We start from the raw sequence: 1,153,433 nt of genomic DNA on the forward strand, positions 1-1,153,433 counted from the left end.
ACCATACAGGAGCCTGAGTTTTGAGTCATGGGAATGTGTTGAAGGGTATGTATATCAGAGACATGAACAGGTTTACATTTTTTAAAGATTATTTTCTGATAGTTGTAGGGATATATTTACTTGATATATCAAGCTTTTGCATTTATCATGTATCCACTCTTTGAATGTATGCTAAACTTTAAAAACAAACCTGAAAACTTGGCTGCTCTGTGGAGAATGGTCAGATTTAGGAGCTTCTGGTCTAGGCAAGAGAGCAAGTTTGGCTTGGATCTATGAGGTAGAATAAAGGAGAATGGGTGAATCTGAGATACATTTTGAAGGTGGGATGGACAATTTGGGAGGAATGAGATGAAGTAATGGGGGGGCCAGAAAGCCCTAGGTTTCTGGCTTCAGCAATTAGTGCCAAACCCTAAATACTTAAATAATCACAAACATAGCAAATGCTTACATAGTCCATATGATGTGTCAGGCATAATTCTAAGAACTTTACATAATAATTCACTTTCAATATTGTAATTAATATCATTACTGGATATTTCTACTTCTCTCGTTTTGTAGATGAGAAAACCAAAGAAAGCACAGAGAGAGATGAGGGAACCTAGACCAAGAATAGATTTTGAGCATGTTAGTCAATGAGGAACCACTTGAAGTTTTTGAACAGGAGAGAAGTATGAACCAACGGTCCTTTTTTTTTTTTTTTTTTTTTGGTACCAGGGCTCGAACTCAGGACCTTGCACTTGTGAGGCAGGCGTGGCACCACTGAGCTATATACCTGGCCCTGAACCAACATTCTTAAAGATTTTTCTTAAAGACATTTTCTTTTCAAAATTCTCCCAGTGTACTAGGAGTTGTACCTGGAACCATATTTTTCTAATGTCCTTCATGCCCTTATTTGTTTAATTTTAGTGGGCCATAAATATAGAATTACTCACTACACTGGTTAGTAGATTTAGCAAATTTGGGAAATAAGTCAAGGCTAGCAAATTTTGGAGTCATATGCATGTGAAAAATGATTAAACCTATGGTGTTGCTAATGGGTCAGTGTAGAGAAAAATGTATTGAGTGTGGAACTAAGCTTTATTTATTCTGGAGATTGAACTCAGGGTCTTAAACATGCTAGGCAAGTGTTTTATCCCCAGCCCTTTTTATAAATTATTTTTTTCAGACCAAAACAAACAAACAAACAAAACATATGGGGAGCAAACAACATGGTGAAGGCTGGGGGAAAGAGTGGTGGCAGCGGGAAGAAAAGCTTGAAAAGGAAAAGCCGCTATGGAAGAGCCTCAAGAGGGTGCAGTTGGCTGAGACTGGGCAACAGAAGGCAGGCGCAACCCCGGAAAGCGACTACCTCCCCTCAGGCTTCAGCATTTGGGAAATTAAAACAAGCACCGGTGACACTTAATGTTCAAGTGGTGGAAACGGCAGCGGCTGAAGGAAAAGTTGGCTGATAAGAAAATATTTTAAAAAGAAAGAGAAGCTCTCGGTGATAACGCACCGTCAAAACCTGTACCCAAGACCCTGTACAACCGAGTCTATGACGAAACCACAGTAGACCCTAATGACGAAGAGGTTGCTTATGATGAAGCTACAGATGAATTTGCTCCTTATTTCAGCAGAGAAACTTCTCCCAAGATTCTCATCAGATAGACCTCATGGGAGAACAGTAAGACTCTGTCAACAGCTCTCAACAGTCATACCCAACCCACATGTTTATTAGGGAAGAGGACTGGCTCTGAAAAAAATTATTCCACAGTGCAGCTCAAGAGATTTCACAGATCTAATAGTGCTTAATGAAGATCGTAAAATACCAAATGGACTTCTTTTGAGTCACTTGCTAAATGGTCCAGCTGCTCATTTTAAAATAAGCAGTGTTTGTCTTCGAAAAGAAATTAAGAGGAGGGGCGAGTACCCCACAGAACATGTACCCGAAATAATTCTGAATAATTTTACAACAAGGCTAGGTCATTCAGTTGGATTTATGTTTACTTCCCTCTTTCCCCATAATCCTCAATTTATTGGAAGAGAAGTTGCCACATTCCACAATCAGCAGAATTACATTTTCTTCAGATTTCATAGATATATATTCATGAGTGAAAAGAAAGTAGGAATTCAGGAACTTGGACCACATTTTACCTTAAAATTAAGATCTCTTCAGAAAAGAACATTTGATTCTAAATATGGAGAGTATGAACAGGTCCATAAGCCCCAGGAAAGGGATACAAGTTGAAGAAAATTCTTTTTATAAAGTACTGTGGGAAGCTGGGGATTTAGCTCAGTAGTGCTGCTGCCTGCCTCACAAGCTCAAGGTCCTGAGTTCAATCCCCAGTACCCCCCCGCCAAAAAAAGTACTGTGGGAATTAATAGTATTGGATTTTGCTGAACAGGCCTGTCTTGAACTCAGTAAATTCTTTGTGAGAGATCACCCTTTTAAAATGGCATTTATTGACTTCATGAACTCTCTTTCATATCTGAACAAATGTCCCAAGTCCCATGAATTGCTACTCTTTATGTACTAAATACAAATAAAAGTGATGAGAGCTTAAAAAACACTTGCACAAAAACACACATGTAGAAAAATGCAGTAGATTGGAAGGCACCCACAAACCCATACACCTATAGTCATCTGATTTTGGACACAAAGGAGCCAAAGGCACATGCTGGAAAAAAGACAGCCTCTAACAAATGAGAAAAAGTGAAAATCTGAGAAAAGTGGAAATCCACTTGTACAAGACTGAAATTAGATCCTTATCTCTCTTCTTGTACTTAAACCAAATCGAAATGGATCAAAGGGGCCGGGGATTTAGCTCAGTGGTTCCGGCGCCTGCCGCACAAGCCCAAGGTCCTGAGTTGGATCCCCGGTACCAAAAAACAAAACAACAACAACAAAATGGATCAAAGACCTAAATTTAAGGCTGGAAATTTGAAAAAGAATTCTGAATACAACACCATCAGCACAGGAAATAATAGCCAGAATCAACAAATAATGCTCCATCAATTTAAAAACTGAAAACCTATACAGTGAAGGAAATAAAAAAGTGAAGGGACAAATGACAGAATGAGAGAAAAATCTTTACTAGCTACTCTTCTGATAAATTAATATTTAGAATATATAAAGAACTCAAAAAACCTAAAACCAAAAGAAACAAACAGCCCGATCAATGAATAGGCAAATTAATTCAACAGAGAATTCTCAAAAGTAAAACAAAAGGCCAAGAGGTATATGAAAAAACTATTCAACATCTTTAGCCATTAGTGGTATGCAAATGAAAACTGCATTGAGATTCCATCTCATCCCAGTCAGAATGGCTGCTATCAAAAATACCAAAACAACTGGGATCTCATCTTATTAAAAAGCTTTTGCATAGCAAAAGAAACCACCAACAGGCTGATTCGGTGTGTTCTGTGCGACTCAGGACCTCGGTTCACAAAAGCCATCTGACAAGAGGAAATACGAAGCCACATTTCATACACATGGCTTTCCCCTTTGTGATTGTGGCAAGCCTCAAACTCAAGATTCTCTTGCCTCAGTTTCTGAGCATCAGGATTACAGATGTGTATCCCCACATCTAATGTTAGCCGCCACATCTAATGTTAGCCGGCATCCAAAAGAATCCAACTGCTGGGATTCAGAAATGCCTAGCACCCAGCACCCGGAAGGAAGCTTCCCGCCTCCATCCCAGGCTCCTAGGGCAGTGAAGCTCAGCCGGTCCCAGAATCCGAAAGGAAGCTCCGCCGCCACCATCCCAAGCTTCTAGGGCAGAGAAGCTGAGCTGGTCCCAGCACCCAGAAGGAAGCTCCCCCACTGCCATCCCAAGCTCCTAGGGCAGAGAAGGTGAGCCACGTGGGCGCCAGAAGCACCCTCCCCACCGTGGAAATGAGAAGACACATAAACAAGCCTCAAAAACAGACTTCCAGATCACCTACAGCAACCCCAAAGGGAAACGAGATGGAACACTCTGATACTCAACCACCTGGACTCTCTGAACTGGCAACAAAAGAGGATCTGGGAAAAATGAAATCAGAAATAATTACTCAGATAACAGCAAAGATTTTGCTCATGGTGCAAGACATGATTAATAAATCTAGGACACAGATAAAAAAAATAGAGGATCTGAGGAACATGATGGAATCCCAACATAGGAAACAAATGGAATCCATAAAACAGATACAAACAGATTTCCAAGAGATTAAAAACTCCACTGAAAGTCTGCACAACAGAATGAACCAATGTGAGGATACAATTTCACATATAGAAGATAAGACTGCAATTAGTGAGGAGGAAAAGAAAAATTGCTTTAAAATTGTGAGGGAACATGAGAAATCAATCCAGCAGCTGCTAGATGATGCAAAGAAGAATAACATAAGACTGATTGGAGTCAGTGAGGAAAGAGGAGAGAGTGCAGATGACATAAAAAAACTTTTCACAGAGGTGATGGCAGAAAACTTCCCAAGGAGGGAAAAAGAACTTGACATACAGATAGGTGAGACATTTAGGACTCCAGCTAGCCTTAATCAAAAAAATCTACGCATAGGCATATAATAGTTAGGATTCCAGAAATCCAACAGAAGAATAAAATTCTACAAGCAGTGAGAGAAAAGAAACAAATCACATACAAAGGAAAGCCCATCAGAATCACAGCAGACTTCTCAGTGCAAACCCTCAAGGCAAGAAGAGCTTGGAGTGATGTATTTCAAGCCCTAAAGGAAAACAGCCTCCAACCCAGATTGATGTACCCTGCAAAACTATCTTTCAAAATGGATGGAGAAATAACATACTTTCATGATAAAGAGCACCTCAGGAACTTCATGAATACCAAACTGGCACTCCAAAAAGTTTAGACAATACCCTAGGAAAAGACAATGAGGATCACAACCCCAGGAAACCCAGCAGAATGAATCCATTGGGCGTGACAAATTAAACGCAAAGGGGGAGAATCCAACAAAAAGAAAAAGTCATGACAAGGCTTTTAAAACTTTTGACTTCATCTCCCTAATGAGTGTATAATTCAATCTTGTTATTGTACTGATTAGTATTTTTCTGATTCTAGAGTTGCACACCATTCCTTGTGCTATATTGGCTATTTATCATCTTATGTCTACATTTTAATTGGGTTGTCTATTAATGAGCTCTAAGAATCCTTTATATATTCTGCTCATAGGTTATATGCATTGTAAATATGGTCTGTTTAAGGACTACTTTTCATTTTAATTATGTCATTTAAATTTCTAAATTTTGATGGAATCTCATTTATCAATTTTTTTTTCTTTTATACATCATGTTTTTTGTATCCTAGGTAGTTCGTGCCTACCCTGAATTCATAAATATTTTCCCTTATAATTTCTTCTTAAAGTTTTACACTTTTAGGCTTTCTTATTTAGGTTCATAGATCCCTTCAAGTTATTTTCATGTATGGAAAAAAAGGGTTGAGATTAATTTTTTATATACGGATACCAGGTATTCTAGTGCCATTTGCTGAAGACACTATCTCTTCCTCGGCTCTTGAATTGAGTTTATATTCTATAAAATGCTAATGTTAAATAATCTTTCAAAACTCAGTGGACCATATACGTGTGGTTCTATTTCTAGATTCTGTTTTATTCCAATGATCTATATGTCTTTCCTTATACCAACACTGCCTTGATTACTGTAGCTTTAGAAGAAGTCTTAAAATTGGGTGCTAAACGTCTTCCAACACTGTTTTTGTTTTTGTTTTTGGCTTTTCTGGGTCCTTTGTACTCCTACGTAACTTTTAAATTTCAATATCCAGTTCTTCATTTATAGCAAGTATACACAGACCTGAATTTTTATATATACCTTGTGTTTCCTAATCCTGCTAAATTCAAGTACAAGTTCTAGGGGCTCCTAGAGATTTCTTAGTATTTTCTCTGTAGATGATCATTTCATCTACATATAAAGATTTTGCTTCTGCTGTGCCAATCCTATCCTAGTTGTGTCATTTTATTGCCAGACTATTTTGGTTTAGACCTATGTTTCAAAGTCTAATGGACAGATGAAGAGTAGATATATATGCCCTTGTTCCCCACTTTAGGGGGAAAGCATTGTATCATCTCCATTCATAGAAGGAGTTTCTGTTGGAAGTATGGAGTACATGTCTTTGATCTGTTGAGAAGATTCTGTTCTACTTCTAGTCTCCTGATAGCTTTTACCATGAACAGCTGTAGAATTTAGTCCAATACTCTTTCGCCAACTAGTGACAGGATCGCTTTCTCTTTTCCTCTGTTAAAATGATGACTTTTGGGGGTGGATCTTCCAATGCTGAACCAACACTGCCATCCCTATAATCAAACCACTTTCTACATCCTGCCAGATCTGACTTCTAAGAGTTTGTTTTGTTAAACAAATTTCTATCTATGTTCATACCTTTTTCTTCTATTATCTTTATCCAGTTTTAGGATTAGCACAATGTTGATTTCCTAAAATGAGGGAAGAAGTGTTCCTTCTTTTTTCTGCTTTAAATGTTTGATATAATTTATCAGTTAAAATGTTTATGAGCCTGCTGTTGTCATATAGGTAGGTTTTCAAGCTAGGAATATACTTTCTTTAATAGGTGCTATTCAAATTTTATATTTCCTCCAGAGTTAGTTTCATTAATTTGTCTTCTAAGTTACTTCTTAGAAGTTGTCAAATTTATTATTTCAAAACAGATTTTTGTAATATGCTTTCTATATCCTTTTAAATCCTGTCAAATCTGTGGTAATGTCTCCTAGATCTTAATATTGTAATTTAAAAAATGTATAACTGATATTGTATAACAGGAAGAAAAGGTCTAAAAGAGCAGGGGAATTGGGAGGGGTAGGGGAAGGGAAAAAAGGGAAAGGAAAAAATATGAGAAGAGGAAAAAAATGGAAACAAGGTCTTTGCAAATAGGGAAGGGTGGAGGGGGTGAAGGGAGGGCAAGGGAGGGGGAAAAAAATAAGAACCAAAAGACTCATGTAATGGTACAAGATCCCAATGATGAATGTAACTGTATTTTATACCTAAAATGTACCAATAAAGTTAATGGGGCGGGGGGGGGGGGAAGAAACCACCAACAGAGTGAAGAGACAACCCAGAGAGAGAAAAAAAATTTGCCAGCTGTTCTGCTATCTAGAATATAAAAAGAACTCAAAAAAATCAGACTCCCCAAATTTAAAGACCAATCCAAAACTGGGCACCTGAAATGAATAGACACTTCTCAGATGAAGAAGTAGAAATGGCAAATAAATATATGAAAAAATGTTCACCATCACTGGTCATTCGAAAGATGCAAATTAAAACACTGAGATTCCATCTCACTCCAGAAAGAATGGCTATTACCAAGAAATCAACCAATAACAAATGCTGGCAGGGCTGAAGGGAAAAAGAAACCATTCTCCACTGTTGGTGGGAGTGTAGACTGATGTAACCATTGTGGAAATCAGTGTGGAGATTTCTCAAAAAATTAAAACTAGAGGTTCCATTTGACCCAGCCATTCCCCTTCTTGGTATCTTCCCGAAAGAATTAACAGCATCATACCACAGAAATATATGTACATCCATGTTTATGGTGGCACAGTTTGTAATAGCTAAGTCTTGGAAAGAGCCCAAATGCCCATCAACCAATGAATGGATAAAGAAGACGTGTTTTTTTATACAATGGAGAACTATTCTGCCATAAAAAAGGATACTCTTGAGACATTTCTGGGTAAATGTATGCACCTTGAAACCATACTCTTAAGTGAAATAAATCAGACACACATATTTAAATATCACATTGTTTCTCTGGTGTGAGAAACAGAAAGTATAAATAAAGACCAAAATACATAATAGATACTGTAAAACAAGAAGAAAATGTTCAAATGGGAAGGGAAACAAGGGAGAGAAGAGGAGGAAAGAAAGTAAGGAACAAGAAAACAAAGACAATAGAAGGAAAAAATGGAAACAAAGCTTTTGTAAATAAGGAGGGGAAGAAGGCTAGAAGGGAGGGGAGGGGAATGGGGAAAAAGAAGAACCAAGGTATATCATGTACAAGTACAAATTCCCTATGATGAATGTTATCATCATGTATATCTAAAATATACCAAAAAAGGTAATTAAAAAAATAAATTCCAATCTAAAGGGCAAAAAATACAAAAAAAATGAATGGTGGCAAGTATGCCAGGAAAATGAAACACTTCTACACTGTTGATGGGAATGCACACCAGTGCAACTACTATGAAATCAGTATGGTGATCTTCAAAAAACCAAAAATAGGGCTGGGGATTTAGCTCAGTGGCACCGTGCCTGCCTCACAAACACAAGGTCCTGAGTTCAATCCCCAGTACTGAAAAAAATAAAAAAGAAAGTAAAATTTCCAAAATAGCTAAGCTTCCAAAAGTACTTTGTTGTGTGTAACAGGTACCTCTGACCCGCCCAACAGGAGCCATGATTTCATAGGAGAAGTAGAGTTTTCCAAGAAGGAAAAATGATATAAGCAAAATAGGATGAAGTAGAATTCCTCACACAGGTAAAGTGCCAAATTTTATTCAAAAAAAGTAAATAGGATTGCCTTGTTGTATTGGGTGCCAGAAGACACAGATATCCTAAAATTATAGAGCTAGTAGTGAGTTATACATGCTATTTATGTATAAGGGCATTCAGTAGCAAAATGGTTGCACACCAAATAATTGTGTAACCAGCTCAAAATGCCATAATTAGTGGCAGAGCTGGGCCTGGGATCTTTGCCCAAGTTACCAACCCTACCTCAGAATCCATCTCACAAGATCACAATTATTAGGGTTTCAGTAGTTCCAGTCATATTCCATTAGAGAATTGGAGAAAAGGAAATAAAAATATAGAATTAAAGCATACTTTTATGGATAATGGAAGATTGTGCCTCATTTAATTTTAAATAGTTTATCAATAATGTTATCAAGAACAAGCCAGAACTGGAATAATTTTTATAAACAGGATTTTGGATTTCACTAAGAAAGCAAAACACAATTTTTATTATCATCCTTTTGGTTGGAAGAGTGAGCCAATTCATCTTTATCAAATCACTTCCATCTGTTCACAAAAATAATTTCCATTGAAAATAATTACCCACTGGCTTCCAGCTGCTTGGTGGCTTAAAATCTAAGAAGTGTCCTTTTCATTTTGGGATTTGCTGGTGTTCAGTCCTCCACACTGAAGTTCTTAAGACACGACTTTCCTCCTCAGTGTTCCATCTGCTGCAAAAACCTGTGAACTCATCTGTGCCCAACGATGCTGAAAATGGTACAGAAAAACAAACCTCATTCCCTTTTCTGGATCTTTATTGTAAAATATGTGAAAGAGGCTTCAATATATTACTAATGTATGGCTTATCATCTAATAATCAGGGCTCAAATTCCATCAAGAGTCTATTTACCCATTTTTTAAAAATTAACTTCATGGCTATAAATTATGCTAAAAACATGGTAACTTACAAGGCCATAATTGAGTTTTGAATTCCAGCAGATTGGAGTTTAGCTTCTAACTGAGTGACCTTTGCCAGTTACTTAAAACCTGACACTTGGTGTCCCTATGTGCATAATGGAATAAAATATTTACCTCTAGAATTTTTATTAATATATCATACCACATGTACATAAAGTACTTAATACATGCTTGGGACATAGTACTCCATAATGTGTCTGTGCTCATTAAAATGAATCTGTACATGTGTAATATTCACTGTTATTCCAAAACTCTCATAAAACATACAAAGACATATGAAAGAAACTTTTATAAATTTTTTTCCTTGCCTTATATTTTGAAAAAGCTCCTTCAGAGCTCTCATTTTTAGACTCTTTAAACTATTTTAAGATAACTTCTAAATAGGAAAAATTTTCTGAATATTTTTTTCATCCTTTTCAATTTAAAAATAACTCCTAATGGGGCTGTGGATTTAGCTCAGTGGTTCCGCCGCCTGCCTCGCAAGTGCAAGGTCCTGAGTTTGATCCCTGGTACCAAAAAAATAAAATAAATAAATAACTCCTAATGATAAAGTTAAGGATGATTCAATCTGTATGGATGCGTGAAAACTTTTATTTCTTTCAAGGATCTTTTGAAGGCACCAAACTGAACAAAGAAGCACTAGTATTAAGTCAGATTAGAAGAGGAAAAAACACACTGTACACAAAATTAGGGATTAGGGGTATGGCTTGGAGATACAGCATGAGTTTAGCATGTGTGAGACTCTGGGTCCAAACCCCAGCATCAAAAAATAAATAAATAAAAATAAACCTACTTATAGTTTTCATCAACTTTGTGAAAGAAGAAAAATTGTGCTAAAGGTGAAAAGAAAAAATGACTAGGTTTTTCTGTGTCATAGACTCCTCCAAATAAAATGTTTAAATGTCACAGATACATGAATGTAACAATGCATGTTACCATTCTGATTGTGACACGGTGATGAAACAGTATTGTATGACAGCAAAAATAACTGTAATTGTAATTTAATATGGAAAGATCTGTGATTTCTAGATGACACACATACAACTAATACTGCTGAGATTCCTTTAAATCTTCTTAGTTGTGACAGAAATTAATTTGTTGGATTATAATTAACAAATTCAGGAGAAAATTAATAGTATTTCTCCTTTCCTTTCTTGTGTGCAATATTCAAAGGTTAAGGGAATGGAAAGCAATTATTTTTATTTTCTTACAAAGTCCATTTTTCCAGTGTGAATTTTCTGCAATGTTAACAAAATTGCTTTTTATTTCTCCTGAATTTAATTTTATTTTCAAATTCACCTGATATGCTTCCATGATAAATCACAATAATATCTTGTTGCAAAAATTACATGTAGCCGCCACCTGCCTCACAAGCACAAGGTCTCAAGTTCCATTTCCGATACCAAATTTTAAAATTACATGTAAAAATTAAGCCAACAAATCAATGTGAACAGGCATGATTTTTATTGCCTTTTACCTGATCGTGTTTTAACATGGCAGATGCCTAGCTCCAGTGTAATCATTTTAAAGTTGAAACCACAAGAATGCATGTAATCAACAATGGAAGTTATACTTTAGCAGTTTTTCTGGCTGAAATCTTTGTGGAGAATAATACTGAAGGAAAATCTCAGGACTCTGTGATACCAACGGATCTCCCCCTTGTGCCTAAACTTTGTACTAAACTCAAGCAGGATTAAATCAGTAATATGATATGTATATGCAAGGGCGGGGGGGGGGGGAGACAAAAAGGGAGGGGGAGAAGGGGGAGGGAGAGACAGACCCTTTCCATGATAAGCAACTACTCAGTATTGAGGATTTGGGGCTAATCTAACACAGATACTATTCTAGGAGGTCTAAAATTGGGTGGTTCCAAATAATTAGATAGGTGAATTTTGTCTGGAAGTGTTAATTTCAACTGTTTTCTATAGTAGCAAAAACTTTAAACAATCTCCATAGTGATCATAATTCTGATGCATCCATATGATGAAATAAATGTCTGTAACCTTCATCTTGAACTCTCAGCCTCCAAAAATGTGAGAAATAATTTTTATTTTTAAACTACCCAGTCTCAGATGTTTCGCTGCAGCAGCACAGACCAACATTTCTAATTGGGGATTAGAAATGCAAGTACTGCTATTTACAAAAAAAAATCATACTCATTAGTGAAGTAGAAAAAAACTGCAAAAGCAAAATGACAAGATCATCAAAAAATCAGGACATGAAAAAATACTTAAGTATCAAAAAAATTTAAATGGTATGAACCTGCTTTTTTATCCTAGAAATGTAAAAATTATCTACATACAGTAAAACTTAGAAAATATACACATCAATATCCTAACAGGAGTACTGGATGAGTCAGTATTATGTTCTTGTTATTTTCCTAATCTTTTTCTCTGGTTTTTTCATTTTATACAATTCCAAGATGTCACTTACTGCTTACACTAAATGTCAGATATTTTAGCAGTACTTTCTCTAGATAATAACATGCATATATAGTTTTCAAAGTCTTCCCCATCCCCAATTTAGTAAAAAAAAAAAAAGTGAAGACAACACACAGAATGGGAGAAAATATTTACAAATCATGTATCTGATAAGAGATTATGTTCAGAATGTATTTTTTATTTTTTATTTTTTTTTTTTTTTGGTACCAGGGATCGAACTCGGGTCCTTGCACTTGTGCAGCAGGCAGCGAAACCACTGAGCTAAATCCCCAGCCCAGAATGTATTTTTTAAATCTTACAACTAAACAGTAAAAAGATAATTTTTAAATGGGCAAAGGAATGAAAGACATTTCTCCAAAGAAGATACACAAATGGCCAATAAGCTCATTAAAGCCTGTTCAATGTCACTATTCATTAGGGAAATACAAGTCAATAATGAGACACCGTTTCACACACAACAGTAGCTATAATAAAAAAAACAATCAACAATAAATGCTGACAAGGATATGAGGAAACTGGAGCCCTTGTGCATTGCTGGAAGAAATATAAAGCAGTGAAAACACTGGAAAACAAGTTGGCAGCTGCTCAACAGTTACCAGATGATTTAACTTAACTCCTAGGTACATACCCAAGAGAACTGAAACCATATTCACATCAATACTTGTCCTTGAATGTTCACAGCAGCATTATTCAAAAAAGTAGTAAAAAGTGTCCACCAGCTGATTAATGAATAAAATGTGGTATAGCCATACAATGGAATATTACTTGGCCATAAAAAAGAGATACTGATAACATCCTACATCTGATGACCCTTCAAAAGACACCAGGCCATATATTTTATGATTCTGTCTATATGAAATGTCCAGAACAGGTAAATCCATAGAAACAACAGGATTACTAGTCACCAAGTGTTAAGAAGAGGAAAAAGAGAAATGACTCTTAATAGGTGCATGGTTTTAGGGGTGACAAAAATGTTCTGAAATTAAGATTGTGATGGTTGCACACCTTGTAAATATACTAAAATATTGTACCCTAGCTGGATGAATTGTCAGCAAATTATACCTCAATAAGCCTACTAAATCAACAGGTGAAAATAAAGGCCCTCCCTCCTGCAAAGCATTTATAATAATCCCATTTAACTGACTTCCTCTTCCACAGTCCCACCTTGCTCTCTTGCTCTAGTTTGCTTCTTTGGTCTCTTTCTTGTGGGTGGCTGGGCAGTAAATTACTTCCTCATATGGCATGACAGGTTCTTAATAAATTACACAGTAAGAATAGAAAAAGGGGCCTGGGATTTAGCTCAGTGATTCCACCGCCTGCCTCGCAAGTGCAAGATCCTGAGTTCGATCCCCAGTAACAAAAAAAAAGAACAGAAAAAAAACACCAGTGCCTTAGAAAATATAATATATAACAGCTCATACTGTGGCTATGAAGTCAATCCAAATATAAAACTGTGTTCTGAGTTACACTGAGTGTTGACAAATAATTCCAAAATGCTAAGCATTTTAGTAACAATGTTTAAAACACAAATATATGTAGACAAGAAGAAACTCAAAATGTACAACTTCATATATCTTACAAAAAAACTTTTAAGCACTTAGGAAAACCATAGATTATAACTTCATTTTAACTCAGATTGTTTAATAGCTACTTTGGACCATATTTATAATGTTCACTAGGGGGTTTTCATTATATAGATCTCATTCTAAATTTTCCCCTCTTAATTTTTCCCCAATAGAAAATAAAGTCATGAAGTTTTTCAGTACATTTTATTATTCCAATGCAAGAAAACATTTCCAAGTTTATTTCCAATTTGTTTCAAAACAAACCAATTTACAGTTATTAGTATCTGTGATGATGATCACTATAATGTGTAATATAAAAAAAGAATGGTAGTATCCAAATTCAATCCATAGGAATCTTTTCTATATCAAGCATTTTTCTAAAATTTCAAACTAAAAGTCTGTTCCTTTAAAACGTGTTTTATGTTGATTATGGGTATCATAAATAGAATGTAAAAGATGCTACATTTTTTCAAATACTGTTTGTTTCATTCTGTTCAATTTTCTGTTTCTTAATATCCATTTTACAGGTCAATCAAAATTACAAATACATGCAAACAAAACAGGCTATTGTAATAAAATAAAATCCATGGAGAACAAAAGTTATAATCAACTTATGAGGTAAGTTTTCCTTTTATGTGTTCAAGCATCACATTTGTAAGAAATGCATCTCTTTACAGAAGCACTAAAATGCATATTTTTCACTGAGCCATTATTTCAAGAGCCTGAAATGAAGTTAAATAAAATTCCATTCCTCCTAGAATATTAAATACCATGCAGTGTACTATTTAAGAAAAAATAGGATTTACAAACTTAAAAAGCAGAATTCACTTAGATTTTGCTTTCTATCCAATTAAAAATAAGTTCATCAAAACCTCTTGAAATTATGCACCTAATGTGAAATAGACACTAAAATTCCAAAGTAAATGTAAAAATCTATAACTAACTTAAAACCGTCTATTTCCAAAACATTGCAGTGAGGCAAAATATTCCAAAGAAAAAACACCCAGAGTGTGTAGAGATGAGCACAGAGAAGCTAAGCTTTCTGGAGCCAAAGCAGCGCAGTCTGTGGCTCAGTTCACACACTGCTTTTCCGCGGAGGGAAAGGTGCTTCTCCAATCTTCCTCACACTGGGATTCCGGAGGCCTAGTCAGAGTGGAGCATCAAACTGAAATATGCCGTACTTCCCGGTGGTCAGCCAGTGAGGCTCAGAAGCTGTGAGCTGCTCCCCTTGCCCAGGCTGCAGACCCACCTGAACCTCCGCTTTTAAGGTTCTTATGCTGCACAGAGGAGCAGGATGGAAGCCATTCAGAGCCTGATGGAACGGAACAGTAAAGTCCCATTCTCTGTCCGCTGTCAACTTCCTATAATTCAAATCACCCTTGAATAAAATTAAACATGCCTTTTGCAGCTCAGCATATAAATTAGGGGCAATCTGGGGCATTGCACTGTATTCGTGAGGCAGAGTCCAAAACATATGATCATGATAAACCCATCTACCCACTTTGATGTAGTTTTCCCAGTCAATCCCACACTTGGACATCCACTTATGATTACAGCATTTCATCTGCTCAATTACCCAATTAAAGTCATGTACAGTAGTATCTGAAACAAACCAGGGAATAGCTTTCCCATAAAAATGAATCTCAGTAGCCAATTTAGAGGTCAACAAGAAGTCAGCTAATGCTAAATCTGTAACAAGTTCAAACCCAGAATTGTCCAGAATAATATACACTCTATCTATGGACGTTTCTTCCCTGGTTTTCTTGCATTTACTAAGCAATAACCAAAGATGTTCCAGATCATTCACTAAAATGAAAGGTTTTAGGTCTTCCAAAGAATTCATTACATTGGTCTTCTGAGAACTACTTTCTCCACCTGATAAAGATAGATCACATTTATTTCCCCAGAGTGAAATCTGAAAAGAAAAAGAACAAAGCCATCATCCTTTTGAATAAGCAACAAAACCTCTATGGTGTAAGAGGTACAGGGAGGGGTTGCTTAAAATATTGGCTATATTTATATTTATTTCTAAAACTAAAATGTCTGCTAAGTCTACTTTCTCTAATAATGTAACATATTTATGTGATGCTCTACTATTCGGTAAAACACTGACAATTTTAGTGAATATGTAACAGATGTTTGAAAAAAATGACTGGAATAATTTTAGCCCCCATTTCTATTCAGAAGGGAAGACTTTGCATCATACAGATACTAAAATATCATCATGCTGTGGATGTAGCTCAGTGGCACCGCAGCTGCCTTGCAACCACAAGGTCCTGAGTTTGATCCCCCGTACCAGAAAAAAAAACACATCAGATTCTGGAAAGAGAGAGGCTCAGATTCACTCGAGAGTCAAGAGAAAAATAAAACATTTCCTTTTTTCTTTCCTGCCCTCCTCCCCAAACTGCCCAGTTTTTTTCACTAATTGTATAACCTTCAGGACGCAGCAACCTGTCTGAGACTGTAAAATAAAGAAGCTAGACACCGTGGTATCTCAAGCCCAAACTTTATAACCAGGGTGATGTCAATTGTAGACTCAGTGTAATCAATTATTAGTTGACTTTAAGTTGAAATAATACTTAGTGTTATTTTGTAAAAACAACAACAACAAAAAGAAATATAACCCTATTTTTTCTTAAACTATAAAATTACAGCTGGGTGTGGTGGCACACACTTGTAAGCCCAGAACTTAGGAGGCTGAGGCAGGAGGATCACCATGAGTTCAAAGCCAGCCTCAGCTACATAGTGAGTTCAAAGCCAGCCTGAACTACATAGCAGGAGCTTGTCTCAAAAAACAGAAAAATAAGAACAAAAAAATTACAGGGCCAGGGATATAGCTCAGTGGCACCGCACCTGCCTGGAAAGCACAAGGTCCTGAGTTCAATCCCCAGTACAAAAAAAAAAAAATTACATGTTTAGGAGTACACGCTCTGGAGTTAAGACTTGGGTTCAAATCCCAGTATCTTCAATTAATGACCATTGGCAAATTACTTAAGATCTCTAAGGCTCAGGTTCTGCAAACATAAACCAAGATACTAATACTTTATTCAGTTACTGTGTCATGAGTACTGACATAATGCATGTAAATAATGTACCAAATATTTGGCATACAAGTATTCAGTAAATATTAGTCAAAAGAGATTCTACTCTCATTCATGATTTAAAATGAGGAAAATAGCCAAGTCTGGTGCCTGTAGTCTCAGCTACTAGGGAGGCTGAGGCAAGACTGCATGAGCCCAGGAGTTCCAGGCCAGCCTGGGTAACATAGGGAGACCCAGGCTCAAAAAAAAAAAAATTGTATTTAAATATAAGATAAGGAAAATGTATGTTCTAACCAAGAATATTGTTTTTAAAAGATAAATTAATAGATTTTCAAAAAAATGTAAGGCTTACATAATAGCTAAAATGTCCAAGGCTATACTTTTCTAAAGCTTTTTGGAGACTCTCACACAATAATATATATGATGGCATTCAGAAATTGAGATCAGATTCTCTGTTGGCCTCCTGCACATTTCCTTCATATCACCTCTGGGTTTTTAATTATACAGTTATTTGTGCCACTGTTTGATTATCTATATTTCTTCAAGATTACAAGTTCTGTGATAGCAAGGATCTGCCTATTTCTTCCATCACCATGTGCCCTGCCTCTAGAAAAGTGCTGGACACAAATAGGTCCAAAAGTCTTTGTGTGGACGCAATAATAGAGTGCTACGACTTTTGGAAACAGATTAACGTTCTTCAGGCTTTTCTTGCAAAATTAACCTTTTGCTCATTGTGGGGAATAAGAGAAAGCAACTTTGGCCTCCTTTATTTGGGAGCAGGGTGACAGTGAGGATAGCTGACCAAATTAGATGACAGGAAATAGACTGTACCATTCTTCTTTACAATTTAATACACTTATGGGACAAAAAACATATTTCAAGGTGACTGTTCTCTGAAAGAATGGGCTAGCTAGGAGTCAAGGGCTGGTATGCTAGTATTTTTGAATTAGGCATAAAACATAGTTCAGAGGGGCTAAAAAAACAAAAACACTAGTTTAAATGACTAATATAATAGATTATTATTTAGTAAGTATTAGTATAAACTACTGATATTAGTATTTACAAAACTGAATATAAAGACATTCAGACAGTCTGATCTTTACCTGCAGAAATTTAAAAAACTCATTTTTCAGCTGAGTTTCATCTAGGTCTTCAATAGTTCCTATCAACTCTTGCAAGTAAGTGCATAATGCAGTGATAGATTCCTGTGACTCAAAGAAATTTTGGTCTTTGGATTCTTTAAATACATCAAAGTCATTGATTGGTGGACTAAAGAGAAAAACATAAGTGAAATATTTACGTAAGTTTATCTTTTTAAAATATGTATATATTATATAGATATAGATAGATGATACAGATATAGATACAGATATTTGAGTAACTGCAGTTCTTTAATAGGAAGAGAATGGCACCATGAGTCACAATAATTAGTGGTAACAAATACCAGACATAGCACAGATAATCAAGTTACACAAAAATAAATCCCCAGCTCATTTTAATTAATTGTCAAAGTTTCCCAAATCAACTATTTCACTAGAAGTAGTAAGTAATTATAATGCTTATGCCCAAACTTATTTATCCAGAAGAGATTCCAAGGCAAAAGGAGAAAGATTAACAAAATTTTAAAATAATTGCTTTAGTTCAACAAATATTTTTTGAGTATCAATGTGGCATAGTTTCTAGCAACAAATATATGGATGTAAATAGAACATTTGACTATAATGCAATAATCACCGAGAGTCAAACCCAGAGTATTGTGGGAATACAATGAGTACTAGAGATAAATCAGACTTAATACTCGTTAAGTTTCATTATAATAACAAATTCTGATCAGATTTTGTTTGACTTTTACTGTCGTGTTAATTTTTTGCCAAAGGTGAGGGTTCATGCCATGGCTATATCTTCGTGCTGTCCAATGAAGAATATGACAAAGAAGATGTAAATACTAATACAATAGCCTTTCCAGAATTGGGTAGATAATTCTGATTATCTCTTGTTCTAAATCAGCTACTTTCCTCCATAGGCCATCACGTTAGGGTAAAAACAATGTAAGACTGATGGAGTGAAACTGTTTGTTTTTAAAAACATACCAGCCTTTATACATCCAAATGATGGCTGCTTCCTTCTGTCACTCAGTCCCATGGGAAGCTACACCTTTATTCCTAGGATGCTGCCATTACTTAAAGCACTTTTGGAATCCTCTTTGGAAATTTTCTCCAGAACCTGTGGTACATTATTGAACATCATGTCAGTGACCACCTGTCTTCAAAAGTCACTCAAAGCAATTTCAGTTGAATGAAGTATGTGATCAAGTTGAATAAAAACATTTTTGGTTAAAAAGGAGAAGTGACTAAAAAATAATGAAACAGTTTTCAGAGCTTATACATTGGCTCTGAAAAAAATTCCAAAGAATTCAAAGGTATTTTTTTAGCAATGACAGCACTATTGAAACCAGTCCGACTCTCAAGGTGATTTAAAAGGATAAAAGGCATTTGGATGCACAAGTTCAAATTTAGGGTCAACAAATGGAAGCCTACAGACCCAGGCAGGCCAACACCTGTTTTGTGCACTCACAAACTAAGAATGGTTTTTACAAGTCTGAAAGGTTAAAAACAAAGCAAAAGAAAAGCGTTATTTTATGACATGTGCAATTCACATTTCATTGCCTATAAATCAAGAACTGGAACTGGAACATAGCCATGCTCATTCATTTACATTGTGTCTGGTGTCTTTGCACCGCAACAGCAAGGCTGAGCGGCTGAGACAGAGACCATATCAACCCTAAAATATTTATTTGGCCCTGTCAATGTTTGACAGCACATGTTCTTACGTTTTAGTAACAGATCGATTATTAGTTTAAAGTCACACCTCATGTTAAGAATGAGTCTTAATCATATTTAAAGGAGTAAACCTCACACAAATACACACAATGTAAATATATTTATATTTAATATATACATATATAAAATTTTCCAGCTTTAAAGTGTTTGCTCCTTGAGAATCTACCCTAGCTGTATTTGTGCATTCCCTTTGAGTCAGGGATTCGCTCCTAGGTATATTCCCAACAGAAAGGCACACATATGTTCACCAAAAAAGTGTTTAAATGGCCCCAATCTGGAAGCTCCTCAAATATACATTGCAATGGGATAAGTGCAGTAATTGGCACACAGCTAGTTTCTAACAAATGACAGCTTCTCCCAGCTTCTGTTGAGGGTCATCTGTACACCGGGTTTGGAAGAGTATGTTTGGTCTTTAGAACAGTTTTTAAACATTGCTACTTGGCAAAAACAACAAACTATGATAAAAAAATAATTTATAAAGATTAAGACAGAAAAAGTTAATATATTTCACAAAATAATTTTATTTTGTAATTAATGCTTGCTCAATCAGTTGCTTTAAATTATCCTCTGCTATATTTAGGAATGGCTACCAAAGGATTCTGTCCCAAAGGATACACAGCAAACCTATACTTTTGAAACTGTGAGCTAAAAGGATAATCCACATTATCTTTTCTTTTGCATTATAAATCACTTCTATATCAGAATTTTCCTAAGAAAAGTAAAATAGTATAAAAAAGCTATAAAAACTGTTTGGAACATGGGTAACTTTTAGTCTTTTTTAATTTAGCCATCAAAACCAAAATTTAAAAAACTATAGGACTAACAAGCCAGTGCAGGAGACAACAGAATAATTTACTATTCTAATGGTTCCTCACAACAAATAAAATGTGATATACTATTTCTAAATAAAACATATGTTTACTTTGTACCATCTTGATTTTATATATATATATATTTCAAATTAGTTTTTTTGTTCAGTAAGTATAATCTGTTTTATTCTAGAAGTCTTTATAAAAATCTTTAATAAGCTCATACTATTTAGTCAACCGTATGCCTATTGTAGGCAAGAAGATTACAATCGCCAAGAAGCTATTAAATTGATATCATTTGTGGAAACGTCCGACAGTGCCATTAATATTTGCTGCTCTACTGAATTCAGGCTTCCATTTGTTTATTTTCAAACTTATTGTTTTACAATTCCAAAAAAGCATGAATTATCTAAACATTGCTATTTGACAGTTAAACACGCACCTCTGGATAATCGCTTCGTGAAGCCGACGATACATGTAGCATTCCACAAACAACCATGGTGAGCGGAACCAACTTGGCTGTCCGTTGCTTTCGTTTAAAAGACTGCACTGGTACTCCAGGTGCTGATTCCAAAGGTCAGTATCAGCACAGTCCTCAACCAGGGCCACAATTGGTTTATCTGTCTGTATTTCATTCCGTAATTTAGAAAGAAGAGAGATAGCTTTCTTTTCCGCTTCCACACCTTCCTGCAAAAATAACAACAAAAAAATTGTGTGTGTATGTGTGTGTGCGTAATTCCTCTACAGTAACACATCTTCATGGGCCTAAATTTAAGGTAAGAAATACACCATATTTCAAAATTATATTTTGTCTTTTACAAACTTGTAGACATTTTGGAATTCTTAAATTAAAAATCAAAATACACAGAGTTCAGAGTAACACGATCATACCTTATCTACTCAGCCTTTTTTGTCAAAGTTCTGGCCCTTCTGCATCCTCAGGTGGGCTGACCACTACCACAGAGGGAAAAGAATCACTGCTAGGTTTCCCACAACTTTCATGCTTCCAAGTTACTTGCCTCTCACCAGAAGCACTACTAGAAAAAGAACTCTGGCCTCCTGAGGTTTCTCCAGGCAGCTCTGAGGGTCTTTTTCATTATATTCCTTGTTCTCTGTAAGTTCGAGGGGTGAGAGAGACCCTGACAAACAAGGCACTACAGTATTATGCTGTGTAACAGGTTAATAGAAGAAGGGAAAAATGTTATGGGATCAGAATAAAGTGAGCCGGGTGTGGTGGCGCATGCCTTTAATCCCAGCCCTCTGGAGGTGAGACCCTGTCTCGAAAAAAAGAATAAAGTAAAAATAATATGGTACCTAATTCCATATGATGAATGTCACCATTATGTATACCTAAAATGTACCAATAAAATTAATTTTTTAAAAAATAAAAGAATATGGTACCTTCAGTCTTATACCAGCAAGATTTTTGCCTCATTAAAAAAGAGGAAGATTTAACATATGACAGACTTAGAACAAAATATAGGAAATAACCAAGACCAAGTAAATAATTTTATAAAATTATTACCATGCTAATATTAAGGGAATTTATTTTCTATTTTCAGACTTACTGTGCTGTCAATACAGGTATTTCTCTAACCTTTTTTTTTGTGTGTGGTACTGGGGATCCAATCTGAGCCCTGCACATGCTAGACAAGGCCTCTATCCCTCAGCTACACCCTAGCCCCCATTTTTTTCCAAAATAGAATCTATTTTGCCACTGAAACTAAAGACTGAAGCTTTAGCGATTCTGCAGGTTCAGAAATAAAAAGAAGTTGTAAAAAATACAAGGTTTTAGGAGCTGAGCCTGTGTCTCAACAGGGCTAATTTTCTAAAAAGGGAACTCTCCCTCTGCCAAGTCTCTACCCAGAAGTCTTCAACTTCAACTGATAAGCAGTAAATTCTAACATCTAAAATTTCTGTACAGTTGTGAGGAACCTTTTTTTTTTTAAGAGGTAAATGCCTATATAAGGGCTAAGTCATTGCCAGCTTGATAACTTGCTTCAATTCAGTTCAAACATTTCCCAAATTCCCTACATGCCAAACATTGCCGAGGGCCAGAGGAAGAATAAAATTCGGCTCTGTTGCCAGGGATTTAGTTCAGTGGTTTTGCTGCCTGCCTCGAAAACACAAGGTTCTGAGTTCTATCCCTGGTATCAAAAACAAAAAATTCGCCTCTGTCACCAAAGGACACACATCTGTCAAGCTCGTCCCCAGAGGACCCACATCCCTTTAAACTAGTCTAAAGGGATGGGCCTTTGCTTTGACTTCTGAGCCAACACACTGTTCAGCGCGGCTCCTCTGGGGAGAAGTGTAGTCCTGCAGTAGCTAGGGACTCAGGGAGATGGGAGAACACAGGCAGCCATGTGAGATGGCATAGGTATGAGAGGAGCATGAAAAAGGACACAGAAAGGCCACCAAGAGCAGACAACATTTTCTTAGGTCTTGTCCTCTACCTAGGAGAATGGGAAAAGGGGTGGGGTGGACAGGACAGCAGGTCCTCTTCTCAGTCTTAGCCAGCATGGCCACCTGGTAATTAGGACACACAGGCCAAGCAACAAGATACTGAGACTTGATTAATGACTACATTTTAGGTCACTCCAGTCAAAACAGTTGCAATTACTAGAGAAATTAGGGTAATCTGTTTAAGCATATGACCAAACACTCCAGCGAACTATCCAAATTTTCTATAGTATACTTTAGCGGTAAACCTGTGCATCCATCAAAATGAAATCATGCTTATGTCATAAACACTGGAATGTCAGTGTCCAAGACAAGCTAGATTTTAGCAACAAAGAACCAAAAGTGATCCTGTATTATGTCAGGATTGGCTTTAGAGAAGACAATACAAGAGATTGAAAGAAATATATTACAGCCTATGTGCTCTCTTGCTCCATTTCAATTTGGCCAAGAGAAGACCACCAACACTTCTCTCAATCTCTGTTGTCAACCCTCAGAAAAATGTACTGTTGTATGCATGTTACTGGACTTGCAATTTTAAAGACCTTTGCCTCCCACAGCATAGTTACTGAAATTATTCTCCACCCGTTAACTGAATGGACAAGATGATTTCAAGTAACCGGCCGGTCTTTCATTCTCTAATCACATTTTTAAGTTTTGCATAGCAGCTCTCAAATTAGTAATATAAACATTCTAATTCACCTGAGTTTGAAATTAAAAAAGCTTTTCTGAGCAAGTGAACAACTTAAGACACAATTTTTAACACTGTATATATTAGAAAATATGTTCTCAGGTCTAGTTGACAGATTAAATTGTTAGAACACAACTAAACTGGAGACTGGCTGTTTCTCCCTTGATGACCACATGATTACACTTCCTTTCAATATATTACATTAAAACCATTGTCCCATGTAGTCATCCTCACATTTTACACAAAAGCTGAACTCTTCAAGAACCACTGTTATTCTGTTGAAGAATTAACCAAAAAAAGAAAAATGAAACACAATTCTTACCTCTCCATGTTTCTCAAAAAATTCATTTTTGTGTCGATGTAATGTGTCAATAGCCCTGGTTAAGATCTGTGGTGTTCTGTCTTTGATTGTAAGATAGGCAAATGATCTAGAAAACAGTCACATAAAATATATTATTTAGTAGTTTTAACCTTAGATAGGCCTAAAATTCCTTTTCATGCAACTATGAAGTTGGACTAGTTTTTTCTACTATATTTAGACTAAAACATTTGAAAACTCTGCTGTGCCATGGAAGTGAATGAGTATTGGTGCCTCTAATCGCAGAAATCTATTTAATCATTCTTTATCTTTTCCATTCTACTCCTTTTCTCTTCCTAAATCAGAAACTAGTTCAACAATGTGGTAGGCTAGAAAAAGGATTAGGCTCAAAATCAAACTGGCTCTGGTCCCAGTCCTACTATTTACTAAGTCACTTCATTTGCTCAGAAAGATGAAGGAGGCAGTGGTTGTAAAAGTACTGTAAAAATTATTCTTTTTTTTTTTTTTTGGTACCAGGGATTGAACTCGGGACCTTGTGCTTTCAAGGCAGGCACTGGAACCACTGACCTAAATCCCCGGCCCCTAAAAACTGTTCTTATGTCCATGTACCAGCTCTCCCTGAAGAATGTAATTATCTACTGATAAAAGAACAAAAACAACTCTACTAATGTGCTTGAAGACTTTAAAATATTTATGAAATCTGTTTTTCTCTCTTCTCTATATACTTAATCAATCTTAACTATTTTCAAAAATTTTCCTTACTGCCTTCTCTACTTGCCTTCTTACCCTACTCTGCCCATAAAAAAGTTAATCTATTGTCTCACTTTCTCAGCTAAAAACTAGAGACTTTTCAGAAATGTTAGCTAGGCATGGTGCATCAGAGGCTGAGGCAGGAGGATTGCTATGAATTCAAGACCACCCTGGGCTACACAGTGAGTTCAAGGCCAGACAACTACAGAGCGAAACCCTGTCTCAAAAAACTAAAAAACAAAACAAGCAAAAGCCCAGTGATAACAAACAAAAGCCTAGTGATATATAAAAGAATAAAGTAAGCTAGAGATGAGGAAGGAAAAACTTATACTTGCATTAAAAATTTTTTAAGATTTTCTTGATTTTAGACATATAAAAATCAAGATTTACAGATGATCATTTTATAAAATTAGAATTTTTTTTTTTCTGGTACCAGGGATCAAACTCAGGACCTTGCTCTTTCAAGGCAGGTTCGACACCACTGAGCTTAATCCCCAGTCCATAATTAATTTTTTTAAGGAAATACATAAGATTCTGTTAGGAAAAAAAAAACAAAAAACAGGATTTATTAGGTGGTGAAATTCCAGGCAGCTTTTTGTTCTTTTTTCAACCAATACATAAAACTTTTAAAACAGAATACAGGGCTTAAATGATATGTGCTTGTATCTGCAGATCACTAGGGACAAAAACCAAAAAATTCACAAGATACTTTTGAAAAGAATGCCTCTGCCAAATCACTTACTTTAATTTGGGGTCATTACACTTCTAAAAACTCAAGTATCTCGTTCTAGTTTTTTTGTTTTGGGGTGTTTTTTTTTTTTGCAGTACCAGGGGATCGAACTCAGGACCTTAAGCTTGAGAGACAGGTGGGTTGCCACTGAGCTAAATCCCCAGCCTCTTGTTCTAGTTGTTAAATTATTGGGCTGTATATTGAGTATTTTTCCAAAAGTATTCCTTGAAAGATAACTATAAAACTTTAAGAAAACAAATTGCAAAAACACATTTAGACTCCGTGGTGCTTTGATTATCCTAACACAGTGATTAAGTTTTAATATGCTTAGTAATTACTCTGATTAGAATTGAATTTTCAAAAATCACTACTTTTGAAGGGCCAGGGATTTAGCCCAGTGGTGCCGCTGCCTGCCTCGCAAGTACAAGGTCCTGAGTTCAATGCCTGGTACCAAAAAAAAAAAATCAGTACTTTTGAAAGAGAAAGGATACTAACTTGAACCAAATCAGTTGAATTTTCTAAAGTAGACACCAAAAGAAGTGACAGTCCTTCCTTGCGATTTTACATTAATTGCCAAGTATTACTATTTTTCTACCTCCTTCCTGAGACAGAGGCCTTCACTCAGAGTGTAAAGTCCTGGCCAGGCTTAGGGTAAGGTCAGAGGCATCTAAGGGGTCACTGCCCACATTTGTACCACCCTTTGGAGTATTCCAGCTTAAATTGGGGGGCATCATCACCTCTCTGGTCTCAATCTACTTCCTGCCCAAGGAGGGTTACTTTTTCCTAAGTGTTTTCTGCAATATTTCGAAGAACTTACTTCAATTACAAACTTGGCCAGTTTATGCAAATGGTTGCTATATTATTTTTACCATCATCCATAAATTTGCCTCAAAATCAAAACCCACTATAACCGTCCCCCTCTTCTATTCAGTTTCCTTTTCCCACGTGCAGTCGACTAGGCAAAAATATTTCAAATGGAAATTTCCAGAAATTAATTGATCTTTAAATAACATGATTGTTCTTTTAGTCGTTAGTTATTTTTATAGCTCTCATTGTGCCTAACTCATAAATTAAAAACCATAGGAATGTATCGGAAAAAAGAACTGTAAATATAGGGTTCGAGTTTCAAGCATCTACTGAGGAATCTCACAAATACAATGGGGGAACTACTAGTAGGGACGTTTATGTGTGAGATTATGATTGGCGTCAGGAATAAGAAATCCCAATAGACCCGAGACTCCCAAATGTTCAAGACTTTTGACACCTCCCCCCACGAACTCATTTATTAACATGAATAAAAAGTGACGGCAAGGTAGAGACAGCCCTAACGTTTGCGAGCAGCTCGGCACGCAGCCTCCCTTCCCCGGGACTCGCTGTCTCCTCCAGGGGAGTTGGCAAAAACCGAGAAGGCGCCATTGGGACCCAGAGTTCCATGGCGGGACTTGAACTCGGAGCCTCTGGGGAGCAGGCGCCCTCCTCTCGTCACCCACAGCTTCCCGGCCAGGCCTGTCTTTTCGCAAAACGTTCAGGAGAAAAGCGAGACGAACCCTACGGCCTTTGCGGAGAGAAACGAAGGCGGCTTCGCCATCCGGTCCGGAGTCAACCCCAAATCTGATCCCACTGGTCACAGAATAAGCAGCAGGGCCGCCGCGAAGGAGCTGAGGAATGGCGTGCTTTTAATGGAATGCTGTGGCTTTAAAAAAAAAAAAAAAAAGGTGCTTTTGAAGGAGGAAACTTTATTTGTAAACGGACAAGTGGCAAACAGTCGCTGGCTCGAGGACGAGGAGCTCTTCCGGGAATGAAGGCGGGGACAGCGTGGGGCGACGAGAGAAGCGGAATAAGGAAGAGAACGGAAGGCGGAAGCAGGCAAGGACCGGGAGGTCCCAGCGCCTGGGGAGCGGAAGAGATCGCGGCTGGGTCACGTGGCCTGGCGGTCACGTGGCCAGAGCTGCTCGCGAGGCGCGGAGCCTAGAGTTCTGTGCGCCTGCGCAGCACCGGCTCAGTGCCCCAACACCTTTCCCAGAGAGGCTTCCTGGTGCGGGCTGGGGGCTCCCGGGGAGACAGTCCCTGGCCCTGCTGTCCCACCGCGGACGCTCGCACGTTTGGCGCTTCTATCTTCTTTTCTCTCAGAGAGGTTAGTGCACTGCCTTTTCTAGCACTTGTGTGGCTCGACACAGAGGTCTCTGCCTTGGCCCCCGAAGCCTCTTGAGTCACCCAGATTTCGTCAGTCCGGCTGTGACCCGACGCCCCAGGCAGTGAGTGATCTTTGATCGACTTAACTGGGAGAAAAAAACACTCAGTCAGGAGAACATAGTGGTAGCAGCAAAAACGAATGAAATTATTTTTAGTATAAGGAATTGTAGGCATGCTCCGAAAGATTAGCTTAGCTTCACTTCTCCACTGAATCATGGCCTAGCTGTAGGCATTTTGTTAGTTGATCGTTTTCCACTTAAATAGTAGAAATGTGCCGAAGGACTGAGCAGCTGCCTTGTTTCATTTTTTAAAAATTCATTTTATTGGTACATTTTAAATATACATAATGATAACATTTATCATAGGGAATTTGTACCTGTACATAATATATCTTGCTTCTTTTTTCCTACCTCCTCCCCCCTCCAACCCATAAATATTTACACTTTTGGTTTTTCACCTCAGAGAAACAATGCAATATTTAAACCTGTGTGTCCGATTTATTTCACTTAAGAGTAGGGTCTCAAGGTGCATCCATTTACCTAGAAATCCCTCAAGTTTATCTTTATACCAGAGTAGTACTCTATTGTATAAAAAAATCCCACGTCTTCTTTATTCATTGGTTGATGGGTATTTGAGCAGTTTCCAAGATTTAGCTATTATAAACTGTGCCGCTGTAAACATGGGTGTGCATATATTGCTGTGGTATGATGCTGTTAATTCTTTTGGGAAGATACCAAGAAGGTGAATGGCTGGGTCAAATGGAACCTTTGGTCTTAGTTTTTTGAGCAATCTCTGCACTGATTGCCACTAGTCTTCACTCCCACCAACAATGAAGAAGTGTTCCTTTTTCCCCACAGCCCTGTCAGCACTTACTGATTTCTTGATAGCAGCCATTCTTTCTGAGATGAGATGAAATATCAGTGTTGTTTTAATTTGCATCTCTTGAATGACCAGTGATACTGAACATTTTTTCATATATTTATTTGCCATTTGTACTTCTCCATCTGACAAGTGTCTGTTCATTTCAGATGCCAATTTTTGGATTGAATCTTTAGATTTGGGAGGTCTGATTTTTTTGAGTTCTTTATATATTCTAGAGTGGTCCTTTGAGGAACAACTGACAAAATTTTTTCCCACTCGGGTTTGTCTCTTTACTGTGTTGGTGATTTCTTTTGCTGTCCAAAAGCCCTTTAATAAGATGAGATCCCATTTGTTGATTCTTTGTGATTGTTCCTGTTCTATCATGGTGGGGTTTTTTCCCCACAAAGTTTTTGCCTACACCAATATCTTCAAGAGTTCTACTCATTCTATCTTCCAGTAGGTTTAGAGTTTCTGTTTTAATATTTAGGTCTTTCATCCATTTTGATTTTAATTTAGTGCATGCTGAGAGACGTGGGTCTGGGTTTACTCTTCAGCATGTGGACAGCCAATTTTTCTTGCACCATTAAAGAGGCTGTCTTTCTTCCAGTGAAAGTGTTTGGCTCTTTTAACAAAGATAAGGTGGCTGAGTATATTTGTAGTTGTTTCTGTGTCTTCTAATCTGTTCCATTGATCCCCAAGTCTGGTTTGGTTTTTTTTGCCAGTACCATGATATTTTTACCGTGGTAGCTTTGTAGGATAATTTCAAGTCAGAGATTGTGATACCACCTACCTTGCCTTTGTTGCACAGAATTGCTTTTGCTATTCTAGGCCTCTTCTGGTTCCAAATGAATTTTAGGATTGTTTTTAATTCAATGATGTATGCTGTTGGTAGTTTGATTAGGAGTGCATTATTAAATCTGCAATTTTGGAAGTATGGCCATTTTCACTATATTGAGTCTTCCTACCCAAGAACAAGGGATCTTTCCATTTTCTGATATCCTCTTCGATCTCTTTTTTTCAGATACTGTCATTTTCCATGTAAAAGTCTTTTACTTCCTTCATTAGATGGATTCCTAAGTACTTCATTTTTTCTGATGCTATTGTGAAGGGGGTTGTTTCCTTAATTTCTCTCTTAATGAGTTTATTATGTGTGTGCAAGAATGGTATTGATTTTTGAGTGTTGACTTTGTATCCAGCTACACTGCTGAATTTGGTTATTAAATCTAGAAGTCTTTTGGTGGCATTTTTAGAGTCTTCTATGTAGGGTATCATGTCATCTGCAAATAAGGATCATTTAACTTCTTTTCCTATCCTTATTCTTTTATTTCTTTCTCTTCTCTAATTACTCTGGCTAATGTTTCCAAAACTATATTGTGGTGGGGTTTTTTTGGTGCCGGGATAGTACTTGGATCCTTGCACTTGCGCAGCAGGCAATGAAACCACTGAGCTAAATCCCCAGCCCTCCAAAACTATATTGAATAGGAGAGGTGATAGTGGACATCCTTGTCTTGGTCCTGATTTTAGAATGAAAGTTTTCAATTTTTGACTATTTAGTATGATACTGGCTTTTGGTTTGTCATAGATGGCTTTTATCAGATTGAGATAAAGACCATGTATACCAATTTTCCATTGGGTTTTTATCATGAATGAGTATTGAACTTTGTCAAATGCATTCTTTGCATCTATTGAGATAATCATGTGGTTTTTGTCCTTGGTTCTGTTTATATGGTTTCTTATATTTATTGATTTATTTATGTTGAACCATTCCTGCATCCCTGGGATGAATCCTACTAGATCATGGTGTATAATGTTCTTGATGATTTGCTACATTCTGTTTGCCAGTATCTTATTGAGGATTTTTTGCTTCTATATTTGTTAGAGAGATTGGTCTGGAGCTCTCTTTTTTGTTTGGATCTTTTTCCTGGTTTTGATATCAGAGTAATGCTTGCTTCCAGGAATAAGTTTGGGGGTATTGCTTCCCTTTCAATTTCATTAAAGAGTTTGAGGAGAGGTGGCATTAGATATTTTCTAAATTTCTTGTAGAATTCAGCAGTGAACCCATCAGGACCTGGGCTTTTCTTTGTTGGTAGGTTTTTCATTACATTTTCAATTTTATTAACTGATATTGGGTTTTTTAGAATTTTTATATCACCTTGATTCGGCTTTAGTAATTCATATGTATCTAGGAATCTGTGCATTTCTTCTGTTTTCCATCTTATTAGAATTCAGATTCTCAAAGTAGGTACTGATGATCTTCTGAATTTCTGCAGGATCTGGTTTGATTTCACCCTTTTCATTCCTAATTGTATGGCTTTGAGGGTTTTTTTTCTTCTTTTAATATAAGGTTGGCTAAGGGTTTGTCAGTTTTATTTAATCCTTAAAGAACTGTTTGATCAATTGACTCTTTATATTGTTTTCTTTTTTTTTTTTTTTTTTTTTTTTTTGGTATCAGGAATTGAACTTGGGTCCTTGCGCTTGCACAGCAGGCGGCGAAACCACTGAGCTAAATCCCCGGCCCTTTATATTGTTTTCTTAGTCTCAATTGCATTAATTTCTGCTCTGATTTCTATAATTTTCTCCCTCATACAAGCTTTGGACTTGAGTTGTTCTTTTTCTAGTAGCTTGAGGTTTAACATTAGTGTTTGAGCTCACTATGTTTTCCTGATGTGGGAATTCACCACTATAAATTTCCCTTGTAGGACTGCTTTCATTGTATCTCGTAAGTTCTACTATGTTGTATTGGCATTATCATTTAACTGTAGAAACTGTCTAATTTTTTCTTCAGTTTCATCTATGACCCATTGGTTGTTCAGTAGGGTGTTATTTAATTTCCATGTATTCATGAAGTTTTCCAGTTTCTTTTGCCATTGATTTCCAATTTCATTGCAGTATGGTCTAATAATAAGAGTGGGATAATTTCAATAGGCTTGCGTTTACTAAGCATATTCTATGATCTAGTATGGGGTCTTTTTTGGAGAACATCCCATGTGCAGCTGAGAAAAATGTGTATTCTGATGTTGTGGGGTGGAACACTCTGTAGACATCTACTAAGTCTATTTGTTCACAGGTTTGGTTCAGTTCTGATATTTCTTTGTTGATTTTTTTGTCTAGTTGATATATTTGTGACAATGGGGTATTGAGATCCCCCATTACAATTGTGTTAGTGTTTATTTCATGTCCATTAATATTTGTTTTATGTAGTTGGGTGCACTGGTATTTGGTGCATATATATTTATGATTGTTATCTCTTCATCTTGGAGTGTTCCCTTAACAAGGATATAACCTTCTTTGTCTCTTGATCAGTCTTGGCTTGAGATCTACTTTGTCTGCAAATAAAATAGCTACCCTAGCTTTTTTCCAGGTTCCTGGAAATGGAGTATTGTTTTCCATCCTTTGACTTTCAGTGTGTGAATTTCTTTTTGAGTTAAATGTGTTTCTTATATACAGCATATTGTTGAATACAGCATACTGTTTCTTGATCCATTTTGCCAGTCTGTTTATTTTGATTGGTGAATTGAGACCACTTACATTGATGATTGTAACTGATATATATTGACTTATCCTTATCATATTATTTTTCTGTTGTTGATTCCCTTTCCCCTCTGTTTAATTGCTTTTCTTACCTGGTGGATTCTTTCTATTGGTGTTCATAGAATTGTAGTCTTCATTATCTCTTTTTAGAATATCCTTCAGAACATTTCGGAGGGCTGGTTGGAGGGTCATGAATTTCTTCAGGTTTCCTTAGTCATGAAAGTATTCTTTTCTCTGATACTTTTTTTTTTTTTTTTTTTTTTTTTTGGTCGTAGCTAATTGGCATTCTGTATGTCTCACTTATCTGTATGTCAAATTCTTTTTCCATGCTTGGGAAGTTTTCTGCCATTACTTCTGTGAACAGGTTGTTTAATGTCATTTGTGCTGTCTCCTGCTTCTTTGTTGACTCCAGTCAGTCTTATGTTGTTCTTTGTTGCATCATTTTGCAACTACTGGTTTGATTTTTCATAGTCTCTTGACATTTTTAAGAAATCTTTTTTTGTGTGTGATTGCTAACTGCAGTCTGTCTTCTAGATCTGGTATTTTGTCTTCACTTTGGTTTGTTTGGCTGCATATATGTTCAATAGAATTTTTAATCTCCTGGATATCTGTTTGAATCTGTTTCATGGATTCCATTTCTTTCCTATGTTGGGCATTCATGGTTTCCATCATTTTCCTAAGCTCCTCTATTTTTTTTTAACTTTATCTACTCTAGATTTCCTAAATAAGTCCTTTATTGTGTTCATAATCTTTTTTAACCTGAGAAATTATTTCTGATCTAATTTTTTCTATACCCTCATTCATCTGTTTTGTTATGTCTGCTACCACTTCAGAAAATTCAGGTGGGTAGTTTCTGATATCCTCACCTCGTTGCCCCTTGGACTTGCCCTGAGGCGGCTGGAAATCTGGGGTTGCATCTTGCTTGTGCATCTTTTCATTTTCTATTTTTAAATTTGTTTTCTTTGTTGATGCTTATGAATTGCTTATGTTAGTTAGCATCATCACTAGTACCAAGGCCTCCTTAGGAAATGACTGTTCTTCAGAGATATCTTCTAGATGTAGCTGGCTCTTGGCCTTTGAGTCTATCCCAAGATCCTACCTTTCCACTTTGTTAGGGATAAGAAGTTGCTCTCTATTTGGCCAACCACCCAGTCCTTTGGTACTGGACTGTAGTAATGATTATGATCCCAGTCAATCACAGTGTTGTCATACCAGGAAGTACAACTGATCAAAACAGGTGTGACACCCTGGCCAGAGTACTACAGTTAGCAGTAACAATAGCATCAAGCACAGCCCAAGACTGACAAACTGGTAATTATTAATTTGGTACCATTAACCACTGGAGCAAGGTCTGTAGTTACATAACAAAATCTAACACAAATCAGGATTTTGTATTCCCCTTAGTAGAGTGATTTTACCCTTGCAGGGGGTAGGGGAGTTAGGGGATAAGGGAGAAAATATCTCACATCTCCCTTTTTATTTATTTATTTTTATTTTTATTTTTTTAAATTTATCTTGGTACTGGGGATCGAACTCAGGTCCTAGCGCTTGCGGGCCAGGCGGTGGAACCACTGAGCTAAATCCCGAGCCCACATCTCCCATTTTAAAAGTCAGTTGATGCCTGTGTGCTAGACATCATTGTCACAGGAGTTGCAGCATGAATAAACACAAAAATCTCTGTTTTCATGGAACTTACTTTTTAGGAGAGGGACAGAAATCTCTCCTCTTCTATTTGTTTCCTTTAGCACTGTCATCTAATACATATTTTGCTGACTTGTTGATATTTATTGTTTGCTGTTCCCACAGTAAGGTTCAAAAGGCTTTTTGTTTCACTTCAGCTATATTAGCAACTAGCGAATGATAAGGACTCAGTTCATATTTGTTGCATGAACAGAAAATCCAGGGTATGCAAGTGGTGTTAAATGCAAAGGATAAGTAGAAAGTAGAGGAAGAGAGAGAACGGATGCTGGTTGTGTATTAAATGGAGTGCTTGGGGAAGGCTTCATTAGGTGAAGCGGACATTTAAAGGAGGGAACAATACAGATCCCTGGGAGAAGAACACAGGGAAGGAACCAATGCAAAGATCCAGAGGTGAAGCTTATCGGAGCAGAAATAGCAAGGGAGAGAGCTGTGGGAAATGTCAGTGCTGGTAAAGGGTAGAGAATGTAGAAATATGAAGCCCTTTTTTTTTTTGGTACCGGGGATTGAACTCGGGTCCTTGCGTTTGCGCAGTAGGCGGCAAAACCACTGACCTAAATCCCCGGCCCTAAAGCCCATTTTAAGAGCTCTGACAGACGTACTGTAAAATGTGAAGCCATATTGTCAGATTTTACACTGAGAAAAGATGTAATTTAAATTATCAAAGGATTACTGTAGTTGGTGTGTTGAGAAGAACTGTAGGAGCCCAGGAATAGAAGCAGAACGACCAGGTAGGCTGTTATATAATATTCATGGGAAAGAGCAACTTGGACCGGGTAATAGCAGTACTTATGGTAAGAACTGGTCCAGATAAGACTAGTGGGACTTCCTGCCAGATTGGGTATGAAGAATAAAGAGAAGAGTAAAATCACACACCAGGTTGTTTTGGAATTAGCAAATATATGGATATAATTGCCATTGTAGAGGACTGTGGGCAGAATAGTTTTCTGGGAAGATTTCATGTTACATGTTTGGTGCTTACCAGAGTGGTTTAAGGATAAATATTTGCTGTTCATTAATGTTTAGATGATGTATAAAACTGAAGATTGCCAAGAGGCTGCTTTAGGAAGAAAGGGGGACTAGAGACTGAGTCCTGGTGAAACCAGTAGTAGACAGAAGGTGCAGCCAATGAGGACAACAGCCACTGTGGTGTCCTAGAAGAAAGTGAAGAAGGTGCTTCAAGGAGGTGGAGTGATCAACCACATCAGATGTTGCTTGATAAGTCAGGTAAAATGATGACTGAGAAATAAGCTAAGGATTTAGAAATGTGAAGGTCATAGATGACCTTGACAAGTAAGTTTGGGTGAAATAGAGATGAAAGCCCAAATGGAGTGAGTTTGAAAGAAATCAGAGAGAAGGAATTGGAGACAGTGAATAAAACTCCTTTGAAAAGAATCTCAACAAAGGTGCACATAGAGAAATGGGATGGAGAGGTTATTTTAAGGTGAGAAATAATCTAGCATAAATGTATGCTAATAGGAATGTTCTAGTAAAGGAGGAGATAATGGCCTGGAAGAGAGAGGGAAGGAAGGCAGGAAGGGATGAGTCAGTGTACAGATAGAGGACTTGATTCAGTCATAGCAGATGGAAAGGTAAAGTATATGGACACAGAAACAAAAGATAGACAAGTTGATGATGGCTAAGGGTTCATCTTACGGACGTTCTCTTCTGATTGTTTTGTCAGTGAAAGCGGAAGCAAGGTCATTAGTGAAAATGAGAGAGCAGGAGTCCTAAAGACTTAAGGAGAGAGTGGAGAATAGAATGTAATAGGGAGATGTAACATTGTTGAGCATCCTGAAAGGGGCCACCTGAAAGAAGTCCTGATTGTAAAGCAAGAAAGGACAGCTTGCTTGTTTGGCTATGTCTACTACATTTAGCTGAAGGAGTGCAGGCACAAATTAGGTGAATTGCATTTAATTAGGGTTGAGGTTATGTCACATGGGTGTTACATAGGATTCAAGGTATATGGAAGGAGAGATTATAATGGTAGACCATGAATCATAAGCTGGGTCTGGAGAAAGTGAAGTCTGGCTTGGGATTGAGGTTGAGAGACAGAAAAGGTAGTTAGATCTTGAATTGTATGTCTTTTTGGAGTGGAAGAATTGTTGGCATTGAATAAAAGAAGGAACAAGCTGTAAAAATAGGAGGTAGTGTTTGGAGAGTAGAGTGTATGAAATTGGGAATATGAGGTTGCACTTATGCTTAATACAAGGTCTAGAGAGCACTGTTCAGTAGAAATACAATGCATGCCAGAAACCTTAAGCTTTCTAGAAGCTGCATTGATAAAAGTGAAAATAAATAGTGTCTTAGTTACTTCTGTCATTACTGGGACAGAATATCTGACATTCACAAATTAAAGGAGGAAAGGTTTATTTTGGCTCACAGTTTCTAAAGCTTTCAATCCATAGTCAGCTGGCTCTAAGGCAGGGTGGCATGGAAGAGGAGAAACAATCCATGGCAAGGCAGGCAGAAGGCAGCATCAGCAAGCCTCCCTTTTCCTTTCATCCTATCCAAGCTATAAGCCTTTAGGGTGGTACCCCCCACACCAGGGAGGGACTTCCTATTAATGACACCCAAAAGCATGATAAGTCGATTAGCGGAAGGATGTACCACACATGCTTAATCCACATTCACACACTCCAAATTCAGCTACCTCTGAAACGCCCCACCTATGACTGCATGAGGCTTTGGGGGGACATCTAGATATAAGCCATAACCAATAGGTAAAATTAATTTTAATAATGTATTTAGCCACTATATCCAAGAGTACTGTTTTGACAAATAATATAAAAGTTACTGAGGGGGCCAGGGATTTAGTTCAGTGGCTCCACACCTGCCTCGCAAGCACAGGGTCCTGAATTCCATCCCCAGTAGCCCCCCCGAAAAAGGAAAAAAAAGTTACTGAGGTATTTTTCTTTTTTGATGAAATCTCAGTTTATACTAAGCACATTTCAAGTGCTCAGTAGCCATGTGTACTGCCTTGTGGCTACTTAACAGGTCAGAGTGTGTGACCACAGAGGTGGCCGAGGGAGAGTGGAAAACAAGGTCCCTCAGGAAGGGAGGAGAGGCCAGTGCATTGGAAGAATCATCCTCAGCACTGATTTGCATGGATATAGAAAACATCAAGAATTATAGCCAGGATAATAGAGAGGCATATGTGAGTGCTATGTCAAAAGGCTACATAAAGCTGATAGGGTAAAATTTTACATCAAGTATGCTTTTAATCTTTAAATTTAGTTTGTACAATTAAACTTGAACTTTTCTGTGCATTCTGGTTTTTAGCAATACTTAAAATTCTTGTGTGTTGAACACCTTAAATGCTACATTTGTGTCCCTCTCAGTGAAGCTATGGAGAAAACTTTTTTTGTTTGTCCTGTAGCTTTTACATTTCTGTGATAGTGCTTCTTGTAGTTTCCATGCTAAAGCAACCAGGAGAATCTGGAGGTAAAGAACTTCCTCAAAGATAAAGAATCCAAGTCTGTATACAGATTTCTAAATTTTTTTATAATTAAGGTCTTCAGATCCCAGCTGGTTCAGCTGGGGGCAGTGGTACACACCTATAATCCCAGCACTTGTGAGGCCAAGGCAAGAGGATCAAGAGTCCAGGCCAGCTGGGCTACATAGCAAGCCCCCATCTCAAAAAACCAAAGCCAAACAAAAACGCTCTGGTTCAGTTGGCAGAGAACAGTACAAATTCCAGATGAACAAGAGTAGCTCGTTGGCTTAGAACCTAATACAGAATACCAGCTTTTGAAGATATTTTGAGAGCAGCAGGTTCCACCTAGTAAACACTGCTGTGACTCACCCCTGTCCTCTTAAGAGAGGTGTTACACTGTGATGTCGTCTTTGGGATGGGAAGGCCCGGGCTTTAGTAACATCTCTGCGACTTGCTAACTATGAGTTATCCTGTCTAAACCTTGATTTCCACATCAGTAAAATGCCTCTTTGGGTTACTGTGAGGTAAATCAACATTTGGTATATAAAAAGTGCTAGACGGTAATGTCTTAGTCTCTGTCAGTTCCTCGTTCACATCTTTACCAAAGACTTGTTTCTGCAATGTACATCTCACCATATGAATCTCAAATCCAAAAGCTCTGGTTTCCCTCAACCTATAGAAAACTGTAGGATCATTTAATGGATCTTTGCAGGCTTTGGCCACAGGCTCCTTTTCTGTCCTTACCTCCTGCATCCCCTCCCATCTCGGAAGTTGCATCCTGTTTGACACGTAAACAATACAGTACATCTGAGCTGTGTGATTTGCTGATTGATCCTTCTGCCCTTTCACGACTCAATCTGAAAGCCACCTGTGAGTGTCACATCCACTCCTCACCTCAGATGCTCCTTCCCAGGACCCTATAGCACTTGTATATCATATTATTCTGTTTCCTCAGCTGGGCTGTTAATTGTGAAGTTACTGATTTATACTTGTATCTCTAGCAACTAGGATTTTTTTTTTTTTGAAGAATTGATCACCTACTATAGGTTGACTTTTTCTCTCTCTTTTTGGGGGATGCAGGGAATTGAACCTAAGGCCAGCATCCTAGGCAAGCATTCTACCACTGAGCCACATTCCTAGGCCTAGGCTTAGTTTTGAAAGAATACATATTTTAGAATGTAAGTAAGAGGGAAATTACGTATGCAGTCTGTTTCCTTTGGAGTGTGTGTGTGTGTTGTTGACATGCCCGGCCTCCCCACCTCCCATCCCCAGCCCCAAGCTTCCCCTTCAAAAAGTAGCATAAATCTTTCTGGGAGCCTCTCCGGACTCATCATGCAGAACAGGATGAGTTCCTGTGTGTTTCTCAGTCTCCCATGTCACAGCTCAGCCATGAGGTCTGTTCCATGGAATTAACGAGCACTTGAAAATGCCTGTCGCTTCCAGGAAAGCTAAAGATCATGATGAGAGGGACACTTGTCCTTTCGAGGACACATCCCTGGCCTTAGTTGCTTCTCTCATTACTGAGGCTGAATAAATACTGAATAAAGGAATTTGTAAGCAAAGATTTTTAAAAAAAAAAAAATAGTTTGTATGCTAATGCAGAGAATGAAGAGACTCCATCACTTTTTCCTCTTTTAAGGTCTTTGTCATGTCAGTAGCTTTATAATCTTATAATCTTTCAGAAAGAAGGCCAATACTGACTAATGAAAAATGGCAGAAGGCTTTTATATGTATATTTTATATATATATATATATATATATATAGCTATATATACTTTTCTAATTTTTTATTTTGTTTTTGGCAGTGCTGAGGCTCACACGTAAGACCTTGCACATAGTAGGCAAGCATTCAACCACTGAGCTGCAAGTTATTTTTTTCACTTTGTTCTTTCTTAGAATTAAAATGTTTCTGTTTTACACATTTTGTAACAGAAATATCCCTCTTTCCTAGGGAAGTATATAACATTTTACTGGTACATTTTACATATGAGATTTATTTTCTTAAAGAGAAAATTTCTAGCAATAGCTTCCAAAGTTGACACTGCATACTTAGGACACTTAGATGACATCAAATAATGTACTGGACCCCATCCCTGCATCTGGATGGTTAGGAATACACATTTTTAAAAAAATTTTTTAAACAACTTGAATTTGAAATTCTTTTTCTTTCAGCTTGGGATGTGATAATGCCAGCTAGACTTCTTAGAGCCCTCACTGGATCTCACAGTATATTATCTAAAGCACATCCATGCCAAAGACTTGTTCATCTAACTTTAAAACCACTTAAGGAGTTTGGAAATTCAACGCGCAGCAGCACCCTGACAATCTGCCAAAACCTGGATTCATACTTTCCTATTACAGCAGCTGATGGCTTGAGTAGGCCTTGGGTCTTGGAAATGAACCGGGAAATCTCAGATGCAAGTAGACTGCCTCCATTAAATACTGTGCACTGCCAGGATGACAGAGTGCACCTTCTAACTAGGATATCACTTGGTCCTCATAGGAGAGTGACCCACAAGCCAACTCTTTTGGGTTCTAAGTGGTTTATAAAAATATTAAAGAGGCATTACTCATCTGCATCAACTGAAGCATTTATTCCAAAACAAGACTTTCCCCAGATCAAGAGACCCCTGAAAGCATCCAGGACCAGGCAGCCATCCAGGACCAACCTTCCAGTTCTGTCTGTGAAAGAGGTAAACTGTGGGTGTGGCGCTGTGCTCATCTGTCATTGCTCACTGTCCAAACTAATGTGCGCTGCTGCCAACGCAACAGAACTGACAACAACACAGAATTCTTTCCAAGTCTTTGAAGTCCAACATAACATATCCAAAGGGAATCAAAATGCTGATTTTTAAGAATTAATAATACAGGGCTGGGGATTTAGCTCAGTGGTTTCACCACCTGCTTCGCAAGCACAAGGACCCAAGTTCGATCCCCAGTACCAAAAAAAAAAAGACTTAATAATACATACAATCTATAGGTAAAAAAAAGAAAAAAAATAGTTTATAAAAGGATTAGTTATCTAGTCTGGGAATGAAACTGTAGAAAAAATCTGTTCTTTAAAAATCAAAGCAGAAGCTCTTCGTCAGATTTTAAAAGATGTGCTGGGGGTGTAGTGCACCCCTGTAATTCTAGCACTCTGGGAGGCAGGAGGACAGTGAGTTCATTTGGAGTTTTGCAAAAATCAGAAGCGGTATGTTCCCTCTTTAAATGAACAAGAAAATAATAGAAAATCTTATGTCTCTAAATTGACTGAGGTAATATAATTGTGGACCATCATTCTTTGAGTACTTTACCTTTGGTAGAGAAAGCATTCTTGCGGTGTGGCTAAGTAGTGTAGAAGACTGACTTTGGTTTTTTGAGACAGTCTCCCCATGCAGTTCAGGCTGGCCTTGAACTTGCAGTGATCCTTCCTGCCTCAGCCTCCCAAAGTGCTGGGATTACAGGCGTGCATCACCATGCCCTGCTTGAAGATTGACTTTTATCTGTCCCATGTTGAGAGCCACCCTATTTTCCTATGGGAGTAACAAGGCTGGTGACTCCTTTGTTCCTAGGTAACCCTTTCCACCATTCTTGCCTGAGACAAGGGTCCGACTCCGCATAGTATCAGGAAGCGCATGCACCTTCCTGTCCCCACACTTGCTCCAACGCAGGCATTTGGAGTTGGCCGAGTGAGGTTTCAGCCACCCTGTGTATTGGAGTTAAATCTCTGCCTGTTCTCGTTTGCATATTTGAACCTGCTGAGATCCTCAGCCCATGTCCTTCTGATTTCTAACTTGGAAGAGAAGTGGCAGCCCTTGGCCAACACACCCTGCACAGAGCCTGGCCTGAGAGAGTGATGGATGCTCATTAGTATTGGGTTCAGACCAATGCTACAGTGCATGGTGAAATTGACTAGGGGTTGGCTGTTGTTTTTTTTAAATACAACTCAGGTGTGTTGGTGCACCCCTATAATCCCATCACTCTGGGAGGCTGAAGTAGGAGGATCACAAGTTTGACCCCAGCCTGGGCAACATAGTGACTTAAGTTAAAAAAATAAAAAGGCTGGGGATATGGTTCAGTTCAAAGGCCCTGAGTTCAATCCCCAGTATATCAGAAAAGAAATAGAATAGACCAGAGTGTATTGCCCAGGATAAATACTGGTGGTTTGCGAAGCTTTTGTGGCGATTATTGGTGTCTGCTTATCTGTATGTGTGTACTGTGTATAAAATGATTTCTCATCACAGGTTGTAGTAAAAACACCTTATAAGCTAAAGCATTTCACCGCTAATTGGAAATGAAGCTTTTTTATACCTTTCGTCTACACTTAGTATATAGGAGGGGGAAAATGCCTTTATTCTTTTGTAAGTACAATCTGATTTTACTCACATTACTTCCGACTCCAAAATGTGGAGTTCCCCTCCATCAACAAATTCTTCAACTCTCTAGACACTAGCAGGGTTTCACAAGGCTGCCTCCACACATACACACTTCAGATACCAGCTTCAAGTCCCAAGTTAACACTTGTACTTCAGACCAAGTGGCTGTAAATTAGGGCTTCCTGGGACCCTGTCCTTGGATTTGAGAGTTTGCTAGAATCACTTGCAGAACTACTTGTTAAGAAGTATGTCATAAAGGACACATGAACAGCCCTTGAAGGGGCGCACAGGGTGATGTCCAGAAGTGCTTTGACATAGGCACCTCTGTCCGTGGGGACTTGGGGTGTGCCACTTTCCTGGCCTGTGAATGCCTTCGCCAACCCAGAAGCTCTGTGTGCCTCCTGGTGTAGGTGTTTTCTGGAGGTTTCATCACATAGGTATGATCACTCATCAACTGCCAGCTCTGCTTGCTGCCCCTGAATTCAGGGTGTCACTCCACGTTCCAAGGCTCTAATCAGTGTTTGATGTTTCTAGCAACTCCCCGGAAACCATCCTGAAGCCATTCAGGAGCCCTCCAAGACTCATTTCCTGCCACTGGGGAAGCTCTAGAGGGCTGAAAGAGCTGTGTACCAGCAACCAGACGCCGAGACAGATAATGCAACAAAAGATGCTCCTATCACTCTGTGTCACTTAGGAAATCACAAGAGCTTTAAGGGCTCTGTGCCAGGAGCCGAGGACAAAGAACATATATAAATCTGTCATATCCAGGTATCACAGTAAAATAGAAGCAATATTGCCATCATACACAATTTTTTCAGTAGTAGTACATGAGTAAAAATAATTTTTTCAGAGCATGTGATGCTATTAAGACAAGAATCATATGTAGATTTTTAGCCCCATCTGCTGGAATATATCTTCTGTGGCCAGAGAAACAAAACACATACTGAAATACAGTCTTAAAAAAAGCCAGGAGTGGTGGCGCAAGCCTGTGATCCTAGCACTTGGGAGGCTGAGGCAGGAGGATGACCTCGAGTTCGAGGCCAGCCTGGGCTACATAGTGAGTTCAGGCCCAGCCTGAACTACATAAGGAAACCCTGCCTCAGAAAACAAAAAAAATAACACCAAAACAAACACAAAAAACCCTTTAAAATAGAAAGGCCTAATTTTTGTTTACTTAAACCCAGTAACTGTTTTCAGTTCTTCGGCACATCTATTTAAGAATAAATTGACCCTCATCTTAAAACCTGAAATATGCTTTATACGTAGTATATGTAACTAGAGCTAAATAAATAAGGTTTCACTACAAAAAGCCAGAAAAAGACACATGTGAAACTGAAAGCTTTTCAAAGTAACAGTACCTTTAATAGATGCAGACACCATACACCATAGTTGTTGCCCTTAACCAAATGGACTTATATAAAAACTTGAAATTTCAGAGGAAACAGAACCAAAAAAGATGTCCCAAGAAGTCAGATTTTTTATTAATAGTAGCCTGCAATTTTTGAGTAGCATGGCAAGCTACAATAAGCATGTGACATAAGAGAAAACTTCAGGCCAGTGTAAGAAAATGCTGAGAAAAGGAGACAGTCTTCAGAAAACTTAGGACGGAGTTAAAAGTGTCTAAGTGAAACATTCTGTTTAAAGATTTATCTGTAATCTATTTACAGTTCAGAGTATATTTCCCCTGCTAGGTGTGTGCTACACACCTGTAATCCCAGCACTCTATGAAGCGGCAGATTCAAGCCCAGCCTCAGCAGATTAGCAGTTTAGCAAGACCCTGTCTCAGAATTTAAAATAATCCTTAAAAAGGCTGAGTAATCCAAAGGCGCTAGCTTCAATCCCCAGTACCACAAAAAAGAAAAAGTTACATGAGTAGCCATGTCCCATCCTTGGACACCACTGGCCTCTACTCAGCCCTAGTCCATGACAGCCAGATCTCCCACTTGGCCCAAAGGTAGCAGTGTGGATTTTGTGTGACACCTCTGAATTTGCTATTGATAGCTCACTTTTTTTTTTGGTACCGGGGATCAAACTCGGGTCCTTGCGCTTTCACAGCAGGTGGCGAAACCACTGAGCTAAATCCCCTGCCCCGGATAGCTTACCTTTTTGAAGCGCTATGTAGGTCAACTCAAATGGACGGTTCTCCAAGCTGCCAGTTCGCAACCCTTGGCCCTAGAGAAGCCAGCAGCCTCTGCTGAGCTCAGCACAATTTCAAGTCAATCCTCTCCTGAGCTGGGTTTTCACCTTTCTGTCTCTTGTCTTCTCCTTGTGCCTCTGCTCTTCCCATCCCACCTAAAGCGAGCATATCCTTTGGAGCAGTCACAGAAGTCATCCTACCACCCCCTGAATGTATTTGACTTTGCCCAGCAAGCTTCAGTAAAGGAAGTGCCCAGTGTCACTGAATGGAGCCTGCTTGCTGTGCCCTCACCTGATGGGTCCTGACAGCATCCCTCTCCTTCAGCCACACAGTTTATTCTCGTCAGCTCTTTGTAACTCCAGGGAGCCACACAGGTCTGAGCTAGCGCGTCCTGATTCCGATACTGCATTGACTGCCTGCTCTCTGACACTTGGTCATGGGTGTGTCTCTATCGGGACCCTTCACATATCTGCTCCTTCCAGTGGAGGGTGCAGTCCAACTCTGCCCACTCTCTCCACTAATTTCAGTTTGTCTAACTTAATTGTCTAATTGAGTTGCTCTGTGCTTCTGAGTGGATATTTTATTCACTTCATATGTTTTGTGTCTCTGAGGGCCCTTTGTTTATTCTACTGGTTTGTATTGGGAGGAGGGGTTTGTTTTTTTGAGACAGGGTCTTGTAGTTCAGGTTGGCCTTGAACTTACAGCAGTCCTCCTGCCTCAGTCTCTCGAGTGTTGAGATTACAAGGGTTGTAGCACCACTCCTGGCTTTTTGGGTTTTGTTTGTGTTTTTTGGAGACAGTATCTTGCTGTGTTGGTGATCCTTCTGCCTCAGCCTCCTGAGTACTGGGATTACAGGCATGCACCACCACACGCAGCTCCTCTGCTGCTTTTAAAGCCACATGCTAAAATGTGTAACACGAGGAAAGGCAAAGCATGGTTGGACCTTTTCTTGACTAAAGGCAAGAGTTAGATAACAGGAAAGGAAGAAATTTCCAGACCACTTGCTGCTCCACAATTCCGTTTTGGGAATGCACAGAGTGAGAAAGAATCTGGGGGCTGAGATGAGTAAGGCCAAAAAATAGACGCTGATTTAGTGACTCATTACACTTCTTTTGACCAATGATAATCTAGCAAATGTTGAACAGTCCTGAGCAGTTTATATGAATCAGCTTGTTTAAGCTTTAAAACAAGCCTATAAAGTAGGCATTACTGCTATTCTGATACTCTAAAGTTTTTACATTTTTTGTGTCTGCCATCTTAGTTCATGGGTAGATAGCTTTCAAATTTATTTTGACCACATCCCTTATGAGAAATACATTTAACATTTTACATCGTGACCCAGTGTGCATACATAGGCACATATATACGAGAAACATTTGTTCTTGCTATGAGTAATACACTGTGGTATTTCCATTTTATTCATTTAATTTTTTAAAAAAGATGGATTAGCCCAATGAAATTGACATCAGAGCTCTAACAGGTTGTAAACTACAGTTTGAAAACTGTGTTGCTTCCCCTGTGTAGTTGGGAATCTCTGCCTGTACAAGGCTAGTAACAAATGGTCAGATGACCTGGGAGAAAGTGGTGGAGACTCAGGGCTGGAGAGGAGTTATTTCACTCAGGCCCTACAGGACACCTTTACTCAGTCTGCTCCGGGAATTCCTGGTGGGCACGGCCTCCCTCAGGATAGGCCGCCCCATCACTGGCGACCTGAAGCTTTGGCAGGTTGAGCTGAAATTCATCTCCCTGTATCTTCCTTGTCTTCATCCTCATCGCATCCCTTGGGTGAAGTTCTGAGGTATCTGAAGAAAACTCCTGTGTACTGGCTTTGCCATGTGGGTTCCCCTAAGGGAACACAGGAGTCATCAGAGGTGCCTGAGCCTCTTGGTGACCCTTCTTGTGCTCATCCTTGAAACAGAACCTGATGCACTGCACAGCATTCGCCACGGCAGATGAGTATCATTTGGGAAATCTGTCTCAAGACCTGACCTCCTGCGGATATATGGAAGTAACAAGCTTGCCTACAGGTACTTCTGCTTGACCCTGCAGCCAAGTGTGTTAGTGTACAGGAAAATAATTTTGCTGTGATACTGTCTTAAGTGGCATTTATTTGATCTACTTTTCTGTTGACTGTATCCTGAGGTGTCAAATGTTTATGCAAATGACTTATAAAGAAACTAAATATATCTATATAGAATTTAGTTTTCTGATTAAAATTAATATAATCTAATCTTTAAAGAATCACTATTACTTGGGAACATCAAGGACCATGTGAGCTAGCCAGCTTTCACAATGCAAGGTTTGACTCACAGTTGGGAGGGTTTGGTCCATAATCACTTTTGGGGCTGTGGCAAGGCAGCAGTCAGGAAGCCCACAAGCAAAGAGAGGAAGAGGAGGAGCCTGCACTTCCCCAGTGACCTCATTTCCTCCCACTAGGCCCCACAAACTCCCAACAGTGCCATGGCTGGGAATGAAACCTTTTTATTAATATATGGGCCTTTGGAGACACTTACCCAAACTATAGTCCCAAGCTACCTTTCTTTCACATTACACATTTGTTTTAGTATTATGGAACCATGAGATCGAGACCCTCTAAAAAGAAATTTACCAGCCCAGGACTTTATTTCATTTTTTTGGTTTTTTGTTTGGGGGGTGGGGTATCAGGAATCAAACTCCGGTTCTTGTGCTTTCGAGGCAGCCGCCGGAACCACTGAGCTAAATCCCCAGCCCCCTAGCCCAGGACTTTAAATCTAACTGAATTAGTTTAAAGATGAACACAATGAATATAAAAAAAAAAAATTAAACTTAACTGGATTTTAGGCTAACACTAGGAAGGATTCTTGAGAAATTAACCTATTTTACATTAATAAATGACATAACATCTTGGTGGAAGAAAATTTTAGTGAATCTGAAGATAGCACAATATCCAGAAATTTTATCAATTTGCCTTTAAAGAGTAGTAAAAATAGCAAGATGCAGACCTCCCTGCTACAGAGAAAATTCTCTGTAAAGACTCATTGAGCCCACAAACAGTTGAAGTGTCCTTGTGCTTTTTTGGCCTGGATGATCTGAACAAACTGCCACTTGATGACAAAAACAATTTGACTTAGGAAAACAGCTCTGTTCCAAGCCCCTAAGATGAGTTTGAGGTACTCCCTGGGCACTGTAGGCTGGCAGGAGTGTGGCTCCAGGTACTGCAGAGTTGGGGACTTGTTGCCCAGGGTCTTTTTGGTTTTGTTTTCATTTCAGGGGAATCATATCCTGAACCTTGCGCCCCAGCCACCTTTTCCATTTCATTTTGTTGCTTCTGGCTAGATAACAAACTGTCTTGTATAGGATGTAGTACTTAGGGAAGTTAGAGTTCACCCTGATAAGGTAGTTTAAGGGTTTGGTCTCTTAATTCCTCCAGGCCCCAGTCTACTAAGAATCTGAGGCTTTGAGGTTCCTAATGTTACATTAAGAAATTATATACAGCCAGGCATGGCAGCATACCTGTGATCCCAGCTACTCACAAGGCCGAGGCAGGAAGGTTAAAGTTCAAGGCCAGCCTGGGCAACTTAGCAAGACCCTGTCTCAAAATGAAAAATAAAAAGGGGTGAAGATGTAGCTCAGTGATACAGCACCCCAGAGTTAATTCCCCAGTACTGTGAAAAAAGAAAAAAAATTTATAACTTTTTACAAGTTGATAATTATATCTTAATTGATATATTACCATCTTTGTAATTTACATTATAGAACATTTATATAATAAGAAATGTTACTATACTGCTGGGCTTCCCGGGGTTGTGATCCTTGTCTTTTCCTAGGATTTTATATTAAGCAGTTGCTTACTAATGTATATTGGTATATGTTTGATAATATTTAAAAAGTTAAAAGTTCTAAGTAACATAACTATAGTGGTATTGAAATTGGGTATGTTTTGAAATGGTAGATATCTTTATTTCTGTATATTTTCTTTTGTTCCTTTATCCAATATTGTTTCATTAAGTAGAATGAATAGCTTGGGAATATTAAAATTATATTATTAATAAGGTGGCCTGTAAAGAAAACACAATTTATTTTAAATCAATTTTTTACCATATTGTTTCATTCTTTTTTATTTTATTTTATTTTATTTTTTTGAGACAAGGTGTTGCTATGCAGTTCAGGCTGGCTTCCAACTTATGGCGATCCTCCTGTCTCAGCCTCCTGAGTGCTGGGGTTACAGGCCCGTGCCACCACACTCAGCACAAGTTGTTTATTTCTTTAACTTTAGTTGTATTGAACCTAACATTTTGATATTTATTAACTAGATTAGTTGCTACTGAGTCAAAGTGGGTGTGGGTGAGCAATTACAAATAGTACTCATAATACTATCACAGGTTGAGGAATGTTTTAGAAATGTCATTTGTTATGGATTTTTTTTTTCATTTTCGTATTTTAAATCCCTTCTAAAGTCTAGTACAGGGCCAGGGATTTAGCTCAGTGGCACCGCACCTGCCTCTCAAGCACAAGGTCCTGAGTTTGATCCCTAGTACCAAAAAAAAAGTCTAGTACAGTAGAAAGTTGGAGATTATATTATAGTGTTTTGTGGTATTTAAAGTGACTGTAAGTATTTCATAAAAATGTTTACAGGTGACTCTTAAGGCCTTATAATTCTTTTAAATCACAGATGCAGCAAATACTTTGGTGATGGATGTGGAAAGTTGCGCAAAAGAAGGTGATCCTGGAACAATATTCTTCTTCAGGTGAGACAGGAAAGAGAGAAATCCCACTGGGAGGAGGTTCTGTGGCCAATTCACTGATCTCTTAAAGATGTGTGTGCACCTTTCAGTCTGCGTGGTCAGAATATACATAGTTCTGAGTTACATTTTCATCTAATTCCTGTCAGGTTTAGGGATTGCCTGATAAATCCTTTTAATTTAAAGTCAATACAGTAGTTTTCCCTTGGTTTATCTCCATTGGTGAATGCGGACTCATCGACTGAGTTTGGTGAAGCACCCGTCTTCTGGCCATCCAAGGCCCCTTATCAGGCACACACCGACTCCCCCCTCTCCTTTCTTCTTTGCCATCTTCTTGCTTTTCTTCCTTTCCCTTCTATAGACTTCAGCTAAAGTTCTGGCCCACCCTGTCTCTAGAGATTTCATACTGGAACCCTGGCTCACACAACTTACTCCATTTAAAGATTGTTATAATACCAACCTCAGCAGAGTAGCTGCCCGGGAGTGACAGTGTTAACCGACGCCATGGGAAACAATCTCCTGCTATCTTCACCACCAAGAAACATCTGCTGTTCCCATTTTGTAGTCCTAGTCATAGGACTAATACTCGTAAGTGGCAGAACAGAAATCCATGGAACATGCATATGAATCCAGGCTTTAAACACATGCCTGTAATTCTGTTTGGGAGCTGAGGCAGGGAGCTTCACTTGAGCCAGGGGTTCAGGACCAACCTTGGCAACATAGGTTGTGACTCTGTCTCAAAGAAAAAGCTCCAAACTTTATTAGAGTGTTTTTGTGGCCTTAATCCTTACAGTTGATGTAAACTGGAAGCCATATCTTTGTTAGTATGGACACCTACCTTTTCTATGGCCCTAACTTTAAATAAAATCAATTTTGTGACACTTAGTCCAGTTAGAATGCTAGTATCCTTCTCCCTCAAGAGAGTAGTCAGGATTTCTGAGGACTTCTCTCTCATAGAACTATGATGTAAGCCTTATATGTGATGATACATTTCCTACTCATCACATTCTTAACAATAAAAAAGATGAAGTTAATTTTGAACAATATGAATAATAATATCAAGTTGCCTGAAGTTGAATTCAGTGGGTTTTTTTGGTACTGGGGATTGAACTCAGGACCTTGCACTTGGGAGGCAGGCACAGCACCACTCAGCTAAATCCCCGGCCTGAATTCAGTGTATTTTATCTCACCCAAAATTTCATCATTTCAGCGTATAATCAAAATGAGACTTTCCGTTCTCCTTTTCATCCTAGTTTTTGAACTCCACTTCGAATTGTACATTTACAGCTCATCTGTAAATGGCTCAGATGCTCCATTGCCACGGAGGCTTCTGAGCACCGTGTTGCCCAGCGTGGCAGTAGGTGGAAAGGTGCACAATTCATTGGCTCACTTCTGCCTCCGAGTGATTCTCTGAACTGAATACCTTCAAAGCCATGTCCTGAGACCCTCTCCCAACACTCACTGGTTCCTCCCTGCCTGCTCACTCCTCCTCCTACCAATTTGTCTCAGTTGTAGGCAGGGTCATTCTTTAGTAGGCAGCTCCGATCAGAACACTCTTCTGCTTAGAATTCCCTGGACTCCCACCAGACTACTTCAGCACAATGTTCCTGCTCCCTGTTCCTACTGCCATAATAAGGCTTGACCTCAGAGCCTTCATCCTGAGCTACATCCACAGTCCTCCCCACCCCCTTTTTGAGACAGGACCTTGTGTAATTTACACAGGTTGGCCTCAAACTTGCAGTCCTGCCTCAGCCTCCAGGAATAGATTCATAGATGTGCACCACCACACCTATCTGCCTACTTCTTTAAGCTGATTGCTCACATTATGACATCTATTCCTCACCTGGCTACTCTGCAGGTCCTTTAGGAGCCATGACCCTCTGCTGGGCATCCCATAGTTCACTCTGCATGACCCTTAGTGTGCCAATCACACTCTTGTAAATAATCAGTGGTCTGAGTGTCGGTCTTTTCCATGTCGGAGCTCGTAGAGGGTAGAAACTGGATCATACTCCTATTTTATCCCAAATGCTACAGTAAACACAGACCCCCGTACCTACTAAGCACTTTAAGAAATATAGAAAGAATGATACAGGGTCATCCTCTTTACTCCTTCCTCCTCTAGCACAGTAACCCAGGGAATAACTCCACTCCACTTACTACCTAAAACAGTTCAACATGGCAAACTTCAGAGATGAAACCAAGTTGATTTATAGTGTTTAAACTTTAAGTTCTGTCAAAGTCAGGATTAATTCAGAAAGCCTCCTGTGGCTTACTTATAGGTGTTCTAAGCAGTCTGTGGGAGGAAGCTTTATTCTGTAGGAACTGTTTGCTTTATTCCACAACTGTTAGAAACATGATCCTTTATTCTTTCTCATACCAGAATCTGCCTAATGAGAGCTACAGTGGGGGGGGTCTCAAAACTTTTCCTAATTTTGGGTTGATGATGTAGCTCGTTAGTAAAGCGCTTGTCTAGTAGCCTGCCTAAGGCCCTGGGTTCAGTCCTTAGCACCACCCACATGAAAATATTTTCTTCACTTTGAATTTCCATACATCAGAAGTCAACCAGATATAGAAGCATCTAGATAACATGAAGTTAGATAGTGTCACAGTAATAGCTACCTATTCTACAATCCATGTGAGAAACCATAGATTTCTGAGAAATCGGGTTTTATCAAGAATCAAAAAGTAGCTCTTATTTTAGAACTCAATCTAGGGTCCAAATTATCTAATCAGTCAATAAATCATATTTATTCTAGATGTTACCTAAGCATGACTTTATATATGACCCTAACAAATGCATTCAGTTGACTCTTACTCTTTTAAATCAGGGAAGGAGCTGCCGTGTTTTGGAATGTGAAAGAAAAAACCGTAAGTATAAATAAAGTGTAAAAGTATTAAAATGTAGTTTTCTAAGACTGAATTGTTAATTGGCACTCTGTAGTTTGAGATATTGGAAGATAATTTATTTGTTTGCATTATGTGATATTCTGTCACTTTCATCTTCTAAAATATATAGTATTTTGGCTTTTTAAAAAATGTTCTCTATTTTCCATTTTCTGGATGCACACTGATTTGTGAAGAGTCCAAACCATCCTGACAACACTGCAGAAACAGTTATGTTTGCATATGATAATATATAAAATGAATGATATACACAGTCTATCAGAAGCTTATTTTAGATCAAATTTTGTTTATACCACTTATAGGAAATAATCTCTTTAATACCCAAATCAGGCTTTGTAATACAACTGTTTTAGAGGTAATTTGGTAATTACATCAAAGCTTTACATTTAACCCAGCAAGTTCACACTTAGAAAGTTGTCCCAATAGCTGGGTGTGGTCCACACCTGTAATCCCAACTCTCAGGAGGCTGAGGCAAGAGGACTGCCATGAGTTCAAGGCCAGCCTGGGCTACATAGTGAGATCCTGTCTCAAAAACAAAAAGTTATCCAAAGTATGTAATCACAGTTATATATGGTAAATTATGTACAAAAATGTTCATCAAATCTTTTTATACTAGAAAATGTTGGAAATCACCAAAATATACAGTAATAGAAATTTTATTAAATATATTCACAAAGTAAAATTAAAATATACTACAGTTCTTAAAAATCATGTGGAAAAATACTCCTGGGACATGACTTATGTAGGTGATAGTTAAAAGACCAAGTTATAAACTATAACCCCTATAATATCAAAGCTGGTTAAAAAGTACGCTTCATACAATCCCAGTTTTACTAAAAAGAAATCGCTATGCACATAGTAGGTAAGGAATTACGGGGAAAAGGAAATGGAGATGACCAATAAATATAAGAAGATACAAGGGCCGGGGATTTAGCCCAATGGTTCCACCACCTGCCTTGCAAGCGCAAGGACCCAAGTTCAATCCCTGGTACCAAAAACAAAAAACAAAACAAAATAATCCAGACTTCAAACCAGGTTCTGATACAAGCTCTCTGGCTCTAGATAAGAAGATACGTGTTGTCTATCTGAAGTTGCAAAGTTGTGAAAGAACGTTAAAAATGCCCAGGGGCCGGGGATTTAGCACAGTGGCACTGCACGCCTCGAAATCGCAAGGTCCTGAGTTCGATCCCCGGTACCAGGAAAAATGTCCTGTGGGGTTTGTTTTTGTAGTGCTGGGGATTGAACCCAGAACCTTCACACTGAGCTACATCTCCAGCCCCTTTTTTTCTTTTTTTTGAGACAGGGTCTTGCTGTGTAGTGCAGGCTAGCCTCGAACTCACAGCAGTCCTCCTGCCTCAGCTTCCCTTTTTTTTTTAACCCCTTTGAGACAGGGTCTCACTAAGTCACTAAGTTGCCCAGGCTGGGCTCAAATTTGCAGCTTCCTTATCCTCCTGGTATGCTGGAATTTCAGCCATATACCACCACCCTTTTATCCTGCAGTTTTTATGAATGCTGTCATAAGTGTTTAGATTTTTAAATTAGAAAAATTACTTTGCAGTGCAGTTTAGCAATATGTATCAAAATTACAAGCACACATGTCTTTTTCTTTAGTCTCTAGTGCTGGGGGTCAGACCCAAGGCCTAACACCTGCTACACAAGCACTCGAAGGTATACCTTTGAGGCATACCCCACCCCACCTGTCTTTAGAGCTAGCAGTTCCTAAAGAAATATCCTCACAGGGCTATGAAGATCCATGCATGAGGATGATGCATTGAGTAAATAGCATTCCTTGGGATGGACATTTAACATGGTTAATTAAATTGCAGCTCCTCCGCTAAGAATAGTGTTGAAAATGTTCCTTACGTGTAGTGTGAATCCCATTTCACATAAAAGTGAGTACACACATGTACACTTAGAAAAGTGTGGAAGGCTATGCGCCAAGTTTAGTCACGATTACCTCTGAGCATTGGGACTGAATTCCAGGTGAGCAAAAACAGTCACTTTTGTACAATTTTTGTGGTGCTTAGATCTTTACAGGTATTTGTCTTTACATGTTTTAGACATTTCGTAAGTACAAACCATGTTACTAGTGATTTTGTTTGAGTGGTGGGATAACAAAAATTTTTATTTTCCTGTGCTCATCTATATTTTCCACATGCCAAAAAAAAATGTACCTGTCATCCTGATTAGTTTAATATCACCGTGAGTTTGCATTTTCCTTAAAAACTAAGCAACAGATAGGGCTGGGGATTTAGCTCAGTGGTTCCACTGCTGCCCTCCAACCCCAAGGACCCAAGTTTGATCCCCAATACCAAAAAAAAGGTAAAATCTAAGCAACAAGGGCTGGGGATTTAACTCAGTGGTTTTGCCGCCTGCTGCGCAAGCACAAGGACCCAAGTTCGATCCTCAGTACCAAAAAAAAAAAAAAACTAAGCAACAGAAAACACACCATTAAATACAATGAAAACTGTTAGAAACATCAATCAGCCCCAAAACATGCTTGCACTAAGGAAGTTGTTCTCAATTTCAGGTGAATGTTCCTTTTCTTCTAGATGAAGCATGTGCTGCAGATTCTAGAGAAACATGAAATTCAGCCATATGAAATTGCATTGGTACATTGGGAAAACGAAGAGCTTAACTACAAGAAAATAGAGTAAGCAACTTTTATCAAATTATGAAAAGGGCACTTGGAAAAAAACTAGGTAAAGCAGAGGAAATAAACTGTTTCTGAATATGGGGACTAATTTTAAGAAAAAAGTTATTGCTACAAATAAAAAGGCTATGTCATAATAAATATTAGAGGAATACAGGTAACTTTTTTAACTTGTCAGGGTAGCCACAAATTAAGTAGCTAGTACAACCCCAAAATTGAAAGCTTACATTTTGTTTGTTTTGTTTTTTGAGACAAGGTCTCAATATGCAGTTCAGGCTAGCCTTGAACTCACTATGTAACCCAGGCTGGTCTCATGGGGACTCTCCTGCCTCAGCCTCCCAAGTGCTGGGCTCACAGGCATGAGCCACCATGCCCAGCTCTTTGTGCTTCTTGTTTCTGATCTGTATTCTGTGGAATTAGTAAGACTGAACATCCTTCTATTGAATATTTAGTTTCTTTTCCTTTTTTTTTTTTATTCTTAAACAGTTCACCATAAAAAGTTTTCTAGGGGCCAGGGATTTAGCTCAGTAGTTTTGCCGCCTGCTGTGCAACTGCAAGGACCCAAGTTCGATCCCCAGTACCAAAAAAAAAAATTTCTGTACACAAATTTTTCTCCACATCTTTTGTTTCCATGGAATATATTTCTAGAAATTGAATTAGTTCCATTAAAGATTCTGCGAAAATTTATATAATTCTTGGTATATATTGTTAAAGTGACCTCTAGAAAGATTATAGGGCATATTTTTTCAAAAGAGAAATTTAAAAGTACTTTTAAAATTTGGAAGATACCGGGCATGGTGGTGCACATTTGTAATCCCAGCACACTGGGAAGCTGAGGTTGGAGGATTGCCTTGAATTCAAAGCCAGCCTAGGCTGCATAGTAAAACAATACATAAATAAATAAACAAACAAACAAATAAATATTAATTTTTAAAGATTTTGAAAGATTTAAAAGATGCTTTTTTTCATTTTTCACAGAGGACAGTCTAAACTTCACAGAGGAGAAATCAAGTTAAATTCAGAGCTGGATTTAGATGATGCCATTCTAGAGAAATTTGCTTTCTCCAATGCTCTTTGCCTTTCTGGTAAGTTATTGCTACTTTTTGGAAAAGGTATTCATTTTCATCTCATCGTGGAAGTTTTAGTACTTGGTAAAGATTTTGGCATGTTTTCACAGAAAACTGAACAGAAACATTTATATATAGCAGATGGTGTAAAAAATGGTCTCTGCAAGTTATGCATCCCATGTTAATTGTACTGAGAAAGCTCACCTCCAAAAGTACTTTTGTCCTGTGGCCAGTGCCTTTGTCTGCCTCTCCCGTCTCTCTGTGTGACCAGCTGTTACACATTCATGGTCTCCAGTTCACAGACTCAGCCCTGCCCTCTGTGACTGAGTGGGTACGGCCTCTGGAGGAAACCATGCTCCTGTGTTTCACATACATGGGACAGAGTCATAGCAGCTTTTAAGCTTTTTCTGAAAGAGCTATACCCCCGATAAAACTATCCAAGCTCTGTTTCTCACAAGTCTGCATTAAGCTGCAGACGCAGATGTCCGCACTCCTGTCGGAGTCCTGCAGAGTGGAAGGCCGGGGAGCCTCACCTGCCCCTCCGCAGAGCCACCCCTGTCCAGGCAGCCTGGCACCTTCCGGTTTCTAAGGTGCACGTTAGAAAATCAGGGCTGTCTTTCGGGCCCGCCAACAGGGCTTGGAAATCTGAATCTCCTGTCATTTCCTACATCAGCACTGCCCCTTATCAGAATTATTGTTGAACTGGCAGCAAAGGTATTTGCATTTATACATTTGTATAAACATGATTATGATGGTAAATGTTTCATGTTAACTTTTTTTTTCCTCAGTGAAACTAGCTATTTGGGAAGCAACACTGGATAAATTTATTGAGTCTATTCAGTCAATTCCAGAGGTAAGAAAAAACCTTCCAATTATGTACAAAATGAAAGAGGAAATCTCATATTGTTTTTTAAATTCCAGATTACTTTCCTGTATGGTACAATATTAATATAAATGAAAAGAAAAACAGTGAAATCTTTCCTTTTTAAGGAAGGTGATTCCCACCACTTTTTCATGATTAAAAAGTATTTAGAGCCAGCCATGGTGATACACACCTATAATCCTAGCACTCTGGGATGCTGAGGCAGGAGGATCATAGTTCAAGCCCAGCCTTGTCAACTTAGTGACTTAGCAAGACCATGTTTCAAAATTAAAAGGGGGATGGGGATGTAGCTCATTGTGAAGGCCCTGAGTTCAATCCCTAGTACCCCCCAAAAAAGTATTTTGCTAAATTTTGAGAATACCAGCATATAGAAATGTATATATTTAGTTATATATATTTACTATATAAAACTATTAGGTTGTATTAAAATTTCAAAGTGCATTAAAAGTCATTTTTACTATAACTAATTTTATTTTTATTGACAGAATAATATAATTGATTATTCTTGGGAGAAGAGGCCCTGCTTTTCAATAAGAGATGAGAAATGTGTGCCATAGGAAATGTTGATGGGAGAGGTATATTAGCTCTCTGTTACTGTAACTGAATACCTGAGACAGCTTATATGGGGGAAGGGCTTGCTTGGGCTCACATTTCGGAGCTTGAGTTAGTGGTTGGGCAGACCCACTGTTTTGGGGCAGGTGGTAAGAAAACATACCGTTGTAGAAAGCACATGTTTATAACAGCGAAGAACAAAGTGAGAAGAAGAACAAGGAGCAGGATCCCACCCCAGCCCAAGACCTGCCTCCCTCCCACATGGTCCCGCCTCCTAATGCTACCACCTTCCAGAGTGTAACCCAAGCCTTTGACACCAGGGCCTCTGCGGGACACTCAGGGTCCAAACTACTGCAAAGGGGAATGAAAAAAATAAAGTGTAAGGTTTCTACTAAGAGTTTGAAATCTCAGGGTGAGTTAAGATACACATGAGACACCATCGTGTAAGAGTTATTTACATAAAGTTAAAATTATGCCGTTTCAGAATTGGATGAGCCCAGTTCATATTGGAAGATATATACATATATACAGTCGTCCCTCAGTATCCATGGGAGATTAGCTCCAGACGCTACAGGCTCCCACCCCAGGATTCCAAAGCCTGTGGTGCTCATCTTTATATAAAATGGCAGAGATTTGCATGTAACGCATGCGCATCCTCTTATATACCTTAAATCATCTAGACATCACTCATAATGCCTAATACAATGTAAATCTGTATACAGTGGGTTGGGTTTTATTTGGTTTTCTGTTTTGTTTATTTGCAATGCTTGAGATGAAATTGAGGGCCTCAAACTTGGTAGGCAAGTCCTGTACAACTAAGCTATACTCCCAGCCCTGTAAATGTTGTTACACTGTCATCTTTAGGAAATAATGACAAGGGAAAATAGTATTCAGTACAGATGCTATTGTTTAAAACATATTTTCTTGGGCCGGGGATTTAGCTCCGTGGCATCACACTTGCCTTGCAAGCACAAGGTCCTGAGTTCAAGCCCTGGTACCAAAAAAATTAAAATAAAAAATAAATAAAAAATATTTTCTGCCTGTGGTTAGTTGAATCCACAGAACCCACAGGTACTGAGGGCTGACTGTGTATGTGGTTTTCTTCTCTCCCAAACAGGCTTTAAAAGCTGGGAAGAAAGTGAAACTATCTCATAAAGAAGTTATGCAGAAAATGGGTGAACTCTTTGCCCTAAGGTAAAATTTTGTCTTATAAATAAAATATTTCATACATTTAACAATCTAAAGAAATCATGGCTGTAGTTCCATAGTAAAGAGTAAACATTTAGGCCAGGCATGGTGGTACACACCTGTAATCCCAGCACTAGAGAGGCTGAGGCAGGAGGATCACCATGAGTTCAAGGCCAGCTTGGGCTACATATGAGTTCAATGCCAGGCTAAACTACAGAGTGGGACCCTGTGTCAAAAACAAGCAAACAAATAACAATTAAAAAAATAAACATATATACCTTTTGGGGGGGGGGGGAATTACAGCTATTTCCATTTCATTAATCATAAGCCAGCAGAACTCTCCCACGAGAAGCAGACAGGCTGTAGGACTGTACTGGAGGGAATTCAACATGTGCAAGAGCGATGGTAATTAGTCCACATTAAACCCACATCAGAGGGCACAGTAAATGTTAAGGTAGGAAGGTATATTCTGGAATGTGGCCAGTGGGAATTCCCAGTAAAAACACACTGCATTGTAATGCTAAATAGATTTACTGTAATGGATACAGAAGTTATGTACTATATTTCATTGAATCTGAGACACAAAAATGCCATAGGTAAGGATTATGATGATGCTTTATCATAGAATTTAAATTTGACACTTACTGAAATAGCCCTCTTAGTCTTATTTGAATATAGACTCTATTACATTCCCATCTGAGCATACGTGAAAGGGAAGCAAGGAAAATAAACTGTTTAAGGTAATGGCAACAAGTCACAACTGTTACATTAATACATCAATTTTAAGTTGCTCCCAATTGTAGGATGTTAAATGGAAAGAATTGCGTCTTAAAATTGATAAAATACAGTAATGTTTTATTTTAGACAAATGTCTGGAAAGATTTTCAGTGTATTTTATTCCTTTAATATCCCTAATTTCCCCCAAGTTTTATGGATCTCACTGTTTCTCTCACTGGGTAGCACTGTCCACTTTCATCCCTTCTAGTGGGGAATGAGTTACCCAAGGGCCTGAGAGTCACACCCCGGCCCTGCCCGCCCCCATCTTCCTTGGGTGCTGTCCCTGGAGAGCAGTGGGCTAGTGTTTCGCCCTCTGCACACTTCTTGTGGGGAGGGGCCCCGATTCCAGGTCCCCCACTGTCAGCACCCCACAGAGGAGAGTCTGCTCTCCTGTGTTCATGGTAATGCAAGCAGAATCTAACATAGTAAATATAATTTTAAAGCTTGAAAGTTAAGACTAAATATACTTAAGATTTATGAAGTTTCTATAAAGCTTGACTTTTCTTACCCAAAGTTTTCTTATCTTTACGATAAAAGTGCTTGTGTTATTAAAAGGAATGTGATATGTAACAAGAAACATGGCAAGATATACTAGATGCAAAATTGAGTCAAATTACATGTAGCATGATCCCATTTGTATGAGAATCCCTAGTTTAAATACACACACACACACACACACACACACACGTCCGTGCACACACATAAGACATGTGGAAAGATCTGGAAGGCCACATCTGTGTCGGCAGGACCTCTCCTTGGGAAGAATAGAGGATTTGACTTGTGTGATGGGTTAAGAGGGCCTACCACTGTTCTTCTGAGTTCTTCTCTAAGGTATTCTTTTCTAGTTAACGGCTATTTATCCATAACTTTTACAAGTTAAATTTTTTTTTCAATGCCCAGCCCTCTTAACTTTTCATTTTGAAACAGTTTCTTCATACATTGGTCAGTCTGGGCTTGAACTTAGGATCCTCCTTCTGCCTCCCCCTTCCAGAGTTCTGGGATTACAGGTGTGCTCCCACACCTGGCTCATTTAATTGTTTAAAGTAATCTTAGACCTCTTTATAGAAAAGGTAGAAATTAAGAGAGAATGTGTATGTTTGCTCTTCCTGTGTTTGCATAATGACTGGAAGGATACAAAGAAAACTTAATGGTTGCTACTGGGAGTGAAAGGGTGGAAATAACAGGAATCAGATTTAACAATTTTTATTTATGTCTATCTAGTTTTTGTGTTATGTCTCCTATCCCCAAAAATCGTGTAATATATATACACACATACACACACACACACACATATACATATATATATACATATATGTAAATATATATGTATATATTTTGTAAAACCTCTCAAATAAAAGTTAGAAATTGAAAACAAAATTTTTATTTTCTACTTCATAAATACTGTTTTAAGTCTTACTGGTATATTTTAGATATACATAATAACATTCATCATAAGGAATTTGTACCTGTACATAATATATCTTGATTTTTCTTTTTTCCCCAATTCCCTCCCCTCCCTTCAACCCATAGTTATTGAAGACTGAATTTAGCTGAGAAATGTGAAGTTTTGCAAATTTTTAATTTACATATTTGTCATAAGTGTTTTGCAAAGTCAACATTTAAGAATACTTCCATATAGCACCATGTAAATATGAAATATAGAAACAATGATTTTTAGTTCAAGATTAATAAAAACGTGATTTTCTCTTTTTTTTTAAAGACACCGTATAAACTTGAGTTCAGACTTCTTGATAACTCCCGATTTCTACTGGGACCGAGAAAACCTGGAAGAACTTTATGATAAAACTTGTCAATTCCTCAGCATTACTCGAAGAGTTAAGGTATGTATTTTGTACTTCTATTAAGAGAAAAAGAAGCTGGGCGTAGTGGCGCATGCCTGGAATCCCAGCACACCTGGAAGGAGGATCAGTGTGAGTTCGAGGCCAGCCTGGGCTACATAGTTCAAGGCCAGCCTGCACTACATAATGAGACCTTGTCCCCAGAAAAAGAGAGTAAGACGTGTTGCTTATGATTTGTATGACTGTGAAAGTTTAAGTGAATGTACTTGACTATCAGAGAAATCTCATGTTTCACTTCTGTTCAGATCTCTTAATGTTCCCTTCTTTCCCTCATGCTTTTCAGCTTTTTATGTCAAGGGATCTTCTGATTATTTGTTTCAAAGACGAGTGAAGATTTGTGAGAATTTGGAGGCCTAACAGCTCCTTAGGAAGTTCTTGTCAAGTTTCAAGCAAGAGTTCATGGGGTCCTGAACAAGTTTGGTAACTGTGGAAATAGAAAAAACTGAGCAAAGAATCCTGTAAGATAGAATGAAGAGACTCATAAATGGAGGCCAGGGAGAGGAGAAAATGAGGACTGATGTTTGTCTGTGGGTGACAGGTGGAAAGGTGGCAAACCAGGAGTCTGGGGGAAGTAAAGACTAACTTAAGATAGGCTGAGGTAGGCAACAAGATATTCAACTGGAGCTGAAGATGTGGTTCAGTGGTAGAGCACTTGCTAGCATGGGTGAGGCCCTGGGTTCAATTCCCAGTATCGCCCCCCCCCCAAAAAAAAGATACTCATAGGCATTTAGAAGTGTGGAAGCAAAGTTGAGTAGACTTCTGTATCCAAGTCATTATGGAGGTAGTAGTGATGGAGGTAAACATGTGGGGAATGACCATAGAAACAGAAGTAGTCCCTTATGGCAGCACATGACTATAATCCCACTCTGAGAAGTCAAGGCAAGGAGGATCACAAGTTTAAGCTTAGCCTGAGCAACTTAGCAAGACCTTCCCTCAAAAAAAATGGGGGAGGGGGGTAGGGATTTACCTCAGTGGTGCCGCCACCTGCCTCACAAGCGAAAGGTCCTGAGTTCAATCCCTGGTACCCCCCAAAAAAACTTTTTTAAGGCAATGGATGTAAGGTCAGTGCAGATGCCCTACTTTAAATTCACAACACTACAAAATAAAAAATTTTAAACAGGGATTTAGCTCAGTGCTCCTTGGGTTCAATTCATAGTACCACAAAGTGGCGGGGGCGGGGGGCTCCTATCCATGACCGTCCTTTTCTGCTGATGTACCTGGTTGTCTGGTTTTGAAGCCAGTCTGAGATTGAGTTCCTCTTTGAAAGGATTAACATTTATTAACATATTCAGCTGGAAGAGTCAAGTGTTGACTCAGTTTCTGGAACCCTAGGCCTGTGCAGAAAGCCCTTGCAGAGTTGGTATAATCACTGCAACGCAGGTTGGCAGTTTCTCATAAAGTTAATCATGGTCTTATCATAAGACCCACCAATTCTATCCCTAAGTATTATCTACGAAAAATGAAAACAGGTTGCCTTATCCAGATTTGTATACAAATGTTTGTAGCTTTATTCTTAAATAGGCAAAAATTGGAATCAACCAAATGGCTATTCATAAGTGAATGAAAAAAAAAAACTAGTTAATCCATAATTTAATACCACTCCAAAATCAAAGCAGTTACTGGCTCATGCAGCAACATGGGTAAATCTCCAAATCATTATGCTGAGGAGGAGAAGCAAGATACCAAAGCAAAGCAGTGTGCTATTGGATTTGTAAGGTATTCTAGACAATCTAAAGAAAGTACATCACCGATTGCATAAGGCTGGGGGGGACGGGTCGGGCAGGTAAGACTGCAAAGGGTGATGGGAACTTTTTGTGGTTAGTAATTACATGGGTATATGTCAAAATCTTTCAAACCATACTTAGAATGAGTGCATTTTGTATGTATTTATATGAATTATGTGTCAAAGTTTGAAAATAATCTCATCGAAATTCTTAAATTTGAGTGTTCAGCTGTACTGAGCATGGATCTCTGTTCTTTCCCTTGGTATGGAGGGACATGGTGGAATTGATTCTTCTGCACAGTTCAGTGTCACTGCCACCAAGGAGATAGGGGCTTTTGTCCCTTTTCTGATAGCCAGCTTGCTCTGCTTAAGTTAATAAGTGACTAAGCAGTAGCCATGGCAAACAGCTGCTTGGCAGGTTTGAGCCTAGACACATACACACCCATCACATCACAATATTCTTTTTTTTCTTTTTTTGGGTACTGGGGATCGAACTCGGGTCCTTGCACTTGCACAGCAGGCGGCGAAACCACTGAGCTAAATCCCCGGCCCACACCACAGTATTCTTTCATATTGATGTCCATGATATCCTTCACATGTCCCTCCTGGGTGAGAGTACAAAAGAACAAGATTAGTCACCAATGATGAAGGTTGGAGCAATTCAGATACTGAGTGGGAGAAGTAAAAAGATAAAGATGCCTTTCAAGAATTTAACTCAAGGGCTGTGGATTTAGCTCAGTGGCACTGCACCTGCCTCAAAAGCTCAAGGTCCTGAGTTCAATCCTCAGTACCAAAACAAAAAATTTTAACTCAAGCTAGTCTTGGTGGTGCATTCCTGTAATCCCATACTCTGGGAAGCAGAGGCAGAAAGATCTACTGATTGAGCCCACCCCAGATGACTTAGCAAGATCTAGTGTCAAAAATAAGGCTCTGGGTATAGCTAAGTACAAAGGCATCAGGTTTAGTCTCCAATACCACCCAAAAAAACCTAAAAGCTTATGCAAATCCCTAATGTTTAACATGAAAGCTGCAGTAAAAGATGAGAAATGTGAAAGAACCAATAAGGAAAACAATAGTGCAGTGAGTAATCACCTTGCTGAACAAGAATTAACTACTAATAAAGAAGAAAGGAAACCCTTGGAGAAACTGCCACTTCATTGTTATCTGCCAAACCAGAGGAAGGGACATGAAACGCTCAAGGCCTGCCTAGGGACAGACCTCCTCCAAGTGGATTGACTTCTTTGGAATCCACTATTGGAAAGTTGCTTAAGCAACCCTAAGCTCCGGCAGAGCAAGGTTCAATCCCCAAATGTGAAGGTTCGTATAGTAAGTCCACCCCATGGCAGTCATTTTTTAAAACTCTCATGTAAACTGTACATAAAATACAGTAACTGGCTTCTGAATCCTTAAGTGATCACATGGGAAAAATGCATAGTACTGCACCAAATCAGTGCTATGAGAAATATTTACTCTTTAATCTGGCATCATTAAAAATGAATCTCCAGCCAGGGATTTAGCTCAGTGGTTCTGCCACCTGCCTCGCAAGCACAAGGTCCTGAGTTGAATCCCTGTTACCAAAAAAAAAATGTATCTCACCTTGTCTCAAAATTTTTTAGAAGAGGGGTGGAGTCGGGGGTGTAGCTCATTGTGAAAGCACTGGATTCGGTCTCCTTAACACAAGAAAACTATAGATCTCATAAGTCTTTGAAATAGATGTGATTTGATCCATTCTGTATATTTGGGTCAGGACCATCTTTGCCTACATCTTGCCTAGTAACCCCAAACCCCACCTTGTTTTTGTGCTTCTGGAGGACTTCGTACAGACCCCTCAGATTCACCATTTCATAGACTACACTATGATGATCTGATGTACATTTTTGCCTCTAGAGCTATGCATTTTCTGTGGGGTCTCCAGAGTATCAGAGCATCTTAGGCCCTTTTGCGGGGAAAGGAGGGAGTTGAGACAGGGTCTCTCACTGTGTGGTTCAGGCTAATCCTGAACTGTGTAGCCCAGGCTGGTGAACTTGTAGTGATACTCCTGCCTTACCTTCCCCGAGTGCTGGGATTAGGCATGCACTACCATGTTTGGCATCTTAGGGTTTTCCTATGGATGAAAACATCTATAAAAAGATTTAGCCAGCATACGAAGATACAGAATTCCTTTCTCTACATTTTCTCAAATGCCTGACATCCTCCATAGCAGACAGGCAAACTTAAAACTACCTATATTGCAGTCCCTATCAATAGCAAGGTAATGTTACTACCTGATCGCTTAAGATGTGTCTTCTGGTGGTAGATTGTCCACATGAGTTATGAACCTAAATGTTCTCAAACTACATTTCTCAGTAATTTTTTAGCATCCCAAAAGCAGGTAAGACTGGTTGAATTGTGTAAGATTATTTGGAAGGGGCTTGTGTTAGCTTTATGTCACTGTAACAAAGTGCCTGAGATAATTAACATGTAAAGGTAAGAGCTTTATTTTGGCTCACAGTTTAGGAGATTGTAGTGGTGACTGATTGGCCCATTTGGGGCCTGTGGCAAGGCAGCACATTTTGGCAGGAGCATGTGGCAGAGCAAAACTGCCATCACCAGCCATGGAGCAGAGAGGAAGAATCAAGGTCCCACAGTCCTCTTCAGGGACACACTCTGGGTAACCTAAAGACCTCCCATTACATTAGGCCCTTAAAGGTTGTCAGTGCCACTCTGGGGACCAAACCTTTACTTAACACATGTGCTTTTAGGGGACACTCAACATCCACAGTATAGCAGGGCTAAATAGAATGCGAACTGGTCCTGACTTTCAGCAAGCTTGTCATGTTTCAAGAAGACAATGAAGAGGGTTTTTTTATCCACAAAAGATAGTCTTGAAGAAAAATGGGGCTAACAGTGTAAGACATGCTGAGAAGCAGAAATATTGAGACCAGAGGTCAAGTCCTTTCGTAAAAAGATTCAGAGAGCAGTTACAGAGGTGTCACAGGACAGAAACCAGTCTGCAGCAGTGCTGGCCTGTTTTCTCTTTAGCAGCCTTCAAGTTCTGTCATTGAAGCCTCTCTCCATATCCCCTCTTCTCCACCGGCACTCATTTCCATGATTTGTACTCCTGCCTTTTCCCAGTAATTTTTACATTATGTACCTCTAACACACTCCCTCTTTGCCTTCTGAATGTTTTCTAATTTTAGTATATGTGCTGCTGAAGCGAGCACTTCTGAATGTTTTCTAGTTGCTTCCTCAATCTCACAAATCCTCATCTATGGTATTGCAGCTTCCTAAGGTCAGAGACCATGATTATTGGCTTCCCAGTTCTTGGCAAAGATACCATGTATAACAGGTACTCAGTGCTAGTGGAAAAAATCAGTAACAAGATCTCAAAATGAAATTATATTCTGAATCTTTCCTGCTCTCTTTCAATGACAAGGCCATCTAGTCCCGGCTATATAGTCATTCAACAGAAAATTTAGAAGTCATCTTGGTGTCCTTTCTGCTTCACCCTCTACATCCAGTCAGACCATCTTTTCATTTCCCCCATGTACCACCTGTTAATTGGAAGTATTTATTGAAAAGCCTATGTGACAGACCCAAGGGAAGAGTACCACATTGATCCTAGCACCTCATCTCAAAAGTTAATATATGCATCCCCTCTGCCACTCAGCCTCCCCCCTTACCTAGTCTAGTCTTATTTCCAGCCTTTAAAGTAGACCTTTTCCCAGTCCTGCTGTACCCTCTGGCCCGAAGGCAGAAAGAAGTGTCTTACTGTCTTCTCTGCCCAGCAACATAAATACTGAGTATTCCATGGTTAAACAAAGGACTCTTTACTTGCAGAATAAAATTTATACATTATAACCTGGCATATTAGTTTTCTGCTGCTTCTATAACAGATTACCACAAGCCTAGTGCCTTAACACAAATTTATCATCCTCAGTTTTGTTGGTCAGAAGCCTGGTATAGGTGTCAGTGGACTAAGATTGAGGTGTTGGCAGCGCTGTGTTCCTTTTTGGAGGCTACAAGCAGGATCCATTTCCTTGCCTTTCCCAGTTCTTTGAGGCTGCCTGCATTCTACATTTGAACCCCTTCCTCTGTCTAGGAAAGGTAGGTGAGTGGTCCTCACATCCCATCATCCTAAATAAGGACACCCTTATGATTACACTGGCCTTACCCAGCCATCTAGTCTCATCTCTCATGTTCGGGGGCTTTAGTTTCAAAATCTTTAAATTTTCCTTTGCCATGTTCATAGTCTCCAGGAATGTCCGTGGGGTGGGGAGCACTATTTTAACTACAGTATTTGTGGTATACAAGGGGTGATCAAAATACAGTGAATGTATAAAAATTGCAGTAAGAGACATTGCCACTAATTCCAGCCAGAACACTTCGCCATGCTTCAAACACAAGTACAGGGACTCTGACTTGCACATGTCAGTGTGTGAGCTTTGGAATGAAGAACCATTAAATGTAATAATTAGGAGACTTGGAAGTGTCAGGAGAGTTGTAGCAACATATGTAATTTCTGATGATAAAGTGGAGGAATAACAGAACATGCTGTCTATTCCTTGGTCAAAGTTAAAAGGGCCAAGTCAGTAATTTAATAAGAAAAGCAAGCTTGACAAAGATGTTCTAGACCAGTGATGGCAAAACTTTTGGAGACCAAGTGCCCAAACTGCACTGCAATTAAACTCAAATGCTGAGGTTTTAGTTTTTTTAAAAAAAAACACTTGGGCCGGGGATGTAGCTCAGTGGTGCCACGCGTACCTGGCAAGCTCAAGATCCTGAGTTGGATTCCAGGTGCCAGAAAATAAATAAATTTAAATAAAAATTTTTAAAACTCACACTTGGCTTATATGCTGACAGAGAGCTCTGCATGCCCTAGGTTTGCTACTATTGTTCTAGACCAAGATTAAGCAGTCAATAGAAAAATGTGGGAGGAAAAGGGGTGAAAAAGAAACATTGCTCAGGGCCGGGGATTTAGCTCAATGGTTCTGCCGCCTGCCCTGCAAGCACGAGGACCCCCAAGTTCAATCCCCGGTACCAAAAAGAAAAACCCAAGAAGAAACATTGCTCTAAAGTCAAACTAGAAACTGCAAGGTCACCTCCACACAAAAAAATGTTATGTACTACAAACACAGTAATAAAAATAAATTTTTTAAAACTGCACAAATATGGGCCAGGGATTTAACTTAGTGGTTCCGCTGCCTGCCTCACAAGCACAAGGTCCTGAGTTCGATCTCTGATACCAAAAAAAATTGCACATATATAATTATATGTGTACAATTACCTATGTGTATGCAGTTAAACATTAGCTATTACTGCCAAATGTCAGAAAAAGGTTACAAAAGCCAAACCCACAAATAAACCTCTTCAGTCAACCTGCTTCAGTGTAGATCAGTGTCCCACATAATCTTAAATGTAAATAATCCAAAAGATCAAATAATCTGCACAGTCATTTACAACTTGAAAATAAAACTACCACGTGACCATAAAATCTGGGATATAGGACTACATGGTTACACGTGTCTGTAATCACAGCACTCTGGGAGGCTGAGATAGGAGCTCAAAGTTGGGAGTCCAGCCTGGAAAACTTAATGACTTGGCAAGACCCTATCTCAGAATAAAAAATAAAAGGGCTTGGGATGGGTGCAGCTCAGCGCAAAGGCCCTAGGTTCAATCCCCAGTTCTGGGAGAAAAAGTCTGGAATACAGGTGAATGTTATCCACAGTTCAGTGTTTCCTCATTGATCCTCTGTGCACAATTCCAATGAATGTGACTGATGCACTGACTGGAATGTCCTGTCAGTCCCCATACATGCATTTGTGATTAGTGTTAGTGCACTAACACTGCACCTTCAACATGCCCCATGAAAGCAGCAGCTATTTTTAAAATGTTTCCGGACCTTCCAATTTTCAGAGGCAAGTACAGAGATACTAGGTAGGCATGACTGTTAGTAGTCACATCTAAGTTTTAAGTTCAAAGAGTCTTTTTTTTATGAACTATCATCAGCTTGTGAAGCATCATCATAATGCAGCCTTTTCATTTCAGTTAGGAAGTACTGCCATCTAATGGTGAGTTTGCAGCAGGTCAAGCATTAAGTATTGAGGGTTTTTTGTAAGGTAATCATTGTTTTTGTCATCCTTAGTCCATGTTTTTTTTTTTTAAATCACATTCTAAGTTTAGCTTCTTTTTCTTGCTAAAAACAAAGACAGCTACCAGAAACTAGGACTTAAAAACCTTATTTTTAAATCTTTTCTCAACATCTTAAAATAGATTAGCATGCAAAATATTTCATTAAATCTGCATTACAAAATGGCTCTGGGTAAATTAATTAGAAAGCAAACACTGGCTGGTTGGTTGCCTTTGGGGATAGGACTAGGGAGCAAGAGTTCAAAAGATGACTTTCACTCAATGCATATACAGTTTGAAGCATGTGACCTTACCAATTTTCTTAATAAACTGTTTAAATACATACTAAGGTCTTTCTTATACAGGTCATGAATGAAAAGCTCCAGCACTGCATGGAACTGACAGATCTAATGCGGAATCACCTGAATGAGAAGAGGGCACTCCGCCTAGAGTGGATGATTGTCATCCTCATCACCATAGAGGTGAGTAGAAACACTGTACTGTAGTCATTTACCACCTTTTGACAAATACAGGGCCTGTGACAACAAAAACCATTGGAGACACAAAATTATAGCAGGAAAGGGGTTGACAATGTTCCAGTGACTAAGTCTGTTTGGAAGTGAGGTTGTATCAAGCAACTTTCTTCTGCCAAATTCATTTTTTAAAAGGTTCCACATTTGAAAGAGACCATTTGCAAGTTCTAGTTGTAAATCATATACATCCCAACATCCCATCAAGTACCTGTACATCAGGTTTGCAGCTCATTAGTCACCATCTTGAAGTCTTTTTAGTTCTTATCAGTGATTTCTTTGCCATTAAATTAATAACTCTTTTTATCATCCTAAGGTAATGTTTGAGCTGGGACGAGTATTTTTCTGATCATTTGATAACTAAAAATGTCACTGCAGAAATGTTCAACTTCTACAATCAAAACTGAATGTTCACTACTGCGTGATCTCTTAATATGTATTTAAGTCAAGAACTATATATAACTGTCTTTTTCAGCCCCTAAATATTGTTAAATAAAAATTGTAAAACAATCTAGTGTTTGGGTCACTGAGTTCAAAAGTTTAATATTTCAGTAAAGAACTTTGGATAACCTTACTGTCTAGAAAACGTAGGCAGAGGTTATGCCATAACACCAAAAGGCTGAAGATTTTGGACACTAATCCTTAACCTACACTGGGGAAAGCCAATCTTGGCCCTGGCTAAAAGAACCACACAGGAACTGAGGAGCGTTGGAATCAATATATACAATATCAACACAGGCTTTTGATGGCAGAAATAAACTTTGTGTACCTATTTTAGATGGCATGATGTATGACTACTCACTGGCACTTTCATTAATCAATACTTTGTCCTTTCACCACCAAGTAAATCTCATCATCTTCCCCAGAGATGTATTTATTTTTGTTTAACACATACTTCAGGCAAATTAAAAAATATCAGCACAAATAATTTAACATAAATACTTACCATCTTAATCTTTTTCTAAAATGAAAATCTTTATTTTCAGAATTTTTATATAAATCTTGCCCCATTAGTCTCCACCAGGATAAACTTGATGTTCCCTTTTCATACATAATTATTCACACATTATTGTTCTATAATGGGGCACTATCACTTTACACCTTAACTGCTGCACAGTATAACCCTTTACTGAGGGGAATATGTTTATTTTCTGTAATAGTGCTGAACTGAACATCTAGTATCTTTCTCAGCAGTTTGAGTAGCTGTTTTTCCACCACAGGTACTAGAGGATGTAGGTCATAGTTGAATTGCTTTTAGATCAAGTTCCATGTCACATCCTAAAATCTGCATCCGTGTACACAAATGCCTGCAAACAACAGGATCAAGCCTGTTCTCCCAGCCCATCTTCCCTCTCACTTTACATTTTAAAGGTTCTTGGTTTACTATATTTAGGTCTTTAAATATCTTTAAAACCTTGGGAAGCCACACCCTGAGAACAATTTGAAAGCAACTCCTTGAATCAAGGCCATTAAAATTTCCATCTATGAACCAGTATATTTTTAATAAAATCATACACCAACAAATGAATACATACAATTTGCTGCACAGGTGAAATAACAATTTGTTTTGAATTATTGGGCACAGAACACTGAGGTTTGCACAGGTTAGCTATGTGCTCCACCACACTGCTACATCCCAGCCCTTTATTCTGAGACAGGACAGGGTCTCACCAAGTTATCCACGCTGGCTTCAAATTTGCTGTCCTCCCTGCCTCAGCCTCCCAAGTAGCTGGGATCACTGGTGTGTGCTACCAGTTTTAATAATCCAGAAAAAACATGACATCCTCTGGTGCCTTATGGCTACACAGCAAATTTAAAATGTTTTGATTTATATACAAATGTTACAAAGAATGAAATAATCATCAAAAGTAGATTTTCATAAACATTTATTGTATCAAAAGTTTTGTGGGGGAAATGTAACAAATACATTGTCAAGAAAAAGGAATGTTAAGTTTGAATAATTATGTTAAGCAGATCATGGTGGACATCAACTCATTATGGTTTTACATTCCACTAGATACAGACTTAAAAGGTGGTTTAACAACATTGTTAGGTATCAGTATGTCAATATGTTGGCAATTACATTTCTGAAGTATTTTTTATTAAAATCTTCAAATTAAAATTCACAGGAAGTTTTAAAAATTATTTATAAAACAAGCAAAAAATATTCAGCATCACCATCTCTCCTACCAAAATCACCAAGAAATTATACCAGAATATTGGAGTCTAAAGTATGTACATTTCTCCATTTGCTCTCAAAGATCTCCCCCAAAGTGGCATCAAATTACCATCATACATGAAAATTCGGTGGTTAAAACCAACCTAGCTTTCAATTCTTGCTTTACGACCATTAATAGCTGTGTAAATGTCTATGACCTTAGGTAAGTAACTGGACTTCTCGGCCTTGGTTTTCTCATCTGTAAAATGGCTGCTGTGAAGATTAGTGAAATATGTGAAGTTATGAGAGTATTAACTATTACTACAATCCATCTACATAAAATTTCATATATGATTTTTCACTTTGGAAGCTGAACCAAACTTCCAGGTCCCCCCTTTGAATCTTTTAACATCATATGTAAGACTGAAAAGATAACATTATTGAATCCTCCTCGAGCATGAAGTAGTTCACTTAAATATAAAGCAGTACTGGCCCAAGGATTTAGCTCAGTGGCACCATGCCTGAAAAGCAAGCACAAAGCCCTCAGCGTGATGCCCAGTACCCCTTTAAAACCACACATTATATAAATACCAGGCAGCTGCCTTCTGAAGTTCCTTCCTGGATAACCACAGCAGCCAAAGAAGATTTTATATACGTATTTACAAAGATCAATACAAGCTAGGCGTGATTCCGCATGCCTGTAATCCCTGTAATCCCTAGGGCTGAGGCAGGAGGAACACAAATTATAGCCCAGCCTGGGCAACTCAGTGACTCAGTAAGACCCTGTCTCAAAGGCTGAGGATATAGCTCAGTGCAAAAGCCCTGGCACTTCCACCTGCCATAAAAAATTTTTAAACCCTACTTTTATCATTTTTTAGCACACTATATTCAGCTATTTAAAATTATTGTCTTTCTGCCACAAACTGTCTCTGGAAACGTCCAGACTGTCCACACCACACACACAGTGCTCCACAAAAATCAGAAGCTGAGGCTGCAGCTGTAAAGCCGGGTTTCTTGCAACTCTGGGAGATTCTTATGCTCACCAAACTCTCAGAACCTAACTTAGAACCTTCTGGTTCCCACTCAGTTATACAGGTTTTAAATGATTCCTGAGCAGACCTCTTGCTTCCCAGCTTCTAAGTCTCAAGGGACTCAGTTCTTTCTCAAACCCTGCTCTACAAAGTGTATTTGCTGGGAGACACTGATAAGGATGAGAAGTAGGAGTTTTCCAAATACCTCCAATCCAAATATATCCACTTTCAGCTCTTCAATAGTTCTGAACTGCCATTTTTAAGGAAGATTTAAGGTCACTATTCTAAATTCCCTTTCCTCACAGAGGATTAACAAAAAAACAATTTTAAAGGCCACATTTTTCACTCTCTCTACACAGCATATAACATGGACTTAAATTTTTTTTAAAAAATGAATGCTTCAACATTTCCTAGATTGTTATAATAAAGTAACCTGGAAGTCAGGCCTGGCAGCGCACATCTGTAGTCCCAGCACTTGGGAGGCTGAGGCAGGAGAATCATCATGAGTTTGAGGCCAGGCCAGGCCAGCCCAGACTACATACAATAGTGAGTTCAAGGCCAGCCTGAACCACATAGTGAAACAAAAAATAAAGTGACCTGGAGCACTGTAAGACCTACTCAGATAATTCATGTTTTCATTCACTTAACCCAAAATGAGAAGTTCCTGCTTTCATGAAGCTTAGTCTAATCTACTTATTGACACAAATACTCGGTAAGTGAATCTGTAAAAGGTAATTTGAAAAGTTTGGAGAGAGACCACAAGTTCGGAGAGAAACCACACACCAAGTGCAGTGGTGTGTGCCTGTTCTTTAATAGGAAAACTTAACTCAGGAGTTTGACACTAGCCTGAGCAACAGTGGAAACACTATCTCATAAAAAAGGAAAAGGCAACAGACTGAACTACTTAAAACTTATTTGAGGTTTAGACATTACTGTCTCAATTTTTAAAATCCAAAGAGGAATACATTCTCATTAGCTATAAAAACTCAATTTTTCACTTGGATTCCAATTTGCTTACAGTAACAAATTTTTTAAATACTGCTAATATAAAAAGATGGATTAGACTGCTTCTTGGATTTACCAATGAAGAATTAGAGATGAGCAAATTAAAGAAAATCAATGATGTAATTCCACTCAAATCTAAACTACTTGCTACAGAATGTTAAATTCAAGATGTTGATCTTAATCTAAGAGGCCTCATGCAGTAAAAGGCTTCTGGTTACCTGAGAGATTCTGACTCCAAGCACCCTGATAGCAATTAAGATTACTGAAATACTTGTCCAGTGGCTCACCACTGAAACTTGATGAACTGGACTCCTCTAATTTTTTTTTTTTTTTGGTACTGGGGATCAAACTCTGGACCTTCCGCAAGGCAGGGGGGAATCACTGAGCTAAATCCAGGCCAGGCCCTTGGACTCCTCTAATTTTGTGTGTCCCTTTTTAGAGTGACCAACCATCCTAGGTTTGCCATAATTTGGGATTTTTTCTGGGAAAACCAAGATTGTCCCTTCCTATTTTCAAACCTCGTTTTTGTTGTTGTTGTTTTTTGTTTTTGCTTGCGTTTTGGCAGTAGTGGGGATCGAACTCAGGACCTTGAGCTTTCAAGGTAGGCACATGCCACTGAGCTAAATTCCAAGCTCAAACCTCGTTTTAGGTACTTTTTTCAATGCAGCACTTTGCTCCAACTCTAGACTTTTAATATGAATTGGTTACTGAAAAGAAGACCCTCTTCTACCAATGACCAATCATTTTCATAAAGAAAAGCATGCTGAAGCCAGCCAGGCGTGGTGGTGCATGACTGCAATCCCAACCTTCTGGAAGGTTTTTAAGCAGGAGGATTCCAAGTTCTACCCTAGTGAGACCCTGTCTAAAAATATAGAAAGGGCTAGGGACATATCTCAGTGAGAAGCCCCCCAATCCCCAGGACTGTAAAAACAAAAGGGGTGGGTGTGAAAACAAAAGGAGGGTGATATCATACATAATTGTTATTAGGGGAAGTTCAGATGTTCCTCAACTTACAGTGGGGTTAGGCCCCAACAAACTCATCATAAATTACAAATACCTTAAGTCAAAATGCATTTAATATGCTTAACCTGCCAAACATCATAGCTTGGCAACACAGCACATTGAAATATCAATTGTTCCCCCCATGACTGTCCAGCTCACTCTCAAGAATCACGATATAATATATCCCCAGCTCAGGAAAAGGACAACATTCAAAATTTGAAGGCAGTTTCATTGTGAGAAGAAAAATTCTTAGTCAAATCACAGTAGGTCAAGGGCCACGCATATAAATCTAATCATTTAGACGCAGTATGGTGACACATGCCTGTAATCCCCACACTCTGGAGCTAAAGCCCAGAGAATATCACAAGTTTGACCCCAGTCTGGGCAACTTAAGTAAACTAGGAAGACTCTCAAAATTTTATTTTTTGGTTTTTTTGGTTTTTGGTACCCTGGCCCTGTCTCCAAATTTTTTTTTTTTTGGTACCGGGGATCGAACTCGGGTCCTTGTGCTTGTGCAGCAGGAGGCGAAACCACTGAGCTAAAGCCCCAGCCCAACTCAAAATTTTAATGTAAGAAAAGGATGGGGGACGTAGCTCAGTGTGAGGGCCCTGGGTTCAATCCCCAGTAACCCCTCCACAAATCAGATGTCGGGCCCAGGTGCACAGGTGGCAGAACACTTGGCTAGCGTGTATCTGGCCACGTTCAATCTCCAGCACTGTGCAAAATAAAGGAAAAGTAACAAGTAGGGAGAGAAATCTTTCTCAAATTGGAAGGGGTCAAAAAAGAGAGATGAGAGGGTGATTAAAAAAAGAATTAAGATGTGTTATATACAAGTACCAACTTCTCACAAGGAATGTAACCATTATGTAAAGCAAATATGCACTAATAGAAAAACTGAAAAAATAAAGAAAAACCAGTTGTGAATTATTAATACTTATAACAACTTGGATCAATCTTTCAACTTGGCTGAATACAAGTAGTCAGACAAAAAAGGTTTCAAGTTGTGTAATTTGATTTATATGCTGTAAAATTCAAAACTATAGTACAGAAAACAGGTCAGGAGTTAGGGGTGGAAAGGTGGCCTGTACTGCATCATGACAGATTACACAAATGTGTACTGTATTGAAATTTACAGAAATGTCCAGAGAAAATAAAGTCAATTTTACAGTATAATTCTAAATTATTTTAAAATTACTATCATCTCAAAAGTGTATTAATGATCCTATGATTTGCTAAGCCCTCTTACATTTACTTTATACTCACAAAATCCTTGAGACTTTGGGAGGGGGCTGCTTCACACTGAGCTATATCCTCAACCTTTTTTTTTTTTTTAACGTTTTACTTTAAATCAGGGTCTCTAAGTTTTCAAGTTGCCCAGGCTGGGCTCAAATTTGAAATCTTCCTGCATTAGCCTCCCACTGAAATTTCAGGCATGCATCAATAGGCCCAGCTAAAGCCTATATTCTTGACCTTTATAATATACTATACTGACTACCCTCTGTTCATAAATACCAACCATATCTCTCCAATGATAGTACAAGGAAAGCTACTAAATTCCTTTATTCTAATCCTAACTCAACACAGTACAGATAATGTGTTAATATGCAAATAAGCAAAACATGATTCCAGAGCAGCCCACTCCCAACAAAATTTTCTGTCATAGAAAGACTGACAATAGGCCCAATATGGTAGCCTGGTAGCCTCCAGCAGCTTGTGGCTAATATGACCAGTGTGACATTAATCTACATAGCTAATCTAGCTGCATGTGATTAATAATCTACATTAATCACATGCAGCTAGCAGCTACTGAATCGGACTACACAGTCCTAGAGAAACACAAATGTACATGCTTTAGAAACAAGTAACTAATTAAATTATGATGACATAACTCAACAACAACAAAAGGAAAAAAACTCAAGGTAGATGTTTAAAGCACAACCCAGGGCTGGGGATTTAGCTCAGTGGTTCCACCACCTGCCTTGCAAACTAAGGACCCGAATACAACCCAACATCTCACCAAAGTCGACCCTTTTTTGTTTTTGTTTGGTTATTTTAGTCAACCCTTTTTTTTGAGACAGGGTCACTAAGTAGATCAGCTGAATCACTATGTAGCCCAGGCTGGCCTTGAACTTGCAGTGATTCTCCTGCCTCAGCCTCCCGAGTGCTGGGATTACAGCCATGCACTACCACCCTGGCCACAAAGTCTACTTTTTAAAGGCCTTCAAGACTCAGCTTAAAGGTCAACTTCATCTTCCTCTACACTACAGAGGACTTCACACATTTGTAGAATACAGCCAACTGTATGTTAACCATCTCCTGTTTTTCTCCCCTACTGGACTGTGACCACCTTGAGTCACTTCTTATGCACATACACACTACCAGCACCTACCACCTATACCCAGAGGCTTGCTACAACAATGCTCATTTTTTCATTCAGTTCTGAGAAAAATTACCTCAGGTTCTTTTACTATAAATTCAACTCAATACTGCAAACTCAAGTACCAGCAGTACACAAAAGTTTACTTAACTTTACAATGGGGGTAAGGGGTGAAAGAATAACAACCAATGTAAGGGTATATAGACAGAGCACTGAGTAAGAATAACTGTCAGAATCATGGTGATAACAAAACCCAGGTAATGTCCTAAGAAAAAAAGTAGCCTGGGCCGGGGATTTAGCTCAGTGGTTCCACCGCCAGAGTTCAACCAGCGGTAAAAAGAAAAAAAGTAGCCATTATCCCATTCTTTTTCTTGTTGTTTGTCTTGCTATGTACTATGGTCCACTATGTAGCCCAGGGTGGCTTGTAACTCATGGGGATCCTCCTGCCTTAGCCTCCCAAGCACTGGGACCAAAAGCATGCGCCACCACACCCAGCTTATCCCATTCTCTAACAGCAAATATGTGGTAATTTTTACATATGCTATTAACTCAGAAAAGCTTAATGGATTAGGGAAAAAAGCCTTGAATTTATCCTGGCTTTATAACACAGTATCAATAGCAGGGTCTCATGCTATTCCTTGTACCATTATGCTAAAACAAGTCTGAGGAAAATTCCTTCCAGATCCAAAGTTTTCCGAAAATTTCCCAACATAAAGGCATAGAGGTAGTTTTCTTTACAATTAATTCTCAATTATGCTCATGTTATAGTACCCTCTTTTAAGTCTTATAATGTGCAAACCAGAATTAATCTGGACAGCACCATCTCTCATAGTCAGTAGTCAGACAGTTAGTCTGAATTCATTCAATAAATTTTGTTTCCTCTAAAAATCAACCGGTCAAGAAGGGAGCTAGTATGAGGACTCTACAAATCCAGACATCAAGCATCATCTTAGCATTTAGAGTGTAACTATTATCCTGTAGGAGCCTGCAGACTGGAAGATAAAGACAACAGTGGCATAACTTCTTTGGAAAGTTTTAAAAAAAAATTCACCAGGCCGGGGATTTAGCTCAGTGTTACCTCGCCTGCCTTGCAAGCACAAGGTCCTGAGTTCAATCCCTGGTACCAAAAAAATTCACCAGCCAATTTTCTCATCTTTAGCAGCAGAGAGATTATTCAGGACAAAATTCAGAGAAAATTTGTGAAGTCTTTCTACACTAAATGGCCTTGGGCCAGTTAATTGAAACTGCTTCCTCAAATTTAAGGTTAAAAAGAGGGTGAGAGGGCAAGGGATTTAGCTCAGTGGTTCCACCGCTTGGAAGGGCAAGGTCCTGAGTTTGATCCCTAGTACCAAAAAAAAAAAAACAAAAAAACAGTAAGCCAAAAGGGCATGAGATAAACCAGCTCTGCCTCTCTTGGAAGGAAGGTATCTTTTGTGTGGCCTACTAGAGCTGCAAGGAAAGGGAGATCCCACTTCAGTAAAAGGGAACAGGGAAAGGCCATAAACAAAAGACTTGTAGTTTATTTTGTATTTTTTAAAAATAAATACACTTGTGGCCAGGGATTTAGCTCAGTTGTTTCGTCACCTGCTACGCAAGCGCAAGGACCCAAGTTTGATCCCCAGTACCAAAAATAAATAAAAATAAAAAATAAAAATAAATATGCTAGATACTGTGGGAGGAAAAAAATGACTAATTACCTACAGGATTGACTTAAGCAAGGTTTCTGGTTCAATACTATTTCATCCATAAAATGGAAAAATATACAACTTCGGTGGTTATTAAAATATGTCCATGTATCCTTTGATACTGCTCCCTTGAAGAGGTGGAGCTAAATTTCCATCCCGGAGTCCAAGCTGGTCTCAGCGCTTGCTTTGCTATGACAGGGCATGAGCGATGGTGTGTGGCTGCTTCTCTGCTCCTGCGTGGATTACTTGCTCTAGAGGGAAGCCAACTGCCACCATCTTGTGAGAACACTAAAGCAAGCCTTCAACAGAGAACCGAGGTCTTCTGCCATCAGCAAGCAGATACGGACTTGCCAGACTGTGAGCCACTTTAACCTGTCCACATCTTGACTGCAACCTCAAAGGAAGACCCTGACCCACAGACACCTACCTACCCGCGGCTGGACTCCTGACTCACAGAAACCGAATGGGATAAACATGTTTATTGTTTTAAGCCACTAAGTTTCAGTTTAATGTGTAACAAGAAGAGAACTAATATACCATTATTTTTCAGATTACAGACCCTAGCCCATTTGGGGTTGCAATAAATTCAAGGATGCCCAGTTTTTAAAAAATGTAATGGTTGAGCAGGCACAGTGGTGTGTGCCTGTAATTCCAGCTACAAAGGCTGAGACTGGAGGATCATGAATTCAAGGCCAGCCTAGCAAGAACCTGTCTCAAAAAGGAAAAAAGGCTAGGCAGTGACACACGCCTCTAATCCCTGCACTGAGGCAAGAGGAGAGCTTCAAGTTCTAAGCCAGCCTGGGCTTTACAGTGAGTGCAAGGCCAGCCTGAACTACATAGTGAGACTTTGTCTCAAAAACACAAGTGTTAAAGCTGAGTATATTACTCACAATAAATACTATTTCCTGAAAACTTCATTTCAGTTTTACCTGTGTAGTACGCAGCAAGTTAAAATGTGTTTCAGGGGCTGGGGATTTAGCTCAGTGGCACAGCGCCTGGCTCGAAAGTGCAAGGTCCTGAGTTCAATCTCCAATACCAAAAAAAAAAAGATTGAGCTAAAATGTGTTTCAGGTTACGCATGGTGGCACAGGCCTGTAACCTCAGCTGCTCAGGTTTAGGCAGGATTGTGAATGCCAAACCAACCTACCTAAGCAACATAGGAAGTCCCTGTCCCAAAACAAAAAAAGTGTTTCACATGTGAGGCCCTAAATTTGATCCCCAGCACCACAGAATTAAACTAAAAAGATACAATGTCTTTCTTAGTATCACAGTTAAAAAACGTGTATACCTACAGAGGCCAGCATGGTGACACCCACTTACAATCCCAATACTCAAGAGGCTGAGACAGGAGGATTTCCCTGAGCTTGAGGTCAGAGCAGGCTTCACAAAGCAAGGCCCTGTCTCAAAACACACCAAAGAGAAAATGAGAAAGGCAGACAAATGAAAGGGCAAGGAAAAGAGCAGGAAAATAATGTGTGCATCTACAGGTCTATACCAGATTTAAAACAAAAAGCTCCTTAAAACATACGGAATTCCTTGAGGGTCTATGATCTCCCTAAGAGCCAGCTATTATGCATTTTCTATAAAATTTACGACTAAACCAATGAAATGCAAGACACTCTCAAAATACTTTTTTTTTTTTTTTTTTTTTTTTGCAGTACCAGGGATCAAACTCAGGACCTTGCACTTTCAAGGCAGGCACAGCATCACTGAGTTAAATCCCCGGCTCATCTTTTTCTGATTTGTGTGTTAAGCTTGATACATAACACAGAAGACATGGTACCTGCCCTAGACTTTACTCTAACACATAAAATATGCTATTTTCCTAATTTAAGTAGTTACTGGGATGGGGATGTAGCTCAACAGCGCAGCACCTGCCTGGCAAACATGTACCAAAAAAGAAAAAAGGGGAAAGTTACTGAAAGGTCATCCTTCATAGTATTTAGTAAAAAAGCTGCTTTGAGCTCTACTACATTTATCAATTCCTCCAATTGCTTTTCTTGTCAATGTTAAAGGGAATTTCATCTTCAACCTGAATACACACAACCCACAACTTACCAAAACTAAGGGGGGCGGGGGTTAAGTACAGAACTATTGTTTTCTTTCCACTGCCCAAATCTCACTGGAACTATCCTCAGACTATCAAGTGCATATTTTTACGGCTTTATCTAAGCAGAACACACAAAACTTTCAGCAACACAAACTTTGCAAAAAACTTTTGCCTAACTTTTCTGATGAGTCCACTCAGATTATTTGCTTACACTGTGATTTTCTTTGAAGTAAAATGTGTTAAACTATTTTTGAACTGCTAGTTTGCCATATACCTTTTCAAAATACCAAAATAAACTAGTACATGAACACTAAAGAGACTGAACTTCATATTTTTATTACTTATCCAGAGCATTTGTGCCTTTCTCTAAATCAGACTTATTACAGAAGTGACAGCTTCTCTTGGCCCTATCCTGACTTACGCCTTTCTCTTGCAACAGCTGATTTCTCCCCCACCTTTGCAGAGAAAGTCTACTCAGCTCTCCTTAAAATCCTATGGCTTGATGACAGTGACTGAAAATCAAAATAAACTGCATACTTGGCAAAAGTCAAGTCCACCTACCTATACTTTGAGAATTAGCAACAAAGCAACCCAGTTCTAAATCCAAAATCAGCAACTTTCATGGAGAACAGGATGATCTTGACAGCAGGTCCTTTAGAATGGACATTTTAGTTCTGGGCTTACCCCTGGATTTCTATAAACCTATATACAACAGACTACAAGGAAACTAAAAAAATAGTTTTGTCTTAGGGCCAATTAGTCTAGACACACAGGCACATTTCTGCCCAAAGCCTTCATTCTAAAACTTCAGTACTGTACTAGTTTTGCTCACATCTTTTTGTAGTTTCTCTTAAATAGAGTACTTCATAGAGTACTCTTAAGTGAAAAGTTTTCAGAGTCACGGTCCAAAAGCACTAAGAACCTAACCTTAACTATGCTTCTCTACAGAATAATCGAAATCATTTGTTTTCCTAGTAAGAGGAAACAGAAGCCACTCCAAGGAACCTTCATGATAGTAGTTGAAGGCCAACTTTGATGTTTTCGTGACAGCACAGTGGAACATTTACATCATGGTCATAATCTGGCAAACATTTAACCACTAAAGTCATTTATCTACCTGATCAAAGAACAAGAAAGTTTAAGGCAGGTATACGCTGAATCAATCTATTATTCCCTTTGGGGTCAGGAAAGTTACATAGCTGCTTATTTTGTCTTCAAAATAGGAATTAGTCATCAGTAGCTGTGGCTACAAGTGGATTGCTAAATCAAACTCGTGATTTTTCGGAGAGACACCCTATACTAAACTGTCTTAAGATACTAAGCACACCTTAAATGTTTTGTAAACTGTGTCACACACCGTGCTAGGAGCTGGAGGCATAAACCAAAATGGGTTAGACATCAAGACAATCAAGTTACCATGCTTAAAAACCAAGAGTAACCTGGAAACTGCTGCCTCCTCTTCCTTACAAATCAATCTTTATCCTCTCATAAGTCAACAAATTCTATGTTGGGCGTGGAGGCATACCAGCACTGGAGGCTGAGGCAGGACGATTCCAAATTGGAGCCTTGTCTTAAAATTTAAAAAATTATTATAAAGGGTTGAGGATGTAGCACAAAGCCCTGGGTTCAACCCCCACTACCACCAAAAACAAAACAAAACCCCTAGGCAGGAAAACACAGAATCTTTAAACTCCTCTCATCAAATAACTAAACTGTACTTCCAAAGAAAACATAGAAATTCTATCAAAATGACAACAACAAAAAAAGCAAACTTTAAAAAGTTAAGAATGATCATAGGGAATTCTAACTCCCCTGCCATGTTACCGGGTTTCAGGACCTTTAAATCTAACACAGTGGCAACTCTGGAATCTGCTCTACCAGCACCTGAAATACCAAACAAAGTGCTCTGGGTTACCTGGACCAATGCTTCATAAACTAAAATCCAATTACTAAACAGCCACTGAATCCCACCACCACACTCAACTCCTATGGCACCTCCACCTCTACACAGGCCGCACACGGGTATCTCAGCTTTAGCATGACTCCCAATAACCACTGGGGCCAAGAAAGACATCAGTGAGCTAACAGCACCTCCCCGGTTCTACCTTGTACTCCGTGCTCAACACCGAAACTTAAACTCACACGTGGAAGTTAGAGAGACAAAAGGTGGAGGCCAGAGGGATGTCAGCGGCTGGCCCAAGGACTGGAGCCGCTCTCCATCCGCACCCCGAGCGCCGGGAGGAACCGTCCTACCTAAACGCTCTGTGTAAACACGGGGCTTGTGACTCAAGCCTCAGGCCCGGGCGCTGCAGCGAAGTTTCCTCGCCGCGGCCGCACATGGCGCGCATAAGTTCGGCTGGAGCAGCGGCGGGCGGGTGGGCGCGGCGGCGCAGGGAGCGCGGCGGGCGGCGGCGGCGGCGGCGGAGCAGCAGGAGGCGGAGGCGGAGGCGGGGAGCGGAGGGGGAGGGGAGCGGCTGGGGGGCGGAGGGGCTCTTGCCGCCACTGCTCTCTCGCCGCCTCTTCCCCCCGGCGGGAGCCGCTCGCAGCCTCTTTGCACTAGTCGCTCCGCTCTCCCGGTCATGTGACCTTAACGTAACCGGACAGGAAAAGCCCCGCCGCCGCCGCCGCCGCCGCGCCGGAGACACCGACCGCGGCGGCAGAGGCAGCAGCAGAGAGCAGAGGCGGCGGCGGCGGCGGCGGAGGACAGCACGGCCGAGGCGCCCCGCGCCGCCTCCTCACACGCCGCCGCAGCGGCCTCGGCGACAGGTAAGCGCCCGCCGCCGCCCTCCGGGGCCGGTGCCCACGTGCCGCCCCCGGCCCAGGCCCCTAGGTTGGGGGGCGGGGGCCTCCGGCCGCGCAAACGGTTCTGGCCACGGCGGTGGCAACAAAGGCGAAGCGCGACCCAGCCCGAGCCCCGGCGAAGGCAGGCGGAGGGCCCGGCCCCACGGCCCGGTCTGGGAGGCGAGGGCTGGGGCGCCCCGGGGGCGGGGGTGGTCGCGCCTGGCGCCGGCTCTGGCCGCCTGACAAAACCACCCCCGGACCCAGGCGGCGGCGAGGCGCGGCGCCTCCATCCGGGGCTTTGCGCGGGGGGAGGGCGGAGGAAGGGGAGGGGGCGATTCACGTTCCGTTCCCCGCCGCCGGTCCCTCCCTTCCCGCCGCGGCGGCCGGCGAGCGTCCCACGCTGGAGCTCCAGAGGCGGGCCCGTCAGGTGCGTAGTCCTCCCGGCCGGCGCCCCAGGGCCGCTGCCGCTGCTCCTTCGGCGGCAAGGCCGCGACCTGCGGAAGTGGGTTTGGGGGAGGGGAGCGAGGGAGGAGGGGGAGGGGAGGGATCCGGTCGGACCGGAGCAGGCCCGGCCTCTCTGGCGCTTCTCCCAGCTGCAGCGGCTCCTACAGCTGCTGCCGCTACGGCTGCGGCTCCGCCTCCCCGCTCGCGGGCGGGGGCGCGCACGCGCGCTTCCGGCTTCCTCGGGTCTCGCGCTGTCTGCGGCTCTCGCGCGCGCTCATCCCGTCTCCCTGGCTGAGCCACCCGCTCCCCCGCCCCCGGCGCCGGGGCTGTGGTGCCGGCCGGGACGTTGCGCACGGCGTAGGCGTCGGCACTGTGTTAAACTCCGCGCGCGCACACGCACACGCGAGGCTGAGGGAGGCGGCGGGGCGAGTGCGTCCCCCCTCCCTTCTCCTCAGCCGCGGGGGCGGGGCCGGAGGCCGAGGGACCCGGGAACCCCGACCCCGCCCCCAGCCAGGCGCCCGCCCCAGGGGGCGGGGTGGGGCCGGCGGCCATTGGGCGGCTGCGGGCGGCCGGGCTTCCGCTCGCCGGACGAGCTCTGCCGGGTGTGAGGTTGCGCTGCCCGAGGCTGCGCGGTGACTCCGGCCGGCTCGGGGACCGAGGTGGGGCCGCGCGCTCGGGCCCGTCGTTCTCTCGGTGAAGCGAATCCCTCAGTCCGTGAACGTTTAAGTGAGGCCGTAGAGGAAGCTGTTAAACCCAAAGCTGCCTATGAAGCAAGGTTCTTGTCGCGAATTAAAGAGGCTCTTAAGTAGAAAGCAAGAGTAGCAGAGCCGCAGAGTGATTGGGCGGAGCCAAAATGCAGTTACCGCTGTGCCAGCGACTGCAAGAACTTCCACCAGAATGCTGGAACTCCTGTTTACGCCTCGGGGAAATAACCCGAGCTCTGCGCTTCCCCACCCGTCTGCATTTTCATTTGCTCTTTCATCATACATTGGGCCCCCTTAGGGTGTAGATCTGGGTCCTATTCATTTTCATAGGTTATTGTTTTCGTAAAGTAATGCATAGAGAAGGTCGGAATTTCGGGCTCGCATAGCTCCAGGGTGGCCAGGGTTTGCTTTAGCCAGCTGCTGTGTGCTGACTCTGCCTACCCTCGGGACCCTGAACGTTGCGCACACGCTCTGACATTTTATAGTCCGAGAGGTCTAAAATCAAAACTAAGATATCTTAATCGTAACTTCTTTATTATAAACCGAAAATAACATGTAAAGCAGGGGATTTTTTTTTGTTCCTGCATTCTGAATAACTTCGTGCGCCCACGGTGTTTGTAAACTGTTAAAAGGCAATTTTTATGAAAAATTACCAATATTACGTTCCATTAAATTGGACATTTCTTATTTACTAAACTTGATAGTATGTTTTCATCCAGAGAGTTGACGGATTGACATATCTAAAAATATAAAAAGTGATACCAGGAGTCAGCAGCGGAGAAGCCTTCTAATGAGTGGTGTATAAACCACCCTAAAACTGTCTGGCAGTCCACTAGTTTATTTGCTGTTCAAAGTGGGTAGATTGGTGTAGACTTGCAGTACTCCCCAGCGGCACAGGAAACCCTACACGAATTATAATGGCAACAAAAGCTGCCAATGGCTTTTTTTTTTTAATCTTAAAGTTTTAATATAAACTTTGCACTGGCCTCCAAAGTTTGAACTTTTAGAAGATGACCCCCTAAGGAGGTACGTGGAGTAACCCTGTGATTGCAGGTACCCCACTGCAGGTCCCTGAGGAAAGGGGGTGTGCTTTCCCCAGTTGGAGGGTTCCCAAAAGCCAGGAGGGATGGAGGAAACACCTCAGGCTGAGATGTGGCATTGGCTTGGGACCTTCTTGTTAGACGTTGGGGACATCTCTTTCTGTCCCTTGGTGCTTTATCTCTAGACCCACTCTCCGTTCCCTGTAAGAACTTTGGAGAGTGGGGCAGATAGTTTGGGGCAAGGCTGGCTCAAGAGAGACAGAGTGGAAAAACTGTTGATCTGCTGGAGATTTTACCATCAACTTAAAATGGACCAGGCAGAAGGACATTATCACCTTTCCTGTCTTTGTGTTCTTTGGGTTTCCAGACACAACTCAGAACTTAAAAGCAAATTGAATCAGAAGCGCTAGATCCAGAGCATTGTAAAAACCCTTATTTTCAGATTGTAATTTTTATTAGCAAACTAACTTTAAATCATTAAAATGTTTCTAATAGGTTGTAAATAAGATTTTACCAGAATTCTGCCATTAAGATGCGAGATCAGTAGCCACAGAACACTTACCCAGGTTGGCAGTCTTAAGATTCTTTCATGGGTGGGGCCAAGTTAGAGTCTGGTATTTATGCTCAAACACAAAATCCCCAGTCCACAGGTTTCCTGCAGTTTTTGTTCTCTATGAAAGTTCAGCATACAAAGGGAGGAATTTGCAAAACACTTTTATACAGTATATCCAGCTAAGAATTTAGGAAATTTTTTTTCCACTTAGCAAGAGGTTTTAGTGTACTACCCCTTTAGATCATGTGGATCCTCTAAATTTTGTACCGAGGAAAGGAAGGAATCATCTAAAAAAAAGTGGATGAGTGTTCTCCCCAGCCAGACTGATCCAACAGTGGGCGTCTAAGTGTGGCCAACCAATGACCCCTGTGAATTCCCAGAAGCATGGCAGGAGTCCCTAAGATCAAAACTATTTTTATAATAATACTAAGATATTACTGCCCTTTCAATTTGTTGATAGTGGAAAATCTGCATAATTCATAGCCCCAGTATTTTCCAAATGACCGATGGATAATGTTAAAAATCACTCATAGGTAAAGTTCCTCTCAAATGCATAGATCAATGAATTTACTGAAACTGGGTAGGAAAGGTTCATTCACTGGCACAGTTTTAGATTCTACAGCTAACCTTTAAGAAATTTCCACTTGTCAAGTTTTGGTGTAATATCAAAGAAAAATATTCACAATTACCTGAAATTGGCACTGTTAACATACTTCTTCCCGGCACCACAAAAAAAAACACACACAAAAAACTCCTCTCCTAACTACAGATGTAGAAGAGGCTGGATTTTCTTCACTACTCAACCAAGACAGATACCACAACAAAATAAAGAAGCAAAGGGCCGGGGATTTAGCTCAGTGGGTTTGCTGCCTGCTGCACAAGCGCAAGGACCCGAGTTCGATCCCTAACACCAAAAAAAAAAAAAAAAAGAAGCAAAGGTGCGGTCCAGTTGTCTTCTGTTAGAGAATTACAAAGATGCCACTTTGCTACTTATGTTTTTGAAAATTATTTTTCATAAAAATTTTACTACTGTGTAATAGGTTATTTTTAATATTTTTGTTTTAATTTCTAATGTAAAAATCAACAGTTGTACGTAATTATGTAAGACAAAATTTCCTTGGTGCCTTTAATTTAAAAAGTCTAAATAGATCCTAACACCATGAAATTCAAGACAGTTTGCGCTAAAATATGAAAACGTTACTTATTTAAGACTGAGTAGAAGCAGAGTACTTTTTTAAATTTTTGGTGACTATGATCTTATGAAGGTTTTCTTTTTTTTTTTTTTGGTACCGAGGATCAAACTCTGGGACCTTGCGCTTGTGAGGCAGGCAGCAGAACTGCTGAGCTAAATCCCCGGCCCCGTGTGAAGCTTTTCTTAAAGTGGATTGTACCATAATACCTTTAGAATTTCACTTTAATTTCAATTCTTTATTGGCCACAAATCTCTAACTTACTTCTACTTAACACCTAAAATGTCCCTGATCTTCCTCTGACCCTAACTTACATTCAGAAATTGAAAACTAATTTAAAGATAAACAAGCAAAATTCAGTCGAAATGACAAATCTTTCTTTACAAACGCAGTGCTTTCCAGTATGAAAATTGCTGTTAGTTTGTGCCCTTTTTTTCTATTGACTATGGAAGACAGTTGTTTTAAGAAATGTTGGGGAAAATGTACCAGTCAGTTATTGCAGCTAAATAAGATGCATTTCCTACCTGGGAATTGCAGTTTTAAAATATATTGATGCCAAGCATGGTGTCACATGCCTTTAATCCCAACACATGAGAGTTTGAGGACCTCTTTAATTACATAGTGAGACCCTGACTCAAAAATAAAAACCCAAAAACATTGAAATTCTAATGATCATCCTCATTCACATTTACTGCATGACCCCTCCAACATTAATGTTTAATAGTACTAATTGAAAAGGCAGTTTCTATCCTAGTAAGTGATCTAAACGACTTGAAAGAATCTATCCTACCTGTGAGTAATGCTTCTTCTGTTACTGATGTGTCCTGTGCATTACAGTATTCATTTATGCTTCACTTAAATAAAATTGAGTACTTCGGAAGACCCTTTTAGTCCCCTTGAAATGGGTAATCTAAGTGGTGTTTAGCATCTTCAAAGAGCTATTATTGCTAGACAGTGAATCATCAATTCGCATAAGCTATCTGGGTCTTCAGTTCTACTGAAAGTGAAGCAAGAACTAAGTTGTCAAAATGTGTGATTATTTGTGTCCCATTCAGCTGTCCCTCCAAAGTTGAGTAACTTGCTTAAGCACCAGCCCACAGGTGCTAAGCTTCCCCTCAGGAAGCTGAAAACACTTTGGTGGTCAGTGGTGTTCAGCTTCCTGTTAGCAAACATGAAAGTAAATACCAGAGCACTAGGGCTGGGGATGAAGCTGAGCAGTAGAGCACTTGCCTAACATATTTGATCCCCAGCACAGAAAGGGGTGGGTATTAGATAAGTGATACAGTGGTACCTCAGTTCATGAACTTGAGTCTTTACACAATTCTAGTCACAAACCAAGTTGGATGAGAACAAAATCAAATTCAGTGGTTAGGTTCAATGTTGACCTTATAGGGCAGTTTGATTTGGTTCCCCTCCAGTTTGGCTTGTGAGCAGAATCATGGAGGAAATTGAATTTGTGAACCAAGGTACCACTATATCTGGCTTTGGAAAGTGCTTTTTGGTTATTCTGGCATATCTTACATTCTCAGAATTTACTTAAGAAAGCTTAATGCATACATATGTACATCATAGAGGCATTACTTGGAGAACCCTCTTGAGCATAGTGGCACACCCTGTAACCTCAGCCCTTGGGAGGCTGTAGCAAAAGGATCCTGAGTTTGAGGCCAGCCTGGACTGCATATCCAGATCCTGCCTCGTATACAAAAAAATACCTCCCCTCTCTTTCACTACCTTTCCTCTCTTCCTCTCCACTTGCTATTCTAGTTTAGGAAAAGCCAGGGATTTAGCTCAGTGGTTCTGCTGCCTGCCTTGCAAATGCAAGGTCCCAAGTTCAAGCCCTGGTACCCAAAAAAAAAAAAAAAAAAAAAGGTTTAGGAAAAACAAGTAACTTCTTATGTAGTTGTTTTAAATTCCATTTACCAGTCATAAATGGTCAGGATTTTACATATGTCTTAAGTGTCCCATCTCATTGCTGGCCATTTGTGACTAGGATCAGCACTTGGATGAGTGCTGTGTGGAGTAAGGCACGCAGTACACAGATTGTGACCCTACACCCAGAAGGCAGACTTCATTCCCGACTTCCTTGTTGACCATTTGAATCTCTCTGACAAAGCTTTAAGTGATTTAAGGACACAGCTTTGGAGTCAGAGAGCCTGGCTTCTCTGAAGACCCTCAGAACAGTATATTCTACATCTGCTGCAGTTTGGCTTGGGCCCTCAACCCAGTATGCTCTTCTCCACAAAACTGGGGTTATGTCCTCTCCTCTCCTGGTGGAGAGCACCACCCACTGCACAGCTTTACAAGTAAGAAGTCTAGGAGTCCTTTAGGTCAGTTTGATCCTCCCCATCCTCCTTAGCCTATCCTCAGCCAGGGCTGCAGATTTTTATCTTCTAAATAACTTTCCACACCTTTTTAACACCCTCTCCCTCCCCACCACCAAGCCCCTGAGTTTCCTCCCTCCGCCATTCTTGACCCCTCCTTCCCATTCTGGTTAATTTTGCAGATCAAATGGTCTTTAGCTTGGAGCCATCCCATTGTGTCATTCCTTCCCTTTGGAGGCTTCCCATTGTTTTTAAGGTAAGGACTGAAGTCTCCAGTTTGAGCTGCTTGCCTCATTCTTCAAGCATGCTTTGCCCTTCAGGGTCCTGGTAAACTCAGAAGCACAATTCAGGTCTTAATTATTAGCATACAAGCACTCCAAGTGACTTTTTTTTTTTTTTGGTACTGGGGATTGAACTCGGGACCTTGCACTTGCTAGGCAGGCGGTGGAATCACTGAGCTAAATCCCCGGCCCAAAGTGACATTTTTAAGTTGATGAGAATCTTTCAGGTCAGTTTAGGACCTTTTAGAGACACAGTGCCTAAACTCCAACCAGAACCCACTTATTTATCTCAAAGTGCCAATGCTGCAATTAAACCAGAGTGCTCGGCTGCTGGGGCATTCTTGCTATAGGTTCACCACCACTGGTCTAGGATAAAAACCTGACTTTTTACCCCAAATCATCCAGAGTCCAGTCTGTGGCTGGAACTCAGCACTCCCTTCTCTGAACATCTAGTTATTAGTTTACTTAGCAAATAGTAAACACTGTTCTAAGCAACCTGGTGAGCACACAGGGTAAACAAGTAAATGATAGGCTCAATGTGAGCTCTCAACGCATCATGCTGACTACATAGCTAGCATGGTCGCGGGTGTTCCAGGGCAAGAATAGCTTTCTGCTCTCAAGGATCACGGCCACGTGTGAGAGCACATGTGTATGAGTGCACATGTATACATCTTTGGTACCTATATGTGGCAGTGATCAGTTTCTCTGAAAGTAGCATGTTTGAAAGGTCCAGAACAGAGGTTCCAGCCCCTCTCCTAACCATCGTGCATAAACAAGAGGTAGCCAAGTGCACCGCTTTGGGAGGAAGATCTTGGAGCCGAGCGTAGACTTGGGAGTCAGATCATAGCTTGGGAGCTCAGAACCTTCTAGGAAAAGAAGGTGCCATTCCTCAGCTTTTCTCAGTCACCCACAAGTTCCAGAGTGAAAAATCAACTTGAGTTTGTCTCCATGATCCGCATACTTAGGTGAAACCTGCTATGCAGGTGGGGTGAAGCAGACTCAGTGTGATGAAACAGACCGATCTTCGAACTTGATGATCAGTTCATGGAGATCACCAGTCTGACAATCTGTATCAAAACAATAATTAGGTAGATACTGTAATGTTGTAAAGATTTGATGTTATAATTTGTTGCATTAGAAAAAATTATATCCCCATGTACTGAATATAGTGCTAATTGACCTTTCTCTGGGAGGATATGATGATATGTCCTTTCTACCTACTTACATGCAAAAGTCCCCTTGCCCTCTGGGATTTATGAGTAGCTTATGTTTTGGCTTTCAGAGTAAAGAGAGAGCAATACTCTCAGGCCCCCAATTTATTTTTTATTTATTTTTTGGTACAGGGGATCGAACTGGGGACCTTGTACCTGCAAGGCAGGTGCCAGAACCACTGAGCTAAATCCCCAGCCAGGCCTCCAATTTAGAGATTTGTGTTTTAGTAAGTGAAATCCTAAAGTTTGGAAACCCTTAGTGTGGATTGGCACTACAGCAGGGCTGGCAAACCTTTTAGAGACGAGTGCCCAAACTGCAACCCAAATTCCACTTATTTATAACAAAGTGCCAACACTGCAATTAAACCTGAATACTGAGGTTCTAGTTTTGATAAAACAACTTGTACATTAACATCTTTTGTCTTAAAAACAAATGGTTCCGCCACTTGTCTTGCAAGCACAAGGTCCCAAGTTCGATCCCCGATACCAAAAAAAAAAAATGACACATGGGATTCACCACCACTGCACTAAAGAGCTAGGTTTTCTTCCTGTGGCAGCAGGAAGTCACAGGAGGAGGTTAAGGGGGAGGATAGCATCAGAGCTGCCCTGCAGAAAGATCCCCTTGGCTGTTGGTGCGTGGGTGGGCTAAGGAGCTAGAACCAGAGATGGGGAGGTGAGCTTGGTAGTAAAGCCGCAATGCGTAAGAAAGAGGACAGAGAAATGGAGGCTTGGGCTGAGTGGAGATTTGTGACCTGGTCAAATAACAGGTATGTGTCCAGGTTTTCATTGTCCTTTGGGGAAGGTGATGGTAAGAGGATAGGATATTTGATTTTTTGTTGCTGTTGTTGTTGTTTGTGGTATCGGAATCGAACTCAGGACCTTGCGCTTTCAGAGCAGCTGCCGGAACCAGAGCTAAATCCCCGGCCCTAAGGATAGGATATTTGAGCTCACTTTTACCTAGACTGGTGATGGCAAACCTTTTAGAGCTTTCAATGATAACAAACAGCTGGCTGTGGCATGTGTGCTAAAGGTTTGTCACCTCTGACCTAGACCTAGTTTCGGGTTCCCGTGGGGCAGCCAGGTAGACCTGGATGTGCCACCAGAGGAAGCCTGTAGAGAGAAGTGGGCTGTGGATGGAGGTACAGGAGATCGAAGCAAGAGAATTTCCAGTGGAGAACAAAGTGCGACAGCCAGAGGTGAGACCAAAACCTAGGAAGCAACAGCCTAGACACCAGAGACAGAGGGTTTATCAAAGCAGGAGCAAGGGTATGAAATCCGCGGACAGGGCAAGTAAGCTGCAAAGTCCGCACTGCTGGGGATGGAAGTCTCTTGTGATCTTTGCCATTTCAGTACAATGGGTTGGAGAGCAGTTGGTGGAGGTAGGAAGAGGAGATAGTTAAGAGGGGCAGCCTTGTCCTCAGCCTCCAGGGCCTCTGGCCTGCTGTGCAAGTTTCATGACAGCCCCTGAGGAGCGGAGAGACGTAGAAAAGGGCTGTTCTGTGTCCTGGGCATGATGGGGGGCTGCCGGATGCACTCCTGGTACCCTTATCCACCCTCTCCAGCCTTTACCCAGGCTAGTTCACATATCTAAGACCAAGGGGTTGTTTTCGGTTTTTTCCCTGAGAATTATTTTTTAGTCTTCAAAATGAAATGTTTAAAAACGAATCTGTGTATTTTCCTCGGTGTGAATTTGAATATGCAACTTTTGCTGTTTTTCCTCCTTCCTATTTGTCTTTTCATTTCTCTGAGAGTTCTGCACATGTATTCTTCCTTCTGTGTTTGAATACTTATTGTGTGTGTCTCCTGAACTGAGAGGGAAACAGAGACAGAGAGACAGAGATTGAGATTACTGAGATTGATTCAAGCCAGGCATGGTGGTGCACTCTTGGGAGGCTCAGGCAGAATGATCACAAGTTCAAGCCCAGCCTGGGCAATTTAGCAAGACACAGTCTCAAAAAGAAAAAAAATACAGCATTTTATCATGGTTTCATTCTTACAGTCTGAGTATAGTAGTACATTTATGTTAGTCTGCTTACGGAAAGAAAGCCATACATTTTGCTATGTTGAAGGAGATCTTATTACATATATCCATTAATGTAAAACCCAAATCCTCCTAGAAATATTGATAAATTTGATTATATTAAAACAAAATTACTTTCAAGGCCAGCCTGAAGTACAGAGTGAAGCCCTGTCTGGAAAAAAAAAAATTACATATATCAAAAATCTTTGACCTAGGGCTTTTGGTCAGTGGTGGAGCTCATGCTTGGCATGTTTAAGGCCAAGCTCCAAGAAATAAATAAATAAATATTCTATAAACAAAACCAGGCATGGTGTCACCTGCCCATAATCCCAGCACTCTGGGAGGCTGAAGCAGGAGCGTTGCAAGTTCACATCCCACCTCGGCAGTTTAGCAACTTGGTGAGACCTTGTCTCAAAATAAAAAAGGGGTTGGAAATGTATTTCGGTGCAAAGACTCTGAATTCAATCCTCAGCACACACACGTACAAAAAAAGAACAAAAGAAAGAAAAATACTAAAAACATATGTGAAATAGAATTAATTTTGTGAATTTTGTGCATGTACCATGGGTTTTATAGATCATTATGAGAAAAATGGGCAGCATTCATGAAGAGATATTAAAGAAAATAGAAATAATTGGGCCGGGGATTTAGCTCAGTGGTTCCGGTTCCTGCCTTGCAAGCGCAAGGTGCCAAGTTCAATCCCCAGTACCAAAGAAAAAAGAAAAGGAAAGAAAATAGAAATAGTCAATATAAAATGTACTTCGCATTATCATTAAATTCATAGAAACTAAAACAGTGATGTTAGCAAAGATTCTTTTCCTACAAGTAGTAAGGCACAAGTGTTATAGTGCACACCGGTAATCCTACCGTAACTCAGTGAGGCTGAGGCAGGAAGATTACATGTTCTGAGCAATTTATTGAGACCCTATCTCAAGATAATAAATAAATGTGCTGGGAATGAAGCTCATTGTGAATGCCCTGGTCCAATCCCAGTACCATTAAAAAATAAGTAGTAATGCCCAGTATTGGCCAATATTGGGGAAAATTGTGGGAGAGGGGAGTTTAAGATAGCTCTAATGCTTTGTGTGTCCATAGTATCTGACTTTTTCACAAAAGGTATAAATGCTTATAAATCTCCAGTACCACACACACACACAGAACTGCAAGGAGCAGATACACAGAAACTTGCACATGGTGCTGTTGTGGAACACCACACCTAAAGATGTGGACCGGAAGCTGCCTCGAGGCTGCTTAGGCGTCCGAGGTTATTAGACCTTTTGGTAGAGAAAGACAAGTTGATACAATGGAAAGGAGCACATTCTGACAGTTGACAAGAGATCACCCTTGAAGACAAGTTTCTAAGTGACGTCTTGTGGAGGCCAGGTTAGAGAGGTGCCTGTAATCTCAGTTACTGTACAACCCGGCACTGTCTCTGTCTTTCATCATGAATGCTATGCCTTTCTGTGTCTCACCTTCCTAATCTTAATGCTAATCCTTTTACAGTCTCTGTAAAACCTGTGTCCCGTTTACCTCATGTCCCCAGTGGAAACAGCCTACAAAACTGTACTATTGGCTGGGACTGGTGATGTACACCTGTAATCCCAGCACCCAGAAGGCTGAGGCAGAGGATCACCACAAGTTCAAAGCTAGCCTGAACTACATAGTGAGACCCTGTCTTAACAAAACTGCAGGACTGTATAGTAACACAGCAAGGGGATTGACATTGACACAACCCAGCTGGGGAACCTTTCTGTAGCCACATGCACCTGTTCCCTCTCACCCATCAGTGCAAGTCTGTTCTTTGTTGTTTCCAAACATCTGTATCAGAACTATCACACTATGGAGCCTTTAGGGATTAGCCTTTCTCACTGAGCAAAATTCACCCAAGTTGTTGCACGAAGCAGTAGTTCACTTCTTGGTGAGGCAGAGGACCTTTCCATGTAGGAACACTGCAATGTGTTCCAGCTTTCAACCACAGGAGGACACCTGGGTCCTGGGTAGCTTTTGACTCTTGACAGTAAAGCTGCTATGGACATTAGTGTACAGGTTTTTGTGTGAACAAAAGTTTTCACTTCTCTGAATAAATGTCCCGGAGTACAATTAGTGGGTCATGTGGTAATTGTGTTTTGTTTTTTAAGAAACTGCTGTTTTCCTGAATGTCTGTACCATTTTTCATTCCCATGAACAATGAATGAGTGACCTTGAAGATCTCCACATTCTCATCAGCATATGACATTGTGGCCGGAGTTTCTGTCAGCCATAGGATAGGGGTGGAGTAATAGTGTGTTTTTAATTTGGGTTTTCCCTAGTGGCTAATGATGTGCGCGTTTATCCTCTTTGGTAAAATGTCTTCAAGTCTGTTGCACATGTTCTAATTTGATGGATTTTTACTGTTGAGTTTTGAGCTTTAAATATTGCAGATACTAGCCCTCTGTTGGAAAAGTACTTTGCAAAGGCTTCTCCTAGTCTTTAGGTTTTCATCCAGAATCTTTGACTGAGCAAAGTTTTTACTTTTGATGAAGTCCAATTTATCACTTTCTCATTTTGTGGAATCTACTTTTGATTTCAAGTATAGAAACTCCTTGCCTAGACTTACATCCTGAAGATTTTATCCAAAAATTTTTTAACTTTTTAGGTTTTTGTTTTCTTTTTGAAGCTTGGTCTTGTTATGTAGTCCAGCCAGCCCTTAAACTCACTATGTGGCCCAGCCTGGCCTCAAGTTGGTATTATCTTCCTGCCCTCCCAAGTGCTGGGATTATAGACATGCCCACCACATCCAGTCAAATGCTTTATAGTTTTGTGTTTTCTATTTAAGACCATGATACATTTTGCGTATATATAAAGTATGAGATTTGGGTGTATTTTTTTCTTTCTTCCCCTCCCCTCCCTCCCTTCTCTTCCCTGCCTGGGGAGTCCATTTGATCCAGTGCCATCTGTTGAGAAGGTTATGCTTCCTCTACAGAATTGCTTTTGTGATTAATCATGTTTGTTTGTGTAGATCTACTTCTGGGTTCTCTGTTCTGTTGCACTGATTTGCATACCTGTCATCTGCATACCTGTCCCTCTACCAATACCACAGATTTGAATTCTGTGCCAACATAATACATCTTGTAACTGGATGGACCAATTTTTCGCACTTTTATTGTTTTTTTTCTAAAAATTGTTTTTTGCCTTTGCATATACATTTTAGAATAATCTTGTCTGTATGTACAAAAATATTTTACTGGAATTTTGATAGGAATTATGTCAAATCAAATTGGGGAAGATTGATATCTTTACTACATTGAATTTTCGTGTCCATAAACATAGTATATGTATCCATTTATTTAAATTTTTATAAGTGCTATTAGTGCGAAAGGAACATTCTAGGGATTTGATGAACCAGGCAGTATCAGGCAGCTTCCATACAGAAAATGAGTTCAGGCTGGGCATGGTTTGCTGAGGTGTGAGTAAAGGAAATCAGAGATTTTGGAATTGGAACATTCAGATTTAAATTTTGTCTCCCCCACCTTCCAGGTTGAAGGCTGGAGGCAAATCACTACTCTCTCAAAGCCCATTTCCTGTGCCACAAAAGGGGTACAAAAAAAAGGGGGAGGCAGAGGCCAAATCTTCCACCTTGCTGGGTTGGTGTTAGGAGGAGGAGGAAGAGTGAGCATGTCTGCCTTTGCATCCCTGGAGGATATCGCCCCAAATTTAGTTGAAATTTTCACCCTTGCCTTGCTGTGACTCTACTCAGCACTGTAACTGATCTATCTCTATGGAAAATTGGACAAATTCTGATGGGTCATTAGAATTTGCATTGGGGATCTTGAAAAGACTGGTCCAGGACTATTTTCGGTGCCAAGCACTCACACTTGAAGGTAAACAGCCTGGGTTCATTTCCCGCCTCCTCCATGTACCATCTGTGTAAGTGTGGGCATGTCACAGAGCCCCTAAGTTACCACATGGCGTCATCTCCCATCAGAAGACTGACCAAGTACGTTTACGTACCGTGTTTAACAGTGCCTGGAATGTGAGCTAGGATGACACGTTAGCTATGATCATGACTATTGGTGACTATAAAGGACACATTCTTATTTATGAACCAACTTTCTTAAAAATAAAATTGTTTACTTTGCAGATTTTTTAAAAAATGGATTTGACCAACCATGGACTTATTCTACTGCAGCAGTTAAACGCACAGCGCGAGTTTGGGTTCCTGTGTGACTGCACGGTTGCCATCGGCGATGTGTACTTCAAGGCACACAAATCTGTTCTTGCCTCATTCTCCAATTACTTTAAGATGTTGTTTGTCCATCAGACCAGGTAACTAACGTGGTTGATGATAAACCAGTGACCGCGGGGCCCCTCCTTCATCCGGGCCCTGGGTCTCGGCCTCACCCTAGGCTCCTGGGTAACACTTTCCTTCCCTTGTTGCCTTCCCTTCCCACCCCACTGCTCTTGGTCACTTGCTTCCATAGCACCTGAGAGTTACACACCTGCCACTCCACCAGCCCAGCCCCGCCCCACCCCACCCCGGCACACAGCCTGTTGAGTCTCCAGGCCTGTCAGATACAAAGCCAGCCGTAGGCCCCAAAGCCCCTTCTGCCAGACGCTTTTCTCTAGCTCCTGTGGCCCAGAGTATCCCCCTGACTTTCAATTTATTCTTGTCTTCTACTCAGTAAGAAGTTTGAGGGCACGGATTCTCCAAGAGCTCCTCATTTCTCTCTTAAAACCTCCCTGTAACTGTGCTCCATTTTCTTCCTTTCTATCTCTCCAAAGTATCTTTTTCTTTTCTTTTCTTTTTTTTTTTTTTTTTTTTGGTACTGGGGATTGAACTCAGGACCTTGCGCTTGTAAGGCAGGCAGCAGAACCACTGAGCTAAATACCCAGCCCTCTCCAAAGTATCTTAAAGAAAAGAACCTCTCAGTGTCCAAGGAAAATGGTCTTCCTCTTTCCTTCATTCCTCTCCATTTTTATTCTGTACTCTTCCCCCTCCCCCACTCCTACCCCTGCCCCCCAGTCTGAGGGTAAGGGAACCTCCTTGACTCTGATGTTGCCTGACATTGCTGGCCATTGGAGTTCAAGCACTGTTCTCTGATTTGCGCTGCAAGTTCCTAAAAGGGTCACCCGTGCCCTGGGTGCACTTTCCTCCATCCACACTCTCCCTGTCCCTTTGCACTATGGTTTCCTCCCCAGCACTCCAGCGGAGCCCTGTTGCAAAGGTCACCCCTTCCCCAGAACCACTGCCTCTCCCTCATTCTCATCCTGTCCGCAGTATTTGCTGCTGTTTGCTTCCTTCTGAAGTGCTTGTCACCTGCATTTGTAGAACTTCCGCCCTAGGCACTGGGCCACCTGAGCTTCGGTTGTGGGTTCTCTGCACTCTCCTGTCTTTTCCCTAGGTCTTATCTTTGCAAGTGGAATCTTGCCCACTCACTCTGTCTCCAGAGCCCTGGGATTCCTGCTGTTCCTCTGTAGCTGAATATATCCCTCTTGTCCCACTGGGCATGGCTAAAACTGAATTAAGCCTCTTCCTTAAAAGTAACCCCCTACACTTACCTATTTTCTTATCAAGTAACTGATGCTTAAAATCTCTTTCAAATATTTTATCAATCCCCAGATTATGTTTACTTCAAAATACCTTTCACATTGCTCTCTTCCATCCCTTGCTCACTTCCATTTTCTAATCATTCATTTTCCACTGCACTGTGAGATTACATTCTTAAACACTGCTTTATGGTGTGCATTTGATCAGAGTTACTAGCTTGTATGATTCCTTTGATCAGGATGTCCCTTACATATCAAAATACTGTGTTCAGGCTCCTTCTGTCATTCAGGACCCCTCTGGCATACTCCACTCCTCTTCACTGTGACCCGACCTGCTTTTGTAGCTCACTCACCTGAACACATTTTGCTAGTATTCTCCTTGTTACCCACGTTCCAGCTCACAAATGCCCCTTCCATGCCCCCTCCTTAGTCAAGTAGACAAAAATTCAAAAATGACCTTGTCCTCTCTCATGGATCATAGCATTTCATTTGTAAGTTTCTTGAGCACAGCGACTGGGACGTACAAATCTTGGTGGACACCACAGAGTAGCTGAGATATGTGCACATTACAGGATCACCACTTGACAAACATCTGAAGGAGCAGTAGGGTCAGTAACAGGGTTATAGGCATAGTGGCAAGTGCAGGTAGTCTTTGTAAGAAGGCACTCTTTACAACAAGGATATAGTTCAGTGACAGCACACCCCAGTGTACAGGAGGCCCTGGGTTCCATCCCCAGCACCCCCACATGCAAAAAGCACCCTTTAACTTCATTGTGTTAGAGACTTCATGGCGGATGAGGGCTTTGTATTTAGTAGTCTCAGTACAATGAATTAAATGGTCCCCTGAAAAATTTTAATTTTTGAGAAATAAGACAGTGTAATTGGTTTTAATTAGATGGAGGAAACTTATGTAACTATAGGGCATTGAAAGAATGCCTAACACGAGAATGTGACCTTTGTGTCATGGACGTCCCAAGTTTAAGCAGCAGTGTGTATGTGCACCAAAGGTGACACATGCATGTGGGTGGCCTCCTGGTGGCCAGCCTTGTGTAGGTTCTGTGCTCTCCGAGGTGCGCACAGGGGAGACCAGGGCCACTTTTAACCAGCACTTCATGTGAGTCCCTTAGTGACCGCCACCTGGCCAGAGACTGAACACACCGGACTCTTCCTGGGTTTGCCTTCGGTGTTTCATGTCCTTTAGTTACCACTAGATGTCCCTGTTGTATCCTCAGCCTGTGAGCTAGCCCAGAACTTCTGAAGGGCAGGCCTTCCAACAATGTTCAGCCTTGTCTAATAGTCCTTAGAAGGAAAAACTGAACATGGAAATTACTGTGAAAGTTTATACAGAAGGGCTTATAGCTATACTAGACCTTTCTTCACTTCATTCCTGCATACAAGTGTTATGTTAAACATCTGCAAATCAAACCTGAGGTGGGGCTGTACTGTAGAGAAAGTGGGAAGTGACCAGAGTCTGGCCCACAGCAAGCTGGTTGGTTAAGAGAGAGCAGGCAGGTTGCCTGGGAGAAAAGCACGCAAGATAGGGAACTCTTTCACATCCCAACCTAAACTCCACTTAACTTTTCTAAGTGCGTGTGTGTGTGCGCGCGCACGCGCCCATGTGAATCTGCTTCTTAAAATATTTTTAAAACAAAATAAATTGGTATGTTCACCCCCTGGTCCCTACAGCCATGCTGTGACCCCAAGACTCCCAGCTTTCCTCTCGGCACTGTGCCATTGCTGCCTGGTGCCGGAGCCTTCCCTCCAGGCTTGGCGGAAGTGTGGACTTAGGGCTCCCCAGCTCCTTCCTGTCTTTGCCATCAGGGACTGCACAGAGTTGCTGTGAGTGCGGTTTGCAGGCAGTAGACAGGACAGCCAGTCTAACCACAAGAAAAAGAGATTACAAAACTCACACCAGGGTTTTTCTGGAAAGGGGCTCTACTGGGTAATACCTTTCATGGATGCTAAAAAAGCAAAGCCTACTTTGGATTTCTGCCCTTCTCCTTGTGAAGAGAGGAGAGGTGGCTGTGGAGCACCCTAACTCTTTCCCTTCCTTCTTGCCTGAGAACCAGGGAACCTGAGGACCAGCCCATCCCTAGACTGGGGTAATGTAGCTCTCTTGAGGCCTAGGCTCCCCAGTTCCCTGGGCCTCAGCCTGATCCTGGAGGGTCCCTCCTGTCTCTTCTTTACCTGGGAGGCGATTGTTCACATTACTAACCTCATCCCCACCACATATTATTCCTGGAGCTTTATTTTGATTATTGAATTTACCTATAGCATCTAAATATGTTGTCCTCTACATATAGTATTTTTTGGAACACAACTAGTGTTTAAAGGAAAGACCACCTGTATTTCCATTCCTGTTTCAAAAAATATAAGTAATCAAAAGGACTATAAAAGACCCAAGTAAAGATACGCATGATCTGTGTCTTTCTAAAAAGAAAAGAAAAATATCTATCCCTCCTTTGAACTCTCAGAGGAATGCTAGTTTTGGTGCTTTATTTTTATTCTTTAGCTTCCATATTTTGTATCCAAACTTTTGTCACATGATTACTTTTATGCAGTCTTCTTAAAATACAAATGACAGCTATCCAGTAACTGCTCAAATCTGTCCTGTCACAAGTCTCTGTTAAAGTTACTTTGTTCTTTTTTCTAATAGAATAAAATGTTAAATTTAAAACAACAGGGCATGCTGCTTGTATTTTAGCATAGTGAAAAATATTTGTTAATAAAATGAACATGATTGCTAAAACAGCCAAAAGAGTAATAAAACCAAGAAGTTACAGTCATTTTTAAGTTGGCCATGGTGGCAGGAGGATAGAAAGTGTGAGGCCAGCCTGGACAACTTGGTGAGATCTTACATCAAAATTTTAAAAAAGAGCCAGGAATGTCGCTCAGTGGTAGAGCACTTGCCTAGTGTGAGGCCCTCTTTTTGGTCCCCCAAAATTACTTTAAATTCTAAAGACATGTAAGGAAGCTACCTGTGAAAAATGCATTGTCAATAGAATAAACTTACTCAGTGGGTGATAATACATACTGCATGCTGTGTAAGCTACACATCTCATGGATCTCTGGTGATGCGTGAGAATTTCTGTCATTACTGTGATGGTCTGAGGACAGTCCTTGGGGAGCTCTTCATTATTCCCTGCTTGCTCAGGATGGTGCTTCTGAAGTGATACAGGCAGTAGAGTCTGAAATTTAGGAAATGGGCCGTACCACCAACTACCTCAGATAAATCACTTCGCTTATGGGACCTCGGACTCCCTGTCTGCTGCACAGGATTGTTACTGCTCTGAGGGATCTTGATGTTATGCCTTTGGAATTAGACAAGCCTAGATTCAAGTCCCAGGCCCACGACCTCCCAACTCTGGGCTAGCAAGCAAGGTATGGAGCCTGCCCTCACCTGTGCACAGGGGCCACTGGAGTTCAGTGGGAGCCCTGCTGACACTGGTGATGGTGCTAGACAGGACCGTCTTTTCCAGATCAGCTTTTAATGCCATCCAGCCATACCTGGGAGGTGGTGGCCTTCCCTGCTGTCCTCATCTCTTGCTCACTTCAGTCTTCATGCTGGAGGTAGCCACTCCACTCCATTCCCAGAGGTCTAAGGACAGTTTTGGTGTCTTGCCCGTAGGCACTTGTTCATGTTAGGCCCTCTCTCCATGTCATCTCACAAATGAAGCCCCTTCCTAATCAGACAGGTTGCTGACTTACCTTAAAGATCTGCTCTGGATGGGGTCAGTCGTAACCCTAGACTTCTAGTGCAAGGCTCTGCCAAGCCAGCGGTTCCAGCAGTCCAACATGGGAAACGTTCTTGTTCATTTGTTTTCTGGACTCTATTGTTTTCTTCTTCAGCGTCTATCATTTGAGACAAGATTGGTGTGTACTCACAGATTCTTCTGCTCCTTTCTTGCAGTGAGTGTGTCCGACTAAAGCCCACCGACATCCAGCCGGACATCTTCAGCTATCTCCTGCACCTCATGTATACTGGAAAGATGGCACAACAGCTCATTGACCCTGTCCGCCTGGAGCAGGGCATCAAGTTCCTGCACGCATACCCGCTGATCCAGGAAGCCAGCCTTGCCAGCCAAGGCACCTTTTCCCATCCTGACCAAGTCTTCCCATTGGCTTCCTCCCTGTATGGCATTCAGATTGCAGACCACCAGTTGAGACAAGCCACCAAGATCACCCCTGCACCCGAAAAACTTGGGCGGGACCCAAGACCTCAAGCCTCCAGAATGGGCCCAGAGCAGGTGCCGGAGGCCTCACAGCTGTCTCAACTGCCCCCAAACCTGGCCCAGGTGAACCGGACAAGCATGCCTTCCTCGGACCCCCTGCAGACCTCGCTGTCTCCGGAACTTGTCTCCACTCCCGTTCCTGCCCCTCCCGGAGAGGAGACCAATCTGGAAGCATCTCCCTCCGACGAGCAGCCTGCGTCCCTCACCATAGCTCACGTCAAGCCGAGCATCATGAAGAGGAACGGGAGCTTCCCCAAGTACTATGCCTGCCACCTATGCGGGCGGCGCTTCACCCTGCGGAGCAGCCTTCGAGAGCACCTCCAGATCCACACGGGTGTGCCCTTCATGGCCGGCCCTCAGGGCGAGAGCCGAGTGCCGCTGTCTCTCTGCAACAACGCCACTGACCTCGGCAAGGACGCCATGGAAGTGCCCGAAGCCGGGATGATCAGTGACAGTGAGCTGCAACACATCTCGGATTCCCCCATCATCGACGGGCAGCAGCAGTCGGAGACCCCACCACCCTCGGACATTGCTGACATTGACAACCTGGAGCAGGCAGACCAGGAGAGGGAGGTGAAGAGGCGGAAGTATGAGTGCACCATCTGCGGACGAAAATTCATCCAGAAAAGCCACTGGAGGGAGCACATGTACATACACACCGGGAAGCCTTTCAAATGCAGCACTTGTGACAAGAGCTTTTGCAGGGCCAACCAGGCCGCCCGCCATGTGTGCCTCAACCAGAGCATCGACACATACACCATGGTGGACAAGCAGACTCTGGAGCTCTGCACGTTTGAGGAGGGCAGTCAGATGGACAACATGTTGGTGCAGACCAACAAACCCTACAAGTGCAACTTGTGTGACAAAACATTCTCCACTCCCAATGAGGTTGTGAAACACTCATGCCAAAACCAGAATGCGGACGTCTTTGCCCTAGACGAGGGGCGGTCCATCCTCCTAGGCAGTGGGGACTCCGAAGTAACAGAACCTGACCACCCAGTGTTAGCTTCCATCAAAAAGGAACAGGAAACTGTGTTATTAGACTGAATGTTACTTGTCTTTTTTTTAAATTGTCATTTTTACGAAAACTATCTTCCTTCTCTTCCCTCCATTCAGAACCCTAGTTCTCTGTGGCATGATCTGACCAGGTCCCTGTTCCCTTCCCACCCCAACCCACTCCCACCTCTGTGAAGGCTTTGTGCATTATAAACCTGGAGTCTATTTACTTTCATTCAGGGGATATTGGAAAGATAATGGTTAGTAGAACTTATAAACTTAAATAGATTTTGAGATGTTTTAGATTATTTAAAAGCATACTTGGAACTAATTAAGGGTATATACAAAACAGAACAACTAAGACATAATTTGGTAAGCTAAAATTATGACTTTCCCTGGGTCATAAGTCTTCCTTTTCAGAAAAAAGCAAAGTCAGAAAGTACAACACGTGTCTAAGAGATAATTCTGGGCTCTGTGCTATACAAAATCTGGCGGGTATGGGGAAACTTTAAACCCAAGAAAACGTTTTCAGTATTTTACCTTCCAGGTGTCTTATTTCAGAACACATCCTTTGAGATTATGTCCAGTTAGGAAAAATCACTAGCTAAGAAATCTACTTGAACAAAACACAAAAGAGAAAAAGTAATAATGTGATGGCAATCTTAATTTTTGGATAAAACCTAACAAGCTGTGAGTTTGTGTGTTTGTAAGAAAAAACGTGTAGATACTTCCTATAAACAGGTGGATTAATGCACATGCCTTATCGAATTGCTGGCTTCTTTCCAAGTTGAACAACAGCAAAATGCTGTATTTTCATTTCTGACAAATGTGATTGTTTTTTAAAATCAGATTCTAAAGAGAAATGACATGTCATTTTCTAGCAGTTGCCAGTGGCAAATTTGTTTCAGTACCCACCCGCTGCTTTTAAATCAGTATATCTGCGTATATACTGGATAGGAAACGATACAGGAATATGCATCTTACTTACACAAAGTTGGGCAGAAGATGTAACTTTAATGACTTTAAAAGTCAATGCTAAAAGTTTACTGGCAACATTCATTGAAGCATCAAAAAATGGTAAAGAGAAATCAGGACAAAAAATCTTAATTGCTAGGGCTGGGGATGAAACTCAGTGGTAGAGCTCTTGCCTAGCATGCACAAGGCCCTGGGTTTGATCCCCACCTCCCTAAAAAATAAAACCTAATTGCTATTTGGGGAAAAACTGTATTCTCCAGTTTTTCTCTTTCGTTTTTTTTTTAACATCCTAAAATTTTCTCCAGTGGCCTGAAAGCAGTAAAAGTTGTCCATTAATATTCCTTTAGGCCAATAAGACAATGGTGTTACAGGATAAAATAGCCAGAAGTAAGGACCCAAGGGGAAAGGGAGGGGGAGAGTAGTTAATAGCTATACTGTATGTATATGTTAAGAACTGAACATCCCATCATTCTATTATATGTATAGTTGAGTTCTCAGATTTGTAAGTTTTTATACATACTTTCATTGAATAAACAAATGAGCATATGATTTTATCTCTTCTGTGTTCATCTACCCAAAGAGATGCGGGAAGGGAAAGTATAGAAGCATTGTACCCAAACCCATTGTCTTACTGGAAATGGCTTCCAAGAGAGTTCTCTAACCAGAATGGCCTTTTCCGCATGTGTAAACTGAAGAAATTAACTGCTTTTGATTGTGAAATCATGAGAATCAAATGAGTGAACTCTGAAGAGGCTGGAAACAGTCAAAGGTTGGCTCAGAATGAATCTAGAGATCATCTCACCCAGCTTGCTTTTTTTTTTGTACTGGGGATCGAACTCAAGACCTTGTGCTTTCAAGCCAGGCAGTGAAACCACTGAGCTAGTCCCCAGCCCTTACCCGGCTTTCTTTACAAGGAAGAAAAGGAGGTCAGGAGTTGCTCCCCTCAAGTTAACACAAACCTAGATTATTAAATGGAATCACTTCCATTAACTTCATCTTTTTTTAAAGAAACTACCACCATCTCCCAATCTAGAAGAGAGCCTTGTGCCATACTTGTGTATCTTTGAAAGGTTAAATCAGGTGAGCCTCTGAGGCCTCCACACCACCCTACAAAGCCTCAAGGACACAGGATGCAGCCAGAAGCAGAGTCTTGGAGATCAGAGTCCTGGGAAGCCCAAGGGTGAGCACAAGACACCAGCCAGCCCCTGTTCAGCTCCTGCCAGTGAACAGAAGGACAGATACAGATTTCACCCACTATTGAGGTCTGGCATCTAAATAGCAGGTGCCTTTAGCACCAGCCCATGGTCACGTCCACGAGGTCGACCTGCCAATCTCCCATCTCCCACAATGACAAGAAGAGCTGGGTACAGATATTCAAGCCCACCCTGCCCCCAAATGCTCATTGCCTATTCCAGACCCTAGAGGTTCTACAGTTTTGGATGGTCTCTAGAAAAGCTTTAGGAATCTTTGTGATGGATTAAGCCAGTGGTAGTGAACCTATGGCATGCATGCCACAGCCAGCTGTTGGTCATTGAAAGCTCAGTTTCACCATCACTAGAAGCCATCTGAACACGTACATGTCAGAATCAATTTGAGCTGTTCTAGTTCTAGTCCTGATTAACACCACTATTAGTTTTCCTTCCCCAATAGAAAATGACTCACTCAGGCCAGGCATGGTGGCACACACCTGTAATCCCACCACTCAGGAGGCTGAGGCAGGAGGATTGCTGTGAGTTCAAGGCCAGCCTGAACTACACAGAGAGACTGTTCAAGAAAGGAAAAAGAAAATATAAAATATGTTGCTAAAAAAAAAAAAAGCTTGTGAAGTGTAGTAGGGTTTCACCATAGGAAATACGCTTTAGTGTGGGGAGGGCATTCCTGTTCAAAAGTAGCGGTGGATAGCGGGTACAAGCAGGGAAAATAGTGATGCCCAACCTTCACATAGTTACAAGCCATTGTTGCTTTTGAAATCTCACTTTGCAAGAAAGGCAAAGAGTTGAGGCATCCAAAATGAACCCTTTGGTTCAAAATGTTAGGCCTTGGCCATGCGTTTCAGGGGAAAACAATACACATTGCTACATTTCAGTGGACTTGAACCCTGGGGAGGTTGTTCGGGAAGGATAGGGCATGGGGGGCCCTTCTCGCTCCAGCTGGGGCTCGTGATGGGGAGGGTGAGGCCCCTACACTACTCACTTGTTTCATACGGGGTGTATGGTTGATTGCAATGGAACCTAACTTGTTCAAGTTGACATCTGCTTTTTCATGACAATTTTCAGGCCCCTACTAATATTTTAATTGTGTTGGGCTTGGTTTTAGTTCTCCATTTTGGTCTAGGACAAATGATCACTATACATTTGTAGGGAAGCAAGATTAGGCTTAAACATTGTTAGGCAAATAGTCATGTGTCTCAATGCAGAGCAAGTAATCTGTCCTTTCTTAAAGAAAGGCTCCTTAAACAGAACTGTAAGAATATTAACTGTTAGCAGCTCTCACAGATAAAAATTAAGAATTTTTAGTGTGAAAAAATAGACCAGGATGAAATGATATTCTCTAGTTTCATTCTCTTTGGCAGATCACAGTATTTATGAGCATAAAGAACTTGTTAAATTCGTGAATCAAGCTTGTGTTATTCACTGGAAAATGGATAATGAATAATTGTCATGCCAGAATTCCCAGATCCTGAAGAAGACGCCTTGTGAAAAACCATTGTCAACCAGAAGTCTGAATGGGGGAGAGCCTGTGGGTGGATTGGGTGTCTGCCTACAAGGTGCATGTTTTTACAACTCCTAATTCTGTGAGACATGTCTCCCGTTTTTTAAATGAAAACCTGAGGCCCAGAAGTGTTAAGTAACTTTTCTGAGGTTACTCTACCAAATAGAGACAGCCAGGATTCAAACCCCATATGACTTACTCAAAAAACAGTATTCTTTCTACTTAACACCTAACATATCATTTGACCAGCCCTAGGCAATTAATTGTTTTTTGTTGTTGTCATCTTTTTTTTTTTTGGACTGGGGATTGAACCCAGGGCCTTATGCAAGTGTTCTGCCACTCAGCTACATCTCCAGCTCTTTTTATTTTATTTTGACATTGGGTCTCACCAAGTTGGATAGGCTGGCCTCCAACGTGGGATCCTCCTGCCTCAGTCTCCTGAGTAGCTGAAATTATAGGCATGTGCCACCATACCCAGCATAACAAACCTATCATTTAAGAAAAAAGAAAAGCAAGAGTCAAGGAGTAGAAGGCATCTGGGCTATTTTTTTGTATGTGGTTGGCTTTAGACCTAAATTTGTCCAAATTATAAAAGAACAATGTTATTTTCTTGCATATGAAAACATTTCTAAGCTAGACGTAACTGGAGGAAAGGGGAAGGAAAATCATTTTTACCTGTTAACCTCTCCATTCTGCTATTAAGGCAATTGACTGAAAGCCATTTTATATCCTTATAGTACCACGGTGGTCTTCAAACGTACGTGCCACAACATCTCCTGGAGGTTTGATCAACAAACTGCCCACCCTGCTCCTGGAAGGTCTAATCCAGTGAGATGGGATCAGGCCCAAGAATTTCTAACAGGTTCCCCGATGGTGCTGGTGCCAGGACCCTGCTTTGGGAACCATGGCATTATTGTGTCATTTCTGCTATAGCTTTACCGAGCTTGCCTGTTTCTACTGGCGGCTCTGAATGATAAAACCCAGAGGAGCTGACCAAGGGGCAGGAAGGGATCGGTGCCATTCCTAGCATACTTCTTTCTTTGCAGCAAGGTGTGCGACACATGCATCTGCACATGAGCCTTTAGAAGTACGGGGTTGAAAGGCTCTGGGATTTATTCTAACCCCCCCCCCGCCTCGTTCTAAATTTCCTTGTAATCTGTGAGCACAGAATAAGAATTTAGAATAATAACAAACAATAAACCAAATCCCCTAAATCTTTCCCAGAGGTCACCTGTACCATCCTCTGCCAGGATCCAGATGAGGAAACAAAGCTGCATTAGGTAATTTATTAGCCAAAATCATATAGCTTCTTTGCCCAGTTTGTAATTTCAGAACTCTGGGAGACTGAGGCAGGAGAACCACAAATTCAAACCTAGCCTGGGCAAAGTAGCAACTTAGGGAGATTCTATCTCAAAAAAACAAGACAAAACAAAACAGGATGCAGATGTAGCTCAGTGTGAAGGCCCTGGATTCATTCCTCAGTACCACAAATCAATCAATCAGCCAATCAATCATACAACTTCTGCAGAGTATGGATTTCCCAAGAACTCTTCTGAACCATTACACTGCTTAGGAAATCCTAGCTTTTTTTTTTTTTGGTACCAGGGATCGAAATCGGGTCCTTGTGCTTGCTCAGCAGGCGAAGAAACCACTGAGCTACATCCCCAGCCCTCAGGAAGTATTTATACTTTCTGAAGAGGACTCAGCTGAGATGATATGACTGCGCCCTAAATCCCTGTCTTTCTATGTCATGGACCAAAATTTGTGAATGAGATTTTAGGAAATGTCCTAAGGATCTGTGTAGTGCATTATTTTCCCCTAATGTGTCTCATGGATATCGAGAGGGCATTGATATCTCCATCTCATAGCCTCCTTTGCGAGACCTGTATATTTCACTGTCAACATCAGTGCTTGTCTTTGGATACTTCACAGGCATCTCAAATTGAACGTTCCACCGCACTCCTGTCACCCCAGGGCCCTGGGAGGCTGAGACGGGAAGATCACAAGCTTGAGCCCCACTGGGCAATTTAATTTAGCAACTTAGCAAAACCCTGTCTCAAAATAAAGAATTTAAAAGAGCTGGGGATATAGTTCAGTGCAAAGGTCCTGGGTCAGTTTCCAATACTAGAAAAAAATTGAGCATTTCCCAATCAACTCCCCCAACCCCAAGTCAGAAAGTGACTCCATATCCAGGTTCGTGCTACAGAAACGTCATTCACACTACACTGTTCCCAGGACAATCAGATACCATGCACTATTGATTCTGTCCTCTGAGAGCTCTCAATCTCCCCTACAGCTCCTCAGCCAAGCCTCCCCATCACTGTCCCTGCCAGCTCCTTACTGGATTAACTTTAACAGTGGGTTACTCAGGCTCCTCCCAGTATCGATTTCAGTTCCCTGCAAGTTAGATACTACCGGCATTTCAGAGAAACTCTTGCTTACACAGGGCTGCTCTTGCAGGATATCAAACTTCTGTGCCTCCAGCTCATGGCATACCAGTAACTCCTAGCCACTGTGATACCCAGAACATGGGCAGGGCACACAGGGCCACAGAGTGGGGCACTGTCACAGCCCAACACACTTAGGAACTGGGTAGGTGGAAGAACCGCACCACCTCCCTTGTAGGAGAAGCCCTACTTGGGATGCCCTGGCCACCTCTGCGGTATCGTTCTGAGAAAATCTTAAATAGTTCCACAGGTCAGGCTTGAGTGCTGAAGGCAGGCCCACCTGCTCTTCCAGGTAAGCTGCTGGGGCAGCAGGTAGACTCAAGCAATGTGGTTTTGTTTTGCAGTACTGGGAAATGAATCCTGGCCTTCACACTGAGCTACCTCTCCAGCCGTTTTTATTTTGAGACAGGGTCTCAATCACCAAATTGCCTGGGTTGGGCTGGAACTTGCAGTCCTCCTGCCTCAGCCTCCCAGAGTGCTGAGATTTCAGGCGTGCACTACCACGTCCAACTCACAATATGGTTTTTAAATTAGCCTAATTTATAGCATTGCTTTTGTGCTCACTAATTATACCAAGTTAATTGGGATTGTTAGAATAGAAAAGCATAGGGTTGAGAGTTAGTGCAGCGCTTTATTCTCCAGTACCCGCTGTGGGAAAATAACTTACTGTGCCGGCATTTTGTCATTTAGGAAGTGTTCCTCCACCTCTGGTCTCCAAACAGCATTGTAGGGAAGCTCTGAAGAGGTTACATGTAAAACCCACCCCGGTCCTGCTCTCACTTATTTTTGTGGTACCGGAAATTGAACCCAGGGCCTTCACAATGAACTACATCCCCTACCTTTTATTTATTTATTTATTTAACTTGAGACAAGATCTTTTCTCAGATGGAGCTCAAACTTGCAATTGATTGTCCTGCCTCACCCTCCAGAGTGCTGGAATTATAAGCATGTGCCACCATGCCCATCTTTACACTGTTAGTGTTGTAAGACGTGAAGGAATATGCAAAGGGAGGAGAGAACGTCACTCATCATGGCAGCATGTGACGGTAAAGACACCTTTCAGGTTGAGATATCTAGGAGACTGGACTGGTTACTAGGATGGGGTAGGATGTTTTTTAAAGTCATGATAATTTCACCACTATGCTATTCCCAAGCCCCAGTCAGCTTGGCCAGAACCAGCACTTTCGTCCAACGGCTCACCTTTCTCAGATGTAGTTTGGACCCGGATCCTTCCCTGATTCCAGTGACAGGCTGGGGACAGTGATGGTGAGGAGAGACTGGCCTGTGTATAAGAATTGTGTGGTATGCTGTGCTCAGCAGACCCATTTCCAGAACCCAGTTAGAGAGGAAGAGTCTGCAACGCTAGCTTTTGTTTTTTTGGTTGGACTATTCAAAAACTACATCAAACTGTGTCTGTGTGATCAGCCAGAAGGTTACTGAGATTCTGACCCAAAGGGCCAGGCCCCAAAAAGTTAAGAGTCACTGATAGGAACTTTTGTGTGCTCACACGCATCCCAGGTAAGTTCATTTCCATTTTCCCGTGATGCTCTCTGGACAGCATCACCAACAAAGACTCAGAACTTAAAATGTGATGAATATCACAACAGCAAAGAGGAGCAACACAAACTGAATCAAGGTGAAATTACAGAGAAAACCCATGGCATTTAATTACATTGTATTTTATTTAATGAAAATTGGCCCCAAACAGAAGTAGGAATCAAATATTGTCTTGGAGTAAAGGTAACTGCTAAGCTTGAAGCTTACATTGAAAGCTAAAATTTCCAGCCCCTGACTATCTGTAGTTCCAAACATCAAAGGGAAATACTGGAACAAAGGATCTATGTACACAGAGAGGCAACTCATGGGTACCAGTAAGCAAAATAACCTGAGGGAGAACATTTGTATTCCTCAAGTACAAGAAGTAGCAAGAGTTTACAAGTCTGGCAGCATCGCTTTCTATTGTACAGGGTTCTACAGTAATGCCAAAAATTGCAAAATTGAGGCACTTGCTCCAACGTCTGCAGTTTACAGTTGATTATGCTCATAAATTAACAGCAGCTTTAGAATTACAAAACAGAATTGCATTTCAGGCTACTGTTCCTCTTGTTAATAAAACAATGTGACTGAACAGACCTAGCTTGTACAGAAGCGACCCAGGGCACGTCAGGTAACAGTACAAAGGGCGCAGTCATGAAGCAGCTACCACTGGAAAGCCCACCGTGATGGCCAGGCCCTTGCCCATGTGTGGCAACAAGAGGGGACAGCTGCATGTCTCATCTGTTCAAAGCAGCGGTGTTTTTCCTGTCACAGGGAGGAAGTTGGTGCGAACACAAATCGTCATCTCCAATACTTCTTACCGATCTTCAGAAACTGACCTCTAGACTTGGGTTTCTTTGTAAGTCTTAGTTGCTCACATGCCAAAGCTTAAATCTGGTAATGTTTTGAAAATAGTAGTGGAGACTGAACCCAGGGGTCCTCTGCCAGCCCTTTTTACTTTTGAGACAAGGTCTCAACTCAGTTGCACAGGTTGACCTCATCCTTCCTCAGCCTCTGGAGTAGCTGGCATTATAGGGATGCGCCACCATACCCGGGGACATTCAGGTATTTTAACATTTAGTAATTACACAAGATGGCTGTTAGGTATATTTGAAAACACTACTAATAGGATATTAAATTTAGTTTTCTGACTATGAGACCATCCACTGCTACCACAAGGTAGTTACTAGCATGGCCAATTATTTATGTAGTCAGGTTTGTTAACATAAGAGAAACTCCTTCCAATTTTAGTGGCAAAAATTTTTGCCACTAAAAGTAGGCTTTCTAGAATATCATGCTTTTAAAGGTCATTAATTGGCAGTCGCACTTTAAATTCTCAAACTGAAGTACTGAGGGTGAGTCAAACATCAGCTTCACCAGGCCAGTTCTCTGTGTGAGATAAGTGTAACTCTACAGTAGGCGACAGCCTGTTCTTTGAAAACAATTGTGTGGCAAAATCCTTTATGTATGAGCATGATTCATCACATGGACACTTAAAAGCTTTTTCTAAGATCATATGTTATTTAGGCAAAGAATGCTCACCATTAAGCCTTCTTAAACTTTCTTTCTACAAATATTATTTGAAAACCAGAAATATTATCAAGGAAAATTGACTTTTTCAGGAATTACCACATGTAGAACTGTACCCAAAGTGTCTGAAAAGCTAGTAGTTCACTTTAGAAAATGTGTCTCTGCCATGGCTTCCTCTGAACTGAAAATCCAACTCAAACCAGCATAAAGTGTTCAGTTCTCATTGGTTCACGTAGTGTTTACATTAGGGATGCTCCATCTTACTCTAACGAGATAATAGGTCCTCACTTCTAGTGCCTAATAAAACCAGCAAACCTAAGTGAAAGCAAGTGTTTTATTTAAATCAGTTGTTAAATCACAGTTTATCCAAATGAACATAATGCCACACTGTTCGTAAAAGAAGGGGCACAAATATGACACAGACAGAATCCAGTATCTATCAAAATACATTTGGAAAGAAGAAAACTTGACTCGTTTCATTCTGTGAGCGAATGTGGTCCAGCATATAAGAGCAGAGTCAAAAACTTACAACAGTCAATTATTTTCTATATAATATGAAAAACATTTTACTACGCTGCCTTGGTATTAAGCACACTCTTCTGTCCAAACCACCGTAACAAAATCAATTAGGAGAACAGACTAACAAGACTATATTTGTTAGTGGAAAAAAACTTCCTTCCAACTTCCGCTGGACTAGAAAGAAAAATTTCACAGTAACTATGGAACATTCTGTGTGTTTCAAATGCTTTTTATGTTTAGCTCGCTGTGCATAATAGCAAAGTGACCAGTTTGTGAGTGCTACACTAAGTATGGACCTCAGCTTTAGTGGATTTGTAGAATAAGAATTGTACCTTCTCACCAGGAATGTTATTTCTTGGAAGCTGTTTTTCACGGGTGTAAACGAGGCTTTAAACTTCCCAAGGCTTCCCCATAGCTGCACACCCTGTCACATACTGTGTGATATGAAAGGCATGTACTATGCTGGACGTGTCTTTAAACACCAAGAAAAAAATATACAACAGATACAGAAGGAGGATTACTCAAAACACATATAAATACATTAAGAACGATACTCCAGTTTGAGAAGTAGAACTAGGTATTGCCAACTCCAGTTCCAGGTCAAGAATTTAGGGCTTCAATTCAGAAATATCATGATATCACGGGAAAGTAATAGGTGGTCTTGAAAAAAAACGCAGTGTTAGATGGCTATAGCTCCTGATGAAGCCTCAGGATTGTTGGGGGGCGCTCTGGACGTGAGATCAGTAGGGGGCCCACTCTCTAGTTCTCAAGTTCTGAAATATTGGTTTCGAGTCTCAGCAGCAGCATTTTCTTCCGTGGCTTGTCTTCACATTCTGGTCTTGCAAATATACAATGACATTAACTGTAGAAGGAAGCAGAATAAATAAAATCTCCTTTTTCTCTACCATTTATTAACAACAGAATAGCTGTGCAAGTGAACTGTAGCTAACCAGGAATCATATTAACACTAGATTTTAGTCCATCAAAAAGAGAAAGTGCAGTGGGGTTCCAGAGCCTGCCACGCAAGCGCAAGGTCCCGAGTTTGATCCCCAGTACCGAGAGAGAGAGAGAGAGAGAGAGAGAGAGAGAGAGAGAGAGAGAGAGAGAGAGAGAGAAAATGGCCAGGTACAGTGGTGCATGCCTACAATCCCAGCACTTGGGAGGCTGAGGCAGGAAGATTGCAATGAGTCTGAGACCAGACTGAACTGCACAGTGAGACACTGTCTTCACAAACACACAAACAAACAAACTTAAAAAATTAAAAATAGAGGCCCGGGATTTAGCTCAGTGGCGCCATGCTTGTCTCACAAGTGCAAGGTCCTGAGTTTGATCCCTGGTACTGGGGTAAAAAAAATGATGTTAAAAATTAAAAACAAAACATGAGGGTGCATATTATATTATACCATGCTACCACAAAACTAGCAATATTGTATTGTATATATAAAGTATTGTAGCAATACTTTCTGTCAGGCCTTGGAAAATTTTTTTAAATACTTGTTAATATTGGAAAAACTCCCCCCTCCAAAGCACTATAAACCGAATTTGTGATATAAACTTATTTCTGGCTGCTAATTATTATTTTTAAAATCTCAACTAGTTGGCACCATGCTGAGCAACCACACTGTCCTCCTTCCTTCTCTCTCTCTCTCTCTCTCTCTATCTCTTTCTTTCTTTCTTTCCCAGGGATTGAACTCAGGACCTTTCATTTGAGATGCAGGTGGCAGCACCACTGAGCTAAATCCCCAGCCCCAGCACACTGTATTTCTTACACTTTGAGCCAAACACACACACACCCCTTTCTTTTCTTTTTCTTTTTTTTTGGTACTGAGGATCAAAGTCAGGACCTTGTTGCAAGGCTTGTTCAGCGCCACTGAGCTAAATCCCCAGTCCCTCCTTCTTTTTTTCTACAGCAGTCGCATGAGAGGTAAAATGAAGACATTGTTTTCATGACACCAATAAGACTAAAGTGGTATTTCAATAAAGGGAGAAAATGCAACTACTCTAGATCTCTTTTTCTAGCTGATCCTTATTTCCACAACTGAAGGTTATCCAAAAATCACGTATTTGAACTCCTGAGATTCCCTTATAACCAATTTGCTGTCTTCTGACATAAAAAAAGGGGAAATGACCTCAGAAGAAAAGGAAAGTTACTTACAAAGTGCCTTAGGATTCTGCCGGCTCTCTCCCTCCTTTCCGCTGCTCCTCTTCTGTTTGCGGTTTGATGTCCTTCTCCGACTCACTGTATGCCTTTCCTCCCTTAGCTCCTGCTTCCTCCTCTGTTAGTTTTGGTCCGTTGGTGTCTGAGGACTCTTTGGTTAAGCCTCCTGGGGCGGCAGGATCTGCCAAGGCTGAGTCCTCGGCAGCATCCTCTTTCTCGTCTTCTCTGGATTCAAGAGCTGACTTGTCCATTCTTCCTCCGGTCTCTCCACAGCCATCATCAGTTGCTACAGGCTTTGTGCCCATTTCATCGCTCTCTGCCTGGGCTGGGGCAACCACCTCTTTAGACTGCTGCTCATTCACACCGGAGCCTCCAACCTCAACTGTCGGGGTCTCTTCTGAAGCTCCGTTCACATCTTTGGAAAGCTCGGGAGCCACAGCAGCGAGCTCGGGAGCCACAGCAGCGAGCTCGGACTCATCCCGGGTGGCGACAGTTTGTGTTTCATCCTGCACAGACACCTGTTGTCCACTGGCTTCTTCCACAGGTTTCTGTCCAGGTCCCTGGCTGTCGGCTGGCACCTGGGGAGCCTCTTTCTCTATGTCAGATGCTGTTTCCTCTGGCCGGGAAAACTGGTCCACAGCTGTCTGGATTATGTTTTGCACAAGCTTACTGCTCTCAGTCTCAAGTTCCAAGATCTGATTTTCAGCCTTGGGACCGCCCTCTACTGCCAGGCTCACTGTACCTTCCAGACAGCCAACTTGCCTGTCATCTTCATCTGCCTTCTGCTTCTGGGATGCACGGTTCTCTCCCTGCAGGTCCGAGTGCAGGTCTTTCTCAGGAGTGGCAGACACTATGACTAGCTCTGATTCCATCTGAGGCTCAGTCCCCACAGGGACAGCATCGTCTCCCAGCTGAAGAGTCCAGTCCCCGACCTTCCCTGGAGATCTCTCTGCTGGTTCTAAATGTGCAGGCTCCACGGCGTCACTTGTTTCTGAAATCCTGCCGGTTTCTCCTAACACCTCCTCCTCCGCTGCCGTAGGTACAACAGTCACTAGTGCCTCAGTGCTCTGACCTTGAGTCTCCACACATCCTGCTTCCTCCTCTGGATCTGAAGGAGGAGAGCTTCCATCTAAACTGCTTACCTCCTTTTCCCTGTCTGTGACGTTTACGTCAGCCATCTGGACTAGTTGCTGGTTGGGCTCTTCGGCTCTGGGACCGGCTGATTTTTGCTCAACTTTTTCTTCACTGTCTTGTACTGCCTTTGCATCAGTGTTCTCCTTTTCTACTTGAGCTACCCTCTCTCCCTCTTCTCGGCCTGGACTCTGGAGTTCTGTGTTACCACCATCCTTTTGACAGTCTGCCCCTTCAGTCAATTCACCTGGAAGAGGAACTTCAGTGGCCTTTTGCTGACTGGCCACGTGTGCAGATGTGACAACTTCAACACACGGTCTGTCTTTGGCTTCCCCACCAGCAAGCAGGCAGGCCTCTCGAATCACCTCAGTCTTGGACACTATGGGTACGCCTTCCACTGATGGCTCTTGATCCTTATGTTCTAGACTATCTTCCGGTTTTAATTGTTCTGTATAGTCTTCCTGGGATTGAAAACTTGGTGGTGCTGAAGGCCCCTCTTTCTGGACAGGAGCTGCCTCTACCTCTGTGGCCTGTGGCTGAGTGCCAGATGCAACTGCACCGTCTCCTTGCCCTTCTGTGACCTCATTTTGCTGTATTGTACCTAGCTCGTCAGTATCTGCCACGGGGGTGCTTCCGTTGGTCTCACTGTCTGTTGGGGTATCTGCTGAGTCAGGGAGAACAGACTGCTCTGGGGGCTGCACCCCAGCTAAGGGCTCAGATTGGCACGTGGTTACCAGCTCCCTGGACTCTACCCTCGCTGTGACTTGAGGAACTTTCGCAAAGCCTTCAGGGGCAGCCTGTGCTATTACCTCCCCTCGCGTAAAATGTTCAGTTTTAGTTTCTTGTATGTTTACTCTCCACACTACATCCATCTCTTCCTTCAGATCTGGTTCATCGGAGTCTTCTTCTGCTTCCTCCACCTTCTCAAGGGCTTTTGGTTCTGCTTTCTGCATGATCAGAGTCACACCTTCGGCCCCACTGCTGTCTGGCACCTGTGACTTCTCTTTTACTTTTTCTGCAACTGCCTGTAAGACAGCCTGGGTCTGCCGCTCCTGCTCTTCTGCATCTGGCCCTCCGCTTTCCACCTCCTGGACTGGGGTGGCTTCCTCCGTGGTGTCTGGGGACTCGGTTAGCTGGGAAACTGCGGACACCATCTCTGTGGTCTCTTCTGCGGCTGATGCTTCGGTGGCTTCTTCAGCACAGAGCACCTCCGTGGTCTCTGCAGCTGTCACTGCCTCAGAAGTTAATGCCACTTCACTAGTGATCGTGTCATCAGGGGCATCTCTGCTCTCGGGGAGAGTGCGGGTGGCTGTGGGGAATTCTTCTGCAATGACTTCTCTTTCAGTCCCTTCCTCAGTTGATGGTGTGGCTTCACCTTGTGCTTGTTCAAGAGGCTCTGTCACAGAGGCAGATATCCAAGAAGGAGACCGCTCTTCCACACTGGTAACTGCCCTTGTCCCATCGATGACAGCCACTGCTGCACAATGAACCAGATTCTTGCCGAGTTCCTCGGACACATCCACACCCACCTGTTGCTCAGGGGTGGCTTCGCTTTGTGGGGCTTGCTGAGCTTCCATCTTCTCCCTTTCCACGGCATCATACTCGGACAGAGGCACTACAGCTGGGACATCAGAATCCTCTTCATTGATTTCTGCAGGCCCTGTGTCTCCAGCAGTGGGTTGTTCTTGTTTCCCATCTGACCTTTTCTTCCTCCGTCCAGGGATAAATTTCTTAATTGAAACCCAAGATTCTTCTTTCCCAGGTTCAGCATCTGAAGCTGAATGCTCTACACCACTGGACTCTTCGTTTTTCTCTTCCTGTTTTGACTTGGATTTTTTTCTTGGGGTCACTAATCTTTTAAATGACTCCCAGGTGGAAACGCCCTCCCCTTCGGAGGGGCTGCCGGCTGGCTCAGGGGAGGAGCTTCCCTGCCCTTGGTCAGGTTCCTGGGTGCCAGCAAGGACAGAGTCGTTTCCGGTTTCTTTGTCTCTGGCAGCCTCCTCTGCTTTGCGGCCGTCTCCTCCCATCGTTTTTGGTCCTCCCTCCTCATCAGAAGAGGAGGCTTTCCTTGCTCTTTTCTTGGATGACCCCACACAAATCAACACCTCCCAAGACACCGAAGTGTCCACCTTGCGCTTCGGCTCTTCGGGCTTTTGCTCTTCCCCAGCGCCTTTGATTTCTTCTTGCATTTCGGAGGCTGCACTCTCTGTGGAAGACAAGGTGGCGCTCTTGACCCTGTCCGGCTTGTCCAACTCGTCCTCCTTATCACTTTCAGAAGGCCTGCGAACACGCTTCTTGGGCGTCACCATCTTCTTGAAAGATGCCCAGGGAGTAACACCTTCTCTCTTTTTCTCTCCATCGGAAGTAGCTCCTTCTTCAGCCTCTCCTTCGTGGTGGCCCTCGGTGATCCCCTTCTCCAGACACGTGATCTCCTCGGGTTCTTCAGGGGAGGAAGCGGAGCTCTCACCCTTCTCATCGGCACTATCCGGAGACTCCGCTGCCCCTTGGTTATTTTCCCCTGACTCCTCATCTCCTCCTCCTCCTCGTCTCCCCTTCTGTTTCTTTCCAGAAAGCTTCTTTAAGCCGGTGCTGGAGAACAGTTTTTTCAGGGGGCTTCCCTGCACCTTGGTTCTCTCTTGTGATGACAGCACGGCCACCTCACTCACGATGCTCTCGGGCTGTTTGGGCAACACCTTTCCATCGGGACTCAGCTCTGTCGGCCGGGCGTGGTCTCCAGAGTCACACGCTTCTTGGGTCTTTTCCAGCTCCTCAGCGAGTTCAGCTTCCTGAGTTTCCTGAGCACTTGCTTCCACCAGTTTTTCAGGTGGCAAGGATTCTACTGTTTCTCCCACACCTGCTTCTTGCTCCCCCATTTTCTTCTCCATACTGCTGATGTGGACTTCGGCAACAACTTCTTGGTGGGCTTCTACTTTTTCATCAAATACTTCCGTGGCCAACGGAGCACATTTCTCTGCAGAAGAGCCCTGCACACCACTGACTTGATCTTCCAAAGGCAACTCCACCTTCTCGTAGTCAGCTGATAATCTGGCCTCATCCCCGCCTTCCACGGGCTTCTGGGGCTGCTCAGAAGCTGTGAGCTGCTCAGGGGTATCTTCTGCCTTCTCATTTTCCTCTGTGTCTGCCTTTGCTGGCTCTTGCTCCTTTTTCTTCTCAGAGGCTTCCAGTTCATCCTCCTTTGGCTTCCTGAAACTGGTCTTTTTGCGCCAACCGGCCCAACCTTGGGTGAAGAATTTCTTGAAGGTTGATGCAGTCTCGCTTGTGACTGGGCTGGTGGGAGATTCTGGAGATTTGGTGGGTTCTTTTTCTCGTGCTGCTTCTCCTTCATCTTTCCCTTCTGCTATCATTTGACCAGACTCAGGTGTGAGAGGAATTTCTGTGTTGCTCTGCTGGTGCTTAAAGGTGTCTTCCACCTTCTCGATGGATTGTTTTCGTTCAGTTTCTTTGGCTGCTGCCTCTCCGGTATCTATGTTGGGCTCTCCAACATCACTAGCCTGGGCCTCAGTAGGCCCTGTTACCTTTTCTAAGTTGCTTTCTGAAGAGGGAATCTGTTCGACTATTTCAGGCCTTTGCTCCTGCTTATCCTTCATGATGTCCTCCACAACCACAGAGTTGGCCGCCATGTCTTTATCCAAGTCTTTCTGACTCACATCTTCGGGCTCCCTCTGTCCAACTGGTAACAAAATGGGGCAAGAAAGGAAAAGTGAGTACAGTTCCCAAAACTCAAGCATTTTAAAAATATGACCAATACTCTTGTTAACATCAGGTAACTCCAGGCCATGGTAGTGAGGGTCTTATGGTTATTTGCACATCTTCAAAATTAGGCAATGTCTGCCTCTTCCAAATGAACTTTTAAAATTCAGGTTCAAAGGTGCTACTCTACTTTTCTGTTCTCTGTTAAAGGGAAGTTAACAAACTCAAACATCAAAAAAATTATTTTACACATAAGTAGTATCACTAAGGATAGAACGACCAGAGAGCATATTTTCTGTTGAAGTGTTGGAATCACACACCACACCTGTGGTTTTCAACTAAAATCCATCAAGTATCAGAGGTAACTTTCACTTTGTAGGAAGTAAAGCATGAGGGACACAAGGTGGGGGTGGGGGGTGGGGGGGAATAGCTTATTGGTGGAACACCCCTAGGTTCAATCCCCAGTACTGTGAAGAAAGAAAAAGATCTAAGGTATTTAACAGCAGAAATGCCTGCCCTGGTCCTAAATCAGATATTCATTAGGGCAACTAATAAAAAGACTCTCGTGAGGCTTCTTGGGAAAATCTGAGTGTGGTTTAGGATTAGGTGTGGCTTGTATCTGGATGTCCCTCCAAAGCCTTATGGGGCCATGGGTGGGGAGTTTCGAAGGTGGCTGGATTGGGGTGTGTGAATGTGGATAAAGAGTGTGATGCTGGGATTCGGGGTGTGGGTAACAGAAGCCCAACCTGGGTGTGGGTGGCACCACTCACAAGGCTGGTAGCCCAGATGGGATAAAAGGGAGAGGCAGGCATGGCTGCTGCTGCTTCTACAGCTTGCTGCCTTCTCCTTGCCACACCATAACCCCTCTGCCACGCCACCCTGCCTGGGACCCAGCCAGCTATGGACTGAAACCTCTGTGAACTGCAAGCTACAATAAACCTTTCCTCCTTAACTTATGGGTGTCACTAACACAGTGAGATCAGTCTTTACTAAAATGAGTAGAGACTTTGACTTAAGAAAGGAGGTCACAAATTTTGGTGTCTCTCTCTCTCTCTTCACACGTGACCTTTGCAGGGTGAGAATACAATATATTTTAGTTTTGCTTGTCTGAATTTTCTAATTTTCTATGCAGGACGTGTTCTGAATTTGACATAAAAAAGGTCTCAATAAAAGGTGTACAAGGACATAGGGGAAAGGGAACCCTTCTACATTGTTGGTGGGAATGTAAACCACATCTGTTATGGAAATCAGTATGGCAATTCTTTAGAAACTAAAAATAGAAATTCCAGTTGACTCAGCTATACCTCTCCTGAGTATCTTCCTCAAAGACTAAAGTCATCATATGACAGCGATACATGCATGCTCATGTTTACAGCAATGCAGCTCACAATATAGCAAAGTCATGGAAGTGACTTATATGCCTATCAATAGATGAATGGAGGGGCTGGGGATTTAGCTGAGTGGTTCCGGTGCCTGCCTCGCAACCGAAAGGTCCTGAGTTCGATCCTTGGTACCAAAAAAAAAAAGAGAGTTAGTGCCCTTAATCCTATTAAAAAAAAAATAGATGAATGGATAAAGAAAATGTCTAATTGTCAATCCTATTCATGTTTTTTTGTTGTTGTTTTGTTTTGTTTTTTTGGTACTGAGGACTGAACCTGGAACCTTGCGCTTTCAAGGGAGGCGGCGGAACCACTGAGCTAAATCCCTGGCCCCAAGAAAAGAAGATATATTTATATATATAATATTATATTAATAATATATATACACACACACAAGGGAGTACAACTCAACCATAAAGAATGATAAATTTGACTCATTTGTAGAACAGTGGATGGATCTTGAGACAACACTAGTAAGTGAAATAAGTCAGTCACAAAAGGTTAAGTATTGCATGGTTTCTCCACTATGAGAGACCCAAAATGTAAATAACTTGAAGAGCAAAACTAAAAGAGCCATGGTAAGAAACAGGGAGACAGACTCTGCAGAGAGGGAAAGGGAATCTGGAGGAGGGGAGGGTGGGGAGGGGCAGAGGAAGGAAACATGAAGATGTGCTGTGTGTTGTTCCAATCCCCCAGCTGAATGCAGTCACTAAGTATTGCAAACATACACTAATAATGTAAAAACATACTTAATGTCCTCAGCGTGAAATGAAGCTTAATTTTAACCAGCTCCTGCACCAACACTTAGAGCATAGAAGCAATTAATACCGACATATTTGGAAACACAGATATAATATGCTCCCCCAAATTCCATAAATGCTTTTCATTTATATCGTTTTAGGGACCCTAAAATAAAATAAAACAAACAATTTATTTTCATATTTATGAAATACTACCAGGGCCGAGGATTTAGCTCAGTGGTTCTGCCGCCTGCCTCGTAGGTGCAAGGTCCTGAGTTCGATCCCCAGTACCAAAAAAAAAAAAAGTGAAATACTACCAACGCATGTGAAATATTACCAATGTAAGTCTACAAACCCCCTGTGCTCTTGATTGGGAGTTATTTTGAAACAGAAGTCCTGAAAGTTAAGTGCACAGCTTCCTGAGCTGCCACTGAGAGAGGAGCACCCAGCAAGCTCGGGCTCCACACCGGCTGAGCTGTAGGTTCACCCAACGAGCCTTGTCTTTTCTTTCCTTCTTTTCAGACATGACTGGGTTCGGGGAAATAACAGATAAACTCTGCAGGAGATATGGGCCTCTTGTTCTTCACGGTCAAGAGGGCTTTGTTTCAACGACAGTGCCGTGCCTTCTGTCTCTGGTAATCTGCAGTGCTCACACGGGTTGGCACCACTTCTAAGACAGCACCCAAAACAAAACCCAGGAGGGAGGGTGATGGGAAAAAGGAAGGAGTCCATCCAAAGGGTACAGAGTCTCAGCAGCTAGCAGAAGAGGCTTGAGCGACCTGCTACATGGTGACCACAGCTAATAACGTAGCTTACTGGTGGCACTTTCACTCCTATAATCCCAGCACTCAGGAGGCTGAGGCAGGAGGACTGCTAAAGTTTGAGGCCAGCCTGGGCTACATAGTGAATTCAAGGGCAGCCTGGGCTATGTGGTGAGATCCTATTTCAAAAAACAGAACAAAATTACTGTGAAATACACTGTGACTAATTTGAAACTTCATAAACAAAAAGGAAACCAACCATATTAAATATTGAGGCAAATATTCAAAAAGAAAAATTCAGACATGCTAGGCTGCCAAGTATCTTTAACCTTTTTCCTACATTCTAAATAACATAATGTATATTATTTTTTAAAAGCATGTATAGTCTTCTTAAGTAAGACAGTGTTTTGAGTTTCCATTTGTTCCTATTACTATGATGAGCTTGCTTATTGTTAATCTAAGGGCATTTTCATGAACCATTTCTTTTAAGTTTCCCATTATAAAAGTATAGTTGCAAGAACAGCCGGGGATTTGGCTCAGTGGTGCTGCTGTCAGCCTCACCAAGTGCAAGGTCCCAAGTTAGATCCCTGGTACAAAAAAAAAAGTATAGTCATAAGAGACAATTCTGCAAATACTTTCAATGTAACACCAGGGCCGGGGATGTAGCTCAGCAGCACCGCACCTGCCTGGCAAGTGCAAAGTCCTGAGTTTGATCCCTGGTACCAAAAACATTATAATAATAAATTTTTTTTAAATAAATATGACACAAGACGCGATCTTCTTTTATAAAAAGGTGGACAATATCATGGGAACTATACGAGAGAAAGAGCTAAATCCCAATACCTACCTAGTGCAATTTTACTAGTAATGGATAGAAATATAAATTAAAAAAAAAAAAAGAACCAAGATGCATCATGTAAAAGTACAAGTTCCCAATGAGAAATGTAAATGTGTTATATACCTAAAATGTACCAATAAAAGAATTTAAAAAAAAAAAGAAATATAAATTAAATATTCTGCCACAAGCCTGAGATTATAAGCACTCATTATCTGCTCTGGAATTAAGAAATGCAGGTCTTTTGTGACCTTGGGGGAGAATATGGTAGGTATTATAGACATCATTTCCCCCACCATGTCCCTCCATTTCAGTGTGAAACATTTTTTTTCCTTTTTAATTCTGAAAATATTATACTGTATAAAGTTAGAACCAGGGAAACATCTGGGCATGGTGATACATGTCTGTAATCCCAGCATTCAGGAGGCTGAGGCAGGAGGGTTACTGAGTTTGAGCCCACCCTGGGCTACATAGCAAGATCCTGCCTCAACAACAACAAAAATAAATAAATTAATTAAATGAAACAAGGATGATAAACAGCTGCCAATAGTTTTTCAATAATCATACAGTTGCTTGTAATACATATTTTTGCTTGTTTTGAAGGTACCTAGGAAATTTTAAAATCATAACTGGCCAACTAGTCTGTGGCCTCTTCTGACCTAAGTAACACTGAATGTCCGAACAGTCGTGGGGACTGAGGGGGTGTCCCGGGGCCCAGAGGTGCCTTTGTGCAGGTGCACAGGTGAGACATGGGGCCAAGCTAGAGATGTGCCATACAGCCCTGCTCCTGAAAACTCGGCCTCTACCACATCTTCCTGCTGTCAAACATCTGAGGGCCTTAAGGACAATCCCAAGCTACCTGACCTGGAGTCAGACACACAGTTTCCACCTGAGCCCCGCCTGTTTGCACACATGCGCATGCGGCCCGAACACTGCGCCTTCACCTGGCCACGAGCCGCCCTGGAACCCGGATCCCATTTCTCAGTCCCTTGTCCTCATTCTGGAGCCCCTTCCGACACTGTAGTCCACCTGTGCTCAGTCCTGGGGATTTAGGCTTGGATCTTTTGCCACCTCCCCTGGGCCCACCTTGCCACACCTTCCCCCACCCTGGATGGCACCCAGGGTCTTCTTACTGAGCTACATCCCCAGCTCCTTTCATTTTTTTAAAACAGGATCTCACATTAAGTTGCCCAGGCTGGGCTCGAACTTGTGGTACTCCTGGCTCCACCTCCCACCAACCCTGGGATTACAGGCATGCGCCACCACACCGGGCTGCACCCCTCCCTCCCAACCTGCATCTCCACTGACAGTGAATGGTGCCTGCTCGCTCTGGGTCACCATGGCCCACAGCTATGCTACAGGAGGGTTTGACACCCCACGTGCAAGGGGCCCAGCTGGGATGAAGCAGGCGGGTGCTGTCCTCATCCCTGTCCCCTCCTCCCCCTCCTTGGTGCATCCAGTTTTCCAAGGCGAGGACAGCAGGAAGGCAGGAGATGGCGGGAAGCTACTCACGGCAGCGGCTCCTCCACCCTCGAATGGTGGATGACCGTGGCAGGCTGAGCTGCCATGCATCACAGAGGCTGGAACACCTACAATCCCCACACCACCAGAAAGCTGCCCGCTCGGGCAGGCCAGGCACCACCCTGAGTCTCCCCAGGTGCAGCCACACTCCTGAGGGTCAGTCCCGGGGCCAAAGCCAGTCCTGCCACGTGGGGCACAGGAGCCACAGCCCGCTGGCTCTACCTTCTACAGCAGGTCAACACAGGGACGGCCAATCTGCGTGTGGCTTTGGCTTGGCTGTAAGAGCTTTAAGTTACTGAGTATAAGAACTCTGGACAGGGGCATGCTCCCCAGGAAGAGCTGTCACTTGGAGTCACACGGCCTTCCTCTCCAGCTGGTTCACTTCACAAGTAGCCATTCTGGAGAATGCAAAACCAGTGTCACTAGGGAAGCAGTGTGGGTCTCTTTTTGTTTGTTTTGTTTTTTGAGACAACGTCTCAGTACATAGTTTAGACTGGCCTTGAACTCACTATGTAGCCCAGGATGGCCTCAAACTCACGGAGATCCTCCTCCCTCATCCTCCCGGGAGCTGGGATTATGGGTGTGGGCCACCATGCCTGGTTTTTCTTATACTAAACATATTTTATGATCCAGTGATTGTATCCCTTGGTATTTACCCAAACATGACGAGGTGTTAAATGCATACAAAACCCTGCACATGGCTATTTATCACAGTTTTTTTTCATAACTGCCAAAACTTGGAAGCAACCAAGGAAGGAGTCCTTCAGTGAGCGAGTGCTGTAAACAGTGCTGTGGAACATCAGCAGTAGGAAGGACACAAAGAGACACGGAGGAACCTTACATGTGTCCGGCTAAGTGGGAAGGTGCCAGTCAGAAAAGGCTGACTCTCCGATCCTGGGGACAGGAAAACACTGTGGAGACAGTGAAAGGATCCGGAGACCGGGGTTGGGGGGCGATGAACAAACCGCAGAAGAGATTCCGCAGTGAACAATCGCTCTGTGCAGTGTGTAAGGTGGACACACATCTCCCCCATACTCACGTCCAGACTCATGGAGGCACAGCAGGGCCCCGACAGAGACCAGCGGCTGGGTGGCAAGAATGTGGCGATCCTGTCCTCACGTGTAGGAAACGCACCACGGGTGTGTGTGTGTGTGTGTGTGTGTGTGCACGCGTGTACACACAGAGAGTCAAGGTGCACAACAGAAGTAAACAAGAAAGTTTGCAGTTTTTTTTCTTTGCCAAGAAGTCAATTCTATACTTTCAAAGTGTAAACATTCTTTTAACCTTGTATAATTTGTAAGTGCCACTTAAGGAAGAGCAAATACTTCATATCAACTCCCACACTTTGATGGGAAAATTACTGCATGTTTCACATGGATGACAATTTGAATTCTACTTCAGCATGAAAAGGGGCGTTTGGTTTACTCATGATTACAGTCATGCTTTTTTAAAAAAAGGAAGGGCCAGGGATTTGGTTCAGTGGTGCCACCGCCTGCCTCACAAGCACAAGGTCCTCAGTTTAATCCCCAGTACCAAATAAATAAATCAATTTAATTTAAAAGAAGGAGAGAACACATGCAGCTTACCCACGCACTGGCAGTGACACAAAGATCACCGGACCCTCGTTTCACATCCAGCCAGGGAAAGGGTGAGGAAACAAGAATCTATGCTGCTAAACGGGGGTGAGGGTTGGGCAGGGCATTTGCATCTTTTACTTGAGAGGGGAGCTGTTCTACAGTGGAGGAATCTAAATGTCAACCTGGAACGAGCAGGGGCACACTGTGTTCAAAAGCCTGAGGAGGACACAACATCCGCTCTGCTGTGTTCTGCCTAACAGTGATTTGAGGCCCCCTGGGTCACAGAGCAAGACCCTGTCTCCAGAAACAAACCAAAAAACAAACAAGAAGGAGTGACTTATACTGAATCAGGACACAACACAAAATGAGGACTAGGTGGAGGTGGAGATCTCTATGCTTCAGCCATATCAGCATCTCAAAGACAAAGAAATGTTCCAGATTAAGAGCTAAGGACAGGGGGCCACACGTACCACCTGGCCCTAGGTTAGACCTTGCAAAACAAAGAAGGAATGCAAAAGGGAGCATGATTAGGATCCATGGCAAAACTGGAATGTTAATGGTGGATTATTATCAAAGTTATTATAACAACATAAAGGTATGACATCAACAACTATATTGCAATTGAGAGGGAATAATATCCCTATTCTTAAGAAATACAGAAGAGGAGAAGGAGGAGGCAGAGGGAAGAAATACTGATGTATTTAGGGGTGAAGGACCATGATGTGTATACACCTTACCTTATATGATTGAGGAAATCCTGTACCTACAAAAGACATAGCAGAAACCTATGTTCCGGTGTTTGTTTTGCTTTCAATGAGGTAAAATGTTAAAAAGTACAGCTTTCTGCCAATGTGGATTTGCTTTTTTAAAAAAAAAAAAATACAACTTCAATATTTTAAAAAGTGACATCCACCTTATGTGAGTTAAGAGGCTTATATTACATCTTTGCCTCACATTATACACCATGATATAGACTCAATTGTGTAATTAACACTAGGAACACACACACACACACACACACCCCCAAGAGACTTTTGGACACACATTCTTGCACTCTTCAGCTGTACTTCCTACTAGCATTGCCCCTACCCTGAGCCAAGTTTCCTCAAATCTCCATTCTCTGGTATGCTCCCCTGCCTCACCACACTACCTTCATCGGGCGGGTCTCTCCAACAATAAAACAAAAATGATAGTGGAGAGAGAGAGAGAGAAAGAGAGAGAGAGAGAGAGAGCTTCACAGTTTTCTGAAGAATAAAACTACTTGTTTTTAATTCATGTCAATTCCAAAAGTAATCCAGCCAGGCCTGGTAGCACACACTTGATCACAGTACTTGGGAAGCTGAGGCAGGAGGACTGCTGTGTGTTCGAGGCCAGCCCAGACTACAGTGAGTTCAGGGCCAGCCTGGAATACACAGTGAGCCCCTGTCTCAGAAATAAACAAAAAACCCAAAAGTAATCTATGTAAACTGCAGATCTTAAGATGCAGAATATAGAAAACTTGCTAGACAGTGTGCAATTAAATATTATGGGTTTTTGGATAGTTATTCCGTATCCACAGCAGCTGCTCATTTTATTTTCACACACACACACACACACACCACTGTTAGGTAACGTATCGGTCCAATCTTTCACTCTTGCTGACACACCCAAGTGTAGAACTCATTGTCCAAGTCCCTGCGAGTTTCTGAACGCAAGAGGGCAGTGTTGAGCAGCCCCTAGAGGCTAGCTTGGAGGCTGGAAAACAGAACCAGAATTTAGGTGCATTTTCAGTCTGCAAAGGTGGGCGTTCTATTGCACCTGTTTTCACCTCTTTGACTTCCAACAGAAATATTTCAAAGGGAGAAGAGGGTCACCCCCACCCCCGACAGCTCTCCATCCTTTGTCCTTATCTGCCCCGTGTTTGAGTACTGACTGACCCAAGTTCACTGCTCCCGGCGCACCCGCTCTGCTCTCCAGGGTCCATCTCCGCTTCCTCCTGCCTCCCTGCCGCAGCCTGTGCCTCCCCGGCCTAACCCCGTGCGGTGCAATGAGTCACCCCCGTGCCCCATATTCTGGCTGGAGGCGGGGATTCCCAGAAGAGCCCTCATTATTCCCACCCCCTGTTCTCATTCAGTTTGTGAGGAGAGAACCCTTGTTCCCCGCACAGTGAGTGAGGTGCAGATCGCAGCTTAGCAAGCAAAATGAGAGGCTGTTAAGTACATTAAAAAACAAAACAAAACAAAAAGCTCAGCCTGGGTGGCAGAGAGGAGTGAAGAGAGTAAGGCGCCTGATCAGAGATCACAAAAATAATGGAGCTGGGCGTGGTGGCGCACGCCTGTGATCCCAGCACTCAGAAGGCTGTGGGAGGATTGCCATGAGTTCGACATCAGCCTGGGCTCCACAGTGAGTGCAAGGCCAGCCTGGACTACATACCAAGGCCTTGTCTCCAAAACATCTATATTTGGCTTCACCCCCAGTGCTGGGGTTGCGGGGGGGGGGCGCTCCCCCGTGCCCGAGAAGTCCATTCATGGTACTCACCGGCTCGCTGATGCTGTGGTTCAGCCGGAACCTCACTACCCTACTAGGTATCAAAGACGGCAAAGTATCGGAACTAGATTGGCCAGGGTGTCCGCTCCCAAAGGTGCCAACTTTAGCTCCACGCTGTCGCTACTGGCCGGTGTGGGGCACGGACCCCGAACCGCCCACTGTCCCCCACGGTGTGTGTCTTGTGTGGCCGGACTTCTACACGTCCGCCAGGAGTGGAAGCAACATCGCACTTGTATTGGCTCCCACAACAACGTTGCCACAGAAACCAAAGGCGGTCAGCCCTCCCCCTCCACGCCGAGGGATTCACGGACGTGGAGTCAACCCCTCTGAACGAAAGTATCTGGGGGAAGAACCGGGTCTGCACTGGACATGTACAGACTTTCTTCTCATCCCACGCCCTGGACAGCACTTATGCTGTTAGGCGTCTATTGTACGTAATCTAGAGATGATTTGAAAGCACGGCAGGACGCCGTGGGTTAAGCGCAAACCCTACATCGTGAAACACAGGGGACTTCGGCACCCATGGACCGTGGTGTCTGAGGGGGTCCTGGAGCCCCTTCCCAGGGGACGCCCAGAGAGCCTGTGCTGAGACTGAGGGCACAGTGTAGCCTGTCTTCTTTTACTTGAGAGGCTTATAAAAAAAAAATAAGGCATGTGTGTGTCCTCATATATATATATATATATATATATATATATATATATATACTACTTTTTTATGTTTTCATCTAAATTTGGGGGCACATCGTTTTTAGCAGAACAAAGGGCAATGTTGCAAAAATTACCGCACTCTTTTTTTTTTTTAGTTCACAATCACGAGTGCTCTGTCCCCAGGCACGTAAGGGCGGCTCACTGTGACATCTGGAGTTGGTTAACCCCCCCTTTGTAGCATTGTCCTGGAATTATTCCAGGAATTCTCTGCATTCTAAATCCACCCCTTATATTCTAACACACCCAACTCCCTTGTTCTAAAGCTCATTAATCACAGGGCCTCCAGGAGGAGATGTTTAATTGGGATTTGAACTCAGAGAGAAAAACTCTGCAGAGGAGCACAGAATGATTATCATCATTCTCCCTGGCCTTGCATCGTGTGAAAACGTGAGCCCCAAAACAGACAGGAACACCCGCATGCTGAGAAAGGCCTTTCCCAAGGCACTCTGCAGTTAGCAGGATGTGTTTTTGCTGTATCTTTCTTTCTTCAGCCCCAAGGACTGAACTAAGGGTTTTCGGACTGAGTTTAATCCCCAGCAAATCCCTTCCCCTATGTTTTTTAAGACCGGGTCTCACTAAATTGCCCAGCCGGGGCTCAAACTAGCAATCTTCCTGCCTCAGCCTCCCAGAGTACTAAGATTACAATCATGTGCCACCATGTCTGGCTATGTTTCTTGCTAGCTGTGAAGCACTGGGCAAACTACCAAGCCATGAGAAATTTATTCTCATGGTCTAACATAGGGTAGATTAAGAAACCAGTATTTGCAGGCTTGTTGTGTGGATTAAATCATAAGTGCACAAACTGCTGAGCAGGCGGTAGTTACTCAGGCAGCAGTCACAGAGGGGCTGGGTTTCATGTCTCAGAAAGAAGTCTCTAACTTGCCTGCACTGAAGTTTAGAAAATTATCTAGAACACATGAGAATGTTAGAGGATTCCTCCTCTAGTTTAAAGATTATCTCTTATACTTAGCAAATTTTTCCAAGCATCAGTATTTTCAGTTATTCTTATTTTTTTCTGGTACTGGGGATCGAACTTGGGTCCTTGCACTTGCACAGCAGGGGGCGAAACTACTGAGCTAAATCCCCAGTCATATTTTCAGTTATTCTCAATGATAAATGTAAGTGAAGGCAGCAGGAAGGGCAAAACAGCGTGCAAAATGAATAATCAATCCCTTTCCAATACAGGTTCCCCTGTGTATGCCTCAGATGTCTGTGTGAAAGTGACAGTTTTCCCCCAAGTTCAAAATAAAAACTGGTTCCAAAGCAGTTCCTACAAAACCGTCATCAGTACCGTTAATGACTGATTGTGTAGTTTACACAACCTCCTCAAATGAAATCAAATAGTCCTGAGGCAGTCACATTCTTCCTCCTCCCTATTTAAATGAGTGATCTCCAAGATTGTGATGGACTTGATGCTTAATTAATCTTTAATGCTAGCTTTCTTAAAAACCCTCATTGCTATTCAAGATTTTGAACAACTACTTCAAAAACTACTGATCCTAAATCTTCCTGACACAACTGAATTGGCTGGCACCTTGATCTGGGACTTCCAGCCTCCAGAACTGTAAGAAAATAAAATTCTCCTGTGTAAACCAATAAACAGACAGACAAACAAATAAATGTTCCTCATCAGAACATGCTGGTAGAGCAAATTAAAGCCACTGAAAGTTCTTTTCATTTTTTTTTTTACTTGTTCCACTAGGAAGTGTTTACTTGCTATTAAATTTTTATGCAGATTTTTACTATCAGTGAGAAGTGCAAGACTGTACCACATCCTCCTTCTCGGTGTTACAATAAAGGTTAAAACTCAGAAAGCAACAGGTCTGGTCACTAGAGATTGCTTTAACAACTAGTCAGTCCTTCCACATGTTCTTGCTGAGATTATTTGAATCAACTGCTTAAACTGTCCTGGTGCCCCAAATTTATTAACCCCAGATCACTACTAGAAAGGACCACCTTGGGGCTGGGGATTTAGCTCAGTGGTTTCGCCCCCTGCTGCGAAAGCGCAAGGACCCAAGTTCAATCCCCGGTACCAAAAAAAAAGACCACCTTTTCTACAAGAAACTCAGCATGTGACAAACTAATCACACAGTGAATATGACAAACATTGTATTGTACACAAAAAGAGCCACGGGGGAAAAAAGTAAGAAATAAAAAGTCCCTCCCTCAGCTGTGAATCCCCACAAACCACACCAAAAGCAACTTCTGCCAGGGGTGGGCATTTGTTTATTTCATTCATAGATACACAAATGACTTGGGAAAGTGGAGAATTTTGTTTTTCATTTTGAATATTTAAAGACAGTTTCTAGTCACATTAACATTTCATGGTAGTAAATGGTAGAAGAGTCTAGTCAAGTTAGCTTAGGGAAGGAATTTGAAGGAAATCTCAAAGTAAGCAAGATAATCTATAGTTTAGTTTTGCTAAATTTTCACAGTCATTTAAAATTCCGCAGGAGGACAAGGCTTTGCTGGAGCAGTTAAATTGAGAAAATGTCTAGGTCCTAGAAATTCTACACTGGTGCTTTTAAGAACACATCATTTGGCAGCATTCATTTCAAATATGTAAATAACAGCTGTGCTTACAAATTGAAATTAGCAAATGGAGTTGCATTTTCTTGGTGGTGGAAGAGGAAGACAGGAAAACCTGCAGGTTCCTAAGGAAACTGGCCACAGTACAATTGGTTATCTACTACCAAGTTAGAAGAGCTAAAAGTTTGATATGGGTAACGTATTTGCTAGAAGTATGTATTAAATATTATAATCCAGGGCCGGGGATTTAGCTCAGTGGTTTCACCGCTTGCTGCGTAAGTGCTAGGACCCGAGTTCGATCCGCAGCACCAAAAAAAAAAAAAGGAAATGAATAAATATTATAATCCATACAGCCAAGTTTCTAGAAAGCAAGCTGGAGAAAAACTCATCTTTGAACAATGCCTAAATGGTATTGCCTGCTGGCCACCACTTTCTCCCTCTAGTACTGAAGAATGAACTCAGAGGTTCACACTAAGCTACATCTTCAGTCCTTTTTTAAAATTTTGGGACTGGTTCTGGCCAAGCCACTGAGCTGTCCAGGCTGGGCTGGAAACTTCAGTCCTCCTGCTTCAGCCTCTCAGAGTGCTGAGATTTACAGTGGCCACCAATTTTATAGTATGTATGGCTATATCAGTCAATACCACACGAAGAGCCAGGGACGTGGCTCAGTGGTAGAGCACTTAGCTGGCAGATGTGAGGCCCTGGGTTCCACCCCCAGCACTGTGAATTAATCAATTATTTAAAATACCACCACTGACAGCTACCTCAGTCTCTTCCACTACTAAGTGCACCGTTATCAAAAGTTCCTAACAAACCAAAATGCCAAATGCCAGCAACTTCTCAGAAATAAGAACTGATTTTGTTTATGACGTTAGCAGAAGCTAAGTTTACACAACTTGTTTTCAAACTCACACAAATCTGACATTTTCTATTCGGTTCCCCTCCACCTCCCGCCTCCCCAAGGGGAAAGGGTGCACAACCAGAAACAAACTCCCTCCGAAGTCTCCCATGAACTGACAGGAAGATTTCTGCTTAGGCAAAAACAGCGCCCTGGGTTCGTTTGGGTCCTGTTGGACATGACATGCTCTTTAATGAGTCAGAAAGTAAGCCCCGTAGAACCCACAACAGGCACCAGTCGCGACGCACAACAGAGGAGCAGAGCAGCAGATCTGGCCTGTGGCTTACCTGTGATCGTCATGGTCCCCAGCATATTTGAAAGCAGCTCCAGGGGAGGATCGGGGTGGCCGTTCCCGCTCTGCCTTTCTCTGGCAGCCAGCTGGAGCCTCACCCTCCTTCTTGACAACCCCGTGAGGTCTCGGTGTGACCAGGAAGGGCTAAATGCCAGCCACCCTAAGAGGGCCGGGGTCTGCAGGCTCCTCGGAGCTGCAGCGCAGAGGGAGCAGTCGCTCTCGCCTGTTATAGGGGGACCCCGCCCGCCAGCCGGGCCGGCCGCAGCTGTCCCGCCCTCCCCGGGCGACAGCCGGCACCTCTCCCCCGACTTGGCACGGACAGGCGTCACGTGCCGTCTACACGGTGAACCCTCCCAGCGGCCTCCCTCCCTGTGGTCAGCGGTCGGCAGCGACCTGGGGCAGCAGCATCTGATCTAAACAGCGACTCCACCCCTGACTGCTGCATCTCCTCCACTTTTCAGACCGTGTAAAGGAAGTAACGCGCAGATATTAAATGCTCCTTCAATGCTTCATGCTGTGTTCAGTATCCTTTGGTTTGTTTAAAAGATGATGAGGTGCAAAACACGGTTCCCTTGAACACCAAGGGTCTTTTACATTTCGCCATCTGTTTCTCACGTATGCACACAAGTGTTGCACCGATCTGAGACCTGGTAACTCTCAGTAGTCCTGTTTCCTGACTTCTCTGGGGAGGTGATACTACAGAGCAAATTGTGTCTGCAAGATTTGATTGAGGCAACCTTTAAAAAGTAGAAATACTTGAGCATGAGGCTGTGTGTGGTACAACATAGATCAAGCTATGCCATAGTCCAACCTATAGACACTATCAAACCTGTATTTAAAATTCACAAATTCTAATGGGCTGGGGATGTAGGCTAGGGACGGAGTACTTGCCTAGCACAGATGAGGCCCTGGGTTTGAGTCCCAGCACCACAAAAAATTAAGTGAAAAATTCAAGCCAGGTGCTGTAGCACACGTGTGTAATTCCAGCTACTCTGGAGGCTCAGGACGGAGGATCTGAAGTTCGAGGACAATGTGGGCAATTTATTGAAACCCTGTTTCCAATGGAAAAAGAAAAAAGGAAAGGGCTGGGATGTAGCAAAGCGGCAGAGTGCTTGCCTAGCTTGTGTGTGAGGCCCTGCGTTCAATCCCCAGCACGCCCACCCTGTGCAGACAGCTCTGGAATTCAGTTATTTTCCACTGAACCTTCAGGTTCCTTCTACATAGAGACAGGAGTGATGAGTGAATCGCTGTGCTCTAAAAATTTGAACATAGTTTTGCTGGGTGTGGCGGTGCACACCTATGGTCCCAGACTTGAAAGGCTGAGGCAGGAGGACTGCCTAAGTTCAAGGCCAGCCTGAATACATACTGAGACCCTGTCTCAAAAAAACTGAACAGTCTTGTGTGACAGGCTTCTGCCAGGGAGGGTCTATTAGGTCCCCTGGTTTCTTCTTTTATTCTCATCTTTTTCCCATTTAGCACTTCATGCCTTGCTTGTCTGACCCCATCCGCCTGGCTCCTTCGCTAAGCAGACAAAGAGAGGGGGTTTACTGTCGCTATTTTCAGACCCTGAAGACCTTGTCCACTGCTGCTTGAGCCAGGAGGGTGGAGAACTCAAAGGTGGGCTCAGCAATGACAAAGTCAGGAAGCTGAAGCCCAGACGGAGGGCGGGCAAAACGCAGTTGCTCCTTCTGGCCACCAGGGAGCGCTACGCACCACATTCAGACCCAGCAGGAGCAAAGTGGAGGCTCCTTCCTGGCTGGCAATCAGACCTAGCTATAAAACTCAGCTTCGGCCTGGCCAAATACTATTTGGCTTTGTCTTTCATTCCAGCAAACACCAGCCTAGCTGTAAGTTCGAGTTGATAGAGGGAGCGGTGGGCCTCTGTCCCAATTCCCAGATGGAGCCACTTAGCAGCTCCCTAACCTTTCATCCTCGCGGAGGGGTTAACTCTAGCTCACAAATTGCTTCGATTATGCTAGTCTGGTGCGTGTGGAATGCTGCTGGATGCACTGTCCCCCTAAAGTCCCTGCAGGTGAGAAGGCAAAGTGGCTTGTCCATTACTCTGGACCCCAGCCTTCGAGGGTGCTAGCCGTGGAGGTCTGGAATCAGGATGGCTCTGGAGGTGGCGTTAGTGGTCTACATTCTGAGCCCCTTTCCAAGGGGACCCGGGGTATCAGGGCTGCATCACTTCTCAGCACCCACTGTGGGGGCCAGCACGCGGACAGCATTTGTCCCACTTCTGCAAACACCAAGGTTCAACTTCCAGGTGCCTCTGTGGGTTCTGGCCCTGCCAGATTCTCACCAACACCTTTCCTCTCTGCATCTTAATTCTAGCAGTAGCCTTTCCACTGAACTGGATGGGAAAACATTTTACAGCTTTTTTTTTTTTTTGGTACCAGGGAGCGTCACTGAGCTCCAGCCCTCAGTGCTATCATTTTAAGACACACCCCCTTTACCAAAAAAAAAAAAAAAAAAAGACACACCTCCCCCCAAAAAAACACTTAAAAAGGTAAATGGATTGCTTTTCAATTTTGGCACCTGAACTTTTTTTTCCTTTTTATAGCACTGGTGACGACACACACACATCTGATTTGAGATTCTGAGAGAGGCAGTTAAAACCACAAGGCAGGGCAGTATATTATGCGGCAAGCTGTTGGCTCCCTCTGCAGATAGTTCTGCTTTGATCTCCACCGTGGATGGTAATCCCAGCCAGGGGACTGGTGTGGCTGCCCAGTGAGCCCCTCTTGTCTGCAGCTCCAAAGAAAAGTCATTAATCAGGGGCAACACAGAAGGAAAGGTCAGACGTAAGGTCGGCGTGCAACACGGGCAACTTTCCTTTCTTACCACTTGCATTCTCTATTTTCGTTAAACCAGAATTTTTAGAGGTAGGCATCACCACTCAAAGTGAAAATTACAGAAAAATGTTTTGCTACACCATCAATAGGTAGATGGTAAAGAAAAAAATCCACAAGGCTCTTGGCCTATTTATTGTGCTAAATGCGCGGGCATACAATCAGGTATTGTCCCTGGCCTTAGGAAGCTCAGTCTCAAGTGGGAGACACACTCAAGGTAGAGGTGAACTGCTAGGGTTCCCCTCAGATCAGAGATGGCATTGCACTCTAGCTCCTGAGGATGGGGCACTGGGGAAGGCAGTGCTCCGAGGCGCAATAGCGTGGGCATTGCCATCAGGGCCTGTCCAGTGTGTGCCCTGCACTTTCACCTTCTGAATCAACTTAGGGGAGACCGGGGGTGGTAGGGGGCAGAGATGGGAACGGGACAGGAGACTAGAAATATCCTACCATGAAGATTTTGCATGCCGTCTAAAAACTTTGTAACAACTAGCCCCATTTTTTAAATGAGGAGAAAAGTGAGTTCAGTGGCTATTTCTCTACGAGAGAGACACAAATAGCCAGTGAAGATAAGAAGAGATGCTCAACATCACTAGCTTTTAGGAAACTGCAAATCTAAGTCCTTTTAGGTCTACTGGCATGATGGTCATTTGAAAGACAATCATCAAAAAGATGTGCACACCTGCAATCCCAGAACTCTTGAAGGCTGAGGCAAGAGATCACAAGTTCAAGCCCAATCTGCCTTCGCCAGACCCTGTCTCAAAATGGTCTGGGGATCTAGCTCTGTGAGAAAGCCCTGGGGTCAATCCCCAGTATCACACCAAAAACACAAAAATAAAAGGGGAATGAGAAAAAGTGGAGAGGTCGGAACCCTCGTATGCTGCTACTGTACCAGGAACGGAAAATAGTGCAGCTGGGGTGTTTCATCAAAATGGGAAACGTAGATTTACCAGGCGACCCAGCAGTTCTCCTAGATGTGTACCCAAGAGGGATGAAACACAGCCCCACAACAACTCCAACCTGTACTGTTCACAGGGGCACCCTGCACACAGCCAAAAGTGAAAACTGCCCAGACACGGGTCACTGGCCCAGGGTCCAGACAGAGTGCGGACACAATGGAGCGCGGCGATCAAAAGGAAGAAGGTCCGGCTTACGGGTTTGGCACAGGTGAGCACTGAGAAGCTTCAAGTGAAAGCTGCTAGTCACAAGAGAGCTCATACTGCTTAAGTGCTTTTATATATTCCAAGGTGAATTAAAAGCTGCGCTCACTGGGAAGGGGTGAGGTAGAGCGTGGTTGACGGGCAGAGGCTCAGCTCGGTAGGAGCTAACTTCCGGGTTCTATGTGCCGGCAGGGAACTACGGTCACACCAGCTGAGTACAGTACTTAAAGTAGCCGGCAGGGACTTTGCTGCCCACACAAAGTGACAGATGTCTGAGGTAATGAATGTGTTGATTACCGTGATCTGATCATTGATCATTGTGTTGTGTACCTGTACTGAAATGTACTCCGTCAAGACGCACTTACTATGTGCCCATGAAAAAGAATGAATTTTTAAAACAATCCAAACTGGGCAACTGAAAGAAGAGATAAATTATCTGCAGGAGTGGGGGGTCCCAGAACCCCTCAAGGATATCAAAGCCCAGAGATGCTCAGTCTCTTAGCTAATGGGGGGTAGTTGAATACAACCTATGCATAGTCTCCCATGTATTTTATTTACTTTTTTTGTGGTGGGGTCGGCGAGGGGTTTAACTGGGGGTCCATCCAAGGCCCTGCATATGCTAGGCAAGTGCTCCAACACTGAGCTACCTCTCTGGCCCTTTTTATTTTATTTTGAGACAGGGTCTTGCTAATTTGCCCACATTGGCCAGCAATTTGTGATCTTCCTGCCTCAGCCACGGGAATGGCTGGGATTACAGATGTGCACCACCACACCTGGGCTTCATGTATTTTACATCATCTCTAGGGTACTGATACCAACTGTTCTACATATTGTAGGGGACAGTGTCATGGAAGGGAGAGTCTGTGCGTGTTCAGCACCAGCACCCACACATTACTCTTTTTACAGGGCTGGTGGGTCTGCAGGTGTGGGCCCCAAGGACACAGGGATCCCCTGCACACTGAGTCTGAATGTCGTTGGCCAGTGAGGGACAGCACCGTGGGCTCTCCCGGGCTCAGAGTGTTTCCAGGTCTCGCCCCAAGCTATGAACACAGACCAATACGAGTTAATTGAATGTTATAGTCCAGTTGAATCAGACATGTTTATATGGATGTGGTTATTTCCACTCAAAACCCCCAAATAAATAACCTGAAGAAGAGTCCCTCAAAGGGACTGCCTGATATAGTTGAAAAGCTAACGAGTAACTGAAAAATCACTTGAACAGAAAAGTGCAAAAGCAAACATTAAAGACTCAATTTGAGCCAGGCATGGTGGCACACACCTGTGATCCCAGCACTTGGGAGGCTGAGGCAGAAGGACTGTGAAGCCAGACTGGGCTACATAGCAAAACCCCATCTTATAAAAAAAACCAAACAAACCACCACTCAATTTGAATAATAAGAGTGGTGTAAAATAAATACTATATTCTTTCTCCCCTTACTGAGTCCATGGATTCTTTGACTTGGCAGTCTTTTTCTATGAAACAGGGCCAGGGATTTGGCTCAGTGGCACCGCACCTGCCTCACAAGCACAAGGTTGTGAGTTCAATCTCCAGTACCAAAAAAAAAAAGATCCCAATATTTTATGAAACATATCAAGTAGGAGGTAAAGACTTACAGGTGAGGTTCATGTTTCCTGCTTGGAACATATTAATACAGAATCCAAGTGTCTCAATAGTAGAGAAATAGCATATGTACCTCTTCAGTAGAGTATTTGGCAAAAACAACATTTTTAAAACAGTCAATGACAAGGAAAATATCCATATTCATACACACACACCTGCACTTCTTCGTTCACATAAAAAAAAATGGCACATTTAATGTAACCCCAACTTTGCTTTTTAACATGACTTATACCTACACATGTGAGGCTGAGGCAAAAAGAGCCCAGAAAGACAAACAGAGAGTAGAACTATGCGCAATTTCCATGTCAAGATTTGTCTACATTTTCCAAGTGGTCTACAGCATACTTCTGTTACTTTTAGAACTGGAAGTCAAACACCTAGCTGTGGGTTGCATGATTTTGTATCAGAAATGAAAATGAGCAGGGCATGGTGGTCCACCTGTATCCCAGCTGTGCAGGAGGCTGCTGGCGGGTCATTTGAGCTGAGGAGTTTGAGGCCAGCCTAGGTAATATCATGAGACACCTACAAATTTTTTTATTTTTTAAAAAAAGGCAAGAAACAAGATGGTCTAAATCAGGACTGTAAGCTCTCCAATCTTGTGAACATCTTAATTAGTACCTTGATAATGAAAACTTATTTACCACATGTGTTCAGAAACATGGAAATCAAATTCTTTCCTGAGTGCTGGTTGATGATTCATCTTAACCACGCTCTGGGCATCTGCTGTGGTCAAGAGTGTATTCTGAAGACTGAGGAGCTGGTTTCTCATCCTGCCTCTTCTGCTTGCTATGTGACAGAGGCGATGGTTGTATTTAAGCCTCTGGACTCCGAGCTGATGGGAGAATAAAAACACTCTGGTGTTTTTATTCTGGTGCTAGCTGAGATACCAATAAAGCTTGATACTAACACTGTGAATGTCTCATTTCATTTTTTGAGAGGACCTGCTATGTTGCCGAGGCAGGTTTCAAATTGCTGGACTCAAACAGATTCTTCTGACTCAAGTCTCCTGGGTAGCTGGGACCATAGATGGCAACACCACCCCTGGCTTGTCAATGGGTTGCTTTTTTGTGCCCAGTGCAGGAGATGGAACCCCTAGCAAGTGCTCACCTTGCAGCCACACCACCAGCCCCGTGAGTATTTTTTTTTTTGGTACCGGGGATAGAACTCAGGTCCTTGCACTTCCACAGCAGGGGATGAAAGCACGCAGCAGCGGGTGAAAGCACTAAGCTAAATCCCCAGACCCCCATGATTATATTTTAGAAGGGGACTTTAGCTAGTGTGCTTACCTTAAATGATACATGCTCAAGGATGAACGTCTTGCCCACATGGGGTGAAAGTTAATTTGGGGGAGAAGCTAAAAAAAATTGTTTTGTAAAAAGAATGCCCTTTTCATTCATTTCTCAAGAATGTTTCCTAATAAGAGAAGTATCTTCTTGTGCTGGAAGAAATCCACCCATCTCAGCCCTCGAACCTTCCCCGAGGGGAAAGAGGCTCTGACATTTGCCACTAGTCCTAAGCAGAGGGAGCAAGAGGGAGGTGCAGGCTCAAAAGGAAAATCAGCCACCATGCCCAGGACGATCCCTGACTCCACCGAGCCCAAGCCAGCCAGAGGTGACTTGCAACCTTCAGTAACCACTACAGGAAAAGAGTAAAATTGGCTTTCATAGATTTCCTCTAACCCATACCTACCCGGGTCCTTGCGTGGACAGGTACTCGGCATAAAAAATTAATAAAGCTCAGGCTGGGGATTTAGCTCAGTGGTTTCGCGGCCTGCCCCGGAAGTGCAAAAACCTGAGCTCGATCTCCGGTACAAATAATAACAATAACAATAACAACAACAATAATAATAATACTGAAGCTCTTCTTTGGTACCAGGTCTCTGAAAGCACATCTCAAATCGGATTAGCCACATTTCAGTGTCCAATGCCCACAGTGTAGCCAGGGGTCAGCTCTGAAGCTACACGAATAACAGCGCACCCCACCACCACCTTCCTGTGGGAACAGGAAGGAGGACTCTGCTTGCAGTGGCAAGTCTCCGAGCCTCCAGATGGAGACGACCCAGAGTCCAACACAGCACTGCCGCATTCTCCCGTCCAATCCACAGCTGCCTTCATTCCCCACGGCCCCAGTCACAAGGCGTGAGCCCGGGCAACAGTACCGCCCTCCCCACGGCAGGAAGGACCCATCAGCCCTGGCTGCAGCCAGGCCAAATAAAACTCACTTGGTCGCCCTATGGGTGGCCTCCCGGTGGTCTCTACATGGCAAGGAAAACTGAATTCTACAGTGAATAAACTTCAATCTATCCTTTTTCCTCACTTCTACATTAAACATATAGCATAATGATAAAGACTTTTTACATGACATCTTACTCAAAAATTCAATTCATTAGTATATTTAAACTGGCTTCAAATAAATGAATACAAATAAAGTGATGAACATTTATAGAACTAAAGTGTTAAGCCCTAAATTTTCCAGGCAATGGCTAAATGTTTATGTTTGGAGAAGATTAAGCTGAGTTTCTCAGGGAAAGACACACACAAGGGGACCCTCTCAAGCCCTTTCAACAGGTTCACTGTTAGGCACAGAGTAATGGCTTCCTTACCCCTAACTCCCTCCCTCACAGGCTCCCAGGACACTATAAAGCAGACAAATTCTGTCCAAGCGGTGGAAGAGTCTTGTTTTGTTTGTTTTTTGAGACAGGGTCTCACTATGTAGTTCAGGGTGGCCTTGAACTCACAGCCATCCTCCTGCCTCCGTCTCGAGTACTAGGATTACAATAGGAAGGCAGGAAGTCTTCCTGAGGGCATCTGACCTGTGTGAGAAGTGCTTGGTGTGTGTGCACGCACACACACACACGTGCACACACACACACACACAATGTTCCCTTCACCAGCACACGATACATACTAACACTGGAACCATATACAGAGGACTCACACGGCTCCCGTACAAGCCAACCTACAATTCCTGAAGCCTTCCGTATTTAACAACACAAACAATAAAAATCAGAGGGAGCAGCAGGATTGCAGCCCAAACAAACATAAGATACTATCAAAAAAGAATATTTAGAACCTTAAAAAGATCAGTTCTTAAAAATCAAAAATACAGTAACAAAAATGAAATCTAGATGGAGAATATTTTTTCCCAGAGAATAGAGCCAAATACAAAGGGAGAAAATGGGAGTGTGGGAGAAACCACCCCAGAAGGCATACAATGGGAAGGGTAGCAATTCCAGAAGGGGCAACAAGGGAAGTGGGAAAGTGATTTCCTAGAAACGAAGGGTGGAGTCTCTAGACTGGAAGAGGCCCTGAGCACCCAGCTTGTGTGTGGAGATGGGTTCCCATGGAAACTGCGGCTGGGAACCTCAGGGGGCACGAGGAGCAGAGCCTCATTCCATCAGATGACACTGAGAGGATCACAATGTGCCTGGACACACTGAGAGGAAATTCATGAGGGAAGTGCTCAGGGCCAAGATCTGGACAAGCCTGATGACACAGTACTTCTGTACAGGTTTCTTCCATCTGTCTAGGTCCTCTTGGGCAGCTCTAGAAAGTCCCATCTTGCTGGCCTTTCGTAGGGCTGCTTGTCCCTTTCCTGAGGATTCTACACTCACAGCCTAGTCGCCTAGTCGTTTCCCAAAAGTGCTCCCCTTGGAGATTAGGACTTGAACATATACAACTGGAGGGGCTGGGGACGAAGGCCGAGGCTCTGCTTTGAGATCACACTGCCAGTGACTATGGACTTTGCGTTTTCCTTGCACCCAGAGGTTATTTATAAAGTGGAGAGGATTCCCTTGCTCTTTGTTCCAGCTACCGCACTGTCAGGCTTTCTGCTAACGATCAAGTTGAGGGAAGCAGCGACAGGTGACTGTGGGTCCCAGGGCTGGAAACGCATATGAACACGGACTGACTGGTAGTTTCTTCGCCGTCCTTGGCTGTAGCTCATGTAGGGACACCTCAGTGAGAGAGAGGACTCCGGTCTACACCCCGCTACCACCTCCCAGGTTAACTCCTCATCTCCTCTGGTCAATTCTTTCAGCACACAATACTCTGGAAAAAGCAAACTGAGATATTCTCACGTTTGAAAGACAGAGTGAGAAAGTGTTCTTAACAATTGGAAATACAGAAAGTGAAACAGCTAAGCTTGGCGAGCTTCCATCAGGCACATTCCTACTGGAAAAATACATAAGTCTTGGCATTTTTCTTTTCGTGTGAGACAGCTTATTTTCTCTGGAGATGTTTTGCCTAGAGAGGAAAAGATGAAAGGGAAGACGTGATCGATGTTTTTAAATACTCAGAGGGCTGCCATGAGGGAAAGGGGGGCGAGTTTGTTCTGTGTCACTCCAGAAGGCAGTGCTGGCGCAGAGGGAAGCAGTGTTTTCACTCCAGGAGAATAAACGGCTTCCTTTTTCCCAGAGAGCACCCCAAGTCCTCAGTACACAAGCAAAAGCGCCTCCTGCTTGCACTGCTGGGGCCTGGCTTCATCAGCCTCCAAATTCCCTCTACTAAGGCTTCATGTGTTGAAGTCCTGAACCCCAGTACTTCAGAATGCAGCTGGGTTTGGAAAGCTTTTTTTAAAACAACAATAAAGTTTTAAAATGAGGCCAATTGGGCTGGGGATTTGGCTCAGTGGTTTCGCTGCCTACTGCGCAAATGCAAGGACCCGAGTTCAATCCCCGGTACCAAAAAAAAAAAACCAAAATAAAATGAGGCCAATTAGGGTGGGCCCTAGTCCAGTCTGAATAGGACACAGAGAGACGCCAGGGATGCACACAGGAAAAAAACCACATGAGGGCACAGGGAGAAGATGGCCATTTACAAGCTAAGCAGAGGCCTCAAGAGAAATTAAACCTGCCAGTTCCCTGATCTTGGGCTTCTGGCCTTCAGAACTGTGAGAAGACAGACGGCTGCTGCCTCAGCTCCCTCCACCGCTCTGGCCAGTATTAGGTTGGGGCAGCCTTAGCAAAGTAATAGAGCAGGGGAATGACCTAATGCTTCATACTGTCCTGAACGCTGCAGATTCAAGTTAAGACACATTAAAGCAAACAGTTCGTTCAATTAAATCCAGCATGCAGCACGTGTTCACCAGAACAGCCAACACGTTATGCTACTGTGAGCACTGGGTACTAGGAGACTACTTGTTATCACTCTGCACTACATATGAACTAGACACAAAAGAACTGGAAAAAATTTAAAGTATGGTCTTTGATAGACCAAAAGGTTGAATTTTAAGCCCGGAGAATATATCTCTGAGAGTTATCAAAGCATCCCTTTACGGGGCCGGGGATTTAGCTCATCGGTTCTGGCACCCGCCTCGAAATTGCAAGGTCCTCGGTACCCTGAGAGAGTACCTAAGAGAGTTTGATCCCCGGTACCCAAAAAAAAAAAAAAAAAAAAGCATCCCTTTATACGTTACAGGGACACTGGGCTGTAGAACGTATCACTGGCAGGTTAACATATGAGGTAAAATTGAAGCCGTTTCACTCACTTGGAATACAAATCAAATCCTGAGAAACATGAAAGGGATTTTTATTACATAAATAAAACAGCCTCATGGTCGGAAGCTTTGTGTCTCCTCTGAGGTCCTGTGTTGAATCCCGTTACCAAGGTGGGGGTATGGAAATGTGAGGTCTCTGGGGTCATTAGGTCCCCAGGCACAGCCCTCAAGAATGGCATTAGTGGGCCAGGGCTTTAGCTCAGTGGTTTCGCCACCTGCTGCACAAGCGCAAGGACCCGAGTTCCATCCCTGGTACCAAAAAAAAAAAAAACAAGAATGGCATTAGTGCCTTTAAAAAGAGGAGGCTGGAGGGAACCTGTCAGCTTTGTTTGCCCTTCAGACACGTGAGGACACAGAAATGGCGGCCATAAGGAAGCCCATCCTCCCTGCACTCGATTCTGCCAGGGCCTTGATCTTGGCCTTCCTAGCCTCTAGAACTGCGAGCAATAAATTTCTGGTGTTTATAAATTCCACGGTCTAAGCTATTTCGTTCCAATAGCCCAAATGAAATAGGACAATGGCTAAAATAATCCTGTTTCCACTAAGGCATTAGTCACCGCTGGAGATCTGTTCCTCATGGGCCACCTTGGTCCCTTCAAAGCCAAGGGCTTGACCTCGGTGTGTAATCTGACGAAGGCAGTCTGACCACTGCTTTCATTTGGATGCCAAGGTCCCCTAAAGGTCCATGTTGAAGGCTCAATCTCAGGGTGCTCTGGGAAGTGCTGGAGACCTGCAGCAGCAGGGACCCATGGGAACTCCCCAGGTCACTGGAAGCGAGCCTCTGAAGGGACCGTGGGACCCCAGCCCCGTCCCATTCCTTTTCTGCTTCCCCCCACCCCCACCAGAGATCAAACTTAGGACCTTGTGCTTATGAGGTAGGCAGCAGCACCACTGAGCTAAATCACCGGCCCTCCTGTTTCGTTTCTTGGCCATGATGTGAGCAGTTTGCTCTGCCATGCACGCCTCAGCACTGCTGTGTGGCACACCCACCCACCAGAGACCCGAAGGAATAGGTCCATCCAGTCTTGGACTGGAATTTCTAAACTATGAACTACAATAATTTTCTTTTCTTTCATGAGTTAATAACCTCAGATATTTTGTTACAGTGACAGAAATCTGACCACCACACTCACCTCTGCTTCCACTCAATGAGAGCACAGGCCCTGCCAGAGGGTGGCAAGGTCACTCAGCTCCGCAGAGATGGGCAGACCACATCTCTCAGGCAGCCCAAGGACAGGCAATGCTGACCCATCTTTCACACTAAGTCCCCTCCACTGGAGCTCAGCAGAACTAATGCACACAGAGAAGGACTTCATCCCTTGTGGCCACATTTAGAAAGATATTTATCTTACTCATTCAAACCTGCATCACTATTGAGATATTCTTGAACACAATGTCCAATTCTGAACGTTTTGTTCAATGAAATTCAAACTTTAAACTTCAGAGAGTGGTTTTCTGAACAAGAAAAACCATAGAAGTATTTTTGCAAAAAAAAAAAAGGTTAATGAAATTACCAAGCAGATTCCCCCTGCCCAAGGTCGCTTGGGTGTCTTCAGTAGCTGATCTACTTCATGGTTTTTAGTGCCCATAACTGGGAATATTGGATGAGTCACAGAATTTCAAAGATGCATGGGAAAGCTCATTTTACAGATGTAAATCACTCCCTACGAGATAAAGGGATGTATTCAGATGAAGGTCACAGAAAAACAGTGAGTCAGCAGCAGACTTACCTGCCTTTTAGTCCAACGAAAGGAAGTGATTTAGAAAGAGCAGGATGAATAGAAGTCTCACTCTCTTTCCTCACTCCCAGACACTTATTTTTTTTTTGGTTAAGGTACAAGGCGGGTAAAAAGGTTCATTGCACTATCAGACTTGAATGCAATTCAGAGAAGGCGACCTTCACCTTTGCTGCTGATGAATAAAAAATACATCTGTAATTCTTTAAGGGTGAAAGCAGTATATTACTTATAGCAGGAATTTTCCCATGCCGTTAAGTAATTTCAGAGCACCCGTGCTAGAAATATGGCTATGGGGCTGAGGAATTCATCAAAACCAGCTCCCAGCACCTGCACACCATAAGCACTTTTCACCCAAGTTCAAGGGCTGTTGTGTGTGTGTGTTCTGTCTAGTTTTCAGAACAGTACAAAACAGGATACAGTTTGAGACCATGCGTGCAATAGTATTATATTTAAAATATTGCTCTGTGTTGGGGGGACTCTCTCTTTGTCTAAGGAGTGCTCCTGTTTGATAGTAGTAGTAGGGATTTTCATTTCATCATGGGAAGATGGGGATCAGATTTCAGGTTTCCAGGCAACACCTGGATGCCACCGGGCAGCACCTGTGAGGGCCCAGGCACACTGAATAGCACTGGCTTTGTTACTGTCCCTGCAACAAAGGCAGGAGAGCATGGGTAACATCTATAAAGCTGTGCTATTTAACTATGCAGGAAATGAACAAATATAAAGTTAACAGCCAACAAATGCTCCTTACCCATAATTTAAATTATTGCAAACTCTCTCTCAAAACTGCCTTCATTATTCAAAAATTGTTGAGGACATGCTATGTTCTGGGTACTGTTCTAGGCCAAGAGCATTCAAACAAACAAACAACAACAACAAAAAAACAAAAACAAAATAGAACAAACTCTCCTTATCCCTAGCCACTTCCCTACCACTCACCCCAACTTCCACACCAGGAAATCTCTGCCCTCTTGATTCTTACCTTTTAAAGGGGTGAGGTAGACACAGACATTGAAGGCCAGATGTTAACAAAAGGTGTGGGGAAAAATAAAGGGGGAATGGAGGGTAGTGACAGGGTTGATAACATGTCTTGTAAAAAATACTAACAAGATACCAACTATGTTCAAGTTAAGGTAGAGAAGGAATCAAACACATTTCCTCTGAGTATAGGAAGGAGATTTTCACAGACAAACAAGTATTTGGAGTAGATCCTCTCTTGAGATTCATGGCAGGACTTAGAATGCCCACTATCCAAATACGGTTATTAAACGTTCAAAGCAAGGAAGAATTACTTCTAACTCTAGAATGAATTTTCTGTAAGGTAACAAGATCTGCAGGGAGGCCTATGATTACTTGGCAGTCACCTTCTGGCCTCTCCATATCCTGAAGGAACTATATGCCAGGAACTGGAAGGTTCAAATTTAATCAAAGCAAGACAGTGACATCAACCACCATTAGAAAAATGAAATTCTGGGCAGTACTGCAAACTGAATTATTAGATAACCGAGCAACAAATCCTCTGTTTGTGTCTAACTGGAGGGTAACATCTGGGTGTGCAAGAGGATTTCTGGGAAATAAGAGGAATACACCCTCTAAAAGGCAATTTTAAGCAATTACACAGAGGGAGGCTGTTTTTTCTTAGGGTGTTCTCCAGGACAGGCAGGTGTAACAGGAATGGTGCAGTCTCCACGCTTCACTGTCCTCTGAGTAACATCACAAAACCTGGGTCATATGGTCAGCTGGTTGATTCTTTCAAACTAGATGGGCCCAGAGTGGCAATGCCAGTGGCAAAGCAACCAAATGCTTGCTGCTGCATTGCTCTTGCTGCTGGTGTCAGTGCCCTCCACTCTGAGGATACAGTAGTGTAACACACATGTGTGAACAAAATGTCTGAATGCCAAGAAGAGAAAACCATTGTTCAGTTGCTCACACAAAATAAACAGTGAAAGCTTAATGTTCACCTGCTTTGTAAGGTTTGTTCCATATTCTCTTTAGAAAGGCAAATCCTAAAAAGAAATCAGAGGGAGATGGGGGTGTAGCTCCATGGTAGAGTACTCTCGTAGCATGCATGAGGCCATAGGCTCCATCTCCAGCACCACACACACACACACACACACACACACCAAATTAACAACAAAAGCAGAAGTAACTGCCATCTAAATGTTACACTCAAATGTATTAAGACCTGAGACATCTACTTGACTACCGGTATATAGCAATGAGTTCTACAGGCCTTATGTTTTTTGATTTAGTAAGAATAATATTCCTCATTTGTTTCAAAAAGCAATAATCAGGAAGAGGCTGGGGATTAGCTCAATGGTTCCGCCGCCTGCCTGGCAAGCGTAAGGACCTGAGTTCGATCCCTGGTACCAAAAAAAAAAAAAAATTAGGAAGAGATACTAAATTGAATTTTTTTAAATCTAAAAGTTTAGGAGGTACTTAAAGGGAGGGGAGGAATGGTAAAAAAGAGGCCAAATGTATCACGTATAGGTACAAATTCGCTAGGAGGAGTGTTATCATTATGTATGTCTAAAACATACCAATAAATGTTTTGCTATTTTTAAAAATCTAAGTTGTTCTACTTTCCAAAACGTTTAAGTCTAAAATTAACCCTAGAACAAGATATATTTGAAAGTCATTCTTGTGAGGTGTTTTAGAAAAGCATACAAGTCAAAAACTACAGGACAACTGGCGACAGATTAGGAGGGCAGAGACCTTTTTAAAAAAAAAAAAAAAAAAATCTTTTCAGCAGATGCAGATTTGCCCTGAAACTAAGAGCAGCTGTCTGTGCAGCCTCTGTGAAGGCCTGGAGTGGGTTGGCATGACAAAATTTGCCAGTGGTGGAGAGAAGACCAAGCTGCACTTCTATACAAACAGTTTCAACGAACTGAGTCACCTAACAAATGCACAGGTGAAAGGGACTGAATCGCCAAAGCTCAACAATTTGCTGCGATTTCTGGTTTTGTTGTTGTTGTTTGTTTTTTGGTACCAGGGATCAAACTCAGGACCTTGAGCTTGCAAGGCAGGCGGGGTGCCACTGAGCTACATGCCTGGCCCTGCTGTGATTTTTCTTTTTTTTTTTTGGTACCAGGGATCGAACTCTGGTCCTTGCGCTTGCGCAGCAGGTGGCAAAACCACTGAGCTAAATCCTCGGCCTCTCCTATTTTTAATGTGTGTGTCCACATCTGAAGGTGCATGCCCTTAAAGATAGCTCCCAAATTCCATAATCATCAGCCCCCTTTCCCACTCTATATATCCCTGACCCTACTCTTCAGCTTAGAAAATATCTAAGAGACAGTTCTTCCCTCTATCACGTAAAGAAAGTCTATAAGGAAAGAGAATTCTATTTTCATTACAGGAAGAGGGTTGGTTCTGAATAACCAGTATATCTGGTTTCAGAAAAAGCAAATTAGTCAAGGTAGGAATAATTATTTTCATCTTTGGCTTTGTCTAAATATTGTCTGTATACCATAGCCATGCCACTCTGAACACAACCAGTCTCATCTAAATATTGTCATCATTGTTTGTTTTTAGTAGTGCTGGGAATTGAACCCATGGCCTTGAGCACGCTAGAGCAAGTGTTTTGCCACTGAACTACAAGCTCAGCCCCATAAATACCTTCTCTCACTATAAAGTCCCCTGCCTCCAGCAAGAATGCCCCTGTCTGTGACTGGTCCCCATCTGGTTATCATGCTGATCGCAGGCCAAATGCCACAGTCAGCCAACCCTCCAAATGCCACTGTTGGACCAAATACACCAGGGATCAAGACAGGTCAAGTTTGTTTTTATTTAAGTGGATGGTGGTAGAGACCAACACTGACGTCAAAAGAAAAGCATGAAAAAAAAATGTTTAATAATTTAACGTGAAGATTCTGTCTGCATTTACACTGCCAGGCTATTGTCATTCACAAAGCAAACAAAATAGAGAAAGAAAAAAATGTGCAGCGAGTTGCCAAAGGGATAGTAGGTCTGCCTGCAATGGAGACAGGGGTTCCAAAAGCAGGGACTCTAGGACCGGGGATTGAACTCAGTGGTCTCACCGCCTGCTGCGCAAGTGCAAGGACCCGAGTTCGATCCCCGGTACCAAAAAAAAAGCAGGATTCTACTGTGTCTCTAGTAGTGACCTCACGGGGAAGCATCCAACCTTTCCTAGAAGTCAAGGTCTTTTCAGAATTGTTTTTTTCTTCTTCTTCAGTACTGGGATTTGAGACAGGGTCTCAATAAGTCAATAAGTTGCCCAGGATGGGCTTGAATTTGCCATCCTCCTGCCTCAGCCTCCTGGCATACTGCTACAGGCATCTGCCACCACGCCTGCCATCTCGGGATCTTTTGAAGGACTGTGTAAATTACTTATCACTCTTCCTGCATGGGGAATATGATGTTTGCTCAGACCCCTGAGGCCTCTGTGGTCTGAGGCCTGCATAGGTTCAGGGAGAACCATGGAATTTAGTCACAGGATGGGGACAGAATGACTTTCTATAAGTCAGTGTTTATCCACGTGGCAGAAATGGACAAGAAATCACATGTGGACTACCGGGAAGATAGCTAACATCACCCCTCCGGGAATCATCCCGCAGATGAAAAAGAAGGCCCTGGCTCTCTGGATCACAATGAAGATGGCTCTGCCCTTCTGCCTCCTGTCTCCCTCCTGCACCTCCAAGGAGCCGGGTAAGCAGCACTGGGAGCCTGAACTGCCCTTGGCGGCCTATTCTGGGGCTCTCGCCTTGTCCCCTAAATACTGTCTGAGCTACGCTCTGCTTGCAGGGCCCTCTCATCTGCCCCATTTCTGTCCGGGCTTCGTCTCCACAGTTTGGTAAAAACGCTCCTGGCCACAGTGGCGGAGTTCATGTTTGAGAATCTGCCGGGCTGTGTCTGAGTCTCAGGAATGATATCGCCTCCCTCCCAGGGTTGCAGTTAGTTCCTAGGGTATAGCTGCAAGATAAAGAACACGAAGCAAAGGCTCGGCGCAGCTCCCAGGTAGAGCTGCTTGCCTAGCGTGGCAGGGCCCTGAGCTCGACCCCAGCGGCGAGGGGCAAAAGGGGCGAAGTGCGGGCTGCATTCCTCCTCACTTCGCCTGCACCTCTTACCTCGGCTCATCCTGTCCCCCCGCCAGGGGGTCCCGGCATATGCAGGCCAAGGGCTCCACCTCGCCCCATCTTGCGTGCCTAACTCCAGACTCCCTCTATCCCAGCTTTCACCCTGCCCTTCACTTCAGTTGCTTCACCTGAACTCTACACAGCTCTTATCTGTTGCAAAATTCATTAGGTAACCACCAAATGACCTGAACTTTTTTTTTCAGATGTCTTTTTATATAGCCCAGGCTACATTTTATATATATATAGCAAGTAGGCCAGGATGCCCTTAAATTCATGATCCTCTTGCCTCAGCCTCTTGAGTGTTGGAGCTATGGGTGTGCACTACGTGCCCAGCCTGATTTTTATCTTACTTTGCCTTCCACAGCCTACCTTCTTGGCTCCCCTGATGGGAAGCAATGTAAAAGGAGGATCCATTTCCCAGCTCTCTTCATCTTCACCAAAGCTCAGAGCTCGCCAACTTGGCTGTAGTAAAATCAAAACCTGCTGCTGCCCAGTTTGATTCAAAAGGGAACATAGGAAGGACACCAAGCGCTGGGCTTGGGAATGTGAACTGGGTCCCTTTCAATTATTTTGGTGGGTATTATTTCAAACTCTCACACTAGGTCAGGCAAATACACCATCTGTGAGACTGAGTATGTGGCTAACTTTATATGGATATCAGTCTTCCCACCAGCTTCAAAGCTGCTCCTTGTCTGGAGCAGCAGCACTGAAGGGGCATGGAACGCAGAGAAACAGGCTCCACGTGTTCGAGAAATCTCATCCCACCAGGCCCATGTCCAATCTCCTTTCACAGGCTCTCCCCCCCATCTGTCTTTCTTATTTGTATTACAGAGAAGCATTAACTGCATGCCAGACCATCATTTTTCTATCTGGTGGTTATGAATCATCCCTTTTTGTGGTTATTGTTGAGGCAGGGTCTTGCTAAGTCTCTTAACTTGCCCAGGCTGGGCTCAAACCTGCAATCCTCTTGTCTCAGCCTCCCAGAGTGCTGGAATTACAGACATGCAACCACATCCAGCTGAATCCTTCATTGAATGATCCAATGGGATAAATGACTCGAAAAGTTGGAGTGGAAGACAAGTTCTTCTTCAACATGTAGACTTTCACTTTTCACAAGAGACCTACAGGTCAAGGCCCTCGATTCCAAACCCAAGACATGGTTCCCCATACCTCCCCATGTGAGCTAAAAATCAAACAAGCGATATTGTGGCAAAAGACACACTCTGACTAACCACGTCTGAGACCTGCAGGCTCAAAAGCTCTAAGATGTGCAGTGCATCATGGTTGGGGCAAAGAGCCGTGTGCACCTGGAAGTGTACCTGCCAGAAAAATCCATGCCAAGTTTAGCAGGTGCTCTCCAGAGTAAGAGATACTACATTGTTATTTTCATTAGTTTTCTTTTGGGGGGTGGGGTGCTGCCAGGGGTGAATCCCAGAGCTTCATGTGCTCTACCACTGAATACCCTCACCCCAATTCTTCCAAAGCAGCCATGACTTCAGTGTTTCCAAAAAAATTCACCTTCAGTAGTTTTGTCCCACTCTGTACCCACCTCACCACATGGCTCTGCTGTATAAAACATCTTTGAAAAGTGGGGTGAGCGGGCAACCCACTTTCCGGTCCCCCTTCTGTTTCTCTTAGATGCTTTCTCTCAATAAATTTTTCCTACTCTTAAAAAAAAAAAAAATTCACCTTCAACACCAGAAAAGTTGGGCAAAGCAACGATAAAAAAATAACATTAAGTTGGGCTGGGCACGTAGCTCAGTGGTAGAATGCTTGCCCAGCATAGGTGAGGGTCTGGGTTCAATCCTCAGTACAGCAAAAATAAAACATAACACACAAAAAACCAGTAAGTTCTAGACAAGGATGTCTGACTTCAAGACCTAAGTATGGGGCTACCCAAAGGAAGAGAAATCCTTCCTTTGGAACCCAACTGATTGCTTTTGTTGTTAACATCATCCATCACTAGACAGAATGATGGTGTATTTTCTGGAGAAAATATGTGAGGACTGAGTTTTCCACAGTTCATTCCAAGAGCTATTTGTCCCCAGCTCTGGTATCCTGCCCAGAGTCGGGGAGGATGGCTTACCCTCGATGACAGTGACTTCCTCCTCCTGGCCATTCTGGGCTCCCTCCTGAAGGGTGAGCTCTTCTTGTTCAGCCAAGCCATTGACAGTGGACAGCTGACCATTCTTCTGCAGGAGCTACGGGGAAGAGAGAACCACATAAACTTAATTTCAGTCCTCACATCCAAGTTAGAAACAATCCACTGACTTCTAGAATATAAACTATTCAAAGGAAAAATGCAGGGAAATGGAGGATCCAGTGCCTTACAAAAGGCATTGGGTGCTATTATCAAGCAGATTGGACCTGGCATCTGGGCAAGTGTGTGCCCTTCACCTGCATACTATGCAGGACATACACTCACCATTCCAGGCCTCTTTCGGATATAACAATGAATAACTTGGTATGGTTCCTACCACTCTGAGCTTACAAACTACTATGGAAGCTAGACTTTTTTCTTTTTGAGACCAGATCTTGCTATAGCCCAGGCTGACCTTAAAATGGTGACTCTCCTGCCTCAGTCTCCCAAGTGCTCATATTACAGGCATGAACCATCAAACCGAAACCAGGGCCTTGAGCGTGCCAACTCTCTATGACCATGATACATTCCCAGCCCTAAATATTTTCTTTACTTTAAAGTGATGTCTTCTTGTGATCAGACATGTATTAGTAAGATGTAACTGGGATGCACAAAACAGCATTTCTCAGGTTACAGGGCAGACGTTTAAGCAAATAATTATTAAACTGCAGCTGTGCAAACTGTCATGAAGGATGCACCATAGACCAAACGGCAATGACCAGAGAGCCTTCAATCGGGCTAGGGGAGTCCAGGACTTTCCCAGATAAAGCCAAAGCCTAAGGTCTCCAGGCAAGGGCTAGGCTGGAAAAGGGCAAGGGGGGGTGGTAGGAAAGGGCTGGGAGTTAGAAGGCCTCGTGAGGAGAACGCCAGTGTGTCTAAGACCTAGGGAACAAATGAGAGAGAGGTAACATTTATGCACGTAGGTGGCTAAAATAGAATAGCGCCTGTAGGATGGACTATGTATGCAACTGATGTCATCTTAATCATTTCCTTAATCCTGAGAATAGAGGTAAAAGTTTTAAGCCAAATAAATACAGCACAAGAGCCATGAGAGGGCTGGGGATTTAGCTCAGCGGTTTCACCGTCTGCGCATGCTGCGCAAGCGCAAGGACCTGAGTTCGATCCCCAGTACCAAAAAAAAAAAAGAGCCATGAGAAACCTAAAGTTTTCAATGATCCACTGTAATTTGTACACATTCGGCTTAAAACCAACACAGGCAGGTACCATTATTTCCATTTTACAGAAAAGCACAATAAGACTCAAAGCAATTACCGTGGGTAGGACTGTCACCCCACTGGGCCCATAGCTAGGGCACCACAGCCTGAAGCCCAGGGCTTACCAGTAACTACTTCCAGGTTTTTCCATGACACAAAGACAGGCACCACATTTTCAAGGACCTGTCACTACACACTGTAATAAAATGATGTAAGGAGTAGCTCCCATATACCCGCCCTGCCTGCTACAAGGACATCGCAACGGAGGTGATGAAGGTGATGGAGCATGCGCTTAGCATGCGTGAGGACCTGATGCCCAGAGCCAATGAAAGGAAAGAGAAGGAAATCTCAAGGGGGGGCATTCTGTTTGACATCATTTCATCCTTACAGGCCAATGATTGGCCAAACCACGGGCTCAGACCAGACTTGAAGGGCCAGTGAGTTCAAGAGACCAGGGGCCTTGAGTTGTGCTAAATTGATTTCACCTGCAAATCTGTCCTTCAAGGGCATGCATCTCTCCTGAAATAACAACACTGTACTCTAACATGGACGTTACAGATGGAACTGTTGGCTTCAAAATACCCATGCTGAGTCTACTTATTAAATAGAATACTCAGATTACATTTCCACTTTAAGTCTTCTCTTACCAAAATATGAAAGAGGGGAATTTTAAATAAAACCAAAAGACAAAAGGAGAAGGGAGGAGGTACCTTCCCAAGGCCCATCAATAAACCAGGCGGAGGATTTTAACTAAATATCATTAGTGATGTGGATCGGATTAGATTTGTATTTGATTAATAATGCCAAGAGCTGGGGAGAGAAAAGCAGGAATTACATATTTTTGTGGGTTACAGGGTAGCTGGATGGATATTAAATCTATAAAACGCTGACATGTACTTCTTAGTGTGGCAAACTAAACAACCATGAGAACTATGGTCCTCTTACCTCGATCTCAATGCCCTAATCTTTGCTACTTGTGCCTTTACTCGGGAACAAGAGTTCTGTAGAGTTTGGAGTTCCATAGAGTTTCTGTAACTCTCGTCATTCTTTGTTATTAATCTAACCAAAGGCATCCTTAGTTCAAGCCATTGGGCCTCTTTAAACATGAAGGCTCAATGGCACAGGCACAGACTTCCCTCTGCTCTTTCAGCAATGCTGACACATATGTTGCAAAGTACACTGGATGACAGAAAAATGATTTAGGGGCCAGGGCACACCATGAGGGATTAAACTCAGGGCCTTTGCACTGAGCCACAGCCCAGCCTTTTATTTTTATTTTTTATTTGCAAGTAGGTTCTCACTAAGTTGCTAAATTGCTCAGGCTGGGCTCAAACTTGTGATCCTCCCATCTGCAAAGTGCTGGAATTACTACAGCTGTGCACTGCCACACCCAGCTGAAAAATGAGTCTTAAAAAATTGATGTCAATTGCTAGGCCTCCTTATAACCTAGGAAGGACAATAAGTAAATTACGGAGTAGTCATTTGCAATGAACACAGGTAACTGTGTCTATGTTAGAAAGGCATTTGATACATTATTAATTTTAGTAGCGCACAATTTATGACACTGACATTACTGAAAGTGACTTTTCAGTCTATTTTATTATGTTCATAGCTTAAGTCCAGCAAGTGTACCCAACCTGTGACCCATAGGTTCATGTCTTGGTGAACATTCAGAGTTCATGGCTCATGACAGTCCATATAAAATGAGACTTTAAACTGGGTATGGTGGCACATACCTGAAATCCCAGCACACGGGAGGCTGAGATAGGAGGATCGAGAGTTTGAGGCCAGCCTGAGCTACAGAGTCAGTTCCAGGCCAGCCTGAACTGCACAACAAGACTTTGTCTCAAAAAAACAAAAAGTTGGGGCCAGGGATTTAGCTCAGTGGTTCCGCCACCTGCCTTGAAAGCACAAGGACCCGAGTTCAATTTCTGGTACAAAAAAAAACCCCAAAAAGTTGGGGACACACATTGATTTATAAGCTTGGGGTTCCGTACATTCAGATGCATTTCTTTTATCAAGAAGAAAATTGCTTGCTCATCTTTACTCAGTATCTCTTTTCCCTGTGACTCACAGGGATGCAAGAGACAGGATTTGGGGCTGGGAATTTAGCTCAGTGGTTTCGCCGCCTGCTATGGAAGTGCAAGGACCTGAGTTCGATCCCCGGTACCAGAAAAAAAAAAAAAAACACAACGGCAAGAGACAGGATTTGCACACAGTTCTGCCTGGGAAGATCCTGGGAGGATCTGGGGGTGGTAACTCAGGGGACACAGGATGGGAAGCGGAAGGTCCAGATGCGAGGAGGAGGCCACTCATGTGTAGGAGGCAAGTTGTGTGATTTAAGGCTTCCAAACAAGAAATTTTCTTTGTCTCTTTTTCAGGAGTTGGTGTTTCACTTTTCTGCAATGATGCTTCCCCACACCCTTTATCCACCCACCTTGGATTTGGTTTACTTGAATACTTTTATTTCTTTCGAGACAAAGATTGGACTTGAAAGGCACAGTGCTCACACTTGAACATGGTGAGCACCAGAAACCCAATCTTCCCACTGGACCTGCCCTTCAAAAAGCATCGACGCCTCCTTTGAACAAATCAAAATCCTTAATGTTTTCAAGTTTATATCCTTCAAGCAGGTCAGCCAGAGTTTACTCCAGTAAAGTATTACCACATTACAACTCAGCAAGCATTGAAAAATAGACTCCGAGCACCAGGGCTTCCCTCTTATGTTTGTAAGAACTGTGAATATCCAAAATGGTAGTCCAGGCATGGCAGAAAAGCCACCACTCCCCTCACCACCTGGCCTGCAGCGTACTTTGAGCCCTACCCACCTTGTAGAGCCTGCAACAGGACTATCAAGCTCTTTCATAAATTTGCTCAGTTATGAACAAAACACAGACACTAAGAGCAGTCAGGAGGCTGGGTGGAGGAGCAGAGCCTACTAAAGTTTCCTGACGCACACCCTTTTCAGCTTCCAGGGCTTTCCTTCTGAGATCTGACTTCCAGCCCAGGGCTGATCCACAGCATCTCCCAAAGGACCAACTGCCAGAAGTAAAAACACACTCCCTGATAGTGACACATCCAATTTTAACATTTAATTGCCTTAGAGCAGTTTTGTTGTACTGTCATTTGCTAACTAAATTTAACCTTAGTGTGAAAATTCTGATATTGAGGATTGAAAGATTAATCTTATGCTGCTTTTGAAACTGTATGTTTACTATTTAAGGAAGGTGTCTGGCACAGTGTCTATATAGCCCGTGACCTCTTGGGTTTGTAAATGTCACCTGCTGAGGGTTTTACATACCAGGTAGTTCTCAGGCGCCGCCTGCAAATCCCCAACTTCTGTTTCTTAAAAATTTTCAGTAAAATTCATGAAACTTACTTAGCATAATTTCAGGAGGAGTAACTCAACCTTACCTCTTATAAAAGAATAAGCACTATGGAGAGAGATCTACTCAAACCACCAGTTTGCTATTAGAATGCAGAATTGGGTTTCAAACCTACTGAACATTAATATTCAAACATGTAAGTGTTAGAAAATAGTTGTCTCATATTGCTCATGTAAACCTCAAAGGGCTCAGCCACTGATAGACAACTCACTTTGTCAGAAAAGTGGTCTACAAATCGGTCTCTCAGTCTCAAAGGTCACATTTGTCACACTGGGAGTTGAGAACGTCAGTACGGCAGGCACAGCAGCACCAGCCTGCGGGCGTCATCTCAGAAGGGCTCTGAGCTCAAATCAGCTTGGGAAACCAATTTAAGACAGAGCTGGGCTGACTCACTTAGAATGTAATGGCTCCTGAATGTGTACTCTATCGTCTGTGGAGGAAATCACTTGCATTCTTTCTCTAAAATGATTTACCAAGAATCCCTTCTGCGTCCCATCTATTGACATCATCCTTCACGGAGACACATGCAGTACGTTTAAACATACGCAGTCCAGTCACAAATGGCCCCACTTTAAAAAGTTATGATTAGTTCCAAAAGTATTAAAACTCCTGAGTTCTCTGGGAAAGCATGTAAAAGAAAACACAGAGCTCTAAATCTGGTGAGGTGGGAGATCGGCCGTGCTGATTTCAAGTGAAGGGAATTTATAAGATCTCTGCTTGAGATGAGGGGATAAAAAGCACCACCTACCAGCAGCGGCAGCTCCTCGGAATTCCTCTGAGGGACGTGTCACTCTGGGAGCCTCTGAAACACCCACACTTGAGGTCTACATGATGCATAGGACAGAAAGATGCTCCGGAAACACAACTGGAAGAAAACCTGTGCATCTTAAGCCACACCTGATACCCCTGGCATCTCTCTCCACATGGGTGCTGCAACAGAATTATAGCATGTGGGGAGATTGCTGGTCCCTCCGAATGTATGTCACTTCTGGGGTGGTGGCCCTGATGCTCCTAGATAAGAATCGCTACTCACAACTGTGAAGAACCAGAAGAGAACTCTTGTTTGTTCAAATGGGCCAAAGAAAGCTAGATCCTGGTATGTTGGACAGCTTTCTGTTGCTGTGACAAACTACCTGATACAATCAAATTGAGAAGAAGATAGGTTTATTTTGCCTCAAGATTTTAGAGGTTTCAGGCCCTGGTGCTTTGAACCTGGGGAAGCACAGTACATCGTGGTAGAAGGCCCAGAAGCAAGGAGAGACAGGCAGGAGCTGGGGTCCCAATGTCCCCCTCAAGGACATACTCCCAGTGACCTAACTTCCTCCACTAGACTCCACCTCCTAAAGGCTCCACCACCTTTAACAATGCCTTAGGGGACACTCCCAAGCCAGAGAGCCATGATACAATCCATCCAATAAACTCCTGTTGTTTAGATGGGCATGGTGGCACATGCCTATAATCCCAGCACAATGGGAGGCTGAGGCAGGAGCATCATGAGTTCAAGCCTAGCCTGCCTGGGCAACTTAGTGACTTAGTGAGATAGTGTCTCAAAATTTAAAAATAAAAAATGGGCTAGGGATGTAGCTTTACACAAAGTCCCTAGATTCAATATCCAGTACTGCTCCACTCCCCAAAAATCTTGTTATTCAAGTGAACTGTGGTTGAAAAAGGATGTCCACTCAGGGGGAAAAGACCAAACAACCCAACAGTTCAAAAGATTCTTGAGTTACAGACAGGGGAGCAGCCCCACTTTTATGTACTGACTCACGGCAATGTTGCAGCCCCACACTGAACAGAAGAGTGACCACCAGACATCTGGTTATCTTAGATCTCATTGAGTTAGACAGCACCCATGAAGACCTTCAGGGTGATATTCCAGTGTCCTGACCTTCATTATGAATGTCCCCTCTTCTGAGCTATTGCACTAAGCCACGCAGGACAAATCAGCTGCTTTCCTACATCCTGAATGCAAAACAAGAAACATGCTAACTGTGAAGAGCTACCGTAATAAATACACATAGCTTCAAAGTAGAAGTCAATGTTGAGAGACTGTCATGCCTGGCTTCTTGAGGGCTGTGTACCAGGGAATTCCCACTCAGGGCTTTATTTGGAGCAGATGTCCAAAGTCAAGATCCCAATTCCCACTTTAATGCTCCACCGCACGTCATGTTCAAGTAATTACTCTCACGTCAAGCAGCGGCTTCTCTCAAAGGGCAGTAAAATAATTACATCACATCCTTACTTAGGAAATCTGATTATAAAATATGGCTTAAAATGTACTATGTACCATAGAAAGGCTAAATAGTTTTTTAATCTGACAAGCATTTTAGACAAAACAGGAAAGCAGCATTGTAAAGTGAAGTTGAGATTTTAAAGTTTAAAGAAAAATGTAGATAACTAATATTATTCTTCTAATGAAACATATGTCCCTAAGGCACCAGTATCACAAACTTCACCATGGAGCCGGATATGAAAGGTAGAATAGAGTATAGAGCGCCCCAAGTCGGTACAACCACCATCCATTTATGGGAGCAGGCAGACAGGGGCGATGGGCGGCATCAGAGGCTCTTAGGAAATGCCCCTCTCCCTTCCTGAGGAAGGATGTCTGTATTCGTCTGAAGCAGCCCAAGGTAGAGGCATCACCCTGTCTTTTAGGTTCTTCACAACACTGACAGCAACAACACCGGCAGTGGGGAACACAAAATGATATTCACTACAGCATGCAGATTTAGTGGCTATATTGCCTTTGAATCTCATGGCTTAAAATGGTTCCTGATTTTTTTGGAGGGGGGTAGCTGAATTTTTAAATACCTAATTAGAATTTACTGATCATCCCTTTGCTATTTCAATTGTAATTCCAGGCTCCATTTTGAGTGAAAGAGGAAATGAACAAGCAAAACTGCTTGTTTTGTTTTCCATGGGGTGCACTTAATTTGCACACATGGCCTGTCTAAGGCAATGCAGTGTAACCCAGAACAATGTCTACCTGATCGCATTCTTCTCCAAGTACTCTAGCACAATCAGTGAAATGCCAAAGACACCAAATACAAAAGAAGCAAACTGCTGATGCACAGAAGCATACTGGGGTTGCTAAAGAGCATCTACTACTTCCCAGGCAGGATTCAAAACTGCTCTCCAACTGACTAAATGCCTCTGCCCCAGGTCTGATTGTTTCTGAAGCCTGCTGAGCTGATGGGGGGGTTCCCCTCTCCTGGCTAGGGGGTGTGGCGTGGGGGACAGGAGGCCCTCAGCAAGAGAGGAGGGGGAGGCACTGTTGGTTGCAGAGTGACAGCTGAGCCATCCTGAGGGACTTCAAGAAATGCCTCCTTATATGTGAAAAAGTTCTCTGTTCAACACTACATGGATTACCTAACAAAGTCATTAAACATTTAGCTCTGATAATGGCCTGGAAGATGCCATTTTAGTGAATCCACTTAGGGTTGGTGGATGGTCAGAAGCATGGTCAAAATGATAAACTACCATGGGCTTCTTCTGTGGCATGTATGCTTAGCTTTGTGCTCCGGAGCCCAAAGGCCTGCTGCACCCCACAATAAAGCAAGAGGTGCGAACCCATCCCAAGCCATAGCATGGCCAGCATACATCAGTACAGGAGGAGAATGAAGGATAACAAAGGAGACTTAGCTGGGTCTGCTGATTCCCACAAGTCAGCCTGCAGACTGTGCTGGGAACCCTAACACTGCTCCGTGCTTCCTGGGACATAGTTCAGCATCTCACAGTGCGGAGGCCCAAGAGCAAGGGATCTCGGCTTAGCCCCGAATTAGCTGCAAAACAGCATGGGCTGGGGATTTAGCTCAGTGGTTTCGCTGCTTGCTGTGCAAGCGCAAGGACCCGAGTTCGATCCTCAGCACCAAAAAAACCCCCACAAAAACAGCAGAGGTCTGATATCTCATGCTCTGCGCCTCTGTTTCTCTAAATATGAAACGGAGAGTGGTGCCTCTGCAGGGTTGTGGCGGTGGCTGCACTCCACCCCAGTTAAGGTAGAATTTCTGGAAAAGGTCCATCCGTAGTACCTAGGCCCACCACCAAAGCCCACAGGTAGCCCGTGTCCCATGGAATTAACAAGGACCAAAGAACTTGACAGGCAGTGAATGGACATCGCTGGTCACTCACAGAAATTGGAAACCAGCTCCAAAAGGTAAATCAGAGTGCAGATCAGTTTCTGTGCAGTGACTTCACAGGAGGTGGCTGGAGGGAGTAACTTAGAAGAGGGGACACTATGTGCTGGAGGAGGAAGTAGAAAGAGTTGGAAAACAACAATCATAGCCCGAGCAGGGCATGATGGGACACACCTGTAATTCCACTACTCCAGAAGCTGAGGGAGGAGGATCACCATGAGTTGGAGGCCAGCCTGGGCTACACAGTGAGTTTAAGACCAGCCTGAACTACACAGCAAGACCCTGTCTGAAAAAAAAAAAGAAAGAAATCATAGCCCAAGGTCTGGTCACACAGCTATAATTCCAGCACTGTGAGAGGCTGAGGCAGAAGGATAACTAGTTTGGGCCCTGCCTGGGCAATTTAGTGATTTAGCGAGGCCTTGTGTCAAAAATTTTAAAAAGCCTGGGGAGATACCTCAGTGCAAAGGCCTTGGTTGAATCCAAAGGAAGAGGGGATGGGGGTAGCACTAGTGGAGAAGGTGATGGAAGAAATGAGGACGCTGGGCACTTCTCCATTACATCTGGCCAAGGCCAGCCTGTGACCTGGCTTCTCCTGGAGCCCAGCTGATGTCCCCATGATGTCCCCATGGAGTCCCCAAGGAGGCTGCACCCAGCCTCCCCTGGGGGACATACAGCACAGATGCCACTTTGCCCTCCGAGACATTGCTCGGCGTTCCAGTCCTGCAAACGACCCTGAACACACTGCCTAAACTCAACAGAGAACAATTCGACAGTTCTTGTCTCTGAGAGCATTAATAGGTGCTAAATTAATGTTTCCCATAAAGGAACAGAGTGGCCATGTTAGAACAGATTTGTGCTGTTTAACCTTTTTTTTCCCTCAGTGCTGAAGATTGAACCCAGGGCCTTCTGCATTCTAGTTTGTTTATTTGTTTTTTGGTACCGGAGATCGAACTCGGGACCTTGCGCTTGCAAGGCAGGCATTGGAACCACTGAGCTAAATCCCCGGCCCGCCTTCTGCATTCTAGGCAAGTGACCAGGTGCTGAGCTATAGTCCCAGCTTGCTGCAAGTTTTTTAAAGACAAAAGTCCTATGGTGTATCATTTAAAAAAAATTTTTTTCCTCCAGGAAAAGAGTAGTGTAAGAGAAGCAAATACTTGCAATAGGTAGTTAATGATTTCAATAAGTGATCTTATACAAGCTCATTTTCCATTTAAAGAAAGGAATCCATTAACCTAATTTATAAATCATATGTCATAGCTGTCAAAGTAGCTTTTAGAGCTGCCAGCTATTGCACAGACTATCGAGTGGTGCCACTGATACTTGGACTTTTGGCTTCATCGGTCACACAGGAGACCACAGACCAGGTCCCCACAGGCACACAGCCCACGAATCCTGTCCTCATGGAGGAAGCGGAGGACATTACTCTGAGAGAAATTCACTGTCCTCCAAAAGGGAATAGAATGGAATAGGGTGGGAGAACCCTACACAGAGAAATACGAATTACATATTTCGGAAGATTTCTACAATCTTGAGTTATACAACTCTACTAGCTTGAGGACAGCATTTATTTACCACCTACTGTTCGGAAAGTCTGCTTGCCAGTGTGATTGTGATGTTTTATCCTAGTAAAATATTTACCCCATCTCTGCCATCCCGACAACTGGGAGACACTGGTCAAACCAACAGCATGGCTTTGGCTCCTACAGATGGCTAGACCTAAGCTCTTCAGTTCTGAGCTCCAGCCTCAGAATCAGATCATGTTCAGTCAGAGGGACCAGGGGCTTTGAACCCTGCAGAGACAGTGTGGGTGTGGTTCATCCTGATCAACTTGGCGGAGAGGCACTGGGAAGTGAAGGCACCTCGTCAGATGCGTCCGGGCCAATGACCTACTGGGAGGTGGGGAGAGCTGGTGGGAGTGAGTCGCAGAGGGGTGGGACTTGGGGAACATCTTGTGTCTGGCCCCTTCCTCCCAGGCTTTCCCTCTTCTCTCTACTTCCCAGATGCCAGGAGCTGAGCACCAGGAGCTGAGCAGCTTTTCTCTACCGCCTCCCTTCCACTATGATTCTGCCACTTCAGAGCCAGCTGACCAGGAACTGAAACCCAGAGCCAAAAATAGCTCTCTCTGAGATGTAGGTGGCAGGTTGTTTGCACAAAGTGACTTGTTCAGTCCACACTAAGTAAGGCTTAAATAATCAGACACCTCAGCAGAGGTGATTGCTTTCTTATACACTTGCCTAGAGACCTGCAAGCAAACTATCGGATTTCAAAAGGAACACAGACTCTGCTAGTAAAACCTACTCCCACTTCAACGTTTGTGTTTTTTCCCCCATGTTGCTCAGGAGAGCAAGCCCATTAACAGGTGCGGTGCATTCTGGGAAATGCCTGCCTCCTGCTGCTGTGGACCTGGGGCCTTGAATGCCCCAGGGTGGAAGAGAAGACATTTCTGCAGGAAGAGCCTCTGACATCACATCGCCCCATCTGAATGATGAACAAAGCCCTCCCAGCTCCCAGCTATTCCTGCACCACCAAGTCCGCCTCTCCTGGAAAAAGTCTGTCCCCAAAACATGCGCCTCACTCTCAAAACTGTCGTTTTAATCTTTAGAAAATTATCACCTCCAGAAGGTGGACACAGTGTAGATGGTAATAGTCATATAATTTATGTTCTTTCTTGGCCAAACGCTGATTTACAGGAAATGATCTGCTTTAAATTCACAGCACTTAAAAATTATCTTTAGAAACTGGGAGATGTATTTGGTTTTCTTCATCACACAGACTATACAAACAACTTTCTCTTCACCCCACAATTCTCCCAAATGATAGACTGTAATATTTTCAATATACTTTTCTGGTTTCTTTAATAATTCCTCTCCTTTTTAGCTGTTGTTGCATGAAACTGACTTTTTTTCTAATCATAAAAAAGATTCATTTGTCTCAAACTTGCCCATAACCCCACACACACCCTCCTCCTTCCACCTTTTCCATAAACTCTCCATTGAGAATTCTAAGCAGTCTGGAAATCAGTGGTCTGAAAAAGACACACACACCCTGAAATGTAAACCGGGCAAGGTGGCACACGCTCATAATCCTAGCACCCTAGGAGGCTGTGCACCAGGATCACAAGGTCAACTCCAAGTGTAATTTAGTGAGACCTTATCTCAAAATTTAAAAAATTAAAAAGGGCTGGGGAATGGAGCTCAACATTAAGGTCCTGGGCTTAATCCCCCAGTACTGGGAAAGAGGGAAGGAAGGAAGAAATAAGGCAGGAAGGAGGGAGAGAAGGAATAAGGAAGATAGTTTTTTTAATATGTACCTCCTGGCAAGGCGAAAATAATTCAATGACAAGCTCAATAATGGGAATCACTGCTAAGATAGAAAAATACTATTTGTAGCAGAGTACACGCCTATAATCCCAACACTTGGGAGGCTGAGGCAGGAGGATTTCCTTGAGTTTGAGGCCAGCCTGGGCTACATAGTGAGTTCAAGGCCAGCTCGAACTACATAGCAAGACCTTGTCTCAAAAAAAGAAAAACAGGGGCCAGGGATTTAGCTCAGTGGTTCCACCACTGGCTGCGCAAGCACAAGGACCCGAGTTCGATCCACAACACCAAAAAAAAAAAAAGAAAAGAAAAGGAAAACAATATTTGGTATCCATTCATATAAAAACAGGAAAATAGTTTTGAGATTGAAAAATTTTCCTATCAACTAGGTTAGAAAATGTTGTATAAAACTATTTCTAGGGCCAGGGATTTAGCTCAGTGGTTTCGCCACCTGCTGCACAAGCACAAGGACCCAAGTTTGATCCCTGGTACCAAAAAAAAAAAAAAAACTATTTCTAGCCAGGTGTGCTGGCATACACCTGCAATCTCACCTCGAAGAGTCTGCAGCAGGAGGATTGTAGGTTCAAACCCAGCCCAGGCAACTTAGTGACTCAGCAAGACCTTGCCTCAAAAATTAAACCAAAAAAAAAAAAAACTTTCTGGTTACTGCCTCCAAAATGAGAAGACACATTTTTGCTTTAATATGTAAGTATTTTGGCTTTGTTTTTGGTTTTTTACTATGTAAGTATTTTGATAGAGCAGCACTCTTACTTGGTCCCCGAATTACATTCTTCAAACCAACTATTCTCATTCTGGTTTGGTTATGAGTCACATGGATTTTTTTCTTCCCAGCCTGGGACTCAAACCCAAGTATGGTCACGTGCCAAAACCAGCGTGGCCGAGCAGAACCAGTGAATCCTCTGAAAGGTGGATCTAGAGCACAGTGATTATGTCCTATGGGCACCGCATTCAGAAGGAGTCCAAGCTGGGCTCAAAGTGAAGCCACCCTGTGCACCCAACCCCTTCTGCATGCCGCTGGTGCCCTTCCTGCTTATCCACATTTGCTACCACACCACGAGACAGCCAGGACCCTGGACAGGAAGCCAGTGCCCTGTTGTCTGGATCCCCCAGCCACAAGAATTATGAGCCATATAAACCTCTTTATTTTATGCATTACTTAGTCCTAAGTATTTTCTTATAGCAATAGGAAAAGCACTAACACAATTCTTAAAGTCCTTGAAACTTGCAGCCCTGACCACACACCCACAACACATCTTGCATTTCCTTCTTTTGGCTGACCTATATGCATCTCTAGAGCTTCTAAACGTTCATCATTTTCCACAATCTCCCACCTAACTCATGTGCAGAGGTATTATGGAACACTTGATTAATCCCTCTGATGGGTTCCTGTATCAGGACCAGCTGGGTCCAAGTTGACAAGAGGGATCCACATATGTAGAACAAAAGAGGGTGCTGTGTGGTCTGTATCTACAAAGCCTCATCAATCATAGACCGGGCATTTGGAAGGTGATTGGACTACGGGGTTTGTAGCTGGCTTGCTGATAGGAGGTGGGTCACTGGGGGCATGGCCTGCAAGGGTTTATCTCCCTTCCAGCTCCTCCTTGGACTCTACTTCCTGGATGCCAGGCAGAGAGGAAGCTCACCTCCTCCAGGCCCCTCAACCATGCTGCTTCTCCCCGGAGCTGGCTAACCACCTAAGTCAAAATAAACCTCTCCTCCTTTAACTTTCGGGTGTCAAGTATTGTGTCTAAGGAGTCAAGGAAAGTGACTGAGACATGTACTAAACAGGGAGGGATCCCAGTGAGCAACACCAGTAAAACCAGGTGCCCAGGAAAGAGGGATTTTGAAGTTGGATCTCAACAGGCAATAAATATTTAGGCCAGGAAGGACAGAAAGAAATTAAGTGATCTTTTTTTTTTATCAGGTCACAGACACAGAGAGGAATATGGGGCAAAGCCAGAAGCAGTGGTAATGGTACAAGTGACTCTGCATGTTTAAAGGTTACTCTGTAGCTGCTGAATGCTGCGGGCAGTCAGAACAGGGTTATCCTGAGAGTGACAAGGGGAGGAGCCGCCAGGTGAGCTGGTGGGGTCAGAGCTGGGAGGTGGTGATAACCTGTGTTCACTTTAGAAGACACACCAAGCTAGGCACTCAGGTTCGTGTGCTTCCCAAGATGAAAGGTGGCCAAAGGCAAACACCTGGAAAAGCCCCCAGACCAGCAATCTGGCTTCGAAGACAGGGACTGCAGAAGGCCAGGAGTGCAGGCAGGGAGGCTGCTGCTGCCTGAGTCCAGAGAGGGAGGGCATGGGAAGGGCAGCCTGAGGGAGGACGCATGACCCGGAAACCCTTGGCACACTCCACTGTAGAGCAAGCCCAGGGAGAGGAAGGGCAGCCAGACGGCCAGGGCTAGGAGCCAGGCTCCTCTTCCTGCAGCCTTGTGACCTTAGGCATGCCGTGTCTCCAGTGAGGCTTGCCTCTCAGTCCCCTCATCTGTCAAATGGGGTAGAAGTGCCTACCTCTTGAGATTGCTAAAAGGCCCAGGCGTGCTGTGATACACAGGTGATCCCAGCACTCTGGGAGTCTGAGGCAAGAGCATCACAAGTTCAAGCCAGACCTTGTTTTAAAATTAAAGAAAAAAAAGAAGGGCCAGAGAACTACTGTCACTCATTGCAAAGATGCTAGCTCAATCTCCAGCACTACAAAACTTTTTGAAAGGATTATATGAGTTAGTATTTGCAAAGTGGCAGAAACAAGCCTTGGAAAACATATTAAGCACTGTGTAACTGTTAAAGAAACAAATGTGTGGGCTGGGGATCTAGCTCAGTGGTTTCACCGCCTGATGTGCAAGCTCAAGGACCCGTGTTCGATCCCCCATAAGAAAAAAAAAAAAAGAAACAAATGTGTGGAGGAGAGAAGAAAGGGGTACTAGCTTCTCACAAAATGCCTCAAATCCAAGACTTCAAAGCTGATGGCAGCATCAGGATTCAGTGGATTGGGTGGGGGTGTGGACTAGGAGCAGAGTACCTGCTTCCCTGGTGAGGCCAGGGCTTTCCTATCCAGCACCACAAATGAAACCAAAGATAAAATGATGCGAGTGAGGATTTGGGACTTTGCCTAGAAACCCAATCCTGGGTGGAGAACTTCTATGGGAAGATGTTTTTAGCCAGTCAACTCACTGACAAAGTTTTTAGAAAAAATTGTCAACTGTGGGCCTGTGCGCAAATGTGAAAGCAGAACCCATGTGTTTTGAAGCATACTGCAGCCCCGACAGAAAAAATGGGCAATAAATACGGTTCACAGTATGGAATTTGTGAATGAACGTGTGGAATTATATTTATCTGACCTAGTAAACTACAAAGATGCAAAACCCAAAGGAAACCTAAGACACCAAACAGCCTGGCAAAGCCAAAGCCACCAACATGAGCGATGCAGGGTATGCTGTAAGCCCTCATTCACACCAGCAGCGTGGGAATTGGCGTCACTTGTAACAGTGTCCAGTAGCAGCCTACTCTCTGGACTGTCGAGGGGTGGCACGAATTCAGCCGGTTACCCAGGTGAGTAGCGGAGCCAGGGACTCAGCGCACGTCTGCACCTCCCGGCACATGCCCCTTCCACCGGGTCCAGGAGGATGTTTATCCCTGAAGGGAAACCAGAGGAAGGGACAGGCACAGAGCCACTTCCTGCCCAGCAGAAGCTGCCAGAGCGTTCACTGGCAAACAAAAAGAACGGCCCATTCACTGTAATGTGCTTTTTCAATTACAATGAAACATAAGGAAGGATTCGTCTATAAATAAAAGCAAAACGTGAGTGTTTCAAATGAATTGCAACTCAGTGAAAGTTCATATCCGCAGGAAAGGACTGCCAAAGTGGGTGGGGCTCTATTTTCATCTAATATTAGACAACTGTAAAGTGGCTGACATTACCCTCTCATTAAGTAGAAAAAAGTGCTCACTTAGGGAGCACATATATTAAAATAGGACTGATACTGACAAAGGCACCCACAGTATGTTAACATACAGTATTGCCAAAGAGCAGCCAGATTCGGAATGTATTTGACATATTCTAAAACTAAAACAATTCCTCCCTTAAAATGTAAATTGAAATGTCAGACGTGTATCCTATATGCTGTACAGAAAACCGTGGGAAGGCGGAGCTTTCCTGTCACCCAGGAATTGAGCCTCCAGGGAAACATGCCCAAGACAATGTGCATATTAGATATAATCTGCATTTTCTGTTATATTTTATTACATGCAAGGATGTTCACCACAGCATTATGTGTAATAGCAAAACAATAGTATCACCTTAAATGCTCATCAGTAAAGGGACTGGTTAATTTAGAGTAAATCCATGCCACTGAAGAAGGAATCACGGAGCTCGGAGCCAGGCCTGTTAGATGGAACCAGAGGGGCATCCACGATGTATCACAGAGAAAAGCAGGCTGCACAAAAGCAGCATCCTGTATGCATCCGACATTTAAAACAAACTAACAGAGATGGGCTGGGGATTTAGCTCAGTGGTTTCGCTGCCTGCTGCGCAAGCTCAAGGACCTGAGTTTGATCCCCAGTACCAAAAAAAAAAACTAACAGAGAGGTTTGTATGTGTGTATAAGAAAGTCTCAGCCCTGGCCGGTTTCTCACACCTATCACCCAGCTGCTGGGGAGGCTGAGGCAGAAAGATTCCAAGTTTGAGCCCAACCTGAGCAACTTAACAAGACTCTGTCTCAAAACTTCAAAAAAATAAAGGACCAGAGGTGTAGTTTAATGCTCCCTGGGTTTAAATCCAGATACTGCGAAAAGAAAAAAAAAATCTCAGATGATAAGTAACAAGTACAATTGAGAAACTTTCCCTCTTTTCTCTAAGTTTTTAAAAATTAACTTTCTCGTGCACTTATTGTCTACATTCCAGGTTATTTTGTTTGTCTGTTTGTTTGTTTCACAGTACTGGGGATTGAACCCAGGGCCAAGTTACTAGGTTGTCCAGGCTGGGCTCAAAGTTGGAATCCTCCTGCCTCAGCCTCCCAGTGTGCAGAGATTATGGTTTTTTGGTTTTGTTAGTGGTGCTAGGGAATGAACTCAAGCATGCTAGGTAAGTGCTCTACTACTAAGCTACATCCTCAGCTCTTTTCATTTTATTTACGTATGTATTTATTTATTTATTTTCTCCATATTAGTCTAGACTGGCCTTAAAACTGGAGATCTTCCTGCTTCAGACCCCCAACATCTAGGATTCCAGGCATGTGCCACCATGTCTGGTTTGTTGTCTCTATTGTGTTTCAATTAATTTTATCTAAACGCATGGTCTCACTGCATGGGCCAGGCTGGCCTTTCATTTGAGATCCTCCTCCCTCAGCATCCCTCCCCAATGGCTGGGGTTACAGGTGTATGCCACTGTACCCCGCTCTTATGTATATGCTATATATTGTTTCTGTGTGATATGGCCTCAGAGTAGCCCAGGCTGGCCTCACACTATTGTGTGTTGGGATTAAGGACGTGTGTCCTATGTCCCATCCCAGCCAACCGGCTCTATTTATAGTCTTCTTAATGTTTAAAATGCCTTTGAAATTTATTAAAGAAAAAAAAGAGAAAACCCAAATAAAATATGAGTTATAATCCTGTTAAAACAGAATACAGCATAACAAAGAAAATGATTATAAATAAGAGACAGTATACTACCTACAAATTTTATAAAGGAAAATGGTTGCTTTTAATTGATTTAAATAGTTAACACATTCAATGTATATTTGAGCATATTTACCAAGCACCAAATTTTGAGTGAAAGGCAGTTAACATGTGTTGTTTCAGATTACTTCAGTTCTACAAAATTCTCTCACTGTAAACATGTGGTGTTTAGGAACAGTGGATAATGACTCCCTTCTCCTATCGATCAGGAAGCCAGTTGTTACTTGTATGGGTGTGGTTATCACAGGACGCGGCTTCCTGGAAAGGTAAAATGCAGGCTTCCTTTCCAACCAGGCGCACGGGAGGGCTTCCTAAATCCTCTTGCACACCTGAGGAACTGCGCATGCTCCTCTGCTACAAGGGAAATCCGGGCCTCCCAGGAGGACCACCGCCCACCTTTACACAGCTCCAGAAGTAATCAGCCCAGGGTAGGGCCCATTTCATTGTCTTCTGCGTCTTAGCGATTGTATAGGCTGCTGTATTTACTTTTAGGTGTGTTTGTTTTCTTTAAATGTTTCCCTAAAGGACTGAAATTGCTTGGATGGAGTATGCGCTCATGGGAAAGCTCATACAAAGAATCCCACCCCCAAAACTGCTACGGAAAACTCAGTTCCATGCATTCCTACTATTAAGATAAATCCGGAATGGGGGGCATCAGTGAGCACTCTAAATTTTTCATGAGAGCATTTGATTGTGATGTAACACAATGAGTGGCTTCCCGGGGAAACAAAGGCATAATAAACAAATCCTGGCTGTCCCGGCCGCTCCCCACGGCTGGCTTCTCTTTGTGCAGCCAGAGCTGCGCCGGAGACCGCCGGGACCGCGCCAGGCTGCTGGGAGCCCTGCGCCTCCCTAACACTGAGCAGGAGGCGGTGCAATCGGCCGCCTCCTCTCGGTCCCCCAAAGCCCAGCACAGAACCTGTGCTGCAACCTCATGCACGGCACCTATGAAAACGTCTTCATCATTTTCCGGCAGGAAGCAATCCCTTGCGAGAAGATACCAAACTGCCAACTCCCGCTGGCTCCGCAACAGCATCTGCAACAATGCCTATTGCCACCAGGGCGCTGTGCTATTTAAATGAACTTTGACAGCTTTACCTCTGCTACATCTAACTTGTATTCAGTATTTAAAAAAAAAAAAAAAGGATATCCAGGAACATAGAAAGATTTTTAAAACAAGATTTATTGATCTGCCCTGAAAATTGTATTTCAAGGTATCCTCAGGCTCAATACTGCCAAAATTATGTTTACACACAAAATCTCAGTCTGACCAATTTGTTAATCAAAAATTGTTGGACTGAGGCAAGCAAATGTTTAGTGGTGTCACTGAGTGATGTTCAATTTAATGTTTATTTACCAGCAATTTTCTTCCTGCAAACACGAATGCTAAACAAGTAAAACCAGTCTAACTGTCTAGATAATAAGAAACGATCTTCCAGGTTATCAACAAAAACAAGAATAAAGGCCTGGGATTTAGCTCAGTGGTTCTGGCACCTGCCGCGCAAGCACAAGGTCCCTTTCAATCACAGTACAAAAAAAAAAAAAAAAACAGCCTTTCTGCAGTCCCAAGCCCAGAGTGGAAAATACAATGCAAAGAGGTTGAGGCAAGAGTTCAAAGAGTTCAAAGCTAGCTTGGGCTACATATAGTGAGACCATCTCAAAAAAAAAAAACCAGAGTCAGGAGGTCCAGCCACACACTGGCAGGCAAGGAAGATGACTGACATGTGCATTTGGTCCTGTGTGCGAGAAGGTAATCCTACAAAACCCGACTCCTTCCATCCTCCGTGCCTTTGCAGAAGAGCTGTTTTAACATTCAAATTCCTAAACCAATATAAAATACACTGAGCATTCTGATGAAAGAAAACTTGTTAACAACTCATTCAGATGCCTTCTCCAACTAAATATAAGCATTAGCAATGCAATGTCTCCTTCCACAACAGTCTCCCAGGACAGGAAGGTCTTGGTAGATGTTTCATATATCACCGTATTGTTTTGTTTGTGCATGTGCGGGTGTATGTGTGTGTGTGCGCACGTGTGTGTGTGTGTATGGTATTGGGGACTGACTGAACTCAGAGTTGTAACACTGAGCTGTGCCCCTAGTCTTCTCTTTAATTTTTATTATTTGAGACATGGTCCATTGCCCAGGCTGACCCTGAACTTGCCATCCTCCTGCCTCAGCTTCCCAGAGTGCTGGGATTACAGGCATGTGCCACCACACCCAGCTTATATCTCTGTCTTGATGCATCCGTTTTTTCCAAGATCCCATCTTTTAATAGGCTTTTTCCTTTTTCTAGATGTAAAATGTGCTTGAATTCATTCTTCTTTTAACTATTTTGGGTGCTGAGGATAGAACTCCAGCCTGACCTATGCTACACATGCACCCTGCCCCCACCCAGGGATTCTCAGGCACCAGTTAACCCGAGGCCTCTACAACACCCTGAGCTCGGCTGACCAGGAGCCTCAAGCATCCAGCCCTCCTGGGCCAGTGCTGCCTTCTCTGCCTCTGCTGCACCCCAGGCTCCAAAATGCTTCCCAGACTCGCAAGCTGAGCTGGAAAGAGCCTTCTGGTGCCCGTGCTGGGGACACAAAGCTAAGTCACCAACATCCCTTGCTTGTCTGTTTATGTATTTATTTTGCAGGGCTCCTGCACATGAGCAAGAGTACCCTGGCCTGTGTTCTTTTTTTGCTAAAAAGACAAAAACAGTGGTTGCATTGACTTGGAACTTCTACTTTTCAATCTTTCTATAATTTCTCCTTTCCCTTTTTCTCTTTCCTTTTTTTGGGGGGGAAGAGGGAGACAGAGTCTCGCTATGCAGTTCAGGCTGGCCTTGAACTCATTACCATTATATAGCCCAGGCTGGCCTCAAACTCACAGCAATCCTCCTGTGTCAGCCTCCCAAGAGCTGCGATTACAGGTGTGTGCCACCATGCTGGTTCTTTTCCAGTCACCCCTATTTTGACAAGAACAGAACTTTTGACTTTTTTCCCATCACATAATTTACAACTTCCTTCAGGAAAACACTCCTGACCAAATATTTCTGATGCACGTTAATGAAACTGAGATCTATTATTCCAGCAAACTCTTTCCCCAGTCTGAGCCCTCACCCTCCCCAAGGTGTTCCTCGGAAGCTGAGAGGGGACCATCTTCATGTGTCACTGTGATTATCTTTTCATTTTTCTTTCTTTTGGTACCAGGGATCGAACTCCAGTCCTTGCGCTTGCACAGCAGGTGGCAAAACCACTGAGTTAAATCCCCTGCTTATCTTGTCATTTTTCATCCCTAAACGCCCGTGGCACTAATGTCTGCATTCATCCTATCGGGCAGAGACACGTACTTAGCATATCTCTTTTTCTTTCCCTTCCTCTCCCTCCCTTGGCTCCCCAGCCCCTTCCCATTTGCAAAAGTTGACCCCCTTCTTCTGACCGGCCTCAGTCACAGTCTCTTTTTCTCTAAAATGCCCCTGCCAAGAAGGTCTTTGCATTGGCCTGCTGCAGGTCTCTCTCCTGGAGGTGACTTTGAAATAAAAGTTGGTCTCACAGTTGGAGAAAAGATGCCTTTTTATGTAATTGTAAGGGGAGGAGAAGAGAGGAAAGAGGAAAAAGCTCACCTACACCGAAGAAAACGCCACAGAATGGGGAGGTGGCACAGCAGCAGCAGCCTGGCATGCAGGAGGCCCTGGGTTCAATCTTCATTAACACCAAAAAAAAAACTAACTGATGCAAACATAAGTCTACACAAAAGCTTGCACATTCATGTTCACAGCAGTATTACTCACAATAGTCAGAAAGTAAAAACAACCAGCCAAATGTCTGCCAACTGCTGTCTGCGGAAGAAGCCATAGGGTCACCCATCCGGGTCACAGAGTATTATACAGCAATGAGAAAGAAATGGTGCGGCACAGTCACAAGCTTGAGACCCCAGGGTTCAATCTCCAGCACCAAAGAAAGAGGACATAGAGAAAGAAATGAAGTGGTGACACACAGATGAACTTTATAAAGGCTACACTAAATAAAAGACCCCAGACACAGCCACAGACTGTGTGACGCCACTCACAGAATCGTCCAGAATAGGCAAACAGAGAGTGTAGCTTGGTGATTACCAAGGTGTGGGGAGGCAGAAGTGGGGAGGGACCACTACTATGCAGGGGCGGGGGGGGGGGTGTCCTCTGGTGTGTAAAACATTCTAACCTTAATCGTGACGACGGTTACAAGACACTGAACTATAACACTTTTTCTTTGCAGTACTGGGACTAAACCCAGAAGCACTGTACTATATCTAACCCCCTCCCCATTTTTTGGTTTTTTATTTGTTTGTTTGATTTTGGGTTTGTCACCCACCCCCAAGTCTCCTAAATTTCCCAGATTATCCTGGATGTGATCCTCCTGCCTCAGCCTCCCAAGTACTTGAAATTATAGACATGTGTCAGCACACCCATCTGAATTTTACACCTTTCAAAGATGAATTAGATGGTGTGTGAATTATATCTCAGTGAAGCTGTTTTAAAACCCAGAACAGGGCCGGGGATTTAGCTCAGTGGTTCTGACTCCTACCTTGAAAGCACAAGGTCCCGAGTTTAATTCCCCATACCAAAATAAAATAAAATAAAACCCAGAACAATGGCTGGTTTGCTAGCAGGTAAGAATAGGAAAGGTCTCAGAGGGAAGTTGCCTAGGGACACCCTCCGGGTTAATACACAGCTCTGGCGTACTCATTTCCTAGAGATTACAGCACCGTTATGGCCCTGGTCCACACACCGGGAAACCACACTCATGGACTGTCGATTCCTGGTGAGAATCAGATGTGCTTTAATTATGAAAAAGCTCCCTGGATATCTTTGCAGGCTCTCCTGACAGAAATAAATAAGCTCACTGGGAGGGAAGACCAGAGGATAACAAACAAATCTAAAGTAGTATGGAGAGATATTCCACACTAAGTAATAAAAATGTTAAGCCAGGTGTGATGGGGCGGGCCTGTAATCCCAGTACTCTGGGATGGCTGAGGCAGGAGGATTGTAAATTCAAGGACAGCCCGAGCAACTTAGTGAGACCCTGCCTCAAAAAATAAATTAAAAGGACTGCAGATATAGCTCACGAGTAGAGCACCCTGGGTTTGATCCTCAGTCCTGAAATAAATAAAAATTTGTAGAGAGGGCACATAAGTCTTAAAACCATCTAAATTCAGCTGACATTTTGTGATTATCACGTATCCTGGAATGGGTTGTTTTTAGAAAGATCTATCCCAATACTTAACAAGAGCCCTCTGTAGGGTACATATTCAAAGTCTGCCAGAAAGCCCAGTGTGGGGGCACATGACTGCACCTGCACTTCGGGAGGCTGGGGCAAGAGGGTCCCAGGTTCAACTCTAGCCTGGGCAACTTAGCAAGACCCTATCTCAAAATTTTAAAAAGAGACTGGAAACAGCTCAGGGGCACAGTGCCTGTGGGTTTGATCCCCAGTACCACCAAAAACAAAAACAAATCTTGAGCCAAGGATTTAGCTCAGTCCTGAGTTCAATCTCCACTACAAAAAAAAAAAAATCTACAGAAAATCTATGAAAAGAATCCAGTTGGGTGTGTTGGTATACTTCCGCAATCCCAGCACTCTGGGAGGCTGGGACAAGAGGATCACAAGTTCCAGGCCAGCTCAAGCAAGTTTTCGAAATTTAAAAGTTTTAAAAATAAAAATTTTACGTTTTAAAATTTAATAATAATTTAAAATTTAAAAAATAAAAGAACCTAAAAGAAGCAGAAAGGTAAGTCAATGTTCCTGGGGTTCAATCCCCAGGAAGGGGAGGTCACCTAAGATTGTACACTTTTTGTCTTAAGTGATGAGATTTAATTTTTAAAAAACAAAACAAAAAAAGAGAATTGTTTCTGGGCCGGGGACGTAGCTCAGTGGCGCTGAGCCTGCCTCACAAGTGCAAGGTCCTGAGTTGGATCCCCAGTACCAAAAAAAAAAAAGAGAGAGAGAGGGATTTAATCATTAAACAACAAACATCTCCCTTTCCATAGAAGGAGAGCTTCTTCCCAGTATTTTTAGCTCATCTTATGTGAACCTTATAACATTAAAACAAGCGGTTGGGGTGGAGCTTATGGTAGAACACTTGCCTAGCACGCTCTGGGTGTAGATATGCAGTCAGATTAAATAACTATTAGGAACACAGGTGTGTTCCCAAATGGAATGGCAGGTGGGATGACAGGCATCTGGACAGATGTCTTCCCTTCCCTCTAAGTGAAAAGGTGTGGTTCCCCCACTTGCCTCACAACCCCAAGGTCCCAAGTTCAATCCCCGGTACCAAAAAAAAAAAAAAAAAAAGTGAAAAGGTGAATGATGATCACAGTTGCACTGAACCCAGCTGCCAATTTGTTTGCATTAAATACATATATTTAGAAATGCATAGATCTGGCTTAGTAAGAAAGGAACTGAGCTAGGCGCTGTGACACACACCTATAATCCCATCTACTCAGGAGGCTGAGGCAGGAAGATTTCAAGTTTGAGGCATGACTAAGAAACACATCCAGCCGGGGGGCGGGGGGGGGGCCTGAATGCCAGCACCCTGGGAGGCTGAGACAGGAGAATGCACCCCAGCATAGGCAATTTAGCAACTTGGGAAGACCCTGTATCAAAATAAAAAAGGAAAAAGGGGCTGGGAATAAATCTCTATGGGAAGGCCCTGGGTTCAAATCACAGTAACAAAAAGAAAAAAAAAAAAGACTGTGTCTTCCATCAAGCCTTTCATACTGTAAGCGCCCACCATCATGCCTATCTTCTCTGCCTATAAAATGATTACCAGGACACACACCTCTGTATCTCCTTACAGCTGCATCCTGGAGATGGAATAGGTGCTGATTACAGATCAAAACCGGTACCCTATGACCTTGTCCCCTGCTCCCTGCACCCCTAATAACCCTGATCTGGGGCTGGGGTCTGCAGATCACCCAGGAACCCTAATTGACACCCCACCTCTTGCAGCTGCCCGAGGTCTGGCACATTAGGGACACTGCCACAAAGATCCAGACTTACACTTCTGACTTTAATGTGGCAATGTCTGGTGTTAAAATGTGACTGAGGCACTTCCACGAAGATAGCAGAGAAACAGCCTCTCTGAGATTTGGTGTCCAGATGCTGGAATATAGCAATGTGAGGAAGAGAAGGAGGGAAGTGGATGTGACTTGAGAATTGAAGCCCACGGTGGGAGCAAAGGGAGAGGTTTCTACATAGGAGGTAGCGAGTTGTGCTTTCTCCTTAGCCCTGACTCGCTGAGTAGGAGGAATGGCTCGAACCTCCAGACCAATGGTGACTACTGGCAACCCCAGAGGCCTCCACAGAGAAACGCACCAGTGGAACAGAGCAGTGGATGCAGCGAACTGCAGTGGGTGATGAATGATTCAGCTCACAGGAGAGGGCATTTGGCCCGTAGCCATTGGAACTCAGAGCAGCTGTGGGCTGGCTCCACCAAGGTGAGAAAGAACCGAGTTCAAGCTGGCAGGGGGTCAAGGAGCCAAGGTCAAAGAGCTGACTTCAAGTCAGCAAGGAAGCAAGTTCAAGTCGGCAGGAAGCACACAGAGTGTTGCAGACTGAACAAATCAGGTTCCAGCCTCACAGCCAGAAACCAGCCTGAATTTCAGTGGAATTAAAGGTGCAGGCTTGCTGGGATTATCTACTACCCCTACCATAGCTGGCTTGCTGGGACTGTTTTGTTTTCTTTTTTGTTTTCTTGTTTTCTCCATTGTTTGTTCTTGTTTTTATATGAGTGTGAACATTGTTTCTAGTTTTGTTGTTGTTGTTCTGTTATTTTTTATTTCTTCCTTCCCTTTTCTTCACACATTTCCCAAAGTTTGTGTAATCTTCCTTTGTCCTCTAGCCCTGCTTCTAATCTTTTTCTCTTCTTCTATTCCTCTATTTTTCTCCCTAAATCCTTTTAAACCTTCTCCCCTGAGAGTAAAATCACCATACTGAGGGGATATTTACTGTATATAACTTTCGGGTTTGTTTTAGATTTTGTTATGTGACCACAAATATGCTTCAATTGATTGAAGGTAACAAATTAAATTTTTTTTTTCTTTTGGTTCTGGGGATTGAACTCTGGACCTTGCACTTGCGAGACAGGCAGTGGCACCACTGAGCTAAATCCCTGGCCCAGTAGCAAATTAATATTTAACAGTTTGTCATTTTCTAGGCTGTGTTTGATAGAATAGTTATTGCTGATTTTGCTACTTTGGCTAAGGTGACATAATTGTTCTAAGCAGTTGTTCTTCCAGGTATGCCAAGACTGAGACTGTCTGAGGGTCATAAACAGTACTATAGGACAGTGTCAAAGAACCAGGGGCTAGGCCAAATAGGCAGCAATTTCTTACCCCTAATAAGTTGAAGAGGTAGGATCTTGCAACACACTCAAAATCCAAAAGCCAGCTGCACCTGGAAGACAGCTCTGAGAAGTAGTCACTTCCTAACGGTTCTTGATACTAGCAATAAAGGTGTTTGCAACCACAAACAATTTATGAGCATCAATGCAAAAATTAAATTTAAAAATAAAAAAATGAGAAGACATGGATGCAAGATGCAACCCCAGGCTTCCAATTCACCAAAGCCAAACCCAGGGGGCAATAAGGTAGAACAATTTGAAACCCACACACCTGGGCTCTCTAAAGTGGTAACACTGGAAGTAACAAAGCAAATGAATGAGGCTCTAGAAAAAAAAATCAAATCAGAAGTAATTTTTAGGATAACTTCAGAGATGATGACCATAATGAAGGACATGTTTGGTGAATCTAAAGAAGGTACAGATAAAGAAATAGAGAAGAGCTTAGGAAAATGATGGAAACTATGAATGCCCAAAATAGGAAAGAAATGGAATCCATGAAACAGATTCAATCAGATATCCAGGAGATGAAAAATGGTACTGAAAGTATACGCAGCAGAATGAGCCAATGTGAAAACACAATATCAAATCTAGAAGACAGGATTGCAATTAGCAATCATGAAAACAAAGACTTCTTAAAAATAGCAAGGGACTACAAAAAAATCAATCCAACAGCTGCAAGATGATGCAAAGAAGAGCCTAAGATGGATCAGAGTCAGTGAAAAAGCAGGAGATAGCACACAGAACATAAACCACATATCAGCTCATAGAATATGCTTAAGTAAATTCAAGGAATTGAAATTATGCCATGCATATTATCAGACTATAGTGCAACAAAATTGAAAATCAATGGCAAAAGGATCCAGAAGAACTTCATAAACATATGGAAATTAAATAACACCCTCCTAAACAACCAATGAGTCACAGATGAAATTAAAGAAGAATTCAGACAGTTTCTATAATTAAATGATAATACCAATACAATATACTAGAACTTATGGGACACAATGAAAGCAGTCCTACGAGGAAATTTACAGCAGTAAATGCCCATATCAGAAAAACAGACTGAGCTCAGATAAACTAATGCTGAAATTCAAGCTTCTAGGAAAAAAAAAAAAGAACTAGTTAAGCCCAAAGCTCATAGGAGGGAGGAAGTTATAAAGATCAGAGGAGAAATTACTACAATGGAGACTAAGAAAACAAAGAATCTGGGCTGGGGATTTAGCTCAGTGGTTCCGCTGCTTGAGGCAAGCACAAGGACCAGAGTTCGATCCCAAGGTACAAAAAAAAACAACCAAAGAATCAACCTGGCCGTGGATTTAGCTCAGTAGTTTCGCCGCCTGCCTGGCAAGCACAAGGTCCCAAGTTCGATCCCCAGTACCAAAAAAAGAAAGAAGAATTTGGGCTGGAAATTTAGCTCAGTGGTTCCGGCACCAGCCGCACAAGTGCCAAGTCTCGAGTTCAATCCCCAGTACCAAAGAAAACAAAGAATCAATGAGTTGAACAGTTAGTTCTGTTTTTTGTTTTTGTTTTGTTTTGTTTTTTGCACTGGGGATTGAACTCGAGACCTTGCACATACGAGGCAGGCAGCAGCAACACTGAGCTATATCCCAGGCTCTGAACAGTTAGTTCTTTCAAAGATTAAATAAAATTGACAAACACTTAGCCAATCTTATAAAAAAAAAGTCAAATCCATGCAACCAGGAATGAAAAGGGTGAAATCACAAGAATTTCTGCAGAGATCCAGATCATCAGTACCTACTTCAAGAACCTGTATTCTACTAATAGAATTTTATGAAAAACAAGGAAGGTATGCAGATTCCTGCATGCATATGAATTATCAAAGCTCAATCAAGATGATATAAAAATTCTAAATAAACCAGTATCAATCAATGAAATTGAAGATGTAATTAAAAACCTACCAACAAAGAAAAGCCCAGGCCCTGCTGAATTCAAGAAATTTAGAGAAGAGCTAATGCCACTACTTCTCAAACTCCCTAATGAAACTGAAAAGGAGGCGATTCTGGAAATTCATCCCTGGAAACAAGCATTACCCTGACACCAAAACCAGGGAAAGATCCACCCAAAAAAGAGAACACAGACACAAAAATCCTCAGTAAAGGCTGGGGATTTAGCTCAGTAGTTCCACCACCTGCCTCGCAAGCGCAAGGTCCTGAGTTTGATCCCCAGTACAAAAAAAAAAAAAATCAACAAGGTTATACATCATGACCAAGTAGGATTCATTCCAGGGATGAAGGGATGGTTCAACATATACAAATCGATAAATGTTATGTACTGTATTAACAGATCCAAGGATAAAAGCCACATGATCATTTTGATACAGAAAAAGCATTTGACAAAGTTCAACACCCATTCATGATGAAAACCCTATAAAAACTGATATAGATGGTCTATATCTCAATCTAATAAAAGCCATCTATCACAAACCAACAGCCAATATCATAGTAAAGAGTCAAAACCTGAAAATTTTCACTCTAAAATCAGGAACAAGACAAGGATGCTCACTGTCACCACTCTTACTCACTATAGTTTTGGAAACAGTAGCCAGAGCAATTAGACAAGACAAAGAAATAGAAGGAATAAGGACAGGAAAGGAAGAAGTTAAATTATCATTATTTGCAGGTGACATGATACTCTACATGGAAGATCCCAAAAACTCCAACAAAAACTTCTAGGTTTAATAATCAAATTCAGTAGCATAGCTGGATACAAAGTCAACACTCAAAAATAATGGGCCGGGGATTTAGCTCAGTGGTGCCACCGCCTGCCTCACAAACACAAGGTCCTGAGTTTGATCCCCGGTACCAATAAATAAATGAATAGATAGATAGATACCATTCCTGTTCACAAATAACAATCTCACTGAGAGAGAAATTAGGGAAATAACACCTTTCACAACAGCATCCAGAGCATCACCCTTTGGGTGCAGAGGAGCTGACAAGCCTAGTGCCCCCCCAATATGACCCCCCCCACGTCGGCATCTGGATCCACACCTCAGAGGTGCAGGGGGGTCATAAAGGCCATTGTTCCAAGCTCCAGAAGATAGAGCAGAAGTGAACAACAGAAAGAGGGCCTTTCTCAAGCTCTTTGATAAAAATTGAAGCCCACTGGAAAAGTGAAGAAAATCTCAATAGCATCCAAATACCTAGGAAATAAAAGACCTTTACATGGAAATCTACAGTACTCTGAAAAAGGAGACAGAAGAGGATATCAGAAAACAGAAAAATATCCTTTGTACTTGGGTAGGAAAAACCAATATAGACAAAATGGCCATATTTTCAAAATTGTTACACAGATTGAATGCAATCCTGAACAAAATACCAATAGCATATCTCACAGAATTAGATAAAACAATCCTAAAATTTATTTGGAACCAGGAGATACTTAAAATAGCAAAAGCAATTCTGGGTAACAAAGGCAAGGCAGGGAGCATCATAATCCCTGACTTGAAATTATACAAACTGGGCATGGTGGCACAGGGCTGTAATCCCATCACTTGGAAAGCTGAGGCAAGATCGCTGCCTGAGGCAAGAGTTCAAGGCCAGCCTGGGCTACATAGTGAGTTCAAGATCATCCTGAACCACAAATTGAGACTGTCTCAAAAAAAAAAAAAAAAGAAAAAGAAAAAAAAAGAAATTATACTACAAAGTTACTGTGATAAAAACAGCATGGCGGGCCAGGGATTTAGCCCAGTGGTTTGGCCACCTGCCTTGCAAGCACAAGGTCCCAAGTTGGATCCCCAGTATCAAAACAAACAAACAAAAAACAGCATGGTACTGGCAAAAAAACAGACCCAAGGATCAATGGAACAGATTAGAAGATGCAAAAACAATTCTAAACACATTCAGCCACCTTATCTTTGACAAAGGAACCAAACACCTCCACTGGAAGAAAAATGGCCTCTTTAATAAATGGTGCTGGAAAAACTGGCTTTCCACGTGCCAAAAATTAAAACTAGACCCATATGTATATATAGACCCATATCTATATATTAAAACAGAAACACTAAATCTGCTGGAAGATAGAATAGGTAGAACTCTTGAAGACATTGGTGTAGGTCAAGACTTCATGAACAAAGGAGAAATAATCACAAGAAATACCACAAAGAATCAATAACTGGGATCTCTTATTAAGAAGCTTTTGCCAGCAAAAGAAACCACCAACAGAGTGAGGAGACAACCCACAGTGTGGGGAAAAAATTTTGCCAGCTGTTCCTCAGACAAAGGACTAATATCTAGAATATAGAAAGGACTCAAAAAAAAATCAGACCCTCCAAATTTAGACCCAATTCAAAAATGGGCATCTGAAGTGAACACACATTTCTCAGATGAAGTAGAAATGGCAAATAAATATATGAAAAAATGTTCAACATCACTGAGCTGATCATTTGAGAGATGCAAATTAAAACAATACTGAGATTCCATCTCATTCCCGAAAGAATGGCTGCTATCAAGAAATCAACCAATAACAAATGCTGGTGGGGCTGTGGGGAGAAAGGAACCCTTCTCCATTGTTGGTGGGAGTGCAGATTGGAGCAACCACTGTGGAAATCAGTATGGAGATACCTCAAAGAATTAAAACTAGAGGTTCTGGGCCAGGGATTTCCTCAGTGGTGCCGCTCCCTGCCTCACAAGCACAAGGCCCCAAGTTCGATCCCTGGTGCCAAAAAACCCTCCCAAAAAACTAGAGGTTCCATTCGATCTAGATATTCTCCTTCTTGGTATCTTCCCAAAAGAATTAAAAGCATCATACCACAGTGATATATGCACACCCATGTTTATAGTGGCACAGTTTGTAATAGCTAAATCGAAAACAGCCCAAGTGCCCATCAATCGGTGAATGGATAAAAAAGATGTGTTTTTTTTTAATACAGTGAAGAACTACTCTGCCATAAAGGATAAGCTTGAGACATTTCTAGCTAAATGGATGCTCCTTGAGACTATACTCTTAAGTAAAATAAATCAGACACATGTGTAAATACCTCTGGTGAGAAAATGAAAGTTTACATAAGGACAAAAATATATAATAGATACTGGGAAATGGGAAAAAAATGTTCAAATGAGAAGGGGAACAAGGGGGGGCGGGGGAGAAGGGACAAGAAAACCAACTAGAAGGAAAAAAATGGAAACAAAACTTTTGTAAACACAGAGGGGAAGAGAGGTTGAAGGGCAGGGAGGGGAATAGGAAAAAAGCGTCAAGATATCATGTGCAGGTACAAACTCCCTATGATGAATGTTATCACGCATATCAAAAATTTACCAATAAAATAAATGCAAAAAAGCCCCAAAATAAAATATGACTGAGTCATATGTGGTGGTACATGCTTGCAATACCAGCACTCTGGGAGGCTGAGACAGGAAGATCGAAAGTTTGAGACCAGCACAGGCAGCTTAGCCAGATGTTTCTCAAAAGCTCAACCTCCATCTTCTTATCTCCTTCCATATATATATATATATATTTTTTTTTTTTTTTAACTTTTTGGGAGGGTACTAGGGATCTTTCTCAGGTCCTTGCGCTAGCAAGGCAGGCGGTGGAACCACTGAGCTAAATCCCCAGCCCTCCTCCCTTATGAACTAGATTCTATTTGGTCTTTTTCACCCTCAGTTTCCTCCTACAATAAGCTGAAAAAGTGGAAATATTTCTACCAAGTTTTGAAAAGCTGAAATTACCCCGCTATTCCACTGCTGGGGATCTTCCCCAAAGAATTAAAAGAATCATACCACAGTGATATATGTGCACCCATGTTCATAGCAGCACAGTTTGTAATAGCTAAAACTTGGAAACAGCCCAAATGCCCATCAACTGGAGACTGGATAAAGAAAATGTGGTTTTTTTATAAAATGGGGTACTACTCAGCCATAAAAAATGAGAAATTAGAGACATTTATAGCTAAGTGGATGCACACTGAGGTGATACTCGTAAGTGAAATAAATAGGACACACGTGTAAATACCGAATAGTTTCTCTGGTATGAGAAACTGAAAGTGTAAATAAGGACTAAATGTATAATAGGTAATGTGAAATAGGAAGAAAAGGAGCAAAGGGGAAGGAAGTGGGAGGGCTAGGGGAAAGGATAGAAGGGAATGGGATGAATATGAGAAAATGGAAAAATAGGAGCAAAATCTTTGTAAATAGCAAGGACCGGAGGGGTTGAAGGGAGGGCTGGGCAAGGGTGAAAAATAAGAACCAAGAGAGACTATGTAAAGGTGCAAATTTCCAATGATGAATGTCATTATATTGTATACCTAAAATGTACCAATGATTAGAATGAATAATCGATAAATGTAAAATGGGAAGAAAAGGTCCAAAGGGGTAGGGGTAGTGGGAGGGGCGGGGGAAAGGAACGAAGGGAAAGGAAAAATGCTGAGAAATGGAAAAAATGGAAATAAAGTCTTTGTAAATAGGGAAGGGTGGAGGGCGTGAAGGGAGGGCTAGGAATGGGGAGAAAATAAGAACCAAGATGCATTATATAAAGGTACAATTCCCAATGAGAAATGTAATTGTGTTGTATACCTACAATGTACTAATAAAAGAATTTAATACAAAAAAAAAAGAAAAGCTGAAATTATCTATAACACTGTCATTTTCATATACTCCTTTTATACCCCGACCATCACCACTGATGGTTTTTATCTTCCCTTTTATTCACATCCAGTTAATGCTTTGTGTGGGAATCAGCACAGGAAGTAAGACTGAAGGGTCCCCAAGTGGATACATTAAATATATATGCTAATTTCAAAAATAAACCCAGTTCAGTAGATATTTATTTATTTATGGTACCGGGAATCAAACTCAAGTATATATTTATTAAGAAGCAGAAATCAGGGCCGGGGTCCTGAGTTTGATCCCAGGTACTCAAAAAATAAAAATAACAGAAATCAGATTCAGTTACTCCTACTTGTACGGCAAAAGTACTCTCACAAAAATAGCCCTGCATTGCCAGCCGTGGTGGCACACACCTAAATCCCATTACTGTGCTCAGGTGGCTGAGGCAGGAGAATCACCACGAATTTGAGGCCAGCTTGAACTACATAGTGAGACCCTGTCTCAAAATAAAAACAAAAACAAAAAAGAAAGAAAAACAAAAAGCCCTGCACTGACTTTTAAGCTTTACAAAGGAACAACAACTTCTTGGAAACTTTAGTTATAATCTCAAAATACAACTATTTGCTCCTCTAGTAATCAAACTGCAAAGCTTTCAGTGATCAGACTCAAGGACAAAATAAATCAGGGTCCTTCTGAAGTTCTTATCTGAAGCTGAAATAAACCAGCTGGTCAGCTCACAGCAAAGGAATCCCGAGCTTTGGGGTATTTTTCCTTCTTCATGACCATAAAAAGCAACAAGCGCGTGACATTTCCCTTTACTCAACTCTGGGGAGGAGGAATTCACAGCTCCGCGACCCAGCGGATCTCAGTTCAAGTTCGAGCACAGCCACAGGCCCCAGCAGACACAGGGGGCGGAGCTTCCGGCCGCAGCAGCATGGAGACTTGTCGCTTTCTCCTCAGGACCCAGAGAACACAGCTAGAACCAAGTATGAAAGCTTAGTGCTGCTTTGCCAAGAATGACTAGCTCTAGATGTGAAATTAAGTACCATAAAAATTGAGTCCATAAACAGTTATTACTACTGCGGGCTGAAAACAAAAACTGAATCTGATCCAATTATGTGGGTTATTGGAACAATGAACTCAATCCACAGTGTAATCGACCAAAAAAATTTTTTTTGTATGTGTTACTGAGGATTGAACCCTGCCTGAGCTTTCCCACTGAGCTATATCCCCAGCCCTTTTATTTTTAATTTTGTGACAGGGTCTCCCCGAATAGTCCAAAAAGGACTCAAAGTTGCCATCCTCCTGCCTCAGCTTCCCAAATATTTCCAGAAAACTTGTAACTATCTTTACTTTTGCTTAAATTTTCTACTCCTTTTTCTCCTACCCCTCTCCTCATTGCCAAACATCAGCAAGTCTACACTTAAGAAGGAGATTAAAAAATATGAAGAATAATAACCTGACAAGTTTCCCAAATATAGATATTCCTCATTTAAAGACCTACATATTTGATGATTGTTCAGACTTACGACCAATTTTTCAGAGGGGTACAGTTCAGTACAACCTGTTTATAGAGTGTCAGTGTGGTTTTTTGGAACAGCACACTTTGTTTATACAGTGCTGGGATTTTGGCTGATGGTACTGTGCAGTGTAGTACTGTAGTTTCATGTTCTGTTATACATTACCTACAGTACTGCATGTAAGAGTTACGAAAAGTCATCAAGCTGGAGTTTCCTTTGACCATTTCTTTGTTCTGAACCTTGTAATGTACATACGACATATGACCAGTTCATTTAACAACCTAGTCGACCAGTTCATTTAACAAACAACCTAGTCACAGTATCAGAACAAGGTCGTTAAATCCGCAATGTCTGTAATGCCTAGTTAATAGTTCAGTATACCCTGCATCCTCCCATTTTATCCTCACAACAAGAATCTTCTCCATATTTGGTTAATTTTAAATGGGTGTAAGACGTATATGCGAGGTTCTAGGTTCTGTCCCCAGCAGGGCAAAAAAGTAGATAAAATAAAAATCAGATACACATAAAATGCCATCATTTTTCCATAAACAAAATGAAAATCCATCCTCCCCCTGCCAAAAGAGAAAGTTTTCCTTAGTATCTTAGAATTATTATCAAATCAGGCCAGGGATTTAACTCAATGGTTCCAGCACCTGCCTCGCAAGCGAAAGGTCCGAGTTCGATCTCTGGTACCAAAAAAAAAAAAAAAGAATTGTTCTCAAATCTCCAGATTAGAAACCTATAGGGCAGGGGATTTAGCTCAGTGAGTGGTGCCACGCCTGCCTTGCAAGTCCAAGATCTTGAGTTCAATCCCCAGTACCTGAAAGAAAGAAAGAAAGAAAGAAAGAAAGAAAGAAAGAAAGAAAGAAAAGAAATGTATAGTCAGTCTGGAGACTCCAAGCACATCGCAGCCTTTCAGGATTGCCCCACAGTGCCAATCACAACAGGAGCTGCACCTTTGTAACTCAGAATTTTCCACCACGGAGCCACAATATAGGTCTCGAGGCCTTTTTCTGCCCCTTCTCTCCCCAGCAAGCCGGGGGGGGGGGTGCTAGAGATCCAGCCCAGGGCCTCCCCAGATACTGAGCTGCACACCGCCGGCCCTAGGCTTCTTCATTAATACTCAACTGGGCTGTCTCCTCAGACCTGAGTTTCCCAAACTCAATTCTGGTAAAGATGCATATTCTACTTCCCCTTTTAGAGATGTATATTAAAAATACTAATGTAAAAAAATAATACTAGGGCCAAGGATTTAGCTCAGTGGTTCTGCCGCCTGCCTTGCAATCACAAGGTCCCGAGTTCGATCCCCCGGTACCAAAAAAAAAAAAACTAATGTATTAAAGGTTCTGAAGCCAAGTGTGGTGGCACAGGCCTATAATCCCAGGATTCCAGAGGCTGAATCAGGGGGATCTTGAGTTTGAGGCCAGCCTGGGCTACATAGTGAAACTGTCTCAAAATAATGATAATGATGATGATGGTGGTGGTGGTGGTGGTGTTGATGATGATGTTCTGAAAAGTCCTGTGATTGAAAAAAGTTCTCTTTGTAGTAACCCAACTCCTCCTGGACTACTTTTTTCCGGGTAGGGCCTTTCCCTTGCGCTGAGGGTCTTTCCTGCCTGATTACTGCTCCCTCTGTGGCATCTCCATTCTCCAAAGACTCACCGAAAATTCCTTTTCCCCAAGGCCACTTTTGCCAGTTCCTTAGTCCCCAGGACCTCAGTATGTGCCCTCTCTCTCCGGCCTCTGAGTCGCCATGTTTGGGCCTCTGTCCCGCACTTAGTTACAAGTCGGGGTCCAGTACAGCTTCCACGAGCTTAAGTCCACCATGGTGCTGTCATGTGAGTTTCCCAGGGCCAATCGATCCCCAGTCCACTGAAAGATTTTCCCTTTCTCCCTAAATGCACCCACACCACCCATTACGCCTGCCTGCTATTCTTTAATAATTTCCATCCCAAGACAATGCAATGAGGAAGAAATACGGTCTCAGCCCCATCTACGACTTTTCAGGTCCCGAGCCCATGATCCCAGCTTTCCAACTTTGAGGGCTCAGCCCAGGCCGCCTGAGACAAAGCACCCCGGGAAAGGGCCCGGGACGCTGCAGAAACAATCTCCGCCCCAGCAGTTGTGCGGGCCTGACCTCCTTCCCAGTCACTGACGCATTCCTCGCATTCCTCGTCTTAGAGGAATTGTTTATCGGGCGCAGTTCCAGAAGAGACTTAAAATCTGTCACTGCGCAAAGTTTGCGAACCCAGATAAAACTATGGGGACTCTTCAGCAGGGGCACAATCTCCGCATCAGACCAAAAAGATAAACTTTTGAATATCCAAAGACCTCAAAGCATCTTCCTTAGTATAAAAAACTTCAGCTTAATCAAAGCAGGACACATTTTCTTTATTATAAACAAAGCCTTGTCTAAAACTGCTATTGAATTTCATTCTAACACTTTCACTCCTAAAGATTTCTCTTTAAAAAAAAACAAACTACGTATAAAACTGGGGGTTTGCTCCCATTACAATTATTTCTTGTTTAAATTTGCTACATTAGCTTGTGTCAAGCCTGGGCAAACACTGATAATGAGCACCATGTTAGTAAACTCCACCCCTCTGCAGTAACTTATTTCAATACAGAATACAGAAAAACACAAATCTCCATTTAAATATTTGCAATAACAAAATGAGTCAGGAACTCATGCCTAAATATTGATTATACATGCCATTTCTGAAATTCTGATAAATTCATCATAGAGTCTGGCATAGTGGTGCAGGCCTGTAATCCCAGCACTCAGGAGGCTGAGGCAGGAGGATCGAACGTTCAAGGCCAACCTGGACTCATAGCTAGACCCTGTCTCAACATCCCTTCCTTCCCCCTCCTCAAGTCATCGAAAGTGGCTCATTCTTAGCAATCTCCTGCAGATAACCTATCTATCCACCCCTAGCCATTCATCGTACAGCATTAAAGCTGTAAATTCAAAATAGACCACATCTAAGATTGAACTTGCCCCAGAATTCAGGGTTGTTAGTGTTGCATAAGAAGTGTTTTATTTACATACCCAAGTGAAGGGTCATTTCAAACAAAAATTTCTAAAGAAGCATTCTTCAAAGAGCTTGTTATATAGCATGATTTAAAACTGTCAAGAACAGAGCATGTTAAAAGGTTAGGGACCATACTAAAATACATCCACAACCTTATTTTATGCATCACAACACAACATACTTTAGAGTAAAGAAAACTACCCTATTTCCCCCCAAAATAAGACCTAACTGGAAAATAGGCCCTATCATGATTTTTTTCAGGATGCTCATAATATAAGCCCTATTCCAAAAGTAACACCCCCCCCGTTAAGATCATCAGCCAGATGGATGCATTAACTATGTCCACTGCAACACACAACAGAAATACTGAATTATGACAAGGTTCCGGAAGATATGACTGCATTTGAATAAATGCAGAATTTTTTCCTGAATAAATGTAGATTGCTGTACATGAAAAAAAACAGACATCCCTTGAATGTAATAACCCTACTGCATCTTCTGGTGAAAATTAATATGAGACCGAGTCTTATTTTAGGGAAATATGGTATCCAGGACATGTGGAAGCTTGTCTTATGGAATGAGGATGGTGTTTAGACCACAGAAAACTGATCACTGTGGTAAAAGCAAAACCCAAGAGCTGCATTGGGTCAGCACAGCAAGAAATCAAAGCCAGAGCAAACCATCACACATCTTCTCAGCCACCAACCAAAGCGCAGAACTGGAGGCAGAAGCACTGCAGAGACGAAATGTCGCCTTTGAAAGACGGTCGCAGAATCCCGGGGTCTCTACCTGCGAACAGAAGGGACACGGCCAACATCGGGCTCTGGACTTGCAGCGGTCCCGGTCCGGCGATCCGCCTGCGGCTTCACCTGATCCCTTGTCAACGCTCCGGGTTGCAACTGTCCTTTGGGCTCCCCTTGCTCATCCTCACACTGACCTCCCAGGGTGACCCCAAGCCGCCACGCCAGAGCCTCTGCTCTGACCTCGCCGCTGAAGAATCCTTCTGACGTCTCCGCAACACTGGACCATCTGCACCTCTGCCCGGCTCAGCAGCAGAACCTTCCGTGGCTCCCTATTGTCTATGCAGTTCTCGCCCGAGTGCTGCAACTTGATTTCTCTTTTCGTCATTCTCTCAAAAACATTCAGCTCTGTGGCATAGCCTGGTACTTTCCAGCCTCCTAACTGGTTTCATCTGACTGGAACACTTGCCAAAATACTCTTGCCTCACTCTGATCAGGGCCATCCACACCTCCTGGCATCTTGGTTGTGGTCTATGCATTGGCTGAGGCCTGATGAACCCCACCTCAGGTATGAGGAGTGCCGGGGAGCAACCAATGCTCTGCACTTTCCTTTCTCTATCTCCCGAGCACAAAGCCACTGCCTTTCATTTGGTATAACTGTAAGTGTCCGTGAAAGAGCCACCTGACTTTTTTTTTTTGCACTACTAGGGATTGAACCCGAGGCCTTAGCAGTGAGCTACATCCCCAGGCCTTTTCTTATTTTTTTTTTTGGTACCGGGGATTGAACTCAGGTCCTTGCGCTTTTGAGGCAGGCAGAGGAACCACTGAGCTAAATCCCCAGCCCCCCAGGCCTTTTCTTATTTTCTACTTTGAGATGAGGACTCACTAAGTTACCCATGCTGGGCTCGAACTTGTGATTCTCCAGGCTCAGCCTCCCAGAGTGCTGGGACCAACTTTACTATCTTTAGTGCATAATGTTATTAGATGCCAAGCAAACCAATGAATTTCACAACATCTGCTCCCAACCGTATACTTCTGCACCCATGAACTCACCACAGCCGTGAGACGCCTGAGATGTGTAGCATATGAATTTTTTTTTCAGTATTGAGGGTCCAGGGCCTCATGAATTCTACACAAACACTCTGCCACTGAGCTACATCCCCAGCCCAGAATATGAAAGTATTTTAGACTAGGTTTGGTATTACAGTTGACCAGATATTTAGACTCTTCTGGAATGCTTTTAATTTATTGTACAAATAAATTAAAGCAGGAAATTTTGTATAGTAAAAAAGAAAATCAGATAATTTATGCATATATGAACTGAGTTTTAACAGAAGGACTATTTGATCCGTGATGCTTACCCAAAAGGTAAACCTACATGAAAAACCTGGATCTCTCTCTCTAGACATAAAATAATTACTCTGTAATGCACTGAAGGTCTAAATAAGCAGGCAGCACAACACCAAGCCTCCGTGATTTGGTCAGCAGAGAGCAGCTGTGACAGGTTTGGTGGCAAACAGAACCCAAGGCCTCCCTCGGGGCTGAAGTGTGGTACCACTGGCCCCTGCACTCCTGGGACAGCACCCGGGGTCAGCACCACCTGTGACCCCAACCAGTTTCTATAGGAAGATCTCCATCCCAGAGCCTGGGGTAGACACTGGAATTACCCGGATTCTCCCTAGAGGAACCTCAATGGGACGTGTGTGTGTGCGCGTGTGTGTGTGTGTGTGTGTGTGTGTGTGTGTGTGTGAAAGAGAGAGAGAGAGAGACAGAGAGAGAGAGAGAGAGAGAGGCTGGGGATTGAACCCAAGGCCTTCACAATGAGCTACAGCTACAGCCCCCCTCCTCTCCCTTCCATTTTGATTCAAAGTCTCACAAAGTTACCAAGTTCTCTCCAGGCTGGGCTCAATCTTGCCATCCTCCTGCCTCAGCCTCCTCAGGGCTGGGATTACAAGTATGCACCACCACACCCTACTCTGATCTCTAAAACTGACATTTCATTCAAAGTGATAGTAAGGTTACGCAGAATGAAGCTGCAGGGGCTCGAGACAGGGGCTCACTGTGCAGTTCAGACTGACCTTGAACTCCTGCCAATGCTACTGCCTCAGCCTCCCAGTGTTGGGAGTGCTGGGATTACAGGTGTGCACCACCACACCCAGCTCAGGATTCCCCTTTTATTTATTTATGTTTTTGGTACCGGGGATCAGGATCAACTTGGGTCCTTGCGCTTGCCCAGCAGGCAGCAAAACCACTGAGCTAAATCCCCGGCCCTCCCCTCTTTTAAAAAACATCTTCCTTAGCTTAGGAAGACAAAAGCATTTGATTAAGAGGAGTCTAACAACAGTGCCCAGGAAGGACTAGGTTTCCCTGGAAGCCCGAATTTCCAGAGAGGTGGGAAGAACAGAAGAGGGCCTATGGCCCATCCCTACCCAGGGGTGCATTTCTGCTGCAGAGTCAGTGGACCCTGCCATTTCATGGATCAGAAGGAGGAAGAAATTTCTGGTGACTGCATGATTTTAGATTGTTCCCAGAGGAAAATTTATAAGACTGACAGCTGATGAAGTAGGTCACTGTCCAAACAAGTAAAATGAAAGACAGGTAAGGATGTGCAGCTCCATGGTGGAGGGTGGGCTCAAAGCCCTGGGTTCAATCCCACCAAAAAAAAAAAAATGGGGTGGGGTGGGAACAAGGAGACGAGCCCAGGGCTTTGCACTGAGCTACTTCTCCAGGCTTTTGTTTTGCTTTGTTTTGAATTTTGATTATGATTTTGAGACAGGGTCCCACTGACCACTAAATTGCCCAGGCTGGGCTCACACTTGCAGTCCGCCTGCCTCAGCCTCCCAGGGTGCTGTAATTTCAGACTTGTGCCTCAGCCTTCCCAAGAGCTGGAATTAGAGACCTCTACCACCACATCAGGCAGAAAACTTATAAAAATTCAAAGGTAAACATTAAATGAATTCAGCCTGGGGATATAGCTCAGGGGTGCAGCATCTGCCTGGCAAGAACAAGGTCTTGAATTTGATTCCCAGTATGGGAGGGGGTGACATTAAATGAATCCTGTTATTGTCAAGCACAGCAGGGCACCCCTGTGATCCCAGCACTCAAGAGGCTGAGGCAGTGCCAAGAGGCCAACCTGGGCTACGGCTATATAGTGAGTTCAAGGCCAGCCTGAACTACATAGTGAGACCCTGTCTCAAAAACAAAACAAACAAATGAATCCTGTTATGCAAGGCCTTCTTAAATTTTTGCTGGGATATGAATATGTGAGAAATTTATTACTAACTACACATATCATCACCCTAACACTCTAATACTTGTATTAATAAATGAGAAATGAAAAGGTTACAGTGACAAAATTCTACCCTTGCATTTTCTAATAGGGTTTGGATTTGCAGGAATATAGCCTAAAATCTAGGTTTGGCCCAAAGTCAAATAATTACTAACATGGATTTTTCAAGAATTACTAGCTGGAGGGTAAACCCCTCCTACCTCCCAGGAGCTATTCTTATTCCCCATTCTTATTCCTCATTCCCATTCCCCAATAAATTTTCCTACTCTAAAAAAAAGAAAGAAAAAGAAATACTAGCTGGACATGGTGGAACACCCCGGTAATCCCAGCACCCAGGAGGCTGAGGCAGGAGGATCACAAATTTGACACCGGCCTGGGCTACATAGTGAGTTCAAGGTCAGCCAGGTCTACACAATGAGACCCTGTCTCAAAAAAAAAATCAAAAGAGAATTATTGACAATAAGTTCAAACATTAATAAGTTGTAATGCCTCTCCCTTCCCCTAGCTCTTCTGTTTTTTAAAAATGTTTGCCATAATGGGAATTGAACCCAGAACCTTCTCACCGAGCTACATCCCCAGCCCTTTCTTCATTCATTTTGAGACAGAATCTTACTCAATTGCCCAGGCTGACCTGGAATTTGTTTGTTTGATTTATAAAGTGTGGAGGGAAGAATATTAAATTCTCTCACTGTAGCGATATATTTATTTTCCCTTGTAAATCTAATAATTTTTTTTTTTTGGTACCAGAGATTGAACTCAGGACCTTGCGCTTTTGAGGCAGGCGACAGAACCGCTGAGCTAAAATCCCAGGCCCTGGCCTGGAATTTGTAATCCTCCTGCCTCAGCCTCCACAGTAGCTGGGATTGTAGGCATGCACCACCATACCAGGCTAAAAGACAATTTTTGTTTGTTAGATTATAGAGTTCCAAGAATTGGGTTCAATGAAATTTAGATTTTTTTGAAGAGCTAAAGGAACTGACTGTATTTTTCTCAGAATGATGAATGCTGAATTCCCACTTGTACCCCACAAATGACTGCAGTGGCTGAGAGAGGTCAAGGGTGAGTATTATTCAGTCTGCTTTTTCTTGCACTAGGGTCCTAAGCACTGAATGTTTTAAAGCTGAGAAGAGAAAGAAAAAGAAGCAACTTCACAGTGTCTCTGAACACAGCACGTAAGCACAGCATGGGGTGGAACCCAGGGCCTCCCAGGCTTAGCACATGCTCTACCTCCAAGCTACACGTCCAGCTCCTGAGGCAAAACCTTTTTCTTCCATTTTGTTAACTGCCCAGAGAGGTCACACTAGAGTGCTCTTACCAGCTTAAAGCTATAAAGGCATAGAAACCACCACCAAATGGATGTATATTCGAGGCCTGTTCTTCTTAGAGGGAAGCACTACAAGTGGAAATCTCCATCTTCTCACACACCTATTAGCTTAAAAGCTGTGAAGCCCGACACTCAGGGCTCTGCAATCCTCACTCCCACTACAATCTATAGGGGACCCGACCGAGCTCCACACAGGCCCAGTGATGGAGCCAAAATGGAGTCACTCTTGATCAAGTTCCATGCCGGGAAGCTGAAACTAAGTGTTTAGCTGACCTTCCCAGAAACCAAAAGAGAATTATTAGCCAAATCCGCAAACAAGACCAGTGTGGCCGACATAAGGAAGTCCATTCCACATTAACTTTGGAACAACCTGTCCTTTTTGTTCTGCTTCTGGTTTCCTCGCCCTTTTTGTGTCTGCAAAGCCAACCTCCTCCGCTTAGCTCATCAGAAAACTGATTCTGCTTCACAGAAGGAAGTGTTGTCTGGCACAGTCATTTCACATCTGTAATCCCAGCTGCATGGGAGGCTGAGGCAGGAGGATCATAGGTTCAAGGTCAGCTAGGCAATTTAGCAAGACTCTGTATCAAAATAAAATGGTTTTTAAAAGTGATAGGGATGTGGCTCAGTGGTAGAGGGCTGGTCTACCATTCCAGGATCCTGAGTTCAACCTCCAGGACAGCAAAAAAAAAAAAAAAAAAAAAAAAGCCAGGTCATTCTCCACTCCCATTTCATAAACAAAGGACAGCTAGAAGAATTACAATAGCTTAAACTGTGGGAACAATTATAAAATATAGGTGGCCTCATCCATCTTAATGCCAGACACATCCTTTTATCTGCCAGTCTGCCAATGGATTCTTCGGTTTCTGTGTGTTTTGGTGACTCATGGCTCAGATTGTGAAACAGAACAAATGACAAGAGTCCCCATCCCCGCACCTGCGGGCCACTCGCCTCACCCTCTTGTCAGTGATCACAGTTCCGTGGAGAGCTTTGAAGTCACTGATCCAACTGAGAAAAAGAGAAAGGTGAGAGAGGGTCCGTGACCAAGATTCACCAGAGCCATGCGTCAGTTTGTCATGGGTCAAGGCCACCCTCTGCTATCACCTGAATGGAAAATATCCTTCTTCAGAGACAAATGTTTAAAAACCAGGGAATGGTGCTGAGCAGTGGTGCAAGCCTGTGGTCCCACCACACAGGAGGCTGAGGCAGGAGAACCACCCACAGCTACATAGTGAGTTCAAGGGCAACCTGAACTACACAATGAGAGCCAGTCTCAAAAAAACAAAACACAATGGAGGAATAAAGGGGGCTCATCTTCCGGCCCCCACCCATGACCCAAATGGACAAGTCTCAAAATTAAGCCTGGCAAATGTGTAATTGATCAAGCCATTTCCTACCCACCCTCATAATTTACATAAAAGATTGTAAAAGGTTGACCAGGAACTCCAGCCATTTTACTGAAATGCAGCATAGATAAAACCAAGACTTCTGCCTCAGTGCATTGAAAGGCTGAGCTGGAGCAATCAAAAGTTTAAGTACAGGGCCAGGGATTTAGCTCAGTGGTTTTGCTGCCTGCCTCAAAAGCACAAGGACCCAAGTTCGATCCCCAGTACCAAAAAAAAAAATATATATATATATATATATATACATATTCTAAAAAGTTTAACTACATTCACAGGAAGGGCTCTTGGTAACTGGGAACTCAAATTAGCAGATAGCAGATAGCACATGCCTGTAATCCCAGCACTTAGGAAACTGAGGCAGAAGGATTGCCACGTACGAGGCCAGCCTGGACTACATAGTGAGCTCAAGGCCGGCGTGAACTACATACCAAGACCCTGTCTCAAAAATAATTAAATAAATCTAGCAGAAAAGGAGCAGAGCTCGGGCAAGGTATGCTTAGCATCAGGCCCAAGGCCCTGGCTTCCGTCCTCAGCATCCTAAATAAAATTAGCAGAAAAAAGGAAATTGGATTTGCTAAACAGACAGAATATACATGATACAAATATAAGGTATTAGGTATGAAAAATATCCTAACCACCTGTAATTAATGGTCACTCCACTGAAGGAGCAGGAAATGATATATGATAGACTAAATCTCCCCCAAATGTCTGGAAAACTCATTGAGCAAGTTCAAGATGCAATTCTAGCAGGGCGTGGTGGCTCACTCTTGTAACCCCATCACACTCAGGAGACTGAGGCAGGAGGATGAGTTGGAGGCCAGCTAGACTACAGTGTGAGCCCTCCATCTCCTCTCAAAACAAAAACAGAAGCAAAAACCCCCAGCAGTTTCTCTGCCCAAAGAGAAGAGTAAGGCAATGAGGTCAAGGCAATGCGGTCACAGACCTGTGAAATTTACCTAGATCTTTTTTTCCCTCTCACATCTTAAATGTCTACAATCAGACAACTCTTCGAGGTCCTTATTACCCCCCATCCTCAAGTTCTACACAAGGGTTGTTTTTTAGTATGGTCAACCATATCCTTCTAAAGAACAGAGACGCTGGAAAACAGATCTAAAGCACAAAGATCGGGCGGTCCCGATGAAGCACCCCAGTCTGGACGCCCGAAGGTAGCGAGTGCAGTCTCTCCCGGAGTTTCTGCACCACCTCCCCGGAAAACAGTAGAGGCAAAGCTCTCCGACGCCTTCGCATCCTCCGAGGGTTTCCAAGGACGCCCCCCTTCCCCGCCCCCAGCATTTGTTTATCCAGCTGCGTCCACCGGCCGGGAACTGGAACTGAGCGGAAGCGAGCGCAGGGCTCCGGCTACTTGGTGAAACCTTTCGTCCGCCCCTTTTGGAAACGCAGCGTCTGCCCAGGTTCTCCCTGGCTCGCACACAGCGAGCTCCACCCCAGGATCGCTGCATCCAGGAGCCGCTGCCGCAGGAGCCCTGGGCACCCATCTCTGCGCTCCAGACGAGCAGGCACCGAGGACGAGGGTCCGGCCCCAGCGCCGCCTCCCGGCATCTTGGGTCTGGGGCGCCGGGACCCCGCTGCCTAGCGGACGGTCGCTTCTCCGCGATGCCCGGAGCAGCTCATCGCCCGGGGCTGGGTGGCTCGGGCGGGAGAGAGCGGGGCAAGGCTCCGCGGCAGAGGGCGGGGGCGGGTTTACTCCTGCGGATGGCGCAGTCGCCTCCCCTGGGGACCCACGACAAAGCCAAGAGCCACCCCACCGGCCCCACCCCAGCGCGGAAGACCCTGCAAAGCCTCACGAGGGGTTTGCGCTCCCGAGTTTGCAGCCGGGCTGGACGCACTGAAGTTCTGCCGCGGAAATCAGGGGGACCCCTCCCTCCCCAGAGCAGGTGGCCCCGCGCGAGAGCCTACCTTCGTGGCGGGGTCCGCGGGGTCGATGGCCGGGTCTCCGGCCGGGTCGGGGGCCGCCTCCTCCGAGAGGCCGCTGCGGGGCTCGGGCTCAGCCGGAGGATCACCCCCCGCCGGCGCCTGCTCGGGGCCGCGCTGCCTGCTGGAGCTCGCAGCGCCCATGGCTCGCAGTGGCGACGCCTTCCCCAAAACCGAGAGGACGCGCGCTCGCCGAGTGCCAGGAGCGCCTCCCCGCCGCGTCCTCCCGAGAACGCGCCGAGATGCGAATGCGAGAGACGCGCTCGCTGCAAACTCCTTAAAAGAAAAAAAAAGCCACCACCTCTTCGCCTCCTCCCCGCCCTGCCCTCCTCCCCCTCCCCGTCGCTCCCTCGCTCCATCACATGAGCGCAGCCCGGACACGCCTAGCAGCAGCATCCCCCGCAGGTTCCCTCACCGGGACCGGGACCGGGGCGCCTCACCACCCAGGTCTCGAGGAGACGCCCGCCCCGACCCCCTGGGCGCCGCCCGCTCCTAACGGGTGGGAGCTGCGGGGCCGACCCAGGGCTGCAGAAGGTTGAGGGACAGCAAGAAAGGGAGCCCAACGCGTCCCGGGGACACGGGGGTGGCTGGGTTTTGTTCAAAGACTGATGACCCAAAGCTGGCGCTTCTGCGGCGCCGGCTTGCAACTGGCCCAGGAGCGAACCCCAGTCCGCATTTACTCGCCTTCACATTGTGTCTGACTTAAACCTCGGTTCCTGCCTCCTCCCCATGAGCAGGGGGAAGACAAGCGCTCCGGGCCATATTAGGGCGGCTCGCGAGGCCCAGCCGGGAACTAGGGGTGCCTGCGTCAGCCCGCGGGCGAGGTGGGCCGGCGGCCCTCGCTCTCCACAGTCCGGAGCCTGTGATGTCAGCCCACGCCATCGGCAGCGCTCCCGCCCTCCTCCCCAGGGAGCTGGGGGGAAATGAGGCTGTTACTGGAAATGTGCCTGGCCCTCTCGGAGGGCCTCAAGCGGGAGGCCACCCACCCAGGCCACTTGTCTCCGTGATGCTGTAGCACGGTGGCACACGTCTGTTCCTTCGCCATCAGTGTTTTCAAAAGATGAACATTTGGAATGCTGGCCGCCTAAGCGGCTTGCTTTCTCTTCCTTCCTCCTCTTGAATACAATATGCACAGAGCAAGTAGTCAATAAATATTTGATTTCAATTAAATTTTTTTTGCTAGAGTATTTGGCACACAAGCACAAAGATACTCAGGCTGAAAGGCAAAAATTATCCCAGTTATATTTAACTGGCAACTAAGTGCCTCGGTTTGCACAAATAATTGGAATCTCCATTAAAAATTCAAGAAGCTTGGGCTAGGGGTATAATTCAATGGCACAGTGCTTACCTAGCACGCAGAAGGCCAGGGTTCCACCTCTAGCACCACCACGAAGAAAAAAAAAGAAACTTTAGGAATATTGACACTAGATGCCAAATAAATACCCAATCCCAGATTCAGTACAAGTTAGTAGAGAATTGACAGAAGCAGTAGTTTAGCGGTGGGATATTTTGTGCCTAATTCATTATTAGTAGTCCATTGACACCTTGGGAACCACTGGCTAGCATACATTTGTTTTCTGAGTTTATCATTTTCTTTGAAGGTATACACAAATGTTAGTTTTTCTGGGCTTTATCCCTTTTAGAAACAGTAAGCTGGGGGCTCCCCAGCTTAGCTCAGTGGTGCCGCCTGCCTCGCAAACAGAAGGTCCCTAGTTTGATCCTGGGAACCAAAAAAACAACAAACAAAAAACCCACAGAAACAGTAAGCTGGGCATGGTGGTGTATGCTTGTTATCCTAGCACTCTGGGAGGCTGAGCAGGAGTATTGAAAGTTCGAGTCTGACTGGACAACTTAGTGTATCAAAAAATAAAAAAGGCCTGGGGATATGGCTCAAAGTGAAGGCCCTGGGTTCAATACCCAGTGCCAAAAAAAAGAAAAAGGAAATAATATATTTGCAAAACACTTGGTCTTAAATTTTGACTACTTAGGAAACATTACAGTTTTCATTTGGTGCCAGGCACGGTTGAGAGCAATCAGCAATCATCCTTAGCCTAACTCCATGGTGAAGATACTCGAATTCTCATTTTGGGTGTTGGAGGAGAAGCTAAATTATGTGCCCAAGGTTTCAGAGCTTGGAAGAGGAAGGGCTTCAGCAGGCAGGCGGCCCCAGGGTACACATGGAACCACTGCCCATCACCACGGCCCCCTGTGGAAGAAGATTTCCTCTGACCTCCCTTTGTCTCGGGGATGTGAGTGGAAAGGGCCGTTTAGATGTCACTTAGGATAAGAGCTTAAAAATGCTGTTAAAACCTTCAGGCCGGCGTGCGCAGCTTCTGTGCCAGGCCCTGGGTTCCATTCCCAGGAGTTTAAAGACAAGGAAAGAAAAGAAAGCCCATTTGAGAATGATTAAAGTCAGCACATCTCAAAATGTATCAATGAGTAGTACAAATACTATCACAAATCTACCCATTCTGAGAGATTTTATTCGGTTCTTGGGAAATTCTTGACAAAGCTCTTCACAATCAGCAGCCTGTCACCATTCAGAAAGGGTTACAAGGTCAAGGATTTCAAGGCAACAGTACAAACCCGAACACTGAGGAAGACATTGCCAGTGCCCATTGGATTCCCAGCTGCTTGCTCTGTGTTGATTTTCCAGGCTATGAAAATGTTCATGTTCTTATTTTTTTTTAATGTACTGTAAGGGGTTGAGGATGTACCTCAGTGGGAGACAATACACCTGGCACTCTTCAGGCTCTGGGTTGGATTCCCAGCAACACAAGAGCCCAAACAAGAACTGCAAGGGCCAGGGATTTAATTCAGTGGTTCTGCCGCCTTCGTCACAAGCACAAGGTCCCAAGTTCGATCCCCAGTACCAAAAAAACAAAACAAAACCAAGAACTGCATTCTATTATTTTAGTATTCTCTATTCTATCTGAAACAGTTTAAGGAGAAGAGGGTAATAAGAATACAAGCTCAGCAGTCATGAAGGCCCACTCCCTGAACTTGGGAAACTGAGTCAAGAGGATCTAGAGTTCATCCCAGCCCAGGCAATTTATCCAGACCCTAACTCAAAAAGTAAAAATAGCCAGGTGTGGTGGCACATGCCTGTAATCCCAGCACTCAGGAGGCTGAGGCAGGAGGATTGTTGTGAGTTGGAGGCCAGCCTGAACTACATAGGGAGACCCTGTCTCAAAAATTAAAAATAAAGGGGCTGCGGATGTACCTCAGCTGCACCACACCTACCTGGTAAGCCCTGAGTTCAATTCACAGTACCTGAAAAAAATAATAATAATAATAATAATAATAATAAAGGACGAGACTGTAGCTCAGTGGGAAAGCCCTCAGTTCAAACCCCAGTACAAGAAAAAAATACAGGCCCTTTTTCGGATTCATGCATCTCACTCCTGGATTGATAAAGAATCCTAGGGCTGGGGATTTAGCTCAGTGGTTTTGCTGCCTGCTGTGCAGGCACAAGGTCCTGAGTTTGATCCCTGGTACCAAAAAAAAAAAAAAAAAAAGAATCCTAGTACAGACTAGGGAGTTACATTGTCTGTTGTTTGTTTTGTTTTGCAGTGCTAGAGATCAAACCCGGGCCTCATGCATGGTAAACGTGCATTGTACCCTGAGCCACACTTTGTTACTGTTTGTGTATTTTATTTTTCTGGTGCCTGGAATTGAACCCAGGGCCTTGCAAAGGCTAGAATTTACCTTTTTTTTAATTCATTTTTTTTATTGGTACATTTTAGTCATCACTTCTTTTTTTTTTGGTACCAGGGATTGAACTAGGGTCCTTGCGCTTGCGCAACAGTAGGCAAAACCACTGAACTAAATCCCCGGCCCCAAGTAGATTTTTTTTTTTTTTTTTTGGTACCGGGGATCAAACTCAGGACCTTGTGCTTGCACAGCAGGCAGCAAAACCACTGAGCTAAATGCCCGGCTTATTGGTACATTTTAGACACAAAATGATAACATTCATCATAGAGAATTTGTACCTGTACATGATATATCTTGCTTCTTTTTTTCCCATTTCCCTCCCCTCTCTTCAACTCCTCTTTCCCTCCTTATTTACAAAAGCTTTGTTTCCATTTTTTTCCTTGTCCCTTCTAGAAGTTACTTTTTTGGGGTTTTGGGGGGGTTTTTTTGGTACCGAGGATCGAACTTGGGTCCTTGCGCTTTTGAGGCAGGCGGCAGAACCACTGAGCTAAATCCCCCGCCCTAGAAGTTACTTTTTGAGGGTTGGTTGGTTAGTTGGTTTGTTTCAGAAAAGTGGTTATGTTGTTAATTATCCCTAGGAGCTATCCAAACACTTTGGATATGTTACTTAGAGCTCAGAATATTACAAAGCTCATTCATTACACACACATTTATTGAGTGCCTACTTGTTTATTTTAGACAGGGTCTCCCTGTGTAGTTCAGGTTGGCCTCAAACACACAGAGATCCTCAGCCTCAGCTTCCCAAATGCTAGGATTACAGATGAGATCGCCAAGCCCAGCTCTTACTGAGTGCCTATTATGTGCTAAGCATACAATTCCTTCCTGGACTTCCCACTCTGGGCTCTAATTCGAGTCTTTAAGGTTTTCTGCCCTGGGGTTGGGAGCCACCTTCAAATCGCAGGCAGCTGCTGTTTCCCTCCTCAACCCTGTTGGTTTCCGAAGCTCTGCCAGTCTCCTCCTCGAGGTTGGGCACAGGTGTCTGCTCACTGCTGTCCCCCGGGGAACCCTGCAGTGGCACCGTTTCCCAGAGAGGGTTAATTTTCTCACAAAAACAGTTTGTGATTTCTCAAAAACAAATATGTGCTGCCATCGTAGCAGGCCGAACTTGTACTTCTCACACTTCCTCCTCCAGAAAGACTGGCCACAGGAGATCCACCAAGAAAATTTAGCATCAAGTTGAGCTTCGGGTCCACACAACAGCATGTTTTCAAACACACCATCAGAGGTGTTTGGGGGAGCAGGCTGGTCATTGGGTCCCTGGTACAGGTCTATGTGCTGTCTCTGATGTCAAAAACTGCTTCCGGTTTGGGGGCCTAGCTCAGTGCTGCAGCCCACACTTAGGGCCTGGGTTCAGTCCCCCACATCAACAAAGCATTAAAACAAAAATCCCACAAGCCAGATGTGGTGGTACACTCCTGAAATCCCAGCAGTTTAGGAGGCTGAGGCAGGAGGATCACAAGCTCAAGCTGTCTGTGACTTAGCAAGACCCTGTCTCAAAATAAAACCAATTGTAAAACATATTGAGAAGCTGGGTGTGGTGCTGAACACCTGTAATCCTAGCACCCCAGAGGCTGAGGCAGGAGAATTGCCATAGATTTGAGGCCAGCCTGGGCTGCATGGTGAGTTCAAGGCCAGGGTGAATTACATCAGAAGACCCTGTCTCAAAAAAACCAAACAAAACATATTGGTCCCCCTTCTGTCTCTCTTAGGCAGAAGCTTTCTTTCTCCCAATAAATTTTTCCTATGCGTAAAAAAATAAAATTGGGATGTAACAGTGCAAAGGCTCTGGGTTCCATTCCTAGTATAAAAACAAAAAAAAACAAAACAGAGCCCAAAACCTCCTTCAGTATTTCTGCCTATGCTTAAGAACCCAATGAAGAGCCAGGCACAGTGTAGTCACACACCTATAGACCCACCAGAGGCAGAAAGATTCAGAGTTCAAGGCCTGCCTGTACCACATAGTGAGATCTTGCTTCAGAAAAACAAACAAGAACTCAATGAAAAGACCAATAGAAGAAGACCTGAAGAATTATTAAAGCCATGTACAAAGCCAGGTACGGTAGCACAGGCCCATATGCCAGTTCTGTGGAAGGCTGAGGTGGGGGTCACAAGTTTGAGCCCATCTTGTTTTGTTTTGTTTGTACTGGGGATCGAACTCTGGACCTTGCGCTTGCGAGGCAGGGACCGGAACCACCGAGCTAAGTCCCTGGCCCAAAATAATGCAATTTTTTTTTCTTTTTTTTTTTTTGGTACCGGGCATCGAAGTTTGAGCCCAACTTGGATAAGGCAATAACTTAGACCCTGTCTCCAAATGAAAATTAAAAAGGGGTGGGATGTACCTCAGTGTGAAGGCCCTGGGTTCAATCCCCAGTACCACACACACGCCCAAGAGGGTGACAATCCCACACTGTATCCCCCCTACCACCCAAATCTCACTCACGTCCTAATGAGAGTTTGCTTTTGAAGACTGATCTCATTTCTATCAGCAGGTTTTTCCCTTAAACAACTTCCTGTCACTCCCACAAGAGAAAATTTGTTGTGAAACCAGATGCCCTCCCCCTTCCCTCCCTCCTCCCAACCTGTTTCTTCCTTACAGCGTCATCCGAAGCATAATGAAGTATATGAAAACAGGCACAAAAAAAAAGAATAAAAAAACAGGCTCCAAAATCTGCAGCTACTTATGCTGCTAAATCAGTGAAAACTTTGGCACGAAAAGCACAACAGCCGGCATGCCTACAGTACCAGCGCTCTGGAGGCTGAGGCAGGAGGATTGCAGCCAATTTGAGCCCAGCCTGGGCTACATAGTGAGACCCTGTCTCAAAAAAAAAAGAGAAAATTAGGAGTAAATTACTTGAACTTTACTTCGTATGAGAACGTTTGAAACTTTTTTTGTTTTTTTGTTTTTGGTACTGGGGATCAAATTCGGGTCCTTGTGCTTGTGAGGCAGGTGGCAGAACCACTGAGCTAAATCCCTGGCCCTTGAAACATTTTTTGGTGAAATTATGGTTTTTTCCCCAAGTGAAAACAATTCATTAGTGAAAATAATATGCAATGAATGATTACAAAATCCACTATTTTAAACAATATAGAACCAATTCCATGACCAGTAGTTTTCAGCAGTCCCCTGGAATTACGTGTGTGTTAATGGGGATTGAACCCAGGCCCTCACACAAGCTAGGCAATCACTGTAGCATTGCACTACACCCTGAACCCTTTTTATTTTTTTTTGTTTTGAGACAGGATCTCAATAAGTTATCCAGGCTGGCTTCAAATTTGAGATCCTGCTGCCTCAGCCTCCCAAGTAGCTGGTATTACAGGCATGTAGCACTGGACCCAGCTCTTTCGAATTTTCTTTTTGCCTTTTCATAGTTTTATTTTTATATATTTTTTGCCTTTAGAATATTTTTAACTGCTTTATTGAGGTATAGTTGACTAAAAGGAATAGCACACATTTAAAGTATACAATATAATAACTTTAAAAAAATTTGTTTTGGTATCGAACTCAGGACCTTGAGCTTGCAGGGCAGGTGGCAGAACCATTGAGCTAAATCTCTGGCATGCTCTTTCTTTTTAGACAGGGTTTCACTATGTAGCCCAGGCTGGCCTTGAACTTGCAACAGTCTTCCTGCCTCAGCTTCCAGAGTGCTGGGATTACAACCGTGTGCCATCGTGCTTGGCTGTACCATACAGTTTTTATCACAGTAGCTTTGTAATACAACTTCAGATCTAGAGTTGTGATGCCTAAAAGAGGAAAGATTTATTTTGGGTCACAGTTTGTAGAGGTTTCAGTCCATAGTTTGTTGGCTTCAGGCCAGGGCATCATGGCAGAGGGGCTTGGCAGAGGAGAAACACTCCATTGACTGGCAGGCAGGAATCAGAGAGGCATCAAGGGAGGAGGAAGGAGATACATCCTTCCAGGCCATGTTCCCAGCAATCTACTTCCTCCAACCAGGCTTCACCTCCCAAATCACACTTAGCTATAAACTCATCAGTAGGCTAATCTAGAGATGAGTGTCACTCCCATGATCCAGTTACTTCCCCAGAGCCCCAGCTATGAGCACATGAGGTTTTGGAGGGTCAGGAACTACCTTCTCTAACTGAGACTCCAGAGCTAGCAGACTTTATTCTTTTTTATAATTAATCAATTAATTTATATTTTGAGACAAGGTCTCACTAACTTTCTAAGTTGCCCAGGCTGGGCTCAAACTTGCAGTCTTCCTGCCTCAGCCTCCTAGAGTGCTGGGAATACAGATGTGAGCCACAGTGCCCAGAAGATAACTTGTCTTCTCTTCTGTTTTCTTCTATTCTACTCGCTTTTCTTTTTGTGCCCAGGATCGAATCCAAGGCTTCGCACATGCTAAGCACACGCTTCACGCCCAGTCCAACCTTGTGTACTTTTTTTTTTTTTGATACAGGGATTAAACTCGGGACCTTGCGCTTGTGAGGCAGGCAGCAGAACCACTGAGCTAAGTCCCCAGCCCACTCTGTGTACTTTAAATCATCTCCCCTGCATAGTTCATAAAGTCTCTAGATTCCTTAGTGTGCCAAATGCCATGTAAACTCCATGTAAATAGTTGTTCCACTGTACAGTTTAGGGAATAAGGACAAGAAAAATGCGCATGTCCAGTACAGATGCAATTGTTCTGCTCAAATATCTTTAGTCTGTGGTTGGTTGAATCCACAGATGTACAACTCACAAAAAGGGAGGCTGACAGTGTACAGGACAATTCCCTTTCTATAATGCTCTATAAAATGCAGACAAATGGATATAACAGAAAGCAGGTCAGGTATTCCTGGAAGGCAAGGTAGGCCTGGGAGGAGCAGGTGCAGGATGACTTCAGCACACAGAGAGATCTAGGGAAGGGTCCATAGGTGTCTGCGGTCATTATCTTGACTGTAGTGACAATTTCAAGGACAAATACATTTGTCAAAAGTTATCACATTGTGCCAGATGTGGCGGTGCAAGCTTATAATCTCAACACTTGCTCTGGGGATTTAACTCAGCCTACTTCACAAGTGCAAGGTCTTGGGTACCAAAAAACAAACAAACAAACAAACAAATAAATAAATAAATAAAGCAAACATCAAAAATTTCTGAATTCGACCAAAAAGGAAGTTCTGGTAAAGTTGGGGCCTGTAAAGAGAGCAGAGGAGAGCTAGACTGCTGAAAAGATTAGCACTAAAAAGAAGCCAAGTACTTTGGAACAGGACAATAGGAAAAATGACTTAAGGGGATGGGAGGAACTAGCAAAGCCCTACTCTTCAAAGGTTAAAAATAGCAAAAGTAAAAAAAAAAATTAAAAAAAAAATTGCAAAAGTGAAAGACTTTTTTGTTTGTTTGTTCGTGTGTGGGGGTGGGTGTGTCTCACTATGTAATTCAGGCTTGCCTTGAATTCACTAAGCCCAGGCTGGCCTCAAACTCCCAGAAATCCTGCTGCCTCAGCTTCCCCAGTGCTGGGACTACAGGCTTGCACTACCATGCCCACAGCCACCGCCTAGGGAATGGGAATTGTTACCCTGGAATTCAAGATTCAGTTTACGCTGGCAGCCATCCAGTCACTCAGCGGCTTCTGCAGCCATCACAAGACGAAAACGGGTTCAGCTACTGCTCCAGCTGGTGCTGGCTTTAGGCACATGTAGAATGCAAGAGTCCTGGGGTCAGAAAGGGTTCCACACGTTTCTGAGAGTGCAGTGTGTGAAGCTGTGAGTGTGAAACCAGTGCAGTGGAGACCCCAGGATGCTGGAAAAGCCAGGGAAGTGAACCATCTGGGGAAAGCTGCAAGGAGTGAGCAAAGTCGGCCCAAGAGAGAGGCCACACTGGCAGAGCTGGAGGCGCTGGGCTGCCCAAGTCCTTAGGAGTTCACATCTCACCACAGATTGCATCAGATGCTGGACAAGGAACTATGGGATTTAGTGTTTGCCCTCTGGATTTCCGTCTTGCTTTGGTCCTGTTTTTTCTATGCCCCTATTTCTACCTTTTGGAATGGGACTGTTAGTACTATGCCATTGTATGTTGGAAGTGTTTAACTTTCTTTTCATTTTTACAGGGCTTGAAGCTAAGGGCTTGCTTTAAATTTCAGAGGAGATTTTGAACTTGGACTTTTCAGCAATCTGAAACTGTTAGGAGTTTGGCACCGCTTAGAGATGGACTGGATGCATTTTGCATAAAGCTGTCCCTGAGTCTTTTTGAAGCCAGGAGATAGAGGAAGTTAGACAGGTAGGGCACAGGTCCTAAATAGTTAAAGTAAACTAAAAGTGGGGCCTGAGTGAGTTAGCATTCCAAAATGGACTATCAGGGCCTAATGAAATGCAAGAGACGAAGAATAGCTCCTAAACCAAAAGGGAGAGACCTTGGAGGAAGTAAAATGCAAATGAAGCAGCTTCCCTTCCAGGCATCAAAGGCCTACCTGTGACCTGGAGCATCCTGAGGATTCCCATATGAATATGATAGAGGGATACAGCAAAAATTTGTCATTTTGGGTGTATCCTGGAAAGCATAATCTTGCACCTTAATATTGATGGGGAGGCTACTGGGGATCAAACTCAGGACCTTGCACTTGTGAGGCAGGTGGCGGCACCACTAAGCTAAATCCCCGGCCCAAGTGAAGCTTTTAGATTAAAAAAAATGTTCGTCCTGCTGAGGGTGGCTTTGGTTGGGTCTCTCTCGATATGACTAACAAAATGATTGACAGGGTGCTGGGTCATCTCAATCGTGTCTGTTGTGCATGATCCATCCCATAATTCACTCTGTAGTAACTACATGCATGACATGCAGCCCATATGTACAAACTGTTAATGAATTTCAAGTGGGAAAGGTCACTGTAGCATTGCAGGTCAGGTCACTGTATCTAACACACATGTGTTCTGATCTCAGGCTTTAGGAATTTCTTGGGGCTTTGTTATTCTTATTTCTGACTCTCTTTGAGCAGTAGAGAGAGGGTTGGCCCTTGGGTGTTGCCCAAATTCAAGTGAATAAAGGGGAGTGGGGACTAGGGATTTAGCTCAGTGGTTCTGCCACCTGCCTTGTAAGCACGGGGGTCCGAGTTTGATCTCTGGTATGTGACCACTCTGCCACTGAGCTATAGTCATAGCCCCAAAGTTTTATACTTTTAAAAATTGTATTGATTTTTGGGGTGCTGTGCATTGAACACAGGGTCTTATCACAGAGCTACCTCCCAAACTCTGTTTTTAAATTTTGGGACAATTCTCATTAATTTGCCCTGCTGAGACTCAAATTTGCGATCCTTCTGTTTCTGTCTCCTGGAGTGCTGTGTGTGCAACCACAGGAGGCTTTATCTTTATTTATTTATCTGAGACAGGGTCTCACTATGCAGTCCATGGCAGCCTTGAACTCATTACTATGTAGCTTTGGCTGGCCTCAAACATGCTATCCTCACGTCTCAGCCTCCTAAATGCTGGGATTACATGTGAGCATTTTATGCCCGGCAAAATTTTTTAAAAGTATATTTTAATTGCTCTTATCTGTGATATGGACTGAAATCAAAGTGAAATTGTAAAAATGATGAAAAAATTTTGTGAGTCAGAAAGCAATATTAATTCTATACTTTCTGGTATTGATACTAATTATTGCATTTAATTACAGAATAATTAATATACCTTATAGAGGTATAGTTCCAATATCATCTCAACTTTGAAAGACTAAAAGCTGAAATATATATATATATAATATATATATTATATATATTTTGTTGTTGTTGTTCTTGGTGGTGGTGGTGGTACTGGGGATTTAACCCAGAGCCTTAATATTGACCTACATTTCACCCCCTTTTTTTCCAGTCCTTTTTATTTTTATTTTGAGGCAGGTCTTGCAAAATTGCTAAGTTGCCCAGGCTGGGCTTGAACTTGTGATCCTCCTGACTCTCAGAGTGCTAGGATTACAGGTATGTGCCATCATGCCCAACTTATTTTTTGTATTTTTACTTATTTATTTGCAGTGCTGAGGATTAAACCCAGACCCTTGTACATGGTAGGCAAGCACTTTACCACTGAACTAAACCCAGTATTGTGTGTGTGTGTGTGTGTGTGTGTGTGTGTGTGTGTATTACTAAGGATTGAACCCAGTGGCTCATGCGTGCTAGTTGTCTTACTTCTTTGTTGCTGGGACAAAATACCTGACACCCACAAGTTAATGGAGAAAAAGTTTATTCCAGCTCAGAGTTTGTAGAGGTTTCAGTCCACAGTCTGCTGGCTCCAAGGCAGGGCAGTGTGGCAGAGGAAAAGCAGTTCATGGCAGGGCAGGCAGGAGGCTGCAGGCAGTGAGCCTTCCTTTCCCTTTGTATTCCATCAGGCTATGAACCTATTGGTTGGTGCTACCCACACCTTGTGTGGGTCTTCCTATTATCCACAACAAGAACTACACTAAACTATACCAATCAATGGACTAATTTATTTATCACATTGGTTCAATCCATATTTACACACCCTTGATCCAGTTACCTCTAAAAAGCCACATCTATGAGTTCATGAGGCTTTGGGGGGGACATCTAGATACAAGCCATTACACTATGTAAGGGCTCTATCACTAAGCTCCATCCCCAGCCCTACATTTTTAAATAAAATTGAATGAAATATGTATATGTGTTTGTGCTTATAAAAAGGATAAAATGTTACAATAATGTTCTCTGGATGACAGAATTTCTCGGGACCTTAGGCTTGAGAGGCAGGCAGCAGTGGAACCACTGAGCTAAATCCCCAGCCCTTCTTCCTTCTTTTTCTGAAATGGGTTAGGCCTCCCTGAATTGTTCAAACTGCCCTTGAACTTGAAATCTTCACAGCTCAGCCTCCCAACTAGATAACATCCGAGGCAAAGGCCACCACACCCAGATAGAGTAACAGACTTTCAAATGACATTTTCCCCTCATTATGCAGGCCTGTTTTTTCTTCAAAATTCTCTGCATTGAACATGTATTATTCTTGCCAGGAGAGCAAAAAGAACATTAGGAATTTTTCACTTGTCCAAGGAAGGCTAAAACTTGAAAGGTACATTCATTTGCTATATTATGACAGCAGATACACTGTGCTCTCTGCAGTGGGTGATAAATTATAGGAACATTCATTGCAAAAGAGAACCTAGCCCTTGAGCAGTAGGTTCTCACCTGGCTGCCTGCTGGAGTCACCCGGCATTATGTCTTGTGTCTAGATGTCCCCCCAAAGCCTCATGTGTCATAGGTGGGGCTTTTCAGAGGTGGTTGGATCTAGGTTACTGGGATTAAGGGTGTGTGGTTGCTAAATCATTCCCCTGATTGGTTTGGCATAGCTCTGGGTATGGATAATGGAAGGTCCACCCTCAGAGTGGGTGGCACCACCCGAAGGGCGGGTAGCTTGGAAGGGTTACAAGGGAGAGGCAGGGCTGCAGCTGCTTTTTTGCTCCTTGCTCCTTTCTGCCTGCCATGTCGTGAACTGTTTCTCTTCTGTGATGTCCCTGTGCCACACCTCCCTGCCCTGGAGCCAGGTGACTATGGACTGAGGTGTGTATAAACCATGAGCCAAGGGCCAGGGATTTAGTTCAGTGGTTCTGCTGTCTGCCTCACAAGCTCAAGGACCCGAGTTCAATCCCCGGTACCAAAAAAAAAAAAGAAAAAGAAAAAAACCATGAGCTGAAATAAACCTTTCCCCCTTTACTTTGGGTGTTGGGTAGTTTGTCTCAGCAATGAGAAAAGTAATAAGATACCTGTGAACTTTATAACAAACTCACTGGGCATGGTGGTGCATAGCCTGGTGTGGTGGCCTGAACCACATAGTGAGACCCTGTCTCAAAACACACCGAAAAACAACAAAACAACAAACTAAGGCCTTTGTCTCAACCCCAGGAACGCAGACTTCATTGTGGGGGTTCAGCCTCCGTCCTGGGGTATGAAAAACACCCTAATGATTCTCTTGCACAGGGGAGACTGAGAATCATGGTTCTAGGGTTCCAGATTGGACTTGCTTTGCTACGCTATGTGGCTTCTGTGTCTCCACCCGGTGGGAATTAACAAATGGAAGCATGCAGGAAGCCAGCAGGAAAGCAATTTCCTTGGGGCCCATTTTTTCAATGGTTTTAGGGGAAGAAAGCTATGTTGTATCATTCCATATATTCAGTGTGGACCTACCAGGAAGGGGTCCAAGCCAGGGCCTGGTGACAGTGACATAATGACTTTGTTTTACCGTGAGAACATTTTAGTGAGACTGAATTTATAATTATGCCAAAGAAGACAGTTATTCCCATACCACATGTAGTTAGAGATAAATATAGAATTCTCCATATGCAATTATCTACTGCTTATCATGTTCCTAGATGGGAATATGGCTGTGCAACACTGAATATTTGCTCCTAAATACAGAATTTAATAATTATAGAAAACATGTGGTCTGTCAAAACTCACATGCCTTGGGCCAGAGGTTTAGTTCAGTGGTTTCGCTGCCTGCTGGGCAAGCGCAAGGACCCAAGTTTGATCCCCAGTACCAAAAAAAAAAAACCCAAAAAAACTCACATGCCTTCAGTCAAGAAATGATCAGGCTGTAGACTGATAAATATCCTGATTAGGAATAGACTGAAGGAAGATGATTTGACCTAATATTTTTCGTACTCTTTTACATTGACTTGCTAAATGTTTATAAATAAATATAAAGTAATTTATAACAATAACCCCATACTAACATGCTGAGTTGATTTTTCTTCCCAGTGGTGAAGATTAAACCTGGGCCTCACACATGCTAGGTAAGCATTGTACGTCTCAGGTACACCTCCAGCCATTTTTGGAATTTCTTCTTTATTCTGAGGCAGACTCTTAACTATGTTGCTCAGGCTAGCCTTAAACTTGTGATTCTCCTGCCTCAGCCTTCCAAGTAGCAGGGATTACAGGTGTGCGGCACCACCTCTGGCACTAAGTGAATCTTTTTTTTCCCTTTAGAGTTTGACTATATAATCCATGCTGGTTTTGAAATCATTATGTAACCTAGACTGGCCTCAAACTTTCGATCCTCCTGCCTCAGCTTCTTGAGAGCTGGGACTACCAGTGTGTGCTACCAAGCCCAGGTACTAATTGATTTTTGGGGTGGGAGGAGGGCTTGAGACAAGGTCTTACTGTTTAGTGCAGGCTGGTCTTGAAGTCACTATGTATCCCAGGCTGGCCTCCTCCTACCTCAGCCTCTGAGTGCTGGGATTATAGGTGTGTACCAGCACACCTGGCTTCTTCAATTGATCCCCCCCCCCCCCCCCCCCGGTACTGGGAATCAAATTCAGGACCTTGCGATTTCGATGTAGGTGGGTTACCACTGAGCTAAATCCCTGGACCTCCAGTTGATTTTTTGACAAAGGTACACAAGCAGTTCAGTGGAGGGAAGAGAGCCTTTTTAATAAATAGTGCTGAACCAATTGGAGATTCCTAGACAAAAAAATTAACCTTAAAAAAACTCATACCTTATAGAAATTAATTCAAAATGTATCACAGATTGAAATACAAAATAAAAAATTGAGGGCCGGGGATTTAGCTCAGCGGTTTCGCCGCCTGCCTTGCAAGCGCAAGGACCCGAGTTCGATCCCAGTACCAAAAACAAAACAAACAAAAAAACTGTTTAACCCAAAATAAAAAATTGAAAATTTCTTGGTACTTGATATTGAACCCAGGGCCTTCACACTGAGCTATATTCCTGATGCTTTTAACATTTTTTTATTTTTTATTTTTATTTTATTTTATTTTTTTGGTTCCAGGGATCGAACTCGGGTCCTTGTGCTTGCGTAGTAGGCGGCGAAACCACTGAGCTAAATCCCCGGCCCAACATTTTTTTATTTTTGAGACAGGGTCTTACCAAGTTACTAAATTGCCAAAGCTGGGCTCAGATTTGTGATCCTCCTGCCTCAGCCTCCCAGAGTGTTGGAATTACAGACGTGTGTCACTATCTCTGGGTAAAGTTGTAAAATGTTTTAGAAGCAGGTATGCCTGTAGTCCTAGCTAATCAGGAGGCTAAGGCAGGAGGATCGCTGAGCTCAGGAGTTCAAAGGCCAGCTGGAGCAACAGCAAATGCCTGTCTCTTTCAAAAAAAAAAAAAAAGCTCTTGGATTAAAAAAAAATCTAGGGCTAGGCAGAGTCCCTACAGGTGACATGATGTATCTAATATAGAAACGTTTGTTCCACATAAGACCCAGTAAGGAGGATGAAAGATAAATTACAGACTAGGAAGAAGTATTTCCAAACCACTTATCCTGGAAGACTAGAGTATGCATGCAGAACAGTCCTTGAGCTAGGCATGCACACACACACCTGTCCTCCTAGCTATCAAGAGGGAGGCTAGGGCCAGGGATTTAGCTCAGCAGTTCTGGCGCCTGCCGTCCAAGCACAAGGTCCCAAGTTTGATCCTCGGTTCCAAAAAAAAAAAAAAGAGGGCGGCTGAGGCAGGAAGATGGGAAGTTGGAGGACAGTCTGGGCAACTTAGAGAGACTCTGTTTCAGCTTTTTTTTTTCTTTTGTACCAGAGATCAAACGAGGGACCTTGTGCTTGCAGGGCAGGCGGTGGAACCACTGAGCTAAATCCCTAGCAGACTCTGTTTCAAAATAAAATGCAAAAAGCTAGGGATGTAGTGCAGCCCTCCCTGGGTTCAATTCTCACTGCTGAGAAAATAATAATGAGAGAGAGAGAGAGAGAGGAAAAAAAGGAAGAGAAAAAAAGGACCTTAAAAAGTAACTGTGAACCAGGCATGTGGCACACAATTGTAATCCCAGCGTTCTAGGAAGCTGAGGCAGAAGAATCCCAGGTTTGATCCCAGCCTAGACAAATTTAGCCACTCACTGAGAGGTTGTCTCAAAATAAAAAACAGAAAAAGGGCATGGATGTTGTAGGTCACTACAAAGACCTTGGGTTCTGTCCCCAGTACTGAGAAGAAGGTCGGGGCTCAACAGTGGAGAAAACCCCAATCTATTAGAAAACAGGTAAAGAACTCAAAGAGACAGCTTGCCCAGGAGATACACAGAGAGCAAACAACCCCAGGGAAACACGTGCAATTTAGAGAAAGCAGTAAAACCACAGGCGGGATGCAGTTAGGACAGCCAGCCCACAAGTAAGAGAAAGAGTAACAGCAAAGCCTGGTAAGGACCTGCAGAACCAGATTCTGTCCACTGCTGGGCGAATGGCACTGCCTCGAAAACAGTGGGGTGGCTTTTTTTTTCTTTAAGTAAGCATGCAATCTGGCACAGTAATGTGTACCACTAGTCCAAGCTACCAGGGAAGCTGAGGCAGGCAGATCACTTGAGCCAGTCTGGGCAACCTAATGAGACCTCATCTCAAAAACAAAAACAGGGGGCTGGTGATTTAGCTCAGTGGCACCTTGCCTGCCTCGCAAGCTCAAGGTCCCGAGTTTGATCCCTGGTACCAAAGAAAAATACTAAATGTGCAAAGACCATATGGTACTCCTGGAGCTTCAGAGATTTATAGTGACACTAAAACCTGTGTGGAGCTGGGTGGTGGCAAATGCCTGTAATTCTAGCACTGAGGAGGCTGAGGCAGGAGGATCTCTGCAAATTTGAGGCCAGCCTGAGTTCAAGGTCAGCCTGAACTGCATAGAGACCCTGTTTTAAAAAACCAAACCAAACCAAACCAAAAACCCCTGTACCTGAGTGTTTAAAGTGTTTACGGCAATTTTATTTATGAAAGCCTCAATGTGGAAGCAACCCAATGACCTTCAACATGCTGAATAATTGAAAACTGTGGAGGAGGAGGGGCTTGAGGGGAGAATGGGATAAAATAAAATATAATTTATTAATTAAAAAAGGAAAGAAAACCTAAGTTCTGCCCAAACCCTGAACAACTACCAATGACCACAGGAAACAAATTATTATTATTATTTTTGGTACCAGGATTGAACTCAGGACCTTGTGTTGTCGAGGCAGTCATGGTGCCCCTGAGCCACATCCCCGGCCCTGGAAACAAACTATTAATACAACAACAGCCTGGGTGAATCTCCAAAGAATTCTGCTAAAAAATAATAACCCAGCTCTCCAGAGAGTTTACATGCTGTGAGTCTTGGCAGGATACAATCACAGGAATGGAGGAGGTTAGGGGTGGCCCAGGTTAAGACACAGTGGTAGACAGGGGGCAGGTGCTGAGGGCTGCAAAGGCCCCACGTGGGGTGGGAATGTGCCGTGCCCGACTGTATCAGAGGAAAACGCCTGGCTGAGACTGTTTTTGCAAACGGTAACACGGTGTGTGGGGGAGCAGGTGTAGGGCGTATCAGAGTAATGACCATTATAATTGACTCCAAATTTAAAACATGCCCATTCTCCAGCATCATCCCATTTTTTTGTTTTTGTTTTTTTTTTTGGTACAGGGGATCAAACTCAGGTCCTTGCGCTTGCACAGCAGGCGGCGGAACCACTAAGCTAAGTCCCCCGGGCCTATCATCCCATTTAAAAAAAAAAAAATAAACGAAGCCAAGAGTGTTGGCCTACACCTGTGATCCTAGCACTGGAGAGGCTGGGGCAGGAAGATGGTGAGTTCAAGCCCAGCTTAGATAATTTAACAATTTAGAGAGCCTGTGCCTCAAAAAGATTGGCAGAGGGGGTGTTGGGGAGGTAGCTCAGGGCAGTCTGGGTTCAAACTCCAGTACTGCAAAAATAAAATAAAACTGGGCTGGGGATTTAGCTCAGTAGTTCTGCCGCTTGCCTCGCAAGCACAAGGACCTGAGTTCGATTCCCAGTACCAAAAAAAAGACAAACAAAAAATAAAATAAAACAGATGGTGAAATAAACTAGGCGGTGGCTCAGGCAGGAGCCTCTCGTGAGTTGAGGCCAAGGCCAACCTGAGCTCCATAGCAAGATCCTGTCTCAAAAAACAATAAAGAGCCTGGCGTGGTGCAGCCCTGCAATCCCAGCACTGAGGCCGCTGAGAGTAGAAGGCCAGTTTGAACTGAGACCTTGTCTCAAATAAATGAATAAAAATAAAAGAGTAAGTTATACAATAGAGCTGGGTTGCATCTCCATGGTGTAGCACTTGCTTTGCATGCATAAGGCCCCGAGTTTGACCCCCCAAAATAAAACATGTATTTTCAGGTGGGCTAAAATAAAGGCACAAGACACGTGTTTTGTGTTTTTTCTTTTCAACTTCCCACTGTCTTTAAATATATGTTAAAATTCAAAACCATAGGGGCTGGGGAGGTCTTGGGTTCCATCCCCAGCACTGCAAGAAAAGGAAAAGATCCCAAACACGACACATTAGCTGTCAACGCAGAGCGTCTCAACAGGGCGGTGCTGTGCTTGCTGTCAGCTTGTTGACTGAAACAGTCAGACCTGAGGAACAGAAACAGCAGATTTCCAGACTTGGCCCGCTTAATGCCCCGGCTTCAGCTCCCAAGCAGAGAGCAGCAGCCCGGCCCACCAGTCAGAACCAGGTCAAGGCAGAAGTGAGGGACACTCCCTTGGTGGGACACTCGGAGAGGGACAGCTCATCCCAAGAACAGTTTCTTGGACTCCTTTTCTAAGTAGCAACATTTCAGTTTGCCTCTCCACCTCGCCCCTTGTGAAATGTATTCTCTGGCTCCTACAGGCATTGTAGAAGTTTCTGCTCTGATTAGAAGTCCCTTATCTGGCCTGGCACAGTGGTGCATGCCTGTAATCTCAGCTCCTTGGGAGGCTGAGGCAGAAGGATCACAAGTTCAAGGCCAGACGGGGCAACCTACCAACACTGTGTCAAAAATAAAATCAAAACCGCCGGGCATGGTGGCGCATGCCTGTAATCTCAGCACTTGGGAGGCAGAGGCAGGAGGATCACTGTGAGTTCGAGGCCAGCCTGGGCTACATAGTGAGTTCAAGGCCAGCCTGAACTGCAAAGGGAGAGCCTGTCTCAAAAAAACAAAGAAAAAAACCCCCCAAAAACTGCTCACTTAGCATGTGTGAGGCTCAATCCCCAATACTGCAAAAACTAAGTAAAAGAAGGCCGTACCTGCCCCCCTACTCTGGTCTCCCACCCCACCTCTGCAGCCCTGAACCCCAGGACAGAGAGAGAGCCTGCGTGTCCTGGGATTGCTCTGCTCCTCCTGGGCCCTCCACAGCCAGTCAGGCATCCTGGATCCCTGCCCATGGTGAGACAGGTGCAATTTCTGGTCAGTTTGCAGGGAGAAGTAGCCTGGGGTGGGGCCAAGGACACCCAGCTCACTCTCTTGATTAGCCAGGCACTTTTTTCTTCGAATCAGGATCTTGCTATGTAGCCTAGGCTGGCCTCAAACTCACAGTGATCCTCTTGCCTCAGCCTCCTGAGTGCTGGGATACAGGCATGTGCCACCATGCCCAGCAAACCAGACACATTTTATTTTATTTTATTTATTCTTGGTATCGGGGATTGAACTCGGGACCTTGCAGTTTCAAGCCAGGCTCCGGAACCACTGAGCTAAATCCCCAGCTCAACACATTTTAAATCCACACATTTGCTTTTTTCTCTTTGGCTATGCAATAGGGAAATTAAACATCATGATTTATCTCATTGGTACTGGGTTGAAAACACCTTCCACCAATGTAGCTGAGAGGTTTTTTTGTATAGCAATCTCTTACCCACAAGAGATGGGATCCATTGCTATTCAGTCCTGGCCATGTGGACAACATTTTTGGGGTTGTTTGTTTTTTTTTTTGAGACAGGGTCTGGGTATGTAGTGCAGGCTGGCCTTGAACTCACTATGTAGCCCAGGCTGGCCCCGAACTCACAGTGATCCTCCTGCCTCAGCCTCCCTAGTGCTAGGATTACAGGCATGCATCACCACACCCGGCTGTTTTTTGAGAGAGAATCATGCTATGTAGTTCAAGTGTGCACCACTGCATCCAGTTCTAAGCGTTTCTTCATTGTATACTGTATCAGTTTTTAGAAACTGAGCATTGAGATCCAGCACACACACTTGTGTTTATCTGTAAGGATTATACTTGCATTCCTACAGCACCAGTAGGCTAAGTATATCTACCTCTAAGTTGCACTCTAGTCCCCCAATGATTACACTACAAAGTGAGACCCTGTCTCAAAAAACTAAAAAACAAAACAAAACAAAACCCCCAAAAAGAAAAACAGACTGATATTTGTGAGACTATCCTGCTAAAAGCAAAGAATTTTTTTTTCAATGCTGGGGACTGAACCTATGGCCTGACACATACTAGGCAAATGCTCTACCAACCACTTGAGGTACACGCCAGTCCTTTTTATTTTCTTTTGAGACAAAGTCTGGCTAAATCACCCAGGCTGATCTCACATTTAGGATCTTGCTGCCTCAGCCTCCTTAGTGCTGGGATTACAGAGTGTGCCACCACACCCAGCTAGGGTTATCAATTTTAAATTCAAATCCACAGAAGATAACTTGTGCTTAAGGACCAGACATTTGTAACTGGTATTAGTGGCTGGTGTTAACTCATACATCACTCAATTCTTCAAGTGTGGGGCCACACTTCATCCCCCCACCCCCCAGGCCTAGCAGAGCTCTTGGAGGCATAAATGATGGAGGTGTGTGGAGAGCAATGGGAACAAGCTAGTTTCCCTGCATTTGAATCTTGCTCAGCCACTGGGTACATGTGACTTTGGGCAAAGTATTTAATCTGTGTGCTTTGGTTTTTTTTCAGCCGTCGAGCAAGAATAGCATTAATACTCTCTAAGGCCTGGAAGCACAGCTGGGTGGTAGAGCACTTGCCCTGGGCCCCCTTGGGGCTCTTCTTCAGAGCGGGAGGTGAGGGCCTTGGCTGGCCTGGCTGCTCTGGGGAGTTTTGTGAGCCAGGCAATCGTCGCCGGACACATGGAACAGCATCTGGGCAATGGTACAGTCGCGCGCCCAGTGTCCAGTTTCCTCCCATTCTGATTGCCCCTGGGTTTTCTCCAGGAAGACTTGGGTGTGGTAAAAGCATTGCCAACTGTGACAGCCATAATTTTGGCCTTTTTTTCTCAGTCCTTTTCCTTTCATCTTCGTCTAGATCCTGATTGTTGAGCATAGAAAAGGCTGTGTCCAGCAATTGGGTCATAGGCGCCTGGTGGCCCATCTACAAACCTACCAGGATCTTTTGAAAATACTGGGTCTCTCTGGGTGTTAGCCTTTGGTGCAAACAGGTGGAGAGACTCATATCCTTCTCAGAAAAAAGTGGACACCTGAGGACAGAATCATCAGGAGTATCAATTTTTTTCTTCCTTGAGGGCTCTTTAGGTACCATAGTTCTTGGGCCTTTAGAGATAAAGAGCCATAAAAGCCTGATCATAAGGAATTTCATACTTGGGCCGGGGATGTAGCTCAGTGGTTTCGCCGCCTGCTGGGCAAGCACAAGGACCCGAGTTTGATCCCCGGTACCAAAAGAAAAAAGAACAGAAGAGAAGTAGGGAGGAAGCCCATATATTTGCTAAAGATGGAGGCTTTAGCTCTTACCTATAAAGGTGAGATTTCCTGAATGGCAAACAAATATGGTGGAACCATGTGACCAAATCACATGACAAAACAAAATGGACAGCAAACATGTGAAACCATGTGACTGACTCACATAATGCATCAAAATGGCCACCAAACAAGGCAGACCTGTAGACTGGGTTGAAACAAAGCCCTGAGAAAGTAACTCGCTAAGGATATAAGGGCATGTAGAGGGAAGCACAGAGATATAAGGCCAGGTAGGGGAAAAGCACAGATGAGACTCTGAGCACAAAAAGGGGTAAACTAGGGTAGGTGGCTACTCAAGCAGGAGACCAAGTCACCGATAGCTATTTTTTTAAGAGTGAGAAAACTGGACAAAGTATCGTAAAGAACAAAAACATGAGGGAGAAAAAAATACTAAACTCTAGGTCATACACATGAATTCTAAATAATCTGTTTTGTGACTAGGTTAATAACAGGCTCTCTGGAAGCTCTTAACTGACTCATACTACAGTGAGTGACTGAAAACAGAAAAGAAAAGAAAGAAAATGGTAGATAAACTTGAAGCAGTCCTTTGGGCCTCTGTTACAGGCTGGGAAATGTACAGAGTCCATGTGCTCCACCTCCCCTCTTTCACATTGTGGGACACACTAGGAAAACTTCCTGAGTTTCTCAGCGTTATTAATTTTTATCACCCTCTAGCTCCTGCCTCTTCATGATAACCAACATCAGCAAAAATGTTAAAGGATTTGAGCCCTCTGATAGATGAAAGTCCAAGTGGGAGAGAAGGGACAAGAAGGTGATTAGGGCTTACTTAGGGGAGTGACAGAGGGAAAGAAAAAAATAAACATTCTTTCTTGGCTTGAGTTCATAGACTTCAGAGAGAGAAACAAGACTGTGCCCAAAGGATCATACCTCCTGGCTGGCTTGCCAAAAATGTTACTGGAGTTCTGGGGTTCTGGGGGCTCCTTCTCAAGATGCTTTCTAGGTTCTTGCTATCCTGAACAAAGAATTACTTAAGACAAGTGAAAAAGGTAGTGAGATGTTACATTTATTAAAGACAAAAAAAAATCCTCTGCAGAGCAAGCATAGGCCAATTAAAGTAGGAAAAGAGAAGAAGTACACTCTGTGGGGTGAGAGTGGATCACTATGAAAGAGTATAGTGGCCATGAGGAAAATGGTGGCCATCTTTGTATCTCCTACTACTCCGGCTACATCAGATGTAGGCCATCCTATCAAAAACCTGCTTGAATTCTCCGGAGAAGACTTGAAGATATCAGTTTCTGATTGGTCCCAGATGGAGAGTTTTGGGAATGTGTATCCTGGATCTCTGTGATTGACAGGTTATGCACACTTGCCTAGTGGGCTGGCCACATCCTAATCTCCTGCCTCAATGGGGAATGAAATTGGTGATGTCATATGTAAAGGACATAAATCAGGGTCTGACACCTAGGAAATGTGTCCAAATCTGGATTTCCTTTCCTCTTGTCTTTTTGATCATATACTCTATCAATTAAAAATCAATTAAAAATCAAGTTGGGCATGGCAGCCCATCTGTAATCCCAGCTACTCTGAAGGCCAGGACAGGAAGATGACAAGTTTGAAACTTAGTTTCTTAGTGAGACCCTGACTCACAATAAAGAATTTTCAAAGGGCTGGAGATATCCCTGTATTCAGACCAAATTGGATGAGAACAGAATCAAATTCAATGGTTAGGTTCAATGTTGACCTTATGGGGAAATTTGATTCTGTTCTCATCCAGTTGGGTCTGCAACCAGAATTTGTGGAAAGAATTAAGTTTGTCAACCAAGGTAATTTGAGGAGATAAATTTTTAGAACATCAGAGGTTTAGCCCTTCTTTCTTTTTCTTTCTCTTTCTTTCTTTCTTTGTTTCTTTGTTTCTTTCTTTCTTTCCTTCCTTCCTTCCTTCCTTCTTTCTTTTTAGACAGGGTCTTGCTATGGAGTTCAAGGTGGCCTTGAATTCACTTAAACTCACTAGGTAGCCCAGGCTGGCCTTAGAGTCATGGTAATCTTCCTGCCTCAGCCTCCTGAGTGCTGCTGGGATTACAGGCATGAGTACCATGCCCACCTAACTTTTTCTTTTTGGCATGAGAGATCATGGTCTTTGCACAGAGGTACATCCCCAGCCCTTCTTTTTTTTTTGAGACAAGTTCTTGCTAACTTGATAAATTGCCTAGGCTGGCTTCAAACTTTCAGTCCTGCCGCCTCAGCCTTCCAGAGTGCTGGAATTACAGGCATGTGCCTCGTATTTTTGCCTAACAGTCCATCGCTGCATCTTTTGCAGTAGACAGATGTGATGAAGAGGCCATCGGCCAGCTTGTCCCTGGGTACTGCGTGTTGATCTGTCACACGAGGGTCCCATTCACTGCAGGAGGTCCATGTCCAGGTAGCTCTTGCTTGGACAGGACCTGTCCGCTCCAAAAAAGAGCTACTTCTGGTTTCCTGGCTGTTTAATCCAACGTGCAGCAGCCCCTGGCCTTCCTGGCCACATAGATCCCATTGCTTGTCCAAGCCACCCATGCAGGTGACCTTTGTCCTTACCCAACCTCCTGTGGGCGGAGGCGATAGCAGCTGCTAGAATAACAACGTGGACCCCAAAGGTAGTCGCCCTCCCACCCCATCTTCCACTGCTTCCTTTGTTGGGCTTTTCTTTCATACAGACATTTAAATCAAGCTGGGTGTGCAATGATGCACACCTGTATCCCTAGTCATTTAGAAAGCTGAGGCAGAAGAGTCCCAAATTCAAAGTCAGCCAGCACAACTTAGTGAGACTCTATCTCAAAAAATAAAAAGGGCTAAGGGTGTAACTCAGTGGTAGAGCTCCCCCCATCCTATCTCTAGTACCACAAAAATTAAATCTATTTTAGACTTTGAAATAGATAATCCAGTTGGGTATATTGGCACACGCTTGTAATTCCAGCATTTGGGAAGCTGAATCAGGGGACTGCTGCAAGTCTGAGCTGATACAGTGAGCTCAAGACCAGCCTGAACTACATAGTGAGACCCTGCCTCAAAAAAATTTAAAAATAAAATAAAATAGGGATCCAAATTGGAAAGAAAGAAGTAAAGGTATCTCTTTTTATAGATGTCATAATCCCCCTCACCTGGCACAGGGAATGGCACAGGGCTTTGTGCCTGCAAGGCCAGTGCTCCTCCACCGTGAGCCACACCCTGGCCTTGATTTTTTATTTTGTATCCAATGCTGGTTATAAGACATAATCTTTTTTTTTTTTTTTTTTTTTTTGCTGTACCAGGGATCCAACTAAGGACCTTGTACTTGCAAGGCAGTCGTGGTGCCCCTGAGCTATATCCCCAGCCCAAGACATGATCTTATATGAAACAAAGTCACACCACACACCACACACACACAGACACACACACACACACACACAACACTGTTGGAACTAATCCATGTGTTCAGCAACATTGTAGCATAAAAATGAGGCACAAATCTGACGTGTTTGTATACACTAACAATGAGCAATCCAAACAGGAAATTAAGTAAATAGCATGAAAAAGAATAAAATGCTTCTGAATAAATTTAACCAAGCTGCTGAGAAACATGTGCATTGAAAACTCCAAATGAACACTGCTGAAAAGCTTAAAGAAGACAAAATAAATGGAAAACATTCGGCACTCTAGGGAGACATAAAATCACTATTATGCCAGTATAGTCCTACACATATCAGCCCATAGATCCGATGGTATCCCTATCAAAATCCTGGGGGAAAGTTCTTCAGAATGAGAAAAATTCACCCTGAAATTCTTATAGGCTCTCAAAGGACCCCAAAGGAGGATATAATTTTGTAAAAGATTAAGCTTTGAGGTCTCATGGTTATTTTGTTTGTTTGTTTTTCTCTGATGCTGGGGATACAACCATGACCTCACTCATGCTCAGCAAGTGCTCCTTGAGCTATATCCCCAACCCAAAGTCTCATATCCCTTGATCTCAAGAGTTACTGTAAACCGGACGCAATGGCGCACACCTGTAACCTCAGCACTAGGGAGTCTGAAGCAGGAGGATTGCTTCGAGTTAGAGGCTGGCCTGGGCTATATAGTGAAGCCCTGTCTCAATCCACCTTCCCAAATTTATTATTTCCCTTGCAGTATATTTTATATCTTGCTAGGTTATTAAATCAGAAAGCTTCAAGTCACACAATTCCATCTATCTCTCTCAGCCTCTCATGCAATAACCAGACTTGATTAATGCCGTCTCCTTAGTGTTTTTGGTACTTATTCCCGTCTCCAGGGACAATGATGCCGGGCCTCAATATTAGGCCCTTATTATTATCTCTTATTATATTATCATAATTTACATTTTCAGCACAGACAGACCCAGTGCAAGGTAAATTTAATCTACATTCTAGGAGTGATTAGTTGACATTTAGAAGATCATGATCAGCTGGGTGTGGTGGCTCATGCCTGGAGTCCCAGCTACTATGGAGGCTGGGCAGAAAGATCACCGTGTTTGAGGGCAGCCTGGGGAATTTATGGAGCCCCGTCTCAAAATAAAAAACAATGAAAAGAGCTGCTGGTGCAGTTCAGTGATAAAGCACTGGCTTTGTATGTGTGAGGCCTGGGTTCAATCCCCAGTACAGCAGAAAAATAAAAGCTAAAGGTAAAATGGTAAAATGCATTTGTATATTTTCCCACAATAATAAAAAAAAAATGAGACTGAGGATGTAACTCAGTGGTGGAGCATCCATGAGAACCTGGGTTCAGGCCCTGGGTACAGCGACAAAACAAAAAATAGTTCAGCTCCTAATGCAAAAGCACCTCCAGAAGCCCTGGGGTGTCTCAGTCTATGTGCAGCAGGGACCCTGTTACAGATCACTGCCCTTTGGTGAGGGACGTGGTCAGGACAGGAGGCGAGCCGAAGGAGCCACGCGGGCACTTCCGCCCCAGCCTTGGACAAGTGTGGTTACCAGGGGAACCCAGGAGCCCTGTGCCTTCTGAATGCCCTCAGTCTAGCTTGGGGTGCAATGTGCACATGGCTCCCATGTCACAGAGGATGCTCTTAGGGAATCCGGTCATGTCAGAGAGGGCTGGCTGGTTTTTGTTTTGGATTTTTCAGACAGGGTCTTGCTATATAGTTTAGGCTAGCCTTGAACTCCCTAGGCCTTGAAGTAGCCTAGGCTGGCCTGGAACTTGTGGCAATCCTCCTGCCTCAACCTGCCAAGTGCTGGGATTACAGGCGTGCTCCACCAGGCCTGGGGTGTGTGACTGCTTTTGTGGGGTTCCCTCCTGAATGTCCGTTTTGGATTCTGAGAGGCTTGGCAGAGAAAGCCTGTGCAAGAAGGCCCAATCCTAAAAGCAAGTGATGTTTGTGAGTTAGACACAGGAAGGGGCAGTCACTGAGGTGAGAAGCTCCGGTGGAGAGGAGGAAGGAGCAGTTCCCAGTAGCCCACTCCCCCGTGTGTCCTGAGGACTCCGCTGACAGATTTCATTGGCCCTGAGGGGTTCCTATGGGGTCAGTACTCTACCGGAAATCATCACGTCCCAGGCTTGCAAATAGCCACTTCCTAGTTTATTAATTAATAAAAAATGAATGTGACAAGAGAACTAACGCTCAATTGAACTACTGTACTCATGTTCCTAGAAGAGACGTCAAGATGGGAATTCCGAATACAATATCCGCCTATTCTTGATTACAACTGGAATAAATGTATTCTAATAAATAACCGATCATCTTCCTACAGCACAGATCGGATCAGGCTGATTTCTCTCTAAAACTTGTCCAGCGGACACCGCCCTAACCCCCAGTCCTTTCCGAGGAGAACCCCCAGCTGCTTTCCCTCACCAGCCTCGCTCTCAGCCGGGGACTCAGGCGCCCAGCCTCTCCGTCGCCCGGAAGAGCGGAAGAGCCGGCCTTGCCGCATCCGGGCTCCCCCCAGGGAACGCGGCTGGACCCCGGGAGCCAGGACCGGCGCAGCAGGACATCTGCGCCCGCCCGGAATTTTGCCTCTTCCCCTGCTGCTTACAGCAGCAAAGAAAACATCCAGTTTGCACTGAAAGAAAGACCAGCAGCAGAGAGAAAGAGAAGTGGCTGCCCGGAAACAGAGGGATCTCTAGGGCTGCACCTTTGCTCTCTCTCCTTTTTTTTTTTTTGGTACCAAGGATTGAACTCGGGTCCTTGCACTTTCGAGGCAGGCAGCGGAACCACTGAGCTAAATCCCCAGCCCGGGTCTTCTGCTTTTTAATCAATGGTCCCTCGTGGGTCCTCTTTCTCCATAGAAGCAGCTAAACCGCCCATCCTTGAGTTCTGGGAGCTGGCTTGTGGCTTGAGAGCTCTTTTGTAGCCAATGGAGTCTTTTGTTTTTATCAATGATGTGCATGAAAGCACACAGGGGTTTCTTCTCATTTATTAATCATATTAACTTCAGTCTAATTTTTTAGTAGTGTATGCAGAACAGTGTGGTCCATTTTGAGGGAATGGTACTTGCACAGAACGTGTGTTGCCCATTTTCTTTCTTCTTCTTTTAGTTTTTTGAGACAGAGTCTCACTATGCAGTTCAGGCTGGTCTTGAACTCACTATGTAACTCAGGCTGACCTCGAACTCTCAGGTATCCTCCTGCCTCAGCCTCCATAGTGCTAGGACTACGGGCATGTGGATCACGGCGGCTGTGTCATGCTCATTTTAGAGGCCTTTGCCTTCCTCCCCCTTATCTCCTCCCTCTCGCCAGCTGAGTCTGGCCCAGGTTACTGGGCTGCAGATAGCCGTGGCGCTGGTGGGAGGCCAGGCCCAGCCAGGCAGAGAAAACAGCTGGGAGCTGTGAAAGGGAAGGTGGTTGCTCCTGCACCCTCCAGGGTGGTTGCCTGACAGCCTGACTCATGGACTTGTTTAGCAACAGGGATTTTAAAATCAAATTAAGTAGTTTGACTTTCAATTCCATTCAATTGGTCCTCAAAGAAGATTATTAAAAATTGGTAATGGGTGTGGTGGTGCACACCTGTAATCCCAGCATTTAGGAGGCTGAAGCAGGAGGACCACAAATTCAAGGCCTCATGGATCATGATTCAAAAAACAGACAGGGATTAATAATTTCTTCAAGATCCCAACAGCAAAATAATAATAGTAATAATAATAATAATAACTTTTTCAGGAGTTGTATGTCTAATCTCAGAAAAAGAAGAAGGAATAGCACCTGGACTAACAGAAGAGGTAGCAGCGCTTGCCAGGTGCTAAAGTGACGACCCTGTGGCTCCTGGTGGGCAGGGTTAGAGGAGCGTTTGCGTCTACAGCGCGGGCGCTCAGGAGAAACTGCAAAAGGGGAGTAAACCACGCTTTGAACCTAAAGATCAACAGCAGCAAGAAAGATCCCAAATAGGAGCTCTGTCCTCAGCCCTTTTAAAATTTTTATTTTGAGGCAGCTGAGCTTGCAGTCCTGCTGCTTCAATCCCCTGCAGCATTGGACCTACAGGTGTGCGCCAGCATGCCTAAGGCCTTTTTTTTTTTTTTTTTTTTTTTTTTAATTTAAAAATTTCAGGCTGGGCGTGGTGGCGCAAGCCTGTGGTCCTAGCAGTTGGGAAGATTGCGGTGAGTTTGAGGCCAGCCTGGGCTACATAGGGAAACCTTGTCTCAAAAAAAGAGAACACTTTCATTAGATCATATTTGCAGTAGTCTGGTTGCATTCATTGTGGGGAGTGGATATGTGTACACAACACGCCATTCTTTCTACTTCCCCAGCCTCGCTCTCGCCCCCTCCTACGGGAAGGGCCGTTTGGCCTGGGGCTGCGGAGTCCAAGGCGTCTTCTCCCTCCAGGCTCCCTGGGCTGCACAAGGCTCCAGGCAGACTGCGCTGGTGGCCGAAGGGGAGTGGGACGCCGGGGTGCGAGTCCAGAGTCCGCTTCGAAAGCAGAGGCTGGCTGGCTGCTGGAGGGGGAGGGGGGCAGAAGGTGGAGGGGCCTCGGGGCAAAGGGAAGCTCCTCCCGGAAGAAGCAGAACATCCTTCTACGATGCTTGGGTCGCAGTCACAGTTACCACGCACGGATCCCTGGCAGCGCCGCTGGCTCAGCCTAGGCGATTACTTCTCGGTTTGTTTTTTTGTTTTTTGTTTTTTTGTTTGTTTGTTTGTTTTGCTACGGGATCGAACTCCTGTCTTTGCGCCTTGCGCTGCAGGCGGTGAAGCCACTGAGTTTAAATCCCCAGCCCCAGGCGATTATTTCTTGATTTTTACCTTTTGTTCTGCAGTCTTTGTGAGTGTGCGCTCTAGACACCATGAGATACCACCGATGAATTCCAGCCAGAGCTTGGAGGACCTTGGCAAGCATTATTGTGATTAATAAGCAGACAGTCAGGGGGTAAAGGGAGGTGGAAACTGGCTTTCTTTGCTTTAAAAAATCCCAGCTGCTTCTTTCTTTCTGATCTTAGCTATGCATAAAAAATTCAATGAAGCTTTATTTTAAATGTATGTAGTAACTGGGATGGATTGTGCAGTGTCAATGGCTACATATGATCCTTTTTTTCTTTCACAGTGCTGGGGATTGAACCAAGGCCTTGTCACTGAGCTATATCCCTAACCAGCCTCCTCTCCTTTTCAGAGATAGGCTGTAGATAAATTACACAGGTAGGACTCAAACTTGTAGTCCTCCTACCTCGGCCTCCCAGAGTGCTGAATTACAATCATGTGCCACCACACCTGGCTACTCTCTTTTCATTGTCATTGTTTTGGTTTGTAGCATTTTTGTTTATTTGTTTTAAGAGACAGGGTCTTGCTATGTAGCCCAGCCTGGCCTTGAACTCAAAATCCTCCTGCCTCATCCTCCTGAGTGCTGGAAAACAGGGGTGGGCCACTGTGCCCAGCCTACAGACTCCCTTTAAATCAGTGTAATCTCTAAATCAAACTATTCTAGAACTGACAGGAATGTTTGTTTATTCTTCCATAAATTAACTATAACTTCAGCAGCCCTTGTCTTCTCTAATTTGTGGAGAGGGTGTGTATTCATTGACAAAGCCGGGTGGTTGTGTAGTTAGAAACCCAGCAAAAGAAGAGAGAATAGGTAGAACACTTGAGAAAACAGGGGTAGGCAAAGACTTCATGAACAAAACCCAGACCACACAGGAAATACTACGAAGAATCAACAACTGGGACCTCATCTTATTAAAAAGCTTTTGTACAGCAAGAGAAACCACCAACAGAGTGAAGAGACAACCCACAGAGTGGGAAAAAAGTTTTACCAGCTATTCATCAGATAAAAGACTACTATCTGGAATATATAAAGAATATATAGGGGTGGGATTTAGCTTAGTGGTGCCACCACCTGCCTCACAAGTACAAGGTCCTGGGCCAGGGAGTTAACTCAGTGGTTCCGGCACCTGCCTTGTAAGCACAAGGTCCCAAGTTTGATCCCCGGTACTAAAAAAAAGAATATATAAATAAATCAAAAAAATCAAACCCCCAGATTTAAAGACCCAGTCCAAAAATGGGCATCTGAAATGAACAGACACTTCTCTGATGAAAAATTAGAAACAGCAAATAAATATATGAAAACAATGTTCAATGTCACTGTCATTCGTGAAATGCAAATTAAAACAACCCTGAGATTCCACCTCATCCCAGAAAGAATGGCTGCTATAAAGAAAATCAACCAGTAACAAATGCTGGAATGGCTGTGGGGGGAAAAAGAACCCTTCTCCACTGTTGGTGGGAGCATAGACTGGTGCACCACTGTGGAAATCAGTGTGGAGATTTCTCAAAAAACTAAAACTAGAGGTTCCATTTGACCCAGCTATTCCCCTTTCTAGGTATCTTCCTGAAAGTATTAAAAGCATTGTACCACAGTAATATATGAACACCCATGTTTATAGCAGCACAGTTTGTAATAGCTAAAGCTTGGAAACAACTCAAATCCCCATCAATTGACAAGTGGATAAAGAAGGTGTGTTTTTTTTATATATAATAGAGTTCTGCTCTGCCATAAAGATAAAGTTCGGAAATTTATAATTAAGGGCCAGGATTTAGCTCAGTGGTTCCACTGCCTGCCGTGCAAGGTCCTGAGTTTGATCCCTGGTACCAAAAAAAGAGAGAGAGATTTATAGTTAAATGGATGGATCTTGAGACTATACTTTTAAGTGAGATAAATCAGACACACATGTTTAAATACCATACGACACTGTTTCTCTGGTGTGAGAAACTGAAAGTGGAAATAAGGACTAAAATGTATAACAGATGGGAAATGGGAAGAAAATGGGAATGGGAAGAAAATGGGAATGTGAAGAAAATGGGAAGGGAAAACGGGAGGGAGGGAGAAAGGAAGGAAGGGACAAGAAAAAAAGTGAAAATAGGAGGAAAAATGGAAACAAAGCTTTTGTACACAGGGAGGGGAGGGGGCTTATGGGGAGAGGGAGATGGGATAAAATAAAATTTATTAATAAAAAATGAATAAATTAGACACCAAAACAAAAGATCATCATTACCAAAGGGACAGTTCCAAGAACAATCAACAATAACAAAGAAAAAAAAACAAACCTCGCAGCAAAGTGAGTTAGTGAAACTTTCCTGGCTCCCCTTCTCCACCTTTTCCAGCTGACTGTGTCCTGCAAGTTGAAGGGGACAGACAGGAATTGCAGGGTCAGAGAGACACAGTAGCGTTGCAAGGACAACGCAATGTCCAGTGAGTAGAGCTTGCCCGGGTCAGACGTGGGGGTGCCCCGCCCCAGCCAAGAGTAGGGCGTATACTGTCAGGCGGCCCGGCTCTGCCTCGAGGCCTGGGATGGATTCCTTCCCTGTGTCACCAAGCGAAGTACAGCTAGGAAAGCCCACTTTCGCCAATTGCTGAGGACCCCATGAGATCAGAGTCTTCAGCACCTGCCCCTAGACAAGCATCAACAATTGTTATGGACAGCTAAACCAGGCCGTCAGACAGGGCTAGGGCTGGAGGGTCCGTGCAGAGGATGAGAACACAGCAAAACTGTGGCTGGAGGCACATCCATTGAATGCCCCGCCTCAAGATAAAGATGTAAGGCCTACATACCCCTGAGGGACAAACAAAAGCTTGAGTAGCACCCTTTTGAGATTCATAAACCATCATCTCAACAATGGTAGGCTCTCTTTTCTCACTCACTAAAACTAAGACTAAGATTAAGACTAAGACTACTAAAACAGGGGCAACCCACTTTCTGGTCCCCCTTCTGTGTCTCTTAGACAGAAGCTTTCTTTCTCTAAATACATTTTTCCTACTTAAAAAAAAAAAAAGGCCACTAAAACAAAGAGAAGACTAAAACTATGGATTATCCATCAGGGTTAATGATGTCATCCACAGATGCTTGCTACAGGACTTGCTTCCCCATTGGATCACTATCATCTAAACAACTATACTTGTAATCCTCTTGGTTGATCAGTTTTGTCCCACCTTGCGCCCCGCCCCTTGATTTTGCTCTATAAAATCTCCCCCTAGGCCAGGGATGTAGCTCAGTGGCGCCACCCCTGCCTGGCTAGCGCAAGGTCCTGAGTTCAATTCCCAAAGCGGGAGAGGAATAGAAAGAAAACCTCCCCTCTAAGTGGAATCTGCGTCAACCCACTTTCCAGGTCCCCTCCTGGGTCTCTCAGGAGCTGTCTCTCCCGCAATAAAATTTCCTACTCTTAACCTCAGTCGTTCCTCAGAATTCACTTCGATTTTGGGGAACACGAACTTGGCATGCTGGTCTCAGGGCACGGAGGCTGGCAAGGCTGCTGCACCTGACTACTGCATTTGTACACAGGGCTGTGGGCATTGGTGGAGCAGGGTGACTTTGAGGACACACAGGGTGCCCTGTTGGGCTTGTGGCCCAGCAACCTTCCTGCTCCTTCCTGTTCCTGCTCCCTCTGTGCACTCTGCATTGAAGGACATTTGAAGGACATTGGCCGTTGGTCTCTTGGATTTCTCTCATGGAGGAGCCAGTGTATCTGGAACCCCAGGTCAAAACTGGTCACGGAATACTTTTTGTTTAACGATTTATTTATTAATCTTTTATATTTTAAGAAACAGTCTTGCTGTGTATTCCAGGGTGGGCTTGAACTCACCATGTAGCCTAGGCTGGCTTCAAACTCATGGCGATCCTCTTGCCTCAGCCTCCCAAGTCCTGGGACTAACAGCTTGTGCCACCACACCTGGCTCTCAGGACTTCATCTAAACCTCATTAGCCAAAGGCCCATCTTCAAACAGCACCCACTGGGGGAGGGGAAGGAGAAGGGATGAGAAGAGAATGAAGATATGTCGTGTAAGTATACCAACTCCCAGGAGTATGTGGTCATTATGTACGGCTAACATGTACTAGGAAAAATAAAAATTAAAAAAATATGCCACCCCCTAAAGGTTAGGAATTTTAAGAATATAAGTTTTGGAGGACACATTTCAGTTTACTGCACTAGGCTCCATTTATTAAAAATTTGTCCTTGGGTGCCGGGGATTTAGCTCAGTGGTTTCACCTCCTGCTGTGCAATCGCAAGGGCCATTTGATCCCCGGTACCAAAAAAAAAAAAAAAATTGTCCTTGGTAGCCAAACAATTGCACATTCAATGAGAAGGTGTAAATTAAATGCACGTGTTTCATAGAACAGCAATCACGCTGGGACTCTGCAAAGTCCTCTCTGTGGATACACATAAAAATCTCGTCTTTCTCACAGCTCCTGGAGGTCGTGTGAAACGGGCCCATTGTTCCTGGTTCAAGGTCGAACATCTCTCAGTGGCCGAGCCATCGGATTCCAAACTTCTTTCTTTCCTTTGTACCAATAAATGGTCTTGAAAGATCTGTGATTCGGACCAGAGCGAGCCGTCAGAAAAATGGCATGGCGACCAGTAAGGAACAGGAATAAGGCACTCTGGTCAGAAGGACTTTATTTTTATTGACTGATTGATTGGCAGTACTGGGGGTTGAACTCAGGGCCTTCACACTGGGCTATATCCCCAGCACTCTTTTCTTTTTTAAATTTTTAGTCAGGATCTTGCTAAGTTGTCCAGGTTGGGCTCGAACTTGCACTTCTCTTACCTCAGCCTCCAAGAGCACTGGGATTACAGGTGTGCACCAGCATATCTGGCTTATTTTTTAATTTTTGTGGTATTGGGGCTCAAACCCAGAGGCACTCTAGCATGGAGCTACTTCCCCAGCCCTTCCTCTGCCCTTTGGGGATTAATTTGGTTCCTCAGAGGTGGGTTGGTTATCTCAGGTGGGCCTTGGTTATAAAAGTAAACTATTATCTGCTAGCTCTCTTCCTCCTGCCCACAAAAAGACCCTTGCCAGAGGCCAGCACCATGCTGTTGGGCTTCCAAGCCTCCAGTACTATGAGAAATAAATTTCTGTTCTTTACAAATTACCCAGTGTGAGCCAGGTGTGGTGGTGCGCGTCTGTAATCCCAGCATTTGGGAAGCTGAGGGAGAAGGATCACCTTGAGTTCAAGGCCAGCCTGGGCTACAAAGTTGGATTCTGTCTCAAAGAAAATTAAAACAACAAAAAAATTTTTTTTGAGACAGGGTTTCGCTGTGTAGTTCAGGGTGGCCCAGAACTCACGATGTGGCCCAAACTGGCCCAAACTGGCCCAAACTGGCCTTGAACTCATGGTGATCTTCATGCCTCGGCCTCCTGAGTGCTGGGGTTAAAGGTGTACACTACCACACCCGGTTTAAAGCAAAATAAAATAAACAGGGCCAGGAATTTAGCTCAGTGGTGCCACCACCTGCCTCAAAAAGCACAAGGTCCCAAGTTCGATCCCCAGTACCAAAAAATAAAAAATAAATAAAATAAACAAATTATCCAGTCTGTCCCAGAACATGGACTAAGACAATCACTAAGCAAACACTACCACACCTTGGGGTGCAGGAATCTCATGTCCAGAGTTGGCACAGTGTATCACAGATCATTTGTGACTTGGAGTGGTTTGACTTACAATTTTTTTATTTTTCAATGGTGCAAAACAGATAAGTATCTTCCCAAAAGAATTAAAGGAATCCTACCACATGGTATATGCACAATCATTTACAGCAACACAGTTTGTGATAACTAAATCTTGGAAACAACCCAAATGCCTATCAACCAACAAATGACTAAAGAGGATATGGATATTTTTATACAGTGGGGTACTACTCACCCATAAAGAAGGATAAGCTTGAGATATTTATAGCTAAACAGATGGACCTTTAGACCACACTCATAAGTGCAATAAATCGAACACACATGTTCAAATGTGACATGGTTTCTGGTGTGAGAAACTGAAAGTGGAAATAAGGACTACAATGTATAATAGATATTGGGAAATGGGAAGAAAACGTTCAAGGGAAGGGGAACAGGAAAGGGGGAGGGAGAAAGGAAGGGAGGGACAAGAAAAAAAGTGAAAATAGAAGGAAAAATGGAAACAAAGCTTTGGTGCATAGAGGGGGAAGGGGGTCTGGAGGGGAGGGGGAGTGGGAAAAAAGAGGCAAGATGTATCATGTACAGGTGCAAATTCCCCACGATGAGTGTTAACATTATGTATGCCTAACATGTACCAATACATGTTTTGCTATTAGAAGAAGGCAAAACAAAACAAAACTGATAAGTATCCAGGGGAAATCCAACTTTAAAGCTGGGTGTAGTGGAGGCATTCACCTGTAGTTCTAGTCACTTGAGCTGTGGAGGTAGGAGGATCACTTCAGCCCAGGAGTTCAGTCCATGAGCAGCCTGGGCAACATAGTGAGTCCTGTCTTCAAAAAAACAAAAGGGAGGGAAGGAGGAAGGGAGGAAGGGGGCAGGGAGACAGGGAGGGAGAAAAGAAGGGAAAGTGAAAGTGAAAGGAAGAAATGAAAGGAAGCCACACTTAGAATGGTGAATTCTGATTTTGCCTTGGGCTGGGGACCATAGGGGCCCCTTACTCTGCAGATGCCGCACTTGCCTGTGTGATCAGGCAGTTGCAGCTGCAAAGTACCCAGGCTGCTGAGCCTGCCTGTCTGATGAGTTAGCTGTATTTTTTTCTAGCCCTAGGGGCTCCTCACGTGTGAGGCAAGCACTCTACCCTTGGGCTGTGTAGCCAGCAGGTTAGGTGTATGAAATGCATTTTTTCAACTTTTGATGATCTTATCAAGAGGTAACCCAGCCATAAGTCAAGGAGCATGTGTGATTGAAATGCCCAGACGAAACATGCCAAGGAGCACGAGCCCAGGGTCACTCACGACAGGGAAACAAAAGCAGCCAAAGACAGGTGCCTGACCAAGCCCAAATGTTACACTTATGAGCCAAGGAATTTATATTAGCCAATCATTCATTCATTCCTTTTTGGTACTGGGAATTGAACACAGGGCCTTCACACTGAGCTACATCCTTGGCTCTTTTTATTTTTTATTTTGTGACAGAATCTCTGTAAGTGACTAAATTGTCCAGGCTGGGCTTGACCTTGCTATCCTCCTGCCTCATCCTCCCAGAGTGCTGGGATTACAGGCATGTGCCACACTGTGCTTGGTGACCTTTTCTTTTCTTTTTTTTTTTTTGTACCAGGGATTGAACTTGGGTCCTTGGGCTTGCGCAGCAGGCAGCGAAACCACTGAGCCAAATCCCCAGCATTGCCAGGCAGCAATGTTTAAGGAAAGAAAAAATAATAAGAGGTGGGGAAATGTGAGGGGATAAATGTGGTGGAGTAACGTGGGGTGAGAATTCTTTCCAAAAGGGAATTTTGTTTTGGCAACTAAATGAAAAGCGAAAACAGACTGGGTCTTTCCAGCTGTTCCATTTGTCTGTTTACTTGCCGCCATGCTGGGGAGAGAAAAAGGCCCCAATTGGTAGTCACTTGCTAGTAGGACTTGGGATTTTAAAAAAGGAAAGAAAGAAAAATAAAGGTAAGTGATTTTGGTTCCCAGTACTTCAGCGGGAAGTGTGGCTGGATGTGACCTGCAGGCTCTTTCCTGGAGACCTGCTCTGCCCTTTCCCTTGAGGAAGATCAAGGTCTCCCTTCCTGTGGAGAACTGGACGGGCCTCTGCAATGTAAAGCACAGCTACCAAATAGACAGCTGAGAGCTCCAGGATGACTTGTCTATGCGCAAAAATTTAAATCTATTTTTTTTTTTTTAAATCTATCTTTCTTCCTTTTCTGAGACTGGGTCTTGCTATGTAGCCCAGGTTGGCCTCAAACTCTTGATCCTCTTTGCCTCGGCCTCCTGAGTGCTAGGTTTATAGCTTTGTGCTATCATGCCCAGCTAAATCATTTATGAAATGGTCCTAAGGGCAGAGGATTTAGCTCAGTGGTTCTGCCTCCTGCCTTGAAAGCGAAAGGTCCCAAGTTTGATCCCTGGTACCAAAAAAGAAAAACAAAGAATCCCAAATTATGATGTTTATTATGTTTTGGGTCCCACTTCTCTGGCAAGTTGGCCTGAGTATTACAGATTACTAACTTTTGCTTATTAGTTTGCTTTATTAGGATAGCCTCCATTTAACACTAGCAATATGCAGTAAGATATTTCTCAACCATGCTATGCCCTACAAACTAGCAGCAGCTTTTCTAGTAACTTTTTTTTTTTTTGAGACAAGGTTTCACTATGTAGTCCAGGCTGGCCTTGAACTTGCTGTGTAGCCCAGACTGATCTCAGACCCATGATCCTCCTATGTCAGCCTCCTGAATGCTGGGATTACAGGCAGGCACCACTACATCTGACTCTCATGACTGAAAAAGCTTGGGATTGTGGTTCTCTGTAAGTGCTATGACCCAAAGCAAGAGGCAAAGCACAAAGAGCCAAAGGTTTTCTGCCGAAACACACGTCTGAACACCCTTTGGAAGTCTCTGCTGTTTGTCCTAATGGTGTGGTCTGCTTGGGTCCTGGCTGCTGCCCGGGGTTATTGTACTCAGCTATTTGCCTTTCCTATTTTTGTTTGCATGCTGTTTGGACACTTCAGGCAGATTCCACTGTATGCTCCAGATGTTTGTGTCCCCAGGTGCATTCCATGGAATCCCAGTCCCTGGACATGTGCCGCTCTGTAACGGCACACAGAAAACTGAGTCTTGAGAGCTGGCCTGAAAAATGTGTTTGGCTCTCACTACATTTTCATCTTTTAAAATCATTTCTCTATGGTGTGGTTGCACCTGGAGGAACTGGAAATCCACCACTCAGTTATGAGCCTAGGAATTTATGAAATTAAACATGCTCAGAAATTAATCATCTCTTCTCATTTCTCCTGTGAATGCTATTGCTGCAAACCATCTCTCACTGTGAGGTGATATTCAAAAACAAGAATCTGGAAGATCAGGCCAGGGGTTTAGCTCAGTGGTTTCACCGCCTGCTGTGCAACCGCAAAGACCCGAGTTCGATCTCTGGTACCAAAAAAAGAAAAAAAAAAATCTGCAAGATCTCGTGAAGAACAGACTTTACCCCAAACCTGGAAGTAGATGCTTTGCATTTATGTGCAAAATGATTTTTTAAAAAGGCATTCCAAGGGGCCAGGAATTTAGCTCAGTGGTTCCAGTGTCTGCCTCACAAGCGCAAGGTCCTGAGTTTGATCCCCCGTACCAAAAAAACAGAAAAAAGAGTTCCCTACACCTGTTGAGGGAAGAGCTAAGGATGAAAAGGGGGTTTGCGCCGCAGGGCAGGGGCCTGATTTTTGTTTTTCCTGGTTAGTGCCTGAAGGAACTCTGAGTGATTTAGCCCCAGTGCTGGACATTTTGGAGGAAACTGAATATATCAAACACAAACCTGTTCTAATATCAAACAAATAAATTATTTTGTTGCTCAAGCAGGGTGCGCTTAAGGTTACTCTAAGCTGGACCCTGTCTCTTTTCTTTTAGCGGAGCTGGGAAATGAACCCAGAGCTCTGCACCTGCTAGGCAAGTTCTTTACTGCTGAGCTATCCCCTCGGGCCCTGACAGTTTGAGAATGTGCAGTACACTGGTGACCATGTTCAACCATAAACCTTTCATCAAGGGATGCTGAAAGACATTCTAAGAGTACAAGTAAAACATGGCAGGAGTGGGGGGTCTTTTTAGTACCAAAAATTCTTTATTTTCTCTTAAAACATTATTATATTCTAAAACTTTAGGAAACAAAACCCACAGATGCCAGTCGCCTTAACCCTGCTTCTGCTGGGAGCAGCCTGGCCTCCTGCCTTGGGGTGATTGAAGGAAAGATTGATGGAAGGTACCAGTGACTGGCTTCTCTTTGATATCTGAGCCTCATTCCAGGGACAACTGGCAATATCCATGGCATCCTTGGATGCAGGGCACCCACCGACCAGAACAGCAGTGCGCAGTGGCTGAAATGCACTCTGTTGGAGAGCAGAGAACGGGGAAGACCCTCTTTGGAGAGAGGCTCAAATTAGCAAGTGAGGTCAGGGAGCCCTGCTGACTCCGTGCACACAAAGCTGCTGCAGTGAGGAAGCTGGCAGAAGGATCCAGAGATGGAAAGAGCTCCCTGGAGATGTTGAAACGCCTGCTCCCAGTTCCAAAGAGCCAGCTGGATTCTTGCTCTTCTATAGCTTTATTGCTCAACCTTCCCTTGGAATCTGGGAGCAAATAAATTCCATGTTAGGCCTAAGTTAGTTCAAATTCATTCTCTCCCCCTTGTAACAGAGTCCTAACTGATTCAGCATTAAAAACTGCATTCTCGCTCCCCTCAGCTTTATAATTGAAGTATAATTGATATACAGGGGTATAATTGATGAACAGAAGTCATATAGAACCATGAAGGACAGCTTGATTTGCTGATATGCATATACATTGAGAGATTCATCACATCTCCATCATTTCACATTAGTTACATTTATGTGTGGGTTGTGGTGCAATTTGGGGTTTCAGTTTAAAATGTCCCCTCAGGCTCATGTGTCCAGAGGTGGGGCTTTTGAAGGTGGTTGGATCTTGGAGGAGCTGTGCTCATCAGTGGATTCATCCAGTGTGAGTTCCCAGCTGAATCTGCCATGAGGAGGCGGGGCCTGGCTAGAGGTGGTCACCGCAAGTCACCTGGAAGGCTGTGTTCTTGTCACCAGCTCCCCCTTCTCTCTCTGCCTCCTGCTCACCGTGGGTTGACCAGCTGTCCCCTCCTTGCCATCCCACCATGCTGTTTCTGCCTTGGAGCCAGCCAACCATAAATTAATCTAAAACCATGAGCCAAAATAAACCTTTTGGCCTTTCAGTTGCATGTGTTGGGTATTTTGTCCCAGTGATGGAAAAGCTGACTAAATACAGGAGATAAGATCTATTCTCTTTTTAATTTATTTTTTATTTTTTTTAGAGTCTCTCTGTGTAGCTCAGGCTGGCCTTGAACTCAATATGTAGCTCAGGCTGGCCTCAAACTCACAGCAATGCTCCTGCCTCAGCCTCCTGAGTGGTGGGAATTACAGAGGTAGCCACTTTCCCCAGATGATAAGATCTGTTCATTGAGCAAATTTCAACTTTTTTTTTTTTTTTTTTGGTACCAGGGATTGAACTCAGGTCCCTGTGCTTGCATAGCAGGCAGGGAAACCACTGAGCTAAATCCCCAGCCCAAATTTCAACTATGCAATAGAGTACTGTTAACTAAAGTTTCTATGCCCTACACTGGATCTCCAGAACTTATTCTGCATAATTGAAACATTTTATTCATTTCCTCTTCTCCTGGCAGCCACCATTCCACTCTGTGCTTGTTTCCATGCCTGGCTATAAATGCTGCAGTGATCTCAGGAGTGGCCTCTTCCATGGGCTGATTTCACTTCCTTTTCTTACATACCCAGAGAAAGGATAGCTGGATCACAGGGCCGTGGTATTGTGAATGTGTGGAGGATTCTCCATACCCTTTTCCACAATAGCTGTGCATCTGCAGTCCCACCGACAATGCACCGAGGTCCCCTCTCTTTATACCATCACCCATGCTTAGCCCATAGCAGCCATTCTAATAGGCACCAGCTGATACCTCACCCCGGTTTTGATTTGCATTTCCTGGATGATGAGAACTGTTGAGCACCTTTTCATATACCTGTGGTCATCTGGGTGTCTTTTGAGAAATGTCTTTTTAAATCTTCAGTCCGTTTTTTAATTGGGTTATTTGTTTTATGCGTATGTTTATTTTCCGATAAGCTGGTTGGCTACTTTATATATTTTGTATATTAACTCCTTATCCATATGTGGCTTGTCACTATTTCTCCATCGGTTTCTCTTCCTGTGCAGAAGCTTTTTAGTTTGATGAAATCCCACTCATCTATTTTTGCCTCTGCTTTTGGTTTCCCATCCAAAAAAACCCCACTGCCCAGAGCAGTGTCAAGAAGCTTTTTCCAGGCTGGGCATGGTGGCACACACCTGCAATCCCAGCATTCTGGAGGCTGAGGCAGGAGGATCATCATGAGTTTGAGGCTAGCCTGAGCTATACAGAGACATCCTGTCTCAAAATATCAAAAAGAAAAGGAAGGAAGGAAGGAAGGAAAGAAAGAGGTTTTCCCTCCTCCTTTCTTCTAATACTTTTATGTTTTTAGGTCTTACATTTAAGTCTTTAATTCCATTTTGACTTGATTTGGTGTATGGTATGAGATAAGGGTCAAATTTCATCCTTCTGCATGTGGATAGCCAGGATACTGAACTTTTCTTTTCTTTTTTCTTTCTTTCTTTCTCTCTCTCTCTCTCTCTCTCTCTCTTTCTTTCTTTCTTTCTTTCTTTCTTTCTTTCTTTCTTTCTTTCTTTCTTTCTTTCTTTTTTTATACTAGGCATTGAAGCCAGGGTCTACATCTCCAGTCCTTTCAAATTTTTTTATTTTTATAAAAAATAAAAGCACACACACACACACACACAAATAAAAAAATAAAAGCACAAGGTACCAAGTCTGATCCCAGTACAAAAAAAAAAAAAAAATTTTTTTTTTTTGAGACAAGACCTTACTGTACAGTTCAGGCTGGCCTTGAGCTCACCATGTAGCCTAGGCTGGCCTGCCTCAGCCTCCCAAGTGCTGTGGTGACAGATTGTGGGTCACCACGTCCAGCTCTTAAATTTTTTGAGTCAGGGTCTTGCTAAATTGACTGGCAGGGCTGGAATTTGTGATCCTCCTCCCTCAAGCCCCAATGTGGCTGGCTCCCAGAATCATCTGTTGAGGAGACTATCCCTTCCCCATTTTCTATTTTTAACACTGTTGAAAATCAGTTGACTGGGCCAGGGATTTAGCTCAGTGGTGCCACCACCAGCCTCCCAGGCACAAGATCCCGAGCTCAATCCCCCGTACCAAAAAAAAAAAGAAAGAAAGAAAATCAGTTGTCTATAAACATACATTTGTCTGCAAGTGTTCCACTGTGTTGCATTGCTCTATATATGTTTTTATGCCAGGATAGGTAAGTTAATTAGACATTTTATAGGCAGTTAGACAGGGCTGGCCCTTGGAGCAAACATGGAGGACAATCAAGACACATTCAGTGAACAGGGCCGGGATTTAGCTCAGTGGTGCCACCGCCTGCCTCACAAGCTCAAGGTCCTGAGTTCAATCCCTGGCAGCAAAAAAAAAAAAAAAAAAGACACATTCAGTGAAGGCCTGCATTGTAGTATTTATTTATTTATTTTTTAAGCAGAGTCTCCCTTTGTAGATCAGGCTGGCCCTGAATTCACTATGTAGCCCAGGCTGGGCTTGAACTCACTTCAATCCTCCTGCCTCAGCCTCCCAAGGGCTGGGATTACAGGCCTGCACCACCACTCCTGGCAAGGCCGACATTGTAAAAGAAGAGAAACTACTACACCTGAGGGCTTCCCCTAGGGATGAGTAGCACTGCTTGATATTCTAAATAGGTTTCAATCACCTGGGTGAGGGACCAAGATTTTAACCCACCCCTTCCAGGAAAGATCCTTGACCCATCCCTTATTGGAAATCCTTGTTCTGTCCTTGTATGCTAGCTACATGACTTGCTTCCCCATTTGATCCCCATTTAATCAATATTATCTAATAGACTATACTTGCTGTAATCTTATTGGTTGATCATAGTTTTGTCCCAACTCATGTCCATCTTGCTATTTCTCATTGGACCAATATTACCTAAGTGACTGTACTTGTAATCTTACTAGTTGACTACAGTTTTGCTCCACCTTGAACTTGCCTCATCTCGTGGCTTTGTCCCATAAAACACCTTTGAGAAGCAGGTTGACAAGCAACCCACTTTCAGGTTCACCTTCTGTCTCTCTTAAACAGAAGCTATCTTTCTCTCAATAAACTTTTCCTACTCTTAACCTCCATTGTTCCTAGAATTCATTCTTTGATTTTAGAGAACACGAACTCATGTTTCAGATATCTATCAGGTTTGAGAGTTATATCTATTCCCCCTATTCAGTATGATGTCACCTATTTTGGTCTTGCTCAAAATTTCTCTGGCTATTTGTGTTGTGGGTTTCTGTGAATTTCAGGTGTTTTTTTTTTTCTGTAAAGAATGCCACTGGGGTTTGGGTGGGGATTGCATTGATGCTATGGGTCACTTTGCGTGTGTGCACATTTTAACGGTATTAATTCTTCAGTCCATGAACGCTAGATGACTTCCATTTATCAGTGTCTCTTTAATATCTTTGATCAATGTATTGCAATTTTCTTTTTTTTTTTTGTATTGCAATTTTCAGTGTAGAAGTCTTTCACCTCTTTGGTTTATTCTTAAATATTTTATTCTTTTTCCTGCTATTGCAAATGAAACTTTTGCCCATTTCCAGTTTCCTTTACACACTGATGATTGTTTGTACATAGAAATGCCACTGACTTTTGTATGTTGATTTTGTATCATACAATTTTACTGAATTCAGTGGTTCTAACACTATCTATCTATTTATTTATTTATTTATTTATTTATTTTTGGTATCAGGGATCGAACTCGGGTCCTTGCGCTTGCGCAGCAGGCTGGGAAACCACTGAGCTAAATCCCCGCCCAATCCCGGGCCCTAACACTATTCATTTTTGAGACTGGGTCTCACTACGTAGTTCAGGGTGGCCTTGAACTCATTATGTAGCCCAGGCTGGCCTCCAACTCATGGCAATCCTCTTACCTCAGCCTCCAGAGTGCTGAGACTACAGGTGTGCGCCACCATGCCTGGCTCTAACACTATTTTTGTTGAGTCCTTAGGGGTTTTCTCCCACATATTCAATTAGCAATAATCACAGCTCGGATAATCCTCATTGATTACGATACTGCCACTGCCCAAAGCTTTTTTTCACATATTCATGCCATCTGCAGAAATACTTTACTTCTTCCTCTATGATTTGTGTGCTCTTTTTGTTTTGGTTTGGTTTTGTCTCTTATCTCCTGGCTCTGGCCAAGACTTCTGGCATGTTAAATACAAGTAGCAGAAGAGGGGATCCTTGCCTTGTAGCACATCTTAGAGGAAAAGCTTTCAATTTTCCCCCATTAAATATGACATGTATCTGTGGTTTCTTACACACAGTGTTTATTTTGTTGAAATATGTTTCTTCTCTATTTGGTTGAAATTGTTTTTAAATTGTGAATAGATATTGAATCTTGGCAAGTGCTTTTTCTGCATCTGTTGAAATGATCATGCAGTTTTTATGTTTCAATCTGTCAGTGTGGTATCACATTGAATGATTTGTATATGTTGAACACTCCTTGCATCCCAAGAATAAATCCCGTTTAGTTGTATAACTTTTTTTTTTATCACTGGGCTTTTGTGCTGAGCTACATTTCTAGCCTTTTTTTATTTCTTATTTTGGGACAATGTCTCACTAAATCGCTAAATTGCCCAGGCTGGGCTCGAACGTGTAATCCTTCTGCCTCAGCCTTCCACAGTGCTGGGATTACAGATGTGCAAAGCCACCCCCAACAGATAGACTGGGTCTTCCTCCGCTTATTCCAAAGCCACCCCTACCTTGCAATGTGTCTCCCTATTACCATGGTTACCACAGCAAACACCCCTCCCCACCCCCCACCCCCGGTCAACTTCTGTTATCCTGGATTTGGTATGTTTTGGATTGGGTTAATTTATTTGGCATCAAATTCTGCTTCTGCTGACTTCAAAATTGCTGTTTTATCTACAAAGAGGATTTAACCTAAAGACATGCACATTGTGTCAGGTTATTGGCCTGTTCTGATGCATTCGGGCATCTGCCTTCATGAATTTACTCAATGTTTATCTTGCAGTTGGCATGCTTTTAGTTACTCTTAGTGCAAATGTGGAGAAAAATATCTCCTTGGGAATATCGGGGGAATCAGCCACGGATCCTGCCCAGACTTTTTAGACTAGCAGAAAAGGGGAGGGGGGGCGGGAAGCATTGTAATTACAATAAAAGGACTACAGGTTGAAAGGAACCTTTAGGAGATGTACAGATAGACCCTGAAGGAGCAGCTGTGGTGCTGGGAAGCCTGGGAGGAGACGGCTTTGGCTGAGAGCTGCGGTTTGCCCTGAACCCTGGAGAAGGAGGGCCGGTCAGGGGCGGAGCCCGCTCTGTGCTGGGGCCCGACAGCCCTGGGAGGCAGTGTCCTCTTTCGCTTTCGGAGGGCCAGGCTTCTCCAGCTGCGAGGACAGGGAGGTCAGCGCCCTGGCTTGCCCGCTCTAACATATCATTAAGTCAGAAGATAATACCACCCTACTCACTCCGTCCCATTCCCCCTCCATCCACGCAATCTGTCTTCTACAGTCAATAAAATCCTCCCAGTAACCAAATCCAGGGTCCCACGAGAGCTCCTCCAGTAACCTAAGAACCTCCCACTGACCCCATAGCTTCAGAGTACCCCACGGTCCCCCAACTCTGCCACCCAGACCAAGCTTTGGACACATGAACCCCTGGGGGAACAAACCACATCTAACCATAGCACATTCATTATTGTCTAGACGATGACACACGTTACTTATTGTCTGTTTTTTTTTTTTTTTGAGACAGGGTCTCACTTTGTACTTCAGGGTGGCCCTGAACTCACTATGTAGCTAGCCCAGGCTGGCCTCAAATTCTCCGTGATCCTCCTGCCTCAGCCTCCTGAGTTCTGGGATTACAGGCATGTGTCATCATGCCTTTTCTTGGGGGGGAGGGGGACATCTCTATTCTCTACCCAAGACAGTGAAGAATTTGACTGTTTTTTATTGTTGTGTCTCTGCCACTTAGGACAAGGCCTGACCCCTAAGGGGTACTTATCAGTCCATTTTAAAAAATTTTTTTGGTACTGGGGATTGAACTCAGGACCCTGCGCTTGCAAGGCAGGCATCGGAACCACTGAGCTAAATCTCCAACCCCTCCATATATTTTTTTTAATATTGGTTGTTATGGCTTGTATCTAGATGCCCCCCAAAGCCTCATGCACTCATAGGAGGGGCTTTTTGTTTGTTTTTTGTTTTTTGAGATAAGGTCTTACTATGTAGTTCAGGCTGATTTTGAACTCACTATGTAGCCCAGGCTGCCCTTGAATTCTCAGAGATCCTCCTGCCTCATCCTCCTGAGTGCTTGGATTACAGGTATGTACCAGCCCCAGTCCTTTTTATTTTTAATTTTTAGACAAAGTCTTGCTAAGTCACCAAGTCACCCAAGCTGGGTTCGAACTTGCAGTCCTCCTGCTTCAGCCTCCCAGAATACAGGGATTACAGACAGGCTTGTAGTACTCATAGATGTTATTTTTAAATAGGTATGTGAACAAAATAAAACATTCAAATAGTACAAAATAGAATGCAACATTTGTTATAGGTTGAATTGTGCTCCTACCCAGAAAAAAGAGGTGCTGGAACCTAACCTCTCGTTCCTTAGAATGTCGTCTTGTTTGGAAATAGGGTCATTGCATACATAACCAGTCAAGATGAGGGTAAATGAGTTCACGAGACCCTCATCCACTGTGACTGAGGCTGCCACTGGAGCCACAGACAGAGGTGGGAAGGGGCATCCACCAGCTGGGAGCACCATGCACCGAAGGAGGCGAGGGTGTCCAGCAGTGGGGCAGGGAGGACCCTTCCCCAAACCTTTGGAGGCCACATGGCCGCCTACATCTTACCTCCTGTCTTCCTCTCTCAAAAACTTGGACTACGGGCCAGCAGGGGATTTAGCTCAGTGTTTCCTCTGCCTGCCGCACAAGCGCAAGGACCCGAGTTCGATCTTTGGTACAAAAAAAAAAAAAAACTTGGACTATACATTTCTGTTGTTTTAAGCCACCTTGTTTGTGGTATTTGGTGAAAGCAGCACCTAGGGAAGTAAACATTTAAAAAAATCCTTTAGAACTCTATGATCATTTTCTAAGTTTATTTTGTCTGCACCTTAAGTTAGGAACTGACATATTTATTAGGTGAATAGATTCCTGAACAAGTGCGTTCTCCATAGATGGTCCATTTTAAAAGTGGAAAACAGGCCCGGGCCTTTAGCTCAGTGGTGCCCCTGCCTGCCTCACAAGCACAAGGTCTGGAGTTCCATCCCTGGTACCAAATAAACAAATAAAAGTGAAAACAGTGCTGACATTCAACACAGCTTCAAATCGATGGTTATTTTCTTGAAGTAAATTTACTGAAAAGTAACTGTGACTGTGATATCTACTATACCATAGTTTACAAAAGTAAAGGACAGGGCATAACCTAAGTGTCTGTTCATAGAGGAACTGTTCAGATGAAGGATAGTTCCGTCTCCACCAGTGATTAGAAGTTAAAACTTTGAGGGCTGGGGATTTAGCTCAGTGGTTTCGCCGCCTGCTGCGCAAGAGCAAGGACCCGAGTTTGATCCCCGGCACCAAAAAAAAGAAAAAAAACCCAAAAAGAAGTTAAAACTTTGTGCTATGACTGAGGAAAATAAATACAGGCACATAGGTATAGTTTGCCAGCACCCATGCAAAAAAAAAAAAAAAAAAAAAAGAATGAAAAAATAAATAAAATGATACATATATGATTTGATAGAAAAAATCTGAAGGGCAATAGAAAAAATGCTAACAATGCAACATTAGCTGCTTCTGGGTGAAAGAACCTGGTAGTCCATAAGTAAATAAATACAAATTTAAAATAAAGCCATCAGGGGCCGGGGATTTAGCTCAGTGGTTTCGATGCCTGCTTCGCAAATGCAAGGACCCGAGTTTGATCCCCGGTACCAAAAAAAAAAAAAATAACATAAAATAAAATAGAGCCATGAAAGAGCGTGTACATTTAAATTCAGTTCTGTGTACCATACTGTTTGGTGGCATTTCACTGGAGTTTTCTATTCTCCTGTGTGGGAGACCAGATAGGAAGACTGAGCCCCAACTGGCCTCCTTGGTGAGCACTGAGAAGACAAGCTGCATGCAAACATGTACATACACTTGCATGGAAAAGTAAAAACAGCTGAGATCTTGTGTTTACCCAGACAAGTACCAGGGAGGGCAGGTCCTGTGTAACTAACTGCCTGTGCCTGTGTCTGAGTGAATAAAGCCAAAGTGCACAGTCACTCTGGGCTCTATGTCGAAGGGGACAAGAGCCGCCCCCCCCCCCCGCCCTTAGATTTTAACTTGATTCTGTGTCTCTTTGCCTTTCATCCTTGTCACCCTGTGGTCAGGTTCAAGTTTGTAGGCTGGTTCCTACACTCCTGGGTTCAGGGGAGCATTCTGGGATGAAAGAGTGGAAAGTGGCCAAATAATAAATGGAGGAGGGGATCACCATTACAAAGTGGGCTTTAGTTTAAATTTTTACTAAGTTAAATAATCCAGACAGACCAGTTCTTTTTTTTTTTTTGGTACTGGGGATCAAACTCAGGTCTTTGAGCTTTCAAGGCAGTCGGCAGAACCACTGAGCTAAATCCCCAGCCCGAGACAGACCAGTTCTTACAATATGAACCTTTTTTTTTTTTTTTTTTTGGTACCAGGGATCGAACTCAGGTCTTTGCGCTGTGCACCAGGCAGCGAAACCACTGAGCTAAATCCCCGGCGAATGTGAACCTTTCAACCAAAGCAGAACATGTGTGCAGATAGGCATCCACCACCTGATCCATTACACCCATGTGAACTTGGGGACACAGCCCCACAAGGATATAGAACATTCCCAGTACCCGGGGCTCCCTTGGCCTCTTCGCAATCCTGCCCCCGCACAGAGACACCACCATGTTACAGTCTACCTGTGGTAAATAGTTGCTACGGTTTCAATGTAGTTTGTCTCCTCCAAACTCATGTTGAAATTTGGTTGCCAATGTAGCAGAGTTTTTCTTGCTGTTGTTTTGTTTTGTTTTGTTTTTGAGACAAGGTTTTGCTGTGTAGCCCAGGTTGGCCTCAAACTCATGACCTGCCTGCCTCAGCCTCCCAAATACTGGGGTCACAGGCCTGCATCACCACTCTTGCTAATGTAGCAGTTTTGAGAGATGAAGCCTTTAAGAGATTTGTCTTTTTTTCCAGACTAGATTAGTCCTCAGAGGAATGGGTTAGTTCTCTTAAACATTGTTTGTTATAATGCATCTTTGTCTCCTCCTTTCTCCTGGACGAACCTGTGTGCCACTCCTGCCTGCATGCTGATATCACAGTAGAGGCCCTTGCCAGGTGCAGCTGTCTGACCCTGAAGTTGCCTGCCTCCAGAACTGTGTGTTACACAGTTCTTTATAAATTACTAGCCTCAGGTATTTGTTACAGTAGCAGAAAGCAGATTAAGAGAATAACTTTCCCTGTGCTATTGCTTGTTAGTTTGTTTTATAATGTTTCGGCTTGTTTTTTGATGGTGAGGATGGAATCTAGGGCAGTGTGACTGCTAAGCACATGCTCTACCACCGAGCAACAGCACTCGCCCCTTGGCTGGGTTTGCACTTTACATACACGGAGCCCTGCAGCCTGTCATTTCGCTGACGGGTTTCACGAGCAGGATGACTATGAGTTCTCAACACTCTGCCCATGCTTGGGGGCTCCCTCACCAGGCTACCCCTTCCCTTCTCTGCTGTCCCCACTCCCCTTGCATTGCTCTCCCAGTTACTTCATCTGTCCTGTTAACGGCCATATGGGTTGTTTCCAGTTTGGAGCTCTCTGTGCACGTGTGTGCACATTTCTACTGGGTACTGCATCTATTTTTATTGTCTCACAAACCCTCCAGGGCTGACGTAGCACACACTTCCTACCTTCCTGGCCTGTAGGTCAGTGGCTGGACAGGCTGGAACCAAGACATTAGCAGGACTGCATTTGCCTCTGGAAGTTTTAGGGGCAGATTCATTTCCTTGCTTGTTCAAGTTGTTGGCAGAATTTTCTATTTTTCTTTTTCTTTTTCTTGGCAGTACAGGGATTGAATTCAAGGATTTCCCACTGAACTACATCCCAGGCCTCTTTTTTTTTTTTTTTGAGACCCAAAGATTCTCAAAATGCCCAGGCTTGAATTTGCAATCCTCCTGCCTCAGCCTCCCAGAGTCCTGGGATTATAGGCATGCACCATTCCACCTAGTCAAAATTTGTTTCTTGATGTTCTAGCCCCAGGGTTTCCATTTTCTTTCTGGCTTTCAGCTGAGGGTCCTTCCCAGGTCCTAGAAGCCTCTGCATTCCTTGGCTGTTGGATTCTGCTCCATCTTTGAATCCAACAACAATGGCTTTGAGTTCTTCCTTTTCATGTCTCCAGTGTCTCTTCATTATAACATCTCTCCCGGATCACAGTGGGAAAAGTTCTAAGGATTTATGTGATTAGATTGTGCCCATCATTTAATTCAGAACAATCCCCTTGTCTCAAAGTCCTTGTGCTTGGGCCAGGGATTTAGCTCAGTGGGGCCGCTGCCTGTCTTGAAAGTTCAAGGTCCTGAGTTTGATCCCCCATACCAAAAAAAAACCCCCAAAAAAACGAAACAAGAAAAAGTCCTTGTGCCATGTAAGGTAAACATTCATAGGTTCCCAGGGTTGGGACACAGACATTTTCATGGAGAAGGCATGGTCCTTATTCTGCCTACCTATACTGGGAGTGTTGGGTCATGGAGTTTGTGTCACTTCTACTGCGGTGATGGTAAAACAGCAGTGTGGGAGAATCCACCTCCTCACTAATGCTTAGCTGTTTTTCAAAGTTAGCCATACTCTATGATAAAAAATAACAGTGGTTGGGGTCGGGGATTTAGTTCAGTGGTTCTGCCACCTGCCTCACAAGCGCAAGGTCCCAAGTTTGATTCTCAGTACCAAAAAACAAAAACAAAAACCCAGTGGCTTAATTTAATTTCCTTGATTAACCATGAGCACTTTTTCATGTTTAGTGGCCATTTGTATGAACTTTTTTTTTTGAAGTGTTTGTTCAAATCTTTGCCCATATTTTAAGACTTGAGCTGGAGGCAGATCTCTGTTTAGATTAAGAGAATTTCATCAGGGTGAGATTTACTATCTGATTATGTTACAATGTGTAGAAAAAAAGATAAATTCTATTGCATTTAGAATACATTAGAAAATGCATTGGAATAAAAGAAAGAGAAAAGAGCTAATTTACCCTGTTTATTTCTTAACTATTTTCCTTTAAATAACACAACAATGAAATCAGTAAGGAAAACACATCTGTGTGGTGCTTTTAGGGTTTAAAAGTGCTTTCGGATCCATTTTCTTTTTTTTAATTTTTATTTTTATTGGTGCACACTTGCAGTACATAATGAGAACATTCCCTTTGTGGAGTTGGAATCTGTACATAACACATCTTAATTCTTTTTTCATCCCAGCATCTCCTTTCCTTCATCTCTCGGTCCCCTTCCTATTTGCAAAAGATCTAGCTCCCTGTTTCCTATTAATCCCCCACCCCCTTACTGGGAGTCAAACTCAGGACCTTGTGTTTGCCAGGCAGGCGCAGCACCACTGAGCTAGATCCCCGCCCCTGTTTCCTATTATCTATCTTTTGTTTTCTCTTTATTTATACTCAGATCCATTTTCTCACTCTGCTTTTGTTAGAAGTAACAAATGAAATGTTGCTTGCTAGCCCTGGCTTTGCAGCATACCTTACTGCCAACAAATGCAAACAACCAGAAAAAATGCATAGGTTAGAAACAATTGTCTTTGGGCTAATCTGAGGCATGCTTTGTGAATTTGATAATTTTTTTTCTGTATTCACAATTATGTCTAATTTGGTGATAAATCTGATCCGTGCTTGCAGAACACCTGCCAAAGTCCCCATGTCCTCATGCTGCAAGGCACCTGGCATTCTGGGAGCTGAGCTATAAATCAGGAGAACGTGAATGCAACAGGACCTGGCGATTGGATGGGAGTCTGGGTGGAGAGAACAACACGCTATTATGAGAGCGGCAGAAAGGTACAAATCAAGCAGGTTTTCTTTTCCCCATGAAGCATATCACAAATAACCTTTCTATGTTATGGGAACCATTTGGATTGCTTCCAGACTAGACACTAATTAAATTAGCCTTCTTTTTTCTCTAGTGCTCTAGTAAGAACTGTGTTTCCTGTTCGATGCCGTGTCTATCCACAGACTTACTGCATCCACCTGGGGGTGAGGAGGAAAAGCTGTGCGCATGTGTGAAATGAGAGGCACTGGTGGAGGAAAGCAACGAACGTGCATTACAATACAAATCGCAGGCTAAATGATCCTCCCACCCACTTTTTTTTTTTTTTTGCTTCTTGACATTTTAAATACCAGTAGGCTATAAAAATATACGACTTTTCCCCCATCAACTTTACCACCTTCAAAGATAAGGCAGGCAAATGTAAAATAGAAATGAAAAATATAAATTTAATGACTCTTCTTTACATGGCCATCTCAAAATTAGAGTCATGAAGAGGCAAAGTCAGCCCCTTCTAATTGTAGTAAAAGCCACCAAAGACAGATTTGACTTGCAAAGATGGTTTCTACAGCAATGATCTGTGGTTTTCTCCTCTCTGATTAAATCACCACTTACCTTAACACAGATTGTTGCCTCGGGCCAGTTCTTTGTCTTGAGCATGTCTGTTGCTACTATAGCATCGCCCGGGTACCACGGTGCCGCCCAACTACCTTTCCCCTCTTCTTGATCCTGCTCTGATCAGGATCCAGCCAGATGTCCCCATTTCCTCCTCGCAGTTCAAGTGCTTCCCGGGAAGCTGGCTGCCCTGTGATTCCAGGGAAATCAAACGCATCCACTCGTAGGCTTCGTGGTAGCACCGACACAGGCTGCCTTTCGGAGGACTCTCCTGAAAGGAACGGACCTGCCCATTCTTCCAAGGCAGCTGCTTCAGAGCCCTAGTCTCCTTCCCCGAGCTTGGATAGGGAAGAGTGTGGCCCCGGGAGTGAGGGATAAATCTGGTAGGCGAAGACGAAAGACCGAGAGAGCCGGGGGTCCTCGAGGGTATGGCCAGGGATTGGCAAAAGGCGCTCTGGGGGCTGCCCTTGCTCTCAACTCAGAATAGATCTCCTTTGCAGTTTAAGGCAATTTGATTTACTTAAACAGTGGAATGTTCGATTGTTTAAAAATATAGCTGGGTGTGGTCACAGAGGCCTGTATTCCCAGCTACTCAGGAGGGTGAGGTGTGATCGGGCAGTTCCTTTAGAAATGGCTCGCCAATCAAAAGTATCACAGGTCCTTCTTGCCATGAATGAAGAATTGGACGAGACAAGTCAAAAACAGTGCGAAAAGTTTATTTGAAAAGTGCAGGGTGAATGGGTGTGGGAGAAACCAGCTCTGCAGAGCGCACTTGAGCAAAACAGAGAAAAAGAAGATAAAAGCAAAAATAAAAATACACACACAGAAATAAAATAAAAGTACACGCTGTATCTGAGAAAAGCAACATGGCCTACCACAGCAAGTCCCAATAGCAAGCTCCCTTGCTTCTGGTCTTGTTTTGTTTTTGTTTTTTGGTACCAGGGATCAAACCCCGGACCACGCGCTTGCACGACAGGAGCCGAAACCACTGGGCTAAATCCCTCGCCCTTCTGGTCTTATTTTACACCATTCACATCTCAAGGGAGCCCACGAGAAGTTCTACATACGCGGTCCTGAGAATTATTTGGCGCTAACCTGGAATTTTGTAACTGACAGGTCCCGCTTATTTCCCCAGCCCCTTTGCCACACCCCATCTCCTATGTCAGAGACAGGAGGATCACCTGAGCCCACAAGTTCAAGAGCAACTTGGGCAATATAGCAAAAATCAAGAGGGGCTGCGGATTTAGCTCAGTGGTTCCGCCGCCTGGCAGGCACAAGGTCCCAAGTTCGATCCCCGGTACCAAAAAAAAAAAAAAAAGAATCAAGAAATACAGACCCGCTAGAGATTTAGCTCAGTGGCGTCGCACCTGCCTCACAAGCGCAAGGTCCTGGGTTCGATCCCCGGTACGAGAAAAGAAAGAAATACAGACCCTATTTCAAAATTAGAAAAATAAAATAAAAAGGACTGGGGATGTAGCTCTGTGTGAAGGTCCTGGGTTCAATCCCCAGTACTGGAAAAAGAAAGAAAGAGACATATAACGCATGGCTAAAATTTTGAGGTAGAGTAAAGTCAACAGATCAAGAGACTATTGCGTTTGGAAAGATAGTTTGTTACCCACAGTCCCCAAGAGGAAGGAATGCTCCTCTCATGGGGCTCAGGGGAAGCACCAGGGCTGGTGGGTGGCAGATGGGGAAGGCAGAGCCTGTGACTCTGTAGGGAAGAGAGGCTTTCCATGGGTCCCCAGGGAAGAAACCAATGAGGCAGAATGAGTAGTGCAGGATTAGCTAGTCTGAGACACTTCCGTGGCTCTGGATGGCCCAGTACCTGGCCCTGGTATAATTAGGGGGATGTGGATAATGTTCCAGAGCTTAGGGGACCCAAAAGAAAGTGGCTGGGGTGAAAGCCCTGGATCGGTTCCTTCGTGTTTGTAAAGTGCACGCATCTTTGCTACCTCTAGGAGCTGGCTGAGCCTGGGCGGGGCAGTGAGCAAGACCCCTGTGTGAGCACTGAAAGTAAAAGCATTCTTAGTGGATACACTCATGAAGAGCACAGCAAACCAACTAGGTGCGACTAGTTATTACTATTAATATTGCAAAACGAAACCAACAAATCAACAGGAAACCTGGGCATGGTTGTGCATGCCTAAAATCCTAGCACTCTGGGAGACTGAGGCAGGAGGATTGCAAGTTTAAACCTAGCTTGGGAAACTTAGCATGAAAGTATCTCAAAATAAAAAATAATAAAGGGCTGGGGATGTATGGCATTCAGTATGTGTTCAGTATGAAGTTCCTGGGTTTAATCCCTAGTACCTCAAAAAAGGAAGAAAGAGAAAAGAAAAAGAACAAGGAAATAATTAAGGTTGATCTTTCATGATGTCACCACAAATATTTTAACTAAAAAACTATAAATTGACCATGCATAACAGTCAATGAATGAGTCATTCTTTTTTTTTTTTTGGTACCAGCGATCGAACTCAGGACCTTGCACTTGTGAGGCAGGAGGTAGAACCACTGAGCTAAATCCCCAGCCCCTGAATGAGTCATTCTTGATTCTCAAGCTTTCCACACAATGATTATTTGGACATCATTTTATTACCTTCATTTTATTTAAAAAAAAAAAAAAGGCCCAGGTTCACCTTGCTCTTTCTGCAGTATTCACTGAAAAATATTTCTGAGTGTTCATGGGCTAGGTACTTTTCTGCAATGCTAAAGTCACAGCAAGGACCACAAGGAAGTCTCCTCTGTCGTACAGTTTGTATTCTGGAGATAATGGCAGATCAACTTTGAAAGAGTACTGAAACAACCATACAAGATAATGTCATATATTAGTAAGTGCTAAGAAATAAGTTGGAGAGATAGTAGAAGACATAGGATGAAGCTGGTGTTTTTTGTTTATTTGGGGTTTTTTGTATGGAAGATTGAATCCAGGGTCTTTGCACTGAGCCACATCCCCAGCCTTTCTTATTTTGAGATGGAGCCTTGCTAAGTTGCCCGGGTTGGGCTTGAATTTGCCGTCCTCCTGCCTCAGCCTCCCAGAGTGCTGGGATTACAAGTGTGCACTACCACACCCAGCCATGTCTTTATTTTTGATTGGCTGATCAAAGAACACAATCTATGGTGCTTTCCTCCCACCTTCCCACCCATCCACAGGTACACATTCTGCTAGTGTCTTATCCTGCGCAGGCTTCCAAGGGACCTGGAAGCAAAGAGCAGGTGGCTTTTGTCCCTCTACTCCCACCTCTGTCCTAGGTGGGAAGCTTTTCCTGCCCTATGTCTACAGTCAGAAGAAAGGCAACTCACCGACACCTTGGAGAATCTTTCTTGCTCTTTCTGCAGTTTTTTCCCATACATCCAGCCCAGCCATGGCTTCTTGAGGCTCTGGTCCGGGCAGCATGCTGGATAGGCTCCAGGTCTTCTGCTCCATCCTGGCTCTACCTGTCTGGGTTTTGCCCAACAGGGCTGCTGGTGAGACCTCGATACCCTTCCCGCAGGTAGCCAACTTCCAGCAGCACACTTGTGATGTGCACCTTTGACTTGTGTGCCCTGTGCCCTGGTTTTCCAGATCAGGGACACAGGAAGCTTAGAGAGAACACGCTGCCCACACCATTCAGCTGTAACCACTGCATTTTCAGAAATCCCAGATCTGTTATGTTATGGCCACCCTTTGGACTTTGTGTGTCACAAACTGAATTGTGTCCTCCTCCTGAAAAATCATATTTGAAACCTTAGCCCTCAGAACCTGAGAATGTACCTGTATTTGGGGATAGGGCCCTTGAAGCAGTGTTTAAGGTCACGTGAGGTCATATGGCAGGGCCTGAATGCAGTATGACTGGTGTCATTACAAGAGACACTAGGGCCAGGTGTGCCCAGAGGGGAGATCATGTGGAGAAGCAGCAAGGAGGTGGCTACCTCCAAGCCAAGGAGAGAAACTCGGAGGAAACCAGCTGTACTGATGCCTGGACCTTGGACGTCTGACTGCAGAGCTGAGAGTAACCGAGTCTATTGGTTGAGCCATCTATTTTGCTATGGCAGCCCAAGGACTGAGCCAGTGAGGAGGAAGGGCTCTGGCCAGCATGTTTCTTGCCTACCTGAATTTTCTCTTCCATTCAGCCCATTCTGTCCCCTTCATTCCAGACTCTGCATCTCTGCCCCAAAACTTGCCAGATATCCTTCCCAGAATTCATTTCCCTTCTGCTTTCAGTAACACAAACTTTCCCTTTCCACACTTCCTCGTCTTGAGCTCTCAGTGGATGCATTTGGGGCTGGACAGAGGCTACATTCAGCCTGGAAGAGGTGGGGACAGAACCCAGGTCTGCACAAGCTGAGACTCGAGGGGTTGTGTTGGGCAAGGACCTGCGCAGGTCGGAAGGAGGAGGTGTTCTTTCTGGGACTGCTAAGGCGACAGGTTATAGATTCAGCTCCCTGCACTGCCCCTTACCTTGGGAAAGTGTGGTGACCTCGGGAAAGCAGGGCTGAGACCACATCCTTGACATCATTTGGTCTCCATCCAGTTTTCCCCAGGATCACCCCCTTCTTTGTAGCTAAAGGAGTCACGCCCACATACCTAATGAAGTCCATTCCTAAGGCCCAACTCACATTTCATCTCCTTCAGCACACCTGTAATCACTCACTCCAGCTCACTGACTTTCCAGCCTCTGAATACATACAGAATTTAAAGTCTGTGTTACCTGGTTTCAGATACAACTGCTCCTTAAGCACTTCAGAAAACTAAAAACTGACAGGCCCTGTGTATTAGCCACTTTCTTTCTCTTTTGATGGTATTAGGATTTTAATCCAGGGCTTTCACATCCCTTCCCCTTTTAAATTATTTTTTTGGTACCAGAAATCGAACTCAGGACCTTGTGCTTTTGAGGCAGACAGTGGCACCACTGAGGTAAATCCCCAGCCCCGCCTTTTTAATTTTTAAAATTTGAGGCAGGGTCTCAAGTTGCTAAATTCACCAGGCATGGTGGCACATGCCTGTAATCACAGCACCCTGGAGACTGAGGCAGGAGGAGTGCCATGAGTTCAAGTTTAACCTGGACTACATAGCAAGACTCTGTCTCAAAAAAACAAAAACAAATCAAATTGCTAAATATCCCTAGACTGGACTCAAATTTGATATCCTCCTGCCCCAGCCTTCCAAGTGCTAGGGTTACTGGCACGCGCTACCACCCCGAGTTGAGCTATTTCCTTTTCATCCCAGTCATAGTGGGTCAGGACAGGCCAATTAAAGGCCCTCTATGTGTTTTCTCCAGGTCTCTCGTTGGGTTCTCTCCCAGCCACACTGGCAATGTAAAGTCACTTTTTTTTTTTTTTCATACCAGGGATCGAACTCGGGTCCTTGCACTTGCCCAGCAGGCGTTGAAACCACTGAGCTAAATCCCCAGCCCAAGGTAAAGTCACTTGCTGAGGGCCAGATGGGAAGTTTGGGAGGGAAGGGGCCTTACAGAACTGTGCTTTTTCAGTGGTTGCAATTAAATCTGCTTGCTGTGACAAAAACCTCAAATAACAAGGGCCTCAATCAGCTAGGGGCTTATTTCTCTTTCACAGAAAAGAATGGAGGCTGGCAGGCGTGGTAGAGTCAGGGGCTGGCCCACCACCCACACCTCCATCCACCCCTCCCCCTGAAGCTCCAGTAGCTGCAAAGGAAGCCTTTGGCTCGCTTCCTTTAAGAGTCCTTGTTGGGGGCCAGGGATTTAGCTCAGTGGTTCTAGCGCCTGCCTCGCAAGCACAAGGTCCTGAGTTCAATCCCTGGTACCAAAAAAAGAGAAAGAAAGTGAATCCTCAAATCCATATGATGATGCTATTTGGAAGTGGGGGGGCCATTTGGACTTGATAAGGTTTCAAGGGTGGGGCCCCCACAATGACATTAGTGGCTTTGAATGAAGAGAGAGCTCATCCAGCAAGGTTGCTGTCTCAGCATGTAATGCCTTCTGCCATTTTATTTTATTTTGGTGCTGGGGATCGAACCCAGGCCCTGGCCAGTGCTAAGCATGCACTGTACCCCTGAGCCACATCCCCACCCCTCACTGTGCTGTGACACAACAGGAAGCCCTTGCCAGGTGCCATGAAGACACCAGCACCACACTCTTAGATTTCCCAGCCTCCAGACCATGAGCCAAATAAACCTTTTACAAATAAATTAACTGGTCTCAGGTATTTTGTTATAGCAACAGAAAATTGGCTAAGATACCGTGGGATTTAATCATGTGAAGCTGTAAGAAAAGCTGAGAAATGTGTTCTATGTTCCAGGGGACCCTGGTCCTGGCTGGGCCAGGAGGCAGAGATATTTTCTTACTATAGAAGAAAGTGGAGCTGAGTGTGATGACACACACCTGTAAACCCAGCAGTCCAGGGGCTGAGACAGGAGGATTCCTGCAAGTTTGTAGCCAGTGTGGGCTACATAGTGTAAGTCAAACCATAGCTCAAGTCCAGCCTAAACTACACAGCGAGAGCCTGGCTTACAAAACTGAAAAGAAGGAGAAAGGGGTTGGGGAGAGAAAGGGAAACAGGCATCGTGGGAGCACTAGGAGTCTCTGGCCCTGGTTCAGGACCCAACCTTTCCCTTGGGTTGTTTACTGTTTCCTGTCTGGGTCTCTCTCCCAGGCAGTCTGCCAGTTCCTGGCAGGCAACTTTGCAATCAGTTTGGCTTCCCCTGCTCCTGGGATTGCGCCTTGTAGGTTGATGATAATAAATGGATCTGTGGCGAGGGCAGGAGGTGTGAGCGATTCCACTGCAAGGTGCTGTGCAGCTCGTGGACCTCAGAAGACCTCATCAGCCCTGCAGCCTGGCCCCAGTCTCAGGTCTAGAATGCTTTACCTTTGGAGGTGGATGGTCAGGGGAGAGTGAGTCCCAGCTCTGTGAGCTCCTATTTTCTTTATCTGCTAAGTCTGGGATAATAAGCTCTCCCTCTCAGTGTCTTAAGAACTCCAGAGATGCTTTGTGCAAAAAGCCCGGCACAGCACTGCTGCGTGAACTCCTCCATCCCCAGTGTGTGACAGCAGGCCGGGCTGGCCTCTGGCTGGTGCCACTGCTTCGTGTGCCCTGCCTCAGAGGTCAGTGTCCCTGCAGGCCTGGAGAAACATATCTTCTTCTCTTGCTGGAACTTCTGCCTTTAGGACTTGGTCTTTGTCCTTCAAGAACAAAACAAAGCCGCCATGGGCAGGAGGCGTGGCGGTGCCCTCGAGTCTCTGGCAGACTCAGGGTGACGGTGGGTGTGGGAGCCACGAGGGAACTTCTTGGGGACCACAATGGCTGGCTGCCGCTGGGGCTGACTGCTCTAGAGGTCCATAGCCTTCATTCCGTAGCTTGAGAGTCAACTTTGAAGTCACGAGTAAAATCAGCAGCTTTGGTCTCCTCCTGGCGCTATTCCATTTCAACTGAACAACATTAGACCTGAAAAACTTCATTTTCAAGATGAAAAGTCCCAGGCCCAGAGAGATGGTGGGACTTGAGGTGATGAGGCTGCCAGGCCTGGACCTGCTTCTCCATCTAAGTGCACTTTGGATCGCTCAAATTTCAGATTCATCCCTGCTGAGGCAGGCAGCAGCGCACTGTCCTTTATAAGCCGGTCCATGCTCCATCTACAGATAGACAGCTGCCTCTTGTTTGGAGGGCGAAGGACAGAGACATGGAGAAGCCCTTCCCAGGCCTGCCCAGCTCAATCAGGAAGTGGATGTTCCGATCACAAGTGAGGCGATGCCACTGGAATGTGGATGCCCAGGGACCCTGGTGCCCCAGGGTTCTTGAACAAGCGAATCTGTGCCAGTTCGTGCTCTCTGGGTGGGTACTCTTGGAGTTCAAGGAAACTGCTCATAACACTTCAGGCTGAATGCGTGGGCTTTCCACATGCCACACATCTTCAGTTCCCTGTGGACACTGCTGTCATACCCACCCGGAGTCAGCACGGACCAGCAGGTTTAGGGCTGAATCCCGAAGGCTGACTACTAGGTTACCCATGCTCATTCCCACCTGGCTACAAAGCGGGGTGCCCCTCACAGGGACACACTTTCCTCATCTGTTTCTTTTAAAGGATCCTATGAAGGCATGGAGGTCCAGGAGGCACATCTCCAAGCTCAGGAGCAGCCATCCCTGTGAGCCTGAGATATGCTCTCATCCCTGGAAGCTCTCAGTGTCCTCGTGCAGGCACCCAGCTGAGCAAATCATTGGCCAGGGAGACCAAGCTCCTGGGACCCGCTCCCTGCCCCAGGTCTGATGGGGAGCTGGTCATGTGGCTATAGGACACCTCGCTGGTGTCCCATCTTGCAGCTGAGCAGGAGTCTCCAAGAGTCCCCTCACTGGCAAGCTGAGTGTGGTGGTGCACACCTGTAATCCCAGCACTCTGGGAAGCTGAGGCAGGAGGATTGAAAGTTCAAGTCAATCCTGGGCAACTTAGCTACCTAGTGAGACCCTGTCTCAAATTTAAAAATTTAGAGCTAAAAATGTAGCTGAATGTGAAGGCCTTGAATTCAACACCAAGTTTACACTCTCTCTACACACACACACGCACACACCCACACCCCCACACACATAAATCAAAAATACAAAAAAAAAACCCCCAGAGTCACCTCACTGGCAGGCTTTCATTTTTTGTCCCAGGCTGGTCTCAAATTCATAAGCTCAAGTGATCCTCCTCCCTCAGCCTCCCAAGTAGCTGGGACTGCAGGCAGGCTTTAATTTATTTGTAATGAATTTATACTTATGTAGCCACTTATCCTGGTGGCATCCATGCTAGCACAGCCATATTAAGGAGGCTCGATTTAGGTGCAGGATCAACATTTCTGGCAAGACAGGCAAGAAACAACATGGACCATGTGGTGCTTTTCACCAGGAGGCCCCGGATATGCGGTTGACCTGCTTCCGTTGATGCTGCATTGATCCTTGGGGACTTTGAGATAATCCTGGGATGGTGCTGGCTCCCTTGGAACACCCAATGCTTGGCAACCTCCTGTCCAGTGGTCTCAGGGGCCATCGGTTTTCACTGAATCAACTGTTTCAGCCAGGGTTGGGTTTTGTGATTTATTTTAAACATCCTCTCTTAATAAAGGATCCCCTGCCCCCTAAAAAAGAACAAAACTAAGGATGAGCCCAAATATGATCACAATGTCAAGGGAAGAAGGAGCTAGCTCTGCTCCAACACTGAGCAAGCAGTGTCTTCGGGACTGCTTCCCACAGTGATGTACAAGCAGCAGCTGTAACTTAATCACTCAGGAACTTTCCAGAAACAGCCCCAGTGCCTTTGCACCTTCCTCTTCTGGAACATCTTGAGTCATTCGTTGGGAGACTTCTAGCAAATTATTTAGAAGCCTTTTGCAGTTTGCATATGGGAGATTTGGGTCCTGAGATAGCAGAATTATAATAGGTTCATGTGTGGTCTGGATTTTTATTGGCTTCTTTTTAAAGTTTCTCTAGAAGGCAACAGATTTTTTTTTTTTTTGCTTGCAACTAGAAGAATCTAAAATATAGGGTAGGGATTAGTGATTATTTTTTCTCATGTCAAGCCCATCCGTTCTGTGATTTAGTCAGGGCTATGTCTGTTAACTGTGGACCTGACACAACCGGTCTCAATCCAGAAGAGAGCCAGGAAGTCCTCACAAGGAGAAGGAAAGCACTCACAAGACTGGTCCAGCCAGGGCCAAAGTCATTTAAACACATAAGTGCACACCATGCTCTCCTCCATCCCCCTCACCACGTAGTTCTCTTTCCTTTAAACTTAAAGTCTTGGGCTTGCTTCATTCAGCACACCCACTTCCAAAGCCTTGTCGTAGCTGCTCTCTTGAATCCACCTGCGATATTGTCTCTGCTTCTTTCATCTGCAGAAACTTCAGCCCTTGGATGAGTGCCTGGGAGCCTTTGATTCCTTTCATTCTCTGGTCTCGGCACCTTGTGACCATCCTGCAAAAGGTTCTCTCAGAAGGAAGATGCTAGATGAAGATTAGAGACTCCTGTTCTTTCTTTTCCTCCTACTTCTTCCCCTTCTCCTCCTTCTTTTATCATTTTTTTTTTGTATCAGGGATGGAACTCGGGACCTTGTGCTTTTGATGCAGGTGGCGGAACCACTGAGCTAAATCCCTGGCCCCCTCCTTTTAAAATTAATCTGTCCTGCAGGCCAGGGATTAAGCTCAGTGGTCTCACCACCTGCTGCGCAAGTGCAAGGACCCAAGTTTGATCCCCGGTACAAAAAAAAAAAAACTAATTTGTCCCAGTGTCATTTTACTTTGGAATTGCTGTTCTGTTGTCCTGGCGACCCTGGCATGGCTGTCAGTTCAGAGGCCCATGTTCCAGCTAGGTGTAGTGGCACATACCTGCAATCCCAGCTACTCAAGAGGCTGAGGCAGGAGGACTACAAATTTGAACCCAGCCTAGGCAATTTAGTGAGACTCAGAATAAAAAGGTCTGGGAATGTAAGCCAGGCATGGTGTTACATGCTTGTAATCCTGGCACTCGGAAGGCTGAAGCAGAAGGGTCACCAAGAGTTTGAGGTCAGCCTGGGGTGCATAGAGAGACTCTGTTCCAAAAATAAAAAAGGTCTGGGAATATAGGTCAATGCTCTCTGGGTTCAAATCCCAGTACTACACACACACACACACACACACACATCCCAAAACAAAACAAAACACAAACCATAAAGCCCTGTATTCTCTTCCCCACCAAGAAATGACTCCTGCCGGCCAGTGTCCTCCATTCCCCAAGCTACATTGGTTGGTCTAGCTATGGGGAAGATGCCAACATGCCAGGCTGGGTCACTTCTATAGACCAATAGGACACAGGAGACCTGTCTCTCTCTTCCTGTCTGGGACCACAGGCCACAGAGATATAAACAGCATTGCTAGGGGCCTCTCTGGACAGAGCCTGTCTGAGAAAGAAACTGCAAGGAAGAAACGGGGCGGGGGGGGGGTGGGTGGGGCGGGGCGTGGCCAACATAAGGATCCACCAAGCCCCTCCCATTTATAAACGGGAGCTGGTCGGTTCTTTTGGGCTTCATTCCTATTAAGTCAGGTTGCTAATGCTTGCAACTAGAAGTGCCTGTGCACAGGGCTAATAAATAATCTTTTCTCCTTCCTCGCTAGGCATGTATCTCCTGTATCTCAGGCCGGAGCTCTAGCCATCACACATGATCCTGTTGGATTTTGGAGGCTCACTTATTAAATATTCATAGGCAAGGTTGTGTCTCTGCTTCAATACAGACCAAAACTATTCGTTTGTCTTTGCTTTGAACACACTTACCCACAGTTTTTGCCACTTTCTGAAGCAGCTCAGGAAGTCCTCTTTTGTGTCTTTATGAGATGTGATAAAAAATATAGTTGTTGCCAAGAGCCATACAAAGAGAGGCAGGGTTGTAAAAACATGCCAGTGTGTCCTCATCCAACTCACCAGATCTGGTAATGTGCAACTTCCAGCTTTTCTGCAAAGTCAAAATGACCATGAAAGGTGAACATCAATCGACTAAGGACATTGAGGTAGCCACAACAACACAGCTAAAGACACTCACAGAAGAGGACTCCAGAACTGCTCCAGAAAGTGGCAAGAATGATAGGGTAAGAGTGTTCAGAGTGAAAGGGAGTACTTTGAGGGGGATCGATGGCAATGGGTCTTTTATTGTCATAATTTATTTTGAATGTAAACATTCACTGTATTTTTTATCATATCTTTTATTTATAGCATTATTCACAGTTAAACTGGGTGTGGTGGCACACTCCTATAATCCGAGCACTCAGGAGGCTAAGGCAGGAGGAACACTGTGAGTTCAGTGCCAACCTGGGCTACACAGTAAGTTCAAGGCCAGTCTGAACTACATAGACTCTGTGTCAAAAACACAAACCTAAACAGAACAAAAATAATAACAGTTATTCACAATTAAATAAACACTTTATTTATTTATTTTTTTGGTACCAGGAATTGAACTCAGGACTTTGTACTCAAGAGGCAAGCGCAGCACCACTGAGCTAAATCCCTAACCCTAAACATTATATTTTTTAGTGGTTTGTTGTTGTTTTTTGAGACAGGGTCTCACCATGTAGTTCAGATTGGCCCTGAATTCATTATGTAGCCCAGGCTGGCCTTGAACTCATGGAAATTGTCCTGCCTCAGCCTCCCAAAGTACTAGGACTACAGGGACTACAGGCATGCACCCCTGTGACTGCTCCCAGCCTTTTTTTTTTTTTTTGAGACGAGATCTTATCATGTAGTATGGGCTGGCTTTGAACTTGCTATGTATCCCTGGCTGGCTTCACATTCATGATTGATTCTCCTGCCTCAGCCTCCTGAATGCTGGAATTACAGGCATGAGCTGCCATGCTTGGCTTAAACATTATTTAATTTATTTTTTAAACATTATTATTTTAAAAGCATTCTTAATTTTGATTTACATTGTGTAGGGAATCTAAATGAGATAAAGAATCATTCCATGTAAAAGGATCCAGACATGATATATAACATGAAGCCTGTCACAGCTATAATATTCACCACTGGTTCTCTAGAATAGAAAATTGAGGGCTGGGGATTTAGCTCAGTGGTTCCACGGCCTGCCTCAAAAGCGCAAGGTCCAGAGTTCTATCTCTGGTACCAAAAAAAAAAAAGAATAGAAAATTGAAAGTGGAAATATGACAACAATAATCATCCAAACAGTGATCTGTTTTCTACTTGACTATATTTTAAGTAGTTTTATAGAGTTAGTTTAAGCAAACATAAGCTGAGTGCTAAGATGAAAATATTTATCTAAAGGGAATAGCAGAGGGCTGGGGATTTAGCTCAGTGGTTCGGGCGCCTGCCTTGCAAGCTCAAGGTCCCAAGTTCGATCCCTGGTACCAAAAAAAAAAAAAAAAAAAAAAAGGAATAGGAGAAATAGTAAATTGAAAAGTGTCGCTTTGAGGTAATATTCCAGAAAGAGAATTGGGAACATTTTAAAAAGAAGTCTGAAGTGGAAAAGTTCCAGATTGGGTAAAATGAGAGTTGCCAACAAACAAACAAATAATTAAAACAACCCAGGGGAAGATATTTCACATGTCAATACTAAGGAACAGATGCATGAAAACTGATAAAAAGGTAAGGTCAGTTTGCCATCTGTGCAAAGTTTGTAAAACCAGATTGAAAGGAAAGATAGAGAAAAGAAAAAAGAAAAATGCATCCGCCCACATTGAAAGTAGAGAAGGCCTCTGGCATGTGAGAGGCTTCGATTGCAGCTGTCCTGTGATTTTGAACTCCCAGTGTCAGCTCCCACCCCACCCTCCCCTCTGCCCACCCCGGGGCAGTATTTGCACTGTGACCCAGAAGGGAACTGAAACATTAACAAAGAGCTTCATGTTTTTCCTGGGCTATGCAACTGCCTTTTATTCAAGGGATAGTCTTTATACATAGAACCAAGTCCTATAGAATCATGCAGATCATAAAAAGAAAGTAAAATTCTATTTTAAGGAAAACTACAGAAATAGTGCTCCAATCATCTATTTTTGGATCACAGTTTTGTATCTTAAAGAAGAGATTATCCTGTGACTAAAGCAGTTGACAGGAAATTTTAGCTATTAAAACGTTGTTGCAATGAATTTTTTTTTTTTGAGACAAGGTCTTGCTATGTAGGCCAGGCTAGCCTTGAACTCATGGCAATCCTACTGTCTCAGCCTCCCACACCTGACTTTAAATAAAATAATTTTTAACAATAGAAAGTGGAGTGCAAGGACCCAAGTTCAATCCCTGGTACCAAAAAAAAAAAAGAACCCAAAAAAACAAAAAACAATAAAAAGTTGGAGATGGGAGGAAGGAAAAGGGAAAGAGATGTTAAAAGAATTAAGACATGTTATGTACATGTACCAACTCCTCACGATGAATGTAATCAGTATGCACTCCAAGCATGTACTAATAAAAATTTTTAAATTTGCAAAAGTCTGTGAGCAGAAAGGCCGATGAGAGAAGCCAAAAAAAGCAACAAAGTGTAGAAGGAGGGCTGAGGATGTAACTCAGTGGCAGAGTGCTTTCCTGCCACACACAAGGCCCTGAGTCCAGTCTTCAGTGTCACCCAGCACAGGAAGAGGGAGAGAGGATTATGTCACAGTGGCCAGGGATGAGGGCCCCAGGAAGGCAGTGGTCTTGGCAGAGTGAGGCCCCCAGGGCGGGCACCCGAGAGAGCTTCTTGGTTAAGAAAGATTTCGGTCCACACAGCCTTACTTTGTCTGTTTACTTTGTGATTTATTGGACAGCCACCCACCCTCTTAGGGCAGTCTCCTGTCTCTGGGGAATTTACAGTATGGCTGTTGACAGAGGAGACCAAAAGCTCACTTTACCAGCCACGTACCTTAGCAATTTAGTAAACCTGTCTCAAAAAGCAGGCTTGAGGAGTTTGCTCAGTGCGAAGGCCCTGAGTTCAGTCCCCATCCTGGTCCTCCCTCCCAGAAGAACTGGAAGACCCAGGTTGGGCAGCACTGCAGTGTGGAGCCCCGCCAGTGCAGCAGCGGGGACTTTCCCACCATAGAAGCATCACTGGAGAACCTCCAACTCGATTCTCAGATTTGCATGGACATTCTGGCAACAAACTAGGTCTATCGATATCATTTAATAAATTCTTTTCTGTTGTTTCAAATAATTAGAATGGGGGCCAGGGATTTTGCTCAGTGGTTCCACTGCCTGCCTCGAAAACACAAGGTCCCAAGTTTGATCTTCCGTCCAAAAATACACACACACACACACACACACACACACACGCACACACACAATCAAATAATCAGAGTGGGTTGTGTACTGATTTGGAAAGTATTGGATAAAAAGAATCAAGGAACTGGGCATAGTGGTGCACATCCTATAATCCTAGTACTCTGGGAGGCTGAGGCAGGAGGACCGAAAGTTTGAGCCCAGCCTGGGCTACTTAATAACTTAGTGAGACTTTATCTCAAAATAAAAAATAAACAATGGGCTGGAGATGCAGTTCAGTGAGAAGACCCTGGGTTCAAAAAAAAAGAAAAAGCTTGAACAATTTGGTCAACAAAATAAGTAAGTGTTAGAAAAAGTACAAAATACATATTCATGAATTCAGACTGTCATAAATAATTACATAAATAACTGGAGAGAAGAGACAAGTCTCTCAAGAAGAAGAAATTCAAATAATTGACAGAGACACCGGCCCTGGAGGAGGCGGGACGCATTTCCACCTGGAGTGACCTCCTTCCTTCCAGGGGCGCCGCCTGCAGGTGGGGAGTGGAGACGCCTGGCGCCAGTCAGCTTGGCGATCAGGAGTACATGGACAGTAATGTTATATGGATGACATGTGTCCCCCATGCGGTGTAATCAGTGCTGCCCTTTTCCCATGACCTCCTCCCAGTAATCACAAGCCCTGTCCAATCCGAGAAGGACGTCAGGCCCCGCCCTGCTTGACAAGGTGCTGCTGCTCAGTAGCTTTCCACCCAGAGAAAGAGCCGAGCAGAGATCAGGGGTCATCAGGTGACGAGGAGGCCTCGCTGAGATGTGGAAGTGGCCTGTGGATAGGAGCAGAGAGGACAGACAGGGTCATGCGGCCTGAATGTGTGTGTGTGTGTGTGTGTGTGTGTGTGTGTGTGTGTGTGTGTGTGTGAAGGTCAGGGAGGTGAGGACTGGAGAACAAGGACGCTTCAAACGGGAAGGGACGGCCGTAAGTACAGGGTGGGACCAAGCTCAGCACAGCGAGTGCAGGACCCGGTGCCACAGGTATGGACTTGGCTGAAGACTGTGGATAATGGGATCGTGGAGTGAAATTCCAGCTCTGGTCAAGGTGGGGGGACTTGAGTGAGAGTTTGGAGCCACACCGTGATCCCACGAGCAAATGTTAAGTGGCTCCTGGGCAGGGTACATGGGAAAAGCAGAGAAAATGGTGGGAAAACGCACAGGGTGGCTGGGAAGTGTTCAGCAATCCTGTTTGGTCCCAATGCGAGATCTGTGATGGAGGATCGCGAGCCATATGCGGGGGAAGGGAAATGAGAGCGAGATTGTGTCAGGTTCCTGTGGGGCTGGGCTATTAACACGTGCTGTGAGTAAATGTCTTAGTTGAGTTCAGCTTCTGGTCAGAAGGCAGGAGATAAAGTTGGAAATCATGGAAGCAGATTAAAAAATTAGGGCTGAAGGCTGAGTGTGGAGGCACACACCTGTAATACCAGTCCTCTGGGAGGCTGAGGCAGGAGGACTGAAAGTTTGAGTCCAGCTTGGACAATTTATTTTATTCTGTTTTGAAGGTTGAGGGTTGAGACAGAGTCTCGCTGTCCAGGCTGGCCTTGAACTCACTATTTACTCTAGCCTTGCCTTGAACTTGGGATCCTCCTGCCTCAGCCTTCCAAGTGCTGGGATCACAGGCATGCTCCTCCACGCCCAGCTAGTCTGGGCAATTTAAAGACTTAGTGAAACCTTCCTCTCAAAATGAAAGAAGGTTAACACACAGTGCCCCTAATTTGTTGTAAAGAGAGGAAAATGGGGGCGGATGAAGAAACGTGGCAAACGTTGGTAACTGTTGACTCTGGAGTCCATTGTAACATGCTCTTTACTTCTAAATTTGTTGGGGAATTCTCATTCTTTTTTTTTTGGGTACTGGGGATCGAACTCGGGACCTTGAGCTTGTGAGGCAGGCGCCAGAACCACTGAGCTAAATCCCCAGCCCCGGGGAATTCTCATAACATGATTAAAAAGACAATAGTGGAAAAATGATTTGGGTTGCTGGCTAAGTTAGAAAAGTTTATTCCACCTGGCCATGGTTGTGTACTTCTATAATCCCAGTATTCTGGAAGGCTGAGGCAGGAGGATAGCAAGTTCAAGGTCAGCCTGGACAATTTAGTGACTAGTGAGACCCTGTCTCAAAATATAAAATCTTTTTTTTTTTTTTTGGTACCGGGGATCAAACTCAGGTCCTTGCACTTTCGAGGCAGGCAGCAGAAATACTGAGCTAAATCCCCAGCCCTCAAAATAAAAATCTTAAAAAGGGACCAGAGGAGATTCAGCATGAAGGTCCTGGTTCAACTCCTAGCACCTGTGTGACCTGTAGTCTGAGGGTAGGGAAGAGACTGAGGTGACCCGCTGTGCAGGGTGGGTGGTGGTGGAGAGGGGTGGGTCACCTCTTGTCCAAGGCTGATCCAGGGTGGCCTCTGACCCCCGATCTGGAGTTGAGAAAGGAGAGTTGACCCTTTTCTCATTTATGTTCAATGCAGGGACACCCCAGGTTTTTTTTGTTTTTTTTTGTTTTGGATTGCCTGGTGCTCCCTGGGCAAGCAGACAGACAAATAGAAGAAAGAGAAGCCCCGCCCTGCTTATGTGCGGGCAGCTCCTCTAGGGTGGGGTGTGAGAAACAATGATTATGGGTAAAGTTTGTGATGTTTGCTTTTCCCCAGATCAAACCTCCCAGCTTCCCTCTGTTAACATGAGCCACGGAGAGCCGCTCTGTATTTAATTTTCCCTGGGTGGTCCTGGGCTGACATCATGCCCTTTTGACTTAACATAGGAACTTAGGAACCCAATCTTCTGTCCCATCTGCTTGAGGACGGCCGCCTCCTGCTGCTGGCTGGGCTGCTCTGGGTGGATTCTGTGTGTTTTGAAACCTCTTCTAAAGTTCAGAGAACAAAAGATCTGTACATTCAGCATGAGCATTTGGAGTGAAAAGCGCGCGTCCCGGGCACGTCGGTCACAGTTGGTGTGCATTGCAGAGAAAGTGCAGGCCTGCTCCTTACACCTACTTCCTAAAGCTCCCCCAATCCAGCCATCCTGCTGCTTGCCAGGAGGTGCGTGTTGCTCAGCTGACTGTGCCCTTCCTGGCCTTGGCCCTTGGAAGATTCTTTCATTGGGAATCGAACCCAGGGCCTTTGTACTGGCTTGTGATCCTCCTGCCTCAGCCTCCCAGAGTGCTGAGATTACAGGCTTGTGTCACCACACCCGCCTTGTTTTATCATCTGTTAACCCAAAATTTATTCCCATGTCTGCACAAAGAAATGCAAACAAATGTGTTTTGCAAACTTAGAGGTCATTTGCAACATCATGTCATCTCTTTTCATTTCCTTGGAGTCTGAAGTCTGTTCCTATTGAAAAACTCTAAAAAGGCTGGATCCAAAATGTAAGACTCAGCAGCGTGTTTGCAAAGTTATTGTGATGCAGGCATCTTGAATTCATTACAGCCTTGGTTTTCTAGGGTAGATTTAAAATGTATGTACTAAAGTGCATATAAACTTTATGATTCAAGCTTGAACTCTTGCAACAAACAAACAAACAAAATTTTATGATTCATTTTGTCCATGGGGAAGAAAAGGAGAGGAAATTAAACTTGTGTCCTGGCTTCCTGGAGCCTGTGGTACCAGCTGGGGTCCCTGGGTTCCAGGGGTCTAGGGACCTCCCCAGCCCGGCCTGCTCCCCTCTTCCGAGGTTGGCAATGGCATCTAAAAGGCTCCTTCTCTTCTTGTGAGAATCAGCTCACAGGAAACTGCCTGGTTGCTGGCAGCCAAATCGCTCGCATTTTTCATGTCTGTGGATGTCATCCAACATCTGAGGGCCCAGGACTGTTGCTCACCTGTGCACAGGTTCTCATCAGCCACCCTGAGCCTCCCTGGGTGGGTCCAGAGATGGGCGCACTCTGGCATGATGGTGAAATTCCAGACTGGGAACGCAGACCTGAAAAGCTGCACTGCAACAATGTTGATTTTCAGGTGAGGCAGAACTCCTGCATGTGTGGTCAGGGCCTCTGACAAAATGCAGGGCAATCCCAGGTCTCATTGCCTGGTGTCCCCACCCCCTTAAAGTCCTTAAAGTCACTTGTGGTCACTAAATTATCTGGATTAAGTAAGTAGTAAACCCTGGCTTGATGGATAAAATAAATCAATATATGTAAAACACTGAGAACAGCAATCAGCATATAGTGCTAAGTACTATTTGTTTCAAAGTCTGATTTCTAAAATAATGTGACCTGCTCCCTATTGATTGATCCAGCCACCCAGCCAGCCAGCCATCCAAGAGACATGGAAATAGAACCTTAGCCCTGCTCTTTTGCATCTGTTTAATTTAAGGGAAGTTAGGCAATCTTTCTTTGCTTCAGTTTCTTCATCTGTACAATAGGAATAGTGATTGTAATGTTATTTTGAGTATTACACGAATGAAAACTCTCAGAGGGGTTGGGGGTATACGGGTAGAGTTCAGGCTTAGCATCTCCAAAGCCCTCAGTTTGATCTCCAGTACTGGAAGGAAAAACACATCCTCCTAGAACAAGGTCAGTAGACAATGAGGACTCTATAAGTATTAGCTCTTTACTTGTGTCTAGCATGCTATACACCAGGGTATTAAAAGGTTCCAGGTTCCAGTTCCAGGTTCCAGTTCCAGGTTCCAGTTCCACCAGGTTCCTGAATGGATTAGTGTCTACTTCATTTTAGGGTTAGGTTTCAGTTCTTCTGAGCATGCATACATTTTCTTGGCCTTTGTCATCTTTCTGTGTCTAACCCCATGCCTGGCTGATAGTAGCTGCCCAATAAAAATTGAGCTCAGCTGTTAAGATTTTAGTCGTGACCAGAACTCTCAAATCTGCTGGTGATTGTCTCATGTCTCTATAGCTATTTAGTGAGTTTCTGAAAAAAAGTTAGTGAAGTGAGATGGAATACACAAAGCTCAGTAAATACCAATCAGCATGAAAGTAGTTCTCATAAATTGTGTATCTTTTCCAAGACTCCTCAAGGGTCTTGGAACAGTTTTGGACTTGCCCTCATCCCAGGTCCCCTCTGTAAACCTGTACTGTGTGGTTTGCCATAAAACAACAAACAAACTGCTCGTTAATCTCGTGCATGTGTGGCCTGTGTACTGGGACCCCTGGGAATGGTGAGTGAATGGGATTTTATGGAAGTCAGACCTCTGAACAAGCAGTGGAATTGTCAGTCAGGAAAAGCATAAACAGGGGGCCAGGGATTTAGCTCAGCAGTTTCGCTGCCTGCCTCGAAAGTGCAAGAACCTGAGTTCAATCCTTGGTACCCTCCGCCAAAAAAAAAGAAAGAAAAGCTCCTGCCTTCCAAGCAAAAGGACCCGAGTACGATCCCCAGTTCCAAAAAAAAATAACAACAACATCAGAAAGCAGGTTAGAAGGCATATGCAGTCTGATTCCACATGTGTGCAAACACTTAAATCTGTAAGTGCATGCATATGGGGTGCACTCCAGAGGCTGAGGCAGGAAGATGGCTATAAATTAGAGGCAAACCTGAAGTACATAATGAGACCCTGTCTCAAAACACCAACACCAAAGCAAAACAAAACAAAAAATCTGAGTAGCATTTATCTCTGGTAATGGGATTTGAGGTGATATTTCTCTCTTCTTATTCTTCTGTACAGAAAAAAATAAAAAAGAAATACATATTTGAAAAAAACCCCATATACTTATAGTTTAACAAGGAAACTGTTCCGTTTCAAAGCAGAAAAATTAATTATAAGGATATCAATCTGATGTCTAGCTGGGTTTTCAGATTTAGCAAATAAAAATACAGACACCTGGGGCTGGGGATTTAGCTCAGTGGTTCCGTCACCTGCCTTGCAAGCACAAGGTCCCGAGTTCGATTCCCGGTACCAAAAAAAAATACAGACACCTAGTGAAATTTGAAGGTAGCTAAGCAGTGATAAGCATGTCTCCATGTGCTATTTAGTATTTTTTTTTTTTTTTTTTGGTACCGGGGATTGAACTCGGGTCCTTGCGCTTGCGCAGCAGGCGGCGAAACCACTGAGCTAAATCCCCCGCATCCATGTGCTATTTAGGATTTACCTCTTCATTTCTTTTTCTTCAAAGAATCTAAAGAAGTATAATGGTAGAAGTATAGTTTCTAGATTTCTATCATTATTTATTTTTCTTTCCATTCTTTTCTGTGTAAGTCAGTGTGGTTTCAAATGGCTAAATCTCTCTCTTTTTTTTGTACTGGGGATCAAACTTGGGTCCTTGTGCTTTCAAGGAAGGTGGTGGAACCACTGAGCTAAATCCCCGGCCCTAAATATCTTTTTTATAAGCAAAACAATTATTGGTACATTTTAGATATACATAACAATAAACATTCATCATAGGGAATTTGTGCCATTACATGATAAATATCATCATACTATATCTGTGCAATTTTAAATATCATACTATACCTGTGCAATTTTCATTCCTTTACCAAGTTTCCATGGAATTTCTACTGCGGGTCAGGCTGAACACTGGGAAGGAATGCTCACATTCAAGGGAAGGAACATTCCTTTAACCTGGCCTTTGCGCAACAGAAAATCACTCCATGTGTTTTTTTTTTTTTAATTAATTTTATTGGTACATTTTAGGGATACAGTATAATGACATTCATCATTGGAAATTTGTACCTTTACATAATGTCTCTTGGTTCTTATTTTTCCATGTGTTTTTTGTATAAAAAATGTAACTGAATGCATAATTTGCATATATTTTACTTAACCAGTGTTTCACTGGGGATTAATTTATTCATTCATTTTCACATTAACCTTTTGCTATTGTCAATTTTCTGACCTGAGGGTCTTAGTACATCAAGCTTTTCTCACAGATTAGCATTATTTTATTTTTAGGATAGATATCATATCTAAGTGTATTATTAATTGATTAGAATGACAGAAAGAATCTAAGTGTGAATTTCTTTGACTGCTAATATGTTTAATCATCTTTCCATACATGTCTTCACTACCTTTATTTGCTGGCTCATTTACTTATTTTTAGGTTGATGGTCTTTGTGATTTTTCTTATTTCCTTTATGAATCCGCATGAAAAACCTGTTAACTTTGTGTCGTGGGGATTATCAGCCTTTTACAGTCTTTCGGTGTTTTATTTTTGTTTTGTTTTGGAGACAGTCTTGCTTTATAGTTCAGGCTAGCCCTGAACTCTCTATGTAGCCCAGGCTGGCCTCGAACTTGTGGTGAGCCTTCTGCCTCAGCCTTCCGAGTGCTGGGATTACAGGCGTATTACAGGCGTGTACCACCACAACCGGCTTGGTTGTTGTTTCTTTTTTTCTGGTAACAGGGCTCAAACTCTGGACCTTGTACTTGCCAGGCAGGCGTGGTGCCACTGAGCTAAATCCCCAGCCCAGGTGTTTTATTTTTAGTATTGGTTTTATTTATATTTTTGAAGTGGAGCAATTTAACAATACATCTATGAAAATCTGTTCATCTTTTGATTTTTCAACTGTTTCTCATGTAGAATATCATTTTTCTATCCAGATGTTCGCTACCTATTTACTTTAAATTCTCTTTTTATATTGTAAAACATAATGAAATTTTAAATCATCTGGAACTTATTTTGGTGCAAGATTGTAAAGAATATCTAAGGAGATTTATTTCTCTAGATGATCTATTAATTATTTCCAAACAAAATTTCATTTCTTTCTCTTTGATTTTTGTGATGGATTTTTTTCATATATTTAATTTTCTTATGTATGAAAACTTATCTTTGAACTTTATATAATGTTCCTTTGATCTGTCAGATTGGATATCATTATCACTTTGTTATATAATATAAAATCTAGTAATATGGTATGGAAAGTTTATAGTGTTATATTACAAAGTATTATAGACTATAAATTATTACAGCTTTATAATATTTTTAATGTTAAAGTTATTCCCCTAATTCTAGACTCTTCTTTCTGAGAAAAACATTAAGTTTCACAAAACTTCCATTGGGATTTAAATTGGAATTGCACTAAAGCTATAAATTAACTAGATAACAATCCACGGTTCTCTACTCAGCAACATGGAATTTCTCCATTTGTTTAATTCTGCTCCTATTTAGACTAAATCATCTTCTATTTCCCTCCTTTAACATTTGTGCTGTGTGTTTTGTTTTGTTTTGTTTTGTTTTGTTTTAAGACAGGGTTTTGCTATGTAGTTCAGGCTGGCCTGTACTCACTATGTAGCTCAAGCTGGCAATCCTCCTGCCTCAGCTTCTTGAGTGCTATGACTACAGGCATGCACCACTACCTCTGGCTTGTGTTATGAAGGTTTTATCTGGATATTGTAAATCTTTCATGGCTGAGTCCTACTAGATCCACCCTAATTTCTGCAAATCAGCTTCACTTTTTTTTCTAGTAATAGGGATTGAACCCCAGGCATTCTCAGTGAGCTACAGCCCCAGGCTTTTTATTTTTTATTCTGAGACAGGATCACACAAAGTCATTAAATGCCCAAGCTGGGCTGGAATTTATCCTCCAATCTCAGCCTCCCATAGTGCTGGAATTACAGGCATGTGCTACCACCCTAAATGTGTACACTTTATAAATATTTACTAAATGGCTAGAAAGCAAGCAAAGCTTTAGGAATGTGTTTCTTTGCTTGTTTATTCTGATCCTATAAAAGTACTGTTAAAGCATTTGATACTTCTGCAGTGTAAGTAAAAGTTCATATTTTAATATAAAATGGAACCCCAGACTGTATCAATCAGCTTTTCACTTGCTGTGACACAATACCTCTCAAAGGAGCAGTGGTTTAATTTGGTTCACAGTTCAGAAGGTTCAGTTCATGGTTGGCTGGCTCCAAGGTAGGAACATCATGTCGGAAGGGGGTGGCAGAGGAAAGCTGCTCACTTCATGCCAGCCAGGAAGCAGAGAGAGAAGGGAAGACCCTAGAAGGGAGATTTACCCTCCCAAAACATGCCTTCAGTGACACAGCTCTTCCAACCAGGCCCCATATCCTGTCAGCACTTTCAGCTGTGAACTTATGAATGGATGAATCCACTGATGAGTATTAGCACACCATGATCTAATCACCTTCCAAAAGCCTCACCTCTGAACACATGAGACTCTGGGGGCCATGCTAGATCTAAACCGTAATACTGTCCAAAAGCCCAGTGGAGACCTAATTTATTTCTTTATTTGTTAGCGTCCACTGGGCCGGTCAATACAATAAGTGGCGATGACATAATGCACTCCCCATCATTGCTGGTCTTCAAGCAGAGCTTGTGACAAGTGATACAATGGATTCCTTCCCCAGTTATAAGATTTACTTACTCAGCAGATACTGCATGGTTGAGGGGAAAAGATGAATATGACATTATCCCTAATCTCAAGGAGTTCACAGGGAAATATAGATGGTGTTATGGCTTGTGTCTAGCTGTCCCCTCAAAGCCTCCTGTGGTTGTAGGTGGAGCTTTTCAGAAATGATGGATCTAGAGTGCATAATACTGGGATCAAGGATGTGTGATTACTAAATTAGTCTATTGGTAGGCTTGGCATAGTTCAGGATAGGATTAAGAGTGCCCCACTTTGGGTGTGAGTGCTACCTGCCCTAAGGGCAGGTAATCTGGATAAAATATAAGGGATAGAAAACTAAAAAAAAAAAGGAACAGGCAGAGGGCTAGTGTGGTTGCTTGTTGTTTGCTTGCTGCTTGCTGCTTGCTGCCTGCTCTGCTTTTCCATGAACTGTTTCTTCTCTCCGATGCCTGCTATGGTTTGGGTCTGGATGTCCTGCCAAAGCTTCATTCTGGTCAGAGGTAGCTGAATCTGGAATGTGTGATGCTGGGATTAAGGGCATGTGATTACTAAATCACTATGCATGAGTGAGTGGTTTGGCACTGCCCTAATCCTTGTAGTCTGGATGGGATAAAAGAGGCAGGAAGACATGGTGAAGCTCCCTCTTGCTGCTTTTGGTGCTTCTGCTGCCATGAACTGTGGCCCCTCTGCCACCCTGCCTTGGAGCCAGCTGACTATGGACTGAAACCTCTACAAACTATGAGTCAAAATAAGCCTTTCCTCCTTTAACTTTGGGTGTCCAGTGTTTAACTTTTGACCTTACATATATATGGGGGGAAGAACACGTGCTTTTAAGTTTGGTAGATGGTTGTAAGAGGCCTTTACATTGGGCTCACCGAAATGCAGGACCAGGGCCGAGTGGAGCCTTTATCCTTTGTAGAGCATTGGCGCTTTGGAGCAAGTCCTTCTTTTTTGGGGGGGGGGTGTTGTTTTTTGTTTTGTTTGGTACCAGGGATCGAACTCGGGTCCTTGTGCTTGCGCAGCAGGCAGCAAACCACTGAACTAAATCCCCGGCCCCCTGGAGCAAGTCCTTCTTTATAGATTCCCTCATCTCTTCAATATATCCATGAAACAGAGCCTTGAGTGTGCTAGGCAAGTGCTTGACCACTGACCTATAACCCTAGCTCCCCCCCCCCTTTATTTTTTGATAGTACTGGATGGGGACTCAACCTTAGGCTTCTGCCAACCCTTTAAAAATTTTTTATTTAGAAACAAGGTCTTGCTAAATTGCCCAGGTGGCCTTGAATTTGCAACTGTTTTGCTCAGCTTCCCAGATTGCTAGGACTTCAGATGCGCGATATCCCCCTCTCACCCACAGCTTTTTTAAACATTTTATTTTGAGACAGAGTCTCACTTAGTTGCCCAGGCTGTCCTTGAACTTGCAATTCTCCTTCCTCAGCCTCCCAGGTAGCTGTCATTACAGGTGTGAGCTACCACACTCACTAAAAGCAACATATTCTAGGGATGGTTCTATGTTAAGTATAATTGGCCCTTGATATCTCAGCAGACTGGAGGCAGGATGCCAGCACACACCAAAATCTGGCACTCAAATCCCTTATGGGAAATGGGGTACTATTTGTATATAATCTTGCTCATCCTCTAGGATACTTTAAATCATTTCCTAAACACAGCAAGGAAGAGAGCTTGGTATTTTCTTCCCTTCTCAACTACATTAGAACACAAAAGCAGTTCCATTTAAAAATGAAAGCTATTTAGAATCAATTTGTTTCCTAGGGCTGAAAAACAAAGCATCACAAACTGGACAGCTTAAAATAAATTTGTAGCTGAGTGTGGTGATAGACACCTATAATCTTAGCTACTTGGGAGGCTGAGGCAGGAAGATCTCAAGTTCAAGGCCAGCCTGGGCCACTTACACTGTCTCACAATGAAATAAAAAGGGCTGGGATGTAGCTCAGTGGTACAGCGCTTGCCTGGCATGCATGAGGCCCTGGGTTCAACCCCTACTACTGCCAAAAAAAAAAATAGTCTCCTGGTTCTGGAGCCAGAAGTCTGACATCAAACTTCCAGCTATGCCCCTGTGCCGTGAATCTCTGCTTCTCTTCTCTTCTCTTTCACCAGTCGAGGTGGAAGAAGGGCCCACCCCACCCCAGTGTGACCTCGCACACTCACATCTGCAGTGGCCCTGCCGCAGGCCGGGACTCCAGTGTGCCTCTCTCAGGACATAGTGCAACCCACCCCAGATATGGTCTCCCTACTCCTCCAGGAAAGTGAGGATCGCAGAGGCTGAGCTGGAGAGGGATTTGGATTTGGAATGAAACGGTACATGACTAGTACTGCAAGTTTGGGTTTTGAAAGTCTAGAAACCATCTTGTTCTAGAGGAGGCTAGAAGAAAGGACTCAGAGTCTAAAGAGAACAAACTAACCCAGCTGTGAGCAGTCAAGTTCAGATGTGGCTTTGGAAGCTACTGGAACAAGGTGGGTCAACATCGGTTTTCATAGTCTTCTTTGGTTTTCTCTACCTGCCTCCCTCTGTCTCTGTCTCTGTCTCTGTCTCTCTTTCTTTCTCTCTCTCTTTTTTTTGGTACTGGGGATTGAACTCAGGTCCTTCCACTTGCAAGGCAGGCAGTGGAACCATTGAGCTAAATCCCTGGCCCCTTGTCTCTCTCTCTCTCTCTCTCTCTCTCTCTCTCTCTCTGCTGGGGATGGAACCCAGGGCCTTGGCATGAGCTAGGCAAGTGCTCTACCACTGAGGCGAACCCCAGCCCTTTGTTCTTTGCTGAAAGGCTTTCCCTTAAGCGATTTGGTTGTTGTCAGTTCCCAGTTTTGCCCCTGCTTTCTAGCAGGACCTCCTTCCTTGCTGGATCCTGAGCACAGACATGTGGGTGGGGAGCTGGCTGCCCAGGGGACAGGGTCCTAGGCATAGGCTGATGTGTTCTTGGGCTAGTGGCATGGAGCACTGTAAAGACAAAGCAGTCTGGGAGCCTCACTTATGAGGACAAGCAGAACCAAAGACTGAACAGGATACTGTAGATGCCCACTGTCAAAGGCCATTCAAGGGAGGAAGACCCAATTTTTATGTAAATTACCCAGATGGGCTCCAATGCTTATTCACATCCACAGATCAATTTGCTTTCTGTTTCATGTCATTTAGTAGATCAGGTTCATATCTGGGCCCCAGAGCCATGACCCATGACATTTATTAACTTTGAACTCAAATTAGTAATTTCAGATTAATTTGAAAATTGATCAGGGCAAAGGTTTTTGCAGACATGAATTTTGCCTTTAGGGTAGAGAGGAACTGAAATATCCACTGATGGATCCAGTGGATCCATTTGTAAAAGACTTTCAAGTCAGTCACATTTACCGGAGTCCAATCGTGCTCATTTAATAGTGCTATGCTCTGGGAGGTGCCCTTCTAATATCAGAGCGCTGGTTTAACCGTGAGAAACAGGTAACACTGCAAGTTCTAATTCATTCCAGGGCCGGAGTGAGCACATTCAACAGATGTATCTATTTCAAGATGATCACTGCTGATTGTTTGGCTAAATCAATTACAGAAACCGAAAGCAATTTTTACCTCCTTCGGCTAAACTGTGGTGAACAGAGTGATTACAAAACACATTTTTTCCTATCCTTGCATCAAAACGCAGGATCATAAGTGACAGACAGTTCTCCTGAGCCCTAGGCCTGACGCACAGCTGCCCCTCATCCTCATCTGGATGTGGGTACCCCCCGCACCCCTAGCTGTGCAAGACCCCAGAAACCCATGCTCTCCAGTTGTCCAGGCTGATCAGGTCTAGGACCCAGGCTCCTCTCCCTTCCCCTTTGTCCCTACCCTCTGGGTGTCATCCAAGTATCGCCCGTGGCGCAACCTGTGATAGTGGTCCCCAAATGTGGCTGAGCAGCAGAATTTTAAATGAATTTGGATTTGGAGCCTTCCTCCTGGAGATGCCAAGTCAGCCATCTGGAAGCAGCTTGAGTCCTGGCATTCATGGTCCTTGCACATCTCCCTAAGGTGATTTGAGGAATGCCAGGATTGAAGAGTCTGTCACGGTTTGTGACTAAAGCCTCATACCCTCAGAGGCAGGGCTTTTGGAAGGTGGCTGGATTACAGGGAGCTACTGCTGGGTTGGTGTTGGGATGGTGGAGACGGGTCTGGCGAGGAGCACCCCTGGCGTGTGACCTGGGAGGGTCCATCCCCTTCCCTGGCTCCGCCCTTTGTACTCTGCTTCCTGTCCTCCATGAGGTGAGCAGCTTTTTCCTGCGGCAGGCCCTTCCGCCGTGCTACTTCTGCCCTGAGACAGGTGACTTTGGAGTGAAACTTCTAAGAAACTTCTCCTCCTTTAATTTGTGGGGTCAGGTATTGGGTCTTGGTGACAAGAAAGTAACTAAGACACTGTCCTGGTGCCTCCCTTCCTGCTGCTGCTGCCCCAGTGTGGCCCGACAGCTCTGCATTCAATGTCCCCGGGCTTCAAGACCTCCCCAACTGTCGCACTCAGCAGCTCCAACACATGCAGGTCCACTCTCTGCTCAGCAGTGAAAGAACAAAACACATAAGCCAGACCTCTCCTCCTAGACAGCTCTTTATCAAGGAAGCTAATCCAGGAAACGGAAGTCCATTTTTGAGACAGGCTCTCTATGGAGAGAACAGAAAGTACCTGAAGAACTCAAAAGAGGAGCTGATTGCCTCAAGCTTAGAAAGTCTCAGATGGCTTCATAGAGAGGCAGTGCTGACTTTGGGATGAAGAGGAATTCATCAAGCAGAGGAAAATACAAGGGTGAGAGAAGAGGAGAGAACATTCCAGACTGGGTTAAGCAGGGGAGGACAGTGACTAGATTGGTGTTTTAGGTTTATCTCCACATTTTCTTTTAAATCACACTTCAGAGCCCATGTATTCCCCACTGTTCTCCACATCAGTTCCTGACTTCTCGGTGTGGTGTTTGAGGCCCTTTGTGACCTAGCCCGTCTCTCCATTGCTGCTGTCTGTCACTTTGCATCCACAGCTCTGGCCACAAGAGATCCATGGCCCTAGTTTTAAAGAGCTGTGTTCTCACTTCTCCAAGATTGCCCACGTCTAACATGTTGCAAATCTCTGTCACACCACTGCCTGCTGATATTATCTCACCTACCGTCAGTTAGAAAAAATGTACGTGTTCACCAAATTCATTTTGTGAGGTTGAATATAAACAGGACAATGATCAGATCATATATAAGATTAGAATTCTGACCCACAGCCTCTAGCAACCTGCCCAGAAAATTGCTGCTATGTACAGTGAACTGGCCTGCTGTGAGTTATATTATTGTGGGGACCCAGCCTGCTATTACTAGGGACGATCCAGAGATGGACAGCAAGCCCTGGACAGCTGGCCCCAAGTGGCCAGATGTGATTAACCATAGATAGCTTCCCCACTTCTCGTCCCTACTTCCACCTTAGGAGCAACCGGGGGAAGCCAAGCATGCCAGCTCTGCAATCACATAGGACGCCCCCTCCTAGTGAAGGGACCCCACACCTGTAGGCCTGTAGCCTCCTGTCGGGGCCCACCAGAAGTCTTCCCTTTTTTCCACTAAAAATCTGTCCAATTCCTCTCCCTGTTGTGTCCAATTCCCTTGCTATTAGCAAGTTCTGAATAGAGTTTGCTTTTTTTGTTGTGTTGTGTTTTTTCTCATTCCTGAGACAAAACACCTGACACCCAAAGTTAAAGGAGAAAACGTTTATTTAGCTCACAGTTTGTAGAGGTTTCAGTCTATAATCAGCCAACTCCAAGGCAGAGTGGCACATGGTAGAGGAGAAACAGTTCATGGTGGGCAGAAGGCAGCAAAGCAACAAGGGAAGACCACAGCTCTTTCTATCCTTTATATCTTATCCAGACTACTTGAGACAGGTAGCACTCACACTCTTAAGCCTGGTGCCCTTGATCCCAGCATTGTACCATGAATCAATTCCAGGGTCACACACTCTAGAGCCAGCCACTTCTGAAAAAGTCCCACCCATGACTGCATGAGGCTTTGGGGGGACATTTAGACACAAGCCATAATAGTCAGTCTTTGTTTATTTCCACAATTTGCAAAACTGTTTTCTTTTCTTTTTTTCTTTTTGGTTTTTTGAGACAGGGTCAGTTCAGGCTGGCCTTATTCTAGGTGGCCCTCGAACTCATGGTGATCCTCCTGCCTCAGCCTCCTGAGTGCTGGGCTCACAGGCATGGCCCACCACGCCTGGCTGCAAAACTGTTTAAAACAAACACAATCAGCAAAATAATTGTATTGCAGGGCCCTGTACTTTATATATTCAGGAAATATCCAATTATTTCTTTCCTTTGTTAAATCAGCTCCCTAATCTGTGTTGGTTTTTTTTTTGGTACCGGGATCAAACTCAGGTCCTTGAGCTTTCAAAGCAGGGGGTGGAACCACTGAGCTAAATCCCCGACCCCAGTTCCCTAATCTGGATAGAAAGTTCCTCGCCTCCACAGCAGCCTAGAAAGAAGTGGTCAGATACCCCAGTCACTAAGAGACTCGTCTGGGCAATTGTGTTGGGTTTTTACATGTACTGCTGTAACATATCTTATCTCTTCACTGGTCCATACTGTTGACATTGATTTGAGGTCACTTGGTTCAAAGTGGGCATTTTAAGTCACAAGAGCCACTTCATTCATTTACCTCAAAGCATACAGCAATATGCTGCAGTGGCTTGCAATGACTGGTGCTCCTCCTGGCAGGAAGTAAAGGCCCCTGCTGCAGGCCTTGCTCAGCCACCACGGACTTCCTGCCTTTGGGCCAGCCTCCCCCAGGGCTTCTACCATCATGTGTTTCTGCTCACTTTGTTTTGTGGTACTAGAGATTGAACCCAGGTTCTTTACACTGAGCTACATCCCAGCCCTTTTATTTTTTATTTTGAGATAGGGTATCTCTAAGTGGCCCAGGCTGGTTCAAACTTGTGATCCTCCTCCTGCCTCAGTCTCCCAGAGTGCTGGGATTATAAGTATCTTCTATCACGCCCTGCTGCTTCTCCTCACCTTAACTATAAAGTTAACTCTGAGGTTCCAGATCTCAATTTTCTGAGTCTTCTAGACACCCTGATTAAACAGTAGTGTTCCAACAGCCTGCCAACCTGGTAGGACTGAAAGGCTCAGAACATTGTTCTTTAAAATGAGTTATTTTTCTCCAAAAGCAAAGTTCTTAAAAACTTGAGTGGTTTTTTACTTACTACAGAGTAAAATCTAGATCTGTGGGCCTGTCCACAGAATCTGGCCAAGTTCTCCTGCCAGGACCTTGTGCCCCAGGAAAACTGAGCTGCCTGCCTTGGTACCTGAGCTACCACACTCTGCTTGGGTCTGCCGGGTCTCCAACTCTGAGGCTTCCCCTGCTTGGGTGCCTTCCGCCCCCATGTCTGGGTGCATGGCCACAGCCCTCATCCTTCAAGTCCAGAGCCAACAGGGGGAATCACACCCCGCCAGGAGTCCTGTGCTCTGCTCCTCCCTAGCTGTGGGATGCCTGGCAAGTCACCTAACCTCTGCAGGACTGTCTCAGGCTTAGTAATCATTGCCAAACAAGTCTCAGGACATAAAGAGAAAAATGCTTATTAAAACATTCTTAGCTCAGTGTTCTCTTTCTTGACATGGGTGGATACACAGGCATTTGCTCCGTGACAATTCATCAAACTGTATATTTATGCTCGTGCACTTTTCTGTGTAAGTGCTGACATCATTAAAAGGTCAGAAACAGTTGTCTAGCTCAGCTTAAAGGGGTCTTGATAATGTTACCAATATTCGCTCTTTTTCTTCCTTGTCATTTCCTAGTGGAAGGCAGATGACCAGAGAGGGGCCGGATGGCTAATGCTGTGAACGTGCTGCACTGAGGTACTGTGAGCAATGTGGTGGAATTCGGCAGGAATCAGTTTACGGAAGGTTCAAAGGAAAACAGCACAATCATGAGTGGGAGGGTGCTTTCCACGGAATCATTATGCAAGAGCTCAGACTTCACTGACTGTGAACTTGATCTATGTGAAGCATCTAGTGTGGCCATTAAACTCTGCCCCTCCGCAGCACACACACAAGCGAATATTCCCAAACTAGACAGGAATGAAGCAGACATCTCAACCCAAGGTCCATAGCCAGGAGGCAGGGCACCCACTGATTCCTGGCTGTTGGACCATGTCTGTATCATGTGTGTTTGGCGGTAGAAGCCTCTTAGGATGGGCTTCCACCAATGGCCATGTCCACAATTCAGGGACTTGGATCCAAAGCGGGTCTTCAGGCTGTATCAGAGGAAGATCTGGAGCATTTAGCCTTAAGGAGATATGTGGAAGCTGGTGGGGAGGATTTTACATATTTGAAAGGGTTTTGCCAAGGGTGACCAGATTTATTCCATGTGACCCAGTGAGAGAAGACTTAACTGCAGGGACTCTGGCTGCAGTCAGGCCATTGTAAGTTATGTTTGCATTTGGGGGTGGGGGTGGAATGGCACAGTACACGCTTTCTGCTACGGGATGCGTTGTCCTTCAGAAAGATATCTTCAAGTCCTAACTCCTTGTCCTGGTAAATGCAACTTATCCGGAAACAGGGTCTTTGTGAGGTTGTTCGGGTGGGCTGTAATCTAGCAGGGCTGGTGTCCTTCTAAGAAGACATGAGACACACAAGCCATGTGAAGGCTGAGGTACAGAGAGACGCCTCTGTGGCCTCTGTCGGAGGCAGCAGTCAGAGCTAGGCAGCTCCTAGCCAAGGACTGTGGGCAACACCCAGAAGCTGGGAGACAGCACTGCTCTGCTGCCACTTTGATTTCAGATTTTCAGCCTTTCAGCCTCTAGGACTGTGAAAAAGTACAGTTCTATTGGGGTATTTTTGGTTTGTTTTTTGAGACAGGATCTCACTATGTAGCCCAGGCTGGCCTTGAACTTCATGGATCCTCCTGCCTCAGCCTCCTGAGTGCTGGGATTATAGGCCTGTGCCACACTCGGCTTGCAATTCTATTGTTTTTAGCCACCCAGTTGGTGGCACACTGTGACAGCAGCCCGAGGAAAGGAATATGCCAAAATTCCCATCTACAGCCTCCAAGTCCTTACTAGCAAGATGGCAAGAGGGAAGGTAAGTGTGCCTTGGAACACTTTCTGGATTTACATCTCTCTGGGCTTTCTCAGCCACCTGACAGCCTCTAGTCTTTGGAGACTTCCTCAGCATTGCCATGGCAGCAACCCCCCCTCAGGCACCTTCTGTCACAATGCACCTTCCCTTCAGGCCCCTTCTGGGCCCAGTCTTGCCTGGGCACGTAGCCGGGGCTCTGAGAGGTCCAGGTCCGGGCCAGGGAGCTACCGTGGTTCTACCTTGCTCACCACAGCCATGATTAGGGGTCGGGATCTGTGGGGAAAAGCATGGGAAAGGCCTGAGAGGCAAGCGATTCACCCCCAAGTGAACTTGTGGACCGCACTGTCCTCTGCTCTCGGGACAGCCTGCACTGCACCCCTGGGCCCAGCTTGCAGATAAGGTGGTAACTCCGAAGCAGACTGTAACATTCAGCAGTCCAGAAACATGCAGAAAGCACTTGTAAAGCAACTCATTTTTCCTCCCACTGCCGTCAGGAATGTCCCGTGAAGACTTTGCTGAGATATGAGAATGATTTGCTTTTCAAAAAACTGTAAATCAGGACCTCCTTGTGATTCTTGCCCCAGGCCCGCTGATGTGGAGCTTCTCTGGGCGCCTGGCTGTCCTCGAGGTAATAAATAGAGGGCCCTGTAGGCCGGGACCAGAGCCAGAAAGGGAGGGCCTGGGGAGCTCTCCCCCAGGACAGCAAGTACAGCTTGGTCCTCCTCCGACCTCCTTAAAAAGACCACAGGGCCTGGCAGGCTGACTCCCCACAGTCACAAGTGTAGTAGGTCTACTGTGCCGCTGGGTGTGGCGTTCCATGCACCCACCCAGGCATTAGTTTAAATGGGGGGTGGGGTGGGACAGGAATGGCATTCCACAGCCCTCCGCTAATTTAGGGACCTGTGTGTGCCGATCTGAAAGCCACTCCTGAGGGGCTGCAAGAGCGTGGTAGGTTGAGTGGTGACCCCAAAAGTTATGCCCTTGCTGTAGCCCCTGGAGCCTGGGGTGTGACCTTATTTAAAAAAAGTATCTTTACAGATGTACTTGAGTTAAGGCTCTGGAGCTGAGATCCAGCTGGATTCCCTGGGTGGCCCTCAATCTAAGGACAGGAGTCTTCAGGAGACAGGGGAGAGGAGGAAATCATGGAAAGACACAGGCAGAGCTGGAGGAAGGCAGCCACAAGCCAAGGAGTGCCTGAGCCACCAGGAGCGGATTCTCCTCAGAGAGGGCTCGGCCCCGCCATTCCTTCTGTTCGGACTTCTGCACTCCAATCGGTGTCTGATGCTTTAACCCACCGCAAGGGAGACACAGGAAGCCAGCAGAAACCTCAGAAGGCATCCAAGTGTGTCTGTACAGAGGAGCTTTGAGTCCTGTCCATTCCTGAGCCCTTCTGGGACCTGGACACACTCAGTGCTCACTGGAGACCTCAGCCTTGTGTCAGAAAAAACAGCACAATCCTACTCCTAGGAATGTGCCAGGGGAAATAACTAAGAAAGATTTAACACAAAGAGTTAACTCTGAAAATGTCCATCAGAGTGCTGTCTGAAAGTTAGTCTTGTCATAGGGGACCCTACTGAAGTGAAGATGAAGCCATACAAAAGGACCCTATGAGCTGGGCATGGTGGCTCATGCCTGTAGTTCCAATACCCAGGAGGCTGAGGCAGGAGGATTGCCACAAGTTCAAGCCCAGCCTGGGCTACATAGAGAGTTCAAGGCCAGCCTAAGAAACAAAACAAAACAAGCAAACAAACAAACAAACAAACAATATATATATATATGGTATTGTTTTATTTACTTTTTTTGTTACTATGACAAAATACCCAACACCCAAAGTTAAAGGTTTATTTGGCTCACAGTTTTGTAGAGGTTTCAGTCCATAGTCAGCTGGTTCCAAAGCAGGGCAACATGGCAAAGGGGCATCGCAGAGGAGAGTTCATGGCAAGGCAGGCAGGAGGCAGCAAGCAGCAGTAGCATCAGAAGCATCAAGCAAGCAGGCAAACAAGTCTGGCTTTATATTCCACCCAGCCTACCTGCCCTTTGGGCAATGCAGGCTACACTCAGGTTGGGGCACCCTTAATCCCAGCATCACACATCCTAGATCCAGCCAGCTCTGAAAAGCTCCACTTATGAGTGCCTGAGGCTTTAGGGGGGCATCTAGATACAAGCTGTAACAGGTAGGATCTCATTTTTAAAAAGCACATGTGTTATGCATATATACAATGAATCTAGAAGGCAATGTTCTGTGACGTTTTAGTTGAAATATTCTTTGCAGTTGGTTCTTTTTTTTTGGTACGGGCCATCGAACTCCAGTCCTTACACTTTCGGAGCAGGCAGCGGAACCACCGAGCTAAATCCCTGGCCCTAGAAGGCAATGTTAACAGTAACTTTGTTTAAAAGTGTGCTTTTATGTTTTCTATGTTGTCCATAATTGATATGTGATTTATAATAATAATAATAAAGATACTTGTAATGGTAAGAAGAAGCAAAGACATTTAATTTAGGAGAAGACCAAGAAGGAGGAAGAGAAGCTCAGTGGTTTTGCTGCCTTCTGTGCAAGCACAAGGATCCGAGTTCGATCCCTGGTACCAAAAAAAAAAAAAAAAAAAAAGGAGGAGGAGGGGGGAGGAGGGGGAGGGAGGGAGGGGAGGGGAAGGGGGAGGGGAAGGAGAAGAAACCTCTGAAACTTGTTGCCAGCCACACAGTGGGAATATTATTTTACCAAGTGAAGTGCTGGGGAGCGCCAGGAAGCTCTTGCTCCTGGAAGTCAGCAAGAGGTGCCAGACAGACACGGAATTGTCAGGGATAGGCTAGAAAGGAGGGGAGTACTGAGTCAGACACCTGCAGGACTTCTCAGAGCCTCTACAGGCCAACGTCATCGTAAATCTCCAGGAGACACGTAAGATCCCTCCCATCTTGTTTGGAAATGGAGCCAGGGTCACAGCATAATACTTCTGCTCTGAGAAACACAGTTTGGGAAATCTGGGAACACCATTTGACAAAAACCAGTTCAACTGAGTTAAGAGCAAAACCATCCAGGTATGACATGAAGAAAAATGTTCTCAGATTATAGACTGCTGAGAAAGCCTGGCTGCTCGAAACCAAATATGAGCAAAAGTGAGCCATACACTAAATGTGAGCAACAGCATCTGCAATATTAAACGTTGGCCAGTGAGACAAGGGGCCTGCTGCGGATGGGGTCCTGTGGCTGTTTGGGCTCTGGGTTTTAGAAGAATGCTGGGCTTCTAGAGGCCTTCCTGAGCATTGTAGCCATTAACAATTGTATGAGGCCACAGAGGACAGAATGAATGAAAGCATTGCTAGGCATCGACATACCGGATGCTGCCCAGGTGCTGGTGTATATAAAGGAGACTGGAATGGGTCTCTTCCTGCTGCTGTCCAGTGGGTTAGAACACATGCTTGGCCCCGATCATGCAGACAAGTGTGCACCTCAGCATTCAGGAGGTGATCTCGGATGCCCTTTGCAAACTTCCACATCAGGGAGATGTATCTGGAAGGCCCGTTCCTGCCCAAGTTGCTGGAGTGTTAGATATGGACCTCTCTCTCTCTCTCTCTCTCTCTCTCTCCAATCTTCCCCCCCTCCTTCTCTCTTTCTCATTAGGAATCAGGAGGCATGAACCCTATTTGGAGCTCAGTCTCAGCCTTTCGGGGGTAGAAGACAGGCAGGGGCTGGATGTCATTCTTTCAGCCTACACAGGATACAGGGGGACCTTTGCCAAAGGCATGCGAGGGAACATCCTGCCTTGTGGGTCTCTCCTGGATTTTAACTTCCTGCCCCCCGACCCAGTGCCCCTGCTCTGCAGGGAGTGCTGGCCTGGCTGCCTTCCTTCTTCCTGTTGTCCTTCCCTTGGCTTGTGGTCCTTCCTGTCTGTACAGACCCTGTAGCAGGGGCACAGCCATAGGTGCTTTTGCAAAGGTGCTGATTTTGGTGAGTTTTTTTGTTGACTTTTACCTGGTTTTCTCTCCCCAGCCCAGGAGTGGCTGTGCTCTTCTACCCCTGAGACCAGACCTCCCTGTGGGCCCGCGGGTCTGTCCCTCAGTGACACAGCCCAGGAGCACAGCTGTACCCTCCACCCACATCCCACCTCCTCTCAGCTCCTTCCCCAGGTGCAGATCCCATTCCTCAGAGCACAGGAAAGACCACTGAGCAGTTTCACCTGGAGTCTCCCTAGCTCCCCACCCAGGCAGTGTGGCTGACCTAGGGGGCCCCATCCCCGGGTTTTGAAACCCCTGGGATTTTTGAAGCAGGACCCCTGGGAGCAGCTGATGTCAGTTACATATGGCACAGCCCAACCCTGATTTCCCTCTCCCCAAGTTGGATCTGAGCCATATTTATTTTATCATCTTAATATTTCTCTAATATGTCCTCGTCCCTCCATTTGCAATGCAACTGGCTGGATAGGGTGACTCCTCGGCACAGTGTGGAGGGGTCTGTGCATTGCTGGAGCACATTGGCATGCGAGGGGCCGCTGTTAGCGGTTGCGCTGAGGAGCAGGGAGCCTGGACGTGCACCGTCTGCACCTCACCCCGCTGGCCCCCACACTGTCCAGCCTCCAGCACTCACCCGAACTGCAGGTCCCAGCTGCCCCGTCCACTTGAAACTCTTTAATGCACCCTCCCTGGTTGGACTGTCCTACCACAGGGGCCCATGGGCTCACGCTGCACGCCCCCCACTGCAGCCTTCTTTTTCTGTAATCACCTGCTTTCTGATCTCTCGGAATAGCGGGCTGGGAATTCCCATAGGACAGAGGCTTAATTTTTGTTTTTGCTCTCTGCCATGTTTAGGGCCTAACAGACTAGAAGGCTGAGACAGTCATTCAATAAAAGTCAGTCTCCTAAGACAAGGCACACAAAATCACTCACTACTCCTGGCGACATATCTCTGGGATATCTCAGTGAAGACATGCCTAGCAGATTAGTGAAGCACATTCTGGGGGTGTTTCCAGAGCTGACTGGCACACAGGCCAGCAAGCTGAGCAGGGAAAACCCACCCTGGTGGGTGGATGGCACCAGCCAATAGGCCAGCATCCTGGATGGAATAAAATGAAGGGAAAGAACTGGGTGTGGGGGCACGTGCTGTAATCCTAGCACTCAGGAGATGGAGGCAAGAGGATCACTGTGAGTTTGAAGCCAGCCTGGGCTACATACATAGTCAATTCAAGAACAGCATGGAATACATAGTGAGATCCTGTCTTAGTTACTTTTCTTGTTGCTGAGGAAAAAGTACCCGAGTTAAAGGGGAGAAGGCCTATTTAGCCCACAGTTTGTAGAGGTTTCAGTCCATAATCTGCTGGCTCCAAGGCAGGGTGGCATGGCAGAGGGGCAACAGTTCATGGTGGCAGAAGACAGCAAAAGCAACAGGAGACCTTAACAGTGTCTTTTGGCTCCTTTCATGTTCGGTATAGTGCCCTTGAGCCCAGCGTTGCACCACGAATCAATTCCAGCGTCACACACTCTGGATTCAGCCACCTCTGAGAAAGCTTGAGGCTTTAGGGGACATCTAAATACAAACCATAACAGCTCCCATCTTAAAAAGTTTTAGGAGGAGGATGCATGCCTGGTTGGAAGAGCTCCCGTCTGCGTGAGCAGGTGGGTCACTTGCTGCCATCTCCTTTGGACACCAGTGTCCAGTTTCTGAGGTTTTCCAATGCAGAAGTGCACTGGCACCACTCCAGTGAGCTCCAGGCCTTCAACCTTGGGCTAGTGCTGCATTCTCGGTCCCTCTTGTTCTGCAGCTTCCATCTGTTCAGGCTGAGCACCCAGTTCCATCCACTGCGGAGTCCTGGGCATCCAGATAAAGAGGATCCTGGCCACAGGGTGCTCCCTTCCTGGTCCCAACTTACTCCTTTCACAGGATTTGCATCTAAACAGGAGGGTATCTGTGTGCAGTGTCCCCTTTGGTTGGCATTTTCTCCAGCTTTGGTGGAGAAATAAAGGAACTGAGTGACTTCAGGTGCCTTTCGAAGTCTGAACTTTTTTCCTATGTTAGCAAAACAAAAGTGGTCACAAAAACAATGCAGTAGTTTCGAGTGTCCTCCATCTGCCAGAGACCCACGGATTAAAAGCTTGTTCCAGGGTGTTGGGGGCTTTAACAGGCAGGGCCTGGTGGGAGGTTTTAGGCCACTGAGGCAGTGCCCTGAGGGGACTGAGCAAGGCTCTACCTCTCTCTCTTTCTCTGTTCCCTGTGATGCTAGCAGTTTTGCTCTATTCTGTACTCCTGCCAGGATGTCCGGCCTCATCACAGGCCCAAAGCAACAGGGCCAGTTGACCATGGACTGAAGCCTTTGAAACTATGACCTGAAATAAAATCTTTCTCTGTATAAATCGCTCTTCTCAGGTATTTTGTTATAGTTATGGAAAGCTGACTAACACAGACCAAAAGAAAAAAAAAAAGGCAAGACTTGGATAAGAGCAACATAGAGTCACAGTTAAGCATGCTGTCACCTCTGCTGTCTGACTACCTGATCCAAGTCTGGGCCCTGCCACATTCTGGACAAGTGACTTTAACTTTACACACTTCAGTTTTGTTTTTCAGGGCTGAAGATTGAACTGAGGGACTTGGCCATGCTAGGCAAGTACTCTGCCACTGAGCTACATTCCCAATCTGTGCTTTAGTTTCTGCATCTGGAAAGTGTGGTTGATGACAAAGCCTCCTTCCTTGGAGACCATGTGAACACTGAGTGAGTAACTGTGCCTGGCACATAGTAAGTGCTCAATAAATACTTCTCCCAGTGGATATTGTGGCTCCTGGGCTGCATCTCTAACTGGGGAGTTCACAGGACAGTCACAGGTGTGTGAAGGAGACTCCATGGGGCAGGCTTGTTGTAGCTGCTGAGCAGAGGGTGTAGGCTGATCCCTTGTCTCTGGGATGTTGCAGGGAAACATCTGGAGCATTCAGCCCAGCTGGAAACAGCTTTAGGTCTGGATGATGGCCACTCTCAAGTTTCATCCCCACCAGTGCAGTCTTGGCCCTCAACTTTGGAGGAAATAAGAGGAAATGTGGCCAAAGCAGCTGGCACGGAGGGAAGAGCAATGCAGAGAATGAATGTCCTCCCTCTTCATGTGGGGGTTTTCAAAGATGAAGGGGTTGGGTTTTATTTTCTCTTAGGGAAGCTGATGTTGCATGCAGCTCACTGTCTAGCAAGAGCTATCAGTGCTTTGTCCACCTTTCTTCCTTCATGCAGAGTGCGATTGTGTCAGTAGGAGCCCCATTTAGAGAACAGGCAAAGAAGAGAGTACCGTTGCTTAAGCTGAATCTGTCCCATTTTATATCATTTGGGTTTAATTAAATGGAAATCTCTCCTATTAGGGAGGAATGCTTCAGTCAAAGCAGTTATTCACCAAGCAAAGTGGGGCCCTGAGTCTTCAGAGTGACACTGTGGTTTCTGTACCCGCTTTAGGTGTGGGAGCCTCCTGTCCTGGCCCTCCAGTTCTGCCTGCTATGAGTAGAAGTGGCCAGTGCCCAAGGGCTCGAGCCCCCGCCTAACGTCCTCCACCAGGAGAGCAGTGCTGGACCGGCTATGCAGTGGGGAGCAGGAGAGAGGCCCTCCCAGCCCTCCCGTTGCCACCGTGTTGGCTGAGCGAGGTGGGCATCAGACAGCCCTCCACACAGGTATTGTGGGCCTGAGCTTCTTGTTCTGCTAGCAGAGGCGGCTCTTGAGGCCAAGGGAAGAAGCTTCCTGAGAAATAGGCTCTGCTGATGTGGAAAATGGGGGACTCCGAAGCAGGGGTGTCTGGGCCCTGCAAGCTCCTCCGGGGCCTTCCCCTGGCTAACAGTCCTGTGGTACTTCCTGTGGAAGCTTCTTATGCCTGTTCAGGTCTGGGATGGCTGTACTGCCTGGCACCTCCTTGGTCCCCTTGTCACCCTGCCATTGTCCTGAGCATAGAGTTCCCTAATTGGCCGCTCTCCGAACACCAGGAGGCAGAACAGACAGTGCATGTCATGACCACCACTGACCTGCAGCTTAGCACAGGGCCTGGCATGTGAGAGTCACTCAGAAAATATCAATGCCATGAAAAGAAAGAGCAGGAGGAGGGGGGGAGAAGAAGAAGAAGGAGGAGAAGGAGAAGGGGAAGGGGAAGAAGTAGAAGAGGAGGAGAAGGAAGAAGTGGAGGAGGAAGAAGGAAAAGGAGAAGAAGAAAAAGAACAAAGTGGGAAGGAAGAGGAAGGGAGGAGGAGAGGCAGTGACCAAAGTTAACAGATGAAACTTGGAGCTCTGTTTTGTTTTACCATGGTCACTAAGTTACAACTGAACAACGCTGGCTATTTAAAGAGAGGGTGTGGGGCTGGGAGACCTAGGCCCTTACCTCAGTTTGCCCATTGATTTTCGGCTTTACTATGGGACATTTCATTTAATATGAGTTTTGGAATTTCATTTTTTAAAAAAAATCTTTAAAATAAGGGTAATAACAGATTTGTGTCAAAGTTCAAATAAAAAATGTGTAAAGTGCTATGAAAATGTTGTCATTATAAACTATAAAAATTCATTTGCATTTAAGGTATAAAATAAAAGAAAATTTATATTAAAAAAAAAACCCATGTAAGTCCAGTCGGTAACTCAAGGGTAGAGGGCTGGCCATGGGCATGTTTTCTGCCCAGATCACATAGGGGCCTGGAGTCTGTGAGGTCCAAGCATTAAGAGCTCAGGTGACTATGGAGAGCGGAAGAGGAGTGGGGTGGGAGCTGCCACATTTTCTGGTCACATTTCTAGCTGGTCACATGCAGCCAGAAACTTTAAAAGAATATCCCACGAGATGCCTGAACTCCTCTCTAGGAAGTACTGTACTTCCATCGCTGTCGTACAGAAACGGTTTCATAAAAAGAAAAGCATAGCACTGATTACAGGACATCAGCAATACATACAAATTTGAAAGCAGGTCTTTGATATCAATGCTAAAAAAATATCCTGCTTCCATCCCCAAATCCTTACAGCTCTGTGGCAGCCCCAGGCCGCCTTTCCATTCCCACCCCTCCCCTTTCTCAGAGATGACTGAAAAGAGAGGTGAGGAACAGGGGCTTCTGCAGCTTCTGGTCTCATCTTTGCCTCTGTTTCAGGGGAAGCGGTGATATTGTCTTCCCCACAAGATTCAAATTCTTCCGTCCTGTGTTTGGAATCTTTTCCTTCTCTGTTTCCTTCAGAATTTCCTACCATGAGTCACACCTCTCCTCTCCAGTATTGTCAACCTCTCCTTCTCTACAGGGCGCTTGTGCACAGGCTGCCCATGACCCCACACTTCCTCCAGCTACTGCTCTGTTTCCCCCTTTCCCTTGCAAGTGAGGCTTTGGAAAGGAGTGATTTACAGCTATGGTCTTTTCTGCATCTTCGCCATCCTCCACGTGCTCCTCCAACGGCTGCAACACAGCTCCTGCCTCATCCTCCAGGGCGGCTGCTGGAAATAATGTCGTCTCTTTCATGGACTTTGGCCTCTAGAGCTCCATGCCCTCGGGCTTCTTCCTCTCCCTGCTCTCTGACCCCGAGGGCCACTCCTGGGGTCTCTGGCTGGCTCCCCGGAGGGACTGCACTGCAATTCTCTGTTCACGAAGCCCTCACTGTGCACACCTCTTCTGCCACCTCCCCTTCTGTCTGATGTTTCCTCCAAACCCATGTCCTTCCTGGACCTCAGAATGAGGCTCTATTCAGAAATTGGTTCATTGTAGATCTAACGAGTTATGATGAAGTCAAACTGGAGGAGAGTGGTGTTCTTTTAAGAACAAGAAAAGCTAGCCAGGGATGGTGGCACAGGCCTGTCATCCCAGCACTCAGAAGGCTGAGACAGCAGGATCTTGTGTAGAGTTCAGTTTGGGCGACAGAGGGAGTTGAAGGCCTGCCTGAACTACATTGTGAGATCCTGTCTCAAGAAAACCAAGCAAAACAAAGAAAAAGAAAGAAGAGAAAAGAGACCCACGCACTCAGGGAGAATCCAGGTGACAGTGGAGGCAGAGGTTGGTGTCGGGAAGGCAAGGGACATCAAGGGTCACCAGCATCATTGGAAGCAGAGGGGCAGGGAAGGATGGTACAGAAAGCAGGCCCACCATGCCTGGAGTTCGGACTTTTGGCCTCTGGAGTTGTGAAAGCACACATTTCTGTTGTTTAAGCTACTTGTTGATGGCACCTTCTTATGGCAGCTGGGAATCGGATACACTGCCCTATGCCTCTGACCCACAAAGTGGGATCCCAGCCCCCCGCTTCTCCCTAAACTCTCTGGATTCTAAACTCCTTCCTTTCCTCTTTCTCCCCTAGCCAGATTCTCATCCTCCCTCACCTGCTTTATCTCAACAGTTAAGACCTCATCTCCATCTGTAGCAGTAGCTAGAGCGATCTTATGAAGTGATTCATCTTAGGGAATCTCTTCATCCTCCTGGATCCTGCTGCAGAAGGCCACGTGGCCAACAGAAAGAAGCACTTTGATACTCGCTATGGTTTGGATGTGGTTTGTGTGTCGGAAGCTTGGTCCCTAGTGTGGTGAAGTTAAGAAGTTCTAGGACCGGCCAGGTGTGGTGGTGCACACCTGTGATTGCAGCACTTGGGAGGCTGAGGCAGGAGGATCACTGGGAGTTGGAGGCCAGCCTGGGCTACGTAGTGAGACCCTGTTTCAAGTTTTAAAAGTGGTGGGAACTTTAACAGGTGGAGCGCAGTGAGGGGGGCTTATAGGAAGCACTGATCTCAGAAAGGATTTGTGTACTTCTTGTCCATTGTATCCATTCTTATGTGTTGTTGTTCCCCCGATTCTACCCCTTTTCTCTCTCTCTCCAATCTCATGGGTGATCTCCTTCACGCTCATAGTTTAGAGGCTCCCATGTGGCACAAGGCAGGCCAGAGGCACAAAGAGAAGCTTGGGACTTTCCAAGTCTGCGAGCCAATCACTTCCCTCCGCCATAGTCATAGGCCAGGTGTGTAGCTCAATAGTAGAGCCCTTGCCTGGCACGTGCAAGGCCCTAGCTCAATCTCTGGCACTGAAAAGATTTCATAAGTCTAGCATCCTGTGTCTTTTAGCCACAGAATCTTCCTTGATACAGTGGCCTGGACTATTTAATGCAGATTCTCAATGCGACTCAGGACTACCATCTTCCTGTCTTCCCTACAGGGCAGAAGTGACTTTAAATCTTGTTTCCCCACCTGCCAAAGAAGTTGTACTGTCTTCTGCCTCAGGTCAGTGGGAGGAGCTTTCCTCTGTAGTAAGCCATTCTCCATAGCACAAGGTAGATCTGCTTTAAAGTGGTGATTTTTACTTCCTGAAGCAGGTGGTAGGATGAGAAAAACCAAAATGTCATTTCTGGGTGAGCTCCTCGGCTGTCTTAGTTTCTTCTGCCTGCTGCAAACAATTACCACAGATTTGGTGGCTTAAAATGAGAGAAGTATGTTCTCTCAGCATTCCCGAGGCCAAGAGTCTGAAATGAAGCTGTCAGCAGGGCCATGCTACCACCAAAGGTTGGAGAGGAGCATCCATCCACACCTTCCCTCTTCTGCATCCTGGGGCTGTGGGAACTGCCTGGCATACACAGCCATGCCACCTTTAGTGGTGTGGCAATCACGTCACTTAGCGACATGTCATTTAGTGACGTGGTGATCTTGTCACCATGATCTCTGCCTTCCCGTAGCTGTACCTGTGTGTGTCTCCCTGGAACTTCTCCCCTCTTATTCCCTGTAAGGACAACTGTCACTGGATTTAGGTCCCATTTGTTCAAGCCAAGATGATTTTGCCTCAAGGTCCTTAGCTTAATTACTTCTGCAAATACCTTTTCCCAAATAAGGTCATGTTCAGAGTTTGCAGGTGGAAATCTCTTTGAGGGAGTACTATTCAACCCACTGGGGGCACTCTGCTAGCTAACAAGTGTCCCTCCCTGAGGACCCCTTGTCATTTCTTGGCAGGCATATCTCAAATTTTGCCTTCTTGCCTCATCTGCTTTTTTTTTGGTATTGGGGATTGAACTTAGGACCGTGCGCTTTTGAGGCAGGTGCGGCAGCACTGAGCTACATCCCTGGCCCCTACCTCATCTGTTCTTGTTTAGTCCACCCCTGGGCAGTGCCAAGAGGAGCATTCTGCAAGGTGGAATGGATCACATCATGGTTCCTGCTTAAGCACGCTTCTAAACAGTGAGCCTGCATTGGCACTCTCATTCTGAGCAGTTCAAAAAATATGTTGTAATGGAAACATTTCCCAGCTTCCAAACTCCAGAGGATCCACTCCAATTCATAGATTAGAGCAATTTAAATGCACTCATCTGAGCCATGTCTGTGCATACCCACCCACCTCTGATGCCCTAATTAATGAGTTAGTATCAGGGCTCCAGGTTCTACACAGATGGTTTATCTAATTGGATGCAAATTAAATATGCATACTTAGTAAAGTGAATTTGCAAACTCCACAATCCCCCAAAGAAAACAAAGTTCCAGAGGTTGGAGATGGCCAAAGTTCCCTTAGATGCTAGCATGAGATAATTGTCTTCAGTTTCCCACACTCCATCACAAGTTGGGAACTCAGAATTCCCACCATCCATGAGTTACCACAAGAGGAAGAACTGGCTAGTCCGGGTCCAGACCCAATTCACTTGAGACCTCGGAAACCTGCTTTATTTCTGCAAATGCTTAGAGTCAAATGAAAGTGAACAATACTTGGTAGAGATATCTCAGTGGTCCTCCTGAAATGCTATCCCTCAAGGATGCACTAAAAGTCACTTATTGGATAATTTAGATTTCCAAGATCACTAAGCAGGCCAAACTCCCAGTGACTCATGAGCTCTCCCTATGGGAAAGCAAACTGTATTTTAAAAAATCTAATTGTACCACTAAAGCATACACAGTAAAGGATCAAGATTCGAATCAGAAATTCTCAGAGACAGACTGGGGCTGTAGCTCAGTGGCAGAACAGTTGGCTGGAGTGCATGAGGTATAGACTGGTGGTGCAGAAATGCAGACAAATGCCATTGTTCACTCTTGACATTTGTTCCCAAGACCACATTCATCATCTCCTAGCTGTCTCTCTGCCTCTTGGCTCTCATTTCTCTAATCCATTCTCTCCAGGGCCATCTTTGATGAAAATACTTCTGTGGCTCCCCAGTGCCCTAGGAACAATGGCCACACTTTTAATGTCATTTGAGGGCCCCTGAAATTTGGCCTTCACATACCTTTATAATCCCATCTTCCAACAAGTCACTGTCAGTAGACACTAAATAGTCCCCTTCTGATCTGTTCGGATCTATCTAAGACTTTTCATTCACAAAGTCATTGTACTATGGAGCATATTCCCACAGAAATCAACTCTAAAAAGCGAAGTTCTGTAAGAAGTTTGTGGTTTCCAAAAAAGACTGTACCTATGGGTACGTCCCACCCTGTGTGCTCTTCTTAGTGTGTATGACACCCATGTCATGCAGCAATAGGTCTGAGCCCCTCCCTTTGAAGCTGGGTGGATTCCTGGGTTGAGTTTAGTGGAGACAATGGCATGTGACTTCTAGGTTAGGTCCTAACCAGGACACAGCTTCTGTCTGGGTCTCTCTCTTGGGACACTGGTCCATGGGCCTGCCCACCATATTGCCAGGAATCCAGGAGGCCCAGGGGAAGCCAGGTTGGTATTGGAGCCCACAGCCCCAGTTAGGCCCTCAGTGGGCAGTCAGCATCAGAAGTGAGATGTGTGAAGGAACAGGCTTCCAATAATTCCATTGCCTACCCTACAGACTGTCCAGGTGAAATGCCTGTCACTTTGGAACAGAGACACACCTATGCTTCTCTGCAAGTTTTCAAACTCCTGACCCACAGGAAACAGGAGAAATAGTAAATGACAATTGCTGCTTTAAATCACTAAGGTATGGAGTAATTTGTTACACAGTAGGAGCTGACTAATACAGTGTTGCTTGTCCAGTTTTATTCACTCCAGATAGCAGATCTTGGTTATCAGTAGAGAACATCAAATACAGAAATCTGTATGTAAAGGGACCACCAAAGGGTTTTGCAGTTCTAAACTTTTTGGCAAAAGAAGAGAGATCATTTGAATTCTGATGAAAAACTGAGGTGTATATGTGCATTATATGTGAAGTGGCTTAACATAAATAAATATAACAGAAAACAAATGCTGTTCAGTGGAGTTCTGATTACAACCACCAGTCCCTTCTCTGTGAGTTCTGCTGAGGAGCAGCAGCTAACGTGGTGCTGAGGAGAAAAGCAGTTAATGTGGTGCTGGGCACGCTTAGATTCCTGTTATTTGCACTTAAGTTGCTTCTCTGCTGTGTTGCAAGCTATTCTTTGTTCAGGCTGTTTGTTGTAGCACTGGTTACTTCTCATTTGAAAATCTTGATTCTAGCTAGGTGTTGTAGCTCACACCTGTAATCCCAGCGCTCTACTGAGGCAAGAGAACTGCAAGTTTGAGTCCAGCCTGAGAAGCTTAGCCAATTAGTGAAACCCTGTCTCAAAAGAAAGAAAGAAGGAAAGAAAAAAGAAAGACAGGAAGGAAAGAAAGAAGGGAGGAAGGAAGAAAAAAAGGTAAATGCTGGGATATATCTTGGTGTAAAGGCCCTGGGTTCCCAGTACTGGAAAAAAAAAAGAATCTTAATTGCATGTTTCAGACAGTCTCTGTCTTGGCAGAGTGCTTGGTCAATTTGGCTTGAGTTCCAAAGTTTTGTCCATTGGTTTGGACAATGATTTGCTCCATTAAACATCTGATTCATTCATAAGGGGCTACATAATGTCTTCAGATGCATATTTCAAGATTTTTTGTTGTTGTTAACCAATTCTTAGGTAGATTTTCAACAATTTTAGCCAACAAAGGTAAGTCTCAATTGTTTCACTGTATCTCACAGGCAGCCAGTCCTGAGTTGTTCTCTTGCTATCTGCTGTAGTGATCAGCTTTCTGGTGCTAGGATAAAATACCTGACACCTGCAGCTTAAAGGAGAAGAGAATCATTTTGGCTCATGGTTACAGGAGTTTCAGTCCATGGCTGGCTGGCTCCAAGGCAGAAACATCATGGCAGAAGGACATGGCAGAGGACAGCTGCTTACCTCTGGCATCTGGGAAGCAGAGAGAGGAGGAGGAGAAACCAAAAGGAAGGGGTTATGCCTCTAGGACCCAGCCAGACATGCCCGGAAGTGTGCTTTATCCATCTCCTGGACATCTCCCAAGCCTGTCAGGTTGACAATCAAGATTAACAATCACAATCTCCTCTTGTTTTCTTCTGCTTCTCTGGCTGAGGATCAGCAGCAGCACATGGATATGCCCATTTGCGTTTCTTGTTTAAGAGCCCTGATTATCACTGAGGTTTAGGGAGACAGAAAAAAGAATGCTTAAAAAGACTTAGAGCCAGGCACACACACTTAGAAGGCTGAGACAGGAGGATCACCATGAGTTCAAGGCCAGAGTTTGGGCCAAGGGAAATGCAAGGGTAATGTGCTGAGCCTTGCATGGTGACACATCCAGGAGCATAAGCGATCAAGGGCCAATGACAGGCACAAACAGAATCATAATAAAGAGAGCCAGGTCCATTTGCCAACAGCAGCTGCTGGAGACCAGCAGTTTGTCCTGCTTTGCAAAGGGGCCACCAACCAGCAGGCTTAGGGTCACCCTGGCGTGGGTGTCGTGAGAGTGCCACACCCTTTCTCAGTGGCACGAACTGAGGGTCGTCCTTTACTGTCCCTTCCTGTGCCATCATTGGTGCTTCTTAATCATTTAACATGATTTAAACCCCAATCACTCCTTTTAAGAAACCAAATTCTGTTATGACAATATCGGTAAGGATATTGGCTTAACTGTGAGTGCTTGTAATGCACCAGCACTGTAGCAAGTATGTCATACTTATGACATGTCTTACCTTCACGACCACCCTATAGAATACTGTTATCGGGTGGTGTGCAAACGAAGGCATCTCGAGGGTAAGCAATGGCTGTGGTTCCACTGGCAGGAAGTACAGGGCTGGGTAGCAGGCTGGGCCACCTGGTGCTGCCACTTGACCTGCCTCCAGGCTCCCCGAGAAGCGGATTTCTAGCCGGTCAACTGGGATGTTGGTCCTTCCAATTAAATTCTAAAAGTGCTCAAAATTAGTGGTAGAAAGTCTGCCCAGCATGCCTGAGGCCATGGGTTCCATCCCCAGCACCACCAAACAAACAAACAAATAAGTAAAAGTGTAGAATGTTGGAAATAAGCTTCCTTACATTGCCTTTAAATATAACTCAGGTGGCTGTAAGGAGGTATAGCTCAGTGAAAGCGTGTGCATAGCATATGTTAGGCTCTGGGTTCAATCCCCTGCCACACACACACACACACACATGCACACGCACACACACACACAAATAAATACAAAGCCAGCAAAAATAACAACTCTTCTAATAGCCCCAAACTGTAATACCAACAAAAACCCTGTGTTTTTTCCTTGCAAAAATTTAGTGTAAACATATACATAACCTAAAATGTAGTAGGGGAGTCATTTTGAAGTGGGCAATTCATGTCTTTACCTTCACAATGTTGTGCAGCCGCTATTGTCACAATCTAATTCCAAAACTTTGTCATCACCTTGCACAGCAACTCTGTCCTGTGAAGCAACAAGTCCCCACACCCCCGCCTTCCAGCCCCTGGCAATCTCCAGTCTACTTTTCATCTCTGTGGATTTGTCTTATTTATAGGTTATTTCATGTAAGTGGAATCATACGCTGTTTGATTCATTTCTGACTTACTTCACTCAGCGTCACGTTTTCAAGGTGAATCCGTCTTGCAGCTCGCAGCAGAATCTTTTCCATGGTGCGGATACAGCACATTTTCTTTATCCATTCACCTGTTGATGGCTCTGTGGGTTGTTGCCACCTTTGGCCGACATGAATAATGTTGCTGTGAACATGGGTATATGTTCCTGCTTTTGATTCTTTGGGTGTCTTTCTAGGAGTGGAAGTACTGGGTCATATGGTAATTCTATATCTGATTGTTTTATAAAAATAAAAATAATTTAATTGTTGTGAAACCTGTTAAAAATTCAGCCTAATTAGAGTGTATCAATTTGATTCCATTCTAATAAATGAAGCCTCTGTTTTTTTTTGTTTTTTTTTTCTTTTCTGCAATACTGGAGATTGACCCCAGGGCCTCTTGTATGCTAAATAAGTTGTCTACCATTGAGCTCCCACTCCAGCTTTATTTACTTATTTTTTGAATTTTGAGATAAAGTCTCACAAAGTTGCCTCAAACTTTCGATCCTCCTGCCTCATCCTCCTGAGTAGCTGAATCTCCAGGTTGTACACCATGGCACCCAGCTTAGAGTCTCTCTTCCTGAGGTGACATTTGTGACACACACTGAAGAGCTGGACCTGTCTGCTGTGAGCAGGCTTTGTATGGAGATGTGGGGTCTCACATGGGAGGGGTTTCCTGGGTCCACAGAGGAAGCCAGGGGCAGCCGAGGAGGACATGAGCATGCTGGGCAGGGAGACCCTGAGAAGGGCACTTCCAGGATGCTGGCTTGGGGCTGAGGGATTTGTGAGCACAAAACCCTGGGCTCTGTCCCAAGTTACTCCCTGGCCACCGAAGATCACAGGTGGCTCCAAGGGGATGCTTCAGAGCTGCAGGTGGCTGGAGTTGAGGGCACAGCCGCCTGGAAGGCCTGAAGTTCACTGCGGACAGCAGCTGGGTGGGGGTTGGCCTCTCGGGAGGCTGTGGCACTGTCAAGTCCTCCGTGTCCCCTGGGACATCCTGTCGGAACTTTGTTCTTTCTGCTCAGTTCAAAGCACCTTTTCAGCGTGCAGCTCCACAGGGTCAGGGCTGCCTCAGTGCGTGGTCATGGGGACCAGTAACGGTGATGGTCTGACACCTTCCACTCTGTCATGTTAAAATGGAAACACCTCTTGCAGGTGGAAAATAGTTACCCTGGATCTGAGTCATTGGTAAAGGTGCCCCTCCCCCCCCAACGAGTCTCTCTGTAGCTCTCTGTTCCTTTTGTTTTGAGACAGGGTCTCCATATGTAGTTCAGGCTGGCCTAGAACTCACTATGTAGCCCAGACTGGCCTCCAACTCACAGCAATCCTCCTGCCTCAGCCTCCCAAGTACTAGGATTGCCGGCATGTGCCACCATGACCAGCTTCTGCAGCCCTTCCTAAGATGCCTCAGGTGGAGGAGGAGGAAGGGGTTGTTCCAGAGTCGGTGCTCTCAAAAAGGGTGCCATTTTTGGCTATTTTCCATGGAGCTGAGGCGTAGCTCTCACCTCGGTCCTGGGCATAGGTGGCTGTGTGGTTTCCTGCCCACAGAGGCTCACAGCTCCTGGCTACCCCTGAAGGGGACCCCAGAACTGGCAGGACTTTCCAGGGCTGTCTGGATCTTGGTTTCTCAGCCAACTCCCTTCTTTCCACCTTGGACTCTGCAGCACTGGCTGGATTCTGCCCCTCAAGCCTGCAAGGCTCAACCTGGTTACAGAATACAACTAATTTGTGATCCTCCTTCCTCAGCCTCCTAGAACTTCTGTTCTGATTCACACCTCAGTCCTAGGCCTGGTGTCAGGGTTTGTGGCTTCTGCGTGGTGTGTGGCACTGGTGGGTTTACACACTAGGGACTCACTGCACATGAGGACCTGGGAAGGCTGGGCTTCTAGGACATGGGCCTCTCTACTGTAGGTGAAGGCCCTGGGGCGAGAGGCCATGGCTCCAGGTTAAAGCTCTTCTCTACTTGCACACTCCCTAAGTCCCTCTGTAAGGATGGCCGAGGTGGGTCCAGGGCCCCCAGGGTCCAGGGGCCCCAGTGGCTGTCACAGCTTCCATTCCTTCTGGACACAAGTTGGTCCCATGTTGGATCAAGGCGGAAATTCTCAGTGGATCTGAGCTCGACTCTGGAGTTGGAAGGACCAGGCTAAGAGTCCCAGAAGTGTCATTTGTGGGGCTTTATCATGTCCCCTTACCTCTCTGAGCCTCACTTTTCCTCACTGTAAAATGGAAAAAAGTGCCCAGCATGGTAGTGTATGGCTGTAATCCCAGCACTCTGGGAGGCTAAAACAGGAACACCACAAGTTCAAGGCCAGCCTGAGCAATTTAGCCTCTAAGCAAGACCCTGTCTCAAAAAATATAAAAAGGGCTGGGGATGTAGCTCAATGCAAAGGCCCTGGGTTCAATCCCCAATATGAAAAAAAAAAAAAAGAAAGAAAAAAAAAGGAAAAAGAAAAAAAGAAAGGACCAGTATGGTGGAAGGTTAAGGTAGTAGGATATTTTTGAGTTCAAGGCCAGCCTGGACTACACAGTGAGACTGTCTCAAAAAAAGAAAAAAAAAAAAAAATCAAAAGAACTATGAAAGAACTGAACTAAATGCTTGGAACAGTCCCAGGCAGATAGTAATCTTTCACTAAATGTTAACTGTTGTCAAGTGGTATTGACTAAATAGATGCAGATCTTCGCTGTCTTACTTTGATAGTGTCCCCAGTCTTGGGGAGCCTTCACTTAGGTTGCTCCTCGAGAAGCTGGTCACCTCATCCATCTCCACCTGGGCTCAGGACAGAAACTGCCAGCTGCCACCAGTGGGCAAGGGACATCTGCCCACTTCTCTGACCCCAGTTCAAAGTTAGAAAGAGCTGAACTTCCATGTTTGATTTGTCCTTTAGGATGGATCAGTGTCACCAGCTAATTCCAGACTCTCATGCTCAGGTTTTCTGCCCACTTCACGAGGTTTGCAGGAGTTTCTTCAGGTTGGTTACCTTTGCATCTCAATGGGAGCACGCCGGGGAAGCAAGGGCCCGGGCAGGCGCTTGGAGGGATATCATGTTCTTTTGCCCCTAAAACCTTTTGTATTCTAAATGGCAGCTTTGAACCTTCTACTTCTTCTTCTTTTTTTAAATAAGGGAACCCCAAGCCATTTACCAGCTAGCATTGTCATGCTCCTAAATTGCCTAATATATGGCCCGTGATGTAGCTCAGTGGCACAGCACTTGCCTGGAAAGTGTGAGGTCCTGAGTTTGATCCCCAGTACTAAAATAAATAAATAAATAAATAAATAAATTGCCTGATATATGAGAGAGTAGATTACAATTTTAATTTTACTTTTTTCAGTATCAGGCATTGAACTTGGGGCACTCTACAATGAGCTACACCTCCAGCCCTTTTTATTATTTTGAAGCAGGGTCTTGCTAAGTTGCTCTGGGCTGGGCTTGGATTTGTGATCCTCCTGCCTCTGCCTCCCACAGTGCTTTACAGGTGTGCACAACACCCCACCTGGCTAATTTTTAATTGACAGTCACTGCACATACTCATGCAACACAGTGTGTCATCTCAATACCTGTATCCAATGACTGATCAGACCGGTACTTGGATATCTGTCGCCTCAGACATTTATCTTTTTGGGTTGGGAACATTCCGAATCCTTTTTTGTAGCTTTTTTGAAATACCCACTTAACTTGTTCCACTGCAGTTGCCCTGATGTGTTACATAGTATTAGCAATTATTTCTCCCCAGAACTTTTTCACGGATTGCTTGTTGGCTCTGCAGAGAAGCAAGGCCAGTGCGGGGGTGGGGGTGGTGGGGTGTCCTGCCCCGTGCAAGTCATTTCTCTGTGCTGTCTCGCGGTTCCAGGAGGGTCTCAAGCATCTCATAGACACGGTGCGTATTTTCTTTCATTCTTTTTTTTGGTACCGGGGATCGAACTGGGGTCCTTGCGCTTGCGACGCAGGCAGTGGAACCACTGAGCTAAATCCCCGGCCCCGTATTTTCTTTCTTGCACGATCCAAGGCCCCATCTGGCACGTCTGCCTCGCTGAATTCAGAGTTGTCAGAAAACAGAACCTACTGGAAACTGATCTCTCCCAGCTCCAGCCTGGGTCCTCTGCCGGACCACGCCCCTTCCCTAGCCCAACCTGCGGCTGCTTCCGGCTTGTCCAGGGGCCCATCAGCTAGTTCGCGGCTTCCGCTTTTCTTGGCTCCTTGCCTTCCTAATTATTTAGCGCTTAAGTGGATTTTTCTGTCCGCCTGCAGTTTGACGTAGTTGTCTCTGTTCCTGTTCCTTCTGTTTATGGTTTTACAGTTAATTCAGCTTTGTGTTCTAATGGTAGCATTATTTATGTATTTATTTGGTATTGAGACAGCGTGTCGCCGAGATAGGGTGTTCAGGCTGGACTCGAACTCACCGTGTAGCCTCGAACTCGCAGCAATCTTCCCGCCTCAGCCTCCCGAGATCTAGGATTACAGGTGTGCGCCATCACGTCTAACATGAATAATTTAAAAAAATTTTTGAAAATTTTGTTTTGTCTTTGTAATGGATATTTTAAAATGACCTTTGAGTTTGGCGTTCTCTGTGATCCTGAGAATTCAGATTTTCAAACTAAGTAATGAAGCACAAGGTGAGACGCCCCCGGGGGGCTGGGGTTATTCAGCTCATCCTCCGTCCTGGCCCCTGGACAGCCCCGGCCTTCTCGGGGAGCCCGGGAGAGCCTCCGCAGTCTCCAGGGTGTGTGTCTCTGCTCTTTCTCTGGTACACGCAGTCTCCGTCTCAGGGGAGGCTATCAGGAGGCTCCTCAGAGCACTTTATCAGGGCTCCAGAGTTATGGGAGGAGGAAGCAGTCCTTAATGGGGAGACTTCGCCAAACCAGCATTCATAGACCGGCCAGCTTCTGAGCGCACTCGAAAGTGTAATCAGTCTGGTAGTTCCGGAAAAAAAAAAAATCACCTCTACCTCCTTGTTGTAAAGTACGTAAGCAATGTGATGTATAGTTGAAAACACTAACTGGCTTTAAGCTTTTGGGGGTCCTCGCACGAAAACCTAGATGCCCACACAGGGTGGAGTAAACACGTTCACGGTGACAACCCGGCCGAGGTCTGGAGCCCTGACCGCGCTGTGAGAAATATTTAAGTTGAGCTGATTTGTTACATAAACACGCTAACCTCATGCTCGGTCGCGGTAATTATACTGCTCTTCTCGGAGCTCGCAGTGCCAAAACCAAGGGGCACGGCGGTTTTCAGAGCAGAACTGCCTTGAGTCTCGTTTTAATAGTGGGAGTACGGTTGACCATGTAGCTGGAAATTCATATTTTTAACTACTGAATGTGATTTTATGAAAAGAAGCCCAGAGCATGGATGGAACCCTCCTGGAGGTGGGCTTCCCCCATGTCCACTCGGGGACCCTGGGACAGAAGATTGTATGCCATCGACATTCATCCTCTCAGAAGGATTTGTTTAGTAACTTCTATGTATTTAGGACCGTGGTAGGCACAATGCTGATTTTTAAAAAGGTGAAAGATTAATCCTTACATTTTAGTATGCAGAATACTTTAGTGAGCTTGTTCAAATACAGATTCCCAAGATCAACCCCAAAGAGCGGGTGGGTTTCATCTAAGTGGAGACAAAAAGCCTTCATTTTAAATAAACAAGTTTTTCAGGTAATTGTAATGAAGATTGTCTTCAGATTGGGTTTTTTTTTTCTAAATCTTTGGAAAACTTTACAATATTCCAGGGCCTTCATAAAAACACAAGTGGCTAGATTGTTTTCCATTATAGCTTTTTGGCTTTTGTTTTGAGACAGGTTCTCGCTATGTAGTTCAGGCTCCAATATAGTTTAAAACATCAAAAAGATTTATTAGTAATTTATAATTAGCAATGAACTCTAAACTGAGTCATTTGTGGGTCACAGGCCCAAGGACCACTGTTAATAATGTGTTACAGGTTGTGGTTGTCAAAATAATTTTGAACTTTCTGAATCCTTTGGATACATCAGAGGCCGAGCAATCCTCTGACTGCCTAGAAAGGGGGACGGTGGGGGCTGAAAAAAAGACAACAGAGACTTGCATAGTTTCAAGTATGGAGGAGGGGAAGGCCGGGAGGTCAGTGCCTCAGAGTGGCAAAGCCCAAGACACTCCGAGCTCAGCAGTATTTACTGGGTTGGGTCATAGGAAGTATCAGGTGTCTCAGAGGGCAGCGATAGTCCTGAGTTCATGAGGATCTCATGCTGATGTAATCTTGCCCTTGAGCATCGCAACATCACAGGAGCACTGAGGCCTCAAACAGCCCTAATCATAATCTAATTGTGAAATGATTTTTTTCTCCAAAATTATGTAGAATGGCTCCCGACAGGAAATACAGTGGGATGAATCATTATCACAACAAAATTCCAAGCATATCAGGAAGAACTACTTAATCGATGCCTAGTTTTGGGATCGTTTTAAAAAAAACATTTATGATCTGAGGGGCCAGGGATTTAGCTCAGTGGTTCCGGTGCCTGCCAAGCAAGCGCAAGCTCCCAAGTTCGATCTCCGGTACCAAAACAAAAAAACAAAAAAAATTTATGATTTAGAAAATCTCTTATCAGTGGTGGTGAACCTGTGGCACTCATTTGTTTTTCTTTTAAAACAAAAGATGTTCATGTCTGAATTGTTTTTTCTAAACTAAAACCTCAGTATTCAGGTTTAATTGCAGTGTTGGCACTTTGCAATAAATAAGTGGGTTTGGGTTGCATTTTGGGCACTTGTCTCTAAAAGCTTTGCCATCACTGCACACGCAAAAGCTAGACTAATGCGTGTGGATTTGCTGCTAATGGCCCAGGGCAGTGGTCTGGGTGCAGCTGGCTCCCGGGTGTCAGCTGAATGTCAGCACACTGGACATGAGCCTTGGTGCCACCCCAAGGAAATTGCACACTGTTGTGGAAACAGGGCCTCCACTGCCCTGCATTAAGAGAGCAAGGTGGGGGTAGGCTGGGCAGCTGGAGTAGGCAGTGTTAGTGCAGCTTTAGACCTGGGAAGGGTGCATACCCAGGGCCTAAGTAGCACAAAGGAGTAAGGACTGAGTTACCAGGGTCATTACTTACTTTGAGAAAGCTTACATCATAGGAGGGCTGGCAGTTAAGAATTTTATGCTTTTTTTTTTTTGTCATTTCACCTTGAAGGCTGAACTACATAATCTCACTCCAATTTTTGAAGTATTTGCTCCATCCTTTTTAGTTCATGACATCCTCCTTCCAGCGTAGAAATCAGCCGTCCGAGACCCTCAGGAAGGCACAACTGTCTTCAGTAAGAGTAGTTTCTTGAACCCTGACTCTAGGTTCATTTTACAAGTGTGTGATTTTAAATGTGGTGCCTCTGCAGGCAGCGCACCATGAACAGCTGCCGAGTGGCAGGACTCTGGCCTTTCAGGAGTGGAGTGGGGCTAGTTAGTCTGTCCTGTCTGCAGTGACCAGTGTCTGATCAGGCTGAGGATACTGATTTGTTCTTAGGAAATTCATAAGCTCTGGCAAAAATCTCACCTAGCTCTTGAAGAATAGGTGGCTGAAACCATATCAAATCTCCTAAGTAGCCAACAGCTAGATCTGAGCATGAATGGCTATTTTAAAGAACAGTTGTCAAGCCAGGCACAGTGGTGCACAACTGTAATCCCAGCAACTTGGGAGGCTGAGGCAGGAGAATCCTTTGAGCTGAAAATTTGGTCTAGCTGAGTATGGTGGCACATGCCTATAATCCTAGCACTCTGGGAGGCTGAGGCAGGAGGATGGCAAGTTTGAGCCCAGGCTGGGCAACTCAGAAAGTTAGCATGACCTTGGGGGGGGCAGGTGATAGAGAAAGAGAAGAGAGACAGAAAAAGGAAGGAAGGAAGGGAGAGAGGAAGGGAGGGCTACAACTCGATTCTGACACCACTACTTGGAGTCAGTGCAAGCCCCGCACAGTAGAGGCCAGGTTCCCAGTAACCCTGCCCTCATTTCAGATGACCGTTGCAAGTGGGCTAGCGTATGCTCAATGTATGGATATGTTTACTTAGAAAATATTTAGTGGTTAACCACCACTTTCCTGTCCCCTAGTCAATACAATCCATTCAATACAGTGAAGAACACCAAAAAAGCCGTTCTCTTTGGTCACGGGACTTGTACATTGATTTCCTGGGTTTTTGCACTGAGCTCTACTCCCAGTCTTTTGATTTTAAAATTTTGAGACAGGGTCTTGCTAAGTTGCCACGGCTTGGCTTGAACATGGGATCCTGCTGCCTCAGCCTGCGAGTGCCAGGAATACAGGTGTGTGCCATCATGCCTGGCTTTCTGTTCTTCTAAAACACATCCTATTTCACACACGGTAGCTGCCCAACATGTTTGTAGAATGAACCAATGTAAATTAGTGAATTAAAAATGTTGCCCAGGGCTGGGGATTTAGCTTAGTGGCACTGCACCTGCCTCACAAGTGCAAGGTCCTGAGTTTGATACCCAGTACTGCCAGACACAAAAAAATGTCCAACAAGGGTAAGGTCTTTTACCATGAAAAGGTACAGTAGTAAAAACTTGCAACTCCCAGAACTCAGATGCAAGCTGAGGTCCTGTGTGAGCTGGTGGTGGGGACTTGGTGGCTTCTCAGCATCTAAAGCCACATAGGGAATCCCCATACCAAAGCAGGGCTGGGGTGGGAGCTCGGAGTTGGCTCTGGGTAGAGCTGCTGACCACGCTGTCATCCACACACACGCTGCTCCATCCAGTGCTGCCACCACTCGCCTGAGCCGGGCTGGGGAGACTGGTGGCAGGACTGCCTGTGCCACCCCAGCGACAGCAGGAGGTACAGGAGGCAGCAGTGCTGCCCGAGGCAGGTGCAGGCCGCTGGAAGTTCATCTTGTGCAGGGCATCATAATCTCCGTATCATGGACCCCCTGCAATGGACTGCGTGGTCTGCGGTCCTTTCTCGGAATCATGTTTTTAAATGTCTTTGCTAAAATGTGAACGAGGGAGAGCAAACCAAAGGTCGTGAGATGTGATTATTAACATGTGGAAAAGGCAACCAAATTTGGTGACAGCAAAAATACATGCTTCTGTTTCCATAAGAAGCCAGGCAAGTGGCAGGGCTAATAACTACCATCATTTTGAGGTAGTGATGAGCATAAATGCTACTGCGAATATCGACAGAAGCTGTTATGCAATGTACTGACAATAGGCAGGTGCTGCTAATATTACTGTGGTTTGCTGCTGACATTCACAATGGAAGGAAATGCTACATTCCAATTGGAGGCTTGTGAAAATGAAGATGGTCTTTTTTTGGTATTCAAAAATTGAAACTCCTGAATTCTAGTCCATTCCTTTGTTTGAAGTGTAGCTGTTACAGCTTTTTTGGGGGGTGTGTGTGTCTCAGCTACATTGGAGATGAAGGGACCATATGAAGATCTGTTTATTGACCAATTATTTCATCAGGATGCTCAACTTTTGGAGCAGGTGGATTATAGGACTGTAATAAGTGCTATGTAAATGCTCTTAGGCCTGCTATGGGTATTTGCTATGTAAATCCACTTTTACTCCCTTGTGTATAAAAATATATACAAAAGCAACACACAAATATGTGTTATGTAGGTTTTCCTGGAATAAATAAGGTAAATTTAGTATAACAACTTATCTCCAGGCATGTATACATTATGATAAAAATTAACTGCTGGTGAGTATCAGATGGGAGGGAACTCTTTTTAAACACCTACACTTTAAAATTTAAACACATACATACACATTGTTTTAGTGGTATCAGCAGCTTCTAGTTAATGCTGGTGAGAAAGGAAGAACGTTCGTCAGGCTGAGGGGGTGTAGCTCCGTGGTAGAGTGCGTGCCTAGCATGTGAAAGGCCCTGGATTCAACACACACACACACACACACACACACACACACACACACACACACAATTAGTGTCTCGTTACCAGCTGGTCCCCATGGTTTATCCTCATGGGCTTCTGTGAAGGAGGACTCTCCTGGTCTGGGACCTTATCCTTGCAGATGTGGTCGCCACTGGTCACCAGGCAGAGAAGGGGTGTGACCACTCATCTGTGTGCCCCGGTGGGTAGTGGGGGCCCCTCACCATTTCTGTACATTTCAGGGACAGAGGCAGAAAGATTTCTAGGGCCGGGGATTTAGCTCAGTGGTTCTGGTGCCTGCCTCTCAAGTGCAAGGTCCCGAGTTCGATCCCTGGTACCAAAAAAAAAAGTCCTGGGCCGGGGACTTAGCTCAGTGATTCTGCCACCTGCCTGGAAAGCGCAAGGACCCAAGTTCGATTCCTGATACCAAAAGAAAAGATTTCTAATTTAAATTCACCAGGCCAAAGGGTATGTTTATTATTATTGTCATTATTTTTTGAGACAAGGTCTTGCTATGCAGTTCAGGCTGGGCTTGAACTCATTTGTAGCCCAGGCTGGCCTCAAACTCAGCTATGGACCCACACAGTACTCATAGTAGAGCACGCAGGGCTCAAAGGGCATGTCTTTTATTTTCCCTGTGGCCTCAGAGATGGATGATCACTGGCTCCCAGTCCTCTCCAAAACATGACAGCTGCCCCTTGGTATCATTGGGTGACTGGATCCAGAATCCCCTGCAGGTATCAAGTCAGGCTGTCCAAGTCCCTTATATAAAAGGGTGTGGTATTTGCACATAACCTACACAACAAGCCTTCTACATACTTCAGATCATCTCTGGATGACTTACAATACCTAAAACAATGTGAGTGCTGTCTAAATGGTGGCTCTTCTGCATTTCTTAGCAAATCATGACAAGAAAAAAAAGTCTCTATATATTCAGCACAGAGGCAGTTTTTTCCTGATACAGTATTTTCTATTAGTGGTTGGTTGAATCAATGGATGCAAAACCTGTGGATCTATATCCTGGGCTGACCCTCCTTCCTCCAGTCTCTGAATACAAGTCACCTTGAGCGGATAAGCCCATTGTTAGCCTGCCACAGGGGTTTCTTCTCGGTGCAGACAGTGCGTCCCTCAAAGGTGTGCACCCCCATTAGGGGAGTGAAAGAGCAAAGGTGGAGAGAGCCCCAAGAGACATCTGGGGCCAGCACTACCCCCCTGGGAGGAGTGCAGAGTCCACACCACACCTGTGGTACAGGGGTTCCCAAGGTGAGCCCTCAGACAGACAGGAAAGTTTTGATTTTCAGGGTACATGAGTTGCTTGGTGAGACCAGTGAGAAAAGAAGCCGCTGGCCTAGAGCCTGTCTTCAATGTAAGTTTTTAAAATATGTTTTAAATGAAAACATTTCCAGAAGTAGAAGAGGAAACTTTAAATGACAGAAGAAATTAGTAAAAATGTGACTAGCAGAAGGAAACAGCTTAAAAAAAAAATCAGTTCACAAGGAGACAGACTACTTTCTGAGTGCATCATGATATGGAGAACAAGCTCACCGTGAGTGCTCCTAATTGTTAAACAGATGCACGTGAAAATACTAAGAACTGCATCTTCGGAGGGTGTCCTCTCTAGGAAGGGGCAGGGACCTGGAGGGACACTTTAGAATTGTCAAGTGAAATTTACTTGCGACAGGCAGCGTTTGAGTGGGGAGGCATTTTAGATATCAAACAGTGTTTTGGAACAAACTAAATTGTGCATAAAGATATATTATGGGCAAGCAGGGTTATTGGCAGGGGTCATGCAAGAGTGTGGCAGGAAGGATCTGCAGGATGTGCCTGGGGTCTTTTAGAATATTTATGGTGACTATTTTACTTCCACTGCTTAGAGGACAATCACTCTTTGTTTGTTCCTAAATCCTTGCTTTTGTTTCAGCTTTTATATAATTTTATATTATTATAAGGGAAAATGGAAATAAAGAAGGGCCAGCAACTCCCAGGAGGGGGAAACAGGCATTAGAACATTCTCCACTGAGAACTAAGGGTTGGGCAAAATGAAAGACATTTGCCAAACACCTGACCTTTTGGAGTTCCTTTTCCTATTACGGTGGGCCTTGTGGAGTAATGGCCATTGAGAGTCAGTCACCGGTGGAAGAAACAAACACACAGTCATTTGTTTTCCGTAAGTGATGTAAATTCCACTGGCACTGAAAAGTAGTAGAGGATATACTATATGCTTTGTTATAAGAAACCTCACAATTCTCCAGCAGCTAGAAGACCTCACAATTGACCAGATATTTCTCCATGCAGTTTTTCTTTGACACATTTATAAAGCTCTGATTTCATTTACAAGTTATAAGGATATCAGTGTCAGGTAGCAATCCCATTGACTTCACATGGATGGTGACATTCAGAGGGTAATTTTGTCTGGCACTGGAAACCTGCTGGTTGGTTTTCTAGATCCAGCTTTATTTTCAGTTCAAAGACAAAACAGGGGTGTGGCTCAGTGGTCAGGTGGTTGCCTAGTGTGTACAAGGCCCTAGGTTCCACCTCCAGCAACACACACACACACACACACACACACACACACACGGACAAAAGAGGAAACACCATCGTGGAAAATGTTACCTTTTAGTTCACACTCTTGTAATCCCTTAGTCCTCATAAAATAAACATCCTAAAGTATAAGCAGTGGGAAATAATGTAAACTCTTCAGAAACAGAAAATAAATTAGTTCCTTTCAAACTCAGTGGAGGTCCTCTTGCTGAACACTACACTCTGCTGCAAATAAAATCAGCAAGATGACTTGAACGAAGTCTTTGGCCTGTGCCACCATTTCTCCAACATTTCGTAACAAGCATAGCTCGCAGACACTGCCTTCTCCAAGTGCAGTGAAAAGGCAAGGAGTCGTTTGTGTTTCAGGAGCCTAAAAAATAGAAAAAAAAATTTTTTTTTCAGTGGTTTAAGAACTACTTTTTCCTTTGGTGTTAAACCATTATTAGATTGTGGCTCTAAAGTCTAAGGCCAAAAGCTAATTGAAGATCAGAGAAGCGACTATTCTCAGGGCAAGGCCAGGATCCCTTTTTGGGTTTCCCTGTGAGACGTGGGCTCAGACTCCATCCTGCTCTGCGACTCTGAGTCCACTTGGCCCCTCCAGGCAGCATCTGAGCTTCCCAAGAGATTCCAGAATCTCCGAGACTTCCAGATCCAGGACCTACTGTCTTCAGGGTGCTCAGAATGTTGAGGATCTCAGATGAGGAGGCTGGTCACTTTGGATTTCTGCAGCAGGTCTGAAAATGCTCTTGGGACAATACTGGAACGCATGGACCTGTGGCTTGTTATTTAATACTATGTTCCTTTCTCCCAGAGAAGGTTCTGTGCCCATCTGGAGTCCTACAACCTTGTTGAAAGGCAGTGATCAGAGTACATTTTAAAAACAATAGAAACAACAGAGCCCGGGATTTAGCTCAGTGGTTCCACCGCCTGCCTTGAAAGCAAAAGGTCCTGAGTTCTATCCCCGGTACCAAAAACCAACAACAAAACAAACAAAATAAAAACAATAAACACAAATGTTTGCCACTCCAGGAAAAATGTGATTGCAAGTACGTGTGCTTTCATCTGAATTTATACATGCAAGGATTTATCTGTGGGCTGGGAGTGCTTGCTCTGCTGAAATGCAGCCTGCTGGCCTCCCACGGATAACTGAAAGGGCTGGCGGTAGAGGGGATGCCTGATTAGTTTAAAGGCAGAACACACGGACTCAGGGAGTGACAGGGACTTCAAATACTCCCCTAACATCTGACACTGAGTCAGGGGAGTAAACAGAAAAATTACTACAGGTCCAACAACCACAAGCAAAGGAAAACAGTTCAGAAGTTATCGGGGAGATTTGGCTGGTGCAGACCTGGGCCCCCACCTCAGCGGCTCTAGTGACCCTGGACAAGAGGCTCAGTGAATCCTGGGTGCAAGGGACTGCGGGGCACAGGGTGGGCTCTGGGGACTGGAGAGGACTTGGAACAGGGCCCTCCATGCAGCAGGGAGGTGGGGCAAGACCGCTATGTGGTGAGCACAGCACCTCTGTGCCCCACAGTTCCATGCTTAGGGGGCTTCTGGTCTGCGGTCCAAGCTGTAAGGAAATCTGAGGGCTCAGCAAGAGTACTGAGAGCCTGGTTACAGATGAAAAGCAAATCAGACAACAGTTAAGGTGAGAATATGCAAATGAATCAATTGTTTATTCAGTGGGGAAAGAACCACTTTCAGAGGTTAATTCAGTAGGCAAATATTTTGGAAGACAAAATATATGAAATGTTGATAAGAAATCAAAACACTTTTTTTCTTTTTCCTTTCCTTTCCTTTTTCAGGAGGGCGCTGGCTCCACTGAGCTACAATACCCGGTCTTCTTTTCCTTTTTCTTTCTTCCCCTTCTCTCCCTTTCCTCCTCCTCCTTTTTGGTTCGGTACTGGGGACTGAACTCACGGCCTTACACTGAGTTTCATTGGTCCCCAGCCCTTTTTGACACAGGTTCTTGCTAAGCTGCCCAGGCTCAAACTTGTCCAGCCTCAGCCTCCTGAGTAGCTGAGAATGCAGGCGTGCACCACAGTCCTTGGCAGGAAGTTAAAGGGGAATTGTTATGTAAGCTTCAAAAGAGTTCCTTTCAGTCAGATAGGAGAGGTTTAATTATCCCTGTCTTTTAGATGCCAGAGAGGCTTACTTGAGTGGTGAGGGCTCCCATCCCCCTTGGCCCTGCCTGGCACAGGGACAGGAGTGGGGTGTGCTGGGGTCTGGGCCACTGCCCTTTTCCTTGAAGTACAATGGTGATGGGCAGCCTTTGAGCTGCTCTCGGTGGGCACGCTGAGCCCTGCGTTGTCTGCTGGGCGGCCCTGTGTGGGGAAGGGTTGGCATGAAGCCACCCGACTAAACATTAATTTATGATTATTAAGCATATTTGATCATTTCCACCCTGAAGGCAGTTCAGGGGTGAGATGGGCTGGTATTATGCTCTGTGCTGTGAGTGCAATTCCAGAACAGCAATTCTTTGGCAAATAATTAACATTGATAGAAGAGCCGGAGTAAATCAGATTCCATACTAAACAGAACTTTGGACGTCAGAATGAAGGAAGGGAGCACCTACATTGTTCAGGAACTTTGTGACTTTACTGTGTGTTCGTTTGAATGAATCCTGCCAAGGCTCAGAAAGATGATGTAGGTTCAGAACGAGATCCAAGAACAGGGACACATGCCTCCAAAAACAATCGGCTTCAAACAAAAGGCTCAGTAGCTTGTTCAGTTTCACTGGGGAAAGTTTGTTTTAATTAGTTCTATTAGTGACATCCAAAAGAATGACTCATGCCCTCCCAGGGCACTCTTGGGACAAGGGGCCAGAGCTCAAATTCGGGTGATTTCTTGGATGTCACGAAAATTCCTAGAGGGTGAGGTGGGCAGGAAAGGCAAGTGCCAAGGAAGGAAAGTGTCAGCAACTGTGTGCAGTTTTCTTCCCGTGGTTTCCTGTGGTTCTCCAGGAAGAACAGATTTGTCACCCGGGAAGTGAGTTCCAGGACGACCTACAGTCTGGCCCCTGAGACAGCAAAGGAAGTGGACCAGGCATTTCCTCTCTGATACCCAAACTGGGCCAAGCTAACTGCCGCCCGAGATTTAACATTGTTATCTCACGTGTTTTTAATGTCCCCAGACCTCTGACTAGTAGAAATGGTCCTTGGATCCTCATGAGAGGCACAGGAAATAGAAAGAACGTTTGCTGGATCATTATATCAAGGAGCCTGAGAGGGCGCGTTTGCTGTGTAGAGTGGTTTTGTCTTAGGACACTGGATCCATATGCCATTGTTTAAGCAGGCTCAAATGATGGGTTCGGAACTGTTGCCTGGGCAGCTCAGAGCAGGATTTAGCAGTTCACAAAGAGCTTAGATAAATGAGGGGGGCAATTGTCATTCAAGTTAGAGAATTAAGTAAGAGACAGCCCTATTACACTTCGTCTAAGAAGAATTTGGACAAAGTCATAGCTCTTAATAGTCAAATAATTATCTTCCATTAAACACCATCCATCTCACTGGCTTGGTGGCCGCACTGTCGATGGTGCGGGAGACAACAGGACAGGTGCTATCTGAGGGGAGAGGCAGTGCCACACAGAGGGCAGGCAACTCTGCAGCCCCATGGACTGGGCCGGCCCTCAGCCAACAGCTCTGGGTGACCACAGAGGAAGTCTCGGTGGCCTTACGGGACAACACCTGCCTGGAGAGGGCTGTGGCCATCTGTGTGAGGTGCCGAGCACTGCCTGGCATTACCACAGCCTGGCGTCCTGACCACAGACTCCTGAGCGAACTTTCGATAAAATCTGGAGGAGCGTGCGTTGGGAAACACGGTCTCTTCAGCAATAAAGGATGTGAGCGTGTGCATGCACTAGTGAAGTTAAGGGCAGGTCCCTTGACATTACTCACTTCTTAACTGCGATAATTACGGCATAATTGGGCTCATATGACCTCCTTGGAGAGCAAATGAAAACTGACCAAAATCCTGGAAAAATAACTATTCAAGAGAGATGAGAGAACTGTGCACACATGTTCTGGAGACAAATGACAGAAATGTACCATTCAAGATTCTTGACATGAAAAGAGATTAGTTAGGTCAAGGCTCAATCTTTGTTTTAAAGGAATGATACTGCTGTTTTCCCAAGGCCTAGCTGGGAAATGCAAGGCATTCACAGCACACACAGTCATAACAAAAGACCAAAATAACACTGTTATCAAAGTGCAGATTTATGGGTTTCTTGGTGAAACTCATCACCCCATTTCATTTTCTAGTTTTCATTCTCAGGAATAATGAAGATAAAACCTGAGGTTGTGGCTTCAAGTTATTGTAGCCCCTCTTCCTCAGCAAGGGACACATATAAATACCCCCCCAACAGGCAACAAACAATTCCACACCTGGTCTTAATATGATGTCCTGTAAGTGACCTATCTCATCACAGCCTAGCTGTGCAGTGTTTTAGTAAGAAACATACCAAAAAGGGGGATGCCCTCCACGCTGACTGCAGGAAGCGATACCACTGGAGATGGGCACCCCGTGTGGCTTGTGGCCCTAACTCAGAGAAGGTGGAGCAGGGCAAAGCAAGCCCAACTGAAGGCCTAGAACACACTGGTGGGAGGGAGGGGTTCTGGGCTAAGCTACAGGAATGATGGGGAGAAGGGAGTCTTGGGGGAAAGACTGTATGCCGAGAAGATGGGACATGTGTGATGTAGGGATGGTGAAAGGCAGCCCCAAGCCTTTAAAACTTCTGACTGGGAGTTTTCCAGGGAGGAGGAGGAGTGTGTGGTCATTTCCCACATGACAGGAAGTCAGGACCGCAGCCAGCTGCTGCGTCTGCAGGGTGGAGAGCAGACAGGAGGAGGCCAGGAGCCCTGGGCTCTGGGCTGCCGGAGGAGCTGCAAGTAAAGCCTCCACATTGGTGTGTGTGTGTGTGTGTGTGTGTGTGTGAGTGGTTCTGAGGACTGAACCCAGGGCCTTCTAACTGAGCTATACCCCCAGCCTTTAAAATTTTTTAAAATTTTGAGACAGGATCTCACCAAATTACTAAATTTTCAGGCTGAGCTTAAACTTGCAATCCTCCTATTTGAGATCAGACTTCAGATCAGCCCCTCAGAGTGCTGGGATTACAGGCATGTGGCACTATATCTAGCTAAGATCCACCCTCTTAAACCATGGGGACCATGAGCTGCAAATGTCCTAATGTCTACTGTTCTGTCCCTCCTCTGCCCATCCGGCTGTGTCTTTCCATACAGAAGGGCCTAACACAACCAATGTGCCACTGTCAAGTGGTGGAGGTTGAATGTCTCCCCCACCCAAATATGCTGGGAGTCCTAGCCCTGGGCACCTGCCACAGTGACCCTAATTGGAAACAAGGCCTTTTGGAGAGTTATCAGGTTAAGATGGAGCTGGGCCTGAAACCAATCTGAGCGGTGTCCTCATAAGGAGAGATGGCCATGTGAAGATGGAGACACAGGCAGGCTGGGGATTTAGCTTAATGGCGCTGTGCCTGCCTTGCAAGCTCAAGGTCTTGAGTTTGATCCCTGGTACCAGAAAAAAAAGAAAAGATGGAGACACAGGCGACAGCCAGGTGACCAGAGGCAGAGTGAAGTGATGGTGATACGCGGTGGGGAAGGTCCCCTGACATCCCTAAGGGACCACCACACCTGCTCAGTTGACAACCCGACCACAAACTTCCAGCCTCTGGAACTGCAGAACAGGTTTGTGTTGTGTTAAGCTACCCAGTTTGTGGTACTCTGTTATGGCAGGATGAATTCACCAAGATTCCTCTAACACGATTCTAATTCTGTACCCAGAGATGAGGGGTAGGAAGGTAGGAAGTTACTATTTTACATGACTGCAGATCTTGGTTTCATTTCTGGAGTGAGAAAAATGATTTCACTGGGCTCCTTTGTTAAGGCCACAAATGCTCTAAATAAATCCGTATTTGGAGATGGCATGATTTGCTGTTCACTGGACTCAAGTCCCAGTACACTAAGGGGCCGGGACTGACCATCTAACAGTGTGTCTACACTTGGGAGTGGACCCAAGCCACGGGAGCTGTTAGGTGGGAACTTTTAACCAAGGAAGTAAATTACTGATTGGCTCACTTTTATAACAAGTTTTAGAAAAACAAAACAAAAAGCTTTTGAACTGCCAAAGGGGGTGGGGGTGTGTGTAGAAACACAACAGCTTACCTGGATCAGGTCCTGTGCAGATCGGCTTACATTAGAACAAACCTTTGACTTGCTCTGTTTCTGCGTCAAGATCTATGTCATAAAAGCAGGGCCGAGTGGGCAGTCCAGGCATGGTGCTCATCTGGAGGAGAAAACCAAGTGTTACATACCAGCAAATGCCACAGAGTAATCACGTCAAAAGTCATAATCCAGTACAGCCTCCTAGAACTTTACATTATACATGCATGCATCTCTTTGAATTTACCATCTGCTATTTCTGTCTTCAAGGAAATTAAATAGAAGAAGCAGGTGCTGACACCCTGTAAATTTAGACTATGGAGTTTCCCCATGGTCCCACAGCACACCGCAGGTAACAAACAGTGATTTTCTAAACCTTTTCTTCTAAGTTAAAGCTGAACCCCAATAAGACCAGCCCCTCCGGTTGCAGGGGGTGGCGGGTGTGGGCGGAGGGAGCCTCAGCTTCCTCCTGTCAACCTTCCTTTCCCAGAAGCAGCAGGGGCTTCTGTGAAGGACGCCTAAGGACCCCTGCTGTCCAGACAAGAGTCACCTGCCCCCCTGGACGACAACCCTGAGGACTGAAGACCTGCACTGGACAAGTGCTTTACCTGTTTTGTCCTGTCAGCAGCCCATGAGGGAGGTCCTTTTATCATTTTCATATAACAGGAAACTGAGGTGTAGACAAGGTAAGTGGCCCAGAGTCACACACACAGGCAGTAAGTGTCAGAAAGGCAATCTGACATGTGCCTGAAGTCACATGACTCAGTTCACCACCCCCACCTCTGTGGCACTCTGGGTTTTGCACGGATGACTTTGTTAAGCTCCCCAGCACCCTCTGAGCAAGTTACTCTCACCTCACATTATTTTATTTTTTTTGCAGTACTCAAGATTGAACATGGGACCTTTGTACTGAGCTACATCCCTAGCCCTTTTTTATTTTTTCATTTTTGAGACAGGGTCTCCTGCGTCAGCCTCCCAGAGTGTTGGGATTACAGGTATGGGCCACCCCACTCAGCTTCACTTTACAGATGAGGCTAAAGACAGGGACACAGGCAGGTGCTCAAGGACAGGACAGGACAGAAGCCAGTTCTTCACTGCTTTGCTGTGCAGTCTGGAGGAAAGATCTTCTCAGTGTGTTCTCTGTCACCTGAATCAGAAACGAATGCTGGGCCCAGGAGAAACCGCTGCTTCTCCTGGGGACCAGACACTGCCCCAGGATCTGGATGGCTCCTGGATGGTCCGTGTCTCCTCTGTGTTCACACAAGCATTGCTCACAAAGCACGGTGGTGTTGGATCATTTGCAGATGGAGGCTGGGGCTTTGCTCAGCCTGGTTCCACCAAGGAACTGTGGCGGGTAGAGCGTCTGCCCTGGCCGAGAGCTCTTCAGGGGACAAAGCTCCGATGCAGCCAGTGCTGCATTGCACCCAGGCTGGCCCGCCCCTTCCCACCCAGCCAACTGTGCTCTGTGGACACAGGACCTTGCCAAGGGCTGCAGACTCGGCTCTCCCCTCCCCACTCCCCTTCTGTGGGGACTGGGACTTCCCTCTCCTGCCCCAAGATGTGTGGGGGGACCTGTTAGAAAGGTGCTGCATCAGAACCTGCAGGTATAGCAAGTCCCCAGGGGAGTCGGACACCCTCTGCAGTTGGAGAAGTGTTGGCCCAGACAATGTGGCCTCATAGGGGCCCTTCCCCCTGAGCTCTGGGGCAACTCCCACAGTGCTCCTTCTCCTTTCCACCTGAGCAGCAGGTGTCAGAGCAAATGTGGGTGCCTGCAGCCTCATCGACTGCTCCTTGCCCTGCTGGGCCGGGCCTGGAGAGTGGGGGTGTGACAGGGCAAGCAGAAGGCGAGCAGCTCTGTGACAGATGGTGGCAGGCTGCTGTCTTTCTAACTGCACGGGACTGTGCTTCAGGTATATCTGATGGCTAAAACGGCTTCTAAAATGGCCTGAAATATAGGTCTTTTTTATAACTCACTATGGAAAAGGTATTCTGGGTCCAAATTAACTATAAGTAAACTTTTGATTCCCAATCTGCCTGTAGGTGGGGAGTTCCTATACTTAAAAATTTAATATGTGCATGGTTCCCTTATCCTCCTACAGTGACTGTTCTAGAAGGGGGCTAACAGTTTCCTCTGGTTACTACAGTGGCAGTATATAGCTGAGGACACACCAGAAAAAAAACCATGCTTAGGCTTTCTAGTGCCCAAACTTCTAACACAAAGGGTACTACAGGTAGGGCAAGAGGGAATCATTCATATATTTTCCCAGTTGCCTGGTGTGACCATTAATCCTGATTTGACAACTTTACAAGATAAAGAAATCCCCAGCAGATTAGTGGAGCATGATCCTGGGTATGCCAGGCTGGGTCATGGGGACATGGCCTTGGGTACTATATCTGATCCTAGACCCTACAGTGATTTCTTTGGCTAAATGCATTTTTGAGGTGGCATTTTAAGCCATTTTAGAGGGCATCTTAAGATATCTTTATAATCTGTGTGGGGCTATGGATTTGGAGAAAAGAACAGTATTTATTAAGAGGAAGAAATGAATGATCATATTCAGCTATACCAATACTTCCCAGTCTCTTAACTTTCTGGGTCAAAGCATCATTTACTAGTAATGTAACTGTTTACTTATGTGGAGCTGCGGCTCCTGAGGCTGCCACACAATCTGCTCTAGGGAAGAATTCAGGATCAGGCAGGGAGAGTTTAATTTCTCTTGAGGAGAAAAAGCGTAGGACCCTGAAGGCAGTGTATTTAGGGCTACCTGACAAAGCCACCAGTGGAAGAATCTATTGTAGAAAACCCAACTGTTGCATATGTTTGTTCACATGCTATTTCTACAGACCTGAAGATTCTCTCCCTGTGACTTTTAGCTGATGAAAGGCCCAAAATGACAAAGGCAGGGTGCGACTTGTTTCCCAGAGTCAGATCTACCCGCTGCTGTGAATTAGAACATACATCTTTTGGTCATTCTAATTATGTCGCAAAACTGGGAGTGAAAACGTTAAGTGAAGGAAGTGTGAGAAGGCTTTCCTTCATTTTCCACTTATTTCTTTTAAATGGGATAAAAAAATGAGTTTAATCAGAAAACACCCACATTCTTTTCTGATGATGCAGTTATTACTTCCAAGAGTCAGGACTACTTATTTGGGATAAACAGACCAGACAAGAAACCACACAGAATCCAGAGAGACTCCCTGACCTGGGAATAAACAGCTATCTCTAATAAGTCTACTTTAAAAATAAAACTATTTCTGCTGAGCAAACACAATGTGGGATTATATTAACAAGTCTGTATACATTTCACATCAAATTCTCTACCAATAAAATACTAGTGCCCAGGGATTGTAACCCCCACATAGGACTCTACAGCACTAAAGGAAAAAAAACCCAGAGAGCCCCGGGGATCTGACATCTGGCCACACGCCCAGGTCACTGGGCCCTGTGTTGACTTTATCTGTGTGCCTTCTGTAGGGGCCTCCTGCTTAAGATAACGAAGGAGTTGGGCTGGGGATTTAGCTCAGTGGTTTCGCCGCCTGCTGTGCAAGAGCAAGGACCGGAGTTCGAGCCCCAGTACCAAAAAAACAAGAACAAAAATGAAGGAGCCACTAAATTGTGCCTACTTGTCATTGGGCATTAATGGATTTTTTTGAAAAGGCCAAAAACCATGGGCCCTTTCTGACCCTAATTTTAACTACAATGAATCTTCCAACTCTTCACTGATTTTGGGTTAACGTAACTTATTTTGGGGAAACGATGAGTTCTATCAATAGCCATTATGAACATAAAGACCAGTAAAGGCAATGGTTATATATTTAAAGATGAGTCACTAAAAAGTAAAAGAACAGTAACCTACTAAGAATTCTGTTTTATAATGCAGTAGAATTTTAACTTTTACTTAGCTAAAATACCATGGCAACTAGTTTTGTTGTGTTTATGAAATAATCTACTAATTTTTTCTACCAAATAAATCATCTAAGTTTTATTTTGGGTCAGAAAAGTACTAATATTTTTATGCACATCTAATTTGTTCCTACAGTTTATGATCTGAAGTGGAAGGAAATCTTTCTACACTTTTCTTTCCTCTTCCAAAAGATGACTGATATAGATATCTTTTTAAAATACTGAACAACTGCTAGGTCTAGTGGCGTGTGCCTGTAATCCCAGCCACTCAGGAGGCTGATGTGGAAGGACTGCAAGTTCCAGGCCAGCCTGGGTAACCTCATAAGACCCTGTCTCAAAATAAAAATGGAAAGAGAGCTGAGGATCTAGCTCAGTGGTAAAGTAGTGGCCTATTATGTGGAAGGCTCTGGGTTCAATTCCCAGCACTGCCAAAGGAGCAAAAACAAAAACTTAACAACCCCAAACCCTTATATCAGTTAACAACTGTTCAAGCAAATTAGAATGGAGACCAGGCTGGAAGAATCCCTGACCAGACAAAGCCATTTACAAGGGGCCTAAGCCTGGCTTCACCTACAAGTACAAGGGAAGCTGAATGTGAGCTATTTTTTTTTTATAAATGCTTATATTAAAGAAAAACAGAAATTATGTTCAACCAATCAGAAGTAGCCACTTATAGAACTAGGGAATTTCCAACAGGAGAAATCAACTAAGGCAACTGTATAACTGAACCCAGCGCACATTTTCTTTGCTTTACTTCTGTATCCCTCTGTGGAGTGCCAGGGCCACATCCAGTGTGGGACTGGCTCAATTCATGGACCATTGTGTGCTCAAATAAATTCTTAAAAAAAAAGTTATTGTGCCTCAGTTTACCTTTTAAACACTGGATCATGATAGGATTTAAAATAATGATCCTTTTTTAATGAAATGACTCAAAAACTTTACATCTTTATTTTTTTGGTTTTTTGAGACAGGGTCTCATTATGTAGTTCAGAATGGCCTTGAAATTGCATCAATCCTTCTGCCTCAGCCTCCTGAGTGCTGAGACTACAGGTGTGCACCACCCTGTCTGACTTTTAACATCTTTATTAAGCAAGATTAATTTCTGAATTTTTTTTTTTTTTTTCTTTTTGGTACCGGGGATCGAACTCGGAACCTTTCATTTGTGAGGCAGGCGATGGAACCACTGAGCTAAATCCCTGGCCCAGTTTTCTGAATTGTTAATACAAATGCCTGGCAATATTAGGCCCTTAATTTTTTTAAAACAGATGAGTAGAAATGGAGGATGATTAGCTAGTAGGATACAAACAAACAAAAAGAAAGCTTCTCAGGAATTAGGCTTTTCCTTTGTGTTTCTTCCCTTTCCCTTCTTTGGGTGTGAGGGACAGAATGGTTTATATTCAATGGACATCAGATAATGGTACGAGGAACTATGGGATAAACCAGCCCAGGAAAATGCCAAGTAACTGAGGGGAAAGGAGAGGTATTACTGCTAGTTGGGATTCCTATTTGCTTGACTTAGTAGAGCCGGTATGTTCTCTTCCCTGAGCAGTTAGGTGGTGTTGACTGGCTTAGTGTGTGGCTGCCTGGAAGGTGATCTAGAGTCAGGGGTCCTTGGGGAGCCGGATGTGGGTCTTCATAGAGCACACACATCTTTCATGGTGGCTGATCAGCTTTGCAGCATGGGCTCTCTCAAGTTCCTGTGACCATGAAAGGACAGTGATTCTGCATTCACCTCAGCAACCTTTGTGAGGGCTCAGTATAAGGGCACCGAGGTGGTAGGACTGGTTCCTGCTTCCAGGGGACATGTCACCCACATGGAGTAGATCACTGGGACACTTGGGTCAAGTCTTTCTTTGCTTGTTAACTTTCAGAAAAGTTTTCCATTCTTTACTTTTATATGAAAGGTATGAACTGAATGAATTCCCAATTTACAACTCCTTAAGGTGGAAATCGTGTTCGACTAGTATGAAAATTACCATACTGTGCTGGTACAACACAGCTCAAATTATTCCAATATATGTCAATGCCCTTGAATGAAAGACTGAACAAGCACAGTTGTTTGCTCTTGAATTGAAAGGAGGCTATACGTTTCTCAGGATTAGGATGCCTGTCCCTAACTTGTCCATTATATAGAAGTAACATTTCCAGCATAAAAATGTAAAAGTCTTCTTCCTTAAAAAAAAAAAAATCTGCTTCCCAATGTTGCTTCCCAGAGGTGATCCCTGTGAATAATTTCTTGTATAAAGTCCTCAGGTAATTTTCTATTCCTATGCACACATTATGGCTGTACAATATACATTTCTATGGTTCTGGACAGAAATTAGAAAGTATCATTCTGGAATTCGATTTTCAGGGGGATTAAATTTTAAAATCGGTAACTGGCTTAGTTTCTAAACAAGGCAAGACCGCTGAAGGGGGTTGCTTGTTGGAAAATGAGAGATCTGCTAGAGGCAAGGGAAAAAGGCTGTGAAACCGGGTTAGTCTGAATGCTCAGATGGAGACAAAAAAACATGAAGTTTTGCTTCACAATTTTAGACTTGATTTCTTTTCAACTTTAGCCTTCAGCTTGATCCCCAATATTGCAAACAAACAAAACCCCAAAACAAACAAATGAACAACAACAAATCTCAGGGAAAATAAGCCAATTATAATTATGTTTGAAATTTTGCTGTGGTAACTAACTCTAGTAGGTTGGCAAAATCCAAGACAGTTCCAAAGCTGAGCCGCTGTTGTACAATAAGCTGGATTCTCTTTTACTTACAGGCTTTGTTTTCATTCATTCCCCAAAAGATACACAAAGGCTGGCATTACACAGGTATGAAGCCATGGCAGTTCCTTCTTTGTCTGCAATGCTGGGGATGGAACCCAGGGCCTCCCATGTGGTAGGCAAGGGCTATTCCACTGAGCTGCATCCCCAGCCCTTTTTACTTACTGTATTTTGAGATAGTCTCACTAAATTGCCCCGCTAGCCTCAAACTTGCGGTCCTCCTACCTCAGTCTCCCCAGGAGCTGGGATTACAGGCGTGTGCCACTGTCCCTGGTTATTTACATTCTGTTTTTCATATTTCCACAGGCTGTGGAGATTCTTCCTTGCCTTCTGTCACTGCACTATGATGACTACACTTGAGTCTCCCAGCAGCCTCGTGAGATGGATGAGAGGGCATGGGCTTTCCTGCTCCCACACCAGGGGAGGAGATGGCTCAGCACAGGTCTGTGTACCAGCCCTAGGTGCAGCCACTAAGTCTGAGGGTTACAGGAACCACATCTGCCTTGCAGGTGTGGGCGAAGATCTTTTCTGCCTTACCGGGAGTGGCTGAGCCATGTCTGTCCTGCCTGCATCGCCTGGTTAGCTGCTTCCCTGAGCATTAGTTCTCTGTAAATTTGGCCCATCAATGTCCACACGATCATGGACACTATTCCACAATTAAAGTGAGATAAATAAAGGACTCTAGTGTCTCATTCACAATATCTACTCTTATTTTGTTATAGAGTGTACAATTACTTATGTGAAAAGAAAGCTATTTAGGACAGAAACGGAAATAGGAAACTTCAAAGCAAATCTGGCCTATGACTAATTATATGTTTCTTTTAGGGGGAAAAAAGAGTTCATTAGTTTTATGAGACTTTCCCTAATTAAAAAAAATTTTTTTTAGCTATACAAACTGTATCAAAAAGCCACATTTGGTGGGGATGTAGTTCAGTGGTAGCTCACTTGCTTAGCATGTAGGAGGCCCTGAATCGATTCTCTAGTACAAAAAAAGAAAGAACATAACGAAAAATAAAAAGCCAAACCTAAGCCATATTCAGTGGTCTCTACTTAAGTCAATCAAATCTGCAGTCAACCTCAAGAGCCAAGACCTGAAGCATTCAAGTAAACAGGGGCAGCTGGGATCTCAGATAGAGACTGCTCTAAGAGCAAAACGCCCAGAAGTGTTGCTAGCAGCAGAGCCAGGTGTGACTGGGTGGTCAGGAAATGCAGACTATGGTCTGAGGCCGGGGAGAGACGTGCAGAACAGAAGCATGAGCTGCACTCTTCTTCCGGCATTTTCATCCTTCAGCCTTCTGGCCACGGCTGCACACCATGAGAACCTTCACTAGCTCCGAGGAAACAAACCGACTTAATGATAGCCTTCACGATCTGGACGCTTAATATTAAGTGACTAAATTCTGGTTTCTGAGAAGCTCCTCCCTGAAAATTAACCGGTGCCTTGGTATGGTTTTACCCCAAGGTCCTACTGGCCCAAAGTCACCATTCCGTGACCCCTCTATGGAGAGAGAAGATGGGCGAAAGAACACAAAGGAAGGGGAACTGCTCTGACTCAGCAGCCTGGTCCTTCCCTTCACGCTCCCTGTTATCAGGGACACTGCTGCCCTCCTGTACCATGTTATCTGGCTTTTAAAATTTTTTGGCAGTGCTGGGGATCAAACCCAAACCCAGGGCCTCGAGCTCTACCACTGAGCCACACCCTTAAACAGCCTTGTTTTGCATCTCTTTTGTTTTCACCCCCGCCTCTTGATTCCTGCAAAGCTCCTTTCCAGAGATAATAAACTGCTGTGCAGCAAAACATAATAAAGCAGAGGGAAATCAGGTCCATTATTAAAGTTTCCCTTTATGCTTCTCTTGGGCCAGAGGCAGAGGGGTCTCTGGGGAAGCACGGGGTGGGGGAAGGGGTAGAAATGGCCTTATCTCATGTTCACCAAACTGACGTTACCCAGACCCTCTGAAATCGTGGCCAAGACTTGCTGACTTAAGGAATCCAGGTCCACCCTGAGGCTGAGGTACTTGTTACCACCGGTGACCTACACTGCACTGCTTCGAGTCTTCTTGTAGGTAACTCCGACGGAACCCCAGTGGAGTGCTCAGGATGTCAGACTGGCTCTACAAGTGATTTCCTGTCTGTTGTGGAATGAACTGTGTCCCTCCTAAAAATCACACGTGGAAGCCCTGATCCTCAAACGTGACGATATCTGGAGATGGCCTTTATAGAGGTGATGAATCAAACGAGATTGTAAAGGCAGATGCTGCTTTCGCAGGGAGAGGAGGAGGCGACAGCAGGGATGACCCTGCAGAGAGGGAGGACTCAGGGAGCTGGGGTCCAGCTTCGGGACCAGGAGAGGCCTTGGGAGAAGCCAACGCCATGGACACCACCTTGATCTCGGACTTCCAGCTGCCAGATCTGTGAGAAAATAAACCTCAGCTGTCTCAGCCGCTGTGCCTGGGCTTTGTGCTGCAGACCCCAGCAGACTGGCACTGGTACAGGCACTCCCATGGACACTGGTTTCCCCTTCGCACTTCAGAGAGTCAACAAGACCGTTTTCCGAGTCAGTCCTAAATGTGCTCCTTGCAAAGGCTTCCACGAACAGGACACCCTTACTCACTTCAGGGCAGCTAAGGAGAGGATGAGGTGGGGACGGGCTTCTCCCTCCCTTCTCTTCCGGGTTCCCCAAAGCCTGCAACACGCTGGGGGACTGGGTGGCCAGACTGACTTTCTTGACGAATGCGAGGTGCAAGAAAAAGAGAGCTGTAGACCAAGCATCCTCACTCCCAAATCATCTCTCCCCCTTTCTCACAAGCACACATACAATACATTCAGACTAAAAAGGAGGTGCAGCTCAGTGGTTGAGTGTTTGCTCAGTGACCTGGGTCCCATCCCGAGCACGGAGCCCCCTACACAGCCAAAAAGGGAGAAACCCTAAGAGAACAGATGACGAGACCCCCCCCCTTTTAATGTTTGCCAAAATAAATCACATAAATGGTTTAAAAGGTCATACTATTTCTGAAGGCTTATTATAAAGAACGATCATTCCCTTCCCACTACTCTATCCTCCTCCGCAGCACCGCCTACATTGAGAGGCCCCCACTATCAACCCCTGGCTGTTCCTTTTCCCTTCACTGCTTTGTCTTTTGGGGGCGGGGTGTGTGTGCGCGTGTGGAGACAGGGTTTTGCTATGTACTTGAGGTTTACCTTGAACTCACTATGTAGTCCAGGCTGGCCTCGAAACTGCAGCGATCCTCCTGCCTCAGCCTCCTGAGTGCTGGGATTACAGGCCTGTGACACCACAGCTGGCTCGCTGCCTTGTCTCGATCTTCCATTTTTTGGCATTATCTAGTAGTTTTTTTTGATCCAGAAGACAGGCTTAGCTCTTTTACACTCTACAACCCATGCTTGCCCCTCTTTCCGTGTCCCAACTACATAGTGATAGTGACTTCTGGCTAAATCAGGATTTACTGGGACTATCTAACCATCCACAGCGAGCTGCCCTGCACCCTGATTACCTTCCCAATCGCTCTGGTTCAGATCTCAAATTTCCCCCCAAAGGCTCAGCGTTCAGAGTGGGGCTCTTGGAAGGCAGCTGGACCATGGAGGTGCCACATCCCTCAGTGGATCACGGTAGCTGAAGGTGCTGCTGGGCGGTGGGGCCTCGTGGGAGGTGGGTCACTGGGGGTGAGACTCAGAGTGGGTGCTTTGTCCCTGGTTCCCGTCTCTGCCTTCCGGGCTGATGCAGGATGAGCAGCTGTCTTCTGCCCAGGCCCTTCAGCCAACCACGGACTGAGCCAAAATAAACCTCTCTTCTTTTAAGTTGTGTCAGGTATTTTGTCCCAGTGAGAAGAAAGTGACCAAGGCACCGATCATGCACAGCTTCTGCTTCTCCTGGAGTCAGTTGCTGTCTGGTGTCCTTGCCGTCATGGCTTTCTGTGCACCATCCTGCACATGTCACCCGGCTCTCTGAGACACGCAAGTCAGCTCTTGCTATGTTGGAGATTAGCTTTCCTATGAGCCCTGCTCCCAGCACCTGTCATCCTGTAGGGCTTCCAGGCCAGCCCTGTGGGGGACCCTTCCTCCATCATCATCCCGGGACCCCAGTGTGCACTATTCTGCTTCCTTAGTCTCCAAGTCCTAGAACCATGCTGTGCTGGCTATGGTGCATGGTGTCTCCCAGAGGTAGGACCTGTGACTTCCTCCTAACCTGCAGAATCTGATGCAAGTGATGGGCTGTCACTCCTGAGGGAACACTGATGAGGAAACTTCCCCCTGGCTGGCTTTCAAGGAATAAGCTGGCACATCGTGAAAGGGCTTGAGAGGTCATGTGGCAAAAAAGCATGTGGCTTCTAGGACCTGGGGTTAGCTGACAGCCAGCAAAAAGCTGGGTCCTCCGTCCTACAGCCTGTCAAAATTGAATTTTGCAAATCACCCTATGCATTTGGAGGTGGAGCCCTGGCCCTGGGTGAAATCAAAGCCCCAGAGGGCCCAGCAGGCTGTGGTCAGACTCCTAACTCTTGGAAGATGGGAAGTGGCCAATGAGGGTTGTTTTTAGCCACTTGATCTGTGGTATTTGTTACACAGTGGAGTTGAGGGAACGTTAATACACACATCTTCTATTTCCTTGGCTGACTTGCTCATTTGGGTAAAACAGCTATTCCAGCAGCTTCCTGGAGGGAGGGGGAGAGGCATGGGGTTCAATTCTTACAGGGTCTGGCCTTGTCTTTATCTTAGACACTTGGCTCATGGCATGGCTGGGGATACTGTTTTCTTAGAACTGTGACAGCAATGCTCTACTTACTGCAGATGAGCCTCAAGTATTGCTGCTGAGAAGGTTGATGCCATTCTGATTCTGGATTATTTCTGCATTAGTTTTTATTTTTGTTTCTCTGAAAGCTTTGGCGTCCTCTCTTTGTCCCAAGCATTCCTTGCTATTTTATGATGAAGTGGTCTGCTGTGAGTTCAAAAATCCTTGATGGCCCCTTCCATTTGGAAGTCTTTTGGCTCTGGGGGAAAAAATTGGGGTAGGATTTTTTTGAGGGAGGGGGTGTGTGCTAATTTCCTCTCTTCTGTTTTCTTCAGTCTTATTTGAATTCTACTTATTTGGAAGTTAGACCTCCTGGTATGATCCTCCAATCTTTGAAACTTTCCTTTTGTTTCCTACTTTTTGCAACTTTATTGTCAAAATAAACTGCATTATTTAAGAGCTTTATTGAGGCAAACTTGTGATATAATAAACAGCATAGGCCAAAGCATAAAGCTTATGGTATGGTATTATGGAAAACTACTATGAAAATTTATACACAGATCTTTATATGGACATATGCTTCATTTCCCTTGATTCTCCAGAGTAAATAGGATGGCTTGGTCATGACAGGTACATGCTTAGCTTTTTTTTTTCTTTTTCTGGTACTGTGGATTGAACTTGAGGCCTTTGCACTGAGCTACATACCCAGCCCTTTAAAAATTTTTTATTTTGAGACATGGCCTCACTAAGTCACTAAAGTTGCTCAGGCTGGGCTTGAACTTTCGATCCTGCTGTCTCAGCCTTCCAGAGTATTGAAATTACAGGAACCATGCCTAGTTTACATGTTTAACTTTTTTTTTTTTTTTGGTGCCAGGGTTCGAACTCAGGTCCTTGCGCTTGTCAGGCAGGCGGTGGAACCACTGAGCTAAATCCCCGGCCTACATGTTTAACTTTTTAAGAAACTACCAAAGTGTCTTCCAGGGGTCTTTAGCAGTATATATTCCTAAGAGCGGTATAAGAGTGCTCCCACTGTTTTACATCTTCACTGATGTCTGGTGGGATTAGTCTTTTAAATTTTAAATATTCTAACAGTTAAGTGCTGATATCCATTGAGGCTTTAATTCGCATTTTCTTTTCTTTTCTTTTCTTTTTTTTTTTTTTGGTACCAGGGATCCAACTTGTGTCCTTGAGCTTTCTGGGCAGACAGCGGAACCACTGAGCTAAATCCTGCCCCCCCCATTTGCATTTTCTAAATGACTAATGATGGTAAACATATTTTTATGTGTTTATCACTGCAGATTTTCTTGGATGAAGTATCCTTTCAAATCTTCTCTCTTTTTTTTTTTTTTAAGACAGAGTCTCACTATGTAGTTCAGGCTGGCCTTGAACTACTGGCAACCCTCCTAACTCCCCCGAGTGCTGAGAGCACAGGTGTGCGCTATCACACTGGCTAAAATCTTCTCATTTTTAAAGAGTTTTTTTCCCCTGAGTTTTAAGAGTCCTTTTATAATTTGCATACACGATCTTATCAGATAGATGACTGGCAAATATTTCCTCCTATTCATAACTTATTTAGTTCCCAAATATTTGGAGTTTTTCCAGGTATCTTTCAGTGTTGATTTCTAATTTAATTCCATTCTGGTTAGAGAACATATTTTGTGTGATTTGAATCCTTTAAAATTTATTGAGATTTATTTTGTGGCCCAGAGTATGGTCTATCTTGGCAAATGCTCTGTGTACATTCACAAAGAATGTGTACTCTGCTGTCCTTGGGTGGAGTGTTCCATTCATGCCAATTAGGTCAAGCTGGATTCAAGCATTGTTCAAGCCTTCCACATCCTTATCGGCTTTCAGTTTATTTGTTCTGAGAGGGGATTTTAAATCTCTGACTGTATTTGTGAATTTGCCTATTTTTCCTTGGAGTTTTATCTTTTTTTGTTTGTTTGCTTCATGTATAGTGAAGCTCTACTATTTTTTTTTTTTTGGTACTGGGGATTGAACTCGGGTCCTTGCGCTTGTGCAGCAGGAGGCAAAACCACTGTGATGCTCTGCTATTTTATCCACAAACACAAGATTATTATGTTTGTGGATGGAATGGTCTCTTGAATATTTTTTTGTTTTTTGGTACTGGGGATCAAACTCGGGTCCTTGTGCTTTTTGGTCTCTTTAATATTAAGAAATAACCTTCTTTATCTTTGGCACTATTCTTTGCTCTAATTTTTTAAAATTAATTTTATTGGTACATTTTAGGTATACAATATAATGATATTCATCATTGGAGATTTGTACCTTTACATAATATATCTTGATTCGTTATTTTTTCCCCATTCCCCTGCCCTCCCCACTTCAACCCCTCCACTCTTCCCTATTTACAAAGACTCTGTTTCCATTTCTTCATGTTAATTCCATTTCCACAGTGGTTGCACCAGTCTACACTCCCACCAACAGTGGAGAAGGGTTCCTTTCTTCCCACACTCCCAACAGCATTTGTTATTGGTTGATTTCATGATAGCAGCCATTCTTTCTGGGGTGAGGTGGAATCTCTGCATTGTTTTCATTTGCATCTCTCGAATGACCAGTGATGTTGAACATTTTTTTCATATCTTTGCTATTTCTATTTCTTTGAGAAATGTCTGTTCAATTTCAGATGCCCATTTTTGGATTGGGTCTTTAAATTTGGGATGGCTGATTTATTTAAGTCTTTTATATATTAAGTTTAGAAGACTTTTGGTGGAGTTCTTGGGGTCTTTTATATAGAGTATCATGTAGTCTGCAAATAATGACAATTTAACTTCTTTGTTTCCTATCTGTATTACTTTTATTTCTTTCTCTTGTCTAATTTCTTTGCTCTAATTTTACTTTGATGTTAATCTACTACTTCAGCTGTCTTCCGGTCAGTATAGTATTAGGATTTTTCCACCCTTTTACTCTTAACCTATAGTAAACCCCTTTATCTGTAGTTTTGCTTTCTATGGTTTCAGTTACCCATTGTCAACTGTGATTCAAAAGATACAGCACCGTCCAATAAGATTTAGTCACTCATACACATGCACAGGCCACATTCATGTAACTTTTATTACAGTATGTTGCTACAACTATCTATTATATTATTGAGATCGTTAATTTCTTCCTGGGCCTAATTTATAAATTAAGCTTTAACACAGATATGAATGTACAGGAAGAAGCACTGTCTCTCTGGTGTTTGCTACTATCTAGTTTCAGGCATAGAAGACTTGGAATATATTCCCCTCTTATGAAGGTGGACTACTGAATTTATGTTTTTATACTTAAAGTGGGTTTCTTGTTGGCAGCATATGGTTTTATTTACATCTTTAAGCCAATCTGACCATCTGTACATTTTTTTTTAAGAGTAATGAATGTTCTTTAATTGCTATTATTTTGTTATTCCTTATAGAAAACACAGATTTAAATAAAAGTTCTTGAAAGAATAGTCTCATTTAAATTTAAAGCATCATACTATTCTAAATGACTGCCAGTGTAAACTACACCACTAATCAACCATTACTTACTCTGGTATTGAAATTACACAGCCTGACGGTCTTCAACAAAATGCTCTAATCATTACTGTTTATCCCCTTTCACAAAGCAAATCAAAAGCACTGATATAACACAACAAAATAAGCAATTTAAGTTTTAAGAAAAGTGGTATATTAACATGGTAAATAGACTGCCAAAAATGAAGTTGCCAATAACATAAATTTCTGCCAAATGTTCTATTGTATATAAAAGAGGACAGACAAAATTACTGGACTACACACTTAAAATAATTAATGAGGCCTAAATTTCAGAATGACAGAAAAAACCACCCAACTCTACATCGCTATCAATATGAATATTTTATATAAGAAAGTCCCTTTTAATATATTACTGTGTAATACTGTTAATCAAACCTGTAGTTCTATTTATTTAAATAAGAATTAAGTAAATTGCCCAAAATGCTGATTTTCATATCACAAAGCATAAGTATTTTAAATCAAAATTTTTGAGTGTGTATTGAATATATTGGTTCCCCAGACAACATTAACAAGCAATTTTTTAAGAATATATTTTTATCTATAGATCAAGTAAAGCTTTATTATATGGTAAGCACTTTTAACAGTGCAGAAATAGAAGGTTCAAAAACAAATACATTCAAAAGATCTGCTGTTCAAATAGTATTTTTTCAAAACCAGGCGGAGGAGTATGATAAAATTCACTGAACCGGCAATCCAAAATTGCACTGTCATCAACATAAACAACTGGATACACTGTCCCTCGTATACTTGATGCTGGACAATGCATGTTTTTTCCATTCAAATATACATTTAATTCTACATGGTCATATGTAATACCTCCCTCCTGTGGAAGGCTGTTCGCTGGTAGCCTATTTTTCTCTTCATTGTTGTGATACAGGGCTCCATCATTTCTCATCACAAGACTATGCATGTCTCGGCCAAGAGGAATCTGATTCAGGTTAACCTTCTGAGTTGCAACACCAATACCCCAGATTCCTGTGGATTGGATTTTGAATTCAAAATAGCTTTTGTTTTGATGTAAAGGTGCATTGGCTAAACAACCTCCTGTTCCACATATTCTTCTTCCATTTTTTACAATGACAACATCTGTTCCCATGTGCTGCGTGTCCAGCTGCACGGCTGCATCTCCTTCAGAGGAATGTGGCCGGTCCCGCAGTTCCTGCAGCATCGCAGGCAGCACAACACCGACGCCGCCATGGCGTGAAGACCACCGCTGGGCCACAGCTGCACCTATTGACCATCTCTACATTTTAATGAGGAGGGTATGTAGATCATTTGCTTCTTTTTTTGGGGGGTACTGGGGATCGAACTTGGGTCCTTGCACTTTCGAGGCAGGTGGTAGAACCACTGAGTTAAGTCCCTGGCCCCTGATCATTTACTTCTAATGTGATTATTGCTATAGTTGGGTTGAAATCTACTATTTCGCTATTCTTTTTCTCACTGTCCTATTAGTTCTTTGTTCCATTTCCCCCCTTTACTGATTTTTTAAAAGGCAAGGTATCACGATGTAGTCCAGGCTGGCGTTGAACTAGCTATGCAGCTTGGGCTGGCCTCAAACACATGATCCTTCTGCTTCAGCCTCCTGAGTTATGGGGTTGCAGGTATGTGCTGCCATGCCCACCTTGACTTCTTTGGATGGAGTATTTTTAGTGATTTCATTTTATCTGTTTTGTTGGCTTATTAACTGTAACTTTTTGTTATTTTACTTTAGTTTCCTTGGCATTTATAGTATACATGCTGAACTTTTCAGTCTACCTTCAAATGATAGTATACTACCTCATATATAGTCAAAGAATCCGATAAAAGTGTATTTTTCTCTCCCTACTAGTTTTGTCGGTCATAGATTTTGCTTCCACGTGTTATGAACCCCCACACTATATTTCTATTACTTTTGCTTTATGTTGTAATTTATCTTTTGAAGAGACTTCAATAACAAGAAGTCTTTTTCAGATGGTTGCTATTTCTAGTTCATCATTCCTTTGAGTAGATTTAGGTTTTGGACTGCTATTATCTTCTTTCTACCCAAAGGTCTTTAACTTTTTTTGTATTTCAGTTTGGCTAGTGCTGAGTTCTTTCAGTTTCTGCTTGTCTAAAAATGCGTTTATTTCACTTTTGTTTTTGAACCTATTTTAAGGAGGTAAAGACTTTTAGGCTGAGATTTGTCTTTCACTATTTTAAAAATGACAAGCCTGCCGGGGATTTAGCTCAGTGGTTCCGGCGCCTGCTTCGAAAAAAAAAAAAAAAAGACAAGCCACTGTCTCCTAGTTAGTGTTATTTCCAATAGGAAATCAGCTCTTGATTTATCTTTGTTCCTCTGTACATAATGTGTCTTTTATCCTCTGACTACTTTTAAGATTCTTTATCTTTAGATTTATTTATTTAATCATTTAGTTATTGGTGATAGGAATCGATCACAGGGCCTTGTGCATGTGAAGCCTGAGCTGCACCCCTGAGCCACAGCCCCAGCTCCTACCACTGGCTTTTAACAATCTGTATTTTTTTTTTTTGTATATCCTTTTATTGGTACATTTTAGGTGTACAATATAATGACATTCATCATTGGAGATATGCACCTTTACATACTCTCTTGGTTCTTATTCCTTTCCCCCTTCCCTTCAACCCCTCCATTCCGCTAACAATCTGTATTAAGATGTGCCTTGGGGTAAGTAGGAAACGTGCCTTCACATTTTTGTACTGGTAGTTCGTTGAGCTTCTTGAATCTATAGGTTTATAGAGTCCAGCAAACTTGGAAAAATCTTGGCTATTATTATTATTATTATTATTATTATTTTTGGTACAAGGGACCGAACTTGGGTCCTTGTGCTTGTGAGGCAGGTGACAGAACCACTGAGCTAAATCCCTGGCCCTTGGCTATTATTTCTTTAAGTATTTTTCAGTCCCTTCTTTCTTCCTTTTCATGTGGGGTTCTAATTATATGCATTTTTGTCCCAAAGCCGACTGATCCCATCTTCATTCATTTCAGCCTTTTTTTGTGTTTCATTTTGGAGAGTTTCTAGTGTTACTTTTCATGTTAACTCATTTTTTTTTCTGCACTGTATAAGCTGCCATTAAATTTTTCATCACAGGGCTGGGGATTTACCTCAGTGGCACTGCTGCCTGCCTCGAAAGCACAAGGACCTGAGTTCGATCCCCAGTACCACCAAAAAAAAAATATTTTTCATCTCAGACATTTTAGTTTTCATCACTAGAAGCCTGACTTGTCTTTTCTAAAATAGCCTTTATTTCCACTCAACACGTTAAATCTTTCCTCTAGTTTCTTGAACATATATACCACTGTCATAGCTGTTTTTTATGTCCCTGTCTACAAATTTTTTTTTTTTTGGTACTGGGGTTCTAACTCGGGTCCTTGCGTTTGAGAGGCAGGCGGTGGAACCACTGAGCTAAATCCCTGGCCCCCTGGTCTACTAATTTTATTATCTGTGTGATTAATGGGTTGGCTTTAATTGTCTTTGTTCATTATATGTGGTATATTCTTCTTTGCGTGGGTAGCAATTTTGGATTAGATTATTAGGCATTTTATCTTGCTATACACTGATTTTTTTTTTTTGTAAATACTTTCTTCTGGTACAGTTTAGTTACTCAGAAACAATTTGTTCTTTCAGGGTTTTGCTTTTAAAATCTGTTGGGTGGAAACTACAGCTATGTGCAGTTTAGGATTAATTTTCTTCCTGCTACTGAGGTAAGCCTTTTTCTAGTAATCTAAGAAGCACCCCTAAATGATGAGATTTTTCACTCGGTTGGAAACAGACACCTCTTCCTGGCTCTGTGTGGTAAAAGGAATGTTGCCCCTTCTGATTCTTCTGAGTGATGCCTTCCCTGGCCTCGGGTCATTTCTTCATCCACACTCTGGTCAGCACTCACCTGAACACTCAAGGAAGACCCTCTGCAAAAGGTCTGCATGGTTCTCTCTTTTCCAAGACTGCCCTGTAACCTCCAGCTGCCATGCCTTCAGCTCAGGGTGACCGCTGGGCTCTCACAGGGTTCGCTCTCCCTAGACAGTAGTCTGCACCTTTTTCCAGGCAGTGGATGAGGACAATTGTTCCTCTTTGGTCCTTTGGTGTCTGTTGTCCTGTTTTTAGTTGTTTCAAGTGCGTGTGTGTGCATAAATCTAGTCAAGGTCCATTTTCCTTAGGGTGCAGTTTACTTTTTTTTTTGGTACCGGGGATCGAACTCCGGTCCTTGCGCTTGTGCAGCAGGCAGCGAAACCACTGAGCTAAATCCTGGGCCAAGTAGTTCTTGAATAAAGTTATATTGATAAAGTCCGATATACAATACTAAGTAAAATGTAATGGGGTTAAAAATAAATCACTTTTTAAAGCCTAGGGTCAAAATTTTCTTCATTTACTAACATACAAAATAAATACAGTAAAAAACTTTTTTTCTTGGGTTTTTGAGACAGGGTTTCACTATGTAGTTTAGGCTGGTCTTGAGCTCACTATGGAGTCCAAGCTGGCCCTGCAATTAGTGATTCTCCTGTTTCAGTGTCCCGAGTGCTGGGATTACAAGTGTAAGCCACCACGCCCAGCAGGAAAAAACATTTTTGTACAAAATACTTAAAAGGGGATATGAAAAATTCTGTACTTATAATGTAGCAAATATGACTTTTAAAAGGAAAATTGTTTGCTGAAAAGAATAGGAAATAAAGCCACACACGTTTCTGTCTGGTTTTATAAACTGAACAATAATAGGAATGATAATAATAATAATAATAAAAAGAATGGATTCTTTAGTAACTGCTCAGTTATCTGCTTTCTTTCTTTTTTTTTTTTTTTGGTACCGGGGATCGAACTCAGGACCTTGCACTTTCAGCAGAACCACTGAGCTAAATTCCCAGCCCTTTATCTGCTTTCTTCATGCAAAAGAAGTCCCTTTTCTCTGCACTTTTTGGCAGGTTAGCTCCTCCTTGCTTTGCTCCAAGTCACAAGAAGTATTTGAAGCCCTGCGTGCCCCCCTCTGCTGCCCCGGCCGTGACCTTGAGTGAAAGCTTCCCATGGTGGTGCTTTCTCAAATAAATACGTGGCTCTGGCATCCAACAGGCCCCTGGGTAACTCTCTAGCATGCTGAAGTCGAGTTGGCCCATCAGCCCATCAGCTACTTTCCCACAGAAACCAAGCCAATAAAGCCTGAATTTTTCATAGAACACAAATTACCAATATAGTTACAGTCTCCAATGGTAAACATTTCTATAGCATCAGCTAGGGATGATCACGAAGTGGAGTCCAGTTTTAACGAATTCGCCACCTCTATCTACTTCCTCTTCCCCCTCTCCACCCCACCCCACAACCATCCTACCTACTGCAGTGTCATTTTCTAAAAACCTAAACTAAACCTGTTGCTTGCATGAAAATTTAATTTCCCAGTAGGTCTATTAAATGTGGCAAGATTACAAACATTTACTTTATCTGCTGTTATATTTTCTAGTTGGGTGAAAGTGACCTGGAACAGGGCTTAGAATGCCCCAAGAAAACTTTGAACGGCTGGGAGCTTCCCAATCAGCTGCTTCCCCCGTCCTGTAGTCAATGGGGATTTCCAGGGGGAGAGGAACAGGGCTGGCGGGTTGCTTAGGAAATGGCATTCTTAGCCTTTTTCATCTCTTTCCCACCAGTGCTTGGGGATACTGGGAAAGCACAAATAGTTGCCAATGAGGAAGAAGTTAGGGACTCCTGAGATAATCTGCACGAATCTCTTTTTTCTTCTAGAAATCAGCTTTTGTTCTAAAACAAGGGTTGGCAAACTAGGGCCTGTAGGCCAAAATCTGGCTAACTGCCTTTTTGGTTTTTTCCCCCTAGCACTGGGTACTGAAAATAGGGAGCACTCATGTTCACCTGTAGCCTTTTTAATGTTTTTCATTTTGGGGCAGTTGCTCAGGGTGCCCTTGAACTTGAGATCCTCTTGCCTCAGTCTCCAAGTAGCTGGGATTACAGGCATGTGAGTCTGTGCAAGGCTACTTATTTTTGTCAATAAAGTTTTCTTGGAACATAGAACATTACCTGTGTATTTACTAGATATGGCTACTTTTGAAGTTGCCTAGCAGGCTTCAGTGGTTAGGATAGAAAATGTCTGGTCCAGTAAACTAGTATCTGGCCCTTGATGAAAAATGTTTGTTGACTTCTGTTTTGCTGGAGTATTGTAGACAAAAGGGTATAATAAAAACCAAGACAATTGAAGAACTTGACGAGAATGTCCTCCACCTATCACCAGTATGGTGCAGATGTCAACCGAACACGAGAGCCTAGGGATGGTGTTTGAGTTTAAATTACTGGTTCAACAGGATACACCTTTCTTCAAAAGCAAGAGGTCAAGGGTGTCAACATGGAGCAGTCTCAGTATTTTAAGGGGGTGCTACGGTAGAGTCTTTCTCAGCTGAAGAACTACTTAAATATAGATGACAGTATCTTAATTTATAGTATTTTTCCTTAGGTTCTATCTCACAGATTCTAATTTGCAAAATTTAATGCATAACACTACTTGATAGATCCAAGATAGAAGTTTTACTGGGAATCTGATTCTCTAGACTCCATAAACACCTGAGTTTTTGGAGATGAGATGCTTTCTTACACTAAAGGGCACATACGTACACCCTTCCATTCACCTGGCCCTCAGGGGACAGCCTGTGGATTCCCTGTCATCTGAAGGCTGAAACCAGGTTTTCTCTGTCAACACAGGAGCAGCACCTTCTTGTTGACATTTATTTTTTATTAGTACATAATTGTCATTCATACTGATCACATTCATCGTAGGGAATTTGTACTTATATATAATGTATCTTACTTCTTTTTTTCCCATCCCCTTCCACTCCCTTCAACCCATTTTCCCCTCCCCACTTAAAAAAGCTTTGTTTCCATTTTTTCCCTTTTATTCTTTTATTTCCTTTTCCCTTCCTTCTCCTTCCTCTATTCCCCTTCCCATTTGAACATGTTCTTCCTACTTTCCAGTATGTATCCTCCATTAGGCTCCTTGTTCACTCTTTGGGTTTCTCACACAAAAGAAACAATGTGATATTTCAACTCCTGTGTTTGATTTATTTCACTTAAGATTATGGTCTTCAGGTACATCCATTTTTCTACAAATGACTCCTTTATCCTTCTTTATGGCAGAATAGTACTCCACTGTATAAATACATGTTCTTTACCCATTCATCTTTTGAAGGGCATATGGGCTATTTCCCAAGATTTAGCTATTGCCGGGGATTTAGTTCAGTGGTTCCGGTGCCTGCCTCGCAAGCGCAAGGTCCCAAATTTGATCCCCGGTGCCGAAAAAAAGAAAAAACCCTAAGAATTAGCTATTATCAATTGTGCCGCTATAAACATGGGTGTGCATATATCACTGTGTTGTGGTGTTTTTACCTCTTCTGGGAAGATATCTTAGGACCTTTTTTTTTTTGGTACCGGGGATCGAACTCGGGTCTTTGTGCTTGCGTAGCAGGCGATGAAACTACTGAGCTAAATCCCCGGCCCTGGGAAGATATCTAGAAGGAGAATAGCTGGGTCAAAGTTTTGGTTTTTTGAGGAATCTCCACACTGATCTCCACAGTGGTTGCACCAGTCTACACTCCCATCAGCAACAGAGAAGGGTTCCTTTTTACCCACAGCCTCACCAGCATTTGTTATTGATTTCTTGACGACAGCCCTTCTTGGGAGTGAGATGGAGTCTCAGTGTTGTTTTAACTCGCACTTCTTGAATGACCAGTGATGTTGAGTATTTTTTGTATATTTATTTGCTGTTTATACTTTTTATCTGAAAAATATTCATTTCAGATGGCCATTTTTGCATTGGGTCTTTAAATTTGGGGGGTGGTGGTCTGATTTTTTTTGAATTTTTTACATATTCTAGATGTTAGTCTTTTGTCTGAGGAGTAGCTGGTAAAATTTTTTTCCTGTTCTGTGGGTTGTCTCTTCACTCTTCACAGTTCCTTTTGCTGTGCAAAAGCTTTTTAATCTGATGTGATACTAGTTATTGTTTCTTTGTAATATCTGCTATGGATTACACTTATGTCTTCTAGAGTTTCACTTATTCTGTCTTCCAGCAAATTAAGTATTTCTGTTTTTATATTTAGATCTTTGATCCACTTTGTTTGTAATTTTGTACGTGGTGAGAGATATGGGTTTAGGTTCAATTTCGGGCATGTGGAAAGCCAGTTTTCCCAGTACCTTTTATTTTATTTGGGGTTTTTTTTTGGTACCGGGGATCGAACTCTGGACCTTGTGCTTGCAAGGGAGGCGACGGAACCACTGAGCTAAATCCCCAGCCCCTATTTTTTTTTTTTGAGACAGGGTCTCACTATGCAGTTCAGACTGGCCTTGAACTCACTATGTAGCCCAGGATGGCCTCAAACTCATGGCAATCCTCCTGCCTCAGCCTTCTGGCTCCCAGCACCATTTATTGAAGAGGCTAACCAGTGAAGGTGTTTGGCCCCTTTATCAATGATAATATGGCTGAGTGTGCTGGGAGTTGTTTCTGCATCTTCTATTCTGTCCCATTGATCCTTGGGTCTGTTTTTTTTTTTGCCAGTACCATGCTGTTTTTGTTTTTTTTTTTAAATCACAGTAGCTGTGTAGTATAACTTCAAATCAGGGATTGTGATGTCCCTGGCCTTGCCCTTGTCTAGAATTGCTTTTGCTATTCTAGGTCTCTTCTGAGGAGTTTTAGGATTGTTCTCTCTAGTTCTGTGAGATATGCCATTGGTATTTTGATTAGGATTGTATTACATCTGTATAACTGTTTTGGAAGTATGGCCATTTCTACTATATTGTTGCCTATCCAAGAACAGGGGATATCTTTCCATTTTCTGATATCCTCTTCTCTTGTTGACATTGAGAAAGTAGTATGCTACTGTGTACTGGAACAGGAATAACAGGTCCTGTGGTATCTTCAACACACGGACAGGACTTGCTGAGGGATCTACAATCAAAGAATTCTGAAAGGTGGTTGGGTGAGTTTGAGCTTGCCAATGTCCATTCTATGTCTCTTTGTCCAGGATTTATCTGGCAAGGGGCCCCAAATTCCCTGATTGGCTCTCAGAGGAAGGGCTCACCAGAGAGACCTTAACAGGCAAGGGATTCTTGGACAAGGGGACACACACATGATGCTCCCTAAAGCAACACTGGGCCCAGCGAGAAAAGGAAAGTGGCAGCATTTAGATTAGTTAACAATGGGAGGTGGTACTTTCCAAAGATGAAAACTCAAGGTTGCAAATCCAGGGAAGAGGGCTGCAATAGGAAGACAATACAACGGGGAATTTGGTTCAAGAATGAGGAGTGCTGAAGGGAAAAAGTAGAGTGAGGAACAATCTACTACATGGACTCTGCATTTAGTTTTTGCCATAAATTACCAACAAAAAAAGGTCCTCTAGACTACTGAGCTAACAAGGGGATAACTCATGCTGTCCTTGATTTGGGCTGTTTGACTGTAGCTGTTTTAGATGAAGCCACAGCTAAAAGTGATGAGGTTGAGGTGGCTGAACTTCTGTGAAATAAATACTGCATTCCACCCCCTGCTTCGACCCGCCTTCCCCAGCCTCCTACTCTGAATTCCTCATCTTTCACCAACACCGCCCCAAATTATGATTGATGTGAGGACTGCAATAAAATGATACCATAGTTTTAGTTCTTTCCAAAACTTTAATGAAATCAGGCAAACTGGCACAAGTCCACAGAACAGGAATCAAGGCTGGATGCCATGATCAACGCTTCAAAGAAACCGAGCTGAGTTCAAAAGAAATAAGGCTGTGGACAAGACTTGATACTATTCTTAAAGATATTGATGAGCCAGCCCTCCGAAGAATGAATCACTGTTCACAATGCTACATTTGGGCAAAAGTCATATTCTTAACTACCTAAGTTCTTAAATTTACTATCTCTTATCCACTGTCAAGTTTAACTGTCTTAAGTTCTGAGTAAATGATTTTTAATATATTTATGCAGCTCATATCAAGTTTAAGAAATTTGCATTAAATTAGCTTTTAAAAAAATGATTGGGCTGTAAACTCAGAATCTTTAGTCTCCTGGGATTAGCAGACTGTTGAAACATGAAAAGCCTGAAAAAGTACTGAAAAAAGAACAGCGGTCATAGAGTGGGCCGGGAAGCAAATGGACGTTGTAACTGAAGCTTCAGTTCAAGAAGAACCTGGCCCACAGCAGCTCCTCTGAGCCATGTGGAAATGCCTCAGGAGCTGAGAGATCTAGTAGCATTATTAACCACGTCTAAGAATACAAAGTTAAAAAGTTATACTGGAAAGTCCTGAGGTGTCTGTATCTCCACCGTTGATAAGATCTTGGCTCAAGTTCCTTTCAATGGGTCTCCAGGCAAAAGGCATTGCTGCTCCTCAAAATCACAGAAGTGGCTTTTCTACTTCTGTGTGGCCAGGCAGGCACACCTCTGTTGCCACAGATAGGAGGGCTAGCATAAACTTTTCTTTGTCATCTTTAGATTTCATCAAAATATAGGGGCGTTATCAGATCTGCATTCTAACTGTTGTTGGTTTGTTTACTCAGAAGTCCCCTCTGCTGCCAATGGGCTGAATCAGAATTGCACTGTCTGCTTAGCATTACTGATCTCTTTTATGTAGCCATGCCGGAGAGTAAACTTGTTATTTAAATGTGACTTTCAAGTCCTCTCACATCTCCCTTAGAGCCTCACTGAAAATTACAAATGTGCTATCAAGAATAACCACCCACTGTTTATACACACCAGAAGTCCACATGCAAAAGATATATGGGATACATTGGAGTGTGTTTGGCTGGTGTCCCCAACACATCAGCAGGAAAAAAGGGAACTAGTGTCCACACTAAGCTGGCAGTCTGCCACCATGTCCCAATTCCTGGAAAAGAATCAACTCTCCAGCGAGCCCAGGGCACTGGGTGGAAGAGAGATTTTACTGGTGAGTACTTGGAGACACCTGCATGCTCGCTCATCTATGAGTTACCATCTTCTTTCTAGTGTTTTTAGGCCACAAGCTGGTATCTGTACTGATGAACATAACGGAAATTGTGATAAAATGATTAAATGATTTGTGGTGTTTTTAACTGGTCAGAACAAATACAATTTGATTTTAAAATGATCAAATTGCTATGTTAACACTTACCAATATGGAGTGAAGACCTATGTACACTGCTTTAAAGAGCTGAATATGAGCAACTGTAGGAATTTTGGGGGTGTAAGATGAGAAAGCCTGTTTGAGAGGAGGCCCAGCTGGGGGGAACCAAGGTATCACAAAAACTGTAGCTGCTGACTCTTTGGAAGAGCTGGCAACAGACTAAGGATGCTTTTCTTGTGGCTCTTTTTATAGCTAAGACATTAATTATTTTAAAAGACCCAAGCTATTCAACCTTTGTGAGTATGGGGAATTCTCTTGTAAGTAGGATTTAATTCCTGTGGGGCAGAGTCCATCCAACATGGAAGTACATAGAGAAGGAGCGACTAAACATGTAGTTATGCTTTCAGATGACTTTTTATTTATGCATTTGCGCACCCCCTAGCTCTGGAGACCTCTGGTTCCCTTCCACTCTGCGGATCAGGCAGGGTGTGGGCAGTGACACTGGGGTCCCATGGGCCAGGGTGCCTCTCCTGGTCACCCGTGACCATGCAGCCCACTCTGTGGTGCAGGCCTGTCGAGCCTTGGGCAGGCCAGAGTGGTGGTTGGGTGTGGGCCCCTGAGGCAAACAAGGCCCCTTGGGGATTCCTGACTCCTGGGGTGCAGATGGCTTCTGGAGTATGACTCCTGAGTCTGAGGCTGGACTTGTGACCCAAACAAGGTGTTGCTGCAGAGGACACTGGGCTGAAGAATGGAGAGCGGAAGCCAAAGCCTGAATCTACGTATTAGCCTTTTTTCATTCTTTGATTTTTTTGGACTTTCAAATAACATCTTTTTAAGACAAACCATTGATTATGTATTTTGAGAAACTCTCAGTCTGAGTGAGTTCAGCCAGGAGTGGCCTGGTCCCAGTGGAAAGATTCAAGACAGAGATACACTAGATGTCTTAAAATTCTAAATAACATGTGATGAAAAAGACAGGCACTACCAGAAATACTTATCACTTCCTGCAACTATAGTATACTGTGCTTTATTCAAATCTGAAAGAAAAGCCCCTAAAACAAAAATCCAAATGTAATTCAGATCTTTGGTTTTAAAGGGGTATTTTCAAACATTTCATTCACTGCCAACCCGAGGCCAGAAAATGTAAAGCAGCAGCTGCTGTTACTCCCCCACCTCATTCTTGAGGTCTGGGTGTTTAATTATTCTATTTGCTTAACTGTCTAAATATATTTGCATAAGTTTGCAACAGTATCAGATGGGAGCCTTCATGAGTTTGTCAATATTATTTTTGGCTAGCTTAATGGAAAAGAAACATGCTATGCTAAAAGCACAAAAATCTGAACAGGGAAATAAACAAACTGCCCTAACATCTGCATAAGCTATATTTGTTGGTAAAGTTAAAAAGAAAGGACAGGCCTTCAAGTAGATTACTCATCTGACAAAATATTCGGCTTTTTCCCGATGCAAGCCTGCACTGTAGCAATTAATCATGTTTGAAAGCTGGAAGAACAAAGACTGTTGGGATGACAAATGAGGCAGTAAATGATGCTGATATAGGAGTAAAGATTCAAGGGGGAAACTTAAAGTACATAAATGACCTGCAACTTGCTTTAAAATTTTACATTCTACTATTAAGTTTGACTAGTCACATATTTCATGAAATCCCTTGAGATAACTTAGAATAATGCAAAATTGCTCACTATTATTAGGGGTAGATTGTGTACCCACATAAAAAACAATGGCAAACACCTAAGAGTATATCCCAATCCAGCCCAAAAAAGGCTGAAGGATTCACTGAAGGTTACTTGTTTTTTCTTTTTTTGTGTGTGTGTGTGTGGGTGTCTTGTTACATTGGCCAGGCTGGCCTTGTATTCGTGGGCTCAAGTGATCCTCCTGCCTCAGCCCTCTCAGTAGCTGGAACTACAGGTGTGCACCACTGTCACTTGGCTTGCAAGCCCACCCCCCATAATGGAGATTGAATCCAGGGACTCATACAGGTAGGCAAATCTTCTACCACTAAGCTACACTCTCATGTCTTTTTACTTGATATTTTGAGACAAGCCCGTAAGTTATCCACGTTCACCCTGAGCTTGTGCTGTTTCTCCCTTAGCCTCGGGAGTAGCTGGGATTACAAAGAGGTCACGTCTTTAGGTACCAAAGTTAACTCCAAAGGCAACAGTCAAATTACATGGGTTGAGTGAAATGGACATATTAAAGAACAACTGCCATATGGCTTTCTAGCATTCTTCCAGCCAAGTTAAAATTCATCCAAGAATGCAACCCAAAAGTGAATATGTAACGATTTTATTTTTTAGTTTTCAGGTTCCACTTTATTCTTTACCAGAGTTTCAAGCAAATAATTAACTTGCTTTCACCGATTTTCACTTCCCATACTCATGGAGTCACTCTGCCTATTCCCAGCCCCAAATATTCTCCTCATGTCCACGTTGGGCTCAGCTAGCCCTCTCCTGGTCCTAGTAACAAGTAATGTGAAGGAAAGGCTGCCACACTGACCTTTGTACTCCTAGTGGCTCACACCGTGCCTGGAAACATAAAAATGTGCTGCACAGACACAAGGGAAGACAGAAACATCTTCATCGTTTATTGCCCTTTGATAACCAAGGCTGACTGAACAGGAATGACTGATTCAGGGGCTGCTCAGAAATTCCATTCAGGTGGAAGCCTTGATGTGATCAACTGCACTTCTGAAGACCTGAGGATCAGATTCTTGAAAAATAAGTTACATTAAAGGGCCTATTTGACAAACCAGATTTTATTTGTTTACAGGCAGTGTAGGACTTGGTCATTTTGAAAGGCAGTCAATATGATGGGAAGAGCAACAGACTTGAAACAGAAAAATGTGCAACACAGCCACTTTGGGTGGCCCCAGCTTCCCCACTGGGGCACCGAGTTTTGATCTCCAGCTTGGTGGCGTGAGGCCCACAGGGTTGGGCTTCCTCTGTGACCTTGGCATTAATGACCATTTGAGGTGCTCCTAACTCCAAAACCTTTAACTTATAGCACAGATTTGTCACTGAACCTTAGGTCCAATACCCAATTGTCCAGTGGACATCTTCATATGAACTTATATAACAAGTGCTTTGGACTCGATGTGTTCATAACAAAATCCACTACCATGCAGACAGATAACGTGGCAGGTCTGTCCTTCGAAAGCCCTGCTTAGAAGGTTGGGGCCTAGGAACTTGGGGTTGGAGAGGGGTTCCACTAGTCCTTAAATGATAAGAGCTGCTCACTTGCCTCATTTGTTTGTACTAACAACATGGTTTATATAAGTCGAGCGCAGGCTTTCCTCTGGGAATCTGGAATTTGGTACCTGCCAAACATAAGGTCATCATGTGAGCAGCCCCAGTAAAAACCCTAGGGACTGAGTTCCTAATAAGCTTTCCTGGTTGAAAGCATTTCAGGTGCTGTCAGTTCAGTGCCTGTGGGAGGAGAGGAGCAAGAGGGCCCTGAGAGCTCACACCTGGTTCCTGTCCACCTTGCTCCCTGCATAGATCTCTCTGCTCATTTTGCTTTCTATTTCTCTGTTGTAATAAGTCACACTCACAAAGTGCTATATGCTGGGGCTTGTGGGTCCTCCTAGTTAATCACTAAAGCCAGTGGTGGTCTTGGGGACCCCGAAAGGATTATCTTCCTCCTAAAATTGGTCCTGTTTCCTTTACTGCTTAGCTAAGTAACACAACCCTGCTCACCAGGAAAACAAGTGAAACCGTTCAGGACTATTTTAAAATGATCTCTTCCCCGCTCCTCTCTGTTGGGTCCAGTTCATTCTCCCTCAGTAAGACCTCTTGTCCCCAGCTCCTGCCTCTGTCTCAGTTTAGCTCTCACATTTCTCTTTGGGGGGCTTTCCTCGGAGACAAAGTCTCGCTATGTACTCCAGACTGGCCTCGAACTCATCATGGTGATCCCCCCACCTAAGCCTCCCGAATGCTAGGATTATAGGCGTGCACCACCATGCCTTGCATGTCTCACCTTCGTAATTACTGCCACCTCCTAATGAGGTCCTCATGCCTCTCATCTCTCCACTCCATCCTGCTCCTGATTGAAGCCTTAGTTATCTTTCCAAAACGCCAACATAATTATGACACTGATCTCCATAAAATTCCCAGGCCTGCAGAATAAACTCCTGACTCCTAGGCTGGGGCCTCAAGCTCTCGCAGGACCTGGGTTCTGCTTTCCCACCAGCATCACAACTGCTTGTACACGTGACTGCCGTATTAAAGGACATCAGCAACACCATCTCACATCTTCATATGCAGTACCTGCTGCCCTCTGTGCCTCATCACCTAGCTGATCTGTTCTTGAGTCCTTCACGGTCTGGCTTGCATAATCTAGTTCTCAATAGGACGTCCCAGCCCCCATTGTCATCTACTCCACGCACTCCTGGAGCAGGTCACCCCTCTCCCCGCAGGGGACTGAACAGGTAATTTTTGGCCCTCCCTAATCTGTGAACTCTTCCAGGGGCGGAGGCAAGATCCAGGCCTTGGTACCCAGCATTCTTCAGTAAATCCTGGAATGAGTGAATCAGAAAACAGGCATTTGTCTGGCTTCATAGTGATACATCCCCTATGCTAGAATGGGCTAATGAATAATCGCCGTTCACCTGGGAATTGGGTGTTGAAGAAAAAGAGGGCTGGTTATTTCCAGTGAGATGGTTCTATCACCTGGACTCTCTTGGTGACAAAAAAAAAATCTCATCTTTCAGTGCTCCACCTTCTAAATTCTAGGTGATCCTATACTTTCTGGTGTCCATGCCCCACGCCAAGGTGATGCACTGAATTCTTACTATGTAAACACTGACTGAGTTGTTTCCGGCAGATTTCTCTGCGATCTTATTGCAGATCAATGCTGCTCATCTTAGAGGTGCTCCCTTGCTGACCTGGGCTAACCCTGTTCTTCACTTAAATCCTATGTCTTTCCTCAAATGTTTATTGTACTCTCCTTGCAATACAGGAAAGATTTCAGTCTGGAACCAAGCAAAGTCAAAATCCATGAAGGCACTGATTTACTTGTAAATAAAATGGATGAGTCCCCAGTGCATTACACAACAGCCAACAAGAGCCTCTCTTCCTGCCCGAAACTGAGCCCAGCTGCCTCCAGGCTGAGGGTGTGAAATGTAGCATCCAGCATGCTTGAGAAAGAGCTCTGGGCCGAGCCAGTCCCCATGTGGCCTGGTCAGCAATAGCACCTAATATTTAAGAGTTTTTAGGGGTAAAACTTATGTAACAAAATGGTAAGAGCAGAGCCACAGTCTTAGGGAAGTACTGGATGGCCTTTACAGCATTTTAATCCTCTGGCTGTTACTTTTCATCAAAAAAGAACATTTTCATATTTTATAAAACCACCAATTAGCTGGGTGTGGGGGCACATGACTGTAATCCCAGTACTCTGGGAGGCAGAGGCACAAGGATCTACCAGCTTGAACTACACAGTGAGACCCTGTCTCAAAAAAAAAAAACAAACCATCAATTATACTCAGCTCAGAATTACAGAAGCTTGGAGCTAAAAGGGACCAGAGGACACTATCCAACTCAGGGGCAAGGGGAGCTGCTCGGTAGAGGCAGGAAGTTAAGCTCAGGCACCCCAATGTTCCAATTCTCCCTGCAGTCATCCCCTCTCTCCCTTCCTGCCCTATACTGAAGTGGGTCTCACTCCGATTAAAAGATGTTCCTTTAAAAGCTTTGTGACATGCACAATACTAGTTGGTATAATCAGGTAAATTAAAACAGTAGAAAGCAGCGCTGGGTCCACACTCTCAGCTGTCCCTGACTAATATGCACCCCCAGCCCCCAGGCTAAGCTTTGGCAGAGGCTGGAGCCTAGCAAAGGAGGGACCTGGGTCGGTCTGCAGCATGGCTCCAGGGTGTGCCTGGACCATGGCTGTCCCTTCTTACCAGGGCGAATGACAGACCACCATAAATCACAATCTTCATGATATTGCCATATCCTGGGGTTAAACAGGCTTCTGCAGGCTAATTACCATGTATTATACGGAACAATTTGCAGATTTATAATAGAATTAATGACTGTGGCTGGCTGTTAGCCTGCTGGTCATACTTACAAGCAAGAAAAATGAAGTGAGCATTTCTGCCAATGCACCAACAGGCTCTCTGTAAGACCAGAAGAACCAGACAGAGGCCATCCATGGCCCTGGCCCCCACAGAGGGCCGCCTGCACCAGGTCCCCATCTTTCTTATCTCTCTGGCAAGAAGCAATTTGAATTTCATTAAAATATCAATGTGGTAAATCACCTAAGCTCTTACTATGCATGGAAATAAAGCAAGCAAAGAGGTCAGTCCCTAACCCTCCATTAACATGCCATAGGTTGTCTCTGGCCAGTAATGAAATTAAGATTCTGTGCACTGCCTTCCTCAGGGGTCAGCTGCTCCCTGGAGCGTTTTAATTAAGAAGAGGTGGAAATCCCATCTTACTGTGCGAGTGTGGATTCTGGGGGTTGAGAGGGAGTCTGGGTCTCTTAGGAGCAAAGATTCTGGGCCGGGGATTTAGCTCAGTGGTTTCGCCGCTTGCTGTGCAAGAGCAAGGACCCCAGTTCGATCCCCGGTACAAAAAAAAAAAAAAAAAAAAATGGAGCAAAGATTCTGAGGTGGCACCATCATTTAGTCCTACTTCACCCCCTCATCTCTCTCAGAAGGGGGAGGTTTACAGCACAGAAGTTGAGGAGGCTTAGCTTGTATCACATTTAAAACTTAGATGGATGGAATCAGGATCATGGAAAATGTATACTGCGTAAAAGTTAAGATTCAGTCAGAGGACAGACCTGGGGTTCTGCACTGATTAGGCTGAGCTTAGTACTAGTTGCAGAGCATCCTGGCAACCACAGCAAACAGTGAAAGACATTCCGCCCACGATGTACACCTTGTTCATAAGGCATTTTCATCTCTGGAGGAAATTCATTCCACTGGAACCTGCTGTGTTGCGAGCACTGGGCCTGGGATTTGGGACACAGAGATGAGCAGATTCATTCCCTGGCCTCTAAGGCCTGACCACCCACCATGTGGGGAAACAGACAAGTACACAGCCCATGACTTGGAGCTGTAGGTTATTGACAGAAATCCCCTGAGCAAAAGGAGTGAAAAGGAGCCCAACCGACGGGGGGGAGCCCCCTCCTCTGTGAGCTTTCCAGAGGGCACACTGGGCAGGAAGGCAGTGCCCTGCAGTAGGGTGTCTTTTTGACAGGGTCTTGCTATGTAGCCCAGGCTGGCCTTGAACTCATGTTGCCTTAGCCTCCCAAGTGCTAGGACTACAGGCATGCATCACCACACCTGGCTAAACAAACCATCTTCAGAATCTCACTCTTTTTTACTTGGGAGTAATTTTTTTTTTTTTTGGTACCAGGGATCAAACTCAAGTCCTTGTGCTTCCGCAGCAGGCGGCGAAACCACTGAGCTAAATCCCCAGCAATTTTTGTTTTTTGGCAATGCTGGGGATTGAACTCAGGGCCTCATGTATGTAGGCAAGCTCTTTGCACTGAGCTACATCTCTAGCCCTCGTTTTTCCTTATAGTACCAGCATCCCTCAAAAGACCACAAGGTGAATTCATATGCAACCCTCCTTGAAATACCAACCACATTCTTCACAAACCTAGAAAAACAACCCCAAAATTCATATGGAAACACAAAAGGCCCAGAATAGCCTAGCAATCCTGAGGAAAAAGAGCAACGCAGGAGGTGTTGTGATACTCAATTTCGAAATATAGTAGAGCCACTGTAACAAACAACATGGGACTGTCATAAAAATGGACACACGAACCAATGGAACAGAACAGAGGACTCAGAAATAAACCCACACAGCCACCTCTGACTGCTTCTTGAATGTTGGAGAAGAGACTGAATGATGCTGGGAAAACTGGATATCCACAGGAAGAAGACTGAAATTAAATGCCTGTCTCTTACCCATTGATTTTCTCATACAAAACTTAACTCAAGGCGGATCAAAGGCCTAACTGTAAGTCTTGAAATGTTGAAACTGTAGGAAGAAAACATACAGGAAACGACTCAAGGTGGAGGCACAGGCAACCATTTCCTGACTAGGACTCCAACAATTTAGGAAATAATAAGAAGAACTGATGGATGGGATCGCATTCTAGATTATACTCAAATTTTTGCGAAAACAAAACAAAACAAAACAAGAGCTACTTAAAAATGTCAAGGACACAATGCCAAAGGACACAGAGGTGAAAGCATTTCCATGAAAGTGCACAGCTTCCTAAAGTGCAGCTTGGTTTGCGAGATGGACAGCTGTAGATTCTCTTAATAATTCAGAGAAATACCCTTTCCCTTGGTAAACAGGCAGCTGACTCACTGGCCATGGTGCCTACTCCCCCATGCTGATGGGTGCATCTGATCCCTGGCAGGTCAATCACTTGGATGGGGTGGGGAGGCTGATAGTACTTGGTGAAGCAAGAACCCAAAGCGACTTGACTAGAGATGATTAGTTCACCCAAACTGAAAGACAGCCAGAGTTCTCTTAGAAAACAGTTTTGGACCTGCCTGGAGCACAATAATGGGTGACAGAGACTCCAAGCCCTGCAGCATGGCTGTGTTACTCTGTCTTGAAAGGGTTCCCAATAAAGCTTTCTGATACCGACTGGAAAAATTAGTTAGAAAATTCATCCTAAATTGCTAAAAACAACAATCCTAAAACTGTTAAAATTAAAGGCCCCCCTGTTTGGAATTCCTATGTTTCAAGCAGCAAGGTTTTGGAGGCCATCTGCTTGCATGATGGCATCAGTCTTGCAGTGGATAATCTGAAGATTACTTATAATAAGCTGGTGCGCAGAACGAAGGGGCCCTTCTCATAACTAACAGGACGTGAAAATAAGACCACATCATCGGCACAAACATGACAGAATTTCTCTGGGGGGGCGGAGCAGGGGTTGAATCCTGGTTCTGCCACTACACGCCATGACCAGGGAAAGTTACTTATACATTCTGAGTCCTGGTTTTCTTGTGTGTAAAACAGAGACAGTGATCTGGTCTAGCTGAGGGGTGCAGGGAGCGTGAAATGAGTTAATACATAGAAAGCACTCAGAACACTGCCTGGCGGCTTGTAGGTACTCAGTAAGTGTTACATCGCCTGCCTTCCTTCCTTGCCTCCCTTCCTTCTACAGTACTGGGTATTGAACCCAGGGCCTTCACATTGAACTACATCCCTAGCCCTTTTCTAAATTTTGAGACAGGGGCCAGGTGTGGTGGTGCACGCCTGTAATCTTGGCACTTGGAAGGATCATGTGAGTTTGAGGCCAGCCTTGGCTACACAGTGGATTTAAGGCCAGCCTGAAGGACATAGTGAGATTCCCTCTCAAGAAGAAATAAAAGGGGTCAAGGTCCCTTTTTTTGGGACAGGGTCTCATCCTAGTCAAGTCACTAATTTTTCCATGCTATGCTCAAACTTCCTGCTTCAGCCTCCACGGGTACTTGGTTTACAGGAATGTGCTATGATGCCTGGCTACAGTTTTAATTTTATAATTATAATTTATTTTAATATCCTTTATTCTTGCTTACTTTTTTTCTTTTTCTTTTTCATTTGGTCTGTGCTGGGGATTGAACCCAGGGCCACATGTATGCTAGGCAAGTGCTCTACCAATGAGCTACATCCCCAACCCATCTATGCATTTTTACATTGCTGACATTACATCCTATGAGATTTCATTTACCTGCTCTGAACATACCAGTCATCAAACATTTCAGACATCATATACTCACCACATAGACCATCATTCTGGTCTGAAAACACCTAGACATTCCTATCTTCAACCTTCTTTGTAATGAGTCTTTGGACCCATGACATTTTGGGAGAAAGATATCAGGGCCAAAAAGATATCAGCTTTTTAAAAAGCTCAATAAAGAAGAGGCATGGGGGAAAAGAAGAAAAAGGAAATTGCAGTGGAAGACTGTGAAGTGTTGCAGGCAGGGTTTTGTTTTTAGAGTAATGACGCAGAGACCAGAGCCCGGACATCCACAGTGAGAAGGGGGAGGCCGGGGTGGCAGGGAGCGCCACAGTGGATGCGTGCACTGCCTGTGAACCGGGACACTCCATCACTGTCCTCAGCGTCCATCTGTGATTGCAGACGTGTGCAGCAGGATTTGCGGGCGTGCGGTTTTTTTCAGTGGTGCAGAGATTCCACGCTATGGTTTTCATGTGCCATTAACCATCAGTATTCAAGTAAACCAAGAATTCCATCTGAAGTTCTATTTATAAATTTAATATTATTACTCTTCATAAAGCCTTCTGTTCTTTTTCCAGTGGTGTGGTTGTAGCAAGCTATTTGAGGGTGGGGGGTCTGAAATACTTCCTACTCCAAAGACGTGAGCTTCCCCTTTATGCCTTGAATGAAAATTAAGGGTGCTCCAGAGAGGCCAAGTGGATCCCCTACTGGAACCCCTCTGTGGGGTGGCATGCTGTCTCTCTGCTCTCCCTGCCAGCACTCTGTTATCTCCAAATAGGAGCACATGCCAGTCCTCATGACAAATTTATGAAAACTAAAACAATAACCTTCAGCCATCAAACAGTTTTGAGGAAAGACAATTGTGATGATGGTAAAAAATGAACTCACAGCCACCTATGTGACTGATTTTAGCCACATGAAAGGCATTTATAACTAAATTTTTAAATGGTACAAAGGATCACAAGTGAGTAATTTGCTCAATTCACTGTATATTAACTAGGGAGGGGACACAAGTGACATCAAGGGCATGGGAGCTTCACCAACACCCTTACTGGGGACAGATGCCCTTCATATACATATTTATTAATGGGGATGGTGGGCATATATATTTATATATATTTATTGCTAGAGACAATAAATATAAATCATATCCAACTAAAACCTGTGTCTTAACAGGACACTGTGGTAGGGACTTGTACTTCTTGTGGATGCCAGGCTACAAAAGAGAACTTTTTACCTATTATTGTGATTTTATAGCTTTGATGACAAGTTAACTCTTTGCCACTTGGAATTCACATCAACCATGACACAAGAAAGACAGCAAAGTCCACAGAAACCAAGGTTACTGGTCCCAATGGCCTTATAACAGCAGTGACACAGCAGCAAAAAAGCTGAAAGTAGAAGATTGCAATGGATCAGAAATATTTGTACAAGTCAGATAAACAATGCATGAAGCCTCAAGAGATTTCCTGGATCTCTTATCATTTGCTGGTTAACTGTATTATTTGTGTAATACAGTTTGAAATAACTTTCTTTGACAAATAACAGCCCTTAAGGACTGGATGAATATTGAAATACTATTTCAGCAATAGGATTACCCCACCGTGGGGAAATGCTTTGTCCCCAGACAATATGGGAAGGGGAAAAGTGGGGCAGTGCATTTCGGGACCACCATTCCTTCACACAGGCTGCTGTGAACAGTGTCCCTGATGCTGTGTAACTGTCTCCTCATTCTGGTACAAGGCTTCTGAGGCCCAATCCCTCCCTCTGCTTCAGGGTCAAGTTCAACTCCCAGCTATAATTTCTCAGGCGCCTTGTGTCACACTCCTGCCTGAACACATCATCCCTGCCCAACCCCCGGCCCCCCGCCCAGCTCTGCTCTTTTATAAGGACACTTCAGGGCCTCCCGGGGAGGTCTTGGGCACAAAAGTTCCCTGTATCCTGGCTCCTGGAAGCCGTCTGCTTGAAGATGTAAGTTTGTCTGCTCCCCTAACATGGAGCTCTTGGGATAGGGGTTGGGTCATTCAGGCTTGGTAACCTCAGTGTCTGCAAACACTGAAGAATGTTTTGAATTAGGACATTTAGAGACCATATGTCACCCCACTGTAAATAATTCTGCAATTTCTAGCCCAGGTCTCTCTCCTGAACTCCAGAAATGAATTTCTAACTGTCTGATGGACCACTGGGTGTGGATACCACATGGCACCTCAACCAACGTGGCGCCTGGCAGCAATTACAACAAGGGAAGGCCAGTTGGCTGCCTTTACTGTTCTGCTGCCTCTTCCGGTCCTTGGGAGTCACCTGGGCTTCTTCCCTACATTCTGCCACTTGTCAGCTCAGTGTTTCCCCTTTACTGAGTCTCTTGGCCACACGCCTTCTTCTCTACTTCTGTCACTGCCCCAGTGGGGCTCATTACCACTGACCCAGCCATGGCCCAGACCCCCCCCCGGTCTCCCAAGTTACTGCCTCCTCCACGGGGTTGCTGCAAGGATGGACCATGGCCCACACAATCTCCAGTGCCCTGGGATGCCACCTGAAGCCCCAGCCACTTCAGCCAACCTTCCCAGACCTCCTTACTGTGTCTTTGCTATGTTCGAATGCTAATTATACCATTTATACCTTCTTTATGCAAGCAAACAGCATTAATCATATCTGCCTTAGTTTTTCAGGTGTTTATAGCTAACTTATCCAACATCCTGCTGCCTCCTGAGGATGGCACCAGGTTGGTTTTTTTTGTTGTTGTTGTTGTTTTTTAAGACAGGGTCTCACTATGTATCGCAAGATAGCCTCCAACTCCTGCCTCGGCCTCCTGAATGCTAGAATTACAGGCGAGTGCCACCTGCCTGGAGGAACCAACTTTTATGTTCCGTTACAGTAGGTGCTCTCCTGTGCTCAGAGCACACACAATACATCCTGACTGACCTACTGAAAAAAACAAAATCAGTGTTTAAAATCTAAGTTATTCTTAGGCAGAGATTTCATAAGCTTTAATGTCTACAGACCCCCAGAATTCTTCTCTGTCAATTACCACAGACCATGTTCACTGAGCTGGGAGGGGCAGTGAGCATTTGGGAGAATGGCTGTGATGGACGGTGACCCGGATGCAGGCTCAAGTAGGACCTCAATCCAGGGGTAGGAGGTGTGGACAAGCAGTGTCCACACGAGGGGCTGTGCTGCCAAGCAACCCTCGGAGGGCGTGGTATAATGTGAAGTGCAGCCAGTCCTTGGTGTGGCAGGGGATTCTAGGAGCCCCACCCAACCCCACTCGAGGACACCAAAATCCACAGGTGTTCAAGCCCTTTATATAAAAGGGCACTAATACAAATAAAAGTTTCTTAAAAAATGGCACAGTATTTGTATATAACCTACGCAATCCTCCCACACAGGTAAATTACCTGGAGGTTACTTGTAAAACCTAAGTCAATAGAACACCGTAAATAGCAGTTACACTGTTGTGGTTGGGGAATAACAAGAAAAAAAGTCTGTACATGTTTAGCATAGGCATAATTTTTTTTTTGGTACTGGGGATTGAACTTGGGTCCTTGAGCTTGCGAGGCAGGTGGGGGAACCACTGAGCTAAATCCCCAGCCCAGGTATAATTTTTTTTTAAAAAGCACTTTTGATCCATGGTTGGTTGAACTCAGGGATGCAAAGGGCCTGATATATATCTGGCATTTGTCCTCAGTTCCAGGTGAGGAGCTCCTAAAACACCTGGAATTTCAGAGTGACTTTTGTTACTCATAATGAGCCCTTTTGGATAACACACCTGAGTTCATGCTAATGAGATGGCTAGGCAGGGGCTCACAGACACCCACATGGAACACTAACAAAACCCCTCCACAATCAAATGAACAACCCCCAAATGTTTATGTAATTAAGTTCCCATAATGAAATTAATAATTTTTTCTCTTGTAAGAGGCTCGAGGCCTGGGCTCAGGGGTTTTTTGGTACCAGGGATCAAACTCAGGACCTTGCACTTTCGAGGCAGGTGGTGGAACCACTGAACTAAATCCCTGGGTGGGCTCAATGGTATAATCCCAGTACTTTGGGAGGCTGAGGCAGGAAGATTACAAGTTCTAGTCTAGCAAGGGCAAACTAGTAAGACTGCCTCAAAAAAAAAAAAAAAATCAAAATCAAAAAACCAAAACCAAAGCACAAGGTCTTGAGTTTGATCCCTGGTACCAACAAGGTCATGATTACAGCTCAGTGCAAAGGCCTTGAGTTCAATCTCCAATACTGAGGAAGAAAAATAAAATAAATTTAAAAAAAGGCTTAAATCATCCTCACTTCATAGCTAAAAATCTGAAAACCAAAGAGCACATCCTTGTAAAAAGGACATCTCTTTGCAAATTGTTCTTTTACTTCCTCTCCTTTTGCCTGCATTCTAAATCTTAAAAGCCACACCTAAATGATTAGGATGTTAACTGCTAACTAATTTTAGATTTACAGAATCCAGAACATCTGGTGACTTCAGATAACATCAGAACGTAAACCTCCTCTGCTTACTCTTTCTTGTTTTGTTTTATTTTTTGGTACCTGGGATCGAACTTGGGTGCTTGTGCTTGTGGGGCAGGAGCGGAACCACTGAGCTAAATCCCTGGCCCTGTCCTACTTACTCTAATTCTGTGTGGACACTAACACAAAGCATGTAAACTGCTGTAAGGTCTAACCTGCAGAAAAGCTACATTTGTGAACAGAATGGTAGGAACAAGCCCCACAGGGTCAAGGTCCTTTTCCAAGTTCTGGGCCAGAGGGAAGAATGGAGACACCTGCTCTGGATGACAAAGACTCAGCCCTAGCGCGAAGTCTTCCTGCCAACGCCCCTGCATCTCTTGTCCCTCTCTATAAAAGCCCTTTCATCTATTCAAATTCCCTCAGATGGGTTTTTGGCAGGGTGGGAGAATGACAGTTCTCCCAATTTCTCAGGATGCTGGCCCTTGAATAAACCTGATTTCCTTCCCACCAAATTATCTCTGAATATTGGACTTTGAGTGGTGAGCAAATGGACGTGGGTCTGGTAACATCCTTTTCTCTGAAACTCACTCAGGGAAAACCTGAGTGAACCCCTGCTAGCTTTTAGTATCTATACTGCCTCTGGTCCATGGTTGCCATGTGTTATAGCTTGTGTCTAGCTGTCCTCCTAAAGCCTCATGTGCTCATAAGTGAGGCTTTTTGGATCTAGGGTATGTGATACTGGGATTAAGAGGTTGTGTGGAAGTATCTTATTTCTCCATCAATTTTGAAAGATAGTTTTGCAGGGTACATCAATCTGGGTTGGAGGCTGCTTTCCTTTAGGGCTTGAAATACATCACTCCAAGCTCTTCTTGCCTTGAGGGTTTGCATTGAGAAGTCTGCTGTGATTCTGATGGGCTTTCCTTTGTATGTGATTTGTTTCTTTTCTCTCACTGCTTGTAGAATTTTATTCTTCTGTTGGATTTCTGGAATCCTAACTATTATATGCCTATGTGTAGATTTTTTTAGAATGAGGGTTTGCATTGAGAAGTCTGCTGTGATTCTGATGGGCTTTCCTTTGTATGTGATTTGTTTCTTTTCTCTCACTGCTTGTAGAATTTTGTTCTTCTGTTGGATTTCTGGAATCCTAACTATTATATGCCTATGTGTAGATTTTTTTAGAATGAGGGTTTGCATTGAGAAGTCTGCTGTGATTCTGATGGGCTTTCCTTTGTATGTGATTTGTTTCTTTTCTCTCACTGCTTGTAGAATTTTGTTCTTCTGTTGGATTTCTGGAATCCTAACTATTATATGCCTATGTGTAGATTTTTTTTGATTAAGGCTGGCTGGAGTCCTATATGCCTCATTTATCTGTATGTCAAGTTCTTTCCCCCTCCTTGGGAAGTTTTCTGCCATCACTTCTGTGAAGAGTTTTTTATGTCATCTGCACTCTCTCCTCTTTCTTCATTGACTCCAATCAGTCTTATGTTATTCTTCTTTGCATTGTCTAGCAGCTGCTGGATTGATTTCTCATGTCCCCTTACAATTTTAAAGCAATTTTTCTTTTCCTGGTCACTAATTGCAATTTTATCTTCTATATGTGAAATTCTATCCTCACATTGGTTCATTCTGCTGCGCAGACTTTCGATGGAGTTTTTAATCTCTTGGAAATCTGTTTGTATCTGTTTGATGGATTCCATTTGTTTCTTATGTTGGGATTCCATCATGTTCCTTAGATCCTCTATTTTTTTAATCTGTGTCCTCTCTAGATTTATTAATCATGTCTTGCACCATGAGCAAAAGCTTTGCTGTTATCTGAGTAATTATTTCTGATTTCATTTTTCCCAGATCCTCTTTTGTTGCCAGTTCAGAGAGTCCAGGTGGTTGAGTATCAGAGTGTTCCATCTCGTTTCCCTTTGGGGTTGCTGTAGGTGATCTGGAAGTCTATTTTTGAGGCTGGTTTATGTGTCTTCTCATTTCCACTAAGGGCTAAAACCTCTACAAACCTTTCCTTTTCAACTTGTGGGTGTCAGGTATTTTGTACCAGTAATGCAACAGTAACTAAGACAGCTTGGTAATGACTACTTTAAGCTTTTAATCAAGGAACTGTGAGGAATATTTAGCTGAAACTGGTTGAAACCACAACCTCCCTCAATGAACCTGGGTGACTTTGTTTTTTCGGTGGTACTGGGGATTGAACCCAACACTTTAGCATTAGGCCATAACCCTCCCTCACTCTCTACCTCCCTATCTAATCTGTCTATGGTTCTGGGGATTGAGCCTTCACACTGAGTTACATTTAGCCTCTTTATTTTCTATTATGACAAGGGTCTCATTAAATTGCTAAGTTGCCCAGACTTTGAGATCCTCCTGCCTCAGCCTTCTGGAGTGCTGAGATTATAGGCATGCATCACCATACCTGGCTCCATGGAGGACCTTTGACATCAGACAGCCAAATACACCCGCACATCATGCTAACACTGTCATTTGCTGAACGTGCCTCCTATGAAAAGCCATAAAATTTGTCAGCCATGCAGACTGATTACTTCGCCTTTATCTCCAATCACTGTTCCCCACACCTCACACCACCCTGTTTTTATCTCATAAATACCCCTAAATCATACCCTTGGGGAGGAAGGTAGGAGTTTAGGGCCTCCTGTCTTGTGTCTGACTACCTTATGAATTAAACTGTTTTGCAAAACTCATCTCAGAGATTGGATTTCTGGACAGTGGGCAAAGACAGGCCTTAGTAACACTTAGAAGATGAGAGCTGGGGTCCCAGGGTGCAGCTCAGTAGTTGAGTGCTTTCCTAGCATGGGCAAGACTCTGGGTTCGATTCCCAGATTCCCTCACCCCACCCAAGTGCACACCCAAGAACAAAAACAAAAAACAAAATACAAAAAGAGAGGGCTGGGATTTTTCAGCCCCACCCACTAACAGGCAGGAAAGACAGGGAGTGGGACTGGAGATTACTCTATACAAAAACTCTCGAACAAGATGTGGTGAACTTCCGGGTTGGTGAACCCATATACTCTAAAAAAGCTCCCGTTTCTGGGACTCTTCAGACCCCGCCCTACGGACTGCATTAGGTTGTTTATCTGTGTCTTTCCTAGTAATCTCCAGAATAAACCAGCAATGTGTTTTCTTGAGTTGCAAACTGAAGCTGAGGAGGGTGGTGAGAAGCCCAGTTTTGGGCCAGCTGGGTTAGAAGTACAGATGGCCCGGGCTTGCAATTAGCATTTGGCGTAGGGGCAGTGGTGTGGGATGAGCCCTTAGCTGCTGGAATACAATGACATTAACTACAGGTAGACACCATCAGAACTGACTGAATTAAAGGATACTTGGTGTTCACTGGGGAAGTGCTTGGCTATGAATTTTCTTACAGTTTGTCCTAGAAGTCTTGGATAGACGATGATTGTTTTTTCCTTTATGGTGGGATATTTGATCTTAGGTCCACAGCTAAGTACGTTAATAAGATTAATGTATTTGGACCTGCTTTTATAGTACTGGTGATGGGGAACTCACAGGACAAGAAAGGCCAAGGTACCAGATTCCAGAGGCTAAAATACAAAGGATTTGTGGCTTCAGCCTCTCTGATAGCCCTTTACAAGACTTTCTTAGAGTAGTGTGAAGCCTGGGACTCCAGTCCTGATGAGTTCACATTGGCAGGCCACCAGAACAGCACGCCGACTTGGTCACTAAGGTGCATTCTACACTGGGCTTCTCATGTGGGGAGATGAACAGAACTGAAGTCATGGTCCCCACTTGGGGGTGACGCAGATTAACAAGAGACACTGAGTAAAAATGACTTGGTAAAACAAGAGGACACCCAAAAAAGTACTCGTGACAGCCTCAGCTGGGTGGAGCTGGTGGCACAAATGTGGGTGTGTGAAGAAGAAATGGAGTGTGGAGGTGGGTAGGTGTAACAGGGGCACTGTACCAGCAACACTGGTCCTGGGGAAGGCTCGGCAGCTTGAGTAACTGTGTACTCAGAGGAGAAACACAGCTAAGTTTGGGAAACGACAAAGCCCTGAGGGAGGTGCAGATAAACATGGTAGAGATGGGCTCTGTGCTCTCCACAGCTGATCCTGGGGTTGGGATGAGTCTCACATGGAAGACTGATAGGCTCCTTATGTTCTTACCACTTGGTTCCTTCCTTAGCACTGTGTGGTACCTTTCTTACAAATAAATGGTATTTGTAATTCTCAGTGTGTTTAATGGTGACATCTAGCAAATTCTTACAGATGGCTGGCACATAGGTTATGAATTTTCATGTTGGGTTTCTCAGACTTCATAAAATTCATTCATTTATCATTGAACTCAATATAAATTATCTCCCTAAATGTGCTGTACATTGTTCTCTGATTTTGTACCAGTGTGAATAGCCACATCTAATTAAACATTTTGAATTTTCAGTGATACCCAGGAATGTGACAACTAATTCTCTCACTGGCCATTTATCACATATATTTTCATTTAATTGGATATGCGCAGGCAGATAATTTAACAGACCCATATGTAGCTAGACCTGTAAAATTGCCATGAGTCCCAGATATGTTATATTTGTCCAGAAATTATAACTCCAGTTTTAAACAATGTCATTTTTCTTAAAAGTTTAGCTTCTCTTTATTTATCTTTCCCACTAAACCCTTACACTGACTCTGAGGGTGGCCTGATTATTTAATCTGGAAAAGTGGTATTTTGGTTTGTATTAATTTCATTTCCTTTGCATAAATGGCTTAGCTGCTTCTGATTATATGCTTCTTAGCAAAGTCTGGGATATCAAAGTGTAAGGAATGTAACAAAGAGGTACAGAGTAAAGAGAAAACCCATGAGTGCCAGAGGATTTTATGAGCACCTTTTAGGAGTTCTGAACTGGGATATATATATATATATATATATATATATATATATATATATATATATCTGCTGTCATTTTTATGCTGAGAATCTAAGCCAAAAATGTGGGAAAGAAAACAAGTAGGCTATAGATAAAAGTGGAGGAGAACTGAGTCGATATTGCATAAATCCTTAGAAAAAACAACAGATGGATATGTTGGTTGTAGGACTGGACACAAAAGTATTACAATATCCCCTTCTATATACATAGGAGGTAAGAAAGATAGAACCAATATATGAAGATTAATGGCAACAGATAAAAAATTCAAGTCAGAAATAGGAATATTTCACAACATCAATGCTCAGTGTGTTTCTCTGGCTGAGGGTGATTTCATTTACAGTAATTTTATATTTTGTGCTACAAATAACTTTGCATTAAACCAGGACAGAAAAGATCTACACAAATGGACTGGACCAAGATAACCTTATGTGGCAGTGAAGAAAACATCATTTTCATGAGTCACAAGGCTTTTTACTCTTGTCAATATGATAAACAGTTTCTGGAAGTGGAGAATGAAGACAGTCACTTTCCTCTCCCCTGAGCAGGCCACACTGCAAGGACAAGAATGACTCCTTCCCTTCTGGCCAGACCCTGTGTTATTTTCCCTGGAGGAAGGGGTGATCACAAAGCTACTGGGAAACCTGCCGCAAGGACGTCATGGTCAGAGGAAGCAGTGGATGCCTGGGCCAGGTTTGAGAGAAAGCAGGAAATTCTGATGAAGAGATAAGGAAGAGCAGGGCGGGGGGAGGGACACATGCCGGGTGGGAAAAAGGAAATCCACAGCTCAGCAATAGGGTTAGAGGATGCAGAGATTCAAACAAAGGGAAGACAGAGCTGAACCTGCTTTATTTCAAACCCATCAGAGAGATTGCAGGTGTCAGGCTAAATCAGTGCCGAAGAGCATGTTTTTTTCTTTTTTCTTTGAGATAAGAGTCTCGCTATGTCATTCAGGTTGGCACTATGTAACCCAGGCTGGCCTCGAACTCACATGATCCTCTTGCTTCAACCTCCTGAGTGCTGGGATTCTAGGAGTGCGGCACCACACTTTGGCTTACGGTGGAGGAGCACTGGAGATAGGAAGGCCATTTGCAGAGACTTTGGTACAATAAGCGCAAATTTTCTCTATTTGCTGAGTGGGAGTGGGAAGGTAGGAAAAGTGGAGAGTGAAGGAGAGCAGGAGTGGTCACTTCTTAGGAAATACACCATCACTGGGCTCCGGGATAATGGAGTTCCTCATAGCCCCCCATCACAGTGCCCTTTCTAGGTTACTCCTTATCTGTCTCACTTAAAATGCAGCGTGGGGAGTGAATGTTTAATTTTCTTACTATGTAACTGCCCATAAATCTCTGCAAAATGTGAGGAGTCATGTGTTTGATTTACACCTAGAAGGTCTGAATGAATTCACCTTATGCCTAACCAAGTGGAGCAACTGTGTCACCATGTGTGCGCATCTTGAGGGGGAAAAGACACCCCACTGAGTTGAAAAGAACCCTGTCATGGCTGACCTGAATCTGCCCCAGCAGGCAACTCAGCATTCAGCAAATACTTCTATAGAAATGGGAGGAGGGAAAACAAAGTGAGCTGAGCCAAACGAACGTGAGAAAGGACAAAGCGGCCATGGCTCCGCAGGGTGGGACCCCATTTTCTTTTTCACCTCCTCCCCGGCCAGTCCACCCAGCACCAGCCAGTATGACATGACTGTTCCCTGACGCACTCCTGCATGTCCCTGCTTTTCCAAGTCCTGCAGGTGATGGCGCCAGGGTGGATCTGGGTAGAGATGTGGCCAGGTTAGGTCATCCCCAGTGGAGACGAAGGCCAGGCTAGCTGGATAAATTGCCAGTTTTACTGCTGATCTTTCAGACCTTGTCCCTGGACAGACTTCAAGTCTACTAATGTTTTTTTCTTTTTTTTCTTGGTATGAGACTTTTTTGAGCTAATAGTTTTATTAGCTAACAGTTTGGTCTTTTTTCTCTCTTTTAGATTTTTGAGATAGGGTCTTGCTATGTAGTTCAAGCCAGTCTTGAACTCACTAGGTAGCCCAGGCTAGCCTGGAACTCACAATGATCCTCCTGCCTCAGCCTCCCAAGTACTGGGATCACAGGCATGCGCCACCACACCCGGCTTATTAGCTATTAGTTTTACTGAACACTATAAGCCATCAGCTTTGAGAGAATTCTGGAAATATACCATAACAAGGTAATTTATAGAATAGAGGACGGGAAGACCTAAAACAAAAAATACAAAAGCTTGTTTTTCTCTCCTCATTACAAAGATCTGTCTTTGATCAACAATTTTTTACAAAAAGATGTACTAAGTGGTTTCATGCTGGTCAAGAATCTTGTACTATTTTGTAGTTATTAGTAAAATGCTGGAGAGAATATATAAGGAAAACGTCATCTAAAAGAGGCAAGAGTACACTACACAGGAAGCTTAGTAGGAATGAGAAAAGTTATTTTAGGAAGGAAAACTTAGTGACAAGGAAAATACTACAGTGGACATTAAAAACTGTAGCAAACGGGGCTGGGGATTTAGCTCAATGGCACCGTGCCTGCCTTGCAAGCACAAGGTCCCGAGTTCAATCCTTGGTACAGCAAGCAAAACAAAACGACTGTAGCAAAAGTCTCAGATGTTCATGTGCTGAGGAAACCAGGCACTGTAGGCTTCTATGGAAAAGCCTGGGGAAGGGCAATGACTAGGAGGGCTGCTGCACTAGCTAATGCATTAATCATTACAGCTAGCTTGCGTTAACGGATGCCAACTAGAGCAAGAAACAAACAGAACATGATGCAATAGCTCAGTGGTAGAGAAAGATGTGACCTAAAAGTGAAGATGGCCGTAAAAGTACTTTAAAAGCTAAATCCAGAGGGGGAAAAAAGCTGAACCCTCTAGTGTCACTCCACGGGATCTCCCACTGTCAGCCACACCGAGGTTTTTATTATTCCAGGAGGGACCTGCCTGTGCTGGGACTCGTTCATTTTCCTATGCAGAAGGCAGAGGGGAAAGGGCTCTCTGTCTCCTTCCAGGACCTGTCAAAAGGGAATTTCTCCTTCTGTTAGGAAGCCTATAGCACTCTGTACTTGCCTGGTTTTATTTATCAGAATCTGTCACAAAGCCTGTGAGAGAAGAACGAGATCTTGTTCATCTGCGTGAGGTTTATGGCCTTTGATTTGCTGAATGAATGGGTGAACAGACACTACACAAGAATGGAGAGCCTATCTGATTGTGAGGGCTCACTGGGACCTCCCTTCTGGAGCGGGCAGATAGCTATGTTGTTTCATGGGCACACGTCCAGTGACTAAGCACAACAGTGATTCATTTGGCTAGAATTTTCCCACCTGCAGGAGCCAGAACCCCCAGTGTTCCCATTCCCCTTCCCCCTCGGTCATCTCTGCAGGAAATTGCTATCCTGCCTCTCGCATGGGTGATAAATGGTAGAAGCATTTCAGCAGCCTGTGACAGGGTCCAGAATGGGGTCAAGGCAAAGTAAATACCAACCCTTATTAGGAGATCCTGGCCTCTGGGGTGCATGTGCCAGCTCCCCAAGCAGCTTCGGGCTTCGTCATAGAAAGTAGCCTGCTAGGCCACTGCCTCCAAGTGAAGGCTTCCTGAACTCCAGGAGCTTCTTTAGTCAGCCCCTACTTCCTTCCTCTTTCAGCAGCCCATTGTTCCTGGAAGGTCTCACCCCAGTGCTCTGACGCTCACTGCCTCCCTGTGTGTGGTCACAGGAGGAACTCTCGAGTGCTGGGAAGTAAGATAATGACACACGAGGACCCAGCCAGGAAGCCCCGGTGCCTTGGCCGTGCCTCCAGGGCCACTGGGCACGGCACGTTCACTTTCTGGCTAGTCAGCCGTCAGTCAGAGAGTGAGGTTGGAACGGGAAGCCAACTGGGGTTCAGACACTAATCTTGGTTACAGAACTCTGATTTTATAGAACAGTTCTGGTCGTTCCCGGGCAGTGGATGCGGTGGTGGTAATGGGGGTGTGAGGAGACTGATATTATATATTTGTTTAGTGAGATTTTAAATTATATTGTGATTTTTATTTAATGGCTATAAAATGCTTGAACCACTCCTTTGTGGTTTCACAGTTACCCACCTGCATCAGTGTGAGCTGCCGGCAGCAGGGAAAGTGTTTATGCTGCGGCTGTCCTGGAACTGAGCCCAGTGCTGTCTGCACCCCAGCTGAATGAATGAATGAATGAATTTGTTGGGTGAACTACTGTAGCAGTTTGAATATGCCTAGGCCGATCAACTTTTCTGAGAACTCATTTGTTTTGAAGTGAGTCTGTCTCGCTTCCTATGTTGCCCAGGCTGGCCTCAAACTCCTGCCTCAGGCTCCCAAATAGATGGGATTCCAGGGGTGCACCACGGCGCTGGGCCCATTTTTGTTAGTTAAAGTATATTCGAATTACACACAATAAAATGTTCTATGAGTTTGGATAGATGCATACAGCCATAGAACTACTATGATAACCAAAGTGTAACAGGATTCCCATCACCCCTAAAAGTTTGCTCACACCTCTCTGTCATCAGCCCCCTCCCTGACCTGATGTCCATGTCCTGGCACTGCCAAATGAACTGCACCCCTGAACATGTTATTCAGGGTCTGTTTGATTGGAACCCTCTTCTATAGCTACGCTGTGTGTGTCTAACCCTTCTCCCACCCGAAACCTCAGGTATCCAGCTTCTGTGGCGTCGCCCGGATTCTGCAAATTGCCATGTCTTTGTGGTTCCTTCTGACTCCTTGGGAGGCCATTACTCCTTCAGTGGTGTCAATGTAGTGTTTTGTGGGACTCCTTCCTTTATTCTCTTCTCATTGCTCTTGCGCTAGCCTTGTTTCTTCCTTCACCGAACAACACCTTTCCCTATGTTCTTAAAACACACAGGCTGGGCTGGGGCGTATTCCATGGGAGAGTACTTGCCTAGGGCCTGTGAGACCCTGGGTTTCGTCTCCAGGGTCCCCCAGCACTGCAGACTGTCACCTTACAAGGTCACCTTCCTGTTTCTTTCTCCTGAGCACTGTGTCCATGTTTCCAATGTTGGCAAAGTGTACTTTACCTATGCTGTGACCCCTTCAAACTCTGCCCAAGCCACCTTCATTCTTGGCCCTGCCAATCTGCCTTCCTCCTGTGCTCTTCACATGACTGATGGTATCGCCACCCAAAGCCACCCAGCTGGAATGCCTCCCCACCACTGCTGTCCCCTTGAAAGGAAGCAACCTTTAGAAATATGTCTCAGATTCACCTACACTCTCCATATCTACTTCTGTAGCCCAGTGTGGATTTTAATTACCTCTGGCCCCAACCATCTCCCCGGTCTGGTTCTTTTTCCTTTAAACAGCCTCTACTCTGCTCTTAGACCTATTTTCCTAAAATACAAATCAGACCACGTTGTTCTCCTTGTTCAGGGAACCTCACCCTCTGTGGCTCCCTAGTGTGCATGGGATGATGGCATTTGAGGCCCTTAACAGCTGGGTCCCATCCCACTATCCCCATCCCCTCTCTCAGCCACACTGGACCACCTGGGCAAGGATACCATGTGCTTCGTGCCTTGGAGCTGCTATCACTGTTTCTCTAGTTCTGAGGCCGGGAGCTTTATGAACACTCTGAGTCCCTCTCCAAGCCCTCACTGGACTAAAGGTCCAGAAGGCAGCACAGCCACTTTTCACCTCTGTGCTGGTCAAATCTCTGCTGCTCGAACCTGCTCCTTTCAGAATCCCCAGCCCTCATGTTCAGGAAGAACCCCAAACATGCTGATGAAAACCTTTTGCACATTATTAGATGAAACGTAAACTACCCCCCCCCCCAAAAGTCTGTTTTGTTTGGGCTTAGATCGGTTTGTGGTAACAACAATAATGATAATGATGATGAGTTAGAGATTTTTGGCTATAAACCTAATCCAGAAGCACTCCTGTGACAAAGAAGTCAAAAGGTCTGCCTGTTTCCTATATTGTACCTTTTATTTTGGTCTTTTAAATTATACTTTCAATAAGCTGAAATAATAAATCACCCGAAAGCATTGCAGTCCCACTGTGACTATGTCAAAATTGGGAAGTCATGTGTTTCATTAACTTTTTCAGCCAGAGCTTCCCACTTGACATGCTGAGGAAGGAGGTAAACGGGTGAGCTGTTGATCCTCCAGCTTCTGGGGTGGGTGGCATGAGCAGCCACCTCCATTGTCCTCACCATGGCACAGTATTATGATTTTGAGGGCCTTGATGTGGAAAAGGGTGAGAGGCATTACACCAGGCCAAGTAACAGACCAAATCCTTCCATGTTGTTCTCTTCTCCATCCTAGGAGGGGAATCACTTTTATGACTCAATGAATCCTGAACACATCCTCTGAAAAAAGACAAGCCTGGAACTGCAGTGGCAGAGATGGCTTTTTGTTTTGCTTTTGTTGGAGGAGCAATTAGAAAAATACCAAATAACATTCATACTTCTTTGTGGATGATTTGCAAAACATAAGGACTTCAGGCAACACAAGAACAAAGAATGAGGAGCCTCTTACTCACCGTTCCAACCAGAGGGTAAATGAACCCAGCACCTATGCTGGCCCGGACGTCACTGATGGGTAGAATGAAATCCCTTGGCACACCTTTCCTTTCAGGCTGGTGAGACAGAGAGAGATGGGTCTTGGCCATGCAGATGGGCAAATTTCCAAAGCCCTGTAAGAAAGGAAAAGAAATTTGTTCAAAGACACAAGTGCTGTGCTCCTGCACTTGTTTCATTTGCATTTCATACAATCTCTGCAGCAATCACGTCAGCTGGTAGATGCTGCTTCCACTTGTTCACTGAAAGAGCAAGAAATGGGGTAAGAACTCATCTGCAGGCGGCCATTATTGAGCAGGTTGTGGGGTCTACTGTTTATTTTAGAGGTTCTCTTATTTAAGAGGAGGCAGCTTTATGATCTGTGTGGGGGAAAACAAGGCTATTTTTAGGCACAGCAGGGGCAGCAGCTGTAGAAACCACTTTCCAGGGCTATTAATATCCGGGACTAGAAAGGTAATCTGGAGAAAGGTTCCGTAATGAGGCTCTTAGTCAGGACGGTCACTCATTCTTGGAGTCTTGCAGGAAGCAAAGGGCTCTTTGTGCTGGTTTATGAATCATGGCTATTTGATCTGTGATTACATTATAGTAACTAAGATGAGGTCACTTTTTAAGCCTCTTATTTTTAAGGACCAAAGTCTATGCCTGACCCAAGAGTTCCAAAGGTGAAAGGGCAAGAAGTCACATTGAGTGCCTCACAAAAAGGACAGTGTCTCTGAAGCCTGCTTGGGATTAAATGGCACACAGTGTTCCTTTGGAGACGTCGCTAATTAATTGCAATCACATACTTGACACATAAGTTTTAGGAAATATTCCCTTGGTAGACAGACATAAAAGGAATGCAATCTTCAGAGGTAACTCATATGGGAGTTCTAGTTCTTATGATTCAACCCAGAACTATTTGGAACATTTTAGACTATTATCAATTGCATTATCAAGTTCTTTTTGAAAGCCCTACTCTTACAGACTGACAAGAATTTTGCTCAGGGAAAATCATAGATGTTCTTTAGAAATGGTGCCTAAAATTTTGGACATTGGTCAAATAATTGAAATAATTTCTATGAACTGATAAAAATTTGCCAGTAGAAATATTTTTAAGTGCCATATACCATTACTACATTACCTCATAAAGAGTATTTTAAGGCTAAAAAAAAACCCAACAAAAATTTAATATTGGAATGCATGACAGTCATATATAGCATTATTAAAAGCTCATGAGGGGTGAGGACATCCCAAACTTCATGACAATCATCTTATTTCACTAAGTTCATTGTACCCAAATGGAAATTTCAGTACAGAACAATGCCAGTGGGCAGAGCAAAATTTAGGAACCGAGTTTTTTTTTTTTTGGTACCAGGGATTGAACTCAGGTCTTTGCGCTTGCGCAGCAGGCGGCGAAACCACTGAGTCAAATCCCCGGCCCAGGAACAGAGTTTTTAGAGGAAACGCCTAGAATGTATACAGAAACTTCCAAGAAAAATGAGCTGCTGACAATCTGACCAAAACCTGGGAAAATTCCTGAGCCAGCACTGATAGTATTTAACAAAATATCAGAGAAGATTTACAAATAGGATTAAGGAAGCTCTAGAAGCTCTCGGACTTCCACCTCCCCAAGCCCAGCTGTGGACTGGTGAACCCAGGACAGCCTGGATGGTGGCTCATAATGCTCAATCACGGCCACCTTCATCATGCCTAGAAGTGGAGGATGATGGAGCCTCAACCTCTAGGAAGCAAATGAACCACCTGCATGAAAGAGACAGCAAACACCCTGCTTCATATGCTGCATCCCTTTCTGCCTAGCAGTGTACTAAGGCTTTTAAGGCAACAAGAGGCCTGCAGTGAAGAGGAAGCACTGCAAATCATCTACATCTGAGACAGGCATGGAGGTGGTGCCTGTGATACCTGTACCCTGGGAGGCTGCAGCAGGAGGATCAGAAGTTTGAGCCCAGCCTGGACAATTCAGTCATTTAGTGAGACACTGTCTCAAAAAAAAAAAAAAAGAAAGAAAAGAAAAAAAAGAAAAGAAAAGAAATTTAAAAGGGGTAGGGATGTAGTTCAGTGTGAAGGCCTTGGGCTCAATCCTTAGTGCCACAAAACAAAAACAAAAAAAAATTTTCTACGTCAGATTCCACAGCTGCACACCAAAGTTTCGGGCAGAGTGGGTGGGACTACAGACCACACACCACATATGAACAACCCTGTATCAGACATACTGGGAATCTCAGAAGTCAGTGATGCGTATGTTGGAGGATACACCCTCACTGCACTGACCCAAACACAGCCCACAAGCTACCTGAGCTGTCTCTTCAATCTTTGCAGATCTGAGGAAGATTAAGCCATGTTCAGCTGGCAAAATACCCACCACCAGTCCTCGGATCGAGGTGAGTATTTTGAGCACTGAGGTGAATTATTTTCCTAAAGGGACTACTTTTACCTGTTGAGTATAACGATCTATTTTGGATTGTGCCTCAGGAGAGAGTTCAATATCCTTGGCTCCATAAACAGACTGGGCAATGGCTCTTATCTTTTCCACAATTGGAAGCTGGAGAAACACAAAAGACAACAAGCCCGTTAACTTGTGAGTTTTGATATTGGCTTTAAATTCCCTCCTGAGTCCCTTCCCAGCAACTGCAGCTCAAGGACCACACATGGTCAAGGGGGGTCAGCTCTCAGGACCTGTGTTCCCTAAGCAAAGCTTGGTGTGATGCCTCCCCTGCTGTGTGGTCATTCCACTTCCCATGGACTCCACAGTAAGGGGCTGGGGGCCACTGTGGGGCCAGAGGGCTGAGAGAGAACTCTGGTCCCACCTGTATCTGGCTAAATCATCCCAACTTTTTGATTTTGTTTCCTCATCTCTAGGATGGGGGTGTGAACACTGTACGTCATCTTACCGTACACAGTGAAGCAGCATAGAGAAGCAGGAGGTACTATGGTGCTACCCCAAGCTGTCAGTAATTCGGTTGGGAAGTAAGGTTCACTGGGAGAATTGGAATTTCTCCAGAAGTACAACCAAACAACAAAATAGGTCTCACTATTCCTAACATAGTTAATGAATAGAATGAACTCTTTACTGAACTTAAGATTATGGTTTGAAAAAAGTATGATCTTCCTATTAAGGTAGGAATTAATGAAAAATTCATGTAGGAACAAATAGCAAATGGATCACTGGTGAAGGAATTACTAGGAGTGAGAATCTGACTTAATCTTATTTTTAAACATGAAAAGTTTTTCACAGTCACCTGTTTTTCAATTTTTATTTTTTATTAGTGCATGTTTGCAGTACACAATGACCACATTTCTTGTGGGGAGGGGAGCTGGTCCATGCACATGACATATCCTAATTCTTTTTTTTTTTTGGTACCAGGGATTGAACTCGGGTCCTTAACACATCCTAATTCTTTTCCCACCTTTACATCTCTTGAGCCCATCTCATTTGCAAACATTTATCTCCCTGTTTCCTATTGTTTATCGTTCATTTTGCTCTTTATTTATATTTTGGGTTTCTCATAGAAGAGAAACCATGTGATATTTAAATTTGTATGTTTGATTTATTTCACTTAACAGTATGATCTCAAGGTGCAACCATTTTCCTACAAATGACTTGCGTTTATCTTTCTTTATGATAGTAGTACTCTATTGTATATAAATACATTTTTAAAATCTATTCATCTCCCAATGGTCATATAGGCTACTTCCAAGATTTAGCTATGATGAGTTGTGCTGTTATGAACACGGGTATGCATGCATCCCTTAACATGGAGTCTGTAAGTGTTTTGGGAAGATACCTACCCAGAAGGGGAATAGCTGGTCAAATGGAATTTCTATGTTTAGTTTTTTGAGGAATCTCAATACTGATTTCCATAATGGTTGCACTAGTTAAACATGAAAAAGAAATATATTTTTTTCAAAGGGCAAAGGTTTATTTAGCTCACAGTTTGTAGAGGTTTTAGTTCATAATCAGCTGGGCAACAGTTAATGGCAGTGGAAGACACCAAAAACGAAGGACAGAGGGGAACTGCAGAGGAGAAACAGTTCATGGCACCCACACAGTAGCAAAAGCAACAAAAGGACACATATGTATTTTTGTTTTGTTTTGTTGTTTTGAGACAGGGTCTCACTATGTAGTTCAGATTTGCCTTGAACTACGTAGCCCAGCCTAGCTTTAAATTTAAGGTGATCCTCTTGTCTCAGCCTCCCAAATGCTGGGATTACAGGCATGTGATACCACACCTGGCTCTAAAGATGAAACTATTTTAAGAAATATATTTCTATTTAAAAATTTAATTGTAGTAAAATTCACATAATGTATAAGCGATGTGATCAAAATATAGGGTGATGGCTTAAATTAAGTTTTGTTACAGAAAAGACACAACACCATTAGTCCCCTTCAAAATATTCTCCCTTGCTTTGGATACACTTGCCATGTTCTGAAGCAGTTCTGGAAGTCCTCTTTTGTCTCTTTACAATCTGTAATAAAAAATACGGTGAACGCTGCTGTGGAGTGCATCCAGCAGAAAGGCAGGCTTGTAGAACACTATAGTGTCCTCATCCAACTCATTCATTGGATCTGGCGCTGTGTGACTTCTGCTCTTCCCCAAGTCAAAATGACCAAGAAAGGTAAACGTTTTGAATCGATTCAGGACATCGAGGAAGCCATGACAGTGCAACTAAAGACACTCAGGAAACAGGACTTCGAGAACTGCTTCAGAAAGTAGAAAAGATGATGGGATAAGTATTTTTGGATTGAGGGGGAGGATTTTGAAGGAGATTAGTGGCAATGTGTCTTTTACTATAATACAATTTAAAAATAAACAGTCACCATATTTTTTGATCCCCCCCCCCCCCCATAATTTACCCCTTAACCATTTCTAGGCATCCAGTTCAGGAGAGCTAAGTACATTCACAATATTGTGCAACCAATCCCCAGGCCTCTTTTTATCTAGCGAAACTGAAACTGTACCCACCCATTAAATAGCACCTATCCCCAGCCCCTGGCAATCACCACTCTTCTGTCTGTCTCTATGGATGTGACCACTCTAGGGACCTCAGACAAGGCAGTCATGCATGTCCTTTGTGCCTGGCTTATTTCACCTAGCAAACAGTCCTCGAGGGTCATTCACATCACAGGCCAAGTCAGAACGTCATTCCCTAGGGCTGGACAGTATTCTGTTGTGCACACACATCAGGTTTTCCTTATCCACTTGTCATTAACGGACACTTGGGCTGTCTCTGCCTTTTGATTACTGTGAGCAATGCTGCTCTCAACACAGGTATACAAATAGCTCTTGGAGACCCAGCTTTCAATTCTTTTGGGCATAAGGAAATATATATCTTCTGTCCATAACTAAGCTCCTTCCTAATATGTTTATTAGAAAGTGGGCAATTCCAAGCAGGACCGAGCCTGGGTCCTGGGCCATGTGCTGAATAAATGAAGTGCTTTAACTCAGAGTGAGGAAGCCTCGCCACGGTTCTCTAGGGATTCCTATCACAAAGTTTCTTTTTCACTCATGTGTTCAAGCAAATAAATAAAAACATCTCAGCTAACTCATCTTTGGGGTTTAGTGTAAAACCCAGAATCTGGCCTGATAAGGTGCTTCCGCTGTGTAATGTATTTACTCTGTACCCGAAGGGAAGGAACATCTTGCTGTTTCTCTGCTTGAGTTTGAGGACGAGTATAATCTTTTAAAAATAATAGAAAAAAGCCAGGCTCAGTCCAGTGATCTGAATCTGAACTTTAGATTCTCTTAAGCTGCTCTGTGACAACTGATAGGTTTTATAAAACAAATAAAATGGCAACATAAATTATGAGTGTCTGTGCACCCATCATCACCGGCCGTCCCCCAGCTCCGTAAACACTGGTTAATAATCTGTTTACTCACAACTTGCATGGCCATTTGCCCAGCGACTGTAACAGAGTGGCTCCCACACAGCAGGCCCCCCCCAAGCATGTGCTGAATGAACAAACAGCCATCTCCGGTGCACATTTGCACAACCACGTGGCGTCACAGAGAGCTAGGAGGACTTCGTGTACAAAGACCTTCAGATGGAGTGGGAACCATGAGCTATGGCAAACAGCATGACAGAATGGGGTGTGCAATCAAGGCTCTGTATAAATATTCTTATTCATGCAGGAGCACACAGATTGCAGCGGAGGAGTGGAGAGCAGCACATGCTGGCAAGACATCAAAAGGAACTTGAGTAGTGCCTTGAAGCCATAACAGTTCCAAGGAAGAGACAGGCAGGTGCAAATGGTGTCAAACACAAAACTTGTTGGAAAAATAGTGAATATGCTGTTTGCATGAAGTACAATTACATAACATCATAACTAGTGACTTCACAAATCTGGTATCTACCCAGTATCCCAATCATTTGAACTGATACTATGTTAAAACTTCACATTCAGCAAGAATATAATTCTGAACACAGTCTACATTCATTCCCTCCCAAATGTCTGAAATAATATATTTCAGAAACCGAAATACTCTAGAATGCGTAATGGAACGTTCTGCCAGAATGGAAATGTTTATCTCTGTTCTCCAGCCCACTAGCCATGTGCCTCATGCGGTTATTAAAGCATTTGAAATGTGATCAGTGCAACTAAAGAAATGAATTTTTTAGGGCCAGGGATTTAGTTCAGTGGCACTGTGCCTGCCCTGCAAACACCAGGCTCTGAGTTTGATCCCCGATACCGAGAAAAAAAAAAAAAGAAAAAAGAAATGAATTTTTTTGAACCCAGGGCCTTTGCATCAAGCTACATCATTCTGACCATTCTCTCTCCCTGTCTAAAGCCCCAACAAGGCCTCTAAGCTGGATTCTTAATTTTAATTTTAGTTCATGTGAATGGCTACCTGTGGTCCAGGGCATTGAGCCGATAACTATGACCAACTGTTCCGCTATTGTACAGTCACTTGCATGCAGTAAGCCCACCATTAATATTAGCAGAGTGACATCATAAAGGAAAATTTGTTTTATTTTCTTCATGGTGCAGATGTGCTGCTCCAGGCTTGTGGAAGGCAAGTTACTCAAAGTTAGATGGTACTGTTCTCAAAAAGGGTCTGGGAATGCCCATTGAAGTCATCAAATTACACAAAATACCTAGTTTTTAGTGGAATAAAACGGTTCTATAATATGTCCAGAAAAAGTTACTTAAGTTTTTAAATTATTTTTTGGTGTCCCCCAAATGGACCAAATAAAGTGAAATAGAACCAAAGTTTTAAAATGAAGCTGCTAGAAATAATATAAAGATGCAAGAAGTCTTTATGGTGTCATGATGTCACAGCTCACTTGAAGGTCAGATACTGAAGTCAGCAGCACTAACAATCTGTTAAAAGAGGCACGAAAATGCTACATGATCCTCTGCTATCCACACTGACCACCTCCTCCTCAGCCCACACTGCTGCTTCTTCAGCTTGCCATAAACGAAATCAAGGGCAGGCTCTGGGGCCATGCTGAATCAAAAATACACTGTTCTTTTGTTTCTCCAAGGCCACAGAGTTGAATCCATATATAGGTTAAAGGTTCCTATGCTGTGATATTGGCCCTATGTATTTTAGTGCCCATAAAATATTTAAAGAGAAGAATCAATTAATAAACTTGTACGTTGAATAGAAATCTCTAGGCCCACAGTCATTATTTCAGTTGCTTGTTTGTATCAGAAACAGAGCATAAATTTTAAATGATGTGCAAGTACAGTTTGGCAAAGACCCTTTGCTGTGATTCAAATGCAAGTACAACTGGAAACGGCAGATGTTAATTTACACTGTCCAGAGCCTGCAGGTGCATGGGGTTACATTGCAGATGCAGCACCTGGTATCCTGGGAGGAGCCACACACTTTTAGAACAACAGGCCCTTGTGTCTTAGACACAGGAACGCCCTTGGCTGGAAACCAGCATATCCGAGCCACCAAAGGCGTACGTGCTGACTTCCAGGAGCCCGCTCACAGCGCCCTGGTCCCCGGCTTAGCACCCAGCAGCAGGCTGACTCTGCAGACACTCAGAGGAGTCTTATTTTCTTAAACCATGGTGTGTAGTGGGTAACTCGTGTCTAGGAAATGCACACAGGCTCCTTGCTAGAAAATCTGAATCTGTCCCTGAGACATGACAATAATGAGTTCACATGGGTGATCCTTGATTCCTCTCAAACAGAAAATTACAGCCATGTCAAAGAAAGGACTGTATAGAAATAGGTGGTTTTAAAGCGCTCACCCAAATGAAGGGAGTGGGCTGACAGTGGCCTGAGAAATGTGATGTGCCAGCACTCTGTTATCTTTATGACCAATGTGCTTCCTCCTCTCTTCAAACCTGACTCAGGAACATCCTCGTGTTACAAGAGCAAGATGAACGAGAACCCAGGGTACAGTTCTGTTTTTGCGTGCAAGGAGCTCTTGTGTTTGCAAGTGGCCCTTTTCCTTGGCTGTGGAGCAGAAGCCAGCTTTCGCCCACTGATCTGTGGGACATGTGCTTGGAGGCTGGGTGAGTGTCATTCGAGAGCAGAGGAAACCACTTACATGTGAGGAAAAAGGAATTGCTTCTGATAGGATGTTATTACTCAAAACCAATCCCCAGCTTCTTGGAGATTAGGGTGCCTGAATATTTTCTCTTCCTGAATCCTAAGGTTTCACTTTTCTCTGAAGTGGTTTATTGTGTGCGGAGCCTTTCATGTTTACACTTGTGATCATATTTAAATCATGGTCTTTAAAAGCTTGCTTTTAGGTTGAGAAAATGGATATTCTACCTACAATGAGACTACAGTGGTCTCATCTCATTTACCTTCAGGTTGAAAAGATTGGGGTGGTGGGGAAGAGGCAGCTAACATGGGATGCAGCTCTGTAGTTCCTTGTTTTATAGTCTCTCATAATTTTTGTGAAAATGCACTTCTAGAAACTTCCCTCATAGGGACATTCCATTTATTATGGTAGAAGAGAGTATTTATATAACACTGTACGAATCCTTGTGACCTGTGTAAGTGCACAACCACACTGTTTCTGTCTAGTGCACAGGGAACCGCTGGGGAGGCTCTGCCAGGACTACACAGGGACCAGAGGATGCTCAGAAAGTTGGGCTGCTTCTCTGGAGAGGCTCGGCTCTCTGTGCACCTGTGGTCAGGGTAAGCTCTATGCTGCAGGCAAGAGGAGATTTGACAGAACCTAGAAGCCAGTGTTGGGGAAGATCCTAGTTTACATAGACTCAGGGTGCATCTGCGGAAGTATTTCTTGGGAAGTGATATGGGAATTTGGGCTGAATCTAGGAAAGAAGGCCAGGAAAGAGAGTCAGTGAGGGCTCTTTGATGCTCCTTGGGTTGAATGACCAAAGATCTCTAAAGGAAGCTCAGTCATAAATAAGAAAGCTGAATATGAAAGGGTAGAGGAAGAGATACTTAACTGACTGGACAGTGTGGGGGCAGCTTCCTACAGAATCAGCACTGAACAGCCTGGTGCACAGCACAGAGAGAGCTGAGGAAATGGCTTCAAGCACAGGCTGATCAAGGGTGAGCTGGTAACAGCGAGGACAAAAGCCGGAGGAGACAAGCGTCCGGAGACAAGCGTCCAGAGACAAAGAGGACATGAAAGAAGGGGCATGAGTCCTTCCTTCTCAGGGGGCTTTAAAAAACTTAATTGTGAAATATATGAAACATACCAAGATGAATAAACATTTTAAGTTTAGAGTTCTATTAATTCAACCCTGAGCACACACTGTGAATGTACTTAATACCACAGAACTGTAAATTTAAAAAAATGTTAAAGTGGGAAATCTGATGTTACATACATTTTTACCACAATAAAAAACCCCACAGTATATACATAGATACAAACACATATATGCCTTTTTATTTACTTAAACTTTGGGGCTTTGGTTGTAAATGCCTTAAGTCTAACTTAGAAGGAAACTCACAAAACCCTACCAAGATGTTCAAGTTTGACTCTTTAGAGAAATATGAAGTCATTTCTCAATAACCAACAGATCAAAACATCCCCTGCCTTAAAAAAGACCAGCAGGGGAAAGGCCACCCCAAAACCCAGGGGCAGGGACAGAGTCCCAGTTCAGACAGCAGTGAAACTGGCTGCGCCTGCTGTCTTCACGGTGGGCTTCGCTGCCTTCATCCAGACCCCACTGCGATCAAGGGAAATACTCTGGGCAAGCAACAGGAAAGACCTCTTAACCAAACAAACACTACCCTGTCTTGCTGTCAAGGTTACACCTCAAAGAAATGTTTGCAAGATTAGAGGAAGGATATGGAGATGATTTTCAACCTTCACTCTGATGGAACAAACAACATTCAGACTGGATTTTCAGTCGATTTTTCAGTGCCACACTCCTACTTTGCAAACAGGACTGATTTCTTTTGATATCACAAATGGCTCCCCATCTTCACTGAGAAGGAAATGCCCCACGTGTCTTGGTTTTTAGAGCTTGATGGTGCCTTTTTCTCCCTAGCTTTTGATGCCTGGTTTTAATCCACTTAAAAAAAGAAACCATCACTAGAGTTTGCTAAACTTGCCTTAAGTTGCAAGAGAATTGTTGGAGATATATTCAGGAGGCTCCTGTCTTTGTAAAGGAAGTGACAGGATAAACAGCTGTCACTGGCCGCCAGCTTACTATGATGTGGAATTTCACTTGGGGACACTACTGTGCAGACAAGGAAGCTGGGGCTTACACAGATTAATTAGCTTGCCCAAACTTACATCCAGAGTAGAAACCTTCTCAAGATTTGAACTCAATTCTGAGTGACTCCAAGCTTTAGCCTTTCAATTATAACGTAGCACTATTCCCATCAACTGTTCATTTGCTCCGGGGCAAGTCTGTCGCTCTCCCACATACAGTTCAGAACTGAACCTATATCCCAGACAGATCTGGTGAGGCGTAACTGTAAGAATGTGGGGTAAAGAATTATTTGCTGGTAAAGTATAAATACAGACTTGTGTTTCTTTCAGCTATACTATCTCCCTCTCTGCTTGCAGATATGGAGACACGGGATTAAGTTAACAGGAAAGATTTAACTGTTAACAGTAAATTTAGAAAAGGAAATGTCAAAAAGAAGTTGATTTCTGGGGACGTTTAATGGGGACTTTGATTATCCTAGGGGATTCCCAAGTCACCAGGGCAGCTTGCTTCTTGCTTTAAATGCAGGCTTGTCTCTGTGAAGCTGAGCTTGCTGCTGTTCTGCCTCTCAGTATGTCCAAGGGCTGAGTCTCTCCTCTCCCTTGCTGTCCCCTTTTCCATGGGATTTGGGGACAATTTCTACTTTGCATACAACAGCAATCAGGCCCTGTGCTCTAGCACTAATCCACATTCCCCCAAATGATCAGAGGTGTCTTCCTCCTGTGACATCAGACCTAGATGGTGGAGCAGGAAATAAGATGCCACAAGCCAGTACTAAATAATGGGTGGCCCCCTACATCTGTGGGTTCCACATTTGCACTTCAGCCAACCAAGGATTGAAAATATTTGGGAAAAAGTACTGTGACCATACTGAACATGTACAAATTTTCTCTTTTTCATTATATCATAAATGATGTAGTATAACAACTATTAACATGGCATATACATTGTATTAGGTATTATAAGTGATCCAGAGAGGATTTAAGGTATATGGGAGAAGTGTAGGTCATATGCAGATAATGTGCCATTTTATATAGTCAACTTCACCTGTAGACTTTAGTATGGGGGAGCAGTCCTAGAACCAATACCCCTGGTGCCAAGGGATGGCTGTACATTATACGGGAAATAAAGTCTAGAGAGACTTTATTTCACCAAAGGTACACAGAAACCTAGTTTGCACAGAAAAGTCAGAGTAGGAGGGAGATTATAGTTTTTATTCCCTCTGTATAGCAACCTTCTAGTTGCTCAGCACCAAAGAGTTAGCTGTGGGGGAAAAAAATGAAAGAAAAAAAAGAAAGCTTGTGGGAAATCATAACTAAATCTATAAAGTTTTATCAACACTGAATAATGCAAGAAACGAGTGCAGGGGATGAGCTTCATTGCTAACTGTACCCCTGAATTTCTATATGGCTACAAGACAAGGGGACAAACAGTCTCACATTACCTGAAATCTTGTCAGATGAGGAACTCAGCTGTCAGGTCAGTAAAGGGAGCAGAAGCACCAGCCACTCTGTCCATAAACTATCCTATTGTAGCAGGCAGAGATGCCAGTCTCCTAACACACAACTCTGCTGTTCAAACTCAGTGTTATCATGAGGAGAGTCCTGGTCCTGAGGCCACTCACCTCCTACAGGACTCTGACATTACTAAATATTCCCTCCTTCCAGGAGAGCAGCCGTCTCATGATACCCATGAAGAATGGGGATGCAGAGGTGATAAAGGGCACCAAAGCCAGGAAGAAGAAGTTTTATTTTGGGAGAATCTACTGCTCAGTATTGTGAGTACGGCTAATAACCAAATACTATATTTCCATATCATTAAGAGTAAGTACCAAATGTTATCATAAAACATTCAGTATTCAAGATGATGGATTGCTTAGTTTGATGTAATCATTTTACACTGTATTCCATCACAGCATCACTTTGTACCCTATAAATATATAATTATAATCTGTCAATCAATAATAATAATAACGATGATGATGATTAATGGTCATGTATGGAAAAAAATCAGAGATCAATGGAAAGGAACAGGGTTCCTCTTAGGGTTAGAGTGTGGGAGACAGCACAGCTCCGAAACCTTTTCTGTTGCTGACCTTCTTTTTCCTGGGATGCTGCCCCTGAAAAGGGCCACACTGCACTGGATCCCTCATCAGAAAACCGTCCTTGCCACCTGGGGTGGGTGAGCAGATGGCGATGGCCCCAGGCACTCCCGGCAGGATAAGCAAGGTGGCCGGTTGGGAAGGCGGGGGCTTTGTTAGGCACTGTGGACACCCTGGACCTTCCCCAGGACCATGGGGCAGAAGTCAGGGTCGCCCTAGCCACACTGAACCCAGGGGGCTGTGAGCACTCAGCGGGGCCATGTATGTCACATCTATTCCACGCTCAGTGCCAGAGAGCACGCAGCCTCCACTCAGAACCATTTTCTTTATGCTGACCCCAAATCTCCTCCCGTAATGATCATGACCCCCTCTAAAGCCCAGGATAGCCGAGGCCATCCTCATCAAATGGTCTCCCCACATGATGAACCTTTCCCTGAAACCATCCCAATCATTCCTTAAATCCTTCCTTGCACAAACCTTTACTGAGTCCCTCGTTCGGCAAGGATTCTGTGCTATCCCCGTCCCCACCATTCTAGGTCTAAGATGGGCCACTTGGTCAGTGCCCTCCTCCCCACTTTGGTGCAGAGTCCTGTGTGCTGAAGAGTGAGAACAGAAGATGACTAACCATCCAGCTGTTCCTCCAGCTCTGCCTCCCAGCTGTGGGACGCTGCTTGTCACTTCCTCTCCTCGTGCTCTAGGTGTTCTCTGGAGGGCGGGAAGATATGGCCAGTTCTTGTCCAACAGCCATGTCAGGACTAAAGAAGTGGACACTCACCATGTTCCTGTGAGGGGGGCATGAGAGAGCCATCCTTCGGTGGCCCCGTGGTGCCAAGTGAATCTCACTCTCAGCTCACACAGTGTCACAAAGCATTCTCCTCATGAGTTTTCCTTCCTCCTCACTATGCTGTCCATGTATGCAATTAGGAAAGGGGTGATGCTTCTATCTATGAAATGTGAATGACAGACCAACAAGACATCTGAAGGAGGAAGAGGAGAAGCAGCCGTGAGCTCGAGGACTGAGCACTGAGCATCAGGGATGCCCTCCAAGGACAAACCAGTCACTAGCCAGAGAAGGGCCACAAAATCTGGGACAGAAATGTTAGGTGGGTGCCAGGACAGATTGCTTGAGGGGAAGAATGAGTCCCGGGAAATGGAGATTTTCTGGCTTAAGGTTCATCATCCAGATGTGTTAGGTTAGCAAATCTAGCAACCCCACTTCTGCATATGTAACCAAAAGGAATGAAAACAGGGTCTTACAGAGATATCTGCACAGATGCTATGAACACCCAGTACTGTTTACAATAGCCATGAGGAGGAAGCAACCAAGTGTTTATCAGTCGATGAATGAGTGAGCAAAATGTGACTCACACACGAGGGGATCTCATTCAGCCTTAAAAAGGAAGGAAAATTTGACACATGCTAAAACACACATGGACATTATGCTAAGTGAAATAAGCTGTTCACTTATATGGGTTATCTAAAGAAATCAAAATCAGAGAAAGAAAGCAGAATGGTGGCTGGTGGGGCTGTGGGTAGGACAATGTGGAGTTAGTGTTAAACAGCAAGTCTCTGGTTTGCAAGATGAAAAGAGTTCTGGAGATCAGCTTCACCCCACTGTGAATGTACTCAATACCACTGAACTGTGCACTTACAAATGGTCAAGATGGTAAATTTCATGGTATGTGTATTTTACCACAGTGGAAAAAAAAATGCATTCACAAGCTGCAGCTCGAGAAAACTGCAAGGAGGGAAAGCAGCTCAGCAGAAATGGCCAAGCCAAGTCCTCCCTGACTTCATAAGCCTGTGACACTGGTGCGAGCAGCTCCTAGATGTCACCGCAGGCGTCAGCACTGAGCCCTGTCCTCCGAAGCACCCCCCCCACCCCCGGGCCTGGTATTTGGAAGCAGGGAGTGGTCTCCAAGAGCACAGGCTCGGGGCCAGGGCTGAGGTCTCCCTGGGCACCAGGACCTGGCAGGTGACTGAACATCTTTGATCTTCATCTTCCTTCAGGGCAGGACTGTGAGGGTAACTTCTTGATGCCCCCCTGTAAATAAAGCTCTTAGCACTGGCCTGGTATGTGACGTGAGAGCCTCCAGGCACACAGCTGTCTCAGATGTACCTCACCTGGATGTCGTACAGGAACCGGAAACGGCTTCTTTTATTCGCAGCTTCTCTCACAGCCCTTGCCAAGTCCACCGACCCTTTTCCACCAACCGACCAGTGATGGCAGGGGACTGCGTCAAAGGCACCAGCGCGCTTCGCCAGCTCGCACACCAAGTCAATCTCGGCGCGGGTGTCGGTCCTGGTGATGAAAATGTTTGTGGTTTTGCATCTGTGTTCACTTAGGGATGTTTTTACAGAAAGACTAACCGTTTACACAGAACCTCGCTCCCTAACACTGAATGTATTTTAAACATCAAAAGTGGTCACATCATGTTTAAATAAATCAGACTTAAAGAAAAGCATGGGGGAAAAACAACCCCCCAACATGACTCAAATATTTCAAGTTGTTAAAGGTTTTTATCGAGAAAGTTCCATAACATCTCCCTTTGATCATTCAGAGTCTTTCAGACAGAAATGCTCAGTGGAATTGCAAAAAAAAAAAAAGCCCGGGAAGTGGTAATTCACTATATAAATTTCATTTTGCTAACAACATTTGGGAACACATTTGTGAAAATGAAACCAGACCAAACAAATGGAAAGAGCTGAGTACTTCCGTGTACTTTTCTTTTTTTTTTTTGGTACCAGGGATCGAACTCAGGACCTTGCATTTGTGAGGCAGGTGGCGGCACCACTGAGCTAAATGCCCAGCCCTACTTCTGTGTACTTTTAGATGAATCAGAGAATGACCAAAGACCCTCAGACACAAGTGTTGCTCATAGGTTGCCCTGCGAGGTGACTACCCTTCAAGCAGGAGGACTCACTTGAAGACATTCAGCGCTACCACCACAGGCACCCCAAAGAGCTGAGCGATCTGGATTTGCTTCTGCAGGTTACAGCAGCCGTCTGCCACCAGCTGGATGTTCTGTAGAGAAACCAGACCCCATGTTGTGCCATCCACCCCAACCTGCCAGACTAAACCTGCCTCACCACATCAGCAGGTTGTGCCTACACTGTCCTTCACTTTATTGTCCTAGAAGCTTTTAAAGAAGACTCAAAGTCATTTCCTGCCTCTAAGAAAGATGGTTGCAAAAGGAGGAGGCTCATTTTCACAATAATTTCTAAAATTATACTGGGTCCAATGACATATTTGGGTCATGATCTTGGCAACAGTTTCTGCTGAAGACTGGCTGCCAGGACATGAGCAATGTGCCCACAATGCAGGCTTGTGGACAAAAGGTGCAAGGTCCCAGGATGGCGAGGAGCCCTGTGCAGTTACTCCCGGGCTAAATCCCTGGCGCCACCTGTAGGAACTAAGAGTTATTGCTACCAGAAAATTAGTCATTACAGATGTCACAAAGCCAACTGCCTATCTTCCAAAAGCCAATTTTTTCTACTACAAAAGACATGGGTATAAGTTGCACATTTACTTCTGTCCCAGAGACCTTCATTTTGATGGCTTATATGGATGTCCTGGGAGTAGAGAACTGCAGATTCGCCTATATCAATCTTTTCTTGAGATCTGAGAGTTAATGGAATGTTTTTTATCCCTTTACCCACCTATTTTCTCTTGGATTTTTAGAAAAACCCATTTCTTTTTCTTTTTAATACAGGGGACTGACCCCAGGGCCTCGGAGCCGAGCTGCATTCCCAGCCCTTTTATAGTTTTGAATTTTGAAACAGTCTTGCCAAGGCTGGGCTTGAACTTGAGATCTTTCTGCCCCCGAATCCCAGAGCTCGGAGATTACAGGATACGCCACCACAACTGGCTTGAAAAGCATATTTCTAAAGGCCACCGGTGGAAGGTACATTCAATGACTGTCAACTGGAACCCAGTGATAAAGTGGATTTGAATGATTCTTCACATAAACATCTAAATAAGCCCTCTCACCTCTTCTGTGTATTCTTTTTTCAGAGGGACACCAGCAGTTACCTGAAATAAAGAGAGGCAAAAATTAAGAATAATCTCATAAAAATGCTTACTCTAAAGGATAAAGTTCACAAACCTTGGTCACTTTTTGGGAAGCTGGCCCTACCTTTAAACAAGTTGCCAGCAGTGTTGGCTGTTGGTTTAAAAATAAAGTCTTGTGAGAGGCCTCTAATAACACCTCTGCCTGGGAACGAAATCAGGTTTGGGTGCTATTCTAATTTGACCCAGTGTTGAGAATCTTCACGCTGTTGCCCTTCTAACATAAAATGAAACTAAGAATGTTTATTCATATCAGACTTCTAGAGTGCACCACTATTCTAAATCATCATAAAGTAATAACGTAATTGCCATTACTTTTTTTTTTTTTTTTTTTTTGCCTAGTTTTTCATGATGCGCTGTGTGGTTGGGGTGGTAGTTTATTTTTAAATTTGTTTTGGTACCGGGGATCGAACTTGGGACCTTGTGCTTGTGCAGCAGGCGCTGGGACCACTGAGCTAAATCCCTGGCCCGGGGTGGTTGGTAGTTTAAAGATGCAGAAGCTGAGGACTTGGAGAACTCTAATGAAGTCCCCATCCCCCTCTCTCTGTGAGGCAACTGAGTGGCAGGACATGAATAAGACAGAGTTCTGAAACCCCAACTTAGCAGCTGTCCACCGTTCCCCATGGCTTTGGTCGACAGCTCGCTGCTGGTTTTCGTGAGAAACACTGGAGAACATTTTGATTAACGCAGGACAGCAATGACTTTCTCCTCTCAGTCAAGAGGCCTTGAAAATATTAGAAATACTACAAAAAGAAATTATTTCTGTGACAGAAAATTGTTTCTTAATGTGTAGGAACTTAAGCAGGAAGAATAGCATATAAACAAATGCCAAAAGTAGAGAAGGTCAACAAGCCAAAAGATGATTCTTAAAAGACTAACAAAATTGGTAAATCTCTGATGAGATTTTTTTTTTTAAATGAAAAAGATTATAAATATGTGTGCTGTGGACAGCTGTGGTGGTGCATGCCTGTAGTCCCAGCACTTGAAGGCTGAGGCAGGAGGACTGTCTCAAATTCAAGGCCAGCCTGGGCTACAAAAACAACAATAATAACAACAACAAAAATTGTAATATATAGGGCCAGGGATTTAGTTCAGTGGTTTTGCCGCCTGCTGCGCACGCATAAGGACCCGAGTTCGATCCCCGGTACCAAAAAAAAAGAATAAAAAAATCTTAATATAAATAGTCCCCTATTCATTAAAAAACTAGATGAGCAGTTAAAAAAAATCTATCCCTCACCAATAAGCAAGAGGCCCAGATAGTTTCACAGGTAAGTTCTACCTAACTTTGAATAAAAAAATTACTCTGATGTTACACAAGCTCTTACACCATGTGTGGCAGGGATCCTCCCCAATTCTTTATTGGTATAGCCAACATTTCCCTCATAGTTTAAAATCTTACCCCACACATTAGGAAGCCAATTAGCAAAATCTAGTTATTCACATAAAAGGTAATATATAAACAAGCAGGGTTTATTCTAGGAATTTGCAAATTTTGGACCTACTAGATGTTCTAATCAGTGACTCAATTCCTTATAGTAAACATCTTTCGATGTATATACACACATGCACCTTATTGTTTCCATTTTTTCTGAGACCCTTGATTAATATTATATTGTAAAAGGGATCAGTGGATCTAAAATATAACAGTATTAGCTGTACAAAGAATTGAGGGCACTTTTGAAGACAGAATATGAATTTAGAATGATTGAGGCTAAAATCAAGGGTCACAGGATTTTCTACTGTACAAGTTATGAAAAAAAAGCCACGCTGAATAAACATAAGAGGCATCCATGGTTATCTGTGTAATGGTATCAGGAGGAAGCAGAAATTACAATGGATCAAGAATATCACCACAGCGTTGTTCACACGAGAAGACACTAGGGTGGGTAATATGGAATACAGGATTAAGAAGATAAAAGTTCATTTATTATTCAATTATTGGAAATGCTTCCCAGTTAAAAGTATGCCAGCCACTACGGGGATGCCAACTATCAAGACATGGTCACTACTCTCAAGGAATTTGGAATTTGAGCAGGACACACACACAAAGATTAGACAATATGAGGCAAAAGGTGTCCCTGGGGCCCAGGGCAGGGAGGCTTAGCTTTGCCAGACTTCTCTATCCTCCTTTTTTATTATCCCCCACCCATGACATAGTTTGGATCTTAAGTATCCCCCAAATGCCTGTGACAGACTTGCTCCCCAGGGTGGTGCTACTGCTTCAGCCTCAGAATGCTACAATCACCCAGGCATGGTGGTGCATGTCTGTAATCTTAGCACCTGGGAGGCTGAGGCAGGAGGATTGCCAAGAGTCTGAGGCCAGTATGGGGTACATAGTGAGCTCAAGGCCAGCCTGCATTATTACATAGCGAGACCCTGTCTCAAAAAACCAAAAAATAAGGAAAAAGAAAGCTAGGATTACAGGCATGTATCAAAGTAGCACCCTGCCCTGTGAGGTAGTAGAACTTTTAAGAGGAGGAGCACAGTGCAAAGTCTTTAGGTTACTGGGGGACGTCCTTAAAGAGGATTATGGGACACTCGTTTCTTTCTCTTCCTGGCCATGAAGTAAGTGGTTTTACTCCTTTGTGTGCTCCTGCCACGATGTGGTGTCTCCGCATAAGCATAAGAGTAATGGGGTTGAGTGATCACTGGCTGAACCTTCCAAAACTGCGAGCCAAGATTTAAAAAAAAATTTTTTTTTTTCTTGAAACAGGGCTGGGCTTGAACTCACTATGTAGCCCAGGCTGGCCTCAAACTCATGGGAATCCTCCTGCCTCAGCCTCCCAAGCGCTGGGATTACAGGCACCACGCCTGGCTTTTTTTTCAGGATTTTACTGCATGTATTATACCAATGTTGCATTTGAGACGATGAAACTTTAGGCAAAAATGAAGGGCTTGAAGGTCTGGTAGTAGCAGTGGATTAGGATTTTGACCATTTTTTCCCCCTTCATTTAAAGTCACCACTGTATGGCAGATGGAGAAGGGGTTTAAATATAACAGCTTGGCTTGAGACCTGGCTTTCTACTGGCCTGATGCTGCTGCCCACATTCCCTGAACTCATCAGACCTCAGTTTCCTCATCTGTCAAATGGGATAAAAATAAAGCCTACCTCTCTCAGGATGAAGGCTTGCTAAGACGACCAAACATCATAGCACAATGCTCCAGACAGCAGTCTGCTGTGTTCACTACGTGCAGTCATTGATTAAATGACTTTTGTGCACACAGCGTACCAATGAAGAAGTAGGGCTTAGCAGTTTATCTTACATATCAATATTACAATGATAAAAAAACTTCCAATTATTTTATCTCAATGAGATTAACTAATATAAAATTTCCCCCCTACCTGGGAACTACTACTTAAAATAGGAAAAAAAAACCCCCCAAAAACCCCAACCAAACCTCCACATACAACTCTTCTGTCTGTAAATTCTGCACATATTAAGATAAGTGAGAATTAAAAGTCTTCAAAAATTTTCAATTAAATCTGTTTTCCAGATAGAAGCAATCCAATTGCTGTGAGAGAGTCACGAGGTGAAGTCATAATAAACAGAAACAGAAGGAGAGTGGTTTTAGATGAAATCTGATGAGTTGTAACATCAGTGAACCAAAAAACTATCTGTACAAAAATGAAAAGCTCCAGCATCAAAGGCATCACTCTGACCCTCATGTTCTTCAATTAGGAACAAGAGCCTCCTTCTTCCTATCACTGTGTGGTTTTCGAACCTTGGCCTGAGTATCAGGGATGGATCTTAAGACTAAAAGGTTACACAATGCTCCTTTGGAAATGTGGCTTAGAACTCACATGGTGGGTGTTGCTGCTTCCTTCAGTTAACTCCAAGTGCCCTAAGGTGGCAATGTGTGAAAACATGTTACAGAAAGAAGACAGTCCAAATAAAACCTCAGCAGCACAGGAACTAGCAGAAAGAGTCAACAACTGGGGTCTCATCTTATTAAAAAGCTTCTGCACTGCAAGAGAAACCACCAACAGAGCTAAGAGACAACCTACAACGTGGGAAAAAATTTTTAGCAGCTGTACCCCAGACAAAAGTCTACTATCTAGAATATATAAAGAACTGAAAAAAACCAGACCCCTCAAATTCAAAGACCCAATTTAAAAATGGGCATCTGAAATGAACAGACATTTCTCAGACAAAGAAGTAAAAGCAGCAAATAAACACATGAAAAATGTTCAACATCACTGGTCATTTGAGAGATGCAGATGAAAACAACACTGAGATTCCACCTCACCCCACAAAGAATGGCTGCTATCAAGAAATCAACCAATAACAAATGGTGGCGGGGTTGTGGGGAGAAAGGAACCCTTCTCCATTGTTGGTGGGAGTGTAGACTGGTGCAACCACTGTGGAAATCAGTATGGAGATACCACAAAAAACTAGGACTAGAGGTCCCATTTGACCCAGCTATTCCCCTGATGGGTATCTTACCCAAAGAATTAAAAGAATCATACCACAGCAATGTATGTGCACCTATGTTTATAGTGGCACAGTTTGTAATAGCTAAAGCTTGGAAACAGCCCAAGTGCCCATCAACTGGAGACTGGATAAAGAAGATGTGGGTGTTTTTTATAAAATGGAGTACTACTCAGCCATAAAGAACAAGAAACTAGAGACATTTATAGCTAAATGGATGCATATCGAGGCCATACTCTTAAGTGAAATAAATAGGACACACATGTGTAAATGCCGAATAGTTTCTCTAGTGTGAGAAACTGAAAGTGTAAATAAGGATTAAAATGATTAAAATGAATAATTGATAATTTGAAATAGGAAAAGGTCCAAAGGTCCAAAGGTGTAGGGGTGGTGGGAGGGGAAGGGGAAAGGAAAGAAGGGAAAGAAAAAATTATGAGAAAAGAAAAAAAATGGAAACGAAGTATGTAAATAGGGAAGGGAGGAGGGGGTGAAGGATGCACACGTAATGGGGGAAAAAATAAGAACTAAGATACATCATGTTCAGGTACAAGCACCCAGTGATAAGTGTAAATGTACTGTATACCTAAAATGTACCAATAAAAGAATTTAAAAGAAAAAAAGAAAAGAAAAGAAAGAAAGAAGACACTCCAGAAAATCAGAGCTGTTGGGCAGGCACGAATACTAAATTCTGTTTTATCTTTTTGGCACTCAGAAGGAAGTGTGGGACTTACACTTGGTCCACCTCCGTGCATCTTCAGAGCTCGGACAGTAGCCACCAGCACCACCACGTTGGGCACCAGGCCGGAGGCTCGGCACTTGATGTTGAAGAATTTCTCCATCCCAATGTCGGCCCCAAAGCCAGCTTCAGTCACTGCGGGGAAACAAGTTGGAAATGCACTATTACCTTCTAAAAACAATCATAGGTTGTAGCAATTATTAGCAAGGATTAGTAATGGTTCAAGCTCAGGACAGCTTAAATTCGTCAGCACTTCTGGATGATACAGCCATCACACTTCCACAGTGCACAGATACTACGACTTTCCCACTGCCATGGAGAATGCTGGACTTATGATATGACCCCTCTACCCTGGTTCACAAGGCCAGCCCTACAACGATTCATTTCTAAAGCCAAGATTTTTCCCCCAGTGCTGTAACTCATAACAAAGCCTTTCTTAACACATGTGGGAGTTTTAACTTTTAAATCAGGTTCCAAGTTGTACAAAAGGACAATGATACCATGATTATATGCAAGATTCCTTCTTACTCTTTATAACAGATTCAGAACCATTTATTTAAGTGCTACCTGGTCATTTCTGTTGATTAACAAAGTTCAAGTCAGTTGTGTGGCTAACAGATGCTGATCATGAGACTGGGCGCAGAATCTCTGAGGATACTCAGAAACTCTGAGGTGCCCTGAGCCCCCCCGCCCCCCTTCACTGAACTGTGGTGCGTGAGGAGGAGGCAGACAGAGTATCGACAGTGCTTCCCCAGACAATGCTAGCCACTGGGCAGGAGCCTTCTTCACACCCAAAGGAGAGCTCTGGCGCCCTGCTACCCAGTGTGTGACCGAGGAGACCAAGGGCAGAAGCATCTGGTAGTTTTCCAGGATCATGGAATCTGGGGTCCCCATGAGACCTACTGAGTTCAAATCAGCATTTTATAAGACCCTTCGGTGTGATGAATGTTCATAACAATTTGGGAAACGCAATAGTCTAGGAAAGGAATAATACTGATGTAATAAAACGTAAATATTTATGGAATAGGATACTGACAGTACAAGCAAGGCCTAATTTATGACACAGAAAGGAATTGGCACTAAAAACATTTACCATGGTAAAAATCAAACCATTTAAAATGTGAACAAATGAAGATATTTATCCCTAGCATTTAATGAAGATAGATTTTAACAAGAATTAAAGAAAAAATAACATTTCACATATAATTTCAATCTCTAGATACATCTGACTCTTGACTGTTTCCTTTTTGAACTTCATATTTCTATATAATTTTCATAGAATAGATAAGATTTTATAGTCTCTTCCATTACTTTAAAATTATCATTTTGTTGGTTATACTACAAACTTTTAGAATTTATGGGTATAAATGGCAGCTTATAATTTTGTTAAATTGATTCACCAAGATGTACAAAATTGTTCCCCCATTATTGAACATTTGGGTTGTTTCCAGTACAAACAACGCACAATTGAAAATATTTGTGCATATGAGCTTTAATCTCCTTCAAAAGTAAATTCCTGGAATAAATTTGTGAGGGTGAGTTTATGAGTCCAGAGAATATAAAACATTCTTATGACGACTGATATCTTTTGACAAATTAGAAGATATTTCTTTTAAAAATATTCAATTTGGAATGAATGTAGCTATAAAGCCATTTTATCCTTTGTTATATTTTCTTTAAAGAAACTTATAGCAGAACAATGTGAAGAAGTAAAAGGTGCTTCTTTTTATACAGTATTTGGAACAATTCTTGTGATTGTGTTAACAGTGGTCAAACTAGAGAAGTGACAATCTGAACCCCAGTGGTGGCCCTGGGAGAGCAAACGTGAACTTTCTCACATTGGTGGCACCATGGATACCAGAAGAGGAAGCAGTGAGTTGGCTCTGTCAAAGTCAGTACAGCATGGGCCCTCAGCACAGAGAGCCAGAAGGAAGGATGGGCAATCTTGGGAGGCAGGGGTGAGGGTGGGTTGCACAAGGTGGCCTTGGAGGTTTCACAGACAGGAGCCTGAGTCGGCCCCAGCTGGCAACTCTGGTGAGCTGTTGAACCCATGCAAAGTACCACATTGCTGTCTTCTGGTGCCCAGTGAGCACTCACAAAGATGGTTGGCACCATTAGTACTAAAAATACAATTCTCCCACTTGCTAGAAAGCAGATTTAGTTCTTAAGCATCTGTTGAATTCTGCCATGTGCACACAGCATCCCACTTAAGACTGGAATCCCACTTAGACCAGGAGGGAAGGAAGCACACTTGGTTCACCTTTGCCTCTCCAGTACCTAACAGTCCTGAGCACACACAAGTTCATGAGTTAACACAGTGGGAGTCAGGAGCCAATGACAATATAAAGCAAAGGCTAACAATTCAATAGATAGATATACAAAATAAAATTAAATAGAATAAAAAACACATCTTAGTCCTCTTGTACTCCTCTTTTTAAATTATAGTACCCAAATAATTTTAATAAAAGGTATAATGCCATATGTGATGATGTAACCATCTCAAAAGTCAACACAGGGTAGCTAAGGTTAACTTAATATTTTAAGAGACAAACAAACAAACAAACAAAAAAGTGGTCATGAAGAGAACTTCAGTGAGGGGAAGGAAACAGGATGTGGTTATAAAGGTCCTGGGATTCTATCTGCTGAATGTAAAGGAAATATAGGAGCAAATAATGCGCAAAAAACAGAAGAAAGTGCCAAATTCTCATACTTTGAAAGCTGTTCTGAAACAGTGCATGTAATCACTTTTATCTTGTTTTCAAATATCAGGCCGCCAAGAAAAACATGCTGGGAAAGGGAGGCTGATGCAGAGTCAGTATTTATAAAACAAAGAACCACTTTAAGAAGGCCTCACCAATAAGGATGAACTTGGGAACAGACACTGCAGTTCCGTGGGTAGGGGCTGTGGGATGAAGACCCACCCTAGGAGATGGGGACCAGGCACTCTTGCTGCAGGCGCCATTTCTCGGGAACTTCCCTTGCCAACATATAAAATCTATAAGCTCAGCTTTCCTCGTGACCCAACATAAACAACTGGTTCTCTTATCATATTTGCTGCTCTGAATAAATTTTAAGAGATACAGACTAATGAATTATGTAATGCCAAATTTAATATAGACCTGTTCTTGAATCATGCAGCAAGTCCATGTTCTTATTATGATTGAGCTTTCCTGAAAAGCATGTAAACTCCTGAAAGCTGCATATTTAATGAGACTTGAAATAAAATGTTTGCACAAGCCACAACAATTATTTGTCTTGGCAATCCCTATTCTTTCTGTTACAGCTATTCAATTTACAACATGAATGAAAACAGGAAGTGCTGACTGACTCTTACTGTGAAAGCACAGAAGTCATTAGATGGTTCTGTAGCACAGCTTGATTCAGACTTCAAAACCCATAATCAGCCCAGAAAAGGAGGGTCAGGGGATCTGAGCTGGGAAAGGACTGAGCACGTGGTCAGATCCTGTTAGTAACCTGCACAGGAAACAGTGCTCTGGGCACAGAAAGACGGTGAAAAACAGGCAGCTGACTGTCCCTGATGACCCAACAGGGCACCCAGACTTCTGTGTAAAAAATAAATAGAAACAAGGACAGCGGCAATCATAAAAACATTACACCACAAAAACACTACTTCCAGGCACACATGGTATCTATGTTAAATTATTTTACCACCTGTTCGACCTACTTGTATGTACACATAGAAGAAGCCCAGTGGCCATTAGGACTCAGGCTTTAAAGTTGTCACCAATCTGCAAACTTAAAAAGAAAAGCAGGAATAATAGCCCTTCCTAGAGATGCCTTTTAAAATATGAGTTCATAAAATTCTAGAACTATGAGGGTAACTTTAGGGACAATATGCCGTGACCCCCTTTTGGCCCCATAAGCCCCGGACAAGTCACCTTGAGATAAGGATCTGGAGTCCATGGCGGTGTCTAGGCCCCTCTGCTGCTGGGGGCAGAGCACTCTACCGCATTACACACACCGCCACCTGGCACCCTGCATGGAAACACATGCATCACAGGACTTATGAATGGCCTTCATGTCTTCTCATTTGACAGTCACTGTGCAGCATGTGAGCGATCATCTGTGTGCCAGCATCTTCATTAGTAAGGAAACGAGCCACCAATACACCTCCAACACATCAAAAAGCTCAATTACCTAATGAAAAAGCAACATAGTTGTGACTTTTCCTTTTCCATTTTTTCTTTCCTGAATAATCCTCTTTGGTACTTTATAATTTTTATTCAGTTACCTGTATGCAGGTAAATTTGATTTGATTTCTGTTTCAGATTTACTCCTGTATGTTCTCCTGCTTTAGTGCTGTTACTGAACCCGTTTCTATGGGACAACAAACTGTGATGGTGGTTCAGTTGTTCTTGCCCAGAGGTCATTTTGCCCCTACCACCACCCAGGATATTTAGCAATGTCTGGAGACAGTGGTGGTTATCATTGGCATCTAGTAAAGATGCTGCTAAATATCCTATCACACACAGGACAGCTAAGCTCCCACCTGCTTCTCCAAAAAACAAGTCAACAGTGCCAAAGCCAGGGCAGCCTGCTGTGTCACACTTCCTACACACTCTCATCATAAATGGGATGGATGCCAGACTAAAGATGGCACAAGCTTATGGTTGGAAAATGAGTGACTCCAACCCTCTAGCTTGGATATCCTTTCCCAAACTGCACTTTCTATTACTAGCACATGCATGCGCTGGGGGAAAAAAATGCAACGATCACTTTTGCTCTGAAATTCTCATTTTTTGCTTTTCCATTGGGGGAAACTCTTCTTGGAATCAGTTTAACTGAGGCACTGAGATAATTTTTCCATAAGTTTATGGCTACCTGAAATACCCACATGTTGTCACCAGAATTGCAAATTGAATTTCCACATTGTTATGTCAGTAAGGGGTCCTTTATTCCATGAATACTCCAAAGACAAAAGAAATTAGAACTGACAGATTTCCTAGACACTTTAAAATGGTAATAATTTTTTCTCTCTATGCTACATGCAACAAGTGTACATACATCAAGTTATACAACATACTAAGTTCTCTATTACTTTTGGACACAAACTTTAATTTATGGAGTGTTAGAAGTCTCGCAAAAGAACTAGTTCCAACCAGCTCAGCTCAAAATGGGTTGAGATAAGAAATAAATCTGCACAGGGCAGATCTGGCCAACTTAATCCTCAGAAAGATTTCTCACAAGGAGAGAGAGAAATAAAACTGTAGCTTTCATTCAGCCAACACTAGTTTCTCACAAGAAATCAGAAAGAAAAGTAAAACCTCTTCCAGGAAGGAGCAAGGTATATGAGGGCTAGGATTCATTCTGAGGTACTCTAGGCTGTAATCCCTGAACAATGCTAAAGGAAATGGAAACCACTCTTTGCACTGTCCTTTTCTGGTCTATGTAAACATGTCTTTTCAGCTGCAGCTGTCCACAGATAAACTCTGGAAGACTGGAGTTCAAAGTCACAGAAACACATGAATTCCGAACTTGAGCTCAAGGTGGGCTAGCCTTTGAGGACTTTAATTATTTTTTCAGTGGCTAGAAGGAGACTAAGTAAACCACGATGAATCATTAAATTAACCACAAGGGAAGCTTGGAATTATTGCTACAGCTTAAAACAAAATTGAACTTGATTTAGAACATACTAACTTTGAAGATCTAAGTCATCTTAAGCCTATGAAATTCTACTAAAAACTAAATCTTTTTTGCTTTTTAGGTTTTGCCTAATCTAATATCCTCTTTGATTTTATTAAGTGTATCCGGGTTAGATTTCCATTGAGTACACAGAATCGACTGGACTTGTATTATGGAGACCTACAGGAAGAAGAAAGCAGTAACTCCAGTATTAATGTCAGCATATGCCTTTCTTCCCTTCTTCCCATTAGGTGATGGCTATGTTTATACCGATTAGGGGAGGAGAGAGTGTGCAAAGTTACTGGGGATGTATCTGGGGGAGGAAAAGAGAACATGAGCCAAGTGTACAGAGGATCAGGTACAAGGGGACACAGGTTTGGGGGAATGAGAAGAAAAAATGAAAACAGTAATAATGCCACTTCAATGTGTTTGGGTGTCGAGACCCAGAATTTCCTCCCTCCAGACAGCTAATTGGATACAGATACTGATTCACTCTGTTTGAAACCATCATTAATCATCTTTTTTTGTAAAATGATTTTGACCAAAGTAATTTTGAGAAAAAATGCTCAGACAGAAATTAAATCACATGTGTTATTTTTACCTCCCAAGTGAATTTTAAAAACCCAACTGAATTAAATTCAAGAACCCATTAGCCAAATAGTTCCCAGCTTCTTGTACAATGCCAGGTTGACCAGGGGTTGAACAGCTCAGTTGTTTGTTTTTTGGGTTTTTTTGATACTGGGGATCGAACTTGGGACCTTGCGCTTGTGAGGCAGGCGGCAGCACCACTGAGCTAAATCTCTGGCCCGAACAGCTCAGTTTTGAGCAATGTGCCCAGGCCTACGGTTTTGGAGGACCACATGGGACAGAGTGGTTGTCCTTCACTCCTAGAAGGAGACACTAAGAGGCTTGAGACTGAGATCAACTCTGATTATTTGAATTAAAAAAAAAAGTAAATATACTAGCATCCCTGGAATGTCTTCTACAATTTTTAGATTAAGAAGAAATGAAGACAGAAGAAAAATATTTTAAGCTGGAAATCTGTTAAGACTGCACAAAATACTGACTCAAACAAGTAGGAATAGCACAGACTTTTGAGGTGGAGACCAGTTCACCTATCATTTTATCAATTTACTGACTCACAACAAGTTAAAAAAATAAAAAATAAACAGGATAGGAGATGCTGGAATACACTGTGCACACGTAATAAATAAAACTGTAATGTTTCCTAAGATCTGGCTGTGGTTCTTACTACATACATGGGCCATGATATAAAATGTACTCTGGGTCTGGATTTCAAACCCCTGAGAGACCCTAGTATAGACCCTACCTCCGGAGATTTCTTACCCAGGAAGCGAAGAGCTGGACCTCGTCCTTTTTCAGCATGTTTGCCCTGCCAGTTTGTCACAAGCAGATCCCTGTGCTGACTACTGAGTCCTGGCCCACCCTGCGCAGGGTTGGTGCCCACAGCACAGGCAGCTCCCAGGAACCATCAGTCTCAGTGTCACTGGCCACAAAATTTATTTTTAGGGTCACGAAGCCCAACTGCAGCTGGAAGAATGAAGAGAAACCTCTTCCACATCGAAGGGCTGGTGCAATGCTGTTTTCCCCAATTCTCTGACCCATTCACTCCCCCTGGCTTGGCGCTTGACAGGAAAATGACACATGAAAAAAAAATAGAGCAAAGCAAATCCGTAGTAGGAGCTCGATTCAGTTAGAACATTTCCTTCACTTTGTGAGGTATTTTGGGAAGTTGTTCTTTACAGCAACCAACCCGGGCTTCTCGATGTGAGAAAGGCTCAACCTTTCAGGAGTGAGTCTGCAGCATCCTTGCCCCGAGAGGAACGGGGAATCTCCTCCTGGGCGAGGATAAAGGAAAAGCAACTCAGGCTGCCTGGGGGCCAGCTGGAGGCACACATGGAGCTGAGGCCGGAGCCCAGGCAGAGCAGTGCCGGGCTGGTGCGGAGGCTGCGTGATGCTTCCAACGAAGGTGGAGGGTTACGGGAGTCCCTTCCCTCCACTGAGGCACCTTAGGGAATAGGCTTGGGAGTTAGGGTTCCACCCTCACATGGCCCCTGGGAGCAGAGACAGCCTCCATGTGCCAAGAAATGAGGCCACTTCAGGGAGGGCCAGGTGAAAGCAGCCCACCTTTTGGGATAGTCGCAAAGACGAACAGGGTCCTTGGCTGCCTTGGGCTCCCCTCAGCCTCCTCTGAGCTCCGTTGTGGACTCTGCAATCAGAGGACAGTGACTGCTCACAATGGCTCTCTCTCGGGAGCCCTCAGGCTAATGTCTGCCTTGGGATGTGACACCCAGGTTCCCTGGAGTATTTCTCTGGTCTCCAATCCAGGGACCAGGGCTGAGGCACGGAATTCGAGAAGACAGACCAAAAGGAAGAGGTGCGTGAGTGGGGCTAGGGTGAAGAGCTGGGTGAGCAGGCACGTTCTTGTAATCCCAGTACTCTGGGACGCTGGTGCAGAAGGATCTCCAATTCAAGCCTTGCCCCGGCAACTCAGCAAGAGCCTGACCCAAAATTAAAAAAAATAAAAATAAAAACCAAAACAAATGCCCACAAACAAACACCAAAGGTTGGAGATGTGTTTTCTCTACTGCTGCCCTGGTTTAGCAGAATGGGGCTGAGATAATGACAGGAAGAGGTTGTTGGCTGAACAGTCTCCCAACTGAACCCATGGAGCAGCTCGTCTACTTTTGAGGTGGAGGCAGGACAGCCTGCACTATCTTGCTTTGCCTGTGTCCTTCTGCACATCTGACACATGCCCTGGTGTGGGACCAGTGCCCTGCCTTTTCGGGGTCTGGGTCCTTAGAGCATCGGGTGTACCAGAGCCTGGGAGGGCACTGTGGTGAGCCCAGTGGCTCACATTTCCACTAGTTAAAAACTCCAGCCACAAAGAACAGCAAACAGCCTAGGATGGACTCATGAGCATACTCTTTTCTTTGGCTTACTCCCAAAATAACTTTTTAAAAATAAAATTAGTATATTATTAGAAATATATTATTAGTGATGCATCATTAGAAAATTCAACCTAAGCAAGAAAAGAAAGCAGACCCATTTTCACTATTGTCATCTATGTCCCCAGTGCACTGTCTACTGACAGAGGAATGATGCTACCAGTGGCCCAGGTAGCATATTTCACAGGGAAATGCAAACAAAGAGTCAGGAATAATTTACATGTCTCTGTCTCCCCATCTCCACTCCATTCGTAAGTCCAGAGGGAGTTGGGACTTAAGTGTGTTAAAATTCTCATTTTGTATAAAAAAAGAATATTTGCCACCTCTCTCTCCTCTCCTGTCTTGGGTTTCCCCAGCCTGGTCTTCCTCCTTCTATAGGAGACATGTGTTTGATTGGGTGATGCAGCTGACAAAAAGTGTCTGTGGCTGTACTGTACAGGGAGACAGTGAGTGTACATGAATATTTTATTATGTTTATTATCCTGGCAAAAGGTATGCATTTAAAACAGAGTTTCATAATGGGTACTGAGCTTGCAAAATTTCTGAGGAAGGTTTCTAAGGAGTATTTTGGGGCCATCCCCCAGCAAAGCCATCTCTACCTATGTTTCATCTTCAACATAATGGATGCCACCCGGGAAAGACAATTTTGTATCTTGATCACTGTAATTAACTGAATGTGGAGCATTTCACTGTGTTATTAACACTATTAAAAAGTAATAACTTATCATATAATATCCCACTGTAAGTTATGGTTTATAACTTTTGGACATGTCTTGCATCTTTCCAAAAGCAATCTCTGAGGTACATGGGAAGGTGCTGGGTCAGATTTGAGGGAGGCTACTTCGAATCACAAAATGTCCTATTTTCTTTTGCAGCTAGCTATAGCTGTGTAACTATGGCTATTAATGAGATGTAAATAGAAATGTTGTATGTGATCCAGGAAGGCTCCTAAAAAGAGGGTAAACTCTTCTTCTCTCCTGCTGGTTGGTATACAGCTCATAGCTAGGGCTTCTGCAACCATTTGGGATCACTAGCAACAAGGGGCCTAAAGACAGAGTTGGTACACCAGTTCAGTCTGCCTACCTTGAACTTCTTCTACATGAGGAAAAAAAGCTTCTATTACCTTTGTGTCACTTTTTTTCGTGGTTCCTGTTATTTGTGGGTGAAGCTAATCCTAAGGGATTCATTTCTGAAAACAGAGCCTACTTAGAAACATTATAGAAAAAAAAAAGAAACATTATAGCATTTTTCATTTCTATTTTTTCGGTTTGCACATTGCTTGAACATGACGCAGTGTATTCTTTTTCTGCACAGCATTAGCTCTGAGACTGAAGTCAAGGTTACATTTCTAATTTAGAAGAGATGTGAGATTTTCTCAAAGTTTTGCTGATGAAAGGGCTGAATTTTCAGAGGCTCAATGTGGCCAGAGCTGCATGCTAAAGGTAACTGAGATCACGAGCTCCAGACACCAAATTAAATCAAGACAGAGAAGCCAGCACATGTGACAGTTTGGACGAGCCCAAGATAAATGTGTAGGACTCCAGAGGGTTTCTTATTCATTTGACTTTAAAAACCGTTCTGACTCAATTCTGTCTCCTTTTCGTGAGTATCTGCTACACAAAGAATTGGTTTTTGGAGGGAAAAGGAACTTTATAGTTGTTTTAAATACTTTTAGAAGCTACATCATGAAATCGTTGCCAGTCTCTAAAAAGTAAAAGCCATCTACAGTCAACCAGAACATGCATAGAGTTTTATAAAGCAAACAAAAGCCTGAACTATTAATATGGGGGGAATTCACCATCTCAATGCTGAATAAGGAATAAGGAGCTTTCGGTGGATGAATAAGACACCTTCATTGTTTCTGGAAAGCAGGGAACACTGAAAATCACTGAGAAATCTCACAGTGGAATCATTTCCCTACTCTGTGTGGAGAGAGAGCCTACCTCTGCTCAGACAAGGGAAATGCTAGGCCATGGGTAGCTGTGTACAAAGACCACTGCTACAGTGAGAAGGTAATGTAAAGCAAGTGGACCACCAGACATCACTACTGATATGCAGATTTAGCCCTAAAGGAATGATTTAGCATGGCATGGTGGTGCAAGCTTGTAATCTCAGCACTCTGGGAGGCAGGACGAGCAGTTTGAGCTCAGCCTGGGCAACTCAGTGACTTGATCAGACCCTTTCTCAAAACAAACAAACAAACAAACAAACAAACAAGTGACTTGATCACATACTAATCCACAGCTGCCAATCTTGGCTACATCCTCATAATCTCTCTTAAATTACAGTCTTGTATTTGAACATTAACATTCTGCCATATGTTGCTTATTGTCATTTTTTTTTTTTTATTTCAGAGAATTTACAAGCACAGAGTTGAGGCTTCCCAGCCTCCTCCCCCTGTCCAGCTGCCTCTAACAACTCTTATGAATCCGGGGCTTCCCCGATCGTGTTTTGTATTTTTTGTACCTATGCACATGCACAAATACAGCACCGTGTTGCATGTTTTGGAAATGTATTAGACATCACAGATGGTCCCTGACTTCCAGTTTGACACTACTGTTAAACTTTGCAATGGGGTAAAAGCAATCTGCATTTACAAGAGGCAGTACTTAAAATCTGGATCTTTCCCAGGTTACGCTATGCATCTCATTCTATTACCCAGGGGTGCAGGGAAAGGCAGCAGCGGCAGGGCAGCAGCAGCAGAGCCACAGCTTCCTGTTAGCCTTCATCACCACTCTGCAGTGTGTTGTGTTGCTAAGGATGTCCAGCAGGTTATGTGTGAAATGCATTTCCACCTACAGTATTCTCAGCTTGCAATGTGTTTATCAGGAACAGTGAGGAGCACCTGAATACATAACTCTCCCAAGCGGTTCCCTGCTCTGCATTTCTAAACTCTGGCTTTGCAGATGTTCCCAGCAGTGGCACTGCACGTTGTACGGCATGCATGTCCACCGGGCAGGAAGTCCTTTCCTGGGGAGGAGCCTATTAGAAAACTCTTGTCCTTTCCTTCTCTTTATTTTGCTTGAGGGAGGTGGAAAGACTCTCTGGATTGGGGGTGGGGGCGGGTGGAAGAAATGTGTCCTCAGAGCAGAGTCCTGGTAACAATCACTATCTGCAAAATCATTCAAGAAGTCCTTGTGGACTAGGAACTGTACGAACTCTTCTCTAGGACTTTTGAAGACATCAAATATCTGACTCCAACCCATCTTCTCTGCACTGTCTCCAAGCTAACAGAACTGTGTGTGTTTGTATGCTTCTTTTTGGAACTATGTGTGATTCCTTGAATGCAGATCAGTCTCCTCCACCTCTGCCTTCCCTGCGCTGCATTTAACTGTCTGTCCTTCAAGGCTCACTTCAAATGCCATCTTCTCACACATTCACTATACCTGTGATTACTGTCAGTGTACTTCCGCTGGGAATTGAAGGCAGTGTTTATTCCTCTCCAGGACAGGACCTCATCCAAGATCACATCACATACTCCAGCTACTCCAGCTACAACACCCCCAGAGTCCACAACCCCTCCCCACTCACATTCACTTGCCTGATCTGTCCACATTGCCCCATGCTTCTTCCCTGCCTCTGTGTGCCAAATTTTGGCAGATTATCCAAGTCACTTTTTTCTTTGGCTGACCAAAAAATATGGTGTGTTTAAATAAAAAGTTTTATTACAGTAAGAGACACATCACCATTAATCTCCTTCAAAAAACTGTCTCGACTTAAACACACCCATCATTCTTGCCACTTTCTGAAGCAGTTCTGGAAGTCCCCTTTCATGAGGGTCTTTATAAGGTATGATCAAAAATATTGTGAATGAGCTGTTGAATGCCATCTAACAGATAAGAAGGCTTGTAAAAACCTTAGCGTGTCCTCATCCACCTTATACTCTGGATCTGGCTCTGTGTGACTTCTGGCTCTTCCCCGAAGTCAAAATGAACATTACAGGTAAATGTTCTGAATTGATTCAAGACTTGAGGCAGCCATGACACTACAACTAAAGACATGAAAGAGGACTTCTAGAACTGCTTCTGAAAGTGGCAAGAACAGTAAGTGTGTTCAAAGTTAAGAGAGTATTTTGAGGAGGATTAATGGCAATATATCTTTTATATATTATATCTTTTATTGTAATTTTAAAAAACTCTAAACACTGACTTCATTTTGTGACCATCCCTTGTATTAAATGTCTAAGAAACACACTGAAAGATTATCTGCATTATTTCTCAATAGTTTTCAGGTTTAAATTTCTTCTACTCCTGTGTTCTAGAGCAGCGAAAGGCTTGGGAAAGGGGATGAGGGCCTGGGATGACACTATGTAGCAGTGAATGTGAGGTAAGGGGATTGTTCGGGGAGAGGGTGTTCCAGCATGTCCTGCTTTCTTCAACATAAGATCAAAGCTTGTAGAAAAAACGTTCTAGGATTCCCCTAACTCAAAGGACAGCCTTCAAAATGGCCCTAGAAGACACACCAGCAGCAATAGTGTTTTCCCTTGCCAGTACTCTTAACTTCATTACAAATTTCATTAAAGAAAAAAAAAAAGGATTGAAGCAGGCATGGTGGTGCATTCCTTTAATCCCAGCTTCTTAGAAGGCTGAGGCAGGGGGATTGAAAGCTTAAGTCTAGCTTGGTCATTTAGTGAGACCCTGTCTCAAAATAATGGGGTCAGAAGCTGGAGATATAGCACAGTGGCAAGGAAGGCCCTGGGTGCATTCTTTAGCTCCATAAAACCCAAAAACTGAAAAAACAAAACAAAACAAAACAAAAAAACCAAAACCAAAACCCCTAACTAAACCATAGAAACAAAAAAACTAAAATTGTGCTGGGGATATAGCTCAATGATAGAATGCTTCCGTAGCATACCTGGGGCTCAGAGCTCAATCATCACACTGCAAAAAAGGGAAAGTACTTGTACTGATATTCTTCACTTGAAAGAGCGAATCAGTGTCTGTGAAGGGTTCCTGAGAAGCAGAGATCCTGAGCATCCGCAAGTGCAAAGGGAGCTGATATTCACCTGTTCAGGGAATGCCAGGGTCCATGTTTTCAGAATTATTGCACTTTTTCTAAATAAGTCTAGAGGTAGGTATTTGAGAAACAGATTTGTCTATGATCTTGCAAAGGTAAGTGACCAACCCAGGGTCACAGGCAGCACATGGCAGAGAGCAACTCAGACCCAGGCAACTGGAGCCTGCAACCTAATACTTCAGCCACTCTGAGAAAATAATCTCTATTATTCTGATTTTCACTGTGTTACAGCAGAAAATGACTGATATTTTATATTAGTATGTCAATGAACCAAAAATATTCATCTAGTTTAATGCCACTGAAGCTTTGAAAGATCAGGTTGTAAAGGGTTATTGATAACATGGTGTCCTCTAATTAAGAAATCCTGTTCTTCAGCTTTTCGTTTCGTGAAACATTTGATACTTACAAAGGAGTATGTGTAAGTGAGCAGCAATAAGAAACCAGAACATCACACAGATACAAAATTCAAGATGTGAAGTCAGGCATGGTGGTCCCCACCTGTATTCCCAGTACTCTAGAAGACTAAAGTAGGAGGATCACAAGGTTGAGTCCAGCCTGGGCAACACAGTGACTTAGCAAGACCCTGTCTCAAAACAAAAAATGAAAAGGCCTGAGGGTGTAGTTCAGTGAGAAGGCCCTGGGTTCAACCTCTAGCACTGCAAAAAGCAAAGCAAAACAAACAACAAACAGAAAAAGAAAGAAAAGAGAAAGAAAAGGAAAGAAGGAAAGAAGGGATATGAATACCTTCAAGGGAAGGCAGAGAAATGGAAATAAGAACAGAGAGGGACCATGAACACTAATAGTTTAATACCTCGAATGCACCATGAAGAAAAAGAAATAGAAACTAAGCTATTCATCAAGAAGTCTCCACTCACTTCAGCACAACAAAAGGAAAGAAAGGTTTTGTGAGTACTTGTCATTTGTTTTGTGTTTACTGGAAATCAATTCTGAAAAATTGTTGCCGTCGTGTACTCCAGCTATTCAGCCAGGTCACATATATCTTTCCATTTGTGACTTTTGAAGATCCCTTTTTCCTCATGTATCAAACAACTCTGTATTAATTTCACTGTTAATGAACATATTAGCAACCCAAATGGGTCTTACCTGAAAGTGCTTCACAAACTGAAGATGTTTCGGGTAAAGAAACTTTATTCAAAAAAAGTATTTTATAAAACATAGAAAAATAAATAATAGGCAATGGAGAATTGGACCATAAAAATTAACACTTTCTTTTTCTTCTGATCCTGGGGGTTACATCTAGGGCCTCACACATGATAAGCAAAGCACTGTTGCTGAACTACATTCCTGGCCCTAAACTTTTCCTTTCAATATTTCAAGAGCATTGTATGAAATCTGGTCATAACTGGACCTAACCGTTTCCTAGGATGGACATAGGTGGTAAGAGCTGAGACTTTCAGCTCTTGGGAAAGACACTGTACTACTGGTGAAACTCGGCAGCAGCAGGTGAAGAGCCAGGGAGAGAGGTCTAGAACCTCTTTTGCAAGATCAGTTGACTCCCTTCTGTGCTGACTTTGTAGGACCCAGGATGGGGGACAGCAATGCTGGCTGATCTAGATCTATGGAGACTTCCCAGCCTGCCTACCTACCTTTCTTCCTTCCTCTTTATTTTTGCAGAATTGGGAATTGAACCCAGGGCGTTAACATTGAGCTACCTTCTCAGTCCTTTTTTACTTTTTATTTTGAGGCAGGTTCTTCCTAAGTCACTAAGTTATCCAGGCTGAGCTCAAACCTGCCATCCTCCTGTCTCAGCCTCCAGAGGGCTGAGATTAGAGGCAAGAACCACCCTGCCTGGTTGGACTAAAAAAAAAAGGGCTAGGACTGACAATCATCTCTGAAAGCATCATTAAGGAAATTTCTCACAAATTGTATGAATTCAGGAGAAGAGACACCATATACAAACATAAATTCTAATGACTAAAGACTGAAGTACAAAGGCAAGATTTATAAGACAGTATAGAGGATTATCTTTGTGATTCCCAAAAGTGGAATGCATAAGAGAAAAAGGACAGACAAGATATAATAAATATATTTAAAAAATAAGCTACACTGGGCCATGGATTTAGCTCAGCAGTGCCGCCATCTGCCTAGCAAGCACAGGGTCCTGAGTTTGATCCCTGGTACCAAAAAAAAAAAAAAAGCTACATATGGGAGAAAATATTTGTAAACACAATGGCAAAGTATTCATATTCAAATATATGAATTTCTAAATGAATTATTAAGAAAATGATAAATAGTACAATAGAAAATAAGACAATTCACAAAAGCCTTAAGCCATCTGTAATGATTAAACTTGACTGTATTAACTTGATGGGGAGCTGCTCAGGGGATTGGTGTGGCACATTTCTGGATGTGTCTGAGTGGGTCATGAAGGCATGACTCTGGGTATTATATGCGGTTCTGGACCACATCCTCTCTTTTTCTGTTGTCCTGTTCTGCTTCCAGGCCACCATAAACTAAGCATCTTTTCTCCACCAGCCCCTTCCACCATGGCACTTCTGCTCTGGAGCCAGCTGACCATGGAATGAATCCATGGAAACTATGAGCCAAATTAAGCCTTTCCTGCTTTTGTTGCAGGTGTCAGGTATTGTGTCTCAGCGATGGGGGAGCTGACTAATACAACATCCATAAATATGCCTAATCTCACAACTATAAGGTAATACTATTTCACTACTATTGGATTGGCAAGAGCTAAAAAAGCTCTGATAATGTGTTGGGAAGAATATAGAGAAATCAGAAATCTCAGGTAATATAAATTGGTAGAACTTTGGAGAACATTAAGTCGATGCTGAATACACCATTTAATCCCCCCCAAAATCACTTCTAAGTACACATCCTAAAATAGCTTTTGTACATATTCTCAGAGAAACAGATAAGAATGATCCTACAGCATTATTTGTAACAGCAGCTTCTGGAATCAAACTAAGGGACCCCCAAGAAAAATGCACAAATGCATGTGCTCTATTCATGCAAAGGAAGAAGACCTTATAGGCAAAACAAGGCTTCTTTATCACAGCTACATGGATATATGCAAAAATATAATGCTGAACAAACCATCCAGTTATATAGAGCAAATTAAGGCCTACAGGACAAATCCAGTGTGCCTCCTAGTTTTGCTTGGCCTGTGATTCATTTGTAAATGTTTGAAAAAAATTAGGAGAACAACATTTTATCACACTTGAAAATGATATGAAATTCAACTGTCATGCAGGGAGTGGTGGTGCACGCCTGTAATCCCAGCACTCGGGAGGGTGAGGCAGGAGGATCACCATGAGTACAAGGTCAGCCTGGGCTACATAGTGAGTTTAGGGCCAGGATGAACTACATAGTGAGACCCTGACTCAATAAAGGGAGGGGGTAAGGAAAAGAAAAATTCAAATGTCACAGTCCATAAATAAAACCCACTGGAATACAGCCACACTCATTCATGAACACCATCTTATGGATTCATGTTTTATTGATGGCTGCTTCCTAAACTGAGTATTTGTGACAGAGACTATGACCCACAAAGCCTGAAATAGCTCTTACCTTGCCCTTTACAGAAACAGTTTGTTATAAAACAATGCAGCTGGTAAAACAAACAACACAGATGGTAACATTAATAAATAAAATTTTAAAACATAAAAAAATACAGAAAAAAAAGAGGCACATCTGTGGTTCCTAAATTATGTCCAGAGGTGTCACAGGGGTCTGTAGTGAACTCAGAGGAACTGTGGGATACTTGGCATTTCTTTCTTGTTTTGGTACCGGGGATCAAACTTGGGACCTTGCACTTTCAAGGCAGGCAGTGGAACCACTGAGCTAAATCCCCGGCCCATATCTGGCATTTCTGAGAGCAGCATGGGATCAGATGTTGAGCAGACACTGCAATTACTGTTAATCTGCTGTGCTTTCCCCGTTGACATTAGTACCTGTTCAATGACACAGTATTTTCAGGGCTAAATTGGAAGTGGCTGCAGTAGTAAAAAAGCAAGAAGTATGTAAAAATCAACATCAAACAGGAAATGAAGCTGAAGTGTGGACTGGTTCCAAGTTTTGAGAAGTTATTTGGTATCCAATAAGGATAAACACCTCATTAATAAGGTATGGTGGTTAATAACGAAGTATTATTTTCTTTTCAACTTATTTGTATTATTTTTTCAGACAGTTACTAAGTTGTTAGGATATAAATACCCATTAAGTTGCTTGGACCTAACTAACTGTGACCTACCTAATTAAGTTGCTTGGACCTAAGTGTAAGGTATTTCTTTCGACCTGGGGTGTTGTCAAAAAACCCCTGCTAAGCCACTAAAGGGATTATGAGCAGAGAGAGTTTGCAAAGCTTTATTGTGGTTTTTTGCAAATACATACATATGTGGTAGAAGTATAAATGTATACTCAGAAATGATTGCTCCTCAAATCAGGAGGGTTCCCTCAAAGAAAGCAGAAAAAATAATGTGTTGAAAAAGGACTTCATTTTTTATGGCTACCGGAGAGTATCTTGGACTGGATAATTTATAAAGAAAAAGGTTTGTTGGGCTTACAGTTCTGGAAGTCCAAGAGCATGGCATGAGCATCTGGCCCAGCTCTAGCTGGGAACCCACTTCATTCATCTATTGATGAGTACCCACCGGCCAGTACTGCTGCCCTGAGGAATCACAACTAGGAGATGAGACTTGGCAAGGACAAACCACTGGAGCCAGAGGAGCTTCTATTATATTTCTTAGTACTCAAAAAACCAAAACCAAAAAATTCTAAAACACACATAGCAATGTGTTAAGGTTTTGACAAAGCCGAGTAATGGGAACATGTGTATTTGCTATTGTAACTTGTATACTTTCCCCAAATAGCACACAATCAGAAGATTTCACTTAAAAAAATTTTTTTAAAAGGATGAGAAACAGCTGTTGAAAGACAGAAGGGCTGCTCTACATAAAAAGCCCATCAAGTCGAACAGCGGATGGAATCTGGCATCAAGGGACAGAAGAGAAATCAGGCTTCCAGGGAAATCACGAAACAAGCTCAGTCTAGTGGAGCTGGGCTTTCCTGAGTGTAGGGGTCACAACATTACCTGTGGTTAGCAGTTCCCCGACCTAGCACATGACTCTCAGGCAGGGTTTCTAATAATCCAGCACTTACTTTTCATTTAATTATGAACATGATTACTCAAAACAAACTGCTGGAAATGTTGTAACACAAGTGGAACCGGGTCTGAGATCAGTGTTTTTAAATAATGTCAACAGGGTGAGGTCCAGGAGCATTTAACTTAGAAGCTGGAAAATGGCTTGAACTCAGATTTTTTTTTTTAAAAGGTGAATGAAATTATAGGAATGTTTAGTTTGGTCTAGTTTTCTATCAAAATGAAGGAATATTTAAAATTTCATAGCAATAAAAATGGAAACAGAGAACAAGCCAATAGCTGGATGCAGCTACCACCAGAGTCCTTTGAAGCCCAAGAAGTAAGGTTTCTAACTGCCCCAAAAGGATGGAGGGAAGGGGAACAACAGGAAGACTTAAGTCAGAGTAAGCCTCAAGATCACCTCTGATCAATAATCTAAGGAGGACCGGGGATTTAGCTCAGCGGTTCCACTGCCTGCCTCGAAAGCGCAAGGTCCCGAGTTCAATCTCTGGTACCTTGCCCCCCCCAAAATCTACTAAGGAGAAAGATATTTAAGGTAGGAGGGCACTATGGTGTGGTATGGTTTGTCTCCCTCAAGCTCATGTAGGAATTTAATATCCATTGTGAAGAATGAGAGAGGAAACTGAACCAACTATGATGTTTAGCGGGCAGGGTCTTTAGAAGGTGATTAAGATTTGATAAGGGCAGGGGATTTAGCTCAGTGGTTGCACTGCCTGCCTTGAAAGTGCAAAGTCCTGAGTTTGATCCCTGGTACAAAAAAAAAAAAGAGTTGATAAGGTCATGAGGCTGAAGGCCTCTTGATTGAATACTGGTGGCTTTTTAAGAAAGAGACCAGACACACACACACACACACACCCTCATCTCTGGCCACGAGATGTCCTATGCTGCCTTGGGACTATCCTTTCAAGAAGGCCATTGCCAGATGTGGGCCCCTTGGGCCAAAACAAAGAGCCAAAGTACACGTCTTTTCTTTAAAGCTCAATCTGTGGCATTGTATTTTAGCAACAGAAGATAAACTAATACAGAGGGAGAAAGGGCGGGGGGGAAGGACCAAAAATAATCCATTACCGTTGGCACATATTTTGCTATGTTGGAACAATATAATTATACCAGTACTCTTTGTAAATATGACCATCTGCTACAGACAGTTCATCTGAAACCAGTTTTTAATGAGAGCAGGTGGGAACCAGATAAAGAGAGATGAGAAAATCATCAAAGGCGGAAGAGTGGATTGATCATTCACAAGCTTTGACCAGAGAGCAAGAGGTCCAAGCCCTGTCACTGGCTGGCTGAGTGATCGTGGATGTGCGCCAATCTGGCTGAGCTTCCTCATATCATCATGTTATCCGTGAGACGGGGATAGTAACTCACCTCAAGAACTTACGAGTGAGGACGCACATACCATTGCTCAGGAGCAGCCCAGAACACGGCAGCATTTACAAGGAAAATATCAACAGGGCTTTGTTTCCCAGCCCTACTCAGTTTGTCATGGCCCGGTTAGGGCTACTCATTCTGATCTTGAAGTCTGGACCGAGATGCCAGAGGCCCATGTCCATGCCTGTGTTAGCTGGCACTAGTCGGGCATTTCTCCTGTTTTGCATGAGTGTTGATGCTCAGGCATTCAGGCAGCCCTACAGAGTTGTGGTCAATCAGGTGGCTTCTTGACAAGCACTTTTGGTTTATTATTTTTTTTTTGTACCGGGATCGAACTCAGGACCTTGTGCTTGCAAGGCAGGGGGCAGAACCACTGAGCTAAATCCCTGGCCCTGACAAGCACTTCTGGAAGATGGTGACTAATGCCAAATGTAGATGGAACCCTAAAAGCTACCAAAGCACAGATGGTGGTAGACTGAGAGGCACCAAAGGATAAAAAATGGAATGGTGAATTAGGCTAGATGTACAGCCACAGATCTTTATCTCTTGAATCATGGTCACTTTGAGAATCTAAGGAGAACTGTGAGCCTGTCACCTAATAAAAGAAGAGGCTACAAACAAATCTGTAATTACGGATCCACTAAGTCTAGTTCCCCCAGTGACTGTGACCCTCACTTCAGGACCTGTGGCTATAAGGACGTACAAGTGTACACTCCCCTGCAAAGGCAAAATCTTCTTCCAAAAACTGGAATCTAAACCAACGAAGAAAGGAGGAAACCAATTTTTTAAATCCAAAGTTCAAGGGGCTGGGGTGTAACTCAGTGGTAGAGCACTTGCTTAGCATGATCAAAGGCTCTGGATTCTAGCTCCATCAGGGCAAAATGAAAAATAAAGTAAAATAAAATAAAATTTAAAACTCCAAGTTCAAGTACTGAGTTCAAATTTTTATAAATAATTAAGTATGAGACAGTAACAATAAAACCAGCAACTTAATGTTGTTTTTCTCTTCTTTCTTTCTCTTTTTTAATGACACATGCTTGGGGTTTGATGCCTCTATAGCAGTAGATGGAGGCTGGGTGGACTCCCGTGGGGACTCATGACTCCCGAAAAATAGCCATTACAGTGACCACAGCACATTTCCGGAAATTCTCAAAAATCAGTGTTTTGCTTTTGTCTGACAAATTCATGCAGTTAATTAAATAAACACCACTCTGTTTATAGTTAAAATGGACTATTGATTCCATTATCTTGGAATAATTAGAGTAGACAAGATAATTTCTTCCTTGCATGTGTTTGAATAAAACTAAAAACAGACTTCATGTACCTTAGAGAAACCAATAATATGTGGAAACTTCTATCTAAGGGGTGCCCATCATCTCTTATGGTTCTTTGTTAATCGATATAATACTCAATCTCCTAAGTGGGCTGTACTTACGGAGAGCTTGTCTATCCATTTGTCTCTCTCGCATGTTCTCATTTACGGGAGGATAAGAAATGTGCCTCATTCCTCTTTGATTCCCAGCTTCTAGTTTATAACACTTGACACACAGCACAAGACTAACAAGTGTGTACCGAAATATTTCAGACAGTGTAAATGTACTTTCTCGTCTACCTAGAAATCAAAGTGTTAGATAATTTGCTCATCTTCAGTTTTACCCAGAAATTCTTCCAGACTGCCTTTCCAAATCTCTTGACTGTTTTTCTATTGGATTATTCATCTTTTTCTTACCTATTTGTAGTTGTTGGTGTTTTATGTACTATTCTAAAAAAAAAGCATTTGCCTATTATCCTTGCAAATATTTTCTCAATCTGTTACTTGCCTTTTAATATATGGTATTGTTCACCACGCACACATTATTTTTTTTAATATAACCCAAAATATCGATCTTTCTTGGGTTTGGACTTTGTCTATCTGAAGAGATTTTCTCTACCACGAGGTCATAAAGACAGCCTCCTACAAACAGTAGTGCTTCTAGGGACATGCATTCCTCCTGAGACTTCAGATAAACCATACACCTACAGTGTTTAACTTCTGTAGATGTTAAATATGAGGCTTTTTTAGTCTTGATTTTATTCAGGCCTCCAAATGGTGTCAGTTGCTCAGGTGCTGAAGGATAATGCTGGATGACCTAGTAGGATTTGCAAAGCTGTCTGAAAACAGATTTGAATCTTTTAGCCGAACAGTCACCTCAAGGTTTCAAAGGGTTGCCAAGGTTAGAACCTGAAAAAAGGATTTCTTCAAAGAAAATTATGCAGTGAATTGAAGCAAATCCAGCTCCCCTCCTGCCATTCAGTAGAAGGAGGCAGAGCTGCTCCCTATTTTCTCTGTCTAGTGAGCCTTCAAAGACTGCCTGGAATGGCTCGGTGTGTCTGCCGGCCAAGGTCCAGGGTGTGTGAGTGCTCAAACCGCAGGAGTGGGGGCAGTGGTAGGACCATCTAACGGGGAACTGCCTGACTGTGGGCCTCAGCCAGAACAGGATAGATGGGTACATCGATGCCAGAGCTCCAGCTCTGGAGGGGCCAGCGGCAGCCATGAGCAAGACGGGGGGTGGGAGGAGCTGAAATCTCAATGGAATTTGGAATTTTTAATTATTTTTTATAAAACTGGATGCATTATTAAAATGGCACATTCTCCTACTGAAAGTGACAAGAGGAATAATTGGTTTTTAGATGTACTAGATATTGGCTGAAAAAAACTACCACAAATTTCACGGAAGGGCTGAGAAGAATCCAGGCCCCCAACACCAGGCCTGACCAGGCACTTGGGGACAGTGGTCCCTCCTGACTTGCCTATTACCAGCTGTTCTCCATGCAGCTTTGCTGCCCCTGTGCTAATGGCACAGTGCCAATATAACATCCCTGTGAGTTCAGCACTGCAGGGCTGGACCCCTGCAGTCTGCACATGTTTATGTAAGTCACATATTTATACACAACATGAAAAGTTGACATGAAAAGTAATATGAAAAGATATCTGTACACCCATGTTCATCGCAATGTCATTCTAAAAATCCAAGAAGCAACTCTAGGGTCCATTGGTGGATACAATGGCGGAAGAAGCATGGTTTATACATAGTGGATTATTATTCTGCCTTAAAAACAAAATTCTGACACACAACATGCATGAACCTTGAGGGCATTCTGCTAAGTGAAGTGAAATAAGCCAGTCACAGAAGGAGAGACAACACAATTTCCCATACATGGGGTACCAGGGGGAGTCAAGTGCACAGTGACAGAAAGTTAAATGCTGGATGCCAGGGAGACGCCTTGGGCATGTCTGATGGGCACAGATTCCAGTTTCTGCAAGATGAAAAGAGACTGGAGATGAGTTGTTCAACAATGAGAATGAACTTCACTGCTGAATCATATATTTAAAAATGCTTAAGAAAGTAAAATTGATGTGGTGTATATTTTACAACAATTAAAAACACCCCCCCCAAAAAAACCATCCCCCAAATAAACTCAACAAAAAAAAAGAAAATGTAACTTTTATTAGTCATGTAGCAGTAATGGGAGGACGGTCACAGTGAGGAGTAGCTGAGAATTACCTTGTGCTACAGCAGGGCTAGACATACGTGGTCTCATTTCCTCCTTTCAAACTTATTCAAAGCCCCATTTACAGATAGGGAAACTGAGGCACAGTTGGCTACAGTTGTATAACTGAAAAGGAGTTGGACTAGGTACTCTGACACTAGAGCTTGCCTTCTAAGCCCTCCGACAACGGACAAGTTCATTGGGATCAAGATCTTCCCCACTGACCGGCTTAGACAGAAAGCGTTAGAAAATAATTTGCACCATTGCTGACACTTGCATAGCTCCCTGTTTTACAGATCACACGCTCCCTGGGTCCTACTTGCTAGAACACTATAGCAGAGGTGTTCTCCTTTCCTCAAAAGAAGAAACCAAGCCCTGGGAAAGTTGAGTGACTTGCTTCAGACCACTGGGGAATCTGACCCCACAGCTTCTAACTCTGAGTCCATGGCTACCACCCATATCCACCTCTCGACTGGCCCAGGTCCTTCTTGTCCCATGAGAATGTCGACAAAGGACACACCCAGAGGCTGATGGCTTATCCAAGGTCATACAAAGAGCTAGCACGTTTTGCATTCATCATCAACATATACCTTTAAAGTTAATATGCCATGATAATATTCTATAAATATTCATTTGATGAAGTAAGGACTGGTACGGCAGCAGAGAGCTCGGTCAGCAGAAAATAGAGTGCTTTTTCTAGAAGCTCTTTTCTTTGCAGAGTTGATGTATTAGAACCACCACTTCACTTATGCGCCCAACTTTTCAATGCCTGCCTTTCTCCCGCCTCCTTGTCCATTAGCTCTACAATTAGGAATGATCAATTGAGCAAATCCATTTAGACAGCATGTCTAGCCACTCTTACAGTGCATTTGGTAACGAAGCAGGAAAGTGCATATGACTGTATTATACAGACCTTTGAGGGATGGGATCATTACATAAATCCTCACTTGATCCTGACTTCGTGTCTATAAGGAATTCTCAAAATAGTTTCAATAACCCTGAATGAACTTTATGAGTTGGAGCATGAAAATACAAAGCGAGGGGCTTTTGTCCAGTAGCTTTTTTTTTCTAGTAAAATAACTCATTTTTGGGTTTGATACAAGGCTCATGATGAGTGTAAATAGAGCAATTGCTACACATGATGACAGGCATGGATGTGTGGATGGGAATTACGTGCTGCCATGAGAAAGCCCACCCATGTAACCCCCTATATGTCAAATGAAGGTGCTCTTCCATGAATCTGTGATTTTTGTCTCCCACAGCCTTCCTGTCATGGGTGAGATTGGGGCTGGCACTACCTGAGCCAACTCTACAGCAAGTGCCCCTTGCTGACAGCAGCAAAGAGTCTACAGTCCAACCGAGTAAAAACTTCCAAGGGTAATGGCTAGGAAACTTCTTGCCATCAGATCACAAAAACATACCAGGACCCCAACAAGAGAAAGCAGGAACTCAGCTTATTAGCAGTACTACCATTCCACTAATAATGATGTGCAGTTAATGAGCGCACTTCCCTTTCAGCTTGTACCACTAGACAGCATGCTCCACAGGGCAGGGCCCAGGCCTACTTCCCTTGTCCCTGCATCCCCAGCTCTGAGCAACACACTTCATGTTGGCTAACTCTCCACTTGCTGGATGACTAAATAACTTCATTTCGTTTCCATCATAGTCCTATTTTACCATTTTATAGAAGAGAAAACTGAGGTCCAATGTGTCCAAGGTCACTCAATTTACAAATGTTAGAGGTTATATTCAAATCCAAAGGTACTTGACCCCAGAAACCACAGCTCAACCAAGAAACAGTTTTCCTAGAATAGACCAGACCTTAGGGCTTTTTACTAAATACTGAGACCATCTACGAAAGGTGGGTCTAAAAGAACGTATTTCATTGCTTCTTGGCCTTTTGGCTAAGATCAAGTGTAAGAACGTATTTCATGTCAGTACTCTAGGGCAGTCATTGCCCTTCAGATAGCATCAATACTCTACAACTAAGCTTACAAGCAATCACTTACCTACAAATCCTTCTTCACCAACCAGTTTTAGGGCAATTTTATCAGCTAACACTGAAGAGTTGCCGTGAGCGATGTTAGCAAAGGGGCCAGCATGCACAAAGACAGGCGTCCCCTAGAGAAGCAGAAGGCCAAATTAAAACTCCAAAAGATAGGTAGAAAAACGGGACTCAAGACCAATTTGGAGCAAACAAAGTGGAGCATATTGTTGGGTATTTTTCAGACTCAACCAAGTCATTCTGCTTTTATTTACATGCAAATACAATGCACATAAAAAAATTCAATGTTCAAAATCTCTCAAAAAGAGTTAAACAGGGCCAGGGATTTAGCTCAGTGGTTCCACCACCTGCCTCGCAAGCACAAGGTCCCAAGTTCGATCCCTAGCACAAAAAAAGAAAAAAAAGTTAAACACTGATTCACTTATTTTGGGGGGAGTGGTATTGGAGACTGAGTCAAGGGATTTCACACTGAACTATATATCCCTAGTCCTGTTTTTTGGTTCCGGGGATCAAACTCGGGACCTTGTGCTTGTGAGCCAGGTGGCGGAACCACTGAGCTAAATCCCTGGCCCCCCCAGTCCTTTTTATTTTGAGATAGGGTCTCACTAAAGTCACTAAGTTTCCCAAGCTGGGCTGAAATTTATGACCCTCCTGCCTCAAGCTCCCAAAGTGCTGGAATTACAGGCGTGCACCACCATGCCACACTCCAAAATCTACCCCCCTGTACCAGGAGTCAAACTCAGGACCTTTTGCTTGCCAGGCAGGCACAGTGCCACTGAGCTACATCCCTGGCCCTGGCGCTCCAAATTCTTAATACAGTTCTAGTCTATTTAATGCTTAACCAGAGACTAAATTTATAATAGTCATTTCCTATTATAATTTTGATTAGCTACTGTTAGCTGACTCAGTGGCCACTAAATAAACTATCTTATTTCATACCGCTTTGCATTATATTTTTTAAAAGAATGGAATTAGACTCTGATGTCATCTAAGAGGCTTCTTTACCTTTTTTCCCCCAATTAAGAAATTAGTTCAAGTAAAATTGCAATCAAGCATACAAATCAATTATAGGAATCATGGCATACTAAGATCAAATTTAGGCCATTTTTATTTTTTCCACCTTGTTTAACTATCATACATGTTAGAAATCTGTTAATCATTAAGATAACAAAAGTAAAGAAAAATTTCACTCATAGTAAACTATCACAGTAATTCTTATTAATAAAAAACCAGAAATCAATATAGGGAAATGATGAAAAACTTTAGATTTTAATTATTTAAACATAATCTCAGTATATTAATTTTAATGACATTTCTACACATTTCCTTTTATTTATTTATTTTTTTGGTACTGGGCATTGAACTCAGGACCTTGAGGTTGCCAGGCAGGTGGAGCAACACTGAGCTATATCCCTGACCCCATTTATTGTCATTTATTTTTTGGGGGGTACTGGGGATCTAACTCGGGACCTTGCGCTTGTGAGGCAGGCGCTGGAATCACTGAGCTAAATCCCTGGCCCTACTGTCATTTATTAATGACAATAGATTTTAGCCTGATCTAAGAAGAATTTCTTCTCCTGCATTGAAATGGTCAGGCTTTTTCGGAGCTCAGCCAGGGCCTTTGGAGTCTGCACACAAAGGCTTTGCTCCATCTGTGAAAATACAGGCTGCGTCGCTGTGCCTTTGCTGTCATGAGGAAGGGCAGGGAGGCACAGGGGCCACAGAAAATGCCCACAAATTGTGACGAGCTGTTAGCTGAACATGGCTCAACAAAGAGCAAGCTGAACAAAAGCAGGAAGAAAGTTATGAAAGAAAAATCATTTCTGAGAATAAAAAAGACAGTTTCTCAAAGCCACAATGTGAGTTTTCTATTTACTTTTCCTCTGAAAATCCTCAGGGAGCACATTTTATCCAACAAGGTCACAGTGCTGTAGGTGGAAATACAGTTGAACTACAACACTCCGATGTACTGGTTTAAGGATACGGATATGGATAATGTGTTCGGTATCTACAGATCCATCTTTCTAAATAAGTAATTTCTTACTGCCATCCAGAGAAACCTTTCAAATGCTCTGTAGAAAACATTTTTTAAAATGCCTTAAACTCAGATGCACACCCATGACACCCTGTTCCCTCACTGCCTCTCATTTTTCCTCCTCAGCCCTTCTACCAACTAACAAACTGTATAACTATTTGTCTGGTGTCTGCCTCCTCCACCAGGATGGAGGCCCCTAAGGGTTGGGACTTTGTATTGTTCCTTGCTGTGTCCTCTGTACCTCCTCCTCTAACTGGTCCATATCATATGATAAATATTTAATCTTCAAAATAACTGTAGTGAATTAGCTGTCATCACGATCTCCATTTTACATGGGGGAAATTGAGGTTGTTGTATTAAGTAAGGCCATGACACCGCTGTAATGGCAGTGTCCGCTCAAACTCGCCCTTCTGTCTGCTGAATAAATGGACAGACATTCCACCTGTGTGTCTGTTGTGTCCCCAGCAAACTTGGCCTCCGGTCACCTTCACTTTCTCTCTCACTGCAGCTTGAGGAGAAACAGCCCATTCATACCAATGATGGTGCAAAAATTCTCCCAACTCCACGTTTGGTGACATCTGGAAGGGAGTCAGAAACGGGCCACCATACGAAGATTTACACCCTGGCAACTGGCAAATGCTACAAACAAGGGACCCCCCCCCCGCCCCCGCCCCAGATGCTGTGGAAACACTTTCCAGGACAAAGTCATCTCCCCTACTTGACCCTGTCCCTCCACGTGTTGTTCTTTGCTCAGCAGGACCCAGAACCTGCCTTCTTGTTTGGGCCCAAATCCAGTTTCTAAATCCATTGATTATGATCAGGGACTAGAAAACGAGATCAAAATAGAGGTGTATTGATGGAAAAACTTCAGTTCCATAAAAACAGGACCAAGATTTCAGTACAACGTTTTTATACAAAAATACAAAAATCATATGCTCCTAAAAGTGCAGTACAGCATACTTTCCTAGAGAACACTCATTGGCATTTACTGTATTTTGGTTGGGAAAAACCAAACAAACCACAAAATCCAAACCCTAATGACTGAGGAATTAAGCAAATGAAAAAATGCAAAACAGAAAATGCCACATAAACATGGTCACACAATCTGTTGGAATATTAGACAGATATTTACTTTCTAAGTTTCTACTCTGGTTAATTAAGCCAAGATTTGAATCATATCCAAGAATCTACACATTCACTTTTAACTTCTTTTTTTTTTCCCAGATGACAAAGAAGTTATTCTGATGTTCCATGGCCAGCCATGCTCATGTTCTGTGGTCACAGAGGCAAGCAAATTAAGGCAAATGCTAGAAACAATTACTATCAAAAGAAAAGTCACTTACTTCAAGGGTCTGCATCAGATTTGGTTTTATTGCGTCTTTCATCAAAACTGTCAAAGCACCTGTCACCCCCTACAGGAGAGAGAGAAAAAAACTTCCATTACTGACAAAAGATGGGCCATGACTGATCTTGAGGCCTTTTCTGACTACACTGCATCCTAGGCGGGTATCCCCACAGGCTGCCCTCCACCCTGGGGTACAGGAGACGAAGATACAGGAGACACAGCGCTGCTGTCTTTGGCCACCTTGCCTCCACCACAGTCAGAATGTATGGCACTCAATCCAAGACGGTGGGACTGTGGGTAAGCAAGAGTCTTGGCTCTTTCTTCTCCCCAGACCTGCTGGGAAGGCGTTTAGGAGGCTTCTCCCTAAGTATTCATATGTATTCTAAACATATTTCCGGTCACTCAGGCACATTCTGTTTTCACTGCCCAAAGAAGCAGGATGGAAGACCTGAAACCCAAGTATTACAGGGCAGGAATGCAGAGAGATCAGGTGGAACATTGGGCTCTACTCTGGCTCAGATTGCTGCACTGGAAAGGCTCCTAGATTGCATCTGAAAGGTGTGTAGCTCTCATCCTTCTATCTGTAGTGTGCAGCTAAAGCCACTTCTACCTGAAAGGTGGCTGCATCTTCCCAATCCTACCAAACTTCCCTCCAAGTCCCCTCTGGAGATAAGAAAGAGGGGGCCAGAGAAGATGCATAAGAAATAGGGGGAAAAGTGTGCCCAAGAATAGCATAAGGTTAGTTTGGTTTTTTTTGACTACTTTTTTTTTTCTGGTTCCTAGGATCAACTCCGGATCTTGTGCTTCCGAGGCAGGTGGTGCCATTGAGCTAAATCCCCGGCTAGGTTAGTTTTTTTTAAAATGAGATGCCACTACTTAATTTCTTTTTTCAGAAAAATCCTTTCCTTCCTTGCTAAGGACTCTAGGCAGCATCTTGCTATTTTTAACAAGTTAGAGCTGGATGTGGTGGCACACGCCTGTAATCCCAGCACTCTTGGAGTTGGAGGCAGGAGGATCGCTAGTTTGAGCCCAGCCTGGGCACCTGAGCAAGACCAGCACCTGGTCTCCAAATGAAAAGGGCTGGGGCTGGAGCTCAGTGCAAAGGCTGTGGGTTGCTTCTCTAGCGCTGCTCCTTACCCAGTCAGTCAGTGGTAATTGGGAGGCTATCACATGAGCAAAGCCCTGTGAGCGTTGCTGTCCTTTGCTGCATCCAGCACTGCAGAACGCATCGTGCAATTTCACCGCAGTGCCCTCATCTCTAACAGGTATAGTGCACAGTCTGGGGCATCTCCAGCGCTCCAGAGTGCAGTACTTTCCCCTACTCCTAACACCAGCAATATCAAGTGCTTCTCTTATCTGAGCAGTTTCTACTTTTATAATATTGAATCATTTAAGATTTCTTTAAAAATCCAATAAACTTCTTCCTTACTCTATACTGTAGGGAGCATAAATGCGACATGGATCCAGAGCCCAGAGGAAGGAATCTGATGTTTTTTTTGTGTCGTCTCAGTGAGATGACCACCTGCTCGCCTGCAAACCTCACCTGCTGCGGCCTCTTTTGTGCCGGGTGTCACTATACCCACGGGCAGAGAGGTTCACCTTGGAGGAAGCCCTCATGGATGCCCTTTCTGGGTAAGGGATGCTGCCCCTGTCTATATCCCTTGTCCATGGGGTGGAGCCTGGTCATCTCCCAGGCTACATAAGAATGACACGTCTTGAGGGCCGGTGATTTAGCTCGGTGGTTCCAGCGCCTGGCTTGCAAGCACAAGGTCCTGAGTTCGATCCCCGGTACCAAAAAAAAAAAAAAAGAATGACACGTCTGGAAGACACCGAGCAGCTCCTAAAATCCACCCTCAATTTTCCAGTAATGACCTTCAGTCAGCAGCTCCAACTGGATGAAGCATAATTTGAAGAAATTAGGTACTTTTTTTGGCAAACAAGAAACACACAAGACTTAAAAGACTAAACTTTGGATTTGTTCTGAATCTGACATTTTTTTAGCAAACATGAAAATAACCTTAAGGAAATAACATTTGAAGATTCAGTTTCAAACCACTTCTGACCTGTATTTATTACTATCTAAGATTAAAAGGATATAGAGAAATGTATTTATACAGAAACTATAATGTTATTGTGGATAGAAATGGTGAGATTTGGGTACTTTTTAAAAAGGAGCACCTTTACAACAATCTGTATTTGTGCTCTCTTTAAGCTTTACACTGTACTACGGATTCCATAGGGCTGCTGTATAAACATCTCTATTTCATCTACTTGACAGCACTTGTGAGATGAATCACTCAGATTCATTTCTTCAAAAGCAGCCAAAAAGTAATCAATACACTTTGGATTCAAATTATACCCTACACCCTTGGAATTATTCAATAAAATATTACTTTGTCTGCCCCCTTTCACAACTGTTTTTCAAGCATCAGTTTCCGCCTTAGATTCCATTCTCAAATGTGGCTCAGTATGGGGGGAGCAAGCTTCCATTTAGAGCAATGGCTATCCTGCTAGGCAACTGGGGTTCTTTTGTTGTTGTTTTTGAGACAGGATCTCGATACGTAGTCTAAGCTGGTCCTGAACTCGCAGCAATCCTCCTGCATCAGCCTCCCAAGCACTAGAATTACAGGCATGCGCCACCATGCCCGGCAGCAACGGGGGCTCATGTCCACCTTAACGGTTGTTGGTAAAAAGAAAAGGGACGTTAGAGTGCCAAATTACACACTGAAACAGCCATCGATGCACCTGTCACTATTAAAGCTTTATAGAAAGTACCACTGTGCTCTACAGAGGAGTCAGAAGATTAAGACTGACTGAGGCCCAGACTTGCTTTTATTACACGAAACCCTAAAGTATGACAGTAACAAACAAATATGGGAGCAGTTGGTGCTGAAAATGTGCCCATTTTAGCTTCAGCTTCCCATTACTGAGGGCAGACTTTCTTCCTTCTATCCCTTGGAATGGTGACTTGCCTTCCAGTTAAGGCAGGTATAAATCTCACATTTTTAAAAAGCCACTAAACATGGCAGGGGGACCCAAACTCGTCCCAGGCAGAAGCAGTGATCAAGATGCAGGGAAAAGCTCATGAAATGAATGTCATGTGTTTTGGTTGCACCCAGGTGGAATCACATGATAAATGCTCTCACTGCATTTAACAGCACAAAGCTGCAAGACAAAGAAGCTTGTGGGGAAAAGAACATGTGTGCAGAAATTCTCTGAATCCCCACCACACATGTTGATGAGATGAAGAGAACCTCCACTGTCTCCATAGATGGCAAGCTGTCAGGGCCTCTGAATAATACTCACCAAGTCCTCTGCTGTCACAGGCTGCCCGTTTTTGTCACTGGCCACCACCATCCTTCCCAGCCGCTCCTTCATGTCCTTGAGGCTATCTGTCAGGGCCAGCACTGCCATGATCTCACTGGCCACCGCAATGTCAAACTGCGCCTGGACAGGCCAAAGCAAAGGCAGCAGTCACCTACAGTGCCACATGGCTGGCACTCCCCACCAAGAGGGAGCAGGATCTCAGCAAGGAAGTGACAGCAGGTGTTTGTGCGTGCGTGTCGGAGTGTGCAGAACATCCAGGGCCTTGTGCTGAGTGCCGTCTGGGTGGCCTCCCACAGTGACCACGCTCTGTACTGTGCTCTGCTCAGCAGGAGTCAGCTGGATGAGGGTCCTGCACACGGGGCAGCACAGTGTGCCTCTGTAGCCCGTCTCAGACTTGTGACTAAGTAGTAACGTCATTCCCCATCTAATGCATGTCTCTATTAAAGGGCTGGTGAAGTGCCATGAAGGCAGAGACCACGGTGGGGTTCGTTTCTGAACTCCAGGAATACTGACCAGCCTACTGACCATTCCTGCTGTAACCAACTGGCCTGCCAGGCAGGCAGTACTGGTCTGTCCAGCAAGAAGATATGGAGCAGATGATAACATAAGATGGTCCTGCTGGCTTCCTGCATGTGAGGCCAATTTCCCAAAGTCACAGCTCAGCACAGCAGTCACAGAATCAAATTCCAGCTGCCCATGAGGGTACGGCCATGTCAGGTCACCAGGCTTCCAGCCACAGACACCAGAGAGCAGCTACTCTGTGAAAAGTTCCCAAGACTTCCTATTCCCCCCTTGGCTCTGACTCCAGGCTGTATGAAGTCCAAAGGGAACTCAAAGGGACACAAGGAGTGTGCCTTCCCCCTCCTCACGATGTGGCCACTGGGAAAGTTTCTCTGGACAAAACCACTCCATGAAGGTCCAGCTTAATTCTCTTCTCAAGGGGAATGTCAGCCAGACAGGTTCAAGTTCCATAGAGAAAAATGGCTATGCCCTCATGGGGTCACTGCACGAGATGTTTTATTAACCACTTCCATCACTGCCACGTGAGGAAACGAAGGCAACAAGGAGCTTTCCAACTCCTTCTTGATTAGGACTGCACTAGTCAGTGATTTAGTGAAAATGTATTTCCTGAAAGTTGACTACAACTATATTCAATTATTGCATTCTCAATCTAACTCATTCTAAACATATGTGATTTTTCACTGTATAAAAATCTAGGATTCCACTACCATTCTACTAAAAAGAGTGCATATAAGAAAATGACTAAAAATATTGAGAATTCTGTATAAAACACAAGACTAAGAATATTCTCACAAAAATTAACAGGGTAAATCAGAAATAGAGGTTATAATACACTTTATCATTCTTCATTTGTCAGTGTTTAACAACTTCAAATTTTTAACTTAATTACCAAAACAATTCCAAATTGAGCCAATTTAAATATCATTAAAACTCATTTTACTAATTGAATAATGTGGATAATAGAAGACTGCTCATTTGTTTTGCAAATAAAATATTTCAAAATCATATAAGGGGAAAATGAGATTTTAACTGTTTATCAGATTATCACAAATTTACACAAGGGACAATATGCAACGCTGTCCAGCATGTCAGATGATTTAACTTTCTGGAAGAAATGTATATCAACTTGTGAAATTTACATCCACGAACTCTGCATTATACCTCTGTGATTTGTCCCAAAGATGTTATAAAACAAATATTCACACAAATATGCACTTATGTTTACTATAGCTTATTTAGAACAGCTACCCCTATAAACATCCTACATGTCCATGCTGAATCGATTACAGTACGTCTATAAGACAAAAATGATGATGTAGCTCTATACAATATATGATGTTCTCCATGGAGTCTTATAGTTAAAAGAAAGCAATTCAAGTTCTTAAATAAAATATAATCCTTTTTAAACTTGAAAATATGCATAAAGCAATACAAAATATAACCTTGGGAAAAAGTTAACATACCTCCACTTTTCGCATTGTAAATCTGACTTACGAACTGGCTGTGCTAATGTATGCAACAGGCCTATCAATATAACGTACATGGCCAGGTATGAAGGCACAAGCCTGTAATCCCAGCACTGAGTTTGTCCCAGTGAGTTCAAGGCCAGCCCAAGTTACACAGTGAGACCTTGTCTCAACAAAAATAAAGAATAAAAATCATATATATATTAGACATTCAAATGACAGCCACTGTTCATCTTCTACATTTCCAGGGACTAGCTAAACTGTACAAAAACCTGCAGAGACAAGGGGAAAGACCTTTCTGACTCTTTCCCCATCCACTTTTCAGAGCCAACTAGTTTTTTAAAACCTTTTCCACTTCACAGCCACCATGAGAGCTTTATTTAGGACACTTCACTTACACACACATCTCTGTGATCAACTCCTATGTGCTGTGTGCATCAAAATTCCTAATGATGAACATTTAGATTGCTTCAAATATTGTTACAAATAAAACTGCAATTTATACCCTAATTAAAATTTTTTTCTTTTTAAAATATTAAATATTAAGCAAATATTTCGTCTCTATTTCCTCCAAAATAATTTTGGTCTTCAACCAGTAATTGTTGGGTTATTTCAAATTTTAATACTAACAAACTGTCATTCAAAGAGCTGTTGGGAATTTTCCACTAACAGTTTAAAAGTCTCCATTTCCTTACACCTTGCTAACATTTAGCACTAACTATGTTTTGATCAGCTCGTAAATACAACAATACTTCATTGTGGTTTTGATTTGCAGTTTTATGAATTTCTTTGCATGATGACATTTTATTTTTGTATCTGCAAATTGTGTTTTTATTCACCAAACATTTATTGAATACCTACTACCACTATGTGGGACAGGTCAGTGCAGGCTATCTATCTATCTATCTATCTATCTATCTATCTATCTATCTATCTATTCCTGGTACTTGACACCGAACCCAGGGCCTCTGCATTTAGCTACATCCTCTAACTTTTAAAAAAAGCTTTTATTTTGAGACAGGGTATCACTAAGTCACTGAATTACCCTGGCTGGGCTGGAACTTGTGATCCTCCTGCCTCAGCCTCCTAGAGGTCTGGGATTATAGGCATCATGCAGTTATACATAAGGTGGCCAAGGGCTTACTGTAAAAAGTTATGTGAGTATGAATTTCTGGAAGTTTTCCTATGTTTGGCACACTAATCCTTATGTATGTTGTGAACATTCACTCTTAGGCTATTACCTAAAAGACCCTCTTAGGGTCTTTTAATGTTTCGGTGTCAGGTTTTTGTTTGTTGGTTTGTTTTTCTTTTTTGTGCTGGGGATTGAACCCACTCAACCTTGGGTCGCTTTTTCCTACCGAAGACTTGAATTTTTCATTATGTCAAAATTTTCTATTTCCTTGATAGTTTCTGCATGTTATGTCAGTGACGGTTCCTATCTATGGCATCTGCTAATGTTTGACTTATTCCAGCCAGCTTATTTTCTACTTCTTAATTTTATATTTTCAGCTCTAACATGTTTTATGTTAGCATTCTCTTTCTGCTGACGGATACGAGGTTTAAAAATCATTCTTCAGATCCCTGAATCAACTTCCCCATGGCTGCCTGGCATTTGGTGCTGCTGAGAATTCTTATTCCTTGGGGACTAATCAGGACCTCTTTTTTCTCTTTGGCAGCTATTAGGGTTATTATTTTTTAAATTCCTCTGTGTTTGACCCGATCCCTGCAAATCTTTTTTCACTAATCCTCTTCCATCTTGTCCTTTAGCATGAAAACTCAGTTTCAGAAATTTCCTTTCAATTACTTCTTGGAATTCATTATGCCTTTTAGTATAAGGCAAATTCTCCTGTAATGCTTATTAGACTCTGACTACAACTTCTTGATGTGTGCTCTCTGCTTCCCAAACCTTTCTTTCGAATCTCTTTCCCTTGTAAATTATGCTTTCAGATAATTTCTCAGTTTAGATGCCCTTTCCTGGGGTATGAGGCAACTCAACCTATTAACTGAATTTTTACTGTTACAACCACAGTTTTATGTACAAGACCTTAACCCACGGTTTGAAGCAGTCAGTTCTTACTCTTTCTACCAGACAGCTCTTGTAACCTCTGAGAATATCAAGCACAGTGCTCTCAAACACTCAGTGAGTCTGACCTACTCTTTTGTTTCCCTGGGCACGTAAGCTTCTCGTTGGGAAATGTGGGTGAGTCTTCACCATGTGCGCTGCTCTGTGGTGCTTCCAGGTGTGAGCTACACCTCGCCTGTCTGCGTACCTGACTTTGGACAGGTCCAGCCTACATGCTGTGAGACCCGGGGCTGGGCGCTCTGCTGCTCGGCCTCCCACACTGGAGCCGCTCACACAACCATGCTAGTCCCAAGGTGCCCTCTGTGGGAATGATAAGAGGCTGTCCTTCCCAGGAGGGTCACAGCATGCCAGCTTTCTTTGAACAAGACACTTTCACTGACACCTGCAGGCCAGGGGGCACGGGACACAGGTACAGCAGGGCTGTGCTAGCTCCCTCGGGGATGGGCTGGGGCACTGTCATGGCCTGAGGATCACACTCAGCCTCCAGCCTGAGACATAGGTCCCCAGGCTGTGGTCAGCACAAGTGTCACAAGAAGGCCCCGGCTGCTGACGCTGACCTGCATCTCCTGGCCTGAGAACCAGGGTACCTCCTGCCTCTGAATTGAGAGACTCCTCAAACACTCCTATCATAATGCACAGGGTCCTCGGTCCTCCCCATCGACCCAATTCTCTCCATCTCCCTACCCTTAGGAAACTTCCTCAGACTTCACAGCAATGGTTCTGGTTTTCTAGCAGGGACACTGATGGTCTGAAACGAGCATGAGCAAGTTACAGGGGCTGGAAGAGGGAGGTGTGGAGACCTAGTTTGTCTTCTAGGTCCAATCCCCATATTCACTTTTTAATTCAAAATGTTTCAAAAGATCCCAAACTCTGTTTGGTATGCAGAACTGGATACTGTAGTGAAAGTGACTCTCTTTTCTTTTTAAATCACTAATAAAAACTTAATGTAAAGGCTGTAAATCTAAAACTTTCCAAAAATATACAGTTTATTACAAAAAAAAAAATCAGAGGCCTGCTGTGCCTGCCTAAAATATTGTGGAATGAATTTATATTCCCAAAGTGCCTCGGACCCACAGCAGAGATCCGTTAAAGGGAAAGGAGACCTCACTGCTTTTCTCCCACGTTCTCTGTATGGGGATAATAACTCATTACCCTCAAAAAACTCCTCTGTCATTAAGCCTGATAACTTTTGTTCTTCGGTTTATGAAATTCAAATAATGTGCCTGAGATGCTCATTTCTCAGTTGTGAGGCAGATGCAGCAGAAAGTGGGTGGGTTTCTCATAAAATAGTTAAAGAATTTGAATTCAAGGACCCCAACCCCGACCCCTCCAGCGGCTCTCTGGAAAGCACAGGAAGCAGACACTGGAGTTCTAGGTGGCCTGACACACTCACTCCCCCACCCCACCCCCCGTCCCCGGCCCTTACCCTGGGAACCCACCCCAACAATGGGAGATCTGAAGGCCTGGGCAAGTGGGGTGGGAAGACACGGGAAGGTACTGAGGGAGAAGCACAGAGATGGCAGAAACCAAGGCAAGGAAGAAAGAGCCACCTACCTGCCGGGAGTACCCTTTCTCTGTGCTTGCCTGCCCAATTGTTATTTTTCGTAGAAATCGGTCATTGGTATCCAACACTGAAAGAGAATAGATTATTTCTTCAATCAACAAACAGGGATTCGATTCCTGGGGTGCAGAGGAAAGGGCAAAACAAACAAGGTCGGGCTTCCCTCCGGGAATCAAATGAACATGAAATATCTGCTAGATCCTTAAGAAGATCAAAGAGGCTGCAAAAAGAATGTGTCAGGGGCCAGGGATTTAGCTCAGTGGTTTCACCACCTGCTGTGTAAGCACAAGGGCCTGAGTTCGATCCCCAGTACCAAAAAAAAACAAGTGCCAGGTGATGGTGGGGATGGGGTTGGGCCTGTTTAAAATGGCAGCAAGGAGAAGGACTTCTAAAATGATGACATTTTACAGGAGACCTGAGTCACAAAGAGTCAAGCCAGTTTCACATAAAGTTAAATATAACAACTACATGACCCAGTAATCCTACTCCTGTGTATTATCCAAAAGAACTGAAAGTGAGGATTTGAACTTATACTTGCACACCCATGTTCACAGCAGCACTATTCACAATAGCCAGAAAGGAGAAGGAACCAAAGTGTCCAATGACAAGTGAATGAACATGTGGTATATACCTGCAACAGAGTACTACACAGTTATGAAAAGGGCATTCTAATACATCCCACAACATGAATGAAAATCAGAAGCATTAAGCATAGTGAAATATTCCAGACATAGAGGGACAGATGTTGTATGATTCCACTTATATGAGGCACCCAGAATAGGCAAATTCACTCAGACAGATAACAGAACAGAAGTTACTAGGGGCAGAGAGGGAATTATCACTTACTAGGAAGGGGATTTATTTTGGGGGGGTGATGAGGGTTTTGTATAGCAGTGACGGTATAATTATGGTGAGTACATTTAATGTACACTGGTAAATGGTTAAAATGATAAGTAGTACATTTTGGCACAATAAAAAAGTAAATAAAATATTATTGGGGGAAAACAGTTGACTGTGACTAGAGCTGGTCCTGATTTTCTTTGATTCATTGGTTTCTTTGAATTGCACGGATTCAGATTTTGTCTGTGAAGATTTGGTTTAAAACTCAAACTTACACTGCCAGGAAACAAAGCCAGAAGGACAGAGATTTCACTAATAATTTGGCTTCAAATAACACGCTGCTCACAGTGACAACTGATATATAATTTACCAAATGGGTAATATGGCTCTGACAAAAACAGTGACAGAGGCCATGCATTTGGGAATGGTACACATGTGTGGGACAAATGACATTAATCTTTCTCTGACACAAAGTACCCACAAGCCACACATATACACAAACCCAGAGCACACTCAAGTACATAAAAACCTTTCTTGTAATCTAAAAATTAAAAGACCTGGTTCGCAACACTGTTACTAGCGACTACTTTTATTTCCATGATGCAAAGGAAAAATATCCTGATGTGTAGAATCTACAATCTTGGCACCAGACTGAAGCGACCTTTTGATCACATTTCCTTGAAGTTAATAACAGAAATTTAGTTGGTGTGTGTGTGTGTGTGTGTGCAGCAAAGAGAAAACCAGCAAGAACAAAACACAAAAAGCTCAGCAAGGTCAGTTATAATCAGTGGCCCCAGAGCCTCCCACATGGGTAGATTGGGCCATCTCTCAACCCGCCAGGATTCTGACACCCAAGGAAAGAGGTGTGTAAAGTTCCAGTAATACACAAAAGAAGAAACATGAAAGTTAATTCCAACCCACAATAAAGACAGATGCCAGCCAGCAGCCCCAAATTAGTGACATGCAATTGCTGTCCTTTATGACAGGTGAAAGTGGAGTAAGCAGCCTGGGGACTTCTTCCTGGAGGTGACACAGAGGGCCTATGCTGCGCTGTCCCGTGCTGGCCATACAGGGGCGGCGTCAGTCTCTGATCTCAGACCCTTCCTGTCAAGGGGCAGAGATGTGAGCACTAGTAGCCCTGTACAGGAGGCACTGGGGGGGCACTTCATTTATTTATTCCTCGCAGGCAGGCCATAGGTTGGACATGCCTGTGTTACAATAAAAAATATGTAAAAAGGAAGTTTTAAAATGTACTTTACAGACCATATATTTTAACTATATTATGTATTTTGTATGCATCCTAAGACAATTCCTCATTGCTCAACAGGGTCCAGTCAAGACAGATGTCTCCAAACCTCACCCACAGGTTGGACACGCCTGGGTTTGGCACTGCAGTTCTGTGTTCCGAAAAGCATCCAGAGTGTGCCGAACACTTACTAAATAACTCATGTGGCCAAGAGCCCAGGGAGAAGGTACAGCCCAGGGTGCTTTATCAGGACAAGCCCTCTACATGGCTTTAGCAGAAGACATGGCACAGAGTCTCCACCACACTGCCAGGGTAGTGCTGGGAACCAGAAATGTGGTACCAATCTGCCCGATGTGCTCTGCTCATGGTGCTCTGGGATCAACAAATGCGTTTCCCAGATATATTTTCTTTCTTTGCTTATGTTAAGTTTTCTAGAATATTCTGCTGGTTCTGGTTTCACCCTGTTACAGGCAAAGAGTCCTTTAAGCTTCTAAGGCGCAGGATGAAGCAATCATCAGATGCTGTACACAGGCTGAAAGAAAGGGGTGACCATCGCATGGTCTGATCCACTTCATCTGAAGGTTTTAATCTATCCTCCCCCACTGGCCCCGAGAGTCCCCCTCTAGATATCAAGTCATACCAGAATCTAATCTCATCACAAGGGTTACACTAACTCTAGGTCTAAGCCAGAAAACTGCTAGCAAACGCCCTTAACTCATCTGCTGGAGAATCCTATTTCTCACATTAACATAAGGTAATCAGAGCCAAACTCCCTCTCAAATGTCACTCCAAATTCCTCTGACACAGATGGCTTGTCCACCGCAATAAAGTTTTCTTCACATTAGTGCCCCAAACAGTAATATAATGCTAGTATTTTTCTGGAATGATTTTTTAAAGTTGTCACTTCCATTAAAATTGATTTGTAACCACAGCACACTTCAGTTCTTCCACTTCCCCAGAGAGAACCCAAGGGCATGCTGGCCCTCAGTGTAAGAGGTGACCCAGCCTTTCTCTTCCAAGATCCCCGCTGAGCCACTGTCCTATTTCTGAAGGCTGCCCAGACTGAGGTCTCAAAGCAGACAGGAAAGAATGCCATCCGGTGTAGACATTTCTCTCGGTATGACCACATGCACCATTTAAAATTTACCAATTTCTACCTTCATGGTTTTTCTTTCATAAATAAACTTCTAAAAAAGGTTTACAGAATAACACAAACTCAGAAATGCCTTGAAAAGACTGACTGCACATTTTGGAAATGTGCCATTTTAATAATTAACCTCCCCAGTTAAAATAAAAAAAATAAAAAAAATTAGCAGAGTCCTCAATAAAATGCTGAAAATATTCATGTTGGTTGTTAAAAATGCTGTGGGTCTCTTCAAGAACAGAACCTAAGTAAGCTGTGGTTCATCCACGAAGGAATATTCTGGAACCACTGAAAATGACTGCATACCAGCTAAGTAAAAAGAAGAAATGAAGCTAGTAGGATATAACATCGATACACCTAAATTATAATAAAACTATAAAAAACTAGATATGACAAAAAAACTATGAGTAAGAGTGCTAGTAGGAAAGAGATGAGGTTTCTTCTTCTTTTGACAGATTTCTAACATATGCATAATAGTATCACTTATTTTTAAATGAAAAATATGTCTATAATAGTTTTGAGGAGATTTTAACTTCTCTGGGAAACAGAGACACACAAAAAAAACCCTCCATACACAATTCTCACCACAGGCTGTCTATTGATAATCCATCTGGGCGGTGCTTTGCAGTGTGTAAAGTCTGCTCACATTTCGGTGGCACCTGCTGATGGGGAGGCTGGTACTGCTAGGGGTGGAGCATCTCTAATCTCAAAATCTGAAATGTTCCCAAATCTGAAACTTTCTGAGGCTCCACATGATATCACAAGTAGGAAATTCCAAACTACAAAATGTTGTTTCATGGACACAATTATGAAAAATATTGTATAAAATTACCTTCAGGCTACATATACAAGGTGTCTACGAGGCATCGATTTTGTGTTTAGGCTTAGATATCCCTAAGATATCTCATCATGTATATGTAAATATTCTAACAAACAAAAAAAAATATGAACTCAGCACCACTTTTGGTCCCAGGCTCGTGCGATAAGGGATACTGAACCTGTGTTTGTGTTAAAGATCTTTAAGGCCTCTGAACTTTGTCCCTCAATTCTTAATGGCCCAGCTGAATGGACTCCCAGAGGGAAACTTCATAATGGGGTGAGACCTGGGCCAGCCCAGGGAAGGCAAGTCCCAGTTAGGCAGGGGGCAGGGAGTGATGGCCAAGCATGGGCGGCAGAAGGACAAGGGCAGCCCCTCCTGACTGGAGAGCAGATGGAGCGGCATTACTACATGGGATGGGCGGAGCCACTGGAGGCTTCTGATCAAGGAAGCGACAGGCTAGCATCTCTGTCAAGATGAATCCACTGAATTTAGGAGACACAAATGAAAAGAAGAGAATGTGCTGAAGATAACAGCTATAAATCAGGCATCTGACAAATGTGTTCTGAAAGTGGGTAGAAATGGGGAATATCGGTGGGAGGCAGGTCTGAGGACAACCTGGAAAAATCAAGAATACCTACCATTTAGTGCTATGGCAGCCCTTACTGCTCAAGTGTGGTTGCTGCAGTCTCGAGAAGTACAGCCCATCCATTTCCAGCACTCAGGGGCTGGGAACAGGTCATGCCCCCGTGACTTGGTCAAGGTGGTGCAGCCAGGAAGGGGCAAGGCGGACTCACACTTCAGGCCCCGTCCCACCCCACAGTAACTGACGAGATTCAGAGGACAGCGTGGGAGGGAGGCAGGAGGCCAGCAGGGCGCCACCAGGGAGTGAGGACACCTGGAAGACAGCAGGAAGCACCTACCGGACCGGGAGGAGAGTGAAGCACGGAAGCCATCAATGAGAGCACTCTGTGAGCTAGTACGAGAGACATAAAGGAAGAAAGAGGGGTGGTGGGAAGAAGAGCCAACAGGACCAGGAAGGGAAATGTAGCTTTATCATTTTTTTTAAATGCAGAAAGAAGAGGCCAAGGAAGAGGAGACAGAGGAGAAAATTAATTTTCCTTGGAAATTTGGAAGAGTGAGAATGAGTGGGAATGAGCCCAGACAGCAGTTGGTTTAAATAACAGGCAACAAGGAGGGAGGAAGAAGGGAAAATAAGACCCACGGAAAGAAATGGGATTATGAAATCCAGGCTGGGAAGTCCACGGGAAGACATAAAATTAATCTAGGAGCTCCAGTGTGAACATATTCTCCTATGCGGCCATCCACAGTCTTCCCAGCACCCACCTCTCTGCCACGTGATGGTTGTGGGGTCGATGTTGAGACGGGCGAATTTGCTCATTTCCTCTTCAGTCAGCATGCTTGGATCAGTCTTATTTATCCCCAGTTTCTAATGATTAAAAAAAAAGTGATAGGCGTGAGAAGAAATAGAAAGCGAAAGGATAAGAACAATTATGCTTCTTTTTTTTCTCCATGACTTGTTAAACCTTTTTAAAAAAACTCTACTTTGAGTAAATTGCAGGTTAGGTCAAATCATATGGAAGACTCTGAAAATCTGTAACAGACCCTCAACACGGCAGATCTGGAGATGGGGTCATTGTGGCTGCTACTGCTGTCTTGGCTGGAGGTCTCCGTAGGGCTGCCACAGGCTGCTTGGAAGGGACACGCATTGCTGTCCACATAATTCATGCTTTAGTTCATTAGTTCTTCTTGTCAATATAAATAGCAACAATTCAAGTAAAGGTTAAGCCTAAGTTTCAAAACAAGTTATTTTTAAGACACTGAGCAAAAAATTTGAAAATTTAATGCATTTGCTTCTGTAAAGAAAATATCCTAAGAAAGTGGTTTTTAATGAAGTATTAAAAAAAAGACAATCCAGGAAACAGAAGCTGTATGTGTTGTAACTGTAGATGATGGAATTACTCATTACCCTCAACAAATGGAACTTGGCTCAGTAACAAGCAAGGGGGTGAATTTATTTGTTTTTTTTCTTTTTTTTTTTTTTTTGGTACCAGGGATCAAACTTGGGTCCTTCTGCTTGCGAGGCAGGCAGTGGAACCACTGAGCTAAATCCCGGGCCCCAAGGGAGTGAATTTTAATGAACCATTTAGTACCAACCAGTGCTTTTAAATCATACAATGGTTATTCTTCAGACTCTGACAAAGTGCTTGGGGAACCAATGTGAGAAGCAGAGCAGAAGCAGCAAACAGTACTAAAACCAGGTCACGTGGGTGAGAATTACAATGGCTTTCTGTGCCATAAAGAGGGTATCTTGCTGCAACACGAAACTGAGATAGGCTATCTTATCATTAGACATTTAACAAATATAACAATATTTCTCCTTAAAAAGAGGATGCATAAAAATTCAATTTGTTGGTTTGGTGAGGTACTCACAGATTAGCAAAGCAGTCCTCTTATTTCATACGTGAAGAAAAAGAATCCTAGAAGGTTAGTTATTTGTTCCCCTGGCTCTTTGGTGTGGGATTCAGGTTTCAGGCTTCCAACACTGCTCCGCTGGCTATACTGTTGTCTCTTTAGATTTTAATACCCAGAAGAGTGTAAAAAAAACCCAAAATTGAGTCAAGTTCAAAATTTCTGCCTTTGGCAGTATTTCTGATGTATCTGTAGGATATGTTCTGCTTTTTCTAAAAAAAATTTAAAAATTTTTTTTTTTTTGGTATGGGCGATCAAACTCAGGACCTTGTGCTTTTGAGGCAGGCGTGGCACCACTGAGCTACATCTCCATCCCTTTCTGTTTATTTTAAAGAATAGAAAATTGGAAACTCACTTTCAGCCGGGCAAGTTGAATTTCTGAAAATTCTCTGACACCATTCACCAGAGGAACCAGTCGATTATACAGAGCCTGAGAAAACAAAAATAAAACACAGATGTTTAAAGGTCAAATATGCATTAGGACAAATCACAGGACAGGACAAAATTCATTACATTTATAACCAAGCTATTTAGATTACAGGCCCTATTAAAATTTTGAGGCTAATATAAACAATGAAGACTTAAATTTTGTCATTAATAAAACTGCCTAAATATGAAATAATCCACATTGCAAAGATTTTGAATAAATATGCTTCTTGAACTACAGTCTTACAACTGTCTAATTAATATTTATCCAGATTCTATTCCAAAGACCCACTAAGGAATTATTTTAAGTGAAGAAAGTCAGGACCCTTGCAAAACATTCGAGAAAGTACCCTTCTTGTCCATGTCCTTCATCTGGGAGGCATTAGTAGATGGTACTCTGTCCTTCCAGGTGTGTGACTGAGCTCTTAAGACTACATGCATGTGAAACCCAGGAAGTATCTCTGCCTCTGTCACAGTTCATCTTAAATAGCTGCATGTAACATTAGTCATACAAGGATGCTATTTCTGTAATCTCCCTTTTAGTATAGAGCAGAGATTGGACCGGATCTAAGGCTAGGATGAAGAGAACTGATCTACCACTGACCTTTAAAACTAAAGACTCAGCTACAGTTTGGCTTAAAAAGTACAACATAATATAATTCTTCAAATAACCTGGCAGTGGTCATAATCCCAGCTGAGAATCTGACCAAAGTGTGGATCTTTACCTTAGGAAATGAGGGCATTATAAAATTCACAAAATTTTGAGTAAAATTTCAGAGTTTACAGACTCTACAAGTCTTTCCGTGAATGCTGGAAGGATCCAAGAATCCCAGAATAAGTTCCCCCAAAATGGCTGACAAGGAATCCTTCTTACCTTATCTGTTTGAGTATTTTCATGCAAAATCCTTGTGTCAATGGCCGCGGCCAGCAAGTTATTGGCAGCAGTAATGGCATGGATGTCCCCAGTCAGGTGCAGGTTGAACTGTAAGTGGAAAAAAAAAAATCTTTCTATTGGTTTCAAGCAACCACAGCACTAGTTAAGGACTGTTTGGAAAATAAAATAATATGCAAAGTATATATCTTTACAATGCACTGAGTCCACAGATAGCCTCAATCAGAAAATCAGTGTCAAGATCTTTCATCTGACAACAAAGAAGTCTTGACAGTCTCTCATCACAAACTCTTCCATTCTCAGGTTAAAGGTGACAGACACATTCTAATGGACTTACTGATTGTTCCCCCCTAATTTTGGTTCTTCACTTTCATAAATAATTTTCTTATCTAGAAAACAGTATAATATCAAATATACTTTGGGAAGAGACAAGGTGCAAAATGAACATTAGCAACACAGCAATATAAAATATTAAAGAAACTTTAAAAAATAAAGAATATCACTGCCATAACTCTCCTAATTCTGCTATTTTCCTTCTATTCGCATACCTACCCATGATCATTATTCATATAATCAGTATATTTCTCATTTGAAATCTTTTTGTAAAAAAGTTACTATAGGTTAATCAGGCCCCACCCCCATCTGGCTCCTCTCCGCGGGTCAGCCAAGCAGTGTGAAGCTCCTCTGCTGCATCCTGGTTCCTGCCCACACCACGGTGAGGTCCCAGGAGCAGCTTGGAGCCCCGCCCCCATCTGGTGCTCGGCTTAGCCAGGCAGGCGCCTGCAAGGCCTAGTTCCACTCCCCCCGCCCTGCCCCGCCTTCAGGCTCTTCTGGTACCTGGTCCCACACTACAGAGGTACAGGGGATTATACTTCACATAGTTAAATGTGATTGATTAATAACTACCACAAATTGTCATTTTCTAATCTGTGCTTGATGCTATGGTATTGCTGATTGTATCATTTGGTCTAACATGTTGTGACTGATCTAATCAGTTTTTCTTCCTGGTGTAAGGAAAATAAAACAGCCTCAGAGTCATTAGAGCCTCAAAACCTAAACACAAGCCATATCTGGAAGACACCTCTGAAAAGCAATCATTCCACAAGGGTTTTAAACACAAGCAACAAAGATACCTGCATTAAGCAATTTTGAAATATCAACCCAGGAATTAAACCAAGGACAGTACCAAAAACAAAAATGAGAAGACATTTAAGCAAGGCACAAACACAGGCTTCCTCGCCACAAAAAGGAAATTCTGGGGGAAATAAGGTGGAGAAGTCTGATAATCAACCACTTGGACACCCTGAACTGATAGCACAGGAAGTAACAAAGCAGACGCAAGAGGCTCTAGAAAAATTCAAAGCAGAAATAATCTCCCAGATATCTACAGAGATGGTGAGTAGAGTGAAAGACATGATTAGAGGCTCTAGAGCAGAAACAGATAAGAAAATAGATGAGATCAGAAACATGCTGGAAGCCATGAATGCCCAGCATAAGAAAGAAATGGAAACCATGATCACCCAACATAAGAAAGAAATGGAATCCATGAAACAGATTCAAACAGATATTCAGGAGATTAAAAACTCCATTGAAAGCATGCAGAGCAGACTAAGAGAATCTGAAGACAGAATATCAGATATAGAAGACAGGATCACAGTGAAGGACCATGAAAACAGAGATTTCTTAAAGATAGTAAGGGACCATGAGAAATCAATCCAACAGCTGCTAGATGATGCAAAGAAGAATAACATAAGACTGACAGAAGTCCACGAAAAAACAGGAGAAAGTACAACAGACATAAAAAAACTGTTCACAGAAGTAATAGCAAAAAACTTCCCAGACAGAAGTGGAAAATTGGACACACAGATAAGTGAGGCATACAGAATTCCACCCAGCCACGATAAAAAAAATCTACACCTAAACATATAATAGTTAAGATCCCAGAAACCCAACAGAAGAACAAAATTCTACAGGCAGTTAGAGAAAAGGAACAAATCACCTATAAAGGAAAGCCCAACAGAATCACGGCAGATTTCTCAACACAAACCCTCAAATCAAGGAGAGCCTGGAGTGAAGTATTTCAAGCCCTAAAAGAAAATAACTTCCAACCTAGACTGTTGTATCTGGCAAAATTATCTTTCAAAATCGATGGGGAAATTAGATACTTTCATGACAAAGAACACCTGAGAAATTTCACGAACGCCAAACCAGCACTTCAAACAATTTTATGCAATATCTTAGAAAAAGACAATGAAGGTCACAACTCCATGAGGGCCAACAGAGAGAAGAAAAGACGCAAGGTAAGGCACTAAAGGGAAAGGGGGAAAAATAAGAAATGAAAGAGCCAACAACAATAAAACATCACGGCAAGAATGAGTCAGTATCTCTCAATTATAACTATCAATGTTAATGGCCTCAATTCACCAATCAAAAGAAACAGACTGACAGAATGGATTAAGAAGCAAAACCCAGGGGCTGGGGATTTAGCTCAGTGGTTCCGCCGCCTGCCTTGCAAGCAGAAGGATCCGAGTTCGATCCCCAGTAACAACAACAACAACAACAACAACAACAAAAAAGCAAAACCCAGCAATGTGCTGTATACAAGAAACAGACCTAACTCGAAAGGAAATTCATAGACTGAAAGGTTAAGCATCCCAAATTCAAAAATACCAAATCTAAAGTGCTTCAACGTCTGAAATGCTCTGAGCACCGACATCATGATGAAAGTAGAAAATTCCATGCCAGGCCATGTTGTTCCATGGATGAAATTATTAAAAATATTGTATAAAAGTATATTCAGGCAATGTGTATAAAACAAATGAATTCCACACTTAGACTTGGGGCTCATCTCTAAGATATCTCATTATGGATATGTGAATTTATAATATTCAAAAAATTTGACATCTGAAACATTCTGGCCCCAGACGTTTCAGCTAAGGACATTTCACCTGTATTTTTTAATAATCTTTGTGTATGACTGAAGTTTATAGGGGCTACCTAATTGAGTAGACATACCAAGTTTTAGCTTCAGAAATTTAGGCTGCTTTCAAATTTTGACTTTTGTAAAAAGTCTACAATTATAGAGAACACTTGCAAATAGCTTTTTCTTTAAAAAGTGAATTTCTAGTTAGCAACATTCCAGGAGTTAGACCTTGATAATGCCACCAAATTACTTTTTGAAAGGAATGAAGTGTCATCTTCAAAACACTGGTAAGAACTATTACTTCAGAAACAAAGTAATATGCAGACAAAAAAAAGTTAATAATAAAAGCAAAGAAAGTGGCGTTCTGTTTTAAGTTGTATTTCGTTAATATCTTGGAAAGTTAAACATTTTATATATTTCTTTCTTAAAGTTTTATTTTATATTGGAAACCTCAATGCAAAAACACAACCATAAGTTGAGGAAACAAGGCAACAGGTGCTTCCAAAAATTCATGACTCACAAAAAGCTGGTCCCATAGAAACTGAAGTGGATAGAATTCCAGACAAAGAATTTAAAACACTGATAATTAAAATGATCAATGAGATCAAATAGGAGACAAACAATTAATGAAAGACCACTTCAGTGACAAAGGTTCTGAAAAGTCAAACAAATCTAGGAAATAGAAACCTTAGTAACAAAAACCTCAATTTGAACTTTTCAGTAATAGGCAAAATGAATGAGAAGAAAGAGTTTCAGAACTTCAAACAAGGTGGACATACTAGAACATTCAAACAGTAAAAAAGAAAAAAAGAAAAACAGCATACAAGTTATTCAAGAGCTCTTGGATAACTTTGTTGGGGGGGGGGTTGAGACAGGGTCTCGCTATGTAGTTCAGATTGGCTTTGAACTCACTGTGTAGCCTAGGTTAGCCTTAAACTCGCAGCATTTCTATTTCTCCAATCTCAGCCTCCCCAAATGCTGAGATTACAGGCATGCCACCACTCCTGGCCAGATGACTCTAAATAAAAAAATTTAAGACTCACTGGCCTAAAAGACAGCAAGGAAATACAGGCTAATGGCATACAAATGTATTCACTGAAATTATTGCAGAAAAATCCCCAAATCTGGAGAATGAGAGGATACCCTGCTAACAGAGGCATTTAGAACCCTGTATAGAGATGACTAGAGAAGAAAACATCATAATCAAATGCCAAAAATTCAGAAAAAAGAAAAAATATTGAAAGCAGTTAAAGAAAAATGCAAAATCACCAAGGGCAAACCAATCCAAATAACAGCAGATTTCTCAATAGAAATCTTTTTTTTTTTTTTGCACTTTATTAAATTCTTTTATTGGTACATTGTAGGTATACAACACAATTACATTTCTCATTGGGAATTGTACCTTTACATAATGCATCTTGGTTCTTATTTTTTCCCTATTCCTAGCCCTCCCTTCACCCCCTCCACCCTTCCCTATTTACAAAGACTTTATTTCCATTTTTTCCATTTCTCATCATTTTTCCTTTCCCTTCTTTCCTTTCCCCTGCCCCTCCCACTACCTCTACCCCTTTGGACCTTTTCTTCCTGTTTTGCATTATCGATTATTCATTCTTTTTTTTTTTTTTTTGGTACCGGGGATCGAACTCGGGACCTTGCGCTTGCGAGGCAGGCACTGGAACCACTGAGCTAAATCCCCGGCCCTCGATTATTCATTCTAATCATTGGTACATTTTAGGTATACAATATAATGACATTCATCATTGGAAATTTGCACCTTTACATAGTCTCTCTTGGTTCTTATTTTTCACCCTTGCCCAGCCCTCCCTTCAACCCCTCCAGTCCTCCCTATTTACAAAGATTTTGTTCCTATTTTTCCATTTTCTCATATTAATCCCATTCCCTTCTATCCTTTCCCCTAGCCCTCCCACTTCCTTCCCCTTTGCCCCTTTTCTTCCTATTTCACATTACCTATTATACATTTTAGTCCTTATTTACACTTTCAGTTTCTCACACCAGAGAAACTATTCGGTATTTATACATGTGTGTCCTATTTATTTCACTTAAGAGTATTGCCTCAATGTGCATCCACTTAGCTGTAAATGAACCCACAACTATACTACAAAGCTACTGTGATAAAAACAGCATGGTACTGGCAAAGAAACAGACCTGAGGACCAGTGGAACAGATTAGAAGATGCAGAAACAATGCCAGACACATTCAGTCATCTCATCTTTGATAAAGGAGCCAAACACCCTCACTGGAGGAAAGATAACCTCTTTAATAAATGGTGCTGGAAAAATTGGGCTTCAACTTGCCAAAGATTAAAACTAGACCTATATCTCTCACCATGCACTAAACTAAAATTAAAATGGATTAAAGATCTAAATATTAAAATAGAAACTCTGAACCAGTTGGAACAGAGGTTAGGTAGAACCCTTGAAGACATCGGTGTAGGAAAAGATTTTATGAACAAAACCCCAGTTGTCCGTGAACTAGCACAAACAATCAACAAGTGGGATCTCTTCTTATTAAAAGGCTTCTGCACAGCAAGAGAAACCACCAGCAGTGTGAAGAGACAACCCACAATGTGGGAAAAAAATCTCAATAGAAATCTTAAAGGCCAGACAGGCTTAGAATGATGTAGTTCAAGCCATACCAAAAAAAAAAAAATTGCCAACTCAGATTATTATACACGTAAGGTTATCCTTCAAAATTGAAGGAGAAATAAAGACCTTCTATGGTAAGTAGAAATTAAAAAAATTCATGACCACTAAGCCAGCACTGTAACAATACTCATGAAATCCTAAACACAGATGAAGAAGACAAAAACCACAAGATCAAGAGACAGAATAAATCTCACTAATCCGGTGCCTGGCAAACGCAAGGTCTCGAGTTAGATCTCCAGTACCAAAAAAAAAAAAAAAAAGAATAAATCTCACTGGAAGAATAGATAAGTGAGAATCAGAAATGAATCAAACACTAGAAAAACAAAATGGTAAGAATCAGTACATATGTTTTAATAATAACACTTAATATAAATTGTCTTAATTTCTAATTAGCCAAGTGTGGTGGTGTACACCTGTAATTTCAGCACTCTGAGAGGCTGACGCAGGAGGATTGTAGGCTCAAGTCCAGTCTGAAAAAATTAGTGACTTAGTAAGACCCTGTCTCAAAAAAAATAAATTTTTTAAGGGCTTGGGATGTGTAGCTCAATGCAAAAGCCCTAATTTTAGCACTTAGTATGGAAAAAAAAAAAAAAGAGAGAGACTGCCCGATTGCTAGATTGGATCAAAAACAAGACCCATTCATATGTCGCCTGAAAGAAACATATCTCATTTGCAAAGACGTACACAGACTCATAATGAAAGAATGGAAAACATATTCTAAGCAGCTAGAGCTAAAGCAAACAGAAGTAGCTATATTATATTTGATAAAGTAGACCACTAAATTTTGGTAAAGGGAAAAATTCACCCAAAACATAACAATTTTAAACATATATGAACTGAACACCAGTATGCTTTATTTCATAAACAGACACTGCTTGATATAACAGGACAGATAGACCCTAAAACAATCAGAGTGAGGGACTTCCAAAGCCCACTCTCACAAATACACAGATCAACCACCAAACAAATCAGCAAAGAAATATTAGAGTTAACACGTTCCTGCTGGCTTGAACTACCAGTGGTATATCCATAATTGTCTCATTGGGCAACCTGTACCACTGGTAGTACAAATGGACCTAATCATTTTTATTGGTCGTTTTACTAGTAAAATTAATAAAAAGTCTATAAATAACCAGAACTAGTTAGTTGCTGAAATTTGAATACTTTACTATCCAAATATAAATATCAATACTGTTCATACCAATTAAAATTATTACAATAATCAACAAATTTATTTCATTAAATTAAAAGAAATACATTTATACTTTTGAGTAGTTTATCAATAATTAATTTTCTAAATTTTGACATGGAAATTTTATAAGTATCCTATTGCTGATATATGTAACATTCATTTACAACTGTTGTTCCACAAATTTGGTACATTACAATTTTCTTATACCATTTTAATATTTTCCTTAAGGAACTGTAATATGATGACATCTAGTCTGCTAAATCAACACCTTTCTTAAATACTCCTTGAGAAGGAGTACAAGCCACCCAATGGGACAGTCATGCATGTACCACCAGTGGTTCAAGCCAGTGTGAATGATCAGATTAAAATTAGAGCTGCCTGCTTCGCAAGTGCAAGGTCCCAAGTTTGGTTTGATCCCTGGTACCGAAAAAAAAAAAAAAAAATTAGAGCTGCCTGGCAGCTAGACATACAAATCACAGCCCCATTGTGAATGTGTTCAACTACATTATACATCAAATAAATTTAACAGACATCTATAAAGTATTCCATCCAACTATAACAGAATACACATTCTTTTCAGTAGCCTACAGAATTTTCTCCAAAATAGATCATATTTTAGGCCATAATGCAAGTTTCAATAAATACAAAAACCAGAAGTAATCTTATACATCCTCTCAGATCACAATGGAATTAAATTAGCAATCAACAAAAGAAACCATTGACAAACAAACAAATGGAGACTAAATAATACATTCTTGACTGATCAGTGAGTCACTGAAGAAATCATGGGAGAAATTAAAAAATTCCTAGAATCAGATGTTACTGGAAACACAACGTATCAGAATCTGGGACACAATAAAAGTAGTTCTAAGAGGGAAGCTTATAGTTATGAGTGACTACAGTAGAAAAACAGTGATTCCAAATAACCTAATGATACATCTAGAGGTCCTATAAACACAAGAGCAAACCAAACTCAAATCCAGTAGAAGGAAAGAAATAATAAAGATCAGAGCAGAAGTTAATGAAATAGAGACTAAAGAACAACACAAAGAATCAATGAAATCAAAGAGTTGTTCCTTTGAAAAGACAAACCAAATTGATAAAACTTTAGCCAAACTAACCAAAAGAAAAAGGCCCCAATTAATAAAACTAGAGATAAAAAAGATAAAAGATAAAATTACACAAAACCATCATTGAAATCCACAGGAGTAAACTCTATTTTGAAATCTTCTATTCCCATAAATCAGAGAATCTAGACGAGATGGATAAATTCCTAGACATACGAACTACCAAAATTGAGCCGAGAAGATATAGACGAGACTGACGGAGTAATAAAAACTCTATCAAATAAAAAAAGTATAGAACTCAATGGAATTACTTCTGAATTTTACCAGGTCTTTAAAGAAGAAAAACAAGGCCTCTCAAACTTCCCTAATAGAGAAAGAATGCTTCCAAATCCATTCTGCAAAGCAAGCATTACTTGATAACAAAACCAGAAAACAGAAACAACAGTGGTATATGTTTACAAATATAAACATCCTTCTTGCAAACAGAATTCAACAACACAATAAAAAAAATACACTATAACCAAGTTGATTTCATCCTACGGATGCAAGGATGGTTCAATACACACAGATAAATAAATGTAATATACCACATAAATAGAATCAAGGATATAAATCACATGCTGAAAAAGCCTTTAATGAAATCCAGTATCTCTTTGTGATAAAAACCCTGAAGAAAACAGGGCTATAAGAATCTTTCCTCAAATTGAAAAAAGCCATATATAAAAAATTCACCACCAACATCTTACTGAACCAGTAAAATTTCAAAGTATTTCCTCTGAAATCAGGAATGAGACAAGGGTGTCCACTCTCATCACTCCTGTTTAGTATAGTACTTGAAACTTTACCCAGAGCAATCACATAAGAGAAAGAAATAAGAGGTACAAATAAAAAAGGAAGAAATAAAATTATCCCTATCTGTGGATGATATGAGTCTTTACATAGACGACCCAAAGAACTCCACCAGAAGACTCTTAGACACAAATTCAGCAAAGTGGCAAGTTAGAAAAATCAACATTAAAAAAATCAATAGTATTTCTGGACACTATTAATGAACCTACTAAAAAAGAAATCAGGAACATAATTTCATTCAATACCTTAAAAAATACATAGGTATTAACCTAACCAAGGAGGTGAAAGACCTACAATGACAATTACAGACTATATGAAATTCAAAAGCTTCTGCATAGCAAAGGAAACAAGTGAAGAGACCACTTACTGAATGGGAGAAAATCTCTGCTAGCTACTTGTCTGACAGAAGGTTTATATCTAGAATAGTTAAAGAACTTAAAAAAAAATTAACCCCCCCAACAACTCAATCAAACATGGGTAAATAAGCTGGACAGATACTTACCATAAAGAAGTATAAATGGCCAATAAGACATGAAAAAAGTATTTAAGATGTTTAGGCATTAGGGAAATACAAATCAAAATTACTCCAGAATGGCTGTCATTAAGAATACAAAAAAAAAAAAAATAAATGTTGACAAAGATGTGGGAAAAAAGGAATCCTCCTACACTGTTGGTGGGAATGTAAACTAGTACAACCAACTGATAATCAGTATGGAGACCTCAAAAAACTTAAAATAGAACTACCATTTGATCCAGTTATACCACTTCAGAGTATATTTGCAAAAAAAGACATCTTACTACAGTAATACTGTGTATCCATTCCCAATTTATAGAAGTACAAATTACAATAGCTAAGCTGTGGAATCAGTGTAGATGCCCATTAATGGATAAACAGAAAACGAAAATGTGGTATATATTCACAACAGAATATAATTCAGCTAAAGAAGAATGGAATCATGTCATGTGCAGGAAAATGGATGGAACTGAAAGCCATTACACTGAAGACCAGACTCAGAAAGTTATATATCCATGTTTCTCTTATGTGAGAAACATTAATAAAATGAAATAAAATAAAATAAAATAAAAAGATGACAGCAAACTAGAGGGTAAAATTTCGGAGATGGGAAGGGGGAATGGGGGGCGGGGAGAGGAGGGTAACAGGATTGAAAATGATCAAGACACATTATATGCATGTACCAATTTCCCAAAAGGAAAAGTGCTCACTTTGGCAGCACATATACTAAAATAGAACTGCTGTTATGTATTACTTATATGCATTAATTTAAAATTTTAAATTTTTATAACAGATAAAAATATATTCACTATGGAAAATATGAAAAATTATATATGTATGTATATTTTATAAAATAGATTTTTAGCTCAGTGGTAGATTGCTTGTCTAGCATGCCCAAGGCCCTGGGTTCAATCTTAGTACAGGGAAAAAAAAAAGTTTAGCCAGGTGAGGTGATCCATGCCTGTAACCCCAACACTTGGGTAGCTGAAGCATGAGGACAGCTGAAAGTTTGAGGATAGACTGGGCTAAATAGTGAGACTCTGTCCCAAAAGAGGGAAGGACTTTTAATTTTCAATATTAGGATCATAACACCATAACAGACTTTATCTTCTATACTTAACATTATGAGCATTTTTATAAAATAATTTTCAAGATACAGTTAATTTGATATCTTCCAATTAGAGTTTTTTCTAATTTTTTAAAGTTACTTTATTTGGAAATATAGTTTTAAAATTAAATCTATACATGTACATCCAATTCCTTCTTGGGATAAATCTAAAAATAAACTCATTTGGGCTAAAGAACATGAATGTTATTAAGGTAAATGACATATTTCCAGATTTATTCCAGAAATTTTAACATACTTCCTAGCAGTGCCTGAGACTGTATTTCAATCCATCTCTGCCAAAATTTGGTATTATTACTATTTTTAAAAACCTCCATCTGTCAACTTGACAGGTAAAATATAACTGATTGTAGTTTTAACATAGATCTCTTTGCTTATTAGTGAAGATGAGCATTCTTTGATTAGCCACTATTTCTTTCCTGATTTTCTATTTGGCCATTTTACAATTGGAATTCAAGTCTTTATTTCTAGCTGTCTACTTTATATTCTCTTGGGCATCTCACAGGCCCCAAAGAGGACTCTTCCCTTGAGACCTCAAAGCTTCACCACATGCCACACCACCCTAGTTCAACCTCACACCTGTCACTTCCCTAGTTCTCCACTGGTCTGCCCAATCCAGTACCCTGGATGTCATCCTTGAATCTTCCCCTAACATCTAACTCACAAACATTGGTAAACAAAGCTTACATTGCCATCCTTTCTCCATCCTTCCACCACCATGCTGAGCCAAGCTCTCCCCTGAGTTACCCCACAGCCTCTTCCCTGGGATACTAGCTTCCATACTGAGCTTCCATCATCTACTTCTCACACAGAGACCAGAGTGATTTTTGGAAAATCTAATCCACACTGCTTCACTATCTTGTCAAGATCCCTGCAAGGCTGACCATGGCACTTAAAACCCAGCCTCTTGGCCATGAACTATGAGGGCTGGCATGTCCTCACCCTTCCACCTCATCTCACCCACCCCTGGCTGCTAGGCCCTGGCCACACTGGTGTTCTCCAGTTCCCTGCTCAGGCCAAGCCCTCCCCTGACTCAGGGCTTTCCCAGCAGAGGTCCCACTGCCTTGAACACCTTCGTTCGTTCTTCACAAGGCTGGCTCCTTATCTTTCAAGATTTCAATTTCTCAGTCCACCTGGAATTTATTCTAACCTTTCCCCTATGACTACTTACGAAATTTCTTAAAGTACACATTACCTATGCATGGCACTCAGGCAACAAACACCCACTAAATGCTGAGCACTGAGCTCAGAGTGGGGAACCCAGAGAAGACCCTGAGGTGTTCACCTTTAAGGGACGATCTCCCTGCCTGTGTACTCTGAGCCATAGAGCAGGTGCCCTAAAATACAGGGACACTGCACTGTGCTTTCCTTATTTACTGGATAAATCTAGAGCAGCTCCCCTGGGCATGCTCCATGTACTCCGTCCCCAACCTGGCCTCAGTTCTGTATCTTCCTGGCCTATGAATGGGACTGATCACCCCCATGTAGACACGAGGCTTACACTGTTCTCAGCAGTGCTGTGGACCACTCTTTGTGCCCCTCAGAGGCTTATCCAAAGTGTCTCTTTAGCATCCCTGATACTCAGGGCTCCACGAGTAACCACTTCTCCTACTCCAACAATGTCAACAAATCTTTCTTACTGAGCACCCACTCTGTGCCAGCACTCTGCTAAGTGCTGGGACCTGGGGCCTTGAGAGAGGTCTCCAACACATCATGAGGCTGAATCTGATGGCCAGGAACACAGAGTGTGGGGGAGAATTTGTGTGATGGAACAGAACCTTGAGAACAGAGGCTAAGCTGGGTAGTGAGGGCAGAAAGGGTTGGGAAAGATGCTCCAGGCATGAGAAAGACAAGGAACTGAGAAGACAGGGGCTGGGGGAGTGTGTGTTCAGCATTCACAAGGCCCTGGGTTCAACCCCCTGCATCCCTCAAACAAACAAACTAATTAATTAAATAACAGTGAGAGACAAGAGCACAAGAATCTACAAGGAATTTGGTACAGGCGGCAGAGAGAGGCAGGTGGGAACCTGCAGAGATGAAGCAGAAGCAGGGGGCCTCAGAGGCCTCTCATGCCATGGAGATTGATGGGGAAAACCTGCTCAGATGAGGGATTAGGAAGACTGCTCAGGACCTGACCACAAGGCCCACACGGAGAGCAGAACAGATGAGAACCGGTCAATGGTGAGACATAGGGACAAAGGAAAGCTTATGTAGGATGAAAACAAAAAATTCTCAGAGAATGAAGAATTGATACCATTGGCTCTTTTTGCCCATTTTCTCTGAAACCATTTTATTTTGGAGTCTTTTTGTTTATTCTTGCAGTGCTAGCAATTAAACCTGGCCAGGCTCTCAGGCTTGCTAAGTAAGCAAGTATTCTACTGCAGAGCTACACTACCAGCCCTAATCTGGAGTCACAATTTATAGACATGAAGTATCTAAGTCTTCCTAAGTTTGGGAGCATAGCAGATGACTAAGAGACTATGAACATTCTCTTGCCTCTTGTGGAGCTCTGGGATTCACAAGGGTTTTAGGATGCACAATTTTTTGGAATTTAGAAAGGTAATATGATGTGTGCATCATTTATTTATAAAACACTGACAAGTGGCTTCATCAGCACTTATATAAGATCCATATGTAGCAACCATAGATAGAAAAATATATGAACATTCACACCAAGCGGCACATATAAAATCTATACCAAGTTCTCAAAAGTCATCAAGTTCTGCCACTGCACGAGTGAGTCATACAGGTGCTTTTGGTTTTTTTGAGTCACTGGGACTTTGGGACTATGGAGGAAGACTGTGGCTGCCTTTCTAGGGGCAGAGTCACAGGCGTCGGGAGGGGAGCACAGTGATTCACGTATGTACCTCGTGGCCTTACCTCTTCCATGGGGATGACCTGGGCATATCCGCCTCCCGCAGCTCCTCCTAAACAGAGCAAGTGGCATTTGAAGTGAGTCATTAAGTACACAGGACACAGGATAGATCCCTAGGGACACAGCTCCCCAAACCCAAGAGGGGGGTAAAATAACGAGTGAGAAACATTAGCTAGTCTGTCAAAGTAGAGCAGAAGCAGAATAAACCAAAGCTCACGCTGCATCCACATATGCAATTTAAAGATTTTCATTTCTTTATTTAGAAAACAAAGGTTAAAAAAAGTATAGCAAATGTCATTACTGTAAAACAGATCTCAGGATATGACATCATTTTATTAATTTACTAGTGGATCTATGTGGCTATGCTTTATCTAGATAGATCATATACACATGGAAGTATCAAAAAACTTTGTTTAAAAAAAACACCTGCAAAAACCTCAGAACCATAAATTATGAACTTCAGCCAATTTATTTCAGCTAATACTAGTGAAGATTTGTCATGCTGCGTCTCCCTTGAAACATTAGTTGTTACATGAAAAAGACCCATCTCACCTATGTCCACATCATTTTATAGTTCACCATGTTCTTCTGTGCTATCTCAGTTGAGCCTCACAACCAGGTGAGCCTGGTATCTTAAGCTTTTCTACCCTTTTACAGATGTGGCTCAGAGGGGTTATGGCTGGCTACAGGTCACACAACAGTAAGGCACAGCTGAGAATAAAATCTCAGCCTTCTCACTCCAAGTCTAATGTTCATCCCACTAGATAATTATGACCTTCTATGAGCTATCAGTACTTAATGAGTTAGGAGTTATTCATATTTATAACAGTAATATAAATATAATACGGTTAAAAAATACAAAATGCCAAGAACACACAGTAATTACAGCAATAAGTGCTAGAGTTAGTGAGCTCAGGAGACTTCATGATAAATTAGTGAAGGAGTAATGAATGGGAAGGTGCCAAACATCACCCCAGCCACAGCCAGAGAAATTTCCCTCCAGCTCTGTGCACAGCTGGGTCATCTCCAAAGCGCCTCAGGCCCCACGAAGCAACTCCTGTGGTTGAGCACTGGGGCCCGACCTACAGGCCATCTCGGGGTTTAGGAGAGATCTTTCACCATGGCTGGGATTGTAAAACACCCACATGACTAGCAGGGTTTCAAAATTGCTTGGCACAGGAGGCATAGATGAGACCAAAGACTCCACCTTAGGCGGGAGGCCAGAGGAACCGAGTCAAGAGAATGGGTTTCCTGGGGGCTCCACTGAAGACTCGTACCCTGCAGCTGCTCTGTATGTCTTTGTGCCTGAAGGACCAACCTGGGGTGACCACTGTGTACTGACTATGTAAGATGTGTGTGTGTGTGTGGGTATGCAGGGATGAAATGTACCAGTTCTGAAAAGTTTTAACTGTAGGTGGCATTCTCTTAAAACTTTTCTCCCCCATAATTCTGCTCTCAAAAATGTATTAATGGCTAAACAAAGTACCTTTCACTCCAAAAGTCGGCCCTTGGGAAGGCTGCCTCAGGCAGGCGAAGGAGTTGACATTCAGGTGGGCAGTCAGCGCTTGTACCAGCCCAATGGTGACTGTGCTCTTCCCTTCTCCAAGAGGGGTGGGCGTGATCCTGAATTATAGGGAGAAGTGCATTTAATCATATTTCCAAGACAACCTATGCAAAACCAGCCTAAGATCCCAGAGCCAAATCAGGATGTTGGTAGAAAACAAGTCATTTCCAAATCCAGTCAATAATGCAGTTTCATGAACCACTACAATCTACCCTGATCATTCAGTTTGCCATGCTTAAGGCAAACTCAACATAGGGACACAAAAAAGGAACAAGACCAAGAGGCCAAAAAAGGAAAGTCACTGGGCACTGGTGCTAGTAACATCTATTTCAAGAAATGACATAGAACATTCATCAAGGTGGTTTCAATAACTAAGCTGCTGTCACCTCTTGCTGGTGGCTAACTTGGCATTCTTCCTTCCAGAGACATTTCTGGGGCCACACAGTGGACACAAGACCTAGCTCAAGGGTCCCTGAGTGACACAGGGACAGGTTCTCAGGATCAGGAGCGGCCCTAAAGCCCTCACTCATCAGTCTCCTTCCGGAACGATGTCCTGGCCCAGGACTTAACCCCACCATGCTGAACACAGACAATGGCAGAAGCCCATAACCTCCTGGGTGACCCAGTTTTTACAGTTAGAAGCTTCTTTGTTCTGAAAGAGACAGCTCTCTTCCTGTAGCTTCCTATCTCTTAGAGTCCTGTACATCGAGCTTAGACACTTTCCATGCAACAGCCCTTCAAATATCCACACTAAGGAGGCCCCTGCTCTGAAGAAGCTTATTTTGATGACCCCCTACAAAGACATTTGCATATTCATAGCCTCATCAGGGTATTAAGTGATCGGAAAGAAATTACTACATTCACAAGTAAGGCCCCATATAAAACTGTTCTGAGGCATATTGTAAAAATTACTAAAAATTTGAAAATATTGTCATTTGAGCGTATAAATTGGTTTTCTATGAGTTACACATCATATGAATCAGGATATCTAGGATGTTCAACCTCACTAAATCTGATGATGAGGTTTTCTGACCTACAAAACCTAGGGATGTGAACACAAAGAGGAGGTAATGCCTTTAGATCATTGTCCCCGGCTCTCAGATGCCCTCCTCTCCACCACGATCCATCATTCATGCAGCCAATGTTTAAGTACTTCCATGAGTCAGGCACTCTGCCAGACCCTGGGTCACAGTGACGATCAAGTCAGATTCCACCTCTGTCCTCCCAGGGCTTCTGGCTAATGGGAGATACAGATAACTCAGCAAGATGCAGAGGTAGGGCAGTTAGGCTGTTCGTAGAGCACAGAGATTTTGAACATCAGAAAAGGCTTCCCACAGGCAGTAACATCGAAGCAGAGACCTGACAAATGAATAAGTTAGCCAGATAAAACCAAGAGTGGGTCAGGGGCAGTGAAAAGGCAAGGCACAATGCTTTGTATTTATTTGAATTCATTTGAATCCTCAATTTGATAGATGAGGAAACTGAGGCACAGAGAATTTAAGTAATTTGCCCCAAGTCTGGCAACTAGTAAGCAGTAGAGCTGGGCATGAAACACAGGCAAGCCATCCAACTTCCTGATTTCACTAGGTTATTTCTACAGTTGAAAATGTAGTAACTACAATTAGTAATTTGAAGTATGGAATGCATAAGATCCTCTAGAGAGTGAACAAAGTAAGCAAAGGGGTAAGGTCAGAATAGTACATTTGTTTTTTCTTTTTTTTGTACAAGCAGTATTGGTAATTGAACCTAGGGGCCTTCACACTGAGTTACAGGCCCAGCCCTTTTTATTTTGAGACAAGTTCTTGCTAAATTGCACAGGCTGGCCTTGAACTTTGGATCCTCCTGCCTCAGCCTTCTGAGTGCCTGGGATTACAGTCAGAAGAGACCAAAAGGGAGCTGAAAGGGGTAGTATAAAGGAAGAGAACAACAGAGAAGGCCAGTGAAGAGGCCACTTAGAGATGGCTTAGATGACAGGAGTCACAGGCCACTGAGGTCTGAAGCAGGGTGAGGACCAAGGAGGGTGCATTGGTGCGGAGGTCACTGGTGGTCACTGCGGTACAGATGGGTGGTGAGCCATCCTGAATACTGTTTGGCAAAATGAACCTCTCACTCCCAAGTCACAGGCCAGTGGCTTATCAGTCGCCTCTTCATCTGTCTGCACAGCACCGTACAGAGCAAGGGTCAACCAGAAGATGCAAAGTTATACAAAGATGTTTATACTTTGTGTCAACTTTCTACTTTTTTAGATGAAGCACAAACAAAAGCACTTAAAAGCCAACAAGCATCACAATCTCATGAAAAAAGATATAGTCTCACACACAGTATAGTTTCACTATCCTAGTAAGCACGTATTGTTTGCAAAGGAACAGTGGTTTACTTGGACCAAGTCAGATAGGCGATTACATTTTCATTCCCAAGGACAGGCTAGCTCAGCGGCCACGCCCTACGATGACCTCCACAGCACTTCAGCAAGCCATCCAATTCTTAATTAGAAACACAGGACTGCTCAGCTTGCTGCCAATAAATACAATTCAGGAAAATCAGAAAGTAGGAAGTATTTACTGAGAGCAATAAAAGGAGAGCTAAAATAAAAAAATTCATTTCACCTCATCCCTGAACTTGATATCAAAATTTGGTTTAATTCTTTCCCCAGTATCCTCAATTCAGATTCTAAATCATCAAGTTGATTGAAAGAAAAACAAACAAGCAGCAAATTAACTCTAATTTCTGCTTCTATGAAAACTTAGTTTATGGGGAGGGATCTGTGATTTTTGTTTATTTACTTCCTCACTGTCTAAGCACATGTATGGGGCCCCTTTCTGATATCCATCCCACTGCATTTATTATGTGATCTTTATGTGTCTTTTCAGATGGCACCATAAGAAAGGTTCTGCCACGTCTGTGTCGTCTGCTGGCCACTAGCTTCCTGAAGTGAAGGACAATGCGCAGCCTCCTTGCACTCCTGTCATCGGTTCAGGGCACAGACAAGCAAAAAAACAGTAGATGCTGTAAGGATACCTTTTCCTAATAAACATTATTTACCGTCAACTACAGTGAAAATGCCCTGTGGCAAAGTGCTCTGTGAGAATTTGGACACAATCTGAAAGAACTTTATCATCCACTTGAAGGTCAAAAAGATTGCTTATACAGAGAAAGGTGGTAAAATTTTGAAGTCTTGTTGAACAGTATTATTGGTACTAGCCATGGCCTAACCATGAACTCCAAAACTATATGCTCAAACAGCGTGTGAATATATATCATTCATCATCCCAGGCATCTTTATGATTTGGAAGGTTTGTAAAAGCCTTTTATTATGTAACAATAAACCCTCTAGCCCATTTGGTTGTGTTTCTCATTACATTTGAGCAAAGGAAATAGTTCAAAGGCCCTGGTTTCTTCTCAATACCTTTGTTCTATTCCACAAATTGTACAAATAAAAACACATATTTAAATAGTTATCTTAGGTAGAAGGGGAAAATGTTAGAAAGCTCAGTGATGGTTAATGTTCTATCAAAATAAGGTGGTGGAACATTTTTAAAATATCAAGCATTTGGCACTCTGTGGGGGGAAAAAAATGAAGTGATGTGAATGATCTTAATTTTTCTTTAACATGAAATTCAGTGTGGTCACAGACCAGGTTAGGCTTCTTTTTCAATTGCTCTGTTCAAACAATTCACAGAAATTCTAGAGCCTTCTGCATGGAAATCAGTGAAGGCCCAATAGAGACTGAGTATACATTCAAATGCCCTGCAGCTGCACTCCGGGTCAAGCTCTCAAACAAAATTCCTTTTCATTAGTGTAACTGGGAAAATATGTAAAACTCAAGAGCCCCAAAGATTCTTTTGGCATATTTCCCTGAACAATTCCCAATACTTTTCATTTTGTCAGGCAAAGCAAATAAAGTGATGTGTAGGTGTAAATACCATGCGATGTGTAGCTGATGAAATACAGATGATCTGACTGAATAAGAAAGCCTAAGGTTTGAAGAATGGCTTTTTTAAACGAATTAATCTGTTCTGCATTTGAGATATTAGTAATAAGTTTTTTTCTAAAAAAATCCCATTCTTTTATATTTCAATCCCACTGCTGATATATTTAAATCACATTTATACATAAATTCAATGTGTAATCACAAATGTATTGTGATTCAGGTTTATTGAAAAATGTCTCAGTTATCTGAATTCCTAAAGCATGGGAAAAGATTTATGTCACAGAGTTTGGAGAAAGAGGCAGGACATGAAGAGTTATTTATAGCATAATCTTAAGGTGTAAAAAGGCTGGATGTAGAGATAAAATTCTGGAGGAAAATTAAAGAAAAAAGTTACTCTGAGTAATGAGAGATTTAGTTTCTCTTTTTTACTTTTCTTTATGTTAAAAGTCAAAATTCTTTTCTTTTTTTTCTTTTTCTTTTTTTGGTACTGGGGATAGAACTTGGGTCCTTGCACTTGCGCAGCAGGTGGCGAAACCACTGAGCTAAATCCCCGGCCCTCAAAATTATTTTCAATATTTTCAAAAGTCAGAAAAAGGAAAATTCTCCATTTAATGAAGAGATCATTTATACTTCTCAAGAAGTTGTAAAAGTGCATGAAATTGTTGATAATGTCATTTTCCCCTAACTTCTGACCTGACTAAAAGTAAAAATAGGGAGGTGATTTTTATGTCAAATTTACTTTCCATTTTAGACTATAAATAAAGTATTTATGTTCTAAACTGATCTCTCACAGCTATTGAAGGCAGTTTGCAAATTTAAAAAATGTATCATCTGCTCTTTTGGGGGGAGCCAGTTTATTCTCCTCTTATAGAATACAGTGTATATTTTCTAGAAATCTTGCTCTGCTATGGAACTTACCTTCATAGTGAGGTTTTTTCAGTCTTGGGGATTTAACCCAGGCCTCCCCACATATGAGGTAAGCACTTTAACACTGAACTACATCTCCAGCTCCTTTTCTAAAATTTGAAAAATTCAAGACAGGGTATTGCTAAGTTGCCCAGGATGACCTCAAACTCACAATCCTCCTTTATAACCTTCAGAGTAGCTAGGATTACAAGTATACACCACCCTGCCCAGCCGTACTCAATGCAATTGAAAGCAAGACCACTTAGACTTTGTTCCTTCAAACTCTGTTAAGGAAGGAAACTTATGACACAATTTTAGAAAAAGAACTGTTGGTCTTTTGGTGTTAACTCTGTACTTGAGAATTCAGGTTTAATTTTCATTTCTATTTCCAGCATGCCACTCCGGCTTCAGCTCAGTCACCCATATTCATGCCAGCCAAGGGGTAGTGTCAGTGCTGTACTGGGTCTGGACTGACACTAGGGGTAGTCCCAGTTGGCCATGCTAGCTAGCATCCCACCATGTGGCTGGAGGCCAGGTCTTTAGACTTCTACTCCAAGCTGGGAACTTAATAACATCATAGCTTTTGTTTTGGAAGTATCAATTCTGTATTCTCAACTCTGGGCAGGGCCATGACTAGATTTATGTTTCTATTTCCAACTTAGCAAGCTTCAAATAGAGTACATCACAGCCACTTATAAGAAAAACTGCTGTATGACTCTTCCTTTTTAATCAGAGAACATATCCCCCTGTGTTTGCCTAAATCCTGATCTTAAAACAAAACAAAAATTTTTTGGTAGTGTTGAGGACTGAACCCAGGGATTATGCATGCCAAGCAAGCGCTCTACCACTGAGCCACACCAAATCAGCCCCAAATGCTCCACTCTTAGTGTGAGGAAACAGCAAACCCATCTACCAAGACCACTTACAGCTGGGAAAAAGGGAAACAAATCTATGTATAAGATGCGTTTAAAGACCTCATTGTCCAAGAGTGTATTCATTCATTGCAAACAAACCTGCATCAAGCATAATTCTACAAAGTGATCCTGACAGACAAGGGATACAGAGCCCAAGACCCAGGAGCCAGGTATGACCATGTCCTTCCTACTGGGTAGCACCAAGACCACTTACAGCTGGGAAAAAGGGAAACAAATCTATGTATAAGATGCGTTTAAAGACCTCATTGTCCAAGAGTGTATTCATTCATTGCAAACAAACCTGTATCAAGCATACTTCTATAAAGTGATCCTGACAGACAAGGGATACAGAGCCCAAGACCCAGGAGCCAGGTATGACCATGTCCTTCCTACTGGGTAGCTTACTCCCTTTTTTAGGGACAAAGCCCAGAGGGCACCTGCAGGTAGGGCCACTTATGGAGTCCCTTGGCAACTCAGTTATAGGAACATTTGGGCTAGGTTTCTAGGTTGGGAACCCCAGTGCACTTAGTTTGGAGGTCTGAAGAAGACTTAAGCTAGAGGCAACTGGGGTGCTCCAAGAAATTATTTGGAAAAAGAAAAAATTTACGTCTGTATTGCACATGTAGATTTTTTGGGTCATTATTTCTTAAACAATACAGTGTAACAACTATATGCATAGTATTCATACTGAATTAGATATTAAAAGTTACCTAGGGATGATTAAAGTGTACAAAAGGATGTGCATAGGTTGTATGCAAACACTATGCCATTGTATAGAGTGGAACATGAGCAGACTTTGGTGTCACTGGGGGTCCTGGAAGCAATCCCTGGCAGAGAGAGGGACCACCGCACTGGATTCACCTCTAGGGATTTTTGCTAAGGAGGCAATTGGACAAATGCACAGATATGCATGCCCAAGGTCATTAATCTAGGAACTGTTTATAAGGGCCAAAAATTGGAATTAGAATGACATCCCTATCATATTTTCAAGTCATTGTTGTGCCTCCGTCCCCTTGAAGAATTACAGACATGCTGTTCTCTCAGCTGTGGGTCACAGCAGTGCTGCGCAGTGGCCCAGAGGTGCGGAAAAGATGTATGAAAGTGATTCCGCCCATCCCAGGCATCTTTACTCCCCCATGCCCTCAAAATCTCGGATGTGAGCACTGCAATGTCTGTGATCCAGTTATGAACACAGTAATGGTCCCACATCTGTCCCATGCAGCAAGGCACACAGTGCTCTGTGTTTAGTGACACTGCAGGCAGAGCAGCCTGCGTGGTGCTATCCCGCTTTAAGTCTCCCAGGGTCACAATGGTCCCTAACCTGAGCAGTTATTTTTTCTGGGTGATGAAATTTGGGATGTTTTACTTTCTTGTTTATTTTTTTGTATTTCTGGAATATTTCTACAATGAGATGGCATTATTTTTACAACCAGGAAAAAAAATCATGGACACTGATAATTACGTAAAAACAAAGTTAACTATGAGTCAAGTCCAGTTACAAGAAATGTGTCTGCCTAACCAATAGGTTTCTGTGCCTCAAGCCTTGGCCCGTATATCATAGGCAACAGTCAGTGCAATGACATTTCAAGACAACAAAAGAATTTATATGGTTTCTTGATGTTCCCTTGGGTCACATTGAATAAATAGTTCAAATCCCTTGTTTTCTATCATCTTTTCAGCTAGTGAATGTTTTTCTTTTTAGAGGGGAGAAAAAAAGCAAACATTCCTTTTCATAAAAACTGTGTATTTGTCTTTCATAAGCTGATAATACAACTGAAAAAAGCTCTTCATTAGTTTGGAAATGTAAGAAAAGAGAAGTAAGTTTTTATAATGTAAATATAAAAGAGAAATACTAAGGGTACTAATAAGAAAATGCAAATTTCAAAATTATCTGGACATTCTTTTTTTTTTTTTTTGGACGTTCTTTTTTCAAATACTGTTTCTAAGTAGAACACAAAAACAAACAACAACAAAAAACCCCTGCTCAGTTCAAAGTAAGGTACTTTCAATTCTTATTTTAATTTTTGTGATTTAAAAGCCCAGAGGGATGCAAGAGTGAACCACAACACAATATGAGAAGTAGAAAATGAAGAACTGCATTAGCAACTTGCTACACTGTGTTTCATGAGGAGACTAATTTGCTCTGTATTGAAAAAAACAAAAAAACTTACCTCATGCCAGAATAAGGAATGCCAAGCAAAATGGACAAAGAAATGTCAAATCTGAAAACAGGGTGTATTTGAGGGTTTGACAACAGAGATAAATATGGAAGGCAGTTTTACACATGTCCTCCTAGTCGAGTAGGTGTTTTTGAACATAGTCTTACCCAGCCACTAAGACGTATTTTCCATCTGCTTGATCCTTTAGCCTTTCCAGCAGGGACAAACGTACTTTGGCCTTGCTTTTGCCATAGATTTCAATTTCATCTGCAAGCAATCCTATCTCCTTGGCAAGGATGTCCACAGCTTTTGGAGTCTGTGCTCTTGAAATCTCTATATCACTGGGAAGAAAAGAAACACAAAAGAGGCAGAGTTTTCTCAGCTTAGGTGGTCGCTGCTAGTGTGAGGAACAGCCATACATCACACCAGTGATTAAGTGGATGCAACTGGTTTGTAGTCTCGTTTCTTTGGGGCGGTATCAAGCACAACTGCTAACAATTAACTTGCATGAGAAAGTGATACATGTTTTTAGGAGATGTGACTCCAAAAAACTCACCAAGATCCTAGAGTTGTGTCCAGGCACAAGGAGATGCCCTGTGCCACAAGGAGAGGACAGCTGTATGTTACAATGTGTGCAAAGGCCTCATGCAAGGGGAATCCACTATAGAGTGGGTGCTGGACATGGAAACCATGGAGAGGAGGGCTGCTGCACAACACTCTCCCCGTGGGCTAGCCACATGTGTCTCTTGGCTACTCAAAAATGTGGAAATGCTCTTCTGTTTTATCTCCATCCATACTTTCCCCTTCTCTTCCCTATTTCCAATCCAAGATCATATTTCAAAATATTTTATTAATTACATAACTGTTGGTTCAAGTGCCTGAAGCTCAACTTTAGACTGAGGAAATTTTAGGGACTCTGGAGTGTGGTCAGTGATCTAATTTAAGTCTTCAATTTCACTGCAAGATGACCATGACCAAGGCAGGGGAGGCACAATTATGCCCTGCAACAAGACTAACCTGGAGCCTTGACTACAAGGGAACTGGCATCCAAGTACTGTTCTTAAGGGGCACACCAGAGAGGACAGCCATTCCCTGACTTGCCGGGAGGACCTGCTGGTGGCACAGGGGACACCCACCCCCTCTGTGGCAAGCAGCCCCTCTGCTCTGATATTTTTCTTTTGCCACTGCTGTTGATTTATATAACCTATATTTATATAACCCTATATTCTTCTCTATGAAGTGTGTGTGTGTGTGTGTGTGTGTGTGTGTGTGTGTGTTTACGTGTGTGTGCGTCTGATCTTGATGAACAAGACACAACATCTCCATCTCAACTGTCTGAAAGGGCACCACGGAAGCTAGAAGAAGACAGACACCCCTCAGGCTTTGTGTGGGCTGAGCTTGGGGCTCCCCACCAGGTAATCCCCTCCAGGCTGCCTGGAACAGTGTCTTCTAGTCCTCCTCTTGGTTGCCTTTACTTGCCAGAATTCTACTTCATTTTGCTGTCCTAGTTACACATTTTATTCAAGAACCAAATCTTGGAAAATCTCTAAGCTTTTCTGTTTGCTAGCTTAAGAGTCACAATGACATCATTTTGATTTTTGGAGTGATTCATGAACGACTCAGCCTGCCTTTCTCTCCTCAGTGGCTCTAGAAATCAAATTTGGTTAAATGATTAAAACACCCCTCCCCAAGTAGAATTTTAAGTCTTTGGTACACAAGTTGGTACAATCTATCTTAATTTTATTTTAGCTCTAAGCACAATTTATTGATTTACTGGTTAAAAACTAAGGTCCAATAACATAAATAATTTTTAAAAATTAAATAGTTTATGAAACAAATGGTACAAATACAGGGATGATATTACAAAGAATAACATTCTTCATTGGAATTTATGTATTAATGAGCACACAGTGGAGCAAGACTAAGATGTTTAGTCTACTGCTGGGGAAAAGACACCCAGGAGAACTGCACCAGCCTAGTGGGCATAATCGAAGCAGAGTGGACGGCTGACTGCCCAATGGAACAGAGGTCGACTCTGAAAAACACCTGGTCATCAAGAGACAAATTAGTCAATTCTAGCAGGGTTTATCTACTTGACTCACAATTATCTGAGGATGCTCCAGCATTACGCACACCTGGTAAAGTGCCTGGGTCAACTCTCTTTGGTGGGGCAGACAGAGAGGATTCATCAGGAGGCTGGGAAGTGCACGTCTCTGGCTCAGAAATCACATCTACCTAATTGTTCTAAATGACACATTGAGATTATGTCTTACAGTGTAGTTCTAAATTTATACAAAGAGTACATAGCTTACAGCTCATTAAATGCCACTGTGAAGAAACTGTCTGTCTGGATTATGAGAGAGTATCCTGTCAGAGAGTTCTGAAGAAAGCTGTGCACAGCTACCAGGTGAGGTGACGCTTGCTTCAGCTGATCATTCATTCAGCTGCTCGTCCTTAAGACCGAGCTGATCCGGGTGGTGGGCATTTCAAGCTCTGAATGCATATTCTAAATACTGTATTCCCATATTTTGTCAAGTCTAAAACCACTGTTTTCTGGACCACTAAGAAGAAAACAGAATGCCCTTCAATACAGGACATGTCATTGAAATAAAATGAAATAGAATATGAATTCTTAGAATTGATAGAATATCAAAATATGTTCATCATGATTTAATTTTGAAGAACTTAGGATAAGAGAAAATAGTGTGGCAATATGGTGATCAGAGAACACTTAATTCCTATTTTTAGTATATGTGCTGCCGAAGCGAGCACGAACACTTAATTCCTTCTGAAACCAAAATACCTTGAGTCCTGCCCTCACCCAGGGACTAATGGGAGATCTGGGGTGCTCTAGGGAGCGGATGCGGGTACAGCAGAGCATTGGAGTTACCTTGGCACGGGGGACAGGGGCTGCAGTTTCAGGGAGTGAAGTCTCCACCTCCTGTGCTGCTGTTCTCGGAGCCACCTCCGTCCACTGCTGACCATGTTCTTCAAGAGGGAGCGAGGAAAACAGAAGTTAAAGAGGGAAAAATGGAAGGGTGGGCACTTAAACTGTGGGAATATTGTTCATGGGCATTACAGAACAAAAACCATCATGGGGCATACGATACACTAACAGAATATTACTAATAATTGTATTCACATATAATTAGGCTTGCGGGTTTTGCTTGAAAAGAAAAATGTGAGATATAAGCACCATTAAAATAGCTTAAGTGTTCACAAAAGGCATCAAGTATACAGATAAAACCGTTCATCTCAATTGGAAAAGAAAACTAAGGAAAATATGAGACAGCACTCATGATCAGCTGGGGTGCCCAATTTTCAAAAATGTACAACAGCAGTTCAAATCCTTCTATTGTTGGTAGAAATTAAAAAGCAAGGCAGGCTGGGGACTTATCTCAGTGGCACCGTGCCTGCCTCGCAAGCAAAAGGTCCTGAGTTTGATCCCCAGTACCACAAAAAAAAATAAAAAAAGACAAAGCAAACTGAATTACCAAGTAGTTATATAGATGCATACATATATAATAAATTTCAAAGAAATTAAAATAAATGGAAATAAAATTTGGCTTAATTTGAAATGTAACTTATAATCCTTACAGAAACATAAAAATCTTGTGTATTCTCTTGTACATAAGAAATGAACTAAAATTTGCTTCTGTTTAACTCTGCTGTGGAGGCAACTGGAGCTTCTGGCTTCTCTATTGTTCATCACTGTCACTGCCAGAGACACCATCACTGTGGGCTGCAGCACTGTTAGAACTCTCAGTGGATACAGCAACGAGCAGGGGACCCTGGGCTTTAGGTCACAGAGATGATGATGTCTTACTAAGGTGCCTACCAATTTTCTTACTATCTTGTCTTCAGGAGGTAAACACAATTCTCTTTCCTTTCAATGTGAACTCGACTTGTTGACCTGTTTCTGACAAACAAGAAAAAAGGCAGTGGCAGGGTCTGATTTCAGAGACTAGACCATAACATACACTATGGCCTCCTGTGTTGCTTTCTACCTTGGACCACCCATTCTGGGGGAAGTTAGCTGTCACACTGCAAGCAGCCTTATGGCAAGGTCCACGTGATAAGGAGGCAGGGCATTCTGCTAATAGCCAATGAGGAATTTTATCACATGCCAACAGCCGAGTGGACCATCCAGTTCTGGCCAAGCCTCTGGGTGACCACAGCCCTCGCCAACATCTTGATTGCAACCACAAGAGAGATGCTGAGCCAGAACCACCCAGCTAACCTGCTCCTGAGTCTCTCACCCACAGAAACTATGAGATACTACATGCTTGTTGCTCTGAGGTGCTATATTTGGGGGTTAACGTATTACCTAGCAATAAACAATGAAAACACAGATCCTGGTTTGGGCCTCTCTCCCATATAGGCCACGTAACCATCGAGGCAAATAACTAGTTTTTATGTCTCCTTCTTCATTTCTCAATGGGCTTGACTCTCGGTATGTGAAGTGCTTAATACTGTACTTGGTACAGAGGAAACACTTGCAAAATGTTAGCAACAATTAATCAGACCTCTCAATGCAAAATTCTCAAAGCTGTGTCAAACAAACCTGAATCCGAAGAGCTGCAGCGAGGAGACCCAAGTTGTCTTCTGCAATAAGTCCATTCAGATGGGCCCTGGGAGAACTGCAGCTAAGCTTTCCTGCACAGAGTTTGAGGAAAAAAGCAAAACAAAAATAGACTCTCAGCATTCTGCCATTATTATAACCATTTGCTCTTGTAAAAATCTAGCACACAGAGTAACAGTCTCAGTTTTCCACTGAGGAAGTTAGGAGGTCAGAGTACAGCAGCAGGTGGGTCACCTCTGGCATAGACTCTGACTGGTCCTGTTTTATATTTTACATCACAGAAATGTCCACCTAAGTCAGTGGTGGCAAACCTATGCCATGTGTGCTGCAGTGGGCACGTAGAGCCGCCTCTGTTGGCACTTGAGCCAAGTCACCCCAGCAGTTGAGCATCGAATAATAGTTGTGTTTTTTGTTTTGATTTTTTTTTGGTACCAGGGATCAAACTCGGATCCTTGCGCTTGTGAGACAGGTGCTGGAACCACTGAGCTAAATCCTCGGCCAATAGTTGTTTTTTCTAAACTAAAACCTCAGCATTCAGGTTTATTTGTAGTCTTGGCACTTTGGGATAAATAAGTGGGTTTGGGGTTGCAGTTTGGTCTCTACAAGGTTCATCATCATGGACCCAAGCAAAGAACTCCAAGTATCAAAAAACATAGCATTATTAGATATATACAAGAACAGCTCAAAGCAGTTTACAGGGAACATCTGAAACACAGTGTGAGGCAGCGGAGGCTGCACATCCAGCATAGAGCTTAAGAGTTAGACCTGGATTAAAATCATGTCTCCACCTCCCACCAGTGATTGTTAATTAGTATGGGTAATAGCAACCGCATAGAATTCTGTGAAATAAAATGTGATGTGGTGGGTAAAACACTTGGTATACAGTGTGTACGATTAAACTATGAGAGTGACAATACTGCTTGGAAGAAAGGGACAGATATGCTTACTGTATTCCATAACACAACGTGTTGAATTACTTGGTATCTAACTTTGGATTTTTGACACAGTGGGGCTTCATCTTATTAGAAGGATCTATAACCTTTCCTGGACAATACACATAGAATAGAAGTGAATTCATTTGTGAACATGAGGCGCAACAGGAGTCAAAACACTTACAGGATGAGCCCAGCCAAACTGAAGGAAGGCTTTCCTTGATGATTTCAAAAATCTCTGTCATAGAAGTGATATAATCAATTTTCCATCAAAAATAAGAAATTACACTTTATGATATGAACTTTATGCTGTATCTTGGACCTTGAATGTTCCCCAGACTTATGTAAGAAGCTTGGGTGCCAGTCTGTGGCACTACTGGGAGGTAGAGGAACCTTTGAGAAGGAGGGCCTGGGGGAAGTCAGGTCACTGGGGGGGTACCCTTGATGGGGACAGAGACTCCACCTGGGCTTTCTGGCTGTCATGAACAGGTCTCCTCCACTGTGCACTGCCCCATGGTGTACTGTGCTGCCCCAGGCCCAAAGCAACAGTGAAGGAAGCATGGACTGAAATTGCAGAAATCATGAGTCAAAATAAATCTTTCCTCCTTTTAAGTTGATTTTCAGGTATTTTTTCAGAGTAACAAAAAGTGAATACATCTGGTTTTCAAAATGGAAAGGCACTGATAATAATCCCAATTTCCCCTCCTCTATTAGCACTTATAAAATTTATGAAAAGCAAAATTTACACGCAAAATGCTTTAGCCTACATCCTTCCTTAAGGGAAGGCAATGTTCCTAACAGTAACTTTTTTGAATTAAGAAATAATTTTTTCTTCCTCTGGATCATGCTACTCTAAATTATCCATGTTGCTGACAGTCCTTTGCAAGAAAGCACACAAAACACTTAAGTGTATATGTTTTGTGATGTCCTATTGTCAAATGTATTAAGGGTGTTGGAAAATCATATTCCCCCAGGTACTGTTTAAAGATTAGCAACATTTCAGTTTTATAAATCATATCTGGGCAAAAGGAAAGAGTTAGAGGATGAGAGAGATGTTTTGTTTTGTTTTAACCACTAGAGATCTGATCTTAAAATCCTGTCCAACTACTTCAGAAAAGAAATACATGTCTAACCTTCTTCTTCTTTATTCTTTTTTTCTAGCACTAGGGATTGGACCTAAGAATCGCTGAGCTGTATCTACAGCTCTTTTTATTTTTTGAATTTTGAGACAGTCTCACTAAGTTGTTCAGACTGGCGTTGAAATTGTGATCCTTCTGCCTCAGCCTCTCTGCTGACTGGAACTGTGTCATTCTTCCATCTTTAACTGATGGAGAAGAGAAATAAAGCAAAGTAACATTCCAGGAGCTGGTGGCAATTTTAAATATAATCACAAATATCTCTGTGAGTGAAGAATATTTCACCCACATAGTTATAGTAAATAATTCTTCCTGTAATTACAGGCACTTGTATAACATAGGTCTTAGCAAAAGGGAGAATTATGCTATTTTTGAAAAACTGTATGAATGTAGGTATATTTAAACTATCTTGGAAATGATTCCAGTAAGTGTGATAAGCCATGTAAGGAGTAGGCATGAACAAGACAAAAACTCTTGCAAGGCTTCCAGCTCAAGGCAGCAGGCAGCAGACGCAACACTCCTTTCTCCTTTCAACCCAAAGTGACTGAAAGAAAATCAATCCAGAGTAGGCACTGGGAATGCACCAGAAAACCGTGAGAGATGTGCCAGCGCAAGAAAGCAGTAATTATGACCTGATTGGTGGGAAACCAGCGTGGAGGAATCTATATTCTGAAATACAGAAGCTTGTGACTAAAACTATAAAAACTGATGAGCCCTGGCTAAGCTCAAAGCTCAACATCAGTAAATACGAGAAAATGGGGACAGAGTACAGTCCTCGGGACACCGGAGGATGTTGCCAAAAGCCAGGAGCGCTGACTCTGTTCACATGGTGCTGCTTTCTCATTTCAATGCATGGTGGACTAAGCTTTGTTACCTGCAAACTTAACTTCTGCCCTATTAAAAACAACATATAGGGCCAAGGATTTCAGTGATTTCGCTGCCTGCCTCATAAGCAAAAGGTCCCGAGTTCGATGCCCGGTACCAAAAAAAAAAAACCCCAAACAAACAAAAAAACCCCAAATACTTAAAAGCATATGAGAAAATCCACAATCTCTTAAATATCTATCTATCTATCTATTTATCTAGATAAAGTATACCACATCCCAATAGGAGCCAATATTTTTTCTTGAAAAAGCAGTTATCTAAGTTTTTTTTTTTTTTGGTACCGGGGATCAAACTCTGGACCCTGTGCTTGCAAGGCAGGCAGTGGCACCACTGAGCTAAATCCCTGGCCCCAGTTATCTAAGTTTTAGTCATGCTTTTACTATATTTTCTTTTCCTTCTATTACATTAAAATAAAATCCAGCTTAATGCTTTTTTATGGAACAATATAAAATAGTTATCTCAAGATCAGGAGTTTTAAAAAATTAATTTTAAATTTTTTTCACTAGTAGTGAGGATTGAACCCGGGTCTCATGCATACTAGGAAAGTGCATTACAAAACACTGACCTACATTCCAGACCTTTAAATTTTATTTTGAGCTGGGTGTGGTGGCACGCTCCTGTAGTCCCAGTACTCCGGAGGCCCAGGCAAGAGGATCACTGTGAGTTCAAGACCAGCCTGAATGACAAGCGAGACCCTGTCTCAAGTTGCTCCCCCCTAAAATTTTTATTTTGTGGCAGGGTCTTGTTTAGTTACTAGGCTGGTCTCAAACTTGTCTTCCTGCCTCAGTTGCCCAAGTAGCTGGGATTACAGGCAAGCGCCACCATGTCTGGAGAGGAGTTTTTTGTTTTGTTTTGTTTTTTGAGACAGAGTCTTGCTATGTAATTTGGACTGGTCTTGAACTCAGTATGTAGCCCAGGCTGGCCTCGAACTCATAGTGATCCTCCTGCCTCAGCCTCCGGAGTGCTGGGAATACAGGTGTGCACTATCATGCCCAGCAGGAAAGGAGTTATTTTTATATATTCCTATAAACTCTTCTATGCTTTGCAAATTTCCTACCACAAACATTGTACTGCTTTTGTGGTAGGAATCAATGCAATTTAAAAAAATTTTTTACTTTTTTTATTCTTTGAGAAAGAGTCTTGCTAAGTTAAAGCTAACTGAACTTGGGATTCTCATATCTCAGCCTTCAATCTTGAAACTGAATTAAAATTTCTGAACCCAGACAATACAAGGCAATAAGTCAGTAAACTCAGTGAATCAGGTATACATACTTAGTAAATTTCAAGGCAAAAGGGACTTGAAAAGGAAATCATTATTTCACGTCATTTCACGCCAGCCTGTGTGAGGCAGCTCCACCTGGAGGCTGTCCGCGGTCTGGGCCTGGAAGAAGTCCCAGGACTGGAGCTTGAGCAGCAGCAGCCCTGCCCCAGCCTACAGATGGGTCTTCTCACTTCCCACTGAGCACTCACATCTAATTCACAGTTCCTCCAGGGACAAGCCAATGAAGCACTTTAAAAGCTGGCCTTTCATTTATAAATTTTTTTATGATACTGAAAATTTCTGAAATAAGAAACTTTAAGGCTAATGGGTTGTATCATGCTGTTCCAGAAGTCAGGAAGCCCCTTCCCCGACATGAGCTGTTTTGAGACCACCCTGGGAAATGTTCCAGAAGAGTAAGTGATTTCGGAGGGGCCAAGGCAGACTTCGTCCTCTTCCGGCCCCTCTGCTATCCTGACCAGGCTGGGCTTTCCTGCAGTCCGGCCGAAGGCAGCCTTTTTACTGCAAACACCCAGGAGCCAGCACCCAAATGCCTCCTCCCACTGGAAGGGGAAGTTACTCCGAAAGCTTTATGTGAGGTTTCAAAATCAGGAAGAACAAAAAAAAATTAGAAATCAGTGCAGATAAAACTATTTTTAGAAACACTGGTGATTGATTTTGCAGTTAATATTGACTCTGTAGGATAAAAAAGTAACATGCAAAAGCCAGGTATGGTGGTGCATGCCTGTCATCCCAGCACTCAGGAGGCTGAGGCAGGTGGATCCTTGTGAGTTTGAGGCAACCTGGAATACACAGTGAGACCCTCTTTCAAAAGCACCAAAAAAAATTTTAAAAAAAAGTAACATGCAATAAATGAATTTAGTACAAATCACTTAGTTTAACTTTGTGATGGTGCTCTCAAGAGCTGCCCTCCTAGTTTAAATCATTTGAACCCCACCATCAAACAAGCGCTAACATCACCCTTAGGAATGCATCATAACAATATTATCAACTTATACAAGCAGGCTTTTGGAACCACTGAAGCCAAATTATACTACACTTGATCTTAGCCAAAAGGCCGAGAAGTGATGAAGCCAAATTATAAAGGAATTAACACACAGCTGCATAAAAGTAAAAAGTCAGGCCTGGGGATATGGTTTGGTGGCACAGCACTTGCCAAGCAGGTTTCAGGTTTCTGATTTAATCCTCAGCACTGGGGATGCATATATTGCATATGTATACATATGAGACCTAATTAAAACAACCGGAACTTCCAGGGGGGGAAAAGGAAAACCAATAATAAAACATCCAGAATTTCTAGGGGAATAAAGAAAAGCTGTAAAAATGCAATGGGTTTTAGAATAACTAAAATTAAAAAATCATAAGCAAACTTCCTTTGTGTATTCAAAATGCATGAGGATGATTACAGTCCAAAATTCCTAAAGCTGCTTTCTTCCATTTTCAGGATTCACTAGGCCTCTTCCTTCCCTGGGCCTGATTTTCAAGTACACATATATTTTCTGCTGTGTGCTGGAGATGTAGCAACAATGAAGCGGGGCCAGGGGAGTGGTGAGCAGATCTGGCGGCCTCTACCAAGAGGCACTGCACCTGGGCTAGCATCTCATTTGCTCTTCACAACAGCCTCTCTCTCATTTCATTCGCGATAAAATTGGGGATCAGAGAGCTTAAGTGGTTTCCTTAAAGTCACATAGCGTATAAGTGAAATATAATTAAGAGTTTAAAAAAAAACCAGTCCCCTCGTTTTGAGTTAGGAAAACCTAACTCCAACATCCATGCCCTCTGCACTGCACTATCTCCCTTCAGAGGCACTGGAGGGGACCACCAAGGCCCCCAGGATCGATCCGCTGATTCATTATCATGAGCCCTGGATGCAGCCCAAGGTTCGTCCCCCACCCCAGAGTAAACAGAGCAAAGTTAGCTGAAAATGGTGCTGTAGGCTGCTCTGAGACATGGCTCGTTATTCTGACACTGTTCTGTGGGCTTGAAGCCCAAGAGCAGCCTCTTTGTCCCATTCAGGACATCAGGTCCCATATCTGCACCATAAACAGTCTTGGGGCAAATTCTGCTCTCTAGCAAGCAAGCTATGACAAGATCACAGCGCATTTCTTTCATTTAAAATAACTGTTTAATAACAGAAAAATGCTGTTACTCTTATAGCTGGAAAACAGAGCACTGAGGTTTCCCTGCTTCCAAATCTACACTCTGAACTCATGCGACAGCGGAGTGAACAGCCCCAGCAGGTTTGGTGTAATTGTTTTCCGAGCTCGACTTCTGGGACATCAGCCATCAGGAAAATCTCCTCAAGGACTAGGTATTTAATAGCACACCTCTTCGGAATGAGCTCACTGTAAATCACCACATCCTGTCTCCTTTTACGGGAAGGGAGCCCGCACCAGTACGGTGAGAATGAAAATTTCATTACACAGCCTGCCTTCACCCAGCCACAGTGTATTAAACATTCTTCTTCTGGTCTAAAGTTTAAACAAAAGCACTTCTCTTTTTAATAACGTTTTGAAAAATCTACTCATTTGTTTACAATGGCAAGATTATGAAGATAGGAGGGGAAGAAAATCTTTCTGTAACTTAACTCAGAGGGTAAATTTTCATAGCAATCAAAGCTGCTAAAATAAAAACTTTGATTATTTAGAATTGCAATGCTATAATGAACAGTGCTTGGAAGACAATTCTTGAAGTACAAAATGGTCTTGCTTAGGGTCACTTCTGCTCCTTAGCAAGCAATTTGTTACTAGAACACAGCATACTTCTTTTATGTAAAATATTATATAAAATGTAATTAGTCTTCTAACTAGAGAATACTGACATCTCCCTGTTTTAAAATCTACAACTTTGGCCAGGTGTGGTGGCACACACCTGTAATCCCACTACTTGGGAGGCTGAGGCAGGAGGATTAAAATGAGTTCGAGGTCAGTCTGAGTAACATAGTGAGTTCAAAGCCAGCTGAACTGTACAGTGAGACCCTGTCTCAAAATAATAAATCAAACCAAACCAAGCCAAATCAAATCAAATCTACAACTTTGCTGGATGTGGTGGTGCCCACTTGTAATTCCACCACTTGGGAGGCTGAGGCAGGAAGCTCACCGTAAGTTCAAGGGCAGCCTAGGCTACATAGTGAGAACTTGGCTCAAAAACCTAAACACCAAAAAAAAATAAATAAATAAAATCTACATCTTCAACTTAGCCATAGTGGGATGAAGAGATCCAGCAGGTAATATGTAACTTTTCTGAGCACAATTCCTGGGACATCACCTTATCGTATCAGGGAACGCTTCTCAAAGTGCAGCCCGCAGACACTACAACCAGTGTTATTCTGGTGGAGTCAAATACTTGCTGACTGGGCCCGGGACTTAGCTCAGTGGCACCGTGCCTGCCTCGCAAGCACAAGGTCCTGAGTTTGATCCCCGGTATAAAAAAAAAACCTTGCTGACTCAGTATTCACTGACTGCTATGATGTGTCAGGCATGTTTGGGGGCTGAGCATTCAAAAATGAACAAGAAAACTACTACAACAGGACCAGAATTTAAAATAAACTAACTATAATTCATCCACTTTATAGAATCATCAAATGAACATGCAACGCTTTTGTCTTTTACGCCTTTCCCAAGAGCTCTGTGACACTGAAACCTCCCTCCTGTTTTCAGGAATACCTTTTTCAAAAATAAGGGAGCTAAAAGGAAACATTATTAGAAGTAAGACAGCTTTACTAAAATATGTCACTTTCATATCATAACAGAGCTTGGAGAAATTTTAAGAAAACACTGAAGTAGGTTTTTCTGTCTCCAGCCAGGACTGTCTCAAAACTGTTGTAAATATAAACCCTTATTTTAAAAATCTCAACAAACAAGTAAATATTATACCAAAGAAACATCATTTAAAAGAAATACAATTCCCAAACTGACTTTCCTAATCTCACTAGGATGCTGAGCACAGGAAGCAATCTGCCCAAGAGATCTAGTTTAGATCTCTTTTTTACCTCAGAAGCAAAATGTTAAGTTATATGTAGAATCTCACAGTTTAAAGAAGTTACGTGGCGCATGCACTGCTCTTGTTAGAAAGAGCCCTGAAGCCCACATCCACACCTGACCGCACCTCTGCTTCATCCATCTGAGTGCTCTCAAAGCACACCTGACAAGTGGGTCCCTGCAACCCAGCCACACTCCTCAGTTCTGGGGGTTCACCGGGGAACTGATCTGTTCCTGGGTTTCCCAGGGGGAGTGGCAGTGCCAGCCCTTGGGTGTGGCTTACTCTTCCTGGGCTTGCCTCAAAGGTTTCAAGGCCTCACAGTCCACCTTGGCGTTGGGGGAGGTGAAAGAACAAGTGGCCTTCTCTGTGTAGTGCAGCTTCACCTAGCTTGGGGACTGGACCAAAGGCTGCTTCCCACCCTTATCCCAGCTCAGTCTTCTCCACACTGAAGTTTGTAGGTCAAAGCCAAAGGTATCAGGAAAGAGGGCTCCTTGGCACCCCCTCTGGCGCTGTCTCTAGCACCTTCTGTGACAGGGATTGCAGTGGTGGGCCTGGCATGGTCCACGACATCCCTGAATCCCTTGGTGAGATGCTATCCCACAACAGCAACCCTAAAACCCCTTCTGTTTCTACTGATGCTTTTCATAGTGTTTGGAGGTGACCTGGGGGCATTGAGGAAGTACCTCAGGAGTCATTGTGAGGGGAAATGTGGGAGACCCAAGGTGGGACTTCATTCCCACCCCTCCCAACAACTCTGCTTTACACAGAATTTCAGCTAAAACTTCTCTAAAAGAAAGGATTCTACCTATTTTTTTTTAAAGACTGTGAAAACCAGTATTTCTAGTTTACTCTACACAAATACAAACTGTCTCCTTTAGGTCACAATTGACTCAACTGTCAGATGCTAGAGGCCAGCAGAAGGATGTGTTGACATGGCGGGGGAGGCAGGTTCCCCAATGACATCTTAGCTTCCCTCGGCCAAGATAAGCCCAGCAGTCTACGTCTCCTATCATACATGCTCACATTGACATCCAGCATCTCAGAACACACTCTGTTCTGAATGACCAAGTTTACCATTTCTCCTAACAATTTTACCTGTCTTAGTCAGTGCCCCTCACCAACATTAAGGCATTTATTTACCTGATAGCAAGTCATGGAAGCAGTTGAGAACAGTGGTTCCTGGCTGGATCCACGTAAGGGGAATCTCTTCTGGTTTAGGTGAGCCTAAGATCACAATGTCAGCCTCATGAAGCTAAAAGGGAAAAAAAAACCCCACACACATTTTAATCTGTAGCAAAAAGATATGACCAACTAACTACTGATGTCAGATAACCAGTGTAACTGACAGGCAATATCATTAATCCAGTTTTGTTCCAAACTGAAGACATGGATGGAATCACTTGTCTCCTTTCAAGCATGTGTAAGTACAAACACAATATAACTAAGGCATCCTAAAAGGAAAAGAATGAAACCTTAAAATTGTCTTCAGGATATATGAGGTGTGATCAAAATACACGGTGTTTATATTTAAAAATTTATTACAGTAAGATACATTGGCATTAACTCCCCTGATAATATTCCCCCTTGCTTCAAACACACTTACTTATCCCATCTTCCTACCACTTTATGAAGCATGAGTTTCTTTAGTTACTGTGGTTTTGGTTGCTTCAATGTCCTAAACTGATACAAAATGTCTACCTTTCATGGTCATTTTGACTTTGGAGAACAGCCAGAAGTCACATACTGCCAGATCCGATGAATAAGATAAGATAGATGAGGACACACTGTAATGTTTTTAGAATGCCTTTCCATTGGATGGCACTCAGCAGCAGCATTCACCGTATTTTTGGTCACGCCTCAGAAATACACTCATGAAAGAGGACTTTCAGAACTGCTTCAGAAAGTGCCAAGAGCAATGGGATAAGTGTGTTGAAGCAAAGGAGAGTATTTTTAGGGGGGTTGGCAATATGTCTTTTCTGTAATTTTTTTTTTTTTTTTTTTTAACTTAAACACACACCACATTTTTTTTCTTTTGGTACTGGAGATCGAACTAGGGTCCTTGTGCTTCCAGGGCAGGGGGCAGAACCACTGAGCTAAATCCCCAGCCCTCCATATCTTTTTTTATTAGCATTTGTATACATTTTCACCACCAAATGTATATGATAAAGAAAAAGGTCAGGACCTTGACTGATGGCCACAAGAGATGGGGAAGACAGTGCATGTGGGTGACATCCTGATTCATGAAGTGGCCTGAGAGAAAACAGGCTGTGGTGAAGCATCGTTAAAACGAGACCCACATGGCACTTCTGTTACACCCAGGGAAGGACCAGCAGGAGCTGGAGCATGAAAACTCATTTTCCTTGAGGCCTTGGTTGACCTCTTGTCCAACTGCTTATTTTCCCCTCTAAGAAAGAGGTAAGAATGAAACCATTACTGCAAAACACATCGGGCAAATCCATCCTGCTTGTATTTTGATACCAGCACACTGCACAGGCTTGCCTGGTTACCTCTAGAGCTAAGAGGTTGGGTCTGACCTTACAAGAATGACCACCTGTCTAGGCATCACTGAGCCACCAATGATTTCAAAGTGGGCCCACGAGTAGAGGGAAAGTCACACAAGGGATATCAGACCCATGCAGAAGACAGGAGCAACTGCACAGGTCAGGTGTGACTCCAGGTACTATGCTCATGTAGCAGAGTAGAAAACTGCAGCTTCTGGGGTAGAAGTACTTCTGCAGCGTGTTCTGTTTTTCCCAGTGCACCCAATCTTGGAGATATCGTAAAGGGAGAGGACAAAGAAAGCTGCCTGTCTTGCGCTCTTCAATACAGCTGGCCCTTTCCCCATTTCACTGCCCAACTGCCTGCAGTCTGCAGGTTCAAACCGAGGAGCAGAAGATAAAATCCTAAAACACCCCCACCACATTACCACCACCTCCCAGCTGGCAACAAATATTCTCTACATTCTCAGCTTGGGTAGGCTGCTCCCTGAATATTCAGGGAAGAGCAGACTGGCTTGTGCGCCTGAATTCTGAACACTGGGCAGGGGCATATGTATCCTCTGATATGCTTTAGGAATCTCCGAGCAAGAGATGGGGTGCAGACCCACAACAGTACTACTTGGTTTATGAACGAAGAACCCAAGGTCAAGGACAGCCCCATGCTCCCCTGACGGATGGGGTAGCAGGATGACAGCTTAAATCCATAGCTTTTCATAGGGCCAATAAAGCCAACTTTTAAAAGGTAACACCCAGGAAATATTCGATCAATTTGTCATCCCAATAGGGAAGAGCACTACCGCTTTTCAACGCTTTCATTTATTATGGCATCAGAAGTAGAAAAACACACGGAAATGGTGTCACACTGAATCTGTGGATTAATCACATTGAAAAGAGAAATTCCTACCCAAACATCTGCCTAAATAACTGTACTTTTTCTACGCTATCGGGCCAAAAACTACACTAAGTGTGCAATTAATATCCCCAGCAATCTGGCCCATTCCGGCTATACATGATCTCTACAGATAGATCTGAAAAGCAGCTAGACTTGTGGGTGATTTTGTATGTAGAGGGAGAGAGTGTTCTGGCGGCAAAAGGATTTTAAACATCTGTTTAAAAACTGTATTTCCTCATTTACATACATAAGTGACTGCCATAAATTCAACCACAGTAATCCTCAAAAGAAACGCAAATGTTCAAGGTTTGCTGCAGATCAGCAGATAAGAAACACCATTTTGCTAGATTTTCATGCACAACAGCAACAGAATCAGAACATGTTAAAACATCTATGAAAAGGAGGTCCATATGAACAATGCTGAAATGCTCATTTTAGAAAAAACCCCAAGGATCACAGGTTCACACAAGTCCCCTAAGAACACTTAGGTTTCCACAAGTGGTGCCTTTGATACGACCTGCTCTTTTCGTTACCTATAAACCCCGGGAATCTCACTCTGGCCCCTAAACTCTGTACCTACACACACCTCTAAAGTTGGTTGTGCTAATAAGCAACTGGGGGACACTTAATCCCACAGAGAAAAGGCAAAAACTTCCTTCCTCAGCAATGATCACATCGTAGATGCTAATTCTTTCTGGAAAGGAAAAGTGCTAGATGCTTAAATCAATAAACAACCCACTGAGGATGAGGGAAGATTTTAATGAGCTCAAATTCAAGGAGAATTATCGTCTCACTGGCTGTTCCTGCTTTCCTCTTTTCACATGGGAAAGGCCCTGGCCAGAGCTTGGCTTGAAACTTTACCTCATAACAAAATATTGCTTTCTCGGTGGAGACTGGAGTAGGGTAGCTTAAAGTGAACCACCCACTCCCCAGGCAGAGGACCAAATGTTAAAACAATAGTGAGACACCACAGTTCCGCACACACTGATGTGGAGCCTGGGGGATTGGGGGGTGGGGGCAGCATCCAGATAACATGGAAACTAAACTATTTTTCTCCAAAACAGAGATTTTTAAAGGGAGGGGCAAGCATCAGAGTATGGAGAGAAAGGGACCCGAGGACACAAGTGATTTGGCAAGTGGTAGGAAATGTTGCACTTTTGTCTTTACCAAATACTATGCATTTAAAAAGATTTTGACTAGAACAAGGATAGCTCTACCCTCCTGGTTACAAGACAGCCTTTATCTTCTACTATCAGTTTTTAAAGGATACAGGAGTCTCGGGTATGAAAAAAAGTTGAAAGTTTTTTTTTTTTTTTTTTTTTTTAAGAATTGTGGTTTTTATTACCTGAGATCTATGAAATCTGTTTCTATATCCTTTGAATATTACCAGCACAGTTAAGAAAATGAAGTTGAAAATGAAGAACCTTACTTTTAAAAATGAACAATTACTTTTCTCCAGCAAAGTTGTGCTTTTAAAATTAAAATAACTAAAGAGACTAAAAGGAATTCAAGAAACTTTAGTGAAAATACTCATTCATATGACATTTCTTGAGTGCCTGTTGGGGCAGACACAGAGGTAGCTGAGGATCTGAAAATAAAAAGTCTAGTTCCCACCTGTGAGATTTCAGGGCTGGGATCTTTAAGATGGGGGTGGAGGGGGGCCACAGGGTAAACCACGGGGAGGAGAAAATATTAAACCTTCGATTTCTGTTTTTCCTCATACAACCTGGAAGTAAGCTTTACTGGCATTTTACTGTCTGTTCAGACAGACACTGGCCTTCTTGACAGTCACTGGCCTTCTTGATCAGTCACAGTGCAGAGGGGTCCAGAGGGAAGGGATAGGGCCTGCCACATCCATGTAGGTCCCCTCACTTGCCCTTCCATTTTCAACAAACTAGGCACACTGTGGCTGTGTGAGCCCTGTTAGGTGGCTTTATGAATCCCATTATGTTCCACCACAGATTCTTCACAACCCTCTGCAAGGCCCCAGGAAGGGTACCTGGAAACCTTATGTAACCTGGAGGCTCCCTGACCACCTTATGACAAAGTCCTGAAAAGACTCTGATTTTTTTTAAGGAAATGTCACTTTTCTCTTATATGGAAAATTTCCAAATTTGTTGATGTTTTCTTAAAAACAGGCAGAGCTGGTCCGATTGGGCTAGGGTGTAATGGTTGCCCTCATACAGTCAGAGGTGTTTTAGAAGATTCCTATGGAAACTGGACTGAGAATGGGCTGAGAAAAGATAACAGCGAGACATTGGAGAGAGGGCATCTGGCAGGGAACTGGATGCACAGGTCTGGAGGAAGAAAAAGGAACTGACAGGGAGCATGGGGAACAGACAGGTACCCATCAATATACAGACAAAGGTTAAAACCAGATGCTTGGTAAGGTTCACCAAGGGTAACATGGAGAATGGAATGGAAATGGGGCTCAAGGGCATCCTTGGGAAACACTGCTCTTAAGTGGTAAAAGAAGGGCAAAGGATAGAGACAATGGTGTGGTCCAGGAGTGAGGAAAAAGCAGGAAGGGGTAAAATTCACCTGCAGTTAAAGGAAAGGGGCGTTGTCAACAAGTGTTCATGACATCTAGGAATTAAGCAAGAAGAAAAGCAAAAAATTCATTTCTGGCAATAGTTCATCAGCGACTTTACTATAACAACCATGCCTGCTAGAGTCTTTCTACGTGAGTAGAGTGCATTGCCTGCATGTGGAAATTTCATTCAAGCAGAGTTTTTCATGAGTAGAATCCCTATTTATTTAGGAACCGGGGATCAAAATTGGGATCTTGCGCTTGCAAGGCAGGCAGTGGAACCACTGAGCTAAATCCCTGGCCCTTCCCTGTTTATTCTTGCATTTTTCTTTTTAGATCCTATCTCAGCCTCCAGAGTCCTGGGATTACTCCAGAGTGCTGGGATTATAAGTGTGTGCCACTAACATTTTACTTGATATTAATGAACATCTACCATAAGATTATTGCTCTGGGTCGGTGTGGTAGCGCACGCTGGTGATCCCAGCACTCAGGTGACTGAGGAAGGAGAATCCTCTGGAGTTCAAGGCCAGCCTGAACTACATAGTGAGATCCTGTCTTAAAAACAAAACAACAAAACAAAAAAGTAATTGCTCTGTAGCTGTGAATCAGTATGGACAGTTTCCTGAAATATTAAGCATACTCCCAAATAGGAATGTTAAAATAACTGTGTGTGTGTTTGCAAACAAGAAAGTCAAACCATTCAGATGTTTTCTTTCAGATACTGTAATATTCTGGCAAGATAAGAGTCTGACAACTGCAGTGTATGGTATTTCCCCCACTCTGTGCCCACCCAGTGATCTCATCCTGGGAGAATTTCTTTTTCCTTTCAGGAATTGAATGTATTTCTTTTTTCTAGTCACTTGTGATCAGTTAAACAGGTTATATTAGCTCTTAAAGTTGTAAGACTTCTCCTATGGTTACTTCATAAATCAGTATGACTATAAGGCAAGTGGAAAACTGAGAACAATGATTACAGTATACATCTACCAAATCTCCCCCAAAGGATAATAAGTGACCTTCTTTTTCGTAAATGTTCCTAGGTTGTGCTTACTTCACAATTCAATTGCTTGACGTATGAGAAGAGAATATCAAAGATATACACGTGTCCAACATGCTAAAAAGGCAGCCAATCCCTCTTAGAGTGAGGTTGGTACTTCCAAAAGTTATGACAGATGATAAAAGGAAATGCAGCTTCAAGTCTGGTAATGGATATATGTTGGACAACTGAAATAAAATAATCCTTTTCCTCACACTCAAGGAAAAAAATAAAACTAAAAAGTAGGGCAGAGAGGAATGGGGTGTCAGGATGGGTCCTTCTTCATGCTACAAAGTGCCACGGCGCAGCACAGGAACTAAGGAAACACTTGCCTGGGTGCAGTTCCCAGAGCACAAGTAAGCCCCGCCAGGCAGAGGTGCAAAGGCTCAGGATACTGCTCACACACACAGGGCGCCCCTGGCAAAAGCAGCTTTGCATTTCCTGGCATTTATGCCTTCCCATTATGAAGCTCAGGTCGCACACTCACGGGTCAGATTGCTGCATTCCACTTCCGCTGAGGAGGAACGCTCCTGGCTTCCGCTGCTCCCCAGAGAAGCCAGGAATGCAGGCCGCGTACACGGGGAGCCACACCACCTGGATTCAACTCAGACTCTGCTCCTTCCCAGTGACTGCCAAGGCCCAGGCTCTCGGGCAAGCACAATACCGTTTTCGGGGTTTTAACATGAGTAACATATACAATGATCCTTCGAAATAAAATCATCATGCAAATAAAAAGTGCTTTATTGTTACAGACTATGCAAAAGACCTTCCCCTTAAAAGACTCTAATTTAGTGTCCTTGAAAAGCACTCATTTTGGGGTATGAAGGAAAAAAAAGAAAAAAATCGCAAAGGAGATTAGGTGTAAGTGGACTGACGGTGATGTTCCCTGCCGAGCTCTGCAGAGGACAGGCCTGGAGCTCTTCTGCCAGCACCGGTGTCAGCTCTTTTAAGAAATATACATCTCACTTCCTGTCTGGCCCCTGATGACCTTGAAGACGTGTTTGTTGGCTGCAGGTGGTTGGCTGCAAAGAGGCTGAACTGAACCCCACAGCTCTGAGGACATAAAGTTGCAGATAAGGATTCCCACAAACAAGACAAACAAGACACTACATCAACACAATTCTGTTGCAGTATTTGTTAAACAGGTTCCACCACCCTGTGACGCTACACCATTTCTAATGCTATGTCTATGAGAAAACACATTCCAGGTCCAAACAAACCTTTAAACATTTGCAATGTAACCCAGAGACTGAAACTACAATATTTTGCCTAGAAGATATAGAAAGGGCATCTGAAAGGAAAGGAATGTAGGGAAAAGTGGAGGTAAATGGTGTTTTCATTGTATTTTTTGCTCACGTATTTGATATAGCCATATACCTAATCCCAGCACTCAGGAGGCTGAGGCAGGAAGATCACAAGCTCAGTACCAGCCTGGGACATACAGCAACACCTTCTCAAAAAAAAAAAAAAAAGCATTTCTTCTAAAGTTTATTTTTTCAGCTTAAATTCTGAACCATCTAAGTTGTTAATACACGTTAATACACTTGACCTCATGCCCACTAGTTTCAATGTATTCTTTAACGAATCCTTTCATCAACACTGCTAAATACAATGCATTAATATTCTGGCTTCTCTAAAAGTTCTAATCAGCTCCTGCTCTTGTGCTGTTAAGAAATGCAATGATCAGGCAGAAGCCTGAAAAGAACGGGAGCAAATAGCCAAATGCACTTTCAGGCCATAAATATCCAAAGACTGCCACAGAAAGCTCAGGGACCGACTCGACTCAGGCCCACTGAGTTACATCTACCAGGAAACATAAGCATTTGTGCAGAAGATTATGGTGTCCATGAGGGCCCCGGGCTGTTTCTTCCATCCCACCCTTCACAGGCAGGGGTGAGGAGTCACACTGATAAGGCTATCTATCCTGCCTGTGCACACGCCTGACCATGTGCCCACCCCTGGCCTCCCAAAGGGTGGACACCATGCTTCCTGAAGAAGGAAAGTGCACAGCTGGTGAGGAGGCCAAGGCCTCAGTCTGCCTCAGCTTGCCTCTCTTACCATGGGTCTCCAGGAGTAGAAACGTTTGGAATAAAACAACAGCGAACAAACTCAGTAGTCTAACAGCTTGAGAATGGCAGCCAGCGTTAGAAAGAAACATGACAGAATATGAGCATGTGGAACTGTGAAACATGGATTTCTGATAAGAAATATTAATGGCAGTGATCATTTTACACTGTATAAATTACTCATATCAAATAATACTTTTGAAATTATAGTTGAAAACAATACCATATAATGTGGCTTTAGCGCAAAAAAGAGGAAAACATCAGCAGTGTTGGCAATCAGTTACAATTATAGACATGAAAGTTTTACAGGTATATTATTAATTATGGGGATAGTGCCATTACCAGATATTAGGTTGCACTGGTCTGAAAATAATATATGTCAATAGATATATAAAAAAATGCCATACAAAACTCTCATTTTTTGGGCTATCTTGAACTATTTACATTTCTCTTACAACATGCACAACTGCAGATCCTTTGAGTAAATTTAGAAGAAGCATGGAAGAAATTATTAGTACATTCAAGAATGCAGTAAAACCTGGGAAAATGTAGTAAAATGTAGTAAAATCATACAAAAAGTATGATTTTATGGCAAAGATGTCATTTTCACCAATACATCAAAGGAAAAATGGCACAAATATGGGATGTCTGCCTAATGGTTAAACCTATGACTCATTGCCAGGAATTTAGCTTAGGGGCGCCACACCTGCCTTGCAAGTGCAAGGTCCTGAGTTCCATATTAAATACCAAAAACCAAAACCAAAACAACCCCCCAAAAACCAAACCTCTGGCTTAGATATCTATGCCAGAAAAAGTGTAAATCCTTCACTGCATGGGCATTCTTAGATGTTGTTTTGAAATTAAGGAATGGCTTATTATTTGAACACTGCACATTATATGCAGATACTTATTGTGTATATCCCTAGCACAAGAACTGTTACAAAAAGAAAGATATACTTGTGGCACAGTACAGCCAAATGAAAGCTTTTACCAGTATAAGTAATGACAAAGGAAAATTGTGGCAAAATCATAAACTTTGAAAAAAAAATTTTTTGGGGGGTACCGGGGATCGAACTCAGGACCTTGTGCTTGTAAGGCAGGCAGTAGTACCACTGAGCTAAATCCCTGGCACTCGAAAAATGTTGAATAAAATTTGTTAAATGGATTGATAAAAGAATTGTTTGTATGTTAACACCTTGTAAAATAATACATGTACACTGATCAAAGGAAAACTTGAAAACATAAAATCCAATCTTGTCTTTGATTACAATAATGCAAAGAAAGGCATTGGTTCAGCAGACCAGATGTTATCATATTAGTTTCTTAAGGAAAACATTAAAATGGTAATACAGCTAATTTGTGGTACATCTGTTGTAAATGCATATTACATACACAAGCAATGGGGTACTCATAAGATTCCCACATTAAAATTTAGAGAATTAATTTTTTTTTTTCCTGTATGGGAATCAAACTCAGGATCTTGTGCTTGCAAGGCAGGCAAGGCGCCACTGAGCTAAATCCCTAGAAAGAATTAATTACTGATAAACTGTTAACCTGTGGAGGAATGCCAGAGGTGCAAATTATTTTTAAAAAATTCCCTTAAGAAGCTTATTTAGGATCAGCAAGAAATGCATACAGATGTAGAGAATGTATCAAAAATTATCTGAAATAAGCTGGCGTGGTGCCTCGCGCCTATAATCCCAACATTTGGGAGGTTGAGACAGGAGGACTGCCACAAGTTCGAGGCCAGTCTGGGCTACATAGTGAGTTCAAGACCCAGCCTGAACTACACAGAGAGACCCTGTCTCAAAAAACAAAAAAAAATCCCCCTGAAACAATGGTGCCACTGTGGCTGCAAAAAAAGCCAAACACATTATGATGTTTTGCACACTGTGCACAAATCAGCTGCCTAATGTATATTCATAAATATAAATCAATTTTAGTTTGATGAAATAATTTGTTGATTACTGCAGTAATTTTTAATTGGTATGAATAATATTTATTAATATTTATATCGGGGCAGTAATTATTCAAATTTAAGCAACTAACTACATTCGGTCCATTAAAGACCAATAAAAGTAATTAGATCTGTTTGTGCTACCAGTGGTACAAGCCACATGATGGAATAGTCATGCCCATAGGAACACTGACTTCCCACAGCACAACAGGCAGAGAACTAAGCCTGTAACACAGAGCCAATTCAGCACTTTCCAGATCGAAAGTGTAGCACACTTCCACCATTTTTTAATTGGATGATTTCTTGAAAGTCTCTTCTCTGAGCCTGTTTCCTCATCTGTAATATGCAGACAATAACAGTCATGCCTTATAGGGTAAGTACGCCAAATCACTGAGACAACTTGTGAGAAAGGACAATGCTTGGTCACACACACACTCAACTAATGCTATCGATCGTTACTCCCATATGGTAGTATCTTAATTGTTCCCTCTCCTGTAAAAGAACTGTCACATAATTCACTAATCCAGTCCACTTTATTTTTATATTTTGGTGTTGGGGAATCAATCCCAGGGCTTTGTGCATGACAGGGAAGTGCTGTGCCACTAAGTGCCAGGCATGGTGTTTCATGCCTGTTATCTCAGCACTCTGGGAGGCAGAGGCAGGAGGATCATGAGTTTGACCCATTCTGGGCAATTCAGGGATTTAGCGAGACTCTGTCTCAAAATAAAAAATAAAAAAGAAAGGCTGAGAATTTAAGTGAATGCAAAGGCCCAAGGCTCAATCCCCAGTAACAAAACAAAACAGCAAAGCAAAACTAGGAGATTCCCATTCCTATCCCAACCCCTTAACACATATAACACAAATACCTTTAGAATTTTTCAGGTCACTTTCTGCAGCCCTAAGCCATTGTGTGCCACATTTAAACTGGACAGGACTCTGTGATAATGCAGCTTTGCTTAAAAAGCTAGACACTTTGATCCTTTAAATATAAAATATCCACTATTTTCCTTCTCCTGTTGGTAGTGGTTTGAGGGTCTCTGTGTTCAAGGAGAAATGAGATCCTCTGAGAAAAACAAAATAAAATGGTTCTCTTACTTCGAGATACTTCCTCTTGCACTCAGCTGGGGTTGACCTGACTAATCCTGGCTGGAGGCCCTGTCAGCCTTGTTTTCCAGCTGTGCCCTAACGAGGGAGTGAGCCCTGCAGAGCCCACCAGTCTCTCACTAAGTCTCCACACCACCACAGAGATATCAAGTGCAAAAACATCCTCTCACTGCAGATGGAATTTGGCATCAGATAAAATCATCAGGGTGCAGAAGAGAGTACCTCCAAATCTAGACAAGTTCCCAACTGCCCAACTGATGGCCTGGGAGGCCGACTATGGGGGCTGTGCTATGAAGCAAGGTGGGGATTCCTCAGCCCTACCCAAAGACACGTGCATACTGACCTATGCTCCACAGCATACGGCTAATTTGGACAAACGCCCAGACATGTCTCCCCTCACCTCTCTAGTACATCCACAGAAATGTATAATGCATCCCAAAGCCTGCATTCAAGAGACACACAAAAACAAAGCAGAAAGCTGACTCCCAATTGTCAGTGGGCATCAACTGTAAGAGCAACATGGAGCTCTGTGGTTTTCTACAGAACACCAGGAAGACAAATCTCAATTTTTCATGCTCAGGCTCCCTGGAGATTTTAGGCATAATTGGGATCCATACTAGTTCGTTTTCTGTTACTATAATAAAATAACTGAGACTAGGGACTTTAGAAGAGGTCCCACCACCTCTTCACACTGTCACATTGCAAACCAAACTTCTACTTCATGAACCCTTGGGGACACACTCAAACTACATTGATAGCAGTATCCACAAAACTTCTTTGGATGTAAGCAAGCAGCTAGAGAAAAGGTCCATTTCTATTTAACTAACTCAAGGTAATTGTTCCTCAAAATTGTAAGACCTAGAAACAATCAGGAACCCCTGGGAGACATCTGAAGACATCTTTCTGGTATCTATCATGCAATCACATGAAGGGTGAGGCTCGCAGCTGTGGAGGATAGGGCTATTACATACAGCTGAAAATTACTGTTGAGGACCAGAGGCTGACTGTGGACTGCCTAAAGCTGGGTACCCATTCTGGTCAGGCCCTCCTCTCTCTGGGACATTATCTCTTCGTTTTGTTTGGGTTTGGCTCCCTTGGCCTGCATACTTTTGGGAGATCTCACTGATAAAAGACACAGACAAGCCAGGTGTGGTGGTGCATGCCTGTAATCCTAGCACTCAGGAGGCTGAGGCAGGAGGACTGCCGAAAGTCTGAGGCCAGTCTGGGCTCTAGAGCGAGACTCTGTCTCAAAAAACCAAAAAAAGACAGACATCTTTCCTGCCCCCCATCCATACAACGGAAGCATGATTACCAGGCCTCTAGCAAAGGACCCTACACTATACTATTTCTGATTTGATTGGCCCACATCATTATTTTTCATTTTTATGATGCCCAATGGGGTGGGAAGTGTCCAGATCGCTGTCCTACACAGAAAAAGGCTCAGACAGGTAAGTGGCAGCTATGGCCCAACCCCGAGCTGTGTGTCTCTGAAGCCAGCGTTCTCCTGTCTGATGAGGACACACGTGGTGAGCCTCACTCCAAACCTTCCATGGTACTTCACGTGGTTGCAGCAACTGCCTGATAGCTTGAAGGTCACCACATACCTGTAAGGCCACCTGTATTTTGGGGGTGGGAGGTGGGATCACAGTGTCTCACAGTTCCACCCCTCACACCCTCAGCTTTGGAAACCCAAGGCAGATGTCCAATAGGGGGTCTCATTCCACATCAAATACAAGTATGGTGATACTCTGCATAACAACCTTCTGGTCAATGGCAGGCCACACACATTACAGTGGTCTCATCATACTGACTAAACATGGTGTTCACACAAAGACATTGCCTCACGATGCGTTTCTCGAGACTCATTCTATCATTAATGATGTGTGACTGTAAGCACGTAACACAGAGGTAATGTCCTTCCACTCAGTGGCCACATTCCTTTGCTTGTCTTCCTCTCTCCTCAACTCTCTTACCATTGCTGGTAAGGAGAAGCTAAATGACTATAATCTTAAAATGTACCTTTAGTCACTGCTCATTAAATTGGACAATTTGCTGTTAAACATATACTTCTAGTGTTTTCCACATGATGCTCTTCCAAGGGTGTGGCAAACATGGCCAGAGCCTGTCCCCGTCCACTTTCCCATGCCCAGGTCTCCTTTATACCACTGTTGTCCCAGAGGAAGGACTCCCTGACCCTGGAGAGTATAGTTTATCTATTACCATGCCTCCAAGGAAGGCCAGAATTCCTGGCAGGAAAACAAATGGCAAGGTTGTCTCTTCCAGTTTCTTTTTATAGAAATGAGAGACAGTGACAATTCCAGCGTCGGGCTGAAGCACAGAGGCTCATCTTGGGAGGAGTGTGGCTAGAGCATGGCTGGCTGCCAGTATGGAAAGCAGAAAGGCAGAGGGGTGACAGGCGGCGGAGAAGAGCCTGGTGTATGCAGAGGCTCACATCCGCCAGGTAGAGGCCAAACAGATCAAGTATGGGCAGCTCTGACCCTTTCTCTCCTTGTTTTTTGTCTGAAAAAATGAAGCAATAACATCCCTGCGCCTCTGAGATTCATGATGGTGTCACTGTAAGAACTAAGGACTTGGCAGAAAGTGTATATATGTGGACTACTAAAGAGCGCCTTCTCATCTATGTGTAAACGGGGATGTTTCCAATTTCTAGGTTCTCGAGAACCACGAATGCCACTCCATCTTTCTCAAGCTTAGGATGAGACCCAGCCCAAAGTACAGAATCGAGGTGATTTATTTCCATAATAAAAAAAGTACTTTGGAAAATGTCTTTGTTTTTCAAAAATACAGATACAACTAGTGAAAGTATCTGTGACAGCTGTGAAAACATTCAACTGCCAATGAAGGCATTTTCTCTCCACCACAACTGTTCAGTGCAGGGCACGGTTTATTTTCCTCTCCACTAAGCTTCCAAACAGAAAATTATGGGCTCTAATATACAGAATAGGGGCTGGGGACGGGGCTGGCTTAAGGTTAGAGGACTTACCTAGAAAGGTCTTGGTTCAATCCTCAATACCACAAAAATAAAAAATTTAAAAATTAAGTTTAAAATATTGTTCTTGAATTTTCTTGAGTAGGCTGCCACCATGTGGTGGTGACTAAAAATGCACATAGGTTCCAGCTCACATTCCTGAGTTGTCTTAAAATAAGCATTGTACCCTTTAAATCCAACAGCCATGCACGCATTGCAAGTCTCAGTCCAGATTCTTGCACTCCTCAGCAGGGCCACAACATGCTCCTCACTAACATTCTCTCACAGCAACTTGGGGAACATGAGTTTTAGATCTTGTTCTCTGTATAGTAGTCCCCCACTTTACAATCAGATACATTCCAAGACTCCCCATGGATGCCTGATACCAGATAGTACTGAACCCTAAATGTACTAATTATTCATACACATATACACTTGTGATCAACTTCCACCTTTTCATTTAAAGGGAGCAGTGCGTAGCTTCTTTGGCATATCTGATTTGCCAGTATCACAATTACTCTTTGGAGCCGTCATAAAGCAAAATAAAGGTGAGCTGAACACAGCACTGGGACGCAGCCACCCTCAATCTGATAGCCAGGAAGGCTACTCAGTGGCACTGGGTGAGTGGACACACTAGAGAACGGGGTGATTTGCATCTTGCCTAAAATCTCGTCGCATCACTCAGAACAGCATGAAATTTAAAATTTACAAATTGCTTATTTGGGAATTTTCTATTTCTATTTATTAAGATCCTGGTTGACCCCATATAACTGAAAGCATGGAAAGGGAAGCTGCAAACAGGAACAAGCTACTGTAATTTATCATACTGAAGGTGCACATTTTATTTAACTTCACTTTGCTTGAGACGTGTGACTTGCACTGTGATTTTCTGAAGTGGAAAACTGCATGAACTATTTCAAATGTGAAAATATAAAAGAACAATATAACACACCTGGACGTCCATTGCCCAGTTTAAGACAAAAGACACAAGGCTCCACACCTCCTGATCGTAAATCCCATAAGCTGCAGACCAACACTTTAAGATAATGAACTCCAATGTTAGAAAATAACTCAAAAAAGCTTTAAAGGTATAAGGCTTGGGGATTTACCTCAGTAGTAGAGAGAGCACTTGCCTAAAAAGCACAAGATCCCAGGTTTGATCCCCAGTACCATAAAGAAAAACCTTTTAAAATAACCTTAAATTATTTACAAAAATTTGTGTATCAATGATTGCCCCAAAGTCAAAATTAGTTCCTTATTTTCCCTTAGGTTTCTAAAATACTTTTCTTTCTCAATTGCAGGTGGTCAACTCCTTCCAAAACTGTTTTGATCTAGGATATCACCCTTGCTAAGTTACAGTATGTATTAATTGAAGTGATGATAGTTTGCTATTTTATGCATCCTTGTTTCACACTTTAGATGTTCAGGAGTAGCAATGCTTTATTTCTCCTTTGTAAGCTATTATTTCATTAGCAGTCACTCAAGCCAATAACCTGAAAAAGTCAAACAAAAATGTGGGACATTTTCTCTTCCATAAGTACAAATATAAAATACAACACATTAAGTATTAAAATGAAATTTAAGAAAGTAGGGGAGGGAAAAGACACAAGTAATGAAAAGACCAACTGTTAATATTCATTGTGCCCATACGACAAGGGGCAGTCTGCTAAGTGCTTCCCATGGACCTGAGTTATTGTAAGTCACAAGGGCCTTCATTGCAGTGACAGCTAAATAAAGGTCTTACAGGAGGTTCACCTTGAGTTAATGGCCAACCTACACCTGGTACCCAGGATGTGGTTCACAAAGAAAGGAGAGAGCAAGACAGAATAGATGCTGAGATGGAGATCAAGAAAAGTGAAAGGAGGAGGATAAGAGTCCTCGGAGGAGGAAGGAAACGTACAGGGCCTGGCCCACTCTCCTCCCTTCCCAGTCAGACACTACCCCCTCCCAGGGTTCTACGTGATCCACCTGCCTAAGTTACAAAGAAAATAAAAAGTAAGTTTGCTATTATAAAAAAGCATGAAGGTTCTTGGGTCTCCCTGCATTCCATCCCCACCTACATTTTGTTCAAATACACATTTTATTGATTGTATAGCCAGTAGACTGATTAACTATCTTAAATGGATTTGTTTATGGTTTTATCTAAATCCACATGGTAAGTTGACAGGTTTCAAGGAAAGTCTTCATTTCTTACCAATTTTCAAATTTACAAGAATAATTTACACATATTTCTTTATAAAAAAATTATTTCTGTGAGCATGTCTCTTTGTTCATCCCTATTCTTGTTGGTGTTCTCTTTTGTATTATTTTGGCTAGTAGTGTGTTTATTTTACCGGTCTTTTCCAGGAACCAACCTTTGGATTTGTTGAGAATTGTTCACACATATTTGCTTTCTAACTCATTAATATCTGCATTCTATTTTATTTTATTTTTTTGGTACTGGGGATCGAACTCGGGTCCTTGTGCTTGCGCAGCAGGCGGTGAAATCACTGAACTAAATCCCTGGTCAATATCTGCATTTTATTATTTTCCTCCTTTTAGATTTTCTGTTGTTCTTTCTCTAACATCTTAAGTTAAATCTTTAGCTTATACATTTCTGGTCTTCCTTCATTTCTAATATAAGTGCTCAAGGTTGTGTGTTTCCCACAGAAACTTTACCTTGCTTTGAAGCTGAGGTGTTTTCCACTGGGAGTTCATTGTCATGGACCCTCTTCTCTGGAACAGGCACTGCAGGGCAGCGTCCAAAGACCCATGAGCTCCCACTACCAAGATCTTCTTTCCATCCAAACTGGCACCTAGCAACCAAATGAACATTCAATATTACAATCAAAACTTTGGGTCCTTCCTCTCATTCAGTTTTAATGTAATAAAAATACCCTTTTCAGACTTGACCTTTGCAGCAACAACCTATAGTGGCTCTCAGCTGGGACTGGGGTACTGTAATGAACCATAATTCTCTTTTCAAATCTTTGAGTTCCAATCTTTTTCCTGAGTTTCTTTCTACAACACACTATGATGCATACTGATGAAGTGGCTCAAAACCATGGTCTTGATAATAGAAACACTCTATATATGGATTATCTCCGAGATTTTAGCTGAATGGTTACTATACAAAGAGTATTCCTGAAAGTTAATCTTTTCATAAAATGTTGCTATTCTTAAAGTTTTTGTTTATTGCATATGCAGGCAGAGAGAAGGGGCATTTGTCTCTTTTCTATGCAAATTGAGTAGAAAAATATTATAGTTAATTGAACTTTTATGCCATCATCTAGAAAGCCCTTAAATACACGCAATACTCAGTACTCATTTATTCATTAAATTTAATAAGCAAGAAAGAGAAATTTTCATACATTTCTATTTCACTGGTATGAAAATGCAAGGTCAAAAGGAGAAGGGTGGAAAGTGATTAGTGACAAACGAAAAAAGATTCTGCTTATTGATAAACACCAATCTAGGTGTTTGTGTTCTATACAACATCTAACAGCATCTTCTTTTCAGTCTAAAATGTAAAGTCTTATCTAGAAACTACATAGTGACAGATTTGAGAAGTTGAAACTGGAAACATTTTTCGCTGTGGTTATTATGACTTTCATGGGAGAAATTGAGAATGTTTAAAACAGGCTGACATTCATCTTTACCAATTTCTCTTTTAAATTATAATAGTCCATATTACTAAAAAGTTTCCAATAAATCATTTGTTATCTCTCATAAGAAAACTTGAGAAAAAGAGTCTACATTTCAATATCGCTTCTGTGCTTTAATTAGAATCTTCCAGAAACAAATCTTTATTTTAAAAAGGACATAAATATCAATAAATAGACAACAGCATTTGCAAAGCAGCACCATACCTGATTTTTCAAGAAGTTCAATTACAGCTCTGGCAACAGGTGAAACAAAACATTCGTGGGCATCCCCCCGCACCAGCTTTCCCAGGTTTACATCTGTCACTCTGAATCAGAAAATAGGGGAGCAAGTCAGAGAAAACCTAGTCAAAAACCACTCAATAGTAATTCATATGTAGTAACCCTAAAGAATGTCCAAGTCAATGTTTGAGTGATAGGTAGACTATATTAAAGAAGAATCAAAGAGTAAGCAGGAAGTAAATGCCATTAGCTTCTGAGAGTAGGCCCTCAATAAACTTTACTCTGGTCCCTACTATGGGTGTGCTGGTTCTAGCACACACTAGGGCCAGCCCAAGGCCCCTTGGGCTTTACATCAAACTCCAGGGAGCTCCCACAATGGACTGCAATGGAAAGGCACAGTTGTAACCATGCAGTCTGCTTATAAAACCTGGAACTTAGCCTGCAAATCTGGAGTGACCTAGAAAAACTTGGGGTTCACAGGTCAGAACCCCACTTGACCTTATTATGTATCTTCTGGGGAAATCAAGGGGAAGAAACTGAGTGACCACATACTTTGGATGGGCTCTGTGCCTTTCCTTGTTCAAATACAGCACAAAACACTCCATAACTGTGTAGCCTAAAGTGATGGTCTCTGTCTAGATTGGTAATAAAATAAAGACATTTAGAAAAGTCTTCAATATTTCTCTCCTTTTATGAAAGATATAAAGCTATAACTTTATATGTTCAGGTTCTGGATGTGATCTCATTGATTAAGGCTTCTCTCATTATAGTGAGTCTACTATAGGATTGGAGATTTTCGCCAACTTTTTTGTCTGTGCAGTGCTACAGGCTGAACTGAGGGCCTGGTACATGCTAAGCACACACTCTACTATAAACTATATTGCCAGTTCTAATGACATTTTTTTTTTTTTTTTTTTGTACCGGAGATCAAACTCAGGTCCTTGCATTTGCAAGGCAGGCGGTGGCACCACTGAGCTAAATCCCCGGCCCTTGTGACAACTTTTTAACCTGCACTTGGGACTACCAAGGTATAATAAAAGAATGGGATAGAAGAAGACTGGAGGTCTCAGTCTGAGACTGCAGCTTCTCAATCCAATCCTTGAAGGATATACCAGATCAGAGTCATTACAAATTTTCTTACAACTATATAATCCCAAATATATTTGTGTTCCTTTTAGCCACAGTACAAAATACTCCTATATTTCCATGTAGGAAAATGGTTTTTGTTTTGTTTTGTTTGTTTTTTTGAGACAGGGTCTTGTTATGTAGTTCAGGCTGGCCTTGAACTCACTATGAGTCCAGGCAGGCCTTGAACTAGAGGTGATCCTCCTGCCTCAGCCTCTCAAGTGATGGGATTATAAGCGTGTGCTACCATGCCCAGGAGAAAATAGGGTTTTTAATCCCCAGAAAACATGCTGATGACTCATTAGACAGAGCACTTGGTATTTATGATCTTTCCCCATCCCTGCCTCAAATTTCAAATAAAGCCTTGTGTCATTAATAAGAGTATTTTCTTGGTTTTACTCAACTGGCCTGGAAATAAAGCAGAACATGGTACTGTTAGGGAAAACAGGTCTCAGGTTTTTCTGGTCTGGTAAAATTACCAAGGAAAAACTACTAGAAAAGGAAAGTTGGCCAAAGACTGTTAAGACAGGAACTTGTTAAATGCATGTGATGGTGTAGTAAGATTTTTTTACAAAATGGCACCCAACCACTAAAAAAGGGCTCATGTATTTTCCAAGATAGCAACTCCCATACACAGAATTTTAAAAGTTCTCAAACCCCTGAAATATTTAAAATGACTTGTTTCATCTCCTAATTATTAACATATTGAAAAAAACAGAAAGAATTTAGGAAAAAAAAACACAGTAGAAACAGTGATCTTGTAATAAAGGTTGATTGATTTCTTTCATATTTTCTTACCCATCCACATCTTTTTCTGGATTCAAGGCATTGAGCACTTTGCTGCTAAACAAGTCCTCAGAGATCTGAAGGGCAAGGCCATGTACTCTGGTATCTTCATTCATCTTCAAAATTTCATCTATAATCTACAGTGGAAAATAGGTCATACAAAAGCTTTCTCTTAAAAACTAGATTCATAAAAATGCATCTGCTACAGTTTCTTTTTTGGTACTGGGGATCAAACTTGGAACCTTTCACTTGTGAGGCAGGCGGCGGGACCATTGAGCTAAGTCCCCAGCGCCCCTACAGTTTCTTTTTACTCCTTCTTGAAGTCATCAGTGTAAAAGCACAAATGAAGAAGTCCATTTCCTCTTTCTCTCATGTTCATAAAAATCCCAAAGAAGCCTGACTGAATTTTTTAGTGACTTCATACTTACTGCTTTACACAAAACCACAAAACAAAACTAGAGCTCAATAGTTATTATAGTTTAGCTAGACAAAAGACAATTCCCTGTCATGGATCATATTTTAACCCAAACACACTGCTAGTTATTTTTCAGGGAGGCCAGGAAGCGTGAATCTCAAGCATTCCAACCTGGCCTAGGAAAGCCTGGTGCCTGAAACGCCATGGGTTCAACTGAAACTTCCCAAAGATTATGGCTTGTTTAGATGTCCCCCCAAAGCCTCATGCTGTCTTAGGTGGGGATTTTCAAAGGCTGGATCTAGAATGTGTGATTGATTCATGGTGCAATGCTAGGCTTGAGAGCACTAGGATTAATGGTGTGAGTGCTACCTGCCCTAAGCAGTCTGAATAAGATAAAAGGGGCAGAAAGCCGCTGTTAAGGTCTCTTGCTTTTGCTGCCTTTTGACACCATGAACTGTGGCCCCTCTGCCACCCTGCCTTGGAGCCAGCCAATTATGGACTGAAACCTCTAAGAACTGTAAGCTAAGTAAACCTTCTCCCTTTAACTTTGGGTGTCGGGTATTTTGTCTCAGCAACAAGAGAAACGTAACACACTGAACATGACATCTGACAGCCCCCGAGGCTGAGGGCTCTCCAGATCTGACTGGCACAGAGAAACCTTTCCCAAAGCTTTCTGAAAACTCTCAACGCACGTAGCTCCCTGTTATGGGAAACATCAGAATAGTTTACAACGAATAAAAAACACCAAAGTGCAATGTAGGAGGCCAATGTGTATTGCTAAGGAAGGGCTACGTACTCTCTCAAAAAGCAATGTTTTCTCGTCTCCGTTGATCTCTATTTTATGTAAGGAGATAAGATCCTCACACATTTCACTGAATAAAATTAGTTCTCAGAGGTAAGAATATTTTGGCCCATGCATCTGGATCTCGCTTGGAGGAAGTATTGGTTTATCCTTTTTTGTTCCTTGCCTAGCAAAGTCACTGTGGTATTGCTACCTGGTAAGGGAAGGAAATGATAGTTGATGTACCAGATCAGAAAGAAAATTCTGTTTCATTCACTTGGCAATCTTCCATCCAATAAATATACTTTGGGTACCTACTTTGTGCTAGCTCTAAGTAAAGGAAGTACAGCTGTAAATAATACTGCCCTCACAGGCCAGATAATTTAATGTAGACGCAAGAGCACTTAATATAAGCTCTGGAAGTGAGCAATGATGAGAAGAAAAACAAAGCAGGTTAAGTGGGGTAAGCAGCTAAAGGCCTGACTAGGACTCAGGGGTGTCACAGGCTGTGCCATTTAAGAGGTCAAATGAAGGGAGGGAACTATTATTAGTTGCACCTAGGATTTGGAAGAAAAAACAAAAACAAACCAAAGCAAAACAAAAACAATCTTAATAGGTTAAGATACTGTTTCAAAGTAGCATCATACTAATTTACTTTATCAGAATTTCTCCTAAGAAAAATGGGTGGGAATGATTTCTCATAAAAAAATAAAAATAAAAAAATAAGTGGAGGGCCGGAGATTTAGCTCAGTGGTTCCAGAGCCTGGCCCTCCAAGCCCAAGCCCAGTTCATCTCTGTACTGGGGATGGGGGGTGGAGGGCTATCACAACCAGTAGCAAAAACAACCTAAAGAAATGCAAATTGGTGGTGGTACCCAACTATAATCTCAGCACTTTGGGAGATGGGAGGCAGGAAGATCACTGCAAATGCAAGGCCAGCCTGAACTACACAGCAAGACCCTGTCCCCACCCCCACCCAAAACGCAAATTCTATTGCGAGCAATGGGTATTTGCAAATGGACAAATTTCTTTGTATTCTGTTAATGTTGTTTTGTTATATTTGTAACACACTAAAAACAGCAAGTGTGGCAGAAACAGTCCAATATCCAGTGTCCTTTCTTCCTTAGTAATAATCCCTGGGTTTTTCTCTGATAATGAATGAACTAAGACCTTCTGGCAAAAAGACTACATTTCCCAGCCTCCCTTGGAGTTGGTCAGGCAATTATGTTGGAGCCAATGGATTGGGGGCCGAATTGTCTTTCAGGAAATAACCCTAAAGGGAAGAGTGTGGGAGCCTGTCTTTATCCTTCCTTCTCCTTGCTAGTGACAATGCTGAACTTCACTGAACCCTATGATCCTAGAAAAGAGGGAAGGTTCAGAACCCTGCTCCAACCTGTTTACTACAAAAAAATCACCTTTACCTATAGGGCTTGGATAAAACTCATGGTCTACATAAGACATAGGCAAAACATGCTCTACAAATGCCTACTCTTCATTTTAGAAATGTTTGGCTAAACTGCTTGCTCTGGGTGAGTAATCAGAATGAAATGCTTGTTAAACAAACTGGTCAAGCATCTTCTTTCCTCTAGGTCTTTGAACTTTGGACTACTCTAAGCCCCTGTGAGCAGACCGCCCCTCCAGCTGGCCTCAGGGAACACTGTTATCTGATCTACTAGCCCTGAGGCATCCTTCACTCCTTTCCAGGAACTCTTTCTAGTCTACCCTGTAAAAGAAAAATCCCCTCTGCCTAACTGGGGAGGAAGGCAGGTCCTGCACTCAGAGCAGCCTCCCTGCTGTAATATGAGCAGTCCCCTGATCTGTGGTTTTACTTTCCAAGGTTTCAGTTATTCTCAGTGAACCGAGTATAAAAATACAACATGGAAAGTTCCGAGAATAAACAATTCATTAGTTTTAACTTGTTCGCCACTCTGAGTAGCATGACGAACTCTAGGGCCACCCGCTCCCTCCTGCCTGGGCGTGAACCATCTCTTTCTTTGTCCAGCGTGTCTCCACTTTGTACCTGACCAGCCCCTTAGTCACTCAGTAGCCATCAAGGTTATTATACCACCTGTGGCAGTCGGTACGCCAGTACTTGTGTTCAAGTAGCCTTACTTACTTAATAACAGCCCTGAAGGACAGAGCAGTGATGCTGGCTGGGGTCAGTCTGACATGCCAAAGAGAAGCCGCGAAGTGCTGCGTACACACACAGGCTCTGTGCTATCTGAAGTTTCAGGCATCCACTAGGTGTCTTGGCTCCTCTCCCCTGGACAATCGGGGACTACTGTGGTTCTCCTCCCCCAGCATGAGTCCCTTTCCATGCCCTAAAATACTCTTTGTAAACAACGCTCCTTATAAAAATGCCCTAGCTCAGTGGTTCTGTCACCTGCCTCGCAAGCACAAGGATCCAAGTTCGATCCCGGTACCAAAAAAAACAAAGCTATTCTCAAACAACTCTCCTTACCAAGTCACAATTTACTTTTTATTTGACACTGGCTAGAACATGGTGTGACAGGTAGAGTTGACTTCGCCATGGTGGAGGAGGAGACAAAGGCAGAGGTAGGGGAGCAGCAGGAGGAGGGAACTAAAAGGAGCTAAGCTTCTACTGACTTTGCGATGCTACCAGCCAAAGACTGCCAGCTTCCAAACTTCATTCATGCTGAGAAAATAAATCCTCTGTAATTTAAGATCTGTCACTTGAGGTCATCCACCCCACAAATTCTTTCCTAATCCTCACTGCCACAGCAGCTGGAGGAAAGCTACCCACAGAAGGCCAGGCCCCCAGAACTGGGACAGTGCTGTGTGGTCCAGCCTCTTCCCTACTTCCTCATGGCTAGGTGCTTCTCCCATGCTTGACGTGACACTTGGTACACAAGCAGATCAAAAGGAACAGCACCAAAAGAAAATCTATAGGTATCTTTTTTCAGCTGCCTCAAAATGCCACTGAAGGAGTTCCAGAACATTAGCCTGGAAAAGACCCTGAAGATCATTTTATCCTGAGTCCTTTATAGTGTTGACAGGGCTGCTGTGACCTAGAGATGCCAAAGGAGTGATCCCAGGACAAAGAACCTCTCAGGACAGAGCAAGAGCTGAGCCAGGTCTCCAGATACCTGCAGCCTGACAATTTCACTTGATGATGCTATTGCGACAGCTGAAGAAACAACCAAAGTCACTGAGCTGCAGCTCAGGTCTTCAAGGGGCAGAGTATGACACTAGGGGGAAAGTGACCTCTTCCCCCTGAAATTCTAGCCACAAGAAAAAGCTGGACCTGCTCCCGCGACAGCTGGGAGATGCTAACAGGTCAACAAGGTCTAAAGAGAGAAAAATGAGTGAGTGCCTGGGTGACTTTACCTCATCTTCGCTGCTGTCTGGAGGAAGGCAGACGTGAGTGATGTTCAGACCAGCCTGGAAGGGAACACAAGGCCACCTGTCACTATCAGAGAATATATTCTGTGAGGAATTAGAAAGCATTTGTGAAAGCCAGTGGTCCTCACCTCCTCAGCCAAATTCTGGTTTATTTCCTGCATTAAATTTTCATCACCTGCCTTAGGAGAAAGAAGAAATAGGAAGTATGTAACAATATGAACTTGTCTTGAAAAAGCACAAAATATTATACAGGGTCTGAATTTTGCAATTACAAATTATCTAATTACAAAGATGATAAGGAAAACACAAAATAAATCTCATTGCTTGTAAAAAAGGGATCAATAATTGATGTTAAAACATGAATTTCAAATCATGTCACCTTTTAAAAATAGTACCCCACATTTAAAGGCACTGCCAGCAGGAGTGATGGAGCACACTTGTAATTCTAGCACTACGAGAATCTGAGGCAGGAGGGTCACAAGTTCAAGCCCAGCTTGGGCAATTTGGTGATATAGAAGAGACCCTATCTCAAAATTTTAAAAAAGGACTGGGGATGTAGCTTAGTGCTAAGGTCGTGTTCAATCCCCAGTACTAAAACCAAAACCAGAAAAATATCACCACATAGCCAGCATCCCTGTCTATGTGAGAACACAGAAAAGAGGACTACAAATGGTTTGCCCTCAAGTGCAAAGTCAAAGGGTGAGCATATTCTTCCCAGGAAACCCAGCTGCCAATTCAGTTCGCCTCTCCTACTCTATCTGGCCTTTCTCCGTCAAGAGATGTGGATCACACCCCAAGGAATGTAAGCAACACAAGCACAGCTCTACAGTCACCGATGGGTGCAGAGGCTGCCGTTTTGATGCGCTGAAGGCAGGCCAACACTGCCATAGTAATCCAGCTGCTGGGCTGTCAGCCTCCATGCTTGGCTCGCCTCAGCACTTCCCTGCAACTGCCACCACACAGGTGCCAACAATGATGGCAACAGTGCCAACAGCAGCTCAGCATGAAAGGGCTGCAGCCAAAACATGTACGAAGTCCTTCTGACAGATGTACAAAGTCCCTTTGGCAAGCAGACTGCAAAAGACAAGGTAAAACGATTACCATGCGCCCACGTGTGGTCTGTCCTCCCTAACAGAACCACAGGGGGGCTTTTGCTCCTATCACCTTCAAACTGCATTTGATAAGCTTTTATACGTGCACACAGGCCACTGTCTATCCTGTGTTATGCAATTTCTGTAGTGCCTGCCTCCTGACCTCTGGGAGCCCCTAACACCTGCGAGAGGACACACAGGCCAAAGCTGGCCCAAAGCACTGAGGAAGCCAATGACCAAAGAAAGGCAAGTGACAATGCTTCTGGCAGGATCCACTGTTCCTTGACAAGAAATACAGCTGGCCTTTTGTTTACAAGTATTTTCTACACGGAAAATCTTCCTCAAATAGTAGGACTGCATTGCACTCAGCTTACCTGAATAATAGCAAGAACTGGCTTAAATGCAGGGTTTTTTTCTTGCAACAAATGTAGAACTTCTTTTGAATTCTGAATGACTTCTCTACAGGGAGAAAGACAAATGACATAGTTATTTCTTTATTAGGGAGTAGAAAGGATGGGTATAACACATTTTCTTACGTTTGTTAACAGAAATGAAAATAATTAAACAACAAAAGGAGACACTGAAAGTAGAGAATGGTGAAGAGAAGCAAGACAACAGTGACACAGAATGTCAAATGCAACAATCCAATGTTTAAAATATGCAGTGAGAAACAAGCTAGACGATAACAGTAATTTCCTAGAGGTGAATTTTACTCTTGTATTTTCAAAGTTTCCTATAATGAAAAATTTAGGTTTCTATGTTTAAAAACCCCATTCCTTTGCCATACTCTCCTTTTCCTCCTTAAAAAACAAGTCTGAGGTCTACAGGGACAGAAAGCAAGCACACAAAGGGAGAGGATGTGAAGACAGAGGGCTGGAAGGAGGCTCGATGACTGACAGGTGGTGCATCTGGTAGATCCCCGGTCCCAGAGTTAAAGGGGGAGCTGAAAGAGGAGGAGCCAGGGCTGGAAAGGTAAGCTGTGCAAATGGGATGCAGGGACTTTGACAGCACTCCAAAGGCCTCTTTGGGAAGAGTTCACCGTTTAGGACAACACAATCTGTGTGTCTCCGTCCCACAGGCCCAACACTGGCCACCTTCCCCATGGCACTCCTGGAGGGAAGAGGTCCCTAGCCCAGCAACTGAAATGAAGAGACACTTTGCAGAAGTACAAATGGCCAATAAACAGACGAAAAAGTGTTCAACATCTCTGACCATCAGAGAAATGCAAATTAAAACAACCCGGAGATCCCACCTTACTCCAGAAAGAAAGGGCTATCATCAAGAAGTCAGATAACAACAAATGCTAGTGAAGCTGGGGAGGTTGACGGGACCCTTCTTCATTGCTGGTGGGAATGTAAACTAGGACAACCACTATGGAAATCAGTGTGGAGAGGCCTCAGAAAACTGAAATAAGAAATTCCATTTGATCCAGCTAGTCCCGTCCTAGGTATCTTCCTGAAAGAGTTAAAGTCACTATACTAGTGGTACATGTATACCCACGTTTGTAGCAACAAAATTCACAACAGCTAAGTCTTGGAACTGGCCTATATGTCCATCAATATACAGATGAAGGGATAAAGAAAATGTTTTATACACAATGGAGTACTATTCTGCCATAAAAGGTAAATTTGAGTAATTTGTAGGAAAATGGATGCACCTTGAGACCATGATGTTAAGTGAAATAAGACACACAAGCTTCAATATCATATGGTTCCTCTTCTATGAGAAATTATAAATAAAGAGCAAAATAAAAGATAATAGGAAAAAATTTAAAACATGGAAGAGGAAAAGGAAAATAAAAAGTACACTAGCCCAGGTACACAGGCCTAAACAAACATGGTCAGTGGCCCTTTCTGGAGCTTTCTGGATGGGTGATTTCAGAGGTATCTTCAGCACCATCACCCTTATAAAGTGTTCTCACTAGCACACAGACAACAGAATCAAGCTGCTTTCCTTTCTCTCTTCTCTTGCCTTCCTGCCCACCCCCCACCAGCCCCCCATAAAAAGCTCACCCAAGGCTGTACTCAACTTCAGTGCTGAGATCATCGTCAGGGAAGAAGACTCTTACCCGCAGTGCTGGGGATTGAACCCTGGGCCTCAAACATGCTAGGAAAGTGCTTTACCAGTGAACTACATCCCCAGTCTCAGACCATCTTTAAACAACATCATTTTCAGTCTCCAGCAAGTTCTTACACACACGGAACAGTTTTCAAAGAAATGCAAGGGGGAGTTCTGTCAGGTCCCCTCAGAATTTAGTCCCCAAGAGCAGAACACCTTCCAGTTTTCAGAGAGGTAGTTGAGGACTTGGACCAACAGGCACCATAGCCCCTAGCCAAAGAGGGTTAAGTGTACTTAAAGGCTTCAAAACTCACACCAGGACCAGCCTTTCCACTGTCACTGGGCAGACTCAGTGGCAGGCAACAGTGTAAAACCCGTGAGCAGTTCTGTTTTGTGTATGTGTGTGTTGTTGTTGTTGTTGTTATTTTAAACTCTTGCAATAAAGTAACTTAATTCCTAGCAAAATATTATTGCGACGAATGAATGTGATCGAGTAGGAAAGTTTACAAATCACCTAATAAGTGGGCACTAAAATCCATCTGTTCAGGGATGGATGACTGAGGTCTCCCAGCCTGGCAGGGCTGCTGGTTAGGGCCACGCTATTCTTTCTGCCTGGTCTGGGAAGGCACTGGAGTATGGGTCCCAAGCAGTCCTTGGCGTGAGAATCACCTGGGAAGTTTGATAGAAATGAAAGTGTCCATGCCTTCCCCCAGATTCACGATGTCAGGGTGGCACCCAGGAACGTGCCGTTTTGACCAGGCATCCATGTAGCTCTGGAGCAGACAGCGGAGAAACAGCCAGGCCTGGCACTTAGGCCTTCGGCGGACCAGTTCGGGCAACTTACTTGGTCTCAATGGACCCCTGCTTCCTTATCTTTAAAACAAGTGTGTTTCGGGCCCAGAATTTAGCTCAGTGGCGCCACCCCTGCCTCACAAGCGCAATGTCCTGAGTTTGATCCCCGGTACCGAAAAACAAAACAAAACAAAAAACAAGTGTGCTCCATCTTTCAACTATTTGGCATAGTTTTTTTCCTGTGAGGCAAAGCTACTCTGAAACACTCAAACATTCATACCCATAGCAATAATTTCCCCAGAAACATGTATATTCACCTCCAATAAAATGAAAAGAACACTTCAACAGCGAAGTCAGCAATAGGTAAAAGGTAATCAGAGTTTTAAAATAGCTGAGGTGTAGGGGATAGGAAATATAAAAGGTAAAATATAGGATAAAATTGTTCCACATTGTAACTCACAAAGCTAATAAATAAAATTGTCTCCTGCTTCCCACAACTTGTACTTAGCGTAATGTTTCATTATTTGGGTTTACTTATTATTCTTACAATGATAAGCAAAGCAAGTAGGAAAAGGCACCAGGCTCAATAAATCTAAAAAGTAGCATAAAGGTTTCTAATCCGAGGTTTTTATGTTCCTGGGGGAGAAGAATGGCTTTGTCATCTCCAATCTGCTAGGATCAGTGGGGAGGAAAGTGTGACTGTTGCTGTGCTGTGGTAGGGTAGCTAAAACTCAGAATTCCATTATTAAAGGTCATTTAATAATATTACAAGCCATCACCACCAGCTTTATTAGTACTGGTACACTGGATCTCTTACCATTATTACCACCACCCACTGGCTTATCCCTCCTGGCTGATTGTGTAAGAAGTGTGTTTGATGGGCACAAAGCAACCTTGCAGTAGTGACCACATTCCCTAGGCTCCCTCGTGGCTAGCTGCGTCCACCACTAAGAGTCAGGGAGGAAGCAGCTGGTCGTGAAAACTATCAGTGTAAGCATATCCCTGAACACTGAGCCTGCGTATTAATATTTTACATTTTTAAATTCTCAAAAATTTCAAAGGTAAAAGAGGTACTCTTCCAGAAGTACAGCAAAGATCTTCAAAGCAGCCTCTTCCAAAAATAACCAGTGATGTTCAGGTGAGCAATGCAGGCCAAAAGCAGCAGCAAGCAGTTTAATAACCCAGGGCACTAGCAATTAGTAGATACATTCAATTTAACAGTATCAGTAAAAACAAATAAACAAGCAAACAAACAAACCCAGTAAGAGTAATAATCACAAAGAAGCTGGGCACTTCCTTTAGACAGTACTTCCATATTCTTCTTCTTTATGAGAAAATCCTGAGTTTTAGCTGCACATGATCAGCTAGCTAGAGATTTCCCAATCTCACCTGCAGCTTCATGGGGTCGTGTAACTAACTTCTGGCTAGTGGAAAGAGCCAAAGATTGCGCAGGTTGGAGGAATGTGCAATCTAGCCCCTTTCTCCCTCTTGCTGGCTGGGAAGGCAGGAGACCAGAGCAGAGGTCTTTTACCCACAGCTAGAAAGCAAGTAGCATCAGAGGTCATCCTGCCTTCCCCGGACTCTCCTCTGGAGGGTATTTTGGGCACTGCTGTGGCTTGAATATGTCCCTCTAAGTTCATGTGTTGGAAACGTAACCCCAGTGTTAGCGTTGAGAGTTGGGACCTTCAGGAAGAAACTGGGTAGGAGGAGAGAGGCCCTATGAGTGGTAAGGGATGTTATAGTGGGAGCAGGCAACTGAGGAAAGGATGCGTTTCTCCACCCCACCCTTCTGCCTTAGGCCACAGTACACTGCAGCAGGAAGGCCCCTGCCAGATGCTGGCACCTTGATACTGGACTTGAACTATGAGATAATAAATTCTATCATTTATAAATTACCCAGTCTGCAGTACTGTGCCTTAGCCGCAAAAAATGGACTAAGACGGGCATCTATTAGAGCAGCCTGACCCATTTCCTACTTCACAAGCCTGAGCTGAAGACCTCATATACTCTATTCCACCAAATCTGAGGCAGACAAGAGACAAACCATTCTTTAAGGAATCATTAAGAAAAAAATGCAGCAAGTTAAAATATGGTATAACCTTTATTTTATATTAGCAGATTATTTTAGGCCTATTTAACATAGAATTTTTCTTATAAAGCCACTCATAAATACATAAAAGATATATAAAAGAGAAAACATAAGAAATTGAGACTAAAACTTCACATTCAGAATCTGACGCTTCTGTATGACAAATCCTTGTATTTTTGTCAATTTTTGTTTTCTTTTTTTTGGTGCCAGGGATTTAACTCCGGACCTTGTGCTTGCAAGGCAGGTGCTGGAACCACTGAGCTAAATCCCTGGCCCCTATTTTTTGTTTTCTATCACCTCTGTCAAGAGTCTTGAAAAATAAAATAAAATAAAAGAGTCTTGGTGTGCCGGGCATGGTGGTGCACACCTGTAATCCCAGCACTCAGGAGGCAGAGGCAGGACAGCCTCGAGTTCCAGGCCAGCGTAGGCTACATAGTGAGTTCAGGGACAACCTGAACTACAAAGCGAGACCCTGCCTCAAAAAAAAAGTGTTGGTGATGTGATATTTCTCAATGTTATGTCCATTCCTGTACATTACTAATGAACCCACTGAAAGAAATTAGGAAAAAAAAAATACAAGAACAATGAAATAATTAGGCAGTAGCCTAACTAAGGAAGTAAAAGACCTCTATAACAAAAACTATAGTACTCTAAAAAAGAAAATTGAAGATGACCTCAGAAAATGGAAGGATATCCCCTGTTCCTGGGGAGGCAGAACGAATATAGTCAAAATGGCCATATTTCCCAAACTGATATACAGATTTAACACAATCACAGTCAAAATTCCAACAGCATTCTTCACAGAACTGGAGAAAACAATCCTAAAATTCATATGGAACCAGAAGACACCCAAAATCACAACAGCAGTCCTGGGAAGGAAGAACAAAGTGGGAGGCATCACAGTCCCCCGACCTGAAGTTATACTACAAAGCTACTGTGAAAAAACAGCATGGTACTGGCACAAAAACAGACATGAGGATCAATGGAACAGAACAAAGGATGTGGAAACAACCCCAAGCACATTCAACTGTTTAATCTTTGACAAAAGGGTCAAACACATACACTGGAGGAAAGATAGCCTCTTAATAAATGGTGTTGGTTCCACATGCAGAAGATTGAATCTACACCCGTATGTCTCACCATATACTAAAATAAATTCAAAATGGATCAAAGAAGTAAAGGTTAAAACAGAAACACTAGCCGGGCATGGTGGTGCACACCTGTAGTCCCAGCACTCAGGAGGCAGAGGCAAGAGGATTGTCGTGAGTTTGAGGCCAGCCTGAACTACATGGTGAGTTCAAAGTCAGCCTGAACTACATAATGAGACTCTGTCTCAAAAAAGAAAAAAAAAAAGAAAGAAAAAGAATCACTTAACCTAACTGAAGACAAAATAGGCAAAACTCTTGAAATCATAGACGTAGGGAAGGACTTTTTGAACAAAACCCTGGTTGCGCAGGAAATAGTACTGAGGATCAACTAATGATACCCTATAGAAAAAATTTTGCCACCCATTCCTCACACAAAGGACACTTATCTAGAATATATGAACATGTCAAAAAATTATTTATCCTCAAATAAAAGACTTAATCAAAAAACAGGCAAGCTAAATGAATAGACACTTCACAGAAGTACAAGTGGCCACACTGTTTCTCTGGTGTGAGAAACCGAAAGCGGAAATAAGGACTAAAATGTATAATAGATATTGGGAAATGGGACGAAAATGTTCAAATGGGAAGGGGAATAAGGGGGGAGGGAGGGAGAAAAGAAGGAAGAGACAAGAGAAAAAAAGAGAAAATAGGAAAAAATGGAAACAAAGCTTTTGTAACGTAGGGAGGGAAGGGGGGAATGGTAAAAAGGGCAAGATGTACCTTATACAGGTGCAAATTCCCTACGATGAGTGTCATCATTATATATGTCTAAAGTGCACCAATAAATGTTTTGCTATTAAAAAAAAAAGTATAAGTGGCCAATAAATACATGAAGAAATGCTCAACATCACTGGCCGTTAGAAAAATGTAAATTAAAACAACACTGAGATTTCATCTTATCCCAGAAAGAATGGCTATTATCAAGCAATTAAATCATAACAAATGCTGGAGAGGCTGCAGAAGGAAAAGTAGGGAGAATGTACACTAGTACAATAACTTTGGCAATCAGCATGCAGATTCCTCAAAAAACTGAAACAAGAAATTCCATTTGACCCAGCTATTCCCCTTCTAGGTATCTTCCTGAAAGAGTTAAAGACACCATATTACAGTGATACATGCACACTCATGTCTACAGCAGCACAACTCATAACAACTAAATCTGGAAGCGGTCTATATGTCCGTCAACAGATGAATGGATAAATAAAATGTGGTATTTACCCACAATAGAATACTGTGCCATAAAGATAAATGAGTCATCTGTAGGAAAATGGATGGACCTTGAGACTATCATGTTAAGTGACAAGAAGAAGTAGGAAGACAGATCTTTCTCAAGGTGGAAAAGGATCAAGAGATGGAGCGAGGGGGAAGAGAAGAGAAGGAAAGGGGGTGAAGAAAGGAATTAAGATATCTTATGTACACATACCAACTCCACACAAGGAATCTAAACATTAATACTGCAAATACATATTTTTTTTAAAAAAACCAAGGAAGAGGACCAAGAGATGGGTGGAAGAAGAAGGCAAGGGAAAGGAGATGAAAAAAGGCATTAAAATGTATTGTATGTACGTACGAACTCCCCATAAGGAATGTAAGCATGATGTACTACAAACACGTACTAGTAAAAAAAAAAAAAAAGATCAAGTCACTTCTGTTCACTTTCGTTGTTGGGTGTATTCATTATTTTTCTGTTGCTGTAACAATATACTTGAGTAATTTAAAAAGAGGTTTTTTGGCTCAGAGTCATAAAGGTTCCAGTCCAAAATTGAGTAGCCACTGCTTTGGGCCTCTGGTAAAGGCTGGGTAACATCATGGGAGTGTGCAGCAGAGGAAAACCATTTACATCATAAATGAGCCAGGAAGCAGAGAACAGGGTTCGGATGTAGCTCAGTGGCACCTCACCTGCCCTGCAAGTGCTAGGTCCTGAGTTCGATCTCCGCACCAAAAAAAAAAGAAAGCAGAGAACAAACCCTTGGGGGTACCCTAATCCCCTTCCAGGGCATGCTCCCATGATCTAAGGCCTCACCTCTCAAAGGTTCCCCTAGCTCCCAGCAGCACTGCCCTTTGAGCCAAGCCTGTAACCCACAAAACTATGGAGGACAGTCAACATCCAAACTGCGGCCCTGGAGTTTTCACTCGTTGCTGAGATCCATTCCCAAAGTTTTGACACTGGTGCTTTCTCAGTTCTAGCAGAAGTCAATGCAAAGTTGACAGACAACAGCCAGAAATCATATTATTCTCTAAAATGATCTTCACACGACTTGCTGACTGAAACATCAAAGGATTATGGTCTCGTGACACCAGGAGGAATAACAGGCCACTCACTGTGCTTCTTCAGCTTATTCTCTTAACTTTTCTGATTCATGTCTGAGGATCAAGACTAACATCCTAGGCCAGGGATGGCAAACCTTTTAGAGCCTTCAATAATACAAACAGCCCACTGAGGATGAGTGTCATAGGTTCACAACCACTGACCTAGGCTCCTGAATGTCTACTCTAGGAGGCTTTCACTCAGACTCGAAAGCCCTTTCCTCACATCCTGGAGGAACCGCTTTCAGGGTAGAGACTTCTGGGAGACCACACCCATAATTCAATTGAAAGGTATGACCAAGTTCCTTGAGGCATGGAGAATGACAAATACACTATGAATGCCACCTGGCCAACAGTGACTTAGACACAGTCAACTGAAAGATGAATACCAGTTTTGGAAACAATATATATATACAACCCAGGATCACTAGCTTATGACAACCTCAGGAAGGAGAGGAAGGTTCGAATTTTGGAGGTGAAGACTGCCCTCAGCAGCTTGCCCAGGCTGTCTGCTCACACAGCCAGGAGTGGTAAAGTCCTGTGGCAAACAAGGACACCTGACTCTCAGCCACAGTTCTGGAAGCACTGACTCAATCTGCTTCCTTCTGGTTTATAAATGGGGCCACTCAACTGTTCCCACAGCTAAGAATGGCTCTTACATTTTTAAATGGTTAGAAAAATCAAAATAAAATTATTTCAGGGCCAGGGATTTAGCTCAGTGGTTCCGCCCCCTGCCTCAAAAGCACAAGGTCATGAGTTCGATCCCTGGTACCAAAAAAGTAAGTAAATAAATAAATAAATAAAATTATTTCAATGGCATGTGAAAACTACTTGAAATTCAAATTTCAGTGCTCAAGAAAAAAGACCAAATTTCATTTTAAAATTTTGGAAAATTTCTGTTGTTATGAAAGTAGCTACGTAATTTTGATCTTGCCTCTTGATCCCTAGAACACTTATCATCCAGCCCACTACACAAAAGGTTTTGCAGGCTCTGGTTTAAAGGATTGTAAAAATAATAAGACAACATTGGTTGAGGGCTTAATGTGTGACAATACCCAGGCTAGGCATTTTGTATGTGCTCTGTCATTGAATTGTTTTGCCTCCCATCTTGTCTTCAGTCACTAACCCACTAAGATGAGCTCAGCGGTGAGCTGGATAAAATCCAATGACCTAAAGTAAATCCAATGTCCTACAATCTTAAACGAAAGCCCCCTTAGGCTCATTAGCCACCCCATAAAGAACCTGGGAAAGTCACCAGTCATTACCTAGGAGGGGGATAAAGGGAAGGAAGGGGGTTGGGAGAGAGGAAAAAAAGACATAGACCTGGAGTAGGGTGAGGCAATAGCTTTTAGAATGAAGGCCAGAAGGAAAAGAGGAGGGGATGGTGGAGGAAGAGGGTGGAAAAGCGGCAGCTTATCCCAACAGCGTCCAATGCCTCCGTCCCAATTCAAAGGGCGGCTGGAAAGCCTCGAGGTGGGTGTGGGCGCACCCCTTTGCAGGATCTGGGGTCCCGGGAACCCACTTCTCCACAAAGGACGTGACTAGGGCTCTTGCTCCTCGGTCTTGGGAGAGTGAGGACCGGAGAGATGGGGCTGAGTGTGTGGGGGACGCAGGAGGCTCATCCCGAGGCCCACAGTTCGCCTCCAGGTCTTGAGAGGACCCCCTAAACACAACGGTGCTGGGGACTGCGTGCGCCCCGCCCCGGCAGCCGCGATTGCTCGGCTCGGGCTCCCTCTGCCGATTACGCGGGCACAGGTCCACCTCCGCTTCTCCGGGAGGTCTAAAGACCCGCCCGCCAGTCGGGTAGCGCGCAGGACGCGCTTCTTCTCCCGGCCGGCGCGCGCCGCCCCTTTCCGGTCCCCTCAGAGCCCCGCGGTTGCATCAGAGCCAGCGGCCGGACGCACGTGGAGCGGGGCGTGCACGGAGTGCGGTCGGAGCGAGCGGCTCCGCCGGGGATGTTCACAGCCGCCCGGCCTTGGCGGGGCCCGGTCCCCAGGTCCCCCGGATCCCCGCTCCCTTGGTGCGCACCGGGCGCGCCCACCCTGCGCTCCCCGATAAGTTGGCACCAAGCACTCGCGCCCCGCAGACCTGAGGGCTCTGGCCGCCTCCTCCACCCGGCCGGACACTCACCTGGCGATGGAGTCCCGTGCGGGAGGTGCAGGGCTGCCCGGGCCCTGGCTGCTCCAGGCCGGACCATCCTGCGGCCGCTGCTGCCCGCTCAGGCCCTCCTGGCCGCCGCTCTGGCTGCCACTGCCGCTGGCTGCACGACAGGGCTCCCGGAGGCGACGCGGCGGGCCCGGGGGCCGGGGCGGGCGGCCGAGCTGGCGCAGGACGAGGGGCAGGCGCGCGCTCATGGTGCGCGGGGACGCGGCTGCAGCAAGTTCCTCCCGAGGGTGGCGGGCGGTAACGGGACCACGGCGGGAGCGACGGGCGCTTCCTACTCCGGAGCGGGGCCCCTAGGGGGCACTGCACCTAGCCGCCGTGACGTCGCGAGGGCGGGGGCTGCGGACGCGAGGCTCCGGCGGGCCTGGGAAGCAAAGGTAGGCTTCCTGGCCGTGCGCGCAGCCGGCTCGAATTCGGCCCGTCTTACCATTCCGTTCCTATCGGGTCGAGTAGGGTGAGGCCCTAGAGAGGGGCCCACTCTGCCCCAAGCACGCCCTTATCTTCCGGCTAAGATGCTGGCATCACCCTGGAGGGGAAGCGGGTGGCAGCTCACTTCCTCCAGGACCTGGTGGCTGTAAATCCAGCTTACATTTGATTTTAGCCAAAAGCCCAAGAAGCGATTTGTAAATTCCGTTTAGACAGGGCCGGAGGTGGCCTGAGGGGAAGGGTGTGAAGCCCTCCAGTTGGACACTGGCTTTGCCCCGCTGGCAGGGGCGTAGCCTGGTGCCTCACCCTGTCTCATCAGCGATTCTGCGCTTAGAAGAAGGATGGCAGCTTCCAGATAAAGTGGGAATGATATGATGATACCCTTGTTATTTCATGATTTCCACGTACGGCAGGAATAGTTATAGTTTATAATTTTACATTTTCCAAGAGTGGAAACAGGATTGTAAGTTTGTAATTCCCATGTAACGTGGCAATAAAACTAGCAGAGCAGGGAACCGTCCCCGACTTCAATGATCACGTTCTTAACCTTCCTCCATTGTCTGTGTTTTTCATGGTGGGATGATTGCCACATCTGACATGCCATGATTTTTTAGAGTTCAGGAATAGCTAACGTTTTCACAACCTGTGAAGTAGGTATTGCCACTATTTTAATTTAATTTGATTTGATTTTTGGTACTAGAGATTGAACCCAGGCTCCTGCCTGGCATGCTGACACACACCTGTAATCCCAGCACTCAGGAGGCTGATGCAGGAGGATTGTCATGAGTTCAAGACCAGCCTGGGCTACATAGTGAGTTCAAGGCCAGCCTGTACTACAAAGCAGTACCCTATTAAAAAAAAAAAAAAAGAAAGAAAGAAAGAAAGAAAAGAAAAGAAAGAAACAATCCTCCTGACTATGCCAAATTGCAAAGAAAAGTATAGCCATTATACGAATTCCATGGACCCAACAAGTTCCAAAGAGGACTTCCTAGCACCTGATTAAATACTCTGTATGGATGAAAGATTTGAATAGAAAAGACCATTGAGTTAAAAACTGTCCACATAAGCAAAACTCAGTGGAACTGGGAGCCACAAAAACAAACTTGCTATTGAAAATCCCTCATGTGGCAATGACTCAGACTTCTATGGGTGTTGCAAAGCCATTTTGGAGGCTGTTCTCAGTCATCACTGTCGCAGTTTGGATAAATGTCCCCAAAAGCTCACATGTTAGGGGCTTGGTCCCTCAACCCTGGGTGCGAAAGGGAGGTGGTGGAACCTTTAAGAGGTGGGGCCTAGTGGGAGAAAGTTATGTCACTGGGGGTGTGGTCCTTGAAGGTATGTGGAGACTCCAGCCCCCTCCTGTCTCTCCTTGCTTCCTGGTGGCAGGAGTTGAGCACATTTACTCCTCTACCTGCTCCCAACCTAAGGTGCTGCCTTGCTACCATCCCAAAGGCACTGAAGCCAAGAGACCGTGGACTGAAACCTCTGAATCAACAAACCCAAATAAACCTTGTCTATCTCACATATTTGTGACAGGAATGGAAAGCTGACTAACATGATCCCCAAAGCTCATGGCAATCCACACCTTTTAAGTAATCAACTCACATGATGTTAAAGTGTAATCATGGTCCACACCTGGAGATGAAAACAATGTTACAAAAGGAAGGGAAGAGGAAAAAAGAGAATAGAAGGAAACGATGGAAACAAAGCTTTTGTAAATAGACAGGGGAGGGAAATGGGCAAAAAAAGAAGAATCAAGATATATCATGCACAGGTGCACATTCCATATGATGAATGTTGTGTATATTTCAAATGTATCAATAAAATTAATTTTTAAAAAATGTTACATTTTCTCATCTCAAGCAATTTTAGGTGAAAATGTATTATTTTTTCACTAATGTAATAAAGGTGTTTGAATCAGAGAATTATGGATTACAGTAAATTCTATTAAACTACTTATGCCTCCCATTCTGCCTATAAAACTACAAAAATAGTGGGACAAAATCAGAATACCATGTCTGAAAAATGTAGAACATTTTTATGATAAAAGAACCTTTATTTTAAAATAAATTTTGCACACATAGGTGATTGAAAGGCTCTTTAGTTAACTATATTTAAATGAAAAAATTAATAAAGAACAGTAATATAACAGACCTCTAACATTAACACATTAGCAAAACAAAATGGACTTGAAAATGAACCTTAAAGCTCTGCTATTCTCTGTAAGAATATTTACCTTCTGTTTTTCTTCCTTAAAAGTGAGAACGTTTAAATGGTGCTAATAAAATTTTTGTATTAATGACACATTTTTAAAAATAGTCCTTGTCAAATCTCATCGAAGTGTTTTGTTTTATTTTTAACAGTGATACACAAAGCAGGACTGTTCATTCTGGAGAAAACATCAAGTTCTCTCCAGCTCCCAGGCCAAGAATTTCAAAGCCTTGAACCAGGAGGACCATAAAAAAGAATTGTTTCAGTCTCTTAATTATTAGTCATAAGCAAGGAAAGGGCGAGAGATAAGTAAAATGTTACTGTATAGAAAACACTTGTTTCTTTTTCCAGAAACCTATTACACTCATAATACCTATAGGCTTCTGGTGTGTGTTCCTTGCTGCCCCTGCTGGGGGGGGGGGGGGGGGCGGGATATGATACACTGTAGAGGGAACAGTCTGCTTAATGCTTTACATTTGAAGACTTCAAATGAAAGGAGCACAAGTCTGAGAGACAGGTATATCCTGGCTCTGGATCCAGCAAAAAGACCACAAACAAACCATCTCCCCTTCTCAGCAGACCACACCCTACTGCTCTCCAACACCAGTCATTAGCATGATCGGGGGCTGGCCCTTGGAATGGTCCAGAGTATAGGTGGACACTGTGGGACATGGTGTTTCTAACAGGGGACAAGATACCCAATCCGATAACTAAGCTGTTGAATGGAACCAACCAGCTGATTGCAGGGTACAGTGCTGTACCTATGTGCCACCTCTCTGGCCTCAGAGGGACCGCTTCCTGTGCCCAACACTCTAGGGCTAGGATGCTCCAGATACAGGCCCACAGACTGGTGTTTCCATATTAAGTCCTGAAATGCAGCCTGGGATATAATGCTGCCTTAGAGAGACACAAATATTTGGCTTTTTTTTTTCAGTGTGCTAAAAATTGTTTTGAGTAAAGGATAAAAGATATAAGGTTAAAAGCACTAAGTCACCACAGCCATAAAGCAGATGTAGGAGGTACCTCATAGCTGCCCGGCCCTACTACATGTTTCAGCAGGAACTTAGGCTTTTCATTCAAGGCCAAGACACTCAAATGATGCCGGGCAGAGTGGGTCAGGAGGTGCCCGCTCTCCAGTGAGCAGTGCAGGCTTAGTCACCAGACAGCAGGGAGAGGCCACGGAAAAGAACAAGTGCCCCACAGGCTCCTCAGTACAGTAGTTCTCTGCCTCTACAGTTTCCAGACAGTACCTGTCCAGCTACCCTCACCTCCCATGGGGTTGGAGGGAGGGAAGGAGGAGAAAGATCACACTAGGGCACCCAGGGAGGTAGTGCGGGGCCTCAGCAGTTGCAGGCAGCAGATCTCGGGCAACCCCGAGGCCTCAAATCTAGTCCCTGGGTAGAAGGAAAGCATGGGTCAGGGAGTGGGGTCATCACTCGTGGGACTGAATCAGCAGTAGGGGATCTGGTGAACATAACTTTGCTGTTTTCTGCTGCTGGATCAATAGGAGATGTGAGGTGGCCTTCGCCCTGGCTCTTACAAACACAGGGAGCAGTCAGCCACAGTTTTTCAAACACTAGGAGAGAAAGGGCAGCAAGATCTCCAAATAGCTGGTAGTGTGTTAGCCAACAGCTGGCCCTTGTACACGGCAGTTTCCCTCTGACACGGAAGGGATGTGCAGGGCGTGTGTGCCTTGTCTCTATTTCCCCATATCTTACTCTTTCAAGAAATTCTGGTAGTTCCCCCTAAAACCAGCCCAGGTTTCCTGGGACCCTGTGAAGATGCATGGCACTACTGTCCCTCTGCTCCTTCAGTCAGGAGCCTACACTAGACCATCGGATGGAAAGTCTGGGGCCCTCCCTGTGTGCCTCAATGTGTGTCTTTGGATTGTCAGGCTCTCCTGTGGTTATCATATGACTCTAGTAGTTTAGACAAATTATGAGAATTATAACTCAGGACAGGCTCTAAGGTGAGATAAATAAGGTCCAAAGACCCAGGCGAGTAGAAGCATAGACGGAAAAAAAATGTCCTAGTAGAGGACCAAAAGGAAAGCAAGTAGATAGGGAAGACAGAAGTAGTCTGTCTAAAAATGCTATAGCTGGGCATCATGTCACACGCTTGTAATCCCAGCACTCAGGATAGGGAAGACAGAAGTAGTCTGTCTAAAAATGCTATAGCTGGGCATCATGTCACATGCTTGTAATCCCAGCACTCAGGAGGCTGAGGCAGGAGGATCTCCATGAGTTCAAGGCCAGCCTGAACTACATAGCGAGACCCTGTCTCAAAATCCAAAGCAAAACAAAAAAGATGTTGTAGTAAAAGCTCTATTGTGGGCTGGGGATTTAGCTCAATGGTTTTGTTGCCTGCTGTGCAAGCGCAAGGACCCGAGTTCGATCCCCGGTACCAAAAAAAAAAAAGAGCTCTGTTGTACACCGGAACTCCCAATTTATATCCTGGATGCTGTCCTGAAAAATATAGAACATTTACTAGCACATCATTTCCTTATAATGCTTGACTTTTTTTTTTTTTTTTTTTGGTACCAGGGATAGATCTTGGGTCTTTGCGCTTGAAGGGCAGGTGGCAGAACCACTGAGCTAAATCCCTGGCCCCTTGACATTCTAATATAATATGAATTATTTGCAATCTTAATATTTTATTTTTTATTCTTTTATTTATTTCTTTTTCATTGCGGGGGGGGGGCAGCAAGTCTCCCTATACCCTGTGTATTTCAGGCTGGCCTTTAACTCACTATATACCCTGGATTGGCCTCGAACTCATGGAGATCCTTCTGTCTCAGCCTCATGTGCTGGGATTAGACATGTGTCACCACACCCAGTTTATGTTTTGAAAATCATTTGAAGATCCAGGATAACAAATGCCTTTGCTGATGGAGTCAGTCAAAATATTTTAAAGTGGTATGGATGGCCTGGAAGCTGATCTTTATTTCTTTATTAGAGTTTCAGCCCTGGACCTGATGCCCACGCTGTCCAAGCCCAAGCCTGTGTGCTCAAATTCCCTGTGAGAGGGATTGGGTTCTTACACTCCTGAAGTATGCAGGAAAGAGTGGGAATAGGAGAAAGGTTTGCAGAAGCTTAGAATCCTCCATATTCCTAGGCTTGTTCACAGTCAAGACTTGTGACCTCATTTTGACAGATATGTCTAAACCTGTTTACCTGACACTCAAATATTTATTTGGGAACAGTCAGCTACACTAGGATGAAGGGACTCTATTATGTTGAAGCCTTTAAAAATTCTTTGCCTAGTGGATACAGCTAATTTTAGTGCACTTTGAAATAAATGACATTTGGACATGTACCCAAAAAAGCTTTTCAGTATGAGCAGTGCACGTCTGAAATTAAATAATGTTTTGTACAGAGAGGGAGAGAGAGGGACACGGCTGAGTATGTCTACTCTGTACCAGGCTGTACAGTTTGGGAGTGTTGTGGGGTGCTGTCCACAGAGGGAGATCAGAGAGCAGAAGCAGCAGCCTTGGCCTCCTGAGGTTTGCTCGCTGCTGGGATTTGGAGGGGACGAATCCAGAAGTGGAGTCAATTATGTCCTGACATGGACATTGTGAGAGTTAACTGATCATGTCAACGTGAGTAAGAAACCCCGAACTAATTTGGCTTAGCATAGTTCTGGGTGTGGAAAACCCACCCTGGGGAGGCTTGTCCCCAGAATGGCATAAAAGGGAAATGAAGAAGGACGGATCTGCTTCTCTTTCTTCAGAGGAGCTCCAGGCTTCACCTTCACCTTGGACATCACCTTTAGCACTTCCATTGCAGACCCTTCAGCCTCCTGATACAAACTTGCACAGGACACTGCAGAGCTCCAGGCCTTCGACTGGATCCTCTGGATCTCGGGCACACAGACAGACCTCTTGCCCTCTTCCACACCTGACTCAGTAGGGGGCCATCATAAGCCAATCTTGTAAATCCTTATATATTTGTATATCTTGCATTAAATCTGTTTCTCTAGTAAGCACTGACCGATATGGACATGTAGCTGAGGAGAAAGTTCAAAAGTGAAGATATAACCGGGGATTTAGCTCAGTGGTTCCACTGCCTGCCTCAAAAGCGCAAGGTCCTGAGTTCGATTCCCAGTACCAAAAAAAAAAAGTGGAGATATAAATGTGGTAATCATGGAGTACCAAAACAGAGAGGGGATTTAAGCCTATGCTTGTAGATAAGGCACACATATATAGTGTACAGAAGTGAAAGCAGGAGGACCTAGAATAGTTGTTTTTTTTTTGGTTTTTTGTACCTGGGATCAAACTCAGGACTTTGTGCTTGTGAGGCAGGCGGTGGAACCACTGAGCTAAATCCCTGGCCAGGAGGACCTAGAATAGTGCCAAAAAACACAAGCCAGGCATGGTGGTGTGTGCCTGTACTCCCAGCTCTCAAGGGGGCTGAGGCAGGTGGATCAAAATTGGATCACTAATTTAGTGACATTGTGAGACCTGTCTCAAAAATAAAAAATAGAGAAAAGGCTGGGAGGTAGCTTAGTGCAAAGTCCCTGGATTTGATCTCTAGTTCAGTTAATCAGTCAATCAGAAAGCAAGCAGAGGAAGACAGAGGGACAACGGAGACCAAGAAGAGGAAAATTGACGGTGTATTAGAGATGTGTTTACTACAAGCAACCAAAAAACCGGACTTAGAGTGGCTGAAAGAAAAGTTTTCTTTTTTACCTCATAAAATAACAAGTCCAAAATATAAGATTATCTTTAGTTTTTCCCAGCCCTTGACTGTTTTGGGTCTGTAATTCCTATCAGTTCTATGAGTTAACATGTATTGTTCTAGTAATTTTATTAGTAATAATTTTAAATTAATTTTTATTAATTAGTAATTTTATGCTTAAATTTGCTAAAGTCGATGTAACAAAAATGAAACAAATACAAGAAGAAATGGACAAGTCCACAATTACAGTTAGACTTCAATATTGCTCTCTGTAATTCATAGACCTAGACAGAAAAATCAATAGCGATAGGGAAGTCCCACCTATACTGCCCACCCAATTGACCTAACTGACATTTAGAGATCGATGTATCACAAATTAACAGGATACTCACTATTTTCAAGTGGGAACATTTGCCAAGATAGTCTTCTAGGTCGTAAAAGAAACCCAAACAAACCTGAAAGAATTCAATTCAGTCAAGGTCTGTTCTCGGACCACACTGGGATTAAGCTAGAAATCAGTAACAGAAAGATATCTAGAAAAACCCCAACTATTTGAAATTTAAATAACATTTTTAAGTAATCCGTGGTTCAATGAGGAAATCTAAAAGGAAGGTGGAAAATGTAATGAAAACAAAAACACAACATATTAAAGAAATATGTAGGAGGACATTTACAAGATTAAAGAGAAATATGGCTCCACCTAGATGAGGCACCTCTGAATAAGAACTGAGTAGTCCCAGTCATGGAGACAGAACAGAACGGAGAGGTCCAGGACTGGGGAGTAGGGAGAATAGGGAGGAGCTGCTCCGTGGACAGAGCTCTAGTTTTGCAAGACTTCAAAAAGAGCACAGGAGAGGGATGGCAGTAATGGTTGCTCAATAATGTAAATGTACTAATGCCACCGAACTGTACACTCAATGGCTAAGATAGTAAGTTTTGTGTTATGTGTATTTTGCCATAATTTTAAAGAGGAGAAGGAGGAAGGAGAAGAAAAGGAAACTTCGATGATTTAAGTGCTAGGAGCAGTTTCTGTTATTTGTATTTGAATTCTGTACAGTAGCCCAAGTGAATGGAGATGAAGGTCACTGTGGTGGGCAAGTAAAGGAACAGAGAAGCCAGGATGTTGGGTAGGTCAGCCACCAAAGCACACAGGCTACTCAGGACAATGGCAGTGGATGGGGGGTGAGGAGAAGCCATGTGCCAACACCTTCACTGACTGAGCGTGATTGGCAAACGATTCAGTAGATGATAGCAGTCAGCTATCACAAAGACTTGCATTCCAAATGGCACCAGCTTCCATGCAGCAGTTCATATGAGGACAGGATTGCTCGTTGCCCCTTTGAGATTGGGTTTGGGTCAAACCCACTGCCCTGCACTGAGTCCACAAATGTAAGGCTCATACTGCTCGCTGGGCTGCAATAACACTTTTGATCTCTGACCTAGGAGTCTCATGTCTTTTGCCAGTGTCTGTGAAACTGAGGCAGGCTAACTTGCTAGCGTACAAGCAGGTAACATCCCTTCATGGTTCTAAAGCAGTAGCTTCTAGGCTGCGAGTTGAGGGCTAAGCGGGTTTTCTGCTGGACAGCAGAGGAAGAACACCACAGGCAAGGCAGACAGTGGAAGGCTTGGTGGAAGATTTTATGCTGCTTGTGTTTACATATGTGATGCTGCACACTACAGAAGGCGCCCCAGAGCCATGCACTGGGTTGGAGGAAATGACATCAGTTTTGGACAACTCAGGTGGAAACGTCCTGAGGGGAAACCCTCCTGGCATTCAGGAGGGAAGTCTGGGCTAGAGATGGTTTTAAGAAACAGAATAGAAATAAATGGTAGTTTAAGCCTTAGGTGAATCTGTAACAGTGAAGGAATCGAGTGGAAAATCATCTGTCTCATATCCTGCAGCCCATGGAGGCTTCAGAGGCCAGACAAATAACATTCACAAGTGAGTGGCTCATGGGTAAAATTCCCCCAAAGAAGCCATGTGTTCTGCACACTTTCTGTGGCACTCATTCATTTTATTTTAAGAAGGTAGCCTTTACCTTCTATCTAAGGCATCTGTGTCTTAGGACTCCAGGGGGAAACAAAGGAACAGTCTCCTCAAACATCAAGGCAAGTCACCACTTTTAGGGGTTCCCTTGTTGGATCTTGCCGTGTTCTCACTGGAATCCTGGCTCAAATAAGCCTTGTATTTCCCCTTCACTTTTAAAGAAGCTGGAAATTTGGATTTTTATCTTTCAACCTTTCGAAAATTGCCCAAGTCAGCTCCAGCCCCTGGGCCAGTAGTTTACAGCCTCTGATTTAACTGGTTCAGAGGAGGAATCTGCTTACACGTGGTCTTGTTGGGTGGTTCCACGAGATCGGGTGGAGAGCCACACGTTGCTGTAGAGACATTTGGGGGCTTGAATCTGCCCCAGGGAGCAGAGGTTCTGATCACTATCCAAGCCCTGTCTTGGTGCGGTGCCACTGAGCTGAATCCCCGGCTTGCCAAGCCCTGTTCTTTTATGTTCAGCAAAGTAGTTTTAGAACTACTATCCTTCCCCATTGTATGATGCGTGAATAAACCACGGTCAGGAAAATCGAGGTTTGGTGCTTGTCATAGATACATACAGTGAACACTGCTCATGGGCATGCATCACCACGGTGAAGCAGCCCAGCCTTTCTTTTGGCTCAGTGTTCCGTGCCCTTTCCCTCCCCCTCACCTGACTTTGTGCCCACACCCACATTCAGGGAGCTCTGTCCTCTCCACACATCCTCAGAAGCAAAGATCTGGAAGGGCATCTGACACAAGTCTGAGGAGTCTCTGATAATTCCACCCTCCTGTGCCATGTGGAGACTTGGCTTAAAAGTTACTGGGACTCTGTCGAGTAGGTGTCTCTAGAATTCTATCAGCCAAGAGAGATGAAAGCAAAAAATACTTTTTAACATGCCACTTGCCTAACCAGGTGTGGTGGCACAAGTTTATAATCCCAGCATTCAGTAGGCTGAAGCAAGAGAATTGCTCTGAGTTCAAGGCCAGCTTGGGCAACATAGTGAGTTCAAGACTAGCCTGAATTACATAGTGAAGCTCTGGCTCAAAAAACAAACAAAAAAAACAAACAAAAAAATCCACTTTCTTTTGATCTATCCTATAGGACACTATCCAAAGTTAGATGACAGATGACATTGTATTTCTGAAGATACTGTGAATTTTTATAAATGAATTTTATCTCAGCCGCCTTCACTGTGAATTTTTTTTTAAATAAATTTTTATTTTATCTCATTCCTCACCCTTGGTACTGTGAATTTTTAAAAGTGACTTAGTTGCTGTTCTCCTAACTTTCCTCCCTGTGTCTCTGATTTGAATATGTTTTTCTCATGTTTTGGGGTCAAACAAGTTTTTAACTCTATTTCTTCAATCATTATATATTTGACACCTAGGAATTGCTTGGCACTGTGCAAAGTTGGGAAAAGAATTTCCATTTCAGGGAGTCAAATCAGAGAATAGTTGCACATGTTAAGTTTTAGAATACTCTTCTGAAAAGCAAATTTGATTTCCTGCAGAAGATCTTTCAGATAGGCTATAACCTAAAAACATCCCAAATTTTATTAATTTACAATTATACAGATCTCCTCCACAGGACAAGGTATAAAGTAAAATACATATTGACAACATGTAAATCAGCAAAAAAAATTGGAAGCAGTTTCTTTCACTGTAATCCCTTTCTGGGTGAAAAAATTGAGCATAGTTATCACAGTCCAGCTAGAGAAAGTGATGCAGCAGACAGGACATGAGAGCTCTCAAAGCACTGTCAATATTTGCTCTTCAAATTAAGAGATTTAACATTTTTTTACATCAAAGGATTTAGCTCAGTGGTGCCGCTGTCTGCCTGGGAAGCACAAGGTCCCCTCAGGATTTTTTCGTACCCATGCTGTTGATTGCTAAATGTGCTGTGTAAAGTTAGTTTACTCTGAAGCATTTTGATAAACATCCCCAACAGTGTGAAGTTAAAAGTTTCTTCTCAATTGCTTGGGTAATGAAGCCATTGTCTTCAGAAACCTTGGTGTAGTTGAAGTGACAGTTACTGTTGTGACCTCTGAATTTGACCATTAAAAAGGTCACCCAAGCAAGCAGAGTCAGTTATTTGGTTATAAAAATGATTGTTGGCACATCCTATACAATATCTAAATTGAATAATTGTACCAGATAAAATGATAGATGGGATTGAAGCTATGTATCCATTATCATGTGTAATAAATAAACGATTTCTCTTGAATGGAAAAAAAAAAATCCTGGTACCAAAAAAAAAAAAAAGACAACTTATTGTCATTTTAGGATTTTTTTTTTTACTTTCTCCTGTGGATGTAATTTATGTAATAGATTTACATGGAGCATAGGTTTTTATAGCTACTGGCTTCTCTAAATTGAACTCATGACTTCTATAGCAAACCATCAGGAGAAGGCTGGACCGAGGTCTTCTCAAGGTGAAGTTTAGAAACTTCATTCTAAAATACTCCAAAGAAAAAATTTAAAGCTATTTTTCTCTATGTGTAAGGTAAGTCAGGCAACCTATATTTTTATTATAATGGAATAGGGCTTTAGGTTTGTGTTTGGAAATGGCATTGCTTTAGAGAGCAGTCATAATTACCAAATTATATCAGCATGCCTTTGTTTGCTCTAAAGTTTCTGACCCAAAGTAAATTTAGAACATGCAATGACATAAAATAAACCTCAGTTTATGCTAAAAACTTTTACATTAATTTTTTTGGTTTAATAACGAAACAGATAAAAGGATATCTTACATTTTTAGAAAGGTACTCTGTGATTGACCTAATTCAACCTATCAAGAAAAAAAAAATCATCTCAGACACTAAATTCAGTATTTGAAAAGTAATTCAAAGACACACACACAAACATGGTCTGCCAAGGGCAACTGGAACATAGCATATTGTCATTACCCTGAACTGTTTTCTCCATAATTTATTAGGCGAGGCAACCTATTATAGCTAAGCAAAGTTTGGAAAATCTTAATGTTTTAGATTGAACACATTAAGTTACACTATAATTTACTTTGCACTTTACAAATTTTATTAAATAATGGGCACTTCTAATGTTCATTATCTTATATACAGTATTTAAACTATGCTTCCCAGGTGCATTTTCCCACAAAGAATAAGTATGTGAAAAAAATTTGATTCTCTCATACAGGAACCTAATAAGAACTTTAAAGTACATGTAACTTTTCCCTCAATTATATATACATCCCTATCCCACCTTGAAAAGAAACTCATTCAAACAAAAGCATTTAAATGATAGCTGAGGAAACATACAAACATGATTATAATATGTACACACAGCTCTCAAAATCTGCATCCTGGTCCACAGAAGTCATCTATAAAATTGCAGATTTGTCCTAGAACCTGAAGGACCACACAGTTTGTGCAGGGGGCTGCATCCCTATGGGTGACACCAAAGTTTGTACAAGGAGACACTGGTGTGAAGAATTAGTACTTTCTGAGACTCAGACACAACAGTAATATAGACCATGTAGAATTTGGGTTATACAGACCCAAAAATGAAAATGGAAACTGCATCCCTGGACAAGAGTCAGGTAGTTTTGTTTAGTAGGTCATACAAATGCACTTACATACACCTCTAGCAAGTCTAAGAACATACTTTCTCATGGTGCCTATCTTTTTTTGATACTGTTCAATATTGAAAACTTATACCATATTTAAATAATAGCAATAAAAGAAGGTATGTTTACAGAGCCACTGTATTCAATATGGACTCATTTTTTCCTGTGCTGGGGATAAATGCTGGGGCCTTGCGCATGTCAGGCAAATGCTCACCACTGAGCTACATCTTCAGCCTCTGGCTTTATGAGTCACGAGAAGAGAGCTTAGTTTGGAGAACAAGAAATTTGGGCTGTTTTGTTATTTAAAGTGAAAACTGGCTTAGGTACCTATTTGTAAAATATAGTCACATTTTATGCTTTACAGGTAAGAAAAAGAGGCATAGGGCTTAGAAAGAGGGAAAGGATTATGGTAAGATGTTACAGATGTGGGCCGGGGATTTAGCTCAGTGGTTCCAGCGCCTGCCTTGCAAGCACAAGGTCCCGAGTTTGATCCCTGGTACCAAAAAAACCAAGATGTTACAGATTCAATATTATCGCTTACCGTTCAATGAAAATACTGGACCCCTTTCTCTACACAAATTATTGTAGTTTTAAAAATGGAATCCGGTTGTTTTAAATTGGTTTTTAATTAGAATAAAGAGAAAAGAAAGTAAAATGGAAATGAGAGTATGAGGAAAAGCTACAATGTACAACTGCTTAAAATGAGACTACAAAGGGCACTGTGAGAAAATATTCTTCATGTATTAATGGAGATGTTAATAAAATAGAATAGTTTTATAAAGTAGCAAAATCTGCCTTCATTTTTCTCTCTAGCTTCTTTGATTTTACTTTTTACTCACAGTATCTTCCTTTTGGTCTTCCGTTTCCTTCCATAAGGAGCTAGGTTAATATATAACATCACAAAGAAATGCTTAATAAAGACTGTAATGACAACATAGAAATGTTATTAGTCAGAACCTAGTAACCAAAACCTGTTCTTTTGTATGCCTCAAAACAATGAAAAAAGGCTCCATATTATGTATTGTTTAGAAAATAAATTCTTTCTTCATTCCCATGGGTAGTAATGCCCAGGGCTAGGATCTAGTAGGTTCATTGGCAGAGTCCAAAAACTCATGAAGGCGAATATGAAAAACTGCTCTGGAAAGGGTAACTTTAAAGTGCTTTGTCTTTCTTTAGCTTCTGGTTTGCTTGGTGTTTGTTAGAGATGGGCACACATAGTGGTACAGTGAGGTGAGTTGGATGTTTCCCACCTTCTTTCAATTGTAATATGATAATCATGCTGTTCCCAGAAGTTATGCTGTCTTTTCTAGTGGTTAAGTCAATTTGCATTTCATTGCTCTTGGTTTTAAGCCATGAAGGAACCGGTTCATTTCACCCCACAAATCATATAAACAATGATATGCAGCACATAATCCAGGCCTTGTCAGGTAGCGTTTTTGCTTATACAGCAAATTGGTCCTGCTACATTTTAATTTTCCATAGTCACACAATTTCTACATCGAAATGAAATGATATAGGAATATCAGCAGAGAAATCCTAAAACAGGCACCCAGACTACATCCTAATTAGAGATCTCTGGCATAAATTATCCCAGGGCCTTGCCACAAATTAACAGAAATGTCAGATATAAGCACAATTCATTAAACAGCTTTAGTTTTCTCTCCTTTTAAAACATGTGTAGAGGGTCTCCTTGCTGTCTCTGAGTTGTAGGATAAAGCTACTTGGGGCTTCTGGATAATATGAGAGGATTATTGTATTTCTTCAAGTATGGGCACTATTGTCAAGATATGGAAAAAAATATCATGGTCAACACGTTAAAAAAAGCCTAAAAAATTTCAAGTAAGATCAACTTAAGTGAAACACGAAGACAACTGACATCAAAAAGATGCTGTTAGATGCTGTATTTGCTACGATCCTGGCTGTATGACCAGCTGGTTCAAAAAGTTGTGCTTTAAAAGAAAGTATATTTCACACCTCCTGTCATCACAAAACTGTTTTAACCTGGTACAAATAAAACATCTCCTGGGCTGGGGATTTAGCTCAGTGGTTCTGCCACCTGCCCCGCAAGCACAAGGACCCGAGTTCAATCCCCAGAACCAAAAAACAAATAAAACACCTCCTCAGTACAGCATCTATAATTTATAAGCACAAGAAGTAGTTAATTCAGGCAGCTACTGCGAAGAACTTTAGGCAAAACTGCTTGAACTGAGACACTGAAATTTTTCCCTCAGAGACTGGACAATATTTTGTTGACTGGGTGATGGCCCCCGCCAGAGATAGTCATTCAGTTTGTCAGAGTCATTATATGTGGTCAGATATGGCGAAAGCCCAAGTTTGTTGTTTCTTGGCTCTTTTGGAGTGCACGGAGTATTCAGAGAGTAAGATGTGTGGCTGCTGCAGGCGTCATCAGAAAAGTCAGCATCCATGGTCTTGGAATCAGATTTATTTCTGTGACTCTGAGACAGCTCCAACTCCGACTCATCTTCCTCTGACTTGATTTCCACATAGTCATCTTCATCTCCTTCAGTCTCTTTGAAATTGGAAAAATAGTTCTGTGTTGCTATTTGGGCATTTAAGGGTAAATTTCGATTTACTACCAGAACTTTCTGTGAGTCTTGGAGCGTGAGGTCAGAGCGCTTTTCAGGGCCCTGATGACTCGAGTCAGCAACATCTGGCAGCAAATCCTGGTGGCTCCCGCTCCTGGAGCCCTGATGTAGAGGCAACAGCTGCAGCTTGCCCATCTTACTAGGGTAGGTGATGGAGTCCAGGGATTTGTTGATCAAGATGGAAGACGATGACTGGGACCTGTTGTAGGGCTGAGCTTTAGCACTCACACCTTTGCGACCCAGCGAGTTGTAAAGGTGGCCCTGACCGGAGTTCTCTTTGTGGGGCTGACTCACTACCACACTGCACCTCTGCTTGGAACCCAGCAGAGGGTCACACACTTGCAGAGAAGGCACGGAGCAAGCTGCAGACAGGTGTCTAGGAGGACTTTTTGTACTCGTTTCTAAAGTGGGATATTTTGATTTTAAGTCTTGCTGTGGCCGGGGGCAGAAATCTGCTAACTCTCCGTTACTGTAGGTTGAATGCCAAAGCCACTCCTCACTGCCATGGTGGGCCTGGGAAGGAGGCACAGCCCTGAGGAGGGAGGGTTCCTGTACACTGGCCCAGCCATTCTTCTGAATTTTAGGGGGCATCTCCCTGAACACAATCTGGTCATACAGCTGGGAATACTCAGCAATCCTGGCACCTGGAAGGCAAATATTGAGACAATAAGTACACATGGGATTATTCCTACATATGAAGATAAAATATAAGGACATAACGTTTTAATCAATATACTTCTTTATTTTGTTTTGTTTGAGACAGGGTCTCGCTATGTAGCTCAGACTGGCCTCAACCTCCTTCTGCATCAGCCTCCCTAATTCTGGGATTACAGGCATGCACCACCACACCTGGCATCTAATCAATATATTTTTAAAAAACCTTAAATAGTAGACAGTACTTTAATTAATGTGAAGTTGGAAGATGGGTAATTGCTGAAAACAAACTAATAAAAATAACCTACAGTTTAATAAACATAGAAACACCATCAAAAAGTTCATTTAATTTGATTGAATTCTGCATGATTTTATTTTGACAGCAGGTCTGCGAGTGTCCACTGATTGTAATGAAAATTTCTAGTGCTACTTTTTCTTTTGTTTTCTTTCTTTCTTACTTTCTTTTTGGTACCGGGGATCGAACTCTGGTCCTTGCACTTGCACAGCAGGCGGCAAAACTACTGAGCTAAATCCCTGGCCCCTTTTCTTTCTTTTTTTTTTTGTAGTGCTGGCGATTGAACCCAGGGCTTGTGCATGCTAGACAAGCACTTTACTACTGGGCTGGACACCCAGCTTCAGTGTCAGTGCTGAAAATAGGCATCCTAAAAGCAGGAATGTCAGCACTTAAGCTAAGTCAATAAAACATAATTCTGCTGGGCATATAGCTCTGCATTAGAATGCTTGCATAGCAAGTGTGAGGCTCTGGGTTCAATCCCCAGTACCAGAAGAAGCAAGTAAATAAGTAAATAAAAATAAATAATAAAAATGAAAATGAAAATGATTCAAGTAGTCACTAAAGGAAGCGTGACCACAATGCACAATGCTATGGCTAGCCCTGGCTTCTCGCCACTCCTGCTTGCTCTGGACTACTTCTAGGGGTGTCTCTTCCTGCAGTTCTGGTTTCCAGACAGCTTTCCACTGCCACCATCTGGGGAGTCAATGTCTAGGGAGGTCCTCCCCTCCAGAACTTCCAAACCACCCAGATTAACTCCCTTCTCCTTTCCCACTGCAAAGAAGGGGGACACTACAGTTCATGCCTCCAAGCCATTAACAAGCCACTTATGCATATATGCCATAATCCAATGCTCTCTATCTGCTGGCACTTCTTGCTCAAGAATAGGACTTGGCAGTTACTTCTATAAAACTTTTGCCACTTAAACTGTAAAGCCATTCTTCCTTTTGTTGTACTTCTGAGTATGGACGCTTCTAAAGATATGAACTGAACCATAATATAGTTAGTGCATTCTCTTGGGCCAGGACTGATTTAAGAGAGGTGTATAGATGTCAGTTTCAAGAGCTGTTCCCGTCTGGTCCAGGCATCCACATGACCACCCTAGAATCAAAGGACTCCAGGCAGTGTTTAAGTTGCTCAGATCACCTACATCATCTCTGTGAAGGAAATCTATCCCATCTGTGATAACCAGCAGATGACATTATTTACTTACTTATTTATTTTTTGGTACCAGGGATTGAACTCGGGACCTTATGCTTTCGAGGCAGGCGCTAGAACCACTGAGCTAAATCTCTGGCCCAGCAGATGACACTATATTTTCTTCTTCTTCGAGCTATTTATATTGCTAGTAACTGTTATTAGTAAATTACCCTTTGACTGTGAAGTACTCATTTAATTAGTTTTTGCCATTTCTTTCCCACAAGCCGTGTCTGAGTCTATCTTCTTTGATGACAGAAACAATCAGCTATGACGTGTGTCCTTTCACTGCAACTCCTCCACTCCTTCACCCTCTATTCCCTGCAATTAGAGTAAATATCTAACAGCTCATTATAGAGCCCATATGCAGATCCTTTGGGTTTTCAACTCCAAATTCCTTGCAAGGACAGAGAATATTAGTTTAGAAATTTCTAGTAACCAAAACTTGGGAAATTCCTCAAATGGCCCAGCAAAAACTCTTAATACCAAGTAAGATTTAGCAACAGCTGAAGAAAGAACATGTGAAAGTCTCTTTGGATACCAGTGTACCTGTATTCACCATCTTAAAGCCTGTAGTGCTTCATTAACTATGAGATCCAGCCAAAGGCAGCTGGAGCTTCAGACAAAGGCAGAGGTGCACTGCACACTGTCATTCTCCTGTACTCCGCTGCACTGTCTTGTGCCCCATTGGAGTCAGAGGGCTCTGATCTTTTAGAAGATTCCAAGGAGATTACGGTTTGGGAGAAAGCACAACTAATTAAAAATTCAGATAATCCTAGTATCACAATTTAATAAAAAATTTAGTCTGTACTCTTGACGTTAGCCTAGCTAATCTGAAACAAGTATTGTCCAAAGTATCCACAGTATTTTTCATGCCTTTGTCTTCTTTCTCATACTTTTAACTTCCTTTGCCTAATTAAATCCTACCCATGTCTCAGGATTCTCCACAGTCTTCCTTGGATCCTCTGCTAACTGATTTCTCTTTCTCTAAAATCTTATATTTATATGTACATACACATGCATGCACATACACAACATCGTGTTGCTCTTTGTTTTTTATAGGCTAGTTTATTCCAGCTAGTCTATGAGCTTTTGATTTGGAGAACAATGCTACACATTTTGTTCAGCCCACTACAGAGCACAACCAGAGTTCTAGACAGAAATTGGTCTCCAAAACTACTTCATTACCCAGACAATATTTTTTACCCCTTCATTTTATTTTAAGCATAGGGTTAAAAATGGATGGGCTTTTCCTGAGCTCAGGCCACTGGGGATGGAAAAACAGTCTGGAAATCAGCCCATAAGAGTAAAAAGGGAGGCAGGAAGACTGCTTTGGATTAAAACGCTTCCTATAGGCAATTCACAGTGGGCACTGTTTATCTTTAATAGCAAAGAGTTGACCATTTATCAATTATGAATAAAATGTATCTCACTGGTAGAAAATATATTGTGCTTATCTAAGCTTGTTTTTTTCTGGACCACCCAAAACAGCCTGTAACTTGTATGATGCCAGTGGGAATGAGAGACAAGGTCCCTTGAGGCAGATACACAGGAAAGTCAGCTTGAGACACCTTCTCTAGCCTGAAAACCTTGATACCAGTCAGCTGGCTCAAGGTTACCTGCAACCTTAGCCTTTATAGAGCATATACCTTATCATTACATGATAATCTCAGGCTTATTTTCCTTTCTAAAGGTTTGAAAGTTGGAGTTCTTATGATTCCAGATAAAAATTTGAAGTAAGCCCTGCCAAGGGAAATATCAAATATGCTGTTTCGACATCAGAAGATTAAAATCAATGTTTCTCATGTTCCCTGAGACATTGTCAACAGCATAAAATTATCCCTTCCCTACTTTACACAAGGAAAATTTCTCAAGCTTGAGAAAACAGAGTTTTCTACCATGTGAAATATCATCAAAAAACAGGAACCCAAAGGCCTCTGCTTGATCTGAAAAACTATCAGGAGCGAGGTGTGACTGAACAAGACGGCTGGCATGCTACAACAGGCTCTAAAATGTGGGAGCAACTGGACCTGGTTGGGTGATTTATAGTCGGAAATCTGACCCGGGGCCTGTAGACCCCTGGTAGAGAGTTCAATAAAGATGCTCGAGAGTTTCAGCAGGTGAAAAGGGCGCTCCTCCTTCCGCACAACACCGAGAGCAAGCTCCTGGCAAAGTGGCAAGGCCCATACGCAGAAGTCTGGAGAATCGGTCCATTCGAGTAGGACGTCCTGTGCCCAGATAAACAAGAAAGAGAAAAAGGAGTCATCATGTCAACTGACGGAAAGCCTGGTGGGCACAGGAAGTGGTCTCGCTCGCCCAGATGGAGGAGACATGGATCTAATTTGCCAGGTCCGAGAGTGGCAGGCCCTAGGGATGTGCTCCTGCTAGATGGCCAGGACAGAGCACTGTTGGAAGGTGCTTTGGGAGGGATCAGCTCCTCTTTGTTGGGGAGGTCATAGGAAGTAGCCCACAGTGTCAAGAAAGGACCTAGGTGCAAAACTGAGAAGAGATTCCATGGGATCCCAAGAGATCCCAAGAAGATACCAGGAGGTAAAACAAACAGGAGAACCAAAAATTAAAAGAAGCCAAAGAACTCTAATATGAAATTAATTAACACTTAAAAGGTAGGTAAAAAGACTATTCAAGGTAGTTGTAAATCTCAATCATTTAGTATGGAAGGCCTTGCTTCAATCAAGAGTGTTTTGCATCTTAATGGATGTCATATATTCCAAACAATGTGCCCAAACAATTACCACTGTTCAGAAGACAGTGTGCTGACCTAGTCTGTCATCCTCAGAAATCTTAGTATTTTATTGTCTCTGATTCTGAAAAGCCCCCTCCGGCCATCTATGCCTTCCCAAAATAGTCCTCCAGCAGCTGGAGTTTAGTCACTTTCTCTGAGTATATATAACAACAAACCAGCTGGCATTGGAAAAGGGACAGAAATTACTTTTAGCATTATTATAAGGAGAAAAATATACGTGATACAGTCTGTCATATTTATATGAAAGCCACTGTTAACTTTTATTTTGTTAAAAAGAAAAAGACCTCAGAGTCTAGAAACCCCTTCAGGCATCAATTCTAAGCCTTCATTCCTGATAGGAGATTTTACTAAAGATGAAAGCTTTAGTTTAGATAATCCTTTTTTTTTTTTTGTACCAGGGATTGAACTTGGGACCTTGTGCTTTTGAGGCAGGCGGTGGCACCACTGAGCTAAATTCCTGGCTAGTTTAGATAATTCTTAAATACTCTCAGACTTAAAACAAAAATCTCTACATATTCCCATCACCGTTATTCACTTAGGATTTTGATAGCAACTTCTTACTCTCTGGTTTCCACATAGATAAATAAGTTAATTCCAAAAATAGGTGAGTGGCACCAACATATCCAAATTAGTAGCATCAACACGTCCCAGTGTGCTCTGTAACTATGAAGCCGATCAGCCAAACCTGTTGATACAAGCCATTGGCCTTTTACCTTTTTTTGGTACCAGGGATCAAACTCAGGACCTTGCGCTTTCGAGGCAGACGGTGGCACCACTGACCTAAATCCCTGGCCCAGGCTTTTTACTTTTAATTGGAGAACTGACTCTTCTCTTCATACTGAGGTGGTCCTCTGTCAGAAAATCTAGGGCAGGATTTCTTAAAGTGTGAGGGCAAGGCCATGCTGTTTAAAATGCAGATTCCTGGGCCTTACTTTAGAAATCTCTCTAGGTCTGGAGGTGAAAAGCTCCTCAGTTCATTCAGGACAATCACCTGCTCTGTTTACACCTGAACCCTTGCCCTGAGATCAGAGTTCTGTCCTTCAGGAAAGTCAAACGAGGAACTTCTCATTCCTGGACCCCTGATCTCACCACTGTCATGCTGATAATCCTGACTTAGTTATTATGCTCCACAGAGGAAGTCTAACTCAAGAATTAAGATTCACAGAAGCATAAATAGGGATACCAAATGTGATGCTATTCTAAAAATCAAGTAGCAGCCAAAATACGTGAGAAAACCACTGAATTGCACAGACAGCTAAGAAAAGTGTGAAACAGCTAAGAAAAATGTGAAAACAACTTTTTTTTTTTGCCTTTGTTTGTAGGAGTAGGCACTTTAGTGGGGCGTTGGAAGCAAAGACCAATCCCATTCTGTCTGTTTCCAAGCCTGGAAAGCTTTCGTGAACCGTTCTTCTTCCTAACACATTACTGATACACAGAGAAAAGCTCAAGGTATCACAAGTTAAAACTGATGGCTTTTTTTTTTCTTCATATTTTAGGTTCCATTAGAGAAAACTAAAAAAAATATCACTTCCAAAGTGACAATGTTATACATACACCATAATCCTCTGCAGTTGCATCATGCTACAGCTGTACAACTTGGTGAAGTGGAAAAAGCCACCCATGGCTTTGTCTGTGGTCTTTGAGGTAGGAACACTCGAATGACTGTTCTCACAGCTGTATCCACTTTATGGACACTAATCGGACGCCTGCTCTCCCACCTTACAGTCAAGAAGGAAGAAAAGCGGTGTAAACATACCAATGGCCGGGCCTCCTTGCCTCTTCTCTTCTAGGATGGCGGCCAGGTCCTTGGGCGTGGACTTATGATGCTGACTGGCTGGCTGCTGCTCCAACTCTGGACTCCTCACTTTCAAAAGTTGATTTGCCTTCTTGATCTTCTGACTGTACTGCCTCGCCATCATGAAGACACGGCTTTTGGTCTTATCGGTGCCATCCATACCAGGGTCAGTGTTCTCTGGGTCTGTGGGGGGCAGACTGCTGCTGACCAGATCATAGGGACTGTCGACAGGAGGCATCTCGCTGGCTGCGGAGAGCCGGCTGAAGCTCAGAAAGGAGCCTTCTGTGGAAATCAGGTCTTCCTCCGCTGGGCAGGTGGTCTGGCCAGGCCTGACAACCCTGGTCTTCACCGGTGTGAGGAATGCCTGGCTCTCGGGAAGGGAGAGTGTGGATGTGGTGTGCCCCGAGTCCCGGCTCAGCTCAGGGGCACTCTCAGCATGCAGCCTGCCGGGCACGTCATCTTTGCTCACAGGAAATGCTGCCAGGAGACGGTCTCTAGCTTTGTCCTCGTTTTTCTTGATGTAATTTTCTAGGTCATTCCAGATTTCATCAACCTCCTCAGACAGTTTATCAGACAGAGTCTTATTGGCTACGGACAGGTTACAGCTGGAAGAGTTATACAGCAAGTTCAAATAGTCACTGTCCGGAGGCCCCTGATGGTAAGGCCCGTCATCCTCGCTCAGCTGGAGGCTATCCTGGGACACAAACGGCTTCAGGCTGTCACAGCATGCAAAGTCGGCTTCCAGACCCAGGAAGGTGCTCCTTTTGGGCTGCTTTAGGCTGCTGCACTTGAAATCCAGTGATGGGTCTGGGAGCTGTATGGTGTCATAGACGTTCTCCTCCTCCACCTGGAGCTCCTGCGCGCTTGGGTTAGATGCCTCCTGGCTGCTGAGCACTCCATCTCTCCTTTGGTGTAGAGAGCTTGTGCTGTGGCCAGCTTGACTCTTTGAAAAGGCAAGCTCTGGGGTGCTCTTGGGGCGAGCCGAATCCCTGACTGATTTGAGGGGAGTAGATTGAGCTTCTTCTCGTTTAGCGACCATTAGCTTTAAGTCCTCATAACTTATGTTATCATAGACATGGTCTATATCATCAATTGTCAACTCTATAGCTGACCCAAAAGGAGTCACCCCATCCTGCCCCTCAGTGTGAAGACCATTCTGCAGTTCCCTCCGGGGGCTGTACTGAGAGCCGTTGCTGTCCCTAATTCTTATTTCAGGAGGGCATGTGTTGCTCTCACCAGCACTGCTGGCCCGTCGGACAATCCTGTGGCCAGTGCCTGAGGTCTCTGTGGACTCAATCTGTCCCATATGCCAGCTGCAAGGGCGACTCGAAGTGCTGCTCTCTTCACACAGCCTGACTGAATTCAAATCTGAGGAGGAAAAGGATGGCACAAACATCTGGTAGTCATCTTCATCATCATCGGTCTCCTTTGGGGTCCGGCGGTTGGGGAACAAGGCCTGCCTAATCTGGTGATCTGTCCAGATGTTTCTGATGGCGCCACCCCCGTGAAGCGCGTTGAGGATGGCAGCACTGCTGAGCTGACTGTTCCTCTGGGCAGGAGAAGGCCCTGTGGAAGTCAGCTGGGCAGAACCTTCCTCTCTAGAAACCTGAGAAAGACAGAAACAAGCCAATGAATTATATAACCATTGAGCAGCCATACAACTGGGGAATTTCTCCTGGGCCTGCATGTGGCCTCTGCCACTATACTGCTGTATTCTTAAAGAAAATCAGCAGAAGACAGTATTGATTTAAATTGAGTTGAAAAGCATTTCACATTTTTGGAAAAGGAGCAGAAAAGACAAGAATTAATATTTGTTTAGAAACGTGGCTATTGGCAATTGGCAGATAACCTCGAAAGTCAATATTCAAAATCACTCTGCAAATTAGATATTAGATTAATACAGTCTGCCAAAAAAAAATGTATACACACTTCAGCAGTTTCCTATATGGATAATAAATGTGTGGAAGCTAATTGCCACCACTTTGAGCATCTCTTGTAGTTGTAGAGGCCAAACGTAACTTGTATTAATCTCATGATGTCTCGATAAATTTAGTATTAAAATATTCATATACATTTTTCTTTTCCTGATGTACATTTTTTGGTGTATACTATACTTCTGTATAGTAAGGAAATATAGGTTCTTAAAGATTCAGTAACTTGCTCTACTTATTTGGTAGTAAGGGTAGGACTCAAATGCAAGTCTGACTCCAAAACTCTTGGCCCCAAGCAGGATGCCAACTAAATATAGGCAACTCTTAGATACTTCAAAGAAGTCTGGTGTGCACTTGGCAGATATTGATTGTATAAATGAATACACGTAGTGTCAAGGGCCGTGGTGTCTGGTTTCTATCTGAGTCTTTTTTTAAAAATTATTTTTTATTTTTTTTCTATCTATCTGAGTCTTTTTAAGGAGAGTTTGACTCGCAGGAGTCTTATCATGGTTTCCTGTATATCAGGAGCTGGGCAACTCCACCACAAATCCCAAGTGTTTCCTCAAATCAGCTGACCCACCATCAGCCTGACCAGCATTACCTCACTTTATAGATTCTAGGCAGAGCCCTTGTTGCAGGGTTATAATTTAATCCAGTGTTGAGCACTGTTATTTTTTGTTTCCCTTCGAAAAGGTAATGTTAGAATGTTAGGTTAAGTGACATTTGATTGCCTGTTAGGAAGTAAAATATGAGTGATGTTAATGATTTCTAAGCAAAGGAAACAATGGAGTGTTATTTATTTATAACATGGAACCTTTCTTGGTGGAGTGGATTACTGTGATACTATTTTGTAGATAGATTAACTTCAAAGAATTGAAAGGGTTAAGACTTGTTCAAATTAATGTGTACCAGGGACATATTTTCTGATGAAAACATCATGGTAGCCTATTGGAAATGTCAAATTATCAAGAATTTTTCATCACTTGTCAGTTATCTACCAGAAAAGGAAAAAGGGAGAGGATAAAAACAAAGTTTCACCCTAAATGCTATTTTTCTATTAAAACTTAAAAGAATTAATCATTTTATATATTTTTTCCCTCACATGTCACATACAATACTGGTAAGAAAATGTACTGCCTTGATATATCAGTTCCCTCCATCTTTTAGTAGCTCTTCTTTTTGCCTTACTGAAACGCTACTAGTATGTTTATAAAAATATTGGTACATGCTATGCCAGTTAATCTTGGTTGTCAACTTGGTTGGATTAAGAGGTTATGAAGGCACTGCCCTCATCAGTAGGCCAATGTGCTATGAGGAGGTAGGGCCTAGCTGGATGAAGTGGGTCATGAGGCTGTGGCCTTGGGGACAACCTCTGGTTCCTAGCTCCTTCTCCTGCTGTTTTCTGGCTGCCAGGAGGTGAGCAGCTTTCCTTTACCATATCCTTCTGTCATGATGTTTCTGCCTCACCACATGGCTAAAAGCAAGAAGCCAGTTGATCCTAATCTGAAACCATGAGTCAAGAATAAACCTTTCCTCCTCTAAGTTGTTTTTCTCAGGTAGTTGATCACACCAATGAAGGCTAACACCCTGTAACTGCTTTTTCAACAAAGTAAAATGAGTTAATATTCATCAGTTAAATTATGACAAAACACCTGGAAAGTGTACCAAAATAATTTTGTGTTTGTCACAATACCAAAAGTAATTGTTCTTAAGATCTTTCATTGTAGAATATTCCCAGATGTTCTGGAAAACTGAACTGTTAATATTGGAGTCTATTTTTAGTTAAATATTTTTGAAATGACCATGGTAGTATTTTGGAAGCTGGGTATTTACATTTAATAAACCATTAGGAGAACTGATGAAACTAAGACGTAATGAATATATTGGTCACAACACAGAAAGATGTAGTAATTTAGACATCACAATTTTACAAGAACCAAGGTGAACATTTTTTTCTGCTTTTCTCAGAATTAACACTATTTAATAATTTGATAATAGTTATCATTTATGGAACACTTGCTTTGTGCCAAACAATTATGAATTACACACTTTAAAATTATATTATCATATTTAATCTTTATAACAATTGCATAAACTAGGAAGTTAAATCCTGGTAAGGTTAAGCAACACCTATAGTCATACAGTTTATAAACAGCAGAAATGGATTTGCGTCCATGTCTTAGTCTGGGCTGATATATGAGTTTTACCCAACACACACACACACACACACACACACACACACACACACACACTTTCAGAAAATATTTTGGGAGAAATATTAAGTTATTATTAAGGACTATTTCTTATTATAAGCTGTTTCATTATGAGTAAATCTCCTGTCCCTGCTTTTACTATACATTCAGGACATTACTGTTAGGTGACAGAATTTTGCCACTAAAAAGAGCTCACTGGTGTTTTCTTTCTTGTCTTCTGATTTAGGAAGGCTTAATTGGTTCCCATATGAGCCTGGCTTGAACACTCTTGGAGAAAGTTTCAAGAAGCTCTTAATGTTGGAGCTCTAAAATTCCCTTAGTGGTGAAAGGGACTTGGCTCCACTATCCTACTTTGGATACCTTAGAGGGAAGGCACAGTCTTAGCTAATTGTCTCGTTGCTCAGACAAAATATCTGACACCCACAAGTTAGAAGAAAGGTTTATTTTAGCTCACAGTTTGTAGAGGTCTCAGTCCACATTTGGCTGGGTCCAAGACAGAGTGGCATGGCAGAAGGGCATTGCAGAAGAGAAACAGTAAATGGCAGGCAGAAGGCACCAAGCAGCAAGCAGCAGTCTGCCTTCCCTCTCTCCCTTGATTGGTGACACCTGCATCCAGGGTGGGGCTTCTGTTATCCACACCCAAAACTATACTTATTCCAATCAGTGGACTAATTTAGTACCACACACCTTTAATCCCAATATTACACACCCTAGATCTAGCCAGCTCCAAAAGGTACTACCTGTGAGAACATGAGGCTGTGGGGGGACATCCAGATACAAGCAATAACAGGTACCTTCTGGAATGACCCCATTTATGAAAACAAAAACTACAAAATCAAAGTCTTATGCTGTATTTTGGGTCAATGAATTAATGTTTATATCTTTCAAATTCTTCCAAAGAAAAATATATACTACCTGAAAAAATGTACATGCCCTGAGCCATAAAAAATCACTTTAACTTTTAACTTTAACTTTAAGACTGTGCTGACGTTTACATGTTCTATTGGTTTATTGGAAAGATAAGCCTTTATCAACAGGGCCAGTCTGGCCCTGGTATATGGAATTATGGAGAAAGATATTCAGAGCTACAACCTTATAGACACAGAACATTAAACAAGAAGCCACAGTTAGTTTTCTAAGGATGCTTAATTAAGCCAATTGATCAGCAGCCACATTGGAAGAATCACTCGGGTCAGGACACAGTATCTACTCTTTGCAGGTAATGAATTTGGATTTATATCTCACAAAAGGATAACTTTTTTTTTTTTTTGGCAGTGCTGGGGGTTGAACCCAGGACCTTAGGCATGGTAGGCAAGTGCTCTACCACTGAGCTACATCCATAAGTAAGACAGCCTTCTTATCCCTCCCTATCCTAGCCTTTTATCAGAGTAAAAACATCTGTAATTTGTATGGCAAGTTTCACTATACCACATATCATCACACCTCTTATACAAGCAGCAGGATCATATTCTTCATTGTAAATTTTTTTTTTTTTTTGAAGATGAGGTCTCGCTATGTTGCCCAGGCTGGTCTTGAACTCCTGGACCCAAATGATCCTCCTGCCTCAGCCTCCTGAGTAGCTGGTCTCCAGGTCTGTGTCATCATGCTTGGCTTAGGCCCATATTCTTAGAGGGGGCACCTCATCCTGTGACTGAAGGATAATGCTTTGAGAAGGGAGCTATACTTAGGAGTCAAGGGCTGGGGCTTCTGTGAACAAGGTAAGCTGGATTCCCCAGAGCTGTGCTTCCTAAGGTGAGGCACAGAGCAGAGGGACAAATACATGGTTGCTTTAGCTCTATGAAACAAAGAAGAGGAGGTAGGAAGTGCATAAGGTTGAGTCTTCCCTTAAATCAAATGTAAAACTTAAAAAATGTGAAACAAATATAAAATGTAAAATATAAAATTGCCAAAATGTAGTCAGTCTGCAGTGAAAATGCAGGCTGGAATAAGATGTACTGTAAAGGAAGAGCACTAAGACAAAGGAGGCCCACAATCAATGTGTTAAAAGCAACATGATCATGCTTACCTTTTGGATGTCTTGTGCTGTTTCTGCAAAACAAAAGATATTTGGTCTCAAGTTTGAGAATTAAAATGTACTTTGTGCATAAATAAGCACTAATGTTTTATAGGACTTATAAACTTATTTCTAATAATTGAAAACCAACAGAATTCTGGGGCCTTTGGACCTAATCTTCAAAAATTCCTCTCCATTATCCCAGTCATGTATCTTTGGCGATAGTAAGCTACAGTACATTATCTGAATCTCAAGTGTCCCTGAAAACAATGATCTACTCTATGTTACAAAGTTTCCAAATCTTCCAAACAAAAATATGTACTACCCGAAAGAAAAATGCTCATGCCATAAGCCATAAAAATTACACGAGGACAGGAGAATGCTTCTGTGGATTTTTAGACATTTTATTGGTTTTGACTGAATGATACAGCCGTATCAACAGGAACTCCTTCACTGTGGGCTAAGGAATACGCAAGTGAAATAGTGAGGACTATTACAGATATCTTGATTATGTGTGTCTTGTCTTTAAAAGCTGTATAGTTACGGAATAAAGCACTTCTCCTCCCATGTATCTCCTTCCCTAGGGGTAACTACTGTTAACAGTCTGATGTCCGTCTTTCTGGATCCTGATGCATTACACCCATCCCGCTGATGCACAGCAGTTGTTATTTAAATCAGCCTCCAATAGGAGGCTGCAAAAATGCAACACTGCATTTTGGCTAAATATTTATGGATACTCTTATTAGTAGATAGAAATCTACTTCATTCTTTCCAAAGCTGTAGAATTATTTCTTTATATGTACGGATATACCACAATTTATTTAACTATTTGTCACTAGATGGACATTTTATGTAGTGCTCTATTACAAATCCTGCAAAGATTACACATACACAGATCTGTCTACACTTGCATGGGGTGAGTACTTCTATACTGTTGGGTCAAGGGCAATGCCATTGCGAATTTAAATGGGCATCACTGAATTTTATTCCTGACAGGTTCACAAACTTACCCTTCTATAGCAGTTCTGTAGTGCCAAGCTCATAGCTTTCCCCATCCATTTATGTTACATAAATAGATGCTTTAAAAAAGTATAAACATGAGTGACCACTTAAAAATTTTATTGGTACTTTGTTTCTTTTCTAAGGCTGCCCAAGTATACTTGTGTGTATATATGTGTATCTGTATCTCTATGTGTTTGTATACATGTGTGTATATATATATATATGGATATACATTAAATGAGTCTTTTATCTCTTTTTGTTATATGAAATTTCTTTACATAATAGGGGTATTAATCTTTTGTGCCTGTCAGATATATTGCACATAATTTATGCCATTTGTCACATTGAAAAATGAGACAATTTTGCTTATAGGAGTTCATCTTTTTGTAATCCAATCACTGAACCTGTGAAACTGTAATTCATGTGACATTCTTTTTTGTGTGTGTATGGTTTGACTCGGAATGAATAAAAATGAAAAATGAAAAGATACTTAGGAACTTACCACCCGTCTTCAAAACTTTATGTGATCTTGAGGAAGGTTCTGGGAGGAAAATAAAACCAGCCTCATTTGCAGAACCAAATAAAATTTTTTTCTTTATAAATTACTAGTTTATATTAAATGAAATGAACTCTAGAAATTTCTTATCAAATTTACTTAAATTCCCATTGCTCATAAATATTTAGGGACAAGAAACTCACTGTCAGAAGGATAGGATAAATGTTAAGGAATTGGAAATCACATAACAGAAAGGCAAACTGCTACTCCTCCAACCTATCAACTAGTAAATCAACTTCCTTACCTATAAGCTGGTAACTTTCGATTTTATAAACTATGCCAGATGCCTGTCCCAAGCTTCTGACTCAACAAACTCTACACATCCAATTTCAGTGCACTGTGTTCTCCCCAAACCTGCTCCTTAATCTGTATTTCCTACTGGGTTATCATTGATCTTTCTCTCCCAAGGTAGTAACTGGCAATGTCCCAGTAGAACAATGTGTTCTAAAATTCTCCTGTTTTAATCTATCACAGTTTTGGGGGCCCCCAGTAGTATTTCACCTCAGTAACCAGTCTTTGAGTCCAAGCCTCCCTTGTCTATTCCTTAAGACTAGCATGGCAACTGCACCCCCCTCCCCCGGCCCCTGCCCAGGTCTCCCTGCCCACCTCATTCTCCCCATACTGTCAAGAGTTCTTTCTCTAGAAGGCAACTGTTCTCATAGTTCATGGCTTCCCATCCTCTGTGGCTTGCCAAGTTGAAAGCCTCTGCCTGGCCTGCTAGGTCTTCAAGGTCAAGCTCCTGTCTCATGTCTCCAGCTCATCTCCTTCTACTGTATCTGGCCCTGTCCAATCCGGCTCCCTCAGGTCCAGCTGGTGTACATAGCTGGCAGTAGGAGCTGCCTGTCCTCAGTTGTGCTGATGCAAGTCTCAGGGCCTTGGCATTATCATTCTGTCTCCTTCGCCTCTCAGCCCCAAATTCCACTGGAAGACCACTGGATAACTGGTCCTTCACACCATAAAGGTGTCATATATATATATGTAATGTATATATTTTAATATATATATAGTCTTTGTCTCTCTCTTTCCACTCTTCCCACCTCTGCTACAGCTCCATCACACAAACTGATATTTATTTCCACTTTCTGTCTCCTACAGTGAGCCCTCTGCAAACAGGAATCACATACATTATTTATTCTTGTATTCTTGTCCTCAGCAAGGCATGAAGTAGATGCTCAATAAGTACTGACTCAAATGGAATCAAGATCCAAGGGTAGGACAACACTTCGTGAGGTATGGTTTAGCAAATGTGTACTCTGATTTTAGGCGTTAATAATCCACTGTATGTGTCATACATAGGAAATGATATTCATTAGCAGTAACAAACAGGATTTATCTAACTGCATGCCAATGGCAAGATACTGGAGAAAGAAAAATTAGTAGATAGATATACTTTCTATTCATGGGAAAGACAGAGTTAAATGGGAGAGAGTTAAGTAGAAAAAGAACTTAAAAGTGTGGAAAGTTTTGTTTCAAAGCAGCCTCAGACGTACTCAGATTAGCAAGCTCTAAAACCAGACAGAAAATGTCTTTCTGTCCTCCTGAGAGGGACACTCACTTCTAGTGACCAATAATATTACATTGTCATCACAATATGCCATTTACCAGACTTCCTTCTCAGCCGATATGGCGCAGAACCTTCTTTCGAGCTGCAGAGCACTTTGGTCTCTCCCTCGGGGCTGTAACAGAATCCTGGATGGTCTGCAAAGGTGACACCGAAGGGCAGAGTGAGGGCTTCTGGGAAATCGATGGATTTGCTCTTTTTCATCAGACATGGATATGTTCCACCACCACCATAATTGGTATTGACTGTATCTCAAAACTTCTCACATACCCCGGGCTTCCAGGAGTGTGTGGGTAAAGTCCTTGAGCCCCTGACCTGCCTCTGTCTCTCTCCCCTCCTTCCCCTACCCCACGGCCTTCTGTTTCCATCCTTAGCAGAAGAAGCTGTCAATCATCAACTTTGCCTTCCCAGAAAGACAGTTCCCTTTATGTCTCTGTGGCAGGTGTCCTTCAGCAGTCACTCTTAATGTGTTCCAAGACATTATCCCTTTAAGCATCTGATGAAAGCTTTAGACTCTTACCAGGAAAGAAAACTGTGTTCAATTTCATTGAGTTATATCTTTCTACTCCACCTGAGCTGCACACAGATTTTGGATTGAGGCATTCTGATTAGAGGCCAAAGTATGCGGCCTGTCTTGTGATCATCTGCACCCTGAAGGCTCGGGGCAAGCACTCCAAGGACACAGGCATAAACACACTCAAGTTATGGCCCAGGTGCTTCAAGGGAGACTTGAGTTCAGACCCGAAGACCACACACAGTTCTGTGGCAGGTGAATTACCAAGTGAGGGCTCCTGGCCACGCCTGCACGGCTGAGCCAGGTCTAAATTTCCAGAAGGTCACTGTCTCCGGCCTGGCTGCTCTGGACTCAGCCTGGCATGACAGGTGCATGGAACAGTTTGGGGCACTTGGACCATCTTATCCATCTCCAGTGCTTGCTCAGAGCCTGGCAATAAGCAGATCATTCTGTGGAGCGGAGCTGTGGTTCCCACAGCAGCTGACTTCTCTAGATCTATGTCTTCCTCCTAATGTGCATCTGCCCACATGATGACTAAACCTCTCAGACAGCTCTTTAAAACTCTTAAGGCTATTTCCATGTTTCCATGGTATAAAATGTGGGGATTTAGAGAACACAGACTCGCCCTCTGATAGGGATTGCTCATCAGTTTCTCATATTTGCTGGATGGGAACCTGGAGCCACAGCTACAGTGGTGGGACTATGCTCTCATTTCTACCTTCCTGATGTTTCTTTTTTCTCCTGGAGGGTTAACACGTGACAGGCTGGAGGGTAAGGAAATCAATGTTTATACTTGAGAAAAGATTCCTTAAAAGTAAGGTATGTTGAAAGGTTTCAATTAGAAGTGTTGCCCACACTGGCCTAAAATCCCAGAGTGCTGAGATTACAGGCACGTGACACCATGCCTAGTTAGAAGTGTTTTAAACAAGTTTCCAGCAGATCCAGTGGTGAGTGGTTAAAACCATTGTTTTCTCTTTCTGTTCTCAAATTTGAGAAATAACAAAGTTGTTAGAAATGCTATTGAACAAGGTCTTATTTAATAAGAAGGACCTGACATATCTATGCTCTGATTGCTTTTATAAATTTAGAGATGGTTATAATTTTAGAATATGCTGCATTAAAAAAACCAGTAAGTATCGCATTATAGGGATATCTAGGGGCTAGGATGAAAGAGAAGCACTTTGCGGAGCCTTGTTTTTCAGTGGTGGAGGAGGTGGGCGACAGAGCTGATTCCAGAGGTGCATCTGACATTGTTAGCTGCTGCAGAAACCTAGACGTGTGGCCAGCCATCGAGTGATGCACAGATAAACCAGGAGAATTAATGCAGAAACAAACCAATGTAGTATTTGTAGGGATTATAATTTCTGCTCTGTTTGATAAAACAGTGAGTAGAGAGCTTTCAATTTCTTTTTTTTTTTGGCATCGGGGATCAAACTTGGGACCTTGTGCTTGCGAGGCAGGCAGCACAACCACTGAGCTAAATCCCCGGCCCCGAGCTTTCAATTTCTTACAACTGACATTTTATAAATTTTAAGATAGAAAAGGTGACAGATACAGTACAAGTAGGCAGTTACAGTTCAAATTATGGAAGGGAAACAAAACTTACGAATGGCATCCATTTCAAGTATTGCTTGCTTGGCCTGAAAGAGAGAAAGTGTAGATATAATTTCAATTATTAGTTTTCTTTTCTTTCTTTTTTTTTTTGGTACCGGGGATCGAACTCAGGTCCTTCTGCTTTTGAGGCAGGCGGCAGAACCACTGAGCTAAATCCTCGGCCCTAGTTGTCTTTTTTAAACTATCGATCCTGACATAGATCTTACCCCAACTAAATGGACTTTTAAAAGCTTTTAAAAACCCAATGTTTCTTTTAGGCATTAGTACATAGTTCAGGGGATCCAAACATATGTGTGCCTTCTTGGGGGTAGTGGATGTTGTCCAACTGGTATGCCAGAACTAAGAGTGTACCCCACCCAACCCCTGCAAAAATGAGATGGGGAGAGAGGCTGGTCCAAGCCCCACTGCTGATCAGGATCCACTGGGAAGCTTATTAAGAAGTGTAGATTCTTGCTATTCAACCATTGTCTACTGAATCGAAAACTCAAGGCATGGAGCCTGGGGCCTACACTGCCAACCTTCTCTGTGCCTTTGGGGAGCCCTTAGAACCACAGTCTTCCCTCTGTATTTATGGGGGAATGGACCCCTCCCTGCTCCCTGCCAAGGACCAAAACCCATGGATGCTCAAGTCCCTTTATAAAAGTGACATAATATTTGCATATAATTCACACACATCCTCTTGTAGACTTTAACTCATTTCTAGACCGTTTAGAATACCTAGCAGAATGTAAATACTATGTAAATAGTAGGGAATAATGACAAGAAAAATGTCTGTATGTGTTCAGTGAAGGCAGTCTCAGTGCTTTCCTCCTAATATTTCCGACCTCGGGTTGGCTGAATCTGCAGATGTGGAACCCGCAGACGGCACTGCAAGTGGGTTGGCAACCAGCTGCTGGAAGTTTGCACCGTTGCTCTCCTTCTCCCTAGTGCCATGTGGTTCTCATGTTAATGTATAAACTGCAAAAGTACTTACCTTTGCCTTATTCTCCGTTAATTTGGATACGAATTCAGTTTTGTTTTTTTTTTTTTAACCATATATAAGGAAATGTGCTAGCTTCAAGAAATTCCCTGGTATCTATAATCCTGTACTTTTTTCCCTAAATCTTGACGTTTAATCTAAAGAGTATTATTCCCATTTATTCCACTAGATGGCAGCCAAGGATCGTTATGGGATTGAACTGTAGCTTGGAAGAACTGGTGAGTGAAAACAGCTGTGTTGACATCATTAGCCCTATGATACATTTTTTTGATGTTTAAAATGTCCTATTATGCATTTCTTTGATTTCATAGAAATAAATGTCTTTAAAACTTCAATAATTTTAGAAATTATCCTATTAAAGATATATAAAAAGCTCAACAGAATTAATTTTGTTTAAATAAGATAGGAAATTATTATAACAGTGGATAAAGAATATTGAAATAAGTGTTTTCATCACTAGTGGGAACAAAATAATTGAGGAGCTCTTTGAGGTTAGACAGACCTGGGTTTGAATCTGGGTTCACTATGTCCTGGTTAAACTTGGGCAATTTACTTTATGTCTCTGAGTCCTCTGTTTTTCTCTAAAATGCGAAGAACAAGAATTCATAAAATGTTTTTCTGAGGATGAAATAAAAACATAAAGTCCTTAGCATAGTGTATATACTGTAACTTCAACATCTGTTTTTAGATTCTCAGTGCATCAGCCACTGGGTGAAAAGTGTAATTCGATTGAGCTGCATGAACTGTTTCAACACATAAAGGGGAAGCCCCCAGTAACACACACACCTGTGGGAGAAAGCGAAGGTATGTAAGCTAGTGCAGCTTTGTCATGGTCTGTAATCGCCTCTCAGAGCCTCTTTAAGCAATTCTGATTTTCCTAGCAGACTCGTGAACAATAGGTGGGGAATATCCCAGTGGCTCTTCCCTTGCCCAGAAGGGGATCCAGAGGCCCCAGGCCAGTGCACCAATGACAAACAGTGAAGAAACGAGGTGGCCTCTCCGCTGTTGCTCCCTTGCGATGGAATGGAATTGCTTCCCTCTGCACACACCTCGGCACACTCATTTCCTGAGTTCCTAACCACTGTAGGCAGTTCCTGAGCACCAGCCTCAAAGGCTTCTCAAAACAGAGGGCAAGACACGCTCGTCAGGTCTCAGTCCTCCTGTCTTTCCACCCGGTCCTACCGTCCTGACGATGACCCCATTTCTGCCCCACCTCCTTCCCCCTGGCTCCACCACTGAGAACCCCACCATCCGCGAGGCTAATCCCCCACCTCCTCACTTGTGTCCCTTGGCCAATTTATCTCTAATTACCTCTTCCTCCACTCCAGTCCTGCCTGTTTCCCCTCTCCACTTACTTGGAAATCTTGCTCTGTCACTGTAGCTATCAGTCACACCCACCCTCCTTGGGCCTGGGGACCTTCCCTTCCCAGCCCTGGAAGAACCTGCATGTGCCACAGTCTCTCATCCACAGCTGCTAGCACATTCTGAAATGGCATCAGGTGCGTGAGGGGGCTGGCCTCAGCTGGGCCTCTGGTGCTTTTCATGAAGGATCTGTCACCGCTAGTGATGACCCCATTTCCTTCTGCAATGGTTCTGAACCTTCCCACTTTCTTTCCCCCAGGAGCCCACCCCATTCCTGCCTCAGCCCCGCAGATGACTTCACCATGGCCACCAGTGACTCCAGTTCTTCATGCTTCCCCTGGCCCTTCCATGTTCTTTTGCCTTCTCTCCCTGCTGGGAAGATGTCCCACCCTTTCCAAGATACTCCGAGCACTGACCCTGCTGCCGCCTCCTGCCAGGTGTCATTTGAACTCACAGCTCTCCTCCATCTTGGGGCCTTGGCTTCCTTCTCCTCTCAACAGCCCACTTACCCACAACGCTATTTTTTTTTGGTACCAGGGATCACAATGCTATTTTTTACCAAGACAGAAAATATTGCTTTGATCCGGTCTCTCCCCAAACTACCACCATTTTTCTTTTTTGAATTTTGTGAAAAGAAAAAATAAGTTTGTACCAGCTTGATCTTCATGTCCCCCTTGCTCTTCAATCCACTGCAATCCCTCTGCTTCCCATTCGAATCGCTTCTGCAAGGCTCTTCCTCCCTGCGACACTGGCCCTTCTCCTCTGGGTTCCTCACCACCTCCTTGCCCCCTCTCTTTGGCAGCTCTCCCAGTGCCCCTCCTCCTGCAGATCCCTTGTCGGAGCTCCCCGGGGTCTTTCTTTCCTTTTTACATACTTGTGGGCCATGCTGTCAAACCGCAGGGCTTCTTCCCTTACGGTCTCTCCTGATCCTTGGCTCCCAGAACCTGAATTTCCACCTGCAGAGGCCCCGCCCCGCCCAGGCTCCTCAACCCCATCAAACCGGTTCCACCCCCTGCTCCCAGCCTCTCTGGGTGCCACTCCTGACTCACGTGCCTGGGCCACAGCCTGTTCCCTCTGTCTCTGGCCCACGTCTTGCAGCTGTTCCCTCTGTTGCGCAGGCTCCTTGGCGAGGGCCCTTCGCTCTGTATCTCTTACCACACAGACTCCCTGGGGCTGCATCCCAAGCCTCCCCCGCAGCAGCCGCCTCTGCCTACCTTCCCAGCACCCCAGGAACCAGTGGAAAGGGTGCTCCTCCCATCACGCTTCTGTTTTTGTTTACCCTCTTCTTTCAGCCTCGGTTTCCTTTTCCTCCCCCTCCCCTAATAAAAACAGTCTTCATCCTTCAAGAACCAAGTAAAAGACATTTTCCTCCCTCCCACCTGCAGCTGAACTCTGTCCTTCCACGACGCCTGGCTTACAGCACTGAGAGTTCACCACGTTGAGCAAACAGTTCGGGGTTCATGGCAGCTTTCTCGGCCATAAACTCCCTCATGGTCAGGCCTGGCTCTGTCCCCACGGCACCCACATGGCATCCTGTTTGGCAGGTTCTTAGTGCCCCTCTGCTTATTTCTTATACTCTATTTTCTCGTCTTTTTTTTTGAGTTAGTCTTTCTACATAGGCCCCGGTGGCCTCAAAGTCATGATCCTTTTGCCACAGCCTCCTGAGTGCTGGGATTACAGCTGTGTGCTGTCACAGCCAGCTTCTACTAGATTCTAGAAGCTTCTTTCCAGTCTTTTCCTTTCTCTTTCAATCAACAAAGGAGAGATATTAACAACACTTATACCCCACAGAGCCTACCCCACACCAGTATCTTTGGTATAAATGGCAGGGGTAACCGATCCCCACGTGTCTGACCTCTCAAAGCTGTTCCGAAGGCTCACCCTGCTACCTCTGAGCGTCACTGCCAACCCCACACCCCTCCCCTTCTCTTACCTTGGCTGGAATCTTGGCTGAGTGGTTCTCCAGGATCAGCCTCTTCAGGTGCAGAACCCAGAGGCGCTTGTCCTGCTGGGATTTAGCCTAGGGGGTAGATTGGGGCAGTGGGGCGCTGGACAGCTGCAACCCTGCAGCCCTGGAGAGCTGGGAGATGCGCATGGCATCAGCGCCCTCTCCACCAGGTCCCTCTTACCTGAACTGTGTGCTGCACCTTCGGGTTCTTGTAGTGGAAAACACTGAAGCTGAGCGGCTCCTTGGGTATCACCTCCACGAGCATGAGGTTGCCACACTGGACAGGGGGAGCACAGGAGTGAGGCAAGCCCAGGGGAGCCCCAACAGGTGACCCCCAGCCTCGACACCTACCAGGATGTGAGCTTTGTACGTGAACATGTCATCCCTCTTCTTCGTGATGAGGAGCAGCTTGTCCAGGAGGAAGAGTGTGCGCTCATTCTTGGCCCGCTGGAGGCGGAAGGTCCCTTCCAGCACCAGTTCCCCGTAGCTGGTCAGGTCTGGCCCCTTCCAGTTAGTGAGCAAGCTCTGTATCTCCTAAGAAAGAGAAGGTCTGCAGGTCAAACAGGAGGCGAGGAGCAAGGACCCAGGACCTGGTGGACCCTCTCCTAGGCCTCTGGAGTGGTGACTCCAGTCTAGGATAGAAATCTGTGAATACGAGTGGTATCATGAAGCAAACTGTTAGCAGCTGAGTTGCCAATTACTTATTTCCATTCCTTAATAATGGCTATGGTGTGGCTGGCAGCAGGAGTTACAACTTTCAAAAGCTGGATAATTGGGTCACTAGCTCGGGACCTTCTTGGGGAGACACTGATTTCCCATTGCTTTCTCATCCCTTCTCTGGTGATTTGAGACAGAGCAGTTGACTTGAAAACTTCCAGAAACTGAAGTCTGCACCATATTTAAGTAATTCAAAACTAAAATCCATGCAAAATCACACCACATGTTTCTCAGAAGTTTCCAGGTAGATTTATTGATTTATTTTTGGGTTTGTTTTGTTTTTTGTTTGCTTTTTGAGATAAGGTCTCCCTATGTAGTTCAGGCTGGGCTTGAAGTCACTGTGTAACCTAGGCTGGCCTGGAACTTGTGGTAATCCTCCTGTCTCAGTCTCCTGAGTGCAGGGATTACAGGTGAGTTTCCTGATTTTAAGTTCATTTATTTAAGGAAAGGAAATGAGCATTTGTCTGTGACTATGTCTTAGTGCTTCTAATGGAATTTGATAAATATAAATTGGTAACATGACTGGCATTTCTTTAGGATTTACTGTGTATCAATGTCGTACATCAGTATTTTTTAAGGGAGCTGATTTTATTATTTTGAAAAATGAAAATACTCACAAGCTCCATATAATAAAGGAAGCCCCAAGATAATAATAATAATAAAAACTTCATTGGTTAAAAATAGACATGGAGATAAGTCTGAGCCATAGTCTGACTTAGTGTTGTCTTCAGAATGCCACGCAGAGTCACAAGGTCTGAAATCCCAGCCATTTAGCTGTGTCTGGCTATGCAGTGATGTCTGACACGATGCCTGTAGAACATTGGAGGGCTGAGCAGTAAACATTTTATTACTGGTGCAAAAAACAGACCTGGCCTGGAAGATGAGACTGTCTTCCTCTGGTTTTTGACAGTCAGGGGCTTCACACTGGAGGAGAAATCTATTGTCCATTCTGAATTAAGAGCCAAATAATGCGTCTTTCTTCCTGAGTGAGGTATGGGTGTTTGCATAGTACGGGGTCACCCTGGGCTTTTCTGTCTCTCTAGGGATGCTGAAGGGGCTTGGAACTGGTTTCTGGGCCCATATGAACTTTTTACTTTTAAACATTTTTTTCAGTACAGATTTGCAGTATATAATGTTCACATTCCTTGTGTGGAGATGGCACATGTGCATAACACATTTGAATGCCCTTTTCATACTCCTTCCCTCCCCTCCCTCCCACTCTAGACCTCCTCCCATTTAGGAAAGAACTATCTCCCTATTTTCCTCTTCTCTATTTTTCATTTTGCTCTTTATTTATATTTTGGGTTTCTCCTATAAGAGAAACCATACCATGTTTAAGCTTTATTTCACTTAATATTATGATCTCAAGGTGCATCCATTTTCCTACAAATAACCCAAGTTTAACTTTCTTTATGACAGAGTATTTGTCCATTGTGTGTAAATGCCACATTTTCTTTTTTTTTTGCTTTTTTATTTTATTATTTTATTTTTTTCTTAAATTCTTTTATTGATACATTTTAGGTATACAGTATATTTACATTTATCTTTGGGTGCTTGTACCTGAACATGATGTTTCTTGGTTCTTATTTTTTCCCCATTACCTGTGTGCCCTTCACCCCTAAACCCTTCCCTATTTACATACTTCGTTTCCATTTTTTTTCTTTTCTCATAATTTTTCCTTTCCATTCTTTCCTTTTCCCTTCCCCTCCCACCACCCCTACACCTTTGGACCTTTTCCAATTTCAAAGTATCATTTATTAGTTATTAATCCTTTTAGTCCTTATTTATTCTCAGTTTCTCACACTATAGAAACTATTTGGTATTTACACATGTGTGTCTTATTTATTTCACTTAAGAGTATGGCCTCAATATGCATCAATTTAGCTATAAATGACTCTAGTTTCTCGTTCTTTATGGCTGAGTAGAACTCCATTTTATAAAAAAACCACATTTTCTGTACCCAGTTTCCAGTTGATGGGCACTTGGGCTGTTTTCAAGCTTTAGCTATTACAAACTGTGCTGCAATAAACATGGGTACACATATATCTCTGTGGTGTGATTCTTTTAATTCTTTTGGGAAAATAACCAGCAGGGAAATAGCTGGGGGTATCACAATACCCAACTTGAAGCTATACTACAAAGCTACTGTGATAAAAATGCCACATTTTCTTAATCCATTCATCTGCTGATGGGCATATAGGCCACTTCTAAGATTTAACTATTATGAATTGTGCTTCTATATATACAGGTATGCAGGTATCACTGAATATATGACATCTTTTAACTCTTTTTTGGGAAGATAACTAGAAGTGGGAATAACTCGGTCAAATGGAATTTCTAGTTTCAGCTTTTTGAGGAATCTCCATACTGATTTCCATAGTAGTTGTACTAGTTTACATTTTCACCAATAATGTAGAAAGGTTCCTTTTCCCCTGCAGCCCTACCAGCATCTTTTATTATTTGATTTCTTGATGATAGCCATTTTTTGTGCAGTAAGATAGTCTCAGTATTGCTTTTATTTGCATTTCTCTAATGGCCAGCGATGTTGAACATTTCTTCATGTATTTATTGGCCATTTATGGAACAGCTTTGAAGCACTCAGGACATGATAATAGGTTCAGCATCTACCAAAATTTTCTGAGGATTTAGGGCTCACAGTATTGTTACTGGATGGGACCTCTCATTTTAAAGGTGAGGAAACTAAAGTGATGTGTTTGGGAGTCATGTCTCAAGTGAAACTGGAAAGGAACTGAGTCAGTCTTTGTTCCCCTCTCTTGTGTTTCTGATCCTGTGGCCACACACACCATCTTAGCATTGTGCATGAACTAGTAAGAGAGAACAGAGGCTTAAATGGTCTTTAAGTAGTTTAGAGAAAGTTATTTTCAACAAGAATTACTAATTTGTAATTAATATGAGATAAGACCTTGGGAGACTCAAGTTTTTAGCTGGGTCATCAAAGGTTTAAGCTACAAAACAATTAGCTTAAAAGTTACAAAGTAATGCTGTCTTAAATAGCCACTCTAAACAATGATCAGTATTATGGGTATCCTGATCTTTCTTGTGGGAGCTAGGGATTTAGCTCAGTGGTTCCACTGCCTGCCTCGCAAGTGCAAGGTCCCAAGTTCGATCCCCGATATATATATATAAAAAGAATACAGTGGATATAGAACTATGATGAAGATCACAAATGAAGGGGAACACTTGTGCAGCCTGAATATCCGCTTTGGAAAATGATGCAGCCCTGTCAGGCACATCAACGCCCGCCCTGGGCTCACCTGCAGCCGCACTGCATGCTCATGCTTCCGCTTCATGTCATTGATGTGCCAGGCCACACGCTGCATTGTGTCTATAGCATCGAGCACGACATCATAGCCATCTGTGTCCTTGTCAAGGTGATTTTCTATTTCCTTAAAAAAAAAAAAAAAGAACAACTTACTTTCCACTTTTTTTTAAAACCATAGTCAATTGTAAAACAAATGACACCTCTATGATTAGTTCCTTATATTTTATTTTTGTTTATTTCTTTGCATACTACCATGATTTCTTAAGATTTTGAGATAACTAGAAAGACCTTCCAAAAAATGGTAAAATGGAAATAAAAAACAAGGCTAGGAATAATAAAAGTAGATTAGAATTCCAGGACAGAGGATGAAACATAACAGTAAGTCTTGCAGGACATCTAATTATAATGGCTATGACAGTTGATCTCAGAGCTTCCTCATGGCTAATATAAAGTAGCTCTCAGGAATATACTTCTCACTCTTATAAGACAGAAAACTTTTTTTTTTTTTTAAACCAGAAAACTTTTAACGTAGCTCTTAGGTGTCATATTAACAGAGTTAAGCAGAGATTTGTTCTGGGGTAGGTATTATTTATTTAAGAATTATTTGGATACTGATTTAGCAAACTTAGCCCACTAAATCGAAAAGGTCATTAGGATCAATTTAAACACTAAAGTAAATAGCTCTGATGTGGCTTAAGAGGATATACAATCCTTCAAAGATGAGCCTCCCAGGAGAGCAGAGAAAGGTAAGACATTTCTGGCAAAGGTGGATTTGAAAAGTTTTTGAAATTGCTCAGAATTGCTGAGAAAATCTGAAAATGACTATCCAAGTGAGAAACTTGGAATAATTTAGAAAGAGATACCAGGCATGTTGAGAGACAGGAGCTCTGGATTAAAATCAGTTTAAGAAAAGGTTTTTAATGCAGTATAAAAATGATAAACTACAAACTGGGCGTGGTGACGCAGCCTGTAATCCTAACACCCAGGGAGGCTCAGGCAGGAGGACTGGAAGTTTGAGCCCCACCTGGGCAACTCGGTGACTTGCAAGACCCTGTCTCAAAATGAAAATATTTTAAAAAGGGCTGAGGATGTAGCTCAGTGGCTCTGGATTTGATCCCCAATACAAACAAAAAAACAAAACAAAACAGAAACCCACAAACACTAGCTTGTTTTTCTTGAGTACCTAGGAGCCACAGGGAACGTGGGCAACTTGTAGGATTTAGGGGCAGACAGACTAGCCACACTGCTCTCTTTCCCCTGTTGCAAAGGTCGGCAAATGCTATTTACTGAATGCAAATTACCATCAGTAAAATTTTTTCCTATTTTTCTCAAATCCCTTAGAGGATAAGAATGAACTGAGCATTCGAGAGTTCTGTCTATCTTTGTTTCTAAAGCCTCCTTGAGCTGTGTAGAAGGAATGGAAAATACTCTAAAGGGGAAGATCCTGGAAGTGGTGCTGAGCCTGGCTCAGGAACCATTTATCACGCTACTCATCTGTACTCTCCTTTCCAGCCCTTCTCTTTGCTCTCATATACAAGTCAATCTATGACAAATAGCTTTTCCTCCCAACTGCCTACTGAATCGGAGCTCACAGAAATAAAACAGGGGAAAAAAATCTGTTTTCCATTTGGATGACAGCTCCCTGCCTGAAAACGCCACTGCCAGCTCGAGGCAGTCCTAAGCCCTATCACTGTCCGAGCTAAAATTAATCTCTGGACTTGGCTCTCGTCAATGGGGCTGCAGGCCTAGAATATAAATATCTCTAATTCCTCAAAGCAGATTAGTCAGTTGTAAAGTATGAGAGTGGAAAATGTTGCCACATGGCCACAGACTTTCCCGATGTTTCCCCCCACATTTCAAATCCACACAGGAAAACCCCATCCCCTGGACGGTGCCCGGGTGCAGGCAGAGGCTCACGTGCAAGAGGAGATGATACTTGAGGATCCGTTGAACAGGCTTCAGGAGGTAGGATCCCAGAGGCAGCGAGTGTTTTAGTGTTTCCTGCCGTTCCCGGAAGAACTTGGCCAGCACCTTGTTCCTCATGCACTCTGTTAGCACAGCCACTGACCTGCACGAGGAACACATGCCTTTGGTCTCAGCGTAATGTTTCACGTGGTGTTTGAGTTTTTAAGGCCAGGGTCAATGTAAATGCCCTGACACAGGTAGGGTAAGCCACAGAGCTAGAGCCAGGCTAGGATGCTTTGGGGCAAAAGATGTTACTCTGGGTGGGTAAATTTGAAGAAGGTGCTGTACTAGTGCTATAGCACATGGCCTCATGGCTTCTAACCAGCAAAGTTCCTGCCTCCTAAGAGCCCCAGGCCAGGGCACATGGCTTAGCAGAAGAGCTCTGAGTAGGATTCTAGCCCCAGTTGCATGCCATCGGGGTGCCTTTGTGCAGTGCTCATGGTGCACATACATAGCCACAGGTCACATTATAAGGACTAGGCATCTGTTTTGTTTTTCAAGCCTGGGTCTTGCTATGTAATTCAGGCTGAACTTTAACTCACTGTGTAGCCCAGGCCTCAAACTCAAGGTGATCCTCCTGCTTCTGCCTCCCAAGTGCTAGGATTACAGGCATATGTCACCATGCCCAGGAGGAGGCATTTTTGTATCAAGCAAAAGGAGTTTCTTCTTGCCAGTAGATCCAGCCTCCTGCCAGGGCATCTGTTACCCCTGCCAATGGCCACCTATGTATAATGTGCAAAATGCACACTTGGTGTGGGGGCCTCCTCAGAGAACTCCTCCCAGAGTGAACATCCCTCCTAGAGTCTTTGAACAGATTTCCTTTCTACCTCCAAGTGCTTCCTGTCAGTCCAGATGGTCTCACTCCTTAGTGTGTGCCTTACTGCAGGACATTAGAAGGTGCATCAGAATTCCGTCACCAGGCCATCTCTCCGAAGGTAAAAGCAGAACACCAGAATGTCTTAAAGAAATGGCTGAGTCTTATACACATAGTAAGCTAATAGGTTTGGGCAGTCGCACACACCTGCAGATTAAAATCTTGTGATCTCAGAACAAAGCAGGTGGAGCAGGGTGTGGTGGTACACACCTGTGTTCCCAGCATTCTGGTAGGCCGAGGCAGGAGGATCATAAGTCCAAGCCCCACCTGAGCAATTTAGAGAGACCTTGTCTAAAAAAAAAAAGAGAAATCCTGGGGATGTAGCTCAGTGTGATGGCCTTAAGTTCAATCCCCAGTTCTGCAGGACGGAAAAATAAAGGAAGCATGTGGAGATAATTTCATTCCTTTTTTCTGCAAGTCATTGTTATGTTTTCAGGATTAACTGAGAAAATCAGATAGATCAAAATAAGACTCCTTAAGAAGTTAAATGGAAGCATCATAATTAAGCCATCAGAATCCTTTTGGTGCCTGCCTGTTTTCAGAAATATCTGTTCAAATTGATTTATTTCTCCCTGGAGATGAGATTTCAAAACTCTCCATTGTTGGAACTTTTCTAGCTTTTCTCTGGGGTCAGGCTCGGCTGCCCAGTAGCCCCATGGCATTTGGCGCTTGAGCTGTTGCTGGAGAATTAGAACCTGCTGTAACTCGGAGCCTGATGAGTTCAGGTTCCGGAAAGTCTCAGGCACAGGACAGGCATCTGAGGACAAGGCCCTGGCTGGGGTGCCACTCCCTGGGGGTGAGGGAGGGGCTCACACCTCTTCACAGTGAGATCACCCCTGCCGGGGCGTGACTGGCCTGAAGAAAGAGAATACTTGTCAGCCTGTGTGGTCACATTTACTATCACCAGCCTGGCTCCACAGGGAAAGAGACTGTCAGACGGGCTGCAACACCCAGTGTTCTTGGCTTATAAGATGGGGAAAGGGAACCTCAGGCCTCAGAGCAAACTGATTGGAGACAAGGGGACAGGAGAATATTTCTCTATGACTACAAAAGCCACACAATTGAGTCAGAACTCAACATCTGTACTGAGCACTCTGGGAAGCTGAGGCAGGAGGGTCGAAAGTTTGAGCCCAGCCTTAGTGACTTAGGGAGATACTGTTTCAAAATAAACAGTAAAAAAGGGCTTGGGATTTAGCTCAGTGTGAAGGCTTTCAGTGTAAAGCTTAATCCCCGGTACTGCAAACACAAACAAAAAAAAAATAACTCCCAAAACGCAAAAGAAACCCCACAAAAATCTAACACCTTGCAAGTAAGTGTCTCTCTGTTAACACAGGTTTCTTTAAAGTAACACTGAAAATAAAGAAACCCTTTCTCCTGCAATCAGCCCTTAACTCTCCTCCTTGGGGCTTGCTCCTAGCTCCTGCATCTAGCTTCTGCTACACAGGGTTGAGCTCATCCTGTATTAATTTACACTTACTGTACTTATTCCTCTTCCCCGACAGGCTATTTCACTACAGAATTTAGCTGAGCTCTGATCCTCAGATGGATATAAACAGTCTTTGGGTGAGGGCTACTTTCCTATAGGATCCTGCAGATCTTCTTTCCCTGAACTTGGAGCGTGTGATGGGCTCTTACATGTGTTCTTGCACAAGCAACTCTGCCCTTCTCCAGACTCTGAAGCAGACTGGTGTAGAAAAAGGCTGCCTTTATTTTACACTTTCTTTTCTTAGTCAGAAAATCTGAATTTGTGATTTGGGAAGTTTCTTATAATGAAGCTATTTCATCAAACAATAGGTTTATGATGAATAATCGCCCAACAAGCCCCTCTCTCCATTCAGATTCAGATCATTGGGTCCAGAATTTTGTGGCTTCTTCAGATTCTGAATGGTTTCTCCTGAATGGGGGTGGCGCAAGCTGGTTTTGGGCTTAGCAACCATGGGATTTAGTGGGAGCGTCCTGTAACTTCCTGATATCAGCACGGAGGTGGAAACAAATACTGTAGGTGAGAAAATTGCTTAAGTGAAACTGTAAACGATGAGTGCCTCTACAAATAAGGACATGTGACAAAGGCTCAAATATCTATGCGAGGTTTTGTTGTTCTTTTTTAAAAGGGAAATGTGGGGAAACCATGGCTGGCCACCGTCTAAATAAATCATCATGGCGCAAAATCCTCACCAATATTTAGAGGAGGAGTAAAATTCTGCAATGGGAAGTATTTGTCACAAGTAAATCTGGGTCTCTGGCATCATGGGCCCTTTAATACACACTGGCTTTCGGGGCCCCTCCTGAGCAAGGGGGTGTCCTGGCTTTCTTCTTTCCCTTAGCAATTTGGAGGATCAGTCTGTTGGAACACGCACCCCCCCCCCCCCCCCCCCCCCCCCCCCGTATCTTGAGGGACTTGTCTTGCCAAGACTGGCCACAGAGTGTGTAAAATTTCCCTACCCCTCCTTCCTGCCTGATCCCTGGGATGACTCTAGGCTTGCAAATTGTATGAGAAAAAAGGGACGTACAAGGCACAGGGGAATGACAAAGTTTGGGCTTTTACAGGGACATATTAGCACAAGGCTCGAGGATGGAGAAACCTCAGTTCAAATGCCACCTGTGCCATTCATCAGCTAGGTGGCCCTCCTGGATCTATGGCTATCACAGCCTCAGCTGCTTCACCCATCAAATGGAAATGGCAGGGCTGGCAGTGCATGAGCACTTGCTGAGAACCTAGCAACTGCCAGGCCCTGGGATGGGTGTGCTGCATTTTGGATATTTTGTCAAAAAAAAAAAATAAATGCCTACAGTTTGGCCCATTACCTTGGATCCTCACTGGTCAATATTTTGTTCAGATTATTCCCTGAACTGCCCTCCCGTACTGCCCTCTGGTGTAGGCAAAACTGAGCCAGCAACCCTGTGGAGATGGCAGCCCCCCTTACCTCATATCACCTTTTCGTGATGTGTCCCTGCCCCACACTCTATGAACTTATATAGTTCCTAAAGCTTGCACAGCAAGGCAGAACATATTTTCCCCCCAGCTGGATTACACAGACTCATTAGCAGTGTTCCCAATCTCCAAACAAGGCGCACATAGACAAAGGTGAACAGACAAGGCGAGCAGCAGCCTGATGCAAGGGGTGCGCTTAGTTCTCCTTTGGGGACACCCAGTAATCTTCTTGGTCTCCCTCAACATCATTCACAATGTTTTCCTGCATTGGCTTTGCCAGGAGCCCAAAGCCCAAAGGGATCAATCTCTGGGAGCCCTGCAATCTGTGCTTGGCAGGTTTTGCAGTTCCCCATGGTGCTCAGCACAGTGCAGGGCAGACACCAGAGGACCCCATATGTCCGATTTACTGACTTGAAACAACTGAAAGTGATCCAATCCATACCTCGGGTAGTTAGTGCAATACTGCGTGTAAATGTGGAACTCTTCACTCTGCAAGGAAACAAAAGAAAACTTTATAGGCAAAAAAGCACAGATATCAACTTGCAATTAAAAATAATAAAAGCAGAATCATTCAGGCCTTTAAACTTATTTCTCCAATCACATTGGCCCATCTCCTGAGCCCTGCAGCAACTGTGTCCACATGCACTTGAACTCATTTAAGTCCAGTAAAGATTAAGCACTTGCTGTGTTCCAGTGACTCTAAAGGCAAATAGGAAGAAGATGAAAATAAAGGTTCTTTCCCAAGATGTTCATGATCCTTTTGTGGATATGCAGTATGGGAAGGAACTATAAGGAAGTAACTTAAATATTTTGCAGCAAGAACATGTTGGAAATATGTGCAAGGCATGTGAAAGCTATGGCATGCTGTCAAGGACTTGCAGATACCTTCTCTCTGCCCGCCATTGTTGGAATCCTCTTCCTGCAGAGCCATTGTGCCTCCTTTGGGACTGAATTTTGGCTGTTTCTTCCATGCAACCTTCCTTCAGCTCTTCGGCTGGCCTAAATACTCCTACTTTGGGATTCTACCACACCCTACTGACCTCTCTGGAAGCACTGACCAAGTGATAGTGACATCTGCTCATGTGTCTCTCTCCATACCAAGCTGGGAATTCCTTCCAGGTAGGGGCCACATTGTGTTTATATGGCATATTATGTTTGTTGAACTACTGAATCCCCATCTTTCCTACTAAACTAAAAGTTATTTGTGAGCAGGACTCAAGTCTACTCATCTGCACACATCTAGCTTGGCCTGAAATGCAGTAAACGTGTGGCTAGCAGATATGAGGTTCCTGCCTTCTGCTGTGAACATATTCCCAGTTCCCTAAAATCTTTTTATTTCCATGGCTTCTGAGTTGTTCAGATGGCTGGCCACATGATCTGATATTGGGAAATAGTAACTAATACTTGCTCATTAAAGTATTCTTTTTTTTGTACTGGGGATCGAACTCAGATCCTTGTGCTTGTGAGGCAGGTGGAGGAATCACTGAGCTAAATCCCTGGCCCTCATTAAAGTATTCTTTAAAAGGGTGGAATCACGATTTTCATACAAATGTTAAATGAACACTGTCAAATATTTTATTTAACCTATTGATGAGGAAACCAGAAAGATGTTACAACTGGATCAAAAGGGAAATAAAAGTATCACACTTAGGTCAATGAGAAACTGAAATAAAATTACAAATGGATACAAAAATGGCTTTTTCTATGGGGATGGGTGGGTAAAGAAATTGTCATTCTGTGGAGTAGAATATATTTGCATAGCTGTGTTGAAGAATCATATGCATTGCTGTCAATTACCTGACACAGACAGAATTGTAAAAGTTCAGAGATGATGAAACATGAAGAAACCCCACTGAATAGTGTGATTTGGAAGAACAAACTGGAAGAGTTTCTATTGGAGTCATGCAGTAATCCTTTCGATGGTTCCCTACATGGCCAAGGGAAAGAGGTACATAAATGTGTAAGTGATGTGCAAAAGCTGAGAGAGTCCAAGGGACTATGCTTGGCCTGCCCAGTAATGAACTTTTATTTTTGTCGCTCAATTGCTAGTTCTTTATTTTTCCATGAGCAGTAAGTAAGAAGTAACTGTATTTTTGTTTTGTTTTGGTACTGGGGATCAAACTCAGAGACACTTTACCACTGAGCTACAACCTTGCACTTTTAATTTTGAAATCAGGTCTCCATAAGCTGACCAAACTGGTCTTGAACTTGTGATCCATCTGCTTCACCTTCCCATGCCTGGGATTACAAGCATGTGCCACCATGCTTGGCTTTTTGTTGTTGTTTTGTTTAGCAGGGCTGGGGAGTGAACTCAGGGCTTTGCATATGTGAGGCGAGCATACTACTAGGAGCTGTTCCCCAGCTCTGTATTCTCCTTTTGTCGGTAAGAATTTCTTTAACATACACATACCACAAAAGTCAGCCAGGTCAAAGATGAATTTCTGTGTTAGCCCCAGTGACTCAGATAAAGGCTTTTAGAAGTCAACTGCCAGCTTTGCCTCTTTTGTTAATGACCTCTCAATTAAAGCAATTTTACATTCTTCCCTGAACAGAGCAGCTGGTGGTGTTTCAGAAAACGTAACCTCTTCTAAATTTCAGGGTGCTGAGTGAAAAGCAGGTTATGCCAGAACCAAGTGCTCCCTCACGATTCCTTGTCTCACTGTGAATGTGTGGAGTACTGAAGTTGGTCTTCTAATTAAACTTGGCAAAATTACAATGAAAAATAAAATTTGGGAGCTGGCGATGAGGCACATAAACAAACTTTTATGTGAATAATTAAGTCAGAGCTAAGCGTATGCTGGAACATCTTTAATCAGCTCATGATTACAGTTACCAGTAAAAGCCAAACATTTCCGAAAGCTTCTATGTTGTTTATGTGTTGTGGTTATTTTAACATATCTTCTTTGATATACTTGGCCTATCCAACCATTTTTCCCTTATTTCTTTCTCTTTTTCAAATTCTCTTTAGGAGAATCAATTATGACACAGGCCACTTGTGAAAAGAATTTGTGTGCCTAAACTGGTGTGCCAAACACTTTACATGTGAACACACACACACACACACACACACACGCAGAGAAAGTCAGGAGAGTTTACAGACAAACCCTTGATTGCTTTTAGGGAACTTCACTTCAATAAAACCCAGGGTGTTATGTTTGGGTTCAGACTCACCCGGAGGGTTCTGAAGCCATCAGAAATGACCCCATGGAACAAGTCTGGGGCCAGGTTGGGCTGGAACAACATTCTAAATTTGCACTGGAATGCAGAGCTCTAAATGAGGTGCTAATTCATGGTTGGTCCCAAAGCACCATCGTGAACTTTGCTTAAACCTTCGTCCATTTCAAACCTTTATACAACTGCAGAAACCACATGAAGTTTGACTGCAAAACAGTTTCTGCCAGAGGTTTTCCAAACACAAATTGAATTTTTCAAAGAAATTTAAAACGGGATTCTATCTGTATCAGGTAGCATACTGAGAAAATAATATAGTCAAGGACTGTATGTTGCAGTATCTCCTTTCAAATTCAGAGCATGAACTTACTGCCATTAAGCAGTAAAAGTCAAATTCATTTCTTGTATTTTTCTAACCAATGAGAGCAGTTTAAGGAAAATGTCGGAAAAGTAGAGTACATTTTTAAGATACAGGAAATCAATGCAGCATCTCTTTATCCTTCAGAAGATAATTATAGAGAACAGGCTAGTACCATGTACATTATATGTGAAGTAGTTAGATTCTAAGGGATTTTTATAACTGGTTTAGTGGCATGTTATATGTATTTATTTTTCTAACCGTCTTCTTCAAGTTCTTCCTAGGAAAGGGTGACACTGTCTAGTTATTGTACAAGTTCTAGGACAACTACTAAGTTAGCACCTTTCTCTTCCAAGAAAGAATGTAGTTTTTCTTTGCTACCAAAAACAACAATAACAACAAAAATTCAGAGCATTTATTATCTGACTTCGACATGGAACAAACCATTCATTCCAACTTTAAAATGAAAACAATCCATACATACTATCTATTTGCCTTGAATGGCCCCTCAGAAATGAACCCTGCTTACCTTGGACACAAAACATTCTGCTATGGCCACTGGATCATTTTCACAGTTTTCCAAATCTTGTAGCAATTCACTGAACAAAAAAAGGCCAGGAACAGGAAGTATTAGATTGCAGTCTCATGGTTGAAGACATTTTAATTTAAAAACTTAAATGTTTCTAATGGCATTTATAAGGAATCATATGATTGGACAACTGAGGATCTCACTGTATCCAAGGCTTAGATAAGGAACTTGCTCGGGGTCATGGTGGAGGCAGGATTTAACCAAGAGTTGGACCAGTAACTCTCCTACCAGAGATAAGAAGAGCCTAATAATGAAGTTTTTGCATGTTTGTCATCGACTACCCACACTCATTCATCAAACATCTGCTGAGGTACCTGGTGCAGTTTAAGACACTAAGAACAAATCAGAGAGCAAAATGAGACTATGGTTCCTGGTCTCATGAAGGGACCTTATGTATAGGAAAGGGCAGACAGTTAATGCCAAATCACACTAACCATACAAAATTCTAAACAGACAGTGACTGTGCTTTAAAGGAAATAAGTATTTGCTAGGAGAGGAAATCTTTTTTCTCAAGTGTAAATTTACACTACTTTTTAATAGCAGTACCATTATTTTAAGTAACTGCATAATATCTCATTGTGTGGCTAATACCATAATTCATTCAATTAATCTTCTGAGTAAAATTCTGTAAGTGGAATTGCTAGGCCAAAGACTATTCTCAGTGTCAATGCTAGCACATTTTCAAATTGCACTCCATATATACTGTATTAATACATATCTTAACATGTTAAGCATTCATTTTAGTGTGCAATATATTACATCATTAATTAAAAAGTTAAACAGTTCTACAGGATTTATGATAGAAATCTCGCTTTGTGGTCCTCAATCTCTATGGCCACTGCTGAGAACCATTTTTAACCCTTAGGCATTCCTGCTTAAGCAGGTCCCTATTTCTAAGCACATAACTGATGTATTTTCAGTTTCAGCTATTGTTTATTTCTTAATTCCCCCAAACTTTCCTTCCTACCATTTCTTCCAACTACTCTGCAATTTGATTGGTTAAATGTCTGAACTTACATTTTTTTTTTTTGGTACTGGGGAATCAAACTCAGAACCTTGCGCTTGTGAGGCAGGCGCAGTGCCCCTGAGTTAAATCCCTGGCTCGGCTCTGAACTTACATCTTTAAGACCACAGAAATATTATTCTTGGTATAGTTGTGTGTATAGCATGATTTCCTTTCTTGTGAAACTAAGTTTTTCCTTAAGACTGTCTCTCACTTGTACCCCTCCATTTTTCTTTGTTTTCAAAGTACACACCACTAATTTATCCTCAAGTGGTGTGCCAGAAGTATAAATCTCACCTCACTGAGTCTAAACATCAGGTAGCCACTGGTTGCCTGTCTTTCCTGGTGGCCTCCCTCCCAGGCCTGTGTGCTGCTCCATCCTGCCAGGTTCAACTCCAGGCTGCTGGGCCTGCTCTGGAGCCCCCTCCTGATGATGGCCTTGGCTTTGCTCTTGGGTTGGACACCCTGCTGCTTAGGTCTCATTTCCTACTGGTTTCCTCCTTTGGGAGATTACAACATCCAGTAGCTTTCTGAGCAAGAGTAATGGGAGCTAAGTTTTCTGAGATTCTTCGCCTTTTAAAGTGTTTTCCTTTCATAGTGGCTGGTGAGGTCAGTGGCTATAGAATTCTTGGTTGAAGTCATGTTCAGAGAGCTGTCATCTCATAAATTCCAGTGCTGCTACTGAGAGTCCAGTGTCACTGTGATCCCTGTTCCAAGTTATTTGTGACTTTTTTTTTTTAAATTCTGGAAGCTTTTAGGATTCTGTCTTTGCTAACGTAATTGTGAAACTCTGTAATGGTAGGCTTTGAGGTGAGTGTCCATGCACTGGGCCAGTGTGACAATCTGGAAACTGATCCTGAGCTCCAAGTGGGGTCTGGTGACCCCTCCTTTAGGAGGCCTGTGGGCACCATTCCACAAAAACACTGAGGCACCAGTGGATTTTCTCCTTCCACTGTATTGTGAGAGTGCAGTGAACTTTTCCAGAGGCTACATGATGTTTGACAACATGACCGATGGAAAGTAGGAGCAGAGAGAATTTTGCTGTCTCTTAGTGAGTCAGACAGTAAAGAGATCTGTAAAAATGCAAAACAATTCCAAAACAAGCAAAAATGTAGTGGAAAAAGCAGTAAAACTATTTTTCTTAAAACTATGTGGGTTTATCATTATTATTACATAAATTGATATTTTAATGGTTTCTCAGTTTCTAACATGGTAAACAAAACATAATAAAATAGAAATAAAAAAGCTTTTGGGGGTCTTTAATCATTTTTAAGCATGTAAGAGATCATGGGACACAAAGGTTAAGCCTTTTTGTTCCTGAATTGTATTTTTGATGCTTTCCCCCTACATTGTTGAAGACCCTATTCCATTCTGGATCTTCTAGCATGATCTTCTAATTTTCCTTATTTTTTCTCTTGTATTTTCCATCTTCTTGTTTACTATACTGTCTTAGAGGAAGAGCTCTTAACTTACTTCATATCCTTTTCGTTGAATTTTAAAATTTCTACTGTCAGGTTTTTAACCTTGAAATTCTTTTTCAAAAAAGGCTCTTTGGATATATTTTACATTTTGGCTTTTATTTCACAGGAACAAAATATTCTTTTGTCTCTATGTATTTGATGATGATTTTGTACTTTTTTTGTTCTTTGTTTTCAACTCAGCTCCCTCTCTCTGTTTGATCAATTCAGTTTCTGTTGTTCCTCTTAGCGGTTCTCCTCAAATATTTGGGTACCTTGACTTGTCCCCTCATATTTGAAGGTGAGACACTGCAAAGCTAACCATAAACTCTGTGCAGATAGAGTCCATCACAGCAATACTCACTCCCAAGCAGCGGTTTTCAAACTTTTTAGTGTCAGGATCTATCTACAATCTTAAACATTCTTTATGTAGATTACAACTAGTTATTTTTACTGAAATAGAAATTAAAGCTGAATAATTAAATTTATCAGTTCATTTAGTAACACATCTAATACATATGAATCTAAATACCTTTTTGTGAAAAACAGTTTTTATAAAATGAAAAATCTTCAGTGAGAAGAGGAGGAGTATTTTACATTCTTACAGATCTCTACAGTCTAACTTCATAGAACATGTCTGGATTCTCCTATCAACTTTGGCATCCAATCTGTTGCAGTTTGTCACTTGGGGTGAAGTCTATAAAAAGGAATTCAGCCTCACACAGACATACCATTAGAAAAGGGAGTAGTATTTTATTCTCTTTCCAACAATGGTGAATATTCTTGGGTATTCTGCGGAAGACTCAGCAAGTGGTAGTCGTCTCTTAAAGGTCTGTTGGATTCTGAAGCCACCACAAGGGAGTGTATTGCTGCTTTCAAGTCAACTGCTCTCTCTTGTACATGCGGATTTTTTTTTTTTTTGGTACCGGGGATTGAACTCCGGACCTTGTGCTTGAGAGGCAGGTGGCAGAACCACTGAGCTAAATCCCTGGCCCTGTGCCTTAAGTTTTATGCTCATCATGCCCTCTCCAAGCATTAATTTCACCCTCCAAGTGGACTTGCTGGGAGAAAGAAGCATCTCTGGCTGCCCAGGCTCCAAGTGTACCTACCTCCTTTGTAAGTGAACGACACATTCATCATTCAGGAGCCACAGAGCCACGAGGGGACTCAGACAACAACCAGTCCCAAACCTTAACTTCAAGGTGAGAAAACCATGCTGCTTAAAGAGGAAGTAGCTTATTTTAGGTCACACAGCCATAATTAATGGCATAGCTGTGGGCAGAATCAGGCTCCTTAATAAAACCCAGGGTTTATCCTATGTTAGGAAAGGGGTGGTAAAGGAAGGCTGGCCAGGTAATGCTAAAAGCCTCCTAGGAACCACGTGGAAGACACTAGTATACAGAATCTGGTCTTTGGCTTTTTCGAGTTGATCAGGTAACACAGCCTTCAATAGATGTGTTTCTAATAGAGTGCAGGGTTGATTCAGGACCCTTATTCTGCCCACAGCTTAGTTATACTGAATAAAAAGAATGAGCTGAAAGAAAAGGAAAGTTTCACTCTGATCTTTGGAGGAAGGGAGAGGACTTGATGATTTTAATCTGCTAAGAAACAATTTAAAACAAAAATTCATTTTGGAGGAATGGTGTTTATTTCCTCACTCTTCATTCTTAAAGGTTACGGTTTAGATAACTTTTCTCTATTACAAGAGAGGGATGTTATAAAGAAAAAGTTGGCATTTTTTTTTTGGTTAGCAGTAAAAAAAAGTTTTGGGATTTTAGGGGGCTGGTTCCAATGAGGAAAGTAGCTTCTTTGATTAATTCAGTTTTCTAACCACTTGGGGATTTATTCCAGACACCAAACCAGAAGCTTAAATTTCTAGGCTAGCACAGGGATTACAAAAGAGAGAGAGATTTGGCTACCAAAAAGAAAACAAAAATGAAGTCTCAAGTATATTCTAAAATATTTCATGATGGAAGATTTTGTAAAATAACAATTTAAATTTCATTATATACCAAACTGAACAAGCACAGTAAAAGAAATTAGATGCTGCTTTCATTTACAAACATTCATGAAAAAATTCTTTACAAAGATACAAATAAATCAAGTGCATACATATATAAAATATCACAACAGTTAGAACTTATTCCAGCCATGTTATATATGATTCAGATCAGAGTGCCTATAATTTATAATACCAGGAATTGAAGAAGTAAAATCATATGTCAACTTTACTAAAGTTATAGCAGCACAACTCATAATAGTTAAATCTTGGAACCGATCTATATGGCTGTCAACAGATGAATAGATAAAGAAAATGTGGTATATATACATGATGGAGACTACTCAGCCATAAAACATAAATTTGAGTCATTGGTAGGAAAATTGATGCACCTTAATGCTAAGTAAAATAAATCAGACACAGAAGGTTTAATATCTTATGGGTTCTCTTATATGAGGAACCCAAAGTATAAATAAGTTAAAAGGAAAAATAAAATATAGATGATAGGAAACAGAGAGAGAGACTTTGTGGAAATGGGAAGGGGATCTGAGGATGGGGGAAGATGGGAGGGGGCATGAGAAGGGGAAGTAAAAAGGATCAAGATGTGATATGTATATGCACCAATTTCCCACGATGAATTTATATTATGTATTATAAATATTTACTAATAATACAAATAAAAAATTTACTAAAGGTATACTATGGAGACAATACAATTCAATATTCGTAAGATTCATAATAAAATACCAACAGAACAAATGTTTATCTAAACTTCACAGCAAATGTTACACTTAACGGCAAAATATTTTTGCTAAAGTGAAAAAGGTAAGGATGCCCACATCCAAACAACACTGTATGAGAAGACTCACCCAAAGCAATAAGAAAAGAAAAAGACATAAAAAGTAGAAGAACTTTTTAAAAGTAGAAGAACATAAAAAGTAGAAGAAAGAACATAAAAAGTAGTAGAAAAAGCCAAGACAAAAATTCTCATTTTCAGACATCATTGCCTACAAAGAAATCATAGAGGACCTATAAACTAATGAAAACTAATGCACAAGATCAGAACTAATGCAAAAGCTTAGAAAGTTTGATACAGTATCTACATATAAAAATGAAAGTCATTTAAGGATGAGAATAATAGCACGTTAAAAGAATAGAAAAAGTGTTCTAGTCAGAGTAACATCTAAAGCTATCTAGGGATGAATTTTTTTTTATAATAGTAGTGGGGATTGAACCCAGCTAAGTAAACACTCTACTACAAGCTACAACCCCAGCCCTTGGAATGAATTTTTAAAAGCTACATGTAGGAATGTTTTAGAGAAATTATAAAATATTATTAAAGGATATTTTAAAAAGCTGACTAAAGAGATAGATGTCTATGAGTGGGATGACATGGTATTGTAAAAATGTCTATTCTGACAAATAATTTTAATGCAATTCCAATAAAAATCCCAACAGAGTGTTTCATAAAACTTGACAAACTAATTAAAAAATCAATTCATAGGGAAGAATCAAGAAAAGCTAAGCCAGGGCTGAAGTAAAGCAATGTGGGCTTAATAATGGAGACAGTGCGACATGGCCAAGGCTGGATAAACAGAGTAATGGAAGAGGATCAGAGTCCAGAACCAGACCCACACAGCCATGTAAAATTGACACAAGAGGAATGTGGACTACAGATCAGTATGAAGAAGTGGTACCTTTCAATTAGTGGTGCTGGGACCACTGCCATAGGAAGTAAGAATTTGAATCCCTACCATATGTCACGCTTCTATCAAGTTTATGTGAATTAAAGACAAATGTGAAAAGTACAATTTTAGGAGTTTAAAAAAACAGAGTATATTTATGATCCAAGATCAAGAGATAATTTCAAAATAAAACATAAAATCTTTCCACCATGAAAAGTACAGTGCTGTTAAACTTATAAATTATACAATTTATTTTCAGAGAAACCATGATTAAAGTTAAAAGACATGCCTCATGCTAGGAGATATGTGCAACTCAAACCTCAAAGATCAGTAGCCAGGATCCATCAAGAACTCCTACACGACAATAAGAAAAAGAAACACCCAACAGGAAAACAGGCGATGGTTATGAGCCAGAAAATTACAGAAGAAATCTAAGTGGCCAGTAAGAAAAGATACTCTCATGTACTACAATTGGCAAAATGCAAAGTGATACATCCCCCTGTGGAATAGTACGTAGCGGTTAAACGAACTATAGTTTAAATCTCAAGAACAGTGTTGGCTGAAGAATAAGTCTGTAAGAGGCTGATACCACCCATTTGAAATGAGTGAAAGCATATTGCATATTTTAAATAAATACTTACATATACAATAAGGGCAAAAAACCAAAACCATGCTAGGGAGTGAAACACCAAGACTTAGTAGCTATAGTATAGTGGAGTACTGAGTCAGATTACAGGATTTGCCTGCAGCACTTCTGTCTAGTTTCCTAATCTTCAGTGTTGTTCTGTTAGTACCTTGAACTCTGCCCAGATGGAAGTGTTTACACTATAGACATCAGTAACACACCAACTTCCGATTTTCCCTCTTCTTATCTTTGTGTTGGAGAATGTCTTACCACACACACATTAGTGCACCTTTCTCCATAGAGCAATATGAGTATGGGGCAGGGTATATGAGTGGCTTTAATATTATCTGTAATGTCTTTATGCTTCAGATAATTTCTAAAGCAAATAATAGTACAAAAAACAGCTTTGTTAGAGTTTAATGGATTTTTTCATATCATTCTACTCTTTTCTGTATTTGGGAAATACAAGTTGAATATCCCTTATCCCATATACTTGGGACCAGAAGTATTTTATTTATTTTTATTTTTATTTTTTTTCAGGTACTGGGAATAGAACTGAGGACCTTGTGCTTATAAGGCAGACACAGCACTGCTGAGCAATATCCCTGGCCCACCAGAAGTATCTTAGATTTCAGAGTTTAAAAAAAATATTTTTTTGACTCAGTGAGCATATACTCAGTGAGATATCTTGGGGATGGGATCCATGTCTAAACATAAAATTGATTTGTTTCATATACACCTTCTACATGCAGTGTGAAGGTAATTTTTGGTGCATTTTGACTATAGTATGTCACATGTGATCAAAAGTGGGATTTTTCCACCTGTGGAGTTACAGCAACGCTCAGAAAGCTTCAGATTTTGGAGCATTTAGAATTTTGGATTTTCAGATTAGGGATCTCAGTCTATATTTCTTGAAAAAAGAAATCTAGTCAGCTAAAATTTTCAGACCACAGCAAAGCCATTTTTTTTGGCCCTCTTTAATTTTGGAGATTTAAGTCTTGCCTAGTTGGTCATAACATTATTATATTATGTTGAAAACCTGGATCTGAACTAATAATAGACACTGTAAAGCTTAGTATTTCAAGCCTGAACATCGATTTGCCAGATAGTTGTATCTTTGAAATCAACTGATTAAGGTATATAATAAAAAATTCATTAGGAACACTGGCATAAAAAGTCACATCAATATTCTTACTCAACCAAATATAACAACATCAAAGACATGTGAGCTCTAAATTTAGATTCTAGGTTTAAGAGAAAGGAAATAAAAACAAATGGGGATAAATATAACAAACAATTTGGCTGTAAAAATTAAACAAGATATAAAAAACAGTGAAAGATTTAGAGATTTGACAAAACTAGGTATTTAAGGTGGATGACACTGGATTTGTAGCTCTATGTCCTTGCGCAGAGGACTTTCTGGTCGGTAAGTTGATTTCTCATTTATAAAATATGTGTACAAGCCAGGCCTGATGGTACACATCTATAATCCCAGCACTGTGGGAGGCTAAGGCAGGAAGATCTCAAGTTTGAGCCCCAGACTGAGCAACTTAGTGAGACTGAGTGAGAGAGAGAGACTGGGGATGTAGCTCAGTACTCAAGCCCTGGGTTCAATCCCCAGTGCCACACACACAAAGAAAGTATGAGCAATATTGCATCCTTTCTGCCTTGAAGAGCTGTTAAGATGATTAAATGAGATAATGTGAGTACAGGGAATATACTGAAGTGATTTACACAGGGACAGGCATGAACATGATCCCTTGTAATTGTGTCATTACACTGATACCTCACATTGATGATGCATCATCATCAGGTTCTTCCTTTGCTCTGACTCAGGTTTATTTTAGACAGGTCTGATTTTCATGATCAAGAGACACCAAACAGAGAAGAACCAAGGACCAATTCAGGAATGTCAAGATCTTCTCTGTCATCCAAATTTTGCAGACTGGTCTCCACTGCTGAGTCTCTTTTGCTAACTCGTTTTTAATCTGTATTTAAATCAAGAGGCACACGAACATTTAAATTCCAGGAATAAAAAGTACTCCTGGAGTCAGTCACACTACAGGATTCAGGCTTGAGAAGTTGGGCTCAGCTCTCACAGGAGGGCACATGGCTCAATGCTGGGCTGGAGTCAGCGAGTCCCAGATGATGCATCTGAAGTGGTAACTGTTTAAAGCTCTCTGGGCTCTGGCATGAAGGAAGCATGTTGCAACTACCTGTTACCATCAGCTGACAGACAAGGCACAGGAGACTTAGGCCAGGGCCCTCCTAGTGTTCTCTTTCCTCTTTTCAGGCCATAGTGTCCTTCATGACTCAGGAAAGAGAAACCACACTCATGGGATTTTATCATCAGAAACAGTTAAACGGGGCCTGCATTAACACCAACACTTTGCTAATTAACATGATTCTCCATTTCAGTTTTTTATGCCTTTTCTCCCTCTTCTTATTGTTGTGTTTATCTGGACGGTGCTTCTCCACCATGGCTGCACATTACAAACACCTGAGGACCTTATGAAAAAGTTCCACTCCTGACCAATGAGTAAAAATTTCTGGAGATTGGATCCATCCACTGTTATCTTTTTTAAAAGCTCCCCTGATGATGCCAGTGTGTAGCCCTGGAGGGGAACTACTGACTCAAACCATAATCTGTTTTTCAAAGTCAGGGTTACATGAGCAAGAAACCCTGGTATAATACTAGTGATTCCCACATCCTATGTCTTCAGAATCAAAGGATGAGTTGATTCAACTCAACAACCATGTCTCCTAAAGGCCAGGCTAGTGCTAGGATACAGAGATTTGGGGATGGTAAAGGAGATGGGGGTCTGGTCCCCAGGGAGCTCACCTTTACCAACCTTTGTAAGCAAAGAGGTGCAAGATTCAGCTGGCATTATAGTTGAGTCACATAATGACAGTACAGGGTGGAATTTTACAATGGAATTTCAGTATAGCAAAAGCCACATCATCACCAGTAACATTTTAGGGTTTGCTGGGACTGACCTGACATGTGAGGTGTATCAGCTTACGAAGTCTCACAACACTACAAGGGGCAGATTTCCATTTATTTGTTCAATAAAAGTTTGAATGACCCTAAGTCCCAAGAGCTGTTTTAGGCCCTTGGGCAGTAACAAAGCAGACACATCCCTATGTCCTGTGAGATGGGTGGGGAATGAAACAACAGAAATAATCTAAAAAGCTCAGCAAGAGTATGTTAGAAATTGATGGGTGCTACAAGAAAAGGAAAAAATAGAAAGAAAAAAAAAGATTAAAAAAAAAGGAAAAAGTAAAGGTGAAGTGTGTATGTATGTGTGTAGTGGGAAAGCCTTGTTGAGAAAGTAAGATTCGAACACAGAAAGCATGAGAATTAGTGTTTGAATTAAATTCTTTGAAATGATTATTAATTAAAGTCTGTGTTATAATGTAAAAGGATTTACTGGATGTAAAGAAAATTTATAGAAAATCCAGCATAGGAGGGTGCTGGAAACCAGGCAAGTTTGTATTTCTCAATGTCCTATTCACGTCCTCCTGTGGAATAAAAATGTTAATGCTCTCCCAGGACAAACATGGAGAGGGATAGAATTTTGAATAACTGTAATAAACACACAGAAAACAGGGATGCTGCTAGCCAGAAAACTCCACAGCATAATGGCCATAAAAATTATCAGAGATTATAGGTGAAGTTTTCCTAGGCTGTATTCGAGAAAAATTCATAAAGTTCCTGTGTGAGAACAACCTTGTGAGTATCTACTTACCTATTGAAGTGGTAGATATCTTGTATGTTTCCAAAAAGGGCAGATCTATCTTCAGTCTCCAGGGGAAGTTTTGTTTGATCCCTGATACAGTCTAGGTAATCCTGTGAAATCAATGAGAAGGGCTCCTTAAACACTCCTGACCTTTTCCAAGTGAAATTTAATTATGCAAGATGAATTGTTCATATCTGTTTCAAGTAATTATGATACTGATGTGCTCATTAACCATGAGAATACAGAACTGCTCTCTCATTAATGATGACAAATTTAAACCATTTCTAGAACATGAATTTTTATCAAAGGGAAAGAGTGTGGTACACACTAGTGCGTGTACCCCCAAATGTATTAAAGCGTCCCTTGATGGGTATCACTAACAGTTACCAGTGACATCAAAGTTTTGGTATAACATAATCTCCTATCCCTTTGACTGATTTATGTCATAAAAAGAGACTTCAAAATTTATTTAGTTGGAAGCCAGAAATAAAATTTCTGAAATGTGATAGTTACTTTAAGCATAACCTTTAAGTCATAAAGATTAAAGTATAGAACCAAATTCTCCTTCAAATACCAACTTACTAAACAGTATTAAAAAAATAGGCATACAATTTGCTTATCCTATGTGGTAGGCTATATTAATGAGCCAGGGGAAAACTCTGAAATGATTTTATATGTTTTCAGACAGAAACAGTTCCCACACAGATTCAGACCCACAATGGACTAAATGGAGGTGGCTAAGAAGCTATTTGAACCGCTGAGAAAGGGAAAACTGCTTTCCGCCCCTTGTGTGCTGAAGAGTTCATGACTGAGTGTTCCCCTCTCCCCAGCAATGCTTGAGAAAGAACTCTGCAGGAGGCAAGAAAACAATAAAGAAAAAAGTGAAAACAGCTGAAATAACGTAAAATAGAAAATAAATACCATTCCCTGCTCTGGGGTTGAACAATGCAGCATGGCTTCCTACCAAACATAACATGTGACCTGCAGTGTGCAGTGGAAACGTCACCCACACCCCAAGCCCAGCACCACGGCCCATGGCACTGGCCAATGGCAAACACAGCAGTCTTCAGATGCGATTAGAAGAAGCAGCTGGATTTAAGAACCATCAGGTGTTTCTTACAGCTTTTCATAATCCTCATTCATTGTGTCATGCTCTCTTTGTTCCTCCAGTTAAAGGCAAAGGGTTCATCGTTAACTTTCTTAAACAGCACGTCTTATAGTTCATATCAAATAAGTTGATATGATACTTTGATATCATATCTTTGATACTAAAATTATTATCATATATGAATCAATGTTGATCAACTTTATGAAAGCTTTCTTGGTAACAGCTTTTCTAAGAAAGCGGTCATCTCAATAACAAACTAGGTTCGTAAAAGTTAAGTGAGGTTGGCATTAAAACTCCCAATAGCAAGACCTTTTCTCTTTACTGTCAGGAACGGAACAATTACCAGGAGGCTAAGTAGCTGAGGGGACAGAGTTAATGTCCAGCCAAGAGAAGCTAATGAAAACTAGAACTGAAGTAATGGTACATTCTGATCAATGTGTAAAACCTGCACTTTCCAGCCTGGGCAACTTAGCTAAAACTTAGTGAGAAAATGTCTCAAAATGAAAAAAATAAAATAAAAGGGATAGGGATGTAGCTTGGAGTGAAGGTCTTGGGTTCAATATTTAGTACCACAAGCAAAAAAAAAAAAAAAAAGCAACAACAACAAAAAACCCACCACCAACACTAATGACAAACACAAACCTGCACTTCTTCAACAAATTAAAAGTATCCATCCATACTTTTAGTTAAATGGTCCACATGGTACAAAGGGACAGACTCATACTCAATTCGCCTTGGCTGATTACATTTGATAATAGATTAATACTTTGCTGGACATTCTAATACAACATATTGTATGCAAAATTAAGATAGGAAAACCAGACAGCGTGGACCAGCATGACCCACACGGACAGAGCGGGTGAGAAGGGGGACTGAGATGTCGTCCCTGTGCCAGATTTACCCAGCCGGCTCCAGCGGCTCTAAAGAGAGAATTGACAATCTTTTTCCTCACTTCGAATACGAAGCTTGCTCATTCACAAAAACCTGAGACTAAATTCTTTATGTGAAAGAAAGACTGACTTAAGGGGCTGGAAAAATTTCATCTGGGATTAGAGAAAAAGAACCATGGCCCATTTCCAACAAATAATGGCCCATCTCCAATTGAAAGAGTTTCAAAACCCTCAGGGTCCGTGGTAGAGACACTGGATTTTAAGAGCCGCTTGTTTTCTGAAATTGTTGAGAAAATAGATCATTAGGAGTCCACATTTTTGTAAGTCACTCTAGAAACACATCAAAGTCGCATGGCCACAACTGGTTCCCCACACTGATCATCATTAAGTCTTTTAAATATGATACTTTAACCCTGAACCAGTTACTAAAAACTACTTTAGCAAGAGCTGCACTAGCAGCTGTAATCATCTGGAGCCAAAATGAGAGGTTTGCAGCTCTGTGATAATAACAGTTCATTCTGTGCTCAAAATGACACAGTCAGGATCCTGACAAAATTTATTAGAGCCTGTCATGCTGCTTATTAATGATATTGGCTGGATGTCAGCACCACACTGGCTCCCCTACTCTTAAAAAGTAAGGATCAATTTTTTTTTTTTGAGACAGGGTCTCCTTTGTAGTTCAGGCTAGCCCTGAACTCACTATGTAGCCCAGGCCGGCCTTGAACTCATGGGAATCCTCATGCCTCTGCCTCCTGAGTGCTGGGATTACAGGCATGTACCACCACACCCAGCCCTAACAAAGGATCAATTTAAAACTTTTGCACTACAAACAATTATTTTCCAAGAGGATCAAAGAACTCACTCTACCTCTGGGAGGGAGAGTGGGGAGATACACACAAAAGAAGAGCTTTTCACCTTTTAAGTAATTTTCCATTTTGTGATTTTAGATTTCCTTTAAAGCATTTGTTTTCTAATTAGTTTATCCCCTTAAGATCTCCACTGTTATAAAATCTGAACATGAGTGTTCTCCTCTTATGAACTTTTCATTGCTGGTACAGTCTGTTACTGAAAATAGCCAAGTAGAGTCTAAATGGGTGCTCTGTAAGGTGTGGTAAATGTACAGGAATCAGTTTTCAAACTGTTTCTGATTTGCAATGAGATAAATACAGAAACTTTTATAATAGTTCAACAGAACAAGTGACTAACTGCTGAGTTCTGTCTAGAAATAAGTTTGTGCTTGTATTAGGTATGTCTTAGTCTTTTCTGTTTAATTTTTCCAGTAATTCCTTTTATTATATTCATAAAGCACATATGCATGACAAGGTGGAAGAAAACAGACACAGCCAGACCTCACAGTCCCTCTCCATAGACGGCTTGAGAAGCCCTGGTCTAGATAATAAAGGATGCTAAAAAGTTCTAGAGAGATTACTAGGGTAGCAGGCAGATTCAGTGCTCTTGATGGCTTACCTTATTTCTACAAAATGCCCTGAAAGAATTTAGTTAATTGCCCCTCTACCCTCCATTCTTCCTTTGAAATCACATTTAAAATGTTATAACCTGCTAGAATGATAAAGATAAACCAGAATAGAAGAAAAGATAGTTATTTATAGTTATAATGTCTATTGATACTTTATAGTCTTTCTGCCCTTTCATTCTCCTCTGACTTCTAGATAGTCCTACTGCAGAAGTACAAGAAAGCTTCTCTTCCTCAGTCCTCCTGCTCATATTTCAAAATTCAACCAAGAGGTTTTAAGGTTGACTCTTTTTGGTCTAGTTTCTGTTGTCAGCACTTCTACATTCCAAGCCCTTATTTTTGTTCTTAGGCTTTGCTTTAAAGAAAGTATCTTTTCCCATTTTTCCCATCCCTCTACCTTTTCCAGAAAGTGGTCACCTGCCACGTACTGCACTAAAATGCCATGGGAGCTAGAATGACTTACATCTGTATAGCCACTTAGGGTTTAAGAGCACATTCCTATTCATTCATACAAACCCTCCTCTGTCCTTTTTGTGGACATAAGAATGTATGCCAAGTCCTGTTTTACAAGCTAGGAATTAAAAAAATGAATCACACAGGATCCTTTCCCTTTAGGAGCTGGAGTGATGGACAGACTGTGGAGGCTCTTTCCCGCTCTGCAGGCGGTGGCTGCCACAGAAAGATGTAAGAGAACAAAGACCACTCCAGCATCAGTACAGAAAACAGAGAGGAAATGCAGACTGTGTTTTACAGCCATTGCCCTCTGCAGAGTGCCTGAGGGAACACCACGCTGAATCAGACTGGCTCAGAATCCCAGTCAGACTGCCCAAATCCTACTTGTCCCCTTTCTCTTCCCATTCCTAGGAGAGCTGAAGAGAAGGTGGCATTAGTCTGGGATAAAGATAACACATCAGGGAAAGAAATAAAAGGAATAAAGATAGAAAAGGAAGAAGTTAAACTGTTATTATTTGCTGATGATATGATACTCTACATAGAAGACCCAAAAAATTCTGCCAAAAGACTTCTAGACTTATTCTTTTTTTATTTTGGTACCAGGGATCGAACTCAGGTCCTTGCCCTTGAGCAGCAGGCAGTGAAACCACTGAGCTAAATCCCCAGCCCCAGACTTCTAGACTTAATTGACAGATTCGGTAGAGTAGCTGGATATAAGGTAAACACTCAAAAATCAATAGCCTTCTTGTACACAAATAACAGATTCACTGAGAGAGAAATTAAGGAAACAATTCCTTTCACAATAGCATCCAAAAAATGAAGTATCTAGGAATCAATCTAACAAAGGAGACAAACGACCTCTACACTGAAAACTACTGCACTTTGAAAAAAGAGATTGAAGAGGATATAAGAAAATGGAAAGACATCCTTTGCTCCTGGGTAGGAAGAACCAACATAGTGAAAATGGCCATACTTTCAAAACTGCTATACAGAGTCAATGCAATCCCGATAGAAATCCCAACAGTATATTTCACAGAACTAGAGAAAATAATACAAAAATTCAATTGGAACCAGAAGAGACCTACAGTAGCAAAAGCAATTCTAGGCAACAGAGACATGACAGGGGGTATCACAATCCCCAACTTGAAACTATACTACAAAGCCACTGTAATAAAAACAGCACGGTACTGGCAAAGAAACAGACCTGAGGACCAGTGGAATAGATTAGAAGATACAGAAACAACTCCAGACATACTCAGTTACCTCGTCTTTGACAAAGGAGCCAACCATCCTCACTGGAGGAAAGATAGCTTCTTTAATAAATGGTGTTGGAGGGCCGGGAATTTAGCTCAGTGGTTTTGCCACCTGCTATGCAAGTGCAAGGACCCAAGTTTGATCCCTGGTACCAAAAAAAAAAAAATGGTGTTGGAAAAACTGGATTTCAACCTGCCAAAGATTAAAACTAGACCCCTATCTTTCACCGAGCACTAAACTAAAATCAAAGTGGATAAAAGATCTAAATATTAAAATAGAAACACTAAAGTTGCTGGAAGATAAGTTAGGCAGAACTCTCAAAGACATTGGCATAGGAAAAGACTTTATGAACAAATCCTTAGTAGCACAGGAACTTGCACAAAGAATCAAAAACTGGGATCTCATCTTATTAAAAAGCTTCTGCACTGCAAGAAAAACCACCAACAGAGCTAAGAGATAACCTACAATATGGAAAAAATTTTTTACCGGCTGTTCCTCAGACAAAAGTCTACTATCTAGAATATATAAAGAACTAAAAAAAATCAGACTCCAATATAAAGACCCAATTCAAAAATGGGCATCTGAAATGAACAGACATTTCTCAGACAAAGAAGTAAAAGCAGCAAATAAATATATGAAAAAATGTTCAACATCACTGGTCATTCAAGAGTTGCAGATGAAAACAACACTGAGATTCCACCTCACCCCAGAAAGAATGGCTGCTATCAAGAAATCAACCAATAACAAATGTTGGTGAGGTTGTGGGGAGAAAGGAACCCTTCTCCATTGTTGGTGGGAGTGCAGACTGGTGCAACCACTGTGGAAATCAATATGGAGATACCTCAAAAAACTAGTATTAGAGGTCCCATTTGACCCAGCTATCCCTCTGCTGGGTATCTTTCCAAAAGAATTAAAAGAAACATACCACAGCTATGTGCGTGCACCCATGTTTATAGTAGCACAGTTTGTAATAGCTAAAACTTGGAAACAGCCCAAATGCCCAACAATTGGAGACTGGATAAAGAGGATGTGGTTTTTCTGTAAAATGGAGTACTACTCACCCATAAAGAATGAGAAACTAGAGACATTTATAGCTAAGTGGATGGACACTGAGGCCATACTCTTCAGTGAAACAAATAGGACACATATGTATAAATACTGAACAGTTTCTCTGGTGTGAAAAACTAAAAGTGTAAATAAGGTTCAAAATGTATAATTGATAATGTAAAATAGGAAGAAAAGGTCTAAAGGAGTAGGGGAAGTGGGAGGGGTAGGGGAAAGGAAAGAAGAGAAAAGAAAAAATATGAGAAAAGGAAAAAATGGAAACAAAGTCTCTGTAAATAGGGAAGGGTGGAGAGGTTGAAGGGAGGGCAGGGAAATGGGGAAAAAATAAGAACTAAGATACATCATGTAAAGGTACAAGATCCCAACGATGAATGTAGCTGTATTTTATACCTAAAATGTACCAATAAATTCAATGAAAAAAAAATTCAGCCAAGCAGTGCCATTTAAAAAAAAAAAAGTTAATACATCAGTCTTGGACACATTAAGGTTAGGGTGACTGAAGGACGTCCCCCAGGAGGGGTTATCAGGGCAAGATCAGGGGGCGGTTTGCTCAGGGAGCACTGGGGGACAGCTGGAAGTATCCTTTTTGCAGATCTGGATGCTTGTCCTATAAAGCATGGAGGAAACTTGGGGCTAAATCCCTTCCCTGTTTCAGGTCCCAGACCATGCCCAGTGCCTGGCCACTAGAACACAGCTTCAGAAGCCTCACCGTCAGCAGGTCCTGCACTGACAGGAAGGAACCTCCAGGGAGCCCATGTAAGGGAGAGGCCAGAACAGCCCTTGCAAAGGGAGGATTTAAATCCCTTATGTACTGAAAACATGCACTAATAAAAAAAATTTTTTTTAAAACACAGAAAGGATTTAGCAATGCACATTCAGAGCTACTAGACTTTCAACACCACAGAGTGCATGGCCCACCTTGATGCAAGATAATACCCTGGAACAAGGGCAAGGCCGGGGACTTTGCAGGCCCTTGAAGGTCTTAAAGCACAGAGCCCACCACGAGCTTCCTACCTCTTCCAAAAGAGTCTCAGGAAACACAGAGAAAAATGGATTCCTGTGTCCAGTGACTATAGTGAGCTGCGGGCTGATTTGGAAGAGGAGTACAGATCAGTACAAAATGTGAGATGGCTGGCTGCAGGGAAAGAGAGTGAGAAGGAAGTGACCAGAAGAGATGCATGGCCAGGAAGGATGGTTGGAGTGATCTGTCCATTCATCCCATCTGTAACTGTCCATCCATCCATCCATCCACCCATCTGCTCACTCACTCATCCATCCATCCATCCATCCATCCACCCATCTGCTCACTCACTCATCCATCCATCCATCCATCCATCCACCCATCTGCTCACTCACTCATCCATCCATCCATCCATCCATCCACCCATCTGCTCACTCACTCATCCATCCATCCATCCATCCATCCACCCATCTGCTCACTCACTCATCCATCCATCCATCCATCCATCCATCCATCCATCCATCTGCTCACTCATCCATCAATCCACCCATTCATCTATCCTTCTGTCCATCTGTGCATCCATCCATGTACAGGTTATAGATACAGAAAGAAGAGGGAGAAATGAGCGAACCTGGAATTGCAAGAGGGTAGTAGCTGGCAACAGTCAGCCTTGAAAATGACAGAAGATGGTAAGAGCTGAGGTGAAGGGACAAGATATGAGGATAGAGATTGAGCACCTGTCCTGGGAACCTGGACAAGGAGCTTTGTCTGCTGGTGTAGGGGCAGGAAAGGCTACAATGACAGTGGCTAAACTTCATGTTACACTGTAGGAAACAAACTTCCAACAAGCCAGAGCACAGAAGGAAAGGCTCCCTCCCTCCTGCTCTCTCTCCCTTCCTCCTCCTCCTCCTCCTCCCCCTTCTCCCCTCCCCCTCTTCCTCTTCTTCTTCTCCTTCTCCTTCTCTTCTTCTTTTCTCCTCCCCATCTCTATCTCTCCTCCGATGTCACTCTCCAGAGGTTAACTCTTGTTAACAGGGCAGTACCTGAGCTTTTGGGCTGTGTCCTAGGGGTTTAAATATATTCTCAAAAGTGAGATTCTACCAAAATTTAATTTTTTCCACTCAATGTATAAATGTATATAAATATACACAACTCTTATATGCATTATAGTTCTCACTCTTCATAACGGCTGTATTGTATTCCACCCAATAGCTTTATTATAGTGTATTTAATAGAGTTTTTCGGGGGGGTGCACTATATATTAGTCACTACGTGAAGGGGCAAGGGCGTGTTCAGATGATGACAGTATGATGATCCATGACCCTCTAGGTACTCACAAGACAGCAAGAAAGAAAAACACTTAAAATAAAATAAGTAAATTCCAGTATAACATTTAAGTGCTCTCAGAATTATTTACAAAGTGCTAGGACAATACTGAAGAATATAATTTTTAAATAAAAGAAACCTTTTTTTTTTTTTTTCCCAAACAAGCCACTAAACAGAGTTTATGGTAAAAATTCCTGCTGCGATCTGCTGATAAAGGATCAGAAGTCTAATCTGCAAGTCAATCCTTTCCTTTTTTTCTCTGCTCACATCTATGGCAGAGGGAGGTATAGCTAAAGAAGTGGGAGCCGTGGGTCTCTGGCTGCACTGGCAGGCGGAAACAAAAGTTGCCCTGTGGGGACAGTGCTTTCTGAGTCTATATTACGTAGCCTCCACACCACAGAGAACTGTATGGAAAACACTGTGGTTAAGAATATCACAAACTATTTCTGCCAATGTCACAGGAAAAAGGAAGGAAAGGGGATGGGAAAGGAGACTAGGGAGGAGAAGGGCAAAGAGAAGGGAGATGAGAAGGAGGAAGTGGAAAGAAACAGAGGGGAAGACAAGCGGGAAGAGTGAGAGAAGAGAAAGAGGAGGAAAACAGAAAGAGAGGAGAAGGGGGAGAGTCAGGGAAAGAGAATGCAGCTGGGGGAAGCAGGGGGAGCTCAGACCCTCCCTTCCAGCCAAAAGCAGCTTCTGTCATTGAAATGGTATTAGGTCTCATTTCAAAGTTGTCCTAATTTGTCACATAGAGGCTGATCATTTTGACAATCTGTAGAAGTCTGTTAATGGCACTGAACTGTTTTCATAAAAGAATTATAAAAATCTGAGAGACTTCAGCCTCATTTGCCTTTTGTAGTACTTTCAATACATGAAACTTCAGCCGGGGATTTAGCTCAGTGGTTTTGCTGCCTGCTGCACAAGCGCAAGGACCCGAGTTTGATGCCCGGTACAAAAAAAAACAAACATGAAACTTGAGTAAAAAATCTCAGGACTGGCCTTGTTAAGCTGTGACAAATGATACTTGTGCCTGATCACTCTCCCTACTGTGTCCTGACTCCCTCCAGAGCAGGGGCCTCCCAGGGTTCACTGCACAGAGGAGAGGGGACAGCTAGATGTGGACGGGAGGATTTGGCAGCTCTGCCCAGAAAGAGGAGCTTGGGGACGGGGACGGGGATTTTGATAAAAACAGAAATGTTGAGTAGAAAGAGAAATTTATCTTTGCTTGAAAGGAGTTGGGAATATTTGTTTGGTTTTCCCCTAAGCCTTCAAGCAGAAAACATTTATGAACTGGGAGGATACAGCTATCTAGAGATACATGAGACTTTAGCGAACAGGATTAGCATTACTATATTAAAAAGTTCTTAAAGCACTGGATGCCTGTTTTTTCCTACACTTTTGCCAGCCTTTGTAGAAACCGATCGTCTTTACTGACTTCATATCAATGTGTATAAATGTAATAAAATCTGAGGAATGTTGTCACACTGAAAAGCCTGGGCTTGAACTTGTGATCTTCCTGCCTGAGCATTCCACAGTGCTGGGATTATAGGAGTGTGCCACCATACCCAACTGCAAAAACTCTTCCTAAAATTAGACAGGTAGACACTCAGTCATGAAGAAATCCTACTGCCTAGTGAAGTATCTCTAAATACTCCTTTGTAACCCACCATTCCTTTTTTAAAATTGACACTTCTTATGTGTCTTTATTTGTTTATTTATTTATTATTCTTTTGGGTACTGGGGATTGAACTCAGGATCTCCCGTTTTACGAGGCAGGTGCGGTACTACTGAGCTAAATCCCTGGCTCTGCCTTAATTTTTTTGAGACAGAGTTTCACTATCTACAGTAGTCCAGGTTGGCCTTGAACTTGATACATAGCCCAGGCTGGCTTGTGAGCCTCCTGGCTCAGCTTCTCTAGGGCTGGGATTACAAACATGGCTCTCACTCCTTTTTTTCTGCACTCTTTAATATCCTATCATTGCTTCAGGCTATTGAAAAGAAAGGGGAAAGCATTTCTTGGATAATCTATTGCTTTTGAATACACTTAAACATAACAGATTTCAAAATCTTGAAAATAGGCAAGCAGAATGTTTACCAGAATCACCTGGAGCAAAGCACAGGCCCAGGCTCCAGTGGGCACTGACTAGACAGATGTCAGGATTCCCAGGAGGCCACAGCCTTGGACCAGCCTCCTGCATGAGGTCCAGGCAGTGCAGGTCAGACCAGAATGGACTCACTTGCACTGGGCAACACATAATCACATCGAACTCACAAGGACAGTTCTCCAAAAAACCAGGAGATTCACAGCAGCAATCAGAAAGGACCATTCTACCTGACCCTCATGATAAGGAAGTCTCCTCTGTCTTAACCCTGTAAGGAATAACTTTGAAACAATCTGCTTTTTGTTCTGTTTCTGGTTTCCTCAGCCCTTTTCTGTATAAAGCCGACTCTGCTTGGCTCCTGGGAACACTTGTTCTGTTTTATAAGACAGGGTGTTGCTCCAATTTAGAGATGCAATTAAAGCCAATTAAGAGCCTTAAAATAAATTTGTTGTAATTCTGTCTTTTGACACAGGAAAGCGAAGGAAGGTGATTAACTGCTCTCTTGAGAATACTCTTTCCCCTTTCCTCCAGCTCTCTTTTCATGCTTCCTCTTCATCTGGTTAACTTTACATGGTATTTTTAAAAATTGCTTTTTTATTGTCCCCGTCTCAAGCCAGGTGAGGGAGCAGACAGACAGAGTCAGACATGGGTATAGTCCTGACGGGAGAAAATGCTGACATCCAAAGAAGTGGCAGAGAGCGGTGAAGCTTTACATCCCTCAGAATAAAAACCTATTCATCTCACTTATAATCTGCAGGTATAATTTGAAACATGGTAATTAAGGAAAATTAAAGAAAGCCTGGTGAGATTTTTCTATGGTAGAATAAATAAAAGACCAGTAAATAAGCGGATATTATTAGATAACCTGCACTTACCTCCTCCTCACTGCCATTTATCATCATCATTATTACTTTTAGGTTTATTGTTGGGTCCTGAGATCTCTGCTTTATATGCACTGTCTTATTCAACCTTCACCACAGTAGGAGGTGATTCCATTATCAGAGCTTTTTACTGGAAGCTTAAAAAGTTTCTATCACTCTTCCAAGATCACTCATGGAATGAATGACTCAAGTCATGTTCAAACCAAGATCTGCTAACTATACTCTGGGGCCCAGACCCTACACCCACAGGTCAAAAGTTTTATATCTTAACATAGTTTCTTTAAACAGGAGAGTCTTGCTACCAATTTATTCTAGGGGTTACACATTGTTTTTAGTAGGTATCAGGCAGGCACCTACCAAACATGACCACTCACATTTACCAGCCATCTACCATGTGCCAGGACCATCGCAGGTCACATGTGAATGAGCATCAGCCCCACTCACACTCAACCTGCTGCCTTCAAAGTTTCATAAGCACACATCTCAAGGGTGCTTTTCCATCCGCTGAGCATATCAACCACCTGCCATTAGACTTTCAAAGTTGGCTCACATCTTCCTGTCCTGCCCACTCATCCTCTCCTTCCTTCTTGCCTGTGCCTGGGTCTCTACTCCTCCAAGATTTCCCACTGCCCTTGCCATTTATGCCATGTTGGTCACCTGATCCTTCTTACAGACATGACTCTCTCTGTATATGTAGAAGGTGAATGTGTAAAAATATGATGAATGTTTAAATTTTTGAAATTTTTGAAAGAACTTATTACAGTAAATGACACATTGCTATTAATCCTCCTCAAAATTCTCCCTCCTGCTTTTAACACACTTATCCCATCATTCATGCCACTTTCTGAAGCAGTTCTAGAAGTCCTCTTTTGTGAGTGCCTTTAGTTGTGCTGTTATGACACTTCAATATCCTGAATTAAAACATTTAAAAACATTTGCCTTTCATGGTCTTTTTGACTTTGTGGAAAAGCATCCCATCTTTGTGGACAGGTGACTAGTGGGTGTCCTACCTCTTCAGAAGGAGCCCATATACCTAGTAACCATCTTAGGGTAACTTTAGTCACACTCCATGCACAGTAGACAGGCTGGCATTTTTCAGGGTGGTCTGATTTCCTCTATGAGCTCTCCACATCACTTTGGTCATGGATAGCTTAAAAGCCTTCACGAGACATCAAAATGGCTATTGATTTCTGCAGCAAAAACATTTATTAATTACAAATCAAATCTTGACCCTCAGCTCTCCTAAGGGCTCTTGGTTCTAGAAGACCAGACATTTTGAAATAAGGACACCAAATAATGGCCCATTCACAGATATGGTTTTTCCACATACACATTACCTACTCTGTATGCCTGATCTCAACATGTGTAACAACTATATGATTTATTTAATAAACTGGAACAATTTCTCATGTATTTTATGGAGATCAGAAAAGTAATACCAATAATTCTTATAGCAAAAGGTCTGGATACATTAGGTACGACAACCACGTTCATTTGATGGGTAAGAAACAAGGCTTTGAAGAGAAAACCTTTTGTTATTTGTGCCAAATTTCCTGAATGCCAACCCTGAAGCAAAACAGTTTCAACCAGCCAAAAATTTTATGGGCTACCTGGACAATATTAACTAGAAAGAGGAAAAAGCATTAGTTTAACTTCCATCTACTAAGTCACACAAATTGATAATGACCTCAAAGTCAAGCTATTCTACTTGAAAACTGCGATGCAATGAGGCTGTATACAGCAAAATAAAGAATCTATACAAGGGCAGTTTTTCAGCAGGATGAATGTGATTATACTCTGGCAGCATTAGGTAATCCACTGCTAAATGTAGACAGGCACAGGCTAAACTATTCCATTCACTGTACCAAAAACAATGAAGACCTCTGAAGAGATAGCTGATTGCTTCTCCGGCTGTATTGGTGTTGATCTCATCACAGTAAATCTCAACCAGAAGTTATTTTACTGCTGCAGAAACAGTCCTGGGCTTGATGACCCAAAGATGGCAGGGAGAGGGGCTGAGAAGGTGGTAAAATAGGGGTGGAGGGGTCTTTCCTCAGTGATACAGGTAGACCCAAATGATGTGATATTCCCTAGAACTTGACTTCCTTAAAGAGTGCTGGACCAGGGGACACATTAAAAAGTTTCCTGTCATACTGTCATGGAGGCCTGGCCTCTATTCATGCCCTGTTGGTGAAATGTGTGGTTTGGGGAAACTTTTTTCTCTTTTTTAAATCTAAAACACAAATAATGGCCATCATGTTACTCAGAAGTAGAATGAGAGACACAGAGATAGAAACAGAGAGACAAAGAACAAGAGCAAATGTGCTCCTAGGACAAGGTCTTCATCAGTCAGTTTTCAAGAGATTATATGAATTTCTATAGCAGCAATTTTGTGATCTGCACAGAAGTTGTACATGTCAGCTTTTGTTGTTGGGATAAAATACCCAACACCTGCAACTTTAAAGTTTATTTTGACTCATGGTTCCAAAGAGTTCAGTCCACGATGAAGGCTCCAAGGAAGAAATGGCATGCTTAAAAAAAAATAGTGCTGAAAAAAAGAAAGAAAGAAAGAAATGGCATGATTAAAGGGCATGGTGGGAAAAAGGTGCTCAACTGATGGTGGCCAGGAAGCAGAGAGAAAGATACACCAAGTCTTACCTCCTAACAGCATATTCAGCTATGAATTCATCAATGGATTAATCCTGATGAGCATAGTTCTCCTGTGATTCAATCACCTTCTTACTCCTGAACACAAGAATTTTGGGGGGAAATTTTAGCTCTCAACTATAATAGAAGTGTATTGCATGTTTTTTCTTATAATACATGCAGTTTGTATTTGCTGCAAATGTGCTGTCCTAAGCCAGCAGGTTTATGTGAGGACGAAGTATGGCACTGGGGATAGGATACTAGGTTCACCACAGAAAGCACTCGCTGTACACAGGGTCCAGGGGCAGTGTGGTGAAAATGCACTAGTCAGGTAGCCTGGTCTGAGATCTGGACTGATGGTGGGTTACTGCTGAGACTCCATTGTCGGAGCTCTTAAGTAGGAGTAATATGAAACCCACGTCTTTTTGTCTATCCAGGGATTGAACCCCTCGGTCCATTCCAGGTGCCTGGCAAGAAAGTTAGCACACAGTGGCTGGTGGTAGTAGCTGCCCTGTGGCCTTCTGAGTACTACATTCCTTGCAGGTACAAGGTGGACCAGATTGGGGCCTCATTTGGTTTACTAGCAAATGACCTCTATCTGCACCCTGACAATAAGCTTTCTCTCCTCCTTTCTTTGCCATGAGAGGCTTGTTACCAATCAGTGGTAGGAGAGGATCTGAAGATTGTTAGGAGAGACACATGCCTGAAAAGCCCTCTGGTCACCCACTATCTCCAAGACTGGCTTTGCTGCTATGACATCTACATCTCTGCTGGAACTGACTCTTCCCCATCACCCTGCCTCTGCCAGTCTCATTTTCATCTCCGTTCTGCACAGACATCCTACCTAATCCCACTAGTGCTGATTTTGTTCCTCCACCCTTCAAATGATTTCTACAACTCAGATTTGATGGCATGCCACCAAGGAGAATTCTTTAAGATGTCTCATAGCCTTCAGCAGAGAAGAGCTGCTCAAAGTCTCTGGCTCCTGCATACCTTTCTAGGCTCCTCTTTTTTTTTTTTTTTTTTTTTACCATTTTCTGGCTCCTTTTCACTCCCCTGACCCCTCTGGTCTCTTTACCTTTACCTATTTGATTCCTGCTGCCAGGACTGTCCCCCCTGCTCACCTCACCCCACCTGGTTAACTCATCCTGCAAGATCTTCCCAGATCCTCTGACCCCTGCTACCCTGTCTCAGCTCCCCTCAGCATGACCAAGGAAGCCCAGGAGTGCATGAGACCAGCTTGAAACCGCACTGAACAGGCTTCAGATAGTATTGAACAGGCTTATAAATTTGGCTATTGATTAAAATTATGAGTCTTTCCAAGCTCTCTGTGGGGCTTGCTAAATGAGCCTTTGGCTGGTGTACGGAGACAGACTGCCCTATGCCAACAGTCACAACTGGGATCTCAGTGATCCATGAGATTGTGATGTCTCTAAAATCAAGAAAACACTACAGCTGAGGAATTACGACTTTGTACAGTCATTCTCCAAGATCAAACGTTAGCTAAAGATAACACAGGTGGCTTGTTAGCTGCAGCCTGCAAGATAGAACAGGTGGCTTGTTAACTGTGACCTGCCCTTCACAAGGAAGCATGTTCTTCCCTTTTCAGCCTGGCTCATTAGTGCATTAGTTCTGCTATTTCCTACATCTGCCTTTACACCCCCCTTGCTATGTTGTATGATCATAAATACTGACTAATTCAGAGATCTTGGTCTTAGCTAAGATAGAGCTAAGATCAAGACTTAGCCAGGAGAGAGCTAAGATCAGATCCTGGCCCCCCAAGTGATAAACTATCATTCTTTATTCTTTATTCCTTGTTCTTGTATATTGTTCTTTCCTCCCCTGCTGTACCCACAATCAGGCAATTGGACATCTTCCCATAACTAACTGATAGGGCATCACCCGACACAGGGTCACTGTCACACACGGCTATAGAATGACTCTGTCGCCCCATCCTCTCCCACAACACCAGGTCAGCAGTGAGGAGGAGCTGCACTTGGGCTTTGCCACCACTGGATGTTTGCAGAGTGAATTCCTGGAAATGAGAGCCGTCTGTCACAGGGGCAAAGCTGAGCTGAGAAGGTCAGGGTTAAAGTAAGCATCTCTCCCTCTTTTCCTGGCAGGAGCCTGACAGAATCTTAACCCAATTCAACATTCCTTCTGCCCTCCCTCCTGCAGAGATAGCATTTTTTTTTTTTAACTGCACCACCTCTTGAAGATGACAAAGATCCTACACTATCCACCTCCTTTTTTTTCTTAAATCTCTCTCTCCATCCAGGAACCCCTGCCTCTACACAAGAAAAGGAAGGCCTCTCTAATCAAAAGTAGATTAACTCTCACCCTTCTCTGGGTGAATTTGCATTTTTAACACCATTGTCTGGGCCATAAACAGGCCCCCGGGTGAGTGTTTTATCCTGGCTTTGAGGAAAATAGGACAAAAGCAGCAGTCTGCAGTGGTTGTGCATTGACTGTGGGCCAGCATGCAGCCCCTCCTCACTTGGCCCACTTAGGGCTTTCTGAAAGGTTAGCAGGGTGACCCTAAACCCTGCTCTAGAACGGAAGGAGCCCTTGTAACATTTCTTGTTGATGCAGAAAGAAAAAAGATCATTTTTCCAAAGAAAATATTTTATAGTTTTAAAGGAATGGCTCTCCTGCCTCCCCCAAGACACATACAAACATACACACACACACACACACACACACACACACACACGGTTCTGTAGGCAGCATGGGGGGTGGGGTGCAGAGTGATTTTCACCTCAGTACCATTTGAAACAGGTGACTTAGGCAGCAGCCTCCCTCCACCATTTGTGGCCTGCTTTCTGGGTGGGATTCTCCACATTAGTTTTTCTTTTTTTTGGTATGCGAGATTGAACCCAGGACCTTGCACTTTCAAGGCAGGGGGCAGAACCACTGAGCTAAATCTCTGGCCCTACATTAGTTTAATAAAGCAAAGAGTCTTTACATTACATTAATAAATCTTTACATTAGTTTAATAAAGGACAAGAATTCAGTTTAGTGCCAGTGAGACACCTGCACCTTCTCACTAAGCCTGTGTCATTTTATAACACCCATTTCCCTTACAGAATAAGAAGATTCTTGCTTTTTATAAAATGTCACCTGGGTTTTGTTCAGGGATCTGTTATTGCATAAGAATTCCCCCTAAGTATTCAAAGTTAATTATAATTAAACTCTGACACTGGCTCCAATGTGGAAACATGCTAAGTGAAATAAACCAGGCTCAAAAAGATAAAGATTCTGATTCCCCAGAGGAACTTGGAGTAAGTGGATTTCACAGGAGAGGTAGATGGGGGTGGGAGGGGGGGAGGGGAAGTTACTTGCATTTAATGGGGACACAGTTTCTCCAGAAGGAGAGTGGGGATGGTTACACAGCATGGTGACTGTACTGAATGCTACCAAATTGTGGTTACAATTTTTGGAATGTATATTTTATCACAATTTAAAAAATGTCTAACAATTACAATTAAATTCTTAGTTTATGAAGGCCAGGCATCAGACGATCTATTTTAGATGATGTAGCTAATACTGTGCAAAAATTTCTTGATATTTCAGTCCATGAGAAAGGGCCTCAGTTACACTGTGGGCCCCAATTTGCAGTAGGATTCACCAGGGTGGCCCAGGTGTTTCTGTCCGATCTAAATGGACTTATATTAATTAGTCTCTGAAGGAGGCGCTCTTTCCCCTGGCTCCTTGTTGCTGCCCCATCCTCCTCCTCATGCCCCTTGCATTTGCTGTACGCTGGGAAACCACATAATGAAGCTTATTTTAGACACGGGTTGTAAACAGGCTCTCAGTGAGGGCTTGGGTTTCTGCTTGGGTAAAGACACAGAGTTGACTGTTTGGTGTTTGAAATATCTATTTTGGCTGCTCAAAGGCCCTACTTATTTCCTGGTTGCATTCTTGAGAGCTGAGGCTGGTGGGGATGTGATCGCCAGTCATCTGCAGAGTGAGGCGTTCTGAATTAGTTCCATTTATAGAGGCAGAAGCTGAGGTCAGACTGGCTACTTGTCCATGGACACACAGCTGACTGTCGACATGAGACTGGCATCCAGACCAGAGCTTGGCCCATTAAATTAACCCTGGTTTTTGTTTTGTTTTGTTTTTTGGAGGGACTTGGAATTGAACCTAGGGGTATTATACCACTGAGATACACCCCCACCCCTTTCTTAAACTTTGTGAGACAGGGTCTTGCTAATTCACTTAGTTACTACAAACTTGCAATCCTCCTGCCTCAGCCTCCTGAGTAGTTGGAATTACAGATGTGTGCCACTGTACTCAGCCAAATCAATTCCAGTTTGACTCAGCTCGAATCAAAGTTCTGAAAAAAAAAATTCATTCCACCACTGTATCTTTTTATTATATTAGAAAGGAATATTAACTATACACAGGTAAACTAAAAACTGCAACAAACAAACATATCCTTTTAAAATTATAAAATCAACATAATTTTCTGAAATAACACCTCAACATAGATTAGGAGGCACAACATTATATTTTACAAGGTACCTGAATCACTGGTCTGTCTAAATGATACTCATCGCACAAATAATCATATGATAATAATGGCTCTCATTTTTTTTTTTTTTTTTTGGTACCGGAGATCGAACTCGGGTCCTTGTGCTTGTGCAGCAGGCGGCAAAACCGCTGAGCTAAATCCCCGGCCCAATAATGGCTCTCATTTGAATGCTTGCACTGCCAAGCAGTTCATACATGGGTGATCTTATTTTCACAACAACCCTCTTATTCTCATTTTACATGTTTGAAAAAACCTGGAACTTAGGAAAGTTTAGTAACACATCCAAGATCACACAGGGAAATGGCAGAGCGAGGATTTGAATTTGGCTCTTGTAAATTTTATAATCTGTGCTTTTCGGCATTTTGTCACATTCCATAGGAATGAGGAGATGATTTGTGCTGCTTTATAACAAGGGAAAAACTTCCTGCTAGGATAGTGGATCTCAACACTGACTGCTGGACTCCGGGGAGCTTTCAGGAAAACTGCTCCCGATCCCCCAGATAGGATTCCCATTTCCCAGGGTGCAGCAGCTAAGGGGCTGGGAGGGTGGTGAAGGCTCCCAGTTGAAGTGCAACAGCAGCCTCTGCTTTAGGAAGATCCCTAGGTTTCCCTTGTTCCTCCCAACCAGATTTCTCAAGTGATAGCTTTTAATTGCTCAAATAATGGCCCCTTTGAACCTGTTTACAACAGCTTACTCTTAGATAGAAATCTAGTTGATGACCAATTAATGGTGTGTTTCTCATAAGGGATCATTATGATGTTTTATTAATTCCCATTTTTGAAGTTCAGATTTTCTCCTACTGGACTTTCTTACCCAAAGTACACTTTGAACATACTAAGTAACTTTGAATATAAGTAAGTTTACATATTCTCTCAGTCACACTCTTGGCTTTATTTCGTTTTGCATAGGATCTGAAGCTTGGGAGGTAGCTCCTCCTTCAGCACAGGAGTTGGCAAAACAGGTTCCCTATGTATCAGGTGGAGTGTTAATGCCCACACATGGCCAAATCCAGCAAAATCTGGTTGTGCAGGAGGGTGGGAGGTGACAGGTCACTCTCAAAAACCTACCTATACTAGTGCTAGAGGGAAAGGGCAAGTTCTGGATTGCAAGTTCTGAATTACCAAGAAGTCACTAAGCAAACGACCATGATTATCTCTGTTTCCTGCTGACCTGTGTCCTGGTTTTATCTGAGCTATGTGGTCATTAGACATATGAAACAACAGGTTCTTCCCCTGATATATGCCCATACCCGATCTTATCCCTGTCAATGGCCAAGATATAGAAGACTGACCAAGAAAAGTAATATGGTTCTAGAAAACATCACTCACACATTTTCATGAGGACCCTCCTTAACAAATATGTAAGAGGCATTCAGTAAAGTGCTTCTAGTTTTCCCCAGTTGTTACTCATCAGAATAGATGGGAGGGAGGACTGGGATACATTCTGGCATTGCCAATATGCAGCTGTGGAGTCTGGGGCTTCAACAGTTATTAGCTGCTGAGGGTTCACACTGGTTCACATCTGTGCTAAGCACGTCACAGGCATTAACAAAATCTGCACCACGTCCTAGGTCAGTGATGGCGAGCCTTTTAGAACTTCCAGTGATAACAAACAGTCTGCTGTTTGTGGCACGAGTGTCACAAGTTTGCCACCACTGTCCAAGGAGGTTGTCAATATCTCCCCTAGTTTAAGATAAAAACACTACAGATGCTAAGAAATTATTCAAGATCAAAGGACAATAAAGATCAAGGGAACAGGACCAGGAATTGCCTCCAACTGGAAAAATCACTGGGGTCTCCATTTCCTCATGTGTAAAAATGATAACAAATATTTACGGCAAATATTAATTGCTGAGTAATTATTCAGCAAATATTTGCTGGTAGTCTGTTAAGTGTAGGATGTAGTACTGAGTGCTAGGAATTTAAAACATATAAAATTTTACAAAGTATAAAACAGTATATAAAATCCATGTTGCTCTTTTAAAATCTAGTCAGGCTTAATTGAGCTATTTCCAGTTCTAAAATCTGGAGTGATTTTACTAAATCCAAAAGGCCAAGCAATTATAAGCAATTCAAGTGTGTATCGACAGATGAATGGATAAAATGTGGTACGCACACCCCATGGAATATTAGCCTTTAAGAGGAAGGAGATTTGATATCATGGGTGAACCCCGAGGACACTAGGCTGAGTGAAACGAGCTGGTCACAACAGGACAGACACTATATGATTCCATGTATATGAGGGATCTAGCACAGTCGAATGCATAGTGACAGAAAGTAGAACGGAGGTTTCCTGAGGCAGAGGGAGGTGGAATGAAGAGTTACTGGTTAAGCGGCCGAGTTGTAGTTTGGGAGGATATAAAGAGTTCTGGGGATGGACGGTGGTGATGGTTACATAACAGTGTGAATGGACTTCATGCTCCTGAACTACACACTTAACAACATCAACATCAACAACAACATCACATTTAAAAATGATTTTAAAAATTCCATGTCCGGCTGCTTCGCAAGCACAAGGTCCTGAGTTCAATCCCCCATACCACAACAAACAAACAACCCCCCCAAACAAACAAACAAATTCCACGCAGAATAGTTTATCTGGTGTAAGAAACTGAAAATGTAAATGAGAACCAAAATGTATAACAGATAATGTGAAATAGGAAGAAAAGGTCCAAAGGGGAAGGGGAAGGGGAAGTGGGGGGTGGTTAGGGGAAAAGAAAGAAGGGAAAGGAAAAAATATGAGAAAAGGAAACAAAGTCTTTGCAAATAGGGAGGGATGGAGGGGTTGAAGGGAGGGCAGGGGAGTGGGGAAAAATTAAGAACCAAGGTATATCATGTAAAGGTACAAATTCCCGGTGATGAGTATCATCATACTGTATACCTAAAATGTACCAATAAACTTAACAAAAAAAATTGCATGCAAGATGTGGAGGAGAATAATGTCATTTACTTTAAGCAGCAAAACAACTCTGGTAGTAAGAGGAGAAACTGAAAACATAAATGATCACAAAATGAGTCCCGTACTAAATTACATAGTTGACAAGTTATTCATCCACCAAAGCTGCCTCTTCCTTCTCTGAATGTCGTGGAATAGGGCTGTGTGGACACTCACACTATTTTAGGCTTATCCCATGGCCTGGGCAAATTCTCTTCTGGTGCAAGTATCACCCTTTCTATGGAAGACATTTTTGGTCATGGGAAAGTTCTCCCTATTCTAGGTGGTTTGTTTAGAACATAATTTCCTGAATTCTATAATTTTCTACCCACTCATTATAATTGAATATTCAAGATGGCACACACTCAAAAGCAGCATGATTCTAACCCAACTGAAAGGACCTGTTTTAGCAAATCTTCAATAGAATTTTGCCCACAGGCAGTCTTTGAAATATATTAACAACTCTTTAGCAGACCAGTAATAACAGCTACTCCATCACCTGAGCTAACTGAAGCTTGTGAAATGCCTTTTCATAAAGTCAAAATGTTGCCTTAAAAGCAAACTCTAACAGAATAGCAAGGGACATTTTAGTTTCAGACATTTTAAATGCACACAAAATGTATAGACCCAGTTATGGTGGTGAAAAAAACTGCTTCTATCAGTATTCTACTTTGTCCCATTATGCTCTCTGTTCTTTCCTTTAAAATGCTGTCAACTCCGAATCTGCAAGTGTAGGTGGAAAAATATTATTCTAATTTTAATGTCAGAAACAGAGATATATCAGGTGTGATAAAAATATGGTGAATGTTAAAATTTTAAAAATTTATTAAAATAAAAGACACATTGCTATCAATCTTCCTCAAAATACTCTCCCTCACTTCAAACACACTTATCCCATCATTCTTGCCACTTTCTGAAGCAATTCTGGAAGTCCTGAGTGTCTTGTTGTTGTGGCTGCCTCGATGTCCTAAAATGATTTAAAACATTTACTTTCCATGGTCATTTTGACCGGGAAAGAGCCAGAAGCCACACGGTGCCAGATCCAGTGGATAAGGTAGTTACAGACACACTGTGGTGTTTTTACAAGCCTGCCTTTCCACTGGGTGGCACTCAGCAGCAGCTTTGATCATACCTTATAAAGACACTCATGAAAGAGGAGTTCCTGAACTGCTTCAGAAAGTGGCAAGAACAATGGGATAAATGTGCTTGAAGCAAGTGGGTGTACTTCGAGGGGGATTAATGACAATCTGTCTTTTTTACTTTAATGAAATTTTAAAAAGATTTAAACACTGTATATTTTGATCACCCCTTCTACCCCTTGTAGTAAGTTTCTTTGATATACTGAGAGTTTCATAGGCAGCAAACCCCCCCTACAACTATTTTATTGTATTAACAAGCAACCTCGCTGGTTTTCAGAAATAAGTCAATTCTTACACTACTAAGAGAATTTGAAATTCCTTTAAGCCAATTTTTCTTATAAGGTGGAAATAAGAAGTACATTAAATTAGTGTTTCTTAGTCTTATTTAACATTAGTGAAAGACCATGATATTTTGCAACAGGTAGAGTATTCTTTAACCTTCTAGCGTAATGAGACCTATTTGTAACAAGTCATCATACTCTAAAGAATAAATACAGTCAGTTCTGATTGAATGTTTGTTTAGAAAACATGAATTTGTTCCCAGGCAATTTAGGGAAGAATTTGAACTTCATTTGAATTTCTGAATTTTGCCTTTGCTGTAAAGGATTTCATCCATGAGAAACACTAGGCAAATGCAGAAATTGTATCCAGTTCCAGAGAGCAGCATAGATGCACCAAAAAAAGCACAACACATCCGGAGCACTCGCCAGCTTCCTTGGTGCCTCAGTGCGCATGGGCTGCACACACTCACAGGAGCTTCACGGAGCTCCGCAAGGGCGGGCAGGCCTCCGCCACCACTCCGGAGCACTGATGCCAAGGGCCTCCCCTCACCAATTCTTCTCTTTCCTCTAAGCCTATATTAAAATGTTCTTTTCTGTCCTTTGTTTTATGTTTCTTATTTCTCATTCTTTCTCACTTCCTTTTCTTCCCAGACATAGAGTAGTGGTTGTGAGAACCTGGAGGCTTCCACAGGTGACTTCAGATCATCTTCAAGGTGACGCATCATATTTACTATGATATGCAGGCATTTCTTAACCATTTAACACATATAAATTTGGCCTATGTTTTGTTAGATTCCCATTTTTATGTGTCACGGATGGAGTTTATGAGTGCTCTGCTCAGAATCTCATTTTCCTATAGGCCCTATTTTCCCCTGAGAGATTTTTCAGAGTGAGTGAACACATGTCATATTACAGCAGAGCCAATTGCAGGTGCTTTGAAACTCAGCACTTTTCCTCTATCATCTGGTCCCCCTCCAGGTTTAGACATCTGACACAGGAGTAAAGGCAATCCCTGTCTATAATTTGTTCTCAGCTCAAGCATTGTCACAGCCAGTAAGAGCAGGGAAGATGTCCTACCAAGCCTGACTCAGGACCTCCTACACATGGACAGCCTTAGACTGATCCCAACAATTGGTCCCAGCCCTAAGTTACGAGAAGGAAGTCATAATTGTCAGAACTCAGTGGCAAACTTTCCACCACCTGAGATTGAGTATTTCTTAGGAAGTCAATGAAGAAAATCAGTACGTCTATAATTGTCATACCAACTAGTGATCATTATGCTATTGTCACCAAGTTCTTGGTAATTTGAAAACCATATCCTGGTAAAGGTTAACAATGTAAGTAGACTATTTTATTAATGGTAAATTTATTTCTTAAAATATAATCTCTAAAAAGATGCTAGTTGACTTCAGTTTCTTATAGAAATGCATCTAAATGATACTGGTTGATTGGAGGACACAAGGCTTAACAATGTACTAGAATAATTTGTTTTTTATTGCTTCCTTTTCACGTGCCTATACTTCTCATTTTAATTTCTCAGAATAGCTTCTATTCTGAGTTTAAAAGAAGGATGGGTCAATAAAAAGGATGACACTCCATTTTCTTATCAATTTTATCAATGTGGCAAGAGCTTCCAAGCATAGTTGTATTAAGCAAGGGATAGCTGACAGAGGCAGTCCATTTCCTTCCACTCACAGGTTTCCAGAATGCAACCAAGATAAGCACAATCTCTACCCTGATCTCAGCTACTCCCAGCAGCGCTCTGTCTCACCTGAAATACTAACTGTGGTGTTAAATAATCCCAAAGAACCCACTGCAGGTCAAATGGACAGGAATGAGTACAAAACAAAAGGGAGGTGGGAATTCAAAATGATGGGAAAAAGAATGATGGAGACATTCAAGAAGTGAGGGGAGGGCAGCAGGAAGATACACTGATCTGAACCTGCTTCAAGTAATAAATGAAGAAGTCATTTAAAACATTCTAGGTTTTTTTTTTTTTTTAAAGTAGAGGAGTAACTATAACCTTAGCAAGTAAGCACCATCAAAATCAATCTGTCTCTCCCTCCCTCCCACCCTATTTATTACTTTTATTTTGCCTTTGCAGGATGGAAGTGGAGGATACAATGGTATAGGTTACAGAACACCTCAGTTATACATAATACATGGTGGAGACTGTTAGTTGTTCACAAAAATGTTTCCTACCTTCTTTGGGTTCACAGCTCCATCTCCCAGCCTCCCCTAGCTTTGGTGTGGCTGTGGGACAAGATTTCCACCAATGGTTTAAAAAGAGCATGTGTGTAACTTGTACGTTTATCAAAAAACCTCCCAGATGTGGTCTTCACATCTTTTTGCTTTTCAACAATGAGACAATCAAGATCTCAGCCATGTTAGAAGCCACATACTGAAGATGGCGGCACCTCATCAGCCTGGGTCCCAGAATGACTGTATGGAGGAGTGCTGGTCCCACCCATCTGAACACTCATAAAAGACTATTTTAGGGGAAGAGAGGAACTTGTGTTGACCACTCGATTCTTGAGAGCCTGTTACTGTAGCTTAGCGTACCCTTACTAATATACTATGTATTAAATCTTTAGAGCAGTACTTTTCTACCAGGTATTTGGCAATGTCTAGAGATATTTTTGGTTGTCACAAGTGGGAATGATAATGGTTCTATTATCACTTGCTGGGGAGAGGTCAGGTTTACCAAACATCCTGCATTTCACATGACTAATCCCCAGAACCAAGAACTACTTGGTCCCAAAACACTGGACCTTCTGTTGGTGCTTAAGAGGTATGCGAGACAATGTAGATTAATGGTAAGGAGTTGGCTTTGGAGTGAGACCTGGGTTCCAGTTCCAGCTTTATTGCTAACCATCCAGGCAGCCTTGGACAAGTCAACTACCCTCTCTGCCTTTAATAATCTCTAAAATAGAAACTATAATAGTGCCCACATCATGGGGCTGTAGGGTTACCAGTGCTCAAATATCAGTTGCTGTTAATGTTATGTTTTTGTGACTTCTTGTTATTGAGGTATATGTCTCAGAAATGCTAGCTCTATAGTATGTTTGCAGCTGTTGGTTTCTATTGAGGTGACAGAAATTTTGTAAAAGTTAAGGTGTCCTATACATTGGGACCTGCCTACCATGGTCCAAGGAGAATCTGACTGATACAAGTATTTTATATTTTCTAAGTTTTGACTCAAGTTCTGGCTCCAAGGCTTAGAGGAAATAACCTAAGCTGGCATCAGGCATAGTCCACATGAACTCCTGTGAACAGCCAATAGCTATTTTACCTTAGCAACTCTGAAAACCTCAACTTGCTGTATTTTTACCAATTCTGCCCCACTTAGTACTATTTCCTTTTTCTTTTCTTTTCTTTTTTTGCTGTACTGGGGATCGAACTCAGGACCTTGTGCTTGCGAGGCAGGTGTGGCACCACTGAGCTAAATCCCCAGCCCATCACTTAGTACTATTTTCTTTGGTTGTTAGCAAGCAATAAGAAGGCATAGAATACTCAAAATGGGAAAACCCATTAGGAATGGAAAGAAGTGAAAAACCAGTCCCTTTCTCCCTCTCACAGCAGATGGCATTGGCTAAAAGAGAGGAACACTCAGTGTTGTCACTTTCTAAGTTTGTGCTGCTGTTTCTGAGTAACAAGAATGTGTGTGTGTGTGTGTGTGTGTGTGTGTGTGTGTGTGAAGGGTCATGATAATAATGATAACAATAACAATACTGAAAAGATATATAAAAAATGAATAGTCGCGGATCATGGTTCTCAGTACCTGTTCCTAGGCTGTGGTTCGTATCAGCAGCACCTGATATCAAAGCTTCTTCTTGGATCTGTGTTAAGTTAGCCAATGCTGAGCGCCGCCAGGCCACAGTGCAGGTAACCTGGCTGCAGAGAAACCAGCTTGGCTGAGAGCCTGACCTTTGAGCTGCCTGGCCCGGGGCAGATCTGTGGGGCACTTCCAACCTCACTTTTTTTTAAAACCAGTGAAGTAACATTACTAAAAGTACCCTACCTTACAGGAATTCAGAATTAAGTGAATTTGTATAAACCACTTGCTATATGCCTGACCTAGAAATTAATACATTTTAGCAACTTTTATTTTTAAAACCTCCTCAGAGGCAGTTTAGAAATTGTTCATGTGTTTGGTACATATTTATTGTAAGTGATCTAGGGGTGTTGTTTTAACTATGTCTATAAATCCTTTAAAAAGCATTAGATGCTAGTCAGATCTAAAATGCAACCTAATGGTAGTGACTGGCCTGGCCAAAGAGAAAGCAGTTGTATTTTTCTTGTGATTTTTCAAGAAAACACCCTTATCATACAAATTTAGAAAGAAGAATCAATGGTATATTTAAGCTGATCATAATTAATTTATTAATACAGAAAAGACTAAAACAAATCAAAGAGTACCTTTCCTAAAATAAAATATTTAAAACGTAAAAAATATGAATAGTCAATGTGAGGTTCTACGTACAGTGATTAGAAGTACAGGAGAGAAGACTATTAACAAGTTTGCTTCTCAATTAGTATAGATCTCAACTGATTTTAAGTTCACTCATTATGATAGCTCTTGGAGGACAGAATAAAGAGACACAGCCACATAAAAGTATTTGAATGCCATGTAAAAGAAAAAGTATATTAAGTTATGCCAAGTACTACAGTGTAGGTTCTTTATTAAGTCCACCCATATAACAAGGGTTCATTAAAAACAGTCTCTGTCAAGTCTTACACTCTAGCATGGAACACATTTTATCCCTCAGTATTCAAAAAACTTTAGGCTAAATGAACCTTGTAAAAATTGTCAGTGTAATAAATGCTATTTAAACTGGAGGGAGGGTATCAAGTGAGAATATCTGCAAAGAAATATCTGTGACAATCCCTCTGATCAACAGCCTTTTCCTGGGTGCAAAATTCTTCTTCCTCTGTGCAGGGCATTGTGGCTGGTCCAGGGAAACCCCCGCAGCCCTGCCATGTGGCCATGGGAAAAGTGGGCCAGACATAAACACACACACACACACACACACACACACACACCCCTTTCCACACCAAACAGTTCTGTCTCCCACAGGACCCCTGGGAAGAAGAGGCTGAGGGATGGGCCCCAGGACAGAGGCGAACTTAGATTCCATTCTCTCCTGGCCTCAGACACCACACTAGGCCCTGTGCTGAGCTCAGGCAGAGCTCGCAGTTAACTTGCTGCACAAACTTCCCAGGCCTGGAGGTGGGTTTCCATCCTCCACTGTGTGCAAGTTCTGGAGAAGGCCTGCTAAGACAGGTGTGTTTCCAGTTAACCTGAGCCACCAGTACCCAGAGCAGCCTCGTCTCTGAGCAACAGGTGAGCAGCCTTTCCTGTGTTCCAAGTCACTCGGTGTGCGGAAAGGACCCTTCTCTCTTCCGCCTGTCCTGACACTGTCCACACAATCACCCAATAAATGAAGAGTCCACACAGTTCATAACCACAAGGGCTGGTGAGAGGAGGTTGCCATCTGAGTCTTGCTCAGCAACTGCTTTTGAATAATGCTGAATGCTTGTAGCAAAGTTAGGCTGAAGCTTCGGCTATTGACATTTTGGACATTAAGGCTGTAACACTTAGCTTTTAACACACTTTATGGATAAAGATAGTTGAAAAAGGATTTTAGGTATCTGGTATATGATAGAAAAAAAGGTACATTTTATACTTTTTATTTTACTTATTTTTTTTCACTAAATATACACATCCTCACTATCCCAAAGATTATTTTATTTAGTATCTCAGAGTTCAAAGATGCCATTTTACAGCGGGAATGTAACTCCCAATTATATGGCATTATGTAACATTAGGAACTATTTAAAAACTGTACTGAAAGGGTGAAACGGGCCATGAACTCTATCTGAGGCCCAATCTTACGAGGCTCTCAAAGGCTCTTTTACAGATCATTTAGAAAGATTAAAGAAACCCACTCTGCCAGGAAAGTCCTTGCTCAGTCAATTGAAGGTCCCATTAAACATGAAAGAGACTCTTATTTTCTACTTTCCAACTACAGAGTTCCATCTTGCCACAAACTGTAGCATTGACCATTTTACCTTTAACTGGCTTTCACGTTTATCACCTCATTTTATCTGTGACTGTTTCTACGAGCCACATATAGAGATGGAAATAACAGCCTCATTGTTCCTTTGGGCATGGGGACAGTCAAGCTCTTACCTCTCTCTCTTCCTCTCAAATGTCAAGTACACAAAATCAATACTGAGGATATTGGCCCAAGGAGCAAATAGATTAGCCATGGCAGATGGGATGGGGATCCAGAGATAAGGGTCTGGAGAGGAATGCAAGGAATGAAGAGCAATACAAATAAGAACACCAGCATTTTTTAGTTGAATTTCCAGGAAGCATTTACTTTTGAATCACCAAGTGGCAAGGGAATGAAGAATGTGTGTATTTTGGATTACTTTAATACAATGTCTCTCTACATGGGGGACAGAAGGCATGTAACTTTCTTTGCATATGTAATCAACATTTGGGGATCCTACTGTCCAACTAAGTGAGAAGATCTCCTCTCAGAAATAAGCTGCTCTGGTATTTGGGACCATGTCTGATCACTGTTTATGTTAGTGTCATCTAAATCAGTGTATATGTCAGTGATCTTTCACAAATGTCACTGTTTACAAATCCTAAAAATGAAACCTAAACCTGATCTGTGAAGATTGTGTGTTTATATAGCATTTAAATAAAACTCTCACTTATGGGGAAAATTAATTAAATTGGGAATGACTATCAACTGCTATTATTCAGATAAGAGTCGATAAAGCAGAGTATACAGAGTTTGAAACTGTGCTGCCAGGAAAATGACTTTTTTTTTTTAGGAAAATGACTTTTAATTGTCTCCAAAAATGAATAGACTGGTTTTTTTTCCCTCCCAGAAATAATTTTTGGTTAGAAAGAGATAACTAAGGAAAACCTATCTTTTGGTTCCACTGCTCCCAGCCCAGAGGTAGGGGGTTCTGAGCTGACATTCTACCACTCTCAGCCTAGAGGAGGTGAGCAGTGCAGGTGCAAACAGCACCCCCCACCCTGTCAAAATGAGAAGAAATGTAAACAAGTCTCAAAACCAGACTTCCAGATCACCTAAAGCAACCCCAAAGGGAAATGAGACAGAACACTCTGATACTCAACCACCTGGACTCCCTGAACTGGCAACAAAAGAGGATCTGGAAAAAATGAAATCAGAAATAATTTCTCACATAATAGCAGAGATTATGCCCATAATGCAAGACATGATTAATAAATCTAGAGAGGACACAGGTAAAAAAAATAGAGGAGCTGAGGAACATGATGGAATCCCAGCATAGGAAACAAAAGGAATCCATAAAACAGATACAAACAGATTGCCAGGAGATTAAAAAGGCCATTGAAAGTTTACACAGCAGATTGAGCCAATGTGAGGATAGAATTTCAGACATAGAAGATAAGATTGCAATTAGTGACCAGGAAAAGAAAAAATGCTTCAAAATTATAAGGGACCATGAGAAATCAATCCAGCAGCTGCAAGACAATGCAAAGAAGAATAACATAAGACTGATTGGAGTCAATGAAGAAATAGGAGAGAGTGCAGATAACATAAAAAAAACTGTTCACAGAAGTAATGGCAGAAAACTTCCTAAGCAGGGGAAAAGAACTTGACATACAGATAAGTGAGGCATATAGGACTCCAACTAGCCTTCATCAAAAAAAATCTACACATAGGCATATAATTGTTGGGCTGGGGATTTAGCTCAGTGGTTTTGCCACCTGCTGTGCAAGCGCAAAGACCCGAGTTCAATATCTGGTACCAAAAAAAAAAATAATAATTGTTAAGATACCAGAAACCCAACAGAAGAACAAAGTTCTACAAGCAGTTAGAGAAAAGAAACAAATCACATACAAAGGAAAGCCCATCAGAATCACAGAAGACTTCTCAATGCAAACCCTCAAGGCAAGAAGAGCTTGGAGGGATGTATTCCAAGCCCTAAAGGAAAACAGCCTCCAACCCAGATTGATGTACCCTGTAAAACTATCTTTCAAAATTGATGGAGAAATAAGATACTTTCATGACAAAGAGCACCTTAGGAACTTCATGGATACCAAACAAGCACTCTAAAAAATTTTACACAATATCCTAGGAAAAGACAATGAGGATCACAACCCCAGGAAGCACAGGAGAATGAATCCATAAAAATTAAAATTAAATGTAAAGGGGAGTATCCAACAAAAAGAAAAAGTCAAGACAATGATAAGTCAATATGTATCAGTTATAACCATCAATGTTAATGGTTTCAATTCACCAGTCAAAAGAAACAGACTGGCAGAATGGGTCAAGAAGCAAAATCCAACAACATGCTGCATTCAAGAAATATGCTTAAGAAAGAAACTCATAGATTGAAAGTTAAAGGGTGGAAAACAATATTCCATGTGACGGGAACCTGAAAAAAAGCAGGAGTAGCTATTCTCTTTGCAGATCAAGGGGATTTCAAACCAACACTGATTAAGAGAGACAAAGAAGGACACTACATCCTTGTAAAGGGAAGAATCCAAGAGGAAGAGATGACAATCATAAATATCTATGCACCAAACACTAGTGCACCCAAGTACATAAAACAAATACTAACAGACATGAAAAGTCATATATGTACTAATACAATAGTAGTGAGGGACCTCAATACCCCACTGTCACAAATAGATAGATCAACTAGACAAAAAAAAAGTAATAAAATACTAGATCTCCATCAAATTCGTGAACAAACGAATTTAACAGACATTTACAGAGTGTTCCAGCCAACAATATCAGAATATACATTCTTTTCAGCTGCACACAGGTCATTCTTCAAAACAGACCACATACTAGCACATAGAACATGTTTAAGTAAGTGCAAAGGAATTGAAGTTATCCCCTGTATATTATCAGAACATAGTGCAATGAAATTGGAGATCCATAGCAAAAGAAAGCACAACAACTTCATAAACACGTGGAAATCGAACAACACACTTCTGAATAACCAACGGGTCACAGAGGAAATTAAAGAAGAAATCAGACAGTTCCTTCAATTAAATGACAATGACAACATATCTGAATCTATGGGACACAATGAAAGCAGTCTTATGAGGGAAATTCATAGCAGTGAATGCACATATTAGGAAAACAGAGTGAGCCCAATTAAACAACCTGATGCTGAACCTCATGCTTCTAGAAAAAGAAGAGCAGGACAAACCCAAAGCCCATAGAAGGGAGGAAATTATAAAGATCAGAGCAGTAATCAATTCAATGGAGACTAAGAGAATGATGCAAAAAACCCCCAATGAAGCCAAGAGTTGGTTCTTCGAAAGAATCAACAAAATTGACAAACCCTTAGCCAACCTTATAAGAAAAAGGAAAGAAAAGGCCTAAATCCATTGAATTTGGAATGAAAAGGGTGAAACTACAACAGACTCAGCAGAAATCCAGAAGTTGATCAACACCTACTACCAGAACCTATATGCTCATAAGATGGAAAACAGAAGAAATGGACAGATTCCTAGACACATATGAATTACCAAAGTTGAATGAAGACCTAAAAATTCTAAACAACCCAATATCCATCAATGAAATTGAAAATATAAATAAGAACTAAGAACCAACTAAGAAAAGCCTGGGTCCTGATGGCTTCACTGCTGAATTCTACAACACATTTAGAGAAGAACTGCTGCCACTACTGTTTAAACTCTTCAATGAAATTGAAAGGGAACCAGTACTCCCAAATTCATTCCTGGAAGCAAGCATCACCTTGATCCCCAAAGCAGAGAAAGACCCAACCAAAAAGGAGAACTATAGGCCAATCTCACTAATGAACATAGATGCAAAAATCCTTAATAAGATACTGGCAAATAGAATGCAGAAGATCATCAAGAAGATCATACACCCTGATCAAGTGGGATTCATCCCAGGGATTCAGGGATGGTTCAACATATGCAAATCAATCAATGTAATACACTATATCAATAGAGCCAAGGACAAAAACCATATGATTACCTCCATAGATGCAGAAAAAGCATTTGACAAAATCCAACATGCATTTATGATAAAACCCTACAAAAAATTGGAATAGATGGTCTCTACCTCAAACTGATGAAAGCCATCTGTGAAAAACCAACAGTCAATATCATACTAAATGATCAAAAACTGAAATCCTTCACACTAAAATCTGGAACAAGACAAGGATGTCCAGTATCACCACTCCTATTCAATACAGTTTTGGAAACATTATCCTTGGCAATTAGACAAGAGAAAGAAATAAAAGGAATATAGATAGGAAATGAAGGACTCAAATTGTCATTATTTGAAGATGACATGATACTCTATATAGAACTCCCCAAGAATGCCACCAAAAATCTTCTAGACTTAATAACCGAATTCAGTAAAGTAGCTGGATACAAGGTCAACACACAAAAATCAATAACTTTCCTCCACATAAACAACAGACTCACTGAGAGCAAAATAGGTAAAATAATTCCTTTCACAATACCATGCAAAAAACTGAAATATCTAGGAATCAACCTAACAAAATAAATCAAAGACCTCACTTTGAAAAGAGAGGTTGAAGATGATATCAGAAAATAGAAAGACATCCCTGGTCCTGGGTAGGAAGGATCAATATAGTGAAAATGGCCATACTTCCAAAACTGCTATATAGATTCAATGCAATCCCAACTGAAATCCCAGCAGCATACTTCACAGACCTGGAGAAAACAATCCAAAAATTCATTTGGAACAAGAAGAGACCCAGAAGAGCAAAAGCAATTCTAGGTAACAGAGACATGGCAGGGGGTTATGACAACCCCCAACCTGCAACTACACTACAAAGCTACTGTGAGAAAAACAGCATGGTACTGGCAAAGAAACAGACCCAAGGACCAGTGGAACGGATTAGAAGATGCAAAAACAACGCCAGACACACTCAGTTATCTCACTTCCGTAAAGGAGCCAAACACCCTCACTGGAGGAAAGATAGCCTCTTTCATAAATGGTGCTGGAAAAATTGGGCTTCAACTTGCCAAAAATTAAAACTAGACCTGTATCTCTCGCCATGCACTAAACTGAAATCAAAATGGATTAAAGATCTAAATATTCAAATAAAAACGCTGAACCAGTTGGAACAGAGGTTAGGTAGAACTCTTGAAGACATTGGTGTAGGAAAAGATTTTATGAACAAAACCTCAGTTGCCTGTAAACTAGCACAAACAATCAACAAGTGGGATCTCTTCTTATTAAAAAGCTTCTGCACAGCAAGAGAAACCAGCAGCAGTGTGAAGAGACAACCCAAAATATGGGAAAAAATCTTCACCTGCTGGTCCTTAGACAAAGGTCTACTATCTAGAATCTATAAAGAACTTAAAAAAATAAGACCTCCTAAATTTGAAGACCCAATCTGAAAATGGGCATCTGAAATGAACAGACATTTCTCAAAGAAGTAGAAATAGCAAATAAATACATGGAAAAAATGTTCAACATCACTGGTTATTTGAGAGATGCAAGTGAAAACAATGCTGAGATTCCACCTCACTCCAGAAAGAATGGCTGCTATCATGAAATCAACCAATAACAAATGCTAGCGGGCCTGTGGGGAAAGAAGAACCCTGCTCCACTGCTGGTGGGAGTGTAGACTGGTGCAACCACTGTGCAAATCAGTATGGAGATACCTCTGGAAGTCCTATTTGACCCTGCTGGGTATCTTCTCCAAAGAATTAAAAGAATCATACTACAGTGATGTAGGTGCACCCATGTTCATAGCAGCACAATTTGTAATAGTGAAAACTTGAAAACAGCCCAAATGCCCATTAACTGGAGACTGGATAAAGAAAATGCGGTTTTTAAAAAATAAAATTGAGTACTACTCAGCCATAAAAAAATGACAAATTAGAGACATTTATTGCTAAATGGATGCACATTAGGTGATGCTCTTAAGTGAAATAAATAGGACACACATGTGTAAATACCGAATAGTTTCTCTAGTGTGAGACCTGAAAGTGTAAATAAACACTAAAAGGTATAATAGATAATGTGAAATAGGAAGAAAAGGGGCAAAGGGGAGGGGGAAGTGGGAGGGCTAGGGGAAAGGAAAGAAGGGAATGGAATTAATATGAAAAAATGTAAACAAAGTCTTTTTAAATAGGGAGGGATGGAGGGTTTGAAGGGAGGGCAGGGGAAGGGGGAAAAAATAAGAACCAAGAGAGATTATATAAAGGTGCAAATTTCCAGTGATGAATGTCATTATATTGGATACCTAAAATGTACCAATAAAATAATATTAAAAAAAGAAAATCTATCTTTTGGGTATGATAAGAAATTATCAGATTAGACTATTCACCCGAAGCTCCCTTTCATATTTAAGATTCTTTATCTGAGCCAGGTACAGTGCCACACACCTGCAATCTCAGCACTATGGTAGGCCAAGGCAGGAGGATCACAGGTTTGAGTCCAGCCTGGGCAACTCAGTGAGAGATTGTCTCAAAAACGAGGGGTGGTGAGGGGCTGGGGATGTGGCTCAGTATTAGAGGGCCCCTAAGGTTCGATTCGTAGTACTGCAAAAAAGAAGGAAAAAAAATCTTCATTTGAAAAAATACAGGATTTTAGAAAAGTCAGCTACCAAATTATAAAACCAGTTAATAATAGATCAAAGAAAACAGATTTTAAAGGAAATGATTAAAAACACCCATATAAAAATATCCAACAGGGCCGGGGATTTAGCTCAGTGGTTTTACCGCCTGCTGTGTAAGCGCAAGGACCTGAGTTCGATCCCCAGTACCAAAAAAAAAAAATCCAATAATCTTTGGTGAGTAGACTTGGCACTAGGTGGGAAAATAATTGGTGACTCTTCACGGAGAAAAAAACCTATCTCCTCAAACATTTATTAATTCTTTTAATAAATGAAAACATTCAAAATCCTTCCTTCTAACTTCTTAACATACACAGTGCATAACTGTTACCTAGAGTCAGATTCTGAGGTTTCTAGGTAGAGGTGGTGAATGACTGGATCTCCCTAGTGACTTGGGAACAAAGAAGCAGCCACGTCCTCCTAACTGGGTGTCCCCTCTATGCTCCAGACTCTTTCCCCAGAGCCTGCCTCCTGATACCTTCTTCCATCTCAGCCTCCCTACTTATGTTCCACCCCAGATTTTCAGTGAGTTCATTAAAAATAATCCAATTTCATTCAAAATAATGTCAGAATGACTCATTAAAACTTTTTTCCTAATTAAAATTCTGTTGTAGTGAGATGGATAACCTGACTGTTTTGGGAAAGACTTTAGGTAAAACAGTGGAGATCACACTCAACCAAGAAATCCAGAAAGGGCTGGTGATGACATTTTCTATTTATCATCCTCCTACCATGTACCAGACACTGTTGTATGAAATTTCGTGTTAACCCAATTCTAAGAAGTCTAGGCAGGTACTGTTAGTCCTATTCTTCAGTTGATAAAATGTGGCATAAGTTTGTAGTCTGAAAAAGAGGTCGGCAAACTACACCAGTGGGTTAAGTGGAGCTTTAAAGATTTGCTGGAGCTTGAAGGACCATTTATTCCTTTATAGGGCTTTTGAGCTACATATCTGAACACTAGCAACTAGGACCACAGGGCCTAGCAGACCTGAACTCTTTATTATCTGGCCCTAGAAAAAAGTTCCCCTACCTCTTATGCAACGCAGGGTTAACTCATGGATACAGAAAAAAGGCAAGAGCATTTGGAAACTTTTAAGTAAAACTTATACTGAAACTTTCTTAGGAAAAAAATTGTCTTTATTGGTTTTTGTTCAATTGTATCTTATTTCTTCTTGTCCGAGGTTTATTAAACAGCCTCAGAAAAAGAGTCTTCCTGGTTACACCAGTTTGGTACCTAAAGGTTTCTCTCTTAGTCAGGTGAGTTTTGATTAGGTGGAAAAATTACTAAGAAAGTAAGAGGGGAAGGGAGCATAAACTAAAGAAAGCTTCAATTATCATAAGTTTCTTGAGAGGTTGTAAAATTTTTGGCTATTTCACAGGTATTTCTTCTCAAGGACAAATGACATTGTTGAAATTAAAAAAAAATTGGCCTACTTTATTCTACATTTGGTACTACATATTGTTTTGGTTGAGCATCAGTTGACTTTTCTATTTTTACTGGGAAATTATCTCATAACTATTTTTAGGAGACAGTGTCTGGTTTTGTCATTTGTGGAACTCCAGACATGATTATGGCTTTGGGAGTTTTTTCCCCAAAGCTCTAACAGTGTATGTATTTGGTGGAGAATGGGCTTACCAGTAAATATTCTGGGACATATTTTAGAATAAAAGCCTAAAATAGGCAATAGATATCATGAGTATAGCTTTGCTATATACAAATTTGCCTTTGAAATATTAATATTCATAATTGTAAATAAAAAATGAGTTAATATCTGAGCTCCACTGGTCATTCTTACTTTATCCTCAAAAACCTACCTATAAATCAAAGTCAAATTAATAACTGAATTTCCAGAGGATGTGATATGGTACATGAGATGAGCTCAATTCACAGGGAATAATTTATGCAAGTAATTTATAATTATAATAATCACACAAAATTTTTATGTAAAACCATTTACTTTAAAAGTGAAAGAAAGAAAACATCCAAGACAAGACAGAACTTACAGTTCTGCTTCTACCCATCCCTCCCTTCCCCCAGAGACCAACCATTACAGGTCCTGGCACACGACACAGGCGCGGCTGTATGTAAGAATCACCTGGAGACCTGGGAGGAGCCCACTGCTCAGGCCACATCCCAGGCCAATGACCCAGCTACGAGCACTTTTGGAAACTCCCAGAGATGAATGGAGAGCTGTGATTAAGGTAAGAACAGCTGATGGGTTCGGTTAGTTCCACCTGACACCTCCTCATTCACCAGGAGGCTGGAAGTCCTGCACCATCCTAGCCTGCTCCAGCGCCTGTAGGTTGCTGAGATCTGTGGTGTAGGACTTACTAACAAAAGATACTAGCACGTGTGAAATATCATCATTCTTATTCATGACACATAATTAACGTGTGCAAATATTATGTGGCTGTTAACCCAGCGAGTATAGGCCTAGGGTTTCTCTTATGTTCTGTTTAAACATTCACACCTTCTGCCTCTTAGGAAGCAACACACATGCATCCCCAACCACAAAGAGCTCGGCTTTGTTCTACATTTTGCAAGCCTGTTTCTCTTTCTTGTCAAACTTGGAAAAAGTGAAGTTTGCCTTACCTCCACGATGCTTTTTAAATCTTGTACATAAGTCCTTTCAGTCTCCAGAATTTCCTGCACAACTCTATCCACATAGAGAAGCTTGGGACTAGTAGTCGAGACTGCAGTTGTGTTGGGCGCCCCATTTGCATTCGTGCTCCATGGGGCCCTGGGCTGCATCTCACTGCTGTGGTCCATGTTCTGCAGCCCTGCAGGGCTGTCCCTCTGCAGCTCGCTGCTGGAAAACGGCCGGGCTGGAACCAGCTCCAGTTTTATGGCTCCTGCTTCCTTGTCCTGGTGAAACAAGCCCAGGTGGCTATTTGAAACCAAGGTCATTCTGCTCCCGAAGGAACCATGGCTGTCCCGGGAAGAGGCAGAGGATGAGGTGGAGCCAAAGCTGACAGGTCGGTCACTGTCCGAGAGCTCCATGGTCTTGGGTTCTGAGGATCTGGAACTTTGAGCTGACGTTTTGGGATCAGGAACCTCGGTTACAGCTGATGGCACTTCAAGACGAAACCGCTGCCCATCTACATGTGTTGCAGAAAATAAAAAGGACAGGGTTATGAAGGTAAGCAACGATTCTATCAAACTGAAGATTGAAAGGAGGTCAGAGCTTAACCTGGATGCATACAGTTAATCAGAGTGGTGGCAACTTAGCAAAGAAGGAAAGGTAGACTGAGATGCAAAATGAACTTCAAGGCCATTGGCGGTGAACCTGTTAGAAATGCAAAGGTGCAGGCTCTGGCCTAGACCTTCTGACCTTGAACCTGCACCTTCCAGAGATCCCAGTATGATGCATATATATTACAGTTTAAGAAGCCCGACATCTGAAGTCTCCAGTGTGACCACCTGGAATGACTCATGTATGCAAATTAGTCGAGATTTACTAAATTAGAGACTTAGCGGTTAGGGCATGAGGAATCTATAACAAGCACCGCAAGTGATTCTAATGTACTTAAGAAGGACCCTATGTGATTCCTGAGGAATTCTGAGAAATGTTCCAGATTTTAAGTCTCCCTCCACAATTCCACAGAATTTCAAATAAGCCTCCTGGAAGTACTGCAGCTTCAATCACTGTACATTTTCACTTGTACAAGACATCAAAGGAAGTGTCATATGATAGCAATTCCCTAACACTAGGCAAAGAAACAAATATTAAGACCCATATTCCATTTAAAATTCCTTCTTACATCAGCATTTCTCTAAATTTCTTCTTGAGAACCGACACACACCATTAGCCAGCATACAGGGAGTCATACTATTTGTAAGTGCGTTTGATTATAACATTCCATAAGTAGGGCCAGGGATTTAGCTCAGTGGTACCGGTGCCTGCCTCGCAAGCGCAAGGTCCCAAGTTTGATCCCTGGTACAAAAAAAAAAAGGTAACATTCCATAAGTAAAGCTCTAAAATGACAATAAATATAGAGACTAAATCAGAAAAAGTAGAAGAAATGAGCTGTTAATGTTTCTAAGAGGGCATAAGGAGAGAGTATCCATTAAGGATGCTTAAAGCAACCTTCAAAAGGTCACTTAATATCCATAGCACTTAAAAATGAACCTGGGTCCAAAGAGACCGTACATGAGAATTAAACTTTCACAAGCTATTTTGATCAGACACTCAAAGTTCCAATCTTCTTCATTTGTAAGGCAGGATCAACATTTTTCCCCTCATAATAATGGAATTTCAGGTTTATAGAAACAATATGGGACTGGTGGTGTAGCTCAGTGGTAGAGTGCTTGCCTGGCATGCATGAGGTCTTGGGTTCCATCCCCAGCACCACAAAAGGAAAAAAAAAGGAATATGCCTGTGATAAAAAGTGTGATTAATGAGGAAATTTGCTTCATATTGGCAGGCTACCTTACTACTACCCAAATCCATTTTCATGGGTTTTATTAGAAAAATGAAACAGTGAAACATGTTTGAACAGTTATAGTATGACAAACACAGTAACGAGAACATAGATTAATGATCAGTTTTCAATAGGAATATGAATTTGTTTGACCTATAATAAAGATCAAACAGCTGGTATCAGTGTTTTTAGAATATAAAGAATCCATCAAGTCTGTATCATTAAACATACTGAATTTTTCGAGATTCTAGTCATGGTAACTATTAAAATTATGTATATTGAATAAAATAACTCACTCTGGGTCAACAAGAAGGAACTGTAAAAAATATGTAGGAAATGAGCAATTTCTAGGTATAACCACTACCACGTGGTCTGTAAGTGTTGAAAGCGTTGGCAATATTCTTTGTTTGCTCTGTCACAACTTTATGGGCTATGAAACATGGGTTGGTTAGTAGTTAAACTGCACTTGACCTAAAAGGCTTGATCCAATTTGAGTGTGGCAAAATCCAAGCAGCAGCCATGCATTCGGGTCTGCTGGCCGCAGGACATGCTTGCCCACTTTGAGGACTGACATTAAGAAAGGCTTGGGCAGTTCAAGATAGGAACAGATGGAACCAAGTTTTCTTCCCCCAGCATCCAAAATACCCATAGCTTGAGGTTGATTTCACTGTAGGGAATGGGTACTGTCTTGGGAAGAATATGAGGATTCTTTAGAGCCCCAAGGGTCCAATGAGGCTATGTGTGGGACTGAACATAAGTTGGACATTCTCAATATGAAAGGCCAAGTCTAGATCAAACGACATTCCCCCATAGATCCGGATATGCTGGTCTCCAGGGTGAGCTGATGTCCTCACTAGAGAAGACTCAGTCTTCTCACTGGTGCAGAGAACCGTCTTTAACAGTCTGCACAACTCTTGCCACGGTATTCATTATCAGGACTAGTGAAAATGAACATAATAGAAAGGCTCATTTCTTTCTGAGCATTTCTTTTCTCTACTTCCTTTCCCTTCAAGTTAGACAGCCAATATGGGGACAGACAGGTTAAAAAGGAATAAGAATTATTTTTAGAGGAGTTTGTTGGGCTGATAGGGATGGTGATGCCTTGAAAAAATACTTGCAAAGGTGGGAAAAAGTGAGATATGAGACTCAGACCAAAAAGGGACCCCATCATGAACAAATCTCTAGTAGCAACATGAAAGGGACAGTGTTCCAGGAAGGCCATATAGGTCCCAGTACCAGGCGCTGTACTTCAGCCCACAGTGACCAGCCTATGCTTTGGATCGCCAATTAGACACTTTATAAAATACTACAGATACTTGGTATCTGTGGTATTTAGCTAAGCTCACTTACCCAAACAAAATACTTTCCAAAATTACCAATGAGAAAAGTGAGACATTTAAAGTCTGGTCATGTTATTTCAGGTAATATGACACTACCTTTGCTAATGGATAACATTTTTTATGTTAACTCACTGCTTAGAAGATAATTATAGTTTTCTCATATAAGGAAATGCGCCTCATAAAAACTGTCTAGTCTTGTTCTCACCACCCTTAAAATTAAGATTTTCACCCTGTCTGGACTGTTCTTTCTAATACAACTTGTCATTTATTAACATTTATCTCTAGAGTTGTGCTGCTCAATGAAATAGCCACTAGTCACATGTGACTACTGAGCACTGGCAATGTGGCCAGACCAGATGGAGGTGTGCGGTAAATTTCAAACACGCTCTGGATTTCAATGATTTAGTCTGAAATGAAAATTATAGAATAGTTCATGGATCATTTTTTGGAATAGTGGATTAAATAAATTTCCTTATTAAAATTATTTTCACTAGTTTCTTTTGTTATTTTTGTTTTTGAGACAGGGTCTCACTATGTAGTTCAGGCTGGCCTTGAACTCACTATACAGCCCAGGTTGGCCTTGAACTCGTGGTAATACTCCTGCTTCAGCCTCTGAGTGTTGGGATTACAGGCGTGTGCCACCACATCCAGCTCTTCATTTTATTTTTTTAAAGTGGCTACTAGAAAAGTAAATCTATATGTGGCTTATATATATTTTAGTTGGCCAATGCTGATATAGACATCTTCTAGATAATTATATTATTCTGTAAGGTTTAAATGTAATTTCTTATCAATCTTTGTTCAAATAATAGTAAACAGAGATAAGCACATATCTTGGTTTGTCTTTTTGTTTACTCCATTCATGAATATAAAATACTATTGTCTTGTTTTCTTTTGTTTTGTTTTCTAGACAGGGGTCTCACTACGTATTCCAGGCTGGCCTTGAACTCACTGTGCAGCCTAGGCTGGTCTTAAACTTGAAGCGATTCTCCTGCCTCAGCTGGCCAAGCTACCATGTCCAGCAACACAAATATTATTATGAACTAGGAAAAAGAGAGTTGGAAGATAATTTCAGTTTAGTAGATGTTGGAGTAACTGATGTTTCACGATAAACACCCAACTGGAAGACTATGGAACAATAAGGCATTTCCTTCTGCCTTGAGTGAAAGATTAACATTTGTGTGGTTTGCTTCTCTTCTTCTTATAACTTGCCTTTCTTCCTGAATCTCAAGGGAAGAGCTATTAATATAACAATTTCTGAGAATGAGTGATTCATCTCAGGTTTATCTTTTGACCCTGAATACCCTAAAATAAGCTGGGGCATTGCTCATGGTCACCTGAGGGTCATGGCCGTGGTCAGTGTGATCCTTGCTCAGTCTGGGGAGGTGGGGAGGAGGTATCTGCACCGGGTCTTGGAAGCCTGATTCTTAGAATGACAAGGGCCAGCTGGTCTAACATTTCCTGTTTGTTCCATTCTCAATAACACGAAAAAATGGCTAGGCAGCTCCCATGGAGATAGCCTCTCACACATGTTAATTCATGACAAATCTCTCTCTCTCTCTCTCATTCTCTCTCTCTCTCTCTCTCTCTCTCTCTCTCTCTCTCTCTCTCTCTCTCTCTCTTCTAAGGGAAAAAGCTTTAATTTACTGGCTTTTCTGCTTGCTCTTCACACTTCCATTATTTTAACTGCTGTTCTTCAGAATGTCACTGGCAGAGTGAAAAGCAATCCATCTTGGGTTTAACTTGTTTCTCAGGCAGATTAAGGTTTGATGCATAACTTCTCTTGGCTTCCTGTGACCAGATTACAGGTGGAAGGAAGGACTTGATAGGTTCCACAGCCTGCAGGTCCCTATCATAGCTTCTAAGCAGAATCTCCCAAGGCAAGGCGGCAACTTTTCTCACCACAGGGCAGAGGAAGGATCAAGATTTCTAAGTTCTGTTCATTGCTATTCTAGACATGGAATACCCAAGTCTGAGTTCCTTGGCGGAGCAACCATGGAAATCAAGAGAATGTGCTGTGCTCATTACTGATGAGTAACTACAACTACGTCCTTCCTTATTACTCCACCTGTGGATTACACAAAGCGAGGAAGGCAACAGAATGACCACAGTATAAGCAAGAGGTTATTCTACAGCTAGCGAAGTCCATTAACATGGTACAGAGCTAGTCTGTTGTAAACAGCTAATGTCATGAATTTTAAGAAATTTAAGAGTCAAAGTTAAACACACATTTATGTATTTAAAAGACAGCACCAGGTATCAGAGAAGTGCCCCTCTCTCCCATACGCTTCTGAGAAGGGGGAGAACTCAGTGCTTCAAAGCCACTAGATAGCAACACGGATTTTCACCTCCTTGTTTTTACTACCAACTTCACTCTTTTTTTTAATGGCAGGACTAAGACTAGAATTTTTACGTTCTTTATAACGTGCAGCATACAATTCCAGGAACATGAGTTTTATGCTTTTTTTTTTTTTTGATATCAGGGATCGAATTCGGGTCCTTGCACTTGCGCAGCAGGTGGAGTTCGATCCCTGGTACCAAAGAAAGTTTCTGCATACCTTATTATTTTCTCATAAGAATACGTGACATAAGATCTACCTCAGGAAACTTTTATGTATGCAGCACAGTAATGTTGACTCTGAGCGCTGTGCTGGAGAGATCTCTTGGATTCATTCATCCTACACAACTGAAAACTCTGTATCCTTTGACTAATAATTCTGCTTCTTCCTGTGCCCAGCCCCTGGCAACTACATTCTTTTATGAGTTCAACTGTCTTAGATTTCTTACGAAAGTGGTACTATGTGGTATTTGTCCTCCTGTGGCTGGCTTATTTCACTTGGCATAATGCCCTCCACGCCCACTCAGGCTGTCACGAGTGGCAGGGTTTCCTTTTCTTTGGCTAGATAATATTCCATTCTCACATTTTCTTATATCTAAAGACAAAAGAATAAAGACAGATCTTTACCTTACACCATACACAAAAATCAACTCAAAATAAGTGGAAGGCTTCAGTGTAAGATCTGAAACTACAAAAAACTCTAGAGGCAAACAGGGGGAAGCTTTTTGATACTGGTCTTAGCAATGATTTCTTGGGTATGACACCAAAAGCACAGGTAGGCCCAAAACCAAAAGAAAAAGTGAAACTACATCACAATAAAAAACTTCTGTACAGCATAGGAAATAATCAACAAAATGAAAAGGTAACCTATGGAACAGAAGAAAATATTTGCCAACCACCTATCTGATAAAGGCTTAATATCCAAAATATATAAGGAACTCTTATAACTCAATAGCAAAAATTGAGTAACCCAATTTAAAAACTGGCAAAAGAACGAAATAGGTATTTTGAAGACATACACATGACCATCAAGTATATGAAAACAAGTTTAATACTGCTAAAAATGAAAAATCTCATTACCAATGAAGAGTCAGGAAAGCAAGTATATGTAAAAGAAGTTCAAGAATGAGAAAAGATATTTTGCAAAAATGCTTTCCTTTAAAAGGGGTTGAAATAGGAACAAAGATTCCTTCCAGCTATAAAATCCAACACTAATACTCATATAATTTACTGATTGCTTCCTATGCTAGTTACTGTTATCTGAATGTTTGTATCCCCCTCAAATTCCCACGCTGAAACTGAATCACCAAGTTGATGCTAACAGGAGGTCCTTGGGAGGTCATGAGAGCCCTACCCTCCTGAATGAGATTGATCCCATCTCAAGGAGGCCAAAGGGAACTTGTTCCCCTTTTCTGCCAAGAGGACACCAGGAGGAGCAGGAACTCATAAGCCACTGAATCTGCTGGAGACTTGATCTTCCATTTGCGACCTCTAGGAATAGGAACAGTACATTTCTATTGTTTATAAGGATCCAGTCTGAGGTATCTTCTTATAGCATCCTGAATGGACTAAGAAACTAGCCAATGGAAACTAATAGGTACAATGGCTAGCTCAGCTGAGTAGGGAATAAGGAGTTGGTTAACACAGCTAATATAGATATTTTGCCTTAGCTAACTGGTAACTCCAGCCAGTCTGGTTAAAAGGGGACCAAAGAAAATTGCTCTATGTCTTTTTATGCAAATCAGCTGTTTTTACCTTTGAGAGACACTATTTCTTTCCTTTTCTTTTCTTTTTCTTTTTTTTGTTTTAGTACCGGGGATCAAACTCCTGACCTTGTACTTTCAAGGTAGGCAGCAGGACCACTGAGCTAAATCCCCAGGCCTGAGACGCTATTTCTGTGGTGACTTAATGTGGGAGATAAAAGATTATGGGGCACTCTGAACTATCCATTGTACTGCCACACTTACTGAGAAGCCTGTGACACCCACCAAAATCCACTCTCTGTTTTTCCTTAGTGAATAGTTTCAACTGAGCACATTTTCAGCCTCCTTTGCCATAGATAGGGCCATGTGGTCAAGCTGTCACCAGAGGAAATGATATATGCCTCTTGGGGGTCTACTTCTTGACATCAGGTGTCTTTTCTCCCTCTACATTCTTTTCCTTTCACTCTGGAACTCAGATAATGGCAGGACCTTGTCTCCTACCTCACCATGATAATGACAGCAATACCCTAGAGCATGGCAGAGCACGAAGACAGAGGGAATCTTGCAGTCACAGGCTGGACATGGCCCCCAACCAGCACACAGATAGTTCTGGCTTCCTGAAGCCACCGTGCTGAAGGAAGCATGTGGTGAAACACACTGCTAGTCAGAGATGCTCAAAGGACCTTAGCTATTCTGAACTTGCTGCTGGAGTATTTCCAGCTCAGGCGCCAGACGTGTGAATGAGAAGCCTTTAGATGACTCCAGCCCTGCCATGTCCATCTGCACCCATACGACACAAACTGCCTAGCAGAACCTCGCCTAAATTCCTGACTCACAGGTTATAAATGACCAGTGCTGTTTCAAGTCACTGAGATTTGGGGTGACTCATTATGCAGCAAAAGATAACCCAAACAGTCTGTATTAACAGATTAATTAGTCTTCCGTAATATAAATGGTTTAACTCTTTATTAAAATTATCCTTATGCCTCCTAAACAACCTCACAGTTCTTTCACGTGTTTCACTACTTTAAAAAAAAATTTTATCACTAAAAAAAAGAAACAGGTTAAGTACACAGTGCTCAAAGTTGAAATGTGAATCAGGCTATGGTTTCTGATTTCTAGACCATTATTCCTTGTACATGGATGTGGAGTCATAAAATAATGGGACAGAAAAGAAACTTAGAGATCAGGAAATAAAGAACTCAGCATAAGATGCTTGTCTAAAGCATTTGGTACCAGGTACCCAAAGGGGCTACACTGTGTGTGCATGTGTATGAGTATGTCCCCAATGCTGTGTACAGAGGGAACTCAAAGGACAGGACAGACACTAAATTATGACATAATACTCTCTTCCAGTCAAAGGGTTCAAATGTCTGCCCTACCTCTGCATTGTCAAGGTTGGTCTTGATCTTTGGTTTCCTTATCAGTGAGTGAGGCGGCTGGACTAGATCACTTCACCACCGGATCCCAGCCAACCTTCCAGCTATGACTCTGAATCCCCAGCAAGATCACTGGCTGCCACCACCGCACTGCCTATTCCTAGCTGGAGTCATGGCACAAGTAGCAACTACACACTAGCAATTTTCTTCTACATCCAATTAATGCCAGGTCTTGGATGATGAAATATATCATTGACTTTGGCAAAGGCTAAAAAACCCCTCTATTTTTAATTTACATTAGAAAAGAATCTGTGTTCTAGCTTCACTTTGAACAGCACCTTCCTGCTAGCATAAAAATGCTCTCAAGGGAGTTACTAAACAATGTTAGTTACATATACAAGCTTCATCTGTATTGAACACACTCCATTCCAAAAACATCTCTGTGCAGTTGGGCATTAAGCAAAATAACATTTTCTTAAAGAAAAAGGAGGAGGAAGAAGAGAAGAATTCCAAATGACTAACAATAGCACTCTGAGTAAATCTGTCAGCAAAGTACATTATATATTTTCTTCAAGTAAAAGGAGAAGGAAGAGAAATTGAAGTGTGTAACAATAGAGATCAGAGTAAATAAATCCTTTTAGAAGGCACAATATAAAACTATTAAATGCCATGTTCTCATAAATCCTTAAAGGCACAGAAAAGGTCCAAATATATAGCTAAATAAAATACGTGGTTTAATAAACACATATATAGTGTGATCCCAGTTTTGAATTTCAGATGCTATCACTTTATTATCCACATTAGAAAAGGGTTGAAAGAATATAGAATAAAATATTAACATTCACTTTGCCAAGTAGACTGAATAATATTTTTTCCTGTGCTGTTAAATATTTTTTTCTTTGATAAATGTATTGCTTTAATAATCTGAAAATTATTTAAGGAGATTAAATTCACCTCCATTTGTATCAGTTATTTAAATAGTTTAAATGAAAATAATTGATTTTTATATTCAGTATATGATAAAGCATAGCAATACCAGAAAAATACATCTTCTTTCAAAAAGTCAGTAATTAATAATAAAATAATAAGTCAGTAGTTAATAAAATAAAATCAGATTGCAATAAACAGCTTCCAATACAATCCATGCCTCCTTTGCCCCAGTGATTGCTTCTAACAAAAGTATTTCCTGCCAATGAGCACTGAAAATGGAAACCGTGTTTACTCAGTCAACGTTGGTTGCCACTATACTCAGACTCAATTTTATCACTGCAGTTGCTAAGCATAAGATTTGCAAACATTTATTTTGTTCCTCCAGATTAGCTTGCATGAATCTCACAAAGAAAGCATGTTGAACTGTTAAGCATTCTACACCTGACAAGCTAAGATTTTAGATTTCTCCCCAGAGTTGTGAATATCAGTTCTCTAGTTATTTCAACCTAACTTTCACATTTAAACCAAACCAAACCAAAATAAGACAAAAAACATTTAAAAGAGACTGCAGTTCAGATGTAGGGTAAAAGAAATCATCTTGCAGCCTAATTCCATTGTGAGGGAACTCTGGTGCACCTGCAGCAGAACACTGGTGCTGCAGCCAGCCGGGTCTGTCCCTGCACGGTGCTGCAGAGAAGCCCCTGCGACGGCCTCTCACTGCGGTGCGCCAGCTCTGGCTGCTCCCCAGGGATGAGCCAGTTGGTCCCGGCGGCATCTGCTCCTTGGGAACATTCCCACTGGCACCTACCTGTGCTCCACTTGGCGACAGCACATCGTCTGCCTCCAGCTGATGCAGTGACCTCACTGGGTGCTCAGTCAGGTAAAACAAGACGCCTTTACCAGTCTGTGCAGCACTTTCCGTGGAAATATTGCATGAGTCAGCTTTTATCTCTCAACCCCAACACACAAAGGCTTTACAAAAACCTGATTTGCAACTTTCTCCCTGCCTTTTCCCCCCTAGTATGCCGACCAGACCACAGACTTCAGCATCACGGAGAGCTTTAAATAAAACATGACATCATTCAATTGAGAAACAGGACAATAGACACCACTGTGGGTAACTTGCAAATGCACACTTCACTGAGCAACACCCTCCGACTTCCATTCTTTTGTGAACATCAAATACAGCCCACACTCGCCTAAAGCTGCTTGGGCTTTACCTTTGTGGCTCTGGCCGAGGTCCTCGTTAAACTCCACGTTAAAATAAGCCAGATCTTGGGAGTTCAGATATTTGCAAGTTCACTTCCTGAAGTATGAGCTTGTTTCAACTTTAATGGATACATCCTTAACATAAGTTTCAAAGGGAAGTTTGAGGTGGGGATGAGAGTGAATCACATCCAGTAGAGGGCAGCTTGGAAAATGAGTTTATGTTAACAAGACAGTACAGTTTTAAGGAAGCCAAGATACACAAGAACACATTTAAGTTTGACTTTTCGAAAAAGTTTTAAAGGCAAATATGTAAAATCAAAACTTATAGGGATTTCTTCAAAAAGCAGTTAAGTTCTATGATCATATATATATATATAGAGAGAGAGAGAGAGAGAGAGAGAGAGAGAGAGAGAGAGAGAGAGTCTAGAGAAGTTTCCCAGGCTGGGCTTGAACTTGGGGTCCTTTTGTCTTCGTCTTCCAGAGTGCTAGGATCATGGGTGTATGCCACCATGCCCAGCTATACTCAGGTATCTGTAGTTTATAAATACTAAATAGTAAAGACAGAATGATATAATTCCCACACTTCAGTAAGCCAGACTCCAAATTATTTGGGCTTTTGATTTTCCTAAGGCCACCTGTCCTTTTTAAAATGCTGTATCTATTTCTATATAAAATTCAAAAGGTTTATATTTTTAGAAAAGATACTGAGTTCCTTAGATGAAGGTTTTTAGAAGTACAGGATATTACTGCACCACGGAACTGAAATTCAAAATACAGATTTTGTCCATGTAGAGACACCTAAAAAACTACTTCAAAGGATTAAAATCCTTTAAATAGAAGTGTAAAGCGTTCACTTGTGGTCATGGAAAACATTAGCAGATCATCTTTAATATGGCTATTTCTATCATGCCTATTAAGTAGTTTTAAACTAACAACATAATAGGATAATTTGCTTGAAGGCCCATTTCCTTTCAAATAAGGCTGAACATACAGAGTGCTACTGCAATCAGGCCTTCAGATGGAAGTACATCAGGTAGTTCACAGGGCCAGTTGCAACGATTTCCTCCGATGGGATCCACCAGCTTGACAGAAACTGGAAGGCAGCTGAGAGGAAGGGTCCTCCCTAGGCTGTGCAGACTGTCGCAGCTTCTGTTCTCACTCCCACAGGGACTCTCTGGCCCCAAGTCGATGTCTGTGTGTCCTACACAGCGCCTGGACAGCACCCTCCTTTCTGCTTAGCCCCCTTTCAGCTCCAAGCTTGCACACTCCCATCCCATCTTCAACCCTGTTCTTGCCTCGCTCTGTCCATTTGTTAAACAGCTGCTTATTACACTTAGAGTAAGTATGGCACGGTCTGCTATTTAATTATTTTCTAATTGTATCTTTCTGCTCTGGATTGTCAGCTGCAAGGACCAGAGAACCTTCCTACACTAGAAGACACAAAGATCTAAACTCCCAGATGGCGCCAAATATACAGTTTCTTGGCTTCCTGGCTCATTTATTTTCTGTGCACAGCCTCAGATATCAAGTTGGCTACTATTATTATCCAATTAAATGTTATTGTCCTTGGACTTCTTTTTGCCAGCACTCATGATTTTAACAATAAACTTTTTCTCTTGCTTTTTTTTGGTGGTACTGGGGGTTAAACCCAGGCCTTTGCAATGAACTACATTGCTAGTTCTTTTTTTTTTTCCCGGTACCGGGGATTGAACTCGGGTCCTTGCACTTATGAAGCAGGCGGTGGAACCGCTGAGCTAAATCGCCAGCCCTGCCAGTACACATGATTTTAAAAAGCCACTTCTAATAGATGCTGTGTATCTTACAAGGAAACAAAAACAGCAAAGCTGTTTTGTGATAGGCTGGTGGGCAGTTTGCTAAGCTCACCCACAAGGCAAGTGACAATATTGAAAGGCAGCTTTGAAGTGACACACGGGCCACATCTGGTCCTAGGAGGCAGTCACGTCTTAGTTTGTCTCTGATTCTTGCTTTGGCAAGATCATCAGCATGTGTGAGTAAAGACCTCTTGGTTCACTGGCACATAACTGAAACCAACTATACTGAATCCACAAATAACCAGGAGTTAAGGTATTTTGAATCTTAGGTTTCTAAATTATAAGGTTTTTTAGATCAAGAGGCCCACACACACTTTTTGCCTTTATATTTACTTAAGTACCATGGATATGCAAAATGAATTAACAAATGAACACTGCAGGGATAACTAATATACATACAGACATACAGACAGACAGACACACACACACACACACACACACACATCACCACCACCACCACCATGAGGAAAGAAGAGGGAAGAGAGAAACACATTTCTTGAGCAACCTTCAAGGTGTCCTCACCACTTCTCACAGAGTAATTCATTTGCTGATGTTAACACTGGGTTTTGCTCAGTAGAAATTCTTTCTGAATGATAGTGAGACTGGCCACAGGTAAATGCACATGTGTGTCTCTTTAGGGGATAGAGATACTGTACTCTTACTGAAAAGTAACTCTTTTTATTGTCCTTCCAGCACTGATTATACAATCAAGAAGTAGGGGTTCTTTTCCCAGTGCCTCCACCTGGAAAGGGAGGCAAGACATAGGAAGGCAGCATGCATCTGGATAGCAAGTCGAGCGAAAACACAAGCCATAAAGCAAGGAGCGTGCAGGCCAGCTTGGGGCCTAACTGGAAGACAGCCAAAAAGTCACTGCTGTCAAAAAAGAAAAATCCTCCCTAGAAGTTTGTCATAGTGCCAGGACTCCTACTACATGTCAAGTGTCCCTTATCCAAAATGTTTTGGATCAGGGTTTCAGATTTTAGACTTTTTATTTTAAATTTTGTAACATTTGTAAAATTTGTAACATTCATAAGGTTGCTTATGTTTCACATTTACCTATGTATATAGCCCAAAGTTAACTTTACATAATATTTGTAATAATTTTGTTCATGAAAGAAATTTTCACGGCCCGGAATTTTCCACTTGTGGCATCCTGTCGGCACTCAAACTGTTTCAGATTTTGGTGCATTTCAGATTTGGGGGCATTTCAGATGTCAGATTTTCAGATTAGGGATAGTCAATCTGCATCAGAAATCAACGACTTTTTGGTTTGAGGTAAAAGTTATCAGTTAAAACTCGGAAATCCCCTAGAAAGGGTTATGGAATCATTGCCAATCTACCATGAATTAGCCTGCCCATCATTCCAAGGAACTATCCAGGCATTTTAGGAATGAGACCACAATGGGTTTGGGTAGTAGGGCTGGGAAGAAGGAACGGTGGAAGCATAGGTAACGCACAGTTGCAAGGACTTAGCCAGGCCTGGTTCAGGGGAGACTGTTTGCTGATTTTACAGCCAGGCAACAGCTCCAAGAAGCTTGTTGATGAAGTGCGGGGAGACTGGATTGGAGAGGTGAGGAAGGGCAAAGGCATGCATACATTTTGGGGCTCAAGAAAAGATTTGCTTCATATAATCAATACTGGCTAAGGAAGTCCTAGAAAATTACAGTTTCAGACACAAAGGTGGTAGAAATCGCAAGGGGATATTTCAAAACATATATAATGTTTTACACATGGAACATATCTTTTTTTGGGGGGGGGGCATTGTTGGGGATTGAACACAGGGCCTGAGCTGTATCTCCGGTTCTTTTTTACTCTTTACTTTGAGACAGGCTCTCACTAAATTGCCCAGGCTGGGCTTGAACTTGTGATCTTACTGCCTCTGCCCCCCAGAATGCTAGGGTTCCAGGAGTGTGCCATGTGCCTGGCTGGAACAAAGCAATTTAAAGGCTGGGGAAGTGTGTCTGCGAACCCTGTTTGTCCTGTGAGTCAAGCTATCACCATTGTGACAAATAGTAGAACCAAAACAAATGATAGCATCAACTATTTTCCAATGCACAGTATATTAACAAGATATTTAAAAAATATTTTTCATCTATCAGAACATTTTTATTTGCAAAAATATCATTGTATTGTTTTCTAATAATATGCAACAAAATATATGTGGCAAACATTGAAGTCAACTGCCCAGCCAGAGTGCTACATATCCCCATGAAAGACCCTCTGAAGGACACACTGACCTTCCTCCTGCAAGTGAGCAGTAATGTACTAAGACCCTTCCGCACTGCAGGTATTTATGAAAAATCCATACACACTCGGCCTACTCTAAACCTAGTAAACACCACTAACTACAAATTCTGCCTTGCTATTGTTGTACAAATGAATCTATACACTTGGTCAAACAAATAAGAAGGTCTAACCTGGTGTGTTTGTCTTTCTAAAGAGCTGTTTTTCAAGGTGAAATAATTTTAATGGCAAGTGAGTTTGTTTTCACAAATTGAAAAAATACTTTCAGCAAAGGACAGAGGTCTAAAGCAGACATAAACACTAAGTATAGGAGAGATTAAATGAAAGTATTTTTTTGTATTGCTCCCAGAGCACTGAATCTAACAACAGAAACCAAGCTAAAAATACTAGTTACCAGTACTCAAATCCTCCAACTGAAAATCTAGTTTCTCACCCCCTACTGCAGTAAATGTCAGTACTGAGCATGGTCATAAAAAGAGTTCTAACAAACACACAAAGTCTACTGTTTTTCAGCACACTGGCTTTCACAGCCCACCCTTCCCCTGCAGTTATGATTTAACTTCTCTCGCCTATACCTACCAGTCAGTGAGGAGCGGGCAGAGATGGTCTTGAAAGGTGTGTGTTCTGGGGCGCTAACATCTTGCTCTGTTTTAGGGTCCCTTCCCTTCATGGGCTCATTTCTCTGCTTCTGGGACAATCATGTGCTCTATTTTTTTACGCTGCTCTTTTATTAGGATATTTGGTTTTTATTTTCCAGAGACAATGAAATCAAGTCTTAGTTATTTCTGAACTGCACAATTTTTAGATAGCAAGCAAACAAATATGTTACAATAAGCCTCTTGCTTTCCATAATCTACGGGTCCTATCTTTAAGGACACCATTGGAGGACTCGCTGTGCTAAGCACAATGAACCAATTATCCCCGAAAGAATGCAGTCTGCTTCCAGACACATATTTCCCCAGCAGATAAAAACACATTTAATCCATTCATAACTAAAGGCATTCAACACAATCTATACTTTGGAGAACACTCTAAAAAAATGTAGCACTTGAACTTGCAGAAGGAGCTGGGGGGCTCTGTTGAAATTCTGCAGTATTATTTTCCAAAATATGAATTAAAACAAGAATCTCTTACAGTTCCAGAGTAACAACCATTGTCACATCCTGGCAGGGGATACAACCCCCATTTGCTCACCTTTCCCCTCTCTTTTGCGACACAGCTCCTTGTGTGCAATGCGGTAAAGGGGAGGACTCAGATCCACACTGCAGCTGCCCCCACCCTCTGCTGACCCAGTGGTTGTAGCTTCAGAAGTGATTCTCACAAGCAACAGGGCTGGGAGACACAAACAAGCTACTTGGTGCAAATTTAAATCAGTTTCTGAACCAGTTTCGAACCTCCCTGGAGCAATTACCGTGTTTCAGGGCCACTGCAATCATTCTTCTTCTCCACTCCCAAAGCTACCATCAGTGTCACAGTGGTTGACAGCTTAACCTAATTTTTAGAGCCAAAGTAGGGGGCAGAGGGTTGGAGCTTATATTCATTTGGCCTCCTGTAGCACGTCAAGGGACAATCCTATTGAGGCAAAAATTTGTATGACACCAAATGCACATTCCACTCCAGGAAGGCAGAAGTTACTCCTAAGTGACTTGAGGTGACTTAATTCTTTCATGAATTTTTTATATAAAGTGTTTTAAATTGTTTTTGAAAACATTTAAAAAACAATTTTGAGCACTTTTAATAAAAAAGAATTAAAATGCTACTGCATTCAACTACTGTGTTTCAGCAGGTACAACAGACAAAACCCTGGGGAAATCTGATTTCTTGCAGTGGATGAAAACATGAAACAGGGTTTGTTTTTGTCATTTATAGCGTAGTAAAGCACACTGCAGAACAAGACTGTTATTTCAACCTCAGATGCACTGCATAAAAAAAACCTTTCTTTTCAGTTCAAAAGTTGATGCTTTTTGCAATTATATGCACAATTATTTACTTCATGAAGTCTTATTATGAAGACTGCATAATGTTTTAAACATCAAAACATCAAAATATGAGAAAAGAACATATTCAAAAACAATTAAGCAGAATTAATAAGCATACAAAAGTAAGTAATGTGAATAACCAACTGTCTGGCTAACACAACCAGTTTCAACACAGCCAAGAAAAAAAGTTGTTACAGGAATATCTAATACTGTACAAGATAAGTAGTAACACTTACGCACATTTGTGATCATGGATTAACATAGGGAAGCAAACTAAAGTCTTCCTGCTAGAATATTCTCACGTAAGGGAACAAGAAATAGAAATACCTCACTGAGATCAATGCACAATGCTACATAAGACAATTTTATCTGTCACTCTGATGACATTTTGTCTTTTCATAATGAAACACATTTAAAAAGTTTAATCTGTGGGCTGAAGGCAACAAAGGCTGCTGACCCCAGTGTATGTTTACAAATACCCACCCGTTGCCCTGGGTACAGATCTCTGCTTTTTGAACTGCAGCAAACACAGCAACAACCTGAGAACCCTTGTCCCTTTACCCCTTCTCTTGACTTTTAACTAAGAGAGTCACCCACTCACCCTCGATAACTGGGACCTACTGAGCCTCAGATTTCATGCTGGGTAGGGAATGGGCATGGGCTTTGCCTTCTTTGAGTGCCTGCCATGCAAGAGTGGACAAGTCTCAAATAAAGAATGAGAAGTGTGACGAGTGTTACTCAGTAGTGTGCTACGCCATAGATATAAACTACCAAGAATGTGTACATGAATAATTGGCTTGTTTTTCTAACCCATCTTCTCGAACTGCCCTTCGGGTGGACAGAAACGTTCCATTGAAAAGTGAGATCAAGCTCTACTCAGGTTGCCTGCCCTTACAGTTCCCATTCCAGTCTCAAGGAGTAAGCCCAGCTGGACTCATCTTTCATCTAATGTTTAATTACTCGGTATCCACGCTGACAGTCAAACTTGCTGAAAGTTTTTGTGAGTCTAAGCGCTTGCCTAATTCCCAGTTCCCACAGAGGTACATGAAGTAACTTGTTTATATCAAGAGAACAAAGAGAAGGAAAAGGAGCTTTCTGTACCCCTGCAGGTTTATCCTAATTAGGTCACGAAACAAGTGTAACCAAATTTATTTTGGTTTATTATAAATAAGAACAATCAAGTCCTTTACAAGTGTGTAAGAAAAGAAAAAAACAAGGAGAACAAGCCAAACTATAAATACTAGCAGTTGGAGAGGTGAGGTTTTAGGTGAGCTCCTTCACTACTCACTTTGATGCTGTCCCTATACTTTATTAGATACGTATTATTTGTGTAATTAGAATATAAGGCAAAAAACCCTTCTGTGATGGGTATTCCTTGCATACTGTCCCCACCCCCACTTCCCTGGGTCCTGTTTTGTGCCCAGGTGTACACACCCTGCTCCCTGGCTGGCTGGTGTCCAGGTAGGTTCGGCTAATGGGAGGCACCAATGTCATGAGGCAAGAAGACAGGGAAATGGGCATTCCCTCCACTCTCTTGCTGATTAGGGGTCCAGGGGTCAGGAATGGCTGCATCCTACACAGACCCTCTGTGATCCCAGCCTCCCAGGCTCCCTTCACCTTTACCCTTTTTCATTCCCTCGTCCCTTCAGCATCCCTGTGGGTTGTCCCAGAGACCAGAGGCTAAGGCTTCCGGCTGTAGCTGTCTCTCCTGTGGCACATCCCCTCTGGCTCACCTGGCTTAGCCAATCTGCCCCTTAATGTAAAAGTCCTTGGTTAAAAACACTAAGTGTGAACCAGCTGAGCTAATTCAGTGCCTTGCCTCTGTCAGGCTGACACAACTTCATACTAACTCCAGAATCTTTGGTCTTCAAAGCAGACAGCAGTTTGACTTTACATGCCTCTTTAGAATGGTGACCCTGGCTTTTTATTTTGAAAGGGACTGCCAAATTTTAGCCCCTTTGTGGTTGGTATGAGTAAGATCAGTCGAAGCTTATTCCAAGCCAGAAACATATTTCACATTTGCTTTGACTGATGTATTAATTTACTCAATATTATTGAGCCACTGCCATGTATAGTGTCTCAGGCACCAAAGATATAGCAATGAAGAAAACAGTAAAATCCCTGCCTTTGTGGAGCTCATTTTCTAGCAGAGGAGCAGATGAACTAACATGCTGTGATCACAGCTTATCACTACTGAAAGGAGTCTTGGGGGTACTCTACTCTAACTCCTCACTGGCTGTCTGACATTGTCCTCATCAGCTTATGACAGCTCAGGAAGTATGTCCTCTCTCTGCTTGGATACTGCTGATTACTGAGCAATGCATCGCTGGTCAGATAACCCAGGCCACCTGGCGGGGAGGCAGTTCTTATCCTTAAAGTACCTTCTTACATCGGGCCGAAATTCTTTAAGGATCCCTCTAGGAACACACAAGAGAAATCACACCTCTGATGTGGGGGTCCTTAATTATGTGAGATGGATTATTAGGTTTTCCATAAGTATTTGCCTCTTCCCTCAAATGTTTATTAAGGAAATGGCCCAGAGGCAGGGCTCATGAGAGGGTTACACCTTGTAGTTGTGGACATTATGGCACAGTACTTAAAAATGGGACTGCCCTTTCTCCCTATGTTTCAAGATTTTGCTTTCTTACTGTTTCCACCAAAGTGTTTTCAGAATCTTCACACTCCTCATGCCAACTCATTACTGTAAAAAGGTCCTCTGGGAAATAAACGTGCTCCTTGCTTCTCCAAGTCATACCCTTAGAAACAGTAGCAATACTGTCCTCCCAGGGCCACTTGAAGGCTGAGAAGTAACTGGGGGGAGGCAGGTGGAGAGAAAAGACCATCCAGGCTGCCTCACTTCCTGTAGGCACAGATTGCTGGTACACCTGGCATTAGGCCCACAGTGACCACCCAACCTAGGTATTTTTCTTGTTTGCAAATATACAGTTGCATACCACAATTAGTAACTTTATTTATTCTAGCAGTGCCCCTCCCAGAAAGTACCTTTCTACTTTCCTTTTCCATTCTAGTATGATCCTATCCTGTAATCTATTTATTATGAGTCTTCTGTCTTCTCAGCTTTTTTTTCTTTCTCCAGACATGGAGCAGAGCTGCTTGGGCAATATCCATGACATTGTTCTTGCATAGTCACTCGGACAAGGGTCCTTATAAAATGTGGTTACAGTAAATCACAGTGTAGTCTTTCCTGTCCAGCATTTTCACCTAAGTATAATCAGATTAAAATGAACATCAAAGGAGTCCTAAAAGAAGGGGTCACAAAAGGACAGTCTGGGGAAAGGGGGAGTAGATGTAAAACTTCTACTCAGGAGTCTGCACAGATGACGGCATAACAAAACAACAAACCCAGCAATTTAGGTTGCTCTAAGAGAACTGAGGAGTTACATTTCCACAATGACTACTGGTTATCCTGCTAGTGATTTAGTAATAAAAACCATCCCCAAAGCTGAGCTTATTTTATGTACTCAAAGCCAACATTTGCTGCTTGTGAAATGATGTGTGGAAAGGACACAAGACCCAGAGTTGAGATATGTGGAATCTCAGATCTGCTGGCCACTTTTATCATCTTGGCCAGTCACTAACCTCTTTGGGTTCCAGATTCCCTCTGGATTAGTGAAATATGAACTCTGGAGTCTCTGTCTGACATTTAAGAACACTTTCCAAATATATGAATCAAAGATCCCACGAATTTGGGTGATGTGTCAACACTGTGATCTACTTCTCACTCCCGGACAGTCTCTCTGAGAAAACAACTTTAGGATCTCAAATGTGGGCCCATTATCATAGAAAACCATGAGCAACCAAGTGTGAAGCACAAGCATGTGGCTTTTTCTTAGGTTTGCCAGCTTTTTCTTGCTATGACAAAATACCTGACATAAACAACTTAAAAGGAACAAAGATTTATTTTGGCTCATGGTTTCGGAGATTTTAGTCCACAGTCAGCTGGCTCCACTGTGTTGAGGCCTGCGGTGAGGCAGAAAGATCATGGCCAAAGGGTGTGGTGGAGGAAAGCTGCTCACCTGACAGCAGACAGGAAGTGGAGAGGGTGGGAAAGAGCCAGAGGGAGGAAGGGACTGGAGATAAAAGACACCCTTCCAAGGCACACACCCACTGACCTACTTCCTCCAGCAAGGCCCCACCTCTAATAGCCCCTTCAGCCATGAACTCGTCAACAGATTAACCCATTGATGCAGTTATGCCTCTCATAATCCAATCCCTTCTCTAAGGCCTATCTCTAAACACATGAGATTTTTGAGAGACATTTGAGATCCAAACCATAACAATACAGAAGCTGATTTAAATTACTGATAATTCCTTTTATGGCAGAATTTGTGAAAGAGGTCTTAATTCAGCAATTATCAGGAAAAAAACTTTGTACAAAAATTCTCAACATGATCTAAAAGCAGCCCCAGGTCTACCATCCAGGTCACGCTTTTTATTTATTCACTGACATCATCTCCACTTTCTGCAAAATTGCATTCTGAAAACCAGGTTATAAATTGGATTATGAAATAGCTTCTTTTACCACACGGGTGTTGTCATAATTTGTGGCTGCAGCATTCCAACCAAGTACCTGCCTGAATATATCCTTGGAATAGCAGTAACACAGACGGTGAGTGAACTGTACAGCTGAAAAATATGCCTCTGTAACTAATGCAAAGTACAGCTGGTTTTAAATCATTCAAGGAGATTTTATCCCTAAAATTCATGTGCAACTCTGATGATTAGAACAAATGCACTGCAACAAGGCGTCCTGGGTAAACCTCTGTGGAGATCCAGTGACTAAGACTGGAAGATTCTTTGTAGTTGTCTCCAACCGGGTCTACTTGCCATGACTGATTTACAAGGGGCTTGTCTAAGATGGCTCCTGGAAAAAGAATTCTGACAATATCTAAAACTGACATTCAGATAGTTTTTCATGTGTGTATTGCAGATTCTATTTGAGGGGCTGAGGCTGGGGCTGGCGGGTAGGATTTTGGTGGTAATAAAAGCCTTAGTGGCCTGGGAGAGCCAAGTGGAAGGAAGACTGGATAGAATAGGGAATAGAATGAACAGAGGCCATGAGGCTTAGGGGAAGTGCTGCTTACTGATTCTGTATGTGGCTATACTCAAGCTGGCTCCACTGCCAACCAACTTGGAAGCCTGTGTGTGCCTCACAAAGAAAGAAGAGACTGGGTGGCAAGAAAGAAAAAGATAAGACAATATTACAACAGAAATAGCCAAGTCAACTAGCTGTGGGGTCTTTTTATACAATGGAAGGGAGCACAGGGAAGAGAGCCCCTTCTCCTAGGAAGAGAAGAGTGAGTTTCAGCAGCCCAGGGTAGGGGACTGGGGCCCACCAAGAGCATTCCTTTCTCTATGGAGTTTGGAAACTCTGAATTGCTCAGGACAGGGCAACAGGGTGCTCCCCAAAAGGGGCAAAGGGTGAGGTCCTGCCCTGGCGCTGGTGGGAAGGACAACTGAGCTGGCAAAGTGTGGTTATTACTTGAAGTGATTTCACTCAGACGGCTGGTGAGGTCTGGCATGAGCCAAAGATTGCCCTGGAAGTTGTGAATTGAGGCCAGCAGATGAAAGTGTGACCTGCAGATTTGTTAGGTGGTTGACATTGGGTTTAAATTTCTTCCAATCAAGGTCTCAAGTTTAAAAAAATCAGACTACCTCACATTAAAAATGAAGATTTCTAAGTGAGGAAAGGGCTCTCTCCAAACAGCAACAGCGACAACTCCCAAGTACAAACCTCTTTCACCACTAGTCTAACACTCCTGCTCAACAGCAACAGATGGGGACCAGGCTAAGCCTGTGCTCTTCACCCTGGCTGTGCAATCTCCAGTTTGCTGCAGTCCTCACCACGCCCTTTGGTATTCTACCCTCCTGCTTCTCTCCTTTACATGATCTGTCTGGCCCTGGGGTATCCGATGCTGGATTACACACATGTGCATATCGAGATACTGACCTGTATACTACGTTAGTAGGCCTAGAAATACCCAGTTATATAACATGGTAATACCAGTTTATTGCTTTTCAAACTGTGAGCCATATGAAAATGTAATGTAAAAAATTAAAACATCACTTCTTAGTCTAGACAAGACTAGGGGGAAAAGCCATAAATCAATCTTCCTACCATGGAAAGATTTGGTGAGGGAGGTAAAAAAGGGAAGAAGGTTGGTAGAAGAGGGTGGGAGAATATAAAATGCAAGTCAGGGAATGTTAGCTCTTGTTTTCCTCTTTCCATTATTTATATGAACCAGTCTCTTAGCCTTCTAGATGTTTTATATACCTACATTTCAAAAAATGTTAGAATTCACTTAGGGTTTCTGTGAAGGAATTAAGAGAACAGCAGCAGTTTAACTGATAGTTCTGCCAAACTAAATATCCAGGTAACTGGCATCAGGGTTTTTGACACTAAAAAAATCTCAGAATTTCCAGGCATACTGTAATCCCAATTACTCAGGAGGCGAAGTCAGGAGGATCACAAGTTCAAGGCCAGCCTGGGCAACTTAGCACCCAGAAGACAACACATTGAATTGGCTGGTGACACTCCAGGATCCTTCCCATCTACCAACCCTTACAGAAATACTGAAGCAGGAAATTATTTTTGATGGTCTTCTGAAAAATGGGCCAAGATCCACTCACTATAACTGCCAAAATTTACATTATCTTATCTCATAAAACACTAGTTTGGGGGGGGGGGTACCTTTTTAAAAACTACAGGGCAGAAGTTAAGATTCAGAATTGGAGATTTTAGTTGGTCTCATCAAAATAGACAATGACTACAAAACTAGACTTATGGGCAAGGAAAAAAGAAGAATAAATGGTCTCCTCTAACTTGGAAGAGCATTTGTGAATTTTGACACCAGCCATTGAAGAAGACAGCTGGAGGCATTAATCATCAGCATTTTTCCTAGAATGGGAAGAAAGCCCCATTCTGTCTACCATACCAGTGTTTATTTCTTTCTGAACCCTGGAGATAAAAATTCTAATACGCAGAGGCCTCAGAGCAGATTTGCAGACATACCCAGTCTTTCTGCAGAAGGATAGCCTCTGATATGTGATATCTTCCCTCAGGAGAAGGAGGAGGAGGGACTGGGTGAGGGGGACAGAAAAACAAAACCGGCCACTTTCCTCTAATCCTGACGTAGAAGAAAAAGCAAAAAGCTAAAAGCTTCCCTGAGGGAAAAGGCCACTCTGGACTGCCACGAAACTAGGGAATCTAGCTAGCGAGTCTAACAAACTTCAGACTATTTAACATGCTTATGGAGGTCTGTTCAAGAGGCCACAGGCTGTAGCGCTCCTCCTGCAGGGGCCTGGAAGCCCCATGGGGTGGTGTTCATGAGCATGCGCTGGTCCCACCCCCTTCTGTGGGCATTCTGGCTCTCTATGCTTCCCGGGAAACCCCATGGCCAAGAAAGTGCTGAAGGCTGTGGGGTTTTTTCTTCTATGTGGGTAAATCTCACTCTGAAATTTTATTTTTAAAAAGTTCCTCTTAAGATGAGTGAAACCATTGATAAGGATGATGTATCTTCAAAATAGACTTTGCATTCTATGCTATTGTAGACATTCTGATTTTAATCTATTTGGACATTTTCTGACATCAGTTATTATAAGTTTTGTAAACCAAATCCTTGATGAACGAAGCTAGCAATGGTTAGTACATAGTCTAAACCAACATTTCCCCACCTGTGAGCTAACCCTTCCTAAGTCCCTGCTGTGGACTGAATTGTGCCCTCCCTGACCAAATGTCAAATGCTTTATAATTCAAGGAAGTAATTAAAGTCAAATGAAGTCATAAGGGTGGGGTCCTAGACCAATAGGAAGAGGAAGAGACATTAGAGATTTTATTTTCTCTATTTCATCACCCCAAAGAAGTAAAGTTTCAAGAGGTTTCCAGTGCTCAAAACCACGCGGCCCCAAAAGGAATAAAGGACTATAACAGAACTAGTCCAGGATTATGTTTAGGTCCAAGGTGAGGTTAATTGTAAGAAAAACCTCTTCTGTTTCCAGATTGTGCTTTTCCTGAAGGGACAGGAGGAGCCTGTGAGGCCCCTGTGAGATGCTACACAACTCCATTGGAAGGAGGACCAGATGAAGGGTTGGGTCTGAGGTCACAGGTGAAATTAAGAGGACGTCTGCGGTGTGGTCACTTCCCGACCTCAGAGCCAGGGTGAAGAAAGGTGGCTGGGTGCTGGGGGTTTGTACTTGGGATCTTGGCCATCTCCTCCCTCACTTCAAAGAATCAACTAAGATTCACTTTCAGTAATCTCAAAGGGAAATGATGAAGTTGGACCATCAACTACTGAGGGTACTTTCAACTCTGAAGTTCAAGGACCAGTGGAAACTAAGCACTTACTACTGTTATACTTGCAGTCTTTGCAAATTCTGAATGCAAATAGGAATCCTTGCCCCTCCTTTTTTTTCTTTTTACCAGAATGAAGTTTCTACTGTGTCAGTCTAACCAAAAAGACCTTAAATTAATTTAGTTCTATTGTCAAGAAAAATAATAGGATAAAAAAAAATTCAAAGGCACCAAGTACATCGAACTATATAAAAATATTACATAAATCCTGTAAGTTTTCAAATATCAAGGTAATTAATAATCAGACAGTGTTTTAAAAAACAGCCTTTTCTCTGAAGGGTGAGACTGGTGCATTATTATTTTTTTTTTCTTTTTTTTTTTTTGGTACCCAGGGTCGAATTCGGGTCCTTGCACTTGCAAGGCAGGCGGCAGAACTACTGAGCTAAATCCCCAGCAGTATTCTTCTTTTAAAGTGATTCACAGGGATTGCCAGCGTAAGAGCCAGAGGTATACTGCAAAGATGTTACCTTATCTCCAAATTAAGGTAAAAACACAAAACAATATTCTGAAATTTGATTTTTTAATACATACAAGAAGTAACTCTTCAACAGATATTTTGTAATGCACAGAGCAAAATGTACAACTACTCATGATGAATGTAGTCATGTACTGCAAACAAGTACTAATAAAAATTAAAAAAATTTTAAGTATTAAGCAAGTCAAAATCTAGGAACCCTTAGTGTACAAGCTGTGTATCCTAACCTGCTTCATTTGAATAAAGTTATAAGAAGGAGATAGGTAAGGAGAGGGCAGGAAGGTCTTTATCATGAGACTGAAAGTTTGAGTTTGGCTTTTCCTTGGTATCTCTCCAAGAATTGGCTATTTTCTTATCTAAAAGCCTGCATACCCCAAGGGAGAATGATGAAGATCAAAATACAGGCATAGGTGAGAGTCCTTTGATTTTTGAATCTACAAAATGAGAAAATCATTGTTGATGGTAAGAGGTCCCTAGTGCTCTTTGTAAACTGCTCCATTATACCAGGAATTTAACAATGACTGTGTTGCCCAGTTGTGCTTTTAAAGCAGCAAAAGATAGCAATGTCTCATTTGTTAAAAAATTTAATTTTACATTTTAAAAGAACTACAGCTAAACTAGTGATATTAAAGAATGAATAATGGGGTAAGATACATCTACTTGAAAGTGGTGGACCTATAAGACTTACTTTATGATCATGCACTTTAACTTCAGTCAACATCAGTGTCTTTAAGTTCAAGGAACCATCTGTTTCACAAGGTTACCTTTTGATTTTGATATAACACTTATAAAACACAGACCACGGAGCATACATGGATTTCCCATCTTTACCGCACTAAAAGTTCCACTACATCAGCCAAATTAAAAAGACTTGACCTAACCAGCACCTACTTATAGTTGCCTTCCTATTGTGAATAGACAATTGTCAAAAGGTCTAAAAGATGCCTCAAAATAGGTAAGTCTAAATTTATTTTTTTTGGTTCTAACATGGAAGCAATCACACACATCCCCATTGTTAAATAATCAATGCCTTCCTAAGGAATTGTTGCTTATTCTTTAAAAATTTATCTTCCTTGCCAAATATACAGTGTGGGACTTTCTCATGACCTCAATTTTTTAACACCATTGTGCTCACTTCAGCAGCACATATACAGATTTTTAACACCATTAAATTATTATTTCCATACCGAGTGTTTAAGAGCATTTTAGTATATAGCCCAAGTATAGGAAATAGAGCAGTTCAAGCTATAATTTCCATCCTCAAAGTTTCAGACTTTTTCAGGGAGAAAGAGACAAGTACTCTCCTAGCTAATGTGTGAGCACATTCTAGGTACCAGGTGCAGTTCTCCATGCTTTCGAATGATTCCTCACAACTCTTTTAGGATGGATGTACTCTGCCTAGGGCACAAGAGGTTCAGATGGTGGCTTGGGTGTCTAATGTTATGAAGTGGAGGCATCAGGACTTGAATCCAGGAAGTCAGACTTCAGAACCTGTCCTGATAATCACTATGCAAAACTGCTATTCATATATATTTGCATCACAGATTTCTAGAATTAGAGTGCTTGGGATATGTGCCTAAGGATAGATCTATTAAAAGATGAATCTTTTCATTTTATATGAGAGACAGAAGCCTGGAAGAGGGTCATGGTAGGTCATCAAAGGTTAGCTGGTGTCTTAGTCACCATTCTCATCACTGAGACACGATGCTTGACACCTACAGCTTACAATCAACAAATGGGATCTCTTCTTATTAAAAGACTTCTGCACAGCAAGAGAAACCACCAGCAGTGTGAAGAGACAACCCACAATGTGGGAAAAAATCTTCACCTGCTCTTCCTCAGACAAAGGTCTACTATCTCAAATCTATAAAGAACTTAAAAAGATCAGACCTCCCAAATTTAAAGACCCAATCCAAAAATGGGCAGCTGAAATGAACAGACATTTCTCAGATAAAGAAGTAGAAATAGCAAATAAATACATGAAAAAATGTTCAACATCACTGGTCATTCGAGAGATGCAAATGAAAACAACACTGAGATTCCACTTCACTCCAGAAAGAATGGCTGCTATCATGAAATCAACCAATAACAAATGCTGGCACGGCTGTGGGGAAAGAGGAACCCTGCTCCACTGCTGGTGGGAGTGTAGACTGGTGCAACCACTGTGGAAATCAGTATGGAGATACCTCAAAGAACTAGGACTGGAAGTCCCATTTGACCCTGCTATTCCACTGCTGGGGATCTTCCCCAAAGAATTAAAAGAATCATACCACAGTCATATATGTACACCCATGTTCATAGCAGCACAGTTTGTAATAGCTAAAACTTGGAAACAGCCCAAATGCCCATCAACTGGAGACTGGATAAAGAAAATGTGGTTTTTAATAAAATGGAGTACTACTCAGCCATAAAAAATGAGAAATTAGAGACATTTATAGTTAAGTGGATGCACATTGAGGTGATACTCTTAAGTGAAATAAATAGGACACACATGTGTAAATACCAAATAGTTTCTCTGGTGTGAGAAACTGAAAGTGTAAATAAGGACTGAATGTATAATAGGTAATGTGAAATAGGAAGAAAAGGGGCAAAGGGGAAGGAAGTGGGAGGGCTAGGGGAAAGGATAGAAGGGAATGGGATTAATATGAGAAAATGGAAAAATAGGAACAAAATCTTTGTAAATAGGGAGGACTGGAGGGGTTGAAGAGAGGGCTGGGCAAGGGTGAAAAATGAGAACCAAAAGAGAATATGTAAAGGTGCAAATTTCCAATGATGAATGTCATTATATTGTATACCTAAAATGTACCAATGATTAGAATGAATAATCGATAATGTAAAATAGGAAGAAAAGGTCCAAAGGGGTAGGGGTAGTGGGAGGGGCAAGGGAAAGGAAAGAAGGGAAAGGAAAAATGCTGAGAAATGGAAAAAATGGAAATAAAGTCTTTGTAAATAGGGAAGGGTGGAGGGCATGAAGGGAGGGCTAGGAATGGGGAAAAAAATAAGAACCAAGATGCATTATGTAAAGGTACAATTCCCAATGAGAAATGTAATTGTGTTATATACCTACAATGTACCAATAAAAGAATTTAATACAAAAAAAAAAAAACAAAAAGGGGGAGAAGTTTATTTTGGTTCACATTTATAGTCCATAATTGGCTAGCTCCAAGGTAAGATGGCATAGCAGATGAGAAGGTGCTCATGTCATGGAGGAGGAGAAGCAGAGATATCGTAAAAGGAGCAGCTGGGGAGGGAGAGTAAATCCTTCTAGGCCATGCCCACAGTCACCACCTCTTCTGACCAGACTCTACCTCCTAACAGCAAGTCATCTATCTATAAGCCAGCATACTCCAATCACTCTGCAAAAGTTCCTCCTATGAGCACATGACACTCTTTGGCAACATCTAGATATAAACCATAACATTGTGCCCCTAGCCATCAAAAGATTCAGGTCCTTGTTTTTATACAAATTGTATTTAGTCCGTCTCTAAGAGTTCCCCAAATCCTAACAGTTCCAGTATTGCTGAAAAGTCCAAGTTCAAAGTCACCATTGAGACTTAAGGCAAATTCTTAGCTGTGAGCTCCTGTGAAAATCAAAAAGAAAATTAAACCCTGGCAACACATAGTGATACAGAATAAACATTCCTAATCCAAAAGGGAGGAATGGGGGAATAGAAACCAATGGGACCAAAGCAGGCTTAAAATCTAGCAGGGCAAATATTAATTCCTGTAGTCTCATGTCCAGCAGCCATGGCAAGCTGTGGTGAGATATAAACTCCAAAGCACTTGGGTGATCGCACCCCTAAAGCACTGATGGTGCTTGTAGTTGTCAGGGCTCCTTTCTTGGGCTGGTTTTGCTTACTGACTGCTTCTTTCATCAGATGTTCCATGATCTTGGCTTCTGCAACTTTCTGAGGTCTTCGAATTGCACTTTTAGCTTCATTTCCATAGCTTCACTCAATGCTCTCTCAGGGGCACACTGCCAGGCTTCCCAGGCCTTCTGAAATCTGGATGGATGCCTTCCTGACCATACAACTTTTGCATTCTGCATGCTTGTAAAACCAGCACTATGTGGATGACACCAAGGTCTGCTGCCAGCTCAAGTAGTAGCTGGGCCCTTTTGAGCCATGGCTCCAGAGGCCTCCAAATCCTTGGATGGATGAGCACTATGTACTGAATACCAGGAAACAAATTTCCTAGGTTGCCATTCTGGAGCACAGTGCCCTGGGGCTCTCTTCTCAAAGCAAAATCTTTCACTTTTATAAGTTTGAACCTGCAAAAGGTAGGGTCTTGTTGACTCATGACATGCCCTTAAGCCATTTTTCCTATTGCTTTGATCCAAAGTACTTGACTTCTTTTTAATGCTAACAAGCTCTCTTCTGCTCCATCTTTGCAGGTGCTTTCTTTCTGGCAAAACCAAAAACTTTTTTTTTTTGGTACCCGGGATCGAACTTGGGTCCTTGTGCTTGCAAGGAGGCAGTGGAACCACTGAGCTAAATCCCTGGCCCAAACCAAAAACTTTTACAATGGGCTTTTTGGGCTAGGGATTTAGCTCAGTGGTTTCACCACCTGCTGCACAAGCACAAGAACCTGAGTTTGATCCCTGGTACCAAAAAATTAAAAATTAAAAATTAAAAAAAAAATGGGCTTTTTGCTCTTGATCTTCAGTATGAACCTGGCTAAAAGTCCCCAACACTAGGCTGCCTTGAAATTTCCTCTGCCAGAGTAATTAGTCCACTGCCTTTAATCTCAGTCTCCAGAAAAGTTCAGGACATGAGCAAAATGTAGACAAGTTTTGTTCCAGAGCATAATACATATGGTCTCAAGTCCAACTGCCAATGAAGTCTTTCTTCCCAACTGAAAACTCCTGAGCTTGCCTTTTTATCAGCATTCTGGTCTTCTGAGCTCTGGCCATAATCTCACATCAAATTTGGCTTACAGTATTCTAGGGCTCTCTCAGCCCGCATCTCCAAACCCTTCCAAACTACTCCTATGAAGCATTTCCAAAGGCTTCTGGACCACATGGCTGATCAGGTAGCATCAGGGCAATGATCTCACTTCGCTGGTATCAAAATCTGTCTTAGTCAATTTCCTCCTTTAAGTTGTCAGTGTTGAATATTTTGTCTCAGGAACAAGAAAAGTGACTAAGATAGCTGGTATAGAAGCTCCTAGAGGGCTTGTTAAATTACTGTCTGGTCCCATATTCTTTGGGCCTGGTGTGGGGTCTGAGAATTACTAACAAGTTCTTAAATGATTACTCCCCTGTCATGAGGGCACATATTGAGAAAATTACTCAGTCAGTGGCATCTTCCAGATAGGTCCACTGCTCTCTAACGAAGAGAACTAAAAACACTTACAGCCTGTCACCTGAGCCAGCCTGAGCCAGCCTGGGATGGTCTCTCAGACTGTGCCTAGCTGAAACACATGGGAAGCCTCTTTCTGGTTTGCAACTCCATGACTCTCTCTAATACTGGGACTTCATGAAGCTCCTCTATATCATTGCCAGCACAGAGACAATGTGAAACAACAGGAACCTGCTTACTGCCAAGGATAATTATTATTCTCTCTATGAGTTATTTACCAAAACCAGTGACCTAAAATTTGGCTCTGTAGATATTAAACATAGCAGGAATTAGCAAAAATAGCAGGGGCCATGGGTAATTGCCAGTATTTATCCCTAAAAAGGAAGGACAATTAGACAATTTCAAAGTTTTCATTTATTTACATTATAAATCAAAAGGAAAGTTTTTGTTTGTTTAGCTAAGAGGGTCCCTTGCCTTCCTTAAGATCCTAGTAAACTGTTTTAAAAGGAGGGAGACTGTTTATTGTTTAAACTTGCCATGTTTAAAACTGCTTAGTTTTTGTGGCCTCATGAGGTTCTTGAAGCTTCAGTGTGTATTGAGTGCAAGGCATGACTGGGCTTTGCACATGCTGAACACTCTCACAGTGGCAGTGAGCTGTCAGCATTTGGTTCCTGTTATTTAGGAGGGCTCAGGGTTTGGCCATTTGCATGGGCAAGACGGACAGGGCCAAATGGTGTGATCTGATTGAGTAGATAGACCTCATAATCAAAAAATCTTTCTTCTCTTCTAGCAAAAGGATTTAGAGAGAGTGATACTCTAGAAGCATTTTGGGGAACCTACATCAAGAAGGCAATTATTACATAGGGAAAACCTCCCAGGATTGAATAGTTGGTGGTTGTCTCCCACTGAGTCAAAGCACTCTTTCCTTGGATACCTGCCAGACACTAAAGACTTCAGGTAAGTGTTCTAGAGAATATTCACATTTTCTTTTTGTTTAAAATAAGTATAAATCCATAGGAAATTGAAAAAAAAAAAAAAAAAAAGCACAAACGATTTCCCATACCCTGAACCAAGTTTCCCTAGTGGTAACTCTCATGTAACTACAACACAACAGCAGACACTGACTTCAAAGCAGTTCACAGGCCACATTCAGATGCCATTATTTTTAAGGCTAGTTACATGTTGGATGTGAAGAAACAAAAAGGAAGTATAATGGCAGCAAACACAATCACCAATTGCATATCATCTGATACCACTCTGAGATTTGCCTTTGTACCAGCCATGAGGAAGAAGGTAAATTTTAAACAAATAAATTATGTAGAACTCTGTAAAAAACAGATTTTTTTTCCGAGATTGAGTTTAACAGTGATAATCAAATCAACCTGTTTTTCAAATCATCTGTAGATACTTAGACTCTTTTAACATAAGAGGTGAACCAAATATTTGACATACACACAACCTAACTCACATAGGCCCACCTAAGCACACACACGGTTTGCACTGTTAGAAAAGCAAAAATTAAGAGCTTTAGGACTTTACATATTGCCTAGCCTATAGTGGTACTTAGACGTACTGTACTTGTATTTTATGACATTTCCCCACATAATCATCAGCACCTCCTATTGCTATATTTGTAACCCATTAATCATTTTATTAAAGGTATATAAAACATTCTTCCTTGAGCACACTGTGGTTTCATATATATGTGTTTATACACACACAGAGACACACACATATGGAAAGAAAAAAATTGGATTTTTAAATGAGCTGGATTAGGTAAGGTTTTACTGCGTATCTCACTTTTAGAATATATAACCAGGTTAGGGACTCAAACCATTAATATTAATAAGCTGACAACTTCCTTAAGTAACAAAACTGATCAAAATTGATGTACCGTGAGGTAGTCACAATTGATCTCCTTGGTTGATAAACTGGCCAACATGGCTTTTAATCATAACATTATTTTAAAGAGAAGAAATAAAACCATACCAGAAGGCAAAATGCCTTGAGAAATTCACGAAAAGCAGATTCTTCAGGTCTACAAAAAGAACTGAACTTACTTTCCTAAGCAAGTACCCATGTAGGGACATTTTTTATCCTTCCCCATAAGAAAGCTGCTCTGGTATTAGAAAACATAACACAGCTTTTTCCTTTGCACCATAGGGAACTGTCTGTGTCCTCTCCCCACAATGAAGCGGGCCAGGATAAACAGATGTTTCAATAGGTGGAGAAGCCAAACTCCCCTCCAGCTGTACACAAAGAGCTGCTGTCCCCCACTGGGGTCATCTGAATTCTGAATAACCAAGCAGAACCTCTGCAAAAGGGCTTCCCCTTCCCAGGGCCAGCCCTAGGCAAGATTCTGAAATAGGAGAAGCCTGTCACTAACAAGAGTGTGACCACCTCCCAGATCCCAGTCACCTAATACATCCCAGTTGAGTGTCCTTGAATCTACTCCACTCTGTCCCCACACCAGCTCCCTCCTTCAAGGGCTGGTGACTAAATTGGACCACTCTGCAAAGATTCCCCGGAAACCAGGAGAGCTAAAATAACCTGCCAAGGCTCCCGAGGTGGAGCTTAGCAAGCCTAGGTCCAAGCTCAGAGCTCTCCCCATTGCCCACAGCATGACAAACAGTTCTGTACCTCTCAGGAAATGAAATTTTACCATTTTATCCATTTTGACTCTTTCAGAATCAAATAATCACATATATTCTATTTCAGTGCTGGGAGAAATTTTACAGTGCTCAAAAGTATTTATGTTTTTTAAAAAATTTCTCACATGGTTTCCAAACAGTCACAGATTTAAAGATTGATTTTTAAAACCACCAATACCACCAGGGAATCAGGAGACTCAGTCTCATGGACATGAACAACACTTTTAAAGAATACTCACCTTGAGACATTTTTCCTTTTCCAGATGATTTCTTATGTCTCTGGATTTAAAAAGCACTTGTACAATTATGCACATGAACAGGTTATTTACTGATCACATTTCAGTTAGCTAAAGATCCCTTTAGTATACTTTGCATACAGATGGTGGGTTCCAGGATATATCCACAAAATCAGGTCAGTAAGCTGAAGAAAAACTGACAATAAGGCATCCTCAAAGAAGGCAGTACGTGTGTGTGCATTAGTGAATTTGTATGTAAACAGTGTGTAAACACTTTGAAGTGTTTAAAAGGCAAGATTAACAAGTGTCTAAATGTCAACCTATGACTACAAATTAAAAACTGCAGATTTCACTCCAGCGCTGGCAGTCTGCCATCCCTGCAGGCCTTAGGCTCAAGGCTTCAGGCAGAGAGGGGGAAGAGACACCTCGCCAAGAACACTCCACTCCTCCCTGTTTTCGGCATTACTGTCAGTTTCTAGATTTTCCTACGAATTCCTGCTAGACCTCCTAGGAATTTCCATTTAAGCTGTCAAAAAAATAATTAAAAGCATGTATGGACTTTAAAAAATATTTACAGAAAGATGTCATGCTATAATATTCTCTGTGATCTGAGTTCTTCCTCATCCCAATCTTAATATGTAGCCAGGGTCTAGGGTGATGTTTTAGGCATTTTTTTCTGTACTCACTGCATAACATACATAGGATTGCCCCAGGCTCACTTGACTTGTGAAAAGAGTCAAAGATAATGATAAATTTACATTTTTAAATCAAAGATTCCAAATTTGAATTATTCTTTTTATGGTTTCCCCCCTTTCTTCCTAAAAAGTGTGACTTCAATAAATGCACTCTGTCACTTTACTGATATTTACACACAAAATCTCCCTGTATTAAAAAACAGCATACTGGGCCGGGGATTTAGCTCAGTGGTTCCACCACCTGCCTTGCAAGGAGGAAGTCCCAAGTTCGACCTCCGGTACCAAAAAAAAAAAAAAAAGACAGTATACTTTGTTTCAAGAAAATTTCAATGACTAGATATATAGTCGATGATAGAAACTTTACAGTCAGATTTACATAAAATAATAATAATGAACATTTGCGAGCTCATGCTTGTTAAGCACTGCAGTAAGCAGGTGACGGGCATGGTCTCCTTAAATCCTAATAATTCTACTGTCCTCAATATTTTCTTTTTTTTTTTTTTCAGTACTGAGGATTGAACCCAGGGCTTTGCATATGCTAGGCAAGTGATCTGCTGCTGAGCTATGTTCCCAATATAAATCTGAGGCTTTGACAAACTATTTTACAAGTCTAAGATTATAAAACCAATAAGCAAAAAAGCCAGCATTCTATCCAGATCTGTTCACTCTAATGTTAGTTCACTGCCCTATAGATAAAAATTATAAGGAAATGGGAATTAGTCCTTTTTTTCTATATGCAAGAAATGCTTTCTATAGTCTAAGTTCATAGTCCAAGGAACAGAGATATATTTCTAGTGAATTTCTAATATTTCTAATGTTTTCTACACCCTTATCTGAAACTAAAACCAAGTATCAGAACGTGGCATTCAAAAATCAAAGGACAGGATGCTATACTTGGAGCTTCTCAGAAGTTTTTCAAAATTATCAAGTATGAAAAGTTACATTTGCAAAAACAGCAAGCTAAATTCAAGTTCCAAAAGCATAAATCATTGAGCAATCATTTTTGCAAAGAAAATGGAAACTAGGGTTGATTTTCAAATAGGACAAATATTGTTCTTTGGAAGAGAAACTTGTTGCTGAATCTCACTATGGAGCAAAGGACTTATAAACTTTGAAAAAACAGGGTTCACATGGAAACAAAAACATAACAGGAACTCCAATATTGTGACCAACAGATTCTGTATGTCTTCCCAATTCTTTTAAAAGCCATTGTTGGCTATTAAAGTGTCAATGTAGGGGTAATAAATCACTATGATTCTGATATTCCAGGGGAAATGCTAAGGATTTTTAACTCTAATCTTGTAAAAATTTACTAACATAGAAGGCTTGAGACAGAAAGGAGTTACAGGGGTTAGGAAGCTTTGGTTACTAAGAACTGACTAGACAACTTTTAGAAGATGGAATTCACTGAGTCATGAGGACTGTATAACAATAACTAATAATGAGAGTAATGCTTATTGAGTACTTACAGGTGGTTTTCTTTTAAATCAACCCATTTAGTACCTACAACAGTAATACTTACAAGGCAGGTATTACTACCATGCTTATCTTGTACTTGAAAACATGGCCCTAAACATGAAGTTAAGTTTCCCAGTCACACAACTAGCAAGTGGTGAAACTGGCATTTGAACCCTGATGGTTTAACGCTGGGGCTGCAACTTGTATTCTGTGTGCTGGGAAGACAACCTGTAGCGGATCCCTGCATGCAAGGACAGGCACTGTCCCTACCCAATGCTCCAATGGTGGACACAAAACAGGAACTTCTGGGGCTAGGAATTTAGCTCACTGGTGCCGTGCCTGCCTTGCAAGCTCAAGGTCCTGAGTTCGATCACTGGTTCAAAAACAAACAAACAAACAAGAAACCAAGAATTTCTGCCTTTGGCAAAGGCTCTTCTAACCTAAAACTGTGACGCTGGTCCCAATGGTGCCCAGTACAGAGAAAGAATCAGGGGACCTAGGCCAACTCTAAGGAGCATGGAGAAAGATGACAAGGTGAAACAATAACTACATACAAACCAGTCACAATTAGCTTCCATTTTCCTGGAGTGCTATTTATGTCTTTTACCATTTTATCCTGCATCTCAAACTAGTGACAAGATCCCTGAGACCCTCATCTGGGCCATGCATGACTCTATATCCCCTTCATGGCTTTGTAGATGGCAAAGTAGGTGCTCCATAGATATTATTTTGTGATTTATACGTGTGATAATGTGTGCAGATGCCTTACCACAGGGGCTGAGCATTAAGCTAGCTCTTGGAGGAAGCAATGGGTGAGGATGTATGGGTGGGGTGTGGGGGGGTACTGAGAACGCAGCCAAGTGCTGGAGAACAAAGCCAGATTGTGAAGCGATGGAACACATGGGGAGCATTTAGCCTGAACCAAGGGATGGAGCTAGAGTGTGACCAGAGAGTGGACAGTTACCAATGCAGGACCTCCGAGTCTCTCCTGGGTAATTCAAAGGCGAACCCCATGGGGAATCTGGATCCCTGGATGATAATACAGGGGAAAAAAGAATCTGCCAAGGCTTTGCTGATATGAGAGCATCCAAATCTTAAAGTCAGACTGATCAAAGAAAGTACTTAAAGTTGAGAAGCAATTTCCAAGAAATAGAAAGGAAAGTGATTAAGTTACATATTTTTTTTTTTTTGGTACCGGGGATCGAACTTGGGTCCTTGCGCTTGCACAGCAGGTGGTGAAACCACTGAGCTAAATCCCCGGCCCAAGTTACATATTTTTAATATTTTATTATTTTTAGATACACTGAGCAGTGGACCACCAGCATATAAAACATGCATCTTTGTAGGGTCCTGACACAGCAGATAGAGACAGTCTCTCTTCTACAGAGAGAGACTACCTCCCTCTCTCCCTCTGCTTCTTAGTCCAGTGAGCCCTGGGGAGGCTTCTGCAAGTTTTCTGACAGGCCTTCCTGAACAGAACCAATCCCACATCTTGAGCACAGAGAAAGATCAACTGAGTGGTGAAGGCCATTCCCATGGACACAGTTCAGCAGCAAGGGGTTAAGTTGACCATGCCTACTGCAGTGCTTCAGCTCCAAAATTCATTCATTAGATTTTGGACAAATTGAGGAGTCCCAGCTGCTTCTGTGTAAAATGGGGACTTTTAGCATTTATCACAGATTGTTAAGAGGACTTAGCCCAGTGTCCTGGTACACACTTGGATGCTGTAACTAGTATTTCTTAGATTCTGCCTTTTTCCGGTTGGTGTCTACTAATCTCAGAGCCAAACTAAGAGCCAAAAGTTGCTTCCATCTCTTCTGCAATCTAGAGCTCAGGTTCTGGAACACCTACTTCCCTAACTCCCACAGACCAAGCCGGTAATTCCCCTGCCCTAAACCAACCCAGGTATTGGAAAACTAGGGAGAGCCCCTATGACCCAAGGCCCTCTGGAATTAGTCAATCTAGCCAGTTGTCAGCTGTTTACTAACCCTGCCTTATGTTTCTCACGCAAGACCCAATATAGGCTCCAGCCTAGGGCTTTTCCCTGCTCCTTTCTGCCTCCCGACAAATGCTGCTGCTCCCATGTGGCCCTACAGATTGTGGTATGGCCCCTCCTCTTGAGAAATGCAAGTAAGAAAAGCTCCTTTCAATGACATCATCTCCATGTTACATGATCACCTCCATAAATTAAAATCCTGTAGATAATAAACAGTACTCATAATAACATTTACTTAGGCCATAAAATAGAATCAGTTAACTTTGCTTACATATCTTCAATCCATCTTTTATCTCTACTTTCATTACTTTTTGTCTGAATCACTGCAGTTCCCCCCTTCATATGACTGCTAGGTCCAGTCTCTTGCTCCCTCAAACCATCTCTTTACATAGCTATCTTTTAATACTCTGGATGCAGGATGCTAAGTCAGGAAAGCTCAGGAGAGCTCCTCAGGTTTATAAATCAAGTTCAAGCTCCTTACCTCGGCACTGAGGCCCTCTAGGTTCTGCCCTGGACATGCAGCCATACTGGACAATTCAACCTTCTCCACAGATGCCATTTGATTTTCACACTCCCCCACCTTTGCTTATGCTGGTGCCTTTCCCAAATCCTCTAATTATGGAAATCACCAGTGCATTTGGGGCCATTACATTTGCTTATACTGTGTACCGTAAATGCCTAAATTAATGTCAAATATTCAGTTTAACTTTGAACTCTGATGAGTTAAAAAAAAAAAAGATTGGAAGTATTCAACTGTTTAGTCTGAAAGACAGAAATATTTACTTTCTTTTTTTTTCTTTTTCAGTACCAGGGATCAAACTCAGCACCTTGCACTTGCAAGGTAGGCGTGGTGCCACTGAGCTAAATCCCTGTCCTGGAAATATTTACTTTCTATTTCCTTTAGTTACAGGGTTAAAAGTACTATACTCCCATTGGTTTGGAAGGCCTAATTCAAATTTTACTTGCTGGCAAAACTCTATACACTTTTCTTAAAACAAATCATTTCTTCCTCAGTTGTCCATTTAGCCCTTATTTAACTTTGCTTATCTGTACTGTATTTGCTGCATTTATTTTACATTTGCTTTCTCTGGATCACAAACACTTTTTATTAGGTCAAGAAGAGACCCTAAGAGTTCTTTTCTTTCCACAGCACTCATTAGTTTTACACATAGCAGCTGCTCAGTGAATATTTATCGAATCTGAGCCCCACGATTATTGTAATTAAAATAAGGAGCTATTACTAAATGGTAATTATATAGTTATGAGGAAATACGAGAACAGAGTTATACAGCTAAAGTTAAACTAATTAAAATAAGTATAGGTCAGAGAATGATTCTATTAAATTCCACTGGAAAAAAGTGACAGATATAGTAAATTCTTTTATAGAATTACTGTTGTATTTACTCATTACCATTAATTAAAGATGGGATTACATTCAGTTTTTGCTTTATAAAGATAAAATTATTTTAGTATATAAACGAACCAAACACCAACGGGCCAGGGATTTAGCGCAGTGGCACAGTGGCTGCCTCCCAAACACCAATTTCTGTCAATTGCACACCTGCTGTCTCCATTTTATCCATCCTAAAGTTGCTAGACCATACCTGAGGTATGGCTGAAAGTTCTAGTTGGGATTTGCAGATCCCTAACCAGGCTACCTCAAAATGCTCCCAGGCCTAAATTAGGGAATAGGCCATGGGCTGGCTAGACAGAAACTCAGAGCCATCCCTGGACCCTGGTTCTTCAAACCTCAGTGGGAGCTGAACAAGGACATTGGGTTTGGGTAGGAATTATAGTGGGTCAGTCACACTCTCTCTAATGGCTACCTAAAACTTCCAGGTTCTCAATAAAAATTTGGTGATTAGCTGACTTCATCGTCTGACTTTCCTCCCAGCCTAATTACTGGCCGAGATTTACAACCATCTCTTCCCACTAGGTGGGTGGCTGGGCTTGGGAAAGAAGGAGAGCACTTCCACTAACACAAGAAAAAGCTCCTCCCAGCTGACAGAAAGAAGCAAATGGTGGTTTAGAAAAAATTCCAAAAATTGCTCAAACATGATTATAGGCTGTCACTGAGAAATGAGGAAGGAAGGGCTTTCTTTTTGACTACAGGATGTACAGCTCTACGGGCAGAAATTATTATTTTATATTTGGGCCAATCATAGTCCCAGGTCTTTGAAATGTAAAAAGCCTTAACACCTTAAGTACCTGGTATGACTCGCAAAGCATCAAGAGAGATTACATAGGCCATCTATGAAAACCAGGCTCCTGACTTTATGACATCTTGAATTTTGTGTTTCTGGCGTCACTGCTATCAGATATTCAGAATGCCAACTCTGGACAGACACTGGGAATGATAGGATTAGACGGTGTCATGGAGATCTCACTGGGCTCATCAGCTAGATAAAGAGGGGAGACCATGGAAAAGTAAACACAACCAGCTGCACATGCTGAGCTGAAATGAACAACTCAACCCACAAGCCACTGAGGTATTCAGAGGAGGCAGGGAGCCTAGCAGGAAGAGGCTTTCCAGAGGAAGGAAAATAGAATTTATGAAAAAATGCATACACTAAAATAAACAGGATTTCACTCTATAAAATGAAAAACTTGGTTGAGGTTTAATATTTGCAAATGTTTATTCTTGATTTAATATTTGGGAGAGTGGGTCAGTAAATCATCTACAGCAAAGACAGCTTGAGATGACATTTAATCCTCATCCCGGGTTTCAGTTTGCATACCTCATTTGCATACTATCCACACCTTTTGAAATAGTTGAAGCACAGTAAGAGCATGTTTTTCTGCAGGTTCCAGACCACAGATTCAATCAACTGTGATCTGAAAATATCTGGAAAAAATGTTTACATCTGTATTGAACATGTGGAGACTTTTGTCTATTTCCTAAACAAGAGAGTATAGTTATTTGTAGAGCATTTATATTATATTAGGTATTACAAGGAATTTAGAGATGATTTAAAGTATATAGGATGGTGTGCATAGATTATATGCAAATATCATGCCATTTTATATAAGGCACCTGAGCACAGTAGGGTTTTGGGATCCATAGGGATCCTGGAACCAACCTGCAGAAGCTGCTAAAGGATGACTAAATATATGCAGACCATCCCGAGCCATGCATGCCAATGAACTTTTACCATATACTATGGATGTCTTGAAAATAATAAGCTGAATGAAAAAGGTCAGACAGAAAAGGATACATATTGTATAATTCTCCTTATGAGATGATCTAGAATAGGCAAATTCAGAGACAGAAAGTAGATTCAAGGTTATCAAAGGCTGGTTGGGAGGCAAATGGGATGTCACTGCTTAAGGGTTACAGAATTTCTGCTTGAGACAATGAAACATTCTGGAAATAGTAGTGATGGTTGAACAACATTGTGCATATAATGAATGCTACCGAAATGTATACTTAAAATGGTTAAGAGAGCAAATTATGTTTTCTGTATATTCGGTCACAGCTTACAAGATGAATAATGTGATATATTAGAGATGATTGAACTGCACACTTTAAATGGGTAAATTGTGTAGAGTGTGAATTATATCTTAGTAAAACTGTGAAAAAGAACTCATAATGGGTACAGGAGTAGAGGTGGATAGGAGTAATAACACCTAATGATCTGTAGCATAAGGTTAAGTATGGTTGACAGCATTTCAAAATAGCTAATAGAGAGGATTTTTGAATATTCTAGTACAAAAAAAAAATCCAGTACAAAGAAATAACAGATTTGGAGGAGATGGATATGACTACTCTGATCTCATCATTACACATGTACACATGTATTAAAATATCACACTCAACCCTACAAATATGTACAATTATGTATCCAAAATATTAAAGATCTTTATGTATTGATTTAAAAAACCTCTTACATGTTAGCAGGTTACTTTGTTATCTTGTGAGGTTCTGAATGCGGTTATAGAAATTTACCACATCTGCCAGGAGGGTATGGGATAGGAGAGAAAACGCTGGACTAAGACTCTGAGAAATGGGAGTCCAGGACTTGCTCTGACATTACACTGGCCATGGTTCCTGAGCTACAGAATAATCAGCTTCTCTGGGCTCTTTCCTCATTTGTGAACAAAGAATCAGGTGCTTGATTTTTGAAATAGTATGAGTCACACTTTTTACTGCATTTATAAAGCATTAATAATCCTCTGGCAGATTAGAACACAGAACAGTCTTCTATGTTTGAGAAGCCTGGTTAAATGATTAATTTACTCTCTTGCAGTGAATATTTATATTTTAAATAATTTCTTGGCTTGATTCTTCTTTTTTTTCAGTGCTGGGGATCAAACCCAGAGCCCCATACATGCTAGGCAAGTGTTCTACCACTGAGCTAACGTCCTCCAGCCCTGTGGCTTGATTCTTGTTGAACACAGTCAGCCTGAAAAGTATGGATGGAAGTCTGGCTGGAAGTCACTACCAGAACAAAACAAATCATAGCTCTTAGTGTTGATATATCTTAAAAGTAGGTTAGCTATAGAGCACAGTATCAGTAACTAGAAACATGTCTAAAAAGTACTGGCTTTCAATACACATTTGTTGGAACGAAAAGGTTACATTTACTGGTTAGGAAACTCTCTCCGCTCTGGCTCAGATAAAAGCACTTCAAGGGGCAGCCAGACAGCTCCACAATCCCTTGGGAGTTTGTTACTTCTGGGCACAGACTTGCTTCCTCAGCTGGCTCTGTGTTTCTCTCAGGTCAATCAGCAAGACCAAAGAGTTCTCTAGGTATCACTAAGAAGTCCAAGGTGTAAACAGAAGAGATTGAGGTCAGGGATTTCAAAAAGTATTTTATTTTAATAAAATCATATTTCAGAAAAGGACCACAATAACATTTGAACCAAGTCAGTAAGAGAGCTACATATCTGTCACAGTTCTATTGTTGCCTCAAAACAATAGTAACAAAAAGGAAAATAAAAATAATTCGTGGGGAAACCCAGACGCTAACTACTTTGGCCATTTCCCCTACCAGAGGCAATGAAGTCACATGATTTAGACTGAAAGCCTAAAAGCCAGAACACCTTTTCTATTTTACTAGTCAAACACAGATACCACCGAAGAAGTATTCCACCTTCAAATACAAGCTTTTGAAGTAAAAGGCAGGAACAATTAGCTATCTTTTTCTGTGTGACTACTAAGTCTTTGATGATCAGAAGAAAATAAACCTCCCATAAGTGAGTTAGTCACAATTTATAATAACCCAAGAAGGAAAACAATCGAGATTTATCCATTCTGTTTTTTGGGGGGGTTAGCTTGTAAGCTTATAATCACCCCCCCAAATCCTTCTGAAAAATGTCATTCAGTCCCATCATAGTGTCACAAGCTTACCCTGAATCCGGATTCCACCTTGTCTCTGTGGGACAGGAAGCTTTGACTCAGCTCTTCGAGGGGAGCTTCGGTTCCTCCACCCTCTAACCAGAGTGCCCACCATGGTGGCTGACAGCATGGTCCCAGCAGCCGTGGTCCTGCTGGGGGGGTGGTGGGCTCCCAGGTCAGGCTGCCCTGGCAGGAGAAGTATGTCCTCCTTGAAGGTGCTCCACCCAGGCAGACAGGCCCGGGCAGTTCCTCCTGCCTCCATCCTCCACCCACATCCTCATCCTCTGGTGTTGTGAGACCTCCCTTAGGAGGCCCAGGGAAAGTTTGGGAGATGAGAGAAGAAAAAACTGACAGGAGTAAAAATAAAAATGAGGGCTAGGGAGAGAGGCAATTCAGAAGAGAATGGTTAATCTTATGAAGCATCAATCTCCTTCATATGAGTGATTATTTTGATTCTTCATTCTCAACAGTCAGAGATGACTGTGTGTGAGGGGTGCATGTGGCATGTAGTGTGTGCCTGTTTGTCTTTTCTCAGCCTGTTTTCTCTCCTGCTGGACCCTGGAGTTTCCCCAGAAAGAAATATTCTTCTACATACACAGAATTTGTTTATATTATATGAAAGGGATTACTAATGTTCTGCGTGTCCACTTCAAGAGTTATACTGGCTTTTGAGGATGAAGAAAGTTGGTTAAGAGATGTAGTAAAAATTTACAACCACTTAAAGTCCCAAAGCCTTTTAAAAAATGAATTGCTTCCAATGGCCTAATTACCTCTGCTGCTGAGGTAGGTGGAGTGGCCTTACCCTGAGTAGGTGGCACCTGAGAAATATTCACGAGGCACACTGTCCACAGATGCCTCCTACTGGTCAGGATGCAAGGTGTGCACTGGTGAGAGATCTCTGACCACATTAAAGTGGTAGGAGGGGCAAGTGGTTCTAGAAAGTTCTGGAATCCCTAGTATCTCTGGATGCTATTTTCATTCAGCCTATGTGGTAAAGACTAAGACTGAATTAGTTGTAGGCTTTGTATACTTACTGTCATTATGACTTTCATGACTACACAGTATAATCCATATCTGATTTCATCCTTTTTCTTCCTTCCCAAGTTATACCTTATTTAATTTAATAAGATCAAGACTACTTCTGCAGAAGACAGGCAGACTCTCCAAACCTCCCAAAATTGATCACCTTTTTTTAAAGGGTAAGTTTATTAAAAAAAGTGTTCTGAGAATATATACTTTACATACTTATTAGGTTGACTTTTTCTTTTATTTTGACCTTTCCAAAATGAGAAAAACTTTGGCATCACTGTAGATAGATGGAAAGCAGAAATGGAGAATGGAAATTTAAAATGGTGTAAAAGGAGGAAGCTGCTGGCTCTCTTTCCACCACACTTGAAACTCAGGGTGGGACCCATAGTGCCTGATTATGGGGAGCCAGGGGGCAGCACGTGATGAGAGGTATAAGTCCTGCTCCTCCATGTGGGGTGCCTTTCCTTTCCTTTTACAGTGTGTTTCCTTTTCCCACGGGCAGATTCTTGTGCCACAGTTGGCTGAGCTAAGCTGAAAGGTGCAGGGAAGAGTATCCCATGGCTATATGCAAGCAATGCTACTTACCTTTTAGGGAAAAGGGCAAAAGGCCTCCAGCAACCTCAGCCTGCTGTCATACAAAGAACTAAGAACACAGTCACAAAGATAGGCCCAACCTGCCTTCTCCTGGGGTCACTCCTTGCTGGGGTGAAGTCGCCTCCAAAAAAGCAGGGCAGTGGACCCAGGACAGGGATCAGCACCCATCTCAAGGCATGGGCCAGTGTCACTCATCAGGGGACAGGAGCAGGAGGCAGGAATCTGGAATTGTATCTTTTTGGAACTTTGTGTCCAAATGTAGAGGATACAACAGGCTGGGAATGGGAAGTTAGGGATTCCAGGAGAGGCTCACTCAAGGCACACAGAAACCTCCACTGGACCTCAGGGCTGGGTGTCTAGCCACACTCACCCCTCCCCACACACACACCAGGTTGCCTGGTCTCCATGAAACCCGCCTGCTTGTCATTAACCCAACACCACCCTGGTGGCAGGTAGCATCTCCTAGCTCCCCACCAGGCCTTCTCAGTATGCCCACAGTGCCTTGACAGTGATGTTCTGGCGCAGGACACAATATGTCAGGGGCAGTGTCCTGCCCCTTTCACCCCACAAAGAATGGCTCCATCTTTGCGTCAGATGCTTTGCTTCCTGAATACACTGAAGAGGAGCCTGTGTATGTAAACCCAATTCAAGTTCAACAGCAGCATGAGTACTGTTGCCCTTAGCTTGCTGGCGACAACAGGTGGGACACTCAGTGTCCAAGGTCTCCAACCCCTCCACCCCAGGAAGCTGAGCAATGACTCTGACTGACGAGAGAAACATGGACAGGAAGGGGAAGCAGAGTAACGTCCTGCCTGTGAGGTCAACCCCACCCTTCCCCCTCATACAAATGTACTTCCTTGAGCAGATCCCACTATGGTCAAGCTGCATTCCTCCCCCCAGCTGCAAAGGGAAACTGCCTGATGGTGAGCACATGAGGTCATTTTCCCCACTCTCCTCTCTTGTAAAGGGACATGTGGAGGACAGAACCACACTTTTCCTTTAGACAGGATATCCAGAAACCCAGAATCATTCTGAAGGCTGCCAAGGGCCAATGGGGTTCATAACAAACAGCGGTTCACAGGTATCAGCCTCAAATTTCCTATGGTGCCTATGACTTAGTAACTTATTTTCTAAATTTCAAAAACACTCACCCTCTCCAGAGGATGGGGGCCAAATCAGGCCATTTTTAATCTTCTTTGTAATCTCTTAGGACTTAACATGGCTCTGGGCACTCAAAGACACCTGGCAAATGCTGATTGAAGAAGAGCATGTCCAGTTGTGATGATAGGGCTGTCAACTGTGACAATGTGCACTAAGCTGTGGGAATTAAGTAGGACTTCCCTCTCTGTAGCAAATATTTGACCTCCTCCTATGATGGCGGAAGGAGCTGCTGAGGCAAGGGTCGGGCTATTCAGGGAGAATGGCCCCTCAGTCCTGAGATTCTTGTCTGGCTGGTCTCTGGTGAACCCCTTGCAACACTTCCCTTGGGGCAGGAGTTAGGAGGTAGACTGGCAAGTGTTCAGGGGAAAACTGGCACAATTACAGCTGAATTCTTTTGTTCCTCTGGCAGAGAGCTGTCTCCCGGTAGCACATTTTTTGTTTCAGTCCTGATGCCTCCAGTTTGCCACTCAAAAGCTCTGCTCCTGTGAGGGGATGGCCACCCAGGCTCGGGTTTAGCCCGCCAGGTGAGAAGGCTCCTGGATCCCAGTTCAGTGTGAGGCTGCTGCCTGCCCACAGACGCAAGACACAGCCTCTACCTGCCTGCCTCCTGTGTTTCCTGCTCTCAAACTGGATCAAAATCTGGGTAGGAAGAAAAGGTCTTTGTTGTTTTGACCCCAGACCCCAACATCTGGCAGACTGGCTCCTGGACCTGGCATTCCAGGAACAATACAACTCCTGAAGATTGATGCTTCTGCCAGATGCTGGGCGGTGGACGTGGGTCATTTATTTTTACCTTGGCAAACTGTTTTGTGCTACAGCTGGCAGTCTAAGCTGGCTTTCACTGTGGCCTGGTGAGGAGCTTGGGTCCAATTTTTGCTTTGCCAGCTCATTCAGCTAAGATGACTGCCGTTGATGAGTAGCTTGTTCGTAGTGTCAGGCATGCAGGCAGCACAGCCCTCACAAACAGGGCTCAGGCTCAGCCCACAAGCAGATGGCTGGGTGGCTTCGTGGTGGAGCAGGGGCAGCTTTACAAGGCAGGCTCCCTTGGGTAATCCCTGGCCTACACAGGTGCAGGGTTTCTGAAGCAGGTGCACTGAAGCAAAGCATCAACAGTAGGAAAAAGAGTCTTTGTATTTACAGACTGTTTAGACATCAGGGATGGAAAATATTGAAGCCAGTAAGTGCAATACACATTGCAGAGTGAGCTCATGGCTTTAAATTACAATTGTCAGCCTGTCCAGCAACACTTGATTAGTGCTGCAAATTCCACTCTGCATTCAAGGCCAAGAGGAAACTGAAGAGGCACAAAATTTAGGTACAGGTGGCTCATTCACAGGTTTGAGTCTCTTCATACTAGATGGCCTCGCATTGACTCTAGACCATTGGGTTCTCTCATTCAGGCTCTACTAAGACTCTGCTCTGGATTTGGCAATGGTTTTTGGATCAAAGGACTGTGTTTAGGGAGAACAGCTGTTCATGGATAACTGCTCCAGGGGATGGCAATAAAACCTGTTTCCTTACATTTGGAGGGTGTGGTGCTGTTGGCATTTGTATAGTTCTCAACATGAAAGACATGGAGAAAATTCAATGATATTTTTCTAAAAAGGAAAAGAAAAAGGCAATGCACAATCATTTCTTTTATGTGAGTGCTAACCACAACTCAGGCTGAGTGGTTCTGAATAGGATATTGTCAAAAATTCACCCAATTCTCTATGCCATATTTATGGTCTTCGGTATTGCAGAGGTCACAGGAGAATATCAAGGGAATACCAACGCATGCATGTACTTATATAAACTAATCCCTGAAGAATGTATTTGTAAATTCACACAGAACTTGGATTCTTGGCCATATAAGCATTATTGTCTAGCGATGAGGGCTCCCAAGGGCGTCTCATCTCTGTCTGCCTGACGGTGGGAACATGTGCCCATCAACCTCCCCTTATGATATCTTTCCCTTGACTCTCACTGCAAACATCTCCGGGACTTCTCTTCACTTCGAGGGCAAAGATCACAACTGGATTATCTGTACTCAACATCTTCATCTCTTGCCTAACTCACACCAGCCTGGTTCGCTCTTCCCTGCACTCCCTCCCTCGCAGCTTTCTGCAAGATGATGCTGCCTAAGCCAATCAGTATTTATCAGTCTCTTTCTCTTAGAATGTCTCGGCGGCATTTGATGCTTTGAGCCACTGCTTTCTTCTTGAAATGCTACTTTCCCTAGGAGACCATGGCCTCCTATAGTCCTGGTTTCCCCCTGCCACTCCTGACATTCCATGTTAGTCTCCCTTGAACCATCAGCCAGTAACCCAGCTAATGGCTCTTTGTGTTATCAGCCCAAACATCTGAGCACCAGATGAGTACACCCAAGTGACGAATTACTCAATATCTCAGACTACACAAGAAATGGAAATGCGACGCACTCAAAATGGAACCCAATCTTCCTCCCAGACCAGGTCATTATCACTTGTGGGATTCTGCCAGCCAAAAATATTGGAGCCATCTTATATACCTTTTCTCCTTCCTCTGATAGTCAAATCATTACTACTTCCACCCAACTTTTCAATTTTTTTCACTTAACTCAGTCTCACATGGCACCTAATTTTCTCCACTTCCACCGTGCATGTCTTACTAGTGTTACTAGTGTAAGTACAGAATTCTCCTGGAGGGCAGGGCTATCACACCAGGATCTTCCAAATTGCAAAGCACCCAACCCCTACCCCATCCACTGAAGACTCTTGCATGCTGTGTCATTTTTCTATGACAATGATCAAAACCTTTAACTTGGCCTCTGATGCCCACCATATCCTGATTCCTGCCTCACTGTTTACTCACCAGCCTTTTCTTTCACCCTTTCCACACTCATTACTCTTCCCTAGGTTTGTCCAGGACTCACGGTTTCTCCACACAACTCTTCTGTCCTCACCACAGCTACTACTACTTTGTCAGATCTAGGCTCATGACAATGCCTGAAATTTTTTCCTTTCTGACATTTACAATTTACAATGAATATTTGGTTTCTAGCCATCTCTCCTACTAGTCTAGCTTATAATAACGACTGTAGGGAGCACATTTCTTTTTCTTTTCTTTTTTGTTTTTTGCTCATACCAAATTCCCAGAGCCTGGATTGGTGCCTGGCATACAACACATTCTCAACAAATACTTGAGTGAATGAATGAACAACTATTATGTGCTGGTGACTTTGATATAATTACCATGTAAGATATTTCTATCATCCTTGTTGTGATTTTTAAAAAAACATACTATTGTTTATAATTGAATACTATGTTCTGGTAAAGAAAGCAGCCCATAATTATCAAATCATTCCCATGGGAAAGCACCATCTGTTTTATTATGTTTCTTTATTTTATAGATTTTTCAAACACGGCACTTTGGTGAAAAGTGAGATGCCTACATTTATATCCTATTTAGACTGAACATTCACACCTATCTGCTCCTAGAGATACTGCATGGCTGGACATAGCACTAAAACTCGCGAAATTTAATGAATAACCAAATAGCTCTTTGCAGCTTAATATTCATAATAAGATTAAAATATAGGTAAAATATCTTTAAAAACTGCTAAACTTGTTCCTTATTAAGTACAAGAATTTAGGAGTAAGGGCAATGGATAGAACCATCTTATACCAAACTCTTGAATTTCTGGAAAATATGATCTCCATTTATCTCCTCTACATCTAAGTAGGGCAAGGTTACTTTACTATAGTATGGCACCTTCTCCTATATATGCAACTTAATGAGCATTTGTTTTACATACTGATTTTGTTCGAAATTACTCATTCACATTTTCGAACTTTTGTTTTTCCACAGATTTCTTATTTTCTCAAAAATGAAAGATGATGTGCTATGACTGATTAGCAGTTTAGAATCAATTGGTATTCAGAAATTTCAGGCTTTGAAAACCCCAGTATCATTGACAGCTTAATATGATAAGACTCACATTTAAAAGGCACCCGGAAATATTTTATCTTTAATTCACATACCCATTCATTGGTTCATGCATGGTAAGAACAGATTCCCAAGAGCCCCACATTTGGCAGTTGGAAAGAACCATCTGCTTTAGTAAAACCTTTGTTATTTGTAATTCTACCCTGAAACCTGAACCCTATAAAATTTTAGAATTCTAGATTACATTGGTGTGGAACCTTGAGCCACAGAATGTGCCAACATCTCTCTCTCCCTTCTGAAAAGAGTATGTAGATTAATCACAAGGCACTGACGGACTTGGATCAGCCCTTATCCCTGCCTGCACAAAATTAATTCCTACCACTTACATCAATTAGACGGAGTCAAGATGGGTAATTTGGGCTGAACCTAATATAAAAGCATCTGTTTAGTAGGAGTCTGGAGTTAACAGGGACCTATTAAGAGAGTTATGAATGGCATAAGGAGTTAGGTTTCTCCTTGTCCACTTTATGGAACTACTGATGCTTATTCAGGCACTGGGGAATTGAATGTTCACTGGGAAGACTTTTAAAACTCGATTCCAGAAAGTGGAGAAGCACATTTACCTTTTTATTGCATTTTGTCTTTCCATATCAGATAATACTCACATGGATATTTAAAGGATCACAGATATTAGTTATATTAAAGACACAAACAAATCGAAAAGCTCTTGTAAGGCTTCCCTCTTTACACTTGATTAAAATATTTCCTACTATATGTTTTAATTCACGAACAGTTAGCAAATAGATTTTCCAGTAAACAGAATTTGCACAGGCTGGTATAGGAGTCCTTTAACCCTAAACACCATCCTGTCGGACTTTCCTTTGACTTCTACGTGGACCAGCCCTCTCTCTGGGTGTCCCTGGAGTCTTCTCCCTTCCTTCCTGTTCTCCACACCTGCAGGCTCCCACATATGAAGGTCCCTAATCCTGTTCTAGGTCTGCAGCTGGCAAGGAGGTAACCATTGAAATTCTTAAACACAATTTTAACTGGTTATCACTACTATTATTAATAAAATGACATAAAAGATAGTACTACAATCAACCACCAAGGGATTAAGCACACTAATCATTTTAACTACAAGCTAAATGGAAAAGGGGCTGTTCAGATATCAAGTTGCAGACTTCAGATTTCCTTTTCAGTAGACACAGCATACGTGTCAGTGTCGTGGAGAACACAGGTGGGCCCCAACGCATGGCATGGAGTCTGCACCTTGGATATTTTTTCTTCTGTAGTATATCTTGTGTTGCAGGGCCAGGACCTCCCTCCTGCCCACCCCACTGGAGACTGCACAGCATGTGTAGTGAAAGCTGTGCACTCCGGTGTGTAGCAGACCTGGGTGTGGGTCCCCGTCATGCCACTTATGACTGTGTGACTGTGGTAAGTTTCTGGATCCTGCAAATCTGCCCACTGTGGATTAATAAATGGTTCAAATGGACAGTGGCTGATGGGGTGGAAGACCTCACTGAGGAGCTGTTACTGCAGGATGGTGCAGGAGAAATGGTCAAGTTCACAAAAAGCACTTCCCCCACACTGCCCACTGGCACACGGCCAGCCCTGAAAATGCCGCCTCACCTGGCCCACCACAGAAATTTGCACAAAAGTTTGGAGTTCGCTGCTACACATTCAAGCAGCAAACTGTTCATGACCTGCACACACATTTTCTAGGAAATGTCTGAGGTGAGATCTGACCTTACGAAACTTGAAATCAAAGTGAAGGCCACGCGCCTTCAGCAGAGTTGCTCTCTACTCTGCACCTAGGTGGGGATGGTCCTCACATGAACTCCTCTAACTCCCCGGGAGTAGGCTGAGCTGAGGAAGTCAGAGGGGAGAGAGATTGGGCCCTGAGCTCACTCATTCTGTCATCATCATTAGAGTAAAACAGTAATTACCGAGATACCTCCAGAGATGAGAACATCTGCCCAAATGAACTTTCTGGTAACTTTATGGTTAAACACAAAAACCTCTTTCAACTGTTGTTGATTTTTTTTTTTTCCTAACCTGGGTCACACAGGTTCCCACCTCAATATGCATGGTAACCAAACTCTAATTTAACATTCCTCTGATGATTCAGACTTCTGTTTGGCCTCAGGGTCAACGCCATGAATGAAGAGTCTCACGCTGGACTCTAGGAAGACAGGTGGGGGAAGTGTTTAGTGAAGACAGGATGACGAACATCAAGATCACTTTTTTCCTTTAAATAATTTTCTGTGTCTAGTATGTTGTGTGACATAGAGGAAAGGCTAGACTTTCTTTTATAAACTGAGTTGAAAAAAATAATAGTTCTCAGGCTGGCCTCAAACTTATAGTGATTTTTCTGCCTCAGCCTCTGGGATTACAGGCATGCGCCACCAGGCCCAGCAAAAGAACTCTAGCTAAGGGCTTTGGTTCCACTACTGCAGTATATCCTGCCCTGAATCTAGCAACCTGTGAAGTGTTTTTGCACAGACTTACATATCAGACCGGAAGCATTGCCCACAGATGGGCAGAAGAAAATGAACTGTCTGCCAGGACTTCATTTCAAGCCCCAGGGATCTTTCCAAGACTGCGATGCAGGTTGAGTTAGCTACACTTCTTGGGGTCACAACTCACACAGAACATTTTAAAAGTGCAGCACTAGAAAGCTATGCATATGCTTGAAGATAAAAGATCTTTTGATACAACGGAATTTACCTTAAAACTTTTTTTTGAACTTGTTTCTGTGATGATTTGCACTTTTGGAGAGGATGCTAAAGGCTAATTTTCTGTGGCATTAGGACTGGGGATAAATGCCAAATTCCTATTCCCAGACCTAAATTATGTAATCAGAAATAAAATATCCAAACTGCACATCAAATAGTCTCTCTCTCTGGCAGACTATGAAAAAAATCAGTTTTAATGTTTGAAGTCGGCATTTGTTTATATAATGCAATGAGCCATGGCTGCCAAACATAATAATTAAATGCTTTAACAAGTGAGAAATCTTGCCAGAATATGTAATTTAAGGGGGGAAATAAGTGGAGAGTTGATATGCAGCAGAAAATGCTGAATTATTTACTTCATGCAGCTCAGAAGCAGACATAGAGAGGCTGCTCACAGAAATACTAAAAGAAAAAGAACTAGTTGTAGGCATGGTGGCACACACTTGTAATCCCAGCATTTGGGAAGCTGAGGCAGGAGGATCGCCTTGAGTTTGAGGTCAGTCTGGGATACACAGTGAGTTCAAGGTCAGCTTGAACTACATAGTGAGCCCCTGTCTCAAAAAAAAAAAGAGTAGTATGTAAAAAGGCCAGTTATTTACTCTTTTTACCTATAAATAGTACTTTTTCCACTCCAACTTGAAAATGAGGTCTTCCACTTTCCCATCATTGTAAAATCACCTGTACAAAAATGAGAGTCCTGCAAAGAAACAACATACAACTATATTTTTCTTTTTCTATTCCTTCAATTATCAAGTCATATTTTGTATCTTCTTATTTTACCTAACTGCTACTAAAGGTGAAATAGAGCATCTATTTAATACAGGATTAGAGTTACAGTGAGCAATTCATTAGGTCTTTTCAAAGGATTCAACTTCTAAGGATAAGGGAAACCACCCTTAATCTCAATGTTCAGTCATCTGCACAGTCGAAGGAGGAACACAGCCTTGGCCTCCCCCAGGAATTTAGAGGAACAAAAAAGGAAGTGGACAGTCAGTGGCCAGGACTCAACTTTGCACAGTGCTCAAAGTGCCCAGGGACATTAATGTATCCACAAGACCAGGCACAGAATCGGCTCTCATGTTCTCCACAGCTCAGAGGTAGCCAAATCAAACACAGTCCTTGCACATCTGTAAAATGTGAGGGAGGTGAGGAAATATACTGGGGTGAAGACTTTGGGTATCGCTTTCTGTTTTTCAGTACCCAATACTGGCTCCGTGATAATATCTGTATGTCTTTTTGCATTCTGGGGCATAACCTCTTTCCTATCAAGGACTCCCTGGTCAAAGGGACCATTAGCTTTTACCTAACCTACAGCACAAAGTTCCTAACTCGTATTCTTTTTCCACTTAACTGTTGGCAATGCATCCTCCACCCAACAGTTACTATGAATCCTCAAAAAGCCAAAATGCAGTTTGGCAGGCTGCATCAGGAGAATCACAAGTTTGAGCCCAGCCTGGGCAACTTAGCAAGACCCTGCCTCAAAATAAAAATTTAAAAAGTACTAGGGATATAGCTGAGTGTGAAGGCCCTGAGTTGAATCCTGAGCACTACCACCAAAGAAACCCAACCCAAATCAAACCAAAACAAAAAGCCAGTCTGTATTACATGTCTCTCCTGCTATATATATATTTTAACTGCAGTTAGAATAAAAGCTAAACTTCGCAGGCCACTCACTATATGGTTCCCATCTCTCTCTTTAACCTCATGGCCCACTAGCCCCTCGCTTCTCTGGCTTTCATTCATCCACTCCTTCTGTCTTTTATTCATGTCCCACAGACCTTCCCAACATCCTGCCAGCTAAAATCCACTCAGAGGACCCTATGATCCTCATTCATAGCACTAACCACAAGTTAGAATTACATACTTATTATCATTTTAGAACTATTGTCTTTCAGCTGCACTAGGCTTTGGGCTCTCTGTGGGCCACCTGGTCTACCTAATCTACCACATCCTCAGTGCTTGCTGCAGGGTCTGGCAGTCAGAGTCCTTCACCAACACTGGTCACATGGACAATGGACCCTGTCTGCATCCTGATGTGACCAATTCCTCACCCATCCTGCCTCTGGCTCCTTCTTCCCCATCACGCCTCTTCTTTGAAAAAGCACTCTTTAGGATGGAGGGAGACAGAGGCAACATAAAAGCTGTTTACATCTTGCCATTTCCTTCAGTGATATGGACGGGTCGACAACTACCAGGCTTGTAGGATCCAGGGTTTCTCTACTGTTTCTAGGAAAAATAGGGAACCTAAAAGTTTTGATGAATGAATATAACAATAAATTTGAGACATTTGTGGGAAAATGGATACACCCGGAAAATACAGTGTTAAGTGAAATAAATCAGACATACAAGCGTGAATGCCATGTGATATCTCTTACTTGAGTATGGCAAACTACAAATAAAGAGCAAAATAAAGAACTGATAACAGGAAACATGGACATAGATCTTTTACAAATGAGAAGGGCTCCAGGAGACCGAGGGGGAAGGGAAGGAGAAGCAAAAAGATTTAAGATGTGTCACGTACATGTGTCAAATACCCACAATGAATGTAAACATTATATGCGATAAACATGAATTAAAAATAGCAACAATAATAATGAAAATGGGGAAAGGGGAATTAGAGGCAGGGAAGTGGGTAGAGAAAGGGAAAGAGAATCAAGGGGTGTTATGTAAATGCATCTACACCCTAAGATAAATGTAAACTTCAGGTATTACAAACATGTACTAAAAAAATAAAATTAAAATAAATGCAAAGGTGCTTCTTTTGCCCTTAGTCCTCTGACTTGATGTGCTGGCACAAATCCAGGGGGTGTCACTCACAGACCTGTGGTCAGCATCAGGTGGCACATGAAGGTGCCACATGCTATACGCAGCAGCAAGTAATGGCCCTGCTGGAAGTCTCAGTGGTGTCCTTCTGGATGATTTATCCAGCTCTTTGCCCTGCTCTTAGGGTTATTTCTTACTAAAACCCCCAAATTTTCCCTTCTCATCTTTGAATATGATGAAATGAGTCATATTCCTTATAAAGTCAATAAAAGAAAAGCACGAGGCTATGAAAAAAATTCACTTAAACTGATTTTTTATTAGGAAAAAATCCCCAATATTACTGATTTTTGAAAATTGATTCCTCATTGTTTATTTGCTTTGAAAACATAAGTACAGTGAAAATACATGTGAACATCAATATTTTTCTCCTCTCAAAATCCATGGGACTTAGGAAGAAAAATAAATAACCATCTCATTGAGGAAGAGAGGTAAAAATTAATAAAGCCACTGTTTGCCTTAAATGAAAAATCCTCCAGTTATCCCATGAATGGTTTCAAAAGGAAATGAGAAATACATGTTAGGATCAAAATCTGAGTTAGAGTCCTGGCAACATGATGAACACTTTCGGTAAGAACATGTTTAAAGTCCAAGAGTCATTCTTTATATAGCGTCACAGGATGTTGCTGAAAGGACTAAATAAATAGTTCAAGTAACTTTGACATCAATAAGGTATTGAAAATAATTTAGGCAAAAATGTAACCCCAGCGAGTGCCTTATGATTTTATATTAGCTCTCTCCTCTCTTGGATCAAAACCTCTGGGTCCCAACAGATGTAGCCGTCAAGGAATCAGGCATCAAATTTGATCAGAGAACGTCCTCTGTAGAAATCAGAGGCCATTTCCAAAACCTCTTTGACCTCTGTCTAGGCAAAAGTCATTTTTTCTCCTATTTTTTTTCAGTGCTGAGTATCAAACCCAGGTTCTAACACATGCCAGGCAAGCACTCTACCAGTGAGTTATATTCCCAGTCCTTTTCAAAAAAATATTTTTACACCAGCACTCTGGGAAGCTGAGGCAGGAGGATTACAAATTCAAGCCAGGCCTGAACAAGACTGCAAGTTCAAGCCAAGCCTCTAGCAACTTAGTGAGATCTTGTAATCAAAATAAAAAATGTAAAAAGGGCTTGCGATGTAGCTAAGTGTGAAGGGTCTGGGTTCAATCCCTAATAACCCCCCCACCCCCCAACAGGTTCTTGTTAAATTGCCCTGGCTGATTGAAACTTGTGATCCTCCTGGCTCAGCCTCCCAAGTTGCTGGGATACATTCTTCCCCTTAATGATCAACTTATTTCCATAACTGTATATAAGGCATTCTGATTTTAAAGTCTTTTGTGCTTGTATTTCAGGTCAGGCCTGGTGTAGAAGCCTGAACCCAGCTGACTGGAATGCTGAGCTCTTGTTTGGTCATCTGCCCGCTGATGCCATGGAAACCTCTGTGTCCTAACAGATCAAAGAACAGTTTAGTGCTTAAGAATTGCCTTAGACTTCCCAGGAATAGAAACTACGCTTAATATGAATACAATTTCTCAACTGGACCATTAACCTTTATTGTGGATGAGCTCAAAACATCACATGAGCACATAAAATCTAGACACTTACAAAAGGAACTATCAGCTTGCCAAGAAAACCGTAATTTTTTGGGGGGAACTGGACTACAAGGAAGCGAAGAGTATTTGACGGAGTTATAAAGAAACAAATCACTGTGAACTTTGTTTCGACGGTGTTCTGGTTGTTGAAAGCTCCCATGATAATTTTTTTTTTTTTTGGCAAAAGTTACAGGTAGTGCAGCCAATGTTTTCCATCTCGGCAGATAGAAACGCCAGCCAGGTTCTCCTTCAGGATATGCCTTGGCCCTGGGGCACAGCAGCACGTGGGCACAGGGAGCCTTCCCTAACTCACAGGAAGCTCTCACACCCAACGCAACCCGCTGAAAAAAGAGATACTAGACTTCCTGAGTCGATGTCCACTTTTACATTCCTGTAAGCATTTTAGGCATCCTTGTTAGCCTAGTCCATCTTCAAATACTTCTGCTCTTTGTATCTCACAAATAGACAAGAGGTCTGGGGCACTTTTCTACCTGCCTACTGGGAAAGATTTTCAAGGAACTAACAGCATCTACAGTAAGACAGAAGTAGTTTACTTATTGCTGGTGGGTTACCAGGCCCTGTAGGTCTAAGGCACAATCTTTTCTGCTTTTCATTGCTTCCTTTGTTTCTAGACTTCTGAATCAGCTTCTCTAAAAATGCCATATCAATGGACAGGCTGTGAGAGGGAAAACAGGTTATATTTTTTTCCCTAGGAAATGTTAATGCAAATTCAATGCAGAATTTATTAACTCTTAATTAATTAACTTATTTATTATTTATTAATAAAGTATATTGTCTAGATACATCTGTTTCAAATAAGAAAAGAGATTATTATAAACAAGGGAAATTAGTAGACCATAGGAGTTTGTCACTGGATTCTTGCTTCAGACTAATTTTCAAGATACTTTATAAAGTTGCATTGTGTGTAACAAACAGAAATTCATTTTGTCTCAAACTCCATTTTACTGTAGAATTAAGACAACATAATACTGTCTGTTACCCATTTGTTGAAAACACATGACTTGATTGAAAAGCTAATAAAAACCGTCTTCCAAGCATTAGCCTTTAGTCAAAGACTATCCAATAAGTCAAGAGTGAAAATTCCTTTTCAAAAATCAAGACTACAAAATTACAAGATTTAGGGCCGGGGATTTAGCTCAGTGGTTCCAGAGCCTGCCTCCAAAGTGCAAGGTCCTGAGTTTGGTCCTGAGTTCGATCCCCGGTACAACCACCCCCCCCTGCCCCGCCCCGCCACAAGATTTAAAAACACTGGTGATGGAACATTTTGGGAATGCTAAAACCCTGAAATCTTAGTAGCAGGTAACCAAAGGTGATACAAATCTAGCTTTAATATATGATACAAATTTAGCTTATTATTTTCATGTTATAGGATTTGAATGCTTGGCATCCTAAGCTCCAAACAGACTGATTTAGTCAATCAATTTTAAATAACTTATCCTTTTTATTTCTCACCATTAAATAATATGTGGTGTGCGTGTGTCCCACTGTTCCATTTGTGGAGAAAATAACCTTATAAATGCAGTTTTTTGATCGTAACTGTCCTAGGTGAGAGGGGCTACCTTGATTCCAGTTCAGTTTCTGACGTAAGCCTGCTGTACACACTGGTGGCATCACCAACTCTCTTTGGTCCTCATTTTTTCTCACTGATAACATGAAATATTTAGGACTAGGTCTGTTCTGTGTCTAAAATGAACACCTTGGTGTAGCTGCTGTGAGGGAGAGACCATAGGCTCACCAGTCGTCTGGAATGTAGGATCTTGCCCAAGATGACAGACTGATGCAGGTTAGCAGCTAATGGATCAAAGTGGCTGAAACAGAGGGTGTCTGGGATGACACAGCCAGAGAGAGACAGTGGAAGCTGGTGAAGCTAGAAGCTTGTGTTACCTTATAATGAGCCCAGCTTGATGAGAGGCAGGCAAAGTTTACCCTTCTCCTAAACACTTTTCACTGGGCACTGTTCCAACCTGAATGTATTGGCTAACTTCAGACAACCACAAATCTATGGAATGGTGGAAAATGGAACATCTGACACCCTTTTAATACATCTTGTTCAGGAAACTGCATTATATTCATATAACTTGCCTTTTTTGTCCAGAGTACTTCTGGGGTGAGGCAATAAGTCAGAAGGAAGTATAATAGTCTACTGCAACACTTTTGCTCTTGTAATGAGAAATTTTAGTTCAAATGAGAGCATATCAGATTAGGACAGAAAGGAAGGAGATGCTGACTACCTACTGGATAATGGTCCGGCATGGGAGGTGAAAACAAGGCCCCATCATGGACAGACAGGCATACTGAGGCCAGGTTTATACTTTATAGTGTCTTTCAGCCTTACCTGAGCTTTCCTCTTACTCTCAGAGCCCTAGAGTGGGGCTCCTCACACTAACTCAATCGACTTCCCTGCTTTGCCAAACCTCGAGGAATAAAAGAACAAATGCCAGGATGCCTCCTACCTGCTATGCAATGCCTCTCTGACATACCACCTCGCCTTCGAGCCAGCCAACTATGGACTGAAACCCCTACGAATTCCCAGAGGAGGCTTCCAGCTTGATGTGTCACAGCTCCTAGCGCAGAGCAGGAAGCTTCCAGGCCAACATACCACCACTCCCAGCACAGAGGAGGTGAGCATGGGCCCCCCCGTTCCCGTCAAAATGAGAAGATAGGTAAACAAGCCACAGAATCAGACTTCCAGATCATCTACAGCAATCCCAAAGGGAAATGAGGTGGAAGACTCTGACACTCAACCACCTGGACTCCCTGAACTAGTAACAAAACAGGATCTGGAAAAAAAGAAATAGAAATAATTTCTCAGATAACAGCACAGATTGTGCCCACAGTGCAAGACATGATTAATAAATCTAGAGAGGACACAGATTAAAAAAATAGAGGAGCTAAGCAACATGATGGAATCTCAACATAGGAAAATAATGGAATCCATAAAACAGATGCAAACAGATTTCCAGGACATTAAAAACTCCACTGAAAGTCTATGCAGCAGAATGAGCCAGCCAAGGTGAGGGCAGAATTTCAGATATAGAAGATAAGATTACAATTAGTGACCAGGAAAAGAAAAATTGCTTTAAAATTGTAAGGGACTATGAGAAATCAAACCAGCAGCTGCTACACGATGCAAAGAAGAATAACATAAGACTGACAGGAGTCAATGAAGAAACAGGAGAGAGTGCAGATGACATAAAAAAACTGTTCACAGAAGTGATGGCAGAAAACTTCCCAAGCAGGGGAAAAGAGCTTGACATACAGATAAGTGAGGCATCTAGGACTTCAACTAGTCTTGATAAAAAAAAAATCTACACATAGGCATATAATTGTTAAGATTCCAGAAACACAACAGAAGAACAAAGTTCTACAAGCAGTTAGAGAAAAGAAAATCACATATGAAGGAAAGCCCATCAGAATCACAGCAGACTTCTCAACACAAACCATCAGGGCAAGAAGAGGTTGGATTAAAGTATTGCAAGCCCTAAAGGAAAACAGCCTCCAACTCAGATTGATGTACCCTGCAAAACTATCTTTCAAAATTGATGGAGAAATAAGATACTTTCATGACAAAGAGCACCTAGCAACTTCAGGAACACCAAACCAGCACTCCAAAAAATTTTAGACAAAATCCTAGGAAAAGACAATGAGGATCACAACCCAAGGAAGCTCCACCAAGCATGCTAAGAAATTAAAAGCAAAGGGGGAGAATCCAACAAAAAGAAAAAGTCATGGCAATGATAAGTCAATATGCATCCGTTATAACCAACAGTTAATGGTCTCAACTCACCAATCAAAAGAAATAAACTGGCAGAATGGGTCAAGAAGCAAGACCCAACAATATGCTACATACAAGAAACACACAATTCAAAAAGAAACTCATACACTGAAAGTTAAAGGGTGGAAAACAATACTCCATGCTAAGGGAAGCCAAAAAAAAGCAGGAGTTGCTGTCCTCTTTGTAGACCCAGTGGATTTCAAACCCACACTGACTAAGAGAGACAAAGAAGGACACTACATCCTTGTAAAGGGAACAATCCAACAGAAAGAGAGGACAATCATAAATATCTATGCACCAAACACTAGTGCACCCAACTATATAAAACAAATACTAACAGACATGAAAAATCATATAAGCACTAATACAAAAGTAGTGGGGGACCGCAATACCACATTGTCACAAATAGATAGATCAACTAGAGAAAAAACAAGCAATGAAATACTAGAACTCAATCAAACTCTTGAACAAATGAACTTAACAGATGTTTACAGAGTCTTCCACCCCACAAAATCAGAACACACATTCTTTCCAGCTGCATACAGGTCATTCTCCAAAATAAATCACATACTCGCTCATAGAACATATTTACGTAAGTGCAAAGGAATTGAAGTTATCCCCTGTATATTATCAGACCATAGTGCAATGAAATTGGAGATCCATAGCAAAAGAAAGTCCAACAACTTCATAAACACATGGAAATTGAACAATACACTTCTGAATAACCAATGGGTCACAGAGGAAATTAAAGAAGAAATCAGACAGTTCCTTCAATTAAATGACAATGACAATACAACATATTGGAATCTATGGGACACAATGAAAGCAGTCTTATGAGGGAAATTCATAGCACTGAATACTCAGGAAAACAGAGCAAGCCCAATTAAACAACTGGATGCTGAACCTCAAGCTTCTAGAAAACAAAGAGCAGGACAACCCCAAAGCTCATACAAGGGAGGAAATTGTAAAGATCAGGGCAGAAATCAATGCAATGGAGACTAAGAGAACAATACAAAAAATCAATGAAGCCAAGAGTTGCTTCTTTGAAAGAATCAACAAAATTGACAAACCCTTAGCCAACCTTATAAGAAAAAGGAAAGAAAAGGCCCAAATCCATTCAATTAGGAATGAAAAGGATGAAATTACAATGGACCCAACAGAAATCCAGAGGATCATCAATACCTACTTTGAGAACCTATACACCAATAAGATGGAAAACACAGAAAAAAATGGACAAATTTCTAGATACATATGAATTACCAAAGTTGAATGAAGAAGATCTAAAAATTCTAAACAACCCAATATCAATCAATAAAATTGAAAATGTAAATAAAAACTTACCAACTAAGAAAAGCCTGGGTCCTGATGGCTTCACTGCTGAATTCTAGAAGACATTTAGAGAGGAACTGCTGCCACTACTGTTTAAACTCTTCAATGAAATTGAAAGGGAAGCAATACTCCTGAATTCATTCCTGGAAGCAAGCATCACCTTGATCCCCAAAGCAGAGAAAGACCCAATCGAAAAAGAGAACTATAGGCCAATCTCACTAATGAACATAGATGCAAAAATCCTTACTAAGATACTGGCAAATAGAATGCAGAAGATGGTCAAGAAGATCATACACCCTCACCAAGTGGGATTTATCCCAGGGATGCAGGGATGGTTCAACATACACAAATCAGTCAATGTAATACACTATATCAATAGAGCCAAGGACAAAAACCATGGGATCATCTCAATAGATGCAGAAAAAGCATTTGACAAAATCCAACATGCATTTATGATAAAAAGCCTACAAAAAACTGGAATAGACGTTCTCTACCTCAACATGATAAAAGCCACCTATGAAAAACCAATAGCCAATATCATACTAAATGGTCAAAAACTGAAATCCTTCACACTAAAATCAGAAACAAGACAAGGATGTCCACTATCACCACTCCTGTTCAATATACTTTTGGAAACATTAGCCACAGTAATTATACAAGAGAAAGAAATAAAATGAATAAAGATAGGAAAGGAAGGAGTCAAATTGTCATTACTTGCAGATGACATGATCCTCTCTACAGAAGACCCCAAGAATGCCACCAAAAGTCTTCCAGACTTAACCAAATTCAGTAAAGTAGCTAGATACAAGGTCAACACACAAAAATCAATAACTTTCCTCTACACAAACAACAGACTCACTGAGAGAGAAATAGGGCAAACAATTCCTTTCACAATAGCATCCAAAACACTGAAATACCTAGGAATCAACCTAACAAAAGAAATCAAAGACTTCTTCTCTGAAAACTATTACACTCTGAAAAGAGAGATTGAAGATGGTGTCAGAAAATGGAAGGACATTCCTTGTTCCTGGGTAGGAAGACTCAACATAGTGAAAATGGCCATACTTCCCAAACTGCTATATAGATTCAATGCAATCTCAATTGAAATTCCAGCAGCATACTTCATGGACCTTGAGAAAACAATGCAAAAATTCATTTGGAAGAAGAAGAGACATAAAATAGCATAAGCAATTCTAGGGAACAGAGATATGGCAGGGGGTATCACAACCCCCAACTTGAAACTATACTACAAAGCTACTGTGATAAAAACAGCATGGTACTGGCAAAGAAACAGACCTGAGGACTAGTGGAACAGATTAGAAGAGGAAGAAACAACTCCAGACACACTTAGCCACCACTTCTTCAACAAAGGAGCCAAACACCCTCACTGGAGGAAAGATAGCCTTTTTAATAAATGGTGCTGGAGAAACTGGGTTTCAACTTGCCAAAGGCTACAACTAGACCTATATCTCTCACTATGCATTAAACTAAAATCAAAATGGATTAAAGATCTAAATATTAAAACAGGACCGTGAACTGGCTGGAAGAGAGGTTAGGTAGAACTCTTGAAGACATCGGGGTAGGCAAAGATTTTATGAACAATAACTCAGTTGCCCGTGAACTAGCACAAACAATCAACAAGTGGGATCTCTTCTTACTAAAAAGCTTCTGCACAGCAAGAGAAACCACCAGCAGTGTGAAGAGACAACCTACAATGTGGGAAAATATTTTCACCAGCTGTCCCTCAGACAAAGGTCTACTATCTCGAATCTATAAAGAACTTAAAAAAATCAGACCTCCCAAATTTAAAGACCCAATCCAAAAATGTTCATCTGAAATGAACAGACCTCTCTCAGACAAAGAAGTAGTACTGGCAAATAAACATATGAAAAAATGTTCAACATCACTTGTCATTCGAGAGATGCAAATGAAAACAACACTGACATTCCACCTCACTCCAGAAAGAATGGCTGCTATCAAGATATCAACCAACAATAAATGCTGGTGGGGCTGTGGGGAAAGAGGAACCCTGTTCCACTGCTGGTGGGAGTGTAGACTGGTGGATCTGCTGTGGAAATCAGTATGGAGATATCTCAAAGAACTAGGATTGGAAGTCCCATTTGTCCCAGTTGTTCCCCTGCTGGGTATCTTCCCCAAAGAATTAAAAGAGTCATACCACAGTGATATATGTGTAGCCATGTTCATATGAGCACAGTTTGTAACAGCTAAAACTTGGAAACAGCCCAAATGCCCATCAACTGGAGACTGGATCAAGAAAATGTGGTTTTTTAATATTAAACGGAGTACTACTCAGCCATAAAAAATAAGAAATTAGAGACATTTATTGCTAAATGGATGCACACTGAGGTGATACTCTGAAATGAAGTAAATAGGACACACGTGTAAATACTGAATAGTTTCTCTAGTGTGAGAAACTGAAAGTGTAAATAAGGAGTAAAAGGTATAATAGATAATGTGAAATAGGAAGCAAAGGGGCAAAGGGTAAGGGGAAGTGGGAGGGGTAGGGGAAAAGAAAGAAGGGAATGGAATTAATGTGAGAAAATGAAAAAATGGAAACAAAGTCTTTGTAAATAGAGAGGGATGGAGGGGTTGAAGGGAGGGCAGGGGAAGGGGGAAAAAATAAGAACCAAGAGAGATTGTGTAAAGGTACAAATTTCCAATGCTTGAATGTCGTTATATTGTATACCTAAAATGTACCAATAAAATAAAATAATAAAAAAAAGAAGAAATGGCAGAACCAGCTGAGACTTTTACCACCAATTTTACAGCTAAGGCCACTCTATGGCCTCTGTGTGTGCATTCAAGGAATCAAGAAAAATGATCCAGCAGGAGGAAAACCCCTTGCCCAGCCTCAACCTCAATGACTAAATCAAAGCACTAAAGCCTTGAAAGGCAGGAAGGAAGCTCTATTTTTTCCCCAAAGCCTTTTCTTCTAATGATATAAAAAAGAGTAAAACAAGGAATTTTGTACTCCAGCAACAGTAGCACAAAGCACTATAACGTATTTCTACAACTTACTTAAGTAACTTGCACCTCCAATCAAATTGTGTTCTAAATCATTCTGAGCTCAGACTCAAAATCTGGAGTCTGGCTCACACTTTTTCCTAGGTATAGTATCATAAAGGACAATTATGTTCCCAATTTGTGGATGTTGCTCAATTTATCTCAGGATGCACTAAATACCACAAGAAGTCTGTCCTGGTTACAACTTGGTTCCACCTGGCCATCCTGCCCAGAAGCTGAAAGCCATCCTCAACAGTTCCATTACAGGTCTACTGTCCCTTATCTCTGTCCCCACAGCCTGTGTCTGAATACTAAGGATAGAGGAATGGGGAACAGTGATTTTTACTTAAAAATGCCTGCAAGAGAAGGCTCTTCCTGGATGTGAGGGTGATCTGGCTGTAACATGTCACCCCATTGATCGCCAGGGTTGATTAGGCTGATCTGGCTAGCTAGGTGGGTGACCCCTTTCTCCCTCACCGCTCCATGTGCATCCCTCCCAAAGTTGCACACTTGGTTGAAGAGGATGACCATCCCCAATAGAGGAGGACCATTTCCTCGGTCAAGGGTATACAAGTAACTGTGCTACTCTGCTAGAAACTCTATGCAAGCTCTCAAGATAAGGATCTTCCTAAATCTTCACATAATATAGCATGACTCTAGCACATCCTCCAAGTAACAAAGCTCCTAATGACTTGGCCTGAGCCAGCCTCTCCACATGAGTGATTCTGGATGCAGGGTCAGCTGGAAAGCTGGGGACACCTTCCAGTCAAGGAGACCTTAGCACCTTAGATCAGATGAGGATGACACCAGGAAACATGCCTCCATACCGAAGTGCCAAGAAATAACTCAAGAAACTTCATGGAAGGAAGAAGAACCTGCAAAAGCAGGTCAGGATAAGAGCTAGGAGCTGACCGCTTACATTCAGAACTGTGTTTTATTTAGAAATAAAAACAATGCCCCACAATCCATTGGTAATATAGCAATAAAAATACTTTGGGTAGTAACAGAAAAAGGAAAAAGAATGTAACAACTGAGCACAATGACCTCAATTTAACTGGCACTGTTAGTACTTACTTGGCATCAGTTATCTCCTTTTTCTTTGCTGACAGCTTGTTTTATTGAGGTATCTACCTCCTCATCCCTTCTGCACATAGTCATAACCCCAGGTCTGCAGGCAGATGTGATGAACCTAAGCCAATCAGGACATGGCATTCTTAGTACCATTACTGCCTCCATGATGCAAAAGTCTCCACAGTCTGGGAGAAGGTTCTTGGATAAATGGCTCAGAGAGACTCTCTCCTGGTGCCTATGGACAAGGGAATCTGATACCATATTTGTGTTCCTTGGCCTTCTCGAGACCATTTAGCGGAGGATGTGGAGAAAGAGGAGCAAAAAATGAGTCCTTGATGTTTGTGAGTCACTGAATCAATGAATCTTCAGGGCCATTTTCCCTCAAGAGTAGTTTAGAACTTTCTTTTTGTTTTACCAAATTTGAGTAAGAGTCACTATTACAGATGAAAACATTCTCTTTGATAAAGTATAAGTAAAAGTTTGAAGACCGGAGATATGGGACAAAAGATATAAACATGAATTGCTTTGAATATTGGGATAGAAACTGCCTTACATATCCCTAGTTCGTTCTTCTTGAACATACACTGACTTGTTAAAAATATTTTAGGATATAAGTTTTCAATGTACCATAAATCTAAGATGCAGAATACATGTCATTTGCTTTAAATGGTTCACTTGTAGCCACATTTTCCTGAATCAAAGGATGCAGGGTTAGGGTCAACATTTAGCCCACTTACTGGACAACCCCTAAGAATCCTGAATTCCAAGGATGCTCAAGTCCCTTACATAAAATGGCACAGTATTTGCATATTACCTATGCAATCCTCCCATATTCTGTAAACCATTTCTACATTATTTATAATATCTAATACAATGTAAATGCTATGTAAATAGTTGTTATTCTGTATTGTTTAGGGAATGACAAGAAAAATAAGTGTATGTATGCCCAGCACACATGCAATTTTTCTAAAAAATATTTTTGATCTGCAGTAGATAACATGGAGATGGAACACAGATATGCATGGCCAACTAAATACAAGAATGAGCAAAACTAAACAGCTTGCCTGTAAGGCCAAAATCTGGTGTGCATGTGGGAAGAATTAATTCTATGTAAATATAAACACTTGATGTTTAAAATCAATGCTCCAAAAGCATGGATGATTTTTTAATGGTGGGTTTTAATGAACTTCTGAGAAGATGTTAGAAATAATTAGAAGAAAATGGTTTTTTTTGGCTGTCTTTTAGAGCAGTAAGATGAATCATGTAAGAATAAAAATAAATTGATGCATTCAATATCTCCTAGCAAATCAGCAGGTCGTGTCAATGAATCTCTGACCATCTGTTTTTTGTACTCTAAAGTAATCCCATGACTATCATCATTTTTATAGGTGGTTAAACTTTCTCAGATAGGAAAGCTCTGTTCATAAAAAATATCATAAAACATGGAAAGCTTTACATTTCAATTTTTCGTCTAAAATACATAGTTGAGACCATCTCTAGGTATACAAAGTAGTAAAAAAACCTAAAAAGGGGAAAAAAACCTAAGTTCCCCACTGAGGATCCAGCAATTCTCTTCTATGTTTACTTAACCCAACATGCATAGGTAGAATGAATTTTTAAATCGAAGATGTTTGAAAAGATTCTTGGTAAATGGTTGTTTATTTCTACACACAAAAAAAGTGTTCCAATGGTGTGTGTGTGTGTGTGTGTGTGTGTGTGTGTGTGATTCCTAGTCCTACTTATAAATGCTTTTTAACCCAAAATGGTCCTCAAATGTGGGGTCTAACCAAAGGTTATCAATGCTTTTACAAATGAATCTACCTAGAATTCCAGAAGGTAACCATGATGGAGAAGATTAAGAGTTGTTAGGAGCAGGGAAAGGGAAAGAGTTCCTCAACCTCTCTCTTTTCAACCTAATATTATTCATAACTTGCAAATACTCACCTTAGGCCATGTGCTATTACAAATATCTGACATAACCAACTAATCAAGGAGAATGGTCTATTTTGGCTCACAGTTTCAGAAGTTCCAGTCCATGGTCAGTTGGCCTTCCTGCTTTTGGCCCAGTGGTGAGGCAGCACATGATGGTAAAAGCATGTGGGGGAACAAATCGCTCACCTTCTGGCTCAGAAACAAGACAGAGAAAGAGGAAGAGGCAGGGGTCCCATTATCCCCATCACAGCCATGCTCCCAATGACCTAAAGACTTATCATTAGGCCCCACCTCTTAGAGATTCTACTTACGCCTTAGTAGCACTTTCCTAGGAGTAGCAAGCCTTTACTGCCTGGGCTTTCAGGAGAAACTCAAGATCCAAACTGTAAGGATGTAAGGAGAGAGCCAGACCACCATGCCATGCATGAAACACTCCTCTGTTTGTTTACTTCTCCATTTTCTCCCTAAGAGGAATGATCTAACAGGCCGCCATCTGTACTATTTCTGCCTCTTCCTTTCAGGATTCCAAGCTCTATCTTATTGTTATTTCAAAGCATTTCACCTAAGCTTTTGCCACAAAATAAGAATGCTTGGGTCTTAAAGTTTTAAAATTAAAACCAGAACACATATAAATATATGTGAACCTTTAAAGTATACAGTTGAACTGTGCTTCTATTACTGCTCTGATATGTAGACGAAGTTTTCCTAAATCATTTTATATGGGTTATACATTTCTAAATTACTGTAGTTTCATAGCTAATGTACATAACTCTTAGTTCCATTATCAAGATACATGGCCTAATAAATAATGTTCACGCCACATTCTCTAGTTTCGGGAAATTTACAAATGTTGGAATTTCAATTGTTTACAGGAACAAGGGGAAAGCATATTAGTAATAGGAACTGGACTGCCTCATGGCCCTACTTACAATTTAGTTACAGTGTATGTTAAGCAGCCTCTGTTTGCCTGAGGACGTCTTACAGTGTATGTTAAGCAGGCTCTGTTTGTCTGAGGACATCTCGTTCCACCACTGCTTTATATCTCATGAGGAAAGAATACATTCCCAGATGTTTTTCAAATGAACTTAGAAAACAACCCTTGCTTAAACTGAAGACTGGCTGGCCCTAATATATGCAGTGTGTACACATGGTTATACTAACTGAATACTTACTAGTTAACTCTCAGTCTTTTCCTGCAGAATTTCGGTGTTGATTATTCAAATATTCTTTAAAATGTTTTAATTTTTAATGTTAAGCACACAGGCAGGATGAGCGAGTCTGAGGTCTCTAAGCAAAATATTCACAGGACTGCTCTCCACAGCTGAGAAATTTGGTTTCCAGTTATTCACTCTCCTTCTTGACCCCAACGGGAAAGAACACCAATCCCCAGGAAGAGCTCCTCTGGGGGACCTTGTGCCACATGTTCAATTAGCAATGTTAGGCCTGGCAGATCAAGGGGATGTCTATATTCTTTAAAGGCTTACTCTTTCTACATATGCCAAATATTGTTAAAATCAGTAGCATGTGTTTTAGTTAGAAACAGACTTTTTGCAAATGCAGGGAAACGAGATTTCAGGGTGCAGCGCATCCTACAGCAGTGGAAGTTATCTGGGATTCGTCTCAAATGATTTCTGTTTTGCCAATCCCTATGTTACTTAAGAGGAGAGCCTCAAAACTTAAGTTTGAATTATAAAAATAAAGTACAGTGTGGAGTTTTAAAAACTGGTTCTGAACATGAGGTGTAAATAAAGGAGCCCACAATGAACGAAAGTACTGTTTCAGTTTAAAAGTACGACCACATTTTTATGTCTAGATGTACTGTCTCTGACACCTCCTCAAGTGTGTTTTTCCAGCATCGTCCTCCCCGCTGGAATCTCCCAAGGAGAGACACAGGGGTGGTGCTGTGTGTTGTCTGTATGGAAGAGGCAAAGATGAAAATCCACCTGAGAACAAATACTAAGCTCGGAAAATAATAATAATGAAAACACAGATTTAGAGTTATTCCAAGAAAAAACATGTTTGTACACACACCTGTTTTAAGATTGTCCAGAGTTTAAAAAGTTAGTTTTAGGGGCCGGGGATTTAGCTCAGTGGTTCTGCAGCCTGCCCCGCAAGCACAAAGACCCAAGTTCAATCCCCAGTACCAAAAAAAAAAGAAAAAAAAAAGTCAAGTTTTATCAGAAATACTGGCTAGTAAAGCTTCTTGGGAGTTTTAAATTTTATTCTGCAATATTCTTCATAGTTAGAATTACCATAATGAACAAAAAAATTGGGGCTCATCCATCTTGCATCAGGTAGGCATTGCCTTCAAACTCTCTGGCTTACTGATATCTTATGAGTGCATGTGAGATTTCTTAATTTTTCATATTGCATACTGTATATTTTTTTATTTTAAAGAGTCCCTGAATGTAGAACAATGTAAGTAAATACACCTTTCATAATTGTTGGTAGAGTTCCTACAAGAGCTTTATGCATATAGACCTCTGACACCTATACAAGGATGTTAAACATTTACAGATCATAATATCTTGGGAAAAATCTAGAATCTTAAAATAAATTTTATGTGCCCAAAATGGTTATAAACAAGGCATCAGGCTTCATGCCACACATAAGACCTTGCCTCTGCCTTTGAATTGCTTACATTCCTGAGGGCAGGAATGGGCAGAACTGGGGAAAAGCAGCCAAGCAGACACTGCAGAAGGATTTGTAAGATCCCAAAGCAGCATCAAGAAGCAATGTATAATTAAAACTGCTAAATGAATGGTTCCTAGGCTAATTGATATCGCCACTTAGAAGAAGAGAAATATAAATCAGGTAGGAGTAATTTGAAAAGGTGAAAGAATCTGAACTGAGTTTAAAAGGCTAGATGAGGCCTAGATAACATCATGATCCCACTTCAGCTCTGTAGCTCCGTTTGAAGCCTGCCAAGTGGCGGGCACCACAGCAGGCACAGTGCACATGCTCTCTAATACCTGCCACTAATTGTAGGTCAGTTTATCATCAGGCTTTTGGGACAAGGGTGGCAAATAATCTGCCTGAGGTCTCCTGTAAGGAGGTAAGCAGTGATTCACATCCTGGTCTAGCTGACCCCAGACTCCATTTATGTTCCTCTCACACTGACCTCCCAAATCAAAGGCATTCTAGTGGTACCCAAACCTCTTTCTCCCTCTCCCTCTCTTTGTGGTACAGAGGACAGAGCCACATCCCCAGCCCTTTTAAAAAATTAAAACAATGTTTTGAGACAAGGTCCCATTGATTCACTAAATTGCCCAGGTAAGACTTGAACTTGTGATCTTCCTGCTTCAGCCTAGCAGAGTACTGGAATTACAGGTGTGTGCCACCAGGCTTGGCTCCAAAACCACTTTTTAGAACTGCTGATATAAAGACTTTTTAAAAATTTAAAAAATAGATGGTACCTTTTTTTTAACCCTTTTTTTTTTCAATGGTACCTTCTTATAGAGCAAGAAATAATGCATCTTTGTGAATTTCAGACCAGATACCTGACATACTTAATTTTGCACTTGGCGTAGCCCAGGCTGGTGGATGGAATGACCAGGGGGTTCCTAATGGTAGAAACCAGAGAGAGAAAAAAATCCAGTCCTAATAGGAATGTACAGTGTTACAGCTTGGCTGGGCTATAAACGCCTCCCCTGGCAGCAAAGAAGATGCTGAAGTTGGAGTTGAATTTAGGTATTTATATAACAAACTCCTTCAAAAATCACTAGTAAAGGTGCTGGTTTGTTATTCAGTGCGAGAGTGCCTGTCTAGCAAGTGAGGATCCTTGGTTCTATCCTCAGCACGAGAAAACAAAACAAAACAAAAAACAAAATAAAAAGGATTAGAATGAAGATTACATTGGTGATGACAACTTTTTAGTATTAAGGAGGGTTATTAAAGCAATCATGTTTTATGCTCAAAAGACATGGGGTAGCAACTGATATTAACCCTATATTGAGTATTTTCTTTTTATATTCTATGTCTTAAAAATGTGGGGACTGGTTTCTTAAAATGTTGGAATATTTTATGTAGTCCTTTGATGTCTAAACTGCACTCATTAAAACAAATGGATTTTCGCAATGTCACATGTTCTCATAGGTGGACTAGTATAGCAATGAGGCTCTTAGTCAAATAGTCGGCAAGTTATCTTTCTCTGGTCCCCTCTTCCTTGTCTCATTTCTAACCCTTTGCTGGGTGTTTTCAATGGGGACTTTCCAGTCACCGCCAGGACTACTTACTCTTACAAGCAACTCTGTGTCCTAACTCTCCTGTTGGTGGGAATGAAGGTGTTTTTGTGTACTCTCATCCCTTCCAAGCCAAGTTGGACATCTCGCTCCTTGCCCCTTCCCACTCCTTACCCCTGGCCTGAACATCAAGCCGGTTCCAAATCTGTCTGTTCACCTCACCATCTGTCTCTTCCATCATGAGGAAAACAAACTTTCCTTAGGGTAGAAAAAGGCAAGATGGGGTAAGGCAACGAAGCCTGATTTCTAAAAGCATGTATACCCTGAAAAACTCAACTGAAATGGGGCTGGCTGTAATCTTTAGTGAGACAGGAGTGACACTGGCTTTAGTTCATTCACCATGAGTGCAGGCTTTGCTTCTCTAACACCAGGACAGGTAATTTTGTTTTACTGATTTAGGCTTGGAGAATGTAGTCCAGTGCCTTTCAAGTTTCTCAAATGTTAACTGTCTGCTCCCAGGCACCCGATTCATCATTACCTATAGCTGCTGAGAGAAGATCTAGCACCACCGAATGTATCTGGTTTTTTTGGCATTTTAGGTGATGGCCCTTCTGCAATGATTTGCATGGTCACCTATCAAGCCCAGGAGAAGTCTATCCAAATCCACCATGAGTTACAGATGTAAAAAATACAAAACCGTATTTCACACCGTATTTCATGGAAGTATGATATTCTACCAGGTTTTTAAAATACAATGGTCTTGCATCTAGCTATATAACAAATGAACAATATTTCAATCTGTACCCAAAATATAGTTTGGAAACATATCAAGGGAATACAGATGGAACTAAAAGAAAAAACTGACAACCCACTGTCATAATGAGAGCTCTAAAACAGCACTTTCAGAAAGAGCAAGTAAAGAAGTGAAATAAGAATACTGATGGTTTGAATAATAAACAATTTTTATTGAATTGGTATCTCCGTATCCTACAACAAAAAATAAGCACAATTTCCAAAGACACAGCACATTCACAAGTACACAATTTTATTTGTGAAGTCTGTTGCTTCCTATCACCTTTCTAACATCTTTTTTTTTTTCCCACCCCACCTCACCCTAGTCCTTCCCCCAGTGTTAGGTCTCTGGTCTCTGCTTCCTGATGACATTTGGAGAAGATTCCCTAGGTTTTTATTCACATTTACTTACAAGGACAAGCTCATCAAACACTGCATCTCTCTGGCAAGTAGGAGGCTGCCCTGGCAGCCTCCCGAGTATAGGATGCTGTGGACACAGCTGTGCCTACTGCACGTTATGACCAGGCAGGTCCAAATCTAAATTTTACCTCTCGATTGGACCACCGCTCCTCCCCACTCAGATCTCACTGAGGCTCAGGGTCCCTTCCATGTTCCTTCTCTTCCCTTGGTGGCCCAGGCAGAGTTGGGCAGCACTGGAGAAGGGTTTTTTTTTTTTTTTGGTGTATAATTTTTTTCTATTAAATTCTTTTATTGGTACATTGTAGGTATACAACACAATTACATTTCTCATTGGGAATTGTACCTTTACATGATGCATCTTGGTTCTTATTTTTTCCCCATTCCTAGCCCTCCCTTCACCCCCTCCACCCTTCCCTATTTACAAAGACTTTATTTCCATTTTTTCCATTTCTCAGCATTTTTCCTTTCCCTTTTTTCCTTTCCCCTGCCCCTCCCACTACCCCTAGCCCTTTGGACCTTTTCTTCCTATTTTACAGTATCGATTATTCATTCTAATCATTGGCACATTTTAGGTATACAATATAATGACATTCATCATTGGAAATTTGCACCTTTACATAGTCTCTCTTGGTTCTTATTTTTCACCCTTGCCCAGCCCTCCCTTCAACCCCTCCAGTCCTCCCTATTTACAAAGATTTTGTTCCTATTTTTCCATTTTCTCATATTAATTCCATTCCCTTCTATCCTTTCCCCTAGCCCTCCCACTTCCTTCCCCTTTGCTCCTTTTCTTCCTATTTCACATTACCTATTATACATTTTAGTCCTTATTTACACTTTCAGTTTCTCACACCAGAGAAACTATTCAGTATTTATACATGTGTCTTATTTATCTCACTTAAGAGTATCGCCTCGATGTGCATCCACTTAGCTATAAATGTCTCTAATTTCTCATTTCTTATGCCTGAGTAGTACTATATTTTATTTAAAAACCCACATTTTCTTTATCCAGTCTCCAGTAGATGGGCATTTGGGCTGTTTCCAAGTTTTAGCGATCACAAACTGTGCTGCTATGAACATGGGTGCACATATATCACTGTGGTATGATTCTTTTAATTCTTTGGGGAAGATCCCCAGCAGTGGAATAGCAGGGTCAAATGGGACTTCCAGTCCTAGTTCTTTGAGGTATCTCCATACTGATTTCCACAGTGGTTGCACCAGTCTACACTCCCACCAGCAGTGGAGCAGGGTTCCTCTTCCCCCACAGCCCCGCCAGCATTTGTTATTGGTTGATTTCATGATAGCAGCCATTCTTTCTGGAGTGAAGTGGAATCTCAGCCTTGTTTTCATTTGCAACTCTCCAATGACCAGTGATGTTGAACATTGTTTCATGTATTTATTTGCTATTTCTACTTCTTTGTCTGAGAAATGTCTGTTCATTTCAGATGCCCATTTTCAGATTGGGTCTTTAAATTTGGGAGGTCTGATCTTTTTAAGTTCTTTATAGATTTGAGATAGTAGACCTTTGTCTGAGAAAGAGCAGGTGAAGATTTTTTCCCATATTGTGGGTTGTCTCTTCACACTGCTGGTGGTTTCTCTTGCTGTGCAGAAGCCTTTTAATAAGAAGAGATCCTACTTGTTGATTGTTTGTGCTAGTTCACAGGCAACTGAGGTTTTGTTCATAAAATCTTTTCCTACACCGATGTCTTCAAGGGTTCTACCTAACCTCTGTTCCAACTGGTTCAGAGTTTCTATTTGAATATTTAGATCTTTAATCCATTTTGATTTTAGTTTAGTGCAGGGTGAGAGATATAGGTCTAGTTTTAATCTTTGGCAAGTTGAAGCCCAATTTTTCCAGCACCATTTATTAAAGAGGCTATCTTTCCTCCAGTGAGGGTGTTTGGCTCCTTTATCGAAGATGAGATGGCTGAGTGTGTCTGGCATTGTTTCTGCATCTTCTAATCTGTTCCACTGGTCTTCAAGTCTGTTTCTTTGCCAGTACCATGCTGTTTTTCTCACAGTAGCTTTGTAGTAGAGTTGCAGGTTGGGGATTGTGATACCCCCTGCCATGTCTCTGTTACCTAGAATTGCTTTTGCTATTCTGGGTCTCTTCTTGTTCCAAATGAATTTTTGGATTGTTTTCTCAAGTCCATGAAGTATGCTGCTAGGATCTCAATTGGAATTGCATTAAATCTATATAGCAGTTTTGGAAGTATGGCCATTTGCACTATATTAATCCTTCCTACCCAGGAACAGGGGATGTCTGTCTATTTTTTGATATCATCTTCAATCTCTTTTTTCAGAGTGCCATAGTTTTCAGAGAAGAGGTCTTTGATTCATTTCGTTAGGTTGATTCCTAGGTATTTCAGTTTTTTGGATGCTATTGTGAAAGGAATTATTTGCCCTATTTCTCTCTCAGTGAGTCTGTCATTGGTGTAGAGGAAAGCTATTGATTTTTGTGTGTTGACCTTATAACCAGCTACTTGACTGAATTTGGTTATTAAGTCTAGAAGACTTTTGGTGAAGTTCTTGGGGTCTTCTATATAGAGTATCATGTCATCTGCAAATAATGACAATTTGACTTCTTCATTACCTATCTTTATTCCTTTTATTTCTTACTCTTGTCTAATTGCCGTGGTTAATGTTTCCAGAACTATATTGAACAAGAGCGGTGATAGTCGACATCCTTGTCTTGTTCCTGATTTTAGTGTGAAGGATTTCAGTTTTTAACCATTTAGTATGATATTGGCTGTTTTTCATAGATGGCTTCTATCAGTTTGAGGTAGAGAACATCTATTCCAATTTTTTGGAGGGTTTGTATCATAAATGCATGTTGGATTTTGTCAAATGCTTTTTCTGCATCTATGGAGATAATCATATGGTTTTTGTCCTTGGCTCTATTGATATAGTGTATTATATTGATTGATTTGTGTATATTGAACCATCCCTGCATCCCTGGGATGAATCCCACTTGATCAGGGTGTATGATCGTCTTGACGATCTTCTGCATTCTATTTGCCAGTATCTTATTAAGGACTTTTGCATCTATGTTCATTAGTGAGATTGGCCTGTAGTTCTCTTTTTCGGTTGGGTCTTTCTCTGCTTTGGGGATCAAGGTGATGGTTGCTTCCAGGAATGAATTTGGGAGTACTGCTTCCCTTTCAATTTCACTGAAGAGTTTAAACAGTAGTGGCAGCAGTTCCTCTCTAAATGTCTTGTAGAATTCAGCAGTGAAGCCATCAGGGCCTGGGCTTTTCTTAGTTGATAAGTTTTTAATTACATTTTCAATTTCATTGGTTGATATTGGGTTGTTCAGAATTTTTAGGTCTTCTTCGTTAGACTTTGGTAATTCATATGTATCTAGGAATCTGTCCATTTCTTCTGTGTTGTCCATCTTATTGGCGTATAGGTTCTGGAAGTAGGTATTGATGATCCTCTGGATTTCTGCTAGGTCCGTTGTAATTTCACCCTTTTCATTCCTAATTGCATGGATTTGGGCCTTTTCTTTCCTTTTTCTGACAAGGTTGGCTAAAGGTTTGTCAATTTTGTTGATTCTTTCCAAGAACCAACTCTTGGCTTCATTGATTTTTTGTATTGTTCTCTTAGTCTCCATTGCACTGATTTCTCCTCTGATCCTTATAATTTCCTCCCTTGTATGAGCTTTGGGGTTGTCCCGCTCTTCTTTTTCTAGAAGCTTGAGGTTCAGTATCAGGTTGTTTAACTGGGCTTGTTCTGTTTTCCTAATATGCGTATTCACTGCTATGACTTTCCCTCATAAGACTGCTTTCATTGTGTCCCACAGATTCCGATATGTTGTATTGTCATTGTCATTTAACTGAAGGAACTGTCTGATTTCTTCTTTAATTTCCTCTGTGACCCACTGGTTATTCAGAAGTGTGTTGTTCAATTTCCACGCGTTTATGAAATTTTTTGAGTTTCTTTTGCTATGGATCTCCAATTTCATTGCACTATGGTCTGATAATATACAGGGGATAACCTCAATTCCTTTGCACTTACTTAAACATGTTCTGTTTAACACATGTGAGTATGTGGTCTGTTTCAGAGAATGACCCATGTGCAGGTGAGAAGAATGTGTATTCTGATTTTGTGGGGTGGAAGACTCTGTAAACATCTGTTAAGTTCATTTGTTCAAGAGTTCGATTGAGTTCTAGTATTTCATTACTTATTTTTAGTCTAGTTGATGTATCTATTTGTGACAGTGGGGTGCTGCGGTCCCCCGCTACAATTGTATTAGTGCATATATGACTTTTCATGTCCATTAGTATTTGTTTTATATAGTTGGGTGCACTAGTGTTTGGTGCATAGATATTTATGATTGTCATCTCTTCCTCTTGGATTCTTCCCTTTACAAGGATGTAGTGTCCTTCTTTGTCTCTCTTAATCAGTGTTGGTTTGAAATCTACTTGATCTGCAAGGAAGATAGCTACTCCTGCTTTTTTTCGGGTTCTTGTCGCATGGAGTATTGTTTTCCACCCTTTAACTTTCAGTCTATGAGTTTCCTTTTGAATGAAGTGTGTTTCTTGTATGCAGCATATTGTTGGATTTTGCTTCTTGACCCACTCTGCCAGTCTATTTCTTTTGATTGGTGAATTGAGACCATTAACTTTGATGGTTATAACTGAAACGTTGACTTGTCATTGCCATGACTCTTTCTTTTTGTTGGGTTCTCCCCCTTTACATTTAATTCCTTGTCGTGCCCAATGGGTTCATTTTGCTTTGCTTCCTGGGGTTGTGATCCTCAATGTCTGTTCCTAGGATATTGTGTAAAATTCTTTGGAGTGCTGGTTTGGTATTCACGAAGTTCCTAAGGTGCTCTTTGTCATGAAAGTATCTTATTTCTCCATCCATTTTGAAAGATAGTTTTGCAGGGTACATCAATCTGGGTTGGAGGCTGTTTTCTTTTAGGGCTTGGAATATGTCACTCCAAGCTCTTCTTGCCTTGATGGTTTGTGTTGAGAAGTCTGCTGTGATTCTGATGGGCTTTCCTTTGTATGTGATTTGTTTCTTTTCTCTGACTGCTTGTAGAACTTTGTTCTTCTGTTGTGTTTCTGGAATCTTAACAATTATATGCCTATGTGTAGATTTTTTTGGATCAAGGCTATTTGGAGTCCTATATGCCTCACTTATCTGTATGTTAAGCTCTTTTCCCCTGCTTGGGAAGTTTTCTGCCATTATTTCTGTGAAGAGATTTTTTATGTCATCTCCACTCTCTCCTGTGTCTTCACTGAGCCCAATCAGTCTTATGTTATTCTTCTTTGCATCATCTAGCAGCTGCTGGATTGATTTCTCACGTTCCCTTAGAATTTTGAAGCAATTTTTCTTGTCCTGGTCACTAATTGCAATCTGATCTTCTATATCTGAAATTCTGTCCTCACATTGGCTCATTCTGCTGTGTAGACTTTCAATGGAGTTTTTCATGTCCTGGAAATCTATTTGTATCTGTTTTATGGATTCCATTTGTTTCCTATGTTGGGATTCCATCATGTTCCTGAGCTCCTCTGTAGATTTATTAATCATGTCTTGCACTAGGGGCACAATTTCTCCTGTTATCTGAGAAATTATTTCTGATTTCAGTTTTTCCAGATCCCCTTTTTTTCCAGTTCAGTGGGTCCAGGTGGTTGAATATCAGAGTGTTCCATTTCCTTTTCCTTTGGGGTTGCTGTAGGTGATCTGGAAGTCTGGTTTTGAGACTTATTTATGTGTTTTCTCATTTCGACGGGGGGGTGGGTGGGCTGTTAGCGACTGCACGGATTACCTCCTCTGAGCTGGGAGAGGTGGGACAGGGGCCGGGAGCAGTGGTAAGGATGGTGGCCCAAAAGCGCTTTCCTGTGGGCTGGGAGCAGCAGGAGGGATGGTGGCCGGGAAGACCCTTCCTCTGGTCCAGGAGCAGTGGGATGGTGGCTCAGAAGCCCCTATCACTGGGCCAGGAGTGGTGGGAGGGATGGTGGCCTGGAAGCCCCTTCCTCTGGGCCAGGAGCAGCGGGACAGAAGGTGGCCCAAAAGCCCTTTCCTCTGGCCTGGGGGCAGCGGGAGGGATGGTGGCCTGGAAGCCCCTTCCTCTGGACCAGAAGCAGTGGGATGGTGGCTCAGAAGCCCCTGCCTCTGGGCCGGGAGCAGCGGGACTCAGTACCGTGGTCTGGTCATCCGGTGTCCTCTGCGTCTCTGTAGTGTGGAACCAGGTGGCTGTGCAGAGGAGCGGGTGGTGGGGGGTCCAGTGGATTGTTGCCGGGGCGTGGGCTGATTTGGCTTGTTCTGAGCGACTCGGGACCTCAGTAGGGCGTGCCCTAACATCTTTGATGTTCATTTCTCATGTACTCCGGGTTTCTCATTAATCTCTAATTTTTTGATCACCCGCTGGCTTCATAGAAAGGTTATCTGCTGACCTGTGTTCCCCTCTCAGACTCTCATGAGCTCCCCAAGGGCAGAGGCTTCCTTGCCTTGGTAGCCCTCACAATACTTAGCTGTGTGTTTTACATAAAGGAGTTCATGATGAGCCCTGAACAGGTCACTTGTATCATGTTATCAATAACAACTTATGCTAATTGGTTCTACATACGTGTTGCATACGGAATCCATCAGGATTTATCAAAGATTATTAGGCCAGGGGAAATTTAAGTACAAAGGGAAACATTCTCCACATTAGAATTTGTGATGATGGAATGTCATCCTTCACTGGTCCTGGAACCTGTGGTTTAGCTAAGTGCTTCAAGATGCCTCATACATTTTCCACATGGAACATCGAGGTCAGTCAGAGGGGAGAGTGTGAGGTGAGGGCTTTGCAGACAGCACCCAAGAGGGCTGGCTCCAGCACTGGTCAGCCAGGCTCAGTGCATGGAGCTATGCTGTAGAGCTTTGTCCTCCAAATGTCCTTTCTCCTGGCTTCTCCAACATGAATAGGTAGCTGCTCCAATTCATCTACATTTCTTCCTGTGGCCTAATTCTGTGCCCGTGCCCCTTGTTTTTCCCATGCTTGATCTGAAATCTGCTGTTAACAAACCATTTTCCACAGAACAACACAGGAATAGATTAAGAAGCAAGAAGGCAGTGCTGGGGGTTGGAGTGTGGACAGAGGTATTCTGTGTTTAAAAATCTGGGCAAACCTGGCCTATGACACTTTCTTGTTGAAGACATGCAGTTCAGGGCAGTGCAGAAAAAAGACCCTGCGGAAAAAGCAATTGACTTTGCCTAAATTCCAGAGTTACTGAACCATGAAGCCCTCTTCCCCCTCCTTGTCTCCCACAGAGATCTGTTACCAAAATTCCTAACTCTCAATGCCAAAGACAGGGACATGTGCTAGTTCCTCCTTCTGAAGGACATCCCTTCATGAGAAAACAAGAACTTCTTTTGTTTTTGGTTTTTGCATTTCTGGGGATCAAACCCCAGGCCTCACACATGCCAAGCAAGAATTCTAACCACTGAACCACACCTTCCAGCCCCTACAAGTACTTTCTTTAAAAAGTATAATGAACAGCCCTTCTAAAACACAGAATTGGGACAAGCATAGGACAGACATTCCCATTCCAAAAAGAGGAAATGAGGAAGGAAACAGCGATACCTGATCCAATGCCAAACAAAAAAAAATGATATCCTCTTTTCCCAAGAATAGCTGGAACCCCTTGCACCCTTCAACAGCTACAACTGAAGGTTCTACAATGAGAACCTCCCCCTCCAAAAAAGGTGTCTTAGCTCCAACTCAGTGTCAGACATGTAAACTTTCTGGAGATAGTTTTTTCATGGAAAAGAGATGCCAAATGCCTAGGAGCAGTCAAATCTGTATAATGTAATTCTGTGCTGTACTTTTTGTGACTACTATATTTAGTTTGTGTAATACTTTCAATCTTTATATATTTTCAAAAAACATTTTCATGATGTCACCATGTCAAGAGATAATCAGGATTCTGCAATGGAAGCAATGGAAAGAAAGCACTTCAATGACTTTTTAAAGATTACACACTGCACTTAAGTCCCTGTGCTCTAGCACACTGCCAAGAATTCCACCAGATGGTTGCATTATTAGCAACATCTAGCTCAATACAGCAAGCTACAATGATTCACAATGTAAATCATTAATGTTGTAACCACTGATCATTCATCTATTAGTTGCCTTCCAACAAATCTATCCGCTCTGAGCAAGGAACCTGCAGGGCCCTGGGGCTCAGAAGCAAGGTCACCTGAGACACCCATGAAGAGTGGTACAGTGTCCTGAGCAGCCCTTTACCATGCTGTTCCTAAGTGTAGGGGGTAGAAAGCCACAATATGCCAATGCCAGAAAGCCTTCAGCTTTGAGACTCTATGCTTTCAGGGTACCAGGAAAGCATCTACTGGCTTGGGGTAGGCTCAGTGTGTGATTCTGCTGATGCTGAAGAGTAGTAAGAGCAGCTCAGAGAGGGATAGGGGAAAACTCTGGAGTGGTGCTTCCTCTCCGGAGAAGAATGGGCCCTGGGAGGGTCACAGCCAGGTCACAGAGCACGCTGGGCTCTGTAAGAGCAAAATCCAGGACAGGAAATTTGTCATTTCTAATCTTTGGCATCTTTACTAACAAGCTCTCCACTGTTCTGGTACTTGACTCAATAGTGTAAGGGACTCAGAAAATTCTAGTAAGAAGAGTAAAGATCCGGATGCTCACAACACTGCAGTGCCTGGTATCACACCTCAAAGCTAATGGGCACCTTTCTGGCCCTCCAGCCGTCCTGCACAACGCACTCTAAACAACAGCTCTGCCCTGAATCCTTTTCATCAAAGAACCAGGGTAGGGGGAATCATGGACAGAAAGGCACACAGAATAAAATATAGGGAGGATTTTATTCTTCAAAAATCACCTATCTCTCTGTGCTTTTTGTGATACCTGAAAAATGTATAGTCTCAAAGCTGAGGAGACACACCCACCCACCCACATGCACCATACTAACAGAAAAAGAATGCATTTCTAGTTCCTCTGAGGTGAACAAACCAATACTCTATGTAAAACAGGCCTTCACAGCTCCAATGATTCAAAAGTTTCTAAGCCAGGCATGGTGGTGCATGCCTCTAATCCCAGCATACTGTGAGGCAGTAGGATTATAAATTCAAGCCTAGGCTGGACCACTTACCAAGACCCTCTCTCGAAATAAAAAAATTAAAAAGGGCTGTGGATGTGGCTCAGTGCCAAAGCACTAGGTTCAATCCCCAGTACAGGGGAAAAAAGGTTCTGTAAGTTAGGACTACCTAACCTAGTTATAGTAATTAAGGTAAGCTGATTTTTTTCTTTCTTTTTTTTCTTCAGTATAACTCTAGTCTTAGATCTTCAATAGCTGGAGATAGAAGCACTCACCTCAAGTATCTTTTTTTTGCATTCTTCACTTAATTTGATAGTGTCACCCACTGGCTTTGCAGTATCAGCACATAAGCTGACTTGCTAAGTCAGGACAGCTCCCATCTGTAGCTTGTGGATAAGTACCTGCTTAGGTACTATACACATTTTTGCGTACATGCCAAGACACCTGCCATCTGAAAGCAAAAGGTTCAGCAGTCTTCTTACATATGCAGGGCAATATCAGGGCATTTCAACCTGAGTTTTGTAAAGGAGGAAATTCTTCCAGCAAACATTGGAGCTTTTCTTATTTATACGTCTGTCTTTTCCTAAAGTCTGTAGCAGCAAACAAAACAGCCAAAGGTCTGGTCCTCAGAGAGTTTATATTTGAAAGAGAAATGCTTCAGACAGGCAACATGCTTGCTTTAAATCAACAAGCAACATTCAAAAGATATTCTGTGCTTAATGTAGAGACTTGCTGACATTGAAGACGAACAAAAATATTTTCTCCAAAACTAGATCATGGCTTTGCAAACAAACAAAACTAAATGAGTCACAGTCACTGCAAATGTTTACACTCAGTCATACAGATGAACAGCTGAGGAAGAAGGAGCAGCCTGCACCCTGCCAGAGAGGGAGGAACAGCCAGTCCTACCTGGTTGCTCTGGGATCGGGACCCCCAGGCAGCTCAGGGGACAAAACCCATGAGTCAAACTTGGCTTCCCTTTCCCTTATTTTCTCTGTCATATTTCAAAACCAACAGAATATTAGTAGGTATCTAGAGGGAAAAATAGTTGATTTTAAGAAAATACAATGAATAACCATAGCTGTCTAACCTAAGCATATGTCATTTCTCTTTCCTTGTAGGTAGAATTGTGCATCTCTCTGAGGAGTATTCATATTTATGGAGTCATTTATAGAGAACAAAATCACTACTAAAAAGAAAAAGAAACTATCTACTATTTTTTAAGAAAATAAATGCCTTAAATGACTCTCCTGCACACCCCAGTGTAACTGTGGGGCCATGTGACAACTCCAATGGGCGCTGGCCCTTCATGGACCCCCTTCACCATAAAACACATTTAAAATTATACTTTACAACTGCACTGGTATTGCAACAAATGTAATCCAGGCTAGGTTCCACACTATATATTCATTATCAGATTCAGCTGTTTCCCTTTGCTTTTAAAAGAAATTAAAATTAAAAAATCTTCACAGTCTACGATGTGGACTACATCTACCTTGGCCCTGAACACCATGGCTAAATCAGCTAACGATAAGTCAGCGCCAGACCACAGTGTCCTGATTTTAAGCTACTCAGCATTCTAGACATAAACTAATCAAAAGAACTTAAGGGACTTTCCTGTCAGTAATGAAGAGCAGAGGAGGAAAACCATTGTTTAACCAGTTAACAAAACACTGATGAACTCTGACACAAGCAAAACAACCTTTACTCCAATGAAATACCCCGTTTGTCTTTGTAGTAAGTTTTAGTGTTTTGAGAATAATTCAGTGTATCGACTATTTATGATTCAGATGAAGTTATCATTATTTTGAAAGTTAAGATAACAAGACTAATGTGTGATTACACACAGCCTTTTCAGTTTGTTTTTATTTTACTGTCTGTTTTTTAAAAAAGTAGTTCTGGTACAAAATTGAAATATAAAACTTTTTTTCCAGTAAGATGTGATAACACTATGCGTACCAGCCAGACTTTCCTCATGTATTCTGGCTACTTTACTAAGCATCTAATAATACAAGTAAGCATCATTACTTCACCATTTGGGGTCTTGACAAATAGCTAATACCATGGTCAGAGTAGGACACATTAAAGTGCTTAGGAAAGAAACAGAAAAATGAGTGTCTGGACCTCACAGAAGGGCATGTTCCCTTCCTTCCTTTGCCTTTGATTGTTCATTGTGGTTTTTCAAGCACTGCCACCACAGAATCAGAATGAGATTTTAAACCTTGAAGAAAAAGAAGTTAAAAAGGACAGACAGAACTTTCCTGACCAATGAATAGCATTTAAATGTTCACCTAAAAGAAAGACTAAAGTCTTTAGCCCTTAGTAGGCCAACAGGACCAAATGACCCTCAAATGGTGGTGCTATGGTGGACTCTTTCTGACCCTGGGTTTATGCTTTGTGTATGTTATATGCATTTTTCTTTTATTTTCCATCCTTGGTAACAATATTTGTTATTCTGCCTTCCAAAACAGTTTCCTGTTTTCAAAAAACCTGAAAACAGAAAAATAGACCTGTAGGTGTATTTATACAATAAATACCCAATAAACCTAACTATTAACCTTTAAAAAATTTCATACTTAAGCCGTAAAAAAAAAATGCAGATGACTCACTTATAGTAGAAGCTCACCTTTTCAATGTCTTCATCCACAACTTCTAACATCAGTCTTTACCTACAGTAGAAATACAAAAAAAAGTAGCTTTCTTTAAATATAAGTTTAGAATTATGATAATAGAACATGGATGAGATATTAGGGCTAATTTTAAGCAGCAAAAAGAAGACTGGATATAAAAAAAGGCCAGAATTTTCCTAGGGAAATACCATAGCTCATCTATAATAGACTTACTCATAAAAAAATGAATGAAAAAACAAAAGACTTACAGGATGTGGTGTTAGAAAGTCACTGATATCCAATCATCTTTGATTCTTCCCTTTCCCTTGAGATACTTGAAAATTCAAAAGACTCAAACTTTCAATGGCTCTGAAAACAACAAGGTCCAAGGACTTTCCTGAAGCCAGGAAGAATTTTCCCTAATGGAGGAGAGATGAACCTGTGGCCCTGAAGCAGGGCAGTGGAAGTAGAGTAATGACTTCAGACTCCACCACAGAATTCCTGTCTCTCAAACACAAGTCTTCCACAGGATGGAGACAACTTTCTAAGGCCATGGCTGCTCTATCCCTGAGTTCTTCTTGACTGTGCCCGGGATTCCTCTTGGCTTCTGTCTTTGCAAGACAGTGAGTGGAGCTCATGGTGTAGGGGTGGGGTGGGGGTGCTTACATTTGCTAAGATATGAGGTCACAGTTTCTCCCTTCACTATTTTTTTTTTTTTTGGTACCGGGGATCGAACTTGGGTCCTTGAGCTTGTGAGGCAGGCGGCGGAACCACTGAGCTAAATCCTCTGCCCTCCCTTCATTATTTTAGAGAGGAAAAAAAAAAAAAGAACCACAGGCATTTCAATGTTTGAAGAGTTTTAAAAGAAAAACAAATACGCCAGAAATTTATCAGCTTTGTATCTTTATGAAGTCTCTCAAAAATATTCCAGTTGACTGAAGGATCAATCAAAAACATTAGAGTAAAAGAACAGTTACAGAATAGCATTGAAGAAGGGAACAGAGGGACAAAAGATATTATAATTTTATAATATTGTGAAAACTGTCCAAAGAGAGTATAAGCTTTCAACTGAAAAAACCTAATAAAAACTTCACTATGATATCTAGCTCCAACCAAGTGAGAAATTTTGCTTGTTGTTAAAAATGGAGGGATAAGTAGGAATAGGTAGTAAAAGTGACCTAATTTTATTTTGTTTATGGGGAGTAAAATAAAAGCTGTTTCATTTATGACTAGTAATTTGTTGTTTTTTTTAATTTAGAGAGAACAAAGAAATAAACTAAATATTTAGATAGCGTTAAGTTAGAAAACAGCAATAACTATATTATAAATATAGAAATGGAAATAAAAGCAGAAACTCATGATATCGATATTTTAAAAAATAAAAGCTGGTTCATTGCAAATTGAAACACCTCATAGTTTTTGGTAAATCTAGTTTTAAGATCCAACATGAACCTAAAATTATTCAAGTAATGTATCACAGAAATTGAAAAGAGTGAAAAATTAAGAGTACTCTATAAAAATATCCTTGAGAATACATTCGAACATCTCAGTGGAAACAGCTTTCTAATGTGACACATAATGATCCAAGTTGAACCCAAAATATAAAGGCTGAGAAACTAGTGTGTGTAGTTACTTCAAGGATTAGGTAATTCCCAAACTATGTAAAGAGCTTTTAGGATATAGAAAAAAAATAAAGCTGTCTAGTTTGTTTGATAACTCTAATAGAAATCTGATAACCAAACTTGGTAAGGCACAAAGAGAGAAAAGAAAGAGACTTGTCTAATTTAGACAAGATGTAAGTCCAGGAAGACACAGTGTTTAGAAAATCCAATTTTTAATATATGACACATCATTAGAGAACAATTATGCCCCATCCATAGATCACAAAAGATTTATACACACTCACGTCTTTGAAGGTGCTGAATAACATGCCACATGATAAACTAAAAACCTGTATCTGATACTCTTTCAGTAACCTGAAACTAGAAGGATGGCTTACCACAATTTAAAAAAAGGATCTAAAATCAACCGAAAAGTAAGAAGTAAAATTAAATATGCAAGCACAGAAAGACAAACACTACATGTTCTCACATCTATTCAGAAGCTGAAAGGGTTATCTTAGAGAAGCAGAGAGTAGCAAAGTGCTGTCAGAACAGGAAAGGGTGGGGAACAGGACCAGCAGCGAATACAGGTGTAACTGGATAGGAGGAGTAACTTCCAATGTCCTGTGGCATAGTAGGATAACACTGATTGACAACAATTCATGGACTTTTTCAAAAGAGCAGTAGACAGGATTCTGAATGTTTCTAATATAAAGAAATGATAAATGTTTGAGGTGACAGACATTACCAGTTATCCTGGTCTGATCATTAACATCATCTTTGGGGGGGTGCCAAGGATCGAACTCAGGACCTTGCGCTTTGTGAGATAGGTGGCACCACTACTGAGCTAAATCCCTAGCCTATGGTCTGATCATTATATAAGGTATATATAGAGCCTCTCTCTCTCTCTCTCTCTCTCTCTCTCTATATATATATATATATATATATCTCACATCACTCTGTATCCCATAAATATGTACAATTGTGTGCCATTTAAACATACTACAAATACAGAAAAATGAGCTTAAAAATTGATGCTTACATAGTAATAGGGCGAAGAAATGAACAAACCAAATTACCATCATAAGCAGGTGACAAGATTGAGTACTTAGGAAACTCAAGAGAAATATGCTTTAAAACCTTCTGGAAATGGTGTCAGTGTCACAAGATGATTTGACACACAATATATAAAAATGAATGATTTCTGTCCAGTGGCAACAATGCCTAGTCACAAACAAATGAAAATGGAGACAATCTGAAAACAGATTATGTTCAGGAAAATTGTGCTTATAGTAAACAATCTATATAAAAAACATTTAAGAAAATCTTTAGGTTAGAACAATAATTTCCTCATAAATGCTGAAAAGTATAAATGTAGCTTTTTTAAATAAAAAAAGCATTAAATAGGAAATTCAATATGTGGTAAACCAATGAACTGGTATTTTTCGTCATTATAGGAATATGAGAATAGCAAGAGAGCTTTATACTCAGCAATGCTTATTTATAGTTGAATACTTGAGAACCTCAGGTGGTTCTGTAAATTCAATATAGGATTTTTAGAAAAAAACCATTAGGAATATTTGATTATCTAGCCTTAAATGAACAATCCACTAATGTAGTGTACTTATGGCATTAAATACAAATAGAATTTGATGTAAAAAAAAAACAAAGCAAAACTTCATTACACTTCTGAAGGTTAGGAATGTTATAAAATAGCCATCACTGTTATATCTGTGTAAAGAAAATGCTGATTGCACTTCACTGGATCATGGTGAAATGGGTCACATTTTATTACTTTTGGCCAAAGAACAATGCTAAGCTTATAGTCTGGAGTACAAGAAAGGTGATGTTTAAAATAGGTTATATAGGCAAAAGGCAACAAATGTGAGCTTGAGTATAAAAATAAATAAAATGTCCAGTTGGTTTTGTAAAAAAGAGACGCAAGTCCAATATAGCACCATGTACTTTTAGCTACAGTGTCTAAAATAAGCTCACCTTTCATTTTAGACAAACACTCCCTGTGAGAAGAGAGACTATAAGCTTTGTGACAAAAATTATTAAGATCACATCTAGTTATTCCAGAATGAATGTTAATAAAATTACTTATTATGGGACCAGCTTCTATTTTTATATGTTGGACAAAACAAAAGGCCTGTTTTATTATGTGACTAGGTAAAATCAGGTTCTTCTTCTTCTTTTTTTTTTAGTTTCTTTTTTATTAGTGTATGTTTGTGATACATAATAACGGCATTCACCTTGGGAAATGTGTTCATATCCATATCACATTTTAATCGTTTTTGCTTCCCCTTCCCCTCCCTGTTCTCCTGTCTCCTTCCATCCCTAGAACCCCTTCCCATCTCTACAGTTTTTTGTGTGTGTGGAACTGGGAACTAAACCCTGGGCCTTTGCACCAACTTATATCCACAGCCCTTTTTGTTTTTGTATTTTGAGACAGGTCGTGCTAAGTTACTAATTTGCTCAGGTGGGCCTCAAACTTGCAATCCTCCTGCCTCAGTCTCCAAAGTGTGAGATTACAGGTATGTGCCACCATGTCTGGCTTAAAAGCAGTTTTTACCAGTCTCAGTCTGGCATGGCTTAAACAAGAAATGACTTAAAGTCATTTCTTTCTGATAGTAATAGTTCTACTTATGATAATGACTGTGCAAAAATTCCCATAAAATGTCAGTTATTTGTTGTAAGGAGCCACAGGGAATTGTTGTTTAGCATAAAATGTGTCTTTCTTTCTTGCGTAAAACATATGAACATGAAGAGAGTGGAAATCTGCCTAATCCAGTCTATCAGAAATGGCAGAACAGATCGATATGTAACAGTAACAAAACCAAAAATAGAAAAATCTACCAATGCTACTTCCTTTAGTTTCTACAAAGTATTCTTTAAATCAGTAACACAGATGGTCAAGTAGACAAACATAAAGTGAGTGTGTTTGAGGGGATATAAAATTTGATCATGTGACTTAAAGATTCTCCGTAAGGATTAGATTCCTGCTTCTGCCCATTCCTGCCATGATGAGGTGTCACCCCCCATCTATCCCTTCTGATGTGGGAATGCTAGCTACATAACTTGTGACACTGGGTCTACTGCAACATAAAAATCTCCTTTCTTGCTTCTACCTGCTCTCTCTGGAGCTGCTTTATACTATTCATAGACCAGAAGCAAGTAACAATGTAATGTGTAATAAAATTGATTTCTACTAAGTGGGTTTAAAACTGCTGTTTTAGAAGCCCGGCATCTACCTACCCTCCTGGCACCCAAACCAGCATCTTCCTCTCCTTTGCCCTACTTCCAGGATACTAAGTAGATTACAGCATTCATCATGTTTCATCCCCTAGTTGCTGTGATTGGTTCATGGATGGGCACATGGTTGAGCCAAGCGGAGCCAATGATACCTAATTTTTATTAGAAAGGAAACAGACCTTTTTCTGCTCCTCTTAGATGTGAACAAGAAAGGATTCAGAGGCTGGAGCTACTGCCAATCTATGGGACCTGGAGAATGAGCCAACATGGAGGAATCTCATCTGGATCAAATTTTGTATATTATGAACTTACAAAACAGGCTTATGCAAACCTCACTGTGATTTACTGTCCTCTACTCAGTATTATGTATGTGAAGTCCCTCCATGTTGTTTTGCTAATTATGCAGTTGCTCGCACTGATGGATTTTATTGGATAATCTGTGATATATTTACAGTCACACACTATATAATGACATTTCTGTCAGTGATGGACCACAGATATGATAGTGCTCCATTTTTATGGCCAACACTTGATACTATAAAATTTTAATATAGCTATTCTAAGCAGTGTGAAATGGTATTACTGTGGTTTAAATTTGCACTTTCCTAATTACCAATGAAGTTGGGGGCATATTTTCATGTTATTGGCCGCTCATATTTCTTTCCCTGTGAAAAACTTCATTCAGATTTTCTGCCCATTTGTCTATTAGGTTATCTTTTTCTTATGAATTTGTCAGAGTTAATTACATATTCTTCAATCTGTAAATCCATATGTCTATTGTGGAGTATGGTTTATCTTCAGTTTCACTTGACAAATAGGAGCTCTTAATGTCTATTATAGGGTATGGTTTATTTTCAGTCTCACATGACAAAAGGAGGTCTTAAATGTGATACAGTTACATATATCTCTTTGTGGTTTAATGACTTTGCAGTCTTGTTTTAAAAATTCTTTTCCTAACCCAAGGATATGAAGATATTCATCTGTTTATTTTTAAAAACTTTATAATTATTTCACATTTAAGTCCTTGATCCATTTGAAACTGATTACTATATCTGATGTGAGACGGGGATACATTTTCATTTTTTCCATAATGATAAGCAATTATTCCAGCATCATTTATTAATTTATCCTTTTCACTGATTTGCAATTCAGCTCTGTCATGTATTAAGTTTCTATATAAATGTGGTCCTATTTCAGGACTACTATTTTATTAGTCTAATTACTTACTCCTACTGCCAAAATAGGTAAATGACTAAATTACTGTGGGTGTAGCATTACATCGTTATCTATCTATACATATATATTGTTAAATCCTTCTACCTATTTCTTCTTCAGGATTCCTTTGGCTATTTATGGATCTTTGCTCTTCTATATAAATTTTAGGATTATCCTAAATTCCACCAAAAATATATTGGCTTTCTTGGGACTGTATTGTACTAGTATGTGTGAGAATTGATATCTTTAAATAATGAGGTTATCTATGAACCTATTATACTCCCCTTCAGATTAAGCTCCTTACATTTTTTTCAGTTAAAGTTATTTTCTCCACAAAGGTCTCTCAGATATCTCATTAGATGTATTTCTTGGGATCTTATTTTTGTTATTACTGGAAAAGAGTCCTTGTAAAATGGTTCCTGCTTTTCTACAAGGGTTATTAATATTAGCCTAAAAAGAAAGAAAAACTAAAAAATGAAATGTACAAAAATGTTATAAAAATAAAAGGACAAAGAACATTTTCTTTTTCTTGTAAGACGGAAGCTGCAATTATACAGCATGCTTGTGAAAGCATGAAAATAATACAACTCTAATATTAACATCTGGAGCTTGGTAGCACACCAGTGGAGAACTATTATGAGTAAGGCAAGCCTTTCCAATTAGCAAGTACAGACAAGAGTGAGGAGAAGGCAGGTGGCTACGAAAATGAGGAAGGTTTGGCAGATTCTACACATAGTAAAATGGATGAAGCCACAGAAATTGATACGCATTTTCTTAGCAGGAACATTTCATAAACACTACCCTTCATAAAGTTCAAAAGCTTTTCAATCTAGATCAATGATTTTAAGCAATTTAGAATATAGGACCAAGTAGTGGAGAGGAACAATGTTAGTGAACACAGTGAAATTCCCTTAAAATGAGCAGAATTCAGGAGTTTATGAAAAGTTGGTCTATCTCAAAAGTAAAATGGATTTGGAAGATAAACAGAAAATACCAGGTTCCTTTTGCTGGTTTCTTAATAAACTAATATTGTGGGAGATAGCTTTAACCATCTGAATTTGTATTCACCTATTTAATTGTGAAAATGGACTTTATATAAAACCTCTGTAAAAACATTACTTTTATTCAGACAACATATGGAAAAAACTATTCCATCATTTGTAAATGTTATATTTAGAAAGGTAATTTCTTTTTACTGAAGGCATTTTTTAACCTTTCTACATCAGTCAAGAAAATAAATTTTGACATATCAGGTTTTTTTTTAAAAAAATGAACCACCAAATATACCACAGAGTTTTTATTTAGCATCTATCTTCAGAACATTTCAATGAGCTTTCAGGATTGGGGGAAAAAAAGAAACATGAATACAGAGGGCTGACTTCTAATAAAATGCTGTACAGTTACTACCAAATAGTGATTTATTAATCTACATGTTCCTTGGCAGTACAACAACCCATACTTCCTGGAAATCTCTAGTTTTGTGAATGTGGACTGTTTTTACTTTCAAAAAGAGGGGAAATGTTAAAATTGAATAATGTAGCCCATGAGGAAAGGAGGATAAAAATTGACACATGCAAAGAAACCTTGGCAATTTTAATCTCTACTAAAGCAAACTGTTTTAACTTTTATTAAACTTTCATTAGCATATCTAGTGTGTACTGACACAGTCATTTTGCTGATCTTAAAAATGCTCAAAACTTAGTACGATTACCATCTCAAAAATATTCTGGGGAACCTGAACTTCACAGATCACCCTTTCTGCGTATTTTTAGTCTCCTTCACAGGAAACCATTAGGATTTTCTCTAAACTATTTTCCAGTTTAGATTACATTAAATGTGGTCCACTTATTTTAGAGTAAGTTTTATTTAAATACATGTATTTGATTTCTAATTTCTAACTCTGTGGTATGAGCAAGATTAGCCCAGATACTTGAGCATATATAAAAGCATGGGCATTTGGTCATGTGATATTAAGGTTAAATCCAGACAAAAGGGCAATACAGGGCCGAGGATTTAGCTCAGTGGTTCCGCTGCCTGCCCAGCAAGCACAACGACCCGATTTGATCCCCAGTACCAAAAAAAAAAAAAAAAAAAAGGGCAATACTTCTATTTTATAGGTGTGCTAGGGAATATGTTGCCTCCTATTTTGTTATGATATGGAAATACCAGTACCTACTAAAAAACTGAAATATAGTACCTACTTCCATAAAAACAGCTAGAATTGTGCTTTTGGGTCTAAATATGCAGCAACTCTAGGTACGTGCTTAGCAGCTGTCTCCTCATTAGTCCACATGGGCCCCATTTCTTTGTGCACTGCAGCATGCCAATGCCCAGCACATGGTGGCAGCTCACAAGTAACTGTTAAATGAATAACCCAATGAAACGTGCTCATGGGAATTAGTGGCACGAGGTCATTGCCAACTTCTGTGAGAGCTGCTTTGTGAACTGTGAGGGCTCGAGTAGAAACCTTCCAGGCTGAAGAGTGCAATGCTGTGTGCCACAGACAAGGCCTGGAAGAAGGAACTTCAAAGAGCTAGAGAGGGGCAAGTATTCAGGGCAGGGTTTCATTTGGAGAGTCTGGATGAGATATAAATATTGACCAGACAGAGATTTTTAGAGAAGAAGGGATTCAAAATACAGTAAAGATTAGATTGCAAGTAACTTGCTCTGTGAGTATTCTGCAAGACGAACAAACATTTCTAATACATTTTAGCTTAATAAATGATCGATGTCTTACAATACGAGTAGTATGTGAGGTTAAACATCACATGATCACAGAGCCAATGGTTCTTGTCTCTCTACCTCTCTCTGTCTGTCTCTCTCTCTCTGAGGGATTGTGCATGATCATCTCGCAAGAGCAAGAGGCTATGGAGGAGAGCTCATCTGCAGAGGAAGAGGAGAAAAAGGTAGAGGAACCCTTCACTTCAAATGAGATTAAGGAGATGTGTAAAGTGTAGGAAACAGTGCAAAATTTTGTAGAAAAGCAACATCCAAGTAAGACCATAGTAGAGTGAGCGATGAATCTGGGTAACAATGCAATGTCACATTTTTATGAAATCCCCCAAAGGACGAAAAAGCAAGTGTCATTGGATAGGTCCTTTGTTAAAACTGCACAAAAAGAAAAAGATTCCATTGAGCCAATAGATAGCAGTGATTCCATGAGAGATAGTGAAAGTCATCCTACATCAGTGATGGTGAATCTTTTAGAGCTTTCAATGATAACAAACAGCCTGCTGTGGCACACGTGCCATAGGTTCACCACCACTGTCAATAATCTTCCTCTCTCTTGTCTCCCTCACACCAGCCAGGAAGGTTTTCAAAGGTAAGTGCAGGTTAATCTCTTTTTCTTTATACGTTGTATTTTCTTTATTATTTTGTATTATATTAAAGTAGTGTAACAATTTTACATGAATATTTTGGGGTTGTGAAACGAATCATCTGAGTTTCCATTATTTCTGATTTTTTTTTTTTGGTACCGGGGATCGAACTCGGTTCCCTGAGCTTGCGTAGCAAGCGGCGAAACCACTGAGCTAAATCCCCGGCCCTATTTACATTATTTCTTATGGGGAAATTCACTTTAGTATACAAGTGCTTTGGATTAAAAGCATGTTCCCAGAATGTATTTTGCTCACAAACCAAGTTTTTATTGTACTAGAAAAGGAAGAATAATCAAAAGTATTCCTAAAAAGACAGGAGGGACTAGGACACAGGGCCTAGAGTGAACACCTATTTTAAAAACAACAGGAAGATGATGGTTGTTAGCAGATCTTATGGCAGATCATAGGCCAATTAAATTCTCAGGTGACTTCTATTTTCTCTGAGAAGTAAGAGACCATATTGCCTTTTGAATGTGATGGGCAAGAATGTACAGCTGGGAAGAATAGAGAAGATTAGAATTAAGTCATTGTGAAAAGACAGCCATAAGCTGACTAGAAAAAAAGAGTACATCTGTGTCATCAGCCAGCAGATGCTAGATCCTAGAGGAGCCCCCTAAACCCCAGGTCATGGACTGGTACCAATCCATGGCCTGTTGGGAACCAGCTACTCCCCATTGTTCACGTCACCACCTGAGTTCCACCTCCTGTCAGATTGGTGGGGACTTGAGATTCTCACAGGAGACTAAACCCTACTGTGAACCATCATAAGAAGGATTAGGTTGTGTGCTCCTTTGAACCATCCAGAACCACTCCCCCCATCCCCTGTCCATGGAAGAAGTGAGGCCTTAGGTTTACTTCGTGAGGCCTTAGGTTTTATATATAATGACAGAATTGCATAAAAACATTCAAGGTCCATTCTAGCTCCAAAAGGAGTATTTATAAATTAAGCAGTAAATTAGTTTAATGGCAGCAAATTAATATGGGGTAAGAATTCAGAATTGGACAAGAACCATCTTTACTGCCTTGGCCCATGGTTCTGTTACCTTCTAACACGATTCCTCCCCTGGTCTGCCTCTAATTCTACCTCTATCCTGGCACGTACATATGTGACAAATGTGAACACATGACACTTTCACATTCCTTGCTTTAATCCCTCAGAAGGTCCCTCAACAATGAATAGGTGAACCCTGACTCCTCAGCCCAGCCCAGGAAGCCCCATGTAATCTGCTCTTGTCCCTCTGCCTGCCCCACTGTTTCACTGATACACTATCCGTAAAATGATCTTTCAAAGGAAAGCAAAAATAAAGATAGGAGTTAGAGAAAATAAAAATAAGGATTATTTGAATCCCTTAAATATACCTATTCTCTACTCTAGGTGTTGAATATATTGCCATTTGTTATTTTAAAACAGTTCAATTTAAAAACATTGTACTCAAAAGATTTGGACTAAGCACTTCTCAGTAGCAACAGTGAAAATTTTGTGGTTGAATGAAAATGCACTTAAATGAATGCCTTTCACTTTTTAAGGTGAGTATAATATAAACTAAAACCTTCCCCAAAGAGATGGGCTTTACAGAGGAAGTGAAGAAAGAATATAAATAACATCCCCCATTCATTAAAAGAATGGTATTCATTGATGTTTACACATGTGGTTCTCACTCTTTAAACTTAAGTCTAAATATATTTTAAAAGCTGTAAGTAAAGTAGTAATTTACTGCAGCCAAACCACAAAGAAATTTTAGGAATGCATCCAGGTTATATAATTTTATTTCCTACTATATAAAGAGAATTTTAATAGCTTCTATTTTGGTCATCTATTGACTAATTCTTAGAAGAATTTTGGAACATAAAATAATTTCAAAAATTAAGTTTCAATCCAATTAAATTTCTACATCAGAGGCAGAAATGGAAGCTCCCAATAGCTCTTTTCACACAAGAGGGGTCTGGCAAGACCGCTTCCATCTGGCCAACAGCGTTCCCCATCCTCTGCTGCCAAACCTAACGATGTTCTGGTCCTTCTGGCACCTTTATTTACCTTCATTTCAGGAATCTTTTTTAGCTGGGGTGATGCTCAGCAAGAGTAAGGGAGGGGCCATGATAAGAAAGGTCAATGAATGTGAAGAAAAAGAGAGTGTGCTTCTGGCTGACAGGGGTGGTCCAGAACCTTCTGTGGAAATAGGGTAGAAGGAGGGAAATCACAATTGCCTTTAGGAGAGACTTGGGAGATAGAAGGAAACAATGAGAAACACTGGGAGAGCACAGGAAGGCAGAAAAACCTAAACAGTTCCAAGGAACCACAAGACAATTTACTTAGCAGGAGCTGAGGCTTTAGTGGAAAACAGAAATACATTCTATATAAAAATTAACAAATTAGGTCCGGGGATTTAGCTCAGTGGTTTCGCTGCCTGCTGCGCAAGCACAAGGACCTGAGTTCAATCCCCGGTACCAAAAAAATAATAACAATAAATAAAAAATAAAATAAAAATTAACAAATTAAGCAAGTGTTTTTTGAGTCTGGAAAGGAAAATTCTAAGCAATCCAAGAAGGTCATCTGTGAAAAACAATAACTTTCAAAGAGAGAGCAATAGCCACAGATACACTTCTTTCATGGAAAAAAGAACAAGAAGGAGAAAATTCTCAGATTACTAAAAGTGTCTGTACAGAAAACCCAATGGACTAAATAAAAGAATTTACTTGGTAAAAAGTCATCCAATAGGCTGAAAAATTTAAGCCAACAAAATCTCTAGAACATTCAGCAAAAAACAAAGAAAAGGGAGGTAGGTAACACATGCAGAATTGACTTGAAGGGTCCAAAATCTACCTACTGGAGTTCTAGGTAAGTAGCAGAGAGAGAATATCTTGAATGAAAATAGAAAGTCTGCATCATAAAGACAAAAAAGTTAGTGAAAAAACACCATGGTAAAATTTCAGAATTAAGGATAAGGCAAAAATTCCTAACTGCAAAGAGGTAACAGACACATTTATGTGCACAAAAAACAAACCAAGCTGCAAGAATCAGCCCCATAATAGACTTTTCAGCTACACTAGATTGCAGGGATCACAGGTACAACGCCTTCAATGTTGAGGAATGATAATTTTAAATCTAGACTGAAATTTTTAAAATCTAGACTGAAATTATCAATTAAGGTTGAGGGTAAAATCAGACATTTTAAAACATGTAATACCAGATCTTAATATCCATGCATACTGTATATGAAGAATTACTCAAAGCAAATAGCCTACTGAGTTAAAATAAAATCTAAACAAGGAACAACATAGAATAAAAAAAAATTAGTAGAAGTCAAATACAATCCAAAAGCAAAGAAGTGTCTACAAAGAAATGAAGCTATTGGGAAAATCTCCTTCAAGTAGGTGAATTCAGAATGGGAGTTCTTTTTTTTTTTTAATGGTAAAACATTTATTGGTACATTTTAAACTTACATAATGGTAGCAGTCATCATAGGGAATTTGTATCTGTACACAACACTTCTCCCACCTCTTTTTTTCCCATTCCCCACCTCAATCCCCCTCCCCTCCCTCCATACAAAAGCATTGTTTCCATTTTTCCTTCTATATCCACTTATTTTTTCTTGTCCCTTCCTTTCTTTCTGCCTCCCCTCTCCCTTCTTCCCCTCCCCATTTGAACATTTTCTTTCTATTTCCCAATATCCATTATACATTTTAATAGAATGGGAGTTCTTTTTCCATGGATCTAATAATATTGCCTGGGTCCACAGTGAATAATAGTTGTATATTGGTTTTACATTTTTAGAAACAATCCAGACAAAACAGAAAAGACACTGTTATGCCATAATAAAAATCACAAATGTATTAAACTATGGCTCTGTAAAAATTATACTCTAGCAAATCAGGAGGTTACAGATAGGGTGACTGACCATCTTAGGACTCGGGGGTTCCCAGATATGGGACTTTTGGTGCTAAAACTGGGAATGTCCTGTGTAAACTGGGGCTGATTTATCGCCTTAGGCTAGGGCAGAAGAGGTGAGAGAAGAATGCTAAAATCCTCATTTTTCAGACCAATGGTTCAACAGATGGCTTAGAAAAGAAGTTGGTGACAACCAACCCTAACACAGTGATGTTAGTAATGATGGTACTGAAGAATGAGGTTTTTCTAATTAATTCATCCCTTTCCCAAGTATTTATATTTTCAAAGTGATACATCCATTTAGAGTACAGTAAGTTAACTCTCACTGATGAAGTTTTTAACTTTTAACAGAGAGAATATTTCCAAGAGACTGACCTAGAGCTCCAAGCCTAGGAAGCTAACTACCGTATAAATGATTAAACAAGGGATTTAAAAAAATCGAAATTCTGATTTGAAAGCAAGTTTTTAAACAAAACCAAGGACAGGAAGGTCTGGTCCTTTGTGCAGAGCCAGTGTTTGTGCTCTGGGGAAGAATGAACGACCACAGGAAAGGACGAGAGGAAGAAGAACTGGCAAACCAAAACACGCTCCCAGGGAACCAAGTGAATGACAGCCACAGGCCAGCAGACTGCACCGCAGCCCCTGCTGGGGAACCCCGAGTTCATCCACGGGGAGGCCACTCAGAGATACGCAGCTCCCTCTGTCCCACTCTGTAAGTGTGACTGTTCAGGAGTGTCAGGTATTACACTTAAAAAGGAAAAACCCAGGAATGATATGATCTGGCTATTTCATGCTGAAATGCTTAATTAGATACAAATTTCAAAATAGGTGGTCTTTTCATGAGTCCAGTGACCCTGAAAAGGGATTTGTATCTATAGATAACTTTCGTGTCTTTAAAGAGAACTAAACCGCAGTCTTAGGTATGCTGACTCTAAAATTATTTGCACAGGAAGCCATTAACTTATCTACAATGATAACTCAACCATAAAGGTAATAATTGTTTCATGCCTTTCAACTTAAGAATGCCCTCTGTTAATACCCAAAATATATCTTTAAAATACATTTTAAAATCCAAAATAGAAAAGGCCTATAGTCCTGCCTTTTGTGAGTTAACTACTAAGCATACAATCAGAATCTATTATGTGCATCGTACAATGCACAAAATTAGGAGCCTTAATACATTTAATAACCTAATGGGTCCCTGCTGAATCATTGTGCATCGGTCAAGTTTCCTAATTTTAAGGGACATAACGGTTTGAAAGCATACCTGAAATCAGTATGTAGCTTAAAATTAGTATGACCATTTAACATAGTTGAGTGTACTTACGCTCCCTGTAAAGCTGTTAAATCAATCATGTATCTTAAAAATCCAGAGTCTGACAACTGAGGAAGAAAATCATGCACACAGCTCATTGGAAATGCATATCATGATGACTAACATATTTGAACTTGTGAAATTTTTTAAAAAGTGCAGCTCCAAGGAGGCTGAGATGTTGGTCCTGCAAAATGAAGAGACCCGAGACAAGATATATTAAAAGACCAAATGAGACCAAAGCAGATGCTTATTGCCTGATAATATTGAACTAAAAATTGTAGTTGACTCACAAATTCCAAAGCAAGAAACGACAGAACTATGATTCTTCTAAAATATTCATCCTTCATATGTTTTATTTCAATTAAAAGACTACTAAGTTTCTCCTTCCGTTAGCTCAGGACATTAAAACATTTCAGTGACGTGTATTAAGAGCAAAAGTTGTAGCACGCAGTCTCCTCAACTCCAAAAAGAAAAAACAAAACAAAAAAGGCAGTGAAAGCTGCAATTTACTTGCTCTCCAGGAAACTAATTGAAATGTACTGAAGTAAACTTAATGAAATAATATAAAACATGTGTGTGAAATTCAAAGTATTCTGTTAGAAGCCCTTCAAGGCTAGGAACGTCTCCGCCCTCTTTTTCATTTCCTTGGCTCCCAGCGACAGCTCTATTGAATATTCAAATCAAACTGGACTGAGAACTAATTATTTGTTCAGGGGACGAGCCCTTCAACTACTCTACAACCTGGGGTGTTTTTAGTTTCTGCATCCCTCCAAAACACTGCTGGCTCTTCTTGGAAGAACAGTGTGCTAAGATGCCTCCCGCTCTACTCTGAAATCGGTTACAGCCATAGCTTTTCTCAAGCAAAGATAGCTGCTGGTGTTTATAATAATCCCAAAGAATGGAAACCGATGATGTTTCTCCAAGTATTCGCCATATTCTTCACACAATCAAGATTTATTCTTCAATTGTTTCATTGCTTCATTATTTTAATGAGTTTTCTCCCAGAAGTAGGCTTAGAGTCTAGGGTTGAAAATTAAAGTTTTCCGTATGTATAGATTTAAGCTACTTGTTCTAATGATGGAGAAATTTATTCTTTCAGTTATGACATTTTAAATATTTTTATTCACTTTATTTCTTTTTAAAAAGTTTCATCAAAAGTTGTTGCCCCTCTTTATGCATTTTTCAAGTTAGCTTTGAATGGGTTCAATTATAGGAGTCGTCATGGCACTGGATAATTTATTGAAAGCGTATTATGTGCCTTTTGAACTTCTCACCCTTTTTCTCCCTAACCACTGTTTAAAATTTCACCAACTCCATCAGGCACTCAGCCACACATTTTTACTATACAAGTTGAGCATCCCTAAGCCAAAAATGCAAAATCTGAAACTTTTTGATGTTAACAATGGAAAAATCCACAGTTATCAAAACACATGCACATCAAAAAATATCGCTATGTGTAGAAGGTGTATATGAAACATAAATGAATTTTATGTTTAGACTTGGCTCCTCTCCCCAAGATACTTCTTTATGTATATGTAAGCATTAAAAAAAAAACAACTCAAAGCACTTCTTGATCTCAAGCATTTCAGATAAGGGACACTCAAACTGTACTACATTCCCACATTTAGTATTCTTTACCACCCTGTAGCCATTTGGGTCACACATTTGGTTTTATTTTAAAAGGAAGCCATGCGTTGTGGCACATACCTATAATCTCAGCATTGTGGGAGGTGAAGGCAAGTTTGAGTTCTTCCTGAGCAACATAGCAAAGTAGTGATATCTTGTCTTAAAATAAAAAATGAAAGGGGCTGGGGATTCAGCTTAGTGCCAAGACCTGGTCTCCAATCTCCAGTACTTAGTAAATAAATAAATAATTTTTTTAAAAATTTATATATTAATTGGTATATTTTAGGTATACAATAAATTTACATTTATCATTGGGTGTTTGTACCTGTACATGATGTATCTTAGTTCTTACGTTTTCCCCCATTACCTATGCTCCCTTCACCCCCACCACCCTTCCCTATTTACATAGACTTTGTTTCCTTTTTTTTTTCTTTCTCATAATTTTTCCCTTCCGTTCTTCCCTTTCCCCTTCCCCTCCCACCACCCCTCCACCTTTGGACCTTTTCCTATTTCAAATTACCAATTATTTGTTTTAATCATTTTCATCCTTATTTACATTTTCAGTTTCTCACACTTAGAGAAACTATTCGGCATTTACACATGTGTCCTATTTATTTCACTTAAGAGGATGGCCTCAATATGCATCCATTTAGCTATAAATGACTCTAGTTTCTTGTTCTTTATGGCTGAGCAGTACTCCATTTTATTAAAAAAAACCCACATCTTCTTTATCCAGTTTCCAGTTGATGGGCACTTGGGCTGTTTCCAAACTTCAGCTATTGCAAACTGTGCTGCTATAAACATAAGTGCATATATATCGCTGTGGTACGATTCTTTTAATTCTTTGGGGAAGATACCCAGTAAGGGAATAGCTGGGTCAAATGGGACCTCTAGTCCTAGTTCTTTGAGGTATCTCCATACTGATTTCCACAGTGGATGCACCAGTCTGCACTCCCACCAACAATGGAGAAGGGTTCCTTTCTCTCCACACCCCCGCCAGCATTTGTTATTGGTTGATTTCTTGATAGCAGCCGTTCTTTGCCGGATGAGGTTGAATCTCAATGTTGTTTTCATCTGCATCTCTCGAATGACCAGTGATGTTGAACATTTTTTCATATATTTATTTGCTGTTTTTACTTCTTTGAGAAATGTCTGTTCATTTTAGATGCCCATTTTTGAATTGGGTCTTTGAATTTGGGGGGCCTGATTTTTTTCAATTCTTTATATATTCTAGATAGTAGATCTTTGTCTGAGGTACAGCTGCTAAAAATTTCTTCCATTATTGTAGGTTGTCTCTTAGCTCTGTTGGTAGTTTCTCTTGCAGTGAAGAAGCTTTTTAATAAGATGAGATCCCAGTTTTTGGTTCTTTGTGTTAGCTCCCATGCTATTGAAGATTTGTTCATAAAGTCTTTTCCTATGCCAATGTCATTGAGAGTTCTACCTAACTTATCTTCCACCAAGTTTAGTGTTTCTGTCTTGATATTTAGCTCTTTAATCCACTTCGATCTTAGTTTAGTGCACGGTGATAGGTATGGGTCTAGTTTTAATCTTTGGCAGGCTGAAATCCAGTTTTTCCAACACCATTTATTGAACAGGCTATCTTTTCTCCAATGATGGTGGTTGGCTCCTTTGTCAAAGATGAGGTGGCTGAGTATGTCTGGAGTTGTTTCTGCATCTTCTAATCTATTCCACTGATCTTTGGGTCTGTTTCTTTGCCAATACCATGCTGTTTTTTTTTTATCACAGTAGCTTTGTAGTATAGTTTCAAGTTGGGGATTGTGATACCCCCAGCCATGTCTCTGTTGCCTAGAATTGCTTTTGCTATTCTAGGTTTCTTCTGCTTCCAAATGAATTTTTGGATTGTTTTCTCTAGTTCTGTGAAGTATATTGTTGGAATTTCCATTGGTATTGCATTAAATCTATATAGTAGTTTTGGAAGTATGGCCATTTCCACTATATTGATTCTTCCTACCCAGGAACAAGGGATATCTTTCCATTTTCTTATATCCTCTTTGATCTCCTTTTTCAGGGTGCTGTAGTTTTCACTGTAGAGGTCTTCTGCTTCCTTTGTTAGGTTGATTCCTAAATATTTCATTTTTTTAGATGCTATTGTAAAAGGAATTAATTCCTGAATTTCTCTCTCAATGGGTCTGCTATTTGCATACAAGAAGGCTACTGATTTTTGAGTGTTGACCTTATATCCAGCTACTCTACTGAATCTGTCAATTAGGTCTAGAAGACTTTTTACTGAGTTTTTGGGGTCTTCTATGTGAAGTATCATATCATCAGCAAATAATGACAGTTTCACTTCTTCCTTTCCTATCTTTATTCCTTTTCTTTCTCATGTCTAATTGCTATGGCTAATGTTTCCAGAACAACATTGTACAGGAGTGGTGATAGTGGCCATCCTTGTCTTGTTCCTGATTTTAGCGTGAAGGTTTTCAGTTTTTGACCATTTAGTATGATGTTGGCTGTTGGTTTTTCATAGATAGCCTTAATCAGGTTGAGATAAAGACCTTCTATTCCAATTTTCTGTAGCGTTTTTATCATGAATGGGTGCTGGATTTTGTGAAATGCCTTTTCTGCATCTATTGAGATGATCATATCGTTTTGTCCTTGACTCTGTTAATACAGTGTATTACATTCATTGATTTACGGATGTTGAACCATCCTTGCATCCCTGGGATAAATCCAACTTGGTCAAGGTGTATGATCTTCTTGATGACCCTCTGTATTCTGTTTGCCAGTATCTTGTTGAGGATTTTTGCATCTATGTTCATTAGGGAAATTGGTCTGTAGTTCTCTTTTTGGGTTGGGTCTTTCCCTGGTTTTGGAACCAAAGTAATACTTGCTTCCAGGAAAGAATTTGGAAGCCTTGCTTCCCTTTCAATTTCCTTGATGAGTTTAAAGAGTAATGGCGATAGTTCCTCTTTAAATGTCTTGTAAAATTCAGTGGTGAACCCATCAGGACCTGGGCTTTTTTTTGTTGGTAAATTTTTTATTACATTTTCAATTTCACTCATTGTTACTGAGGTGTTTAGAATTTCTATATCTTCTTCATTTAACTTTGGCAATTCGTATGTAGCTAGGAATCTGTCTATTTCTTCTGTGTTTTCCATTTTATTAGAGTACAGGTTCTCAAAGTAGGTATTGATGATCCTCTGAATTTCTGCTGGATGTATTGTGGCTTCCCCTTTTTCATTCTTAATTGCATGGATTTGAGCCTTTTCTTTCCTTTTTTTGATAAAGTTGGCTAAAGGTTTATTGATTTTATTTATTCTTTCAAAAAACCAGCTCTTTGATTCATTGATTTTTTTGTATCATTCTCTTAGTCTCCATTGCATTGATTTCTGCTTGGATCTTTATAATTTCCTTTCTTGTGCCAGCTTTGGGTTTGTTATGCTCTTCTTTTTCTAGGAGCTTGAGGTTCTGCATTAGGCTATTTAACTGAGTTCTCTCTGTTTTCCTAATATGGGCATTTACTGCTATGAATTTCCTGTGTAGAACTTCTTTCATTGTGTCCCACAGATTCCTATATGTTGTACAGGCATTATCATTTACTTGTAGAAACTGTCAAATTTCTTTAAGTTCCTCTGTGACCCATTGGTTGTTCAGGAGGGTGTTATTCAATGTCCATGTGTTTGTGGGTGTTTTGTGGTTTATGTTATTGATCTCCAATTTTATTGCACTATGGTCTGATAATATACAGGGGATAACTTCAGTTCTTTTACATTTACTTAGATTTGCCCTAAGAGCTAGCATGTGATCTATTTTGGAGAATGACCCGTGTGCAGCTGAAAAGAATGTGTATTCTGATTTTGTGGGGTGGAACACTCTATAAACATCTATTAAGTCCATTTGTTCAATAGCTTGGTTCAGTTCTAGAATTTCATGGTTGATTTTTTTCCTAAATGATCTATTTGTGATAGAGGGGTGTTGAGGTCCCCCACTACAATTATGTTATTGTTTATTTGGTTTTTCATGTCCATTAATATTTGTTTTGTATAGTTGGGGGCATTCGTATTTGGTGCATAAATATTTAGGATTGTCATCTCTTCCTCTTGGGTTGTTCCCTTCACAAGAATGTAGTGACCATCTTTATCTCTCTTAATTAGTTTTGGTTTGAAATCTACTTTGTCTGCTTTTTTCTGGGTTCCTGTCACGTGGACAACTGTTTTCCATCCTTTTACTTTCAGTCTATGAATTTCCTTTTGAGTTAGATGTGTTTCGTGTAGACAGCACATTGCTGGGTTTTGCTTCTTAATCTATTCTGTCAGTCTGTTTCTTTTGACTGGTGAATTGAGGCCATTAACATTGATAGTTATAATTGAGAGATATTGACTCATTCTTGCCATGATGTTTTATTGTTGTGGCTCTTTTCTTATTTTTCCCCCTTTCACTTTAGTGTCTTATCTTGCATGGTGTCTTCTCTCTGCTGGCCCTCATGGAGTTTTTACCTTCATTGTCTTTTTCTAGGATATTGCATAAAATTGTTTGGAGTGATAGTTTGGTGTTCATGAAATTTCTCAGGTGTTCTTTGTCGTGAAAGTATCTAATTTCCCCATCAATTTTGAAAGATAATTTTGCTAAATACAACAGTCTGGGTTGGAAGTTATTTTCTTTTAGGGCTTGAAATACTTCACTCCAGGTTGTCCTTGATTTGAGCGTTTGTGTTGAGAAATCTGCCGTGATTCTGATGGGCTTTCCTTTGTAGGTGATTTGTTTCTTTTCTCTAATTGCCTGTAGAATTTTGTTCTTCTGTTGGGTTTCTAGGATCTTGACTATTATATGTCTAGGTATAGAGTATTTTTGATCGTGGCTGGGTGGAGTTCTATATGCCTCACTTATCTGTGTGTCCAATTCTCCACCTCTGTCTGGGAAGTTTTCTACTATTATTTCTGTGAACAGTTTTTTTATGTCTATTGTACTTTCTCCTGTTTTTTTGTGGACTCCTATCAGTCTTATGTTATTCTTCTTTGCATCATCTAGCAGCTGTTGGACTGATTTTACCCTTACTATCTTTAAGAAATCCCTGTTTACATGGTCCTTAACCACAATTCTGTCTTCTATATCTGATATTCTGTCTTCAGATTCTCTTAGTCTGCTCTGCATGCTTTCAATGGAGTTTTTAATCTCCTGAATATCTGTTTGAATCTGTTTCATGGATTCCATTTCTTTCTTATGTTGGGTGATCATGGTTTCCATTTCTTTCTTATGCTGGGCATTCATGGCTTCCAGCATGTTTCTGATCTCATCTATTTTCTTATCTGTTTCTGCTCTAGAGCCTCTAATCATGTCTTTCACTCTACTCACCATCTCTGTATTTATCTGGGAGATTATTTCTGCTTTGAATTTTTCTAGAGCCTCATGCATCTGCTTCATTACTTCCTGTGCTATCAGTTCAGGGTGTCCAGGTGGTTGATTATCAGACTTTTCCACCTCATTTCCCCCAGAATTTCCTTTTTGTGGCATGGAAGCCTGTGTTTGTGCCTTGCTTAAATGTCTTCTCATTTTTGTTTTTGGTACTGTCCTTGGTTTAATTCCTGGGTTGATATTTCAAAATTGCTTAATGCAGGTATCTTTGTTGCTTGTGTTTAAAACCCTTGTGGAATGCTTGCTTTTCAGAGGTGTCTTCCAGATATGGCTTGTGTTTAGGTTTTGAGGCTCTAATGACTCTGAGGCTGTTTTATTTTCCTTATACCAGGAAGGAAAACTGATTAGATCAATCACAACATGTTAGGCCAAATGATACAATCAGCAATACCATTTAGAAAATGACAATTTGTGGTAGTTATTTCTCTGTCACATTTAACTATGTGAAGTATAATCCCCTGTGCCACTGTAGTGTTGGGACCAGGTAGCAGAAGAGCCGGAAGCGGGGGCGTGGAACTGGGCCTTGCAGGTGCCCTTGCAGCTAAGCGGAGCGCTGGATGGAGGCAGGGCTCCAAGCTGCTCCTGGGACTTCACTGTGGCATGGCCAGGAACTGGGACGCAGTTGAGGAGCTTCACGCTGCTTGGCTGACTGGCGGAGAGGAGCCATAAATAAAATTTTAAAAGGTATGTAGGGCAGTTGACATTCTCTCCTAAGCCCAAAATCAATGTGATGGTCAGGCAGTCCCATGCATGTCTCCTACTTATCCCTGGTATTCAGCACACTGTGACTTGCACATAATAAGTCTTCACATGTCTTTGAATGAATCTGTGCTCTATCAATTTGTGGGTGGTCAGCAGATTCCTCTATCTCAGAAGGGAGAAATAATGAGACCTAATTTTGTCACAACCAGGACTTCTCCCAGTCACATCTACCTGAGTCACATATGATATGACCATAAATTCCTGGCAATTATGTTGCACAGCAAAAGCCATAGCTCATCTTGGACCCAGGCCAAGAGTAATTATTCAAAAATGCTAAACTCAATTATAAGTCTTCAAAAGAGAACAAATCATTTATTTGGTTGCTTCAAGTTAAAAAGTGTTTTTCAATTTAGTGAAAATAATAAATGGAGCTTTAAAACAGTATTGCATAGGCATTTCCATAGAATACTTTGAATGCCTAAATAAATGTCACTAGCAAAATACCAGCTAAATTAGAAAAGAGAAATGGAAATGAATCTATATTAGAAGTACATGCAAGATTTAATCTCTTATGCTCTTATAATCAGCTAGTTTCCCTAGAAGTCTTCTGGTAAATAAAACCATTGATCACTGATATGTATAATTTCATAGCAAAAAGGTCTTATAAAATATTCTGTAAAGCATAATTTGAAAGTCAATATTTTCTTCACAATTCCTCCCTTCCTTGATTTTTAGTCATTAGTATTCCTACCACCAACACCACCTGTGAAGGAAACTGGAATCACAAAGTAAACCATAGACACCCTGACTGCTGAGACACCAGGAATTAATGTCACTACAAATTTTATACTCAGAGAAATACCCAATGTGGTCACAATACACTGATTACAGAAGGCAGGCTGCAGACCAGTATGGATAGTATAGAACAGTGAAGTGAACCTTTTAGAGCTTTCAATGATAACAAAGAGACTGCAGCGGCATGCATACCATAGGCTTGCCACTACTGGTACAGAAAGATCTTTTCAGAGGGGCAAAAAAGACATGCTGGTAAGAAAACCTTTGAAAGAACACAAAAGAAAAAAGGTACAAGTTATTGCCTCTAGCTGGAAGGACTTCATTGTCTACTTGCCTTTTATTTATCCATCCATCCATATGAATTGTTTTTTTCCTTTCTAACCCCAAACATTATGTATGACTCAGATCCATTTTTAAAAGTCTTAAAATAAATAATATAGTATAATAAATATCCTTCCACAGGCTCAGAACCTCTGATTTCCTCACACTGTTCCCTGAAGGAGCCCTTGCATCATCCTTAGCCCTGAGATCAGCCTTGGGGACCATTCTGATCAGTGCAAGAATGGCGACTATGCTTCTAAGGACTGAGAAGACTTACTATAGTAATACAGCAGACACACTGAAATTTAGGTCATTGGTTTATTTGTGCCTGACAAAGCATTTTTAAATAAATGTACTTTACATATTTAATGTATATTTTTTCTTACACTTAATCTCTAATTCTTCAAAACTCACTTCCTATACAAACTCCTCCAGGAATCCTTTCCCAACAGTCTGAGTTGGGCTAAGTGCTTTTCCTACTTGCTTTCAAATTCTTTGTGCTTGTGCCATCTTGGTATTCACCCCTGTACTCTGAAATCTGCTGCTCCTCTGAGCTCCTCAAGGGTAACCACTTTCCTCCTTTGCTCATCATGTGCAGCCCCAGAACAGCACCTGGTACACAGTAGTGGGTGCTCACCAAGCATGGACCAAGTGGATTAATCCACCCGGTAGGGTGCACTCCACTTGATCCTGAGCACGCAGTGGTTGCCCCGCCACAATTGGTGAGCCACAATCTCTGCCATCCCAGAAGCCGTGAGGATAGAACACCCAGCAAACTGGCCTACACAGGGGTCTTTTCACTGTACTGAGATAGCCCAGCTGATGTGGAGGCTGCAGGGGGCTGGGAGTGTCCTAAAGCTCAAGTGGGTCTTAGAAGGATTGAGGGAGGACTGCTAGGAGGACCATGTGTAGAGCAAAGGTCAGAGCCAGGAGAAACAAGACACAGACACATCACACATGAGCACCTTTTGCATCTCTCTAAATCCTCCCACCTTCCATACTTGGCCTCATTCCTCCCCTGCGCTCTCCATCTTCACATCCTTCTGCCTCTCACATCGAGGCCCCAGGAGCGGGAACATTCTTCCTCTTCTGTTTAAGTCAGCATTCACTTCCTATCCTCTTTTTATACTTGATAATAAATCACAGATGACCACCCTCATACTTTTGCAGTGTTTTGCACACATCCTTTTCCTACTATGGATGCTGGAGGACATTGTAACAGTTTTAATTTTAGGTATTCCCCCAATGTCATTCATGCAGCAGTACTCGAATATGTTGGTCTGACTCACAACTGACCGAGAATCTTCCATAACACACAAGAGCCCAAATCCTATTGCAGAACCGTGCTGGAGCTAGGTCACAGAACAGAGGCCTCCCGGGCACTCTCATCAGGGCAGTTTTAATGATCAAGAGTGCAATTTCGGGCCCTGCAGGCCCGAGTGTTGGTACTTAGGCAGGCTGTCTTCCTGGCCATCATTCCTGGCTTCCTGGGATGAGCCCCAGGATGTCTGTTGGCTTAGTGAGTTTACCTACACAGTCTCTGAACCGGTTGGTTTTTGGGCAAATCACATCTCAGTATCAGAAGACCCAATGCCAGAGGGGAGTCTTTTCCTTCATTCTTCTCATCTGTGCTGCTTGACAGTCAGGAGTTCTCACTTAGTCACTTAGGTGACCTTCATGTATTAAAACAAGTTTGCACTATATCTGTAACCATCAAAAGTCCTGTTATCACCACTGAAGAGCAAATAGATAGAGGCAATCTTCAAAAGATAGGCCGTGTTCTGAGCCATGAAGCCCCAGCTGGCTCTTCAAGTATTTATTCTACACACCACAAGGGACTGTTCTGTTTTGTAATAATTTGTATAAAAAATAATTACATTATAGCCTGTGTAGACTATTTATACAAATGATAACTGTAGAAAAGCAAAATTCAACCTGTTAAGCCTAAAGTTTCTTTTCTTTTTAAAAAGGAAGGTGGCTGTTTTTCTTCCTATGCATAATAGGTAGTATGTGATAGTATCATCTGGATTAGAACTTTAGACCTTAAAAGAACAAATAGGAACATGCTCTAGAGTTTATTTTCCTTCTTGTGTCTTAATGCTTTGTACAGAAATAAAAGCATTGGACTAATCTTTAAATTACCATTTATCTTGAAGATTCTTTGAAAATATATATATATATATATATATTCTTTGACTATATATATCTGCCAAGTGTTCTAAAATTCAGTGTATCTGTGGTCAGTATGTTTCCAGTATGCATAAGTTGCTCCCCAGAAAATAACTCTTTATACTGATAACTTGACTGTCCTAGGACATAAGTGTTGTTATTTGCCAAAATAATGGAGAGTCAATGCAGAAGCCCACTAAAGCCAATAGCTTCACTGTAAGATATTTTGTCAAAAACAAAAATCATTGGTTTCGCCGCCTGCTGCGCAAGCGCAAAGACCCAAGTTCGATCCCCAGTACCAAAAAAAAAAAAAAAAAAAAAAAAAATCATGACTCGAGTGAAGAATGTGAACATTAAAAAAACAGTTCTTGCTACTCTCAAGTCAGACACAAACATGCTGTTTCCAGACCACGTCCCAGGGAGGAGCTCCGGCTGGTGCCACATACCTTCTGAAGCTGGGTTCACTCCAATGCTAGCCATCCTTGATAGTATTTTTTGGTACTGGGGATCAAACTCAGGACCTTGTGCTTGTGAGGCAGGCAGTGGAACCACTGAGCTAAATCCCTGGCCCCATCCTTGATAGTTTTAGCTTTCACCCTCAGGACCCTTTAAAGACACCCTCCCCTAGAGACTCGGCCTCTCTAGCAGCCCAGGGTGCCCCACTGCAGCACCCCAGGAACAAGCAGCATGGGCAGCACCTGAAGCTTGTGTGAAACCCACAGCTCAGAGTGTGGCCCAGAGACTGAATCAGATCCTGCATATCCTCTCCTCCCTAGGTGATTTCTGTGAGCAGCCCCAGGCCAGGCTGCACCACAAGGTCAGCTTTGTCTGTGGCCTCCAAACCTAAGCAGATCCCTTCTTCACAGACCCTTACCCCATCACATATGGATCTGAGCATCCCAGCTTTCATTCCTAGAACCCCCTTCCTCCACTGTCAGTAGAGATGTCCTTGGATGCTTGCTTTTCTTCCCCAGCCTGTGCCAAACCTGGAGCATCAACCCGAAGTCCTAGGCACCTGCCTCTGTTCCCAGGCTCTGCAGCCACTGGGAGATGGTTTTATATAAGCTTGTTGGGTTCTGTCCTCCTGCAACCTTGGGGGCAGCAGGATTGAGCTCAGTGTGCAGAGGCGAGATGCCCCTGGGGAGTATAGTGACCAACATGGACTACGACCCTAGGGTGGCAGTGACTGATAAATCTGGCTCTAGGAAGACAGGTTGTCTGTAGTTAGGATAGGAAGAAAACAGGCCGGGAAGCCACAGAGTCACACTGAGAGTTTAAAGACTGATAGCTTTTGAAATCTGGACACCCAAAGGGTTCAGTATACATCTAAACTCACTAAAAACTGACTGAACAAAGTAAGTCTAGATCCCAGAAGTCACAGCTTTGTGATCAGCTTTTGCAACACTCTCTCTGTCTCTCTCACACACGCGCACACACACACACACACACACACACACATTTTCCCACCTGCAATCCTGGACACACAATAGACAGGAGCCGTAGTGTCTGTGACCAATGCCAAGCCGAGGAAGCTGTAGATAAGTTCTTCATTCTGAGCTGGTAGAAGAAAGCTGTTAGGCAGATGCTGCTATGGATTGTGTGCTGGTGTTTCCGAACCCTATACTGATACCCTAGGTGGTAGTATTTGGAGCAATGCCTTTGGAAGGTAACTAGGTTTGGATGAGGTCACAAGGGTGGGGCCTCCGTGATGGGATTAGTGGCTTTATATGAAAGTCCTGAAAGCTATGGGACGGTTATGATTCTGACTCTAGCAGACAGGCTGATGGCAGCAGCAGGGAACAGAGGCAGCCAGCCCATGGGGCACCTGGGACAGAAAACACCTCCAGGAAGCTGGCTTCTCAAAAGTCCCATCCCCTGCTCATGCAGCTTTCCCCGTCTGTGCCCTGTTGTGCTAGCCTATGTCCTCCTCTTCTTTCCAGGCTTTCCCTTCATGTCCCTTGCTATAGTTTGGCTCTGGAATGTCCCCATATGCCCATATATAGTATTAAAAGCATGGTGCCTGATTTGGTGCTGGCGGGACCTTGAAGATATGGGACCTAGTGGCAGGTCTATAGGTCACTAGGGGCATAACTTATAAGGCCATAGTAAGACTTGGCCTCTTCTTCTACCTCTCTTTCTTTTGCTCCTGGGCAATGAAGCAAATAGTCTTGCTTTGCCACATGTTCCTGCCATGATGTGTTGCCACAGGCCCAAAGCAATGGACCAACCAATCACGGACTGAAACCAGTAAAAATTGTGAGCAAAATAAATGTTTCCAAGCTGATTTATCTCAGGTATTTGTTATACAACAGAAATCTGACTGAATACCAGGCCTTCTTCAAGAGCCTCCAGCCATGCTCAGGAGCATCTATAAGCAGAGAGCAGATGCAGACAGTAGGACGGGGTGCCCTGGAATCCAATGTGGCAGGGAAAGAGGTGCCCTGAAATGCAAGCTTAGAATCTGCATTTTCCTAAACTCCAGTGTACATGGTCCTCACCACCTAAAGATGCCCCCACCATGGAAAGAGTATCCACTCCACAGGACTTTGTCAGACCATGCCAGGTGTGAGGTGTAACTGTCATGATGGACCCTAAAAGACCTTTAGCACTCGTGTGTGTAGGGACAGAATGTCCCTAAAAAGACAACAACATCCATTGCATCACTCTTCACAACGCTCTCTGTCACCTGAAAGTGGCTGCACGAGCAGACCTGAGAAGCGGGGTGCTAAGAGGAAAGTAGGTGGAATTGCTTCCTTGGTTTATTTCAACAGAGAGAAAAAAAAGTGGTGAACAGCCACAAACATGTAATAGAGACAGGTGACTGCAAGCTGGAACTCACATATTTAACTATTTCAAGCAGGAAATGACCTGTATACTAGAACCCTGGAGATGACATAACCACAGAAGTTCCAGAAACTGGACTTCATGAGCTTTCATACTTTCTGGGCACACAAAATTTTCTTTGCCTTTCATACTCTTGTACAATATTCAGTAAGTTTTTTGAGAGTTTCAACATTCTCTTCTCCAAAAGGAGCAACCAGGCTTTAATCCCATCCATTCCATTGAAAATGTTTATCAAGGTCACCAAGAATTCCTCATTGCATAATAAAGTAATCCACTCTCCTCATCTTACTTTCCTTTGCAGCTGTCATGAAGTTTCTCTACTGGCTTCTGGGGGAACCACAGACTCTTGCCTTTCCTCCCTTGCTGGATGCTCTTTCCTCATCTCCTGGGCTGAATCTTCCTCCTCATACCACCCTAAGTCCTGAGTGCCATGGAATCGACCTCCTGGCCCCTATGCCACCTGTCAGAGATCTTATCCAGTCCCATGGTTGCAAACACCATTATTTACTGGGAATTTCAGGTATAAGTGTCCTCCCCAGAAGTCTCTCCTGAGTTCTGGATTCACACACTCAAGTCCACCTGCCATCGCCACTGACAGCTTAGATGGCTGTTTGAGAGCCAGCTTGACCAAAGTCACACTTTTCCCATATATCCCCAACCACAGCAAACTGTCAGCGGCACTCAGATCTTCAAGCTAATCTCTTTGGCTTCATCCTCTTTTCTTTCCAATGTTCCACAATTGAGCTATTCAAAATTTTTGTTGGAAACACTCTCTGCAGATACTAAATTGTGGTTCACTGCTTCTACAGCTCACACCCTCATTCAAGTCCCCATCTTCTCTCATTTGGACTGCTACAGTCGCCTCCCACTCACTGAGCTCCCTGCAGATACCTGTGCCTTTCCAGAGTGGCTTCTCTATGCAGAAGCCAATGCAGTTCCATTCAAATGCAAGGTCATGGAGCTCCTCAGTTCAGACTCCCTCAGGGCCTTCCTGTTACATCCATAGCAAACCAGGACCTATTCTCCAGGTACTACTCTTCCATTGGTCTCCCTGCTGACTAAGGCAGAAACTGCTTTGAAAAAAGCACAGTTCAAATCCGGGTACCAAAAAGAGAGAAAGAAAAAAGAAAGAAAGAAGAAAGCACACTGGATGGTACTGCTCAAATATAAAGAATGGCATCACCAATGACAATGACCCCTTCCCCACATACACACAATGGTCATGGCCTCAACCACTCTTGCTAGGAAAAGCCTGCCCAGACAGTATCTTTAACTTGTACTCAAATAAAATATTTTTCCTAATTGTAGTGATCTTTAAAAGAAGAAAATCCAAAAAATATAGAAAAGCATGAATAAAAATCAAATTGCCAAACCTCAAAGGTAACCATTATTATCATTACCATTTTGGTCTAATTTCCTGCCATTCTTTTCTATGCAATATTGATTTTTTTTCAACAAATGGATTATTCTCTCTTGATTTCATCTTTTCCTTTATCAACAATACCTTAATGGTTCTGCTTTTATCATTAGTATTTGTTGGGAAATTTTAATTGCATTAGTAATCTCTTGTATGAGTACACCGTGACTTATTCCATCCCCCAGTGTTGAAATTTTAGGTTGTTTTAAAGTTGCAATAATGTAAAACTACGGGTAGAATTGGGTATACAAAAAGGTTTAGCTGTTTAGGGTAAAGCCCTAAAACAGTTACTGAGTCAAAGGGTACAAGCACAGATTGTCCAATGACTTTCAGAAGCACACAATTCAAGCAGCAATGTGTTCCTGTGCCCAGTTTTTACTTCAGACTGGACAGAATACACGTCATGTGGGTGTACCATGAATTGGTGGTGTGGATCCTACCAGCTCCACACCTGGTTATTCCAGTGTGGCCACTGACAGCTCGGGCTCCATGGTACCTTCCTCTCTATCAGTCTCTCAGTAGGTCCCTCTTCCCCCGTCATGCATATTCTCTCCCTCTCAGATTACCTTCTTCATTTCCATCAAATTCCAGCCCTTAAGGTCTCATCATCTTTGAAGGGAGATGAGGATGCTACCTTCTCAATCAACAACTGGAACCCAGCTTCTCTACATCAGTGTGCAGTGTGCTTGTGAATCACCAGGGTTTGTTGTCATGATGCAGATCCTTATTTAACTTATTTATAATGCAGATCCTTATTTAATACAATGAACTGTACAACTGTTTTATCCTCCCTGACAAATTATAATGACATTAAGAGTAGGGGCAGAATATGAACCAACTCTATTGAACTAAATAAATTCAACCCTGAGTCTGTCCAGTTGAGTCACGTTAATATATAATCCAGATTTAGAGGGTATAACATAGCAGGGCAAGGGCGTGTTTGTGTGTGTGTGTGTGTGTGTGCACGCATGTTTCCCTATCTCCATACTATCCCAAAACAAATGTCCATTTGCTGGGGCTCTTTGAAAACTGATCTCAAAGGAATCTGAGGAGAAATCAAGATTAAAGTCTTACATGCAAAAAGCTGCTATTTTATGCTCTTCTTACAGTCAAAGGGTTTTCTACTGGGTCAATGTCCCTTTTGAAATTTATACCAAGAAAAATATACTCATATTAAACAACAGTGGTAATTTACAGTAAAACAGAAAACCCCACTCAAGAGAGAGGAACACAACCAGAACCATATTACATTTCAAACCTCTCAAAGTGGCAATTCAAATGCCTAAGTCATTGCTTCACTGCTCAGTTTTACTACAGAAACAGCATTCTCTCTGACAGCCACTGCAATATTACGAAACTTTTAAGACATTTACTTTGCGTTCAATCTGCTATCCACATGTCAGAAACAGGAATAGTTAAATTTGCAATGTTTATTCCATACGGGAACAGGTTCTATTTTTAAAATCCCATTATTATGTGGTTATAAGAATATCATTAAAAATAAATTTCTAAAGGCCTCTATCAGTTCACATAACAGAACAAAGCCCGCATTCCATAAGAGTCTCTATATGTTACACAGTAACATGTTTGGAAGGCAACTCAGTGGCACTTGTACATTATTATCTGTGTAATCTGGGATTTAAGTTTCTAGTGATTGCAGATGGCACTAAACTCCAATAAGTGCTCAAGGCACAGGGAGATGGAAACTTTCTAAGTGTGACAAGCATACGTTGACACAGACAGCTATAAACAATTGTGCCAGGCTGGAGATATATATATATATATATATATATATATATATATAAATAATAATTCTAATGAACGAATCTACATATCATTAGATTTTTCAGATATTTATTCTTTTAATATCCTACTTGTAGACTACTTAAGACTTTTTAAAAAAATTATGATTAAGGTTTTTAAAAAAGTACAGTTTCCCAGAAGGAAACCAAATATTTAAGTTTTCTTCTCAAAAATGATGTTGTTGATAAAAAACACTGTTATTTTTAAGTTCAAGTCTCATTTCTCTTCAGCCTTGAGATTTGCACCGCAGCAGTCTGTGGAAATAAATGTTCTCTCTTCTTCATGGAAGAAACCCTGATAACCTTATTTTTGAACAATGAAAAGTTTTCAATCAGAACAGTGATTGTTGCAACATTAGTGAAATACAAAAGTAGAGATAAGTGATACTTTTGAGTCTGTCATAAATACAAGTTATTTAAAAGCAGACTTTTGTAGCTTATACAGTTAAGAAAGAAAAATTAAAAACTTTCCATCTCTGCTACTAAATGTCTTTCAAGTCCTAAATATTTTTCAGCCTTGAAATAAATATTTTGTCCAGAATTTGACATGGTATAAACAAGTGTGTCTGTCAAGGACTTGCTGACTTAACTTGTTACATCACAGTTCCAGAAGCAGGGGCTGCATGCAAAGGCTTCCCTGGATCTATTACAAAAGGTCTCACCGCACCACAGAGTCTAGACAGTGGCTTTTACATCTTCCTTTCTTCTCAAAGTGTTCTAATCATTAGGAAGAATGCTTATTTGCTAGTTTTCTTTTGTAAGCTTTCCTTCATTTACTGATGGTTGAACATGAAGATATTTAACTTCAGATAGTTTTATATAGCCTTGACCTGCATCCAAGTAGAAATATCACACACACACACACACACACACACACACACACACACACTTATTTTTAGGATGCAAAGAAAATTACTGCTAATACTTGGTAGGATACTGTCTTTCAAAGATCCTAAACAAAGAGCCTGAATTCTTTCTGGACCCTTGGGCCTTGTGACACTACTTCTCTGGTATCACAGCTGAATCTTAAAAACAGAAAATACTGGCCAACAAGGCATATCTGCAGTCCCACAAGATCAGAAACGAATTTTCCAACATGCGGCTGCAGGTCTGGGCACTGTGCCCTTCCTTCGGGAGCCCAGGCAGCTCGGGTCACAGAGTCCCCACTCCTCCCTTCACAGATAGACACACAGACACACATTGACCTTCCTGATCACCAGACATTCCTGGAGCTTTCAAAGCTCACCCCTGAAATCCAGCCAGGCCAAAGACTTCTGACCCTCTGCCTGGGGGTGTGAAGAGGACATCCTTTCTGTGGGCAAACATACAGGTAGCTCTCTATACCCGTCCTTACAGGAAAAAAATATGAGCTCCTCTCCCCCATCTTTTTGTCTTTCTTAATGGTCTGCAGAGTGCTTATACTTTTAGATAGCAAATCCCTGTCCACTGCCTCTGCTGCATTCTCTTCCTCCTCATTGTGGTGGCTTTGGTGTTTTTAACTTGTTCCCACAGACATTTCTGCTATGAGGGAACCTTTGTAAGTAAGATGCAGTAAGTAAGACCCCAACATATTTCATCATGCATTCCCAAAATGATATTTTCCTACAGAACCACAATCTGTTATTACACCTAGGAAAATTCACAAGAGTTCCATAACATCATCTAATCTCTAGTTCATCTTCAAAGTTTTTAAATTTTCTGTTTGTCATGGGCTGAATTGTGTCTCCCCACAATTTGTATGTTGAGGTCCTAACTCTCAGAATCTCAGAATGTGGCTGTCTTTAAAGAAGTGATTAAATTAAAATGAGGTCGTTAGTATGGACCCTAATCCATTATGACTGGTGTCTTTATATGAAGGCCATAAACACACACAAATAAAAGGCCATCTGAAGACAGGGAGGAAACGACAAGTGCCAAACTAACGAGAGAAGCCTATGTAGAAACCGACTCTGCTGACACCTTGATCTTGCACTTCCAGCCTTCAGAACTATGAGAAACAAGCTTGGTTGTTTAAGCGCCCTGCTGTATATTCCTTTGTCAGGGCAGCTCTAACAAACTACTACACTGTTCCAATATTATTTATATATAATATATATAAAGTTAAATCTCTGATTCAAAGCTCATCTACTACATTTAGTTGTTGTGGAAAAATCACAAGATTTTATTTCGGGAAAACTGGACTTTGATAAAATATAAATTCTGAGCTGTTCTAAATTAAATTATATGAGCCAGGGTAGGGAGGGGGTAAGACATAAGGAAAGTTAATGAGGTAAATGCTATGGGGAAACCAACCAAAGACTGTTTCACATTCTCCAGTGTATGTTGACATCTAGATTTAACTTCCATCATGGCCAACCACCAGGGCCACCCACCTGTAAACTTTCTGGACTGTTAACCCTAGCTGATCCAGACGCTAAAACTATTTCTCCTTATGGACTCTTTTTCGGTTCCAAAGCTTCCCCTGCTTCATGTCTTCCTGCTTCTTGTACTTAGAGCTAATACAGGTTTGGTATAAATGCCTTATGCTTTCCTTCCCTCAATTTTCATCGTAAAAATAATTCTCGGCTCTAGGTCTAGAGGACCTTTTCCCAACTGTTATCTAGCCTTGCTGCTGGAAGTTACAGAGAAGTGTCCCACGGACCTAGGATCTATAATGGTGCAACAAGCCCTTCTATTTCAGAGATCCCTTAACTACAAGAGTTTCAGTTTAACAATATCAAATATGGAGTTCTCCCTGGGCTCAAGTGGCTTTGAAGTGAGTTCCATATTTCTGGGCTTCCATGTCCTCACTGGAGACCGAAGCTGATACTGCCTGCCACTGTTGATGGTAGTGACATTTTGAGTCAAAACAACAATACCCAATTATACCAAAGTGTTAGTGCATAGCAAGTTTTCAGTAACTGTCCCTTTCATTCCTTAATCCAAATAGAAATCCAAAAATTTGTTTGAAGTAAGGATGAAGAACTGACTGCTATGCCTTTAGGGGCATCATGATGATAACAATGGTCTCCCTACTTTTTTTTTTTTAAACATAGTAAAATTGTCCTAGTGATTTCTTTAAAGATACTGGTAAGTATTATGTTTCCTAGGACTTCCTTCACTTGTGAGGAATTAGAGTCTGAATCAGGGTGATACATTCAAGATTAAATTCTTTTTATTCATAATGGATGCCAATATTTCTGTGTTAGGTAGGTCCTGTGCACTTTGGAAATAACTCATGTCAGAACAACACTGTAAGAACATAGCAAAAAAGGAAAACTGAGGGCCAGGTGTTGAAGGTGTGGTGCAGGGCAGGTTCTCCTGGAGTGAGAGTCCCTCAGGTGGGAAGTAGGGTTGGTACTGGATCTTAAGAACAAGGAACAGAGATGGGTGGAGTTAGAGGGCATCAGAGTGAAGGTACCAGGCTGGACAAGGCCTAGGCACCTCCAGATGGCCTGGAGCACAGATGGGGCTGTGAACAGGACAGGAAGGAAGGCTGTGTCTTATCACAAAGTTAAGGTTCTGAGTGAGAAATTTACACGAAATTCTATAAGCACTAGATGATCACTGCAAGATATTACATGATGACTGTGCCTGCCATATATGACCCTCATCAAAGACACATATCCATGGTTCCAGAAGTTTAAAAAGCCTACAGTCACAACACATAAGGAATCTTTGATTCCACCCAGCTTAATGCTGTGACAGTCTGCAATGATTATGTTCAGCTTAATTGGAAATTTAAGATACAAGTTGCAGATTTAGTTTTTCTCAGGAGTAGGTGTTTTTGATATAAATGCCATCATACACAGACAGTTACTACTAAAAACCTCATATTGCAGGAGCTCTGTGAAAAGCAGCTTGCTGTAGCCTCGGATATATAGAGAGGTAGGTGACAAATGTGCAGGGCTGGCTGGGTGGGAGAGAGGCAGTGGCAGGACCATGGCAACAGAGAACACACTCACTGACTGGGAAGGGAACAGGGCTCAGGACATAGGGAAGGCCTGGGCCCACCCTGTCCTGCAGGACTGTCCATTCACAACCTAGGCCAAGGTGAACTCCAGGTCAGAGGTGAAGCTAGATAGTTTCCAGTCCTCCCACTCCTTACTGTGTATACTTGACTTTGAGACAGTGAGTATCCCACTGGAAAACCAGAAAGAATGCCAATTCATCTCCTTCCTCAACCTACAGGATCATTATAGGTGTATGAGACAGATGTGCTGATAGCTCCTAAGTGTGTAGTATTTGTGAAGTGTACAGTGCACTTGCTTCTGTCATTAAAGGAGATACAGATGGAAGGCCTCAGCTTCCCATCTTTGTAAATCCCACTAAAGAACAGCACTGTCACAGGGCCCAGCAGCAAAAGTGCTCACAAAACCATACCGAGTGTTTTCAACTTGCAAAATGAAAAAACAAAACAAAACAAAAACTCCCTCAACTCTCCCCATCTGTTTTCTGCTTTCTGGCTGCACCAGTGTGGTTTAAGGCCCAATAATAACATCAAGCATGATTGCAGTGTCATTTGATGAATTATGCTAAAGTGAGGCAGGGGTATGGAGAAGAGAAACTGTAAGAATGTGTTGTTGTCTTACAGGACACCTCACACAAACAGCAGAAGTGGCCCCAGCAAGCACATTCACTCATTTCCTGCGAAAATAAAGATGCTAATTAAGAATCATTGTCTCTTGGGCAGAACAAAACACATCATCTCTCAGATAGGCTGGCTTACAGTGCCTTAAAAAGGGATCAGCATGCTTCTATAAAATTCTCCATTTTTTCTATGCCCTATCAGGCCCCAATTCAGCGTTAGGCACTAAAGGAGGGTTCTGAAAGAAACATTTGATGATTTTTTATTTCAATTTGAAGGAGAAGTATCCAATTTCTGGCAGGGGTAAAGCATCACCCCCATAATGACAATGGACCTGAGGCAGAGGATGCTCCAATAGCACCTGCGCCAGGTACAAAACCTCCTCTAATGAGCTCAGGTGGCGGGGAGCAGGGGATGTATCAAAGAGCTTCCTGCTCACTCCATGCTGGTGGAGGGGACCAACATCCCATTGTAGGGTAGTTCCTAGGTCCGGCCAGTTCCCAGTCTCAGAATATTGGGACAGTGGGGAGAATTCTTGAGGCAGCTCCATTCTGCCAGAAAAGCTTTGCTGCCAAAGACTGTCCCACAGGAGGTGGGGTTGGGGCTCAGGATGGGGGACCCATTCAGCTGCCCACATACCAGAACACAACCTGTTGTCTCTAGTCATTGTGATTTTTGCAAATTGAAAAAAAGGGAGGGTCGGTCACCAGGAATGTTTCCTCCTGGTTATGGTACATAGTATAACATACCAGCTGATGATTTTTAAACTTTGGGCCAAAGTGACCATTCACCCTAGCATCTAGAACAGTGCTTTGTATATAATTGATGACTTAATATTTCTGCTTTTATCAAGATCCATTCATTTGACAAAAGTCCAATTCTGCCACGATGCTATTCTCAGTTGGCTCTAGTTCATTCTACCTGGACTTACATGGAGCATTGGCTGGCATGATCAAACTAACCCAAGGCACGGACAGAACTCTCAGAGAAGGGGGTTGTGTGAGTGCCAGCAGGGGAAGCAAAGACTCAAATGTGAGTTGGATTCAGATGTGCCTCTTTCCTCTAGTGCAAGGGGAACCATACTAATGCAACAGTACTGCAAACAAGACAAAAGGACGAAGCAATGAGTCCTACAGTGTTCATGTGGTAGCACCTGGAGAGACACAAGCATCCCAGGAAAGAGGACAAGATGTTTAGTGTCAGATGGCTATTTGACAGCATTTTTAATTATACTCCTTAAATTGCTTGTCTTTGGTCCCTATTATTGCTGAATATCACCATGTGCATTCATATAGTACTTCCCAGTTTTCAAATTGTATGCTCACATTGTTTAAATTGATTTGTACAAAAAAACTCTTTCTGAGACAACGTGGATCAACACGATCTTGTGTTTCAAAGAGGGATGCTGCAGTTCAGAAAGGCTGTGACTCTTCCTATCTCTGAGCACAGCAATACACCAGTGTCTGACACTCTGGAAAGGGGTCTCTATGCACTAGCACTGGCCTCTCACCAACTGCCACTGTTAGGCTCAACTAGAGCGAACGTTTGGGGAATTACTACTGTCAGGTCCTGGTTCACACACATTGTGAATATTAATTCAATTACTCTTTGCAGCAACTCCAGGAGTTTGTCACAAAGGCTTAATATCCCTAATCCAAACTGCTGTGACCAGAAGTGTTTCAGATTCTGAAGTTTTTTGGGTTCGGGAATGGTTGTATAGACCTTACCAGGTGAACATCCTTAATCTGAAATTCTGAAAAGTGAAATCTGACATACTCCAAAATACATCCATTCCCACTACTCATCATTAATTCATTGTGATGTGTGCTGAAACCAACCAGTACTAAACAAATTTTTCCCTTAAAAAATAATGTAATTAGATTATTACAACTTTTACATTTTATTGGGCTAACATGAGCCTTTTAGGTTTAGTAGTACTGCTTGTAATCTTTTTGAGACCCATGATTAGCACTTAAAATGCACAAAAGTATAAGACAGGAGCATTGAATATGTGGGGTTCTGCATTGTTCCCAAGCTACCAACGGATGGCTACCAGCACTGAGGATGGAAACATTGTTTTCCTCAACAAAACTGCAATGGGCGCCAGGTTTGATGCGTTCTTAAGCCAACAAGTAATGAGGTTTTCTATAATTTTTAATTTGGAGTAACTAAATTAATTTTAAATTTTAAAAACCTAAGGCACAGAGACTAAATTCAGGAACCTTGGAGATCAAACTCATGAGACCAAAGGTTTTCCCTTCTTTGTAGAAGCAGGAGAGTCTGCATAGTTTTACTTCTTCTGTTTACTTGTAATATTAACAAATGAGTTTTATTCAGATATTAGTAAGAAAAGAGACCCTCCTCACTCTCAATTCATTCTGTTTCCAGTTTTTCCCTGCACTCGTCATTCCCAATACCCCCATGTCTCCTGGTCTACACCTATCTCGTGCAGATAATGCCTCGGTGGGGTCAGCCCTATAGCCCACTTGCCTGGCACAATGACTGAATGTTGCCTGGTACAAGACAGGTGCACTGACACTGAATAAACACACACGCACACACACATGTATAATCCTCATTACAGCAGCAGGCTAGGCAATTTTAAAAAATAGGTAAATTCAGTCAAGAAAGATCTAGCACCTTACAAAAGCAAAACAGGACATACAATTTGCCCTATTCGCCCCCCTTGGATTCAGTGGGTGTGGAATGCCTGACGGTCACCGAGGGAGTGACAGTGTTGACACTGAGCCCTTCCCCTCTTGAACAAATAGCGGGGGGGGGGGCGATTATTTGGGATTTGGGGGAACAAAGGACAGGCCAGGTCACTGAATCCCTTCCCTTGGTCCTCAGTGCCCTCTTGCTCCTGCTCCATTGAAGCTGCCAAGCTCCCTGCCTCAAACCACCTCCCTCCTCCTCCTCATCAGCTACCCCAGTGTGAGGAGCTCAACAGCTATCAGGAATGTGGCCCTTAACACCCACTAATTCACAGGAAACTGTGTCTGAAAAATATGCTCCCCTATGTCTCCCTTTACAATCTTCTATTGCTTTCTAAAAAGGCACATGAATTCTGAGTGCTGTCTGTTTCCTGAGCTGGGTGTTGGTCTGAGCGAGATGTAAGAAGGAGAAACTAAAAGAAACAGGTGAATCTATGTTTGGGGTCAAGGGCAGGGAGGTGTGGAGGAGCCAAAGGCCACAACAGGCAAGAGCTGAAGCTGCAGGACACACAGAGGAGATGGCTAGAATGAGTGACTCTGAGCAGGAACATAGGTGACTTCTGAACTCCCTCCCAATGATCTTAACCCAGGGGATATCATAATTGCTTGCTTTGTGAGACAGGGTACCACTTGAGTGAAGAATCTGCCCTCAAAGCAAGTCTAAACTCTTTTTTTTCACCTTTCATAGTTTTTTTCCCTCTCAAATTTTTAGCCAGTTGAACACTGTCTACTTCCTCTACCATGACTCCCCTCATCCTCCAATAGTAGAAAGCAGCCCACAGTTCTTCAGCAATGGCTGCCTAGGAGCTCCACCCACCCTTTGGACTTTCACTGCCCTGCTTAGTAACTAGAAGACCACCTTTGTTCTGTTCTATTCTGTAAAGGTACTTGTCCCATAGTTAAGGGAAATCACCACTGCTTTTCAAGATACGTTTCAAGGGCCGGGGATTTAGCTCAGTGGTTCTGTTGCCTGCCTCAAAAGTGCAAGGTCCTGAGTTCGATCTCCAGTACCAAAAAATAAATAAACAAATAATAGAAAGAGCCATGTTATATATATAAAAAAAGCCTATCCCAGGCTCCTAGGGCAGAGAAGCTCAGCCAGTGCCAGCACCCGGAAAGAAGCTCCCCACCTCCATCCCAGGCTCCTAGGGCAGAGAAGCTCAGCTGGACCCAGCACCCAGAAGCTCCCTGCCTCCATCCCAGGCTCCTAGGGCAGAGAAGCTCAGCTGGTCCCAGCACCTGGAAGGAAGCTCCTCACCTCCATCCCAGGCTCCTAGGACAGACAAGCTCAGCTGGTTCCAGCACCTGGAAGGAAGCTCCCCACCTCCATCCCAGGCTCCTAGGGCAGAGAAGCTCAGCCAGTCCCAGCACCTGGAAGGAAGCTCCCTGCCTTCATCCCAGGCTCCTAGGGCAGAGAAACTCAGCTGGTCCCAGCACCCAGAAGGAAGCTCCCCCACCACCATCCCAAGCTCCTAGGGCAGAGAAGTTGAGCCGGTCCCAGAACCCAGAAGGAAGCTCCCCTACTGCCATCCCAAGCTCCTAGGGCACAGAAGGTGAGCTGTGTGGGTGCCAGAAGCACTCCCTCCCATGGAAATGAGAAGACACATAAACAAGTCTCAAAAACAGACTTCTGGATCACCTACAGCAACCCCAAAGGGAAACGAGATGGAACACTCTGATACTCAACCACCTGGACTCTCTGAACTAGCAACAAAAGAGGATCTGGGAAAATTGAAATCAGAAATAATTACTCAGATAACAGTAAAGATTTTGCTCATGTGCAAGACATGATAAATAAATTTAGAGAGGACACAGATAAAAAAAGGATCTGAGGAACATGATGGAATCCCAACATAGGAAACAAATGGAATCCATAAAACAGATATAAACAGATGTCCTAGAGATTAAAAACTCCATCGAAAGTCTGCACAGCAGAATGAACCAATGTGAGGATACAATTTCACATATAGAAGATAAGTGAGTTATTTGCAATTAGTGACCAGGAAAAGAAAAATTGCTTTAAAATTGTAAGGGAACACGAGAAATCAATCCAGCAGCTGCTAGACGATGCAAAGAAGAATAACATAAGACTGATTGGAGTCAATGAAGAAACAAGAGAGAGTGCAGATGACATTAAAAAAACTGTTCACTGAAGTGATGGCAGAAAACTTCCGAAGGAGGGGAAAAGAACTTGACATACAGATAAGTGAGGCATATAGGACTCCAGCTAGCCTTAATAAAAAAAACTACACATAGGCATATAATATTTAGGATTCCAGAAATCCATCAGAAGAACAAAATTCTACAAGCAGTGAGAAAAAAGAAACAAATCACATACAAAGGAAAGCCCATCAGAATCACACCAGACTTCTCAATGCAAACCCTCAAGGCAAGAAAAGCTTGGAGTGATGTATTTCAAGCCCTCAAGGAAAACAGCCTCCAACCCAGATTGATGTACCCTGCAAAACTATCTTTCAAAATTGATGGAGAAATAAGATACTTTCATGACAAAGAGCACCTCAGGAACTTCATGAATATCAAACTGGCACTCCAAAAAATTTTAGACAATACCCTAGGAAAAGACAATGAGGATCACAACCCCAGGAAACCCAGCAGAATGAATCTATTGGGTGTGACAAATTAAATGCAAAGGGGGAGAATCCAACAAAAAGAAAAAGTCATGACAAGGCTTTTAAAACTTTTAATTTCATCTCCCTAATGAGTGCATAATTCAATCTTATTATTGTACTGATCAGTATTTTTCTGATTCTAGACTTGCACACCATTCCTTGTGCTATACTGGCTATTTATCATCTTCTTACATCGATATTTTAATTGCGTTGTCTATTAATGAGCTCTAAGAATTCTTTATATATTCTGGTCATAGGTTATATGCATTGTAAATACGGTCTGTTTAAGGACTACTGTTCATTTCAATGATGTCATTTAAAGGTCTAAATTTGGATGGAATCTCATTTATCAATTCTTTTCCTTTATACATCATGTTTTTTGTATCCTAGGTAGTTTTTGCCTACCCTGAATTCATAAATATTTTCCCTTATAATCTCTTCTTAAAGTTTTATACTTTTAGGCTTTCTTATTTAGGTTCATAGATCCCTTCAAGTTATTTTCATGTATGGAAAAAAAGGGTTGAGGTTAATTTTTTTTTAACTTAAGTTGTATTTATAAAATTATACAGAAAAAAAGCTTTGTGTTTGAGAACCTTGAGTGAGTCACTAATAAAATAGTAATTTTAGTGAAAAAATATCCCCCAAACACAAAAAAGCAAGAAAATCAGGTATCTATTTTGATCAAATGTTTGTAGTCTACAACCTTGAAAACAAATTAATAGACATAAATATACAATTTGTTCACAGAGCATAAAATATTGCACAAGAGCAGTTTGTCTGGAGAAAATTATATTTTCCATAGTTTTGAACTTCAAAACAGCTCCCACGTTTAGATACAGTTGCATTTTATAAACAAGAAACAATATTCAGTAATACTATTAGAACCTTATTTTACTCATTAACTGTATTACAGTCTACTTTCTGGCAATAGAAAATCAGTGGTGAAGATTTGGCAAAGATAAAAGGCAGATAAGATTGTAAAACATAATATATGTACATATGAACCAGGTATGTTCCAAAAATCCCTAATCATATGATAAATGATCCCTTAAAGAAATCCACAGTCTAGGTCACAGTGATGGTCAGACAGTGGTTGAATACGACTCTCTTGTGGGGTCTGCTCCTTTGAAACCACTTGATCGCTCTCTCTGGTCTGCAGCACACTGTCTTCTGTTTCACTCTCACTACCATCTGCCACAGTGGGGTCCAAAGACAGTGGGACAGATCTTCTGTGCAAAGGAAAACCAATGCCATTTTCCTGTAAGGAATTATCTATAAACTCTTCATCAGAGGAATGGAATGATTCATCATCTCCTATTAAATAGTTGACAATGTGGATTCCACCAAAAGGAGGTTGGCTTGAGAAATCCCTCTGGCCTTTTAGGCACCTGAGCTCATGATTCAGCTCTGCTATCTGATCTTTCAGTTCCCTAATGTACTGGTTAGAATCAGACGTGCTAAGCTGTCCTTGAAGCTTTCCTTCTTCTTTCTGGATTTCAAGCTCAGCAATGTGTTGCTGTAGTTCAGCCACAGCAGCTATGCTATCTGCTTCTCGGAGTCTCACAGCCATTACTTCTTCCTTGGTCTTGCATTCAATCTCTGCTTGTTTGCACTTTGCTTCACTTAATTGAGTAAGTAGTCCTTTGTTCTGGACAGAAAGATAGTGCACTTTTTCCTGTAGATTGGTCACCTCTTGTCCTGCTCTTCGAAGATGATTACTATTGATTTGGTTCTGTGTTTCCATTTCCATCATCCTTTGTTTTATTTCTCTAATTTCTGCCTGTGTTTCAGCTTCTCTAAGTCGAATGGTCATCAGTTCATCTTGTAACTCATTCACAGCATTTTTCTTAGGAGGGTCTTTCCATCTCCCAGTAGTAAGAGATAAGTGGCGCTGCCAATGTTCTTCCAAATCCTTGACTTGCTGTCTAAGTTCTTTCAAACCCATAATGGCTTCTGATTCTCTTAGTTTCACAGCAATGAGTTCCTCCTGAAGTCTTGCAACATTATTCTCATCAGGAAAAGAGTTGTTCTTCTTCTCAATATCCAGGACTTTATCTTGCATCTCCTTTAGTGCACACTGAGACTCAGCTTCACTCAGTCGGGCTTGAACCAATTCCTTCTCTAGCTGTAGCACAAAATCTTCATTGTAGTTGGAGCTGCATTTATGCCATTGTTGTTGGTGCTGGAGCTTCCTGATGGTATTTTCAGCTTGCTCCAGCTTAGCACTGGCCTCATCACTCTGTTGTTTGATGGTGGCCAACTCCCGTTTTATGAGGTAGTTTTCCTGAGCCTCCTGGGCTCTTGTCACTTGTCCCTGTATCAGTCTATCTACCAAGGAAGCACTTTCTTTTTCTAATGTTTCAATGTGTTGTTTTAAAAGTCTATTTTCCATGCATAACCTTTTAATTTCAACTTGCTCTTCCATTTCTTTAGTTTTTATTGTAGTGTATTCCTTTTCAAGCTTTTTCATTTTTTTTTGAGTTGTATTTGACTTGGTGAGCTGCTAGAATTAATTTGTCTGGACCACCGTCAAACTGATAAGAAATGACCTTTTGAGTGCTGTAACATCCCTTCCATGTCAAGTGGCATTAATTCTGCCTGATTCATTTGAAGAAGTGCTAATCCTACTCGAAACACTACTTCTAAACCCTTAGACATGAAGATATCAAATATTCTTGTTGCAACTGGTAGTGGAAATGTTGTAAGAAAGACAGTCAAAAACCAGGATGAGGAGTCACCCAGAAGACGCCGAATCACCCTGCTGCAGACAGGCAGCCACCTGATTCCACACTACAAAGATGCAGAGGACACCGGATGACCAGACCAAGGTACTGAGTCCCACTGTTCCTGGCCCAGAGGTAGGGGCTTCTGAGCCGTCGTCCCACTGCTCCTGGTCCAGAGGAAGGGGCTTCCTGGTCACCATCCCTCCCGCTGCTCCCAGCCCAGAGGAAAGGGCTTTTGGGCCACCTTCTGTCCCGCTGCTCCTGGCCCAGAGGAAGGGGCTTCCAGGCCACCATTCCTCCCACAGCCCCTGGCCCAGAGGGAGGGGCTTCTGAGCCACCATCCCACTGCTCCTGGTCCAGAGGAAGGGGTTTCCTGGCCACCATCCCTCCGGCTGCTCCCAGCCCAAAGGAAAGGGCTTTTGGGTCACCATCCCTACTGCTGCTCCCGGCCCCTGTCCCACCTCACCCAGCTGAGAGGAGGTAATCCATGCAGGTGCTAACAGGCCCCCGCCCCAGTCGAAATGAGAAAACACATAAATAAGTCTCAAAACCAGACTTCCAGATCACCTACAGCAACCCCAAAGGGAAATGAGATGGAATACTCTGATACTCAACCACCTGGACCCACTGAACTGGCAACAAAAGGGGATCTGGAAAAAATGAAATCAGAAATAATTTCTCAGATAACAGGAGATATTGTCCCCCTAGTGCAAGACATGATTAATCTAGAGAGGAGCTGAGGAACATGATGGAATCCCACCATAAGAAACAAATGGAATCCATAAAACAGATGCAAATAGATTTCCAGGACATGAAAAACTCCATTGAAAGTCTACACAGCAGAATTAGCCAATGTGAGGACAGAATTTCAGATAGAGAAGATAAGATTGCAATTAGTGACCAGGAAAAGAAAAATTACTTCAAAATTATAAAGGAACATGAGAAATCAATCCAGCAGCTGCTACATGATGCAAAAAGGAATAACATAAGACTGACTGGGCTCAATGAAGAAACAGGAGAGAGTGGAGATGACATAAAAAATCTCTTCACAGAAATAATGGCAGAAAACTTCCCAAGCAGGGGAAAAGAGCTTGACATACAGATAAGTGAGGCATATAGGACTCCAAAGAGCCTTGATCAAAAAAAATCTACACATAGGCATATAATTGTTAAGATTCCAGAAACACAACAGAAGAACAAAGTTCTCCAGGCAGTCAGAGAAAAGAAACAAATCACATACAAAGGAAAGCCCATCAGAATCACAGCAGACTTCTCAACACAAACCATCAAGGCAAGAAGAGCTTGGAGGGACATATTCCAAGCCCTAAAAGAAAACAGCCTCCAACCCAGATTGATGTACCCTGCAAAACTATCTTTCAAAATGGATGGAGAAATAAGATACTTTCATGACAAAGAGCACCTTAGGAACTCCGTGAATACCAAACCAGCACTCCAAAGAATTTTACACAATATCCTAGGAACAGATATTGAGGATCACAACCCCAGGAAGCAAAGCAGAATGAACCCATCGGGCATGACAAAAAATTAAATGGAAAGGGGGAGAATCCAACAAAAAGAAAAAGTCATGGCAATGACAAGTCAATATGTTTCAGTTATAACCATCTATGTTAATGGTCTCAATTCACCAATCAAAAGAAGTAGACTGGCAGAGTGGGTCAAGAAGCAAAATCCAACAATATGCTGCATACAAGAAACACACTTCATTCAAAAGGAAACTCATACACTGAAAGTTAAAGGGTGGAAAACAATACTCCATGTGACAGGAACCCGAAAAAAAGCAGGAGTAGCTATCCTCTTTGCAGATCAAGTAGATTTCAAACCAACACTGATTAAGAGAGACAAAGAAGGACACTACATCCTTATAAAGGGAAGAATCCAAGAGGAAGAGATGACAATCATAAATATCTATGCACCAAACACTAGTGCACCCAACTATATAAAACAAATACTAATGGACATGAAAAGTCATATATGCACTAATACAATTGTAGCGGGGGACCGCAGCACCCCACTGTCACAAATAGATACATCAACTAGACTAAAAATAAGTAATGAAATACTAGAACTCAATCGAACTCTTGAACAAATGAACTTAACAGATGTTTACAGAGTCTTCCACCCCACAAAATCAGAATACACATTCTTCTCAGCTGCACATGGGTCATTCTCCGAAACAGACCACATACTCACATGTGTTAAACAGAACATGTTTAAGTAAGTGCAAAGGAATTGAAGTTATCCCCTGTATATTATCAGACCATAGTGCAATGAAATTGGAGATCCATAGCAAAAGAAACTCAAAAAATTTCATAAACACGTGGAAATTGAACAACACACTTCTGAATAACCAGTGGGTCACAGAGGAAATTAAAGAAGAAATCAGACAGTTCCTTCAGTTAAATGACAATGACAATACAACATATCGGAATCTGTGGGACACAATGAAAGCAGTCTTATGAGGGAAAGTCATAGCGGTGAATACGCATATTAGGAAAACAGAACAAGCCCAATTAAACAACCTGATACTGAACCTCAAGCTTCTAGAAAAAGAAGAGCGGGACAACCCCAAAGCTCATACAAGGGAGGAAATTATAAGGATCAGAGGAGAAATCAGTGCAGTGGAGACTAAGAGAACAATACAAAAAATCAATGAAGCCAAGAGTTGGTTCTTGGAAAGAATCAACAAAATTGACAAACCTTTAGCCAACCTTGTCAGAAAAAGGAAAGAAAAGGCCCAAATCCATGCAATTAGGAATGAAAAGGGTAAAATTACAACAGACCCAGCAGAAATCCAGAGGATCATCAATACCTACTTCCAGAACCTATACGCCAATAAGGTGGACAACAGAAGAAATGGACAGATTCCTAGATACATATGAATTACCAAAGTCGAACGAAGAAAACCTAAAAATTCTGAACAACCCAATATCAACGAATGAAATTGAAAATGTAATTAAAAACTTATCAACTAAGAAAAGCCCAGGCCCTGATGGCTTCACTGCTGAATTCTACAAGACATTTAGAGAGGAACTGCTGCCACTACTGTTTAAACTCTTCAGTGAAATTGAAAGGAAAGCAATACTCCCAAATTCATTCCTGGAAGCAAGCATCACCTTGATCCCCAAAGCAGAGAAAGACCCAACTGAAAAAGAGAACTATAGGCCAATCTCACTAATGAACATAGATGCAAAAGTCCTTAATAAGATACTGGCAAACAGAATGCAGAAGATCATCAAGACGATCATACACCCTGATCAAGTGGGATTCATCCCAGGGATGCAGGGATGGTTCAATATACGCAAATCAATCAATGTAATACACTATATCAATAGAGCCAAGGACAAAAACCATATGATTATCTCCATAGATGCAGAAAAAGCATTTGACAAAATCCAACATGCATTTATGATACAAACCCTCCAAAATATTGGAATAGATGGTCTCTACCTCAAACTGATAGAAGCCATGTATGAAAAACAGCCAATATCATACTAAATGGTCAAAAACTGAAATCCTTCACGCTAAAATCAGGAACAAGACAAGGAAGTCGACTATCACCACTCTTGTTCAATATAGTTCTGGAAACATTAACCACGGCAATTAGACAAGAGTAAGAAATAAAAGGAATAAAGATAGGTAATGAAGAAGTCAAATTGTCATTATTTGCAGATGACATGCTACTCTATATAGAAGACCCCAAGAACTCCACCAAAAGTCTTCTACACTTAATAACTAAATTCAGTCAAGTAGCTGGTTACAACGTCAACACGCAAAAGTCAATAGCTTTCCTCTACACCAATGACAGACTCACTGAGAGAGAAATAGGGCAAATAATTCCTTTCACAATAGCATCCAAAAAACTGAAATACCTAGGAATCATCCTAATGAAAGAAATCAAAGACCTCTTCTCTGAAAACTATGGCACTCTGAAAAGAGAGATTGAAGATGATATCAGAAAATGGACAGACATCCCCTGCTCCTGGGGAGGAAGGATTAATATAGTGAAAATGCCCATACTTCCAAAACTGCTGCATAGATTTAATGCAATTCCAATTGACATCCCAGCAGCATACTTCATAGACCTCGAGAAAACAATCCAAAAATTCATTTGGAGCAAGAAGAGACCCAGAATAGCAAAAGCAATTCTAGGTAACAGAGACGTGGCAGGGGGTATCACAATCCCCAACCTGCAACTCTACTACAAAGCTACTGTGATAAAAACAGCATGGTACTGGCAAAGAAACAGACCTGAGGACCAGTGGAACAGATTAGAAGATGCAGAAACAATGCCAGACACACTCAGCCATCTCATCTTTGACAAAGGAGCCAAATACCCTCACTGGAGGAAAGATAGCCTCTTTAATAAATGGTGCTGGAAAAATTGGGCTTCAACTTGCCAAAGATTAAAACTAGACCTATATCTCTCACCATGCACTCAACTAAAATCAAAATGGATTAAAGATCTAAATATTCAAATAGAAACTCTGAACCAGTTGGAACAGAGGTTAGGTAGAACCCTTGAAGACATCGGTGTAGGAAAAGATTTTATGAACAAAACCTCAGTTGCCCGTGAACTAGCACAAACAATCAACAAATGGGATCTCTTCTTATTAAAAAGCTTCTGCACAGCAAGAGAAACCACCAGCAGTGTGAAGAGACAACCCACAATGTGGGGAAAAATCTTCACCTGCTCTTCCTCAGACAAAGGTCTACTATCTCAAATCTATAAAGAACTTAAAAAGATCAGACCTCCCACATTTAAAGACCCAATTCAAAAATGGGTATCTGAAATGAACAGACATTTCTCAGATAAAGAAGTAGAAATAGCAAATAAATACATGAAAAAATGTTCAACATCACTGGTCATTCGAGAGATGCAAATGAAAACAACGCTGAGATTCCACTTCACTTCAGAAAGAATGGTTGCTATCATGAAATCAACCAATAACAAATGCTGGTGGGGCTGTGGGGAAAGAGGAACCCTGCTCCACTGCTGGTGGGAGTGTAGACTGGTGCAAGCACTGTGGAAATCAGTATGGAGATACCTCAAAGAACTAGGACTGGAAGTCCCATTTGACCCCGCTATTCCACTGCTGGGGATCTTCCCCAAAGAATTAAAAGAATCATACCACAGTGATATATGTGCACCCATGTTCATAGCAGCACAGTTTGTAATAGCTAAAACTTGGAAACAGCCCAAATGCCCATCAACTGGAGAATGGATAAAGAAAATGTGGTTTTTTTTAATAAAATATAGTACTACTCAGCCATAAAAAATGAGAAATTAGAGACATTTATAGCTAAGTGGATGTACTTTGAGGCAATACTCTTACGTGAAATAAATAGGACACACGTGTAAATACCAAATAGTTTCTCTGGTGTGAGAAACTGAAAGTGTAAATAAGGACTAAATGTATAATAGGTAATGTGAAATAGGAAAAAAAGGGGCAAAGGCGAAGGAAGTGGGAGGGCTAGGGGAAAGGATAGAAGGGAATGGGATTAATATGAGAAAATGGAAAAATAGGAACAAAATCTTTGTAGGTGGGGAGGAATGGAGGGGTTGGAGGGAGGGCTGGGCAAGGGTGAAAAATAAGAACCAAGAGAGACTATGTAAAGGTGCAAATTTCCAATGATGAATGTCATTATATTGTATACCTAAAATGTACAATTGATTAGAATGAATAATCGATAATGTAAAATTGGAAGAAAAGGTCCAAAGGGGTAGGGGTAGTGGGAGGGGCAGGGGAAAGGAAAGAAGGGAAAGGAAAAAATGATGAGAAATGGAAAAAATGGAAATAAAGTCTTTGTAAATAGGGAAGGGTGGAGGGCGTGATGGGAGGGCTAGGAATGGGGAAAAAATAAGAACCAAGATGGATTATGTAAAGGTACAATTCCCAATGAGAAATGTAATTGTGTTGTATAACTACAATGTACCAATAAAAGAATTAATACAAAAAAAAAATCCAGGATGATGCATACATTGAGGTATGAAAACTCTGAGACTGAAAATGTACAAAGAGCTCAGGAAGATTTTCCTGTATCATGCATTCAAACTGGTACATACAAAGGCCCAATTCTGCCATACTTGGTTTAAAAAGTTCATGAAGTCTATAATCTTGCATTAATTTAACAAATACACAGAAAGCTTCTTCTTCTGGCATCTGCATAAGCAATCAGCCAACTATAAAAGCACTTCTTTGACAGTAACCAACCTCATGATCCACTAAAGAATATGCCTTCATTACATTAAATAAAACCTCCTGTCCAAGGCTATCTTTTTCTTTAAAAAGTTATGTTCAGGGTAAGTTCTAGCAATATCCCTTCTGATCAATTTTTCACAAGATGAGGTCATTTTCAGGAGTTCTGAATACTGATCCTTAATTGGCATACGTTGTGCACTGCATAAAAGTTGCCAAACTATTGGTCTAAAGTGGTGGGGTATCCCTTTACAAACAAGATCCTTAACGTACTTTTCCTTCTTTTTACACACATCTTCCCATTCATTAACAATTCTTCCCCAAAGAATCCACGAATCTTCTTCAAGATGGCTGAGATTGCTGGAAGCTGATGACCTTGATAGAAGAGAGGAGCCACTGTTTCTTCTTGACCCATTTACAGATCTTAAAGACTTACTATATATCTCTAACAATCTGTTTTGTTCCTCCAGTTTAGCCAGGAGTTCTAAATCGTCAGGACTTAACTGTGATGGAGAAGATGGTGAAAGGGCTGGTGTTGCCAATGTGGTAGATGAGGATGTAGTGTGTAATGAAGCAGATGGACTTGCCACCTGACTGGCCATCGGACTGACTGTATGGGATACTGTGTTCTTTACCCATGAGAGAGTAGAACTCAGCTTCTCTGCAACCTTGTCTGTCCCCACCTTGGAAACGGTGGGTGGACTCCCCCGCCGTAAACATTAACGTCCCATCCAGCCGATGGCCACGACGCGCGTCCCAGCGCCTTGGCCCAGCTCCCGGATCAGAGGATCGCCTTCTCCGCGTCCTAGGCGCAGGGCACCACTCAGGAGTTCAAGGCCGCCTCGCGACCCTCACCCGCGCCTCAGGGCCGAGGTTAATTTTTTATATACGGATACCAGGTGTTCTAGTGCCGTTTGCTGAAGACACTATCTCTTCCTCGGCTCTTGAATCGAGTTTATATTCTATAAAATGCTAATGTTAAATAATCTTTCAAAACTCAGTGGACCATATATATGTGGTTCTATTTCTAGATTCTGTTTTATTCCAATGATCTGTATGTCTTTCCTTACACCAACCCTGCCTTGATTATTGTAGCTTTAGAAGAAGTCTTAAAATTGGGTGCTAAACGTCTTCCAGCACTGATTATGTTTTTGTTTTTAACTTTTCTAGGTCCTTTGTACTCCTACATAACTTTTAAATTTCAATATCCAATTCTTCATTTATAGCAAGTATACACAGACCTGAATTTTTATATGTACCTTGTGTTTCCTAATCCTGTTAAATTCAAGTACAAGTTCTAGGGGCTCCTAGAGATTTCTTAGTATTTTCTCTGTAGAAGATCATTTCATCTACATATAAAGATTTTGCTTCTGCTGTGGCAATCCTATCCTAGTTGTGTCATTTTATTGCCAGACTATTTTGGTGGGGACTAGGTTTCAAAGTTTAATGGACAGATAAAGAGTAACCATATCTGCCCTTGTTCCCCACCTTAAGGAGAAAGCATTGTATCTTCTCCATTTATATAAGGCATTCTTGCTGAAAGTATGGAGTACATGTCTTTAATCTGCTGAGAAGTTTCTGTTCTACTTCTAGGCTCCTGATAGCTTTTACCATGAACAGCTGTAGAATTTAGTCCAATACTTTTTCTCCAACTACTGACAGGATCATACGGCTTTTTCCTTTCCTCTGTTAAAAATGATGACTTTTGGGGGTGGATCTTCCAATGCTGAACCAACACTGCCATCCCTATAAACAAAACCACTTTCTACATCCTGCCAGATCTGACTTCTAAGAGTTTGTTTTGTTAAACAAATTTCTATCTATGTTCATACTTTTTTCTTCTGTTATCTTTATCCAGTTTTAGGATTAGCACAATGTTGAGTTCCTAAAATGAGGGGAGAAGTGTTCCTTCTTTTTTCTGCTTTGTTTGATATAACTTATCAGTTAAAATGTATATGATCCCACTGTTGTCATATAGGTAGGTTTTCACGCTAGGAATATACTTTCTTTAATAGGTGCTATTCAAATTTTATATTTCCTCCAGAGTTAGTTTCATTAATTTGTCTTCCAAGGTACTTTTTAGAAGTTGTCAAATTTATTTCAAAACAGATTTTTGTAATATGCTTTCTATATCCTTTTAAATTCTGTCAAATCTGTGGTAATGTCTCCTAGATCTTAATATTGTAATTTAAAAAATGTATAACTCATATTGTGTAACAGGAAGGAAAGGTCTAAAAGAGCAGGGGAATTGGGAGGGGTAAGGGAAGGGAAAAAAGGGAAAGGAAAAAATATGAAAAGAGGAAAAAAAATGGAAACAAGGTCTTTGTAAATAGGGAAGGGTGGAGGGGGTGAAGGGAGGGCAAGGGAAGGGGAAAAAAGTAAGAACCAAGATACTCATGTAAAGGTACAAGATCCCAATGATGACTGTAACTGTATTTTATACCGAAAATGTACCAGTAAACTTAATGGGAAAAAAAAAAAGCTGGGGATTCAGTGGTTTCACCGCCTGGTGCGCAAGCACAAGGACCCGAGTTCGATCCCCAATACAAAAAAAGAAAAAAAAAAGGAATTGTTTCATTAGGTCACATTAGACCCCCCCCCCATGCTTCCCTATACTATGTGAGAGTCAAGATTCTCATATCCAAGACCCTTTCCTTACCACTCACAAGTGCTGTTAAACTTCAGGAATTTTGTGAACCAGCTGTTAAAGCAATCATTAAAAAGTAAATAATATAAACTTCTCACAAGTGCTGTTAAACTTCAGGAATTTTGTGAACCAGCTGTTAAAGCAATCATTAAAAAGTAAATAATATAAACTTACAATTAAATCAATGATATCAACAGCAAGAATATAAATGTTCAAAACTCATCACTTGTTAACTATTTCACTGTATTTTGGTGTTATCTTGCTCTTGCTGTTATATCAATTTTATCTATGACACATCTCTTGCCCTTCTGCCTTTAGTAATCACCTTGCCAGCTTGGCATCAGCCATGGTAGAATATTTACACCATGGATATTGGCAAATGCTGCAAGTCAGGGCTTGACTTGTTTTTGTCATGTCTCAGGGATGGAGAAAAGAGAAAATGCTATTAATACAGATTAAACAAAAGACTGTGTTGTGACTGTAGCCATCAAGTTGCAGAAATAGCACCCCCGTCAAAATGACAAAATACTCATCCAGCATTAAAAATCCACTAAATCAGCAGTCACTCCCGTCACTGATGACTGAGTGAAGCTCTAACAGATCCACACTGTTTCAATGTAAAATATCAAACAATACTCAGGTTGAAATTACATTCACTCATATAGGTTAACAACCAATACAAGTTTGGCCAGCATCAACAGAAGCTTCTATATTAATAAGTGTGCATTTTTATTGTTTGCAAATTGTGTCACACAGCAGGTAATTTATAATAAACTTATATGTATGTCTCATGTGTGCGCACACACACACACACACACACACACACACATCCCCTACTTGAACCCCAGGAGGTTGTTAAACATTAACCAGCACACATCGTATGTACTCTCTGCTGCTCCTGCGTGGGGATGTATTCTCTGCCCCTTCAGACCTGTTCCCACACCCCAGGCCTTCCACAAAACAATTGTTGCTGACACGCCCATCAGCAAGCTGCAATAGGTTTGTCTGTCAAAAGGGCTCAGAGAATGGAAGGAAATCCTTTGCATGTAATAAGGCCTGCTGAAGGCTCCCTTGCCTGGCTTCACAAGCTCACTCAGATCAGCCTGGCAGCTGTATTCATGGCTCCCCATTGGCATCACCATTCTTAACTTTCCTTGAGCAGCCCAGAGAGAGATAAACACTTTTAAATGAGACTAAAACCTTACTGAGTTTTACAGAAGGTATTGCCAAAGAGATTTAGTGTTCTGTACTTCCGAAGGTTTCATGACATTAATAAATAGCCTTCTCCTAAAAGCCCCCAGCCATTTGAGGTAGTTAAAAATATTTTAAAATACAAGATGGTTTTGTCACACTAGTAATTAACTGGTTAATTATTCCTCATCAATTTACTTTTAAATTTTACTGGGACATCAAGTATGATTTCGAAATTCCAATAGAAACAACAATTGCGTTGACTCAACTGTAGGATAAAAGCGCTGCCTTAGCAAAACTTTAAAAAGGAAGTCTCTTAATTCTTCTCTGGGCCACCATGAAAACAAGTGTGATTAAAGTGATTGTTATTCTTCAAACTCAGCGAAGCATAATGGAGTCTATAATCTTCACCAGAAGCTTACCACCAATGAGTTGGGTTTTTTTTTTAACTTAACAAACACTCCAAATTCAGGATACCCTGTTACAAAGGATTTCCTGTAACTCTCTGGAATATGCAATAGAAGCAAACAGAATTTAAATTTCTGAAAACATACAATTCAATTCAATTTCATCTCTTCAAATTCTTAAGCCAGGCAAAAATTATTATTTTCCAAGTTCTGGATTTTCTTTCTAAACTTCTCAATGACATATAAATCATACATTCCTCAATTTACAACTAAGTCTTAATTCTAGCATGTCAGCATTTAATAATTTTTCTGTCACAGGAGACTGAGAATACTGCAACCACAATCATTTCTCTCATCAGTCAGTTCAATACAAACGTGGAGTCCTTCTAGCAAGTGTCTGATTCTTACAATTCTTTGTCAGATGAGCAAATCCTTACAAGCCACTCAGCTGAACGTCCACAACATTTTTCAAGTGTCTCTTGATGTCACCAAGAATGAGTGATAGACTAAGATGACTGGCATCTTTAGTCATTTCCCTTTAGAAAAGAATGCTTGTGAATTATCAGTGAACAACCCTTGACAAAATGAAGTGTTTGTTGGAAATCCCCAGTTGTTAATTAAACACCAGCAGGACAAATATTTATTTGTCCTTAGGTGGGGCATCCCACCAGATGTTCAGCATTTTAGATATGGCTTCTTCCTCTCAGAGAACACCCCAGTAGTCAATAAGGTGCTTTAGGGGCCACCACGTGTGTACCCCAGCTCTGTAAGGCACAAAAGCAGTACGGTGCAGTGACACTAGCCAAAAGCACTCATGGCCTCTGGACAGGCACATACTGAGATGGGACCTTCCTCTTCTCTTACCAAGTGATCTGTCCCCATGTAGCCACTCTTTCCTTCCATAATAACACTACACTCAGTTTATTACAATGACATCTCGGGGCAGGATAGAAGAATCTTGGGTCCCTAGTTGCAAAGAGCCACCTACTAGCCCTGGACCTACTCAGACTTGGGAGAAAAAGGTTATCTTCTCTCTTTTAAACCACTGCTGTTGTTTCCTCCCCTGTAGTCCTAACTCATAATGTCAATCACACTAAGAGCATGAGACCTGGGCCAGTCTGTGCAAACTGTCCCCATTCTGCCACTGAAGAGCTGGGTGTCTTTGGACAGGTCATCTAAACTTTTTGTGTCTCTATGAAGTGGGAATGGCTGCAGGTACTCAAAACACGCTGTTAAGCTGGGTGTGGTGCACTTGGGAGGCTGAGGCAAGAGGATCACTGCAAGTTTGAGGCCAGCTTGGGCTGTGCAGCGAGTTCAAGGCTGCATACTAAGCCTCTGGAACATCACCTAACAGTAAGTGCTCAGTCACCACCACTCTCATCACCTCTGCTGCTGCCAGCACATCAGCCCATCCTGCATCTGCTACTCCTTGGTACAACAGAGAACTGCAAGGCAGGAGGCAAAGCTCCATGGCCACGCCTCTATGCTTCACTGCTCTCATTTCCCTGCATACCTGGACCTTCTCTCATCCTCCTTAGTCCCTTGTTCTTGCTAAGGATATCAACCCTCTTCCCTTTTTAGTGCTGGGTACTGCCTCCACACTGAGCTACAATCCTAGCCCACTGATTGATTGATTGATTGATTCAGACAGGGCCTCACTATATCACTAAATTCCCCAGGAGGGACCTAAAATTCTCCTGCCGCAGCCTCCCGGAGTGCTGACATTATAGGCATGCACCACCACACACCTTTACAGTACACCTCACCCACTATAATCCCTCTTAAATCTGATCCTTCTCACAAGAAATCCCAACCTCTGAGAATTTACTTCTGCCTATTTTTTCTGTTACAGGAATTTATGTAACCGTCTACTGCAATATTTCCATTGGGAAGATTAGAAATCCAAAGGGGGTGTGATGGAAGAAGAAGAGAGACAAAGCAGATAACAGCTGTCTGCGGAGTGAGGGAGGCCAAGGGAGCAGGAGCTGCCAGCTCCGGGCCATCCTCATGGGGTCTATTTGTGAGCTGGGTGCGGCCAGGTCATGTGAGAAAGGCTCATGTGCAGGCTCTGTACAAAGCTATCAGAGTTGGGTCTAATGCTCAGAAGCCCTCTGGGGCCAGGGGCTGAGCTCTGCTGAGGTTATAGGTTACCCAAAGCTTTGCTCGTCTCAAATACCAGTTAACTGGCTTCAGACCAAAGTACAGCCTTGCAGGGCAACTACTTCAAGTCATGACGTCAAAAAGGCATTTCTACATATCAGGAGCATGATGGAGAGGAAAAACAAGGCTTGTGTCTAAGCTTATTATGGGAAATGATTTGTCACTGTGTTACTGATAAAACTGTCTCTGACTTTAAAATGTTTCAAGGAGCCCAAAGAACCCGGCAGCAGTCTCACTTAGAGATGAGTCTAAAGTATAAACTAGTCATTCATTCAGGAGTTTTTAGGAATAGAAGTCTAAGTTTAGAGAGGTGATAACCCCAAAATTTATTGGACAAGACAAAATCTGATTTTCAAATGAAAACTGATTTTCTCTACTGTATACCCAAAAGAGAAGGTAGATCTTTAAATATTTCTTTAAATCTCCTTAATAACAGCAAATGCACGTCATACTAACCCTCAGAAGGACAATGTACTGACCAGAAGTAAAGTCACAATACTGTTTTTCTGTTCCACAGGAGACCACAACAAAGGTGAGAAATCCTAAAGAGAAAGAGAGTCTGGATGCAGGGACAGGGAAGTTGGAAGGCACCACTGTTGGGGCCAGCTTCCACCGGGTAGCCACTTGCCCCCTCTCTTGGGAACTCTTGCTTCGGAAACTGCCAAGAATAGTGGCTTGGAGACAAGAAAAAGCCCACAAATGTCCATTTAGCAACTGCTAAAGGCCAAGCACTGGTAATACTTTATCTGCTATTATTATTACATGTTCATAATAGCCCTATTCAATAGTTACGGATGGAGAAAAAGCTAGTAGGTAGTACAGTTCACAGTCAAAAGATGGTCTATCCAACTCTACAAGTGAGAACCATGGGAACCTCATTGCCCATTCAAGGAGGGGAGGACAGGCAGGATTTCAAACTCCCCTGAGTCAAGGGTGTTGGGTTCAAGATGAGCCTATCCCAACTTGGAACTCTGGAAGTATCTGCTCCTAGAAAGACAGGGTATATGTTCTACGAAGCTCACACACACAAGACAGAGCTTTGCCTCAGCTACATTACGAGCCAAGAGAGTTTTCTCTTATTAGTTCAAGATCACAAGCACCATTTGTAATATTTTTATGGCGCTGTCTCCTAAAAATAAACTTTTGGAATATAACTCATTCATTCATTTAAATACTGTAGTGCCTATTATGCACTTGGGAGGTGGCAGAAAACAAAATAAACCAAAAAAGAAAAAAAACAAAAATCCTACTCTAACAGGGTTTTATTTGTCTATGAGCAGAGCAGGAGTGGATTTTAAGGAATTACGTTATTTCCATGGGGTGTATTGTGTGCTGGTTATAAAGAAAAGTTTTCTATCAGCAAGAAATACATGTTGAAGTATTTGTGGGAAAAATAACATGATAGCTGTGATTTGCTTTGTTCTGGGTGGTGGTGGTGCTGGGGATTGAATTTAGGGCCTCAAACACGTTCTGTATTCACTCTACGACTGAGCTAAGCCCCCAGCCCTGAGATCTGCTTTTAATACTCAAAGTGGGAGAGGGAATAAGTAAGGAAACAGATGAAGTAAGATTTGCAACATACCTATAATTGCTGAATCTTGAAGATGGGTACATGGGGGATTTCATTATGCTACTTTCTTTACTGATGTCTGCTTAGAAATTTCTCTAATTAGAAGATGAATTCCTCCCTCTGACGAACTTTGAAAGATAATAAACAAGCAGTAATTTATGGTGTGTCAATCAGACCACAGAAGGGAGGTGAAAGGTTGGCACATAAATATAAACTTTCTACATGCATCGGATATTTACTTTACATATATATATATTAATGTAAGATGAGGTAAGTTGATAGCGTACAGTAAGAGACACATGTAACTGAATAAAATGGAAACTAAAAGATACTTGGTTTTCTGAGAAAGAAGGTGACAATTTGAGATTTACAAGAGGTTTTAAAGAAGTTTTGATGAAAATTACTTAACTTTTTCTGTTAGAACAAGACTCTGAAAGCATGTTAAAGAATGACTGTATTTAATCTCATTATAACCCCAGGAATTTGGTATTATTTCCATCATCTATAAAATGATGCCCTGGGGTGGAGAGAGGCTGAACATCTTGTCCAAGGTCATGTAAATTCCAAGTGGTGGAACTCAGCTGGGATCTGGGTAGCCTAGCTCTGGAGTTGAAATGTTTAACTATCAAACCACTGGGCTTATTCTGGTAGACAAGCAGCATCTGGAACAGTAAAACATAAAGTGCAGACTTAAAGCAGTGACTTGTTACTTCTGGGATTGTTACACACACTAAGTCCTGTGTTATGGGGCACTGTGGACAAAGAGGGCAGTCATACATGGAGAGCAAGCTGAATGGAGTAGAAGGCAGACTTGGGAGCAGAGCAGTGAGGAAGGTCTCCAGGTTGGATGGCACTAGAGAGTCAACCCTCCAGGCAAGAGCCCAGGTGGACCTGTCAAAGAGGCTGCTTCAAAAGACCAAGAGTGTAAGGGCATAAATAGGGGAGGAATAGAGTCATAGAGGAGGTTCTCTATCACTTCTAATGCTTTCCCTCTATGACCACCACCACATTTCCATCACTATCAACACTACCAATACCACTGCCTTCACCAGCAACAACCTCAACATCACCACCACCACCAATACTACCGCCACCATCACCATTACCAACACCACTATCACCACCACCAAGAACAACACCATCAACACCAACATCAACACCACTATTCCACTATCACCATCACAACTAGCACCACTATGAGCACCTACAACAACACAATCACCACCACCACCATTACCAGTATCACCACGAACAACCACAAGAATACTACTACAGTTGCCACCATTACCATCACCACCACTACTACTACCACCACCAACATCAATACCATCGACACCTACCATCCACCCCTGGTGGTCATGGAGGGGACATGGAGCAGATAGCTGAAAGAAGCAAGATAGTGAGACTCTGGTCTCTGGGCAAGAATGTTCCAAGCAGAGGACATGAAAAGAACGTGAGGCTGGAGCCTGGAGTACCCGGGACAACAAAGAGCCAGAGAGCTGATGCATGGCACATACAAGGAGAAAAGGACAGAGCTGAGATAACAGCAAAGCAGGTATCACCTGGGGAGGGTCTCGCAGGCTGTTTTGTGGCCTTGCTCTGGACTCTGAATGAGATGAGAAACCACACAGGATGCTGACCTAACAAAAGAACAAGGTCACTTTGACTGCTATGTGGAGAACAGACAGTAGGGGCAAGGTAGAAGCCCATAAATCAGTCAGGAACCCAGTGCAAACAACACAGGAGGAAATGACAGTGGACTGGGCCGAGTGGGAGCAGTGAAGACTGAGAACTTGTAAGAGTTGGAAGCAGAGCTTGCAGACTTGCATATGGGTTGAACCTAAGTATGAAGAGGGAAAGGATCTGAGAAGTCCCAAAGGCCTCATAACTGGGACTCTTATCTTTTCCCTAAGTTCTACCATCAACCTTTCCTTTGGGCTCAACCAAGAAGAAGTCTCTGTTAAGATGTATTCAATTACACTCTGGGAGGCAGAGGCAGGAGGATAACAAGTTCAAGCCCAGACTGGGGAACTTAGTAACTTAGTGAGACCTTGTTTCAAGATCTAAAAATAAGAAAGGGAGCAGGGAGGTAGCCTAGTGCAAAGGAGTTAAGAAAAAATACATGCATTTCAATCAGATTTGTGTTCTAGGTAGATACATCAATGCTGGCTCGGCAATCATTCTACAGTCTAGGCAAGAGATAAGCATCTGAAAGGATGGGAAGGAGGCGTAAGTGAATATGGACAGAGGCCCATTTAAGAAGTTATTGCCCACTGCTGGACCAGGCAGGAAAGGGAAGGCAAATGGCTTGCTGTGACCATTGAACTGCGGTGCTATTAACTAAGAATTGGAAAAGGAGGGGGAGAAAAACAACCCCAGGAAGTCAGAGGTAGGTCTGGAAAAAGAGATTAAGAGTCTGAAGCTGGGTGGGTGACTGTGTCAATTGTGCAAAAGCCAAATAGATAAATCCCAGAAGGAATCTGAGTAGGAGTGGGCGGCTTAGACCTGCCTACTCATCAGTTTTTCTCTTGACTTATTTTGAAACACAATAGGGCCTCACTGTGTGAGCCAAAAAGTTTACATCAGAATATTCTGTGAGACATGGCACTTGATTATTTTCTAATTGGCACAGTAACTAAAACTAGGCTACCACAATCTATTCCCTTTTAATTTGAAGAGGTCCTTCAGAGAGCTATCTTCATCAACTAAATTTACAAGTCACAAAGTAATTATTGTACACTTAGAACTCTGCATTGTGGCCTAGCTACATTCTTTTTTTTTCCTCCTCTCCAGTCAGAGAGCTGAGTTCTGAGTATGAGATTAACAAGCATAGACTTCGTAAATCAGCATGTACATATCTAGGCTGGTAATCTAACAGTACGGTTTTCATCCAGAACTGACACACTAGCATCAAACACCACATGTATGCATCCCACCTGGCAGTGGGAATGGAGAGGTGGACCCAAATTCAGGTCTAAAATGGATTCAAGGTCAACAGCAGGACCATACTCACCAGTGGATACAGAAGGATGGATATCTATACACGCCAGGAGCCTTACAACTTATAAAAAGGGCTAAGATACTTTCCCCACACTTAGAAAGGGGCATCTCTATTGGCATGGGATAGAACTGATATCTTGCCTGGAAATGCACAAGAGCCACTCAGACAGTCTGAAACATTAGAAAGACTTCTTAAACTATAATTTCTCTGATAGTTGTTTCTATTCCAGAATAAACAAACTCCCTGATGGGTCTGCAAGTTCACAATAAAGCAGGGAAAGTCAGGTAATGAACCCAGAACACCACATTTACTACAAGCCCATAAAACTTTTAAACCAAGAAAGGTACTGGGCTCCCATGACAGAAAATCATCCAACCAAAATCATTTCCAAAAGAAACCTTTAAGAAGCGTCAACTCAGAGCCCTTTGGGATTTCCTCAAGTGGGGTTCTTTTCATCTCCTCTTTTTCCCCCTTTCTTCTCCTGTCCTTGTGCTTCACTCTTATTTAAATATTTAGCTACATACTCAGAATTTCTATTCCTCAACCAATTTCTGAAAACTGAGGGGTTTTTTTTGGCTTAGATTTCTTAAAGCTAATTTCAATCAGCAGGAAAAAAAAGGTATTGTGTTCCCACTTACTCTCAAGGATTTTACAGTCAAGAGAAAGCAGACAACTAAATGGTCATGAAAGATTTCACAGCGTGAGCACTGAGACAAAGGGCACTTGACTGTGGGTGTGTGGGAGGCGAGCTTATCCATCATGGCTTCACAGACAGCATCACACACAGCTATGGGCCACTGGGGTTCTTCACAAAGGAGAGGGCAACAGAAGCAAAATGTGGAGACAGGTACACAGGTAGGACAAAGCAAGTAACAGTGGCCACCTGCCCCCTCACCTCACGAATTCCTTCTCCTTGAGATACAGTCTTGGCTAACATTCACTTCTGAATCAACTTTTTACCACCTCCTCTGCTAACACTCTCTTCTTCTCTTCTACTGCAGCTCTTCCTGTTTCCAATATAGTTCTTTGCACAGCAGCCCAAGTGCTAATTGAGCATTAATAGGATTATGTTACTCCCCTGCTTCAAATCCTCCAATGCTTGGCATCATACTTGGAGCCAAAATCTTGGACATTAGAAAGTTCTACACAACCCAGACCCTGCCTTCCTCCCCAACTTTATCTCCTGCCTCCTGCTTCTCTTCTGTTCATACACACTGGTTGCTCTTCTTCTGTGGGGTTCATGGAGCTTATTTCTCTCTAAAGTCTTCCATATTCACCGTTTCCTCTTTCTAGAATGTTCTTTCCTCCTATCTCCTCAGGATCACTCTTCATGATTCAAACTGCACCTCAGAAGTAACCCTGTACTATAGTTTGGATCTAGAATATCCTGATATAGTCTGGGTAAGTGTCCCTCAATGGCTCATGTGCTAAAGCCTTGGTTGTCAGCTTGTGACATAAGTGGATGTTGGTATAACCCTTAGGAGGTAGGGCCTAGTGGAAGGAAGTGAGCTCACTGAGAGTGTGCCCTTGAAGGGGATACTGGGACCCCAACCCCTTCCTCTCTCTCTGCTTCCAAGCTGCAATGAGGTGAGCAGCTTCCTTTTTTATGTAGTCTCACCACGATGTTCTGCCTTGCCACAGGCCCAAAAGCAACAGGGCCAACCACTCATGGACTAGAACCTCTGAAACTGTGAACAAAATAAACCCTTTCTCTTTATAAGCTGATTACTGTAACAGTCAAGAAAGCTGCCTAACATACCTTCTCAGGTAGGCCTTTTTGACCACCCAGGAAAATACAGTGCTTTCCAACTCCATCCACTTCCTTGTTTAATTTTCTTTAAAGTGCTGTTGCAGAAAGTTTGGCCCTTCACTCCAGGTTTAGTCTGTTTTGTTCACCACTGTATACCCAGAACTTACAAAAGTATATTTATTAAATAAGTTGATTTAATCTGAATCCTCAGTGTAATGAACATTGCATTTCTACTACAGTAAAATAAACAAACAAACAAACAAAAAACAAGCCAAATGTGTTCTCTTTTCCTAGCTTTTCATTGACTTTTGCCTCAGGAAACTTAAGGCCCTTCTTTTAACATCTAGGTGGCTTTTCCTAGGTCCTTTTATGTTATTGTTCCAATTATCTAATAACAGAGCATAAAACTTAAGTGTGAGACTCAGCAAACATAATAAAATAGCTAGTACTTATCAAGGGCTTATTTTGTACTAATTCTTATCCATACATTAGCATTTAAACCTCATAAGATCTTTACTATAGTTTTATCCTCAGTTTAAAAGGCATTTTTAAGTAACTTCCAAATGATTGCTAATTCTATCCCAGTCCCACATTTCAACTCTAAGTATTCAGACCTTAGAAAAACAAACTTATCTTTTCTATGTACACCATTTTTTCCATAACCAACATCCCAGAAACAGCCTCTGAATTAAGAGTACAATAAATAAGGAAAGAAAGCACGACAATATCAGATTTGATAATATATGTACCAAATAAAAATTTTCTTATTAAAGAGTAGGTCCTGATGTTTGCCAAGTATGTTTTCTGTATACATTAGTAATGTAAAACTAAGGAATTGTTTGAATAGTTATTGCTAAGCTATTATGTCTTTAGCTAGTATGAAATTGTACTCTCTTCTTTATTTCTATAAGACTTTAGGAACAAATTTCTGCTAACTCGCTATTTAGAAATGTATTAGACTCTAGCACTGGATTGGACAGTACTACCTGTCATCTTGACATATGACAGATCATAAAGCAAAACGAGTCTCCTTTTGTTCCTTGGGGGCATTCTGTATTTTGAAAGTCATTGCTATTGCGAAACTCATCACAACTTAATTTTTAGAACTTTATAACATTTGCTTCCATTTCAGGTAAGTTCTAAAAGGAAACAAAGAACAGGAATGCTTCATAATAATGACACTTTTGGAAGCCATCTGAATTCTATGCTGCTAAAGGTAATGCTCTGTAGTGATGGGAATACCCGTGGCCAACCAGGGTTCAACATAACACAACAATCATTGTTTTTGTATTGCTTTCTTTGAGATATATATATATATATATATATATATATATATTTTTTTTTTTTTTTTTTTTTTTTTTTTTTGTACTGGGGATCCAACTCTGGACCTTGTGCTTGCGAGGCAGTCAGCGGCACCACTAAGCTAAATCCCTGGCCCTTTCTTTGCTATGTTATTTCTAAGCTCAGATATCACTAAAGATTGTGATTAAATGGAATACTTTAAAGCTAAATCTAAACACTTAGTTGCTAAAGAAGGGGGTAGCACTTGCAAATATCTTATACAGACAGCGAAGAAAAGTGGAAAGAAAGCCAAGACCACCAAGATTTTCCTCCCTGTGCTCCACAAGCTTCCAGATAGGTCCCAAAGCACTTTCCTTGCAGAGCCATTACTAATCAGCTGCTCTGTGCACCTACTCCCTGTCTGCTCCCAGGCCAGCTCATTACCTTTGCAGCCCCACCCTCCTTATTCCTTATCAAGCACCTCCCTAAAAATGCTCATACATGATGGGAAAGGCCTAATATACAGCAAAGGAAGAAACTTCTCTTAGAAAATGAACTTTTAAAGACTCCATCTCCTCCAGTAGCTTCCTCTGGCAATCACTCAGCAATCCGAAAGTCTTGATTCAGAGTAACTCAGGCCTCCTCATTTATATGTGTAGTAGTTTCAAATTTTAAAAAGCATAAGACACCTGAATGTTTAAACTGTAAGCTATTTCAGAACAGCCACCATATTCTCCTTTGAGGCCGCTATAATATGTTAGCACAACACAGATACTTAAACTAATAACAGGCTTACACATTTCCAAGGAACAAACACAGGGTCGTATATTTATGCCTCTGATTACAGTTTTCCTCCCTCACAGCACATCAGAGAAGCGCTGGTGCCAGGGTTTGGGGATTGTCTGTAATCACACAGCCATGGGAGCTGAGCCATGATGCTAAGGTCCCTTCTCTCCTCCCAGTGGCCTCACTTCGTCCCCTCCAGTGTGACCAGCTTTCTCATCACAGGTGACAGCCTTAAATAGCTATGACCACGGCTGCATTGTGCTTAACACACATCCCTGGAATAGCTACCCATGACTTCTTTGCATTTACTTGTTTCCAAAGATTCATATTTCAGCTGGAGTTGGTGTCTGATCTAAAGACCTGAAACACAAGAGCCTTTAATCACACTGGAAAGCAGACAGAGGAGGAGGAGGTGGCTCGAGAAGGGACAAGGTCTGCACTTTGTTTCCTCCTTGACCAGGCGCTAATCGACCATCCCTGTCAGGCAGGGTGTAGGAAGAGGACTTTGTACTGGGTTTAGTAGCTAAGTTGGGAGAAAGTGGGTGGAGCTGACAGTGGCCCAAAGAAACAGACTGCTGGAGGTTGCAGAAGGAAGGACAGGCTCAGCATGTGCAAAGAGCCAGCATGACTCTCAGCTTCCGAGGGCTGGGGACTTGGGTGACACGTTGAAATAAAAATCAAAGCAACATGAGAGCACACCTTATTACAGCTAGAAGAAGTCAGTGTTGTCAAAACTTGCACTGAGTCATCCAGAAAAGGAGAGGTTAAAAGAGTCGGGTGGAGGGGGGGGGAGTGTAGCTGGAAGAAAAATACAACAGCTCTAGACAGGTTGCAAAAAAAAGGACTTGATTGGGATTCAGAGTTTAGAGAGTGGTCAGAAAAGCCAACACTTCAGAGTATATTACTCCTCTCCCAGGGAGGAGGTGGGGAGATGCTGCAACGGAAGTCAGCAGGGGAGGAGGGTGGGTGGATACGGAACCTCCCCCATGCCACTGTCAGAAGGGACACCTACTTCAGTCAGAAGGATGCTCAGTACCCTGAGGTAGGGAGGAGTGAAGGAGTATTTAGGTTAAATTAAATCTAGCAAACAGAAGGAAGAAGGCCTGGAGCTACTGCCTTCACTGCTCTTAGGAAGGCATCTATGTGCAGTGCATCAAGGATTCACATTATCCAGCCACACAAGCTGTTCAACCTCACCCTACACAAGTTATGTGTAGGTCAAGTTCACTCGATCAGGATTCTCTGATACCCTTTGGTCACACTAAAATGAATGTTTTAAAGTATTTTTAAAAATATATCAAATCATTCTATTTACTACATTACTATTTTACTCTTTGCCAGGTCCAAGTCAATATTCTAGAGCTAAAAAACAGAGGAAAGAGATTCAGCTACAATGCAAAGCATTATAGCAGAATCTTACATGCAACTATAGAGGAACATTCATTTATTCAATGAATATTATTGAGCAGAAATAAAAAATGCATTTCACTGATGCTAAGATGCACCTTTTTTTTTTTTTAAACACAACTTAGAGATGATCCATTTACTACAGTAGCTGGTGTCAGTGTTACTGACAGCACTTCTTTCTTAGCTGTACATTTAAAATGGTGTATTTTGGATTGGGGATATAGCTGAATGGTACTGCACACTCGCCTAGAGATCCTGGGTTTAATCTCCAGCACCATTTTTTTTAAAAAGGTGTATTTCAAAGGTGTCTTAGAGCTGATGAAACAGGAACTCATCAAAATCATTACAGTTTCATTTCAAAAGTTGCCTCCTCCAGAGGCTCACTGGACCACAAATCGAAGGTAGCCCACCCAGCACTCTGATTCTTTCATCTTATTGATCACACTCTATGGAGACCAGCTCTCTTGTGTTGGTCAGGCATTACTCTAGGCACAGCAGGTTCTCAATAAATGACTGTGGAGGTGAGTAAGTTAGCATTCACTGAGTAATTACTACATATCAGACCCTGAGCTCAATGCTTTACAGTAGAAAAATCTCACTTATTGTTAGGAATTAAGAGGTCATTCTTATCATCTACCTGAAAGGTGGGTAACTTGCAGCAGGTAAGTGAGGAAGCCAGGATAGTTCTTCCACCCTGGAAAGGGAGTATCCATCAGCAGGAAATCACTATATTTGTTCATACACTCCTGTGTAAGCACAGAGGTGGAGGAGCCTGCATCTCTCCCCACTGAGATGAGCAAGGATACTGGGGAGGAGACGGGTATTTACTCTTTGTATGGAAGGATCCCACTACAGGGGAGAGACTACACAGCCCACCTAGGACCTGTAAGTTATGCTGACCAGGAGGGCCATGGAATGCTTGAGGAGGTGCTGGGAGAAGAGTAGCACAAAGACAAGATCTTGGTGCGCTGCTCAGGGGTTTGGTCTTCATTTCATGTGTAGTTATCAATGTTAAAGTTCAACATGGCTGTGACAGTTAAACTGGACTGTCCACTTGACTGGCTTGAGAGACGCCAAGAAGATTAGTAAAGCACACTTCTGGGTGTGTCTGGAAGGGTTGTGGAGGTGTGACTTTGGGGTCCCATCTTAGCCCTCTCACTGTCTTTTCTGGCACTGTTTCCCTTCACTGCTTCCCAGCTACCATGAATTAAGCACCTTTACTCAGCCAATCCCTTCTGCCATTATTTTTCTACCATTAAGCCAGCTGACTATGGACTGAAGCCATGAGCTTAATTAAACCTTCCTCCTTTAAATTGTAATTATCAAGTATTGTGTCCTACCAACAAGAAACCTGATTAATACAGTGGCTTTTATTCCAACCCAACCAAATTTCTCCCTATTCAGCTTCTAACTCCATGCAGATATTGAAGTTTGGTACATCTGTTTTTATGGGAACTGCTTGGTATGTCCAACACAGACGTCTAGTCCCAGTGCAAAAAGAAAATACACAAGAGTAACAGAAAAGGCAAAGGAGATCTTGATTATGCATCATGCTATACTGAGTCAATTCAGATGGCATCTATGAATCTTCTCATTTTCTTTCTCCATGAAAATAATGAAGGATGCTACAAACACAGACTATTTCATCTAGAACAGTTAGCAAACTACAGCCTCAGGCCAAATTCAGCCTGCAGCCTGTTTCTGTTTGGCCAATGAAAAATATCTTCCTTCCTTCCTTCCTTCCTTTCTTTCCTTTCTTTCCTTCCTTCCTTCTTTCCTTCCTTCCTTTCCTTCCTCTCTCTCTCTCTCTCTCTCTCTCCATTCGTTTGCAACAGGGTCTCCCATGCAATCCAGGCTGACCTTGAACTCACTATGTAGCCCAGGCTAGCCTTGAATGCATGGTGATCCTTCTGCCTTAGCCTCTCGAGGGCTAGGATTACAGGCAGGCACCACCATGCCCAGCTAGCCCTTATATTTTTAAAGTGTTCCAAACAAACAAAATTCCCCAAAGTCAAAGAGTATAGACAGAGATCAACTTTGACCACGTGCCTAAAACACCTACAGTCTGGCTTTTTATAGGACAAGGTTTGTCACCTCTGGAGCCGGGACTTCTCTCCCTGGTCCTCTTCATGCATGCCAATCACAGACCACTTAAATTGTACTAAATGTGACTAGAAGCACAGAAAATGAGATCTTTTTTTTACCATTTCAACTATGACAGCTCATTTAATGGTATGATGCTTTGGATTAAATAATTCTTATAAGGAATTAAAAGCCTGATCTATCATGAAATTCACTCATGATAGAGTGTTAAAATTCACATTTTAACTCTGATTTTCTTTGACAGTTTTTTGTTGTGGCTGTTTTTTGTTTTTTGGTACCGGGGATCTAACTTGGGACCTTGAGCTTGCACGGCAGGCACCAGAACCGCTGACCTAAATCCCCGGCCCCTTCTTTGACAGTTTTAAAAGTTTTTTTTCTTGCATGGCAAAGTCTTGCTAGCTTTTGGCCAAATACAGTAATGGTTTGACCATCCCCTTGCGGGTGATAAGAGGCTTCGGGAGACTCCACAGCACCCGGGTTATTAAAGCTTAACCAAAACAACTTTCTTAATTAAAGGCCCAGTTAAAACTCCAACTCTCCTCCCATCAGGTTATTACAAGTGGGTGTAGCTGGAATTTAAAAGAAAAATTTAGCCTAACATTCATTAACAACCTAGGAGTTGTCTTTCCTCTAGGATTATATGTGGAGGGAGAAAGAAGAGGAGGATTATGAATCTGAACCCAGCAGGCTTTAGCTTTTCATCAAACTTTAATTCAACGTTTTGTCCTTCATTGTGTGGAGGGGTAAATTCCAGGATCCCCAAGGATACCACAATCTGTAGGTGCTCAAGTTCCTAATATATAAAGGTGTAGTATTTGGTTATAACCTAAATGCATATCTTCCTGTATACTTTAAATCATTTCTAAATTACTTATAATACCTAATGCAATATAAATGTTAGGTAAACAGCTGTTATACTGGATTGTTTAAGGAACTGTGACAAGAAAAACATCTTTACATGTTCAATACAGATGCAACTTCCTTTTTTAAGTATTTTCACTCCAGTTGGTTGGATCCTGGGATCAGAACCCATAGATTTGAATTCTGGGATCCAGAGCATAGAGATATAGGAGGTCACTCGAACTTCAAAGAAAGATGTAGAAGGTTGGAAATTTTTACTTGGCTCATAACTCACTGGAAAAAAATCTTTTGGTAACACCATGTGTACAGATTGAAAAGATACTCAGACTCAAACATGAACACTAGTCTAGATATCTAGTCAACTCCTAATCACTGGCAATATAATCACCCAGGCATACAAGGTATGACAGAAAAACATAGGGAACATTTACATTTAAAAAATTCTATCAGTAAAAGACATATTGCCATTAATTCCTTTCAAAATACTTCTCCTCCCTTGGAATACACTTAACCCATCATTTTTGCTGTTTTCTGAAACAGTTCTAGAAGTTCTCTGCCATGAGTGCCTTTAGTTACATTGTTGTGACTGCCTCAATGTCCTGAATTGATTGAAAACGTTTACGTTTCATGGTCATCTTGACTTTGGGAAAGCCAGAAATCACATGGTGCCAAATCTGGCAAATAAAGTAGATGAGGACACACTGTAATGTTTTTACAAGCCTGCCTTTCTGTTGGATGGCATTGGAGCAGCATTCACTGTCTTTCTAATCACACCTTATGAAAGAGGTCTTCCAGAACTGCTTCAGGAAGAGGCAAGAATGATGGGATAAATATGTTAAAGTACGTATTTGAGGAATATTCAGAGGGGGATTAATAGCAATGTGTCTTTGTAATAAAATTATTTATTTAAACATTCACTGTATATTTTCATCACAGTACTTGGTACCCTATGGTCCAGTAATTCTGCCACAAACCTGATGCTCACTGCTGAGGCCAAATACTCAACATAGAAATGTATTTCTAGCTTCCTTATTGAAATATCTGTTGCTTTTCATCAGCACGGGACATATAAAGAGGAATATGCAGTCACATTTTAGTCTTGTGTTGTTAACTCTTCTGTCAGTGAGCTCTACTTGGCACTGATGCCCACAGCTCTGAATGGCCAGATGGATTCAGGTCAGCTTTTCTTTTAAGAAAGACCGATGCAGGCCTGGGATGAGACATTAATATCTGACAGTCTGCTACATACAAGTACAAGGTTAAAGAGTCTTTGTCTAGAAAGTGTTTCCATCCCCAACTCTGCCTGAATACTTGAAACCATACTTTCCTAAGGCAGAAGAGAAAGTAATTTTTTTCCTTAAAGACTGAACCATTATATTTCACTAAAAATGTTTCCAGCTGGGCATGGCGTTCCACCCCTGTAATCCCAGCACTCAAAAGGCAGGGGCACGAGGATCACTGTGAGCTCCAGGCCAGCTTGGGCTCCATAGCAAGTTCAAGGCCAGCCTCGACTACATAGTGAGACAGTCTCAAAAATAAAACAAAACAACAACAAAAATATATATTTCCATGCAATCATCACTTAGAAGTAATGCAGTTTGGGAGAAAGAGAAGTGAACCTTAGCTCAGTCACAGCTCTGCCAATACAGAATATTTTAACTTCCTACAAAATCTCTCCCTTCTGGGACACAGTTTATTTATTTATTTATTTATTTTATTTAATTTATTTTTTTTCCCATTAACTTTATTGGTACATTTTAGGTATAAAATACAGTTACATTCATCATTGGGATCTTGTACCATTACATGAGTCTCTTGGTTCTTTTTTTCCCCCCCTTCTCTTGCCCTCCCTTCACCCCCTCCACCCTTCCCTATTTCTCTTGTTTCCATTTTTTTCCTCTTCTCATATTTTTTCCTTTCTCTTTTTTCCCTTCCCCTACCCCTCCCAATTACCCTGCTCTTTTAGACCTTTTCTTCCTGTTACACAATATCAGTTATACATTTTTTAAATTACAATATTAAGATCTAGGAGACATTACCACAGATTTGACAGAATTTAAAAGGATATAGAAAGCATATTACAAAAATCTGTTTTGAAATAAATTTGACAACTTCTAAAAAGTACCTTGGAAGACAAATTAATGAAACTAACTCTGGAGGAAATATAAAATTTGAATAGCACCTATTAAAGAAAGTATATTCCTAGCTTGAAAACCTACCTATATGACAACAGTGGGCTCATATACATTTTAACTGATAAGTTATATCAAACAATTAAAGCAGAAAAAAGAAGGAACATTTCTCCCCTCATTTTAGGAACTCAACATTGTGCTAATCCTAAAACTGGATAAAGATAACAGAAGAAAAAAGTATGAACATAGATAGAAATTTATTTAACAAAACAAACTCTTAGAAGTCAGATCTGGCAGGATGTAGAAAGTGGTTTTGTTATGGGGATGGCAGTGTTGGTTCAGCATTGGAAGATCCACCCCCAAAAGTCATCATTTTAACAGAGGAAAGGAAAAAGCCATATGATCCTGTCAGTAGTTGGAGAAAAAGTACTGGACTATTCTACAGCTGTTCATGGTAAAAGCTATCAGGAGCCTAGAAGTAGAACAGAAACTTCTCAACAGATTAAAGACATGTACTCCATACTTCCAGCGAGAACACCTTATATGAATGGAGAAGATACAATGCTTTCTCCTTAAGGTGGGGAACAAGGGCAGATATGCTTACTCTTTATCTGTGGGACACAGTTTATTGACAACAATCATCTTCAAAGCATACCATACACACTACTTAATAAGGATTATTTCGTTTAATCCTCAGCACAACTTTGGAGGTAAGGACCATTCTTTCTGAAATTCATAGAGAAAGAAATGAGGATAGGTGAGAAAATCCAGACAGAGTGAATAACTATGATTATTACTTTTCTTAATTATAAAATAATCCACATCTTAACAATTCTCTTAAAAGGTCGAGGTCTCAGAGCTAATGAGATGCAGAGGCAAGCTCCCTACACAGGTAGGCTGATCCCAGAGCACTGGGTCTTAATTGGCGCGCTTGTTTAATCTTTACGACATAAAGGGCTGGGCTAGATCATCCATGAGCCATCCCAGCTTTAAATGTACACGAATGTAATTGTCCCTGCAGGAGGATTACAGGGTGACAACTCTTTGAAAAACCAACTCCTGGCAATGAAAGAGGGAGAAAACCACAAAAAGTGGACTGTAGCATTAGTAATCAGGGTACAGACTCAAGAATTGCTTTTAGTTTACTATGGGCTCAACAGATCTAGGACTATTCAGATTTCTCATATTTACACATCAGACTCTAAATCATTAAAGCTGAATTAATTCATTGTAAATATTATATTCCCAAAGCAGAACAAACTAGTACCAGTTATTCTTGGTTCGGAAAAATTACGTTGTTTCTTTCTATGGATTAAAAAGTGATCACTTAACCTCTTTGAACTACAGCTCAAAGTCTCTCATGGAAATGTTTCAACCTAGTAACAATCATCTATATTTAAAGATACTTCAAGAAGTAGTGCCCATAGGAAGATGGAGATGAGCAAGAAAAATCTGCCAAGGAAGAGCAGACTTAGGGCATGGACAGCTGATCAGTGCTCGCTTTAGCATCTAGCTTTGGGGAGCTGCGACACCAAGGGGAAGGGAGGTCACACAGTCACTGATGCTGGTGACTCACTTAGGGAGGAAGCCACTGAGATGGGAGAACTCTGGGGATGAAAATTCTTCTGGTTAAGGTTTAGTGGCCTGGACACCCGGTCTCAAATAGGACAAAAAGTCAAGTCAGGAATTGGGAGGCCAGACTCAGAGAATTTAAAAAGTCAAACATCAACCCATCCATTTTGTTTGGAAGTCTTAAATATTGTAGAACAAATAATTACCAGTAGGATGGGGATGTGCCTGGAGCTGTAGAAACTATCTAGTTCATATACACTCCCTTAGAAGTGAGGAGGCAAGGTCACCAAAGGAGCCTACTCAGGTCCCACATGGCAAAGCCAAAGTCAGAAGTGTTTTCTTGGCACTTTAATAAAAATCCCAAATCTTCGATCCCCAGTACCAAAAAAAAAAAAAATCCCAAATTGATCAGTTTTTTAAAAGTATGCCAACTACAGAAACAGGGAGCCAGAACACGATGATTTTAACACTTGATAACTATTTTCACAGCAATGTGTGATGCGTCTAGGCCTGGAATGCCTTTAAATTACAAATGTGACTCAAAGTTAATATCCTGATCTCCTCCTGGTTTTAGTACAAAGCACAAGGTAGCTCTGTATTCAATCTGTCCCAAATCCCCAAGCCGCCTCTCACTCGCTCAGAGCTGGACCTTGTCTTCTCAGAGCGATGCGTGAGCAGCCTTCCAAGACACCCACACTCGGCGACTTCAAAAAATAACGCGCAGCAGCACGGGCCACCTGAGAGCGGTACAAAGCGCGCTGAGGAGGACAAGAACTTAATGAAACACCGGCTTTGCAAACAAGAACCCACCGACACAGTAGAAATGATCTGCCTCATTGTTCTCCGTGAACCAAGGGAAACACAACAGTTTAATGACCTTTTCCTCACCCGAGCGTCCTGGGGCTTCTAGCTGAGGCGCAGAACACCGCTGCGGCCACAAAGAGGGGGCTCGGGCATCCCCGCGGCCGCCGCCCCCTCCCTTGGCCCGGTGAAGTCGCTGCCCCCCGGGAGCTGCGGTTACTCCGAGACCCACCGGCCGGCCGCCAGCTCTCGACTCCCCCACTCACCCGCTAAAAACTGCTTCTCCGCGGAGCTGGGGCGCCAACGCGAGCGTCTGCAGTGGCAGCGAAGCCCCCGCTCGCCTATTCCACCGCGGGTCACTCGGTCCCGGGAACCTGGCGCACCACTGTTGGGGGGAGCACGGTGGTCGGCAGTGGGGTTCCCTTTCCCGACCGTTCCGTTGGAGTGGGGGTGGGGGTGACAGAAAGTCCTCGGAGAGGCAGCAAACCCTGCAGCGCTGTACTGAGCGGAGGGGCGGGGGCGCCGGGCGGGGTTCGGGGTTCCGGGCTCCCGGGGCCGCGGACAGCACCTGCGCCCGACCCCGATCCCCGGCGGCGCGGCGTTCCCCAGCACCCTCTGGCTGTGTCCAGAAGGAGCGCGAAGGGCACTCCGGGCCGGCGCCACGCTCCGCCCGCCCCCACCTGCTTATCTGAGGTCCCCGGGTGTCCCCGTCCCATCCCCGAAGGAGCCTGTGCGGCGCTTACCCGAGAGGGGCGGCTCCCGGGGCTGGCGGTCCAGCCGGCTGGGGAGGTGCGCTCCGCTCCTCGGTCTCCCCGCAGCGCGCTCGCTCGGCCCGACTTCCTCTTCCTCGCCGGCCCCGCCGTGTCCCCCTCGGCCGCGCCCGCCGCCCCTCCCCACGCCCCAGGGCCGGCTCCTTCGGCCGCGGGTCGTCCCGCCTACTCGGGCGCTTCGGGCCGACCAGGTGGGGAGGAGGGGGGCGGGGTGGCCCGAGAAAGAAAGAAAAAGATTAAGCCCTTGGCGTTGTCTCTGGAGCTGTGCCAAAGAGAGCAGTCAAATTACAGCCTCTGGGGGGAAGAGGTTTTTTTTGTTTTTTTAAAAATCTCTGCTACTGTTTTCGCAGACACATCACTTTTCTTCATTTTTCTGGGTCTTTCAGATGTAGCTTTCCCTTTGGATGTGATCATTTCCTACATGAATTCTTTAAAATAATAACTGATAGTTGCTTTAAATCAACATGCTAGTTTGACACAGAAGCTGTGGAATCCTAACAGGTAAAAAGTGCATCTCATGGTTTTTCAGGCATCAGTACTCTAATCGCTTCGGTTAAAGTACCAAACGACCTTTGCCTGGAGAAAGGAAAAGTGAAAAAGGAAGAAGGCAAAGAACAACCTTTGTGAAAGCCAGGGAGGTGTTTAAAGGCACCAGCCCTGCAGTAAAAGGATGACTTCAATTGAAAAGGTGCCTACAGGGTGAAATCATTTCTTGACACCGCCAAGCTGACATATCAGGTTTGTATGGTTTCCGTTCGGTTTAGTCATCTATACCAATGCACTCTGTTTACACACCTTCAGCTTAGCAGTTCCTAATGTGTGGCCTTGAGTGAATTATTTCACGCCTCTGCCTCATTCCCTTCACCTGTAAAATGGGGGTGGGAATGGTTCTGCCTACCTCAGAGAGTTCCTGTGTGTGATTGAAATAAGATAATGTGCTTGAAAGGCTAGGAAACTGTGCAACACCTAATAAAGCCTGGATAAATGTTAACCATGATTGTTTTTAAATTTCCCCTTTTATTTGTCTTTATGCGTGTACATAGTTGTGGAAATTGTAACAAAGATTTGAAACAAAACAAGGTTTTGCAGTAAGGCCAGACAGTGTCACAGTTCTTTCCACTACGCGGTGGAGTTTGTGTTCTGTTCTACAATTTATCTGAGTTTCCAGAACTGACTTGTAGTATGTAAAATATGGGCCTGGGTTATTCTTTTTTTGTGTGTGGTACCGAGGATTGAACTCAGGACCTTACTCTTGCAAGGCAGGCACGGTGCCACTGAGCTAAATCCCTGGTCACTGAATTATTCTTTTTTTTTGGAATCAAACTCAGGACTTTGTCCTTGCAAGGTAGACGCCAGAACCACTGAGCTAAATCCCCGGCCCAGGGTTATTCTAGAAATGCATTTGCAATGGTAGATTTGCAATGGGACTAAAGCAGATTTTTGCTGTCCTCAAAGTACCACCATAGTTGGTCTTTCCGTAACTGTCAGGTGACAGGACAGGTGTTAGCTTCCTTAACCATGACCTTTCCAGGTTTCTGGAGGTTACACAAAACCACTTGTGCCACCTCCTCTCTGTGCTCAAAAATGGACAATAGCACCTCACCCCTGTACAGTGTGTTTTGTGGAATAGTACAGTAGCTGCCCTTACCCACAGTTTTACTCTCCATAGTTTCTGTTCCTGGAGGTCAACAACAGTCTGAAAATATTAAATGGAAAATTTTAGACATAAATAATTCATACGTTTTAAATTGCACACCATTCTCAGTAGCATGATGAAATCTCTTGCTATCCTGCCCCTTGGGATGTGAATTTTTCCTCTGTCCATCGTATCCCTGTTGTATGCACTACCCACCCATTAGTCATTAGAACCGTCTTGCCTTTGAGAGTGTCTGTTGCAGTGTTGCAGTGTTCAGCTTGTGTTCAAGTAACCTGTATTTTATTTAATAATGGTCCCAAACAGCAAGGGGAGTGATTCTGGCAATTTCATTGTGGTACATTGATATAGTTGTTCTGTTTTATTTTTCATTAGTATTGTTCTTTTACTGTGCCTAGTTTATAAATTAATCATAGTTTAATTTCATAGTTATGTACATCCAAAAAAAAGTAGAGTATACTTAGGGCTTGGTACTAGCCACAGTTTCAGGCATCCCCTGGGGTTTTGGAACATATCCTTGAGGATAAGAGGGGCAGCTGTTACATTTATGATCTGGGTCATAAATAAGTGCTAACCCTTACTTGATGCTCAAAGGACCTAGAATTTAAAGAAGCTACTTGATGAGTGTGTGTGTGACTAGGGAAGGGAGCTGAGGCACCTTGGAAAGGAAGTGAAGATATGTGGGGTTTCCTGGTCTCTACCACAGGGCAGCTTAGAATGAAACTGTGGGACAACTGATCCGGTGAGAAGACTGAGCCTGCGGCAGGCTCAGCCGTCTGCCAGCTGCTCCCTTGGACAGATGACAGTTCTAACCATGGTGCCTTATCTGTAGAATGGTCATAGTATTTCCTTCCCAGTCCACTTCTCTTCTGCTACCTCAGTTTAGTAATGAGGTGCAGGATGGGAAGTGGAAACAAGACCAGAAACTCTTTTGTTACTGTGTGCCAAGTATGCACCAGGCATCTATCATCATTCCTGGTTCCTAAATACATGCATGCTGCCCTCCGAATCACTAGAATGGTCTTCTTGGAATCACCTGGCCTGACTGCTGAGGGTCTAGTTTATCTGTGTGCATAGCACTTAATTCAATTCCTAATGCATAGTAGATGCCTAATGCAACATGATTAGAAGATATGTTGCCATTTCTCGCCTCTCAAAATACTCCCCCTTGCTTTGAATATACTCATTCCATCATTCTTGCTGCTTTCTGAAGCAGTTCTGGAAGTCTACTTTCCTGAGTATCTTTAGCTGCACTGTTCTAGCTGCCTTGATGTCCTTAATTGATTCAAAATGTTTAACTTTCATGGTCATTTTGAATTTGGGGAGTCACCAGAAGACCTACAGGGCCAGATCCAGTGAATAAGGTGGATGAGGACACAATGTAACATTTTTACCAGCCTGCCTTTCTGTTAGATGCCACTCAGCAACAGCGTTCACAGTGTTTTTGATCACACCTCATGAAGACTGTCACAAAAGAGAATGTCCAGAACTGCTTCAGAAAAGCAGCAAGAACAGTGTATGATTGTTTGAAACAAGGGGAAGATTTTGAGGGGGATTAATGGCAATGTCACCTTTATTGTAACAATTTTTAAAATTTAGATATTCACCTTATACCTTATACTGAGTGGATGGAAGGACAAGGTAGGGATTGTGACATGCTATTATGTAGCACTCCAGGTTAGTGACATGCTACTCTCACTCTCAAAGGAGAAGAATCCAGTGGAAAGGCTTTCTAAGGGCACATCCAGTATTAGGAAAATTCTTTTGGTGAGGAGTCTTCCTAACATTCTTGTTTATCAGTCAAAGTCAAAAGAGGAAAAGGGAAGCCACTTAAAATACTTATAAAAGAAGGATTTTAAGCTGAGAATTGACTCTAAATGTGATGGGAGAACCAAGAAACCACAAGGAGACAGTGAGGCAGCCCAGAAATTAACAGCAGGAGGAAGCCACCACCAGCCCTAGACTGGAGGGGCAGGCAGGGGCAGTGTGTGAAAGGTGGGAGCTGTGTGTTGGAGTTGGAGAGAGAGCCACTGCCACAGACTCTGGCAGAGAAGAGGAGAAATACCCTGGCTTCTGCCTTTCTTCACGGGAATGCCCTCCACTGTTTGAAGCTGGCATAGAAACTTGGAAGACAACTGTAGCCATCCCATCCCACCCCATCTCTCTCTCTCCAACTCTGATACTGAACAGGAAAGGGCCAAGAAGGGCCTAAGGTAACAGGCCTAGGCCTGGCTTATTTCTAAAATCATGCCTTTTTCTTGCTCAAAGAAGATTTGGTCTACCAATTAGATGTCTGCCGAAAATTTTTTTTTGATATTGTTGAATGTCTCCTGTACCATCTTATTTACTCCTCAGATAGACTCAGAAAGGTAGACACTATAATCCATGAGGGCAGAGAGACTTGGGAGAGTTCAGCGATGGCCTCAAGGCCTCACAGGTATGCAGGGCAGAGCAGCATCCAAGCAGAACTCTGCATTTCAGTTCCTATGGCCTCCCTCTAACTCAGCTGTTCCTAATGAAAGGCTGCACAATAGCCTGGTTATTTGTAGCATCTCACCTGAGGAGCACCAATCCATGTACACATAGGAATCGATGTTTGCAAAGCTTACAGAGTTTAATGGCTCTATCATACCCTGCTTTAACTTTATGGCTTATGGTGATAACTTTTATGATGTTGGTGATTGTACTGAATTTATGATTATACAAGATCAGAAAAATAGTGTCTACTGGATTATAGCAGCCCCTTATAAAAAAACTGGTAGCATTGATTTATTTATCTTTTTTTAAAGAAAGCTATTTTAATTTCAAATTTGGACTTGTGAGCCTTACCAAACACCTCTAGACTAACCTGGCCATGCTAGAGAGTAGAGTAAGAGAAGGGCCTTGTAGTCTCATGTAGGGAAGGAACACAGACAACCAAGGATGTGCCCAAGTGTGTGTAAGAAGGTACCTGTCTTCAAGGATAACCAGGGGTGACTATCAGAGTCTGCACTGGGGCTGATGATCCTTTCTTTCAAGCCTTTAATGTAAAAGATTTTTAAAATTAGGAAGCTGCACTAACCCCAAAGAGTAAAGATAAAATAAAAAATGTTCATAATTATTAATATGTAGCTGAATTGAACCTAAAAGGAGGTAGAGGAATTTGAAGCCATCTAGAAATCTTCATATGACTGAATTATCTTCACTGCTGGCCTGCAATAAGAGTACCTAATCCTCCATCACTACTAACCCAGTGGGTAAAGGCCTGAGCTCAAGGCAAGGGCAAATTAATCACCTATCAAGCATAATATGGTGAAGCATTATTTTGCACATTATCAGATCAGTAGTGAGTCTACCAGATTTTCTTAAGTGCAATTCCCTGATAGAAAAAGAGGCCAACACACAGGAAAAGAGTACCAGATGTCAGCCAGGGCAAGAAAAAAGAAAGAGGCACTATATTAGCCAACTTTTCAGCACTGTGACCAAATACCTGAGGAAAGTAACTTAAGAAAACATTTTGGCTCATGGTTCCAGGGATATCAATCCAGGGTCAGGCTGGGTCCAAGGCACAAATATCATGGCAGAAGGGCATGGTGGAGAAAAGCTGCTCACCTCTCGCATGGCAGCCAAGAAGTAGAGACGGTGTAAGAGAGGCAGAGAGAAAGGAAGGGGCTAGGGACAGGACTTAGCTTTCTCAGACATACCCTCAGTAACCTACTTCCTCCAATACAGCACCCCTCTTCATGGCTCATTCATCAGTAAACTTACCAATTGATTAATCAGTTGATGAGGACAGTGCCATCATGATTCACTCACCTCTGCAGGCCTTACCTCTAAACATTGCTGCATTGGGGATCAAGCCCTAAATACATGAGTCTTTGGGGGACACTTCATATGTAAACAATAATAGACATCGAGAGATGCAAAAAAGGACAATGGCAATATGTCCAGATCATGTATGTGTGTGGGAATAAGGAGTTAAAATGGCTTGTGGTCAATATCGTTATCCTACCTACTCCTCTAATGGCCTGCCTTGATTTTGACCAATATAGTGAAAGAAGATGTGTATGTAATGTTCTTTACAAATATTGATATTTGTGGGAAAAGAATCTGAAACTTGAAACTTTTAAGCTTAGGGTCAATACATCTTGAGGATGTAAACAAAATACAATATTATACAGATAGCCTGAATAACTTTGTAACAGAAAACATCCTTAATCCTATTATGCTGAAATAAAGCAAGGCTGGACCGTTCATAATTTTTTTCTTTCTTTCTTTCTTGTTTTTTTTTTTTTTTTTTTTTTTTTTTTTTGAGGCTGTGAGGATTAAATCCAGGACCCGGTACATGCTAGGCAAGCACTTTTCCCTGGAGCTACATTGCCAGCCTGACTCTATACTTTCGCTTCACAATTATGTTTTTCTTCAAATTGTTAACATATACATACATGTGGAAGTTTTATAAACTTAGAATAATTTTTAAGTTGTTTTCCTTATCAGGTATGTTGAAGAAAGGAACTAATTCCAACTTTATTTCTCAAAAATAATTGCATTCAGAAATTCTCAACAGGGACAGTACTCCATCCTTGAGAGTCACTTGGAAACGTGAGTTTGGGGGTTGTTTTGGTTGTCACTATGGAAGTGGGGGATCTACTGCTATTTAATGGTGGGGCATTGGTGTCCCTCAGCTTTCTCCACTGTTGGGAGAATCTACACAACAAAGAGATGTCTCATCCTAAACACTAATGGGATCCCCTAAGAGCATACTGTAGGCAGTCCCTCTAAACGGGGCATCTCAAATTTAAATGGTCTCAGAGGCCAGGCCAGTAAAAACTGTGTTTAACAGTTCAGAGTTGTCAGGGTGCGGTGCACACTTGAAAGCATATGAATTCAAATGTCCTTAAACAGTATTTTGACCAAACAAGAACATCCCCTTAGGATCTCCAGCGCTCCTTCTCATTCACTCCCAACTGCTTTTGGTTAACTTTTCAGATGAAAACCAGCATCCCTTTCCTCCTCCCCTTTTTCTTCTTTCTTATAAACATACAGTCAACCAGGTAGCAAAGGTTGATGAAAAGCGCTTCACCCCTCCCCTAAGAATTCAATGCCATGGATGGCAGAATTAAAATAATAAAATCAGTGGGGGAGCCAGGCCTGCCAGTACACACCTGTAATCCTAGCACTCTGCGCTGCTGAGGCAGGATTGCAAGTGTGAGCCCAATTTATCAACTTAGTGACACCCTGTCACAAAATAAAAAATAAAAAGGGCTGGGGAGGCAGCTCATCCCTAGAACTGCAGCGGGGGAAAAAGAGTAAGGGGAAAACAAGACTATTTTACCCATAAAAAATTTAGGGTTCTACATAATAAATTCATAGCAGAGGTCTCAAGCATGCTCCCTCATTCTTCTGTATCTCTACTCTTTTCCACTGTGGAAGGTAGAAAACAAATATTTAGAGAGAAGTTGGTGGATAACGATCATGACTGCTTTACTTTATCATGACTTACTCCATCCCAGCTCTGCATTAAGGGCCCTGTGTACATTATCTTAGTAATCCTCACAACGGAGGACATTTCCTCTGTTTTACAAGAGAAAGAGAGGCTTTAGAAAGGTCAGGTAAAGGTATTTTTTAAAAATGTTTTTACTTTTAATTGGCAGATAGTAGTAACACATATTAATAGGGTACTATGACATTTCAAACGTGTCCAATGGGCAATGGTCAGATCAGGGCAATTGGCATAACCATCACTTCTGACATCTGTCATTTCTTTGTGTTAGGAACATTCCAAATCCTCTCTTGCGGCTATTTTGAAATATTCATCGGTAAGCCACAGTTGTCATACTGTGCTATACAGCATTAGAAATTATTCCCCTAGCCATCTGTACTACCTTGGACACAGTAACCATCCCCTCCCTCCTAACCCTCTCTTACTTGCGTCTTGGACTTTGATAGCCGTTATGCTATTTGCCATGACCAAGGTTTCAAAATTAATAAGGAGCAGTGCAGGGATTTGGAACCAGATCTATTGTCTCCCAAACGATCCTCATAAATGCCATGTCCTGCTGAGGTTTTTCAGTACACTGTGACTCTTTTTTTTGAGACAAGGTGTCACTATGTTGCCCAGGCAGGCCTTGAACTTGTAACAATCCTCCTGCCTCAGCGTCCCAAGTGCTGAGATTACAAGCATGTTCTAGCACACCAGGCGTAGTATACAATAACCTTCTACAGGCTGTGAGAGAAAGATATGATGAATGTTTAAATGTTTTCTTTAAAACACATTGCCAAAAGACACATTGCCATTAATGCCCCTCAAGATACCACCCTCATTTGAAGTCCATCGTTCCTGCCACTCTGAAGCAGTTCTGGAAGTGCTCTGAAAGTGTCTTAAGTTGCACTATTGTAGCCACTTTGACGCCCTGAATCAATTCAAAATGTTTATGTTTCATGGTCATTTTAACTTTGGGGAAAAGCCAGAAGTTGCATAGTGCCAGATCTGGTGAATAAGGTGAATGAGAACACAGCGTAATGTTTTTACAAGACTACCTTTCTATTGGATAGCACCTGGCAGCAGCATTCACCATATTTCTGATTGTACCCTCTAAAGATAGTCAGGAAAGTTGCAACAATGATAGGATAAGTGTGTTCCAAGCAAAGGGAAATATTTTGAAGGGAATCAATGGCAATGTGTCTTTTACTGTAAATTTTTACAAAAACAATTTAGACATTCACTCTATTTTTCACCTCACAGGCAAATCAACCATCTTCATCTCTCCATCTTGGTCACCATCTTTTATGGCTGCAGGACCATAGCTTATGGAAAAATGCACACACATGCTCTGCGAAGAAAAGAAGGTACTCTACAGAGTCCACCATTTCTCACCCTCAATCCTAAAATCCAATGATCCTGCAAATGGGAAGTTTTTTAAAAAAATAGCTGTGGCAAAGCCTTCCCTGACCTCAGCTCATTTGGCAATAAACCTTCACCTACAGTGGTTGGAGACTTCTATGGTTTGGATAAATGCACCTAAAGGTCCTGGTCCTCAGGCCCTGGTGCAACTGAGAGGAGGTGGAACCTTTAATGGTGGGAGCCAGTGGGAGATCTTTATGTCATTGGGGGCATTCCCTTAAAAAGGGGTTGGGGGTATCCTCATCTATTCCTCTTCCTCTCTCTTTTGCTTCCGGGTCATGAGTTGAGCAGTATTGTTCCACCAAATACTCCCACCGTAATGCACTGCCACAGGCCTAAAGCACCAGGGTCAACCTATCGTGGATTGAAAACTCTAGAACTATGAAACAAAATAAACTTCTCTTTATATGGTTATTATATCAGGTATTTTTATAGTGACAGAGTGCTGACTAACACAGAATCTATTTATCATTTCTCACAAAAATCCTATTTAGTGTGAATTTCCATTCATTTAACTGCAGAAGTATGAAGGTGTTTGTTTTGGAGGTGCAGCCTCAGACTTCTGAAGGACTATTGTGTAATATATGGTATGCATAGTGTTTGCCTTTCTAAAATTCCCCTTCAGAAAATATCTTGCATTAGGGATTGTTAATCTGAAGTTTGAAAAGGTACACTTTATATTGGGTAGATATTATTAAAAGTACATTTTGTTAACGGTAAGAAGCAGCGATATGTTTGTGCTGGTTTATACCAATTTTCACAATCTGGTTGATAAAATTTCAGGAATTTTGTGGGTCAGTTGACATCATAACCATAGTTTGAAATCAGCTATGGTGAGATATTTACACCACAGAAGTTGGCAAAGACTCCAAAGCAGGGCCTTCTGTCCTACCCCCACAGAGCTGGTTGCTGAATGTTTACTAGCACATCACTGGAAGAGGGATGAGGTAAAAAAGAAGAAAAAGGTCACACCGTGAGCTCTTCCCATCTCTCCCTTCCCAGCAAATGGGAAGGCCAGGTCATCTGCCAGCTGGTGCTAAGGGAAGGACTAGGTCAGAAAAAGAGAAAATGTCCCTTGGTTTCACTGACAAGCAAAACCACTCTCCACAGACACTTTTTATCTTTTGTCCTGAGGATGAGTTTGAGATGTTTGGAACAAGAGTTCTTGGTGCAGGAAACTAAGGCCTAGAGAGTTTAGGAAGTGTGGCTGAAGTTTTATAACTAACACAGAGCAGCGGCAGCATTTGGAGGTAAAGGGAATAAGACACTTTCAGTTTGAGGAACATTTTACTTATGTGGCCATAAAAGTAGGTCCTATGGCATTGTGTCGAATGTCCAGCCAAGTCCCCTCCTGGGAATGGGGTGCTGCAGAATGATAACTCTGCCATGATGGCCACGATCCCAGTTTTATGAGAGTTATGATGGAGAAGTGAATTTCTTCCTCTCCTCTCTCTCTTCCTCTTTTGCAGAAAAACATGAAAAACAGTGAGATTAAAGTATTACTGTACAAAGGTAGCCCACCAAAGGCAACTGGAACCCAGTCTCTCTGGAATGCTGGCCAGAGGCAGAGTAAAGGACCAGCAACTGTGGTCCCCTCCCATGGTCTAGCCACAGGGATTTCTTGGCACCCACCTTTCCCACTCAACCCAGACAAGATGTTTGGACTCATTTGTCAGTTGTTTGGCAGGGGTTAAGGGGAAACCACACGGGGAGAGGGCCTAGGTGTATATGAACTAGTACACATTTGGAGGGAAACAGGTTTTCAGCTCCCAGGAGCCCTCCTCCTTGTATATGGCTGCCTTCAAAAGAAATTTTGAGTTATCTAGTTCTGCGGTCTTCTCCTCATCTTTAGCCTGCAATCTGTGAGGAAAGAAGTTTATATTCAAGATCTAATTGGACACATTGTAGAAAGGAATGAAAAAGGACTGAGTCATTATGGGGGAAAAGTGATCAACAGAAAGGGGAAAGCCCTGTGATCATCTTTATTCATTAACAGAGTAAAAGGCTCTTCGCGACTGTAAATTGACAGTGCTCTTTCAAGCCCGACATCATCTTAGTAATAATTATCTAGGAACATCACTAAGGTCTCTGTGACAACACTTTAGAAGCAGCTGGCAGACTTGGAGACTTGAGATATTCTGTACACTATTATGCCTTTTCCCCCATTTCCATTTTAAAAGGAGAAAGACTATATTTCATGAAAAATAAAATACCCCAAAGCAAAATCTCTAGATGGAAAGTTTCCAATGAAACTAGACTTTAAATGTTATTCTTGCATCAACTGTAAAATGTAGTTTACAATTTTTAGAATGAGAAATGAAATGATTTAGAACTGGGTTTGCACATTAGATATTGAACACGTTAAAACATGAACTTTAAAATATAGTTTAATGCTGTTCAACTCAGTAAGACAAATGCAAACTTTTTTAAAAAATGAAATTATAAAAAAAATGGAAACCTCATTTTGGATGAAGAAATACTGACTTTGAAAATTTGAAGACCTGAAATTTAAACAGAGTTTAATGATGAAAGAAGTGGTTATCAACAGACTTTTAAAGCTCAGTCTTGGAAGAACAGTGTGATGATATGGGGGATAGAGATGAGCAATGGAGAAAGCTGAAATTTCTACTTTGTCTTTGGAGGTCCTTGAAGTGTGAACTGGGGTGACATCATTCCATCATTCCCCAATAAACTTTCCACATGTTAACAAGATCAAACTTTCTGATTAGCTAAATTACGGGAGCTGAATTTTTATAATAAATAACAATTCATGATATAATATCTCAAATTCATCTTTCTTCCAAATTCCTTTGTTACTAAACCCAGAAAAACTTTATTCACTAGCTTTAGCACCTAGACTCTATAAATATACATTAGGCTTTTTTTTTTATTCTGGTCCTGGGGATTGAACTCAGGACCTTGCACTTGCTAGGCAGGCATGGCTCCACATCCTGGGCCCTATATACATTATCTTGAATAAACTTAATTATTAAGACTAAGTGAAATATTTTTAATAAGTATTAATTTATTTCCTCAAAAAAAAGAAAATATAAATTGCATTTGACCAAGCTATTCCCCTTCTAGGTATTTTCCTATAAGAGTTAAAGACATCATATTACAGCTATACATGCATATCTATGTTTATAGCAACACAACTCATAATAGCCAAATTTCAGACAACAGATGAATAAAGAAAATGTGACATTTATACAATGGAGTTCTAGTCTGGCATAAAGAAGGATAATTTTGAGCTATTTGTAAGAAAATCGATATACTTTGAGACCATAATGTTAAGTGAAATAAATCAGACACACAAGCTTAAATATTGCATAGTTTCTCCAAAGTCTTTGCAGATACGGAGGGGTGGAGGGGTTGAAGGGAGGGCAGGGGAATGGGGAAAAAATAAGAACCAAGATGGATTATGTAAAGGTGCAGATTTCCAATGATGAATGTCATTATATTTTATACCTTAAATGTACCAATAAAATTAATTTTTTAAATATTGCATAATTTCTCTTCTATAAGAAACTCAAAATATAAATAAAGAGCTAAGTGAAAGATAGATAATAGAAAATGGGGAGATTCGAGAAAACAATCCAAAAATTCATTTGGAGCAAGAAGAGACCCAGAAGAGCAAAAGCAATTCTAGGTAACAGAGACATGGTAGGGGGTATCACAATCCCCAACCTGCAACTATACTACAAAGCTACTGTGAGAAAAACAGCATGGTACTGGCAAAGAAACAGACCTGAGGACCAGTGGAAAGATTAGAAGATGCAGAAACAATGCCAGACACACTCAGCCATCTCATCTTTGACAAAGGAGCCAAACACCCTCACTGGAGGAAAGATAGCCTTTTTAATAAATGGTGCTGGAAAAATTGGGCTTCAACTGGCCAAAGATTAAAACTAGACCTATATCTCTCACCAAGCACTCAACTAAAATCAAAATGGATTAAAGATCTAAATATTCAAATAGAAACTCTGAACCAGTTGGAACAGAGGTTAGGTAGAACCCTTGAAGATATCAGTGTAGGAAAAGATTTTATGAACAAAACCTCAGTTGCCCAAGAACTAGCACAAACAATCAACAAATGGGATCTCTTCTTATTAAAAGGCTTCTGCACAGCAAGAGAAACCACCAGCAGTGTGAAGAGACAACCCACAATGTGGGGAAAAATCTTCACCTGCTCTTCCTCAGACAAAGGTCTACTATCTCGAATCTATAAAGAACTTAAAAAGATCAGACCTCCCAAATTTAAAGACCCAATCCAAAAATGGGCATCTGAAATGAACAGACATTTCTCAGACAAAGAAGTAGAAATAGCGAATAAATACATGAAACAATGTTCAACATCACTGGTCATTCGAGAGATGCAAATGAAAACAACGCTGAGATTCCACTTCACTTCAGAAAGAATGACTGCTATCATGAAATCAACCAATAACCAATGCTGGCAGGGCTGTGGGGAAAGAGGAACCCTGCTCCACTGCTGGTGGGAGTGTAGACTGGTGCAAGCACTGTGGAAATCAGTATGGAGATACCTCAAAGAACTAGGACTGGAAGTCCCATTTGACCCCGCTATTCCACTGCTGGGGATCTTCCCCAAAGAATTAAAAGAATCATACCACAGTCATATATGTGCACCCATGTTCATAGCAGCACAGTTTGTAATAGCTAAAACTTGGAAACAGCCCAAATGCCCATCAACTGGAGACTGGATAAAGAAAATGTGTTTTTTTATAAAATGGAGTACTACTCAGCCATAAAAAATGAGAAATTAGAGACATTTATAGCTAAGTGGATCCACATTGAGGCAATACTCTTAAGTGAAATAAATAGGACACACATGTGTAAATACTGAATAGTTTCTCTGGTGTGAGAAACTGGAAGTGTAAATAAGGACTAAATGTATAATAGGTCATGTGAAATAGGAAGAAAAGGGGCAAAGGGGAAGGAAGTGGGAGGGCTAGGGGAAAGGATAGAAGGGAATGGAATTAATATGAGAAAATGGAAAAATAGGAACAAAATCTTTGTAAATAGGGAGGACTGGAGGGGTTGAAGGGAAGGCTGGGCAAGGGTGAAAAATAAGAACCAAGAGAGACTATGTAAAGGTGCAAATTTCCAATGATGAATGTCATTATATTGTATACCTAAAATGTACCAATGATTAGAATGAATAATCGATACTGTAAAATAGGAAGAAAAGGTCCAAAGGGGTAGGGGTAGTGGGAGGGGCAGGGGAAAGGAAAGAAGGGAAAGGAAAAAATGATGAGAAATGGAGAAAATGGAAATAAAGTCTTTGTAAATAGGGAAGGGTGGAGGGCGTGAAGGGAGGGCTAGGAATGGGGAAAAAATAAGAACCAAGATGCATCATGTAAAGGTACAATTCCCAATGAGAAATGTAATTGTGTTGTATACCTACAATGTACCAATAAAAGAGTTTAATACAAAAATAAAAAAACGAAAAAGAAAATGGGGGGATAGATCTTTTGCAAAAAGGATGGGGATCAAGAAAGAGAGAGGAAGGAGAAGGGAAGAGGATTAAAAAAAATAATTAAGATGTGTTATGTACAGGTACCAATTCCCCACAAAGAAAGTAATCTTTATGTACTGCAAACATGTACCAATGAAAATAAAAATTTAAAAAATATATTAATTCCTCAGTGTGTGGGCAGTGAGTACACCCTAAATATTTAGAATCACATTTTGCATCAACTGAAGACTGGTCAGATCTCCTGTATCAATTGTGTGTATTGCTCTTTTCAGAATAAAAATAAAATCCACTTCCCATCATAATCACTTTTGTATATATATTTTTGTCTCCTTGTACAAGTCTGTTCTTTCAGCCTTCCTTTTTCTTTTTCTTTTCTTTTTTCTTTCGGTACCAGGGATCGAACTCAGGTCCTTGCGCTTGCATAGCAGGCAGCAAAAACCACTGAGTTAAATTCCCGGACCTCCTTGTTTTCTTTAATTCTCCCCCCCCCACACTGCCTTCCTTTTTTTCTTTAATTTCTGAGTCCCTCAGCTACCTATGTCCTCCACAACTCATTTTTATTCATATTATGCAATGAATAAAGCTAAAATGTTACTCCCATTAGCATTTTTCTTCCAGTTTAATTTGGCAAAAGTGATTCTGTAGCAGCAATACATTGTTCATGGACTCTGAGATGCTCTGCTTTTCTTTAGAATTTTGTAATAGAACAAATTAAATGAGAAGTCAAAGAAATATAATGGTTTTCTTCCTAAATTTGTGGCCTTAAAAAAGTTATTCTTTTTTCCCCTTAAATTCTTTTATTGGTACATTTTTGGTATACAATATATTTACATTTATCATTGGGTGTTTGTACCTGTACATGATGCATCTTGGTTCTTTTTATTCCCCATTCCCTGTCCTCCCTTCACCCCCTCCACCCTTCCCTATTTGCAAAGACTTTGTTTCCATTTTTTCCTTTTTGTATAATTTTTCCTTTCCATTCTTTCCTTTCCCCTTCCCCTCCCACTTCCCCTACCCCTTTGGTGTTTTTTTTTTTTTTTTTTTTTTTTTTTTTTTATGAAATGGAGTACTACTCAGCCGTAACGAACAACAAACTAGAGACATTTATAGCTAAATGGATGTATATTGAGGCCATATTCTTAAGTGAAATAAATAGGACACATGGGTGTAAATACTGAATAGTTTCTCTGGTATGAGAAACTGAAAGTGTAAATAAGGATTAAAATGAATAAATGATAATTTGAAAAAAAGTCATTCTTTGAAAAATTAATTGTTTGTTTCTGTAGTTTATTCATGAGGGTTGAACAAGGGACTTATGTGTAGATGAAATCTGCCCACCAAAGAGCTGGACAGAACTATAAGAGATCTAACCCTGCAGATTGCCTGCCCTCACCTGCTTGTGTAGGTTGGAGTCCCTTGTAACGGCATGAACTTGAGACACACTCCGTTCACTGCTTTTAAAGAAACTTTTTTCTGTAATTACAGAAGGACTTTGATTATGAAGAACTCTGCTCCATGGTTACTTTTCAGCAACTGAGTACTTTCCTGAGAGTTGACTCCCACATTCCTAGCAATATGTCTTGAGCTCCTGTTTCCTTTAGGAAATGTATCCTTCCAACTTTTGAGAACAGAGGGGTCTTTTGAAACTATTCATCAAGTTCAACAAAGGGGGGGGAAGGACAGCATTGATATGGACTCATGAAATGAACAAACCATTTTCTATAATTTTACAATTAAAATATAATACATAGAGATGAAATAACTATACACCTCCTAGAGCACTGCTGTCTATTTCTTTTCTTTCTACATGCTAGTGCCACCAGCCTGATCTCAGTCGGACACTGCTTGCATAGCTAACAACACACAAAGGGTGCCCAAATGGCTAAAAGCAAAAACAAGCTGTGTGGCCAGCGGGGAATTCCAGAGTGTAACCCAGACAGTCACCAAAGAATTAAGGACTTCTGAGTTGTGAGGAGACTGGCCAAGTGGCCCACAACCCGCATGTCCCCTCTCTCCATGCAAACTCCCACCTGACCACTGCCTTTCGCAGTCAGTAGGTGACCCTTCCCAACACCGAAATCCTGCCCAGAGAGGATGCTGTGTTCTTGGCAGTCACATAGGACTGGGGCAAGTGTTTTTGCCAGGTGCACACTGGAAAAGAACACACCTAATTAAATGCCAGTGTTGGCCAGAACTGCTCACGGGTTCAGTGAAAAATGAAGCTAGAGTTTAGGATCATAGCTAGGCAATGGTCTTCACTTATGCAACTTTGAAAAATTGCAACCTTGATTGGGAACTGATTCTCTAAATTATATCCTGCTTTATCTCTAATGCAAGGAAATAATCAACCCACTATGGATTAGTGTAGAATGTGGGCCATTTAGATAGCTATAAGCATAACCAAACTATCCTAATTTAGGAAGAAAGAAGAGTTTGACAGGCTTGGGACAAAGACCTTTACCTTAAAAGAATATTCTGGATGTGAGTGGATAAGATGTGTCTAATCTGGTTATAAATTTCTCAGTAAGAAGGGTTTACACACAGGTCTGTATACAGTGATACCTCGGTTCATGGACAGTTTTGTTTGTGAACAATTTGGTTCACAAACAAAAGCATTTGGAAAAATTTTGTTTTTGTTTTCAAACTCTACATCAGGTGACGAACATGACCGTGGCCATCTTTCCCACACAAACACAATCGTGGCCATCTTTTCCAAAATTGTGGAACAAGTTGAATTCGTGAACCAAGGTATCATTGCACTGTTTTCAGTCTGTTGTTTACATACTCACACTCATTACTTTAATATAGTGTATATGCATAATATAGTGACTATGCATCCCATAATGTAGTTGCATTAATTTTCAATTAGTTTCTTGTTTGATCCCTTCACAATGCTCTGTACTCTAAGAATCCACTAGGATTGTTAACGAATGATGCTTGAACTTGGGGCATCTTACTCTGGACTTGGTCCTCAAAGGGTACAGAAAAGGTAAGACCCTCCCTTATATGGGTGCTGAGTGCACCTCACAAATGCACATATCACTTTCCTTTGATCACACTTAAATGGCTCCCTAGTGTCAAATCAAGTTTAAATTCCTTATCTCAACATTCGAGATTTATTAATCTAGCTCCTGTCCTAACACCTTGGCTCCCATCATCTTCTCCATCATTATCATCATTACTTTTATCCCCTCCAAGCTTTTCAGTCTACCAATAAGAGCATTCCCCAGAATGTCGTGCAAATTTCTGTACTTACGGCTGGAATGTGCTTCCTGTATTCTTTGAGATGGACTCTTTCTCCAAAGAGAAGTTCCAGTTTCACTAATTATAGTAAGTTTTCTCCAAAACTCTTTCAAAATATCTAAACCACACTTTGTCTACATGTCCTCTTCTTCCCTAACACCAACAAGGACCTAAACACACACCCAATATGTGCTCAGAGTGTGATTATTGGCAATGATAAATAAGACAGGTGAGACATTTCATTTCATAATGGTCAGGCCTGCAAGCACAGGATTTTTTTGTTTCTGAAAAGGCTCAGCAAACAAAATCGATGTAATTTGAAGGTAGTTATATGACAAAATGATTCATTGGTGGGTTTGGTAAACTCACAGCCTCTCTACTAAAGTATTTTTTAATACATGCCACTTGGCTTTAGTTTAGGGGATTAAAAAGTTTAAACTAGATTAGAAGGGACTTTGGCTCATTGCTCATGTTCTTCAGTAGAAGCTTGTGTTCTCTGTGTTGTGTTTTACTTTCTACAGTCTGATGCTGTTTGGCTTAGCTCAGTGAATTTGAAGAGGTTGTAAATCAATGGCTACTATGTCTGAAGTGCAGAACCAGTAAATCTCAGACTCAGTAAATCTCACAGAAGTTTTCAGAACTGGAAGGGAATCTTAAAGACTACCTACTATATAACTTTTCAAACAATATTCCAAACAACTCTTATAATATAAGAGTAATATAGCAAAAAGTACCCACACAAGGCTGGCTTTCTAGAGATGCTGTAGCCTGTTCACCCAGAGAATTGCTACATCATTTCACTCCTACATTAACGCATGATTGTATTTGTTAAGTCATCCAATATCTACTGAGTCCCACATATGGGCCAGGACCATCCAAGACACAAGTAACATGGTATGACCAAACAAGAGGCTGTTCCAGTCCTCATGGAATTGTCATATGACAGGGAAAGCAGACCTCAATGAAGTAATGTCTAAGTCCATAATGCCTGCCAATGGGGGAAATTAAAGGCTACTGTGCAAATGTCTGCAAGGGAATTAACCTACTTTAGGGCTTCAGGGAGTTGTCCCTAATACTATCTTTCAAGGTGGGAAGCTGAGATCTCAATAATGAGTAGGAGTTAACATGGCAAAGGGAAAGGAGAGAAGACAGAGAGTGTCATTTGCAGCCAGTGCAAAGGCCCTGGGGGAGGAGAGAGTGGCCTCTGGAGAAAGGTGAGTGTGTGAAGAGGGACCCAGGTCTGAAGGCTATGGCTGGGAAGGAGGCCATGGGTGCCTGATTGGCATCATTGGCTGCAGGAGACAGAGCACCTGGGGTCAGGCTGAGGTCACGTAACTTGAGTGGCAGGAATTCCAGATCAATGTGCTTGGAAACTAGGAATGGTGAGGCCAGTGAATTTGTGACCCACTGCATGTTGCTCCAATTCTCTGAATCCCTCTCTCTTCCTTCTTTCCTTCTTTCCCTCTCTCCTTCCTTCCTTCTTCTCTTTCTTAGTACAGGGGATTGAACCCAGGGCCTTTGTCCTGTGCTACATGCCCAGCCCTTTCTTCACCAGGAAACCAGCCTCTGATGAGCTAATGCTTTGCTCTAAGACCAGGTCAGGTTTTGCTTCTCCAGCTAAGTGATGGCAATTAGAGGATGTGGTGGGCAAATGGAATTTCAGAGTCTAAGATGAAGTCCTGTAAAGTGGACACAAGGAATATCTCCAAAGTGAAATGACACAAAAGGTGACCATTAACTTCTTAATGTGAGATGCTCAAACCCTGAAGCAAAGGGAATTGCAACAAGGCCAGCTTCATATCCAATCCCTCCCCCAACCCCAACCGTTGTCAATTCAGGCCATGAAAAACAGAAACCAAGCAACAAGTAGTATCTGGGGTCCTGTCAGTCTCTCCCAACAAAGAGTATTGTCAAGGGTATTTCAGAGTAATCAGACTTTGAACCAAGACCCAAGGAAGGGGTAACTGCAGAGAAGTGATCTTAAAAGATTGCGCTTCATTTTATAAGACATTTTCTTGCAAGAATCAACAAATGAGATTCTGTCAGACTAAAAAGCTTCTGTACAGGAAAAGAATTAGTCATTAGAGTGAAGAGACAACCTACAGAATGGGAAAAATTTTTTACCAGCTACTCCTCAGACAGAGGACTAATATCTAGAATATACAAAGGACTAAAAAAAAAAAAATTAAACCACCTAAAATTAAAGACCCAGTCAAGAAATGGGAAGAGAAATGAACAGACATTTCACAGAGGAAGAAATACAAATAGCCAACAGATACATGAAAAAATGTTCAGCATCTCTGGCCATTAGAGAAATACAAATTAAAACAACACTGAGATTCCATCTTACTCTGGAAGAATGAGAATCATTAGGAAATCAAACAATAAAAACAAGCCCCCTGTATTGTTGGTGGCAGTGCAAATTAGTACAACCATTATGGAGATTAGTATGGAGATTTCTCAAAGAACTGAAATGAGAAATTCCATATGACCCAGCGATCCCTCTGCTAGGCATCTTTCCCAAAGAGCTTAAATCATCATACTACAGCAATACATGCATACCAATGTTTATAGCAGCACAACTTATAATAGCTAAATCCTGGAAGCAGCCTGTATACCCATCAATAGATGGTTGGAGATAGAAAATGTGGTATCTATGTATAAAGGAATACTACTCAGCTATAAAGAAAGATAAATTTGAGACATTTGTAGGAAAATAGACACACCTGGAAAATATAATATTGAGAGAAATAAACCAGACACACAAGCTTAAATACTGTATGGTATCTCTCATTTGAGTGAGACAAAGTACACGAAAATGATAAAGGATAGATAGAAAGGGACAGGGGGATGGATGTCTTGTAATAGGGAAGTGGTCCAAGGGTGAGGGGAAGAACAAATATGAAGAAACAAGTTATATCATGCTCAGAGACTGAAGAGCCTTAATTAATATAAACACTATATACCATAGCATGATCTAAAACAAATAATTTCAACAAGTATAAAAACGGGGACAGGGGAACTGGAGGAGGAGAGGATTTTAAAAAAAGAAACAAGCTGTGATATGCACATGTAACCACTCCCAAGATGATTGTATACTGCATGAATTGCAAGCATGTAGTAATAAAACTTTTAAAAAGACATTTGCTAAAATCTAAGCTATATGTGTAAAGGGCAAGCTACTATGCAAATGAGTAAAAAATAAACTTAGAGGCCAAATAACTAAGAAAATTTCATGGTGCTATGAAAACAGATTGGAAGTTAGGGTGCATAAAGATAAAGGTGCTGATAAGCACTCAAGTCTTTGGGATAGTACCCCAGAGTAGGCATTCCATTTGTATAAAATATGGGCAAAGCAAAGTCACCCCAGCCCTACCCAACACCAGGACACTGTGTTTAATAGATCAAGCAAATCTTGCACTGTATCAGCCAAAGGAAATAAAATCTTCATCTCTGGAGGAATAAATCATTATCTAGAGTCTGTATTTATTTTATTTTATTTTATTTTTTTGTTAAATTCTTTTATTGGTACATTTTAAGTATACAACACAATTACATTTCTCATTGGAAATTGTACCTTTACATAATGCATCTTGATTCTTATTTTTTCCCCATTCCTAGCCCTCCCTTCACCCCCTCCACCCTTCCCTATTTACAAAGACTTTATTTCCATTTCTCATCATTTTTCCTTTCCCTTCTTTCCTTTCCCCTGCCCCTCCCACTACCCCTACCCCTTAGGACCTTTTCTTCCTATTTTACATTATCTTTCTAATCAATTGTACATTTTAGGTATACAATATAATGACATTCATCATTGGAAATTTGCACCTTTACATGATCTCTCTTGGTTCTTATTTTTCACACTTGCCCAGCCCTCCCTTCAACCCCTCCAGTCCTCCCCACCTACAAAGATTTGGTTCCTATTTTTCCATTTTCTCATATTAATCCCATTCCCTTCTATCCTTTCCCCATCCCTCCCATTTCCTTCCCCTTTGCCCCTTTTCTTCCTATTTCACATTACCTATGATACATATTAGTCCCTATTTACACTTTCAGTTTCTCACACCAGAGAAACAATTCGGTATTTATACATGTGTGTCCTATTTATTTCACTTAAAATTATCATCTCAATGTGCATCCACTTAGCTATAAATGTCTCTAATTTCTCATTTTTTATGGCTGAGTAGTACTCCATTTTATAAAAAAACCCCACATTTTCTTTACCCAGTCTCCAGTTGATGGGCATTTGGGCTGTTTCCAAGTTTTAGCTACTACAAACTGTGCTGCTATGAACATGGGTGCACATCTATCACTGTGGTATGATTCTTTTAATTCCTTGGGGAAGATCCCCAGCAGTGGAATAGCGGGGTCAAATGGGACTTCCAGTCCTAGTTCTTTGAGGTATCTCCATACTGATTTCCACAGTGCTTGCACCAGTCTACACTCCCACCAGCAGTGGAGCAGGGTTCCTCTTTCCTCACAGCCCTGCCAGCATTTGTTATTGGTTGATTTCATGATAGCCATTCTTTCTGGAGTGAGGTGGAATTAATGACCAAATTCAGTCAAGTAGCTGGTTACAAGGTCAACACACAAAAATCAATAGCTTTCCTCTACACAAATGACAGACTCACTGAGAGAGAGATAGGGCAAACAATTCCTTTCACAATAGCATCCAAAAAACTGAAATACCTGGGAATCAACCTAATGAAAGGAATCAAAGACCTCTTCTCTGAAAACTATGGCACTCTGAAAAGAGAGATTGAAGATGATATCAGAAAATGGACAGACATCCCCTGCTCCTGGGGAGGAAGGATTAATATAGTGAAAATGCCCATACTTCCAAAACTGCTGCATAGATTTAATGCAACTCCAATTGAGATCCCAACAGCATACTTCATGGACTTGAGAAAACAATCCAAAAATTCATTTGGAACAAAAAGAGACCCAGAATAGCAAAAGCAATTCTAGGTAACAGAGACATGGCAGGGGGTATCACAATCCCCAACCTGCAACTCTACTACAAAGCTACTGTGATAAAAAACAGCATGGTACGGGCAAAGAAACAGACTTGAGGACCAGTGGAACAGATTAGAAGATGCAGAAACAATGCCAGACACACTCAGCCATCTCATCTTTGATAAAGGAGCCAAACACCCTCACTGGAGGAAAGATAGCCTCTTTAATAAATGGTGCTGGAGAAATTGGGCTTCAACTTGCCAAAGATTAAAACTAGACCTATATCTCTCACCATGCACTCAACTAAAATCAAAATGGATTAAAGATCTAAATATTCAAATAGAAACTCTGAACCAGTTGGAACAGAGGTTAAGTAGAACTCTTGAAGACATCGGTGTAGGAAAAGATTTTATGAACAAAACTTCAGTTGCCCATGAACTAGCACAAACAATCAACAAGTGGGATCTCTTCTTATTAAAAAGCTTCTGCACAGCAAGAGAAACCATCAGCAGTATGAAGAGACAACTCACAATGTGGGAAAAAATCTTCACCTGCTCTTCCTCAGACAAAGGTCTACTATCTTGAATAAAGAACTTAAAAAGATCAGACCTCCCACATTTAAAGACCCAATCTGAAAATGGGCATCTGAAATGAACAGACATTTCTCAGATAAAGAAGTAGAAATAGCAAATAAATACATGAAACAGTGTTCAACATCACTGGTCATTCAAGAGATGCAAATGAAAACAACGCTGAGATTCCACTTCACTTCAGAAAGAATGGTTGCTATCATGAAATCATCCAATAACCAATGCTGGCGGGGCTGTAGGGAAAGAGGAACCCTGCTCCACTGCTGGTGGGAGTGTAGACTGGTGCAAGCACTGTGGAAATCAGTATGGAGATACCTCAAAGAACTAGGACTGGAAGTCCCATTTGACCCCGCTATTCCACTGCTGGGGATCTTCCCCAAAGAATTAAAAGAATCATACCACAGTGATAGATGTGCACCCATGTTCATAGCAGCACAGTTTGTAGTAGCTAAAACTTGGAAACAGCCCAAATGCCCATCAACTGGAGACTGGGTAAAGAAAATGTGGGGTTTTTTAATAAAATGGAGTGCTACTCAGCCATAAAAAATGAGAAATTAGAGACATTTATAGCTAAGTGGATGCACATTGAGGCGATAATTTTAAGTGAAATAAATAGGACACACATGTATAAATACCAAATAGTTTCTCTGGTGTGAGAAACTGAAAGTGTAAATAAGGACTAATGTGTATCATAGGTAATGTGAAATAGGAAGAAAAGGGGCAAAGGGGAAGGAAATGGGAGGGATGGGGAAAGGATAGAAGGGAATGGGATTAATATGAGAAAATGGAAAAATAGGAACCAAATCTTTGTAGGTGGGGAGGACTGGAGGGGTTGAAGGGAGGGCTGGGCAAGTGTGAAAAATAAGAACCAAGAGAGATTATGTAAAGGTGCAAATTTCCAATGATGAATGTCATTATATTGTACACCTAAAATGTACAATTGATTAGAATGATAATGTAAAATAGGAAGAAAAGGTCCTAAGGGGTAGGGGTAGTGGGAGGGGCAGGGGAAAGGAAAGAAGGGAAAGTAAAAATGATGAGAAATGGAAAAAATGGAAATAAAGTCTTTGTAAATAGGGAAGGGTGGAGGGGGTGAAGGGAGGGCTAGGAATGGGGAAAAAATAAGAACCAAGATGCATTATATAAAGGTACAATTCCCAATGAGAAATGTAATTGTGTTGTATACCTACAATGTACCAATAAAAGAATTTTAAAAAAATCAGATAATAGCAATAGCTCCTTGGAAACTTCAGTCAGTTTTTTCAAAGACTCATTCTATGGGCCTTTGGCTAGAGGTTAAAATGCTTTTTTCTTCATTAAGATTATTCCAGTGTCTTAAATGTGACAATACACCACAGTTCCAGATAAGCACATATATACTTACAATGTTTAAGGACCCATTACCACTCTCAAATATTACCCATTTCTCAGACCACTCTAGATTTCAGGTAAAAAACATGATTACTATGAAGAGCACAAAACAGTGTTTGTTTCTTCCTGTTTCTATTAACTCAGGTGAAATTTAGTTGCCTTTTTCCCATACAGACAATTTACACTCTTCAAGTGTTTTATTCATGCACTTAGCATTTTTCATATTTTTGTAAGCTTCCCCTCCCAGTACCTTCTGAGCTCTGAGAACAGTTATATAGTAGCTACCTGAAGAGTCTTTAACTTGTTAGACTGCCAGTATTTGAGAGTAGACATTTGAATATCATTCCTTCTCCGGAGCTCACTAATTGACCGGTAGTAAGGTTAAAGAATTCATGAATTATTTTAATTCTTGGGCATTTATCCCAGAGAAATAAAAACTAATGTTCACACAAAGATCTGGAAGCACAAACAAAAATGTTCATAGCAGCTTTACTGATAACAGCCTTAGATATCCTTCAATGGGCAAGTGGTAAACAGAGATATAGTGAAATATTAATCAGTAAGAAATACAAACAAACTATAGATACATGCAACTATTTGGATGAGTCACTAGGGAATTATGCTAAGTATTTCTCTTATGAAAGAGAAAATAAAAAGGCAATCCAAAAGACGTCAGACCATACAATTCTATATTATATTCCTGGAAAGCAGAATGAGCAGTGGAGAATAGAGTAGTGACTGTCAGATGTTAGGGAGGGAGTATGGGTGGGGACTGGGCTGGTGAGTGTGGCTAGGGAAGGCACAGGAGGGATCACTGCGCTGAGGGCTGAGGCTGCCCTGGCTGCTGACTGTGTTAAAGTCAGTGTCTGGCTATGGTACACACAAGTGCAGGGTATTTCCAATGGAGACACTGGGTTAAGGGAACCTAGGAACTCTTTAGTATTCCCTACAACTGCATGTGGATCTATACCATAATTATCTCAAAAGAACAACATTAATTAAAAAATTAATGAATGAAAATCAAGTCAAAGTTTGAAGTTTCATTTATATATAATCCTATGTATGATTCCGACAAATGAAAATTAAGTAAAAAATTTTCAATCTCTTCTACTCAGGTAAAACCAAAATGTTTTCAATGTTTCCATTGAACCCTCTGAAATAATTTTTCCCCTACACCTAATTTACATTCCAAAGCAGCACATGGTTGTTTGGGTTGCTTTCTCTGCTATCAAAATACTACTCAATGATCAAAGTCCTGTAAATGATATACACAATTATCAAATTCCGTATCCTCCAAGTACTCCACGAACTCTTTCTCTCTCTCTCTCCACACTGCAGTAGCCATTGTAAGTTTTCTAAAACACATGTCTGGTCATTTCACTTCAGTGCTTTAAACCCTTCCCTGGCTTTCCACTGACAAAGGAGAAAGGCCATCTTCCTTGACGTAACAGAAAGACTTTGATCTGGCCACTGACCACCTCTCTGAGCCCAACTGCCACCATCCCACTAGACATTTATTTTTGCAGTGTGGGGATCAAACACCAGGCCATGTGCCTGTTAGGTAAGCCTCTACTACTCAGGTACACTCTCAGCCTCACAGTGATTTTCAATTACACAATATATACATGTACACTCTGTAAGAAATTAAAATATCAGTAAGACTGAAGTCATGTTGGACTTTGAATTGGACACACAGAACTCTCACATGCTGTTTCTTTTGCCCAAACACTCTTCCCCATCTCTCTTTGCCAGGCCAACTGCCAACTCCTACTTTTTTCTTTTTTGAGAGGATCTCACTCTGTAGCTCAGGCTGGCCTCAAACACATAAACCTTCTGCCTCAGTCTCCTGGGTACTGGGATTACAAGCATGTACCCCTGTGCCCACCTTTATCCCAATAAAATGTTATTCATGAGCACTGAATTTAATTTCCTATCATTTTTACATGTCACAAAGTGCTCTTCTGATTTGCCCTCATCACTTACTCCACTCTTCCTTCCAGACCTACAGGCTGCCTTCTCTCTGGAGGTCTGGACAGTAGCACCCTTTGGTCCTGGCAATCCTTCTGTATTAGTACCTGGGGTTCCTTCTCATTTGTCTGTTTTATGGCTACGTAGTACTCTATAAAATGGATGTACCATAGTTTGTTTGTTTGGGTTTTTTTTGGTACCAGGGATTGAACTTGGGACCTTGCGCTTGGAAGGCAGGCAGCGGAACCACTGAGCTAAATCCCCAGCCCTTATAACGATTGCTGTCATTTACTGAGATTCCCTCTGAGAATAATACATGATTTTATTTATTTATTTATTTTTTTGGTACTGGGGATTGAACTTGGGACCTTGTGCTTGCAAGGCAGGTGGTGGAACCACTGAGCTAAATCCCCGGCCCAATGAGGTACCATAGTTTATTCAACCAGTCTCTGATTGCTGGGTGCTTTGGTTGTTTTCAGCCTTATACAAGTGGCATTTTGAACATATACCTGAGTTCCCGTGGGTCAGATTTCTACACATAGGATCACTGGTCAAATTGTTCATATAGATGAGCTATTTTCCCACACCCAGTCCTATACAAGGAAGTGTCTCCCTGGACAAAGACATGCAAAATTGGCCTGTCTCTCTTCCCTGTTCTGAGAACCTGTTCTTTGACTCTACTGAAGCAGTGTGCCTTGATGTCAGTACTTACTTTTGTTTTATTCATTATTGTGTGTGTCCTGCAAAGGCAGGAGCACACATGTGTTTTCAGGTCACCTCACTGCCAGGTAACGGCCACCTTCTGCAGGTGATGGGCCAAGGCAGACTCAGCTTAGGGACTGACCATATAGATGTGTGGGTCTGCACTGGGAGTCTCTGAGATCTCACTAGCTGTTGACACTTTTGTGGGAAGTTGAGGCAGGAGAATCGCAAATTCTAGCCCAGCCAGGCAACTTAGCATCTTAGTGAGACCTTGTCTCAAAATATGATAAAATTTTTTTTAAAGGGCTGGGTATATAGTTCAGTATGAAGGCTCTGGGTTCAATCCCCAGTACCAGAAACACAGGGACAAAACCTAATCCCTCATCCCAACACACACAACTTCTCTGATAGGCTATTTTCATTTAGTTTACTGCTTTCCCCTAGTGGAATAAATATGATTGGTCTATTTAACTGAGTTCTTTTCAGTATCTGGATGATAAATGTGGTCGTATAGCATATTTTTATGACATAAGATTGCAATACAGGGTGTATAAAAATCATAGGAGGTGAAAAAGAAGACTTAATAGTAGCTTCTGTTTATTGAGAGATTTCTGTATTTCTAGGTATTACTAAATGGTTTCATTTAGTGCAGCAAAAAGCCTTCTGAAAATGATATCGCCATCACCATCACTTCCGTTTTACAATAAAGAGAGGCAGAACTAGTGAGGCCCTAGCTATAGGTGACAGGGACAGGTTTGAGTGCTGCTCTACTCCACGCTGGAGCTGTGGGCGGGCCACGGGCTGCTGCCTGACAGCTTGTCACAGAGTGGCACGTGGTGGCCTCCTGCTGAAGGGAAGGGTTGCTTTCAAGGCAGCTGAACTGACTGAAAGGCCTTTTCTTTGCAAGACGAAAGCCTCACCAGTTGAACAAGGGATGTACAGAGGCCCTTTGGTTGAGACCCAGCTCCTGATGTATGTGACTCCACATCTCTGTCATCACCAGCTGTGGACACTGCAGAGGGGCTGTGGGCAGCCACTTAGGGTGAGTTTCTGGGAACAGGGTCCTCATTCTTTCCTTCAGCCCAGCATGAGGTGGGTGGGTGGGAAGCTTGGCTCCTCTGCCTGGAAGAGATGGCCCTGCCCTGATCTTGGTGTCCTGAGAATTACAGCGGGCATCATTCACACAGAAATAGTCCTCGTATGTGCCCTCTGAGATTCCCAGGGGTCCCTGCTGAGTGCACTTGTCATTCTGAAGCAGAATGAAGGCAACATCAAGACCATTCCCTTCATTCTTCCCTTCCCTGGAGCTCGCTGTTTTTAAGCAAAGGCTACACTTGAATGTAATTGCTACATTGTCACTTGCAAGACTGGAATGGTAGAAAATGCTATGTCAGCACAGCACTGTGTTCTCTTTTTAAAAATCTGTGTCCTTCATGCTTCCATGTCACTTCACAGCCCAGAATCCTGAACCCAAAGGGCTTCTTCACCAGTCACTCATTTGGTCCTGGGAGCTCAAGGACCATCTGGCATCCAGACCTGAGGGTGTCTTTGGCAGGCCCCTAGAGTACTGTCACCAAGCATAATCTATGTGTTGATGAGGAACCTTGCTTGGGGATAGGCAGAGATGTGTCACTCCATTGTACTAGTCAGTTTGGAGAAAATTGATCTTGTAGATGATAAAGTCACATCAGAAATAAAATCTTTGAGGAAGGTGGACAGTGAAATCATATTCCCTTCATCTAGCAAATCTCAGCATCTAAAACCTGCAGATTCCAATGGAAAACCTTTAAAAGAGATAGTAGAAGAAAAATGTCAGGTACACCTGTCCTGTCAATATTCCTGAGCTTGGATAATATCCTTACAGCTTGTATGAATACTCCTATTAGGGTCCCCTCCTGTCTTCAGCAACTTACTTTTTTTTTTTTTTTGTATTAAATTCTTTTATTGGTACATTGTAGGTATACAACACAATTACATTTCTCATTGGGAAATGTACCTTTATATAATGTATCTTGGTTCTTATTTGTTCTCCATTCCTGGCCCTCCCTTCACGCCCTCCACCCTTCCCTATTTACAAAGACTTTATTTCCATTTTTTCCATTTCTCATCATTTTTCCTTTCCCCTGCCCCTCCCACTACCCCTACCCCTTTAGACCTTTTCTTCCTGTTTTACAGTATCGATTATTCATTCTAACCATTGGTACATTTTAGGTATACAATATAATGACATTCATCATTGGAAATTTGTACCTTTACATAGTCTCTCTTGGTTCTTATTTTTCACCCTTGCCCAGCCCTCCCGTCAACCCCTCCAGTCCTCCCTATTTACAAAGATTTTGTTCCTATTTTTCCATTTTCTCATATTCATCCCATTCCCGTCTATCCTTTCCCTTAGTCCTCCCACTTCCTTCCCCTTTGGCCCTTTTCTTCCTATTTCACATGACCTATTATACATTTAGTCCTTATTTACACTTTCAGTTTCTCACACCAGAGAAACTATTCGGTATTTACACATGTGTGTCCTATTTATTTCCCTTAAGAGTATCGCCTCAAAGTGCATCCACTTAGCTCTAAATGTCTCTAATTTCTCATTTTTTATGGCTGAGTAGTACTCCATTTTATAAAAAAACACATTTTCTTTACCCAGTCTCCAGTTGATGGGCATTTGGGCTGTTTCCAAGTTTTAGCTATTACAAACTGTGCTGCTGTGAACATGGGTGCACATATATCACTGTGGTATGATTCCTTTAATTCTTTGGGGAAGATCCCCAGCAGTGGAATAGTGGGGTCAAATGGGACTTCCAGTCCTAGTTCTTTGAGGTATCTCCATACTGATTTCCACAGTGCTTGCACCAGTCTACACTCCCACCAGCAGTGGAGCAGGGTTCCTCTTTCCCCACAGCCCCACCAGCATTTGTTATTGGTTGATTTCATGATAGCAGCCATTCTTTCTGAAGTGAAGTAGAATCTCAGCATTGTTTTCATTTGCATCTCTCGAATGACCAGTGATGTTGAACACTGTTTCATGTATTTATTTGCTATTTCTACTTCTTTATCTGAGAAATGTCTGTTCATTTCAGATGCCCATTTTTGGATTGGGTCTTTAAATTTGGGAGGTCTGATCTTTTTAAGTTCTTTATAGATTCGAGATAGTAGACCTTTGTCTGAGGAAGAGCAGGTGAAGATTTTTTCCCACATTGTGGGTTGTCTCTTTACACTGCTGGTGGTTTCTCTTGTTGTGCAGAAGCCTTTTAATAAGAAGAGATCCCATTTGTTGATTGTTTGTGCTAGTTCACGGGCAACTGAGGTTTTGTTCATAAAATCTTTTCCTACACCGATGTCTTCAAGGGTTCTACCTAACCTCTGTTCCAACTGGTTCAGGGTTTCTATTTGAATATTTAGATCTTTAATCCATTTTGATTTTAATTTAGTGCATGGTGAGAGATATAGGTCTAGTTTTAATCTTTGGCAAGTTGAAGCCCAATTTTTCCAGCACCATTTATTAAAGAGGCTATCTTTCCTCCAGTGAGGGTGTTTGGCTCCTTTGTCAAAGATGAGATGGCTGAGTGTGTCTGGCATTGTTTCTGCATCTTCTAATCTGTTCCACTGGTCCTCAAGTCTGTTTCTTTGCCCGTACCATGCTGTTTTTTATCACAGTAGCTTTGTAGTAGAGTTGCAGGTTGGGGATTGTGATACCCCCTACCATGTCTCTGTTACCTAGAATTGCTTTTCCTATTCCGGGTCTCTTCTTGCTCCAAATGAATTTTTGGATTGTTTTCTCGAGGTCTATGAAGTATGCTGCTGGGATCTCAATTGGAATTGCATTAAATCTATGCAGCAGTTTTGGAAGTATGGGCATTTTCACTATATTAATCCTTCCTCCCCAGGAGCAGGGGATGTCTGTCCATTTTCTGATATCATCTTCAATCTCTCTTTTCAGAGTGCCATAGTTTTCAGAGAAGAGGTCTTTGATTTCTTTCATTAGGATGATTCCTAGGTATTTCAGTTTTTGGATGCTATTGTGAAAGGAATTGTTTGCCCTATTTCTCTCTCAGTGAGTCTGTCATTGGTGTAGAGGAAAGCTATTGATTTTTGTGTGTTGACCTTGTCACCAGCTACTTGACTGAATTTGGTTATTAAGTCTAGAAGACTTTTGGTGGAGTTCTTGGGGTCTTCTATATAGAGTATCATGTCATCTGCAAATAATGACAATTTGACTTCTTCATTACCTATCTTTATTCCTATTATTTCTTTCTCTTGTCTAATTGCTGTGGCTAATGTTTCCAGAACTATATTGAACAAGAGTGGTGATAGTGGACATCCTTGTCTTGTTCCTGATTTTAGTGTGAAGGATTTCAGTTTTTGACCATTTAGTATGATATTGGCTGTTGGCTTTTCATAGATGGCTTCTATCAGTTTGAGGTAGAGACCACCTATTCCAATTTTTTGTAGGGTTTTTATCTTAAATGCATGTTGGATTTTGTCAAATGCTTTTTCTGTGACTACGGAGATAATCATATGGCTTTTGTCCTTGGCTCTATTGATATAGTGTATTACATTGATTGATTTGTGTGTATTGAACCATCCCTGCATCTTTGGGATGAATCCCACTTGATCAGGGTGTATGATCGTCTTGATGATCTTCTGCACTCTGTTTGCCATTATCTTATTAAGGATTTTTGCATCTATGTTCATTAGTGAGATTGGCCTATAGTTCTCTTTTTCAGTTGGGTCTTTCTCTGCTTTGGGGATCAAGGTGATGCTTGCTTCCAGGAATGAATTTGGGAGTATGGCTTCCCTTTCAATTTCACTGAAGAGTTTAAACAGTAGTGGCAGCAGTTCCTCTCTAAATGTCTTGTAGAATTCAGCAGTGAAGCCATCAGGGCCCGGGCTTTTCTTAGTTGATAAGTTTTTAATTACGTTTTCAATTTCATTGGTTGATATTGGGTTGTTCAGAATTTTTAGGTCTTCTTCGTTCAACTTTGGTAATTCATATGTATCTAGGAATCTGTCCATTTCTTCTGTTGTCCATCTTATTGGCGTATAGGTTCTGGAAGTAGGTATTGATGATCCTCTGGATTTCTGCTGGGTCTGTGGTCATTTCACCCTTTTCATTCCTAATTGCATGGATTTGGGCCTTTTCTTTCCTTTTTCTGACAAGGTTGGCTAAAGGTTTGTCAATTTTGTTGATTCTTTCCAAGAACCAACTCTTGGCTTCGTTGATTTTTTTATATCATTCTCTTAGTCTCCATTGCATTGATTTCTCCTCTGACCTTTATAATTTCCTCCCTTGTATGAGCTTTGGGGTTGTCCTGCTCTTCATTTTCTAGAAGCTTGAGGTTCAGCATCAGGTTGTTTAATTGGGCTCGTTCTGTTTTCCTAATATGTGTATTCACTGCTATGAATTTCCCTTGTAAGACAGCTTTCATTGTGACCCATAGATTCTGATATGTTGTATTGTCATTGTCATTTAATTGAAGGAACTTTCTGATTTCTTCTTTAATTTCCTCTGTGACCCATTGGTTATTCAGAAGTGTGTTGTTTAATTTCCACGTGTTTATGAAATGTTTTGAGTTTCTTTTGCTATGGATCTCCAGTTTCATTGCACTATGGTCTGATAATGTACAGGGGATAGCTTCAATTCCTTTGCACTTACTTAAACATGTTCTGTGTGTGAGTATGTGGTCTATTTTGGAGAATGACCCATGTGCAGCTGAGAAGAATGTGTATTCTGATTTTGTGGGGTGGAAGACTCTGTAAACATCTGTTAAGTTCATTTGTTCAAGAGTTCGATTGAGTTCTAGTATTTCATTACTTATTTTTAGTCTAGTTGATCTATCTATTTGTGACAGTGGGGTGTTGAGGTCCCCCACTACAATTGTATTAGTGCATAGATGACTTTTCATGTCCATTAGTATTTGTTTTATATAGTTGGACGCACTAGTGTTTGGTGCATGGATATTTATGATTGTCATCTCTTCCTCTTGGATTCTTCCCTTTACAAGGATGTAGTGTCCTTCTTCGTCTCTCTTAATCAGTGTTGGTTTGAAATCTACCTGATCTGCAAAGAGAATAGCTACTCCTGCTTTTTTTCGGGTTCCTGTTGCATGGAGTATTGTTTTCCACCCTTTAACTTTCAGTCTATGAGTTTCCTTTTGAATGAAGTGTGTTTCTTGTATGCAGCCTATTGTTGGATTTTGCTTCTTGACCCATGCTGCCAGTCTATTTCTTTTGATTGGTGAATTGAGACCATTAACTTTGATGGTTATAACTGAAACATATTGACTTGTCATTGCCATGTCTTTTTCTTTTTGTTGCGTTCTCCCCCTTTCCATTTAATTTCTTGTCATGCCAGATGGGTTTATTCTGCTTTGCTTCCTGGGGTTGTGATCCTCATTGTCTGTTCCTAGGCTATTGTGTAAAATTCTTTGGAGTGCTGGTTTGGTATTCACGAAGTTCCTAAGGTGCTCTTTGTCATGAAAGTATCTTATTTCTCCTTCCATTTTGAAAGATAGTTTTGCAGGGTACATCAATCTGGGTTGGAGGCTGTTTTCTTTTAGGGCATGGAATATGTCACTCCAAGCTCTTCTTGCCTTGATGATTTGTGTTGAGAAGTCTGCTGTGATTCTGATGGGCTTTCCTTTGTATGTGATTTGTTTCTTTTCTCTGACTGCTTGTAGAACTTTGTTCTTCTGTTGCGTTTCTGGAATCTTAACAATTATATGCCTATGTGTAGATTTTTTTTGATCAAGGCTCTTTGTAGTCCTATCTGCCTCACTTATCTGTATGTCAAGGTCTTTTCCCCTGCTTGGGAAGTTTTCTGCCATTATTTCTGTGAAGAGATTTTTTATGTCATCTCCACTCTCTCCTGTTTCTTCATTGAGCCCAATCAGTCTTATGTTATTCTTCTTTGCATCATCTAGCAGCTGCTGGATTGATTTCTCATGTTCCCTTATAATTTTGAAGCAATTTTTCTTTTCCTGGTCACTAATTGCAATCTTATCTTCTCTATCTGAAATTCTGTCCTCACATTGGCTCATTCTGCTGTGTAGACTTTCAATGGAGTTTTTCATGTCCTGGAAATCTATTTGCATCCATTTTATGGATTCCATTTGTTGCTTATGTTGGGATTCCATCATGTTCCTGAGCTCTTCTCTAGATTTATTAATCATGTCTTGCACTAGGGGCACAATTTCTCCTGCTATCTGAGAAATTATTTCTGATTTCATTTTTTCCAGATCCCCTTTTGTTGCCAGTTCAGTGGGTCCAGGTGGTTGAGTATCAGAGTGTTCCATCTCATTTCCCTTTGGGGTTGCTGTAGGTGATCTGGAAGTCTGGTTTTGAGACTTATGTACTTGTTTTCTCATTTCTACTGGGCCAGGGGGCTGTTAGTGCCTGCACAGATTGCCTCCTCTGAGCTGGGTGAGGTGGGCCAGGGGCCACAAGTAGCGGTAGGGATGGTGGCCCAAAAGCCCGTTCCTGTGGGCTGGTAGCAGTGGGCGGGATGGTGGCCAGGAAGCCCCTTCCTCTGTACCAGGAGCAGTGGGATGGTGGCTCAGAAGCCCCTCCCTCTGGGCCAGGAGCGGTGGGAGGGATGGTGACCTGGAAGCCCCTTCCTCTGGGCCAGGAGCAGTGGGACAGAAGGTGGCCCAAAAGCCCTTTCCTCTGGGCTGGGAGCAGTGGGAGGGATGGTGACTGGGAAGCCCCTTCATCTGGACCAGGAGCAGTGGGACGAGGGCTCAGAAGCCCCTACCTCTGGGCTGGGAACAGCAGGACTCAGTACCTTGGTCTGGTGGTCTGGTGTCCTCTATGTCTTTGTAGTGTGGAACCAGGTGGCTGCCTCAGCAACTTTCTTTAAAGTCCTCTGTGAGGTTATTAAAAATCAACTTCTCACAACGGAGATGATTCTCTGCTAGATGGCCTTCAATATGCAAGAATAAGTCATAATCAAAGCTGACTTTCTTAGGTTCTTCCTGCTCTGCTTTGCTGTGTGTGCATCTCCCTCTCATCCCGGTGCAATCTCTGACTGTCTTGATTATCTCCGTTTATTCTGATCTTGTTTTTAAAATAAACCGAAATTGGCAAAATGGAACCAGCACACCTAGATTCTTCTACTTTGTAAGGTCGATCTTTGGACACTCTTCTTGGCCTAGGAAAGCTCTCATGCAAGTGGAAGACGACTTTCTCCAGGAAGTGTTGAATGTTGCTGTGCTGTGGGCCACGCATGAACACCATCCAGCCGTGGCTGAAGCCTCCACGGTGGGTTTCTTCTGCACCTGGGCATGGTGCCCCAGCTCCAGCTTCCCCTGAACGGCGCACCAGATGGCTTTAGGACCAATGGGAAGGAGGCACCTGGAACTCATTAGAGGATTTTATCACCCCCATAAAACTTGACCCCAAAGCAATTTATCTTTGGTCTTTACAAATAATGCAGGAGAAATTTTTGTAATATGACAAAAATGACAGCAGCCAACATGGACTCTGAGGTCCCATGTAGAAGTAAATAAGACATTCTCAGAAGAGGAGGATGTACCTTTGTCTTGCTCAATCATGAAACCATCACACATTGAATTACTGGTGTCCCTTTAGGAAGCAGAGTAAGGGTCAGTAGTTAATTCATCCAGAGAGCCAATCCTTGGCAACAGGTGACAGGAAAATGCAGTCTAACTTTCCATATTTTACACTTTGGGAACTGAAACTTTTAGGAGTCACAGGAAGTACAAATAAAGGAGAAATTTAAAGGCAAGCTTTGTCATCTCAGGGTAGAAATCTTAATTGTTAAACTTATCAATAACTCACCTCAGCTTTTGCAGCCTATGAGTCATCTAGGCATCCTGCTTGTCCTTCCCCACAGAATTGTCTTGCTCTTCAAGACCCTGAATCCCCTGTAAGAAGAGAACTGGAGTTAAAAAAGAGAATCAGTGCCACGTCTATCAAACCAGAGACCTAAGCAAGGTGTGGGATGAACTTCCACAGCCTTGGTCTTAGGGAGCCGGTTTTCCTGCATCAGAGTGGTGAGGGCAAGTGACAGGAGCCCTGGGAGTTCAAGTCCTCCCAGCAGCAGATGGTGTGGGAGAAGGTTCCCCAGCTCTGCCTTGAGCAGATGGGCTGGAGCATGTTAATCCTCAGCATCTCTGCCTGCATGTGACAGTTAGGTGTGGTACTGATTCTGTGGGGAGGACAATGTAGCAGAGATTTCCAGAAAGGGCTAAGGAATGCAAGCAGGAAAATATAGGAACAAACCTGTCCTTCTATATGGCAGGAAAATCAAACCTAAGTGGACACATATTTTTATTTATAGAATACAGATCCCGTCCTATTTCCACTTTGGCATACACTCAATGTTCTGTTCACTTTCCACCCTCAGGCTTTTAATTCAAAACCACATACATAATACATTTAGGTAAATGGACAGAGCACGGGTATATATTTTCCAACTACATAAATACATAGTAAAAAAAATCCTAGAAATGTATACAGCAGACTGAATAATGCTTAACTCAGTAGAGAGGGTGGGGTAGGGTGGATGGAGGAACAAGGCTGTGGCAGGGGGACTTGAATCTTACTTGTAACTTGTTCATTTTATGTGGAGACTAGTTTTTGCTTATTCTGCGTTATTTCTAGGAACCTCTGCAGGCTTGCCAATTGTTCTCACACTTGGGCATTCCTCACTGAAGAGTGCAATTGAATAACTCAGATATTGGGAGTTTGAGTATATGTTTTCTGAGAAAAGTATTATGTCCATAACAAAAGAGAGCAGCAGCACTGGAGCTGGATATAATTAGAATCCTCGTACTCCATTCAGTCTTTCCGCCAGTGGATAACAATGCCCTCTCTTCCTCCCCCATGGAGAAGGCCTCCAAAGAGAACCTGGCTCCCAATAGGAAGCCATTGTTGCAGGCTCGAGCAGTCTAGCTGCCAGGCCAGATAGGAGGCCAGGAAACTCCCTCATCCACTGCCCATCAGGAGCTGGTTCTTGAGCCAGATGAAGAATAAACAGATGGGGAGATGGGAGGGCCCAGCCATCCCTTTCTCTGGGCCCCACTGTCATTCCTGTGCACACCAAGTTCCAACCACGGAGCCCACCGGGCCAGAGCACTTGGCTCTCACCTGTTCTCTGCCTGCTGAGATCCCACCTGTCCTTTGAGGCCACTCTCATGTCAGAGTCCTCAATCTGTCCCCCTAGATGTCACTGCCCACACCCTCTGATGTCTACTGAGATGGGCACAGGCTTCCTTGCTGAGAGAGGGGAAGCTTTGGGAAGGATTCACACACCCCACCCCTCCTTCCTTCCCACATGCCCACCCAGCCTTATTCTAGGATTGGGAGGAATAAAACCGGACAAGGAATGGTCCCCATTACCCTAGAGCTCACAGTTTCCAGATGCAGATAATTACCAAAGTCAGGGAGAAACGTGACCTCAGGTTCCAAGCAGAGTTTCCACCCACTCGCCTCCCCAGGGACAGCGGCCTGGACTCTACTTCACCACACTTCTATCTCCTGAAAGAGGAAAACTCACTCTTCCCCTACAGCCTTGCAGGGGGAGGGGAAAGAGGGGCCATGCAGAGAGCATGAGGTGGAGAGTTTGTTCTGGAAGCAGGTAAATAACTTACACGTGATCCCTGGGGGCAGAGTAGACACTACGAACTCTCTGCCCCCGAGGTGTGTGTATGAGTATGTGAGTGTATGTGTGTACGTGTATATGAATACATGTATGTGTGAGTGTGTGTGTATGTGTGACTGCAACTGGTGCTGAGTCCTCACCCCTGTGACACCAATGGGAGAAGCCCACTGGTCTCTGGCCCAGGGGCAGTTGGTCCTGCTGGCTCTTCCCCACAGAGGCTCTAAGGATGGCAGGGAGGGGAGAGCTGGCTTCTCTCCAGCCAGCTCTTCCTTGTGAGTCCTGCCAGTGGATTCAGACCCCAGTGAACTGGCCCCTGATGTGCCCTGAGAGCTGCAGGGGAGGCTGCAGGGACAAGGATGCAGTTTGGACCCTGTCCACATCCCGGGAGGGTGACAGCCTTCCATTGCATGGGGAAGGGCCAGCTCTTGCTGAGAGCTCAGCCTGGAACCTGGCTGGGTTCCCGTCCTGGTCCTGTCCTCCCCTGCCTGACAGTGCTGTAACTGCTACCTTAGACTGCAGGTTTCAGACTGCTGTCAGGCTTAAACGGAAAGCACTCCAAATAGCATGGGACACAGGAAGCATTGTTTTTGAATTAAGTGTGTTTCTTGTATGCAGCATATTGTTGGATCTTGCTTCTTGACACATTCTGCCAGTCTATTTCTTTTGATTGGTGAATTGAGACCATTAACATTGATGCTTATAACTGATACGTATGGACTTCATTGTTGTGACTTTTTCTTTTTGTTGGATTCTCCCCCTTTGCATTTCATTTCTTGTCATGCCTGATGGATTCATTCTTCTGGGCTTCCTGGGGTTGTGATCCTCCTTGTCTTTTCCTAAGATATTGTTTAAAAGTTTTTGGAGTGCTGGTTTGGTATTTATGAAGTTGCTAAGGTGCTCTTTGTCATGAAAGTATCTTATTTCTCCATCAATTTTGAAAGATAGTTTTGCAGGGTACATCAATCTGGGTTGGAGACTGTTTTCCTTTAGGGCTTGAAATACATCACTCCAAGCTCTTCTTGCCTTCTGGGTTTGTATTGAGAAGTCTGGTGTGATTCTGATGGGCTTTCCTTTGTATGTGATTTGTTTCTTTTCTCTGACTGCTTGTAGAACTTTGTTCTTCTGTTGAGTTTCTGGAATCTTAACAATTATATGCCTATGTGTAGATTTTTTTTGATGAAGGCTAGTTGGAGTCCTATATGCCTCACTTATCTGTATGTCAAGATCTTTTCCCCTGCTTGGGAAGTTTTCTGCCATCACTTCTGTGAACAGTTTTTTAATGTCATCTGCATTGTCTCTTGTTTCTTCATTGACTCCAGTCAGTCTTATGTTATCTTCTTTGCATCGTCTTACAGCTGTTGGATTGATTTCTTGTGGTCCCTTACTATTTTAAAGAAATTTTACACTAATTGCAATCTTATCTTCTATATCTGAAATTCTGTCCTCACATTGGCTCATTCTGCTGTGTAAACTTTCAATGGAGTTTTTAATCTCCTGGAAATCTGTTTGCATCTGTTTTATGTATTCCATTTGTTTCTTATGTTGGGATTCCATCATGTTGCTCAGCTCCTCTATTTTTTTTTTATCTGTGTCCTCTGTAGATTTATTAATCATGTCTTGCACTATGGGCACAATCTCTGCTGTTATCTGAGAAATTATTTCTGATTTCATTTTTTCCAGATCCTCTTTTGTTGCCAGTTCAGGGAGTCCAGGTGGTTGAGTATTAGATTGTTCCATCTCTTTTCCCTTTGGGGTTGCTTTAGGTGATCTGGAAGTCTGGTTTTGAGATTGTTTATATGTCTTCTCATTTCAACAGGGGGTGAGGGGGTTGGGGGGTGGGAAGGGATGTGTGCTGCTGGTGCCTGAGGGGCTCACCTCCTTGGTGCTGGGGGCCGTGGTAATGCAGCCCGAAAGGTTCACCTCCTCTGCTCTGGGGGTGGCTCTGATCCTTGGCGCTCTTCAGGTGACTGTTTAGGTGAAATTTCCATGGTAATGTCACACAAGGTTGTGGTTCCTTTTCTAGGCTGATCCACCATTCAGGATGTTGGCTTCTCTGTCTGTGAAATGGGCATGATGGCTGCCATCTTCTCTGCCTCTAGGGCCAGAGTCGGATAAGCAAGGGTGCAGAGAGTCTGTCTGCACACTGGAAACCAGAGGATTTAGTCGAAGGTTTGGAGCTCACTGCAGTGTCCTGTGTAAGTCTCTATCAGGAGGCCAATGAGACTACAGTGGAAGGCTGAAGAGTCTAAGTCACCGGAAGGCTGAAAGATCTGGGCTGGAAGCCAAAGAGTCTGTGCTGGAATCCAGGAGATGATGTCCAACGTGAAGGTGAAGACTGGAGCTCCTCCAAAGGAACAGAAGCAGTGACATAGGAAGCATTCAAGAAGAGGTAGCTAGTTCTTTTTTTTTCTCCCAAGTAGTGGAGGTTGAAACTACCTTTGAACTAACTACACCCCTAAACCTTTTTAAACTTTTTATTTTGAGACAAGTTCTCACTAAATTGCCCAGGTTGGGCTCTAACTTGGGATCCTCCTGCTATAGCCTTTTTATTAGTGGTAGCTCTTCTTATTAGAGTAGTATGAAATAAGTGTGATATCTCATCTCTTCCTCCTTGTCTATCTAGTGGGTATATAGATTACAGTCAGACATAGGTAATGAGAGCATTAAAACTGCCCCCTCCTTACCTGGGGTGTACTTGCTCCCTATGGGCACATTCCAAATCCCTTCCCTCAGTGTCCAGAGCTCTCTGCTGTCCTCTTGGCTGCTTGGGTAAGGACTTCCTGCTGGGTGCTTCTTGGAGAGTCACACTAGACAGACCCCTATTCTGGAATAAGCAGGTTCCCTTAACACCTCAGAAGCCTTTGAGGATGAAAGCAGTGTCTTACCTCCCTCCTCTCCCTTCCCCTCCCCTCCTTCCTTGACTTCCCTTCCTTTCCCTTACCTTCTCTCCCCCACTTTGCTTTCTTTCCTCATTTCCTAACAACTCCTTCTTGTATGTCAGACACATATACAGTTATCCATCTTCTGTACCATTCTCCAGAAAGTTGTTTTAGTTGGAAATTAGCTAGAGTTACACAAGATGATGAGTGAGTAAAAGTTCTTATTTTAGCCTGGATCTTTTGCTATATTTCTGTGATGACACTCTGGCTATCACAAGTTGGCTAGAAGGAAGTTTGGGATAGGAGGTGTGAAACTGGTCCAGGACCATTTCTATGGGCACTGAGTTCCCCTACAGAGAAACCAGGGATCCCATTTTTGTAAAAACCAACCTTGGTGCTGAGACTCATGGACAAACTTCATTTCCTGCAATTTCCCTACACAGATAATTTGAAATACAATTAGTGTGACCTGTTTGAACCAATTTTAAGTAACAAGTATTTTTTGTGCTAAAGCACAATATCTGTAACATCCTGGCATTTTGGACCAAAATACAGTTTTGGCTTTGATGTATGTATATCTATAAGCACACATCTCACTTTCAGTGGTTTGGCACCTTTTTATTTAGTTTAATTACATTTTTGCAAATGTGATTTGCTCATAACGGAGTAGGTTTATAAAGGGACAGGTAAGGAAGATGAAGAAGATAAGGAATGAATGAATGGGAAGGTTGCAGACAACTAATGTCAGTATCAGCAGCATGTTCAATTCCCAGCAATTTTTATAAGGATTTCATTTGTGGCATGGAACAGATAAGTATTCTACCCATTTTACAGATGAGAAAGTTGGGGTGTGTGGGGGGGTACCTGGCTCTTCTTGAGGTCTCTAGTTTTCATAGATGACACCCTTAGTACTTATGCATTGGAGAGTGTGAGGGGAAAGTGGGCTAAGAAGGACTGCAGGAGAGTTTGGGGTGAATACAGAAGGCATCTGGCATTGGGTTAGAGGGGCCAAACTCAGAACAGCTGCTGGCCAGCTGCCAGGACAGCTGTTGCAGCTACAGCACCCCTCCCCCAGTGGCTGCCTGCGCTCTCTGACTGCCACCAGCTGCCCTCCATGGACAGGTCCATTCTGCAGGAGCTGACCCACACAGATCACCAGGAAAACCTGTGCTGCTATTGCCAAGGCCCCTAGTGCCAGAGGCCTCTTCCACTGTGGCTCCCTTTCGTGCTTCTTTTCAGGTACTTCAGGCAGAACTTTTGAGTAAAGGTGTTGGTTTGTTCTAGGATGGGGTTGGCCCTGTCTAGGGCCCCTGCCTGCCAGCAACCCTGTTGGTCAGTGCTTGGCCAGTGACGCTGGGAAGGGGCCTCCAACCTCTGCCTGTTAAGGGTCAACGAACTTGCTGGTGGTACTCAGGTTGTCAGAACAATGTCACTGGAGCCCGAGGGAAAGTGCTGACAATCGTGGGCTTCGGCAGAGCAGGCCCCTCACACGGGAAGGCTGATGGCCATTTACCCTTATCTGGGCCCTCCCAGCTCCCACACAGCCACCCATGACTCCGAAGGAGCAAGTGGAAGAGGAGGTCATCCACAATGAACCAGTCACACTCTCAGGTCATTTTCTCAAGGAAAGGGTTTAACTTCAAGAAGGGTGTGTATTTTGGGAGAGAAAAATGAATCTCTGTGTCATTCTTCTCTGTTCCTTATGTTTCTGCACCTCTCCTCTCTGCTTTCATTTGTATTTGCTTTAAATGAATACACAGTCTTAGCTTTACAATCCTTTCACATATCCCAATTGCTATGCTTCACCTGAAATGCCTGGGACCATAAATGTTTCAGATTTCAGGGTTTGTTTTCTCAGCTTTTTTTTTTTTGGTACCGGGGATCGAACTCCAGTCCTTGCGCTTGCGCAGCAGGAGGCAAAACCACTGAGCTAAATCCCTGACCTCTCAGCTTTTTAAATCATATATATACACATATATTGAGATATATTGGGGGTGGAACCCTAGTCTAAAACACGAAATTCATTTAGGTTTCATATACACTTTATATACATAGCTTGAAGCTATTTTATACAGTATTTTAAATAATTTTGTGCATGAAATAAAGTTTCATGGTATGGAATTTTCCACTTGTGGTCGCATGATGGTGCTCAGATAGTTTTGAATTTGGGAGCAATTCTTATTTGTGGATTCACATTTCTAAAAGACCACTTGACCACCTTAAGAACATAGTCTAAAATAAGCTAACACTGGAAGACTAGCTAAAAGTTGCATAGGGTGTCTTTCCTAGAGTATGATGTAGATGTTGCACAGGAGGAAATTAGTTGTTTTTTCCAAGAAATATTCTTAGAAAAGTAACTTGGAATCAGACCATGAGGGTTCTGTCATGAGAGGCAGACTGAGGAAATCAGACTCTATTTTGTAGACAGTGTGGGGTCATGGGATGATTTTAGTAGGTAAGGAAAATGATCATTTTTGGCTTCTAAAAGGTACATGGGGACCAAGCTCAGAGCTTGGGATGTAAGAGATGTCGCTCCTGTCTCATAAGCCACCAGCTCTGAACTTTGGTTTTATCTGTTCCTTTGTTCCCTGTGGTGCACAGGGTTATTATGAGGGTAACATGAATAGAATATATACCACAAAAGAAAAAGGCTTCAGAGAATTGTGACCCAGGCTTAGGGTTCAGATGCTGGGCAGGAAGACCCTGCAGTGTTAGCAACCCGGACCCGGAGACCCGTGAGCTCCCACACAGAGGTCGTGATTATCACTGTGAGTGGCTACAGGGGCAGAGAGCAAGACAGCCATGGAGGACCAAAAGGCTGCTCGATGTGGAACAAAGCAGAGGAAGGGGTGCTGGGACAAGAGGGAGAGAAATATCCTTTGGAACCAAAGGAGAGGAACCATTAGGTGCCATGTTGTGGGCCTGCAGTCTCAGCTACTCCATAGGTTGAGGTGGCAGAACTGCTTGAGCCCTGGAGTTGGAAGCTGAAAGCTGCCCTGGGCAATACAACAAGATAGGAGAGAGAGAGAGAGAGAGAGAGAACAAATGTAGATGTAGCTGGGGAGAAAGGGCAAAGACTGGCTACCCAAAGAAGCCCTGTTGAAGTAAGAAACAAGACAGCTTGGCTGTTTAAATCGAGGAATAGGGACAAATAAAATGTTAGGGGTTTTAGCTTCAAAGACAAGAAGCAGGATGAGGGGTACCAGGTGGTGGACCAAGGGGCAGAGGAGGTGATTTTTGGAGGAAGATGCTAAATGTGGCCATCTTCAGGTCATGGCACTGTGGGGATGCACAGTGAGAGCTACCTTGTAGGCAGTGGGATGCAGGCATGGTGCCTAATCAGTGTTGAGTTCAGTTAAATGAACCATGGGCACATAAAGGATTAATTCTGGAGATGACATTTTAGAAGGAGCTGTTGAGTAAATGAGGGTCTTGAGAAGAAGACAGGGACAGGGAAAAGGTAGACACTGTTGGTACCACACATAAGGGATGAGTCAGAAAGGAAATGCAAATCTGTCCCAGGGTCAGACAGAGATAGGCCAAGAACACAGGATGAGGAAGGCATGCTCTTTAAAAGGATGTAGTGGTCAAAAAAATGTTCAGAACCAAAGAAAGGCTAAGAAGGAAGAAATTCCAACCAACCCATTGAATTGGAATTTGGGAGAGGGCAGGGAGAAAGAATGGAGGACAGAGAGACAAAGACAGGGACCAGGACATCAAGAGGAGGAAGAAGAAGGAAGAAGAGGAGGGGCAAGAGGGGAGACTTTGAAAACACAGGTGAGGGTGGGGGAAGTGGGAATTTCAGGGTTGGAATAAAGTTTATGTGAGTGACAAAGCAGTGGTCTGGAACAAAGGCTCCAAGACTTTAGCAGGAAAATGACAGAGGCTGGACAGCAGGGAGGAAGCTAGGGATGTAGGTTTAAGCAAGGGACAGTGTTTTGGGTTGGCAGGACATCCTGCTGGAGGGAGGGAAGGAAGAACTGGCAGGATTGGCAGGCGTGGTGGCCCTGACATTGAGCCATGGGGACAGTAAGCAAGGAGTTATCTCCACAGGGTCTTTTACTCACTCCCAGCCTCCCAGCTGCTTTTGACCTGAGTAATAATAAATTATGTGAAAATATCTCCCGTGACTAAGTGTTCCTTTTAAGGTGAACTGACATAAACACATACTGATTTATGACCAGAAAACAAGAACCGTGGCTTTGTGAAATCTTCTTTCGTTCATTCCTGTGGCCACATCAGTTGCTGACAATTCCCAGGACTTCACAACAGACCTCTCTAACTGCCCCTGCCAGCCACCCTGCTCTTCACGGCTTTAATGAATTAGGCCTCTTGACTTCTCTAGGTCTTGCAGGGCTTCCCACCCCTTCCCTCCCTGCAAGGAGGCATATTGTTTTCATTATCAGCTGGCTGAGGAAGGAATTGAGTTTTTTTTTCTTTGATGGTGGTGCTGAGGCTTGAACCCCAGGTCTTATTTAGGAACTGGCTTCAGAGCAGAAAACACCCATGCATATTCCCTCTACATTTATTTGGGAGCACAGGATCTTCTGCTCAGTACCAAGGAACATGAGAGCATTTTGGAATCTCTGGTAGTCTGAAATTTTGGAATGACAGCCGTGAACAATAAAAACCACAGTTTTCCCCTTCAGTTATGACACACCCTGGACCTGCCCCACAGTCATTTTCAGAGACTCTGACACATCAGTGTGTGTTATTTATTTCTTTATTGTTTTGGTTTTGGGTTTTTTTAAGACAGGGTGGTGATGGTGTTGAGGTTTGAACCAATAGTTCAGGCTGGTCTTGAACTCACTATGTAGCCCACGCTGGCCTCGAACTTGTGGCGTTCCTCCTGCCTCAGTCTCTCGAGTGCTGGGATTACAGGCAAGTGCCACCATGCATCAATAAGGATCTTGAAAATGACCTTTAATGCACTTAAAACATATGCTCTTTTCACTTAGCAGTAGTCAGTCCAGGGTTCCTGTGTGGAAGTCCATGTCAGTGCCTTCACAGGTTTAAAAGAAAGCAACACATTCCTTTCATAGCTTAATGCAGAGGACAAACAATAATAACCAAAGGGCTTGGCTCACCTGCCAAGCATAGTGCCTTTTTCCTTAAACTGCTGTGAGCTTGTTAAGGTGGGTGATTACTCAGGGCCCTCAGGTCACCAGCTAGTCACAGACTACATGCACCCTGACACTGAAGCCCTCTGAACGACACCACAGTGTGGAGGCACCTTCTGTCCTGGCTTAGGAAGCTCATGCTCCTGACGCTGATAGCACACCTCGCCCATCCTGCGTGAGAGTGGAGCCTTCCGTCCTTTCAGTGCTGGCAGCACTGACCCTCAACTCTTCCCAACCTGTGCCTGTCAACATGACCCTGATAATGAGCAGGCCACAGGTGAACTGCTTTCCTGTCTGCCGGATGACAGCTTCTGTCGGTTCCCTGGGGCTCTGGGCCCCTACCAACCTCCCTGCTCCTCAGGCCTGGGATGTACACAAGACAGCATGTCACGGTCTGGGTGAAACTCTGATCTCACAGGCAAGCTGCACTTTACCTACAGAAACATATAGGACATGCGATATGGTATGCCATTAGAAAAGGGAAGCACTTATCCCATTGTTCTGGCTACTTTAGGAAGCAGTTCTGAAAGTCTGTTTCCTGAGGGCTCTTAGGTAAACTTTCCCAAATCATTCAAAAGACTTACTTTGAATGGTCATTTTAACTTTGGGGAAGAACTGAAGTCACACAGTGCCAGATCCAGTGAATAAAGTGGATGAGGACACACAATAACTTTTTTGTTGTTGTTTTAAATTCTTTTGTTGGTACGTTGTAGGTATACAACACAATTACATTTCTCATTGGGAACTGTACTTTTACATAATGCATCTTGGTTCTTATTTTTTCCCCATTGCTAGCCCTCCCTTCACCCCCTCCACCCTTCCCTATTTACAAAGACTTTATTTCCATTTTTTCCATTTCTCATCATTTTTCCTTTCCCTTCTTTCCTTTCCCCTGCCACTCCCACTACCCCTACCCCTTTGGACCTTTTCTTCCTATTTTACATTATAGATTATTCATTCTAATCATTGGCACATTTTAGGTTTACAATATATGACATTCATCATTGGAAAATTGCACCTTTACATAGTCTCTCTTGGTTCTTATTTTTCACCCTTGCCCAGCCCTCCCTTCAACCCCTCCAGTCCTCCCTATTTACAAAGATTTTGTTCCTATTTTTCCATTTTCTCATATTAATCCCATTCCCTTCTGTCCTTTCCCCTAGCCCCCCCACTTCCTTCCCCTTTGCCCCTTTTCTTCCTATTTCACATGACCTATTATACATTTAGTCCTTATTTACACTTCCAGTTTCTCACACCAGAGAAACTATTCAGTATGTACACATGTGTGTCCTATTTATTTCACTTAAAATTATCGCCTCAATGTGCATCCACTTAGCTATAAATGTCTCTAATTTCTCATTTTTTATGGCTGAGTAGTACTCCATTTTATAAAAAACCACATTTTCTTTATCCATTCTCCAGTTGATGGGCATTTGGGCTGTTTCCAAGTTTTAGCTACTACAAACTGTGCTGCTATGAACATGGGTGCACATATATGACTGTGGTATGATTCTTTTAATTCTTTGGGGAAGATCCCCAGCAGTGGAATAGCGGGGTCAAATGGGACTTCCAGTCCTAGTTCTTTGAGGTATCTCCATACTGATTTCCACAGTGCTTGCACCAGTCTACACTCCCACCAGCAGTGGAGCAGGGTTCCTCTTTCCCCACAGCCCTGCCAGCATTTGTTATTGGTTGATTTCATGATAGCAGCCATTCTTTCTGAAGTGAAGTGGAATCTCAGCGTTGTTTTCATTTGCATCTCTCGAATGACCAGTGATGTTGAACATTGTTTCATGTATTTATTTGCTATTTCTACTTCTTTATCTGAGAAATGTCTGTTCATTTCAGATGCCCATTTTTGGATTGGGTCTTTAAATTTGGGAGGTCTGATCTTTTTAAGTTCTTTATAGATTCGAGATAGTAGACCTTTGTCCAAGGAAGAGCAGGTGAAGATTTTTTCCCACATTGTGGGTTGTCTCTTTACACTGCTGGTGGTTTCTCTTCCTGTGCAGAAGCCTTTTAATAAGAAGAGATCCCATTTGTTGATTGTTTGTGCTAGTTCACAGGCAACTGAGGTTTTGTTCATAAAATCTTTTCCTACACCGATGTCTTCAAGGGTTCTACCTAACCTCTGTTCCAACTGGTTCAGGGTTTCTATTTGAATATTTAGATCTTTAATCCATTTTGATTTTAGTTGAGTGCATGGTGAGAGATACAGGTCTAGTTTTAATCTTTGGCAAGTTGAAGCCCAATTTTTCCAGCACCATTTATTAAAGAGGCTATCTTTCCTCCAGTGAGGGTGTTTGGCTCCTTTGTCGAAGATGAGATGGCTGAGTGTGTTTGGCATTGTTTCTGCATCTTCTAATCTGTTCCACTGGTCCTCAAGTCTGTTTCTTTGTCCGTACCATGCTGTTTTTTATCACAGTAGCTTTGTAGTAGAGTTGCAGGTTGGGGATTGTGATACCCCCTACCATGTCTCTGTTACCTAGAATTGCTTTTGCTCTTCTGGGTCTCTTCTTGCTCCAAATGAATTTTTGGATTGTTTTCTCGAGGTCTATGAAGTATGCTGCTGGGATCTCAATTGGAATTGCATTAAATCTATGCAGCAGTTTTGGAAGTATGGGCATTTTCACTACATTAATCCTTCCTCCCCAGGAGCAGGGGATGTCTGTCCATTTTCTGATATCATCTTCAATCTCTCTTTTCAGAGTGCCATAGTTTTCAGAGAAGAGGTCTTTGATTTCTTTCATTAGGATAATTCCTAGGTATTTCAGGTTTTGGATGCTATTGTGAAAGGAATTATTTGCCCTATTTCTCTCTCAGTGAGTCTGTCATTGGTGTAGAGGAAAGCTATTGATTTTTGTGTGTTGACCTTGTCACCAGCTACTTGACTGAATTTGGTTATTAAGTCTAGAAGACTTTTGGTGGAGTTCTTCAGGTCTTCTATATAGAGTATCATGTCATCTGCAAATAATGACAATTTGACTTCTTCATTACCTATCTTTATTCCTATTATTTCTTTCTCTTGTCTAATTGCTGTGGCTAATGTTTCCAGAACTATATTGAACAAGAGTGGTGATAGTGAACATCCTTGTCTTGTTCCTGATTTTAGTGTGAAGGATTTCAGTTTTTGACCATTTAGTATGATATTGGCTGTTGGCTTTTCATAGATGGCTTCTATCAGTTTGAGGTAGAGACCACCTATTCCAATTTTTTGTAGGGTTTTTATCTTAAATGCATGTTGGATTTTGTCAAATGCTTTTTCTGTGACTACGGAGATAATCATATGGCTTTTGTCCTTGGCTCTATTGATATAGTGTATTACATTGATTGATTTGCGTGTATTGAACCATCCCTGCATCCCTGGGATGAATCCCACTTGATCAGGGTGTATGATCGTCTTGATGATCTTCTGCACTCTGTTTGCCATTATCTTATTAAGGATTTTTGCATCTATGTTCATTAGTGAGATTGGCCTATAGTTCTCTTTTTCAGTTGGGTCTTTCTCTGCTTTGGGGATCAAGGTGATGCTTGCTTCCAGGAATGAATTTGGGAGTATGGCTTCCCTTTCCATTTCACTGAAGAGTTTAAACAGTAGTGGCAGCAGTTCCTCTCTAAATGTCTTGTAGAATTCAGCAGTGAAGCCATCAGGGCCCGGGCTTTTCTTAGTTGATAAGTTTTTAATTACATTTTCAATTTCATTCGTTGATATTGGGTTGTTCAGAATTTTTAGGTCTTCTTCATTCAACTTTGGTAATTCATATGTATCTAGGAATCTGTCCATTTCTTCTGTGTTGTCCATCTTATTGGCATATAGGTTCTGGAAGTAGGTATTGATGATCCTCTGGATTTCTGCTGGGTCTGTGGTCATTTCACCCTTTTCATTCCTAATTGCATGGATTTGGGCCTTTTCTTTCCTTTTTCTGACAAGGTTGGTTAAAGGTTTGTCAATTTTGTTGATTCTTTCCAAGAACCAACTCTTGGCTTCATTGATTTTTTGTATCATTCTCTTAGTCTCCATTGCATTGATATCTCCTCTGATCCTTATAATTTCCTCCCTTGTATGAGCTTTGGGGTTGTCCTGCTCTTCTTTTTCTAGAAGCTTGAGGTTCAGCATCAGGTTGTTTAATTGGGCTCGTTCTGTTTCCCTAATATGCGTATTCACTGCTATGAATTTCCCTCGTAAGACAGCTTTCATTGTGACCCACAGATTCTGATATGTTGTATTGTCATTGTCATTTAATTGAAGGAACTTTCTGATTTCTTCTTTAATTTCCTCTGTGACCCATTGGTTATTCAGAAGTGTGTTGTTTAATTTCCACGTGTTTATGAAATGTTTTGAGTTTCTTTTGCTCTGGATCTCCAATTTCATCGCACTATGGTCTGATAATACACAGGGCATAACTTCAATTCCTTTGCACTTACTTAAACATGTTCTATGTGTGAGTCTGTGGTCTATTTTGGAGAATGACCCATGTGCAGCTGAGAAGAATGTGTATTCTGATTTTGTGGGGTGGAAGACTCTGTAAACATCTGTTAAGCTCATTTGTTCAAGAGTTCAATTGAGTTCTAGTATTTCATTACTTATTTTTAGTCTAGTTGATCTATCTATTTGTGACAGTGGGGTGTTGAGGTCCCCCACTACAATTGTATTAGTGCATAGATGACTTTTCATGTCCGTTAGTATTTGTTTTATATAGTTGGGTGCACTAGTGTTTGGTGCATAGATATTTATGATTGTCATCTCTTCCTCTTGGATTCTTTCCTTTACAAGGATGTAGTGTCCTTCTTTGTCTCTCTTAATCAGTGTTGGTTTGAAATCTACCTGTTTGCAAAGAGAATAGCTACTCCTGCTTTTTTTCGGGTTCCTGTTGCATGGAATATTGTTTTCCACCCTTTAACTTTCAGTCTATGAGTTTCCTTTTGAATGCAGTGTGTTTCTTGTATGCAGCATATTGTTAGATTTTGCTTCTTGACCCATTCTGCTAGTCTATTTCTTTTGATTGGTGAATTGAGACCATTAACGTTGATGGTTATAACTGAAACATATTGACTTGTCATTGCCATGTCTTTTTCTTTTTGTTGGGTTCTCCCCCTTTCCATTTAATTTCTTGTCATGCCAGACAGGTTCATTCTGTTTTGCTTCCTGGGGTTGTGATCCTCAATGTCTGTTCCTAGGATATTGTGTAAAATTCTTTGGAGTGCTGGTTTGGTATTCACGAAGTTCCTAAGGTGCTCTTTGTCATGAAAGTATCTTATTTCTCCATCCATTTTGAAAAATAGTTTTGCAGGGTACATCAATCTGGGTTGGAGGCTGTTTTCTTTTAGGGCTTGGAATATGTCACTCCAAGCTCTTCTTGCCTTGATGGTTTGTGTTGAGAAGTCTGCTGTGATTCTGATGGGCTTTCCTTTATATGTGATTTGTTTCTTTTCTCTGACTGCTTGCAGAACTTTGTTCTTCCGTTGTGTTTCTGGAATCTTAACAATTATATGCCTATGTGTAGATTTTTTTTGATCAAGGCTATTTGGAGTCCTATCTGCCTCACTTTTCTGTATGTCAAGGTCTTTTCCCCTGCTTGGGAAGTTTTCTGCCATTATTTCTGTGAAGAGATTTTTTATGTCATCTCCACTCTCTCCTGTTTCTTCATTGAGCCCAATCAGTCTTATGTTATTCTTCTTTGCATCATCTAGCAGCTGCTGGATTGATTTCTCATGTTCCCTTATAATTTTGAAGTAATTTTTCTTTTCCTGGTCACTAATTGCAATCTTATCTTCTCTATCTGAAATTCTGTCCTCACATTGGCTAATTCTGCTGTGTAGACTTTCAATGGAGTTTTTCATGTCCTGGAAATCTATTTGCATCTGTTTTATGGATTCCATTTGTTTCTTATGTTGGGATTCCATCATGTTCCTGAGCTCCTCTCTAGATTTATTGATCATGTCTTGTACTAGGGGCACAATTTCTCCTGTTATCTGAGAAATTATTTCTGATTTCATTTTTTCCAGATCCCCTTTTGTTGCCAGTTCAGTGGGTCCAGGTGGTTGAATATCAGAGTGTTCCATCTCATTTCCCTTTGGAGTTGCTGTAGGTGATCTGGACGTCTGGTTTTGAGACTTATTTATATGTTTTCTCATTTCTACTGGGCCAGGGGGCTGTTAGCGCCTGCACAGATTACCTCCTCTGAGCTGGGTGAGGTGGGCCAGGGGCCGCGAGTAGTGGTAGGGAAGGTGGCCCAAAAGCCCTTTCCTGTGGGCTGGTAGCAGCAGGAGGGATGGTCGCCTGGAAGCCCCTTCCTCTGGACCAGGAGCAGAGGGACAGAAGGTGGCCCAAAAGCCCTTTCCTCTGGGCTGGGAGCAGTGGGAGGGATGGTGACCAGGAAGCCCTGTCCTCTGGACCAGAAGCAGTGGGATGAGGGCTCAGAAGCCCCTACCTCTTTGCTGGGAACAGCAGGACTCAGTACCTTGGTCTGGTGGTCTGGTGTCCTCTGTGTCTTTGTAGTGTGGAACTAGGTTGCTGCCTGTTTGCAGCGGGGTGATTCGGTGTCTTCCATGCAACTCAGGACCTCGGTAGGCTGTTCACAGACCTTCGTGTGTGCAGCGGGCTGATTCGGGGTGTTCTGTGCGACTCAGGACCTTGGTAGGGCATGGGCAGACCTGCCTGTCTGCAGCGGTGTGATTTGGCGTCTTCCATGCGACCCACCATAACATTTTTACAAATGTACCTTCCCAATGGATGGCATTGGGTGCGACATTCACTGTATTTTTGATCACACTTCATAATGTGAACTCTCATTCATGGTTAGCCATATTTTTTAATCACCCCTATATACAGACTAAGAGATATTGTGCATTTGCATGTGCAGTAAAAAATTAGGTAGAGAGATGAAGCAATTATTCAAGGAGGGGGGAATACTTTTTGTGTGAAATGCTCAAATAATTGAAGCCAAAATATGTATGTGGCCAGGAGAAGGCACACTTGGATTACAAGGATAATTGCCCCAATTTTCTGTTTTACTTTGTATGTGTATACACAAAAGTGTACAGTATTGAAAGTATCCGATATCTTCCAAAATGCACCCGCAGGCTTTGTGAACTCACTTTATGTTAAGAAGCAGTGTCCAGAAACTCTGGACCTGGGCCAGCACCATTGTTTGCAGTCCATTTTCATGTCACAGAAGTCAGAGAGAATTTCTTTCTAAGGTTAATGTACTATGTTTTTATGAAAGCATTTCCACATGGAAGCGTGGGAAGGTTAAGATTTCATGCTATTCATGACAAGCCTTTAAGCTCTGTCTTGAGGGAAGACAGAAGTACATTAAGTACATTACTTAACTTTCAAAGCCTGCAGTATTGAGTGTGTGGGATTTAGTGTAGATCTTTGACCATGTCAGAACTCTGCTGCACGGTAAAATACCCTAACTGAGTTGGTAAGGATCATATCTGCACTGGAATCTTAAGAGTGTCTTGGATAACATAGAAAAGGTTGTCACTTCTAATTTGTTTTTAAAAAGTCTTAGAATGTTTTAGAAAAAAAATAGGAAAGAGCCACACTTCCTGGGGAAGGTGAGGCAATTCTTTAAAGATTTCTTTCCTCAAATGATGACTTTCTTGAGAAGAGCAAGACAAAAAAGAACAAGTCTCATTCTTCCAAATGAGAGTCAATACAGCAGAACAGGATAAGATAGTAATAGAATATATATAAGACAGTTTTGTGTGGAAATTAGAACTACAGAGCATGGCAGAAGTTGAAAATAATTTGTCAGGGGACCAGTTATCCAGGAGGGCCAGGAACATTAGCACGCCACTGAGTTCACACGTTTGGGGCCTCTGGGCTGATTCGTACGAGGGCCTCTTGGTGGGGATTGGGAAGGTTCTGCTTCAAGAGGACACAGTTCCCAGAATGAGAATGACCAACATTCAAAGGTCCCAGGCCATGCTGAAAGTGGGGAGCAGAACCAAGATTTTGACATGGACTTGCAGGTACACAGGGATGGATGGGCCCATGGACAGACCCTTTCTTTGGTTCTCCACAGGGAGTTCTGATGAGTGAGGTAGAAGCAGCAGATTCGCTTCTCTTAGTTGTGCTGTGGTTGGGAGGTGGTCGCTGCGGCATATTTGCACAGCCCCTGCAGGGTGTGGGGATCAGCAGGGTGACTCAGGTAGATTGCGTCTATATGCGGTGGTCACTAGCAGGAGGTAGTCATCCCAAGGTGGTTGTGTAAGGCTGGTATCTGGGTTGCCCACCTTGAGGAACTGAGAGGAAGTGGAGAATTGGAAAATGTAAAACCCTGCTTCTGGTATGAAAGAATTGAACCTAGAATCAAAATGGATCCTGGGGCAACATAAAATTATCAAAATTCCCTACAATGTTCATGAGAGAGAGAGTGATTTGTCATTTTCTTTCATTGTTAAACGTTTATCTATTTTTCAAGTTGTAGTGATACTGGCCCCAGAACAAGTTCGAAAGTTGCTCTGGTTTCTGGTTTTTGTCCTCTCCACATTCATGTTGACATGGGTCCCCAATGTGACAGTGCTGGAAGGTGTGGGCTTTGAGAGGTGATACAGTCATGGGATCAGGAGCCCTTAGAAAAGGGCTTGATAGGGGGATTTGGCCTCCTCTGCCCTTCTGCCTCCCACCATGTGAGCACGTAGCAGTCCTTTCCTCAGCGGTGCAGCCTTTGAGGTGCCATTTTAGAAGCAAAGACAGATCTTTACCAGACAGTCAAACCTGCAGGTGCCTTGGCCTTGGACTTCTTTGCTACAGAAATAAATTTCTCTTCTTTATAGATGCCCAGCTATTATAAGTCTCAGGTGTTTCTACTGTAGCAGCATAGAATAAACCATGACAAAAGTTCAATTTTTTTTTTAGATTTGAATGAGATTTGTGAGATAGATATGCTTTTTTCTTTACATGTTTAATAGGATCTAGGTCTGGAGTTTTCTTTTGTTCTCCTCTCTCCCCTTCCTCCTCTTCCCTTCCTTTCTCCTCCTCTTCCTCCCCCTCCTCCTCTTTTTCCTCTTCCTCTCCCTCTCCTTTTTCTTCTGTACTGGGGATTGAACCCAGGGCCTCATATTAAGTTATGTCCCCAGCTCTACTTTATTTTTAATTTTGAGGCAGGGTCTTGCTAAGTTGATAAATTTCCCAGGCTGGAATTTACAGTTCTCCTGCTTCAGCTTTCCAGAGATTGGAATTACAGGTATGCAGTACCATACCCAACTTGGAGTTTTCTTTGTGTAAACATTAAGCATAAAATCAATTTCTCCTACCGATACAGAGCCTTTTAAGTTTTCTGTTCCTTTGTGAATCAGTATCATAAATGTATGCATTTCAAGGAATTTGTCCATCTTATCTCGGTTGTAGAATTTATGGACTAAATGTGTTCTTAATAATACTTTATTTTCTCTTAATTGCAGCTTTGTAGGATTTGTCTTCTTTCTTCATCAATCTTGCTTGAGTATATTAATTTTATTGGTCTTAATTTTTGTTTTGTTAAATTTCTCTACTGTTTCCTTATTTTCTATTTTGCTGCTTTAGCTATGCTCCACATTTTAATTTCAAATATTTAGAAGATATCTTATTACTTTTATTATGATCAGAGAGCATACTTTGTATGATTTAATTATTTTAAATTTATAAAATTTTTAATGGCCCAGCACATGACCTATCTTGCAGTGTTCCACATGAACTTGCAAAAATGTGAGTATTCTTCAGAGTATTTTATAAACATCTGTTAGGTCAAGCTGATTGATTGTACTGACCATATCAATCAACTATTGAGGGAGCAATGTTAAAATCTCAAACTATAGATTGGGATTACCTATTTTCCCTTACTCGTCAGTTTTTGCTTCTATAGTTTTAAAGCTCTGTTGTCATGTACATATACAATTAAGATATTTTATATCTTCTCAATGAATTCATTATTTTATCATTACTAAATATCAGGCTTGACACCATCGTATTGTTATTTATTTTCTATTTATCACATCACCTTTGATCTTAGTCACTTTCTTCGTCACCTGACATTCTCGACTGAAAGGGTTGTTTATTTTAGCTCACAGTTACAGTCTATGGTCAGATGGCTTCAGGGCAGGAATAGCATGGCTGAGAGGTGTAGCGGAGCAGAGCTGCTCAAGTCATGGTGCCCAGGAACCAGAGGGTGAAGAGAGGAGCCGGGAGGGAGGTTTGTCCTTCCAGTGCATGTACCAGTGACCAGCCTCTACCTAGCCCCACAGCCTAGCAGCACACTCTTGAATAAACCCCACGATGAGTACTGGGTCTCCATGAGTCTCCACCTCTGTACACACTAGTTTTGGGGTCATTCTCCATCTATACCATAACACCTTCCATTTTGTTTCTTCTTATTTTCCTCCCTTCTTCTGGATCAGTTATATATTCTATATTCAATTTTTATTTATTGGCACATCAGCTACTCTTCTCTTTTAATTGAATTTTATTTTTAGTTGTTGACCTGATGATGTAATTATGTATCCCTAACGTACTGTATTCTGTCTTGCATTAATATTGTCTGCTTCATACATAAGAAGCTTAAAACATTGTATTTCTGTAAGTCCCCACCCTTTATTCTATTGTGGTCTTACACTTTCCTTCTTAATAAAATCTACAATATAAAAAAATCTACACACACACACACACACACACACACACACACACACACACACAAAAGGGCCGGGGATTTAGCTCAGTGGTTTCACCGCCTGCTGTGCAAGGGCACAGACCTGAGTTCAATCCCCGGTACCAAAATAAAAAAATCTACAGTATGTTTTTTCTCTTTAAATAGTGTATCTCTTGACATTGAGAAAAGAAAAAATAGTTGATAAAAAATATTGTAAATTTTTAAATTAAGTAAAACGTATTGATTACAATAAAATACACATTACCATTAATCCCTCTCAAAATACTCCCTCTTGCTTTGAACACAATTAAATCATCATACTTGCTACTTTCTGAGGCATTGCTGGCAGTCCTCTTCCTTAAGTGTCTTTTTCTGGCTGCCTTGATGTCCCGAATTGATCCATGGACATTTCTGTCAACTAAAAACAATAAGAAGTGTCCTTATCCATCATATTCACTAGATCTGGCACCGTGTGACTTCTGGCTCTTCCCCAAAGTCAAAACGACCATGAAAGGTAAAGGTTTTTAATTGATTCAGGGCATTGAAGCAGCCATGAGAGCACAACTAAGGACACTTACAAAAGAGGGCTTTCAGAACTGCTTCAGAAAGTGCCAAGACATTGGGCAAGTAAGAGGGGATATTTTGAGGAAGATTAACAGCAATGTCTTTTACCATAATGAATTTTTTTAAAAAGTTAAACGTTCCCCATATTTTGCAATCACACTACATAGCAAAGTTACCATTTCTAGTGCTCTTATTTTCTTCATGTAGATATAAGTTGCATATGATGTCCTTTTACTCAGAAGTACTTCCTTTAGTATTTTTGCAGTGAGTTTCAGTCAGGTTTTTGTTTTCTGAAAAAGTCTTGTTGCATATTTTTCTCGATATTTTCTTTGATATATATATATTGTGCTAAGAAAACAGGATTTCCCTCTTTGCTATGGTTTAAATTGAGAATGTGGGGGTCTTGGAAGGAGATTGAATCCTGAGGGCACCATATTCATCAGTCCAGGTCAGAGACTGGTCTGAAGAGTCGGGTTACTGGGGGCATGATCTGCAGGCACACACAGATCTTCCTCCCTGGCTCCTTCCTTTGCTCTCTGCTCCCTGGTGGCCGGGAATTGAGCACTCTTTCCTTGGTTATGCCCTTCTACCATGCTGTTTCTACCTTGGAAACAGCTCATCATGGACTGAGACCATAAGCCAAAAGAAATCTCTCTTCTTGAGGATGTTGGGTGTTTTGTCTCCCTCAACCGGAAAGTAAGACACCCTCCTTTCGCTATTGTAAAAATTCACTGTTGTTTTTTGTCTTTCATTCCTTTTTTTTTCCCCCTTCAGTACCAGGGGTCGAACTCAGGAGCTTGCACTTGTGAGGCAGGTGCAGTGCCACTGAGCTAAATCCCTGGCCCTTGTCTTTTATTCTTAATGATGACAAATCAGCTCACATCCTTGTTGTTCTCTGGTATGTAATGTTTATTCATTAAGGACTTCTGTGGGAATGTTTGCTTAGCCTGTCAATAGCATAATGAAATATTTGCTTAGAGTTAGAGCTTGCAAAAGATTAAATCTTTTATAAAGTCTTCATATTTTCAACTCTACTCATTTAAGGTGGTATTTGTACAAAGTGATCATTTAGGATAGATTCCATTTTTAAAACACACTCAAGTGCTTGAGTTGGTTTCACATAAACTACAGTATATGTATTTACATATATATGATACTGCAATAAGAACAGCACTTTTTTGTTATATACAAATGGTGCTTTAGAATAATTTGTATAATTCTTTGCCTAGTAGCAGTTTCAATAGTTTAGCTGCAAATTATTCTTTGATTCAGGTGTTAGGTGAACATTTGGATTGAGAAGGACTATTATCCATGATCTGGATTTTTTTCAAATCCCTAACTATACTTCTAAAAAAGGATTTTTTAATGTACAATAATTAATGAAACATAAAGAGAATGAGGTTAAATATTTAATGGAAGTGAATATAGATACCCTAAAAACTAAACTTTAGTGGAACATTAAAAATTTTTAAATTTCCTGGTTTTTCTGGATATGGTGCTGCAGAGCTGTAATCCCAGCACTTGGGAAGCTGAGGCAGGAGGATCCCTCTGAGTTTGAGGCCAGCCTGGGATAAATAGAAAATTCAAGGCCAACGTGAACTACACAGTAAGACCCTGACACAAACAAAACAAAACAAACCTCCCCAAATTGTTCCTGTTTTAAGACAAACAGGAAAAATTGAACACAAATTGATAGTATTAGAGAATTGTCAGGTGGGTGGGGTAGTTCTGATAATAATGCTGTATTTATGTCGGAAAATAGAATGTAGGGCTAAGGATGTAGCTCAGTGATAGAGCACTTGTCTAGCATGTTTAAGGCCCTGGGTTTGCTCTCCTGCACTGAAAAAGAGGAAAGAAAAATGAAAATGGAAAAAAAAAATGGATAAAATTTTGCCTGGATGGGTCACACACACATTTTTCTTAACTTTCACTGTGGACTGCTTCAATTCTTTTAGGAAAACTAGTACTACTCATCTCTAAGCACTTTGTGTGTGTGTGTGTGTGTGTGGTGCCGGGGATCAAACTCGGGACCTTGCACTTGTGAGGCAGGTGGCGGAACCACTGAGCTAAACATCTCTAAGCATTTTAATGTGCAAAGTAAAAGCTCTTTTTTCTTCTGTAAGTGGAAACAATAATTTGTTAAAATAATTCTCAAAATAGGTCACAGATTAGGAAAAATATTTGCAGAAAGCAGAGTTGATAAATGTGTGTTATCCAAATGTTCAAAAAATTCCTATACTCAGAAACAAAAAAAATTAATAATCCAACTTTAAAGTGCACAGAACAGCTTACCAAAGAAGATGCACAGATGGGATGTTAGAATATAAAAAAAAATGGTTCATATTGTACATCACTGGGGCAAAGGCAAATTAGGAAAACAATGAGCTACTACTACACACATTGTAGAATTACCAAAATCCAAAATACTGACAATGACAAATGCTGACAAGGACATGGAGGAACAGAAATTCTCATTTATTGCTGGTGGTAATGCAAAATCATGTAGCCACTTGGAAGATAGTTTGGCAGTTTCTTATAAAACTAAACATCCATTACCTTATGATCCAGTCATCATACTCCTTGATATTTACCCAAAGAAACTGAAAACTTATGCCCATTTGAAAGATGCTTTTACTAATTAGTGGCACACCTTCAATGCAGCAGAGATATCCTCTGTTAAGAAAATGGATAGACGATGATTCCAATTACATGACATCTAGAAAAGGCAGAACTATGGAGGCAGTAAAAAGATCAGTGGTTTCCAAGGGGTGTGTGTGGGGGGGGAGGGATGAATAGAAGAAGCATGGGGGATTTTTTAGGGAAGTGAAACTATTCTGTATGAAACTACAGTATTGGATAATGTCATTATACCTTTGCTCAAAGCCATAGAATACACAAAGCCAAGAGTGAACCCTAATGTAAACTATGGACTTTGGTTGATAATGGTGTGTCCATGTAGGTTCATCAGTTATAATAAATATACCACCGTGGGGTGTGTGTGTGTGTGTGTGTGGGGTGTGTTAATAGTGGAAGAAGTTAAATGTGTGTGTTTGAGAGGGCATGTGGAAATTCTGTGCACTTCATTCTAGTTTGCTGTGTAAACCTAAAATTGTTCATAAAAGATCTGTTTAAGAAATTAATATAGGATTAGATTTTGAAGATATTAAAAGAACCTAAACCATAGCTATAAGCTCCTTGTCATCTCCAATGCTTACACAATTTTTCTCCAGTCCTGAAAATGAGCAGCAGTGGCTCTAATGTCAGATGGCTGTCAATCCTGAAGGTCCTTGAAAATGGAAGAGCAACACATTTGTTATAATATACCGAAAACCCAATTTCCCTGGCCCTCCAGGTTGTCTGACCCCCTTTACACAGACTGAGGGTCTGAGTCCCAGCATGGACATGGTGTGTCATCTTCCTCACCACCTCCCTGGTCTCTCCACACATTCTTCTGGGGTTCCTTCACTTTGTCTTCTCTCCTGGCCCTGTCAATATGCCATACTGGTGCCTCTCATCAGTCACCTTAGCCCCTGGGCTTCCCGTCCTCAGTGAGTGACCCCAATTTAGGTTTCAGGGAGGATGTACAGCTTCAGGACATGCCCTATCCTAATTCTTCTTGGAACAGCTTTGATCTGGCTGTGAATTTCATAAGACTTTCTGGAAGGCTTGAAGAGGACAGGAGGGAAACATAACACAGAAAATTACTCAAAAGCATCACCGCTAATGGGGTACTCAGGGCCTATAGCACATTTTATAAATACCATATTTAGCATCTGGTGCAAAACTGCAAATCTCAGTGGGGCATCTTGACACCAAGCCCACTGAGGTACTCAGCTGGCTCTCCTGCATTCCTTTCCGCCCAGACCTCTCCTCTTCTGCACAGCCTCCCAGAGTCTGCAGAGCTCCCATGTAGGCAAGAGCCAAGTCCAGACTCAGAGCTCAAACACACTTCCTTCATTTTCGCAGACAAACTAACCCTCCAGCCCATTTTGCCTGTGGTTTCTTTTGCTGGGGGCATGCCCTGCCCTTCTCTGCCATGCTGGTCCCACATCTCCATTCTTTCAGTCTTTCCATGAACAACGAACACACTATCTAAATCAACCCTCCTCTATTGTTATCCTTCCCTGACCCAATTTGTTTCCTTCAGAGCAATTAAAAATTTTCTTGGTCACTTGTTGCTTGTGTTTCTATACTGTAAGCTTTGAAATGGCAGGGACTCTGCTTTGTTCACTGTAAGACAAGAAATGAGGATAGATTTGGCACTTAGTGTGTAGTAATTTTTGAATAATTGGATTAATGAGCTAAAATGGCCCAATCATGAAGTTTTTTTTCCATGAAAGGGGCATTCTGCCTTGATGTAAAGTCAAGTCTTTTTATGAAAAACAGAATCTGCTTGTAGTTTCTAAGGGAGCACATTGGTTCTAGTTTCAGATGGAGCACTCACCTCATTAGGAAAAACAAGATGATCTGCTTTTTGCCTTAAAGCCATTGGATGACCCCTTAGAAGGCCGATGAGAAGCTATCATGGTTACCAGTTAGGCTCCAGAAAGAAGCTCTGAGCCCTCCCTGGTAAGGTGCGGTGGCTACAGAGTGTGGTATACGGGGACGTCCTATCAAAAGGCTTCACCTGCTCAAATGAAGTTTTTCTTATCTGAGTTACTGCTCATTTGGAAGTGAGCGCTATTGGAATCACTTCTCTGTTTAAACAATGCAATGCCGGATTGACAAATGCAATGATAAATGCACGTTTGATCAGAGAGACCTTGTGGGGGAGGTACGTGAACCTACAAATAGTGTCTTTCATTAATTTGCTTTTGATTCAGAGAATGTTAGAGCCAGAAGGAATTTGGGGATTGACAAAATCAGTCTGCAGGCAGATCAGAGGTCAAAGGCTAATATTTTAGAGAACAGGCCATATTCAGCAGAAGGAATGGCCTAGAAAATGCAAGTTGTAGAGGAAACCAGTGAGCAACAGGCCATATTTTCAGGAGATGTGCCCAGGGGTGTGTGACATCAGTGATCATCAGGCTTAGCTTTTCCTTTCCTTCCAATCCTCCTTCCCAGCCCACTCCTCTAGACTTGTCCAGCAAAAAGACATGGTGGCTCTGAAAGTATTTTGCAAGGAGACTTCACTGAAGAGGGTCCCAGTGTAGGGTCTGTGTGACCTTATGCACACTGTACCTCAGCTTCTCCAGGAGAAGGAGACGGTTGATGAGGAGATTTGGGTGGACCTTTCCAGCTCTGAATTCCAGCATTTCATCATAAGGAAGAAGAACATGGCCAGAAGAGAAGTCTGGCAGGCAGGGTCCTCTAGGACCGAGCCTTTCATTCCATAGCAACCTATTGTGCTGTGACGGGTCCAGAGAACCATACCCCCAAATCTTGTCTGGCTAAGGCTTGAGGGTGACTGAAAACAAATATGCCATCAGCACCTGTGAGACAAAGGTCTGAGAGGACTGTTGGATTTAAAAACAAGAATGATACTTGGTTGGGGTGGTTTTAGAGCCAGTAGTAAGGATTTATAGGCCACTGCGGGGCTTTTTGCTGGAATTTTTTAGTCAGGACATTCAGAGGCACTCTCACGATGCCTGGATGTTTTCTGTGCATGACCAATCCAGTCCTCCCTGGGCTCCAGGCTGTGGACCCCTCAGACACCCTGGAGGCCCCTATACTCCTATGATAGTCACTGGGGATGTCCCTGGTGTCTGTGACATCAGTGCAGGCTGGGGTGGGGCCACCAGCCATCCATGCTCTGGGCTGAGCCTAAATGCCATCTGCACCTGCTCCGTGGCAGAGGGCAGCAATCCCTTCTGCTTCTGGGGCCATTTGTGAAGGCTCCCCTGGGACTGGGAGCTGGGCAGTGTGTGGACCTTCTCCAGTTCAACTTTTGACATCTCCTCAATGTGATGTCCCCTTTTCAAGAAGCTTCCAATCTGGACTCAAATCACAACTAAAGTCAAACGCACATGGTATGGAGTAGGAACTTAAAGGCATGAAATCAAACTATCCCTTCCTGCCACCACTCTTACCCAAGGTCCAGGCTGGGTGCCTTTGCCAGGGTTCCCATTACCTTTTCCTCTTGTCAAGTACAGGTAAGGATTGAGAAGGAGGCCTTTATCTAGAGTCATCTAAGGTCGTCTGAGTAGATTCCTGCCCACTACCAAAATGGCATGCCAAAGTTTAATTTTCCAAACTGATCCCAGGGATTGCCTTCAAAGCTAGTTTGCAGCCACAGTGCACACCATTTTCTTAGGTCATGGTAGTAGAGCCACTCTTCTTGGGTCCTCATCCCTCTCCCCTCTAAGGACTCCATGCTCCTCAACCCATCCAGCCCCTTCTGCCTCTCTCCCTCATCTTTTTCTTCCCTGTCTGTCTCCTGCCCTGGCAGCTGCCTGGATACAGATAAGAGGATCTGTGGAAAATGAACTGGGCAGGTGTCACAGTGAAACCAGGACCATGAATTGGGCAGTGCTGAGGGTTGGACCTGGCTAAGGGTGGCGCTTCCGGAAGCAGACTAAAGTATCTGTTTTCATGTGTTCCACATGTGCAGGAGAGTGGCTGTCTAAGAACAAGCCATCAAATCCTCAGGGACACCAGAGGGAGCCTCTGGAATATCATTCTCTCTGCTCCCAGGATGACATGCAAAGTAACTTCCAGACCTAATGGGCAGAAGAGACACCTGGACAGAATTTAAGGCAGCAACCACAACCAGCTAGCATAAAGTGATCCTTCACAGTGCAGAGGCTGTCTTCAGCACAAGCTGGTCACAAACGTCCCCCGATCCCACTGCTGGAATCAGCTCATTCGTTTCTGACTCTTCTTCTAGGCTGAACAGGCAAAGTAAACACCTTGAAGCATGGCCTTAACTTCTGAGCACAGACAGAGACAGGAAAATGATAGTTGCGGAAAGCCTAATTATTGGTTATGAACTCCTGACATGTAAAGTTGCCAGGGAGGTGTTTGGAGACACAGGAAAAATGTTCATGCTTGATGTCCAGCTGTTTGGTGGCTTCTGACATGTCAAAGAGCTGCCTCTGAGGCTTATGTGACATTAGGTGACTCACAGGTGTAGCTGCATTTCCCTCTTCTGTTTTGGGGGCTGTTCGCCTAAGAGGGTAACTTACTTCTGGTGGCTCATGTTAAGAGGATCAATGTCAGGAAAAAACAGTTTGTTTCCTTTGTATTTTAAGATTTTCTATTGTTGGCATCCTTCCGTGAGGGTGGCTTTATCTCAGGGCAGAAGCCAGGAAGTCGATTGTGTCAGCTGGAGCATCCTCCTAGCCCAGGCTTGGCCAGAGCTGCAGACAGCTCAGCTGTGTCTCCGCTCTTCTTGGTCTGTTTGTTCAAGGTGAGCACAGGCTTTTCCCAAAGCCCACCTTTGGGAGCCCCAGATGTTGACCAGGTCGCCACTATGTTTGTAAAATATTATGTGTCTTCTTTAGATGAGAAGGTTGACTTTCATCGTATTCCATATCCTTTCTTTCATCTCTCTTTCTGAAGCTTTCTTAGCCAGAAGTGGGTGAACTCTAACATTGATATCCTCCAAGCAAACAAGATCTTCTGTTTTGTTACCAACAATAGAACAAGCAACATTGTGAGTGTCCAGGGATTCTTTGTGGTATTTAGTAGCAGTGGGTGGATGAGGGGATGAGTATAATTAACATGACCATTGCATTTTATTCTCCAGATTCAGTTTTTACAAGATTTTAAAGAAATATTGCTCTTATTAAAATGACTCAGAAAGATTGCTTTCATTTCTTATTTGGCTTGTCTGTAAAATATGAATATTTCCCCTCAAATTCAGCAGTTCCTTAAGTGAGAAATTTTGCCCATTACAATGCTGTTTATCTCACATATAATTTAAACATGTTTAAGTTATAAAAATAAAGAATAAGTATCATAATAGCACACACATATTTTCATCACTTAGAATTATTCATGTGATTTTTAGTATATTCTAGCTTTTTCTCTTCACTTTCTTTTTCACTTTTTAAGTAATTAAAGCATCACAGATGTAGCCTAAGTTTGCTTCCACCATCATTCTTGGATCCCCCAACTTTTGTGCTATGAGTCTGATGGGTTTGGGGTGTATAATTTAAGTGTATTTTCACATTTTACATGTAATATATGTTCAAAAGTTATAGAGTACATTTAATATATATTTTGTTTTTTACTGAATCAAAATGCATGTATAAAGTATACATATCAAAAGTTACAACAGTAACTCAGTAAACTTCTGTACAGTAAGCATATCAATGCACCTACCACCCAGATTTAGAATCAGAATATTACCACCACCTCACCTTCATATTGTAACATTCTAACATTAATTTTATTTTTTAATTCTATATAATAAAATATTTGGATCTGTCTTCTTTTACTCAGCACAGGTAAAATTAATATTTGCCTTTGCATCTCTCTGTAGTTCATTCATTTTCATTGCTGTGTAGTATTCAAACCTATGAATATACTATAATTTATTTATCCAATGGGAATTTAAATTTTATTATGAGTAGTTTTGTTATGAACACTCTTGTGAACATTTTTGATGTAAACATAGACATTTCTACTGAATATGTAATAAGGATTGGAATTGCTGGGTTGATGATATGATTATGAGTCTGAGTAAGCATCGCTAAACTATTTACAAAGCACTAATGCCAACCTACATTTCCACCAATAGGTGAGCTTTAAAATTTACTGGGATATTAAAATACAATAGTTATAGTATGGAACAGTATCACATATAGTTTGGCTTCTTGTTTTCTTCTCATTTTTAGTGACTCACTCATATTGACATATAGTTCTATAACTGTAAACTACTGTGACTATCCTATTATATATAAATGTCATATTTTATTAATTAATTTACCTATTGTTGCACATTAGGTTGCTTCCATCATTTTTTTCCTGAAAATGCTCCATTTAGCTTCATTATACAAGTTTAAAGGCCATTCTTTTTTTTTTTTCATTGACTTTTTGGGTACATTTTAGGTATACAATACAGTCACATTCATCATTGCGATCTTGTACCTTTATTACACGATGTACCTTGGTTCTTATTTTTTTCCCCATTCCCCTCCCCTCTCTTCATCCCTTCCACCCCTCCCTATTTACAAAGACTTTGTTTCCATTTTTTCATTTTCTTGTATTTTTTCTTTTCCCTTCTTTTCTTTCTCCTGCCTCCCCACTTTCCCTACTCCTTTAGACCTTTTCTTCCTATTTCACATTATCAATCATAAATTTTGAACCTTATTTACACTTTTAGTTTTTCACACCAGAGAAACTACTTGATATTTACACATTTGTGTCCTATTTATTTCACTAAAGAGTATGGTCTCAATGTGCATCCACTTAGCTATAAATGTCTCTGGTTTCTGGTTCTTTAAGCTGAGTAGTACTCCATTTTATAGAAAAACCGTATCTTCTTTATCCAGTTTCCAGGTAATGGGCAATTTGGCTCTAAGTCTTAGCTATTACAAACTATGCCACTATAATAAATATGGGTGCACATATATCACTGTGGTATGATTCTTTTGATTCTTTTAGGAAGATCCCCAGCAGGGGAATAGCTGGGTCAAATGGGACCTCTGGTCCTAGTTCTTTGAGGTATCTCCATACTGACTTCCACAGTGGTTGCACCAATCTGCACTTTCACCAACAATGGAGAAGGGTTCCTTTCTCCCCACACCCCTGCCAGCATTTGTTATTGGTTGATTTCTTGATAGCCATTCTTTCTGGGGTGAGGCACAATCTCAGTGTTGTTTTCATGTGCATCTCTTGAATGACCAGTGATGTTGAACATTTTTTCATATATTTATTTGCTGTTTTTACTTCTTTGAGAAATGTCTGTTTTCAGATGCACATTTTTGAATTGGGTCTTTATATTTGGGAGGGTCTGATTTTTTTGAGTTCTTGATAGATTCTAGATAGTAGACCTCTGTCTGAGGAACAGCTGGTAAAATTTTTTTCCCACATTGTAGGTTGTCTCTTAGCTCTGTTGGTGGTTTCTCTTGCAGTGGAGAAGCTTTTTAATAAGATGAGATCCCAGTTGTTGATTCTTTGTGCTAGTTCCTATGCTACTGAGGATTTGTTCATAAAGTCTTTTCCTATGCCAATGTTAAAGGCCACTCTTTATTTTTGGTCCCAGGGATCGAACTTGGGACCTTGTGCTTGTGAGGCAGGCGATGGAACCACTGAGCTAAATCTCCGGCCCTTAAAGGCCAGTCTTTACATCAGTGTTTCCCAAACATGCCTGAAGAATTACCTTATTAAATATAAGGTGGCTGTTAAATATCCAGATTCCCAGATTTCCCAGGATAATTTGGAGTCAGCAGGTAAGGGATGGTTGCTATAACAAAATACAGTAGCTGTCACTGGGTACTTTATAAAGAAAGGAGGTTTATTTAGCTCATAGTTCTGCAGGTCTAGGAGGATAGTGTTGGCATTGGCTTCTGGTGAAGGCCTCATGACAGATAGTATCACATGGCAAGTGTACATGTAGTAAACAGGTAACAACTTGCTCTCCCACTGGTCCTGAGAGATCCGATCCACACCCGTGAGACAGGCATTGATCCTGTCCCAGGGTGTGCCCCCAATGACCTAATCACCTCCTGCTAGCCCTTACTACCTAAAAGTTCCACAACCCCTCCATCTGTTATACTGGGGAAGGGGCCTCCTCCAGCACATGAACCTCTGGGAGACAAACCACATCCAAACCATAGCAGTTATGCTCCAGGCATCTGTGTGCTTAACCACATTCTAGGCACTCTTGGGGTCAAAGGGGTTGGGTAAGTGCTCCCTGAGATTCTACACTCAGAAGTGGAATTGTTCATTCCCAATTTTAGTAGATTTTCAGTTTTACTAGACACTTTCTCACTGCTTCATTGAATCATCACAGCAGTATTGTAGAATAAATATTATTTTCCTTCATCCCTAATCTTTGCTATCATCTGACTTAAATGTTTTTACCAATGTGATGGCTGAAAAGTGGTACTTTTTCCTTACATTATATTTCTCTGATTACCACTGATGATAATACTGCCTAGCACTTTCTATGTCACCCAAGCAGTTACCTTATATCAACTCATTTTATTCTCCTGATCGGAAAGAGTAGGGAGATATTTTACTTATTAATGGTTCCCAAATTTCAGTGCATTTGAATCACCTGGAGGGTATGTTACCCCTAGAGTGCCTGACTCAGTCCATCTTGGGTGGGGATCCATGATTTGCATTTCTCACAAATCTCCCAAGTGATGCTGTTGGTTCTGGGGCTGAGGAGCAGGGTGGGAGGAAGAGACTATATTGGAGAACAGCTGATCTGTATTAATTGGTTAATTAGTTTTGGGTGCTATTGTAGTCATTTAACCATGAGGTATAATCTTATTTCATTGAAAAGTTTAGTTCAATTTCTAAACGAATTTCTATATGAATTCATCCCTTGGTGAGGAAGTGAGACAGGGTCTCATGTGTAGTCCACGCTGGCCTTGAACTCACTAATGTAGCCTAGGCTGGCCTTGAACTCACAACAATCCTTTTGCCTCAGCTCTTGAGTGTTGGGGTTATGGGCATGTGCCACCATGTCCAATTCATCCCTTCTTCAGCAATGGTTTGTCACTCACTCTCATTACAACAGGTGACATCTGAAGATCAGTGGAACACACTGTCCTTCAAATACTGAGAAATTTCAATCAGGAAACATGGAGTCTTTTTAAAAAGTTCTTAGCTCTTCAAACATGAAATTAAATTTGGGAAAAAAATAAGGAACTTTAAGTAGAAAATGTTGCTTAATGTCAATTCAAGAAAACGGACTGACTTTGATAAATGTTCTGCAGGCTGACATGTGGGGCTGTCTTTCTGAATTCAGCTCTTTAGACTGTGGAGCAAATGAAGGCGACTCCATGGACTTGAGCCAGTCAGATGGAAACCTGGGTGGAGACAAGAATAAATGTAAAGCTCTGTGTTTGAGCTTTAAAAACAAAAATCAATAGTTCAAGTGCTCTTTATGTAAAGAAAACTTGGAAGTTTTATTTGACTTCTTTCCAAAATCCATGTACACAAAAACCAACTTATTTAGCATTCTAAGGAAACATTTTACAACCAGTTTATGTTGGAGGATTAACCAGGAAGTATCTTTGCTCAAAATTTCTATGGACTCTACATGTATGCATGTGTGCCCACGTGCACATTTCCATTCTATGCACAGTAAGTAATATGTTTTACTTTGAACATTTTTCTTGGCAAAGTTCTCACAGCCATGTTTTCTGCTAGTGTTTTCAAAATGTGCTCTGTAGACCACCAGAATTAGCACCATCCATTAAACTTCCTAAAAATATGAATTTATACATCTTACCTTACACTTCCTAAACCAGGATCTCTGAAGATAGGCCCCAGAATCTGCCCTATTTTAACAAACTACCCCAGGTAGCTCCCATGCATACTCAAGTTCTAGAACCCATGTTCAGGTTAAAAATAACAAGACTTAGGAACATCTTGGGCAGACTCATAGATACGTTCTCAGTACACTTCTGTGTGTACAAGCTGTAGATACAGTCTTAGCGCACGTTACCGCATGTCCTCATCCATCTTATTCATCGGATCTGGCACCGTGCAACTTCTAGCTGTTCTCCAAAGTCAAAATGATCATCAAAGGTAAATATATTCAATTGATTTGGGCCACTGAGGCAGCCACGACAGTGCAACTAAAGACATTCATGAAAGAGGACTTCTGAGGCTGCTTTAGAAAGATTATTCACCTTCTAATTATTTTTCTTAGTCTCCTTAAGAACATCCCAATTATATTCTTTCACTCCCACTTGGTCAACCTTCAGGGAACCTGATCTTGCTATTAACTATTAACACGGAAAACTTATCTTCCTCCTTTCTTTTTCGCTTTACTTATTGGAGAGCTTAACCTCAAAGTCAGGAACTATTATGGGTAATTACCCAGGCTTTTATGGAAAATTTTTGTGCTACAATTTTTCTCTTGGCTTTATCGTTTTTTCCCCCAAAGTTGTTTGCTCCTTTCTGTAAGCTACCTCAAACACTGTATTTTTGGTGGTGTTAGGGATTGAACCCAGGGCCTTGTGCCAGACAAGTGCTCTACCACTGAGCTATACCTCCAGCCATTTGTATTTTATTTTGAGACAGGGTCTTGATAAGTTGCCCAAAATAACCTCAAGCTTGCCATCTTCCTATGTCAGATTCCTGGTAGCTGAGATTACAGGTGTACACAACCATTATTGGCTATCTCACCTCAAATACTTTTTTTGGAATGAGACAAAGTAAAAATAAACAATTAAAAATTAGTATTTATATTGTTTTCAGACAAACATTATTTAATAAAATGAGCCCTACTTATTATTGTCAAAAGAGTAAGAAATGACATTAAAACCAAGGAAGAAAATATCTGTGTGAGTAGGATCTGTATCCCTCTAACACATTCATTTTTGCCATTTGGAGGCTAGAGATAAAAATAGCAACTATATTAGGAGTCCAAGCAATGAGCTTACTCTTTATCCAGATGGGGTTTGGGGGGTATTTTTAATTGATAGATATTAGATTTGATCAAAATACATGGTGAATGTTTAAATTTTTAAAAAGGTATTATAGTAAAAGACACATTGTCATGAATCCCCCTCAGAATACTCCCCTTTGCTTCACAATGCTTATTCCATTTGAACACAGTGCATCTCACTTCGCTTTGAAGCAGTTCTGGAAGTTCTCTTTCATAAGTGTTTCTAGCTGCACTGCTGTGGCTCTCTCGGTATCCTGAATTGATTTGAAATATTTACCTTTCATGGTCATTTTGACTTGAGGAAGAGCCAGAAATTTCAGTTTCAGATCTGGTGAGTAAGGTGGTTGAGGGAAAACTGCAATGTTTTTAAGAGCCCGCCTTTCCATTGGACAGCACTTGGCAGCAGCATTCCCTATAGTTTTTGTCACAGTGCATAAAGACACTAATGAACAGGGACTTCCAGAACTGCTTCAGAAAGTGACAAGAACAATGGGATAAGTGCATTTGAAGTGAGGGGGAGTATTTTCTGGGACATTAATGGCAATGTATTTTTCAGGGTAGTACATTTTTAAAAACAAATTTAAGCAATTATTATTTTTAATTTTTCTATCATGCCTCATATAGCTATGAATTGGATGTTTGTGTTCCTCTGAAATTCATATATCAAAGTGCTACCTATTGTGTAGCTATATTTAGTGATAGAGTCTTTACAAAAGTCCTTAAGTTTAAACATAGTTATAAGGGTGGAACCCTGGTTAGAGGCAGTGTCCTCATAAGACACACCAGAGGCCTTGCCATCTCTTCACCTGGTGTGGACAGTCAGAGGGCAATCACCTGCAGGCCAGGAAGGAGGCCCTTGCTGGAACACAGTTCTGTGGGCACCTAGATCATGGGCTTTCATCCTCCAGAAATGTGAGAAAATAAATGTCTAGTGTTGAAGGCACCATCTGTGGTGTATTGTTATGGAGAACAATCAGACTAATACATATTTTTAAAAATAGACAAGAAAGTATGAAAGAAAAATAATATTAGGTCCTGACTACTGAATTTCACCTTCATCTTTTGTCAAAAGAGTCAGGCACTTACTGAAAGAAAATAAAACTGAAAGGAAAAATATGGTATTTTCAAACACTTCTAAGAGTTTTGGGTTAAAGTGCATAGAAATTCACTATTCCTTCCATAGCCAGGAAATAGAAATACAATAAGCCTGGGATTTCTGTTCAGCAACCTGTAGTCATAACTCAGTTTCCTGCTTCATTTCAGGAGGTCCTGCCTTAGGCTTTTCCAAGTTGAGTTAGGCATCTGCCTATTGTGAGATGTCAAAAAGTCAAAATGCATATGGAGAGATGACTGCTTGTAGTTCATTTTATATTCTTATTTGTTTGTTTGTTTGTTTCTGTGGTGCTGGGGATGGGACTCAGGGCCCTACACATGCTAGGCAAGTGCTCTTCCATTGAGCTACAGTGCCTTCCTGAATCTCCTACTTTTTATATGGATGTGGGGGCCAGAATGAGAAAGTGAATCCTGCATTGACTCATCAATGATGGCAGAGTGTCACCTTGGGAGTTCTGGCTTCTCAAGGTCACTGCCAATGCAGCAACCCGACTGGGGAGAGAATTGAGATATCGGCAGCAGTCCTAGGCTTAGAGCATCTTTCTGCAGTCACAGCCATACTGAGATAGGTGGGAAACCCACCTCTTTGGCCCATAGTACCCCAAGCCAGTGAAATCCTTTCTAACAAGGAGACTGGGTCCATGTAAACTGACAGAGAAACATCTTCCAGGAGCCACCTAAATAACTATCTAGATAGTCTAGAATTCTTGTTTCTAATCAATCGTTAGTTGAATTTCTTCTCCTGTGTGGTGATTGCCTTTAATTCCTCTTCTTACCTCCCAGATCACTTGCTATAGAGATCACCCACCATCACCATCAGCAGATGGCTAAGAAGGGGCTATGGTGGGTGGAGAGCTCTGGCTGTGGGAGTTTGTCCCTCGAATCTCACACTATGAAGGTCCTCTGACAGTACCAGAGGCTGAAGAATCCTGGGAAGAAAAGAACTGAGAAATAAGGTTTACTGATAGTGCAGCAAAGGGAGGAATGCAACTTTCAAACTGTGTTAGCACCATCTCTACAGCAGGTTCTTCTTGTGGCCGGTATCCCTAGCTTTAATATCCTTGATAAAGATGGGGGTCAGTTCTTAAGTCACTAACTTTGTTGCTTAGTCCGATGTTCTATTTGTGATCTATCTTATTTCTTTTCAATTTTAACATCTACTTCAACAGCTTGTCACTTGGATCTCTTTCACACTTCCTGCTGCTTTCATATTCCACAGCCTTAAGCTTCTCTCCCTTGTATCCACATCAACTATTATGACAAGGGCTAGACACTGGATCAAGCCCTTTACTTGTGTAGTTTCACATGCTCTTCACAATAAATGCACAAAAGGTACTGTACTTTTCCAAGTTTTATGAAGAAGGTAAGAGGCTTGGAGTGTGACTTTTCCAAGCCCTAGAGTGAGGCAGTCCTTGGCTCTGCCATGCAGAAAGCCTGATTTTCTCTGGGTTCTTGGCTCTCTACTACTCATGATATCACCTTACCATCTCTTCCAGTACTCATCTTTCCCTGAGAAATCAGGGGCAGGGGATATTTCTCTTTTGGTCTAAATCAAACCTATACCCTTTGGCTGGATTCCACCTCTGTATTTTATAAGATTCTTCTTCCTCCTGTTTCATTTTTTGTTATTTTTAATCTTTCATTCTGCACCCTTTTCTTTTCATTCAAAAGCTATTGTCTGTTTACCCCCCTCATGCAAAATAATACAGCAATACTTCATTTCATGAACTTAATTCTTTACATGATTCTGGTTGCAAACAGAATTGAATGAGATTGGAATCAAATTTCCCCATAAAGTCAACATTGAACCTAACCATTGGATTTGACTCAGTTCTTGTCCAATTTGGTTTGCAACTAGAATCATGAAAAGAATAAGTTCATGAGCAGAGGTATCACTATGCTGGAGTTGAGCAGGCAGTCCCCTTCAGTGAAAGATAGGGAAGACAACTGACTTCACAAAGCACAAACACTGAGAGGGGAGATGAGATGGGAGTAAGTGTCACAGAAATCTGGGAGTTTTCAGCCATCACTTTTGTAAACAGATTTTTATGTCATCTGCACTCTCTCCTGTTTCTTCATTGACTCCAATCAGCCTTACGGTATTTTTCTTTGCATCATCTAGCAGCTGCTTGATTGATTTCTTGTGGTCCCTCAAAATTTTAAAGAATTTTTTCTTTTCTGGTAACTAATTGCAATCTTATCTTCTATATCTGAAATTCTGTTTTCTCATTGGCTCATTCTGCTGCATAGACTTTCAATGGAGTTTTTAATCTCCTGGAAATCTGTTTGCATGTGTTTTATGGCTTCAATTTTTTTTCCTATGTTGGCATTCCATCATGTTCCTCAGCTCCTCTATTTTTTTATCTATATCCTCTCTAGATTTATTAATCATGTCTTGCACTATGGGCACGATCTTTGCTGTTATGTGAGAAATTATTTGATTTCATTTTTTCCAGATCGTCTTTCATTGCTAGTTCAGGGAGTCCAGGTGGTTGAGTATCAGAGTGTTCCATCTTGTTTCCCTTTGGGGTTGCTCTAGGTGATCTGCAAATCTGGTTCTGTGGCTTGTTTACCTGTCTTCTCATTTTGGTGCACAGGGTGGGGGGGGTGTAGGGTGGGTCTGTGTTCCTGGCGCCCACGTGGCTCACCTCCTCTGGGCTCTGAGCTGTGGCACGCCTATGCAGAAGCCTTCTGCTGCCTGGGAGCCATGGTGTGCCAATTTGCAGGTCTCCTCTGGGCTCAGAGCCATGGCACACCTACCCGGAAGCTTCCTCTAAGCTGGGAGCTGCAGCACACCTACCCGGAAGCCTCTTGCTGCCTAGGAGCTGTGGTGCACCGATCTCTGTGTAGATTTTTTTTGATGAAGGCTAATTCGAGTCCTATATGCCTGTATGTCAAGTTCTTTTCCCCTGCTTGGGAAGTTTTTTGCCATCACTTCTGTGCACAGTTTTTTTATGTTGTCTACACTCTCTCCTGTTTCTTCATTGGCTCCAATCAGTCTGATGTTATTCTTCTCTGCATTGTCTAGCAGCTGATGGATTGATTTCTCATGGTCCTTTACTATTTTAAAGCAATTTTTCTTTTCCTGGCCACTAATTGCAATCCTATCTTCTATATCTTAAATTCTATCCTTGCACTGGCTCATTCTGCTATGTGAACCTTCAATGGAGTTTTTAATCTCCTGGAATTCTGCTTGCATCTCTTTTATGAATTCCATTTGTTTCCTATGTTGGGATCCTATCATGTTGCTCAGCTCCTCTATTTTTTTAATCTATGCCCTCTCTAAATTTATTAATCATGTCTTGTACTATGGGCACTATCTCTGCTGTTATCTGAGAAATTCTTTCTGATTTCACTTTTTTTCCATGTCCTCTTTCATTGCCAGTTCAGGAAGTCCAGGTGGTTGAGTATCAGATTGTTCCATCTCATTGCCCTTTGGGGTTGCCTTAGGTGATCTGAAAGTCTGGTTTTGAGACTTACTTACATGTCTTCTAATTTCAACAGATGCAGCCTGCTGTGCCTTTGTTGAGGTGACTCTTTGCTCACCCAGTGGTCTTGAATTCTCAGCAAGCCACCTAGAAGCCTTTACTCTGCTGCTCACCAGTACACCAATTCCTGGGTTCAGTGTGGTTGCCTTCTGGATCCCTGAGCTGACCTGTTCTCTGGGTGGGCTTCTGGCTGGGGCCTGTGCACACTTGGGATGTTATCTAGGCATGCCTCTTGCTGGGGCCCCTAGGTAGCTATTGTCTGTGAGGGCCTTTGGCTGCGGGCTGTACACCCCAGTTCCTGTTGTCTGCCCAGGCTTCTGGATAGGGTCTCCACACACTTATCAATGGAATTGGGGCAAGTCTCTGGCTATTGCTGTGCACTTGTGTAGCTCTTTTCCAGGCAGGTTTCTTGGTTATGGCCAATGGTATGGCAGGACTCTGGGTGAAGCTTGTGCCCTTGTGAAGTTCTTTACTGGGCAACCTTTTGGCTTGAACCAGTGTGCACGAGCCTCTGGGTTTGGGCTGGAGCACTGGCTGGGATTTGCCTGCAACTGAACTGCTCTAGTCCACACAGCTGCTCCCTAGGATCTGTGTGCCCTTACTGATGGAATGGCAGGCTCTCAGGTTTACCAAAATTTGAGAGTGATAGAGGAATGGCCAAAAATGGGAAATGGGGAACATTCTAATGATTAGTCAGATTGGTCAACCCAATGAATTGGAATAAAAGTTTTTCATAAAACAAACAAACAAAATAAATATAATATTTTAAATTACATTTTCTTTTTATTGCTGATATATAGAAATAAAATTGACCTATAGTTTCTCACAAGGTCCACCTCATCCTAAATTCACCTTATTAATTCTAATATTTATTGAATAGTTAAATCATTACATATATCTATATATAATCATACCATTAGTTTTATTTCCTCTTTTTCAATACTTGAACATTTTGTTTCTTTAATTTCCCTTAATGCACTGCCTTGAACCTCCAATATAATGTTGAGTAGAAATGATAACAATGAACATACTTGTTACTTTCCATAATATTATTTTCCCTAATACTATTCCCTGCTTAATACCATTTTGTAGTAATAGTTACACAATATTAGAGCTGGACAATACCTAGATCATTAGTTGAGACACCAAGAGGTAAACTGAATTCTCTCATGTCACAAAATGAGAGTGAAAATGAGAATTAAGACACAGATATTCTGAAGAAGAATTTAGCACTCTTTTCCTTATCACAAAGTTTTTCCAAAGAAGGAATACAACTAAAATGATGTGTTTTTATTTCCTGAAGGTAACAATCTTAAAGTTCAAAGCTTCTTGGGTTGAATAACTGGCTGACTGTGCCATTAACAAGGAGACCACAGCCAGGTCAAAAAAGGGGATACCTCTAGGGTAAGCCCAACTTATTCCACAGACAAAGCCAGGCCCATTATACCTCCAGGGAGCTCCCTAGATGGGTGCTGGCTCTATTCCATTTGAGAAACTAGCAATTTCACTGAGCTTTCTCCACGATCCTATGTCAACTTATCTTGGCACCATAAGAACAGTTGTTGGTGAATAAAAGTATTTCTAATACGTCTTTTAGTCTAAAGTCTAAGGTGAGATAGAAGGAAATTACTTTTTTCTTTCCCATTTTCTCTTTAGAGCTAAACTTCTAGAAGAAAATGACCAGTGACACTCTTGTCTGTCCTCCCACCATTGCTACCACTTCAATTCCTCTACCTCTTGGCCTTGTCACTGGCCCCTGCCTGGTAAACGTCAATCCAGTCTTACACTCTGACTCCATGACTCCTTATAGCCGGGTTGCTGAGCCTGATGGGACCTAGTAGACATAACAGAGTGTAATCAATAGGTTTTTAAGAAGCCGCCTTGAAACACAGTAGAGATAGCATATGTAGTAGAAGACCTTAATGATTTATCATCTAATTGAAGGAACAACATTAAGACACATGAATTAGAGACTACTAAGTGGAAATGTTGATATAATCTGTTAGGAAGTAATCATCCTACAATAAATAGCTACATCATGTGAACAAGGTCAAGAGTTAGTTCTGATGCCCACAGTCCCAACTTCTACTTTGTAATTGCTCCTACTTTGTCACAAATTCTGACCCACTCTGTCATCTCAGCTCTACTTGCTTGTTCATTCTTTTCCCTCCCCCACCTAAATCATTGAGGACCTTAATCCTATATGAACGAGGCCTTGCTTTGGGTATTCTGGAACTTAGCCTGCATGTTCCTCTAAGACACAGTGGTTAGAAATGATGTAAATATCAGTCACATTACAGGTTAAGTGGGCTTTTGGAAAATGACTATTTATTATTATTTCTTTGGAAAAGCTGTTCTGAATACAAAATGACCTGCTTTCAAATGAAATTTTGGAACACAGATGCTTCTTTAGCTCCAAATACTCAAGACTAAGCACTCAAGAAGCTTATCCTGCAAGCACCATGATATTCTCCTTCATCAGCACTGTTGTTTGTCTCCTTATCGTACATGGGTAGAAGAGTAAGTATGGAAGTAAGTATTGAGCAATAAAGCACAATGGGCCACATATTCTTTATTATCATGGAGATAGTTGCTTTGCTCCTCCTCATGGTCTTCTGTAAAAACATTTCAAAAGAACTGAGAATGGACTGGACACACTTTGTGTACAACCACAACACCCAAGTCTGTAAAATGAACAGTGATATCTTGGTTTGCACTCTTGGCCTAAACCAGAAAAGACAGCTTTTAGAATACACATATTTATAATTCAGAGACTGCTAAATAATAGAAGTGGAGCCGCATTTAAAGAGGACAGATTCCCCGTGTGTTTTATGCCAGTGCTATTCAATATGTGGTCTGTGGATGCGGAGCACCTGAGAGGTGGCTAAAAATGCAGATTCTTGGGCCCACCCAAAATGAGGTCTTTAACAAGATTTCCAAGTGATTTTTACACACTCACACACACATACACACACACACACAAACCAATAATAACTGGGCTTATGTTTCTCACAGCTCAGCAGAACCAGCCTTGGTGATAGTCTGCTGGGACTTGTGAAGGTTACAGAGTCACTAGAGGTGCCCTGCTTGGGTGTGAGGCAGCAGAGCACTGGCTGAGATTAGAGCCTGGCTCAGAGCAGGCACTCAATGCCTGAGGAATGAATGATCTGCCTTCTGCTTCTCTTTCACCTTATCTATACTGTTACTTGCTATGGGCTGAATTGTATCTCCTCAAAATTTGAATATTTAGGTCCTAATCCTCAGTAGGGACCATGTTTGGAGATAGGTTCTTTAAAGAAGTAAGTTAAAATGAGGTCATTAGTGTGGACGCTAATATGAATGGGGCCTTAAAAAAAGAGATTAGTACCCAGACACAAACAGAGGAAAGATCTTGTGAAGACAAAGAAGACAGCCATGTACAGCCCAAGGGGGAGATCCCAAGGGAAACCAGTGTTGCCAAGGCTTGGTCTTGGACTTCCAGCTTCCAGAACTGGGAAGATATAAGCTCCCAGGCTGTGGCACTTTGTTATGGCAGCCTTGTGAAGCTAACATATTGCCTTATCTCTTTCCTCCTCACACCTGAGTGCTGTATACTAAGCTCTGCCCAGGGTGATTGGTAGTTCCTATGGCAACATATTGCTGGCCTTCCTAGTGGAAATGAGATTTTCTGTGATGGGCTGTTGTGCAGAGCACTTGAGCCCAGTCCTGACTCTGAAGAGAATGTGATCATCTTATCCTTATCCCATTGGGGAGGGGGCCAGCAGGCCAGGAGCAGCTTCAGCCCTTCAGCCTCACCTAGCAGTCCAGGCTTTCCATGTTGCCACTGATGAATGTGTGTCTGCCAGAAAGATGCCTCCCCTGTGGGTTTACATTGTTATATGTTATATGGGGACCATGATGGTTTCCACACCAACCATTGTTGAAAAAGTCAAGTAAGGTAGCACATGTAAGAGCATTCAAATGCACTGTAAATGAGAAGTGGGGCTGTGGTTTACTGTTTTCATTGTACTATTAGGGCTGTTGTTAGGAAACCTTCTGGAGTGGTACACTTTGGGTAGAAGAGCAGCTGGGAGCCATAAAAAGCATCTGCTTCACCAGGGCAGTCACTTTGTAGAATTTTAAAAGCTCCCCGCCTCAATGTGGCAATCACACTTTGGAAACTTGTCAAAGGGTCATGTAAACATGTCTGTATTTTTGTTATCTACTTGTCACTATATATTTTCATCCCAATTTTAGAGTGTATGAGAGTGAGAATGGTGGGGGAAGGTGCCAGCAGGCGTTTAGAGGAAGATGCTAAACGTGGACATTTGCAGTCTGCAGTGCTATCACAGTAAACAGTCAGAGCTATCTTGTGGGCAGCTGGACAACAGGATGCTGCCCAAACTCTACTGATTTCAGTCAAGTTGGCCATAGAATGTAGCAGATTAACAATAAGATGATGATTTGAATGGAACTGTCAAGTAACCGAGGGTCTTGGAAAAAAGAAGGGGAGAAGAAGGAGGACAAGAGATGCACACTTAAAGGTACTCACAGAGAAGGGGTGGAGGCAGAAGGGAAATGTAAAGGTGGTATGATTTTAAACTTTGCTCAAAAGGACATAATTTTTAAAAGGATATAGTGGTCAAAAAGGTGTCCAAAACTAAGGAAGAATGAAATATCAACCAAATATGATTTGTATTTGGGAGTAGGGAATAAGGGGCAAGAAGAAGGATAGGGGTGGGGAATAAAAGGAGGAAAAGAGGAGTATGTGTTCTGAGTAAGGAAAACAAGTTGTCATGTATAATTTGGGCTCCATCTTGCCTGTCTACTCAGTTTAAACCACCACAGTCCCTCCTCCTCTCACTGCAGAATGCTTGTGTCTTAGATCAATATGGGTACAATTAGATTGAGGGTAAAGACCCCCTTATTTCTGAGGTTAAGACATCAGAACGAAGAAATTATGTCAAGGGCTCTGTTCAGCCAGGAAATGCAACAGATTGAGTGCTAAATGACCCCAGACAAAACAAGAGAGATCATTGGTAGAGTTTAGACTCAAAGACTTCTATTTAATTCAAACCACATAACAAATGGTGGTGATATCATTAAAATAAATATCCTACATGGGCCATCTCTTTCTCTCCCATATCACAGCACTGACATCATTTTTGCATATTATGTCAATGGTATTTTCCATATTCTGCTGAAAGGTCACAATTCTGTCAGTAATGAGATTCAGCCCCCACTCAAGCTGTTCCAAGACACCACCGCCCATTTCCAAAACAATTTTGAGGGCAGCTTTCCCAGCAGTATGAATTCCAGAGAGCAAATGTCTCCTTGGGTGTGAGCCACAGTTGAACTGGGGGTGTCCACTCCGGAGTCCCATGGTAATGGATACTGTGGCAAGGCCACCTAGGAGCCCACATGGTAGCGCACAATACCATGAGGGTTAGCACTTCCACAGGGCAGGTAAAAGGAAGCCAAGAGGGGCCCAGGAGCATCATCTCTTGAGACTGATTTTAGAACTCCTGTGAGTATAGCCATGATTGTCGAATAATAAATCCTTAAAACAAGACTAGGAAGCATCATTTGCCTAAAGATTAAAAGCTGTTGAGTTAAGCAGAGCTGAAACAGCCCTTATTCTATTTTCTGCATTGTCATGTGGGTTTAAACAAATTGCCTAGCCTCTTTGAGCCTCAGTTTCCCCAGCTGTAAGTACAGATGATAATGATCGTGCCTTCCTAGGGTTGCTGTGAGGATTATGAGATAATGCACCTGAGGTGTTTAGCACAGCATCCAGCATATCATAAATGTCAGCTGCTCTTTTAGCATTATGGGAACCTTAGTTTTAGTCTGAAGTTGAACATCTGTTTCAGTAAGGCCCTTCCACTCTTCTTATTGCCTGCTGGGACTGGGGAAAGGAATGTAAGGTGCAGTAGGCACTTACTGGGTTTGGTGTGTCTCAGAACAGAAGGGGAAATAATAGCATCTCTGTGACTGTGCAGATTTCTTTTTTAATATAAAATGTGCATCCATGTGTGAGTCTACTTCTGGGTTCATTCACTAAGTCTATAAAACATGTTTTCATTCTCCAATACTGTGGCTGCACACTTTTCACATTTTTACTGCTGCCCTTCCTTCACCTCTCCCAGGATGCAGCAGCTCCTCCACTCCCACATGAATCCAGCGGAAAGGGGTATATTAGAACACTGAGATTGTAGCTTTGATGCAACATATTTGCCCTCCCAGAACTTACCTTCCAAAAGAGAGTACATGGGAGATAAACAGGGGATCTTTTGATTACAGGATCAGGGGAACTAAATAGACCTGGGTTATCTGGATTTCAGTAGGGCAACTAACAAAAGCTGTGAAATACCCATTTGGAAGAAATGGAGAAATATAGACCAGAAAACAGTACAGTACTCTTTATAACAAGTTCAAGATCCTTGACCAAAAATAATGCTAATTAACAAAATGAGGGCATGAGAGGGTAATATCCTTGGAAAGGGTCACAGAGCTCTTTTTTAGGCCATATCCTGTTCAACACTTTTGACAATAACTTGAATGAAAACACAGAAGACATACTGAAGAAGCTCACAGATATTTAGGCTTGTAGCTGATATGTTTTGATGATCAAGCCATCCTATGCATTTTTCTGACTACGGCATGACATAGTGGGCAAAACTATTCAGTGACTGAGTTCTTGCTCAGCCGAAGTGAAGTTCCAGGGAATTTGCACACATGATCTCTATTTCTGCAAGAGATGGCTTATTGACTTTGTATTATGAATAAAGAAATTAATGTTCATCATAGTTAAGATTGAAGAGATCCCACAGCTAAAATGGACATAGTAACTCCCAAGTCTATTCTCTTTCATGACCTCACACAGTCAGTGTGTATATCCTGCACTTCTCTTTAATATACAAGTGCTCAAACTGTATATTAGAAGGAAAGGGTGTCTAGCACAATTTCTGGCACAAAGAAATATTTGTGGGGGAAAAAAAAGAAATATTTGTGGGAGGGAGAAAAAGGAGTGAATGGGAGGAAGAGAAAGAGGAAAGAACTATATCTGCTTTAATCTGTGCTGGTAATTGTGAGCAGCAAGAAACATCTGAAGATATTTAGTTTGGCAAATGGAGACAAACTAGTTCTCTCCAAATATTTAAAGGGCTTTGTGGAAGAAGTTTTAAATGCAGTCTAAACAGGTAGATTTTAATTCAATGTGAGCTAGAACTTTCTAAAATAAGAAGTGTTGTTTATACATGCAGCAATCTGCCTGGAGGTCACATCTTGTCACAGGAGGTCTTTAGGGCATATCAGATCACAGCCCACTAGAAGGAACAGAGAAGGAGCAGAGGAGTAGGAGGAGTGAATTAACAACCTCAGATATTTTCCTGGCAGGATTTCAGAGACTCTAGCCCTTGGGTTTTGGAGCTGAAGGGGGGCTCTCTATCCTTAAAGCAGACCATGTAGATATCTACATTCCTCCAATGGTATGCAAATGTTTTAAGTTATCAGATAGATATGGGCCCTCAATATACAAAATGCTAGCAAAACAGAGCTTGAAGAAAAGGGCTAAAAATTCCTACAACAGGCTTCTGGGAAAAAGAAAACCCTTGAAAGTGCAGCCAGGGTGCTTTGGGAAGCACAAAACAGGCTTTGTTTGCTGCTGCAAGCCTGAGCCAGAAGAGCACCAAGCAAATGGGAAACATCCCCATACACCATGTTTATCACCCCTGCCATCTTGCACTAGTCACAGATTCATACACAGACCCACTTGCTGGGGTGCTCATGCTGATAAATTTGAGCTACAAGAAGTGTTGTATAATTTTTTTCCCTTTTAATTTCCAAGGCAATAAAGCAGGAAGAGCTTTAGACATCCTCCCAGTAACTGGAATACTAACAATGAAACACAGCAAGACCAAAGCCTGCTTGATTATTTCCTAATATTCTCTTTATGCTGTTCCAGCCCAGAGACCCTGCCAGATGCAGAAAGCTTCCTTCATGGCAGCACAAATAGTTTCCATTTCCCAGGCGGGAGCCAGCATCCAAGAGAATCTTCTCACTGGAAACTGAATGAAACAAAAGATGGCCCAGAACCCAACTGCAGCCAGGAAACAGGGGTTCACAAGCCAGAAAACTGCAATGTCCCAGAAATCCCCATGGGGCAAAGGGAAGGACACTGGTTACTCTATGTGAGTAAGTAGGCCTGCTCAGAGTAAAGCCTTTCTATTTTTCTGTCAAAGATGTCTTCAAATTCTTGATGAACTCTTGCAGAAATATGTTATGCTCCCAGTGGTGTACCCTCATCTTTACTCTCTTTTGTGCCTCACCCACACAGAACTTCACAAATTCACCCATCCCATCATTTAAACATTTTTTCTTCTTTCATTAATTCAGCTATATATATTGAATATTTTAGTCCATTTTGTGTGACTATATCCAAATGTCTGAGGCTGAGTAACTTATAAAGAAGAGAAGTTTATTTGGCTCATGATTCTGGTGGCTGGAGAATCCAGAAAACATAACACTGGCTTCTGCAAGAGCTCCCCAGCTGCATGACAAGAAGGAGGAACAGAAATGGCCATGTGCAAAAGAGGCATGGCATGAGGGGAGGGCTCAACTAATCCACTCTCACCATACCTGACTTACCCCCACAACACAGTATTAAAGCACTCATAAGAGTAGTGCCCCCAAGACCTGACTACCTTCTACTGGGCCCCAATTTAAAGGTTCTACCATGCAACATGGCCACTCTAGGAAACAAGCCTATAGCACATGAACCACATTCAAACTACAGCACTGAACATCTCATCCTTCACTCATTGCCTTACTATTTTTGAGTGCCCACGGCAAGTCAAAATACAGTTTGGTTAAAGGGATTCTATAAAATTGTTTCTGACCAATTTCATTGCCCTCACTCATTGTGCTCTGTGCTTTCTAAGAGCTTCACCTACACACAAAACTCTCCCAATTGTGCATTTCCAGCTCTGGTTTCCAAAGCCACAAGCCAGATTCCAACATGCCTGGTGGATCCAGTCTCATCAAGAAGGTTCCATTGGCCTCAGTGCTGAGGAGCAGAGCTGCACCCAGCACTGAGGAGGAGCCTTCTGGGGCACTGTATCACTGCCCCCGGTGCTGGTGCCAAGGAGGAGCCTTCCAGGCTACTGGACCACTGCCCCCAGCTCCTAGGAGATGAGCCACTAGGGAGCCAGCAGCACTCCCACCCGATGGAAATGAGAAGACATGTAAAAAAGTCTCAAAACCAGACTCCCAGATCACCTAAAGCAATGAGATGGAACAATGTGGTACTCAACCACTTGGACTCCCTGAACTGGCAACGAAAGAGGATCTGGAACAATGAAATCAGAAAGAATTTCTCAGATAACAGCAGAGATTGAGCCCATAGTGCAAGACATGATGAATAAATCTAGAGAGGACACAGATAAAAAAAATAGAGGAGCTGAGGAACATGATAGAATCCAACATAGGAAACAAATGGAATCCATACAACAGATGTGAACAGATTTCCAGGAGATTAAAAACTCCATTGAAAGTTTACAAAGCAGAATGAGCCAATGTGAGGACAGAATTTCAGATACAGAAGATAAGATTGCAATTAGTGGCCAGGAAAAGAAAAATTGCTTTAAAATAGTAAGGGATCATGAGAAATCAATCCATCAGCTGCTAGACAATGCAAAGAAGAATAACATAAGACTGATTGGAGTAAATGAAGAAACAGGAGGTAGTGCACACAACATTAAAAAACTGTTTACAGAAGTGATGGCAGAAAACTTCCCAAGCAGGGGAAAAGATCTTGACATACAGATAAGTGAGGCATATAGGACTCCAACTAGCCTTCATCAAAAAAAATCTACACATAAGCATGTAATAGTTAAGATTCCAGAAACTCAACAGAAGAACAAAATTCTACATGTAGTTAGAGAAGAGAAACAAATCACATACAAAGGAAAGCCCATCAGAAACACAGCAGACTTCTCAACACAAACCCACAAGGCAAGAAGAGCGGGGAGTGATATATTTCAAACCCTATAGGAAAACAACCTCCAACCCAGATTGATGTACCCTGAAAAACTATCTTTCAAAATTGAGGGTGAAATAAGAAACTTTCATGACAAAGAGCACATTATGAACTTCATGAATACCAAATCAGGACTCCAAAAAATTTAAAACAATATCCTAAGAAAAGACAACGAGGATCACAATCCCAGGAGGCCCAGCAGAATGAATCCATCAGGTATGACAAGAAATTAAATGCAAAGGGGGAGACTCCAACAAAAAGAAAAAGTCATGACAATGATAAGTCAATACTTATCTGTTATAACCATCAATGTTAATGGTCTCCATTCACCAATCAAAAGAAATAGACTTGCAGAATGGGTCAAGAAGCAAGATCCAACAATATGCTGCATACAAGAAACACACTTAATTAAAAAAGAAACTCATAGACTGAAAGTTAAAGGGTGAAAAACAATACTCCATGAGACAGGAACCCCCTCCGCAAAAGCAGGAGTAGCTATCCTCCTTGCAGATCAAGATGATTTCAAACCAACACTGATTAAGAGAGACAAAGAATGACACTACATCCTTGTAAAGGGAAAAATCTAAGAGGAAGAGATGACAATCATAAATATCTATGCACCAAACACTAGTGTGCCCAACTATATAAAACAAATACTAACGTACATGAACACATAAGCACTAATACAATAGTAGTGGGGGACCTCAATAGAGGTCACTGTCACAAATAGATATATCAACTAGACAAAAAATAAGCAACGAAATACTAGAACTGAATCAAACTCTTCAACAAATCAACTTAATAGATGTTTACAGTATTCCACCCCACAAAATCAGAAAAAACATTCTTTTCAGCTGCACATGGGTCGTTCTCCAAAATAGACCATATATTCACTCATAGAACATATTCAAGTAAGTGCAGAAGATCTGAAGTTATACCCTGTATAGTAATAGACCGTGATGTGATGAAATTGGAGATCAATAGCAAAAGAAACTGCAAGAATTTCATAAACACATGAAAATTGAGCAACACATTTCTGAATAACCAATGGGTCATAGAGGACATTAAAGAAGAAATCAGACAGTTCCTTCAATTAAATGACAGTGACAATACAACATATCTAAATCTATGGGACACAAAGAAAGCAGTCTTACGAGGGAAATTTGTAGCAGTGACTACTTATATTAGGAAAACACAGTGAGCCCAATTAAACAACCTGATGCTCAACCTCAAGCTTCTAGAAAAAGAAGAGCAGGACAAACCCAACGCTCATACAAGGGAGGCAATTATAAAGATCAGGGCAGAAATCAATGCAATGGAGACTAAGAGAATGATGCAAAAAAGTCAATGAAGCAAAGAGTTGGTTCTTTGAAAGAATTAACAAAATTGATAAGCCCTTAGCCAACCTTGTCAGAAAAAGGAAAGAAAAGGCCCAAATCCATGCAATTAGGAAGAAAAGGATGAAATTACAACGGACCCAGCAGAAATCCAGAGGATCATCAATACCTACTTCAAGAACCTATACACCAATAAGATGGACAACACAGAAGAAATGGACAGATTCGTAGACATGTATGAATTACTAAAGTTGAACAAAGAAGACCTAAAAATTCTAAACAATCCAATATCAATCAATGAAATTGGAAACATAATTAAAAACTTACCAACTAAGAAAAGCCTGGGTCCTGATGGCTTCACTGCTGAATTCTACAAGACATATAGAGAAGAACTACCACCACTACTGTTTGAATTCTTCAATGAAATTGAAAGGGAAACAATACTTCCAAATTCATTCCTGCAAGCAAGCATCACCTTGATCCCCAAAGCAGAGAAAGACCCAATCGAAAAAGAGAACTATAGGCCAATCTCACTAATGAACATAGATGCAAAAATCCTTATTAAGATACTGGCAAATAGAATGCAGAAGATGGTCAAGAAGATCATACACCCTCACCAAGTGGGATTTATCCCAGGGATGCAGGGATGGTTCAACATACACAAATCAATCAATGTAATACACTATCTCAATAGAGCCAAGGACAAAAACCATGGGATCATCTCAATACATGCAGAAAAAGCATTTGACAAAATCCAACATGCATTTATGATAAAAAGCCTACAAAAAACTGGAATAGATGTTCTCTACCTCAACATGATAAAAGCCATCTATGAAAAGCCAACAGCCAATATCATACTAAATGGTCAAAAACTGAGATCCTTCACACTAAAATCAGGAACAAGACAAGGATGTCCACTATCACCACTCCTGTTCAATATAGTTCTGGAAACATTAGCCACAGTAATTAGACAAGAGAAAGAAATAAAAGGAATAAAGATAGGAAATGAAGAACTCAAATTTTCATTATTTGCAGATGACATGATACTCTATATAGAAGACCCCAAGAACTCCACCAAAAGTCTTCTAGACTTAATAACCAAATTCAGTCAAGTAGCCGGATACGAGGTCAACACACAAAAATCAATAGCTTTCCTCTACATGAACAACAGATTCACTGAGAAATAGGGTAAACAATTCCTTTCACAATAGCATCCAAAAAGCTGAAATACCTAGGAGTCAACCTAACAAAAGAAATCAAAGATCTTTTCTCTGGAAATTATAGCACTCTGAGAAGAGAGGTTGAAGATGATATCAGAAAATGGAATGACATCCCCTGCTTCTGTGTAGGAAGAATCAACATAGTAAAAATGGCCATACTTTCAAAATTGCTATATAGATTCAATGCATTCCCAATTGAAATCCCAGCAGCATACTTCACAGGCCCAGAGAAAACAATCCAAAAATTCATTTGGAACAAGAAGAGACCTAGAATAGCAAAAGCAATTCTAGGTAATAGAGACATGGCAGGGGTATTACAACCCCCAGCTTGAAACTACACTACAAAGTTACTGTGACAAAAAAACCAGAATTGTGCTGGCAAAGAAACAGACCTGAGGACTAGTGGAACAGATTAGAAGAGGCAGAAACAACTCCAGACACACTCACCCACCCCATCTTTGACAAAGGAGCCAAACACCCTCACTGGAGGAAAGATACCCTCTTTAATAAATGGTGCTGGAGAAATTGGATTTCAACTTGCCAAAGATTAAAACTAGACCTATATCTCTCACCATGCACTCAGCTAAAATGGAAATGGATTAAAGATCTAAATATGAAAACAGAAACGCTGAAACGGCTGAAACAGAGGTTAGGTAGAACTCTTGAAGCAAAGATTTTATGAACAAAACCTCAGTTGCCCGTGAACCAGCATAAACAATCCACAAGTGAGATCTCTTATTAAAAAGCTTCTGCACAGCAAGAGAAACCACCAACAGTGTGAAGAGACTGGGAAAAAGATTTCACCTCCTGTCCCTCAGACAAAGGTCTACTATCTAGAATATATAAAAATCTTTTAAAAAATCAGACCTCCCAAATTTAAAGACCCAATCCAAAAATGGGCATCTGAAATGAACAGACATTTCTCACACAAAGAAGTAGAAATAGCAGATAAACATATGAAAAAATGTTCAACATTACTGGTAATTCGAGAGATACAAATGAAAACAATGCTGAGATTCCACTTCACTCCAGAAAGAATGGCTGCTGTCATGAAATCAACCAATAACAAATACTGGCAGGGCTGTGGGGAAAAAGGAACGCTGCTCCACTGCTGCTGAGTGTGTCGACTGGTGCAACCACTGTGGAAATCAGTATGGAGATACCTCAAAGAACTAGGAGTGGAAGCCCCATTTGACCCAGCTGTTCCCCTGTTGGGTATCTTCCCCAAAGAATTAAAAGAATCATACCACAGTCATATATGTGCACCCATGTTCATAGCAGCAGAATTCACGATAGGTAGAACTTGGAAGCAACCCTGTTGCACATCAACTGCAGAGTGGTAAAGAAAATGTGGTTTTTAAAATAAAATGGAATATTACTCAGCCATAAAGAAGGAGAAACTAGCAACATTTATTGCTAAATGGATGTGCATTGAGGTGATACTCTTAAGTGAAATAAATAGGACACATATGTAAATACTGAATAGTTTCTCCAGTGTGAGAAACTGAAAGTGTAAATAAAGTCTAAAAGGTATAATAGATAATGTGAGATAGGAAGAAAAGGAGCAAAGGGGAAGGGGAAGTAGGAGGGGTAGGGGAAAACAAAGAAGAGAATGAAATTAATATGAGAAAAAAATGGAAACAAAGTCTTTGTAGATAGCAAGGGCTGGAGGGGTTGAAGGGAGGCCAGGGGAATGGGGAAAAAATAAGAACCAAGATGGATTATGTAAAGGTGCAAATTTCCAATGATGAATGTCATTATATTGTATACTTTAAATGTACAAATAAAATTAATTTTTTTTTGGTACCAGGAATCGAACTCAGGTCCTTGCACTTGCAAGGCAGGTGGCGGAACCACTGAGCTAAACCCCCGGCCCCAAATAAAATTAATTTAAAAAATTTTGGGCCCCCCGCCTCCATCCCAGCCTCCTAGGGCAGTGAAGCTCAGCCAGTCCCAGCACCCAGAAGTAAACTCCTCACCTCCATTCCAGGCTCCTAGGGCAGAGAAGCTGAGCCGGTCCCAGCACCCGGAAGGAAGCTCCCCTGCTGCCATACCAAGCTCCTAGGGCAGAGAAGGTGAGCTGAGTGGGCATCAGAAACACCCCCCCGCCCCATGGAAATGAGAAGACACATAAACATGGCTCAAAAACAGACATCCAGATCACCTACAGCAACCCCAAAGGGAAACGAGATGGAACACTCTGATACTCAACCACCTGGACTCTCTGAACTGGCAACAAAAGAGAATCTGGGAAAAATGAAATCAGAAATAATTACTCAGATAACAGCAAAGATTTTGCTCATGGTGCAAGACATGATTAATAAATCTAGAGAGGACACAGATAAAAAAATAGAGGATCTGAGGAACATGATGGAATCCCAACATAGGAAACAAATGGAATCCATAAAATAGATACAAACAGATTTCCAAGAGATTAAAAACTCCATCGAAAGTCTACACAGCAGAATGAACCAATGTGAGGATACAATTTCACATATAGAAGATAAGATTGCAATTAGTGACCAGGAAAAGAAAAATTGCTTTAAAATTGTAAGGGAACAAGAGAAATCAATCCAGCAGCTGCTAGACGATGCAAAGAAGAATAACGTAAGACTGACTGGAGTCAATGAAGAAAGAGGAGAGAGTGCAGATGACATAAAGAAACTCTTCACAGAAGTGATGGCAGAAAACTTCCCAAGGAGGAGAAAAGAACTTGACATACAGATAAGTGAGGCATATAGGACTCCAGCTAGCCTTGATCAAAAAAAAATCTACACATAGGCATATAATAGTCAGGATTCCAGAAATCCAACAGAAGAATAAAATTCTACAAGCAGTGAGAGAAAAGAAATAAATCACATACAAAGGAAAGCCCATCAGAATCACACCAGACTTCTCAATGCAAACCCATAAGGCAAGAAGAGCTTGGAGTGATGTATTTCAAGCCCTAAAAGAAAACAGCCTCCAACCCAGATTGATGTACCCTGCAGAACTAGCTTTCAAAATTGATGGAGAAATAAGATACTTTCATGATAAAGAGCATCTCAGGAACTTCATGAATACCAAACTGGCACTCCAAAAATTTTAGACAATACCCTAGGAAAAGACAATGAGGATCACAACCCCAGGAAGTCCAGCAGAATGAATCCATTGGGCGTGACAAATTAAACACAAAGGGGGAGAATCCAACAAAAAGAAAAAGTCATGACAAGGCTTTTAAAACTTTTGACTTCATCTCCCTAATGAGTGTATAATTCAATCTTATTATTGTACTGATTAGTATTTTTCTGATTCTAGAGTTGCACACCATTCCTTGTGCTATACTGGCTATTTATCATCTTCTTATGTCTACATTTTAATTGGGTTGTCTATTAGTGAGCTCTAAGAATTCTTTATATATTCTGCTCATAGGTTATATGCATTGTAAATATGGTCTGTTTAAGGACTACTTTTCATTTTAATGATGTCATTTAAAGTTCTAAATTTTGATGGAATCTCATTTATCAATTTTTTTCTTTTATACATTATGTTTTTTGTATTCTAGGTAATTCTTGCCTACCCTGAATTCATAAATATTTTCCCTTATAATTTCTTCTTAAAGTTTTATACTTTTAGGCTTTCTTATTTAGGTTCATAGATCCCCTCAAGTTATTTTCATGTATGGAAAAAAGGATTGAGCTTAATTTTTTATATATGGATACCAGGTGTTCTAGTGCCATTTGCTGAAGACACTATCTCTTCCTCGGCTCTTGAATCGAGTTTATATTCTATAAAATGCTAATGTTAAATAATCTTTCAAAACTCAGTGGACCATATATGTGTGGTTCTATTTCTAGATTCTCTGTTTTATTCCAATGATCTATATGTCTTTCCTTACACCAACACTGCCTTGATTACTGTAGCTTTAGAAGAAGTCTTAAAATTGGGTGTTAAAGGTCTTCCAACACTGTTTTTGTTTTTGTTTTTGGCTTTTCTGGGTCCTTTGTACTCCTACATAACTTTTAAATTTCAATATCCAGTTCTTCATTTATAGCAAGTATACACAGACCTGAATTTTTATATATACCTTGTGTTTCCTAATCCTGCTAAATTCAAGTACAAGTTCTAGGGGCTCCTAGAGATTTCTTAGTATTTTCTCTGTAGATGATCATTTCACCTACATATAAAGATTTTGCTTCTGCTGTGCCAATCCTATCCTAGTTGTGTCATTTTATTGCCAGACTATTTTGGTTTAGACCTATGTTTCAAAGTCTAATGGACAGATGAAGAGCAGGCATATATGCCCTTGTTCCCCACTTTAGGGGGAAAGCATTGTATCATCTCCATTCATAGAAGGAGTTTTTGTTGGAAGTATGGAGTACATGTCTTTGATCTGTTGAGAAGGTTCTGTTCACTTCTAGTCTCCTGATAGCTTTTACCATGAACAGCTGTAGAATTTAGTCCAATACTCTTTCTCCAACTAGTGACAGGATCATATGGCTTTCTCCTTTCCTCTGTTAAAATGATGACTTTTGGGGGTGGATCTTCCAATGCTGAACCAACACTGCCAACCCTATAATCAAACCACTTTCTACATCCTGCCAGATCTGACTTCTAAGAGTTTGTTTTGTTAAACAAATGTCTATCTATGTCCATACATTTTTCTTCTATTATCTTTATCCAGTTTTAGGATTAGCACAATGTTGATTTCCTAAAATGAGGGGAGAAGTGTTCCTTCTTTTTTCTGCTTTAATTGTTTGATATAATTTATCAGTTAAAATGTTTATGAGCCTGCTGTTGTCATATAGGTAGGTTTTCAAGCTAGGAATATACCTTCTTTAATAGGTGCTATTCAAATTTTATATTTCCTCCAGAGTTAGTTTCATTAATTTGTCTTCCAAGGTACTTTTTAGAAGTTGTCAAATTTATTTCAAAACAGATTTTTGTAATATGCTTTCTATATCCTTTTAAATTCTGTCAAATCTGTGGTAATGTCTCCTAGATCTTAATACTGTAATTTAAAAAATGTATAACTGATATTGTGTAACAGGAAGGAAAGGTCTAAAAGAGCAGGGGAATTGGGAAGGGTAGGGGAAGGGAAAAAAGGGAAAGGAAAAAATATGAGAAGAGGAACAAAATGGAAACAAGGCCTTTGCAAATAGGGAAGGGTGGAGGGGGTGAAGGGAGGGCAAGGGAAGGGGGAAAAAAATAAGAACCAAGAGACTCATGTAGTGGTACAAGATCCCAATGATGAATGTAACTGTATTTTATACCTAAATGTAGCAATAAAGTTAATGGGAAAAAATTTTTTTTGGTAAACCTGCCTGAAATTCTTTGTATAACAACACCCATAGCCTTGGGCAGCCATTTCAAAAAACAGAGAAATGATCTAACAAGTTTAAATTTATTTCTCAATTCACAAAGAATCAAAAATAAAAGTTTCACTGTCCTTGTGTAAAGACTCAACATATTCATTGGCCTTCTGTTGGTTTGGAAGTACAGGGTTCCACAATAGCGGGTTCATCATACAGAGTTATTTGTGATTGGAAAATTACATTTCTTAGTGGAACTCTTTTTCTTCCTTGAGGTTCTTTTCAGATCCTGAATTTCTTTTAAGTCTATTATGACCAACCATAAGAACGGGAACATTACTATTGAGGCTCATTCTCTGGTGAGAAAGCTCAGTTCCACTAAGTATATTTATCTGAGTCCTAGCATTTTCCACCTGACATCACACCTGTTGCCTAGAAAAATAAATCAAACATTAAGTACTCATCCCGGGTTAAAAAAAAATCTAGTTTATAAAAAAAAATGAAGCTATATAATATAAAATGCCAAAACTCAGATGGTGCTACATAAGACACTTTTGCTTCTTTTTCTTAGAAGATGTATACAGAAACTTTTCTCATTTTTTTTCTCCATACCTCCATGTCTAAAGCTGAGAGCAGGTAGTACAGCAGGGTCTGTCACATCTTCTGAACTAAACCACTTATTTCACTTTTCTTCCAGCTTTCACCACAAGGGAACAAAATCTCACGTGCTATATTTGACTCCACAAAAGGATGAAGTATCGCACAATACAGTAGCTACTCATCTTAGGGAAATGAATAGGGTTCCGTCACTGGACTCAAACTGAGTTGTTTTCTTTTATAACTCTTTTGACTAAGTAAAAACATGCATGTATGGGGTTAGCTGTTGCTCAAGCTGGTCCTTCCTTAGAAGAATGAAAAAAATATTCTAAATATAGAATTTCCAAATAATTCTGAAAAAGAAGACAACATCTGCCTTTGCTAGGAGAAAAAAAATCTCTTACCTAAATTTGTGGGTTTATATATGTGAAAATATGTACCTGTACATAAACTGATGGTTTATTCACATATGAAATCAACCTTAATATTTTATCTTTATACTTCTTTATAATATCAAAGGTTTAATTGCAAAAGTGGACCTTTGTTCTTGTCCAGTAAATGTATGTCAGTATGAGCCAGGATTTCGAGATATGTTCAACATTTTTACATGTCTTTCATTTCAAACTAGATTGACTATTTGGAAGTTACTGCTTCAGTCTCAACTGTATTTTCATAATAGTAGCCAAAACTGAAAGATAGTTTTGAAGAACGCTTGACGTAATCCATACTTGCTATTTATATGTTCTTCTTGTCTGGAACAAGAGCACAAAATTTCACATATATTACGACTTAAACTTGTTTGAAACTAAACATATGCCCTCAGCTTGCAAAATAATTTTTTTTACAATTAAGCAAATTGCACCATGTCAGCTGCTTTTTTATTCCCAGACTAGTCACAGGATAACTGCATCCTAAGGGTTTCTGTGTGTTGAATCTGAGAGGTTGAACAAAATAAAGCACAGTCTTTCATTCCCAACCATGAAGGTAATGTGTAGGAAGATATCCACATTTCAAGAACAGGGAAAGTGGGTAGATTAAAAAAAGAATAACTGCTCTAGAAAACAACACAGAAATACTTGTCAAATCCTGAGTTCAGAATTGTTTTGAGGTAAATCTAAAAGCACCTAGAAGTCAGGAAAATCTTCCTCCTGTATGGTAAGGATTCTCCCATAGCCCAGAAGAAGCCCTCAGCCTCCTAGAGCCAGGTTGCCTCAGGACCTGAGGCCACTTGGTCACTGCTCCCCACATTCTGCTATCTCTATTCGTCCAAGATTACATGTAAATTGTATCAAAAATATAAAAGGTTTAGGGATCGCTCTCACAAAGATATACAGATTTCTTTGAACATAAAAGAGCACTGAGATAAATTAAACCTAAATAAATACGAGTATACTATGTTCACAGATTATCAAAATTGTGTAGGTGTTAGTCGCCCTCAATTTTATATATATATTTAAAATATAGAAATATATTATGTATATATATTCAGAGCAATACCAATATCAACTTAAAAATCCTAACAAAATTTATGAAAAAGAAAAAATGTGGAAAAACTTGCTTTCTTGTTTATCAGAACATATTATAAAGTGTGATAATGGCACAAGTATAGTCACATAGATCATGCAACAGAAACAGAGGCTGGGAACAGACACACACCTGTGTTTATGGGATCAGTGACACAACTCAGCAGTGGGTGAAAGATGGCCTTTCATAAAATGGTGCTGTGTCAATGGAATATTTATATAGAGAAAAATAAAAATTTCCCTTTTCTCTCACCATACTAAAACCAGAAGTTCTGGTAGGATTCAGATTTGAATGTGAATCATAAAACAATAACCTTGTATAGGATAATATAGAGTTAGATCTTTTGCTGTCAAAATGAAGAAAAAAAGAGACCACTGAAACCAACAAGTACAAAGAAAATATTGATAGAAAAAGAAGAGAAACCAAAGCAGAGTCCCAAATAAACAAAAATCACAGGCAAAAGAAATGAACTGGCAATTTTAACTGAGAAAAAAATGGCTAAGGAGAGTCTGGAGGAAAATTTTAAAAGTGTGGAGTGTGAGAGGCTGAGGGAAGAGGCTGCCGGAAGGAGGCTGCATTCACAGTGTCTGATGCTGCCAAGAATTCTAGTAATATAAGGGCTGTGAAGTGTTGCTGGATTTAACAAGAAGGACTGGATTCTGGGTAGGGAAGCTGCATTGGAAGGGGAAAACCATGGGGAAGACTGCAGGGGTGAGGAGTGGCAGGGAGGAGGGAGTAGCTGAGTAGAGATGCTTTCAGGCATTTTGTTTCTGCAGACATGGAGAGAGACAATGATCATTAAAATGGGGAGGCGTTGAGAGAGGTTATTGGTTTCTATTAAGAGAAAGTGCACCAAATGTGGGTGAATGAAATGGTAGTGAAGAGGACACTTGGTGGGACTTGAGGAAATACTACCGTTAATCTGAATACTTGCCAAGTACTACATAATTCCGAGGATTTTGTCTATATTGGCTAATTTTATCCTCTGAACAGCCCTAGGAGAGGCTGTTGGGTTATTTCCATTTTAAAGTTTAGGGAAAGCAAGCATGGGAATAGGTTAACAAATTTGCCCAAGGTCACATGTAAATGAGATTCAATCCAGGTAAGTCTAGAGCCCACTCTTAACCACTACCTCGCCCACACTTTGTCTTGACTGTCTTTAATGGAGATGAGTAAATTGTGGAGGGTATGAGAAAATACCCTCCAAGAAAAGGAGCTTTTTCTACGTGGGACTGGAGGCTCCAGGGAGGCTGGGGGCCAGAAAAACTGAAAATGGTCAGGTCAGGAGCAAGCAGACACTATACTGTTCCAACCACAGAAGCTGCTCAGTGCTGTTTTGATAATTATGTTGCTAATAGTTCATTTTCTGGTTGTTTTGGTTTGTTTGTTTTGCAGTACTGTAGAGTGAATCCAGGGACACTACCACTGAGCTACCCCTCCAGCATTTTTGTTTTGAGACAAGGTCTTGCTAAATTGTGCAAGCAGGCCTTAAACTTTCAATCCTGCCTCAGCCTCCTAACTCTGGGATTAAAGGTGTGTACCACTATGCCTTGCTTGTTTTTTGTTTGTTTGCTGAGAAAATGTGTCCTTTTTAAGAATTATCCTTGGAGAAAAGGCTAGAAGGAAGGTTGCAACTCCCAAATTGTTTTTGAAATGGTAAGTGGTGGATAAACAGGATATAGTAGAACTATGAACGGAAGAGATGAGGCCAAACCACCAAGGCGGGCTGGGGTGAACCTGGGTACCTACTGACCGAATTATGCAACTTTAATTTTATAGGAACACTGTGTCTGTGGAACTGCTGAGCTGTCGATGTTATTTATATCCCTCGTCAGACACTCAGTGGCCTCATGTGAGCCAAAAGCCATGACTCACACTTCCAGCCTCCACCAGCTGGTCAGATGTGCACATTGTCCTGATCTCCACAGTCCCTTGCCCCTTAACGTGCATGCTCAGTGAACTCGTGTTGCTTGACTGGGTTGACCAAAGGACTGGAATCTTTCCCACACACAGTCTAGCTTTTAAAAGTCAAAACAAGTTTGGAACAACCTGAGAAATTATTGTATAAAACAGAAAAGGCTTTCTGAATTTTCAAAGTGTACAGATGGTACTGATCATGCTTTTAAGGGCAAATAATGATCAGATGTCAATGAACCAGAGGATCACCAGGGACACAGAGTGGCCAGAAGTGTTAATTTGCATTTGGTTAAGTGTGTATGAATTTATGCAGGGGACATGGACCCGACTTTGTCATAAATAACCAAGAGTAAAATAGTTGTCATACTCTAAGAAAGGGTTTGGGATTCACTTATCCAATGTTTAGCCAGCTGGAACCAGAAAAGACAGCCAGATAGTAAACAGTACTAAGAAAGATGTTGGAAAAACAAGATTTTTCTCTTTGCCTTCCTTTGTCACACACTTAAAATTCTGCACTAAATAAGCTCTACTCATTACCTCTAGAAAAGATCAGAATAAGGATATAAATGCCTTTTATAATTTGCATGGACTATTTTGGGCAGAAAGGGCAATAATACATCTGGGAGAGGGAAGTCTAAAGTCTATAGCTTAGATTTGCCCTTTCTTGGCAATCTGTTGAAAGGAGACAAGACATAGGGTAGAGAGATTTTTGCATAGGAAATGGAAACAGAAAACTCAAACAGGCTTCGGGATGAAAGAAGTTGGGATGATTTGGGAAAGGGAAGATGGTTCCAAACTAAAGTCATGGACTCCGCTTATCTTGTGTGATACAGATGTGGCGGCTGAAAGGACAGGTGTATTGAGAAGGTTAGGGCCATGTTGGATTATTAAGGAAGATAGGTACTTTCTATTTATAATCTCAATATCTGAGAGCTGATGAAATGTTTTTCTGAAAGGTATAACTTGTAACCTTTTCATATACCAAAGATTGGACTAGATAAAGCAAGGCTCTATGCAAGTATGGAAATTATCATGGTAACTCAAAACATGAATTCCTGCAACCCAAGATATACCCTTTTTTGGTTACAGACAGAAAAAAAATCTCTGATATCATTGTAAACAATTCAGTGGTGCATTTATTTAATTTCCTCACACTAATGTCTCTTTCATAAGAGAGAAAATGAGAAAGAATGAAAATCATTTTTCCTTCAGGATGATCACATGTTTTTGCTATCTCACATGAAGAGAGAAATTTTTCTCTTTCTATTCTAGCTGAGGGTTGTGCAGGCTTTCCATCTGTCCATCTGTATAAACATTCACACACTCCTCTTAGGTCTGGGTGGCAGGTAGAGAGTAGACACAGGCACTTGTTACAGTGAAACAGTGATGCTTTTTGTCCTAAATCATAATGTTTTGGTTCTAGGACCTCTTTGGAAGCCCTGCATTGGCCACAGATATCTCACCTTCCATATTTATGTTCATGTTTGCTACCAAGGTGAAATCTCTTTGGAGAATGGAAGCTGCTTAACAGGAGGTCCCTTTCCTTCCTGCAGTGAGGAAAAGGCACAAGGTCTTGAGCCCCCTTGCTGGGAGTGGAAAAGAAGAGGAAGGTGAGTAGCCTCAGAAATGTGAAGAATCAGGGAGACCTGGGACTGAAGTAGTCAAGGAGATGCGTGTACCAGGATATTAGAGGCCAGCACAGCAAAGATTGGCCCCAGAAAGTGGAAAAAAGCTTCACAACTAAGGCCTGAGTTGAAATTGTGGACAGAGGAATAAATAAAAAGAGAGCAGTGTGGTTCCAGGGGCTAAATTTTAGGATGCCAGGTATTGAGGGAGACACAAACTGGTTTCCTTGCTCCTACTATGGGAGACAAAGAAGCACACTCGGGGGTTCAGACCACAGACCTTCTTGAAAGCCAGGAGATGCATCTGATGACTCTGTTTCTTTGGATAATACTTGCCAGGTTGTCTTTCCAAAGCCCATCTCCTTGAGATACTCAGGTGGGTTAGCCATTCCAGGCGGTGCAAAAAAACTCCTGGTCAAATAAATGGAGTTCTTCTAGTCCAGGTCTAGACGATTTTCCCATGAATGAGATATGATTTTTTGAAATCCAAACAAAACTTTGTTGAACAACAAATACAAACTTTGGAAAGCTTTAGAATTATTATATTTAGCTAGGTAATTCATGTGTAGAAAAATTTTAAGAATCACCCATCAAAGAGAAGTTATAATTTAACTCTGATTTTCTGCTGTTCCCAATCACTACTCAACATAACTACTCTTAAGTGTTCACTGAGCTCTAGAATGTTCAGTGATTTGCTCCTGGTTCCTGAATTTATGAGGCCTACGTATAATTTTGTTCTGCACACAGAAGCCAGTGCTTGACATGGATCAGGAAAGGCCATGTACATGAACTTGACAGGGGAAGACTTCATCTACTCCCATGGCTTGTTTCTTCCATCTTTTTTGATCTAACAAGAAGATAAAAGAGAATTCCAGCCTCAGGAAAAATCCTGTTTTGTTGTTATTTTTGCTTAAAAAATTTTACCTCTTCATTTGTCATGGCCTCCTTCAGCCAAACATGGTTCATGTCCTTAACGTGAGCTCTCAGCAGATCCTGCAACATAAAGAACTGGTTAGATGAACCTGATTGATAGTAGGGCTTTACGATTTTTATTTTTAAATTTCTTTGGTTGAGGTTAAATTCATTTGAAATGAGATGCACCTTTTTAAAATGTACAGCTTGCTGACAAATACACCAAGTCACCCATACTCCTATTGAGATATAGGTCATTTCCACCATGCCAGAATGTTCTATTAGCTCTCTTGTGGTCAGTTCCAGGCCCCCAGAAAACTAATGCTTTCTATTTCTGTAGATTAGTTTTACTTTATCTAGAATTTCCATGTCTATAAAATTATGAGATATTTACTGTCTTGTGTTCAATATATTGTGTTTGTGATCCAACTGTGGTGTATCACTCTTCTTTTATGGTCTTTTATGTATGTACGGGGGAAAGAGTTGTCTTAAGCAGCCATGCAACTTACTGTGAAGAAGATTTTATGAAGATTTGACTTATTCGGGGCTGCACTTTCACATATTCTCTTAAGTCAGAATGAAAGTCTACAACATCGTTGGCTGAAGCAAATTGAGATTTCTAAATGGCTTAAGTTATATTGAAAAACAAAATAAAGCATTGGCTTAGAACAAGACACATGTGTAGAGCCATAATGTACTGACTGATTTTAGAATTTATTTTTGCTGTCAGTTACTTGACTCTTTCACATTACATTTTTCAGCCAAGAACTACCGAATGCTAGAATTTGTGGGTGTGATCTCACAGTCTATCTCATCGAGTCCTTAGGCTTTGTGTTTATAGTATCTGCCCACAAGATTTGTATCAGAAATTCTAAAATTTCTTGTGTTTTCTGACCAGTTATAAGAATTCCTAATAAAATTTTAATTTTTCTTTTTTCCTCTCAGTATTGGGAATTGAACTTAGGTCCTTGCACTTGCGAGGCAAGCAGAACACCACTCAGCTACATCTCCAGCCCTGAAATTTTAATTTTATTTATTAGGTTTCTGTTGAAAAGGACTAGGAGCAAATATTTATTGATCCTTTGGTTGAAGCAGGTAAGTTTCCTCTCCCCATCAATTGGTTAACCTAGGAGGAGTAAGAGACATATCCAGACAGCACTATAGTGTGGAGTAATAGCAGCTTCAGGAGGCAATCTAAGAAACTGCTTTGAGGGGTCCTCAGGGGGAAGAGTAGGGCTTTCAATAGATGAAGAATTAAGAACATTCTGGCCAAAACAGAGCTGATCATGTGTCAGGATTGTGTTACCCACACTGCTCATCAGGTTTCAGTCCTCACAGAAACTCTAGTTCTTTGTTTTTGTAGACAAGAAAACCAAGGAACACAAAGCTATATAACTTTGCCCAGTGTCACAACTTCAAAGTAGCAGAACTGGCATTTGAGTCCATATTTCTTAAGCCCCCAAACCTATGCCCTTAACTAGAAGGCTGTTATGCTGACCTCTCCCATTCCCCATGCCTTAGATGTCTCCTTGGTGGCTTGTTACTACCTTCTGTTGACATCCTGGTTGCTCCCCATCTTCCCAGAAACCCTTGGCACAATGGCTATAGCCCTCTTCTCTGTCTCAGGTCCTGCTGCCAATTCTTGGGTCTGTGCACTGTCCAAGTGGACAACACACCCTCAAGTCTTGACATCCTTATTTCTGGTGCTTTCTCCTTCCCATTTCTGCTACCCAATTGCACCTCCACACCCCAGATCTTGTCACCATCAGAATCATAAGTTTTTACAGAACTGTCTATATTCTTTCCTGTAAACCAGACCTGCCCCTTCTGCTAGTAGATTCTTGAGAGGAATGTAGTGGAAAGAGATAGGAAATTATAATTAGACCTGTGGTTAGACTCCAGCTGGTATTTGATAGGACTCCATTAGTGCACTCTGATTCCTATTTATATCCAGTTGTAAATGTGCATTGAAGTTAGGAAGACAGAACCCAAAATATCAGCTTTATTACTGAAAAAGCTCATTTGAAAGACACCACTAGGTATATGTGTGTTTGTGTGTGCATAAGAGTGGTTTTTCTTATTCCAAACTCCAAAACTAGAAGCATCCCTGCACATAGTTTTGGGTATCACCACACCCTGTGACTCCCCACACCAACCAGGGCCAAGACCTCCCTCATAATTATGGCACAGAGGGAAATAAATGGTGTGCTCCCTACAGGCTGGCAGATTATAGGGAGAAACTGAGCTGAGTAGGCCTAGTCCTAGCAGGTGGAGAGAAACTAGGATATTATCTTAACCCATCTACTGGTAAAGAAACCCCAGAGGGCTTTGCTATCTGGCCACCTTGCTGAACCTAGTACTCATCTCTAAAAATGGAGATAATTGTATCTATTTCAGTGGACATCTGTGAAGTAGAAATGAGAAGCCCGTGTCTTCTCCAGGCCTCAGACACGGAGAGGCTCTACATCACCGATCACACCTCCACCTGTGCCCACTCACTCTGGAATGAATTCAACCTGGAATCCACAGTAGCTTTTTGTGCCATATCCTTCTTATTCCATACCACTATTTGTACAGATATCTTTCTCCCTCATCATTTCTTACTGGTCACTGCTTGACATGGGCATTTATCATGAGAAAGAAATGACTGGAGGAGGAGGCAATGAAGACTTGGAACCAAATCAGATATTCAGTAAGACGGATTGCATACGGACAATGTGCCTGGAGTCTTCTGGGCCTGGGTACTGAGACACTGTGCTCTGCCTGCTGGGTTCCCTGGTTGGCCACGGAGCCCACATTCCAGCCCTGTTGCCTGTATGGGCTATAAGGGGCACATGTCCCTCTCCAAAGCCCCAGCCCCTGCACTGCCACATACTAACAGGTGCCAGTCACAGTCTCATCCTGTGGATGAAGAGTGGAGGGAGCCAGGGGTAGAAATCTCACCAGGAAGTAGTAAGAAATGTTAAAGTAAGTTGGCAGTGGCAAGAGAAGAGAGAGTGACTTTCAAGGAGGGATGGAGGGCAGAGGCACGAGTGAGGAGGTGCCAGGAGCAGTAACAGACTTACCTGTGATTGGAAAGCCTGAGTGGGAACTGCTTTGGGCAGGGGTCAAGGGTGGGGATAAAGGACTTGGCTTTGGATGACTGAATTTTGAGAGATCAGCTGAATGCTTGAGGGTTTCTATCGAGTATTCTGAAATCTAGTTCTCAAAAAAAGGGGGAGGGGAGGAGATTGGAAGTCAGAAGTAATCTCTAATCTATTTCTGTATGAACTGAAGTCTCAGTCTTCTTGGGGTACCATGAAAGAATATCACACGCTGGGTGGCTTTTTTTTGTTGTTTTGGTACCAGAGATCGAACTCGGGTCCTTGCGCTTGCGCAGCAGGCAGATTGGGTAGCTTAAACAACGGAAATTTACTTCTCACAGTTCTAAAGTAGAAACCCAAGATTGAGGTGTTGCAGGACTGGTTTCTTCTTCAGCCTCTCTCCTTGGCTTGTATATGCCCCCTTCTCTGTGCCACATTCCCCCAGTGTCTCTTCCTTTTGTAAAGGACACAAATCTAGTTGGATTAGGGCTGGCCCATCAGGTTTCATCTTAATGTAGTCATTTCTTTGGAGGCAATAGCACCAAATACACTCACAAGGATTAGGAACCAAACATGTGACCACGTTTAACCTTACCTCTTTAAAAGATCTCTCTCCAAATGCAGTTATATTGAAGGTTAGAGCTTCAACACGTGAATTTAGTTTTTTGGGGGGATATAGTTCCATCCATAATAGTCTTCTGTGAATATTTTTAATATAAATGTAAACTGAATATCCCTGAGTAGCCTTCATCCTTGAGGAATCGTCTTTTCTTTAATTCCCAGTAAAATGCCAGCCAAGTTCTTCAGCAGGAAGCCCATGGGTGTGCCCATATAGTCCCATTAACTACCTGTCACCATAGTGGTCTCTTGCTCTGATATCTGCTCCAGACTCCTCTGTAGTCAGATCTTGTGGCCCTTTCTCAATTTTGCTCTTTAGTCTTCACTTATTTACCCAAAGGGTGTACATAGCTCCTACCTCAGTTCCCCCAAACTCAGCTACCAACAGACTCAAGTGTTCATTAAAAAGTTAACAAATGCTAGATTCTAACTTAGTGCAGGAAAGACACATTGTTTCTGTGTGACCTTGAGCAAGTCCTCTAAACTTTCTGTGCCTCAGTTTTCTCATCTGTAAAATATGATGAGTATTTTCCCCATACTGAGGGTTAAATGTGCTGATTCATCATGTAAAGTGCTTAGAGCACTTCAACAGCGTTAGTCCTTAGTATTACTATTGTTGTGTATGGTGATTGTTAGTATTTTAGTAGAACTGATGAAACAGGAGAGCTTAAGTCCAAACCAGATGTCTGCCATGATCCACAAGTCAGGCTTCCCCCAGGAGTCTCCCACTGGCTATCCTTCTGTTTTTTTCCCCAAAGTGAGCATTCTAAAATTGTCAAGGTTGGAAAATCTGCCAGGTTCCCCAGTGGAAGTTCCTTGCCCTGCCCTGCCTGAGTCCCTGAGCCCGCTGGAGTCCAATCAGAGGGAGCAAGACACTCCACATCCTTGGACGCTGCAGAAGACATCTGGCTCCACCCACATGTCCACACTCAATGTCTGAAACACCAGCCTCTGGATGGCTTCCCCACTCCAGCCCATTCCCAACAACAGAGTGGACCCTGACCCAATCCCCCCACCCCAAGATCAAGGAAACAGATTTCTTCCAGAACAAAGGGAGGGGAGACAGTGGGTCTCCAGTTCAAAATGTAGAATCACTTGCAATCTCCTAAATAGTGATTTTTCTAACTTGAACAATTTTAAGATACTCAGCAAACAAAATGGAGCTTTGCCATGTGCAATGAGCTTTTCTGAGTGGTGTTTCTCCCTGCACCCAGGGCCCAAGAGGCAAGGCAGAACCCTTTAAGCAGGGCTATACATGTTTACTCCCCATGTCCACAGGTGGTCTGGAGTTTCCAAGCCAAGAACTAATTGGTGTGGACGAGGGTACAGGGATGGTGGAGACCCTTTCGGGAATATTCATTTCTCCTCTTGCACGACAGAGTTCTCCAGCCAGTCATCTGTCTGCCCCATCCCAAGCCTCAGAGCTGAGTGGCACAGTGACTGTTCCCAGACACTGATGTCACACAGATGTGCTGCTGCCATATACCAGCAAAGACTCTGTGCTAAGATGACTTTAATACATTACTCAATGATAACAACATTTTACACGCAATGAACATCTGTTGTGGGTTAAAGGGAGTGCTATGCTGTGAACATATCTAATCTGACAGTAGTAAGCATTTTTATCCTTAATTTATGAGTGAAGAGGTTCAGAGAAGTTGAGATTGTTGAAAGCCACAGGGCTGGGAAAGGGCTGACCAGGAATTTATGCCAATGGCTCTCCAATAGGACACCTTCCCCTTTCCTGCTATGTAACATTGCTTCAGTATGCAGAAGTTGGTGACAAAGGCTGAACAAGAGACACATTCCTTTCAGGATTTTTCTTGCAAATGTGATGGGTTCTTAACCCATTTTCGCATTTGCTTTTCTCGTGTCTCCTTCAGGATGAGAGAATCCATGTTCCCTCTTCTCTGTGCATATAATAAGGTATCCTTGGTGACATTTGGAAGAAAGCCGTTATTTCCTCCTGCAAGGTTTGCATAGGATAAAGCCTTCAGGCCAGTTCACACCAAGCATGTTGGAAAGAGGCATAGGTTGAGAGTTGCAGGTTTCAATGCCATTGCTCAGCTGAGGCGACTCAAATGTTTATCTTCACCTAAGGCTTCTGTTCTAAATTCTAGAATCGTAATCAATGGCTATTTGCTATGTACAGTTAGATATTTCACACTCTCTCAATGGGGCTTCAATATTTCTCCTTCTGTAAACAGGAACCTTCCATTTTCCCTTATTGGAGCAGGTGGTATCACCATACACCAAGGAAACAAGCAAAGGTTTTTATCAGAGAATGAGACAGCCAGACATTTATCTCCAGGTAGAACATCCCAGCAACAATCTCAAGTCACAATTTCTATATCAGAGAAAAGCATTCAGTCAATGGCTACTAAGATTAATCTGAAAAGCTTCCTCACTGATTGGATGCTCTTTTAACATTAACAAAATAAAATAGTAAGAATGAGATAATTAGAATCTATTTATAGAAATTTCTATTAGGTTTATCTCTTTGAAATGGTAATTTACAGGTCAACACAGATTGAAATAGTGGCAATTTTATGATTCATTTAATATGTTATGGCCTAATAGATAGGCATACCTATCAAAAACATAAAAATACCTGTTTTGATAAAACAGAAAACATAATCATACTCTCCTAGAATTAAGTACAAATTATAGAAAGTTTCTGGCAGGCAATTGCATCTAAAGTCTTAAAATAGCAAAAATTTCAGTGTAATTTTCTTCAGAGAATTAGAAAATACCAATATGAAAGGTTATTCACTCCAGTGTTGTTCATAATTGAAAAAAATAGAATTTGCCCAAATCTAAAAGAGACTTCAAATACATAAGAGTAATCTATTCCATGAAATAGCACATAGCTATAAACATGATGACAGAGAATTAAATTTAATGTCACGAAAAGACATCCACAGTGTATTAGGAAGCAAAGGGGCAAAACATAAAACAGCAGGTATGATTCCATTTTTGTAAAAAGAATTGTAAGGTTCTGTATCTAATTATTATAATATGCAGAAAAAAATACCAGGAAGAAAATATTCTTAAATCTTAACCAAGGTTATGTCTGGGTGGTGGGATTTCAGAAGCTATCTATCTATCTATCTATCTATCTATCTATCTAGTAGTACCTCGATTTATGAACTTAATTCATTCCCTGATTCTGGAAAAGATGGCCACATTTGGGTTCATGTGGGAAAGGTGGCAGTGGCTGTATTCGTCACCTGATGGAGAGTTTGCAAACAGAAGCAAAATTTTGCCAACACTTCTATGTGAGGAATAGAAAAAAAAAATTCAGGATGTGACCTTGAGTCTCAAGCAGTTCTTTGACACAAGGAATAAAATGATGGACATTTATGCTTCTATTTTGGAAGAACTCTTTTCTTTGTTCCTCGCTCTTCAGAAACTGTCTTGATAGGTTGACATCTTTTCTGATCAAACTGTTGGAGGACCAGGTCGAGGCAAGACTTCACCTTGTCCCTCACCACCATCCAGGCCCACCTCCTGCCAGGTGAGACTAAGGATCCTAAGGACTCTGTGCCTCTCCTTGGTCAGCTCTGCTACAAGGATTCCCTTCAGATTGGAGGAGTGGACTGTAACTACTCATTTTTACCACCAAAACCTCAAGTCTTGTACTCTGGGGCCATTTCCACCACTTCGAGACATCACAGGTGCTGGAATCTTAATAATAATCATAACTAAATTGAAAGCAGTATCCTTAGATCATAACTTTGCATTGAGCAGAAATGACATTTTTTGTTGCATATTCCTCCAAATTCAACAACATTTAAGTATTTCCAAACTTTTACAACCACAAGCACTAGCATGGGAAGAAACTTTGAGCCAAGTCTCTTCTCTGGTTGCTATATTCTGTAGAAGACACTGATTGCCCTCCCAGGCCATATCACTCACTACAAAGGGAGCCGGGGTGCTTTCAGACAATGAAGGCACAGTTCGCCTTTGGGTTTATTTTCTCTCTAAGACTTTGAAGGGTAAGGAATTATTATGATCCTGATAAAAGGGCATTTAGATTACCACATTTAAAAAATTTTGTTTATTTATTTATTTATGTATGTTGGTTCCAGGGATTGAACCCAAGGCCTTGACATTAAGCCATATCTACATTCCATTTTTTATTTTTTATTTCAAGACAGAGTCTCGCTAAGTTGCTAAGTAGTCCAGGCTGGGCTAGAACTTGCAGTCATCATTCTGCCTCAGCTTCTCAGAGTGCTGGAATTACAGGCATGTACCATCATGCCTGGTTTACATTTAATTCTTGAGAATAATTTGGAATAAGGAAGTGAAGGGGAGGAATAGGTGCCTCTATAATGCTAATCAGAGTTAATAGCTGAAAGGAGTAGGCTATAGAAACAGTGGAAGCTGGAAGACAGTCCACAAGCAAAGTAAATTTTGTTTTCAGTTTTAATTTTTTAATTAGTATGTTTCTAATATATAATGATTACATTTCTTGGGGGAAGTTGGTACATATTGGGGAGTTGGTACATGACACATTTGATTCAAGCAAAGTAAATTTTAAAAGTTATTGTAAAGGAGGAGCTTTTTTTTTTTTTTTTAGCACCTCCCCAGAAAGGTTTGAACTCAGATACAGAAATAAACATCAAGAGCATCTCAGGTATCTCTAGCTCTCTGCTTGCTAAGCTAACACAGCCTTGAACAGCCTGGGTCCTGAAACTGGCTGGGAAATTTCTTCCTTCTTCCCACTGTGGGATGATTAGAGCTCAGATGTTTCCTGTGGGTTGGAACCAAAGAGAAGAGTTGGAGTTCATGAACCGAGGTCAGTAGTCACTGGTCCTGGGCCTGAAAACTCTTGAGAAGACATCTTCAGCCCAACTTGGAGATCAGTCCTCTCCCAACATGGGCTCTGGGTAAAGAAAAACTTTTGCCAGAGGAAGCATTATAAAAGAATCAAAAACTCATCTCTGACAAGGTTTCTACTGGAACACACTTGTTCAGTAAGTATGACCAAAGCAAAGGCTTTATCTAATGTGTTATCCAAATTTGGCAGGAAATGAGAAACTATACTCACCACTAAATCTCCTGGCTTTCTCAGATGGAAGAGTTCTTGGGGAGGTGGGTACTGTGCGGGTCCTTTTTGAATGTGTCCAGTTTGACAAAGGACAAATGTGAAAGAGGATTCAGCACACACTAGTTCTGCCCTGTGGTATTCACAGAATGTAGACAATTTTAACAAAGCGAAGGGAAAAACATCTATGTGATGGCAGTGCATGCTTTGAAATAGATCAGACCTCTGTGAGAAGTTCATGGCTGAGGTGGCTTCTGAAGCCCTCACTCCTGGGAAATTTCAGGAAAGAATGGGTTTTGACCCTTTAATATTTACGAAGCAGCTGAGTTTCTGGGGCCAGTTCAGACTCAAGACACTTTTAGCAGAGACATTCTCTAAGAAGGTGTAAATGTAATAGTGTGAGATCTTTGCTCAGTTGGATGCTCATATGACACCTCTTCATCCTTTGATGACATTTCTCAACTCCTGAAAAATAAAGAGCACACTTCCTTCACCATGTGTGGTCAGGGTGTGATAGCCCCATGGCCAGTGCCATGGCTTCCAAAAAACTCTACCTTCTGCTCTTCCAAGATTCCACTCCTAGACCACTCAGAAGAAATACCTAGGAATATGGATTTGGCAAAGAAATAACCTAACTCCATGCTTTGGGAGTGATAAAAAGCAGTAGGCCAACAGCTAATCTGTCATATTTCAGTGTAGAAAGAGCTCATTTGGAATGTAATCTGCTGCTTTTTAATTGATGTGTAAGATGGGAAGGGGAAGTAGGGGGATGTGGGGGAAAGGAACGAAGGGGAAGAAAAAATGAGAAAAGAAGGAAAAAACAGAAACAAAGCTTTTTTAAATAGGGAAGGGTGGAGGGGTGGAAGGGAGGGAAGGGGAATGGGAGAAACAAGAAGTAAGACATATCACGTACAAATAGAAATTCCCAATGATGAATGTGATCATAATATATGCCTTAAATGTACCAATAAAATTAATTTTTAAAAGATTAAGGTGCTTTCATTTTCACGCTTTCAGAAGACTTCAAGAATACTGACACGTTTTAGATGTCAGATTGCTATAGTTTCTATGTCAATAACGGTTGTCAGTTTTGTATGTATTGTCATTATTCTAATTGTAGCTTCAACCAATGCCATAGTTGATTCGTATTATACCTGAAGTAGCTTTAAAATAGTGTCTCATACCTAGAAATTGACACAAATTCTTGCACGATCATATTTCAAAAAAAATCACTTAAAACTTGGATTTGCACTAGTGGAGAAAGAGAGAGAAGGATGTGGTTTAAAATTTAATCATTCTATACAATGTGTTTCAAGGTGGGGCAATTTAGAAAGAATATTACTAGGTGGTTACTCTTTAACAAAATGTAAATACTCACACTTGGAGGCTCAGAATCCGGGCAAACATGTCTACTGCAGTGCTCCAGGAATTCTTTATACGAGTGATGTTCTTTTTCTCCCTAGAGGCAAAGTGGCCGCCTTGCTTTCTCTCCGTCCCTCCCTTTCTCCCTCTTTTCCTTCTCCTTTGCACACAAAGTGACCTCATCTCACAACAAGCCTCTTCTTTCTAACTCAGATTTTCTTGCCAGTGTATTTTTTCTATCCCTGTGGAATTAGAAATTTGCTGCCATGGCACTTTTCTGGACATAGTTCAATCAAATACATTTGTTTTACTAAAACTCTAAGTGTCTTCCAATTTTTATAAAGTACAGGAATTAAATAAAGTCTCAGTAGATCAGCTTATATAATTTTTTAGAAGTTCAGCTACCAGATAAACCCATTTTTGTTCCCCACTAGAAGCACCGGGGGTACAGGTCTGTCTTTTGCAGATTAATATACAGCACTAACATGTCCCTCACTGCTTTCATAACCCTAAAGCTGGAAAGTGTATTTCAGACTTCTGAAGTATGGTTTGCTCTTTCATCAAGCATACAAACAAAACCGGAGGTATTCCCTATCTGTCTTTGTTTCCTTTAACATTAATCAGCTCAAAATATGATAACATTTCAAACCTAGTCTTCTCTAATCTATAAAAAGTCTACTTTTTTTCTTTTTTCCTTAAGCTAACTATAGTGTGTGTGTGTGTGTGTGTGTGTTGGAAGGGGATAAGTAAATAAAATGACTAGGTAGCAGAAAAAATAAACAGATAGCTGCCCTTGTAGAATTGTGAAAAGGAGGAGGTTGTCAATCCTCCTGCTAGGGAGAGAAGTGTCATCTCCCTGTTCAGGAGGGTCTGCCCTGTCTTTGGGAAAATGGGTGGTAAGAAGGCTATTTCCAGTCAGAAGGAACAACATGGGTAAAGTCCTGGAGGTTGAAACAAGGCAGTTGTCTTAGTCTATTAACTGTAGCTGTTACTGCAGACTGGATAATTTATAAAGAATAAAGGTTTATTTCACTCACAGTTCTGGAGGCTGGGAGATCCCAGGTCAAGGGCCCATATTTGATGAGGACCTTCTTGTGGTTGAGGATTCTTTTCAGGATCCCAAGGATACACAGGCATAACTTGGTAAGAAGTGTACATAAGAGATGGCCAAACTAGCTTTTATAATGGATCCACTCTTATGATAACCCATTAAGCCATAAATCTATTAATATATGAATGGATCAATCCATTCAGGAGGTGAGAACTCCCACGGCCCAATCACCTTTCAAGTGCCCCACCTCCAAATACCATTAACATAATCAACAACTTTGAGGACTAGGTTTCCAACAGAAGACTTCTGGGAGATATTTAAACCATAATAATGTCCTTCACCAAGAGAAGATCGTCTGATGCATACTGTTATTTTTTCCCAATTAACACTGTGTCCCACTGTTTTTCCTCAAGAGTTCAGAGAGATCTGTATCATTCTTTTTAACTGCTCATAATGACATTGAATGGATATGCTATAAATTGGCTATCTGTTTGCTATTTAAGGTTGTTTTCAGTAGTTATAAATAATTGTCCAATCATTGAGATCCCTGGAAGAGAAATTGCTAGAGCAGGGTACCCACATGCCAAATATATTTTGATATATATTGCTGATTGGATTCTAGAAAGATTTATATACTTATACCTCCTCCAATAGTATATGAAGTCCTTTTCTTTTCATGCCTACATCTCAGAAGACTATGAAGCAATTTTGGTATTTCCAGTCACTTCAATGACTATAATTATTTTGTTTTTCTTTCAATTTCCGTATTACTAGAGATTGAGCATCTTTCCTTATGTTTATTGAATGTTTGTATTCTTCTTTTACAGAATTTATTATTTTGGATCTTTGCCTATTTTAAAAATTATGATATTGCATTTTTTACTATTTAATGAGAACATTTTGTCTGCCAGATACACTGCTAATATTTTTCTTAGTGTGTTATTTATCTTTTAACTTTGTTTATAGGATCTTTTATAGTTCCTAAGTTTTAAATTTTTATGAAATTGATCTTGAAAACATAAAAATAAAAAAATGACTTCCTGTTGTAGAAGATTGCAAAAATGATCAGGTTTTTTTTTATTCCTTGGATGTGCATTCTTGGCAATTCAGTTTTGCTGCTTCCAACATTAAGAGATGCCTACATATTGGCCCATGGAATGGGGTAAAAATGGCAGTGTGCATCATTTGCTCTTTTTTTGAAGCACTACTTCTGCTATCTGAAAAATTCAGCTGGATTATTAGGAGATAAGACACACATGTCCAGTCACCTTCCCCTATGCCATTATCTAGCATGGGTTGATACAGAAGCAATGGTGGGAAAAATCATCCTAAATACACGGCTCGCAGGCCACCCACGAGGTGACTGCAGATTTATGAGTAAGACTTTCAAGATCAACCACAGCTGACCCAGATCAACAGAACTTCCCAGAGGACCCCAAGGCTTACAAGCTATAATAAATTATTGTAGTTTTAAAGTCCTAAGTTTTGGGGCAGTTTGCTATGAGACAGTAAATAATTGATTATCTCATATTTTCTTCCAACTCTGGGTTTTATTCTGGAATTCTAAAATTCTTAAGTCTTTAACTCATATAAAGCTTATTTTGTGCATGATGTGAGATGAGGGATCTTTATTTTATTTTTTGCTAAAACGGTCTTTATTTTTGTTTAAATGTATAACCAATTTTCTCAACATTGTTTGTTGAAATTTCTGTTGCCACTGATTTGAAGACTCATGGTTTTCATTAGCTAAATTCCCATATACACAAGGGTTGACTTTTGGACTCTCTAGTATGTTACACTGATTTATTTCCTTATTCCTGTGCCAATAACACAATGTTTAATTACTTAATTTTGGAGTATGATTTGGTATCTGGAGTCCTCCTAGGAAATAATGTGGGAAGCCAATTATAAGAATTGAAGGGGAGGGATAGTATCTTAAATATTTTTGTATCCCTCACACAATCCAGCTAACTTGTGGACATGGTGGTGTTGCTAAATGTTTTTTGAAAGAGGAAGAATTTGGTCTTCTAGTATAGTGGAAACTATGGCATTCACTATAATGGAAATGAATTTAAGAGCCTTATGACTTAAAAGAATGACATTTATAGTCATTATCTCTTGCTATCCTTTCAACTGTAAGTTGTAAGGCAGGCAATCTGAGAAAGGCTATGTCATCATATGATGGACGTGGAAGAAGAGAAGAGGAGGAGAAGGAGAAGGAGAAGAAGGAAAAGCTAACATTTACTGTTTATGATTCTGTGTTAATTTGCTTTATTTCATTCTCATAACAAAACTGTGAAGTTAGCACTATTTTTATACCCATTTTTCAGAAGAGAAGGTGAAATTTAAGAGACCCTAAGTAACTACATCAAAGTCATATGGTGAGTCAAAATTCTAAATTCATAAGAACACAGACACACACACACACACACACACACACACACACACACACACAGCATTGAAAGAAAATACTCCTAAAGGTTAAGGGTGGTTTTCATTGCAATGTCCATTTTCTCCCTTAAACTTTTGCTCTTGTCCAGATTTTTTGCATAGTTTTCTTTCTCACACTTACCCTGGCTTGGTCAGTGCTACCAAGCCAAAGGGAGCCAGATCCCATATGAGAAATCTCCATTCTGCCATAGTGATTTCCCAGCCTGGGTTTCCATTTTTTTCCTATGGATAGTTTTCATTGAAATGTTCTGCTCTTGCACAGAATCTTACTTTTAGGCAACTCTGTAGTCCTATCTTTAAGCAAATAGACCCAGGTCATTGAAAGAATTTTATCCAAAGAAATATTACATATAATAAGCAGCTGTCCCAGAAGTTTGGAATGTACACAAGGGATTCATTCATTTTTATCTCTTTTTCCCTTTTCTGCTCCTAAGGCCTCTGTGTACTACAGAAGTATGGACAAGGGCCGGGGATTTAGCTCAGTGGTTCTGCCGCCTGCCTCACAAGCACGAGGACCCAAGTTCGATCCCCAGTACCCCCCCAAAAAAGTATGGACAAGTGTGAAGCTTAATGTGGCTGGATACACTTATTTTATTCCGATGGTAGAAAAGTAAGAATTGGTTTATGAGTATAGGGATAGAGAAGGTAACCTCTAAAAGAGAAAAATAGAATAGAACTCAACTGCAGTCCCTGATGTGCTCACACTTGTCAGCCTGTTGATGCCTCACCTGATTAGCTGCTTGGCAGTTTCCTTTGCTGTAGTCACCCAAGAACCTATTTATCCCCTCCCAGACCTTCTCTATCATGTGTCACAATCTCATCACACCGATACAAGTTTCCTACTCATCTCAAAATAGTCAGTCACTTATCCAGTGTCAATTCCCAAGCTTTAGCATTAATAAGAGTTATTTGGGCTTCAAAAATTAAGCTTAGAACTGCCTTATGATCCAGAATCCCACTATTGGATATGTATCCAAGGGAAATGAGGTCAGTATATCAAAGAGATACCTGCACTCCCTTGTTTATTGCTCCATTACTCACAAGAGCCAAGGTATGAAATCAATCAAGGTTCCCACAGACAGAGGAATGGATAAAGAAACTGGTTTTATATACAGTGATATATTATTCAGCAATAAAAAAGAATGAAATTCTTTTTGTGGCAACACACATGGAACCGGAAGACATAATACTAAATGAAATAATCCAGAAACAGAAAGACAAATACCGCATTTTCTCACTTAACATGAGGAAGCTAAGGAAGTTGATTTCATAAAAGTAGAGAATAGAATAGTGGTCACTAGAGGGTAGGAAGTATAGATATAAAAGGGATAACCAGTACCACAACACAGATAGAATAATTCTAGTGTTCTAAGCACAGTAGCGTGACTATAATTTATAATTTATTACATATTTTATGAAGAACTAGGAAAGAGGAGTTTGAAGTGCCCCAATAGAAGAGGTAAATGTTTAGGAGAAATACTAATGAACCTGATTTGATTGTTATACCTTGTGTACATGTATTGAATTGTCATGCTGTACACCATAAATATGTACATTTGTCATCTGTCAGTTAAAAAATCAGAATCATCCAAGAAGTATTGGTAATACAGATTCCTGGATTTTTGCTGTAGACACTGGGTTTAGTGAGTCAGTGATGAAGTACAGGGCTGTTGTTTTGTTTTGTTTTGCTTTGTTTTGTTTTGTTTTTGTGGTGCTGGAGATGAAACCCAGGCTCTTGAACATGCTAGGCAACCGCTCTACCACTGAGCCACATCCACAGCCCAGGACTCTGCTTTACAACAGAATAAACCCACAGGGGGGTTTTGTGCAAGTGATCCAGCAGCCACATTCAGAAAAAAACATTGCTTTTAAAAATGGTATAAATCCTTGTCCTACAGACCAGTAGTATCTGCAGTCTATGGAGCTTGTCAGAAATGCAGTATCACAGGTCCCACCTCTGACCTCCTGAGTTAGAAACTACATTTTAACAAAATTCCCAGATGACCCATGAGCATGTTAAATTCTGTGAAGCACTGGTTGAATCACATAGAAGAGCTATGTAGACCACATATTTTAGTAAGGGTCTTACCACAACTTTGAGGTGTCACATTTTATAGTTCTTATTGAGAAATACTATGTATCATCCAAAATTCCCCAGTTTGGTTTCCTTCTCTAAAATATGAAGATTTCTTCCTAAAATCTTATATTTTCCTTTTACAAAATCCTCTTGGAAGGTTGGATAGTCACAAGGAAAAGGATGTAGTATTTCCTGTCCAATATCATTTTCTTAACTGTACATTTTACACATTGGTCTATGTGCTCACTAAACTTGCACATTTGATTTGTATGCTTAAGGCAAGACATGGGAGTCATGTCTCAAACAAATATCTTGTCTTGTCTGATGAAGTCTGGAAGGTGATACTGGTGTCAAAGTGTTGGAACATCTCATCCGCAGGGAGGGACTTCAATCTGCAGCCAGGAAGAGCAAGAACATCTGCTCTGCTCATGATCCTTCCTGCTGGCCTGGCTGAGACAGCGGGGGCAGTCAGGATACAGCACTGGGTCTTCATAGGAAGATCCTGTTATGGTCATCAAAAGAAGTTGGCAGTAGAACCGAGTGTACGTCCTTGGGGAATAACTACAGAGTTATGAAAAAATGATTACCAATGAAATTGTGAGCTTACAAGGGCCCACAGACTGGCACATCCCTAGCTTTTTTTTTTTTCTAGTTTATTTTTACTTATTGGAAATAGTCTAAGAATATTCTGAAAAGAACATTTTCATAATGTGAAATAATCTGGAGGAATAAAAACACAGATCAGATCCAAAGGCACTGTGAACGCTTTATATATATTTTAATCAGCTGGTAACAATTTCTTAGAAACAAAACTTGAAGCAGAGCAGGGTGGTGCACGCCTATAATTCTAGCACTCTGGAGACTGAGGCAGGAGGATCGCTGTGAGTTCGAGACTAGCCTGGGCTACATAGTGAGTTCAAGGCTAGCCTGAACTATGTAGTGAGACCCTGTCTTAAAAAAAAAAATTAAAAATAAAACTTGTGTTTTAGCGTTTTGCTCCTCTTCTCCATTTAAAATCTTCCTAGCTGTCACCTAGTGGGATTCAGGGACCAACCTTGAGGCCACAGGTTTGAGCAGAAAGTGCTTCAGAGCTCACAATATGGGGGCTGAGCCACCTACTCACATGAAGTATTTGAGAAGATGCCACAGACATACACCTCTGGAACCTGACCCTTAATGAAGGGTTCCATAGTGTAACGTATTTCAGCTGCACCCATGAGACACTTGCTAATGCTCAGCTCATTCAAGGTCAGGAACTTTCCTTTATTGGAGTCCTGGCATGTGAGTCCTGTCAGAATCATGCAGTTCCCTTACCTCTGTGCCTATCATGAGCCCAAACCAGATCTTCAGATGCAGTCCTAGAAGTGGATTAGCACAGGCTTTGCATTTCATAGAAGCAACCTAATGTCAGGGGTTCACAGGGCTCATTTTGCATAGTTACCAGTAGTGCTGGGACTCCTGCCCTGCCCGGCAGCTTCCCGGGGAGAAGACATTTCACCTCAGACACCGAGAGACCAGGAGGAGGTGGAGCCTTCAGGAGGTGGAGCCAGGGAGAAGGCGGAGCCTGTGAGAAGGTGGGGCCAGGAAGCCTTTGATCTCAAAATGTAAGAACCATTGAAAAATTTTAAGCAATAACGTGAGCTTATTAGCTGTGAAATGTCAAGCAAGGCACCTAATATTTTTGGCATTACCTGGAGGAGATAACATCTTTTCTACTTAAGGAAGAGCCTGGGAATTCTCAAGTGAGGTAATTGTCACAGAATGTCATAACTGCGATTATAGCAGAGTCCTTGTGTCAGCAAAGCCAAGGTTCAACCCTAACCAGCAATGCACCTATCTAGTGCCATTTCTTTATCTACATACACAAAATGTTTTATAAAATGAATTTTAAGATCCTTTCTAATACTAACACATTTTGATCCAGAGGTCAATTTTTAAAATAATTTATTTTTAATTAGTATACTGTTTTAAACATTTGCTTTTCATGATGGAATCAGGCCAGACAGCTGCACAGGAAAAATGATGTTTAAAAATACATTTTGTGAATAAAGTGTTTTTTTTCCCTTTTCCTGGTTCCTTTTGACCTGTGGATGTTGTGCGCGTGCGTGCGTGTGTATGTGTCCCTTGATGTGAAAAGTGAGCTGGATGCACCTTCATTCCTGGGGCTTTCTAAACACTGTGAATGCACCAATATCTGGCAGGGGTGGGTGCTGCAGGCTTTCACAGGCCAGGTTGAAAAATCCAGCCAAGGTGTCTGTTCTTGATGTGAACTTTAGTGACATAGCTAAACATATGAAGTACTGTTATAAAAAATTACGGAGCTGAGGATTTAGCTCAGTGGTGCTGCCACCTGCCTCACAAGCGCAAGGTCCTGAGTTCGATCCCCAGTACAAAAAAAGACAATTATGTATGCCTCCCTGGCCAAATATGATTAGGAGTCTTCAAAGATTCAGGAAAAGTCCAGTTGGAGTTCAAACAACCACATTTGCTCAAGTCTAACATGTGATTCCTATTGTTTCTATTAGGGAGATAGTTTAGGCTCATTTGGCAAACTCAGTTAATGACTAACTGGGTTAAGTGACTCAGATAAAATCCCCACATCTTGACTTCGGGTCAGCCTTGCCCTGCTTTTCTGAGGATATGAGGATATGTTTGATCTTACAATGGTACCTTTAGACTTTTGACTACTTTTATCTGAGTTTGAGTCATCTTTTGTCTCTTGTTGAAGTCTTTGTAAAATAAGGAGCAAATATCGCTTACCGCTTTAGGGTATAGTGTCAGTAGAACCCAGTATAAATGGCGTATATTATAAATGGCATACAAATGGTAATTCACTGGTTGAGCTGAATTCATCAGGGTTTGAACCCAAACCCCCTCATCTCCAGTCAGCTCACTCTGGTCCAGTTGTTCTTGCCTCTGGATGGAGCATTGTGGTCATCACCTGGGGATGGATAGGAAGAGAAGGAAAGGAGAGGAAGGAGGAAGTGGCATGGAGCTGCAATGTAGCCTCCATGGTCCTTGACTCATTCTCTGTGTTGTCCCAGAGGTGGTGAAGTGATCTAGCCCTTAGTCTTCCATATCAGTGAGCCACTGGCTGCTGCCTTCTCCAGGAAGGAGGGGAGGCCTCTGGTAGCCAAGAGCTGGGGCTCTGCAGGCTGCACTGCAGTAGCAGGGGAACAAGTCCTTCACCTGGTGTCAGAGCATCTCAAGTGCCTCATGGGGACCTGGAGAAAAAGGACATCACCCTAAGCTGCGGAGATATGTCTTGCCCTCTGCTCCCCCTGACAGATATGCAGGTGCACACTTGTCCTCGGTGGAATGAATTTGGGGTATCCTTAAAGACCTTGCCAAGGACCTCTGAGGCCACTGGCAGAGCCTCCCAGACTGGCTGCCTGCAGTTCCTGTGCAGGCCTGGAATTTAGAAGTTTGCTTCTCTGTAGGATCCCTTCCCCCTCCAGGTATGCATTTAGGATGGGAATTCTCTGATGATAACTCTTGGCTACACAATGTCTCTAGAGTCTGTGACCTGTTCCTTGGAAAATGGTGCATTTCAGACAGCTGGGAACCACTATGGTAGGTCTTAAAGCTGGTACATAAACTAAATTCCCATGGTGTGTTGTTTCTCTATCTTTGCTCTTTTCAAGAAACACATCATGAGGTCCTGATAAAACCACAGAAGTATAACACTTGCATGAAATAATAAATTATTACCAAGGCAAAGCCTTAAGAAACTCTCTAGTTTCACTAGCTCTTAGTTGACTTAAAAAATCACTAATTTTGGAGATCATACAGCTGAGTAATACATTATTAGTTTCCCACTGGCTTTGTGGTGGATAACACCTGTCCTGTGGGTTACAGTGACAGTTGCCTAGATTACTTCCTTGGGACCTGAAGGCCACTTTTGTAAAACAGCGACTTTTCGGTTGAGCCTGCAGAAATCCAGTGGGTGATTAAAATGGGATAAAAGGCTTGGCATCTCTCTTCCAAGTATGTCTGTCCTCTTTGCTGTTTTAACTTTGAGTCTGGTTCTGTTCAATTCTGCACGTAGACATATTGATCATTCAAATCTTTTTCCAGAAACTATGACACAGGGTGAACTTGACCTCTTGCCCATGGGAGATGGTATGTGTTTGAATTTTCTTTCTCCTCTTTTCTGCCCCTACCTTTGTGCTTCTTCAGAAGCCACAGCAGCCCAAACACCGCAAGCCCTTTAGCCTTATCCTAGGACCCAGATTGAAGGTCCAGATGTTTTGTACAGGATGATTGTGCCAGTAACATGAAAATTCAACAGCCTTTAGGACAAGTTGGCTATGACCACATGATGCCCCAAGTCCATCACGAGAAGAAGCATCTTAAGAACCTCACCCCTGGCCAGTGGAAATTACCAGACTCTACCATTAGCTCAAATCAATGAATCATAGCTGGGGACAGTGGCACACACCTGTGATCTCAGCGCTTGGGAGGCTGAGGTAGGTAGATTCAAGGGCAGCGTGGGCTTCATAGTGAGTTTAAGGTCAGCCTGAACTACACAGTGAGACCCTGTCTCAAAAAACAAAACAAAGCTACAACTTTCTGCTTTAGCTACAGAGTGATACTTTTAGGTATAACCCAAATACCAGTCCTCATGTCCATTTACTTTGGGGACTCATGCCAAGCCTTCCAAGTGGCTTGGAAGCTCTAAGCTTGAGTAGTAGCAAAGTGCCCTGTGCTGTCATCCTTGACCTGGGAAGAACAGAATGTGACAGCTGATGTTCCAAGAAACCCTGTCTTCAACCAGAATCTTTGATGTTCCTTCACATCTTATTTAGCCTGGAAGTGGGTAATGGGCTTTAGTTTGTGAAACATGTTTCAAAATGTGATAGTCTGTCTTTACATGGAGTAAGGTGAACCCTCTAGGTATGCACCTAGTGGGAGACGATCCCTTGAAAGGCCGTCGGCAATTGTCAGGAGGAGAGTTGGACCGGAATCTGCTGCTTGCCATTAGCTTTCACACAGCCATTTTTCCTTTAAGTCCTTTGGTTTTCAGCCAGAAACTTTAAGAGACCTGTGTGCATAAAAATAATTCAAGGATTCTACTAAAAATATATTTATCTCCCTTCAACATGGAAGTATGCTCAGCCTCATTTCTAAATAAGAACTACAGCAAGATACCACTGCCAGCTTGTCAAGTTGGCAAACATCTGGCACTCTGTTGACAACACAGGGGGAAACATTCTCATGCATGGTTGACATTGTCCTTATGGAGAGGCCTCTGGCAGGACCAACAGGATTGCAGATGCTACCCTTTGATTCAGAAACCCACTTCTGATAAGCTACTAGATACACTTGTACATATAGTAAATGACATATGCATAGTAAATAATATAACATCATATTTGTCTCATTGTTTATAATAGCAAATAGGTTGAGAATAACCCAAGACATTTCAAGCAAAAATGTCAATAAAATATCTATTGTATAAACCAAGAAGATATTGATTATTAAGCTATAGTAGATCCACACAATGGAATACTATACAGTATAAAAAAGAATGAGAATATCTACTCCTAATAATGAAGAGATTATTGGATGCAGTATAAGTGGAAAAAAACTGATAGGATATATATACATACATGTGCAAATATATACCTAGTTTTGTAAGAAAGGAGGAAATACCGAGTGAATTGTACCCTTCCAAAAGATATGTTCAAGTCCTAATCCCTGGTACCTGTGTACCCTGCCTTGTTTTGAAATAGTCTTCACTTATGCAATCCAGTTGAAATCTGATCATCCTGGATTAGGGTAGCCCCCAGTCCAGTAGAGGAAAATCTGGGTACAGAGACACATATGTGGTTCCAAACATACACACACACACACACACACACACACACACACGCATACACAGACACACACAGATCACATGATTACAGAGTTTGAAGTGATGCTGCTACAAGCCAAGGAACTCCAGGGATTGTCACCAGCAGCCACCAATAGCTAAGAGGAGTGGGAAGGAGTCTTTTTTAGAACCTTCAGGAGGAGCACAGCCCTGCTGACAACTTGATTTTGAACTTCTGGATTCCAGAACTCTTAAGGAATAATTTCTGTCAGGACTGATAGGATCTGTGAATAAACACTCATGATGTCATAAGAGGAATCAGGGCATATTTTATGAATAACCATTTACAACCTGGTGCTGGTTGAAGCTATCTAATTCCACAGCCCTGGGTCTCTCCAGGTGATAAGGAGAGAGAAGAATAACTCCTGTCCCAAGAAGTTTATGTAGCATAATTGAGACATGGGGCCTGCATATGTGAAACATAATATTGAAAAGAATGAACACATGGAATTAGGTATGTTTCAGCTATGGTGAAGATGTCATGCTGGTAAATGTGTAACAACCTAGCTTTCCAAAACAAAATACCTGATTTGCATTGTTTGACACTTTTTGTGATGTAAATAATCCTGCCAGAGCCAATTCCAATCTCCTAGCACTATATCAGTGGCTGTGGAGCAGAAGAAGATGCTGAAGGTGGCTCTTGGGCACAGTATGAGCTAGTGGAGCCTGGCCCCAGCAGCACCCTCTGGAGGAAGAAGGGGACTTCGAGCAAGTTGTAGGATGGGGCAGATGGAGGAAGGGATGAGCCCCCTCCAGGAAGCAGCCTGAGTGAGGAACAGGTGAAGAAATGACAGTCCGGCCAAAGAGCAGATGGAGCCCGGTTCAGCCCTCAGCTAAGACACTTTTTGGCTGTATGATCTGAGCCTCAGTTTACTCACCTGTAACACAGTGCCATGACATCATTAATATTAAATATTAATATTAATACTCATAGATCCCATCAGTTCTGGCCCCTCCACCTGCTGTGCCATTTGTACCTAAAATTTGGTGAGTTAAAATAGAGCTTCTTATCCCTTCTAAATCTGCAAAAAGCCTTCCCCACCTTTAGTGCTAGCCATATCATCATTAGCTTTTCAGCCCTAGAGTTAGATTTGTCTTTTATTTTTTTCTCCCACCATCTGAATCAATTTTCTGTGACTACTTCAAACTACCATAAACTCAGTGACTTCAAACAACAGAAATTTATTCCCTAAGAGCTCTGGAATCCAGAAGTCCAAAATCAAGGTGTCAACAGGGCTGGGCTCCTTCTGAAGGCTCTTCTCATGGTCTTGTTGCTTGGTACGTAGCAGACACTTAAAAATGTTAAGCTGCCCTCATCAAGGAGCTGAATAATTTTGTTGCAGTTGTTTGTGTAGGGCTATACTGGTAGATAAAGCTTCAAAGATGGTTATACAAATGTATTTATATGTGTACACATACACACACACACAAATGCATGGACATATGTACATATACACACACATACACATAGTTTTCCATCGATTAGGCAAAGCTGCTTAGGCATGAAGAGATATTTAATTCTCCTTGAATGTAGGCTAGGAGTCCTGGAGATCATTACATCATTTCCTTTTACTTGTTCAAGGACACCTGAGGGGTAAGAGCCAGAGAGACTTAGGAGAGAAACATCCTGCCACAGCCTTTGAGGCTACAAACAACCACAGCAGGACCGGAAAAGGTGCTCACGTGAAGATGGGTTCCTTCTAGACTTGTTGGCAGAAGGGATTTTAGGTCAATGTGTATCATTCAGGAAACTACAGGGAAACACAAATCACTCTGCATTCTGCCAAGTTGGTGTGCAACCATTTCAGAAAGTGGAGCAAATTCCTGACACTGAACAAAAAAGAGTGTCTTTGGGGATATGACCAAATCAGGCAGGGGCATCTTGAATGTGTCCTTTCCTTCTGGCTGAGTCCATGGGTACAGAAAAAGAGTAACTCTGTGGTTTGGTTGTTTCTCATGTGTCAACTCAATTCAAAATTAAATTCTTTGGCTACAAACTCAGGCGCATACCTTGGCTCCTTCAGGACCAGGCTGATGAAGAGACTACCCCGAACCACTCATTACTGCTAGAAATCACCACTATGGAAACAATGATCATAATTTTATGTTTCAATGAGATCTATATTCCCTTGTGCATTCAAGGAATTTAAAGGTGTTTCTTACATTTGCATGGCTATTATGTCAAAATTTGTATACACCGGTTGCTTGTGAGAGGAAGCCAATATTGCTACAAGCCAAGAATGATCTGTGATGGCAAAAAAAATGGAAAACACCCAGGGCCCAGCCATTAAGGCCATTCACAGCAAGAGAAGCTGTAATGGTTCGAACAGGTAAGTGGATTTGCAAAGATGTTTAGAATCTGGGGAAGGGTAGACCAGGAAGTAGAATGATCTGAATATAGGTAGAGACCAAAAGTTGCAAACTCACAAGCCTGTGAGGAAGAGCAGTTACCATCTGGACAGGAAGCAGAGCAGGCTGTGTCCAGTCTGTGGCCTTGACACAAAGGTCACACAAAACAGGCGTTGGGACCATATGGAACTTCATGCCATGGGGTTTCCACCTAGGATGTATATGTGGGAGAAACCAGATAGGACTTGTAGGATGGGGTTGAGGCAGAGCTGGGTCAGCAACAGGGCACAGGAGGTCTGGGGAGAAGCTGACAAACCTGACAGATTGAAATACTTCTGCATTTTTTGTGCTGCTCTGCTGGAAGTGTTTGTTATTAGAATTTCTATTTAATCAAGTGATTCCTCTTTCTAGGTATCATCCTGAAAGTGTTAAGGACATCATATTACAGTGGTTCATGCATACCTGTGTTTATAGCAGCACAATTCGTAATTGCTAAACCTTGGAAAGAGACCGTGATGCAGGAAGTTCTGCTTTTGTGAGGCCACATGCTCCACATCCTCAGGAGTTCTGTGGGAGTAGAAGTGGGTCAGTGACTTAATATGGTGGATCAGTGGCCCTGGGGACTCTGCTCACGTCAACAGGGTCTCTTGTCTAATCTTATAACATCGCGTAATCTGCTTGCGTATAAATTTTCAAAATATTTCCTAATGATGGTTACTTTCAAGAAACATCTGTGATCAATACTTAGCAAGTAATTCTCCCCAATAAATTGTGTGCACCTAGAAGTGTATTCACCAGGCAAACAGAGGTTATGACTTTTAATGTTTTTCTTTTCTACTTTACATTCTTTCTTTTCGACCTTATGTTGTTTTCCCTGCCCTGTTTTGGCTCTTCAATGATTAAACTATGCTGATTTTATAAGTATGAATATGAGCTTCTGATTTAGACTCTTTACTAAAAAATTTTCCTGTGGCCACTTCAGTGCTGCCATAGGCAATGAACGGTTATCTTTTATTAAGGCGTTGTCTGCTTCTTTGAATCAGTCATAGCAACAACAGATGGGTTGTGACCAAAGGGGATATAGGGATACCACAAGTTATTACTCTCTTGACCGGTCTCCTCTTGCCTGTCAAGTGTGAGGTGAGGCATGGGATTTAGCACTGAACCAAAGAGTTTTAGGGCTGGGGATTTAGCTCAGTGGTTCCACCACCTGCCTCAGAAGCGCAAGGATCTGAGTTCAATTCCCAGTACCAAAAAAAAAAAAAAGATTTACAGTCTTTCAGGGGGCTGGGGATTTAGCTTAGTGGTTTCACTGCCTGCTGCACAAGCTCAAGGACCCGAGTTCAATCCCCAGTACAAAAAAAAAAAATTATGATCCAAAGAGTTTTAGTCCTGGGCCCCAGGAACAATCAGCCCAACCAACCTTCTTTGATTTCCACTCCCGATTAGGTTCTTATTGTTCAGAATCTTAGCAAGAAGGGTAATGAAGAAAATTCAGAGAAAAAATGAAAGACTGGAAAATTGGAGTGATAAAACAGTAAAGGCCTAGGAATCATACTGAGGTTATAACACAGGCACTGTATTCAAAGCCTTAGTTTGCTTTGCTTAAAGTAGGAAAATCTATGTGGAAAATATCTTCAAGCTCTAGATCAGTTGAGGGGAAAAACTAAGCATCTGAAAATTTCTTATCCCTGATGAGTTCTTGTTAGAATGAGAAATTATTGACCTTAACTTATTTTAAAAGTACACATAATAACATTAATACAGTATTTGTTTATTAATTATCATCAGACCTTATGGTAAATGTGTCATACACATTAACTCATTAAATCTTCACAAAAATTCAATTACTTAGGTCCTACGTTTAGCTTAGATAAGGAAAGTACCATGCGATGAGGTTAAGTTGTTCACAATCACACACTAGTAAGTAATGGAGCTATAATATCAAAACTTCTCAAGTACCACAACGCTGCCTAACTTACATACAACCCCAAAGACACAGTACTTTTCTCACACATATTTTCATGGTTTTTTTTTTTTCCATCAGACGAAAGAGATTTTTTTATTTTGCACCTTGTCAGGTATTGTGGAAGATGCCAACTCTATCTTTAGTTGTTCTCTATTTCTGTTGCAGATTAGAAGGTTCTGGTAGGCAGGAGAGAATGATGTAATTATATATCTATGTTTATTGTAATATGATAGTAACAATTTACATCATTTTACTGAAATGCTAACTACCGTGGAATCTATCCCACTTCTAATGCCATTTGGTCAATGGTATCGGTTCTGTTGGGTAATGGCATGATAATCACCACATGGTGTCTCTCTTCAAGAGCCCATGGCAAGTGCCCTGGATCTGAACTCATCGGCCTAGTTTCCACGGCCAAAAAGTCACCTCCTTCCACTTCCAGGAGCTTTCGGCATGATTCTTCCCTCCTCTGCCTACTGTACTCAGGGTCTCCTGACTTGTTTCCGGTTTCCCACTGGACGGTCTTGTTCATATCGCTGCTTGGAGGCCATTCCTGACCTTCACCTCTTCTGCGTGGCACTGCCCTCCCACACCACTTCTCCCCATTCTCTCCCTGTCCTCCCTAACATCCCACAGTACTTTGTTGCCTTACTGTACATTTGCTCATCGATTATGTGGCCTTTCTTGTTCCCTTGCCAGTGCTTCTTAAACTTCGGTGGGCATAAGAATTTTCTATTTCCTCCCATAAAAAAGTAAAATTACTCCACAATTATGAAATTCCACCTCTGGGTATATATATATCCAAAGAATTGAAAGCAGAGCTTCAAAGAGACATTTGTAAACCCGTGTTCATAGCAACATTGTTCACAGTTGACAAAAAGGAGCAATCCCAGTGTCCACCAATGGATGAGTGCATAGGCAAAGTGTGTCTGTATGTCAATGGAGTATCATGCAACCTTAAAAAGGAAGGAGATTCCGACACATGCTACAGCATGGGTGAACCTTGAGGACATTATGCCACATGAAGGGCACCTAGCAGAGTCAAGTACACAAAGACAGAAAGTAAAGGGCAGTTGCCAGGGAAAGGGAAAAGCATGAGTTATTTAATGCGTATGTAGTGTTTGTTTTGGAAGATAAGAAGACTTCTGGAGATTGGGTACACAACAATGTGAGTGTACAGTATTAAAAGTGGCATATTTTATGTTATCAATACTTTACCACAATTTAAAAAAAAGAATCATCTGGGAAACGAATATAAAACAAAGGTTTCTAAACCCACCTATGAAATTCCCATTTGGGATTTTTTTTTTTTTTTTTTTTTTTGGTCTGGGTGGGAGGAGCAGAGAAAGTCTCATCCTGATGATCACTCCCAGGTGCTTTAGAGGCAGGTAGATTTCAGGAAAAATTTGAAGGAGCTTCTAGTTTTTGTAGTATGTTAAGTATTGGATTTTGGGGGGGCACGTGGGATCAAGCTCAGGGCCTCGCACTTGTCAGGCAGGCACTGTGTCGCTGAGCTACATCGCCAGCCCTAAGTATTGTTTTTAAGGCTGTACGTGCTTCTAAGTGAAAGGGAGGGAATTATATCTCCTAAATACCCAAATGCTCAACATTTAACTTTGATCCAAATTGATATTATGTGGGCTTTATATAGAAGGTAACTGAAGCTGAAAAACTGCATAAATTGCCCATGATTTATCACAAAGATAAAAGGTAGAAGAACTGAAGTTAAACTCTGACTGAGATGCTGCCATGTGTATACCACACCATTTCCTATTTTGGGGGGACCCAGGGAGACCAGACTTCCAGGTTTAGTTGACCTTGAAATTTGATTTCTGCCATGTGACTGATCTCTGGCAGATGCAGAAGAACTCCCAGACCTGGCCTTTAGCATCACCCCGCTCAGTCCCCTAGTCCTCCCTCATCCTTTCATGGCAACTCTGAAGGACCTGAGCTCCCAGCAGCATCCTGTAAGACAGACAGCAGCTTCCAGACCTGCCTCAGCCTGAAGGTGAGCAAGAAATGAATGTTGATTGAGTGAAACCACTCACAATGTATTTGTTACTGCAGCATGACCTGTTTCATCTGACTAAATCCATATCCGTGGCTACTGCCTGTGACAGTGACTACCTCTGAACTCCAGATCATAAATTTCTTTTGTATCTCTTGCAGCACCAACAATAATGCTAAGTTAATAGCAGCCATTCTGCTCAAAAATATTTTAGCACTGATGTGGTTTATAGGAGTGATTAAAATTCCAGGCTGAAAGAGAACGAGCTGGAAAAATCCCACTGCCCTGGGAGGTTGAAGCAACTCCAAGAAAATTTCAATTTCCTACTCCTACCTTCTGTCCCTAATACTTTTTCTCAACTTTCTGGTGTTATTTTTCTAAATCCTCAGAAAATAGAGTTTTAATTTTAGCAAACAAAATGAAAAACAAAACATGTAAGGAACAGGCTAATGATTATTTATAAATAAATTGTTGTTGCCAAATGAGACCAATGCTGAGCTCATGTAGGGCAAATTAGATACATTCCTAAATAAGCAAAACCAACTCAAGGCCATTGCCAAGCCAGCAGCTCTGATGAACACATGGCCTGAGACATGAAAATGGGAAATAGAAGGGGGAGACCTGTATTACCGCAAGTGGAAGCCATGAGAACAAACAAAGACAGCTTCCCAAACCCGAAACGCTCCAATTGATTATTGTGCAAACTGTCATCCTAGAATTGTATTTTCTTTTTGGTATTTGTGCAAATGGCAGAGATATCAGTGATTCTTGGTGTATGTTTTCTCCCTTTTCTTCAGTGATGTGGCCTTCATTACTTAGCTGGGCATATGGCCATACTAAATATAGACTATATTTCTAAGTCTTATTGCAGCTGTTGGTAGCCAAAGAACTGTTTTGGCTCATGGGATATAAGAGAAAGGATAGCCACATGTTCCAGGATAGGTCTTTAGGTCTGGGAATGGGTAGAGGTGAGGCAAGCCCTTCTTCTTTTATTCATGTAAGGTAGATATGATGGCTTCTGTGCCATCTTAGACCATGTGGATGAGGATGAGGAGCAGAGCATGAGGATGTGGGCCAGATTCTCAACTGGGTAGAACAGAAACTGGAGGTACCTGTACCCAGATAATCCTAGAGCTGCCATGAAAAGTATGAGCCACTTTATGCGCAGACATTTTGTGAGAGATGTGTGCACTCTGTACCCTTCAATAACATGAAAGCTGCCATAACTTGAGATTTTAAAGTTAGTGGCAATTTGGTACACTGTGCAGGTTTCTACCTTAGTTAAATGCCTTGTTTATTGTCTAAAATGCACACATTTGGTTCATAATGCTGACACAGGCAAGTGACGTAAATATGTTGATCTGTCGTTTACATTTTTTTTTGGTACTGGAGATCAAACTCAGCTCCTCGAGCTTGTGAGGCAGGTGGTGGATGTCGTTTACATTTTTAAAAAATGGTCAAGTGTTGGAAACTTTGTGTTCTGAATCTTTCCATTAAATATTTGCATTTGGAGAGGTGTAAATGCATGTTGAACTCATAGTCTTTCATGGCAGTGTATGCTTTAAGACCCTATCCAGATAAAAAAGAAATAGGGTTTGTGCTAAACCTAAAATCATGTGGAATGTTGAAACAAAGTACCTTTAATTTTAGTACAATTTATACTATTAGTACAAGTTGTTATTAGTACTATTAGTACTATTTGTTTGCTTTAATTATTATAAAGTTAATTCTCTGAAGACAAAAGATTAGTGAGTCAAATAGCGTCTGGGAGTTTTCAAATTCAAATTCAAATCTAAACACACATGCACACATGCCTGTGTGCACACACATGCACAATTTGTAAAGGTATTAGAGTCATATGTGTCTTTGATTAAATAATTGCAATTCAGCTGGAAGGTAAATGAAAAGGTTTAGGTTTGCAACAGCTTTACTTTACAAATTCAGAATGACAACTGATGCCAGCATAAAAGTCTTCAAGTCCACTTTACTGTGACAGCAATCACATGCTTTAGGAAAGAATAAATGTATGCATCTCATCCTGGTTTTTCCCTCTCACACAGGAACAGATCAATTAAATAAACAACTTAATTCAATGATCATTCCTTAAATGCCTACCTGTGTGGGCTCTATGTGAACTTTTACTGATATGAAGATCAATGAGACCTGGCCTGGGCAGCAAGAAGCACAGCCTGAGGGCAGCCACAGGATTGGGCAAACACGAGACAGTACACAGGAATTATTTTTGTCACATGGTCACATTATGACCCAGGTCCTGTGGAAGTTAATAGCTAATCATACCTGGGATGAGAGGAGACATCTAAGTCTTATGGGATGAACAGAATTTCTCAAGGCCTAGGGCAGTGGTGGCAAACCTATGGCACATGTGTTACTTGTTTTTCTTTTAGGACAAAACATGTTAATTTATGAGCTACTTTTTCTAAACTAAAACTTCAGTATTCAGGTTAAATTGCAGTGTTAGCACTTTGCAATAAATAAGTGGGTTTGGGGTTGCAGTTTGGGCACTCATCTCTAAAAGAGTGCCATCACTGGCATGCATAGGGGATGGAGGAGATGTTACAGAGAAAGAGTAGTAAGTGCAAAGGATGAATGAGTTAAATGTGCATGCACTTCTGTGAACAATGGTTCTGTAAACAATGGTTGGGACATAGCTGTGAGATCTCAACAGCCAATATTTGTGACAGCCATGAGAATTGTGTTTTGGTCTTTGAACATAGGATGTGGGCTGCACATGACAGCACACACCACCCACTCTGCCATTGAGACAGTTCATTTGTAAGCTCTTGAAATGTTAGAAAACACTGTTTTCTTTTTGAGACTAGTGAGTGGGTAGAACATATCACTTATAAATCTTTAAGAGCTCCTTACTGTGCTCCAGATAAAGTCCAACCCACAGTGGGCTCTTCAAGTCCATTCTTAACTTGACACTAACCTGCATTTCCAGACGCACCTTTCACCACACCCGCTGTCTCCCTGCTCCAATTGCAGCTGCAGTGCAGGATGTAGTGCCTTCCAGAGCAGATTCACACAGCTTTAGGTCCAAATATGCAGCCATTGAGCTGTTGTCTGGTTTCTTTCTCACCTTTGTAAGACTGAAAGCTCAGCAATAATCTTGTCCCTATGAGGCAGACAAGAAATATATTTACAACACTGCTCCTGAGCTGTGTAAACTCTCATGACATCTGCCATAATATATCTATAGAGGTGTATTATGAACCACCCAGGCATATCACATTAATCCCTCAGACCAGTGACAGTATCAGATGATAACATTATGTTATCACTATGGTAACTATGTAGTAAGAACTGGATAATACATTGGAAGTCTTTGTATGTGCCATAAAAGTGAGAGAGGAAAAATATCTGAAGATTCAGGAGACTTCCACCTCAGTGAAATGTTTGGGGATATGCATGAACATTCCACCAAATTAAAAGACAAATTATTGTAGTCATTACTTCTTAACACCAAAAAGGTAGCACCATTATTGCTCTGGAGCCACCATATTTCACAGTAGAGAATGCTGCATCAGCCATTCTCCAAGTGCTCTGGGAGGTGTAAACTTTGAATCAGGCCTAGACCAAGGAAGGGCTCCATGTAAATCCAAACAGAAGGGCAAGTGTCTCTTTCATTTAGGCCATTTGATCAAGCAGACACTATGGTACTAGAAGTATGTGAATTGGGAAAAGTCATTATGTAGAATTTATGCACACTCCAGTAGGAGAATCTCCATGTAGACCCTAGAATTCTAGACCAAAATCATGCCTTCTGTAGGAGAGAATTCTACAGCATTTGAGAACTACCTTTTGGTATACAACTTGTCTCTAGTAAAGATAAAGAATTTGACCATGAGATATCAAGTAACCATATGTTTAAAGCTGTCTATTATGAGCAAAGTCCTTTTAAACCTACGAAGCGAAAGGTTGGGTAGACTCAGTAGAAATCCATTGTAGGATGGAGTAGTTCATTCAAGACTGGGAATGAGCTTGGAAAAAAGTATAAGTAAACTGCCTTAGTTGGTGTCCCAGACCCCCAAATGACCTACTGGTATTACACAGTGCCTTTCTCTCAGTGAATGTCAGTACCTACATGTATGTATGTGGGGAGGGGTCCTTATGACCAAGCAATGAAGGAGAAAAGCCCCAGGGTTTTATTCAGTTATGGGTTGGCTTAGCATCTGGGTACAAGTCAAAAATGGACTGCTGGTGTGCCTTCTCAGATGTGGCAAGGAGAAGTCTTCCCAATTGTTAGGTCTTTGGGAAGGGTACCTGATCTCCAGTTTTGTGTGGAAGAAGAAGTGGCCTGATATAAGAAGCGGCTCTCAGGCAGTGGTAAATGCCTTAGCTGGCTTGTCTGAGATCCAGAAAGAGAAATATTGGAAGACTAAGGACAAGAGTATCCTAGGAGAGGTGTGAAGATGCACATATAGGAGTGACATCCCATGGAAAAGGTACTAACCAACCAAGCCATGCCTGATGACTACCTACTCTGGTGCTGGCATAATCGATAGTAGGATGGAAAACTGATATGTTAGTAGAGACTCACACTCACTAAGGCTAATCCAGCTATTGTGCTACTCAGTGTCCAACCTGCCAGCAAAAGACCTTCATTGAGTCTCTGATATAGTATTATGCCCCAACTTGGTGTGACACCTTAATTATACTGGAATGGGGGGCGGAGGTGCTAAGAGGGCACGAAGGGTCACGCTGCAGAGAAGGCCACCACGATGGATGATGGACGAGAAGGTGTCCAAGCGTTCATGGAATTATCGAGAATCCAAGTGAGTATTGAGTATCGGAATCCAAGTGAGTGCCTGGACCTGGACCACCAACCCCTGTGGTGAACAACCAAGGAATCAAGGTGAGCTGGTCCCAGCACCCGAAAGGAAGCTCCCCTGCTGCCATCCCAAGCTCCTAGGGCACAGAAGTTGAGCCGCGTGGGCACCAGAAGCACCCCCCCCACAGAAATGAGAAGACACATAAACAAGCCTCAAAAACATACTTCCAGATCACCTACAGCAACCCCAAAGGGAAACGAGATGGAACACTCTGATACTCAACCACCTGGACTCTCTGAACTGGCAACAAAAGAGAATCTGGGAAAAATGAAATCAGAAATAATTACTCAGATAACAGCAAAGATTTTGCTCATGGTGCAAGACATGATTGATAAATCTAGAGAGGACACAGATAAAAAAAATAGAGGATCTGAGGAACATGATGGAATCCCAACATAGGAAACAAATGGAATCCATAAAACAGATACAAACAGATTTCCAAGAGATTAAAATCTCCATCGAAAGTCTACGCAGCAGAATGAACCAATGTGAGGATACAATTTCACATATAGAAGATAAGATTGCAATTAGTGACCAGGAAAAGAAAAATTGCTTTAAAATTGTAAGGGAACAAGAGAAATCAATCCAGCAGCTGCTAGACGATGCAAAGAAGAATAACGTAAGACTGACTGGAGTCAATGAAGAAAGAGGAGAGAGTGCAGATGACATAAAAAAAAACTCTTCACAGAATTGATGGCAGAAAACTTCCCAAGGAGGGGAAAAGAGCTTGACATACAGATAAGTGAGGCATATACGACTCCAGCTAGCCTTAATCAAAAAAAATCTACACATAGGCATATAATAGTTAGGATTCCAGAAATCCAACAGAAGAACAAAATTCTACAAGCAGTGAGAGAAAAGAAACAAATCACATACAAAGGAAAGCCCATCAGAATCACAGAAGACTTCTCAATGCAAATCCATAAGGCAAGAAGAGCTTGGAGTGATGTATTTCAAGCCCTAAAGGAAAACAGCCTCCAACCCAGATTGATGTACCCTGCAAAACTATCTTTCAAAATTGATGGAGAAATAAGATACTTTCATGATAAAGAGCACCTCAGGAACTTCATGAATACCAAACCGACACTCCAAAAATTTTAGACAATACCCTAGGAAAGACAATGAGGATCACAACCCCAGGAAACCCAGCAGAATGAATCCATTGGGCCTGACAAATTAAACGCAAAGCGGGGGAATCCAACAAAAAGAAAAAGTCATGACAAGGCTTTTAAAACTTTTGACTTCATCTCCCTAGTGAGTGTATAATTCAGTCTTATTATTGTACTGATTAGTATTTTTCTGATTCTAGAATTGCACACCATTCCTTGTGCTATACTGGCTATTTATCATCTTCTTATGTCTACATTTTAATTGGGTTGTCTATTAGTGAGCTCTAAGAATTCTTTATATATTCTGCTCATAGGTTATATACATTGTAAATATGGTCTGTTTAAGGACTACTTTTCATTTTAATGATGTCATTTAAAGTTCTAAATTTTGATGGAATCTCATCAATTTTTTTTCTTTTATACATCATGGCTGTTGTATCCTAGGTAGTTCTTGCCTACCCTGAATTCATAAATATTTTCCCTTATGATTTCTTCTTAAATTTTTACACTTTTAGGCTTTCTTATTTTGGTTCATAGATCCCTTCAAGTTATTTTCATGTATGGAAAAAAAGGGTTGAGGTTAATTTTTTATATATGGATACCAGGTGTTCTAGTGCCATTTGCTGAAGACACTATCTCTTCCTCGGCTCTTGAATCGAGTTTATAGTCTATAAAATGCTAATGTTAAATGATCTTTCAAAATTCAGTGGATCATATATGTGTGGTTCTATGTCTAGATTCTCTGTTTTATTCCAATGATCTATATGTATTTCCTTACACTAACACTGCCTTGATTACTGTAGCTTTAGAAGAGGTCTTAAAATTGGGTGTTAAAGGTCTTCCAACACTGTTTTTGTTTTTGTTTTTGGCTTTTCTGGGTCCTTTGTACTCCTACATAATTTTTAAATTTCAATATCCAGTTCTTCATTTATAGCAAGTATACACAGACCTGAATTTTTATATATACCTTGTGTTTTCTAATCCTGCTAAATTCAAGTACAAGTTCTAGGGGCTCCTAGAGATTCCTTAGTATTTTCTCTGTAGATGATCATTTCATCTACATATAAAGATTTTGCTTCTGCCATGCCAATCCTATCCTAGTTGTGTCATTTTATTGCCAGACTATTTTGGTTTAGACCTATGTTTCAAAGTCTAATGGACAGATGAAGAGTAGGCATATATGCCCTTGTTCCCCACTTTAGGGAGAAAGCATTGTATCATCTCCATTCATAGAAGGAGTTTTTGTTGGAAGTATGGAGTACATGTCTTTGATCTGTTGAGAAGGTTCTGTTCTACTTCTAGTCTCCTGATAGCTTTTACCATGAACAGCTGTAGAATTTAGTCCAATACTCTTTCTCCAACTAGTGACAGGATCATATGGCTTTCTCCTTTCCTCTGTTAAAATGATGACTTTTGGGGGTGGATCTTCCAATGCTGAACCAACACTGCCATCCCTATAACAAAACCACTTTCTACATCCTGCCAGATCTGACTTCTAAGAGTTTGTTTTGTTAAACAAATTTCTATCTATGTTCATACATTTTTCTTCTATTATCTTTATCCAATTTAAGGATTAGCACAATATTGAGTTCCTAAAATGAGGGGAGAAGTGTTCCTTCTTTTTTCTGCTTTAAATATTTGATATAATTTATCAGTTAAAATGTTTATGAGCCTGCTGTTGTCATATAGGTAGGTTTTCAAGCTAGGAATATACTTTCTTTAATAGGTGCTATTCAAATTTTATATTTCCTCCAGAGTTAGTTTCATTAATTTGTCTTCTAAGTTACTTCTTAGAAGTTGTCAAATTTATTTCAAAAAAGATTTTTGTAATATGCTTTCTATATCCTTTTAAATTCTGTCAAATCTGTGGTAATGTCTCCTAGATCTTAATACTGTAATTTAAAAAATGTATAACTGACATTGTGTAACAGGAAGGAAAGGTCTAAAAGAGCAGGGGAATTGGGAAGGGTAGGGGAAGGGAAAAAAGTGAAAGGAAAAAATATGAGAAGAGGAAAAAAATGGAAACAAGGTCTTTGCAAATAGGGAAGGGTGGAGGGGGTGAAGGGAGGGCAAGGGAAGGGGGAAAAAAATAAGAACCAAGAGACTCATGTAATGGTACAAGATCCCAATGATGAATGTAACTGTATTTTATACCTAAAATGTACCAATAAAGTTAATGGGGGGGAAAATAACTTATACTGGAATGGACAATAATTCATCTTGATTTGAATGAATACATATTCCATATGTGAGTTTGCCTATCTACTCACAGTATTTCTGACAGTACCACTAATAGTGCTTATACACCACAAGATCTCATACAGGGCCGGGGATTTAGCTCAGTGGTTCTGCCACCTGCCTGGCAAGCGCAAGGTCCCGAGTTCGATCCCCGGTACCAAAAAAAAAAAAAAGAAAAAGAAAGAAAAAAAGATCTCACATAATACCACCTGGAACCAAAGGACAGTGGGTACAAGATCTAAAATCTACTGGTCTTCTTACATAACACATCATCTAGAGGCTTCTGGTCTGATATAATGATGGAATTGAGTCTTGAAGGCATAAGTAATTCCAATTTGGAGATTACAGTCTGGAAAAATGCTCCCCTATCCTCTAGGATTTTATATACACCCTAAACTAAAAGGCTGAATAAAATATCTAGAAACCAACAGGTAGAAGTAGGAGTGGGCTTATCATTCTCTGAAGATCTTGTGAATATGTCTCCCATCATAAAAACCTTAGGACCTGTGTGTGGGTCTAGGACTTTTAGATTTTAGAAAGAAAACATCTCCATCAGAGGACCAGAAAGAGTAACTTTAAAGTCTGTACTATGGCAGTCAACCTGCTGTTCCAGTTTTCTTGTTCCAAGATATTAGACTACAAGAATAGGAGTTAGCACAGTAGAAGAGGTAATGAAGGGAATTGATTCTAATTGTCCAGAGGGAGTAGGGCTGTGGTTGCCCAAGGGCAGGGAAGAAGCATGTATAATCAAGTAAATGATCCTCTGCCACATCTTCTGCTACTTCTTTCCTCAGTTTTGAGTAAATGGAGAACAACAGCAACTGAAGCATAAAAACATGGTGATCACGTATATGGTCAGCTGCTTTTCAACAAATGTACCAACAAAGGAAATGATAATTTTTTTAAAAACTGAGCTGAAACAACAGGAAGTTTGTATGGATAAAATGCAAAAGTAACAACCCCACACTGGTGAGGTATTGTGAAAGGGGCACAGGATCTTATTGAAAGAGTTCTCAGTGGCTGATGTTGGAACAATTGTGAGCAACACAATCAAGTAGTACTGGATTAAAATCTAAAGTATAAAATAAATGTTTATGAGTCTGTACTGATATAAACAAATGATTGGATAAATAAATAAATGAAGAAATAATTTTCCTAAGGAGAATTCCAAATAAGTTATGAAGATACTCCACCTAAAGGACGGAAACACAACTCTCACTCTTTAATTATGGGTAACATAGTGCCTTTGGTCTAAAGGATGCAGTACGGAAAAGGAGAGGGAAGAGGAATAACTTTACACTGGAGAAATCTAACAAATTATTCCAGCCAAGTGATAAACGTAATGGGTGGAAGGGATCCTGGAGTAGAAAAAAGACAGCAGTACAATTAAGATTAACTTTAGGTAATAATAATAGTAATTTGCCAGTATTGATTCACTAACTGTAACAATGTACCATACTTATGTAAGGAAACTGAATTGGGACACATGACGACCCTCTGTATTCTCTGCTCAAACTTGTCCGTAAATTTAAAGCTGTTCTAAAACATGAAGTCTATCGACAAAACAATTGATGTTTTCTCTTATTTTACATTATGTACAAAAATTAATTCAAAATGGATCATAGAACTAATGATAAAACTAAAACTTAAAATAAAACAGGAAAAAATTTGTGACCATGGGTTAGGAAGATCTCTTAGAACACAAAAAAGCACAGATCATAAAAGAAAAATGGATAAATTATCAAAATTAAAAACTGATTTTCAAAAAGCATTGTTAAGAAAATGAAAAGTGAGAGAGCAAGAGAATATGCTCTCAATATATATAATTAACAAAGTTTTTGCATCTGAAATACATTAAGAAACTTTACAACTCAATTAAAAGGGCAAAAAACACTATAATTCAGAGGAAGAAAAGAATGGTCTTTCTAATGAATGGAAAATAATTTGTCAGTTTCATATAAACATACCTTTATCACATGACCTTGCAAATTTCACTTTTAGGCTATCACCTAAGAAAATTAAAAACTTACATCCATACAATTACTTGTAAACAACTCTTCATAACAGCTTTGTCCATAGTAGCCAAAGATAGACACAACCCAAATGCCCGTTTGCAGGTGAGTGGTTTATCTGTACAACAGGCTACTACTCACCAATAAAAAGGAATGAATGGATCCATGCAGCAACATAAAGGTATCTTACTTTCTTTTTTTGGTACCGGGAATCAAACTCGGGACCTTGTTTGTGCTTTTAAGGTAGGCGGTGGAACCACTGAGCTAAATCCCCGGGCCCAACATGAAGGTATCTTAAAAACATTCCAACAGATACTGGATGAAGGAAGTCAGATATGGTACACAGACATATGATTCTGTGTATATACAGTTCGAGAAAACAGTTTAATCTGTGCTGAAGAAAATGGACAATTGCTGCCTGGAATGGAAGATGGAGAAAAGTAAGTGGAATGGAGCACAGGGAACATGTTGGGGATGACAAACGTGATCTACATGATTGTGGTGGTGATTTATGGATATTATCGGCCGAAACTCCACTTAAAATAAATAACATACACTTATAATAAATACCTATGATTGTAAGTAAATTGTACTTCAACAAAAACTTTACTTTAAAAAAAAGTGGTCGAAGCAGTTCATGCTCCTATTACACAATATCTAATTGTCCATTTCCTTAAAGCCCCTATATCACCAAGTATTATTGTATTTTTGTTTTTGCCATTACAGTGGGTCAGAAGTTCTGACTTTGAGATGATTCTCTGCCGATTGTGCAATAGGTAACTATAAAGGGTGACCTAACTGCAGAGTTGCACCCTGAAAGTCATTATCAGTGAGCGAGTGGCTAATAAGGAAGATCATTTATCCTTCATGTTTGTCTTTCTAAATCCAGATCCTAATAGCCCATTTTTCTTTAATAATTTCAGTATCGCAGGTTTATTCCTGTCTTGTGAACAGTGTTTGTTTTTTACTCTTTGTCCTGTACTTATTCCTACCAAATCCTATGTTTATATGTTTAATGCTGAACCCAGGGGCACCAGCCCAAGCATGTTCTATCCCATCTCCCCCCGCCCCCTTACTTTTGGATGTGGACAACTGCTGTTTCCCCAGTCTTAGGAGAACAGTTTTATGTAAACTCAGTTTGGGGCAGCCCCATGTCTCCTTCAACCAGACTGTTGCCCTAAGCTACCACTATGTGGAGTTGCTAAGGCCATGACTGATCTTAGAAATCATGTAATCCAGTCTCCACATTTTACAGGAAAGAAACTGCTTACATTCACACAGCTAGTAGAGGCAGAGTTAGAACTAAATTCTGAACTCCCATCTCTTGCCCTAGACTCTTTCTACTACCTACTACTATCTTGTGAACTAGCAAAATTACTGCCCAGTTGAAGCATCCAGATGTGGGTACTAAACTTGCAGTTTTTCATGGAACAAGGCTTTTGGGTAATACCAAAAGGCATGATATTCTGGGCTTATCCATCACTTTCCCTGAAGAATAAGAATGTACTTGTAATTTTAAAGATTTAATAAACAATGAGACAATATACTGGAAGGTTCCTCAGTGACAGCTGTGAAGAGGGCAAAAACATTTGTTTGTATAATATGATGATTGCATGTTTACTTAAAGTAGCCCTAGATTCTGACTTCATCCTGGCATCACTTTTAAATACTGTCTTTGTTTATTCTGAAAAAGAGCCTCATTTGAAAGATAATTATATTATCACTGCCATTACAAGGAATTTCTAGCTAATAAACAGCATTCTTCCAAATGCTTATTTTTTATATTACCAGAAATAAATGGCGAGTGGAAATGGTCTACAGTCAACTTCTAAATCATGCTAGATTAGGAAAAAAGTAGTACAATTTTCTCTTTTACATCTTTGGGGGGAAAATCCTACCTCAGTTGACTTACTTGTCCAATTTGCCCAAACATTATTTTGAAAATATTACTTTAAAACATTTCCAAGATTCCAAATGTCTGTTCATCTGCTTTCCATAAGTAAAGTATAGTCTCATTTTAGTAGGAAATGTTTTGACAGAATGTGATATGAAAGCTCATCAACCAAATTTAACTTGTGTACACAGGGAAGAATTTGGAATCCTTTTACCCATTCCCACCCAAGTTTGACAGAACACGTGGGCTGCGCATGTGCATTTTTGAAATCTTTTTGTGTTATAATGTTTGGCCAAGTATGGGCTAAAAATAAGGACAGGCTTATAGCTTTCCAGATGTCACTAGGCGCTAGTTCTGCTGGGTGATAGACTTTCTTGGTGTGTGCCTTCAGGCCACGGAGCTCCTGAAGACAAGAAAGTGGGCTGTTCTTTTCTCTGAACTCCATCTTTCCAACTATGGTTCTTTTAGCCAGAAGCCACTATCAAGATATCAGCCCAACAAAGGACACTTTCAGTCAATGCAGATGAGAATGGGAAAAGCAGTCTGAGAGTTTCCAATGGCTGCTGCAGCCAATACTGCAGGCTGGGTGAGTCAAACAACAGAACTTTATTTCTTCACAGTTAGTTCTGGGAGGAAGTCCAAGACAGAGGTACTGGCAGGGTTGGTTTCATTCCAAGGCCTCTGTTTGGCTTACAGATGGCCACCTCCTCCTTGTGTCTTCATATAGATTTCCCCCCATGTGTCTGTGTTCAAATCTCCTATTCTTGTAAGGACACCAGTCACAGGACTAGGACCCCTCCAACGACCTCATTTTAGCTATGGCCCTTTGTCCAAACACAGTCCCATTCTGAAATACTGAGTGTAGGGGCATCATACATACACCCATGTCAGGTATAAGCAGGATATTTTTTCATTTATCAATATTAAAAAGCATTGCACATTGCTACCTCCTATACCTTTCACTTGCCACATTGGGGGAGGAGGGTTGTGATCAGACAAGAGAAAAATTAATGTATCAAGTGGACCATGGGACAGATGACAAGCCAGGAAGCACAATCAGTTAAACTTGTGCTTGAGAGAACCTCAGCATGCACTGGTGCTCCATCCAAAAATATACTTATAACTTGGTTCTGCTTATCCTCCAGGAGGAGGGACTAACACAACTCTTTCGGAAGACATTCTGGTGCCCCCTCCTCCCGGCCTCCCCTGTGTCCTGCCAGAGACGCAGGAGACAGGCTGTCCCAGCATCCTTTATTTCAGGCATGTCTTGCTTTGTAGTTCATCTTATTCTGTGTTACTGTACTTTGTGTTTACCTGGTTGTCTTCTTACCTAGACCAAGTCTTCTCTTCTATAGCCTGAGTGTTGGGACCAACTTCTGACACTTAGTAGACAGTAAATAAATAAATGCATAAGTAACTTTTGGTTCCAGTGTTGTTTCTCAACTAAGGCTAGCTGACCACCCAACTACCCAGGGGAAACACAGGTGTGGATAAAAGTGTTCAGTAACAACAGTCTACATCCAACATATACTCATGCGTGAAGTTATCAGACCTGGGGAACGTCAACATTCTGTTATGCACCACTACTTGAAGATGTTATGCACGATCACTCAAATGGAGACAACATGCCAATTTGTCAGGTGGTTTGTTTTCCATGACCACTAGGTGTGGCATAAAAATGGGCTCTGAACACTGCAGCACAAACTCTGGTCAGATCACCTGACTGTGAGCGCCAGTTCTGTTATGTATTAATTAGCTGGTGGCTTCAGGGAAGTTACCTGACCTCTCTTGTGTCTTGATTTCCTCATTTGTATAACAGAGATAATAATAACAACAATAATACACAAATACACACACACACACACTTCAAAGGGGTATTAGGAGGAGGAGAAAAGTTAGTATATAGAAAGAACTCAGGCTGGTACCTGAAATGTTGTAAGTTCGACTTAGTGTTTGCTGCTGTTACATTATCATCATCATGCTACTATTTACAAAAAGGGAAGCCTTTCATTATAATTCCGGTCTGCCAGGCCATTCACATCACTCCCTGTCTGCTTTTCTCATGTGGACCAAGGCATCCCCTGCCTGGCTCAGCCCCATGGCTGCCAAACAGTAGCTGTCCAGGTCACACACTCTATGTGCAACAGTGCCCTTTCCTTCTTGCCTCTTGTGTGTCTTGGGGGGTTTCAGGTAAAGATAATATGGTCACATCCACCAGCTCCTTCCCAGGCCCTGAGAAAGGAGAAGGAAGAGGGAGGGCATTGGGGATGCAAGGCCTTGTGGTTTTCCACACTGAGGCTGGAGCGGGGAGGGAATGTAAGGGGAGGGGAGGAGAGGCAGCAGATCCCAAAGGAGCTGAGGGACAGGCAGACCTGGTCGGGAGTTTTCCAATGACTCCCCTACATGAGAACAAATGAGCCACCCTACCTCCCCGACACCAGCTGCTTCCACTTCCTTAGCATATGTCCACTCACCTGGGCTGTTTACCAACTTCACATCCAGCATTTTTCAAATAGAGGAAAACCTGGGTTTGTCCACACCAACCGGAGAGCAGAGATAAGGGAGAATCCAACTACAAACAGTGTGAAACTTTCCCTGAGGACCCAAGCTCCACCAGAACAACACGTTTCCCTTCACTTTTATAGCTTCCTGAATGGCTGAGGGAACCCAGCTCCCTTGTGCGGTCACACAAGGCTAAGGAAGTGCTGGATACTATTCTGACTTCTGGACTGAACTGTTCCACCAAGAACATGAGAAGAAGAGGACTTGTAAACAGCAGCCCATGTGACAGCAGGAAAGCAGGCCTGACTCACAGTGAGAGGAGAAATTTTCAGGTTTGAATTCAGCTCTGCCACCTGGCAGCTATGTGGCCTGGGTTACTTGTCCCTCTCTGTGGCACAGTTTTGTCATCTATCAAATGGGGAGAATGGTGTGTACGTGACAGGCTTGCTGTGAGAGTCAGTGGATTAATATAAAGCACTTAGAATAGTGTCTGTAATTTACTAAGTAGCATAGAAGTGTTTGCTATTTTCATTTTTTTTTTTTTTTTTTTTTGGTACTGGGGATTGAACTCCAGTCCTTGTGCTTGCAAGGCAAGCGATGGAAGCACTGAGCTAAATCCCTGGCCCCGCTATTTTCATTTTATGTACACATACGTTTTAACTAGTTTTAAAAACTAAACTTTATTATTCCTCTTTGACATCGGTGGCATAGGATTTATCACAGGCTGCTGTTTACTATATCATGCCTACCAGTCCTGATGCACTTTCTGCCAGCATGTGTGACTATAACTGTTGTTTCACTCTCAAACTCTCCAAATAACTGACTGAATATTAGAAAAAGCCACTTGCCAAAACACACGGTATTTCTACAAATAATATCATCAATACAGATGGACTGAGAAATACACTTTAAAAAAAAATTAATATTTTTCATCATTGAAATTTTTCTATTTAAAATTTTCTATTATATGCTAACAAACTAGAGTTGTATATAAATATGGGGTAGGAAGTGATGTTATATTTTTTAGTACAATGTGAAGTGATTAAATCAAGCTAATTAACCTATCACCTTAAATATTTAACAGTTTTTGAGATGAGAACATTCAAAATTATTCTCAATAATATTGAAATATGCAGTACTCCATTTATTATTTACTATTATTCACTACATTTAACCATATTTACCACATGATATAATAGATCCCCAAAATAATAACTAGATAAATTAATTACTACCTTCCTGATATTTTCATCTTGTGGCTGTGGCCAGGAAAAAGAATGGATGGGGGAAGCAAATGAAAAATACCATGTGTGTGCAATAATTTTGAAATCAGACAAATTAATATTATGAAAATAACAGTGCAATCAGACTACTAGGCTAGAATTAATATTTGGGTGGTAAAGATAAAATACGAGCAAGTCTTACTGTAGATGAAAAATGCAGCTGGGTAAAGATCAACTAACATGCCCCGTTTTCCCTGGGGTATCTCCATACAGTCCACAGCCAGGTGTGGCTGATAAACTGCCACAAAGCCCCCCTTCAGGGGGGAAGGAAGCTCCCTGATCCCCACCATCCTTACTGCTAAGGCAGCAGTGTCTCAGACAAATGTTTAGGGTTTTCCCTATTTAAAGACTGAAGAAATGTGACTAGGAATGTATTTTCTGTTCATTTCAGGAAAATAAATATTATTGGGGGGGGGGGTTAGTGCAACTTCTGTAATGGAATGTATCTCAACATGTAACTTCTGTTTGATCTTAAAATTCTTATGTTTTTTCCCCACAGGCTTTTTGGAAGAATAGATGCCCTGCTAGGAGCTTAAAGTATGAGCCACATGATATTTCTGACAATTTTTATGAATTCGATGCTTCTTTGAGGACAAATGAATAATGGTTGAGATCTGGTTTTGCCCTTAAAGACTTTGCTCATCAGAAATCAACCTCCTAGGCAGGTGCTTCTAGAAGGTGGCATTGTCTCCCAGTTCCACAGGGAAAGACCCCAGCCCACTGGCAGCTGGTCTGTATGAGGGAAGGGATGCAGGTGCACCTCAGATACCCCTGGATCCAATACCAACTCCATCGTCCACTCACTGTCACCAACCTTCAAGGCAGCTGGGTGTGTGCCGGGTGTGGGTCTCAGCACCGAGTCTAGGAAAAAGCAGAGCATGCAAGCCCCTGTCCTCAGGGACCCTGCCTCCTAATCAGGGATCCAGAAACTAAACATGCACAAAGACAAACATGAAATATATCTTAGGGAGTGAACAGTGCTACAAAGGTGAACTGGGAGGGCTTTGGGGAAGGGGAAAGGTGAAATATGTCAAACCCTGTGGGTATTAGGACCATACATTTTCCTTGGGGCCAAACACTAAATAGTCTTTGAGGTCCTACAAGATGTGGTCACCCCCCAGGTAACACCTTCACCTCCTGCTTCTCCTTCCTTTTGTCAGTTCTCCAGCTACTCTGGCCAGAATGTTCCCATGGAATCTGCTGGTGCTAAAACCAGAAAAGTCCCAGACAGGCTGAACCTGTGGGTGGGTCACCCCACTGCCTGGACATTACTACCAAAGGGGACTTACCTCCAGCAGTGCCCTTGCCAGAGTCCCTCTGTCTCAGACTGTGTCTTCACTAGACTGTGCTGTGTCTCATCAGGACTGTCCCAACCATCCTTATGACAGAGCCCATCCCTCCACGCCAGTCTCTTACTCTGCATTTCCTTTCTCTATGCCTCACCATGTTCCAGCATCCCATAAAACTCTTACTGTATATCTCCATCCCTACAGTTCTGCAGATGCTGCCCTGGGCTACTGGACCACTTTGCCTGCTGATGAGGGTGGAGATGAGAGCCCAGCTCCCTTGCCAGCAGGCGGGACAATTCCAGGTTAAGTGACACTGCAGTCACCCTGACTCAATGCTCTACTGCAAGTCTGGAGTCCCACACCTGCTGCCTTTTGCCCTTCCCCACCCCATCTCTGGCTGCTCCTGGGAGTATTTCCTTAAATTGCTGCATCCAAATCCTCAGTTCAGCATCTGCTTCTAGAGCCCCAACCTAGAACTAAACAGCTGGCACTAAGCAGATGAGAGGCAAGAGGAGAAGGCAGGACAATGTGTTAGATGTTGTTTTAGTCACTTTCTCATTGCTGGGACAAAAATGCCTGACACCCGCAACTGAAAAGAGGAGAGGTTTATTTTGGCTCATGATTGCAGTTCATGGTCAGCTGATTCCATGGCAGGAAGGGCTTGGTGGAAGGGATTGGGTAGAGGAGAGCTGGTCATATCATGGTGGCCTGGAAGCTGAGAGAAAAAGGAGGAGGCAGAGAGGGAGATACACCTTTCCAGGTCACACCTTCAGTGACTCACTTCCAACCAAGCCCCACCTCCCAGCAGCACACTGGGCTGCTGAATTAATTAGTAGATGAATCCACTGGCAAGTATAATGCTCCATCATCCAATCACCTTCCAAAAGTCCCATCCGGGAGTCCATGGCATTTGGGAGGACATTCTAGATCTACACCGTAGCAGATGGTCAGTCTGAGCATGGGTGGATGAGCAGGTACTATCTAGGTATTTCTGTGATCTTGCCCAGCTGGAAGGAGAGGGATGCTGCAGGGTTCCAGGAGCAGGAAGAACAAGTGACAGGGATGTCTGGGAGAGCCAGGGAAACATGGGAAGCCTGTTAGGCCATGTGGACCAGTGTAGTGGGTTTGAGCTGTGCTGGTGCTGGCTTGGAGGAAGTGGGGAGTGGGCTTAACCAGGCGCAGGGTACCTTCAAGTGACTAAGTTGGAGAGAAGCTAGTGGGTGTTTGGGATGCAAAGAAGGGAATTACTTTAGTGAGGTGTGGATCTTTGCAGTTGTGTAAGGAAGTGAGGACATGGCAAGGGAGTGGCCTAGGAAAAGGGACAATGACAAAAGAGAGTAGATCCTGATACAGTTTGAGACCTTTTGGACTGGTGGTCTGAGTTGGTGATGCCCAGGATAGGTGATGAGATAGTGGGAGCCCAGGACTGAGGTGTAATTTGCACCGTGGGAGCGATGTCAGCTCGGAAGTGAAGTCAGAAGACATGAAGATGTGAGAAAGGGTCAGGACCCCTGGCTGCTGGAATTCTACCGATCTCAAGCTTAATAAATAATTCATGAACTAGGTTTTATATTTCCTCCTCTTCCCCTTGATCTCTTGTATTTTTATTTTGTTCTGGGGTTTTTGTTTGTTTGTTTGCTTGTTTGTTTTCTTAGCAAGGAAAAGGGGAAGGAAAGAATAAAGCAAAATTTAAAAGGTCTCCCTAGCCTATTCTCCCTGCCTCCTACTGAGCAGGGAAACTCTGGACCCTGGTGGTAGCTAGCAACCCTCTCCTATAGGTGCACGTACCTGCTCATGGCAGGTCTCAGTTTACTCAAAAACTCCTCTCAGTTTTTATGTTTGGCCATACAAGCCACAATTTTTAAAATTTCATTGGTGTTTCCTAAGTTGTTTATTGCAAACAGACTTTAATCAATTACTCTATAGACATCCTCAGAACACGAGTGCAATGCCTATATTCTCTCCACTGCCACAGTATTCTGGTCTTCTGGAAGGAGATGCCTTTCCTCCTACAAGCAGACTGGCATCTCTAGGACAGATAGAGGTTACCTGCTGCTACTCAGTCTCTGCCCAATCCCTGTGCTCTGACTAGCTCTTGCCACCAAGGACAGACTAGAGCTCTCTCTCCTCAGCATCTCCACTGCAAATTTGCTCCCCAGCATGTGAGCATACATACATAAGCACACACATGCACACACACATATGTAGGTGCACATGCATGCACATGGGCACACGTCTGCAGACACACACACACACACACACACACACACACACACACACATATACAGACTCCCACAATCCAAATCCAATTTTCCACACAGAAGCATCAAGCGGCACAACTAAGAGGTAGGACACAGATTTAGAAGTCAGGAGAAATGGACAAAACACACCCTGACTCCTGGTTTTTCTGGGTGCGATATCATCTATACCAGGAATCCTCAACTGCTGTGAAGGAGGAATACAGAATTTTAATCTTTCCCAAAGTCTTGTGCACACTAGGCAGGATGGAGAGGAGAAGGGAAAAGTGGCAGGAAGTCATTTTCTGGATGGAGTCATCTCTAGGCCTGGTGTCCTGTGTAGGCTGAGTGTGCCAGTGCCCACTGAGCCAGCTGGGGCCCCCAGGTGACCGTACCCATCGGCCTCTGGGGCCTCTGGAAGAGCTCTGGGCTTCTGAGCAGATGTTGAGGTTGCTTTGATCCTTGCTGCCCTCCAGCAAGTGTGCACTGGGAGTTAGTGGGGTATAGACCGTAAAGCTTATTCTTCCTTTGCATGCATACAACTCTAAACTTGCCTTTGACTGAAGACTTACATCCAAGTGGCTGAAGTTTTTGAAAACCTGATGAGCATGGAAATCCCTCCTCCCCCAACAAAGTACCTGCTTTACCAATGGAGGCATTTAAGATGATCAGAAAACATTAAAAGAGTTTCTTAAAGAGCATAAAACAGAGTGGTTGATACCATCACAAGTTAAGTTTTCTTCCCAGTGATATCACTGTAGCTCATAGCAGACATTGGAAATAATGGAGAAAATCTACTTTTCTCTTAACCTAAAGTCTCCCATCCCATCGTATGTGAACATACAGCACGAATGCTTCTTGATTGACTACCCAGCATGGACGCATCCCTTCCTCCACATAAATTGCAAACACTGAACTAACTGAATGTATTTTCCAATGTGTATCCAGGTTGTAGAGTTAACTCTCAATTATCTATTGTTCAGGTTAACCATCCTCTGCCAGCACCTGTCCACCCCCTCAACTTGCCCAAATTTTCCAGTTTTCATAGTGCTGAGGTTTGGACATCTAATCGCACATCCCCTACCTGCCGCCCTCCCAGGACTGGCCACCTCTGGAATGAAGGTCATATGGAAGGACAGAGAAGATTGGGGTGAGTTACTTACCACACTGGAAAATTCCCATTATTTCTCTCCTTCCCCACTTTGGATAACTGGAATGCGAACACATATCTTGAACATGCTGCCTCCAGCCTTGCTGAAATGGCCTAGACTATATTATGTCCAAATTATTTTCATCCCCAAACCTGACACAGGACATAAGCTGAGAGGCACACAGTACATATCATGTTTTCTGATAATGCTGAGCTAAAGCCGTGCAAACTTACCTGACTGTCATGGCATGGTCCATCGCAAGTGGTGTGAATTCAAGAGAAGTTGACTCATTTATACAAAACAATTCCCTCATTTCCCTTTGAGCAATTGTCAAGTGCTTGACAGAGCAAATGACCTTCACATAGGAAGGCAATTTGGCCTGGGCTGTCAGTGCGGATTTGGGAGCATAAATTGCTCCAAAGAATCCTGATATCTTCTGCATGAACTGCTGACCCTGGTGCCGGGGCCTGGAGAGCGGAGGGAAGGAAGGTGAACTCCCACTGCCTTTCCACTCTGTCAGCAATCTCCATATCACTTTCCTCTCCTCCCTCTTCTGCCCCTCTGCAAGTCCAGTCCCCAGAAGCACTTCTCAGTGGCCAGGAATCATGAACATTAGGAAACAATCCAAAAAAATGGGTGGCAACGTGGCTTTCCCCAGCTCACATGATGACAGGCAGGCCTGGGGGTCATAGGTGTGGAGACAGCCTGGTGTCAGGGAAGGCACCGTGGGGCAGGAAGAGAGACTTTGGTGACTCCAGCACCAAGTGAGGTGTGGCCAGGAAGCTGGGCTTTCTTCGGGGCCTTTCTCAGTGGAGACAGAAGGTTCTCCTGGGTTTCCAGAGCTTTCCTGTAGTCCCATGTCTTAAAGCTCTGCTTCCTAGTGTTGGGCTGCTGGAGCAAAGACACACAGGGCCCTAGGCCAGGTCTTTTCCAGGGAATTGTAATGAAGCTAGGAGGGAAGAGCCCAGAAGTCATCAGGCCTGCTCATTCCAAATCACAAGAAGCATCCTTAATACTCTGAGCTGGAGAAATGTCTTCATTCTTTGATTTCAAAACATCACTAATGTTCCATGGTACAAGAAGTATTTTAGATTCCCCCATCAGAAATCCAGCCTCCCAGGCCTCCCAGGATGTCCGTTGTTCTTGTTGATGCTGAGCAAGATTGGGTGTTGTAGTTCATCAGGTCTCTGATGACAGTGAAATCAGCAACTCTATGTCAAGTAGTGAGGGACTCTGGGGCGAGCACACATTCCTCACTAGCATTGGCAGAGCTTTCTGAAAGTGACAAGGTGGTGAAGCTTTCCTGAGGGCTCTGCAGCAGGACCTTTTCCCTCTCAGCTGCCGCTGAGCCTTTCATCCTCCCAGCCCAGCTCATGGATGCAGTAGTTGCTTGCTGACTCCCTCTGCCAGCATTCTGTCCTTGGTGATTCAAGGATGCTCCCTGGATGGCCCACAAAGCGCCCTGTGTGCACCCGAGTGTGCTGTCACTGAGAAGGCCAGTGTGTGATGACAGTCCTCTCCACAGTTCATGTCTTTGGGGATTGCCCAGTGATTTGTGGCGGTGGCTGATGCCTGTGCCACCCACCTTCTCTGTTTCTTCTTAGACACCTGGGCAGGTGGAAGCCTGGTTTCCAGTGCCACATTCCCAAGTGCTGTGTGTCAGGCAGGTGTGTTGACTATGGTTACCACATTAACCAATAGGATGACCTATTTAAACATTTTCTGCAGTTTTTTAGGAGAAAGAAGTCAGGTACTCCTAAGGAAACAAATTTATATCATGGCTTTTGAAAAATCAGCAATAAAATATTTCTCAGAATGTGTTGGGTCCAATATCCATTTAGCCAGTTTCTTATATTTTTATATTAGCATATACCCAGTAATTCCACCCGATATTTAGAAAAAAACAACTACTTCAGGATTCATCCAACATCAGAAAAAAACTGGTAGGTTCCCTACTTTACCTAAAGCATGAAATTGAATGAAGTTTTTAGAAATAAACATGAACTAACAGAATCGCAGAGAGGAATTGAGTGGGATTCCTAGGTGAAAACTCATTTTCCAATGATGATGATGGTCAAGGTTTCATTTGAGGGCCTCATAATCACAGCCTCCTTTCCACTGTGCTGAGTCACCAGCCTGTGCTATCTGTGGTGTTCTACGAGGACCAGCAGATGAACTGTGGTTACACTGCCCCGGCTTAGGGCAGGTAAACAGTAGAGACAGATTTTGAACTGAGGCATGCTTGGCTCCAGAGACCATGTTCTTGCTTTTCAGGCAAAGTGTACAAAATTAGATTTCTGCTAATTCTTTTTTTTTAATTTAATTTTTTTCTGTTAATCAACAGGTAATAATTGTACATATTTATAAGGTACAGTAGGTTATTTCAGTACATGTATACAGTATCAAATCATGTATACTGATCATGTATACTGATCAAATCAGGATACTTGGATTTCCACCACCTTATCATTTCATTACGTTGGAAGACTTTGGGCTGCCATTTCTCCTAGTTCTTCTTAAAATATATTTTTGGTTTCTGTGAACTATAGTCAACCTACTATGCTGCAGAACACTAGAGTTGTCCTTCTACCTAACTGTGTTTGGGTTCTTGTTATCCAAACTCCTTCTACCCACCTCTCCATGTCTTCCCCAGCCTCCAGTAATTTCCATTCTATTTTCAAATTACCTTTTAAATGTGAACTTGTAGTATTTGTCTTTCTGTATCTGTCTTATTTTATTTACTATCATGTCACCCAAGTCCATCCATTTTGCTGCAAATGACAAGATTTCATTCCTTGTTATGGTTGAATAATATTCCATTTGTGTATGAATACCACATTTTCTTTATCCATTCTTTACCCATCTGTTAACAGATATCTTGGTTGATTTCACATTTTGACTATGATGCACACTGCTGCAGTAAGCATAAGAATGCATATACCTTTTTGATGAGATGATTTAATTTCCTTTGCATATACTTCACCAATTTTCAACAGTTGATTTAGTTCAACTGTTACTGAACACCTGCCATATCTTGGTCATGGCAGGAAGTATAGAAATATAAAATTAACAAGCTCGGTGTGGGGGTACACACCTATAATCCCAGCACTCTTGGGGGGTGAAGCAGGAGAATCACAAGTTCAAGCCCAGCCTCAGCAAATTAGTGAGGCCATATTTGAAAATAAAAACTAAAAAAGTGTGTGGGGTTGTAGCTCCGTGCAAAGGCCCTGAGTTCAATCCCCAGTACCAAGAAAAAAACTTCACACAGCTGTCTCCTTCATTTGAGCAAAAAAAAAATACTTTCTTTAGGAAGTCTATTGGAATAAGCACTTTCAGAAAATTTTCCTAATTGAGCTTGAGGTATTCACTAGACACTTTTCATTTATTTTTTTCAGCCAACCAATTAACTATCAGAAAACACTCACAAGATTGTGCTTTCATTGTTCGTTCATGCACTTAGCACTTGATAGGTTTTCTTCTGAAGCAGGAGATGAAAATGTCTTTTCTTCTCACACTCTGAAGAAATGGCATTTAGTCTCACTACAGAGTTATGTTAGCTTTAGATTGTAGTCGAGCATGGGCATATATCAGACCACAAAAAGAGGCAAAACTGAACCTTGTGCCAAGATATTTTATGTAACAGAGTTGGAAGTGTGATTTCTAAAAATCCAAATTTCACGTGCATTGAGGTAATTGCTGGACAAGAGCTCTATAACTAGAGCTGGTTAGGTGAACACCTGCTTCATTTTACAGGCTACAAGATAGACAGCCATTGGGGCCCCGAAGAAGTTCCCAGAAGAAGTGAGCAAGCTGAAGTTGTATATTTAGGAACATTTTGGTGTTTTTGCTCTTTCTGGAGCACCTGGTAATGGGCTCTGTGAAGACCATATGGGGCATAAAACGATTATTGTTTTTAAGCACTTGCTAGGATGTTTCTAAAATATGCTTCTGTAGGTGAATAAAGGTAGTTATTGTTGAATCTCTCTTCACTAAAAAGTATTAAAACTGATTTAGAGGGCTGGTTTGGAAAAGAGCCTAGTAAAATCTGTTGCAGATGAGAATTTTCTTTGAAAAGCTTCTCTGTCCCGAAAGGCACATGATGGAATATTTTCTTTCCTTGTGTGGTATTTTTTGAGCCACTTCAAATCTGTTGTCAGACAAAATTTGGAATTAAAAATCATATAAAATTAAATTTAATAACCAATAATTCAATAATGTTCATGTTCTCCAGTACCAAAAGTATTTTCTCTGTTACAAATTTATCAGTAGTAACCATTTCTTAGAATTTTAAATCTGTTACAGATTTATGCAAAGAAACACTTATTTTCATAATAAAACTCTAGGTGTATCCATGGATGTGTAATCAGATGAAGAACCGTTTTAGTGAACTGTGAGTAGATTTGCCATAGAAAAATTGGGCCTTTACTGCAGGCCCTCAGCCTGGGCCCAGTTTAATAGCAGCATGCAGTTAGGAGGGACTCAGTTGTTTAAGTCAGCATGTGGCAGGTTGAGAATAGATTATACTTATTTTGCAAACACTACAGTCAATTCTCCACATCTGTGGGCTCTGCATGGATAGATTCAACCAACCTTGCATCAAAAAGTTGCATCTGGGGCCGGGGATTTAGCTAAATAGTTCCACTGCCTGCCTTGCAAGCACAAGGTCCCAAGTTCGATCCCTGGTACCAAAAGAAAAAAAAAAGTTGCATCTGTACAGAACATGTACACACTTTGTTCTTGCCATTATTTCCTAAACAATACTGTATAACAGCTATTTACATAGTATACATATTGTATTAGGTGTTAGAAGGAATCTAGAGATGATCTAAAATATTTGGGCCGATGTGTCAATGTTCTATGCAAACACCTTGTTGTTTCATGAAATAGACTTGAGCATTCATGGATTTTGGTATCTTCAGGGGGTCCTTTTGCCCATTCCCTGTGGATACTGAGGAAAACTATACTTAGATTGTAAGCCCACACTGTTCTAAGTGTTTGGTACTTATTAATGTATTTGAGCTCATAACTCAAGCTCTTTTAGAGATATAAAACTGAAGCAGAAAGAAGATAACTGTTGCTTAAGTTCACACACAACCGGTGCTGGAGCCAGGATTCAAATCGAGGCATCTGGGATCCAGACTTTCTGCCCTCCACCCCTGTGCTGTGCAGCCTCCAGCTGTGAGTCTGGGAACACTTGCAACACTAGCTCAGTTTCTATGGGGCTGACTCGATGTATCCCGCAGACACCTCATCCCTCCCGCCCAGGTCTCCTGTCTGTGGGTGAAGCCTGCTACTAGAAGAATGCTACAATGGGTGATTGACTGGGAGTGTTGGTCATTAGTGTTCAGCATGCACTACACAGAATTGTTTTCTTCTGAACTATGAGTCATCAGACAGTGGTCAAGGGCTTAGGAAATGAAGCACAAGGTAACTTCGGTGAAAGTGAAGATAGAAAACAAATGAGTCAACATCAGGTTTACTAACAGGAGGAGATTTAGGTAAGGAATCCCAAAAGCCCCCAAAGGCTTTAACTGAAAAGGGGTTAGTTCTGCAGGAAATTCATCAAGGCTTTTTTTTTAAACAGTGAGATTAATGGAAACACCTAAATAGCCATAATGTGGCAGTATGAAATATCTTACATTCACCTGATGAGCTAATCTATAGCCACGGAAACACAAGGCCCTACATGTTAGATAGACTTTCACTCCATTTTGCAAATATGTACATGAATCAGTGCTGTACATGCATCAAAGTCTCAGGAGAATATGCTGAAACCAAAATCAGACTTTATCATTTAAAGGATGGGATTTTCGGGAATTACACTCTTTCATACTTATAAATTTCAGAATTATTGGCACTTTTGTAATGAATGTGCACCACTTTTGTACAAATGAAAAATAATAAAAATGATTGTTTCTTAGAGAAGGTAAGGAAACATATGTTTTACGGGGGTCAAAGGGGAGGTTTGTGGTATCCTTCAAAAGTGGAGTCTTGAATATTCAGAAATTGCTTTTTCCTCTTTTCCACACTTCCTTAATCTCACCAAAATTATTTTTATTAGGCAGCACTTTGATGTTTTCCCATTAGCCTCCTGAGTAAAATAAGAAACAGGTGAACAAAATATATCGCTAGATCTACTGAAGAAAAGATTGTTGAAGATGTTGCCCATTACACTGTATTTTCCCCAATGGGAATTCATAGGAGACATCTTTCCTGGGCCTATTGCTATGCTGGTCCTGAACTTCCTGGGCCTGGGCATGCCATTCTGACAGCTAATTTTGCTCTGATTCCTTCCTTTTCTTAATTTGATTGTCTCTTATATATCTTTGTGAACTGCTTCGAATCACCACATTTCACAAGGAAAGCCTTATTGAATAGCCATTCGGTAACACATGTGCCACCTCTCTGTAACTTTAGCTAAGGACATTGGTTTGGATGAGTGGAGCCTTGTACTTCATGTCTGTGCTAGAAAGACCACTTCCACTTTCTTCTGGTTTACAAATTGGGGTTAAAAGGGGGAACTTCTTTCAGTGAAAGGATTTAGTTTCCTAAAAATAGGCTGAAATTCTTCTAAAGCAGTTGAGTACTTTTTAATACAGGTACTTGAATTATTTTACGTATCTCAGGTTTTCATGTTACACACAATACTTTCCATATCTTCCCCTGTCATTATTGATATGACTTGTTGATTATTCTAACCTTGACCACATGCATCCCTTCTATCTTTTCTATCATTCAGGGCCAAACTTCTCAAGAGCCGTCTCCAGCTGCTGTCCCACTTGGTCTCACCTCCTGCTCACCCCTCAGCCCAGCCCACTTGGCTGTCTCACTAACACCAGCTGCAGCAGCCTCGTGTTAGCAAATCTGATGCACAGCTTGCAGGTGCTTGGCTTCTACTTCCCCGCAGCACTTCCCTGAGTCGGCTGCACACTGCCACATCTCCTGTTCTTCGCATCCCTTGCTGGGGCCTTCCTTGTACCTTCTCCTCTGGCTTCCATCAACACTGAGAGGTCTTCATGGCACCACTAGGTCCTCTTTCATCTCACTTAGCACAGCTTCCCCTATGATTCCACACACAGCTGTGTTTTCAATTACCAGTTCATCACCATGGCCTCCCAAATTCCTATCTCCTAACTGCACATCTATGGGTCTGACTGCTTATTCAACATATCCATCGAGATGACTTCAGACCCAACACTCTGGAGCTGCATTGAAGGGGACTTCATGAGCTCCTGCTTAGGGCCTAGATAGGAGAGTAGGGTGTGGTAAAGCTGGCTGGGGAAGTAGGCGTGACCTGTTAATTAGAAGATCCCAGACACATGCCCAGAACAGTTTCCCAAGCCCTGCACATGGACTTCTCTGGAGAACTCCAACAGCTTTTCAACAGGATGGCCTAGAGCTGACATCAGCCTGAGAAGTGGGATCCCAGCACCGCCCCTCAGGACCAGTATGTAAAGTTCTTGTGGGTTTCCTCCAGATTTGGACGGTATAAAGGACACACCCACCCCATGAAGAGCCTGCTATCCTCATTTTCCACGGTAGCCCCCACTGTGTTTCCCAGGTATCGCGTGTACTTTTATTTTTGTGTTTACCCTCTTTTTTCTCTTCACTCAGCCCAAGCTTGGTCTGCAGAGCCAGTTCCTCCCAAAGTCTTTACTTTTATTTTCTTAAAGGCATTTTGTCACTACTTTTTGCTCATTTTGTTCAACTCTTTGTTCAAGATGAAAAGAACCTAACTCCAGAGGGAGAAAAGCAACCCAGAATCTGGTCACGTTTAGTTGGCGAGCCACTTTTAGAAGCAGGCTGCCTGGTAACAGGCCTACTTCCTCTTCTCCCCACTTTCTGAATGATGCTCCCATCCATACAGATTGGAGATCTAGAGCCTCCTCTCGCTTACCCCCCAAACCCCATCCATCTACCAGTGTCTCACAAGTCTTGCCACCATCACAACTGTTTCCGTGCAAGCCATCATCTCTCACACCAGCCATTGCAGTGGCCTCTTAACTGGTCCCCTTAATCTACTCCTACTCTTCTTTAGTAACATTCTTCACACTGCAACCAAAGCACAAAATCTGATTGCAGCCATCTACCAAAACGTGACTTAAAACATGACTTTCTATTGCTTTTAAAACAAGTGTCAATATGATTTAAAAGGCCCTGCATGGCTTCATCACTTCTTTATTCTCTTCTATACGTCCTTTGCTCTAGTCTCCCAAGCATTCTTTCAATTTCAATATGCCACAGGACCTGTGCATACGCAGTTACTTCTGCCTGCAGTGTTCATGGCCTCACCACCCCCTTCCCTGTCAATCTTTATTCTTGCCGGAATCTCAGATCAAACATTTTCTCAGAAACAAAACCTCTACTCCCAGATCTCTCATGTCATGGTCTGTCACCTTTGAAATTATACATTTACTTGTGAGATTACTGGTTAGTCCTTCTATCCCCACTAAACCACAAGCTCAATAATTATAGGGAAAACGTATGTAATGTTATTGTTCATTATTAAATCCTTGGCAACTAGACCCATGCAGGTGCTTGGGAAATATTAGCTGAACAGAAGAATTAATGAAATATTCTGTTACACACTATAATGTATTAACCTATGTCTCACTGTATAGTAAATCATGGATTTTTATTAGGTTGTAGGTCCAGTGTTATTTTGGCAGGAGAAGGACCATTAATAGTTTTGTTGTTGTTTTGGTATGGGGATCAAACTCAGGACCTTGTGCTTTCGAGGCAGGCATGGGCTCCACTGAGCTAAATCCCCAGCCCGACCACTAGTAGTTTTGAAAAGGAGATAAAAGGTATTCCCAAACTTTAAAATTTTTACCAAAATACTGGTGATAATCCTTGAGGAAGATATAAATAATCTTAATTTATACATATAAAACAATCAAAGCCACAATTCAAGAAACACTGCTAATTAGAAAACAAATTAACAGCACTCTGTAAATTAGTATTAAGGATTTTTATTATTTAAAAGTTGCTTTAAGGTTACTCCAGGTTTGTTTGTGCTTCTTTTCTTTAGGCTTATCACACCCAAAATCCCTTAATGATACTTTAAATCTATAAATTAGCTTCATTGATAAGGTAAGGAGCAAAAACCTGACTTTAAGACAGATAAACAGATTCAAAGAATGTTTTTAGGCAAAAATATCTGAGATCACCCAAGTTAAAAAAAAAATAGACTGGGCCTTATCTTTCCCCTGTAAAATGGGCCATCCTTTCACCTGTAAAAGGAGCCATTCTCTTCCTACCTGTGGGTGGGATATTGCTTTTTCCTGTAAACCAAACCCAGACTTTCTGTAGACTCACTAATCCCACAGATTTCCCCTACCAAAAACACATAAATGTTCCCAGCTCCAGAATATAGTGTGGCTCTCTCTTGAGGGCCTGCACTCTATTGCTTTGAGTGGATACTTTACATTCTGCCTAATAAACCTCTTTATGCCTCTTAACAACAAAAAATTACCTTATGGCTTGGTAGCGGGAAGGACATAATTTATAGATCATGAAATCATTGAATAAGCCAAGACTTTTATTATTAAGTTTTATTAAAATTATGATTGTACTTAAAAATTAGAAGACCAAAAAATGAGCATATATTCAGAAAAGTAATTTATGAGTGGTTTTTCCTCTGCATCAGTTTTCATGTTTTTAAATCATGACACCCTTGCAGCATAAGGAGGTAGTGGTCAGAATGCAAATCTTCAAAAATCCACATTACAGGGTGATTTTTTCCTTGTGTGAGGCACTCTTGACTGACTACTCAGTGCTACTCTTTGTAACTCTCCTGACTTTAGGCCAGAGTTCATTTCCCCTCTAAACTGTGTTTCCATCTCATTTTTATTCTTGTACATTACTGACGTTACAATGAGTGAAGCAGTAAGAGTGACGGAAGGGAGGTGACCTATGATTTACAAACATCCATCAGCTCTGCTTCTTCTGGTCCTGCTTACCCCAGGTCTTTGTCAAGACCGAAGATGCTGCACAGCAACAGACCTCTGGTTCCTCAGTGTGATTCATGAGATGACTGTCTTCTACTTATCTGAGAAAGTGGAACAGAGGAAAGGGAGGATGGAGACTCCTGAAAGCTTGGGGGGTCTCAGCCACTGTGACATAAAACAGATTCAAAGGGGACCCGCTCTAATCCAAAGGCGCACCCCGTAAACTGACACATTGAATTTCGTCAAAATTAAAAGGTTCTGGGGCTGCGAATTTTGCTCAGTGGTTCCAGCACCTGCTGAGCAAGCGCAAGGTCCTGAGTTCGATCTCTGGTACCGGAAAAAAAAAAATTAAAAGGTTCTGATCTTTAAAAAGAATTTGTTGAAAAAATTGAAAGGACAAGGCATAGGTTGGGGAAAGTGTTCACAAAATCATAGATCTTATTATCTAGAATATGTTTTAAAACTCTCCAAAGGCAATAGTCAGCCAACACCCTAATAAAAATTTAGCACTCAATTAGAAATTGAGTAGTCACTTCCTCAAAGAAGACACATAGATTGGCAAATATGAAAAGATACTCAACATAATTAGTAATTTGGGGAATGTGAATTTAATTCATACCTATGAGAATAGCAATAAAATGGAACTGACAATATGGAAGTGTTGGTGAGTATGTGGAACAATTGGACCTCTCATACACTGTAGATGATGGCGCTGCCATTTTGGAATATAGTTTAGCCATTTTTGGTGAAGTTAATACACTTTCCACATAATCTCGTGACCCAAATTATAGGGATTTACCTAAGTGAAATGAAAACTTATGTTCACCTAGTGATTATCTATGGAGGCTTGATTTGTAATATTAATTAAAAAACACTAACCCAAAAGTCCACGAACCAGTGAATGAATAATCAACCTGCACTATGTCCACACATTGGAGTACTACTCAGTAATAAAAAGGACTGAAGTATTGACACATACAGCTTCGTGGCTGAATCTCCCATTATCCATGCTCAAGAAGATGGAAAATCGGAAGCTCAGGTTCACCTTGGTTGGCAAATGCCCTCAGATCAGAGTCTCTGTTGTGTCTCCTCACAGCTTCAGCTTTTACTTAGGTTTTGGCCTCATCATTCCTTACTATATTCTCAATACTTCCATACTTTTAAGATTTTTTTTTCAAAACGTATCTGGAATTTTTTGTTGTCAGCAGAGCGATTGGTCCAAATAACATAGTCTGCTATGTCCCTGGAAAACATGAGTTGAGTGGTTGTGCTTATAAAACAATCACAGAAAAGAACTAGCGTGGGGAGGGTTTCAGGCACTTGCATAAGAGTCAGGTGAACTTTCCCAGTGTTATTTGTATGTTATTGTGATACTGGATTTTGGTGAGAATAAATGGAGAGTTGGCAGAAGTTCTTCAGGATAGACCATCAGTGCTATCTCCCCGGTGTAATGTGCCTAATTCTAGAGTTTCCTTTAATTCCACACCACTGCTCCACTCTGTGTAACCAGAACCATGTAAATATGAGGCTGAGATCCTATCCATGTGTGACCTCAGCCTGCCCCTCCCACCACTGCTGCCTGCACTGTCTCTCACCCCTCCTGTGTCAGACTCAATGTTCTTTCCCCTCCTCTGGCTTCTCTTCGTTCTTTACACCCGATGCACCTTTTCTCTGTAAAGCTTTGGCCCCCTGCCCCAGGAGTAAGTGCCTCAAGATTCCTGGCCTTTCCTGGCCTGCAGCTCACCTGAGTACTGCCTATTAGAGAACAAACAGTATGCACTACCTTCCTCAGAAGCCCAGCAGCTCCCACACCTCCAGCAGCTTCCAGGCCCTTAGCATAAAAGCCTTCTATCAAAACTCACAAGTGAAAGTTAAATAATTCATTCTCCAAACCCGACTTCACTGTTAGGTGATCCCTTGTTACGGTTAATGGCATTTTAGATGCTATTGGAGGTGTGAGTTTCAATTTCTTACATTTTAGCATCTTGTGTAAGTGATCCATTTTTTAAAATCCTGTAGAGGTGACTTATATGCCACTGTAACTTTAACACCTTTTACATTTGGTGTCTACATCACATCAGAAAGAAAAATGAGCCATATATGCAGAAAGCATACTATTACAACTAACAACTGTTTTTTTCCTTTTAATCATCACTCGCTATGAAGACAAAGATCAACTTTGGGGGCACAGAAGGATAAACAATTAGAATCATATTGTGCTGGAGCTTAAATAATCCTGATCCCCAGGTCTAATATGGGTTTATGAAATAAGGATGTGTAATTATCTCATAAAACATACTGCCTAGGAGCAGGTGGTCCCGGTTGGTTCAGTGTCTCAGCAGGATCCTTTAGACCCCAGGCTCTTCCTAGTCCACCATCCTCTTGAGAAGTTTTTACCAGGAATAGAATGGCTGCTAGAACTCTAAGCCCCAAGGCTTCATGCATATTATGCAAAGCTGCAAGAGGAGAAGGTTGCTCTCTTTCTACTATCCTCTCTGTTTTTAAGGGAGCAAATTTCCTTGGTGACCACATGGACTGGAACTTGCTGTATTAATTCTGAGAAAAAACTCACAAGCAAGTCAAAGCACTATAACCTTGAATTTTCTACCTGATGCACAAAGGAAAGCTAGACACGGCCACTCCCTTGGTGTCTCATGACTGAAATGAAGTAATACACCAGAGAGGAGGAGGGAGACGTATTGACCAGAATGCAGTGTCCTGTGGCCAGAACATCCTGCAGTGGGAATGGCTAAAATAGAATCATAAGATACACTTCCACAAGCTGTTCTAAAAAGAGGATATCTTCATAATTCAGCTGTCCCTTCCAAATTGGTCCATATTAACCTCATCAATGCCATCTGCTCTCAACTCATCTGCCCTCCTCAACTGCTCTGCTTTTGACTGTGTCTCATTCTCTGGGAAATCTAACAAAATAGGACCAGAGGAATCACATTCTGTGCATTTATCTTTACAATCAAGTAATTAAATAACGCCATATTTAACAGCTGGTTGAGTTATCTCTTTTATATGTGGCACTTCTTGAAACAAATGGTGTTTGGATCCTAGCCCATCCTCAAAGCCTATGGAATCTATTACGTTTCTGAAGAATAAAGCTCTATGGATATATGTATATGTATGTATACATATAATACATATAGGCATAAAAGTATATATATATATGCCTATCCATATCTGTATCTGTACTGTGCATATGAGTATAAAATATGGAAGAAACTACACAGCATTTATGATGACTCCCTATGAAGAAATGAATCTCAACCTGGGTGGTCCAGAGCCTGTCCTCCTTTCCTCTCCCACCCTGTTCCCCTGTCACATCCATTCACCAGCAACCTCAAGCATGACTTCACAGTTTGATTCTGTACCTCATCTCACCTGCTGGTTAGGTGGTGGTAGGATGGCTCCCTTCGCGCCAAACTCCCATATGGCCCACGAAGTACAGCAGCAGCCCCAGTAGAGTGAGTTGGGATAGTGAGATGGGCTGTATGGACCTGCCTGTGCTACTGGCCCTAGTGCCAGGGATGGCTAGGGACAGCAGGAGAGCAAGGTGCCCGCCCTCCTCTCCTCTCTTCCTCCTCCTCTTCTCAGAGCAGAAGCTTTCAGTGGTGATGAGTGAGGGGCGGGGAGCAGTGTGGGAAAGGGCACCAAGGGAGGAGAACTTCCTCTCTTCCTTCCTCCCTCTCTGAGGGACCTTGAAGAGACAATAAGGATGGAGGCTGCTGCTCCAAAAGTGGCAGAAAAGGAAGACTTTAGGGAGGGTAGTAGGGCAGAATCATAGTCCTAAAAAAGAAGGATAAAGGAGGGGAAATAAAAGTCCTAGAGAAATGGAAGGAGCTAAGGCTGGTTTCCATGGATATGGCAGAGGTTTCTACAGAAAGCCTCTTTCTATTACCCTCTGTCCTTATTTCCTCTTTACCACATCCAGACCTGTTCTCACCTCCCATTACTCACAGATTGGCCAAGTGAACAGAGCAGCTGACTTCTTCACCCACAGATCGTTACCAGAACATGACTCAGGGGCCAGCCCTGTGTTGTACCTCAGAAAGGGACCTACACCATGTAATGAGAGCTTTTCTTAGAGGCAAATAAGTGACGTCACATCTTAATGACTTCACATCTCCCGTTATTAGTCTTTCTGATCCATTCTCTCATCACTTAATATTAAGATCTGTTTGAGTTATTTAAAAGGATTGTCCACCAAAAAAAGAGAGGATGATATTAAGGATTCAAGTAATTGGAGAATCTAAAAGCAAAAGGAGGATATTTGTCTTATATTGATATAGTTCACTTTATTAAACTTATCTATAGGTGATTTGAATTAAGCTTTTGGTATATGACCTCTCTCCTCTTTCATGCTAACAAAGGTGCAATCCCTGCTGTTTTCCAAACACTCATCAAAGGCAACCTTTGCATCTTTTTTTTCTTAACTACTTGAAAAACAATGGAACCACCCATCAGTTTTAAATGTTTTGAATTGTTATAGAGGAGACTAGCATTTGCTGGACCTCATTCATAGTATGTAGACTTGTTAACTTAAGTTACTATTTCAATATCAGAGTCTTAGAGTCCATTGATTGGTGCTTGCTTGGGGCCAGGAGTTCAGGTAGAGAAGTGCTCACAGATGGCAAGGGAGAAGTCTAAGGTTCTTAAATCCCTGGAAGATCCACTTGGTAGTAAATATCTACCCAGATAAATGAGGCCCTGAAGACCTGGTGACTATATAAGTTCCCTACTTCCTCTCATTCATTCATACATTCATTCAACATATAGTTCTTGAGTGTCTGAATCTTATTTTATTTTATTTTAACTTATTCATTTTTGGTTTCTATTTGAGACAGGCTCTCACTATGTACTTCAGGCTCCCCTGAACTCACTATGTAGTCCAGGCTGCCCTTGAGCTTGCAGAGATCCTCCTGCCTCAGTCTCCCCAGTGCTGAGCTTACAAGCGTGCACCACCATGCCTGGCTGTGTCTGCATTTTAGAATTTCCTAAAATTAGGGATGACTTAGGCCAGACCATATGTTGCTTTTTCTACTAGCAATGAAAGAGAAATTTTAGAGTAGTTAGAAATTTTCATATCCCTTTTAATCCCTGTGGAGGACAGTACCAGCACTACTGTGTGTGTGGAGAAGATAGGTATGAGGAAGTTTTCAAGGGCTCTGTTTGGCTGTGTCCCATTTGAGATGCCCATTTGACATCAACTTAGCAGTTATCCAGGACCAAGGGAGAGACATAAGTTTGGGAATCATCAACATTTACTCCTATGGGGTCAGGGATTTAGCTCAGTGGTTCTGCCACCTGCCCCGAAAGCGCAAGGACTGGAGTTTGATCCCCGGTACCAAAAAAAAAAAAAAAAAAAATTTTACTCCTATGACAGTGGCATGGGAAGCAGCATAGCCTTGGGAAGGCTAAGGACTGAATCCCAGAATCGCTTCTCTGCCTTTTGGCTAAGATCAAGTGTAGGACTGAATCCCGGGACACATCAAACAAGACTGTGAGGGTGAAACGAGTAAGGTAAAAGGAAAATAATGTAAATGGTGGCCTGGGTGTCAAATATTTTAAGTTGGAGAAATGATCAACTGATAAAAATGCTGCTAGGGTATAAAGTGAGATGTGGATTGAGAATTGTCCCCTGGTCTTCATTAGATTAAAATGTGCAGGACTGCTGTGGCTCAAATGTGTCTCCAAAAGTTCAGTAAACTTAATCTTCAAATTCATATGTTAATGGTACTTGGGCATAGGATCTTTGGAAGACAATTAGGATTAGATGATGTCATGGAGCTGAGGCCCTCATGCTAGTGGCTTTCTAAGAACTGAAAGGGAGACCCACGCGAGCACACTTTTCTCTATCATGTTATAATACAGCAACATCACCAGATGCTGTACCATGCTCTTGGAATTCCCAACCTCCAGATCCATGAGCTAAATAAACCTCTATTCTTTATAAATTTCTCAGTCTCAAGTATTTTGTTATAGCAACACACTAAGACAAGGATGTTGTGTGGGTGGTATGGGTAAAGACATGTGGATAAAAATCTGATTGGAAACAGCTCAGAAGAAAATGAGAAGGGCTGGAGATTTAGCTCAGTGGTTCCGCCGCCTGCCTCAAAAGCGCAAGGTCCCAAATTTGATCCCCAGTAAAAAAACAAAAAAAACAAAATTCAGAAGAGAATGAGAGATAAATTGAAAATATCAAATTCAGAGAATGGAGTAGATCCTACCTCCAGTAGATGACGTCTCTCAATCAAAGGGAATGATCGTTTATTTCCCAGTGAATTTGAAAGGCTATTTTCTCTCACCAACTTGCTCCTGGTCTGCCTATACTGCAGCAGAGTAAGGACTTCCAAAACCCCTCTCTTCATGGGTACCTTCTATCTCTTGTCCAAACATAGCAACAAATCCCTCACTAGTCAGAAATCTAGGCACTGAGACATTCCCTGAGTAGAGCTATTTGTTCATCACCCTACCTGGCCACAGGGTCTAACTTCTGACCTGCATCATACTTATTGTCATGGGGCCTACATAGGATTGGAGTTTTAAAAATTATTGTTGTAAACAATCAGATTTTGTTTTATGTGCACTTAAATACTTTCCAAAATTCAACTGAAGGTAGAAATTTGAGCTTGGTATAATGCATAAAATTGGCCTATCGATTTCATCCTACAGAAAAAGGGAGAATTCTAGTTATACTTTATTACTTCAGGACAGGAAAACAGAATCCTAAGACCCTGTGACTGCTCTTGGGTGAGACTGTTTTTTGGGGGGGGGGGGGCTGGTACGGGGGATCGAACTCAGGTCCTTGTGCTTGTGCAGGAGGCAATGAAACCACTGAGCTAAATCCCCAGCCCGAGACTGGGTTTTTGAAGGGCTCTCTCTCCTGTGGATAAGGCAACAATCTCAAGTGAGACCACTGGGTTTGGAGCAAAAGTGTACCTGGCAGGGAGCAGGAAGCAGCACAAAAGAGGCCACTCTGGGCTGCCCCCGCTGTCCGAGCCCGCTGCTACAATCGGAAGGTTCCAAAGGCCCATTTGTTAAAGGCTCGGTGCCCAGGACTGAGTACTGTTGGGAGTACTCTTGGGAGGTGGTGGAATTTTGACAGGTGGGGTCTGATGGGAGGTTCGTAGTCCCTGAAGGTGTGGACCCTCTGCCCCTTTCCCTTGCTGCACCTCTTCTTCCTCTCTTCTTCTGGTTGCTGGCTCACGATGAGGTGAATGCTGTAATCTGCCCCTCGCTTCCACTCTGACATGCTGCCCACTGCAGGCCCAAAGCAACAGACCGCTTGATCATGGGCTGGAGCCTCCAAAACTGAGCCAACAGAAACCTGTTCTCCTCACAAGTTAGTCATCTCCAGCAATTATCATAATCACCAGTTAATCATTAAATAACGGAAACCTAAGAAACACACCCACAGCCACACACCTTTTTTTTTTTGGTACTAGGGATCGAACTCGGGACCTTGCGCTTGCAAGGCAGGCAGTGGCACCACTGAGCTAAATCCCAGGCCCGGCCACACACCTTCTTTATGAACACCTGTAAAGAAACATAAATGAGACGCCCTTCAGACTTTGAGCACTCCATCCTATTACAATGAGCCCAAATATTCAAGAATAAAATGAAAACTCAGCCAGGAAAGAAAAATAAGGATGCTAGAAGTTCAGAATCGTGGAAGGTTAGAGCTAGGGAAAAGGTGTTGTCAGAAATCAGCTAGTCCTGAGCCCCGCCCACCCCGCTCCAGGCCCCACCCATTCTGCTCTGGGCTCTGCCCACCCAAAAAAGGCAGCCCATGCTTAGGAGGAAAAGAAACCTGACCCCAGGGATCTTCTATAATTCTTTAAATCTTTTCTTCTTTAAACTTCGTTTTAAATGGTGAAAGACATCATATATTTTGAAGAGCTTGCATAACGGTTCCTTCCTGCTTCTTTTAATACATTTTTTACTGTGAAAAGAGGTCCAGGATGCAAAGAATGAGCCTTCCCCCCTTGGGATCTGGAAGGACAGGAGAACGCAGGCGCTGCGGTGACGTCACGCATATATTAACAGGGCAGCACAGCGGGAGGCTTATCTGCAGCCCCAGGCTGGCTTATTTCCACTCCCTGAGCTGGGCGGGAATCTGGGCCAGCTGGGCTCTCCAGAGCCCACGCCCCCTTGCAGCTGGCTCAGCAACTCGGCTGGCCCGCCCGGAAGGCTGGAGCAGCAGGGGCTTTCTTGTCATTGTTGTTGCTGCAGCCTCTTCCTGCAAGAAGTTCCCGGGGTCACGCTCTGCAGGAATGTCTGCTAACTGCACAGCTCAGTGTTAAAAGGCGCCGTGTGCGTATAGATTATGCAACTCGTTGGAAACAATTTCAAAAACTAGCTCCTGACTCTCAGTGCACAAAGTGGAAGCCCTGTTGTCCTGACAGTAATTACTGAAGGATCACTATTGCCTAACTGGTCATCCGATTTCAAAACAATTCCGGTAAGCAGGTTGCTGACTCTGACAGCACTGCACATGTTGCCCTTCCCTGGATTCTTAACCAGCTCTGTGATTCCTAGTGGTACAGAGGAGCTGCGGTTCAAATGGGCTGATGCCCACTTCACTTCCTCTTCGTCCCAAGAACGCCCTGAAAGGACTTCTTGGCCCAGGGCTCTTGGGTCCCAGAGGTTTCTAGGTGCCACATCTCAAACCTAGTAAGTACTTGCTCCTCTGTCACAATGCCCCCCCCCCCCCGAGTCCACCTGCTGCCTGGCCTCTATGCAGCCAAGCCTCCCTCTGTCCCACAGACACATTTCTACTCCAGCAGCCAGGCCACCTCCAGACCTTGACTTCCTTGGGGGTCAAGCAGGCAATTCACACCAAGTTGCCCCTGACACACTCCCTCTGCCTCCCATGCTCAATGATGGCCCCAACCCTGGTCTTGCTGCTCCCCAGATGCCCTCCAGCGGATATCAGGAATGAGACCTTGGTATTGCCCTTGTTTAGGGGTCTAACATCTGAAGGAACTCAGCCTGGGCATGAGAACCTGTCAGAGGCAGTCCTGCCAGCTCACCACAGGCACCTTCTGCAGTTTCCAGCCCTGAGATGGGCACCATGGCCTGGGACCTTCCTGTACTTTCTCCTTCCATGCCCCTGGTGAGGGGTCCTCCCTTAAGGAAGGCGTGAGGGGTCCTCCCTTAAGGAAGGCAGGCATCATCCTCCTGGCCACACTGTTGTCAATCTGGATTGTTCTCATCTCTTCAACCCTTTGCCATGTGACTGTGTGGTGACTGGAAGGGGTAGAATTCACCTTCCCATGCCTGACCTGGAGTGTGGCCATGTGAAGTTCTCTGAGCAATGGCATGGTGGCAGGTATGGCATGAGTGGAGGCCATATGCAATGGTTAATCTTGGTTGCCAACTTCACTGGACTGAGAGACAGCTAGAGGATTGATATAGCACACTTTGGGGTGTGTCTTGAGGGTGTGTCTAAAGAAGATCCGTATGTGGGTCAGTAAACTAAGGGTGAAGACTTGCCCTGAATTTGGCCAGTCTAGCTGGGGGCCTGGATGGAACGGGGAAGAAGAAGAGGAAAGTTCTCTTCCCTTGCTCACTTGACCATTCTTGAGTGCATTCACTGGTTGCTGATATGCTGATGTTATCCTTTGCAAACATCAGCCTGCAGACTCTTCAGCCTTTGAACACACACTTTCACCAGGCATTCTCCAGGAGCCTTCCAGGCCTTCAGCCTCAGTCTGGCACCCCTCCATTGGTCCCTCTTGTTCTTCGACTTCCAGCTTCTTGAACTCAGTAGCCACTTGTTTTCCTGCCCTCCCCCCCTTGGAAGGCCACTGTGGGACTCTTTAGCCTCTGATCACTTAAACCAATCAAATAGATTGATATATATTCTATTGCTTCCATTCCTGTGCAGAACCTGACTAATACAGCACACATAAATGTGCTTATGGATTTGACTGTCCCCTTGTGCATCTCAGGTGCTGCCTTTCTCTAGCTGGACTGAGGTGGGGGCCCTGTGGGAGTGCAAAGGGCTTGCCTAGCCTGGTTGCCCACTTATTACATCGGCTCACTCACTAATTGGCTGACACTGGACATTCCTGCCCCAGCTCCTCCCACCCCAAAAGGGTCTTAGTGTGTTTTCTCTTTTGTGGGTCTCCTCCACTGCAGGTTCCTTCCCCCTTTGCAGGTCTGCTGCCTCTTTTCCCAATCTGACCCCTCATCCATATTGACTTTCAGAACCTGAAAGCTTTGCCTCATCTACCAGACCCTTGTTTTGTAGCGAAAACACATTATTTGCTCCTCCTCTTGCCTGGTCAAATAAACTGAAATACACCAACCTTGAGTGTAAGAGATGGTAATAAATAGGTATCTATTAAGGATAGAAGCAGTGAAGGCAATGGTATAACAAATACATAAAAGCACTTTCAAAACCCATGTATCCGTTTGTCTATCCTGAAATAATACAATTACAAACTGTTAAATCCTTCAAACATGGAGATACTTGCAAGCAGATTTCTACAACTCTTTCAGAGCGTTTCATGGATTGAACCAGAGCATTTCATTAGTTTGAACCAAGTAGATATATATGTTCTAGGCAAATTCACTCTTTTGCAAGCCATAGAAAAAGTATTTCAGGACAGTGTAATCTTGCTGTCCTTATATAAGCCTTTTTTTTTTTTTTTTTTTTTGAGACAGGTCTTGCTATGTAGCCCAGTCTGGGGCCTCAAACATGCAATCCTCATTTTTCAGCCCCCTGAGTGCTAAGATTACATTCATTGGCCACCAGGCCTGGGACAAGATAAATCCTTAGTGGATGAATTAATGCTAGCAAATTGGACATATTTTAAAAATTGTCTTAAACTTTCATGAATTTGAGACCTGAACAAGGCCCTGAATTCAAAAGGATTTAATGCTCTAGGTTGACTGATCTGCTTTTATAGTTGTAATAATTTTTTTGAACAGGAATTCCTGATTTTCATTTTGCATTGTTCACAGATGATACTTTTATGTCATTATTAAGTAAAGAAAGGTCTTAAATAATACTTTAATACCCTTTGCTCTCTGATCATTTATTAATTCATATGCATGCTTGGAATCTACTTTGGTGACTGAAACCCTCTTCCATGGTAGACTGAGCTTTTAAAAGTCATCTTTCACCTCTTTTAATTGTGGTGGGAGAATCACAGGAGTTGGTTTCATCTTGGTGGCATTCATGCCCAGGGGAAACATAATAGTCCCTTTTCCCTCCCCCAGTTGCTTCAGAAGGACCCACCCCCAAGTGTCAATCATTAAACACAGCTTTGCTGCTTTTGTCCTCCTTCCAGAAATAAAACAAATGGTGAGAATTTGCTGCTTTGGAGAAAATGACAAGTTCAACCAATTTAAGCCTGCATTTGTGGCAATCCTTTGAAAAGGAGATCCAAAAAGTGAGGAAATATGAACACGGTAGGCAATGCTCAGAGGTGAAGCAGGGTTGATTTGAGACATGGATGTGAAGGCTGCCTCTTAAACTGGGGCGGGGGACAGCCTTACCCCCAACCCTAGGTGAGATGGAAGCTCCGCCCTACATAGGAGGAGGACATCCCACCACCTCCTGGAAGACTGCCTGGAAAGGATGTGGGCTGGTTCTTATGAATATTTAACTTGTACCTTTTAATGGGTTGGTTTTCTTTTATCATCTTTCTTATTTAAAAATAATTCTGACTTCATTCCCTCCCAAAAATGTAAATGAAGGCAAAATAGCGCTGAGAAAGCATTTCTCATTTGGCTTCCTAATCACTTTGCTTGTCTTAATGCCCAGACTTTAGGTACACTTTAGGCTAAGGAGGCTCTCTGGAGTGTTCCATCCTTCCTCACCACCCTCCCACAGTGCCTGTCCTTCACAGGGTCCACGCCTTTACTGGAAGAATATCTGAAGGATTAATTACCAAATAACTGCAGGGTTAGTCATGGATTCTCAGTCCTCCCCGCCTAAGATTTTGGATATGATTATCTAGAGAGTTTATCAAGTGCAAAACAGTTTACGCTACTTCTCCCTGGACAGGAGATAATTAACCTGTTTGCCACACATGGACACAATTCCACACCAAAAGTCACACAAGGGGAGACACAGACCAAGTAAGAATAGTTACCTCTGGAATAAAATGCAAATGGTGGGCTAGGGATTTAGCTCAGTGGTTCCAGCGCCTGTCTTGCAAGTGCAAGGTTCCGAGTTTGATCCCCAGTACCAAAAAAAAAAAAAAAAAAAAAAAAGCAAATGGCAATCAATATTAAAGAAAAGACAACATTTGGCCATCTAAACTGTCCCATGGTGACCTTGCCCTAATTTTGCCTCAGTAGATCAATCCTGGGTGATATTAATAATGGTCCTTCACTGACTATGCATTATCTTTTAGGTAAATTACCATATTTTCAGGTCCCTGACCTGAGAAAATGCAAAAAGGGCAACTTCCCATGGGAGATGTTTCTCATGGACTTGGAAAATAAGTAATAGTGGTGGATTAATTAATGGTCAGTTTAAGTAGGAATGCCCAGCTGAACTGAGCCATTGTGGTTCTGGGCATGGAAGCCCCACCTGAGGATTGTTGCCAGAATAACGTAAAAGGAGAATGGGAGGGGAAGATTATCTGCTGTTGATTTTCCTGGAGAAGCTTGCCCTGGCTGGTTTTCCTGATATGGGCTGTTCTCCTCGTCAGAGGAGTTCAGGTCCTTGGGTCCTCGTTGTTGTCACCAGGGATAGATGCTATTCTCTTCATGGGAGGTCTGGTCTTTGCCTTGAGCATTGCTACCTGGCTCCAGTGCAGATCCCTCAGCCTTCTGGCACAGTTCCTTCATCCCGCCAGCACAGACTTTTTAGCTTCCACCACTGGCCTTTGGGGCTTCTCCCAGAAGATCCTTGATACAGACGTCCATGAGACATCGCCATGGGATCCAGGCCCTCAGTTGGTTCCTTCGAGGTCTCTAGCTTTTAGACAGATCTATTTTACTCTTCTCCATCTGACTCTAGGAAGCATTGACTATACATTAATGAAGAGTAGATCTTGCTTCATATAAGCTAAGCCCTGCAGGAGCAGTGATGGTGTGACAGAGACACCTGGGATTGCTCGGCTTCTGGAGAACTACCTGATGGGCAGCAGTCTCTTCACCTTCCTTGGCTCCCCTTCAGTGCTTTCTGCTCTTCCATCTCTGGGCCTCCATCCCCTCACATAATAAATGGCCAACTTGCTACATCTCCCAACCTAGGCCTTAGTTTTGGCTCTTTTTGCTATGTCTCCTTTCTTTCTGGTGCACGCCATTATTTGAGTGCCATATCTGAGTATGCCCACAGCCGCCCACCAATATGGGTCCTAAGTTCATTTCACAGGTAGTGTGATATTTTTAGCTTCATGTAAGATGGAAATCAGATGTGGGCTGATTCTTGAGCCTGCTCCTTCACTGCCATTTAAAGTGAAGCGTTCCTGTACTACTGGTCCAAGATGTTACCAATCAGCTGAGGATTCTTTTGTTCACTTTTTGTATAGAAATCATGAATTGGGGCTGGGGATTTAGCTCAGCGGTTCTACCGCCAGCCTCTCAAGCACAAGGTTCCAAGTTCGATCCTGGTACCAAAAAAAGAAATCATGAATTGGTAAAATGTAGTCCTTTTAGTGTTAATAGCTCCAGGCTTTGTGTACCAGTGGCTATTACCTCTTTTAGTGCTAATGGCCCTTCTTGCTGCTTGGAGCCAGCAGTTACCAGCCACCAGAGATTGTAGTGGCAGCAATTTTCCATTGCTCTGTCATTCTCTGTTGCTAGTCTTTTTTAGTTTTGCCAGCTCTAGGTGGTGGGCACTTTCAGAGTCAGTGGCCTTTAGTGTTACCAGCTCTTACTGTACCTGCCAAGCATGCTCTATTATAGATAGAAATCATGAATAGGAAAAAAAATAGTCCATCTAAAAGGGGCTTTATTAGGACTTATGCTGCACCATAGAAGGGAACAGTGCATAGACAGATGCTAAGGGTAGAGGGAGGCTGGTTATAAAGGGAAAAAGGCAGGCTTATGCATGCACAATGCCAGACTTTCTATTTTGTCATGGGCAGGGGAGAAGCCTCTCAAGGACCTCAATGAGGAGGATTGCAGAGGGCCAGAATCATCAGAGAGACTGCAGAGTAGAATTCCCTATGAGAGGTCTGCATCTGAAACTTGCCACTACCAAAGCAAAGTCCCAGGGGACTTGTGGGGTACCTGCTGTGGCCAGGCCAGCTACAAGACATTTGGGAAAGTCGTGAAAGAAAAATAAAAGTACCTTTTGGGAAGTACTGGGCTCTCCTGTCTCATTCTGTTGGCCTCTTCTCTTCCTCAGCCTCCTGCTCAGAGCAGGCAGTTTTCCATACACTGTTTTCTGGAGTTCTGCCTCTGCCCAGGGCACCCCTTCCACATGGACCAAAGGTTGCACACTCCTATTCAAACAGCTAGAGAGTAAATATTTGAATCTCCGCAGGCCATACAGTCTCTGTTGCAAAACTCAACTCACAAAAGCAGTCACAGATAACATATAAACAAACAAGTGTGGCTGTCTTCCAATAAAACTGGCTTTTACAGAAATTGAAAGTGCAATTTTATATCATTACCATGTATTGTGAACTATCACCTATCTTTTATTGTTTTTCAGTCACTTAAAATGTAAATACTATCTTTAGTCATATAGAACAGATGACAGGCTGGACCATTCCTATGGATGTGGTTTGTATCCCCTAACCTAGATAATTACTAGTCCTTCAAAGCCACATCAAGTGTTGGTTTCTTAGAAAATTTCCCTGAATGTTAGGCATGTGGGGCAAAAGGCCCTTTCCCTGTGCTCCCAGGAAACCCAGTGCATACTTCTCTGTGAATGTCTTTCCATCTGGTACTGAGATAATCTGTCTGTGCATCTGACTACCTACCAACAACTAAGTCCCTGGTAGCTATCGACTACCCATACAGATCTAGCAGGATACCTCCCTCCTTGTATGCTCTGGGCCTGGCATGCTGCTTCTGCCTGGGTCAAGGCCGAGGCCTTGAATGGCCATTTAGCAGAGTTGGGCATTCTGTGATGGTGTTGGAGTCATCTTAATTTGCCTTGGGTCCCAGAGGACAATGGATCACCATCAGTGAGAAAGATGCATGTGGACCACTCTCTGGGCCAGCCCTGGGAATGGGGCCTGGACAGAAGAAAACAGTAGTGTGGGTGCTTTCCCATTCCCACCACTGCCCACCCCAAATGTATCTGTTGGAACCTAACCCTCAATGTGCTGGCATCAGGAAATGGACCTTTGGAAAGTGTTAGACCATGAGGGCAGAATCCTCATGGATGGAATGACTGATTTACATAAGGGGCCTCAGAGAGCTGCATTGCCCCTTCCACTGTGTGAGGAGGTTACACAAGGAAAGCACCATCGATAACATAGGAAGCCTGATCTCACAAGACACTGAATCCGCTGGCACCTTGATGTTGGATTTCTCAATCTCTAAGGCTGTAAGAAGTAAATTTCTGTTGTTTATAATCCATCTAGTCTATGGTGTTTACTACAGCATCCCCAATAGACTAAGACAGCATGAAATGATACCCTGGGAGGGAGTATGGGCCTTCCAAAGGGGAGATATAAAGGGGAGAACATATTTCCCTGCTGTCAACTTCTCTCATGGCCAAGGGTGAGCCTCCTGCCTCAGAATAGCCAGCCCTTCCCCAAATCTACAAGTTGAGAATTTCCCATGGGGCATGGGGATCTGCATTTTAAGCAGGCATCATCCCTTACCCACAATGATTCTCCTATACACATCAGCTTGAGAACCATGCTGCCCTGCTTGAACACAGACTACTTGGTTCTCTCTGAAGACTAATTTTGGCTACATGGAAGTTGGGGAGATTGGGGGAAACAGCTATCCACTATTCATATAGATCTAGCAGGGAGCAAAGACATCCCAAGGACTCTGAAAAGTAACACATACAATCAGCCATCAGCAGCATAGTAAACCACGGCATATCCATACAGGTAAGCAGAACATCAGTTGGGAAGTGGTTGGAGTAGTGGCTGGAGCAGAAGAAGGTAAGTCATAGAGGAGGCCTAGGGGAATAGTTTCTAGGCCAACAGACATAGGACAAGCCAAATTTGTCAATTCAGTAGCCTGGAAAGGTACATAACATGAGGTCAGGTACACTGACTCAGCACTCAGCCTCTCTGGTTTTGAGTCCCAGATCCACCTGTAACTCTTGCTGGTGACCTTGGGCAGGTTGTTTCATTTCTCTTTGCTTTAGTGCCTGTCAGTAATAACAATAATAACAGCTTCTGTTGTAAGACTTGTGAAGATGGCATGAGTTCTTACATTGGAATGAATTAGGATAGTATCTGACACAGTAACACCAGGCTATCTTTATCATCATTATTGTAACCATCAAGAATCCACAAGCCAGTAGAACCTACAGGGATATTTACATTACCAAGTCTGTGCTTAGTAAACAGTTGTTGACTGCACTGAACTGACTTTACATTGCAACCTGAGTCCCTTGCCCCTCAGCATGCGCCATTTCTCCAAAATAGTCTCTGCCCTCCTCCTGGGGTCTGAGCTCTTCACAGACAATATAGTTGATTCAAGTGGGCCCAAGAGCCAGCATGGATGAAATATTTCCAGTTTCTAGAATGGCAGCCCCAATTTTAAATACTAACTGAGAATTAGAATATGGTTGAGCTGTTTAAGTTATCCAAGTCTTCATCCTCTTCTCTGTGAACATGACAGTAACCTCCAGCATAAGGTCCATGGGAAGATTTAAATGAATGACATTCTAATTAAGTAAATGATCTCTTAGTCTCAAAAAGTAAAGCAATTTAGCTAGGTTTATTTATACCCTAAATAACTGAACCTGGTTAGGGTGGTCCTATTTTTGTGAATATTTAGTAAGCAGAAAGTGCATCTCTAGATTAAGTGCATCTCTGATGGGATGGGAGGACAGGGTCCTCTCTTCTGCCTTTTGTCTATTGTCAGCCTACCTCCCTACACCCTACAACAGGGGAACAGATGATATATCTATTATATTAGTTGTTTTTATAGAATTACTTATTCCTGACCCCCACCAGCACACAGGAGGCGAGCCACTCCCAGCGCACAAGAGGAGGCCTCTGGGCTGCCATACTACCCCTGCCAGCACACAGGAGGTGAGCCATGTGGGTGCCAGCAGCACCCCCTGCCTCCGTGGAAATGAGAAGACATGTAAACAAGCCTCAAAAACAGACTTCCAGATCACCTACAACAACCCCAAAGGGAAACAAGATGGAACACTCTGATACTCAACCACCTGGACTCCCTGAACTGGCAACAAAAGAGGATCTGGAAAAAATGAAATCAGAAATAATTTCTCAGATAACAGCAGAGATTGTGCTCATAGTGTAAGACATGATTAATAAATCTAGGGGAGCTCAGGAACACAATGGAATACCAACATAGGAAACAAATGGAATCCATAAAACAGATGCAAACAGATTTCAAGGAGATTAAAAACTCCATTGAAAGTTTACACAGCAGAATGAGCCAACCTGAGGACAGAATTTCAGATACAGAAGATAAGATTTCAATTAGTGACCAGGAAAAGAAAAACTGCTTTAAAGTTGTAAGGGGCCACAAGAAATCAATCCAGCAGCTGCTAGACAATGCAAAGAAGAATAACATAAGACTGATTGGAGTCAATGAAGAAACAGGAGAGAGTGCAGATGACATAAAAAACTGTTCACAGAAGTGATGGCAGAAAACTTCCCAAGCAGGGGAAAAGAACTTGACATACAGGTAAGTGAGGCACATAGGATTCCAACTAGCCTTGATCAAAAAAAAAAAAAAAACTACACATAGGCATATAATAGTTAAGATTCCAGTAACCCAACAGAAGAACAAATATCTACAAGCAGTGAGAGAAAAGAAACAAATCACATACAAAGGAAAACCCATCAGAATCACAGCAGACTTCTCAACACAAACCCTCAAGGCAAGAAGAGCTTGGTGTGATGTATTTCAAGCCCTAAAAGAAAACAGCCTCCAACCCAGACTGATGTACCCTGCCAAATTATCCTTCAAAATTGATGGAGAAATAAAATACTTTCATGACAAAGAGCACCTTAGGAACTTCATGAATACCAAACCATCACTCCAAAAAATTTTAGACAATATCCTGGGAAAAGACAATGAGTATCACAACCCCAGGAAACTCAGCAGAATGAATCTGTCAGGCACAACAAGAAATTAAATGCAAAGGGGGAGAATTCAACAAAAAGAAAAAGTCATGACAATGATAACTCAATATGTATCAGTTGTAAACATCAATATTAATGGTCTCAATTCACCGATCAAAAGAAATAGACTGGGAGAATGGGTCAAGAAGCAAGATCCAACAATATGCTGCATAGAAGAAACACATTTAATTCAAAAAGAAACTCATAGTCTGAAAGTTAAAGGGTGGAAAACAATACTCCATGTGACAGGAACCTGAAAAAAAAAGGAGTAGCTATCCTCTTTGCAGATCAAGTAGATTTCAAACAAAAATCTGAAACACTGTGGTCCCAAGAATTTCAGATAAGGGATAGTCAACTTGTATGTACAAATCTATTGTTAACATGTGTTTTCATTCCTCTCAAGTAAAAACTTAAGAACAGGACTGTTGGCTCTTAACAGTAATACAAGAAATTTCTATATTGTTTTCCAAAATGGTTTCATCATTTTATATTCACATTAGCAGTATTAGAAAGTTCTAACTCGTTCACACCTAAGCTGACATTTGTTCTTTTAAAACTTTTAACTTCATCTCCCTAATGAGTGTATAATATGATCTTGTTATTGTACTGATTAGTATATTTCTGATTCTGGTGTTGCACACCTTTCCTTGTGCTATACTGGCTATTTACCATCTTTTTATGTCTACTTTTTAATTGGGTTGTCTATTAATGAGCTGTAAGATTTCCTTATATATTCTGGTCATAGGTTATATGCATTGTACATATGGTCTGTTTAAAGACTATTTTTCATTTTCTTAACAATGTCATTTAAAGTTCTAAATTTTGATGGAATGTCATTTATCAATTTTTTTCTTTTATACATCATGTTTTTTGTATCCTAGGAAATTCTTGCCTATGCTAAATTCATAAACATTTTCCCTTATAATTTCTTCTTAAAGTTTTATAGTTTTAGTCTTTCATATTTAGGTTCATAGATCCTTTCAAGTTATTTTTATGTATGAAAATAAAAGGTTGAGGTTAATTAATTAATTTATTTATTTATTGGTACATTTTAGGTATAAAATACATTTACATTTATCATTGGGTGTTTGGACCAGAACACGATGTATCTTAGTTCTTATTTTTTCTCAAATTTCCTGTGCACCCTTCACCCCCTCCACCCTTCCCTACTTACACAGACTTTGATTAAATTTTTTTTCTTTCTCATAATTTTTCCTTTCCCTTCCCCCCTTTCCCCTTGCCCTCCTGTCATCCACAAGCCCTTGGACTTTTTCCTATTTCAAATTACCAATTATTCATTTTAATCATTTTCATCCTTATTTACACTTTCAATTTCTCACACTAGAGAAGCTATTCAGTATTTACACATGTGTGTCCTGTTTATTTCACTTAAGAGTATGGCCTCAATATGCATCCATTTAGCTATAAATGTCTCTAGTTTCTCATTCTTTATGGCCGAGTAGTACTCCATTTTATTAAAAAAACCACATCTTCTTTATCCAGTTTCCAATCGATGGGCACTTGGGCTGTTTCCAAACTTTAGCTATTACAAATTGTGCCACTATAAACATAGGTGCATATATATCGCTGTGGTATGATTCTTTTAATTCTTTGGAGAAGATTCCCAGTAGGGGCGTAGCTGGGTCAAATGAGAGCTGTAGTCCTAGTTCTTTGAGGTATCTCCATACTGATTTCCACAGTGGTTGTACCAAACTACATTCCCATCAACAATGGAGAAGGGTTCCTTTCTCTCCACACCCCTGCCAGCATTTGTTATTGGTTGATTTCTTGATGGCAGCCATTCTTTGTGGGGTGAGGTGGAATCTCAGTGTTGCTTTCATTTGCACCTCTTGAATAACCAGTGATGTTGAACATTTTTTCATGTATTTATTTGCTGTTTTTACTTCTTTGTGTGAGAAATGTCTGTTCATTTCATATGCCCATTTTTGAATTGGGTCTTTGAATTTGGGGGGGTCTGATTTTTTTTCAGTTCTTTATGTATTCTCGATAGTAGATCTTTGTCTGAGGTGCTAAAAATTTCTTCCCACATTGTAGGTTGTCTCTTAGCTCTGTCGGTAGTTTCTCTTGCAGTGCAGACACTTTTTATAATGATGAGATCCCAGTTGTTGATTCTTTGTGCTAGCACCCGTGCTACTGAAGATTTGTTCATAAAGTCTTTTCCTATGCCAATGTCATTGAGAGTTCTACCTAACTTATCTGCCAGCAAGTTTAGTGTTTCTGTCTTGATATTTAGCTCTTTAACCCACTTTGATCTTAGTTTAGTGCACGGTGATAGGTATGGGTCTAGTTTTAATCTTTGGCAGGTTGAAATCCAGTTTTTCCAACACCATTTATTGAACAGGCTACCTTTGCTCCGATGATGTTGGTTGGCTCCTTTGTCAAAGATGAGGTGGCTGAGTATGTCTGGAGTTGTTTCTGCATCTTCTAATCTATTCCACTGATCTTTGAGTCTGTTTCTTTGCCAGTACCATGCTGATTTTATCACAGTAGCTTTGTAGTATAGTTTCAAGTTGGCGATTGTGATACCCCTAGCCATGTCTCTGTTGCCTAGAATTGCTTTTGCTATTCTAGGTTTCTTCCACTTCCAAATGAATTTTTGGATTATTTTCTCTAGTTCTGTGAAGTATATTGTTGGAATTTCCATTGGTATTGCATTAAATCTGTATAGTAGTTTTGGAAGTATGGCCATTTTCACTATATTGGTTCTTCCTACCCAGGAACAAAAGATATCTTTCCATTTTCTTATATCCTCTTTGATCTCCTTTTTCAGAGAGCTGTAGTTTTCAGTGTGGAGGTCTTTTGCTTCCTTTGTTAGGTTGATTCCTAGATATTTCATATTTTTAGATGCTACTGTAAAAGGAATTATTTCCCAAATTTCTCTCTCAATGGGTCTGCTATTTGCGTATAAGAAGGCTATTGTTTTTTGAGTGTTGACCTTATATCCAGCTACTCTACTGAATCTGTCTATTAGGTCTAGAAGACTTTTGACTGAGTTTTTTGGATCTTCTATGTAAAGTATCATATCATCAGCAAATCATGACAGTTTCACTTCTTCCTTTCCTATCTTTATTCCTTTTATTTCTTTCTCTTGTCTAATTGCTATGGCTAATGTTTCCAGAACAATATTAAACAGGAGTTGTGACAGTGGGTATCCTTGTCTTGTTCCTGATTTTAGCATGAAAGTTTTCAGTTTTTGACCATTTAGTATGATGTTGGCTGTTGGTTTTTCATAGATAGTCTTAATCAGGTTGAGATAAAGACCTTCTATTCCAATTTTCTGTAGCATTTTTCTAGCACTTTTTTTTTTGGTACCAGGGATCGAACTCAGGTCCTTGCACTTGCGGGGCAGGCACTGGAACAACTGAACTAAATCCCCGGCCCCTTCTGTAGTATTTTTATCATGAATGGGTGTTGGATTTTGTCAAATGCTTTTTCTGCATCTATTGAGATGATCATGTGGTTTTTGTTCTTGACTCTGTTAATGTAGTGTATTACATTTATTGATTTATGGATATTGAACCATCCTTGCATCCCTGGGATAAATGCGACTTGGTCAGGGTGTGTAATCTTCTTGATGACACTCTGTATTCTGTTTGCCAGTATCTTGTTGAGGATTTTTGCATCTATGTTCATTAGGGAAATTGGTCTGTAGTTCTCTTTTTGGGTTGGGTCTTTCCCTGGTTTTGGAATCAAAGTAACACTTGCTTCCAGAAATGAATCTGGAAGCCTTGCTTCCCTTTCAATTTCCTTGATGAGTTTAAAGAGTAATGGCAATAGTTCTTCTTTAAATGTCTTGTAGAATTCAACAGTGATGACATCAGGACCTGGGCTTTTCTTTGTTGGTAAGTTTTTTATTTCCTTTTCAATTTCACTCATTGTTATTGGGGTGTTTAGAATTTCTATATCTTCTTCATTTAATTTTGGCAATTTGTATGTATCTAGGAATCTGTCCATTTCTCAAGATTCTAGAAAAAGAAGAGCATAACAAACCCAAAGCTTGTACAAGAAAGGAAATTATAAAGATCTGAGCAGAAATCAATGCAATGGAGACTAAGAGAATGATGCAAAAAATCAATGAATCAAAGAGTTGGTTTTTTGAAAGAATGAATAAGATCAATAAAACTTTAGCCAACCTTATCAAAAAAAGGAAAGAAGGGCTGGGAATTTAGCTCAGTGGTCCCACAGCCTGCCTTGTAAGCGCAAGGACCTGAGTTCGATCCCCGGTACCAAAAAAAAAAAGGAAGAAAAGGCTCAAATCCATGCAATTAAGAATGAAAAAGGTGAAGCCACAGCAAATTCAGCAGAAATCCAGAGAATCATCAATATCCACTTTGAGAATCTGTACTCTAATTAAAATAAAGAGATTAATTTTCTATATACGGATACTAGTATTCTAGTGCCGTTTGCTGAAAACACTATCATTTTCTCTGCTCTTGAATTGAGTTTATGTTCTATAGAATGCTAATGTTAAATAATCTTTCAAAACTCAGTGGACCATATATGTGTGGTTCTATTTCTAGATTCTCTGTTTTATTCCAATGATCTATATGTCCCTCCTTATACCAACACTGCTTTGATTACTGAAGTGTTAGAGGAAGTCTTAAAATTAGGTACTAAATGTCTTCCAACACTGTCTTTTTTTATTTTTATTTTTCTAGGTCCTTTGTACTCCTACATAACTTTTAAATTTCAATATCCAATTCTTCATTTATAGCAAGTATACATAGACCTGAATTTGTATATATACCTTTTGTTTTCTAATCCTGCTAAATTCAAATACAAGTTCTAGGGGCTCCTAGAGATTTCTCAGTGTTTTCTCTGTAGATGATCATTTCTTCTACGTATAAAGATTTTGCTTCTACCTTGCCAATCCTATGCTATTTTTTTATTTTTATTGCCAGGCTATTTTGGTTTGGGCCTATGTTTTAAAGTTTAATGGACAGATGAAGAGTAGGCATATCTGCCCTTGTTCCCCACTTTAGGGAGAAAGCATTTTATCTTCTCCATTCATATAAGGCATTTTTGCTGGAAGTATGGAGTGCATATCTTTGATCTGTTGAGAAAGCTCTGTTCAACTTCTAGTCTCCTGATAGCTTTTACCATGAACAGCTATAGATTTTAGACCAATACTTTTTCTCCAATTATTGGCAGGATCATATGACTTTTTCCTTTCCTCTGTTAAAATGATGACTTTTGGGAGTGGATCTTCCAATGCTGAACCAACACTGCCATCCCTATAATAAAACCACTTTCTACATATGCCAGATCTGACTTCTAATAGTTTATTTTGTTAAAGAAATTTCAATCTATGTTCATACGTTTGTCTTCTATTATCTTTATCCAGTTTTAATATTAGCACAATGTTGATTTCCTAAAATGAGGGGAGAAGTGTTCCTTCTTTTTTCTTCTTTAAATGTTTGATATAATTTATCAGTTAAAATGTATATGAGCCTGTTTTTGTCATATAGGTAGGTTTTCAAGCTAGGAATATGGTTTCTTTAATAGGTGCTATTCAAATTTTATATTTCCTCCAGAGTTAGTTTCATTAATTTGTCTTCCAAGCTACTTCTCAGAAGTTGTCAAATTTATCTCAAAAAAGATTTTTGAAATATGCTTTCTATATCCTTTTAAATTCTGTCAAATTTCTGGTAATGTCTCCTAGATCTTGATATTATAATTTTAAAAATGTATTATTAATATTGTGTAATAGGAAGAAGAAGTCTAAAGGATCAGGGGAAGTGAGAGGTGTAGGGGAAAGTAAAGAAGGGAAAAGAGAAAACATTAGAAAAGGAAAAAAATGGAAACAAAGTCTTTGCAAATAGGGAAGGGTGGAGGGGGTGAAGAGACAGCAGGGGAAGGGGAAAAAAATAAGGACCAAGATATTCATGTAATGGTACAAGATCCCAATGATGAATGTAACTGTATTTTATACCTAAAATGTACCAATAAACTTAATGGGGGGGGAAAGAATTACTTGTTCCCATAGAATTATTTCTGACCCAAGTGGCTTAAGCCATAGTAACTATTATTATATCATACCATTTCTGTGGATCAGGAACTTGGGAGCAGCCTGGCTGAGTGTTTCTGGCTTGGAATGCCTCAGGAGGTTGTAGTCCAAGAGTCACCAAGGGCTAGATTCATTGGATGGGTACTAGAGGACTTGATTCCAAGATGGTGATTTCACATGGCTGGCTAAATGGTTGTTGTAAGGAGTCCTCATTTCCTGATCAGCTGGAACTTTCTGTAGGGCTCCTTGAATGCCCTTAAAATATGGCAACTGGCTTCCCCCAAGAGCGAGTCAGCTGAGAGCAAGGGAAACTGAAATGACTTTTATGATCTAGCCTCAGAAGTTACATGCTGTCATTTTCACAATATCTTACTGGTTAAACAAGTCAGCCATATTCACTACAGGAGGAGCCAGCCCAGGACATGAATATCAGGGTGCAAGAATCACTGGATGTCTTGTAAGCAGCTACCACATTAACAAAAGACTAGATTAAATCCACCTTTAAAAAATGCTGTTTTATTTTAAAAGTCCTTTAAAAACTTACCGAAATTCCTTACTCTATAACATAATGGATGTAGGAAACTATTTTGCTTATTCCTATGTATGATATGTGATAGGTTATGATGAAAGAAGACATTGAAGAGTGAGACATGGCATTTTTCACTCTGAGACAAATAATCTTCAACTTTATATTCCTGCTGTATATATGTTTAGTAGAGGCCAAAATACTTTAGATCAATGCTCAGGTACTCTTCTTCCTGGGACAGGTGTTTGGGCCTAGTTCTCACCAAAGGAATGTAAACAGAAATTATGTATACCACCTCTACGCTGAGACAGTGAAGTCGAGTGTGATTTACCTATTCTCCCCTCTTTTTTTTTAACCCATTGACAGGATGAAAAGCATTGGTAGAGGAAACCTAGGCACTAGAAGAAGACGGAGCAGCCAGTTAAAAAAGGCCTGGATCCCTGAGTGAGTATGTGGAGTAGAGCTCCCTCCTCACCTCTGAGAGACCCACATTGAACTCTGAAGAGGGTAAGAAATAAACCTTTGTTGGGTTATGAACTGAAAGGTTTGGGTTTTTGTATCTGCAGCCAGCGTGATTTACTATGATTAATGTCAAGTATAAATCTTATTTAAATCTTCATCATCCTGAAGTTCAATTTAATTATTACAAAACTGAATCCATGTTTGCTTTCTTTAGCATTTATCTCTTCTTATAGGACATACCACCTTTTAAATAACAAGAGAGATCAAAGGCCTGGAACATAGTTGTGAGGTACAAATGTATGATATCATCATTACATGACATCTGGATCAAAAAAACCGACAGGGAGGCTGGGGATTTAGCTCAGTGGTTTTGCCGCCTGCAGCGCAAGTGCAAGGACCCAAGTTTGATCCCTGGTACAAAAAAAACACACACACACACAAAAAACCAGACAGGGAAGTAGGGTTTAAAAATAAAAAGTAAATAAGCGTTATAAAATGTAATGCTGTGTAAAATTGATTCAATGTATTCAAAAATTAAGGGCACTTTACCTCTTAATAAATATCAAAGAACCACACGGTTCTTTTTATATTCCAGGGACTGAGCCAGTTTTTAAAAAATCTTTAACCATATAGTTCTAGAATTCAAGGTCATCCCCAGAGACTTCAGTAACACACTTAAAAATAACTCTTAAAATCCTGTCTGCACAATAAAGGACTATAAAAAATAGATCACTCTCTGGTTTTATAGTTTAAACTCTATTCATCTTTGTCCTTTTGCAGAGAAAACTGAGAACCACAAAGAAATTGGGGGAAACTTGACTAATGGGTCCTCTCTCATGCATTCATCTTCCCACCTCTTGGATGTGGGGTCCTTAACTTTCCAGCTGACCACTCCAGGGCTGTATTACCTCAGTGAAGCCTCTTCATGCTCCCTGAGATCTCAAAGCTAATCAAGTATTCTTGGGGTAGCAGCAGGGACTCGTGTTGTGGAATTCCCAGCTTCCACTGGCGACTCAGAGCCTGCGGATTGTCTTGCCTTTGTGTCCATACCGGCCACATTCCTGGCGTGGTGACCTCAGTCAAACCAACTTATTCTTGCTTCTGAGTCTTCCCTGATTTTTCTTTGTTGGCTTTGAACTTGTCCTAAATGAAGCCCTACTGAACTTCTTTCCCTGGCTGAGTGGGTGCTGGCAGAGACCAAGGATGGGCTGGGAGATGGCCTGTCTTCAGGGATCAGGGACACAGTTACATGTAGAGCCTGGTCCTTCTGGGGTAGTTCCTGACTGCAAATATAACATTTATGTATGTATGTATGTATGTATGTATGTATGTATGTATGTATGTATGTATTTATAAAAAGAGAAATGACACAGCTGGGTAAAGAAAGACCTCATTTACTTTGTGTCTGGGGACATTTCTTCTTTCTAACATCCCCCCCCCAAAATGCTTCCTAAAGCAGTGTGAAAGAAAACGAGTGACATCTTTGAGAGGGGTAAGAAATTTATATGCTGTAAAAGTATTTCCAGTATGTTAAAGATGAGTAATTTTCCTATCAGTATGTGTATAAAAGAGAAGAGATCCAGGCCACTGATGTAACTGTATGAAAAACAAAAGAATTTGTGGCAAAGGAATAGTCAAAATACTTGAACTGAAAACAAAGAGAAAAGTGATCATTTTTACAGCCTGGCTCTAGTTACTGAACAGTTGACTCAGATGACTAACGAACACATCTGTATTTACATGATCTGGAAGGCATAAATTGCCAACACATAGGAAAATTCTGGAAAAATGAAAGAGTAAACAAAACTCCTTAAGTATCTGATGAAGTTATCTAGCTAGGCTCCTTCCCCCCCTTCACTGTTGAACTACCACGTCTGGCAAGACTGTGCCATCTAGTGGCTTCACAGAGACTGCCCACAGTTAGATTCAGTTCGGAATATCCTGTTAACTACAGTACGAATGAGGGGAGTTCACATTTCCGCGGTGGGTGACTCATGGAGTGAGCATCACACAAATGCCTCATTTCAGACCATCAATTCCCTCATCTACAGGATCCACGTGGCTGTGTAACAAGCTCTGTGGTCTCAGCCACTGCCCTTTGGAAGCCTACCTGCAAGGAGGAGCATTGCAGATCTCTGTTTATAAGGTAATAGGAGATAAAGCACCAGTAATAATAATGAGGATACAAAAATAGAATCCCAGACCAAACAGCAATCCTTGCTGATGTTCTTCACGTGGCAATAATACCGACCTCCTCAAATTTCTTGCTCTGAATTCTTGGTGATCTTTAATGATTTGAGCTCTCATGTTGGACCCCAGCCCCACTAGCTCCTGGCTCTCCCTGACTTTGCCTGGCATCACCTGACCTCTCACCTATGCTCTCATCAGTACTCATGTAAATTTGTCCGCAGCTCTCTAACGTCCCCAGTTCTGTGCAGTTCTCTGTTGAGATACCTGAACTCTCAACTAGGGGAGAGAGGGAGCTCAATGCCAACCATGTTCAAAGAGACAGAATAAATTCAAGGAAGAGAAAGTCTCTAGGAAAGAGTTATAGTTCATCTTACAAGTTGCTTTGAAACAAATACCCATTTTCAATAGATCTGTACCAGTGGTGGTGAACCTATGGCAAGCATGTTATTTGTTTTCCTTTTAAGACAAAAGATGTTAATGTATGTGAGGTGTTTTTTTTCTAAACTAAAACCTCAGTGTTTGGGTTTAATTGCAATGTTGCCACTTTGCAATAAATAAGTGGATTTTGGGTTACTTGTCTCTAAAAGTTTCACTATCGCTGATCTACAGAAAGGTATGAATGTAGAGATGGTAAAATAGCTGAGATGAAAAGGAAGTAGGCTAGGCCACAATCCTTTGGGAAAAGTTTGAAAAAGTGAAATGTATTGTAATTTTTACAACGTTCTACCTTTGAAACTAGAATATTCATGACATATAATTCACACAAAATTGACCATTTTGAAGTATATAGTTGAGGGATGTTTGGTATACTCACAAAGGTGTGCAAACTAATTTTAGAGCACTTTACTTCCAAAAGAAATCTTGTAATCATAGCAGTCATCCCTTATTCGCCCTTTCCTGCTCCAGACCCTTTGCAACCCTAAATCCATTTGCCTTTTCTGGACATTTCACATAGATGGAGTCATACAGTGAGTGTTCTCTCACTTAGCATAACGTTTTCAAATTCATTCATCTTTTAGGGTTACGGTTCTTTATTTCTTCATATGGTTGAATGATGCTCTATCACATCTCATTTCCATATACACACCAGCGGATAGACACTTGGATTGTTTCTCCTTTTTGACTATTTGGAATAATCCTACTATGAGCAGTCATATACAAGTTTTTACATAAATGTGGTTTCAATGAAATATACGCTGAAAAATAAATGGATGATCTTTGGGGATAAAAAAAAAGATCTCTATGTATTAAAGCCAACTACATACTCCTACCTTACCAAGCCTAGAGAAAATAATTACATGGCTATTCACATATCTAATCAGCTACAGAGGTGTCTATAGAATCACAGTCTTAGAGTCTAAACTGTCTCAGAGATTCCTCCCAGTGGCGCAGGAACATTCTCTCAATTTACTCAATAGTTAATCATTTCATTCAATTCTATAGACAGGGAACACTTTTATCCACAAAGCTTAATCATTTTGTTTATAATTTCTAGAAAACTCTTTTGTACATTTGCAGTCTGTCATTTTATAACTTTCTGAAAAGTTTGACACTACTTGGCAAATCCTAAAATTATGCTAAGCTACCACCTCCTCAGTACTTCTGCCCATTAAGCTATCTTCAGACATTTCCCTTTTCCATAAATTCATAATGCACCATCTCTGATGGGTTCCTCTAGATATTAAAGTATGTTAATATCCTTCTAAATAGATATTCCTCAATTCTAGTGAAATGTGCTCTGCCAGTGGGGAATAAAATGAGAGCAGTATCTGTCTGTAATACATATTTCTTCTAATAAAATAGCATAAGACTGCATGACTTTGGTAACTATGTAATTTAGCAGTGCAAAACGGCTTGCACCAATCAGGTAAAATCACCCAGATTTTTTCAAATGACCTGTGGTTACCTCCTGTTCTGGGAAGTTTATTTTTGGACCTAATGGGACCTTTTCTTTCTTCCCCATTAAATTTCACTTTTGAAATTCTAGTCTATAATTCCATTTTGTTAGAATCTTTTGGGCTCAACCCACCATCTGTTTCAGCCATATGGCAAGCACAAAATAGCAAAGTTTTTTTTATTGATCTTTGCACAATTCTTTATTAGGAACTATATAAAAATCCTCCTGTCCAGGACAGCATTTCTTCTCACTTGCTGCGAGGACAGCTAAATCTGGTCACTGTTTCTCTATTACATGAAATCTCACTGTCCTTGGTAAATACTAGTTGCTCCGTGAATGTTGAATTCAACTATCTCCCTTTCATTGCCAACAAAGAGCTTTGCTGCTAGGACTGCTTCTGTAACACAGGAGCTGTGTCCTGCCAGTTTCTGCGGGACAATCCCACTGTTCAGCTATGTTAAGTAAGTCATGAGACTTCCTACACAGCTAATGATTCAGTTCCTGATACATCCTCCTTCATCTTCCAAGTTCTTATGAGGCTGAAGCAGGAGGATCACAGGTTTGAGCCCAGCCTGGGCAACTTAAAGACTTAAGAGCATATCTCAAAATAAAAAAATTTTAAAAGCACTGGGGATGTAGCCCAGATCAAAGGCTCTGAGTTTAATCCCCAGTACCACAAAACAAAAACAAAACAAAATCACTAAAAAAGTTTATATTTTTCAGATTTTTCTATGTGTCAGTGTGTTTATTAAGGATTTTCATAAATTATCCCATCTCAAGAGCAAATTTACAAAGTACAACTTGTATTTCCATTATAGAGATGAGGAAACTAGGCACAGGGAATTTAAGTAAATCATCCAGGTGTGCATGGCTAATAACTACCTAGTCATAATCCGAACCTAAAGCACTTCTGGTCTGGAGCAGGAAACTCTTTTTAAGAAATCATGACTGTCACCTACAAAAAGATAGGAAATACTGTTTGCAACAATATGCTGAGGGAACATTTCCGTGGCCATATCCAAAGGTTTCTCCTGGTGATTGATACCTTTTATTCAAACGGACTGGCAGAAGGCCAGTTGCCCCAGAGAAGGAGAAAATTAGTTGAGACCAAGAAGGAACTACCATAGGCTGGCTTATTCGTAATGCTTCATTTTCTTCTTTTTTAGTATAAAAAATGAAAAAGGGGAGATGCAAAATTACAAAATGTAAATATTAATTAATTCCAGGAGTTGAATTCTCTGTGTGTTGTTACACTCCCTACACTTGCCTGCATTTTTCCAGTTACTTGAACAATACTTCTGAAAGCCAATCTGCAGCGTTGTGGGCATGCTGACACAGGCAGAAGCCATCCTTTCTGAAGGACATAGTTCAGCAGGTGTTTACTTTATCACAACAAATTTAACATAGGCCAATAACGATGTAATAAAAAAAGGCTTTTCTTCATAGTTTTCTCAGGAAGGCAGTTCACTTCACAACAGTGGACAGAAGAAATGTCCAGAACCACTTTGTGTTTGTGATTCCTCTCATTAGCTCCAAACATTAATTTCTATTTAAAATGCCAGGCCAGGCCATTAGGAAATGAACTAGAGATAATAAGATCTTTGTAATGCAAATTGAACACAGGTCGTGGCAACTAGCAGGAAATCAAACACACAGTTGACAACTATTATTTCTAAGTTATGGGATCAGGAGGAATTTCTTATTATGTTTCAAGCATATTCCAAATCCCTCCCCCCCCCAATTTCTTTTGCTATATCCTCCTTTGTCTTCCAATGTTTTAGTAGTCAACTTAGGAGTGTATAACCTTAAACACAAGTAACTGTATTCTGAAAAATTACCTCTCCCTGGGTCCTGTGCATCTCAGCTTCTGTCTCTCTGGTTTTAACCTAGTAAACCGCCACATTCACACCTTTGTTCACACCATTCCTTACATTTGCTTTTGACACCTTACCTTTCCTCTTTCAATTTACTACATGCTAGGAAATTAAATAAGTCTGCTTTTTATAATTGTTTGTAAACTAGAGTAGACAGCTTTTGGATGGGTTTTGTGATACCTGCTTAAAGCCTTCAGGTTCAAAGAAATTCACCTTGGATTGGAAGGCATGGGCGAGACTTTCACAAATCCAAACATCCATCAGTTGAGTCATTTTTGGGTTTGATAGAAACTCTGTACACATCATATTTTCATCTTAGTGCCCATGAGTAAACTGCTGCCACTGTCTTGGAAATAAAAGCCAAGACCTGTGACCCCTTGTGAGGACATTCATCTTTTTCTATTTCCATGTTTTATTAGACGATTAAATTCAGCTTTCTAATCAGTTGGTTTTTTGTTTTGTTTTGTTTTGTTTTGTACCAGGGATCAAACTCTGGTCCTTGTGCTTGAGCAGCAGGTGGCGAAACCACTGAGCTAAATCCCCGGCCCAGGTTGTGTTTTATTTGTAGTGCTAGAAATGGAACCTAGGGCCAAGTAAGCCTACTACCAAGTAAGTTACATACTGATAGCCCCTGCTTTTTTTAATCCAGCCATTTTTATTTGGAGCAATTCACTTAACGATTTGTGTTCAGTGGTTAAGTCACTTGGACTAGACCACATAGACCAATTTTGAAAACCACTCTCTTTTAAAGATTATAGTTAATATCTTATAATTGTACTTGTTGGGTGTTTAAGATATAGTTTATATAATTGCTTATATTTTCTCCCAAGAAGCCAATGATCAGATCTATTATGGTTTGAGGCTGCAGCTCATTGGAAAAAACTGTGTTTGGTTTTCAGTGATGATTGAATTATTTTGATTCCATTTTAGAATGGCTATTTATTCCATTTGTCCTTCATGACATTGGGTGGTGACGCTAATTACATTTTATAGGAAAATGCTTGGGAATGTTTTTTCTTGGAGTAAGAATAGTTTGTATTCAGTCTCCAAAATTTTGTTTCCCATTGTGATAATCACATATAATATATAAATTGTGCTTTATAGGGTCACAATATAGATGTTCTCATTTATTCTTAAATGAACAGTTGGGGCAGGCATCACTGATGATATGAAAGAGGAAGAATTACAAAGATTTTCTTCTGACTTCTGGAACCAGAGCCTTTTGAGTATCAGAGTGGCAGTCAGCATCCATCTTGAGATAGCTGACTGTTCTGTAATCAAAAAACCCTGGCCTGTACTGGCCTAATAGTTTTTATCTGTATTTGCTTCCTAATTGTCAGGTGTGATAAAGAATCTTCACTACAAGTCTTCATTTTATTAATTAATAATTCCAAATGAGAAACAGTAAACACTACAAGTAAGTTACTATAGAAAAAATCTGTGAGGGTGGTACATTGGTATCGACAAAAATAGATCTTTAACTGGCTGTCACATATTCCAGTTTACTTTATATGATCGATCAAAGAAATGTGGTATATAGAAGGGAAGGTGACATTTTCAATCACACCTGTTTGTAAGACTTGCAGTTGTTTTAATAACTCAATATAATTTATCATTTTGAAGTGAGCCATTTATCTCAATGGCTGTGATCTATAGCTTCTGCTATGACTGAAATGCCACATGTCATGTTAAAATTGTCTGGGACTGCAGTTTTATGAGATGAAGCGCTAACACTGATGTACTCTTTATAAAAACCTTTCCACACTCAGCCCATTTTCGAGAGATTTTCTCTTTAGACAACTTAATGTAATTTGATCATCTTAAATTAAGTTCTATACATTTGCACCCAGTAGCTAGAAGAAGGGAAATACTTCATACATGCCATCTTCCTAATTGCCTTTAACTCTCCTGTTTATTATCATTTTGTTGTTCAAATATGTTTCAATTGTGTCAACTGCCTTAAATCTTTATTGAAAGTAGACATATTAAAAATAAATGAGAAGAATTCATGCATTTAACACATACTCAAATTGCATCAAGTATGGACTTGCCCATTAAAACAAATCTTTGGATATGAAGAAGTCTTAAAGAATTAAACGTATTTGAGACAGGGACTGCACGGGAGTGCACAGGCGTGGAATCTGGCCAGTGGCCGAAAGGATCAGTATCATTCAAAGATGTGACTGTGGACTTTAGTTGGGAGGAATGGCAGCACCTAGATTCTGCTCAGAAGACTCTATACATGGATGTAATGTTGGAAAACTATTGCCACCTCATCTCTGTGGGGTGTGACATGACCAAACCTGATGTGATCCTCAAATTGGAATGAGAAGAGTCATGGACATCATTTGCAAATTGTGTCTGCTTAAAAGAAAACTGGAAAGCTGAAGACTTTTTAATGAAATTCAAGGAACACCAAGATAAATATTCTAGATCAGTTGTATGCATTAACAACAAAAAACTGTTAAAAGAGAAGAGTAATGTATATGAAAAGAAAGGTATTGTCTATTAGCTTTATTTTAATGTTCTGTATTAGTTTTAATTAATGGACATTCTGCTTCTTTTAAATTGCATTTTCTCTTCAGCTTTCCCCCCACAATTTTCCCTTTATAGGTCACTGCCAGGGTTCATGCTAGGTCTGGTTTAGTTTCTGCCTCTAAGCTAGGTAACTCTGAGATCTGATTTCAACATGGAAAAAAAAAAATCACACATGGATGAAAATTGGCACAAGTTAAATCACTTGTTTCCTTAGCCCTTAATTAAGAGAATTGCAGAAGTGTTAATTTACTTATATTTAAACGCCTAATTGAAAACCAGAAGTCCACTAGCTTCAGGTATGCAAAAGAATTATAGTAAGAGTAGTTTCAAAGACACCATTTCAATTTTATGAGCTGAATCCTTGATATCTTGGGGGGGGGGTCTTGTGTATTTGTGTATTTGATATAGTCTCATTTTGTTTAGTTCTTAATATATTGAGTCTAAGGACATGTGCTCTGTGAAATCACTAGTCCAGTTTTTATTCATTCAGAAATTAATGCTACACTAATTTATTGTGCTAATATAAAACATATTATATACACATATAACATATAAAATATATGTACATTAAAAATATATACTATAACTTTGAAAGCAAACAAGAAAAACCATTGAGGAACCAGAGGAGAGCTCATTGAGAAACCAGTTTGCAGAGGCATGAGTTTTGGAGAAACTAGCCCCACTTGCCGACCAAATGGCAAGCCATAGGCATCTGCCCCTGGCAGGTGCACTCTGATTCACCTGGGCTCTGACCTGGCGCTGGGTGCCCACATCACGAGTGGATGGCAGGGCCCTAACTTTGCAGCTGCAACACAGAAATCCTGTTTTGTGCGGGGCAGCAGCTAAGCTTGGCAGGTGTTGAAATGCCATTTTGAAATAAAGGAGGGCCTTATTTTATCTTTCCTATTTCTTGCTTCTGGTCTAATTGAGTTCTAACCAGATGACATTTGGCAGGATGCCATGATGCCACTTGACTCCCACTGGTAGAAATAGTGTGTTTGGTTAAAGGCTAAGAATGGATGATATTTGATCTCTGAGTCCAAATATTGCCATAGGAGCAGGATTGCTGAAGCAGCTTTCCCATCAGGCAGAGATTTGTCTGAAAACAGGTGAGAACCCCAGCACCTTGTCAGCATCTTCTCAGGATTGGATCTCACATTGTTTGCATGTGCTGTTCTCAGGCCCTCAAATGTATTAACCTTACCACAGTCCTATGAGGTAGGACCTACAATATCTTCCCCCCTTTTCTACAGAGGAAAAACTTGAAGGAGCTGTTGAAACACTCATTCATGATCACATGATTAGGATAGAGCCAGACTGCCCAGCTCTAGAGTCTGCTCCTGCCACCTAGGTGGCTGGGGTTGGGGAAGAAAAGGTGACAGGTCCTACCTCTGTGGCAACCAAGGACTTTGCATTTACTTTTGTATGTACCTTTTTAAAAAAGTGTTATTAGTAAGTTATAAACTTTTCCCTTCTCTTACTTTTTTTTGTCTTAAAAATTAGGAAAGAAGGAGAAAGCAAGAAAGGGAGGATGAGTGGTTCAGCAATGGGAAGCATTTGTGGGAGGAAAGGGCAGAGTATTTCTCTTCCTCTCTGCCTCAGCTGGTCTCCCTGGCTGTGGCTGCATTGCCCCAGCACCTGTCCCTACTGCAGGCCATCTGAGGTTTCAGCTTACTCCAGGTGGGCCCAGATGCCTTCTACCTATCCCTGTAGCACTGGAGGAAGAAAAGGAAGAGCGAATCACCTACAGCCTTGCTGTCCCCTTTGGTTTTCCAGTATTCTTATCACCTGTGCAACCAATTTCCTGTTTTACATTCCTCTTCTAGAAATACTTAGAATGATGTCTATCTGCGTGGCTGGGTCCTGTCTGATCTGTCCTGTAATCCTTCTCTTTGACTGTAACAACATGGGAGTTTTTAATCCCTTCCAAGAGTAGATTATGGGTTTAGAGATAGCTTTTCACTTCCTTTTGCAGTCCAACAATGTACAGAAACATAATGTTTAGTCAGCCCAATGCTCCAAGTTTGTGACCAGAAATTAAATTATAAACCCAGAATGCAAAGAGTGGAGAGGTTGCACTTAATTTCATTCCTTCCCATCACCCCCTCCACATACCTACTCCCATCTCTCCATAATTATGTGGGTTGTGTTGCAGCTACTAAATCGGAGACTTGTGCATCTTTTTTCAAGAGTTTTCCATCAAAAGTGCAGGAAAGCTTTCAGTGAAGTCTTCAAGCCATCCAGTGATACTCTTCAAACTGCAGGGACTCTGAAATGTTCATTCTACCAGTCCATTCTGACTGAGAACCTACCGTGTGCCAGGCCCTATGCTAGAGGCCCAGGAGATGCAGCTGAATTGACTTGGCCCCTGCTCTCTAAGATCTGAAAGTCTAGTAGAAGACTTGGATCAGGGAAAAGATGGCTAATGCCCTAGGAGGGGTCACCAGGATGCCCAAAGGAGAGGGATGAACCCAGTCTTGATCTTTCCCCCACTGAACTCTGACGGAGACTTGCTCAGCAATGAGGCATAAAGTTGGGCCTAAAGGATGGGACCACAAAGCTGGGAGAAGGACATGGAAGGGTGTTCTGGGTCTGGGCAGGGAGGCAAGCAGGGGATTAAGGCATAGAAAATGCTGAGTGTGACTAACTGGGACCTCCAGGCAAGGAGACTCCTGGGGTTTGATGGCCAAACTCCCTAGCACTGGTTTTCTGGGCTTGTTCTCTTTCATACTCTCTGTGCATGCACTCAGTCTCTTCTCTGGCTCTGTCTCCCCCCGCCCCCTCCATGTGTCCCACCTGGCAGAGCTCATCCTCAGGGGGTGAGGAGGTGCTGTCACAGGCCCTGTGAGCTCACGTCCCCAGCTTCTCTCTGCCCAGCCCCACCCATTCTTTCCCACTCCCCTTGCTCCAATTGGCCCTCCTTGGACTCACTTTGGGGGTTTTATTTTTCATCCTCCGGTGGCCCTGCTGTTTGCTTGCTAAGTGATTTATACATTCCAGGCTGGATCCAAGATAATGTGGGATGAAAAGCAAATGCAAACGACTTGAAGAAGAAGCCAGGATAAACACACACTGACAGACCTCAGGCGGACAGTGTCCAAGCCTGGGCATTTATCCTGAGCTGTCCCTCTAGGGCTTATTGTCCTGGCTCAAAGTAGCCTGCAGGCTGCCCGCACAAGGATGTGTGAGGAGAGGGTGAGGAGGCCTCTTTTTGCTTCCTTCTTTGCTTTTTAAATTAAAGATTAATGTGATCTTGGGCTTTACTGGGGAGCCCTTACTGGGCTAGAGGTATGGCCCATGTTCCCTGCTTTTCTTCCCTGACAGGATTCTCCTGTCATTGCAGCCCAATGGCCCCAGCAGCTCTGTTCCTGTATTCTGGGTTCAGGTCCCCGCTAGCTGAAGAATCTTCCAGAACTGCAATTCTAGTCGTTACTGGGAGAGATTGTCTGGCCCACGCCAGCTCAGACACACTGTGGAAAGGGTGTGAACTAGTGTTTGACATTCTTCCTGGGGACAGGACCTTTGGAAATATAGCTTAGTGGATTGTTTTGACAATAACTACTTCCTCTTAGGCAAGATTTTTTTTGTTTTTGTTAAATTCTTTTATTGGCACATTTTAGGTATACAACACAATTACATTTCTCATTGGGAATTGTACCTTTACATAATGCATCTTGGTTCTTATTTTTTCCCCATTCCTAGCCCTCCCTTCATGCCCTCCACCCTTCCCTATTTACAAAGACTTTATTTCCATTTTTTTCCATTTCTCATCATTTGTCCTTTCCCTTCTTTCCTTTCTCTTGCCCCTCCCACTACCCCTACCCCTTTGGACCTTTTCTTCCTATTTTGCATTATTAATTATTCATTCTAATCATTGGTACATTTTAGGTATACAATATAATGGCATTCATCATTGGAAATCTGCACCTTATGGGGCCAGCCTGGAGTCAAATCCTACAGGGCTTCTAAAATAGTTGTGTGACCCACATTATGGCACGCCTTGGCCTCCTTTTGTTCAGCCATTAAACAAATATTTATGTAGCTCCCACTGCTTTAGGTGGCAGGGAGACAGAAATAAGCATGATTGATAAGATGTCTTAGAATTTGTATTAGTCCGTTTTTCATCACTATAATGAAATAAGTACATGTGTCAGGCTACTTATGAAGAAAAGAAATTTATTTAGCTCACAGTTATGAAGATTTAAAGTTCAAGATCAGTTGGCCCATTGGTTTGGTCTCTGCTGGGGGTCGTAAATGGTGTCTCATCATGGCTGGATGTAGGAGCAAGCTGTCACACATTGAACCAGGAAGTGGAGAGACACTGAGGGACTAAGCTTGCTCCCTTAACAACAGTCCTCTCTAGAAAACTTCCAAGGGGGGCACTTTCAAGGGTACACCCTCCCTGATCTAAGGACTTCCCACTAGGCAGCCCCTCCAAAAGGTTCTACTACCTCCCAACCATTCTGGGGCCCAGGCTCCCAACACATGGACTTTCAGGGAGACACTCAAACAATATCCAAGCCATAGCACACTTTATTATCTGGCTAGGAGAGATGCTCAAGAAACAAGTCTTAGAAAATCAGAGAGAGGGAGAGAGAAAAGAAAATTTACAGAACAATTAGGCACTATCTGGAAAAGTTGAAATATGAATGTCTTTTGACCCAGAAATGCTACTCCTTAGTATGTACCCTAGAGAAACTTGTAAAAATTTACACAAGGAGAAAGAATGAATGGGAAAGAGTTTAAGTGCCAGAAGAGAATGAATCATGCACAACCTGTCCTACAATGGTGGAGAGCAGCGTGAAGGAATGAAGTAAAGTTGCCTGTATTTATGAGGAGTGCCTCACAAACAGGACTTAAAGGAGCATCTTGCAGAAAAATATGCAAAGTTGTGATGTTATCTATGTAAAATTAAAACATGTCAACTAATAGTAGATATTATTTAGTGGCAAAGTGTTTTTTAATGCATGGGGGTGAATAACCCCAAATGAGAGTTAACATCTTTCTCTGTTGGGGGGGAGGGAAGAGGATGAAATTGGGGATCAGTAAAAGGGGACATCAACTGCATTGAAGATGTTTTGATCTTACCTTTAGGTTGTGGTTACCCAGTTATTTGTCATCATACGCTATAGACTGTGCGTGTATATTTTAAATGTTGCCTTATAAAAAGATTTTAAACTTATTAAATAATAAATGCTCTGAAGGGAATAAAATTCTGAAGTGATAGAATGATTGGGGTTTTGGTGTGGAAGATGTAATAGTTTGGCTCTAATGTGTTCCTGAAGACCCATGTGTTGTTGAAGGCTTGGTCCTCAGCAATGGCACTATGGGAGGTGGTGAAAACTTTAAGAGATAGAGCATAGGGAAAGGTCTGGTCATTGAGGGCATGCCTTTAAAGGGGACTGAGGGATCTCATCCTCTTTCTCATTTCTTCTTTCCTCCTTTGCTTCCTGGTCATGAAGTAAGTGGCTTTGCTATGCCACTACTAATGCCACGGTGTACTGCACCCCCACCAGAAGCCCAGAAGCAATTGCTCTGCCTAAACCTTTTCTCTTATGAAGTTGATTACCTAAGGTATTTGTTAAAGTGCTGGAAAGCTGACTGGTATAGAAGGGAACTATAGATTGAGCGCTTAAAGATAGCTTCTTGGCAAAGCAACAGTAGAGCCAAAAACACGACTGACATGAAGGAACCAGCCATGACAATGTGTAGGAGAGGAGAATTTCCAGTAGACAGAACACCTAGTGCTAAGTATATGAACTTTGAGATGTTAACTGCCTTGCAAGTTAACAAGGTAGCCTGCCTGGGTATTGTGGATGATGGAAGAAGACATGAGATTCCAAGGAAAAGATTTCATTCTCCATAGCAGCAGAAGTGTAAGGTTCCCATACACACTATTTTCTCATACTCTTCCTCTGATGTACAATGTTTGGAGATAGTAACACTTGCTTATGGGTTTGGATGTGGGGCATGAGAGAATTATAGAAATTTAAGATTACTTGTATACTGGACCTACACCTAAAGGACTATGAACTGAGGGCCTAAGCAAAAGGTGAGGACTCAAATGCACTACTTTGAGCATGGAAAGTTGAGATGCCCGAAAGACATCTACAGGGAGAGGCATTAAAAGCAGCCAGGTTAAGGGCAAGGTCAGGGCTATATAAGAAGTATAGATCTATATATAATATGTAACTTCCTGGCAGATGGAAGTATTAACAGTTGTGGTATTGACATGCCTGCTAGAAAATGCTTACCATGTTAACCATACTAACCTGGTCAACAAAATCATTTGGAAAACCTATGAAAATAGATTCCCAAATCCCTTTTAGGTCTTGCATTCTAAAATTTTTCCTGGGTAGATAGATACACTGATAGATACATAGATAATTTCTGCAAACATTCAACATTTACCCAATGCTTTTGACTCCCTATTACATTTCCAGCATTGTCTTAGCTGTGATGGGTGAGACCATAGCAGCATCTTGTGGTTATGAAAAAGGCCAAGAGAACCATTGAGGTTTTGGCTCTGATTTCACTTGGATCTAAATATCCACCTCCAACTCATCACAAGGGAAAAATAATCCCATATTTGTTTAAGCCACTAAAGTTGGGGTATTTTTTGTTGTTGTTTATTACTTTCTGCCAAAAGTATTCTCATCTTCCTATGGTTCAAATATATCCCTGTAAAAGCATGTGTTAGAAACTTAATTCCCAATGCAACAGTATTGGGAGGTGGGTCCAAATGGGAAGTGTTTAGATCACGTAGTCACCACCCTCATGAATGCATTGATGCCAACTATAAAAGGGTTTGAAGCCAGGAGTTTCATCTCTTGCTCTCTTGCCTATGTGGTGGTGTTAGTTATGTGATGACACAGCAAAGAGACCTTCACCAGAGGTAGCCCCTGGATCTCTAGGACTTTGAGCCAAGTATACTTCTTTTGTTTATAAATCACATAGCTTGTGGTATTCTGTTATAGCTGCACAAAATGGATTCAGACAGACCTAATGCACTTATTTTATTATTCTTTTCATGAATCTGGTACATTTAAATAAAATAAAACTAATCTAACTTGGAAAGAGAGGATTTGATAAATTATTGGTTAATTCAACTTGAATAAGCTACACTCCCTTAAATTTCTAGTCTCATTTACAAATTTTATTTATTAAAAATCTCTTAAACATTTCAAACACCTGGCATAAATTTACCATGTTCATTTTTTTGTTTTAGCATTTCAAGTAATCGATATGGCAGATTTATGACCAATTAACCCAAGCCACTCTCATTTCCTTATTTTATTTTTTGTTTTATTTTTTGAGATAGGGTATTCTATATTGCCCAAGATGGTCTTGAATTTGGGTATCTTCCTGCTTTACCCTCTCAAGTAAATGGGATTATAGGTACCTGGCACCATGCCTAGCATTCTCATATACTTAAACATCTCTGCTAAATCTAACAAAGTTATAAATATAATGAATATTTTCAATTATTGTTAATGAATGAAGTCAAATTTTCTTATATCCTCCAACCAAAATTACAAACCTAAAATCAATTTCACATCTTAAATTGGAACCATAAACTATTTAAATCACTCAAATAAGAAATATCCACAGATTATTCCTAAATTTAATGTGAAAGTATCAATATTATGGATTTGATATATTCCATCATCTCCATATTTATTTCTAAATATTTCCACACTTGGAAAGTCACTTTCTCAACAAGGGAACAAACTTACTGCCTACCTCAAGGGACTCAATATCAGTAGGCAACCTCTGAGCGCAACATGGTGGACATCTCTGGTGAGCTGAGGTGCTTAGAAACCAGGGTTAGAAGGCAGGCTAGTACTCCAGTACCAGGCACTTAGGCCTGGAGCCTCAGCTCAGGTTGCTATGGCAAGAGGAGGCTCCAATCTGTGCCCTTCAGAGGGATGCAAGTTTAGAAGCATCATTCCAATTCCATATTGGAGTATGAGGAAGTGGCAACTTTACTTTTCTTACTTCACTAGATTCTGGATTCATTTGGCACTTTGCAGACAATGCAAACATAAATGCTGTAAAGACATCTTAATGGTGTTGAATTTAAACCTGAACATTTGGCTCTGAGCTATGACTCTGGTCATGATAATAACCCATACCATTACCCTTCCTTGTGACTTTTTAGAAATTCCCCCAAATTGGGATTGTGGCACTTCACATTCTATCAGACCCACTGTATTTAACTTGGCTGTATCTCTGCTTCAGGCACTGCTCTCCTTCAAGTCTGCCTTGGATGTTCTCTGTTAGCTGAGGCCACCCAGATGGGACACTGATCTGGTCTCAGCCTTAGATGCATCAGCTCATTTGCTCCACTGTTTTGTTTTGTTTTGGTTTGGTTTGGTTTTTGGTGAGGGGAGATCTGGTATCATAGCAGCACGCTGCGACAACCTTTGTTCTAGATCTATCATCCTTTGTACTTAGGTGTGGACCAAAGATGTTACATTATCACTGTTCCCATTTCACACGTATTATAAGGGAACATTCTATTGATAGCCGGCAAAATGATTATATTTCCTATGTCTCTTGGGCAAAATAGCCACTGATAACTATGTATTTTTCATCTAGGAAATCACTTAGGACTAGAAATATCTCTAAAAGATGTTTATAAAATATCATGTTAATTTAAATACTCTTTAGCTGGATGTGGTGGTGTACACCTGTAATCCTAGCACTCGGGAGGCTGAGGCTGGAGGATCACTGTGAGTTCGAGGCCAGCCTGGGCTACATAGTGAGTTAAGGACAGCCAGAACTGCCTAGTGAGGCCCTGTCTCAAATAAATAAATAAATAAATAAATAAATAAATAAATGCTCTTCAGAAACCCCAGTCTTTAGAGAAATCAATTGGTGGGCTATCTTTCTCAGATGAATAATCACCCCTACTTTGTAAATTTGGGTTATTCCTCTTTGGGGTTTGAATGTGTGCAGTAACCATTTCCCCCTAATTCCATTCATCAAAGTCATTCTTTCTTTCACAAGAAAGAGCAAATAAGCAGCAATAATTGGGACTGTCCCCCAGTACTTCTCAGATGAAAGTTTCAACTAAAATAGTGAAAACAATATGTGTTCTATCTTTTTACCATACTGGCCCCTCTCCTACCATGTGTCTGAATACAAACACAACCCCTCCCACACACACCTTCTTCTTTGAAGTAAGTTGTAGAGATGATGCTTTGTCCCTAAGTACTTCAGCATGTATCCCTCACAGCACTACAATATGACCCAACACCAAAACCACATTGGAAGTTCCCAGTTGTCTTGTATACTAATTTGTTTTTTTCCTAAACTAAAATGCAATGAGGGTTTCCACTTTGCTGCTGATGGTTACATTTCTAGTCATTAGGAATAGAGCTTCTCAATTTTTATCATGCATGTGGAACACGTACGGATCTTGTTAAAGTGCAGGTTCTGACTCTGGAGATCTGAGGAGGGCTGATACCCCGACTCTGACAAGGTCCTGGGGGTGCTGATGAAGATATTGGTGCAGGACCACACTTAGAGTGGCAAGGATGGAATAGGCCCCTCTCATTTTTCTCCCTCAACTTGGCCTATTTCTTGTAGACTGACCCATATTTTGATTACTTTTACTTTGTCAACTAACTTGTTTCATTATCCTCTGAAAATTAGGTGTCCAGTCTTGGTTAGTTTCTGTTTAGACCTTTTTGGCTAAAATACTGCCTAAGTGATACCAAGTACTGTACTCTCTAATGCATCCAATACAAGACACTAGGAGAGCTATGCTAAGACTTAACACTTAATTAAGGTGATGGCTGGATCTTTCTATGGTAACTTTTTAAGTGAATATTTTTTAAACTTCTAAATCAATCTTTAAAAGATGAATGCAAAGACAAATTATATAACTGCGTATCAAATTGATAATGTTAACTGCGCAGAGTAAAAGCATCATTTCAAGTTCCCAGTCTGCTAAGAACTCTCTGGCACAGTAAGGCCAACTCTCTCTGGCCCTGCAGATGCCACCTGGGGCATGACCAAGCTCTTCTGAAGAGAAGAGAGCCCCCTGCCCATCCTTGTTACTTCTGCTCACCTGGGGGCCAAAATAGGGCTGCCTTACAATGATGGTAGTGTAAAACCACCACCACAATAGGCTATCTATTGTTTATGACTGTTGAACTGTACCAAGCCGAGTGTTAAACCCCGTAAACTAAGGGCAATGGACCAAATATCTGTGTCCTTCCCAAATGCACATGTTGAAATCCTAACTCCCCAGGTGATGGTATTAGGAGGTGGGCCTTGTGAGGGTGGGGATGACTAGGTCACAAGGATGGAGCCTTCCTGAATGGGATTAGTGCCATTATAAAACAAAACCCAGAGAGCTCGGTTGCCCTCTTTCTTTTGAAGACACAACGAGAAGTCAGCAATCTGCAGCTCAGAACAGGCCCCTCCCTAGAATCTGACCCTGCTGCATGCTGATCTCAGACTTCTAGCTGCCATAACTGTAAGCAATAGATTTTTTGTAATTTATGAGTCTTTTGGGCTATGTTCTTTTTTGTAACAGCCAGAGTGGAGTAAGGGCAGTAAGTACAATTAGCCCCAGTTTATGTTTCAGGAAACAGCATAGTCAGGGAATGGAATCAAGGTCACCACCAAAAGAAGAAGTTCTTCCTTTAGAAGCATGGAAGAACAAGAACCTCAACCCAGGCTGTGCGACCCTAAAGCCTGGTGCCACCTTTATTTTGTGGATGTGACAGGTAAAGGTAATAAAGGCTGAGCAATTTTTTATCAATCTTACACTAGGAACTGTGAGCAACACATGGAATTCAAATGCCACAACAACCTAGGGTCCAGACCACATGTATTCTCACTTGAAGATCCAGGAAATGAGGCATAGAGAGGTTAAATTTTCCAAGGGCACCCAGTGGGTGGTACCAGGAGAGAAACTTGAACCTGCTTTGCTGCCTCCATTCAGCATCACTATGGATTCCATCTCCAAGGGAAGACTGACCACTACCCTTTTCAAATCTGTGCCTCTATGCTTTTGTTCAGCATCTAGGAAAATGCAGGACCATATTTTGGGTGCAGTAATCTAAAGGTGAACAGACTTCTGCAAGGTTTTGTTCAAGGGTCCTCAACTCACACAGCAGCCTTGACTTTCACCTTCTCTAGTGACCCTGCACTTGCTCACCCATGTGGGAGCCAGGTTCCCTTTCAACCCTATACCCTACTTTCCCCATTGAGACTGGGCAGGGCTCTACCAAAGGAGCAAGATTCTCTTGCATCTCAGCCCTGCTTAGTAGGGTAGACTAAAGTATTACCAAAGACTGCCTGGGCTCAGTTTCTAGATGTAAGAAATAGAAAAAAAAATGTGTAAGTCCAACTTCAATTTCCTTATGTGATGGATGATGCCAAAGTATTATTATTATTTATTGGTTTGATTATTTGGAACTCAGAGTGCTTTTTTTTTTTTTTACATAAAACAATGATATTCAGTAGTTCAATTCCCATTCCAGCCCATATAAGCCTACTAAAGCTAAAGTATAGTTAAAACAATGTCATTTCAATAAAGTGCATGGAACAAATACTTATCACAATACTCACATTTGTGTTTTTTTAAAGAATAGAAATAAAATGTAAGAAAGTCTATATTTATTAAAGTGTATAACTTGGGGCCCTGACTTGGAGGGTAGCCAATTGCCATAGTGTAAACACTCCCACCATAGGAAAGTTCAAGCTAAATAGTTTGATAACTAGATGTCCAATTTCTTATATTTAACACTCAGCTTCCATGATCTGTTATAAACCAGCTCCAATTCACCACTGGACAGTGCAATTTATCTGCTCAGATGGTTGCTGATCAAACCCAGACCATACAGCATGCTCTGCCTGTTCTGTGAGTGGGACATTTTGCTATCTTAATAGTTACTTATTCAACCCTGGCTTCATATCTATGAAGTTAGGCAAAAGAGTTCATGAATCTCAAGCCACAGAAAGCAGAAGCCAGACAGCCATTTGACAAGCTTAAATTTAAATTCAAGAATTGTTATAAAAGCATCACTTCTCCACCTTTTTGGGTGTTTGTTTGTTTGTTTGTTTTTGGTACTGGGGATTGAACTCGGGACCTTGCGCTTGTGAGGCAGGCGCCAGAACCACTGAGCTAAATCCCCAGCCCTACTTCTCTACCTTTTGGCTAAGACCAAGTGAAAAATTGTCATAGAATTGGTTTCTTGGGACTCCATTACATTTTCTGATGCCTTAAATAAGTTTCTGCAAAGTTAAAGAAAAAAATCAGTGATTTTCTGGAATAGTTTAAAACCTTAAGAGTGGGGCATATTCTTAGTAAATCATGAATCCACTGCCAAAGGAGATAAGAAATTGAAGTGTGAAATGATGGAGTGGTGAACATCAGAGAAACAGCTTACTTGAGATCTGGTGTCCAGATGCTGGAATATAGGAATGTGAGAGGAAGAGAAGGAGGGAAGTGGGTCCCTGGGACCCAGCAAGGATCTGAAGTGAGAATTGAAGCCCACAGGGAGAGCAAAGAGAGAAATCTCAATGCAGAAGAAGGAGGTGGCTGAGCTCTGACTGGCTGCCTCTAAGGGGTGGCTCAAATCTGCAGACCCATGGTGACTACTGGCAACCCCAGAGGCCTCCACAGAGAAATGCACCAATGGAATGGAGCAGTGGGTGCAGCAAGCTGCAGCAGCTAGTGAGTTATTCTGTTCAGATGTCCCCCAGGAGAGGGTGATTGACCTGTCACCATCTTGGAGAGGGGCCAACTGAGCTCAGAACTCAGAGCAGCTGTAGTGACTCCCACTGTCAGGGTGAGGTGAAGCCAAATTCAAATCAGCAGGAGGCACACACAGTGTTGCAAGCTGAACAAATTGGGTTCCAGCCTCACAGCCAGAAACCAGACTGAACTTAAGTCGAAAAGGTGAAGTCTTGCTGGGATTATCCACTATCCTACTGTAAATCTACAGCTGGCTTATTGGGATTAATCAACACAGATCTGGGCTCTGTCTGCCCACTCTGTCTACCAGTGACATCAGAGATATTCCCTGAAGTGCTCATTTTCTTTTTTTACTGGATTGCTTGTTCTTATTTTTACATGAGTATGAACATTGTTGCTGTTGTTCTGTCCTATACTTTTTAAATTTTCTTCCTTCTCTCTTTCCCTCCCATTTTCCTCACCAGTTTCTCAAAGTTCATATAATCTTCCTTTGTCCTCCAGCCTTGCTTCTGATCTCTTCCTCTTCTTCTATTTCTCTATTTTCCCCCAACTCCTTTTAAGTCCCCCCCCCCGGTAAAATCACCACACTGAGGGTATATTTACTGTATATATTTTATAGTTTGTTTAAGATTTTGTTATGTAACCACAAATCTAGTTCATACAGTTAAAAGTGGCAAACTAATAGTTACCACAGTTTGTCATTTTCTAAGCTGTGTTTGATGCTATTATTATTACTGATTGTACTACTTTACCCAAGGTGACATAATTGTTCTAATCAGTTGTTCTCCCTGTTATGACAAGACTGAGATTTCCTGAGGTTCATAAGCAATACTATAGACCAGTGCCAAAGAATCAGGTGCTAGGCCAAATAGGCAACAATTTCTCATCCTCAATAAACTGAAGAGGCAGAATCTTGCAACAGACTAAAAACCCAAAAGGCAGTAACACCCAGAATACATCTCTGAGAAGTAGTCATTTCCTAAGGGTTCTCAATACTAGCATTAAAGCTGCCTGCCAGAAATAATTTACAAGGAATTAAACTAAAAAAAAAAAAGAAAGAAAATAAGAAGACACAGAAGCAAGATGCAACCTAGCCTTCCAACTCACCAAATGCAAACCCAGAGGGCAAAGAAGTGAAACAATTAAAAAACCACCCACCTGGTCTCTCAAGTGGTAATAGCAAGAGTAACAAAGCAGATGAGCAAGGTTCTAGGAAAAATCAAATCGGAAATAATTTTTCAAATAACTACAGAGATGGTGACCACAATGAAGGATATGGTAAGTGACTCCAGAGCAGATACAGATAAAAAAAAAATAGAGGAACTTAGGAAAATGGTGGAAACAATGAATGCTCAACATAAGACAAAAATGAAATCCATCAAACAGATTCAAATATTCCATTCCAAACAGATTAAAAATTCCATTGAAAGTATATGCAGCAAAATGAGTCAATGTGAGGACAGAGTATCAGATATAGAAGACAAGATTGTGGTTAGCAATTGTGGAAAAAAATTCTTAAAAACAGCAAAGGACCACAAAAATTCAGCAAAAAGGAATAACTGAGATTGATTGGAGTCAATGAAAAAGCAGGAAATACCACAAATGACATCAAAACCTTGGCATAGAAGTAAGGGCAGAAAACTTTCCAAGCGTGGAAAAAGAATTTGACATTCAGATAAGTGAGGCATATAGAACTCCAATTAGCCATGATCAAAAAATATTTACATCAAGGCATATAGTAGTCAAGATTCCAGAAATTCAAAACAAGAACAGAATATTAAAAGCTGTTAGAAAAAAGGAACAAATCACCTATAAAGGAAACCTCATCAGAATCACAGCAGACTTCTCAACACAAAACCAGAGCGAAGTATCTCAAACCCTAAAAGAAAACAACCTCCAGCCCAGAATGATGTACCCCACAAAACCATCTTTCAGAATTGATGGAGAAATAAGATGCTTCCATGACAACACCTGAAGAAATTCGTGACCATCAAATTGGCACTCCAAAATGTTCTGAAAGATATTCTAGAAAGATAACAAGGACTACAACTCCATGAACCTGAACAGAAGAAATCTACCAGGCAAGTCATGGGGGAAAAAGGGAATCAACAACAGGAAAATAATATGACAAGGATAAGTCAATACATAACAGTTATAAACATCAATGCAAATTATTTCAATTCACCAGTCAAAATAAACACACTGGCAGAATGGATCAAGAAGCAAGATCCAACAATATGCTGGATACAAGAAACACAATTTAAAAAGAAATTCATAGACTGAAAATCCAAGGATGGAAAACAATACTTCATGTGACAGGAACCCAGGAAAAAGCAGGGGGAACTATTCTATTTGCAGACAAATTGGATTTCAAGCTAAGACTGATTATGAGAGACAAAGAAGGTCACTACATCCTTGTAAAAGGATCAATCCAAGAGGAAGAGATAATAATCATAAATATATATGCACCAAATACCAGCACACCCAACTGTACAAAACAAATACTAATGGACATGAAAAATCAAATAAGCACTAATACAATTGTCATGGGGGACATCAATACCCTACCGTCACAAATAGACAGATCAACTAGACCAAAAAATCAATAAAGAAATATTAGAACTGAACCAAACTTTTGAACAAATTGACTTAGTAGATGTCTATAGAGTGTTCCACCCCACAACATCAGAACACACATTCCTCTGAGCTGTACACAGGATGTTCTCCAAAATAAACCATGCACTGACTCATAGAACATGCTTAAGTAAATGCAAAGGAACTGAAATTATCCCATGCATATTATCAGACCATGGTGCAAAGAAATTGGAAACCAATGGCAAAAGAACCCACAAAAACTTTATAAACACATGGAAATTAAATAACATCCTCCTGAGCAACCAATGGGTCATAAAGGAAATTAAAGAAGAAATTAGACAGTTTCTGCAATTAAATAATAATGCAAATACAACACACTGGAACTTATGGGACATATTGAAAGCAGTCCTATGAGGGAAACTTATAGTGGTGAATTCCCATATCAGAAAAACAGAGCAAGCTCGAATAAACAACCTAATGTTGAACCTGAAGCTTCTAGAAAAAGAAGAGCAAGTCAAGCTCAAAGCTTGTATGAGGGAGGAATTAATGCAATTGAGACTAAAAAAATAATACAAAGAATAAATGAATCAAAGAGTTGTTTCTTTGAAAGATTAAATAAAATTGACTTACTCTTAGTCAAGATTAACAAAAAAAGGAAAGAAAAGACTGAAATCCCTGCAATTAGGAATGAAAATGGTGAAATCACAGCAGATCCTGCAGAAATCCAGATCATCAATACCTACTGCAAGAACCTGTATTCTTATAAGATGGAAAACACAGAAGAAATGGACAGATTCCTAGATACATATGAATTACCAGGGCTGAAGCAAAAAGTTATAAAAATTCTAAGTAAACCAATATCAGTCAATGATATTGAAGATGTAATTGAAAACCTACTAACAAAGAAAAGCCCAGGCCCTGACAGCTCACTGCCAAATTCTATAAGAAATTTAGGGGAGATTTAATGCTACTAATCTTCAAACTCTTTACTGAAATTGAAAGGGAAGCAATACTCCCAAATTCATTCCTGGAAGCAAATAGTACCCTGATACCAAAACTAGAGAAAGATCCAACCAAAAAAGAGAACTCCAGGCCAATCTCCCTAATGAACATCGACGCAAAACTCTCAATAAGATACTGGCAGATAGAATGCAGCAAATTATCAAGCAGATTATACAACATGACCTAGTAAGATGCATCCAAGGAAGCAGGTATGGTTTACATATACAAATCAATAAATGTAATATACCATATTAACAAAGCCAAGGACAAAAACCATACGATCATCTCAATAGACACAGAAAAAGAATTAGATAAAGTGCAACACCCATTCATTATAAAGACCCTATAGAAAATTGGAATAGATGACCTTTATCTCAATTTGATAAAAGCCATCTATGACAACCCAACAGCCAGCATCATGCTAAATGGAAAAAAACCCTGAAAGCTTTCACTCTAAAATCAGGAACAAGACAAGGATGTTCACTGTCACCACTCTTATTCAATGTAGTTATTGCTTCTCGGCCTTTTGGCTAAGATCGAGTGTAGTATCTTATTCAATATGGTTCTGGAAACATTAGCCAGAGCTATTAGACAAGAGAAAGAAACAAAAAGAATAAAGATAGAAAAGAAAGAAGTTGGATTATCATTATTTGCAGATGACATGACACTCTACTTAGAAGATCCCAAAAACTCCACCGAAAGACTTCTGGATTTAATTACAAAATTCAGTAGTATAGCTGGATACAAAGTCAACACTCAAAAATCAATAGCATTCCTGTACACAAATAACAAACTCGCTGAGAGAGAAATTAAGGAAACAGAACCTTTCACAATAGTATCCAAAAAAATGAAATGCCTAGAAATCAATCTAACAAGGGAAGTAAAAAGCTTTACAGTGAAAACTGTAGTATATGAAAAAGAGTTCAAAGAGAATATCAGAAAATGGAAAGATATCCCTTGTTCTTGGGTAGGAAGAACCAAATAGTGAAAATGGCCATACTTTCAAATTGTTATACAGATTTAATGCAGTCTCAATCGAAATACCAATAGCATTATCTCACAGAATTAGAGAAAATAATCCTAAAATTCAATAGGAATCAGAAGAGATCTAAATAGCAAAAGCAATTCTGAGCAACAAAGACAAGGCAGGGGACATCACAATCCTGGTTTGAAATTATACTACAAAGCTACTGCAATAAAAACAGCATGGTACTGGGGGGAAAAAAGACCTGAGGATCAACAGAACAGATTAGAAGATGCAAAAAGAACTCCAAACACACTCACTGGAGTGTGAGTGTTCACCTTATCTTTGACAAAGGAGCCACCTTATCATTGACAAAGTAGCCAAACACCTTCACTGGAGGGAAGATATCCTCTTTAATAAATGGTGCTGGGAAAACTGGCTTTCCACATGCTGAAGATTAAAACTAGACCCATATCTTTCACCATGCACTAAACTAAAATTGAAATGGGTCAAAGATCTAATTATTAAAGCAGAAACACTAAATTTGCTGGAAGATAGAATAGGTGGAACTTGTGAATACATTGGTGTAGGGTAAGACATTATGATGCAAGCTCTGATTACCCAGGAAATATCACAATGAATCAACAACTGAGATCTCATCTTATTAAAAAAAGCTTTTGTACAACAAAGGGAACCACCAACAGAGTGAAGAGACAACCCACAGTGTGGGAAAAAATTGTTTCCAGCTGTTCCTCAGACACAGGACTAATATCTAGAATACATAAAGAATTTTAAAAAATCAGATCCCCCAAATTTAAAGAGCCAATCCAAAACTGAGCATCTGAAATGAATAGACACTTCTCAGATAAGAAATGTCAAATACATATATGAGAAAATGTTCGATATCACTGATTATTTGAGAGTTGCAAATTAAAATGACACTGTGATTCCATCTCACTCCAGAAAGAATGGCTATTATCAAGAAATCAACCAATAACAAATGCTGGAGGGGATGTGGGGAAAAAAGTACCCTTCTCCACTGTTGTTGGGAATACAGACTGGTGCAAGCAGTGTTGCAATAAGTATGGAAATTCCTCAAAAAACTAAAACTAGAGGTTCCATTCGATCCAGTGATCCCCTTCTTTATATCTTCCTGGAAGAATTAAAAGCATCATATGAGCACCTGCCTGGCAAGCACATGGTCCTGAGTTCGATCCCTGGTATAAAAAAAAAAAGCATCATATCACAGTGATATATGCACATCCGTGTTTATAGCAGCACAGTTTGTGATGGCTAAATCTTGGAAACAGCCCAAATGCCCATCAACAGATGAATGAATAAAGATGTATTTTTTATACAATGAAATACTACTCTGCCATAAAGTAGGATAAGCTTGAGACTTTCCTATTAAATGGATGCACTTTGAGACCATACTCTTAAGTGAAATAAGACAGACATCCATGTTTAAATATTACATTGTTTCTCTGGTGTAAGAAACTGAAAGTGTAAATAAAGATCAAAATGTACAATGGATATTGGGAAATGGGAAGAAAACATTCAAATGGGAAGGGAAACAAGGCAGAGGGGGCAGGGCAAAGGAAGGAAGAGATAAGAAAAAGAGAGAATATAAAGAAAAAATGGAAACAAAGCTTTTGTAAATAAGGACGGGAAGAGTGGTCAAAGTGGGTGGGAATGGGAAAAAAAGAAGGAAGATATATCATGTACAGGTACAAATTCCCTATGATGAATGTCATCATTATGAATATCTAAAATGTACTAATAAAATAAAAATTTTTAAAAAGTATCTCAAACAGTCAAACTTAAAAAAAAAAAAAAGAAATTGAAGCACACCGGCTTGCTGATCTCTTGCTCCCCGTGTGCCTGTGCAGGACTCAGTGGACAGAAAGTGCTGAAGGTATGGAAAGGAGTCATGGCTTCAGGGTGGCCGTCCTTGTGAATCATAGTGCAGAACAGGCTTGCCCTGAGAGAAACAGCAGCCAGTACAAACACAAACGTCATCCGAGCATCTCCGGGACAGGCTTCTGCCTACACCGTCACCATGATCTGATCCAGAGTCTTCCGTCTGAGGTCTGGCACTGTGGCCTCCTTGCTGGGGTAGCCCACCGGGAGCAGCACCAGCAGCTTTTCATGTGGAGGGCGGCCCAGGAGCATCCGAAGACGAGGGCCACAGTTGAGGGGAGTGGTGGTGACCGTCACCAGCCCTGCATTCTAGAATGGGAGAGGGAAAGTTAGAGGCAAATCCCAGCTCTGGCTTCAGCCTGGGGACATTCTCATCCTCATGACACTGCCTGCTCTTCCTATTATTTCCCTGAAGTTGGGCAGGGAAGAGGCTGGCAGCTTGGGTAATGGTGTCCTGAAGCTCACCTGTGCTCCTCGACCTCCCTACCCCCTGCCTTCTTCTAACCTAGCAGTTGGAAGCTTCTGGAAAAACAAAAATGCTAATATTATTTTTCAGTGATGTTTAAGAAATAGGAATAATTACTTTATGAAAAGAGGTTTGAGGAATCCAACTACAGTGAAGGAAATAAAACAATTGGGAGTTCCTTTTACCCAAGAGATCAGGCTGTATCTGGAATATGATCTAAGTGATGGCAGCAGGCTGCCAAAGGGTCCTAGCCCTAATACTACAGTTTTCCTACTAAATACCCTTTCCTGGACTCCAGTTATCTCACTACAGTTTGTTATCAATCTATAATACTAGCATTTGACCTATAAATGTCTAAGGGGTTAGAGTGACTTAATACAGCCTCTTCTAAAGGTCTCTCCTGTATATCACTGCAAACTCTGATTCATCACAGTTTGTGTTGCCAGAGGGACTATTCCCAAGGATACACACGCTAAATAATCTATCGATTTCCTCTTTCTTCATGACCTTGGATGGTCTCTACTTCATTACTTCTCTTCCTTTATCATATCTTAACATAGTACTTGAATATGGAATGGCTAAATCTTAAACTTTTCAATGAGAAAGTACTTAATGTGGTATCATTTCATATATTGGTCATCTTTTAAAACATAGCTTTTACTCCACGCTGAAGTTTGTATATCTTTGGCAGTAGAAATCTGTGACTATATAAAACATATTAAACAACTTTGTTTGCTACTCTAAAGCTGGTTTCTGTTAGTATTTTATCTTTCATTTTTCTCTTGATATGAGTATATGAGTATTTTGGTCTTCTCGTAGGTCAAGATTTTTTTTAAAAACCCTCGAATTCCCAGATCCCCAAAGGGCCAAGGATTGGATTCAGCAAGTCTGTGAGATTGAAAAACATAAATACAGTCATATACACACATATATATATATAACATTTTCTTCAACACAGACAACAAATCACAGTAGTATAAACAGTGTCTATGATCTGTCACCAATAAAGCTCACAGATATTTTCATATATCACTTTACAATTGGTATAGACATTAAAATATCATTATAGTCCTTACTTTAAAATTGTAGACTGGCTAGCTGGCTTTGATATTTAATATATTAATAAAGATTCCCCGGCTGGGGATTTAGCTCAGTGGTTCTGCTGCCTGCCTCACAAGCGAAAGGACCTGAGTTCGATCTCCGGTATGGGAAAAAAAAAAAAAGATTCCCATATTTTATTCTAAATGACAACAAGCACAGGGAATGTCTGTGACTACAGAAACAATGGTGGAAGGAGTGAATCACTCCTTGTGAAGGCACCAGGTCCAATGATAGGGCACCCAGCGGCCAAAAGGGACACCTGAGGGTAGAGGAAACACCTCACCGACCCCTCTCTCCCAGCCAATTCGTAGCTTTCAAGTACTTCTCCAGGTGCCTCCTGCACCGCCCATGCTTTCCCAGTCAGATACCACCCCCCACCGGGGGCAGGAAGGTGCTCCTGTACGTCTTCTCGCCTGGTAGAGTTCTGCGGGGGGGGGGGGGGGGGGGGGGACACCTTCCTTACCTCTCTTCTCCCTAACGCGGACCCAGCCTCAGAATTACGCCAAAAGAACGCTAGAGGGCAGCACACTCCACAGTACTGCATAGTGCCAGAGACCTCGCGTTTCTGAGGCCCGCAACGCTATGAACTGACTTCTCATGAGGCTCATATTGCTACTTCCTATTGTCTGAAGGGTGCATGGGGACTTCCTTATTTGTCTGCTTACAGCTTCAGGAAGGAAAACAAATGCTAGCTTCTTCAAGACAATTTTTCAAGTAATCTAAAATTATGTTTCTCTTTCGTGCAACAATGACTAGATTTTTCATTGAGATAATGTAGGTGTGTGTGTGTGTAAAAAATTGTTCCTTGAAGGTCAGATCATCCGCTCTTACAATCTTGTTTGCTTTTTTATTATGCAAATTCACCATTTCTCTCTACCCTGTGCCTGGACCCCAGGCCCTACCAGAATGTACAGTTCATGAGACAAGCATCCTCAGTGCCTTCTAGGAATGTCGCATGTAAGGAGCTCAGGGAGTATTTGTGGAGTGGATGAACTGAATGGCTTGAAAGGCAGAGCACAGTCCTGTTCCACTTCCTTTTGGCATTGCCCTGGCTGCTCTGTAGATGGGAGGTTTTGGAAGGACATGGCAGTCTCTTAAATGCCATGCAAACGCAGCTTCTCAGGAAAGGCGCTCCATGACAGAGCCCTCCTTACAGTTCTTAAATCCTTTCATCAGCTCAGATAGCAAAAGTGCAATCACCTGTAGAGTTAGTCTCTGTGACGTTCTGGCGCTGAAGTTCTGCAGACACATCTGCCAGGCCCCGTAAACTACATGTCATTGCACAAGCAGCTAATGCAGCAACAATTTTTCTGATCCTGAAATGAGTTACAAGTGAGTTTCTAAGATTTCCAGCTTGCTGAACCGTCACTCTCACTGCTCCAGGTTTCCAGGATCGGTCTCCACATCAGAGTTACCTTACTTAGGAATTCAACTTTGGGTAAACATTTCTACATGACCTGCATGGGAAACTCAGCTAAGTTTTCTAGTAAGCCCACCTGGGGCCCCCATGTCTCCCTGGTGTCTCTTGGGCCCATGGGAAGGCAACATACCTGCAACGCTGCCAGCAGGATGCCGCAAGCGATGGAGACGCTGATCTCATTGTAGTAGTGGATTTTTTTCTTGCCATTAGCAGCAAAACCATGCACTTGCTTGAAAATGAGAATCAATACGGGTGCGGTGTCCAAGTACTCTTTAATCCAATTGGTTCTGGGGATGGGGTGAGATTCAGGAGGATATTTGCTCAATGTTTTTGTTTTCATTTACTACCTTAGCTTATTTATGATAAAAATGAAGACATGTTAACTTGTCTTTTATGTTTATATTGAAAAATGATACTTTTTGGGGTGTGTGTGTGTCTTATGCATCTTTTTTTGTCCAACTCAGTGAATTCAATAACATGCATTTGTAAGTTGGTGGAAGACATGAAGATACACTCTAACCCAGGGAGCACTATGCCAATATTTACAAAAGGAAGCCTGGCAGGTGCGACTAAAGAAATAGAAACCAATTGTTTTGGGAATACTTGAAAATTTTAAATGTTAATTTTGAAGAAGAAGATTGGGGGGAAATGTCCCAGAAATGACCTCAAGCTGGGCTCTGAAGACCAGGGGGAGTAGGTGGGTGGAGAGGGCATTGCAGGCAGAGCAAGGAAGAGTCAGGAAAGAGGCACCGCAGGACAGGAATCTCCAGCAGCCCCGTGGGCTGGAGGGTGGGGTGTGTGGCTGAACATGACGGGTGGGTGGGTTCCACACAGACAGGACCTGGCCCTGGTGTGTGGCTAATAGAGTTATCACAGGCTCTGGACAGAAGAATCACAGGAGCAGGCCGGTTTCAGAAAGTGGATCGGTGCATGGGTGAGAGTGAGATCATCAAGGGCAGTGTTTTGAATACCAAGAGAAAGGAAAACCTGGCAGGAGACCCAGGCGATGGCCCAGGCAGGATGATGGGAAGGAAAGGCCAAGCCAGGAGGACGGGAGAGGTGTGGGGCTGGAGCGACAGAACTGGAGTCCTGTTCAGGAGCAGGCGAGGAGACAACGGCGATGGTGAGGGATTTCAGTGACACGCTGTTAGTCCAGTTACAGAAGAAAGAAGGAAATGTTTGAGGTAGCAAGAAATCGTTCATGGGAAGTGTAAATGTGGAGTTGAAATGTTTTTTTCCAGTTCAGAACATCTCTTTCTTGGTTCCATTGCCATGCCACATACATTTTGGTGAAGTTTCATTCCAGAACAGATATTCAGAGGAGAGAAATAACCCAGTAAAGTCATGCACTCCAGTATTCTGGAATTGTTCCTTAGAATATGTTGTGTCCTTAATTAGCAAGAGATGGTAACTGTTCATGTCATCCTTAGCCTAGTTATGCTTCACTGTTTTAAAACACATCCCTGGCCCTAAAAGTAATTTTAAAAAGCATGTAAAATATAGAAAGACTAAATAATGTAAATTTTAAAATATTAGATGAAGATTAAGTAGTTTATCTATATTCTAAGGCAGGCCAATCATTTACAATGTCTTTGTACCACTTACTTTTCCTAAGCAAACATTTGTTAAATTTTAGACCAATTTGTTATAGCATCGTATTAGAGCTTTTAAAATGACAACAGCACTGTTAAAAGCAGGATAATTGGCACCTTCTGGCTGGTGAGATGAGCCAGAGGGGATAAGGTTTGCAAGGTAAGTTGGCTCCACGTTGTGTGTCGGGAATTAATAACAGCTTTGGACTTCAGAATTGCCTGGAACAGGGCAACAGGCATTTGCTCATTTGTTATCCAACTTAACAGATATGTATTCAGTTACCTACTTGCATCAGAATGGTGTTGGGTGGCACAGTGTGAGGCTTTTTAAACCCAAGTTAGACCCCTACAATCTCTGGGTCTGTGTGTGTCTCTGTGTGTACACATATTGCTGGCTGAGAAAGTCTATAGCCTAATTGGATTCTTCAGGTATATATTTCTTAAAAATGGCCTATAACATCAGAAGAAAAGTAAACCAGTCATTAAAATGCTGTGGGGTAGTGGCTATATTAGATGTACGGAAGGTGTTTGTGAGGTATATTGGGTACCCAGATGAAACAGCAATGCATTTTGCCTTGGTCGAGGGAAGTGAGAAGAGCAATAGTATTTTGTAGGTGGTTTGGGCACTGAGAGTCCAACATCTCTCTAAGTATGGAAACTCTACTTGATCTTCACTTATCTCATTTCTTCCCATAAATATGCAGTCAGATTTATATTCATCATTAACATCCTATACTTGTTCCAGAGCACAATAATAAGTTACAAATCCATAAGACATCACTTCTGATACGTATCTTAGGAGAAGATTAAATGAAACAGAAGCAGAGCCAAGAGACCTACCTGTCTTCCTCTAGCTCTAACTCCTGGGCAAGGAGTCCCATTGCACCCCCAAGACTGAGATCCCATCATCCTTTCTTTGGCTAACTAGCACTCTGGGATGTTGGATGGCAGGTGCCACACCGGGCCAGGCAAGGTGGGCAGTAGAGACAGGGTTGTTAGGAGCCTTCGTATTCTAAATGGCCTCTTGGCACAGCCTTCTGAGAAGTGAGAGCCAACATCATCACCCTCATCCCTGCAGTTACACTAAATTCCACTTCGCTTCTTTTTTGGAGCCCATAGTTATTAATGCCCCAAAGATTTACTGGAATTAACTGGTCCTCAAACTGCTTGGTAAAGCCATGTGTAAGACCTGATCACCTTAGCAAAAAGTAATTTGCTTCATCAAGGTTTTGAAAAGAATTTCACAATCTTATGTTCCAGATGGATGAAAACTGAAGTGATTCTTCAGGGTTTTATTTAAGAGGTTGTGATCTGGGTCAGAACTCATAAATTAAGTCAGGGGTGAGGCCTGACTTAATTTTCATAATTTCTTCCAGAAATAGAATTGAATTTTTTGGCACTTAAAACCAGAATGAGATTTGATCGGTGCACGTGTTGAAAAGCCACACTGAACCACATTATTATGCCCAATAAATATGTATTAATTATATGTAAAATATCATTTAAAAGCAGTTATTTCCTTTTAGGGAGTCAAACCAAACCTCCCAGTCTGCCACCTTTGTACCTCAGTTTCTTCAGGTCTGTAACCCAGCGAGGTCCCATTCTTTTCATGTAGTTTATTTCCTCTTCCTCCTCGATGATCTCCCGGATTTGATGCTTCATATCTGGGTCCTTCACGGCCACAAAGGTCCAGGGCTCTGTGTGGGCCCCACTTGGGGCTGTTCCTAGCACCCATTAAATTAAAATCAGCCTTTGAAGCTGCAGGGCAGTGTGAGGCTGTTCACTCAGAGTAAACGTAACACTTCACCCTTGTTCCAGACGAAGTTAGCTAATCTGGGAAGCAAAGTGCCTGCCAGTGGACTCGCTTGCAGCTGTGGTCTCCTTCTCCTTCCCTCACTTTAGGTGTTTCTGAACCATGGCAACTTATCCCTGCCACTCAGTTCAAGGGGGAGAAAACACCCCTAAGTAACTGCACCATGACTAGTCGAGAGACCCAGTGGGATATGACCGCTGCAATTCACCAATATGCCATTTGTTTTGATATTCTTGAAAAAAGATATTGTCATGAAGCTTACTGGGGATGGCAAAATATCAATGGTAAAATGATTTCTGAAATATTCCTCAAAAGGTAACTAAATTATCTATTATTTAGTGCCTCTGTCATGGCTCTGAGTCTGACACCATAAGGTTTGGGATCTTGGGAATACAGTAGAACAGAACACCTTACTACTCCTGTGGACTTTGGGACTTCAGCCCACAGCCAGATCGGCACCCTTCAGATCTGGGGCACCCCTTTGTCCAAGGAGCTTGAATTCCCTGTGAACATCCAGGGGTGGGGGGGTGGGGACTGGGGCCACCCCGTAGTCACAGAGATGGCCCACTGTTCCCAAGGGTGGGCCACAGTGACCTGCAGTGGGATATTTCAGAAGCAATGATTTCTTCCTTCCTAGTGAGTAGTTCAGTGGAATAAACTCTACCTGTGGAGGGAGTGAAGCCTGTTGACTCTCGGAGCGGGGTCTTGGTTGTCACCCAACACTCCCAATATCGGAAGTCATCATTGGTTGTAAAAGGAAAGTCAAAAGCCAAGCAGGAGACCTAAATTTCTACAGTGATTTCAGTTAACTTTGTACCCATTTTATTTGTTCACTAAATATTTGTACCTCTAAACATAGTAAATGAATAATTCCTCTCTAATAAATTATGCCACATTTACCTCATCATCATATGTTCACACACCCATATACAGATATAGATATAAATACGAAATTTAGTGACTGTGGCTAGTTAAAGCACTCAACAATAACACAGTTGTATTCTTTTGTTTTCTGAGACAGGGTCTCACTGTATATTCTAGGCTGGCCTTAAACTCACTATGTAGCCCAGGCTGGCCTCCAACTTGCTGCGATCCTCCTGCCTCAGCCTCTCGAATGCTGGGGTAACAGGCATGCGCCACCATACCCAGGTTACAGTTGTATTCTTAACTGAAACAAAGTGTTTTATACTTGCTTCCTTTTAAGTTAGACAATAGTGTCACAAGGAACATACAATAATTTCTACAAATGAACTTAAATAAGATTTATATAAGAGTAAGAATAATTAGAGAGAACACTCAGGAGACTTATTCTTACAACTTCTATCCTTTTTTTGTAGCTCTCACCCCCTTCCCCCATAGAGATATTACTTTACATTAAAAATTATTTGGTCTTGCTTTGGTTTACTTTGCATATTTAGATGTGTAAACTTTGCTAGTTCATTACCATCCTATAGGATAGTAGACTTATAGCACAGTAGGCTTAATAGATAAATGTATTACTCTCACCTTCATTCACATGTTTGAATTTCAATATTATTCCACTAGTGTCACTCTAGCAGGGCAGATAACACTCTCAAAGACTCAATGTGCAATTACTAACCTGCTGTTTTGATGACATTATCAATGACTTCCATTGGGATTTGCTCATCACTTATGAACCTGACTGACCGTCTCTTACTGAGAAGTTCATAAAAGTCCTGAGCTCTCTTAACCATTTCTTTCTCAGGATACCGGGTGTGGGAGAATGGGATATGTTCAACAGGTTCCTCTGACTCCTGCCATTCATCAGCATCTGCAGATAAGAACCAGAAAAGTCGAAAATTCAGTGATCTCTCCATCATAAGGTGGCCACTGGGAAAGGAGGGAGAGTTTCTCAAGGTTATATAAGCTCAAAAAAATCAACAACAAAAAGAAAAAGAGAAAGAAGGGAGGGAGGGAGGGGAGAGAGAAAGAGAGACAGAGAAAAGAAGACAGAAGACGAGGAGGAAGAAGAGGAAGAGGAATAGGAAAAAGAAAAGAGAGTAGATTTACAGAATCCTGATGTGACTATCCTTCAAACTCTAGACTTGTTATAAATCAAGAAAGAAATACTTTTTTCTTTACCTATGAAAAGATGAGGATTTCAAATTTCTGCTAATGGTGTACTAGGTTATTTGAAACAATCTTTTACCTGATGAAAATCATTCAGATCACCAAATAAGGTATTTTTTGAAGTTTTTTTTAAAAAAAATCATTGAACTGACAAAATAGTAAGAAATTACCAGACCCAAACTGAAGGGAAAATATAAACCCACAGAAAGATAGGCACAAATTTCTGATTGTTTCTGCTAATCCCTATAATTTGAATTTCCATTTTTGTATTTTCAGGGATCAAGGGCAACCAAAATTAAAGCCCAGGCTTATACACAATGGGAAGGCTAATAACCTGGGAGCTTGTCTTAGTTACTTTTCTCTCATTGCTGAGACAAAATACACAACACCCACAGCTAAGGTGGGAAAGGTTTATTTAGGCTTACAGTTTATAGAGGTTTCAGTCCACAGTCGGCTGGCCTGAAGGCAGGGTAGCATCACAGAGGAAAACAGTTCATGACAGGCAGAGGGTAGCAAAGCAGCAAGGGACAAAACAAGTCCCTTTCTATCCCTTACATTGTATTCAGGCCACCAGGATTAGGATGGTGCCAAACCAATCAGTGGACTGATTTAGTAATCACACACCCTTATTCCTAGAACCCGTAATCCTAGCACTGCACCATGAATCAATCACACATTCTAGATTCAGCCACCTCTAAAAAAGCCTCGCCTATGACTGGATGAGGCTTTGGGGGTACATCTAGACACAAGGCATAACAGAACCCAATAGTATATGCCTAGAAAAGTGAGAATTATTAAAATACCAGCCCTCATTAGCTTATGTCATTCTTGTATATCCTGTCTCAAACTTGAACTTAAGATAAAGTGGTCCTGGCTAAAAATACCCCAATTGGCTAGCAGAAGAAAATGCCAATATACAAATAAATTCAAGTACAATTACTAGCACCATATACAATCAGGCACATAAAGAAACAAAACATCTTGAGCAAGAAGTAGCTGAATCAAAAAAATATATATAAAGTCAGATGCCCAAAGATTCCAAATACTATAATTGTTAGGTTCGGAAGGTAAAGCAATTATGTTAGCATGTTCAGGGAAGAAGAAAAGACAAACACAAATCTATAGACTACAAGAAAGAATAAAATGTGACTTGAAAAATAAGAAAAAAAATAGAACGTTTAGAACTGACAAATAATAGAATTAAAAATTTAATGGATAGATTTATTAGCAGGGAAACTACCTTAAGGAAAAATTAATGAACTGAGAGTAAGTCAGAAGAAAATATCAAGAATAAAACAAAAGGTGAAATGGAGAAAAGAGGGAAAAGGAGCATAGTATGACTAATATAATTTTTTTCATAATCATAAGATAAAAATGAGAATGTGACAGAAGCAGTATTTGAAATCACAATGGACACCACCAAAATCCAGAAGATCATTCGTAACTACTATGAAAAATCGTACTCCAAAAAATTGGACAACCTTGAAGAAATGGGCAGATTCCTAAATACATATGAATTACCAAAAATGAACTCAGAAGACAAAAATTCTGAACAATATAATAACAGACAATGAAATTGAGGGAAGAGGAAAAAAAACCCTACCAATTAAGAAAAGCCCAGGACCTGATGGATTCACTGCAGAATTTTAGAAGACCTTCAGGGACAGTGTAAGGCCAATACTCCTTAAACTCTTCAATGAAATTGAAAGGGAAAGAATATTTCCAAACTCATCCACAGAAGCTAGCATTACTGCAATTCCAAAATCAGACAAGGACCCAACTAAAAAAGAAAATGTGAGAATCTCTTTAATGAACATAGGCACAAAAATCCTTAACAAGATACTGGCAAATGGAATCCAAAAATGAATGAATTGTCAAAAAGATAATACATCATGACCAAGTAGGTTTCACCCTAAAGATGAAAGGATGGTTCAACATTCACAAATCAATAAATGTAATGCATCATATAAATAGAAATAAGGACAAAAATCACATGATCATGTCAACAGATGCATAAAAAGCTTTTGACAAAATCCAGCATCCTTTCATGATAAAAACACTGAAGAAAATAGGCATAGAAAGACCTTATTTTAATCTAATAAAAGCCATTTATGGCAAACCAATGGCCAATATCATATTAAATAAGGAAAGGCCAAAAGCTTTCCCTCTAAAATCAGAATAAAGACAAGAATGTTCACCATCACCACTCCTGTTCGATATAGTAATCTAAACATTAATTAGAGAAATCAGGCAAGAAAAAGAAATAAAATGGATATATAAAAGAAAGGAACAAGCCAAATTATCATTATTTGTAGATGCCATGATTTTTTACATAGAAGATCCAAAAATTTCCACTAAAAAACTCTTAGAACTAATAGCCAAATTGAGCAATATAGCAGTATACAAAAGCAACACACAAAAATCAATAGCATTTCTGTACACCAATAGAGAAATCACTGAGAAAGAAGTTGAGAAAATAATATCATTTACAATAGCATCAAGAAAATTAAATACTTAGAAATTAACCTGCCTAAGGAGATGAAAGATCTCTACAATGAAAACTACAGTTTCAAAAAGGAGATCAAAGAGGACATTAGAAAATGGAAGGGCATTCTCTGGTTGTGAACAGGCAGAACCAAAATTATCAAAATGGCCATGGGCTGGGGATTTAGCTCAGTGGTTTCGCCACCTGCTGCGCAAGTGCAAGGACCCGAGTTCGATCCCCAGTACCAAAAAAAAAAATGGCCATACTTCCAAAAGCTGATATATAGATTTAATACAACCCCAACAACATTCTTCATAAAAACTAGAGAAAATAATCCAAAAATTCATATGGAACCAGAAGAGATGCAGAATAGTAAAAGCAATCTTGGGTAACAAGAGCAAAGCAGGAGGCATCACAATCCTGGACTTCAAGTTATACTACAAAACTACCATGATAAGAAACAGTATGGTACCAGCACAAAAACAGACATGTGGCTCAGTAGACCAGAATAAAGGACATAGAACAACCCCAGACACATTCAGCTATCTGAAGTTTGACAAAGGGGCCAAAAACATATGCTGGAAAAAAGATAGCCTCTTTAGCAAATGGTGCTGGGAAAACTGGCTATCACATGCAGAAGCTAGACCCATATCTCTCACCATATACTAAACTAAAATTGAAATGATTCAAAGGTCTAAATGTTAAAACAGAAACATTTAACCTGCTCAAAGATAAAATAAAGAAAACTCTTGAAGTCATAGGCTTAGGAAAGGACTTTCTGGACAGAACCCCAATTCCACAAGAAACAATATCAAGAATCAACAAATGGGATTATAACAAATTTTAAAACTTCTGCACAGCAAAGGAAACAACCAACAGAGTGAAGAGAGAACCTACATGATGGGGAAAGTTTTTGCCAGCTATTCCATGGACAAAGGATTAATAAGAATATATAAAGAATGAAAAATTAGATCCCCCAAATAAGAGAACCAATAAAAAATAAGCCATTGAAATAAAGACACTTTTCAGAAGAAATACAAATGGCCAAGAAATGCATGAAAGAATGTTCAACAGTAGAAAAATGGAAATTAATACCAAGATTCCACCTTACTCTAGAAAGAATGGCTATCATCAAGAAATCAAATAATAACAAGTGCTGGTGAGGCTGCAGGGAAAAAAGGAACCCTTCTACATTGTGAGTGGGAATGTGAACTAGTACATCAGTGGACATCAGTGGACATCAGTGTCGAGATTATTTAAAAACCAAAAATTAGAAATTCCATTCAACCCAGCTATTCCCCTACTAGGTATCTTTCCAAAAGAGTTAGAGACATCAATTACAGTGATATATGAGCATCCATGTTTATAGAAGCACAGTTCATAATAACTAAATCTTGGAAGCAGCCTATAGGTCCATTAAGAGATGAATAAATAAAGAAAATGTGGTATTTAAACACAATGGAGTATAGTACTACTCTGCTATAAGGAAGTATAAATTTGAGTAATTTGTAGGAAAATGAATGCACCTTGAATCCATAATGTTAATTGAACTAAATCTGATACACAAGCTTAAATATTGCATGGTTTCTCTTATATGAGAAACTCAAAGTATAAATAAATTAAAGAAGAAAATAAAACATACAAACAATAAACAGGGAGATACATCATTTGCAAATGGTAAGGGGACCAAGCAATGGAAGAATGAGGAGGAAGGTGAGGGAGGAGGGAAGGAGATATAAAACGAATCAAGATGTGATATGTCATGTACATGTACCAACTCCCCACTAGAATAATGTACATGAAGAATGAATGCATTCATTATATACTGCAAAGATGTACTAATAAAAAAGAAAAAAGGAAAAGGTAGTGTCTGGGATTTTCTAATTTTAAAAACTTTTAGGCAAGAATATAGGAGAATGTCTGTATAACCTTGGAATGGAGAAGGATATCTTAAACAAGACATGCTAACATTAATCAAAAGAAAAAGATTATTAACTACACGAAAGTCACCATCACATTTGCCTGCCTCTGTTATTACTTCTAGTTCTCCCTCTTACTTTCCATTCTGAGAATTGCTGGAAGCTCATTATCAGTTCCTCAGGATCTTACAGAAAATGAAGATGCAATCAAAGATTCAATAGTTGAAGCTACAAATGGTTAAAATGAGAAAGAAGAAAATGAACTCACAGACATGGGAGAAGATACAAAGGAACCATATCTGGCACACTCACCAAGGACAGGCTCAATTATCTATTTTATTTTTTGAGACAGTGTCTTGCTATGTAGTTTATAGGCTGGCCTCAAACTCAAACTCACTGTGTAGCCCAGGCTGGCCTCGAATTCATGGCGATCCTCCTGTCTCAGTTTCCCAAGTGCTGGGATTGCAGGCGTGCGCCACTACACCCGGCTTCGATTATCTTATATTAGGAGATATTCCAAAAAATGACATTGTGAACTTCCTGGGAGGCTTTACAAACAAGAATATCTTAGTATTAAATCCCCAGATGTTTCTTTCCAATATTCTCAGAATTATTGGCTGTGTATCCAGACTTGCACAACTCTTCCTCTGACAATGTTTCCTCATGTTTTTCAAGTTCATGGACAGACATACTTTTGGTCTGCATTACAAAGATTTCAACAGAAATGAATTCTAAGATTCTTCCTTCAGTCAATTAAAATTATTGAAAAGAAAAAGTATTTGGATGAAGTAACACACACACACACACACACACACACACACACCTTGCTTGCTTTAATCTGATCTTGGGCTTCTGTTTGTTGTTGATCTTTATCAACTCCTAGAATCTACAAGGCAAAACATACCAAAAAGAGCATTGCAAAGAACAGAACTTAAATCAGAATGAATTGATATGAGTTGGATTTTTTTTTTCAGGGAACTTTGAAAAAGATAAAGAAAGCTTCGTTGCGAAGGCTGCCTGGGAAGCATAGACTGAAAATATTATCAGGACCCAGTGAGTAGATGGTCATTTTACATAGCTCTGCTCTACCAAATCTACCCTAGTGTTTTTTCCAGCCTGATGGAAATTGGTCCACAGGACCATATCGTCATAGGAAGCAACTCCTGCTTAGGTAAGAGCAGATCATCAGATCTATCATGACAATATTGCTGAAAATGCTCAGCACTCACCATCGTAAAGAAACAAATATGGAAGTTTCAAACCATTACAATTTGTGTATGTGAGTGGATATGTATTAGCAGAATAATTATTCTTGTATGTTCCTTATTGACAACTTCCCCCAAACCCAATGTATACCTGCCTGGTATGATATATGTGTCTCCCACACCCTGATCTGTGTGTTACAAGACAATTGTTTGCCACTTTGTTCTTTGAGTAGATTCAGTTTACTCTGATCTCATTGATTAGCTGATGTTGTGGTTGTGGTTGTGTCATCTACTGAAGGATTTCCACTTTCAGAAATGGTTAATTAGGGAATTTGTAGCAACCCTCCCAGCTGAGGAAATTAAAATTCTTGGGAATATATTTTACAACATTTTCTTCTATGCATTGAAGAGCTAATCTGGGACTGTGGGAAATAATAGTTAAAATCTAGGTGAAGGTTAACACTCATAGAAACAGACAAGCACTTAAGTGTTCATAGAACATTTTCCAGTTACCAAGAAAACAGTGAGGCTGAGCTGATATAAAGGATGGTGACAAAAGTCAGATCTTCAATTCACCCTGATCTGGGAGTCTGATACTTCCCACACTTTAAGCTGGAACCCTGAAGGTCTACATTTCCATAGTAACAGTTAATTTTGAGTAAAGCAGCCCTTGTGTGTACTTGCAGCCTAAGGCGATATCTGCTGAGTGATGTAGGCAACCACAGGCCTTGACCTTAGGTAGGTCAAAGTCACTCCAGAGTGTTTGTGTCATCAACTGATAGGACAAAAATGATTTCCCTGGAAATAAATAACAATATTCTTGTTACTCATGGGTGGATTGTCCTGAGTGGGTCCCTGATACCTGCCCTGTACGGCCACCATTCCTGCAGCCTCTCACACAGCAGAGGGTCTCTCTGTGCTTGAGGAATGGACGAGCACAGTGAGAAGGTGCCATGGATACCAGGCTGAAAGCCTAGTGAGCTCCTGCTGCAGGACAGCACCAGAGAAAGGAAGGGAAAAGAAACTGCAAAGCATTCAGCAAAACAAAAGGTAGCACTTCTCTCCGAGGCCCTAAACACCTGACTGCTCCCAAGATTGCAGCCCTGGAGTGGAAAGAGAACAGCTTTGTAAACTACTTTCCTGCCTCCACCCTAGAACATCAGAGCCTCAATGAAGGATTCATTCAACCTCTAAGACTTGCAGGTCCCAAAATAACCGAGTGCCAGTATGACCTGCTTCTCAGTGGAAATCCTTTGCTGCCACACTTGGAGTTTGTTATTGCTGCCAATAGCAATTCTCCTTGTTCCATTACTTTAATACCAAGGAGCCCCCAAATTGCTAACTAGAGTTTTCTGGCTGAGAAATTCTAGGTCATTTCTACCCTTTCAGTCTACGTGGAGGTGTATTTCCTGCTGCACCTCCAAATAAATCACTTTTGTGTCTTTACAAATCTTTTCAAAGAGATCAAATATTTTCTAATAATGATACCAAAGGCAATTTGGGTCACATCACCCTTGTACCCTTCCTGCAATTTTCTGGGAGCCTTGAGGAGCAGTGATATTGAGGATGGAGGCAATGTGGCTGATTCCAAAGGCGAAGATGGTGGGGAGCAACCTCAGGGCTCATGGGCCTGTAAAAGGGCCTCTTTCCCAGCTGCCTCAGCACAGCGCTGCTTCTGACTTGGCCTCTTGCCATTCGGCCCCCTAGCTGGGTAGTGAGTGACTGATTACTTCACAGCAGCACTGAGGTGAGTGGGACTGGGGGAGCTGAGGTTGCCCAGATGGTCTTGAATAGAGCAAGGTTATTCCAAAGCTGGTGGGGTTCATCTTTGGCATGGTGGAGAACGTCAGGAGCAGGAAGAGCTCTCTGACTTTCTCCCTCCCCTTCTTCCCTGGAGCAGGACATGAATCCTACAAGAAACTTTCTGATCTTCCCCCAAAGCCCAAGGGATGGGCTCCTGATGCCCAGAGAAAAGAACACCCTAATCTCTACAGAGAACAAGTCACAGAAGAGTCTCAACAAACAGGCCTTGGAAGTCTCCCCGGTTTGTTACACTAGATCTCACTCTCATTTTTCTATCATGTGTCTCCACAGCTGTTCACTCTGACAAATCTAGCAGAAAAACATAACAGGTGTAACCATTTCTTTGGGTGTTCACCGACTTAAAAAAGCTCCTGCCCCTTGTAACACTGACATTAAATAAATGTGTGCATTTCTCCTATTAATCTCCCTTTGTTAGAGGACCTCAGCCACAAACCTGGGATGGGTACAGAAAAAGATATTTATCTTCCTCTCCAAACAATGATTTGAAGCTGGCAGTGCTTGTTCCCAAGCCCCTTCCACTCTCATCTTCAGTCTCCCCTCCCACGACCCACGCAGGCTTAATCTCAAGGACAATGTCTTCTGTCAAGTCCTTTCCCTTTCCTAATCTCTGTTATATTTACTTTATCCTGAAACCTCAAGGTCTTTTGGGAATCTTGGCTTACCAACCTTTTAAATCAACCAAAAGTACTAATGCGTGGATACGTCAAGGGATGGGGAAGCACTAAGACAGAGCTGAGTGTACTGCTCCTGATAATAAAGGAATGTGCCAGTCAAGTTCAGCATCTCTGAGCAGAGTAGAACTTGACTTTGAATCAAATTTTTGGCAGTGGTGGGTTGGTAAATCAGTTCTTTGGGGATCAAGTAGGTGGGAGGAAGAGCATTTGCGAATATCCATACTGTAATATTCATTCCTATCGCAGCCTAACTTCAAGCTGCTGAAGATTTAACAAATGACCCAATAACTCCTGAATATTTAATGAGTCTCTCTTGCTGGCCCCCAGAGCATAGCTTTCATACACCATTTTGTTCAGAACCCTGAACCTCCGGGGCTGGCATAAGTGATTAACACCATCGGTAGGAGCAGTGTCACTTGGTTGAGACAGTTGTAGATTGTTTGGCGCTCAGAGGAGCAAGTATTGGAGTGAGTCCATCCCTGGTTGGCTGATTTCCAGAAGCAAGAGCCTGACACTGATTAGTCTGTTAAGCTCCCACTGAGGTAACTTGTCAACAATCCACTGAATAGCCTTGAAACTAGTTTGACAGCTATTTGTCAGCAGGGTATATACATGAAAATTTCTCCTTTCCCAAGTTTTCAGGACATTTTTATTCTCAGGTGTTACACTGGACAAAAATTTTTAACACAGGCTTTCTTAGCAAAGACTGGACAGTATAGGATACTTAATTAGAATTTCAATTAGAATCATAGTGTTTGAATGGCCAATGGAAAAAATCTCTCGTCAACATTAAAATGAATGTATCTTGATGAGCTATGTTTTCCATATCTCTTTAAGTAGGAATTTGTGTGTAGGATTTTCAGGTCATTTTAGAGAGATAATCTAAGGTTTTTCTTTGAGATAAACGTCAGCTACTACTTAGATCTCTGTTCCAGGTAAACAGGGAACTGACAGTCTTAATAAAACACTTTGCTTGATTTATCACCAAAGAAAGTCCTTATCTTTTATCTTACAAGCTTGGCTACAACAAACTCTTCTACCTTCTCTCCTCCCCACACCCTACACAACCTGATTCCCTGATGTATGATCATAGAGTGGGGATTTTTTGTGAATCAGAGCTGGAGAAGTTTGGATTGATACCCGTATCCTCCTTAACTTGCACTGGAATGTTCTAAAATACTTATTTTACTGTTTTGTGGCTTGTTGTTAGAATTCAAAATGATTTGAATCTGCTGTCTATTTGTGGTTGCTGAAACCATCTCCATGGTTCCTCAGTAATGGAATCCTTTTACTTCTCTAAATATCCCTGTGCTCAAAGCCCTCTGAACCTGGAGTTAGACTGTGTCTACCAATCCTGTGGTTCGAATGGGGACACAGGTGTCAGAGAGCCTGGTTTTAAAGACTGGTTCTCACCCGACTGTGTGACCTTAGCATTTACTGCTTATGTAAAGAACAAAAATTCAGAGAAGAGCTCTATGAACACTACATTTAGGGCAGATTTTCACTGGCTGCTAAAAAAGGCCACTATTACAGTTAACTTTGTTCCTCTGAAGGATGAAGGATAGAAGGAAACAGAATGAAGAGGGAGAGGATTTTGCAAAACTGAGTGATGAGGTAGAAAACCAGACTAAGGCAACACAGTATTTTTCTGTTTCTCAAGCTTCAGGCTCTGGCCCAGCCCCTGACTCCTTCCCAGCCTTTCCAACCCCTCCTGTATCTTCCAGCCTCCTGGATCTGCAGACTCAGATGCCTTCCCTCCATGCACACCACCTCTGGTCTCCTAGAGGATTGTAGCCCTGCTGGACATTTCCTGTCTCCTCCCCTCTAACTTTGGCTGTTGGGTATTTTGTCTCAGCAATGAGACAAAAGTAACTAACACAGTGACCTACTCTATTTGAGCCTCTGTTTCCTTATCTGTAATATGGGGATAATAATAATGCTGACCTTAATGTATAGTCTTGAAATTTAAATGACATTGCAGAAGTTCCCCCACCACCATCCCAAGATCCTAGGGCAAAGAAGGTGAGCCAGTCCCAGCACCCAGAAGGAGGCTCCCCCGCTGCCATCCCAAGCTCCTAGGGCAGAGAAGGTGAGCCACATGGGCACCAGAAGCACCCATCCACCCATGGAAATGAGAAGACACGTAAACAAGTCTCAAAAACAGACTTCTGGATCACCTACAGCAACCCCAAAGGGAAACGAGATGGAACAAGCTGATACTCAACCACCTGGACTCTCTGAACTGGCAACAAAAGGGGATCTGGGAAAAATGAAATCAGAAATAATTACTCAGATAACAGCAGAGATTTTTCTCATGGTGCAAGACATGATTAATAAATCTAGAGAGGACACAGATAAAAAAAATAGAGGAGCTGAGGAACATGATGGAATCCCAACATAGGAAACAAATGCAATCCATAAAACAGATACAAACAGATTTCCAGGAGATTAAAAACTCCACTGAAAGTCTGCACAGCAGAATGAACCAATGTGAGGATAGAATTTCAGATATAGAAGAAAAGATTGCAATTAGTGAGGAGGAAAAGAAAAATTGCTTTAAAATTGTAAGGGAGAATGAGAAATCAATCCAGCAGCTGCTAGACGATGCAAAGAAGAATAACATAAGACTGGAGTCAATGAAGAAAGAGGAGAGAGTGCAGATGACATCAAAAAACTGTTCACAGAAGTGATGGCAGAAAACTTCCCAAGGAGGGGGAAGGAACTTGACATACAGATAAGTGAGGCATATAGGACTCCAACTAGCCTTGATCAAAAAAAATCTATACATAGGCATATAATAGTTAGGATTCCAGAAATCCAACAGAAGAACAAAATTCTACAAGCAGTGAGAGAAAAGAAACAAATCACATACAAAGGAAAGCCCATCAGAATCACAGAAGACTTCTCAATGCAAATCCATAAGGCAAGAAGAGCTTGGAGTGATGTATTTCAAGCCCTAAAGGAAAACAGCCTCCAACCCAGATTGATGTACCCTGCAAAACTATCTTTCAAAATTGATGGAGAAAGAAGATACTTTCATGATAAAGAGCACCTCAGGAACTTCATGAATATCAAAGTGGCACTCCAAAAAATTTTAGACAATATCCTAGGAAAAGACAATGAGGATCACAACCCCAGGAAACCCAGCAGAATGAATCCATTGGGCATGACAAATTAAATGCAAAGGGGGAAAATCCAACAAAAAGAAAAAATCATGATAAGGCTTTTAAAACTTTTAACTTCATCTCCCTAATGAGTGTATAATTCATTCTTGTTATTGTACTGATTAGTATTTTTCTGATTCTAGAGTTGCACACATTTCCTTGTGCTGTACTGGCTATTTATCATCTTCTTATGTCTACTCTTTAATTGGATTGTCTATTAATAAGCTCTAAGAATTCTTTATATATTCTGGTCATAGGTTATAAGCATTGTAAATATGGTCTGCTTAAGGACTACTTTTCATTTTAATGATGTCATTTAAAGTTCTAAATTTTGATGGAATCTCATTTATCAATTTTTTTCTTTTCTACATCATGTCTTTTGTATCCTAGGTAGTTCTTGCCTACTCTGAATTCATAAACATCTTCCCTTATAATTTCTTCTTAAAGTTTTATACTTTTAGGCTTTCATATTTTGGTTCATAGATCCTTGAAATTATTTTCATGTATGGAAAAAAAGGGTTGAGGCTAATTTTTTATATACGGATACCAGGTGTTCTAGTGCTGTTTGCTGAAAACACTATCTCTTCCTTGGCTCTTGAATTGAGTTTATATTCTATAAAATGCTAATGTTAAATAATCTTTCAAAACTCAGTGGACCATGTATGTGTGGTTCTATTTCTAGATTCTCTGTTTTATTCCAATGATCTATATGTCTTTCCTTACACCAACCCTGCCTTGATTACTGTAGCTTTAGAAGAAGTCTTAAAATTAGGTACTAAATGTCTTCCAACACTGTTTTTGTTTTTGTTTTTAACTTTTCTAGGTCCTTTGTACTCCTACATAACTTTTAAATTTCAATATCCAATTCTTCATTTATAGCAAGTATACACAGACCTGAATTTTTATATATACCTTTTGTTTTCTAATCCTGCTAAATTCAAATACAAGTTCTAGGGGCTCCTAGAGATTTCTTAGTATTTTCTCTGTAGATGATCATTTCATCTACATATAAAGATTTTGCTTCTACCTTGCCAATCCTATCCTAATTGTGTCATTTTATTGCCAAACTATTTTGGTGGGGCCTAGGTTTCAAAGTTTAATGGACAGATAAAAAGTAAGCATATCTGCCCTTGTTCCCCACCTTAAGGAGAAAGCATTGTATCTTCTCCATTCATATAAGGCATTCTCACTGGAAGTATGGAGTACATGTCTTTAATCTGTTGAGAAGTTTCTGTTCTACTTCTGGTCTCCTGATAGCTTTTACCATGAACAGCTCTAGAATTTACTCCAATACTTTTTCTCCAACTAGTGACAGGATCATATGGCTTTTTCCTTTCCTCTGTTAAAATGATGACTTTTGGGGGTGGATCTTCCAATGCTGAACCAACACTGCCATCCCTATAATAAAACCACTTTCTACATACTGCCAGATCTGACTTCTAATTGTTTTGTTAAACAAATGTCTATCTATGTTCATACTTTTTTCTTCTATTTTCTTTATCCAGTTTTAGGATTAGCACAATGTTGAGTTCCTAAAATGAGGGGAGAAGTGTTCCTTCTTTTTTCTGCTTTAATTGTTTGATATTTATCAGTTAAAATGTATATGAGCCTGCTGTTGTCATATAGGTAGGTTTTCAAGCTAGGAATATATTTTCTTTAATAGGTGCTATTCAAATTTTATATTTCCTCCAGAGTTAGTTTCATTAATTTGTCTTCCAAGGTACTTCTTAGAAGTTGTCAAATTTATTTCAAAACAGATTTTTGTAATATGCTTTCTATATCCTTTTAAATTCTGTAAAATCTGTGATAATGTCTCCTAGATCTTGATATTATAATTTAAAAAATGTATAACTGATATTGTGTAACAGAAAGTAAAGGTGTAAAGGAGCAGGGGAAGTGGGAGGGGTAGGGGAATGAAAAAAAGGGAAAAGAAAAAATATGAGAAAAGGAAGAAAATGGAAACAAAGTCTTCGCAAATAGGGAAGGGTGGAGGGGGTGAAGGGAGGGCAAGGGAAGGGGTAAAAAGAGAACCAAGAGACTCATGTAATGATACAAGATCCCAATGATGAATGTAACTGTATTTTATACCAAAAATGTACCAATAAACTTAATGGGAAAAATAAATAAATAAATAAATGACATTGCACAAAGCGTGACCCCGACTGACTTCAGTAAGTGCTATGTAAGGGCTTGTTGTTATCCCCGGACCTCTCTGCCCATGTCTTCTCCTTTTCTGTAGTACATTTCTCCATCACATGCCTCTTACCTCCAGGGGCCCCCAGGTTCTATCCTCAGCCTTCTCTTTCACAGTACTCACTTCATGGATTCATTAGCCTTCCAAATATTACAAATTATCCTCTGCTCTTGCCTCTTCATACATTATCTATGGCTAGGAACTCTCACCCCCAGTCACTGTCATGTCAAATATAACACACCCATTATGAAGCTCAGCTTCCCCTCTGAAAGGGATCCTCTTCCCCTCACCCATTGTTATGCCATCACCCTGAGTCTCCAGTCTCCGAATCACTCCTCCCAGTTCTCCCAACATTTGATTTATTTCCTAGCCCTCCTGTTCTTTGTTTGACTTCTCTCTGATTCACCCCACACTGCGTTCCCACTACCACCACCATCCAGGCCACCTCTGCTGGGATAAACCACACCGCTTCAGAGCAGACGTCTCCAACTTCCCATCATTCAGCTTACACTCTTTCATCTTTACCATGGGACAAAAGCATATGCGTACAACCATTCTGCTTTTCACTTTTAGGATAATAATCAATAAATTCAATGAGATAGTCACCATTTTACTGTAAAATAGGCTCTGTATTGAGTGCTTGGCCCCATGTGGGCTCATGGAAATGCTCTGAGCGTGTTTGAGGTAGGCTAGATGAACGATGGTGGTTGGAAGGGTAGGAATATTAAGTGTATTTTCAACCTATGATATTTTCAACTTACCAAGGGGTTATCAGGATGTAACACCTTGTAAGTCGAAGAGCATCTGTATGAGAATGAGAGGCAGTCCCGATAAGAGGCGGCCTGGGCTTGACTCCTGGGCAGTACATTCAGCATCCTGTTGGTTCCCGGCACTGAGGGACACCCCACTCCCCAGTCCTGAGATCAGGACCACTACACACACACACACACACTTCCAAACAACCTCTGCTTGGGGTGGGGAGCTTACTGAGAATTATGCATTCATCCAAATCAAATCCACCCAGACACCCAGTTTGCACAGTTTCTCAAACACAGATTACTCAAACTTCTGCCCGAACCCCTCCCTCTTTCTCTCCTTCCTGCCTGCCTCCTTTATTGCCTCTCATTTCCTTTCTCACCCCTCCCAGCTCAGACTCTCTTCCAGCCATTCCATTCCTGGCCTGGGCTCTCTGCTCCTCCTAATGGACACTCCCCACCCTGCTGTGCAGCCTCCAGGCCTGCTTTGGCCTTTTCCACCTGCCCATTGTGCCCCCAGCCTGCCTTAAGCACATCATCACAGTTCTACCAAGTTTTCTGTTTCTTTGTGTCACCTTGTCCTCTAAACTGGACCCTCAACTTGTTGAGGACAGTGGCTGCTCTTGTCTCTAACCCACAGGACTTGAGGCAATAAAAAGTAGCAAACCCCTAGGGTGATGCCACTTTGTCAGTTTCAAAGTTCTTGACCAGAACCTAACCCCTTGCCTCATGCTCACTGCCAGCCCGGGATGAGGGCCCTCAGAAAGACTGTAACAGACAGAACAGGACCAGAGCCTGGGGACACTTCTGCCCCTGCCCAGCTTTTGATTAGTAGGAAGAAAGGGAGGACAGGTCCAAGCAGGTGACAAGCTGATCACCTGAGAGATGACCCCATCTTTGACACACTGAATTGTTGGCATACTAGAGGTCAGTGATGAAACTGACCTGCCTGCATGTGTCTGTCTGCATCCAGCCCTGCCATCGGCTCACACTCAGCACAGAAGCGCCCTGTGGTAAAGCCAGGGGCCACTGCCAGTGTCTTTACCTTCTTCTACTTGGTGGAGGTCAGTGCTGTCTTTTAAGTCTTCATCCATCCAGGGCCGAGCTTGGAGCTCCCCTTTCTTTTTCTCTGGGCTTCTATCAGCAGCTTTAAAGATCCACACAATCAAAATGCAGACAAGTGCCACCAGGACTGGAGTCAGGAAAAACATGGTTGGGAGGGAGTCTGCTTTTACTCAGAGGAATCCCACTTCCCACAGTAGCATTTAAGCAGAAACCAGGGCAGGGAATGCTGGGAGTGGAGGGGTAGGGAGGTGCACAGGAAAGGAGCAAAGTCCAGAGCTCTCAAAAGAGCAAAGATCACAGTCATGTGCGTGCATGATGATGTATGGGGGTTTGGTCAGGCACTAGCACACTCACTTTTTAAAATCGTGTACTCAAAATATTCTTAGGCAGTAATCCGAAGGGGCTGTGTGAGGGGCTGTATGCTCTAGCTCTCTCTAGCAACAGTAAAAGGCATTTCATTTCCTGGAGTGCCTTCAACTTCAGAGTTGTCTAATGAACCTGATTTTACAAGAAAAAGGGGATAGTCTTGGGGGAATCAACTCAGATGTTGTGGAAGAAAATTTACAGGAAAGAGGCCTGGCAATATGCATTTTAAATGGTGTGTGTGAGAGGCATTGTTCTTGAAGTTGTGATTTTTAAAACAATGCCCTTGCCAATATATGGGGCAAGGAAGTATCATGTTTTACATTAGAGAAAAACTTAGACCCAGAAAAAAATGATATGGAAAAATGATAATGATTAATTATATAACAGTAAGTTTTTTGTTTTGTTTTGCTATATTGTATTAGCAAATATCTTAGTTTGGGCCACCATAACCAAATTGCTATAGACTGGATCAGTTAAATAGCAAAGCTGTGTTCCTTACAGTTGTGGAGGTTAAGAAACTCATAATCAAGGTGCCAGATGAGTCAGTTCTTCTTGGCTTGCCTATGGTGCCTTCTCTGTGTAACCTCACATGGGTGAGAGGGGAAGCTGACATTGTCTAAGTGCTAACTCATGCCTCACAATAACCCTATGCAGTAGATTCTATTATTATCCCAATTTTTTCACATGAAGAAAGTGAGGTAGAAGTAGGTGAAATAACATGCCTAAAGCCAGCATTAGATAAATGGGCCAGAAGTAGCCCTTGTGTATCTGCCTAAAGAGTCCATGTTGTTTCCTCCTGCCAAGCAAACTAGAGCACTTAGCCCACGGCTGATGAGAAGATGGAAACTGGGCTCTTTTGTAGATATAGAAGGTCCTGGTATCCAGCTTCCCAGGGCTCATGCTCCATTTAGGAGATGTACGGAAAAGAGGTTTAAAAATATTCCCAGCACAGAGAAGACGGGCTTGGCAGCGGTCACCAGTGAGAGAATGACAGGAGTGGAAAGTGGAGCAGAGCCTAAGTCGTTCACAGCGACTGCCACAGGGAGAGGCCTGTGCTCCTTCTGTCCCAGAGCACCTGCAGGACTCGGTAAAGAGAAATTTTCCCTAGGCACTTGTTCTTGGGTTTCCTCAAGATGATTCCCCTTTTGCTGTGGATTCCTGCAGCACATGCCTGCACAAGGCCTGGTGATGTCCACACCTCCACACCCAACACCATCCCTACAGGCAGGCCTCCCACTGGTGACTATATCAAGATGGCAAGATGCTTCATAGTCCCCTCTGAGAGCTGCCATAGAGGCTTCTGATGCTGCCATGAGGTCAGATATGTTTTGCTTGAGAACCAGAGCTCATGCCTGAGGTCCAGGAGGTGCCATCTTGCTGAACTATGGAAGGCCCAAATGTGCCTCTGTACTCCGGGGAGTTCTGAGGCATCTTGGCCTACTTGTTTTCCTAATGCTTCTTCCCCACGAAGTTAGAAAAAGGAAATGAGTGTCGAGGGCAGATGAGCAGAGATGGTATGAGACAGCTTTGCACCATGTGTTATCATTGTTTCTCATTCCTCACTTCAGATTGATTTCATTTTAATCATTTTGGGACTGGGAGCCTGCCTGCAGACCACATGAGCAGTAGCATTTTAGAAGACGCACTTCTACAAACACATGCAGTTTTAACGTTCAGTACTGATGTTAAATCCAATCATCTCAGTGTCCATTTTCCTTCTTGTTTCCTAACATCTTGATGTGGATTTGCAGGAGAAGCCAAAGGAGTTTGAAAGAGAATTTCCTAGGAGAGAAACTTGTTGGGCATCAAGTGAGCTGACTCAATTCTAATGTTTCACACAAGCATTTACCATGCTGTTTGTTATGTGTTCGTACCAAGGGCTCATCAGCAAGTGCTATGCCAAGTCTTCAAGCAAAAGTCTTGAAATAAACCTGTGTTATACTCTCAGATCTTGGTTGAGTTGTGAAGTTGGAAAACCACAAGGAATTTATAAGTGCTTTTAAATTTAATTGGCTTCAGCTATATTCAACCTACACTTACTACCATCAAACCTCTGAAAGGTCTTTACTGCCTACCTACCTACCCAGGGGATTATGTGTTACCACATCTATCATGTGTTACTGGGTGCCAGACCTGAGTCGTTGCTTTCTCTACATTATCCCACTGAGTCCACAGGATGAGCCACCCACTCTCCTGGAGGAAAGAGAAAATAAAGAGCTATATACCGTGACAGCCTTAGTGAATGAGTCAGAGCAGGGCTCTTCTAAGCCTGGCCCTGGGCCTGCATCATCAGCATTTCCTCGGGCTTGTTAGAGATCCTTAACCCAGGCCTACAGAATCAGCCCCCCCCCCCCCCCGGAGGCCCAGCAAAGGGCTTCACCATTCTGCTGCTGGCTAAAATTTGAGACCCATCGGGCTATAGGAAAGACTTTTTCCTCACATCCCCTACTTCACCCCAAATTCAGATTCTCCAAATCTAAACTCCTGTACTATCCAGAGGGGCAAAGTATTCCAAACATCAAATGTTTATTGAAACATTTTCCTGCATGTTTTCTCAACAATACATAGTACCTTGAAGATAATAAACTCCCAGTAAGTATGAGTTCAAAATTTTAAGACTGGAAATGATGTTTAAAATTATGTTAAAATTAATCTGGCTACCATCAGGTGCTAACAAAAGCTGTGGTCAGGATAATGAGTCCACGATTGCTTGCAGCAGTTTAGGTGAGAACTAATAGGTGTCTTATCTTGGAAGAAAGTTGTAGAACTGGACAGAGAGGTTGTTTGCATACAGTGGGGAGGTGAAACAAAGTGATACTGTTCAGCCATAGGGTATTACAAAGTAGGAATCAAGTTTATATCCCTCTAGTACCACTAGAAACAAAGGAGCTGAGTTATTCCCTTCTATTTATTTTATTTTATTTTTTTATTAAATTCTTTTATTGGTACATTGTAGGTATACAACACAATTACATTTCTCATTGGGAACTGTACCTTTATATAATGCATCTTGGTTCTTATTTTTTCCCCATTCCTAGCCCTCCCTTCACCCCCTCCACCCTTCCCTATTTACAAAGACTTTATTTCCATTTTTTCCATTTCTCATCATTTTTCCTTTCCCCTCTATTTAAATGTAAACAGCACCCTATGGTTATTCATGCTTCCCTTATCCTAAGAGAAAAAAAATAACATAACAAAGGCTTAGAGAATCCCAAGCCCTATGTGATTCAGTGGGAGGCCCAGGAAGCCAGAAGTGTTTGGCCTTTATGTGTTAAAGTCTGAGTTAGGGACTGTTTTCCCCTTTTCCATTTTTCCTGTTCCTGCCTCTACCTTACCCGTGATCTTCAATAAGCCTACGTAACTAGTTACTGCTGGGTGTACTCGTGGTGGCAATTCTTTCCTTGTCATACGCAAGAACCTGGACTATTATTGGCTCATGCAACTGTATCACCCCTTTTGCCAGGCAACTCACATGTTCCAACTTGGTCTCACTCCTTACTCCCTGGGGAAAGAGTCCGAGATTTGCAGCACAGTGTATTATTTAACCCAGTGAGCATCTGAGTGGAGTCAGTTACGGGCTCCTCAAGGATAGACTCTCCACTAAAAAGAGCTTTCAAACGAAAAGCTCAGAAAAAACACAGGTCTCAGAAAGTTGGGGATTGTGCAAGGTATGTGACTCATCAAGTGAGGCTGTCATTGCCTAACAAAACAACTCTGAGATGGAGGAACTCCCAGGGTGTTTTTCCTCTCCCAGGCAACATCCCAACAATCATCCCATAATCTCTGAGATAAATACTTCTGTATGAAAAAACTCAGTCCCACACAAAATTGATATAGGGAGAATGTAACTGTTCCCTCAAAAAGGGCCGACCATTTCCAGGAGGTGGTGCACAAGCCAGGTTTGGGTGTAGAAAGAGACTAGGTAGCACTTTTTGGAGCTAAGTATGTACTTTAAACATTGGGGGAAGAAGGCCTGCCAAGGCTCCAGTCTGCCCTGCTGCAGATGTCTACCTATGACAGTTTTTTCCCGTTTTGAAAAGAAACAAGGGGAAGGAAGGTGTCCCTATCTATCTCTCTTGCTCTATGCCCAGTCTAAGGCATCCCTTAGACCTCACTCTGTCCAGTGCCAGCAGCAGCCAACTGGAGGTGCAAGGAAGTGGCCAGAGCCAGGTTAGCTGCTCTTGCCGTACACCTGGGCCCCCTTCCTCATGATTCTGTTATTATAGACAGCTAAGTTAGGCAGAAATATTACAGACAATCAGACAGGGTTGGGCCCTAGAGGGAGTCAGTGCAAAAGATGAGAACACTTTACAACTGTGGCTTGGAGGCACATCTGTTGAAGGCCAGACCTCAAGATAAAGATGAAATGAGCAGGGCTAAATGCCTCCCCAAGGCATAAGGAATATACTATAATTGAAATCACCTGTGAGCAATGAGTCTAGATAGACATCAGTCATCCAGGTAGGTGACAAGGATCCTTCCCTTCTTAGAAAGGAACCTGTTCTTTCCATGTACACTTGCTAAGTTACCTGCTTCTCCATTGGACCAATATTACCAAAGGAGCTATATTTGTAATTCTATTGGTTGATCATAGTTTTGACCCATGTTGTACTCACCTTGTGGTGTTGTACCCATCGTGTGATTTTGCTCTATAAAACTTCCTTTGTGAAGTGAGCTCTGCAGAAATCCACTTTTGGGTCTCTTCCTGTCTCTCAGAAGCTCTCTCTCAGTAAAGTATTTCTACTTTCTCTCTCTCTTTTAAGTTCTCCTACTCTTAACTTCTGCTGTTCCCTAGAATTCATTCTTCAGTTTTGGGGAACGTGAACTTGGTGTATCTGACATCTAGCAGGCTGGAAGTTATATTATTTCACCTGTATTGCTGTGACCCTTAGACCATACTTAGCTATAGGCTTTCCTTTTTCAGAACCTCAGTTAGCATATTTCTTAGAATACTGGCCAGTCTGGTAAGATGTTCTGGAGATAAATCATAAGTGAGGCAGTACTCTGGGGACTGGGGCAGTTCCCATCCTTTAATACTATTGGAGCCAGTGGGCTGAAGGGATGAGGTGAGGTTCCCAAAGAAAAGAACATGCCTGGAGAAGATATCACAAAAAAAGCAGAAACCAACTTTAATGTCCAGCATCAGGACAGCATCAGAGCATGAGAATTGGAGCTGCAGCTCTAGAGCTCAAGAGCTGTATGTCTTTATCAGCTTTTCTGAGACACAGTTAGACAAAACAGCTGCGTGACCTTGCAAAGCAATGTGGTACACACATGGTCATCCATTTATTATTATAATAAAAAAAGTCTGGCATGTGCCTGCACTAAATGACAGAGTCGTGTCCTCAAGTGCCCTCTGACATCCTCAGATGCCCAGGCTCTGACACATCTCACAGCAACCTCCTACAAATACCTGTTTCTGTTTAAAACTGTTATTAAACTCAGAAGATTCACTAGGAGTGTTTTGTTCTATCAATGAACTTATCTGTTCTATAAAAACCAGTCAGCATCATTCGTGAGGAGAGAGAGAAGTGAAAGGAGTTCATCTCCAGTTCTGCCAGAGGCCTGAAAGGTAGATAAATTTGGACTAAAACTTTGACATTTATTCTTTGAGAGTTTAAGGATTAGATCTAGACCAGTTTTTAAAATATGGATCAGAAATAAGTGAAGATCACCTTCACTCTGGAAGGGTCCCAGGGAGAAGAAACTCACCATTCTAGAAACTTAGTCCTGAAATCCAGCAGCCACAGAAGAGAGAATTGCCATGGACCAAACACTGTTGAAAACTGTGTTATTTCTCAGGGGCAGGGCAGTGGAGAAGGACCAGAAGAGTGACTCTCTAAGTATGGCACAAGAACGAAATCCTAATCATCTCAAGGGCAGAAAGACAATTAAAATCAAGAGCTTTTCCAGGGTGAGTCTCTAATCCTTAGCAAAACATGATTCCAGGACAGGCTTTGACTGGCTTCAACTGCATTGCCAAGCAGAAAATTAAAGCAATAATCAAAGAACCTGAATGGCTGCTTTTAAACCTTTTGAGAGAGAGAGAGAGAGAGAGAGAGAGAGAGAGAGAGAGAGAAATGAAAGAGCAGATTGGAAGTGCCCCAATTATATTGTTTAGGGCTTACTTTCTAATAAATGACCCTGAATCAAAAAATTCTAAAATCCCAGGCTGCAAAAGAGATCTATCACTTCAGGGACAGATAGAGACAAGTAATAGTCCATATTTGGTTGTATCTAGTCAGCTAGGCAATTTCCCTCTACAGCAGTACTGGCTTGGATCTACTTAAACCCATTCAGAAAATATGTATCTCCTGGTATCTGTAGTGTTCCCAGGAATTGTGTCCTAGGAGGGCAGTTGCTGGATCATAGATAGGCAAATGCTCAGGTTTACAAAATAATACCAAGCAGGCTTCCAAAGCGTTGATCACTCTGTAATCCTTTGAGTAGCTTATGGAATGTTAAAGAAAAAATTTGTTTTAACACTTCTTGAAAGGCAAAAAAGACCTTATTCAAGGGACTACACTGATCAGGGTTTTACTGTAGTGGAGAGAGACAGGACTCAACACCAAATATAACAAGGACAAGTGGGGATTTGTACCCAAGGTGGAAGGTGGGGATTGGATGGAAAGTAAGAGGAAGCCTCAAGGTGAGAGGGACATCCTTTCTTGACCTACTTAACAGGAGTAACAAGAGTAGGGGATGAGGAATTTGATCAGGTATTGAGAGTGGGGATTTTCACTAAACTTAATCAGCAAGATTCTTGCTAAAATAGACTAAGCCAGCCAAGGACAGAGTCTAAGGCACAGACCTAGTTATGCAGGGGCTCAGAGAAGCCCAATTCAAGTTTGGTCAAGGAGAGTTCTTATCAATAAGAGATTGTGTTAACTTCGGACAGTGGCAAGAACGATGGTCCAAGTGTGTTCCAAGTGAGGGGAAGGATCCTGAAGGGGATGAATGATGATATGTCTTTTACTTAATAGTTTTTTAAATGAAAAAGAAAGATTTTCTGTTAAGGCACATTTTCATCATGTGACATTGTCCTCACAAGGCAGCCTGTACTTGTCTGGATGAGCAAGTTTCCTGTGGGTCAAGTAGAACCCTCACAAGTCACCTGGGCTGGAACTGTCTCACCAATAACCTGATCAAGAAGGCTTCTTGGTAGGGGACGAAACCCAGCATCAAGGGCCATTGAGGGTATCCTGAGGGCTGTGCTTGAAGGAGCTGGGAGAGTCCAGGCCACCACCTAACCACCACGGTAGGTCCAACTTCTCCCCAGATGGCTGGGCCAATGTGTACTTTGACATGCAAGAGCAATAGAGTGAAAGGAAGAACATTTGACCTAACGGGTTGCATAGTAATTCAAAAATCTACATATCAAAAAGAGTATATGTGATATTTAAAGAATCAAATTAGAACATAGTTATAGTAAATGACAAAGAGAAAATATATTTCATGTATTACAAGTTTGTACAATTTAAGAAAACCATCAAGAACCAAATAACCCAATAGATATAAGGATAGCAAGAGAATATTGGCATAAGAGAAATATAATAGTGTATAAACGACTAAAACATGTTTAAACTAGATAGGAAATATAAATGAACCAAGAAAATATCACGTTTAATTCCTCAGATCAGTATACCATTCCAGCCAGATCCCTTTCCTCACAGTGAATCATGTTACAGTTGTAATAGTTGTGTTTGGCAAGAATAAGATAAATAGCCCTTTCCATTTTATACATATTTAAAATACATTAAGCAATACAGTTATTATGAAAAAATTTCTAATATTCACTAAGCGTCTTTTGAAGCATAATTTTAAATCAAATTTCTCTCTTCTAGGAATAAACCTTAAATACAAAAAGAATCTTTTTTTGCACAAAAATGATCATTTCAGCACTATTTATAGTAGAAAATTGAAGATCATAAGCACCAATGATAACTGAATAAGTTGTGATAAACTACTAAAAAGAAAATTTAGATTATGTTCTGGGAATATTTAATAATGTGGGGGAAATAAATAGAAAATTATATAAGAAAATTAACATTAGACTGAAAATAGTAGGTGAAAAAATTTTATTGAAAACTTTTACATACAACCTATAGCACAAAGCAAAATTTAAAGCATACTTATTTATAATACATTAGAAATATGCATAGAAAATGCAGGGTGGGTGTGAAAATATTAACACTGGTGAACTCTGAGGGCTGATTGATTTTTAAATGTCCCAATTTATATTTTTTAATATTTTCCATATTTCCACAGTCAGTATGTAATATTTCTATAAAGCTTAAAGACTGAAAATATATTCCTGACAAGAATTTCTTTAGTGGTGGGTGAGGGCCTAGAATTCTTTATGAAAGGAGACTGTGTCTTGTAATAGTAATGTACACCCCAGGCCACAGTGCCTGAGTTTCTGTCTTTGATTTGTTACTTTTCAGAGGTGTGACCTTGAGCAAGTTACTTCACCTCTTCGTGCCTCAGTTTCCTCCTCTGTAAAACAGGGGCCATAATGGCACCCAGAAGAGAGGTGCCATGAAGAGGAAGTGGGTTGATCTGTGAAAAGCACAGAGAGCATGGCCTAAGAAAATGAGAGTTCTTGGTGTGTCAAACAAGAAGACAAAGCTGGCCTCAGTTGAACTGCACACTCCTTGTAAGCAAGGCCCATTTCTCTTTGTACTATTACATTTTTATTACCTTCTACCTCCACCATTCCTCCCACAAACCCCCTGCTCCATGTTGGCTAGGCAAGTAGGGATGCTCTTTGCCTGTAAAGTAAGGGGCTAGTCACTTCCTGTTTCTCCTTTTATTTAAGTATTCCACCCTTTGAAAATACGTGCATCAGTAGCCTCAGAATCAGCATCACATTATCATAACAAATCGGTGTGCTTATTAAATATCATGGACAATGAGATGTTAATGAATTCCAAAGAGGCCACTTGGCTCAGTGTTCTTTTGGCCCTGATGGCGACAGTGAAACCTGCTGGTAACACAAGGAACTGGGTGGTCCAGGGCCTCTCCTGGCTGTCAGAATGGAGAAGGGATGTTCGGTTTTGGGTGTAGAAGGCAGAAACTTTAACATATTGCTCAAAAAAAAGGTAGTGAGAGTGTCTATTTTTGATTTAAAAGCAGCCTGTGTAGCAGAAAATAGGTCACATTTAAGGGAAAATGCTGGCATCTAGGAAAGTCAGTGTACCAGAGCAGGGTGATAGTGAGGCTGGCAATGGAAACCTAAGAGCTGAAGAGGTATAAGGGAAGTGGTGAAGTTTGTTTGGAACCTTTGGGATTGGCATGATGGGTTCCTCTTCCCGGTACTGGGAGTGCTGCTGTCACTCAGCCCAGCTGCCACTCTACTGGGCCTTGTATAGATGAAGACCTAGTGGATCTTTTTTTTTTTTTTTGGTACCGGGGATCGAACTCAGGACCTTGTGCTTGTGAGGCAGGCGCTGGAACCACTGAGCTAAATCCCCGGCCTGACCTAATGGATCTTATCCAACATCATGCCTCCTTTTTGGTCCAGGCTGCACTCAATTATGGCTCACCAAAGAGATCTAAGGGCCTGGCCCTCAAGCCTATTTGACAGTGGGTCCTCCTACTGTCAGATCTCTCTGCACGATGAGTTGAGGTATCTGGCATCATACCCCAACCCCTCCCTTCACACTGTCCTGTGTCTTCTCCTTTTGCATGTTGGCACCAAGAGCTTTCCCTGGTCAAGACCTGTGTGTTAACCTTCACCTCAATCTATATCAGTCTTCCTCCTGCAGACCGCACACCCTAGTGGAAGAGCCAGAAGGAAGCAAGCAAGAAATCAACAAATGTTTTCCAAAGATGACTACAGTCAGCCCTCCATTCCAACATGTTCTGCATCTGTGGATTCAATCAACCACAGGTCAAGAATATTTGGGGAGAAAATCATGCATGTATCGAACATGTATAGAATTTTTTCTTGTGGTGATTCCCTAAACACTACACTAAAACAAGTATTTACATAGCATTTACACTGTATTAGGTATTATAAATAATCTAGAAATGATGTAAAGTATATGGGAGGATATATATGGGTGATATGCAAATAGTGTCCATAAGGGACTTGAGAGGTCTTGAATTTTAGTATCTGAGAATGGAGTCTTGGAACCAATCCTCAGGGATGCTAACAGATGACTATAATAGAAGGAACATAAAATGAGGGTAAATTTATAAATACTGATAGAACTGGGATAGGGTGGTCAGGGAAGCCCTCTCTGGGGCCATGACCTTGGGACTGAGAGCTAAGTGACAGAAAGCATTAAAGAAAGCAAAGGTCAGGGGTAGCAGTTCTTTGCAAAAGAGAGAGAAATCAACCCTGCTGGAGAGGAGTGATCTGGAATGAGTACAGTCGCAGATAAAGTTGGATGGGAGCCTTAATCCTGCAGGCTGTGATAAGGAATTTGGATCTTATTCTAAGTGAGCTGGAGGGCATTAAGTACTGACAGACCTGATCTAACTGAGGCATTAAAAAGATTACTCTTGCTGCTGGAGATAAGTAAGAGAAAACAGACTGGAGAAAAGTAAGGGAAGCAGATTTCTGCCTTAATCTTGGTGTGAGACCTAACTAACTCCATTTTAAAATTTGACTCCATCTTGGAATAAGACAGTAAAGTGGCCTTGACATAAATTCCACTTCACTGAAGTCAACTATTCCCCTAGTCTCCTTTGTGCCCATAAAATAATGATAAAATGTCCTTGCTGTGAGACAACAGATAAAAAAAGGACACAGCTCCTAACTTAATCCTCTGTCTGCCCAGAAAACAGATGCTCCCGGGCCCATTATCTATAGAACATTCTGTCAATGTGCTGATTGTTCCTTTTTCCCATAAAATCTACATGTAGCCACCCCTCAACGCCCCCCCCCATGTACACCCCATACTTGCTAAATATCAACCAATCATGTAACTGCTAAATGGAAAATCCCCAAACCTTGCTGTAGCCACAATAAAAACCCTGCTGATTTGAAATTGGGGGCTCTCAATCCTGATCTGCTGTGTCGGTGACGGTTGAGTGCCCCTGCTCGAGCTTGAATAAACGACCCTCGTGTGTTCACATCGGAATCGGCTCCTTGGTGGTCTTTGGGGACTTCGCGATCTGGGCACAACATTGACTACTGTTTCTCTAAACACAAGTTGTAGCTCATTAGTAGGTAGCATAATCAAAGTTTATTAGCACTTTTTTTGTTTTTGTTTTTTTGTTTTGAATTTATATTAAATGTTTTATTTAAAGGCTGTAACATGAAAAAAGAAGAACACAACACAGATTACATTATGATGACCAAGTCAGTGTTCTACATGACAAAAATCAAAACAAAACAAATGTATATAGTGAATATACCAGTGCTGAACACAGTACTTGAAATTTAACCCAAGCTACATATGCATAAAATGATCTGACTACAGAATTATGCAAAATAATTTTTTTTAGAACACCAGAATGCCAACCATTCTGACTATAAACTGACTTATTCCCCTAAAGAGTATTTTGAGACAATTTCTATATGACATGAAAAGAACTGACATAACACTTAAATACCACAAAAATAGTTGAAAACTATTTGTAATTTCTAAAGTTAGGATGCTATATATTATCATTTTTATGCAAAGGATGTGAAAGGTAGCCATCATCATCTAAATGTAATTAAGTTATAATGGTACAATCTTAGTTTAATTTAATCTTAGTTAATGATCTAGTTTTTAATTTAGAACAATTTAAAATTTATAAACATTTAATAAAATATCTTTTAATCTTTTTCAGATGCCCCATTTCATGAGAACTATTACCTTCCCAAAGCTTGTAGTCCTATATTATATTTTCTTCATATAAAAAAGATACAAGTATATGTGTTTTTATTCACAATTGTTGGTATTTTTTGGATTTTCCTGAAGACTACATAAACTGACCCCCAAAAGTGGTCAGTTTCAAAAGTGTGGTTGGAGAGAAACTAGCATAGGTAAGATATTTTACTGAAAAGACAAATTGTTTTCTTGCATCATAAGTAAAAAGAAAAAATATTAGGCATTATGTCCCACTCAACAAATGGAATGTATATACAAGTGTGGTTAATAAGCGATTGCCTCATTGTTATTTAAATCTGTTCATAAAAATCTAATCTATGAACAAAAAATTCCGTATTCTCTACTATAGACTATAAGAATCAAGTATTACATCTAAATGTAAGTTCAAAACAATAAATTAAAATTAGCTTCCAAACAACTCTGAAATGGTTAATTCTATCCAAGCTGGTAACAAGTTTTTCCGAGCATTAAATGGCAACATAAGTAAAATGCATAGTTGAAAAATGAGGATCAGATCCCTTCTTCTTCATACATCATAAGATGATTGATACACTCAAAACCTGCAAATTCATATCCATCAAGCTCCCTCATGACATCATTATCATCTGGGGTGAGCTGGACAGTTTGGTTAGTAAACTTAGGATCAAAGTTGTCAAAACAAAATCCCTCAGAGATATTTGGTTTAAATGGAGGCACCACCTGCTTTCGCTCCATCATGTCCCTGTCCACATTTTGAAAGAATGGATGCTCCTGAACATCAGCAAAGCCCCTGTGAGGATGACAACCCAGTAGTTCTTTTGGGTCCCTGTTCAGAAAACCCTCTAGGATACTTGCAGCCTGTACAGACAGACAACAAGGTATGAAAATGTCTCTTTCCAAAATTACTTGGAAGAGATTCTCAACTGAGTCTTCATAAGGGATATCAGAGCACTCATCAAGATGGAATGGAGACTCTCTGATCATCATCATATACATCAGCACTCCCAGAGCCCACCAGTCCACACCGAAACTGTAATCTTCCTCTTATAATTTCTGGAGCCATGAAATGAGGAGGGCCACAGAAAGTGTGGGTTGTGTCTCCTGGCTGTAAGCCTTCCTTACTCAAGCAACAATCGGTGAGTTTAATGTGCCCTTCTGAGTCTAGTAATACATTTTCCATTTTTAAATTTCTGTGAATTATTCCTTGCTGGTGAAGACAGTTGACTGCTAAACTGATTTCTGCAAAGTAAAATCTGGCATGTTCTTCAGGAAGCATGCTTTGTTGCTGCACATAAAACAGTAGATCTCCCCCACTGACATAGTCTAGAACAAGGAACAGTCTACTTTCTGTCTGGAAGCAAGCATGCAGTGTAACTAGAAAAGGACAATTGGATGTCTGCTGTAGAATGTGCTGCTCTCTCTGTACCTGATGAATGCAGAAATGCTCTTTTCTCACTGCTTTCATGGCATACATATGATCTGATTTTTTCAGTTGGACTAACAGTATTTTCCCATAACTTCCTCTGCCAATCACGCGGAGCAAGTCAAAGTCCTCAAGACCTAGACCAGATGAAGTTTTGTCACCCTTCACGGTGTTTCCTGCCTCATTCTCTTCATCAACTTGTTCTAAAGCCTCATGAGTTGAAATGGGGATCACTGTGTGTGCAGGGTCTGAAGCCATGGATGGCAGATCGACTGGCACCATGGGCTCTGATGATAAAGAATGCTGCCCACATTCAATTGTGACAAGTTTGTGGCACTTCCTGTGAACTGAGAGTTTGCAGTTGGTGCACTTATATATCTGGCAGCCAAGTCTGTGCAGACAGCACAGTGAGCTCACCTGCTGAAACATTTGGCCTGAAAAGTGTGGCCATTCACATAATACAGCTTTCTCCAGCAGCCTGCAGCTCTGTGGTGGATGGATTTCTCTCCTCCTGGACAAGGCACTTTAGGATGTTCTGGTATATAAGGTGATGAATGAATTAAGAGCTCAGAATCTTTCTTTAGCTCAGAAAGCCTAATGGCCTCTTCTAACTCCAACTGAGGTGACACAGTATACGGGTCTCCTTCCTCCTCTACCCCGTGTGTGGTGAAGAGCTGTTTATTGTCCAAACACCACACATCTCGATCTTTATCTCACAGGCCCTCAAAGTGGATGGAATTCTCAAGAGACCTTGTCATGATGTCTCTTCCCAAAATCAGGGCTGATCAGGTAGCAGTGTGGGTGGTGGAGGTGCCTGGGAAGAAGGGACCATAGATGGGTTGGCTGCCAGGGAAACAGGCAGGCAGGGCTCAGAGAGCAAGAGCGGCCTGACTGCCTGCAGGGACCACACTGGCAGGAATTCTGCAAGGCTCTCTGTGAAGTTGTTTCCAATAGTGGCAGCCAGGCCCAGATGGATGTATACCAGGCTTCTCAGTGTTTCTCAGGGACCCATGGCTGTGACTTCGGTCTCCCCCGCTGGACTTTGACTCTCTAGGTTTTCTGTGCCCAGCTCTGGGGAGGCCTGCCCAAAGCTACAGGGTGTTTCTGGGGCTGGTGATACTTGTCCCATGCTCTTCCCAGTTTCTGTCCCATTGGTATTTGGGCTTAGGGAGACTTCACTGGGGTACCTTGATTGTGGTAGGTCACTGGTGCTCACTCCCAGGGAGACCTTCCCTGGGGTGTCTGTGACAGTCATGCGGCTGCTGCAGCATGGCCTGTGGCATCTGGATGGAGTCAACTGTCTTCTTAATCTTTCACAGATACTTTCTCTTCCTGGGGTCCTGAGGCTGTGGCCTCTCGAAGTGGAGAAGCAGCTCAGCATGTTCGCTGTTGACAGTCTCTGGCCAGGTGAGCTTGGGAGAAGGCTGTTACTAGAGTGTGACACCCATTAACAAGGGTTCCAAGTTCTGTTTGGAGATGTTGCCAAGGAAGTGAGCTCATGCCTTGGGGGTTCCATAACCTGAGTCTCCATGTAATAGAAAAGCCTATAGCCCTGTAGGGATAGAGACCCCTAGGCAGGGAGAGATGAGCCCCTCCCCAAAGGAGTTCAGATAGCTGGCAGAACAGGCTTAACCACCCATAAAAAGCCGATAGTCTGCTGAGGTTGACCCTCCTCTTCATGCTGTAGCCTGCAAAGCTTGGTTTGCTAAGATCAAAAGGAAAAAGAACCTTGGCCCTAAGATGTAAAGGGCCCCTGAAAAGACCCTTCCCTGTTGTCTCTAGTAATGAGCTAAGTTAATCATTAACCAATCAAGTAGGGGCGCCCTTGGCCCAGAGGCAGGATAGGCTCCAACTACTATAAAACCAGCATCTTGAGGCCCCCTGCAACGGTGGCTCTGTTTTGGGCACTTCTGCCTGTCTCTCTGAGAGAAGGCAGCTGTACTCTTGCATGCTTGCTGAATAAAAGTACAACTTTGCTTCTAAGCTTTTGGTCTCTATGTGATTCTTCCACAACCTTCTGCGTCATCAGGAGAGTCAGGCCCAGGACTGTGAGGACTCTCCCCCTGTCTCCGCCCATGACAGCCATTTTTTCTTCATACTAAATAAATCAGTGGCCACTTATTTTGCGATTTTTATCTAAGTATCTATGAATATTTTTATCTATTTCTCATCTATCTGTTAGTTTTTCACTTTTGCATTACTGGGGCTTATACTCTGCATCTCCTCAGTGAACTATATCCTCAGACATTTTACTTCAGATACCCACTGAGGGTCTCACTAACTCACCAAATTGGTTGGGCTGGACTCCACCATGTGACCTTCTTACCTCAGCTGTCCAGAGTGCTGGGACTGCAGTCACACACCATCCTACCTGATTCAGTGTGCAACTACAGTGGTCTGGCGTGCCTTTATTGCAGAGATTTTCTTCACTTTTCCAGTAGGCTTCTATTTTCATCAAGGAGCCTGAGAGAGGTCCTCTTTCTGTTGCTCACTTCTGATCTAACTTCTGGAGCTCAGAACAATGTCCTTAATGACCCCCTGTGCTTCTGTGCTGTGGATCCAAATACTGTCTCAGTGCAGCCACTGGGGTGGGGGGAGTGGTGCTGCTGGCACCCATGCAGCTCACCTCCTCGGCACTGGGGGCAGGGGCTCTGCTCCTCCAGTTTTTTGCTGTTTTGCACTGTGAAGTACATCTGAGGATTTTATGTGGCTATGGTGTCCCCGGGCCTCCTCTAGAAAGTTGTATAATAAATTTCTTCTACATGAGGGTCAGCCTGATACCAGCAACTTTGAGCTATTGAAATCTTGATTTCAGGATCTGCAAAGAGGTGAACCTGAAGAAGATAGCTTGTACAGGACAGTCCTCTTCGGAACACTGCTTGTTTACCCCTCATGACTGTGCAGCCAGCTGGGAGCAGCAGCATTTATCAGAAAGAAAGTATCAGGTCATGTGTTGCCAGCAAATTGTTAACTGCTTCCAGATGTGGTAGAGGATACTTATAATCCCACCACTGGGAGACTGAGGATATGCATTTGAAGTCAGCCTCAGCTACATACTGCATACAAGGCCAGCCCGAACTACATAGCAAGATCCTGTGCGTGGGGCTGGTGTGGCTTCCACACCTCCATCACAGGGGCTCTCTGATGTCCAAGAGGAGGCAGCACAGCTCCTTGTCCACCCCTCACTCCCAGATCCTGATGTCTTCACAGAAATCAACACCCTGGTTCAATTATCACTGCATAATGAACCATCTCAGAATATAAAGACTTCAAATATCTTCAATATTAGGGACCATGAATCTGGTTGCATTGTGGCTTCTTCAGCTGACCCTGCCTGCATTATTCTTGGAGCAACATTCCATTAATGGACATTCTCAGTAGTATCCCTTGAAAGAACATCTACAAGACCCTGATGGATACCATCGCTGCTGTGCATGATGAGAGGTACAAATCTTTCAGGCTGAGATCAGAAATATGGCAAAGATTTCTCACAATCTTTCTTCAACATCACAGCAGAAGTTGTAGCTATGCCTCAGAGCCGAGCCCAGCGGCCACTGGACACTGAGGCCTGAGCACCTGTGTGTGGTGGCAGGAGTGCCATGGACTCCTGCTGCAGCCTATGTGTTCGTCGGGGGGGAGCCAGTACCTTCCGGTGCGTGGCTGGCATTTGTTGCCCCCTCTCAGCCATGACTCCAATCCACAGTGACCATGTGGTTGGGCAGCGTGTTTGGGGGGCCAAGCGCTTTTAAATTATACAGTCTAGATCAGAATAGGATAGAATTAAATAGAATAAAAGGTTGAGTGCATAGGATTCTGTAAGAATAAATACAGTTTCATGACACTTAATGTAATTAAAAATATTTTTGTATGTGTGTTCCAAGAAAAAAAGCAGACATCTAACTGTAGATTTTGGCCACAGAAGCCTGAAAGCTGCTGGTCTCATTGACTGGGAAGTGCATAGAGTTCACAGACTGGTTGAGGAGCCAAAGCCAGAAAAAGATGACTCACAGAAGGAATCAGTGAGCCTGATATCCAGCAGTAGTCAAAGGGTCGAAGACACCCTTGAGAAGTTGCGGGGACAGAACAGGCTAGTTTTAGAAAGACGAGTGCGAATACCAGAACGTGACTACTGGTCAGGAGAGTAGAGGACAACTGGAGCAAGTAGGTGCCTTAGATAGTTTGGCTTGGAAACAGCATCAATTTCGGCAAAGGCAAAACACTCTGTTTTGTTTTTAAAAGGCCTTACCACAAGATGGCAGGCATGCGCCATGGAAGGAAAGGGCTGCTGCTAGGTTCTCAACCTCTCAAGGCAGGGTCAGCCCCTTTCCTGTGGTAAGTTCCATGGTTCTCCAGGAAATTGAGATGCAATAATAATGGACTCCAGGCAGGGGATTTAGCTCAGTTGCACTGCACCTCCTGGCAAGTGCAACATCTTAAATTCAATTCCCGGTACAAAAAAAGAAAGAAAGGAAGGAAAGAAAGAAAAGAAAAAAAGAATAATGGAATCTAAGCCTTAAAGACATGGAAGTACATTGATAGTAATATTCAGGCTGAACTTGAGAACTCACAAGCATTTCAGAGGGCACGGGGTATAATTTCATCTATGTCTTACATAGGGCTATAGCCACGTCACTTTGTTTGGCCAGAAAATTCTCTGGACACGTTAGTCCAGGAAAACTTGGATTCTGTATCCTCTCTCATTATGGGTTAAATGATGTTCCCTAAAAGATATGCTGAAGTCCTAACTCGCAGTACCTCAGAATGTGATTTTATTTTGAAATAGGGTCATCACAGATGTAATTAGGTGAATTAAGATAAGATTATGCCAGGCAGGTGGTACATGCCTGCAATTCTAGCATCCTGGGAAGCTAAGGCAGGAGGACTGGTAACTTAGTGGCTTAGTGGGATCCTGTTCAAAATAAAAAATGAAAAGGGCTGTAGCCCAGTGTGAAGGCCTTGGGTTCAACTTCCAGTACCGCCAAAAAAAAGGAGGAAGAAATACTAATACTAATACCAACACCAACACTAATACTAATCATAATACTGGAGTAGGGTGGGCTCCAAGCCGGTGTCACACACTCACGATGACAGCCATGTGATGATGGAGGGAGATCATGGGTGGAGGTTGGAGTGAGGTATCTACAAGCCAAGAAATGCCCCGCTGTCACAAAACTAGACAAGGTGAAGAAAGATATTCCCCTACAAGTTTCAGAGGGAACATGGCCCTGTGAACAACTTGATTTTGGACTTCTAGCCTGTAGAACTGTGCGACAATACATTTTCTATTTTAAGCTACCCAGTTTGTGGTTCTTAGTTGCAGTAGCCCCAGGCACTGAATATCCTTCTCAAGACTCACAATTTCCTTACAGCATCCCAAAGGCCTAAGAAGACCATGATTTGAGATACCTAGACTATTACTTAGAAGAGATTATCCTAAGAAAAATACATTCTACTCCCTTTTAAATCTGGATACTTTCGTGATATGCTACATTAAGATATCAAAGCAGAAAGAAGGAAACTGCACACTCAGATCCTGTTTCAGAGGAAACCCTATACTCTCAGTGGTTTTGATTCAGAGCATCAGATCAAGCTTTGGTATCTTTTCAAGACTCACTTGGCTGCAACGATTTCCTTCCTTCCCTCGTCACCTGCCAACAAGGTGGCCTGCCCCATTTGTTTAGGCAACAAGAACTCCTGAGACCTCTGGAGGGGTACTATTTGTGATCACCTCACTACCTTACTCTGCATGGCAGGAAGGACAGATCTTTTCTCTTCCCTAGAGAGTGTACCCATGTGAATGACTACAGAGGGTGAATCAGGAGCTGTCTTCTGTAGTGTCCAGCAGAATAAAATTAAATCAGAGGATAGAGTGTAGCCTGAGAGAATTGAACTGTCTTTTAAATAGGATGTTTCTGGCTCATCCCTTGCCTGTTTAATAGAGCATTAACATCAATTACCTCTGCTTTGCAGTAAAACAAGGAATAACAGCAGAGTTAAGAACGGAGTGTTCCCATAAGAGGAAGAAGGTGTTGCTGAGGGTGTTGCTGCGCAGAACCAGGTTCTCCAGGAAGCTGACTGTGGTGGCTGCCTCACCAAACAGATCCATTTCTTCACATGGATTTGATATGGAACTTATATGATATCAACTTATTTCTTTGTTTCTCCTTCTGGAGGTTACCACAGATATCAAGGCAATATTTAGAAAATGAATGTCCCTGCCAACTGGCAAAGCTTCATTTTTAGAGTCAGAAACACTGACAGGAACGTTACTGAAGGTAACGCTGGACGTGGCTTCAGATGGTGGCTAACAAAGTTCAAAGTCATTGCAATACCTTAGGTCAGTCACTGAGCTCACTGTGACACTGCTCATTGCTCAGACTCTAAGATGACAGCTTTTCTGAGAAAGAATTGCACGTAAAGCTAATTGCTCCCTACAATGCTGTAATTAGGCAGCCTGCCAGCAGCTCAGGACAAAGCCAGAGTTTAACTTTGGAATTATGCAGCACAGATTACTTAAGGAAGTTTGAAAATACTGAGGGATTTTGCTAATTCCCTACTGATTTTGTGCATATCTGTATGATAGGAGAGAAATGAATTCTCCCTGGAAATTATTAACCTATATTCCTCATCTCCATACCTTGAGAAATTCTTAACTGGTATCACTGGCAGAGGAATATGGATGGCTATATATCCCACCAGCAGAGAGAATTTCAGGGATCCCTCCGCTAACCCCAACTGGAACTAGGAAGTTCCAGCTTCTAGGAGCTGCCGGATAGTTGTAGGCAGATGCAAAGCACTGACCAGATCTCCTGATCCCCAAGTCAGTGTTCTCCACACTGAACCCCACACTCGACCCTCCTGTGACTCAATTCCTGCTTAACTGTCTCCAGATTGCTCGACTGGGAAAATTACTTAATCTCCTAGCCATAAAATGAAGACAAAAAACTTTTCTTGTTTCTGGCCTCAGAGAAGGGTTAAAAACCTCCTCTCTCTGTAGGCCAGCTCCCTTCTGCAGACAGAACTTCCCTCTGAGGGTGGGGCTTCTCTGTGGATTGGACTTCCTTCTGTGGATAGGACCTCCCCTCTGTGGGGAGTTTTCTCCTCAGCAAGACTTCCCTCTGCAGATAATAAATGACAAGGTAGCAGGCCAGGGGGAAGGGGAGGATGGCATATTATTCACTCATCCTCCTGCATGGCTGCAGAGGCCTGCATCCCCCAGCACCTATCCACCAGCCTGCAGCATCTCTGCCTTCTCCCTGTACTGTGTCCCCACTGATCTTTTGCAGGCCTTTGTACTTACTCAGCTCCTCATGCTGCAGAGCCTTTGCACGTGCTCTTCCCTCTGTCAGAAAGACGGTCACCCTCTTATGTAGTTGCTAACCCTTTTCAAGGTCAAATGTCATTTCCTTGAAAGCCTTTCTGGGTCCATTCATTTTTTAAAAACATATTACATGGCACAGTGTACACTTTCTCCCTCATAGACATTGTCCCCACTGACACTTAATATGCATGTGCTTGCTTTCTCATTCAGCCAGACTGTCTGGCTTTGATTTTACTCTTGCCAAACAGAGTTTGCAGCACTCAAGTAAGTGCTGAACTGAATGAATGAATGTAGGCACTCAATAAATAAATGTTGAATGGATGAATGAATGAATGTGCCACATATATGGCCTCTTTTCTCTTCAGTTCTCTGCTGTTCTCTCTGTGAACTCTGTTTCCAATTTTATTATCAATGAGATATATACTTTCTATTGTGCAACAAGATAACATACGTGCTATTTCTTCAGCTCTCCCATCTTTGCTACTTATAAGTGACATCACTCAGGAGCTACTTGCTAAATTTTTGATTTGCCATTTAATTCATTCATGAAGGCTACAGTTAGCCACCCTCTTTAAATTCATTGCCGTGTTTTCTTCTTACCAAGCCTTTATTTTACATATGAATTAAGCATTCCCACCTGAAGTCTTGAATGCTTTTTGACCTTACTTTGGGCTGCAGTCTTAAGGTCATGGGAATGAGAGATCTGTTTTGCATGCAGTTTTCAGCTAAAGAAAACCAACTTTGGAGGCAAATCTTGGAGATCACGTGGTTAACACAATGAATGACCTGCTTTGTTTAATGACTGGCAGCTCTGTGAGGCTCACTAGTGTAATTAACTAGTTCACTCACCCAATTGAGCAGCACCTTGTCAGAGTGGTAGCCACCTGCCATAAAGTTTTTCAGTCTGCCAATTGGACATCCAATCCATAAATGTCAGCAGTCTTCAAGAGCAAAATTACATCACTGAACTAATACTTAGGAGATATTTGGGTAATTTTTAGAAGTGGTGTTACGCTAGATGTTTAAGGCTTAAATTTTGGTGAGTTAGGAAAAGCAATTAGGTTGGAAAACAGGGCCTGAAGCTGCTTTTGGGTAGAACATCAAAGGATGGGGAAACAGATTGATGGAGACTACGGGGCGAAGGTTAAAGGTCCCCCATTCCTCACCTCTTGGTGTCAGTTGGCATATGAGTTTTTGCATGTCTTTACTTACTACTTAAAACAAACTCCTGATTTTTTTCTTCCAAAAATAATGGTAGCTTTTAATAATGGCACTGCTACTCTGTCCCCTCAAAATTAAGGCAATCTGCTTAATTCACTTTGTACTTACTATGCCAGCACCAAAACAGAAAGAAAGAGAAAGGTGCTTAATATATCCCAATTAAGAGAACATATAGTAATCTATAGTGGTCACTAAATTAAATATCTATATAAGTTCCCGGAATAATACATTGTAGTTTTGGTGCTAGCTCAAATTTAGCACTTTCAGAAAGAACCTTGAAGATATTTTTTTGTTTCCATTACTTGCACTTTATTAGGCTTAATTCTCTGTCCCCTCCTCCCCTTTACTCTGCCCAGTCTCCCTCTTGCTCTGCTTATTTTGACTCACCAAAACATGGTTGAGGAAAAATATGAAAAGACTCTCTTCTGCATAAATCAGCTCGCTAAACTGATTTCTAAGCCAAATGTATTCATTTCCACCATTTCAAAAAAAGCTGGGGAAAGGCGGGTGATAAATTGTCAGGGCTCCAAAGTAAGAAAGATGTCCCATTCAGCAGCGAGAAGCCAGTCCCCTGGGGCATTTGCTAACGTTTCAAAATACGTACAGATTTGCAGATTCATTTTCCAAGAGGATCAGCTGAGGAACAGAACCTGCTATTCAAAGAATGGCCACAAGGTGGGGGCTAAGGGAGTAATCAGCCAAATCAAGGCGATGACAGTTTCCCTGAAATGCTGAAATACACATTTTATTTTTCCACTTATATGACTCTCTATTTAGACAATTGAGCCTACATGGTCTTATTAGTTGCTGTCTGAAAAATGACACTTCATATACCAAAGGTCTGCATAAAGGAAAATAAACATGAACCTAGGAAGTGTGATTATTTGTCCTGCCAGACAGGACACCTCCTGGGCAGAACAGCCTCCTCCCTTGCGCTCCTGGCGGACCCATGGCACAGTGGGAACATGCCTACCCTAAGAGGGGCTTGGCAGCTGCTAGATGAGGTCTTTGTCACCAAGAGAAACCACTATGCCCTAGCCACCAAATTCTGACCTGGCTGCACCCTTATCATCTAACGACTTCCCTGGATCCTTTCCTTTGGGGCCATGTCCTTCTGGACTCACAGGAGTCAGATGTGTCTCCAGAACTTGGGCTCTGGGCCCCTTGGGAGCCTAGAGGAGTGAAAAGAATATGAAATTGGCAGCCAAAAGACCTGGAGCTGAGTCTTGTACTGTAGCCTTAGCTGTGTGATGTGCACACAACTCAAGGACAGAGTCCTATGCTCCTTTGGCTTTTGGTATGAAACTCACTCACAGCCAGACACACAAGAAGAATAATCAGTACTAGACTGTATCCAGCAACTGGCTGAATTCCAAGCACCTGAACCCCCAGCTTGGCAGGGTGACCATTGCTAAAGTGAGAACACTGATTGAGAATGAACAGGGTCCTGGGACAGGGATGCATGGGAACTGATGATGGAACCTGGCAACCTTGAACACCTGTGTTCTGATGAGTATTCTCTGCCAGTGGAAGAGTTTGGCCCAACCCTAGAGAATGTGACCTTCCCACTCCCAAGTGACATCCCCTTTTCTCATCTTTCAGAGGGGATTCTCTTGCCCCACCTGAGGCAGCTGCCATCAGAGACAGTACTGATTCTCCTCAGGACCCCACCTCCACCCCTCTTTGCTTCTAGGTCTGTAACTAGACTCAAGAGCCATCAAGCCCCCAAAGGTGAGGTGCTCAGTGTGATTCATGAGGAGGTTGCAAAAGAACATTATTTCTCCAGCTGATACAGACAATAACCAGGGTATGTGCATAGCAGTGGCTATAATGGTGGGAGGTACATAGGGTTGGATCAGGTGGAATTTATTGATATGGGCCCCCTAAGCAGAGATTGTGCATTTAATGCTGCAACTCAGGGAGTGATCAGGATGCTAATGTGCCTGGTTGTTTGGCTGAAATATGAACTTAGAAAAGGCCCACTGTGAGTGGGTTGGAAACACCCACTCTCCCTTGGTTCGCTGCAGAGGAAGGGATTCAAATGCTTCAGGAGATTGGAAAGTGTGATATTGTGAAATGCATATTTGGTCTTCCTCCTGGTTCCTGGCATAAAACTCCTAAAATCCTTGGAATCTCTAAAGTGATAGTGTTTTTCCATGCTAATGATTTGACTGATGGCTGGCAGAGCCAAGGCAGCTTCAAGATGAGGCTGATCGCCAGAGAAAAGAGGGCAAGTTTAGAGGGTTGAGACTCTCAATCCCATCCCACACTTCCTGGGAGGGGAAAGGGGCAAAGGGGAAGGTGATTAACAATGGCCAAGGATCTAATCAATAGTGCATATGTAATGAACTCTCCATATCCCCACAAAGGCAGGATTCAGAGATCTTCTGGATAGCTGACCACATGGGACTTTCCGGAGAGTGTCCAGGCAGAAGCTCTACCCTCTGTCTCCCATCCTCCTCTAGGCACTTCTTCATCTGTATCCTTTATAATAAGCTGGTAAATGTGTTGCCCTGTATCCTGTGAGCCACTCAAGCAAATATTATCAAACTTGAGAGGATTGTGGGGATCTTGATTTATAGGCAGGGATTTGAAATACACATAAAACAACCTGGGGCCTGTAATGGGCATCTGAATTGGAGGTAGGGGACTGAACCCTCACCCTGTGGGATCGGACGTTGTCTCAGGTAGTGTCAGGACTGAATTGAATGGGAGGACACCAAGCAGGTTTCCACTGAGCCTGAACTGCTTGCTTGCTGATAGGGAGACAACCCTGCACCTTTAGGGGTGGCAGAAGACTTTTATGTTGATCATGGTGTGAGATCAGAGGAAAAACAAAACTCTTTGTTTTTCTGAGTCACAAAAAGTTAGTGTAGGTTTGTTATTTAAGATCTACTCACTCCCACCAGAAGGAGCCAGAAGACATACCTTTCACCAGTACTTTTAGGAATAAATTTGAAGGGGCCCCAGTATACTTGAAAAGCCCCGTGATTGCTCTTATCTGTAGACCAGACCTTACAAGAGGAATCACAGACACTCAACTGGGAAACCTAAATATAATGGAAGTAATTAGATTCTGGTGGTCAGAGCCAATAGGCAGCACTTAATTGCCAATGTGAGGGGAGTGTAGTTACCCTAATGGACAGCAGAGTCAAAACAGGCACCAGAAGAGTCTGGCCCACTCATTCACACTGTTGGGATTGGCTGGTAGATGTTGGTGTCCTGAGAGAGGAGAGGGATTAGAAGCCTGCTAAATTCTTACTCGAGCTGTACAAGCAGCAAAATTCCAGGTCAAATGAACAAAACTCTAACCTTGAAACAAAATCAGAGTCAGCCTCTCAATCAATTCCAACACTTGAGCCAGTTACAGACCCAGAACTTTAGGTGGCTCAGTCTCTTAGAGAAAAGACCTAGTACACAACTAAAAATCTATAGTATTAATTTTTCTCCCAGCCTTCCCCAAAGGGATCTATGACCTTTTACCAGAGTAACTTTACAATTAGAAAAAGGAAATAATGAGAACTTTCCAGATCTACTGGACAGTGGTTCCGAACTGACATTGATTCTAGGAGAGCCAAAATATCACTGTGACTCCTTAGTCACAGTATGGGGTTATGGAGGTCATGTGATAAATGAAGTAGTACCTCAGGTCCATCTCACACTGGGTCCTATGGGTCCCTGTTTAGATGTCAACTTGGTTGGTTTGGGAGCCACTTGGGATTAGTAAAACATATCTGGGTGTGTCTGGGTGGGTCATGTGGTATAACTGTAAGACTATATATGATACCTAGCCTTTTCCTCTCTGGCATTGTTCTCCTTCTCTGCTTCTTGGCAACCTAAACTGAGCATCTTTGCTCTTCTGTGCCCTTCTACCATTATGGTTCTGCCTTGGATCCAGATAACCACAGAATGAATCCCCCAAAACCATGAGCCAAATTAAACCTCTCCTCTTTTAAGTTGTGAGTATCAGGTATTGTGTCTCGGTGATGGGAAAGCTAATACACCCCATAATCCCATCCTGCATTTATGACCTTAGTTCAAGACTACATAATTGGAGTAGACATACTCAGCCAGTGGCAGAATCCTCACATTGGTTTTCTTATCAGTGGAGGGAGGGCAATATGATGAGAAAGACCAACTGCAAGCCATTAGGACTGCCTCTACCTAGGAAATAGTAAATGACAAACAATATTACAAACTTGAGAGGGTTGCAGAGTGGTGCCACCATCAAGGACTTGAAAGATACAGGGTTGGAAATTCCCACCATACCCCTACTCAGCTCTTATTGACCTGTGCAGAAGACACACAGATCTCCTGGAATGACAGTTGGTCGCCACAAGCTTAACTAATTGGTGACTCCAATTGCAGCTGGTGTACCAGATGTGGTTTTACTCTTTGGGCAAGTTAACACATATCCTGGAAGCTGGTATGCAGCTACTGCTTGGCAAATGCTTTTCCCTCATTCTTTGTCCATAAGGCCACCAGAAACAGTTTGCTTCCAGCCAGAAATACACTTGCACTTGTCTCACCTCGGGGAGGCATACACTCCAGACTCATAGCATCCTTCAGATCACTGGGACCTTGATCGCCTTTCCTTTCCACAAGCTACCAGGCTGATCCATTACATTGATGACATGATGCTATTGGACCTAGTGAGAAAGAAGTGGCAACTTTTTAGAGTAGTTTTCCTGTCAGAAGATGGGAAATAAATTCAACTAAAACTCAGGGGGCTTCTACTTCCGTGAAATGTCTAGGGGTCTAGTGTTGTGAAGCATGTTGAGTTATTTCTTACAGGGTAAAGGTTAAATCATTGTATCTGGCCCCTCTTACAACCAAGAAAGATACACAGTGCCTATTGGCTTTATTTGGGTTTGGGAGGTAACATGTTCCAAACTTGTTTATGTTACTTTGGTGTGGCTCATTTACTGTATGACCCAAAAAGCTGCTGGTTTTGAGTGGGGCCTAGATTAAAAGAAGCCTCTGCAGCAGGTCTAGGCTTCTGTGTAGGATGCTCTGCCACCTGGACCATAGTATTCAGCAGACCCAAAGGATAGTACACTGATTGGAACCTCTAGGGGTACTCTATAGGTGAGTCATAGTGCAGGCATTTAGGACTTTGGAGATAGAACCTGCCATTATCTGTAGATAACTCTTTACTTCTAAGAGGCAGCTCTTGGTCTGCTATTGGGTCTAAATAGAGGTTGAATACTTGATCATGGGCCACCAAGCAACCACTCAACCTAAGTTGCCCTTGGTGAATGTAAGTGTTATATGACCCGCCGAGCCACAAAATTAAACATGTGCAGCAATACTACATCATCAAATGAAAGTGTCGTGCATGTGATCAGGGCCTAAAAGTACAAGTAAGGCCCAGAGGAAGAGAAGCCTCTGGCCTGCTATGCAGAGAGTTCTACATAATATGGAGACACTGTCCCAAATGAACAGCAGCAACAGCAGCAGCAGCAGCAGCAGCAGCAATTCTGCTCCTCTCTGGGAGATCCCTGAACAGTTGTGAAGGGAAACCATTCCAATGGGCAGAGTTTTGGGGCAGTTCACAGGGTTGTACATTTTGCTTCAAAGGAGATATTATTGGTTATAATTGCTTAGCCAGATGTGCAGTCATAATTGATTTGTGGGTAGGTTAAGCAAACATCTGTGTTTATAAGATGTAATGACTTTATATTTAAATATCAATTTTGCATCACAACATTTTCATGATGGCATATTAGAAGAATAAACTTCATTTAAAGACTTTCTTCTTCTGGAGAAGGGACTGCTGCATTTCAGTTACAGGGTGAATAATGGTATGTTAGGAGGAATTATGATCACATTTTGGTCTTTATTTGGAAAGGAAGAAGTCTTTTTTCATGGCTTTACAAGATGTGATAAAAAATAGGGTGCTTTCTAGGTCATCCAGCAGAAAGGCAGGCTCATAAAAACATCACAGTGCATCCTCATCTATGTTATTCAGCAGATCGGGCAACATGCAACTTCTGGCTCTTCCTCAAAGTCAAAATGACCATGAAAGGTAAACATTTTGAATCGGTTCAGGACATTAAGGCAGCTGTTAGAGCATAACTAAAGACATTTATGAAAAGGGACTTCCAGAACTGCTTCAGAAAGTGGCAAAAATGATGGGATAGGTGTATTCAAAGTATGGGGGAGTATTTTGAGGGGGACTAATACCAATATATCTTTCACTGTAATACTTTTCTAAAAATTTAAATATTCACCATATTTTTGATCATACCTTGTATATTTTTAGGGGTGAATATGAAGACCCTGTTGATAGGAGGTGGGCTTGGATGATTATTTTATGTGTCAACCTCACTGGGCTAAAGAATGCCTAGATGGCATGTAAAGCATGGTTTCTGGGTGTGTCTGTGGGGATATTTCTAGAACAGATTAGCACTTGAGTCAGCAGACTAAGAAGATCCACTGTCACCAATGTCCAATGTGTTCAGGGTCAGATAGAACAAAAAGGTAGAGGAATGCCAAATTTTGCTCTCTTTTTGAGCTGGGACATCTCTTTTTTCCTGTCTTCTCAGGTGTTTGGACTCATTACACCAATCATACCATTGACTTTCAGGATTCTCCAACAGGCAGATCACTTACTGTGGAACTTCTTGACCTCCAAGATTGAGTGAACCAATTTCTATAATAAAGCTTATCTTCTATCTCTTTATTTCTTATTTTTCCTATTTCTCTGAAGAACTCTGATGAATGCATATGTGTGTATATGTGTATTAATTCTTTTAAAAAAATATTTTGAATCTATGACTCTTGTTCTTCTGCATCTCCACCACTAGTTAATGGAAGAAACTGTTAACATTCCAGCCCAGGGATCAAGTAGTCTGAGCCAGGAACATAGAGCTCTGCTACTGAAAGTGGGATCTGAGCACTGTGGCCCTGGGCTCAGCTGGGAGAGGGTCAGAGTCTCAGCCCCTATGGGATTGGCCCTCTGGGGCAGTGATCAGTCCCTGATAAAAACACCTGGCCTTTTAGCAACTTCCTCTTCAACTGCCTCTCCCTTTTATCTTAGGGCACTCTGGTCAATAGACCTTTAGGGCCAAAATTTATCACCTTCCTGTCCCTGGCTTACTCAGACTCACCTTATTACCAGGGTTCTGGGGTGCTTTGGAGCCCTTCTAGAGATTCTTTCAAGGTTCTTGTCCTGAACAAAAGAGAACTGTATAGGACACAAGGTAGTGAGACTTTACATTTATTGAAGGTATGAAAGGTAAGAAAAGAAGGGAAAAGAAATATACTCTGCAGAATGAGTGTGGGCCAATTAAAGTAGAAAAATAAATATGCTCTGCAGAGTGCAGAGTGGGCCACTGAAAAAGAAAGGAGGCAGTGGCCACAAGGCCAATGGCCGCTGTCTTTTATATCCCCCATTCTGATGTCAGTTCTAGGCTGTCCTATCAGAAACCCTCTTGATGGATTATGCCATAAGATTTGAAGATAGCATTCTCTGGTCCCAGATGCGGGGCTTGTGTGTCCTGGATCTCCATGATTGACAGGCCACACCCACTTACCCAGCTGCTTTGCCATGCTCTAATCTGCCACCCCAACTCCACAGACTTCTCAGGGGCCTAGCAAGATATGGCTTAGTTTGTGGTCACTTAACAACTGTAACATATACCTAGTAGTTCCCAGAAACAGAGCCCTCCTCTGGCAGGACCCACAGCCTGCCTAGGTCATGTCAGGACCCCAGGAAGATTGGTAAACCATTCCTGAGAGCCTTCATCCACCTGATTACTAATGGCTCTGCTAGATACCATTTTAGAATCCCAAGATGGTGTGGGGCAGCCTGTAAGTCCTCCTCTCCTTGGCACACAAATTGCTCAGAAGGCAGAACCAATGGACTCCCATGTGACCCTTGACTCCTCTCCAATACCTTCTGCCAAAGCCCAGAGCTTGATTCCTCTCAAATACCTTCTGCCAAAGCCCAAGAACAGAAACCAGAAGACACCAGCACAAAGCTTCCTCTTCACTTTCCTGCTTTCCAGTGCTAATTGCCCAATCCTGGATGCCACAGGAAGCAGAGAGCCTCTTTCAGATGTACAGGAAATGTAGGAGAAAAGCATGGCCATCAGGGCATTACACTTAGCATGGAGCCTCACCCAGGTCAATGCTTGCTGCCCACTGTCAAACAGGCCCACTACTTCTCTTGCCTCCTATTTTCTCATATTTGTAACATTAAGCACAATAATAATGACAAACCCCACGTTACAGGGCTGTGGTGGAAATTAGCTGAGATAATGAAGATCAGAGCACTTTGTATGCTATGGACTTGTGCCTCTTCTACCTAAATGCTTCTAGATCAGAGAGCAGGAATTCACTGTCTCATTTGACCTTAACAACAATCTTTTGAGTTGGGTGAAGCAAGTACAGCCAATTCTCATTATTCTTGTAGTTGTCTTCTATAAAGTCACTAAATTAGCAAATACCTAGCCCTTGATCCTGGGGGGAGTACAGGGTTAGAGTCTTGTGATGCTCTTTGCTTACACCAATCAACACATAACTTGTTTACTGCTTAAAGACACCTTATTGAATATATGGTCTTGATTCACTGACATTGAACTCATAGACATCTGGACAATGACTCATGCCTGGACCAAGCTTATCTGAGATGTGTGCTTTCTTCGTAATGCATATCACAGCCTTCCTGTGCCTAGGGACACCAGAACTAGGTTTGGGGCTGTTTTAAACAGTGAAGTCACCAAAAAAGAAAAAAAGAAAAATTTATGTTGCTAAATAAACACTGTGGATAATCTACTTGTTTATACTGTGAAGCAGGAACAAGAGACACAGTGTCACATGCCACATCAGTGGGTGCTGATGTGGGATTAAAAACTAAAGTGGAAAAAGCAAGTGGAAAAGTTCATAAATATGGAATCCATGATTAATAAGAGCTTTATCTCCATTTCACATTCATGAGAACTAAAAGCAAGGTGTCTGAGGCCATGGCAGAGGTGAGTGGGAGGAGTAGACTGGTGCAAGCCTTTCGGGCCAGCCCCGGTTTTCTCCAGTAACTGCCACCAGTGCCCATTCACACACAGGTCAACTCATCAACCCAAGAGCCAGATATAGAAATTCAAAGTCGTGTTCTAGGCTTCCAGGAAAGGAACTTTGGGGTCATCTGAATTCAATACATGGTAGGTTGAGATAACCCAAAGGAAGCCTCCAAGGCCATTTTTCAGTTTCCTCCTGGACTGGCACAGAGAAATACAGGGCGAAGGTCTCTGCATTCTGTGCAAGCAGGACCAGAGCCCAGTTTCCTCCTTGTTCTGATGGACTTCGATCCTTTCCCTGAGTCCCTAGGGGAGTAAGAGGAACAGAATTCCAAAACACTGCAGTAAGGGCAGCAGGCATAGACAAATGGGAAGAAGAGTTTAACACCAGGAGAAGAAAATAAATAAGAATCATCCCTAAGTGAAGAATCTCCTGGATCTCAGACACTGGAAATTTTTACTCTAGGATTTTCTTTCTGCCACTTCAAAAAATCATCCCCAGACATGTTTCAAGTGGAAAGGAGGTCATCAGACACCCACTGGCTGTAACTGCCATGACTGCTGCCACTGCTGCCTTCAAATTCTGCTCCCAATTCCAGTCTCATCTAGGCAGTGCCCGCTTGGCCTCTCCATGCAGGTGTCCAGTGGTCCCTTCAAACAGGGCCATGCTTAGCTCATGGATTTTCCCTAAACCTGCTCTTTCTGCAGTTTTCACCATCCTGGAAAATATTGTGTCTCCTTCCCCTTCATAAATGAAATCACATCTGCTAGCCCACTTTGCCACATCCTGGTTCTATCCTTGGTCCAAACCAACATCCTCAGGAAGTAGCCTCTTGGCTTCTGTCCCTTTCTCCAGCCTTGCCCCTCTAGTCTGTTCTCCAGATACCAGCCAGTGTGATTCTTTTCAACACAACTTAGTATCATAACACTGTCAAATCTCTTGAATGGATGGCTTCTCATCTTACCCCTAGAAAAAGCCCCAAACCAACAAGGCCCTGCATTGTTTCCTCTCCCATTTACAACCTAAGCCTTATCCTTACCTCCTCTGCCTCACTCACCCTACTCCAGCCACCTGGGCTTCCTTGGCTTTTCCCTGAAGATGCCAGGCTCTTCCTACCCCAGGGCCTTTGCACCTGCTGTCCCTCTGCCTGTAAGTCCATCTCTCCCTACCACAGGTCTTGCAGGCTCCCTCCCTATCCTCATTCAGGGCCTTATCTGAATGGCACCTCACCACCCTATTGAAAGCTGCAATCTCAAACCCTTCCAAGCTTTTTATCTCTTTCCCCGCTTTCTTATTTTCCATAGCACTCATTACCAGCTGACAATGTGCATTCAGCGTCAGTCTCTCCAACAGGGCACCAGCTCTACAGAGCAGAGGTGTTTTCCCATTCATTGGCTCTATTTTATACACAGCACTTGGAAGGGTTCCTGGCTCACAGGATCGTGAAGGTGCAGATGAGGAAAGGAGACGACACATGAGATTAAAAGGAATCACAAAATGACAACATCTGTGTGGCTCCTGGGGCTACTTCCCCCTGGAGCAGCCAGGGTAGCCCCCGCAGCCCAGGGCCCAGCCCAGCACACAGAAGGAGGAAGGAGAAGCAGGGGCGGTGGCTCTTGGTTCTTTGGGTCACTGAAATGTGCAGAGAAATGCTTCAGCCATGAGGATGCCCTGCAGAGAGGCTGCATATAGTGGGAGTTTCCATTCTTTGCGGCCACAGGAAAGCTGACCAAAGCAGCAGCAGGTCCTCAGGGCAGCACTGGGGTTGGCTGTCACAGGTCCTGCTCCACTAGGTGATCGGCCTTTGCAGGAAGAGAGGCTGTGTCTGCAGCTGGCCTGTGGCTTGAGGTCCTCCCACTGCCTGCCTCTCTTTCCTCCCCATCTCCTTCTCCTGCACAGCTGGGCTCCCTCCTCAGCCTCCTTTGTTTAGGGTTTTCTATACCAGCTGTGTGGTATACAGTACTAGAATGGAGACATGATTCCCAAGCTGCTCAGAGCACAGCAGCAGCTTTGTCCTGGTTTGATATTTGGAGGGTCCCCAACGGTAGAGGAGAAGGAGACCCATTTGAAGGAACAAGAGATGCAGAAGAGACTTGGACACTCTTGCTCTGGGTTGTTTATTGGCTCCAGGTTCACCATGGAGATGAAAGCTCTTCTTCCTCCTCCTCCTCCTCCTCCTCCTCTTCCTCTTCTTCCTCCTCCTCCTCCTCCCATCATTCTCCTCCTTCCCTCTGTGTGACTTTGCCTGCCAGCAGCAAGACCAGGAGCCTGCAGGGAGCAGGCAGGCACAGGGATGATTAAAATGGCCAATGATAGCCCAGCTGTTAAGACACCAAAGTCAAGGGGAAAGGAAGCCCCAGAGCTGGAGAGTGGGGGCCTGGGAGATGCCTGCACAATTGCTTCACCCGGGCTACCCATCTTGGGTGTTGGGGAGACATAGGAAGCCTGGCATGTGGTCTTAGCTCCGCTAGAGGAGCTGCACGTACAACATCAGTAACTTGAGTAATACTCACTGCAGAGATTTCCTTTGCCAGCTTCGGGGTTACAGACTATACGGATGTTGTTAAATCCACTCCATAACTCTAACTGCCACCTCTAGGCAAATGAAGAAACTGATCCTTAGCAATGTCAAGGAGCAGAGCCAGACCTGAGCTGGGTGTGGTGGCACACATCTGTAATCCCAACACTTTGAGTGGCTGAGGCAGGAGGATCCCAAGTTCAAGCACAGCCTGGACAATTTAGCAACTTAGCGATACCCTTTCTCAAAATAAAAAATGAAAAAATAGTTTGGGGATCCAGCTCAGTGTGAAGGTCTTCGATTCAATCCCTAATATAGAAGAAGGGGGGCGGGCAGGGGAGAGGTAGAAGAAGGCAGGTTACATGGCAGATGTGACTCCAGGAGCCCTGGGCTCAGTCACCTTCATTGCTCCCTCAGCCTCAGGTGTCCTCTAATCCCCCAGATGTGCCTGACAGGAGATGCAGGTACATTTGTGCCCTGGGGGTATCTGCGACTTGCCATGACTGGAAATGGAGAAAAAGAGCAATTTACTTCCTGTAATGAGCTTTTTATCTCGGGTAGAATCACACACACACACACACACCCACACACACACACACACACACACACACACAGGCACACATATTCACCAGGACAGAGCAATCTCAATGCCTGGAGGGCACTTACACCCTTTCCCAATCATTTCCTTTCAGAAAGGGAGAACAAATAGGTTTCATTTTACCAATTTTTAAATGCCAATTAAGAAAACATTTTTTGCATAAAGAAAATACCTGCCAAGTGTGAGGTGTATTTAATATACCCGTCATAAGCAGACCTTGCAGAGTTTCCCCAAGCATGTGGTGAACTCTGACCTCAGGCAGGGCCACGCTTGGAGCTTGCCTGAGCTGCTGGTCTTGTGGCCACATCTGGACTTTAATTAAGGGGGTGGCAGGTGTGAGAGAGAACCCCACACAGGTGGTGGAAGAGGCTTGAGAGAGGAACCACCCCGTACCCCAGTTATACTTTGTTTCCTTACTTTGGGGAGAAAAGAGGGGGAAGTCAGCCTCCTGGGCACAGTTTGTCCCAGACCTTGCCCACAGAAGGTCTTAATTGCCACCTTTGAGTTTTGTTCAAAGAAAGCTGAGAATTCACAATTCTTTCCTTTTCCCTTCTCCATTAGCTGTATTGGAACCCAAACCTGTGAGCTCTGGTTGCATGATCCATATAACCCAAACTTTGGGTTTCACTGTGATAACCTGTCCATTTATCTGAAACCTCGCCTTCCCCAGCCTGGAAGTTTCCAGAAGGCCCAAACTTCCCTATCCTTTATCTTCACATCTCTAATTTCTGCCTCCCTCATCTGCTCCCTAGCAGTGTCAATTAAAGGGTGTTTAATGGGATAATGTATTAGCACAAGAAAGTCTAGGTTGCCTCAGGACATGTGGTGCCATTTAACAGAACCCAGGGCTTCTCACAGGGAGAAGGTGGGGATGAAAGGTGTAGAAATGCAAAGGTGAATTTCTTCTCTCAGTCTTCTCCAGAGGAGTCCAGAATAGTTCCTATACAGAGCCACATCCCCTCATAGGTGACAGAACCAACAACCCTCACTGAACAGCCTCTGTCACTTCAGCTGATTCTTTCACTTCTGAGAGTAGAGGGGCAGCATTCCCTGTCCCTGCTGCACTGGCCCCATCGCAGTCTGGGAGACGGGGGTGAACTCTAGGAGTACAAGTAGGCTTCATAGAAAGTGAGTTTCTTGCTGGGGATGTAGCTCAGTAGCCCTGCACCTGCCTTGCAAGCACAAGGTCCTGAGTTCAATCCTAGGTACAAAAAGAGAAAAAAAAGAAAGTGAATTTCTGCAATAGCTACATATGCCCCCCACCAATATTTAAAAGGAAGATTTATTTGACAAGTTTCACATAGTAGATAAAGGCTAATCCCAATAGAATGAAAGATGTAAATCAATATCTCAGAATTTCATACAAACATCAAGGCCAAAATCTTTTTTTAAAATTAATTTTATTGAGACATTTTGGGTATACAATGTAATGACACTCATCATTGGAAATTTGCGCCTTTACTTAATCTCTCTTGGTTCTTATTTTTTTCCCCTTCCCCTGCCCTCCCTTCACCCCCTCCACCCTTCCCTATTTGCAAAGACTTTGTTTCCATTTTTTTCCTTTTCTCATATTTTTTCTTTTCCCTGCTTTCCTTTCCCCTACCCCTCCCACTTCCCCTACTCCTTTAGACCTTTTCTTCCTATTACACAATATCAATTATACATTTTTAAATTACAATATCAAAATTTAGCGGACATTACCACAGATTTTACAGAATTTAAAAGGATATAGAGAGCATATTACAAAAATCCTTTTTGAAATAAATTTGACGACTTCTAAGAAGTGCCTTGGAAGACAAATTAATGAAACTGACTCTGGAGAAAATATAAAATTTGAATAGCACCTATTAAAGAAAGTATATCCCTAGCTTGAAAACCTATCTATATGACAACAACAGGCTCATATACATTTTAACTGATGAATTATATCAAACATTTAAAGCAGAAAAAAGAAGGAACACTTTTCCCCGCATTTTAGGAAAACAACATTGTGCTAATACTAAAACTGGATAAAGATAATAGGAGAAAAATGTATGAATATAGATAAAAATTTGTTTAACAAAACAATTAGAAGTCCGATCTGGCAGTATGTAGTAAGTGGTTTTATTATAGGGATGGCAGTGTTGGTTTAGCAAAGTCATCATTTTAACAGAGGAAAGGAAAAAGCCATATGATTCTATCAGTAGTTGCAGAAAAAGTATTGGACTAAAATCTATAGCTGTTCATGGTAGAAGCTATCAGGAGACTAGAAGTAGAACAGAACCTTCTCAACAGATAAGACATGTACTCCATACTTCAGCAAAAATGCCTTATATGAATGGAAAAAAAATCAATGCTTTCTCTCTAAGGTGGGGAACAAGGGCAGATATGCCTACTCTTCATCTGTCCATTAAACTTTAAAACATAGGCCCAAACCAAAATAGTCTGTCAAGAAAAAGAAACAATTAGCATAGGATTGGCAAAGTATAAGTAAAATCTTTATATAGATGAAATGATCATCTATAGAGAAAATACTAAGAAATCTTTAGGAGCCCCTAGAAATTGGATTTGAATTAAGCAGGATTAGAAAACATAAGGTGTATATAAAAATTTAGGTCTATGTATACTTGCTATAAATGAAGAACTGGATATTGAAATTTAAAAGTTATGTAGGAGTACAAAGGACCTAGAAAAGTAAAAAGAAAAAAAAACAGTATTGGAAGACATTTATTACCTAATTTTTTTTTTGTACCAGGGATCGAACTCAGGACCTTGCGCTTGTGAGGCAGTCAGTGGAACCACTGAGCTAAATCCCCAGCCCTTATTACCTAATTTTAAGACTTCTTCTAAAGCTACAGTAATCAAGGCAGTGTTGGTGTAAAGAAAGACATATAGATCATGGAATAAAACAGAAAATCTAGAAATAGAACCACACAAATATGGTCCACTGAGTTTTGAAGATTATTTAACATTAACATTTTATAGAACATAAACTCAACTCAAGAGCAGAGGAAAAGATAGTGTTTTCAGCAAATGGTACTAGAACACCTGCTATCTGTATGTAAAAAATTAACCTCAACCCTTTATTTCCACACATAAAGATAACTTGAAAGGATCTATGAACCTAAATATGAAAGACCAAAACTATAAAACTTTAAGAAGAAATTATAAGGGAAAATGTTCATGAATTTAGGGTATCCAAGAATTTCCTAGGATTCAAAACACATCTTGTATAAAAGAAAAAAAATTGATAAGTGAGATTCCATCAAAATTTAGAACTTTAAATGACATCGTTAAGAAAATGAAAAGTAGTCCTTAAACGGACCATATTTATAATACATATAACCTATGGCCAGAATATATAAAGAACTCTTGCAGCTCATTAATACACAACCCAATTAAAAAGTAGACACAAGGAAATGATAAATAGCCAGTACAGCACAAGGAAATGTGCAACACTAGAATCAGAAAAATATTAATCAGTACAATAACAAGATCATATTATACACTCATTAGGGAGATGAAGTTAAAAGTTTTAAAAGAACAGATGTCAGCTTAGGTGTGAACCAGTTAGAACTTTCAAATACTGCTAATGTGAATGCAAAATGATAAAATCATTTTGGAAAACAATATAGAAATTACTTGTATTACTGTTAAGAACCAACAGTTCTGTTCTTAAGTTTTTACTTGAGAGGAATGAAAACACATGTTCACAATAGATTTGTACATACAAGTTGACTATCCCTTATCTGAAATTCTTGGAACCAGAAGTGTTTCAGATTTTGATTTGAAATCCACTTGATCTGCAAAGAGGATAGCTACTAAGTACCTGCTTTTTTTCAGGATCCTGTCACATGGAGTATTGTTTTCCACCCTTTAACTTTCAGTCCATGAGTTTCTTTTTGAATTAAGTGTGTTTCTTGTATGCAGCATGTTGTTGGATTTTGCTTCTTGACCCATTCTGCCAGTCTACTTCTTTTGAATGGTGAATTGAGACCATTAACATTGATGGTTATAACAGATACTTACTTACTTATCATTGCCATGACTTTTTCTTGTTGTTGAATTCTCTCCCTGTGCATTTAATTTCTTGTCATGCCCAATGTATTCGTTCTGCTGGCCTTCCTGGGGTTGTGACACTCATTGTCTTTTCCTAAGATATTGTCTAAAATTTTTGGAGTGCTGGTTTGGTATTCATGAAGATCCTAAGGTGCTCTTTGTCATGAAAGTATCTTATTTCTCCATCCATTTTGAAAGATAGTTTTGCAGGGTACATCAATCTGGGTTGGAGGCTGTTTTCTTTTAGGGCTTGGAATACATCACTCCAAGCTCTTCTTGCCTTGAGGGTTTGCATTGAGAAGTCTGCTGTGATTCTGATGGGCTTTCCTTTGTATGTGATTTGTTTCTTTTCTCTCACTGCTTGTAGAATTTTGTTCTTCTGTTGGATTTCTGGAATCCTAACTATTATTAGCCTATGTGTAGATTTTTTTTTTTATCAAAGCTAGTCGGAGTGCTCTATGCCTCACTTATCTGTATGTCAGTTTCTTTTCTCCTGCTTGGGAAGTTCTCTGCTATCACTTCTGTGAACAGTTTTTTGATGTCATCTGCACTCTCTCCTATTTCTTCATTGACTCCCATTAGTCTTATGTTATTCTTCTTTTCATTGTCTAGCAGGTGCTGGATTGATTTCTCATGGTCCCTTACAATTTTGAAGCAATTTTTCTTTTCCTGTTCATTAATTGCAATCTTATCTTCTATATCTGAAATTCTGTCCTCACACTGGTTCATTCTGCTTTATAAACTTTCAATGGAGTTTTTAATCTCCTGGAAATCTGTTTGTATTTGTTTTATGGATTCCATTTGTTTCCTATGTTGGGATTCCATCATGTTCCTTAGGTCCTCTATTTTTTTTGTCTGTGTCCTCTCTAGATTTATTAATCATGTCTTACACTATGAGCAGAATCTCTGCTGTTATCTGAGAAATTATTTCTGATTTCATTTTTCCCAGATCCTCTTTTGTTGCCAATTCAGGGAGTCCAGGTAGTTGAATATCAGATTGTTCCATCTCGTTTCCCTTTGGGGTTGCTGTAGGTGATCTGGAAGTCTGATTTTGAGGCTTCTTTACGTATCTTCTCATTTCCATGAGGGGTGGGTCGGGCGTGTGTGTGGGGTGTGTGTATGTGAGTGCTGCTGGTGCCCTCAGGGCTCACCTCCTCTGTGCTGGGAGTGGTGCTGTGGCGGCCCAGAAGCCTCCTCCAGTACTCCATTTTATTAAAAAAACCACATTTTCTTTATCCAGTCTCCAGTTGATGGGCAATTGGGCTGCTTCCAAGTTTTAGCTATTACAAATTGTGCTGCTATGAACATGGGTGCACATATATCACTGTGGTATGATTCTTTTAATTCTTTGGGGAAGATCCCCAGCAGTGGAATAGCTGGGTCAAATGGGCCTTCCAGTCCTAATTGTTTGAGGTATCTCCATACTGATTTCCACAGTGGTTGCACCAGTCTACACTCCCACCAGCAGTGGAGAAGGGTTCCTCTTTCCCCACAGCCCTGGCAGCATTTGTTATTGGTTGATTTCTTGATAGCAACCATTCTTTCTGGGGTGAGGTGGAATCTCAGCATTGTTTTCATTTGCATCTCTCGAATGACCAGTGATGTTGAACATTTTTTCATATGTTTATTTGATATTTCTACTTCTTTGTCTGAGAAATGTCTGTTCATTTCAGACGCTCATTTTTGTATTGAGCCTTTAAATTTGGGAGGTCTGATTTTTTAAAGTTCTTTATAGATTCGAGATAGTAGACCTTTGTCTGAGGAACAGCAGGTGAAGATTTTTTCCCAATTGAGGGATGTTTCTTCACATTGTTGGTGGTTTCTCTTGCTGTGCAGAAGCTTTTTAATAAGAAGAGATCCCACTTGTTGACTGTTTGTGCTAGTACACAGGCAACTGAGGTTTTGTTCATAAAGTCTTTTCCTACACGAATGTCTTCAAGAGTTCTACCTAACCTCTGTTCCAGACGGTTCAGCGTTTCTGTTTTAATATTTAGATCTTTCATCCATTTTGATTTTAGTTGAGTGCATGGTGAGAGACATAGGTCTAGGTTTAATCTTTGGCAAGTTGAAACCCAATTTTTCCAGCACCATTTATTAAAGAAGCTATCTTTCTTCCAGTGAGGGTGTTTGGCTCCTTTGCCCAAGATGAGGTGGCTGAGTGTGTCTGGAGTTGTTTCTGCATCTTCTAATCAGTTGCACTGGTCCTCCTCAGGTCTGTTTCTTTGCCAGTACCATGCTATTTTTATCACAGTAGCTTTGTAGTATAGTTTCAAATTGGGGGTTGTGATACCCCCTGCCATGTCTCTGTTGCCTAGAATTGCTTTTGCTATTCTGGGTCTCTTGTTCCAAATGAAGTTTTGATTGTTTTCTCAAGGTCCGTGAAGTATGTTGCTGGGATTTCAATTGGGATTGCATTGCATCTATATAGCAGTTTTGGAAGTATGGCCATTTTCACTATGTTGATTCTTCCTACCCAGGAGTAAGGGATGTCTTTCCATTTTCTGATATCGCCAAGACCAAAATCTTAAGGTCATTGATATTTCATCTCAAAATTTCCCCCCATTAATTTAAAAAATGCTTCAACTTAGATCCTTATAGGTTATTAAAAGAAACTTGAATTAACAAACTGCCAAATGTTTCACTGCTAATTGTAGACACAGCTCCTATAATTGAGTTTCACAAAGAGCCTGTCTTTCAACTAGTATCCAAAAAGTGTTCCATGTAGTGTGATATACAAACAACATTTAAGGTAATTCAGCTATTTTAACCTAAACCTGCTTACTACTTTATTGCATTTGTCAATATAACTGAGAATGGCTGAAAATTGCTTAAAATTGTTTTATTAACCTCCATATTTTAAAGTGATATAAATGCATCCCAGGGGCTTGTGATGGAGAGGAAAATATTTATAAGGATCTGATGAAGGCTAACGCTATGGACAGTTGGCAGGAACTCTTCAATGTGTTTGCTTAACTAAAGGGCTCTCTCCAGCCACATACTCAGAACTAAACCTAAAAATGTCACCAATCATCAAGTCCTCCTGCATAGAAGTGGCTGAGGAAACTGAGGCAAACACTGGCAACACCATCTGTCATGTAAGCAAACACTTTTGTCATCAGTGCAATAGCACATTATTTGGGACATTTAGTGTACTTAGGATGGGTTGAAAATCCTTCTCAAGGATGCAAAATAGGACACAGAAATAAGAAACAGAATTGTCTTAAACATTTACCAAAAAAGCAGTTTGAAAAGAATTACAAATACAATTTTCCTTCCCTCTTAGCATCTCAAAAGTACTGGATACAGACTTGTAAAAAGAAATTACAAATGTTATGGCTCTGAGGTCTTAAAGTGCTATTTGTATTTAGCACAAGGGAACTCTTCTTTTCCACACATGAGGTTTTCTCTATGTATTTCACCATGCAGTTCTTTTCCCATGAAGTAAATTCACCCCAGAGCTGCCTTTGCTGACTCAGCATCCAGTGGGCCGGGGGGGGGGTGGGGGGGTGGCCTTGGCCTTCCTCCTTCCACAAGTTCGCTGGGTGTTGTCTGCTGTCAGTTCTGAGATGACCGTGAGCAAAGCAGGCAGGGTGCTGGACCTGAGACTTAACCGGAGCCAGCTCAGAGAAGCCCCAAGAACCAAGCAGACCAGAGAGAGGAACAGCAGGGTCAAAGCTGGGAGGGCATGTGAATGCCCAGCCAGGGGACAGAGGAGAGCTCTCAGGTCTAAAAAGGGGGAGAAGCTGATGTCAGTTAGGACACAGCTTGAAGGAATTCTAAGACACATGAGGAGCCATTAATTAGTTTACAGTTTTGAAAGATAGATCATTGTCCTGGGATCTGGGGGTGCAGCTCAGTGATGGGATACCTGCTTAGCATGTCTGAAGTTCTGGGTTTGGGTCCCAGCAGCTCACATACACAAGAAAGAAAACAAAAATAATTCTCTTGGTTGTGGTGGCAGATACACAATTGTACTCTAACAAATACCCAAGGCTGAGTGCTTTACAAAGAAAAGAGGTTTATTTTGCTTACATCTTTGAGGCTGAAAGTCCAAGCATATGAGACTGGCTCTAGTGAGGGCCCCTAACCCCATCCGCCATGGTAAATGGTAGATGGCATCATGACAAGAGTGCATGCGAAAGGTGCGTAGCGAGACAGGAAGCCTGATAGGACAGAGGGCCCAGTCTTGCTCTTTTATAAGAAGTCTCTCTTGAGAACTAACCAGCCTCCCATAAGACCACTCTAATTCCTTCAGAGAGCACGCCTCCCGGTGACCTCCCAGTCTGTTCCACCTGCTCCAGGTTCTAGCACCTCCCACCTTGCCACACAAGCTTCTAGCAGGAAACTTTGGAGGACACAATCAAACCATTTCAGTGATCTACCTAGGGGATACGACTGTACCTACACACAGACATAAACACATAGAAATTGGATAAACTCTCTGGATTGCACCATCACAATTTCCTAGCTTTGAAACACCACTGAGGAAAAGCTAGGTGAGGGGTGCATGGAATCTTCCTGTCCATTGTTGTTCCTTTTTCTTTTTCATCTTTTTATGTTCTCTTTTTCTCTTTCTTTTGCCACTTCCTGTAATCTATAATGATTTAAAGATTTTAAAATTTAGGTGTAAAAACAGTTCATTCTGGCTCAGTATGAATAATGGATAGAAGGTTTATGCAGCAGATGAGGCAGGAAATAGGTTAGAACATTGGTTCTACTGAGGTATAGCTACAAAAGTAGATGGATTTTAAGTGCACTTTAAAAAAATAACAGAATCTCCTAACAGATTAGATGTTGCAGTGGGTGAAAGGGCAAGGAGAGGAATCAAGGATCACTCAGAAGTTAATGGCTTAGAAAATTGGATGGGTAGTAATGAGAGATTCTATAGTTGTTTTTATTTTATTTTTTAATGAATTAAATTTATTGGTACATTTTAGGTATACATATTGATCACATCCATCATTGGAATTTGTACTTGTACATAATATATCTTGATTCTTATTTTTTCCCATTTCCCTAGCCTCCCTTCAATCCTCTTCCCCTCCTTATTTACAAAAGCTTTGTTTCCAATTTTCCTTCTTTTCTCATTTTTTTCTTTCCCCTTTTCCTTTTTTTTTATTATTGAGAAAAAAGTTTGGGAAAAATGTCCTAATTGGCTGTCATTTCAAAGTAGCAAACCTAAATAAGAATCTTGGAATCTTGTATCATTGGAAATGCTTGTGACAAAAAAAAAAGTGTGAATTTTAATGCCAGCATTAAATTGAAGTCAGAAAACCTAGTCCAGTGATGGTAAGCCTTTTAGAGCTTTCAATGATACAAACAGCCCACTATGGCACTTGTGCTGTAGGTCCACCACCACTGACCTAGTTTCTACTCAATGTTTTGCTAGGAATTATGTGATTCTGTGTGTCGGTCAGCTTTCCAGTGCTGTGACAAAACACCTGAGAGAAGCAATTTAGAGGGAGGAAAGGCTTATGTTGGCCCAAAGTTTCAGAAATTTCAGCTCCTGGTCACTTGGCCATGTTGCATTTGTGCTTGTGGTGAGGAAAAACATTATGGCTACAGTGTGAGGTGGAAAAAGTTGCTCACCTCATGGTAGCCAGGAAGCAAAAAGAGAAGAAGGGGCCAATATGCCCGTCCAGGGTGTGTCCTGGGTGACCTAACTTCCTGTCACCCGGCCCCACCTCTTAAAGCACCTCCACAGCCTCCCATAGTGTCCCAGACTGGCAACTAATGTATTTGGCATTCCGGCCTGTGAGGGACATTTAAGATCCAAACCAAACACCTGGACTGGTCACTTCATTCCCTCAGATTCTGAGTTTCCTCATCAGCAAAGAAATGGACTAAACAGAACAGCTCTGACATTCTGTGAAACATAAGATATTAGTATTGAAGTTGATTGACTCTTTATTATGTCTTTACTGACTGTAGTCACTGTAAATAAGCAAAGTAGCAAACATTTCCGCAGGACACCAATTTTCAGAACATAAGCAGCTTTTCATTTTGTATCTATACCAACTCTGCATTTCAGGAAGAGCCCCCATGTGACTCCTAGTCCTAGAAAATCAGCACCTTTGCAAGGTACCCAGATCAACCACTGTAATAAAATACACCATGAACCCCAGAGCACCTTTTCACTTGCGTAAGCCATCCCAGCTCCACACACCAGGCAGCAGGGTTATCTGTGCAGACACAAGGAAGCCACTGCTGACTGGGCTGAAATTGTATCTGGGCTTAGACTCAGCTGGTGGATATGACGAGGTTCTACTGAGTACACAGCTTGGCTTGCTGCCTAGACACAGGCTCCAGCAGCCTCCTCTGCTGCTTTAATGAGCCTGGGTTCCTCACTTCTTGTCCTAAACTGCAGGCCAGGTCAGTGCCCTGGACATGATGTTTGGAATCTGATCCGATTGACACACTGCATTTATGAAGCTCTAGGTTCCACACATGCGTGTACTCTTGGGAAGTACCAGAGAAGCTCTGGGTCAAGAAGGCATGGGCCCCAGAGGGACACAGCAGGAATCCACCCTCCAGAGAAGGCCTTGAGTACTAGGAAGCCTCCTAGAACAAACAGGCTCCACTTCATCATGCCTTATCTTGAAGGACATTTAGTGAGGGCCTAATGTGTGATGGGTGTTTGCGTGGTGGACAGCCATGGCTGCCACTGTAAGAGGTTTTGTGAAGGCCACTTGTCCTAGAAGAAGACACCCAGAAACTCAGTCCAGGGAGCCCCTGAGTCAATGAGAAATCACTTTCCAGATCACAGGTAATCAGGTGTCTCAGGCAGTGGTCGCTGGGTGCTAATAACAGTGAGAGCACAGCCAGTCTGTGTAAGAGGTGTTGGACTTGCGCCCAGTGAGTTGGAAATCAGGGTATCAAAAAAAAAATTTTGAATCCTGGTATGTTCCAGTCTTACTTAAAACCCCCTCCTCATTTGTCTCCCGTGTTTTTTATAGTTTTCCTTAGGCATTGTTCTGAGGACTTTATGTGGGAGACCCAGCCCTCAGTTCTGTGAGTTAGGCCCAGGAGGAAGCTGAAGCACAGTGTTAAAGTCACTTACCGGAAGCTGAAGATGACCCAGTAAGCAGGTGGTTCCAGGGTCTGTATGCCTAACCACTAGGCAACACTGTCACCTCAGCCCCTACCTCTGACCCCCAGCATGCATGAATTCTCAAGCCTGAAGGTAGGTGGAAGGAGAGGCAGAAGGCCTTCAGAGTTTCAATGCTACCTCAATGTGCAAAGACCAGCCTCAAGAAGCTGCTGCTGCTCTGCTGAGCTAAGTCGCAGAGTGTATTCTGGAGGCGGCCAGATGTGTGACAGCTGTCATTCACCATGTGCTTGACTTTGCCAGGGCTCTACACCCAATGAACAACCAAGATTTCCAGGCTTGGTCTAATTCTTCACTTCCAGGTGAAGGCAGAGACTCAATTCCATTGCTGAGGCTTTGGCTGAATCCACAGTAGACTCAGCGCAAGTTCAAACCAAGGGGACCCACATAGCAATGACTGTCCCCACTGCCTGTTGCTCACTGGATCATCTCTGGTCAGAGGCCTGGGAAGGGCCCTCTTGGCTCAGTCACACATGGTGGAGGAATGGAAAGGGAAATGGTGGTGTGCAGAAGGGGCCAAGATGTGGGATGTCCTCCATTATAGCTGCCCACTGTCATGGCACTGATCTAGAAATCTCATAAGACAGCATTAATCCATCCATGAGGGCAGGGCCCCCATAATCTGACCACCTCCTACTGTGATCTCAACATGGCCACAGTGGGGGCACCCCTAGGGGCAAACCATATCCATAGCAGAGAGCCTCCAACTTTAATCACATTGCCTTTCCTGGGCAAGGTTCTCCTTCCCACCCACCTCCCCCACTGGCAGCAGGGACTGCATGCCTTGGAGTCAGGCATGCATCCCAACTCCACTTGTCTAGGGAAGGAGTGGCCCTGGGGACAGGAGGGGCCTTGGAGGTACAAAAGCAAGCTGGCTGTTCCCATTAAAGGGGGCTGAGTACAGCAGCATGCTGAGGTTGGGGCTGTCTGGTGTGAAGGAAGGCACTGCCGGCAGGAGGGTGACGTGGCAGGTCCTGAGGACAAACCACTGACCGCAGAGTTGCACTTGGGGCTTCATCAATGTGACATGGAAATGTTCCCAGACCACTTGGAGGAGGCAGACAAGAACCCAGGTGGCATATCTTCCCCTTTACCACTCCCCAGGCATTCACTGTATGAATGTGAAATATTCCTAAGTATCAACTGAGTAGGAGTTGTACTGATTCTGAAGATCCCTACTTTATTTGTTTGTTTTGAGACAGGGTCTTGCTATGTTGTTCAAGCTGCCCCTGAACTCACTATGTAGCCCGGACTAACCTCAAACTCACAGCGATCCTCCTGCCTCAGCGTCCTGAGTGCTGAGATTACAGCTGTGCACCACCACACTCAACTAGATCCCTACTTTAAAGGGAGAAAAGAAGCCAAAGTATGAATGAAGGTCAGTGTGCAAAAGAGACTTGGCCCAGACTTTCTAATGGCTGCATGTCTGTCATCTCCCAGGAAATGCTGCCACAGCACATGGTGGCACAGGCCATTAAGAGGAAATCTAAACACTCTCTGGGGGCACACAAGCTTTTCCAGCACCTATCTCTCTGCCAACATCAAAGACAACAGGGCTGATGTGACTTAAAATCACTTCAGATTCTAAAAATGCTGTTTCAAAAAAAATAATATCATAAAAATCTTTCAGGCTGGGACCCATATGTATTGCTTAGAAAACTTGGGCATTTTTCTCTCAGCCTCTTGTCCCTCCCCCACCCACTGTCATCCTGCAGGTGCTCTGAAATGTGAGACAAATGCCCCAACTAGAACGAAGGGGACTAACAGCATTACTGATCCACTAATGAACCAAGCGTCTGAGGACAGCCAGGGAATTAGAACTCCCTGTGTGTTCCTGAGCCAGTAATTCCCCATTGTCTGCAGTAGGCTGAGGGCGAGCCCCTTTGAAAGATGGTGAGGAGTTATATTTAACAAAAGCAAGCCAACTTTCAAAAAGAAAAGGGAGTTGGCTTTTCTCCAGCCATTTCTGAAAAGAATTAAATGGGTAAATATCTTCTTAACACCTCCCAGAAATGAACCCTTACTGTCCATGCTGTCAAACAAAATTGCCACCCCAGGCAAAGAGAAGCAGCAGCAGCCTTCCATGTGTGGGGAGCACCTATGTCCCTTCCATGTGTTGGAGGGACTCAGCTCCACCGAGATCTGCCAGGGCCCAGGGCACAGAAGGCATCAGACATGGCCCCCGATCCCAAGTGACTTCCTAATACCATGGGTAATTACAGCCAGCTCTAACCAAGCACCCGCCTGGCCCAGTGCTTGCTCACATTGCCCCTGATCCACAAAAGAAGCTTTCATGGAAGGTGATTTACAGTTTTAACCGGGGAACAGGCCCAGCATAAGAATGATCAATAACAATAGGAAGAAGTAGATCTTAAGTTTCAAATACATGGTAAGAAAGCTAAGTTACTGGAGTTGTGAGGAAAAACTGGTCACCTGGGGTGGTTCTGTCCCCAGAAAGCTGGACAGCAGGAGTGGGAGAAGAAATGATGCAGGCAAGGAGGGGCAGCCCAAGCCAGCTTCTCAGGGCAGGATTTGTGCTTGAGGGGCTGGAGGAGGGAGGAGCTTCAGTAGGCTGGGGGAGGCAGTGCTGTGAGAGATGGCTTTGGTGGGCATGGGATAAGAAGGCTATCCCTCCTCAGGGCCAATGAATGCCCCACCACACTCTTCCACACACATATCTTTGGGCTAACGGGCTCCCCAAGTGTACTAAAGTCGGCTCAAGGTCCGCAGGGTCACCTTTTTTAAGTCCAGCATCTCTCCCTTCCCAAGAAGCTACCTGCACCCGAAGCAGCAACTCAGGACATTTCTCTTCAGACCTCCTGTTACACTTACGGGCTGTGGGACCCACAGTGCTACGCAGTCTTTTTTTCTTTCTGTTTGCCATTTTTTTTTTTTTTTTTTTTTTTTTTTTTGAGTCAGGGTCTTGCTCTGTAGTTCAGACTGGCCTTGGATTCACTATGTAGCCCAGGCTGGCTTAGAGCTTGTGGCGATCCTCCTGCCTCAGCCTCCCAAGTGCTGGGATCACAGGCATGCACTACCACGCGCAGCTGCTAGTCATTCTTGTAGCCCTACACTCTTCTCAGTAGTTTGTGACAGGCATATTTGTCTCCCACAAGATGCCAAGTGATAGGTCTCCCACCACCTCAGCAGCTATTATGTATAGTAGCTGCCCTCTTCCTATCGTGCCTTGCCCCCTCCCCTGTGTGACATCATGCCAAGATGGTTGCTCCCACCAAAGAACAAACCCTTCTTCCCAGCATGCCCCTGTTCCCACCTAGACAGTAACCTAATACTCGCTCACCTCCTACCACCTAGTGACATCACCGGCTCCTCCATTCCCTAGTCACTACCTCACTCAACCCCGCCTCAGCCCCTACAAGCCCCACCCCAGTCTCTATAAAAGACTCTCCCTGCCCCAGCCATATTGCTTTTGTCTCTCCTTTGTTCAGAGACAGCCCGGCAGATCTATTCCCCTAATAAAGGCTTGTTGTGGCCTGGTCTGCTCTTGGTCTTCGGCCCTTTTACCTGACACCAAGCTTTTGGAAGTCACAGGCAGGATTTTACTTTCCACCTCCCATTGCTACCTCAGGATTGGCCCAGACTCAGTTCTTGGTATTTGTCTACAGCATCACCCCAGTACATCATCCAGTCTGGTTTGCGCCTAACTTCAATCTGCAGCTGGCTCTGAACCTTTATCTCCCATCTCCAGTCCCTGTCTCTTGCCCAGGTTCTGCTCCTGAATCTATGACTGTCTGTGAGAAAACCCACTGCTGTGTCTTGTCGTCATCTCAAATATGATGCATCCAAAATGGAATCATCTATATTCACTGCAAACCAGCTCCTGCAATCCGCTTCCTCACCTTTGTCAAACATATTACAGCTCACTCACTCATGAGTCTTTGACAAAAAACAAATTATAAACAAAATGTTTATGTAATTGAATTCCAATGCCCTGAGTCTGACTCCACGTGGCTCCTCTCCACTGAGCATGATGGCAATTCCACTAGTTTAAATGTCTGTAACATCTTCAGCCACAGCTCTTCAGCTCTTCAGCTCTTCAGCCACAGCTAACCCAACAGCCTCTGCTACTTGGAACTTATCAGAGAGCCCAGAAGTGAACCCCAAATGTTCGGTGCATTTTTACTTTTATTAAGTAAAATTAGTCACCAAAGTGTTGCCAAAAAATAATTAAGAGGCCAAGTTCATACCATGGCCCATAGGAGAGCCCTTTCTGGGTCTCACTCAGAGTTTATTTACTCTTACTTTACTTTTAGTCCTAACAATGATTATCCTGTTTACAGATCTATGGAAGAAGCATGAAAGTACCAGGGGAGAGGAAACCCACAGGGTTTAGCAGCAGAAGCAAGGTAACACTCAGGGAGAAAGGAAACCATTTCAAGGCCCCAAGAGAGGCCTAAAAGAAGGACTGAGATCATTTGAGAAAAAGGCAGAAAGGCATACCTCATTGTGAGAGCACCCCTGTATTAGAGTAGAGCACAGGAATTGCTGTCCAGAACACCAGAAAATATTTGCCTCAATCTTGCATTTCCCAAAATGTTTTCCAAATGTTTCCCTCAGGCCTCTGATAGGAAATAAGACATGTGTTGTTCACGTTTGGCATAGAAGGAAGCAGAGACAGAGAGGTAGAGAGATTTATCTATCCACGTCCTCAGCTCCATCTTATGCCTCAGGGTAGTGAGAGGCGGTTGGTTAATTTTTCTTTGTGATTTCCCCTGTCTACTTCTCTATTCTTCTCTTCTGCATTCTCTGCAGAGCTCCAGTGGCCCAGTCCACTCCCTGACTCTTGCCAGAAGTTCTGTAAATTTCTCCTGGCTGCTTCCCCTGATGTCAGTCTGCACTCTGTCCCTGAAACCAATGACTACCTAATCAGTCTTCCCCAAACAGTATCATTTCTCTGGCTCTCAAGTTCTCAAACGCCTCCAACAGCTCCCTCTCCCTTAATCAATCAAACCTGAGCTACTGAGGCCTCCAGGATCTACCTCTCCCCTCTGGGACAGCTTTTTGTTGCCTCTGCTCCACCCACCCCCAACCCAGCCTCAGGACCACCTGCCCTGGATCCCTTAGCTTATTCTCTCTTTATGCCTTTTTGAAAAAAATGTAACAACACAAGCCAGGCATGGTGGCTTATAATTGGAGCACTCAGGAGGCAGAGGCAATAGGATCACCATGAGTCTGAGGCAGCCTGGGCTGTATAGTGAGTTAAGGCCAGCCTGAACTATATAGCAAGACCTCGTCTCAAAAAAAAAAAAAAAAGTAATGATCTAAATCATAAGTATACTTCAAGACTGAGCCTAATTGCCACCTTCTCCCAGGAGCCTTCCTTAAGTGCTTCAGCATTCATTCCTCTCTCTTTTCTACCATAGTAGATATTTTTCCCTCTTGGTACTGTCCAGTCTTACACCTCACTATATATTTTTCCAGCTGCTTTAACATATGTTATCATTGTCTCTGTAATGGATGGAAAGGGTACTAGCTACAGGGACACATGCTATTCACTTTGTAGTCCCTGCTAAAGCTGCCAGCACAAGCGGGCCCCGACCTCGGTGTGGATGGAAGGATTAACAGTAGGTCCCAATAATGTGCAGTTATTGTCTGAGACTGGAACTTCAACTTGTCTGAAGTCACCCTGAGTTGCTACCACAGGTTCAGAAGTGTCCAGGTTAGCACACAGCAAAGTGAAAATTTTGAGCTTAGACATCCTTCTGTGGGGAATTTCCAGCCTTTCTTCCTTCCCTGACTCTCTTCTTTCCTTCCTCTCCTCACACTCACACGCTGTTCTTCAGGGCTAAGACCACATCCCATATCTAACTGGCCTGGGCCGAGCATGGTTCAGTTCTGAAAATCCAACACTCATTCTCCCAGGGAGGGCTATGCTTCCAAAATCCTCCACAATTCATTATGAACCAAGGAACTTTATAAAAGAATTGGACCTAACAGACTTTACTCAAAACACTCTCTCAATATTCAAAACTGAACACGTTTTCTGGAGCTATCATCCGAATGTTCCTGCTGTTTTGAGTTCTGTTTTTTGTAATATACATTATTCCACAAGCAGCATCCATATTATTCAATATTTTCACTTAGCATCTTATTAACTCACATTCCACTATGTTTGAGTACAGTAGTTTGATACATCGACAAAATCACCTTTAAAATATGTTTTCAGCAGGCTGAGTGGTGGGGGACACCATCCTTGAGGACCTGACACCGCCCTGCCAGGGAGGGAACTGCCATTTCATGTCTTTCTCACAGTCACTGCCACACATCTTTTTACAGTAGCTGCCTCTAGCTAAATGCCAGACCGCTGCCCAAGAATGGTGGGGAAGGCTAATTTCCACTCCTGCCTTTCACCTGTCTCTTTCAGTTAACAGCTCAGCCCAGGCAATTTTATCACCAGGAGAAGGAAGTTGGGCTTCTTTATTTCTTTATTTTCATACTCACCTGTGTCCCTCTGTAAACATCATATCCAGAACCAGACTTGAGTCATTTTCTTCATTAGGTTCCCTGATACCAGACCACACCAGTCTTGCTGGGGCGGGAAGGGATGGAATCCCCACACTCTGACCATGGCCAGGAGGAGGAAATGACAGCAGCAGAAGCAGAGAGAGTTGCTGCTCACCGCACTTACTCTGTCTGAAGGCCACTGACTTCCACCTACTCATTCTGAAGTGGAATCCAAGCTGGATGTGTGGTACATGCCTGTAATCCTAGCACTCAGGAAGGTCAGGCAGGAGGATCATTGTGAATTCAAGGCCAGCCCGGGCTACTTAATGAGTTCAAGGCCAGGCAAGACCCCGTCTCAACAAAATAAAATAAAAAATAAAACCAGAAATGGGCTCCAAAATCCCCTGGGAACAGCCAAAGAACATCATTTGAAAGTTAACCCTGAAGAGGTATCTGAAAAAAAATCGATCCCAAGAAACTTCTGCTGAACACATGGCATGTGCTGGGTCCTGGAAGAACAAAAACTAATCGCAGAACCAGGTTTTCTCCATAAGGGAGAAGGAAGAACTTTGTACAAAGGAAGCAGTGGTAGATGCTGTCTTCAAGGCTTTACCTGGAGTTTCAGGAGGCATGCATGTATTGACTGCCTCCCCAGCATCTACCTCCTCCCTGCCACCTTGCTGGGGATTCACTCTTTCCTATTCTTCTGTCTCCATCCCCAGCACTCATGAGGCAGGGTAGCCAAAGTACCTTTCACTGATTAGCATATCTCATCTTATCAGTTTCAGCCATTGGTTCAGGGATAGCTATGTGACTCCAACAGCCAATACTGCAGAAGGAGATTTTCTAGGGCTTCTGGGAAGGAAAATTGTCTTCCTTCTATTGGAACCACTAGAAGAAATGCTCTCATTCCTTTTGGATATGAGTGAAGATGGATCTAATTGCAGCAAGCACCTGACAGCCAGGCTAACATCAAGGTAATAAGAGAAGAGGTTATGAGAGAAATTGAGGCCAGGTAATATTGCATGAGTCCTAGATACAGTCAGACTTGAGGCCAAACTGTGACTGAGCCTTTCAACTAAGTGAGCCAAAAAGTTACCTTTATTCTCTAAGCCTGCTTGGTTTGGATTTTCTCTTACTTATCACACAGTAATCGGATTTGATTGTGGTTTGGTTGGGGAAGCTGGCAGGCTCTAATCTGATATGATAGGTGCCATAAACCACAGCGGTAAAAACCAACTGGAGAAAAAGATTCACTGTGATTTGAAGGGTAGGGCTTATTCCATATTGAAGGTTGAAGAGTCACCAAGACTACTCAGATGTCCTCATGGGTCTCCACTCTGGATACAAGAAGCTTTGAGTCAGAAACAGTCTGACTTGCCCAAGGACACACCATTGGATAACAAGGTGAGAACTAGAAGGGAAATTTCATCCTTTAAATGATTTTCTTAATTTTAACCCAACAAACTTTCTTAAAGTTGTTATTTATGAGTCCAAAACAGTGGTTTGTTGTTTTGAAATTATTATTATTATTATTCCATCATTGGTTAAGATCTCTTTACTTGGATTAATCTCATCTGTGAGTTCATAGATGAGAAGCCCAGAGACATTTTACGGCATGTGAAGTGCTGTAGTGGAAGTAGAGCTTCATGTTGCATTGGGTCCAGTCTTGTAATGAGTTACGCTGTGTTATGATTTAGATCTAGAAAATCTCCCCAGAAGGCTCATTCATGTGTTCAGAAGTGGGGCCTTTGGAAGGTGATGGTTCATGGGGATGCTATCCTGACTTGCTTATAGGAGGTGGGGTCTGGTCCAAGGTGAGTTACTAGGGGTGTGGCCTGGAGGGATGTAGTGTTGTTCCCTACTCCTCTCCCTCCTCTCTGTCTCTGTGTCTTTCCATGTCCCTCAATTATCCCATTTCTACCTTGGAGCCAGCTGACCATAGACTAAAACTTTGATCCCAAATAACCTCCCCTCCTTTAAGTTGTAGTTGTTGGGTACTGTGTCCCGGTGACTAGGAAAGTAACTAAGACACATGGATTTTGTACACTCGCTTATATTTGAACACATAGGGGAGGAAGTCTCAGATGATTTTCCTGTTCTGGGGTAGTGAGAATGGAGGTTTCTATTGAATCCTGTGGCCATGAACAGAAGGATAATTCTGGTTCTGGGAATCAACTTGCAAAAGGCAGAATATGTTAGAGAAAAAAGTATGAGAACTCTTATAGAGGAGTGGATCTAGGGCAGTGGAAAACCCTCCCATGTTCTATGATGGAAAAGGAGTAGGAAATGGGAGGACAGAGTTGGAGAGGACTACCAGAAGAAACAATACATCACTAGTCCCCAGTAAGCATGTATTATGACTGTAAGAAGGAGAGAGAGAAGGAGGAAGAGGGAGGAAACAACCTTAGGAATAGTACTTTCCATACCACAGAAGACAAGGCGTGAATGATACAGAAAAGAAATTGAGGAGCTGTCTTTTTAAAACAAATTCCCCCCAACATGTGCAAATTAAAATTCAGAAAAATCAGAGTGCATTTAGCCAGCCTTGAGGAAGTAAATCAAGGCTGAAAGAAACACATCCCCTTCCCCAATAAAGAGATTCACACCTTATGGCTTCAATACCTTCTTTAAAAAGAAAATATTTTAATTTAACAAATGAAAAATGGAGAGCTGTTAGAAGAAAATTAGTGATCTAAAGGATGAATGTGAGTAATAAAATAAGACAGCCATTTAGAGTTCAGCAGCCCAGCCCTATCAATAACTCCCTTTGGAATCTCCAAATTCTCCCATGCTCTGGGACCTTGGGATTAAAGGACAAGCCACAGAACATCTGAAGCCTATTCAGAGGCCATGATCTGAGCTAGCACAGATTCTGAACTGGACGCCTTGAATGATGTCTTAGGATAAATCCCCACTTTTCTGTGAAGTACCCTAAAAATAAAGTAAAACTGTAACTTTATTCATGAGTTCCACAAAGAAATAGCCAACACCTAAGGAGAGAGTTGTATTTTCTAACATTCGGCATCACTTTGCATTTAAAGAAGATGCAATAGTGTTGCTTGTGTATGAAAATTCAGAAGGCTGAGCTGGCTCAGTTTCCCCTATAAGTTTCTGCCTCACTGGGGCCATTACCACCTTTTCCAGAGCTTTTGTTTCTGATTCCAGGTTCTTAGGAATTGGTTTCTGTGCTGAAGAAAATTAACACTGTTCAAGTGCCTTTTGCCTTTTGATAGTTAACTGACTATAAAACTTTAAACGTCTTTTCAATTAGCCACAGAATTTAGGAGTTTTATACTTTAAACTTTTAACAGGTTCTAAATAAGACATTAAACTTTTTCTGTGCTAAAGTGTCTAAACATGCAGATGAAAGGAAGTTACAATTATGATTTTTAAAATGATTTTAAAATATTCTTTTTTCCCCCAGTATATTAAGCAAGTAGATCCTAGTGATGGCAGGTAAGGGCTTCAATTTTTGAGAAAAGAGTAAAATGAACCTTCATCCTTAGAATTCAGAAGGTAAATAAAATTGTCCACAATTGTATCATAAACAACAACCCCCAGGTATGTTGATGGTGGAAAGCCTCAGGCCATAACTGCTCTGTGGCTGGCCTCAGGAGTCTCCACGACTATTTATCTTTAATAGCACTCCAGGTGAGTCTATGCAGGCAACCCAAGAACATACTTTGGGGAAAACTCACCCAGAGCAATCCTTGGGAAAAAATTCTAGCAAGTCAGATGGACCTGGGTGGTTGAGGAGAAAATATCAGAAGTGGCCAGAACACGTGTTCTTCTGAAGTTGATGGTCTACTAGTTACTGATTATTGTGTGTGTGAGGGGATGCTCTGATCATATGTTATGATACATTTTGTTATCTTAGCTTTAGTTTTAGACCAATAGTCTCCCATCTTTTCATTAGTAGGTATCAGTTTTATTATTTTTTTCTAGCCAATTTATTCATGCAACCATCAGCAGAATAATGAAATAGTCCATAGTCACAGAGCTTCTGGTCAGCACAACACAACCAGTATTTAGAGGAACCTGAGAGAATTCAAGCCCGAAGCAAAGTATCTTTTTTTTTTTTTTAAAACATTGAGATTTATTTATTTTATTTTATTTTTGGTACCAGGGATTGAACTCTGGACCTTGTGCTTGCAAGGCAGGAGAACTCAGGACCTTGTGCTTGCGAGGCAGGCGGCAGAACCACTGAGCTAAATCCCCGGCCCCACAGTATCTTGATTTTAATGAGGGGCTGCAAATTCCTATGCCAGCTGGCAGTCAATATATCATAACTATTCTTGGGGGTGAACCTGCAGGGCCAGAATCATGATAAATGGTAGCTGACCCTGCATTAGTAATGAGAGGACAATAAGAAATGGTGGGGATTGTGGTAAAGTAGGACCATATTCACCCCATAGTTTTCACCCAGGAATGTGGGTCAGGGGTAGCCAGATTGCCCAATTTTTCAAGAGCAGCCCCAGATCAGATATTTTATGTGGAATTTTCTGATTTGAAAATTTTCTAAGTTTTGTAAAACACAACTATGCTGCCAAAAGAATACATATCTCCAAGCCAGATTTGACTCTGGGCCACCAGTTTGGTGTTCTTGCCACGGTACCTCCCTGAAGCTGTACCATGTGTGAGTTCAATGAGATCTTTGATCTCCTAGAAACAGTTGGTCCAGGGACTGTTGCTTAAGAGCAAGGTCCAGTGACTTCCTCAAAGGGCCATCCAGGAAATGTTTTAGGCTTTAGGGTTTTAAAATCTCTGTTCCAACTGCTCAGCATTTCTGTTGTAGCCTGAAAGCAGCCATAGATGATCTGTAAACTAATAAGGGTTTCTGTGTTTCAATTAAAGTTTATTTATATAAATAGGCTAGCGGCCTGCACATACTGGAGTTTACCTACCCCTTCTCTAGGATATCTCTTTCTGGGAATCTTTGACATGTATTTAATTAGTGTGATTTATCTAATTTTGGAAAGGGAAATCTATTTTTAATTGGTTAAGATGAAGTTCAGTGTGATATGAACTTTTCAGCAACAGCCCAGTGTGGGACTGCATAACCTTTGTTCCTTTTTCTCCAGCCCCATTGTGATTAAAATGTGAGTTAATGGATGGAGATGCTTGTTAGTCTAGGGATGCTAGATAGAGATCTGTAACAGACCTAGAGTCCCAGATAGTCTAGGGACACTAGATAGGGATCTGTAACAGACCTAGAGTCCCAGAGTAAACTACTCAACTCTTTGTTTATCCGGAACTGATATTCCAGGCACCACAATTGTTAGAACAAGCTGCAGATGTCTGCTGACCATCAATATGTGACAGTCGACCACTAACCTTTGTCCCCTTTTCTTTAATATGTTAAACTTCCCCCTCAACCCCCTATAAAAACAGCCTCGGATTCTGAGCCAGTTGCCTCTCTAAGCTATTTTGCTTCGGGAGTGCCGTCTGGCCAGACTCATAAAGGTCTGCTTTCCAACTTGTCTGGTGTGTTCCTTCCCGGGTGTTCTTCACTGTAGTCAGCTCCTTGGAGCTTTTGGTAAGGCTCTCGGTCTTACATTCTGAAGGCACCTCTGGGATTCCTGGGTGTGCTTCACTATAGTCAGCTCCTCGGAGCGTTTGGTAAGGCCCTTGGTCTTACACCCAGCTCCCTCTGTTCCAGTATTGCTGAAATATATCACACAAGTGGTATCTCGAGACAGAAGGTTGGCTCCTACAGGGCTTCAGCTGATCTGCCACCATCAGTACCAGCACCCACAGCTCAAAGACCTGCTTATCAATAGCCCTGAGCTCTACTTGCTCCCCAGGTTCAGTGAACTTCCCAGCTTCTGTTGTTTTCCAACCTTGACAGCAAGGCCAAGATCCATTGCAAGACTCTATTGGAGATTATTTAATTTTTAGCCCTTGTCCTAATCTATGATTTGAAATTATATCCAACATCCTCCCATTTCCTTTCCCCCAATTTTTTATCCTGACCTCAAGAAAGAGCAGACAATTCGTATCAGAATCCTTAGAGTCTGGATCCAATATAGGCCAATGGTCCATGAGGTGTGCTTAATTAGCACCCGGCATCCTTGGGACACTACTGGTCAACACCAAAAAGCAACATGCTACATTTAGCACACCCCTGTTGGTAATAGTCAACAGAGCTGCCCCCCAATAATTGTAGTCTGCCACACTTCCTAACTGCTTGATTCCTGTGCTCTTTCCTATGTTGGAGTGAAACTCAAACTCTCACTTGCAATAAACCTGTGGAGGCTGGCTTTTGATCTTTGGCCCCAGAGCTGCTAAAGGCACTGTTTTATACCAGTCAATCCCCCACTGCCCAGAAGCAGCCCTCAATGCTTCAACTTTCACAGCTGCACACAGAAGAGGAGGATGAATTGTTGGGCTGAAAGGGACATAAATGTTTCTAACCTTCCTCCTGGACAGAGCTGGATGGACCACATATTTAAAAGTTTGTCTTAGTAATTATCTCTTAAGGTGTGTCAGTCTGAGGGTAAGAAATGACTCATGCCCAGAAATTAGGGCAAATGCCAACATTTAAAACTATATCTACCTGTAGTTATAACCAAAGGACCCATCAGCCTGGATTACATATACTGATTTCTTCCCTCCTGGTTGAACCAGCTAGGGCCCTGACACCTGAACAATAGAGAAAATCAAGTATTTCCTGAGAATGACTCATTTTTCTAAGTGCTGGCTTCCCCATAGCCTCTGGTCTTCTGGTTCAGCCTTCACAAAGCAAGTTATGAATTCATATTACTCACTGTCGAGACTGATTTGATGTGAACACATCTCTGTGTGATTCTGAAAAGCTTACACTAATATGTTGGTGAAGTCTGTCAACTCACTTTCATCAGAGGATAGCCTGGAGTCCTTGCTTCAGCCCACAGGAGACTACAAAGACCTAGGGAAGTAAAACTATGCATTATCCAGCTGGCAGTGCTCTCCATCTGGGTGGCCTGAGGTTGCCTGCAGGCTAACTGGTTCTGCAAGGATGGAAGAAGAAGGCCACACGGGCTCTCACCTCCTGGAAGTGATAGCAAGGTGAGCTTTCAGGAATCTAGCTGCACAAAGCCACTAGATGCCCTGAGCCAAAGGTTTTTGGAGAAATCATTTATTCCTTCATAATGGTTTGGCACTGTTAGCAGTCTTCAGTGTCCTGCGACACAACGAAAGGGAGGATTTAGGGCACACAGGACATACATAAGGAAAATCTATTAGCAGCCTAAGGAAACTCCTTTTGTCTCTCACTATCTAGTCTTCTGATAAAAGGTTGCTTCAAGCTATGCTGCAGCTCTAAGTGAGTGAGCCATGCACTTTCACTGGGTGCATTGCACTGGGGCAGCCCATTGTCTGGTAAAAACTGCCTGAAAATCTCCAGCAGTATAATGGAAAAAGCAATATCCTAGTATCAAAAGACAGGAATCCCAGAAGCCCTCCATAATTCAGTGACTTGGGGGCATCCATTAACCTGCTAGACTTTGGCTTCTTACTGATAAGATGATGTTGTTGGGGGAGAATGATCCCTAAACCCCATACTAAGAAAATCTCTGTTTATGGGCTGGGGATTTAACTCAGTGGTGCCACTGCCTGCCTCACAAGTGCAAGGTCCTGAGTTTGATCCCCAGTACCAAAAAAAAAAAAAAAAAGAAAAAAAGAAAAAAAAATCTCTGTTTACATCTTACGACTATAGCTTTTGTCGTAATGTTGCTTCCAGGAAAGCGTGAATATACTGGTACTGGTAGGAAATGAAAAGTTACCATTTAACATAGTTCTTGTGTGAGTTGTTTTCACTATGCTGTGTTTCTGATGGTGACTTACCTGAGCCAGGTGATGCACTGTCCCATAGTTAGCTGCAAGTAGTGAGAGAGGTAGGTCATTCTCACATACTCATGCTTGGTGCTGATGATCTTTTGTCACACTTGACAGCCTCCCCATCAGGTTGCAAAACCTCTTGGCCAGCTGCATACTTGTTCTTCTAAATGAGATTTCTGTGTCCTCAGTGGGGACTGTGGCTCTGTAACTTGGGTTGTCTAACCTAAATTCATATCTTCCCTGCTGGGGGCAGCCTGCAGTTTTGGCTGCTGTGGGCCAGTGTACCAGCCTGCTTTCCTCTTTGCTCAGCAACATCACGCTGAGACTGGCTCTAGCACTTGACAAGAACCACAGAGGAACACTTGGTTTAGAAAGCTATTTTTCAACATCAAGCCCCATTATTGCCATTGGTGCCCTAATTTCAGATCCATTGCAAGACTCTATTGGAGATTATTTAATTCTTTAGCCCTTATCCTAATCTAAGATTTGAAATTATATCCAACATCCTCCCATTTCCTTTCCCCCAGTTTTGTATCCTGATCTCAAGAAAGAGCAGACAATTCCTATCAGAATCCTTAGTCTGGATCCAATATAGGCCAATGGTCCATGAGGAAAACTCTAGGTGGGTAGCAGAGACTGATGAAACCACGCACAGAGTTACAGTACAAGGAGTTCCCCAGAGTTTGATGCTGAGCCCAGCCAAGGTCAAGCTCAGCTCCCTGAAGAAGGGCTTCCTAGGAAATTGGCAAGGAAGGGATCAAGATACAGCCTGTAAGATGTGGTTGCCCCAGGTTGCAGTGGGAGAGGTGAGACTTCCAGAGACCAGAACAGAAGCTGGTAAGGTAGAGGAAACCAGGGTTAGGTATGGAGGTTATAGCAGAGGGTTCAACTTAGTTTTTAGAAGCTATACCCAGGGCAAATCTTTGGGACCTGGGTGTCAGATACAGTTGTCCCCACTCAGGAAGGCTGCATCTCTCTCCTTGGCCCAGGGAATGGGCAGGGCTGAGCCTACGGATGTGTTATCTTTTAAACTGTAACCTTTGACTAAGCCTTTTAATATTTCTTATTGCCATGCTTTTGAGCTCTTAGTTTCTTATCTTTACCTCAATTTATGGCCTCTATTTAATTCTTTTATTTTTGAATTCTTGAAATTTTTGAATCTCATTTTCTGTCTTTGGTACTGAGGGCTGAACCAGGGCCTACACACTGAGCTATATTACCAGCCTCTGAATCCCCTTTTTAAATTCTGAGACAGAATCTTGCTAACTCACTAAGTTGCGTGGGTTTGGCTCAAACTTGTGTCCTCCTTCCGAGTTTCTCAGAGTGCTAGGAGTAGAGTACAGGTGGACACCACTACTTGTGGCTTCTTTGCTTTTTATGTCTTCCTGTTATAGTAGATTCTTTCTGCGGAGGTGTTCTTTGAAGAGTTTCTTCCCCTCCAATGCTTGATACATATTCTAAATTCTAAAAGATGGGGATCCTAAATAATTAAGATGTTAACTGCTAAATAATCTTTCATTAGATTTACAACCATTTAGAATGAGTACATCTGTATAGCTTCAGATAACATCAGAATGTAAATGTGCCTCCTTATTTTTCAGAACTGTGCATCAACTAATGCAAACTCTATAAAGTGCTGTGAGGTTTAATTTGTAGAAAAGCAATGTTTGTCTAAAGCAGTGATGGTGAACCTTTTAGGGACCAGGTGCCCAACTGTAACCCCAAACCCACTTATTTATTGCAAAGTGCCTACACTGCAATTAAACCTGAATACTGAGGTTTTAGTTTAGAAAAAATAAGTGTTATCTGATGCTCAGCTGCTGGGTTGTCTTGGCTTGAGTGCCAAAAGACAGGGCTCTGTGTACCCACTGCAGCATGCATGTTATAGGTTCGCCACCACTGGTCGAAAGTATTATGAAAACTAAGCCAAGGAAGGCAAGGTCAACTACATACAACGTCTTGGCCAAAGGAACAAAGGGAGACATATGCCCAGAATCACAAAGATCACACCCAGCACATAGCCTTCCTGCCCAGTGCCTCTGCACTTCCTTTCCTACCCTAGAAAAGCCCTTTTGTGCACCTTGGTTCCATAAGAAATTCTTTTGGGAGGGTACAATAGCTCCCTGCCTCTTTGCCGGGCTCCAGCCCTTGAACAAACCTGACTTCCTTCCACCAACCCTCATCTCCTGAGTATTGGCTTTTAAGAAGTAAGCAGACAGATTTGCTCTGCTAAATTCCTATTTACCCTTTACTTTTACCTTGAAGTTTTAGTTTTTATCTTTTTATACTCATTTTTAATTTTTAAACTCTTAATGTTGTCTTTCATTTTGATCTCTTTTTATCTTTTTATATCTGTGTCATTTATTGTATGATCTTAAGCAAACTACTCTGAGTCTTGGGTTCTTCATCTTTTTTTTTTCCCTTGTAGTACTTGGGATAAAACCCAGGGCTTTGTGCCTGCTAAGTATGCTAAGCACCTCTACCACTGATTTATATCCCAGGCCCACACGTTTCTCTTCTCTAAAAGAGAGGTATGAATAACACTTGCCTCTGCATGCAGTTGAGATAGTTACATGAAGACTTGGCATGGTTTCTCCCATGAGGAATGTGGTTAGTATAATTTTTATTTTACTAGTGTCAAAGGACAAAATTACAGTTTAATTTAAAGATTTTAATTGGTTTTACTTTTGATTCTAGAAGCAGACAACACTTCTTACCTTAAAATGGATTGTGTTCCAATGAGCGGAGCAGAGAAAGTTGGTTTTATAGACCAAAAGATGTTGAAGATAGTGGAAACAAAGAATAAAAGGTAGACTGGTCATTTCAAAGTTTCTTTCTTGCAAGTTAGGCACTGGGAGACAGACAATAGAAAATAACTGATTAATATCAGGTTACTTCATGTTAATTTTTTTTTTTTTTAGTAAAGAAGGATTAGACAGAAGGAACTTCATTATTATGTTAATTGAAATTGGCCTGTTTGGGAAATTTAGCAGTTATCTAATTCTGATTTCTTGGAAGATAAAATAAATAGCTTAGTTTCAGCTTGGTGACATGGAACTTGGGCATGAGTGAGTGCATTTTGATTTTCAGCCTGGTTGGTGGGGCCTAGTGCAGGAGCCTACTCCAAAGCAATGGTCTACTGTACACTCTATTTTATGCTAGGCTGCCACCTCTAATAGATTCATGAATTCCAGAAGCATTCACATTTACCTCCTGGCTGATTTATAAGAAATTTTTATATAAACATAATGTCTTTGTTCTCTGCATTATCTATAATTTCCCCCTCAAATGACCTGCCTGCTAACTTTCTGCAATATATACCCACAAAATATTTTTATTTATTTTAAATTTTAGAAATGTCTCTTCTTTTTTCTTTTATAGCTTCTGAAGTTCCAGTTTTGATTAGTCTTATGGTTTGGATATGGTTTAAGTGTGTCCCCCCAAGGTTTCGTGTGTTGAACTTTAATCTCCATTATGAGGTGTTAAGAGAGTGGAAACTTAATCTGACTATAGCGTTTAGAAATAAAGCCTCTGAGAAGTGATTAGATCGAAGTCATTAAGGTGGAGCTCCCCTGGATGAATCTTCATGGCTTTATATGAAGAGGGAGAGAGAACGGAAGAAATCCTCCTATACGTGCATGCTTCCTGTCTCCACTGTGATGCCCTGCACTACCTTGGAACTCTGCTAGCAAGGAGGCTGTCACCAGATGTAGTCCCTTGAACTTGGACTTCCAGAATTATGAGCCAAAATAAACCTCTCTGTGATAACACTTACCCAGGCTGTGGTAATTAATTGTGTAACTAGCAAAAGACAATGGATGAATGCAGTTCAGAAAACACCCTTATTCCTGAATTGTTCACACAGTCTTTGAGATTTTGTTGCATAATTTATCTCATGTTGTACACAGCAAATCCTGCTCCTGAGTTGCTGAATCTCTGTCATCAACTACTGAAAACGTCTGGTTCAAGAATCCCAATTGATATGAAAAGTTGGCCTCAGATAGAAGTCCTAGCTCTTTACAATTCCTCCAAGGATTGTAGCAATTTCTTCTCCACTTCCCTGTCTCCCTCCCCACTAATCAGATCAGCATTTAGAGAGAAGAGGAAAAGCCACAGCCTTATTATCAAAACATGCCTTCTCACAGCATCCAGGGACAATGCTCAGAAATTACTTTCTTCAAGATCTTGTGAGGAATAGATATTTTCCTTGCACATGGCAATAAAGTGTGAGTTATGTTGAACTGTGATAGAAGGGGTCAAGAGAGGCGACAGTGAAAGCAGTGTTTAGCATTAGTGAGGACATTTTCCAGCAGGTTGTGTGACATTCTGGATATGACTGAAGCTCTCACTTGATCGTGGTTATCCTGTCCCCTGGGCACTGCTCCAAGAAACACAGAGCATGTCACGTGACTCCTGTGTTGTTATCGGCAGCAAAAAAGACATATCAGTAGCCCTGTGTTTTCTGATGCTTTCTTAGAACTGCAAACCTGGTGGGGAATAGGCAGGGTAACCAGTTTTAAATCTGGCCTCATTGGGTTAATTCGTATCTCAAACTAGTTTATATCACCCAGCAGGACTAAGAGGAATGGAAGGGGAACCAATACAAATAGCTTGAGGTTCTAGAGACAGTATGGGTGTTCTCTATCTTACAAACTTGTCCTTTTTGGTCTCCAAAGAATTTTTCACAGAGTCCTAGTCCTCAAATCTGCACTTTTGAGAACAGGATTTCATGACTCTCAGGGGAACTCAGGCGTGGTGAACTGATCCATACTAACCAACCACATAAAGAGTCTGATCTATAAGCCAACTTGTTAACTTTGTGACGTAAGTTTGCAGAGACTACATTTCAAATTCAGAGAAGCTGCACTCACCATTAGTAGCTGTGAGCCTTTGTCATCACATTTTGCCCACAGAAGTCAGGAAACTTCTAGGAGGAACCAGATGCTTTGGAGGAATGGAATTTAGCTTCCTTAGTGTCCAGTTTTTCTGTGAGAAGTGATCTATCGTTAACCAACAATATCTTTATTATTAAGCCTGAAACAAATCACACCAGGTTCTAAACAAATTCCATGTGAAATTAGGTGAAAAATGAAGATCCATGGAAGAAGAAAAAGGGAGGAGATATCTTATTATGCTTTTGATGAGACTGAAGGGAAAGATAGGAAGACTATGTTGCCAGGCAACATCCCCAGTTTCCAGTTGGGGCCCTGACTATGAAAATGACTTCCTTTGTCCTCACATGTTCCTCTCTGGCTGCTAAGCATCCTCTGGCAGCTCAAATCACCCCATGTGTGAGCTCAGGATCTCTACCATGATTTGTGTTGCTGTAGAAGTGGTCTACTTTTAAGTGCTTTCGTTCCTAAGAATCCAAAGCCCTTCTGTGCATGTCACGGATGTTATGTAATCTATATGCAAACAGTGTATATGAGCTAAACACTCATGCAGATTAAGCAGTTCTTTGAAAGTTCTCCATTCCTTCTCTGTCAGCTGCCAGGTTTGGCAGGCCAGCTGACACCCAGCCAGGCAATTTTATTCATCACTGTACAAAACCAGGGTTTGGCCCTCTCTTCCTAAGAATCACAGAACACAAAGGCCTGGAAGAGCTGGGGAATCCCTCCCTTCTCCCTTGACAACCTTGGTCCCTCCCTGGGGTTTAAATTAAGCATTTGTCCTCAGCTATTGTAAACTTGTCTTCTTTGTGATGGAGTACTTGCAGATTTATTCTTGGGGAGCACTGAAACTGTGTCCAAAAAAACAGCTGGATATGCAGGAAGGAGGGCAGTCAGCCTCTGGGGGGAATGTCCATCAGAACCCGAAGCTTCTATGCAGCAGGAATGTATGTGGTCTGACATGTACTCTTCCATTTCATAGAAACCTTCTAATGCCATCCAAGTGTCTGCTATTGGAATTCTAGTTCTCAAGTCTTTCTTCTGGAGGTCACTCTTTCCTTTAACATCTAAGAAAAGTAGCTTGCACTCATTTCGTATTCATTCTGAAACCCAGCGCCCTACATCTTCTGGGAGTCTCTTCGGAATTAGATTCCACTTGGGGTTTTCCTCCTCTTTTCCCCTTCCCTTCCCTTCTCTCCTCTTCTCCTTCTGTTTTCTCTTCTCTTCCCTCTCTTTCTGGTCTTTGTCTTCTTTTTCCACTGAACTCTCCATCTTCATACCTCTCTTGTTACCCTATCCTGTTCCTCTTCCTTTATTTCTAAATCACCACCAACACAAGATTAGTGTGTGTAGATGACATTTTAGAGAAAGTCACAAGAGTGGAGAACAAATTATAGCACAATTCAGGTGATAACATGAAATTTCTCTTTTCTCCTACTACCCTCTTAACATCTAACACAGAACACTTTTGGGACCAGATATGTAGGTTTTCTCCCACACAACCAATTCTTCAACACCAACTGGGTGTATTGTAATTCATTTCCATTCTAACACTCTCTACCTGGAGCTAGAGTCAAGTCCCACAGGTTAAGGGCTCAGTTCCATGATACTGGCCCCCAATTTGGAGGCCCATGGAAAATCTGGGGTCTTAATTACTTCTGAAAAACTTCCTATAAATTAGAGGTTCTCATAACCTTCTCCTTGAGTGCAATCATTTTCTAGACTTGATAAAACTCAGAAACAGCCATCTGGAAGAGAAGCATAGGACATGGACGGGGGAAGGTGTGTGGCACTTGCATGTCCTCTTGGGGTCCAAAATCCTGGAAGCTCTCTGAACCCCATCCTGTGAGTTTTTCTGGAGGCTTCATTACATAAACATGATTGATCACATCATTGGCCATTAATCAACTCAACATTCAGATTCTTTCCCCTCTCAGGAGATAAGGTGGGAGGGGCAGGTTCCCCTGGCAATCAGGCCCCTGCTGAGGCTGCCCAGGAGCCACCAGCCCACCAGTGATCTCATTAGTGTATATAGAGAGATTTACCTCTTCAAAGATTGCAAGGGTTATGGGAGCTATGTGCTGGGAATCAGGGACCAAATACATATTTCTTATTATAAATCTAAGTATCCCAGCCTGAGATATCACATTCTTCCCTGTCTCCAGGCTCCCTTACCACAGAAATTTTCTCATGGTCATCCCTTTCTTTCAGGCCTCTGCCAGCAGATATTCACAGGGATCCTGTGACCTTTCACTTGTGTTCAGTTTCCTAACAATGTGCTCTTCTCTCTCAGGCTGTGAGCCTTTAACCTGTATTGCAGAGTTAGTTCTTTTCGAAGTCTTTGTACCCAGGCAAATAGAATATTTTCTTCTGAATTAAAAATAACCTAACCAATTCTTTACCCGATCTAAAACTGAAATATATGTTCACTCCTACTCATATTCAACATTAGACAAGTCTCCTCAAGAAAACTATCATGATATATTTCCAAATAACTGGAAGAGTCCAAAGGTCCCCAACATATAGAAAAGAGGCCAGGAATGGTGGTGCATGCCTTTAATCCCAGCACTTGGGAGGCTGGGCAGGAGGATCACTATGAGTTCGAGGCCAGTCTGGGTTACATAGCAAATTCAAGGCTGGCCTGAAGAACACAGCAACACTCAAAAAAACATACAAACACAACCCAAAAACCAATATACAAAAGACAAATGTTTGAGGAAATAGAAATGCTAATTAACCTTATTTGATCATCATACATTGTATATATGTATTATTTTATCATAATTATGTATTACCTCATAAATATGAACAAAGGTCATGTATCATTAAAAACACATACATACATGCTATCATTAAATCACATGCAAGGTGAGGCCTTACTTTCTCGATTAAAAGGCTTTCTTGGCCAGAAAATAAATGTTATCTTTTTCCTAGAATAGAGATTTGTACCAGCCATTGTTTTAAAATTTGTTTTTACAATATGTAATTTCCAACCACGTTGTCAAAAAGCTACAGGAATTACTAAAACCCAACAGAAGTGAGTCATTTCTCTCCTGAGGTAGGAATCCTTCATTTGAAAAGTGAGGGTGCTTGGACCAAATCACCACTCAGATTTCTTCCAGCAGGCCCTGCTCCACTGGTCTGTAAATACATCTGTATCTCACTTCCTGTGGACTTGGAGGCTGGGGTGAAGGTGGAGGCAGACAGGTGTGGAGTGAAGCCAGTGGTTTCTGATGCACCTACTAGTGGGAGTGTTTGAAATGACTCTAAAAACATCAACTGGAGAGTCTGTTCACTTAAAAAAATTACAGGTCTCCAACTTCCACTCCTGGAGGCTATAGCTTAGAAAACTAGGATAAATCTACAAGAATTATTCATACTAAAAGACATACTATTTATGTCTTTAAATAAAAGCCTCTGAAGGAGATTTCAGTGAACAACAAAGTTTGGAAACCACTGAATTTCTATAGCAGTCAGTAACAATAACCAAAATACAGGTTAAAGCAATCAATTTGAATACCAAAGAAGAAAAATTAGATATTAATCTATTTCAATAAATTTAATTGACATCTTGGGTACTAGATAGCACAAATTTGTTTTGACATCAAAAGCCAAGAGGCATTTCAAAGTCCTCAGCAAATACTCATTAAAACATACTAATAGCCTTGACAAGCTTAAAAGATGGAGCTGCAGGACCTCCAAATCATAACTTAGCCCACCAACCAGAGTTTAGTATGATCGCCTCAAACCTTACAAGTGACGTAACACAGTTCTTTAGCTGTGACTCCCAAACTAGGTATTTTAGAGTAATTGAAGACACTTTTGCAAGTAAAATATTCCTTCTGGATTACAAGTAATCCAACCAATACCTTCTCATTCTAAAAAACAAACAGTGATAGGTACTTTATTCTTACCTGTTTAGTTATCAGAAAAATCTCTTCAGTGAATCAATAAAGTTTGAAGCATGTACAAATCATAATATATAAAACTGAAGTCCCTTGCAAGTCCTTCTAGTAGGTAGAGAAAATACTCAGTTTCAATTTAGATCTCAATTGAAAATAATAGAAATACCTGGAAGAGATCATTTGAAAACAAGGAGCTAAAAATTTCTTTTGAAAAGACAACTACAATTTTTGTATCAAAATATATTTTTCTAGCTTTTATATTAGTCATGATTGCTATATAAGAAATGCTGCCCAACTTTGGTGACCTAAAATAATAAACATTTGTAATCTCAGTGTCTGAGAATGATCAGTCTGTTAACGGCCTGGCTGAGTGGTCTGGTTCAGGGTCTCTCATGAGTTTGAAGTCCATTATGAGATGGTTAACTACAGCGGGTGGCTCCTGAAGGCTTCTTTGGAGGCAGCCTTCAAGCTGCGTCAACTCACACGCCCTACAAGTTAGTGCTGGGGTTGGTAGAAAGTCTCATCCCCTTGCTACATGAACCCCTCCTTAGGGCTGCTTCAGTGTCTATGCAACATGGTGGCTGGCTTATTCCAAAGTGAGTGACAAAAGAGACCAAGAGAACATAGCAAGTTCTTTTATGACCCAGCACTGGATACCACACAATCATTTCCTGTTTATTTCACTCAGTATGGGAAGGGACTCACCAAGGAGTGACTATCAAGAGAGCAGATCACGGGAGAATCTTGGGGACTGGATAGCACACTGCTTGAAACTATATAAATGTTAAATTTCATTATTAAACCTAAAATACCATTAAATATAAGACATTTTTATTTCACAAAAAAGGAAGAAAAATTGATCAATATTGGCCAAACAAAACTGGATTGCCAAAGGGTGTATTTCAGTTTAGGGGTAAATAAGAAATAAATCTACTCCATAAAAATAATTAACAGACATCTTGCAAGTCTCACTGACACTGGGTGAAGGGAGAGAAAAATTATTTCCTGGTAAATTTGAGTTCAAACATGTAGGGCCACCAACCTGAGACAACTTCAGATAGAACTATCTGAAAATACTCTCTTGAGAAACTTGATTTCAATCCAATCAGAATACAACTGTAAGACATATTCTAATTTTAGAAAATGGAGAAATGTGGGGAAATGTGCATTTTCAATCAAGAAAACTTAGTCAATCATATCAGTGAAGACTCAGGGAAAATGTACAGAAATAGATTCAAGTCAGCATTCCTTAGGGCAAGCTTATGAAAATTGAGTCTTATTTATGAAAAAAGAACAGAATCTCAATCCATCTGTTATGTTCTGTTGTCCAATACTGTGTCCTTTCTCATATCAGCCTTTTAGACTCAGCTAATTGCAGAAGCAGAAAAACAGGAAAAGTTGAAAGTTTATGAAGGGAATTAATGTAGGATGAATTTTGAATTAGATAGACACCCTTTAGGACTAGGTCTTTGACAGTTGTGTTATCTTAAGCAAATTTCTTTACCACTCTGGACCTCTAGCTACATAACCTTTAGGTAAAGTCAAGGCAATGGTCTACCTTGTAGAGTTGTAAGGATTAAATAACACATGTATGAATTACCTAACATATTGTGTGTGATATTTGCTCAACAGATATTATTGTAATTATCACCTATGAGTTTCTAAGAAGACTGCACTCCTTTTTAGATACTTGTTTTTCTTTTTAAGATTGAACCAACAGGAAGCAAAATACTCAAGGAAGACTACCTTTCTCCTGCTGCTCATTCAATATTAGACATGAATATTGATGGAGTTTTAAGTCTTATTTGAACGCGAGTCCTGGACTCCAGTGTTATTTCAGCCACACCAGCTCAGTGGCTCCACTTTCTTCCAAAGAACTTTAAGGAGAGTAGAACCAGTCCTTGGGTGGGGATGCCTTCCTCAAACCATGCCCAAGAAGAGCCCCAGTAAGTGTCCATCCAGGGAGAGTCAGGCAACCATCATCGGTTAGAGATTTGGAATGAATTCTTCCTCATTCTGCCAAAGTTTACTAAGAATCCCTTAAGTACCAGACTCTGGACCAGGTTGCAGAACATAGTCAATGCCTTTATAGGCTGGCTGGCTAGTGGAGGGAAGAGCAAGAAAAATAACTCATGACTAACAAGTGAAAAGCCCCGCAGGACCAGTAGGTGGAGGTTGTGAGAGGATCTGGGTGGAAAACTTGCCTCCACCTAGGGAGATCAGAGAAGGCTTCAAAGAGGAGGTGATGTTTGCGTGGGCTGCAAAGTATGCACAGTATTTTGGCAGGTTAGTAATATGGAGGTTCGAGATTCCCTACATTCAGTTATTTCTCCCCATTCTGAGGATGGAATCAATGGAGAAATAAGAAGCAGAGACAAATAGATGGAGGTCAAAGTGTCAGCTTTATTGCTGAGAAAGCCAAATGGAAAGCAAAGTTTTATACCCATTGTCAAAAGATTATGCCAAATGAAAGAAGCGCTTTTATAGTGAAGAAACACCAATCACTGCCTCAATATTCATGCTTAATATTAACAGTCATAAACCATGTTGAGAGCAAATGATTTGAATGGCACTTTAGCTCTGTGGCCACCAAACCCATATCTCAGCCTACTCCAGAGAAAAACATCAGACAAATGCCAGTTGTAAGTCTTTCTACAAAACTACTGGCTAGTACTTCTCAAAACTGCCAAAGTCATCAAAAACCAAGAAGGCTTGAGAAACTGCTCCAGCCAAGAGGCACATAAGGAGACATGAGTACTAAATGTAATGCAATTTCCTGGATGGGATCTTGACACAAAAAGAGTCCATTAGGGAAAATATAAGGAAATCTAAATCAACTGCAGACTTTAGTTAATAATGTATGAATATTGAGTAATAACTGTAACAAATATATAGGACATATGGATAAATTATCAATTTATAGATAATCATTAATATGGATAATTATCAATTACCTTCTCATTTTTTCTGTAAATTTAAAATTTCTAAAAAAAATAAATAAAGATGATGCCATGGTTTGAACATGATTTGTCCTTACCAAAACCCATGTTGAAATTTAATTGCCAGTATAATGACACTGACAGGTGGTGGGAGCTTTAAGAAGTGTTTGGGTCATGAGGACTATGCATTCATGAATGGATTAATGCAGTCTTTATAGGACTAAGTTTGTTTTCATAAGTGTGGGTTGTTATAAAGCAAAGCTGCCCCTTGTGTTTTGTCTCACTTACCTTTCCACTTGCCACCGTAAGCTGTGGCAGCCTGAGGCCCTCACCAAGCAGATGCCAGCAACATGCCCTTAGATTTTCTGCCTTCTAAAACCACTATCAACATAAACATCTTCTCTTCTTATAAATCACCAAGTCTCAGGTATTCTGCCATAGCAACAGAAAACTGACTAAGACAGAGTATTCAAAAGAAATAATGGGAGGCATACCAATATCCTCTAGCCTCCCACCAAAGCATAGACCACAGTGTGGCTATTTTGGTACAGCAGGCCAGGGTAGACTCCTTGACCTAGGATTGTTGTCCAGGACACTAAGAAGAAAGGGACCCCAGGACTTGAAGGAACTTAATGGATTGGCCCTACCAACACCCAATTAGGTCACAAAGGCAGCCTCTGTTTTATGTCAGAGTAAGATTGCAGAGGCCAGGTGTGTTTTCAAAGAGTCCCCACAGCAAAACAGGCTGTGTGTGGATGCTAAACTCACTTGTCTGAACCTACAGCCTGGGTTTGCCACTGTCTACTTAGGTGACTTTGGCCAGCTGCTTAATCTCTCTAAGTCTATTTTGTGATCTATAAGTGGTGATGATACTCTCAATCTCAATGGGCCAGGAGAAGATTAAATTAGATACCACGTGTAAAGTGCCTGGAACAGTACACAGTAAGTGCTCAATGAGTGCAAGCTGTTATCATTGCTCTCATGGAAACACAAAGCCAGGGAAACAGATCAGTGTGGAGACTCCACTCCCCAGAGGGGCCCCAGCAGTAGTCTCTGCAAGGGCAGGGAGGTGCGTAGGGGGGTGTCTGGGAATCTGTGGTCACTGCTGTGGTTGCAGCATAGGGCACATTCGGGGACATTGGGTGAGATCAGACAGCAGCAGAAGAGACAGCCTCAGGCATGGAACCCAGTCACGCTGGGACTCTCAACTTGTCTAGAGAGAGATGGAATGTGTAAAGCTGCGGTAGACACACATTTTCTGGAAGGGACCAGTACATATTATAAGCTTTGCAAGCAAAGAGGGAAAATCAAAGATATTATAGGTAGAAACTTGTCCATGAACAAACTGAAAACTAGCCAGAATAGGTGTTTTTGAATACCTGAAAGATATTTGAAAACAAATTAATGAATTCACAGTTGGGTAGCTTAATTCCATCCCTTCGCAATTGTCTCCCTCACTCATGAAAGCATGGTTACAAACTTAGAGCAAAGCAATGAAGATAAACTGAAGAATTCTGTGCTCTACAATGGTCAGCAAACTCCTCAGCAATTACTGAGTTGGAAGGCACTGGCCCAGACTTACTCATTCCTGCTGTCTTGCTTTTTATAGTTGGAAGTCTTTGAAGTAGCTAGTAATGAACAAAATAAGATGTCCTAGTATCAGAGGAGCAGTAGCACTTCCCGTGCTATCAAGGTACGAATGCATCGCTGTGATTTTCACTGCGCCAAACACCACGTAGTGATGACAGCATCATGAGGACTCTTGGCAACTGCTCTACCTTCATAGTGGAGAGCAGCCATGGACAACAAATAAGTGGATGGTAGGATCTGTTTCCCACTAAAATGTGATTTATGTACATGAAATTTGAATTTCATATCATTTTTACGTATCATGAAATATCATATTTCTCTTGATTTTTTCCCATTTAAAAAAAGAAACTATTCTTAGCTTTAGGACTCTACAAAAACACAGGATGAGCTGGGTTGGGTCTGTGGGCTACCGCATTCCATGCCTGTATGAATGGATCTAAATAAACAATTTGATCAAATCTGTAGCAAACTGTGTAACTCAACTATCTCCTTTTCATTTTCAAGGGCTAAATGGTGGCATCTTCTTGGTACTGAGCAGTAAGGACTTACTGAGGCCATGCAGTTTTCTCTGCTCCCTTCATCTCCTCAGTGCTCTTTGTAGCTATGTCCTCCTCCCTCAGTGGCTGTCGTCTCAGATGGCAGTAGCATGAACCTCAAATCTTAATCACTCTCAACTGAGCCAATGCTGGGCTCGTGCCACCTTTGAGAGAAAGCTTTTTTTAGGCTCTTGGCCACTTCCAGAACTATGAGCTCAATGCAACTGCTGTAATTCACTCCCATAGCATGTCTGGCCACGTGAGACATTGCACCAAAGGAATCTATCAGCACCCAGCCTCATGGAAAGGGGTTCACAGTGAGCTTGAGGAGAGTGATATGTGAACAACCACATAGTGATGATATGCCTATATTAAAATAGTCTTTGAATTTCTAATCCAGTTGGTTTGTGTTTTGGAACTAGGAATATTATCCACAGGATCTGACATTCACAAACTGCTAAGAATGAGGAATAGATGCTAAATAAAGAGGAGGAATTTAAAAAAGAAAAAAGGAGAAAAAAACCCAGAGCACTTGCTCCTGAATTGCTACTAAGCCTCAGAAATGATCAGCTGCTAGACTAGAATACCATAGGCTGGGAAATTTATAAACAAAAGATGTTTGTTTGGCTGATAGTTCTGGAGGCTGGAGTGTCGAAGTGCTCGGTGCCAGCATCTGGTGGGCTGCATTATAAGATGGTACAAGGGCAAGTGAGGACACAGGAGACAGAGAAAATCTAACCAAACCATCCTTCTTATCAGAAACCCTTTCTGGAGATAAGGAACCCACACTTAAAGATAGTATTCATCCACTGTCAAAGGCAGAGTCTTCAGCATCTTTCACCTCTTAAATACTGTTAAGTGCTGTACATACTGTTTCAACCTCTAAATACTGTTACAATGGCAACCACATTTCAACACAAGTTTAGAGGGGAACACTCAAACCTTAGCAAGAGGTCAGCTTATTTTATAGAGGTCAGTGATTGTCTGAGGTGCACACTAAGCCATGGTAGAGAGAGAGAGCTGGGCCTTCAGTGTTTCCAGACTGGGAATTACAAAGTGGAAATAACCTCTGAATCCAGTGGATTCTGCAGTATTTACCTCCATTTTCACTGCCAGTCTCACATCCCTCTTCTTAAGGAAGTGGACAACCTTTTAAGCTTGTGTTATGGTTTGGATCTAAAATGTCCCCCAAAGGATAAGGTGCTAGTGACTTGATTGCTGGCAGATAGGACTTTAAAGGGTGATTAGATCACAAGGGCTCTACCCTCATTCACTGATGAATTGGTAATTTGATGACATATTGGTAGGTGATAGAAATGTAGGAGCTGTGGCCTAGTTAAAGGGGATGGGTCATGGAATGTGACCTTGGGGACTATATCTGGTCCATAGCCACTTCTTTTCTGGCTCAATTCCCACCCCCCTTTCCTCTTCCAGGCTGCCATGATCCAAATAAACCTTTCCTCCTTTTAGTTTTTTTTCCCTCAGGCATTTTATCACAACAGTGGAAAGCTGACTAACACAGGTTAAATGTCCATAGGTCGGGTGCTTGTGACAGTGTGGCATAGATTTTTGTTCCAACTGTGGCAAGGCTTTCACTCTTAATTGTGTCTAGTTTGAACGACCTGGTCACCCTGGTATTTGGCCTATCCAACATGGTGAACTCTGCAGTAATTTTCTCCACTCACACAAGGCTCAGTGCTGTTCCCAGTCTCGTCAGCTCAGGAGCAGCACTAGGGCAAGTGAAGCTCCACCTTCAGCACATCCATACCTGCCCCTGGCTTAGCTGCAGGTCCTGGACAGGATCTCAAGCAGGGACATCAGTACTGCAGAAAATCCTTTCCCTTTTAGTGGATTCCTTTTTTTTTTCTTAAATTTTTTTATTGGTACATTGTAGGTATACAACACAATTACATTTCTCATTGGGAATTGTACGTTTACATGATGCATCTTGGTTCTTATTTTTTCCCCATTCCTAGCCCTCCCATCACCCCCTCCACCCTTCCCTATTTACAAAGACTTTATTGCCATTTTTTCCACTTCTCAGCATTTTTCCTTTCCCTTCTTTCCTTTCCCCTGGCCCTCCCACTACCTCTACCACTTTGGAACTTTTCTTCCTATTTTGCATTATCGATTATTCACTCTAATCATTGGTACATTTCAGGTATACAATATAATGACATTCATCATTAGAAATTTGCACGTTTGCATAATCTCTCTTGGTTCCCATCTTTCACCCTTGTCCAGCCCTCCCTTCAAAACCTCCATTCCTCCCCATATACAAAAATTTTGTACCTATTTTTCCATTTTCTCATATTAATTCCATTCCCTTCTTTCCTTTCCCCTACCCCTCCCACCTCCTTCCCCTTTGCCCCTTTTCTTCCTATTTCACATTACCTATCACACATTTTAGTCCCCATTTACACTTTCAGTTTCTCACACCAGAGAAACTATTCGGTATTCATACATGTATGTCCTATTTATTTCACTTAAGAGTATCGCCTCAGTGTTCACACATTTAGCTATAAATGTCTCCAATTTCTCATTTTTTATGGCTGAGTAGTACTCCATTTTATAAAAAAACCACATTTTCTTTATCCAGTCTCCAGTTGATGGGCTGGTTCTTTATCCAGTCTCAAGTTGTGGGCTGTTTCCAAGTTTTAGCTATCACAAACTGTGCTGCTATGAACATGGGCACACATATATCGCTGTGGTATGATTCTTTTAATTCTTTGGGGAAGATCCCCAGCAGTGGAATAGCGAGGTCAAATGAGACTTCCAGTCAGTCCTAGTTCTTTGAGGTATCTCCATACTGATTTCCACAGTGCTTGCACCAGTCTACACTCCTACCAGCAGTGGAGAAGGGTTCCTCTTTCCCCACAGCCCTGCCAGCATTTGTTATTGGTTGATTTCATGATAACAGATATTCTTTGTGAGGTGAGGTGGAATCTCAGCATTGTTTTCATTTGCATCTCTTGAATGACCAGTGATGTTGAACATTTTTTCATGTATTTATTTGCTATTTCTACTTCCTTGTGTGAGAAATGTCTGTTCATTTCAGATGCCCATTTTTGGACTGGGTCTTTAAATTTGGGAGGTCTGATCTTTTTAAGTTCTTTATAGATTCGAGATAGTAGACCTTTGTCTGAGGAAGAGCAGCTGAAGATTTTTTCCCACATTGTGGGTTGTCTCTTCACACTGCTAGTGGTTTCTCTTGCTTTGCAGAAGCTTTTCAATAAGAAGAGATCCCACTTGTTGATTGTTTGTGCTAGTTCATGAGCAACTGAGGTTTTGTTCATAAAATCTTTTCCTACACTGATATCTTCAAGAGTTCCACCTAAACTCTGTTCCAACTGGTTCAGAGTTTCTATTTGAATATTTAGATCTTTAATCCATTTTGATTTTAGTTTAGTGCATGGTGAGAGATATAGGTCTAGTTTTAATCTTTGGCAAGTTGAAACCCAATTTTTCCAGCACCATTTATTAAAGAGGATATCTTTCCTCCAGTGAGGGTGTTTGGCTCCTTTATCAAAGATAAGATGGCTAAGTGTGTCTGGCATTGTTTCTGCATCTTCTAATCTGTTCCACTAGTCCTCAGGTCTGTTTTTTTGCCAGTACCATGCTGTTTTTAATCACAGTAGCTTTGTAGTATAGTTCAGGTTGGGGCTTATGATACCCCCTGCCATGTCTCTGTAACCTAGAATTGCTTTTGCTATTCTGGGTCTCTTCTTGCTCCAAATGAATTTTTGGATTGTTTTCTCGAGGTCTATGAAGTATGCTGCTGGGATCTCAATTGGAATTGCATTGAATCTATATAGCAGTTTTGGAAGTATGGCCATTTTCATTATATTAATCCTTCCTACCCAGGAGCAGGGGATGTCTGTTCATTTTCTGATATCATCTTCAATCTCTCTTTTCAAAGTGCTATAGTTTTCAGAGAAGAGGTCTTTGATTTCTTTCATTAGGTTGATTCCTAGGTATTTCAGTTTTTTTGATGCTTTTGTGAAAGGAATTATTTGCCCTATTTCTCTCTCAGTGAGTCTGTCATTTGTGTAGAGGAAAGCTATTGATTTTTGTATGTTGACCTTGTAACCAGCTACTTGACTGAATTTGGCTATTAAGTCTAGAAGACTTTTGGTGGAGTTCTTGGGGTCTTCTATATAGAGTATCATGTCATCTGCAAATAATGACAATTTGACTTCTTCATTTCATATCTTTATTCCTTTTATTTCTTTCTCTTGTCTAATTGCTGTGGCTAGTGTTTCCAAAACTATACTGAACAGGAGTGGTGATAGTGGACATCCTTGTCTTGTTCCTGATTTTAGTGTGAAAGATTTCAGTTTTTGACCACTTAGTATGATATTGGCTGTTTTTCATAGATGGCTTCTATCAGTTTGAGGTAGAGACCATCTATTCCAATTTTTTGTAGGGTTTTTATCATAAATGTATGTTGGATTTTGTCAAATGCTTTTTCTGCATCTATGGAGATAATCATATGGTTTTTGTCCTTGGCTCTGTTGATATAGTGTATTACATTGATTGATTTTCATATATTGAACCATCCCTGCATCCCTGGGATGAATCCCACTTGATCAGGGTGTATGATATTCTTGATGATCTTCTGCATTCTATTTGCCAGTATTTTATTAAGGATTTTTTGCATCTATGTTCATTAGTGAGATTGGCCTATAGTTCTCCTTTTCTGTTGGGTCTTTCTCTGCTTTGGGGATCAAGGTGATGCTTGCTTCCACGAAGGAATTTGGGAGTATTGCTTCCCTTTCCATTTCATTGAAGAGTTTAAACAGTAGTGACAGCAGTTCCTCTCTAAATGTCTTGTAGAATTCAGCAGTGAAGCCATCAGGGCCCGGGCTTTTCTTAGTTGATAAGTTTTTAATTATGTTTTCAATTTCATTGGTTGATATTGCATTGTTTAGAATTTTTAGGTCTTCTTTGTTCAACTTTGGTAATTCATATGTATCTAGGAATCTGTCCATTTCTTCTGTGTTGTCCATCTTATTGGCTTATAGGTTCTGGAAGTAGGTATTGATGATCCTCTGGATTTCTCCTGGGTCTGTGGTCATTTCACCCTTTTCATTCCTAATTGCGTGGATTTGGGCCTTTTTTTTCCTTTTTCTGATAAGGTTGGCTAAGGGTTTGTCAATTCTGTTTATTCTTTTGTAGAACCACCTCTTGGCTTCATTGATTTTTGTATCATTCTCTTAGTCTCCATTGCATTGATTTCTCCTCTGATCTTTATAATTTCCTCCCTTGTATGAGCTTTGGGGTTGTCCTGTTCTTCTTTTTCTAGAAGCATGAGGTTCAGCGTCAGGTCATTTAATTGGGCTTGTTCTGTTTTCCTAATATGCATATTCACTGCTATGAATTTCCCTCATAAGACTGCTTTCATTGTGTCCCATAGATTCCAATATGTTGTATTGTCATTGTCATTTAATTGAAGGAACTGTCTGATTTCTTCTTTAATTTCCTCTGTGACTCATTGGTTATTCAGAAGTGTGTTGTTCAATTTCCATGTATTTATGAAATTTTTTGAGTTTCTTTTGGTATGGATCTCCAAATTCATCACACTATGGTCTGATAATATACAGGGGATAACTTCAATTCCTTTGCACTTACTTAAACATGTTCTATGTGTGAGTATGTGGTCTATTTTGGAGAATGACCCATATGCAGCTGAGAAGAATGTATATTCTGATTTTGTGGGGTGGAAGACTCTGTAAACATCTGTTAAGTTCATTTGTTCAAGAGTTTGATAGATTTCTAGTATTTCATTACTTATTTTTAGTCTAGTTGATCTATCTATTTGTGACAGTAGAGTGTTGAGGTTCCCCACTACAATTGTATTAGTGCATATATGGCTTTTCATGTCTGTTACTATTTGTTTTATATAACTGGGCACACTAATGTTTGGTGCATAGATATTTATGATTGTCATCTCTTCCTCTTGGATTCTTCCCTTTACAAGGTTGTAGTGTCCTTCTTCATCTCTCTTAATCAGTGTTGGTTTGAAATCTACTTGATCTGCAAAGAGGATAGCTACTCCTGCTTTTTTTTGGGTTCCCATTGCATGGAGTATTGTTTTCCACCCTTTAACTTTCAGTCTATAAGTTTCCTTTTGAATGAAGTGTGTTTCTTGGATGCAGCATATCGTTGGATTTTGTTTCTTTATCCATTCTGCCAGTCTATTTCTTTTGATTGGTGAATTGAGACCATTAACATTGATGGTTATAACTGAAATGTATTGACTTATCATTGCCATGACTTTTTCTTTTTGTTAGGTTCTCCCTCTTTCCATTTAATTTCTTGTCATGCCAGATGGGTTCATTCTGCTTTGCTTCCTGGGGTTGTGATCCTCAATGTCTGTTCCTAGGATATTGTGTAAAATTCTTTGGAGTGCTGGTTTGGTATTCACAAAGTTCCTAAGGTGCTCTTTGTCATGAAAGTATCTTATTTCTCCATCCATTTAGAAAGATAGTTTTGCAGGGTACATCAATCTGGGTTGGAGGCTGTTTTCTTTTAGGGCTTGGAATATGTCCCTCCAAGCTCTTCTTGCCTTGATGGTTTGTGTTGAGAAGTCTGCTGTCATTCTGATGGATGTTCCTTTGTATGTGATTTGTTTCTTTTCTCTGACTGCTTGGAGAACTTTGTTCTTCTGTAGTGTTTCTGGAATCTTAACAATTATATGCCTATGTGCAAATTTTTTTTCATCAAGGCTATTTAGAGTCCTATATGCCTCACTTATCTGTATGTCAAGCTCTTTTCCCATGCTTGGAAAGTTTTCTGCCATTACTTCTGTGGGGAGTTTTCTTTATGTCATCTCCACTCTCTCTTGTTTTTTCATTGACTCCAATCAGTCTTATGTTATTCTTCTTTGCATGGTCTAGCAGCTGCTGGATTGATTTCTTGTGTTTCCTTATAATTTTGAAGCAATTTTTCTTTTCCTGGTCACTCATTGCAATCTTATCTTCTAGATCTGAAATTCTGTCCTCACATTGGCTCATTCTGCTGTGTAGACTTCCAATGGAGTTTTTCATCTCCTGGAAATCTATTTGCATCTGTTTTATGGATTCCATTTGTTTCCTATGTTGGGATTCCATCGTGTTCCTCAGCTCCTCTCTATATTTATTAATCATGTCTTGCACTAGGAGCACAATTTCTCCTGTTATCTGAGAAATTATTTCTGATTTCATTTTTTCCAGATCCCCTTTTGTTGCCAGTTCAGTGGGTCCAGGTGGTTGAGTATCAGAGGGTTCCATCTCATTTCCCTTTGGGGTTGCTGTAGGTGATCTGGAAGTCTGGTTTTGAGGCTTATTTACATGTTTTCTCATTTTGACTGGGGGGGGGGGCGGGGGGGCCTTTTGGGGCCTGCGTGGCTCACCTCCTCTGAGCTGGGAGGAGTGGGCCAGGGCCTGGGAGCAGCGGCAAGGCCGGCAGGCCAAAAGCCCTTTCTCTGGGCTGGGAGCGGCGGGAGGGATGGTGGCCTGGCAGCCCCTTTCTCTGGACCAGGAGCAGTGGAACGGTGTCTCAGAAGCCCCTACCTCTGGACAGGAATTCCTTAAATGCTGAGAACTTGATAAGCTCCAGTACAGTGGTCTGGTGGTCCGGTGTCCTCTGCATCTTTGTAGTGTGGAACCAGGTGGCTGTACAGAGAAGAGGCCAAAGGAGGGGGGGTGTGGTCCAGTGAATTGCTGCTGGGTCGGTGTTTTCAGTGTGACTAGTGACCTCAGGATCCCGTCCACAGACCTGCCTGTCTCCAGTGGGCTGATTCGGTGTTTTCAGCATGACTCTAGTGGATGCCTTCGTATTTGGTTGCCCCTTGAAAAGCAGAAAGATTAGGAGTGTTTACTTGGTGCTAAAAGCCAAGGGCCCAAGTCTGGGCCAAAGACTGACTACACTCTCTATGTGATTCTGAGCTTTGTGACTGTCAGTTAAAGAAGAAAGGAGAGGCAGGAAGTCTGTTTTGAGCAGGTTTCCCAGACTGTGGAATGTGCTCCCTGCATTCCCCAATACCTATAGAGGGGTAAAATGCAGGCTTCTGACAGTCACTGGAGACCCAGAAATCTATGAGACTACAGTTATGCAAAGAATCCCAGGCAATCCCAACACACACCACACATTTGATAGAAAGGTGTTTCAAGAAGTATTCCCTGAGCACCGCTCTTTCTCCAGACCCTCCCTCTGCATTGTAGTTGCTCATTGTGCCTTTTTTCTAGAGGTAAAGGTGAGATTCCTATGGACAAATTTTGATTAATGAAAGAATCAATCATCAATCAATCAATCAATCAAAAAGGACAAAGGGAGCAAAGAAGGGAAGAATCAATCATGTAGGCATCAAGCCCTAGAAGGATTTCAAGCTACTCTGGATTGAGCCCCACCGCCTTCCTAGCACTGCAGAGTGCCCAGGTTCATGGAATTCAGAAGGTCCCCTGTGTTGTCCCAACAAGTTCCATGTCTCACCTCTCAGGGCCTCACCTTCAGCTTGTAGCCTTGTTTGTTTATGCCGGTGAGCCTTCAGATCTTTTTTTCTATGTATGTGGATGTTGGGTATGATGGTGCACACCTGTATTCCCAGCACTCTGGGAGGCTGACAAGTTCAAGCCCAGCCTGGGCAACTTAGTGTTAGGGTGACCTTGTCTCAAAAACAAAACAAGAACTGAGGATACAGGTCAGAGAAAGACCCTGGGTTTACTCCCCAATACCGCGTGTGTAAATAAATAAATAAACAAATAAATATAATAAGGCCAGGAAACACTGACATTTTCCCACCACAAACGTATTTGCTAGCTTTTTCTTTAACTGGTTGATTTGGAGAGGGGATGCTTTCTCAACACACTATTGTTGAATGGGACAAGGAGGCAACGTTGTCATATATATGTGTTGTGTTTTTTTTAATCAGAATCAAACAAACCATATAGACCAATGGATGCCATTGCAGAACAGGTAGAAGTCTGTGCAGCTGCTCTATTGCTTCTCTTTATGTCCCATGCTGCTAACTAATCTGGTTCAGAACCTCCAATCTTAGACCCCTCTCCTCTCCTCTCCGCTCCTCTGGCTTTTTTTCTTTCAGAGTTAACTTCTCTCGACCCTAGCTGCATTTCCCAGATGCTCCTGACTTGTCAGCAATGAGAAGGGAAAGTGCAGTGTGGCAGAGGAGAATGGAAAATTCTGAGGCAGCTGTCTCCCCATCAGCCACTTGTGTCAACTTTAGGCTGCTCTGATGGAACGATCCACAAATTTACCCATCCCTGGTGAACTGGACAGCTTGAGGACAAAGAAAGAAATGGTTTTCCCTAACTCACATTAAGACTCCTTTGCCCTTTGAAGCTTCCCCAGGTATCTCAGGGAGCTGTGTGGGGCTGTGTAACCTCAGACTCGCCTCCACACCACGGCAGCTGGGGTTCAGTTGCTGCACTGAGGGATGGGCCTCTTGGCCATCTGCCTTCACCCATGGTTGCCCAAGCCAGGCCAGACCTGCTGGGAGCCCAGTGAAGAATATTCCTGGCAGCAATGTCTCCAACACTCCTTTTTCCAGAAGGTGAGGAGCAGGGGTTTAGGCAGACATGCCCTGGCTAGTCGAGCCATATACTAAGTTTTGTGTGCTTAACTAGCAGCATCAGAACATCTGTGAAGGGAGCTATGACAATGCATCCATTTAGCACAGTCTTTGTGCACCACCTTTCTGAGGACAAAAAGCCCTTATTAATTCAGTGCACTCCTCTCCAACCCCCAGATGCCAGTCAGTCCCTTGATGGTTTTATCAAGCCATTTCTTTGTTGTCTACAGGAAGTTATAGGCCTTCCCACAAGTCTTCCAGATAGGGAGGGCCAAGTGGGCAATCAGCTAGGAAAATGAGCTATTGCCACATCAGTTTTAAGTTAGCTTAAATTTTTTTTTAACAGCATGATGCATATTACAGTGGAAAGTGCTGATATCACCAAGGTTGGGTCTCTCCCAGAGGACTGACTCACATTTACGTGATCAAGGGCTCCCTGGAGTATATGTAGTTGTATATAAATGGACAACTCATGGGTTGTTTTTAGAATCCTGTGACTTGAAGAAAAAAAAGGAAGAAAAAGTGCCAAAATGGAACAAGATGTAGTATAATTTTAGATGTTTTGTTTTTCTTCTTATGGGACATGTTATTTCCAGTGTTCTATGCCCAGCACCTATTACTAGTATAATCAAGAAGAAGAAGAAGACATCAGGACACTGGCTAAATCATATCTATATTGTTCAAGTGCTGCTTAGTGGCAGATGCCTCCTTGAAGGTGGACAGAAAGCAAGCATGGGGGGATTGTTTCCATGAGTCAAGCAGTTGGAATCCAGTCACAGAATGTTTTCCAGTGGGAGGAACCACCCTTTCTCAGCAACATGCCGAAAACCCACCTGGCCCTGGGGCAGGACTTCAGAAGCAGAGACCAGAGAGGAACTAACAACCACACTGACAAAACCAGTTCATGGCAGCCTTGCAAGAAACCTTAGGAGCTTGGGAGCCTCAGTTTTATAGAGAGTTAACATCAAACATCCAGTCTTGGATAAAAGGTCAGGGAGCAAGACTAGAAGAAAAAGAAAGGGAGATGGATAGGTTTCCCCCGACCTATCTGATTCTGTGACTCTGGCCTGGAAAAGTGGCAAACATCAGCAATCGTCTTGTGGCTTACCCAGCCAGGGTTAGCAAATCAGTCCTCCAAACTGTGGTGGCCCTGAGAACAGATTGGGAGTAGGAAAATCTGGGCATAGTCAGACTTTTCTAAGTAAGTATATTAAACTGTATGCTTAAAATAGGAAGCAAATGAGAATTTTCCCTCTTGCCAGTTTCCAGCATTGATCTCTCAGGGCATGTGATGGATAAAGGAAAATACTTAGTGTGGCAGATATTGCCATATCTATTTACTTATCACAACCTTCTTCTAATGGTTTCCTTATATTGCAAATTGAATAAGTCAGACTCTCTTGCAACTAGGGTTTCTTATATGACTGAGAATTGCCACCTAAATGCAGTCATGCAGCCTTGAACTGGTTAAGTGGGAAACGAGGCAAGCTCATGGGTGGGTTTTTAGCCAATAGTTTGGTAGTAGATTTTGATCCCTGAATCTCAACTGGGACAAAATGGGCAACATTTGCAATGGTTCTTCCTGCTCTTAGGAGTGTGGCTGAGGGGTGGGATCTGGAGCCGTGCAGCTAGTACAGTGCCTTGCTGATTCCCCAGGTCCCTGAAGTTCCTGTCCATCACACTGGTGGGAGGGCAAATCTTTCCCTCTGCCTCTAGTGAGCTCAGAAAAATAAAATATTTTCCTGGAAGCAACTGGGGTTTAGAGGATTTTTGTAATGTTTGTTTAATCTGTAATATCTATGGGAAAATTATTTAATCTATTTAATCAATATCATTTACTCATCTGGTTCCTCCCAAGACATAAATTTAATTTATTCTTAAACTAAAAAAAAAAAATGGAAGCTCCACATTTCTCCATACAGAGTAGTATATTTGACCAATGAAAAGCTCTTGCCAGTCCCTGAGGTGGACATGCTATGAACATGGATAAAAACCCAACTAGCACAGGGGGACATGCGGCTCTTCAAAGAATCTAGGATGTACACTTGGGACTCACAATAGACTCCTCTCACATGCCTGTGAGAGCCTCCCAGGGACACGTCCTCAACATCACTTATTCATCTGGATGCTCCCAAGACAGACATTACTCCGTTAATGCTGGCACCCAGGACACTGGAACTCTCCAATGGCCCTGAACATTCATTTGTCACATTCTGCCAACTGCCACCCTTCAGAGTGGGATGATGTGCAGTTGTCCATGTGCCATGGATAAGTCGAGGCCCATCCTCACAGGCACATGGTGCCCTGTCCACCAGCCCTCTTTACTGTTCCCATCAAGCCTCTTATTCAGCCCTAGCACTTCCTGTGCAGTTCTCACAACCATTACAGGTAGATTTTAAACCCAAGACCAGACACAGATCCCTTGGTTTTGTTCGCCTGGAGGGTCGGCTCAAAATCCTTAACCACTTTAGTGGCTCCCACTTCCCTCAGGTCAAAGTCCCACCTGCTTACCAAAGCCCTTCCTAACTGACCTCACCCTGTAGGCACCAACTCTGTGGACATCACTGAGGCCCATCCTCATTCTCAGCCCCTCCCACCGTCACCTCTGCTGAATCACCCTTCTCCAGGCTCCAGTGCTGCTACCTTGCACGCCTTTCCTGGGCTTGTCCCACCCAGTCCTCAGGTCTCAGGACCTGGTTCATGCCAGTGGTGAGCAATGTGCAACTTTTGGCTCTGGCTCCTCTGTGTGTGCTGTACCAGGTATTGTGGACACAGCAGTGAACAGGCAGACCTGGGCTTGCCTGTCCAGAGCTTTTGGTTCACTGAGGCAGTGAAAGGACACAAGGGAACTGGCAAGGACACGCCCCTGTGAAGGTGCTGTGATAGAATAGGGACAGGTATGCCATATAACGACCCTCTTTAAAAATTACTTTGGAGCAGGCTGGGGATTTAGCTCAGTGGTTTCACCGCCTGCTGCACATGCGCATGGACCCGCGAGTTCGATCCCTGGTACAAAAAAAAAAACAAAATTACTTTGGAGCCAGGTGGCTCACACCTGTTATCCCAGCACTCTGGGAGGCTGAGGCAGGAGGATTGCAAGTTTGATCCCAGCCTAGGCAACTTAAAAACTTCATGAAACTCTATCTCAAAATTAAAAATAAAAAGGGCCAGGGATATAACTCTCCACTACTGTAAATTTTTTTAAAAAGTGATTTTGGAGTTTTCTCTGATACTTCCCTTGAACTGCCTCTGTTTTGAAGTTAATAGATTTGTGATCATGATGTTTGACCTTTGTTATCGTTTGTATCTATATGTCCCCAAATTTCATGGAGTCATAGGTGGGGCTTTTGGGGGCTTCCTGTGCTTACAGGAGCGTGATTCTCACCAGTGGGTTAGTCCACTGATGAGCTCATGGCTGCCTTGCTGTTAGGAGAGGTGGGTCTCTGGGGCCATGCCCTGGAAGGGTTTCCCTCTTCCCCTCCTCCCTGACTCTCTGCTTTCCGCCACCACCACCCCATGAGTTGTTTGTTTCTCCTCTGCCATGCTGTCCTGCCTTGGAGGCACCTGACTAAGGATTGAAACCTTTACAAACTGTGAGCCAAAACAAATGTTTCCTCTTTGAATTTGTGGGTGTCAGATACTGTGTCTCAGTGATGAGAAAGTAACTGAGACGGCCTTCATCATAGTTTTCACTTCTAATTTTCATTCCAATGCATTTTTCACCACCAACTAAATGAATGCTCATTGTAAGATATAAAAAGGGATGTTGAAAGCAGCAACAATGAATGTTAAAATAGCAGTGCATGGCCCGAATGTCACTCTGGCTGGAGTTCTACATAGAACCACAGTGTGGTTTGGAATCGGGCATTTGTTCATCAGCTAAAGCATCCTCCCTTGCCACCAGAGCATAAGTACACTTCCTAAGTGTGAAAGCTATGGGTCGAATTGCCTCCGCCCCCTAAAAAAAGATGTTTAAGTTCTAACCTCCAGCACCTATGAATATGACCTTATAGGAAAATGGTGTCTTGCAGATTATTAAGTTAAAATGAGGTCAGTAGGTTGAGGCCTAGTCTAACATGACTGGTGTCCTTACAAGGAGGAAGAAATCTGGATATTTAAAGAGACAGACATAGAGGAAAATGACATGAAGACAACAGAGAGAGCCATCTCCGTATGAGCCCAGGAACCCTGAGGCTGTAGAAGCTGAGAGAGAGCCTGGAAGAGATGGTCAGTCCCGCAGGAGGAACCAACCCGGCCAGCACCTTCTTCTTGGCCTTTGAAACTATGAGGCAGTAAATGTCTATTGTTTCAGCCCCTGGTTTATTGTACTTTGTTATGGCAGCTGCAAACTATTACCTCGGCTACTCTTGATCATTTTAATTTGGAGGGATTGTTTGCCATAAGGTACTATCATCAAGTATTTAAATATTCTGCTTCCAGTATACAAAATTAGAAGTGGTAATCTAGGAATCTAGAGAATGCTTGGCAAAGAAGAATACATAGCAGTCTGGACTTCCTATAGGTAAAAGAAAGTGAAAGAATTTAGCAGTACATGTAACTAATAGAAATAATAGCCAACATTTATTGCACATTTCTATGTGTCAGGCATGGAGTCAAAGCACTTCACATGCATTAACTCACTTCACTGGCATAATAACCCTATTCAGTGAATACAGTAGTCACTCTTATTTTTAAATGAGGAAAATGGGGCACAGAGAAGGTTGGTTATTTGCCTAAGATGGCTCAACAAGAAAGTTTGATCCTAGGCAATCTAGCTCCAGAGCACACCTCTACAGCCTGGAAAGGCCTGGAAGTCACTGGTTTTATACACTGTGGCTAATCTTATGATCAGCATCTGTTTATATCTATTCCTTCTTTTATATCTATTCCTTACTAATAGCTGACCATGGCCAGACATTGTGGTGAGTGCTGGGGATCTGAGGCGGGGAAAGGATGCAGACTTATCTTCAAAGATAAGTCAATGGAATATGAATCAGTGCATACATCTTCAGTTTCACTTTTATCCCTCTACATGCTACCTCTTAGTTCTGCCCACCACAAAATTGAGACTTCCATGAAAAAGATTTCTATAGGATTCTAGTGGTGATTAGTTTTGAGTCAGCTGGGCTAGACTGTAATACCTCTATTCAATCAAGCTGAGAAGGTATTATTTAGATGTGGTTAACATCTACAATTAGTCAACTATAAGTAGAAGAGATTGACCTTGATATGCAGGGTGGTCTCATTCAATCAGCTGGAGGGTTTAGGAGCAAATTATAGTTTCCAAAAGATGAGAATTTTTTTCCCTCAAAACTGCAGCATTAACTTCTGCCGATTTCCTATGTTTTGAACATGTCAGCCCTCACAGTCACATGAGCTAATTCTTTAAAATAATATAATTACATGCATATGTGTGCATAATACTTATGTAAACATGTATATGTGTATATATACACACAAAAATACATACGCGTATACACACATAGGAGTGTATATTCATCCATATATGTGTATCCTATTGTTCTGTTTCTTTAGAGAAATGTGGTTGATACAATAGTCTTGTTTAAAAATCACAGGATAACATGTGAAAGATTTCAGTCTGAGTCCCAAATCCATCTCCACCTATCTTTGGGACCTTTAGAAGCATCTTGAAGGCCTAAAGTTCTCTTCCAGCTTTACATTCCTCATCTATAACGTGACAGTAGGAAATGGTTTTGAATAATAATATTTGCCTCGCCTATTTCACAGAGTTGATAGAAATATCAGATGACAGAGGTGAAAACACTTTTTAAATAATAAGGCCCCACATTAACGTCAGTTACTAAATGCCAAGGATGTACTTCTTACAGATGACAGCCAACCATTTCTAATTCAGAGTTTCCAAAATTAGCCTCCAAGTGGGACAGAAAAGGAAAGATGCTTGGTCTCCAGTGGGAAGAAAGAATACACCAGGCATCAGTCAAGGAGGTAATCAATACATTGCCTGGCCCCAGGCAGTCCTTGCCCCAGGCAAGCACTGAGGAAGCCAGACAAAGGGATTGGAGCTGGTCAGCTCCCTATTGCAATAGAGACACAAGAAAGATCTTTTCCCTCTATCCCACAGTCTCCTTAGGAGATGTGTGACCAGAAAAGTGGACAGGCAGTGTGGCTACTCCGCAGTTCTGTGGGTGAAACTGCTGTCCCCACAACAGGGTTATACATAGCTTGTGTTTGGAACTGTCCCTCAGCATGGCTGAGCAAGTGCCCCACCATGTGATTTGAGAGGTGAGGGAGAAGCTCCTGACCTACACAGTGCCTGAAACAGGTCTTGAGAGATGTGCATGTCACTTGCTGAGGACATACAGTGTCCCTTGGGAGGACTGGCACCTACTTGGTGTCTCCTTGTAGAATAGCAGACACAGGAGAAGGCAGGGCAGATCCGGAGCACAGAATGTGAGTGGAGCCACACTCAGTGGGTGCCTGTGAGCTCAGCATCCGGTGTGCTTCAGCTTCATTTTCAACTTCATTTTCTCAGTGACAGACAGCTGACAGACAGCAGGAAATACTGGTCAACATCTTCATTAAAACACTATGAACAGGTGGAGACTTGTGAGGAAAGGTAGGAGGACTAGTGGGGTGGGTGGTAGGCAGGGTGTGGGGGTTTAAGAGAAAGCAGGCTCTGCATTCTATTGCTTTCTCAATGAAAAGACACATGGGGCAAGAGAAAGAGAGAGAGAAAGAGAATGCAACCTAAGACAGCAGGGAAGAAACTATAATGGATGCTTGCAGAGAGATTCAAACAGATTATAGCTACTAGAGAATGGTGAGAGCTCCAAAGAAAGCCTCGAGGCCAGGAGCAAGGATTCTGCTAATTGGAGTACATAATTTAAGAGGTGAACACAGCACAAAGCCCTGGAGGGGCCGACTACAGGTTTAATTAAAGATGATCTTCCATAACCTTGTCCTTGATTTTAAAACACTGGCCCTGAGAAATACTTGGGAAACATGTGTACTTCATTAGATGGATTTCTTTCTTTCTTTTTTTGAATCTTAGATATGGTGGGTCATTTTCCCACCTATAATTTGGCCCACTGGGATGGCTATTAGATTTTGGACTCCTGATCAATGGCCACCCCCACCTCCAGCCAAATGTGACCCCAAAAGAGAAAAAGGAAACAAACACATTTCCATATTAAAAAGGATAAAGTGTAACACCAAGACAACAAAGCTTTTTTAAATTTTTTTTTTCAGGTCCTCCATTTCTCAAACTATGGAATTCTAGAGCTAGAGACTTTTGGGATAAAGATACTGGACCATCCCTACTTCTAGGGACATAAAATTGCAGCCTGGGAGGTGTCAGGAAAACTGGCAGCCTCTGGGGACTCCCCCTGGTTCAGCTCTTGGGGGACAGAATCAGATGAGTAGTAGGCACAGATCCAGAAGGAAGAGGCAGGAAAGCAAAGGCCTTAGGGTAGTGGCCATTGTTTTTAAGACTCAGGCACCAAAAGTACTCCATGTAACTATACCCAGGATCTTCCTACTTATGGACCAGGGGAAGGTGCTTTATGGTATATACATTTACACAGATTGTCCCTGACTTCGGATGTTTCCACTTTTTAACATTTTGACTTTACAGTGGTGTGAAAATGATAGGTTTTCAGTGGTCATCAGACTTTGAATGTGGATCTTTTCCAGGGCTAGCAATACATGGTGCGATCCTCTCTCTAGACACTGGGGAGCGGCAGCAAAGGGAAACAACCGGCACTGGACAATGGACTGTGCTGCCAGCATTTATGGGGATGTTTTGTTTGGGATTTTACATCTCAACATGTCATCAATAAGTTACATGAGATATTCAACTCTTCATTATAATGTGGGATCAGTGTCAGGTGCCTGCCCAACTGTAGGCTAACAGAAGCATTTCAGGCATGTTTAAGGTTGGCAGACTACGTGATGATGTTGGATAGGGCATTTTGTGCTCACAGCACTTTCAATTTATGATGCACCATGGAGACGTGACCCCACGGTAGGTTAAGGGACATCTGTAGACACAGAAATGCTCATGATCCTACTAGTGTTCCCACTCCACAGATAAAAACAGCAAGGGACACACACCTAAGACAGCCCTGGGAGGCATGCAGTGACAGCAGAGCTGAACGGAAGTGGATTTTGATTCTGATCCCAAACCCTCTGCTACTGATGCATTGATGGTTGAGTGTTGATTGGTTGGCTGGTTTGTCAAATGATTGTTGATTGGCACTGCATCATTGCAACCACTCAAGCTTCCAAGCTGATGAACATATGTCCTTCCTCCTGTAGATGTTTACACTGTGCCAACCCTTTTCTCCTTAATTGCTCATTTGAGCCTTGTTACCCCATGGGATCATCAAGACAAGTGTTCATAAGTTTACAGATAAAGAGAGGAGTCCAGAGGGTTTTAATCACTTTCCAAGACACCAGGCTGAATCACGACAGACCCAAGTATTCTTTGTATTCTTATCAACCTCCTACAGGCCACTTGAGGCCCACGGAAAAATCACATTAAGACTATGTCTTCACCTGCTCCCCATTCCCTTATAAGCTATTCTTCTGAGCAAAACCTTTTCCTATAATATTTGCATTGCATAAAATATTCTGTGGGTAGAGAAAATATACAGATCAATGTACCAGAATCACAGACTGCTTAATCTAGCACCTAATTTAAGACCTGTGTCAATACATATACATATTACAAGCTGAGAGCTAAAAGGCATCATCACCCATGCTTCTCCATCTCAGATAACTGACTGGGAATCTAAGCTCCACCTACATAACAGTTTAGCAGAATTAGCCTTGTAATCAGATCATCAGCCTTGAAATTGAAGCTTTATCATCTGACTGTATGACTTCAGAATATAATTGGTCCTCTATATCTGTGGAATCTGCATCTATGAATTTAACAAACTGTGGATCAAAAATATTAAAAAATTGTGCCTGTTCTGAATATGGACAGACCTTTTTTTGTTATTATTCCCTAAGCAATACAGTATAACAAAGATTTATATAGTTTTACAGTGTACTAAGTCTTCTATCTAGAGGTAATTTAAAATGTGGTATATGAGGTGGCACAGGTAGGTCATATGCAAATACTATGCCATTTTATATGAGGGACTTGAGCATCAGCAAGTTCTGTTACTTGGGTTGGGGGTCTTGGAACCAATGGCCTGTGGATGCCAAGAGATGAGTATGTTTAATCTCTCCAAGCCTCATATTCCTTATCTATATTCATGGGAACAGCAGCCTCCTGTAGCAGATACAACCATGACGATTCCATTCACAGTGTGTCCTGGGTCACAGCAGTCAGCGCACTGAGCATGCAGTAAACAGCATCACTTGCTTGGGTTTGGGAATGATGACTCAGGCCTGGAGAGAGACTTTTCACAGATTCTGCATAGTCGCATTCACTGGGCTGAGGCTGGAGGACCACATGGGGTTGCCCAAGATTAAAAGTTAAAGACAGACACAGGCTCATCTGGGCTATTTTTGCCACAACTGCTTTGGGCTATTCTGGAGAAAAATGTAAACCCATTCCCTTGGTCAATGGGTTATGGAAGGAAGCCAATCCCAGCCCAGCTCCTAATTCTTCAACACATCTTTATGGATCTACTTAACTCCCTGTACTTCAGAGGCCTGCTCAACCCTCCCTGCTGGAGTTGGACAGCAGTTTTCTTATGGTTTTTCATTTTCTGCATGGCCACCTCTGTGGATCAGAAGTGCTTTGGTTGAACAAATCTTCTGGCTGCAATTTCTCTGCAGGGCCCACTGGAAATGTTCCAGACCTGTGCCACAGTCCCATGGGCCCAATAATACACAGACGGCTCTTGCTGACCAGCTGGACACATGTGAGGTTCCCAGAGGTCATAGCTGGGAGCATTGCTCAGGAGCTGTGTGACTTTTGGCAAAGATGTCTTGTTTTTAAATCCTCTGCTATAATTTCCTTTACTCTCTACTCAAACTATGTCGGTACAACATAATGTTCTACGGATAAAGGTGGAGGTTGTTTCCCATTTTTTTCTTATAAAAGTAGAGTGTTTTATTTTACATATATATTATGTGCACAAGTACAGTATCAGATACATTTTTAGAAGTACAATACAACTGTTGGATCAAAGGATATTTGTATGTTATAGTTTAATAGCTATTTCAGAGTTCCAGTTCCAGTTTGGACACCTACCTCACTCTGTCATTTGGCAGCTTACAGTTAGTAGTTACAGCTACTAACTGTTAAGTGCTGGCCTGCCGTTGCTCATACCATACAGCTGCTGGAAGAGGTAACTTAAAGCATTTTGTAAGCAGCTAATGATATCCAGGTGATGGTTGGCGGTTCCTTTTTTCCCCAACTCTAGTCCTTCACAGCCCTCATAGCCAGATCCTTCTCAATAAGGAACTTGATAAAGACAAAATAAGTGATGCTTCAGATCCACTCCCCGGAATACATACAGGTGCACTAGAAAAAGAAGGGATGTTGATTGCAGGACCTTGGGCTTTAATGTGGTAGAGGGGGCAGTGACGTGCAAGGGGCTCCCTGTGGCCACTGACACCTCATCCTAGCAGTGCCTGCTAATTCACCCCTTCTAGGAACCTGGATTGGCTTATGTATTTTTTCCTTTCAAAACCTGTGGGATATAGCTTGGCCTCAGGACCACAATTTAAAATGAGGTGGGAGGGATGTGGGCTGCAGCAATATGATTTTAAAAACTCAGATTGCAGTATAGGGAGCAAGCTTCATCCACTTCCTTGACGAGACAGATTCCTCTGACACTAGAGGTAATTTAAAAGCATTAGCAAAGCCTTAGATGGAAAAACAATGAGACTTCTAAACCCAGGCAATTCAATATAAGCACCTGAACAGTGAGTCAGACAGCATTCTTTTCTAATCCATGACAGACATTAACATTTACTTCCTAGTTGCTAACAAATTAGGGCTTTTCCATAAACTGACTACATGAAAAGAATTACCCTCTTAGTAATAAAGCATCAGAGAGAGACGATTGGGTTGATGGTGTTATGATTTTGAAGCCCCTTCATTTCTGCTTGGTTTTCCCTGGACAATAATCATTCAGCGAGCACTGTTTGATATTTGTTGTTGGCAACAAAATGGGAATTTCAGCTCTTACAGGGTTTCTGCCTTCAGGCTCTGGAGTTCATTAGACATAAGGCTTTGTCTGGTTCATTATATGGTTGAATCATTCTTAATCGCAGGTAGTAAAATGCTGAGCAAATACTTAGCCAGGGCAGTTTCTTGCCTAACATTAAATGTGTGAACTACTTTGTCTGTACAACAGCACTAAGAAGTATCTTTGGTGTTTTCTCCACATAAAAATCATAAACTAAGGAGCAGTACCTTAATTATGAGACTCATGATAAACCAGGAGTAAAAAGAGCCAATTAAGGGCTTACTTCCTCCTAGAAGGTATAAAAAGTATTTTATGGAAGTATAATTCCCAGCCCAAATATAATGAATAGCTTTGTTTATTTGCAGATATAAAACAATAAAAGTGTATAAAAAGTGTTTTTTCGAAGGACACAGCATCCTTCATACCCTCTGGTCCTCATTTTTTCCAGGAACAAGTTGACAAAGTGTGGGCTTTGGTTGTGTTCATTGCTCTGCATTGTACACTGCTATTTGCATACTTGTCTTAATTTGTTTTTTGATAACCTCACATGATGAAGGATGAGGGAAGGAAGTAGGAGTGGGTTAGGCTATTGGCCATTAAAGGAGACATGGGAAGCTGAGTGGGTGGGAAATGAGTCTGCACCAGGGCGTGTAAGAACCTCCAGGCAGAAGGCAGACAGGCAGGCAAGATCAGCACCCACTTCCCAAGCAACCACTTTGTGCATGAGGGGTGGGAGAGTTTAGGCCAGGCTTCCCTGCCATGCAGGCCCTGCCTGCTCCTGGGATAGCACCCTGGGGGGGGGAGTTGCTGTCCAGGGAAGGGACTCAGCACAGTGGAACATCTGGGAAGGAGTAAAGAAGGAAGGAGATCAGGAAATCCAATCAGGGTGAAGTGTGAAGCTGAGGACAGGAAGTAGAGCTGGACACCAGATATTTCTGGGACACTCAAACCCTGGCTTCCAGCACAGCTGTGGCCTACCTTGGGCCTAGGCTCCAAGGTTCTGGGACCTGGTCCCTCACCTGTTCTAAGTCTAGACATTCTGAGAATCTGATGGTGGCACAGGCCCCCTCCTCCCTTAAATGTTCACATCCCTCCATCACTCTGTCCACTCCTCTTTCCAGGATTTTGTCTTTGGTTCACAATTTCTCTTGGCTGCTCTGTGGGCTCTGCCTCCATCTGTCTGTCTACCTATCTGTCTCTGACACCAGTGCATCTTCCTTGCAGCTTCAGAGGTTGTGAGGATTCCCTAGGCCCACAAGAGCCACAGCTTCAAGAATCTTCAGGATGTGTTCTCAATACCCACAACCGAAGATTAGTATTGGTCCTTGCACAAGGTTGACTTGCAAATTCATGAAGTGTTCCATGTTTTTCCTACCAAAGAAAGTGCATCTCTTTACAGAGTGGAGTCAGTCATATCCTCTAGTATTATAGTTGTAGGCCAGTACTGTCTCATATCTCTGTGAGTGCAAACGATTTTGTACCTGCTTTGTGATGCATAGTAGTTGAATGTACTTTACCGGAGGTGTATTCAATGTTGTTGCTCCAGATGATGATTGAGAAGCTCATAAAAACTGGTGTCTGGTACCTCAAAAGTAACAGAAGAAGAAATGAAAACATAAAAGAAAAAAGAAATTGTAGCTTAAAAAGGTTTTGGGGGAAGGAGTTCTCAGCTCTAAAAGGAATACAAATGTGGGAAATAGAAAATAAGATTTCAAAAAAATTATGCTAGCTTTTCCAACCAATTTGAAGGGGTTTTGTTTGACTCTTCACCCATCACCAATTACAGAAAGTCAGGATTCACTAAGGTCATTCTGTTATGATGATACAGTTCCACAGTGTAGTATGAACATATTGGTCCCCCTTCTGGGATTACAGCCACAGAGGCAAAAAATGTCCTATGTGTGTTAGAATATATGTTATAAAAAGACAAATAGTCTTGTTTGTCCCTTATCCACGAACTACCAGAGGGAGGTTTGTGCTGTCAAAAAAAAAATCTGATCAGCACCAAAGGAGTAATTTCCTGCTACTAACAGAAAAAACAAATCATAAATCACTTACCCTCAAGCAACTTGTGACCCAGAGGGTGTGTTGGGTTACATTTTATGGATCACTTTAGTGTCCTGACAAAAACCAATCTAGTAGCACCAGATACTTTCTCAGCTCAACTTCTATTTTTGATTTCAGTAACCACTGGGTGGATCATGATCCTGCAAACAAATTAAGTTCAGAAAATTGCTTCTAGAGTTTAGTTTGGTAACTTCAAAGTATGGAGTGATGACACACTATTCATAATATGTAGACATATATGTTCTTTTTTTTGTATTAAATTCTTTTGTTGGTACATTGTAGGTATACAACACAATTACATTTCTCATTGGGAATTGTACCTTTACATAATGCATCTTGGTTCTTATTTTTTCCCCATTCCTAACCCTCCCTTCATGTCCTCCACCCTTCCCTATTTACAAAGACTTTATTTCCATTTTTTCCATTTCTCAGCATTTTTTCCTTTCCCTTCTTTCCTTTCCCCTGCCCCTCCCACTACCCCTACCCCTTTGGACCTTTTCTTCCTGTTTTACATTATCGATTATTCATTCTAATCATTGGTACATTTTAGGTGTACAATATAATAACATTCATCATTGGAAATTTGCACCTTTACATAATCTCTCTTGGTTCTTATTTTTCACCCTTGCCCAGCCCTCCCTTCAACCCCTCCAGTCTTCCCTATTTACAAAGATTTTGTTCCTATTTTTCCACTTGCTCATATTAATCCCATTCCCTTCTATCCTTTCCTCTAGCCCTCCCACTTCCTTCCCCTTTGCCCCTTTTCTTCCTATTTCACATTACCTATTATACATTTAGTCCTTATTTACACTTTCAGTTTCTCACACCAGAGAAACTATTCAGTATTTACACATGTGTGTCCTATTTATTTCACTTAAGAGTATTGCCTCAATGTGCAGCCACTTAGCTCTAAATGTCTCTAATTTCTCATTTTTTATGGCTTAGTAGTACTCCATTTTATTAAAAAATCACATTTTCTTTACCCAGTCTCCAGTTGATGGGCATTTGGGCTGTTTCCAAGTTTTAGCTATTACAAACTGTGCTGCTATGAACATGGGTGCACATATATCACTGTGGTATGATTCTTTTAATTCTTTGGGGAAGATCCCCAGCAGTGGAATAGCGGGGTCAAATAGGACTTCCAGTCCTAGTTCTTTGAGGTATCTCCATACTGATTTCCACAGTGCTTGCACCAGTCTACACTCCCACCAGCAGTGGAGCAGGGTTCCTCTTTCCCCACAGCCCTGGCAGCATTTGTTATTGGTTGATTTCATGATAGCAACCATTCTTGGAGTGAAGTGGAATCTCAGCATTGTTTTCATTTGCATCTCTCAAATGACCAGTGATGTTGAACATTGTTTCATGTATTTATTTCCTATTTCTACTTCTTTGTCTGAGAAATGTCTGTTCATTTCAGATGCCCATTTTTGGACTGGGTCTTTAAATTTGGGAGGTCTGATCTTTTTAAGTTCTTTATAGATTCGAGATAGTAGACCTTTGTCTGAGGAAGAGCAGGTGAAGATTTTTTCCCACATTGGGGGTTGTCTCTTCACACTGCTGGTGGTTTCTCTTGCTGTGCAGAAGCTTTTTAATAAGAAGAGATCCCACTTGTTGATTGTTTGTGCTAGTTCATGGGCAACTGAGGTTTTGTTCATAAAATCTTTTCCTACACCGATGTCTTCAAGGGTTCTACCTAACCTCTGTTCCAACTGGTTCAGAGTTTCTATTTGAATATTTAGATCTTTAATCCATTTTGATTTTAGTTTAGTGCATGGTGAGAGATACAGGTCTAGTTTTAATCTTTGGCAAGTTGAAGCCCAATTTTTCCAGCTCCATTTATCAAACAGGCTATCTTTCCTCCAGTGAGGGTGTTTGGCTCCTTTGTCGAAGATGAGATGGCTGAGTGTGTCTGGCATTGTTTCTGCATCTTCTAATCTGTTCCACTGGTCCTCAAGTCTGCTTTTGGCCAGTACCATGCTGTTTTTATCACAGTAGCTTTGTAGTAGAGTTGCAGGTTGGGGATTATGATACCCCCTGCTATGTCTCTGTTACCTAGAATTGCTTTTGCTATTCTGGGTCTCTTCTTGCTCCAAATGAATTTTTGGATTGTTTTCTCGAGGTCTATGAAGTATGCTGCTGGGATCTCAATTGGAATTGCATTAAATCTATATAGCAGTTTTGGAAGTATGGGCATTTTCACTATATTAATCCTTCCTACCCAGGAGCAGGGGATGTCTGTCCATTTTCTGATATCATCTTCAATCTCTCTTTTCAGAGTGCCATAGTTTTCAGAGAAGAGGTCTTTGATTTCTTTTGTTAGGATGATTCCTAGGTATTTCAGTTTTTTGGATGCTATTGTGAAAGGAATTATTTGCCCTATTTCTCTCTCAGTGAGTCTGTCATTGGTGTAGAGGAAAGCTATTGATTTTTGTGTGTTGACCTTGTAACCAGCTACTTGACTGAATTTGGTTATTAAGTCTAGAAGACTTTTGGTGGAGTTCTTGGGGTCTTCTATATAGAGTATCATGTCATCTGCAAATAATGACAATTTGACTTCATTACCTGTCTTTATTCCTTTTATTTCTTTCTCTTGTCTAATTGCTGTGGCTAGTGTTTCCAAAACTATACTGAACAGGAGTGGTGATAGTGGACATCCTTGCTTTGTTCCTGATTTTAGTGTGAAAGATTTCAGTTTTTGACCACTTAGTATGATATTGGCTGTTTTTCATAGATGGCTTCTATCAGTTTGAGGTAGAGACCATCTATTCCAATTTTTTGTAGGGTTTTTATCATAAATGTATGTTGGATTTTGTCAAATGCATTTTCTGTGTCTATGGAGATTATCATATGGTTTTTGTCCTTGGCTCTATTGATACAGTGTATTACATTGATTGATTTGCATATGTTGAACCATCCCTGCATCCCTAGGATGAATCCCACATGATCAGGTGCATTCTGTTTGCTAGTATCTTATTAAGGATTTTTGCATCTATGTTCATTAGTGAGATTGGCCTATAGTTCTCTTTTTCAGTTGGGTCTTTCTCTGCTTTGGGGATCAAGGTGATGCTTGCTTCCAGGAAGGAATTTGGGAGTACTGCTTCCCTTTCCATTTCATTGAAGAGTTTAAACAGTAGTGGCAGCAGTTCCTCTCTAAATGTCTTGTAGAATTCAGCAGTGAAGCCATCAGGGCCCGAGCTTTTCTTAGTTGATAAGTTTTTAATTACATTTTCAATTTCATTGGTTGATATTGGGTTGTTCAGAATTTTTAGGTCTTCTTCGTTCAACTTTGGTAATTCATATGTATCTAGGAATCTGTCCATTTCTTCTGTGTTGTCCATCTTATTGGCGTATAGGTTCTGGAAGTAGGTATTGATGATCCTCTGGATTTCTGCTGAGTCTGTTGTCATTTCACCCTTTTCATTCCTAATTGAATGGATTTGGGCCTTTTCTTTCCTTTTTCTGACAAGGTTGGCTAAAGGTTTGTCAATTTTGTTGATTCTTTCCAAGAACCAACTCTTGGCTTCATTGATTTTTTTGTATCATTCTCTTAGTCTCCATTGCATTGATTTCTCCTCTGATCTTTATAATTTCCTCCCCTGTATGAGCTTTGGGGTTGTCCAGCTCTTCTTTTTCTAGAAGCTTGAGGTTCAGCATCAGGTTGTTTAATTGAGCTCGTTCTGTTTCCCTAATATGCGTATTCACTGCTATGAATTTCTCTCGTAAGACTGCTTTCATTGTGTCCCATAGATTCCGATATGTTGTATTGTCATTGTCATTTAATTGAAGGAACTGTCTGATTTCTTCTTTAATTTCCTCTGTAACCCATTGGTTATTCAGAAGTGTGTTGTTCAATTTCCATGTGTTTATGAAATTTTTTGGGTTTCTTTTGCTATGGATCTCCAATTTCATCACACTATGGTCTGAAAATATACAGGCGATAACTTCAATTCCTTTGCACTTACTTAAACATGTTCTATGTGTGAGTATGTGGTCTATTTTGGAGAATGACCCATGTGCAGCTGAGAAGAATGTGTATTCTGATTTTGTGGGGTGGAAGACTCTGTAAACATCTGTTAAGTTCATTTGTTCAAGAGTTTGATTGATTTCTAGTATTTCATTACTTATTTTTAGTCTAGTTGATCTATCTATTTGTGACAGTGGGGTGTTGACGTCCCCCACTACAATTGTATTAGTGCATATATGACTCTTCATGTCCATTAGTATTTGTTTTACACAGTTGGGTGCACTAGTGTTTGGTGCATAGATATTTATGATTGTCATCTCTTCCTCTTGGATTCTTCCCTTTACAAGGATGTAGTGTCCTTTTTGGTCTCTCTTAATCAGTGTTGGTTTGAAATCTACTTGATCTGCCAAGAGGATAGCTACTCCTGCTTTTTTTCGGGTTCCCGTCACATTCAGTATTGTTTTCCACCCTTTAACTTTCAGTCTATGAATTTCCTTTTGAATTAAGTGTGTTTCTTGTATGCAGCATGTTGTTGGATTTTGCTTCTTGACCCATTCTGCCAGTCTATTTCTTTTGATTGGTGAATTGAGACCATTAACATTGATGGTTATAACTGAAACGTATTGACTTATCATTGCCATGACTTTTTCTTTTTGTTGGGTTCTCCCCCTTTCCATTTAATTTCTTGTCATGCCAGATGGGTTCATTCTGCTTTGCTTCCTGGGGTTGTGATCCTCAATGTCTGTTCCTAGGCTATTGTGTAAAATTCTTTGGAGTGCTGGTTTGGTATTCACAAAGTTCCTAAGGTGCTCTTTGTCATGAAAGTATCTTATTTCTCCATCCATTTAGAAAGATAGTTTTGCAGGGTCCATCAATCTGGGTTGGAGGCTGTTTTCTTTTAGGGCTTGGAATATGTCACTCCAAGCTCTTCTTGCCTTGATGGTTTGTATTGAGAAGTCCGCTGTGATTCTGATGGGCTTTCCTTTGTATGTGATTTGTTTCTTTTCTCTGACTGCTTGGAGAACTTTGTTCTTCTGTTGTGTTTCTGGAATCTTAACAATTATATGCCTATGTGTAGATTTTTTTTTGATCAAGGCTAGTTGGAGTCCTATATGCCTCACTTATCTGTATGTCAAGCTCTTTTCCCATGCTTGGGAAGTTTTCTGCCATTACTTCTGTGGGGAGTTTTCTTTATGTCATCTCCACTCTCTCTTGTTTTTTCATTGACTCCAATCAGTCTTATGTTATTCTTCTTTGCATGGTCTAGCAGCTGCTGGATTGATTTCTTGTGTTTCCTTATAATTTTGAAGCAATTTTTCTTTTCCTGGTCACTCATTGCAATCTTATCTTCTATATCTGAAATTCTGTCCTCACACTGGCTCATTCTGCTGTGTAGACTTTGAATGGATTTTTTCATGTCCTGGAAATCTATTTGCATCTGTTTTATGGATTCCATTTGTTTCTTATGTCAGGATTCCATCATGTTCCTGAGCTCCTCTCTAGATTTATTAATCATGTCTTGCACTAGGGGCACCATTTCTCCTGTTATCTGAGAAATTATTTCTGATTTCATTTTTTCCAGATCCCCTTTTGTTGCCAGTTCAGTGAGTCCAGGTGGTTGAGTATCAGAGTGTTCCATCTCATTTCCCTTTGGGGTTGCTGTAGGTGATCTGGAAGTCTGGTTTTGAGACTTATTTATGTGTTTTCTCATTTCAACTGGGGCGGGGGGCTGTTAGCACCTGCAGGGATTACCTTCTCTGAGCTGGGTGAAGTGGGACAGGGGCCGGGAGCAGCAGTCGGGATGGTGACCCAAAAGCCCTTTCCTGTGGGCTGGGAGCAGCCGGAGGGATGGTGTCCGGGAAGCCCCTTCCTCTGGACCAGGAGCAGTGGGATGGTGGCTCAGAAGCCCCTCCCTCTGGGCCAGGAGCAGCAGGACAGAAGATGGCCCAAAAGCCCTTTCCTCTGGGCTGGGAGCAGCGGGAGGGATGTTGACCGGGAAGACCCTTCCTCTGGACCAGGAGCAGTGGGACGACGGCTCAGAAGCCCCTACCTCTGGGCCGGGAACAGTGGGACTCAGTACCTTGGTCTGGTGGTCTGGTGTCCTCTGCATCTTTGTAGTGTGGAATCAGGTGGCTGCCTGTCTACAGCGGGGTGATTCGGTGTCTTCCGTGTGACTCAGGACCTCGGTAGGGCGTGCACAGACCTGCCTGTCTGCAGCGGGCTGATTCTGACATATATGTTCTTATTCCATATTGTTAATAGGATTCCATGTGATATTTACATACATGGTTATGGTGTACCTTGATCATGTTGAATCTCTCCCCTGCACTGTTCCCTATTCCTAGTAATCACTATTTTAGTTTCAGGTCAACTTTTTTTAAGCTTCCCTATATAAGAGAGGACATGCACTTCTTGTCTTTGTGTGTCTGGTGTATTTTACTTAATGTAATGTCCTCCAGTTCCATCCATTTTGCTACAGGTGACAGGAGTTCACTCTTCCTTATGGCTGAATAATATACTCCATTGTGTATATAGACCACATTTTTAATCCATTCATCAATTGATGGGCACCCAGGCTGATTCTGTATCTTACCTATTGTGAACAGTGCTGCAATAAACATGGGTATCTCTTTGGTATGCTGACTCATTTCTTTTGGATATATACTAAAAGTGGCATAGCTCAATCATATGATAAATCTGTCTTTAGTGTCTTTATTTTAAAGAGAAAGATTTGAGGCAGGAATTGCTGTTTGCTTCTCTTTTCTACCTCACTTTAGGAGCTCATTTTTCTGTAAATTCTCAGGTCAGTGTCTCTCTTCCATCAGTGTGTCTCTTTCTACCAGGTAGTATTCACTTCATGTTGCTAACAAGGAAGGAGAGAGAAGGTGGCTTTTGTGAAATTATATCTTGTTCACAGAACCACCATTTCTAGGCATGAAATTGCTTTAGAGGAAAATTTCTGACCCTATGTAACTGAAAATTATTATTATTTATTTATTTTTGGTACCAGGGATCCAACTCAGGACCTTGCGATTGCAAGGCAGGCGGCAGAACCACTGAGCTAAATCCCCAGCCCTGATTGTAAATTATTAAATCAAGTTAGAATCTGAATACTGGAAAGAATCTTTTAAATATAAGAATGATACAAATCATACTGAAAGAGACCAAGAGGACTGACCATTGTCAATACTTGCATGGGGTCTGAGATTTTGCCCTACTGTAAGCTCACAGTTAGTCTAACACTGTTCATAGATGCTGGCAAAAGACACTCAATACTCCTGAATTAAGAGGAAGTTTATTACCCTCAGTAATAATAATACCCAGAGTAGCAGCATTTTTTTGGTGCTGCTTTTTACTGTCAAGGTTTTGGAAAGCCCAATGCTGATAAAGTGTTGTAAAGAAGGTCAAGTGACACTCGCCCATGTAGTGGGTTGCATTCTAGGAGATGGAACTCTGAGCTTAGGGAACCCAAACCTTTTATAATGGGCAGTAAACATACTTGCTTTTAACTCTAGAGGGTGGCACTATCTCTTCCTTTCAAGGATCTTTGCTACACATATGAACACTCTTGAAAAGATGGTCTGGAACAAAGGCAGCCTCTAGCCACAGGCATTCACAGACATGAGGGATCCCTATAGAATTGACTCCAAACAATTGAGTCCTATCAATTGACTCCTAACATGGAATTAAAAACATGTAAATAAATATGATCCAGCCCATGTAGCAACTTTGTTGGAAGTGTACCTTTATTTTCCCTCCTGATCTTTGCTAGGACAGTGCTATCTAGGCTCCATGCAGTTCTCTCACTCCCACTCAGAAACAAATGCTTTGCTTTTTAAAAATATGGTGATACTATCATGAATGCTAAGTAATCTTCTCTTGTTGACTCATGTACCTTGCCTGAGGGTGTAGTTACTTTTAAGACTGGGTTGTCTTCCACCTCCCCTCACTCTGTGCATCTGCCCACTAGCAAATCAGACAGACATTTCAATAGGTCACGGATTCTAAAACAGTTGCAAATGAGGTCCTAGAAACGTATTTTGCAGATGCTTTAATTTGGCCAACTGGATCAAGAAGGCCAGTTATCTTTGGTACACATTTTCTTCATGTTCAGGGCCCTCAGTGAGGTGTTAAATGAAATGGGTTGAGTGGCTTTCATTGAGCTCATCTTGTTCTGATGGATTCTAGAAGCAGGTGGTACCATCTAGCTAGTTTTTAATAACTCTCGAGGAATCTTTTGGGTTAGAGTGAATTCAAGTGAAGATAGTTTAGTGGCAGAAAATACTGCTATTCCTCTCTGGGTCCTATTTGGAAATGGCTGTATACTCCACACCCAGCAGCTAAGCCTCAGTCCAGGGGCATTGTCCCAGGGGAAAAGGCAAATAGAGGGAAAATAGAAATGGAAGATGGAAATTTCCAATGATGAATGTCATTATATTGTATACCTAAAATGTACCAATGATTAGGATGAATAATCGATAATGTAAAATAGAAAGAAAAGGTCCAAAGGGGTAGGGGTAGTGGGAGGGGCAGGGGAAAGGAAAGAAGGGAAAGGAAAAATGATGAGAAATGGAAAAAATGGAAATAAAGTCTTTGTAAATAAGGAAGGGTGGAGGGGGTGAAGGGAGGGCTAGGAATGGGGAAAAAATAAGAACCAAGATGCATTATGTAAAGGTACAATTCCCAATGAGAAATGTAATTGTGTTGTATACCTACAATGTACCAATAAAAGAATTTAATTAAAAAAAAAAAAAAAGAAATGGGAGTAGAAGGGCAGAAGACCTGGGTCTGGCTACACTGCAGGTGAGGAGCCCTACAGGTGACTGAAGCATTCTTTCATCCACAAAGCCTCCAGCCCTATCCACTGGTTCAGGAATCTGGCTCAATTTAGATGCAGATCTGGGGTTTCAATGGGACTGAGGAACAACAGGAAGGAAATCCTAAGGGTTCTGGGCTTTGAAGTCATATAGGCTTGAGTTTGTATTTCAGCTGTGTAACCATATGACCTCTGTTAGCTGCTAAACTCTGAGTTTATTTTCTCATCTGTAAAATGAGGATAATGCAATCTACCTCATAAGATTAAGGTCAGGATTAAATGAAATAAGCCATGTAAGCACTCAACACAGTGCTAACTTTTGTTATGATTGTTATCAGTAGAAGCTACTTCATCAATTTTCAACTTAATTTCCCAGTGTTTGAGTGAGTGGTTAGCCAGAAGTTAGCTACTTTGGATGCACTGCCTAGTGATGAGAACCTCTGAATAAGACTAAACCAGAGTGTTAACATCATAGCTGCCACCTGTTGTTAACAGTACAAATATGGAGAGCTGAACTCAAACCAGTGCATCATATCACACAAGAATGACCAGAAGGCCCAGCCGTGTTCAATCTGGGGAACTCAAAAAGAACATCCCAGCTCTGGTCCTAGAAATTCTGGTATAACTGGTTAGAACAGACTGAGGCTCAGGCCTCAATTGTCTTAAAATTTCCCAAGCAACTCAAATGTTCATTCAGATCTGAGAACCACCACCCTAGCTGAGAAGGAAATTGTTTTCTTGAAGAACATGTATCATAGTCCTTCAACTGGCAAACACATATTGATCTCTTTGACAAGGACCAAGCATAGGACCAGATGCTGGATTAAGTCATGGCTCCAAACTTAAGATTCTTAGAAGCTGACAGAAGAGACTCACAAGTGGGCAGGTGTAACACGTGTGGATGTGTGGTCCTACGGCGAAAATATTCCAGATGTCAGGGATGATCAAGATGATGCTGGAGATGTTGAGGATGTTTAAGGGAGCATCTGCTCCAGCCCTCTGGAAAGAGCTTGCTGGTGGAGAAGGTGCTCTAGGCAGAGGCAACAGATTATACAAAACCTCAGAGAAGTAAACAGAGTATTTCAGATACCCCAAGGTCAGTGGGACTGGAAATATGGGAACAAGGCTAAAAGAGGAAGCAGGAGATCCAGAATCAGTTCCACAGACAGCAGGCATGGAGTGGGGTTTTAGGCAAGTGGTGGAATAGTCAGATCATTTTGGCTACTGGGTGGAGATGGGAGCAGAGAGAGACTAACCTGGATGTGGAGAAGCCAGGTCCAAGGAAGCTACAGCAACCAAGGGAAGTTTAACATGTGATGGATTTGAGAGGTATTAGAGGAGGACATGCCTGATGATTAGGGCCAGCTGGGAAGGACAGGAGTCAAGGAAGAGGCCAAGCTTCTAGTGGGAGCATTCAAGAGGATGAGGTGATGCCCCCCAAGCAAGAAAGGAAAGAAAAGAAGGCAGGATAGTTGTATGGGGTAGGGGGTTAGAGGCCTTTGGGGAAAATGTTAACTCTGGCTTCATCTGAAGACCACAACTTGGGCTGGTCAAGCCTAGGAGCAATCCTGAAAATTCAGTTTCTGATTTATATGGTGTATGGTATTCTAATAATAATTGGAATATTTTGTTAATTCGAAACCTTGAGGGTTTCTATCAGATGGGAAAGAGTTTTAAGGAAATGTACGCAGGCATTATTTCTTTCTCGGCCCAAGAGCCTGTCTGTAGTTGCCACCTGATCTGAAGATGTCTCAGCAGAGGACCAAGATTAAATGCTCGCAGATGTTTTGAAAATGAAAGCCCAGGTATAGGGGCGCTTGGTACCCTCATCTGCAGAGAAACTGATAAAGTAAAATCATTATGTTAGCATGTTCTGCAAGGCATACATGGAAAACAGGTTTGTAAGCAGCTCCATTTATTTGAGTAAATAGCTTGCAAATAAATCATTGGTAAACATTACAAAATTAAATACATTTTCAAAAGCTTGCCAGTATACGTAAAATTCACAAACATACTTCTCTTAAAAAATAAAATATGTTCAGAGCACCCTTGATATAAAATGCCTGGTCCCTGTCCTCTGACAGGGCCACCTGGAGACATCTTACAGTAGGTGGGGTTTCCACAGGGAGGCAGCAGGGGCCTTTTGGAGGGCAGGAAGAGTTTCTCCTCTCACCCTTTGCCCTACCCACATGCCATCTGAATTTTAATTCTTCTCTAGAGAGCTGGTATGTAGCTAAGAGAGCAGGGCAGGTGCTTAGGCCTAGCTCCAAGCATGGAGATTAAGGTCAAAATTAGGGCCAGGCACCCCTAGAATCCTCCCCATGAGCCACTGAGAGAAGCTAGAAATGCAATCATGCTGTTAAACCTGAAAACCCTGCTGTATCAACTGTCAGAAAGAAGGTGATATCGTCTCATCTCTACACTTGCTCAACACTGAGTTCATACTTCCGGTCTGATGCTACTTAAGTGCAGAAGGAACCTCTTCAGGAGGAAGATGCTCAGTCCACTAACCTCCTCTGACCTGCTTTCAAGGAGAGAGAATAATACACAGTATTTGGTGGAAAGCAGAGAATTCATTGCTACACAGTGCTGCTCCCTTTTCCATCGTAAAATACTACCCAGATAGCATGGGCATTTCCCTAGAAATCAGGTTAGTGCTTCAAATTAAGGGCTCATAAAATTTTAAACAACCACAAATGAGGCAAAAAGTACACAACCTGGCAAAGCATCCCAATCAATGAAACAACAGAAAATTCAGAAATTAAGCCCTTGACCAACTCAACATTTTGTAGTGTAGCTCATTTCACTTTGGTGCAGAAAGTAAATGTTGAAGGTCAGGAGCATTCACATGAAGAATGCCTCATGGCCTCTTGAAAAACCCATGTGCTGTGACCTCCCACGAAAGGATGACCACAAGTGTTCCATCAATATGAAATAAAACTCACATTTACATTTCAGCTTAGTTGTGTGTAGGTATATACAAGTACAAGAAAGTTAGACATCTGAGTCAAATGTACAACTTAAGAAAAATTATCACCAAAAAGGTTGTAAGAAAACCATCTTCCCTGTATAATAAGGTCCTAAATATCTGAGTCTTTGCAGAAAACAGCCTGGCCTGGCCTATCCTTGGAGGTCCACCTGCTTTGATCATCCTTGGTTGGGTTGCAGTCAGAGTCGTGTTATCTTTCTTATTAAAATATTACACTAATAAAAGCCTTTTAAAAAAACAACAAAAAGGAACACTCTTGAATAAATGTCTAATAGAGTCCCTCCCCACACACCAAAAAAAGTTTTTCATAAGAACAACTATTGTTTAATAAAAGTCTTCATGAAGTCTAAACCATAGGACTTTTCTGTGTCTTAGAGAGAATCCCACCCTGTTCAGAATCATACACTCTTCTTCTGTGGAGGGCTCAGCTTCCTCATGCCTCTTATCCGGGACAGCAGCTCTTTGATAAATTCCTAAAAGAGATCAAAGAAGTTAATATGAAGGGTCACTATTAAAATTTGTGTTTCAAATCTGCTTAAAGTAATTAGTGTCAACTGCAGTTGATCTTAGTTGATGAATTTGATTGGGTGTATTAACCTCAACTAGCATAGCACAGGACATTTTTAAACAAATTTAAGAGTCCTTAACCGTCACAGCAATACCTTTCCCCTGCTCTACACTCTTTAGGGAGGAAGTCAGGCCACCTTCCTCATTGATGCTACCTACGTGGCCTCTGAAAGATGGGTCGCTGCAGGGCTCTTCAGTCTTGCTGCATCAGATTATCTGCAGGTCCTGTAGATTCTAACCAAGTAGGTCTAGGTTGGGGGCTCAGATTCTGCATTTCTTTCTTTCTTTTTTTTTTTTTTGGTACCAGGGATCGAACTCAGGTCCTTGCGCTTGTGCAGCAGGTGGCAGAACCACTGAGCTAAATCCCCAGCCCCTAGATTCTGCATTTCTAACTAGATCACAGGTGATACCAGTGTTGTCCCCAGGCTATCCCTGGAAGAGCAAGGCCAGTGGTTCTCCAAGTTGTTACTTATGAAGCCACAGAATGCTGGACCCACCCCCAGAGTGTCTGGTTGAGTGGATGGGTGTGGGGCCCAGGAATCTGCCTTTCTGACAATCTCCCAAATGATGCTGATGCCTCTGGTCCCAGGAGAAAACTAAGAACCACTAGTCCACATCATATGAAGAGTTTTTGCACTTTTTTTTGACTGAAAACTATTGACAAAAAGCCAAAACCAAACCAAACCACATTTTATGTTAACATTCAGTACCTACACATACTAAAATTAAAATTTATAGAATACTCACCACTTGCAAATGAACTGTGATTTTTTTTTATTCTACTAATTTCATTTACAAAGGAATTCTGGGGGAGACCCATTAGGTCATGATTTTTAAGACCTGTAAATGGATCAGAACCCAAAGACTAAAAAACCTCTAGAATAGTCCCCATTTTATGCCATCAGAAATCTGTTAAATTTCCTCAGTTTAAAAATGTTTGGCTACCAGTAAGTCACATTTATTAGGTAATGGTTACCTTCTCATCCACTTTTATACCTATGAAAGACAAAGCTGACAGCTGGCCCAACTTTCTGATCAGCAAATAACAACCAATGTGTAAGAAAACAAAACATATCATGCAGCATCTTGAGGTAAAAACCCTTGTACTGCTTTCTAGCTCTAAAACACAGTGAGTTTAAATATTTAATTTTTTGTGTACCACCATAATTTGTTTCTTTAATAGTCTTTTTGCTATTATAAAAGTAATACATGCTTTTTTTCTGAAAACTTTGGAAAATACAAACCAGTAACAATGTACTTCTTAGAATTAACCACTATTAACATGTCTACTATGGATATTGTTTTTACCTAATTAAGATCATAGTATATAATTATATCCTTTTTTTCCACTTAGTATTATGTTAGAAGCTTTTTCCCACAACAGTAAAGTCTTCCTAAAAATTATGTTAATAGTTATACAATGCTTTATTGTATGGACATTGTACAATCTGCCTAATTCCTCTAGATTTTCAGATGCTTCCTGGCATTCTGAAATTATACAAAATGGCACAATTAACATGTTTATGTATTGGTCTTTGGCTGAAATTTGGATTATTCCCCTTGGACAGCTATCCCAGAAGTAGGTCAAAGAACACAAATATTTTAATCACTACCATCTTTGACCTTGGACAGAATGGAATATAAGTCAAGTAAAATGGAGGCCCTATTTCAATTTTCTGAATATTGCTTATCTAAAGAATTTTCTTGTATGAAATTATGCCATATTTTCTTATTTATATTTAATTTCCATTGTGAAATGTTAAATGCATTTCCTATTGACTCCTTTACTGTGTGATTTAACCAAAATATAGTATTCTGAATATATTGTTTCAATTTTGTTGTTTTTGGAATCTGCTACATAAATGACTACTGTAAAGAGTTTCAGTGTTTGGCTAAAATTTCCTTTCTATTTTTAAAATCAAGGTCAGAATCACAAATCTTGTAATTTATTTTGTTTATTAACTCTGGCAATTCTTTTCTGCATTATTTTAATAACATTTTTTCACAAAGTAAAGACTAAAATAACAAGGAATAGTGTACTCTAAACTATCAGGCTTTCTCTTCAAGACAAAAGTGATTTGGTATTTTAAATGAAATTCAAATTTTCTCAAAAATTTGGTCATGATATGCAGAAATCTCAGAAATTAGAAAGTTTAAATAAATGATAAATTTTGTCTTGTGCTTATGATGCATTAACAGTAATGAAAAACTCTCATTTAAATTTTATATCATCATAACTTATATGTCTATATCTTAATATACCATTTGTGCATATTTAAACAGTTAAATTTGCATATTTGGGTGCTCAGCTGGGTAGGTAAAAAATAGCACAACCAATATTTATTCTCCACATAGAAACCTGGCAATGTCACTTGCACAGAAGGATTCTGGTGATTACAGATGATTCTTGAGGAAGATTCAAGGATCTCTAATCAAAAATACTTTGATGACTCTTGTTTTATATTACTCAAAACCATTCAAAAGCAGTGACAACATACATCCTTTACTTCCAAAACTTCCAAACAACTTCAGGTTGGGGACACTGATTTCATCAGAGAAGTCCACTCCTTTGAGGAAATGACCTCTGAGTTGAGTCCTGAGTTAAGAGAAAGAGAGAGAGGCCAGTGTGGAGAAGACCTGGATACCCAGCTGGCAGCACATATGCAGAGCCCTGCAGAGAACCAAGCCAGGAAATGGGAGCCCTGTCCCAGAACAGTCAGGGTGAGCAGGTGGGGTGATGCTAGAGGTGCTGCAGTGTGATGAATGGGGCTTGTAAAGACAGGAGTGAAAGACACCAGCATGGAGCTACTGAATCGGAGTCACAGCTCATCCCTGGAGACATAAGTATGGACATCACCAGCATCTTGATCAGTGACTTTCAACTTACAAACAAAATGAACAGCTGATTCCATGTGACCCACAAAGACACAAGCCTGAAACAAAAGTTTCATGAAAAAAATACAACTCTTAACTATTTTATTTTGAAATAATATAGGTCAAGACTGACAGGTCTCCCACTACCTCAGCAGCTATTATGTATAGTAGCTGGCCTCTTCCTATGGTGCCTTGCCCCCTCCCCTGTGTGACATCATGCCAAGATGGTTGCTCCCACCAAAGAATGCTTCTTCCCAGCATGCCCCTGGTCCCACCTAGAGAGTAACCTAATACTTGCTCACCTTCTACCACCTAGTGACATCACCGGCTCCTCCATTCCCTAGTCACTACCTCACTCAACCCCACCTCAGCCCCTACAAACCCCACCCCAGTCTCTATAAAAGACTCTCCCTGCCCTGACCATATTGCTTTTGTCTCTCCTTTGTTCAGAGACAGCCCGGCAGATCTACTCCCCTAATAAAGGCTTGTTGTGGCCTGGTCTGGTCTTGGTTTTCGGCCCTTTTACCTGACAAAGACCAGCTAATGGGGTTCACACAAACGATGGTCCAGACCCAAACTATTTACTACAGCAGTCACGAACATGTGGCTATTGAAACTGGAATTAGTTAAAATAAATGAAACTTAAAATACATTTTGTTAGTCTGAGTGGCCACATTTCAAGCACTCCATAGCTACACATGGCTAGTGGCTACCACTTTGGACAATGCAGAGGGAGAATATTTCCATTATCATGGAAAATTTTACTGGTCAGCACAGGTTATGAAGCTTGAAAATGCAGGACAAGTTGGGATAACCTTGGAGGTGAGTGTGAATGGAGAGGAAAAAAGGTAGAGGAACAAGACTGAAAAATGAGGGCCAGAGGACGAGCTGGAGCCACAAGAGGCAGGAGGCAGAAACAAAAAGAATGCTGCTAAGGACCCAAAAGAAGAAAGTTTTTCTAGCAGGAAGAGGCGTTCAACAAAGTCAAGTGCTCATGAGAGGATCGGCACATAAAGGACAGAGACAAAGACATTGGGTTAGGCAAGAAAGGGGTCACTGAACCTGAATCAGAAAAGTTTTAGAAGAATGGATGGAAAAGAAGTTTCCATCACTACAAGTGTCCCAGTGACTATTTTTCTTAAAGACAACTTTACTGAGGTATAACCAACACATAAATTGAACATACTAAGGTTTATAACCACCACAAGCATCCTATGTATATAATCAATATAATGGACATATTCAACACTCCAGAAGTTTCTTCATAATCCTTGGCAATCCCTACTTATATATGAACAAACAAACAAACAAACAAACAGGCTGTCTCCAAGCCAGGCACTTTGCCACTGCCTTTATACAGTACAGCTTCCTCCCTTGTAACTTGTGTACTGAATATGCTTAAAGAAAGGATGAATGCAGGCTGTTCCCCACTCACAGGATTTCCAAGTGAAAATGAAAAATCTTGTCAGGCAATTCCCTAACCACAACAGGCATGATCTTTTGTGATACTCAAAAAAGGGCCTCTGACTCTTTTATGACCTTTCAAGTCCTGGCTGCCCCACTGGGTGAGGACGGATGAGGATGTAGCTTCCACACAGGGAGCTGGCCCTGGGTATGCATGCCAAAGAGAGAAGGGAACCACCACTGATGGGAGTCTCCTCTAGAAGCCCTTTTTCATGTTGCCATGTTTAATCCAAGGTAGCAGGTTTTACAATTCAGAAAAACCAGTGTTCTAGTTTTTCACAAGTCCTCTGCCCACAGTCACAAAATGCAATATTAGAATGCAGACCCCTTGATGCCAACTGAATTAGGTAAGTATGTACCAAGCTTCAACTTGACCCTAAGTGGAGTCTGCACCAGATTCTTCCCTAAATGCAGAGCTGTAGAGCAGAAGGGGCAGAAGTCCTGCTTTCCTGGGGCTCCCAGGCCTGTTGGGGAGGAAGACACAGAAAGAGGCCCATCATTACAAGGCCTGAGTTGCAGGGCCATGTGTGTTCATGTCACCCTGCAGACATAGGGACAGCCCAAGCTGGGCTCCGCCTGCCTCTCCCACTCAGCCTTATCCATGGGATGACAGGGCAAATGGAGGTCACCCATAGCTCCCAGAGCCCCTGAACAAGCAGAAGCTCTGAGTGAACACAGAGGCTATGGAATATGTGGACAGCCAATTTCCTCTCCCTCCTTCTTCCTCTTCTTCCCTACCTCTCCTTAAAGGGAAGCCTGTTTACTGATGGTCTCTCCAACAGTTTCCAAGATCTGGCTACTCTGGTTTCCTAACAGCCAACTGCTCCAATTTTTAGAAGATAAACATTCACCCTGAACCATCTTTCAAGATAAGTGTTATCTATTTTTCAGGCTGTTTCAGCAGCTTTTGTCCAAATGTTCCTCAAAACAGCCCCTAAGATCCTAGGAAGGCACCTCAGACTCTGCCTACAGGCACAATGCTCCCTCCTGGTAGGCTGCTGGACCTAGCCCTGGGCCGCACCAAATTGCTGCTGCAAAGATCACTGAGCACTGCTGTTAGAGAGGCTGGGCCTGGTGTCCTGAGGGCTGTGGAATGTGCAGTGATGCAAGAAGCAGAGAAACAGACCATAAAGACCTTAGACTGCAAAAACAGGAGGACCCTTTGAAATAAATGCCTAAAAAGCCTTAGTGGGTTTGTTCTTGTAAGGAAGGAGTCACCTGATATGGATGCAGCATGATTAGCAAAGGTATTCTGGGTCCAGAGGGCCTGGGTTCAAGTCTTATGTACCCCGTAAATACTGTGTCCTCCATGCTTTGTTTTCCTCACCTATAAGTGAGAGTGATGGTAATGAAACCTGGCCTCAAGTCTGCTGTAAGAATTAAATAAAGATATAAAATGTCCTGGGTCCATCCTAAGTGCTGTGCGAATGCTTTCTACTGTCATTGTTATCCTCATCACTACTGAGACTATATTGAACTTTAGCAATAAGCTAGGTATGGAGGCTGAGGCAGGAGGACCGACGCAAGTTCGAGGCCAGCCTGGGTTACATAATGAGTTTAAGGCCAGCCTGAATTACATAGTGAGACCCTGTCTCAAAACAAAACAAAACAAAACAAAAAAGATAAGAACATATTCCGTCTGCTATGACTCCAATGTCCCCTCCAAAACCCACAGTGAAGTTCACCCACTACTGTAGCAGTACTGAGGCGGGGCCTGGAAGATGATTGGGCACGAGGGCTCTGCTGTCCTGAGTGGACTGATGTCGCTGTTCCAAGAGTGGATTAAATGTCCTGAGAGTGGGCTGCTACAAAAGAGGTTCGGGCCTCTCTTGCTCCAGTCTCTTGTGTGCTCCCTTGCCCTTCCGAGGCCCTTACCACATGGCATCCCCGTGCTTGTAGACTGCTCAGCCTCCAGACTTAGAAATCAACTTTCATTCCTTTATATATGGCCCAGGCTCAGGTGTTCTGACACACAGTGAACTCTGTAATAGACACAGTCCACACAGGTTCAGATCGAGAACGTGCTTCTCTGACTCCTCGTGGGGAAAGTGTGACAATGAAGGCAGATGAGAAATGCGTTATGTGACCCCCAGAGAGACCCACGTGCTCAGGTCACGGTGCAACTGTCAGGTTGCAAAAAGCACATGTGCCCCTTCCCAGGAAGCCGCCAGTGACTCAGCCAAGCACGTGTCTGTCTCTGTGGCTGCCAGTTCCCTCAGCTATCAGTGCTGAGGAAACGTACCCTGGCCTCTCTCCACCCCACCTGCTCATCTGATTCCTGCCTTTGACCTCTCCTTCTGCAGTCTGAGCAACTGCACACTACCAAATCCACCACCGCAGGGCCACTTCAAGCACATAACTTCCCCTCTCAAGGGCCACAAAGGTGTAATTGCTCTTCATTTCATAAAGTGTTTGAAATGGACCTGAAAGCATTCTTCAACATCATTTCCCTACCAGCTACCACCCCAATGCACACTCATGCACACACACACACATGCACACATGTGCAACCAGCACCACCACTGCTAGCTCTTCTTCCTCCTCCCAACTCTGAGCCTTTGAAAGTCACACTTTCTCACACTGCAAGCGAAGTCTCTACACTTCCTCCACCAAACTATCCTCTCTTAAACCAAATGAAAAATTCCCATCTCCAAAAACTGCCTTTCTAAATTCCCCTGGGCCGCCACTCTCAGCCCTACCCCCAGTGCTGGGGGCACTACTTCTGCACCTGAAAATGCCCTGCATTCACCTTTTTTATACATGAATTTACCTGTGGACTACTCTTTCCCACAGTGTGCATATTTCTGTTTTGCTTGGCAAAGTACCATGCTGTGGTAGGTGCTACCTGTTTGGGTTCAGATTTCTTGGTGGTAGGAACTCTGGACATTTCATGTATCTCCTCATTTAATAATGAAAATTATGTTATAAATAAGGCTCAGAGAAGTGTAGCAGCTTTCCTGAAGTCACACTGTTACTGAGCAGTCAGAGCAGCATTCACATAGTATGTTAATATAAAGGCATAAGGAATCCGGGATCATCACTCTGGAGAAGAGATATAATTCTCTCTACATGAGAAATCCTTCTTATTAAACCATCAGTTTAGGAATTTTGGTCAGTTACAAGCTAAAATGGCTTGTAATGCATATGATACACATAGCAATCTTAACTTGCAAAGCGTGGGGGAAGGATGACAGGTATGAAAAGGACTGCACTCTGTGAAAACTGTCACCTGAGTGTGAACCTTTTCTTCCAGTTCTTATCATAGCCTCTTCCCAGGGAGAGATAAATACCCAGAAGTAGGCCCTATACATAGGGAAACTGGACACACTACAGAAGTGCAATACAGAAAAAGGTCAAATTAAATCCCTACCTCAAACCACATATACAACTGAGGGAGTGTGAATACCTGAGTTTAAAAAGTAAAATCTTTTAAAGCTAAATATAAGAAAATTATATTTAAAGCATTAGAGTAGTAAAAGATTTCTTAGATAATATTTTTAAAGCACATGTGATAAAAGATGTCACTGATAAATCTGACTTCAAAACTTAAAACTTCTAAACATAAAAGATCATAAATGAAAAACAAGCTCCACAGTTTGGGAAAAAAAATTTGCAATTTCTGTAAAGGTCAAAGTGTCATCATCCAGAATATATAAGGAACTTTGAAAAATCAGTGAGTAAAACCCCAACAATCCAAAAGAAAATTAGGCATAAAATTTGACATGGAAATTCCCAGAGAAGAAAACAAGAACCAATAAGAATACACCCAACAAAAGCTGATCTTACTGGCAGTTAGAAAATAATATGTTAAAATGTATCATCAGAGATTTCATCAGAGCAGCAAAAATTAAAAGTCTAATAACACCAGGTGTGAGAATAATGAGGTTAAAAAGGAATTAAAAAAAAATTTTTTTTTGATATTGGGGATTGAACCCAGGGCCTTTGCATTGAACTACATCCCAGCCCTTTTAATTATTATTATTTTTTTCAATTTTGAGACAGGGTGTCACTAAGTCACTAAGCTGCCCAGGCGGGGCTTGAGCTTTCGATCCTCCTGCCTCAGCCTCCCAGAGTGCTGGGATTACAGATGTACACCACCACTCCAAGATAGAGGGACTCTTTTATCTTGTTTAAGCACACAAGCTGGTGCAAGCATTAAGAGCAACTCATTTCTTGTATTCCTTGGAGTAACTCTTCTACTTGAGGTAAAAGATCAAAACCAGCTATTTTATTGCACCACTGTTCAAAATAATGAAAAACTGAATACAGCCTAAGAGAGAAGAATGAAAAATCTACTGCAGTGTATTAACACAAAAGAATGTTATATAGTTAAAAAAGCATGAACTACACTACAGCCCCAGGTATTGGCATGGATAAATTTCTGACATTTAATGATGAGCAAAACAAGCAGCCCACAAACTTGCAAAGGGTACTTGAAAAATATTATCTCCATAGTTAAAGCAGCACACAAAATAATCCGAGTGCACACTTGTCATTCCCCTTGGCTGCAAGAGTCTTATTCACCCTTGTTTTCCCACCGTATCACTTAATGTGTAAGAGGTGCTCAGCAAAGTAAAAGAAAAGTAAAAGAATTATACTTTGCAAAGTACAAGGAAGGAATAATATAAGAAAGGAACTAATTCATACAACTGTGGCATGAAAATGAAGGGACTGGCAGCAGGCACTAGAATATTTGATATCCACTAAGTGAGAGAGAGAAAAAAACCCAAAACCCAAAACTATCAACTGGGCCCAGCTACCATGAAGGCTTTAGAAGTGATTCTTTAGCTCTATGAAACCAGCCAGGCTGGGGGAGTTGGGGAAGGGGAGAGGTAGGTGTCTGGGGAACAATGGAACCTACTATGTTCCTTCATAGACATGAGCACAGACACAGATACACACGAGCGTGCGCAAACACACACACACACATACACACACACACACATTCACAAGGTGGGGATCATCCATGCAACACGCAGCCACCTGGTTTACAGACTTTGAAGAAAGAAGCTGAGGCAGGTTCTGAGGGGCTGTGGCAGCAGCCTTGAGAACAGAAGGTCATTTCTGACTCCGCAGCTTCTGCCACATGGCTGTCATAGGAGCATGGCATTGTGGGGGCATACTCTACTCTGAGGCCTCGTCCCCCAGCCCTCCTGGACCCTGGGGCTTTCAGTGCCTGCTCCAGCCTGTACCAGAGGCGGCAGATGGACACACAGCTTGTAATTATCACCATAGCCAGGCGTCTGGGAACTTTCCCTGGTCAAAGTAATTAATGTGTCACATTCATTGATGATAATGTGCTGCTTTAAAAAGATGGGTCCATTGGAAATTAGGAGAAAAAAGGAGAAACCACAGTGTCACTGCAAAGCACCACTTTGTGCTTAAACTGCACTTAGGTCATTCTTCTAACCATTTTAAGACATTAAAAAAAAGATAGATATTATACAGTATTCCTTTAATTAGAAGTATTTCCCAACAAGAGGCCTTGTAAAAGAAAATGCTTTGAAATCATTGCCCAGGAATAGTATCACTCAGGCAAGCGCCCATGAGGGTGCTGGGAGGAACCTTGGATGCTCAGCCTGCTTTTCCAGAAAATACTACACACTTCATAGGTACAGTGCACAGGGTAGGGGCCTAGGGATGCAGCCGTTGAAGATTACAAAGGCTGCAATCCACATGGGACACACACCTCTCTGTGTGCCATCTCGTCTCCTCTTTCTTGTCCAGACCAGTCATTGCATATTCACAGGCACCACTGCCCCTGGCCCTGTCTCACTGCCAACTTACAGTACCTTTAGTCACCTTGAGTGCAAATGTTAAGAACGTGCTTGCACTTCTTCCAAAAAGCCTAATAATCAACAGCTGAGGTGGCAATCAGGCAAGGTGGGATCCAGGTGGAGGAAAAGAAGAGCTTTCAGATCCACCAAAGTTTAGATAAGTGACAAAAATGAAAGGGAAGAAGGCACTCTTTGAGAAGGTGGTGATAACATCTGAAAACTCTTGCAAATAGCAAAAAGTTGTCACCCAGAGAACTAGCTAAGCACTACAAATCACTGTAAATTTCAGCTTGACCGTGCAGGCCCCCTAGGAGGCTAGGCAGGCAATCAGTACAACAGCACAGAGAGACTGAGCTGTGGGATGTGTTCCAGCCTGGGGGACCCCGGATGTGGTCCCCACAGCCACAAATGACCCCTGCTCCTCAGGATGCCCTGTCCATCCTCACTCACCACTGAGGTAATTTATTTCTCCTCTTGGGTTGGGAAGAGGCTAGGACTGCCTATCTTTTCTTAACATTTGCTGATGGGGCACCCCAGAATGGACCCCATTTTTCTTTATCTGGAAAGACGCTTATGAGCCATTACTGCTAAGGCTGCTGCTGCCTTTTGCCACTTTTGCCTTAACTGTAACTTGGTCTTTATTTCCCTCCTTCAATTAAAAGCCACTGACACTGTGTTGTCCATTTATTTTCTTGACTATCTGCCCTGAAAGATTAATTTGTTCTGCTGTGAGGGCAGTCCCATTAATCTATTTCAGAGATTCAACCCACTGCTCTTAGACTAATTCATTTTTTATGTAAATTCCAGACTTTACTTGAATGCAGCAGAGAAGTCCACCTATTACCATCTTATGCCATTTAATTTTTTCCTCACTTACTAACAGGTTTCTCAGAATCTTTTTCATTTGCGATTCAGGCAACATCAAATAAAATCCACATAAATAATCTAACTGCAAGAAATAGTCAATGGGGAGAATTCAGCAAAAATAAACTCCCATTAAAAAAAAACTCAAAAAAAAAAAAGTAACAATATGAAGAAAACAATGAAAAAAACCTCCCATTTTATAATCACTAGGGAAACTAAAGTAATTTCACTGATTCCCATTATCCAGAATGGAGAATATTATCTGCTGTGCTGTTCAAAGGGGCTCACACAATCTGTAAGGCAAAACGAAACATTTATTTGAGGTCTTAGGATTGCAATTTGGGAAGCACAGATTCCTGTGGAAACCAGAATGTGGCCAGCCAGGGAGCAGCTTAGAGGGACCTTTTAAGAATAAAAAGAGGAAGTTAAAGTGGATTAGGAGATTGCTTATCAAGAACAATGATTGCAGGGTAAGTTTACATAATGATTGCATGCTAAGTTTACATCTACAGGTCATGGGTCCAGCTAGACCATACTACTATTCTAGCAGAGTTTAGTTTATACAATTCTCAGGATTTTCCTTCTCAGCAAATAACTTTCTTGTGGCATGTCAGCAAGTTCACAGAGGGGTCCCCATGGCACACAATTGGGGCTGGGTCAAAAAATGGAGCCACTGCTGTCAACCTCTTTCATATACCTAAATTGTGTCTACATAAAAGAAATTTACTTATAAACTTTTTTCCCCTTTTTTCTTAATGGTCTTTGTCAAAGATATGGAAATCCAAGTGTCATGTGTTGAATGGTCTTTAATTCACATTATTTATTCTGTCCAAATAAGTTTAAAAACAAAAGAGAAGGTAGAGATGTTTTTAATACAAGCTTGGCCATTCTGTATTTAATGAGTAAGAAAAAGCCACAAAATCACAATCAGTCATGAGAAAATGTCAACCAGGTCCAGTGGCCTTTAAAGTCTATGTTCTGGGGCTGGGAGTACATTAGCTCACGGGTAGAGCACTTGCCTAGCATGCATGAAGCCTTGAGTCTGATTCTCTGAACCATGAAATATAAATAAATATGCTTCATCCACCAAGTCTTGTATAAAAATAGCATCATTAATTACTGGGGACAGGGCATCCAAAAGCAAGGGCTTTTGCATAATGGGCATCTTATCTTTCCTTATGTCCCTATGACTGTCATCACTGTCATTATTGGATACATTTCTTAGTGTCTGAAAGCAAGTGGTGAAGAATTTAACTTTGTCAAAAAAGAGGAGTGGCCACTGCTCTCCACCCTGGGAGGTGAGTTCTACACCCTTAGAATGCCTGCCTGAAAACAGTGTCTTTGTTTACTTTGGGAGCTTGGGTCACAGGAGATAGTCTAACAAAGTGCCCTGGGGAGGGGGGCTTCAGATCATGCCGTGTCAGCTGGAGACAAAGGTCAGCCGTGTGGGCAGTCAGCCGTGTCCATGTGACTCACCAGGCCCAGGTGAGCTTCCCTGGTTATTACTCTGTTCATACTGCTGCACATCAAGGTCAAAAAATGTCAATTCCACTGTAAGGAGACACTCTCCATATTTGGAAATTTCCTAGACTTAACCCCATACATCTCTTCCTTTGGCTGATTTTAATCTGTAGCTTTTTGCTGTAATGAAGAGACTATAACTAACTTTAATGAGCTCTGTGAGTTCCTCCAGTGAATTATAAAACCTGGGGGTGGTCTTGGGGAGACCCAAACTTGCAATTGGTGTCAGAAGTGAGAATGGTCTTATGGACTGCTTCCCTAACTTGACAAGGAGTGCTAAATAAAAACAAGGAAATAAATTAGATTTTTGTTCCATGGCTGCATGTTTTGGGCAAGCTGGCCTAACACTTCCAATTTTCCTCAGTGAAGATAATTTTCATGAACTTTATAAATATTCCACTGTGGAGCTTGTGCTCATCTCATAAAAACTCAGAAAAAGGCAGTCGTGAGTAGACACAGCATAGAATTTGGACTTAAATGTGGGTCTAAATACCAGCTTCAGCATGTTCTGGCTCTTTTACCCTGTGTAGAAGTGATCTGGGACATACAACGTCAGAATGAGAGTGAGTGAGCAATTGGAAGGCTGGAACCAATATCTTTTCAGCTACTAGAAAAAGCTACACATCTCTGGCCAGCAAACCCCAATCCTTTACAACTCACCTGGACAGTTACACTAAAACAGCGCAGAGCCTTCACAGCAATGGACACAACCACTGGAACGGTGTTTCCATCTGACTCTGGTCTTTGGAAGTACCCTGTGTTCTAAATCAGAAACAATGCTCTGAAGGTGAGAGTTCTGTCTTGTTGGAGGAAGAGCCAGGAACAGCCAGATGGCAAAGGTCTGACATAAGAGAGGGACTTCCCCACTTATGGACACGCAGACCCATTAAGCTGAGTGACATGGCTGCCCTGTCTAGTAGGAGCAGGTCCCCTAAAACCATATCTGGCAAGCAACTTGGTTCCTAACTTAGACAATCACTAAATAAGCTGACAGCCTGACACTTCTGTCTTTTAGGCCTATTTTAACATTGTTTGACCATTTATATTCTCACCAAGGTTACCTGTGGCCTTCTATGAGATATTTAAAAAAAAATAGATATAGATATTCACTGCCACGTCCCAGTCCCTAGATGAATTACATAGGTATTTACATATACACGTGTTAAACAAATGAAAAAGGAGAATGTAGTAGAACATGAAGCTGTGTTTCCTCTGGTCACTCACAGTTTTTTTGTGTTGTAAATACCCAGTTTTGATGTTCCCTTTGCTCTAAATCAGCTCAGTGAAGGACTGTCTACACTTCCATGTATACGAAAACTGAGCAATAATTTTAAAAGATAGGTTAAGATGTTGGGTTGATCAGAGCCAATGTGAACAGAATGAGTTAATAATGTCCACTGCCAAAGCCCACCAGAAAAGTGACACACAAACATCATGACACCATGGCATAAGACGGAGAGTCTGCCTTCCCATGGTCTTCCCAAAGGGAGAGAAATAGAGCAGGTCTGTCTTTTAGAAAACAGTAGTCTACTTCTACTTCTATTTTTTTGGTACCAGGAATCGAACTCGGGACCTTGTGCTTGTGAGGCAGGCAGCAGGACCACCGAGCTAAATCCCCGTAGTTACTTCTACTTCTAAATCAGGATCACCTGCACCATGGCATGGCCATGACATTTGGATGACCCAGCAGATGCCTGGGACCTGGAAATGCTTCTCACCACTTATGTTCAGATAAGTCATCCTTGTGAAGCCCTGATGCATAGAAACTCCCAGGTTTTAACTGTTAAAAGGACAAGTTCTATCACAACCTCTAGTTCAAAAAACTAAATAAATGCATGGAAAGAAAAACCCGGTGTTTATTAGAGAACAATGGCACAGGAGCTTCAACCAGAAAAGAGTTGTTTTTCAAAGCCCACTGATTGGCCTGACAGCTCTAACAGATGGTAAGGCAGATGCCCTCAAATCGTACGAAATGCATTTTCTGTCCATCATCCCAGTACAATAGAGCTATTCCTATGTGATCCCAAGACTTAAAAGCCACTCAAGTAAAGAGTGAGAAACAGGAAAAGAAGTTCCTTCCTGGCCTGGTTGCATGTTCCCAAACCCCATCTCTAATTTGAACCACCTCCATTGGGCCATCGCTACTAATTATTCAAATCCAAGTAATATCTAAAATAAAACCACTCCTTTTCTTCTTGTATATTATAGAAACATCCTTTTTTCTACTCTTAAGTCAGTTTAATTCTTATATCAACTACATCTTAAATGGCATTTACTAGAGGGGAAAAAGTAAAACACCCTTCTTACTAATCAATCACTAATGCATTGTTAGTGTGGTGAACACAACTATATCACTGTGTTTTGATGTGTCTTATGTCAGGAAAGATTTATAGGTCACCAGTCCACAGTCTGAATCAAAATAGGGAAACACAAGTCCTTTCTCTATTAGCCTGTAACCCATGAAGGAGAAAAACTATAGACCCAAAGTATATGACAGAAGGTGACACACCAAAAACAATATCACTCCTAAGAAAATAAAAGATTCTTTAAAACTTACTCTTCAACTAATCCAAGAATATCATTATTGTGAATTAGAACATTTTTCGTATATAATATATAGTGGGGAAGCATTACTTTCTATGGAATCAGATTTAATTAGCATGTAAAGGACCAAGCTTTATATTTGTGCTTTCCTACATACCCCAAATTTTCCACTTACTGTGTGACCTTAGGCACTCCTTCTACGTCTCAAATTCCTTAATTAGTAACAACAGTGTTTGTCTCATAGCTTTGTTGTAAAGGTTAAATAAGATTTTTTATTTCTAGGCAGCATGTAAGAAGCCTGGATGCTGCCACTCTGTATCACCAGCAAGTAAAAAGCTGAACAAACTCAAAAATCAACAACTCTCTAGATCCATAAGAGAGGATCACAGAGCAAACGCTGCCCCAAAGTAGAGAGACAAACAGGCAAACAAATAGATAATCAGGACTCACTGAAGCAGAAACCAAAGTAGCTGCCTCTGTGGGAATCAGGAGACAAGAAACCTAAACTGTAATTGAGAAATTGCTAGGGGCTCAGAGTGAAAGAGTCTGAGAGATTAAAACTCTAAGGAGACTCAATTATCGGACAGCCCCCATATTTTGTAAGTTTTATCTGTAAGAATTCGTTCTACTAGGCCCTCACATTGAATATAAGAGGGAAATCCTTTGTGTTTCCAGCATGAGGAGGATGAAGGGAACAGTGTGAAATATACTATAGCATTCCTTCTTGACAAGAACTGCTCTCAGCAAAAACTAACCAGAGTTTACCCTGGTTGTCCAGTTTTATCAGAGCCTAACTGACCTGAAGAGAGGGGAATCCCCAGCTCCAGCTGGCTTTAGCCAGGGGTCCCAACTAAGGGCAGTGGGATAGGAGGTAGGGGTGGATACTGAGAAGCTTCAGAAGTTCAGTCGAGGAGCACACACTCACTGAAAGGCTGGGATCTAATCCTAGGATTTGAAAGTGCTTCCCTATCCTCCATACCTTGCCTCTACATTACTAAAGGCCTATTTACAGCAGTTCCTTTTATCCAATACATCGTGTCCAGCTAACAAGAAAAATTATAAGACAGCAGCAAAAGGCAAAAATCAGTTTAAAAAGAGAGAGCAAACATCATAACCAGATTCAGATGTAGTACGAATGTTGAAATTATCAGGTTGGGAATTTAAAACAACTATGATTAATATAGTAAGGGCTCTACTGAATAAAGTATACAATATGCAAAAACAGATGAGCAATGTATGCAGAAAGATAGACATTCTAAAAAGAAAGTCTAGAGATCAAAAATACTCCAATGGAAATGAATGTCTTTGATAGGCTCAAGAGTAGATCAGACACACTGAGGAAAGAATCTCTAAACTTGGGGCTCTCTCAACAGAAATATATGGTGAGATATTCCATGTTCATGGACAGGAAGGCTCAGTATTCTTAAGATGTCAGCTTTCCCCAAGTTGACCTATAGATTCAATTGCAACTCAATCAAAATCCCAGCAAATTACTTTGTGGATACTGACAAACTGATTCTAAAATGTACACGGAGAAGTGAAAGATTCAGAATAGCCAACAAAATATTGAAGAGGTCCTTCAAGCCTTTCTCTAAAGCTAAAGTGAGCAAGACAGTGTAATATTTGTGAAAGAAAAGATAAATTGGTATATGGAGCAAAATAGAGAGTCCAGAAATAGATCCACATAAATATAATCAACCAATCTTTGACAAAGGAGCAACGGCAATACAATGAGCAAGGATAATCTTTTCAACAAAGCTGCTGGGACAACTGGACAACCACATGCAAAATCAATTGGTCTAGACACAGACTTATACTCTCCATAAAAATGAACTCAACTGGATCATACATAGACTTAAACATAAAATGGGAAACTACAAAACTCCTAAAAGATATTGTAGGAGAAAATCTAGAGGACTTGCTCTTTGGCAATAATTTTAGATACAATACCAAAAGCAAGATCTAGAAAAGAAAGAACTGGTGAACTAGATTTCATTAAAATAAAATGTTCTGCTTTGCGAGAGGCTGTAAAGAAAATTTCTTTCTTTCTTCCTTTCTTTCCTTCCTTCTTTCTTTCTCTTTTTCTTCTTTCCTTTCTTTCTTTATTCCCCCTCCTTCCTCTCTCCCTCCCTCTCTTCTTCCTTCCTTTTCTTTCCTTTCCTCCTCTCTTTCTTTCTCCCTCCTCCCTCCCCTCTTCTTTCTTCTCCTCTTTCTGCTTCTCTCTTTCATGCTGAGCATTAAAGCCAAGAAGACCTTGTATATGACAGGCAAGCATTCTACCACTGAACTACACCCCTGCACACAAGCAATTTTTTTAAGTTCAACAAAAACAAAACAATGTGGTTAAAAAATGAGCCAGAGACCTTAACAGATAACTTCACCTAGAAGATATACAAGTAATAAATAAGCATATAATGGATACTCCAAATTATATGTCATCAGGAAACTGCAAATTAAAACAATAGGGTACCACTATGCACCTATTAGAATGACCAAAGTCTAGAACACTGACAACATTAAATGCTGGTGAGGATGTGGAGTAACAACTCTCCTTGCTGGTGAAAATTAAAAATGATGCAGCTATAATGGAAGAGTCTGGTGAATTCTTTCAAAATATAACATACTCTTACCGTAAAATACAGCAATCACAATCCTTGGAATTTACTCAAAGGACATGAAAATGTATTGTTATAAAAACTTCCACAAAGATCATTATAGCAACTTTATTCATAATTGAAAACACTTGGAAACAACCAAGATATATCCTTCAGTAGGTGAGTGAATAAACTGCAGTACCTGCAGACAGTGGAATATTATTTAGTGTTAAAAAAAAATGAGTTATCTAGCAATGAAAAGATGTGGTGGAAACTGAAATGAATATTACTAAGGGAAAAAAGTCAGTCTGACAAGTCCACAAAGCTGTATGATTCCAACCACGTGACATGCTGAAAAGGTTAGATATGGAGACAGTAGGAAGATCAGTGGCTGTCAGGGATGAAGGAGAAGGAGGGGATGAAGAGGTAGAGCACAGAGGATTTTTAGGACAGTGAAACTACTCTGCATGGATACTGTAATGGTGGACACATGTCTTTACATGTAGAATGTAAAACCCCAAGAGTGAACCCCCAGGCGACCATCACTTGGGATGATAATTAAGTGTTAATGTAGGCCCATCAATAGAAGCAAATGCACCACTCTGGAGGGAGGGGATGTTGATAATGGGAGAAGCGGAGGTGGGGGAAGGGTGTAAAGAGGACATCTTTGTACCTTCTGGTCAATTTCACTGTGAACCTAAAAGTGCTCTAAAAAAATTAAGTTTATTTTTAAAAGGTTAAGCTATGAGTACTTTAAAACATGCTTAAATTTTTCATGAAAAAAGATTAAATAAGCAGTTACTTAGCTATTATTATTACTATTCTTATTACTACAAATAATGCTTACTATAACTTAGAGAAATAGTTATGATTACCTCCATTTTATGCAGAAGGAAACAGAAGCTCTGAAAGGTTGAGGAAATTGTTTAGAGTCCCACAGATCAGTGTCAGACCCTGAGAGCCGAGTCCTGGCTTCCTGGCCCACTACTCTGACACCATAGGCCAGTTACCCAAGTCCTCTTCGTTTCAAGTGATCTCAGTGGGGGCTAAGGAAGGTAATGTATGTTAGTGGAATGTAAACTACAGAGCTCTGAAAAAAACAGAAACTATTACTCTTATCTCACAATCCAGGTACCAGGAAAATATGGTTTTTTATGAACACAAGCTCAAAGGCAGAACTGCTTAGCCTTTCTGAAATGATAATTTCATAGATAAATTAGTTTACAAGAAATTCTGCAGCACTTTATAGCATTTCCATTCCTAGAAACCAAGACCTAAAAAATGAACACAGAAACGTTCACTTGGAAATGCCAGCTCATTTTCCTCTTTACTTCTTTTGGAAGTCCGAAGAATATTCAAATATTGTATCTTTTTCATCTCCTAACACTCCAAATCAAAATCAATGAAGAAAATTTTTATTCTAGGGGTACAACCCACTGTCTTCATTTAGCTGAATGGCCATTAACCACTAAGTATTCTATTCCTTAGACACTGGGACAACAGGGGAGGGAGAACAATGCTCATTTCAGGGGGGAAAAAAATGGATGACCACTAGTGACTGCCTGTGGAGCCAATCAGAAGAGAAATCTACAGGTCCAAACTTTCTCACCTAAAAGAACAAAACATGAACTTCTCCAGCTGGAAGAGAACTAAGGGAATGAGCACACTGCATTTCCTGGTTATCCTCAGCAGCAAGCCCTCCACCTCCATCACATGGGCATTCATCTGCAAAATTCATCACTTTTCTTGACTACAATCCTAGTCTAACCCATCATAATTCAAAATCACTCTCCAGATATCACTGGTTTAACTCACATTATTTCCCAGCTACCTATAAATAAAAAGCTCTATTTCATAAATGACTAAATGGGAAGGTCTCCTTCTTCCTCCTCTCTACTTCCAGGATCCTGAAGTCACACTGTCAAACTGCAAGCAGGAGATTAGACAGTCAAATTCAATAAAACTTGAATTTCTCCAGAAAAACAGCATCCAAGCAAGGTCCTGCATTCTGAGAAATGTGTTTTGGGTGACTTTGTCATCATGTGAACATCACATAGTGTACTCACACAAACTAAGATGGCTACAATATCACTAGGTATAAAATCATATAGGACCACTGTCCTCTGCTGTTTACCAAAATGCCATTATAACTTCTCACAACTATGCTGACATTTTAAGGAGTCCTTCCAATTCACACATAACAGAGTATTTAAAAAATTCTGGCTTCCAACCTGGTCAATGCAGAGAGAGATACACCAATGAACAGGCTGTGCTCATACACATAAATGCCAATGAGCCCAATGTTCCCTTATATTTAAATGGAGGTACACTGCCAAAAATCAGCAAAGGCAGATAAAAATAGGCACTAAAAAGATGGGGTTCAGAGAAAAAAAAAGACAAGGCAGATAGCAGAATAATCTTAAAAACAAAGAAAACATTTGATTAATATTCTTGAAGACCAAAAAAAATAAAATAAATCTATGACACAAGAAGAAATACTGATACAAAATGGTAGACAGAAATTGAGAAATAGCTCTGGGATATTAACAATAAGAGAGGTGAACTTTTAAAATATCAGTAAAAACACTAGACGATAAAGCCAAAGAAATCTCTTAGAAAGTAGAACAAAAGATTAAGGATCTGGAAAATAAAAGGAAAAAGAAGTTAAAGGCTCTATCTGAAAAGTAATATCCAAATAACAGGAAAGTCAAAAATGCAGAATACTGAGAAAGAAAGAAATAATAAAACAATAATAAAAGAGAATTTCTGAAAAGCTAAGAGACAATGTCTTCAGACTGAAAGAGCTTGCAAAGCACTGATACATGAATAGAAAAAGACCCATGCCACTGCATATACATAACTACAAAATGTCAAAATATAGATAGCCATAAAAGCAACTGTGGGGGGAGAGATCATATGTAAAGAGAAGAAAATGGAAATAGCATGATGCTTCTTAAAACTAAAAGTGAGACAACAGTAGAGAATACCTTTAAAATTAAGTTTGGGCCAGGGATTTAGCTCAGTGGTTCCATCGCCTGCCTTGCAAGCGCAAGGACCCGAGTTCGATCCCTGGTACCAAAAATAAAATTAAGTTTGTTTTTTGTTTTTTGGTACCGGGGATTGAACTCCGGTCCTTATGCTTGAGGGGCAGGTGGCAGAACCACTGAGCTAAATCCCCAGCCCTAAACTTAAGTTTTAATAATGCCTTTTAGCCTAGAATTCTACATCATCCAAATTAATTATTGATAGAGACACACTGTCACTTACACAAGGATTCAAAAAAAGTACCTCTATATATCCTTTCTTAAGAAGCTGCTGGATGAGGTATATGACAAAAATGTAGGAGACTGAGACTTTAAAACCAAAGATTAAACACTGAACAGCAATGAACAAAAATCTTAGGATAGCAGATATTCAGCAAATCCAGAGAAAGGGGCTTCAGAAGGATAAAGTTTTGGGGAAAAAGAGATAGTAATGAAGTGTTTAAGGATACAGGAAATATATTACATGTTTGATAGAAACATTGGAGGAGTCAATATAAAAATAGCAATTGATCCTTGACAAAATGATCTTTTTTTTTTTGATACCGGGAATCAAACTCAGGGCCTCACACTTTCCAGGCAGGTGTGGTGCCACTGAGATACATTCTCCACCCTAGACAAAATGAAAGACAAGGTAGTTATTAACTCCAGGAAAAACAAAGGGCTATTCAAGGGGGAAGCCATGCTTGTATTTCACTGTTGCCTCAGTCATGAAAATATTTGTCAAATCATAGTATCATAAACCTTAACTGCTGATTTAACAAAATACTGCTACTTAATTTTATTGAGGGGATGGACAGAAAGGAATTGTATGGACAGTAAGAGAGCTTTCATCTTTTCTCTTAAATCAATGTCTTTTAAAAAGTACTAAATACATATTTAGAAATACAAGAGTGAACAACAGGGAAATAGCCAAAAGTATTGTATATAAATATATATATATATATATAAAAAATATATACATATAAATATATACATAAAAAATATATACATATAAATATATACTTCTAGGGAGGGGTGCCAAAGGATGGGGAAAAGCACTACTCCCTTTTCTTTATAAACCTTATAATAGTTTTTGTTTTTAAAAGTATGAATATGTATCACATTCACTAAACAATATATTTTAACAGCCAAAATTTAAAATCTGTACCACTGCAAGATGTAATCAAAATTGGAGGTTATAAGGAAGCAGCTCAAATAGGTAACTAGCTTCAAAGCAAATGATCATAAAACATCTTAGTCATTAAAATTTTACACTTTCATAAAAAGTACTCTTCCTTCTCCCTTTGTAATTTACCACTTCAAAAATCAGAAATCTTACCACCATTGCTTTGATTACAAATAGATTTCAAAACATTTGATGAATCTTCCTTCTTTGACTTATCAGAGTAACAAACTGAAAGTACTTCTTTTGCTAATATTTTCATAACTAATCAAAACCTTAATTTCCATGCTGTTCCTATTTTCGGTCATTAGAATAAATATTACATGTTTTTGATTATCAGACTGATATGTTATTGCTTTTTAATACCAATGTTTATACTCTTGACAAATACCCAAAACAGCATAACATTTTTTCTCCCAAGAAAGGTAATTTTCTTAAAAATCAGAGCTAACTTTAAGCTTTTTAAAAAACACAAAGCGATGTACTAATAGTAGAGTGCGTTCTTGAATTATAAACCTAAAACTTTTATTATAGGGATTCCACATCCTCTCACAATTTTATTTGAAGTTTGGCTTTTATCTAAATCTGGAACCATACCCATTCAATTAGTTTTCGTCTTCCTGAGCTAGACATGTTAAACTTAGAATTAAAGAAGGGAGAACTGTGCAAACATGCACTCATGGATGGTAGTTGTTAATTAGTATTTGTTTGTTGTGGTTTAGCTTGAAAATAGATAAATAAATTTAATAAAATCTACTTCAAACACAGTATTTAGGAAAAGTGATTTGTTTACCTCTGTTGGTTTGTAGCAGTCCACAAGAGCTTCCTAGAATGAAATACACAGAAAGTCAGTTTTATTATTTTAAAATTCAGCATCATTTTAAAGCAAAATTAAAAATCATTTCATCTATTATTCTCCAATGGGAGATCAAGACTGCACATTAACTATCCACAGTCACTCATTTCAGCACCTGTTGGCCATCTGAACATACAAAAATGTCATTGATATACACAGTAATGCTTTGTTCGTGCAAGTGCACAAGCACACATGCACAAGAGGGCCTGCACACATGCACACTCATACACACACACACTACATGAGAAGTTTCTTAATAAAAAGATTTGTTTTTTGTGCCATCACAGCATTGAAAACAAAATACAGCCCTTGATCAGACTACAGATCCCTCACAGAGAAGAGCTTACTTTAAAGAGGCACAGAGATAGGAAGGCAGTAGGCTGGAGTCTGCAGAGAGGCTGCCTAGCTCCATGCTCAAACCCATGATGGACTCAGTAGAAGCAGAGACCCCTCCTCCCACAGGCACACACTCCAGCTTTCCTCAGACTCCAGTTTTGTATCATATTAACCGAATATAATCCAGAGGCTCAAAAGATTTCAAACCCACCCATCCGGTAAATGACTTTTACCTCCTCTTTATACACACACACACACACACACACACACACACACACACACCCTCCCCCTGCCCTTTCCTTTGGGCTACCCACGCGGTTAATATTAAACCTGACATCCTTTAAATTGAGACTGCCTGTGCCAGGCGGTGACAATCACAATGGACATGGAGAGAGGAGGCTCTGGCCGGCCATGACTCAGCCACAGAGCAGCTTGGGGCTCAGCTACTTCAGGCTTCACTGTCCTCATCTGGGAGTCAGCGGGGGCAGGTAACCTGAGGAGAGCTAAACAAGCCCCTTCCAAGTTCTCAATTTTAAGACTACTTTTTAATGTCATTACATTTTCTATAGAAGTGATACTGGGTTTAAATTTTTATTTACTTTAAAAAATTTTTATAACCAGGATGTTGTTTTCTCAGCTCAATCTACCCATAAGAAATAATGACTGCAACTAAGGTTGTTCACCACTCAAGGGACACTAGGAATTACTAACACATTAAACATATCAGTGCATTAAAATGTGCATTTGATTTGCCTTAGTGATAACCAATAGCCATTTGGTGATAACCAATACCCATTATCAATAATTATCAGTGGACATTAAGAACAGTGGTGGGTCAAAGGTATATTAGTTTTAGAAACTCCTTAATGCAGTTTTTTAAATGACAAATTTAGCCTCTTGTGGGAAGGACTATGTAAATTTTCTTGCTTTCCACTAAGGAACAGTAGACAACTCAACCTCGACTAATGTACTAGAAGGCTATTGGTATCAGGTAAACATCATTTTTTAAGAGATATTCTACTAAATTGAACTATTATAAGAAGGAGTCTAATTTAGAAATGAATTTCACAAATGCCACAATCCACAACTGTGAGACCAGAGCCCTGGGGTTGACTATTTCCAGTTCCAATCCAGTCCTCTCCTCACTCACCTGTGGGCACCGCTGCCTTCCCTGGAGAATGATCTTTGGGAGGCAGAACCAGCTCTCTCAACTAAGACAATGGGTCCTGGTGCTACTGACACCACAGAGAATCAGTTGGATCACACCTCCTCACTTTATGCCACACTTTGAGGACCCAAGTGGAGTCAAACAGCCATGGTTGAAAGGTTCTAGACTTTGAAAGCTGCTCACCTGTAATTTTGAAGCTCTCTCCTCCTCACTTTCTGCATCAAGAAGATCATCAATGTCGATTTCTACATCTGGCATTTCTTCTTCCTGGGGAGCACATATGAAGGCATTTTATTATTTATGAGGAAACTAAATTGTGCTGAACCAATTAAGTTGCGTTATATATACTAGATTATCAGTCGAGGGGATGGTGGTTAAGAACGGGAAGGAGAGACTGAGAGGCAGAGGAGGTAAGGAGAAGAGGGGCCAGAAGGAGGGGAATGGGAGAAGACAGGAGAAGAGGTAATGAGGAAAGAGGAAGGAAGGGAAAGAAAGGACAGAAAAGAGGAGGAAAGGGATAAAGAAAGAGAAGAGGGTGGGTGAGAAAGGGTCTCACAATGAGATTCAGGCTAGCCTTGAACTCACTATGTAGTCCAGACTGCCCTCCAACTCGCAGTGATCCTCCTGAGTATTGGGTCAGCCTCCCAAGTACTGGGATCACAGGCGTGCACCACCATAGCTGGCTTGGCCATTCTTAAAGGAAATGCACAGGAAGTATCCAATGCCCTCCTCTGAACAGTACAGCAACAAGCTTCCTGGTGAACAACATTTGAAACAGTTTCTTTTTTTTTTTTTTTTTTTTAGCAATCTGCTTTATTTTCTTAATAAAAACACATAAAATGAAAGCTACACTTCAAATATAAATTAAAAGTTCTTATTCTTCAAAGTGAAAATGTTTTTAAAATACTAAAGTTGAGAGCTGGAGAAATGGTTGGTTTAATTTATTTAGAATTAGGATAGCAGCCACCAGAAGAAACAGAAGAACGGAGGGAGGACTAGGTATGAAGTGGCAGACTTTCACCTTAATCTAGATAGAGGCAGGAGACCCTTCCAGATGCTATGGCAGTTTACATGCAGTAGGCTGTACAGAAGGAACAGCTTGAGGTATCATCTTCACTACCTTACATTCCATTAAAATCCATGAACTTGAAAGAGGAGCCAAGAATACAAACATACAGGCAATAATTATATACATTAGTTGGATCCCTGGTAAACTAAAAGCAGTTTTTAAGCATATTCTTATCATCCTTTAAAGTCAGTGTTTAGGTTACCCTAGAATAGGAACTAACCACATTCAAACCAGTTAAGGTATGCAAAGTAAAAAGGGCCACATCCTTATTTAAAAAGTATGTAAGTGCAGTATAGTATGTACAGGTGACACATGGTGCCAATTTCATTTGCAGATAGAGTACTCGAGCTTACAAGTTACACTTTTGCCAAAGACTTGGCCAAATCTTCAACTAATGCACAATTGTGCAGTGTTAGAGTGCTGATCTTAGCATGCTTTGATGTGGCATGCTTGTTCTTGATAGTCATGTGCTTTCTAAGCCCACGATTCCCCATGACTATATTCTTAGCCAGGTGCTGCATTATGGAAAGAAGGGATTCTTCAGTATATGACAGGTAGTGCTGCAGAGTTGGGGTCCATTCATCATTATCAAGAATTTTCAGTGCTAAGCAAAAACCCCCTGCTGCAATTTGAGAAGGAAGAAAGTCCACCGTATCATATTCCAACATAGATAGTTCCATCAGGTATTTGGCCAAAGTATGTTGCTCAACATCAACCTCTCCAATCTTAGAAGCTCTACGACGAAAGTGCAGGGGGGAGTGGGCAACCCAAGCCAAAGTTTACAACTCTTAGAATTTTCATTTCCATTTGTCTAATCTGGCGCTTAGTGTAAGTATTGTTCGTCACATAAACAAAGTTACCGATTTCTGGAGGGTACATTTCTTCATATTTGCTTGCAATGAACATGGCAGTGACTCCAACCAGCTGCAGCATCTTCTTGGGCACACAATTATTCTGCATGAACCGATCAATAATGGAAACAGTCATGTACATGGTCTCCTGAAGCAACCTGAATTTCACCTGAACCCGTACTAGCCAGTCAATTAGGAGGGATCTCATGTTTCCAGTGACTTCACAACCCAGTAGGTGTTTTGATCTGACTGACTGCTCTTCCTCAAGTTGTCTGAGATAAGCATAGATATCTTTCACATATTCACTACAAAGGTTTGGATCTGCTCCATCTTCTGCATCCACATCATTCACTGCAAGAATGACATCAGAGAATGCCTGACACAGATATTCTTCTGCAGGGGCACATCCAGATGTCTCCATCAGGGTTGGAGAGGGAGTATCAACCAAAATAGGTTCAGGAGAAAGTTTTTCTTCCTTAACAGGCTCAGGTTCTGGCTCTGGTACACATATAGGCACCTTTTCCAGAGGTTTCTGTAGTTTTTTAGCAATAACTTTTCCGGTCGCTGAAGTTTTTGCTTCCTTTTTCAGAGGCAGTCTGGCTTGCAGCTGCTCATGGACTTTGTTACCGATGTCTCCGAGAGCTGTTCTTGGCCTCAGACCTGGCTTGGAGGCTGCAGCACAGGCCACGGGCACATGCTTTACACCTGGCATACTGATCGTGGCCTTATTTTCAGCGTTAATTTTTGTGTTCCTGGTGACACGGAGCACCATGGCTTCCTCTTCACTGGGCAGTACCAGAACACCAGAGCCAAAGGAGAGCCTCGTCGCGATCCCCACCAGAGATCAACAGCTGTTCCTCCGCAGCACGCCAGGAGGAGCCAGCCTGGCTCAGGTTTAAACCCCGTGCTTTCTTCTGATTCATTTGAAATAGTTTTGATGCTTTGTGAAGCCATGTCTCACTCCAGGCAGGAGCCATCCTCTGCCAGGTGTCCTGGCATTAGAGGCACGCACAGCTCTCTTTTAGATGCTGCATTTGACCCATTTCCCCAGCTCTTGAGATCTGGGCTGTCCCATATGGTAGCCATATGTGGTTAATTCATGACAGTGAAAAAAGATGAAGAATTCAGTTTTTCATTCACTCCAGCCATATGGCAAATGCTCAACAGCCACATGTGACAACTGGCTATCCCACTGGAAAGCACAGGTGTAGAACATCTTTGTCCACTGGGCAGTACTGCTCTAGAGGCCACTTGTCCCCAGCCCAGAGTTAGAAAGCAAAGCCCCTTTTGTCTCTCAAAAGAGACTGGAAGGAGTAAAGGAAATACCTCATTTCTCAAGGTCATTCCCATTACCCAAAGACACAGGGCTGGGAAACATGGGGTTTGGTGATGCAAACTGAGCACGCATTGACCAGGTAACTACAGCAATCATTTAGCATCAGTGATTTCTACCAAACTGTAAGTCGCTTATTCCCCTGACAACATGCATCTGAGGAGTGAGCAGAGTCCAAGCTCAGCATGCAAGCTAGGAATACAGAGCAGGGGGTTCCGAATGCTGGTGGTTCTACGTTCATGGGGGTTCTCTTTAGCCCTATGTTCTGTATGTTGATCTCAGAGCAGTATGACTGAATGGTGCTAGTGACAGATCAAATCCCTTACAAAGAAGTGAGGACACCCACAGCCCACCACAGTGTACCATGGTGGTTCAGCTGTGTTTGGATATTTGCCCTACATTTAAGATGCATCCCCAAACTGTGGCTTGGAGACAAGAAATGAAACAATGGTCTTTAGAGTTGCTGAGGAAAGTTACTACTAACAGTTTCTTACTAGTCAGGGGCCATCTTGGTAGTACTCACAAAACAAGGCCTCTGATCACTGCTAGGCATTTTTCTGGTCTCACACCTGGTGCAAGCCCATTCTGTGCAAGGCGTGTGTGTCAGGCACTGGGTGCCCCAAGCCCTGGAGGTATGGTCAACCAAAGCACAGCTCCAATAAACCAACTAACCACAACAACACCAAAACCCAGCCACAACCCCAAGTGCTTTAGTGATTCAGGGAGAGAGAAAACCTCCACCTGGTACAGGCAGGGAGGTTTCATGGCAGACAGAGGAGGTAGCCGGTCTTGTGGAATGATAGGATTTGGATAGATTTAGAGGCAGATGGAGCACACTCACAAGAGGTAAAATGGTGCCTAGGCAGCAAAAATACAAGGTGTCTTCTGAGACACCTTCTATGGGACAGAGAAAGATCCATAGTTCATTGCTTGGACAGGGATTGCAAATATTAATGTGCTGGAGGTTGGAGAGGTGACAGAAAGGAGGCAGGTGGAGGTCCCATAAGACATAATGGGTAGTGTGACAAGATGGAGGAATGTGCCCCAAGAAAAGGCAGCGGAGAACATTCCACTCACATCTTCTGTTACCTCTTAGGAATATGTACTCAGTGCTGCCAGATTTTCCAAGTTTTCAGGGAAAGCCCAAAATAGAGATTTTATTGGAACAATTTTTTTAATAAGTTGGCTAACAATTCCTTAAAAGAATTATGTAGGAGAAACAAAATCCATCAGTCCACAGGCTGCTGGTTTCCCCCGTCCTACAGAGACAATAGACACTGTCTCCTGAGCAAGGAAATGGACGGACAGAGAGAAGAGTTGGCCTGGCTGCAGGCCCAGGGTGCTGGGGAGGAAGTGGAAGGCTACAAGACGTGGCTATATTCATCCTGGTATAAGCCCATGGGCTGGGATGCAAGTCATGACAAAAGGGAAAAGAAGAGTTTAAAACAGTGATCAACAGGGAAGGAAAAACAAATTAATTGGATTTTGGAGAAGAGAGATGGAAAACGTTAAGAGAAGTCCCAGATTCTGAGCCTAAGAGGCTCTGGAGGAAGATGACAATGACAGGGACCCTGGGACCCTGAAAACATTCCCAAGCCAACCAGCAGTTGCGGAATCAGCTATCTCCAGCCTCCAGGGGAACTCCAAAGCACAAGCAGGATATCACCCTGCACTGCACAGGGGCATGCCACAGAGCTGGGTGACAGGCACTCCCAGGGCAGGCAGAATCAGCAGTCATGCCTGTAACAGCTGGGAGCTCAGCACAGGCTCAGGCACTGGTATGTGGGGATGTAACTGCAGCAGAGTCTCAAAACACAGCTGGTCTGCAACAGTGACCACACACACACACACACACACACACTCCACTGTACATACCCTCATATGCCCTCACACCATACCATATTCACACTCATTTAAAGCAGACCTGGAATGTATAAGAAATTATAAGAATTATAGGAATCTATAAGAAAGAAGCCCATCTACCTCCTGAACATCATGGCACAATATCAGAACCTTGAGGATGTAGGGAAGATCTTGGAAGCTTTTGAAAGAAAAACAGATCACATACTGAAGGATAGCAAATCAAAGCCAGGAGGCTTCCCAAGAGCAACACTGAGCATTCAAATCCAGGATCTACATCTTACCTTGTTTTGTGTTGCTATAACAAGATACCTGGAACTGGTTATTTACTTACAAAAGAGGTTTATTTAGCTCACCTTGCTGGAGGTTGAGCATGGTGCCAGCATGTTCTTGTGAGGGGTCTGGCAAGGGATCTGTGGTGATAGCATCACATGGCAGAGTATGTGTGAAGAGTCACATTGTGAAGCAGGACGCCAGAGGCTGAGGAGGGACCAGGCTCACTCTTTTATGACAACCTGATCCCTCAGGAACTGATCCACTCCTGCAGGACTCAATCACTCCACAAAATCAACATTAATCCATTCACAAGGGTGGAGCCCAACTACCTTTCACCTCTTAAAGACTCCACCATCTCAACACCATCACCCTGGGCGCCAAGCTTGTAGCACATGAAACTCCAGGGACAAACCACATCGGAATCATAGCAGGCAAGGATTCCAGAATCCTAAGGACAACTGCTCCCAAACGTCAATGAAGACTGAGGAAAAACAGTAGACATTTGACAGATTGGGTCACCTTACTATATTAACTCCCATTCGGGAAGAAGTGCTCCAGCAAAACAGTGAACTAAACTGAGGAAATCACCTGGGTTTGTGGCTCATGGAGATCAGAAGGCATATAACAAAATCAAGACTGAGAAGGGTCCTATGGTATGGTGTATGTGAAGAAGAAGGCCAATGGAGGCTTGGAGAGCCAGCACCTGGGCAAGAGGAGTGAGGAGGAGGACAGGGCCAGTGCACGGCAGGCACACATTGGCACAGGTGGCCTGGCCATGTAGAAGGCCAGGGGAGGGTAGACCTAGCTTGGGCCTCAGATGAAACTAACCTGGGGAAACAAGTGTACATGATTCCAGTTTGATGCCATGTCACCAGTATTTCCCAAATACACACTTGTTTTAAATAACTTCCAATGGCTAAAGGCTGCTCAGTCTCAAACAGTTGAATCCTCTCAACCTCTTCTTTAAAAATACTCTAACAGTTTGGCCCAACTTGACTCTGATAAACGGTTGTTTTATAAACCTTTACAGGAGCTGCTGTTCTTGACACTCTGGAAAGCAGGGAGCTTACACCCAGATAAAGTTCACTTCTGGGGCACTTGAGGCATGGCCAAGTGATAACTGAGCCCGGAGGGGCAGAACCACAGGCGTGTGCCAGTGCAGCACCCCACACAGAGTGCTTGCTGTCCTCCTGCGCATAGAAACACAGTAGGGTGCATGTGAGCAAGAGCAGCACTACAAGCATCCTAGAAGATGTTTTAGTGTTTTGATAGTTCACAGGCTTCATTTATTACTTCCGGATTACTAGCAAATGACTTGTGACACACCCATGTGTCACAGCAGCTTGGTTCTCACTGCTACCCTAATAATCAACAACTCAAAACAAGCACAGGCTGGTGGATACAAAGAAGATTCAGGTTCCTCATCACACTGGACTACTCATGAATGAGGCACATCTATATCAGGGTCTCGGAGCACCCGTTGCTCCTTGTAGCATCTATTTACTGAGCACCTACTACCTGTCAGGGGAAAGGAGCAAACAGTTGAGGAAAACACTTGCTCTGGTTAATGGGGATAAATCCTCCCTGGGCAAGACCAATGATGAACCAATAAGTACAAGATAAGCGTTCCTTCTCCAAAAACACTTAGGACCAAAGTGTTTTAGGATTTTTTAGACCTTGGAGCATTGCAGGCATAGACTTTGCCAATGAATATCTGAAATGCTTCAAAATTCAAAGTTGTTTGAGTACTGACATAACAATCAAAAAGTTTTGGGTTTAGAAGCATCTTAGATTTCAGATTTTTCAGACTAGGAATTCTCAACCTGTATAAAACATAGTTTGACAAGTGTGATAAACATTTTGAAGAAAAGTAAGGCAGGGGAGAGGCCTAGATGTAAGGAGGGAGGGCTCTGTGGGAGGGACATGAGCAGAAAAGGCTCGGAGAAGGCCAGGGAGGAACTGTGTTGCTGGGCAATTGGGGGCTTTGAGGGAGGCCCCCAGAGCCGAGCTGTGCCTGAGGAGCTGCCAGGACCCCAGTGTCACTACAGTGGAGCTGGGGTTGACGTAGGGAAGGGTCAGGCCTATAAAGACTCAGAAGCCCTATAAAGCCTTTGACTGATAACTTGTGCAAAAATACCCATTGCTGGTTCCCAGCAGAGGGGGACAAGTTCTGATTTAACCTTCGAAAGGGATTGCCAGCTATTCTGTGAACAATGGGCCGCAGGAAGGTGAAGGCATCAGCAGAGACCACTTATGAGGGCACAGAGAGAAAGTGGGAAGAGATGACACTGGCTTAGACCAAGGTGGCTACCTGATAGAGATTCTGCTTGGGCAGGTGAGGTTTTCTGTGGGTTACTGCAACTCCCAACCTCAGAGCAAACTGGTGTGTTGGCAGGTCCACCAGGTGCTGAAGCTGGTGGAGGCTAAAGATCTTCCAAGCTGGCAGGAATCAACACACACTCACCGAACTGAAGCAGCAGCTGGGCAGTGGGTTGGGAGATAGGACTTTGAACCAAGGGATGCCTGAAACCCAGAAGTTCCTCGAGGCTGCTGGCCACTGACTGAGCCCAGGCAGAGCTGTGTGGGAACAGCAGCAAAGCGCCAAAGAGCCAAACTAAGGAGGAGCTTCCCTCGGTCTGAACTCACTCACCATGTAGTTCGTCCTTCCGCCCCATCAGGTAGCTGTTTATCCCTTGCAGGGCCTCATGGGCATCCCTAGGCCCCCGGAGCCCACCCTCTTTCTTTCAAACCTTTCCTACATTTAGCAATTCATTACAACAAAGGAATACTGCTGGAGAGATCACCATGGCTCTCCAGACATGATTTAAAAAAAAAAAAAAGATTTAGACAGAAATGCTGAGATACATACCACCCGTGGTTTCAAATAGTTCAAGCAGCCACTTCCATATGGGGAAGCACCCCAAGGAGTCTGGTGAACATAGCCCAGAATGGGAATCAAGAGACCAAACACTCAGTCTTCCCACACTGGCCCCAGGCTGCCCTGCTCCTCAGCATAGGTGCAAGCCTCCAGAGCCAGAGCAGGCTGTGCTGCATCAGAGCACAGAGCAGAGAGGGAGCCAGACCCAGGTTTCAATGCTAGGTCTGCTACCTACAACCTGTGTGTGCTGGAGTAAGGTAGGTCCTCCTCCTCCCCTGTTCTCAGCTTATAAAAAGAGGCCTGAAGTCTTGGATGAAGATCTGGCATGGTCATGCCCAAGTAATTGTTTTGCAAGTAATGCAAAACAACCTTGGTGGGTACTAAGTTGACTAGGCACATATGATCAGCCAATTTCTCATTAAAAAAAAAAATCCAGGGCTGGGAATTTAGCTCAGTGGTTCTGCCGCCTGCCTCGCAAGCACAAGGTCCTGAGTTCGATCCCCAGTGGCCACCCCCCAAAAAAAATCCAATGTAAACACCTCTTCAAGAAACATGTCTAAATATTGCAAATGAAGACCGAACATGATACCAAACTGTCCAACATCACAAGATTTAAAAGAAAATAAAATGTAAGCAAAAATCCCCAGGTGCAGAGATTTCTGGAAACAATAACGCTTTGCCTGCGAACAATGAACGTGTACAGCTAGCTGTTAATGACACCAAAGTGACAAGAAAACCAAGAGGTGTTCCGAAATAGAGCTTTGAGAATAAGTGGCAGCCCAGACAGTTCATAAAGACAGCAAAAGCCACCTTCTCAGCCATGACCTAAATAAGGACAATGAAAACTGTTGAAGGCTCTGGATCCAGGGGACAGAAGGCCACACCACCCTTGTCCTTCTTTCAAGACCCCAGTTCTCCAAGGCAGCACCTACACTGCGACACCCTAACATGTCCTGAGGGAGCTGGCAGACACACACATCACGCCACACATCCCGAGAAGACAGCACCCTTGTGCTCATCCAGGAGTGGCAGGGAGCCGGCACTGTGTGAACAAGCACACACTGATACTGGCCGTGGGCAGTGGACACTGGGAAAGATAAAAGAGCCTTCCAAAACAGAGCTGGTAACACCCAAGGAAAGGACGAGGCAGTACCAGTTGAGCCTGTCCCTAAGAAGTCACATTTGCCTCTGTCCTGTTTCCCAGGGATTTCAGGATCAGGCCTGAGCTGGAAAAAGATAATTCCAAGTCATCTTTTTAGGAGAACTCCATGGTGGGGGCATGGGGCGGGGAGGCAAGTGGAATTCTCTTTGGCTGAGAACAAAGACAAAGAACAAAAACAAAGGGTAGAGGCCTGTTACGGTCCACTTCTCCAAGAGAAGATGGTTCCCTCCACTCTCACACCTTTAAGCACACCACTAGTGACTGAGCCTCTCTGATGGCAACTCAGGGCCACCACGGTACTGGATTTCCTAACACAGAACACTAAATCCACACATTTCCCACCTCCTGTGTTGGGAAGGCTCCTAAACCAGCTATGGTCAAACGTGCTTGAGGTTGGCAGGTGTACAGAAAGCAAGGCTGAGAAGATTATGCGGAAAAGCCACTTGGAGGAGACTGAAAGGAAATAGAATCGTATCCAGAGGCTCCCAGCGGGAAGCAAGTAGGAACTCACCAGTTTCAAAGACTATTGTTGAAATGAGCTATCAAAACAGAGCAAGACATAGAGGACCCTTATATGCATATTAGTACAGTATGTGAAAGAAGCTGATCTGGAAAGGCTCCATCATACTGTATGGTTCCAACTCCACAGCATTCAGTGCCATGGTTGCCAGGGGCTGGCAGGGAGGAAGGGAGGGAGGAAGGGATGACAGGCGGAGTGCCGGGTGTTTATTCTGGATAATCTCATAAGGGTGGATACATGTCATCACACATTTGTCAAAACCGAATTAGAGAATAATTGCATACACACAAAACTCAGAATGTATAAGAAAAATAAGCCTAAGTGCACACTATGGGCTTTGGCTAATAATATGTATGGCCTTAGCCTCTCAGGATGTAGTGATGCTGGGCAAATGTTCTTCCCCTTTCAGGTTGGCCACCTTGGAAGCAGAGGGGAGAATGGCAGAGCCCTTTCAATAATGCAGGTGGGCAGCCTAGTAGGCCTGTGGCCCCAGGTACCCTACAAATGAGAAGTGGCCAAGGCACTCACAGCTGCTAATACCCAGGGGCCTTCATGGAGGCTTAGAGGATAACAACGGTGTTGAGTCACTCATGGGTCCACAACCCCCCGGGAGGAGATATGTATAGACTCAGGGTAGCAGTGAAGACCTGGGGAAAAGGCAAGCTGGGAGTGGCTAACCATTTCCGGAGACATGTGAATCCCCAGGTGGAGCCCTGGGCCTGGCCTCTCACAAATATGATAGCGATGGTTGCTTTAGCTACTGCTTTTCTCTAGGTCTGACACTTGATGTTAGTGTCCAAACAGCAGGGAGCCAGGGGCTAATCCAAGAGTCCAGTCACAGTGCTTGTCTCTACTGTGTGTACACCCTCCACCACCCAGTGGGAACGGAGTGCTCCCAGTCTGGAAGCTGGGCCTGCACGGGTTTGCCTCGTCTGTGGACCTGGTTAGATAAGGGCTCAATTCAAAATTGTCAGGAAGGAAGAGAGTCAACCTCTCCACAGAAGCAAGTAATTATGGCCCTGGAACCATGAGGTGCAGGTTTGGTGTCTGGCAAGAGGCATGCTCTCCATTTCCAAGATGGTGCCTGATTGCTGAGTCCTCTTGAAGGGAGGAACATGGTGTCCTCACATGGTGATAAAAAGCAGGAAACAAGTCCAAAAACTGCGTACTGTGTGAAGCCTCTACTAAATGGGCCGTAATCCCATTCATGAGGAAGTAACCCTCGTGGTTGAACAACCTTACAAAGATCCACCTCTTTTTTTGTTTGTAGTACTGGACAACAAAACCAGAGCTTCCTACTGAGCTATACACACAACACCTTTTATTTTTTCTTTTATTTTGAGACGGAGTCTTGCTAAGTTGTCTGGGCTGGCCTCAAACCTGCAATCCTCCTGCCTCAGCCCCCAGAGTAGATAGGATTTAAGGAGTTACATTACCTCTGTTAACCCTAATTTTGGAGAAACATGTTCAAACCACAATAATGCCTCAGCTGAAAGCTGGAAGTGTGCTTTTTTCAAGTCATGAGGAGTACCTGTCTCAGAATCCCCAGTGAACTAAAAAAATACAGATTCCTGGGACCCCCTCTCAAAGCCAATGAACTCTAATGTCTAAGTGAGGAGGTCAGGATGTGCCATCATGAGTGGCCACATTTAAGAATCATTGCTCCAGAGGCTGCTTCTTTTAAATAAGAGAAGCCATTTCTTGGAAGACAGTGACAATAAAATAATGCAAAAGCCATGATTCCCAGGTGGTCACTGATTTCCATGCCCCTTTGGAGAAAAAAACTCATGCATGCTGCACTTACTGGCTGCCCAAGGCAGATTGGGCACATACTAGGTGCTGAGGATTCAAAGAGCAGCAAAACACAGGACCCACTCTACCCACTTGGGGGTAGAGTGCAAAGGCAATACGTAAGCAAGCAGGAGAGGGGCAGATGGCTGCAACATGACCAGACCCTGCTCCTTGTCGTGGAAGCCAAGCTCGCAGTGAGGGCCAGAGGGGCTGCCTGGACTTAACCAAGGGCATGTCACG

General features: G+C 42.0%; 8 protein-coding genes, 3 long non-coding RNA genes, 1 other non-coding gene and 6 pseudogenes across 57 annotated transcripts in view; 6 read left to right on the top strand and 12 right to left on the bottom strand.

Moving 5' to 3' along the window:
* The first annotated feature begins 986 nt into the window (after nucleotides 1-986).
* LOC101717465 (ribosome production factor 1 pseudogene) lies at nucleotides 987-2,245 on the top strand (annotated as a pseudogene).
* An 11,386-nt stretch (nucleotides 2,246-13,631) lies between these two features.
* Dcph1 (damage control phosphatase 1) lies at nucleotides 13,632-26,908 on the bottom strand. Its single transcript, XM_004856867.4, has 5 exons — nucleotides 26,627-26,908; nucleotides 23,603-23,708; nucleotides 20,575-20,819; nucleotides 17,587-17,752; nucleotides 13,632-15,357 (listed from the first exon to the last, which is right to left on the bottom strand). The coding sequence occupies exons 1-5, from the start codon at nucleotides 26,665-26,667 to the stop codon at nucleotides 14,590-14,592; spliced, it is 1,326 nt and encodes a 441-aa protein (XP_004856924.2). The 5' UTR covers nucleotides 26,668-26,908; the 3' UTR covers nucleotides 13,632-14,589.
* A 107-nt stretch (nucleotides 26,909-27,015) lies between these two features.
* Rmnd1 (required for meiotic nuclear division 1 homolog) lies at nucleotides 27,016-68,768 on the top strand. 15 transcript variants are annotated; one of them, XR_015444024.1, is made up of 14 exons: nucleotides 27,065-27,213; nucleotides 34,389-34,589; nucleotides 38,971-39,491; nucleotides 45,212-45,320; nucleotides 47,945-48,020; nucleotides 50,843-50,882; nucleotides 53,471-53,571; nucleotides 54,550-54,656; nucleotides 55,427-55,491; nucleotides 57,191-57,267; nucleotides 59,759-59,879; nucleotides 60,181-62,937; nucleotides 68,094-68,210; nucleotides 68,575-68,768. XR_015444024.1 is itself a non-coding variant. In XM_021237916.1 (13 exons), exons 2-12 carry the CDS (start codon nucleotides 34,571-34,573, stop codon nucleotides 65,681-65,683), a joined length of 1,380 nt encoding a protein of 459 aa, XP_021093575.1. In that variant the 5' UTR covers nucleotides 27,065-27,213; nucleotides 34,389-34,570; the 3' UTR covers nucleotides 65,684-65,706; nucleotides 68,094-68,768. The 15 variants fall into 15 exon arrangements, 8 of the variants coding, with proteins under 8 accessions (XP_004856926.1, XP_021093575.1, XP_021093574.1 ...); XR_015444022.1 differs by lacking the exon at nucleotides 60,181-62,937 and adding an exon at nucleotides 65,540-65,706; XR_015444023.1 differs by having other exon boundaries at nucleotides 68,094-68,768.
* Nucleotides 68,769-82,197: 13,429 nt separating this feature from the next.
* Nucleotides 82,198-104,389, top strand: Zbtb2 (zinc finger and BTB domain containing 2). 2 transcript variants are annotated; one of them, XM_004856877.3, is made up of 3 exons: nucleotides 82,198-82,332; nucleotides 96,232-96,416; nucleotides 101,548-104,389. In XM_004856877.3, exons 2-3 carry the CDS (start codon nucleotides 96,244-96,246, stop codon nucleotides 102,914-102,916), a joined length of 1,542 nt encoding a protein of 513 aa, XP_004856934.1. In that variant the 5' UTR covers nucleotides 82,198-82,332; nucleotides 96,232-96,243; the 3' UTR covers nucleotides 102,917-104,389. The 2 variants fall into 2 exon arrangements, with proteins under 2 accessions (XP_004856934.1, XP_087049575.1); XM_087193449.1 differs by lacking the exon at nucleotides 82,198-82,332 and adding an exon at nucleotides 82,688-82,774.
* A 7,996-nt stretch (nucleotides 104,390-112,385) lies between these two features.
* On the bottom strand, nucleotides 112,386-200,238 carry Akap12 (A-kinase anchoring protein 12). 3 transcript variants are annotated; one of them, XM_087193448.1, is made up of 4 exons: nucleotides 200,053-200,238; nucleotides 153,398-153,512; nucleotides 114,740-119,564; nucleotides 112,386-113,446 (listed from the first exon to the last, which is right to left on the bottom strand). In XM_087193448.1, the coding sequence occupies exon 3, from the start codon at nucleotides 119,512-119,514 to the stop codon at nucleotides 114,748-114,750; it is 4,767 nt and encodes a 1,588-aa protein (XP_087049574.1). In that variant the 5' UTR covers nucleotides 119,515-119,564; nucleotides 153,398-153,512; nucleotides 200,053-200,238; the 3' UTR covers nucleotides 112,386-113,446; nucleotides 114,740-114,747. The 3 variants fall into 3 exon arrangements, with proteins under 3 accessions (XP_087049574.1, XP_004856935.2, XP_004856936.2); XM_004856878.3 differs by lacking the exon at nucleotides 200,053-200,238 and adding an exon at nucleotides 199,354-199,660; XM_004856879.3 differs by lacking the exons at nucleotides 153,398-153,512; nucleotides 200,053-200,238 and adding an exon at nucleotides 133,346-133,621.
* A 44,199-nt stretch (nucleotides 200,239-244,437) lies between these two features.
* On the bottom strand, nucleotides 244,438-244,506 carry LOC147823328 (U4 spliceosomal RNA; annotated as a pseudogene).
* A 70,691-nt stretch (nucleotides 244,507-315,197) lies between these two features.
* Nucleotides 315,198-514,539, bottom strand: Mthfd1l (methylenetetrahydrofolate dehydrogenase (NADP+ dependent) 1 like). 5 transcript variants are annotated; one of them, XM_013076727.3, is made up of 29 exons: nucleotides 513,234-514,539; nucleotides 503,084-503,168; nucleotides 501,747-501,797; nucleotides 501,604-501,657; nucleotides 497,073-497,197; nucleotides 495,135-495,235; nucleotides 493,945-494,081; nucleotides 477,355-477,466; nucleotides 467,984-468,075; nucleotides 466,310-466,407; nucleotides 463,587-463,760; nucleotides 455,432-455,568; nucleotides 453,951-453,997; nucleotides 440,716-440,823; nucleotides 439,771-439,845; nucleotides 438,270-438,372; nucleotides 432,869-432,945; nucleotides 427,223-427,363; nucleotides 423,915-423,983; nucleotides 420,541-420,652; nucleotides 394,857-394,996; nucleotides 389,618-389,659; nucleotides 388,551-388,651; nucleotides 387,751-387,928; nucleotides 375,361-375,468; nucleotides 372,893-373,045; nucleotides 363,899-363,982; nucleotides 321,318-321,438; nucleotides 315,198-315,508 (listed from the first exon to the last, which is right to left on the bottom strand). In XM_013076727.3, the coding sequence occupies exons 1-28, from the start codon at nucleotides 513,455-513,457 to the stop codon at nucleotides 321,349-321,351; spliced, it is 3,018 nt and encodes a 1,005-aa protein (XP_012932181.1). In that variant the 5' UTR covers nucleotides 513,458-514,539; the 3' UTR covers nucleotides 315,198-315,508; nucleotides 321,318-321,348. The 5 variants fall into 5 exon arrangements, with proteins under 5 accessions (XP_012932181.1, XP_004856937.1, XP_021093605.1 ...); XM_004856880.3 differs by lacking the exon at nucleotides 363,899-363,982; XM_021237946.2 differs by lacking the exons at nucleotides 315,198-315,508; nucleotides 321,318-321,438; nucleotides 363,899-363,982 and adding an exon at nucleotides 372,192-372,591.
* On the top strand, nucleotides 319,838-329,831 carry LOC106010420 (uncharacterized). Of its 6 annotated transcripts, XR_015444031.1 has the most exons (7): nucleotides 319,838-320,041; nucleotides 320,674-320,840; nucleotides 321,585-321,666; nucleotides 321,805-322,000; nucleotides 322,195-322,309; nucleotides 327,982-328,033; nucleotides 328,292-329,815. It is a non-coding gene; the product is annotated as an uncharacterized LOC106010420 (long non-coding RNA). The 6 variants fall into 6 exon arrangements; XR_015444029.1 differs by having other exon boundaries at nucleotides 322,195-328,033; nucleotides 328,292-329,831; XR_015444030.1 differs by having other exon boundaries at nucleotides 321,805-322,309; nucleotides 328,292-329,816.
* Nucleotides 336,858-337,475, bottom strand: LOC106010409 (SPRY domain-containing protein 7 pseudogene; annotated as a pseudogene).
* On the bottom strand, nucleotides 473,197-473,302 carry LOC147823329 (U2 spliceosomal RNA; annotated as a pseudogene).
* A 3,066-nt stretch (nucleotides 514,540-517,605) lies between the features above and the next one.
* Nucleotides 517,606-774,338, bottom strand: Plekhg1 (pleckstrin homology and RhoGEF domain containing G1). Of its 11 annotated transcripts, XM_087193455.1 has the most exons (18): nucleotides 774,197-774,322; nucleotides 699,252-699,294; nucleotides 680,251-680,365; nucleotides 613,891-614,396; nucleotides 575,604-575,704; nucleotides 565,026-565,095; nucleotides 561,410-561,456; nucleotides 557,114-557,264; nucleotides 555,189-555,320; nucleotides 551,548-551,730; nucleotides 551,378-551,473; nucleotides 551,182-551,268; nucleotides 546,900-546,933; nucleotides 544,821-544,916; nucleotides 543,165-543,203; nucleotides 541,673-541,695; nucleotides 535,464-537,108; nucleotides 517,606-529,444 (listed from the first exon to the last, which is right to left on the bottom strand). In XM_087193455.1, exons 3-18 carry the CDS (start codon nucleotides 680,255-680,257, stop codon nucleotides 528,381-528,383), a joined length of 4,281 nt encoding a protein of 1,426 aa, XP_087049581.1. In that variant the 5' UTR covers nucleotides 680,258-680,365; nucleotides 699,252-699,294; nucleotides 774,197-774,322; the 3' UTR covers nucleotides 517,606-528,380. The 11 variants fall into 11 exon arrangements, with proteins under 11 accessions (XP_087049581.1, XP_087049584.1, XP_004856938.1 ...); XM_087193458.1 differs by lacking the exons at nucleotides 680,251-680,365; nucleotides 699,252-699,294 and adding an exon at nucleotides 773,720-773,838 and having other exon boundaries at nucleotides 774,197-774,337; XM_004856881.3 differs by lacking the exon at nucleotides 680,251-680,365.
* Nucleotides 615,581-615,652, top strand: Trnaa-ggc (transfer RNA alanine (anticodon GGC)). Its single transcript has one exon. It is a non-coding gene; the product is annotated as a tRNA-Ala (tRNA).
* On the bottom strand, nucleotides 731,695-750,491 carry LOC101717795 (ecotropic viral integration site 5 protein homolog; annotated as a pseudogene).
* Nucleotides 774,317-783,174, top strand: LOC110344332 (uncharacterized). The gene is made up of 3 exons (XR_015444033.1): nucleotides 774,317-774,961; nucleotides 780,354-780,458; nucleotides 782,602-783,174. It is a non-coding gene; the product is annotated as an uncharacterized LOC110344332 (long non-coding RNA).
* A 90,298-nt stretch (nucleotides 783,175-873,472) lies between these two features.
* LOC101721407 (uncharacterized) lies at nucleotides 873,473-946,291 on the bottom strand. Of its 7 annotated transcripts, none has more exons than XR_015444035.1 (7): nucleotides 946,150-946,291; nucleotides 943,997-945,463; nucleotides 922,161-926,074; nucleotides 904,310-904,495; nucleotides 897,845-897,949; nucleotides 894,063-894,202; nucleotides 887,527-892,382 (listed from the first exon to the last, which is right to left on the bottom strand). It is a non-coding gene; the product is annotated as an uncharacterized LOC101721407 (long non-coding RNA). The 7 variants fall into 7 exon arrangements; XR_015444036.1 differs by having other exon boundaries at nucleotides 887,528-892,099; XR_015444040.1 differs by lacking the exons at nucleotides 887,527-892,382; nucleotides 894,063-894,202 and adding an exon at nucleotides 873,473-873,547.
* Nucleotides 946,292-970,121: 23,830 nt separating this feature from the next.
* Nucleotides 970,122-1,008,815, bottom strand: Iyd (iodotyrosine deiodinase). Of its 3 annotated transcripts, XR_001184237.3 has the most exons (6): nucleotides 1,008,561-1,008,815; nucleotides 992,805-992,996; nucleotides 990,956-991,115; nucleotides 987,930-988,086; nucleotides 987,580-987,695; nucleotides 984,948-985,121 (listed from the first exon to the last, which is right to left on the bottom strand). XR_001184237.3 is itself a non-coding variant. In XM_004856885.4 (5 exons), exons 1-5 carry the CDS (start codon nucleotides 1,008,724-1,008,726, stop codon nucleotides 984,939-984,941), a joined length of 858 nt encoding a protein of 285 aa, XP_004856942.1. In that variant the 5' UTR covers nucleotides 1,008,727-1,008,814; the 3' UTR covers nucleotides 970,122-984,938. The 3 variants fall into 3 exon arrangements, 2 of the variants coding, with proteins under 2 accessions (XP_004856942.1, XP_087049589.1); XM_004856885.4 differs by lacking the exon at nucleotides 987,580-987,695 and having other exon boundaries at nucleotides 970,122-985,121; nucleotides 1,008,561-1,008,814; XM_087193463.1 differs by lacking the exons at nucleotides 987,580-987,695; nucleotides 1,008,561-1,008,815 and having other exon boundaries at nucleotides 970,122-985,121; nucleotides 992,873-992,996.
* A 106,772-nt stretch (nucleotides 1,008,816-1,115,587) lies between these two features.
* Ppp1r14c (protein phosphatase 1 regulatory inhibitor subunit 14C) overlaps nucleotides 1,115,588-1,153,433 on the bottom strand; it is an 84,859-nt gene continuing 47,013 nt past the window's right edge. The window contains exons 2-4 of the mRNA XM_004856887.4: nucleotides 1,141,637-1,141,720; nucleotides 1,139,887-1,139,919; nucleotides 1,115,588-1,117,155 (exon numbers count right to left, since the gene is read on the bottom strand). Of these exons, the coding sequence (XP_004856944.1) occupies nucleotides 1,117,081-1,117,155; nucleotides 1,139,887-1,139,919; nucleotides 1,141,637-1,141,720 (192 nt within the window). The 3' untranslated portion in view covers nucleotides 1,115,588-1,117,080. The remainder of the gene's footprint in view (nucleotides 1,117,156-1,139,886; nucleotides 1,139,920-1,141,636; nucleotides 1,141,721-1,153,433) is intronic.
* Nucleotides 1,141,727-1,153,433, bottom strand: part of LOC147823330 (G2/mitotic-specific cyclin-B1 pseudogene) — a 58,330-nt pseudogene continuing 46,623 nt past the window's right edge. Inside the window, exon 1 of the transcript XR_015444041.1 lies at nucleotides 1,141,727-1,153,433. This exon is cut by the window's right edge and continues 46,623 nt beyond it. The product of XR_015444041.1 is annotated as a G2/mitotic-specific cyclin-B1 pseudogene (transcript).

Source organism: Heterocephalus glaber, unplaced genomic scaffold, assembly GCF_053883595.1.
Source record: "Heterocephalus glaber isolate CG9 unplaced genomic scaffold, H.glaber_assembly_v1.0 deba00001593, whole genome shotgun sequence".
In the NCBI taxonomy this organism is placed as follows: Eukaryota; Metazoa; Chordata; class Mammalia; order Rodentia; family Bathyergidae; genus Heterocephalus; species Heterocephalus glaber.

Coding starts and splice junctions, on each gene's coding strand:
- Akap12 (XM_004856878.3), bottom strand. CDS start 199,512: ATGGGCGCTGCGAGCTCCAGCAGGCAGCGCGGCCCCGAGCAGGCGCCG. Junction 153,513..199,353: donor CCGCGGACCCCGCCACGAAG/GTAGGCTCTCGC, acceptor TCTTCCCCGTAG/CTCCTGCAGAAGAATGGTCA. Junction 119,565..153,397: donor GGAAGTCACTGTCATCGAGG/GTAAGCCATCCT, acceptor TTTTGTTACCAG/TTGGACAGAGGGAGCCCGAA.
- Zbtb2 (XM_004856877.3), top strand. CDS start 96,244: ATGGATTTGACCAACCATGGACTTATTCTACTGCAGCAGTTAAACGCA. Junction 96,417..101,547: donor TTGTTTGTCCATCAGACCAG/GTAACTAACGTG, acceptor CCTTTCTTGCAG/TGAGTGTGTCCGACTAAAGC.
- Dcph1 (XM_004856867.4), bottom strand. CDS start 26,667: ATGGCGAAGCCGCCTTCGTTTCTCTCCGCAAAGGCCGTAGG. Junction 23,709..26,626: donor CTCTCCGCAAAGGCCGTAGG/GTTCGTCTCGCT, acceptor ACTGTTTTCTAG/ATCATTTGCCTATCTTACAA. Junction 15,358..17,586: donor AGTTTTTTAAATTTCTGCAG/GTAAAGATCAGA, acceptor TTTTCTTTTCAG/ATTTCACTCTGGGGAAATAA.
- Rmnd1 (XM_021237915.2), top strand. Junction 55,492..57,190: donor CTATTCAGTCAATTCCAGAG/GTAAGAAAAAAC, acceptor TCTCCCAAACAG/GCTTTAAAAGCTGGGAAGAA. Junction 57,268..59,758: donor GGTGAACTCTTTGCCCTAAG/GTAAAATTTTGT, acceptor TTTTTTTTAAAG/ACACCGTATAAACTTGAGTT.
- Iyd (XM_004856885.4), bottom strand. CDS start 1,008,726: ATGTTTTTCCTGACTCCAGTCCTGGTGGCACTTGTCTGCATTTTGATT. Junction 988,087..990,955: donor ACAGACCTGAAGAAACTGAG/GTACAAAGGTGG, acceptor CCCCATCCCCAG/AACCAATTGGATTAAAGAGT. Junction 985,122..987,929: donor TCCTGCTGGCAGCGTTGCAG/GTATGTTGCCTT, acceptor CTCCCATTCTAG/AATGCAGGGCTGGTGACGGT.
- Mthfd1l (XM_013076727.3), bottom strand. CDS start 513,457: ATGAGCGCGCGCCTGCCCCTCGTCCTGCGCCAGCTCGGCCGCCCGCCC. Junction 455,569..463,586: donor AAATACGTCTTAGTGGCTGG/GTAAGACTATGT, acceptor CCTATAATTCAG/GATCACGCCCACCCCTCTTG. Junction 363,983..372,892: donor TTTACCCTCTGGTTGGAACG/GTGAGTAAGAGG, acceptor GGCTTTTCATAG/GAGGCACGTTCAGCAAATGA.
- Plekhg1 (XM_021237912.2), bottom strand. CDS start 657,455: ATGGAGGCAGGAGGAACTGCCCGGGCCTGTCTGCCTGGGTGGAGCACC. Junction 555,321..557,113: donor AGTATCATCTCCTCTTGCAC/GTGAGCCTCTGC, acceptor TTTTTTTTTAAG/GAAATAGAAAATCACCTTGA. Junction 529,445..535,463: donor GCAAGGAGGCCCGGCCATTG/GTATGTTTACAC, acceptor TTTGCCTTCCAG/GTGCCAGGATTGCTGAGTAT.